The sequence below is a fragment of the Phymastichus coffea genome, unplaced genomic scaffold (assembly GCF_024137745.1).
Source record: "Phymastichus coffea isolate CEN01 unplaced genomic scaffold, Cenicafe_Pcof_1.1 PCOF00025, whole genome shotgun sequence".
Lineage (NCBI taxonomy): Eukaryota > Metazoa > Arthropoda > Insecta > Hymenoptera > Eulophidae > Phymastichus > Phymastichus coffea.
In genome coordinates, this window is record NW_026706836.1 from 488636 (window position 1) to 1642068 (window position 1153433).

The window sequence follows — 1153433 nt, forward strand, 5'->3', positions numbered from 1 at the left end:
CGTCAGTGCAACAACGTGATTAACGGATTGCGGCGTTACGATAGCGGCAGATTTGCAGCTGATAGGCGGTACGAGGCAGCGCAGTTGATAACCTAGGACCAGAGGCAGTTGATAGTTTATTGACATCAACAATTACGGCTGATCACCGTAATTGCACCGCAGGGTAGGTGCACCTCCCTTAATTATTACGTGACAAAATACATTTAGTATTTTGTCCAACCGTGTTAGCGTTGATTTTTTTTGTATTCGCGCCGAGCGTTAGATCGCGCCAATATTCGAATCTTCTCTCTCTCTCTTTCTCACCGAAAGTTATTTAATTGTAAATCCTATTCGCGTGCGTCAGTCTTTCGGCCCGACAAAGACTGTAGAGATTTTTTATTAATAAAATCTATTAAACTTATTCGCCGATTTCGTCATATAATTTTTCCTAATAGTTTAAACAATTGAAAAAGGCTTAGGTTTTAATCCGATTATAGCTAGGGGATTAAGTGGATTAGGAGCAAAGTCGATTACACTTAAAACTCATCGAGTATCACAAGGCACGTGAATTAAGGTGAGTTCAACTCTGCTTGATCGAAGACAACTAAGTTAAGTCAGCTGACGTTAAGGCGAATATACGTATTAACATACGTGTTAACGGAGCGGCGGTTTGCTCTGCATCGTGGGAGTTTGTTCTTAAATAAATTTCTCATTTTGTAGATTTATCCCCCCGTTACATAATATAATTAATTGTTAAAAGTTTTATTACATACATATTATTCTTAAATTTTCTAATAATTTTTTTATATCTCTGATAATTTTTTTATATCCCTGATTGTAAGTTCCTTTATTTTCATAAATAAAATTTTGCTGCATATTTCATATTTCAGTTTTTATTCTAATCTAATATAGTTCATCCAGAATTTTTACAATAACCTTGTATTTTATCTTTATATTCGTTTTGTAATATTGACTATGAGCAAAAGAAAGAGTGGTGACAACTTGGTGACTCCATTGAGAAAAAGTTGAAGAACGAGAAAAAAAAATCACTTGGACAAGAATGTTGAATTATTTGAAAATGATGATTACATCGAGGCTGTACTTATACCTGATCCAGATGATTCGGGTTCTGGCGGTTCAGGTAATGAAGATAATAATGATGATGTTGAAACTGAAAGTAACGATGACGATGAAAATGAAGATGACGAAGATGAAAGTGACCTAACTAATTCTTTACAATTAACTTCATTTCGTACTGTATTAGATGGTTATGATTCGAAACAAAAAAAGCTAGAACCAGATCATAAATATGATTGGATGACTGGAGAATGTACATATAATGATATTATGACGAATGATATCTTACTTATTGTTAGTGATATGCAGAAGAAGCATATATTATCTCTTTCTCTTATTGAATTATTTGAAGATTATTTTTCCATCTCTTTCAAGCAGTATATAATTGATGCTACTGTACAGCATGGTTACAATTTATCAGCAGATAGATTAGATGTTTTTTTAGGAATTGTCATTTTTACAAGTTTTAACGGGCGCAATTCTCAGCGAGATTATTGGTCCACTGATACACTTCTTCGATCAGATGTTATTTGTGATGCAATGGGGCAGAGGGAATTAGAAAGCATAAAAAAACATGTAAAGACTACGAAATCTGGCGATGAGAATAGCAATGATAGAATATGGAAAGTTAGAAAAGTTTTAGATATATTTAATAATAACTTGAAAAAGTACGGTTATTTTTCTACGGCTTTGAGTATCGATGAAATGATGATTAAATTTTATGGTCGAAGTTTACTGAAACAGTTTATAAAAACAAAACCAATCAGATTTGGAATCAAAATGTGGGCATTGTGCAGTTCGGATGGTTTTTTATTTCACTGCGATATTTACTGTGGTAGAAATGCACATAACAGCTTTTTATCAAATTGTTCACAGGGTAGTCGTGTAGTGATACAAATACTTCAGGATCTAGTACAGCGAAGTTCGCTTAGAAGATTATTAAAATATCATGTTTATTTCGTGACGGAGAATTTCGGCTTGCCGGCTTCTCCTTTGTCTCTCTCTCGTCCGTTCGTTGCGCCCGGGCTGAGGGTGTATTTGTATACACTCTCATGCCTACATTTTCTCTGTTTGAGGTGCGGCGAACGGGCATTGGCGGAGCTGGAGGCGGCCGACGAGGCGACGATCCGTTGCCAGGATCGTCATGCAGGAGAGCGAGCGGGATGGGGAGAGCGCGGGCTACGCACGCATCCGACGCGTGCGCGACCGGGGGGGAAATCGGCAGTATCGTTTGGGCTGGCCGATCGCGTGCGCGCGTTGTTTTTCATTCGTCGCCGATTTTGTTGTTTTTTCCGTTGGTTTTGGAAGCGGTGCGGTGCTTCGTCGTCGTTTTGTTTGAGGATGCGCATTCGGTGTCTGGGCGCGCATCGGTGGTAATTTTTCTTGTGCGTGGAGTGAGTGGCTGGGTCGCGCCCAGCCAAGTCTTGCCGCCCAGCACCGGTGTGCGCGGATAACGGCGAAGCCCGTACCGCCGGCGCGTGCGCGTTCGGCGAGCGGCTGTGGAACAGCCGACGGCAGCGGCAGCAGCGAGTAGCAGTGGCCGGTTGGCAACAGCGGTCGACGGCGGCAGCAACCAGGGGTGGCAGCGGCCGGTTGTCAACAACAGCAACAACAGCGGGGAGCAGCGGTAGCAGCAGTAGCGAGCGGTAGCCGGTGGCCAGGCGCGGCCAGCTTTGTTGCAGTCTCCGTCGGCGAGGTCGGTGCCGGTTTTTCTCTCTCTCTCTCTCTCTCTTTCCCTCGCTCTCTTGCATGTCCGGGGGTGTTCACGGGTGCAACGGTGCAGGTCGGGCAGTGATGCCGGCCCCCGTTGCCGGGTTTTGAGGTCGCGGGTGCATTCGCGAGCGAATAGGCTTAGTCGAATTATCGGGCAGTGATTGCTGATAATCCGATTGAGCGGATTAAGCGGATTAGCGAGTTCTGCCGATTTGTGAGACGGAGCGTGCGTGCTCCGTCCACTTATTAATTTGTGTTCTTTTTCTTTTACTTTCTTTTATTGTATCGTATTAATAAATTTTGTTATACATATATGTGTCATATGTTATTGCGTCAACCCGTTCGTTTTCCCGACTTTCCTTTAATTCGTGCGCGATTAGCACACACGCTCGGTGTGCCATTCAGTCGTGGGAGCATTCGTGCCTCCCGAGCCCTCCTTTTGATAAATACTGTGCGGACGGCCGCGAGCAAAATATTCCCTTGAATAGTCGGCTTAAATAATTCCGTTACAATTTTGATAATTTATTCTGCAGACTTGTTAGTTTATTTGAAGAGATTAGATATCAAAGCAACAGGAACAGTTTATAAAGATCGTATAACTGAGTCTATTAACATTGATAAGAATGCTGCTAGAGGAACATTTGCAGTAAAACATAATAAGGTGAGTGGAGTAAATTTTATTACCGTAGTCGATTCTAAACAAGTATCTATTCTTTCTACAGCAGCTGGTGTTACGCCCCTTGCTTCTGTTAACAGGTACAGCAAAGAAGAGAAAAAAAAAGTATCTGTAGGATTCCCGTGTGCATTCAAATGGTATAATAAATTCACGGGTGGGGTAGATACACATGATCAACGGGCCAGTGCCGTGATTCCAATAATACGTTCCAAAAAATGGACTTGGCCTATCTTGGTACGGTTCATACAAATGTCTATTGCTTGTGCAACTGTTATGCATAATAGAGTAAATGAAGGTAAACCGAAGAAAAGTACAAAAGACATTGCAATGTCTATTGCAAAAGAGTATTTAGCTAAGTCTCATCAAACTCCAAAACAATTACATCAATTTACAGATCATAAAAATTTACAATATTGTCACGGCTGCGAGATAAGATCAAGAAAGTTTTGCATTGACTGTCAGGCATACTTTTGTGAGAACTGTTTACAGAAAACACACTAAATTCACAAACATAAATCTAAATAAAAAAAATAATTATCAAAAACAAAAAAAAACAAAAAAAAGAAAAAAAAGAAAAAAAAACAAAAAAAGAAGATTCTTTGAAAACATCTACCTCCACGCGGTAAGAATCGGGCAACATCATAAAATTAATCGATGGCTAAAGATGTTTCATATATATATATATATATATATATATATATAGTCGTCAAAAGACTTCTCGAGTCGTTAGAAGGCAAAATTCAGGACAAAAATACGAAAAATTAGTGAAAAAATCACAATTTTCGGAATGTACGGCAATAAATGGTTGTTTATTTATAAAAAAACTCATGAAATGTGATAAATAGCACTACATACTATTGATTTGCGTCATAAAAAATAACAACATTACAAGTATTTGGCAAAAAAAAACGGATTTTTTGTAATTTCCAAAGTTTTACTGGATTTAAAGAATTCAAGAATTTTTTACATAATAATGATGAACTTTAGGAAAAAATGTTACTGAACAAAAAGTTTTTAGAATTGATTAAAGAATATTATAGAATTTTTTCAGAAATTTTTGACAACTTTAAAAATTTATCAAATTTTCAAAATTTTCAAAAATTTTCAAAAGTTGTAAAAAAATTTTGAAAAAATTCTATCTTATTTGTTGATCAATTCTAAGAACTTTTTGTTCAATAATATTTTTTCCTAAAGTCCATTATTATTGTGTAAAAAATTTCTGAACTTTTTGAAATATTTCCGGGATTGAGTCGCCATTTTGGAAATTTTCATGTTCAATTTCCAAAATCTATTGGTATCATTTGAAAGATTAGATAAAAAGATCACGATCTATGAAGGTTTTCGCCCCACTAACATGTCAAAATTGAGTCGAAAATTTTGAATACAAAAAAATATTGGCATATACGGCATCTGAAAGAGCACCCTCGAAAATAGTAGGGAACATGTTTTTATCAAAAAATTCTATCGCTTTCATAGTTTGAGATTCAATTAAAGTTAGTGCTCTCCAAAAGTGCAATTGTGACGTTAAAGGGTTAATAAAAAACAGGAACCCATATATCACAAAATAAATTTGTAACCTAATACACGCAATTTGGAAAACAGAACGCATACCAGAGCAATAGAATACGTCCTATCTACAAAAAAGTCGATCAAGCAGATTATAATAGTTATCGGGGAATCTCAGTAGTTCCTGCATGCTATGAGATCTTATCCAATATCATTTTAACTAGGTCAACCCCTTCTGCGGAGCAAATCATTGGAGATTATCAGTATAGATTTCGCCAATATAGTTCTACAAGATTCGATTATATGCGTGCAAATGTACTGGATTCTCGAGTTTTTTGGTACTCCAAAGAAATTAGTAAAGTTAATCGAAATGTGTTTCAGTGACAGCAAGGGCAGAATACGCGTAGGGGGAATCTTAGCTGGAGAATTCTTTATTTGAGATAGCCTAAAACAGGGAGATGCAATTTCGTGCAACCTTTTTAATTTAGTCTTTCGTATCCCGGGAATTCTAATTAACAAATTAAAATAGAAATCAACAAATAATTGCACGTTGCGAACTTATTGAAATCAACAACATATTGCCACATTGAATATATTACAATTGAAGTTTCTTTGAAATTATTCACATTTAATTGGCAGGTTTCTTGAAAACTATCAATATTATTGAAAATAATTGGATTTTATTGAAATTCAATAAACTAGTATAATTTTCAATATCACATTTTTAGCAGGGCCCTGCTCACATTTTCGGATTAAAAATTATTAAAAATAGACAAGTCACTTTCAATCCTATATCTGAATCCTTCAGAAGTTGATTAAAATGTAATAACGTCAGATAACAAAGCGTAAGATTAAAAATTATTAATATAAGGTAGATTAATTGCGATTCAAATGGATTAATTTCTTATGAGTTTTTAGTAAAATCTAAAGTTGTACAGGTAAATGCTCGGAATGCGAGATATTTATGTAAGCCGCCGAACAACTTCGAAATTCAATAATTCTTTTCCTCGCTGATATAAACTAGTTTTGAGTTCAATTTCATAATATTTGCATTGTTCTAAGTATTATGTAACGGGGTTTTTGATACCCCGTTTGGGGTGATGCTAAGTGGCTACTCGGCTTGCGGGTAACACGTTATGGGGAACACGCGGGACTCAGCCCAGCGGCTCAGTTATGCCCCTCGAAGGCACCCTTGCCTTCGGCCCGCGGAGAGCGTCATAGGTCAGGTAGCAGCGGTCGGTGCAAGTCGGCGTGCGCGTAACACGGGAGGGAGGAAGAGCCGAGAGGAAAGACGCAGCGGTTATCAGAAAGAGTATTTATTAAGACGAAGATAACAAAGGAAGCATACAAATAGCATTCGCAGTGAGAGAGGCAAGCGAGAAGCAAGCGAGAGAGAGAGTCTTAAGATCGAACGGGCACTTACATGACAAGTTCGCAGTGGCCTCGGCTTTAGACTTAACACGCGCAGGTGTTCGGCCACGAGGCAGCTCTCTCAGGCTGACCGATTAAGATCTGCAAGCACGCACCCACGCACGCACGCACGCACGCTGCACCCTTCGTCTTTATCGGCAAGAAAACCCGAGCTGCGTAGCACCAAGCACTTCTTCCTCGCGCTGATCGCCGAACTTGCTTGCTTTCGCGAAGGCGGGCAGCCGACTCTGTCTCGCACGCGGACGTGGTCCCCCTCTCTCGCGCTAGCTATTCGGCAGCGGCGCGTCTCAGCCAATTAGGCAACGTGTGCGACACTCGGGCGCCCACGCTTACACGCGTACACGCGGATCTCTCTCTCTCTCTCTACTCGGTGCTCCCTGACTTACCTCGTGCCGCGTCCACCGCTACGGCAAGGCAAAAATACATAAAGAAAAGAATACATGGGTTATCAACAGATTATGATTAACTTAAGGGGAGAGAGAGACATAACGAGCCTCGGCTCGTTATATTCCCCTTCCCCAGACGCTGGTAGCGAGGTTGGTACCAGCTCGACTCACTCTCTCTCTCGACCAGGTAATAAATACAGCCAATATGTGGGAGAATACGTTTTTAATAGGAAGGTGAACAGATTACAGAATGAAAATACAATTTTTGAGGAGAGGTAGCTTCGGGGCCTTGTCTCTCTCTACAATTTTAAACGAACAAGAGTGAATCTTTAAAAACAAAAAGGGGCGTCGGTGCCGATACAATCAAAAAAACAAAACGAAACACAATCCAGCCTTGGGATGCTTCGAAGCGATGGTGAAGAAAAAAGGGAGAGGGGCTGAAGCGACGAGGGCGCTGGCAGGCCAGCGGGCGAATCGCGCTGCCGTTCCTCATTCCCTGGTAGAGCTTCCGCGCCGTCCTGGGATCGGTACCGGGCTGCAGGCCTCCGGATATTCATACTTCGGGTACCTCCCATTCCGGAATAGCTGGTGCAGGGCGTGGTTGGGGCAGTTGTCCGTTCTGGACACCTGGGTCAGGTTGCACACCCAGCAGTACCTCTTGTACCGGAGGTCGACTCTTGGGCCATCGAATCTGCCGCATGGCTCGGTGGCTCCCTGGTACTGCAGTGCGGTCGGCCCTGGCCCGCGACGGGGCAGCTCCGCTGAAAGCAGCCTTGGGGCGTTTTGGCGCTCCTGCTCCACAGCGGCCAATTCCGCTCGGAGGGCCTCCAGCTCTTGGAGCTTTTGCCGCTGGAGGGCCATTAGGTCCGCCCTGATCTTGTCGGCCTCTTCGTTGGCCACGAATTGGGCCTCTGCAGCGTCCAGGTAGTCGCGCAGCTTGGTGGCTCTCTTGACCCGCTGCAGGAACTCCTGGGGCACCAAGGCTCTGGCACGAGCGTCGGGGTGGTCGGCGAAGGCTAATACCTCCCAGTAGGCTTGCTGTTCCTCCTTAGCAGCCTGCTGGCGAGTCTTGCGCCACTGCCTAGCCCGGCTTTCGAGCTGCGCCCACTGGGTTTCCAAGGGGAGGTCTGAGGGCCCCGAATCCTCAGCCCGCGAAGGCTTGGCGGGCGGCGCCGTAATGGCTGGCAGTGCCGGCGGGTGCCTAGTGGCTTCGTTTGGGGCGCCCTCGGGCTGTCCCAACGGGAGCGCGTCGGTCACTTTCTGGGCTGCGGTCTGGGCGGCCTCCGAGGCTGGCAATGCCGGGAGGGCAGCGGATGATGGCTGCGCCACGATGTGGAGGAGGCTGGTCTCCCCCAGTAGCTCCGTCAGGCTCACTCCCGATGGACTGGGAGGAACGGAGGAGGCGTGTGCCTCGAGGATATGGCTGATAAGTTGCTGCATCCTGCGCAGCTCTTCCACGGGCACGTCGAGCCTGACCGTTCTATCGGTCCTCGCTGGCAGCATTCTCGTAGAGTTCTGGGGTTATATGAGCAAGGTTATATGAGGAGCGATACTCGAGATGAGTTATCATCCAAGCGGGTTAGCAGCAGAAGGCGACTGAGATAAGCAGCTGGTTAGCGAAGCAAAGCGGAGGAGCCAAAGTAAGGAAGGAGGCACTCCATGAACGAAAGGGCTGCGAAGGGTGGCTGGTTAAGCGCGCGGTCCGCCCGCTCGGGTGTTCTTTGGGCGCAGGCGTCTCGGTGACGTTTCTACCGGCGGCGGAGCGCTCTTTTTCGAGCCGGGCGGCCTACCCCTTTTTCAAGGGGGTCGCCCCTTTGGCGCTAGCTCCAGCTTGGTGGCGTCCTGGCTGTGTGGCGGTTGAGGCAACGTTTCGCGCGCGGGAGCCTGATCGCCCGAAAGCTTGGGTTCGTCGCTATCAGGAGCCGTATCTTGTTCCCCGTCCGAGGCTAGTTGGTCTTCACACCCGCTATTCTCCGGGAACTGCTCCGCATCGTGGCAGGGTTTCAGGTCGCACACAGCCACTTTACCTATGTCGACTCCGCTTTCGTTTTGAAGCTGGTAAGAATTCGGGCCTAATCGAGCGGTGACAACAAACGGTCACGCATACTTGGGACAGAGCTTCGCGGCGATAGCCCGGCAGCCGAGGAAAGCACGCGATTTTTCGCCCATACCTTGTCGCCAACGTCATAGCGAACGTCGCGGTGTCCCTTATTGTAGTATTTCTCTTGGCGGGCTTGTGCAGCTTGGGAGCTTTCTGAGGCATGCGCGTGGAGCTTGCCGAGATTTTCCATCTTTGCCTGCCAGCTCCCGAGCGCGGCGGCCTCCTGTCTCCGCGTGGCCTCAAGCGTTTCTTCGCGCCTCGCCGTGTGGGGCGGTTCTGGGTTCCGCCCATAATTCAGGAACGCCGGGCTCAAGCGAATCACCTCGTGGATGGCCGTATTGTACGCGAAAGCGAATTCTGCGATATGTTCGTCCCACTTAGAGTCTTTTTCTTGAATAAATGCCGCCATCATCGTCTTTACGGTCCGGTTCACGCGCTCCGTTGGATAAGATTTCGGAGAGTAGGGCACGCACGTCGCATGATAAACGCCGTGGGACTCCAGGAAGTCGTCCACGAGCTTGTTCTTGAAGGGCGTGCCATTATCCGACAAGAATTTCTCGGGGACGCCAAATCGCAAGAAAACTCGCTGATTTAGCTCTCTCTTGATGGTCTTGCCGTTCGCCTTTCGTATGGGGACGCACTCGATCCACCGGGTGAACATGTCCATGAAAATCAGCAGGTACTCGTGGCCTTGTGGCGATTTCGGGAACGGACCCATCGAGTCTCCGCAAACTATTTCCCATGGTCATGAAACTACATGCTTCCCCATTAGTCCCGCCGGGGCCACCTGCTCGACTTTCACCTGTTGGCACACGTGACAGTTGCGCACGAAATGAGCTACATCCCTATAAATGTTTGGCCAGTAATAGCGCAGGATCGCCCTCTGGTGAGTCTTGTAACGGCCGAGATGTCCCGCCGTCGGCTCGTCATGGCATTCTGCGAGGACTAGTCCACGTCGCTCCCGCGGTACCACCAGCTTCCAAGCATCGTCGTCTCGCCCCATCGCGTCGTCAATGACTGAGTCGGGGCGACACACGTACAGGCATCCCCCAACGACCTTCCAATACAGGTGGGCCCTTGGGTCGGCCAGGACCTTCTTAATCTTATTCCGGTACCAAGGGTCCTTCGTGCCTTCGCTAACACTGAGAGAAGCTGTGGCGGCTATCTCGTCTTCGTCTGTCTCGTACATGCGGGAAAGCGCGTCCTGCACTACATTATCCTTGCCGCTCCGATGCACGATGTCGAAGTCATAGGCTTGCAGACGCAAGGACCATCGACCTAACTTCCCGTTGGGGCTCCGAAAGTTTCGCAGCCACACCAGGGTGGTGTGGTCTGTCACCACCGTCAAATGGTAACCCTCGATGTAAGGTCGAAACTTCTCGATCGACCAGATTACAGCGAGGCACTCTCTCTCTGTCACTGACAACCTGCGCTCTGGAGCAGTCAGAGCTCGACTCGCGAAACAGAGTACGCGATCCGCTCCCTCGACGTGTTGTAAGAGGACACTGCCCAGCCCCGTGTCGCTAGCATCATATTCAACGATGAATGGAGCGGAGAAGTCTGGCCTTGCGAGCACCGGTGCGGAGGCCAGCAAAGCTTTCACCTGCTCAAAAGCTGTCTCCTGCTTTGCTGTCCACGTGTACTTGCAATCTTTGCGGGTGAGTGCGGTGAGCGGCTCACTCAAGGAAGCGTAGCCCTCTAGGAACTTCCTGTACCAAGAAGCCATCCCTAGGAAACGTCTCAGCTGCTTCAGGTTTCTCGGCGCGAGGTACTCAAGGATTGGCCGAACTCTCTCTGGGTCGGGACGACAACCATCGCGGTTCACCAACAAGCCAAGGTATCGCACTTCTGTCATGCAAATCTTCGACTTTTTTCGGTTTATCGTTAGGCCCGCCTCGTTTAGCCGCTTTACGATACACGTCAACCACTTAATGTGCTCTGAGAAGGTTTCCGTTGCGACGAGGAGGTCATCCAAATACGCAAAGGCGTAGGGCTCCATCTCGGGTGTTATAATTTTGTCAGCCAGCATCTGGAAGGTTGCGGGCCCTCCCGACAGGCCATAGGGCATCCTGACAAACTCGAACAAGCCGAGTCCTGGGACGGTGAACGCGGTGATTGGTATAGACCTCTCTGTAAGAGGGATCTGTCAAAAAGCTCCGGAGCAATCTAACGCGCTTATGAACTTGGCGTGTTGAATCTTCCACAGTATCACGTCCATATAAGGCAGCGGATACGCGAGGACTCTCGTCTGCGCGTTCACCTTCCTGTAATCTATGCAAAAACGGTAAGTGCCGTCTTGTTTCGGGGTCATGACGACGGGGCTCGACCACTCACTTTTCGACTTCCGGATGATTCCCATGCGCAGCATCTTCTGCACCTGCTCGTGCATCTCGTCCTCAATCTTCTTTGATACGGGGTAGTACCGTTGCTTGATAGGACGTGCGCATTTCAAATCGATATCGTGCTCGATCCAGCTCGTACAGCCAAGCTGTTCACAGGGTGGATCGGGTAGCAAACTGTGCATTAGCTCGTCGATTTCTCTGCGCTGACTTTCGGTAATTTCCTTTATACCGAGCGAGGCCAGTGAGATGAGTTCCTCAGCCCGCATTGAAGAAAGCGCGGTCGGGATTGGCTCGTCACAGCCCTTGATCTTCAGCGTGTTCGCCTCCGGGTCGAGCATCGCTGAAAAAGCGCGGGTGAAGTCGGCACCTAAAGTGCACTCTGTGTCGACTTCGGACAGAATCAGAACATCGAGCCAATGCGTTAGCCCCCCTAAAGTGAAAGGTAGGCTTACATTGCCCAAAACTGGCACGTAGTGTCCATCGACGGCTTTTGCCCCGGGGCCTACGTACGGATGTACTCGGCGTTTAAGCGCCGAGGCGATTTGTAACGCGTTTGGGCCGAGGACAGTGCGGGAAGCTCCGGTGTCGTACAGCCCCCTAAATGAATAGCCGCCGACGTCTACCGTCAGCCACCACCGGGGTGACTTCTCTACGACGGCGCTGACTACAGTACCTCCATCACATGGCGACTGCGCGTCGGTCGGATTACTCAAGGCTAGCATGGAGTCATCCGCCGAGCTGCGAAGCGCCTGCGCTACTCCTGTAACGCCGTCCGTAGCGAAGGTCCGGTCTTCCCGAGGAGCGGTAGGGACCCCTACTACGCGCTCCCCCTCTCGTTTTTTGGCTCTGCTAGTTTGGCTGAGCACTCCGGGCAGGATAACCGGGTATGACCGGGCCAGCTGCAATTCCAGCAGAGAACTTTGTCGCCACTGGGGCCAATTTCTTTGTCCTTATTCTTATCGGACTTTGGGGTGACGATCTGGGCTTGATTGCCTCCGGGACGGCCACCGCTTCTGCCTCCACGGTTTCCACCTTTCCCGCCTCGGCACCCTGCTAGGGCTTTGCTGCAGCACCTTGGCTTCGGGTCGACGACGTCTGGGCTCTTGCCCTGCTGGTCGGCTTGAGTTTTTGCTCCAAGAATTCCCTGAGGCACGCTTCCCAGTTCAGCTCCGCAGCATGTTCGCTGACCGAGGCGATGCCGGTTGGCTTTATCCTGGCCGCCCTCGATCTGGGCTTATAAGCCGCTTCTGGCAGCATACTTTGTTCCGCCGGAGGAGGAGGTCTCCATTAGCCTACCTCATCGTCCTCTGCTTCTTGAGCTCTTTCCAGCAGCTCTTGAAAGTCGGTCAGGCTATCTTTGCACCGCTTTAGTCGTCGTTGCAACCGTGGAAGCATATTATCTATGACCAGGTTCACTTGGTCCTGTGCCTCCCAAGGCTCCTCGAACCGGCCGAGAATGGTGAGAAGAGAGACGACGTAGTCTCTCACGGGCTCATCTTCCCCCTGAGTGCGCAGTTGAGCTTCCACGATCAGGCTCCTTCTGTTCCTTTTCGTCTTGCTGTACGTCTTGAGTGCCGCGTCCTTGAATTCTTGGTACGTTTTCCATGCGGGCCTCAAAGCTCGAAACCAGAACAGCGCAGGCTTCTCGAACAGCGGCGTCATCGAGTCCAGCAGTTCGTCTTCCGCAACTCGGTCTAGCCGGCGATTCTCCTCTACCTGCTCCAGGAACTCCTCAATACTAACTCCTTTTTCGCCCGAGAATTTTATCTTCCACTCCCGGACCGTCTTTCCGAGGTGCTTGCTCATAAAGAGCGACATCTCCATCGTGTTAAGAGTGTGAGGCGAGGGCCCCCCGTGCTGTGGCTTGCTGCCTGTCTCGACACCGGGAGCACGAGCGAATCGTCCGCCGTCTTCGGCGCAACCCCCCTCCCCCAGCTCGAGCTTGCGGGGATAAAATGGCCAAACGGCAGTGAGTGCGTATTTGCCACTATAGTTGCCATTTGCGGTTTCTCGTACTGATTTTGCGTGGACGGTCTCGTGGTTGAGTGAAATATCGGCGCTTGTGGGTTCAGTGTTGAGGGCGACGGTCGTATCGAGCCATCGAACTGGCTTGACAGCTCGTAGTAGTTCAAATCGAACGTCTCCTGGAAATGAACTCCTTTGCTCGATCGTGTCGCGTTCCAACGCGCTTGGTTTTCGGCCGTCTGCTGTTGAGCGTTAGCGACTACGCTTTTCATTTGCGCCTGTAGATCGCTGTTTACTCGCTCTGCATTGTTTTTTTCCGATCGTAATGTGGCGATGGTTTGCAGTAGTTCCTCTATTCGTTTTTCTTGTTTTGTATTACGCAGCATTAATTCTTGCATTTCTGCTTGCTGCGTAGCCCAAAGGTCGTTCAAATTTTCTTTTAAAACACGTGTCTGGAACTCTGCTTGTCACGCCCGTTTTAGCTCTGCAGCTGCTGCCATACTCAGCCAGTGTTCGCTTTGATCGGGGAACATTACGCGCATTGTTCGGTTTGTAGCTGGAAAAGCGATCGGTTCGACTGTCGGCATGACATAATGTTGTGCAGTATACGTCTCGCTGCTATGCTTTAAGCTCATTGCGCTTGCTGTAACCTGAGGCTCCGATTGCATGCTGGAGGTCACAATCGGCTCGCTCTGTGTAACGTTCGGTGAGTTTAAGAGATGGTTAGGTTTCCAGCTTTCGTTGACTGGCGTCTGCGCGTGAGTTTTGTTTTGAACAATCGGTGCTATTTGCGGGTTCTCTTCTAACGTGAGCGACATGTCGATCGGCCCTGCGGCTCCTTGTGGCGAGCTTGTCGCAAAGCCTGATTGCTCTTTGTCGTCTTCCTTCTCGTCGTTGACGCCTAGTGTCATTTCTGCCTCTAGCGCCGTACGAATATCGTCGAGTATGTCGTGCGGTAGGAATTCTGACTGGAAGAAGGTGCGTGCTAAATCGTTTCGCCTTTCTTCCGCTAGTGTTGGATTATCGAAGCGCGTTTGTATGAAGTCGCTTCCGGTGTAGTCGCCGTTTAATCGTCGGTACAATCTGTTACCTCTTTCGTATATCGAACCGTCGTTTCGCAGCTCTAAACGGTTTAACGCGTCTGCCATTACATCACTTGGCAGCCCTTGAATCCATGATTTTAAACGAGTATTGATGTTATCTTTGAAAATTGTTAAGTTTTCGATTGTCCAGCTGTCGGTTGCCATTTCGTCCGCTCGTGGGGTTTGTAAAAAAAAAGTCAAATAGTCAAGGGAAAGGGAAGTTTTATACAGACCACGAGCAAAGGAGAATGGAAAGAAAAATAAACAAATAAGTGGATTTAGCGATTAACAGAACTTTGTGAATTGTCTGACTTCTCAACCGACGCTGGGCAGTTACATCGAGTGACTTTAAACACGAATTGTAAGTGTTCTATCTAATGAGCCGCGTAACACACGTTTCGCTGGCGCTTACATGTTTTTGGGTGTTGGATTTACGGTTTTTAATGTTGCGCGTAGTATTTGTGTACGGGCGTTTGATTTAGTTCCCGCTGTTGCCTTATTCGCAGTACGGCCTTTCGTAAGTTGCGACGTTGTTTACGTCGCTCCGTAGTGTGTACGATGCTTTGCAGCTACTGCTTTGTTTACATCGCGCGCTCGCGTTTGGAGTGTAAACACGACGGCTCGCGTACTTGTCTTTACTTGTTTTTGCCTTCTGATGGGCGCGTTTACGCTTGAATATATTTTTTGACTTGCGTATTTAGCTACTACAGACCTAATATCGGTTGGGCGCCATTATGTAACGCGGTTCTTGATACCCCGTTAAGGGTGATGCTAAGTGGCTACTCGGCTTGCGGGTAACACGTTATGGGGAACACGCGGGACTCAGCCCAGCGGCTCAGTTATGCCCCTCGAAGGCACCCTTGCCTTCGGCCCGCGGAGAGCGTCGTAGGTCAGGTAGCAGCGGACGGTGCAAGTCGGCGTGCGCGTAACACGGGAGGGAGGAAGTGCCGAGAGGAAAGACGCAGCGGTTAGCAGAAAGAGTATTTATTAAGACGAAGATAACAAAGGAAGCATACAAATAACATTCGCAGTGAGAGAGGCAAGCGAGAAGCAAGCGAGAGAGAGAGTCTTAAGATCGAACGGGCACTTACATGACAAGTTCGCAGTGGCCTCGGCTTTAGACTTGACACGCGCAGGTGTTCGGCCACGAGGCAGCTCTCTCAGGCTGACCGGCTAAGATCTGCAAGCACGCACCCACGCACGCACGCACGCACGCTTCACCCTTCGTCTTTATCGGCAAGAAAACCCGAGCTGCGTAGCACCAAGCACTTCTTCCTCGCGCTGATCGCCGAACTTGCTTGCTTTCGCGAAGGCGGGCAGCCGACTCTGTCTCGCACGCGGACGTGGTCCCCCTCTCTCGCGCTAGCTATTCGGCAGCGGCGCGTCTCAGCCAATTAGGCAACGTGTGCGACACTCGGGCGCCCACGCTTACACGCGTACACGCGGATCTCTCTCTCTCTCTCTCTACTCGGTGCTCCCTGACTTACCTCGTGCCGCGTCCACCGCTACGGCAAGGCAAAAATACATAAAGAAAAGAATACATGGGTTATCAACAGATTATGATTAACTTAAGGGGAGAGAGAGACATAACGAGCCTCGGCTCGTTATAATATAGTAATATTAACTACCTCAATAATTTAGCGTATTTAGAGTTATTAACAAACATTTTTGCACATTTTCCTTTGTTATCATTGTAAAAATTACGTGATAACATTTTCAGCAATAATTTTCATGTAAATGCAACTAGAATTAATAAGTTAAAAAATATTCAACCTAATGTTATTGAATAGTTTTAACAAAGTACTGTATTGAAATATATTTACATTTAATGCATTATGCGTTATTTACTAGCACTAGACATTTCTATCGCGCTTCACGCGCTTTTACAGTATTTTCCATTTTTCTGTTATTCATAAGTCAAAATATTTAAAAGTCTAATACAAAACTTTAATAAATGAAACATATAATTATGAAAATTTAAATACAATACAATTACTAATTTTGATAATACACAAATATATAAGAATTATCAAACATTATTTTTATGTTTATATTTTAAACTTTAATAAACCTCTGACGGTTAATAAATACTTTTGATCAGAAATTCATCGTTTACTAACATTTTCGGAGTTGGTAATTTCTATTTTTAATTTTAAATTAATTTATCATTTTATTAGTAAAAAATTAACTTTCGAATTATTATTACCAGATTTTTTTAACATTAATGCAAGTATGGAATTATATTATTTTATCTATTTTAAGAGTCACGATCATCATGAAATTTATCCAATTAAATGTGTAACAGGCTGCCGACTAGCCGCAAACCTCGGGTAATAACAATCCTAAATACAGCCAGACGGTGCCTTGTTAACTGTGTGCTCCTAGCACACTTGCTCACCTTATCCCGGTGTGCGCCTGCGCCGAGTTCTCTTACCGATCCAACCTGGGTTCACGATTTCTCCGCCAGGGGCGCTGTTACGCCTGCTTTACAGCGCTCCGTCGGCCACTGCTGACAACTCGGTTGGCGGGCAGCTTCTCTCGTTGCTTTCGTGATTCGTGCTAAATTACCGGCGCGTTCGAATCAAACGTAAACAATAACACCGATTTCGAACAAAGGGAAGACAAAATAACGAGATCGTTTCGTGTTAATCTCTAACCACTTTATTAACTCAAAACTAGTATAAGGGAGGGATTTGCCGAGAGACTCACGCACGCTATTTCGATATGACAATTCAACCGGAGAGAGAGAGAATGAATATCGGGGACGTCGCGGACTATTCGCACGCTCACTATCGATAAACTCACCGCGCTCGCTGCGCGGGATCGCACGCAAATATCAACAACTAGTGCAGTGCACCTACCGCGAAATCGAAGGGGATACGGTGGCCAACCGTATCCGTCTAACGCTGGACGAAGAACTGCCGCTGCGCCTACTTCTCCGCCGGAGCTGTCTCGTTGCTGTTGACGTTGATGTGGTTGCTCTCGTCGTTGCCGAGGCCGCGCACGTTGAGCAGTGCGCGCACTCGGCACTTCACTCGAAGCAGTTATCAACGGTGTCGGAGCCACACACGTTGCGCAGTGTGTGCTCGTTTCACTGTACTGATTGTCGCTGACAGTTGTTGATGCACACGTTGCGCAGTGTGCACCCACCTCCACACTCACTACACTGTACTTGACTCCCTGGACCTCACTCGCAAACAAAGGACTCGATGTTGCCTCTAACTTGTATGCGATGTAGCCCTACTGAAGGACACAGTCATACTAGCTAGCTAACTCTCCCCTCCCGGTCATTGCCCCTAACGCGCCCTCTCTCTCTCTCTCAAACCGATCGCGGCTGTTACGCTCAGCCGCTTAGTAATCCACGCGAATCTAAACGATTTTCGGCAATCGTTGCAAATGTTAATTATTTGATTAAATGTGATTAAAATTATATTGTTTTAAAATATATTCCATTAAATGCGATGAAATATTATGTTTCATTAGAAAATATTCAAAGGTATTTAAGTAGACTAATTTAAATATTATTAATAGTTTCATTGAAAGCGTCAAATTAATCCCAATTTTTAGATGTAATTGTGTTTAGGATTTAATTGTTTTAAAAAAGATTTATTTTTAATCTTAGCTTGAATCGGGTTAGATTATTAGGTTATTGGAAATCATTCATTTCATTAAAAATGATTGAAAATGATTGAAGTTCAATCCATTTCAATGATTTGCAATAGATCGTTTTTAGCAGGGCGTATATTGATTACGCTAAAAAATATTGTAGAAATATTAAAAGGTATTGATACAAAAAAGATACATATTCATGATAAATAATAAAAACTAGATAATATTCAATAAAAAAGTAATAATGAAAATAGTAATAATAAAATATATAAATAATTAGGGTTATTGGGTTATATATGTATGATTAGAAAGTTATTTATATTATTTTATTGTGACCATTGAATTTGAAAATGCATTGAAATTCAAGGCTTCAAACTTTTGAATATAGAACCGATCCTTAAACCAAGAGAACCTATTATTTATGTAATTATTTTTTTTGTAACAGTACAATAAACTAAAAGATAACGAGTACAATAATATTATATTATAAAACACTAGTCTGATTCAGTCTTTGAATCAATAGTTTTCATAAAATTTATATAATTCATATATCAAAAGTTTTGAATCATTAAAATCAAGTAAGAAATCAATGGTATTCTCAGCTCGAAATACTTTAAACGTTTTGAAGTGAGTAAAGCAAATTTATAAAAAAATAGATTTGATATGAAACAAACAAAAAGAAAATAATAATAAGTTCAAACACTCTGTCTGTATTCGACCAAATTATTACTAATGGGAAAATGAATCAAGAACATAAGGAAAGTATGTAATCAATAACAAACTTATTAAATTTTGTGGAATACTTACATCATCACGTATAAGGCAGCGATTGTGGACATCTGAATATGCATGAGATTCATTGCTGCAATCTAAACAAAATAAATATTCTTAATAATAATCTGTAAAATCTTACAACGTTAATTAATAGATCATAATTATTACATAGTAAAAAAAATATTTCTATGAATTAAAAAATATATTTTGGCAATTGAAAAATCTTTATTTAAATTGAGAAATATCTAGCTAAGATAAAATGTATTATTTTGATGCTAGACATTGGCAGGTAATTTAAAAAATTTTTATTGAAACTTCAATCTATGAGAACTTAACTGTAGTACTATACCTGAATTTATTTGAGCGTCATCCATATTGAAATCTAATTGTTCATTTGGAACATTACTGCTTACAGGTGATATATCTGAAATACATAATATCATAATAATTAATTTCTATAAATGAAATTGCTCACATGAAATTGAAATTGACAAGTATTTCCATGATGAATTTCTTACCATTTAGAAATGATAGATAATCTGATTTTTCACTATCAGATTGTCTTAAACTCTTCATAATACTGTCGGTATCATTCTCTGAACTACTATAAATATGCACTGTATTGTCTGTTGAAATAGAATCAACATAATCAGCCACAACACTCTCATCACTTCCACTGAGTGACATAACCGTGCTTTCATTACTATCTGTATTCATGTTTATAATTATCCTCACATTCAACGATTTTAATGACAATTTATGCCGACAAATTATTCAAATTATTTGAACAAAGAATGATAGATTTAGAAACAGAAATTTTTACCGAGTTACACTATGGATGCTATACATTAGGTATACAAATTATTCGTGTGCTATCTGCATAGTTTAGCAACGAATATAGACGCTAAGCTTCTAAACATCTATAAAGTTTTTAGTATCGATGGTATACCTCAGTATGTCCTCTTCACTATCGTCTGTTTATCGGAAGAGCTTAAAAATCAATAGGAGAAGCGCATCTATGTATATTGCCACGTCCGCGTTCTGTGGCTCCTCTCCTGCTCTAAAATTCTACCGTTCGTAGTCACTTACAATTAGTTAGTGTTATAAGGTGGCCTGGGAAAAGTTTCTATTTTTCCCAGGCCACCTTTCAACTGTCTTAAAAAAAAAGAATAGAGTGCTAATTTGTTTTTTTGTTATTTAACAAACTTGGTAAATACTTTATTAATTCAATCTTCATTAAATAAAAATATTGTTTAATTATTTATTTTTAATGTCTATACGAATTTTTGCATAATAATGATCAACACAGATTCTGGCTCGAGTCATTGGCTATTAGTACTATCTAGCATATATATATATATATATATTTTTAATATTATATCACTTAACACACAACGATTGGAATAACGATCTTTGGTAGTATGGATGCAAACAGATTCGGGCTCGAGTCATTGGCTATTAGTCTATCTAGCATATATATATATATATATATATATATATATATATATATATACAGTAACGTTTGATTCTTCCAGTAAGAGGAAAAAGTAACGAAGGACGAAAGGCTGTCAAAGGAGGCTTTTCTTTTGTCTTTCGTCATTACTCATTTCTACTTTCGTTCAACAATAGCAATTTGAAAATTCTTTTTCTTTTGTTAGGAATATCAGTGTCATAGTTTTTAATAATTCTGTATTGATAGAAATATATTTTAAATATGAAGCCTGGTTATTATGCCAAAATTAAATTTATAGACGATCATGTTCGTGAGGTAAAACCGGCAAACGAAATTTTAGAATTTCCAATCGAACCCAGATTCAATACAATTGATTGATAAAGATGCAGTTTACACTACTTTATGGAAAAATGAAAAAATGTTATAACCTATTGAAGTTGGCATCCAAATTGCTGATATAAAAAGTAAGTTTTTATTATTTTTTAAATATAATTTAAAATAATATCATTCATATTTACATTATGTCAGTTTATAGTTTATAGTATAGCTTTATAGTATACTATATTTAATTTTTAGTGTTAACAAATGAAGATGAATTGAAAGAGTTTAAGCAAAAAAGAGGAGTTTTTAGTATACTTAACCAATCAGTTTTAAATAGATATTACGACGACAGTGATGATAACAAACATGAAAATGACACTGATTCTGAAAATGATATTTTTAAGGAAAATAATCCATCAAAAATAAAGAACAAAAAAGAATTCAAAGGAAAAGAGAGAAGTAAAAAAAAGAGATAAGTTCAATCATTTTGCATTCCACTGAAAAGAGTGGGTGATTGAATTATTTAGAATTAGAAAAATATAAATGACTTGTTGTATATTCCTAATAATATGGACAATAAGATAATCAATTTATTTTCTAGATTCGTGATACTGAAATCCAAAAACAGCTTCTACAAGCTAAACTAACAAACTTTGTTCATACAAAAACTTCATCGTTAGATTATAAAGAAGATAGAGATTATGGAAATATAGAAGAGGTTTCAGTTCAAGTGAGACATGAAAAGCAATCAAATGTAAGTCTATTACAGAAAAAAATTGTAAAATTAGAAGAATGTTTAGCTTTTAAAATGAACCAGACAAGATTACAAAATAATATAGATATATTGAATGAACGTTTGGAAACATATAAAATCATAAATGAAAGGTTGTGATAGGTGACAACTCGCGCGAGGCGAGTTTGTCCCGTACGAAGGCCTTTTTAACAGCCGAGCGGCCTTAGACTCGGCCGGCAGTCAGGCTTTCGGGTACCCCGGCCCGTTCGCGCGTCAATAATGATGTTGGGTTATAGGGCAGGTGAAATGAGCAGAGTAAATGAATATCTTTTAACAAAGGATTTATTATCAGCTCTTAACACACGTCCGGCTCTTATGAGGCGTCAGCTCGTACTGGCGTCGCGCTTCGTGCTCTCGCGTAAAGGCGGCGCTGCACAGACACATACATACAGTCAAGGAGAGACGCATACATACACTCATACCTTAACACTCCCTCACGTCGAATCTTGAGTGTTTCAATACAAAATCTTATATTATACATATGGCGTGTACAAACAAACGTTAGGAACTGTGAAATTCGACTAGTGTCAAGCTAATACATTTAGTAAGAGAGAACAATAAACTTATCGAGCTAAATGTCAATACGAACACATTCGTTGCAATTTGAACAGGAACTAGTTAAATTTTAACTATGAGTTAAACAATAGAATCACAAACGTAGTAATTAAGAATTAAATGCAAGAAACAAGTGAAATAAATGAAATTGTATCATAGGATCAAGTCAGTGATTGATTATTTCTCAGTCCCAGCTCTCGTCCTCATCTTGGGCAGTTTGATTACGATTGTACCACTCGGTGGCGTATCCTTCTGTTCGAGTCGGTCGATGTGCATGCGGCACTGGAGCAGTCTCTGGATAGCGATATTCGGTTGCCAGTTTGCTTTCAGTCTGAGCATTCAGATTGAACCGTTCAGCTCTGTCGTTAAGTACTCGTTGATACTCTTCATCTGTCATCATATATCGCGCGTTTTGTCTCGAGTATTCACCTGCAACGAATTTTAGTTAGTTTTGCATAATTATGTTAGTTAAATTTCCGTGAATGAGATAGGACAGCGGTTTCGTAAAAATATCCGCCAACTGATCTTTAGACCCCACCCAGTTTACTTTAACTAAGCCATTCTTTGAACACTCTTTCACATAATGGGCCTTTATTTCTATAACATGTCTTAAAACTTTGCCTCCGTCAAATTCGGTATTTGAAATTGCAGCTTTGTTATCGCAATAAAGGTTCATAGGGTAAACGGTCATAGTAGAGAATTCTTTTAACGTCAAGCTGAGTGCAACTAGCTTTTTACAAGCCTCGCTCATAGCTATGTATTCGGCTTCACAGGTCGACAAAGCTGTGTGAGTTTGTTTTTTAGTTCTCCATGTAATAGTGTCACCGAATAATCTAACTAAATATCCGCAAGTCGTTATAGAGTCTCTACAGTCAGCTAAGCTAGCGTCCGAAATGCATCTAGTCCTTCATCTTTTCCACGATAAATTAGTGATAGATTTTTTGTTAGAACAAGGTATTTTAACAGTCTGTCTATCATTTTCCAGTCATTTTTATTATGATTTAACTGATGTCTACTGATTACATTTCTCGCATAGCAGATGTCCGGTCTAGTCGCGTTTGTTAAGTATAACAGCGAGCCAACTATCTCTCTGTATTTACTAAGTTCATTTACGCTATAGGTCATTTCCTCGTTTTCTCTTTCTCTTCTCTCTCTATTATTTACCTGTGAAGTTACCATTGGCGAGTTTTGCGGATGAGCGTCTTTATACCCGAATTTTTCGAGCATCCTGTCGATAAACTTTGATTGATTAAGTTCTATAGTTTTAGTCTGTCTGTCACGTGTAATAGTTATTCCTAAGTACTTTCTTGGTTCTCCTAAATCTTTCATCTCGAATTTCTCAGCTAATTTAATTTTAAGTTCATCTAACGCTTTTTGATTATTTCCTATCATAATTATGTCATCTACATAAAGTAAAAGAACTATCAATACACTATCAACTATATAAACGAATAGACACGGCTCGTTCCTAGTTGTTTTAAAGTTAAAATCTTTCATTGTGTTGGCGAACAATTCATACCAACTCTTAGGGCTAGTTTTGAGTCCGTACAACGATTTCTTTAATTTGTATATGTATTCTTTTCTTTCTTTATCCGCACTAGGAAAACCGTCGGGTATTTCTATATAAACTTCTCCTATTACGTCACTGTTCAAGAATGCAGTCTTCACGTCCATCTGATACATTATTAAGTCATGTTTATCGGCATATGAAAACATCATTCTAATTAAAGGTAATCGTGTTACGGGTGCATAAGTTTCGCGCAAGTCATAAAAGTTTTTATCTCTGAATCCACGCGCAACTAGTCGTGTTCGTTTTAGTTTAGTACCGTCTACATTTATTTTAGTTTTACAAACCCAGCGAGTATCTATTATATTAGGTCTAGCTGTCGTTGTCGCAATGTCGGCTCTTTTATATAATTCTAAAACATTGTTTTTGATCATTGCATCAATCTCGGTGTCAAATGCAATTTTCCATTCAGCTCGGTCTGGCCTAGCCATCGCTTCTCGGTAAGATTTAGGATCTTGCATAATACCGGCTAAAAGAGCGTGATATTTGATGTCACAGTCTCTGTCATTTTCAGTTTCACCAGACGAGTTATTTAGCGCATACAACACTACCGGTTCTACTGTCTGTGTTTTCCTATGCCTACCTACTTTTCTTCTTTTAGGAGTGGATTCAGTTACTCCCTCAGTTTCTGAGATTTCCTCAGTTTCCTTTTCTTTTTCTTTAATTGGATCGTTTCTTTCTATTATTAAATTTTCAATGTTTTCTTTATCATTTTTATGTTTATCACCATACGTGTACCTTTCCACGAATCTAACTTCACGCGTTTCGATTAACTTTTTAGTGTCGGAATCAAATACTATGTAACCAGTCGGTAGATAGCCTATCAAATATGTTTGTATCGCTCTATCGTCAAGTTTCTTTCCATCAGAGACTAACGCGTAAGTTAAACACCCAAAACGTTTAAGCTGATTAGCATTAATTTTGTGATTTGGCGCGAATAAACTTAAAGGAGACTTCATGTTAATGGTTGAATGCGGACTTTGATTATAAACGTAGGTCGCTACTCCTAACGCTAAGTCCCACATACTCAGTGGAAAACCTGAGTCTAGTAATAACGCTCGCAACCTTTTAGTTATTGTTTGATTAAAACGTTCTACGACCCCATTGTGTTCTGGAGTACCAGGACATACCGCTTGAAGTTCCGCGCCAAATTCCTTAAGCACCTTGAGAGTTTCAGTTCCTGTGAACTCTGTACCCTGATCGCAGCTCAGATAACAAAATTTCGCATCTGTTCGTAAGAGATTTCTCGCTGAAATTATAAACTCTTTAAGTTTACCTGGCACATCGCTTTTGTGCCGTAAGGCATAAGTCATAGCAAACCTAGAGTAACTATCAACGAATGCAACTATAAACCTATACTGTTTAGGGTAAGTTACTGGAGTTATATAACCCATCATTTCAGCGTGAATTCTCAACAGGGGTGCATTTTCCCTATCTCTTATTTTTCTAAACGGAAGTTTGTTCATTTTCGCTCGGAAACATACATCGCATTCTTTTAATCCTTCATCAAAATCACACTTACTAAAGTCCTTGATCTCAGGGTGTGCTTTAGTATATTCTTTTAAATATTTCGCTGACATGTGTGCCAGTCGGGTATGCCAAAGCATGACCGTGTTTAATTTCTTAAGTCTTTCAATTTCGGTCGCTTTGGTGCCTTTCAACTTGTCGTAAGTTGAGTTGCTCGCTTTTACTACCTGTCTATCAAGTAACGTACACAAAAGCCTATTATTTACATTAGAGTGTTCTTTTTCTATTCGTTCGGGCATGGGTTTTCCTTGAGTGACTGTACCGCGACGTGTCGTAATGTTAGCTACTACTGTTTCCTTTTTAGATTGAAAACTTTCTGAATTTAATTTACAAATATTTACAAACACGCTATTAGATTTAGAATTAGTTTCCGAGTTATTATTTACACCTGACATGTCAAGACTTATTTCCCAAAACGGTCGTTTATATAAACCGGAAATTACAGTCTGCCTACTCTTTGGATCATAAATATTTATCCTTTTATTATCAAGATAAATTTTTAAGCCTTTGTCAGCGAATCGTCTAAGCGAGATTAGATTTTTAGCCAAGTCTTTAGCATAAATTACTTTATCTAGTATTACTCTTTTCCCGTCTTTTAAAACTAATTCTACATTGCCACTTCCTTGAAAATTAAACTTCGCATTGTCATTTTTATTCGCGCAGTTAATTACGCTCGTGTCATTCACATCAAGTTCTTTAAACTTAAGTCAAGAGTTAATCATATGGTGACTCGCGCCCGAGTCCGCAAGAGCTACATTATCTGATTCCTTATCTGATTCTACCTCAGATTCACTCACATCACATTCGCAACAGTGTGCCGAGTGTCGCTTACTACTTTTCTTTTTAGTTTGTTTACCCTGATTACTTTTACGCTGCTGAGTAGAGAAAGATGAGTTCTGACGACCTCCACGAGCAGAGCCGCTGCTTCCTCCTCTCCCACGTCCACTCTGTCCTGAGTATAAATTTCCAGGTTCAGAACTGGAGTGCTTTGATCGGTCGTTGTCGTACCGAGGTCTTTTATCCAGTCGGTCGTTCGACGTCTCATTCTCCCTCTGTCGTTTCGTATTTACGAAGGACAGACCCGGCTCCCCTGAAGTACATTCTCTCTGGATATGCCCTGGCTGCTGACACTTGTAGCAGAACAAGGTTCCAGCTGGAGTTTTGCAGTTCTTTTTATGATGCCCGTTGCTTCCGCAGTTGAAGCACAAGTTGTGCGCAGGCCGTTCTCGATCAGGTCGTGTATTCATGGCGTTCGGCAGGTCTTTGTGGTGGCCAGTCTTTCTCGGAGCATGCTGCAAAAACAAGCATCTTAGTTTTGCTAGATCAAAAGTATTTTTGCCTTCTGTCTCTCTCATACAGTCGGCCGTTACTACATCTCTCACTGTTCGTCTGACAGCATTAATAAACAGACTACGTTGCTCATCTTCAGATACTTTCTTTCCCTGAATATGAGCTTCATAGATTCTAACGGTATTGTCAAATCTCGCGCAAAAATCAAAACCTGTCTCTTTATTACAGTCGTATTTGATATTAATTAAGTTTTTATAAGCAACGTGTTTAGTTAATCTTATCTCTTGCAATTTAATCTTTTTAATTTCCTTGATTAAGTCAATTGGATTAGATATATGAGAAAAACGGTCATTATATTCTTCATGAATATGATTGATGATTATATCCTTTACCTTTACATCATCAGACTCTAGTTTTAATTCATCTACCTCTTTCCTATCTGAGTCGTTTAACACATAGAATAATCTTTTTGCTTTCAACTCGGTAAACAAGTAATTTTCGAAAGTCTCGTACCTAGTCTTTTTAGTTAACGTATACCTACGGAGTACGTTCGATTCGTTATGATTAAAGTCAATACTTATTGAATTGTCACCCGACCGCGTTACATTATTTACTGTACTATTCAATTTCAACGATTTTTCTATTGTTTTTGTAATCAAATCAGTCAGAGTTGTGTTACTCACTTGTCTGTCACACTGTGAGCTGCTCACACCAATAGTAACGTTAGAGTTTACCTGGTTCATTGGTTTTGGAGTAGACGTGGTCGGTCCAAAGCCTCTAGTCATGGTGATAGCTGGGTCAGTCCTCTGTTCAGAGTTCTTCTCTTGGTCCGAATCCTCAATCTGTACCTCATCTATCACTTCCCCTTCTTCGAGCTCCTGCTGTTCGCTAGAGATGAGACCGGCAAATATAGTGCCGTCAGCCTATATTCAAGTTGCTGCAACAACTACAGTCGAGACAAAAGGATTTCATGCTGCTAGACAGAGCCTCTGAACACTAGTGGATGCCTGCAACGAGCATTTTACCCCAACCAACCTGAACACGAGTTTGGTTGCGGTAAGACGCCCTAGTCTTCATCCCACTTGGTGCACAGACCATTTCAGTACAACCAGAGGTGGTTAGGACCCTTTCGTCGTGTCAGTCTGTTGTGATCGGCTGCTGCCTTTCATCTGTCCAGTATTTCAGTTGCAGCTGAAATACCCAGTGCACTGTTCCGTCGTCAAATGTTTCAATTTGACTTAACCTTTACACAGTCATCAATTTTGATCAGTCTATTTTACTTTCTTACTCTAGTTGTTGCAGTCAGTCATTGTACTTTAAATTACATGCATATATTACAAAGAAATCTTACCAATCTCAATTCTCTCTTGATTTGTGAAATGCAGGATGAAGGGTTTATCACCCTGTGGAACAGTCAAGTAAATTCCTTCATTAGGAAGCCTGGTCTTTAGGGAGTAGAAATCCCATAGTTTTCTCCTTATCTCTAGGATCTTTGTCTTTTGATCAGTCGCTATAGGTGGAGACAGATAATTAATTTCAAATTAGTTGATTATCTTTTAACTAGTCACACTTTACTATTCATTTCATAAAAGTTGATCTGTTCAATTTTTTTTATTTTCAGTCGCATTTCATCTAAAAACATTCAGTTCACCGCTCGCGCGCTTACATATAGATGTCTATACCTATAGTTATATATATATGCAACGCCTTTGCTATACAATCTAGTCTATACCGTTCATGGCTGTTCGTGTACGTTCGGCTCGGCTTAGATGCGCGCGCAGTTCTTTCTCCTTTTGGCGGGTCAGCGTCGGTATGCTACCTCGTGCACGGCTCACGTGTTGCCGGCACTGGCTTTCCGCCATCTTGGCCAACGACCGTTGATTCCAGGAATCAACAGGTCGTTGCCTGTTTGACAGAAAGCCTTTGTCACATGTCGCGATTTCCCTCGTTCTAGCATTTTTTTTTTTTTTTTTTTTCGGAACTTTCTAATACTTAAATTTAGCAATTCGCGAATCTACGATTATAAATTCTTTTATTTTCGCGCACTTTTACGATTATAAACCACTTTTCATTCTTTCATGCATTCTCTCAATTTATTAATTAAACAAATTACATTCTATTACTTACTCAAATCTTTGATCGACTTTTGAACCTCCTTTTGAACCTCAGCCATCTCGGTCGATTTCTTTTCAAAACAAAGGGCCAATGCAGTTCGTCGTGTAAATCGCACTCGTGTTCGTTTTCACTCACTTTTCACTTTTCACATACCATTCACAGTTCTTATCGCGCGGTGGATGCGTGCTCTGGGCCCATAACCTGTTGGGTTATAGGGCAGGTGAAATGAGCAGAGTAAATGAATATCTTTTAACAAAGGATTTATTATCAGCTCTTAACACACGTCCGGCTCTTATGAGGCGTCAGCTCGTACTGGCGTCGCGCTCCGTGCTCTCGCGTAAAGGCGGCGCTACACAGACACATACATACAGTCAAGGAGAGAAGCATACATACACTCATACCTTAACAAATGAAATCCCTGTTAATTATAATTCGACACTCGATATCGTTTTTGCAAAATAAATAATTGAACGTTTATAACATTTTTCGCTTGTTTATTAAAAGGAAAAATGTAACAGCGATTTTCTTTAATATAATGGGGAAGCATATGGATACACTTATAGGCGTTTATAATTATAATATTTATTCTAGTCTCTTTCACAACATAAATAAGTTAAGCAGAGTAGAGATATACAAGGTGTCAAATAAGTAACGGAACAAGGCTGTAGCTTTTTAGGTACAGATTATTAGACCAAGGTCAAGGTCATTCCTTTAGTAACTTTCAACGCGGAATCCGATGGTGACCTTGGATTTGACCTTGAGATTGACCTTCAAGGTTATTTCAAGGTCAACTTTGTTTTTTTAAATGGGAACCCCTATTTTTGACAACGGCAATCGAAAGAGCGGAAAATTTTACGTCCAAAACGGTATTTTAAAATTTTTTTTCATGGCCTTGAGAAGGTCGATTTAAGGTCAAATGCTTGAAAAACTGCCTAAAAGAGTTTTTTTAATTTTTAAGATATCGAAAAATGACCTCTACAAAATTTGTTCAGAACAGAGTGGGCCACCCAATGCACCAAAAACCTTTGACCTTTAACCTCATTTTGAAGGTCATTTCAAGGTCGAAGTGTTTTTTGTAATGGAAACCCCTCTTTTTGACCCCGGATTAGCTCATAGCGCGAAATCCGACGTTTGGATAAGGTATTATGTTGAGTTTCGATTGATCCACGACGTTCATCGCTAAGGTCATGTGAAATTTAGATCCAATATTATTCGCGAAACATTTACAAAATGTTTCGGGCTAAATTTATTAAATTCTACTGAGAGCATGTTACAGTGACCTTATCTTTGACCTTTGATTGTTTGAATAATAAAGTAACGGGTTATCCAAACCGAAAGTCAAGTTGTTTTAAATGAGGAGCAAGCAGAGACATAGGTACAGTCTTTTTGCCGGATAAGTTTTTTCCACTCACTGCGTTTTGAATGTTTCTTTCTGATTTCGCGCTATATGCGAATCCGGGGTCAAAAAGAGGGGTTTCCATTACAAAAAACACTTCGACCTTGAAATGACCTTCAAAATGAGGTTAAAGGTCAAAGGTTTTTGGTGCATTGGGTGGCCCACTCTGTTCTGAACAAATTTTGTAGAGGTCATTTTTCGATATCTTAAAAATTAAAAAAACGCTTTTAGGTAGTTTTTCAAGCATTTGACCTTAAATCGACCTTCTCAAGGCCATGAAAAAAAATTTTAAAATACCGTTTTGGACGTAAAATTTTCCGCTCTTTCGATTGCCGTTGTCAAAAATAGGGGTTCCCATTTAAAACAACAAAGTTGATCTTTTAAATAACCTTGAAGGTCAATCTCAAGGTCAAATCCAAGGTCACCATCGGATTCCGCGTTGAAAGTTACTAAAGGAATGACCTTGACCTTGGTCTAATAATCTGTACCTAAAAAGCTGCAGCCTTGTTCCGTTACTTATTTGACACCTTGTATATATATATATATAAATTCTCAGAAGCGTAATTTTCGCCTCGCGATGTCTATTATTTTTTTGGTTACATAAAAAGTATTACTCACTTTGTATTAATATTGTAAATATAAATTGGTGCAAAATATTATTTGCTTCGTGATGTGGCCAGTCACTTTTTCTTTGAATCTGATCAGATCAACTGGTCCAATATATTTTTATCCAATAGTGTAGCAACACGCAAGAAAATGATAATTCGTATGATTTTCGTGGTCCAATATATTTTTTATCCAATAGTGTAGCAACACACAAGAAAATGATAATTCCTATGATTTTCCTTTACACAAAATTATTAAAACAATTGTACTCGACACTTCTAATACTTAATCGCAACTCGAACAATTATATTCTCAAACTCTTATTATGGATTTAACTTCAGTAGGAAAAATGCAGGCTTCTTAGTTGAGCGCTCACTCCTAACTGACTAATTCTCCAGCGTTGTTTTCGCCGGTTTATTATATAGCCTTTGTCCCTTGTATCCGTCTCTCTCTCGCGCATATGCTTTAGACGTTTACGCTCCTCGTATCGGCTCATCTTACCTAGCTAAGCACGCTGACTGCAGCATGCTGTCGCAGCATGCTAGCGCAGCGTGAAGCAGCCTCTGCTGCTCATTCCCACCGAGTCGCGCACACGAATACTGCTAGCTATACTATGTCCGAGCGGAAATCTCAAGAGCAAAATATTATTCGATAAAATATAATTATAACGTAATAAGATGTCACGTAACAGGTTGCAAATCCAGAATTTACACTACGATTTAAAACTAAAAGAACTGACTAAACAAAACGGAGTTCCTGAAACATCAAAAGCAACATCAAATATAAGGATCTTGTTATAATACGAGGGTGGTCCGATAAGTACTTAGCCTACAAAAGAAAAACGAAAATTTTGGAAAAGTGGCGTTTTATTTTTCAACATAGTCTTCTTGTAGTTCGATATACTTGGCCCAGCGATGCTCCAACTTCTTTAACCCGTCTAAAAAATACGTTTCCTCGAGGTCTGAAAAGTAGACTTCCGTGGCAGCGATTACCTCCTTATTCGACTCAAATTTCTGCCCGGGGAGTGACTTTTTCATTTGAAAACAAAAAGAAGTCGCACGGGGCTAAATCTGGAGAATACGGTGGATGGGGCAGGAGTTCGTAGCCTAATTCGACTAATTTGGCCATGCGATGGCGGAGGTGTGAGCCGGTGCGTTGTCATGGTGGAAGAGCACTTTTTTCTTCGCCAAATGGGGCCGTTTTTTCTGTAATTTAACGTCGAATCGGCCCAATAATTCGGCACAGTACGGCCCTGTGACCGTTTTGCCTCTCCCCAGGTAGTCGATGTAGATCACACCTTGTGAATCCCAGAAAACGGTGGCCATCACCTTTTCGGCCGATGGGGCAGTCTTCGCCTTCTTCGGAGCACTTTCGCCGGGTAAAGTCCACTGTTTCGACTATTCGTTGGTCTCTGGTGTATACCAGTGGATCCATGTTTCGTTGACTGTCACGAAACGACGCAGAAACTCCTTCGGATTGCGCTTAAACAGCGTCAGACATTACTCTGAAGTTGTCTCACGGTTGCGCTTGTTGTCCGGAGTGAGCAAACGCGGCAGCCATCGCGCCGACAGCTTTCTCATGCCCAAAATTTCATGCAGGACATGACCCACGCGGTCTTTTGAGATGCCTACGATCTTAGCTATCTCGCGCACCTTCAATCGTCGATCTGCCAATACGAGATCGTGAATATTTGTCACATCCTCCGTGGTAGCCGTTTTCGGAGCACCTGGATGGAGCACTTCAAAAATCGACGTGCGGCCACGTTGAAACTCGTTAAACCAATTTTTGACGGTCGCCATCGAAGGAGAAGAGTCACCGTACACAGCATCCAAGCGCTTTTTGATTTCGCTGCGCGATTTCCCTTCCAAAAACAAGAATCGAATCACCGACCGATACTGCTCTTTTTCCATTTTTCAAAAATCAACAGACACACTTGCTTTCATACGCTCTCAAAAATAAACTACAACTCCGATCCGGCTAAAATCTTGACAGTAACCATCGAGAAGATTGTACTACGTGTTAGAATATTTCTTTTGCGAGAGTGGCGCCATTGGGCGGTGAGGCTAAGAACTTATCGGACCACCCTCGTAATGTTATGATTACAATATTATATTTCATTTATGAGTGATTCATCAAGTTTAATTTCAAATTGGATCAATTGAACGGATACAATTTATTTATTTGTTACCATATTTAGTAATGCTGTATGTAAAACAAATAAGTGTGAAATTAAACTTAATATTTTCTTTTGTTAGTTTTCAACACTATTTCAAATTTATATGCTATTAATCTTTTTATGAATAATAATCTGTAACTCAGAAAAGTACAGAACAATATTATAGAAAACTAATTTGATTTTATTATAATTTTATAAATCACATGGTAAACTGATTTACTCAATTAATAATAATTAACGTAAACTAATAAGGAATGCAGTACTTGCACAATTAATAGAAAAAATTAGTTATTTTAATCTGGAACATTCACAAGCACAGTTTCTACAGGCATGTAACACTCTTCAAATATAAATTAAAAATCAGTCAAAACCCTTATATTCTCATTTTTTATCTTTTATGTTGGAATTTTGGATCGAAGTGAATTAATTTAAATACTAGCTTTAGGTTAAAATAGAAAATACAAAGTAATTTTTTTTTTTTTGAAAGTCTATTACAATAGTTGTACTCTAATGATGCTCTAATAGTAATAATAATAATCCTCTAATTGTTGCGAGAGCTCTAACACCAAAGGCGATTACTGTTGGAATGCCACGCTAGTTTCCGCGGCAGATGAACTCAGCGAAGGTGGCGTGGTATGCGTGCGCGCACATGCGCACAAGAAGCTTAACACTCCCTCCCTTGTGTGCATATGCGCGCATTCACGAGCAGTTTAGTTAGACCCGTTGGTTTCCGCGCCTGTAAATAATTTAAAAAAATTATCTCGAGCATATTCAATGGTTAAATATATTATCTCTAAGAGCTCTAAAAGAATCGAAAGGAAGAGGCTTTGTAAATATATCTGCTAAGTTTTCTTTAGATGGTTCCCAAATCAATTTAACTTTTCTTTCAGTTACGCACTGCTTAATATAATCTCCATGTACTTTAGATAACTTATTTTTAATTCCTGTTTTCTCTCTATTCTCTAAGTTAATAATAATTTCATCAATAGAATCATCAAAGTTCTTTAATTTATGATTTCCTTCCTTTTGTGTACAGTTGATTGAGGATTTATTATCGCATTTTATTATTATAGGATACATAGTTATTCCTAACATGTCTCTAAGAGCTTTATCTAATGAAATCATTTCCTGACAAGCTTCGCTCATTGCGTAATATTCCGCATGACAGGTCGAGAGGTTGACTACACTTTGTTTGTGACTTCTCCACATAATGGAGTCTTCGAATAATCGAGCAACCATTCCACTTGTCGAGGATGAGTCTGCATTGTCTCTAAAGCTTGCATCTGTAAATATTTCTAAGTTTTCAGTAACACTTCTATATGTTAGTCCTAGATCAGAACTTCCTCTAAGATATCTCATGATCCTTTTTACATCGATCCAATCTTCTGTAGTAGAGTTCGATTGTTTTCTGGCTAATAAATTTACAGCAAATGCAATGTCTGGTCTTGTGACATTAGCAAGATACATTAAGCTACCTATAGCTTCTCTATAAGGAACCTCTGGTTTTCCAAGTTTTTCCGCTTTCTCTATATTCTTATCATTTCTGACTTTGACTTGTCTAGTTATCATAGGTGTACGTATTTTGTGGTTTACTTTCATCCACTTTAAACCTCTCTACTATCTTTTCTGTATATTTGCTTTGGCTCAGCATTATTTCTTTAGCTTTTCTATCTCTAGTGATTTGGATACTTAAATATTCTTTAGATTCTCCTAATTCTTTCATTTTAAACACTGAGCTTATGTGTCTTTTGATTTCATTAATCTTATCAGAGTTATTTCCAGCTAGAAGTATATCATCTACATATAGAATAAGCAAGATCATTATGCCATTCTTTCTGTATGTAAATAAACAGGGCTCATTTATATCTCTTTGTAAGCCTAATTTTTCTACTTCTGTTGAGAACCTCTGATTCCATTTCTTAGGACTTATCTTTAATCCATATATAGCCTTATGTAGTTTACAAACTTTATTTTCTTTCACGTGTTTATTTACTATTACTCCATCAGGTATTTCTATATATATTTCTTCCTCTAGTTCGCCGTTTAGGAATGCAGTTTTCATATCCAACTAACAGACTTCAAGATCTAATTTATTGATTATAGCAAATGCAGCTCTGATTATAGAAAGTCTAGATACAGGTGCATAAGTTTCTCTAAGTTCGTACTCATTAGTATCTTTAAATCCTCTAACTACTAATCTAGCTTTGAAGGTTATTTTTCCATCTGAATCAATTTTTCTCTTGAGTACCCACCTGCTATTTATTATGTTGGCTTTATTGCCTTTCTGAGTTACCGTAGGTCTATCTACTTACTCCATAGGTTGTTTTCGTGCATGGACTCTAATTCATCTTTTATTGCTTTAGTCCAGCTCATTTTATCTTCTGTTTCCATAGCTTCTCTATAATTGGTTGGGTCTGAGTTTAGGGTAGCCATTAAACAAAAACCTTTTTCATCTTCTCCCAAAACTTCAATTTCGTTACATCGGGTCAAGAACGCGAAACTATTATCTACCAAGTTAGCCTTTCCTTCAGCCATCGCTTTATAATCTCGTTTTATTTTACTAACGCGCTTAGGTTGTACTCTAGATTGGTCCTCTGTTTCTTTATTATTTTCTGATTTTCTTTTACTAATTTTAATTTTCTTTGTATTGTTTTCTGTAGACTCTACTTCAGTTAATTTATCTGGTTTTTCAGAACTATCTGTATCGAATACATCTATAGTTGTCTCTAGTGTATCATTCTGGTATTCTTCGAAAGTAGAACTCGAATATTTATTATATTCTTTAGTTATTTTGTCATTTTTATCAATGTTTTTGTAAGTTAGCTTTTCTCTACATTTTACGTGTTTAGTCAGAATTAATTTTCCGGATTGAGGATGCCATAGTATATATCCATTGCTGGTTTGTCCTACTAAGATTCCCTTTATGGCCTTTTCCGATAATTTGGTTTCAGACAATGGTTTCTTTGCATAAGCTATGCATCCAAAGCGTCTGATCTTTTCTAAATGGCTTTTCTTGTTAGGGGATATTATATTTAAAGGAGTTTTGTACTCTATAGACGAATTTGGAGTTCTGTTATACACATCTACAGCTACTTCCAGGGCTAAGTTCCACAACGATTTTGGCAATCCAGAATCTATCATTAGAGATCTTAGTTTTTCTAATATTGTTCTGTTGAATCTTTCAGCTATACATTATGAGGTGGTGTGTATGGATCAGAGAAATTTGACTCTAAATTTTCTCGTTTCATAACTTCTAAAAATTCTCCTCCTGTAAATTCTCTGGCGTTATCTGCTCTTACATAGCAAGCTCTAAGATTCTTCTCAACTAAGTTTCTCATTGTGTTTGAATAGTTTTCTAGACAATCTCCTGCTTCGGATTTGTTGACAATAGCATATGTTTTGGCAAATTTCGAGAAGTCATCCACAAAGACTATTATGTATCTTTTCCTACCAGGATAAGTAATTGTTTTGAAGGGACCTATTATATCAGTATGAGTTAGTTGAAGTGGATGATCGGCTCTAGTTCTAACTTCTTTAAATGGTTGTTTGCTCATTTTGGACATGATACAAACTTCGCAGTTTTTGATGTTTTCATTGAATTTGACATTGCTAAGTTCTTTATTTGTCTTTTGTAACTTTATTAAATATTCATATGATGGGTGTCCCAATCTCACATGCCACAGCATCCCTTCATCTAACTCCTCTGAGTATCTTTTCTCGAGTTCGAATGATGTAAATAAATCATCCATTGGTTTTTCGTTTTTAAGGTCATCTAGTGAGTAGTTTTCAAAGTCTCTGTATTGGCTAAGTATAGGTATAGATTCATTCGTAATAATCTCCCTCCCAATCTCTAAGTCTATATTTTTACTGTTTTCTATCTCTATATTTTGTGAGTCTTTCGAAAAATCTTCTAATGTTATTAATCGTGCTCTACAAGAATATTTATTGTATGTTTGTTTGTCCGAGTTCTCGATTCTGTTCTTTACTTCTAATTGTATTAGCCAGTTTGGTTTCTTATAGTACCCGGTTAGAAATATAGATCCATCATTTTTATAAAATATTTTTAAGTTTTTGTCATCTAAGTATATACTCAATCCGGCGTCGACAAATTTCCTAAGGGACATTAGGTTTACGGATATATCAGGGGCAGCTAGAATGTTAGATAGTCTAATGGTATAACCTTCTTTATTTAAACTTTTAAGGTACAGATCTCTTTTTCCATCTATCTCGATATCAGCCGATTAATTTTTGTTCGCACTCTTAATATAAGTTCCTGAGCTTCTCTTAAAATTTCGTAAGATGAACGCTTTATTTGTAATATGTTCCGTCGCTCCGGAATCTAATAAGAAGGTTATCTTATTGTATACTTTATCAATGTTATTCTTACCTTCAGTATGTGAGACTGCAGCGTTCGCCAGTTTCTGTTTCTTTTTGTCTCCGTTTGGGTAATAAGTTCTGCTTTCGCCCCGTTTACCTACTCTACCATTATTGCGACCTCTAGAGTTTCGATTTTTGTTATCTCTATTGTTTTCGCAATAACCTTTGCCTCTTTTGTTATTACCATTACCTCTATTGAAATTTTCCCTGTTACCTCTATACTTTTATGTACCTTTTTTTTAGATTCTTTCAGCTCTCTATTATTATTTTTATTGGCAACGTACCCTCCACCTCGGTGGGATCCATCTCCACGAAGGCAGGTTCTGCCCGTGTGGTGCGCGAAGTCTCTGAAAATATAGCAGAACCACAGCCCATACTGGATCAGCGGGCAAGAGTCCGAGATGTGATCAACATTGTGTTGATGACATCTGAAGCACTTGCCCCCACCGCTGGGACCAGTACCGGCTGCGGCCGCTGCGCCAGTTCTTGCGACATTGGCAGAGACTCCCTCCGAGACGCTAGAGCTCCTTAAGTCAGCTTCCAGCTGTCGAATGAAATTTTTCATCTCTTCTATATTCATTCCTCTGCCTTTTGTTTATTTAGTGATTATTTCCATTTCTCTAATTCGGAGGTACGTGTCTTTCACAGCTTTCATAAAGGCAGACGTTTTCTCCGCATCAGTGAGAGGAATAGCTGTATCACAGAGTTCATACTCTCTAATAATGGAGTCCAATTTATCCAAGAATACTGAGACTTTATCTTTCTTATTGATCTTAATGCTGTATAGCTCTTCCCTCACTTTAGCATCATCTGTGTTTGCCTCTATTCTTCTGTGTTCTCTAATCTTTGCTAATATTTCTTTGGGGTCATTAATATTGAGAATTATCTTGTGATAGTTCTCATCTAGATGATTGATTATAATATCTCCAACCAGTCTATTTCTTTTATCAATTTCATCAATATCAAAAATTCTTTAGGTCTAGTGTTTGAATCTATCACATGTAATAATTCTTTTGCTGCTAGTTCTGAGTTTAACCGATCAAACCATACATTGACATTAGCTTTTGATGTGAGGGTATAATCCCTTTTAAAGGATGCTTTAGACGTAGAATTAGTGCTCTCTATTGTTTTAGCTAGTGCACCAAAGGTTTGATTTAATTGATTGCTAATGTCGCTGGTAAGATTATTTTGGTTAACCTCAGTATATGTAATATCAGGGTTAGTTTCGTTTTCTCTAGCAGTTATATCAGGGGCTCTAGTGTTATTGGAGGTTATGTTGTTTTCAGGGTCTAAAATTCTGTCGATGGACAATGGATGATTCCCACCGTTTTAAAGTGGCGAAGAGGTTATCTCGCTAGTGTTAGTGTTTGCATTTTTATAATTCGACCCTACCTCGAGTCTTCTTATCTCGAGTCGGTTTGATTCGAGAAAAGCATCCAGGATTACCCTGGCTTGTCTAATTGCCTCATTTATTTGGGGCCACGCTTTGGCCTGCAGCTCCGCCACTTTCTCCGCAGACTCCATGATGTGTTCGAAGCGGGTGGTGTAAGCGGTGTTCAGGTCTTCCCTGGGTGGTGCGTTCACTGCACCAGTTCTCTGGGGAGGCCTGAGGGGCACTATCATGCGAGGGTTTCTTGCCCTCGCATTGTTGGCAGCCGTATGTCGATTGTGGCCTAAGGGCACGACGAATTCGGGGCCCCGATCATCCGTAGCGGTATCGGGTGCGGATGACGCGACACTGGATATAGTGGTGTCGCTGGCCATAATTCGGTGCTTAACTCTGATTTGTTAAAGAAAAACTCTGATTAATCGCGGATCCGCACTCTATTTCTCCATGATTGTTCGATAGCTGTTCTAAAACTCTAAACATATAGTATTTGTTAAATTTTATATACCTGTATCATCTGCCCCTGACTCTTGATCGGCGACACGGTCCCCCTCCATTGCCACCCCCATCTCCCGATTAGCCTCGCTGTTCATCTAAAATAGAATAACCGAATGTTTCGTCTAATTATTTGTAAAAAGCGGGCTATCAATAGGTTTCTTCCTTATATCTGTCAGGTACATACAACAGATACAGTCCAAAAGCCGACAATTAGTTATCTGATCGCCTGATGCTACTCCCGTGATCCCTCCTTTTCTAGTGGCCATACATGACGCAAATTACTGGGGAGGGGCGATCGCTCACTTTTGCAACATCAAACCAATCATCCAACCAATTGTCAAAGTCGCGAGAGGTGTTGACTGTACTTAGCGCCACAACCTCGACTTAATCAGAAGATATTATTAAGTATATATGGGACGTTTCACGTTAACCGAATCACCTGCGTACCCAAAATTTGTGTTGATGGATCTTGACGTTTGAGGTATCAAAATGTATATTTGGACAAGAATTTTCACAATTTTACCGGCGAAATTCAAAATTCAATATGGCGGCTACAATATGGCGGCCGGAAGCTGGAAAAAACCGCGTGTAAGGTATTAAAAGCTTGCAGAAAGAAAAATGCGAAACCTATCGTGTCATTTTTTGGCTCAAATTGTAGCTTAGGGATACCCTTTATTAGCTGTTGGGGTTGGATGAAAAAATCCAACATGGCGGTTCCAATATGGCGGTCGAAATTCACTATGGCGGACAAATTTTTAAAAATCAACAAATTTATACCAAATTCGATATATGGGGGTTTTTAGGGTCGCTGTTCACAAATCCGGGGTCAGATTTACAAAATTCAAGATGGCGGATCTAATATGGCAGACAAAATTTTAAAAATTAACCGACTTTTCTTAAATTCGTTATAGGGAGATTTTTGGGATCGCTGTTCATAAATCTGCGGTCGGATGTACAAAATTGAAGATGTTAGATACAGGATGATGGACCTAATTTTAAAAAATCAATCGATGCCCCCAAATTCGGTATATTGGGATTTTCGGGGTTGCAAAATTCAATGTGGCGGATGTAAGTGTATAGACCACTATTTTTAGTGAAAATTGCTACTCTTAGCACTACCCAGGAGCAACGACGTGGACGACCCCCTTTGGGTTGCTTGTTTTTAGTGAGTCCCCTTGCCTCTCACTATCGGGATGCTTATTAATTTTTAAAAATCAACTTATTTGCAATTATAATTAATTTTTGCAAGTAGTTTTTTTGCATGAGAGTATTCTAGTACAGATAGAATTTTATCTGTATTCGGAACGAATCCATGCGATGATTGGATTTTTGTAACTTTTGGACATTTATCAAATCTCTTTTTCAGAACTGAAAGGACTTTTTCATAATCCTTCTTAGAATATAAGAAAAATTTCATACCAAATTCTCGTTTATTAGCCCAATTAAAGAGGCTCTGAACATTCAAAATTGCTTCATTTTCTGAAACTTGCAAGCTCGCTCTTGTAGCTTCTCTTTTTACAATGGCTTCGACGCCATCTGGAGCTCCTTTTCCGTGAGCAGTGGCGGAAGTATGTCATTCAGCATCCACTCCAAAATCCATCTTGTGGTTCATTAGATTAACCATCTGATAACGATTTTTGAAGTGCTGTTTGGCACGGTCATTGATATATATGATATTTTTAACATTCGGTATGACTTTGCAGATTTCAGGTACAAGTTTTTTTTTGCATCAAGTATACAGCAGCAGCATCGTGCTTAGTACACTCCGACATCGATAAACAGCTAAAATGTTTTAATTCACCTTCTGATTTATAGTAAACAACAGCTGGAAATATTGTAGATTGATCATTATTATAATGAAATTGCTGGGCGGCATTTTGAGCAACGTAAGCATAATTTTCTAAAAAATCTAATTGTACGAGCACTTCACCAGCTGAAAGATTATTCTTTTTTTCTTCAATAAACTTAGACTGTTGCTTAGCAATAAAGTGATGAGGTATCAACTTTTTCAATGCAGAAGAAAGAACTTCAATGAAATCTTGCGTTGATAGACACTGCTTTATCAGTGTACATCTGTCGGTTGCCTGCCAGGTACTGAAGATTACTTGACTAATATTATTCTCTTCCATAACATTTTCAACGTAGTCTATGAATTTTTGAATTTTCGGACAAAGATCACACTGCTCCAAATAAGTTTACTGTCGGATTCTTACAAAGAACATAATTTATACAGTCTTTATAATCTTTGAGAGTACCATTAGAGATATTTTCTAGATTAATAGCGTCAATCATCGCTTTGAAGTTTTCATGTATAATACACACGCATACATTATGCGTACCAGCGGATCTTGCGAGTACACACGACCTTGGTCTGAGCTCGGCAAATTTGGTAAGACCAATCGGATATTCAGGAAAATTCTTTTTAAACTCTATGTGAAGATTTTTAATATCATTTAGTAATAATCTTTTTTGTTTTTTTGTCTTTTTATCATCAATACGAACAGTAACAGTATCTTTTTTATTGGACATGATTCTGCTGTTAATATCGTTTTCATAATAATCTATAACTGCTTTTATGGTTTCTGGCGGTAAAGTTTTTCTAGATTTTGCAACTGGAGACGCCAAAATCCCAGCTGATTTTTTTAACTGTTTGGATATACATGCCTTCCTATAAGATGTATCAAATTCCTCGGCAATTCTACGTATACTCCATCTTTCAGGCAAAATAGTGAGTATACTCGTACGTAATGGATCATTCTGTGGAAGAGAATTAAATTTGTTTTTAAGTCCAGTTTAAATGTCTTTAAGATCATCAGCAGTATTTGAATCCTCCTCTGCCTCATTTAAGTCAGAAGGAGGCTGACTATCTTGTAATTCGACATTATTACAAGAGTCCTGCTCAGAATCGAGACTCATATCGTTTGCTGAAGATGAGGTATATAGTGTATCAAAAGATTTTCTGCATGCATCACAAATTACTGACCATTCTGGAAATTCAGGATGTACTTCGTGAATTTTCTTAGAGATCTTCCTGATAATTTTGCTATGTCCTCTATCAATACCGAAAGGATTAATACATCTGTCTCCACGGAATTTTTTTTCTGGAGGAGACATTGTTCAGAAAATGGACGAACAAATTGGAAAAAAAGGAAAATATAAATAAAACTGAGAAAATAAAAATAAAAAAACCAAAAAATGTGTGAATGATAAAATAAAATTTAGAAAGACTGGCCTACCAATTATCCTAAAAAGAACGATTGGGAAAAAAGTTGCCTACAAGTTGGTATTAAATGTCGCTGTTGGATTCTGAAAAAGACCTTTGAAAAACTCCAATAGAAATAGTAAACATCGATAAAAATTGCTGTGTTTATAATTTTAACAAAGTAAATCACTTGTGTCTAGTCATGCATCACCTAATGATGATAATTTGAAGTTTAACTATCGTATGATGACCAAAATGGAAAATTCAAATTAATTTGATTCTGCACAAGTTTGCTCTAAAAGAGTGTCAAAATTCAACGTTGTAACTCTAATTTCCTATATGGGGGTGTTTCAAATCATGAATCCAGATCTGCAAAATTTAAGATGGCCAATGGAAGATAGCGGAAGAAATCTTCAAAATTTGACTGATTTACTCAAAATTTGGTATACAGGCGGTTTTGGGGTAGCTGATTGTGAATTCGTGGTCAGATTTTCAAAATTCAAGATGATAAATTAAAGATGGCAGTGCATATTTGCAAATTTGTTCCGCATCTTGGATCTGTCATATTTAACCCTTAATTGGCACTGTGGGTAAAAAATATCCCAAGTAATTTTTGAGCTTAAAATATACGTACGTACTAAATTCGATAAAATAGATCATGTGGTGACATCTATCAGTAGTTGATATTACTAACTACAGGTACAATAGGTACGCATAGTGCAGCAGGCATCAGTGTATGTTGGGCAGTCGCTCAAAGTAGACGCCAAAAATTGTTGGGAAATTGATTACCCTGTGTATTTTGCAAAATGAATACCTTTTTTTGGAAGCATCAATGTCGCAGTAAATTTTTTCTTAAAGTATAATATCTCAAGCATTTACCCATAAATTTATAGCTAAAAATATTAAAAATTATGCGACTTATTATTATTTAGGTGAAATTTTTTTCATGTTTTTTTGCAAACTATTTTTCAAAAATTTTTTTTACTAGATTAAATTAAATAAATGACTATGAAACCAACTAGACTTCGAAAAACATACCCTAAAGTACATTATATAATGTTTTTGAGCAAAAATATTAGATATTAGCTGAAGAAAACTTATTTTAACGCGTTGGGATATTAAATACCCCATGTGTCAGTTATGTATATTGGAACCAACAGTGCCAATTACGGGATAATTCCAAATTTGACATTCAATTTATGAATAGCAACTTTAACAATTCCATATACCGAATTTTAGGGCAATCAGTTGATTTTTGAAAATGTTGTCTGTCATATTAGATCCGCCATCTTGAATTTTGTAAATCTGACCCCGGATTTGTGAACAGCGACCCTAAAAACCCCCATATATCGAATTTGGTATTAATTTGTTGATTTTTAAAAATTTGTCCGCCATAGTGAATTTCGACCGCCATATTGGAACCGCCATGTTTGATTTTTTCATCCAACCCCAACAGCTAATAAAGGGTATCCCTAAGCTACAATTTGAGCCAAAAAATGACACGATAAGTTTCGCATTTTTCTTTCTGCAAGCTTTTTATACCTTACACGCGGTTTTTTTCTAGCTTCCGGCCGCCATATTGTAGCCACCATATTGAATTTTGAATTTCGCCGGTAAAATTGTGAAAATTCTTGTCCAAACATACATTTTGATACCTCAAACGTCAAGATCCATCAACACAAATTTTGGATACGCAGGTGATTCGGTTAACGTGAAACGTCCCATATATATAAATTTTAGTTTAGACTCTAGGTATCTCTAAAAAAATATATCGTTCTGCTAAAAGATTTAACTAGATTCATAATTATAATTATATGTACATATATGTTTATATTATTATTATATATATTAATGTTATGTTTAGAAGTATAGATATTGAGTTTATATATATTTCATTATTTAGTATCCCTTTTATTTTAATTCTAATGCATGTATGTCATACGTGCAGGCAGTCCCATACCGGGTCACTACTTGGTGTCTGACAAGTCGCTCCAGAATTGTAAATCTTAGGATGTGTCACAATACCGTTGTGAACACACCTTAGTAGGGCGCGCTCTCTATATTTTCTCCTAACGTTTCGTTGCGCGCGCACTCTCTCTCTCTCTCTTTCTATTTGGCGCGTGCGCGGAGTGGTATATTTGTCGCGTGCTTTCTTGTTCGCTCACGTTTAGCCGGGTGTCATGGCGTCGAATCCTTTGTTCAACTGTCACACATGACATCGATATTTGATTCACCTATAATTCGCGAAATATGTTGTGTCACTCACGGAATGCATCTAATTTTCATTTTTCTTATCTTAATTAATTGACATATAATTTTATGCACTTTCTCTATCACTTTATTTCTTAAAAACGAACGCGACAGAAAAATCGCACTTGTCTGTTTATTCTCTAATTATTTTTATTTGTTCTGTAACGCTAACTCACTGTTACTATCTCTATCTCTATCGCGATTCCGGCAACTTATATTCTCTTTTTCGTTGTAGTGTTAATTCTGTTTTACTATTGTTTCTCTACTTTGTTTTGTTTGTAGAGCTTCCAGCTACTATACAAAGGAGAATGTTTCGTTGTTCTTTGTCGCGAGCTCATGTAGCTTAGGCGAGTGATTTTCTGTATTTTGTAACACTTTAATAATTCAATTGACATACCTCTATAAGTTTTATTTGTTGCGCAGCGGAAGCGTTGCAGGGCCGATAACCTGTTGGAATTTTGGATCGAAGTGAATTAATTTAAATACTAGCTTTAGGTTAAAATAGAAAATACAAAGTAATTTTATTTAAAAGTCTATTAGAATAGTTGTACTCTAATGATGCTCTAATAGTAATAATAATAATCCTCTAATTGTTGCGAGAGCTCTAACACCAAAGGCGATTACTGTTGGAATGCCGCGCTAGTTTCCGCGGCAGATGAACTCAGCGAAGGTGGCGTGGTATGCGTGCGCGCACATGCGCATAAGAAGCTTAACATTTTATATATTACTACCAGTAAAAAATATTTCATAAAAATATAATATAAAAGTATATGTTTGAAGAGTGTTACATGCCTATAGAAACTATGCTTGTTAATGTTCAAGGTTATAAAAAGAAATTTTTTCTATTAATTCTGTAAATACTGCATATTTTATTAGATTAGGTTAACTATAAAAAATTGTTGATACAGTTTACAATATGAATGATAAACTTATAATGAAAGTGAATAGTTGACTATCACTCAGTTTTTCACATTCTTGTTTCATAGATTTTTTACTTACTCCAAGATTATTGATAAAAAGAATAACAGCGTGTACATATCATATAGTGTGAATGTTGAAAACTTCAAAAAGAAATTTGTATGTTCAATTTGAAATTTATAGAAATGTTTCACATTAACTGTTAATTGGAGTTATTTGAACCGATATAATTTATTTATTTGTTACCATGTTTAGTAACGCTTTATGTAAAACAAATCAATAAGTGTGAAATTAAACTTAATATTTTATTTTCTTAGTTTTCAACACTATTTCAAATTTATATGCTATTAACCTTTTATGAATAATAATCTGTAACTCAGAAAAGTACAGAACAATATTATAGAAAACTAATTTGATTTTATTATAACTTTATCATTCATATGGTAAACTGATTCACTAAATTAATTATAATTAACGTAAACTAATAAGGAATACAGTAGTTGCACAATTAATAGAAAAAATTAGTTTTTTTTAATCTGGAACATTCACAAGCACAGTTTCTACAGGCATGTAATACTCTTCAAATATAAATTAAAAATCAGTCAAAACCCTTATATTCTTATTTTTTATCTTTTATATATTACTACCAGTAAAAAATATTTCATAAAAATATAATGTTACATGCCTGTAGAAACTATGCTTGTTTATGTTCAAGATTATAAAAGGAAATTTTTTCTATTAATTCTATAAGTACTGCATATTTTATTAGAATACATTAATTATAATAAATTTGTTGATACAGTTTAAGAACCTATATATATATATATAGGTTCCTATATATATATATATATGTATATAGTTCCCAATAAAATTTATAATGTTCGCCAAGGGTGTTCAGATCAGTGGTGGGTAAATAAAATGATTTTCATTTTTTCGACATGTATATCTCCCAAACTTGTAATAAATGTCGAAAACATCTTAGATTGTGAAAAACGTCGATAACTCCAGAAGTCTATCGCGCATGCGCATCAATGCTGGACTAACCTTTTCAAAATAATGTCGTGAGTGTTATGACAGTTGACACATGATGATGTGACGCCGACGGAGACTACGTCAAAAACCTTATAATTTATTTCGAAAACTTCGTGAGATAATTTACAAGAAAATAACTTGTCAAAAACTAAGTTTTTTACCTATGGTAATTTACCTACCCATCACTGGTTTAGACGATCGCTCGGTTGTAATTTTTTTTAGAGGTAAAGTATATCAAAACGTGAAAAAGATGATAGAAGGTGGATTGTCTTGGGGATGTGGTTCGGCGGAGACAAGAAGAGCCGACACAATAAGAATTTTGATAATAAATTAATCGGTTTATTCAATCTACTACACACTTGACGTAGGCATAAAAAATTCTGCAGTTACGAGGGAAAAAGCCCTCGTCAAGCGGATATTAAAACTAAAAATTGCCGGAGAGAGACAGAATTATTGTTCAATTGCTTGCCCTTACAATCGTGGGCCGTAAGATTGTGTATACCCGTCACACACTGATAACTACAGGTTGAAACACACACACATGCGTAGTAACTAGAGATAGGCACAACACAGTAAGCACACACGTCACGAATTATGGCGAACTTTACAAATCTAAAATACCACGGACAATTACAGCATCACAAGCAAGACGACACTCGTTGGACGTTCGGCGCGCGACTCACTCACCTCGCACTCTGCGTTCGGACGTGCATCCTGCAATCCTCCACCCCTCCATTTGTTCCTAAGGGAGAGGGAGGGGATCGCGCGACACGTCCGAACCCGATCGGGCCCAGCAGCCCACCAAATGTTGGACACGCGGGACTGGGGAAAACCCACACTTAAAATAAGCTCTAACACGTGCGACTGTTCGCTGCAGGCACGCTGCGGCTGGTCATAAACAATATGCTTCTTGGTTATTTAAGAATTTGAAAAAAAAATTTTTTTGTACGTATGGGGAAATACACGGAACCTTTATTTTTTTTATGTGCGCCTTTTTAAGCCAGAAAAAAATTTGCTAAGTTTTAGTTTAAAAGACCTGTTAATATTTTTTAATACATAAATGTGTATATAAAATTTTTTTAAGGACCAAACTGCTGTAATTTGTAATGGATCGACTCCTGTCCGATAAGTCATCATATTCAGATTCTATAACTGGTGTCTTACCTTTATCTGAAATCTCTCCAAATATTGATAATGCCAAGGATCTAGGAGGTCTGAATGGTACACCAAAAACCAATATTGATTGGATAGTATCCCAGCATATGTTCGAGGATATTGAACTGCAAAAAACCCCAGCCTCACAGACAAAAAGTTTGAAACGTATGTTATTCATTAGAGTTATTCAGAAGGATAGTAGTTACCGGAAACTAGTCATTATTTAATTTTTTTTTATTTTTTTATTTTTACTCCAAGTGTATTTACAATCTGTCTCACGTATTGAGACAATATATCAATAAGGTAATGTTCTTACTATTAGATATTTATAACATAAATAGCAGAATACTCCACAACAGTATTCTGTATTTGTTTTACAATATTATTGCACTAAATAATTTATTCTATTTGCGCGTTCATGAATTTATGTTTTTTAAGTTTAGTTGTGGCTATTGATGCCTTCAGAAAATTGTTGACTAATTTATTCGGATGGTTTTGTAGTCTTGTATTATATTTTTCATAGAAGTTTTCGATTTCTTCTTTGACTGAAGGCAGCTGTAGATAATTTCTGATAATTTCATTTAGTACAAACCATGGAGCCCATATTATATTGCGCAGGACTTTCGATTCAAATCTTGCCATGGTTTCGATATTTGAGTTTAAAGCAGTACCCCACAGTTGAATGCTATAAGTCCAGACTGGTTTAAGTACAGCCTTATATAACAACAACTTGTTTTCAATTGTTAGTTCCGATTTTCCTCCGATGAGCCAGTACATTTTTCTCCATTTTAGAACCAACTGTTTACGCTTAGTGAATATACGAGGTGTGATCAAAAAGTAAGGTGAATTTTGAAATTTAGCGGGCTACGTCCGTTCGATCTTCGACTTTTTTATTTGGTTATGTCGGTACACTCGTCTAGAACATACGTTCCAAATTTCAGCTTTGTAGTATGTTTGGTTTATTTGTGAGAGGCATCAAGGTTAGAAGTGTTTTGCGTGCTCCACGATTTGCTGCTGTCTAAAAACATGGATCAAAGAGTTTGCATTAAATTTTGTGTGAAAAATGGAATCAAATGTTCCAAAACACTTGAAATGCTGAAAGTGGCATACGGTGAGTCTACTTTAAGCCAAAAAAATGTTTACAAGTGGTATAAACTCTTTCAAGAAGGCCGAGAAGACACCGACGACGAACCTCGTTCTGGACGCCCCAGCACATCAACAACTGATGAGAATGTTGAAGAAGTGAAGAAAATAGTGTTGGGAAATCGTCGAATTACCATTAGAGAAATTGCTGATGATATTGGCATCTCATTTGGTTCGTGCCAATCAATTTTGACGAGTGTTTTAGACACGAGACGTGTGTCAGCGAAGTTTGTTCCGAAATTGCTCAATTTCGACCAAAAGAAACGTCGCATGAGCATCGCCCAAGAGCTACTGAATGACGTCAACGAAGATCCAGATTTACTCAACAGGGTTATAACAGGTGACGAAACATGGGTATACGATTATGACGTCGAGACTAAGACTCAATCGTCCCAGTGGAGGCATTCTGGATCACCAAGACCAAAAAAAGCACGCCAAGTTCGATCAAATGTAAAGGTTTTGCTTACAGTTTCCTTTGACTGCAGGGGCGTGGTGCATCATGAGTTCTTGCCACAGGGTAGAACAGTAAATAAGGAATATTACCTGCAAGTTATGCGCAATTTGCGCGAAGCAATCCGCCAGAAACGTCCGAATTTGTGGAAAAATAAAAATTGGCTTTTGCACCATGTTAACGCCCATGCTCACACATCGTTGCTTGTGCGCGAATTTTTGGCTAAAACCAACACAGTAACAATGCCACACGCACCGTATTCCCCAGATCTGGCCCCCTGTGACTTCTTCTTGTTCCCAAAACTGAAGAGGCCCATGAAAGGACGGCGTTTTGCCACGATTGAGGAGATAAAGACGGCATCGAAGGATGAACTAAACAAGATCACAAAAAATGATTTTTTGAAATGCTTTGAGGATTGGAAAAAGCGTTGGCACAAGCGCATTATATCCGAGGGGGATTACTTTGAAGGAGATAAAATAAAAATTGATGAATAAATAAATATTTTTTGAGAAAATTAAAAATTCACCTTACTTTTTGATCATACCTCGTATGTTCTTTCCATGTAAGTCTTCGATCTAGATAAATACCTAGATGTTTTACTTGATTGATTTGCGGTATACATTCATCGTTAGTTGAACAGGAGGACAGATATCTTTCCGTAGCGTGAATGTCATATGAATTGATTTGCTTTCATTTACTTTTATTCTCCACGGGTTAAACCAATTCTGAAGGTGATTATCTATGTCGTTTTGTAGTGTTTTCGATGCTGTTGTTGCCTCTGAGTGTACAGTTAAGATTGCTATATCATCTGCATATGTTGCTGTCAATATATTTGTAGATTTTGGTAGATCTAAGGTGTACAAAAGATATAGTGTTGAGCCTAGAACACTGCCCTGTGGTACTCCTGCTTTTATTAACTGGCGTTTTGATTTATTCTTATTTATCTTTACTTGAAATGTTCTGTTTTGTAAGTATGACTGTAGTGTTTCGTAGTAGAAAACAGGAAAAAAAGTCTGAGCTTATGTAGTAGTCCTTCATGCCAAACCCTGTCAAAAGCCTGGGCGACATCCAGGAACATACCAACGCAGTATTGTTTATCTTCGATGGAATTCCTCGTAAAAAATACTATACGGTTCACCTGCTCGATGGTGGAGTGGTTACACCTAAAACCGAATTGATAATCGTGGATAAGTTTACTGTTGAATATTATTGGGTTGATTCTAGCTAGTATTAATTTTTCAAAAATTGTTGAAAGTACAGATAAAAGGCTAATTGGTCTATATAACGTTACTATTTCTGGTTCTTTTCTGGATTTAGATATTAAGATAATCTCTGATACTCTTTCCACTGGGAAGGAAATTAGCAGAAACGTAAGCATGCATTAAAAACAATCGTTAAGTATCTCATCGCAATTTTAGGTAACATTTTGATCATTTTTCCTGTGATATTGTCAAATCCGGGAGTATACATTTTTTTTTATTTATTTAAGTCCAGAGTAAATATACATTAATAATAATTAATAATATACAATTACATTACATATACATGTAATCCAGCAGAGGAATTTCTTCCTGTACGCTGGTCTGGCATGCATATGTCCTGTCATTCATACTGTCTTGAACATCGGTCTCTTGTAGAAAGATTTCTTCTTCCTGTTCGGTAATTATTCTATGGTGTGGGTGGAATACTCTACTAAGATGATTTGCGAAGGTCTCAGCTTTTTCCTCGTCCGATCTTGCCCATTTACCGTCTGACTTTCAGATAGGCGATATGAACGTAGTTGGGCTTTTAAATCATTTTATAGCTTTCCATAGTGAGTAATCTGTTGATCCTGTTGGACTTAGTGTTTTAAGATAGTCTGTGTCTGTGTGATTGTTTGTTCTTGTAACATTTTCTTTAGATGTTTGGTTGCTTTATTTAGTTTAGGTTTGTCTTGACTTGATCTGGTTATCTGATATCTTTTTCTAGTGATGCTTTCTTTAATCTTTTCGGCTATTCTAGTAGACATCATTTGTTGTGTACTGTTTCTGTTTAGTATCGTAAAGCAATCGTTAATAGTTTCAGTTAGAAGGACGTTGAGTGAATTAACACTGCTTTCTATATTAGCTGTTGTTTTGAGAGGGACATCGCACATAATGCGTTTCTCTATGGTAAGAGCATATTTTTTCCAGTCGACTTTGTGATTGTTTACATTGTTGAATACTTGGTGGTGTAAGGTAATCAATACCGGCGAATTATCCGATGATAAATCTAAGCATGATGACACTTCATAATAATTCTTGTTTGAGCCTTTTACTATAGCAAAATCAATCAAATCCAGAAGCTTGTTTGTATCTGTAGGCCAGTATGTTGGTTCTCCAGTCGATTTCGGAGTGTAGTTATTTTTTTAGAGTATTTCATAGAGTACTCTACCTCTGTACGTTTGAGTTGCTGATCTTGATCCCCACCACGGATGTTTTGCATTATAATCTGCTCCTGCCATGAAGCGATTTCCTAGTGTTTTAAAAAAGTCAGTCCAATTTTCTTTTGTGATTGGGAAACTAGTAATAAAAATGGTTATTTTCAACATCAACCGAGAAAATAAAATTGAAAATTTGATTATTTTGGCGAAATCGGTTATAGCAAGGAGCGATGGCATTTTCATGAAGTGTTTTTAACCAGTTATTTAAGCAATTAGATCGAATAACTGGTCAAAAAAATATTCATCAATCTACTGAAATAACTACTGAAATACATATATATATATATATATAATATTTAAATAATATAAATGACTATGCTTAATACTACTTAAATATATTTTTATTATTTTTGAAGGAAAATTAGATTTTGTCGATAAATACAGTCCATCACTGTTAAACAAAAAAAAAAACCAGAAAACTCATTTGAACGTAGAGCTAGCGATTCTGGAATCGTGTACTCAACACCGTCTTTTTTAAAAAATGATAACGTTACTTTGTCTCTGAAAGAGGTTTCAACGTTAACAAATAATTTCTTAAGGAATAAATCTAAATAAAGCTGTCACAAAGTACAAAAACTTAAAGTATTTGAATCTATAGACGATAATCAGGAAAATTTAGATTTTAAAAATTTTGGACACAAAGAAAGTACCACGAACAATGCTGGTATTACGGTGAGTAGACTTTTTTATTTCTACAAGGGGCTCAATTAATATTTTTAGTCTATAACTCAGATGTTGTCTGTCTCACATATTCTCTGCGCGGTTATGGTTAACACTGTGTATATTTTAACTGGAAAAGTTACGGGAGTTCTATTGGTAATATACTAGTCAAAACATTGAGTTTTTTCTTTGTTTCTATCGTAATGATGGGTTTTATGCGTTGTTTTTTTCCAATTTTGAGGTTAAATGCAGGATTTTGTGAGACTATATAACTTGTTCTTAAATATTCATCTACCTGAAATTGTGAGTTGCCATAAACATGCAGTTTAATATAGTTTATTATTTCAACAAATACTTTAAAAAGCTGACTATTCTTAATTAGTAAAATTTACATGTCGAAACGACAATCGGTCTTTTCGAGAAATGTGTCAAGTTTGCGATTTTCTATAAAGATTAAAAATATCAAAGGCGTCTTTTGTAATGTATCTTTATATTCTTAAATATTAAATATTATTAATGTACATTTTTTTTATTTGGACATCAATCATATGGTTGAATAAAAACTGTAATATACCATACGAGGACTGGAAAAAGAATCTGAAACTGAAAGATGCCAGTAAATTCACGAAATCTATCTTAAGAGCGATGCATAGTGATGAGTATGGCTGTCATGACAAAGAGTTGAGCAAACGATGTGTAAGTGCTGACAAAAATGCACTAACGCCCAACCGAGTGCATCGGAGAATTCCTCTTACTGAACTTGAACATAAGACAACCGCTAGTATGTATATTTACCTATCACATTATTTAACTAGTGGATATTATTTCATGCGCGTTGATCTTATTTATTTGTTTTATTATTTTTTTGCATTTGTAGGTTCATTTGAAAAAATTCATTCTATTTCTAATAAATATGCTATAATTTACTTTATTGGTTCACAAAACAGCTTTACAATGAGTAATGAAAATAATCTATCTGTTTATATTGTCATTCATATCTAGAGATCAACTGCATGCAATATATTGAAGTTAAATCGTCGAATTACGTTGCGCCTATTCTCCTGGACATTTTATTTTAAAAAATGATTAAAATACGCATTTGTTATTTATAATTATTGATTCAATCAATTTACAATGATTCCGACATTCCAACTATAAACACACACAATGTTTAGTCCACCTACTGTCACATAACAACAGTACACTTGACTATCTCTTAACCAATTTAATTTTCGGCGCCTTTATCTGACATCAATCACAATGCTAGAAAAAAAGCTATACCTCATTTTTTGGAGATAGAAATTCTTTTAAGTTACTGCTCAATGTCACGTTACTTGCTCTGTATTCTTCCCCGGATTTATTAATTATTTTATTTTATACAAATTTAATTATTATAAATAAAAATGTACAAAATATTATTCTACTTTGTATTCTTTTATTTGGTCATTTCACTCCCTCTATCTTCCAGCTTTTAGGGCAGCTCATCCATAAACGCAGTGCAGAAGAGTTTCTTTTCTTAACCATTGTTTCCTGTGGCACGCTTCTGCTTGACGGCAGTTTTCTACAGATAACCGGGCCTGTCAGTTCACGATTACTGGACCTAAATAACTTGAGAGCCGCGGTTTTGATTTTGGCACATAAACTATAAAAAAGGTGTTGTGCATGAGAGTCTTGCGCTGGTTTAGCGCGGTTCTTTATTGTTTTTAGAAAATAAAATTAATTTTTACTGTTATGTAAAAGGTTTTCATTAACATTAATATAATCGAGTGTCCAACGAGAATGCTTATGAGATATGAAAGATTCAGTAAAAACTATCTAAATTTACAAAATTATTAATTGAATTGAAAATAATTGATGTATATATCTTAAAAAGTCAAAAAAGTCTAGAAAATTTACGTATTCATGTATATTGATAAAAATCATTATGTATCAAACAAGAAATACACATAGATTTGTAGAAAATTCACCTGGATTTATAAAAAAATTCACCTGAATTTGTCCAAAAATTCACCTGAATTTGTCCAAAAATCCATCTGGATTTATACAAAATCCACCTAGATTTGTCGAAGAATACACCTGGATTTGTCGAAGAGTTCACCTGGATTTGTATAAAATCCATATGGAATCCACATCAATCCACATGGATTTCCAGCTTGATATCTATCCTGGATTTCCAGCTGGATTTTTACAACAGGGTGATATAATGATGATACCAGAAACTCACTTCACACATAAGAACTACATGAAAATTCCACAGTACTCATTTTATAACACAAATTATCCTGATGGTAAAGCACACGGAGGAACAGCTATAATAATTAAAAACAGTATCAAACACTGCGAAGGAGAAGCATACAAATATGATCATATGCAAGCAACAAACATTATAATTGAAGATAAAACTGTTCCAGTTTTATTCTCTGTCATACGCTGTCCCCCCAAACATACTATTACAAAACAACAATACAAAAATTATTTTGACAGCCTAAGAAATCGCTTTGTCGCAGGAGGTGACTACAATGCAAAACATCCATGGTATGGATCACGATCAATAACTCTAAATCCAAAAGAAGTGAATTTTTATTCAGTAATGCAATCAGAAAACCTCACACTAATATCAACTGGCGAATCCATATACTGGCCCTCAGACACTAATAAACTACCTGATTTAATAGATTTTGCAATTATTAAAGGACTATGCCCCAAACAACTAATAGCAAAATTGAGCCTAGAACTAACCTCAGATCACTCCCCTATTATCATTCAGTAATTCAAATTCTCAATTCAACTATTACACAATAATTCAAATTCACATGAAGAATGGTCCACTTTATAATAGAAAAACTTATAGAAAGATACTTATAGAAATATATTAAATGAAAAATTAACTTATAAAATACCACTTAAAACCTAACAAGACATAGATACTGCCGTATCAAATCTAAATAACGACATCCATCAAGCCATTAATACTGCAACTCTTAAACACGCAACAAATAGAAAATCGAATATATTCATCTCCATAACAGTATTAGATAAATTAAAAGAAAAAATAAAACTAACAAAATTATGGCAAAAGAGTAGAGAAAACAATTAATAAAATAATATAACTATGCGACGAAAGAACTCAAATAAATTTATATTATTATATCAATTGAGTTTTGATATTATTTATGAAAAAAATGCAGAAATAGAAAATTACCTCGAAAACCTATTTTATACAGAGACTTCTAACTATTCTCTTTGGAAAGTTACAAAAAAAACCCAACAACCTAAAATATTCTAAAATAAATTAATAATTTACAAAACCATTCTTAAATCAATATGGTCATACGGTATACAACTCTGGAGTATAGCTCAAAAAATAAACATTGAAATTATTAAACGATTTCAAAGCAAAGCCTTAAGAACTATGACAAATACGCCGTGATTTGTTACCAACGAATTAATTAGGAAGGCCTTTGCTATACGGACGGTTAAAGAAAAAACAGAAATTGTTCGGAAAAGATACACCATACAACTGACAGAACATCCTAATAGTTTAGCAAAGAATTTAATCCACACAACGCCAAAATTTCAAGATGCAAGAAATATAAATCACCATTTGTACACATAAATTAGCCATGTAAAAGAAATAAAATCACTGGTACGAATCAATTAGTAAAATACTCTCATGTAACCTATTCATTTAAAAATTGTTTTTTTCTTACGATACATTATATCATTTACTTATTGTTATCAGACAGATTGTAAATAAAATTAAAAAAAAAATATATATATATATAATCGATAAGATCAATTTCAGCATTTGTTAATGAGTAAGGCATGTTACTAGATTCGAATCAGTATTTCAGAAGTTGCTTACCAACTTCTAAATCAAGGAAGTGCATTGAAACAGGAATGAAACCAGCTATAATATTGAACTGTCTTAAACAAGTAAGCACCGATTCATTAACAAGGCAATTAACAGATTCTCCAGTAATAATAGCCTGTCGCGCATCTCGTACAGTATCCGTATAATTTCTTTCATTAATTGGTTCGTCTAACAATATATTCTTAATGCTATCGCCTCTTCCTATCACGATGTAATATCCTAGATATTACCAGAGCAACTAAATCGTCAAATGAGCAGATAACATACACATAAATAGTATGAAGTATGCCACTTACATTACATCTTACTCCGTGATCAGAGAGTATATTCATTTGTAAAATAAAAGGATCTAAGAATACATTCATATTCGGTTTGTTTCCTTTAAACTACAAACCGCACACTAATGACTGCGACGTTTCTACTTTAAAAGGTAACCTCATTTTTTATTATTTGTATTGACTAAACTGAATAAGCAGAGCTTTCATAAATAAGTGATCCATTGCTATTGGACATTACAGCTATAAATTGATCTTTTCAGTTATTTGGTAAGGAATTTCTTAATTTCTTATACAGCAAACCACTATGAAATCCATTTATATCCTCTAAATTATTTGCTCTTACTTAAAATATAAATTCGTAATAAGCCCTATACTTTTCAATATAATGAATAATTTCATTCACCAGATTAATTATGCAAAAAAAATCTCTGTACGTAGGATCTATTAAAAAAACTTCTAAATTACAAGGCTCGTAACATGCTCGATAATCCTGTTCCCTATGAAACTGTGCAACGTAGTTTTTACAGGTCCAGCACAGCGCATGATATTCATAACTATCTTCAAAATTAAACGTTTGATGAATTAGAAAACGCGATTGTGGAAAAACCATCATATCAAAAAAAATGTTCAACTTCTTGAAAAAAGCTGCTATAGCAGTTTACGGCAACGTCTAAACTAATGAAAACTTTAGAACTACTAAAAACATCTCGGCTTTCGATACATTAACTCTAGCATTGGTGATATCATGTACATCATCACTGATTAGCATTTTACTTAAATGATCTGGCGCTATATTTGGAGTTTGTCTTTCCAGGATATGTGGATACTCCATAAAATCGTCATCGCTCGCGTTATCATCATCTTGCTCGTTGAACAGCTGCATGTATACATTTACTCTCTGATGAGCTTGAAAAATTATATTACATATATGATAATCGAATAAATTTTCTTGTGAGTTTTAAAACAAGTATTGAATAGTGCCAAAATTGCTCTTCAAACAATGAGGAGCTATCAGCATTTGAATAATTTTGTCCGGAAAAAATTGACCTAAAATGATCGATATGCGTTTTCGAATTCTTTACGAATGGCTGATATTTTATTATAGATAGTATAGAGACTGTAGCGTTTGATCCATATCCTACGTTATTCAAATAAATAGTTCGGACTCTAAGATATATTGGTAATTGCGTTGCCGAAAGTAAGCAAGAAGTTGTCACGTAACAGTACTTTGAGTTTTGATATTGTTATGATCATCGAATAGCGAATATAGTGTTATCCACGTAGTTCTGTGTTTTATCATGGAACTACTGAGCTACCATGCCTCAATAACACGCTTATAAAGAAGTTAGTATTAATTAACAGCGCTCTTTGGAAAAGCTTGACTAACAAGGGAACTACCCCAACCCGACCTCACCGATTTGAATGATTTTGGGATATGTTGTAGTACTTGAAAAAAAATTAGATACGTGCAGCTCGAGTGATGTAAAAATCGCATTGATAATGAGAAAATACCAAAATTAAATTGACGTGTTTCCGGATTAAAAAAAAAAATATTTATGGGGTGTTTCACCCCCTAGAAACCACCCCCCGTCAAACTATCAGCAGGTTAATCCAACTAACCCTGGGAAAAACAAGTTTAGTCTTTTGTTATTTCTTGAAATAATTTAATCCTATGCATGAGCGAGCTACCTCAACTAACCAACCTGCCTCTAACCCACCAAACCCCCATAAACCACTCTTACCGAGCCATATACAGGATAACCCACCTAATTCTGGGAAAAGCAACTTTATTTGTTTGTTATTTCTTGAAATAATTGAATTTTACAACCTAAGCGAGTTATCCCAACTGACTCACATACCTCTTATCCACCTACCTCTAACCTATCTAATCCCCACTCTTATAAACCACCCTTACCGAACCACATGCGGGCTAACCTTATATAAATAGCGAAAAATAAATATATTTCTTGAATAACATTCTTCAACGGTAGTCGATTTAATTAATCGACTCGTTCGCGATTCTGCTACTCGCGCGTTAGTTCGAACTATTGAGAGAGAGAGGGGGCGCGCGATCATTTAAATAAGCAGGTACGCCTCAGCTGTTTACGCGAATTTACCACCGATTTGTGTTTTGCACTTTGATTCGCAAAAATAATAAGTTTTCTCTGGGACAAATACGTGCGGGTGTGCAACGACGATATTGCAGCAGGAAGCAGCGGTATAGAAGCAGCAGATAACAGCTGATAGAGGAAATATAAGGCGGAGCAGCTGATAATTGAGGGGCAGCAGCAGTTGAAATTTTACAACAACAATTACGGCTGATCACCGTAATTGCACCGCATGGTAGGTGCACCTCCTGTCATATTAAGCGATACAAAAGACTTTTGGTATTTTGTATATTCGAGATAGCGATATTTTTTATATTCGCGCCGAGCGTTAGTTCGCGGTAATATTCGAATCTTCTCTCTCTCTCTTTCTCACCGAACATAATTAAATTGTAAAATCCTATTTTCGTGCGTCAGTCTTTCGGCCCAACAAAGACTGTAGTGATTTTTTTATTAATTAAAGTCTGTTACATTTATTCGCCGTTTTCGTCATTTGATTTTCCTGGCAGCTTAAGTATTTGAAACAGGCTTAGATTTTAGTCCAATTACATCTAGGGGATTAAGAAGATTAGGAGTAAAGTCGCTCACACTTAAAACTTATCAAGTGTAACAAGACACGTGACTTAAGGTGAGTTCAACTCCGATCGACAGAAGACAACTAGGATAAATCATCTAACGTTAAGGCGAATACACGTATTATCATACGTGTTTAACGAAGCGGCGGTTTGCTCTACATCGTGGGAGTTTGTTCTTAAACAAATTTCCCATTTTCAGATTTATATCCACCGTTACATGGCGCCCAACTGGTATTAAGACCCGTTTCGTGCGAATAGGATTGTGCGTTAAGGTAATCGACGCACGAGAGAGAGAGAGAGACGATTGTGTGAGCGCTTAGAAAGGTTTGAGCGGGTGGTAGTGCGAGATCGTGTGCGCTACGCCCTCTGCCGGGGAAAAAACGAAACCACTTCGAACCTTTTGATTAAAATTGTTCAGGTCGTTCGGAGTAATCAGGTGTTAACCTAATTTAGACACAGTTTGGTGGATAAAGGGGGGTTGGAAGCACCTGATCGACGATAAAAGCAGAGAGTGCGACCCAAGCGCGCAGTCCAAAAATATTAGACAGGCGCGGAGCAAGCAAAGCGGGCGATTTTAAAAGAGAACTTTGAACCGAAATCACGTGCAAGGCTTGCAGGACTTGTAGACGAGTTTTATGATTCAGAAGGAGAATCTATCGGTATTTTTTGTAAAAGAGTTAATGAAAAAGCTTTGTTAATAAAAGATACAGGTTTTGAAATACCAGATATTCTCAAGTGCTTCCAGTTGATCAGAAAGCTGCCGATGGAATACGATAACTTAGTTCAAGTTTTATACAGAGCAGAGGAAGCTGATTTTAAGTTTGCTGATATTGAAAAACAATTGATAGCTGAAGAAGGGAGAATTAAACAGAAACGAAAAGATGATGGATTAGAAAACGTTATAAATGCATATCTCACGTCAGGTAATAAAAATTTTAAGAAAAATAATTATGACATAAAAAATAATAAAGTTGAGAATAAGAATGAGGTTATGCAAAATAAGGAGCAGCAATTTCAGAAAAATTATGGAAATATTGTTTGTCACTATTGTAAGAAAAATGGTCATATTAAGAGATTTTGTCCGATATTAAAGAGAAAAGAAGAAGGTAAGAGAAACATTTCAAATAATAATATTAATAATAATTCAAAAAGCTTTTATACAGAGGATTTGGTGAGTACTTCAAAACAATTTAAACATCAAGAAGCATATTTAAGCAATAATTTAAGAAAAGTATGTATTGAATGGATAATTGATAGTGGAGCGACATCTCATTTTTGTATAGATAAAAAACATTTCAGGAATTTTGTAGATTTGCCTCGAACAGAAGTATTGGTTGGAGATAAGAATTCAATATCTCAAATAATCGGAAAAGGAGATGTTTCATTTTATGTGAAAGAAAATAACCAATTTGTGGAATTAAAATTAAAAAATGTGCTTTATGCTCCGGATATGAGAAGGAATCTAATTAGTGGAGCGTGCATGAACATAGCTGATTTCAGTATTATATGGAAAAATAACAAAATGGAGATTTATAACGAGAAAGGAGAATACTATTTTACTGCACAGAGAAGAGAACGTTTTTATATAGTAAATGCTTATCATAAAGTAAATAATAATGAGGTATATAACATTGCAAAGGATATTAATTCAGACAGTAACACATTTAAGATGCATAAAAGATTCTGCCACATAAGTACAAATACAATAAATCAGATGGAGAAAAAAGGAATAGTCAACGGCATAGAGAATATCAACAATGAAAGTAGTACATGTGAAGTATGTCAGGTTAGTAAATCAACACGTTCATCATTTAAGGTAATTCCAACAATTATGTCAAAGTGTATATTAGAGAGAGTATATATGGATATATGGGGACCGTCTCCAGTTACATCAGTTGGCGGTGGTAACTATTTTTTGTCGATTATTGATGACTTTTCAAGAAAGAGCTTTGTTTATATAATGCAAAATAAGTCTGAAGTTTTTAAACGATTTAAGTCTTTTCTCAGTGAAGCAGAGAGACAACGTGACTGCAAAATTAAGATTATTCGTACTGACAACGGTATGGAGTTTTGTCATAGAGAGTTCGAGAGATTTCTACAAGAATTTGGTATAAAATCAGAGAGAACGTCAACGTACACGCCTGAACAAAATGGAGTCGCCGAGAGGTTCAATCGAACTGCAATCGAAGGTGTCAGGTCAATGTTACATGACAGTGGATTACAAGCAAGATTTTGGGCAGAGGCGTTACACATGTTTGTACATGTCAAGAATAGGAGCATGCATAAGATTCTGAAAGACAGTACGCCAAATGAGAGATGGTGGGGAAGGAAACCTTCAGTTAAGCATCTACGGATTTTTGGATCCCTTGCGTATGTTCACACACCAAAAGTCAAGAGAAACAAGTTGCAGCCTAACGCTGATATGGGAATTCTGGTAGGATATGCAGTCAAAACTAAAGGATATAGAGTTTGGTTACCTAAATATAAGAGAGTTGAAGAGACAATACACGTCAAGATTGATGAGAGCAAAAATGGAGTGGACATTTTATTTGGAAAAAGAATAAGTCATGTATATAATGAATCAATTGCTGATTACGAAGAGGAATATTTAGAAGATCAATTTGAAGAGAACGCACAAACTGGTAGTATCGTTAAGATGAATGATCAAATTAATAATCAAAACATTATGGACAATTCAGCATGGACAAGAGTCGAGAGACCAAGAAAATCAGGAGATAGGGTTGATGTATATTATTATTCTCCGGGAGATAATACTAGAATGAGATCAATGAATGATGTTAAAAAATATTGTGAGAGAAACGAGATAAGTTTCAATCCCGATAAATTTTGTTTTAGTCCTATAGTACCGATTGATAATGAAGGAGACGAAAAAAATATAAGTTTTGAATCAGCAGTAGGTGATACCACACTTAGAGAGGAAGTCCATTTTATTGATGTCCCAAGAACATTTGAAGAGTGTCAACTGTCACCACAGAAAGAGAACTGGAATAAGGCGATGAGAGAAGAAATTAACACCATGTATGCGAGAATGGTATGGATGCTCGTGGATCTACCTCCAGGTTGCAAGGTAATAGGTAATAAGTGGGTATATAACGTAAAAACAGATGATAAAAATAATATAAAGAGATTTAAAGCTAGGTTAACTGCTCAAGGTTTTGATCAAAGATTTGGTATCGATTACAATGATATTTTTTCACCTGTAATAAACTTTTCATTAATTAGATTTTTCTTTATATTATTTGTGTCAATTTTAACGTGGAAACATAGACAGCTAGACGTAAAAGCAGCGTTTTTGTATGGTACGTTAAGAGAGAGAAATTATATGAGACAACCTAAAGGGTTTGAAGTACCTGGTAAAGAGGATAAAGTTTGTTTGTTATTGAAAGCAATTTATGGTTTGCATCAGAGTGGAAAAGAATGGTACGATGAGATAGATAAAATTTTAGAATCGCTAGGTTTTGTAAAGTTAGAATGGTGTAACTGCATTTACAGATTAGAGAACAATGTATTTTTACTGTTGTATGTTGATGATATTTTTATATTTGGAAAAAGCGATGATTTGATATCTGATGTAATTATAAAATTAAAAGCAAAGGTAGATATTGAGGATTTAGGGGAAATTAAGTATTTATTGGGTGTAAATTTTGAGAGAATTGACAATAAATACTATTTACACCAGATTACATATATAGATAAATTAATGATTAGATTTAAGGATTTACCACGTAATTATGTAAAGTTACCAATAAGAGTAGGTATTGTACCTCCAAGAGAAGAGAAAGAGATTGTAGAGAATGATATTATGAGAAAATTTCCTTACAGAACATTAATTGGATGTTTAGCATTTTTGGCAGATAGGAGTAGGCCAGACATTTCTTTCGCTGTTAATTTAATGTCACAATTTTGTAACGCGTATAGCTATGAGCATTGGAAAATTGTAGTAGATATATTGAATTATGTCTTTAACACGAAAGAATTTAAATTGAATTTATCAGATGTAAAAAATACAGGTTTAGTTGCTTATTCAGATGCGAACTGGGGGAGTAGTCTAATGCAAAGATGCTCAACTTATATTATATTATTTAATGATATTCCGTTTATGTGGAAATCTTTAAAACAAAAATGTATAGCATTAAGTACTATGGAATCAGAGTTTATAGCTTTAGTTGAGTGTGTAAGAGAATTAGTATGGTTTTGGAACTTGTTGAAAGATTCGTCAGTTTATAATTATTCCATTAAAAAACCTATTCAATTCTGTGATAATCAGTCTGCGATACAGTTTAGCAAAAATAGCATAGAAAATGTTAAAACTAAGCATATAGATATTAAATGTCAGTTCATAAGAGATTGGATTAAGAAAGAGAAATTCGAGTTAAAATATATATGTAGTAAATCTAATTTATCGGATTTCTTAACTAAACCTATACCGCAGACGGATTATAAAAAATTTCTTGAAAGATCACATTTTTGTTAATTGAAGTTTAATAAGTATCTGATTGTGGGGGAGTATGTTGGTATATATATATATATGTATGTATATATATGTAGACTCAATCAGCCACTTATATATATGTAGGTAAGTATATGAACGTTGTGTACGCGGTATGCAGGTATGAGAGAGAAAGAGACGATATGACACTCTTTGTATACACGCGTATCTAATGTATTAGAAGGAGAGCAGAAGTTACGCCCTTGCACAGTCGTCATAATCGGTACGCTTGCTCTGAAAGAATGTATCCTTACGCATGTGCTCCTGCTTGCTACTATTTAAGAATCATTGTGCATCAATGTTAACTTTGTTTAAACTTTCACTTTACATTAATTATTAATAAAGAGAAACATCAAGAGAATAAGTGCTCGTCCTTATTTTTGACATAAATATATATTTAAAACTATATTTTAACCAACAGATAGGAAGCGGTAGTGGTCGATTAGGCCGATAATTTCAAACCTCGACCGCATCCTACACCCGTGCGGAGGCAAGATGGCTCTGTTGTCAGCTCAGATCGACAATTGGGCATTAGAGCTGACCTTCGCACAGCGCGAACGCTACTTGGCGGATTTAGAGCTGCGCAAGGATGGAAGTGTCATCCACCAGGCAGCTAGGCTTGGGAGATGGTTGCGAGGAGAGTACACCGTCACAGATTTCGAGGAGACCACACGCAGCAAAGAGGTGGCGGGGCGCAGGAGGCGCACCCGACAAGCGTGGCTCGACACAGTCTGTGACGAGTTGGAAAACCACAGCGCAGATGAAAACAGCGACCATCCCCTCAGAATCATCAATAGGGGGGGAATATCCTTAACAGATATGTCAAGGACATTCGCCAGCCCAGATGAGAGTTCTGAAGGTGAAGCCAGCCGCCAGGAAGAGGACGAACTCATCCGTAAGGCCCTCCACACTCAGGAGCAGGAGGAGGGGGAGAGGAGACGGAGCAGTCCGGATCTCAGGTCGCAGGAATCCTGCACCTGGAAGGAACCTCAGGAAGAATTATCCTTGAGTGAAGTCTTCCGGGAAATAGAGTACCTGACGGAGGGAGTTGACCGTAACAGCAAGCTGGTAGGTCGAATCCTAGTAACCCTTCAGACTCTGCAGGGAATACAGGTGTGTGCGGAGCGCGAGGCACAGGACATGCGCCTACGAATACGAGAGCTGGAAGACGCAATGCATGAGATGGCCAATGCTACCCGTTCTTCTCAGCGCGACTCGGTTCAACCGCGCTCCGGTCGTAATGTGGACTTTCAGGACACATTCACCTGTCACTACGATTCTGGGATTCCCGGAAGCACACCCGCTCCTCCAAGACCACTACCCAGAAGAAGGGACGTCACCCCACCGGAAGCCCTCCGTAGAAGAGGAGGTAAAGAGGATCCGGAAGAATATGGGAGATCCGCACCTGTTCGACAGAGGAGTCGAAGCGAATCATCTGGCACCGGTCCTCAACTATCCTCAGGACTCTCCACAACCTGAGATGTTGGAAACATTGTCCGCGGATGGAAATTGAGGTATGCGGGCAGTAGGGCATAGAGCGTAGATACGTTTCTGTCAAGGTTGGAAGATCTGCGCGTGGGCGCAGGGCTAACTGATGACGAAGTGCTTTGTTCCGTATCAGAAATCCTCGAAGCTAACGCGAGGACCTGGTACGATAACAACAAGTACCAGTGGCTCAGTTACGCAGAGTTCGTCGCTGACGCCCGGGATTGGTTCGGAACTAGTACGCAACAGCAACAAAGGCTGTTGCAGAAAGCCCAGAACCGGTTCCAGGGTGAGGACGAACTAGTGCGAGACTACGTATCCAACCTGGTGGCTCTAGTCAATAGACTGGAACCACCAATGCCCTTGGAGAGGTTATTAGACCTACTCCATGCAAACCTCCTCCCAAACATCCAGATTCAGCTGCGTCGGAGCGAGATGAAGTCGATACGCGAATTCAACAGGAGGGCTACCGAGGTACATAACACCTTATCTTACGGTCGTCGTCCACGTGTATTTGCCGATCCCAACTCGACGATCTTCCCTCAGCATGCCTACCAGCCGAGCACAAAAACGGCTGGTAATAAATCCCAAACCGCTGCAATGGCCAGCGAAGGGAAGGCGCGTGCGAAAAAGGAGGGAGATCAGCAGCGCGGACAGGGCGTGGAGAACCCTGCCAGGAGGCCTACCGAACAAGCATCGGTATCGGCTACGCAAGCTTCCACTGCTGATAAGAAGATGGAAGATCGTCTGGAGGGCATCGAGCGGATGTTGCGCAAGTTGGCCAATGAGAAGCAAGGTAGCCCTCCAGAACAGCGTAAGAGCCGATGGCGTGGAGGAAGGAAAAATTCTCCTTCTCCCAGGTCTCTTGGCGAGCGGCGAGAAGGACAGAGGCAGAAGATCGACTTCACTAAGCCTCTCCAGTGTTCCGCTTGTGGCAAACTAGGATTTAGTCGTAAATTCTGTCCAGATTCCAACAAGGGAAACAGCAAGGAGAGCGAAGAGAAGAGGTCATCTTCGCGCCTCCAATAGATTCGACCTCTCGCTGCGGGTCGCCGATGGGAAACAGCAAGTTATCGGCGACCCAGGGATCCAAACAGGTCCTGGAAGGGCATCAAGAGAGCCCGGGACCTAGCGGGATGTTGGAGCAGAAGGCGATCGAACCTGACGCCAGCCCTCGGTGGAATAGAGGAGTGGTCAATCTGGAGGGACCAGATGGCCACATACAAATTGTGGAGGAGGGCGAAGACTCTAGGGAGAGCCTCTCCACACAAAAAGCTCCTCTGCCGATAGGATCCACGAGTAGAAGCAAGCCTACCGTCGTCGCAGCAGCGGAAGGGAAAAAGCCACTGAAAAGCACGATGGAGGGAGGCAAAGATGCGACTCGTGGATATGACCCTGAGGATGAGACCAGGTGGTGGTTGCGGGTAGACATAGGTGACTTTAAAATTAGAGCACTCTATGATACCGGCGCCTCATCCACGGTCATGGGTTAATTAGGTCTGAGATTGGCATCAGAGATGGGACTCGGATTGAATGTGACCGGAGCGGGCGATGCAAGGCTCGCTGATGGGCGCCCATGCCCTATAATTGGTCACGTGATGTTCCCCTTTAAAGTAGGAGGAATGACGAAGGAAATCAGAGTCACCATTACGACACTGCTCACGGACGACTGCTACGTAGGCGCGAACTTTATAAGAGAGTTCCGCGCAGTTTTGGATCCCGACGACGATGAATTATGGTTTAAGGACGTCCAGGTGAAAGTACCAATGGAAGTGGCTGGAATTGATGGTACGGCATTTCTCGCACCGGTAGGACTGTGGGAAGCCACGGAAACACAGCTGGAGGATGGATGGATTGATAGTAGTATAGCAATGTATGTTCCAGCACACCTGCGGGGGGTCTGTAACCCTTTGGCCCCACCGGGCTTAACCCTTGGGCCCCCCTGGCTTAACCCTTTCATGTTAATAATAATTATTATTGTTAACAATTATTATTAACAATATTCGTGGGGGTCGCTGGTTTAACCCTTTGATTCCCTGGTCTAACCCTTCCATTTTAATTATTATTAATGTTAATAATTGTTTATAATTTTTTGAGGAAGGTTTCTAGGGCTCCTAGTCCCTAGGGACCCTATACCTGGTGCTTTCAGTCTAATTAAATTTAAATGTTTTTTTTTTTTTAAAGTTATAAATATATGTTATTGACAATTTACTTGCTACATTGAGAATGAAACGAATAGAAAATAGCGACGATTTTTTGAAAAAAATGACTGTCTCTTCATTGAAGAGACAGACCGGAGAATAGAACCGGAGTCCTCTGGGTTGGCAGGCTAGCGTTCTACCACTAGAGCCAATGCCACATGTACCTTAGAGGATGCATATTGTGTATATTAGCTACACACGCATACATTTGGTATAGGGCCTGAGCGTGCGGAGGAGGAGGGGAGCGCATGCTGTCTATAGTTCTGGCCTGATGGGGATGCGCTACTATAGTAGTAAACGTATGCTCTCTCTTTCTTTCTCTCTCTCTTTCTCTCCTACGCTCTGACTCAGCGTGGACCACAGTGCGTGGAGGAGGAGGGGAGCGCATGCTGTCTATAGTTCTGGCCTGATGGGGATGCGCTACTATAGTAGTAAACGTGCGCTCTCTCTCTTTCTCTCTCTCTCTCTCTCTCCTACGCTCTAGCTAAGCGTGAACCATGGTGCGCGGAGAAGGAGGGGAGCGCATGCTGTCTATAGTTCTGGCCTGATGGGGATGCGCTACTATAGTAGTAGTAAACGTGCGCTCTCTCTCTTTCTCTCTCTCTCCTACGCAGCTATCCTTACTATCTACCCTCTTATCTTAAGTTAACTATGTCTATCACAAATGTAGATCACAACTAGTTTGAGGGTGATCAAGTTTCTCCACTACTTTCTGAAAGAGAGAAAAAGAGAGCAGCTATGTTTTACTACCAACCCTCTTTATCTTATACTTATATTGTAGAAAAAATATTACCTGTTAATATTACGAGCATTCGGTAGTATTTTCAACGATCAGTCTCAAGGGAAACTTTGAGTTGGTCAGAGTACATTGTGAATTTAGTTTTTCTATTTATTTGTGAACAAACTTTTGTTGGTGAAAAGAAAAATGGAAAATATAGTTAGTGTTTGTCAGCTTCTAGAAACCGTAAGTAAACATTTTAAAAATAAAAAATAATTTATGTATATATATAATTTTAATAATTTTTATTTATAATTTATAGAGTACTAATGATATCCCACGCGAGCTGCTGTATCGGCTGCTCATTGTTATTTTAAACGCAGTAAGGTTTTTTTTTATATTATTTAATATTTAATATTTAAATATTTATTTATTTATTTATTTTCAGTTGCTTAGGTGTGCAGGCAACGCACAACACGTTGCCCAACTAACCCAGATTATTGCGATTGTTCGTGAAGTAAGTATATTAATATTATTATTTAATTCTATACATGTACTTATACAGATTTTTCATTTTTCAGTGGATGAAAAAATCAATGACTAAAAGACTGGTCGCACAACAATTGTCCTATCAGATTGAGAAGACCGTAGAAGAGCGAGTGAGGGCGCAGCTATGTCACCAGAAGCGCGCAGAAATAATGAGAAAAAAACAAGAATTTTCACGATTAGAGAGCAAGAGAAAAGCTGAGCTGGCCAAGAAGGTGCAGGATGAACTAGCGGCCAAAATAAAAAAAAGATTAGTTCCAGCAGAATCATCGTCATCAGCGTCGCCCTCATCTGCATCATCTTCAGTATCGGAGACGTTGTCATCGTCGTCTACGTCAGCATCGTCTACGTCTGCGTCATCTACGTCTGCGTCTGCAACATCATCGATGCCTTCGCTCGACATTTTACAACAAGATGAGGTAATTGATTTGTTTACTAAGGTAAGAAAACACTTATATTTATTATAAAATTTATATATTTTATGCGTTTATTTTAAACAAAATTAATTAATATTTTTAATATTTTACAGAGAACTGTGCCGAAGAAGCAACAAATCAAGAGTAGTGAGGCTATTCGGCGTAGAATAATTATGATTCCAGCTGAACCGACAACGAGAAAGCCGACTCGCCCCCTCAAGGTAGTAGGAACGTATAAGAAGAAAGAAGACAAAATAAAATAAAATAATATTGTTTTTGTAATTATTAATATAAATTTTGAATAAAATAAATTAAAATAAATAAAATACTTAATTTTTTTAATTAGAGAGAGGGAGAGAAAGAAGTGAGAGAGAGAAGTAGAAGGTAGAGAGATAGAGAGAGGGAGAGAGAGAGAGTTACATATGCTGTTATGATTAGGTATTATATATTTAAAATTAAATTATTATTATATTTAAAATTAAATGCTTTTATTCATAAAATTTAACGTAATATACTGAATGTTACACATTTAAATTTATTTAGCTTATATTTAATTGTATTAATTCCAATTTATATTTAAAATTAAATTATTATTATATTTAAAATTAAATGTTTTTATTCATAAAATTTAACGTGATGTACTGTATGTTACACATTTAAATTTATTTAGCTTATATTTAATTGTATTAATTCCAATTTATTTAGAGAGTAAACTATATAAACTAATTTCTTCATATCACCGCCGATTGGATCTGCCAGTATAGGCCCTCCGACGGAGTGCCTTCTCCAACCACCCATCCACCCACTCCACCCACCCACACCCACCTACAGAGGTTATTAAGGTAGGATGCTGTAGAAGTTGGTAGGGCTTTTAGTAAGCTATATGATCGTTTCTCTCATTCTCCTTCTATAGTAGGGAGCATAGTAAGCTTATGCTGGCTAAGTTTGGACCCTCGGAGAGGGGGTAGCGTCTCTAGCTTTCTAGGTGCGTACGCCGTTTAGTGTGGATGCTGTTCTCTCTCTCTCTCCCTCTACCTCTCTCTCTCTCTCTCTCTATGCTTATACGTAGTTTGTATTAAATTCTAACAATATATAGTGTATATGTATATATATATATATAATTTTATTGAAAAGCATTGTGTACATTGATCATATAATGTCTTGTTAATTTTAAACTAATTTTTTAACATCACCACTAATTGGATTATATTGTACAATACGATCGTGTAATGTAGGCTGCAGTATCTTCAGGAAAATTGGTCCGAGTTTCAAAGTCTAGGCGAACATCGACTGGAGCACTTTTTAATGTTTCATTTTGTTTGGAGCAGTCTATAACTATTAACGGCACTTTATTAATGAAATCCTTTTTATTGAGCAACGGCTCGTTTTCTTTACCATAGTAAGCGTTTTAAAAATTAGTATACATATCGTAGAGAACAGCAAACTGATTTTGATTGATATTTAAATTGAGATTTCCATACGGATAGCATTGTGAATTGAGGAATAGCTTCACATTACTAATATTACAATGATCAAAATTACTAGAATTAACACTTGCTGAACTTTTACGTTTAGTTTGAAAAGCTAAAATAACAAAGCGAGGCTTTTCCAATTGATTGGAAGTCTTAACACTCCAAACATGCTTTGATGTATGAGGTAATTTTGGATACTCATACATTTCCCAAGTACGATAACTCATAGTAATGGCACGATCTCGTCCAATCTGATCGAGTAATTTGATATTTTCTTTGTCTGCAACCATCACATTTGGCATCAACCATTCAACCTTAGTTAAAGTAATTTTTGTTTTTTCTGAAGCATCAGGATTCCTTACTAGAATACTTAAAATAGCTTTCAAATCATCTTTTGATCTTGTGAGAATAAGTTCATGCTTGACATTGACTACAATTTTCAGATAATCTTCAGCAAAGCCCAGTAACATACTGAGAGGGATAGTCACATAAAAAAAACCTTGAGTTACATATTAAAACTTCATTGTTATCACCATTCCATCCGGCATTTTCAGCGATAGAGCTTTGACATGGATTGAGTGAAAGCCAATTTTTCATGAGACTCGTTAAGCCTACATTTTTGACTTTATCAATTTCAATAGCATTTATTTCATATCGTATTTCCTCGAACAAATGACAGAGGGCGTTGTTGACTAATAAAGTGTTCTCCACTGGCGTAGTACCGTCCGGCTTAGTCAACCGACCACAAATATGAATCATACTGCGTGATGGAAGCAGAGATAAATCTTGATGTTGAATTGCTATATGGATTTCATCACTATTATTGAAATATGATAATGAATAAGGCTGATGCGCATGAACTTCATAATGAGCTATAGACTCATCGAAAGCGACACCTGAATGAATGTCTAGAATTCCCTCCATATTGTTGTTGTTGTTTTATACAGCACACTAATATGCACAATATTTTCTTCCACGATTTTCGACGACTTTCAGTCTCAAGCTTTTCAGGAATTCACTGTTCTGAGGTGTGAGCGGTCTGATAGCTCGGTGTTGACTGGTTGTTGATTGACATTTTTGTCTCTTAATATAGCCTCGACCGGACTTTATATTGTAAATGATACTCATTACTAAGATATGGTCTTTATATGTACTCGCACTGTGATGACTTCTCCTCGAAAGTTAACTAGGTTTCCGTCTTGATCAATTATACGAATTTGAAAATGATCAATGCTCCTCACAGCGACTGGAAGGTAAATGACTTGAGAGGGAACTTCTATAATCTTATATCCAGGTGGGACTGCTGGGAAAAATTCATATATAGTATGTACTTTGCGATCGTTTATGTAAGAGCCTGTAGTAATATTATACTCTACACGTAAAGCGTTGACTTTGAGTATAGTGACGGGTAAGTCAGAACTATGTGTTTCGTTTTCAACGAGCGCACGTCTAGTGAAGCCTAAAATTGATCCAATAGAATCTTCTGGTTCAAAATGTATTTTTTGACTGTACTGAATGACACTACGTAAAGTATTATTATTTGGTTTCAGGCTAAACGATATACCTTTAGATGCTAATGCTTCTTGGAGAAAGCTTTCAATATCTTCTATTTCGTAGCTACCAGTTGGTAAAGTGATAGCTTCTTGACTTCAATGTAAAACTTATTATAACCAACGTCAATGTTTGGTATTGAATTAAATGTTAATAGCTCAACTAGACCAATAACGTATTTTTTGTTTGGTATCAATTCGATCGGTGGAAAATAATGTTTCGAGTACGGATGATGTTCCTGAGAGACTCAATGTTAGTGTATTCTCCATGACAGATTCATGTCAAATGATAGTCATTCTTTGAATGAGTATTTTATATACTAGTCGTCTTTTCTCTAGTTTGTTTAAAAGAAATTTGAGACAAAGATGACCGCAATTATATGTATTAAAATCTTGATATCTAATATAATTATACATGATTCTATTAACTTTGAGATATAGCAATAGATCTATAGGTGGTTGTAGATTACCAAAACTATCAAAATACATAACCTCATCACCTTTCTTTTTGTATGCCACCCAATGAGTACCTGGTCCACGTTTATCATCTAAATTTACAATAGCTGTCTCTTTATATCGTGGTCCATCAGCTGGCAGAGCATTAAGCATGAAAACACCTCGAAAATTTGCAATTTTTAGTATTTTAGCATATTTTCTTATATTATGATCTGTCAGTGCTCGATTAGGTAAAGTTATTTCGAGCTTTTTTTTTTAAACCTTTCCCACTTGAATATGGTTTCAGATGAAGTCCATAACCTTTACGATATGGTTTCAAATAAAGTCCTTTACCAATAGTAATAGCTTCCATAGTTTTATTATATCTATGAGCTTTTTTCGATTAATTTTGAGCGTCCTTAGCACTGTTAACGGCTTTTGCTATTGAAGCAGCTCCTCCAGATAGAGCTCCAGTGGCGCTTAAAGCAGCAAATAATGGAATTAAAAAAGGAAGCGCTCCACCAACTTTACTGGGAATAGATAAAATACGGGGTATATTTATTTTACTTCTACCGCCAGCCTTTTTTACAGCTTCTTTGGCTCCTTTTATAGCCGAACGAATAACTACAAGAGCTCTATTGTTAGGCACACTACTTTTCGAGACCGTCTTAATAATTTTATTCAATGTAACTGACGGCTTTTTGATTTTTCTACATTTTTTTCGTGCTTGGCGTTTTTTAAATCCTCTACCTCGTTTCTTACTACCTTTCTTCATAGCAACACCCATACCAAGCTTACTTTTAACTTTCATAATGTTGGCTACAGTGAAGGCAGCTGCTTTCTCACCAAAACTGCTATCTTTAGCTTGCACTCTTCCCCAAGCTTTGTTAGCTAGAATTTCGTCAGCTTTATTTCTTATCGCAATATCCTCCAAATTTTGCGCATAAGCAATATCTGATTTAGAAAAGACATTGCATGAAACTTTTAAGCCTATGGTTGATCCATTGAAGAAACTCGTAGAGGCAACTACTGATAAAAGTAACGCTACTACTGCTGAACAGCCAACGAAAAAGAAAAAGAAAATCGATTTCGATAATGTTTTCAAGTCAGAAGTAGCAACTGACACTCCCTACAAATCTAGAAATTTCAATAGTACTGCTAATGAATTAAATTCTACATTACAACCGCTTGATACTACGTTTGAGTCTGCTATTTCTACTGATGATAATGATGATGATCATGATGAATCATCACTTGATACAACTGCTATAAATTTGAACAAAAATGCTATTGGATGATTCGATTATATGAAACTATGTTCGATTATTGCATGAACCTGAGCAGAAAAGTAATTTAGACAAGACATTTGGTGTTCGCTAACATGAAAATACATATGTCATAGGCAATTCTCCAATTTCCTTCCAAAACGATAACGTGACTGTGAATGATAAAGCATTCAGCAAGACGCTTGGTTTAATGGAACTTCTCTTTCGTAAAGAACCTAATTCTAAATTAATCAGTTCATTGGATATTGAAAATTATATAAAAATTCTCGAAATCACTAACGCTCATCGAAAAAGATACGAAACAAATGGAGAATATAGCAATAAGCATGTAAATAAATTCAAAAAGTATATTGGTCCAAATTTATCTTTGAGCAGTAGCGCTAAGAAGCGAAAATCGACTATTGATGGAAGAGGTCTTTTTCCTAACTATAAAATAGCTAGAAAAAGAGTTATTTGATTACACAGCTCCACAAAAAAAAATGAAAGTATTTTCCCCGATATCTGACTGTATGTTCTTTATGTTTTTGAGGTCGCTGAATCCGAATCCGGGGTCCGTTTGACTCCATCACGTCAGGGTTAAGGGTATTTGAAGGTCAAATTGCGAATCGACCCGTTAAAAAATTTTAAAAAAATTCATAATATATCTTTGGGATTCCTGATTCCAAATCCAATCTTTTTTGAATCTCAACATGTCAGAATCAAGGTCAAACGGAGGTCGAATCATTCAAATCGGATGATACAATATTTTTGACTCTAGATTCTGAAAGAGCGGAAAATTTTACGTCCGAATACGTAGTAACTTTTTTTTTAAACCGACTTCTGTAGGTCACGTTGCGGTTATCCAAAATAAGACTTGGATATCTAGTTTTGGCCGGAACATTGAACGCAGATTAGAATTCTGGTTCTTTAGACAGTTGATCTTCATGTTTTTTGAGTCACTGATCACGAAGCTAGTCCTTTTTACTACATCGTAATGTCCGTTTAATTTAATGTCCGTTTGTGATAACGGACTTGCTTTTGTTCAAACGATCTACGTAATGGTTTTCTTTTAGGTGTTACTGGAACTGTTTCTATATCTCGTTTTAAATTCCAGCAGTAGTCTGCCATCATATTTATACCCCATGTTCCTTAATAGCGCTTTTCCATATCTTTCATGTCTTGATGGCATCTCTCTTCATGCTCTTCACTGAAATCACCTAATTTTTCTGGAAAGAAATCGAGATGAGAGTCTACAAAATGCAATTTGATGCTCATATTAAATCCTAAATTCTTATAGTTTTCAATCATAACACCTACTAGTTTTTTATAATTCGGACTTTTATTGTTCCCTAAAAAATACTTAGAAACTGCATGGAAGCTAGTCCATGCCGCTTTCTCTAAATTTGACATTTGAGATGTAAAATTGGGATCATTGAAGAGCGTTCGGATCTGTGGACCATCAAAAATGCCTGCCTTTAGCTTGGCTTCACTGAGTTTGGGCATTTTTTTCACTATATATCTAAAGCAATCTCCATCTTTATCTAGAGCTCTGACAAATTGCTTCATGAAACCAAGTTTGAGATGCAGTGGAGGAATTAAAATTTTTAATGTATCTACAAGAGGCGGCTGAATGACGTTGGACGATCCAGGCTGCAGAGAATTTCTCGTTGACCATTCCCTTTTGATGTAGTGATTTTGACGATCCCTGCTGTCAAAAAGGCACAAGAAGCAAGGGTATTTAATATTCCCGTTCTGCATCCCAAGAAGAATTCCAATGATTTTGAGGTCACCACAGATTCTCCATTGATGTTCTTTGTAATTGATTTTTTCTAAAACAATTTTCATATTGTAACGTTTGAGTGTTTCTCGCGTTAATAAAAGTTCGGACTCTTTACAGTAAATTCGCAATAACGTTTCCGAAAAAAGCAAGAATTTGACACGCGCGCAATCTAAATGATCAAAAAAAAAAAAATCTTTCGAGTGGAAAACCACGAAGCTTCCCAACTCGATGAGTTGTTTTCGAGATGCGATTGAGAGCAATTGCATCTATCGGGGAAAGGCCCGACAGCGCCGCAATTACTGCTCAATACGATCTCTTAACAGCAAGTGTATTTCGGAAGGGAAGATCTCTAAGGCTGCTTTTTTCTCATGAGAGAAATAGTCTCATGAGTTGAGCTCTTAGAGATCGTTAGGGAAGGAGTTTAACAGGCTAACCACTGAAAAGAAATTCGTCTCAGGAAATAGCTGAGGCTTTATTTCAACAACAGTGCTCGCGCTGCTAAGCAAGGTAGGAAAGTGAGTCCTTTTGCCGCAGCGACGAGCGAATTTATACATGCGAAATGGGCTCCTTTCTACGCTTGGTAGCCCCTACAACGCTATTTTTGTTTTTGACGCAAATTTTGTACATGTTTTGTCGAAAATGGCTCGATCGAATTTACAATTATGCGATTTAAAAAATTAAGCTGGAAAAGATGAATTTTTTAATATAAATTGCATCTCTGGGAAAAATCGCCTCTTAAAGTTATAAGCTATACAATTTAATAATCAAATTACGCCATTTTTACAATAAAATTATGGAAAATTTTTACATGGAAAAATCGCTTGTGGTTAGAAGATTGTTATCCATAGAAAAGATGATTAATGTTGCTCTCTAATTTTGAATAACAATTAAAAAACAGATTTGCAATTTTCTTTTTTAGCGGTTTAAAAATCAGCAAATTAGTAACAATCATAATCATCAATTTTACAGATACTTATGATCGATTTTCTATCTAACCGTGTCATTTTAATTGTTTAAAAAAATTATAAATTGTTTATTTATTGATAACTCAGTTAATAATGGGTTATCAAAGTGTCAAATTCTTGCTTTTCTGTTTTAATATGTCGAGATTGTAATCGCGTACTTGAAATAACAATATCGTTGTTTATTGCAAAATAACTAATAATGTTAACTTGTAAATTAGATTTGACTAACAAATATCGATTTGAGAGTTAAATTAACATGAAATTCAGGATCAGCGCATCAAATTTAACTAAGAAATACTTTTGTTCGTTTAAAAAACATTATAATTAACGATTTTCGGTTGTAAACAATAAATTTTCCCACGGTCGTGACGTCACGCTCCTTATATGGTAATGCTTTCGCAGAGTTGCCCTAACACATTTGCATATACGTGTGAAAAGCGCCTACGCTCAATTACCGATTTTCTCTAATTGTCTCGTGTATGACGGGTTGCCGTTTTGCAGAGGAAAATCGGAGACAAATCAGACAGGACCGTTACAATATTTTGGTAAGATTCTTTGAGAAGTGTAGAGTGAGCTATGGGTATTGGAGCCAGTACATTCGTATTGTGGAGCAATATCACTTTCAAACTGCCAATAAAAGAATCTATAAACAGTCTCCACTCATTCGGCTTGTAGACATTAACTTTGAAACTATTTATAAGTCCGTTGATATCATTGCAATACACTAATCCCACTGTATCATCTTTAGTAAAGAAACGTCGAAACTCTTGGTCTCTGTTCCTATAAATTGAAATCTTTACACCTTCTTCCAAAAGATTCTTTTGTTTCAGCCTTGAAGCCAAAAGTTCATGAGCTTCCTTTGAAAGTCCTAACTCTCTTCCTAAGTTACTCAATTCATTCTGCGTAAATTTTGCAGGCTCCTTATTCCTTTCATCCTGGTTTTCGTCACTTTCACTTCCTTTGTCTGTCTCTATCTCGCTGTCACTTTCCTCTGTTTGTACTTCTTCGGTACCTATTTCTTCATTGGCCAGGACGTCTACAACAGGATTCTTGGTATTACCACTATTTTTTGAAATCAAAACAGCTGGAATTACTTTATCGGTAAAAATATATTTGATTTTTGATTTATTTTTCCTATTGTATCCGTGAGTAATGGTATTGCAGAAGAAACAGTCTTGTTTTGCTTCTGGCATATTCCATGTCACTGATACAGAGTATTCCAACTTTGAAAGGTCCTTTTTCATATAACATGTCAGCAACATTTTATGACAGCGCAGACAAACGACATGTGGAACCCAATTCTCATCTTGATTCAATATTTCTGATGAAAAACAATAACTGTATGCAGTACGCACAGCACGAATGATATTTTTCCGGCTATATGGTGGTGCGTATGCAGTACAAACGTAACAAAAATAATTTGGTTTTTCCGGGTTGTCATGCTCATGACTAGAGGTTCTGGCTATACTTGTAGCTTTATACTTTGGTAAGGCCAAGTTAGCCACTTTAACAAAGCTACGGTCGCTTGATGACGACGCCTGCGGGCCCGCTTTCTCACCCTGACCAGCCGCCGATACTGGGCTTCCGACTCCCTGCATCGTAAGTTTTTCCGGTGTGTTTGCCATGACGGCATGAGCATCATGACCCAGGAACTTTGCCGGATAGCGAGACAACTCCGTTGCCCGCCGTCACCACGGGGAGGTGTCCTGGATGCAAACACATGGAAAAAACCGCTGCCAACAGATTCCAAAAATAAATATCTAAGTCTTATTTTGGATAACCGCAACGCGACCTACAGAAGTCGGTTTAAAAAAAAAGTTACTACGTATTCGGACGTAAAATTTTCCGCTCTTTCAGAATCTGGAGTCAAAAATATTGTATCATCCGATTTGAATGATTTGACCTCCGTTTGACCTTGATTCTGACATGTTGAGATTAAAAAAAGATTGGATTTGGAATCAGGAATCCCAAAAATATATTATGAATTTTTTTAAAATTTTTTAACGGGTCGATTCGCAATTTGACCTTCAAATGCCCTTAACCCTGACGTGATGGAGTCAAACGGACCCCGGATTCGGATTCAGCGACCTCAAAAACATAAAGAACATACAGTCAGATATCGGGGAAAATACTTTCATTTTTTTTTGTGGAGCTGTGTTATGTATATTGGAATAATCCAAACGAGCTCGTTGATCGATTGAGATTGGTTATTGCCGAACAAACCGCCGGTAATTCTAGTCATGTTAATGAAATTCATTCAATTATTGAAGAAATCCGTGAAGCTGGCTATATATATTAAGAGAATCCTAAATAATAAAATGAGTGTTGATGTGTTTGGACGTATATTGAATAAAAAAAAGGAGGATAATCGAGGTCCTCCTGGTATAGGGTATAATATCACTGAAGACGGACAATACGACGCGAATGATAAAAGAATTTGTTATATAGCCGATCTTCAGGAGAGTAATGATGCTGTAAATTTACGAACGTTGCCAAAAACTAGTGAAGCTAACGTTACTACGCTTACGAGTATGATAAATGATCTCTCAAATCGAGTAGTTATTGCTTAGTTAGAAAAAGATAATATTAGAAATCATAAAGAGAAAGAAAAAACTATTGGACCGTTTGGCATTTTAAAAACAACTTTAAAAATAGTTTAAAATGAAACATCAAAGAGTGGTGGATGAGTTACATAAACCAGCACGTCGAAACTATCCCCGTAGAAAAGTTGATGTACGCGGGATAGATGAGACATGGCAACCTGATCTTGTAGAGATGCAAGGCTACTCGAGAGAGAACAAAGGCTTTCGATATCTATTAACTGTCATTGATATATTTTCAAAGTACGCTTGGGCAGTTCCTGTGAAACAAAAAACTGGTGTAGATGTTGCTTATGCAATGAAGTCTATATTAAAAAAAAGGACGCACTCCTAGAAATCTACATGTGGATTATGGCAAAGAATTCTACAATTCAAATTTTCAAAGACTAATGACAAAGTATAAAATAAATCTATATTCAACCTATAGCAATCTTAAGGCAACTATTTGTGAACGTTTCAATCGCACGCTAAAAAATGTCATGTGGAAAAAATTCAGTCTTCAAGGAAATTACAAATGGATCAACATTCTAGCTGATTTATTGAAATCTTACAATAATCGAAAACATCGTACGATAGATATGAAGCCTAAAGACGTAACTAAAGACAATGAAATGCAGGTGTTGAGACGATTCTCTTACGACCGATGTCTTTTCGTTAAGAGCCCTAAATTTCAAGTAGGCGATAAAGTAAGTGTGAGAAAGTCTAAACACCTTTTCGAAAAAGGATACACTCCTAACTGGTCTACTGAGATTTTTACTATTCAACGAGTTGCGAAGACAAAGCCTATCACTTATCATTTAAGAGATTATAAAGGCAATCCAATTGTTTGAGGTTTTTACGAGCAAGAACTACAGAAATCTATGTATCCTGATGTATATCTCATTGAAAAAGTTTTAAGGAAACGTGGTAATCAAGTATACGTTAAATGGTTGGGATTCGACAATTCGCACAATTCATGGATAGATAAGACTTTATACGTATGAAAGAATAAAGACGTTTATGTAAAGTAACTTTTATTCAAATAAATATCATAATAATAATAAATAATTTTTGTTTTATTTTAATGGTAAGAGCCCCAACCTTCGCTCTCACCTGTGAAGTACTTCCATTTGAGCATCATCACTTGTGAGTCCATTAGAACAAGTCGAAACCTGCTTTAGTAGAAATACCTGTGACTCATTAACCTCTCCACAATATATTTTATAATAAATTTATTGTACATAGTTTATTGAAATAAAGATACATTGATGTTACATTAAATAATAAATTGAAATCTACCAGCGCTATGATATTCAATCTGTAAACAATATTTTTGTACATGATCTGAAAGTAATATATAAAGATCATAATGTTTCATGATGGCTCTTGAAATTCGATCTGGTAAAATAAGTTGGAATTCACAATCGAGCTCGAGAATGATTCGATTGTTATCTTCTTCCTTAAATTTTGTTACAAAATAACAATGATTTTCTTCAAGTTCATAATGATTTTTCTCCGGTAGTGGATCAAAGGGCTTCATAGCTATTTTATTTAACATTTCTAAGTCCATCTTGCTATCGAAGACTTGAGAATAGTGGAGAAGGAAGTGGATTGTTACGTCTCGTGCATCAACTACGAATAGCTAATGAATGAGACGTTCCAATATGTTGACTAGTGGTCGGATATGTCTCACTTATAATAAATATATGTGGAAATGTATGTTTGATAAGTGTACTACCTTGATAACCGTAGCCTTTAATTGTTGATAAAATGTAGCAGGCTCTAACTGCTTGTTGAATTGTATGAATGTAGCAGGCTCTAACTGCTTGTTGAATTGAATAAATGTAGCAGGCTCTAACTGCTTGTTGAATTGAATAATTGTAGCAGGCTCTAACTGCTTGTTGAATTGAATAGGATAGGTTGTAGAATAATACTTGCACGAATATTACTTTGTAACAGTCGCGAGTTTATTAATTAAAATGATCACCAATTGTCGAACCGGTGTGCACGGAGTTGAATCTTACAGGTACTTATTGACAGACTGACGGACTACTGATCAACTGACTCGTAATGATGTTCATTGCTTTTTATATGTTAATTTTCAGGTTAGTATCGAATTGTGACATTTTGTTTTTTGCTGAATATACATTCTTGTGCTCGGTGACTTTATTTCGGAGTGCTATTTGTTTGGCGTTTTGTCAGCTTTCTGCTGACGTGTGAATATTTTAGCAGTTTTGAATTTCCTGAATATGCATTTGTTACAAAAGAGGATGTGTCGTAAGGTGTAACAACTTTATTTCGGAGTATCATTTACCTCGCGTTTCGTCAGCTTTCTGCTGACGTACGAATAGTTTTAGAAGCTTTGAATTTCACGAGTGTGCAGTTGTTACAAAAAGGATGCGTCGTAAGACGTAACACCCCAGGGCCTAAGACATTGCAATATGATTGCAATGTTTTGCATAAAAATACTTCTGAAATTCAAAGCTACTAGTTTGCGGTTTATACAGAGATTTTGTGGTATGTACATTTTATTTAGTATATAAGGAGTGCAGTTGCTCGACTTTGTACAGTTCAAGTTTTTCAGTTTACGATGTTCGGGTTCCCAAGGAAACGTTATTCTATGGTCTGTGTAAGTATTAAAGATTGATTGTAATTCTTGTTGCCATGCAAATATGCTTGTAATTTTGTAAAAATAAATATATATTTTTTCCTGTTTTTAGATAAAAAGATCAAATCTTTGTTTTTTATTTCAATTCCTTTGTCATCTCAGCCTAATATCCTAAAGCGAATATCTCACTTCCCTCCCCACTCAAAATGTAGCCATGACGGGAAGCAGTTGGGGTACTGAACGACACGACAATGTATTAAATTTTTGTTGAAAATAGGTCATGTTTGTATTTGACTAGTGTTGTTTCGAGAGGTGAGGTTTGTTCAGAAATAGGACTGTGTATATCTGGGTAAATTTGTATCTTGGTGTCTGTGTCATTCAGTGTTTTTGTATGTAATGTTTCCAGTTGTATGTCTGCATTTTGTTCGTTATTTTCTGTCATGTTACCATGGTTTTGTCGTTCTAGTGTCACTAACAGGTGGGTTATTGAGCTAAAGAAGGCCCATAGTAGGTTCATAGACCAGCCATAAACCATGTGCAGCGTATATTCTCTGATGATGGTGTCAATTGTCCATTTTGTTATTTGCAGTATTATTAATATCATGATGATTACTGATGAGATTGATCCGCACATGACTAGCTTGTTGAACATGTGATTCCATGTGCTTTCTGCCAATTTTGCAAGTGTATTTTCTGTAAAAATATTCCCTGTTGTTCCTTCGCCTGATATCTCTTTAGCTATAATGTTTAACAGAGATGCTTTTTCCATGGGGAACATTATTTGTTGTTGTAGTTGGTCCAATTCTTGTTGTGAGTATATGCCGCTAGTTGCTAATGAATCTATGGATTCAAATTTCCATTTTATGTTTGTGTTAGGTTTGAGTGCTTGTGGTGGTATTGTTTCCATTGGTTTGGGTGTTAATTTTATCCATTTGCTGTTTACTTTGTAGTATGTAGGTATTATGGAGTTGCAGTTCATTGGAGTACCTCTTCTTTTGAGGATATGCGTTTTTGGAGTAAGAAACCAGGTTTCATTGCCTGAAATTATTGGTAATTCGCTGTAGCATTCGTTAAGGTGCTGTGCCTTCACTACAGTAGGGGTGCATTTTATGACATGAACTGCTTCTCCTGCGATCCTGGCAATGTATCCAGGTTTCTTCATGATGTTGTATGCGAATTCATCAGGGGAGAGGGTTGCAAGGGATAGGGAGTTTTGTATTGTTTTCCTCTCTACTTCACACCTATCTGTAATGATTTTTTTATAAAGGTCGTTCAGCTGTCTGCCCAAATGCTTTTCGACATATACAAATTTAGAATTTACATATGTGAATAAATCTATGTTGACCTTGCTTTTGCTAGTAACAGTATCTTTATCGAATTTGTATTTGTTGAAGTTATTGTTTTCTTCCGCGATAAAGAGTTTTGGGTGTTCTGTTCTTATGAATTCTCTGTAGCATTTCAGTATTTTATCTTTAGCTGTTAAAGCAAAGGTCGTGTCGCTAGTGTTTACCATGTATATTATATCGTCATTGTGTGTGTTAAAGTATTTTGTTACTGGACCTTTATATAAAATATCGTAAGTGTTAGTAAAACATTCTTCCTGAGGTAAAATGTCCCAAAATGTATAACCCCCGTCAGAGTCTACGCAAGTTGTGTCTGAAAATTTACATATCGTTCCTGAGCTTAAATGTAATTTGTCATTACTCAGACAAATTTTCGCATATGCTTGTATTAATGTGATTTTAATTGTGCCTTGAACAAGTACCTTACTCCATGATCCGAACCTGTCTGCGTAGGCTACGCCGCTGCAGCTTCCTGCATCGCCAGCGAAGTCTATGCCTTTGGTTGTTGTGGCGTTTATTTTTAAATCGGCAATCGTATGAAAATTGTCATACTTAAAAATTCTTATTTCGTGGATAGTTTGGCATTGTTTATGGCTCAATTCATACAAGTATTCTTGTTCTCCATTTTGTTCAGGTTCGAGGCGTCCGAATAATCCGCATTGGTATACTGTCCGATGGATTTCAATTTTGCATTGATGTACTGGAATATTTCTAAATTCGGCTGCTTGGATAAGTTCTACATTTACTATTGTTGAATTTATGGTTTTGGTGTTAAAGTCGCATTCGTCAGCGTCCAGTAGGGAGAATGTTGTGATGTTTGTGTTTGTGGTGCCGCAGTGATATCCAATGTATGCATAAGTAATTTGAAAGAATGTAATGAATAACGTTATTTTTGAATACATGATTTGTTTGTCCTAAAACAGAGAAAGGTTTATTATTTTATATACTTTTGTGTAATATTAATTTATTTGCATGAACTGTATTCGGTTTTCCACCCTTATTTATTGTTACATTATATTTGTCTGTGATGTTTAATATTTCAAAAGGACCCAGGTTTTGATTCTTTTCTAATTTTCCTGGTTTAGGTTCTTTAATGAGCCACACTTGATCTCCTATTTTGAAATTGCAAGGGTTTATGTGGCGATCATAATATTTTTTTGATTTTTCTTTTGCTATTATGAGGTTTTCCCGCGCTAAGCATGCAATATCCTGCATGTTTTGTATAAGTGTGGATAGATAACTATTAAATGTTGGCAATTGTTCTGAAGTTTTTAATGGTTCACTAGATGGTAATCGTGGTGGATAAGCGAAGACCAGTTCATGCGGAGTAAATCTATGTGCGTTGTGAATGCTTGTATTGTAATGAAATTGGGCTAATTCTAATAAATTGTCCCATTCAATTTTTTTACTAGAAAAATTTTTTAAATATTCACAAAGGGGGTGGTGTGCTCTTTCTAGGGAGCCGTTTGATTGTGGTGAAAATGCGGTGGTTTCTATTTTTGCAAATTTAAATCTACGAGCAATGGCTTTTAAAATTTTACTTGTAAAGTTTGCTCCTCTGTCGGACTACTTTTGGTGAACTGAAAATACATATAAATCTTTTGATTAGGGCATCTGCAATTGTTTCTGCCGTTTGATCGCTGAGTGGAACAACTATTATGAATTTTGAGAGGAGGTCTTGGATAGAAAGAATGTATTTGTTTTGATTGTTAGTAACGTTTAGAGGTCCTACTATGTCCATTGCGATTTTGTCGAATGTTTTCATGGGAGTATCCGTTATTATCATTGGTTGTCTAGTTTTTATTCTTTTTAGTTTGTTTCTTTGACAAATTTCACAATTTTTAATACGGTTCTCTATATCAGTTTTCAGATTTTCCCAATAGTATTTGTTCTTTATTCTGTTCCATGTTCTGTTGATTCCCGAATGTCCTCCTAGTGCGCTTGAGTGATATTGGTCGAATATGTTGTCTCGGTCTGTGAGTTTTACGTAGTCGATGTAATTTAGGTAAATGATAATTTTAGTTTTAGAGTTTTCGAATGTTGTCGCTAGAATGTTTTCTATTTCAGTCCAGTGTATGTTTTTTAATTGTAGGTCTTTTGAGATGCTGAATGTTTTTATTCTCTTGCGAATTATTAATGTTCTTAATAATTTGAAGAGACTTTTGAGATTTTCCTTTATTCTCATAGCCGACTGTCTTGTGTCAAGGCAGGCTATGAAGATGTTTTTTGTTCTTGACTGTATTATTTCAATTTCTTGGGGTTGTAGATTTTTGTCTGGTTGTATATGTTTGATTTTCATTAGACTTTCTGTTACGTTATCTAATGATTGATGTTTGTAATCGATAAAATGTATAGTGTTGTCTTTTCTTGATTCGATGGGTTTTTTCGTAAATCTTATGTTATGTTGTTTCTGTGTTGTATTTTCGTCATCTATATGTACTTGTGTTTGTGTAATATTTTTATTTCTATTTCTTTTTTCTTTGTCTTGTTTTCTTATTATTTTGATTTGTTCCTCTTGTTTTTCTTGTTCATTTGTTACTATTTCTTTTGATTCTTGTTTTGCTTTTTGTGCTCTGGTAACTGCGTTTATTTTTATATTTTCTATCGGATTTCGTGAGAGTGCATCGGCATTTGTATTTATTTTGCCAGGTTTGTAGATAATGTCGTAATCATAATCTGCCAGTTTTAGTCTCCATTTTTGTACTCTTGAATTGTTGTCTGCTGATTTAAAGGATAACAATGGTTTATGATCACTAATGACGGTAAATTTGTTTCCATATATGTAATTCTTAAATGTTTTTATTGCGAATACTATGCCAAGTGCTTCTTTTTCGTATGTATGGTATTTTTTCTCTGCTGATTTTAAGATTCTTGATGCGAATGCTATTGGTTTGTCGTCACCGATCTCTCCTTGAGAGAGTACACAACCCAGCGCGTAGTTTGAAGCGTCTGTTGTAATGATGAATGGTTTTTCCATATCTGGGTATTGAAGAACTGGAGTTGTGCATAGGGCGTTTTTTAATTTTTCAAAAGCTTCTTGTCTTTCTTCAGTCCAAATAAATGGTTGTTCTTTTTGTAGTAAATCTATGATAGGTTTTGCTATTTGTGAAAAGTATCCAATAAAGCGTCTATAATAGCTTGTTAGGCCTAAAAATTCTCTGATATTTTTGATAGTTTTCGGGATAGGAAATTTCTTTATTGCTTCTATTTTCTTTGGGTCTGTTTTGATACCTTCTTCACTTATAATGTGGCCTAAGAATTCTACTTCCTTTTGGAAAAATTTGCATTTACTCGTTTCAATTTTTAATCCTGCTATTCTTAATTTTTCTGCTATGAATTTGAATCTTTCATTATGTTCTTCAACTGTATTTGCAACGATAATTATATCATCGATGTACAAGTAGCAGAACCCTTTTTCCAATAGGTCTCCGAGTACTTTTGTTAGTGCTCTTTGGAAGACTCTAGGTGAGTTTATTAGTCCGAAAGGTAATACTTTGAATTCAAAACGTCCCATGCCAGGGATACTAAATGCCGTTTTATGTATATCTGACTCTTTCATTTTTAGTTGATGAAATCCGGAAACCATATCGATGGTGGTAAAAACTTTGTTTTTTCCTATGCAATCGAAAATTTCCAATATATTAGGTATAAGATATGGATCTGGAATAGTTTTTGCATTCAATTTTCGATAATCTATCATCATTCTCCATTTTTTCTTTCCGTCTTTTGTTAATCCCTTTTTTGGCACAATCCATACTGGCGCGTTATATGCACTTGTTGAAGGTCTAATTAAGTTATTTGTAATCAGTTTTTTTGTCTCATCACATGCGATTTGCTTGAGTGTATATGGCAGATGAAATTGTTTAACATATACTGGTTTATCATGAGTTAAATTAATTTCGTGTTCTTCTATGTTGCATTGGCCAAGTTTATCTCCTTCTAACCAGCATATGTCTTCAAATGACAGTATTAAATTTTTTATGTTTTCTTTTTTTCGTTGAGTCAGGTGTTCTAAATTTATTGTATCTATCAGTTGCTTTCGTCGTATTGTTATTTCATGTTCTTGTGTCTCTTTTTGTGTAATTTCGTTGTGCGTAGTTGTAAATATATGTGTCGGTTTTAAATTAGTTTCTTTAGGTGTGAATTTTTCATTGATGTTTTTGAAGTTATTTTCTATATCATTTATAATGTGAAGGTTCGTCATTTTGTCATATTTTCTATCTATCTCTCCTGCAACGTTATCTCTCAATGTGTCGCAAAAATTTGAATAATCATTAATAGTATAGTTCTCCTTGGTTTCATTGGATTCGTCTTCCAGGGCTTTATTAATGTTTCCAATAAATTGTGTTACGCTTGAGTTATAGTTAGGTTGAGATATTTTTGTTTCTGGATTCCCATATATTTGATCATTCGTACTATTTTTCGTTTCTTCTTGTATGTCGCTTATTATATTTAAGATTTGAATTACATCTTTATGTATTGATACTTCTTTGCTGTGTGTAATCGTATTTGTTTCAATATCATTTTTGTTTACTATGTGTCTTTTATCAAATGCTATAGGTTTCCATGTGTCATGATGTTCATTAATTTCTTTTGAGGTTTGTACTGTAAATGTGTTTGTTTGATTTCTGCTAGTGATTTCTTTTAATGGCACTTTTTGATTATTTATTTCCAAGTATCCTCTGTCTAATCTTAATTTGTGTTTGGATAAGGCATTTATTCCTATTATTCCATCGTAAGGAATAGAGAAGTTATCCGGTGCTACATGGAAATCAAATGGTTCATCTGCAATATACATTTGTGTTGAACCTATTGTTCTTATTGCGTCTTCTGTGATTCCTGATATAGATATTTGTTCATTTCTATTTAACTGCTTTTGTGGAATGCTACTATTTTTGATAATATTTAGTTGTGCTCCACTGTCTACTAGTAGTTGCAGTTTATTATTCGAATTTGGTTCAACTATTTCTATGTACTTGAGCAGATTTTTTAATTTGATAATGTATATTTTGGTATAATCATTTGTAATTTGTTGATTAATATCAGTACTATTTTTAGCTATATCTGTCTGTAGCATGGTACTCTCTATTTCCTTTATATTTTCTTTGAATTTGCTGTATGTATCTATGTGATGTTTTGTTTGTGTTGGGAGAGTGAGTGTTTTGTCGTGGAACGTTTTTGTCTGCTCTTTTTTTAGGCGTTCCTTCCCAAAGGAGCTCCAGAGTTTTCCGAGTTTGTCCCATGTTTGCGACATTGTTCTGTTGTATGACCGACACCTTTACAGATTCTGCAAAATATTCTTTCTTCTCGTAATCTTTTAATTTTTTCACAGTTATCTATGTTATGTCCAGTTTCGTTGCAACCTTCGCATGTGATTGAAATATTTTGAGTTGGATAATTTTTTAGTGCTTGTAATTTCCTACATTCACTTGCTATGTGACCTATATTTTTGCAATAAGCGCAGAATTTTTTCCTTTGATCATTGTTAAAATTGTTTCTGTATCCGCTATTGTGGTTTCTATTGTAAGTGTTATAGTTTTGCTGATTTTGCTGAGGGTTTGCAGATTGTTGTGTATTCGCGATTTTTCTGCAGTACTTTGCTGTGTGACCTAATTGATCACATAATTGGCATTTATAACTTGATTTATTTCTTTGTTTTGTGAAATATATTCGCGCTTCTTCACAATCTTGTTCTTCGTGTCCCTGTTCTTGGCATAGGGTGCATATTCTATAAGGTGATCTATTTTTACCTGTTGTGCAAAATTTGATAGAGTGACCTTTTTTATTGCATTTTTTACAAAAGACCTCAGGGCATTCTTGCGTTGAATGACTTCCTTCGTCACAAATATCGCATTTATTTACCTTTTGTGTGATCTTATTTTTACACTTAATGGCTTCATGTCCTGTTTCTCCACATTTCCAGCATTTTATGTAGTCGGCAATGTAGGGGCATTGACCTACCTCATGTCCTAATTCTTGACAGTATTGGCAATGGATATTTCTTCGTTTATTCAGTGGGCAAGCGCTTATTGAGTGTCCTTTTTGGCTGCAGTATTTGCATATCAAATTGATTTTGTCTAATGAATTTTTACAATTATTAGAAAAGTGATCTGATCCTTTACAATAGACGCATGCTGCAGAATGGCAAAATAGTGCTTCGTGTTGGGGGTCATGGCAAATTTGACATATCATGATTTTTTTTGGTAATTCAGGTCTATAATAATCATTGTATTCGGCATATGTGTTATTAATTGTTACATTGTCTGTTGTTTTTCTAATATTTATGTCATTTTCAATTTCTATGGCTTTTTTGGACATTTCTTGTAATGTTGTCTCATTGCCCAGTTCGTATTTTATTTCCGTTCGCATTCCTTTTTTAAAACATTTTGCTGCGTCCGCATCTAATTCTTCGTAGAAATTCTTCCTGGCTATTTCATTTGTTTCTTGTATTCTATATATTTCTTTTATTTCTAATACCAATTGACATAATCTATTTGTGTATTGGATAATTGATTCTGTAGTTCCTTGTGTTATTTTGCGTATCCTAGCACGCAGTTCGTGTATGTCTTCTTGAATGGGGTATAGACTTCGTATTGCTGTAATTAATTCGTCTATTGTTTCTACACAGCTGTTTCCTAAAGCTTCTTCTGCCTCTCCCTTCATTCTCACTTTCAATAATTCTACTACATTATGTTCATCTTGATCTTCTACTAAATTTTTTACTCGTCGTAATCTTCTGATGAACTTTGCGGGTGGCATATTTTTGCCATCGAAGTCCGGAACATAATTTACCAATTCTTTAAGTGATAATTTGATTGGGTGTGAATTTGCCATGTTTATTGGGTTTGTTGCTGGACTTGTGATACGTTGGTTTTCTTGAATTTGTCTTTGAATTTGCTGAGTGTTTCTTTCACTCTCCTTTTCGTTTATGTATTGTGTTTTGTTTATTTTTCTAATGTCTTTTTTTGAATCTTCGATATTCTGTTGTTGGTTAATAGGTTCGTCAGAGTTTTTTGGTAATGAGTATTTTGTGTAGACAGATTCTTCGTTTGTGTTTATGCTGAATAATATATCTTTTGGTGTCCCTAATATTAGGCTTTGTTCACCTAAAAATCCTCCAATGTCTGAATATCTATCGTGTTTTTCTGAGTCAAATGTGTCAAACGTCTGGTCTAATAGTGAATATTTATCTGAATCAGTGCAGTCGGTTTTATTTGTTTGTTTTTCTGTTAAATCAACTAATTGGTCAACTGTTGGTATGATTTTCTTTATTGCTCCTGTGTTTTTTTCTTTTCTTACGATTTCTTCTTGGGTCTTGGTCTTAATAGGCGATCTTTGTAGCTTGTTACTCTTTTTGAAAGCTATCTCATCCAGTCCTTTTTCTAAAAGGTCTTCTAATTTTGGATTCTTGTCGATTTGTGATCGCGTAAGTTTCCTAATTATGGATGATGTGTCTTTCTGTGTGCTGGACTTCTTGCTCATTTATTGCACTTTCGTAATAAACGGGATAAACAAAGGGAATTCGACAAAATCAAAATAGATGAAGTAGAAAAAATATATAAAATAAGATAAATTATTGTTAGCAAAAAATTATGGTAGAAGTATATGGAAACACAATTGCTTATTGTGATGACAAAAATAAAAGGGGAAAAAAGAAAAGAAAAAAGGAAATTCTATCTACGTATGGTATTTGACCTACTGGCTGAAAATTATTTCTCGGTCACTTATTTCTGCTGTTGTCTTAGTTTCATAATTTTGCAAAATTGCAATTTTGAAATTTGGTCACTATGAAAGAAAGTGACGTGTGCTGCTTACTTCTGTAATACGACGCCTACTCGTATATCCGCGGTTTTCGAACTCTTTCTTTTATGTTTGATGCGTTAATTCATTAATAAGAACTAAGTTTTAATATGTATAAAAATAATTTCCTTTATCTCAATCGAATGTATTTTTCGTACCGGAACCAATTGTTACGTCTCGTGCATCAACTACGAATAGCTAATGAATGAGACGTTCCAATATGTTGACTAGTGGTCGGATATGTCTCACTTATAATAAATATATGTGGAAATGTATGTTTGATAAGTGTACTACCTTGATAACCGTAGCCTTTAATTGTTGATAAAATGTAGCAGGCTCTAACTGCTTGTTGAATTGTATGAATGTAGCAGGCTCTAACTGCTTGTTGAATTGAATAAATGTAGCAGGCTCTAACTGCTTGTTGAATTGAATAATTGTAGCAGGCTCTAACTGCTTGTTGAATTGAATAGGATAGGTTGTAGAATAATACTTGCACGAATATTACTTTGTAACAGTCGCGAGTTTATTAATTAAAATGATCACCAATTGTCAGACCGGTGTGCACGGAGTTGAGTCTTACAGGTATTTATTGACAGACTGACGGAATACTGATCAACTGACTCGTAATGATGTTCATTGCTTTTTATATGTTAATTTTCAGGTCAGTATCGAATTGTGACATTTTGTTTTTTGCTGAATATACATTCTTGTGTTCGGTGGCTTTATTTCGCAGTGCTATTTGTTTCGCGTTTTGTCAGCTTTCTGCTGACGTGTGAATATTTTAGCAGTTTTGAATTTCCTGAATATGCATTTGTTACAAAAGAGGATGTGTCGTAAGGTGTAACAACTTTATTTCGGAGTATCATTTACCTCGCGTTTCGTCAGCTTTCTGCTGACGTGCGAATAGTTTTAGAAGCTTTGAATTTCACGAGTGTGCAGTTGTTACAAAAAGGATGCGTCGTAAGACGTAACAGGATACTACTGGTAATGATTCTTCTAACAGAATGACGTTTGCCGAGCTCTTCTCTCTCTTAAGACCTTTACCCCACTACTACACTTTTTTCTAGCCGGCACGACCGCCTCTCTCCACTTGCTACTTCTTCCACCTCCACTTGCTGCTTCTTCCACCTCCACTTATATTTTTAGTTTGTTAAGTGTATATACTATACAATGATTTTTTAGTATAGGTTCAAGAATATGATTCATCATTATTATACGTTTTTTAAATAGTGCTCGTGATATTATACTACTTAGTTGCATAATACGACGTTGGAAACGTTCTCGATCTCGTGCAAGCTGCTCCCACACTCCTTTCCTCGAGTCTTTGTCTTCAATAGGAAGATGATGAATTTGAATATTATCCGAGAACCATACATACTTCGAATCGCGAATGCTCTTCTTGTTTCATCTAATAGGCGCCATGATGAATCACAAGAGGATAGTCTTGCTATAGCTATTTCTCCTCACTGAATGATGGTAAAGCAAACTATGCACCCTTATTATAAATATATTAGAACTCGAATGACTTCCCTCTATCGGAACTTAAGGTTAATTATAGGAATAGTGAGAGCCCCAACCTTCGCTCTCACCTGTGAGGTACTTCCTTTCGAATCAACGCTCATGAGTCACCTTTACATCGAGATAAAATTCAATGGAAAGGGCTACATTAAGAACTTTTTTTTTACCTCTCTACAAAAGGAAATAAGAGGATAGTTAAATAAAGGAAAAAAGACTATTCAATTAGATATATTTTTTTTTATTATTCATAGTGTAGCTATTTACATTAGTATTATAATACATTTAATTACTATTCGTTGAAAATAGAATTATGTTTAAATTCGAAGTTTCAACCGACAATATGGTAAATAAATAACTCATCATTCTCACTGATCATTCTCACTTCTGATGTAGGTTGTTCAACATTTCTTGATCTTTTTCGAGTACTATGTTAACCCTTTTAGGAAGGAACACATCAAATTCGTCATCAATTGTAATAACAACGCTAAATCCATTTTCGTTGTTAATGATCTAACTTTAGTAACTTGATATAATGTGTTCGATGTTAGTTGGGACATCGCCTTCCGAGGAAGGAAAGTCGTCTTGGAAATTTTATTTATTGCTGAGAAATCCATTCTGTAAAATAAAAAATCAAAGAATTAATTATTTATTTATTTATGACTAAGGTATTAATAAACTAAAATTATTTAAATATCTTACTTGTTTTAATAGTTAGTGGAAGATGTATTAGACGTTGAGGTAAGACTGTTGCTTGAGTGAGTGCTGAGCAACTATTTCGAACAAGAGTGAGCTCTTAGTTTTATAAGTGGCATCCCCACTCTTAAAGCTCAAGCCGCCGTCGCCGGTTCCCTCTCTTTCAGTCTCCCCTCTCTCATGATTCTTCATCTAAAACCATTCTCCTACTTTATAGACTCAGGTATCCATTGTTTCTCCCTCTCCATTACTAGTCATCAGCGACATCTAGTAACTGTCGAAGGAGTAGAATTCTTTCGCTGGTGCTACCCTCTAGAATTATTTTCTTCAATTCTGAATCTTTTCATATTACTATTTTGTTCTATCACTTCGTCTTCTTTTCTATACCTCTTTCTTCGTAGCTGTTCAATTCTTTAAGTAAAATTAATTCCAATTTAAAGATCTGATGAGGTTGAATATCTGCCAACGAAACATACGTGTGTAACCTAATATGAGTGTTTGATTTATTTTTACAACGGGTTGGCTCTCAAAATTGGAATTAATTTTACTTAATAAATAGAGAGTGCTACATATAATACATATGTTCAACTCTTTCTTTCATTTCAGCAATTTCGAGAGTTTTATAATGCCCCCATCGAAGTGTGTCCGGATTATTATCAAAAATACAACGTTTACCATCATGAGGGCTTAGTGCTGTATTTTCCTCTCTCTCTCTGTTATTAATTGATATAATTTGGATCGAATATTACATTGAGTACGTTTAATAATTTCCATTTCGTTTAAACACTTTCGATAATCTGAGTGAGTTATTGTATTTTTTACTGTATGTTTTTTCACTCATTTTGCCTTTTTCAAGGGATCCTTATTTATTATTTCGATACTGTATAGTTTACTTCGTAACTCAATGTACTGCCTCATAATAGCAGCATTGCACTCATCCTTCATAACACCAAGAACTTTTTTGTTAGCTAGAGGCATTCCAAATTGATTATTATCAGCAAGATAATCCGATGTGTCAAATTTATCAATATCTACTTTTATGATCTCATACATATCAACATCTTGAATTTCATAAATGAGGCTGTCAGTATCAGTATAAAGTAATTTACATTTTTCACCAATTCGTTGCTTCATGTAACCATAATGAAAGTCATAGACTAATGTTTTTGAAAGATCTAATACACATAGATCGATTTATATAGGTTTTTTAATACTGATAGTTGTCCAGGATAATTGAATAGCAGCAAAATTTTCATGAAAGATGGAACTACTATGGAAATTTGGTTGGGCAATTCGAGCTTCAGCGCGATATCTACCACCCCATTGATTGATCAGTTTGACATCTTTTCGTTTTCTTTCGTCTTTCATTGTTTTTCCATATACTGCATTAATCATAAGCTGGTAAAATAATTTTTCAAACTCATTTTTAGCTTGCTTTCTTTTTTCAGTATTTAAATCAACATATCGTTTCAGCCATTGTTTTTGTTTGAATTCTAGCGCTCTATATATCTTTTTGAGTTTTAGTCCATATTTGAGAGCTTGTTTTAACGCTTTATAATGAATAACGTATCGTTCTCTATCATAAAGCGTTGTCAAAAGTTTTTTCTGTTTTGATCCGAGTGGTTTAGTATGTTCAGGACAAAGAGTCTTTATGATCATCATGCAGCTCTTGTGGATACTCTAGATCTACTTCTAAAATATAGCCTACGTCGCTATCATCAGAGATCTCATATATAAACAATGGTTAAGGAAAATCCCTCATTAATAATTAATAACCATTGTTTATATATGAGATTAGTAATATTTCGAAGGAAAATAAAATAGATTATAATATCATCAGAGATATTGAAAAAATTTGACATATTCACATTTGAAACCCATTTGAAGCCCTCAAATGGTAGTGATTGAGTCATAGCCCAACCATCAAGGTTGTTTACGTCATAATACATTAAAAATTTGTTTGGCTCATCCTTATTGAATTCTTCACCCATATATTTATTGTTTGCTTTTGAAAATCTATTGCAGCATTGACTAATACCTCCACGAATACCTTTTTGAATGAATAAAACCATATCTATATCTGTTAATAGTTCAAACTTCATATTTGTATATTTTGTGGCGGGGAATTTCGGGGGTTTTGACCGTGCTCCGAGCTTCTTCCGCCACAAGGCCTGTTTGGCTCTACCCCCGATTATTTAGGGCGCCAGACCATCGGCTGATTACGGCGATCATCGGGGGTAAGGCCAGTAGGGTTGTCGCGTATCCCGGTTTGCTTAACGGCGACTGCGCAGAGTGGGCAAACGGGGGATACGCGTTGTATCCTCACTTCAGGCCTTGGTGTCCAACTCTCCTTCTCTTTCTACGTCTCCTTGACTAGGGTATGCCGGCAGCTCAGGTGATGACTCCTTAAGTCAGGTCGTGAGGACGTTCGAATTCGCGCGTATGTTACCTATCGAGTGACCCGAAAATATAGCGAATTAGTGATACCCGTATGTAACCGCTCGCGGCTGAAAATCGCTAGCATGCAATAGAGGTAGGATATCAAAGTAAATTTTATATATAAATATAAAGATAATTAATCACTTTATTGATGCATTAATAATTCTCACATACGAGGTCGGAGTGAATATGGTCGGTAAAATTCTGAATTTTCATAAACCCGTAAGGATACAATTTAATCGGAACGTTAATGATTTTCCGGTCGGTCTTCGATTAACAAAGAGAGAGGGTCAGCGCAAATAACTCAGTCGCGAATTTCCTTTGTCTGATCTTACCGCTCACACTCGGTTCATGAAATGGCAGAAAGGTCAACGCGATTAAATAGGCAGGGTGAGTTTATTTGGCTATTTCTACGTTCGCGGCAATTTGTCAGCGAAAAGTCAGCGCGAATATCCTAGATCTCAATTTTCATTGGTTAATCCTAACGCTCACATTCGGTCTGCGAAATGGCGGGAAGGTCAACACAAATAACTCATCAAGACAAATTTTATTCGGTTAAACCTACGTTCGTAATAAATAGCTAACTAAAGGTCAGCGCGAATCCTAACTCACAATCTTTCTTTCGTAAAACCTAACGCTCACGTCCGGTTTGCTAAATGGCGGGAAGATCAACACAACTAAATAATCAAGACAATCTGATTCGGTTAAACCTACGTTCGTAATAAATAATTAACGAAAGGTCAGCGCGAATCCTAAATCGCAATTTTCATTCGTATCATCTAACACTTAATAAATAGTTAACGAAAGGTCAGCGCGAATCCTAAATCAAAATCTTTCTTTCGTAAATTATATTAGTAATCTTGATCTTAGGAGTCATCCCTATAAATAAACTACACACTTATTTTATTATAAACGTTTCGCAATTTTATTTATTGCCACCTCAGTACATCTGTTGAATATATATATTATTATAAATAAATGAATTCTTTCAATATTAGTATTGTATTATAATATAAACATACGTTTTGTAATGTAGATAAAATTGAATAAATTAAAAATTCTTCCGCACATATATAGTCTGTTATAAACATTACACTTTAATTGAATAAATATTAATTTTTCTGTCTAATAATAAATATAAATAAAATAACAATCTTTTGTCAGTTAGGTAAAAACATAGTTTGTCAATTAGGTAAAAACACATCATGATCACTAACTGACAAAAGATTGTTATTTTATTTATATTTATTATTAGACAGAAAAATTAATATTTATTTAATTAAAGTGTAATGTTTATAACAGACTATATATGTGCGGAAGAATTTTTAATTTATTCAATTTTATCTACATTACAAAACGTATGTTTATATTATAATACAATACTAATGTTGAAAGAATTCATTTATTTATAATAATATATATATTCAACAGATGTACTGAGGTGGCAATAAATAAAATTGCGAAACGTTTATAATAAAATAAGTGTGTAGTTTATTTATAGGGATGACTCCTAAGATCAAGATTACTAATATAATTATCAAACATCAGGAGTGGAAAAAATTAAGAATAATTTATTTCTTTCGTAAAACCGAACACTTACTTTATATCTACGGAATGGCGGACAGGTCAGCACGATCCGATAGGCACCGGCGTCGACGGATCCACGCGTCGTGACGACCTACGGCACTGAGCGATTTATTCCCACACTCCGCGATTAAATAAAAGTGAGTGGCACTTTGCCTACTTACGATCTTTTCCTTGCGGTTTTGGCGAACAAAGTTGGCAAAAGAAAATTGGAAGGCGTCTAGCGCAAATCGTCCTGCGATATATTAGCTAAAGGAGGCTCCGTCCAAATAGAGATCCAGTGGCAAAATGGATGAGAATCGGCTTCTCGCGGTCAAAGATCGCTTTTCTTCTCCTCTTTCCGAGAAGAAATGTTATTATTGGTCGTTATGCTAATTCGGATATCGGTAGCGCCCTCCGAATATTTTATTATTGGTCCGTATGTAAATTAGAAGGATACAGCGCCCTCCTTAACTCTCCTACTTTCGTCGTTATTTACCCTCTCTCACCCCCCACTAAGGTAGCTATCGTTAGTTGTTGGAAAAGATCTACCCATACTCTTATCTATTTGTCTATCCGGACGGAATTCAAATTTTATTCTAATTTGCTCATTGATCGTGACGTCACTAGCGAATTTTGTCAGAAGCTCGAATTCGGTCAGTTAAATTATTAGTTAAACCTAAAGGGGGTAGTTGTCGCTCGCTATCATAATAGGGGTGTCGGTCGCGTGCGAATTTTACAATTCGATATTTGTTCCATGTTCATTCTTCTCCAATTTATAATTTTAATTTTATTGTCATAAATACGTATATAATATACGTCCTTTCATTTGTAGCGCCCTCATCTTCGCAATTGCATATTATTCTATCTATCATTTTGTATCGTCTGTCTCGCTCGCTCTTGCTTAGTCTGCTTCGCTCGCTCTGTCTCGCTCGCTCTGTCTCAGTCTGTCTCGCTCGCTCGCTCTCAGTCTATATCGGCGCTTCAAGATGGCCGCTCAGTTTCTAGCGCGTACGCCTCGTGTCCTTGTGCCGATTGTTGGAGCGCCTCCTGGGGCGCTCCCGTGTCGGTTCTGTGATGTTCTCCCGGGTGTTTGTGTGTGTGGTTGCTGGTATTCGTGTGTGTGGCGCTCAGGATGTCGCCGATCGTGTTCGGCAGCCCGACACAGCTGATTGCCGGCTGCCACTTCATCGGCGATTTTCTGCTCGCCCCAGGAGTGTCAGTGCCTCGTGAGTGTTAGTGTTGGTGTCTGGGAGTGTAACGGATCTGCATGTGTCATCAACATGCATTTCTGTTGCATTTCCCAGTCAAGTTTTGCATTTTTCTTTTGCCGGTCGGCAACACGTGGTCGGGAGTGTATGTGAGTGAGTGTGTGCGTGCGCTCTCTTTTTCTGTGGTGCGCTCCTTTTTTTTTTGTCTGCTCTTTGAGCGTCCGTCGGATCGCGTTTGACAAGTTTGTTTCATCCATATCTCCGGCGTGGTTGTTCGGACATAAAAAAGAGTAATAGTTCTGAATAGGGCGCGCTTATCTTTATTTTATGCAACCGGTTACGGGGCGACAAGGGACGGGGATGGCCTTTCTGAGGTGTTGCAAATAATGCAGCACTCAGGAAAGGCCTTGTAATGTACCGCATTACAATTTTAACATCGCGTCCCATGTTAATCCAGGGGTAGTGTAATAATGAGCAGGATCGAGATCTTATGCATTCTTACAGGATGATCGAAAATTCTCAAAAATATCAGCTAGTAAAAGTACGTCAGTTTTCAGATAGAGATCAGAATACATTCCTAAATCTATTTTCTTCCAAATACTATCGAAAATATTCCATACGTTTTGAGCATGCTTATATTCTTCAGTAGGAATATCACTATCTGTCAATTAACTATGAAATTTTTCAATAGATGGTAACTCTGTCTTAGTTAGTCTATTTAAATTTTGTATGTATTCATATGGGAAAACTCCTTTTCTTTTGAGTAAATTAATCTGTTCTAAAGTGTAATTATCTTTCTACAATTCTCTCTGTACAATATCTAGCTAAGGTAAATAATATGCTAATTTATCTAGAGATGTAGGCATAAATCGAAAGGAATCAATGAAACGAAAGCTAATTCGACTATTTATAACTTCTTTTGTGAAGGATATGTATCGCTCCTTGTTTTCAGCGAGAACAGAGATCTTTCCTTCAAATTCTGAGTTAGTAGCAATTTCTGTTATAATAAAATGTGAGTCATAGCCTGTAAAGTTATGAAATACGACTGGTATGAAAGCAGGATTTTTATAATTCAAATTGCAATGATTGTGAGTTGCACCTCTAAATTTTCCTGTTAAATGACAATGATTACGAACTCGTTTTTGGTTATCTTGAAAATATTGGTTGCAAATATGATATCTTCTTGCCGTTTTGAATGTCTGTTCATTAATAAATGATAAATCCATTTTTATTGCATTATTATATATCTTTTCTAACTCAATCACTAGGGACTTCAATTGCTTTATAAACCATAATGCTGGCGATTCGTCTTCATTTAATTTTTTTCTATATGACTTATATATCGACTTACTATCATCATAACGGCATTTTACATATAATCCAATGCTATAGGCTTCATGTTCTTGGAAACTATGTCTCTTAACATTGAGATTTCTATTCGGATCTTCTATAGGTTTTAACAGACATTCAAAAACAGCGTATATAATAAATGGAACTTCCTCTTTATGCTTAAAATTTTTAAATTCTAAAGTAGTATCGTCAGGTAAATTAATCAGACACTTATTTATTTTGGAACAGTCAACTTCATGAGATTTCAAATTTTCCTCGTTAGTAAAATAATGAAGGCAACGTTCGCAAAAATAAATTTTTTCAGTATGTTGAGTAACTTGTCTACGAAGGAGAGCAGATAAAGTTTTAATCCATACGTAGTGAGTTTCTAATTTGAATTTTTCATCATCTATTGATATTCGTGGTCTATTAGTATCATTTTCATCAATATATTCGTTTTGTATTAAGAGTAAGTTCACATGTTTAGTTTGTTTTAATTTCGTTATATAGCACGGTGAGACTTCATATTTCGATCCATATTTTTTTAGTATATATAAATTTACACTTATATTATTCAACTTTTCAAATTTAGGTATACTTTTTATTTTTACAGGAAAGCTTATACCATCAAAATTCAGTTCATTCTCATAGGGCTTGTACTTAATTACTCTGTTTGGATTTCTTGCAACTGGATGAAGGCATGAAAGTATAGCCCATTTAAAACATTCATTGTCTTCATTTTTAACATTAACACAGGCTTTTTTATTATCTATGCTTGACGGTAATGGTATATACGAGCATGGTTTAGATGGATTATACTTATTTATATTAATAGTGAGACCGACAATAGTTTTTAACGACCAGCCTGAGTCTCTTTCTTGAAATTCTTCGATTTGTTTAAGTATAATATCTTTAACGTTATTTTGAAACCATCTATCAAGATCAGTAGTCTTATAAATACAAACATTTTCTTTATTGAAATACTTGATTTGAATATCTTCTTCTTGATTTTTCTTTATGATAAATTGTGATGCCATTTCTGTATTTATTTTTAAGTTATTATGGATAGCAAGAAATTGAGGTATTTTTATTTGTAAAAGTTGATTTGTGGCAACTAGAAATGTTTTTATATCTAAATGATGTTGATTAACTATACAGACTGTACTAATTCGATTTTTAAAGGCTGAATGAATTAGTCTCCAAACAACTCTATCTCCTGGAATTTCATCCTGAATAGCTGTTAATGGATGTATGCCACCAACTTTTATAGTTTTACTTAAATTGACTTCAATAGAATTCAAATGACAAGCACAAGTTTGACACCTTTGTCGAATTGCTCAACTAAATCAGATCGTTTCATAAATTCATTAATTGAAATTATAGCATTAATTGTTAGATTTCTCCATCTAATATATTCGTCTATATCTAAATCGTCCGAATAATTAGAAGCTTTCCACAAATTTTTAATTGTTTCTTCAAAATAGGCGATAGAAGTCATGTTGTTAGTTATCTAGTTTTTATTGTCTTGTAGAGTCACTTGTTTTTAGTTATATAAAGAATTATTATGATGAAAGGATAGAAAAGGTAGTGAACAGCTCAAAAATGAACTTGTTCTTAGTTGGTAATTAATATTGATTTGTTTAACAAATCAATAAGGATTCAACTAACTACTGAGGAACTACTTGCAAATGGAATAAGGTAAGGCAAGCTTAGCTCGCAGGCTGTCTCGAGAGACTGCGCTCTTTTGCTAGGTTAAAGCGGTTTTTAAAGGTTGAGTAAGGGTGTTGCCAGCAAACTGAGGGCGCTGCCTACAAAGTGAGGACGCTGTAGGTAGTATATGGAAGGGATAGCTCAAACGAAAGAGTGGGGGTGAACCGATTGTAGCACCATCTAACTTATTAATTTAGTATTAAAGGGTTTATATATAGATCTTCAGAATAAAAATATAGTCATTATTGCTTTGAGATACGATTCAGCTCACATAGCATAGAGAATAATTTGATTTATACTCTAAGATGGACTATATTTTAGATATTCAAGGCTTTCAGAGTCCTAATAATATTTTTATTTGTACGGAGTTTGCCTATTTACCAGTATGTTCTAATACTTCACCTACAGTACTATTTTTTAAACCTCGGCATCATTGTCTCAAACTACCTATTGAATATCAAAGTGTTAATAAGTGGTTGGAATTACATCATCATGGTATTTATTTTTATTATCGTTAATTTACATTAATTTTATTTGAAATATTTAATATAATCAATTTTATAGGTATATTATGGAGAAATGGTATTTTACCATATAATTTTTTAAATTGTACTATTCGTAGTCATTTAAATAATTGTAGAAATATTTATGTGAAAGGATTACAAAGGATTACAATTTGAAGCAATGGCTCAAAAAAATTATTCCTGAAAAGTAGGTTCAAATAATATACAATAGTAAAAAATTCTAAATTCGAATTTAATTAGTTTTTTTAATTACAGAAATATTTTAGATATCGAAACTGAAATGAGATGTCCGCGATTAGAAGATTTAAGTTTTAAATTTAAACCATCATGCATATATCATAGTCAAAATCGCGAGAATATAGTATGTGCTGCGGTAAATACACAAAAGATACACGATTGGATGATGGAAAGACAAAAACAAGCAAAATCAAAAGGGATCGACACCGTCGAAAGATTTACAGATGACTATAATTCATATAAAAATTCAATTGAATATTTAAAAATAGCTATGTCAGACACTGAACATAAAGATTATAGACACAGTGTAGTTTACTCAATGTATAATTCAAAATAATAAATATTAAATAAATAATAAAATGTATACTTATTTCAATAGTAAAATAATCATAACGATTGCAAGAAAGGGCGAACGGATGGGAATAAGGTTCTCTCCTAGCAGAGATGTTTAGGAGGAACATCTCAAGGAGGTGTCAGTCGAGCGACTGCATTCGTAGTCTCTAGCATTCTCACGAAAACAGTTCCCTTCGTGGAGAGAGCACGTATTGACTATAGACAGCATACGCTCCCCTCCGCGCACCATGGTCCACGCTTAGCTAGAGCGTAGGAGAGAGAGAGAGAGAGAGAGAGAGAGAGAGAAAGAGAGAGAGAGAAAGAGAGAGAGCATACGTTTACTACTATAGTAGCGTATCCCCATCAGGTCAGAACTATAGACAGCATGCGCTCCCCTCCTCCTCCGCACGTTCAGGCCCTATACCAAATGTATGCATGTGTAGCTAATATACACAATATGCATCCTCTAAAGTACATGTGGTATTGGCTCTAGTGGTAGAACGCTAGCCTGCCAACCCAGAGGACTCCGGTTCGATTCTCCGGTCTGTCTCTTCATTTTTTTCAAAAAATCGTCGCTATTTTCTATTCGTTTCATTCTTAATGTAACAAGTAAATTGTCAATAATATATATTTATAACTTTTTAAAAAAAAAAAACATTTAAATTTAATTAGACTGAAAGCACTAGGTATAGGGTCCCTAGGGACTAGGAGCCCTAGAAACCTTCCTCAAAAAATTATAAACATTTATTAACATTAATAATAATTAACATGGAAGGATTAGGCCAGGGAATCAAAGGGTTAAACCAGCGACCCCCCCATGAATATTGTTAATAATAATTGTTAACAATAATAATTATTATTAACATGAAAAGGTTAAGCCAGGGGGGGCCAAATGGTTAAGCCCGGTGGGGCCAAAGGGTACAGACCCCCCGCAGGTGTGTTGGAAAATACATTGCTATACTACTACTATTGATTCCTGACGGAGGTCAGGCTTTAGGCTGTGCAGAAATAGATGTTGGAAATGCTCGACCCATCAAACAGAAATACTACCCAGTCTCTGATAGAGTGCGAGAGGAAATGTACGCGCTGGTCAAAGATATGCTGGAAAAAGATGTAATTGAACCAGTGACCAGCGGATGGTCAAGTCCAATAGTAATGGTAAAGAAGACTGATGGAAAATATAGGTTTTGCGTGAATTACCAAAAGGTAAATACGATTACAAAACTTGATGCCTACCCTTTGCCATATATGAACGACATCCTAAGACGGATAAGGGATGCAAATTTCATATCTACTCTGGACTTGAGCAGTGCGTACCATCAAATTCCCCTAAAGGAAGAATCGCGTCCGATATCAGCGTTTACAGTACCTGGATTAGGGCACTTTCAATTCAAGAGAATGCCCTTCGGACTGTCATACGCAGGAGCGACATTCCAGAGGTTGATGGACAAGGTGATAAGTCCGGATATGGATCCATTCGCTTTTGCTTACCTTGACGACGTAATTGTGGTTTCGTCGTCCTTTGAGGAGCATAAGCGGCACCTAGAAATGGTATTAAAGAGAATTCTAGGTGCGGGCTTAAGCATCAACAAAGCCAAAAGTCACTTCTGCAAGACGGAAGTCAGATACTTGGGAGTTCTTGTAAACCAGGACGGAGTAAGACCAGATCCAGAGAAGATACGACCGATATTGGAATATCCAATACCCCGGACTGTCAAACAGGTGAAGCGATTCATGGGAATAACCTCGTGGTATAGACGTTTTATACCCGACTTTGCCATGATCGCTGAACCTATAAACCGCCTGACGAAGAAGAATGTACGTTTCTCTTGGGAGGAAGAGCAAGAGCGAGCTTTCACGAGGTTGCAGGAGGTGATGACTTCCGCCCCAATACTGTAATCTCCCGATCCTAACGGTCAGTTTATACTACAAACTGATGCTAGTGACAGTGGGATCGGGGCAGTCCTCACGCAAGACGTCGATAGAGAAGAGCGTGTGATAGAATACTCTAGTCGATCACTCAACAGCGCTGAGAGAAATTATACGGTCTCAGAAAAAGAGTGCTTGGCAGTGGTATGGGCTATTGGAAATTTCCGGCCGTACATTGAAGGGCATCACTTCAGGGTCATCACTGATCATAACTGCCTGAAATGGCTCCACAATGAGAAATCCCACGGGACGACTAACGCGATGGGCGCTAGCATTGCAAGGCAATGTCTTCGATATTAAATATTGAAAAGGGGATCTTAATGTGGTGCCTGACGCATTGTCTAGGACCTATGAGGAGGAGGGGATTGAAGTTAGTGCCATAAATAGTCGGCCGGAGACCACTGACGCCTGGTATTTGCAACAATACCAGGAAGTATGCCAAGACCCACACTCTCACCCCACTTGGAAGGTAGTGGGAGGGACGCTGTATCATTATCAGCCTGATGAGGACGGTGAAGGGTCCATCGACAACGCTGAAGCGTGGAAGCTTGCGGTGCCTAGGGAGAAAAGGCACCAGGTGCTCCAGGAGGTCCATGATGCTCCTACAGCAGGGTATCAGGGACGAGAGCGTACGTTCTCCAGGGCTAGGCGCTTGTACTACTGGCCTAAGATGTATGATCAGGTCAGGGAATACGTAAAGAGTTGCCCGGTGTGTCAGCAATGCAAGGTGGAACAAAGAGCACCTTGCGGGCTGATGGGTCGTAGACAAGTGTCACGACCCTGGCAGGTGGTGGCCGGTGATATCACTGGTCCATTTCCTAAAAGCTCTCGAGGTTTCGAGTACATCTTAGTCTTTGTAGACTTGTTTACTCGCTGGGTAGAGTGTGTTGCAATACGCAAAGCCAATGGGAAGACAATCGCAAGGGAATTACACGAGAGAATTGTCACTAGGTTTGGTGCGCCCAAGGTATTCTTGTCGGATAATGGAATCGAATTCAAGAATCAGGAAGTCGATTCATATGTTCAGACGAACGGCATCCAGCGCGCCTTGACTCCCGTGTATCATACCCAAGCGAATCCCACAGAGCGAGTAAACAGGATACCCAAAACCATGATCACGTCTTACGTAAGCCGTGATCATAAGAGCTGGGATAAACACCTGTCAGAGTTCAACTTCGCGTTGAACTCGGCAACTCATAGCGCCACGGGATATAGTCCTGCGATGCTCATGTTTGGACGACAGCCGGTACCTCCTTTGACGTTCAGAAGAGCCCAAGATCAGCAGGCCCTTGAATGTTTGGATGGTCAAGCTGTGGTGGATTGGGCTGAACATATGGAGAAGCTCCCTAATTTATGGGAGAGGGCCAACTCCAAGTCAAAGGAAGAAGCTGCGCGTCAGGCGGCTTATTATGACCGGAAGAGATGGCAACCCGAGTTTAAGGTCGGAGATTGGGTTTGGAAGAGGAACAGGATTCTCTCTTCGGCTGCCCAAGGCATATCAGCCAAATTGGCGCCGAAATATGCCGGTCCGTACGTGATTGAAGAGGTTTGTGGTTCCAACACTTACAGACTAGGCAATCAGCTGGAGATCCTGTCCGAGCTCTTCCATGCCAAAGACCTTAAACCGTACTACGATCCGGGTGAGAATGAGGAAAGCGAAGAGGTCATCGATTCTCGCGAGCCGCAAGTTGAACAACCGTTGGAGGCGAATGATTCCGCGAACGCGTGCGAAGATCCGGGGAGAGATTTATCGGATAGCGAGCGGATCGAATTAGCAGCCCCTATGGCCGTAGATAAGGATCCCACCGAGACGTCGGATTTACCGGTATCTGCCCCAAACAAGAGAGGTCGAGGTCGATCTCGAAAGGTCCCAGAGACGGTCACCGGTCCAGTAAGAGGCAACAACTCTCCCATGAAGGAAACTAGAGGGAGATGTAGGCCTCGAAAGACCGTGCCCGTCGTGCAAAAGACGGTTGGGCCGATAAACCCGAACGGTAACCGACGAGGGCCAGGACGTTCCCGCAAAGAAACGCGAGGGAACGTATAACTCGGTGGGATGCGGCGTATGTTAGGGTTTTTCTTCGCGCCGGGAGATTCATCCGAGATTTTTTGTCTTGGATGTTTCAGATGGACCGGAGAATCGTCGTCAAAGAAGAGACCTTCGAGGTGGTCATTCAGATGCTGTTAAATCTGCAGCTGGGCCCTGATGCGACGCAGTTAATTGAAGATCTGCGGAGCTTAGCCAGGGTCCAGTTGGAAGGGACTACCCGAAGGGAGCGTCATAATGCTTCGGTGACAGACGTTCTCCGGGCCTCATCGTGGGTCGCCCCGAAGAAGGCTTCCCGGGACGCTTCGACACAGACGGAGGACAAGAACAGTGTCGAGCGTTCCAAGTCCACAGTAGACCAGGGGGTGCAAACCCTCACGTACGGAGTGTCCCAGACGTCGGACAGTGCGAGCCAGTGCCCAGGACCCAGGGAAACCTGTGGGGCATCGCACTGGGTCTGCAACCATCCCCGCATCTCGGAGCAGCCTACTCTGCTCCTCGACTTCAGACACGTACGTCTGGGGATCAAGGAGGTGGAGAGTGCCTGGCGGTTCGCCCAAGAACTCCAGTCTCAGGTGCAGGAGCACCTGAGACGCTTCATGAGCCGCTAGGGTGCAGAAGAACTGCTCGGGGAGTGGGCAGAGATGGCTCAGCGTCAGAGGGTCTACGGAAAGGTCCTGCTGCGGGTAGACAAAGGACAGGAGGTCCCCGCAGCGTTCCCGGCGCCGGCTCAGGAGAAGAGAGGGAGCTACTGACGCTGGACCAATGCTCACGGTCTATGTGGACGGACGTATGGCTCCAGATACCACAATCGTGGTCAGATCCCAAGATGGTCGTGCGATCGCCAGGGTGGGAAGCGTTACTATAACCGCCTCCCAAGGAGCCAACGTCCAGCAGTCCTCTCCTATCGCTGAGCAGCCTAGACAAGATCGGGAGGCTGCTCAATCTCGATCGCAGTTGAGGGGCTGCTACATTTGTGGGGAGCCAGGGGTGACCAACTCCCAGCGGTGCTCGAAGAAGGCTACACACTGGCGCTACCCGAAACATAGAGCGCCAGGTGTAGCCAAACGATGATGTAGGCCCTGGAGGCCAATAAACTTAGCTAAAATAAAGAAGGGAGTTTGTTATTTGGTCCCTTTCCTTCTTTATTTTTTTCAGGTTCCTGATGGCGGAGAATCGCGGGTATTCGTCCTGCCCGGGTAGTCAGGACTTGGAGGGGGCTGCAACGGTAGTCGATTTAATTAATCGACTCGTTCGCGATTCTGCTTCTCGCGCGTTAGTTCGAACTATTGAGAGAGAGAGGGGGCGCGCGATCATTTGAATAAGCAGTTATGCCTCAGCTGTTTACGCGAGTTTACCGCCGATTTGTGTTTTGCACTTTGATTAGCAAAAATAATAAAGTTTCTCTGGGACAAATACGTGCGGGTGTGCAACGACGATATTGCAGCAGCAAGAAGCGGTATAGAAGCAGCAGATAACAGCTGACAGAGGAAATATAAGACGGAGCAGCTGATAATTGAGGGGCAGCGGCAGTTGAAATTTTACAACAACAATTACGGCTGATCACCGTAATTGCACCGCATGGTAGGTGCACCTCCCGTTATATTAAGCGATACAAAATACTTTTGGTATTTTGTATATTCGAGATAGCGATATTTCTTATATTCGTGCCGAGCGTTAGTTCGCGGTAATATTCGAATCTTCTCTCTCTCTCTTTCTCATCGAACATAATTAAATTGTAAAATCCTATTTTCGTGCGTCAGTCTTTCGGCACAACAAAGACTGTAGTGATTTTTTTATTAATTAAAGTCTGTTAAATTTATTCGCCGTTTTCGTCATTTGATTTTCCAGGCAGCTTAAGTATTTGAAACAGGCTTAGATTTTAGTCCAATTACATCTAGGGGATTAAGAAGATTAGGAGTAAAGTCGCTCACACTTAAAACTCATCAAGTGTAACAAGACACGTGACTTAAAGTGAGTTCAACTCCGAACTTACCGAGATTGCGTAATTGTTGATTTCCATGCGAAATGCCTCTGTGTCAAAGAGTTTATAAATTTTAGTTAATTCATTGTTTGGCCCGACAAAATTGGTTCCATTATCGGAAAAGACATGCGAGGGTACACCTTTCCGAGCAATAAATCTACGAAAGGCAGCCAAGAAACTTTCTGTTGACAGATCGATAGCCAATTCGACATGGACGGCCTTGGAGGCCAAGCATATAAAAACACAACCGTAGGTTTTAATGAACGATCTATTCCTATGAGCCTTCTCTTTAATGTTGAACGGCCCAAAAAAATCGACACCCGTGTGACTAAAAATGAACAATTAACAGACCCGAGGAGCAGGTAATTCTGCTATTTTAGCATGACCAATCTACGGTCTTTAGCAAGTGCATTTGACGCATCATTAAATTACCTGGCTTATTTGCGATTTTCATTCAAAATAAAAAACTTGAGACGAATTGAATAAAGAGTGGAATGAATCCCGGAATGTAAGTTGTTTTCATGATTATGACGGATGATCATTTCTGTCACAGGATGTTTCTGAGGTAAGAGTATTGGATGTTATTGCCCGTAAGGAAGCTTAGAATTCTTGAGGCGACCGCCTACGCAAATTAAGTTGTCGCTGATGAATGGACACAACTTGTCGAAACATGTACCCTTTTTTAAACTGTTAGATAATTTGGATAGACGATCATACTCTACAGGAAAATCCTCCCTTTGAACTAACTCCAAAATTCTCCTTTCGGATTCTTTGATTTCAGATGGAGTCAGCAGACGCATTCGTTTGTTAATTTCTAGTATTCTCACGGAATTATGTTGAATTTCACAATCCGTTTGAGCTGGTTTGCCTTTAAAGCATGAGTTTTTTCTCCGACGCAAGATATAAGTTAGTACTCTAACGAATCTTTCATAACAAGAAAATTGTGAATAAACTTTGGAAAACGAAGAAGATTTGGTATTGACTAAGCATACTCCCCCCTTTAAACCTGGAACTAATCGTGAAACTGAAACTACGACTGGAGGCCAATCTACTCTGTCTCTAGCGAGCCATACTGGCCCAGATTTCCATAGAGAATTTTTTATGCGGTCAGACGGTAACTAACCTCGTGAAAGAGAATCGGCTGGATTGTCTTCCGAACGAACATGCAATCAGTCAAACTGATCTCTCACTGATTGGATATTGGATACCCGGTTAGCTTCGATAGTTTTCAGTTGTTGAGGCTCCTTTTTTAACCAACATAGAACAATTGAGGAATCAGAGTATAAAGTCATGTGATGAACACAAATCTGCAGTTGAGATCGGACCTGGACGTACAAATCTTTGAGGACTGATACGGTGCATAACTCTAACCGAGGAATAGTTAATCCGCTTAAGGGAGCTACTCTAGACTTGCTGCAAATAAGCCTAACCAGAACGTTTTCCTGAGCGTCGATGGACTTCGCAAATAGACAGGCACGGTACCCAAGACGAGAAGCGTCACAGAAACCGTGTATTTCGACGTGCACTGCGCCTGGAAGAACTATTTTTCGATCGAAATTGATGTTTTCTATCAGGGACAGTTCGCTAAATAAAGCTCGCTATTTTATCAGAGTCTGTTGAGTGACGCATTCGTTCCAATCAACCTTTGATTTCCAACAATCTTGAATCAGAAATTTCGCGAACATTGTTATGGGTCCTAATAGCCCAGGTAGGTCGAAGATTTTTGCAACAGCTGAGAGAAGAGTTCTCTTAGTTACCTTAAGTTGAGGATCAATTTGAGTGATGCAATACTAAAACATATCAGCCCTAGACTCCCAAACTACTCCTAATATTTTCTGCAAGGGCGCTTCCTTAACCAAATAGTCAAGATCGAGGACTTCCTTGTTAATGGAAGTTAATGCTTTGAGATCATTTGATGCCCATTTTCGAATGAGAAAACTACCTCGTTAAAAAAGAGCAGTCATCTCCTCGCGAATTACGCTGATTTCATCCGACGTATCTGCTCCTGCCAAGAAATCATCTACATAGAAATTTTTGAGTAGAAGCTTGCTCGCTCGAGGAAAACTCAACGCTTCATCCATCACAAGTTGTTGAAGAGTTCGAATAGGAAGCTGCTGCTACACCAAAAGTAACGACTGTTAAGTGAAAAACACAAATCCTACCCTGATGATACCAAAAGATTTTTTTGTATTTGCGATCGTCTGGATAAACCCACACTTGACGATACATTTTTTCGATGCCCCCTGTATTGATGTAAGAATGTACACGAAACCGAAGCAATTGCTGAAATATAGTGTCCTGAATAGTGGGGTCTATCATAAGGATATCATTTAAGGATACGCCAGTCGATGTTTTAGCCGATGCGTCATAAACCGGCCGAACTTTTGTCGTTTCACTAGACTCCTTAATCACTGCATGATAGGGAAGGTAATAACTGTCATTGTCATCATCCTCGCACAGAATCGCGTGACCTAACGAAATCATTTCGTTCATGATTTTGGAGTACTCCTTCTCTAACGACGAGTTCGCCCTGAACTTTCTTTCTAGATTGTAGAAGCGATGCAGAACCTGTTGTTTGGATTCTCCGAGGGTATGTTTATTTTCCTTGAATTACTTGAATTACTTGTTACACTTTTTAATTAATTTTAATTAATTAAAATCCACCCTAAAATGGTTATTTGCAGAATGAGTATTGATTCCTCACGTTGAAGCTTTATTTTCCCAACACTCAGAATCTAAAAGGCTGTTCTTGTTGCTAACAGCATCTGTATGGTCTTGAGAAGATGAAACTGGGGATCGGCTAACCGTATGTCCTGTAGGATATCAAAATTTTCGCATGGGAAAGCCTCGCTCGGCACTCTATCAGCAATGTTAGGAACGACCAAGAAATTCAAACTAAACTGAAAGTTATTTTGTTTTGAACGACAATTTTGCTTTAATTTGATGCTTGGAAGCGGTATTCATGCTGTTAACTGCTTCAATGTTTATTTAACAAGAAAGCTTAGATAGATTTAAGAAATTTGCAAAATTTTCTGTAATTAAATTGACAGTGGAAGCGGAATCTAACAATGCACGAGCAACGACGAACTCTCCCTTGCGATTTTTGACGTCAATCAATGCCGTAGGCAATACTTGAGAGTCTGGTGAGAAAGCTACTGATGTCTATGTTGGGTAAGCTAGTCATGCGATCTTGGAGGATGACTGTTCGTTTCCGTAGAACTAACCTCCCTTTTGTCTTCGAAATTCAACAAGATGTGATGTGGTTTGTTGTAAATTTTATACCACCCGTTGTTGGGGCAAGAGGATTGATGACTCCAAAGGCACCAGCCGACAAATGGACTTTGACCTTGCGAATTCGAAGTGCTTAATTCAAAATCAAGTATGAAAGATTCTGGATACCTAAAAAGCCGATGACTACCCTTGCAGCCTGGGCACGATAGCTTCATGTCGACTGCTACTGAGAAAGAAAAGAATGCCTTACTAGAGCAAGAGGACTTCGCTGAATCAGTTATCCACGACGCAGAAGTGACGTACGAGCTGACCAATTTGCCGCGCACCGTCATTTGCCCTTTTCCTGCCGTCGCTCTCACTGGCATCGCGCTCTATCGAATGGAGTCTGAAGACCGTATTTGCACTGAAGTTATAAAACTATTATAGGGTAGGATACATATTCATGTTGAGCATTACTTGCCACTTGGAATTGATAAACTTTGGTAAACGCCTCTCCAAATACCAAAAAACCGCCTCCTCTCCGATGACGACATCAAGACGCTCCAACAATTACAAATATTTCTTAGTGAGATCAACAAGAGACAACAAAGTGGACGCGACGTTCTTAGGATCTACGAAAGGGAGGTTATAAAACTCATCTAAATGTTTAGTAATCAACACGAGCTTTGAATCATACGCCTTAAGAAGCGTTTGCCACGCCTCCGGATAATTTTCTTCGCTGGGAGTGAAAATTTTCAGTTTCAATTTGGCCTCGCCCTTAAGCGCTTGCTCAAGGCGGCTATGTTTAATCAGGTTGCTATAATCTGCTCGCGATGAATGAGCGCGACAAATTTATTTTTAAACGCGATCCATTCTTTTGGGTCACTATTGAATGTTGAGATCTCGATCGCCGGCAGTTTGGGATAATGATGTCGATCAGTCATTGAAGTATTTAAAGTCGCGTTTACGAATGACGGGGGCTCTTCGCAGGGTTGAATTTTCGTCGCCTTTGTGGCTACGTTGTAGTAGCTCGTCTCCGTTGTTTCAAATTCCGGGACTACTGGATTTTTCGGATCTAACGCTGACAATTCCTCAAATTGTTCGAAATAATCCTGAAAAAGGGTTGACAGGTTTGACAACCTCAATTTCGCGTTAACAGGATTTACCGTTGGACCCTCAAGATAAGTAGCTGAACTATGAATAAGGGTCTTGAAAGTTTTTATTTTTTGTTCAAGATATTTAATTCGATCGCGCATCTCAGTCATGTTGATAAACAAAAATAAAAAGAATTATATTCCGTAAAATGATGACTTATCTTATTATTCCCCTTGTAACGGTGACTAACTGGGTGTTGAGGTTATCCAAATGGCTAGCGACAGCGTTGCTTGGCGTATGCAGGTTGATGACGTCACTGCGTCGACTTGACGAACAAAGACTTTCAGCGCGCTCGCCGCACTGATTCTTTTGGCGCACTCGCCGCACTAATTCCTTTTGGCGCGCTCGCCGTTTTCCTTTGTTTTAGAAAAAACACTCACATGCGGGCACGCGACATCACCCATAAACACAATACGATCTGAACAAAGTAAGATTTTTAACCTCACAGGAGAAACAAAATGTTTTATCATGGAACTACTGAGCTATCATGCCTCAGGTGGCATGATGCCTTTATTTTTTCTTTTTTTGAATGTAAATACTAATTATTAATATTGATGGAAGGTGTTAAATTAATTACACTTAAGTAATGGGAAAAAACCTTGACTGGCATAAAAAGCCCATGAGTTTATTGATTAAAAATTACACTGAACTAACACTAACACGCAACACGACGACTGAATATAAAGTTTTAAATTCGATAAAAAAATGAAACAAAGAACAATAGAATGATGTCCCTTGCACGTGCGCGCGTACACACACACACACACACACACTGCACTGCACACTAATGAAATGAATGACGTGGTTGAGAGAAATCTCAGACACACAAGTTTTATTGAGACAAAGGCGTACTTAAAACACCTGATATAAACTTTAAGAAATTACTAGCAATGAATGCCGTGAACTAGAATAGCTCCTCAAACGCCGGACGGCGAGTGAGTGTGTTGCACCACGTAGTGCAATATCTTGACTATCAACAATAATTCACCTTTGGTTTACTTGATTTGATTGACAATCGAATAGGGGTGCGCAATACGTTCTTTTACGTCTTTACTGAAACTTGGGGCGCGAATGCCTAAAAAAAATGAAACTTAATTTTAAGAACGCGATACTAAGCATGTGCTCACGACTGGAAGCCGGAACAGTCTTAGTAGACACTGACTGGCAACCGCGTGGCGAGCGAGCAATTAGCCGCGTCTGGTGTGTGCTGCCACCACGAGGCACCCTAATCACTTTCTTACACACACTTACAAACTAACGAATTGACGTGTAACGATAGAACACGCTGCTTCGATAGGCCGTTCGAAATACAACTAAGAACTGTTACATATATCAAGGAAAAACCCGAAAGCGCCGTAACGAATACTCAGTTTAATTTCTAGGCAATATTATTTTTGAAGAGGAGTTAATCTAAGGCTGCTTTTTTCTCATAGAGAGTGCTACATAAGTTGAGCGCTTAGATTATCATATAGGAAAGGAAGAGCTGGCTAACCCTGAATAATGAAATTCAGTCTCAGGAAATAGCTGAGTCTTTATTTCAACCAGTGCTCGCGCTGCTAGACAAGGTAAGATTGTAAGTCCTCTTGCCGCAGCGACGAATGAATTTATACTTGCGAAAACGGCTCCTTTTTACGCTTGCTAACCCCTACGACGCTATTTTTTATATTCGCATAAACTTTGTACAGATTTTGTCGCAAAATCGCTCACTCGAAATTATAAATTAGTGACTTAAAAAATCAAATCGAAGATAACGAATTTTTTTAGCATAAATCGTTTTTCAGAGAAAAATCGCTTCTCAAAGTTATAAGCGATTAAAGTTAGATAAGTGAAAAACATGAAATTTACAATAAATTTATGGAAAATTTTTACATCAAAAAATCACCCGTGATATGCGGAACATTATATAAATAAAAATCACCAATTTAACAAACCGTTTTTGAATAATAATTAAATAATGAATTCATAAATTACTCTTTTTGCCATTATAAAATCAACAAACGGGTAACAATCGTTATTAGTAATTTTATATATATGTAAAGTTAAATCGCTCTCTCGTTACGCAATTTTAATTGTTTAAATAAATTATAATTATTTTATTTATTGATAACTCAGTAAAATCATTAAAAATCAGTTATCAAAGTGTCAAATTTTTGTTTCTCTTTCTTAAGTTGCTAGGATCGCTGTTATATATTCGAATTTGCATCATATTTATTTGTAAACAAAAAATTTTTTATATCCAATTTTAGAGCCAACCCGTTGTGAAAACAATAATAATCAAACAATCATCTCAGGTTACACACGTGTGTTTCGTTGGTGAATATCCAACCTCATCAGATCTTTATTAAAAAACAAAACGAGAAAATGGTTACAATAACAGATATAAACCAAAAAACAAATAATAATCACGCTAAAAAAAACATTTACCTCAATTCGCAAGTCACAATCAAATTAAAAATCACAATAAAGTCAAAAATACACTGTCAAAATCATCCTATAACATTCGTTCGAATATTCAAAATTCAAATCGGACAACGACTAAGAAATACTGCAAATCAAAACAGTGTCTGTTGCCTTTTATACCAAAACAGATCACACAATCAGATGTATCCCCTCTCTTAAGCCATGAAAACAGTACATTAATCATCATTGTACATCAAAACAAACTTTAAAAATTTATTAAAAAAATGGAGAGTGCTAAGAATAAGATAACATATTTATTTGTTGCGAAACTACTAGCGATATTTACTTCCAAATTAGATTATATTATCAAATACATATTGAATGATTATAATAACTCGAGATTCGATATTAGCCCATAGAAATTGACTGAAAAATGTTTTTGTTCGTTAAAAAAAACTTTACAATTTGATTTTGCACCGTAAACAATAAATTTCCCACGCTCGTAACGACACGTCCTTATATGGTCTTGATTTTCGCCAAATTGTCCTTACTCAGTTACGCGTATATGTGAAATAGCGCCTTAGTTCTGATACCGCTTTTCTTCAGTTTTCTTATGTATAACCAGACTATACCGCTACAAGACTATAGATAAAGACTACAACTACCAAACTACTAAATTCATAAAATGTCGCGGAGCATTGTTTAAATGACCACCAAAATTGCGATTTTATCAGTTTTAACAATTTTTCGCTTTTAACTTCTTTCCTTTTGATTTTACCGAAAAAAATGTATATATCTTTTCTGGTTGGCTTAAAAAGACCTGACAAACGACGCCTTATATATTAAAAAAATATTAACTTAATCAAATATTATAAACAAATAATGCAATATTGAATAAACAGTTGTTGCACACGTTGTTATCGATGTCAGATCTTTCTATAAGATTGAGCTATTCGGTACACCTTGTAGATTATTTAGAAAAATCCGGAAGCGACAAGATGAATAGTTTAAAAGTTATGGCCTCATGAATAAATTATATAAATATCCCTTTCCATAACCTGCCGAGATATTTAAATTAACGAGCACTTATTTATAAATAGATTTCATTATGAAAAATCATTTGCCATAATTATTAAAAAAAAAACTATTTTTGTGGCTGTAAGAGCAATTCTTTATATCTTTAGTTGGAAAATAAAAATTTTCGTGTTATCGAGGAATTTATCAGGTATTTTGTTACGTACATTGATAAATAATAAAAAAATCTTTCATTTTAAAAAAATAGTTAAGATTCGTTGAAAACTTACGTTATTTCAGGTTGTCGAAGTTGACGGTTCGTTGTTTAACAATTTATGCGATTAATGAAAAAATAAAAAGATATTCGAAATCGTAGCACGGATTATTTATATTTTTTTAAATATTGGGTCCTAGCATGCCTAGCATATTATTTAAAACCTTTGATGAAAGTTATCAAAGCGCAATCATTTTAAAATAATAAGAATTTTTAGTACTCTCCATTTTTATATATAAATTATATTGATAACAAGTTTGGCAGAGCAATCCCTTAAATTTGGTAATTAAAAACAAACACACCACATCAATTATCAATAACGTTTCGTCGGCATGGTCACTGACCTCCTTAGATCTTTATTGAAAAACATTATATAATGATAAAATACAAATAAATACGTATTAAAAATCCTAAGTCTCATGTTAATAATAGTTTTGAATTAGTCCGTAATTTTAAATCTTTGTTTGTTCCACATGATTATTCTTTAATCTCTTTAGATGTAACATCACTATTCACAAATGTACCAGAGTCGTTGGTTATTGATAGTTTGGAAAGATGATTTCACCAAATACACAATTACTGTGGAATTCCATTTAAAATTGTTATCGACACTGTAAAATTCTTGTTTGCTAACAATTTTTTCCAATTTAATGGAAAATTCTATGAACAAATTTTTGGTACATCAAGGGGTTTACCTACGTCCCCTTTGTTTGCTAATTTAGCCATGGAAGATTTGGAAACTAATTGTTTGGCATTACTAAAAGAGAAATATGATTGCATTCCTTTATTTTACTATAGATATGTGGATGATACGATCTTATGTATAAAGAGAGAACATATTGAGATTGTATTGCAAGTTTTTAACAGTTACAATGATCATCTAAGATTTACACACGAACTTGAAAATAATGGCAATATCCCGTTTTTGGATTTAACTTTATCTATTGATGGACATAAAATTATTACGAATTGGTATCAAAAACCAACTTGCTCAGGTAGAATTTTTAATTTTAATTCTAACCACACTGTACAACTTAAACGTAATATTATTTTCTATATGGTAGATAGAGCCGTCCTACTCTCATATAAATTTTTTAAAAAACAAAACTTAGAGAAAGTTAAAAATATTCTTATTAACAATGATTATCCGATGAACTTTATCGATTCTTGCATTTGCCGCCGACTTCGAATGCAAAAATATAAACTCACAGAAAACAATACTAATATGGTTAAAAATAAGAATAATATTGACTTATCAAGGGTAGATTTTTCTATTTCATTACCATTCCACAAAAAGTTTTTCTTTACTTGTAAATCAAAACTAAAGAAATTTAATATTTCTTGTATTCCACTGATGAATAATAAATTAAATAGTATAATTACATTGGGAAAAGAAAGGTTGGACAAGTGGGCAGAAACTAATGTTATTTATAGGTTTTCGTTTTTCCGAGTTGAAAGCAAAATTTGATGCCCATTCGTTGATCTTGTTTTTCAGTCATTTTTGACAATATCAAAATACTACGAACGCGAAAAAGACAATGTAAACAAAGACACGCTGCGCATGAACTATACGTCCGGCAGGTGTCAGTAAGTAACCAATAGATTCGTGAGGCTTTACTGTTGACGTTTCTGTCCGGTAGAGGTCGCTCGAACACTATGGCGCGAAGATATAAACGTAGGCCCGATACTTTCCGGACAGACCTCGTACGAGCACATAATAGTCACAAAATTTATAACATCATTGGTCCATTATTTAATAAGACTAAAAAACCTAAGATAGAAGAGAAGGAATTGAAATTGGTACATCTTTATCTAGTTATAAGGTTGCACGAAACAACAACAATAACAACAAAAACAACAACATTAATATAGATTATGTGTATTGGGATGATCCAAATGAGCTCGTTGATCGTCTTCAATTACTTGTAGCTGAACAATCAGCAGGTAACAATGGTCATATCAACGATATTTATTCGATAATTCAGGAACTACGCGAGGGTGGATATTTATATTGAGAGCATTACTACCATCCATTCATTATCAAAATGAGCGTTGACGTATTCGGACGTAAACTTAGACATCGAGCTAACGACCGTTGCGGTCCACCAAATCTTGGATTCAAGCTCACGTCGGAAGGTTATTTTGATCTACAAAATAAAAGATTAGAGAATGTTGCTCCACCACTAAATTCTGACTATGTCGTTAATTTGCAAACTGTTCAACGTATCGTTCAGTCGGAAGTCAAAACTGTTACAGACACCATCATAGCATACTTGAAAAGTAATCTCAGTAACTTAGTTGAAATAAATAATTCAGTAATAAAAATAGATACTCAAAATACAGAAGTAGACGTGTCGTTCGCCCATAGAGCATCAAAAAGTGGTGGAAGAGCTTCATAAACCAGCCAGACATAATTATCCACGACGCAAGTACCATACTCGAGGAATAGACGAGACCTGGCAGGCCGATCTCGTCGATGTGCAGGCTTATTCTAGAGAAAATTGCGGCTACAATTGGTTTTTTACGATAATTGATAATTTTTCAAAGCATGCGTGGACCGTGCCAGTGAAAAAGAAAACCGGTAGTGATGTGTCAGCATCACTGAAATCTGTTTTGGTGAAAGGTCGAGAACCAAATAATCTTCACACGGACAAAGCCAAAGAATTTTACAATGCACGTTTTGAAGCTCTCATGAAAAAATACAACATTAATCTCTACTCGACTTATAGTTCACTCAAAGCTTTAATATGTGAACGATTCAATCGTACTTTGAAAAATGCTATGTGGATAAAATTTAGTCTACGCGGCAATCACAAATGGGTAGATATACTACCAAAGCTCACTGCTGCTTGTAACAATCGTAAACACAGAACGATTGGTATGAAACCTATTCAAGTGACAATGGTGAATCAAGCTCAAGTATTACGCGATTTTGCTCAAGAATGTACAATAAGAAGGCCAACATTCAAAGTTGGTGATAAAGTAAGAGTGAGTAATGCGAAGCAAATGTTTAAAAAAAGGATATACACCGAATTGGTCTACGGAAATATTTACTATTGTACGTGTAGTTTCATCAAATCCAACTATTTATCACTTGAAAGATTATCAAGATTAGCCCATTCTTGGTAGTTTTACGAGCAGGAACTACAAAAAACGAAACATCCCGATATATATCTGGTTGAAAAAATTATTAAAAGGCTTGATAATCGAGTGTTTGTGAAATGGTTAGGATTCAATAATTCGCATAATAGTTGGATAGGTAAAAGTGAACTGTAGAAAAAAAATAAAAGAGAGTCTAAACTTATGTATGTAGATTTAAGGATAAATAAATAAACATTTGATGTAGAAATATGATTGGAGTATTTATTTATTAATAATAATAATTTATCTATGCGCTACTAAATTCCATACAGTTTCCTTTTTGATAATTTATAAATAAATTAAGTTTATTAACGTTCTCCATCAAATCGTCCATCAATTATTGATTTTGTATAATTGCATTCGACAGCTTAGATGACAGAAACAGTTGAAATTCATCATCAATCTCAATAATTATTTTGTCACCAAATCGTGTTACAACTGGCTTTAGTTTGGTGATCATGTATTTGCATCCTTTCGTCAATTCACTTACTTTTTTGGTGGGCTTAAATTTACCACGTGCAACAATATTTAGTTGAGTAAGATCAATCTGCAAAAGAAACAAATTAGTAATAACGACTCAACTTGTAGAAAGGAAAAAAATGATTTGTAGAATATTTTGTATTTACCTCAAACGTGAAATAATTTTTTTCATTTTTCTTTCAATAACTAAACTTTGAAATTTTAGTGACAAATCTAGCTTCTACTAACTTTCTTTTCCTTGATGTAATTTAACTTAGAATATAATCAGACGAAGACTGTTACAGCTCACTGGTTGCTGCTGCTGCTGCTGCTACTGCTATTGTCGACGACTTTTTCTCGACGAGAATGATCTTTGCAGTCCGTGGTTGCGATGGATATAACGTTTCTCCCATCCCATTCTCTACTCCCTTCTCCAAATTCGTCGGCGGCTCGTTAGCGGTGATCAATGCTGGAGTAATGGCGGCGGCGGTGATTGGCGGCTCGACGGCGACTACTGGGATGGCAGCTGGAGGCTTGATCAAGACCATTCCTAATGCCTCTATCCCCTCTCTTTCCACCAATGGAATACCGTAGTGATCCCAAGGAAGCGTATCGGTAGTACCAGGAAGCAAGAACCGTTTGTCATCATGCGTACTGAGCGCGACATTTGTCGCTGTATAACTCATGATGGTGAGATCTGACGATCTTCTGCCCTCTACTTAAAATCGCATTCTCACGAAGACACTTGACATAGTCATCAAATACGATCGTAGCTTTCAATACGGAACTCTTTACTCCTTTCATCTTTTCTACTGGATTTCTATTCTGCACTCTAACGCTATACATTTTACTCCTGAGTCCGACAAACTCCAACATGATTTCACCGTTGTTCTCATCTTTCATCAGTCCAACCACTTTCTTATTGGCTCTTGGAATATTGAACTAATTTTGTTCGACAAAGTCTGAGGTATCGAATTCATGAGTATCTCGACGCATGACGTCAAATATGTTGGTATTAGTGATCTCATACACCAGACTATCCGCGTCAGTGTATAACAATTTGCAATGCTCACCCACAGCACTGGCCATATACTCATAGTCGAAGCAATACACAAGAGTTTTCAACAAGTCAAGGACAACAAGACCGATGTATATGGGTTTTTTCACTGTTATTTCCGTTCGCAAGAGTTGAATTGCCGCTACCTCATCGTCAAAAAAATCTCTACTATAGAAATTTGGCCAAGCTATGAGAGCTTCAGCACCATATTGCCCATCCTACTTGCTCACCAATTTCACATAGATGTGTTTCTTTTCATTTTCCATTGTCTTCCCATACACGGCATTGTTGAACAGCTTAAATAGCATTTTTGCAAACTCATTTTTCGCCTGTTTACGCATGTCGCTGTTCAAATCAATATATTTCTTCAACCACGCACTCTGATCAAATTTCAAAGCCCGATGGATTTTCTTGAGACGTACACCGTGCTTTATTACTTGCTTTAATGCTCTATAGTGGATCACATAACGTTCTTTATCATCCAGAGTCGTCATGAATTTTTTTTGTTTAGATTCAGGAGCAGATTCGTGCTCCAGACAGAATGGAAGATCTTTATGTGCATCGTGAATTTCCACCGGATACTCTAAGTCAACTTCGAGTATGTAGCCAAAGGATGAATCATCGGGAACATCGAAAGAAAAGTTGGCGTCAATGTCGCACCATTCAAAACCGCCTTGTAGTTAAGTCATACTACACGCATAGAGATTATTTATGACGTAATACATAAGGTATTTCTCATCTTTTTGTGAATTATAATCAGTCCCCATGTACGAATTATTGGCGACAGCATACCTGTCGTAGCACTGGCAGATCCCCCCACGAATACCGCGTTCGATAAACATGAGCATATCGATATCCATCAAAAGCTCCAATTTTACACCTGTATATTTTAACATAGTATCCCAACTTAATCCGGGTGTTGTATAATAGTGAGCAGGATCCACACGATACGTAATTCGACATTTTTTCCTAAAGTTTTCAAATACTTCAGTTAATAAAAGAACATCAGTCTTAAGATATAGATCCGAATAGCTGCCGACATCGGGGATATTGAACGTTCTCCAAACCTCTTCCGCGTGAGCGTACTCCTCGTCGCTGATATGCGAATCATAAAGACTGCTGTAAAAGTCTGGTTTTTGTGGAAGAGATATCTCCTCGGATTTCATCAATGACGATACATAGTCATAGGGAAAAACACCTTTTCTCTTCAATAAAGCGTTCTGCTGCATGATGTATCTATCTTCTTGTTGGAAGTGGCGCTCTAGAATATAATGTTTTTCCTAGTACGATGACAGTTTGTCGAGAGACGAAGTCATAAATCGGAATGAATCAACGAATCGTAGATTAACGTCACTACCTGCAACATATTTGGTAAAAGATATATATGTTTCCTTCGTTTGGGGAAGAAGACTCACTCGACCTGGGAACTCATTAGTAATTTCTTTAATGAATAGGTGTGCATCGTATCCGCTGAGATTATGAAAAAATATGGGTATAGTTCTTGATTCTTAATATGAAATGTTACATGTACTGTGAGCAGGTCCTCGATATTTTCCCGTAAAGTGACAATGATCGCGAACTTTTATATCCTTGTCGGTGTCGAAGGGCTTGTTACATATGTGGCATTCTATAGCATGAAGAAAGTTGAATGTCTTGTGAAAAGCTAAAATTTCTAATAGGCTGCAGATTTTTGTATAAATGGTGTAGGCACATAGCTAAGTCATAGAGAAACATCATTTTCCTTTTCAAATTTAACGACTTGCCTCGGATCCATGGGAAATGTAAGATTCCTAAAATTATACTTATGCTGATGCATAGTATATGAACTGACATGATTTGAATTCATTGCAATCGGATGTAACGCTGAGAGGATAGCCCATTTGAAACACTCATCATCATCATAGTTTTGCACATTTAGACAGGCCCTCCTTTTTCTGATAGGTTCTAGCAATTTAATATAAGAACCAGTCCTAATAGGATTGTATTTACTGATATTGACAGTCAAATTTAGTATAACGCGAAGAGACCACCTTGAATCTTGCTCTTGGAATTCTTCCATACTAGTGCTAATAGCCTCGAGTACATTCTCAATATACCATTCGTTTATATACGTAGTTATGTATATCGGCATCATCTTAGTATTGAAATGCTTTACATCGAGTGTTTCCTCATCATTCGTCGTAATTGCATACTCAGCATCCAATATAACATTCACTTTTATAGAATTATGTCGCTTCAAAGCTTCATCGATTTGAGCTTGAAACAGTCGTTTGGCATGTTTCAAAAACGTAGCCAAATCTAAATGCTTCAGATTGATAATTACACCAATCTTGATTCTATCTTTGAAAGCACTGTTAATGTCACTCCAACGAACTGTTGCATCTTCGGCTACATTTATCGTTGTATGTGGAGCATTGGATGGTTCCACACCACTACCAACCACACTCGAAGGTTCGTGTACCGATGATGATGATGCTGATGATGATGCTGATGATGCTGATGATGATAATGACGAGGCCCCAGCTTCTTCACACGATATTACAGCATTAAGTTGCGTAGTAATGCGCTGCGCTACAAGTTTAATTTAATAAACATTGAGTAAATGTAAAACACTTTTAATAATACACATAGCTGCCTGCAATTTCTATAGTATTTATCATTAATTATAATTATAATATTAATAAAAAATATATATCAATAGTACGGGGGGAATCGAACTCGCGCTCCTCATGCGTTCGCCCGACTACGCTATGCCGCTTGAACCGTAGCCATTCTTTCAGAGAGTACTAGTCACTATGCGCGTTTTATATTCTTAATATCTATCATCTCTAATAAATATTCATATTCTGTAATATATTAAATCTATAAAAATTAGTAAAGATTATTCCAAAAAATTTAATTTGTGGCTATGTTTATGTAATAAGAATTTTTTATAAAAATAAGACAGACTTTTAACGAAACGGTAATTAAAAAATACCTACCTTATACTTACCTACTGTCTTTGCTACAAACTGTATAGGCACAAGAAATAACACATATAACTTAATTTAAAAAATACCTACCTTTTACTTACCTATTAATTTTGCTGCAAATTGTAATTGGAAAAAGAAAAAAACACTAGACAATTTTTTTGATTTAGCACTAAACAGTGCTGTTTTATGGAAAATTTAATAATTTTTTCAAATATAATTCGTTTATTTATTGAACAAATATTTTCATACGTAATTTAGCACTGAAAAGTGCTGTTTTATATTACAATTGAACGTTGGAATAGCTGTGCGATCGTCTTGAAAAATAGTCCTCAAAAAAGAGTCGTTGAAGTCGTTGCAGCTATACCACCCATGACCTGTTCGTTGATTTTTACGACTGGTCTGCTGTATGTGAAAAGCCGCTGAACTGACGTTTATGTCTTGCCTGCTGCGTGAAAAGCGCACGACTAAGAACACATTAATATACCCACGCACAAGTCCCCTTAGACTTACCTACTCCCACTACTAATTATATTCGACTTATACGCGCGACAAAATTAGTGCTCTTGCATAACTCTCACCCTCGACTAGTGGACCAATGATCGATGCGCGCTTAAATTTGGTGAAAATTAATAAAATATCCCTCAGTTTGCTTCATTTCATCAGTGTACGTTTTTTAAGAGTTTGAACGATAAGTGTAAGTGTAGGAATATACAGTGCGTTGATATAAACGAGTTTTTTTCACCCAAACGTGACCAGTGGAAGAAAGTTCTCGACCGAGCTATTAAAGCTTTGGGAAAAGACTTCCCTATAAACGATGATATTGATATTGTGGAGCGAGAGATCATCGACGCGCTACGAACACCTGTAAGAGGACCGAATGAAGAGCCGTTAATTCATTCGGCAAATACAATAATAATACCCCTAACACCACCACAAATAATTAGGTAAGTTTATTCATTGATTTAATTATTACTTTTAATTATTATTCATTATTTAATTTGCGCACAATAGCGCAAAATAGTTTGCACACAATCGTTAATTTACCTTGTAAATTTCATAATAAAAATAGTGTAAGAGAAATAGTGAGAAATGAACGATAAAGAAAACGGTTGATGTCTGTAATAGAAAATAGTAACGGATATGCGCTAGAAAAAACAAAATTGAAGAATGTAGGGGCGGTCGAGATAAGATTGAGAAAAGAAATTAAACGGTTTTTTTTCGATTTACGAATGAAAAAAAGGAATTAAGGATTTTCTTTCGAGAAATTATTATATAGAATTATATATAATTATTAATTATTAATTATTTATTTTTTATTTATAGCCGTCCACGTCAACCACCACGTTCATCACCGGAATGTGTGGAACTATCTCTAGATGTGTAAGTGTGTGCGCGCGTGTGTGTGTGCGTGTGTGTGTGTGTGTGTATAATACTTTATATTATACATTTTCAGATCTGATTGCGAGATTGTGTGCGAGCTGCACCAACCGAAACCTAGGCGGTTCGTGCATATCAACCTAGTCACTCCACCAATACCAAACATCAACCTTGTCAGCCCAAGGCCAATCACCATGACGCAGAAGAAAGCTGTGCCGTGGATAGAATCACCTACATGTGCTGGTAGTCGATTGAAGTATCGCATAAAGCGGGAAGAATTAATCAATGGTATATTAATTATTTTACTTTAATTATTAATTGAAATTAATTTCAATATATTTCCCAGCAGGTATAGTGAGGGGGCTGTTTGACGACAGCTCTCCGAAAGGAAACAGCTCATCGACACTGTTCGCTCCCCCCCAAGAGAAGGAAAATTGTATGAGAGCTGGATGAAACAACGGCGATGCTGTTGGACGACGACGACGACGAAGACTCGTTATAAATATATTTAAATTATGTAATTTAATTGTTATCAATAAAATTTAATTTTATCAATTTATTTTTATTAATAAAATAATTTTATTTAAGAAAAAACAATGTATATATTTGCTATTACCCCCTCCCCCCTCTACTCTACTATTTCATGAATTAATAATAATACTTAAAAATAATAATAAATAATAAATAATAATAATAAAGTAATAATAAATAAATAATAATAAATTAATAATAAATAAATAATAATAAATTAAGAATAACAAATTAATAATAAATTAATTAATAATATATAAAAATGCACTCACCAAGACAGGCAAGCACGGCGATGATGTATCTCTTAGACAAGCACAGACATTCGGGTTTGCAGTAAGTATCAATGTGTTGCACACACACACACACACACACATACACAAACACACACACACACACGATAATGCGTGATCTTAAAACACGTGCACACATACGGATGAAGTCGCGGCGGCGGGACGCCGTAGTCCAGTCGTTGTTTGGTTGTGTGTACCTAATATACCCAATAAGAGATACCAAGAGCTATAAGCAGCTGTGGCTCGCTTGCTAGAAGCTACAATCTATCGATCCGTAGGACGGGAGATCGATTCCCCGTGGTATCTGCTCATTTTTTTCACTAAATCTATGCATTACACGTAAATCAATTGCGTCAAATTAATTAAATGCAAATAATTACATAAATTTATTTTAATATTTAAAACGCATTTCACATTGGGCGGGCAGGATGGGTGGGGGGGGGGCTCTTGCGCATGATCTAACAGTGCTAATCTGATAGCTCATACGCCTCAGATTACAGAGGGGCGGGAGCGCCTAATCTCAGGAGAGGGGGCACCTGATCAAAGAGTGCTGCAGGAGGAGAGGGGGCGCCTAATCTAAGAGTGCTGATCTCATAGATCATGCACTTCAGATCACTGATATGAGGCTCCCCCCATGATCTGAGGCCCCCCTGATCTGTGGCCTGCCTAGTTTACCTACTCAAAAGTAATTTTAATAGTATATAATTATATGTATATGTGTTGTGACGGTAAACGTCAAATTAGCGCTAATAATATAACCTAATTGCTGCCTGCGGTGGCAGCACCTACCGGGGAGACGAAAAACGTAACGAAGGAATTCGGCACGCGAGCAGACGGAACGCGCGCGATTGAAATTGATCCAGTGGAGCACTAACCATCAAGGTATTCGCCGGTAGTCACGTCGTCAGCTGCCGATACAGAAACCGCCAAGATCGCGATCCAAGATTGAAGTGCCTGAACGAGTGCGGACCTGAGCCAGAGGAGAGCGTCATTCCCCGCGACAGCGAAAGTGTGTGTGAGGTTCGCCATCGAGGGCGGAACCACGTGCGCGCGATTTCGCGAGCCGCGACGAAAGAACAGACAAACTTTTCCGCAGTGCAAATCGTGCATTCTTGTCTTCGAACGTCTGATAAATAAAGGTAAGCTGGCTAGCTCAATCTCGCGATCGCGATTACATGCGTAATAATTAATTCCCCGTGCTCAAAGCGTGCATGTCATAGCTCTGTTAACAAAGAGCAACGAGCGTCCCGACACTGCATGTTGTTGTCGAGCGAGCGCCGATGTAAACGTAAACACGCGGGCCGATTATGATGTAGTATTTGAGAAGACAATAAAGGCTTTCGTTCGTGATATTTAACAAGTGCTTTCGGCTCGTTTATTCCGTATTGCTTCCACTCACATTTGTAGTTAGTTGGTTGACTGACATCTGTTTCCCTCTTGCTTTCCGACTAACGTATCGAGCATAGGTAATTACGCGCGCCCTTCGGTGGAATTGCGCGAATAAAGTAATTAAACGGTACCCACCCCGTTACAGTGTATACCTGTTAATAATTTGTTGTTTTTCTATTAATAAAGCCTGAAGAGGTCAGTAAATGTGCTGACGAAACGTTGCTGAATATAATTAAAATTAAGTGATTTTCCATCTCTCACTATTTCCCTTCATTCCATCATTACAAAATTTATTATTTAGAAATTAGAAGATATTTTTATTCCAAACGATCACAATTTACACGGTGTGTTTTAAAAAATTTCAATCGAATTGAAAACCAATCTGGATTTTCTTGCTGAATACGATAGTAGGAACTTTCAGAAAACGTTTCCACGCAAAATCGAAATCTAGGACTTGGCCATATTTTTTTTACACATTTAACTGTTTTTTCATCATTATATAGTATCTACACATATAGTGACATTTGATAATTAAATAAAGAGGTAATGGAGGTTTATAAATAAATTATATAATAAATTATAATTAACACTTTCTACAAATAAATAAAATAAATTTTACTCATTTATTTACAATAAATTAACAAGAATAATATGGAAAATTTTTCGAAATAAATTAAAAAATCAATTGTATAATTATTAGCGGATTGTAAACGATAATAAACATATATTATTCACGCTTTTTCAATAAATAATACTAACGAAAAACTGTAGCAAGTTACTCAGGATAGCTTATAAATGACTACTATTATAATCACATACAGTTTCCAATAAATAATTTGCGAACTCAAGGTGCGTATTAGCAACTTTACGTTCCTTCCATGTCTTTTTAAGGACACAATGAATAGACTCCATTGCTTGCTCACTAAAGAACCCAAGCCCTTTATTTTGTTTTAAACAGGAGTATGATACGTGGTGGAAAATTGCATGAGCTTTGGAAGTAACATTTAAATTTAAGTCTAAATAACTTCGACGAAATTTATTTATTGCATCAACATTAGGTTTTAATACATCTCAAAAACACGAATCTACTACTGATCGAAAGTCGGAAAAGCATTATACGTATTTCAAACAATTTATATTGCAATTACTACGAAGATTGTCTATTTTGTTTAATAGAGTCTTACACGAGTTTTCTGCAAAAGCTGGCCCGCCATAAATGATTTCTTTCATAACATTGTAAGCTTGTACCCACTTCAAACTATCTTCTTCAAATTCTTTAGACATGTGATTATATAAAGTGTTCACAACACCAATCATTAAATGCAGTTCGGGAGGAGGAATTATACTAATAATCTCAATATCTTCTCCGAAAATGTTACTGTCTTTGAAAACGGGATAATTTACACAATTTTCATATAACTTTGCATCTTTTTTTCACCGCTATTTTTCATCCAAAGCTCGTAATTCTTGGAAATTTGAGCTATTGTTGTGTAACTTCCACAATCGTGTAACTTATATTTTGATGCATTACACCAAGGGCAAGAAAAAGTGCTTGAGTGAGGCATAATTCCTACTAATATGATAATCATCTTCAAATCAGCGGCAATAGTACAATCGAGTTGTATGACTTTGTTTTGTGCTATTCCATCGCTGTAATTGGAACGAGATCTTTTATCCAACTTCTCAACGAAGGCCTGATTGTTACTTTGAATTAATAAACATATTTTTAAGAATCCTCCACCGCCATCTATACCAACTTTTAGATGCACTTCCTAATTTTCACGATGCTCATTTACATACTGACACAATGCAGATACATTATTACATAAAACAAAATCTTTTATTTCATTAGAAACTTTTTTATCAGTAGACTTTGAAAATGTGACCTTTTTTACGTGAAAAAGCGAATTAGGACGGTGACTTTGAGTACTTAATTTTTTTCTTAAATCTTTGTCAATTAACTTTCGTTTTTTTGTAGCTGTACGTAGAGAAGAAGCTATACTGCAAGTTATGTTAGCACTTAATCCATGGTTTATTTGGATTTTTAATATATCATCAACTGAAATAGTAGGAAAAGATTCTTTTTTGTTATTTGAATTTAAAGACAGTTTGAAAGGTTTACCGTGTTCTTGTGATAAGTTTATTACGTCACTTTTGCTTGACTCACTTGAAAGTGTAGATACCTTCTTACTTTTTAATAACTCACTTATTGAATGTTCTTTAGTTTTAAAGGGCAATTCATTATTTATATAGTTTTTTACATTGTTATACTTGGTTATGCGGTTACACTCATGAGCTTTCCCCTTCTTCACTTCCGATAAACACTCAGTGCACTGCTTTAAATAAATACGGTTAATACGGTTTTGAGAATTAACTTGTGAAGACGAAACATTTTTTGGTTTTTTAAATAGTAGGTAAACCAGAGGGGCCTTAACTCAGAGGGGTATCAGCTCACTTAGTTGAAGCGTGTGAGTTGAGGTGTGTGCATGTTCAACTCAGAACTGTCACCTCACCCCCCCCTCCTGCTAAGTTATACCGGTGCGTTCTACACACTCCCCCCTCCCCTACTAAGTTAATCTAATGGCGTGCATTCTCCTCCCTCCCCCTGCTCTGCTGTGCTGTGCGTGCGTTCTACACACTCCCCCCTCTCCTTCATTGTGATGCCCGTGCCTTCTACGGACTCCCCCCCTCTCCTATACTATGCTGATGTGCTCTGACGCAACGTGCGTTATCTGCACTTCCCCTTCCCTCCTCCTTCTCTCCTCGTGATCTGACGTATTCTCGATGCGCGCGCGCGTTCTGTGTTACGCGTTTTGATTTTTTTATTGTGTGTGTGTATGTATGTTAAATTTTTAGATTTATCGGAAAAAAAACGGACGGACGGATAGGGGGACCGGGGGATCGAACGCGCGTCCTCCGGATCCGCAGGACGATGCTCTACCGCTAGAGCGACTGCCACTGTTACTACAGGAAATACCGTATTGTGTATACTAGCTACACGATTGATATGTGGGGGGGAGCGGCTGGGGAGGGCTCAAGCGCTAATACATACAACATACAAATGATAATAAATTTTAATAAATATACTAATTATAATAAATATTATACATAAATATTTATTATAATTGGTATATAACGAATCATTTTTTGCTGTTCAATGTGCGCGTGTGTGTGTGTGTGTGTGTGTGTGCGTGCGTGCGTGTCTCATCTACCGAAGATGGTTTAATAGAAAAAACATGCAAGTACCTGTGAAGACAAAGATGAAAATAAATGCAACACAAAATCCTGCTTCCTTTTTTTTATTTGTAGACTTCGTGGTTGTAAGCGATATAAATAGCAGAGTGTAGGAATTATCGAATCATTCATCAACCAACATCCCAATAAAATGGATCGCTACTCTAAAGTAAAGTACTATCGTCTTCCACAAGAAGACCTGGATGAGAAGAAGAACAAAGAATCATCGACATGGAAACAAAGTATCTCCAAATTTTCAAGCAATACTAAAAATTTTCCTGAACGAAAAGGCTATCAGAAGTTCAATAACGAAAAGAAGAACTGATAATAATATGTATATATGTCATCATTGTACACCTCAACTAATAAATAAACATTTTTTTTAATCTAAATTCTATGTTGTATAAATTTTTTTGTTGATAAAAAAATACAAAATTTGTTATAAAAAGATGACCTGCTGCAGTTGCTGTCATCGTCAGAGTCAGCGAAGAATTTCGCTTTTTTTTGGATGGTTTAATAAAAAAAATAAAAGAATATTTTTTGTATCAATTGAAACAAAAAATTTTATTGATAAAAAATATATCTTATTATATAACAGCTATCGATATAAAACTTTTTCATTAATTTAACGTTTTGATGTGCACATGTCGTAACGTATTTGCCGTTATGATTAGGGCACACGGCAACTGATTTTAATCTTTCGAAAGATGAATAGTCCCAATAATTCAAATTCAAAACTTTGAGGCCATATCGTTCTAACCACTCTTTTTTTAAATCTCCAGAATCAAAAATTTTTATGGCATCTTTGAGTGTATCTGTGATGATGAATTTATGCTCTTGGTATTTATAATCGTCAGAGTTCCATGTTAATCCATGATAGTAGAGTTCTAACCAGAGATTTTCTCGCTTATATTTCTCCGTTAGTCTTCGCCATGGAAAGGGAGGTTTGAACAAGAGTACGAGCGGTTCTTCGTTGTAGTTAAGTGGAAGTATCGCTAACTCTTTCACAGCATAAGTTTTGCCAGGCATCATGAAGCCTTACATATCCACTACGTACTCCATTGCAAAAGAAAGCTACTACTGAGCTGCTTAAGGAAAGAGTCAATTCTTTAATACCCTTCTCCCCTTTCCTAAATAAGTTTCTTCACATCTCCATTTATCGGATTATACTGAACGATGCGATCGTGTAGAATAAAACAATACGAGTGGCATGTAATTTTTATATTCGAGTTTTTTGAGCATCGATTAGATATCCTTACCGTAGTATACGTTTTGAAAATTGGCATACATATCGTACAACATTGCGTACTGGTTTTTACAGAAATCAATGTTGAGATTACCGTATGGATAGCACTGAGAGTTGAGGTACAGTTTTACATTTCTGATGTTACAATGATCAAATATACTAGCGTTAGAGTTTGGTTCATTTTTTCGATTGGTTTGGAAGGCTAAGATGACGTAGCGTGGTTTCTCCAACTGATTTGTCGTTTTAACTGTCCAGACGTGATTTGTGTTTGCAGCCAGCGCTGGATATTCGTACAGTTCCCAACTACGAAAACTCATTGAAATACTTCGTTCGCTTTTTAGAAAGCCGAGTAGGCGTATTTTCTTTGCATTCGATGCAGTCACATAGGGCATAAGCCATTCGAGACGTGTTACATTAATCTTGAATTCTTCGTAAGCTTCAACGTCGGCCACGATCTTCTTCGTTTGATAAACTGCATTTAAATCCGTATTCGATCTTATGAGAATTAATTCATGTTTCATATTCACTAGCACTTTGCGATAGTCCTCAGCGAATCCAAGTATGAAGCTCAGAGGAATCAAAATGTCAAAGTCGCCATTCGCATTAGTTATTTTATGGTCCTCTTGTTCTATATTTATCCATCTGGTATTTTCGGCAATCAAGGTTTGACTTAGAGTGACAGATAACCAGTTCTTCATAACTATTATGAGACAAACGTTCTTTTATTTATCTATTTCTATAGCCTTCAGCTCATACGTAATTTCTTCAAACATGTGACAAATGGCATTATTAACAAAATCAGTATTCGTTAACAAAGTGTTATTGTTGTTACGTAATCGTCCACAAATGTGTAACGAGCTGCGAGATGGAAAAACGCACAAGATTTGATGTTGAATTGATATCGAATCTCGTCACTATTTTTAAACGATGAATTGGTGTAGGGTTGATGAGCGTTGATCTCGTAATGAGCCAAAGATTCATCGAAGACGACAAGTGACTGTATTTCAAGAATGTTCTTCATTGTTTGGTTGAAAGCAGCAAAAAAAATTAGGCAATTTATTTTCTACCAGGAACTACTCTTAACCCAAGACTTTTTAGGAACTTTATGCTTTGACGTGTTAAAGCTTTCGCTTTCCGATGAAGATTGATGACTAGAGTTCGTCGTGTTGATGTTTTTAATTTTAGTCGACGACTGATGGTGGGTGACGACTGGTGGGTTTGCATTTTTCAATGTTTATATAGCCCCTACCACTCTTTAAATCGTAAACAATTAGCATCATACGCTTTTGAGGTATAATCTGATGGTTATGACTTTACCCCGAAAATTAATTAAATTTCCATCTTGATCAACGATGCATAATTGTTAATAATCTATAGACTTTTTCGTAACTGGAAGATAAATCGCGTGAGAAAGAATTTCAATAATTTTATATCCAGACGATACTGCTGGAAAAAATTCGTGAATATCGTGAACAGTGTTTCCGTTCAAGTAAGCTCCAGCGCTTATGTTACACTTGATTGTACAATGCAAGGTGTTGTTGTTTGGTTTTCAACTTGATATTATATTATTATTATTATCAGTATGGAGAGGCTGCACAGCTTTGCGAAGAAATTTATCAACGTCGTCGATCTCGTAGGTCCCGACAGGTATGTCGATAATTTTATTTGTGACGTAAAATTTATTATTATGTACGTCGATATTAGGTATCGAGTTGAACGTTAGGAACTCGACTAAGTCTAACTTGTAATGTTTATGCTGTGATAGTTCGATTGGTGGAAAATAGTGCGCTTCCAACAGTGAAGTATTACCCGAGAGCGAATTAACGAATCATCCATGACTGTTCGAACATGACTACCGATATTTTCACGTTGCCTTTACTTTTATACCCTCGCACAAAAACTGTAAGCAAAGATGACCGCATACGTGAGAATTGAAATCTTGATATCTTTTCGTGTTATATTTGATCTCGATATCGCCAAGAAACACCATTAAATCAATAAAAACGAAAAAAAAATTAACGTATCGATCAATCCTTGTTTTTTACTCACTTATTATATATAAATTTAAAAAATGTGTATTATTATTATTATTATATATATATATAAGAAACAAAAAAAAATATCATATTTCCAAAAATAAAATTTAACATTAAAATACAAAAAATATTAGATTAAAAGAGAAAAAAAGTACACAAACATTTTTTAAAAATAATAGGAACTTTATTAAAACCAAACAAGAAAAAATTTACGCAAAATAAGCATGAACGTGTTTGGTAATAGTTTGATGACATATTGGACAATCGTCAATTCTTGATGCATATTCCATGCATACAGTGATATGTTCACAAGGTAAAAATAGTACAGCGACCCTAGCATCTAAACATATCTTACATCTGGTAATTTTGAGTTAACGCAAAATATTGCCTATATTTCGCTGCGACTTTGCAACCCTTTCGCGAATTTTATTCATTTTTTCATTTTGTTTATCTATACTCTTCTTATAACCGCGTACAAATTCTTCGCAAACAGATACCATACCAACAGTTGCATTTAATATGGTTTACGAAGCACATTTCTCCATCAAATGTAAATCGGAAAAAAGCTTTGTAACAAGGCTCTCTATCGATAACGATAACGCAGGCTCGTCTGTACTCGAAGGTGGGCTAGTTGTTGCGCACGCTGTTGCTGCCTGATACTTAAACTTATACGGTCCACAAACATCTTTACTTTTACTTCACGGAGGTACCGGTACGGGACTCGATCCGATCGGCACATTGCCGCAACTTTGTTACGAATGAAAAGGCAGCCGCCACCCCAGCGCTTATGTTTCGTCATAGGGTCGTTACCTTCTTCCCAACGACAGACTTCCATATCACATTCAAAACAGCGCACTTGATCGATCTGCCCCGTATAATAAAAGCCGGCCGCAGCAAGATCTGCTAGTCGTACATGTGCGCATGTCCATTGAGACGTGAAGCTATCCAGCCTCGCTTGCCCAAATCTGCACAAATAAAAAAAATATTGAAAATAAAATATAAAGTTTGTTCTATAAATAATAAAACAAATAATTACCTATAGTCAATCTTGTTGGAACTCATTGTAGAATGTTCGTATCACCTTTTTTTTCTTTCACACTTTACACTAGTTCACTCTGGATGCGAATGCGACTGCCGATGAGATGCAGTTCATTTTTATAACGGACGATTGAGATTTCCCCCCTCCATTCTCCATTCAAAAAAATTCCATACATGCCGTACCTGCCATACATTCCATTTATTCCATACATGCCATACATTCCATAAAAAAATTCATTTAATTTGTTATGAGTTATATATATACGTGTGCGCGCGCGTGCGCGTATATATGCGTATGTAATTGACTCAACGGTCTATGCGAGTGACGTCATTTAAAACTGTCGCATCCACGCACTGATTTTAGTGATATTTTTTTTATTGTTGTTGTTTTTTTAATAACGATATTTCAATTATTTTAATTAAGAAGAAATTACCTGTCCTTTCTGTTGAATTTAATTGTTGACAATTTACATATAAATAACACAGACCAACAAAATTTGACAAAGGTTCAGAACCAGAGACCAGACTTAATGTATTCGAAGGATTTTGATGCGCTGAATCCAAATCAGAGCTCAGAATTGCACCAGCACGTCAGAATTTTGAGATATCTTAACCTAAATGTGCGAAAATCACGTATTTTGACTATATTCGGTACTTTATAACATTGCGAATGAATTTTTTCATGCAAAACTGACAACGGAATCTGAAAGAGCAACTCTTGGCCTACAAAACGCACTACCGATTGTAGATATCGTCGTTTGAAATATAACACCTATGAATTTGTTTATACTGCGACACACCAGAACGAGTGACCAGGCATAGTACACCCGAAAGATTTTGGTGCGCTGAATCCAAATCCGAGCTCAGAATTGCGCTAGTACGTCAGAATTTTGAGATATCCTAACCTAAAAGTGCGAAAATCAAGTTTTTTTGGCTATATACGGTACCTTATAACATTGCGGATAATTTTTTTCGTGCAAAATTGACAACGGTATCTAAAAAGCAATTCTTATCGTACAAAAGCACTAAAAATCTTTAGTTTATGTCTTCTTTTATCGTCAATTGAAACGTACTACTTATCAATTGGTTTATACAGCAACGCAATGAATTTCGACTATTATAACTCAAATCCCTGATCTTGCCCACTTAACCCGAAATCTCTTAACCCCCGAGCCCTGTGAGCTTCGATGCAATAATCCCCGGTTCCCCTTAACCCCAAATATTTTAACCCTAGAGATGGTCTGTCAGATCATTGTCTCGCGTCGACCACCACCACCACCACCACCACCACGAGCACCACGACGCGTGACACACGTCGACCTGCTGACGCCTCGAGCAGCACCCGTGATCGACATCACAACGCCACAGCCGATCTTGGTGAACTTTGTTTCACCAGAGATACAAGAGACGCCCTGCCGCCGACGAGAACAGGTATGATTTTTTTTCTCTTTTCTTTTTTTTCTAATCCGGGGTAGTTTGTTCTAAGTTCTTTTCATTTTTTTGTTGCAGGTCGACGATCGCGACGACGACGACGACGACGATGACAACAACACCATGCTAGTATATGAGGGCTGGGAGTGCGTATACTGCGCCGCTGGTCGCTGCAGTCGGTAGCCGTAGTGGGTGGAATCACCACCACAGCGCGGAAGCAGGCGGCACGTCGATCGGAATGGACCGGTCAGACACGTGGTGCGCAGATTATTTACATCGTGGTCGTCCAGTCCCGAAAGTTCCCCCGCTGTGCGCCAGCCGTCTCGATCGCCGTCGCCAACTTCCTTGAGTAGGCCTGCGGGATCACCCACAACGGCGGTCATGCAGGATCTCCACATCACGGGGAAAAAGCGCCTGTGCGTCATGGACGAAACAGTCGACGGCGCCCCGCGCTATAAAGTTGCTAAATTTTTTCCCGCTGATCACGATGACGACGACGACGACGACGATGATGATGATGAGGATGATGATGATGATGATGACGATGATGATGAGGATAACAAAGCGTCAGTTTATTTTATAAATTTTTGTACATTTTTATATTTTGTTGTATTTTTTATATAATAAATGATTAGTAATAATAATATGTCTTTTTATTTCAGCGATCAAATACACACACACACAGAAACACACACACGCGTGCACGCGCACATTGAACAGCAAAAAATTATTCGTTATATACCAATTATAATACTTATGTATAATATTTATTATAATTAGTATATTTATTAAAATTTATTATCATTTGTATGTTATATGTGTTAGCGCTTGGGCCCTCTCCAGCCGCCGCCGCCGCACCCCACATATCAGTCGTGTAGCTAGTATACACAATACGGTATTGCCCGTAGTAACAGTGGCTGTAGCTCTAGCGGTAGAGCATCGTCCTGCGGATCCGGAGGACGCGCGTTCGATCCCCCGATCTTACGATTCGTCCGTCCGTTTTTTTTTCGATAAATCTAAAAATTTAACACACACACACACACAATGAAAAAATAAAAAACGCGTAACACAGAACGCGCGCGCGCATCGAGAATACATTAGATCACGAGGAGAGAAGGAGGAGGGAGGGGAAGTGCAGAGAATGCACGATGCGTCAGTGCACATCAGCACACAGTACATAGGAATCAGATTAGTAGGCTGGGAGGGGGAAGGGCAGAGAACGCGCGTCAGAGCACATCAGCATAGTATAGGAGAGGGGGAGTGCGTAGAACGCACGGGAATCACAGTGTAGGAATGGTGGGAGTGCGTAGAACGCACGTACAGTACAGTAGAGCAGGGGGAGGGGGAGAATGCACGCCATTAGATTTACTCAGTAGGGGAGGGGGGAGTGCGTAGAATGCACCGGTATAACTCAGTAGGAGGGGGGGAGGTGAGTCGATAATGCACGGGCCGCTTAGTGAGGGGGGGGGAGGTGAGGTGAGAGTGCATGCACACAAACATGCACAGGGTGTGTCCTCAACTCACACACTTCAACACAGTGTGTTGATACCCCTCTGAGTTGAGGCCACTCTGGTTTACCTACTTTAAATTTTTCTTCTCTCACAAAATTACAAAGAGTACATTAACACTTACCCTGAGATATTGTTCTAGTATATTTAAGTGGAGTAGTATACATTGAGTAATCCAAAAAAATATTAACATTTTCCTTCTTTATCTCTCGATAAAAGTTAATTCTACATGTACTACATAAAGCAGTTGGCAAACGAACATCATTCGAATCGTAATGTGTATAACTTTGAATCAAACTTTTAAGCTTAGGCCCTATACTTGTCATATTTTTTCCTCGTTTGTTGACACAATAAACATATTTTTGTGCGATTTTCATTGTGAGATTGCGCATGATCTTTTGAATGTAGAGCCATTTTTTATTTTTCTTAAAAGAATCATGAGGAATATGCGTCGCCGACATCCAGTATTTTCATTGGTTGAGATATCAAATGGCGCGGAAATTTGAAGTATCGTTAGATTTCAAATATTATTTTTATTGATTAGTTATGTTATTATTAGCACTCTCCATTTTGTTCAGCAAAAAATTCTTTAATCCAAATTTAGAGCCAACCCGTTGTAAAAAAATAATCAAACAATCATCTCAAATGGTTACACACGTGTGTTTCGTTGGTAAATATCCAACCTCATCAGATTTTATTAAAAAACAAAAAGAGAATAGTTACAGATATAAACACAAACAAATAAAAATCACGCTAACACAACATTTACCTCAATTCGCAAGTCACAATCAAATCAAATATCACAATAAAGTCAAAAATACATTGTTAAACTCATCTTATAACTTGACATTCGTTCAAATACTCAAAATTCAAATCAGACAACGACTATGAAATAATGCAAATCAACCAGTGTCTGCTACCTTTTATACCAAAACAAATCACAGGTAGACACACAATCAAATGTATCCCCTCTACTATGCCAAGAAAACCGGTACATTAAGCATCATTATACATCAAAACAAAATTTTTAAAAAATATTATAAATAAATGATCAGTCAGCTAAAACATCAAATAAACCTTTATATTGTTTACTCAATAAACCAGTGTCCTCTTGTCTATTTATAGTGTTATAAGCCAAATTAATATATATCATTTCCGAAATTAATCTCTTTAATAATTAGACTCTCTATCTAAAATTATTGTGTTGTCCCAGTCAAACGAATGTGTAGGATAATTTTTCAAATGCATAGGCACCGGAAGAGATTTATCTAAAGGTGTCTTACTATGCTCATCTATGCGTTTTTTTAAACTTCTCTTAGTTTGACCAATATATACATACGGGCAACTATCACAACAAAATTTGTATACTATATTTGTCTCATTCCACTTATCTGTAACATCTTTACCCAGTTTTATAATATTGTCCAGCTTATGATTAATTACTATTATTTTTATTTTTATTTTAATTACTATATTCAAAAAGAAATATTATGCCATGAGTTATACAATAGTTATATGTGATTTCAATTATATCATGCAGAGACGTATTTTTCTACACGTGGAAAAATGTAATCATCCAGTTCCAAAACTTTTAGTTGAAAGAAGAAAAGAAATCTAAACCTAACTTTTAGATGAGATACGCGTCCATGTTTGTATGCACTACTCATTCAGTATGGTTAAGCAAACCGTTTTTATTTTTATATAATAGAAAATAGGAATAAGGAAGATGTTTTAATTTATTTAGTCTGTAGAAAATAATTTATTTAAGAAAAGAAGGGAAATAATAAGTATTGTTGCACATACTTCTTCAGTAAAAACTAAATAGCACTGATAACTAATATATCGTAATAAAATTGAATAGAAGTCTGCTCTGCGAGTTAAGCCTATGTGTATACTGTAACGGGGTGTGACTCCGTTTTAATTTCTTTGTCTCGCCTGATGCGCAGTCGTACCGGAATGCACGCGGCGAGATCGAAATAATCAATTTTGTTAACTAACCGAAGAGCAGGAGAGGACGAGTATCAGTCAACCAACTTTCTAATAGCAAAGACAACAGTAAATTAACGTTTCAATCATGCACAGCCTAGTTTATTCATCAAGTAATCTACAACGCACTTGGCCCGCGCATTTACGCTAACACGATGTGCGCGACAATCTTACATACTGTCATTTCATTTACAATCATTCGTTTGAGTTATTCGCTTGCATGCTCGCTCGCGATATTCTTGTATTCGCAGGTGTAAGGGGAGAGCTAAGATGTTACGCACTGTCGCTTATCGAAACAATAACGCGAAGCTAGCCAGCTTACCTTATATGATTATTCTCGCGGTCAAGGGAAGCAGTTCACCTTCGTGTCGTGTGCCGGTGTCAAACACATATTTTGTGTTCAACCAAAATTTATTATAAACAAATATTTGGAAACCCGATGGGCTCCCTCATTGTTGGCTCTCCTTTATTGGCTTATATTATAATGGAAGACTTAGAGAAACACTGCCTGAACGTGTTGTGGAATAAATACCAAATTAATCCTGTTTTCTACTATAGATATGTTGATGATACTTTGATGTGCGTTCCGAAAGATAAAATTGATTTAGTTGTCAAGACGTTCAATTCTTATAATAATAGACTACAATTTACATTTGAAATTGAAATGAATAATTTTATTCCATTACTCGACTTATAATTGATCAGAAACAATAATAAATTAGAATTTGACTGGTTTAGAAAAACATCCAAACTAACAGAATTTTAAATTTTAACTGAGAACATACGAGGGTCGTTTGAAAAGTCCGTGCAAAAATAAAAACTGCTTGATTTTTTTTAATAAATCTTTTTTATTTTTCAACATAGTCTCCTTTTAGGCTTATACACTTCATCCAACGCTGCTCTAGTTTGTTAATCCCTTCCAAATAATAGGATTTGTCCAAGTCTGTAAAATAGGCATTCGATTCTGCAATCACCTCCTCGTTTGAATAAAATCTTTTCCCCGCCAGCCATTTTTTCATATTAGGGAACAAATACTAGTCCGACGGAGCCAAGTCTGGAGAATAGGGGGATGTGAAACGTGTTGGAACCCTATCTCCGTCAGTTTTGTGGCTACAACTGCTGAGGCGTGAGCTGGCGGATTGTCGTGGTGGAAGAGGACTTTTTTGTGGGCCAATCGTGGACGTTTCTCTAGCAACTCGGTTTTCAAACGATCCAATAACGATGAATAATATTCGCCTGTAATGGTTTTACCCTTTTCCAGATAGTCGATGAAGATTATTCCTTGCGAATCCCAAAAGACAGTCGCCATAACCTTCCCGGCCGAAAGAAATTGTCTTCGCCTTTTTCAGAGCAGATTCCTCCTTGGTAACCTATTGTTTAGACTATTCTTTGGTCTCAGGAATGTAGTGATGTATCCATGTTTCATCTATAGTGATGAAACGACGCTTAAAGTTTTGCGGATTTTGCTCGAACAGCTGCAAACCATTCTTGCAATACTTCACACCATCTCGTTTTTGGTCAATCGTGAGCAATCGCGGCACCCATCTAGCGGATAGCTTTTTCATGTCCAAATGTTGGTGCAAAATATTATGTACCCATTTGCTCGAGATGCCTACAGTACTAGCAATCTCACGCACCTTCACTCTTCTGTCAGCCATCACCATATCATGGATTTTAACAATGATTTCTGAAGTGGTAACCTCAACAGGGCGTCCAGAACGTTCAGCGTCTTTTATGCTCATATGGCCACTCCGAAAATTTTGAAACCACTTATAAACCATTCTATTCGAAGGTGCACAATCACCATAATGTTTATCAACCTTCTGTTTAATCTCCTGAGGCGTTTTGCCTTTGAAAAAGTAATGTTTAATCAATACACGAAATTCTTTTTCGTCCATTTTTTTACAACCACTCGATTTCTTTGATTGAAACGAATATAAAACGCAAAGTAATTGGCCGATCTGGCTGAAACTTGGTGTGTGCTATTCCAAGATATTCCACTAACTGAAAATAACCTTGATACGCACTAGTAGCCCCATCTCTCTGACTTTGCACGGACTTTTTAAACGACCCTCGTACATATAAATCTGGATTTTTATTTCGCTTACACGATAATTGATGATTAGACAGTAATGGTAATTTCGAGGGTTCAATAATTACTTGTAAATCAAGACATTATTGTTTTGCAACATTAATAAAAATGAGATTCACATATATAATGTTTTTGCTGAAATCCACCTTTACCAAGTCTTGAAAGGGGACCCTCAGATTAGATTGTTTGGAAATTTGATAAACTCACTATCTCATTAGATAGTTTGTTATTTGCACAATATATTTTATTATTCTCGGTTGTTTGTTCGTCCATAAATAATTCGTTAAAATAAAATAACTTTTAAGTGCTGAGCGGTGGCATGCACTATTCGCTGAATGTAGTAGAAAACTACTACGAGTCAAATTAAAAAAAAAATTCGTACTTTCAGCTAATGTCATTCCAAATATTTTCGACATTGACAAGTAGTTTTCTTACCGCGGTACGGTACGCTAAACGATGTCGAAAGTTATAGAATTTCATTCTAGTGATATTTTAGAAGAAAGGGCATGAGATGGCAAAAGTGTTATCACATGTTTCTTACTTTTTTTGACAAGATATTTTCATGACTGTAAGTAAAATAGATTTTCATTGTGTATACAATAATTTCTCTTGTTAATAATCTATTATATTGTATAAATTGATCTTTACGGTTCGCATATATAACATTATTTTTAATTTTATCATTTACAAATTGGATAATATAATCAATCAGCATTATTTTACAATTATTTCATAGGTTACTTCACCAATTACAAATGATAAATATTTTTTTGACATTGTCTTAAAATATAATAAACATAAAATTTGCTAATTATCAATTTATAAATTGTAGAATGTTAAAATTATTATTTGGTTAGGTTATAAAATTTATATAGTTGATAGTTAACTTTAAATTATGGAGAGAAGATAAAAAGTCATATACAGTACTTTGTGCAAGGTAAAGTGATGACTTTTTATCTTTTTTCCAGACGTCATACTTATATTACTAAAAACTTTACTTGGAAGACCTTGCCAATGTGAATGCTATCCAGCTGTCAACTGCTTTCTTAAGTTTTTATCTTTCTGATAAAGGTTTGCGTTTCAGGTACTGTTATAATTTTTATTTGTATCTACTGTCAGTGGAAAGTATTGTCGATTATGGAAATTAAAGATGCAGAAAGAATCAACGAATTTGGACGTAATTATCTTTTTGGCAATTTTCAACAAGCTGTATTCAGTGAGAAATTGGCGTACAGAAAATAAAAAAATATAGCTTTTGAATCTTGAAGACTCTGGATTTCGAATTTTTTGGTTACAAATTTTTCGGAACACCAGTAGTCATGCAATTCTTGGATAGAGCACAAAAAAAATTTTCCAAAATTTTTACCTTATAATTTTACTCTACGGGCATGAAAAAATTTTTTCGAGCTAGACCAATGCATAGGTCACATAGCCTGTTTATTCAGCTTCAATTTTTTTTTTACGGCAGTTAGATACGACCATTTGTCTTCGAGATATCGAATTTTGAATGGAAAAGGATTCTTTTTCACTCAACTGCCGATATCTCTGAAACTTCTGGTCGCCCAGCGAACGGACAGGAGGTTTTGTTTTCTGCAGAAGATTTCCTACAAAAATCTGTCATGGTTGATTCGAAAAAAAATTTTTCACATTATTTTACGACTCCAAACTCATTTTCTAAAGTGTAATGTGTATGTATTCAGTATCGAATGTTCCCGCCTCTACTCCTTATTACAGCTTGCAACCTTTGTCGCATATTCGAAATGCAATTTCGGATCATCCGTTGAGGGATCTGACGCCAAACTCTTATCAGAGCATCCTCTAGTTCTGCTAAATTATTCAGATGGGGACAATTTTGACGCAATCGGCGGCCCAATATGTCCCACATGTGCTCTATGGGATTCAGATCAGGACTCATTGCAGAATACCTCAACAATCTGATGTTGTTCTTTTGAATGAATTGATGGGTGATCATCGCTGTATAAGGCTTTGCATTATCTTGCATAAAAATAAATCCTCTCCTGTTTCGTGCTAACGGTAACACGTGAGGTTGCAAGATTCGGTGGATGTAACGCCTAGCATTGAGAGTGTCTCGAACAATCACTAAAAGAGTACGAGAATCCCGTGTAATTGCAGCCCAAACCATCACCGATCCTCCACCGTAAGCAGTTATGGGACGATTAAAGCGCTGTTGATAACGTTGACCTTTACGACACCAAACTCGAGGTCTTAGGTTGTTACTATGCATTTTTTCCTAAAATTTTTTTTAGGAAAAAAAGGTTTGAATTGTTCAAAGATTCAATGAGGTAAGTCAGAAATGGCCTCTTGGTTTTTTTTTAATTTTTAAAATTTTGAAAATTTAATTTTCCAAAAAATAAATTAGCTGGAAGTTACAGGGATGGCCTTTAGAGTGAGCCGTTTTCCACATATTTTGTTGTTGATTTTTTCGATATCTTTTTAAGGAAATTTTACGGAATTTTTAAAGCGTGAGAAAAATTTTCAAAAAAAATTTTTGAGAAAATTTTCGAAATTTTTGAAAAAATTTTTTTGGATTTTTTTTTTCGTTAATGAATCTTCAGAAAATTCAAAATTGAGTAAAAAGTAGAAAAAAAATGAAATTATTGATTTTTAAAAAGATTAAGTCAAGTTCAAGGAACAAAAATCTTGTTCCCTTAATTTTTTCAAAATTTCAATCAATCGGTCCAGGAAAATGTAGTTATGTGTTAGAAAAGAATGATATAGATGGGGGAGATTAATAAGTCTTTATAAAAAGAAGGAATAAAAAGTTTTGCGTATGTAATTTGTTTTATTTTTCAACATAATGTCCTTGAAGGTCGATACATTTTATTAAACGGCCTTCCAGTTTTTTTTAGCCATCAGAAAAATTTGATTTCTGAAAACCCTCAAAATAGGCATTTGTTTCGGCGATGACTTCTTCATTCGACGTGAATCGTTGTCCGGCAAGCCATTTTTTGAGGTTAGGAAATAAGAAAAAGTCCCTAGGAGCCAATTCAGGCAAATATGGTGGATGGTCAATCAATTCGAACTTTAAATCGTTAATTTTTACACCATCGAAAATGCACACGTTAAACTCGAGCATTGTCCTGAAGAAAGAGGCATTTTTTTTGTTCAAGTGAGGACGTTGTTCTCTGATTTTTTCTTTCAGCTAACTTAATAATGACGCATAATATTGTCCAGCGATCGTTTGGCCCTTTTCGATGTAGTCGATGTAGATTATTCTATACGCATCCCAGAAAACCGTGGCCATAATCTTGCCAGCTGACTTTACCTTCTTTGAGGCTGGTTCTCCTGCGGTAATCTATTGTTTGGACTGTTCTTTGGTTTCAGAAGTGTAGTGGTGTATCCGTGTTTCGTCTACAGTTACGAGTCGACTCCAAAAGTCGGATTACGACGTATGCGTGCCAAAAGATCCTCAGAGGTGACCACGCGGGTTCGTTTATTTTTAACAGTGAGCAAACGCGGCACCCATCTTGCTGATATTTTTTTCGTCCCCAATTTCTCATGCAAAATTCAAATCATTGTACCCTTCGATACCCCTGTGGCCTCAACTAATTCTCGCAATTTTAATCTTCTATCACTCAACCCCGTATCGTGGATTTTGTTGACCATTTCAAGCGTACTCACTTCTACGGGGTATTTTGAACGAGGTTCATTTTTTGTTGTTGTACAGTTTAAATTCATTTACCCAGTTATAAACAGTCTTAAACACAGGAGCAGGCTTACCCTATTGAAAAAAATGACGTCTATCTAAGACGTCTTTTTAAGACGTCTATCTAAGACGTCTTTTTAAGACGTCTATCTAAGACGTCTTTTTAAGACGTCTTTAATAGACGTCTGTAAAAGACGTCTTCTCATGTCTCAAATTGGAACATTTTAAGACGTCTTCTACTGTAAAAAAGACGTCAATTTATAAAATATGAACTTTGCCTTTGCAATAAAGACGTCATTTGATAAATAACACCTTTTTTGTTTCGCTCACAGACGTATTTTTGTAGTATAAAAGACGTCATTTTACGAATCTCAATTTTGTGCTACACTGAAAGACGTCAATTGACTTCAACTTTAAGACGTCTTATTTGAGCACAGACGTCATTTTTGAAAATCTATTTTTGTCGGGGGGATAAAGACGTCTTCTATACAATATATTTTTTTGTTAAAAGACGTCATTAAAAAATATGTTTTTTACAATACATGTTATTTTCTACTAGAAAATAACGCCAAGAGATTTTTTTAATTAGAAAATTAATAATAGTATTTTAGAATCATATTTCTTTATTTAAATCTCGTCTTTCCATATAGGTTTTAACATAAAAAATATAATTTCTTTTGATTACATAGGTTGTAAATTTTATAAAAAATATTTAGTAATAAAATGTAATAATTTAAGTTAAATACATAATAGGTACTTATAAAGTAAAAACTTTTTGTAAGTCTTTTTTTTTTAATCTTCGCTGTCTTCATCTACTTCCTCATGAAACTCATCTTTGGCTTCTTCATCATTCTCAACTTCAATAGCATCTTCAGGTAGGTTTTCAGGCTCATCATCTAATTCAGATGCATCATCATCTGAGGGGTGACGATGCTCATTTGCATTCTCGACCGGATTTCGAAAATAACTTCGACGATATTGGTCAATAATGATACCCAGCTCGCAACCATATTTAGCGATTCTTTTTTTCCTTGCCTTTTGCACTAAAGGATCATTACTTTCTTTGATAATATTTTTATCCATTAGAAATTGTACATAAACCTCTGTAAAATAAAAATTTTAATCAGTATTACATTAACATGATATAGGTGAATATTGTATAGAAAACTATAATTTTATACTTTTTAAAGCTTCGTATTCTCTTGGGGATGCTTCAGTAATAGATCGCCTTGTTTCTGTATTTTTCACTCTATCTATTTGCACAGCAAACGTTACAAAGTATTCCAATTTCCAAATACTTGGTACGATTGTTCTCAAAAATCGAGTTGACGATTTCTGATTGCATGCATTAGTGTATATTTTTGCTGGTACAGAAACTCCGTAAGCCAAATGCACCATCTTGACCTGTAGACATTTTATAATTCAACATGTAAAATAATGACATGCGCGTATACTTTTCTATTATTTCAATATTTACCTTCTTGATCAATCCTGTTTTCTTATTTTTTGATCTCTTTGTCCAGTGAGAATAATTTCCTCTTTTTTTCAAATTAGATCGAGCGTAGTCGTCACTGTCATAAAAGAATTTTTTTTAGTCGTAACGTCTCCAGGTTTATTAACTTTTCTATGACAATAGCTTTCTTCTATAGTGCTCTCTTCGTAATCCTCATTTTCCGTACAAGGCACGTTGTGGGTCAAGATTCCAGGAATTCTTGATGAATGAGCAATAGGTGAACGATGGGCCCTCCTTGAACGATCTTGATGCTGCCTGTCGACCAAAGTAGGAGAAACTGTTGATGTGTTGATTGCTGGAAGACTCCTTACTGGGCTAATTGCTTGCTCGTCAAATGCTGAAATTAAAGGATATATAAATTACAAATTTTATTTTTCGAATTTGTTTGTAACGTAGAATATTCACGGATAAATCTCTTAGAATTTGGTAATTTATTTTTCTCTTTTGATAATGAAGATGAGGACACTGACATTGGCGAAACTGGCCTATTTTGTTTGGGACCTTGGGTTATTGTGCTAGGGCTACAATGCTGTATATTTAATCGTGAACTCCTCCTCACTGGACTAATTTCTTGCTCGTAGTCAAATGCTGAAATTAAAAGATATATAAATTACAAATATTATTTTTCAAATTTGTTTGCAATGTAGAATACTCACGGATAGATCTCTTAGAAAATGGTAATATATTTTTCTCTTTGGATAATAAAGATGGGGACACTGGTGAAACTGGACTATTTTGTTTGGGACCTTGGGTTATTGTGCTAGGGCTACAATGCTGTACATTTAATCGTGAACTCCTCCTCACTGGACTAATTTCTTGCTCGTAGTCAAATGCTGAAATTAAAAGATATATAAATTACAAATATTATTTTTCAAATTTGTTTGCAATGTAGAATACTCACGGATAGATCTCTTAGAAAATGGTAATATATTTTTCTCTTTGGATAATAAAGATGGGGACACTGGTGAAACTGGACTATTTTGTTTGGGACCTTGGGTTATTGTGCTAGGGCTACAATGCTGTATATTTAATCGTGAACTCCTCCTCACTGGACTAATTTCTTGCTCGTAGTCAAATGCTGAAATTAAAAGATATATAAATTACAAATATTATTTTTCAAATTTGTTTGCAATGTAGAATACTCACGGATAGATCTCTTAGAAAATGGTAATATATTTTTCTCTTTGGATAATAAAGATGGGGACACTGGTGAAACTGGACTATTTTGTTTGGGACCTTGGGTTATTGTCCTAGGGCTACAATGTTGTACATTTATCCGTGAACTCCTCCTCACTGGGCTAATTGCTTGCTCATTGTCAAATGCTGAAATTAAACGATATATAAATTACAAATATTTTTCAAATTTGTTTGCAATGTACAATACTCACGGATAGATCTCTTAGATAATGGTGATTCATTATTCTTTTTCGATAATAATGATGGTGACAGTGCCATTGAAGATCCACATGAATAAGTAGTTGAACCAGTAGTAGTTGTACCAGTTACAATTTCCCTTGATTCCAATTGCTTTCGCAGTTTTTCAATTATAGCGTCTTTTGCGGCTAATTCCATTTTGAGTTTCTCAGTGTCATCTACCTCGCTTTTATATTCAAAATTTAATCCATCTTGTAGGTTGTCAATTTCGGTTTTCATTTGCTTTTTAGCTTGGCTAAAAGGTATCGGTGGAAAAATCTAAAACAATTAAAAAATATATATATATATATATATGTGTATATATAGAAATGAAAATATTTTAAAGTGTAGAAGATTATTGCAATCGTACCTTCATTTTCTTGTTAATTTTGGCCTTTCCTTTTGTAGACCTTTTGGGCTCTGGGTAATAAGGTTGGTCCTCAATTGTTAGACCTTTTTCTGCAAGAGCTTGCAATACATCGCTACGTCTTTTTTTTGGCCTGAGCCAACGAGTAGTGTGATTTTGTAGTTCCACAATACTTGCTAAGGGATGAAATACTTTTGTAAGATAAATAAAATATAATTGACAAATAATTAAATAGTACATACCGCCTAAACCCAAAACTGCAGCAGGTTCAAATGTTACTTCACCATTTACACTGGGACCACTTTCTACCAAGGCATCATATGGAAATTTACGGACACTCTCATCAAAATGTTTGATTTTTTCTACGTCTATAAATTGGACATCATTTTTTGTACTGTTCGGATTGGTTATGTAAAATCTAATAGCAGCAAATTTAAGGGCAGTTTCATCCTGGCTATTTTCATCATAATAGCCACTCTCCTCGTTGCTGTCCATACTGCAAGAAACGTAATATAATTATGTTCAAATTGTTCAGTGGCCTGAATTACAAATATAAAAAAAATATAAATATAAGAAGATTATTTCACAATTATCATTCATTTATGTATTTATATTATACAATAATTACTTAATCATTAAATGATATTTCTGGCACTACTGATACCAGCAAACAGTGCTACACAAACAAAATTATACGTAATCTAATTTAAACTTGTTCTATTATATGCAGTCTTTCAATTTAATATTGTATAAATTCTTTTGACAATAAAATATAATAAAACTCAATATGCAAAACTGTAATGTCTGACTCAAAGGCATTTGCATGTTATCAAATGAGTTTTGTCGATACTAAATTAAAATACTGCACATAATAGAACAAGTTTAAATTAATTTACACATCATTTTATTTGTGTAACACTGTGTGCTGGTATCAATAGTACCAGAAATATCATTCAATGAAAAAGTAAATACAAAAAGAATATTTAACAATTAATATTTATTTATTCACATTAAACAATAATTATTCATTCATTGAATGATACTTCTGGTACTATTGATACCAGCACACAGTGTTACACAAACAAAATTATACATCATCTTATTTAAACTTGTTCTATTATGTGCAGTATTTCAATTTAGTATCGACAAAACTCTTTTGACGACTTGCAAATGCCTTTGAGTCATACATTACAGTTTTGCACTTTGTCAAAAGAGTTTTGTCGATACTAAATTGAAATACTGCACATAATAGAACAAGTTTAAATAAGATGATGTATAATTTTGTTTGTGTAATACTGTGTGCTGGTATGAATAGTACCAGAAATATCATTCAATGAATGAATAATTATTGTATAATATGAATAAATAAATAATAAATGTTGAATATTCTTTTTCTATTTTCTTTTTCATTGAATGATACTTCTGGTACTATTGATACCAGCACACAGTGTTACACAAACAAAATTATGCGTAATCTAATTTAAACTAATCATGAAGAACCGAATACTTTAAAATTTTTCTTTGTATTCTTACTTAGGATAACGAATGCTATATTTAAAATGGCGACTCTTTGTTATTAACATGCAGCCAGCACATTTTTTAACGCGCTTTTTAATTATTATTAATTATGAATAAATACCTTGTGACAAATTATTGACCAGAGGTGAATCAGAGTCCGGCCAATGCGAATTGCAAAAATCCTGATGACTAATAACTTTGGCACCGTCTGGGAGATCCGCACTTGTCGTTGACAATGGAGTGAATGGGAGAGACAAAGGAACCCTTTGTAATTCGTTAACATTTCTTCGACTACATATGAATTAGTCAATCAGTGTGCATTATGTAATTATAGCGCATGCGCTGCAGCAACTGCGCAATGAACCACTTTTGGGTACATGAACAGCACTCACGACACCTGGTGATGGCAAGGCGAAGCTCTCGCTTTGCACGCCAGAAAAAGAAAGAAGGAGAAGAACAGATAAATTCTCCATAACCAGACTAAACAATGTAATTAAATAACCGCCGTTGGCTTTGTTCGATTGTTCTCTATAAAATCATTGATATCAAAATATTTCACGTAAGTAGAAATGTATTTTTTTGATTTAAATGTCTAGGAAATGTATCTTGCGTTTTATTATATTTTTTTCTATGTATTATAGAAGTTCATATCAGATCATAACCAAACAAAACATGTATTATTGGTGAAAAAATTTCATTTCAATTGAATTTAAATATTTTATAATGCTGAATCATACATGACATTTTTAATATTTTTTAATTGTTGATATTTATTTCGCTGGTTGTTGATGATACAAAAATATATTTATCCATGTAGATTTGCATATAAAATGGAAATGCAATTGTAGTTTTATAGTTTAATAATGTTGTGTGTTGATTGCAGCTCTATATCGTGCTTATAGTTAAATGGTCATGAATATACAAATTTTTTCTGTGCAAATAAGTAAATCATTATTGTTTGAATTAATTAAATTTCAGATTAATCCCAAAAATGGCTCATTACAATTTGGGTCGGTTTGATCCTACTGTCAAGACACCAAGAACAACTAAGTTAAGGCGAAGACAGAGACAACATTCAAGTTCTGATTCCGATTCAAGTGTTGAAATGCAAAGATTGCGTGATAATTATCATGTATGTATTGAAGATTATATGAATTTGCATAATTGATAATAGATTAATGCATACAAATATCTTTTGTTTTACTTTTTCAGCGAGTTCAAGGAATATTAAACGAATCTGATATCGAATCAAGCACATCTTCAGGGCCTTCCAACATACCAGATGATATAGAAATTTCAGCAACCTCTGATGAAGTAAATATATGAAAAATATAGCCACTATATATGATGAATATAGTTCTTTATTCCATTTGGTCATTTTTACTTTATAGGTAGCAAGTTTACCAGATTCTCCTGTTCCTATGGTAAATGAAAGAGTGTCTACAAGCTCCTCAGATGAATCAGATCACCAGTATCAAGTAAGCCCCATTTATGAAATTATATTTGGAAGTAACTCTAATATGCCAAACAATTTGTTGATAAGTGGAGTTAAGAAATAAAAATTAAACTTTATTATCATGACGTCTATAGATGTAATTTTTGAAACTGCTATTTTGTTATTTTTAAAATTCATCTTTTTTATTTTATTAGAATATTATTTTCGAGCGATTTAGCTCTCCTCTTGAAAAAATTATGTTATTTTTTTTATAAATGTTTCGTCTTACAAAAATTAAATGATATCATTTACCCACGATAAATAACGTTAGTTTTAAAAGTTTGACTACTCAGACGACTCGATTTATAGTTGCCTCTTTGCCTATGTCTTGTTGATCTTGAAGTAGAAAGAGATGGCTCATATCTAATACGATTATACTGTGCCATTTTTTATAACCAAACACTGAAATTTTCAAATTACTGTATTATATATTCACCCATTTTTTTGTAAAAATTTGTCTGTTTGAAATACGTCGGATTCATTCCACAAATTGTAATTTTTATTATGTTAAATTAAATTTATGAATGGGCGGTAAATAAAGAAACTGGTCCGATTTCAAGTTACAATAAAACGAATATTGTAGGCTTAAATAAACGTTTCAAAAATCGATACAAAATTTACTTCAAAACCGCCTCAATAGTAATATTTAATAATACCGAATGAAATGACGTATAACGTATATGGGATTTTCTAATCGTTCCAATATTGTAATTATGTATAGTATAATGTAAACAAAAAATTGAACGATTGTATTACCTTCAATTCACTAGTGTCCAGCCTCAAAATTTATATTTCGCTCCTTTTTGAATTGACCACGTTAAATTGTCAGCTAATTAGTAAGTCATTATGACTGACTAATTATGATCCTAGCTATTACATATGCATTTACTGTACCTTTCAATGTGCTGCGTTACAAAAAGGACAGTTTAATCCTCCGTCCCCAGAAAAAGCGGAAAAGTTAAAAAAAACGTCATTTTTTGTGGGTAAATGACGTCAATTCTTTTATTTAAAGAGGAATGTCTAATTAAGAAAATAACTTCATTTTTTGAAATTACGTCATTTATTGTGCGTAAATGACGTAATTTCATTATTTAAGGCGAAACATTGCAAAAAAGTAACGTCTGTTATTAGCAACATCCACATGAATTATGGAAAATGACGTCTTTTTCTAAACAGTTTGGGACGTGGCAAATGACGACCCAAAAACCAGACGTCTTTTCATGACGTCATTTTTTCGTTTCGTTGAAAATGTATTCTAAATCAAGTTTTTATTCTTAAGGCTGAACGACAACGAGTCCGTAATGAACTTCTCGACGAACTGTATGATGAATTGGTAAGTGAAATGGACAATGCAGAATATCAAGACATTTTTGAAAATGAAAACATTGCTGGACATCCATTTGAAGAAATCATGGCAGATAACGAAGAGAATATTATTAATGCACAGGTATACACAACGAAATCCGAAATTTCTGCAGCAGTTTTGTCTTTCGCTTCTCGTTACTGTTTGCCACAATCAGCGGTTGCAGATTTATTTCGAATGTTGAATAATATTTGCAATATATCGGTTTTACCTCAATCGCGTTACTTGACTGATCAAACATTCAATGTGAGTGATAATGTTGAATATTTTGCTCTGTGTATTTCGTGCAACACATTTGTTACAAGATTCAATCCCAAATCATACCGTAACGCTTATTGCGCTGACTGCGATTTGCAATTTTCTTTACAACAAAATTACACTAATTTTTTTTGTTTTATTAATCCGCAATGGGAGATTGCACACTACCTTGAAGAAAACTGGACTTATTTTGAATCGATTGTTCAAGCCCGGGCAATGAATAACGATGATATTAGTGATTTTCACACTGGATTATTATATAAGCAATTGAGAGACTTATTACCTGCTGAAAAGAAAGATAGGTTTGCAACAGTGACATTTAATTGCGACGCTTCACCAGTTTTTGAAAGTTCTGCATTTTCCATTACACCTATTCAGATAATCATTAATGAACTGCCTATAAAAATTAAGAGCTCTAAGACAATTGTTTGCGCCTTATATTTTGGAAAAAGTAAAATTTCCATGAACACTTTTTTTGAACCATTTGTTACACGAATGAATGCATTAGTTGACGATGGAATAGTGTGCAATGTTAAAGGTGTTTTACACACTATTTACATATATGCAATATGTTCTTGCGATGATTCGGTTGCACGGGCACCCATGCAGGGAATTACCCAATTTAATGGTTATTACGGGTGTAATTGGTGTCTACATCCAGGGTATTATATTGCTGTAGGTAGAGGAGGTAGCGTTAAGTACATTTTGTTGGAAGATCCGGTAGCTATAAGAAATGAAATGACTACTCGGCGACAAATGCGGGAATCTGTTGAATCCGGAGAAACCATTTTCGGAGTAAATAATGAATCGGTTTTGACACGATTACGGTTCTTTAATATAATCATGGGATTCGTGCCCGACCCACTGCATTTCATGGATGAAGGAGTCGGTAAACAATTGTTGAAATATTGGATTGAAATTAAATATATGCCTTATTCTTTGACCACCGAAGAAATTAATGTTATTGAAAATTTTCTTAAAAATGTAAAAGTCCCTACTAGGCTAGTTCGATATTCTCGGTCATTACGGGACCGAAAATTTTGGAAAGCTAAAGAATTCCAGAACTGGATTTTGTATTATAGTACCATTGCTCTTTATATGATTCCTCGAATGCGATGCTATGCTATCCACTGGTGTCATTTTGTGAGAGCGTATTATATACTACTAAAAGTCAATATTACTAGAGACGAGCTACGTGAAGCTCATCACTTATTGACTATATTTGTTTCATTAACTGAATTATACTATTCAAGAACAGCGATGACGTATAATATACACCAGTTACTTCACGTAGTACAAAGTGTTATTAACTGGGGTGCATTACATCATCACTCTGGTTACGTTTTTGAAAATGGAAATGGTACTCTTGTTAGGCAGGTACAAGCGGCAAACGGTGTATTAAACCAACTTTGTAGAGCTATTGGCATGCGAAGGAGCCACTTAGTTTTGAAACAATTCTTAATGCAAACTAATCCCGATTCAAATATTCTTCGTTTTATTCGATATGTAGAAAACAAGGAATGTGCCAAAGTTTTAAAAACCAATATTGGTAGATATTTTGGTGCACCACGTCGACCGGCTGCACGTTGGATACAAGAATTACATTTATCCAACGCAGTCGTATCCTACTTTAAATTGGTCAGAAATGAATGTACATACTTGTCTAGTAATAAAGCAAGATTGCGCTCTGACAATTCCTTCGCTAAAACAGCGGATAACACGTATATACAAATTGAATCTTTTATTGTTGATAGATTAAATGGTTATGAATTTACCATATGTAAAAAGATTAATGTTATGAATATCGAAGATATTGATGATCATATTGTAGATTTTCAAATAAAAAAAATTGTTTCTATTGAGCAAAACTTGAAAGCCATTAATACTGGCGCCATCGATACAATTTGTGTACATATGAAATTCGGTAATGACGCTTTCATCTGCGCAATACCAAATGTCTATTCATATTAATGCATGTTACAGTACATGAGTGTTTATCACAGAACTGTCTAAGGTTAGGCGCGCGGGGTGCGCTGTGAGTGTCTACAGTAACTTATAGATCTCAAAAAAAAAAACTTTTAACAAAGTAAAAAGTTGCATGAATGCTTTATTTGTCTTTTAATATATTCAAACAAGTTTTTATTCATATTATACTTTTTACAGCTCACTGTGTTTCAATCAAAATTTATTAATTGTTTCTAAAATTTTGAAAAGAGTGAAATCTATATAAAAGTGGCACGGATGCTAAAAACTATTCAGATATTTTTCAAAATTTTAGTACATTAATTATGCGTAAATATAATATTATATAATATAATATAATTTTCGAATATAAGAATAATTATCGATCAATTGGCAACTGTTATTCTTGCCGGGCCTGTCTATTATTTTATTATTTTATATCTATATTATTTTACATTTTACATGCTTGTAATTGGCAGGCCCGACAAGAATAAAAGTTGCCAAAAATTGATCGATAATTATTTTTATATTCGAAAATTATATTATATTATATAATATTATATTTACGCATAATTAATGTACTAAAATTAATGAATAATGAAATAATAATTTTTAATAAACAATTGAGCAAATAATATATTTTAATAAATAAGTTAGGATTAGGATGACAAATGTTTGCAACTCTTATTATAATTATGTAGTTATTTCCGTAAAAAAAAATTATTTTCACCTACAGGACACGAAAGCTATTGTGTATATTGTGTCGCGTAAACCGCGCCTTCGGCATTCATGCCGCAGGTCGCTGCCGCGACCCTTGACATGTAAGTCACACATAACGTATGTTTATTTCAATAACATTATTATAATTCGCACAAATTTTTAAATAAGGCGCTATTATAGCCTAGTGGTTAAGGTACCGGACTTATGATCTATAGGTCGTGGGTTCGAGCTCCGTTGATCAAATCTGGGCTACAGTTTTTCTGCTTGGTTTTCGACAGAAGGCTCCGCGGAATTAAAGAATTTTCAATCGCCGGATTTTTCCGGCGAAAATTCGAATTTTCCGAGGAGTTCCAAAGTCATTTCCAGTAGCGAAACTGTGAACGAGCGACGGGTATAGCTCCTCCCTCTACCCTAGCCTGTGTATACTGATTCATTGTACTCATACTTGAATGTAATAAATAAAATAAAATAAAATAAATAAAATGTGGAAAGAACCGAATATAATCAATGATAAATAAAAGTATTCATTTTAATAGAAATGATTATTTTCCCAAAATAATTACTATAATTAGCCAATTCTTGTTCTCAATTTACAGGAAAAATGTTACTTTATGGTCAAAAATTAAGTCTTTCATAAAAGACGTAATATTGTATGAGAATATTTTTTCGTAAAAGACATAATTTTATCTTGAGATGACATAATTTAAAAGTTTAAATGAGATTTTAACAATCTTCGATTGTAATATTCCAAATAACGTCTTTTTTTGTCAATAAATGACGTCAGTAAACTGAATAAAAAGGTGTCATTATGAAATAACGTCTTTATTGCAAAAGCAATGTTCATATTTTAAAAATTGACGTCTTTTTTAAAAGACGTCTTAAAATGTTCCAATTTGAGACATGAGAAGACGTCTTTTACAGACGTCTATTAAAGACGTCTTAAAAAGACGTCTTAGATAGACGTCATTTTTTTCAATAGGGTTGCCATGAACGGCGTTCAACTCAACTGTAATTCTTTTGGTGAAAGGCCTTTCAAATGAAAATGTTTTATCACCGCTCGAAATTCTGTTTTTTCCATTTTTCAAATAAACCAACAACTTTGTGTTCAATCAACGCTCACAAAAAACGACTCAGTGATTCGAGCTGAAACTTTGTACGATATCTAGTTAGTAGTATTGCTTGCCAAAAACATCATAATTTAAGCGTGATGAGCGCCATCTCTTGAATTTTGTAAAGACTTATTGACCCCCCCCCCCCCCTCATACATTTGTGTAAGTGTTAGACGTATTTTTCCTTAATAATTACGTCCAAGTTCGTTGATTCTTTCCTCATCTTTAATTTCCACAATTGACAATATTTTCCACTGACAATAGGTACAAATGAAAATGATAACAGTACCTAAAACACAAACCTTTATCAGAAAGATGAAATCTATATTTATAATCGATTACCGTTGCACAATATATATCATAATTAATATTTTAAATTTTTTATTTAATTGTATTTATTTAAAGTAATATAAATACCAGAATTATTTTTATTTTAAGTTTAAATTTGTTGGTATACTAAAAATAATTTATTTTCTGTGATTTATTAAACTAATTATGAGATTAAGAAAAAAGTCAATCTAATTTTTTTTCCTAATTCAGCTATTTTTCAAAATCTATAAATATTTTTGCTGTTCTTTAAATTAAATAATTTATATGAAAAATTTAATTTATCTGGTATAGAGATTTTGACGAATTTTTTTCTAGTATCTTTTACATTTGATTAATTGCATTAATATAATAGTTAAAATGTCGAACCAAAAACGTCTAATCTATAACTCTACTAAGTGCACTTTAGAAGCAATTTTAAATAAACATAGCGAATCACTAGTTGTCAAAGAATTAACGATACAATAAAAAAGAACGCACGATTAGGAAAGGGCAGTAGTATATAAATAAAAAGCATTTCATACAGATCAGATTAAATTACAGAACGATTTCAAAATTAGTTCTGAAACTATAAATAATCGTAGTAATAAACTTGATAGACAAATAGAAAAATTGAGCATGGTAAAAAGTCGAAGTCTTAAAATCAAGTTTGGAAAAATCAAATCTTAAAAGAAAGATGACCCGCTTTGATATGTAGAATGTTTAATGAAAGTTCCAAATATCGTTTTTTATTAAATATCTAAATGATTTTAAACTTACAAGCGAGTAATTATAATACCGAGCAAATGTTATATTTACTGTCATAATGTATGACGTGAGTAAACTTTTCGTAGTACGATTTAGTACAATACGAAATTAGAAATTTAGAAGATTTCAAGATGCTTTTCTTGCTATTCTCAAAGACAAATTCTGAAACAGTGAAATTCGGTGAAACATAATGCGTAAAATAAAGTTTGGCAAACATTTTGCAAACGGGAAATTAACTCGCTATAATTATGCTATACGTAAGACTAACTTAACAAAAACTTGAGTTGGAAACGCAAAATACAGGCTCACATAACACTAATCTACTGCGACTTCTATGTCCTTGCTCGTGCGATTCCAAAGGTTGACTGGTCTGCTTGGGAAATTTAATTAACTATAACCATTCAAATTTAGGATTTCAATTAGCCGATTTGTCAGAATTCCTGGATCTAACTCGCGTACAGCCGTTATTCGTACGGGCACTCGAATCACTGACCAAGTCTAATTTTTCCATTTGCGGCTGAAAATAAATGACAACATACATTGGAAGGTGTAGGTAAAGAAACAAATTAGTTTATCTTCTTCAATTTAGTGCACTTCTAACTACGTGGTAGCTTCACACGAAAATAGCGAAAGTTTAGCGCGGTGAATTCACATGTATGCGTCAACAGGCTTCAGCGATGGATCTAATTGTTCAGAATTCCTACCTACAAGGCGAAATCATAGCAGCGTATGACTAACTGGCTACTGTAGAAAATGAACCATGGCACTTTATCTTCAAAAATCTACTAGATCCACTCAGCAAAATTGGCATGATCGATGGTATAGTGTCTCAGAAATTTCGATAGTGAAAATGACGTGTGCACTATTTAATGAACTTAGAAAAATGTATGAGAGCCGGCTCGTCTTCTCAAAAAATCTTTCTTATCCCGCTTCTCATTGCGAAGAATTTTATTGGTCTGAATAATTATTCGGATGTCGGATGCACTCTTCAATTCCTTCGAATTTTACTTTTCATTTAACCCTCCACTTAGACTATGGATGCACTTAATCTCTCATTTAATCTTTGCCCCTATCTTCTAGTACGTCGTAAGAAGGGCGGAAAATAATTCCTGGAAGCCATCCTCATGTTAGTTTATCATGTGACGTCGACTGCGCTTGTCGAATTTTGTTCAAATTTTATTTCGACTTCGCGAAATGATGGTCGATATATATAGTTTCGCTATTTCTTTAAGTATTTTGGCACGAATAAAATTTGAATTTATTTTATTTTTACTTATTTCTACATTTCCATATTGTATACATTGCAATAAGTCTACATTGGTCAATATATATGTAAACATAGTTTTAATCAATTACCGCTCAATTTTCTAATTTCATTTCATTTCATTTTAATGTTATTTTTTTCAATTTTCCGTTTTCTAAGTCGTCTGCTTATCTCTCTGATTTGGTTGCTATCGGATCACGTTTTGCCATTTGTTGCATCGTTTTCTCGAACGTGGGTGGGTAAATTAAGAAAGGTAATAGCTATTGAATTATTTGAGTCGAGTTTGTTGCAAATGATGTTAGTTATGTGATGTAGTGCGCGCTTGGCGCTTCTATTTTTGTAAAATTCAACTTATTTTGTAGATATCAGGTTGCAACTTTCTATGAAATGTAATAATCTTTTATGTATGATTTTCTCAAATATCTTGGCTATGTTAGAAATTAATGAAATTCGTTTGTAGTTGCAAGGTAACTGTTTCTCTCTAGATTTGTGTAGTGGTATAATTTTGACTTCGTTCACTGCATCAGGCCATACTTCTTTTTCAATGATGTGTAACGGGGTGGATTAGCTGGTACAAAATGGGTTTATTAAAGAACAAACTCTCACGATGCAGAGCTAACCGCCGCTCCGTTAAACACGTGTCTTCGCCTTTACGTTTGATACTTTCGTTCCGATGTCTTCTTTCCAACTGAGTTGAACTCACCTTAAGTCACCTGACTTGTGACACTCGATCTATCTTAGGTGTGAGAGACCTAATATTTATTCCAACTAATCCCCTAGATGAAAACGGTTTAAAATTTAACTGGTGACGGATCCGTTAAACAAAAAGGGAACGAAATAACGTAATAAAATCAAGATCGTTTATGACTAGAAAATTACAGTTTTTGATGGGCGGAAAGACTTTCGCACGCGAATAGAATTAACTACTTATTACAATAATACGGGGAGAGAGAGAGAGAGAGAAAAATAGAGAGAGAAAAATAGAGAGAGAAAAATAGAGAGAGAGAGAGAGAGAATTCAAAATTTTATCGCGAAAACCAACATTCGGCGCGAATACAAAAATAACAGTCGCGATAGACAAAATACTCTCGTTAGTATTTTGTCGCTCAGAAAAAGGGAGGTGCACTTATCCTGCGGTGCAATTACGGTGATCCGCCGTAATTGTTGTAGAGAAATAACTGGTGCTACTCTGGAACTAGCTGCGCATCCTCGCTCACGAATCTGCTGTTGCTCGAAGAAATTCTGCTGCTCGCTTGCTGCTGTATTTTACTGCTATTGTGATGCTGTTTGCGACCACTCGCGTACGTATCCAAAAAATCAAGAAAAATTTTATTTAATTACCCAGCCAATTAAGGCAAGGTGGGAATGCCTAGTTAATGAAGGCGAGGTGGGAATGCCCAGCCAATGAAGACAAGACGATGACTACAGATAGAGTTATGGTCAAGGTTGTAACACAAACATTTATCTCATAAAATGTTCAAAAATACCACCGTTCAAATTTATGCAGTGTTGAATTCTACGTTCGAAGTTTTCAACTGTGAACAATAAAACGTGACGCGGAATAGCTCTACAAGCTTGTATGATGCGTTGCATCATACGAGTATCTTGCCGTGTTGTTGGTTGCTGTGCACAAAAACAACACTTTTCAAATATTAAGCTCGTACCATGTCCTCGCAACACCTTCGAGGAGTTCTGATACAGAGCATAAGATTTCGCCGTCGGTTAGCCCTGAGCCCGCGCGTAGATCCTCCAGTCTTGACAAGAAGGTGTCCACGCACTCTGAAGCCGTACCTGAGTATCGCAGCTTCCACCCTCGGACTATCCTACACGCATCCCGAGTCGCGTAGTACCCTGACGCCGCATTGGTGTCATACCAGGCGGATCCTTCCGGGATCGCCTGCTCTTCACCCATGTCGGCGTGTCTTGGTCCTCTTCGCGGCGGCTGCTCCGTCCGTAAAGGCACCTGCCTTTGAGGAGCCTCTCGAGGTTCGCCAGGGGTCGGTCTCTGGGGTTCCGGGGTACTTCCTGGTACCCCTGGATCGTAGTGGCACGTATACGTGGACTGGAAGTCCACGGTTCTCCTGGGCCTCTCCGGTATGGTTGTTTGTCGATTGGTGGGGTTCCTGCTCCTCAACTACTGGACTTCCACCTGCAGGGCGGTCACCTGGTCGCTTCACCGCGCGCATACCTGGTCGTGCTTTTCCAGCATCTCTAATATGCGGTTGATCCCGACACGGTTGCGCTCGATTTCTTCCTTCAATCGCTCGGTCACGCACCGCTCCTCTTCTTCTTGAGGTTGTAGCTCCGCGTTCTCGAAACGACGAGCTCTTCGCCTATCTGGCGATCCGGTGGAACCCTTGTGTTCACTACTGACCCCCTCCGAGGGCCCCTTGACCTCACCGGTCCCCCCTTCCTCTACGGGCTCTCGCTCCCCCATCTCGCTCCGACTATCCTCCTCTAGGTTGTCGAAGACCGCGAGAGTCCGCGTCAGGTTCGCCTCTACTGCTTTGTCTCTATCTAGCAGCATGAGCGGGTGGGCGACGAGATCTTCGGCATCAGCTGCCTCTAGTTCTTGTCGCCTGATCTCGAGCCACCTTTCTCGGCTTCTTCGTCTCCGCTGCGCCGCCTCTCTATCCAACGCTGCTCCTCGGAAATCCAGGTCGATATACTCGCCTAATAACTAATACGCCAGCCGAACTGCCTGCATCAGCTTGGGACCGTCTGTACGCAACTCCAGTTGCGTCAGGTATCTATCAAGCTGTGTCGAAGGCAGTTCCGATGCCCATCGGGTTATCGCGTCGGCGGTATCCTCCATATCGCTGGGGCGTAGATGACGGTTAAGGTTAATTTGCCTACTCGACCACTACCGCCTCCTATCGCCCAAGGCACGAGCGGGGTGTTGCAATTTATATTAGCAACTACCCTAATACGCCTTCAATTCCAAGGCAACAATCCACGAGGCTCGTAAGTAAGAACTTCCGCTCGCAACTACCTGCCTATAGGTGGAGATTAACTGTTTGCTAGGTCCACAGGGTTAGTAAAACTAACCCTACACACACCCGAATTGCGTGCTCTGCAGATATTGTCGTTCAGTGACAAAACCCCACCTAAATGCTTTAAAGTGTGGATAACCACTCGAAAAAGGAGAAAAAGTAAACAAAAACACAATTTGTCACCTCTTTTATTTACGTTAGAGCGACTCCGGACGTCTCTTCGACCCCTGGGGTTAGTGTCCTCTCGGCTTACAAAAGCAAGTGTTATTGGGTCGGAGAGGCGTCTTTTCCCTACCGCAGAGCACGTGCCGAACGAGCCACGTGTTCTTTTACCCGCTCGCACCTTAATACGCACGCGCGCAAACGTCTCTCTCTCCCGTGCGTCGCTCTCTCTTTTCGTGCAAATCGACTCCCCTTGTGTGAGTCCTAAAACTTGTTGGGCGCCATGTAACAGGCTGCCGTTTAACCTTTAACCTATTAAACCTATTCGTTAGTTCGGTCAAACGACGCCTTGTTATCTACGTGCTGTGAGCACGTTAACTCACCTTGTCCGGGAGTGCGCCTGCGCAGAGTTCCCTTGCCAATCAGAGTTGGGTTCTTGAACTCTCCGCTTGGTGGCGCTGTCGCGCTCGCTTAGCAGCGCTCCGTCGGCCGCTGCTGGTAACTCAGTTTGCAAGTCGCTTCTCTCGATGCCTACACGATCCGTGCTACTTTACCAGCTTATTCGAATCGAACGTAAACAATAACATGCACCCCGGACAAAGGAAAGACAAAATAATACCTCTGTTAAGAATAACTACTGTTCACTTTATTCAAATGAATCAAATACACGGGAGGGATTTGCCGAGAGACTCAGCCGCTGCTACGCTCAGCCGCTTCGTAACCTACGCGAGTCGGAACGATTTTCGGTAATCGTTGCAATGTATAAGAAACAACAAATATCAATAATACATATTTCCAAAATTTATATATATATATATATATATATATATACAGGGTGTCCAAAAAGGGTGATACTTTTTCAACGGCAAAAATAGAGCTCAAGATTTCTGCAGGCTTTACTATTTTGGAAAGATATCTACCATGCGAAAGGTAATAAATAACAGCAGCAATGTGAGCACAGCAACCAATAGTGCGGTTACCATTTGCGCATTCGCAGTAGTGTCTCCTAATGCCCTGATAGCCTATAGAATTTGGTCGGTAGTGTATGTAAGAATTATGTTTTTCGACTGACGTGCCTCGATGTCACTTGGACTTTCAGAATTTCATTTGTTTCTTTTAAATAGTAAAGTTCAATTTTGTTATCTTCGTCCATCATTTCTGCCAGATAAGATATGGACTGTTGCAATTGATACGTCCCAGTGAAAAATATTTTTAAATCTCTTTCTGTCAATTCTGGAAAGTCTAACAGTTGATCTGATATTATTAACTGGAAAGGTATTTTTCTCCTACTCCAGTGACCAGTTTCAACTTCTGAAGCTAAAGTATTCTCCAAATTTCTCTGTTCAATCATACGCGAGACTATTTCATCTGTTAAAGATGGGTCAGTTATAAAACGCTTTCCAAACTTGTTCTGTAAAAAACAAGCAACGTTGCAATAGAGACCAGCTTTCGGCAACATTGTGTTGTAGAACTTATGTCGAAGCAATTTGTATTTATTCCCAATGACACCATGTACCACTTCAACTGGCCAACGTATAGCAGTAACAGAACGACTGTGGTTAGATTCTTCTGCTGTTAACTGATTACGTTTACCTTTGAGTGCTGGCATTAAAACTTTGAATTCTAATGTTTCAAGTTTCTCTTTAACGTCACGAAAGCCTCTATCAACGACCCATAGATCATTTTTTTGCATTAACTTTCGCAAACCGTTAGGATCTTGCATCAAACATTCCATTATTTGAGCATCGTTGAGATTAGCCTCAAATGGACCTGCAGAGTCAACAATATACCCATCTAAAGTACATATTGTGAATGGCTTGCACAATGGTACTTTTTTTTGTCCGGAAAAAGACTTTCTTTGATAGTTATTATTCGAACTTTTTTCGTGTCGAAGGTATGTTCCATCTGCAATTAATGCCAATTCATTATCTTTGATGTCATGTAGTGCTTTAGCAACTGGAATATTATGGTTTATTAACTCTTCTCTACTGATCACTCCTATTCCAAAACGTGTAGGTAGTACATCTTTTTCAAAAGATGTCAATATGGAATTACAAAAATCAGATACTTGTTGATCACGCTCGAGTCCTAGAACGGCGCAAATAATTTTGTTCGAATTACCACTGACCAATTTAAACAACAGAACGACTAAAGCTTGTGTCACATTCCGAGAGACTGAATCTCTTAAAGATGTCATCATACCACGTAATTCAATTATGTTTTCCCAAGTCAACCCAGTCAGTACTATTAACCGTTCCTCCGGAAAAGTGAAATCTCCAACTTTATCATGAATTTCAGCATCTACTCTAACTGATAACTGTTCCAACAGTTTTGATAACTCTGTTACGGTAATTGTGCTAGTTGATGAATGAACTTTAATATTATCCAATTCATCTTGATAAAAACGGTTTTTAATAAGATGTTTACGACAACATCTATTACCAGCTGGTATATATATTCTGTTATGAGCGTAGACTTGCATGCAAGCTTCAACTGGAACTTGAATTATTCCCGAAAGCAGCTTACATAAGAAACAATATGCATGAGTACATATTGTTCTCTGAATCGGCATCTCAATTAGTTCTACCGGTTCTTGTGGTTTTGGTTCTGGATATACAACTTGTGACCCATCCATGGATGATGATTGCGATGATGATGCGAGTTGAGAGTCAATAGAAGATTCAGGAGTTTCTTGTTTAAGTGAATCTTGCTTGCTCTTCTGATGTGAAACTAATCGAAGCTTTGAATAACATTTTGAACATAATTCCATATTCATATCTACGTTTTTGCCAAACGCTTGAAGAAAATTTGATAAGTCGTCCTCTGTATCCAATGTTTTTATGTATCCAGAAGCTTTGTGTAAATATATATCGCATCCTGCACACTTCTGATATATTTTTCTTTTAATTTCTTCTTCCATAGTTCCCTGTAATAATAAGAGATTTAAGTTACAAACTATGAGAAAACATTCTAATGCGAAAGTTTAAAATGTAAAATTATTCAAAGAATCTCGTTTTCATGAAAATACTATGCGAGAAAAAATAATCTATAAGTAAAACGTCTGAAGTTTCATTTGATTTCAAGCAATCTTATAACTATAAAAATAAAGATTGGGCTCGTTACAATCCATTATATAAAAATATAATAGCCGCGAAGCTGCGACAGCGCCAGACTCTCATTACAATAAAATGACAATACCGGGCTTCTTTAAAAATCATTTAATTTTTTTCTTTCTTTTACGGGCACGAAATCCATGTTTTCGAAAGTCAAATTGATAGCTTAGACCTATTAGCCAGAAAAGTAGTTTTAGAAAGTTATTTATGTCAGAAGATATTTACAGATGTGCTAATTTTTTCGTGAGATCAGATTTTTGTCTCTTACTATATAGTATATGTCTCGTATTTTTCACGTATAGTAAGTCCATTCATATGATCGCGTATGAGCTGCGTGCCGCATAACGTAATCTACAAATATATGCTTCTCATGCAGATTAAATAGCTGTTTGTTTTATATGCGACCTGAAGAGCTTTCTCGCATGAACTGTTTCGCCTGTGTGTGTGTGTGTGTGTGTGTGTGTGTGTGTGTGTGTGTGTGTGTGTGTGTGTGTACGGGGGAGGGAGGTTCGTTTTGTACTAATGGTAGTGTACTAATAGTACTTAAGGCTCTGTTGCCGTTACCTACTGAGCAAAATAAGTTATTCAAAGTTTTCTCTTAAACAAATAAATGAATCAAGCTGAAACTTTTTAGGGACATTCATTGTGCATAAGCGAAGGGTGCTCAACTCTTTATTTCATGAAAATTTCCATAGAAATCGAGAAAAGAAATAAAAACTAGAAGTAGTTTTCCCTTTTTTTCCATCGATTTCCATGGAAATTTTCATGAAAAGAAGAGTTGAGCACCCTTCGCTTATGCACAATGAATGTTCCTAAAAAGTTTCAGCTTGATTCATTTATTTGTTTAAGAGAAAACTTTGAATAATTTATTTTGCTCAGTCGGTAATGGCAACAGAGCTTTAACTACTATATTTTATCTATAAGGTAGGTTCCTAGCGAAATTTTTATTATTTCAATTTTTGGACCTAGGATCCTGAAACTTTGCACATATATTCTTTGGATAAAAACTAACATTTTAAATACTTGCTCAATTTCCTTCAGGTTTTGAAACTCACTCTGTAGGCAATTTGAGTTTTTTACCAAGCTTCATTTCAAAATATTCCATACGCATACTATTTTGGCTAAGATAGCTCTCAAACATTATTACCTTTGATGAATTAAGCCTTATAAAAGTTTCTTAAAATATTTACTAAAACCTATATCAAATTGAAATAAGCCACGGAACGTGAATTAAATCTGAAAAGGTAGTGGAAAATCGACCTTTTGCAACATTTCATAGCTTATTTCAGTTTGAAAGAGGCTTTAGTAAAAAATTTTAAGTATTTTTTATAAGGCTTCCTTTATCGAACAAAATAATCCCTCACACAACTGCTTCAGTCAAAGTAGTGTGCACATAAAATATTTAATATAAAAAAGAAATAATCAAACTTACATGTTCATAATTTAGAAGTATGGTAATAGGATGAGATTCATGTCAAAAGATTTGTCTTATAAAATAGAACAAGTGATTTGGAAATCCTACATAGGAAACTTGTAATTCTATGATTAAAAAAGTGTTGGAGAAAAAGTATGGAAAATTACACGAGCAACTCACCTTAAATAAACAGTTTTCAGTATAATTCACTACAATTTTTTATAAGTAGTAGTGAAAAACCAAAGAAAAACAATTGGTATTTTTGTTTTAATTAACTAACTAATTAATAATTAGCTAATGAGCGTCACAGTTTGAATCCGTAATGATTTTACTAAAAACTCCTTAATGATTTTTTAGACAGATATTAATGAAATTCAAATATATATACCATGCCTTGTTAGTATTATATAATAAATTACAACACATTAATGTAAATGAAAAAAAGTATTATATTAACCTATGCTCACTCTCTATAACTTCTATTTATTTATCCATAAACGATGAACGATGATCAATTGATACTAAAATATTCAGTGCCCTCGTAAAATACGGTTCAGTGATTACCCATAACATACAGATCAGTACCTTTTGTCCCAACTTTCTATATGCTCAATTAAGTATATTATGTATATAATATGAATAATAAATACACAGAACACAGAAAAGAAGTCAGAACTCACTCATGTCTACTCATGTCCATGTTTCATGTTTCTGACTAGACATACAGACCGTGCTGCATACAGACCCAAGCGCTCGTAGCGCTATACGGTTTATGGCAAATTCATAAACTATCAGCGGTGAGAATCGAGCACGGTAGTATAGACAGGTCCGGAGTATCTCGTGGAGGGGGAGGTTCTTTTAATGTGGCAAGGTATCGTTTCGCAAATGGCCACCAGGGCAGCACTGCGATCGAATAGTCGATGGAATACCGTTGTTTTGAGTTTTGGAAATATTTAATAGTTTTCTATCACTTTTAAAAATCCTAGAATTTTTTGCACTTCGTCGTGAACAGGAAAATAATATTTTTTTATCGGAGATTCGAGTGCAAAATAAAAGTAAAAAGGATTTTGAAACTACGTGGTTTATTCAACAGTGCCGCAGTACCAAATAGTGCAAAAATCTGATGAAAAATCCTACAGATTTTTTTCACAAAGAACGTCCTAAAATATTTAGCACTTCGTCGTGAACAGGGAAATAATATTTTTTTATCATTATCAGGGTACGAGTAGTAAACATAAGTCATGCATGTAGCCAGGAATAATAATAATATTGGGTTCAGCCTTTCAATGGAGTTTTAGAGATTAATAGTCGATTTCTCGTCGTATAATGATACTAATAATAAAGGTATGATGTATGTTTCTGATGTATTTTTGAACGTAGAACCCGATGGCGCGATTGGTTTTATCGTAGAATGTAATTGAAAAGTGCTATAGTCAAAAAAATATCGAAAACTACTGGAAAGCAGCTGCTTTCCACTAGTTTTTCGCTTTTATCGTTTTCGGGATTAGGCCTACCATAAAACCAGTTACACCATTGTGTTTACGTTAAAAAATACGTCGAAAACATGTATCATACTTTCATCGTTAGCTCTACCGCGTAATGAAAAATCGACAATGAAACGTGCGACCTTCGATTTTCCATATATTACATGTGGGCAGGCTAAGATTGGGAGTTTAGTCGTCAATTTCTTAGGGTGTAATGGGTCTGATGATAAAAGTGTTATGCATGTTTTCGACGTATTTTTTAACGTAGAATACGATGGCGCTATTGATTTTATCGTGGAATGAAACCAAAAAGAGCTAGAATCGAAAAACTGGATTTTTTATTCGTTTTTAGTGGTTTTTATTTTTTTTAGGTACCTTCTACCACCTATAAAAATCTAAAAAAATTCACACATGTACTCCTATCTATGAGAAACATTCAAGATTTTTTTCGGAGTTGCAGGTATGAATGGACAAAATTGGCGTTAAATTGGAATTTTCGAATGCTTTTAAAAATTTGAATTTCGCGCTAAAAAAAATTTGGTGTTTATAGGTTTGTAGCTCTTCAAAAACCCTACATCTTTTGTATTTACAGTTTTTAGGTATCGTCACAACCAACCGAGCTATTGTCAAAAAACCTAAAACCACAAAATAGTGTCCCATTTTGCCCCATGGGTCAATATGGGTCTGAAAATTTGGCAGAGGGGGTTTCATTATAAGCCGGAACATTGGGCTTTGTCACTTTTTCGAAAGGTCTAAGGGCACTTTTCACATGCTTACCCGGCTGGGCTCTTTAAAAAGTACTCGTTCACTGAAACGTTGTTTTGTTTTTTACATTTCACGACTTCTTTCGGGTGTATCGGAAATGATAGATTTTTGAAATTATATTTATCTTGATGAGCAGTATAGGCAGTGATACGACATGCATTCTTTGCGAATAGATGTAATGCCGAAAGGATGGCCCGTTTGAAACACTCATTGTCATTGTTCTGCATATTCACACAGACTCTCTTTCTTCTAAGAGGCTCGGGCAATTCAACGTAAGAACCAGTCCTCATAGGATTGAACTTGCTAATATTTACGATTAAGTTTAATATAACACGAAGAGACCAGCCCGAGTCTTGCTCTTGAAATTTTTTCGTGATTGGTTCTAATACGTTTTCAATAAACCACTCGTCTATGTCTGAAGTTAAATATATTGGTGCCATCTTCATATTACAATGCTTCACATCGAGCGTTTCATCGCAATTATTCTTTTCGACTACATACTCGGCATCTAGTACAGCATTTACTTTTGACGAACAATGTTTCTTCAGGGTCTCCTTAATTTGAGCATGGAATAATGGTTTAGCATGCCTCAAAAACGTATTTAAATTCAGATGTTTCAGATTGGTTATTACACCCGTATTTATTCTGCCTTTGAACGCACTGTTGATGCCGTTCCAGTGAACTGTTGAGTCTTGAGCTGGATTGACAACAGCTGATGTAGTAGTAGTAGTAGCACTAGCCAGTTCGAGACCTTTACCAACTACATAAAAAATAAGGAGAGTTTCGTATATGGATTGTTCGCTATGCTTGCTCACAGCAGGTTCGGCAATCGATGAAGTGGCAATGGGAGGCTGTGCCAACAGCCTACTCTTGTATTCGTTTAGCAGATGTAAAACGCTTCTAATCATGCACATAGTTGCCTGCAGCTTCTGTTTGCCAGCCACGATTAAGTCAGGCGAACGAGAAAGCTCATCAGCTTTTCGTAAAGCCAATGAATCTAGTGTTAACCATCTTTCGATGTGTTTGATACTAGCATGACCAGCCTTCGCTAGACGATGTGCGCGTAAAAACCACAAGGCTATGTTCTTGAAATACTAACCTATGATGCTAATTACTTACATTAACTACTGTAATTACTTTACATTAACTGAGCAGATTTGAGAAATCTATCATGTTATATTTACTACTTCTCAATGTTGATTGGTTGGTAAAAATATGGAGGGGCTGAACGACTGTGATTGATCGAAAAATTATAATGGTGGTAAAAAAAATGTTATTTTAAGCAGAAGAGAATCTAATTGGTTAAAAAAAATTAGTGGGAAATCAATAAGTGCAAGCTCAGCATAAAAAGTTATTAATTCGATTGTATTGACACACTCGTCGATTCCTCAGTTACTACGATGGATTTTGTTGTAGACGTACAGGCCTTCAAAACTACTTTAAACGAATTCGTATTCAAGAAGATTGTTGTTTGTCCTCCGGAAGAAGATCCAACTCCATCGGTGCTTCTGTTTAAGCCATTTTACCCATGGAAGTGGTTATTCAAGAAAAATCAGTGCGAAAATCGGTGGTTAGCGAGAAATTTGCATGGTATTCCGTGGGAAATCCGGCGATTTAACGTACAATGACCTGGGAAAAATAATGAAAAAAACACTTTTTGGAGCAACTATTTTTGTCAAAGATCTTGAAAAAACAAAATGGCTGAGAAATTTGTTGACCAATGCACAGTAAGTTTCGTTTTGTCGCGTATCATCGTAAAAAGAAAAAAAAATGATATCTAATGATAATTTTGCTTCTTTTTTTACAAAACGATTGTGGTTAACGTTGAAGACTTGGGTTGTCCATCACTCAAAAATCTTTCAATCGGTATCATTTTCGTATGCAATAACCTAGCCTCACGCTCCAATACTCGTCCGTGCACCGGGCGTGTATCCGAAACGAATGATCGTCGACGAAGTCACAGGGTCAACTTGGAGAAACCTTAACCTTCGGTTTTTATCGGCGCGCGCGACTTCCTCTGCTTATCGCTTAGCAGAGACTCTCCGAATTTTCCGCAGCGATCCGCAATTCGAGCGCTCTCTCTCTCTCTCTCTCGGACTCTTCTTCTGCGTCATCTGCATCGCTCCAGTCATCAGCTTAGCCCGTGTTCAGCATCTCGTAAACAAAAGGTCCAAGCGTGAGTGTGTGTACCCAACGCACACACTCTCAGCATGGCGCGGCGCACGGACATTTGTGAGAGCCAAACGGACGAGATCGGCCTAGCCGAGATTCTCCGTTATAATAGAAATTGCGAACGAATTTCCCGGTCGAGTGAGCCTTATTCCTCAATCCAAGGAAAAATACATATCTTTTACCAAGTACGTGAAAGGTACCGATATAAATCCACGTTTCGACGATTCGTTTCGCGTTTTCTCTCAACAAACTATCGTCGTACTTGGAAAAACACAATATTATAGAGAGAAATTTTCAGCAAGTTGATGGATATACACTGCCGCAGATCGCCTTACTGAAAAGTAAAGGTGTATTTTCGTATGACTATGTATTGTCGTATACAAAACTCGAGGAGACGACAACGCTTTCACGAAAAAAAGATTTTTACAGCAGTCTGTATGATTCGGATATCAGTGACGAGGAGTACAGTCATGCGGAAAATGATTGGAGAATGATACAGACTAGAAATATCGCAGATAAAATTTTATTTAAAAAAGCGTAAAATAGAGTCTTCGCTAAGGATTCTAGTTTTGGTGAGAAAGCAGCTGCTTACGCTGTATCTAACGCCATGAAATTAAAATCAAAGTTTGGTATGGGTCTTAAGAGGAGAAAAAAAGGACCAAGCCGAAAAGACGCAAGAAAACAAAAAAGTTAGTTAATTTGAAAAGCGTGATCAAAGCGGCCACATTCAAGTGGTCCAAGGGTAAATGTGCGCGTAAAGTCATCAGTTCTGCTTTGAAAAAAGCTCGTACAACCATTAAAAAAGCTAGTGGAAAAGCAAACATCAACGTTCCATGACTTCTGCTAATATCAATTTTTGCAGGTTTGAGTCTAACTGATGCTGTACCTGGTGGCGCCGCGGAAATCGCAAAAGCTGTGAACGATGCAAAGTCTGTAAAACAGCAATTGGAAGAGAATAAGAGACACCACAAAACGATGGAGGCCATTACTCTCGGAAAAGGCTTGTATCTCAAACCTTATCTAGGATTAGGTTTGAAAAAAAAGTTCGAAATAAATCTACCGGATTTTTTTTTTCGATACCCTCACAAACACTAACTTGATGAAGTATGTAAAAATTTTGAATATACCAAATTTTCGTGGAGTCTTCATGAGAAATGAATTACCGAGTTCTGGACCATATTATCACGAATTAGCTATAGTCAATCTTGATGACGTTGAAGGAACAGGGATGTACTGGGTGGCTTACTGGAAAATCGGAAAAAACGTCACATATTTTGATAGCTTTGGAGATCTTAGGCCACCTATTGATTTAATGTTGTATCTTGGTGATATCGAGATCAAATATAATACGAAAAGATATCATGATTTCAATTCTCACGTATTCGGTCATCTCTGTTTACAGTTTTTGTGCGAGGGTATAAAAGTAAAGGCAACGTGAAAATATTGATAGTCATGTTCGGACAGTCATGGAGGATTCCTTAACTCTGACTCTCTCGTTAATTCTTTTCTGTTGGAAGCGTCTTATTTTCCACCAATTGAACCATCACAGTATAAACATTACAAGTTGGACTTAGTTGAGTTCCTAATGTTCAACTCAATAACTAATATTGACGTACATAATAATGAATTTTACGTCGCAAATGAAATTATTGACATACTTGTCGCAACCTACGAGATCGACGATATTGATGAATTTCTTTGCAGAGCTGTCCAGCGTCTCCGCACTGATAATAATAATATAATATTAAGTTTGAAACCAAACAAGAACATCTTGCATTGTACAATCAAGTGTTCCGAACCTACCGATTTTCGTCCGCAGAATTCTATCGGACGATAGTTGGGTTTTTCACAACGTACATTAGAGGCAAACGTTTCTCACAACTCTGATCTGTCCGTCAGTATTCTCAGAGTGAACGCTGTGAGAGTCGAGTGTAACATAACCGCTGGAGCATACTTGAACGGAAACACTCTTCACGATATTCACGAATTTTTTCCAGCAGTACCGCCTGGATATAAAATTATTGAAATTCCCTCTCACGTGATATATCTTCTAGTTACAAAAAAGTCTATAGATTATTTACAATTACGCATCGTCGATCAAGACAGAAATTTAATTAACTTTCGCGGTGAAGTCATAACCATCAGATTACACCTCAACAGCGTATAATGGGAATTGTTTACGATTCAAAGAGTGGTAGGGGCTATATAAGCATTGAAAAATGCAAACCCACCATCAGTCGTCGACTAAAATTGAAAACATCAACACGACGAACTCCAGTCATCAATCTTCATCGGAAAGCGAAAGCTTTAACACGTCAAAGCACAAAGTTCCTAAAAAGTCTTGGGTTAAGAGTAGTTCCAGGTGGAAAATAAATTGCCTAATTTTTTTTTAATTATATTGGTAATCTTGATCTTAGGAGTCGTCCCTATAAATAAACTAAACACTTATTTTATTATAAACGTTTCGCAATTTTATTTATTGCCACCTCAGTACATTTGTTGAATATATATATTATTATAAATAAATGAATTCTTTCAATATTAATATTGTATTATAATATAAACATACGTTTTGTAATGTAGATAAAATTGAATAAATTAAGAGTTCTTCCGCACATACATAGTCTATTATAAACATTACACTTTTAATTAAACAAATATTAATTTTTCAGTCTAATAATAAATATAAAAATAGAATAACAATCTTTTGTCAGTTAGGTAAAAATATAGTTTGTTAATTGGGTAAAAACACATCATGATCAGCAAATTAAAAGCTAAGTAACTGTTATGTATATAATGACATATCGTACTGTATATGAAATAAAAGAGAAAGACAGCGAGAGACACAACAAGAGAAAGAGTGTACTTGACGAGTGGGGGAAACACTGGAAGGAAAGGGAATTAGTGATGTATTGTAATAACTATGTTTATTTTTCGTACTGAAACTAAGTAGATTTTATGATGTTGAGTATTCTTGAGTATTGATTGTTTAAATATTTTGTGTCCTCCTGTGAATTGATGGTATTATCCGTAATTTTAATATACACCGACTCTGCGATGCATCTCTTTCTGTAATCAGCTTCTAAATGCATGATTTTTGCATTCTCCTAATCAAATTCATGTTCTGGATTATTCACGATATGGGCCGGTATAGGTAAAAGTTTAAATCTAGAGTTGACTGGATCTTCAATAGTTTTTTTCACGGAATATTTATGTTCACTAATTCTATTTTTGAGAGCTCTTTTGCTTTCACCGATGTAATTCGATGGACATTGTTTACACTGAATATTATAAATTGTGCCTGTTTTTTCCCATTTCTTTAATTTATCTTTGCCTAGACCAATAATATTAGATAGCTTGCTTGTAATTTTTGGTATGCATACAATGTTACTCTTCTTTAATGATGATTTGCATTTATAGAAAAATTCTTCTTTAAATGGAATTGGAAAGTAAATTGTCGGTTTATGGTTATTGTTTTTATTCTGTGTATTGTTATGACTATATGTATATTTTCTAATGCGATCTCTGATGCATACATCAACAAATTCTTCCGGATAGTCATTGTTATATAACATGTTTCTTACAATAGATATATTATTGTCATGGTGACTTTCATCAGACAACAATATCGATCTATCTATCAAGTTATTAACAATATTCTTTTTTTGTTTTAATGTGTGATTTGAGTTGTAATTTAAAATACGTCCCGACATAGTTGGTTTTTGGTACCAGTTAGTAATAATCCCATTATTTTTTCTAGTAATTGATAAGTCTAGAAAATTAATAGAACCATTAACCTCTGTCTGATAAGTAAATTTCAAATGTGAATTATAATCATTAAATACTTCGAAAACACGATCAAAGTCAATGCTTCTGATGCACATTAATGTGTCATCCACATATCGGTAATAAAAAATTGGATTAATATTATATTCTTCTTTCAGAAAAACCACGCATTGTGTCTCCAAATCATGCATGACTAGGTCTGCAAATAATGCCGATAGTGGGTCTCCCATCGAAGTTCCAAATATCTGCTTATAAATTGTATTATTGAAACAAAAATATGCATTGTTGAAAAGAAAATTGATAGTTGTTATAATTTCGTCGAACATCATCAACGATTTTCTATGTAATTTTTGGAACCTCTTGTATATGCTATTAAGAATTAAATATCTAGGTATACTTGTAAATAATTTTTTTTTTTTTTTTTAATTTAACTAATTTTAACTAATTTTTTTTTGTTTTGCAGCTGCTTTCAACGAAACAATGGAGAACATTCTAGAAATACAGTCACCTGTCGTCTTCGATAAATCTTTGGCTCATTACGAGATTCACGCTTATCAACCTTACACCAATTCATTGTTGAAAAATAGTGACGAGATTCGTATATCAATTTAACATCAAGTCTTGTGCCTTTTACCATCTCGTAGCTCGTTACACATTTGTGGACGATTACGTAGCAACAATAACACTTTGTTAACGAATACTGATTTTGTTAATAATGCCATTTGTCACATGTTTGAAGAAATTACGTATGAGCTAAATGCTATAGAAATAGATAAATATAAGAACGTTGGTCTCACAACCGTTATGAAGAAATGGTTATCTCTCACTCCAAGTCAGACCTTGATTGCCGAAAATGCCGGATGGATAAATACCTTACAACAAGAGGACCGTAAAATAACTAATGCGAATGGCGACTTTGACATTTTGATTCCTTTGAGCTTCATACTTGGATTCGCTGAGGACTATCGCAAAGTGCTAGTGAATATGAAACATGAATTAATTCTCATAAGATCGAGTACTGATTTAAATGCAGTTTATTAAACGAAGAAGACCATGGCCGACGTTGAAGCTTACGAAGAATTGAAGATTAATGTAACACGTCTCGAATGGCTTATGCTTTATGTGACTGCATCGAATGCAAAGAAAATACGCCTACTCGACTTTCGAGAAAGCGAACGAAGTATTTCAATAAGTTTTCGTAGTTGGGAACTGTACGAATATCCAGCGCTACCTGCAAACGCAAATCACGTCTGGACAGTTAAAACGACAAGTCAGTTGGAGAAACCACGCTACGTCATCTTAGCCTTCTAAACCAATCGAAAAAATGAACCAAACTCTAACGCTAGTATATTTGATCATTATAACATCAGAAATATAAAACTGTACCTCAACTCTCAGTGCTATCCATACGGTTATCTCAACATTCATTTCAGTAAAAACCAGTACGCAATGTTGTATGATATGTATGCCAATTTTCAAAACGTATACTACGGTAAGAATGCCGAACCGATGCTCAAAAAACTCGAATATAAAAATTACATGCCACTCGTAGTGATTGACTATTCGAAACAAAACGAATCATTAAAGACTGCTCCACTAGATGTGCTCTTGGAATTCGAAACCAGAGAAAATATTCCCGAAGGAACTACAGCGTATTGTCTTATTCTACGCGATCGCATCGTTTAGTATAATCCGATAAATGGAGATGCGAAGAAACTTATTGAGGGAGTGGAGATCGATGTATTAAAGAGAAGACTCTTCCCTCAAGCAGCTCAGTAGCAGCCAGAATGGACTACGTAGTGGATATGCAAGGTTTCTTGATGCCTGGCAATACGTATGCCTTAAAGGAGCTAGCGATACTTTCACTTAAATGCGACGAAGAACCATTCGTATAATTATTCAAACCTCCGTTTCCATGGCAAAGACTAACTGAAAAATGTAAGCGTTATAATCTTTGGATGGAAATCTACTACCATGGATTACAATGGGACTCTGACGATTATAAATACCAAGAGCATAAATTCATCATCACAGATACACTCAAAGATGCCACAAAAATTTTTGATTCTGGAGATTTAAAAAAAGAGTGGTTAGAACGATATGGCCTCAAAGTTTTGAATTTGAATGATTGGGACTATTCACCTTTCGAAAGATTAAAATCAGTTGCCGTGTGCCCTAATCATAACGGCAAATACGTTACGACATGTGCACATCAAAACGTTAAATTAATGAAAAAGTTTTATATCGATAGCTGTTATATAATAAGATATATTTTTTATCAATAAAATTTTTTGTTTCAATTGATACAAAAAATATTCTTTTATTTTTTTTATTAAACCATCCAAAAAAAGCGAAATTCTTCGCTGACTCTGACGATGACAGCAACTGCAGCAGGTCATCTTTTTATAACAAATTTTGTATTTTTTTATCAACAAAAAAATTTATACAACATAGAATTTAGATGAAAAAAAATGTTTATTTGTTAGTTGAGGTGGTGTACGAGGGTGGTCCGATAAGTACTTAGCCTACAAAAGAAAATCGAAAATTTTGGAAAAGTGACGTTTTATTGTTCAACATAGTCTCCTTTTAGTTCGATACACTTGGCCCAGCGATGCTCCAACTTCTTTAACCCGTCTGAAAAATACGTTTCCTCGAGGTCTGAAAAGTAGGCTTCCGTGGTAGCGATTACCTCCTCATTCGACTCAAATTTCTGCCCGGCGAGTGACTTTTTCAAGTTTGGAAACAAAAAGAAGTCGCACGGAGCTAAATCTGGAAAATACGGTGGATGGAGCAGCAGTTAGTAGCCTAATTCGATCAATTTGGCCATGGCGACGGCGGAGGTGTGAGCCGGTGCGTTGTCATGGTGGAAGAGCACTTTTTTCTTCGCCAAATGGGGCCGTTTTTTCTGCAATTCGACGTCGAATCGGCCCAATAATTCGGCATAGTACAGCCCTGTGACCGTTTTGTCCCTCTCCAGATAGTCGATGTAGATCACACCTTGTGAATCCCAGAAAACGGTGGCCATCATCTTTCCGGCCGATGGGGCAGTCTTCGCCTTCTTCGGAGCACTTTCGCCAGGTAAAGTCCATTGTTTCGACTGTTCCTTGGTCTCTGGTGTATACCAGTGGATCCATATTTCGTCGACTGTCATAAAACGACGCAGAAACTCCTTCGGATTGCGCTTAAACAGCGTCAGACATTGCTCTGAAGTTGTCTCACGGTTGCGCTTGTTGTCCGGAGTGAGCTAACGCGGCACCCATCGCGCCGACAGCTTTGTCATGCCCAAAATTTCATGCAGGACATGACCCACGCGGTCTTTTGAGATGCCTACGATCTTAACTATCTCGCGCACCTTCAATCGTCGATTTGCCAATACGACATCGTGAATTTTTGTCACGTTATCCTCCGTGGTAGCCGTTTTCGTAGCACCTGGACATGGCTCTTCAAAAATCGACGTGCAACCACGTTGAAACTCGTTAAACCAATTTTTGACGATCGCCATCAAAGGAGAAGAGTCACCGTACACAGTATCCAAGCGCTCTTTGATTTCGCTGCGCAATTTCCCTTCCAAAAACAAGAATCGAATCACCGACCGATACTGCTCTTTTTCCATTTTTCAAAAATCAACGGACACACTTGCTTGCACACGCTCTCAAAAATAAACTACAACTCCGATCCGGCTGAAATCTTGACAGTAACCATCGAGAAGGTGATACCTACGTGATAGAATATTTCTTTTGCGAGAGTGGCGCCATCTGGCGGTGAGGCTAAGTACTTATCGGACCACCCTCGTAGTTAGCTAACGAAATGTAAACTATAAGGTGAGTTTGTAACGAGAGTTTATTCGAATAGTTCTATACGTTAGGTAGCCGGACACGCTACATCCACTGAACTCCCAACCCAAGGTGAGGATTTCTTACTCTTATCCCCGAAGATCGTCATAACATAGGAATGACGATCTGGCATTCTTACAACCTAGTCGTGGAGATAAGTCACTCTAGGCCTTGTGGCGGTGATACTTCGCGTGCGCGGCCTAAACCTCCCCAAATTTTCCTCCACAATTTTCATAAAATAATAAAAAATTTCGTTATTTACATAAAAACAATTCGTGTTTTATTCCCTCTCAAATGAAAAATATATAGGGACCATATCATCTTACAAGAATAAAAATACTTTTTCATTGTACCTACTACGATTGCTATTTGATTGTTATTGTGTTTACTTTGCCCTGCCAATGTATTTGTTTTGATTCTTCTGCCTTACTTTTTTCCTTTTCTTTTACCGTTCCTTGGACGTATGTTCTAATTGATCTGATTCTGTTTTTTTTTTAATTTTAGAAATAATTTTTGCTGTAGATGTTTGACAATTCGATATCCTTTATAATTTGTAGTTTGGTTACTGTTGTAATTAGCATATTTTATATCTAATTTTTTTTAATCGGAAAATATTTAGTTGTGTGTTGTTTCACATTTTCACACAAACCGCAATTGCATGATATTATTTTTTTGTCTGCCTAAGTTCCTAGCAGTTATGACATTGTGTGTTGGATACTCTCCCTTTCTTTAATACACTGGACTGACCGTATTTACCAAATGCATGAAATTATTTGGTATTATTATTTATTTAAAAAGACATATTTAAATAAATAAAGCTTAATATTTAAACTTATTGTCATTTATCTCATTTTAAATATACAACATGATATCAGTTAAAAATTGCTATACACAACTATGAATAAACGAATATAAACAATGTTTTATCATATGTACTTATAGTTCAACAAGAAATTGCTAATATTTCCGTTGTAAAAGATAGGTTGGTATAAATAATAACAGTAACAATAATCTGCAGAAAATCTATATATATATGGTTGTAATTTAATCATAATTGATAAATACAAAAGTCATAAATCTAAAGATAATTATGATTATATGAAGCATCTGCTTTTTCAAATGCACGGTTCCTGTACAATATGATCATCTGATTCGAGGATATTTTTGCATCGTTCTACATACATATATTTTTTTCTAAAATGCTATGACATGGGTGACCAGTTTTTTTTATAAATACTAATACATTTGTGAATTTGAAAGTCCATCATCTTCAAAGGCAAATGAAATTTTGTAAATGATATCTGCTTCACGTTCTAAGTACTTGTTCGCGCTCTGAAACAATTATTATATATTAATTATCTTCATACATTAATAATAAAATTACAATAAAGAGCCAGGAACAACAATAGATAAATAACATGTAACCTATCGTAAGGATCTGTTTACTCATTAATTTTCCATAAGGAGATATTTATTTCGAATTCTAAGAAATACATCGCATAAACATAATCTTCACTATAAATATAGTATAAATTTTAAACAATCTTACTATTTTCAATGTGAAATTTCAAAAGATAATTAATAAGAATCAAAAGTGCACTATCACATATTATAAATCTATTAATTAGAGGCATCAACAAGAACAAAACAATAATTATAATTTATTTAGATTTGAACAAGGCGATAGATACTATAGATTATTTAATTCTACTTATTAAATTGAAGAGATACAGTATACAAGGATCAACTAATGATCTTTGCAAAAGCTATTTGACTGATAGACAGCAATATATTAAAATTCAAAATCATCAAAGTAATTCATCTGCAGACAATTTAGGTAAGGAGTAATTCTAGATTCCCTACTATATATTATCTATTTAAATGATTCATTCAATATTTTTTTAGATAATTCAATTTCATTTTATGTTGATGCTACTATAATTACTGGTATTGAGGACAATTGGAAAAACGTTCAAAAAATGACGGTGAGATAAAGGCATATGCACAGTTAGATCTAAATCACTTATCGCGAAACGTCCTTAAAACGGTTTATATGACTTGGTAGTTACTACAAACAGTAAGTTGCTAGGCAGAGCTTTTCATTATAAATATCTTGCGATCATTTCACTTCTACTTTCAATACGAGAAGCATTTCTACAAGAAGCTGTGTATAAAAATTACACTGTAATATCTTGTAACGGAGTATATCAGCTAGGCCGATTTCGTCCGTTTGGCTTTCGCCAATGTCCACGCGTCGTGCCAAGCTGAGAGTGTCTGCGTGGGGTACGCACACTCATGCTTGGATTTTATGTTCGAGGTGCGGTGTACGGGCTGAGCTGACGGATGGAGCGATCGAGATAGCACAGAAGAAAGACGAGAAAGAGAGAGCGCTGCAGTTGCGATCCTCCGCAATTTCGGGTAGAATATATATCTGCTGGACATTAGCAGAGACCATCGCGCGCACAGATTGAACTGAATTTTCAACGGTTTTCCGGAGTTGTTTCAGCAACCTCGCCAAGGTTAAGTTTTTGGAGGCACGCTCGTTGGGCGGACGAGAAACAGGGTGTTGTGAATAGGTCGTTCCTAGCCGTGTCCCGAAGGATACTCGGCACCGGTGCATGTGGGTAGCCGGCGAGGTACGCGTGTGCGTGCGTGAGCGGTCATCGACGCTGCTGTAGACACCGAGTGAGCGAAGGACAGCGAAATAACAACAAGCGACAATGGTTTTGGTCATCAGTATCTGTGGAGCGAGCGAGAAACTAATAGCAACGACATTAATACCAGCGAGGCACTCATCAAGTAGGAGCGCACCAATGACGTAATCTAACGACGTGTTCCAGTCATTAGAGAGACTGACGGTCGAGGTCGGTACGGTGTTCTTTTTTTTATCTTTCTCTCTTGTATGTTTGGGCGCCAGCTGATGGGTGGGTAGTGTAGCAGATCTACCAGCTACCCCGTCGGCCACATTAACGGTGGAATTGCTTATTTGGAATTAATTATAATAATTAGGTTTAAAAGGGAATCGGCAATTCACCTCTGCACTCGCAATTTGCTATTGCGCCGCTCGTAGTCTATCAGCATGAGATTAGCGTCTTGTAAACCCATTATTGACGAGTAAAAGATTAGTCTCTCTCTCACTCTTCACCCTCCTTTTGAACTCTCTTGCTGGCTTCTTGCTAGATCTTTCCTCTGACCCTTCTCTCGACTCTCCTCTTGACTTATCTCTCTCTTTCTCTTCTCTCTTTCAATTCTCGCGAATTTCCCCGCTTATGAATCTGCCGATCAACCCCCTCTCCACCAATTAGTCGATCTCTTTCTTTCTCTCTCTCTGCTTTTCTCACTCTCGCTATCATCTCGAGCCCCCTCCTCTAGCCGTGCTAACATCTTCCAGGCCCTGCAACAAACAACGTATGAATGCCATCTTGCCAAAGCAACGTCTGATCGCTGCGTCCGTGCGAGGAGAGTGCCGTACACAGGGCCAGCGATTATGGCTGTTCGTACTGTCACATACTTTTTATATTTATTTTGGTATCTGACATAATGCACCTTTGTTCTACCAAAACTGATATGAAACCAAGGAGAGGTAAAGGATAATTTGGACGAGAGGAAGTGTTACGTGACGTACCATTTGTTATACGAGATCTGTCCGGAAAGTATCGGGCCTACCTTTATATTTTCGTGCTAGCGTTATTCTTTATCATCTGGTGGGTGACATCCTTCAAAGTAATCCCCACTTGATTGAATAGCACGGTTCCATCGATGTTTCACTTTTCAAAACAGTCCTGGAACTCACTTTTAGGGATAGCCTTAAGTACACTCGTCGCATTATTTTCAACCGTTGTTTTGACATCGAATCGGTGTCCTTTGAGTGGTTTTTTTAGTTTTGAAAACAGCCAAAAGTCACAAGGGGCTATGTCGGGACTCTACGGAGGTTGTCGAATCAATGCGATATTGTGTTTGCTCAAAAACTGCTGCACAAGATTGGATGAATGCGCTGGCGCATTATCGTGATGGAGAAGCCAGTCACCACTTTCTCAAATGTACGGCCGTTTTCTTCTTACTGCATCACGCAAACGTTTCAAAATTTGAACGTAGTATTCTTTGTTGATTGTCTGACCTGTTGGTGCATATTCGTGATGTACAACACCTTCTTCACAATCGAAAATAACAATCAACATTGACTTAACGTTGCTCCGACTTTGACGTGCTTTTTTTGGTCTTGGCGATTCAGAATGCTTCCACTGTGAAGATTGTTGTTTTGTTTCAGGATCATAACCATAAACCCATGATTCATCACCCGTAATAACTTAATAGCTTTTCTAAGTACATTATCATCATTATTGACCATTTCCAGATTGTCCAGAGCGATTTCTAAGCGAATGTTCTTCTGCTCTGCTGTAAGCAATTTTGGGATGAATTAAAGATGAATTAAGTTAAAATTTCTGAAATGATAGTTTTTGGTATCCCAAGGTCTTCTTCTAGTTCTCGCACAGTCATACGACGATCTTGTTCGATTGCAAGTTACATCCGCTCAATATTATCTGCGGTTTTTGGTCGTCGAAGGTCGGCCGGAACGAGAATCACTATCGACAGAAGTGCGACCATCCTCGAACCGTTTATACCACTCTTTTATTCGTGTTTTGCTGATACACTTGCTTTCGAAGGCCTTTTGCATCATTTCAATAGTTTCCGAACTCGTTTTTCCGAGTTGAAAGCAAAATTTGATGCAAATTCGTTGATCTTGTTTTTCAGTCATTTTTGACAATATCAAAATCCGACGAACGCGAAAAAGGCACTGTAAACGAAGACACGCTGCGCATGAACTATACGTCCGGCAGGTGCCAGTAAGTAACCAATAGATTCGTGAGGCTTTACTGTTGACGTTTCTGTCCGGTAGAAGTCGCTCGAACACTATGGCGCGAAGATATAAACGTAGGCCCGATACTTTCCGGACAGACCTCGTATTTTACGATTGAAATTTCGCTTTCGAGAGTCTCGTTCGTGTTGCGCTAAGGCCAAGGATATAGCGATAAAACACCATAGCTAGCAGTATTCGTGTGCGCGGCTCGGTGGGAATGAGCGGGAGAAGCTGATTCACGCTGCTGCAGCATGCTGCAATAGTATGCCGCAGTCAGTGTGCTTGGCTAAGTAAGACGAGCCGATTAGAAACGCGTAAACGTCTAAAGCATATGCGCTAGAGAGAGAGACGGAATGTGAGGGACAAAAGATATATAACAAACTGGTAAAAACGACGACGGGGATTAGTTAGTCAGGACTGAGCACCAGAGCAAGAAGGCCGCAATATTTCCGAATTCAGAGTTTATCTCGCCAATTGAAATTTAAATTTAGTTTGGTTTAATTTGTCCGAGTTATCCGGTATCACTCTTTTACTTAATTAAAAGTTGAGTTCAGTTTACTTCAGCAGAGCTTGAGTGTTAATAAAAGGCAAAGATAGACAGCAACCATACAGGCAATTTGTTCACGTCGCTAGGACCAAGGAAATATATTAATCCACAGTATTAATTGGACATATACAAATATACGCGTACATTTGACGGGCCTTACAATCCGTTTTTAAAAACGAAAGGAAGGAAGACCACATAAATAAAAAAAACAATAATAATACATAAAGGACCGAACGCCAATAACTTTATTAAAAATAAGTGAGTACCATTTGTTAATAAATAATAGACAACGCGAGGCGAAGAACACCCGTCTATATATATATATATATATATATATATATATATATATCTTTTTCTACTTTCGTTTGATTATTTATTCATGTACTTGAGCTTTATAAAATAAATTTTATAAATACTATAAAACGCGCTTGAGTATATCCATATGTTTCTCCGTTATTGTTTATTTTATATATAACCGATTCCGGATAGATATATACGAATACGTCCGATCGAATATCTCACGATCGCGGTATCAGGAGTCCGGATTCAAATTTACGAAGATTTCGTTATTGACGCGCGAACGGGACGGGGTGCCCGAGAGCCTAACTGCCACCCGAGTTAAAGGCCGCTCGTCTGTTGAAAGGCCTATACACGGGACAAATTCGCCTCGCGCAAATTGTCACCTATCAGGAAATTGATTCCAAATTAATAGAATTTTGAATTATTAATAAATTGAGCTTGTTTATTAGCAAAAATAAACGTGTAATTGTGGACTATGTAATTTAACAAAAATAAACGCTGTGGAATGTGTAGGTGTACGGGTAGGCTCGGTTCTTTAAATTAATTATAACAAAATTAAAATTTTAAAAATAAATAAAAAGTAGATATTATGCTATATTAATTTTCTATTCGCATACTATAATAATTGAGCAATAATTCTAGAGCCGCGAATACGTACATGCTTTTTCGTACTCCTTATTGCACAAAGTAAACAAAATTAAAGTTTAATGACACACAGTGCATTCACGCCAAATAATTCAGAAATTATATAAATGAATGACGCTGATTTACAAGTCGTTCAGTACTAACTTTTAATTTTGAAGATGACAACGACTATTTATACAGAGTGGATCATTCTAAATATTATGGTGCTATGATTTAACAATGTTGATACGATATATTATTAAGAATTTTTGAAGACACGGTGAGCATGAACAAGCTTTAGTGCTTTTACACACGTGAAAACAAAATTACTGTAATCGCGAGGAAAAGAATTCCAAAGCAGTATACAGAGAGTCGGAATTATACATCCATACTCTACCATCAGCAAACTTCGGCTAGTTCTTCCGCTTCCATTTTCTCTTGGCCGTGAATATTAATTACCAAGATATACGAATTTCAAATTTGATGATTTTAGCATGGAACGCTATCTCTCTCTCTTTTACTTTAGTCAAGCTATTGTCTCTCCTCTCTCTTTCTCTCTCTCTACTAAGTGTAGATGAATTAAATATGACGCGCTATCTTTTCTACTATCAAGCTATCTCTAAAAAACTAACGTGAGAATAGGCACCATTAGGCGTGTTTGTTATAACATATGTATATGTATACTCAGCAGCATTGCGAATGTTATACTGATAATTATTGAGAACAGATTTTATACATAAAATTAAGAGAGTAGTTTATATCCATCTTGTGTGTATTATATATATATATATATATATATATATATATATATATATATATATATATATATATATATGTATATTACAACGGTCATCGGTTATCTTATTATAATATTATTATATTATAATGAGAGAGCGAAGAATTGAAGTAGATGTAGACGCGCGGGGCAGTAACATTTGAGCCATTAACAGGTGTTGGAGTGATATCCAGATCGTGCTTTATTATAATAAGAAAAAGAAACAAGAAAAAGAGGAAAATAGATCACTGGTAGCAGCAACTTAAGAGTGAGACTCGCAGTGACAGCGACACAGTGACTGGAGTTTGCAACGACGCGCACAGTTATGGCTGATGACTGTAATTGCAATATAGGGTAGGTGCGCTTTTTGTGAGTTACGCCATTCATAAAAAGTGTCGCGCGAGAATTTTAGTGCATGCGCTAGTTAACTCTTTATATAATCGTCCCGAACATTTAATCCGCGTAGTTTAATGTCTCTCTCTCTCTCTCTCTCTCCCCCGAATCATTTTGTAACCTTACACGCAGACTGTGTCACTTACAAGTAACACTACCCAGGTGCCACTCACCGATTTCAACCAAACTTGGCACATCGTTAGAACACTAAAAAATATTGAACCCGTGTTTTTTTATTTTTGCGGAATCCACTTTTTAGGGGTAGAAACCACCCCTACCAACCCCTATGCGGGATAACCCACCTTACCCTGGGTAGAGCGAGTTCAATTAACTGTTTTCAATAAAAACTTAGGATTTTAACTCCAGACAGGTTAATCCACCTTAACCTTGATACACCACATCCCCACAAACCCTCACAACCCCTATAAACCACCTCCTACGAACCCCTAAGCAGGCTAACCCACCTAACCCTGGGTAAAGTGAGTTTAATCGACTGTTTTTTGAAAGAATTTAACATCTCAACCAAATATTTTCTACCAATTTCCAAGCAGGCTAACCTATCTAATCCTATATTTAGCGTTACCCAGGAACAACGACGAGGACGTAGTAGGTTATTGTTCCCTTTGGAGTGCTAGATTAAGGGGGTATCCCTCAATAAATCGCAGAAAATCGACGAAAACTTTGGGAATTTTTTAAAAGAAAACTATTCAATATTTTTTCATGAAATTTAGACTGTGTTTTATTGAAATTTTAACAAATTAGAAAAAAAATTTTTTAGAGAAATATTGTAATAAATAAATGTGCAGTACTCGTTCAAAGTTATAAACTTTTTTTTTTTTTCCTTTTTGGCGGTTCAAATCCTGGCTTTCCAATCACTCTGAAACATACAGAAAACATTTTTTTAGTTTCATTAGACATATTTCTCGTCGATGAACCTAAATTTATTGCTCGGAAAAATTATTTTACAAAATGGCGGACTTTTAAAAAAAAAATATATTTTTTTTTTATTGTTCATGCCAAAAAGCGGTTAACAAACAATATTTGACAGAATTTTATAGGTACATCGACGAGATTATTTAATTTCCGTTCAAATGGTTTTTTTTTTTTTTTAAGTTGAAAATTCGCTGAGTAAGAGCGCCCGCCAAATCGACAAATCGAAAAAAAATGATTCGGAGATAAACGCGTTTAAAGTTTGCGGCAGGCGAAAACGGCATTTTTTTTCATACTCACATCGAATAAAATTGGTTTTCACTCAATCAGCAATACCAGCACCATAAAGGATACCTTCTTCTTCATCATACTGTTGATTTGACTTCGCAGCTTTTAGTTTTTTAGCAGTCCTAGCTGCTTTTGTGGATTCTTGGCTGCGGATTTCTTGACGCTTCACGCGCTCATCGTCTGCGCTCTTCCCGTAGTTGGCTGCGGATAGCCCGATTTTGAACTGCAGCGATTTCATAATTCTTAGTACACCATAGAATCCGTCATTGAAGAGTACAGCAGCTGTATGAGCGGCAATTTCAACAGTTTTTGGCCCACAGTGTAAATGCTTCGGAGCTAATCGCCAAATGACTGAGTTGAAACTTTCGTTTGCATTTTGCGTGTAGCCACCTAAGCATCTTTTCAATAAATCATCTTTCGATAAAACTTGATAAATCGGGATTAAATGTTTTTGTACATCTGGGTGTAGTGGAGCTGGATGCTCATAAACATCCTACTTGCTCGCCTTCTTCAGTTGAGAATTGATTACTGCGGAAAGATCTTCGTCTCTTTGCGGCACGATAGCCTTCTTCTTTTTCGCCCTTAGGATAACTAGTACTCATTTTCAAATTGTGAAAACTAGAAACACGATGCTCACTACCCAAAAGCCGAAATAAAACTGAGCAAACTGTAGTAACGGTCTCCCAAACGAATCCCTACCTTTCCCCAGAAATCTTTGTACCTACTATGCTACACCTAGCCTGACCCTGTAAACGAACGTACAGTTTATACAAAGGAAGATCGAGAAACATCTAATCCATTGTATATTATAAGTAGGAAGCGAACTGCAGGGCACCGCCCAGCGGGGCGCCTTGCCGCTCGAGCGCGCAGCTGCCTACCTGCTCTGCGCGCCAGAGTTTCTATACGAAAATATCTATAGCAGCTGAACCGCTCTGAATTTCGGTCCAATATTTTAACAGCACATTCTTGAAATGATGTACTTTCGATCTATGCAAAAAAAAAAAAAGACTTTTTTCATCGATCTATTGAGGGATACCCCCTTAACGTGAGTCCCCTCGCCTCTCACGAATGATAGATTTCCGTGAATTCCTTAGCTTTTCACGTATTTCTTGCAATAATGAGGACGATTCTCGTCAGTGATAGAGAAAAAATGCTGTATATACAGAGGATTAGTACACCAGGCGCATTTTATTATTGCAATAGTATTACATACTATACAGTAAGCGTCAACATTTTTAAAACAAAACTCAACAGGAGTTTGAACCTTTTCTGGTTTTTCTGTAATGTACCCACTTTTCCACCATGCATACTTAAACATATTTACAAATCGCGGTGATGAAAATTGGTTGTGGATTAACGATTAAATTTTAAGGATATTATTTCTTAAATGTAAGTTTATGTCATATCTATTTAAAAGAACTAGATCTGAAAAGTGTTTTAAGAAGTTTTTCCATGGTCTGAATCCATACACGTCTAGTGGTTGTGAAAATCCTGTGGCTCCAGCTGGTATCGTACACACTTTTACTTTTTTAGTCCCTTTGTTAGAATTAGTGAATATTTTTTCTTTCTGTCCAGTCCATGAATCTAGGCACAGCGTACTTTCGTTTCCTGCAATACGTAAAAAAATATCTTCAAACCATTTGATAGTTAAATTTGATGTTGATTTTCCTGAATTCGAATCATATGCAACAATATTTTCAGCTTTATATATTATTTTTTCTATCATTGGACCAAATTGGCCGTATTTTCTTGCAAAATTATTAGTAAAGGTGGTTTTAGAATACCATCGGCAGAAATGATTGGCTGTATTGTATAGCTATGAGTCAATGAATTCAGAGATTGAGCAAGACATTCAATTTTCAAAATACCTGTAATAGCGAGTGTACGACCAGCGTGGGATTCAAGATTGAATCCTGACTGATCCGAATTATAAACGTTCCTTGGTCCTATTCGAGAAATTTCTAATTTGACTTGTTCAACAAAACTTGATGTTGTTTGTAATAATTCTGCTTTATTTGATATTTGCGCTTGAGTAACAAATTTATTTATTTTTCTCGAAACTATACCATGCTTTTTTTTTAAATTATGAATCCATTTAACCGAACCTGTAAATAATTTAGCGGATAATCCTATTTCTTCTCTAGCTTCCAAAGCCCATCTTTTCAAATCTATATCATGAATAGGAAGACATTGATCTGTTGCTCTTTGAAAATGTTGAAAAATCTTATTAGAAATAAACTGTAACTTCTCTATTCTTTCGCCATTATTACTTATTTGTTGTTCCCATCTGTACAATGGTTTTAAATCTTTCACTTTCCTGTATTTGCTCTGAACACTGCCTAAACTTCTCCGCGCCTTGGTTGACGAACGCCAAAAGTTAACAGCATTCATTTTGTACTCTATATTAATATTTTCAGTAACTTCATTCTCTTCTTCAGATGTCTCATCAGATTCATCTTCCACTTCGTCATTTCCGATCATTAAAGCCTCATCAGCAATTACACTATTTTCATTTAAACATAAGGTATCATAAGTCTCTAAAAATACATCATTATCAATAGCATCTTTTATAATATCAACTATATTTGCTGCAAAAGTGGTTTCTTTATCAGTAATTTTTGACTCTATGTTGTACATTGGATGTTGAAAAGCAAAGTTAATAGTTTCGAAATATTTGTTGGATTTATAGTAATCCTTATTAACAGCTAAAAACTTACTCAAAATTTTTTAAATAAATTAAAACAAGATAAGCTTCAATTGTCTATACGATTAGTAAATTAAAAAAACAATAGGTGTAAATAATTTCATAAACGCTTACATATTATCACAAAATTAATAAATAGAATACAAATTTAAAAAAAAAATTTTAATATTTCCGTATACGAGTATATTACATCGTTTAAAAGAAAAAAAATTATAGGGCACATTAAAGCAAAATATTATTTTAGACACTGTTAGTTTTCTATGTAATGCGTCACTTTCATATTATTTACAAAGAATAATGTTACATATTACTCCGACAACGAAATCTTAAGTTGTTCAAGAACGCTAATTATAATACTGATTTCTCTGCTGACAAAATTATGAAAAATATAAATTTCATAATAATTGGCAAATCATTAAATAATCTTTCTTTATGATTCAACGGTTACAAGGAAATCAAAAATATTTAGCCTTATATGACAACTCTTACAAACGAACTCAATGTATGAACAAAAATCTATTACGTCCTCGTCGTTGTCCTGGATAACACTAACAATAGCTTGAAAAAGATGGGTTTTGAGGATTGCACATAGCTTTGGGAGATAAAGTAATTATAAGATGATGGTGCAAGCAGATTAAGCTATTTAGAGCTATCGAACTCATTTTTTAATACAAAAATAATTGATTAAACTTACTCCACCTAAAGTTAAGTGGGTTAGCCTGCTTAGGGGTTCGTAGAGATGGTTTATTACGGTTGTGAGGGTTTGTTGAGGTAAAGTATATCAGGGTTAAGATGGATTCGCCTATTTATGGTTAAGATCTTAAATTTTTTCAAAAAACAGTCGATTAAACTCGCTCTACCGAGGGTTAGGTGGGTTAGCCTGCTTAGTGGTTCGTAGGGGTGGTTTATAAAGGTTTGTAAGGGCTTATGGGGATGAGGTATGTCAATGTTACGGTGGGTTAACCTCTCCATGGTTGAGATCTTAAGTTTTTTATAGAAAGCAGTCAATTAAACTCGCTCTACCCAGGGTAATGTGGGTTATCCCGCATAGGGGTTGCTAGGGGTGGTTTCTACCCCTAAAAAGTGGATTCCGCAAAAATAAAAAAATACGGGTTCAATATTTTTTAGTGTTCTAACGATGTGCCAAGTTTAGTAGCCATAGTACAAGCAGTAAATGGTTTGATCAAGAGAGTTTTTCTCTACCCTGAGAATGCACAACGCTGGTATTCATTATTTAAATTTTTCTGATGTTTAACATGAGTACCGTCAAATATTAAGGCTAGCTAATCATTCTTCAGTTTTAGTAACTTTTGAACATCTTGAGATTTATGGTTTTCAATCAGATTTCTCCTAATCTTATTACGTTCTTCATCAAACATGTCATTTTTTATACTAAAATATCTATGCAACATTTACTTTTCAAAAGACGCTTTGACATTAGCAGACACTAATTCATCATTGTTGAATTTGAAAATGGTCGCTATGTTATTTGATGCCCCAGCTCTCAATTTGAATGAAAAAGTTATCAAACCTTCTACAGCTATTCGGTTGTATGAGTTTTTTTAATGATCTCAAACGTGAGCTTAATTTTTTTTATGTTTTCGGAAGTTAAACCTATTGGAGCTTTCAAGCGATCTTCACTCAATTGGTATCCTGCAACTTCATTTAACAATGATTTATTACTCTCTAATGTCAAATATTGTATCAGATTTATTTCTTCATCAACAAGGTATTGAACAACTTTTTGAACTTATTTTTATTTTATTCAAATCATCTTGATAAAATCGATTGTTCAAAAGATATTTTTAATTCAAAAGATATCGAGATCCATACTGTATGTAAAGTTGCATATTTTTGTAGCAGTATAATCGACCTTCAAATAGTGCACGAGATCTGTTATAAATATTTCTAGAAACAATGCAATATTTTCTGTTAAAAAACATCTTGGTATAGGTAATGAAACATGAGCAACGGCTGGTTGTTGCGTGATTTGAGGTTGATACGAATGATCGTATCCAGAAGACAGCGATTGTGACGATGCTTGAGAGTCAGTTTGTTGAATCTGAAGAAGAATTGAATCAATTCGTTTTTGTGATTTAAGATAATAGGTTGAATATTACTCCACATACTTGTAATACGAATGGTTGAATCATGAAAATCTGTTTCTATCGAAGTAGTAGAGTTTCATTTGATTGCTCACTGTTAGTTTTGAGCTTTTTATTGACTACGAATACAACTTTTTTGTTGCATTTTTTACACAGATATGTGCCTACTTTCGTTGTAAAAGAAAACTGATCTAAGATTACAATAACTTCTTCTGTGCTATTAATCTTCTTACAACTTGATTCTGGAAAGTTGCCCAAGAAAATATACATTTTACACATTTTTCGTTTTTGTAGTTTTTCGCACAGTAGCGATATTAGAAGTATTCTGTAATGTAACATTTGTATATTCGTAAAATATTAAAAATTAATTTTTTTTTCAAACAAATGCTCATAGTGAGTAATTTTGCAGAACCTTAAACTTGTATAGTCTACCATGAGACACCGCTAAGACAAGATAAGATTGCTATGACAAGACCGCTAAGCCTACTTCGGTAGTTGAACCTTTCCTAGTATAATTAATTAGAATGCCTAACTGATTAAAATATATATGCTTTTATTAAAAGTATTAACTTACTGAAAAGCAAAATTATTAAAACTTTGAAGTTTTATACGAAGTGTGATCAAAAAGTAAGGTGAATTTTGAAATTTAGCGGGCTACGTCCGTTCGATCTTCGACTTTTTTATTCGGTTATGTCGGTACACTCGTCTAGAACATACGTTCCAAATTTCAGCTTTGTAGTATGTTTGGTTTGTTTGTGAGAGGCATCAAGGTTAGAAGTGTTTTGCGTGCTCCACGATTTGCTGCTGTCTAAAAATATGGATCAAAGAGTTTGCATTAAATTTGGGTGAAAAATGGAATCAAATGTTCCAAAACACTTGAAATGCTGAAAGTGGCATACGGTGAGTCTACTTTAAGCCAAAAAAATGTTTACATGTGGTATAAACTCTTCCAAGAAGGCCGAGAAGACACCGACGACGAACCTCGTTCTGGACGCCCCAGCACATCAACAACTGATGAGAATGTTGAAGAAGTGAAGAAAATAGTGTTGGGAAATCGTCGAATTACCATTAGAGAAATTGCTGATGATATTGGCATCTTATTTGGTTCGTGCCAATCAATTTTGACGAGTGTTTTAGACATGAGACGTGTGTCAGCGAAGTTTGTTCCGAAATTGCTCAATTTCGACCAAAAGAAACGTCGCATGAGCATCGCCCAGGAGCTACTGAATGACGTCAACGATGATCCAGATTTACTCAACAGGGTTATAACAGGTGACGAAACATGGGTATACGGTTATGACGTCGAGACTAAGATTCAATCGTCCCAGTGGAGGCATTCTGGATCACCAAGACCAAAAAAAGCACGCCAAGTTCGATCAAATGTAAAGGATTTGCTTACAGTTTTCTTTGACTGCAGGGGCGTGGTGCATCATGAGTTCTTGCCACAGAGTAGAACAGTAAATAAGGAATATTACCTGCAAGTTATGCGCAATTTGCGCGAAGCAATCCGCCAGAAACGTCCGAATTTGTGGAAAAATAAAAATTGGCTTTTGCACCATGATAACGCCCCTGCTCACACATCGTTGCTTGTGCGCGAATTTTTGGCTAAAACCAACACAGTAACGATGTCACAGGCACCGTATTCCCCAGATCTGGCCCCCTGTGACTTCTTCTTGTTCCCAAAACTGAAGAGGCCGATGAAAGGACGGCGTTTTGCCACGATTGAGGAGATAAAGACGGCATCGAAGGATGAACTAAACAAGATCACAAAAAATGATTTTTTGAAATGCTTTGAGGATTGGAAAAAGCGTTGGCAAGTACATTATATCCGAGGGGGATTACTTTGAAGGAGATAAAATATAAATTGATGAATAAATAAATATTTTTTGAGAAAAATAAAAATTCACCTTACTTTTTGATCACACCTTGTATGTTAGTTGAAAATTATATTACAAAGCATGAGTATGTTTAAAAAATTTTACCTAGATCTATTTTAATAAATTTTTTTATATTCTATCGTAAATATACTACAGAAATGGAAATTCTGTTCCACTATTTAAAAAAAATTCTTTTATCTTTAATATTCTTATAGTTCTAATATTAAACCAACTAAAGTTCTATAAAATACTCACCTAAATTAATGAGTTTTCAAGACCACGCATTCTTCTATGAGAAGGTGAATTATAGACTTTTTAATTCAGTATCATAATTACAAACAGTGGATTTGGTCGTATAAAATATTTAATGACTAATTAATTGTAGTTTCTTATAGTGAGGTTTATGATAGTGAATATTCTATAAATACTGAAAGGTTTGATATGTGATTAAGGGCAATTTGTAGGGAAATATCGTATAAAAAATATTGCATATTTATTAATTAATTTAATTATATTCACTTTGCTGAAGTTTAATGAAAAAACAATTTTTGTTGTAATGAATTATATTACAAAGTTATTTGAGAATGACACGCAAAATTTCAACCAAATAATTATACACAAGTAATTATGACGACATTTGCCTTCGAGCCTCATCAGGTTTTTTATTAAATTGTCAACAATTATGACAATGTTTCGCTGTTTTGCCTTCCAGCCTCATCAGGTCTTTTATTAAATTGTCAACAATGAATTTGTCTTGTCGCGAAACCAGCGAAACATTGTCATAATTAATTGTATAAAATTATTTGGTTGGAGTTTTGAGTATCACTCTCAAATAACTTTGTAATATACGAGTAATTTATTAAATCTGTAATGATGGAGAGTAATAAGGTATTTAATTAAACAATTTTTTGTGATTTTTTGCTATTTTTTTACATTTACTGATACTCACAAAACTATGAAATAAACTTGTTTAGCAAATAAGTATGTTATGAAATTGAAAAATTTGAACATGTAATTGAATAAAAGTGTGTTGAGACAAAGTAAACTAAAAACAAAAATAGATCAAACGTCATAAAACTCACACTAAATCTTTATGTATATATATATATATAGTGTCGGTAAACGTCTTGTTAGCGCAATCGCCTCAACCATGCGGCTGCCTGCGAGGGTAACACCTACTGGTTGGGGAAAATAGAAAAAGGGAACTCGGTATGAGACGGGACGGAACGCGCGCGAATATAAATGAACCAGTCGAGGATTAGTAATCCAAACATCTAGCCGCAGTGAGTAGTTGCCAGAGTTTTTCCAACGTTTTCCGAGAGATAGGAAGTGAGCCAGCCGAGTTACCAGAACGTCGAGTGGAAGTAACACCTCTGCTGATATCGTGATATCTGCTTTCGTCGCTGCTGTAGCGAGTGTGTGTGTGAGTGTGCGTGGGTGCAGAGTTTCGCCATCGAGAGCGAAACCGGGAGCGAACTGTTTCCTGCAAAGGACCGATAACAAACTTGTCTCCTTTCCCCTTATTAGTAGTACGATCGCTAATAAGGGAAGCTGGCCAGCTTAGTATCGCGACTTTTTGTATGACTGCGCGGAGCTAATTATTAATCCCTCGTACTCTATAAAAATCGGTAGCGTGCATGTGTTAACTCTGTGAACAAAGAGCTGCGGACGCTCCGGGACAGCATGCTATTGACGCGCGCGCTTCGTAAACATAAACACGCGGGCCAAGTATATTGTAGGGAATAGGTAAATAAACTAACTTGCATGTGATACAGATCACAATTTCGCTGTTGTTATTTCTAACGAGTAGCAAGTTCGTTGACTGACTCCCGTCCCCTTCTGCTCTCCGACTATTGAATTTGAACATTTTGATATTACCGCGCGCATCTCGATACGTTTGCGCGTCACGTGAATATTCGGTATAAAAATGGAGCATTCACTTCGTCACAATATATACAGTGCCGGTCAGCCACTTTTACCCCCCCACGGGCAAAATCAGTCTAACTTCAAAGTTTTATATCTCTGGTAGAAATTAACGTACAGAGACGCGCGTGGGTGCGTTTGAAAGGTCTTTCGGAAAGCTTTCAAATGATATGACTCACGGTTGTCATCGATTGTTTTTTTAAATTTTGCAAGAATTATGCAAAATTGAAAATTCTGAAATTTTTTTATTATTTTTGACAATTGACCAATTTTGGAAAAAAAATCGTACGAAAATTTGAAGTACACCATTTTTTAGCTATTACCAAGCCCTATCTGAATCACTCATCAAAAATTTATTTTCGTCAAATATGACGCGCGCACGGGCATTTTTTCCTGGAAGTGACAGTTTTTTTCAACATTTTTTATCTCCGTCAAATTGTAACAATCGAAAAAAATTTATAAGAGAAAAAATGTTTGTTTTTTCACGTAGAATACTGCAATAATTTTTTTTTCGGTTTTTCGAAAAATTTTTTTTTTCGGTTTAAATTATTTTTCAAGGTCGAAAAAAAAAAAGATTTTTTTTTTGATGTAATTTACGATACTTGTTATGTAGTATTATTGAATGGGTGGAAAAAAATTTTTTTTGTGGTTTCTCATCTTTTTAGCGTACCGACTGTGAGAAAAAAAAATTGAAAAAAACCGAAAAAAAAAAAATTTTTCGAAAAACCGAAAAAAAAATTATTGCAGTATTCTACGTGAAAAAACAAACATTTTTTCTCTTATAAATTTTTTTCGATTGTTACAATTTGACGGAGATAAAAAATGTTGAAAAAAACTGTCACTTCCAGGAAAAAATGCCCGTGCGCGCGTCATATTTGACGAAAATAAATTTTTGATGAGTGATTCAGATAGGGCTTGGTAATAGCTAAAAAATGGTGTACTTCAAATTTTCGTACGATTTTTTTTCCAAAATTGGTTAATTGTCAAAAATAATAAAAAAATTTCAGAATTTTCAATTTTGCATCATTGTTGCAAAATTTAAAAAAACAATCGATGGCAACCGTGAGTCATATCATTTGAAAGCTTTCCGAAAGACCTTTCAAACGCACCCACGCGCGTCTCTGTACGTTAATTTCTACCAGAGATATAAAACTTTGAAGTTAGACTGATTTTGCCCGTGGGGGGGTAAAAGTGGCTGACCGGCACTGTATATATATATTTATTTATAAATATATACGTATCACTGGTATATAAAGAATATTTGTACTTCTTATTTAGGATTCAAAAATAATTTATTATATATTTCGCAGTAATACGAGGTGTGTTCAAAAAGTAAGGTGACTTTTCAAATTTCACGGGCAACGTACTTTCGATTATCGATTTTTTTATTTTGTTATGTTGGTACACTCTTCCCGAATATCTGTACCAAGTTTCAAGTGTATAGCATTTTTTGTTTGGTTGTGAGAGGCGTAAAGGTTATAAGTGTTTTGCGTGCTCGGCGATTTCTTGCTATCGAAAAATATGGATCAAAGGATTTGCATCAAATTTTGTGTAAAAAATAAAATAAAGTGCTCCGAAACACTTGAAATGTTGACGGTGGCATACGGTGAAACTGTTCTGAGTAAAAAAAATGTTTACAAGTGGTAAAAACTCTTCCAAGATAGCCGGGAAGATGCCAATGACGAGCCTCGCTCTGGACGCCCAAGCACGTCAACAACTGATGAAAACGTTCATGCAGTGAAGAAAATTGTTCTGGAAAATCGTCGAATCACTATCAGAGAAGTTGCTGAGGATGTTGGTATATCGCTTGGCTCGTGCCATGAAAATTTTTCTAACGTTTTGGGCAAGAGACGTGTCTCAGCGAAGTTTCTTCCGAAATTGCTAAATTTTGACTAAAAGAACCGTCGCATGAGCATCGATCAAGAACTGTTGAATGACGTCAACGACGACCCAGATTTACTCAAAAGGGTCATAACTGGTGACGAATCATGGGTATATGGTTATGATATCGAAACCAAAGTCCAATCGCCCCAATGGAAGAGCCCAGATAAGCCAAGACCGAAAAAAGCACGCCAAGTTCGATCAAATGTCAAAGTTTTGCTCACTGTTTTCTTCGATTACCATGGCATGGTGCATCAGGAGTTCTTACCATATGGACGCACGGTCAATAAACAGTATTATCTTGAAGTTATGTGCCGTTCGCGAGAAGCAAGAAGAAGAAAACACCCAGAATTGTGGAAAAACAATTCATGACTTTTGCATCACGATAATGCCCCTGCTCACTCATCTTTGCTTGTGAGAGATTTTTTGGCCAAAAACAACACCACAATCATGCCTCAGCCATCATATTCACCGAATTTGGCCCCATGTGATTTTTTCTTGTTCCCAAAACTAAAGAGACCTATGAAAGGACGGAGATTTGCAACGATTGAAGAGATAAAGACTGCATCGCTGGAAGAGCTCAAGGCTATACCGAAAAGTGCTTATGAGAAGTGCTTTGAGGATTGGAAAAACCGTTGACATAAGTGTATTGTATCTGAGGGGTATTACTTTGAAGGGGACAACATAAATATTGATAAATAAATAAATAGTTTTTCTTAAAAATACAAAGTCACCTTACTTTTTGAACACATCTCGTACATTAAAATTAGACAATATGCTAGATAATTTAAGAAAAAATGAAATTTTATTTCTATAAGGTAATTAATTTTCAACTTTATGGCAGTAATATGTATAATACAACCTAATTCAAATTATTATTAGTTTTGGAAATAAAAAATAAAGCTGTGAATTTAATAAATATTCAAAATAAGACAGGCAAAATAAGACAGGCAAAATAAGACAGGTTTCAAAAGTAAATGAATTATCAAGTGAAAGATTACGTATGATCAATAATTTCTAATACTGTTGCATGAAAAGTTATTGCAATATATGGTCTTAATCACATTTAAAAATATGTTTTCATTCTATTAAAAACGTTAAGTATTAATAATTAAAATACAATATGCAGATGAACAAGGTTTACTGATTAATTACTAGATTACGTACAACAGTGTAAATTATACAAATATTTTCTATCAATCCATCACTTTTTATCTTCATTCAAAATATTTATCATGGACAAAACATCATTTGTTATTACCTAGGTATTTGAAAATAAATTTAGCTTCTTTCTGTATATCGTCAGAAAGTGCCAGGCCTGGTTCGCATTTAAAAATTAATTCAGTTTATGGTTTATATGCAGCATATATGCAATAACTTTAATACAAAGTGTTCTCAAAATGTATACGAATAGCAAAAGTAAACACAGAATAAATATCATAACCTCAACGATATTAGCGTTAAACGTCAGATTAGAGTTATGGTTATAGAGCTCCGTCGATCTGCGCATGTGAGCCGAGCTGCCGAGCCCCTACCTCTATACATACGTCACCGCTGCCGCCGACCATGATCACCTAACCTTTATGTTTATTTATATACGTGACTGTCGACTGTACAGAGCTATCTGCAGCAGAGATTAATTATATTAATTAAGACACTTACTTACTTCAATACTTATTATTAATTACATAATGAATTAAGGCACTCTGCCTCTAGTTTCGCGTATCGACAGTGTAAGTACCGAATACTGATTTGAGTGCTTCACACGGTAGATGACTTTTTTTATGTGCATCTCGTAACTTTCAGGGAAATATTGTTTGACTGTAGTATTTGAGCAATGAGTTTCTCAGCTATTCAACGAATCAGCTAAACAAAGTTCATTTGCTAGTGTTTTCGAACATACGAGGTGTGATCAAAAAGTAAGGTGAATTTTTATTTTTCTCAAAAAATATTTATTTATTCATCAATTTTTATTTTATCTCCTTCAAAGTAATCCCCCTCGGATATAATGCACTTGTGCCAACGCTTTTTCCAATCCTCAAAGCATTTCAAAAAATCATTTTTTGTGATCTTGTTTAGTTCATCCTTCGATGCCGTCTTTATCTCCTCAATCGTGGCAAAACGCCGTCCTTTCATGGGCCTCTTCACTTTTGGAAACAAGAAGAAGTCACAGGGGGCCAGATCTGGGGAATACGGTGCCTGTGGCATCGTTACTGTGTTGGTTTTAGCCAAAAATTCGCGCACAAGCAACGATGTGTGAGCAGGGGCGTTATCATGGTGCAAAAGCCAATTTTTATTTTTCCACAAATTCGGACGTTTCTGGCGGATTGCTTCGCGCAAATTGCGCATAACTGGCAGGTAATATTCCTTATTTACTGTTCTACTCTGTGGCAAGAACTCATGATGCACCACGCCCCTACAGTCAAAGAAAACTGTAAGCAAAACCTTTACATTTGATCGAACTTGGCGTGCTTTTTTTGGTCTTGGTGATCCAGAATGCCTCCACTGGGACGATTGAGTCTTAGTCTCGACGTCATAACCGTATACCCATGTTTCGTCACCTGTTATAACCCTGTTGAGTAAATCTGGATCATCGTTGACGTCATTCAGTAGCTCCTGGGCGATGCTCATGCGACGTTTCTTTTGGTCGAAATTGAGCAATTTCGGAACAAACTTCGCTGACACACGTCTCATGTCTAAAACACTCGTCAAAATTGATTGGCACGAACCAAATGAGATGCCAATATCATCAGCAATTTCTCTAATGGTAATTCGACGATTTCCCAACACTATTTTCTTCACTTCTTCAACATTCTCATCAGTTGTTGATGTGCTGGGGCGTCCAGAACGAGGTTCGTCGTTGGTGTCTTCTCGGCCTTCTTGGAAGAGTTTATACCACTTGTAAACATTTTTTTGGCTTAAAGTAGACTCACCGTATGCCACTTTCAGCATTTCAAGTGTTTTGGAACATTTGATTCCATTTTTCACACAAAATTTAATGCAAACTCTTTGATCCATGTTTTTAGACAGCAGCAAATCGTGGAGCACGCAAAACACTTCTAACCTTGATGCCTCTCACAAACAAACCAAACATACTACAAAGCTGAAATTTGGAACGTATGTTCTAGACGAGTGTACCGACATAACCAAATAAAAAAGTCGAAGATCGAACGGACGTAGCCCGCTAAATTTCAAAATTCACTTGAATTTACTTTGAATGAACTTACTTTTTGATCACACCTCGTACTTATTTTTTGGAGGTAACATTTGTCAATCTATTTAATGAAGAACAGAACTCTATTATTTAACTTATCTCTCCACTCATATACAGGTAGCTGACTGAAAGAAAGGTACAGCATTATTAACTGGCATGCATGTTCAGAGGGCAGATCGTTTGAGAATGGTACAGCAGACAACAGCGGTGAAACGTACATCAACGAATCAGCTAAACAAAGTTCATTTGCTAGTGTTTTCGAACATGCTTATTTTTTGGAGGTAACATTTGTCAATCTATTTAATAAAGAACAAAACTCTACTATTTAACTTATCTCTCCACTCATATGCAGGTAGCTGACTGAAAGAAAGGTACAGCATTATTAACTGGCATGCATGTTCAGAGGGCAGATCGTTTGAGAATGGTACAGCAGACAACAGCGGTGAAACGTACATCAACGAATCAGCTAAATAAAGTTCATTTGCTAGTGTTTTCGAACATGCTTATTTTTTGGAGGTAACATTTGTCAATCTATTTAATGAAGAACAGAACTCTATTATTTAACTTATCTCTCCACTCATATACAGGTAGCTGACTGAAAGAAAGGTACAGCATTATTAACTGGCATGCATGTTCAGAGGGCAGATCGTTTGAGAATGGTACAGCAGACAACAGCGGTGAAACGTACATCAACGAATCAGCTAAACAAAGTTCATTTGCTAGTGTTTTCGAACATGCTTATTTTTTGGAGGTAACATTTGTCAATCTATTTAATAAAGAACAAAACTCTACTATTTAACTTATCTCTCCACTCATATGCAGGTAGCTGACTGAAAGAAAGGTACAGCATTATTAACTGGCATGCATGTTCAGAGGGCAGATCGTTTGAGAATGGTACAGCAGACAACAGCGGTGAAACGTACATCAACGAATCAGCTAAACAAAGTTCATTTGCTAGTGTTTTCGAACATGCTTATTTTTTGGAGGTAACATTTGTCAATCTATTTAATAAAGAACAAAACTCTACTATTTAACTTATCTCTCCACTCATATGCAGGTAGCTGACTGAAAGAAAGGTACAGCATTATTAACTGGCATGCATTTTCAGAGGGCAGATCGTTTGAGAATGGTACAGCAGACAACAGCGGTGAGACCTACATTCATAAGAAAGAAAAACGAGATAACGACGCCAAGGACAAAGAGAACAAAGATGGAAATGGGGGCGGGAAAGCTCAGCAACAGTTCATGTTCAATATTGTTGACGATGGTTTCATCCAACTTAATACGCTGTGACTCAATATGGAGAAGGATGTGGTCCCAGGACGCGAGTACAAAATCTGGCACAGGCGACATGACTACCTTAACTTTAGTCCTACCAACAACCGAGCAAGGAGAGCTTGTCTCGTAACAAACCTGCCAATACAGTACTACGTAAGGTAAAACTTGTTAACATAAACGAGTAGTAGCATTTCTTATATTTGAAAAGTGGATCATTTGTATATTCGATATTGAGACTTTAATGATGGATAATGACGGATTACAACACCATGCTTCATCATTCATTCGAACGATTGACAGCAATGGAATATTCGTTGTTTCAGGTGCTCAATCAATTGGAGGAACAGAAAAAGAAATTAAAATTATTAATCTATTTCCAGGGAAAAATTAACTGGACAAAGCAAGGTGTAAACGTGCAAACCGTTAATGATCGCCGAGCTGTCGCTGTCGGCAAGACGAGAAAAAGAATGGCAACATTATCTTCGGCAAGGCGGTCGTCGACAAGAAGATTGAACTGACGAGTTGATTACTCACATATTCAAGGCCTACATACAGGTAACTGAAATTAGAATAGACGTTCGTGATTCGAAAATACGTTGCATCGTTATTTCAGGCGCATGCAGCGATTCGTGCAGCAATAGAAAAAACATTCGCAAAATGAATCTCGAGAAAGAGGAATTACGATAAATTAGGAACTTCGTTTCAAAAATCTCTTCAATCCCCGCTTCACATTCAAGAAATATATATTAATGAGTTTTTACTTTCTTTAGAACGTGTTACATCTGCCCTGGAGTTTCGGACGATCTCGAAAAATGATCCTTTAATACCGAAGAGGTTCCAAGGTGGCTGCGGATCTGCAGTCTTCGTGGCGGTTGACGCGGCCGAGCTTAAAGTACTGGAAAACTAGACCTGCCTTGGCATTTCTAGCTTATGAAATCAGCTTGCATTCGATGCACTCAGCAAGGCGAGTTTTTTGTTGATTGGGGAAGCTAAAAACAGTATCGAGACATTTTCCAGCGCAAATGATCTTCAATTAGATACGTATTGTAGAACAATTAAATGACAATTCCCTTCATTATCAAACGTATACTTTATGTAAAATTTTTTTTTATTGGTGAAAATATGCTTGGATTATGTTGAAAATCGAAGTTCTGCCATTTCTCCCACATTGAGAGTTTTAACGAAGAAATGCTGAAAAGATTTGTAAAAAGGATGTACGTTAGGCGATAGTAACTCGTTTTAAAAACTTTATTATACATTAATCTGTCATAATTAGTTGTATTTGATATGAATGATTGATATTTTAATGCTAAAACTCACTGCCTCTTCTATTTCTGATTTTTCTGAATAGTTACCATTAATATATTGCCAAAGTTATTTTTATATTGTGTGATAAGTTACGCTGTGTGTCAATTCGATTAGTTGCATTTTACGTACAGTAATAAATTAATATTGATACTGTGATGTTCGTATCACTTATAAATAATAATAATTCGAACTCTCGTATCTAGCTAATAAGTAAGAATTTGTTTCCAATAATTTTACTCTACTTGTCAATAAAATAAATAGATAAATCAAATGTAATCTAATAAATAAATCAAATATATATAAATAAGTACAATGTTTCAAGGAAAGTCAGACAATGCCCTAGTTTCTTATGGTGCGAATTGTCCCATAAGCAGAGCTAAAGTCTTTCTTGGATAGGATATAATTCGGCCCAAGTTTCTTATAGCGCGAGATGTTCTATAAGTCGAGCTCGAATTATAAGGAAGGAACAGTCTTGCTCAGTTAATCACAATGAGAGAAAGAACTTAGGTATTAGTCAAGTTTATTCAGACTCATGCGCTCACCTTGCAAGGCTAGAAGTAAATGCTAGCCTGTGCAAAGGTGGGCCTATTTATACACAGATTTTCCCGCTTATTTTTACAGGAGAGATGTCATCGAACATTCGAGAGACATTCGCGAAATTTGAGTAATGAGTTTTCTTAATTTACAAGTAAATAATCATTAATATTAAGCTTTCAACATATGTAAACTTTACAAAATTTGTTATTTGTTGATTTTATACAATATACAATTATCGCAAATAATGTCGTCAAAAGTTATTAACTAATAAAGTTAACCCATTAAAGCCCACGCTAAGACTGGTTGAGATAGCGACAAACAAACTGTGCTATCTTTTGCATAAGTGAAAAATAAAATATACGTATTTTTTTTTATGTTATTTTCAATTGTTTATAACAAATTATTTAAACAAATTACAAAAAAATTCATAATTATCAAAATCTAAATGCGGGAATCGATTCTGGAGGTGAAATCAAGACGAAAACCTATATAACACTTTTTTGTCAGAATTCAATTTGTTAGTGTAACGTAGGAATAAACAATTGCATGTTGGGGAGAAAAAGTGACCATGTCAAGTCCCAAGCAAAATCTATCTGGAATAGCAAAAAATAAACTGTGCTATCCTTTGCATAAGTGAAAAATAAAATATATATATTTTTTCTTATGTCATTTGCAATTGTTTATAACAAATTATTTAAACAAATTACAAAAAAATTCATAATTTTCAAAATCTGAATGCGGAAATCGATTCGGGGGATAAAATTGAGATGAAAACCTATATAACACTTTTTTGTCAGAGTTCAATTTGATATCTTTATGTAGAAATAAACTATTGACAAATAAGTGTTTTCATTCTCACACATGGTATCTGGAATCATATCAGTATTTTTTACTGATAAATTTTGAGATCTTATACTGTAATTGGATAAGTTTATTTCATTTCGTAAATCCTTCCGTGTTAGAGATCACGTTTGAGTGGCGGGCTAACGGTTGAAAACATTTATACATTGGATCTATTCTTTGAAATAATAATTTCGGAAAACTTTTAGTTTTTATTTTGTTCTAAATTGGTAACGTTACTGATAATGCCGAGACGGAGAATTAGCGATCTACCAAATTTAGTTGAAGATTCTGATAGTGATAAAGGTCAACATATTGATATAGCATTCATTCCTAATGAATATGAAAGTTCAGATGGAGATTCGGACGGTGATCCAAATGAAGATACATTATCAAATGAATTACCATCAGGTTCTTACGAACATGTTAAAAGTACATACACAAGTACTCAGAAATTGTTGGAACCGAATCATAAGTACAGTTGGAAAAATGATGCTTTGAATGATATTTCTCCGCATGTCGAGAGCAACTTCAATATTTCACCTATTTCATCATTGCAATCCAAAAATGCTTTTGAGTTGTTTGAGGTTTTCTTTTCGAAATCAATGAAAAACCATATCATTGAAGCCACTTCTGAAAATCATTTTGATTTATGTATGGATGATCTAGAAAAATTTATTACAATCATAATGATTACTATCTTCAATTCTAGAAAAAGTATTCGTGATTACTGGTCAAAAAAGCGAATACTTCAGTGTCCAGTAATTGCGGAACTTATGTCTAGAAATAATTTCGTTGCCATAAAAAAGAACATACGATTCTATAAACTTCAAGAAACTGATCAAAATGATAAAGTCTGGAAGGTTAGAACTCTGTATGATATGTTTCGTGAGAATTGTATGCAATTTGGTTTCTTTGACTATAATTTATCAATAGATGAGATAATGGTAAAATACTTTGGTAGGTTTGGTATCAAGCAATGTATAAGGAATAAACCCATTAGATTTGGAATAAAAGAATGGGCAGTCTGTTCTTCTGATGGGTATATATATGATCTTGATATTTACACTGGTAAATCAGGAATCGATGAACGAAATCCTTTAGTTGCCGTTGGTTTAGGGTCTAGAGTGGTGATAAAGTTACTTTCGAATTTATTAGAAAAAACACAGAGAGAAGAACTGAAAAAGTATCATATTTATTTTGACAACTTTTTCACAAACCCAGATCTTATGATTCATTTGAAAAAAAATGGTTTATCGGCGACAGGAACTGTTCGGCATAATCGTGTGAAAGTGAAAGTCGAAATGCCAAAAAAAGCTAAAAGAGGATACACTATTTCAATGCATGAAGTGAATTCAAAATTGAATTATATTACAGTTATGGACTCAAAGCCAGTATCGATTCTCTCTTCGAAATATGGAAATGAACCAAAAGTTGAAATGCAGAGATGGCAGGAATCATCGAAAAAATCTATTCTTTTTCCTCATTGTTTCTCTATGTATAATGAACACATGGGTGGCGTCGATCTACATGATCAACACTGTAATGTTTTGATGCCTACAATTCGAAGTAAGAAATGGACATGGTGCCTTGTATTACGGCTCATCCAAGCATCCTTAGCAAACGCTACAGTGATTTACAATAAGTTACATCCAGACGAAAGAAAAGGTTCCAAAGATATTGTTCAAGAAGTTTGTGAATATTATATTGACAAGTTATCTTCCAAACGTCCCCCCAAACGACAGAAACAGAGTGAAACTTCATCCCAAGAACACGTGATGAAACATGGGAGTCTTAGGAAATGTGGAATTTCAACATGTCGGACAAGAACGGAATGGTATTGTGAGAAATGTTCTATGCCTGTTTGCAAAAGTCATAAAGAAGGACATGGCAATGAACAATAATTCAATCCCACCGATTATATTTACAATAATTCATGCCAATATTGATGGATAAATACAATAATTAGCTTCATTTTATACGATTTTTTGAAACACTCTCAGGAGGCCGAATGTTTCTTCCTTCATTACAATAACTAATTGGCCTCTGACAGAAAAGTGTTATATAGGTTTTCGTCTAAACTTTACCCCCAGAATCGATTTCCGCATTCAGATTTTGAAAATTATAAATTTTTTTATAATTTGTTTAAATAGTTTGTTATAAACAATTGCAAATGACATAAGAAAAAATATATATATTTTATTTTTCACTTATGCAAAGGATAGCAAAGTTTATTTTTTGCTATTCCAGATAGATTTTGCTTGGGACTTGACATGGTCACTTTTTCTCCCCAACATGCAATTGTTTATTCCTACGTTACACTAACAAATTGAATTCTGACAAAAAAGTGTTATATAGGTTTTCGTCTTGATTTCACCTCCAGAATCGATTCCCGCATTTAGATTTTGATAATTATGAATTTTTTTGTAATTTGTTTAAATAATTTGTTATAAACAATTGAAAATAACATAAAAAAAATACGTATATTTTATTTTTCACTTATGCAAAAGATAGCACAGTTTGTTTGTCGCTATCTCAACCAGTCTTAGCGTGGGCTTTAATGGGTTAATTAACGTGATATTATAATATTTACAATAGAAAATTATTAAATTTTTATATAACTTTACAGTTGATTCAATTTAGAAGTATTTTCTAAAAATAAATATTTAAATTAGTTAATAACATTTGAATTATAACTAATTTTTCATATTTGTAATCTTATAATCCAATTATTAGATTAATTATCTAAGATTCCTAAATCATAAAGCTATCATTATCAAGTATAAAATTAATACTTTCGTTTTATATACAGCTTATTGTTTAAATAAATTATTAATTATTTATTTACTAATAACAGTTATTATTCAGCTGTTATTAATGAAACCAATTCTTACTCATGTTCTACACTTATTCATTTTGCATATGGATTATTTACATTTTTTTAATATTTCATAATGTTCGCGTAATAAATAAATCAACTTTGCATATTAAAATTCATTATTATTTCATAATTAAATGCAATTTGTGTTATTATATTCTGAATCTACGTACTTAAATTTATATAATAAATACTTTGTTATATTAAAATTATCTCTAATTAACATATTTTTCTTAATATCCAAAATCATTACATTTATATCTATTACTTTGTGACGTCACGCTATTTATTTTGATTTGACTCTTATATGAATACAATCGAGTAAACAGTGAGGTAGCGCTGCTTAATGTATTGATTTGAATAAACAGATAGATACGTTAGACTAGTTGCAGTAATTCAGTGATTTAATAAATAGCTCATAAATAGGACCGTTACAATACGTTTTTTTGGCGCTGAATTACTTTTTTTACCAAAGTTGTTGTACAACTTCCAGTGGTCTGTTAAAGTTTTGATGTAGGCAATAAATGATTCGATTGGAATTTTTTGTGAGGATTTACCTGTCGTACTAAACCGATCAAGTTATAATTATATTCAAGCTTTAATATTTTTGGAACGTCATTAATGTGAAATTCTTTTTTCTGAGCGGAGAAATCAATGACTGCAATTGAGTGAAGCTGTTAATCAAATCATGTTTGAAATGAATGCTTGTCCAGAAAGAATAGAAAGTTAAAAAATTTGTGAAAGCATTTGCCATGTCATCGCCGATATAGCAAGTATTTGATTTCATTCGCAAGTCACCCGTGTAAGGGCTGCATATTTCTTTGGCTTCCTTTTCAATCTCTTTGAAGGATGCATAAATTGACTCACAGCTATAACTGTTAATCAAATCACTGACAATAAACTTGTCGTTATGGCTTTTCTTAATACTGTTGTACTTGTCATATAGTGTTTGAATGTTCGGATTTTTATAAAAACTGTCATCCAAAGCTTTCCGCTCATTTATTAAATGATCGTTTAAGCTATTAAATAAAGTTTTTTTTCACTAAGCATAAAAACAGAAATTTCGAACTTGTACCTTGAAAGTTTCCCAATCTTTAATTAAACTTAAGTAGAGCATAAACTTACTGTAAAATATCTCAACAATATCGTCTTTGTTATATATATATATATATATATATATATATATATATATATATATATATATATATATATATATATATATATATATATATATATATATATATATATATATATATATATATATATTAAACAAAGACGATATTGTTGAGATATATATATATATATATAAATAGGTAGAATATCAAAACGAACGAAACAAAATTCTGTAAAGCTCACTTTTGTATAATTTTGTGATATTTGATCAATGTAAAACTCTAAAGAGCACCTGTTTAAGCCTTTTATAGCACGTTCTATTGCAGATAGATAAGGTGGCACGAAAACAAAACTTGGAGTAGTCAATTGTAGTCGCGACCATTCTTTGATGCTATACTCAATAAAATTTTTGTCTGTTTTCTCTGAAATTACTTGGAATATAGATATAAGATCATCTTCAAGAAAGGCCAGAAATGAATATAATAAAATTTCATCACTGAGATAATCAGAAATTTGCGCTTTTTGAATATAATTCTGTGATATCGTAAAAATCAGCGAATTATCCAATTTTCTATTAATTTGTTTCCACGTATCTTTTTGGAGAGACGAGCAATAGATCTTGTGGAATTTTCGTGCACATATTTCACTAATCATTGAGTTGAATTTTACACTTGATAATAAAGAAAATAAATTATTTACCACGTCGTTATTCTTTCGTGATTCTTGAGCTTCTATATTTGATTTTGATATCGCAGTAGTTTCGCTATTTTCTGTTCCGAAAAAATGATCCTGCAATCTCTGCAATAGTGTTTTTTTTTTCATTTTCTTTTCTGCTATGTACATTTGTGTACAATGTTTTGACGTGAATTTTGAATCCTTCCTTTTCTATTATAGTATTCTATACTGGATCACTTTCTGGCTTCAAAACATTTATCAAATCAAATATTTCATATTTAATTAGTGCATTAAGCAGCGTCTCTATGGGTACTGCTGCGGGACGGCCTACTCTTCTCTTCATTATTATAAAAATAACGTTAATTAATAGAAAATTATTCGTATTGTCTTACTATAGAAATTCGTAACTCTACAATATCGCCAAAAGAAAAAATAGCGTTGATAGCAAATTTGCTAACAAAAATGTTGGTCCTACTGAGCGACAGCGATTGAAACGTTTACTGACACTTGAGTTGAAACAAATGAATTTTGCGACAATCCTTTGCAAGCATCAACACACTCACATGTCTTCTGCGAGACGAAATAGAACTTTTAACGTAACTGATTCAGTTTCGAGTATCAAACTCAATCGTTGGATTGTAATTTTTCATGTCTTTACTGTTGATAACAAGTTACATCAACTCCAAATTAAGTAGGTATATAAAAATTTACGACAGTTCTTTGAAAATAAAAAAAAATTAGCAAATATCTATGAAAGATTACTCAAATTTTCACGTTAGGAGAAATGAAAACAATTTCATTAATTTATAATTTTTTAATTATTGGTATATTTTATTAATTGGTATTATACATAAAATATATTAGCAGCATCATATGCTCAAAAATAAAAAAAGGTTTTGATTTGCAATTTACATAGAAGTGGTATAAGCGTCTACTTGATCGCATTGCAAAACGGAATATCACGTTCGAAAAACTTGCAAATTGACAAAAGACGAAGACGAAGTAAACATTGATGACTTTCAGATGCTTATATAGGTTATTCTTGGATATTTCGATTGACTTGTAACCTTTAGGTTACGGATTTTTTTTTAATTTGGCACAATTGTTGTAAACACCAGCGTAAGACCACGAAGACGTCCCGTTACCGTTGCAACTATACACCGAGGCATGTTCTTTTGATGAGGGCTACGCCTTCCGATATGTTGGGCCCTTGAATTTTATGACTGATTAATAGCAAAAATCCTCAGGAATACGCAGGAGCAAGAATTTAAAAAAAATATATACTTTTTGAATTGTTTAAACAAAAAGTTAATAATTTTCGAAAAAAAATTTTTATTGTTTATTGTTATAATTATTTCGAAATTTTAAGACATTATAAGTATTTGAAAAAAAATCCGACTTCGATATCTCTATTAGTTTTTAAGATATAAAAAACCTTTTGAAAACTTTTTATCATTTTTCTTTAATTGTTAATAACTTTTGATATAATGAGTGTATTGTCATCAAAATTTGGGAAAAATCTCACTTTTATGTGTACAACAATTATGCCAAATTGAAAAAAATCCGTAACCTAAGGGTTACAAATTAATCGAAATAGCCAAGAATAACCTATCTTTTTTCCTCTGATGTCTAGGGCCTGATAATTTGCAGAAGTGAATCTTGCGCTGAAAAGTAGTTTCATTGTTTAAATATAAATGAAGTTTTTTACTAGAATCACTATAATAACAATATTATTTACTGTAACGGTCCAGTCTGATTTGTCTCCTATTTTCCTCTGCAAAACGGCAACCCGTCACACACGAGACTATTAAAGAAAAGCGGTAATTGAGCGTAGGCGTTTTTCACACGTATATGCAAATGTGTTAGGGCAACTCTGCGAAAACATTATCATATAAGGAGCGTGACGTCACGACCGTGGGAAAATTTATTGTTTACAACAGAAAATCGTTAATTATAAAGTTTTTTAAACGAACAAAAGTATTTCTTAGTTAAATTTGATGCGCTGATCCTGAATTTCATGTTGTTATAACTCTCAAATCGATATTTGTTAGTCAAATCTAATCTACAAGTTAACATTGTTAGTTATTTTGCAATAAACAACAATATTGTTATTTCGAGCATACGATTACAATCTCGACGTATTGAAACAGAAAAGCAAGAATTTGACACTTTGATAACTAATTATTCACTAAGTTATCAATAAATAAACAATTTATAATTGTTTTAAACAATTAAAATAACACTGTTAGATAGCAAATCGATTATACGTATCTGTAAAATTGATGATTATGATTGTCACTAATTTGCTGATTTTTAAACCGCTATAAGAAATTTGCAAATCTGTTTTTTAATTATTATTCAAAATTAGAGAGCAACATTAATCATCTTTTATTTGAATAACATTCTTCTAACCACAAGCGATTTTTTCATGTAAAAATTTTCCATAATTTTATTGTAAAAGTGGCGTAATTTGATTATTAAATTGTATAACTTATAACTCTGAGAGGCGATTTTTCCTCGAGATGTAATTTATGTTAAAAAATTCATCATTTCAAGTTTAATTTTTTAAATCGCATAATTGTAATTTCGATCGAGCCATTTTGCGATAAAACATGTACAAAATTTGCGTCAATGACAAAAATAGCGTTGTAGGGGCTACCAAGCGTAGAAAGGAGCTCATTTCGCATGTATAAATTCGCTCATCGCTGCGGCAAGAGGACTCATTTTCCTACCTTGCTTAGCAGCGCGAGTACTGTTGTAGAAATAAAGCCTCAACTATTTCCTGAGACGAACTTCTTTTTCAGTGGTTAGCCTGTTAAATTCCTTTGCTACAGATCTCTAAGCGCTCAACTCATGAGACTATCTCTCTCATGAGAAAAAAGCAGCCTTAGAGATCTTCCCTCCTGAAATATATTTACTGTTGAGAAATTAAATTGAGCAGTGATCGCGGCGCTGTCGGGCCTCTCCCCGATAGATGCGATTGCTCTCAGTTGCATTTCGAAGCAGCTCATCGAGTTGGTAAGCCTCGTGGTTTGCTACTCGAAAGATTTTCTATTATTATTTAGATTGCGCGCGTGTCAACTTCTTGCTTTTCTCGGAGACGTAATTACGAATTCAATGTAAAGAGTCCGAACTATTATTTTCATAACGCGAGATAGATTCAAACGTTACATTACAGTGGTTGTGGTTTCATAATCTTGAATGAAGTAATTAGTTGGCTATATTACACGATAAATAAGTATTTCGATAGAGATACCACGAACTCTAATGTAGGTATTCAACGGCGTTAATACAAATCGTTTACTGTTTATGAAATTACAATATATGTATTTTTTTCACAAGTATTAGGCGCGCCAACAAAACTTTTCTGCAATATAATGGGAAAAATTCAGATAATAGCTTGGAAGAATAAATTAGAAGTATTGAAAAAAAAATCCCGACATTTTCAATCGCGATGGATCGCTTAAAAAACTTTCACATCCAAGTTGGAAAATAGTTCATGCCAAACTGAAGGGATTAAAAATAAAAAGTATTTATTTGGATGTCTTTAACAACAGGAATCATATCAAATCAGATCTTTTGGAATATTTTATAAAAAAAGGTCTCGTTGACTCACACATGAAGACAGAAAAAATGCCATCCACAAATATAGGAGATACTATCAAGATAAATTGTGAAGACTTGAAAAAAAATGAACATGAACACGAAATTGTCAAACTTCATACGATGATACATTTGCAACGTAGTGTAGAAGCTCTTGAGCTTAACGCATCTTCTGATCACGACTCGGATTTATTGGAATGTGATAATGACATTGTTAGCTGGCCAAAAATCAGAATCCACAGAATTTTACTCCACTCAACTTCAAGATTCACCTTAATGAAAAAGAATGGAAGTGTATCAAGCCAGTAAAGGGAGTACTGCCTAAACATCAATGGATACCAGTGATTGCATGTAACATATATGATAATACGGCGCTAAGATGTGCCTATATTTTTAAAGTTGGAAAAGTATATAAACGCTGGACTGACAAATATCTAGATTTTTATGCTCACTGTAAGCAAAAAGATTGCAGAACGTAAATGTACGGCGTAAGCATGAAAAAACCAGTGAGCGATGAAGACGGGATTGACTTCGATATTTTTACATATAACACAACTGAGCTGTACCATCCCTTCTATAAAAATTGATGTGAAGTCATTTTATTCGTGATCTGATTGGCTGAGAGAGATCACGTGAGGATGTGACAGCCCATTTGTCTTTTTAATAGTGTATAGTGTATAGTAACCGTGATCTAGAGTTACTGGTAGAAAAGACCGTGTCTTGCTTCGCTTAACATCTTTTGCAATCATTGCAATCGCATTGTTTGAATTTATTTCAAGATAGATTTGGTAAGTATAATTAACAAATGTAAATTTTGATAAAAATATTTGATAGTATTTAAGAAAACTATATTTATTTAAGAAAAGTATGGTTATTGTGAGCTAGGTTATGTTCAATGTCGGTTTTAGTTTCGTATCTAATTAATTATATATTGTTGTCGCTTTTAGTTTCGCATCTAATCAACTATTATAACATTGTTAATAATTCACGTTGACGACTAAATTGTAATGTTTTTTTAGGAAATGATGGATGTTGAAAATCAGGAGAATCAGGCACCTTTCACTCCTGATGAAAATTTTGACTACTTAACTGACAAAGATGAACTCACGTAAGATATTTTTTTAATTTAATAATATAAAATATTTTTTTGTTTCATATATCATCTTAAAAAAATTGTTAATTTTCTAGAGAGATGAAAGGTTACGTTGATGCACCTACCGTTGTTGGAAAAACTAACAAATTTGATCTTTTCAAATTTGTTATGAATAATGGGGGAAACAAAAGAATTGTTGTTCTCATTTGGGGCCAGAGCTTGATAACAAAATATGTAGAAAACATTACTATTGGCAAGGTGCGTTGAATTTACCTGTTTGATATATTTTTTTACATTATTTAGAAAATATATATCATTATCTATAACATGATATGATTATATATTATGTAGATTTTGAATATCGAGAAAACCTACACGAAAGCTACAACTTACTACAAGCAAAACAGCAACGTTGTTCCATTTGAACTCATCATCAAGGATATAACGAATATTGAATTTCATGGGGATTACAACAATACTAATCCTATTGACCAAGAGAAAGTAGCTGTATGTACATTTGAAAATCTGAGAAAGGCGTCAGGATTAATCCGTAAGTTTGTCTTTCGCTTGCATAATTTTTTAAATTCAATTTGATTGAAATATTTACAATTTATATTTATTTACAAATTTTTGATTTTTCAAATTCAATTTGAGTTTGTCTTTCGCTTGCATGATTTTTTCACTTCAATTTGATTGAAATATTTACAATTTATATATTTACAGTTTTTTAATTTTATATATTATAAAATTTATTTTATATTTACAATATATAATTTTATACATTTACAATGTTCACAGGCCTCGAAGGCAATCTTAAAACAGAATTTTTTAAAACTGAAAATCAGTTCAAGAGGGAGACATATGGGCTTGGCTGCATTACCGATGGAAAGTACAAAGTGAACATTCATGTGAGAAATTACACTGAGCTTGAGATTCAAAAAGGAAAACGCATCAAAGTCATTGGAGAAGTAGATTCATCTGGTACGTTGGTTTTATAATATTAAAAATGGTTACACTTATCATAAAACATTTCCTATTTGCACAATTGTGAAAAGAAGGTATCTTATTTTATTGTATACATTTCAGCTCAAGGAGCAGTGTTAGTCATCATTTGCAGAGATTCAAACTCCATTGAAGAAGTTGCAGGCAAAGAAACTATGTCTGCAGCATAATTAGCCGCAGGATACGGACTCCTAAACGGGAACGAGAGTAATTTTATTTATTGAAGTTTATTGCAGTTCTTGGAATTGATCTTCACTTTTCTTAATAGATGTTCTAAATGAGACTTAGAAAGTTTTTATTTTAGTATTTAACAATTAAGTTCACTTGTTTATTTGCTTTCTTTAAATCGTTCATTTATTTTCACGTTTTGCATAAGAAAAACTGCATTTGTAAGTTCTTAACAATCAATAACAATCGAAACATTTCGATTTGCATGAGTATTATTAAATAATATGATGAGACTTCGTAAAAAAAGTATTAATGACAATATGATGAGACTTAGAAAAAAAAATATTAATGACAACTGATAGCTTTAGGACGCTACTATTTCAATAATTCTATTATAGATTCAGTTTAATTATAATTGAATATTTAAAAAAAATTGTGATTAATGTAAATCAACATAAATATCTCTATGCTATAAATTTTAATAATTATTTGAGCCAAATACTTGATATTTATTGATGAGTAATAAAATTACTATATGCTGTAAAAATGTAAATTGATAGTAATGTAACAAAGTTTAATTTAAAATATTTTGTAACTAGCACATACTCTGTAAAAACTTTTAAACGTTTAACTATTATTATACCCTGTCCTTATAATGTAATGTAATGCAAGATTTTATCATAAGTGCTACTTCTATTTACATGTAAGTTGTAAAAATGCATTTCATGTCTATGTCATATTATATAAATATATAATACTCTACAGTTATACTATATTATAACTTATGGTACGATTAGTTATTGTAAAAAATGTACTTTTTTCATTAAAGGTTTTTTCAAATTCGTAATTCTATTTTATTAACAAAGGGAGAAAGTGCGTGAGTGAGAGAGAAAGCAATGGAGTGTAGAATGCCATCTATGATTGTTTGAAAAATTAAATGTTCGGGGCGCTGGGTAACACATGGGGACAAAGCATATCAGGATCATCAGATCTACGTATGTACGTATGTGACATATGCGCGCCTGAAGAATAAGCTCTGAGCTTCGCAGTACGTCTTATTTACCGTCTAACCTTCAAACCTTCAAATTAAAGTAGATGTACGCGTGACAGATCTCAGTGCAAGCGAATATTCTTCATTTTTTTTGAGTGAAAATTAAATACAAGTTGTGCCAGGCTAATTTTATTTCAAGACCTCAAAGACAACAAACAAAATTATTTGTTGGTTCTGAAAATATTCTAACCTTTATAAAAAAATGCAGGTACAACATAATGCAATTTGATGTATGAGGTCAAGCTATTTCGCTAATTTTAAATTACTTTTCATTTACCAAATTCATATCAACTTTCAGAAAAGTATAATACAGTGAATGGGTATTTGCAAAAATAGCAAGTAACAACCGGTTCTCAGTAGTAACTTGCAGTTCAACAATACTTCACATATCTGAGTTTTGATTATTTGCACAGCTATTGTTATAGTGAGTAGAATTTTTATATGTATACAGATCTAAAATAAGTATCATAAAGTGCTATTATTGAATACAATAGTTAATGTCTATATTTGTTTTTGTATTTATTCAAGCAATATCGTATTAAATTTATTTTATTTTATTGAAATGATACACTCCAAGGTAGATATGGTGAAAAATCTATTTCTAAATCTATTTCTTGAATGCTATTGTTTCTTTTATGAAATTGTCATAGGGTGAGTGTACCAATATGCGACCATCTAAGAAACTGATGTACCATTTACCGGCCATTTAAGCTATATCTAATTTTAGATTGCTAAATGTAATGAAAATAATTTGATCACTTATTTATTGTATACTAAGACATAATTTAAAAAAGTTAGGCAACTGCTTAAAAGAAAATAAAGTCCTTTTATTCGCGGTTTCTTTATGTTTGGTAAATGGCCTTATTGAAAGCCATAAACGAAGACTGTACCAGTACCCGGCCACTTTTATAACCTTTTTAAATCAATAATTTTGCTTTGTTTTATATTAATGCAAATGTTTTAATGCATCAAATAGGTTTAGTACATGTTTATAAAACTGTTTATTTTACTTAAATTTATGAAATTCATTTAATTTACAAGTTTATAAAATTGGACGGGTGATGAGTGATGGTCGGTAATTGGCACAGTCGCCCTATTAGGCATACTGTATAAGTAGCTTAATTAATAAAGCTATTGTGCGTAGTAAAATGTATTTTACATAATTATATTTTTTGTTTTAGGTTTTCTACTTGTACAGATTTACAATGAGTATTTCTCTGATATAATATATTACAATTTCTTGAAGTCTATGTTATTTTATTATATGTAAATAAACTTTTATATTGCTAAATGATGTACATACATATGTGTGTATTTTATTACTAACGCAAGCTAACCCAAAGTAAACCAAGCCAAACCAAGTCAAACCCAACCCAACCAAGCCAAACCAAACCAAACCAAACCAAACCAAACCAAAACGAACCTAAACGAACCAAACCATACAGACATAAATCAAGCCTAAAGCCAAAAAAATCCAAGCCGAAAAGCAAAATAAACTAAGACAAAACAAAAATAAACTAAAAATTAAAACAAAGTCATTAAATATCAATATTTTTTAGTTCTAATTGTACTATTTAATTGCTGTTTAATAAAATAATTAGTTAGACAGAGAAAGAGACAAGAAGAGATTTTTTTGTATTATTATTTTACAATACATAAATCTATCTGTCCAGCACTTAAATCTAAGTTATTTCATTAATAATTGTCTCAAGCGTACAGAGACTTAAAAACTTGAAATATTAAAGAAATATTGAATTTTAACAATTAGCTTCTTAGAATTAAACGTAAATTTTTTTTTCTACTTTTCATTAATATTTTAGTAGACAATTCCATTATGGGTCGACGTAAACTTACGATCGCAGAAGTAGAGGTTTCTAAGCAAAACAGACGAGTCAAAGAAAGAGAAAATCAACGTAGAAGGCGAGAAATTGCTCGACAAGGAATTACTGATTATCATCGTATTTCAGAGGATAATATAGTTGAAAAAGATTATTTAGGATTAATGAATATTTTATGCAAACACTGCCAAGCCAATCATTTCAAAGATGAGAAAGTTTCAAATAAAGGATTATCATTCAATGACTGCTGTGGTCATGGAACGGTAACGTTGGATCCATTCCCAGATTTTCCACGTGAACTTTTGACTTTATTCAATGGAGAACACAATCAATCATCAATTTTTTTCAATCACATACGAAATTATAATAGTTCTTTATCATTTGCTTCATTTAATGCTAATTTAGTTAATTTTCAATCGCGTCGATCAGCTCCATACTGTTTTAAAATTCAAGGCCAAATCTATTATCAAATAAATACAGCTTTATATCCTAGCGATGGTGAAAATCCGTCGTATGGACAACTTTTTATAATCGATCAAAACGAAGCTATAGATTATCGATTGCAACAAAATCCCCTTATAGATTATGAATTAATGTCAATTTTAGATAATATTATTCGCAATGAGAACAGTTATGCCAAATCTTATGAAATGATGAAAGATGAAATTAGGATACAACAGCTAATAACAGATATGAGAAATGATTCTTCCCCTTCGGAACTTCAATTATTATTTTCATTGAAACCTGGTCAAGATAGTCGTAGATATAATTTTCAACAAGTCAATGAAGTTGCTGCAATATTTTCAACAACTGCTGACGGAGAAATATCTGAATCATACATTACCATAAGAAATAAGAATACAAAAAACTTAGAAATAGTTAGTTCTTTGGATCCTAACGTAGAACCATGGATTTACCCTTTATTTTACCCATATGGTACACGTGGTTGGCATACAAACATGTATCGTGAAAATTCTAATCGTAAAATTACACGTTTAGATTATACTAAATATAAAATAGCTATTAGAGAAGATGAATTTAATCCTATTATACGAGGACGAAGATTATTCCAACAATGGGTTGTAGATAGTTATGTAAAAATTGAAAAAGATAGAATTCAATACTGCAAAAATCATCAAAAAGAATTACGAGCTGATACGTACAAAGGATTACATGATCACATAAGTAATAGTGCAAATGATATTAATGGTCACGTAGGCAAGACTATAATTCTTCCTTCATCGTTTACTGGCACACCTCGGTACATGCAACAATGTTATCAAGATGCAATGGCTATTGTTAATGAAACAGGAAAACCAGATATTTTCCTCACAATGACTTGCAACCCAAATTGACCAGAAATATCAGAAAATTTGTTGCCAGGTCAACAAGCTGCTGACAGACCAGATTTAGTAGCCAGAGTTTTCGATTTGAAAAAAGACCGATTACTTGATATCGTTGTAAAGAAAGCTTTTTTTGGAAAAGTTTCATCCTACGTGTATGTTATTGAGTTCCAGAAAAGAGGATTACCGCACATGCATTTATTAATTACATTAGAACAAGGATACAAAATGACCACAGCTGACATAGTTGATGAATTCATATCAGCTGAAATACCAATGAATCTAAACGAACCACGTTTATTCGATATCGTTATGAGAAATATGATACATGGACCTTGTGGCAACTGGTGCATAAAGGAGGGAAAATGTTCCAAAAATTTTCCAAAAGACTTTCATCAACATACTACTTTAGATGAAAACGGTTACCCTCATTATCGCAGAACAGATACGGGCAATGTTCACGAATGTCCTAATGGGCATAAAGTAGATAACAGATGGGTAGTTCCATATTGTGCCAAATTGTTATTAATGTTTGACTGTTATATCAACGTTGAAGTTGTTTCAAGTATAAAAGCTGTTAAATATTTGTATAAATATATTTATAAAGGGCACGATGCTGCTACCGTTGTAATTGGACAAGCGGAAAGTGGTAGTACTATTGAGCACGATGAATGTCGCAATTTCATTGAAACACGCTATGTTAGTCCTGTGGAAGCATGTTACCGTATTTTAAGTAAAAAATTGCAAGATAAAAGTCATACCGTTGTAAGATTATCATTACACCTACCTCATGAACAAACAATAATAATTGCGGAGGATGAAAATGAAGTATCATTATTAGCTACTTTAAATAATTCAAGTAGTATGTTACTTGACTATTTTAAGTTGAATTCAACTAATGAAATAGCGAAGCAATATTATTATTCTGAAATTCCCAAATACTTTACCTATAAAAAAACCAAAGTTAATGGTCAAGTTGTTTCTTCCTGGACAACACGAAAAAACCATTTCAAATGCATTGGTCGAATGTATTCAATAAGTCCAATGCAAATTGAACTTTTTCATTTAAGATTACTATTTGTTAAAAATGACTGGGATAAGTTAAAACTATTGAGTTTGTTTTAAAATAAAATGTAATGTCATGTAATATGTACAAGGTTGGTCTCATAGTTAGAGACACGGTCTGCCTCAAGCAAACGCTCTCTTACGACTGTACTTATAGTTATGTACAGATACATCTCGCTGCGTACTTAAGCGCTTTTGCGCGTGCGCTACTACATACATCTTATACTCTTGAAATATTAATTCATATATTTTAACACACCTCCTTGAATTTATATTTCTTAACAGTAAACATTTTCAAAAAAATATTCACAGGTTTCAAAAAAATCTTACATTGTTTCTCTTACAATTCATTATACAATATTTAAATCTTTCCTGAACATTTCGAACTTATTTTTACCTAGTGCTTTTGTAAATATATCCGCAATATTCTTTTCGCTCTCAACTTTCACAATATCAATTTCATTCCTTACGTAGCTTTCGTTAATAAAATGAAAATGTGTTTCTATGTATTTAGATTTCTTTGTGAGATTTCCATATTTGGCAATAGCAATTGCACCAGAATTATCTTCATAGATCTTTATAGGCTTAATAATATTTACGTCTAAATCTTTTAATAAATTTTTAATTACTTTTATCTCACTAACAGCATCCGATAAAGCCACATATTCTGCTGCTGTAGAAGATTTAGCTACACTACTTTGTTTCTTTGCTTTCCAAAAAATCGTATTCCCATAATAACGTATAACAAAACCTGTCGTAGACTGTCTATTATTTTTGTCACCTGCCCAATCAGCATCAACGTAACAATCTATAATATTTTTATTATTTGATTTTCTTATAAAATTCAATTTTTTTTCTCTGGTTAAATACAAATATTTCAGTACTCTTAAAGCATATTTATAATGAGTTTTATCATAACAATTTTGAAACCTACTCAAATAATTTACACTATAGCTTATATCTGGTCGAGTATATGTACTGATATACAAAAGTGCTCCAATTAAATTTCTATATTTAATTTCATTAGATGCTGATTGTGCTGGAGGTATATGTAACCTTTCCTCCATAGGTGTTAAGTACAGTTTAGTATTTTCTAAATTATAGACATTTCCTAATGAGTTTATATAATCAGTTTGATCAAGGCTCAATTTTCCTTTTTCAAGATCATATTCAACATTAATTCCTAAATACGTTTTTATTTTACCTAGATCTTTCATAGCAAATCTTTTCATTAATTTCTTTTTAATTTTATCAATGACAGTTTGATTTTTTGAACAAACTAGCAAATCATCAACAAATAATAATATATAAATTTTTTTTCCATTCTCAGTTTTATAATATAAACAATAGTCGCTTTCGCTTCTTTTGAAATTCATACTATTAATAAAATTATCAAAACATTCGTACCAAGCTCTAGGACTTTCTCTTAAGCCATACAAAGCTTTTTCTAACTTTAAAACTTTATCAGAATTCTCATTAACATTTTCATAACCTTGTGGTATTTTCACATAAATTTCAGATTTAACTTTTCCATTCAAAAACGCTGTTTCAACATCCATTTGTTCGATATAAAATTCATTTTGGTTACAGTAAGCTAAAAGTAATTTTAAAGTTTGCAGTCTAGCTACTGGTGAATATATGTCTTCAATTATTTGATCTTGTTGATATTCACGTACCACAAGTCTCGCTTTTTTTCTACCATCAGATTTATTTGTGTAAACCCATCTTAAATCTAAAATTTTCTTATCTATTGGTTTGTCAACTTTTGTCCAAGTTTTATTTTTTTCTATACTTTGGATTTCTTTTGCCATAGCATCATTCCACAAAGCAGAATCATTACAATTTACTGCGTCATTATAAGTCTTAGGTGAATCAGCACTAACAGTGTTTACATAAATAAAACTTGTCACTGGTTGACCGTACCAATTAGGTTTTCTTTTCTCTCGCGTGGACTCTCTCTTTTCAAACTTTAAGTTTTCCTTTTCATTATCATTTCCACTTGAATTTGGGCTAGATTTTTTTCTTTTATTAAATTTGTTTTCTTTCTTAATTTTCTCATTATCATAAAATACTTCATCATCACTCATACTCTCATAACTCGTTTCAGATTCACTTTCACTCTCATTATCAGTATCTATTCCTATCCATTTCACATCATCTTCAACTACTTCTACGTGTCTAGCAATTATAATTCTACCATTCATTAAAACTCTATAACCTACGTTATCATAACCAACTAAAATTCCCATATCAGCTTTTCTGTCCCATTTTGAATGTCTTTTTTCTTCCGGAGTTTTTACAAAGATTTTACTACCAAAAATTCTTAAATACTTCATACTCGGTCTTTTTCCAAAAAATATCTCGTAAGGTGTCTTATTAAGAAGTGTATTCGCAATTGAACGATTTTTCAAATACGCTGCAGTTTTTACTGCTTCAGGCCAGTATCTAATATTTAATTTTGCTTCCGATAATAAACATTTAGCGGTATCCATGACCGTTCTATTGTATCTCTCCGCTGTTCCATTTAGTGGATGAACATACGGTGGGCAAGGTTCAAGATATATACCTTTATCTCTGATTAAGTTAAAAACATTGTTATTTATGTATTCTTTACCATTATCGCACCTCAATTTTTTAATCTTTTTACCTGTTAAATTTTCTACTAAATTTATGTATTCAAGAAAACATTGATATACTTCAGTTTTATTTTGAATTGGAAAAATCAATGTACATTTGCTAAAGTCGTCAATAAATGTGAGAAAATATTTTGAACCTTCGTACCCGGTATTTCTGTGTGGGCCATTTAAGTCAGTATGAACTAATTGAAGGATTTCTGTTGCTTTTGTTCTATTGTTTTCAAAAACCTTAAATTATGCATTTTGTTTTTGATACAAATTCCACATTTCATATATTCTTTTTCTAAGTTTTTTGGAAGTCCTTCGATTAATTCATATTTGCAAAGTTTTTCTAAATAATTAAAATTTACATGGCCAAGAATCCTATGTAATTTTTCTTTTTGACTTATTATTCCAGAATTATTTACGCTAATATTTCTTTTATCAACATATGACGAAATTTTATATAGACCATTTTCGTTATACGCAGTACAAATTATATTATTGTTTCTATCGTAAATTTCAGATCGATTTCCTTGAGATAAGATTTTAAAATTTTTATTATTTGTAATTCTAGCTAGACTTATTAGATTTCTATCCAATTCTTTTACATAAAAAACATTTTTCATAATTCTTTCTGTTTTAAAACTTTTTTGATAAAATGATGTTATAATATTTCCAACTTTTTCGCACTTTATTTTTTTACCATCTGCAATAGTTACATAAATTGGTTTTTCTAATCTTTTAAAATTTGAGAAATAAGAATCATCGTTTATTATATGGTCTGTACAACCACTATCTAAGATCCAATTTATTTGAGTACTTTGACTCTGATTTATGGAATTTACTCTACTATTAAAATTTTTAACATCAATATTTGCATCCAAAAAAAACGTCTGTGGTGTATTATCGTAATACCTATTATTATAACTATAGCGTGCGTCGTGTTGACCTTCTTGTTGAAAACTTCGTTGATTGTTGAACTCTCGGTGACCTCCTCGTTGACCGTAACCTCGATTGTTGTTGTTATTATATCCTCTGTTATTGCTGTAGCCTCTGTAGTTGCCGTAGCCTCTATTGTTGTTATTAGTATAACCTCTGTAGTTGTTGTTTTGGTAATTTTCTTCTTGATTGTAGCTGCCCCTTTGACCGCTTCCACGAGAGTTGTTGCCTCGCCAGCTGCCTCGGGTTATAGCACCTCCTCGCCAACTTGCTCGGAAATTCGGAAAAGCATTAGTTTTACAATCCTTTTTTGTATGCCCTTTTTTGTGGCAAATGAAGCATTCAATATCTTTCTTTTCGACTTTAAATAAATTTGACTTTTTATTATTATCTTGGCTATGTTGAATTTCATACATTTTAATTTTGTTTTTTATATAACTGCAATTTTTATCTTTATCTTGTAAAGTATCGACTAAGTCTCCAATGTATGCGAGTGAATCAGGTAGAGTTTTTAATATATAATCTAATTTTTCTTGTTCTTTTATATCTGCTCCAGCACTTTTCAATTCATTAATTAATTTCTCAAATTCACTAAAGAAACTATCGGCATTTTCAAAATCTTTCAGTTTTAATTTATTCAGTCTATTTCTCAAAACTATTTGTAAAGAAGTTGATTTTTTTAAGTAGATTTCATCAAACTTATTCAATATATCAATTGCTGCATTTTCATCACATACAAATTCTAATTGATCATTTGAAATACTTGAATATATTAAGTTCATAGCTTTACAATTCTGCTTTTCTCAATCAGTATCTTTCAATTGTTTTTCGTGTGTGACCACCTCATCACACGTTCTAAATTTCAGTAAAAGTAATAATCTTTTTTTCCAAAGGTTGTAATCTTTGCCATCAAAGATAGGAATTTTCATATCCGTATCAGAAGCCATTCTATACTCTACAACTTTCAAACACAATTTTTCACAACTTTACTCAACGTTCTCGTTCATGCACGTGTATCTATCTTTATATATCTTTATATATCTAATAAAATATTTATTACTTCTTGTTGATCTGTTTTTAAGTTTCAATGTTTCAATTTTATTTTTGTTTCTAATTGTTTATTATTGTTTCAAACGACTTCATTCTCCGATAAAAGGATTTATTACCTTGATATTTACAGTATACTTATCAATATCCTCGGTGTTTCATTACGTTGAGTACTATATTATCTTGTTTCTACTCATTTAGTCGTATATCCTCAAATTTCCATGTGTTCCTGCCAAGCACCGCATGACGGCAAAATTCACAATCGTATTCACTTGCATCTTCTTGATCATTCACTTATTTTTCAACTTTAAAAACAAATTTCAGACAACATTCATTCCTATCTTCTTCATTAACTATGTCAACCATACACTGAATCAACCTCACTTTTAATCGATCACACTATTAACCAAGGCTCTGCTACCATGTTAAAAATGACTGGGATAAGTTAAAACTATTGAGTTTGTTTTAAAATAAAATGTAATGTCATGTAATATGTACAAGGTTGGTCTCATAGTTAGAGACACGGTCTGCCTCAAGCAAACGCTCTCTTACGACTATACTTATAGTTATGTACAGATACATCTCGCTGCGTACTTAAGCGCTTTTGCGCGTGCGCTACTACATACATCTTATACTCTTGAAATATTAATTCATATATTTTAACACTATTACTTCATGTAAAAGGTGCAACAAGTTTCAATGATTTGAAATTCGTAGATAATGTATTACATCCTTCTTTCACAGCAGCCTGTCTAGCGTTAGGAATTATTGAAGATGATGATGAATGGAATAAAGCTATGGCAGAAGCTGTGAATTGGATGATGCCTAAACAGCTCAGGCATTTATTTGTTCTTATACTGATTCATTGTCAACCTATTTATCCTGAAAAGTTATGGGAAAAATTTAAAGACTCTATGTCTGAGGATTTTTCACGAAACAATGAATTGTTTATCAGTTATCAAATGGCTTATTCCGAAATAAATGATATTTTGATTAAGGAAGGAAAAAGTTTGTCTGATTTTCCAACAATGGATCAAAATGTCATGATTAACGTAGTTGATATTAATAACATTGACGAAAGAAATCGTAGATTAGAAGTTGGTAATGAAAATTATAAAAAATTAAATTCTGAACAAAAAGTAATTGTTGATAACATTATTGAAGCGTCACGTTCAGATAATTATACTGGCACAACTTGCTTTTACATAGATGGTCAAGGAGGATCTGGGAAAACTTTCATTTACACTACCATTTACAATCTTTTAATGTCAGATAATATCAAATGCTCTACAATGACATATACTGGTATTGCTGCAACATTGCTGCGTAATGGAAAAACAGTGCACAAATCTTTTGGTTTACCAGTTCCAATGTTTAATGATTCATCTTCAAATATAAAAATACAATCTAATGAAGGTAAGATCTTAAAAAATACTAAAGTATTTATTTGGGATGAAGCACCTATGGCCCCGAGATACGCTTTAGAAATAGTCAATAGAACATTAAAATACATAATGAATAATGATCTACCATTTGGTGGCAAAATTATGGTTTTAGGCGGTGATTTCAGACAACTGCTTCCTATCAAAGTCCATGGTACGCGTAATGAAATATTAAATTTGTCTATAAAAAACTCCGAGTTGTGGCCACTTTTTTCAATATTCTATTTGCAAACTAACATGAGATTATTACCGCATGAAATTGAATTTGCCAAATATTTATTAGATGTCGGTAATGGAAAATTAAATGATGAACATAATAATCTGCAGCTCCCAGAATACTGTATATTACCTCCAAATGAATGCATTGTTCAAAACACTTTTGGAGCCTTAATAAAAAACAAAAAATTTGATGATCTTAGTCATTGTGTTATTCTATCTGCCAGAAATGTTGATGTAGATGATATGAATAATAAAATTACTGATTTATTAGATAAAACTACTGAACGTATTTACACTGGCATAGATAGCACAGAAAACTGTGATAATGGTAACATGGATCATGAAGTTCTTTTACCAGAATATCTTAATTCTTTAAATCCACCTAATTTTCCTCCTCATAAATTACTTTTAAGGAAATTTTGTATAGTAATGTTAATTAGAAATATTAGTCTCAGTGAAGGATTATGTAATGGAACAAGGTTACAAATAATTGATTTTTCCAAATGTAGAATATTAACTGGATCTAAACGCAATAACATAATACTGCTTAATCGAATTACATTATATTGTGATAATCAATATCCATTCATTTTTAAAAGAAAGCAGTTTCCAGTTCGTTTGGCTTTTGCCATGACTATTAATAAAGCTCAAGGACAAACTTTAGCTCAAATTGATATCGATCTTCGAAGAGATGTTTTTAATCATGGTCAACTATATGTAGCTATGTCTAGAGTGAGATCATGGGATTCATTAAAAATTTATTTAGGAAATCAAAGACAAACTTTGGTTCTAAAAAATAATGTTTATACAGAATTATATCAATAAGAAAATTTTATGAAACCAATTTTATTTTACGTATCAGTAAAAGATTTGGGCGCGCGAAGCGCGCTGTGATGTTCTAGTAATACTAAAAGGCCATTCATGAAAGCACGTCGGAAAAAAGCTGGTGAAAAGTTAGTGTACATGACAGCTGGCCGTCACAGACACGAAATGGTGCACGACCAAATGAGCTTTTCAGAAAATAAAGAATGTCCCGATATACAGTGCCGGTCAGCCACTTTTACCCCCCCACGGGCAAAATCAGTCTAACTTCAAAGTTTTATATCTCTGGTAGAAATTAACGTACAGAGACGCGCGTGGGTGCGTTTGAAAGGTCTTTCGGAGAGCTTTCAAATGATATGACTCACTGTTGCCATCGATTGTTTTTTAAATTTTGCAAGAATTATGCGAAATTGAAAATTCTGAAATTTTTTTATTATTTTTGACAATTAGCCAATTTTGGAAAAAAAATCGTACAAAAATTTGAAGTACACCATTTTTTAGCTATTACCAAGCCCTATCTGAATCACTCATCAAAAATTTATTTTCGTCAAATATGACGCGCGCACGGGTATTTTTTCCTGGAAGTGACAGTTTTTTTCAACATTTTTTATCTCCGTCAAATTGTAACAATCGAAAAAAATTTATAGGAGAAAAAATGTTTGTTTTTTCACGTAGAATACTGCAATAATTTTTTTTTCGGTTTTTCGAAAAATTTTTTTTTTCGGTTTAAATTATTTTTCAAGGTCGAAAAAAAAGATTTTTTTTTATGTAATTTACGATACTTGTTATGTAGTATTATTGAATGGGTGGAAACAAATTTTTTTTGTGGTTTCTCATCTTTTTAGCGTACCGACTGTGAGAAAAAAAAATTGAAAAAAACCGAAAAAAAAAATTTTTGAAAAAAAAAAAAAGGGCGAAGTCATCGAAACCGATCAAAATAAAAATAAATTTTATTGTCCAGCTATAAAAGAAAATTTATATTTTCTGTACAGCCAGTTTCCAGCATAGACAAGAGTAATACGACGGTATTTTCAAAGACCGTATAAATTCACAACCTCAGTAGATATCGAGGCGTATTTTAAAGATTTAAAAAATACACATAATCTCAAAAATGTCATTGGAGCTCACACATTCGTTATGTATCACGCTCGAATTCTCGATTCTCAAATCAAAATAGCCAATTGCAAATTAATATATTAAAAAAATACGTGAAGATAAAATTCAAAAGGAAATTGTTAAATTAGAATCTGAAATCTCTTTGATCATTTATGATTGTTCTGCAGACGGTGAAAACAATACTAACACAGAAAAAATCCAAGAAAGTGTACGTTGTGACGGTAAACGTCTTATTAGCGCTAACGGCCCAACCGTGCGGCTGCCCGCGAGGGCAGCACCTACCGGTTGGGGAAAATGTGACGAAGGAATTCGGCACGCGACGGGACGGAACACGCGCGTATGAAAATGAGGCAGTCGAGGATCAGCTATCGATATTGCCTGAGAGGAGTCGAAGATTAGAATTCGATCGCCGAGCAGTGCAGCGAGTACCTTGGATATTTTCCCGAGTTTTTCCGAAGGCAGAAACGAGAGAGAAAAGCGGTGACCTAGCTTACGTCCAGTGAGTGTGTGCAAGCGTGCGTGAGTGGAGAGATTCGCCATCGAGGGCGAAACCGAGAACGGGAGACAGCATCACTCGCATATAAACATTTGCCGAAAGACTAGTGTGCGCTGCAAGAGCCTCCTTCTTCGTATTACTTGTTTCCCGTGCGAGAATTAATAAGGTAAGCTGGCCAGCTTAATTTCGCGATCGCGACAGAATTTCCAAATAACTAATCTCTCGTACTTGCTAGAAAACGTGCATGCATTATCTCGGCAAACAAAGAGCGGCGAGCGATCCGACTCCACATGTTATTGTCGCGCGAGCGTACTGTAAACATAAACACGCGGGCCGAATACAGTGTACAGCTTAGAGGAAATAAACGATCTCGCATGTGATATTGAGTAGAATTTCATCGTATTTATTTCAATAGTAGATAGTTGGTTGACTAAAGCCCGTTCCCTCCTGCTCTCCGGTTTTTCGTGTTTGAACGTATAGGTAATCACGCGCGCTCTTCGCTACGATCGTGCGCATTCAATTAAATAAACGGTATCACCCCGTTACAACGTAAAGAAAAGATACCAACAGAAAAGACACTTGTAAAATATAAATTAAACGATAATTTAAAAGTTAATTACAAAGAATCCACGAATCCCGCTAGAAATGGAATGGAAACGATGTACCATGCTAAATGTGCGAAATGGTCACTTAATTGATCCCGTGATAATAAATATCCAACAGGTGATATTTGCCAAAACTTGTGCGTATGACAGTGAAATCTATTAGTTATTAATATTTGCTTACGAACATAATACTATCTTTAAAATTATGTGGATAGAAATCTCAAGGATAATTTATTTTTCGAGAGTATTGCTTCGTTGCGACAGATGAACATGCAAACGTTCTACAAAAACCAAGGACTGATTCTCCATGTGTATCAAAAAAACAAAAATAAAATCTATTACGATTGTGTACGAGAGTGCAGCGTTAACACTCTAATAGCCTACTTGTTAAAGAATCAAATGTCGTGTAGTAAAATTGTTCGCTGCAAACGCTGCCATCATAAGAGAGTAGAGAAACTCCGCAATTTAAGATCAATTTGGGTCAATCTTGCACTATATGTTGACGTATTAGCATTGAAAGAAGTTGTTAAAGTTGAATGTAGAGCACAATTTTTCAACTCATCGATGTAGAATTATACAATACAACCGATCGTTTCAGCTGACGGTGTATTAAAAAGCCAATTATTAATGGTTTTGAAAGAAAATTGTTGGCAATCCGGACCTTTAGTTGGAAAAAATATTTACTAAGAAGATTACACTGTAATATTTGTGACGGGAGCAGGTAACGATGTTTTGTCATGCCGCTCCCTCCCCTTCCACTATTCTCGGCTAGCCTAGCAACCGACGTTGGATGCATTTTAAGAATGCGCCTAATGCGGTTTGTTTTCTTTCAGCAGCCAATAATGATCGATGAACCGAGAGAGGGACTAGTGAGGATGACTACGAGCAAGAAAAGAAGAGAGCGAAGAAAAAGAAAGAGAGATAAGGGACCAAGTTTCGGTATTGGGCAACGTTTCACGGCAAGAGCACGATCGATTAGCGGCAACTCGTGCAGCCGTGAAATTAGGTCAAGAGGGTATGCAATAAGCGTTGAGAGAAAAAAAAGTTGAGCGGCAGTTAAGAACGAGTTGTGCGAAGGGAAAGTTGAGTACGAGTTGTGTGAAGAGTAAGAGGTTAGCGATTGAGCGAGTGCAAGGACAGTCAATCAGGTTGGACAGTCAGTCAAGGGAGGTCGTCAGAAGCAAAGTCGAGCACGAAAAGTGAGAAGAAGAAAAAGAAAAGAGACAACGAAGGACAAGAAGTCAAGGAGAAAGCTGCTCACCGGGAAAGCGACGACGCGCCTTTAAGGAAAGGTGGCCTGCCGCTTCCCGCTCGCCGAGGAGTCCTGCTGCGAAACTAAGGTCAAGTGCCTTTTCAGAGTTTTCTCTCTCTTTCTATCTCAGACGTGGCCGTCGTCCCTACCCGTATTCAGGTGCCGCGATAGTAAGACGTCCACCTTCGAGATATTGCGATGGTTTGCCGTTCCGGTATTCGCACCATGGCCGTGGCAATACTACGCCAGTCAACGAGCTAACTGATTGTCAGGCTTTCATGGTACAGTAAGTTAAGTTAATGCGTAGAATATAGAATTAAGATTTTAGAATTAACGAGTCTAACCCTTTTATTTTTTCTTTCTCTTATTCTACTCTTCTCTCAGTTACTTAGAGCGATATTGCCTCTCTTCCTCGCCTCAAATAATTGGTGACGAGCCTTACTATCTCGTTACAATTTACTTCAACTTTAGATAAACTTAGTTTAAAATTGGCTATTAAGTGGTATAAAGAAGTGTTTCTATCAGTCATTTGTTAGAATTCTTGAAATCTCTGTATTACGTTCGGATTTCTGGATTGGACAAAAATATCATAAATATTATAAAATGAATTTAAATGATAAGTAAGTTAAAATTATGACAGTTTCGACTAGTAAAACTAGTTTTATTCAACCACTTGATGTTTATGAATTTGAATTTGAATCTGGATTCAGAATTGATCTATTAGTTAACGTTGTTGAGATATTCTAACCTAAATGTGCAAAAATTATAATTATTTACTATGTTCAATGTACGTAACATTGTGAATAAGTTTTTTTCCTAAAAATCAGTACAATTATCACAAAGAAACTTTTTTTGGATTTTTGGATTAGAAATATCTTTTTTTATCAAGCATTATTGATTGATGTTAATTATTTTAGTAGTTTCACAACATTAAAATCACAGGTTGTAAGAGTCGGAGGTTAAGGTTATTTGGGTTGGGAGCTGGGGTTATATGGTCATACGTTATAGAAGTCAGATGTTAAGGTAAATGGGAATATATCACAGATTACATAGGTCGAAAGTTGGGTTAAGTCAATTAGGGTTTAAGGGTCTGAGGTCATATGATCACAAGTTACAGAGCTTGGAGATGAAGAAAAGGCCTGTGTTATTCTTTATCGATATAATATCAATTTTTATTTGAGAAATAATAAAATTCATTCTTTGACTTACAATCAGTTTTCGTCAACGCGTCTCGTAAATTTATTGAAATGTGCTTGGTAAAAAGTCAGAAAAGATAATAGAAAAATATCCTACTCCAATAGATTTTTATTTTGAAAATTATGATTCACATTGCAGCATTTGTAATCAACTAGCAATTATTAGATGTGCTTGGTACTCAAATTTTTTGTGCATTTAACACTTCTATGACATGGAAAATAACAACAATGCTGTTCATTACTGTAATAGATATAAAATAATGTAATTCAATAATACTAAAATAATATAATTTGCTCACGTTATATTATTGTATGTACGTTATGAAAAATTTGGACTTGTGTTTCTTCAACAGATTTAAATCATAAGTAGATATAATACAAGTACCTGTAATGGTTTTTACTAAAAATAGAAACTTTACATTAACAACATATTTTTTTATATTCTCTTGAATATTTTCAATGGTTCACCACTCAATAAACCTAAATTTTTCAATCTAATCAGATCATGCGAAGTTTGGGAGCGGTCGGACTGTAATGATATTGGTGAGAGAGCTATTACTTATGCTATAATCAGCGCCATAAAGTTAAAATCTAAATTGGTATAGGATTGAAGAAAAAAGTTAAAAAACGTTGTAGAAAACAAAATAAAAAGATCTCGGTGTAGGAACGAAAGAAAAAGCTAAAAAGCGTTGTAGAAAGACAATAGATTTGAAAAAGAAAGATACCTCAAATTAAGTTTTCTACACAGAGGTGTCACAGATATTGACTTGATAAAATATGCTAAAATTTTAATTAGAAGACGTGTCCAAACGTTTGAATGTCCCTTGTTGGGTATTACGGTTAACTACAACTCTTCAGGAACTCATTTAATGCCGCAGTTTATGTCAAATCGTCTTTGATTGTGTCGTTTTTCTACGGAGTATTTTGATCATTGCATCTACGAGAAGGGGTCAATAAGTCTTTACAAAATCCAAGAGATGGCGCTCGTCACGCTTAAATTATGATTTTTTTGGCTAGTAGTACTACTAACTAGATAGCGTACAAAGTTTCAGATCGATTCATTAAATCCTTTTTTTGTGAGCGTTGGTTGAACAAAAAGTTATTGGTTTATTTGAAAAATGGAAAAAACAGAGTTTCGAGCGGTGATGAAACATTTTCATTTGAAAGGCCTTACACCAAAAGAAATCACAGTTCATGGCAAGTCTACCCCTGTGTTTAAGACTGTTTATAACTGGGTAAATGAATTTAAACGCGGCCGTACAACAACAAAAGATGAACCTCGTTCAGGCCGCCCCGTAAAAGTGAGTACGCCCGAAATAGTCAACAAAATCCACGATATGGTGTTGAGTGACAGAAGATTAAAATTGCGAGAATTAGTTGAGGCCACAGGGGTATCAAAGGGTACAATCATTTAAATTTTGCATGAAAAATTGGGGATGAAAAAAATATCAGCAAGATGGTTGCCGCGTTTGCTCACTGTTGAAAACAAACGAACCCGCGTGGTCACCTTTGAGGCTCTTTTGTCACGCATACGTCGTAATCCGGAAGACTTTTGGCGTCGACTCGTAACTGTAGACAAAACATGAGTACACCACTACACTCCTGAAATCAAAGAACAGTCCAAACAATGGATTACGCAGGAGAACCAGCCCCAAAGAAGGGAAAGACAGTAAAGTCAGCTGGCAAGATTATGGCAACGGTTTTCTGGGATGCGTATGGAATCATCTACATCGACTACTTGGAAAAGGGCCAGGCGATCACTGGACAATATTATGCGTCATTATTAGGTCAGCTGAAAGAAAAAATCAGAGAAAAACGTCCTCACTTGAACAAAAAAAAAATGCCTCTTTCTTCAAGACAATGCTCGAGTTCACACGTATGCAGTTTTGATGGCAAACATTAACGATTCAAAGTTCGAATTAATTGACCATCCACCATATCCGCCTGATTTTACTCCCAGTGACTTTTTTTTATTTTCTAACCTCAAAAAATGGTTTGCCAGACATCGATTCACGTCGAATGAAGAAGTCATCGCCGAAACAAGTGCCTATTTTGAGGGTTTTCAGAAATCATATTTTTTTGATGGCTTAAAAAAACTGGAAAGCCGTATACTTCAAGGAGATTATGTTGAAAAATAAAAAAATATTACATACCCAAAACTTTTTATTCCTTCCTTTTGTAAAGACTTATTGACCCCCCCTCCCCCCTCGTATTTATTACTAAAAATAATCGAAAAAGTTGTACTACGAATCAAGTTTTGCTTTAAACTTCAAAAAACTTGTATATCTTATATAATCGTGTATGCGACATCTCGTATACCTTATTTTTATGGTGTATTTATGAGAAATGCCTTACCAATTTCGGGAGCACATCGTAATGAATTATCTGGAATAAATCGCGAGCTAGCACTGGGTCGGCGCTGCCATCGAAATTACCGACTTATCGGCTTCGTTGGGTCTGTGAGTGTCCACTATTATCGCTCACTGTGTAGCATCTAATGATCGCTCGATGAATTTTAAAATGGATTCTTAAAGTAAAAATGTCAAGGAATTCATTAAAAATTTTTTTTTAAAATAGCACTTTTTGAGGTATGGCCGATTGTTTAAAAAAAATTTTAGTAACTTTTAGAAAAATTGATATTAAAGTATTATTCACTTAATATCTTCAAACTACACACTTTTATGCGTAATTTAAAAAAAGTTCGTTTCGATAACTTAAATAGTTTGCGAAGATATAAATTTTTGAAAATTTTTCATAAAAATTCTTAATTGTTTATAACTTTTGATATAATTATTATAATGATCTAATAATTCATACTTAAGTAAACTATCAAATAGGCAACATTTAGACCAAGTTTCAAGAAAATCCGAAACCTACCCCTGATAAGCTGATCGTCATCGTCTAGAATGTGTCTGAAATGGAGTATCTGGAATAGGCTTCGAAAAACTTTAAATATGAATAATGATATTGATATTGGAAAATTTTCAAACCTAAAGTATATGATCAAAAATAATGTCAAAGGTTATCAGCTGAAGAAAGCACACACATTACGTTGGGATTGTATAATATAATTTATGTTAAAGCAGCTTGGAAGATGGCGTTCTGATGTAATAAAGCAGGGCTATATCGAGTACTCGACATTCAATAGGCAAATGATCTACGACAAAATTGTGCATAAGGCTATAATCAACAACAATATTTCAAGGCCACCGACTACTACGGAAGTATTTAATCAATATGACGATTATTCAAAGCCATCAATAAGTGCGAAGGTAACAAAAACTCATAAAGAAGTTTCTGATTACAACAAAATCGGGTACTTCGTGAGTTTATCGAGAGGGCGCACTGACGCAGACCAGAAAGCAAGAGCAGCTGATTATGCCAGAGAGCGTAACTAACAGCAGCCGATAATGCCGATGAAGTTAAAAAGATTCGTTATTTTGCGTACTTTCAGGTGAGGAGCAAGAAAAATAATATATGACCATCAGCCAGGAAATCTCACTTTTTAGCCACGGGTCGTAATGTACTATTAATTATAAACGAAAAAATTTTAAACGAATATAAATTTTTTGAATAAAAGAAATAAAACTTCAAATTCTGTGTTTTTTTCTTTTTATTCCTACGTTAATATTACACAAATTTATAACATTATTTTCAACTACATCAATCAATATCCATAGATCCAATAGATTGTTTGTAATTATGTGTAATTTTGAACATGTATTGTAGTGAATTTGCAAGACAGGTCTAAGTAGACGGTTCATCACTAGTATGCGTTCCTTGAAAATTGCAGATGAGATAATCTTTTATTGATTTTTGATTCAATTTAAAAGTCGCTGCTTAATTTCTTGCTATAGCACACGAATTTCATGGAGCGTCTTTCTGTATTCTTTTGTTTCTTCGAAGGCATAACGAATACAATTCATTTTTATAGGACTTGACTGTTTTTTAGATATCCTAACCTGTAAGGGCAAAAAACGCAGTTTTTTGGTATATTTGGGGTCCTATAACAACGCGGAAAAATTATTCTTCTGAAAACGGGGCAAACCATTTGTAAGGTATACCCTCACCCTTTAAATTCCATACTTAAAATTTAAAATATCTTTTATTTTTTTCATCGAGATATCGTTGATTGCAATCAAGTATTTTATACTTAGATTTTATATTTATAGCAGTCCCGAAACAGCCAATTTCTCGGAGACGCACATATGGCACATGCAAGGCTATAACCTCACGCCTTTATACCCTATTTTAATATCTCCCGAGCATTGTAACCTGCGACGCTATAACCCCATAATCTTATACCATAAAATCCTTAATCCTTGAATTCTTTAAGCTACGACGCTATAACTTAAACTCTACGTTTTTTTTCCGCTGTGGTGGAGGGGAAAGTACTGAGATAGTCTAACGGAGCTTCTATGATGAGGTGGCCTGAGCGAAGCAAATGTATACTGTGCGGTTTCTAAAGATGCTTTACTAGTGGTCAGAGCCGTAACCCCCATAGATTTTTTAACTTGTCAGCGTAAGATGATATACAAGAGATGCAGGAACGAAAATAGGGTATGGTTAGCTAGGGTGAAAAGTGATGAGACGGTTGATGCTAGGCAGAAGTGATAGATGGCGGAGAGCGATTGGATCTCTATACTGCGTACTCCGTCCTCGTGGAAGGTACAGTCTAGGACGTACTTACTACGTACTCGTATTTAGAATGAGGATAGACACAGCATGCAGCTGTAAAAATGGCTGATTCGAAAGTCCGAAGAACTCACCAAGAGCAGAGTCGTGAAAACGACTGATGAAAACTGTTCGTCGATAAATCCTCCCTGGAAAGGTAGCCGTGAAAATGATGTTTGGAAACTATTTAGAAAAACTCTCCGTGAATGACGTTACAAAAATGAAAGCGGCTTACTAGGTAATTTTATCGCATGTACGAGATTATGATGCTAACCCAATAAGCATCGCAAACTATAGGGCACAAGGATTAAGAACATTAAAGTTCAAAGATCTGGGATTATAACGTCGAAGGTTACAGGGATTGAGGGTTAAAGCAATTAGGGTATAAGGAATTGGGGTTATGGCGTTGTAGATTACAGGGCTCCAAGTTTAAGAAAATAGCGATTTTAGGATCTAGAATTATAACGTCACAAGTTACAAGGCTCGAGGATTAAGGAAATTAGGGTATAAGGGTCTACGGTTATAGCATCGCAGGTTACAGGGTTCGTGGGTTAAGGAAATAGGAATTTAAGGATCTGGGGCCATGGCGTCGTAGTTTACAGTGCTCGGGGGCTATGGAAGTTAGGATATAAAAGCGTGAGTTTATAGCCTTGCAAATGCCGTATGTGCACATCCAGGAAAATAGCAGTATCGGAACTGCTAAAATACTTGATCCGAATCAGTGATATCTTGATGAAAAAAAAAAGATATCTCAAATCTTAAATACGGGTTTTTAAGGGTAAGAGTATACTGTTTTCAGAAAAATAATTGTTTCGTGTTGTTATGGGACCTCAAATATACCAAAAAACTGCCTTTTTTTGCCCTTTTAGGTTAGGATATCTAAAAAAACCTAATGTGGTGGACAAATTCTGACTCCAGATTCAAATTCTACGCAAAAAATTACTTCGAAAATGACCTTCCGTTGGCTAACAACAATTACAACCCCTTATTTTGCAGATCTGTGTTATTTATTTAAACTTCAATAATGATCATTTGCTTATATATATTTACAGCAACAAAAATGATGAATAAATTCTCACTGTTTTTCGAATCCATAAAAATTTTTAGATTATTTGATATCAATAGTGCCTTGAATTCAGACATAATATTCGAACAATAAAAATATATGAAAATTTTAAAATTATTTATAGCAATGAAAGTGGCAGCACTCTAGATCACAACATGTCTACGTATAGTTTTTAATAGATGGCGTTAAGGTTTACGTCGACCTCAATTTCATTAGCGTTTTGAAGGTCATCCTGGAGTTACCCTGGCCATTGAAAATCGTCTCCAGGGTAATCTAGAAATTTTTTTCTCCACATTGCTGCACACTTACTACATATCTTCATGAATGGTGTCTTGTCGACCTGAAAGTCACGCTAGCTCCTGAACACCGTATTCAGAGATGTCTTGAAATTTTTCTTCCACGTGCTGTATATAAAGATGTCATCCTCGTGGATGGTATCTAGTTGACTTGAAGATCATTCTGACACCTGGACATCGTTTTTTATGAAGTTTTGACATTTTTTTTCACGTTACTGCAAACTACGTGCTAATTCTCCTAAAAGGTGTTCTGTTAACTCGGAGGAAACCTTGGCACCAGAAAATCGCCTTCAGGAACGTCTCGGAAATTTTTTCTCCAAATTGTTGCACACAAGGTCATCCTCGTGGAGGGTGTCCTATCGACCAAGAGATCACCCTCGCACCTGAACATCATCTTAGGGTAGCCTAGATATTTTTCCTCCGCGTTGCTGCGCACTAGATGCTCATCTTCGTGGACGGTATTCTGTCGATCAAAAGGTCACTTTGGCACTTGAAAATCGTTTTGAGGTAAGTCTAGAAATTTTTTTTCCACATTGCTGCTAACTAGGTGCTCATTCTCGTGGATGCTGTCCTTTCGACCAAGAGATCGCCCAGGATACCGTCGTCAGGAAAGTATCGAAATTTATTTTCTATATTGTTGCACACTAGGTGTTTGTCCTAGTGAAGTTAGATATACGAGTAGATGGAGTTTGTTAAGAACGAAATTAGGATATTGAATGATAAAGAGGACATTATTGTTGAGGGATTGACTGGACTGTTTTACATTGACAATACGGCTAACTCGACTGACTGTTTTTCCACACGATTATTGGAAACTCGTCATTGGCATCGCACTCCTCTCTGTCGCTTAAGATTACGCTAGAGCCTTATTGCTGATATTCTGCGAAGTCATCGTCTACCTCAAAAGTGCGGCCATATTCAAGATCGTGTGTCGCGGAACAGCTTCCCTTTGATATGTGATCTATCTATTCTCGTTGCTTTCAGTTGGCCTTATGACAGTTGTTGCATTCTTTACTAGCCTCTATTTCTGCAAATACATGAAATTTAGAATAAATTACTTTTATAACAAACTTTTTACGTTAATTTCATGTTTATATTGAAGCTTCTGCATTAGTGCAATGCGTGCTTTTTTTCAAGTTTGTTATTCACAAATGGTACCCCCCATTAACAATGGTGAAATGCCCTCTTTCGAAAACCTCAAAATAACCTTTGGCTATCTTTAATATAGTGTTTAAGAAGTGCTTTGCCCATATAATTAGCCTCCGACCTCCCCCCCATATATATATATATGCCAAAAACGATTTTTTTACGAATTATTTTTTTCTCGAAAAATAATAGCGATATCAGTACAAAAAAAAATCATGGATATACTACTTGCCAAAAGGAATATACCTGATTTTTTTCACATCTTAAGGTGGTGATTTTCTAACCTAAAAAAATTCCCGAAATTTTCAAAGTGCGATAACTTTACTTAGAAAAGTGGCTACAGAAATTTTTTTTTTTTTAAATTATGTCTTTTTTTCTGACGAATTCAGTGGTATCATTAGAATTTCAAAAATCGTAGTGGGTCATTGAGAAAAAGTCAAAAAACTGAGTTTTTTCGACTTTTTTCGTGGTTTTTGGTCGCTAATTCTTCGCAGTCGATTTCTATGCCAAATCTGATTACACCATTCGATTCTACAGGAAAAATTACATCGAAAACATATATAATAACTTAGAAAATAATAATGGATCATCGTTGAAAAAATTCAGTAAGCTGCGTACAGGTACCTAGTGTACCTCTGCAGAGTTCAGAAATGAACTAAGTATTGCAGTAAATAAATAAATAAAATAAATAAATAAATATATGCATATATATATATATATATATTTATTTATTTATTTATATTAACTATGCGCAGCTGGATGGACTTACAGATTGACAATATGTCGGCCGTGAAGGGCCAATAGCAAAGCAGTCATGATACCGTCATGCAATGTCATGGTGCTGTTTTATAACCATAGCAGAGCAATCTAATTACGGAATCCGGAACGGAATAGAGAGGGGAATCAGAACATAGAAATCTCGGATGTTAGATGGTTTCACCTTTTGACACTCGTTGCATGTTGAATGTTTTTTTATTGAAAAAAGCACTGATCCGATTGAACTCTCAACTTAAAATTAAATAGGAATTAAATTGGAAACTTGAATAGGAAAATTAAATAGGAAACTTGAAATTAAATAACCAAAAATTATACTTGTCAGTTAGTTTGCCAAGTTGACAACCCAATATAAAAAAGACATACCATGTGAAAACACTGAAGACATTTGGATATTTGGATTGAAAAGTATATATAATTCAAAAGGTATGATAATGTCAATTTTTGCGACTTTAATATCAGTATTAATTATTCAATATACATTAATACATTAATGTAGTAAATTAACCATCACACACAAAACTTGGTATCAATATAGTTTGAATGGCAGACGATAATTTTTAAATTATTTTAGGAAAGAAATTACGATTCCATTAATTATATTCTATTTATTAATTTATTTCAACAGTTTTAGGTACCTTGGAATACATATTTCTGGTACTCTTCAGGCTATAGTACTATTAGTTGAGTTTGTTTTCATTTCCTTGGATAATTTCAAAACATTTTTACATTATCCATAGTTGAATATGAAATTGTAATCCTACTTCTGAATATAAATCATTAAAACTGTATTATTCCAATATTATTTTTTTTATAGTAAACAATAAGTTAACAGTTATTGTACTGCATATTTTAATAGAATAATTTTTTTTTCATCAAATAAAAAATTCTATCGAAAAATTCTTTTCGCATCTTTTATAAGTTTGATAATATATCAAAAAACTTTTCTTTACCTAAACTTTATATTATAAAATTTGTTGCATCTACTTTTAACTTTAAGGTTGTTACGAGAGTCTTTTTTTAATTTTCTTGTATTTTTTAAATATTGGAATTATATTAAATTAACTAATAGCCAATAGATTTTGCAAGTTATTTTGACACATCAAATAAAGCAAAGATTTTTTCAAGCAATATATTACTATGAGTGCTACCATAACTATGTGTGATTATTTAATAGTAATTGGTTTTGCAATCGTATAAATTGTGATACACTTGTTGTAAAATAGTCAAACAGAACTATTGAAATTGCTTAAGATTTTATAATATTCTGTAATTTGTACAAAATTAACTTTATCGTTTGTATGGTAGCTGATTATCGTAAGAACTTTTATTTCTTCCTCGTTTTAACATAATTTATATGTTTTCATGTTGGACCATGGAAAAAGAGTTTGACATAATAAATATACTCAGTTTTTGACGTGTGCAATTATGTTTTAGATTTCCCTTTTCTGCAATTTATACTTTCATGATCTACAGGAATGAATATTCAACTTTGATTGTTTGTTTTCATTTTCTTTTTAATTATCTCTAACAAACTTCCATATAAAAATATATATGCTATGAAAATTCCGGTGGTGATTTTCCAAATAGTTAGAAAAATAAGTATTAGAGCATTTGAATGTTTCAAAGATAGTAAAAGAAGTCTCGAGCTTTTGATTATTTACAGAAATGTTTACTACTAAATATTTCGTTAAAATTGTACTTGTTGTGATATTAAAATCTAGTAATTTGACATTATGAAAATTAAAATATGATCCTTTTTGTTATTACAGACACATAAGATGTCTTCTGATGATGAGCCTTCAGTCAAAAAGTCTCGTTCAAGAGATGAATCAAAATGTATTTCGTGCGACAAACATATAAGAAAATTGAGTGGATCCCATTTGTATATTGATAGTCGGGAAAAAGCTTTGGATTTTAATAAAAAGTATGAACAATTGGTCCTTGTGGATGATACAGTATGTTCCAAGTGTTACGCAAAATTGCGAATTTCGAAATCTTCTTCATTCACGGCAACTTCTTCAGCAGATGTTTTAGGTGAAAATACTGTTCAAGAAGATGAATCTGAGTCTCAAATTGAAGAACAGACGTCAAGAATTTCACTGGAAAATACTCAAGAAAGTAACACAGAGAGTAATACACCTTCATGGGATACAAAGCTTGGAGAAAGTAAAAGTAGTCAAGATACAACTACAGATTATAGTCAAACATCAGATTCTTCCGGAACAGATCCAACATATGTGCTTATTAATACTATTGAAGTTGAATTGGTAGTCATGCCTTTTCCAAGGACAATTATATCTCACCAGTATTATTTTATGTGTAAAGAAACTAAGAATCTTCAAGACGTACCATTCGATGCCCGAATATACGTGTTCACAAAAAGGAGAATATTCATTCCAAGGAGAAACAGATGTTGTAAGAAGCATTTAATTAAAAAACGATTTAAATATATATATATATATATATATATATATATATATTATGTAGGGTCATTAATTTCTTTAATAAGACAAAAATTTCAAGTAAATACGTCAGATGTTCTTGATTTTTTTCTTTACTGAATTTTTTCAACGATGATCCAATATTATTTTCTATGTTATTATACATGTTTTCGATGTAATTTTTCCTGTAGAATCGAATGGTGTAATCAGATTTGGCATAGAAATCGACTGCGAAGAATTAGCGACCAAAAACCACGAAAAAAGTCGAAAAAACTCAGTTTTTTGACTTTTTCTCAATGACCCACTACGATTTTCGAAATTCTAATGATACCACTGAATTTGTCAGAAAAAAAGACATAATTTAAATAAAAAAAAATTTTCTGTAGCCACTTTTCTAAGTAAAGTTATCGCACTTTGAAAATTTCGGGAATTTTTTTAGGTTAGAAAATCACCACCTTAAGATGTGAAAAAAATCAGGTATATTCCTTTTGGCAAGTAGTATATCCATGATTTTTTTTTGTATTGATATCGCTATTATTTTTCGAGAAAAAAAATAATTCGTAAAAAAATCGTTTTTTGTATATATATACAGGGTGGCCCATTTTAAGTGATCCACTCAGATATCTAGATTGGAGTGAGTTTTATCGAAAAAAGTTTCAGACAAAAGTTACTCAACTTTGAGGGGGCCATGTTTCTATGACCTTGGATTTGACCTTGAACATGACATGTCAAGGTCATTACAAGGTCAACGAATTTATTAAATAGCAACCTCTATTTTTTATTCCAGAATCGAATTCCTCGTCAAATTCTACGTTTAGAGGATATAACATGTGTGGGGTCAAAACCAACCCCTCCCCCTAATAACCCCCCCTATAACCCCCCTCCCCCCAAGCCATTTCGAGGTCAACGAATTTATTAAATAGGAACCTCTATTTTTTATTCCAGAATCGAATTCCTCGTCAAATTCTACGTTTAGATGACATGGGGGACTACTCTCCAGAAGAAATTTATGATATGATTCTAATTCTGGGAGAAAGCCGGAACAGTTACAGAGCAGCGGCAAGACTTTATGCAGAACGTTTCCCAAATAGAAGACATCCTCTCCACCCAACATTACGGAGATTGACTCAACGAGCTCGAAATGGGCAATTTGCAAATCGACACAGACGCCTTGCCTTTGATGAAATGGATCCTCGCACGATAACTGTTCTAGCAGCTGTTCATCTCAATCCTCACATCAGCAGCAGGCAAATAGAGAGGGAAATCGGCATTCCTAGAACCACAGCTTTGCGTATTCTTCGTAGACTTCAATATCATGCTTACCATATAACCTTAGAACAAGAATTAAGGCAACATCATATTGCTATGCGTATCAACTTCTGCCAGTGAGCTTTGAGAATGATACAAGAAGACCCTGATTTTTTCAGATTTGTACTGTTCTCTGATGAGGCCAAGTTTTCCAATGATGGCCAACTAAATCGACATAACTGTCATTATTGGTCAGATACAAATCCCCTTTGGCACAGAACGGTCGATCGACAACACCGGTGGAGTCTGATAGTATGGTGTGGTATAGTGAACGGTCACTTGATCGGACCTTATTTTTTCGAAAAAAACGTTAATGCAAACACCTACCTAGAGTTAATAAGAGATCGGTTACCAGAAATGTTAGAAGATGTTGATTTGGAAACAAGAAGAAGAATGTGGTTCCAGCAGGATGGCGCACCACCACACTTTGCGCAACTGGTTCGTAACTTTTTGAACATCACTTATGGAAATCAATGGATTGGAAGAGGAGGTCCAGTTATCTGGCCATCTTGTTCACCAGATCTCACCTCGCCAGATTTTTTCTTGTGGGGATATCTAAAGAATGTTGTTTACGCACAACAGCCAACAACGAGGGAGAATATGATCGTTCGCATTCGCCAAGCTTGCAGAGCTATTTCCAGGGCAACGTTGCTGCGAACGGTTGAGCATTTTCAGAGGCGTTTGAATCTATGCCTTGAAGAAAATGGCGGAAACTTTGAACACCGGCTACGTGGATAAGAATAGTGAGAGGCAAGGGGATTCACGATAAAAAAGCACCCCAGTGAGAGGCAAGGGGACTCACGATAAAAAAGCACCCCAGTGAGAGGCAAGGGGACTCACGATAAAAAAGCACCCCAGTGAGAGGCAAGGGGACTCACGATAAAACAGCACCCCAGTGAGAGGCAAGGGGACTCACGATAAAAAAGCACCCCAGTGAGGGGCAAGGGGACTCACGATAAAAAAGCACCCCAGTGAGAGGCAAGGGGACTCACGATAAAAAAGCACCCCAGTGAGAGGCAAGGGGACTCACGATAAAACAGCACCCCAGTGAGAGGCAAGGGGACTCACGATAAAACAGCACCCCAGTGAGAGGCAAGGGGACTCACGATAAAAAAGCACCCCAGTGAGAGGCAAGGGGACTCACGATAAAAAAGCACCCCAGTGAGAGGCAAGGGGACTCACGATAAAACAGCACCCCAGTGAGAGGCAAGGGGACTCACGATAAAACAGCACCCCAGTGAGAGGCAAGGGGACTCACGATAAAAAAGCACCCCAGTGAGAGGCAAGGGGACTCACGATAAAACAGCACCCCAGTGAGAGGCAAGGGGACTCACGATAAAAAAGCACCCCAGTGAGAGGCAAGGGGACTCACGATAAAAAAGCACCTCAGTGAGAGGCAAGGGCACTCACGATAAAAAAGCACCTCAGTGAGAGGCAAGGGGCCCCGAGACATGTTACATTTCGTGGACGTAGAATTACACGCAGGTTACAATTAAAAAAAAACGTTGACCTCGGAATGGCCTTGGAGGGTTATTGGGGGGAGGTGGTGGTTTTGACCCCACACATGTTATGTTATCTGAAGTTAGAATTTGACAAGGAATGCGTTTTCGGAATAAAAAATAGGGGTTTCTAATTTAAAAAACGTTGACCTCGAAATGGCTTGGGGGGGGTTATAGGGGGGGTTATTAGGGGGAGGGGTTGGTTTTGATCCCACACATGTTATATCCTCTAAACGTAGAATTTGACGAGGAATTCGATTCTGGAATAAAAAATAGAGGTTCCTATTTAATAAATTCGTTGACCTTGAAATGACCTTGACATGTCATGTTCAAGGTCAAATCCAAGGTCATAGAAACATGGCCCCCTCAAAGTTGAGTAACTTTTGTCTGAAACTTTTTTCGATAAAACTCACTCCAATCTAGATATCTGAGTGGATCATTTAAAATGGGCCACCCTGTATATATGGGGGGGAGGTCGGAGGCTAATTATATGGGCAAAGCACTTCTTAAACACTATATTAAAGATAGCCAAAGGTTATTTTGAGGTTTTCGAAAGAGGGCATTTCACCATTGGTAATGGGGGGTACCCTTTAGCTTCACTCACAAACATCACACAGTTCATATTGCTGTATGATTTAAGGTCACCACTACAGCCCTGCCCACGACCCTGCTCGGTCTGGACCAAACGTTCGGTACATGACCCTATTCGGTTCAGCATCGCAAGGCACTCGTCCGTGCCGTTTTAGTCATGAGACCCTAGTCAATTTCACGACTTAACTAGTTTCGGTGTGTATGCATCTCTTTCATTTTTCGGCTTCGTTCTCTCGTCACAGGACCGTTATCATGGCAATCATTCCTATCATCACTGCTGACGACTGTTTCCCACCTTTTCAGTTTTTCTCCAGGAAGCATTCAGCTGTAGGGCCTTTGACTTCTGTGACAGCCTTTGATACCGCCGACCACATATCGGTCATAGTTCAAGACATCTTTGTTGTTGGGATACCAAATTTTGGTAGCAAATTTTTACTTATGCCATCATTACAAGCGATATCGCACCTTACTCTAACTGCATTCCCTTTCCGAAACACCATCGGTGCGGCCCATCTCAGATGATATCTAGCTTTCTCTTGATCTTGATGATTTTTAATAGTTTCTGTTGCTTTTTTCGCGTGGTCTCCCGATTGGCATCGTATTACGTCTCGTTTACATAATCAAGCAACGTGATCTTGACTTTTACCCGTGCTTTTATTAACAGTATTATTGAGAGTCCATCTTACTTTGCATTTTGCGATCCCAAAATTCTTTAAATTGCTTACTCATAAATATGCGTCAGTGCGTAATTGAGGTATACAGAGCGAGAACCGGCCGCGTTATCAGTATACCTTTCATTTCGCCGAATGTGCCGTTCTGTTCTTCTTTCCAAACCCACGGCATTTCCTTTTTAGTTAAAGACGTAAGTGATCCTGCTATCGTTACAAAATATTTAATGAATTTTCTAAAATAGCTTGCGATCCCAAAGAATTACCATACTTCATAAACGTATTGTTGGTCGCAAAAAATTTTGTACTGACTTTGCCTTTTCCGCCCATACTCCGTCTTTAGAAATTTCGCACCCCAAAAACTGCACATTAGTCATTAAAAATTTGCGTTTACTCAACTTGAGTGTTAAACCGGTCTCGTGTATTCTTTTAAGAAATTTGATTAGTGCTTCTAGACCATCCATCGTGTTATCAGACGCGATCCTGATATCATCGATGTATGCCTGCACTATCGAGCTCATTCCCTTATTTATCAGCAGTGTTGTAACTCTTTGTATCAGACGAGCGAATATACTTAGTGCGTTAACTAGACCGAAAGGTACTCGTAACCATTCGTACTGACCGTCTGGCGTTACAAAAATAGTGTTTTCTCTCAACTTTTCGGAAACTAGAACTTGATAGTAGCCAGAAAATAAATCTGGAGAGACGAATCTAGTTTTACCGTCGTAATTATTTATTTGATCTTCGATTATTGATAAAGGGTGATGGTCCCTTTTTATTATCGCGTTGAGTGGTGAATAATTAACGCACACCTTAATTTTACCATTTTTCTTGCGGACCAATGATATCGGACTTGCGTATAGAGAATTCAACTCTTGAATTATATCGTCATCTTTTAATTAGATAATTAAGTCCTTGACCTTCTGTCGCTATAAATTAAATAAGCGATAAAGTCTGTAGTAGGTCGAAGTATCCGCCGTCAACTCGATGTTCGTTTCGGCTAAAATCGGTCTTGCCTATTTTAAACGCAAAGCATTCGTGGTAATTGTTCAGAATTTTCACTAACTTATTAAAATCCTTCAAAGAAACATCATCATCAACTGTAATCTCTTCGCTAATAATTAGACGCTTTCTCCCTTTTTCATTTAACTTTTCGTTCTCTAACGTCAAGAAGCGTACTTCCTTTTTAGCTACTTCTCGCGTAATGTGGCCTCTAGCTATTACGCGTGCCTTACCTATAAGCAATGGGTATTTTGAGAGATTCACGATGGCAGCGGTACCACCGAAGTATTTTTCACGCATCTCGGGATGCAATGTTTTTAGCTTTCTTTTGCGCGGAAATTCAAATCCACGTAAATGTGGCCCTTATAACGCAGGCCTTCTCGGCCTACAACTGTGCCTTCCTTGGGAACAGCTGTTACAACTCTGGATGCTCGGCTCACCCTGTCTAGAATAGTCGTAAGTCATCGCCTCATTGAACGGCAACGACGTTTGGTTAGTCGGTGAATGGTTGTCCAACAATCACCGGCACGCTCTGAACTTTATCGAGAATGAAGTGTGCATTAACTGTCGCTTTTGCTAGGTCAACCTTCAGTGTCATTTTGCACATCCCGCACAATTTAATAGCTGCATTACCGTACCCACTAAAAACGTCTGGTGTATTTTCTATCCTTTTCAACTTTCTTCTGATCCGTTAATGAAAATGCATTTATTTGCCGATTTATTTAGTACATATTTTAAGATAGCATTGAAAATATTATTAGGGTTATTTAAAAAACATAATTTGCATGTCTAACTTATTTATTATATTAAGGTTATCATTAGTTAAGGAATCATCAAAACTTATTTTATATAGGTACTGTTATATTTGGTAAATTGAGATCTTTTAAAAAGTACACATTGATTTGTAAGATGTTCTCTATTACATTTAGTGCAATATTTTCACCAACGGTTTTCTCATAATTTGGGTTGTAATAATTATTTTTATTCTTTTCGTATAATTCTCTTGCATTTATTAGATTTTCAGAAGTACAAATATTAACAAATAACTGCAAAATAAGTACAAAAGGAAATTGTATTTACTATGATTCATGTAAACATTGATGCTATTCATTATTTTCTAAAACTAATCTTTTTTTTTTTGCAGCTTTAAAAAATGTACTTAACGTGATTCTATCAATGATACGTAAATCTTTAAATACTATTGCTCCTTTCACATGTAAATGTATTAATCTTATGAAAAAACATTCCAGACTTCTTGGTATTACTAGATGTAATCTATTGATCAATGGTTATCTAATTTTTTTGGTTTTATACTATTTTTTCCTGTCGTGGTCAAAAGTATAATATAGCAATATTTATAATATGTATAACTCAGTACCACTTCATCTATTTTATTTTATTCAAAATATGCCATCAAAGTTGTTGCGATATTTTTTCTTGTTATTCCTTCTTCATCTCCTTCTACAAAATATATATCTTGCTGACTTTCTTCGCATACTACCATGCACATTATTGTGTAAGTCATATCATATAAGTTGTATTCTAATAATGTGCACATAGCTTCAACTAGATATAAGTATCTCGAATTTATGTATTATTTCAATTAGTCATAATTATAATTGTCAATAATTTCATTATTGTCAATATTTTTGTTTTTATTACTATCATTGTAATCAATCAACTTGCACTTTGGATTATAATAAAGGCACAATCATGACCTTTGTAGCAATATTTGAATAAATATTATATGCATTTTATTGTAGAATAAACTTACACGTTGATATGCGCATTAAATCTTAATATTAAATAAAGATTGTAAGGAACAACATATATATTATACGAGGTGTGTTCAAAAAGTAAGGTGACTTTTCAAATTTCACGGGCAACGTACTTTCGATTATCGATTTTTTTGTTTTGTTATGTTGGTACACTCTTCCCGAACATCTGTACCAAGTTTCAAGTGTATAGCACTTTTTGTTTGGTTGTGAGAGGTGTAAAGGTTATAAGTGTTTTGCGTGCTCGGCGATTTCTTGCTATCGAAAAATATGGATCAAAGGATTTGCATCAAATTTTGTGTAAAAAATAAAATAAAGTGCTCCGAAACACTTGAAATGTTGACGGTGGCATACGGTGAAACTGTTCTGAGTAAAAAAAATGTTTACAAGTGATACAAACTCTTTCAAGATGGCCGGGAAGATGCCAATAACGAGCCTCGCTCTGGACGCCCAAGCACGTCAACAACTGATGGAAACGTTTAAGCAGTGAAGAAAATTGTTCTGGAAAATCGTCGAATCATTATCAGAGAAGTTGCTGAGGATGTTGGTATATCGCTTGGCTCGTGCCATGAAATTTTTTCTAACGTTTTGGGCATGAGACGTGTGTCAGCGAAGTTTGTTCCGAAATTGCTAAATTTTGACTAAAAGAACCGTCGCATGAGCATCGCTCAAGAACTGTTGGATGATGTCAACGACGATTCAGATTTACTCAAAAGAGTCATAACTGGTGACGAATCATGAGTATATGGTTATGATATCGAAACCAAAGTCCAATCGTCCCAATGCAAGAGCCCAGATTAGCCAAGACCGAAAAAGGCACGCCAAGTTCGATCAAATGTCAAAGTTTTGCTCACTGTTTTCTTCGATTACCATGGCGTGGTGCATCAGGAGTTCTTACCATATGGACGTACGGTCAATAAACAGTATTATCTTGAAGTTATGCGCCGTTTGCGAGAAGCAATACGAAGAAAACGCCCAGAATTGTGGAAAAACAATTCATGGCTTTTGCATCACGATAATGCCCCTGCTCACTCATCTTTGCTTGTGAGAGATTTTTTGGGCAAAAACAACACCACAATCATGCCTCAGCCACCATATTCACCGGATTTGGCCCCATGTGACTTTTTCTTGTTCCCAAAACTAAAGAGACCTATGAAAGGACGGAGATTTGCAACGATTGAAGAGATAAAAACTACATCGTTGGAAGAGCTCAAGGCTATACCGAAAAGTGCTTATGGGGAGTTCTTTGAGGATTGGAAAAACCGTTGGCATAAGTGTATTGTATCTGAGGGGGATTACTTTGAAGGGGACAACATAAATATTGATAAATAAATAAATATTTTTTCTTATAAATACAAAGTCACCTTACTTTGTGAACACACCTCGTACAGGCATACAAAAAAAAGTGGGTTGTTCCAAAGATGGCACCTATGTATCCTTATGTTTTTTGGTGCACTAACTCCGAATCTACCGTCAGAATTGGCCCTACACCCTTCAGTTATTTATAATCGGGGTAAACTACCCTTAAAATTCGGAAATTCCCTTCTAAACTTCGACTCTTCCGTTTATAATACATTTTGATAGATAAGTTGGACCCCAGTGTAATATTTACATCTACAGTTCTGTATTTCAATGGATTGAAGTTGAATTTTGGGGTGTTGGAGCCATGAAACCCCCTAAGTCTGCATAAAACCACCCCTAATACGAAAAAATTGTTGTCACAGTAGAAAATTGCGGGGATTGACGGAATCGGAGTATCTGGTTAGCTTAGAGCATAAAGTTACACGTACACTCAGATACAGAGCATCTTTTATAGGTTTTCGAAATTCGCAACCTCCTAAGTCTGCAGGAAATCACCCCTAATCTGGAAAATTCCCTGTCTAAACGAAAAACTGCGGTAATGGTATCAGAGTGTTAATGTTGAATTAAAAGAGTAAAATTGTACGTACTCTCACATCAGAGGCAAAACAGGATTTAGAAATTTTTAAAACTCGCAGTTACTTAAGTCTGAAAACAACTGTCCCTTCATCCGCAACACAATATAGGAATTTTAATTCGGGAGAAAAAGAATTTCCTTTGTAAAGTAATGGTAAGAGAAATATTGATAGTCAAAAAATCACTATGCATCTGCATGAACTGATTCTGTATCAAAATAGCCGCAAACTTATTTCACAAATTCGTCATTTTCTTCGTTTGTACCGAACCCATGTCTCTTCAAACGATCTGTGTAGTGGCTTTCTTTTTCTCTTCTTATCCAACTTATCTATGAAAATGTATTATAAACGGAAGAGTCGAAGTTTAGAAGGAATTTACCGAATTTTAAGGGTAGTTTACCTCGATTATAAATAACTGAAGGGTGTAGGGCCAATTCTGACGATGGATTCGGATTTAGCGCACCAAAAAACATAAGGGTACATAGGTGCCATCTTTGGAACAATCCACTTTTTTTTGTGTGTCTGTGTTATCAGTTATTCTATCTGAAAATTTGTTTAACAATAATTTTTGAACCATTATCTCTTCGTTTGTAAAAACGGTAACAATTTCACGTAATATTTGTTATAAAGTTATAATTTTTTGAAAAATGTTTAGCGTATTTCTGAGTAGTTTTATCTATAAAATGAGATTTTCAATTTTTACTACCACATAGGCCAAGGATGAAAAATTATTTTACAATATTATATAATTTTAGGTAAGTATGGACAGTTGGTATTTTAGTACTTATTAATTTATCCACCTTATCCAGAATTTACCTTATCATTTTTATCTAAGAATATCAAAATAATCATGTTGTAGCCTACATTTTTAAAATTTTATAATATTCATATAATTAATGTTATATCCGGAATTTACAAAATATTTACTGTTTCCTTTCTAATATCGAGTATTACCGCAATTTACTACGAAAATCAATCTAGGGCGAACGAAGCTAGGCAAAATGATCAAAAGAAAAAACCTGTCCTGGCGGGTTACCCTTCGCCACCTTTAACTTGTAGATTCTTCTACGATTTGTCGCACTGCAGTCTTACTTGAGGTGGCGTACCGCATGTCGGTAACGATTTTCGAAACTCGTTTGCACTATGTTTTTGCCTGTTCCGATGAATTTGTTTCTCTATTTTTATTGCACCGTTAAAGATTTCTGGCAGCGTCATCCCTTTCCGATTTTCTAGTCGGCAGCGAAAATTGAAATGTAGACCTTTGCGAAATCCTTTTATGGTTTCGTTGTCTAGTTTTGCCTTTTCCATCAAGTACAAGTCTGATTTTGTTTCGTTTCTAATTGCATCCTTTATGCAATCTCTGAAGTTGGTTATTTTATTAATGTGTAACGAAAGCTCGTTCGTTAACCATTATTTAAAGGTGGGCAAGTGAGGCGCACTCGCTCATAGCAATTGAGGTGGAAAGGGGGAAGAGACAAAGAAATGAAAGTGATTAATAAATTATACACACATAACACAAATTCGCATTTTAACAAATCTAATTAGATCAAATAAAAGTAACATTACACTCAAACTTCGCAATACCGCACATTAACAAATCGCATAAGAATGAGCCGCATTACACAAACTCTTAATCTAATAAACACAACGACGTTCTCAACATCTATTACAAAGAGGAAAACAAGTTAACTAACTAATCGCGTCTACTAATCTATAAAAAACACAACGTGAGTCGCTCGGCAGATGACCGCCTTGACGACAAACCGACTTAGCCTATTTAGCTAAAAGAGAAAGTCGCGCGGCGAGGGATTGCCTAGACGATTTCTCTTTGAGCGATTTATTACCCGACCGTAATTAGGGCAGGTAGCCGGCGTGTGCACGCCTTGCTATCCGCCTAATATTTGAATTTACGCACAGTGCCGTCGTTGAATAGAGAGAGAAAGAGAGAAATTAATTTGCGAAATTGACCTTTGATGATGTAGTGGAAGTTCTGTCCGCGCCCTGCGCACGATATTGCAGATCGTCGCTGGACAACTCCTGCCGGCTTCCCAGGTAGCGTCCCGAGCAGATGCAGGATCAAGTCGTCTTCTCCTCTCGATTTTCTTCTCGGCCCTTTGTCCTCGGCTGCACTTCTGACTTTTTCACCGCTGGCCGTCCACCGTCTTGCTCCGATCGACTCGTAAAACCTTCTGATTCTGCCCTCGACTTACTACCGTCTGTATCGCTCGTTTTTCCTCGCGATCTACAGCTTCTTCGTCGTTCCTTTTCTCTCCCCACTTGACCTACTTATTAGGCGGCGCGCGACCAATGCGCTAATTGGTTCAAAACGCGCCTCTGCCTAATCTTGCGTAGGGCACGCACGCCCCCGACTATTTCTCTCTCTCTCTCTCTAATACCTCTATACTCTCTGTCGACAACGTAGCAGCTTCGGGCCTGCTCGGCCCCGCTCGACAATTTCTGTCAGCTGAAACAAAGACCATGCAGTAGACGCATTCTTAATAGCGCCCAACGCCGCTCACCATGCCTTGCTGAGAAAGAGGGAGATTTGGGAAAATTCCGACGAGACAGTAATTTGGTTGAGCGTTACATCTTGTCTTGTATAATTCACTAATATTGCTTTAATATCAGCGAAGGGATCCGAGATTTTTGTTCTTATCTGTTCTGCTATTGGAGTACTCGAAGAAACTTGGAGAGGGAGAGTCTCCCTGTTTTAAATTTGAATTTGTTGAAGAATAGTTTTTAACCGCTTAATTTATCTAAAGCAATGTTTATTTTTTATTTTCTTGAGAGCAGTGGATACTTGTTCTGAAATTTTTTTAGCTTCTATCTTAATCTGTTGTTTTTCAGCTAGAAGAGCCGCTTCTCGTTCTTTAAGTTCACGTTGTTTTTTAGACAGTCAAAAGTTCAGTTCCTCTAGTTGTTTTTTTATTTATATCACTACCTTTAATCCTTTCAAGTAAGCTTCTGTTTATTTCTATGCTATTTTTTTTCTAAGGGTAATGATCTTCCGCTACCGTTTTCTGACTTTGCTATTTTTCTGAAATTGTTTCTGTGAAGATAAAAATCACTCTGTTGCAAAATTATGTTTCGGTTTGCTTGTAGTCAGTAAAAAAAATTTGGTGAAACTGGAAGTTGAAAAAAAAGACAAAGCGTTAAAGTAAAATAAAAGAGAAATAAAGCCAATGATACGAAAGACAGATTTTCAATTACTTTGTAATAAGAAGTACAATTTCATCGAGTGTGTAAAATGTCACACTCTAATAAACATTAGTTTTGATTAATTTCGTAACATAATTAATGCATTAATCAATTAATTCCGTACGACTGTAATTAGAAGCATATTTTTGTAAGAAAGGTTACCGTGCGTGTCACCAAATGTTACATCCGGAATTTACAAAATATTTACTGTTCCCTTTCTAAGCTCGAATATTACCGTAATTTATTAAATCAATCTAGAGCGAACGAAGCTAGGCAGAATGATCGAAAGGAAAAACCTATTGTGACGGATTACCCTTCGCCACCTTGTAGATTTGACTTATAGATTTTCCTGCGATTTGTCGAACTGCAGTCCGGCGACAGCGAGAATAGTCGAATGTGCCTAACCAGTGACATTTATCAAATCGAGAGGGATTGGCGGAATATTTTGGTTCGAGTTGTAACTTCACTAAATTTGATAGTACTGATTTCTTTATTACTACTACACTTTCAATCTTACAAGAGAATTAAACTTTTTATTTTTGCGTAGCTCGCTACCGTTTCGCTCATGATTCCGGAGTGTGTATCTAGTCCTCTCCGAAAAGGAAATAACGCCAGCAATAGATCACCGGCTAATAGGATAATTGCTCATTCAGCTTCGCGAGTCTTTCCTTATCTAATACAGCAATAAGTAGTTGTTTTAATTGTTCTAGGACTTTTACCATTTTCTGGAGAATCATTTAATAAAATCTTTCTTTTTTTTTGTAAAGCATCTTTTTCACGTAATTCTTTTAGTGTTTTATTCTCAACAATATTTTTACGAAATTCTTGTTTTCGTAAAGAATCTTTATTCTGATGTTGTTGTAGTCAAACTTTATTGATTTTCAAATGTTTCCGATATTTCCTTTATATTTCAGTAATTTGATAATATAACTTTTTAATTTTATCTTCATATTCCGTGTTACTATTTTTGTTATTTGTGTTTTTCTAGATTTCTGAAATATTTTCATTTTTCCATAGTGAATTTTAACTTCTGTTCATATTATTTTTAGCGATCTGATAATCATGACAGACTTCATCAACGTCCATGAACGTTTTAGCGTCAACTGATGTTGGATTAAGGTATTAGTACCTATTAGAATTTTGAAAAAATGTTTTCATGGATTTTTTTTCATGGATTTCTCTTTTCGAGACCTTCAAAAATAACTCCCTATGCAGCTACCGCTCGCTCGACTTTAAAATATTTTTCTCTCTCCAAAACACCAGTTAACTGTTCACATCAATATTGTTAACTTTTTCATAGGTTTTTAGTTCTATTTTTGTCGTAACAGAAGTATTTTCTTGAAGAAAAATGCCTAAAAATTATACAAAAGGTAGCAAAAATGAAAAACCGAAAAAAAATATCTACCAAATGTTCTCGTGAATTTTCGGGCAATCAACACATTGATGAACATAGTACTTCTTTAAAAAGTAAATCTGCTGAAAAATTAACAATAAATGCCAACTTCAAACAAAATCTTGGATTACTTCGTTGCTTCTGAAACTTGCAAAACGTGTGAAATGATGAAAAAAGAACTGAACCACTGTAACGGGGTGGATTAGCTAGCTCCGTTGAACGTGTATTCGCCTTTACGTTTGATACTTTCGTTTCAGTGTCTTCTTTCCAATAGAGTTGAACTCACCTTAAGTCACCTGAGTTGTGACACTCGATCTTAGGTGTGAGTGACCTAATGGTTATTCCACCTAATCCCCTAGATGAAATCGGTTTAAAATTTAATCCGCAATAGATCCGTTAAACTAATAGGAAACGAAATGACAATACGGCGAATAAAATTAATATCGTTTAATTCTAACAAATTACAGTCCTTGACGGGCCGAAAGACTAACGCACGCGAATAGGATTTTACAATGATTTACAATAATACGGTGAGAGAGAAAGAGAGAAAGTTCGAAATTCTGCAGCGAAATCTAACGCTGGCGCAAATACAGAAAATAATAGTCAATATAGACAAAATACTCTTGCTAGTATTTTGACGCGCATATAAAGAAATATTGAAGGTCCTCCTCTGGAATAGCTCAAATTTATTTGGCGGTACTACACAAGTAACAGGCTTAACTGAAAATTTTGAACTCTCGCGCGCCCCCTCTCTTTGTTAATTGTTCGCTCTAGCATTGCGAGTACTACCGAATCGCGAATGGATCGATTGGTCGAATCGACTACCATTGCACCACAATTTGTCCGACAACTTTGTAATTCAAAAGCTCGAGTGCGTTTTGCAAGGAAAACGTATGTTCGGCCACTTAAAAGATATTAAAATGACTCTCAGTGAAATAAGAAAACTTAAAAAAGCCGAAGATGAAAAAAATAATGTACAGGTAAATAAAGAAATAACTTAGAAAGCAACGAAAATCAAACCCACGCCGCGTAAAAAAACGAAAAGTTCGGAAACTTCACCACCAAAAACTAGGGACTTGACAGGAAAAAAAGGTCGTATGACACTCCTCAAAATCATGGAAGTCATGGGCTGCACGATGAAAAACCATTCTTACGATTACGCATTAAGAAAAGACGAAGATAGAATTTAGATGGCTGAAAAAGCGAGTAAGGCGGCAACGAAGGGAGCGCGTTTGGAAAAGAAAAAGACCCAATTTGATGAACAACAGGCAATCGCGGATAAAGACTTACTTTTATAAGGTCCAGGCATTGCCGATTAACTGATAGTAAGCTATAAAAATCTGTTTTTTTTTAAATATGTTTTAAATAAACTTTATACGCGTTTTTTTCGAAAACATTTTTTTTTAACGGTTAACCTATTAAGGCCCAGGCCAAAACTGGAAGAGATAGCGTCAAACTAACTATGCGATTCATAGGCTTGTACATACGTATTTTTACTTTTTGTTGGTACTTTACTTTGCTGTATATTTTATCTTATTTACAATTTTGTCTTATCAATGGCTCGAAGAAGATAAGTTATATCAAATCTACGCCCCTTACGATAATAAAACATCCGATACATATTTCATTATTCATAGTTGTTGAAGAACAATCAAGTATTTAAAAAGTTAAAGTTTTTTTATAGTGCTGGATTTATAAATAAACTTATTTCTATATTTACATACAAATTTTCCGAACACGAAAATATAGTACATAACAAGAAGAAAAGATTTTGTCTACTATGTAAGTATTTATGTCACTTATCATATATAATTTTATTCAAATATTTTGATTTGTAAACATGTGAAACATAACTGTTAAAAACGTATGATCGAATTCTATCTATAGACTAGGTTTTCTTTTGTCTTTTGTAAAATTATTCAACTGCAAAAATTGTTTTAGATTAAAACATGAAGATCAATCCTTTGAACGTAGTCAATTTATTATTAGCATATTTTCAAAGTTTACAAATACCAGATAGCGAGATTAATTTCAAAGAAATCAAATTGTCAGAAAAGTTGAAAGAAAGATGCCGTGTATGAATGTAATGATATTGATATGATTGTTGAAGAGAAGTTAGATTTTCATGAAGATTATAAAGATACTGATGCTAAAATAATCGAAGATGAAGTTCAACATCACTTTCCTGATCCTGATTTTGCACCAACAAATCAGTGCACAAATGATGATGAAGAAATCACATTTGATTATAAAGATAGAGCCGTAGAATTTTGGAGGAGCGGAAAAAACAAAAACTTAAAACTGGATACTGTACAACATAGATTCAAAAAAGTTTCATGTATAAGTCAACTTAAACGTTGGCCGAAAACAATTAATAAAAATGGAACTTACCGAAAAAAAATTGCGCAAATTTGCCAATACACGTTTGATAATTTAAAAGCCGCTATTGCAGCTGGTACGATAGTGCATGATCGAGATATACGGAAATGGGCATTGCAAGCTCAAAAAATTGTTGGCCATGAAGATATAAGATTTAAGGCTTCTCAAAATTGGTTACTAAAATTTAAAAAAGCTCATAGAATAGTATCTAGAAAAATAAATAAACTTATCACCAAAAAAACAATAGAAAGTAAAGAACTACAAACTATTGCTGATGCTTTTGTAGCTGATGTTAAATCATGTATACCAGAAATCGGCATTGCAAACTTTCATAATTCAGATCAGAGTAGTGCAATGTCTGGTACAGTCGGTTTCATCGACAACGCACAGTTATAAAATTCAGCCAACTATATCAGCAACCGGGAAACTTTTATCACCACTTTTTATAGTATTAAAAGAAAAAAGTGGTCAATTCGGTCCCATAGTGGAATCTTCATTATTTAGACTAGAAAATGTGCATGTGGAAGCATCTCAATCTTGAAAATCAACGACAAGTTAGTATATTTTTGTTTATTATAATACAATGACAGAAAAAAATGTTGATATTTTTTTATTTTAGATTATTTTAAAATTTGGTTGAAAGGAGTTTTTTACCCAAATGTTGGACCTCAATCTGTACTTTTACTCTACTCTTGGAGTGTACATTGCGACAAAGCTGTAAGGGAAACGATGCCGACAAACAAAATTGTTAATATAAAAAAAATTCCCACAGGAACGACAGGGAACATCCAACCACTCGATGTTTATGGATTTCGTATCTGGAAAAACTTCGTTCGACGTTTATCAGATCAAGTAATTTTGATGGGCTATGTAATGAATCTACATTTAAGAAATAACATCATAAAAATGCTGTCTCTTGTCCATAACTAGCTTTCTTCACCAAGATATACAAATATTTTTGAATACGCTTGGTATAAAAGCGGCTACATTGCTTAAAAACCAGTTAAAACAGATAACCCTGTTGATTTAAGTTTAGGAGATTCTTGCAATATACATTGTGAAGTAGAAACATGTAAAAATTTTGCTATAATACGGTGTGGTTGGTGTAAAAGATCATTATGTTTCAAACACTTTTTCGATGATTATCATTTCTGTAAGGAATTCGTTGAATGATACATTTTAATTTACCAATAAATAAAAAAAAGAAAAAGATGAAAATTATTATGCAAAATCAAAATATGTATAGTATCGCGTACGATGGCTCTTACGTAAATATATTTATACGAGGTGTGTTCAAAAAGTAAGGTGTCTTTGTATTTTTAAGAAAAACTATTTATTTATTTATCAATATTTATGTTGTCCCCTTCAAAGTAATCCCTCTCAGATATAATACACTTATGCCAACGGTTGTTCCAATCCTCAAAGCACTTCTCATAAGCACTTTTCGGTATAACCTTGAGCTCTTCCAACGATGTAGTTTTTATCTCTTCAATCGTTGCAAATCTCCGTCCTTTCATAGGTCTCTTTAGTTTTGGGAACAAGAAAAAGTCACATGGGGCCAAATCCGGTGAATATGGTGGCTGAGGCATGATTGTGGTGTTGTTTTTGCCCAAAAAATCTCTCACAAGCAAAGATGAGTGAGCAGGGGCATTATCGTGATGCAAAAGCCATGAATTGTTTTTCCACAATTCTGGGCGTTTTCTTCGTATTGCTTCTCGCAAACGGCGCCTAACTTCAAGATAATACTGTTTATTGACCGTACGTCCATATGGTAAGAACTCCTGATGCACCACGCCATGGTAATCGAAGAAAACAGTGAGCAAAACTTTGACATTTGATCGAACTTGGCGTGCCTTTTTCGGTCTTGGCTAATCTGGGCTCTTGCATTGGGACGATTGGACTTTGGTTTCGATATCATAACCATATACTCATGATTCGTCACCAGTTATGACTCTTTTGAGTAAATCTGAATCGTCGTTGACATCATCCAACAGTTCTTGAGCGATGCTCATGCGACGGTTCTTTTAGTCAAAATTTAGCAATTTCGGAACAAACTTCGCTGACACACGTCTCATGCCCAAAACGTTACAAAAAATTTCATGGCACGAGCCAAACGATATACCAACATCCTCAGCAACTTCTCTGATAGTGGTTCGACGATTTTCCAGAACAATTTTCTTCACCGCTTGAACGTTTTCATCAGTTGTTGACGTGCTTGAGCATCCAGAGCGAGGCTCGTCATTGGCATCTTCCCGGCCATCTTGGAAGAGTTTGTACCACTTGTAAACATTTTTTTTACTCAGAACAGTTTCACCGTATGCCACCGTCAACATTTCAAGTGTTTCGGAGCACTTTATTTTATTTTTTACACAAAATTTGATGCAAATCCTTTGACATATTTTTCGATAGCAAGAAATCGCCGAGCACGCAAAACACTTATAACCTTTACGCCTCTCACAACCAAACAAAAAATGCTATATACTTGAAACTTGGCACAGATATTCGGGAAGAGTGTACCAACATAACAAAACAAAAAAATCGATAATCGAAAGTACGTTGCCCGTGAAATTTGAAAAGTCACCTTACTTTTTGAACACACCTCGTATATCTACATACGAATATAAATATATATGTATAGATATATAAATGATAACACAGTCCTACAAAAATACCTTAATTTTTTGCACAAGCAAACCATATATGTTTTTCCAAAGAATTTTTGGCGCTGAAACCAAATCCGGCCTCAGAATTGTTCCAGCACGTCAGGATTTTGAGATATCTTAATCTAAAAGTGTGAAAATAGCGATTTTTACCTATATTTGAGGTTATGGAGCACCACGACATTATCTACACGTAAAAAACTACAAACGACATATTAAAGAAGCAGTCTAGTTCTTTTAAATGCCTTTGAGTTTGCTCAGTTTGCTTATTTTTTCTTTGAGATATTAAATTTCAAAGTTTTTCATTTCATGAATATTGTACCTTTCAGAACATATAGCTTTGAACGTTTTGAAGTCGAATTTTGTGTCAAGCGTCTTCAAGCAATTACTGTTCTACAACAAAATTAAGATATATACCATGGACAGGCTAACCCAACTTCAACCTAAATTACGTCATCTCCACGAATCCTTACAGCCCTTATAAACCACCCCTGCCTGAGGAAGGGTATATCAGAGACAATGTCAATGAGATATTCATTTTTTTACAGAAAAGCAGTTGATTAAACTCGCTCTACCAAGGGTTTGGTGGGTTAGTTTGCTTGGGGGTTGGTAGAGGGGGTTTCTGAGAGTTGTAGGGTTTTCTGAGAATAGAGTACATCGAGGAGACAACAGGTAAGCCCATCTGGTTGAGATTTTACGTTCCTCATAGAAAAGCAATAGATTAAGCTCGTTCTAACCAGCGTTAGATAGGTTAGCCTGCTTGGAGGTTGGTAGGACGGTTTATGAGGGTTGTAAGGGTATCTGGAGATAGAGTACGTCAAGGAGAAAACAGATAAGCCTATCTGTGGTTGAGATAGGTCTTAGGTTCCTCATAGAAAAGCAGTCGATTAAACTCGCTCTACCCAGACTTATCCTAGGTAGGTTAGCCTGTTTGAGGATTGGCAGGGGTGGTTTTTAAGGGTTGTAAGGATTTGTGGGAATGATATAATTTAGGTTAAAGGTAGGTTCGCCTGTCTATGGTATATATCTTAATTTTCTTGCAGAACAGTAGTTGATTGAAGTCGTTTAACATAAAATTCGACGTCGAAACTTTCAAAGCTGTACGAGCATGTTCTGAGAGGTACAATATTTATGAAATCGAAAAATTTTAAAATACAATATCTCAAGGAAAAAATAAGCTATTTGAACAAATTCAACGGCATTTGAAAGGACTAGGCTGCGACTTTAAGATGTCGTTTATAGTTTTTTGTGTATAGAGAATATCGTAGTGCTACATAACCTCAAATATAGGCAAAAATCGCTATTTTCGCACTTTTAGGTTAGGATATCTCAAAATCCTGACGTGTTGGAGAAATTCTGAGGCCGGATTTGGTTTCAGCGCCAAAAATTCTTCGGGGAACCATGTATGGTTTGCTTGTACAAAAATCTGGTCGGACTGTGTAATTAGACCTCATGTTATTCTCGTGTTTATTTTTAAGAGATATATCTCGCCATTTTGGTACTATTAAAATAAAATGTATTAAACATATTTTTATTTGTCATAAATTATGTTTGAGCTACAGATATATTTTATCAAAAAAAAATGGGATACCCCACATACGGTGTAGAAATCAATTATTTTAAGAAAAAGCAACTGATAAACTCAATTCTCCCAAAGTTAGGTCTATTAGCCTACATTTGGTTGGGTAAGGGTGGTTGATAAGGGTTTGGTGGGTTAGAGGTAGGTTAATTAGTTGAGGTAGCTCGCTCTGGCGTAGGATTAAATTATTTCAGGAAATAACAAACGACTTAACTCGTGTTTCCCAGGGTTAGGAGGTTTAGCCTGCTTGTGTTCCAGTAAGGGTGGTTTATAAGGGTGGGGGTTAGATAGGTTAGGGGTAGGTGGATAAGAGATATGGTATACAGCTGGGATAACTCGCTTATGGTGTAAAATTCAATTATTTCAAGAAAGAACAAACGACTAAAGTTGCTTTTCACAGGATTAGGTGGGTTAGCCTATATGTGGTCCGGTAAGGGTGGTTTATGGGGGTTTGATAGGTTAGAGGCAGGTTGGTTAGTTGAGGTAGTTCGCTCATGCATAGGATTAAATTATTTCAAGAAATAACAAGCGTCTAAACTTGTTTATTCCAGGGTTATGTGGATTAACCTGCTGATAGTTTGACAGGGGTGGTTTCTAGGGGGTGAAACACCCCTTAAATATATTTTTTTTAAATCCGGAAACACGTCAATTTAATTTTGGTATTTTCTTATTATCAATGCGATTTTTAAATCACTCGAGCTGATTTACTATATTACATGTCGTAAAACAGTATTAAAAATAGTGTATTTACCCCTATTAAAAAGGGGATTGCAACCCTTTGAGATAAATGTTATGTCCTTAAAAGCGCCTTTTTATAAGAAATTTTTTAACGTTGAGTTTACTGAAAAATATTCATTTGATGCTGAGAAATATTAAAAAAACTGATTTTAGGAATGGATTTTCAGGGTGGATTTCACCCCTTAAAAGCTCTTATGGGCCGATAAAAAAAAACATGTATCTAATTTTTTTCAAGTACTACAACATATCCCAAAATCATTCAAATCGGTGAGGTCGGCTTGGGGTGGTTCCCTTGTTAGTGCAACAACTAAATGAAGACGATCCTGATCGGCGTATGAAATTTTGCGAAGAAATGATGATGAATATTGATAATAATAATGGTTTTCTTTATAATATTGTTTTTTCGGATGAAGCTACATTTGATTTAAATGGACATGTAAACAGACCTAATTTTCGTTACTATTCTGACGTTGGATGATGGAAGCACATACGCAATACCCTCAAAAACTAAATGTTTGGACCGGTATTTTAAATAATAGATTAATTGGTCCTTTTTTATTGATGGCAATCTAAATGCTGCAAGTTATGAAACAATGTTACGAAATGAAATATTACCGGAAGTTAGACGAATATCAGGTGAAAATTTTGAGAACATTTGGTTTCAACAAGATGGCGCTCCGGCCCATTTTGGAAGAGACATTGTAAGATTCTTGAATGAAACATTTCCTAATAGATGGATTGGTAGACGAGGAGAAATTGAGTGGCCACCTCCTTCACCTGATTTAGCTACTCTCGATTACTTCTTTTAGGGATATTTGAAAGAAAGAGTTTACAGAACATAACTAAGAATCTTAGAAGAATCGAGGCAGAGAATTATTCAAGAAGCAGCACTTATTGATGCTGAAATAATAAGGAAGGCGGTGGATCACTTTTATAATAGGATAGCTTTCTGCCAAACAGCTGAAAGTAATGTTTTCGAACATATGCTCTAATGAGAATGCACTATTTTAACATGAGAGACAAGGGAACACATCATTAAATATTGATGAATTATTATTATTGAAATGATGAAATATTTCGCTATTCATCTATTTGTACTCATCTATTATATCTTGCAACGGTAGTCGATTCAATTAATCGATCCATTCGCGATTCTGCTTCTCGCGCGTTAGTTCGAACAATTAAGAGAGAGAGAAAGGGGGCGCGCGATCTTTTGAATAAGCAGTTACGCCACAGCTGTTCACACGAGTTTACCGCCGATTTATGTTTTGCACTTTGTTTCGCCAATATAAAGTTTTCCTTGGGACAATTACGTGCGTGAGTGCAACGGCATTTCCGTGACAGTTAATAGCAGCAGTACAGAAGCAGCATCAAAGTTATATTGAGGCAGATTGAGGCAGCGTGGCTGATAATTAGGAGGGCAACGGCAGTTGATTCATCATCATCAACAATTACGGCTGATCACCGTAATTGCACCGCAGGGTAGGTGCATCTCTCTTCCTTATCGCGTGACAAAATACATTTAGTATTTTGTCAATTATATAGTGATATTTTTTTTGTATTCGCGCCGAGCGTTAGTTCGCTGTTAAAATTCGAATCTTCTCTCTCTCTCTCTCTCTCTCTCTCTCTCTCTCTCTCTCTCTCTCTCTCACCGGATAGTATTCATTGTAAAATCCTGTTCGCGAGCGTTAGTCTTTCGGCCCAATAAAGACTGTAGTTATTTTTATTAATTAAAGTTAGTCAAATTTATTCGCCGATTACGTCATTTAATTTTCCCAGTAGCTTAAGTGATTTGTAAAAGACTTAGGCTTTAATCCGATTACATCTAGGGGATTAAGTGGATTAGGCGTAAAGTCGCCCACACCTAAGATTCATCGAGTGTTACAAGGCACGTGACTTAAGGTGAATTCAACTCCGTTCGATAGAAGACAATTAAGCGAAAGCATCTGACGTAAAGGCGAATACACGTACAATCATACGTGTTTAACGGAGCGGCGGTTAGCTGTGCACCGTGGGAGTTTGTTCTTAAATAAATTTCCCATTTTTTTTAGATAACCTCCCTCGTTACAATCTACTCATCTATTGCATCTACTAGTATTCTATTGTATCTACTAACGCTTTTGAAGAATAAAATTGTGAAAATAATGATGTTACATTTTTATTCCTTTCATCCTTAGTTTTAGCATAAGACATTATTTTTCTCATTTAAATTACGTGCATTAAAATATTTATTGTTTCTTACAACTTGTTCTTTATAATTAGAATATTCTTTTTTTAATTTTGAATATCGTTCTTCCATTTATTTAATTCGTCATTAAAATCAAATATGACCATGAAATGACCCTCAGGGGTTACTTTAACCCAAGGTTAAGTTCATATCCGAACGTAAAATTATTCGCTCTTTCTATTTCTGAACTAAAATCTAGGAGTTCCCATTTAAAAAAAAAGTTGGCCATGAAATGATCTTGAAGGTCAAGCTCAAGGTCAAATCCAAGGTCACCTTTGGATTCCTTGTCGAAAGCTACTAACGAAACGATCTCCTTTAAAATGATAAATCCTTACACAACGTCAGACCGTCATGAAGTTTAAATGACCTTCAAATGAACTTCAAGGTAATCCTTGATCTATGACCTGTGTACATGTTTGACCGTAAAATTTCCCGCTCTCACGGTTGCTTTTGTAAAAAATAGGGGTTCCCATTTGAAAAAAAAATTGACCTTGATATGATCTTAAAGGTCAAGCTCAAGGTCAAATCCAAGTTCATCATTGGATTCCCCTAACACCTCTTTGAATTTTACTACAAGAGTGACCTTCAGTATTTATAAAAATATTGTAAGCTGGAAAATTTTTTGGCTATATCGTTACTTTTGTTACACCCTGTATAACTCAGCAGGGGGGAAGCTATGGTGACTATGACGTCCTCTACGTTCGAATGGTTGTGAGGTATGGGCTTTATATATAGCAAACACATGCATGTACTCTCATAACGGCTTTGGTCTCTCGAAGAGTTCACATTAACCCTTTTCCTCCCAAATAACACAAATTTTTTCTTAACTTTCATCCTCATATCGTTTAATGAAAAAATCGTATGAAAAATGTATCAAGCATCACATCTTGTAGATTTTGACCTCCTCTTTCAAATGCCGTTGACAAAATTTACCTAAATTGTAAGCCGGAAACGTTATAGGCCGGTTTTCCGGAAAATTCACAAATTTTTCGCATTTTTTTTCTAAAAAAAGTATATTTTGAAATGGAAAAAGTTTGCACACACAATTGGAAATACTGTTATCGGTGTTATAGATGTCTTTTCTTTCAAATGCCGTTGGATTTTTTCCGAAATTCAAAATGGCGAACACAAAATGGCGTTCGAAAGGAAAAATTTTTTTTTCAAACTTGACGAATTTTTTCCTCCAAAACTATCAAGTTTAGTGAACAATTTCTAAGAACAAAAATGTCTTAAAATTAGTCAAGAAATACTCTCAAATTTTTTCAGATTTTTTTACAGCGAATTTGGAAATTTCGATTTTCTGATTTTCCACGAATTCGAAAATTAACTCGGAAAATTCTGAAAAAAATTGAGAGTACTCCTTGGTAAATTTTAAGACTCTTTTGTTATTATGATTTTTTTTTATTGAGTCAATAGTTTTTGAGTAAAAAATTAATCAATTTCATTCCTTGTATACATTTTTTTCAAATTGGTTTCACAAAATTTTAAAAAATTTCAAGTCTAACAATTATTTTTTTTTACTACCCTCGCTATAAGTCGATTTTCCTGATCGCGACGCGATAGGACTTTAGACGAGAGAGTTAATTTTCGAATTCGTGGAAAATCGAAATTTCCAAATTCGCTGTAAAAAAATCTGAAAAAATTTGAGAGTATTTCTTGACTAATTTTAAGACATTTTTGTTCTTAGAAATTTTTCACTAAATTTGATAGTTTTGGAGGAAAAAATTCGTCAAGTTTAAAAAAAAAATTTTTCCTTTCGAACGCCATTTTGTGTTCGCCATTTTGAATTTCGGAAAAAATCCAACGGCATTTGAAAGAAAAGACATCTATAACACCGATAACAGTATTTCCAATGGTGTGTGCAAAGTTTTTCCATTTCAAAATATACTTTTTTTAGAAAAAAAAAACGCGACAAATTTGTGAATTTTCCGGAAAACCGGCCTATAACGTTTTCGGCTTACAATTTAGGTAAATTTGTCAACGGCATTCGAAAGAGGAGGTCAAAATCTACAAGATATGATGCTTGATAAATTTTTCATACGATTTTTTCATTAAAATATATGAGGATGAAAGTTAAGAAAAAATTTGTGTTATTTGGGGGGAAAAGGGTTAAAGTCTTCATCTTTTCAAATGGATTATGTATTAGATATTCAGGGCTTTCAAGGCTCAAACGAGTCTTTTGTATTTAAAGAACTCGCTTCTTATTTACCTTTATATATTGGTACTTTTCCAACTGTGCTTTTCTTTGAACCACCGCATTATTGGCTTAAACTTCCTATCATATGTCGTAAAGTGAATAAATTGTTAGAAATGTTTAATCATGGTTTATTATGGAGATCTGGTATTATACCATATAAAATTTTACCACGTGTATTAAACAATCATTTATATAATTCTAGAAATATTTATATAAAAGGATTTTCAAGAAACAATGGCTACTAAAAATATTACCCAAAAAGTAAGTATAAAAATTATTTTTTATCAGAAATTAAAATTATTATTAATTAGAAACTTTGTTTTCATTTCATAATAAAATTTTAGATCTTGAAAGCGACATGAAATGTCCAGCATTGAAAGAATTACCTTTGCCATTAAAAACGTTGTGTATATATTATTACGGCAATCGTGTTGACCTTGTATGTACCGTTACAAATGTACAAAAATTGTTTACATAGATTAAAGATTGACAGAAATAATCTGAACTCGAAGATATCGATGAAGTTGATAGTAATACGAGGTGTGATCAAAAAGTAAGGTGAATTTTTATTTTTCTCAAAAAATATTTATTTATTCATCAATTTTTATTTTATCTCCTTCAAAGTAATCCCCCTCGGATATAATGCACTTGTGCCAACGCTTTTTCGAATCCTCAAAGCATTTCAAAAAATCATTTTTTGTGATCTTGTTTAGTTCATCCTTCGATGCCGTCTTTATCTCCTCAATCGTGGCAAAACGCCGTCCTTTCATGGGCCTCTTCAGTTTTGGGAACAAGAAGAAGTCACAGGGGGCCAGATCTGGGGAATACGGTGCCTGTGGCATCGTTACTGTGTTGGTTTTAGCCAAAAATTCGCGCACAAGCAACGATGTGTGAGCAGGGGCGTTATCATGGTGCAAAAGCCAATTTTTATTTTTCCACAAATTTTCCACAAACGTTTCTGGCGGATTACTTCGCGCAAATTCCGCATAACTTGCAGGTAATATTCCTTATTTACTGTTCTACCCTGTGGCAAGAACTCATGATGCACCACGCCCCTGCAGTCAAAGAAAACTGTAAGCAAAACCTTTACATTTGATCGAACTTGGCGTGCTTTTTTTGGTCTTGGTGATCCAGAATGCCTCCACTGGGACGATTGAGTCTTAGTCTCGACGTCATAATCGTATACCCATGTTTCGTCACCTGTTATAACCCTGTTGAGTAAATCTGGATCATCGTTGACGTCATTCAGTAGCTCTTGGGCGATGCTCATGCTACGTTTCTTTTGGTCGAAATTGAGCAATTTCGGAACAAACTTCGCTGACACACGTCTCATGTCTAAAACACTCGTCAAAATTGATTGGCACGAACCAAATGAGATGCCAATATCATCAGCAATTTCTCTAATGGTAATTCGACGATTTTCCAACACTATTTTCTTCACTTCTTCAACATTCTCATCAGTTGTTGATGTGCTGGGGCGTCCAGAACGAGGTTCGTCGTCGGTGTCTTCTCGGCCTTCTTGGAAGAGTTTATACCACTTGTAAACATTTTTTTGGCTTAAAGTAGACTCACCGTATGCCACTTTCAGCATTTCAAGTGTTTTAGAACATTTGATTCCATTTTTCACACAAAATTTAATGCAAACTCTTTGATCCATGTTTTTAGACAGCAGCAAATAGTGGAGCACGCAAAACACTTCTAACCTTGATGCCTCTCACAAACAAACCAAACATACTATAAAGCTGAAATTTGGAACGTATGTTCTAGACGAGTGTACCGACATAACCAAATAAAAAAGTCGAAGATCGAACGGACGTAGCCCGCTAAATTTCAAAATTCACCTTACTTTTTGATCACACCTCGTACATATAAAAATTCATCTAAAAAGACAGACTGTTCTGTATTCAATGTATAATTGAACAATCAACTAATAATCAAATGAAAATTAGTTTAAAATAGCTGTAAAGCTTAGTCAGCGCACCTCAAGCTAGAAACGTTACCCCCTCTCCGAGGGTCTGCACTAGGCAGTATATGCTTACTGAGCGCCTTACTGTCGAAAGAGAACGAGAGAGACAGAGAGAAAGAGAGAGAGACAGAGAGAGAGAGAGAGAGAGAGAGACCAGCATCCATGCTATACAGTGTACGCACCTAGCCAGCATATAGCTTATCAAGCTAGAGACGTTACCCCTTCTCCGAGGGCCTATACCTAACTAGCATATAGCTTACCTAGAGGCCACCCCCTTTCGAGGGCTCATGCCTAGCCAGCATATAGCTTACCAAGTTAGAGACGCTGCCCCCTCTCCGAGGTCCCTCACCTAGCCAGCATAGCTTAGCAAGCTAGAGACGCTTCCCCCTCTCCGAGGATCCACACCTAGCCAACATATAGGAGTAGATTACCAAGCCCCCTACCAACTTCTACAGCGTTCTATCTTTACAACCTCTATAGGAGAAATCCACCCTGACAGTCTATATAGTAATATTTATTATTATATTATTTACTAATAGGAAGACGGGCTCTGGGGGGTTGTGGCTGTGTCAAGGAACCACTCCGGGGAGTCGGTGGGAGGCACCACCCACTCCCTGATTACCCACGATGCGAGTGCAGCGTGCACGCACATGCGCAAACCCCTATGAAAGTTTCAAGCTACCTGGATCCCCCATGAGGTAGCTTGATACAAAAATTGATTATCTACTGAAGATATTCTAATTAACTAATGTAAAATGCATCAAAAACAAAATTTGTCCAACTATGGGGGTAGAAATAATTGTTAACGGTCGTAGAGCCATGGTCGCGGACGCGGCAAATCGTTCCAAAATTATGTAAATCAAAATAGCCAAATAAATAACAGGGCAAAATATCCACAAATAGTATCTTTATTAATCCCAGATACACAATTTCCACCACCAAATATAAATAATAGTAATGAAAACACAAACAACAACAATAACAAACAGCAAATCCATTTAAACCAAAATTAGGCGTGTTGAGCTGCGGTCCGTCAGCGCGTCAATATGATGATGATGTTACTAGTGAATTGAGCAAAGACATTAATAATAAGGACCCCTAAAGTAAAGAAAATTTATTAAAGAAAGTTCCTCCATCACCCCGCATTCTATCCAATACGTTGATTGACACGCGCAGTCAAATCATTGCAATATCCAAATCATTTTATAATGAACTAAACAAATCTAAAAATTGATTAGAACTTTCCGTAACTAATATAGTAGTTTCTGTTGCAATTGGTAAAAATCAAATGCTCATTAAAAAACAAGCTTTTCTAATGATTAATATCGACAGAGAAGTTTTTGAATTCATTTTCCTCGTATTAACCCTTTTGGACAGTAAATTAATTTTAGGGAATGATTTTAGTTTAAGAACTGGTATAATTATCAATTATTCGAACAGAATAATACAAATAAAAAATAAAATAGTAAAATCTTCGTCAATATTGTTCGAGGCGAGTAAATCAGAAAGTATTGATCTTGAAAAGCCACAATAATGAGACATGCGTTTATATAGTAGGAGCTAATAAAAAAATAATTGAAAATGGAGAAATAAATAAATATAATGAAAGTGTGATCGGAAAAGAGTCACAGAATCCTCAATTTAATATTTTAATCGATTTAAATGAAATAAGATATAATATGTGTAAGGTAGATGTTTTGGAAGAAACAAATAATGAATACATAGAGGGTAACGATATAGTGAACATAAAAGAATACTTTGATGGAATAGATAGAGTAACAATAAATACATTTATGGCACAGGAATCAAGTATCTCTGAATAATTTGACTCTTTCACGGAAAACTTAGCAATGTTAGATGAGGATAGAAAATTCATATTTATCTCAATGCTTAAGCTATTCGAAAATTTCTTTCATATAAACTAAGTTTTGTTAATAATTATAAACACAAACTCCGTTTAAAGATAAAAAATTCAATTATTAAGCAAACATTCCTTTCCATACGCTTTGCGTGATGAGATTTGTAACGGTCCTATCTATGAGCTATTTATTAGATTACTGAATTACCGCAACCCGTCAAACGCATCTATCTGTTTACTCAAATCAGCACAATAAATGGCGCCACCTCACCGATTATTTGATTGTATTAGTACAACAGTCTAATTTCATAACCAAAATAAGTAGCGTTATGTCACAAAGTAATAGGTATAGATAGATATAATGATTTTTGTTATTTAAGAAAAATATGTTAATTAGAGATAATTTTGATATAACAAAGCATTTCTTATATAGATTTTAGTACGTAGATTGAGAATATAGTCTTACGAATTGCGTTTAATTATTAAATAATAATGAATTTTAATATGCAAAGTTAATTTATTTATTATACTAAAAATATGAATTATTAGAAAAATGTAAATAGTCCAAATACAAAATGAATAAGAAATGAACAAGAGTAAGAATTGGTTTCATTGATAACAGCTTAACCCTTAAACACCCAAAACGCCACTACCGGTACACTGCTCTTCGACGGCCAATAACTAATACTATTCCTAACTAGAAAAAATTGAGATACATACATTTTTATTGCTAAAGATCTCCTCTATCCGATAGTGTGAATAAAATTTCCCCCAAAAATGATTATTTATTGCAAAATGCAGTTTAAACAAAAAAAAACATGATTTTTCGTGCGTATTTTTTTTTGTGATCGCTTTTTGAAAGGTTTCCCAGTCTGCAGTATACCTGGGACCTCACTAACCGGTGGAGTAAATGTCTAAACTTTAAGAATCCATGATTCAAAAATCGATTTTTCGTTTTCCTATTTCCAAAATGGCCCCTTAACGGCAATTTTTTTTCAAAATATTCATAAATTTTTTTGCTAAATTGGGTGCACTTTTCGAAAAAACTCTCAAGAGTAAAAAGTTCTTAGAATCAGCTGAAAAATACGTCTGAATTTTTTCAAAGAATTTATAGCAAATTTTTTAATTTTGCATATGTGTAATTCTAGGCTATTTCGATTGACTTGTAACCCTTAGGTTACGGATTTTTTTTTAATTTGGCACAATTGTTGTACACATAAAACTGAGATTTTTCCCAAATTTTGGAGACGATACATTAATTATATCAAAAGTTATTAACAATTAAAGAAAAATGATAAAAAATTTTCAAACAGCTATATTTTAAAAACTAATAAAGATATCGAAGTCGGATTTTTTTCAAAATACTTATAATGCCTTAAAATTTCGAAATAATTACAACAATAAACAATAAAAATTTTTTTTCGAAAGTTATTAACTTTTTGTTTAAACAATTGCTAATATCTCAAAAAGTATATTTTTTTTTTGAAAAATTCTTGCTCCTACGTATTCCTGAGGATTTTTGCTATCGAAATCAATCATAAAATTCAAGGGCCCGACATATCGGAAAGCGTAGCCCTAATCAAAAGAAGACGCCTCAGCGACCGGACACCGATTCGGTATCTTTATTAGTTTTTTAGATTAAAGCTAAAGTACCTTTCGACCGTGAGTCCGCTGGAGCGATACCGCAGCCTTACGCCAAGGCGTCTTCTTTTGATTAGGGCTACGCTTTCCGATATGTCGGGCCCTTGAATTTTATGATTGATTTCGATAGCAAAAATCCTCAGGAATACGTAGGAGCAAGAATTTTTCAAAAAAAATATATACTTTTTGAGATATTAGCAATTGTTTAAACAAAAAGTTAATAACTTTCGAAAAAAAATTTTTATTGTTTATTGTTGTAATTATTTCGAAATTTTAAGGCATTATAAGTATTTTGAAAAAAATCCGACTTCGATATCTTTATTAGTTCTTAAAATATAGCTGTTTGAAAATTTTTTATCATTTTTCTTTAATTGTTAATAACTTTTGATATAATTAATGTATCGTCTCCAAAATTTGGGAAAAATCTCAGTTTTATGTGTACAACAATTGTGCCAAATTAAAAAAAAATCCGTAACCTAAGGGTTACAAGTCAATCGAAATAGCCTAGAATTACCCATATAACTAATTTTTGCAAAATTCAAAAAAATGCACGAAACGCTCCGGAAAAATTCAGGCGTATTTCTAGGCTGATTCTAAGAAATTTTTACTCTTGAGTGTTTTTTCGAAAAGTGCACCCAATTTAGCAAAAAATTCCCGCGGTTTCTGGTATCATCTAAAGGTGTTGAAGATGATTGATGTGCATATGTATAGCTATCGTCTGTTTGCCGCAAACAGAGTTTACGTTGCCCAACTATCACCAACGTGGAGGTCGACGAATCTCGATAGTTTCTTTTTTTTTTCTTTTTTTTAGTATTTTTATATTTTTTAAAATTTTTTTAAATATTTTTTTTAGAGATTTTTGAAAATTTCAAGTATTCGTCAATTGAAATCAATTTGATCCTGCTGTTTCAGAGTGTGATTGAGAGAAACAACGCAAGCAATAATACATATCGCAATCAATGCAAAATCTTGTAGTCCTTTGACGACATTTTTCAAAATTACATAATAATCTTGTTCTTGACTCGAATCTATGAGTTTTAAAATCGCCTAATTTCGATTGCAACAAATATTTCCTGCTAATGTCTCTACAAAAATCTTTTGTTTTCAATTTATTTTTAGTACTCTTATTTCAAATTTTCCAAATTACTGTAGCATTTGTGATTGATGATTCTATTATTCTTGAAAAAATTTTAAAAGTCTACTTCTTCGAACTGATAGATGGAGAAGCTTTTTTACAACGGAAATCGTGTAAATCTACCCCTCCCATGTATTTGTTGTACAAAGAAAAAGCATGAGGAAATCCTAGTTCTACTCTCTCTTGAGCAGTTCGTGAAAATCTTTTCACGGGTGTTATGGGAGTGACACCAACAGCTGTGGAAAGAATAGAGACTTGTTTTGAGTCTATGACACTGATAAAATTCATACCACTGTTGCTATCATGACTTACTTTGTACGATCCTCGCGGATCTTTTTTTTCAAATTCATGTTTTTCTTTCACTCTATCTTTACGAACAGTTCCTGTTGATCGTAAACCATATTTATTCAGATGAATGAGTAAGTCTGGGCTGGTAAAAAAATTATCAAAGTAGATATGATAATCAGATAACTTTCTTATTGACAGGCCATTTAGAAGGGGATTGATCATTTGCACGACAACTCTCGAGCCAAGTGCACATGCCATTAACTTTATTCCAATACTTGTATCATTTTTGCCACAATAAACATCTACATTGAAAAGATATCCATTGGCTGCACATAAACCCCAGAGCTTTATCCCGTATCTATCAGGTTTACAAGGCAGATACTGTTTTAGGCTGGTACGACCAAAAAATCGAACCATCATTTCATCAACTGAAAGAGCTGTTGAGAAAAAACCAAATTGTTGAATGTTTTTCCTGAATAAATTTAATAATTGACGCACTCTCCATGCCTTATCTTTATCATTTCTATCTTGAGTTTTTGAAAATTTTATTTGTGATTTGATTTCACAAAATCTATTACGGCTCATGGCTGAAGCTACAGGAGAACATTTTACAAGAGGGTCAGTTTCCTAATACTCTGATTGATTACTTCGGATATTGTATGATGAAAGCACTAATATACCAATAAAAGTGTTGAGTTCTTGTATGGATATTTCTAAGCCATTTTCTCGGCTAGCTTCAATGATATAGTCTTTTATTTCTCTGGAGAAAAACATTTCGAATATTTCCACAGGTGTCATAGATGATATTTTTTTCCTTGTTGCATCTGGCAGAAAGATTTGATCACACATTACCAGAGCGAACTTTTTCCCCGGCCTTCCAAGAAGAAACGTGATCTGGTTCCAATTGTTTTTGAGATTCTGAGTAATTATGAAAAGTAGATCTATATGAAACATTTGGCATGGAATATTCCAAGGCCTCATTCTCGTCATCCGACGAGGAGTCTCCATCAGAGCCAGAGTCATCAGGATTTGGTATGATGGTACATTCATCATTTTCATCTGAATCCGATTCGGATTCAACATTTGTTAAAATTTCTGTGGCCCTGCGCTTAGGCATTTTTTTTTCGATGTGTTCGAAAAATTTTAGGATGAAAATCCGGTGAAGGTGTGATGTGGATGTCAGAATGAGATAAAGGTTATTGAATCATTGGGAATTTTTTACTAAAAAACGATGAACTTTCCGAAAAAACTCTCAGGAGTAAAAAGTTCTTAGAATCAGCCAAGAAACGCGCCCGAATTTTCTCGAAGCGTTTTGTGCAATTTTTTGAATTTTGCAAAAATTAGTTATACAGGGTGAGTCATTTTAATTTCCCCAGTCTAATAACTTTTGAAACAAGCAAATTACGCAAAAATGTTTCAGACCAAAGTTGTAGGGGTTCAAGGGGGACATCTAAGGATGACTTTGAAATTGACCTTGAGCTTGACCTTGACGGCTTTCTCAAGGTCAAGTCTATTTTTTTATTGGGAACCCCTATTTCTGACCTCGGAATCGGAAAGAGCGGGAAATTTTACATCCAGATAACATCTTTTAACATGGGTCAAAATAAACCCTTAAGGTCATGCTAAGGTCAAAACTATCCTGGAACAAGAATCGAACAATGTAAGCAAAATACGAAAAAATGACTCAGAAAAAAGTTGTAGGAGTTCAAGGGGGACGTCTAGGGGTGACTTTGAAATTGACCTTGAGCTTGACCTTGACGGCTTTCTCAAGGTCAATTCTATTTTTTTATTGGGAATCCTTATTTCTGACCTTGGAATCGGAAAGAGCAGGAAATTTTACAGGATTTAAATTTTTTAAATTTAAAAATTTTTTAAATTTAATTTTTTTAAATTTTACGGGACTATTCTTGTTTCCGTTCCCTATCCTTTTTTATTTTTCACCGGACTGTATGATTATTATTAATAAATTTCAAATATTGGAAGTTGTTGCTAATAATTTGCTATTACAAGTCTATTAAATTAATGAAACTATTTCAGTATCAATCTGATGTTCTGCAAAGAAATAAGAGTAAAAGTTAAATACATAAGGATAAATTTCATGTTCAATGAAGAATCTATTACATTTGGAAGTCGTTTAGAAAGTAATCGCAATACGTTCAGTCGTGATTTCAATTTTGAAAAAGCTTTAAATATTACTTTTGTTTTAACCATGCTTGTGTTCATTGTATCACTATCATTATTTCTTCATATTTGAATAAGAGACCTTTCTTATTGCCATCGATCATATGAAATCTAATTTGGACAATATTGCCTCTGTTTTCAGTAATATTTAATTTGTATCATCTTTCTATGATCTTGGCCTTTGTTGATTTGTATTGAGGTTTTTTGAAAAAATCTTTTAAATATGGCTGATTTTACCCCAATAGAGATAGTTGATATGATTTGGATTTTAGGAGAATGTAGAGGTAATTACCGTGAAGCGTCAAGGTTGTATCGAATTCGATACCCACAAAGGCGCCATCCTGATCACCGTACCATTCATCGTCTTGAAGAAAGAGCTCGACAAGGGCATCTACGAAGAAGTCGACCAAGACATGAGTATGATGATAGAGATGCTAGGGTTTTGGTTGTCTTAGGATTGGTTCACCTAAATCCTCATATCAGCAGCCGACAAATAGAGAGAGAAACAGGAATACCTCAGAGAACCGTTATTAGAATTTTAAGAAGTAATAGATATCATCCGTATCATATTACCTTAACGCAAGCATTAAACGCTAATGATATGAGAAACAGAGTAAATTTCTGTCGGTGGGCTCTACAGATGATTTTGCAGGATCCGAATTTTTTTAATTATGTCCTTTTTTCTGATGAAGCTACGTTTCATAGTACTGGCCAATTGAATCGTCACAACAGTCATTATTGGTCTGATCAGAATCCTCACTGGTACAGACCAGTCGATAATCAACATCGTTGGAGTGTAAATGTATGGTGTGGAATAGTTAATGGTCATCTCATCGGGCCATTCTTTTTTGAAGAAAACGTCAACGGCAATGCTATTTTAGAACTTTTAAGGGATCATCTCCCACTTTTACTTGAAGACGTAGATCTTGAGACTAGACGTCGAATGTAGATACAACTGGATGGTGCAGGACCGCATTTCGCTTTAATTGTACGAGAGTTTTTAAATAGAAATTTCCAACAAAGGTGGATTGGAAGAGGTGGTTCAGTTGCTTGGCCTGCACGATCACCGGACTTAACTTCCCCAGATTTCTTCCTTTGGGGATACTTAAAAAATACTGTGTTCGCCGAAGCGCCCACAACAAGAGAGAATATGATAGAAAGGATTAGAGTTGCATGTAGACAAATCTCTAGAGATATCTTACTGCGCACTATTGAAAGCTTCGAACAGAGGCTCAGGCAATGCATCGACGTAAATGGTAATAATTTCGAGCAAAACCGATAGGAAATAAGTTTATTCTAGTTTCATCACGAATTGTGAGAGGCAAGGGGACTCACATTAATAAAGTACCCCAAATCGTGAGAGGCAAGGGGATTCACGTTAATAAAGCACCCCGAATCGTGAGAGGCAAGGGGACTCACGTTAATAAAGCACCCCAGAGGGAACATAATCCTATTACGTCCACGTCGTTGTTCCTGGGTAGTGCTAAAGATAGGAAGTTTATGATCTTAAACATCAGCATCGTTAGTACATGGCCAGTCCCTTATTCTTTGGAAGTTTATTTAACAACGGTCATATGCGATAAAAGCTTCGCCTCGAAATGTAACAAAAATAAGAGAATTTTCAAGAATTTGACCTTTGCTTCACATTGAGAATAGAAGTACGACAAAGGTCTTCGATGCTCGTTAAACCTTTTGATGTTTGAAAGCGGCTTCAATTTCTTAAGTAAAAACTGAAATATTGTTTATGTTCTTATGAAAAAAAACTAAATAGATACTTGAACGTAAAATTTCCCGCTCTTTCTGATCCTGAGATCAGAAATAGGGGTTTCCATTAAAAAAATAGAAATGACCTTGAGAAAACCGTCAAGGTCAAGCTCAAGGTCAATTTCAAAGTCACCCCTAGATGTCCCCCTTGAACCCCTACAACTTTGGTCTGAAACATTTTTGCGTAATTTGCTTGTTTCAAAAGTTATTAGACTGGGGAAATTAAAATGACTCACCCTGTATGCAAAATTAAAAAATTTGCTATAAATTCTTTGAAAAAATTCAGACGTATTTTTCAGCTGATTCTAAGAACTTTTTACTCTTGAGAGTTTTTTCGATAAGTGCACCTAATTTAGCAAAAAAATTTATGAATATTTTGAAAAAAAATTGCCGTTAAGGGGCCATTTTGGAAATAGGAAAACGAAAAATCGATTTTTGAATCATGGATTCTTAAAGTTTAGACATTTACTCCACCGGTTAGTGAGGTCCCAGGTATACTGCAGACTGGGAAACCTTTCAAAAAGCGATCACAAAAAAAATACGCACGAAAAATCACGTTTTTTTTTGTTTAAACTGCATTTTGCAATAAATAATCATTTTTGGGGGAAATTTTATTCACACTATCGGATAGAGGAGATCTTTAGCAATAAAAATGTATGTATCTCAATTTTTTCTAGTTACGAATAGTATTAGTTATTGGCCGTCGAAGAGTAGTGTACCGGTAGTGGCGTTTTGGGTGTTTAAGGGTTAATAATAACTGTTATTAATAAATAAACAATTAATAATTTATTTAATCAATAAGTTGTATTTAGAACGAAAGCGTTAATTTTATACTTAATAATGATAACTTTATAATTTATAAATCTTAGATAATTAATCTAATAATTGCGTTATAAGATTATAGAAAAAACCGTTAAAAATATGAAAATTTGTTATAATTCAAATGTTATTAACTAATTTGAATATTTTTTTTTAAATACTTCTAAAATTAATAAACTATAAGGTTATGTAAAAATTTAATAATTTTCTATTGCAAATATTGTAATATTACATTAATTAACTTTATTAGTTAATAACTTTTGACAACACCATTTGCGATAATTGTAAATTACACTAAATCAATAAATAACGAATTGTGTAAAATTCACATGTGTTGAAAGCTCATTATTAATGTTTATTTACTTGTAATGAAGGAGTATCGCTCAAGAGCTGTTAAACGACGTCAATGATGATCCTGATATACTTAAAAGAGTCATAACTGGTGATCAATCGTGGGTTTGTGCTTAAGACGTCGAAATTAAAGCTCAATCGTCCCAATGGAAGACTCCAGAACAGCCAAGACTGAAAAAAGCACGTCAAATTCGATCAAACGTCAAAGTTTTGCTCACTGTTTTCTTTGCTTATCGTGGTGTAGTACATGAAGAGTTCTTACCACCAGATCGTACGGTCAATAAAGAGTATTACCTTGAAGTTGTGCGCCGTTTGCGAGAAGCAATACGAAAAAAATGTCCGAAATTGTGGAAAAACAATTCATGGATTTTGCATCACGATAATGTACCTGCTCACTCATCGTCGCTTGTGTCGAACTTTTTGGCCAAAAACAAAACCACAATCATACCTTAGGCACCATATTCAGCGGATATGGCCACCTACGACTTTTTTCTGTTCCCAAAACTCAAGAAACCCACAAAAGGACGGAGGTTTGCAACTATTGAGGAGATAAAAAAAATCGATGGAAGAACTGAAGGTTATATCAGAAAATGTTTACCAGAAGTGCTTTGAGAATTGGAAAAAACGTTGGTACAAGTGTATTATATCTCAGGGGGATTATTTTGAAGGGAACAACATAAGTATTGATAAATAAATAAATATTTTTTCATAAAAATAAAAATTCACTTTATTTTTTCAACACATCTCGTATATGCATGCCATTCGGTATAAAAACTGCGGGAAGCGCTTTCATTCGATTATTTACTCTGGCTTTGATGAGCGACATACAGGTTATTGATATGTTTAGGATACACCTAGAATTTAATAAATTAACAGAAAATGAAGATACAAGTATAACATACGTTAATATTTATAAAGAATCGGCTACATATGTCGACGATTGCGCTATTGTAACTCCTACGTTTAAGAAACACATACAAGTTTTTCAAACGATTTTTACTAAATTGATAGCAACTGATTTTACCATCAATCTAAAAAAATATTAATTTCTCTTGAGAAAAATATTATTTCTTGGATTTGTGCTTTTACGCAATGGCATTTCGACGGATCCTGATTGCATCAAAATGATAGTAGACTTCGAAAATCCAAAAAACAAACAACAATTGCAACACATACTGGGAGTATGTAATTATTATAGATGTTTTTCGATTCAACATAATAATTATATGACTTAATTTCGAAACTTACTGAAAGACGACGTAAATTGGTGCTGGATCGAGAAGCATAGAAGCGCATTCAGCTCACTTAAGAAAAACTTCGTTGAGTCGGTTTGTTTGAGTCACGTTCAGAGCCTATCGTTCAGAGTTCAAACTGAGGCAAGCAATTGCGGTATTGCAGGAATATTGTATCAAATTGATAATGAGGGCTACCATAGAATAGTTTCCTTGGCTAACAGATATCTGTCACCCACAGAGTCGCGGTACACAACAACAAAATTAGAACTTTTGGCAATACTGTACAGTGTAACAAAATTTTGCGAATTCTTGATTGGTCAGAATTTTGAAATCGTGACTGATCATAAGGCATTGATCTTTTTTTATTCAACGACATTTGCGCATTCTCGACTGATAAGAATTGGGCTATTCCTCCAACAATTTTCATTTACAATAACTTATTGTCGTGGAAAAGACAACATAGTTGTGGATTTTTTAGTCAAAATCCCGAGAGTAAATTTTTGGAACAGAATCAAGAAACTAATATGGTTTCATCGCTACTTAAGTATACTTTGCCCGAAAGCAGGGATAGAAAATCATCCTCGTTGATAATAATGTTATTATTTAATGAGGACGCAATGCTAAGGAAACTCATGAAGAATATCCGTCAAAGACAGGCCAGCGATGAGAGTTGCAAAAGATTTTATCAAGTAATAAAAAAACAAACATAAAGAAAAGGAAAGATTTACAATGACGTATTGTTTATTAGAGGCTTAATTAAGGTTTAATACCGGCTGATATAAGAAAGGAACTACAAATCGAACTGACATACTCGTACATGAGCTTAGGGCACCCAGACGTTTTCAAAACAATTTCATATCTAAAGAGGTACTACTATTGGCGAACTATGTCGAAAGATGTGAAACGATACGTACTTAGTGGCGACCTTTGCCAGCTAGGGAAGTATTTAATGATCGCTATGGAGGGGCTATATCAATTGGTCGATTCTGCAAAACCATCGGATTTAGTGACGGTTAACTTTTACAGTCCCCTCCTTCGCAGTCGAGAGAGAGTGGAGTACGTCTTCGTCGTGTTGGACGCATTTTCAAAATTAGTTCGCCTTTACCCCATGAAAAGAGAGACTACCGATGTAATAGAATTTTAAGTGATAATGGATCGCAAGTTTCATCTAATCGTTGGAAAATTGAAAAAATAAATATCAAAGTCGTTTATAGTTCTGTCAGACACCCTCAGTCGAATCTCACTGAAAGAGTGATGAGAGAAATAGGAAGACTTCTCCGAACGTATTGTAGTGAGAAACACATAGCTTGGCCTCAATATTTGCCGAAAATTCAGAAATTATTAAACATAACAATGCAATATAGTACTGGTTACGCACCTAATGAACTCTATTTTGGTAAGTCAATACAGGATAGGTAACAAAACTTCTGAAATTTCCAGAAAACACATCTATCGAGAGAACAGTTTTAATCATCTTCGTGAGGAAAAATATTATTAAAAATTTTGCAGCTCCTACAAAGGGTCAAAAGCCATCCAAAGTATTGTTAAATGTAGGAGACTTAGTCTTATAGCGTGTCAAACACCTATCTAATCCCTTAGACAGTCATAAAATAGTTTTTTCATTTATTCGAAGAACAGTTCAGGATTGATCAGAATTTGGGACAAAATTCTTATGTATTGACGGATCCAAATGATAATAATAAGGTTATAGAAACCTATAATCGTGTAAACTTACGCAAATACATTTGCTAAGTCTAATTGTGTGAAAGATTCGATAAATGCACAGATATGTGTAAATAAGTTTGTATAAAGAGGACAAGAGGCTGTCGACAAAAGTAAGAGCGTTCGCGTTAGAAAAATAGTATGCGTTATATAAATGATTAGGAATGAATGAATAAGTATATGTAAATAAATCTGTATAAACAAGACAAGAAGCTCTCGATAAGGAGATGATTGTACAGCGTTAGCGTTCGAGAAACAGTATGCGTCGTAAAAATCATTTGGAATAGATTAGCGAATATATGTCAACAGTCTGTATAATTGTAAATAATATGCGTTTATAATTAGTATGCGTTTTAGGAGTAATGATATATAGCTCGCGAGCGAATAAGCGATTAGATTACCAAATTTACATTTATAGGGTAATGAAGATATGTATAAAAATAAATGTTGATTGTCTGCGAAACAACATCGGAATTTGATGTGATGATTGGCAATCGAGAACCCATATCAACGAAATGATGTTGTACGCTTTTCTTTATTGATAGATTTTGGATGAATTTATTTTCCAATGATTCAAGCGTACCGAGGTGTGAATGTCAGTGTAACTCTTTGGATGAGTCATGTGGACGCATTCTCTTGCTCTCCTCGATTTAAATCGGGCTACCTATGGGATGTTTTCGTTGTGATTTTTGGTGTATCCGATCATCCACCAAAAAGGTGGGAGCATGTAATGTATTGTGATGAGAAGATTCAAATTTATGTATTTCATCCGATCGGTGAGGAAAGGAGCGGCGAAGTCTCTCCGCTCCGAAATTATAAAGCTTAAGCGTGCGCAGTTCTCAGTACTTTCGCTCGTCTCCCGCCCGATCGTCAACTTCGCTCTTGATTAGGCATTTCTTTACGAACCGACACGAATTCACTCAGAGTTGTTTCACCGTGTTCACGGATTATTTCGAGCGGCTATTTCCAGATGCTCTTGCAGAAAGACAGCAAGAAGTATACAGCGCTTGAGACGCCGGGCTGTGGTCTATGGGAATGTAACCGGATGATCTTTAGTCTAATCAATGCTCCTGCAATCTTTATGCGCTTGATGGATGCGCTGTTTGTCTTAGATTTCGACCCGCACGTGTTCAAGTACCTTGACAATATAATTATTGTCACAGTGGTATTTGAGAATCACTTGGTCTGATTCGAGAAGGCGCTGAAACGCATGGTCCAAGCGGGATTGGAGATCAACGTCGAGAAGAACGAGTTTGGTTGCTCTAGTGCCTTTTTGGTATACCTTCTCGACGAAAATATGCTACGGCCAGATCCTGAAGCGTGAAGCCCGTCTTAGATTTTTCAACTCCGTAGAGCATTAAATAGCTGCGGTGTTTCCTAGAGATTTGTAGATGGTATTCCAGCTTCATCGAGCACGAGACCCATCTGAAGGTACCCCTATCGAAGCTCTTGCACAAGAATGAAGCATGGCACTGGGATTCCGAGCAGTAGGAAGCGTTTGAGTCACTAAAACGAGGTCTTAGAGAAGCTCCAGTCTTAGTGCGCCTAGATTACACCAGAGTGTTCTATGTGCACTGCGACACGCCGTCCTATGCACTTGGAGTCTGTTTGATGCAAAAGGACGTCGAGGGATAAAATCACCCGGTATGTTATGCAAGTCACATCCTTAATGAGTACCAGAAAAATTTCACTGTGTCGGACCGCGATGAAGACGGCTGTTTAATTAAGTACGAGGGTGTCGGTTGCGTTCCTGAATTTTGGTAGAAAACTGCGTTAACCAAAGAGCTTGCATGGAAATTCTCTCCAGAGGAATAGACAGATCGGATGAAGCGCCTGAACGCGCTGTGAAGTTTCGTTGTGAAAAATATTGAGCACGCGCAGGAGAAACAGAAGAGGCATTACAATCGCGGCTATCGGTCTGTCCAGTTTCATCACGCGGTTAAGGGCAGGAACGCCAAGCTAAATCCCTCGTACATCGGGCGTTAGAAAATGATAAAGATGCTGTCCCTATTATTGTATATTCTGTCAACAGACAGAAAGAAGCATGTGGATCGCGTGCCACGGGGAAACCGAACGGGTAAATAGCGAACAACCGGCGATTTAGGGAAGCGCTAATGGGAGTGGGCTTTTAGAGACGACGACTTGCGATTCCGGAACCCGTGTTTTTTCTTTTCTTTTAGTTTTTTAGGTAGAATAATATAAATGTGTAGCATAGAAGTAGTTGCATGCTCTGGACTCTTGACTAACCTGATGAAGAAAGCCACCATGTATGAGGTCTATCCGGAAAGTATCGGGCCTACCTTTATATTTTTATTTATTTATTTATTTATTTAAGTCCAGAGTAAATATACATTAGTAATGATTAATAATATACAATTACATTACGTTACATGTAATCCAGCAGAGGAATTTCTTCCTGTGCGCTGGTCTGGCATGTTTAATAAACTAATACTAATACTTAAAACTAATTAATAATTTGTATAAAGATATTCGTGATTTGTTATTTTAATCCCATGTTCTATTTAGCATCTGTCTGGCTGTAGTGAAATATCCTGTTGTTGCATTCATGGTTCTTTTGTAGATGACACGTTCTAAGTTTTTTAATCTTGCTGGAGATAAATTGCAATTGTTATTTGCACAAATAAATGTTCTAATATCTAGTATTAATTTGTTGTGGTCTACCGCATCCTCATGGACTTCCGATGTCGGATACAGAGTACCATAGAGATCAATTAATTGTTTTATATTTTTGCAGTTTAATCTATTTGCCATATTGGGTTTCCTTTGATCCATTTTTTAAGTTTGTTTTTCCTAGTTGTCGTGTTGTTAATTGTTTTCAAGTTATTTGGTAGTTTATTGTATAACATAATTGCTCTTACATAACTGTTTTTTATGCTGATAGTTAGTATTCTTTTTGGGTGTTGGATTAAGGCGAATCTTGTTTTTCTTTCTTTTCCAATATATATGTCCTTAAAAGTATCGTAGTGGAATAATAGAGATTCCAATGAAAAGCATTGATCTAAATTAAGTGGGTATTCATGTGTCACAAATTGGTTTTGATAGATTATTTTTAGTAGTCTCTTTTGCAAGTTTTGTATTACTTTAATTCGACCTGTGTACTTTCCTCCCCAAGCTATAATTCCATAGGTCATTATGCTGTGAAAGAGTGCGTAGTAGATCATTTTTAATGTACTGGTATTCATTATTTTTGATAGCTTATATAGGACAAATGTTAGATATTTTGTTTTTTGGTATAGGATTTGTAGATGTAAATCCCATTTCATATTACTGTCAAAAGTAACTCCAAGATATTTTGTGTTTTCAACTCGGTGTATTGGATGTCCTAAGATTTCAATTTTCAGGTTTTTTGGCGTACTGTCATGATAATTTCCAAATTCCATGTACGTTGTCTTGTCTATATTCAAAGATAGTTTATTAAGAGCTAGCCAAATTCATATTTTCGTGCGAGATTTATTCTTAATCATCTGGTGGGTGGCATCCTTCAAAGTAATCTCCACTTGATTGAATAACACGGTTCCATCGATGTTTCCACTTTTCAAAACAGTCCTGGAATTCACCTTTAGGGATAGCCTTAAGTACACTCGTCGCATTATTTTCAACCGTTGTTTTGACATCGAATCGGTGTCCTTTGAGTGGATTTTTTAGTTTTGGAAACAGCCAAAAGTCACAAGGAGCTATGTCGGGACTGTATGGAGGTTGTCGAACCAATGCGATATTGTGTTTGCTCAAAAACTGCTGCACAAGATTGCATGAATGCGCTGGCGTATTATCGTAATGGAGGAGCCAGTCATCACTTTCCCAAAAGTGCGGTCATTTTCTTCTTACTGCATCACGCAAACGTTTCAAAATTTGAACGTAGTATTCTTTATTGATTGTCTGACCTGTTGGTGCATATTCGTGATGTACAACACCTTCTTCACAATCGAAAATAACAATCAACATTGACTTAACGTTGCTCCGACTTTGACGTGCTTGTTTTGGTCTTGGCGATTCGGAATGCTTCAACTGTGAAGATTGTTGTTTTGTTTCAGGATCATAACCAGAAACCCATGATTCATCATCTGTAATAACTTTTCGAAGAACATTATCATTATTATTGACCATTTCCAGATTGTCCAGAGCGATTTCTAAGCGAATGTTCTTCTGCTCTGCTGTGAACAATTTTGGGATGAATTTCGCACACACGCGTTTCATTCCTAAATTTTCGGTTAAAATTTCTGAAATGATAGTTTTTGATATCCCAAGGTCTTCTTCTAGTTCTCGTACAGTCATACGACGATCTTGTTCGATTGCAAGTCGCACCCGCTTGATATTATCTACGGTTTTTGTCGTCGAAGGTCGGCCGGAACGAGAATCACTATCGACAGAAGTGCGACCATCCTTGAATCGTTTATACCACACTTTTATTCGTGTTTTGCTCATACACTCGCTTCCGAAGGCCTTTTGCATCATTTCAATAATTTCCGAACTCGTTTTTCCGAGTTGAAAGCAAAATTTGATGCAAATTCGTTGATCTTGTTTTTCAGCCATTTTTGACAATATCAAAATCCGACGTACGCGAAAAAGACACTGTAAACAAAGACACGCTGCGCATGAACTATACGTCCAGCAGGTGTCAGTAAGTAACCAATAGATTCGTAAGGCTTTACTGTTGACGTTTCTGTCCGGTAGAGGTCGCTCGAACATTATGGCGCTAAGATATAAACGTAGGCCCGATACTTTCCGAACAGACCTCGTATAAAGGCCACTAACACGTCTCGACAACGCGCGCACCCGGGAAATTTAAACCTAATTAGAGCCGGATATCCCTGAAATGCCGTTTGGTCAGCGGATAAAGTAGAACTATGGTGCCCTGTCGACAATCCGGAAGTAACCTGTTGTTTCGTGGGTCACCTCGAGGAGGAATAGGGAGCTCCTGCACGGGCTGTAGTTCCTTCCGGCATCGACTGAGCCGCAAAAAAAGTTGCATAGGTCATTACCGCCGGTACGTCCCAGTAGTTGGGGTCTTTTTTTCCAGCGGAATTTGAGGACGAGGACATCCCCCATCCCCAAACAAAAAGGAGGCTGGACGTCTGCCCGAATTCTCTAAGGACATAGAGTTCCGCTATATTGGTGACCGTTTTGCTCTGCAGAAACCAACTGATGCGCAGCGAGGTACGCTACGCCAATGTTAGACGGTTTAAGGCACATCCGGAGAGGTCGTGTAGGCCCAGGATTTGCGGGCCAGTGCGGGTTCTCCTGTAAAGAAAGACGGTCCCAGTCGATAGAGGTGGAAAGTACTACTATGGCAAGTCTATCCTGATGGCCGTCTGTGTCGAAAGACCTGCGCCGATGTGAGACGCGTGCCGGAGAGAAGGTCGTGAGGTCGCTGTGAGAAAGCCGCCTCCACCTCCAACCGAGGTGTAAAGGACACCGTACCCAGCGAGGTCTAGATGCTCGCCACCTGGGGCAACGGCCCGATGACGCAGCACGAGATAACTCGGTGACAGGCTGCCAGGCCGGAACCGGGATCGGCAAAACGTTGCGGTTAGCTAATAAACGGGTGGCAGAACAACATGCCGCATATATGGCTGGGAGATTGCACCTATGGGCTCCACAGCTGACGGAGACTTCGGCGTCGCCAACAACATCGGCAACATCGGTAGACATACCATTTGTAGCGTTTCCAGATCTGTCAGCCCCATCGCCGCCCTTTTCCAGGTTAGTAGCCCTAGCGTATCTTGCCCATGCTTGGGAGATCGTCTGCGCTTCATCGCGGAGGCGAGCGAGCACTCACCGCCTTCGACCCGCCGAGAAGATCAATGAGGCGGAGGAGCGATGAGATAAGTTGAGCCTTAATATTAGTATATTTAATTCATTTTTTTGTTTTCTTTTTGATTTAGATGATGGATATTTTGTTTTCGGGTTGTGTTTTATTAGATCTTTTTTTAAAGAGGTTTTTTTCATAAGGGTATGAGTTCTTTTTGTTAAGGTTCATTTTTTATTTATTTCTGTTATTTATTTCTGTTAGCTATCCTACTCGCGGCCGGTGGGGTGCCAACTGAACCTTTCGTGTGACCACTGGTGGGTGCAGTCACGTAGAGTATCCCAGTCAAGACGTGGCGCCCAGACGGTGAGAGTGGGAAAATAGTTTCCGATGCTATGGAAAAGATCGGTTATTTCAGGAAGGCTATGGCGGAGAATCATTGCATGACCGTGGTTAAGGGTGTGCATTGAGAGTACACACTTATGCTAGCCTTATTCTTTGTCGAGGTGCAGCGCTAGGACGAGCTATAAAGGAGGGCGCAGGCGGCAGTTGAAGAGAAGAGAGGAGAGGACAAAATAAAAGAGAGAAGAGAAAGATAAAGAGAGAGAAGAAGAGTTGGAGAAAAAGAGAGAAGTTGCGCGCGCACCCTCGCGCCGATATTTCGGCAGGATGTACTAGAAACTAGTATGAACTGTCACGCGCGCTATATTTTCAGCCGATTTTCTTCGTTAAAAGTTTTCCCGCACCCTCAACGATGAGTTTTATAATTTCTTGTATACGCGATCGATGTGCGGGAGTTATTTTTGGTAAATATTGGCTGAATCATGCCCAGCTAAGAATTTTAGAAAGTCGACATCGGTATGCCTGAGGTTTCGGAGACGTGACGCAAGTGTGTGCATGTGAACGGCCGTTGCCGAGAGGAGACATTTTACCGTGCAAGCCGAGCGTCTGCCGTGTAAGATGACTGGGACTAGGAGTAACACGGAGCTATTCCTAGTCCAGCAAAACAGCAGCAGCAAGAGAAGCAACAACAACAACAGCGACAACAATAGTAACAATCACAACAACATCAACGCTTACAATTTAGGAAATTTAGGAATGAAACGAGTGTGTGCGAAATTCATCCCAAAATTGCTCACAGCAGAGCAGAAGAATATTCGCTTAGAAATCGCTCTGGACAATCTGGAAATGGTCAATAATGATGATAATGTGCTTAGAAAAGTTATTACAGGTGATGAATCATGGGTTTATGGTTATGATCCTGATACAAAACAACAATCTTCACAGTGGAAACATTCCGAATCGCCAAGACCAAAAAAAGTACGTCAAAGTCGGAGCAACGTTAAGTCAATGTTGATTATTTTTTTCGATTGTGAAGGTGTTGTACATCACGAATATGCACCAACAGGTCAGACAATCAATAAAGAATACTACGTTCAAATTTTGAAACGTTTGCGTGATGCAGTAAGAAGAAAACGACCGCACTTTTGGGAAAGTGATGACTGGCTCCTCCATTACGATAATACGCCAGCGCATTCATCCAATCTTGTGCAGCAATTTTTGAGCAAACAGAATATCGCATTGCTTCGACAACCTCCATACAGTTCCGACATAGCCCCTTGTGACTTTTGGCTGTTTCCAAAACTAAAAAACCACTCAAAGGACACCGATTCGATGAGAAAACAACGGTTAAAAACAATGCAATGAGTGTACTTAAGGCTATTCCTAAAAGTGAGTTACAGGACTGTTTTGAAAAGTGGAAACATCGACGGAACCGTGTTATTTAATCAAGTGGGGATTACTTTGAAGGATGCCACCCACCAGATGATTAAGAATAAATCTCGCACGAAAATATAAAGGTAGGCCCGATACTTTTCGGAGAGACCTCGTAGTACCAAAGATATAGTAATGAATGCAGTATAACCTGTACTTCCACATGAAATAGGAATCAGTTTCAATACGAAGTCGATAAAAATGTCGATGTGCTATCAGCTACCACTATGTCAACAGAAAATTATATGTAGGTAATACTTTTCTAGGTTTTTTCTCCCTTACTCATGGGGTTACATCCTGCTGAAAAAGATTTATTAAAAACCATGGACAAAAAATCAATGGATTTTAATCTTCTATCTAAACTGTATAGTGACCATTGAAATCATTTCCCAACGTAGATGAGACCTCGAATTATTGTAATCTATTAAATATTATACAATAGATTATGATGAATTTTCATTGATGTAGAATCGTTGTGAATCATTTGTAATACAAAATATTTTCTTTCAATGCATTAAATTAAATAATGAAATCAGAATATTTTATGGTAAAACAATTTGATTAACATTAATGGATTTTTATCGGAGTATTACGGCTATTCCCGCTTAGGGTAGCTCGTAGCTGCGCGTGCAAATTATTTAAAAGGGAGATTCGAGAGGCGCAGACGTACAGAAAATCACGAAAAGTGAAAATTTGCTTCAAATTTAATTAAAATGACACTAAAATCAAGTTTTACGATTGTAAACAGATTTATAAACATTGAAAATACTTTACTGGGGGTTTTTGAGGTCGTTGATCAATAGTTTTTAGCTTTTGTTAGCGTGATGAACTTGAACTTTGCAATCATTACATACTCTCTGCAATTTGGATATTTGAATGAAACTATCTAAAGTTTATAACTTATATTGCTACTCAATAGCAGTACTATCAAAAACATGCTGCTACGAAGACGCTGGCCACGATGACAACTGCCCTGAAAATGGGATGTGTAGAATGATTCGTCGGTCCAACTCTTCATAGTAACGAAACCAGTGAAGGCGCGCTGTTTTGCAGGGGAGCGCTAAGATGTGAGAATGATGCCGTAGTATGTCTGACGACGAGTTGACATTGTCCCCGTCAAAGTCAGAAAGCTCTTATACTTAGGCCTGGGGAGGTATGAGAGTTATCACCACCAGGACGGCTGACTCATCTGCGATCGGGACAGGATTCTTAGCGTGTGGGTTTTAGATATAATTTATGGCACATCACAATTCCTCATCTTCATTTAACTCCGCTGGAACTTCTGGTAGCAGATGCAATCATGAATGCACTGGTAATCCTGATAACTTTTGTTATGTATATGCAAAATTTGTTGGGTCGAAAAACAAAAGAAAAATAACAGAAACAATAAATGATTTGTATAAAGTATGTTTTGACATTGAGATTTCACAGCAAGAGAAAAGCTGGGTACCACAATTTATCTGTAACTCGTGTCATATAATGATGAGTCGAGTTACTAAAAATCAGGACAAGACGTCCCTGAAATTCATTGCACCAACAAAATGGAAAGAACCAGAAAATGAAAACGATTGCTACTTTTGTACAACAAAAGTAGGGGGTATAGCTTATATAAAGAAAAAAGAAGTACATTATTCTAGTCCTACAACTGTTGAGTTTCCAGAAAAAATCCTTATTGAAGGTTTAGAAAATGAAGAATCACGAGATAGTTTTACAACAGGTTTAGATTCTCTGCATGTGGACGATTATTCGACAAATCAGATTAATGTGAAAGAAATTGAACCAAGCGATAACCCATCCTCCGAAGATCTAAGCGAATCCGACGAAAGTGAAGAAAATCTCTCTTCGGATGATGATGAAGAATATGTACCCAAAGGTGTGGAGAATTCTGTGAAAAAATATGATCAAAAGAGTCTGAGCGATTTATTTAGAAAGGCTGGCCTATCTAAAGAGCAATCTGAATTGATGGCTTCAGACTTTAAAAAGCGAAATATGCTGACAAAGGGAACTAAAGTAAGTGAATATCGTGACCGAGAGAAAACCTTTCGAATATATTCTAAAGAAGATTCAGAACTAGTTTCCTGCATTGACGTAAAAGGACTTATTGACGAATTAAAACCAGGTATATACAAACCTGAGGATTGGCGCCTGTACATTGATTCGTCGAAGCGGAGCCTTAAAGCAGTCCTTCTTCATAACATAAATAAGTACGCTCATATACCATTAGCGCATTCAACTGTGCTTAAAGAAGAGTATTCAAACATTGAATTGGTTTAGTCAAAAATAAAATACGAGAAACACAAATGGCAAATATGTGGTGACTTAAAAATTTTATTAATGATACTAAGACAACAATTTGGATTTACAAAATATCCTTGTTATTTATGTATGTTTGATACTAGAGATAGGGAAAACCACTACAAAAAGAAAATTTAGCCACTAAGAGAGTCATTTGAACCTGGAAAACAAAATATTGTAAAAGAGCCACTTGTGAATTCGTCCAAAATTTTAATACCACCTCTTCACATAAAGCTTGGTTTAATTAAACAATTTGTCAAGGCATTAGACCAAGATGGGAAATGCTACGAATATTTGAGCCAAGTATTTCACTGCAAAACAGATGGTAATCTAAGCACAGGTATTTTTGATGGACCTGAAATTCGTACTCTATTTAGAGATGAAAACTTTGAAAGAACTATGAAAGATGTTGAGAAAACAGCACGGCCTAGTTTTAAAGATGTATCAGCAAAATTTTTGGGTAGCACTAAAGACATAAATTAAAAAACTATTGTAAAAAAAAATGGTACGCAACTTTGAAAAACTGGGTTGCCTTATGAACTTGAAGCTTCATTTCCTCGATTCACATATTGATCAATTTCCTGAGAACAACGGGGACTTTAGTGAAGAGCAAGGAGAAAGGTTTCACGAAGACTTGAAGGAATTTGAACGCAGATTTCAAGGACCATGGGGTATAAATATGTTGGCAGATTACTGCTGGATGATGAAGAGAGAAAAATCTTCAAAAAGAGGTCAAAAGCGTGTCAGAAATCCTTTACGCCGGTCATTTGACGAGAAACGTGTGCGTAAGCGTAAAACTTACGCCGACTAGGAGTTATTTTTTGAAAAAAATGACTTGAAATTCGTGATCAGCGACCTCAAAAACCCTCAGTAAAGTATTTTCAATGTTTATAAATCAGTTTACAATCGCAAAACTTGATTTTAGTGTCATTTTAATTAAATTTGAAGCAAATTTTCACTTTTCGTGATTTTCTGCCTTTTCATTGCCGTATGGTGGGTTGAAATTTCTGTAAAAAAAAATTCAAAACATGGTTTTCGATGTATTTTTTCTCGTAGAATTTGATTCTGAAGTCAAAAAAATAAAATTTTTCTTTATCTCTTTTTTATTTAAAAAAACCATGAAAAAACCATAAAAAATGAGGTTTTTCGAGCAAAACCCCATAAAAAAGCAGCTGGATCCTACTTTTTTATTGCAAATTCGGATTCAGCGTCGAAAAATACATAAGAATATATAGATCTGGTCAATTGCACAGACACTTTTGTTTTTTTTTGTGGGCCAGTGTTTTTAATCATCAGTGTCACAGGTATGCGAGTGTAATCGGACAGTACCGGCACTGGCATTAGGTTTTCGCGAGGCGCCCTCTCAATCCATGCTCTTGTCTCGTAATTTAAAAACAGGTCGCGTGTCCAATTCTTAACGTCAGAGATCCGATCAGTGGAGAACAGGATCACGCTCAATAAATTGAATATTCTCTGTGCAAGGATAACAAATGAATGGTTCCAGGTCTCATTTTGAGGAGCTTTGTATTCAAATGCCGATGGTGGATGGCGACTCGAGTGCCGGGTAATGACACTATCAAGCAGGACAGATAGGTTTTTAGCTAGGTAGTGAGGCGATTTCCTAGACACTACAGAGTAGGCCAGAACAGCAAGGGCTCTATACCTATTTAGTGTAAGTGATAGCCAGCCTAGGGCTAATCTATGATGGGTGATGTGGCTGTTTAAGGATAGTAAGGTATATGTAAGATCCATCCTATTACGAAGCGTACACAGGCGTTTTGGGCAACTTGTAGCTTAGACGAGTGCTCTCCATCGAGCTGGATGCAGACCTCTGAGGAGTAGTCAAAATGTGAAACAATGAGCTGCTCAACAAGAACTTTTCCTAGGGTAGTTGAGAGAGATTTCCTATGGAAGCGGAGTAAAGCCAGAGATCCATATGCCCTCCTCGTCACGCTTCTGAATTGTTCGGTCCAATTTAGCGTTGGAGTCGGTATCACGCCCAGGTTGCAAGCGCTAGTGACATAATCGAATGGAACCTCGTTAATGGTGATCTTCGCGATGTCATCGAAGTTTATAGCCCTAACGTATTGTTTGCTGTCCAGTATCATGACCTTAATCTTGGTAAGGTTGGAAAAGATGTCGTTTCTTAGGGCCCAGTCCGCTATAGCTTGGACATCGAGCTGCATCCTTCCCAATGCCTCCGCAAGGCTACCGGGATGACAGTGAAGGTGGACCTACGTGTCGCCGGCATACAGCATGTAACTCATGAAGAACAGGATAGAGGGCAGGTCCGAGATATAAATTGCAAATAGCAATGGTCCCAGAATATTTCCCTGTGGCACTCCAGTAGCAGCTGTGAGCCAGTCCGATACTCTGCCGTCCTCCTCTACAACAGCCTGAAACCTGTCGGTCAGATAACTAAAAAACCAGCTCAAGACAGTATCAGACAGGCACAGGTCCCTTAGCTTGACCATCAGACGACCATGAAGAATAACGTCGAAAGCCTTAGAAAAATCCAGCAGGACGGGGATTGTAATTTTACGTTCCTCAATGACCCTGCAGATGTCCTAAAGGACGCCCAGGAGTACAGTCTGAGTGCTGTGAAATCTCACGAAACCTGCCTGCCGTGGATCACGCAGCTTGTAGCGGTCCAGATAGGACGGTAATTGAGCATGAACGAGCCTCTCAAGCACCTTTGATACCTTAGATAACCTTGCTATCGGTCTGATGTCTAATAAAAGAGCAGGCGAAGGTACTTTGGCAAGACGGGTGATGAGAGACCGTTTCCAAGAGGTTAGAAAACGCCGCACGATAATGATTTGATGACAAGATGCGTGAGAGACAAGAGACATGCAGAAGAGACGAGTTTGAGCATCTTGACAGATAAACCATCGGGTTCAAATGTTCTGGATGACGACGAGTTTAGTGCATCCATAACCTCCTGGCTAATAACTCCACAAAATTCGAATGGAGAGTAGGCACGAGAAACATTAGGGGGACGGGCTAAAAGGGCGTCAAGAAAGTCCGATGTCATGGAAAGAGACGAGTTAACTATATTGGCAAAGTGGGTATTTAGTGCGGTTGGGGGAAAAATCGAAACGGGGATGGGAGAACGCGCTTAGTGACTTCCGGGTTTCGTAACTCGCTCCATCTGACCTTACTGGTTCTTGCGGAGGACAGTCTGCTTGAGATACAGGAGTTTTTTGCTGAATCGAGGGCATTTGAGACGTCATTACGAAGTCTTCGATACCCAGCGACGTCATTGACTGAGCAGGAGGAGGATGCCAGTTTATAGGCAGCGTCACGCCTTTTCATGAGAACGCGAATGCTCAGAGTTACCCAGAGTTTACACCTAGAAGATAACCTGATGCTTCTGAGAGGGGCTACCGCATTTAAGGACTCTATGAGGACTTCAGTAACAGAGTGCACCGAGTCGTCAAGGGAGTAAAAGTCAGCATCCGTCAGCGGGTCCGAAGAGCGGATCGTGCAGCAGATTTATCGATCAGACACGAAAGCAAACTGCTAAGGGTCTCATTTAGGGTCGCTTCGTCCACCTGATTTAACCCGCGGGACCTAATAAATCTGGTAACATGCTTATTCGTGCTAAAACGATAGGTGAGCGTGATAAAATCGTGGCCAGCAATAAAGAGAGTATTGGATTTTCCAAAGCACTGGATGGTATTTGGGTCTTTCATTATGAAAAGGTCAAGTGTAGTATGGAAAAGAGGATTTATGTCAAGACAGTGATGTGTGGAATCAGTAGATACGATGTGGAGGTTGTGTAAGTCGACGAGAGATCTCAAAGCTCGAGCATTAGGCAGAAAACTAGAGCTCAGGTCGGCATTAAAATCGCCGGTAATAATGACATTTACGTACAGGGGAAGGTAAGTGGCCAGGCAGTTGAAAAAATGTATGGTGAGCATGCAGAAGGACGTCTGTATACCACCGCCGTCAAAAGTCTTGGTCTTGTCGGTCTTCATTTTGCCAAGAATGAATTCAGGTGTATTATCAAAAACTGGATCTGAAGTGGCTAGAATACTAAATTTAAAGTGAAATCTGATATACAGGCCCACCCCGCCACTCCGCTTCCTAATTCGATCAAGCCTGAAAAAATTTAAATCGGGGACAGAGAGGTGTGAGTCAGAGATGTCAGGTGAGAGGAAAGTTTCAGTAATGGCTATGACGTCAAAATAAGTTGAATGGGCTTGTGCTTCGAGAAGAGTAAAGTGACAGGGGAAATTTAGTCTATTAATATTAATGTGGCCGAAAGAAAGCAGAGGCCGGGGTATGGTCCTGGGTGAGCTGGCATCATGGACCAGAAACTGGGGAAGTGGATTTGGCACCGCTTCAGATAGCTCAGCTGGAAAAATGGACACTGTCGGGCTAAAACAACCATCGGTTGTCTTAAATTGCGAAGCGGAGTTTTTTGGGATGACATGGCACTGACTTAGCACCAGAGCACCGAGCAGACGGAATAGTAAGCTGGGCGGGAGGCAAAAGCATACAGCTATCAAGGTCGCTCTCCGACATTATGGGGATAGAAGTGGAACGCGTGTTTTCTCGCATGTGAATGATCATACCCGAGGCGAAAGGGCGCGTGAAACCCACCTGACGACTACGCGCAAGCGCCTTCATAAATAGATTGTGGATTGGCTGTGGTAACAGGTGGTGGATGAAAACGAGATTACCAAAACCACACTTAAAGATGTCCTTCACCGTCTTCCCAGCGAGCTTCCCAGAGCGCTCCAAAATAAGGTCGCGCACCACCGTTGAGTCGATGCGAACGACGAAAGCGGATGTAGTAGCATGCGTCTGATCCCGCAGGGCAGTCGCGATCGGGTTTTGACGTGAGCGAGTGATAATCCACTTCCTGATGGCCGTTATGCGACCCCGTGCGTTTTGGGTAGCCAATCGCTTCAAAAAGCATACCGGCAGCATCCTCCAACGAACCCTGGAACTCCTGCAGAAGGCCTAGAATAAGGAGCTCGGAGCGATCCTTGAGACCCATCGCAGACTTAATACTCTTCACCTCGTCGGCGACACGATCGACTTTGGTTAGGATAGAACTCTGGGTAGCTCTAATCTCGTTGCGAAATTCGGTAAATTTGTTATTTACGAAACCGAAAAACCATCCTGGCAGTTGGTTGCCCATGGTAGGAGCCATACTATCGAGAAAGAGGATTTGGTCCGCACTGGGGAAAGAAACAGCGGGAAGAGCAACCGATCGGGCATTGTTCAAGGAATCACTCCGCGATTCCACCTTCGACGTCTTCGATAGGAAAAGCTTGTAAGGTGATGCTTGTCTCTTCCGGCCTGAGGCTTCGACGAGAGAAAAGGTGCCAGCTGGAGCAGAGTCGATTTGAGTGGAAGAAGGGGATGGTAAAAACGCGCCACCGGTTTGACGAAGGTTAGCCGAGAACGTAAACTTAAAAGAATAGGTACGGCAAATAAAGATCGCGAGATCAGGGTTTGAGGTTATGATAGTACAGTGTTGATGGAAAAATCTAGCACAAGCTTCGCACTGTGAGATATTGCCACCCCGGCAACTCAATGCTTTACCACATTCGGCGCATAAAGACAAGACCATTTGATAAAAGTGAACAATTCAGAAAATTAAGAACGAATTGTGATAAATAATAAAAATTCACAGATTGTGTCAAATTTTACGTATTTCGCCTCCTCGGATCTCAAAACTTCACAAGAAAACTGTAATACAAGAGGTAATTTGTAGAGGACAGATGGATACGGCAAATTGAAATGTTCGAATTTCGCGCAAAAATTTGAGTCACTGACCAGTCATAAACAGGAGCTAAGAAAAGTCAGAATTTGAAAGATTTGAAAATTGGCGCCTCAGTGACACCAACTCTGTTTGTTAAAGATCGAAATTGGCGGGAGATTCAGGAGTAAAATGATACCATTTACAGGAGGCGGAAAAGGTATTCGCAAGTTAACCTAAAACGACTGTTACATAAAAACAAACCGAAAAAAAACACTGATTGATGAAAACGAACGCAGGAATTCCATAAAAATAAAATTTTAATTAATTTAGAAAAGAACATGGGTTGACATTTTCAATAAAATAAAATTAAAATTAAAATTAAAATTAAAATTTTTCTAGCGTGTAGATAGCGCTAGATATACAACAAAAATTAAAATTAAAGGAAACAAAACAAGATAAAGTAAACTAAAAATAAAAATAAAATAGGATAGCCATCGCGATAACTAAAACGCAAGACAATTCAAGCGATGAAAAATAGTAGAGCAAAAAATAAGACCGGCAGTGAGGAGTCTCTCCGAGTAGATTATAATGTGTGGAGTAACGGTAAAATTGTTGACAGGTACTTAGCAGCAAAAGTTTAGATGTGTTGCAATCAATAAGGTTTGCAGTGTGTAATGTGTAGAGTGTAGTGGTCCTGGTGTGGAGACTGTGTTGTTGTTAGCGTTGTTGATATTGGCAGAGGTGTGTAGCTCGAAAATTCGTTAAAGTTAGTGATTTGGTGAAGGTTATGTTATAACTAGGTGAGCGAATAATTCATCCACTGGCCACAAAATTGACTAAAAGCCAAGAATTTTTAGCAGAAGCGCAGAGGCCAGCTGGACGAACTCGCCTGCAAAAGTATGCCACTCGAGGAAGTGGCAAGAGTAAGGAAAGATTAACAAAAGAAGAGCACCTCAAAAACCAGCGTGCTACTACTCACCGAGAGAGAGAGAGAACAAAGAAGATTCCATAAAAAATTCATTCAGTAGTCGCGCCCGATGGTATAACTGACAGATCTACCACGCTAGCCGCAAGATGTAGATGCAACTACGAAAGAGAATGGGAGAAAAACGACCATATCCACTGATTTCCTGCTCCAATGCTAACACCGTCGTTATTGTCGTTGATGTCCTTGTTGTCGTGGCCACTGCCCTTATCGTTGTTGTTGCTTTTTTTCCGATTGTTGTTGTTGCTGTTGCTTCTGTTGTCGTTGTTATTACTGTTACTATCGTAGCTTTTTCGCTCCTCACTGTCGGTTGCTGTTGCCGCTCCTCGCTGCCTGTTGTCACTCTGCACATGGCCGCTCATACGCGCACCCGCATCGCCTCGCCGGAATCACACGCGCAACGTTGTCAGGAAACCAAAACAATTCAGTGGTTGGACGTGATCCAGCCGATAACACAAATCACTCAGCGCACCGGACGCGTCTTTACCAATATACTCATCGGCGAGGGCGCGCCCTCCTTCGCCGCTCATCCTTGCGCCGTACCTCAACAAAGAAAGGACCAAGCATGAGTGTGTGCTCTAACTACACAAACAAATTAACTATAAATTTTTTACACAGACTAGGATGCAAACCTACGATTCTGATATTGCCAACCAAGTGTTTATTCATGAAATCATAAGCGTCTTTTAAAATAAGTGTTAGAATTTTATACATTTACAGAAAAGTTTTATTATGTACCTTTATAGTCAATTTTATATATTAAACTTTTTTTTTCTAAATATAGTCCTTTAGTAATTTATCAATCATAAATAGATAATTTCAATGATAACTGTGTAACGGTTCTATTCATGAGTTCCTAGACTATTTTCTAATTTTCATTGTATTACGGCAACCCGCTAAACTCGCAAATCTACACCTATCAATCAGCATATAGAACGGCGCCACGTCACGTATTATATAATTGTATTAGAGCAAGAGTCAAATTTCATAACCATATAAGGAGCGTAACATCACTCTACATATAGATATAGATATGCCAATTCTCATTATTACCAGGTATATGCATAAGTCCTTTTCGGTTTCATTCGGAGGTGGCGCACACTGTGGTATTATATTAAAACATCAAAAAATTATATTTAAAATGAACTATCTCAACTTAGAATTGACAGATTTTGATAAAATCGATTTCAATGTAAAGCTAATTACTTATAGAATACAGGAAAACCTATAACGAGTGTCAAAATAGATTTCCTATCCTTCAAAAAGTTCGTGAAAATGCAAAATTTTTTGAGGCTGTAGATCTTTAGAGTAAAAATTAAAAATAATTGTTTTTAATAAGAAAATATAAGTTTAAAAATAATTTACTGAATAAATAGAAGTTGAAATTCATCATATGTCAGGTAATAACAAATTTTTGGTGGTAAAATTGTATTTAAATATGAAAATTCTCTTTGGCCGATAGTTGAAAAGTATTTAATAAGCCACACAAAGGAAATCACAGCATTGAACTTTTAATTATACTTCTGGATATTAAAGTACTTAAAAATTCTATAAAAATACATGATGCCAAGATTCCAAGTGATAAATCATTTGTTTAAACAATGTTTCCAACAAAAATTGTGTGAAGGTAAATTTTTGGCTTTGAAAAAAATATTGTCAGATTTCTTTGACTATTTTGAATAAAAAAGTTATTCTCAAATTTCATGTAGAATGCATTGTTTTCTATTTAAAAATATCCAATGTTCAAAAAATATGATTTTTATCTTTTTTAGGATTTTCATACTCATAGGGATTTACTTTATTGATGACTTCTGAAAATTTGTATTTACTATTTCATTAACTACAGATAAAACTGATATTTAATGTAAAACATTGGCTATATTAATTTTTGTAACTCATGTTTAGCTTTTACGATAGTAAATTTGTAATCGTCGATATAAATAAACTAATAAAAGCAATGCATGGAAACGCAAAATTTAAGTTGCAAAAAAGTAACTTTGCAAAAGAACTTGCTTGATAAGTAATTGTCAGCTGAAGTGATATTTTTTAAACTTTACGGCTTTTGAAACTTTCGCAAAATACATCATCTTATAAGTGACTGGAAAACTATAATAACCTGAGAATTTTCTAGTGTGTAAGTTTGTGTTTTTCAACTTTAAAAAAAGGTAATTGATATAGATAGTATCACGTCTCTCAGCTGCTCATCAATCAACGTCTTTTTCAACTATATAACTCAAAATTAAATTGATTTTTTATGCGTAATCAAACAAGAATACAGAATTGTATGCTTAGTTAGATTGCGGTTAATCTTGTAGTAATATTGTTGTGCTAATCACAACTATAATCTTATAACTTTTTAATTTCTAGTCTGAAATACTTAATATTTTTAGAGCTTATGCTTAAGTCTACTGTTTTAATCAATTTTCATATCTTATATAATCAAGTTAATGTGCAATGAAGGTATGTATATTATTTTATTAATTTATAAAACGATATTTCATTAACTAAAAAAATATACTTCTTAATGAAACTGCTACTTAATGAAACTGCTACCCTGTAACAAAATTAAACTTAAAGTATAATTAACTCACTTTATTTTCTAGAAATATCCAATCAATTTTAATTACAGTAGCAAACATAAGTTTCTAATAAAAAAAAAAATCAGTCAAACTTTAAAGTTGTCTACCTCAGTCAACAATAAATATTTCTTTAAAAAAGTTAACGCTATTATAAAGAATAAACCAATAGCTTTACAATTTTGTTGGTTTAGTCCAAAAAGATTGAAAATTTTGTCTCTTATGTTAAAAAAACAAATCACATTTTTTTTTAATTTTTTTGACACGAAAAATCGTTTATAATTTTTCAACCGCTAGGCGGACTTAAAATAACTCAGATAAAAAAGATACGTATTTATGTTCTTATTCAAATGAGCGCAACAGATTTTTTTTTCATCAGGCTGTTAAAAAGTTATAAAATTTCTTCTGAAATTTTTTTTTCATTCTCATTATCTTATGTTTTTCTCATTATCTCGGAATCTGTAGAAAAAAACTCCAACAAATAAAATGTTGTAAAAAAACATAAATTAATTATTTAAATATTATTAAATAATTTAAGTATGTCTTATTTGTAATAATATCTACAAGCAATAAGTTATTTTTCTATGTAAAAAATTTCAATTATTTTATTGTAAAATTTACGCTATTGAATTAACTGACTTGGTTGGTTAATAACTTTTAAACAAGAGAAAATGATTTTGCACATTTGTAGAAACAGCGTGAAAAGGGCTATCCAGCGTAAATGGGGCTCTAAAACCTGTATACAAAAAGTCTCACTTTTGCATAGGTGAGAGATATTCTCTCCTAGCCTTGTAAACTGAACGCTGGAGATTGAATAAACTTGATTTATACTCAATTCGTTTCTCTATTGTGATTAGCTAAGCAAGCTTTCTTTCTCCTATTGTGATTTATGCTGGGCTCATAGAAAACTTCACGCTTTATTTTCTCCGTAAATTGCTTGATAGAATCTTATCTCTTTCTCCTTCTTTCTTTCTTTCTTTCTTTATCTCTCTTTCTGTCTCTCTCTTCTCTCACTCTTTCTCTCTGTTATTATATAAATCTAAAAATAAAATTAAATATAAAATATAGTATACTAAAAATAAAAAATAAATGTTTAATTTTTTGATAAAAAATATATTTTTTATTTTTTATACTTGATGTTAGACGACAATAATGTGTTATTTTATTGTGAAGGAACAGTGCCCGTTATAGATTATCAACCTCCTATGTAAGTATTAATAGTTTTTACCATTTATTATGGAGTTTTCCTTTATTTTAAATTGTTGTTGCAAATGTAAAGTAGTTGCAAAAACAATTTATGAGATACGCACTGAAAGGTACATGGCTACTGGCAATAAGCAGAATCGCCAAAAAATCAGGTTTCAGTCCTAATTATATTTCAGATACTTTTAATTAGTTTAATTATTGATTGTATTATAATAATGATTCGAAAAAGTTTTTTATTAATAAATAACAATTTAATAAATAGGTGTTTCCTCTTATTCCGTATCACGCTCCGATGACGGTTAGAGTGATGGTGTGGCCAGCGGTAGGCAATTCGACGGTGCCTTGAGTGGTGGTAGAAACGGAGAGGCATTGTGCCGTACCCATATCTTGAGCTAGTATCCCCACTTAGCTGTAGTACCGTGAGCTGGTACCCGATGGCGTGAGCTCGTACCCCCATTGTTTACCTACTAAAGTTAATAATTGTTTAAAACTATATTCATATATTAAATATCAAAGTAACTGCATAACAAAATTGTTTCCAATCTTACTCTACTTTATGTATTAAATTCTTAAATTAATAGCTATCCAGATCAATATTTACTAAAATTATTAAAAATAATATAGTTACATTTAGCTTCCTATTTACTCTGTTGTAGGCTCATCGTAATAGTTATATAAATTCGGTTTGAGCTTATTGGCTCAATTTGGCTTAATTTAGCTTATTTTCTTGTGAAAAGTGGAGTGATCGTTGAGATCGTTCGCCCTGTTCGCCTCTCTCTCTCTCTCTTCTCCATCCCTTCCCCTTCACCGCTGCCGTATCGGTGTCTTGGTTGTTCGAACTGAGTATCGACGCTCGATGTAGCTTTGTTTTAGTTATAACTCCTGATCGGCATCGGTGGTCGGAGCGGCTGGAGTGGGAAGAAAGCTATAAGTGAGAATAAGAGAGAAAGACAGAGAGAGAAGTAGTGTCGCCCTGCATGATCTCAACATATGTGCATAGCCGGTGGCATTTAGTCGTTCTTGAGGCTTATAGAAAGGGGCGAGAAATATGCCGCGAAAAGCGAGAGAGCACGGGAACTACTGGTCTGACCAGCATTGTAATGCAATATACGAGTGATATACAGGGTGAGTCATTTTAATTTCCCCAGTCTAATAACTTTTGAAACAAGCAAATTACGCAAAAATGTTTCAGACCAAAGTTGTAGGGGTTCAAGGGGGACATCTAAGGATGACTTTGAAATTGACCTTGAGCTTGACCTTGACGGCTTTCTCAAGGTCAAGTCTATTTTTTTATTGGGAACCCCTATTTCTGACCTCGGAATCGGAAAGAGCGGGAAATTTTACATCCAGATAACATCTTTTAACATGGGTCAAAATAAACCCTTAAGGTCATGCTAAGGTCAAAACTATCCTGGAACAAGAATCGAACAATGTAAGCAAAATACGAAAAAATGACTCAGAAAAAAGTTGTAGGAGTTCAAGGGGGACGTCTAGGGGTGACTTTGAAATTGACCTTGAGCTTGACCTTGACGGCTTTCTCAAGGTCAATTCTATTTTTTTATTGGGAATCCTTATTTCTGACCTTGGAATCGGAAAGAGCAGGAAATTTTACAGGATTTAAATTTTTTAAATTTAAAAATTTTTTAAATTTAATTTTTTTAAATTTTACGGGACTATTCTTGTTTCCGTTCCCTATCCTTTTTTATTTTTCACCGGACTGTATGATTATTATTAATAAATTTCAAATATTGGAAGTTGTTGCTAATAATTTGCTATTACAAGTCTATTAAATTAATGAAACTATTTCAGTATCAATCTGATGTTCTGCAAAGAAATAAGAGTAAAAGTTAAATACATAAGGATAAATTTCATGTTCAATGAAGAATCTATTACATTTGGAAGTCGTTTAGAAAGTAATCGCAATACGTTCAGTCGTGATTTCAATTTTGAAAAAGCTTTAAATATTACTTTTGTTTTAACCATGCTTGTGTTCATTGTATCACTATCATTATTTCTTCATATTTGAATAAGAGACCTTTCTTATTGCCATCGATCATATGAAATCTAATTTGGACAATATTGCCTCTGTTTTCAGTAATATTTAATTTGTATCATCTTTCTATGATCTTGGCCTTTGTTGATTTGTATTGAGGTTTTTTGAAAAAATCTTTTAAATATGGCTGATTTTACCCCAATAGAGATAGTTGATATGATTTGGATTTTAGGAGAATGTAGAGGTAATTACCGTGAAGCGTCAAGGTTGTATCGAATTCGATACCCACAAAGGCGCCATCCTGATCACCGTACCATTCATCGTCTTGAAGAAAGAGCTCGACAAGGGCATCTACGAAGAAGTCGACCAAGACATGAGTATGATGATAGAGATGCTAGGGTTTTGGTTGTCTTAGGATTGGTTCACCTAAATCCTCATATCAGCAGCCGACAAATAGAGAGAGAAACAGGAATACCTCAGAGAACCGTTATTAGAATTTTAAGAAGTAATAGATATCATCCGTATCATATTACCTTAACGCAAGCATTAAACGCTAATGATATGAGAAACAGAGTAAATTTCTGTCGGTGGGCTCTACAGATGATTTTGCAGGATCCGAATTTTTTTAATTATGTCCTTTTTTCTGATGAAGCTACGTTTCATAGTACTGGCCAATTGAATCGTCACAACAGTCATTATTGGTCTGATCAGAATCCTCACTGGTACAGACCAGTCGATAATCAACATCGTTGGAGTGTAAATGTATGGTGTGGAATAGTTAATGGTCATCTCATCGGGCCATTCTTTTTTGAAGAAAACGTCAACGGCAATGCTATTTTAGAACTTTTAAGGGATCATCTCCCACTTTTACTTGAAGACGTAGATCTTGAGACTAGACGTCGAATGTAGATACAACTGGATGGTGCAGGACCGCATTTCGCTTTAATTGTACGAGAGTTTTTAAATAGAAATTTCCAACAAAGGTGGATTGGAAGAGGTGGTTCAGTTGCTTGGCCTGCACGATCACCGGACTTAACTTCCCCAGATTTCTTCCTTTGGGGATACTTAAAAAATACTGTGTTCGCCGAAGCGCCCACAACAAGAGAGAATATGATAGAAAGGATTAGAGTTGCATGTAGACAAATCTCTAGAGATATCTTACTGCGCACTATTGAAAGCTTCGAACAGAGGCTCAGGCAATGCATCGACGTAAATGGTAATAATTTCGAGCAAAACCGATAGGAAATAAGTTTATTCTAGTTTCATCACGAATTGTGAGAGGCAAGGGGACTCACATTAATAAAGCACCCCAAATCGTGAGAGGCAAGGGGATTCACGTTAATAAAGCACCCCGAATCGTGAGAGGCAAGGGGACTCACGTTAATAAAGCACCCCAGAGGGAACATAATCCTATTACGTCCACGTCGTTGTTCCTGGGTAGTGCTAAAGATAGGAAGTTTATGATCTTAAACATCAGCATCGTTAGTACATGGCCAGTCCCTTATTCTTTGGAAGTTTATTTAACAACGGTCATATGCGATAAAAGCTTCGCCTCGAAATGTAACAAAAATAAGAGAATTTTCAAGAATTTGACCTTTGCTTCACATTGAGAATAGAAGTACGACAAAGGTCTTCGATGCTCGTTAAACCTTTTGATGTTTGAAAGCGGCTTCAATTTCTTAAGTAAAAACTGAAATATTGTTTATGTTCTTATGAAAAAAAACTAAATAGATACTTGAACGTAAAATTTCCCGCTCTTTCTGATCCTGAGATCAGAAATAGGGGTTTCCATTAAAAAAATAGAAATGACCTTGAGAAAACCGTCAAGGTCAAGCTCAAGGTCAATTTCAAAGTCACCCCTAGATGTCCCCCTTGAATCCCTACAACTTTGGTCTGAAACATTTTTGCGTAATTTGCTTGTTTCAAAAGTTATTAGACTGGGGAAATTAAAATGACTCACCCTGTATAATATAATCACGTGTGAAACATCAATACAACACAAAAGAGTAACATTAGCGGACATCTGCCTTGCCTTGCTGGAAAACGTAGAAACGTTGAGGCAGGCTACGACGAACCATGGTCCCTCCACAACCAGGAGTTACGGACGGTGATCAAGAAATCAGACAACGACAACTACTAAGGCGTCGACGAGTGAAGAGCAACAACAGCACTCGCTAGGTCTTCAGCAACGCCCCTCCCTCAGGTCAGGTCATTCACCCTTTCATCTTTTGTGCGCCCTTCGTTTCTCTCTTTCGGCGAAAACCAACGGGTCGTAGATGTGTGATTGCGAATGCAATTGAATCGCACCGTGTTCGCCAGGTCATATTTACGAGTGATTGTGAGGCGATGCTTTGTCTTCGGTGCGTTTGATCGGTGCGATTCGGTGCGTTGCAATTCCCTGCATCGGGGTATTATAAATCGAAAGTCGAATGTGAATAAAGAAACAATAGAAAGAAACATTATTTTCAATAATTCCTGTCATCTTTCTTTGTGATAATTAATTGCGGTAATCTAAATTATCGGATGACGAGAGCCCATTGGCGACTTCCGCGGTGGAGCGGACGCGCCTTCCGTACCTTCCCTTTTAAAATAATAACTGACGCGACGTTATATGGACTGATTTTTGATGCACCCCGAGAGATTGCTCAAAAACTAAAAAACGAGAGTGTTACATTCTTTTATATAGGTAAGGTGGTATTGGTTTGGATTGGTTCAGCATCGTTTGATTGAAAAAATATCAAATCAATGATGGAAGTTCCAACAAAACTAAAAATCTGCTAACATCGAAACATAAATTAAGATATTAATTGCAGGCTAAATAATCAAGAACTTGAAATAATAAATTAATAAGAAAAAATGTGTTGTTAAATAATTATATTATTGTAAATAAACATATATAGAGTAACGGTGGGTTAAATAAATAATTATATAACGTCATTATAGATTATTTGTCCCCTCGTGCAAGACTGACGGTCGCCCCAATAAACTTCTGTTATGTTTGGCGTACACGTTTCACGCAGCTGAAAAATGAGCACGAAATCACAAAGCAAACGAGAGATGAATAAAAATCAAGTTAGGTTTTCTACGCAAACATAATAGTGATATGAAATAAAATATAAGGTGTTTGTTTACTAACAATAATAATAAGCGAAAATATTCGTGGCCAAGAGTTTTAAACGCACGCAAACACAAATAAAGACGTCAACAAGTTGGCACACTTATTGACTGCAACGAGTGAGAGAGAGTGAGAGAGAGTGAGAGAGAGAGAGATGCCCTCTTTATTTGCTTTACAGCAAACAATTAGATTACAGTGCAATTATTACACTGCGCTATTTTAAACAATAGATCATTAACAATTATAGATCACATTTTGGTCAAGGTCTACAGTTTAATTACTCTAACATGGTTTATAGAAAAAAAACATGTTAGAAATTTCTTAATATGGCACATTCCAGACAATGAGGATAAGCTTATTAAGGGTAGATTTCGGATTTTCTTGAAATTTAGTCTAAATGTTGCCTATATAGTAATTTGCTTAATTATGGATTATTAGATCATTATAATAATTATACAAAAAGTTATAAACAATTGAAAATTTTTGATAAATAATTTTCAGAAATTTATACCTCCGCAACCATTTAAGTTATCGAAATGAATTTTTTTGGATGTACTTTGAAGATATTAGGCAAACAATACTTTACTATTAATTTTTCCAAAAGTTATTAACATTTTTTTAAACAATTGGCCATATCTCAAAAAGTGTTATTTTTATTTTAAAAATTCTTTTTTTTATTGCATTCCTTAACATTTTTTCTTTAAGAATCCGTTTTAAAATTCATTGAGCGATCATTAGATACGATATAGTGAGCGATAATAGTGGACGCTCACAGGCCCTAAGACGCTGATGATTCGATAAGTTCGATGGGAGCGCCACCTAACCCCGACGCGCGGCCGAGCGTGCGTCAAATGGCCTATGAGCGTCCACTATTATTGCACACTCTGTCGCATTTAATGATAGCTCAATGAATTTAAAATACACATTCTTAAAGAAAAAATGTGAAGTAATGCAATAAAAAAATAATTTTTAAAATAAAAATAACACTTTTTGAGATATGGCCAATTGTTTAAAAAAAATGTTTTGTTCGCTTAATATCTTCAAAGTACACCCTATTACGTATAATTTATAAAAAAATTCGTTTCGATAACTTAAATGGTTGCAAAGATATAAATTTTTGAAAGGTCTGTTCAAAAAGTATCGCGAATTTTGAATTTCTACGGGTTACGTAAATTTAATTTTTGATTTTTTTGTAGCGTTATGTTGGTACTCATGTTCCTTACTTATGCTGACAAGATCGGCCATTTTGAATGTTTCGTTAATTTTTTGCAGATGAAAACATCGATAAAGTGAAGAAAATAGTATTGGCCAATCATCAAATTACCGTCAGAGAAGTTTCTGAAGATCTAAATATATCGATTGTCTCATGCCATTCGATTTTAACCAATGATTTGGGCAAGAGTCGGGTACCCGCGAAGTTCGTGCCAAAACTGCTCAATTTCGACCGAAAACAGCATCGCTTTAACATTGCTCAGGAGATGTTGGACTCAGTCCGTGATGACCCAAATGTGCTCCATAAAACGTGTAGCAGCAAAATTTGTTCCGAAACTGCTTCATTTTGAACAAAAGGACCGTTTAAGGAGCACCACTCAAGAGCTGTTAAATGACGTTAATGATGATCCTGATATACTTAAAAGAGTCAACTGGTAAAGGATCATGGGTTTATAGTTATGACGTCGAAACTAAAGCCAATTGTCCCAAAGGAAGACTCCAGAAGAGTCAAAACCGAACAAAGCACGTCAAGTTCGATCAAATGTCAAGGTTTTGCTCACTGTTTTTTTTATTATCGTCGCGTAGTACATTAAGAGTTCTTACCACAAAGTCGTACGGGCAATAAAGAGTATTACCTTGAAGTTATGCACCGTTTGCGAGAAGCAATACGAAAAAAACGTCCGGAATTGTGGGAAAAAAATTCGTAGATTTTGCATCACGATAATGCACCTGCTTACTCATCGTTGCTTGTGTTGAACTTTGTGGCCAAAAATTAAACCACAATCATGTCTCAGGCACCATATTCACCGGATATGGCCCCCTGCGACTTTATTCTGTTTTTAAAACTCAATAAACCCATGAAAGGACGGAGATTTGGAACGATTGAGGAGATAAAGAAAAAATCGCTGGAAGAACTCAAGGCTATACCAGAAAGTGCTTACCAGAAGTGCTTCGAGGATTGGAAGAAAACGATGGCACAAGTGTATTATATCTGAGGGGGATGACTTTGAAGGGGGCAACATAAATATTGATGAATAAATAAATATTTTTTTATAAAAATAAAAATTCACCTTACTTTTTGAACACATGTATTAGCTGTAATTTCACTTGTTATAACAAAAATAGACATGATTATTTAATAGCCAGCGGTAAAGTTTGTATACTAATCAAAGAACAACTATACAGCCAAGAGCTAGTACTAAACACTGAGATTGAAGCAGTCACGATACAAACTCTTATAAACGACAAACTTATAACGATCTGTAGTATATATCTAAGCGATAGATATAACTTTAATAGTGAAATACTACAAAACCTACTGAGCCAACTTCCCTCATCTTTTTTAATTTTTAGTGATTTTAACAGCCGCAACTTTCTACGGAGCTCTTACAAAATTGATAACAGAAGCATAATTGTAGAAGAACTAACTGTTAACAACGATATAGAAAGAAGAAAATCAACGACGGTGCCTCAAAGTACTGCAGCCACGCTACTAGTAAATTTAGTTCGATTGACTTAACTCTATATAGCAATGAATTGACCCTACTACTCAACTGGGCAGAACTAGATTATCCTTACCGAAGCGATCACTACCCTTTCATCATAACAATATTCTCTGCCGAAAACACAGAGCCAGCTATCCGAACCAAATGTTGGAAATACTACAAAGTTGACTGGAAAAAATACAAAGTAACCATCAATTCTAAAAACTAACAAACTTGAATCGCTTATTACTGAACTCAATAATAGTAAAAATACTAACATTAACACCATCATAGAAAAATTCAAAGAGATTATTATTTACGCAGCAAACGAAGGCATACCTACCAGCACACAGAAAACTCCGAAGCATAACACACCATCGTGAAACAAAAAATGCGAAATCGCTATAAAAATGCCAAATGAGCATTTAATATTTGGAAGAGAAAAAACTGTAGAAAATCAAGTTGTACATAAAAGATTAAAAGCAATAGCCAAGAGAACAATACAAGTCAGCAAAAAAGAATCGTGACTAGAATTCCTAAGATCCATGAGTTACCAAATGCCTCTTAATGAAATTTGGAAGAAGATAAAATCTATTAAAGGTAAAAGACATTATCGAATAATAATTCTAAAAGAAAATAATACGGTAATAAATGATCCAAACACAATATTCAACAAACTGGCGAAATCATTCGCAAACAACTCAAGCGACGGAAATCTCACAACAAAATTCCTATCATTCAAAATATCTCAAATTCTAATTGAAATACCTCAAGATAATAACAGTAACAACATAATAAACCGCTTAATTACCATCAATGAGCTAAAATCGGTACTCGAAAACAGCAAAAACACAAGTCCAAGACCTGACGTAATACATAACATATTCCTCAAACAACTTTCAGTAAGAGTCATCAAATAAACTACTAGAAATTTACAACCGCATATGGATAAGAAATCTGTTTCCAGACGAATGGAATCAACCTACTGTTATATCAATACTCAAACCTAACAAATGTAAATACGATAAAAATAATTACAGGCCAATAGCACTAACATGCTGCATGTGCAAATTACTCGAAAAAATTTTAAATCGAAGACTTAAACAGTTTCTCGAAATCAACAATATCTTGAGTAGCTGTCAAAGCGGATTCAGAGAAAACTGCAGCACATCGAAGTGTCTGGTTACACTTGAATCAAATATAAATGAAGTATTTGCTACGCAACAACATGTACTTGCAGTTTGTTTAGATATGAATAAAGCCAACGACTTACTTTGGAGTTAAAGTATTCTCCGAATTCTATTACAGCTTAAAATCACAGGACAAATGTATCACTTCATCAAAAACATTTTACAAATAGGTCCATCGGGGTGCGCATACTCAACATACTATCGGAAGCAATTCTGATTGAAAAAGGAGTTCCTCAATGGTCAGTAATCAGCATGACTCTGTTTCTAATAGCATTAAACGATATCTTCAAACTTATTAAAGCTCCAATCAAATGCACAGCCTTCGCCGATGATAAAAAATTACTTTTACAAGGAAAAAATATCAAAACTACTACCAAGCCCATGCAAGTAGTCTTAAACACATTAAACGGTTTCTCAAATACTACAGAATTTCAAATATATTATTACGATAATATATTGAAGTCATTTCTTAAAAGTTTAAATTAATTTAATTGAGTTTACATTAAATTAAATAAAATCTAATTTCACTTAAATAATATTGACAACTAACGTACCAGCTTGAAAAGCGAATTGCATTGCACCTTAATTGATGACAAATGTTGCAAATAAACAAAATATTTTAATCCAAAATTATATGTAATATCTTTATATATATTACCTTTAGTCAAATGAAAATTAATTTTATTAACATAAAACTCATTTCATCTTTTAGCAAATTACTTTAATACATTAATATTTACATACTAACAATATTCAATTTAAAATTTAATTTAATTACTACTTTTTTTTATTTCGGTAGTCTAATATTATATGTCATATTATTATGATGAATGCAATATCTTGATGTTTCTTTTATACATGAGTTTTTATTGTAAAAATTTTCATATTTGTAATCTGGCTATTCATCAAATTATTAAACATTACTGTACCTGTACAAACTAGAAAAAATCTCATTATAAAGAAAATGATCTTATGATGAATAATTTAATTAGAATTAGTCCAGGCGCTGGTAACCCTAGAGTGTTTTTGGAAGGTGCCCTCGGTATCTTGGGCTTATTTTATGTTTTTTAGGTTGCTGAATCCGAATTTCGAGGATACCTGGCTGAATTCCTGGTCAATTTTTTGTTATTAACAAATTGAGTTGCAAAATTACGTTTTCTCGTTTTTTCGATACGAAAAAAATTATTTAGCTAAGATTTAACATCGGAATTCGATTCTATGAGAAAAAATACAATAATAAATGCCTATAGTAAAAATTGTCAAAGTTTTTATCAAACATATTTTTTATAAGTATAATCGGCGCGGTACTGCGGCACGGCGCGGCGCACGACATATAAAGTTTCTACACCAAGGTAGAAGTTTTTCTGCATTTATCGATTAATGTACAGAAGCTCTATTTATCTATTCGCTTATCAAGGAAATGTTTTTACATCGTTATTATCTTTATTCATAATAAAATGTTTATATATAAAGATAATTATAATATTTATGAAGTAAGTATGATATTTTATTAACAAATTTGTTTTTCTATTGCCACGCATACACTTGAAAAATCAAAGAATAAATGATTCTCTAAAATTGAATAAAACAAATAAGTGATATTTTATGAAATGGAAGCATGAAGCAAAATATGCGTGCGTGTGTGTATATGCGTGCTCCTTTACGAGCAAGATTGAACTTGCAACTCTCGCTGTCGACTAGCAATTACAGCTTCGCAGCGCAGTCTTTCAATAGCAGCAGTTCTGACAAGGTGGGCAGTAGATGGAATTTAGTAACTATTGATAATGTATTCAACGACAAATATGTAGTTCGATAAATCATTGTTTGTATTATGTCAGTCATATGACGACGATAATAAACTTACAAGCATATTGAATGGTTGTAAAAAAAACGTGAAGCTGCTATCCAGAGGCAAAATGTAGTTTTGCAAAGGCTAAATTCACTAGAGCTCGCCAAACTTTTCAAATATCATGTGAGTAATGATTGCTTTAAATTTTACGTGAACAAATAAAAAATAGCTAGAGTAGTAGAAAAGTCTACAAACGTAAACGAAGTCAATCAGCAGACAGCAAGTACTGCTCAGGCTGTTGAAAAAAAATAATGTGAGAATGACAAGATCAACGTTGAATTCAACTTCAAATACATTATCAAATAAAGAGATTCAAAGTCAGAAATGCGATATTTGTGGATTTTTTCGTCACAATGACAAAAAAGAGACGTTTAGGATATACGTAAAGGCGCGAGTATCAAAATTCGTGATCGCTATTAAGAAATTTAAAGATAACGTTTATACGCGTTACTGACATTTACAAAATGCAACATTTACAAAAGAAGATTTTGCTGCTGATATTTACTGTCATAAAAATTGTATAAAATCTTATTTGAAAAAATATGATGATCAAATGAAGTCTAGTCAGAGTCTAGTATTGAAAATACAAGTAATAATAATAATTATTGCAATGAAAATGCAGTGAATATTACTCCAGAAACGGATAACAAGTTTGATGCCATTAGTCATGTTCAAGGAGAAGCATTTAATCTTAGCATAGTGCGTAATCAAGCCAATGAATTAACAAAATCAAGATTGAATATTACTAATGTAGATGTAAAAAATTTCTTATTACAAAATTATGGTGAGACGATTGAATTTTCGATCCCGTCGGATAAAAAAACCTACTCTATTTTATAACAGCAGTATATCTTTAGAGGATATCATTGCTAAGCCTGAATATATTCTCAAGGAAAGTGCTAGCATTATCAGAAATGCCTTGGAGCCACTTTATTTTAAATTAACTGACAAAGGGCCTAGCCGGATAAGATGGTCAAATCCCCCCCCTCCCAAAGGTTTCGGCAACGAAATAGTAGCTTCTTGTAGGGCTTGATGAAAGGTCTTCTAGTCAAAATTTCAGACCCATAGGTGCCCAGGGGGGGCCCTATAGACCCAAAAACCTGACAAATCATTTCTTGATGATATCTCGGTCAATTTTTGAGCTAGAAAAAAAATAAAAAAAGCCAATTATAAAATAAGAAGCTTATTTTTTAAGTTCTACAAATCTATCGGGACAATAAAAATTTTTGGCGCAAAATTCAAATTTTTAAATCAGATAGAAATATTTAAAATTTATTTAAAGGAAAACAAAAAAAATAACGGTCTGGAAAAAATATATTTTGTTCCTTTTACGTTATTCTATATGCCTGAATTTTTGCAGATTATTAGAAGAGGTGGAACATCGAAAAAAAAAATTAAAAACCCATTTTCCATGTATTTTTCCGATTATAAGGACGATGCACAACAGAGGCTCTTCGTGCATGACTGATTCTTTTGCATTTTCTTGAAGTGCCGTTTCAGGAACTACTCTCGGGCTACTTTGCGATTACACATAGCTAATTTACAATTACACATAAACAGCCTGGCCTATATCGAGCGCTGGTTGAATCAATCATTTAGGTACCTATACTCAATATAATCACAAAATCAATGGAATCTCTGTTTTTATTTTCTTTGTCCCAATAGACTTAGCGTATAGTCGAAGAAAATCTTCATCAGGAAGTATCGAAAAATCATTACGAAATATCTTATTATAATAATAATATTCTTTATCATTGAATAGTTTTCACAACGAATAACAGGCACTGTATGTATACATTTATGACATAATATTCAAAAAGGCAAGCCTCATCTCTGATGGTAGTTTCATCAAGCAGTATACGTAACAGGTTTTTGCCATTTGGTAATCATTTGTAATTTATAAATATGAAAATATGAACAGCAACGCTCCCGAAGCGACGCCATCTTTATTTTGTTGCACATGCGCAGAAGCAACAAATTATGTACACGATCATTAATACTACTTATAGAATTTTTTTACAAAAAAATTTTATACCTATTATTATTATTATTATTATTATTATTATTATTATTATTTTGTTGTTTTCTTTTTTACAAGGAGTTGCGGAATCCTTTTTGCGGATTTCCCTTAGTCTTTCTGACGAAGGGGTTCTGTGCGACTCCCCGAAAATAAAATAGGCCTACCCACTAAACCGCCATCTCCTTGGTGTCCTTCCCCTAGCCAGGAACTATGTTGATATTATTTCTGACTGGAGGTTCTGTCTGTGTTCGTCCATTCGTGTCGTTCCTCCGTATCTCGTTACGTTGCGTCATTTCGTCTGCTCAGTCATCTGTCAGGCAGCCGTCCGCGTTCTTACGTCTTAGTATAGTTTCCGTATACGTAGCGACTAAGCACCACCATTCGGATTCACGCAGCATCAGAGCCACAATGTTATCGGGAGTGATGCTGCCGACCGTTTCTTCCAGTTCCTGTTTGAGTCTTTTCCAGCGGTCACACGCGAAAAACGTGTGTTCCGCATCGTCTTGTTCATGTCCACAGTACTCGTACTTACAGTCGGGTGTTCGTAGTCTGTTAATATTATAAAGATACCGTCGGAAGTATCCGTGGCCCGTCAAGAGTTCGTAGTCGTAGAAATTTACATCACCAAATTTCCTTCCGAGCCATAGCCTCAAGTCCCGTATCAATCGTCTCGTCCAGTTACCAGTTCATATTAAAAATGTAATTTTTTTCAAAAGCTTATTTTTAAGGTTAATGTGTTAGTAGTTTACACCTATAATGTAATCATAAAAATTCATGTTCCAGAATGGTACTTCAACTAATGTGATTTATAATTTTCACAAGAAAAAATCTCTTAACTTAATCTTTTATTATCTTTACAGATTACAGGAAAGTTCTAGATATTAATTGCACATTAAAATGATAGTTTTGTGGCAAATATACTGTATTTAAAAAAGTTATCTGGCGACAAGTTTTTTAAGAAAATTATTTTTGTGGAATGAATGGTTTATTGAACAAAAATTGTGATCATAATATGAAAAATATTTTTGGAGTTCCGTAGAATCTTTTGTCTGCGACTTGATGATTATCTGCTTTAATATTCTAACATTTTTGCATTTGCTGTTGTAAAAATTGGTGAGTGTTTGTCTACGCTTTTCATCTTGAGTTACTTGGATAATAGACGGCTTTTTAGATATCAATTTCATGGCTGTAGTAATATTGTAACGCTTTCATTTATTGAAAAATACAAACAAGATTTTTTCACTTTGAAATATAGTCAGCAAAACAATCATTCAAATAAAAAAAGTTAACCAAGTCATTCTATTACCCTAAACTTAATTTAAATTTTCTAAATTCAAAGTACCACTGACAACGGTGTGACGAGAGCAAGCAGTACGCTTGCTCCTCGTCTGCCCTCCTTCTCTCTCTCCCTCTTATCGCTCGGCATGGCGACGTGGTCAGCGTTCGGCGCATATATTTATTGCGCCTAACAACTGGCCTTTATGTTTTTCTAGCCGCCGAAGATTGCCGAGCAAGATTGAGAGCGCCCGAAGAAGCAAGAGCGCAGCGACTATGAGGTAGAGAGAGAGAGAGAGAGAGAGAGTCAGCGAGCATGCTAGAGTGCGCGTCTATGCACGCACTATGCAGGTTTGGGCCGGCGTGTGACGCGCGACCAATTAGCGCTTTTGTCGCACGCCGCCTAATAAGTGGGCTTGGTGGGAGAGCCCGGCGAGAGCGCGAATGCTGACCATGCGTCAAGTCGCGTGAGGCAGTTCCCGGAAGAAAGTTAAGGAGAGAAGTTGGAAGTAGCAGCGCAATGAGAGAAGAAGAAGTACACGTGCAGCAGTGACCAGACCAGGGCGAGCCGAGGCAACGTGTGGCGGCAACACCTGCAGCAGGGCATTCAGTGTCGCCCTCGCCGCCATGCACGGCATGACTTCCAGTTGGTTCACCACGGGCTACGCCGAGGAAGACGTCCAGCCAGCGGCCAGGTCAACTCCCCGTTGCCGGCTCATCGCCAAGGACAAAGGTCAGGTTATCTCTCTCCCGGTATTTCTCTCTCTCATGGTGATGCGCGGCCGCGTAGGAACAATAGGTAGCCAGGCGATCACTTGCCGGCTACGCTAATCGTAATGCGGTAGAGAGGTTTCGACGTATTCTTTCCTTTGTAAGGAGGTAAATGGCCAAGGCGATTTAGTCGCCGGGCCATTCGTCCTCCCGCGTTAGTTTAAGTTGTTCTGTATATGTGCGCGTGATGTAAACTTTATTGTAACCGATTTTGTATTTGTTTGTCTGAATAGATTTAAGTTGTATGTTCCAAGTAAAGAAAATTATTTATTCGTTCGACCTATCCTCTCGTTCCCCGATTGTTAAAGATCGAAAGTGCCTCTCTTACTCTCCCCTTAATAAATTAGTGACGTCAGTGCCGAATAAGGCGCTGCCCCTGTTACATGGCATCCCTTGTGGGGAGATTAACAATCGGGTAATAATAGAGAAAAAGGGTCAAGCGGTAATGGTTTTTTTTTTTTTTTAAGAAAGGAAAAATAATTTGTTAGCTAAGGGCAAAACGCGCGTGCTATGAACTTTTTTTTTTTGTAGAAGGAATTTCGTCGTTGTTCTCTCGGATTGTTTTGTTTTGGGCCTACTGGCGACCTTTTCTTATCGGGGAGTCGGGTAGCCGCGCGTGCGTCATTGAGCCGTTCGAGAGCTAGAGTTCGACACATTTTAAGTTTCCTATTTCTTAGAAAGTAAAACTTTGCCTTGCTGTTTTGTTTTGTTTTGTGATATTTTCTAGTAAGTGGACACATGTATATATTTACGGTTTCTTTCTTTGGCTTATGCAAGGTGATTCCTCGCCGGCTCAGAGCCTAGAAAGAATCGGTCTTATTATTTGGCAGTAGTGTCGAATTACATGGATCGTGGTTGAGACACGTTCGTTCTTGTAGCTCGCATTTCAGTCTCTTAAAAAAAGAATTAAATTTTTTTTTTCAGACGCAAAATGTCATTAGCGTATAGAGACAGAATCGTCTTACGCAGAATATTACGCGATGCGCACGCAAAAAGATTAAAACGTAAAATTGACTCAACAGAGCCGGCCATTCTGTTAGAGTTGATGCGCTATCGCGGATTGACTTTGCGCGGCGATTTAGAAGAGTTACGGGACCGGTATTTTCGATTTATGTTGATGAAAGAACGACCAGATTTACGGCCGCCGTTGCATTCTAATGATTTGGCGTCGGGCCAAATCCCGGACTTACTATGCGACGAGCAGTAAGAAGCAGCGGCAGACAGGGCGCAGAGCGCAGATCTTGGCGATGAGCTCGCGACGGCTGTGACGCCCTTGGCGACTGAATTAACGCGCGCGAGAAAGCAGGCGACGCAGGTAACTGCTTGTGTTGCCGCTTCTCGCGAGCGGGTTCGGTCGCCGGGCGAGAGCGCAGCCGCGCCGGTTAACGAAAACGCGTTGCCACCGGCGACATGCCTGCCGTCGGTTAGCGCGACCGGACGCGCTCGCGAGCAAGAAGCCAGAGATCGGGGCGAGTGTAGCACTGGGGCGCTAAGCTAAATCTGGGGAGCTTTAACTGCTGTTCCGCGTTGGATTTATAGGCGCGAGGTTAAACAGGGTATCACGGATGGTGCGAATGCAGTTTTTAGGGTCGAAAGAGAAGCGATGCACAGTAGGTCGGCCCAGGCCGAACAGCAGGCTTCAATGCCGTCTCAGGCCAGGCCGTCCGGCAACCGTGCGGCGCTAAACGTGCCCGCGGCTGGAACTGAGCAATCGACACATGCGAGCGCATCAATTAATAGAGCAGGTAGTACGCTTATGAGCACTGATTTAAGCAAATCAGTGAGCACAAGGTATCAAGCGCCAAGGATAAATTCGTGGGTGGAAAATTGGGAAGGCGAAGTTACCGCGGCCGCGGCCGATGGGCAGCAGCCGCCGGCGGCAAGCCAACCTGCAAGAGAAGCCGCGCCGGCTCAATTGAGCGCGCAGGCTTCGTTAGCCTCGACTGCAAATGCAGCTCCTAGCTTGATTCCACAACAACGCGATCAGAATAGTGGCGCGTTTAGGAATATTTCTGATAGACCATTCACAGGGGCATGTTTTAATTGCAACGCGATAGGACACAGAAGGGCGCAATGACCGGTGGCTCGAGTCAACCCACTGGTTGTCTGTTACAAATGTCGGCAACAGGGACATTATGCCAATAGTTGCCCGACTCGATCTACTGAGCGCGCGCCGACGTGTCAGGTCTGTGGTACGGTTGGTTTCGTTTTTAGAGATTGCCCTACTTGTAATCAGGCCAGGCAGGGAAACATCTTGGCGGGAGCCGTCAACCGCTCGACGACTACTGCCTAAGATGGATCGAGCGAGCCCTTCAGGTAGAGAGAGTACTTTGCGTAAGAGGCAAGGGTACCGTGGTTGAGGCGAGAAAGGAAGGCGAAAACAAGGCAAAAATTGCTAGTTCTTCGCATCTTTCTCGGATAGCATATTCGATAAGCGTGAAAATGAGGATGTGAAAGTCAAGTGTGCATCTAGAGTAGAAGGTAAGAGTTTAGCAGAGGATAGAAATGAGATTGTAGATTCGAGAGGTTTGCGAAATAGAGTAGGGAAAGTTGCGTTTGAGAGTGAGCTGCCGAGTTTGACTTTAGACAGGAATAGGGCGCAGAGTAGCGTAGCCGTAGATTTCCCCAGTAAGACCAGCAATGGTCCCGAACAGGTAAATTCTCGCGACTCGGTACAGGAAGGCGCAGAAGGTTTCTGCAATAGTCAAAATGCTGAAATACAGAAAGTTTTACCAGACACAAATGCGCGAGATGCGATCGATCATGGTAGAAATTCTTTGGCGGGTAATTCGCTCGAGAAGTGCCTAGCGAGGCAAAGTGAGTTGCCGTCGCTGCGCATGAACGCGAGAGAGACAGGTTCGAGTATTTCGCCCACGGTTGGGCAGGCTTCGGAAAAGGCCGTTGCTTTAGGAAATCAGGGTGAACCTGTGAAAGAATCTGTTGGTAAGGAAACGAGCTCAGGCGCTGCGCTCCCGTCGGAGCGGGCTGCGACAAAGGTCATGGTCACGCGCGATAGAAGTGAGCTTGTTGATACTAGGGTTTTGTTGTTTGGACGTTCGGTCGTCGATGCCGACGCACCTTCCGTTTTAGTGAGGGGAGGGTCTGAGTGGAACTCAGAAATCCCGAAGAAAACGGCAGATGAATCAGATGTAGCGTTAGTCGCAGTAGTAGAGAATAGGTTCTTTATTAAGGTCGACATAGGCGGGCAAGTCTATACAGCGCTGCTAGATTCAGGTGCACAGGTATCAGTGGTAGGGCCGAATCTTGGCTTACGGTTTAAGGACCGGTTAAGGCCGCCTACGATATTCGTACAGGGTATCTCAAGTGAGAAACCGCGAACGTGGGGGGACTTAAAGCTAAGTATGGAAATTGATGGCAGGGCGGATTGGTTGATTGCGACGGTAGTATCTACACTTAGGCACGACTTGATTTTAGGTGCAGATTTTTGGAATAAATGAGATATTAATATCAACTACGGTAATCGCGCTTGGCGGGCAGGTGACCAAGGCGATTGGTTTCAGTTAGCAGAGTAGGATAGTAGAGAAGTAGATGTTTACGCCGAATGTGCGGGTTTGAGTAAATACGAGAACGCTCAGAAAGAGACAATCATGGCGCTCGTTCGCCGGATTGTCCCGGAACCTGGCGAATCACCAGCGGTCACCAGGGTTATCGAGCACATTATCGACGTAGACGATGCGCGCCCGATAAAGACGCCGATGCGCCGAATGTCGCCTCCAATCTTAGCATTCACGCAGGAAGAAACCATGCGGCTATGGAAAGCGAAAATAATTAGGCCACGAATAGTCAATGGTGTAACGCGCCGGTGATCGTGCGTAAACAAGACGGTGATTATAGGTTTTGCCTCGATTTTAGACCTGTAAATAAGGTGACGAAAGTAGACGCGTATCCGATGCCTAGCATTGACGCTATTTTAGATAGGTTGCGCGGAGCGGTTTACCTGTCGAAAATAGATTTGCGAGCGGCGTTTTGGCAAATTCCGTTATCTGAAAATAGTAAACAATATACAGCGTTTGCGGTTCCAGGTTCAGGATTATGGGAATTCGAGCGAATGACATTTGGATTGGTTAACGTGCCGGCTACTTTTACGCGCCTTATGGATGCACTTTTCGGTCCAGAGTATGAGCCGCATGTTTTCTGGTATCTTGATGATCTGTTGGTGGTTAGTGCAGATTTTGAGAACCATATGTTATGGTTAGAAAAGGTTTTGAAGCGATTGGGTACAGGTTAGACTGTGAGGGCTTGCGTCCGGACGGTGATAAGGTAAAGCCGATAGTTAAGTTGGATACAAAGGCATGGGAAGATAGGCTATTACGTTTGAATGCGTTGCGCGACTTAGTAGCCAAGCATATTGACGAAGCACAGGAAAAGTAAAAGAAGTACTACGATAAAGGTAGGCGACGAGCTCTTTTCCAAGTGGGTGATTTGGTTTGGCGCGAAGTGCATATGCTTTCGAATGCAGCGGCGGGCAAGAACGCGAAACTTGATCCGAAATATGACGATCCGTTTAAAATCGTTCTGGTAATCTCGCCCGAGATTTATGAATTGGCCACGAATAGCAAAAACATCGCACCACTAGAGTACATGTTTCGGAGATTAAGCTTTACATACCGCCACGGAAAGTAAACGCGTAATTTTTTTTTACGAATATTTATTATATTAGAGTTGGAATTGCTATGATGGCGTGCGGGGTTGGTCGATTCTTCGGTGAGAGAAGTTTGTTCACTTTGTTGTAAGGGTTTAAGTTTAGATTTTGGGGATGAAGAGTTTGCCCTTGGTTCTATCTGGGTGTTATCAGAATAAATTTAAGTTATAGAATAAGTTATGATTAAGAAATTAATTAAGGTTATTATTTTGTTTAGCGTTTAGCGCTGGCTGCAAGTTGCCGGTCGAGAGAGGAGAAGGGGGAAGAGAGTCAGGCCGCAGTGAGCTTTGGCCTTGGGAGGGGGTGTGACGAGAGCAAGCAGTACGCTTGCTCCTCGTCTGCCCTCCTTCTCTCTCTCCCTCTTATCGCTCGGCATGGCGACGTGGTCAGCGTTCGGCGCATATATTTATTGCGCCTAACAACTGGCCTTTATGTTTTTCCAGCCGCCGAAGATTGCCGAGCAAGATTGAGAGCGCCCGAAGAAGCAAGAGCGCAGCGACTATGAGGTAGAGAGAGAGAGAGAGAGAGAGAGAGTTAGCGAGCATGCTAGAGTGCGCGTCTATGCACGCACTATGCAGGTTTGGGCCGGCGTGTGACGCGCGACCAATTAACGCTTTTGTCGCACGCCGCCTAATGAGTGGGCTTGGTGGGAGAGCCCGGCGAGAGCGCGAATGCTGACCATGCGTCAAGTCGCGTGAGGCAGTTCCCGGAAGAAAGTTAAGGAGAGAAGTTGGAAGTAGCAGCGCAATGAGAGAAGAAGAAGTACACGTGCAGCAGTGACCAGACCAGGGCGAGCCGAGGCAACGTGTGGCGGCAACACCTGCAGCAGGGCATTCAGTGTCGCCCTCGCCGCCATGCACGGCATGACTTCCAGTGGGTTCACCACGGGCTACGCCGAGGAAGACGTCCAGCCAGCGGCCAGGTCAACTCCCCGTTGCCGGCTCATCGCCAAGGACAAAGGTCAGGTTATCTCTCTCTCCCGGTATTTCTCTCTCTCATGGTGATGCGCGGCCGCGTAGGAACGATAGGTAACCAGTCGATCACTTGCCGGCTACGCTAATCGTAATGCGGTAGAGAGGTTTCGACGTATTCTTTCCTTTGTAAGGAGGTAAATGGCCAAGGCGATTTAGTCGCCGGGCGATTCGTCCTCCCGCGTTAGTTTAAGTTGTTCTGTATATGTGCGCGTGATGTAAACTTTATTGTAACCGATTTTGTATTTGTTTGTGTGAATAGATTTAAGTTGTATGTTCCAAGTAAAGAAAATTATTTATTCGTTCGACCTATCCTCTCGTTCCCCGATTGTTAAAGAGCGAAAGTGCCTCTCTTACTCTCCCCTTAATAAATTAGTGACGTCAGTGCCGAATAAGGCGCTGCCCCCGTTACAACGGAACCATCCCAACCCTCCGCCACCGATTTTTCTGCAATTGAGATATGTTGTAGTTCGTAAAAAAATAAAAGACAGGTATTTTTTTTTTATCGGCGGAAAAAGCTATCTAAGTGATGAAACCCACCCCCAAAAAACAGCCCCAAAAGGAGTTCTATAGCAATATCTTTAGTTGTAATGAATATTTTTTTATAAAACAAAAAGCACAAGATACTTATAAAAAAAGTAACAGACACACATCAATTTGGTCCCCGGGGGTTGCACCCCCTACGTTGTATAGAGAAAAAACTGTATTTTTAAGTGTATTTTTACCTTACAAAATCAAAAAATTATATTAAATAAATTTTAAAAATGATATTCTAGTAGAAAATGATAAAACAAAATTGACGTATTTCGGGGTTTTGCTATTATCTATTATTTTGAGGGCGAATTACGCCTTAAAGTTATTAATACAATATAAGCAGTTGTTAATCGCAGATTATGCTGGTTATTTCATGTTCTATGATGCTCAAAAAAGCCAAAAACATGTATACTTTTGTTCTGCTGATTAAACTATTTAAAGGGTGAAAGTTAGCCCCGAAAGTTACCCCTCAACACCATTTTATAGCGAAATTTTCGTATTTTATGCATAGTTTTCGACGAAACAATCTCTAGAAAATTCTTTTAGAAAATTTCAGCTAAATATATGAATTTCGTCTACAGGGGTTGCAACCCAACCCCCTAAGTCGCCTGAAAGTAAAGCTATATTTTCAAATATTTTCTTGCAAAATTTTTTCAGAAGAAATCAAGTTTATGAAATTCCGTTAAAAATCTAATACAAAAGTATACAGTGTCCGTCACCTGGGGCTGCTATCCCTTCATTGGAGAGTGAAGAGAGCATTCATTTGTTACCCTGATCCTCTACCACCTCGAACCCAATTTCCTTAAACCTCGCGCTAGTTACCCAGCCACGCTATAACCCGTAACTCCTACACTCCAATTTCATCAACCCTCGAGCTGGTTACCCAGTCACGCTGTAACCCCAAACTCTTAACCCCAATTTCCTTAACCCTCGAGCTGGTTACCCTGCCACGCTGTAACCCCGAACTGCTACACCCGAATTTCATCAGTCCTCGAGCTAGTTACCCAGCCACGCTATAACCCGTAACTCCTACACCCGAATTTCATCAACTCGAACTGGTTACCCTGCCACGCTGTAACCCCTAACTCTTAACCCCAATTTCCTTTACCCTCGAGCTGGTTATCCTACCACTCTCTAACCCCGAACTTCTACACCCGAATTTAATCAATCCTTGAGCAGGTTACCTCGCCCTTTCCAATTTTCTAGTCCGAAACCCGGTTCTCTGTTATTCATAATCCCAATTTCGACATATTTGTAATATCTCTGAAGAAAAAGACATAGGCGAAATAATTGTAGAAGATAACGTTAAATTTATTTTATTTTTATATTATATTTACGTTATATTAATTCGTCATTACATCTGATATTGAGATTTTTTGAATATAAAAAGACGCTTCGCACTCATTATCGCTGTACATATTGTGAACAATAATGATACTCTATAAATGAAAGCTGTAGACATATTAGTTTCTTGCACCATGCACATTTTACTATAATTTATATTTTAGTATAATTGCTATTTTCTCACAAATCTCGCAGATAGACTGTTCTGGAATTTCGAAGCAATATTCAACAGGATTGTCGAACGAATCAGGTTTTTTATCCAAATACCCACTTTTGTACCAAGCATATTTAAATATGGTTTTGAATCTAGGTGAAGATAATTCATTATGTGTGATAGACTGTAATTTTATAATATTATTCCTCTCATGTAAAATGATGTCTGATCCGAATAAAATAATGGCATCAGATATTGTTCTTACAAAGTTTTTCCAAAATCGAAAACCGAAAACATCCAGTGGTTGAATTTGGCCTGTCGTATCCTTAGGAATTGTCATCAATCGAAAATTTGTATCTGCTGGTATCACTTCTCTTACAGTTCGTTCACACTGTCCACTCCATGAGTCTAGTAATAAAACTACTGTTTTCCCATAGTTAGGAAAAAATACATGTTGCAACCATGTTTGAAGTCATTCACTCGACAGCTTTCCTGATGCACTTGCTCGCAAAAATATATTAGGTGCATTCAATAGTTTTTTTTAAACAATGGGCCCAAACTCTCCGTTTGTTTCTTTTAATACCATAAAAATGGGTGATAGCAATTTACCTTCTACAAATATTGTCGGTGTAACGTCGGGCCGTTTATTAGCAATAAATTATTTTTTTCCTCATGTACTTTTGTGTAGCTTAAATTTTAACTCGGTAAACTAGCAAAGGAGAGCCTTCAGCTGAAGCAGCTGGAGGACACGTGAAAATAGTCGTCCCTTTATCGCGCGCTATCCGATGTTTACCTCGAACGATCGTAAAGTTTTTTTTGAGTAGGTTTAGATATAGAGTAAAGGAGCCGCGGAATTCCACCTGCATCCTGTTATTCGATTTCACCCAAAAGATTTCCACTTTTAGAAGCCAAAACTTTTGCTATATATAAAAAAAAACCTTAATAACTAATTTTACATAAATGAATCGGGAAAATAACAGCATGATAGGAAAATTTCGCAGCTTCTTGAAACCTCCCACACACTTTTTGATTAGAAACATAGTTGCCGCGCAATCATTGAAAATAACTCGAAGTTTTAAAATTACAAATTAGAAAAATGAGGTAAATAGTCGAAAACAGTTACTTGAACGAATTTTAGCAAATCAGTTATACAATCCACAATTAAATAATACCCTTTTTTCGTTCGAATTTATTTAAACAACGAAGTGAGTTAATTAATTAAGTTACTCATTGTAAACATGTAGGATCAAAAGATTTTCGCGTAAAATATGTTAAATAATAAGGAACTTGCGTTATTTTTAAGAATTAATTGTAATAATTTTATATAATAAATAACTTAATAATTATAAGAGAAACTGTAATAAAAATGGTACTTGGAGAGTCATCTAGCGAGATAAGGCCCAAACTCTTGAACGCGCGCCCCCAATTCTCACCACGCCCCTGAACCAATTAGGGCCCGAAATCCGAAAGAGAAAAGGAGGGAAAATCTCGGTTGGCCAATTAGAATTCACTGGCATTTCCACTCTTCCCAAATTTTGAGGGACTGAAAGAGGGATTTTCCTCCCAACCACCCCCAGGGTTTAAAAGGGCGTGCGCAAACGAAAATCGCTCTCTCACGCTCCTCGCAAGGCTCTAAGTGCATCTCATTGACCAAGTGCCAGGTCCAGATTGACTTCTCCCAGTACCAGTATATTAAATAAAAGAAAAGTAAGTTGAAACAAATTTTTTTATCTCTATCTCTCCTTTTCCTCTTCTTGTTAGAGTAGCTGATCGAAACTCGTGAGAAATAGGTCTTCGAAAAAGTATTTCAGCAGGAATTGGGATACTTTTTCAATAAGACAGTCGCACCGTTAAATAAAAATTAAAATACTTTTTATGTGATAATTCCGGCAAGGTTTGGGATTTTCACATCCAAGTCCCGATTCCATTGGACCCTGGTGTTTGATGGAAGGCTTGTAGTCCAGTTTATTTTCCACTCTTTTTACGCGAAACGCGAAGTAGAAAAGCTCTAATTCTCCAATCGCTCGTCCCGGTTTAAGCGTACGCACGCAAACCGAATAGAGCGCCTGAGATTACGTCCACCTCAGACGTACCTGAGATAGTGACCCGGACGTCACATCGGTTGAATCGTATAACTATACGTAGTCGATGATACTGATTGTACTGCTGATTCGACTGTCTTTTTGCCTTTTTCGCTTAATGTTCTACCAGTATGTATTTCTAAATTGAATCGACTTTGATCAGAATTATATATGTTACTTGCAGTTTTGGTTGATAATTCTGTTTTAATGAGGTTGATAAAATTTTGACAATCTTATTGTAAACTAGCCTCATTTTACGCGATACAATTTTATGCTTTTTTTTTGAATAGTAATATCCAATTGGGTGAAGCTTTAAACCAAAGCATATGTAACTCATACTTTTTTTGGAAAGCCCATCTTTTACGATCCAAATTTACTCTGGACGGAACTTAAAGACAGTTTCTTTTTCTCACCACTTTCCAAGTATTCAAAAGCTTTTCTTTTATATCCATTGTTGAGTACCGTATTTGTTACCGTACAAGTAGGTACCTCGGCATAGTCTACACCATGTATTTCTTCAAATTGATCGTCAATTACTTCTAGATTAATATCAAAATCATCATCCAGGAAACATAAGGTCTCACTTGTCTCACATTCAATACCTGAATTCGTTTCAATGCTTTTTCTCAATATATCTTCATCATAATCGTGTAGCTGCTTCTCTGCATCGTTTAATATAGGTATGCTTTCTACAACCACACTTATGTGGAATGTTTTCAGTAATTTTTGAATGACGTTGTGAATTTCAACTGCCATTGCTACACAATTTTGATATTCAAACACGTAGATGTGGAGCAAAGTTCTATTACTAATTTACTGAAGAATGCTGATCGAATATGCTTATACATACTGTAAGTGAACAAAACATGTTTTGAAGTTGGCACCACATAAACGGATATTAAATCAAGGTGCCCGAGGTTCCTCCACTATTAGATCTTGGCTTATCACATAGGTCAACGATTGCGATTTCTATTAAGGAACAAGAAAGTTGTAGTTCCAATCTTGCTATTTGAACCACATGAACCGCATTCGTTGATTGTGGTTTCTATCAAGGAAAAAAACAGATGCAGTTCCAATCTTGCTATTTGAACCACATGAACCGCATTCGTTGATCGTGGTTTCCACGTTATGCCACAGTTTGATTTTGTTTTGCCATGTATATACTCGAGTGTGTTTAGGATGGAAAATAAGAGTAACATTATCTCATGTCAGTATTTTTATATTGGCTAAAACCGCCTAGCAAAATACGTACATATACCTATTAGTATGGTAAAATCAGTTTGTCTAATGAATTTTGTCGTAATAACATAATAATCGAATTTCCACAGGGATAGTAGTAATATTTGTTAAACATAATAATTTAAAAATGAAATTCCCCATAGCTATTTCGAAATTCAAAAAATTGTATGATTTTGTAGTTGCATTTGCTATTTCCTACCTATACATAAATATACGTAATTAATTAAACGTTATCTTGTACAAAAAATGTGCATACGAGTATGTCCTTTTATTTGAAGATACTATAAATATTTCGAAATCGGGATTATGAATGACAGGGAGCTGGGTTCCTGATTTCAGAAAATTGGAACGCAGGAGTTCGGGGTTACAGCGAGGCAGGGTAACCAGCTCGAGGGTCGATAAAATTTGGGTGTAGGAGTTACGGGTTACAGCGTGGCAGGGTAACCAGTTCGAGGATTGATGAAATTCGGGTGTAGAAGTTCGGGGTTAGAGCGTGGTAGGGTAACCAGCTCGAGGGTAAAGGAAATTGGGGTTAAGAGTTTGGGATTAGAGCGTGGCAGGGTAACCAACTCGAGGTTTGATGAAATTGGGGTGTAGGAGTTAGGGGTTACAGCGTGGCAGGGTAACCAGTTCGAGGGTTGATGAAATTCGGGTGTAGGAGTTACGGCTTACAGCGTGGCAGGGTAACCAGCTCGAGGGTAAAGGAAATTGGGGTTAAGAGTTTGGGGTTAGAGCGTGGCAGGGTAACCAGTTCGAGGGTTGATGAAATTCGGGTGTAGGAGTTACGGCTTACAGCGTGGCAGGGTAACCAGCTCGAGGGTAAAGGAAATTGGGGTTAAGAGTTAGGGGTTACAGCGTGGCAGGGTAACCAGTTCGAGTTGATGAAATTCGGGTGTAGGAGTACGGCTTACAGCGTGGCAGGGTAACCAGCTCGAGGACTGATGAAATTCGGGTGTAGCAGTTCGGGGTTACAGCGTGGCAGGGTAACCAGCTCGAGGGTTAAGGAAATTGGGGTTAAGAGTTTGGGGTTACAGCGTGACTGGGTAACCAGCTCGAGGGTTGATGAAATTGGAGTGTAGGAGTTACGGGTTATAGCGTGGCTGGGTAACTAGCGCGAGGTTTAAGGAAATTGGGTTCGAGGTGGTAGAGGATCAGGGTAACAAATGAATGCTCTCTTCACTCTCCAATGAAGGGATAGCAGCCCCAGGTGACGGACACTGTATACTTTTGTATTAGATTTTTAACGGAATTTCATAAACTTGATTTCTTCTGAAAAAATTTTGCAAGAAAATATTTGAAAATATAGCTTTACTTTCAGGCGACTTAGGGGGTTGGGTTGCAACCCCTGTAGACGAAATTCATATATTTAGCTGAAATTTTCTAAAAGAATTTTCTAGAGATTGTTTCGTCGAAAACTATGCATAAAATACGAAAATTTCGCTATAAAATGGTGTTGAGGGGTAACTTTCGGGGCTAACTTTCACCCTTTAAATAGTTTAATCAGCAGAACAAAAGTATACATGTTTTTGGCTTTTTTGAGCATCATAGAACATGAAATAACCAGCATAATCTGCGATTAACAACTGCTTATATTGTATTAATAACTTTAAGGCGTAATTCGCCCTCAAAATAATAGATAATAGCAAAACCCCGAAATACGTCAATTTTGTTTTATCATTTTCTACTAGAATATCATTTTTAAAATTTTTTTAATATAATTTTTTGATTTTGTAAGGTAAAAATACACTTAAAAATACAGTTTTTTCTCTATACAACGTAGGGGGTGCAACCCCCGGGGACCAAATTGATGTGTGTCTGTTACTTTTTTTATAAGTATCTTGTGCTTTTTGTTTTATAAAAAAATATTCATTACAACTAAAGATATTGCTATAGAACTCCTTTTGGGGCTGTTTTTTGGGGGTGGGTTTCATCACTTAGATAGCTTTTTCCGCCGATAAAAAAAAATACCTGTCTTTTATTTTTTTACGAACTACAACATATCTCAATTGCAGAAAAATCGGTGGCGGAGGGTTGGGGTGGTTCCCTTGTGAGATTTATTATTGTGAGATTTATCACCAATAACAAAAAAGAAACATTTTTATATGTGCATATTCCATTTATGAATTGATCTTTTCCCTAAAAGTTCAGCATCTTTGACTTTAGTTTCATTAAATCTGCATTTATAATTGATACTATTTTCAATAGTCCCTTGATATGCCATAATCTAAATATTGAATGTAAGTTGTAATGAATATCGTAGTGAATGTAAATGTTAAGATTATTTCATGTCTAAGCTATTGGTAGCTATTATGCTAGCATAAATATACTACCAACATGATCAACATTGAGTTCTGATATATAAACGTTACAATTAAAAAAAGTTTGCTACAATCAATGTAATTTTCCATAATTCTAATCACTTGTTTCACAAATACTACTCAAATATTTTCTTTAAATAAGAAAATTAATTCCATAAGTTGAAAAATAAATACATATTTTTTTATTACAAAAAGTTCATTATTACATTTTAAAAAATATTACTGAGTCTGATACTAATCTTTAATCAATTTGATTCATTTGAGTTTGACATAATAAGAGATGCATTTGAATTCAAAAGTCAATTTTACTCCATTACATATTTTGCAACGATTACCGAAAATCGTCAGACTCGCGCGAGGTTAAGGAGCGGCTAAACGAGAGGAGCCGCGTTCGGTTCGCGAGAGAGAGAGAGAGAGCGCGTAGGGGCAATGAGCGGGAGGGGAGGGTCCGACCGGCAGTATGACTGTGTCACTCAGTCCGCCTGTGTCGACTAACCTCCGTTTCCGAGCCGATCACGTTTTCCGGGTGATAGTGCGAGGGCGATATTGCGAACTTTGGTGCGGTGTGCTGAGTGCAGCAGCAGCAGCAAGAGTAGCAGCAGTAATTGCAGAAGCAGCAGCAGCAACAACAGTAGTAGCAGCGACAGCAGCAACAACAACAGCAGCAACAGTAATCGCGGCGGTGCGGCGAGCGGAGAAGCAGCGCTTCAACCGTTGATTGTTCGGATACGGTTGGCCAGCGTATCCTCATCGTTCTCGCGGTAGGTGCACCTTCCCCCTTTTTATTGTTGTAATTAGCGTGCGATCCCGCGCAGCGTGCGCGAGGAAATTAATTGTTGCGCGCGAGCGGTTAGTTCGCGGTAATCGCGGTTTTCTCTCTCTCTCTCATTTAGCGTGTTTTGTCATTCGCGCGTGCGTGCGCAAGACTCTCGGCAAATCCCTCAAGTAACTAAGTTGCATTAAATAAAGTGAACATTAATCGTCATCTTTAAATTAAGTAGTCGTTATTGTGTCATTCCTTTGTCCGGAGATCGCGTCAGTATTTGTTTACAGTCGATTCGAATTCGCCGGTAGCGTAGCACGAATCACGTGAATCTCGGTAGGCGGGAATCGTCAACCTAGGTTCCAGCGGCGGCCGCACGAGCGCTACTAGTAAGGGCGACAGCGCCGCCAAGCGGCGAGTTGGGGGAACCCAGCTCGGAATAGTGAAGAGATTCTGCGCAGGCGCACTCCGAGACAAGGTCGGTTGCTGTGCTTTGAGCACAGAGATAACTAGGCGTCGTCTAGTCTTAAATAAAGGTACGTTTACGAGATTACAGACTAAATGGCAGCCTGTTACAATTTATTTGCTTGAAAAACTTATTTTTCTGTTACAGCATCCATAATTATAAAATATCTACAGTTTTTTGATGAAATTAACTTCAATGTATTAATTATTCCAATATATTATTGAACTCGTCTATATTTATATAAAATTGTATTGAACATTTAGCCACAGCAATGTTTTGGTTGTAATAGGATTTGAACTTCAAACATATCCATGAATGAAATACTTTTTTTTAGATACCACAATATTTAATAACAAACAGTAATTTGTCATCTAAGAAAACATGTTTAAATTTGATTTGTATTAGTATTAACATCTATTCAAATAAATATTTATTCAAGTTGAACGGTTTGACATAAGAAATTCATAAATGATGAAATTATTTCATGGTTATTAAGAATGATATAATTAAAATTGGAAATTATCAAGTATTATATCGAATAAGTTGAACTATTTTTCAACATTGATTAATTGAAATTGAAGAAGTTGTGAAATGCCTTATAAATAATTTACAATAAATAATTTAATTTAATCGTCAATCATCAATAGTTTTTTCTTGCTTTCAATGGAAAAATCGACAATATAAATATCACAAAAAGTAAAATCTTCTCACTGGTTTTCTACTTTTACGTAACATTTTTTTCTGAATTCTTTAATTTTTGACCTTATTTCAAAGCAGTAGTTATAATAATTCACGAACAAAATGTACCAAAAATTCATAGTTTCATTAATACTAACGAAGGTAGACGCTTATAGAAGCGCAGCGCAGGTCTTATGGAGGATCAGTTGAGGGGCTAACTAACAACTAATAAAACTGTAGTGCTTGGTCTAAGAAAGGAAGCTGGTCCGCAGGATCATCTCTATATTTTGAGAGTTTTATGGCAGTACAGAGAAAATCCGCCAGAGGGATACGTATCAAAAAGGCATACATTTTCTATGAAAGACAATAACTTATTTGGTCAATAGGCAAGTCGGCCGAATACATTATTTTTTTTAATTAAAGATATAGATTTTTTTATATTTTCTTTATACAAGAACTTTTCTAATAATATTGATGTGCCACAACTTGTTGATAGAACTTTTTTTTATAATGTTGAGTGAGGTTTGTTTGCACGTCCATAGAACCGCGAGAATTCAAATGTGCCTTTTCGAGACGTATCTTCCTGGCGGATTTTGTTCACAGATGATCACAAGCTGCACAATGCTGAAAGGTGGTCCTTCGCACCATGCTACAGTCGGTTATAGGGAAACGCTGTACTCGGCATACGAAACTGTACACCTCGGTTCGTCCTGACTAATACGCCTGACTAACAGCTCGCTTGATGAGCAGATATACAAGCGCCGAGTAATACTGTTGACCCTTCTATATCGAGTGCTCAGATAGTCGAGCGACTGGTCTTTTTGTGACCGTACTTGCTCTTTTATCCATTTACCAATTTTGCTAATATTTTTGAAACTGCAATGTTTATTGTTTTATTAAACAGCGTATTACAAAAGAAATCCAACAAAACTGTAATCGTAAAAATCCGACGATTTTAACTTAATTGAATGGGCATGTCCGGTGTAATGTATGTGAGAGAGTTGTGCCAACGCGAGCCTGAAGTGTGGGTGGGGGGCACATGTCCGCTCACATGCCCCACCGACACGTTTTTTATTAGTTAAAAATTTGACCATTTCAAGTTCATTCCATCCAACAGTAGAAAATGTATCTCATGCAATGCCATCGTTATCTCTCAGTCAACCATCTTACTCTTCCTCTGCAAGTTGTTCTCAAAATACTGACCCAACAGACCCACTTGTTTCATATCCTATAAAAAATATAGAAGAGTAAGAAACAGTGGAGTTACCTATATAAAGGTGTGTTGCCACACATAAATATTGTTGTTTATGCGGAAAACGTCAAAAACTTATTACAGTACCATTTCAAGCCCGGTTGCAAGTCTTCACTGTGAGAAATATCTTAGTTCCCGCTGGTGATCTATGTTGTAAAGAGCATCTTATCAAGAAACGTTTCTACGAGGAAGATATACATAGTATCACAATAGCATCTAATTTCAGCAGGATGAAGGTTTCCGACGTTTCAAATATTTTACAGAAACTCAGAATAGATGTTGACAAGGAACTGACTGATAAAATCAGAGATTTCTTCTTACCCGAAAGTCGTCTTATCATTTTGACGGGTTTGACGTGGGAAAATCTTTTCATACTACGCGAAATGATGACATCGCTTCGAAATTCAGATTCTCGAAATGTTATTCAAGCCATTGTTGTATTTTTATTCAGAATGCGGGACAGGAAACTCTAATAACTTGATTTGTTCTATACTCGGATTAGAACGTCTTCAACAAGTATTAGATTTTTCGATTTCTGTATTGGAATTATTTGAGAGAGATGTGCTACCAACTCGTTTTGGAATAGAAGCAGCGAATCGTGAATACTTGATTAAAAATCACACAGCTCTAGTCATCAAATTATTACATGGTGTAAGCGATGAACAGTTAACTTCAGTATGTGATGGCACATATCTCAAGCACGAGAAAAGTAAGAACAATGAATATCAACGCAAGTCTTATTCAGGACAAAAAAGGCACCACTATACAAATCTTTCACAATTTGCACAACAAATGGAAACATAGTAGAAATGTTGAGGCCCTATTATGCAAACGATAATGATGATAAAATTCTTGAAGAAATTCTTGAAGATCCTGAAGGTATAGTTACACTTTTGCGACCAGGTGATAAGTTTTTTGTTGATAGGGGTTTCAGAGATGTTATTGATATGTTGAATGAACTGCAATATGAGGCACTAATGCCTGCGTTGACAGGTAAACAAAAGCAACTGACAGCCGTGGAAGCGAATGAGTTACGCTTGGTGATAATAGTACGTTGGGTCGTTGAAGCAGTGCATGGTGTAATTAGTCAAAAATTCAGACTGCTACACAATCAATTTGATAACAAAATGATTCCGCACGCAAGCAACTACTGTCGAATTGCTTGTTTTCTTAATTAACACATTTAGAAAGAGATTCGTCTCTAGCTTCTCTAGTAGTGAAGAAATAATTGCTTCCATAAGAAGTCGTAAAAAATTAGGCAATAGCTTGGCAGTAGAAGCAGAATCTGAACGGTGGGGTAGACGAAAAACTAAATTCGAAGAGCTTCCTTCAAATAACCTTTCAGATTTCCCAGAGATGATTGACCAGGATTTGAAGATTTTTTTCACTGGGACTTATCAGTTAGACCAAGCAATTTCCTATTTAACCGAATTGATGGATGATGAAGGAAAATTGCACGTAGATTATCTAAAGGAAACAAAGACTATAATTAAGATTCAAATTCGTCCTCGTCACATATCTGCAAAAAAATATAACTGCTATATCGAGTATACTATACACCGGAGTCAATAGGAGCTACCGGAATCAAACGATATTATTGTGAATGTGGAAATGGGTTAAGAACTATTGGCTGCTGCTTACATGTAGCTGCAATAATTTATTTTCTATCCCGTGCAAGGTACTTCTCAAAAATTATAAGGCCAGCTGAGAAATTAACAAAAATGTATTATTAATACATTATTAAATTGTATTATTAATAAATGATCGCTCTTGAAAATAATGTCTTAATGATTTCTATCTTTCTGGGTTTGAAATAGGCGATATCAAATATTTTATATTTCACTTTGAAACAGCGATATCTCTTTTTTACTGCTTAAAACTACCATCAAAGATGAGGCTTGCCTTTTTTAATATTATGTCATAAATGTATACATACAGTACCTGTTATTCGTTGTGAAAACTATAGAATGATAAAGAAATTATTTCGCAATGGTTTTTCAATACTTCCTGATGAAGATTTTCTTCAACTATACGCCAAGTCTATTGGGACAAAGAAAATAAAAAAAGAGTTTCCATTGATTTCGTGATTATATTGAGTATAGGTACCTAAATGATTGATTCGACCAGCGCTTGATATAGGCCAGGCTGTTTATGTGTAATCGCAAAGTAGCCCGAGAGTAGTTTCTGGAACGGAAATTCAACAAAATGCAAAACAATCAGTCATGCACGAGGAGCCTCTGTTGTTCATCGTCCTTATAACCGGAAAAATACATGGAAAATGGGTTTTTAATTTTTTTTTTCTGAAAATCTAAAAAAATTCAGGCATATAGAATAACGTAAAATAAACAAAATATATTTTTTTCAGCCCGTAGTTTTTTTTTGTTTGCTTTCAAATAAAATTTAAATATTTCAAACTGATTTAAAAATTTGAATTTCGCGCAAAAAAATTTTTTTCGTCCCAATAGATTTGTAGAACTTAAAAAATCCTATAATTTTCTTTATTTATTTTTTTTCTAGCTCAAAAATTGACCAAGATATCATCAAAAAACGATTTGTCAGGTTTTTGGGTTTATAGGGCCCCCCTAGGCACCAAAGGGTCTGAAATTTTGGCTAGAAGAGTCTTTTATCGAGCCCTACAAGAAACTACTATTCCGTTGCCGAAACCTTTGGGGGGGGGGGATTTGACCATCTTATCCGGCTGGGCCCTTTCTTGATTAAAATACTCTCAGGTCTTGGGAAGATTATGAAATTCCAAAGGAATTATTGATATTGTTTACCGAACTCTATACGTTAAAAAAAAGATATACCAAAATTGCAGATAAAAACGAGATTTCTGCACATAAAATGTTGAAAATAAAGGCATTATATCAAATAATGTTTTATATTTTGAAATCTGGAAAAGAAAAAACTCTTTTGCATGTTATGATCGCTAAAACTATCCACAGCACTTGCAGAAATAAATCATTAATTGAAAGTTTAAATGATCTCGGGATATATGTATCATACGACCAAGTTTTAAAATCTAAAAATAATTTAGCAGAGTACACCATTACAATATGTTCTAGCGCAATTCCACTTCCTAGTCATTTTCTCAGATCGAAGTTCACAAAAGGTGCATTCGATAATTTTGATCACAACGAAGCACAGCTCTCAGGTTGAAATAGTACTCACGATACTATATGTGTGCTTTTTCAAGATAAGTCTGAATCTTTGTTACTCAAGCCAAATATCTCAGACACTTTAGTTAATATAAGAAGTAGACCGTTAAATACTATCTTACCTTGTCAAATGCAAAAGAATTTTTTCAACCCAGTGGAAAAATCAAGCTCACGGCCGAGTATTCGCAAGATTCTGTTGCTCTATCTCCTAACGACTTCGAAATAACAAATATACACGACTTAGAATGGCTAATGTGTCGTATGGACATTGCAAATTCTTCATAAACCAATGTTCCAAAACAGTAAAATACTCCAAACTGGGTTCCATTTAACTCCATTTTAATCGATGATGACAGAAGTATTGACAGAGTAGGTTTTAAGCCAATTTTTCCGCATCCGGTTACTGAATTTGCTACTGTGTATTCCGTAATGTACAATTACAACGATATTCTAAGTCAACTTGACCAACCATTTTTGGCTTTATATTGTGACAAAGGTGTCTATCGTATAGCAAAACCCATTCAACGAATGCAAGAAGATGAATTTAAGGGCCTTATTTTGATGCTAGGAAGTTTTTATACAAAAAAGCTTTTACGAGAATGTGGAAGTACATATTTTGAAGGTAGTGGCGTGGAAAATATTTTTGTAGAAATAGATGTTTCGGAGAGAACGTAATAAAACAAATTTTTAATGGTTTGCACTATGATCGTGGTATGTATGGATATTTCATTCTAGAAGAAGCTTTACATTACCTTCAAATAGAAGCTTTTTCAATGAAAATGCTGAAAAAATTTACGAAAATGAGCTTTTAACTTTGAGTATTTTACAAGATGCTCTTGCTAAAGGAAATTTTGATGAGAGTAAAGCATTTTATAATTAGTTTTGTGTCTCCAATAGCCAAATTCTGTTAGATTATCAAAATTAGGTTAAAATGAGGTGTAACGAGTCTGATGGATTCAAGTTCTGAACTGTTGGAATAAAAAAAATTCAATTACTGAAAATTTAGATCGAGCCAATCGTGAAAGGAACTGGGATTTTCACATTGAGTCGACGAAAATATCGTTACCTTTTTTTCGTATTTTCGGCCGAATAAAATATCTTCGCGATGCTTCTGAGTACGTTCAAGATATGATTCCCTTGCCATCCGAAAAGCCGGAGCTTCACGCTGAATTTGTTGCTGGAAAATTCACTATGAAGCGCTCACTTACACCATTTACATCGATTGGCGGAGATATGGGCCTAGAATCAGAAATAAATCTCCCTGCAAAAAGTCCCAGGTACATATTGGGTGAGACTCAAAGAAAAGAGTACTTTACAGTTTGAAATTATACGTTCCACAATTTTCTCGCAATCAAAAATTTATTCTTCGAAATCATTCATGTATCATTAGAAATGACGCAGTGCTAAAACATCACGATTTTCATTCATCGACTACACGTAGAACTGAAGAATTAGTTGATAAAATAATGTCTTATATCACTTCTCATTGTAATCCTTTCAAAAGATGAACTTTGAAAAATATAATTACGCAAGAGATAGCAACGCCTGAATGTGCTGAAGCTCTGTTAAACGTTTTGGAGGATGGATGAAATTTCTATCAGGACTTCTTTTTCGAGCGATTTGTTGAGAAATCAAAATATCTATCTGACACGTTTACAAAAATTAAGCTTACGACATTTATAACTTCTGCAAAAGAAAACAATGCTGCAGAAAAAAAATAACATTGACAAAACAAAATCAAATGTTGCAAAGAATTGTTGAAATAGCAAAGGAAAGAAAATATAATCTAGAAACCTTGTTTTCTTTCGAACTAACAGAGACCAATCCATTATTGAATGAAGATGGATCGATGAAAAAAGAATCAAATAAATGTGAATTGGTTACTGAACTTGAAAAGCTCAGTACAAATCATTCGAATGATAATTTATCTCATACTACTTTCATAGTCGATGTAATGTTGAAATTTAGGCAAATTAGTTGGAAAAATCTGAAAACTTTTGGTGATTTTGCTACTGCTTTTTGTAACTCTATAAAAACAATATGGAACGATAAAGTAAAGCGAATAGATTTCATAGTTGATTCGTATTTAGAAAACTCCATCAAGCTTAGTGAAAAAATAGCTCGATACAAAGAAGCACCAATTGAGAAGCACGTAATAAATGAGAATTTCCTTTGCCGATACAACCAGATTCATTCTGGGCATCTGAAAAAAAAACAAAGTACAACTACAAACTTTTCTCCAAGGATTTATTTTGACTCGAAGTTCTCAATTTTGGCCTAATACGACTATAGTATGTAGTGGAACAAATGAAGCGCCTTGCTAATTCAATATGACAAGTAATTCAGAAACTTTTGCTTTACAAAACGCTGGTATTGAAGAGGCAGATTTTCGAATTGTTGTACACGTTTATCAATCATGTACGGAGGGAAAGACTGAAATATTAATATTATCATCAGATACAGATGTATTTGCATTACTTTTGTACTACTGGATAACATTCAAAGCAATGAACTTGCAGGTGAGTGTGACACGATTTATTTTTAAATTGAAAATTTATTCTAAATGTCACTAATATCACTTTTAAAAGACAATATTTTTTTCGAAACTTTATATCCAAGTTGGAGCAAAAACAACGAGAAGGATAATAGAAATCCATCAATTAGCCGAAAACTGTGATGTCAAATGACGCTACTTTCAGCTCTGCATCATCTCACTGGAGCAGATTACACCAGTAAAGTAGGAACCAAATACGGTACTCTGCGTAATGAACCAGATAAACACCTTGAGAGCTTCGCATATGGTATTGAATTACAAATTACTTGAATTTGACGAATTCAAGCAAATGATTTATTCATTTTTATTTTATATTTCTTCTTCTTGTAGGTATCTCAGATGCTGATATTGCACTATCAATTCGATTTGCCGAACAGTTCTTGCTAAGAACACTAAAGAAAACTGATAAATTCACTTCATTTCAAATACTTCGGCTTAAAACGTACCTCAAATATGCTTTAATGTCGGAACTACTTCCTACCAGTGCTACTATACTTAGTATATTGCATATACTTCGAGCCTTTTACACCGTACATCAACAAATTAATATATTAAATTCATAGACGGTATAAATCGATCTAGTATAGTTTGGTTAGTGCTTTAATAATGAAAGTTTAGTTCTACAAAAAGTGAATAACTTATTTTCACCGATCGATGAGCTCTTAGCAAGTTGTAATTACAAAGTTTGCTCTAGAAAAGCATGTTGCTGTCATGAAGCCGGATTACCATGCATTTCTTTTTGCAAATATCGCATAGACGGTACATGTAAAAATTCTTATAAAAATAAATAATTACGCTTGAGTAATCTTATTTATTTATAAACATCTTTCTTGTAGACGTGAACGATAGAAAATAACATTCGAATAGTGTATACATGTTCAATAATAATGGACTGTAACTCCAAGCACAAAACGCTGGATCCTCATTAGGCTGGATTTTGTCGAGGACATAGCATTCAAACTGTCCTCCTTGTTGTTACTTATGACATACATCAAATAATAGAAAATAGAAAATTAACTTTTTTATTTTTTTGATTTATCTAAAGCCTTTAACTCCATTACTCATTCATCACTCGTATAAAAGCTTCGGTTTTATAACCTTGATGACACCACGCTTCCCTGGTTCCATTCCGACCTCCATGATATTATTCATCGACGACAACGGTATACACCTAATTGGTTGTATACGAGGTCTGTCCGGAACTTGCTGTGTGTGCTCGCTTATTTTGCGGATATTAACAATGACTCACGATTTCTGCTTGCCTGCGGTGTCATTATTTTTGGGGACTACTGGCAAAGAAGCTGAGTAGGGACTATCTGATTCCTCGGTGATGAATTTTTTCAGTATTTCGCATGTTTGTTCTGTTATTATTTCCTTTCGGAAAGATAGGAAGAATTTATATAACACTCTCATTATTTCCCTCCTTCCTCTAAGGGTACGTTACTATCGTTGTTTGATTTACAAGGAAAGGTACCCAACCCGAACTCATCGATTTTGATGATTTTGATACATATTGTAGAGCATAAAAAAATAAGAGACACGTATTTTTTTTTATCGGCTAATTTTCACTTTTAAGAGGTAAAAACGTCCCCTAAAGTTAACCCTCAAAAAGCGTTTTTTTTAATATCTCGGTTTCAAAATAATATTTTTCAGTGAAACAAATTGGAGGTTATTTCTTACAAAAGGAGCAAGTATTTCATGGTGATTAAAAGATTAAGGGTAGTATCCCCTATTTTTTAGGGGTTGAAAACATATATTATTTCGCATTATTTTATAATAAAAAAGTTTAAACCGACTAAAAAAAATTGGAAATAATGTTTAAACATCCATAATAACAAAATTTAGTTGACGTCTTCCGGTGTTTTAATAAATATTACCCCTAAGGGGGGTAAACCACCCCTAACACAAAATAACTGTAAATATGTATACCAATACATAATATTTCGTAGAAAATTTGTATATAGAGGTTTTCGAGGTCGCTGATTACAAATCTGTTATCAGATTTTGAAAATTTAAAATGGCGGAATCAATATGGTGGACAGAAATATCGAAAAAAAAATTTTAACTTTTATAAAACCTTGTTTACAAATGTGTGATCTTTGTAGCCTGTACATGTGAACTACGAAGCTCAAGTCAACACACAAGTACTCACTACTCGCACTCGAACGCCACTTGCTTAATTGAACGCGCACGTTAACGCCAAAACTAAAATCGAAAGACACCCTCCAGAATCGCCAGCAGCGATCCCAAAGGAGGAAATATATAACTAGACATTGCGTTGTACCTTGAAAGCGATATAGTCAACTATCCTAGGTATAATAAGGCGAGGAAACGTAAGCAGGAGGCGGTCGTCGAGAAACCAGAGCACTGCTCTAATACTCCGGCGTCAACTCAGTTTCCTTCGCAACCAAACAATCTTGACGAAAGCAAAGATGATTGCCCACCAGTTAAGAGGTTTAAATTGAACGCACAACAAAACCTTGAACTGGGCCCGAAACTGAGGATCATACAATTGAACCTCAACAAAAGGCAAGTAGCCAACGATGAGCTGGGAGAAATCATGACAGACAGAAATCTTGACATACAGGTGGCACTGGTGCAAGAACCATATCACTGGAATAACGCGATTTCAGGTATGGGCAGTCTCGCAGCCATTCATGGAGCCGAAAAAGGCAAAGCGATTCAAGCTGCGATACTCTACAATCCGCACAAGGTCACTGCTACCAAGATTTCTAACCTGTGTGACTCCTACTGTGTTTGCGTACAAGTGGTCGGAGCCTTTGGCGAAATTTACTTCATAAGTATCTACTGCCAGTTCAGCCACAGCAGGAAGACCTATCTTGACAAACTAGCTGAGACTCTGAAGCAATTGAAAGGCAAAAGAGTCTTAGTTGGAATGGACGCAAATGCCAAGTCAAAGATCTGGTCTAACACATAGGACAAGAATGGAACAGTCATAGAAGAATTCATAGACCAATACGGGTTAATAGTGGCCAACAGGAGGGGCCAACTTCCAACGTGCCGTAGCACAAGGGGTGAGACGGATATCGATGTAACTTTACATACGTCAAATCTGTCAAACCTCTTGGCTAGCTGGGCGGTGAAAGAATGGACCACCAGTGACCACAGGCCTATAGTGATCGAACTGGATTTTGCCTCACAACCAGCCAGACTCATACGAACCGAAGAAACATTAGAACCAAAGTTCACTATGAGAAAAGCTGATTGGGAGAAATTCGGGAGACTTTGTAAATTCGAGAAAGAGAACCTATCCAAACTCCCTTTAAAAACCTCTGAAGACATTGAAACATATGTTTCTAAATTTGAAGAGGTTCTAATAAGGGCAGCAAAGGACTCTATTCCATCAAAAATGAGAAGAACGCGCTCTCAACCCTGGTGGAATCCTGACTTGCGAAGTAAGAAGTGGGCGATACAAGGACAACGAAAAATCGTCGCTCTGAAAGACAAGGAAGGACCGAATAGAAAACAAAGGAAAGCCCTCCAGAGATTACTTGAAAAATAGAGACAAATGAATTCCGACTATGCAAGGGCTATTAAAAGAGCCAAAAACAACAGCTGGCGAGATTTCTGCACCATTGAAAGCGAAAAAAATGCTTGGGCGTACCCATACAAACGAGCATCCAAAAAAATCAGAATCTCAAAAGCGATGTGCACGGTTAACCGTAATGGTTCAGTCACAAAAGACTGGAAGGAAACAAGCATGGCTCTACTAGAAGGTCTAATGCCTGATGACGACCCAAGCTGCGAAAACGATGTACATACAAAGATTCGCAGAGATATGCGGGAGGTTCCAGTAACCGGCGACGCAACGCCTTTCCTAACAAGGGAAGTTGAAATGGCCCTTAAAGCGAACAAGGCAGGGAAATCACCAGGCAAAGACAAAATAGAGTCAGAAATGCTTGTAAACGCTAGACCATTACACCAAGAACTGACGCGACTTTTCAACGCCTGCTTAAAATGCGGAGTGTTCCCCAGAAGATGGAAAAGTGGAATGCTAATCACGTTGCTCAAAGGGGTTGAAAAACCCGAGAACGAGATTAAATCATATAGACCCGTATGTCTACACCCCATAGCTGGGAAGATACTCGAGAGGCTTGTGATTCAAAGAATATCCAACATTCTAAACAGCTTGGACTGGTCTTCGGAGGATCAATTTGACTTTAAGGCAAATAGATCCACAGAGGATGCCATCAGAAGACTATATGAAATAGTAGAAGAGGCAGAATCTTATCCGTCGACAAAGTACGTAGCCGCTATTCCACTGGACGTCTCAGGAGCATTCGATGCCTTATGGTGGCCAAGCCTGCTCTCCCAATTGAAAGAAAGAAACTGCCCGAGGAACATCTACAAGCTCCTCTAAAGTTACTTCAGTGATCAAGAAGTGGGCATATATGCTCACTTCGAAGAAACACTGAAAACTGTAACGAAGGGGTGCCCCAGGGTTCAGTATTTGGACCGGTAGGTTGGAACGTCATCTTTAACAAACCACTCCGGGCAATCAGGAACGCAGGATACGAAGTACTAGCCTACGCAGACGATGTGCTTCCCATCATTAAGGCAAAGACACGCATTGATTTTGAAAGACAAGCCCAAGAAATCATTAATATAATGACAGACTGGTGCAAGTCTGACAAAATGAAATTAGCAGTACAAAAGTCAGCACTAATATGGCTAAAAGGCCAACTAAGCGAGAATAGGAACCCTACAGTCAAAATTGGGAAAGACAACATTAGAACGCACAAAACAGTCAAGTACCTAGGAATCACGATCTCGAAGGGCTTCCAATTGGAAGAACATATTAGAAACGTAGTTCAAGACTGTAATAACACCTACTACTGTGGGCAAAAAGTAAGGTGAATTTTCAATTTAAACTTCGCGGGCTTAACATTTCGGGCTAGTTCTTTTTTTCTTGAGTTGGTAGGACTGCGAATGACATCTGGGACAAATTTCATGTCAATGTCATCATCAGTAATATATTTACGCTTGTGTTTACCAAACGACCAAGAGTGCATGTTTCGATTTTTACAATGTCTGATTTAATTGAGCAAAGAAGTGCCATCAAATTTTGTTTGCGGAATGAAATTTCGGCTGCGGAAACGTTGAGGATGTTGCGGAAGGCCTTTGGTGATTCTACCATGTCGCAGAAAAATGTTTATAAGTGGTACAAAGACTTCAAAGAGGGTCGAGAATGTGTTGATGACTTGGAGCGCTCCGGACGACCATCGACGTCAACAGATGACCAACACGTCAATAAAGTGAAGGAATTAGTGCTCGAAAATCGTCGGTTGACTGTTAGAGACCTTACTGATATGATCGGAATATCAGAAGGATCTGTGAAAACAATTTTGAAAGACCATTTGGGCTTACGAAAAGTCAAATCTCGTTTGGTACCGAAAACGCTCAATTCGTTCACTCGTTCTTCGTGACCATTTCGCCAAAAATTCGACGCATATCGTTCCGCAACCACCGTATTCGCCTGATTTGGCTCCGTGTGACTTCTGGCTATTCCCAAAACTCAAGAGACCACTCCGGGCAACGCGTTTCGAGTCGATTGAGGAGATAAGAGCTGAATCGAAGAAGACGCTGATGGCTATACCGGAAAGGGACTATTTGGCATGTTTCGAGGATTGGAAAAAACGTTGGCATAAGTGTATTTTATCGGGAGGGGATTACTTCGAAGGGGATGACATTGATGTAGAAGAATAAATAAAGATTTTTCATTTTACAAACAAATTCACCTTACTTTTTGCCCACAGTAGTATTTCGAGCTAAGAAAAGTTGCAACAGCGAACTGGGGCCTAAAATTCAACTCCATGAAAAAGATATATAATGGCTTCCTACTATCGAAATTTACATATGCCGCTGCGGGCTGGTGGCAAAGGACCAACATCAAACAGCAATCTGCGTTAGAAAGATTGCAGCGATCCGTTCTTTGCAAGACACTCAAAGCCTACAAATCGATCTCTCATGAAGCGGCGCACGTGCTTGCAGCCTCCCGACCAATAGCTCTAGAGCTTGACGCAAGAGTTGCAAAGTACTGCGTCAGGAAAGGGAAATCGATTAAAATGCACGGCATCCGAATTAAATCGGAGGAACTGCGATCGGGCAGACTAAAATCTCGAAAGCCATACAACTCATCAACGATGAAATCGAAAGGGTATGGCAGGAGAGATGACAGTCAGCCACAAATGGCAGGAGAGATGGCAGTCAGCCACAAATGGCAGGAGAACGTACTGCTACTTCCCAGTAATCAAGGATAGATTAAAGAAGAGGTGGCTAAATCCCAATCACTACACAGTTCAGTTCATGACTGGACATGGCGCTTTTAAGTCATACCTCCACAAGAGAGGATTATGCAAAGACTAACTGTGTAGCTGTGGAGAAATAGAAAGCGAAAGTCATATCCTCTTTAACTGCGAAGATATAAGGGAAATAAGGAAGCCATTAATAGAGGCCGTTGAAGAGGAGGGTCATACATGGTCTTACCCGGAAACGGCCCTAGTATCTAGCAGGAAAATCTACAAAGTCTTTGAAGACTTTGCTAGAATAGTCATAGAGCCCAGAGAGGGAGCACCTATAACAAAGAGAAAGCGCAGAAAAATAGTCACGAACTATGGTAGAAAGACGCCGCCTCTTACAAGGTCCCTAACCAAAGGACAAAAACTCCCACAATAATCTAATTTTTGAACCCAGACAAGCCCACAAAGCTTGAAATTCGAACGATAATTTTTGAACATCAACTTCAGAACAAAATTCTGAAGCTCGACAACTTAAACACGAATCACCCCATTTAACCCAACGACGGAGTTTTGAACCGAATGCGTGGCATGACCGGCAAGAATACTGAAAACTGCCTGGGGAGTCGCCTTGTCGGCTAGACGAGACCCCGCCCTGACATAACAGTCAAAAACTAAATCGAAAGAGCAAATATCAGTATCAGCCAAGTCATAAAAACCATTCTTTAGAAAGCGAGATCTGACTTTGGGACAAAAACGGGGTAACAACAACCTTTCGAATGACGGATACCCACCAGCGTGAGCAGGGATGACCGAAACGCAATGGGAAGACGTGCCTCGGTACGTCGAAGCGATGGACCTGTGAGTCATGGGAGAAATCCCTTAATACAGGTACGCAGGGTGGGATGTTTTTCGAACGCGAGCCCAGGAGGGGAGGCTTAGTTGGTTGATCGTCTTAGAAATCCTCCTCTGGCTGTCCTGGCTGAGTCTCTCTTCTGACATCCCAACTTGGGTTGGCCTCTGCGGAGTAGTGGTACCAGGTCAAGCAAATCTCGTAAGATTTGTATGCTGCGTGCTTCCGACGCAGTAGACGTTGGGGCAACTAGAATCCCGTCGCGCCCAAACCGAGGGTCAAGCCTTTAGTTCCGCTCTCCTTGAGCGTCGAACCGTGAAAAGATCGGTACTCCTTTCGAGGAGGTCGCCGCCTTAGATCGAAAAGGTTCCGACTCGCTGTGTGCGTCAGGGATGTCGTAGCAAACTTGACTTCCGGATCTTCAAGATATTTGAAAGCGAAAGAGTGAAAGACAGTGGGCTATTCCAACGTATTGGCGCCCAGAGAGAGGGGTGGTAATGTTTGATTACGCTGCGCCACCCTCAAAGCGGAAGAGTATGAACGACACACATACACTAACTGTACATGTGAACTAAAAAGCCTTTAACCCTAAGCCCCTAAACAAAAAATAGGCTAAATGGTTGTGCTTTTTAACCAAACGACTCCAAACCCCTAACCTCCGGACAGGCCGAAGGCCTATACTTTATCGTATACACGAGTATAGACATATTACCGATATTGTGTTCAATAATTTTGTATGTAACAAATAATGTCTCCTTTTATGTTTCAATCAAAGATTATATATTTTTCTGCTTTTATAAATTAGCATAATTTCAAAAGTAATTTCATAAATTATAAAGAATTTCATAAATTTCATAATTATATAATTTTATAAATTCAAAAAGTCCACACTTTTACTGCAAATGCAAAACCATAGGTTAATAAAATTAGTTTATCAACCTCTTTTGCGTTTTGTAATAAATTTTAATGTTATCAAACTTAGGAGTTTTTCATTGTTACAATTATTTCGTAAGCCAAAAGTTTTTTAGATGAATTCTAGAAGTAATGCTTATTCTATCTATAGTAAAATGTGTACAGTCTGGAATTCCATAATAATACTATTTGATACGATTTAATGAATTTATAAAAAAATCTAAATTCAATAATAAATATTATTCTCATTATTATTATTATTATTATATTACTATGATAATTTTTGTTATTGGTAAAAATGCATATAAGAATATTAATACTCGAACTTGATTTGCAATTAAAGAATACGTTGTTATTGAAAGGGAATTGTATACACATTCATTAGTTTAATGAATGTTATCATACAATCAATGATAATTGCACAGATAATTGTATTTCACTAATAAAAGTTATTGACAATATATGCGAATCAGTATATTCTTTTTTTAGATTGTTCTCATCGAGTGTTTAGCTCAGCTGCCTATGTTATTTATTCCGCAGTGAGTGAGTTTTGTGGGTATTCCAGTTCGATGCCGGAAAGTACGAATAGTACGTCTTTTTGTTTGTCAGTGGTGTCATACAGTTTTAGAAAATTTTCTTTAGTAATTTTATATAGATTTACATTATTCAATTTCAAAGTGAATAAAAGTTTCTATAAATTTTAAAAGTTAAAAATAATTAGTTTAAAGTGATTATTTTCAGTATACGTAAGTATTTTATTCACTTTTTGAACCTATTTTCAGTAATTATTACGTTTCATATAAAATAAATAAATAAACTTTTGTATTTTTGCTTGTTCAAATTAAACTCGATACCGCTCAAGGGGCCCGTCTAGAAAAGATACTATTTTGTTTCGTCTTGTAAAAAAATTTATAATTTTTTTTTTCAAAATTGCTTCAGAAAAAAAATATTTAGACCAGTACAGTCTCTTGTTTCGCGATTTCGAGTGTAAGAATACTATCGTAATAGTTACTTATCATTCATTTTGGACACGACTCCTACACAATAGACGTTATATTTTCACGAGAACAAAAAGTGTAACCAATTAAAAAATGATTATTTAAAATGTGAAATAAATTTTGAACTAATATAAGTTCGCGGAAGGTGCCATGTCTGTTTTCAAAGCGAAAAAACACGCCATTTTCGGTGATTTTTTTAAAAGAAGTTAAAAACTGTATTTTATTACAGAAAATTGTTGGTTCAAAAGGGTTTTTCGAAAAATTATTTTAAAGAAAATGGCGGCCGTTTTATGAAATAACGTGGTTTTTCGAAGACTCAATTTTTCATTTTGCTTCCTCCCAGAGAAAGCTTTATAATAGTAAAATTTTCAGTTAAAACTTGATAGAAGTAAGTTTGAAGGTGTTTGGAGGTCGAATCACGTATTTTTAGAAAATGTTTCGGCCTAGTCGGATTTAGTTTAAAAGATATAACGTTTTAAAAAAAAACCCTTTTTGTGAATAATAAAGTTATGGTTATAGCTAATTGTAAGTAAATTTTCTTTCAGTGAAAACATAAGTATTTTGTATTCTTTCAAAAACAATTTGTACGATTTAAATATCTTAATTTTTTTCATCTGAACAATGGAAAAACCGTTTATCAAAAATCGAAAATTCACGATAAATTAAAAACGTGTTGATAAACTCAAAATGGATTCTTTTCACGCATTCGGGATAGAAAAACAAAAATGGATACCAAATTTTATCGATATCCGATTGACAGTTCAAAAATGGTATACGTATACACACACACACACATCCATACGGACATTTTCTAAAAACTCGTTTTTTGAACTTCAAACGAAGTTTTTTTATGAAGCTGAAAATTTTACTATTACAAAGCTTCTTCTAGGAGGAAGCAAAATTTTATGACAATTGCTTTTACGATTTTCAAGATATCTTGATTACCGAAAAACAACTCTGAAAAAGACAGGTTTCCTTAACATGACTATAATTCCCTTAACCCCTTGTTGCACTGTGGTAACTTGGGTTACCACCAGCTTGACTTCACATTTTTGCTATTTAATCAATTGTTAATGTATTTACATCCAGTTTTTTTTTGTTCATATACTAATTTATTAGTAAGAGATCATAGGAAAATGGCTTATTTGGCAAAATTGTTTATTATAATTGTTATATAAATAAACAAACATGAAAAAATGTCATTTTTTTCGGAGAAATTTATTATTGAAAAACATAATCAGTGTATTAACTTGAAAATCTGTACTCCGGGGTTTTCGAGATCACTGATTACGAATATGAAGTCCAAATCCCAAAATTTTCAATTCAAAATGGCGTATTCATGATGGCGGTTCCAAAATTTTGAAAAAAAGAGATATATCAGCTTAAAAATCTCTACTCGCGGGTTTTGGGGTCGCTGATTACAAAAGTAAAGTCGGAATTCCTAAGTTTTCAATTTAAAATGGCGTATTTAAGATGGCGGCAGAAATTAAAAAAAAATAAATGTATCAACTTGAAAATCTCTACTTGGGGGTCTTTAAGATTGCCGATCATAAATCTAACATCAAAATTGTCAAATTTTCAATTCAAAATCGCGGATCTAAGATGGTAGTATCAAAATTTTAAAAACAGCTCATAAATCATTACTTGTTGTTGAATCCAATTCGAAATCACTTTATAAAAATCAAGATAAAAATTATATGTAGTTTAGGTTTACATCAAATCGTTGAAATCGTAGATGAGGTGATATATTTCGAAGTAATTTTTTGTTTTTATCACAACTCTTTTTTATTATGAATAGGAAATAAACATAATAACTTTTTTTTACAATCCTGAAATATTTTCAAAAATTCTGACTTTTCATTGCAAATGCTATTGATTAAAACTAATACTAATTTTATATTTTTATATGACTTCGTGAGCTTATATTTTTTTTATAAAAGTTACTGTTTGCACATTGAAAGTATTCAAAGTTACAAGAAGTTATAAATATGGGGAGAAAAAAAAATGTTGTTACAACCGAAATTCCTAGCGATTCTGATTCGGTTGATGGGCTTCAAGATTCTGATAACGAAGAAGACGTTGTGAACTCAAGATCACTTTTAGACGAAAATGTTTCTACTGTAAATAATAACGATGACGAAGAAGAATCAATGGACGCAGAAGACATTGATGATTCAAATCAATCTGATATTTGGGAGTCTGTTAGTCGGATATGATCGGATTTTATGTTTTCTAAAAGCTTTGGTCCAAACATTCCAGATACAGCGAAATCACCATTAGACATATTCTCTTGTTTATTTTCTTCTGATCTATTGGATCATATTGTACATCAAATTAATCTGTACATTTCTCAAAAAAAGGGTAAGCAAGATCCCATCACAAAAGAAGAATTAAAAATATTTTTAGGCATTAACATTCTGATGGGTATAAAAAAATTGCTATCTTACCGAGATTATTGGAGTGAAAACCCTCAGCTCTGTGATTCTTACATATCATCTCTCATGACTGTTAATCGTTTTAGTTTTTTCCTGTCTCATATGCATGTCAACGACAATCTAAAGAACCAAAAACAGGTGATCCAAATTACAATAAACTATATAAGGTAAGACCACTTTTAGACGAGTTTTCTCGAACCTTCAAAGAAAGTTTTAATCCTGGTAAGCACCAATCTGTAGATGAGTCTATGATAAAATTCAAGGGAAGAAGTACTATGAAACAATACATGCCAGCTAAACCTATAAAGCGCGGATATAAGTGCTGGACTCGCGCAGATGAGTCTGGTTACGTATGCCAGTTTCAAATCTATACTGGAAAAGCATACAACACTGAAAAACAATTGGGAACAAGAGTTGTAAAAGACCTTACACGAGAACTTGTTGATGGCAATCATCACGTATATTTCGATAATTTTTTTACTGGGGTGGAACTTCTTTCATCACTGAAAGAAGATAAAAAAAACGCATGTGGCACGGTTCGGCAGAATCGTTCTGGTCTACCAACGAATATCAATGATAAAAAATCCAACAAAAAAATATGGACATAGGAGAATATGAATTTATGACTACCAAGACAGGTCTTACCTGGATCAAGTGGATGGATAAGAAACCAGTTTATTTTTTATCCAATTTTCACGATGCATCTGAAGTTACTACCGTAAATCGTAGACAAAAAGATGGCTCTCTAGAATGTGTTAATTGTCCTGTTGTTTCTTAAGATTATAATAAGCACATGGGTTATGTAGATTATGCTGATCGACTTATTTCAGTTTATAAAATTGATCGTTAATCTAAAAAGTGGTGGTTTAGAATATTTTGGCATATTCTCGATCTAACAATAAGTAATGCATATATTTTGTACAGAGAAAAACATATAAAACCAACGTTGAATTTGAAAAAATTTCGATTAAATTTAGTAAAACAAATGGTAGGACACAAAATTCCAACTGCCAAAGGTCAAAAGCGCAAATCTGACCATTCGGAAGATTTTCGTTACCAGAAACCACAAGTTTCTTTAGAGAAAAGACGCAATCAAGCAGCTCATATGCCTGTTTCTATTCAAAGCGCAAAACGATGTGTTCATTGCAGGACAAGAAAGGATCAAAGGAGAACAAAGTGGAAATGTATGACTTGCGATGTACCATTGTGTCTTTTGCAAGATAGAAATTGTTTCCAAAATTACCACACTTAGGTAAAGAATAATGCTTACTTTTTCATAACTTCATGGGCAAAATCAAAAGAAAATACATAAAAAATAGTTTAAATCATTCTAAAAACTGAATAAAAACAAAAAAAAACAAAAAAAAAAAAAAAAAAAAACAACAAAAAAATGGAGCTAGTACTCTTTTACGTCCTCGTCGTTAGCTCTGGGTTACGTAAAAAAAGAGTAAATTTTCGAAAGTCCCCAATATTTTAACTACTGTTTATGTCGTAGTATTAGTCATATTAGATCTACAATGATGAACTATAAAAAAAATTAACAAATTCGTAATCAGCAACCGCAAAAACCCTTGGGTAGTGATTTTTAAGCTTGTACATCTAATTTATCGAAAATTCCCGAGCCGCCATCTTGAATCCGTCATTTTGAATCAATAATTTCTGCATTCCGACTTCATATTCGTGATCAGCGACCCCGAAAACCCCTTAGTAACGATTTTTAAGTAGATATATCTATTTTTTGGAAATTTTGGTACCGCCATTTTGAATTCGCCATCTTGAATTAAAAATTTCGAAATTATGACTTCAGAATCGTGATCAGCGACCCCAAAAACCCCCGAGTAGGAATTTTCAAGTAAAACCACTGAACAGAAAAATATGTGCAACAAAGGGTTAAGTATAGACTGTATTCATTTGATTGGACACAAAATTTTTAAAACATAAAATAAAGATAATTTTTTTGAAATTATATATATTGACCTAAGCTAACAGGGTAGCTTGGTTGGATATAAATTGGCTTTTATTTATTTTCACAAACTTGTTTTTGATTAAATCATTTTTATTTTCAGGTACCATATAGTTGCAAGACTATACAACAGGCCATTTCAATTTATGCAATTTCAATATTCTATACAAGGGCATGAGATATATCACTTGATTCTGTTATTATACTTGTTTAAATATACATATACTTGAAATTGATATATGGGTAATTCTTGGCTATTTCAATTGACTTGTAACCCTTAGGTTACGGTTTTTATTTTAATTTGGCACAATTATTGTACACCTAAAAGTGAGATTTTTCTCAAATTTTAAAGACGATACATTAATTATATCAAAAGTAATTAACAATTAACAACAACCATTAACATTAACAACATTGACAACAATTAACAACAACCCTTTAACTGGCAACGTATCATATATGATCAATGACGCAAATTTTTTCCTTTCATGCACTTTTTCGCCCGTAAGTTTATTTTCCGCCCAAGGGTTCATTCCTTCACCCTTGAGCGGCAAAGTGCTATTTTTCGCCCGATCTACATGCATATAACAGCATACTTTCAGTGGAGGCAGGGCAAAAAGATATTTTCAACATGTATGTAACCATGGTACATGTATGTAATAAAGTTTTTTAACAAACTCAAAGAGTTTTTTTATAACATGGGAATAAAAAATACCATTTTCGGTGCCTATAACGTGAACCAAAAATAGAGTTTCCCGAACATCACAAAGTGGAACGAGAATCTTCTCCAATGCATAAATTAATGATTTGATTCAATTCACTCGTTTTATTCTGGTAGAAATATAGCAGTCGTGCCTTACATGCAAAAACACAACTTGTATAAATTTTACAGCTTGTTTTTATTTCAGATTGAAAAATGAAAACTAATTCGTTAAACGTTCTAAACTTATTATTAGCATACTTTCAAGCATTAAACATACCAAATAGTGTCACGAATTATCATGAAACAGAGTTGGCCGAAAAAATAAAAGAAATTTTAATAGATGCAACATATGATTTGAACGATGTAGAAATGATTACTGATGACTCTTTGGATTTTCAAGAAGAGTATAAAGATCATAATGCGGAAATAATTAAAGATGAAGTGCAACATCATTTTCCTGATTTGGATATAGCACCAACAAATCAATGTACAGCAGATAATGAAGAACTAGATTTTGAATATAAAAAAAGAGCTATAGATTTTTAGAGAAGTAGCAAAACGAAGCAAAATTTAAGTCTCAAAACAGTGCAAAACAGATTAAAAAAAGTATCATCTATTAGTCAGCTACGTCGTTGGGCTCATTCAATTAATAAAGGTGGCACGTACGTATAAAGTAGCGCAAATTTGTCAGTATACCCTGGACAATTTTAAAGCAGTTCTCGACAGTAGTTCAATTTCCCATGATGAAAATATAATTCGATGGGCCTTACAAGCTAAAAAAGTAATTGGTTTTGATGATATTACATTCAAAGCTTCTAAACATTGGTTAGTCAAATTTAAGCAAGCACACAGAATAGTTTCTAGAAAAATGAATAGTTCATAACAAGAAAAACGCTAGAAAGTAGTGCAGAACTTACGGCTAAAGCTGAAGCATTTATCGATGATGTTAAATCGTGTATACCAAGGATTGGACTCGAAAATTTGTATAATTTAGATCAGAGCGGATTTTAGCTAGAAATGCATTCTGGAAGAACATTAGCAGTAGAAGGAGAAAAGCAAGTGCAATGTTTGGTACAGTAAATTTCAGCAACAACGCATAGTTATACTATACAACCACTAATATAAGCTACTGGACAACTGTTGCCACCGCTATTTCTAGTTTCAAAGGAACCAAGTGGCAAGTTTGGCCCTATTATAGAACAAAACATATTTAGACCAGAAAACGTGTAGGTGGAAGCATCCAAATCTGGAAAATTAACAACAAGTAAGGGAACTAATAACAATTTTTACATTGTAATATCGTTGATTAGTTAATTATTAGGTGTACAAATAAGTTTCCGCGGTTTGTCAAAAGATGGCTCCACCAGAAGGTTATGGAGAAATTGTCAGATGTAAAACGTAATATCCCAAGTTTTGTCATCCGGCAACACCATAACCTTAAAGTATTAGTGATTCCGTATCAGCATCACGTAATTTTTTTCGTGCAAAAATGTCAAGTTTTATTCCGAATAAGCATCATTTGCGGGAACTTTTGATTTACTTCTTTAATTTGAAAAAATCTGCAGCTGAGGCGCATCGATTGCTTCTAGAAGCATATGGTGAAGCTGCTTTAAGTGAGAGAAGTTGTCAGGAATGGTTTCAAAAGTTTAAGAACGGTGAGTTTGACGTGAAGGACAAAGAACGCAGTGGAAGGCCGAAAGTGTACGAAGACATGGAATTAGAAGTACTATTGGAGGAAGATTCGTCCCAAACGCAAAAAGAACTTGCACTTACTCTACAAGTGACTCAACAAGCAATTTCACATCGTTTAAAATCGTTAGGAATGATTCAAAAACAAGGAAATTGGGTTCCATATGAACTAAAGCCGAGAGACGTTGAACGCCGATTATGCATGAGTAAAATGCTGCTTGCCAGGAATAAAAAAAAGAGTTTTTTGCATCGTATAATCACTGGTGACGAAAAATGGATTCACTACGATAATCCAAAGAAGAGAAAGTCATGGGTTAAGCCCGGCGAACCATCAACATCGACAGCTAAGCCATGGAAAAAAACTCATGCTGTGTATTTGGTGGGATCAGCTTGGTGTCGTGTATTATGAATTGCTGAAACCAAGCGAAACCATTACTGGAGCTCTCTACCGAACACAATTGATGAGATTGAGTCGGGCACTTAAGGAAAAACGCGCCCATTACTACTCCAGACACGACAAAATTATTCTTTTACACGATAATGCTCGTCCACATGTTGCGGCGCCGGTAAAAACATACTTGGAAACACTCAACTGGGAAGTTTTACCCCACCCTCCGTATTCACCAGACTTAGCCCCTTCTGATTATCACCTGTTCCGGTCGATGGCACATGGTCTGTCTGAGCAGCGCTTCACATCATATGAAGACACCAAAAATTGGGTAGATTTGTGGATAGCGTCAAAAGATAAAGAGTTTTTTCGACGGGGTATCCGAATGTTGCCAGAAAGATGGGGAAAAGTAGTGGCAAATGATGGAAAATACTTTGAATAAAACGTAATATACTTTTCCTTCACAATAAATTCCTAATTTTTTATAAAAAACCGCGGAAACTTATTTGTACACCTAATAGTAAGTCGTTTAACCCTTTAACTGGCAACGTATCATATATGATCAATAAAAAGTTGTGCCACAACTGGCGATGTATCATATATGATCAAATTAAATAACTGCTGCATTTTTCAACCAATTTATTTCAAATTCGGTGTGTAAGAGTTTTGGGGGTTGCTGATTACGAATCTAAAGTCAGAATTAAAAAATTTTAAATGGCGGATTCAAGATGGCTAACAGAAATCGGCCGATTTTTACCAAAGAGTCTGGCCAGATAATCTTTTGAAAAATCATCAGAAACTAGTTACTTGGGAGGTTCTTGAAAACGCTGAACACAAATCTGACATTGGCAAAAGTCGTTGAGGTACCGAAAGCTTAAATAATTTACCCCCTTAGTTAGCTGGTGATTAATTCACGATCCCAGGGTACACCGACGGGGAGGATACGGTAGGGTTTAACACTCCATTTTATTTCTTTTTTAACTTTTTTTTTCATTTTTTTATGTAATTTTGTTAGTTTTTTTCATTTTTTATTTATTTTTTTTTCTCGTATGATATTTTTTGAAACAAGGTGTTACGAATAACGGAATATTATTGCAAGTACCGCACATTATAGTTGTCCATTTTGTTATTTTATTTTTATTGTAACATAAAAAACAACGTTTTCTTACACCTTCGTCATTCGCTGAAATCTTAATTGGAAAGTGTTGACCATTATTGAGGTTTGAAATGTTGTTACTTAGATTACCACTAAGCCTTTTTGTTCGTGGACTATTAGGGACATATTTATCTTTCAGTTCCCTGGCCAATTGCATACAGAAATCTAAATATGTCAATTTTTTTTCTCGATAAGTAATACCATAAACTACATATGCGTTAAATATTGCTATATCTAATAAATGAAGAAAAGTCTTGATATACCATTTAGTTGATTTTCTGATTATTTCATATCCCGTTATACATTGATCTGATCTATCTACACCACCCATATTATAGTTATAGTCTAATACAATATTTGGTTTTACTTTTCGTTCTTTAGTGCGATAATGTTCTTTTTCAGTTACAACTTTTGCTACTGAATGCATGGTTGAAAGCATTGTTACCATTTTCTTATCTTTCCATACCATAAAAGTCAGTTGCGAGCTACTAAATGTTTTCATCTCATTTTTAGCTATTTTTTTCCTTCAGTTTTTAGAAGATATTTTCGATTTGTTCGAACTGTTCCGCAAATATTAGTCTTTTCATCATGTAATTTTTAAGAAAAGAATTGGTGAACTATACCAATTATCTAAATATAAGGAACGACCTTGTTCTTTTAAATCACCAAGCATTTCAAAAACTACCTCTCCAGAAACTCCATATAGCATGCCATCATTATCTTTAACTTTTCCGGTATAGATTTTGAAATTATATTATTATTATTATTATTATTATTAACCAGAGTATAGTACAAAATATTACAACAAGTAGTAATAATTATACAATTATACATTACAAATTTGTAACCCGGCAGAGGATAAACCTGTTCGCTGGTCTAGTATTATAAAACTACTAACACTTAAAGAAATTAAAAGGAAAAAAAAAAATTTTAAACTAAGAGTCATTTTGTATAATAGTTTATAATATTTCACAAATGAAGTATGGCTTAATATTGGTAGCAAGAATGCTTCCTATAAAAGCTCACTTCACTAATATCTTCAATTTTGTTCTTCTATCTCCAATATCTGATTAACATTTGTCTGGCCGTTACAATTGTCGTCATTGATGCTTTCATTTTTCTTGCATATGATATTCTTTCATATGTATTTAGTCTAGCTGGACAAGTAAGTCCTATAGCACACGTGACTCTATAATGAGGGAACATTTCAGTATATTGTTTATGTGAATCGCATTTACATGTTGCTGTGAATACTATGTCATCTAAGACTATCAAATCTTTATATTTAGGTTGTTGTTCCAGTGAGTGCAATGAATTAGTGAAAGTTTGATATCCTCTGATACCTCTATAAAAGTATAATAATGCTTTATTGTTTCCAAGATAATTGATGTCTCCATAGGTCATTCGAATATTATTTGTTTGTAGAATCGGTTTTCCTGATGTATTTTTTGGTTTACTTGTTTCTATTTGCATACTATTGTTGTCTGCAATGTCATCTATTTGTTTAAATACTGTTTCTATGGGTTTATATCTTACTTTATCTATATTTGGTTCATTGTGATCTTCTTTGCTTTCTTCTTTTATGAAATGTATATGTTTTTTACCAATTAATTGTTTGTATGTGCAGTATTCACATTTATTAATGAAATTTATGTTGGTTGTATCTGTTTTTGTTAGAATGTAAGTTTCGTTTCTTTTTCTCTCTTTGAATCCGTTTTTTGTTTTGGTATTAATAGTTATCCGTTGTGAGTTCCATGCTATATCAATCACATTTGCAATTGTTTCAATTATTTTTCTGTAGTTATCTGATACTTTCATTTTTTTCATGTTATATTCAGACATTCGACGATGAGAACGATTTTGATGAAGTGTACAAGTGCCTTGTGAACACAAATATGTCCTTACATCCAAGAGAAACTTATCCTTATCCTCATCCACATGGACTTCCAATGCTGAATTTAGACTATCAAAGTTCCCTTGTTGCTTTAGTTTGTAATAGATTTGTTGTAAATTGTTGCAGTGTATTTTGTGGTTCATTGTATTCCTGTATCTAGTATCTAGTATGGATGGCCTTTGATCCATTTTTTTATTTTGTCCTTTATTGTTTTTATATTGCTATTTAAAGTTTTGAGGTGAGAAGGTAGTTGATTGAAGGTGGCTAAAGCTCTTGTATAGCTATCTTTAATGCTGATTGTTAATTTTCTTTTAAGGGGCTGTATAGTTTTTTTCCTTGTTACGGAATTTTTCTTTAGGAACATATCTTGCAGGTTGACATAGTGATACACTAGAGATTCCATGGTGAATGTTTGATCTATGTTTAGTGGATTTTTTTCATTTATAAACTTGTTTTTATTTATTATTTGTAATAGTCGCGTTTGTAGAGTTTGTATATATTTGAGTCTTCCAATGTATGCTCCACCCCATGCTATAATACCATAGGTTGTTATGCTATGGAAAAGTGCATAGTAAATCATACGTAGATTATCTGTGCTCATTATCCTAGATAATTTGTGGAAAATATAAGTTAGATATTTTAGTCTATTGTATAGCATGTTTGTATGCAGGTCCCATCTCATATGGCTATCGAAATGCACTCCAAGGTACTTAGTGTTATCAACTTTTCGAATGGGTGCACCCTTTATATTTATATGTAGATATGTTGAGTTGCTATTGCAGTTATTTCCAAAAGCCATATAAACTGTTTTGTCAATGTTTAGTGACAGTTTATTCAATGCTAGCCAAATGGATATTTTGTTTAAGTAGAAATTCATATTTCTTTCGACTTCATGCCATGTTTCGCCTTTCACGATAATTACCGTGTCATCAGCAAAAGCCGACACACTATCATTTGGTAGCAATTGTAACATATCATTTATATAGATTATGAAAAATAAAGGTCCCAATATTGTACCTTGTGGTACGCCAATGTTGACTTGTTGATATTGACTATATTCACCATTGATTTTAACTCTTTGTTTCCTATTACTTAGATAGCTTTTGATAAGTTCATACGCACTTCCTCTAATTCCATATCTGTAAAGTTTGTTGAGTAGAATTTTGTGGTCCACAGTGTCAAAAGCTTTCGCTAGATCCAAGAAAGTTGCTGCTATTGATTTACTTTTGTCTAGTTGATTGTATATTGAGTTAGTTAGGTAGTATAGGGCATTTTTGGTGCTAAGACCTTTTCTAAAACCAAATTGTTTATTAGAAAATAAATTATGTTTGTTGAAAAAACTTGTAATCCTGATTTGTATTAATTTTTCAAAAATTTTGGCAATATTTGATATTAAAGATATAGGTCTATAATTTGTTGGTAGATACTTCTCTTTAGTTTTATGGATAGAAATAATTTCAGCACTTTTTAATTCATCAGGCCATATTTCTTTTTGTAAGCATAAATTAAAGATATAGGTCAACGGATCACTTATGTGATTTATTATCATCTTTAGTACCTGAGTGTTGATGCCGTCAGATCCTCCATTTTTGTTGCCCATTTTTCTTATTGTTTGTTGAACTTCTATTCTATTTGTTAAATGTAGAAAAATACTGTTGTTGTTCATAGATGGTAGAGTAATGTTACTATTTATTGGTTGTCTAATATTATCACATATCTGTTTGCCTACTGTACTGAAAAATGTATTCATTTGTTCTGCAATGTCGTTTGAGTTTGTAATTTTATTATTACCTATTAATAGATGATTTATGTTATTGTTTTTTTTGGTTTTCTTCCCAATTTTGTTGTTGATTATTTTCCATAATTTTCGTGGATTGTGTTGATTTGTTTTGATTTGATTTTTTTCATATTTTTCTTTAGCTAGATCTATGATCTTTTTTAAAGTTTCTACATAGTTTTTATATTTTTGTCTTTTTATTGTATTATTGGGATCTTTTTTCCAATTATTATAAAGTTTTCCTTTGTGTGCACATGATATCATTATTGCTTTAGTTATCCAATTATTCCTTGGGTTCATTTTATTCTTATTGTGTTTATTGTTATTAGATGATGCCTTGATACATGTTTGTATTTTTTCTATTAATTTGTTCGTAGCTAGGTTAGGGTCTTTTATTATTTGTATGTCAGCCCAAACAGTTCTTTTGGCTTTATTTTTTAGTTTAAAATAGTTTATTATTTTGAAATGGGTTTTTTGTGTACATTTATAATTATTCCTTAGACTCATCATTATTGGGTAGTGATCATTGAAGGGTACGTTGAGGACGTAAGTTTTATATTTGACTTTTTCTAGCCTAACAAAAAAATTATCTATACATGTACCTTTGTTAATATCAATATTGGATGGTCTTGTTATGGTATGTAGACCTGGGCAATATCCATTTTCTAGCAGTACTTGTAGAAAATCTTGATCTAGTATTTCTTCTCTCAATATATCAAAATTAAAGTCTCCCATTAAAATATTGTTTTTATATTTTTTGTTTATTTTCAATAATTCTTTGAGATTCAAAAGGAATTCAGATTTAGATAAATTATGGGATCTGTAAATTGCAGACAGCATCAAATTTTTGTTGTTTTCTAGTGTAATATTAGAGTTAATTATTTTTAATTTATCTATTTCAAGAATTTCTGTAATTTCGATGATTTCTTCTTTCATGTACAAAACAACTCCATCTGATTTGTTTATTTTACTTTCATTATAATATATTTTATAGTCTGGAATATTGAACATTTCATGATTTTCTAAATACCATGTTTCTGTGCATACTATTATACATGGTTTTTTATCGAGGTTCTTCAGAAATACTAGCAATTTATTGTAATTTTTTTTTAGGCTTCTGATGTTTATACATAGAATGATATTATTTTCTTTACAAATATATTTATTTAGATCATCAATATTATCTGTTTTATGTTCATTTTCAAATATAATATCATATAAATTGTTATCCATATTGTAATAATGCAGAAAACTATTTAGTACTCCTGGTTTTATTACCTGTTGGACTTGGTGTAGATAACGATGATAACGATAAACTGTTATTTATTCTCGGACGGTTATATATCTTGCGGGTGTTTGTTTCAAAGGTTATTCTACCAAAATATCTTTGATGAGTTGGTTGAATTGGATAATCGGTCATTTCAATATACCTTTTTATTTTCATTTTTAAAACTTCACACATTTCACAGTCGATTGCACTATGGTTTACGTTGTAGTTTTTACTATATGTTTCATTGTGGAAAATGCAGTTTGGACATTGGAGTATGCTGCTACTACACATTTTTGCTTGGTGCTTGCCTGCACATTTATAACACGTTGGCTCTTTTTTTGCTTTTTCACACTTTCCGCCGCCGTGGCCAAAACCTGAGCAGTTGTAACACGGATATGTATTGATGACGTCGAAGACTCTGCAGTTTTGACAACCAATAAATAATTTGTTACTATTGTTTTTTATATGTTTATATAAAATAGATGGAACTTCTACTATTGCAGTTACTGTTTTATTTTTTTCATTTGTAAATACATGATTTACTTTGCATTTTTCTTCGTTAAAATTCTTCGTTAAAATCGTTTCTTCTTTAAAATTTCTTGCATTAATATCAGTTTCTATATCTTTTACATTTGTTGTGAAAGCTTTAGAAATTCCTACTACTTTAATTATCGGTTTACGTATTTCTTCTTTTAGGACAGTAAGTGCCGGTAGTTTTTTTTGTAAAGTTTTTTCTAATACTGTGACATTTTCTTCGGTCATGCAGTTGACAATTATTGTGTCAGTATTTTTAACTTGTACACTTTTTGTTTGTATGTTTTTGTCTTTAATTAAGTAATGTGCTACTTGATTTTCTAAGTTTATGTTATCATTACTCTTTTTCTTTATTATTAATCTTGGTATTCTTTTGGGTTTAGGTTTTGGTAGTGCAATTGTTTCAGCATATGTTTTTCTCATAATGTTAGTATTTGCATTTTTATTTTGTTTTTCTTTAATTAGTAGTTCATTGAGCAATTCATTTTTTTCTTTTGTTTCTTTGTACAGTTCTTTCAATAGGTTATTTTCGGCTTTTAATTGTTGTAATTCATCCAAATCACTGATCTGTGTTACGTCCATATTATCATCGTTTTCATTTAAAATTTGCTTTTCATGCACAAGCTCATTTAATATTTCCTGTTTTAATTGTTCTCTACTTACAAGTTTGAATTGTGTTATAAAAGCACTAGCTTGTTCACTCAAGTCCCCATATGGCAAGTTTGATGTTAGTGCAAAATTTGGATGCTCCTGGCATATTATGAATGAGCTGTTTATTAGTTTGATTGCATTTCCTGCATTGATTTTTGCTACTATTTCACTCGTATGATAGAAATTACCACATACTAAACACACAACTGCTCCAACTTTTGTATTTGGATGACACTTGAAATGCTTATGTAGCGATGATGCGTCAGGCGGTTGCACCTCCGCACCGCTCGACGGCGACATCGCGACTGAATATATACCCATTATCTGAATCGCAAGTTTCGTAAATTTGTAATCCAAAACGAGCTTTTATATTTCGATTAAATTGTTTGAAACTGAGCCTACCTTTCCATTTCAAAAATCGTCATCAAGTGAAATTTTCTCACCAGGTCTGTATATACTTTGAAAACGATTAACAAAGAATTCAATTATTAGTCTTAGTTTTGAAAGTTTATCAGTTTCAACATGATCTTCTTTAAAACGTAAAAGACATAGTATAGCCTGAAATCTTTTGAGAGGCATGATTTTTGAAAAAATTGGCGTTTCAATCAATTGGTCTTGAGACCAATACATTTTAATTGAAGGCTTTCTGGTGATACCCATAAGTATAGAAATAGCTATGAAAGCATAGAGATTATTTGAGGATATTTCATCACATAGGTTTATACGCGAATTTTTTTCTAACTTATTAGCTTTTCTCAAATTTGTTATTTTCGTTTCTTTATAAAAATTACTCTGATATGCTATCATATCAACGAAATCTTCTGAAACAAATGCTTTAAAAACATTTAAAACAGAACTATTAGTATTTATTCCGCAATCATTTTGTAAGCCTTTATTTTTATCAATAAAAGGATGAATTTTAGTAACAAAATCAGAGTTTTCTATAAAAGTTAAATTTTTATTTTTGTTATATAATCTGATACTCAAAGGAATCATCAACATCATCATTATCATCCCAGTAATCTCCATCAGATTCTTCGGTAATATCTGATACGGATTTTTCTTCATGATCATTGCCATCTTCCTCTGCTAAAAAATCATCATCTGAACTCTCATCTGATGAATTAGATTCAGAAATAGTTGGAGATGGCGATCGTAAGCGTTTACTACGTCGCATTGTATCCAAAATTGAATGAGAAAACTTTCAATGAAATGAAAATTTTTGGTTCAAATTCTGGCTAAAACTCTTCTACTTTATAAAACTTTGTTATCTATTTTACTTGTGGGACAGTTCGCCACCTGTTGGAAACGCGCATTTTTTATCTAATCCATCTTTCATTTGTTTCATTGCGTCTTCCATTTCGCGTATGAAAACTCGTATGATATCAAACTGCCAAACTCCGTTATCCATGGGATGATATCCTCCGGTGTTAGTATTTGATATAAAAGTTGGCACTAGCTTATTGCAGGCCGGATGCCTCAGCTCCGTTAGTCTCCTTACTTTCTTCCGCAGCTTTTACGTTAGCAAGCTTTGATACGATGCCGCACCCCTCTACAAATAAGTCGAAATAGTTTATAATAAATTTCGAACAGTACTCGTCTTTTTCTCTTGCGTTTATGAGCACATATATTGCTTCTTCTACAACCGTACCTTAGCTTTTGATTTACATTACCACTTTCTCGAATGCTTTGGTAATAACATCGATTTTTTCTTCCATCTTTCTTTATTTGCATGTTGAACGTATTGTTGGAGTTATTAAATACAGTGATCTCTAATTCTTACACTTTTTAAGTGCTTAGGCCTTGATGTCGGTTATATGGTTCTCGCAAGAGAATATATTTCTGCCAGCTGCCCAGAGCTTTCACGCCGCCTTGCACAGCTTTGAAGTCCTCATGAAAGGTAGTACAGCAGGCAATTGCTGAGACGTCCTCATCTTCTTCAAAGTTATCCACATGTATCATCCCATACTTAGCACCAATGTCGTATCACGAGTGTTGCAACCGTAGAATTGAGGAATGGATGAGATAGAATAAATTGATGACTTAAGTCTGAATCTTTATCAAAAGAGTAAACTAACCAACTCGTGTACGAGATGTCAATTGTTTCATATAGCAAGCCATAACCCTGTTGCTGCGGCGACAAGAGCGCGGATGAGGAGAGAAAGGACGTAGAAATTTCCCTGAAGGAATGCGCTTTTTTTTCTTGAGTAAAAGTTACTTCACTGGACAGAAGTCGTAAATAAACAGGAGGAAAGAAAAGGGTAGTCGTGGTGTCATCAGTTGGAAAAATAGTACAGCTGTGAGGTAGGCAAGGTTCAGTAGGGGGTCACTAGACAGCGTGTATCGTTCCGTTTTTATATCGGTCTCTATCGGCATCTATCTTAGTCTGTATCTGTCTGTATATACCAGTACTTTTATCTAAATATTCTACATCTATGTCTGTTATTATTCAACTATATCTATGTCTGTTTTTGCCTATGTTTACATGTCTGTTTCTGTGTCAATATCTGTCTTTATCTATATTCATATTATTAATTCAACATCTATATTAAATAGAGAAATTATCTTGATTTTAATTTTGTATAAGTAAATTAACTGCTTTATTATTCATTGTAAGTTTGACTTTTTTAAGTATTCGTCTTAAACTTAATATATATGAGTCTGATATAATTAGTAATTTATAAGTGAAATCAGTATTTATATCGATATAGCCGATTCCTCGGCTTCTTCTGATAACAACCCTATAGGAATCAATTTGAAATGTTTAATTATAGAAGCTTCATGATAAAGAATTTTATGGACAGATATTAGCATATAATACCAGTCGTATACTTTTTTATAGTGTAACCAAGTTTTTTCTGTGTAATTATCGAGTTTCCCCGCATCAATTGGCAAACCACATGCAATCGTTTGTAGTATAATAGCAAAACTTGTAATAAGGACGTTATTAACACCTATAATTTCCGATATTGTTTCTGGATTACGGACAAAACATTTCGCAGTACTCCCATCGTTGAAATTTCCTACAGCTTGCGTGAGATAATAAACAACAAGACCAGTTTTAGTTTTAAACTTATTTAGTGTACCTTTTTTTTTCTTCTTTCATTATATTTTGGTCTTCCTGGCTTCTCACTGACCACGTCTCAATTTTTAACCTATAAACAATGTGAAATATACATTCTATGAAGCGGATCCATGCGTATAAAGTTGAAAGTCCGTATTCATAGTTTACTTTATTTTCTATTTTCTTTTATAAATTAATCTTGTTATTTATTTCTTTAGGTGTAGCTCCAGATATCGTAAATGATGAAGATGACTTGGTACCTGTTAAAACTTGATACACTTTACCATCTATAATTGTCCATTTCAAATCATATGATACTTAAACATTCAGAATTTTTGTATTGATCTTCATTAGTAAAATTGTCTTGATTTCATTTTTTATACTGTCTTTTTTGAATAAAGTTTTTTCAGAAGGCTTTTGCATATTCGAATCCTACAAGACAACAGTTTTCTAGTTGAACAAGGCTGTTCATTAAACCAAATTTTAAATCAACCTTCATTACATATACTAATACATTTCCAAATTAATGGCACAAGAGACATCATGAAAATACTTAAGTTTGAAGCCGTCTCATCTTCAAATTTTTATTTATACATGAGTTAATCTGATGCTTCATCACATCCCAATTTGCAAGTCATGGCCAACGCATATGGAGGTTCGACTTTCAGATAATTGTCTATACACAAGATTCTAGAGCTAATATGAGTACGCAAAGCTTGTAAAGTTATTCGAGCAGATTTCTCATTGTCAGTTATTGTTTACAGTGTTCCTGAAGCATGCAAAAGTGGTCCAAAAATGGATCCAAAATCCGCTAACGCAGAAAGTTTCTACATCATTTGTAGATGAAAAAAATGAAAAATTGAAAATCCTAAGTGATCGATTTAGAAAGTTACGGACGTTTTTGTATTTACGCTATGCGCGCTCATGAAGTGCTATAAGTAGAGCTTTCGAGGCCACATGTGCAATCCTTTTTTTAACTATAAATCAAGTAAATTAAGCTTTTATTCAGTATTTATTGTTAATTATAGTATTTTTTTAACAATTTATTGTTATGTTAATAAATTATTTACTTGGCTTAATGAACAATCCAAAACTTGAAAGGTTTAATCTTCCATTTATCTCAAAATGCTTAAGGTAATTTTAATAGAGTTCTTGTTTTTTTTTTTAATATATGCCAATTTTCAGTTTCTATTTATACCGCTAGGTGGCACGTGCTAATCTGTAAGAGGAAAATTCATGTTAAAGTAACATATATACCGAAGAAAAATCCACAAAACCTCTTTGAGTTGCATTTTTGAAACTGATGTTTTAAAAATGACTCCGCCGTGTTCTCATCAGGATAATAGAAAAAAAGTATGTGGCCCCTGTGGTCGAAAAATTATCTTTGGAAAAATTAAGCCAGACAAATTTTTAATAAGTCAATCTATTGAAAAACTTATAAAAAAGTTTATATCTAAATAATTTGATTTAAATGATGAAAAATATCCTTCGTGCATATGCAGATCTTGTTATTTGACACTGCTTGATTTTGAAAAAGAAATTTTCAATCGGCAATTACCAACTATGCCTCATTATGAGGAATTATTATTATTGAAACAAACTCGCTTGAATAACGATTGTGATTGTTATGTGTGCTTGACTGCCAAGTCCAAAGGGCACATTAAAGTTGAGAAAGGCAGAGGGAAATTTAGAGATATAAATAAAGAAATTGATATTTCTACTGGCTTTTATGAATAACACAAACTAGAGAAGCTTTCATTGAATAAAAGTAGTGATTCTGTTGATCTTATTAAATATTGCAGCAAGTGTTATCAAGAAATAAAAAGAAGTAAAACTCATACTTGCAATAATCTTAGGGATAATATAATAAGCTTCGTTGAGAAACTCCCAGAAAAGGTACAACAGCAAATTGCAACGCATGTTATTAAAAACAATCTAGAATCTCAATGTCAATGTCGACTTGAACTTAAGTACTGCTGGGCGAAGTACAAGAATCACAGTAAATAAGATTGATAAGACAGTGTTCTTCGATGAAGATAAATTAGATAATTTTCGAGTCCAACTAGCAGCTTCACAAAGAGAAATGAAAAAAATTACAAATTTTATAAGGTGTAATGTGGGTAGAATGTCTATTCCAAAAAACTACAGAGAGCATATGTCAAAAAAGTCTAAAGAATTAAAAGATGTTTACAAATCAGGTGTACATGAATTTGATTGTGAAAGCGGAACAGACGCAGAAAAGCAATCACGCCCTGTTGTCTATGCCAACGCAGAAGAACTTTTAGACAAAGTTATCGAAAGTAGAGGATTAGTGGGTAATTTTTGTATCAAAGCTATGGCTGATGGTGGACAAAATTTTTTCAAAATTAGTTTATGTATTATGCCTACTAGTTATTCACCTAAAAATGAAGAAAGTTCCATGCAAGAAGATTGTTATGACGAAAATGATCCAGAAGATTCAGTTGATTTCAATTGTCCCAAAAAAAGAACGCTGTACTCTGAGGGAGGTCGCTTAAGCAAGAAAGGTAAGCTATCAAGTGTCAATAGGTTGATATTGTTGTGTGTGGTTCCTAGAATCGAAGAAACTCACGCAAATATTCAGCTTTTATTTGATTTGACTAAACTTAATGGTATCCCCTTTAAATTTGTTGCAGATTTTAAGCTTTTGCTGATTGTAAATGGTCAACAACCTGCAACTTCGTCATATCCTTGTCCGTACTGCTTCATCTCTCTAAATGATTTGAGACGCAAATCGACTCCAGATACAAGTTTGAATGGCAACACTACTTCAAATGAATTTGATGCACTGGAAGTTGCAAATGCCACGAAGTTAAAAACATTTGGCGATTTAAGAAGAGATTTCGATAGATATCAACTTTTAAGAAATCAAGGAGAAGGAAAGGAATGTAGTAGGATGTGTCACAGCACAATTAATCCTTCCATTTTTTATGAAAAAGATGATGTTTGTGTTTTAGATAAATGTGTTATACCTGAATTACATGTCCTGCAAGGTTTCGTAAACCACTTATTTTGGCAAGGTTTGGTTTCCCTTTTAGGCTTAGAAAAAGCTCTATTATGGCCACACAAATTCAATCTTATTTCAAAAAATTATCATGGCGATGCTTTTGAGGGCAATGGGTGTAGGAAGCTTGTGAAAGAGTCTGATAGACTCAAAGATATTGAAATATGTGGAGAGGTAGGTATTTTTAAAATTTTACCTTTTATTACAGCTTTTAAAGCTATGGACAAGGTGGTAAACTGTTGTTTCACCTCTGGAAAAGTAGGATCTTCACTTGATGATTATATGGAAGAATTAAAACAAGCTTTGGAAAGTATTGAACAGCTTTCAGAGACATTAAAAATTCATGTTATTCTTTCACACGTAAAAGGTTTTAAGTTTATTGAAAACAATAATGGCTTAGGTTTTTGGTCAGAGCAGAGAAGTGAGTGAATTCATCGTGACTTCTTAAAGTTTTGGGAACGTTACAAAGTAAATGGTTATCACCGTGAAACTTATTTACCAAATCTACTAAAAGCTGTAGTTAAATTTTCATCACTGCATCTTTAACTATTAATTACAAATATTTAAAGAAAACTCTATTACTCGTTCCATTGTTGTTAAAGAAAAAATTATCAAAAGCTCTATTGTCAACTTACGTTTATACAAAATATAAAAAAAACAAAAAAAAATTAAAAAGAAAAAAAAAAAACAAAAAAAAAAACAAAAAAGGGATCAGGTAACCACTACGTCCTCGTCGTTGATCCTGGGTCGCGCTAAAAGTGGGTTCAGTACATTGATTCTGAAATTATTATTTCAAAATTTATTTCAGCCAATTTTTTAATTACTCAATTTGTTGTTGCGAAGTTTGTTAAAAACGAAAACAATTTTTTTATAGTAAAACATTGATTGATCTAAAAAAAATCGTTTAGGCATCGTAAGATTGACACTTAAGTCTTGGATTGTTCACTAAGCCAAGTTAATAATTTATTAACATAACAATAAATTGTTGAAAAAATACTATAATTAACAATAAATACTGAATAAAAGCTTGATTTATAGTTAAAAAACGGATTGCACATGTGGCCTCGAAAGCTCTACTTATAACACTTCATGAGCGCGCATAGCGTAAATACAAAAACGTGCGTAACTTTCGAAACCGATCACTTAGGATTTTCAATTTTTCATTTTTTTCATCTACAAATGATGTAGAAACTTTCTGCGTTAGCGGATTTTGGATCCATTTTTGGACCACTTTTGCATGCTTCAGGAACACTGTGGGTTATACTCGTTCATAGATGGTAAATAATGCTTTCATTAAATATAAATTATAATATTTGACAAATAAATAAATACCCTTTGCTCGACATGTTTTGTCAAAGTTCCGTACTGCCATTTTGAAATTTTCAAATCTTCTAATAAAGCTATACTTTCGCTTTCATTATATGGAATAATTTTATTTTTATCCTTCTCTGCATCATTTAATAAGTTTTTAATTTTCATGAACAAATGAACTTTCCCTGATTTTTTCAAAATCTTAAAAAATGCTTCCTTTCTTTTTTCTCAAGTGTGATTATCAAGTAAATCATTTATTTTTCTATACGAGGAGTGTTCAAAAAGTAACGAGAATTTTTAAATTTCGCGGGTTCGGAGAGTCCGCTTGTATAAAATTTTTTTTCATTATGTTGGTACACATGCCCCTGAAGTACGATAAAATTTTCAGCAATATTCATTGCTTACTTTTTAAGTGGCAGCCGCTAACGTTAGACGTGTTTTTCGAGCTCGGCGATTTTCGTTTGTGAAAAAAAATGGATCAAAGAATTTGTATTAAATTTTGCGTAAAAAATGAAATAAAGAGTAGTAAAGTTTGTCAAATGTTAACAAAGGCATATAGTGAGTCTGCTATGAGTAAAGCAAGGATTTATGAGTGGTATAAGCGTTTCCAAGATGGCCACGAAAACGTTGAAGATGACGAACGACCCGGACGCCCAAGCACATCAACAACCGATGAAAACGTGAAAAAAGTGAAAGAAATGGTTATGAACGATCGCCGAATCACAATCAGAGAAGTCGCTGATGATGTTGGCATATCAGTTGGCTCATGCCATCAAATTTTTTCGAATGTTTTGGGTATGAAACGTGTGGCAGCAAAATTCGTTCCAAAATTGATGAATTTCGAACAAAAACAGCGGCGAATGGAAGTTGCTCAGGAGTCGCTAAATGAAGTCAATAACGATGCAGAACTACTAAAACGTGTTATAGCAGGTGACGAAACATGGGTTTACGGATATGATGTCGAAACTAAGGCTCAATCGTCCCAGTGGAGGCATTCTGGATCGCCAAGACCGAAAAAGGCTCGACAAGTACGGTCGAATGTGAAGGTTATGCTCACTGTGTTCTTCGATTTTAATGGCATAGTGCATTATGAATTCTTGCCACAAGGTCAAACAATCAATAAGCAGTACTACCTACAAGTTCAACGTCGTTTGCGTGAAGCAATCCGAAAAAAACGCCCGGATTTGTGGCAAAACAATTCATGGCTTTTGCACCACGATAATGCGCCTGCTCACACTTCATTGCTTGTTCGTGAATTTTTGGCCAAAAACGAAACTGTAACGATGCCTCAGCCTCCATATTCGCCAGATATGGCTCCATGTGACTTTTTTCTATTTCCAAAAATAAAGAGAACATTAAAAGGCCGTCGTTTTACAAGCATAGATGACATTAAAAGCGAATCGCTGAAAGAGCTAAAAGCTATTACAAAGATCAAGTTTCAAAAGTGTTTCGAGAATTGGAAAAAGCGTTGGCATAAGTGTATTGTATCCGAAGGGGACTACTTTGAAGGCGACAACATTAATGTAGATGAATAAATAAATATTTTTTTCATAAAACGAAAATTCTCGTTATTTTTTGAACACACCTCGTATATCGTTGATCGTGAATTGTCTTTGAAACTATCAAATTTCGGTCTTTTACATTTCTCTGTTATTTCTGAGATAACGACAGTCTTCATTTAACAATATTAATTTTTTTTCTAAATTAAGATTTATTGTTACAAATTTTATACATTTTTAATTTAAAAACTGGAATTTTGTAATTGTTTTTTTATTAATTCTAGCTTTTTACTTAAGAAAGTGTAATCATTTTTAAGAATATCCATTATCGAATCAGCTTTTCTATCCTTGCTATCTAAATTAAATAAAAAATCGCATATATAGGATTTAGAACGAAGTCGGAATTTAATAAAGGAACGTGTTACAAATCTAACAATTTAGCCGTTGCAATGCAACTCCTGTGAGCTAATGCATTGTTGTAGTGGAAAAAAAACTTCGTTTTTTCGCCAGATAGGGCCACTTTTCCTTCAATATGGCATAAAATTGATCTAATAATAAGACATGACAGTCTCCTACCATTGTTCTTCCACTATAAACAAACACCGCTTCACTCCGAAGACTTATTTGTACGGGAATCTGTATGGCGATTCTTTATTTTTACTTATTTGTTTGTAATTTATTTTGTTTTTTATATACATATATACGAGATGTGTTCAAAAAGTAAGGTGATTTTGTATTTATTTATTTCTCAATATTTATGTTGTCCCCTTCAAAGTAATCCCCCTCAGATACAATACATATGGTAAGAACTCCTGATGCACCACGCCATGGTAATCGAAAAAAACAGTGAGCAAAACTTTGACATTTGATCGAACTTGGCGTGCTTTTTTCGGTCTTGGCTCATCTGGGCTCTTCCATTGGGAAGATTGGACTTTGGTTTCGATATCATAACCATATACTCATGATTCGTTACCAGTTATGACCCTTTTGAGTAAATCTGAGTCGTCGTTGACGTCATTCAACAGTTCTTGAGCGATGCTCATGCAACGGTTCTTTTGGTCAAAATTTAGCAATTTCGGAACAAACATCGCTGACACACGTCTCATGCCCAAAACGTTAGAAAAAATTTCATAGCACGAGCCAAGCGATATACCAACATTCTCACTAACTTCTCTGATAGTGATTCGACGATTTTCCAGAACAATTTTCTTCACTGCTTGAACGTTTTCATCAGTTGTTGACGTGCTTGGGCGTCCAGAGCGAGGCTCGTCATTGGCATCTTCCCGGCCATCTTGGAAGAGTTTTTTACCACTTGTAAACATTTTTTTTACTCAGAACAAGTTCACCGTATGCCACCGTCAACATTTCAAGTGTTTCGGAGCACATTATTTTATTTTTTATACAAAATTTGATGCAAATCCTTTGATCCATATTTTTCGATAGCAAGAAATCGCCGAGCACGCAAAACACTTATAACCTTTACGCCTCTCAGAACCAAACAATAAATGCTATACACTTGAAACTTGCTACAGATGTTCAGGAAGAGTGTACCAACATAACAAAACAAAAAAATCGATAATCGAAAGTACGTTGCCCGTGAAATTTGAAAAGTCACCTTACTTTTTGAACACACCTCGTATACAGGGTGACCCATTTTAAAGGAACCACCCCGAAATTTTCTACCGTTGGCATTCTACAAAAAAATTGTATAGACAAAAGTTGTTTGGGACAATGAGGGACACCTTTCCTAGAAATCAGATTTGATCTTGAGATTTATTTTCAAGGTCATTCAAAGATCAAAGTCATTTTTTGAATAGGAACCTATAATTTTGATCCCGGATTTGGAAAGAGCAAGAAATTCTACGTTTAGATAAGGTATTATGTGTGGGGTGTGGTTAACCCACCCGCCCCGCGTAGACCTTACGTGACCACCTACATGACCATGTAGGGGTCAAATTTATTATTTTCATCATCTCTGCACAGGGATGATCAGGCAAGGGTAAGATTAATGTTAATAACCCAAAAACTCAAATAACCCAATAACCCAATAAATCAACCCCAATAACAATAACCAAATAACCAAGTGATTTTTTTAATAAGAACCACCATTTTTTATCATGGATTCGGAAAGAGCGAAAGCCTTCCTGGGTAATTTTGACGGTCAAGGCCGATATCGTGCTGCAGCAAGATATTACCGTCCAGTTATTGGGTTGGGGGGGCAAGATATTACCAGCAAGTTATTGGGTTATTACAATTAATCTTACCCTTGCCCGATCCTCCCTGTGTATAGATGAAGAAAATAATAAATTTGACCCCTACATGACCTTACGCGGGAAGGGGGGGGGGTTAACTGTACCCCACACATAATACCTTCTCTGAACGTAGAATCTCTCGCTTTTTCCGAATCCGGGATCGAAATTATAGGTTCATATTCAAAAAATGACTTTGACTTTCAAGTGACCTTGAAAATAAATCTCAAGGCCAAATCCGATTTCCGAGAAAGATGTCCCTCATTGTCCCAAACAACTTTTGTCTGAACAATTTTTTGCGCCACCGTAGAAAATTTCGAACGCCAACCGTAGAAAATTTCGAACGCCAACCGTAGAAAATTTCGGGGTGGTTCCTTTAAAATGGGACACCCTGCATATATATGAGGTAAAATTAACCTCGGTAGAATGGCGAGACTGGCCTATAAAGACGAGTTGCTGATACGACGGTCGAGCCAGAAATCGAACATTGCTTTCCCCATGTACTAGTCCGACTATGCGGATGAAGAGCGTCTAATACGACTCAGGCGCGCTAATAACCCGGTTACCGCAGACGTTGTGACGAATCGATAAGATGAATTGAATGATCTCGCTAGAAATGCGATCGATGGCTCGCTCGACAATGCCTCGCGAGCAACTTCATGCCGAGGCTCGCTAGTGAGTTGCTCGGACCGCGAAGCGCGGACGACTCCGTTTCCCGCCGTCGAAGTGACAACACCTGAGAGGGCTCCGTACTGTCTGGCTAGCGGATGAAGACGGGTAGTCCTGAGATGGTCTCTATCATTATTATTGGATCAGAAAAGATAATTGGACTATGAGAAGCCCTGGCAGCATGGGAAGAATGTTTCTTCCACCATCATCGCCGATGGGGACTTGACGAGTTCAGCCATCAAAACCAGCCTAACCTAGCGTGAGTCGCCCAACAAAGTGCAAACCGTTTTGATTTCGAACAATTTGAATTAAAATTATAGAACGAGAAGCGAAATGGCCGTTCGTGCGGAAGTAATGTAAATCTAAAATATAAACAAAGTGACCGATCTTATTTTATAAAAAATATGAGGTGTAACAGAGTGATTGCTGTTATTTATAATGTATGAGTTGAGTAATGAGTGATGGATTGAATTTATAGAGTGTGAATCGCGTCTTTAATTTAATTTTATAAAGTACAACTGAGTGATTGATCTTATTTAGAATGTATGAACAGCGTGCGTGATTTAATTTTATGAGAATGATTTAATTTTATAATTTAAACCGAAATGAATGTATGAAAGGACGAATGGCATGACTGATGTGATTTTACAGAGTGTGAGAGACAAACTAGATTGGATTAAGTACCGAGATCGCGAGATTAAAGATCGTGGATTATAATGATCACTGTATAGGAGAATGAAGGTGATCAATGTCTCTGTGCTCTACAAGTAAATAAACACCAAATTGTTCTTATACGGGTTTCGATATTGTTTCTTTTGTTTTTCTTACATTCCTAAAGCTTAAATTATGTTATCTAATTTGAATAATAATAACAATATTTAAATCTAATATTTACAACGTCAGCTCATGTTCACGATTCGAGTAAAGCTTAATGCGAGGTCTTGGAGAGGAGTAGCCAGAGGCAATGGGTTCTTTAATGCATCAATAATCTGGAAGCCAGACTGTGAAGCTATCAGCTATCCCTAGTGACGGTCAGTAGGAAGATAGAAAATCCTGTTGCTCAGTAGATATTTCGTTTTTGTTTATTTCATTTTGGTAGCTTTACGACCGTAGCATCGAGGAAACTTGTTCACTTGTTATCAAATTTTCTCTAGGGGGACGATGTAACGATCACAAATCGTAAACGCCGCAAGCACTAAGATGATTAAGGGCGATGCTTGACGGATTATCTCATCAAGTAAGATGACAGTTAGCACATTTATTGGAACGGCGCTCAACGGTACTTGTCAATATTTGTATGCCACCGATGGGCTATTGACCAAATACCTACGAATTATCCATCCCTTAGATGACACGTTCTGCTACGAGGTACATACATGAAGCGTGTGTGTATCATATAAAATGACTTGTTGTTTCCTTTACTCACTTATACCAATTTATATCAGGATCCTACAAACTCGACACTTTCAAGTGTTACAATGTATTAATTTAAGTAATTACTAATTGAATTATCCTACAGTTATAAAATTCTCAACTTTGTGCTTAATCTGTTAGTCTATAGCAGTCTTGAAGATATTCACAAGACTTAAAAGTTTGTATTTTAAATATTTATATGATTCTCAGCTATTTCAGTCAGTTACAGACACTAGTCAATCAATTTAATTCAAACTTTATACACATATTTTATATATTAAGCTAAACATTATCCTCAATTTTTATGTAAAAATATAAGATAGATAGAAAGTTATTAACATTTGATTTTTAATTCACAAAAATTTTCTATCGTTTTGATCTTAAAAACTAATAGAGATAGCGAGGTCTAGCTTTCTTCAAAATAAGTAGAAAATCTCCAACTTTGATATCGTTTAACAAAAAATAACAATAATTTTTTTAGTAAAAGTTCGTCGTCACCGATTCTAAATTATACGTAAATATTATCACGTAAGTTAATATTTAGGATTAGTTTAATTCAATATTATAGAAATAAAACTATATCATAGATAGCTACGTTTAAATTTGTTTGAAGTATTTATAATTCAATAAAATACCCATGAAAATTTAAGAGTATTACTCTGTTTATGATAACGAACAATTTTATTGTCAAATGATGTACCACGAAGATTACGCTTTCGATTTTCGATATTGATGGTATTCATCTCTTTTCAATGACCAACAGTAATCTGCTGACTTATTTATATCCCATCTTACTTGGTACCCGCGCTCCATGTCCTTGATATCTTGGTCAAATCTCTCTCCCTGTTTTTCGCTGTAATCAGCTAGATTTTCTGGAAACTCATCTATACTTATGAAACAATAGATAAAATCAGACGGTCATCGTCTACTGCACTCTTATTGTAAGGAGTGCTAATAGCGAATCGGAGATAGAGGAGGGAAACAAGGTATCCGTGGTTATCTCGGGCACCACGAGGTGATGCGGCGGATCTCGAAGGTGAAGATGATAGGGGTGCAACGGGGTTGGCGAACCAGATGGACTCTGCGATGCTCGAACAGCTGGTGCTAGTCTTGTAAGCTTTTGAGTTTGGCGCAGGAGCTCGAGCCGCATCGACAAACCATTATCCCATCTCCCGAGTGATACCAACATGTGCGATTTTCGCGTTACTGCAGAGAGAAGCAGCCAGAGGTCTCAAGATGATCGAGCCTTTATGAATTGTTGCAGAAGTTGTAACAGTTATCGCGGCTTCGAATATGAATGGTAGGAAGCAATGCATTAAGTCAACAACAACTTTGGGTCTGCTGGCGGTATTGCCGAAGTCGTCGAGTGAAACGGATGAGGCATTATAATGTTGCGAAAGAAGACCGGGTACGAGGCGGCGAGGTAGATACGTGAGCTCTTTCGACTCTATCAAGGTGAGTGACATCAGTTCCACCAGCATGGATGAGAGACCAAGAGCTCACTGCCAATGTTAGTCACGCCTTAACAGCCAAGTGAGTTCGAGCTTCAGTGAGTCACTCAAGATGTTCGGGAACATTTGAATAGGAAGCAGGCTGATGCTGTGACGGCATTCCGCACGTGGAATCTAAATTTCAACAAAAATTCAGGATCATCGGCTGAGTGTTTCCTGGAGAAGCTCAAGCGTTGAGTATTAATGTATAGACTTCTAGATCAGGAGGTGTTTCCAGCTTTGGATGTCATCTTCTCTAATCGCGCAGAAGTGTGATTGATCAACAAACTTGGAATGTGGCGCACGTTCCAGGATTTTGCGATCAATTTCCGTCGTCGTTATTGCCGGGCACTATAGAGGGAGGAGCTTAATAACGTGTTGGCTCGTCGAATCCAGAGTAAGGACGGAATGACAGGAGATCTTACTGCGTTTGGGAGTATCATAAGGCAAATGATACCTTCCCTGTCGAAGAGGAAACAGGTTCGGTTGGTGAAAGCGGGATGGAGTATGACAGGTACATCCGGGAAAAGACAGCATACACTCTGCACGACATCGAGTGTTACGATAGAAGAGATACGGAGAGAGGCTGGAGAAGCACTGCAAGTACGAGAAGAGGTTGAATCCCCCTTCTGTCAACTTACCGATTAAAGATGCTGCTTACCGGGCCAAGGAAAGGAAGAGCCACATGGTAGCCAGTGCCGTGGCTACTCAGGTAGAGGTGCCTTTAGCAAGGAAATCGAAGACAAAGAAAAAGAAGAAAAATAAAAAAGCCTCTGGTATTGCTGCAACTGGACGTTTGTCATGCAGTGACTCGATGGTGGAGCAGTGCATGGCGAGCAGTACTGTACAGCTCGTACTGAAATCCGAACCCGCATATCCAGGGCAACCACGATAGATAAGGAGAGAATCTGCGGAAAGATGTGTCCTTGCAGGCACCGGTGCGGGCTACTCAACACCAGCAGAGTCCAAGAAAATGGCTAGACCGAGTTTCGGGGAAGGTGTTATGGTTGCAATAGTGAGGGTCATAGGATCTGGAAATGCTCCAATATAAACCGAGGCCAAAGCAACCAGGCCCAGGGCAATCCGTTATGTTTATAGTATCGCAATATGATGCCCTAAGTTGTCCTTTGGGTAGGTGGAGTGGGTCATGCCAGGTGTGTAAGGACCCGACTTATACTTTTTGCACTTGCGTAAACTGCGAGCTAGTTCGCATATGGGTGGATTACAGGTTAGTAGAGAGTAGGGATCCAACGCTGTTAGTGGTGGTACGGGGTCGGTTACCGGCGTCGAACATGATAAGCTCGACTTAAGGATAAGTGTTCAGGAAACAAGAGGGACGAAGACGAACAAGAAGTATTGGCATGACGTTACGAGGTAATTCAAAAGGCGTTATCAGGTAGCCGACGGAGAAGAGTGCCTGAAAGCAGAAATCACTGAATCCATCAGTGCGTGATGGACAGAAGTGCCATAGCTGCCAGTTGTATGAGATAGCCCCCGCTAGCGAATCTTCGCGGCGAGTTACCCAATCGAGCGAGGCATCGAGCAGGTTCAAGGAGGTTCTGTTGTAGTGAGAATTCTATTGTGGACATGATCATGGGAAACTGTCCACTACTCGTATTGCTTATTAGTGCTAAACCATATAATGCGCTGTTCGACACGGGTGCACAGGTATCAGTTATGGATCACTGATTCACGTAGGAGTTTCGAGCTCAGGTCAAGGGGATTCCTGGTGTAGTGAATGGCTTCTCGGGGATACCAGTCAGCATGCTAGGGATGCTGCGACTGGTGATTATGATTGACACAGTATTGATTAAACTAAAACTCTAGATTCCTATTGAAAAGATAAAAAAATTTTAGTTTGTATCATCTAGATGTGACTTAGATATTCGGAGTACAAGTTTTTTAAATATATCGTTCAGTTTTTAAAAATCATCTTGCTCTTATCCTAGCATTATAAATCGATTATCACATATATTTTATTTATAGTACTTAGGTCAATATTATAAATAATATACTTAGATCTATGTTATGTGACGGTAAACGTGTTATTAGCGCTAACGGCTCAACCATGCGGCTGCCCGCGAGGGCAGCACCTACCGGTTGGGGAAAATGTGTGACGAGGGAATTCGGCACGCGACGGGACAGAACGCGCGCGTATGAAAATGAAGCAGTCGAGGATCAGCTATCGATATCGCCTGAGAGGAGTCGAAGATTAGCACCCGGTCGCTAAGCTGTGCGAGGTGGGATAGTTAATAGTTCCCGAGCTTTCCCGAGTGCCGAGACGAGCTGATCCAAGCCAGCAGGAGCCGTACCTGATACTGAACACTACGAGTGCGTGTAAGAGTGTGCGAGTGAGGAGTTTCGCCATCGAGGGCGAAACCGTGAACGCAAGTTTTCTGGTCGCAAACAATAAAAGCAATAGACTTTACCGAAACTCAATTGTGAGCTACATTCTCTCGTGTTGCCGTACAACTGTTAATAAGGTAAGCTGGCCAGCTTAATTTCACGATCGCGGCAGAATTGCTAAATAACTAATCTTTCGTACTCGCTAGAAAACGTGCATGTATTATCTCGGCAAACAAAGAGCGGCGAGCGATCCGACTCCGCATGTTATTGTCGCGCGAGCGTCTTGTAAACATAAACACGCGGGCCGAATACAGTGTACAGTTTATAGGAAATAAACGATCTCGTATGTGACTTTGATTAGAATTTCATCGTACTTATTTCAATAGTAGATAGTTGATTGACTGATGCCCGTTCCCTTCTGCTCTCCGGTTTTCGTATTCGAACGTATAGGTAATCACGCGCGCTCTTCGATACGATCATGCGCATTAAAATAAAAAAGACGGTATCAACCCCGTTACAGTTAGTGTACCATATATAGAATACATAACCTTAAATACCCGTTAAAAATCCGATAAATTTTTCTGTATTCTTGAACTTAATAAAGACAAGTCTAGAAAATTTATAAAATTAGGATGATAAATAAGAAAAATAAAATTAAAAAAGACATTTGTTTTGCACAGTTTCTCTGAAGATAGAATGCATTATTAGTCAAAACTTTTAGATAAATAATTCTTTTTGTGCTCCGATTGAACATAATTTGATTCATCCGTTTTATTCTATTTCAAAATTAAAAATAATTTTCCAACAAATCAAGCAGTTTTTTTCTGATAGATCGATAATTGCTAAAGCAAAATTTATAAGTAATACTACCCAAGTGTAAATCTCTGATCTTTTTGAAATTTTGTGTACTTGTTCAGTATCGAAAAATGAAAGAAAAATAATTAGACCAGAAGTTATGAAGTTTTGAAAGCAAACATAAAAATTTTCCAAAAGACTATATTTTAAAAACTAATAAAGATATAAAAATCAACTTTAAAAAAAATACGAGTAAAGCTTTAAGCCTTGAAGATATTTGCAACGATAAATGATAATTTATTATTACAAAAAGTTCTCAACATTTTTTTCAACTTAGAATATCTAAAAAACTAGTTCTCTTGAAAAAAATTTACTTCTACACTTTCCTGACTAATGTTTTAATAAAAAGTCGCTATATGATTCAAATGCCTGATATGAGGAAACACGTGGCACCGATTAAAAGAAAGCGCTCTGCTGTTCGTCCGAACATACTGCATGGTGGAGCATTTGCTTTGAATCCGGGAATTTTTACATTGTCAATAGGACAATTAAACGATGATAATACTTTCTCTTTGCGTTTAATCCAGTCTGAAACGGACGATTTTCAAATTGTGGCGACTTTGAAAATATTTTATTATACAGGGTGTCTCAGACCACCCGTCCACCCCCCCAAAGTGTGCCGAAAAAGTTTTTTTTTTCAAAAATTGATAACGCAATTATATACAGGGTGGTGAAAAAGTATGGAAACACCTGAAAATCTCAGAGGGTTGGTCATAAAAATAAAATTCTTAAGGTCAGGTCCTATATAACTTTCAACGAGGAATCCAGTGATGACCTTGAATTTGACCTTGGACCTTACCTTCAAGGTCATTTCAGGGTCAACCTCATTTTTTCAAATGAGAACCCCTATTTTTGATGCCGGAATCAAAATGAGCGGGAAATTTTACGTCCGGATACGTGGTTAGATATGAGGTTAAAGTAACCTCTGGAGGTCAAATAGAGGTCAATGTCGGAAAAAGTATGGAAACCCCTGAAAATCTGAGCGTTGGTCGTAAAAATAAAATTGTTAACGTCAGGTCTTATGTAACTTTCAACGATGAATCCAGTGATGACCTTGAATTTGACCTTGGACCTCACCTTCAAGGTCATTTCAAGGTCAAATTTCTTTTGTTAAATGGGAACCCACACTTTTGACATCGGCAATTGAAAGAGAGTCAAATTTTACGTTAAAATATGCCTTGAGGTCCAAGGTCGACGTGACCTCTGGAGGTCAAATAAAGATTAACAGTATATTTATATCGAAACTCCAAAAATGTGTCTATTTTGATTATTAAACAAGAAAACTAATTTCTCAATCCAGAATCCTTCTTTTAGCGCTATCCAGGAACAACGACGTGGACGTAGAAGGATTCTGTTCCTTTTGGGGTGCTGGATTATCGTGAGTTCCCCTTGCCTCTCAGGTCGGGGTGCTGGATTATCGTGAGTTCCCCTTGCCTCTCACGTCGGGGTGCTGGATTATCGTGAGTTCCCCTTGCCTCTCACGTCGGGGTGCTGGATTATCGTGAGTTCCCCTTGCCTCTCACGTCGGGGTGCTGGATTATCGTGAGTTCCCCTTGCCTCTCACTTAGGGCGTTTTTATGAATTATTATAGTAGATGAGTAAATTTATAACAGATGCTCAAATTGTTCTCCATTTGTTTCTTGGCAGTAACCAATCCTGATGTAAAATGACTGAACTGCATGTCGAAACATATCTCTTGTAATGAGAGCAGTTTCCTCAATAATTCTACGTCTTAATTCATCAAGATTTTCTGGATTTGTTCTGTAAACGCGATCTTTTAAATAACACCATAAGAAAAAATCCAATGGTGTTAAGTCTGGAGATCTTGGAGGCCACTCTATGCTACCTCGTCTACCTATCCATCTTTCGAAGAATGTTTCATTCAAAATCCTCTAACATTAACTGCAAAATATGGTGCTGCACCGTCTTGCTGGAACCATGTGTTTTCGAAATCGTCTCCTTTTACAGCTTGTGTATTGTTGTGACCTTTTATTATAGTATAAAGAAGTCTAGTTTATAAGAGAATGGGAAATGATTTTAATTTATTTGTTATTTAGTTTTTAGTTAATACGAATGTCGGAAACTGCGTGATTAGTAATCACCGCTCGCGGCATCATTCGTATGGTTTTAATTGATTTTACACTGATTCTAATTAATTAATAGGTTAACAAAATGAAACACTGATTTGAGGGAAAAAAGCCGTGAGGCATAAAAAACCCTTTTTATTTACACTCGAGAAAATTACAAGATAGGAAAGTTGAGAGAACTCGCGAAAATGACGTCGCACCGAGAACAATAGCCGCTGCTACGCACGCACGCACGTGTCACACACACACAATGATTTGATGCTTGTTTTAGTGAAAACAAGGATAGATGATAGATGATGATGAATCACTTTCGTGATGATCGGAAGCCCGTTCAACTTCCGAACGATGTTAGTTTTGCATAGTGATGCAAAGATATAGATGTTATCGCGGGAAGTGTCTCGAGAACGCGGAGAAGCTCCGTGCGTGACGCTAAGTAGTCGACTACTGCCGGCTTGGCCGGAAGAAGAGAGTCGTTTCGACTCGAGCGGCGCCGTACCGGTAGGTGCTGCCACCGCGCTAGGATTAGGGGCTCTAGTGCCCGATACTCACACACACGCACACACATGTCTACGCGCGCGAGTATTAGTAATTATGTACATGGTAGTGTCGCGACGCTACAGCTTGTATTGCTGGAACAATTTGGTTTCGCAATAGCTGTTCATAATTTTGTGCATTTAAATTTTCTTCGATAAAAAAGGGACCTATTATTGTGTCGTCTACAATTCCTGCCCACACATTTAGTTTTTGAGGATATTGAGTGTGAGTTGCGTCCATCCAGTGAGGATTTGTATCAGACCAATATCGAAAGTTATGTCGATTGACATTACCGTTTAACTGAAACGTTGCTTCATCTGAAAAGACAATATTTCCTAAAAATTGTGGATTGTCAGTTATCATTTCCATCATCGTCTCACAAAATTCAGTGCGACGATCAGGATCATCTTCATTTAATTCTTGCACGAGTTTAATTTTGAAGGGATGCAATTTGTTTCTGTTCAAAATTTGAAGAACAGATGTGTGATGGATGTCGTGTTGTAAAGCTGCAGATCGAAGAGTCTCATGAGGATTTTCTACAAAAGACTGTAAAACATGTAAAGATTTTTCTTCGTTTGTTGCTGTCGATGGTCTACCAGCAACAGGACGATTTCGAACAGATCCCGTGTCATCAAAACGTCTTATCGTTTTTGAAACAGTTCCTCTTGATATAGGAGTACCATCGTTTCGAAATGTTGCATTAAACAGATTAGTTACCTGTGTATATGACCTATGCATATCACCCCAACCTCTCATCATCAAAAGTGATATCCGTTCTCTTTCGGACAATCGAAACATTTTGGTTTCAAAATGACTTCTTCGTACAAAACTAATTTACAACAAAAATATTTGGTGATTTTGTCAAATTTTATCTCTTGCAACTACAGAGTGTTATTTATGCAGTAATACCAAAAATGTATTCGTCAAGCGAATTGAAATAAAAATTCATTCATTCATAAATTTATTTTCTATCTAAAGAAAACCTTTTTTTAACAATATCATTTATGTAACTACGCGGACATGAAAAAGCCACACATAATATTGAATTTTCGACTTTTAATGAGACAGCTATTTTGTTAAAGATACATTTCGTCAGTTTGGCGGAATAATCGGACAAGTTGAGTTTTTATTTGTAAAAGCGGACACGTCGGATTTTCATTTGAAAATGTGGATACGTTGGCTTTCTTTCTTTTCTTTCTTTCTTGTAGAAGCGGGCGTAACGAAAATAATTTTTTCTTATCTAATTTAAACTTAGCAATACTTTTTTAATGTAACGGTTTGAATGGTAAATGAATGTTAATGAAAATAGAAACGAATTTTTGCGGGATCCAACTTCGTTTTCGCTATTTGTTTGAAAGGCTACGATTTAGAAATTTTTTGCAAATGAAACGTTTTACCAAATTTATGCAAATGAATCATTTTAGCAAATTTTCGTAAATGAATCGTTTTTGCAAATTATTACAAACTACATATCTGATTTTCTAAATTATTTTCTTATTTTAGCCAACTTATTCAGTAATTTTGGAAATCGCCGTGTTTCCGTGTAGCCGTGTATCCCGATTCAGATTCAGGGTAGCGTGATCGAGATCAGTGATACTAAAACCTATTCAACAAAGCACCCCAAGTGAAAGGCAAGCGGAACTTACTCTAAAAAAGCCCCCCAAAGGGAACAGAATCCTTCTACGTCCACGTCGTTGTTCCTGGATAGCGCTAAAAGAAGGATTCTGGATTGAGAAATTAGTTTTCTTGTTTAATAATCAAAATAGACACATTTTTGGAGTTTCGATATAAATATACTGTTAATCTTTATTTGACCTCCAGAGGTCACGTCGACCTTGGACCTCAAGGCATATTTTAACGTAAAATTTGACTCTCTTTCAATTGCCGATGTCAAAAGTGTGGGTTCCCATTTAACAAAAGAAATTTGACCTTGAAATGACCTTTAAGGTGAGGTCCCAGGTCAAATTCAAGATCATCACTGGATTCATCGTTGAAAGTTACATAAGACCTGACGTTAACAATTTTATTTTTACGACTAACGCTCAGATTTTCAGGGGTTTCCATACTTTTTCCGACATTGACCTCTATTTGACCTCCAGAGGTTACTTTAACCTCATACCTAACCACGTATCCGGACGTAAAATTTCCCGCTCATTTTGATTCCGGCATCAAAAATAGGGGTTCTCATTTGAAAAAATGAGGTTGACCTTGAAATGACCTTGAAGATAAGGTCCAAGGTCAAATTCAAGGTCATCACTGGATTCCTCGTTGAAAGTTATATAGGACCTGACCTTAAGAATTTTATTTTTATGACCAACCCTCTGAGATTTTCAGGTGTTTCCATACTTTTTCACCACCCTGTATATAATTGTGTTATCAACTTTGGGGGGTGGACGGGTGGTCTGAGACACCCTGTATAATATAAATTAAAATTAATAACATAATAATAATAAATATGAATAATCATATTCATTTATTTTTAATTACTTATAAATTATCCTGATTTTATATTCTGCAGACTAGAAGGTTTTTTACATTTAAATCTTGATTTATCTTCATTACTTAACAAAATGAAGGTATGAATAGAAAAGATATTATGCTAATATTTCCAATAGGTCTTTTCACTCTTTTTTCGGCTTCACCGCAAGCACTTTTACCGTGACAGCTCGCGAAAAAATTCCAGTCAGCTATTATTCTGTAATCACTAAAGTCACTAGTTAAATCAATAAAATTAATTTTATTTTTGTATTGGTATGCTGATTAGTCGAACACAGGCAGACAAAATTTTAAAATAGGAAAAATCTAGAAATCAGATAATATGTTTCCAGCGGATTTGAACGTGCCGAATCTGAATCTGAGCTCAGAGTTATTTCATCACGTCTAAAAGCCATTTTTTAACCCTTTGAAGCATATATTTTTCTCTCCAGGATATTTAGATGAAAATTTATATATAGGGGTTTTTGAGGTCGCTGATCATGAATCTGACATTAGATTGTTTGAATTTCGCATCTAAGATGGCGGATTCAGAATGACGGACATAGATTTTTTGCTATATTGGCCTGAATACTTCAAAATTCAATGTAAAGGCTTTTAGGGCTCGCTGATAACGAATCTGATATCAGATTTCCGAAATAATATATCCAAAATGGCGGATCCAAAAATTCGGATATCAAATTTCATTTTTAGGGACTTCATTTTCATGAAATGTAATTTCTAAGGGTTTTCGGTCGTGCTGATAACAAATCTGATAATATAATTTAGTATTCTGTTTCAAATATTCTAGTATTTTATTTTCTGATTAGGTGAATGAATCTCTCAAAAAAAAAATATATATATATATATATGGCCCTCAGACCCATGGAGAGTACATTCAATACAAAGTGTTTGGTGCTCATACAAATCGCCAAAAGGCCCTCAACCCCCGACCTACGAAAAATAAATAAAGATCGGCTCTTTGCTTCTGGAGTCATCCATATATTTGTTGACACTCATTGACTAAAAGACCGGAGTGGATTCACTATATTAGTTGAAGAGCAAATAGGCGTTTTGTATATTTGTGTTCATAATATTCTTGTTTTGCGGGCATTTTTTCCCGACAATTAGGAATCAATTTTTACGTAGTACTCTTCAATTTTCATATTTTTTAAATCAACAAATTTAGAAGAGATTTATTTTGTAACTATGGGGAGAAGAAGGCGAATTGTGAATGAAATTCCTAGTGATTCAGAGTCTGTTGATGGGTTGTGCGATTCTAATGATGAAGATGAGGTATTGGATCGCAGAGTAGATCATGTTGCCCCTGCAATCAACAATCTTCTCGAAGATGAGGCACACGAAGAAGAAATTGCCGACGAAACAACCACTACAGATTCAAATAAAAGTGAAATTTGGAGATCGACGAGTATTCCAAAGACTGATTTACCTTTCAGTAGGAGTTACGGGCCCATCATCCCTGACTCCGCGTCTTGTCCAAAGGATATATTTCTTTGTTTGTTCCCTGAGTCTCTATTAGATGTTATTGTAGAGCAAACAAATTTGTTTATTTCTCAAAAGAAGTCAAAAGGAGATCTTATCACCAAAGATGAGTTGAAAATTTTCATAGCGATCAATATCCATATGGGTTACAAGAAGTTACCTTCGTATCGGGATTATTGGTCTAATAGCCCTCAATTCCATGATTCATATATTTCTTAACTGATGACTGTGAATCGCTTTGGATTTTTTTTGTCTCATTTGCATATCAATGATAATTCAAAAGAACCAGCAAAAGGAGATCCAGAATACGATAAATTGTATAAACTAAGACCTCTTCTCGACACTCTTTCTGAAACATTCAGAGAATGCTGGAAACCAAGCCATCACCAAGCTATTGATGAATCAATGATCAAGTTCAAGGGGAGAAGTAGCATGAAACAATATATGCCAGCCAAGCCAACTAAACGTGGTTACAAAGTTTGGACCCGAGCAGATGAATCGGGATTTGTTTGTCAATTTCAGATCTACACAGGTAAAACAGATAATCCTGAAAAACAATTAGGAGCACGTGTGGTTCGTGATCTTACACGTGACCTTGTTGGTCATAATCACCAGGTGTATTTTGATAATTTTTTCACAGGAGTAGAGCTTCTAATATCTCTAAAACAGGATAACATCCTTGCATGTGGCACAGTACGATCTAATCGCGCGAATCTCCCCAAAAGTGATAAGTCTGATAAAAAATGGTTATTGAAGAGTACGAATACAAGACCTCGACATCAGGACTCACATGGATAAAGTGGATGGATAAAAAACCAGTATACTTTTTATCCAATTTTCACGACCCTACCGAAGTAACTGTTATGAATCGGAGGCAAAAAGATAGTACTCTAACTCCTGTCAACAGTCCTGTCTTGTGTTCAGACTATAACACACACATGGGATATGTCGACTATGCGGATCGTGCAATATCTACTTACCAGATTGAACGTAAGTCCAAAAAATGGTGGTTTAGAATTTTTTGGCACTTCATTGATCTCTGCATATGTAACGGATTCATTTTGTACAAGGAAAAACAAATCAAACCACTTTTGTCATTGAAAAAATTCCGAATGAGATTGGTAGAACAATTGGTGGTACATAAGATCCCAACTCCAAAAGGTAGGAAAAGAACGGCACCAAATACTCCAAGCCATGCAAAAATCAAAGTACCTGATGAAAAGAGACTTTCTAATGCTGCTCACATGCCACAAGTCTCAGATACATATAAAAGATGTAACCACTGTTCTACAAGAGATAAGCCACAGAAGACGAGATGGATTTGTAGTACTTGTAATGTTCCTCTGTGTCTTTTACCGGAAAGAAATTGTTTTCAAAAACATCACATATAGACAGTAATGAGTTTTGTTGCTCTGGTTGTATGAAGAACATGTTTTTATGTCTAATTTCAAAGAATACTCAGTAACAATATTACAGTACAAATTTATTGATAATGCAAAGGGGATCCTTCTACAGGAAGAATGGAGGAAAAGAGGAAATAAAAACCCTGAAAATGAAACATAAAAAATGCAGAAAATAATATATAAAAAATAAAAAATAATATAAAATATAAAAAATAAAAAAAAAAATAAAATATAAAAAATACAAAAAAAATAAAAAATATGAAATATACAAAAAAAAACGTAAATGGAGCTTGAACTCATCACGTCCTCGTTGTAAGCTCCGGGTAATGCCGAGAATGAGTGAAAGAAGTATCCACTATTCTGAGATATTATACTTTCAAGTAATGCGAATAAGCACGTACATCAATCATATCCTTTGGCCATCTTGGCTGCAGAATTTCAGAAAACTAGTATGATATTGATTATCACTGAGATTGAGGCACTTTAGATATGAGTTTGAGAATATTCAAGCCAATATAAAAATATACATATCCGCCATTTTGAAAGCATTATTTCGGAAACCTGATATCAGAATCGTTATCTGCGACCCCTAAAACCCGTTAGATAAGAATTTTAGAGTATTGGTATCAATATAGGAAATCTTCTTGCCCGCCATTTTAGATCCGCCATCTTGGATACACAATTTTTGAAATTTGATGTCAAATTATTATTCAGCGACCCCAAAAACCTTTGTATAACAAATTTGAAAAGGATACACTCATTATTCGCGTCAATAATGAATTTCTCCCCAAAAATTCAATTTTTTTCTTCTTTGTTCATTTAAAAATTTAAAAAAATAACCCAATATATTGATTTCAACTGAAAAATTATGTTTTTGAACTATTAATGAACTGAAAGAATGCAAAAGTCCCTGTTGAAATCCATAATGTTGTTCTAAAATGGCAAAAGAAGCAATAAATCAATGTGTCCATCAGGATGGACACTGTGCTTCAAAGGGTTAATGTATCATCGATATCAGAAAATCAGATTATCGGTAAGTGTTATATTAGCAAAGTTTTCCCACAAATTACTGAATTTTACTGAGTTTTCATATATTAATATGATTTTCATGTTTTACATATGGTAATATTTGTCGAAAATCGTTAGATACAATTCCAATTTTACCGCTAAATGGTTTTTTGACATTACTCATGTTTTTCAAAAGTCGGTCTATTGTTTCAAATGCATTCTTAGATGTCATGAATATTTCATCTCATATAATTACTTTGTTCATGATATTCTTATCTTATGTATTTGTGGTAATGTATTGTGTATTGTAATTGTATGTATTTATGTATTGTAATTGTAATTTAGACATGGTGAATACTGTTCTACCATTTTTTCGAAAATTTGTAACGATTTCTGACCAAACTATATAAAAATAATATATTTAAAAGTATTCTAAAACAGCCAAAAGTTTGATTGAAGTTGTATCACTATACCGGCACCTCTTCATCTATATGTAAACGTGTTAGAACTTTCAAAATAACATACGTAAATATGTTACACTAGATACTTAATTAGAACGTTCAATAAATAGCTTTTTTTCACTTCCTCCTGATTCAGCATTAAAAATGCGGTTGTTTCTTATTTTTTTAGTAAAATTTCTAATATACAAGATCTGTCTCAAAAGTATCCGACCTACCTCGATTAATCGGCGCTTAATCTTTAATCTTCGTCATCCGGGGATGGCATCCTTCAAAGTAGTCTCCATTTGATTGTATAATATACTTATATCGATGTTTCTACTTATTAAAGCCCTCTTCAAAGTCAGATTTCGGAATCACCTTTAGTGCATTTATCGCGATAGTTTCAACCGTCTGTTTATTTTATAGGGCTGTGAGTGATCTTTCCAATGCAGCATTTAGAGCTGATATACCTCTAATTTCATTTTCAACAATTTGCAAGAGTGGTCAGCCTCCGTGCGCCTTGTGTCGGTCTCTGCTAATTTTTCTGGGTTCTTTCTCGGTAAAGAAAGCCGACGCTGACTTTCACAAGCCGAAGTTCGCTCTGGTTGGGGAAGGTTGATACAAAGAATCGGACACTTTAATTCAATTATACTACATATGGCGATCTCATTTATTGACGCCTTTTCACAAATATCGCTACAAGATTAACTTCGCCGCGGCGAGCGCACTCGTTCAACCTTTCCACGACCAGAGTTCGCGGGATCACGCGAGCGAGATCGCTCAGCGTGCGCGATAAAATCAAAATACGCTGATGTCCGTAATCGAGCGAGAGCTGGCGCGAGAGAGATAAATTGGCTTCGGACCCATCGGATGCCGACGGTCCGTCGACAGAGAGGCGACGCCGGCGAAAACGTAGAACCGCAGGGACTGGCGCCCTAGCGACGATTGAGGTTGCTGCAGGAAGGGCCGCAGCACGGCCTTTACCTCGTAGACGGCGAATGGTCGCTGCGTGTACTCGCTCTCCTTCGAACGACTTGCTCTCTGGCAATCGTGGCAGTTGCACCGCTGACAGTCGTTCCTTTCCGGCCGAAATATCGTCTCGTCCAGTCTTCTCTCTAGATGGCCCTAATTACTTGAGAGCTCCCGCCTAATTGCCCTTCCTCTCTCTTAATTTCTAAGCCTCACACCGCCGCGCTCCCACTTCTCTCGCCGTCAAAAATCAGTCAAAATCGCTCTCTCTCTCTCTCTCTCTCTCGCTCTTCTCGCTCTCACTCGCACTCACGGCGACACCTCGCCGATCGTCGCGCTCCTCTCTCTAGATCCTGCAACGACACAAGTACGTAGTCGCTATATAGCGTACACTTGGTCGCTGCGTTCACGCGAGGAGAGTGCCTCACACAGGGCTAGCGATCATCGCTATAACCCTGTCACAAATTCAAAAAAATGTTAGAAGGTTTAAAAATACCGGGACTATTAGTGATCTACCTAGATCAGGCAGACCAAGGTCAGTCAGTGGTCAAGAGAAATCATTAGATGTTTTGTTAACATTCACTACCTATGTACATACTTCCATTCGTAGAGCCGCTCAAAAGCACAAAATAAATAAATCATCTGTTCATAACGTACTACTGAAAGCGAATTTTCATCCACTCAAAGTAACACTGATACATAGCCTCCACGAAAATGATTTCGATCATCGCGTTGAATTTTGTGATGATATGACGGCTCGCATATTTCAAAACCCAAACTTTTTATCTAATATAGTATTTTGAGATGAAGCTACATTTCAACATGACGCAAATTTGAATAGGCATAATTGTAGATACTGGGCATCTGAAAATCCTTATTAGGCAAGAAAAACTAAATCACAATATCCACAAAAATTAAATGTCTGGGCTGGAATACTAGGTAATCAAATTATAGGGCCATTTTTTATTAATGGTAATTTATATAAACTATGAAGCTATGCTGCGGAATCAAATAGTAGTACACACAAGTATGTAGTCGCTATATAGCGTACACTTGGTCGCTGCGTTCACGCAAGGAGAGTGCCGCACACAGGGCTAGCGAACATCGCTATAACCCTGTCACAGTCCCCCGCCAAGCCGCGGAAGCCGCAGGCACCCGTGGGTTACCCAACGCAACCCTCCTCGCTCGAACACAGGACCAGCGAGAAAACGACTTAAAACTATAGTACAAAATCAAAATCATAATACTTCAATAATTCAGCTCGCCAAAACCTTCAAAATCAATAAAAATAAAAATAAATAAACAAACAGAAATAAACATACCATACACAAAACAAAATAGAAAATAAAATAAAATAAAACAAAGCAACATAAAACCCTTTTAAAGTGAATAGATTTGGTACCTCAGCCTTCTCATGCCTTATCTGGAGCTGCGCCCCTGCCAATCGCCCTGGCAGCGAGCTCACACGCTTGGCGTTGGATCCTGGTCATTTCTTCCCGTTGTTCTGGCGTTAAACGTGCTAACTCTAACAATATTGCTGCTACCGGATCACGGCTCACACCTTCCCCCGCTACAATTTGTCGTTGCGAATGCATTACCTCGAGCTGACTCTGGTCTGCGATTTGAGGCTGTGGCTGCGATCTCGCTACCTCGGCCTCCGTAGCCCTCGCCCGTTGGTTTTCCCTACAGCGACGAACTTTCACCCCCGCTCTTGGTGCTGGTATGCGTGTCCCATCGGGGAACACGCGATATCTATCCTTTCCACTACCTATGTTATACGGTTTAGCTGGTCTATCAGCAGCTTGATGCGATAACGTCACATCAGCCCCGCTTTCACCTAACTGTCGCATCGATTCCGATTCATCAGCCTCAGACAAAACAGCCACCCGCATATCCACGTTTTCCGCCTCAACATCCATAGCTATCGGTGCTACCTGCATCGCAAGTACCGAATCTAGCGAACTCGCCATGATCGGTGGCTCTGTGGCAGGCAGAGCACGCTGCGTTTCTCGCTGCTGCTCCTCTCGCACCTCCCCAGGTTCGACCTGAACCATTCTAATGTCCTGTACTATCAGAGCAGCACATGCAAACGACGGCTCGTAGTCATTGAAGTTCGGCATTTTCCGGTTCTTAGGGCGTCTTCTCGACGTTCCATATCTAGCCGCGTCTTCCTCTTCTCAAAGTTCCCTTAGGTATTCCGGTGGGACACCATCCGTGCTCGCGCGCCACGTCGCACTTACCGGCGGCAACCTACGAGGTCGCGTACGCTCCGATGCAGATGATGGATCCGGTGCGCTAAAGCGCAAAGGACGCTCCGGCAGCAGATCCTCCGGCCTAATCAATTCATTCACGATCGGGCCAAACCTCCGAATCAATTCCTGCCTTCGCTCCGGAGTCCGCACACCCCGACGAAGCTCAGCTATCAACAACGGTGAGACAGCCGTGCTGTTGTCCCATTCGTCCGACAAGCTTGCCCACGAAGTGGATGGTTGTACCTCCACCGGCAGCCAACTCCCAGTAGGCTCAGCCATCGCCACCTGATTCTCGAATCCTCGTCTCGGTGACGGTTTTACTGCGCCCACCGGCAAATCGTGCGGCCATTCGGCGACCCTTGCCCTCGCTTCAGCGGCCGCAGCAGCAGCGGCAACCACCGCTCTCTGACCAGGTGGAAGAGTAGCAACACGAAGCGTACCTCGTTCCGTGCGCCTCTCAAATGGTCTCGCTACCCGCTACCGCTACCTCCAAGACCCTGTCCGCGATTACTTCGCCTTCGGCGCCCCCCTCGGGAACAGAACCAGCGTTCTCGCCTTGGTTCTGCCCCGTAGCCGCGCCCGCATCACCAAGGTCACACGCACCCCGCGGCACGATAGGCAGCTCTAACGCCGATTGCCCCTACTGGCCTTCCTCCACCACTCCTGGCATCTCGGCGTACTCGCCAGAGAAGCCTGGCGTTTCCTCCAGCATAACTACCTCTCCTGTAATAAACCATGCATGTATTAGCCTTGCTACCTCATCTGACATCCAGTCCGTTGACCAGATAATCACGGTTCTGTCTCCTCCTAACTCGTCCGAGAAATAAAAGAAATAAAATAAACAATACAAACATCACACTCACACAAACATCACACAACAAACAAATCACTCTCGGCTGTTACCTTTCCTCGTACCTTGAGGAAGCACGTATCTTTTGAGCTCAGATACATGAGCCGTTGGTACCTGTTTGTTGTTATTCGTGGTCAACATATAAATTCCCGGAGAAACCACTCATAAAATCTTATACGGACCGGTATATCGCGGATCAAGTTTTGCGTTTTTCCCCGCACTCGCGCTTGACAGAGTGTGTGCTCGCCTCAAGACTAGATTGCCGACCGAAAACTCTACCTCTCGTCGTTTTCTATCATAATGTTTCTTCTGACGGTTTTGTGCTTCTTTAATATGTTTAATCACAAGATCGCGTAACGCATCGAGTCTCGCCATACGCTCGCTCCAATCCTCGATCGACGAGCGGGTGATCGGCGTTCACGTTTCTACCTGAAGACGCAGACTTTTAACCTGCTGCGGTTCGCGGCCAAAATTCAAGAACGCCGGCGAGACTTTTGTGCTCGCCTGCATCGTCGTATTCAGCGCCTGTCTGAATTCATGCAAATACTTATCCCAATTCCTGTGATCCTGATCGACGAACATCGCTACCATCAGCTTCAGCGTCTTAATCGCTCGCTCGGCGAAATTCGCCTGCTGATGGTACGGCGGACAAAGTACGTGCTCAATCTTGTACTCGTCTAGCGTCGCTCGAAACTCATTCCTACAGAAATTCTTACCATTATCCGTGACAATATACCCCGGTATCTCTCATCGATACAAAATAAGCTCTTCAAGAGTCTGCGCGAGAGCTTTCCTCGTAGCTGACACAAGAAGTTTAAACTCCACGTATTTCGTGAACAAGTTCTGAAACACGACTAAGTATCTGAACCTATTCTTACTCCTCGGAAGTTCAATCACGTCTGCCGCTATCACCAACCACGGTTGCTCAACTACCCGCTTGCTCATGAGGCCCATCGGAAATTGTTGTTCTATTTTATACCGTTGGCATTTCTCGCACGATTGCACGAATTCCGTGATATCATAGTACATTCTAGGCCATGAATACTCCCTCGCGACTCTATCGTAGGTCTTATCCCTTCCGAAATGTCCTACCGAGGGCTCGCAGTGTGCGTCTCGCATCACTCGAGCTCGGTGTTCTAACGGTACCACCAAGCGCCAACACTGCTCACGGTTTGTAATCGGATCAAGTAACCTATCAGACGAGAATCTATACAGCATTCCGTCCTCCACTCGCCAATTCCGAAATTTATCCGGTCTCGCAAGACGTCCTTCATGCGCTGCAAGTATTCAGGGTCCATGATCGTCGCGACAGCTGCTACTTCCTCGCCGTCCTCATACGCGCGCGATAACGCATCCGGCGTATGATGCAGGCGACCGTTCCTGTACACGATTTCAAAATCGTACTGTTGGAGTTCTAGAACCCACAGCGCCAACCGACCCGTAGGTTCCTTCTTATTGCGTAGCCAAGTAAGTGCGGTATGATCCGTGACTACCACGAAATGCACTCCCTCAATATAAGGGCGGAACTTTTTAATCCCCATTATCACAGCCGCGCATTCCAACTCCGAGACGGTATAATTGCGCTCGTGCACATTCAACTTTCTACTCGCTTAGCATATAGGATGTACAAACCCATCCTCGTCCTTCTGAATTAGACACGCACCTAACGCATACGACGATGCGTCGCAATGAATAAAGAAAGTTTTCGCAAAATCGGGTCTCGCCAAAACCGGAGCCTCCGTCAGTGCTTTCTTTAGTTTTTCGAAAGCTTCAGCTTGCTCCTGCCGCAAGTGCCAACGTTCACTCTTGCGCGTAAGCTTCATGAGCGGTACTTTCATCTCGCTCTCATGCTCAATAAATCGCGCATACCATCCGCACATACCTAGAAAACGTCGCAACTGCTTAACATTTCGGGGTTGCGGGAAGTCAATCACCGGCTTAATCCGGTCCGGATCAGGTCGCAACCCTTGACTATCCAATCGGTATCCCAAGAACGTCACCTCGGAGCACCCGAATTCACACTTCGTCACGTTTACTTCGAGTCCCGCATTTACCAGCTTCTGTAGAGCTCGCTCAAGCCAAGTCAAATGCTCATCAAAAGTTTCGGTTACTACAATTACGTCGTCTAAATATTTGAAAACATATGGCTCAAATTCCGGTCCGAAAAGCGTATCCATCAGTCGCATGAACATCGCCGGAGCATCTACTAATCCGAAAATCATATAATTACATTCGAATAACCCTAATCCCGGGACCGCGAATGCCGTATATCTCTTGCTCTCCTCGCTTAGCGGTACTTGCAAGTACGTATTCTTCAAGTCGATTTTAGAAATATAACGCGCCCCACGCAGTCGATCGAGAACTGAGTCAATGCTCGGCATCGGATATGCATCTGTTTTCGTCGCCTTATTCACCGACCTTCACTTTCGTTTGAGAGCTCGTACTGAGCGCACGTACATCGAGGCGCTCTTCGAAATCAAATTGAATTCAGAAAGGAAACACAAAATAAATTTATAAATTTTCCAAAACTAAAAGCAGCCATCATTGCTGAAAATAGTGAAAAAAACCAACAAGAAATTCAATGGAATACAGTAAAAAATAAAAGAACCAGAGACAGTCCGGAGGAAAACAAAATAAACAAGAAGAGGCAAACTAGCATCAAAGATTATTGGCTGGGAAACCCGAATAACAGAACTGTTAAAATAAGTAAAAGATTTAAAGTGCTGAAAATCAACGACAAAAGCAACAAAAATAATGAGCCAGAAACACCGACAGCCGTCAAACCGCCAAAATCACCGCCCATATTCGTAAGTGGAGTCTTAAATATTAGTCCGTTAAATGACCTTCTTAACAATGTCGCGAAAAATCAATACACACTAAAAGTTCTGAATAATAACGAAATTAAAATTCAGATCAACAATCCTGAGCTATTCACTAACACAAAATAGCCGAGCTAGAAAAAAAACAAACTAATTTCTACACTTGCCAAAAAAAAGAAAACAAACCGTTTAAAGCAGTACTCAAAAACATGCATGCTTCGGTCAATATAACAGACTTAAAACAGGAGATTAAAACCTAGAATCACAAAGTAATAAGAATTTTTAATATTAAACATAAAATAACGAAACAACCTTTACCAATCTTTTTCATAGAAATACAAATGAATGAAAACAACAAAGAAATATATAAAATTAATAAACTAATGAACCAGATAATCTACTTTGAAGAACCATTTAAAAAAAGAGATATTCCACAATGTATGAGATGTCAAGAATATGGCCACACAAAAAACTATTGCCATAAACACCAGTTTGCGTTAAATGCGCAAACAATCATCTCTCAACGAAATGTCCCATTCAGCAAAAAATAAAAGAAGTTAAATGTGCAAACTGTGGAGGAAACCATGTAGCTAGTTATAAAGGCTGCAGTACAAGAAAATTACTTCAACAAAAATTATTTCCAGCTCTAATACCAAAACAAATAGCAAGCACAGAAAATATTGTCAGGTTAAACGTTTCATATGCGCAGGCCGCAGCTGGAAATTTAAATACAGCACAAGAAGAATCAAAACAAACTCAGACATCTCAATCAATAGTAAACAATAACAATGAGAATCAACTCGTAAACATGATGACACAACTGATGTATCAATTGATAAACAAGATGGACACGATGCTAAATCTACTTACCACGCTCATAAATAAGACACAATGAACACAAAAATAAAAATAGCTATTTGGAATGCTAACGGTTTAGCGCAAAGAAACATAGAAATAAAACCTTTTCTGATAGAAAATAATATAGATATCATGTTAATATCAGAAACACACTTCACAAATAAAAATTTTTTGAAAATACCACAATACACATTATACAATACAAACCATCCCGACGGTAAGGCTCATGGAGGAACGGCAATAGTAATAAAAAAACACTATCAAACACCACGAAATAGAACCACACAAGTATGACTACCTACAAGCAACAAATGTTGCGATTACAGACAGCAACGGTCACATTATTCTCTCGGCATTATACTGCCCTCCAAAACATACAATAAAAAAGGAACAATACAAAAAATATTTTGATAGCCTGAGAAACCGTTTCCTTGCAGGAGGAGATTATAATGCAAAACATCCATGGTGGGGATCAAGATCAATAACTCCAAATCCAAAAGGAGCAACCTTATATGCAGTAATGAAAAAAGAAAACTTAACGCCAATATCAACAGGCGAACTTACCTACTGGCCTTCAGACATAAATAAACTACCGGATTTAATAGATTTCGCTATTATAAAAGGACTATGCCCTAAACACCTAACAGCTGAATCATGTCTTGACCTAACCTCAGACCATTCTCCAGTCATTATTAACCTAAACTCAACAATAGAAATAAACCAAAAAAGTAGTCCTATGTATAACAAAAAAACAAATTAGAATCTTTACAGAGAAATAATAAACGAAAAAATTACATGCAACATACCTCTAAAAACAGAACAGGATATAGATGCTGCGATTGAAAATTTAAACAACAACATCTATATAGCCATTAAAAATGCAACCCCTACATACTCAATAAAACAAAATAAAAAAGAAATAAATTCCAAAACAGTAACAGACAAAATAAGAGAAAAAAGAAAGTTAAGAAAAATTTGGCAACGGACTAGGCTACTAACAGATAAAACAAAATTTAATAGGTCTATTAAAGAACTTAAAAAACTTCTTTATGACGAAAAAAATGATAATATAAACAACTATCTAACAAACCTAACTGCAACTGAGGTTACCGATTATTCGCTCTGGAAAGCCACAAAAAAAATTAAACAACCACAAAAATTCTCTCCTCCTATATTAAAAAACGATATGACTTGGGCTAGAACAAGCACTGAAAAAGCAAACACATTTGCCAAACATCTATAAAATATATTCAATCCCTTATAACGTAAAATAACAGAAGAAGAAGAACAAAACCTATTAAAAACTGGACAATGCAACAACAATAACATTAAACCAAATAACAATACTAAAATAAAAGAAATAAACCACATAATACGTCACGTAAAAAACAAGAAGAGCCCTGGACATGATAATATAAATGCTAAGCTACTGAAAGAACTTCCAAAAAAAGCTATAATATACATAACTATCGTAATAAACTCAATACTTCGTTTACAATACTTCCCTGACGCATGGAAAATAGCAACAATAATACTAATACCAAAACCGGGAAAACCGCCACAAAAGGTCACGTCCTACAGACCAATTAGTCTACTGCCCATATTATCCAAAATTTGTGAAAAAATAATTATCAAAAGGTTAAACAAAATTTTAGTCGAGCGAAACATAATTCCTGAACATCAATTCGGCTTCCGAAACAACCACTCCACAATCGAACAAATAAATAGAGTAACTAATAAAATAGTAAACAGTTTTGAAGACAACGAATACTGTAATGCAGTATTTCTTGGCGTAGCTCAAGCTTTTGATAAAGTTTGGCATGAAGGACTACTATGCAAACTTAAAAAAATCACACCACCAAATCTCTATCTACTGTTGAAATCGTATCTAAGCGCCAGAACTTTTAAGGTTAGAGTAAATGATGAAACAACAAACTTATAATCAATTAAAGCAGGAGTCCCACAAGGAAGCGTTCTCGGTCCAATATTATACCTAATATACACACATGATCTGCCAATCAAGGAAAATATTGACATCGCCACGTCTGCAGACGATACAGCCATTCTGATATTACATGCTAACAAAAAACAGCCTCCCACATTATGCAGATATACATAGACATAGCCGTAAGCTGGTTTGATAAGTGGAGGATAACAATAAATGAAACGAAGTCAATTCAAGTAACCTATACCAAGAAAAAAGGATCTTGTCCACCAGTAAGTATTAAAAATCAACAAATCCCACAAGGAGATAAAGCAAAATATCTTGGAATGCACCTTGATCGAAGATGAACATGGCGAGAACACATATGGATCAAACGAAAACAACTCAATCTCCAGACAAGGAAATATTACTGGCTATTAGGGAGAAAATCTAAACTTTCAATTAAAAATAAGCTTCTTATATACAAGTCAATAATTAAACCAGTATGGACATGCGGCATACAACTCTGGGGCACAGCTCCAAAATCAAGCATAGACATAATAGAAATGGTTTGTCACAAATGAATATATAAGAAAAGACATAAATATAAACACAGTAAGAGGAGAAATTGAATCAGCGCACCGGAAATACACCAACAGGATAAAGGAATACACTAACAAATTAGCAAAGAAACTAATATACACAACACCGATAGTCTCAAGATACAAGAAATATAAAACAGTGTTTGTGCAAGATTAAACAAGCGAGGTATTAAACTACTGGTACTGATCAATGGAGAAGTACCTTCCTGTAACTGAAGCAAACTCTTTTGTAACCAATTCTATGTAATTGAAATGTTTTGTAAAATTTACCTATTGTCAAAAGACAGATTGGAAATAAATGGGAAGCGGAGCGACGACCGGAGAGTTCCCATGGTCGGGAGCCATCGACGTGGCAGCGCGCAGTAGAAACGTTTTGGCCGGCGTGGTTGATTTCGGCAGCATCTAGGGTAAATAATGCCGAGAGCCGGGGCGAACGCGAGGGCATATCGCAGGTAGCAACGCGTGGCCCGGGAAGTATGAGCACGCCGGTGCGTGATGGCGCGCAGCTGGGGGCGAGGTACCGACCTTGTGAGATGAATTACGATCAGAAGCGCGTGAATAATACCGCGGGTGCGCGGTTAGGCAAGCATGAAGCCGGTAGAGAGCCTGATGAAACAGAGGACACGGACTACGATTCGGCGCTCGATGACGACGAAACGTGGCTAGAGAGCGCGTCAGAGGAAGAGCGCGCGAGCAAACCAAGGGGCCGATTTCTTAATGGGCAACAAGCAGACGCGGTCACGGCGGTAAGAAGTTGGTCTTTAGCATCGTCGAAGAAGGGCGGACTGACAGCGGAGCAAAATCATCGGCTCTCACAGGCGGTGCCGGTTCATGACGAACGCTATATAAAAATGCGCGAAATGCCCTGTCCTGCACGAGCGCGGTCGTACCGTCCGTAACCAATCCGTTCGATGTCATCCATATCAGCAATTCCTGAATTTGCATTGCCAGAATGTGCTCCCATATTGACTTTACTACAGGAATTATCATAACCCGCCTTCTAAACGCTTCCGGCCGCGGCCACGATTCCGCAGCTCTCCGATGCTTGGGCGATCTCGTCACCGGCATCATATTTCACGCGACCCCGCGCGGTAAACAAACAGGCACCAAAACAGACCCAAGCTTTCCTAGGCCTATTTCACCTTCACTAGGCCTAAGCGCGTTTTTCCTCTTTGTTTTCGAGAACAGCTCAACGTGCACAAACTGGCATGCCCATGGTGCGAATACGCAACACAAAGACCTCACTCAGCCTATAAACACGTCTAACCTTGAGCTCACGCTCAGCAACAATCCAAACAGCCGAGAATGATCGTTGCGATTCTCGCAACGTTCAAATTCACAAACACATAATTCAAACGTACAAGTTTTGACTAGCCAAAACACCCGGCTCGAGCAATCGCAATCTGCGTAATAACAGCACACAAATTTATAGCGTAATCGCTTAATCACAACACCACGATACTCGCCTCAGCCCATTTCACTAGCTCCGGGCTTCCGCGTAACTCGAGCCAAATGCGTTGACGACACAATAATGACGAAAACTCAAAATGTCCCATGCAACTAAAATTTGACCATTTCCAACTTATTTCCACGGCTCTCGCTCGCTACTCCGCGAATTCGCCGAAAAGCGCTGATCGGACGAGACACCGCACTGTTCAAAACTTATCACAAAGGGAATTATCGCGATCACCTCTTTCCAACCAGAACAAAGCGATACGAACAACGAAAACCCGCCGAGATTAACAAGGGGATGCCATGCAAGAGTGGTCAGCCTCCGTGCGCCTTGTGCCGGTCTCTGCTAATTTTTCTGGGTTCTTTCTCGGTAATGAAAGCCGATGCTGACTTTCACAAGCCGAAGTTCGCTCTGGTTGGGGGAGGTTGATACAAAGAATCGGACACTTTAATTCAATTATACTACATATGGCGATCTCATTTAGTGACGCCTTTTCACAAATATCGCTACAAGATTAACTTCGCCGCGGCGAGCGCACTCGCTCAACCTTTCCACGACCAGAGTTCGCGGGATCACGCGAGCGAGATCGCTCAGCGTGCGCGATAAAATCAAAATACGCTGATGTCCGTAATCGAGCGAGAGCTGGCGCGAGAGAGATAAATTGGCTTCGGACCCATCGGATGCCGACGGTCCGTCGACAGAGAGGCGACGCCGGCCAAAACGTAGAACCGCAGGGACTGGCGCCCTGGCGACGATTGAGGTTGCTGCAGGAAGGGCCGCAGCACGGCCTTTGCCTCGTAGACGGCGAATGGTCGCTGCGTGTACTCGCTCTCCTTCGAACGACTTGCTCCCTGGCAATCGTGGCAGTTGCACCGCCGACAGTCGTTCCTTTCCGGCCGAAATATCGTCTCGTCCAGTCTTCTCTCTAGATGGCCCTAATTACTTGAGAGCTCCCGCCTAATTGCCCTTCCTCTCTCTTAATTTCTAAGCCTCACACCGCCGCGCTCCCACTTCTCTCGCCGTCAAAAATCAGTCAAAATCGCTCTCTCTCTCTCGCTCTTCTCGCTCTCACTCGCACTCACGGCGACACCTCGCCGATCGTCGCGCTCCTTTCTCCAGATCCTGCAACGACACAAGTATGTAGTCGCTATATAGCGTACACTTGGTCGCTGCGTTCACGCGAGGAGAGTGCCCCACACAGGGCTAGCGAACATCGCTATAACCCTGTCACAAATTCAAAAAACTGTTAGAAGGTTTAAAAATACCGGGACTATTAGTGATCTACCTAGATCAGGCAGACCAAGGTCAGTCAGTGGTCAAGAGAAATCATTAGATGTTTTGTTAACATTCACTACCTATGTACATACTTCCATTCGTAGAGCCGCTCAAAAGCACAAAATAAATAAATCATCTGTTCATAACGTACTACTGAAATAGAATTTTCATCCACTCAAAGTAACACTGATACATAGCCTCAACGAAAATGATTTCGATCATCGCATTGAATTTTGTGATGATATGACGGCTCGCATATTTCAAAACCCAAACTTTTTATCTAATATAGTATTTTGAGATGAAGCTACATTTCAACATGACGCAAATTTGAATAGGCATAATTGTAGATACTGGGCATATGAAAATCCTTATTAGGCAAGAAAAGCTAAATCACAATATCCAAAAAAATTAAATGTCTGGGCTGGAATACTAAATAATCAAATTATAGGGCCATTTTTTATTAATGGTAATTTATATAAACTATGAAGCTATGCTGCGGAATCAAATAGTTCCTACAATAAGAGGAATAACTGGAGAAAACTTTAATGACACATGGTATCAACAGGATGGCACAGTTGCTCATTATGCATGAACTGTTTGCGCTTACTTAGATGCAGTATTTACTAATCGATGAATAGGACGAAGAGACACCATTAAATGTCCCTAGGTCACCTGATTTGACGCTACTTGACTACTTCTATTGGGAATATTTAAAAGATCAAGTATGCAAAACAAAATCCTAAAATTCTTGTAAGATCGCCTTCTTGTCAATCTGTTTTGGTCGTTTAATGTATTAGTGAGTTAATCTGCTATTGTTTTCGTTTGTCGTCGAATCACTCCTCATTCCGAATCCTAATCCGTGCATTTAACGTAGTTTTGCTCGATGCTTTATTCAGTTGTGGGAACATTTTCTGCTTCCCGAATCCCCGAAATAAATAATTTGTACGGACGGCCGCCAGCTACCCAGGCGGGAACAGCTGTTTCTCCATTACAGTACAATGATTATTAGAGATCATAAGTTTATCAAGAATGATAATCATCGAAAAAATGTTTCAAACATAAAGATTTTCTGAACCACGAATATCCAACAATAGTGATATTGGAGCATCCTTTAACTTCACAATGAACGTTAGATTCTGATCGAAATGCAAAATCTACTGGATTTTCAAACTTTTCAGAATGTAAATCTGTGTAGCCACTTTTGTACCAAAAAATTTTTAAATAGATTTACGTATCTCGGAGAAGATAATTGATTATGTACTAGAGATTGAAGTTTAATAATGTTATTTCTTAAATGAAGATTGAATTTTTCATTCATTAATATTACACTATCTGAAAAGTATCTTTCATAATTCTTCCAAACCCTGAAGCCAAATACATCCAATGGTTGTATTATACCCATACATAGTTCCTTTTCAAATAATTTTGAAAATTATTTTTTTATTAGTGGGCTTTATACCTTGTAAGACCGAAGGACAGTGACCACTCCACGAGTCAATTAATAGTACGCTTCATGAATCAACATGCGGAAAGTACACTTCTTTAAGCCGTTCTTTAACGTTTTATAACTGAAAGCAGATGCGAATTCTACTGAACAAACAAGTAAGTCGAAAGAAGAAATACTAAAACTCCAGATTTGATCTCACATTTCTTACAAGATTTACAATTTTTTTCGTAAAATATCAACCTAATACTATTGGTTATAGTGGTATAAAAAGCTATTATTGCGAGTGTTCTAATGGATTGAGAACCATTGGATGTTGCTTTCATGTTACTACAATAATAGATTACCTTTTACACGACAGATATCTCTCGAAAATTATAAGACCTGCAGAAAAACTCACTAAAACTAATTCACACACAAGAGAAAGTAATGCTAGTTATTGAAGAAGATAGCGATAGAGACTGATTGATTATTATCGATAAAATTTTGACTACTATTGATTTTGACTATGTACAGTATTATCAATACCTCATTTAATTCTATAATTCATCGAAAGCTCTTATTTTAATAAAGATTAGATAAAAATTACTTCTTGTTGTAAATATTTCTGTACGCAAACTACCTTCGTTAGCAGTTTGATTCATAGGCTACTTTTGCTAATCAGAGCTTCAAAATATTGGGATATTTCGTTGTATTCAGCTTATATCATACTTACAGTCGAAGCAAAAGATTAAGCAAGGGAAAATAAGTTCAAATGGCTTGTTTAGGAGAAGTACAAATCAAATAGAATCGAGATGTACGCAAAAATAAATAAAAATGCCGTTTTAAACTTTTTTGACCGCTTTCCACCAATTTTAAAACTTACTTATACCAAATTGCAGGGGTAAATTTCACTATGTTACCCAGCTAGACTCTTGCATCAACATTCATATCTATATTAATACCCATATTCGTATCAAAATCAATATATGTTTTAAGATCAATACTCGAAAAATCGAGAAAACATACACGCTAGAAATCTCGCAGACAAAATTTTAACTGAAAAAGCGTTCAATAGAGTCTTCGCTAAGGATTCTAATTTTGGGGAGAAAACAGCTGGTTACGCTGTATCTAACGCCATGAAATTAAAATCAAAGTTTGGTATGGGTCTCAGGCAAGGAGAAAAAAGACCAAGCTAAAAGGACGCAAGAAAACTCAAAAGTTAGTTAATTTGAAAAGTCAATTCAAATGGTCCAAGGGTAAATGTACGTGCAAAGTCATTGGTTCTGCTTTGAAAAAAGCTCGTACAATCGTTAAAAATGCTGGTAGAAAAGCAAACATCAACGTTACATGAATTCTGCCAATATTAACTAAGATGGGTGGAGCTTTGCCCTTCCTTATACCACTTTTTGCAGGCTTCAGTGCAACTAGTGCTCTAGTTGGCAGCGCCGCGGGAATTGGAAAAGCGGTGAACAATGCAAAGTATGCAAATAAATCCGGTAGATTTATTTCGAACTGTTTTCATACCCTCACAAACACTAACTTGATGAAGTATGCAAAAATTTTGAATATACCAAATTTTCGAGTTCTGGAGAATATTATCAAGAATTAGCTATAGTCAATCTTGATAACGTTGAAGGCACAGGGACGCACTGGGTGGCTTATCGTAATATCAGAAAAAACCTCACATAGTTTGATAGCTTTATAGATCTTAGGCCACCTTTTGATTTAATGATGTATCTTGGTGATATCGAGATCAAATATAATACGAAAAGATATAAAGATTTCAATTCTCGGGTATAAAAGTAAAGGCAACGTGAAAATATTGGTAGTCATATTCGGACAGTCATGGAAGATTCGTTAACTCTGACTCTCTTGGGTAATTCTTCACAGTTGGAAGTGCACTATTTCCCATCAATCGAACTATCACAGCATAAACATTACAAGTTGGGCTTAGTCGAATTCCTAACGTTCAACCCGATACCTAATATTGACTCACATTATAATAAATTTTACGTCACAAATCAAATTGTCGACATACCTGTTGGAACCTATGAGATCAACGCCTTTGGTAAATTTCTTCACAAAGCTGTACAGTGTCTCCGCACTTATAATAATAATATAACATTAAGTTTGAAGCCAAACAACAATACCTTGCATTGTACAAAAAAGTGTTCTGAACCTATCGATTTTCGTCTACAGGATTCTATTGGACGATTGTTGTGTTTTTCACAGCGTATATTAGAGGCAATCGTTTCTCACAACTCTGATCTTCCCGTCAGTATTCTCAAGGTGAACGCTGTAAGAGTCCAGTTTAACATAACCGCTGGCGCTTACTTGAACGGAAACACTGTTCACGATATTCACGAATTTTTTCCAGCAGTACCACACCTGGATATAAAATTATTCTCTCTCACGTGATTTATTTTCTAGTTACGAAAAGGTCTGTAGATTATTTAAAATTACGCATCGTCGATCAAGACGGAAATTTAATAAATTTTCGTAGTGATGTCATAACCATCAGATTACACCTCAAAAGCGTATGATTGGAATTGTTTACGATTCAAAGAGTGGTAGGGGCTTTATAAGCACTGAAAAATGCAAATCCACCATCAGTCGTCGACTGAAATCGAAAACGTCAACAAAGCGAACGTCAATCATCAAACGTCATCGGAAAGCGAAAGCTTTAACACGTCAAAACATAAAGTTCCTAAAATGTCATGAGCTAAGACTAATTCCTAGTGGAAAATAAATTGCCTAATTTTTTTTTGTTGCTTTCAACGAAACAATAGAGAACATTCTAGAAATATAGTCACCTGTCGTCTTCGATGAATCTTTGGCTCATTACGAGATCCACGCTCATCAATCTTACACCAATTCATAATTCTAAAATAGTGACGAGATTCGTATATGAATTCAACATCAAGACTTATGTCTTTTACAATCTCGCAGCTTGTTACATATTTGTGTACAATTATGTAACAACAATAACACTTTGTTAACAAATACTAATTTTGTTAATAATGCCATTTATAACATGTTTGAAGAAATTAGGTATGAGCTGAACGCTATAGAAATAGATAAATGCAAGAACGTTGGTCTCATAACAGTTATGAAAAACTGGTTATCTCTTACTCCAAGTCAAACTTCGATTGCCGAAAATTCCAGATGGATAAATATAGAATAAGAGGACCGTAAAATATCTAATACGAATGGCGAGTTTGATATTGTGATAGCTCTTCATACTTGGATCCGCTGAGGACTATCGCAAAGTGCTAGTGAATATGAAACATGAATTAATTCTGATAAGATTTAGTACTGATGTAAATACAGTTTATCAAACGAAGAAGACCGTCAATAACGTTGAAGCTTACGAAGAATTCAAGATTGATGTAACACGTCTCGAATAGCTTATGCCCTATGTGACTGCATCGAATGCAAAGAAAATACGTCTACTCGACTTTCTAAAAAGCGAACGAAGTATTTCAATGAGTTTTCGTAGTTGGGAACTGTACGAATATCCAGCGCTGCCTGCAAACACAAATCACATCTGGACAGTTAAAACGACAAATCAGTTGGAGAAACCAGGCTAAGTCATCTTAGCCTTCCAAACTAATCGAAAAAATGAAACAAACGTTAACGCAAGTATATTTTATCATTGTAACATCAGAAATGATAGGGAATGTCGATCGTGAACAACTATCTGTAGCAGTTATTCTTCTCTGAAACATGAGTACCGAAGACACTCATTTGCTGTAAGCGTTAGTGGAATTCACTTTCATCTCTCTCTCTCTCTCTCTCTCTCTCTCTCTCTCTTTCTCTCCCTCTCTCGTTCATGTTATTATTGACTATTCTGCGCGCGAGCGTATAAATCTTACCGTCAACTCGTGAGATCGTCTATATGACTAACTGGAAAGAATACGATCACCTTGTTGACATTAAAAAAAAATACATGCCTTGTCAACTCAAAAGCCTTTGTGCAACACCCTGCCCTCTTTCGCCTGTTCCAAACCTTGTGCTCTGTGCTTGAGATTTCGTTTCTCGTGCTTTCGCGATCGTGTTTAATAAGTGTCTAGAACTGGGGTTTTAGTCAACGATTATCCTGTCAATTTATCCTGTCAATCGAAACATCGTTGAGCCTCGAACCGAGGGATAAAGTGAATTTTTTTTAACGTGTGGGATTAAATATCCTAATCCGACCGTTACACAGTTAGAAAAAAAAATTTTATTTTTTCAATGCTCAAAAATAATAATTGCCTACATCCACGTTTAGGAAGTTAATACTTACTCCATAGAAATGAATTTATTAAATTTTGATTAATTTCTAGAAGAAACAATTTTTTTAAATCGGTTTACATGTACATATATAATATCAAAACAGCATAATATTCATTTTTCATCTCGTTTTAAAATTTGTTTTGCATAATCCCAGGACAGGTCAATTTTATTTTTTAATGTTATTTATGATGTAGTTAATTTTAGTCAGATTCACTTAATTTTGTAAATTTTAGATGGAAAAAATGAAAAAAAATTTTGTTTTTCTTGTATAAAAAATTAGGCTTGGATTTCTACCCTTCAGATTAGGAATATTATACCAATATTTGTCTTTTATAGAAGAACAATGTTCACTTTGTATCGTCAAAATATTTGCAAGAAATAATTTTCGAGAAATTAAAAAAAACGGTATTTGAGGGTGTTCTTTAAGGGCATTTTTCACGCCTTAACAGGCGTACGGACACGTATACAGAAATACGTGTCGAATATTTTTCAATATACTACAACATATTACAATTTCAAGAAAATCGATGAAGTACACATGGAGTACTTTCCTTGTTAGTTCCTATAAGATGAATATGAAAAACTTAGGTAAACTTAGGTAAATTCTTAACTCAATACGTGATGACTTGGCGAACTATTAAAAATTGAAATACCGTCAGAACAGATATCATTCTTGAACCAATAGTTTGGTGTAAACCTTCAAACCATGATAATGACTTTTACTTCTATAAATGTAATATCAGTAGATTCAAACGTAGACTGCCCATCAATCACTTTTGCCATGCTTACCTCAAAATTAGGCAAACTTGAAAGTTTTGTATCTCGGTCGAAAATCATCGTATCACAAAAGACCGCAGGGCATTTTCAAGGTAATTGCAAAAGCTTCCATTTAAGACGTGCAGAGACTTAAAAATGAAAATATGTGTTTTACAGTAAAAAAACTGATTAAAAAAATTTCAATTTTTTTAACCTCTACTTAAATCAATGCCAATTTAGAATCAGGCGGTGGAGGGCAAATCGACCTGAAGGGTTCGGAGGGTAATATCTTTCCCTTTAAAATGAGCTCCCGCGGGGTTCTATCCGATGTTTTTTAACCGAGTTACGGCGTTTTTTGTAAAAAGAAACCTTTTTTTCCAATCCTCAATTACTTCGACTTGCGTACGTTTTGGAAAAAAATGCCAAAGAAAAAAAAGTTTCATTTTGTGTTCAAGAATACGAAAATAAAGTCAAAATAAAGAAATAGAGAAAAAATTTTTTTTCGGTTTTTTAGCGCATTAAAAAAATAAAGGAATTTAACTTTTTATTACGCTTAGCTTTAAAATGTCTAGGGGCGTAGTAAATCACAAAAATTAAAAGATAAGTTAAAATAATATCATATACAGAAATCTAACAGACACTGACAAAACTTCGTTACCTCCATTCTATATAAAGCTTGGATTGCTAAAGCAGTTTATTAAAGCTCCTAATAAGAATGGCTTATGCTTCAAATACATACAGTCCTAATTTCTTCATTCGTCTGATGCCAAACTGAAAGAAGGCATATTTGTAGTGTTAGGGATGAGTATGAGGAACAATAATAATAATGTGTTGACTTGATATTTGTATAGGATTGTATTTATTTGAATTCGAATTAACAATTAGATTTTTGCGTGGCTAGCAGCGGCTGAAGAGCGGCTTGTTCGTTCGAATCCAGATCTTTTTCTAACCGTTGATGCCTGGTTGACGCGGCATGGTTCACGCCCCCGTGTCTCCTTCTTCCCCCGTTCTGTCTTTCGCTTTCTCGTTATTTTTCTCTCGTTCATATTCTGTCTCTCTCTCGCTAGCCTGTCAGCCTAGGGGGCCTTTATGCTGGCCCTATCTGTCTGTTTTATGACGATCCGACAATACCCGGAAACCTCTGGCGAGATCACCGGTTTCCCGCGGGGTCTAACGACCTCCAGGGACTCATCCCTCGGTATACACCACCAATGGCGTCCGGCGACGATACGCAGACCTTGCGTACGCCCGCGGTCATTGGTGAGAGCGAGATTTATAGAGACGTGCTGAAATAAGAAGGCCCAAATGAACAAGGCGCTTTTTCGTCTCTGCTTAGCCTTACAATTTCCGGCAATTTAGTTTACATGTGTTCGGTATTTGTCGTACACGTATACAATTTCCGTGGTTTTCTTCGCTCCTCTTTTTGCGACGAACAGAACAGAATAAACCGACAAAAGGCGAGAGTAGATGCAAAGTAATTTATTCGATTGGATCGGTCAGCGTCGATGTGGCACATCTGTAGTAAAGATGCGGCCCGCCGACCCTGTCGTACGGCTAACGGCGGGACTCCGGGACCATTTATTTCCTCGCACTCGCCCGCTCGTTGTCTCGCCATTACGTTTCCTTCCCCTTTCTTAAAGATAGAAAGAGAGAGGGAGAGAGAGAGAGAGATACGAAGCGATGTTCGATCGTCGTTTACATGTAGGATCTATTATATAAAAGCTCATGAAACATGACAAATTTGAATCGAAAAAGACTTTCGTAGAGAAGAAAGCTTGAAGAAATTTCAGAAGCTTGATAAAAAATTTATTGGGAAAACACAAAGACCAAGGATATAAAAAAATTGTAACCGATATGTTAATAAATAACAGGATTTAGGCTGCTTGAGTAACTTGAAATTGCATGTTTTATTCTCTCATTTATATAATTTCCCTGACAAAAAGAGAGATATTATGAAGGTAGTTAGAACTAGACAGACTACTGTTAAAGTCTACATAGAAATGATCGAGAAACAAAACGCAAACAGAAGTCATTGAAGAGATCGTTTGAAGACAAACGAGAAGGATTCCACAAGAAAAACAAGTAATTATATGCAATAATATGCTAAAGTAATATTATTGCATACTTGAGTTTTATAAGCAAAGTTTTACCTATTGTGGGTTTGATACTATTGTTCTTAAGGTTATAGAGTTATTGGGGTTTCTAAGTACAGCCTTACCACTTGTAACTTTATTGTAAACAAAAATATCTAAATAAAGCCATAATATATCTAAATAAAGTCACGCACTACTGTAATAAATGGAGAATAAAAATCAATGAAACAAAATGTATACAGGTAACTTACACCTTAAAAAAAGAAATATGCTCTCCAGTACATATAAATAATGAACCAATACCTCAAGCATACAAAGCCAAATACCTTCGAATGCATCTAGACTAACGTGAAAAGACCATATATGAACTAAACGTAAACAAATAAATTTAATTAAATAAACAAATTAAAAAATACTATTGGTTATTAGGCAGAAAATCGAACATGAAAATTGAAAAGAAACTATTAATTTACAAGACCATACTTAAACCAATATGGACATACGATATACAACTCTGCGGTACAGCTACAAAATGAAACATTGAAATTATTGAACGATTTCAAAACAAAACCTTAAGAACTAGCACAAATACGCCGTAGTTTGTTACCAACGAATTAATTAGGAAGTATGTTCAAATTTCAAGAATAAAGAAATATATATATATATATTTTATTTATAACTTATGTTACATTTGGTTTACAATTCCTACTTTACTATTTGTCTCCCGTGTCCAGTTTGTGTAGTTGCTAATGTATGTGTTTTGTGTGTGTATGTGCGTGTGTGTGTGTTTTGTGTATGTGTACGTATGTAGGTGTGTCTGCAAATCATGTGTCTGTCTTCTGCGCCTGTCTGTGCAGCCTTTCTTCCCATTTTTCAGTTGCTTACTCTTCTCTTTCTCTTTCTCTCAGAGATCTGCCTTTTCCACCCTTCTGTTTTTCTCTTTCTTGCCTATTATCTTTCAGACTTCTTCCGTTCTTACTTTCTTTGGCCTTTTCACCTTTGCGTTTCTTTTGCTTTTGTTCTCTTTCTTGCTAACCATCTCACCTGTCTTTCTCCTTATTAGGGCTTTGACACCTTTTTCTCATTTCCTATTGCTCACTCTGCCTTTCATTTCGTCAGCCTCACTTATTTTCCTTAGTGTCTTATAATTTTGTCTTCTTGTTTTCCTTTTTCTTTCTCTTCTTCGTTTCTTCTTCTTTTCCATTTATGCTCCATCATCCAATACCTGCTTCCTCTCGCTTGTGTAGTTGCTAATACATGTTTTGTGTGTGTGTGTGCATATGTATGTTTGCGTGTGCGTGCGTGTTTCGTGTGTATGTGTGCGTATGTAGATGTGTCTGCGAGTCTTAAGTCTCTGTCTTCTGTTTCCGTCTGTACTTACGGTGTTGTAATTTCGTCATCTTGTTTTTCTTTTTCTTTCTCCTCTTCGTTTCTTCTTCTTTTCCATTTTAGCTCCATCATTCACGCTATCTTTTCTGTGCTTCCTATTATTATTTTTTCCCATTCTTCCCCTTCCTTTTTGCTTTCTTCACATTTTTCTACTATGTGCTTCCAATTTTCTACCTCTTTCATACACATTCTGCATCTCTTATTTTCTTCTTTTTCCCAATACCTGCTTTCTCTCGTTTCATTACCTAACCTAAACATTTCTCATATTTGTAGGCCTTTTATTCTTCCCTCTCCTTGAATTTCCTTTAATCTATACTTTTTCATTTCTTTTTTCAGTTCTTTCCACTGGTTTATGTATCTTGACTTTTCTAGCTTTTCTTCTAGTTCTTTTTCTTCTTTTTTCTTTAGCTCTTCTCTTATTTCTTCTCAAAACTCTTATCTCATTTCGTTTCCATTTTCCCTCTCTCTGTATATTTTACTTTTTTCTAGCCTTTCCTCTCTCTCCTCCTTCTTACGCTTTTCATCTTTTTCATTTCTTTCCCTTTTCTTTAGTTCTCTCCATACTTCTTTTTTTATTGAGCCATCTCTTTCTTCTCTTTTGTTTTCATGCCTTATTGCTCTTTCTAATGCTGTTTCTTTCATTTCTTGTCTTCCTGTTTCCCATCGTATTAAGTGAATTGGCGTATTTCTATCTAATCCTAATACTCACTTTATGTATTTTTGTTGTAATCTCTCTATTTCTTCATATCTCGTCCATCCCCAGATTTCTAATCCATACATAATCACGCTTTTCGCCAGTACGTCGAATAGGTTCACCCTTAACTCCCAATTTTCTCTAAATAGCTTTTCTCCAAGCCCCCATAGTTTTCCAAGTCACATATTTATTTTCTCTTCTACCTTCTTTCGAAATCTTATTCCATCTCCCTTCCTCCTCCTCTCCTGCATTTCATCATCTTTGATTTTCCTACATTTAGTACTAATCCCCTTTGTTCCATATATCGTATCTTTTTAATTTTTTCAGCATCGCTTTCATTCTACTTTCACTCTTTGCCATCATCACTATATCATCTGCATATCCTAATGTCCATATTTTCTTCCTTCCTATCACTACCCCTCCTTCTTGCACCTGTTTGATCTTCACTTCCAGGTTGGCGAAGGTAAGATTAAATAGCGTGCTGCCCAAAGGGCACACTTGCCTTACGCCTTTGTAAGTCTCAAACTCCCCAATTATTTTTCCTCCCACTTTTACCTTACTCCCTGTTTTCTTATATATTTCTTCTATTCTTTTCCTGATTTTCCCATTTATCCCTTTCTCTTTCATGATTTCCCATATTTTCTTCCTCTTTATCTTGTCAAAAGCGACCTTCATGTCGGCAAAGAATACGTACAGTTTTCCTCCTTTTTCCGTTATTTTCTTCCCTATTATTGTTTTTAGTACATATATTGTGTTCATTGTTCCTCTTTTCTTCCTAAATCCCATCTGCGTATAGCTTAGCGTTTCCTTTGCATCTAATTCTCTTTTCAGCTTTCCCCAGTATTTCCGCATATATTTTATATCCCGTGTCCATCATCATTATTCTTCTCTAGTTTTTCACTTCTTCATTCCTCCCATTCTTATATATTGATACTATTACTGCCTTCCTCCATTCTTCCGGATATCCTTCTCCGTTCCATATTCCGTTTAAGCATTTTGTCATATCTTTTAACAGGCTTTGCGTGCCTTCCATCCACACTTCATTTGCTATACCATCTTCTCCTGTCGCTTTTTTCTTTCTCATTTTTCTTATTACCTCTTTTACTTCTATTACTTTAATTTCTTCACCTTTCTCTCCTTCGCTGTCTTCGGTTTCTTTCCCTTTGCTTTCTTTCTTTTCTTTCTCTCCAAGTTGTCCCTTGAAGTGCTTTAACCATTCTTCTTTTCTTATATTTTCATCTAATCCAATTCTTTTCTTCCTATTGCAATTCACTTTATCCTAGAAATATCTTGTCGTCTTATCTTTTCTTATTTCTTCTGCCACTCTTTTCCCCTCAGCTTCTTTCGCTTTTCTTATTTCTTCTCTGTATTCTCTCTTTGCTTCTAGGTATTTGCCTCTGTCTCCTTCCCCTTTTCTTACCTTATTTAACTCTGCCATCACCCTATCCCTTTTTTCCTTACATTCTTTTCTCCACCATCTTTTTTTTTGATCCTTTTTTTCCTTATCTTCTTTTTTACAACTGCGTTCTTCCCTCTATTTTTTATATCTTTCTATTTATCTGTTCGCTCTATTGCATCTATCCATCTCTGATACTCCCTTATACCTTCTTCACTCCAGTCGTCTATCATTCTTTCTTCCTCTTCTTTTCTTTCTTCTGCTATTTTGTCTCCCAATTCTACTTCTACTGGTAAGTGGTCCGACTTTACCCTCCCTTTTATTTGAACCCTTTTTATTGCCTCATCACCTTCCTCGTTACCGATACATAATCTATCGTTGACATTCCTCTCTAGTATATATGTTATTTCTCTCTCTTCGTCTCCTTCTTTTCTCCCATTCTATTACTAAACCCATTTCTCCTAGCCATTTTATCATTTATCATTTCTTCTCCCTCTACGTTTAACACTTTATCCTTGGCCTTTATTTCTTCTAGGTTTTCTTTTGTCTTCCGTTCTCTCCCTTCATTTCCTGTTCTTGCGTTGAAGTCTCCTCCTATAATTATTGTTTTCCCTCTGTTCTCCTCTATTTCTTCATATACACCGTTGCTATCATGTATTTCCTCCCTCCAATCTATATTTCTCCTGCTATGACCTCACTTGTCCTTTCTTTCTTCCATTTAACCTTACTCATCCTTTTCCTCTCTCTTACCACCATTAATCCTCCCTCTATTTCTCTCCCCCTTCTACCTTCCCTTCTTGAGTCTCTCCACTCTATGTTATACTCTTTCAGTTGCTTCTTCACCCCAGTTTTTGCCCCTTGCCTCTTCACCCAAGTTTCCGTTAGCCCTATTATATCGAATCCCCTAACATATTCCCAGTCGTCTTCCTCCATGCTCCTAATCCCCGCTACGTTCCAGAATAGTATCTTTACTGCCTCTTTTCCCTTTCTCTCCCGCCCCTCCTCTTTCTCTCTTTTTTCCCTATTGTTTTCGAAGCCCTTCCGCCCTTTTTCCTATCATTTTTCCCTCTTTCTCGCTCCCCCAGCATTCTTCTTCCTTTGATTTCATCCCGTTATGCCACCTCTTTACCTCTTTACCTTTACTTTTTATTTCTCTCGCTTTCCTTCTTACTTCCTCTCTTATCATCCTCTACTTCCACGTCCAGAACTGATCTATAAAGATCTTTTTCTGTCCCAGCTTCTTTTTCCTCTTCATAATTCCTTCTTTTTGTTCTCATGAAGCGCATCTAATTTACCACATCTTTTTTCCTCTTTCTCTCCGATCATCCCTCCCCGCTGTCCCTCCTATTCTTCTCAGATTCACTATCTCCTCTTTCATTTCTAGTTGCTCTCTTAACCAGTCCCCTACCTCACTCTTCTTTTCCCCTTTACCACCATTCATTCCATTTTTTCCATTACTTCATTAAACATTTCTATCCATTCTCTCCTTTCTTCCTCCCATGCCTCTCTTAAATCCCTTATGTCTACCCGTATCTTTTCCATTATATCTTCTGCACTACTACTTTTTTCCACTTCTCCTATCGTGTTGTTCAATCCCTCTCCCTCCTCCCTTTCCATCTCGCTCCCCTCACTTTTACTCTTGCATCTTTTTGCCTCTCTCATTTCTCCTCTAATATTCTCTCGCAGCCCCCCTCCGCTCTCTCGTCCCCTCACCACCTTTACCTTTTCTTCTTTTCCTCCTCTGGGCCTTTCTTATGCATCCTTCCACCCTTATCTCTTAATTTTTCTGTTGTCACAAATCTTTCCATCACTAACCCGTACGCCTTAATTCATCCCTCTAATTCTACTCATGATCCCACCTTTATTACCTATCTTACCTTTTCTGTCTCCGCCTTTACTTTTTACCGCCCCTCCTCTCTGCCTGCCTTTTCCGCTTCATAATTTTTTCTCTTAACCTCAACTTTTCTTTTTTCTTTATTCCTCTCTCTCTGCTTTTTCCTGCTCTTCTCCAAATCTCTCTCTCTTTCTCTACTCCACTTCTCTTCCGCCTCCACCCTTCTTTCACCTCTATCACTCTCCTCAAACACTTTTCCTCTCCAACTTTCTCACCAAAACTCGCACTCACAGTCAATACACGTCCTCTCCCTTCCTCGAGTCGAAACCTACTCCGAATAAAGAAATATAAATCACAATTTATACACAAATAAATTAGTCACGTAAAAGAAATAATAATCACTGGTACTGATCAATGGTAAAGTACTTTGATGTAACCAATTCATTTAAAAATTGTTTTTTTTTGCGTTACATTATATCATTTAGTTATTGTTATCAGACAGATTGTAAATAAAATATGGAAAAACTTTTTGAAATACTCAAATTAGTTTAAAACATGTAATGAAATATTATCATTTGTCGTTATAAATATTTTCAAAACTTAAGGCTATATACGCATTTCAAGGAAAGTTGATCCCTGTATCTTTATTAGTTTTTAAAATATAACCTTTTGAAAAATTTTTTTCATTTTGATTTAAAGTTAATAACTTTTGCTATAATCAATATTTTGTTATAAATATTCTGGAATATGATGAGCTCTATATATGATTAAAGTCGATGTAACTTATTAATTACTAAAGATTTTTATATACTTACAATTTGAGAGGAAGCAATCTGAAGAATCATGGTCGCGAAATGAGGCACCGTTAATATTGAATAATATCATCGACCACTGCAAACCCGCAAGCTCCTAGACCAACATTCGACATCAGATGAACTAATTCTCTTGCATGGCAAACTGTTACTTCTAGAGGAGGACGGCGTGGTAAATTCGTAGATTCTGAAAATCAATATGTTTATAATCAAATAGATTAAGATCAAAGGATATGATATACGAGGTGTGATCAAAAAGTAAGGTGAATTTTGAAATTTATCGGGCTACGTCCGTTCGATCTTCGACTTTTTTATTTGGTTATGTCGGCACACTCGTCTAGAACATACGTTCCAAATTTCAGCTTTGTAGTATGTTTGGTTTGTTTGTGAGAGGCATCAAGGTTAGAAGTATTTTGCGTGCTCCACGATTTGCTGCTGTCTAAAAACATGGATCAAAGAGTTTGCATTAAATTTTGTGTGAAAAATGGAATCAAATGTTCCAAAACACTTGAAATGCTGAAAGTAGCATACGGTGAGTCTACTTTAAGCCAAAAAAATGTTTACAAGTGGTATAAACTCTTCCAAGAAGGCCGAGAAGACACCGACGACGAACCTCGTTCTGGACGCCCCAGCACATCAACAACTGATGAGAATGTTGAAGAAGTGAAGAAAATAGTGTTGGGAAATCGTCGAATTACCATTAGAGAAATTGCTGATGATATTGGCATCTCATTTGGTTCGTGCCAATCAATTTTGACGAGACGTGTGTCAGCGAAGTTTGTTCCGAAATTGCTCAATTTCGACCAAAAGAAACGTCGCATGAGCATCACCCAAGAGCTACTGAATGACGTCAACGATGATCCAGATTTACTCAACAGGGTTATAACAGATGACGAAACATGGGTATACGGTTATGACGTCGAGACTAAGACTCAATCGTCCCAGTGGAGGCATTCTGGATTACCAAGACCAAAAAAAGCACGCCAAGTTCGATCAAATGTAAAGGTTTTGCTTACAGTTTTCTTTGACTGCAGGGGCGTGGTGCATCATGAGTTCTTGCCACAGGGTAGAACAGTAAATAAGGAATATTACCTGCAAGTTATGCGCAATTTGCGCGAAGCAATCCGCCAGAAACGTCCGAATTTGTGGAAAAATAAAAATTGGCTTTTGCACCATGATAACGCCCCTGCTCATACATCGTTGCTTGTGCGCGAATTTTTGGCTAAAACCAACACAGTAACGATGCCACAGGCACCGTATTCCCCAGATCTGGCCCCCTGTGACTTCTTCTTGTTCCCAAAACTGAAGAGGCCCATGACAGGACGGCGTTTTGCCACGATTGAGGAGATAAAGACGGCATCGAAGGATGAACTAAGCAAGATCACAAAAAATGATTTTTTGAAATGCTTTGAGGATTGGAAAAAGCGTTGGCACAAGTGCATTATATCCGAGGGGGATCACTTTGAAGGAGATAAAATAAAAATTGATGAATAAATAAATATTTTTTGAGAAAAATAAAAATTCACCTTACTTTTTGATCACACCTCGTATATTCCTAATTCACATACTGAAATCTAAAGATAACAAATACAAAACGGTATTCAAGGTACACCACCTTAGAAGTCCATAACTTATTTCGTTAGTGATTAATAATAATAACAGAACTATATTTTATACTGTTTGAGATATGATATAATGGCATTCAATAAAAGGTATTCACGAAATGTTCAAAGAACATTAATAATTGAAAAAATGTAATTTGAAGAAAATTGGGATTGTTTTGCTCATTTTTTTCTATAATAAAATTTTTGAAAGTTTTTTGGAATAGAATTATTATGCTTGAGAACGAGCAATTATTTATATCACTTTAGCAATTGACTATAGTAAGCATATTTTAAATAAGACAAAAATAAGAATTCAGCAACAATTTGATGTACGGTAATTTATTCACGAGCTAATAATTTTTTCTTAAATAATTGAAGAAAAAAGTATCAGCTTCTAATTACTCGTATATGCGTAAAATTTATACACAGAATTTATACAGGGTATCAAAAAAGTTTCGGTACGAGCCTTCATTTTATCATGTAAGATATTTCAGACGAAAGTCAAGGTCATTCCTTTAGTAATTTTCAACGACGAATCTGATAGTGATCTGATGGCGAATTTGATTATTTTAACCTTGAAGATGAACTGCAAGATCATTTCAAGGTTAACACTCTTTTTCAAACGGCGGAAACTCCTTGTTTTGATACTGGCAATCAAAAATAAAAATCGAGAAAATATCATGTTTAAATATGTTCCCTTACCGTCAAAGTCATTCCTTTGATTTGTTTACTTTTAGCGTTACCCTGCAATTATTCATTTGTAGAAGGTAGTAATAACTCTTCGGGTCATTTCTTTGTCGATCACAACAGCTTCTTTCTAAATCCTATTTCGTAATTCTTCTAAGTTTTGTGGTCGAGTATCGTGAGATTTACTTTTTAAATATTCCTAAAGAAAGTAGGAGGGGTCAGGACGATTGATCTAGCAGGCAATTCTTTGATCCATCTACTTCCAATGCTTCTTTTATCCTTGGTATGATTTGATTCCTAACAAGTTTTTCATACTTCACAGCAGTGAGATTATCTTCAATGTAAAAAGGATCTACTGAAATTTCATTCAAGGTGTTAGCCTAAACATTGATTTTTTGCAGGTATTATGTATGACTCTCTTATCATTATCAATCATTTATTATAGATTAATATCTACAATTATACGTATAACTCTCTTATCATTGTCAATCATTTATTATAGACTAATATCTACAATTATATGTTTAATTTACCACTTAATGGAAAAATTGCTTCATTAGAAACAACAATCTTGTACAGAAAATTAAGATCAGTATCAATTTTAACGATATCGTTTCACAAAACTTTACTACACGGTTGGGATTACCCTCATTAAAGTCTTCTACTAAATGTATTTTGTAGGTATAGAATGTTATATTTTTCTCATTGTTTCTTGAGAAATATCGTCTTATGTACCTGCTTTATGGAAAATATGATGCAGATTTTCAATAAAAACTTGTGTGATATCAAATTACATTTATTTAGTAGTTCCAGATATTGGACAACTTGATTTATTAAGTATTACTACATTACTATCCACTATTACAAATTTATCATTTGATTTATTAAGGTCCTTGACGATCCCATGTTCTTCAAATTAGTTTACAGTTCTTTTTATTATGGTTCTAGAAATGGGCTTTACACCATCTCTGTTACGGAAAGTTTCATTAAATATTATTCAAATATTTAAACTTCACATTCAAAATCCCTAATTATGCATCATTAATAAATAGTTTTTTCCTGTTTAAAAAGATAAATTTATGCCATGATTTTTTAATGAAATAAAGGACAATAAAATCAAAAAACTTCACAAAAACTTTCTGAAAACATTGAATATCACTGAAGATATGAGTATTCTTTATTTGTTTGTGGAAGTCTTGATGAATCAAATAATACAGGTTAATAGTAAGTGACTTTATTTAATTGAAGACAAGATACAGACTAGTGCATTCGCACGGACCGGCATGTTGGCTCGTTCATTCGAGACTAATTTATTAGTTCACGTATGCAGGATAGTAACGAACTTTATGCACGAGAGGGAATATCATAAGAATTTTTAAATTATTTATTCTAGCGGTCAGCGTTTGATCCTTGAAGGAGACAAACTTGCCTGATATACGATCTACTCGAATAACTAGTGATAGTAAATCAAATGAAGTGAGAATTAAAATTAAAATCAAATCACATAGGAAGAATAAGAATTAGTAACGACCAAAATGGCCAGCCAGACGAGAAATGTAATATCTACTCCCATGAAAATGAACATTAAGAAGTAGGAAATAGTTAATAGTAAAAGATAGCGAAATAGCCCAGATAAATACGCTCAAAACAAAAAATAACGGCAAGCACATCTACCTAAGTATTGGCTGAGTCAAAACTAACAAGTTCGACATTCATAAAAAAAGGATTCTAATGATAACAAAGCAACTATAGTAAATTCAAAAAAAATAACACGGTGCCAATCAAATCATCTTCTATCGTTTTCAACGTCGAAAACATTCGACCGTTAGAATCTTTGTTAAATTTCATAGCTAAGGAGAAGAACTACACTTTGAAAGTATTAGCGCAAAATAAAGTGAAAATTCAATCTACTACATCAGAAAAGTATCTGCCGATAATTAGCCCACTTAAGGGAAAAACTACGCAGTTCTACATATATCAGCGTAAAGAGAACAATAATTTTAAGGTAATTCTAAGAAGTATGCACTCACTTGTCGACAATTAAAGCTACAGGTAGCTCAATTTTTACTTACAAATAATTATCTATTGGTACCTGGTAGTTATTTAAATCACGACCTTTTGTCTCCTATCGCTCTGTACAACAGGTAAATTTATTTAATCGTTTGTCGAAATCCTTCAATTTAGCATTAACTATGATTTTACGTCTGTTGTTATTATTCATAGTATATTCGTGTTATTACTACATTTATTCTTATCCTAGTTTTACTTATGTTTAATTATTCATATCTATTGTTGACGTTCCATGAAAAAAAAATCTTTAGTAATGCGAATAATTAGTTAGTTATAAATAATTTATAAGTACTCGTACTGTATGCTTATATTATACTTCGTATATACCAAACAGCGTTCCACCCCATGGTGAAATACGTACAGTTATCTCAACTCAACTCAGTGCTTTAAAAAGCTCGATTAAAGTTAAAAAATACCGACTACATCTACAGCAGGTCCCACGGCAAAATCAGCGAGAAGAGAGCGATATTAGTACCACAATTAGTATCAACGTCGTTCCAATTGTGATTCGGTATGCGTGTGGTTAGGAGAAGAAGTTCCCATCATGCGGATTTTCTTAATATAAACTGTATTAGAGCTCGCATTCAAAAGCTTCGTCTTTTTCTGGTCGACGATTCTTCCTACCACATTTTTAGGTTTTTAAAATCACTAAGTAGCTGTATGGCTCGGGTCCATCGTCGATAACAGTATCATTTAGATATAAAGATTCACGGTGTTGACAAATAATCAATTAACGTGAAATTTTTCTAAATGTATGCAATGAAGTCAAGGTAAAAAGGCTTGCTACAACAACAACGACGGGGTCTGGATAATCAGACATCTCTTCATTTATTCTTTTGTACCGTTGAATAGAATAACTTAGCTCCAATAACAATTAGTGCGATTTATAAATCACTCAACGTGGTTTTTCAGAAAGATATTGATTTCTTCAATAGTCTGTAAGATCAAGTAGTGACGATAGTCACAAGATTATACATGGGAAAAGAAAAGATCGGAATACAGATACGAATTGCAGAACGTATTTTACACTGTAAGAGAGTTCCATCTAGTATAAGTGCGTATACAAAGTTTCAAATCAGTACGTTGGTTTAAAAATTTTTTACAGTAATTTAAATTACGATTTTCATTGTGTAAACAAAATCATAAAAAAATGAGTTTCGTCTGCTTATTAAACATTATTTTCTACGGAGAAAATCAATTAAAGACACTGAAGAAAAGCTAAGAAAATATCATGGAGAATCTGCTTCATTGCATGGCATGGTTCAAAAGTGATTTACTGAATTTCGTTAAGTTAATGATATTGTACTCACCGATCGTCGATTGAAAATACTTGAAGTTAGTGAGGCTCTTAACATTTCAGTAGGATGCACATGGAACATTTTACATTACTGTTTGGGCATGAGAAAGTTATCTACAAGATGTGTGCCGCGCTTGCACACAACAGCTAAAATTGAATCTAACGATATCAAATATAGAAACTTGATTGGTATATTATTATACAATATAAGTAGTCGTATAAGACTAGATTGTAGTTACAGCGTAAATTTGCTAAGTCGCTTCCAAAATTCTTATAATGCCACTCACTTCAAATATACATTGAGATTTTTGAAATATTTATATAGAAAGATATAAAACTTTATTATGAACGTAGTGAAAATGGTAAAATGTTAGACTGTTTTGTACATGCATATCGGGTTGATGACAAAGAGAAAAGAAAATCGACAACTGGCTACGTTATAAGACAATTTGGAAATGTAATCTATTTCAAGTCAAAAAAACAGAGTAGTGTATCTAAATCGCCTACTGCATCAGAGTATGTAGCATTTTCAGAAGCCGTGAGTGAATTGAAATTTGCTAAAAATCTACTGCATTATTTTAGAATAAAATTGATTATACCTATTAAAATTTACGAGGATAATTCTGAAACAATTTTAATTGCTAAATTTGGGTAATTTGACTAAAAAATCTAAGTATATTGAAATACATTAATATTTTGTTAATGAAGCTTATGAACAGAAAGAAATTATTAAAGTATTATTAAAGTCGAAACTCAGAATAATTTAGCGGATATATTTACCAAGGCTTTAGAGAGAATTAAGTTTGAGTATTTTAGAACTATTTTGAAAATTGTTGAACCTGTGAACTATTACGTGAAAATATACAAGAGAAATATTTATAGCTGTTAAAAAAATATTGAAGTTTATAATACAGCATAAAATTAAGGGTGCGTGTTGAAATATGAGTTTTATTTATTTTTTATTTTATATCCTATATACATATATATGTACACTGCGGATGTATATGAACTATGATGACGTATTGAGTTTATTTACGAGCATGCGCTGATTACATACGACTGGTATTTCTCAGTGTACGCTCATACTATAAGTAGATGGAAAGCAAGAGTCTAACTGAGCAGACACAACACTGTATATACTATGTAACAATATTATTTACAGTACATTATAATTTAGCATGAAAAAAGTTGTTTATTTATTAACTATCCAAAACCATCTTAATTATTAACATTTCTTTTGAATCCTATAGAACATGCGTATTGCTACTAATATTACGCTAAAACCTGTCCACATGATGAGAATCTGATTTGGAGACATGAAATCAGCAAATTCTACGAACCTAGTGATGCTTAATCACTACGTGAGACGTGAGATCAATTTTGATAAGTTAATAAACTGTCTCATAATCTATGAATCTGAGGTTAGTAGTCACTTCGTCAGTAGTGACTTCGCAGAGCTGGTTAGTGTTGATAGTGAAGTTATAGATTCACTTTTCCGTCGCAGTTTGTTCACAGATCAAGAAGTTTGCCATGATAATAACACTATACACTCGCGATTATGTACACTGCATGCAGAGAATGGCGATTGTCACAAATAGCATGGTACTAGATGAGACGCCAGCCTTATGCGAACGAATAATTCGGTGTAGCCCTTGCGACAGACACTTGATGGCATGCGAGTTTGGTAATAAGGTTAAATACTGTCACGCAAGTCTCATCGAGCAACTGATGTCTGCAGCTGTCTACAGATACTTGAGAGGTGTGAGAATGTAGAATGGCAAACGCTCAACGAATATTCATAAGTCCGTTTGAAGGATGTATCACCTCGTGAAACTTTTATGTTTATGTTACCTCATGCCGACTTATAGATTATGAATTACTTCGAGGCAATAAAATAGTGGATCTTTCATGATAACCGTAAAAATTAAATAACGATAAAAGGGTGCTACGAAAATCAAGAGTGTGATATTGTAAAAGCGATAATAATCTTCAGCGTTAACTAACCTACAGTAGATACCAAATTAGTCGCGACTTAGCCTATTATCACGAACGAACTCGAGAAAATACGTGAGTGAGAAGGGTTGATATAAAGTGGATTGTTATTTTCGTACTTAAGCTTAATTCGTTATTGTAAGTAAAAACAGATAATTGTGAATGTACAATGTGAGATGTGAAAACACCTTTTTGGACAATGAATTAACGTACTGAACCTACTTTTAGCGCGACCCAGGATTAACGACGAGGACGTAGTGGTTACTTGATCCCTTTTTTGTTTTTTTTTTGTTTTTTTTTTATATTTTGTATAAACGTAAGTTGACAATAGAGCTTTTGATAATTTTTTCTTAAACAACAATGGAACGAGTAATAGAGTTTTCTTTAAATATTTGTAATTAATAGTTAAAGATGCAGTGATAAAAATTTAACTACAGCTTTTAGTAGATTTGGTAAATAAGTTTCACGGTGATAACCATTTACTTCGTAACATTCCCAAAACTTTAAGAAGTCACGATGAATTCACTCACCACTCTGCTCTGACCAAAAACCTAAGCCATTATTGTTTTCAATAAACTTAAAACCTTCTTTTACGTGTGAAAGAATAACATGAATTTTTAATGTCTCTAAAAGCTGTTCAATACTTTCCAAAGCTTGTTTTAATTCTTCAATATAATCATCAAGTGAAGATCCTACTTTTCCAGAGGTGAAACAACAGTTTACCACCTTGTCCATAGCTTTAAAAGCTGTAATAAAAGGTAAAATTTTAAAAATACCTACCTCTCCACATATTTCAATATCTTTGAGTCTATCAGACTCTTTCACAAGCTTCCTACACGCATTGCCCTCAAAAGCATCGCCATGAGAATTTTTTGAAATAAGATTGAGTTTGTGTGGCCATAATAGAGCTTTTTCTAAGCCTAAAAGGGAAACCAAATCTTGCCAAAATAAGTGGTTTACGAAATCTTGCAGGACATGTAATTCAGGTATAACACATTTATCCAAAACATAAACATCATCTTTTTCATAAAAAATGGGAGGATTAATTGTGCTGTGACACATCCTACTACATTCCTTTTCTTCTCCTTGATTTCTTAAAAGTTGATATCTATCGAAATCTCTTCTTAACCCATTAACGTCCAAAATGTCAAAATTTCTTGCATGTTTTCAAAGTGATTTTTTCCTATGTAATTGGCGTTGAAAAAATTCTTGAACCACATATTCTGATGTAAAATTGCATGCTCTTTCAGAATCCGTTGCCAGAATCATGATAAAACTCACAGGAAAAGAGATATGCTCGATTGAAACATAAAAAACACCTAAATTTTCGAAAAAAAAAATTTTTAGGATTTTTTTTCGAAGTCTTACAGTGAAAATATCACCTTGCGACCGTGATCAAAGGTGATCATGGGATTTGAAGTTTAACAGGAAATTTTTTTGTTTACCTTGAACCATCGCTTCTTTACAAAATGGCGGAAAAAACGAATTTTTTTTTTTTCAATCTTCATCAACTTTTTTCTCAAAATCTATGGTCTTTAGAAAAAAAAAATATCATAAGAACAAAAATGTCTTAGAATCATTCGAGAAACATCCTAAAATTTTATCAGAATTTTTGGAGACATTTTTGAAAATTCCATTTCCCAAGTTTCCCGAAAAATCAAAAATTGTCTCAAAAAATTCTGAAAAAATTTGAGAATGTTCCTCGAGCGATTCTAAGGCATTTTTGTTTTTATGAATTTTTTTCTAAAGACCATAGATTTTGAGAAAAAAGTTGATGAAGATTGAAAAAAAAAATTCGTTTTTTCCGCCATTTTGTAAAGAAGCGATGGTTCAAGGTAAACAAAAAAATTCCCTGTTAAACTTCAAATCCCATGATCACCTTTGAAAACGGTCACAAGGTGATATCTTCACCGTAACACTTCGAAAAAAAATCCTAAAAATTTTTTTTTTCGAAAATTTAGGTGTTTTTTATGTTTCAATCGAGCATATCTCTTTTCCTGTGAGTTTTATCATGATTCTGGCAACGGATTCTGAAAGAGCATGCAATTTTACATCAGAATATGTGGTTCAAGAATTTTTTCAACGCCAATTACATAGGAAAAAATCACTTTGAAAACATGCAAGAAATTTTGACATTTTGGACGTTAATGGGTTAAATCGCCAAATGTTTTTAACTTCGTGGCATTTGCAACTTCCAGTGCATCAGATTCATTTGAAGTAGTGTTGCCATTCAAACTTGTATCTGGAGTCGATTTGCGTCTCAATTCATTTAGAGAGATGAAGCAGTACGGACAAGGATATGACGAAGTTGCAGTTTGTTGACCATTTACAATCAGCAAAAGCTTAAAGTCTGCAACAAATTTAAAGGGGATACCATTAAGTTTAGTCAAATCAAATAAAAGCTGAATATTTGCGTGAGTTTCTTCGATTCCAGGAACCACACACAACAATATCAACCTATTGACACTTGATAGCTTACCTTTTTTGCTTAAGCGACCTCCCTCAGAGTACAGCGTTCTTTTTTTGGGACAATTGAAATCAACTGAATCTTCTGGATCACTTTCGTCATAACAATCTTCTTGCATGGAACTTTCTTCATTTTCAGTTGAATAACTAGTAGGCATAATACATAAACTAATTTTGAAAAAATTTTGTCCACCATCAGCCATAGCTTTGATACAAAAATTGCCCACTAATCCTCTACTTTCGATAACTTTGTCTAAAAGTTCTTCTGCGTTGGCATAGACAACAGGGCGTGATTGCTTTCCTGCGTCTGTTCCGCTTTCACAATCAAATTCATGTACACCTGATGTGTAAACATCTTTTAATTCTTTAGACTTTTTTGACATATGCTCTCTGTAGTTTTTTGGAATAGACATTCTATCCACATTACACCTTATGAAATTTGTAATTTTTTTTATTTCTCTTTGTGAAGCTGCTAGTTGGACTCGAAAATTATCTAATTTATCTTCATCGAAGAACACTGTCTTATCAATCTTATTTACTGTGATTCTTGTACTTCGCCCAGCAGTACTTAAGTTCAAGTCGACATTGACTCGTCTGCCATTTAGATCAGGTTGAGATTCTAGATTGTTTTTAATAACATGCGTTGTAATTTGCTGTTGTACCTTTTCTGGGAGTTTCTCAACGAAGCTTATTATATTATCCCTAAGATTATTGCAAGTATGAGTTTTACCTCTTTTTATTTCTTGATAACACTTGCTGCAATATTTAATAAGATCAACAGAATCACTACTTTTATTCAATGAAAGCTTCTCTAGTTTGTGTGATTCATAAAAGCCTGTAGAAATATCAATTTCTTTATTTATATCTCTAAATTTCCCTCTGCCTTTCTCAACTTTAATGTGCCCTTTGGACTTGGCAGTCAAGCATAGATAACAATCACAATCGTTATTCAAGCGAGTTTGTTTCAATAATAATAATTCCTCATAATGAGGCATAGTTGGTAATTGCCGATTGAAAATTTCTTTTTCAAAATCAAGCAGTGTCAAATAACAAGATCTGCATATGCACAAAGGATATTTTTCATCATTCAAATCAAATTCTTTAGATATAAACTTTTTTATAAGTTTTTCAATAGATTGACTTATTAAAAATTTGTCTTGCTTAATTTTTCCAAAGATAATTTTTCGACCACAGGGGCCACATACTTTTTTTCTATTATCCTGATGAGAACACGGCGGAGTCATTTTTAAAACATAAGTTTCAAAAATGCAACTCAAAGAGGTTTTGTGGATTTTTCTTCGGTATATATGTTACTTCAACATGAATTTTCCTCTTACAGATTAGCATGCGCAACCTAGCGGTATAAATAGAAACTGAAAATTGGTATATATTTAAAAAAACAAGAACTCTATCAAAATTAGCTGAAACATTTTGAGATAAATGGAAGATTAAACCTTTCAAGTTTTGGATTGTTCATTAAGCCAAGTAAATAATTTATTAACATAACAATAAATTGTTAAAAAAATACTATAATTAACAATAAATACTGAATAAAAGCTTAATTTACTTGATTTATAGTTAAAAAAAGGATTGCACATGTGGCCTCGAAAGCTCTACTTATAGCACTTCATGAGCGCGCATAGCGTAAATACAAAAACGTCCGTAACTTTCGAAACCATTTAGGATTTTCAATTTTTCATTTTTTTCATCTACAAATAATGTAGAAACTTTCTGTGTTAGCGGATTTTGGATCCATTTTTGGATTACTTTTACATGCTTCAGGAATACTGTGACCGGATGCTATGTAACTAACAACTCAAATTCGAGGAGCACGAGATGCATAGCGAATCACGGTAAAGATGATGTCGCAAGTAACAACTAATGTGTATAGATATTCAGTTGTAGAATGCAATAAGATATCATGACGCTATAGACAAATATGAACAAGAAAAAACCATCAGTCTGTAGTGTACACAAATACTAAGATCAAATACAAACTGTGATGGGGCCCTGACTAGAATAGCCGGCCGTGTCTGGCGCGCTCTCTTTCTCTCTTTCTCACTCTCTCACAGTCTCGCTCCTTCGCTGTTGCCCTGAAGAGCGTTTGAAAATTACGAACCGATACCGATGCTTGCACCGTTTTTTTTAGGACCAATACCTGAACCGGGCATCGTCATTGGGAGCCAATTGGAAGCGGCTGCGGTAAGAAGAAGAGAGCGAGATTGACGAGAGATGCTCGAGCCGCACGCGAACGATTAGAGGAGAGAGTTTGAGCCGAGATCTTGAGTTAGACGGATCGTTTTAACAGCCGAGCGTGCGCACGTGAGAGAAAGCTAAGCAGCCAGGTCAAGACAAAGAGATCAGAGGACGACGAGCAGATTACAGCACGGAGAGAACTTCCAACGACCCTTGCATCGTAGAATCCATCCGAGCCTGCCACAAGCCTATCAACAGTTCCTGCAGTACTTCCTGCCTGCAGCAGAATTAGCAGCATTTCCTGCCAGCAGCTCCAGCAGCAGTTCCTGCCAGCAACACTAACAGCGATTCCTGCCAGCAGCCTTCACCAGGGCAGGTCGTCTTTCTCTCTCTATTCACGTGTGCGCGATGCGTCGGCGAAGTGCTCGCGATCTTCCGTGAGCACGGCGGATTTAACGAACAGAACGAGTCCCTCCTTTTCAATCCTCTCAAATTATTGTACCATGCCCCGTGCGATTGTCCGCACGAGCGTAGGCACGCGGCCGTCGAGGACTCTTTTATTGTTAAGCTTAGAGGAATAAATATTGTTAACGGTTATCAGGAGTGATTATTGTATACGCCCGTCATTCCTTTCCTTTCAATCCGAAGCCCAAAACGCCAATTTAGTGACGAGGCCCATCGTCATCGTTCAGAGGAGCGAAAGAGCCTCCCTTACCTTCCCCTTTAAAATAATTTGTGATACGGCGCTTGAGCACACGGGCCCTTGCATGGATCGTGGGAATTACCATTCCCCAAAACGCGTTAGATTTTAATCATTAGTGTCATACAACAATGATCTGCGGATTAAAGGATTAACAAGACTAGGGAAGCTGGTATTGATAGGCTTAGTAATAGGATTTAATATAAATGTAAATAAAGCGAGCGTATAAAAAACGTATATATAAGTGCGAGTAAGCTTGGACGTGCACTATTACTCTGACTACCTGAATTGCTTGATGTGACTTATTTCCGCTAGTGGCTAATTTACCTAGTCACCAAACGAGAAAAACCACGCAAAAATCCTGAATCATTTCGTTTTCAGCTAGAGTGGAGGCAGCTAGGATATTGGTGTTCCGCCGAGTCTCCTTGATCAGTTGAATGAACGAGCCCAATAAATAAAAACTAAAAATATTCCTCTCCTTAAATCAGTTGAGAAGTCCCGCGGCGTTGCGACAAGGCTGTTCGAGCGCACAACGGAAACTCAATTTATTGTCCTTATAACATTTCGTGATAAACAACTATTATCGGGTCTAAAGAATTCCGATCTGCCAGAAAGGTTACAAATTGACGTCCGAACGGGAACTAGAAATTGTTATATTCGTTAAATGATTTTTAGATTAAGATAAAAAATAAGTTGTTATTTTAAGACATTATTTTATTATTAATCGTATGGAACAGTATTATTTCAAAAATATTGATTTAATTTAAAAAAAATGTTAATCAGTAAATAGTAGAGACATTTAAATAGTTGAAAATATTTCTTTCGATTTAAAGGTATGACGCGTGATTGAAAAATTAATAGGATCAAAATAAAGGATTATACTCCCAGTAGGGCAATTCTTGGCTATTTCAAACAGTTTAAAACATCAAATCACCAATTTTGTTCAATGTTCACGAGGTGGTTTTTAGTTTAATGGTTTCTTCTAAAGAAATCACACTCGCTAAGAAATGCCGGTTTGATCGAGGAGTGATAGAGTCGTTGTTGTGAGAAATGTCACCGTGGTTCAAAATAACTAGTTTTATTCACCTTCACGTTTAGACAATAAAAAGAGATAAGTTACCGCACAGTATAATTAAAATAAATGAGAACACTTTCACAAACTGGCGAGACCGCACGGAGATGACAGAAGTGCTCTCTTGTAAGAATCACTTAAATGCGAACGTTAACCGCGACCTCTACGCCAGACTGAGAGGCTTCCAATCTGGAGACGACAGCGCAGTTTGACAAGAGTAATCAGAGCAGTCACTGTCACATCAGGTGGGCAAGCGCCAGGGCTGTCACGAAGATGAACAGGAGCAGTCGTCGGAAGCGTCGTTGTGCAACAAAGGCTGGAGCGTTCGCTGGGTGGTCGACCAGATCTCAGGGGGGAGGGGGGGGGGGGTAAGCGTTGCACACCTCAGTGATAAATATATCGAGAGCTCACTATCACCGCCGTGTCACAAAGTATTGGCGAGAGGCCGAAGCTAGGATGGCCGATCCGCTGGTGAGCAGGAACAGAACAGGCGCGCTAGCTCGCTTGTCTCTCAGGCATCAATTCTGGTGAGCGCCTCGGCGTCGTCTCCTACTCCAATGACTGGGTCTGTGGAAGGGGCACCGGCGCTACTCCCATTTCCGCGATCGCTGACGAAAACCATCACGCTCGTCGAGAAGTGCTGCCCTCTTAAAGCCTGCAGAGAGAGTAGTAGCCTGTTTGCTGACGTCACCAAGCAAGTTGTAACAAGCAGCAAAATAAGAATACAAAGAAAGAAAACAAAAGTGTTATTAATTCATTCAAAACAGGAAGCAAAACAGAAAACAAATTAATGGATAATAGTTGACACTTAGGTCAAACCGGTGTAAACTTTCTTCGAATGACGTCACGGCTTCCTGTTATGTAGTGAGCTAAAATAAATTCGACCAAAACTGACTTTGCGACGTTCATTCCGACCGGAACATTCAAAGTTGGTAGACGTGTTACCTATACAGAGGTCAACATCTGTGCAGAGTTTTAGATCGAAATATTGATCAGTGGCCGACTTATCAACTGTTAAAAAAATATAGGACTTTTTTTTATTAATTCGATTTCTCGGAGACTAATAAAGATATGGACATGATTCTTTTTTTAAATGACGCGGAAAGAGTTTCACTTTTAAAATGTAAATAGTAAAATACCAAATCATTTATTTATGTCATTGTTATAAACAATTTTTTCAAAAAATCGATGATATCTCAAAAAACGATATATTTTTTTTTTTACTTTTGCACCATCGTGTTCTTTGTCATTTTTTACATAAGAAACCATTGAGAAAATCAAGTGCCCGCTATTAGAATTAAGACAGCACTAAAATGAAACGAACCGCGCGCTAGCCGCTCAGCCGCTCGGCCGTCTGTTACTCGTGCGGTTCCAACGTTGCTTGTGGCAAATACCTTTAACGAATAGATAATTTCATATTCTATCAGTCCATAGTATTTATTTAAATAATATATAAATTAGTTAAATAAATAAGTATTTTTTTTGAGGAGAGTCTGAATCCATTTACGGACAACTAACGGAAGCCCGCTAAGTGTGGGACTCAGTAGCTTAGACCACCAATACCCACCAAACATATCTCTTCTTGTTCGCACCGCAACGAGCCCGGAACTGATTATCATATTACTTCAGACTGAGCGGCTGTCATTGCGTGTCCAAGCACACATTCATCCCTTTAATACTCATTCATTCCCGAGTAGGCTCTGAAATTATCTCATTCATTCAATTTTCCAAGCATCCATCCGGCTTTCTGTTTCGTAACACATTTGTAACGTACAGCGTGATCTTACGCCATACGTAGGCTGTTGTCAACATTACGTTCATCACGTTTCCTGGCGTAATCGGCCCTAATTTTGTCTCCAGTTTCAATCTTTGCTCGGCCCAATGGTCGCACACGAAAAACGTGTGCTCCGCATCGTCCCAAGATCCCCTACAGTACACACAGTCTAGGGAAGTTACCTTACTCATTCTGTGCAGGTACTTTCGGAAGTATCCGTGTCCAGTCAGAAACTCGGTGAGATAGAAATCCACCTCCCCGTGTTTTCTGTCTTTCCACGGACCAACGTCTGGTATCAGTCTGTGGGTCCATCATCCTTGAACGTCTGTCGTCCATCTTGTCTGCCATTGTTCTGTCGTTTTCGTTCGTTCCTCTGTTGCAGCGTCAGCCCTCCCTACGGTCGCACTTCGGTCGTAAATGCGTTTCCTCTCGCCTGCCAAGAGGTCGATCGGGATAACGCCCGCGATCGCGAATATCGCGTTTTCTAAGACTGTTTCGTACGCGCACGCGATTCTTAGCGCTCCCGTTCTTTATACGCTCGTCATAGTTTTTGCTCGTCTTCTCACCCGTAACGAGTCAGTCCATATCCGTGCTCCGTAAAGCATGATGGAGTGGCTTACGCCCATCAACAGTCTTCGTATACTCGGTCTCGGTCCTTTCGTGTTTGCCATCAGCCTACTCAAGGCCTTGGTCCTTTCGCTGGCTCTGGCGGTCGTGTCTCGTATGTGGAGCCCAAAGTTCAGTTTCGTATCTTAGAGGTACCCCCAGGTACTTTACCACACTTTTGGTCTCCGTTAATTAAATAAGTAATTATATTTAAATTAAATTTAATGACTTATATACTTAATATAATGTAATATAAAGTAATATAAGTAAAGTAATATAAGTAATATAAATGAACTATTGTTTTGTATAATCTGAAACAACATTGAATGAAACATTTGCTCTGTGCGTTTGACCGGTTGTGAGAATGACGTATATTCAAAAATATCTGGTAGAAAATAGATTAGAACAAATTACTTGTAAATCACTTATTAAGAGTATTATGGTGTAGGTCCGATAAAAAAACATTTTTAATGTGGCCGCTTCGTAAATATGCACCGGTCTCAAGCCCGATCAAACGCGTAATTTCAATATTATATCAGATTGTATAAAAAAATAGTTCATTTACATTACATATTTAATCAATTAATTTATAGTTAGTTTATTTATTTACAACTTATATGTTACATTACTTTCCATCTCTTATATTACTATTTGTGTCTCGTATCCAATTTGTGTAGTTGATTATGTATGTGTGTGTGTGTGTGTGTGTGTGTGTGTGTGTGTATGAGTGCGCGTGCGTGTGTGTGTGTATATGTTGTGTAAATATGTGCCTTTGTAGGTGTGTCTGCAACTCTTGTGGCCCCGTCTTCTACGCCTGCCTGTTCCTCTTTTCTTCTCATTTTTCTTCTGATTACTTTTCTCTTCCTATTTCTCTCTCCAAGATCTGCCTTTTCCTCTCTTCTGTTTTTCTCTTTCTTGCATATTTTCTTTTACCTTTTCACCTTTGCCTTTCCTTTGCTTTTGCTCTCATTCTTGCTAATCATTTCCTCTATCTTTCTCCTTATTAAGGCATTGACACCTTTTTCTTGTTTCCTATTGCTCCCTCTGCCTTTCCTTTCCTCAACCTCACTTATTTTTCCTTAGTATCTTATAATTTGCCTTTTTCTTTCTCTTCTTCGAATCTTCTTCTTTTCCATTTTGCTCCGTCCTCCAATACTGCTTTCTCTCGCTTATGTAGTTGCTGTTACTTGTGTCTTGTGTGTGTGTGTGTGTGCATGTACGAGTATATGTTTATGTTGGCGCGTGTGTTCGTGTTTTGTGTGTGTGTGTGTATGTATGTGTGTGTAGATGTGTCTGCGAGTCTTGCTTCTCTGTCTTCTGTTTCCGTCTCTCCTTAGGGTCTTGTAGCTTCGTCTTCTTGCTTTTCTTTTTCTTTCTTCTCTTCATTTCTTCTTCTTTTCCATTTCAACTCCATCATCCACGCTATCTTTTCTTTGCTTCCTATTATTATTTTTTCCCATTCTTCCCCTTCCATTCTGCTTTTTTCACATTTTTCTACCACGTGCTTCCAATTTTCTTCCTCTTTCATACACATTCTGCATCTCTTATTTTCTTCATTTTCCCAATACTTGCTTCCTCTCGTTTCATTACCTAGCCTAAACCTTTCCCTTATTTGCAGGCCTTTTATTCTTCCCTCTCCTTGAATTTCCTTTAACCTATACCTTTTCATTTCTTCTTTCAGCTCTTTCCACTCGTTTATGTATCTTGATTTTTCTAGCTTTTCTTCTAGTTCTTTTTCATCTTTTTTCATCAGCTCATCTCTTATTTCTTCCCAAAACTCTTCCCTCATTTCATCTCCCTCTTCTCTATCTCTGTAAATTTTACTTTTTTCCAGCCTTTCCTCTCTCTCCTCCTTCTTACCCTTTTTATCTTGTTCATTTCTTTCCCTTTTCTTTAATTCTCTCCATGCTTCTTTTCTTATTAAGCCATCTATTTCTTCTCTTATTTTGTTTTCATACTTCATTGCTCATTCTAATGCTGTTTCTTTCATTTCTTGTCTTCCAGTTTCCCATCGTATTAGGTAACTTGGAGTGTTTCTATCTAATCTTAAAACCCACTTTATGTATTTTAGTTGTAGTCTTTCTATTTCTTCATATCTCTTCCATCCTCAGATTTCTGCTCCATACATAATCACGCTTTTCGCCAGAGCATCGAACAGGTTCATCCTTAGCTCCCAGTTTTCTCTAAATAGCTTTTCTCCTAGCCCCCATAACTTTCCGAGTCCCATATTTATTTTCCCTTCTACCTTCTTTATCTGCTTTTTGTTTCCGTTATTTCTGCTTATCACATATCCTAAGTAGTTGTACTCTTTCACCATCTCTATTTTCTCATCTTCCCATTCGAATTCTTCTTCCTTGCCCCTTCCTCCTCCTCTCCTGCATTTCATCATCTTTGATTTTCCTACATTTAACTCTAATCCCCTTTCTTCCAGGTATCTTTTTAATTTTTTCAGCATTACTTTCATTCCACTTTCACTCTTTGCCATCATCACTATATCATCTGCGTATCCTAATGTCCATATTTTCTTCCTTCCTATCACTACCCCTCCTTCCTGCACCTGCTTGATCTTCCCTTCCAGGTCGGCGAAGGCAAGATTAAATAGCGTGGTGCTCAAAGGGCACCCCTACCTTACGCCTTTGTAAGTCTCAAACTCCCCAATTATTTCTCCTCCAACTTTTACCTTACTCCCTGTTTTCTTGTATATTTCTTCTATTCTTTTCCTAATTTTTCTATTTATCCCTTTCTCTTTCATTGTTTCCCATATTTTCTTCCTCTTTATTTTATCAAAAGCGGCCTTCATGTCTGCAAAGAATACGAACAGTTTTCCTCCTTTTTTCCTTATTTCCTTCCCTATTATTGTTTTTAATATAAATATCGCGTCCATTGTTCCTCTTTTCTTCCTAAATCCCATCTGCGTATCACTTAGCGTTTCTTTAGCTTCTAGTTCTCGTTCCAGCTTTTTTCTCAGTATTTCCGCATATATTTTATATCCCGTGTCCATCAGCGTTATTCCTCTATAGTTTCCTACTTCTTCTTTCCTCCCTTTCTTATATATTGGTACTATTATTCCCTTTCTCCATTCTTCCGGATATCCTTCTCCGTTCCATATTCCATTTAAGCATTTTGTCATATCTTTTATCAAGCCTTCCGTGCCTTCCACCCAAGCTTCATTTGCTATACCATCTTCTCCTGTCGCCTTTTTCTTTTTCATTTTTCTTATTACCTCTTTTACTTCTCTTTCTTTGATTTCTTCACCTTCCTCTCCTTCGCTGTCTTCGGTTTCTTCCCCTTTACTTTCTTCCTGTTCTTTCTCTCCCAGTTGTTCCTTGAAGTGCTTTATCCATTCTTCTTTTCCTATATTTTCATCTAATCCAATTCTTTTCTTCCTATTGCTATTCACTTTATCCCAGAATTTTCTTCTCGTCTTATCTGTTCTTATTTCTTCTGCCAATCTTTTCCCTTCCTCTTCTTTTGCTTTTCTTATTTCCTCTCTGTATTCTCTCTTTACTTCTAAATATTTGCTTCTGTCTCCTTCCCCCTTTCTTACCTTATTTAACTCTGCCATCACCCTATCCCTTTTTGCCTTACATTCTTTTCTCCACCAGCTTTTTTTTGATCCTTTTTTTTTCTTTATCTTCTTTTTTACAACTGCGTTCTTCACTCTATTTTTTATATCTTTCCATTTATCTGTTCCCTCTATTGCATCTATCCATCTCTGATACTCCCTTATACCTTCTTCACTCCAGTCGTCTATCATTCTTTCTTCCTCTTCTTTTCTTTCATGCGCTATTTTGTCTCCCAATTCCACCTCTATTGGTAAGTGGTCCGACTTTACCCTCTCCTTTATTTGAACCTTTTTTCTCGCCTCATCACCTTCCTCGTTACCTACTACATAGTCTATCGTTGACATTCCTCTCGCTCCTATATATGTTATTTCTCCCTCTTCATCTCCTTCTTTTCTCCCATTCGTTATCACTAAGCCCATTTCTCCTAGCCATTTTATCATTTCTTCTCCCTCTGCGTTTAACACATTATCCTTGGCCTTAATTTCTTCTAGTTTTTCTTCTGTCTCCCATTCCCTTCCTTCGGTTCCTGTTCTTGCGTTGAAGTCTCCCCCTATAATTATTGTTTTTCCTCTGTTTTCTTCTATCTCTTCACTTAGGTATTCATAGTTTTTCTTCTTCTCATGTTGCATATACACCGATGCTATCATGTATTCCTTCCCTCCGATCTTTATTTCTCCTACTATTACCTCACTTGTCCTTTCTTTCTTCCATTCAACCTTATTCATCCCATTCCTCTCTCTTACCGCCATTATTCCTCCCCCTATTTCTCTCCCCCTTCTTCCTTCTCTTCTTGAATCCCTCCACTCTATGTTATACTCTTTCAGTTGCTTCTTCACCCCAGTTTTTGCCCCTTGCCTCTTCATCCAAGTTTCCGTTAGCCCTATTATATCGAATCCCCTAACATATTCCCAGTCGTCTTCCTCCATGCTCCTAATCCCCGCCACGTTCCAGAATAATATTTTTACTGCCTTCCTCCCCCCTCTCTCCCTTCTCTTCTCTCTCTCTCCTTTATCCCTATTGCTTTCGAAACCCTTCCACCCCTTTTCCTACCATTTTTCCCTCTCTCTTGCTCCACCACCATTCTTCTTCCTCTGATTTCACCCCGTTATGCCACATCTTTACCTCTTTACCTTTACTTCTTATTTCTTTCGCTTTCCTTCTTACTTCCTCTCTTATCCTTCTCTGCTTCCACGTCCAGTCCTGATCTATGTATATCTTTTTCTGTGCCAAATTCTTTTTCTTCTTCATAATTCCTTCTTTTTGTTCCCATGACGCGCATCTAATTTGCCACATGTTTTTTCTTCTTTCTCTCCACTCATCTCTCTCCTTTGTTCCTTCTATTCTTCTCAGATTCACTATCTCTCCTTTCATTTCTAGTACCTCCCTTAACCAGACCTCTGCCTCCCCCTTCTTTTCCCATCTTAACTCACCCTCTAGGTCTGTCACTATTATATTGTTTATCCTACTTTCTCTCATATGCTCTAATTCTTCCTTATTGCCTACTTCTGTTCCTCTTTGCTTCTTGTTTCCTCCTTCTATGCTTTCTTTTAGTTTCACGCATTCCTCTTCCAACTAGTCCATCTTCTCTCCCCATTTTTCCTGCAGTTTCTTTTCTCTACGTTCTGCTTTTTCTCTTTCTTCTTTCATCTCTTTCTTTCTTTCTTCTCTCTCTCTCTCTTTTTCTTTCCTAACTTTTCCTATTTCCTTCTCCCACCTTTCTTCTCTTCTTTTCTACTCTGCTTCCATTCTTTCCATTTTTCCCATTATTTCTTTAAACATTTCTGTCCATTCTTTCCTTTCCTCCTCCCATACCTCTCTAAATTCCCTTATGTCTGTCCGTATCTTTTCCATTATTTCTTCTGCACCACTACTTTTTCCCCCTTCTCTTATCGTGTTGTCCAGTCCTTCTCCCCCCTCCCCGTCCATCTCGCTTCCCTCGCTCTCACTCTTGCATCTCTTTGCCTCCCTCATTTCTCCTCTAATATTCACCCTCAGCCCCTCCCCGCTCTCTCTCCCCCTCGCCACCTTTACTCTTTTCTTCTTTTCCTCCTCTGGGCCTTTCTTATCTAACCTTCCACCTTTATCTCTTAATTTTTCTGTTGAAACGAATCTTTCCATCCTATCTCGTACGCCTTAATTCGATTCTCTATAACTACCCGTGATCCCACCTTTATTCCCTGTCTTACCTTTTCTGTCTCTGCCTTTACTTCTTACCACCCCTCCTCTCTGCCTGTCTTTCCCGCTTTCTGATTTTCTCTCTTAACCTCAACTTTTATTTTTTTTCTTTATTCCTTTCTCTCTGCTTTTTCCTGCTCCTCTCATGGCCTCTCTCTCTCTCCTCTCCACTCCTCCTCCACCTCCACGCTCTTTTCACCTCTAATTCAAACACTTTTCCTCTTTGACTTTCTCGCCAAAACTCGCGCTCACATCCAAGACACGTCCACACTTCCCTCAAGTGAAATCTAACCTCCCAATTAATTTATATATTATTTAAATAAATACTATGGACTGATAGAATATGAAATTATCTATTCGTTGAAGGCATTTGCCACAAGCAACGTTGGAACCGCACGAGTAACAGACGGCCGAGCGGCTGAGCGGCTAGCGCGCGGTTCGTTTCATTTTAGTGCTGTCTTAATTCTAATAGCGGGCACTTGATTTTCTCAACGGTTTCTTATGTAAAAAATGACAAAGAACACGATGGTGCAAAAGTAAAAAAAAAATATATCGTTTTTTGAGATATCATCGATTTTTTGAAAAAATTGTTTATAACAATGACATAAATAAATAATTTGGTATTTTACTATTTACATTTTAAAAGTGAAACTCTTTCCGCGTCTTTTAAAAAAAGAATCATGTCCATATCTTTATTAGTATCCGAGAAATCGAATTAATAAAAAAAGTCCTATATTTTTTCAACAGTTTCAACAAGTCCACCAACTTTGAACAAAATTTGTGATTTGATGTTTTAAACTGTTCGAAATAGCCAAGAATTGCCCAGTAGTGTCCTTGCGCTTTAGTGTACTGACGCGGCTTGTTTATGTTTGAATTACGTAAAAGATATACAAACAACGTTAGGAGTAAATAGATTGGATTAAAAATACAGTACTTATGATGAGACCAACAAGAGTCGAATTTATAAAAAAAAACTGTGTTACGATTGAATCGTCGGGAGAAAATCGATGATAATACTAGAGTAAATACATTAGCGCGTAAGGTAGAAGAACAAAGAAATAGAATACGTAATTTAGAATTAGAATTAGCTATTGTTCAAAATCAAAATAACGATAATAATGTGGAAATTGTACAATGGAAGCAAGATAATATAAAGCTGCAAAAGGATTTAGTATTTATGCTTAAACGTATTGATAAGAATTTCGATAGAATTGAAGAAAAATTCGAACATTCTTTATTCAAACTCGGTTCGAGACGTTTGTCCATGACAAATTAAATAATTATTTCAAATTTTATTGTTGCTATAGAATATTGTTTTGAATATCCGTCAGTATGGCAGACAGGCGAAAATCACTTAAGTTATTGAAAGAGTTGCTTAAGTTATTGAAGGAGGATGCTGAGAAATATAATAATAAGCAAATAGAAACGATTAACGCAATTACGACGGAGTTAACTAAGTTATTTCATGTTAAAAACGAATTAGGCTACAAAGTAGACAACATTTTGGATTTATTAACATAAATGAAAAAAGAGCTTTATTAACTGAAAGGTTAGAATCGGACATACATAAAAATGAGTTAGAGGCATTATGTAATTCTATGAAAACATGGAACGATAAATTTAAACCTTTAACAAATGAATTTGAGAAATTGTCAAATTTGAGAATGCACAAAGGCCATAGACGACTTTGTATGGGGCTCTGGGCTCAGAAACCGATTTCAAAACTGAATAGCGGATCATATTTGGGATGCTAAAAGATGACTTTTCACCGGGTTATAGCTCCCGAAATGCACTTGGGGCAAAATGGGACACAAAAAACCGCTAAAAATCGTGATTTTTGACTTTTTTCACGTTTTGGCCTCGTAACTCAGACGCAAATCAATACTTTTCAACGTACCTGTTTTAGTTTTACTGGTGAGAAAATTTACTAACAAATACATTTATTTTTATTTTTTTTCTGAGGCTTTGGAGCTCGCTAGAGCGCTTTTTCGGACATAAAAAAAAGCACTTTTTTCATTTTTTTTATCTTTTTCTCCATTTTTGACCGGGAAGTCGGCCCGTCGCTAACTTTAGACCTATTCCATTCGATTTCTCGGAAAAAAATACAAAAGAATCATGCTTAAGAAGTTAAAAAGACGTGGTGCAATTTTGCCAGTGAACCAAAGCTCAACGCACAATCATTGTAACCGTGGTTTCCCCATGCAATAGTTCTCCGCATTGATTGCTATACCGCCACGGGCGCACACAGAAGGGATATCTGTATTTCCGAACATATATCTTTATGTATTTTGATTCGCTGAATCTGAATTTCAAGTCAAAATGATGCGAAAACCCCTGGAAATCTCAGAAAAATAAAAAAATAGCCAAAATCGCAAAAAATTGGAAAAAATGATGTTGACGAGTGTGAGAACATTCCATAACATTTTTGTATTTTTGATTCATATTGGGTATGTTTCTTACGTATTTAGATGCGCTGAATCCAAATCTGCAATTATATATAATATTATATGATTAAAAAAATAGTATCTTACATTTATTTTACAGCCACTTTGGAAACTTGAATTTGACAATGGGTCTTGAAATTGGATCAATATATACAGTTTTTCATTCATTTTCAATACAAAACCATTTCTTCTAATCATAAAATATATTTTATAATTATGCAATTTCTGCGGCTCTACCTAGATTTAAGAATATTATAACTTAGTGTTGGAAAAGGTACAAAATGAAAAGATAAATATGTTAACTCTCAGAGTATTACAAGAATTAAAAATATACAAATGCCGAAAATCGAAAAATCTTTATATAGAAACAGTGGCTACATTAAAGTCTTGAAGATTTTTTATCCGTCTTCCACGTGAACTCAAGTTATTGAACTGTAATAATAAAACTCTGAAGAAGAAGTTAAAAAATTGGATTGTTGAAAACATTTAACATTTATTATGTGTGTTCTAATAGACACACATGTTGTTAGTGTCTTTCTAGCAAACGAGCGACACTATAACTCGATGTGGTGTATTGCTGCATACATGAGGCCCCGCTCACTTAACGCTCGCTAGTTAATTATTAAATATATTTTAATCGCATAAGTATATTTATGGAAAAAAAATCAAATAACTGGAATATATATACCGGGTGTCCACAACCACCCGTCCACCCCTTTTATTTCTTTAGCAACACGTTTTTAGGAAATATGATATATACGAAAGTTTTAGCAAATCAATCAAGGATTTTAGCGGTGTCCTTTAGTTTGACCTTGAAGTTGATTTTCAAGGTCATTTCAAGGTCAAATTTCGTTTTTTAAATAGGAACCCCTATTTTTTATACTGGATTCTGAAAGAACACGAAATTTTGAGTAAAAAGTGTTTCCAGTATTTTTTTTATTAGACGCATATTTAGCGAGAAAAAAATTCAGAAAGAATCTTGCCATTGGTTTATTTTTATTTTTATTTTATTTTTATAATTTATTTTATAAAAAATTTTTATTTTTATAACAAATCAAATAAATAAACTGTAATCTGAATAAACATAATAAACTAGCTTTTTTATGAAAACATAAATAATGTCCATTCTTGTTTCCCTAAATAAACTTTTTTTTTATTGGGTTATTTATTTTAGTGTTCGAAATGCGCTCCACCTTGCAAAATGCATGCCTGCACTCTAGCTTCAAAATTATCAACAGCTCTTCTAATTTCTGCTACTTCAAGCGAGCGGATTGCTTCTGTGATTCTGCGAATCATGTTAGCCCGCGTAGTTGGACGCTCACGGTAAACTAAATCTTTTACTCTTCCCCATAAATAATAATCTAATACTGAAAGGTCCGGGGATCGAGGTGGATAATTGACAGGACCGTACTTTCCAATCCACTTATTCGGAAATAAACGATTCAAAGCTCTTCGAATGATAAGCGCAGTGTGCGAAGGACATGCATCTTGCTGGAACCACATGTCACGACGTATCTCAAGATTAACATTTTCTAATAAAGGGGCTAATTCTCTTTCTACAAGATGGAGATATCTAAAGCTATTAAGGTTTCCTTCGAAAAAAATTGGGCCTATGATTTGGTTATCGATAATGCCGCACCATACATTAACTTTCCAAACCCGTTGGTGGTCTTCCATTCTCAGCCAGTGCGGATTTTGCGCTGCCCAATAACGAAAATTCTGCGTATTAACTTCACCATCACTTTTGAAAGTACATTCATCCAAAAAGAGTACGATTCGATGAAAATTTTCTCTTTGGCCACTCGCCCAGTTGCAGAATGCAAGACGTTGTTCAATATCAACATTATTCAGATCTTGATGTAATTCCATTTTGTAGGGATGAAATTTATTGCTCCGAAGAATAACACTGATAGTGGATTTGCTTATACCAGAATCACGTTCCCGGCGCCTTACAGAATCATTTGGCTCAATGATTGCTGATGCGACGATATCCACAGACCGTTCATCTCTAATTCGTCGGCGAATTTTCCTTCCCTTATTGTGATGAGGTTGGACAAGTCCTTCATTCTTGATTCTTCTAGATAGACGCGAAAATACTTTACGAGAATGAGGAAATCTGTTGGGGTAACGCTCTTGCCACAACCTTTCAGCAGCAAGGAATGACCCAGCTTCAAATAAAACTTGCAACATGTCGTGCGCTTCTTCTTTGGAATACACCATAGGTACCTATTTGAAAAGAAAATAAATCTAATTTGTCATTTAGTAAGAGAAACGCAATAAAATGGTTCAAATTCTTTCCGAGTTAAAACTTACCTCTGAAAATGATGAATTTATAATTTATTTCTTTAATGATAGATAATTTCCAACGTCGGGTTTAATTACGAAATCACCTCTGACAAAGTAAACTTAATTTTGCATAGTATTCGTACCGAACATTGCATTTTGACTACTCGAATTTAAAAAGAAAATTTTCATTTTCTTTTATTTATAATTACTACTAGCTGGTACATTTTTACAATAAAGATTTTTAAACAAAAGTTTCATACCCAGATATTTTTTTATGTGGAATCGATGTAAAATCAAAATCCACGATAAAAAAGTACTACACCATTTAAAAAAAACTGACTTCATGTCCCAGTAGGCTACTTTCGGCCGGAAGTGAATGTTAAAAGCATCACCAATCAATAGGCACAATGCACTTACTAGCACAAGACTTCGAATTTTACTATTCGCTGAATAGGTATTCTACCTAGATTTTAGAAGAATTAGACGGATGGTATGGACACCGGTATCACTGAATTTTTTTCTCGCTAAATATGCGTCTAATAAAAAAAATACTAAAAACACTTTTTACTCAAAATTTCGTGTTCTTTCAGAATCCAGTATAAAAAATAGGGGTTCCTATTTAAAAAACGAAATTTGACCTTGAAATGACCTTGAAAATCAACTTCAAGGTCAAACTAAATGACACCGCTAAAATCCTTGATTGATTTGCTAAAACTTTCGTATATATCATATTTCCTAAAAACGTGTTGCTAAAGAAATAAAAGGGGTGGACGGGTGGTTGTGGACACCCGGTATATGTATATAGGGGTTCTTTATAAAGTTCGAATTAAAGCTTACTCGGGAATTTTAGCAGCTTGGAACCGAGCTTGTCGAAATATCGTAGACGTACGATTTATCCCGTACACATGCATATCATGTTATCCGGGGACGTGCTTAATTTCTAAATACTTAGTCAGCGTAGGCTATAACGCTATGTAATTGAGAAGATCGCGTTACTCTGGCGCGACCGGTATTTATGATAATAAACGGAAAGAGTCGCGAAAGCAAAATACCAAAGCCAATATAATTAAAAATTTAACGAACGCATACACGTCTACATATATACATATGTATGTATATATATATATGTAGTTATACACAAAATGAGTATGCGGAAATTTGCCAAATGGTAATTGATCCAAATATTATTATTATAGAAAAATAGGTAAGAAGAAAATAAGTTTACACTAATAAACCTTGAGTTACTTACTTGTTAGAAGTTTATTTATTATTATTATTAGTAGGCTTGTCCTCGAAATTATAGAATTATATAATTGTGTATTTTGTCAAAATATTCGTCCAAGAAATATAATCCTTTTATCTTTTTGCTGGTCCTTATAATAACTGTTATCCTTATACAAGTAATTATGCTGTAATCGATCTGAACGTACGCCGTATACGTATATATATATATATATATATATATATATATATATATATATATATATATATGTGTGTGTGTGTGTATATTTATATATATATACATATACATATATATATATGTATATGTATATATTTATATATATATATAAAATACACACACACACATATACACATATATATATATATATATATATGTGTGTGTGTGTGTGTGTATTTTATAATAATGCGTTAATAGCTGATAGCAAGGATATGAATATACTGATTCGATGAATTTAACAATAAATAAGAACTGATTGACAAAAAAAAACTGAGATCAAAACTATATGAAAGCAACTGAATAAAACTGTATGTAAATCCGAACGGAATACGACTGCTCGTGATTAGCTCTGGCACTAGACTGCCTTTGTCAGGCGTGGGCGATACAGTCATCCCACGCGAGAGTGTTACTACCGTCATCGCATTACTACGCGGCCGCCGAACCGCCTACGCGTGCTTAACGTGTAGAATTAATACGCGCGGCGCGATTATACATAATACTAGTACATATAAGTTTTGCATTACATATATCAGGATTAAGTGAATTTTAAAAGTTGTCACTTAACATCCTCCCCCCCTTAGAATGATTACCGTCCTCGGGAATTATATGTCCAATGAGAATGAGTAAACATGAATGATTAAGGATGACGAAAACGGGTAATATATGTACTATTAAAATGGTTACTATTCATGTTATATTATTATTTATTATTATATTTTTTTTTTTTTTATAAAGGTAGGAGAAAAGAAGAGAAAAAAAAAGGTTTCGGAGGATTGATAAGGTTAAAGGTTGGTAGCGTTTATGGGCATCGCTGCCAACTCGTCCAAAATGTTTTCTAGGATGGTGGTGAATACTAAGTTTTGTCCCACGGATTCTTCGGACTGTTCTGGTTCCACCCAGTCCTCATATTGACATTGACGTAGATGGAGGTGGAAGCTACGTTTTTCGAAGGACTTGTCACATAGCCAGTGTTTCTTCCAATCCTTACCTATTTGCTTGTTGCATAGGTTTTTATGGGCTTCGAAATCTCTCTTCATGACAATGCCTTTGCATTGTGCATGAAAGACATACTGATTCTTGTTGTGTAGAGACAGGGGTACAATTCTCTCCAGTTCGTTCAATTTGGTCCCATATACCCTATGGTATAGTCGGACAGCCTCAGCAGCAGAACCTTTGGACACAAATCGCACACTGCAAGTCAAATGGAAGTGCGAACCATATGTCGTGATAGGTGTGAAATACATATAGTCCAGAGTCCCACAGAGTGCCAAGTCTTTGAATACTTGTTCCCGCGAACAGTACATCGGGATTCGGAGGAATACCCGATGTCCAAATTCGTTTTCTCTGATCACAACTCTGGAAGAGTTGGGATTTAAGGACTGGATACTATCATTCAGGTAGTTGTTTAAGGCCGAATGATAGTCCGCGTGGGCGCAGTAGCGTATACGTAGGGACTTGTGTCCATCCAGTCGAGACTCTAATTGATGCAGTTGTTCGATAGGCCTATAAGTTAGAAGGTTTTGGACTACATCAGATTCCGCGGTAGTCCAAGGGAAAGTAATCACTAAGGTGTTTTCTTCTTGATGGTAGGGTGCTACTGTGACCCCTTTCATTAAGGCGTTCATCCTATTGGGCGTTGACATGATTATGTCCTGTAAGATTATGTCCATTTATAAGAAAATAATAGTAGGATAAGGATATACAAGAGAGACATTAGTAAGAGTTTTAAAGAGAGTATATGAATGAATGAAGTTGTGAGTGATAAAGACAGTCTGTGAAGTCCGATTATATGATTATTGTCCTTTTACCCGTTTTACATACTAAAATTTAAGGTAAAATAATACAGGTTTTGATAAATAAAAATGTTCGTAACATTACGAAGCTATATAAAATTGCATGTATAAAATAGTTCATGTAAGAGAGAAGTAAAAAAAAAATAAAATATATAATAAAAAAAAATATTTTCTTATGACGCAGCTGTATCTTCTAAGTATTTCTCATCTTCCGAGTTGACCTCAGTCTCGATTTCTCCGTCAGTCATTTCCAAGTCTTGTTCGATGACCGTTCTTTCTGGACGGTCATATTCTGAATTTGGTTTCTTCCTGTATATTTCAGTAACGTCCATTCAATGTCCTATTCGTGATTCGGTTAATGTATTAGAGGAGCCGGCGGCTCCGGTGTTTGTTATTTGTACCAATAGATTTGGCATGTATCTAGGTTTTTCCGACAGTCGTTCGAGTGAGTTCGATGTACGCCGTTTTTTGCTAACTTCACGTTGTTCGTTGTTAAATGCAGAATTATTTTTGCTCAACCACAATGTCCTCTGGTATTGCCACTTGCAAATATAGAAGTGTTCATCTTCTCGTTTTGCATCGATATAATCGTCACATAACCAGCATAATATGGTTCGCTTCGCTTCTTGTTCACGGTCTTTAGCATATTGCGCACCATACTCAGGGTTACTGAGTTGTAAAGCTCTGGTTGCATCCTTCTCATCACGGTATTGTACATACCCCAATGAAAGTCGTCCTCTATGGTCCCTTACTACTCTATGATATAGTAGTCGTCCAAATTCGGCAAAATGTTCGAAAAATTCAATTTCCCTATTTTGTTCCGGGACTGTCCAAGGTAGTCTACAAAATAATCTTTTTTTATTAACGGGTGTCTTTGGTTTTATTATTATACTCTTGTATATTCGAGATCTCAAGTCAGCTGAATATACGGCTTCCTTTCGGGAGGTTCCGGTAATGCCTTGCGCCAGCTTTCTGGCCTTTTCAGCCTGTTTGGTGTCTTGGTATCGGCACAGAGCCAATTTTGTATCCGGTCCTGATGTACTTTCTATGGAGTGGAATTCTATAATCGTCCCTACAGATTCCAATTTTATGAGTAAGTCGCTCAATTTTATGTCGGTCGAATACAAGAATCTAATGCCTCTTGGATCTTCAATACTCGAAGCAAGCTGATTATTCATTATGTCCAAGAAGAAAGCTAGGGCTAAAAAAAAATATACGGGTCCGTTCATACTGTTTCCATACACGAGATAAAGTCCGGTACTAATGGTCCCAATTGTGTTAGTCAGTAGTTTAGGTTGTTACAGGGCTTTGTTTCGGAAGTCCCGATTTCATCTCTTGGTTGGTTAAGGAAAAGGGAATTTCGGGGTCGGGTAACATATTAGTAAGATCATGTCGAGTGACGTTAGTTGTTTCTGGCGTATTGGTGAAGGTAATCATAGTAGCAGGGTTCTGTTTTATGTCCAATTCATTAGTTTTCTTAGTATTGTTAGTACACGTTTCCCATTTCTTTGTTTTGCAACATTTATAAGCTAGCAAGAGTGTAGCAGTTAGGAATATAATTCCATTCACTCCTAACCCTCCGTAGATTAGATTCGAATGATAGGATGTAACTCGTTTATGCTCGCCTACTATTTCCATTTTGTCCATTATTTCGGTTAATGTTCTTTCTTTATTTTTCCAGCCGACCAATTGAGGTGCCCATTTTATCGTTTCTTGTCGTTTAGATGATGTTATTTGGAGGTTATCGGGGGATTCATTTAGTATAGGGTAAAGGAAGGATACATTGAGGGTGAGGTCCGGTTTGTAGATATATTGCTCTGTAGCACTTCTATCTATTTCGGTCATTAACGTTGCGTCAGTTGTGTGTCCTATACACCCTGGCGCTAATCTAATAATACCAATGCCCTCCAGACGGACAGGTTCATCTTTATGACCCGGACAACTGATACGTAAGTTGTCGGGTTTTATCGCTGAAAACAACCAGGATCCGTCAGATTCGATGTAATTCCACTGCGTCGTTCGTTGTGTCCTAATTACCAAGTCACAATTATAGATTTCCTTTTGCGACGGTTGTAATAGCATTCGGACTTCACAATCCTGGTTGAGGTTAATGTCCAGTAGCGGCGCCTTGGTCGGGCAAATAAATGCATAATGTGTACTTATACATTTTTTTAGATTGGTATAATCCAAAAGCATATATTGTTTTAGGTCATTGTTCAGGGCCAGATATGGGTATTTGTATCTTATATAGGCTGAATTTCCTGTAGGCGTGTATGGTTGCGGGACTAATATGGAATGCAACCTGTAAAGGTTATATGAGTTTCTGTCCACTAAGGGCAGATGCAAAACTATGAATGTCCGTCCTGATTTGTGAATTGCATCTACCTTAGAAATTTTTACAATCTCTTCTATTCTTAAATATTCTGAAGGTATCGGAAAATCCAAGTCATGATATGCGTGTTTGATATCAGAGGTTATTTGGTGTAGTACGTCGGCGGTAAGCAGGTCTGGATGTATTCTACCCTCTCTGACATTATGTAATATGTCCAATAGTCTCCTGGATTCATCAATACAATGATCTAAACGCGCCTCTAGTGCTCTTCCGTAAGAATACAAGAGCATAATGTAGTCCCATTGTTTTCGGTCGTCCTCCATTTTATTTAGTACATCCGTAACTTGCGATTCTAGGCGTGTTATAATTTCGCTATGTTTGTCCATCATAGTATATAATTTGTCCATGCCGGTTACTATTACATGAGTTTTCTTTTCTACTAGGTTTGCCATAGTTTTCTGGTCTGCAAATAGCCGATCTATATTTTTATTTATCTCATTAGTTTCGTCTTCTGTTACTAGTCCAAATAAGCTATGGCTAAGCGTACCAATGCCTCCAAAAGGCGTTAGACGTTTAGTTCTTATACTATGTGGGCTCCTTATTTTGGGCGGAGCAACACTGTCCATTGTTTTAGAAACATAAATGACGTCCTCGCGCAAACTATTTAAAGTTTTCATTTTTAGGTCCAGTACTTGTTCTCCCAACGTATTGGCACAGGTCGCCATGTGTAGATGAATAACACATTTGTCATAAAATGAGCGGAAATCTACCGATTGTCGCGACTGTGTTACTAAATAAGCTATATCGAGAGCTATATAAACTTTCTAATCAGCTCTTTTCATTTTAATCTGACTCAATTGTTCATAGTACAGTCCAGGATTATTGTCTAATTTTTCTATTGTATATGTTTCCTGTCCTTTTGTCCATAAGAAAGGTAGAAATAGCAACGACAGTAGATAGAATTGAATACACATATCGGTTAGTGCAAAAGAGGAGAAAAAAAAAATGTAGTAGGATAGTCCTGAAAATATATGTAATCACATGTAAAGAACGAAAACAAAAATACAGATTCGTCATAGAAGGGGAAAAGAAAGAAAAATTAAATAGGAGCAAAAAGAAGAGAAGAAAGGAATTTCAACATGTATAATAGTGCGACTAATAGTGATTAATAAATACATAATAAAATTAAAACAAAATATATATACTATAGTTTTAATTTAAGCTTGTCTACATGCTTTCTAATTCTTTTACCATTTGGCAATTCCAAAATAACATTTTTGTGTCCTAGTATTTCAATAATTTTAAGAGGGTTCTTATAGTAACTATCTGCCTTGCCTACGCGGGGCTCGTTTAAGACCCAGGCATAATCGCCTTTCTTACCCTTAAACATGTTTATTTTACTGTCATATCGTTTTTTAGATCGTACTTTCGCAGTTATTTGGTTCGTACCGGCAGCTAATTTTAGTTCGGATAATCTATTAACGAGGTCTATTAAGTACTGATTATAAGTACGCAGTTTTTCTTCCCGCGGTATCATCATTGGGAATCGAGCTATTCGTCTGTATACAAGTTCATGAGGCGTATAGCCCGTTGCAGCATGAACGCTGGTGTTATAAGTAAAGACTGCGAATGGAACCAACCTGTCCCAATCATCGAAGTTTTCTGAATAAGTCCTCATAAAGTCCATAAGAGGGGCATGGCTACGTTCCAATGACCCGTTCGTTTGAGGCCTATATGCGGACGTAGTAAGGTGATTTACCTTAAAGAGGTGTAACAAAGATTCAACTATATCCGACAAGAAGCTCGTCCCTCGATCTGAGAGAATAGCCCTAGGGGCTCCGAATTGACATATCAGATGTCTAGTGAGTGCGTCGGCTATAGTAGTCGCCTTTAAATCCTTTATGGGTACAATGATTACGTATTTCGTTAGGTGGCATTGCATTGTCAATAAATGACAATTACCACGAGGTGTCGTCCTCAGCTTGCCTACCGTGTCTATTGAGACCTTGTCAAAAGCTTCTATAGGAGTATCGGTGACAATCATCGGTTCATGGGTTTTATGTCTGTCTATTTTCTTTTCTAGACATTTCGGACATTTCCTAACATAGTCCAGTACATCATTTCTCATGCCCTGCCAGTAATATCGGGCCCTTATTTTCTGATAAGTTTGGTTTACTCCCTTATGACCTCCTATTAAGCTATCATGTAACGTTTTAATGATATTTGTTCTCTCATCTTTGGGAGGCAAAGTCGTTTTCCCGTAACATACGGTAACTGTTATCGGACTACATTCAAAGGCTCTGATCAATAGTTCCATTAACAAACCTGGTCCCAAATCATCTGCGTAATCACCTTTCCTAGATATACGGAAGCTATTAACCTTATCACGAATTAAGAGCTTCTTTAAATTAGCCAATCCGACCTTTATAGTTTCTACGCTCGTTGAATTGTAATATTTGTCCTTTACCACTACGGAATATATCTTATGTTTTTTATAATTTGTCTTTAAAATTTGTCCAATCTTAGGTTTTTTATTTTTCATATTACGTAGGTCAATAGCGCCTATTTCGCTTAATAATCTGGCTATTGCCGTAGTATTATCACAATCCCGTGAAATCAGATGTACTATGTTGTCTCTCTGGTAAGTCAAGCATTGTTGAGAGTTTCTCACATTATTTTGCAAAGCGAAATACCCAGGACCCAAAAGGGTTTCGCTATCTTCTGTATTTGAGGAACTAGGATTATTATAATCACTAGATCTTTTATACTGACTTATGGGTCCCTTTGCGTTAGGCAGGATGAAAAAGAAATCATCATCTATGGGAGCCTTCGAAAAATTCAATTCGACCGGGGATTGTGTAGTCTCGGTATTTACACTTTCCTTTTCTTCCGGTATTTCTTCGAGTCCCTTAAATTTAATACCCGTTTGTCCCTTATTTAATGGGGTACTTCGGCTTTTAGGTTCACCAATTTTCACATTAGGTGTCACCGATAGTTCTCGTCTCTGCAAAGGGATTAGCTCATCCCTTTCGTTAGATTTTTCACGTTCACTGATATGAACAGAGTCGTTGTCTGACGTTATTGTATCGCTCTGTGGTTCAGAATTTCTTTGTTCTATTTCGGATTCCACAGCATGTTGCGACAATTCCATTAATTTTTTTATTCTTCTTTCCATTTCTTCGTCCGAGTTTTCGTCACTGTATGGATCCATTTCTCCTAGCACATTCTGTAATTCAGGATCTACTTCGTCCCCATCAGAGAAGTGGCTGATTTCGTACGGTTCTAAATCTCTATTGTCCCAATAAAACGTCACGTCTTCGGCACTACGATGTCGTCTCAAACTCTCCTCGAACCTAGCACACGATTCTGCAAGTTCATTTTGAGTTAGGTTGGTCACGAATTCCTTTTCGGTAGAATCGTGTTTATTGTCAAAGACGTCGTCGTCATTAGTACTGTCAGTGTTATTACTCGTTTGAGGGCCGATCACTTCAATATCCAACGATCCATCACTTTCGTCAGATTGCGACGTTTGTTGTGTACTCGATTCAGTATTTTCAACTAATGTTTTGTCCTGTATATTTTGAGCTGAATCTTCTAACCTTTCGGTTTTCTCCTGTTCCCTTAATCCAGTACGAGTAAAATCTGGAATCGGCGGTTCGCTTTCAGAACTCCCTTGTTTGCGTGTGTTAACGTCTGTTTCCTCTATACCCGTCGACGACATCATAGATCTCTGAAAAAATGTCGGGCTTTTAGTAGTGATCCTATCGGTTTCTACACTAGATTCGTCCGTTAGAGCCTCATAAGATCCTGCGGTGTCAACCTGACTCTGGATTTCTTGGACTCTCGGATGTTTTTTTATTTCAGGCGTCGTTAGAGGCGTATCTTTCCTCACCAGCGGCCTCCGGGAAATGTCAGTCCTAATTCCGCTTTCTCGGTTAGTCGAGGCATTACTCGAATTTTGACCTTGCGGTATCTTCGGTCTAGTTCCCGAAGCTCGTGTCGTAGGATTCCTTTTATCCGTAGGCAATTTAGTCCCTGCCTTTGATTTTTGACCGGATGTACTAGGCTGTGGGTCGGCGGCAGTCGTCAATGGAGCAGGATTCTTACTCCTCGTTCTCCCAGCTATCACACTATGTTCCAACTCCGGCTTTTATTTGTTGGTTTTAGAGCCTAAAGGTCTACCTATCGGTCTAGGTTCGCCAGCAATCGAGTTTGCTCGTTTGCGCATTCTTTTCTTTTCTTCCTCTAACTTTTCTTTAGCGGCTTCTTGTTCTTTTGATTTGTCTTTCCACTTCTTGAACATCATTACCTGTATATTAGGTATATTGTCATTGAGATCCTGTTCGCACTTTTCTTTCTCTTTTAAATACTCGTTCAGGTCCACTGGGTTGCGGGAAAGTGAATCGGCATTGCAGTTCAATTTACCGGGTTTAAATTTGAAGGTGTATTGAAAATCGGTGAACTTGAACATCCACCTCATCAATCTTTGTCCCGGGGCTTTACGGTTGTGCATATAATTCAATGGCTCGTGGTTGGCTATTAGGGTGAATTTCTTGCACATCAGGTATGGGCGGAATTGATTCATGGCATATAAACACGAAATGCATTCCTTTTCTGTCGTCGTATAATTTCTTTCTGATTTGTTTAATAATCTCGATAGATATGCCACCGGGCGCTCCACACCATTTACTTCCTGCGATAGGATAGCCCCTACAGCATAGTCTGAAGCATCGGTAGTCAAAGTGAAAGGTTTCTCGAAATCGGGGAATGTCAGTATGGGAGCTTTACATAGGAGTTCTTTTAGTGTATTGAAAGCTTCTTCTTGTTCGGGCCCCCATTCGTATTCTCTGTTCTTTTTAGTTAGGTCACTCAGTGGTTTCGCTATTTTCGAGTAATCTTTAATAAAACGTCGATAGTAGCCTGATAGTCCCAAAAAGGATCGGATACTTTTTACACCGGTTGGACGTGGAAAGTCCATGACCGCAGAGACCAGTTTTGGGTCCGGTTCCACGCCTCGTTTGCTAATTATATGTCCTAGGAATTTGACTTCTCTACGCAAGAATTCTACTTTGTCCGGCTGTAGGACCAGTCCTGCATTAGACAATCTTTCGAATAGTTTTCTGACCTTTCTCTCGTGATCATCCAAGTCCTTTGCATAAACTATTATATCATCGAGATAAACTAGCATCTCGACGTTTAGCAATCCTCTTAGTAAATGGTCCATCATTCGTTGAAACGTAGCCGGGGCGTTCACCAAACCCTCGGGCATACGTATATACTGAAAATGTCCACGTAAAGTAGAAAATGCAGTTTTAGCTCTGTCCTCGGCTTTCAAAGGAATTTGTTGAAAGCCATTTGCAAGATCGAAAGTTGAAAAATAGGTACAGCCTCCTAGCTGGTCTAAAATATCTGCGATGTTAGGGAGAGGATAAGCGTCTCCAATAGTTCTACTGTTCAATTCACGGAAGTCTATCACAATTCGCCAACGTGGTTTGCCATCGCTTCCAGCTTTCTTCGGTACAATCCATAAAGGAGAATTATAAGGGGAATTTGACTCCTCTATAATTCCATCCTTAAGTCGTTTCGTAATTTGTTCTTCTATAAACTGCTTATGAGCCGGTGGGTGTCGATATTGTTTAGTGTTAATGGGTACATTGTTTTCCAGATGAATTTCATGTTCAATAATACTTGTACATGGTAACGGCTCACCTGGCAGTAAAAATACATTTGGGTATTGTTTTATCAAGCGTTTAATACTTCTGTATTCGTTTGGTGCCAAATGTCCTGTTCTCAATAGTTTAAGTAGCCTCTTATATTTTTGTTTGAGTTGTATTTCAGCATTCCGTGGAGTAGTGCATTCGCTTTCACTTTCCGAAGGCGAACTACCCTCGGGATTTATATGCTCGAATGGCAGTATGATCCTCGGGTCCACTTCTATTGTCACGTCTTTATCAAAATGAGTATTAACAGCCATAATTTTACAAGTTCCATTTTGGTTTATTACTACTCCTTGTCCCATATATACTCGATCGTCTCCTACGTTGATTCGGGGGAGATAACCTTCCACTAGATTTGTCCGTACCAAGTTTATTTGGATAACTTGGCGCGACCTTGCAGGTATCTTATATTTTACCTTGCTATGGTTGATGTTCGCATCATTTACATTAATTTCAGAAGAATCGGTCTCCCCTTCATAAGGAGGTATTTTACTTTCTTTCAGCATTTCTTGGTACTTGATGGGGTACATAGCGATAAGATCGTTACGTAGATTGTTTATTGGAACATTCTCTGGCAGGAACGGCACTGGGTTTATCACATCGCTGTTTAACATTAAGGCATCGTTGTGATAAGATATCACAGCCCTTGTAGTTTTCAGAAATGCTCTTCCCAACATTCCGTCTTCTTGTATTGGAAAATTGTCCCAAACAATATGAAATTTAGTACTTCGTCCATTTATGCTTAGCATAACAGTCCCCAACGTTGGTACTGTATGAGCTGTAATGCCACTAAGCGAAGTAGCTTCCCTCGGATTAAAAGTCGTTGTCCACCTCAGAGTCTTAAATTTAATTATATTTACTGAAGCGCCATTGTCTACCATAAATACTGTCCATTTTTGATTAGTTTCACGTATACAGAACCTTACTCTCGTCGGCTCATGGATCTCACAATCTCCATCGCCAGATCCCCGATTCGCGGCAATGCAGACGCCTGGTCCTCCATACTGGTAGCCAGGGGTTTCTGTAATACTGTCATTACAGGTGCCGGCGGCATTCCCTCTTTCTGACTCGGCTGGTCTGCCAGTCGTGCCAGAACTGCCTTGGCTTCCTCGATCATTGTTTGTGTCGGTTTTGCGAGGCTCGTCACCTTGATGTCGGGACGAGCCGTTTGCGAGTTTAAAGGCTCAGCATTCGTCGGTTGGTTATATGGCGGATTCGGTCTTAATTCTCGTTGGTATTGTCCAATTTGTTTCAACTGGCCGTTTTGTCCTTGGGGCGATCCAAGTCTCGGTTGATCATAACTAATCGTGCCATACCGTCTTCCTGTAGGATACAGATAAGTGTCTGTATCCGGATTGTATAGTCTTCCGTTATTTTGTTCATACGAGCGGCCTTGCGAGCCTTGGAATCTCGGACTCCAATTCCCAGTCCTAGGCTGATATTGCCTCTGTCCTTGAAATCTATTATGCTGAGAGTTACTTCCAGAGTAGCCTGCGTTATTGAAGTACTGATTATTATTGTTTTGATAGTTATTACCGTTCTCTGGATTTTGTTGAAATTGCCTCTGTTGGTACTGGTTCTTTTGGATGTAGAGTTGTTGAAATTCAGCGGGCAATTCTTCGAATTCAATGGGCAACTGTTCTTCTGATTCCAATCCCTGCTCTTGCACGTAAGCAACGTCCAAATTTTTGTTGAAACCAGTCCATTTGTTAGCATCAAATTTAGGTTTCATATTATTTCGAGCCTCAATTCTCAAGGCTTCTTTATAAGCATCGCTCAAACAAGTAGGGCATTTGACATCCACTAAGTCCCCTATTTCTTTAGGTAAACCGTTTACAAATATTTTTACTACGGCTGACTTCAATGGTGTCAACATAATCTCGTTAAATTGTGCTCCCAGTTCGTCTTTTAATGCGTGTTCTGCACAATTCAACAATATATTTATTCGGTCATGGAAATCTCCGACAGTATCGCCCTGTTTCGTTCTTAACGTATGTAATCTTGCATCATAATAAGCAAAATCCTTACACGGTGCAAATCTTTCCTTTAAAGCTTTCGTTAATTCTTCCGCAGTATTAACGGTTTTTCCATACAAACAGTCCCTAGCCGGTCCCCTTAATTTTGCTATAACGGCCTTTACATAATTCGGTCTTTGGGCGACAGGTACTGTGGCAGATCCATTTTTTATATCTTGAATAAAATCTTTTAATGGAAAATTCTTTCCGTCGAACTCCGGGATTCCTAACAAGGAGTTTTGTAAAGCAAAACTCGCTGATGCGGATTGCAGCATAACTAGAGTTGCTTGTTGCTGTTCTTGCGCCTGCTGTTGCGCTGCTGCTACCGCTGCAGGGTCCATTTCGTTTTGTTAAGTAATGCTAATGCGTCAGTCTTATTCCTGATTTCTACGCTAATCGCATAATATTATCCTCTTATTTTAATGTGTTCAAAACGTTATCATAGGGATCACTTACCGATTTAAGATACATATATAGTTAAACACATATATGTATATATATGATTTTAGGATATATATATGCTTAATAAGTTAAAACTTAATATTCCGAACGTGCGTCCTTATAGGTCGTTAAGGTAACGTGATTTATTACGCGTTATTTAATATTACTACTTATTTCGGAGACGGTATAGTGAGTTTATTATAAAATTTTAAAATAATAAAATTAAATATTAAAATTAAAGTATAATTAAATTAATCAATTAAATTAGAATAAATAAATTTAAATTAATTAAATCAATTCATAACTATCTTAATTAATTAAAATAAATTTAAATTAATTAAATTATTAAATATTAAATATAGTATAAATATATTATAATTATAATCATACACCCTATTTGGTAAATAATATTTTTTATTATATATTTTTTTTTTATATTAAATGTTAATAATTAATTAATTAGGAGCGCTAAAACAGCAGCGTAACCACGCTCTGCTACCATTTATTATGTGTGTACTAATAGACACACACATCGTTAGTGTCTTTCTAGCAAACGAGCGACACTATAACTCGATGTGGTGTATTGCTGCATACATGAGGCCCCGCTCACTTAACGCTCGCTAGTTAATTATTAAATATATTTTAACGTATAAGTATATTTATGGAAAAAAAATCAAATAACTGGAATATATATGTATATAGGGGTTCTTTATAAAGTTCGAATTAAAGCTTACTCGGGAATTTTAGCAGCTTGGAACCGAGCTTGTCGAAATATCGTAGACGTACGATTTATCCCGTACACATGCATATCATGTTATCCGGGGACGTGCTTAATTTTTAAATACTTAGTCAGCGTAGGCTATAATGCTATGTAATTGAGAAGATCGCGTTACACTGGCGCGACCGGTATTTATGATAATAAATGGAAAGAGTCGCGAAAGCAAAATACCAAAGCCAAAATAATTAAAAATTTAACGAACGCATATACGTCTACATATATATATATATATGTAGTTATACTCAAAATGAATATGCGGAAATTTGCCAAATGGTAATTAATCCAAATATTATTATTATTATAGAAAAATAGGTAAGAAGAAAATAAGTTTACACTAATGAACCTTGAGTTACTTACTTGTTAGAAGTTTATTTATTATTATTATTAGTAGGCTTGTCCTCGAAATTATATAGTTATATAATTGTGTATATTGTCAAAATATTCGTCCAAGAAATATAATCCTTTTATTTTTGCTGGTCCTTATAATAACTGTTATCCTTGTACAAGTAATTATGCTGTAATCGATCTGAACGTACGCCGTATACGTATATATATATATATATATATATATGGAAATTATAATAATGCGTTAATAGCTGATAGCAAGGATATGATTATACTGATTTGAGGAATTTAGCAATAAGTAAAAACTGATTGACAAAAAAAAACTGAGATCAAAACTATATGAAAGCAACTGAATAAAACTGTATGTAAATCTGAACGGAATTACGACTGCTCGTGATTAGCTCTGGCGCTAGACTGCCTTTGTCAGGCGTGGGCGATACAGTCATCCCGCGCGAGAGTGTTACTACGCCGTCACCGCATTACTACGCGGCCGCCGAACCGCCCACGCGTGCTTAACGTGTACAATTAATACGCGTGGCGCAATTATACATAATACTAATACATATAAGTTTTACATTACATATATCAGGATTAAGTGAATTTTAAAAGTTGTCACTTAACAGTGGGGCTTTATAAAAAATGTAGTTATGATGATTCTAAATCAGTCTTTAAGATGTATAGAAAAAAATTGAATGAAGAACAATCACCGGCACAATGGATTATCAAAAAATTTCAGATTTGGTTAGATGAAATAGATCAAATATATAAGAATGCTATAGAAATGAATCTTTCATAGCGCAATCAAATGGATTTCAAGATGAGCAAAGTGTGTCATATTTGTAGAAAATATTTTCAACGTGATGAAACAAGAGTTAGAGATCATGGTCATTTAACGGGCTGATTTAGAGGTGCTGCACACGCATCCTGTAATTTAAATTATAAGAATCTTTATTTTATACCAGTCGTCTTCCATTACCTTATTGGATATGATTCTCGCAATCGATATGATTATAGCTTTCACAAAACACGTGGACGGTAGTACTATAAATTTTCGATTTATTGATTCGTTTTATGCTATCATCTCTCGAAAAACTGGCTTCATACTTAACCAAACTAAATATCGTAGAGCATGAATTCAAGATAGATAAATATACAAAAACATAAATAGAATTATTGAAGAGAAAAGGCGTTTTTCCATATGAGTATGTTAAGAGTTTTGATAGATTAAAACAGACTCAATTACCACCTATCGAAGATTTTCATAGTCAATTGGTAGATAGCAACATCTCTGAAGCTGACTATGAGCATGCACAAAAAGTGTGGAATGCATTTGACATTCTTGATTTAGGACAGTATTCTGATTAATATTTAAAAACTGACGTATTACTCTTAGCCAATATTTTTGAAAATTTTCGTAAAACTTATATGGATGCGTATCAACTCGACCCAGCACACTATTATATTACTCCTCGATTAACATGGGATACTATGTTAAAGTGTACAAATATTGAGATAGAACTTTTAACTGATATAGACATGGTTTTATTCATTTAAAAAGGTATTCAAGGAGGTATTAGTCAATGATGTAATAGATATTCAAAAGCTGATAATTGATATACGGACTAAGAGTACAATGAAAAAGAACCAAGCAAGACTTTGAAGTACTTTGATGTTAATAATTTATATGGACGGGCGATGAAGCAATCATTACCGTATAAAAATTTTAAGTGAGTCTCTAACATGATGAACCTAATTTTTTCGATGCTTCCGATAATAACGAGGTTGGATATATTTTAGAAGTTGATCTAGAGTATCCAAAAGAGCTACATGACGAACATAAAGACCTTTCTCTTTGTCCCGAACATAACACATCACTCGGATCAACGCAAAAAAAAAACTTTTAGCAACACTGTATCATAAAAAACGGTATGTCATTCACTATCGAGCGCTAAAGCAGACTATTGAAAACGGTCTCAAACTAAAATAAATACAAAGAGCACTACAGTTTAATTAAAAGCCGTGGCATAAAACTTATGTAGATTTGAATACTGAAAAACGAAAACGAGCTAAAAATGAGTTTGTAAAGTTATTCTATAAACTCATGGTTAATACAGTATACGGAAAGACTATGTAGGATAAAAGGAAGCGAAAAGACGTTAAATTAATTAGAGCATGGGGTGGTAGATATGGAGCAGAGGCACGGATCGCTCAACCCAACTTTAATAGTAGTTTCATCTTTGATGAAAATTTAGTAGCAATACTGTTATCATGGACGTCTATTAGTATTAAAAAACCAATATATATTGGACTTTGTGTGCTCGGTCTGTCAAAAACATTAGTATATAACTTCCACTATAGGTACATAAAAGAAAGACTAGCTCATAAAGCAAAATTACTTTATACTGATACAGATAGTCTCGTGTATGAACTTCAAGATGTTGATATATATGAAATTATGAAAAAAATATTAATAAATTTGATACATCAGATTACCCAGAAAATAATCAGTTAAATATACCGTTAGTAAATAAAAAAGTTCTCGGTATTATGAAAGATGAATGCAATAGAAATATTATGAGAGAAGCGAGAGAATTCATTGGCCTTCGAAGCAAAATGTATAGTATACTAATAGAAAACCATCAAGCAATAAAAAAAGCAAAAGGTGTGAAAACATATACAGTCACAAAAACAATAGATCTAGAATATTATCGAAACTGTTTATTGGAATTAGAAATTATTATGCGTGAGCAATGCAATATATGAAGTGTATTGCATCAAGTAAGAGCAGAAAGTGTGCAGAAAGTAGCACTAAGTCTATATGATGATAAACGATGTATATTCGATAAAAATCCTGATACTCTTCCATGGGATCATTACAAAACTATTGAAACGTCAAAGCTTAAAATCAACAGTGCGAAACTACGAAGGAAAAGAAAGGTCATAGAAATGGAAGAAAATCCTCAAGAAAGTTGTAAGCTTCCTCCAACCTCCGATAAAAATCGCTCAGAACAGAGTAGTAATAGTGGGGAGGAAGAAGGGTTAGTTAGGAAAAGACTAAGGATAGAATAGTGACAGAGTGGGGACAACGGTAGAGTGGGGGACAACGGCAGATATGGCGACTGAATTCGGAGGAGTAGGGCAATGGAATCATATGAGAAATTACTCAAGTGGGGATACGGCGAAAAGAGAGGAAAATTACGGCGGCTTGAGTTCTCAGAGAGGTGATGCATGGTACAAAACGGAGAACGCACCTCAGTCCATTGCAGCTATTCAGCAGCAGCTTGAAGCAACAGCAGTAGTCTCTTCCTAGTTCTCCTATTCCACTTCTAGATGGATTTTTCAACAATCAATAAAATAGCAAAATCCGCATTCTTACCTAGAAAGACAATGTCGCAATTAGAAAATTACTGTACCTATATGATAACGAAATTAAAATGACTGAATACTCGCTATGGATTCAGTGTACACTGAGAAAAAAATTTGTTATAATTACTAAAATCTTAATTGATCCAACAAAATTATTTTATCCAATAGTATCTATAAATTAATTTATTTAAATAAATTTTTATATTACATTGCTACAATGTGTAATCATAATTGATGGAGTTAAATATTATATAATTTTCGAGAAATATTACGTTGATTAAAAAAAATGCTTTAATAAATTAATTTTATAAATTATTATAACAAATATTTTATTCGTAGATTCAAGGATATTTATCTTTCAACTAACATAATACTTCATTGCTTAAATAAGATAGTTTGTTGAATTCACGAAATATTTTATATAAAAGATTTATCAGATAGTAAAACCAATGAAATATTTAATTAATTATACTAATTATTCAAAAATGTTAGGTAACCGATTCGTTGCAATACCAACATATTTGATTATATTAATCTTCCATGTATCTATCTTAACAGAATCCTTCGTTGAAAATACAAAACCGTTTATATAGATCAATTGTTATAATTTCGTAGCAATCAAACATGTCATAATATTCAAAAATTATTAAATTTAATCAGGCAAGTCATTCATAAAAATGTTGAAACTTAAATATAACTAACTAAATATAGTATTTCATTGAAATGACAAATTCAACTGCTTCTTATCATTACTCTCTTGTTCAATAAATTAAATAATTCATCATATATATAAATTATTCGATTGAATAGGTTTCAGTTTCATTAATATACCGATGTATTTATTTAAATATTACTGATTATATGGCTGATTGGTGAAATCTTTAGTTGGTGTAACCAAATCATGCACATAGAACGATTGTTATAATCTCAAATCTATTAAATGATTCATTGAATTGAAAAAGTTATTTAATTCAATCAGGTATCTAGGTCATACATTTAAAAAATTATCTTTATTCCAATTTATTATTTTAATGTACTTATTTGTTACTTTGGATGACAACTGCTACTTTAATTGCGGCAACCTGAGTTTTTTGAAAGATAGTAATTTTATTATTGTGTTAATTTCAAATATTAATATCAAAGCAACATTTACTTACCTTATTTTTATTTTACAACAATGCATATTATATTTACAAATAATCTCCCGCTAACCGCAAATGATACACTTTTTCACTTACTTTCTACGCACGCTAATAAGTGATAAACTTTTTGGCTCTTATATACTAACTGACATCGTACTTAGACACTTGCAGTCAAGTTCTACATATGCCATCTGGTGATCTTTTTTAAAGTATAAAAAATAATATTATTTAATTGAACGAAGGGAACAATTAATTGAATCAATTACCTATTGAGGTAAAGTATATTATTTCATATTTGTAATCAATGAAAGTTAATTTACTCTGGTCATATAAGAATACTTAGACTTGTTAAAGTATGGAACTAAAAAAACGACGTGTGGTTGATACGTTGTACGAGGTGTGATCAAAAAGTAAGGTGAATTTTGAAATTTAGCGGGCTACGTCCGTTCGATCTTCGACTTTTTTATTTGGTTATGTCGGTACACTCGTCTAGAATATACGTTCCAAATTTTCCAAGTTTCCAAGTTTCAGCTTTGTAGTATGTTTGGTTTGTTTGTGAGAGGCATCAAGGTTAGAAGTGTTTTGCGTGCTCCACGATTTGCTGCTGTCTAAAAACATGGATCAAAGAGTTTGCATTAAATTTTGTGTGAAAAATGGAATCAAATGTTCCAAAACACTTGAAATGCTGAAAGTGGCATACGGTGAGTCTACTTTAAGCCAAAAAAATGTTTACAAGTGGTATAAACTCTTCCAAGAAGGCCGAGAAGACACCGACGACGAACCTCGTTCTGGACGCCCCAGCACATCAACAACTGATGAGAATGTTGAAGAAGTGAAGAAAATAGTGTTGGGAAATCGTCGAATTACCATTAGAGAAATTGCTGATGATATTGGCATCTCATTTGGTTCGTGCCAAAAAAATTTTGACGAGTGTTTTAGACATGAGACGTGTGTCAGCGAAGTTTGTTCCGAAGTTGCTCAATTTCAACCAAAAGAAACGTCGCATGAGCATCGCCCAAGAGCTACTGAATGACGTCAACGATGATCCAGATTTACTCAACAGGGTTATAACAGGTGACGAAACATGGGTATACGGTTATGACGTCGAGACTAAGACTCAATCGTCCCAGTGGAGGCATTCTGGATCACCAAGACCAAAAAAAGCACGCCAAGTTCGATCAAATGTAAAGGTTTTGCTTACAGTTTTCTTTGACTGCAGGGGCGTGGTGCATCATGAGTTCTTGCCACAGGGTAGAACAGTAAATAAGGAATATTACCTGCAAGTTATACGCAATTTGCGCGAAGCAATCCGCCAGAAACGTCCGAATTTGTGGAAAAATAAAAATTGGCTTTTGCACCATGATAACGCTCCTGCTCACACATCGTTGCTTGTGCGCGAATTTTGGGCTAAAACCAACACAGTAACGATGCCACAGGCACCGTATTCCCCAGATCTGGTCCCCTGTGACTTTTTCTTGTTCCCAAAACTGAAGAGGCCCATGAAAGGACGGCGTTTTGCCACGATTGAGGAGATAAAGACGCCATCGAAGGATGAACTAAACAAGATCACAAAAAATGATTTTTTGAAATGCTTTGAGGATTGGAAAAAGCGTTGGCACAAGTGCATTATATCCGAGGGGGATTACTTTGAAGGAGATAAAATAAAAATTGATGAATAAATAAATATTTTTTGAGAAAAATAAAAATTCACCTTACTTTTTGATCACACCTCGTATATATAATTAAAGAAAATTATTTAATATTTAAAAATAATGTTTCATTATAAGTATGGTTTAATCGAAACTAAAAATAAATTTTTTATAAATTTTTTATTGAGTATCATAAATACAAATAGAGCATACAATGAAAATTTATTTAAACTTATAGAAACTAATTTATAACTTAAATAATTATGATAACGATTTAAATTCTTGAGGGAACATACCTCTTACCATCACTCATTAAATGATCGCAAGAAGGTAAAAAGTCTGCTAGCTCACTATGCTTAATGATTCTGTACGAATTTGTCTCGCTGATTTCAAAAGCATTTACATGAATATTGTACGAATTATTTCGTAGTTTTTTATAAACAAATACTACATCTTTTTTATCAGTTACAACTATGTGATAAATTTTCCCTAATTTATTAATTACATCATCGTTATCTATAAAAATAATCGAACCTTGTTTATATAATATGCCATTTATACGAACCCACTTAACTATATCGTATTTGACACTTTGAAATAATTTTAATGTAGCACTAATATTTTTAAAATCCGATAAATCTTCTATTCGACTTACTTCTATAGACCCGAATTCCAATCGTATTTGAAAACCTGTGTTACACAAAAATCTATATGATAGTTGAAGCTGGTGTTTCAAAGCAAGGCTAAATTCAGGATTAACCCGTGACGTAATTGCATTTGCAATGTCTTTAAATATTTTGTGCTTGCCTTCGAAACGTATAACTGAGAATTGAGTAAGAGGTCAAAGTACTTTCATTAGATACGGGTAATGAAGAAGAATATGAAACTTAAATTTTAATAATTCATCAAATAATTTCATGAATAAAATGTTATGTTTTTCTATGCAATTTTCAAGGCGCTCTAATACAATATCGTTCACAACGTGAGTATTAATCAAATTACACATTTTGTGTAGCAATAAATAAAACTTCCAAACTTTGTCAGTTTTACTGACCAAATCTCCAACTAGGATGCCAAAATATTCAACTAAAAATATCATTTCACTAGCAGAACAAACAAAAATTTTTTTTTCTAAACGGTTTGTTTGTATTTCTGGTAAAATATTACGATCTTGTAAATAATTTTTATTTAAACACGCTATTCTAGAATTTATTATTTCTATAAAATATTTTTTATTATTGATTAAATAACTTAAAATATGTCCCATATCATATCGACAAACGCCTTCGTAAATGTCATGCATAATATCTGCACACTTATTATCTGTAACATGAAAGTTTGGAATTGAGTGGAAAACGCATATTTCGTTAATTCCGTTTTTATGAGAGAGAGAATCTTTTTCGTAGTTAACACGATCTCGTATAAGACAAGGATCTTCTTTGCATTGCGTTTGTCTTGTCTTTTTATCGGCTGTACAAATTCTACAACAATTATTCGTTATAAATGACTTTGTAAAGCCGAGTATGGAATTGGCACCCAAATTATCACTAACCATTTGGAAAACTATAAATCGAATTTTCTTGTGATCTTCGAATACAAAACATTCTTTAACTAAATTACGCAATTGTATTATACAATTTCGAAAAATTGGTTCATTTCCCAAGTGTTTATGATTTAAATATTTATGTAGTTGTAGTAAAAATATATTTTCTAGCTGACTAGAATATTCTTTAGGAATGCCTAAGATACTGAAATATACTGCTCCGATTTTTCGAAAACCTTTTCGAGAACCTATTGCATTGTTGATTTCAAAATCACCGTTATATATTATAAGTGGAATAACTGTTTCATCTGGAAATGATAATTGCATTTTTTTATACAACTCACATGTGAACAGAGAATCCAATATATTACTTTTTTTACTGTTCTCTATATTACATAATATAGAAGTAAAAACCCCGGGGAGTTGCAAAAATTTTAGTAATATTGAACGTATAGGTACAATTTGTACATATTCGTATCTTCGAACATTTTTATATTGGCCTTTAGTGGATTTACATTTAAGATTTGATGCTATCGGCACCGATTTTGGCATGTATAACGTTCCTTGATCAACAAAGTACTTCAAAACATTGTGCTCAGATTTAAATAAACTAAAAGCTGTTCGGATCAAAGAGAGCTCCAGAGGCAATTCTGGTACTATCGCATATTTATTTTCTAGGTATTTTAATGGGCCTTCATATATTTTCGAAAAATCATTAATTATTCCTAATATATTTTTTCTATTAATTGCGGGTTTAGCAAAATATTTGGCTACTAACAAAGTACATTCGCGCAAAACCAATTTTGAAAATTGATCAATACTAATAATTGATTTTTCTGAAATGTCAATGGCCGCTAATTCTTTATTGAATACATTTAGTTCATGAAAACCACCTGAATCAGTTATATATTGAACATCGTCAGTTTCAAAATATATTTGTTGATCAAGAGTCTTTGTAATTATACTATGCATTCGAATTGCATGCTTTTTATATGCATACACGTTACAAAATTGTTGTTTACAGTCTGCTTGTAAACACTGAACTTCACAATTCATTTTAATTCTATGCTTTATTTTTATGTGAGAAATAAATTCGGCTTCATATTTTGATTTAAAACAAAATGGGCAATCGATTATTTTTAATATCTATAATAAAATTATAATCAATTGAATGTAAGAAAAAGCATTGAATTGGAATAAATTGTAATTACAATAGAAATTAAATCTACTTATTAAAAGAAACATTAACTTTAAACTTTTAAGTAATATTAAGTAAGCAGTTAAATTTAAACACTTTTGACATTTTATTCGTCAGTACTCGATTCGTCTTTACTGTCTAGATTTTCAGTTGCTGTGTCCTTCACGACTGCATTATTCTCGTCAAATAAAATATCCTTTTGTAACGTATGGATGACGTGCTCAGTGTGAGAAAATGTTCTATCCCATACCGTTGAAATTCGGAGTAATTTTTGGATTATTAAATATATATGTTCGCTTTCAACAGGATATTTTACGTTAAAAACGTGAAAGCCCTTGAAACAAACATTGAAAGCTTCTATTGCCGAATCAAAAACATACATAACTTTATCGATACAAACATAGTAGTGGTCAATCTCTTCAAGAGTTTCAGCTACTATAATTATGTACGGCTGTAAATTTTGTTTGTGGTTAATTGCAAAATCTAATCTTTCTTTTCTTATTCTTGCTACATCACCGTCCATCTAAAAACATAAAAATAAATAAACTAATATAAATATATATATTTTTAAAATAAATATATATATTTCAATGTTTCAGACAAACTCATAAGTCCATTTATAGTCAATTGTAATTTTCAACTATTTTATTTAACCAAAATGAACATAACTCACATGTGCATGTTGAATGATACTTCCTTTGCAGTCACCTATTGAAATTTTCCATGTCGATTTATTTATTTTCACCACAGTCGTCGGCGGGATCAAATGGGGTAGCAGTAACAACTCAAGAACAATTTTAGAGTCTAAAATGAATATTATATTAGGAATTTCGATTTTCACAATCGTAATTGATTAATGAATAATGCACTGCTCACTGTCATTCAAATTGGAAGTTTTAAGTTTCGTCTTCAAAGTTTTTGCGGTGACGTCTTTTTGTGAAACTGCTTTGATACCTGAAATTATTTTGAATATTTTATGCAGAAGTACAGCATCCAAAGTAATTTTCGTTAAGTCCAAGTGACAAACATCTTGATTTATTAGAGAAAATGCGTTGGTTTGTTTTAATATCGGGTATTTGTCAAAAATCTGTGTTACGCTTTGATTTGGCTGTCGCATAATATCGTTCAAACGATAATCAACAGTATTATCCCAGTGAATTTGAGTTATTTCATTAATAGGTGAACATTGGTTGTCGTTCAACCAATTTAAACTACTCTTTACCCTTTCATCTAAAAAATAAATATTTTTGTTAAAAATGCAATTAAAATTACTACAAAAATAATACAAAATAAATAAAATAAAAAAATGTATTTTTTTATACCTGTATGTGTAGTTGAATCATATATTTGCTCTTGAGCAGGTCTTTCCTGTTCGTCGTCATCGCTTTCATTGAAATTAAAATCTCTCTGTGAATTTGAATTCCTCCACTTGATAGGTAATTTCCCTTTTGAAGGGATGAATTTATTTTTTAAGTCAGAATCTTTCTTTTTAATAGGAGCAGTATATTAAGTCGATAGTATCTCTGACGGAAAAGTTAGAACGATGCTCTTCCCAATTTTTTCCAATATATTATTATCAACGCTACAAGTAAAAAAATATGTAAAGAAGATAACGTAGAATATATAACATCATAAGCCTTTAAATATTAATCATTATAACAATATGTACTTTTTAGTTAAACTTCGTAGTTCATTTATGACTATGTCAACTATTTTATTTCGCGCTCTCGAAGTCAATTCCTTTTTCTTTTCATACGAATTAATGATAAGTTGTCCCACCTCAGATTTCTTTAAAATAGATGAGATGTCAGACATTTGATCAACAACAATATTTGTATTGGCACTACTGGAGAGTCTGTCGTTGAATGAGTCCCTCAACGGTCACATTCGTTTAATTCTATAATTAATAATTAGCCATGACATTAATAAGACAAATGATATTGAATAAAAAAAAAAACAATTTAATTTAGAAAAAGAAAAATAATTGATTCAACGAATTATTTAGCATAATAATTACAGACCTCTGATTGGATTTTCCGACATCGATTTTTATCATTTTCGCAGCCAGTAGGAAATAGCTTTTTGTAGTTCAATTTAAATTTTATTTGATCGCCAATTATAGGAATTAATGCAGGTAAATCTTGAGCGAGATCCAATGCGTGAATGACATCAATAGTCACTTTATTTTCTGAAATTCAGCAAAATCGTTATACATTAATACACGTTAATAACTATTAATAAATATATGAGTTAATAAAATCATACGATAAATACGCACTGTAAAAGCATACTGACGAACCACGTGTTTATAACAACATTTTAACCGTTACAAAAAAAGTATATTTCACTATCTGCACGAATTCATCGAATTTCAACAAACTCCAAGGTCAAACGTTTATGTAAACAATCACGAAGGAATGTCCAAAATAGTTTTAATTGTTTCTAGTTGTTCACTTATTTTTATATTTCACATAAAAAATATGAACGATTTTTGGTTAGAATTATCGGCATTAATAAGTCGAACATTTCTACTTACATTCAAACACACCGATGTAATTGTCTAATCTCCAGGATTGCAACAAATCACTCACTTTTAATTGTTCCATATTGTAATAATTATTTGTCCACTATAACTGACAATGTAAAAATCTGACACATAACCACCGTTGTCTAATGCCTGATGCAACTGATAAACAATGAACACAAGAGTTAACTCGCTAAAAAAGCGATAAGTAGGATGGGGGAAAAATAAGAGAGTAACTACAATATCAGTAATACTATGCACATGATTTTTTTATATCAACGAAAGATTTCATAAAATCAATTATTTTTTAAATTTCAGCATTGTTTCGAAATTATAACAATTTTGTCATGCAAACCAGGGAAGAATTCTATTTTATTGAACAAATGATATCGTAATTATTTTAGTTAATTTTTCTTGTGAATGTATGAATCATAAAATAGAATGAATAAAGAATCTTATTAAACTTAATGAATGAATGCTCCACTGAATAACGTTTTTTTATTCCAATGCAGATTTATATTGTTAAGATAAAAGTAATTTTTTTGTGTCAAAGTATCATTGTAATTAGTTTAATAAACTAAAAAAAAAATTTTCGTTTGCGATTCTTGAACCTGGGAATTAAAATCTATAGCTCAGCACGCTACAACATCGGTCCTGGTGTAGATGGAGTAGTATCGTTAAAGATAGTTAATAAATTTGTTGACTCGGGTATTTGGCATAAGAATTTTTAGATAAGGTTGACCTTGCTGTCAAAATGTATTCGAAATCATGCGACATCCGGAACTAATTAGATAAATAATTATATCAGTGGTAATTTTCTGCGACTCAATGAAGGCATTTTATTAAATTCATTCAGAATAAAATGCATAAATTCAACTTTTTCAAATCAATAGAATACAATAAATGAATTCACTGAAGCATCACTAAGGCTATAATAATATAATAAATAATGAAATAAAAAAATATGTAATAATGCATATAAAATAGTTTTACTAAAATATGTTGCATGTTTCCTATGTAAACATCTTATTCATCTAATAAAATATTCATTAGAATAATACAATAAGTTGCATCGTAAAATTCGCGTTGGAATAAGTAATACATTTTATAACACTCAGCAGACTATTCATTGGATTTAATGAGATACTTCATTCATTCTATTGAATAACTCATAGTTGTTACAAATTCTTTGAACTTGTAACAACTATGAGTTATTTAAACTATCAAAATTAACTAAATATTTCATAGACTCTATAAAAGATTTAGTTGTCCAGGCAATGTATAAACAATTAAATTGATTTTATTGGTCATATAATCTTGTTTTATAAAAGTGCATAAGCTTTCATTAATTCAATAAATTATTTAATTCCCAATTCTTTTAATTAAATATTTACTCTTCTCAAGAACATTTTTACTCAATCAAAAAAGCGACTCTGTGATTTTAACTAAATAATGAAGTATAAAACAAATATTGCTGAATCAATTAAATCGTAAGTGATTCAATTAAATTTTTTTCTCAGTGATAGTAGTAACTGTAGACGACGAATATGAAATTTTTCTACCAAAGCGAGTAAGCTTAGTGTTAGAAAATGATGAAGATATGTTACGGAAATTGTACGAGACCATGGAGAAAAAAGAATTATTTATTCATCATCGAGAAAGCTCGAATTTTGAATTTAAAAATTAAATTAGTATAATGTTTAAATGTATACATAGTAAATAAATTTATATTTAAAATTTTAATTATGTCTTTAATCCTAATTTAATGATTCCTTTAAATCCGTTTTTTTTTGGAGAGGGTGAATTAATTACGTATGCGTTCGTTCTGCTAAGTTTTGACTTAGTGTAAAGGTCTCATAAACAATGTTAGTAGTGGAAGCATCTCACAGATGAGAGCGATGGTTGGGGCTCTCACCATTCCCTAACAAAAAAAAATAAGAAAGAGAGAAGGGGGCGATTTCGGCAGCTCGAAAAGCGAAGTAGTGGGGTTATATTCTAAAATAGCGATAAGATGTTAATAGGAAGCTCATTCTGTTCGAACCAGTAGTAAGAAGAAAAAGTAGTAGAAGCTTAGCCATGCCAGCTATAAGAGACAACAGGAGATCTCACTCCTCTTCTAAGCATGTATGGTTTGCGAAGAAAGTTAAAATACATCATCTTCCATGCGAAGAAAAAGACTCTAGAAAAGGTATTTGGGAGCAGATAGCACGAGATCACGAACGTTTCCAAAGACGTATTGCTGAATTTAATAAAGTTATATCACGAGTATTATTGAAGAAACGTATATTGATGATGAATAGAATGCTTGATCCTATATTAGAAAATAATCACACTATATATTAGTTAAATAAAATGGAAATCTAATTTAAAGTAGAGGGAGGCGGTTGTGGCGGCTCGAAAACCAAAGTAGTGGGGAGAGGTTTTAAAAGAGCTGTGAGCCTCGAAGAGCTTCATTCTGTCTCAAGAATCGAGTAGGAGCTATTATAGTAGCAGCAGCAGCAGTAGCAGCACCAGCACCAACAGCAGTGACAGCAGTAGTAGTAGAAGTAGTATTAGAAAAAGAAGAAGAAGAATACGTAACATTCTAGATTTCTTTACCTACAGCAAGATGAATTTTGGAATGTTGAATAACATTGGAATGAAGCTTTTGGATATACTTCCTGAAAAAAGTCATTATGAATTGCATGAAGATCAGGATTATCTAATAACATTCATGAGACAAGATGAATCTCGAATTATTCTTGAACTCGATTGTGAGCTCGAAATTGTTCTACCGGACCGAATATCAAGAGTGATAATTCATCATTTTGATCTTTTTATTTATCTTTCTGATAGAGTACAAAAATATGCATTATTTATTCAATATCATGGATGTGATCGATTTCAATTTATTATTATGTAAATGTATTTGTATATCTTATTATATCTCATTAAAGATTGTATTATATAAATTGATTTTCTGGACAGGGAAATGAGTCATTAGTGTTTCTATTAAAGCAGGTTTCGACTTGTCTTAATGGACTCACTAGTGTCGAATATAAAAATGGAAGTACCTCACAGGTAAGAGCGAAGGTTGGGGCTCTTATCCTTAAAATAAAAAAAAAACAATGTAATATTTATAAATGAAAACAACACTATTTATTTTAATAGAAGCTAGATACATATAAATTTATATTTGTAATTCATTGTTATATAGTGTCCTTATTTATTCAAGAAATTAGAGTATTATCAAAGCCAAGCCATTTTACGAAGACTTCATTACCCTGTCTGCTGAGAATTTTTTCTACAAGATAGATATCAGGATACATAGCTTTCTGTAGTTCTTCCTCATAAAAACCACCAACAATGGGATTTTCTTGATAATAGAGTAGGTGATATGTTACAGGTTTAGCTCTTGAAATACGATGAATAGTGAAAATTTCTGTAGACCATTTAGGCATATATCCTTTTTCAAAAACGTGTTTAGACTTGCTTACTCACACTTTATCTCCTACCTGGAATTTCGGTTTTTTGAAAAGACGATGATCGTAAGAGAATCGGGTCAAGACCTGCATTACATTTTCTTTTGTCACGTCTTTAGGCTTCATACTTATTGTGCGATGTTTTCGATTATTATAATATTCTATTAAACTGGGGAGAAAGTCAATCCACTTATAATTTCCTATTAAACTGAATTTTTTCCACAAAATATTTTTTAGTGTTTGATTGAAATGTTCACAAATTGATGCTTTAAGATTGCTATAAGTAGAATAAAGGTTTATTTTATATTTTTTCATGGACATACAGACTCCATTGCGTTAGGGACATCTGTAGCAGTTTTCTGTTTTACTGGAACTCCCGAAGCATATTTAGAGAACGTATCTATAATAGTTAATAGATAGCGAAAACCTTTATTCTCTCTAGAATAGCTTTGCATCTCAACAAGATCAACTTGCCACGTCTCATCTATTCCACGTATATCGACTTTTCGACGAGGATAGTCGACGTGCTGGTTTGTGTAACTCATCCACCATTCTTTGATGTTTCATTTTTTCAATCTATTTGTTATAATTGATGTAAAAAGTCAAACCACGTAATCTTTATTTCTTTCTCCTTATTATTATTATCATTATTATTATTTGCTTGTAAATATTGAATCGCTTCTCCATACGATCGTAATTGTATTTAAAGATTTTTTGAGATTATTTATTGTAGTCGTAAGCGTAGCAACGTTAGCTTCACTAGTTTTTTGCAACATTCGTAAGTTTACAGCATCGTTAGTCTCCTGATCAGCTATATTAGAAATTCTTTTGATATCCACGTCGTATTGTCCGTCTTTAGTGATTTTATACCCTACACCAGGAGGACCTTGATTACCCTCCTTTTTATTGAATATTGTAACAGGCTACCGCGTAGTCGTAAATCCTGGGTAATTGTAGTTACGGATACGACCAAACGGTGCTCTGTTAGCTGTATGCTTCAAGCACACTCACCCACCTCGCTCCGGTGTACGCATGCGCCGAGTTCTCTCAGTGATCCAACTTAGATGCGCGAACTCTCCGCTAGGGGCGCTGATGCGCTTGCTCACCAGCGCTCCGTCGGCCACTGTTGGCAAATCGGTTGACGAACAGCTCCTTCTATGCTTTCGCGATCAGTGCTGGATTACCGGCGTGTTCGAATCGAATGTAAACAATAACACCGACACCGGACAAAGGGTAGACGAAGTAATAAGAACGTCTCTTATTGATCTCTAACCACTTTATTAAACCAAAACTAAACCTGTACAAGGGACGATTTGCTGAGAGTCTAACGCACGCTATTTCGACACAATAATTTGAATGGGGAGAGAGAGAGTAGATCTCGCGGACGTCGCGGACTATTCGCGCGTTCGCTACTTAAAAGTCACCGCGCACGCTGCGCGGGACCGCACGCAAACTGTATGACAAAGTGCAGCGCACTTACCGCTAATTCGATGAGGATACGGTAGCCAACCGTATCCACTCACGCAAATCACGAGCCTCCTCTGCAACACCCTCTGCGGTGGTTGCTACGCTGTGCAGTGGATACTACTCGGGTGGTTGTTGCTGCTGCTGGTGCAACACACGTTGTGCAGTGTGCGCACCCGTCACCCTACTCACTAATTATCCACCTGACCTTCCCGTGTATCACTCGGATGGAAAACACGTCGTTGCTTCGAATGTAAAGCTGCGAGGTTGCCTGACTGAAGGACACAATCATACTGGCTCGCTAGCTCTCCCCTCCCGGTCATTGCCCCTAACGCGCCCTCTTTCTCTCTCTCTAACCCAAACCGATCACGGCTGTTACGCTTAGCCACGCTTAGCAGTTCACGCCAGTCCTAACGATTTTCGGCAATCGATGCAATATACGTCCAAACACATCAACACTCATTTTATTACTGAGGAATATTTAGAATTCTCTTAATATATATAGCCAGCTTCACGTAATTCTTCAATGATTGAATGAATTTCATTAATATGACTAGGATTACCAGCGGTTTCTTCGACAATAAGCAATTTCATTCGATCAACGAATTCGTTTGGATCATTCCAATATACATTATCAAATAATGTTCCTTTTCTTGCTATTTTATAGTTAGGAAAAAGACCTCTTCCATCAATAGTCAATTTTCGCTTCTTAGCATTACCACTTAAAGATAAATTTGGACCAATATACTTTTTGAATTTTTTTACATGCTTATTGCGATATTCTCCATTTGTTTCATATCTCTTACGATGAGCGTTAGTGATTTCAAGAATTTTTATATAATTTTCAATATTCGATAGACTGATTAATTTAGAATTAGGTTCTTTACGAAAGAGAAGTTCCATTAAACCAAGCGTCTTGCTGTATGCTTTATCATTCACAGTCACATTATCGTTTTGGAAAGAAATTGGAGAATTGCCTATGACATATGTATTTTCATGCAAGCGAACGCCAAATGTCTTGTCTAAATTACTTTTCTGTTGCGGTTCATGCAATGGTCGAATATAGTTTCCTACAATCGAGTCATCCAATGAACTAACATCGACTAAATTTATTGCAGTTCTATCAAGTGATGATTCACTAGTCTTACTAAATTCGTCTTCATCAGCATTATCGTCATCATCATCAGCAGCATCAGCAATAGACATAGCAGATTCAAATGTAGAATCAAGCGGATGTAATGTAGAATTTAAGTCATTAACAGTACTATTGAAATATCGAGATTTATAGGGAGTGTCAGCTGTTGTTTTTGACTTGAAAACTTTATCGAACGTAATTTTCTGCTCCTTGTTCGTTTCCTGTTCAGTATTATCGTTAGTTTTATCAATAGCTACCTCCACAAGTTTCTTCAATGGATCAACTTTAGGTTTAAAAGTTTCATTCAGTGTATTTTCTAAATCAGCTTTGTCACGTTTTATTATTTGATACTTACGTCTGATGGTATCACGTGCCTCAGATAATTGCTCGAGCATCTTCTTTTCTTTTTCAAAATTAGCCATGTTAACGCTTGTTATTTCTAAAGTTAAATAATCTTCATTCGTTCACTCCGCTATATTTATAGCAAAAGAATCAAATCTTGTTCTATATCGTCCATGATTGATTGGTCTATCACTATCAATAGCTAGAAATCCATGATTACCGTCTCTCCAACATTTTGAACAAATTGCTTTAAACTTCTGAAAAGCCATCTCTGAGTTAACATGATCATTGTAAATATGTTTAATATTCACGTCATCTTGTTGAAACAAAACTAGTAAATTCACATTATCTCGAATGAGATGCTTCGGTATGCGAGCGTATGATTGACAGAGATAGAAACTATATACTTTTTTACATCATTCCAGACGGAAGAATGCTCTCACGTTGTCCTGCTTTTCAATGGCTATATCGTCAAAAATCATGTTGGAATTTGGATTAGCTTTATCCGGTGAAACAACTGCCTCATGCTCGCTGAATGCATAATACTGTATACCATCAATCGGTTCCAATAAATCTTTTAAAAACTTATACTTTGGTTGATTGAGAGACTTTGAATAAACATAAATGTTTTCAAATCTAAGTCCATTAGGATGTGTAATTAGTGTTAGCAAACAGTTAGTTTTCCCATAGTTACTAGGACCACAGAAAACTGCTCGTATACTGTCAGGTAGTAGTTCACCATGTCTTTTTTCTCGTTTTTCCGTCTAAACCACATTACCAAAATTTATGAATTGTAACTTAAGTGGTTGCTCTTTAAAGTCCATATTGTTTTTTAGTCACCGATCGAACGATGAATGAGACTATTAATTATAAAAAGACTGTTTATATATTTTTTAGATTCATTAAGACTTTGTCTTCTGATGACATATGATCATTTGTCACAAAAGAAAGACTGGTGGTGCTGGCTTTGTGAATAAAATCATTAATAACTTACCATTCGAAGCTCATTTGCCTGGTTATCAGTATTGCGGGCCGGGAACTAAATTGAAAAAAAGATTTGCTCGTCGTGATCTTGGAAAAAATCTGCTAGACGCTGCTTGTAAAGATCACGATATTGCTTATTCTCAGAATCAAGAGAACATTGAGGCGAGAAACGAAGCCGACAAAATTCTAGCTAAACAGGCCTGGAATAGAGTGGTATTTGGTTTCAGGCTAAACGATATACTTTTAGGTGCTAATGCTTCTTTGAGAAAGCTTTCAATATCTTCTATTTCGTAGCTACCAGTCGGTAAATCTAAAAAACTTTGCCCATTGTGGGAAATAAAATTATTACGAATTAGTACCAAAAACCAACATGTTTAGGTAGAGTTCTGAACTTTTATTCTAATCACACTGTACAATTAAAAAGCAATATTATTTATAATATGTTAGATAGAGCTGTTTTACTGTCACATGAGTCTTTTAAAAAACAAAACATAGACAAGGTTATAAGCATCTTGATTGATAATGATTACCCTATGGACTTTATTAACACTTGCATTTCACACCGACTCCGTATGCAAAAATACAAACACACAGTTGACAATAATAACAATAACAAAAATATCAATAACATTGAGTCGGAAAGAAAAGAAGTTTTTTCTATCTCTTTGCCTTTTCTAAAAAATTTTTTCTACACTTGTAAATCAAAATTGAAATAAATTTAATATTACTTGTTTTCCATTGATGATTAATAAATTCAATAATATTGTTACTTTAGGAAAGGATACTTTGGATAAATGGTCAGAAACTAATGTGATATACCGGGTGTTCCAGACCATCCGTACAGCCATTTGAAAATCGAAAATTCTTGTTTTTGTGAAAAATCCGACGTTTGGATAAGGTATTATGTTGAGTTTCAATTTGTGACGAGAGCAGGCCATGTGCCGGTCTCTCGTCTGCGTTCTCCCTCCTCCACTCGGCAAGGCGTGTTGGCCAACGTTAGGCGCATTAAAATATGCGCCTAACACTTGGTCTTTTTGTTTCAGCGCCAAGGACGAGCCAGCGCAGTTGAGCGCAAGAAAAAGTTGAGGAGCGCGGAGAGAGAGTGAGAAAGAGAGAGAGAGAGAGAGAGTATTAGGCCCATGCAGGGATTGGCAGGCGCGCAACGCGTGGCCGATAAGCGGCGCGTCGCGTGCCGCCTAACTAATAGGTCAAGGTAGGGAGAGGAGCGAGCACCGCTGAGCGGCTGCAAGACGAGCGCAAGAATTAGTGCGTGAGGGAGTCGAAGCCCAGTCCTAATAGAGTGCAGTAGTCCTGCCAGAGAGTGCAGTTTGGGATAGCCGGAAGGAAGGTCAACCCTACCGGCAACAGCTTTGTCTGCGACCTCAGCCAGCCCACCCCTGCAAGGAAAGGATACCTGGTCAGCGATAGCAGCCAGCAGCTAGCAACGATCTGACCAGCGACGACGATCGGTACTTCCTGCGGCAGCACATCGCCCGGGATCCGCGACGTTACTAGGAGCGGTGAACAAAGGTCAAGCCTTCTTTTCTTCTTTCTCTCTACACTCTCTCTCTCTGGTGATGCGACGACCGGTGCGCGTTGAATAGGATAGCCAGGCATCCACGTGCCGGCTATCTAAAGGTCCGCGCTTAAGCTTAATTTGTAGTAACGTAAGTTGCGACCGGCGAATTGTCCAGGCGCCCACGTGCCGGGCAGTTCATCCGGTATAGGTTCGCGTAATTTAAGTAAGTTTGTACTAGGTTAAGTGCGCGATTGGAGATTAAGATGAGATGCGAAATATTCATTTGTGAATACTATGAGTAGTTTATTATTCTATTATGTAGTTGGTTAGTTAGGAATTAGACCATGTTATGCGCGCGTATGTTTAGTTTGAATAGTGATTAATAATAATAGATTGTAAGTGAAATTTGATTTCTGTCTTTCTATAATTCATTTATCAACCTCTCCTCGTTCTCTTCCCTCAATTGCCTTGAGCGAAAGTGCCTCACTTACCCCGCAAAGAATTGGTAACAATGAATCGACTTTTGTTACATGGCATCCCTCGTGAGTTTGGCAATTGAGAGACAAATGAGAGAAATGGTTTGATAATGAAATTTAGAAATAACGGTTAACTGATTTTCTTTGTGAACTAAGGGCAAAAGAGTGCGCGTAAAAAAATTTCGAGTTTTCGGTATTTTGAATTCCTTGTTAGTGCTTGCCAGTGACCTTTCTTAGTAGCGGTGTCGGATGACAACGGTGCGTCATTGAGTCGCTTTGACGCTAGACACCTGCGTTCTTTCCTCGCTTTAGTTTTTCTTTGTTTTAAGAATTTTACTAAACTGCCTATTCAAAAATTACGGTTAGTAAATTTTGATAAATTATAATTTCTTTCCATAGGCGTAAGCAAGGCGATTTCTTGCCGGCTTATAGCTTGGAAAGAAATTAGTAAGGTATCAGGTTACACGGACCGGTCGAGACTTGCTTAGCCCCATAAGCTCGCGTCGTAGTCAAGTTACGGATTTTCATTTTTAGAAATAACAATGTCGCTAGCATGTAGAGATAAAATATTCTTGCGCAGAATATTACGCGATGCGCATGCGAAAAAATTAAAACGCAAAATTGATTCCACAGAACCGGCTGTTCTGTTGGAATTAATGCGCTATCGCGAACTTAGCTTACACGGTGATCTCGAAGAGTTACAAACCCGGTATTTTCGATATATGCTGTTAAGAGAGCGGCCAGATTTGCAGCCACCGTTGCGCTCGAGCGATTTTGCGTCAGGCCGAATCCCGGAAAAGCTGTACGACGAACAGCAAGAAACGACGGTAAGCAATGCGCGGAATGCGAACCTGGGCGATGAATTCGCGGTAGCTGCAGCACCTTTGGCGGCCGAATTATCATGTGAACAAGAGCAGGCGACACAGACAAGAGCAAGTGTTGCCGCTCCTTGCGAACAAATTCGACCGCCGGGCGAAAATGCAGTCGCGCTCGGTAATAACGACGTGTTACCGATGGCGGTTCGCTCGCCGTCGGACAACAGGACCGAACGCGCACGCGAACAAGTCGCGCAAAACCAAGGCGAGCGCAGCACTAGCGCGATAAGCCAGATTTGGGGGGCCCTCACAGCAGTACCGCGTTGGATATATAGACGAGAAGTGCGGCAAGGTGTTACAGATGGCGCGAATACAGTATTTAGAGTTGAAAGAGAGGCGATGCACAGTAGAGCGGCTCAGGCCGAACAGCAGGCTTCATTGCCGCCTCAGGCCAAGCCGCTCGGCGACCGCGAGACGCTAAACGCGGCAGCGGTTGCAACTGAGCCATCGGCCCACGCGAACGCACTAAACAATAGAGCAGGTAGTACATTTCTCTATGCCAATTCAAGTAGATCGGCGAGCACGAAATATCACGCGCCTAGAGTAAGTTCATGGGTTGAAGACTGGGAGCGCGAGGTACGGGTAGCTACTAGAGAGGAAATGGAAATACCAGCTCCATTAGGTGAAGGTTCGATTATTAGCGAGAAAAGCGTAATGAGCATAAGGCGACCTAAACCAAAGCAGGTGAGACAGGTAGAAAATATCAGTGGAAGCGACACTAGCTCGAGTCTATCGGATACTGATAGTTGCAACACCTATAAAGTTAAATCGCCGCGGAAAACTGAGCAAGTAAGAGCGGAAAGACCAAGCAAAAAGAGTGCTCCTCCAAGAATCAAGTATATAAATGGTATACCTGCGGATGGAGTAAGCGTGCTCAATGCCTGGTCTCTCCGTTTTTCCGGTAAGGATAGTACAAACGCACTAAGTTTGCTATCAGGTTTAAGTGATTGCCAGCGCTATTATGGCATCTCGGATGAAGAGATGCTGATAGCAATAGGCACTGCATTTCGCGATAAGGCGCGTCCGTGGTACGAGGTTAATCGCGGTATGTGGAGGACGCTGAAAGACTTTAAAAAGAGTTTTTCTAGCGAATTCTGTCGACGATTGAACAGAGAACAACTTTACGGCGAATTGCGTCAAAGAACACAGGGCGAGAATGAGAAAATTACGGACTATATCACGGCTTTTCAGACGATTTTACGCCGTTTTGATCCGCCCGTTTCGGTGAGACGCCAGTTAGCTATGATTATAGAGGGTCTACATCCAAGATATAAGCGATATCTTGAAACTAAGACCTTCTCCGATCTAAATAATTTTAAAGAAGCGGGTATGGCGCTCGAAGATCGCATGGCCGGTTGAAAAAGGTGGCAAAAGCCGCCCACGGCTGACGTAACGCTAATTCCGGAATCCGCGTACAAAGAGACGAAGTCACCCGGTAAGCAAAAATCGGTCGAAACTATTGACGGTTTAAACGACGCGATTGATGAGGTCTTAATAGTCGAATCTCCTAAAAAGAAAGCGCAGCAGCAGAACAAAAAACTAGGTAAAAAGGGCAAGAAGCAGAACGGTGAAATTGCCGTGGCTATTGCCGATAGGCAACAGCCACAGGCAAGAAACCAACCTCCGAACGAAGCCGCGCCTGCTCGTCAGAGCGCACAGGCTTCGTTGGCCCCGGCTGCAGGTGTAGCCCCTAGTCTGGTCCCGCAGCAGCGCAATCAGGGAGGTAGCAACTTAAATGGGTGGGACATAGGAGGGCGCAATGCCCGATAGCTCAGGTCAATCCGCGGGTAGTTTGTTATAAATGCCGACAACCTGGGCATTACGCTAATAACTGTCCAACGCGAACTTCAGAGCCGACATTATATTGTCAGGTTTGTGGGACAATCGGCTACGTTTATAGAGATTGACCCACTTGTAATCAAGTGAAGCAGGGAAACCTCAGCGCGGGAGCCGTCGACCGCTCGACAACTCCTGCCTAAGATGGATTGAGCGGGCCATTGAGGTAGAGAAAGTGCTTCGCGCAAAGAGCGAAGACATCGTACAAGAAAGGAATAGAGTTGAGGCAAAATGGGAAGGCGAGAACAAGGCAGAAACTGCCGGTTCTGCGCCTCCTTTCGTGAATTTGGTAAAAGAGGAAGGCGAGAACAAGGCAGGAACTGCCAGTTCTGCGCCACCTCTCTTAGACGAGGTAATAGGAGAATATTTGAAAGTCAAGGCTAAGGTCAAGCGTGCAGTATTTGTAAAATATGAGGATCCGGAAAAAGGGAGTAAGGAAATCGTTGAGTTTAAAAATGTGTTTAAAGGCGAGTTTAGTCGTTCGACATTGAAAGAAGTTCAGGCGCAGAGTGACGAGGGCGTAAGTTTCCCTAGTAGGATCAGCAATGAACCCGAAGAGGCAAATAAACGTGACTCGTTACAGCAGGACGCGGAAAGTCTAATAGGTCGATACGCTATCACACGAAAAACTTTGCCCGATAAGGATATGCATGATCCGATAGGGTTTAATAAATTTTGCGCGATAGTTAGCTCGCCTGAGAAGTGCCCAGTGAGGCAAAATGAGTTGCCATCGTTGCGCACGAACACGAATGAGGCAGGTTCGAGTATTTCGCCCACGGTTGGGCAGGCTTCGGAAAAGGCCGTTGCTTTGGGAAATCAGGGTGAACCTGTGAAAGAATCTGTTGGTAAGGAAACGAGCTCAGGCGCTGCGCTCCCGTCGGAGCGGGCTGCGAGAAAGGTCATGGTCACGCGCGATAGAAGTGGGCTTGTTGATAGCAGGGTTTTGTTGTTTGGACGTTCGGTCGTCGGTGCCGACGCACCTTCCGTTTTAGTGAGGGGATGGTCTGAGTGAAACTCAGAAATCCCGAAGAAAACGGCAGATGAATCAGATGCAGCGTTAGTCGCAGTAGTAGAGAATAGGTTCTTTATTAAGGTCGACATAGGCGGGCAAGTCTATACAGCGCTACTAGATTCAGGTGCTCAGGTATCGGTAGTAGGACCGAATCTTGGTTTACGTTTCAAGGACCGGTTAAAGCCGCCTACGATTTTTGTACAGGGCATCTCAGGCGAGAAGCCGCAAACGTGGGGCGGCTTGAGGTTAAGTATTGAAATTGGCGGTAGGACGAATTGGTTAATTGCGACGGTAGTATCTACGCTTAAGCACGACTTGATTTTAGGAGCCGACTTTTGGATAGCGTGGAATATAAATATTAGCTACGGTAATCACGCTTGGCGGGCAGGTGACCAAGGCGATTGGTATCCGTTAGCAGAGCAGAATAGTAACGAGATAGTTGTTTTTGCGGAATGCGCAGGTTTAAGCAGCTACGAGGAGGCTCAACGAGAGACAATCTTGACGCTCGTTCGCCGGATTGTCCCGGAGCCTGGTGAATCTCCGGCAGTTACAAAAGTTATCGAGCACGTCATAGATGTAGGCGATGCGCGCCCGATAAAGACGCCGATGCGCCGAATGTCGCCTCCAATATTAGCATTCACGCAGGAAGAAACCATACGGCTATGGAAGGCGAAAATAATTAGGCCATCGAACAGTCAGTGGAGTAGTGCGCCGGTAATCGTACGTAAACAGGACGGCGGCTATAGGTTCTGTCTCGATTTTAGACCAGTAAATAAGGTGATGAAAGTAGACGCGTATCCGATGCCTAGCATTGACGCTATCTTAAACAGGTTGCGCGGAGCAGTCTACCTGTCGAAAATAGATCTACGAGCGGCGTTTTGGCAAATTCCGCTTTCAGAGAATAGCAAACAATATACGGCGTTCGCGGTCCCAGGTCTTGGTTTATGGGAGTTTGAGCGAATGCCGTTTGGTTTGGTAAATGCACCGGCTACTTTCACGCGCCTCATGGACGCACTCTTCGGTCCAGAGTATGAGCCGCACGTTTTGTGGTATCTTGACGATCTGCTAGTAGTTAGCGCAGATTTTAACAGCCACGTGATCTGGCTAGAGAAAGTTTTGAAGCGTTTAGTAAGCGTTGGCTTAGAAATCAACTTAGAAAAGTCCGATTTCTTCTGTACCGAGCTAACTTACTTAGGGTACAGGTTAGATAGTGAGGGTCTGCGTCCGGACGATGACAAGGTGAAGCCGATAGTAGATTATCCTGCGCCGAATAACGTAGCTCAATTACGCCGATTCCTAGGTATGGTAGGGTGGTATGCGCGTTTTATCGAACACGAGAGTGAGATAAAGGTCCCGTTGACCAAACTCATCCGAAAGGACCAGCCATGGGAATGGAAGGAAAAACAACAAGTTGCATTTGAGAGGCTAAAGCGTGCATTAACGGAGGCGCCGGTACTCGCGCGCCCTGATTTTACGCGCCCCTTTCACTTGCACTGCGATGGCTCTTCCTTCGCGGTTGGCACGTGTTTGGTCCAGGTATTCGACGACGGCGAGCATCCCATATGCTACGCCAGTCGGATGCTGAATGCGCACGAGCGAAATTACACGGTGAGCGAAATCGAGTTTTTCGCAGTACTTTTTGCGGTAAAAAAGTTTAGGCCTTATATAGAAGGCTCACACTTTGTCATCGTTACGGATCATAGTGCGCTCACTAGGATTCTTAATAAACGCGAACTTACGGGTCGATTGGAAAGATGGGTACTAGAATTTCAGCAGTTAGATTGTGAAATAGTACATAGAAAGGGAGCGCTGCACCATGTGCTGGACGCACTTTCGCGAGAATTTGAGGACGAACTCGAGATTTGCGCATTTTATAAGATACAGGATGCTTGGTATTTACAACGCGTGAAAGACGTTCTTTAAAGACCGAAGAAATTCGAGAATTGGAGAGTAGAGAACAACGTCCAGTATCGGTTCATGCGCGATCACCTGCTCGATCCGATAACTAATCGCGAAGAATGTTGGCGCATGGTGGTGCCGCTGGAGTACCGAGAAAGGGTGTTGAGAGACGCTCGTGGTAGAAAGACCATGGGCCGTAGTAGCGACTGACGTCGTAGAGCTGCCCCGTAGCAAAAACAGGTTTAAATACCTGGTGGTTTTTCAAGACTTATTTACTAAGTGGGTCGAGCTAAAACCACTACGATCGGCGGACGGCCCTGCTCTTGTTGCCGCGCTTGAGGAGTTAATCCTGTTCAGGTGGGAAACTCCGGAATACTCGTATGTTTGGTGGTATTGATGGTCTAAGCTACTGAATCCCACACTTGGCGGGCTTCCGTCAGTTGTCCCTAAATGGATTCAGACTCTTCTCAAAAAAAAAAAATAATAATAATAATAATACTTGGTCCAAATAATTCAAATTCTGATGAAGATTTTGACTCAGATGATGATAATTTTGAGCTCGAAATTTCATTTCCATCGGTATCATATCAATCTATTATTCATAATTATACAGTAAAAGTTAGAGGGGAACCATGAGTTTTCATGGAATAAGGGGAAAAAATTTATTTCTGGGAATTAAGATGAAGAAGTACGTACAGTTAAGCGACACCGTACAGAAAAAAATACTCCCGCTATTACCTGTGGAAATACTTGAATTTTTTTTCTATGTAGAAATAAAAAATTTTATCTTTATTGAGTAATGAAAAAAACAAATTGTATTTATCGGTGGATGAACTTGATACATTTTTAGAAATATTATTACTATCGTCATGCAATATATGAAATGATCAAAGAGAGTATTAGGAAACTGACTCTCTCGTCAAGTGCTCGATTGTTTCTTCAGCAATGTCTAGAGATAAGTTTGGTAGTGTCAAATCAAAAATAAAATATTAAAATTCAGAGTGATAAAAAAATCAAAGAAACGTATTTAACAGTTTGGTTTTTTTTTCAACTACTCTTTTCGTGGACGAAAAATTGGTTTGATTTTTCGGACGCTCTTACGGTCCTGTCTGATTTGCTTTTTTTTTCGCTTTCCACTGCGAAACAGCAATCCGTCATGCATAGGAAAACTGAAGAAAAGCGTTGTCAAAACTACGACGCTACTTCACGTGTTCGCGTAAATGTGTTAGGGCAGTTCATCAAAAATCAAGATCATATATGGAGCGTGACGTTACGGGCGTGGGAAATTCATTCTTTACGATGTAAAATCAATAATTAAAAAGTTTTTTTTAACGAACAAAAATATTTTTTAGTCAATTTCCAAATCTCGAATCTTGAGTTATAATCATTTAATACATATTTTTTAACTTAATCTAATTTGTAAGTAAATATCGCTAGTAGTTTTGCAACAAATAAATGTACAGTCGAACCTCTGCTACTGCACCCTCCGCAACTGCCCGACCTCTGCCACTGCCCGTTACCTAGCCTCTCTAACTGCCCGATTTATGACTCGAGCGCAGTGTCGTACGCTCTCGGTCGCTTACCTGGCACCTGCCGGCGGCGCACTTTTATGGATCTGACGCCGACGCGTCGCTCTTATATCTTGCATATCTTCAAGTATAAGATGACTCCTTGTAATTTGTGACTTATGATTTACACTCCTTGTAATTTATGACTCTTGTAATTTGTGGGGGGGGGGATATGTACCTAAATTTGTAACATTTTCTCCGGGCCCCCCTCGAGACCAGCGCGGCACGCCACTCAATGCCCGTACCTGACGGAGCGCTCTTATTGGCTAACGCCAGAGAGCCCGTAGCGGGCAGTGGCGGAGGGCACCAACTCCCGAAAACGTGCAGTAGCAGAGGTCCGACTGTATTGCGAATTCGAATATACAACAGCGATCCTAGCACCTCAAGAAAGGGAAGAAAGAATTTAATACTTTGATAACTGATTTGTAACTGAGTTAATATTATTTAAACAATTAAAATTGTGATACGAAATAGCGATTCAACTATACATACATGTAAAATTATTGATAACGATTTTTACCCATTTGTTGATTTTATAATGGCAAAAAGAGTAATTTGCGAATTCATTATTTAATTATTATTCAAAAACGGTTTTTTAAATTGATGATTTTTATTTTAAAGAATGTTCCGTATATCACGAGTGCATTTTTTATATAATAATTTTCGATAAATTTGTTGTAAATTCAATACATTCACTTATCTAACTTCAATTAAAAGGTGATTAAAAGGTGATTTAAAAGGTGATTTTTCCTTGAAAAACGATTTATATTAAAAAATTCGTCGTCATCGACTTGAATTTTTAAGTCACCAATTTTTAATTTTGAGAGAGACATTTCGCGACAAAACCTGTGCAAAATTTGTGTGAATATCAAAAATAGCGTCGTAAAGGCTACCAAACATAAAAACGAGTCTCTTCCGCGAGTATAAATTCGCTCGTCGCTACGGCAAGAGGACCTACAATCCTACCTTGCTTAGCAGCGCGAGCACTGTTTGAAGTAAAGACTTAGCTATTTCCTAAGATCGAATTTCATTCATTACGGCTTTATAGATATTATTATAATAAGAATATTCTAAAAAAACATTTAAAGGGTAAAATCTACCCAAAAAGATCACCCCAAAAACAGGTTTTTTTAAATAGATTTTTTCCTATTCAATATTTTTTAGAAAAACCAAGTAGGTAATATTTCTTATCGAAAGTATAACAAATTCTGATGACATTGTCTTTTGGGGCATTGACATGACTACCAAGATGCTGCAATTGTATGTTCTGGCTGGTGTAAAAAGATCGTATGTATCAAACATTTTTTTGGTGATTATCATTACTGTTCAGACTTTGACAAATAAAAAATGTTTAAAAAACCGTTCTTTTTAAATTGTATTAAATTTTATAAAAGTTTATATTAGTAAATGTGCAGCACTCTATCAAGAAATTGGTACAAGGACAAATGACTTAAAAGTAGAGTCATGTAAGATAATATACGAGGGTCGTCCGATAAGTACTTAGCCTCACCGCCCGATGGCGCCACTCTCGCAAAAGAAATATTCTATCACGTAGTACAACCTTCTCGATGATTACTGTCAAGATTTCAGCCGGATCGGACTTGTAGTTTATTTTTGAGAGCTTGTGAAAGCAAGTGTGTCCATTGATTTTTGAAAAATGGAAAAAGAGCAGTATCGATCGGTGATTCGATTCTTGTTTTTGGAAGGGAAATCGCGCAGCGAAATCAAAAAGCGCTTGGATGCTGTGTACGGTGACTCTTCTCCTTCGATGGCGACCGTCAAAAATTGGTTTAACGAATTTCAACGTGGTCCCACGTCGATTTTTGAAGAGCCACGTCCAGGTACTCCGAAAACGGCTACCACGGAGGATAACGTGACAAAAATTCACGATCTCGTATTCGCAAATCGACGATTGAAGGTGCGCGAGATAGCTAAGATCGAAGGCATCTCAAAGACCCTGGTCCCATAGCTACGTATGAATGCGGACGGATACGGACACGAATCGCAACTCTAGTAACATCACTAAAAATATCTAGTTCGATTATTTAGTACCAACACTACCGGTAGTGAGCAAAAGTAACTGTTGTTTAAAACTGTAGCGCCGAACGTACCACATTTAATGTTCAAATGTCAGGTCTACAATTTACTTTTCAAATTCTCATGAATATTGCTTATTGATGAGTATGCTAATGTAAAAAAAGCTTTTGGGATGATTAATACATTTATATATATTTTCTTCTCTTATATTCAAGTACTTCCATAAAATTAAGGCCTAATTCCACTAATTGTAGTTGAAAGTCTATCAATTCTCTATCATTTGCCATCTCATAGACTGCAATAATGTAAAGCTTAGATAAGTGTTCATTAAATGTGGTACGTTCGACGCTACAGTTTTAAACAACAGTTACTTTTACTCACTACCGGTAGTGTTGGTACTAAATAATCGAACTAGGTATTTTTAGTGATGTTACTAGAGTTGCGATTCGCGTCCGTATCCGTCCACATCCGTACGTATCTATGGGACCGGGGCCAAAAGACCGCATGGGTTATGTCCTGCATCAATTTTGGGCATGAGAAAGCTGTCGGTGCGATGGGTGCCGCGTTTACTCACTCCGGACAACAAGCGCAACCGTGAGACAACTTCAGAGCAATGTCTGACGCTGTTTAAGCGCAATCCGAAGGAGTTTCTGCGTCGTTTCGTGACAGTCGACGAAACATGGATCCACTGGTATACACCAGAGACCAAGGAACAGTCGAAACAGTGGACTTTAGCAGGCGAAAATGCTCCGAAGAAGGCGAGGCCTTCTCAATCGGCCGGTAAGTTGATGGCCACCGTTTTCTGGGATTCACAAGGTGTAATCTATATCAACTACCTGGAGAGGGGCAAAACGGTCACAGGGCTGTACTATGCCGAATTATTGGGCCGATTCGACGTCGAATTGCAGAAAAAACGGCCTCATTTGGCGAAGAAAAAAGTGCTCTTCCACCATGACAACGCACCGGCTCACACCTCCGCCGTCGCCATGGCCAAATTGATCGAATTAGGCTACGAACTGCTGCCCCATCTACCGTATTCTCCAGATTTAGCCCCGTGCGACTTCTTTTTGTTTCCTTTTTTTTGAAAAAGTCACTCGCCGGGCAGAAATTTGAGTCGAATGAGGAGGTAATCGCTGCCACGGAAGCCTACTTTTCAGACCTCGAGTATTTTTCAGTCGGGTTAAAGAAGTTGGAGCATCGCTGGGCCAAGTGTATCGAACTAAAAGGAGACTATGTTGAAAAATAAAACGCCACTTTTCCAAAATTTTCGTTTTTCTTTTGTAGGCTACGTACTTATCGGACCACCCTCGTAGATTAAATAGAATTTTCTCTTTTTATCGAGTCTGTATAAAAATAAAATTTTTCACCATAAAGGGTTTTAATAGGAATTCATATAAATTTTCCCAGTTTATTTTCATTAAAAACGGAAGTTGTAACGTCTATAATTTAATTAAAATTAAATACCTACCGGGCCGGTCTCACGTAGCAAAACGTAATCCCGCAAAGAGCTGTAATTATGTTAGCCATTACTTGATCTCGGTTAAATTAATATATTGTAGCGGTCTAAATCCCCTTTACAATATTTTCTTTCAAAACATAAACATTTGATAAAACTCAACTAATTTTCTACTGTGAAAATTCATGTTAATTTTTCAATTTGTCGTGTATTAAAAATAGGGGTTGCAACCCCCAAAAGTCAAACACATCCGAGTTTGTTTTATTTTTTATAAGGATTATTGCCCATTTTGTTTTAGTAAAAAATATTGACTAGAAGAAAAGTTATTTGAAAAAGTACATTACGGTACAAGTGCGGGAAGGAGGCGATTCTCGCACGCGCGAGGATTACCGGTAACGCGCGTGCATGATCGCATACTTTTCGCACGCGTATCGTACACTATTTTTTCACACAAGATGCGGGACGTTCGGACAGTTGCCAATAATAGAAAGTACGAGTATGACTAATTAGTATTTTTGAGATTAAAGGTTTTTTTAATAAAATAGTACATTACGTAACGCGTGCGGGATATCACATACTTCACGCACAAGTTACGTACGCTATTTTTTCACATACGAGGTTTGTTCAAAAAGTAAGGTGACTTTGTATTTTTAAGAAAAAATATTTATTTATTTATCAATATTTATGTTGTTCCCTTCAAAGTAATCCCCCTCAGATACAATACACTTATGCCAACGGTTTTTCCAATCCTCAAAGCACTTCTTATAAGCATTTTTCGGTATAACCTTGAGCTCTTCCAGCGATGCAGTCTTTATCTCTTCAATCGTTGCAAATCTCCGTCCTTACATAGGTCTGTTTAGTTTTGGGAACAAGAAAAAGTCACATGGGACCAAATCCGGTGAATATGGTGGCTGAGGCATGATTGTGGTGTTGTTTTTGGACAAAAAATCTCTCACAAGCAAAGATGAGTGAGCAGGGGCATTATCGTGATGCAAGAGCCATGAATTGTTTTTCCACAATTCTGGGCGTTTTCTTCGTATTGCTTCTCGCAAACGGCGCATAACTTGAAGATAATACTGTTTATTGATCGTACGTCCATATGGTAAGAACTCCTGATGCACCACGCCATGGTAATCGAAGAAAACAGTGAGCAAAACTTTGACATTTGATCGAACTTGGCGTGCTTTTATCGGTCTTGGCTCATCTGGGCTGTTCCATTGGGACGATTGGACTTTGGTTTCGATATCATAACCATATACCCATGATTCGTCACCAGTTATAACCCTTTTTAAGTAAATCTGGGTCGTCGTTGACGTCATTCAACAGTTCTTGAGCGATGCTCATGCGACGGTTCTTTTGGTCAAAATTTAGCAATTTCGGAACAAACTTCGCTGACACACGTCTCATGCCCAAAACGTTAGAAAAAATTTCATGGCACGAGCCAAGCGATATACCAACATCCTCAGCAACTTCTCTGATAGTTATTCGACGATGTCCAGAACAATTTTCTTCACTGCTTCAACGTTTTCATCAGTTGTTGACGTGCTTGGGCGTCCAGAGCGAGGCTCGTCATTGGCATCTTCCCGGCTATCTTGGAAGAGTTTGTACCACTTGTAAACATTTTTTTTACTCAGAACAGTTTCACCGTATGCCACCGTCAACATTTCAAGTGTTTTGGAGCACTTTATTTTATTTTTTACACAAAATTTGATGCAAATCCTTTGATCCATATTTTTCGATAGCAAGAAATCGCCGAGCACGCAAAACACTTATAACCTTTACGCCTCTCACGACCAAACAAAAAATGCTATACACTTGAAACTTGGTACAGATGTTCGGGAAGAGTGTACCAACATAACAAAATAAAAAAATCGATAATCGAAAGTACGTTGCCCGTGAAATTTGAAAAGTCACCTTACTTTTGGAACACACCTCGTAAGTGCGGGAAGTTCGAGTGTAGTAGGTTTATGTGAGCAGGAAGAGAAGAAAAGGAAGTTTCGGCTGGAGTTTCCCTCGTTCATAAAAAAATATGAAAAACTTTTAAATTAGTAGTTACGAAATGAATAATTATCTCTTGAGAAATATTTCTGAATAATATTTCTTTGAGAAATCCTATTGATTTTCCCGCATTTCATCCCCATGTTAATTGTGTTTCCTAACGCTCCGTGCGGAAAATAATAGTGCTCAAATTGGGGAAACCCATACTCGTCCCGTCTTTTATAACAGGCCATTAAGCGTCCGTACATGCACAAACAAAAACCATGACGCGTGCTCCTGAACAGTCCAGCAATCTGTTTCTCAAATTCACATCACTGTCTCCTTTTATACTCTTTAGTACTCGCAATTTTCCTTATAGTCATCTCTCGTTGATTTTTTCATCCAATCGCCTTAATCCTCACTAATTTACTAATAAAGAAAAACAGATAGGGTAGTGTATCCATACACACTCGTAGCCTAAAGACGGCGAACAGATGAATTGTGAAAGCAACAGAAAATCAACTAACAACGATTATCCGTTACACATTCATTCTATTTCATTACATACTTATTGTGAGCCTTGAACTTCGGATTTTCTGCTATGCTACACATATTCTATACTTTATAAATATATAATACGTATATTGCAACGGTAGTTGATTCGAACAATCGATACGTCCGCGATTCTACATACTCGAAGTACGAGAGCGAACGTTTAGGAGAGAGAGGGGGCGCGCGCGAGTTTAATTTTCAATATAGCCTCAGCTGTTCTTCGAAAAACCGCCAAAATTTTCACTTTGTTTTTTTTTACCTTCTGCCGAAAGAAAGTTTTCTTGATTTTGGTACGTGCGTGAGTGGTGTGGAAGCGAGGAAAAGCAACTGAGTTAAGAGCGCGAGGAATTGGACGATCAGCAACCAATCGAGTAGCTAAGGCGGTGTAACGTCGGTTGACGAGACTATTCTTAGGTGCACTTTTTGGTCTATCCTTTCGGACAATAACCGGGTCGTGCGTTGCCACTATCGCGGGAAATTCTCTTTGCGGCGACGGAGCATTGAAGCTTTACCATACCACACGCTTGAAAATATAGTAATGCTTCGCGTTATTTTACCACACTCTTGGCAATAAAGTAACGTAAAAGGGAGGCTATCTAATATGTACCCGACCATACGCTTGGCAATCGAGTGTAACTATCTAAAAAAAAAGAAAAACCGTACGCGAAACTAGGAAAGGAAAGAATAAGGAAAGAAATGAACTGAAAATTAGAGAAAAACTAATGGAAAGAAGTTAGAGTTTAAATTTTTTATTTAATTTTTTTTACTCACTTTTTATACTAGTTTTCCTACATACACGGAGATCCCTTTTATAAAGTATTAGGCTGAACGGGCTGAACAGACTGAACGAACTAAAAAAAACTTGAACTAACTAAACGAATTCAAAAAAATTGCACGAACTGGAAAAATAACTGCCTAATTTTCTTAAAGAGCTTCCTTTTATGCTTTTCGCAAGAGACTCCCACTCTAAAATCCTTGTCATTTTTGGGCAGGAAGAACTCAAATTTTCTTGATTTAATTGGTTGGAAAATTTGGGGAGTGTCTCAAGCGTAAGCGAAATTCGAACCCTAATTGGCCTGGGGCGGAGTGTGCGGGAGTGACCTCATTCAAGTGTTTTGGGCCCTCTTCACACAGATGGCCCTCTATGTACTATTTTCACCTTTAATTATATAAACTAATTTTATGTAAATGTAATTATGTGTGTGGTACTCTAAGTTTACAAAAATATTATTTAATCTACAATAAAACTAAAGTACAGAACAAAAGTTAAGGATTATATTTATCTGAAAACAAACAAGATTTTAATAGTCTTAACTATTAATTAATTACCAAAAAGCCCTAAGAAATACTGAAAATCAGAGTTAATTATAATGAATATAGTTCTTAACTTTCGTTCAAGCCGTTCTTAAATTTTCTAACGCAAAGTTGAGTGTATTCAACGATTAAACACATAAAATTCGCAGTAAAAATCTTAATGAATACGGAAATATAATGAATTATTTCTATATTTCTACATTTATATAAAAAATTCTTATGTTTTCACTCCTGATATTTGATGATTTTATTTTATTAAATTTCTGATCTTAGGAGTTATCCCTGTAAATAATTACACACCTTGTTTTTCTTGTAAACGTTTCGCAATTCAATTTATTGCCACCTCAGTATACATCTGTTAAATATATAAAATGAATAATTTCAAATCAAATATAGTAATAAATTAAATATAAACCTACGTTTTTTAATATGCTTTGTACTGCAATGTTGATTAAAATAAAAATTATTTCCTCACATATATAACGTCAATATAAAATTATAACATCAATTAAATAAAACAATAATTTTTTGTCAGTACGGTATAAACACATCATGTCCAAGCAAATTAAAATAAAACTGATAGAATACGTAAGTTTATATTCATATCATAAATAAGATTTGCAAGGACATTTATTCCTTCCTAATTCCTAAGATCAGAAATTTAATAAAATAAATTTCTACATTTATATTTATGTATAAAATTAAAACTATCCGAGCAATAAACAAAAACTATTAATCAAAATAGTCCTTGTTACTTACTTGAATGTTACTTGCAATAGATAAGTCTCGCATATTTTTAAGAGATCTGCAAGCAAATGTGCTTCCGTTAATTTAAAAGAAATTAATAAAATTGAGAATAAATTATTTAAAATAAAATAACGATATTATCGGTAAGATGCACATGTACGCTGCAGATTTCTATTTTCTAAAGATGTTCGAAATCTGGCTACTCCGGATGGCGCGGTCGTAAACTCGCTCTGATTGTTCCAAACATCGGAAAATTGTCAGATGAGCGAGTCGAAAACTGCCGTTCATAGAAAAAATTTTCTTTACTCAGCTGTACGCAATTTTTCATTCTAATTTACGAGCTAAGTGTGTGGCCTGTTTTTTTTTCCTTTTTTTTTGTTACAGCGGAATCGTCGCAGCATCACCCGGGAGAATAAATCGTTTGTCAACATCAATTACGGCTAATTGCATTTAAATTTGCAAGCGACCGTTATCGCATTCGCGTCGAGCGTTATAGTTCGCGGTAGAATTTCGAATTCTCTCTCTCTCTCTCTCTCTCTCTCTCTCTCTCTCTCTCTCTCTCTCTCTCTCTCTCTCTCTCTCTCTCTCTCTCTCTCTCCAGGATAAATTTAAATCGCGTGCACAAGTTTTTCAACCCACAGAAGACTATAACTTTTATTTTTTATAAAAAGCTTGAGTGTCATTCGTCGCATTACGAAATATGGATACCGTAAGTATTTAATTGAATGGTGTGCGAGCTGAAAGTTGAGTCTACCGCTATTAAAACTCTTGTTCGATCACTTATATGAATGGATAGTATTTATTGTATAATTTATAGGAAAATATTGGATAAATACGAAGTGAATAAAATTATAACAATTTACAATTCACAATAATCATAGATATTAATGAGGAATAGATTTCAATAAAAAATAAGCTGACAATTCGACGTCGCCACAAAGGTCGCAGTGTTAAATATATACATGTACAATTATAAAAAACTTCTTGTTTCATTGTGAGCCTTGAAAAATTAGGTTTTATGTTATTGCTTACGCACGATATTCGAGAAAGATTAGAGATATCTATAGCAGAAAGAGATAGTCAAATAGAATATATCTAGATATACTATTTGAATATCGGTGTATTAAAACCTTAAAAAAATATGCGTGAGATTTACATCTAGCCGATCATGTTATAAATAAGCGAATAGATTCAATAAAATATGGTCATTAATACATGAAATTTTTCATATATTTAAATCTAAAATATTTTTAATAAAGTTTTCCATACCTAATATTGCAGAGTTTAGTCTTGCACAGACAGTTTCCCTTTGCAAAGGATCCAACTGCCATCCTACAGGAGAATTCCATGGATTAGAATAAGCAAGCAAACTGAATGCATCACGTAACATTCTTTTGTTATTTTCATTTTTGCCATGTTTTTGTCGCAGTTGCATTGATTGTGCATATAACTGCCTTCCAAAATCTAGCATCTTCTCAATAGCATGTTTATTACCACCACATAATTGCTTATATTTGTTGCATGTATTATTTGAAAAGTCATAACTATTTTGAACATTTTGAATGCTCTGATCGATATCTGTAATATATGATTTAAAATAATTACTTTATTATACTAAAAATATCATTTACATCACATAAAATCAAATATTCTATTTATAGAAATATGTATTCTAATATATATTAAAAATGTCAAATAATAGTGTAGTGTAACGGGGTTTGTACCGTTTAATTAATTTATTCGCGCGATCGTACTGAAAGGCGCGCGTAATTACCTACGTCAGACACGAAAATCGGAGAGAAGGAGGGAACGGGTGTCAGTCAACCAACTAACTACAGATATGAGAAGAACACTTCGAAAGTACTGTTAACATCACAGACGAGAACTTTTATTATCTCTTAATATTACATCTCATTCGGCCCGCGTGTTTTTGTTTACATGCCGAGCGCACGACAACAACATGCAGTGTCGGATCGCTCTACGCTCTTTGTTTGCCGAGATGTTACATGCACGCTTTTTGTCGAATCGAGGTATTAGTCGCGTAGCAATTATATCGCGACCGCGAAATTAAGCTGGCCAGCTTACCTTTATTTTGCAGACGTACGAAGCAGAAAAAAAACGATTCGCACTCTCACTGAGGGAAAGTCTGTCTTTAATGTGCGGAAGCTCGCGTTTTCGGTTTCGCCCTCGCTGGCGAAACTCCTCACACGCGCACTCTCACGCACGCTTTCCAGGCAGGCGAAGGCACCGCTGTCGCAGCTCCGACTCGGCTCGAATCGGCACTCCGGTAAAACTCGGGGAAACGTAGCACAGCTCTGCGATCGGGTTCTAACTCTCAACTTTTGGCTCGTGTATCGGTAGCTGATTGTGCACTTTTGGCTAGGCATGTCGAGGGCCGATCCTTCACTTGCGGCTCTCCGTATCGGTAGTTAATTCTGCACTCCTGATCAGCTCCTCTCGGCACTCGGGAAAGCTCGGGAACTATCAACTATCCCACCTTGCACAGCTCAGCGACCGGATGCTAATCTTCGACTCCTGTCGGGGATATCGATAGCTGATCCTCGACTGCCTCATTTTCATACACGCGCGTTCCGTTCCGTCGCGTGCCGAATTACCTCGTCACATTTTCCCCAACCGGTAGGTGCTGCCCTCGCGGGCAGCCGCACGGTTGGGCAGTTAGCGCTAATAAGACGTTTACCGTCACAGTAGCTATGTTCATTTTGGCCTAAAATGAGTCATCAGAATGCAAGCTGGCCCCATGACGTAATGGTACGATGGGACCTAGTCTATAACGTAATAATATGATAGGAGCTGGCATATGATGCAACTCGTATGCGGAGGAGGTAGCGGCTACATGAGGATATGGTGAGAGTTGACGGGTAATGTGATAGATACGATGGAGGTAGGGCAGGGGAGGTGGCTGATGACGCAAAGATACGGTGGCGGTGACGTCAAAATAGAATCATGGGAGCTAACGATAAACTGATAGCAGGTGATAATCTAATAATTAAAAATGTTCGCATGACGTATGCGATGGCATAGTGTAGCATGAGTGTACAGGGGCCTATAGGTCTACAAGAGCTAGCATTAGATTTAGAGAGGGAAGGACGACGATAGCATAGTGCTACAACAGAGTTAAAGACGATGTGGTCTATAGCATATGGCTGAGGAAACCCTGTAGAACTAGCGTCACTGATTCGGAGATGTTGAATGAGCAAGAGTGAGAGAGAGAGATAGATAAGCGTGGACTTTAAACTATCGTTTGACTAGTCGAGTCCACTTTAAAACCTTATAGCAGTATCAGTAACTTTATCCTGTATCTTTTTTTATTATAATAAATGAAATGATTTAATACTTGCAACGGTAGTCGATTCGATTAATCGATCTGTTCGCGATTCGGTGGCACTAGCGATGCTGGAGCGAACGACTAAGAGAGAGAAAGGGCTCGCGAGAGTTCAAAATTTCAGTTAAGCCTCAACTGTTACTTGGCTGATCACCGTAATTGCACCGGAGGGTAGGTGCACCTCCCTTTTTATACACTACGTACGAAATACTAGCGAGATACAAAATACTATTTTGTCTATCGCGACTATTATATTTGTATTCACGCCGAGCGTTAGTTTTCGAGGCAAAGTTTCAAATTCTCTCTATCTCTCTCTCTCCCAGTATTATTGTTAATTATTGGAAATTCCTATTCACGTGCGTTAGTCTTTTAAAGCCCGTTAAAGACTGTAGTTTATTAGAATTAAACGTTATTAATTTTATTCGCCGCATTACGTCATTTCGTTTCCTATTAGTTTAACGGATTACGGATTAAATTTTAAACCGATTTCATGTAGGGGATTAGGTGGAATAAGCATGAGATCAATTACATCTAAGATAGATCGAGTATCACAAATCAGGTGACTTAAAGTGAGTTCAACTCTGTTGGAAAAAAGACACTGAAACGAAAGTATCAAATGTAAAGGCGAATATACGTATACTCATACGTGCGGTTAGCTCTGTATCGTCTGAATTTGTGCTTTAATAAATTCCCATTGTACTAGCTAATCCACCCCGTTACATACTATATTTGAAATAATTGCATATCATTACAGGGAATTATAGAAAAGAAGACAATTGTATTTGCAAATTTCATTTGTATTTATTGAAAATCTATTAAAAAAATAATATGATATATATTTATACTATATTATTCTTTTTTTTCACTAATGGTATATACCACACTAATTATTTCACATCGTTTCTGATCGGATTGTATTGTTCAATTTGATCATGAAGAATTAGGCAAGCAAAAAAAAAGAGAAAAATTATTCTAAAACCAGAAAAAAGAGAAAATTCATTTTTTTACCAAATTTATGATATTTATTACAGAATAATATTAAATGAATGAAAAAAAAATATGATGTAGTTTTTCATCTTTTTAGCGTACCAGCTGTGAAAACAAAAATTTTTTAAAATCGACAAAAATAAAACAAAATAGTACAGTATTCTATTTGCAAAGACAAATATTTTTTTTTCCTCTACACTTTTTTTTTATTTTTAGAATTTACAGAGATAAAAAATGTTTAAAAAATTTTTACTTCCCGGAAAAAATGTCCGCGCGCGTCGATTTTGACAAAATAATTTTTTAACCAGGACTTTAATAATAATTTTAATAATAATTTTTTGATTTCTATTCAGATAGAGCTTGATAAAAACTAAAAAATGTTCTAACACAAATTTTTGTAAAATTTTTTTCTTGATTTGGCAAGTTTTCCAAGTTAACAAAAAATTTTCCGAATTTTCAATGTGGAATTATTGCTTGTACAAAACTAAAAGATAACACAGGCCGACAAAAAATTTTACCAAGAACCCGAGTATAGTTTTCCGAAGGTTTTTTGCGCGCTGAATCCGAATCCGAGGTCAGAATTACTCTGGTGGCTCCGGTTTTCGAGATATCCTAACCTTAAAGTGCAAAAAACGCGATTTTTGCCTATATTTGAGGTTATGTAGCAAAGAAAAGAAATTTTGTTTCAAAAAACTGTATACATCAAATTAAAGTATGAGTTTTCTTCTTTCAAATGCCGTTGAGTATGCTCGGATATCTTTTTTTTTCACGAAGTTACACAAATTTGAAATAAAAAGCACTTGGCTAACTTGCTCTACCCAGCGTCATGTGGGTGTGCCTGCTTAGGGGTTGGGAGGGCTGGTTTTAAAGGGTTGAGGAGGTATTTGGGGATGAGGCCTATCTAGATCATATTAGTACGCATACCTGTGATTAGAAAATGAGTTTTTTTATCAAAAAGCAGTTAATTAAACTTGCTCTACCCAGGGTTATGTGGGTGAGCCTGTTTAGGGGTTGGCAGGGGTGGTTTCTACCCGTAAGAGAGCATTTTGTAAATAGAAGCACGATGCTCATAATATTTTTTAGTGTTTTGTCATATTTCCAAGTTTGGTTTAAATTGGTGAGTGGCTCTTTAATATGGTTACTTGTTAGATAGCTTGGGCTGAATGATGTGGTGCTTTTTAAATTCATAAAATTTGAAATTTTCAAATTTGTGTAACTTCGTGAAAAAAAAGATATCCGAGCATACTCAACGGCATTTGAAAGAAGAAAACTCATACTTTAATTTGATGTATACAGTTTTTTGAAAAAAAATTTCTTTTCTTTGCTACATAACCTCAAATATAGGCAAAAATCGCGTTTTTTGCACTTTAAGGTTAGGATATCTCGAAAACCGGAGCCACCAGAGTAATTCTGACCTTGGATTCGGATTCAGCGCGAAAAAACCTTCGGAAAACTATACTCGGGTTCTTGGTAAAATATTTTTGTCAAATTCTGTCGGCCTGTGTAATCTATGGCATCCATGAGTTACACCATTTCAAAGCTCTTGAAAAGACCTTTCAAATGCGCCTCCGAGCGACTCTGTACGTTGTAAATTAAACTTTAGATTAAACTTTAGAAGTTACAACCGTCAACATGTCTGATTTTGAAAGAGAACATGTACTCGAGTAACTAACTGAGGCTCATAATGCCATCAGACGCAAATATCAACCAATAAAACGTGACAAAGCTGATTTAGAAAAAATATTGAATGAAACTATTAAATCTACGGTTGAATCATTGACGAAGCTTATAAAAGTAGTTACTAATAAAACTAATGCTACTATTGTACAAGTAACGAAAAAAGGAAAGAAAATCACTTTCGATAATATTTTTCATTCAAGAGCAACAGCTGACACTCCTAATAAATCTCGATAATCCAATAATACTACTAATAAATTAAATTCTACATTGCAGTCGTTTGATACTACATTCGAACCAGCTATTTCTATTGATGATGATGATGATGACGATGATGATGACGAATTTGATAAGACAGTAGAATCATCACTCGATACAACTGCTATAAATTTAAACAAAACTACTTCAAATATATCTATAGAACAGCAACGTCAGCTATTTAATGATTCCATTGTAGTAAACTATGTTTGACAATTACATGAACCTCAACAGGAAAATAATTCCTTCCAATGAAAAACGGACCTATCAAATTAATATTCAATATTTGACACCGAACATTCAACATTCAAGGGCATTACGTCTTGTCTTCATACATTCAATAAGGATTAATATCAGTTCAATATACCTAGTTTGTCTATTCAATGATTCATTTGGATGAAATGTTGCTTCGGAAGAGAAAACTATATTGGAAGGGTAGTTTTGATGGTCATCAATTAGTATCATCATGTACTTACAAAATTCTACAACTGAAATCACATTCATAACTTATCAGCTGAAGCAAGCAATTTCTTATTTAGCTGAAATGATAGACGCTAATGATGCGATAGATTTGCAGTATCATAAGGAATCTAGTAATATTCTGAAATTGCGAGTGAGATCCAGGCATTTTTAAAGAAAAACTTATAACTTTTGTATAGGCTACAAGCCTAACACGATTGGCTCGGCTGGAATTAATCGATATTGTTGTGAATGTGCTAATGGGTTGCGAACCACTGACTGTTGCTCTCATGTGGCCGCCATTATCTATTATTTATCACATGCTCGTTATCTTTCTCGAATTATTCAGCCTGCAGAACATCTTACAAAGATTTTCGAACACGACGGCGATGTTCCCGTCATAGAAGAAGATAGTGATGAGGATTGATGAATGCCTTACAGTCATAGCTTATAAAATTGATGTACATATGTAAAATTGAAATAAGTTATAAGAGCTTTTGAACTCAAAATCAATATTATTTTGTTCAAGATTGCATTACCCCAGGAAGCCAAAATAAGACTAGTTCTATGTCCTGTTATGGTTTTACCCTTTTCCAGATAGTCGATGAAGATTATTCCTTGCGAATCCCAAAAGACAGTCGCCATAACCTTCCCAGCCAAAGGAATTGTCTTCGCCTTTTTCGGAGCAGATTCCCCCTTGGTAACCCATTGTTTAGACTGTTCTTTGGTCTCAGCAGTGTAGTGATGTATCCATGTTTCATCTACAGTGATGAAACGACGCTTAAAGTCTTGCGGATTTAGCTATAACAACTGCAAACCATTCTTGCAACACTTCACGTGATCTCGTTTTTGGTCAATCGTGAGCAATCGCGGTACCCATCTAGCAGATAGCTTTTTCATGTCCAAATGTTGGTGCAAAACGTTCAGCGTCGTTTGTGCTCATATGGCCACTCCGAAAATTTTGAAACCACTTATAAACCATTCTAATCGAAGGTGCACAATCACCATAATGTTTATCAAGCTTCTGTTTAACCTCCTCAAGCGTTTTGCCTTTGAAAAAGTAATGTTTAATCAATACACGAAATTCTTTTTCGTCCATTTTTTTACAACCACTCGATTTGGCTGAAACTTGGTGTGTGCTCTTCCAAGATATGCCACTAACAGAAAATAACCTTGATACGCACTAGTAGCGCCATGTCTCTGATTTTGCACGGACTTTTCAAACGACCCTCGTATGTACAAAACAAAAGATCAAAAAGAAAACGATTTTTTCCGTAATTAATTCACAATCACAATTACTCAGACTTCAACTAACACTCGCTTACCAACCCGAAGTTATGATTAGGCGCACAGACGGGGACGATATAACAAGTACCTCCACGCGATGGTGCAACTAGGGCTCCTCGAGGGCAGCCCTTGGTAACACGTGCGGGTAAGAGGTGATCCTGACACTGTGTCGCAGGCAATACTTATCCTTAGGCTTTAACAACGGAGACACACAACGAACGAAACTATTCTGTGTAGCGTTCTGCCTTCTAAAATGAACTAACTACTATTGACAGAGAGTTCTTAAATACTCCCCACTCTCAACCACCAAATAGCCCAAAAACATAGACCGGCCCCCCGCAGCCCTCGGGTGAGACCGGGCCAGCCGCCTCAGGTTTATAACCCATGCAATGCGTCTGTCGTGCGCCTATCGAACACATGCTTCAATTCCCCAATTCAGACGTGACAAACCTGGAGAACTGTTCGCGCGAACAAAGGATAGAAATTTTTAATTACTCTGAAAAGGAATTGATGAAAACATAACTTCAGCCAATGTAGTAGCACACTAATTCACAGGCCGACAAAATTCAACGAAAGTCCTCACCCAGAAACGGAACCTTGTGTGCCCGAATGATTTTGGTGCACTCAATCCGAATCTAACATCAGAATTATTAACTCTATACATCAGATGTTCGAGATATTCTAACCTAAAAGTGCGAAAAACACAGGTTTTTTTGCTATATTCGAGGTTATGTGACAACGTGAGTAATTTTTTTTTTTTTTTTTAACGGGTAATACCACTACAAAGGAGCACTCTTACCCTTTAAAATCCATTTTTCAGATTCAAGATAGCTTTTGTTTCATCGAGATATCATTGATGGAAGTTAAGTACTCATACTTTCGCAGTTTTATAAGAACATTAAAACAGCCTATATACATATGCGAGGCTATAACCCCAATTTATAAGTCATAGATATTCATCGAAAAAATTTATACATGAGTTTTCGGGAATGCTGATCGCGAATACGAAATCAGATGTAGAAAATTTAATATGGCGGTTTAATATGGCGGACTAAAAATTTTATAAGTGATCGGAATGAATTAAAAGCATTTAAGCATGGACTTTTTGGGGTTGCTGACCATGAATATGAAGTCAGATTTTGATATTAATCCGTTAACGTCCACAGGACACATTTTTTAAGTTTGAGTTTGAATTGTTACCTCGCAATGAATTCGAACTCAAATAACTTAAAACTAACCGTACCCTATGTTTTCGAGGGTGCTTTTTCAAATGGTGATGATCAGAAGTCGAAAAATAGATTTCTAACCTCTAAAAAATCAAAATTAAAAAAAAAACGTGATTATGAAAAAAAAAATTTTTTTTTAAACTGATTTTCTGGAGCCTATACATTTTTGTATCGGTCTAAAACCGGTTAGAAAGGTGTCTTCGATATCTGAACTAAATGTTAGGATGATGACATTTATTTGAATAATTTTTCATCTAAGCAAAATGGCGGCCGAAATAAAAAAATTTTGTTCTAAACTTGATAAATTTTTTTCTCAGAAAGTATAGGTCTTAGCAAAAAATTTATAAGAATAAAAATATCTTAAAATCGGCTAAGAAATACTCTTAAATTTTTTCAAAACGTTTTGAAACAATTTTTGATTTTTGAAAAATTCAAAAAAATGAAATTTCAAAAAAGTTGAAAAAACATTTTGAAAAAATTCAAGAGCATTCCCTGATTAATTCTAAGATATTTTTGTTCTAATAAATTTTTAGTTAAACTGCATAGTTTTGAAGAAAAAATTACGTGAATTTGTAAAAAAGCACTTCTTATTTGTATAGTTGGATACAATTTAATCTTCATGCATTTCAAATCAGTTTTTTAAATTATTATTTTGATAATTAACTGTCAACGTATTGTCAGCTTCACATAATATTATACTACTTTCAGAAAATATATAAAAGAATCTTTGTATAAAATGTAAAAATATGTTATCTTTACACTAAGTAGTTTGATGATTACTAAAGCTCTAAAAATTTTTTTTATTTCTTCATTGAGTTTGAAAACAATTTTTAGTTGTTTAGATAACTTAAATAATAATTTTTTATTGCATTATTACATATTCTTATAAGAAAATAGTAAAATTATTTTATTGTGAAGTCGGAAAAATGCCACCCAAAAAACGATCAAAAAATTCTGATCAACAATATGATATTGAAACCGAAGAAAATGACGAGAATTTTGATGTCATTATGATTCCCAGTTTAGACGATTCTCAAGATTCTGAGTCTGATTCAAATTCAGAAAATGAAAATGATCACATTGATGTATGCTCATTCCTTGAAAATCTTATACCTACTACTTTATACAATCAAGTTCTTGATAGCTACTCGGAAAATCAAAAGAAGTTAGAACCAAACCATGTTTATGAGTGGTTGGATGGCGAAAAAGTTTATGGGGAAAAGTTAACAAGTGAAGTTTTTCTTTCAGAATCTGATCGTAAAAAGATCCTCGATTATTCTCTGACTGATTTGTTTAATTATTTTTTTCTGATGAATTAAAGGCATTTATAGTAGAAGCAACAGTATGCAATGGTGGTGATCTTACTCTACAAGACTTGAACACATTTTTAGGAATTATTATTTTATCGATCTTTAATTCAAGAAAAAGTCAGAGAGATTACTGGTCAAATAATCCTTTTCTAGTCTGCGAATTAGTAAAATTAGCCATGAGTCGTCAAAAATTTGAAAAAATAAAATCAGAAATAAAGCTATCAAAAAATGAAGACAAAAATGCAAATGATAGAGCTTGGCGTATACGTGTTCCTTTAGATATTTTTCGAAAAAACTGCCAACAATTTGCGATTTTTTCCACAGCTTTATCAATTGATGAATGTATGATCAAATTTTATGGTAGGACAGTCTTGAAGCAGTTTATGAAAGGTAAACCTGTACGTTTTGGTTTGAAACTGTGGGCTATTTGCAATAAAGAAGGATTTATTTTTGATTTTGATATATATTGTGGGAAAGGATCAAACCATCTCCCTTCGAAGCAGTTAGAGAATTTAAGAAATAGTGCTTTGGGTAGCCGCGTTGTTCTACAAATGCTCCAGAGGCTCCTAACAACTGTGTCACCAAGAAAGATCAGTCGTTATCACATTTTTTTTTTTTTTTTTTTTTTTTTTTCATTTATTAAACGGGTAAAAACCCAAATCAAAACATGACAAATAATAAGCATACAAAATAAAAAATAAGAAAGAATTAAAAAGATAGACAAAAAAATAAAAATACAGTATAAAAAAAAACATACATAATAAATATAAAAAGTAAAGAAAAATAGAAGTAAATAACAAAACAATAATTAAAGTAAAAATTACATAAAATAAAATAACGAAAGAAAGAAAAGGCAGCCAAAATGGGAAAAACAATATAAAAAAAAACAGAGAGCACCGAACAAACGAAAAACCAGAAGACGCGTGACAAAAGAAACAAACTAGCGAAACTCCGCTATGTCCTCACGAACGAGCTTTTTAAATGTGCCAATACAAACTGCGTGCACGTCCAATGGAGATGACAAGTTATTGATGAGATGACATGAGCGATCGACAATAGACAAATGATTAAGATTACATTTACGGGGACGAATAAAAAAGGTGTGATGACGGGCCCGGAGAATACGCGGGGGCACTATATAGAGAATGCGATTAGAAAGGGCCATCGAATTGATAAAGTTATGACAAATTTTATAAATAAATAATGCTGATTGATAGTTGATGAATGAAGTGATAGTGCAAATATGAAATGAACGTGCCACTGCAGAGTAGTCATGAGAGAAGGCATCCATACGTGGGCCGAATTTATTAGCTAAAAAACGTAAAAAGCGATGCTGAACAATCTCAAGTGATTTAGATTGATGATAAAAACGCGGCGCCCAGATGACAGACGCATAAGTAAGACGAGAGCGAATATTGGCATTATAGAGTGCAATAAGAGAGCTTGGCCTTTTGAATGCACGACATTGTCTGAACAACAGAAATAATGCCCGAGATGCCAAACGACATGACTGAATGATGTGTGAAGTGAAAGAAAGACTACCATCAAACAACACGCCAAGATCCTTAAATTCAATAACCCTACCAATAACAACATCAAGGAAATAATAGTTATGAATGTATGGCGCTTTACTACGAGAGAACGACAGAGCTGCACATTTATCAATATTCAATAAGAGCCCATTTGAAGAGCACCAATCACAGAATCTCTCCAGATCCAACTGTAATTCATAAACATCGTTAAAGGAGGAGATAACTTTAAATATTTTGGCATCATCGGCATAGAAGGAGATATAAGAGGACTTAATAACTGAGAAAGTATCATTTGCAAAAATAATAAAAAATAGAGGACCAAGGTGCGAGCCCTGTGGCACCCCAGAAGCAGCTAAGTACGAAGAAGAGACAAACTTTTGAAGTTTTACGGAGTATGATCTATGGGATAAATAAGAGAAACACCAGGAGAGGAAAGGACCATGGACGCCATAAAATGATAATTTAGCTACTAATAATTGATGATTGACACTATCAAAGGCGCTTGTGAGATCAGTATAGATAACATCTACTTGATGATCCTGATCAAAAGCATCAACAAGAAATTCTACAAACTCTGCAAGGTTAGTGACTGTGGAACGGTGGGGAACAAAACCATGCTGGGAGACATTAATAGAGCGAAGAAGGAAGGGTGATAGTTTGATGGACACCAGACGATCGAACAACTTGGAGAGGACATTCAGCTTGGCGATCGGACGGTAACTACAAATATCTCTCTTGTCACCACGCTTCTTGTACACTGGAATAACAAAAGCCTGTTTCCAGGCCGATGGAAAGGTGCCTGTACGTAAAGATAAATTCATAATATAAAGAATCGGTTGAGATAAATTATGAGCACAGTTAATAAAAAAAGTCGACGGAATCCCATCAGGCCCAGCCGCGAACGATGGTTTAAGGCCGACAAGCTCAAGCTTCACATCCTCGAGCACGAACAAAATTTCAGACAGCGCCTGTGAGTCGAAGGAAAGCCCATTAAAGCCATCCCGAAGAGAGGTTGCAGAAAAAACCGATGAGAATCGATCCGCAAATAAATTAACAATATCCTGGCCATGATGTGCAACAACATCATTAAAATACATATTATCTGGATAACCAGAGCGACCATCCTTACAATTTGCGAACTTCCAGAATTCTCCCGGATCAGACTGCAACGACTCCTCAACGTCATCAATATACCGGCCATAATCACGTAACGCAAGGCGCTTACAAGCCGTCCTGAAGATCCTGAAGTCATGCAGTGCACCACCATCCCCCGTAGCCTTAAATGTCCGATGGGCCAACTTCTTCTGAGAGACTGCTGATCTCAATTCCGCAGACATCCAATTCGGGAATTTAGCAACAAAAGAGCCCATTAGAGGTACATTGCAGCCAATAATTTCAGACAACTTTCTGTAGAAACCACCAACCACCATGTCGACATCCTGCTGGTGGCCATCAAAAAGATCATCCCAGTCAGTAGATAACAGAGATGAATTAATATTACTATAATTGGCCTTTTTGGAATTGAAGGAGGTAAGAGCACTATGAGGTAAAGAGTAAGGCGAAGTGGCTACATCGAAGTTGACATCAATGACCAAAGGCTCATGGTATCTGTCGGACGGTGCAAGCGGATCCACTGATGCACAAAGGAACGCCGGAATACTGCAAAAGGTCAAGTCAAGAGTATTTCCCGAACTATTCCGATACTGGACGAGCTGAGCACACTTAAGAGAGCCCATGCAATCCTGTAATCGTAATGCTGAATTACGAATGGCCCCACTCGCAGTAGCATCAGCCGAAAGCACACCATCAACAGCGGTCCACGAGCAACGTGGCAGATTAAAATCACCCATAACGAGAACGGCAGACCCCGGAAATCTGGCAACTGACTCCTCCAATGAACAACAATAGGAGTCCATAGATGATTCAAAAGTCACAGTTGAGAGAGAAGAAACAGGTGGCAAATAGGCAACAGACAAAATGAAGGGTGCTCCGTAATCAAGCTTGAGAATGACATGCTCCAAATTAAAGTTTACGACTTGAAGAGATTGAAAAGAGCATGCATCCTCAAGCCAAACAAGAATTCCGCCTCCTCTTGACTTGCCACTCCGAACGGCACAACGATCCAGTCTCACGAGCGAATATCCAGGAATCCTCAGCAAAGCATCCTCTACAGTGTCATCCAACCAAGATTCGGTCAGGGCAATAATGTTAAATTTCTGTGCTGAAGTAATAACGTTATGAACAAAGCAAGCAATTGATGATTTGATACTGCCGATATTTTGGTAGTAAATAGACAGTTGTTTTGAAATCTTGGCTGCATCTACGCGTTTTTTGACGAGGAAATACCGGGGATGCCATTCATAAACTTGAGTTTAAGACCATTTTCACCTGCCCGCGTTCTGGTATTTATCTCAGCAAGTGTCTCCCGTAACTGCTGTCGCTGGTGCATGGTACGATCAAGACCGCACTTCACACCAGGAGCTGATTTAAAAATATCCGGAGAGTGCCGCATGATCCATTGAACGTCAGCAGCAGAACGAAGAACAATCTTTAATGGTCTAATTCTACCATCGACCTTCTTTCCAAGGCGCAAGGTAGTCATACCAGAGGTGTCAAACTTCAAGCCAATAAGAATATGGAGTGAAAATTCTGAAAAAAGCTTTTTTGAGCTTCATTTTTGCAATTGTAGGTAAAAAAATGTGAAAATTTTCAGATTTTTTTTGAAAAACCAAAATTTTGACAGAGAATCCTTTGAGTTGGATGTCTAAAACGTCCAAAAATCGTGAACAAACTATTTTTCATTACAAATCGTATCTCTAAGAATATCAAAAATCAACTTCGCAAATCGAAGATGGCGTCAGAAAGTCAGAAAATATAATAAATTATTAACTAACTTTTTACTCAAAAAGAAATCGCTTTATGAAAAAGTTTCACTGAACAAAAAGTGTTTAGAATCATTCAAAGAATACGTGTACATTTTTCCAGGACGTTCTGGAAATTTTTCTAATTTTTCCGGAAAATGGCTAGAATAAAAAAATCGAAAGTGGCCCACAACATCTTAGGAAAATTTACACGTATTCTTCGAATGATTCTAAGCACTTTTTGTTGTATGAAACTTTTTCGTCAAGCCAATCATTTTTTAATAAAAAAATATCTAACTAATACCGTGCCCTGTTACGCATTGGCAAACGTTTGCATAACACGCATAAATACAATTCCATACTTTCTGATAAATCCATAATTGAAATTCCTCATATTTCATTCTCATTATTTTCAATTTTTTTTGTTTTCGAATGACAAATTCAGGGTGGTAGTTTCTCTCTGTTACTTCAATGTTTTTATTCCAGTCTTGATATAGAATAAATATGCCTAGAATAAGTAATCGTTCTCGAAAGTCGAAGGAGGGTTACGGTGGACTCGTTGAAACTACTGAAAATAATCAGTTCAATAAAGCTATTTATCTTCCTAATCCCGAAGATTCGGGCGAGTCCCATACCTATGATAATGATGGTGAGGATGGTGATCGTGATAGCATTATCGGATGATGAGAGTTCTAACAATGACGACATCGATTGCAATTTTTCGTCTCCCAAAATGACATATGCAAAAATTTTGTATCAATACAATTCGTCCCAAAAACAATGGGAAGACAATCACCATTACAATTGGTTTGACGGAGAAAAGCAGTATCCAGACGATGTAACTAATAAAAACTTATTATCTGAGAAGGATAAAAAAATTATTTTATCTAGCACGTCAACTGAACTATTTGTGTGTTTCTTTTCTGATGATTTGAACTACCAAATATTGCTCTTGGTTCACGTGTCGTTTTACAAATGTTACAGCACCTATTACACCACTGCACTTAAAGGAAACTAAATGAATACCATTGTTATTTTGACAATTTATTTTGCTGTCCAGATCTATTACTTCATTTAAAAAAAATTGGTCTTCGAGCCACTGGTACAGTAAGAAATAATATCATAAAAGCGACAAATGATATCAATAAGAAAGCAAAACGGGGCACCTGGTTAATAAAACACGATAACTTAAGTGGGTTAAATTTCATTACTGTAATGGATTCCAATCCTGTATCTATCCTTTCGACGGTTTCAGGAGTCACTCCAATGTCTAATGTGAGCCATTATGATAAAGAATCGAGAAGTAAATTAGCAATACCATTTCCAAATGTTTTTTGCATTTACAGCAAGTTCATGGGAGGTGTTGATTTGCATGATCAACGTGCAAATCAAGTGCGGCCAAGCATATATTCGAAGAAATGGACATGGATAATCATGAAAAGATTGGTTCAAGCTGCGGTTACAAATGCGACTGTTTTATATAATGAAGCACTTCCAAACACAGAAAAGAAAAAAGGAACGAAAGAATTTGTTTTGAGCATCAGTGAAAATTATTTGAGTAAAGGTTCTTACACAGTTATTGGAAAACATGAATTTCAATCCGCAGATACTCAACATTCTTGTCAAATCGAAAATTGCGCAACGAGAACACGATGATTATGTAAAAAATGCAATTTACACGTGTGCAAAAACTGTTCGGGAATCCCGTGTAAAAGAAAGAAAAAGTGAGAGAATTCACTATATCCGGAATATGAGTTGGTGCAGGAGTAAGGACAAGCTCTCGGGCGGTTTGGAGTCATAAACTATAGGAGAAGTGACGAGCTCTTGGTTCCGCACCCGTTGGTTTATGATAGAAGCAGATTTATATTTCACCATTTTTATGTAATAGGCATGCTATGTCACTTTTTATGTGGCCTTTGTAGGTATGCAAAAATATATTTGTCTAAAAAGACTGATTACATAGGTCTCTTGCTTATAGCCTACATTTTTTGTTGTTTCAACAAGAGTAAAACTGCTATTTTTTTATTCGAAGATGATTGGCTTGACGAAAAAGTTTCATAAAACAAAAAGTGCTTAGAATCATTCGAAGAATACGTGTAAATTTTCCTAAGATGTTGTGGGCCACTTTCGATTTTTTTATTCTAGCCATTTTCCGGAAAAATTAGAAAAATTTCCAGAACGTCCTGGAAAAATGTACACGTATTCTTTGAATGATTCTAAACACTTTTTGTTCAGTAAAATTTTTTCATAAAGCGATTTCTTTTTGAGTAAAAAGTTAGTTAATAATTTATTATATTTTCTGACTTTCTGACGCCATCTTCGATTTGCGAAGTTGATTTTTGATATTCTTAGAGATACGATTTTTAATGAAAAATAGTTTGTTCACGATTTTTGGACGTTTTAGACATCCAACTCAAAGGATTCTCTGTCAAAATTTTGGTTTTTCAAAAAAAATCTGACAATTTTCACATTTTTTTACCTACAATTGCAAAAATGAAGCTCAAAAAAGCTTTTTTCAGAATTTTCACTCCATATTCTGAAAGCTCATTGAAAAATCTATCAGAAATCATAGTTTGCATAATCATTTTTGCTCGATTTGATTCTTCTATACAGCGTTGAAAGTGGGCATGAGCAAACGTGCACATTTGACGTTAATGGGTTAAATAATTGTCTTAGTACCACAGTCAAATTTTATGACCATATAAGAAGCGTGACGTCACCTACTTATAGATATAGATATAATAATTTTTGTTGTTTAATTAAAATACTTTAATTAAGCGCAATTTCGATGAAACAAAAAAACCGTTGCAAATGCGAACATTGATTATAATTCAAATGTTATTAACTAATTGAAGTAGTTCTTTTTAGGAATTACTTCTACTAGTGATAAACTATGGATATATGTAAAATTTTATCATTCGTTTATTGTAAATATTGCCCTATTACGTTAACTAACTTTATTAGTTAATAACTTTTGACTACTCTGTAACGTCGGATCATTTAATTTAGCAAAAATGTTTTTTTTGTGTGCGTTTAACATGTAACTTAGGTTTTAATTAAGAAATGAGTATAGGGAGAGCATTCAAAGCTGAAAGAAAAAAAAAGTGAAAGTTTGAAAGTCGAAACAGATGCTCCTTTGTCGCGCACGTTCCGAATTTTATTCCGAAAAATTGAAAAGTTTGTTTTGAGTAGGTTTAGATATAGAGCAAAGGAGCAGCAGAATTGTATCCACATCCTGTTACACGATTTCTCCCAAGAGTTTCCACTTATAGAAGCTAAAAATACCAAGACCAAATAAAAATAAACCAAGACCAAAAAAAGCACGCCAAGTTCGATCAAATGTAAAGGTTTTGCTTACAGTTTTCTTTGACTGCAGAGGCGTGGTGCATCATGAGTTCTTGCCACAGGGTAGAACAGTAAACAAGGAATATTACCTGCAAGTTATGCGCAATTTGCGCGAAGCAATCCGCCAGAAACGTCCGAATTTGTGGAAAAATAAAAATTGGCTTTTGCACCATGATAACGCCCCTGCTCACACATCGTTGCTTGTGCGCGAATTTTTGGCTAAAACCAACACAGTAACGATGCCACAGGCACCGTATTCCCCAGATCTGGCCCTCTGTGATTTCTTCTTGGTCCCAAAACTGAAGAGGCCCATGAAAGGACGGCGTTTTGCCACGATTGAGGAGATAAAGACGGCATCGAAGGATGAACTAAACAAGATCACAAAAACTGATTTTTTGAAATGCTTTGAGGATTGGAAAAAGCGTTGGCACAAGTGCATTATATCCGAGGGGGATTACTTTGAAGGAGATAAAATAAAAATTGATGAATAAGTAAATTTTTTTGAGAAAAATAAAAATTCACCTTACTTTTTGATCACACCTCGTATAAGGGATATGTGTATGTTCTGGGACACAAAGGAGCCGCCCGATGAAGTAGTCACGGTAGTGACACCTTTTAATTTATGGTCAGACCCCATCCTGAGTGTCTAAAAGGCATCTGATATACCGTTGAAACCACCCGCGTGCCAGTGGGCCCCATGCTGAGTGTTTAAAGGGCATTTGATGTTCGTTTCACACCTCCCGCGTGCCGCCAATGTATAAGGGATATGTGTATGTTCTGGGACACAAGCCAATGTATAAGGGATACGTGTACGTTCTGGAACACAAAGAGGCCGCCCGATGAAGGTATCGCGGTAGTGATAACTTTTAATTTAAGGTGAGACCCCATGCTGAGTATTTAAAAGGCATTTGTTTTTCGTTTGACACCTCCCGCGTGCCAGTGGGCCCTTTCGACAGAGTGCCCCCCCCCCTCACCCACCCATCCACCTACAGAGGTTGTTAAGGTAGGATGCTGTAGAAGTCGGTAGGGTGTTTGGTAAACTATATGATGGTTTCTCTCTCTCTCTCTCTCTCTCCCTCTATCGCTCTCTTTCAGTCTCCTTCGATAGTAGGGTGCTTAAGCTGGCTGAGTGTAGGCCCTCGGAGAGGGGGTAGCGTCTCTAGCTTGCTAGACGCGTACGCCGTATAGCCTTGGAGAGGGGGTAACGCCTCTAGCTGCTTGCTAGGAGCGTGCGCCATATAGCCCTTGGAGAGGCGGTAGCGTCTCTAGCATGCTAGACGTATACGCTGTTTAGTGAGGATGCTGCTATCTCTCTCTCTCTCTCTCTCTCTCTCTATCTCACTCTCTCTCTCTCTCTCGGCCTCTTTCGATAGTAGGGCATGTGGGCCCTTGGTGAGAGGGTAGCATATAACTTGGTAAGCTATATGCTGCTCTCTCTCTCTCTTTCTCTAAGCAAGCGCTATAGTAGTTTCATTAGATTTCGGGAACGTTTCATCCTCATAGTTGATTTTATTTGAATAATAATTAATAAAACTTATAGAATTTTCGTTTAATTATTAATTTATTGTTCATTCAACTATACATTAAATATAATATAGTCTGTCTATAATCTTTATTTTCAGTAGTTGACATCGCTATATTAAAATATTGAGTTGTATTTTTATATGTAATATTGTCAACTTCATCAATACCTCCCATTTCAGATTGCTTCCATCTAGCTTTTATTCATAAAAACAATCTTTGTGCATCTGTAACGGCACATACAAAGTTACCTGGTTTATTGTAATGATATTGTAACGGTCCTACTTATGAGCTGTTTATTAAATGACTGCAAGTAGTCTAACGTATTTATCTGTTAGTCAAAACAATACATTAAGCGGCGCTACCTCACTGTTTACGCGACTGTATACAAATAAGAGTCGAGTCAAAACAAATAGCGTGACGTCACAAATAATAGACATAGATATAATGAACCATAATATTGAGAAAAATATGTTAATTATAGATAATTTGAATATAACAAAGTATCAATTATATAGATTTTAACATACAGATTCACAATATCTCATTCAATTATAAATTAACAATGAATATCAATATGTAAAGTCAATTTATTTATTAACATATGAAATATTAGAAGAATATAAATAATTTATATGTAAAATGAATAAGCATAGAACATGAGTAAGAATTGGTTTCATTAATAACAGCTAAATAACAACTGTTATTAATAAATAAACAATTAATAATTTATTTAAACAATAAACTATATATAGAACGATAATATTAAGTTAATACTTGATAATGACAATTTTAGGATTTAGAAATCTTAGATAATTAATCAAATAATCGCATGTTAAGATTAGAAGAAAACCGTTACAAATATGAAAAATTAGTCATAATTCAAATGTTATTAATTAATTCAAATAATTAATTTTGGAAAATACTTCCAAAATTAATTAATTATAAAGTTATATGAAATTTTAATAATTTTCTATTGTAAATAATGTAATATCACGTTAATTAACTTTATTAGTTAATAACTTTTGACGACATTATTGGCGATAATTGTATATTGTATAAAATCAACAAATAACTAATTCTGTAAAATTTACATGTGTTAAAAACTTAATATTAATGGTTATTTACTTGTAAATTAAGAAAAATCATTTCTCAAAATTCGCGAATGTCTCTTGAATTTTCGATGAAATCTCTCCTGCAATAATAAGCGGGAAAATCTATGTAAAAATAGGCCCACCTTTGCACAGGCGAGATTCATTCACTTCTAGCCTTGCAAAGTGAGCGCATGAGTCTGAATAAACTTGGATTAACACCTAAGTTCTTTCTCTCATTGTGATTTACTAAGCAAGACTAACCTTTCCTTATAATTTGAGCTCGACTTATAGAACATCTCGCGCTATAAGAAACTTGGGCCGAATTATATCCTATCAAAGAAAGACTTTAGCTCTGCTTATGGGACAATTCGCACCATAAGAAACTAGGGCATTGTCTGACTTTCCTCGATATTTTGCAATTACTTATGTATATTTGATTTACTTATTTGTTATATTTGTATCATTTATCTATTTTCTCGACAATTAGAGTAAAATCATCGGAAACAAATTCTTACTCATTAGCTAGATTACGAGAGTTCGAATTATTTTTATTTATAAGTGATACGAACATCACAATATGCACATATTGTTTCTAATGAGGAAGGTAGTGCGCTCATTGGTGGACATCTCATCTCGCGTTCAAGTTCTAAAATTTTTCTAAGAAAGAAAAAAATTTTTTTAATTCTCATCTTCATGCAATTCATAATGACTTTTTTCAGGAAGTATATCGAAAAGCTTCATTCCAACATTTATTCAACATTTCAAAAGTCATCTTGCTGTAGGTAAAGAGATCTAGAATGTTACGTATTCTTCTTCTAATACTACTTCTACTACTACTTCTACTACTACTTCTACTACTGCTCTCACTTGTGCTGGTGCTGATGCTGCTGCTGCTGCTGCTGCTACTACTCGATTCTTGAGACAGAATGAAGCTCTTCGAGGCTCACAGCTCTTTTAAAACCTTTCCCCACTACTTTGGTTTTCGAGCCGCCACAACCGCCTCCCTCTATTTTAAATTAGATTTCCATTTTATTCAACATATATATAGTATGATGATTTTCTAATATAGGACCAAGCATTTGATTCATCATCAATATACGTTTCTTGAGTAATACTCGTGATATAACTTTATTCAATTCAGCAATACGTCTTTGGAAACGTTCGTGATCTCGTGCTATCTGCTCCCAAATACCTTTTCTAGAGTCTTTTTCTTCGTATGGAAGATGATGTATTTGAACTTTCTTCGCAAACCATACATGCTTAGAAGAGAAGTGAGATCTCCCGTTGTCTCTTATAGCTGGCATGACTAAGCTTCTACTACTACTTCTTCTTCTTACCACTACTTCGAACAGAATGGGCTTCCTATTAACATCTTATCGCTATTTTAGAATATAACCCCACTACTCCGCTTTTCAAGCCGCCGAAATCGCCCCCTTCTCTTTTTCTTATTTTGTTTTTTGTTAGGGAATGATGAGAGTCCCAACCATCGCTCTCATCTGTGAGATGCTTCCACTACTAACATTGCTTATGAGACCTTTACACTAAGTTGAAACTCAGCAGAAAGAACGCATAAGTAATTACTTCAACATCTCCAAAAAAAGGATTTGAAGGAATAATTAAATTAGGATTAAAGACATTATTAAAATTTTAAATATAAATTTATTTACTATGTATACACTGTGACGGTAAACGTCGAATTAGCGCTAATAGCCTAACCTAGTGGATGCCTGCGGGGAGCAGCACTTACCGGTAGACGAAAAATGTAATGAGGAAATTCTATTTAAATATTCTATTTAAATATGATAATACTATTTATTGACCGTACGTCCATATGGTAAGAACTCCTGATTCACCACGCCATGGTAATCGAAGGAAACAGTGAGCAAAACTTTGACATTTGATCGAACTTGGCGTGCTTTTTTCGGTCTTGGCTCATCTGGGCTCTTCCATTGGAACGATTGGACTTAGGTTTCGATATCATAACCATATACCCATGATTCGTCACCAGTTATGATCCTTTTGAGTAAATCTGGGTCGTCGTTGACGTCATTCAACAGTTCTTGAGCGATGCTCATGCGACGGTTCTTTTGGTCAAAATTTCGCAATTTCGGAACAAACTTTGCTGACACATGTCTCATGACCAAAACGTTAGAAAAAATTTCATGGCACGAGCTAAGCGATATACCAACATCCTCAGCAACTTCTCTGATAGTGATTCGATGATTTTCCAGAACAATTTTCTTCACTGCTTGAACGTTTTCATCAGTTGTTGACATGCTTGGGCGTCCTGAACAAGGCTCGTCATTGACATCTTCCCGGCCATCTTGGAAGAGTTTGTACCACTTGTAAACATTTTTTTTACTCAGAACAGTTTCACCGTATGCCACCGTCAACATTTCAAGTGTTTCGGAGCACTTTATTTTATTTTTTACACAAAATTTGATGCAAATCCTTTGATCCATATTTTTCGATAGCAAGAAATCGCCAAGCACGCAAAACACTTATAACCTTTACGCCTCTCACAACCAAACAAAAAATGCTATACACTTGAAACTTGGTACAGATGTTCGGGAAGAGTGTACCAACATAACAATCGATAATAATCGAAAGTACGTCGCCCGTGAAATTTGCATATTCGTATATTGCACCAAGTAGCGCGTGCATTTCCTCTCGCAACCTGTCAGAAACTGGGTAGTACTTCTGTTTGATGGGTCGAGCAATTCCAACGACTATTTCGTGCTCAACCCCCACGGCACAGTCTAAAACCTCTTCTCCATCAGGAATCAACCTTCTGACGAAGTCTTCAATTACCTCAAGCCGTGTTTCCATGGCCTCCCACAGTCCTACCGGTGCGAGAAATACCGTACCATCAATTCCCGCCACTTCTATAGGTACTTTTACCTGGGCGTCTTTTAACCATAATTCATCCTCATCGGGATCCAAAACTGCGCGGAACTCTCTTACAAAATTCGCGACTACGTAGCAGTCATCCGTGAGCAGTGGCGTAATGGCGACTCTTATCTTTCTTGTGATTCCCCCTACCTTAAAGGGGGACATCACGTGACCAATGATGGGGCATGGACGCCCGTGGGCGAGCCTTGCATCGCTCGCTCTGGTCACATTCAGTCCGAGTCCCATCTCCGATGCCAATCTCAGCCCTAACTTACCCATTACCGTAGATGAGGCGTCGGTATCATACAGTGCTCTAATCTCAATGTCACTTATGTCTACCCGTAATCACCATCTGATCTCATCCTCTGGATCGTATCCACGAGGCGCATTCTCTCCTCTATTCCTCGTACTTTTCAGCGGCTTTTTTATCTTTCACTGCTGCTACGATGATGGGCTTGCTCCTACTCGTGGACTCCTTCAGTAAGGGAGCTTTTTGTGTGGAGGGGCCCGAACTTTTCAGGTCTTTGGGTTGCTCGATCCTTATACCTATCGAGTCTTCTCCCTCCTCCACAACTTGTATGTGGCCATCTGGTCCTTCCAAGATGACCACGCCCCTACTCTGCCAAGGGCTGGCATCGGGTTCTATCGCCTTCTGCTCCGCTATACCGCTAGGTCCCGGATTCTCTTGATGTCCTCTTAGGACCGGTTTGGATCCCTGGGTCGCCGGCAAATTGCTCTTTCCCATCGACGACCCGCGGCGAGGGGTCGAACTCACTGGAGGCGCGAAGACGACTTCGCTCTCCTTGCCGTTTCCTTTGTTGCAATCTGGGTAGAACATACGGCTGAAACCCAGCTTGCCACAAGTGGAACACTGGAGAGGCTTCGTGAATTCGATCTTCCGCCTCTGTCCTTCTTGCCGCTCGCCAGGAGATCTTGGAGGTTATCATACTAATTCATCTGAAATGTATCAAAATCTATTTAAAAAAACTACAGTTTTCTTTTTTTTACTAGATTTTTTTGAGAAGCATATTTTTTCTAGTAAATAAGTAGAGGAGAACTGACTCTGAGGGGTACGGACTCAAGTGAGCCCATGCCATCTTGCTTATCTACTTTTTCTGGTAGGGCCATGTTATTTTTTTATTGGTTCTAGCTATAAACTCGAATGAAAATTTTTATTACGATAATTTTCATTTTTATCAATTTTCAAATTCAGTGTGTCTTCAACAAGTACAAAACAATATAAAAATTGTATAAAATGTAACGTAAACGAGAAAAAAGTAAATGGATATAAAAGATACGTTAGAACAGAAAGAATCTTTGAACATACACTGCCGGCCAAAAGTTTGGAAACAGTGTTGAAAAAATATGTATTCATGAATTAATTAGGAAATTTATTGATTCACTTGTTTGAAACATAGTATAACAACAAAAAATGTATATTTTACAACAAGAAAAAATATATCTAGACAACAAGAAAAAGTGTATCTAGACATAAAAAGAAAAATACAAAAGTCTATAAAGAAAAGGTATTAATATATCAGATTTTTTTTTCATCAAAAAATCCACCCTTGCTTTTGATGACTGCTCTCACCAACCGTGGCATTCTTTCGATAAGTTTGTCCAAAGTTTCCTGTTCCAGAGAAGCCCACGCCTCTCTTAGCTTCTCCCATAAGTCTCCAGCGGATGTTGGACAACATTTTCTTATTTTTCGATCGAGATCTTCCCACAGAAGTTCGATCGGGTTGAGGTCTGGCGATTGCGGCGGCCATGTCATATTTTCCAAGACACCATCAGCTTTTTTTTGCTCTAAATAACTGCGGCAGAGGATCGACGTATGTTTTGGGTCGTTGTCTTGCTGGAAGACAAAACCACGGCCGGGTCCTCTTAATCCAGAGGGAATCGCATGACGAACGAGAATAATTTTATATTGCTCTTTTCTCATTATTCCATCAATTTTCACTAAATCTCCGGTTCCATGGCCAGAAAAACATCCCCACACCATCACTGAGCCACCTCCATGCTTCACAGTAGGCACTATACACTGAGGTGTCATTTTTTCGGACGCACTTCTTCTCACATAAATTCTACGTCGAGAGCCAAATATTTCATACTTGGATTCGTCACTCCAGAGCACATTTTTCCATTGATCCATCGTCCAGTTTCGATGCCTTTTAGCCCATTGTAGTCTTTTCTTTTTATTCTCTTTACGTAGTAATGGTTTTTTCACTGCAACACATCCTTTGAGTCCGGCAGCGTTTAATCTTCTTTTTACAGTTGTTAGTGAAACCGGTTTTTCACGACTTCTGTTGATGTCTGCGCATATTTCGGGAGCTGTTAACCGTCTATTCCGTTTACTGGTAACCACTATATGCTTACCTTCGCGAGAAGTAGTTACTTTTGGACGTCCGGTTCGAGGACGATCGTGATGATTACCCGTGTCTTCAAATCTTTTGATCGTTGAATGCACACCTTTCAATGAAATTTTCAATTTTTTGGCAATTTCACGATATGAGATATCTTCATTATGTAATGCCAATACAGCTCCCCTTTTTTCAAGTGGAATTTCTTTACGTTTTCCCATGACTGAGCCGTATAATATAAATATGTAAGCCAAAACTTTTACAAATTCCTAAATAAAAAAAAATATTCGAGACAACTTAAAGACGCTTACAGTTTTGACTCAAATGAGGGAAATCAAATACAAGACTTATAAAAAAACAATACTGACAAACCAAAGTAATATGGATAAAAGTTTAAAGCCAAAAAAGGAAACAAAAGTAGAACATCACAATAAATTTCTCATCGATAATAAACTCTCATATCGTCAATATTATGAAAACAAACGGACTGGCAAAAATTCTAAGTTCATACTACTTTTATCTAAAACCTTAATCCTCAAGTTACCTGGAAAGGCTTGATTCTGTGTCATTATGAGCAAAAAATACTTTTTTCGAGGCAAAACTCCTGGAAAAATACATATTTCGAAATCCGAACGAAGTGTTTCCAAACTTTTGGCCGGTAGTGTAGATGCGGAAGTAGGAGATTTGTTATGTAAAACTAGCTACGCAGTTTTTGCGTTTAAGAAAAAAGCTCTGATTAAGACAATTCCGCAATTCATTGGAAATATATCGAATGCGATGCCGTCGTTGTCTCCTAGTTAACCGTCTACCTCTTCCTCTGCCAGTTTGTCTCAAAATACTGACCCTGCAGACCCCTCTATGTAGAATTTTCTGAAAAAGAGACAAAAAATACAGTGGAGATACCCATACAAAGGTAAGTTGCTACACACCAATACTGTTGTGTATACGGAAAACGGCAGAAAAACATTACGGTACCTTTCGAAGCTTGGATGTAAGTTTTCACAGCAAGAAATATTTTAGTTTCTACTGATAATGTATGTTGCAACGAGCATCTTATCAAAAAGAGATTTTATGAAGCAGATATGAATATTATAACAGTAGTATCTAATTTCAGCAGCATAAAAATTTCAGATGTCTCTAGGCTGTTACAGAAATTCAGAGTAGACGTTGATAAGGAGCTCACTGATGAAATCGGAGAATTTTCGTTATCTGAAAGTTGACTTATACTTTTTCTTGAAAAAGACTAACACAGAACTCTTGGCGTGAACGTCATCTGTAACGGTCCTATCTATGAGCTCTTGGACTATTCTCTCATTTTCACTGTATTACTGCAACCCGCTAAACTCATAAATCTAAATCTATCAATTAGCATATTAAACGGCGCCACCTTACACATTATATGATTGTATTAGAGCTAGAGTCAAATTTCATGTCCATATAAGGAGCGTGACGTCACTCTACTTATAGATATAGATAAGATAATTTTTATTATTTAATTAAAATGTGTTATTAAGAGTAATTTCAATGAAAAAAAGTATTTTTTAAATAGATTTTAGGTCATAGATTAAGATTATCATATTTTCAAGTACTTTTAACTATTGAATAGTACTGAATTTTAATGTACAATCTTAATTTGTTTATAACTTTGTAGATATTAATTATTGTTATAAATCGTATACTCTAAACTCCAAATGAAACATGAGTAAGAATTCGTTTCATTGATAACAACTGTAACAGGCTGTCGTTTAGTCGGTAATCTCCTAAAAGTGCCCGTGCTTCAACTATACGAAGCCTTGTTATCTATGTGCTTATAGCACAGTAACTTACCTTGCCCGAAGTGCGCCTGCGCAGAGTCTCCTCAATGTTCCGAGTTGGGTTCCCCCAACTCGCCACTTGGCGGCGCTGTAGCTCGTACTCTTAGCGCTCGTGCGGCCGCCACCGGTACCTAGGATGTCGACTCGCGTCTAGCGATACTTACGCGATTCGTGCTTCGCAACCGGCGAATTCGAATCGGAATGTAAACAAATATGCGCGACCTCCGGACAAAGGGAAAACACAATAACGGAAACTCGTTTGAATTAAAAAACCAAGGGATGATTTATTGGTTAAAATCAATTACACGGGGAAATAGCCGAGAGTCTAACGCACGCACGCGTGAATGACAATACACGCTATTTGAGAGAGAGAGGAAAAAAAAACCGTGATGCCGCGAACTACCTGCTCGCACGCAAAACAATAAACTCTTCGCGCTCGCTGCGCGGATTCGCACGCTAAATTAACACAACGCTAAACGAGTGAGAAAGAAGGTGCACCTACCGCAACGACGGCGTGGATACGGTGGCCAACCGTATCCAAATAACACGTAGTTATTAAACTGCTCCGCTGCTCTGCCTCTAATGCTGTTACCGCTGTTGTTGTTGCCGCTACTGTTGCTGCTGCTGCAGTTGCTGTTGCCGCTATTGCTGCTGCTGCTGCAGATGCTGCTGTCGCCCGCACTCACCCGCGCAAATCACAGTGTCAGTCAGTGGCAAAACAAAACGAGAAAACTCGGGACGGATGGAGGTTAGGCGCACGGATCGACTGAGTAACACAGTCATACTGCCGGTTGCTACCTCCCCTCCCGGTCAGTGCCCCTTACGCGCTCTCTCTCTCTCGCGAACCGAACGCGGCTCACCTCGCTTAACCGCTAATTACCTCGCGCGAGTCAAACGATTTTCGGCAATCGTTGCAGCCCCCTCCTAGCTTCGAACTACCGGATCGAACTACCCTATTGACTCGCGCCCCAAGGATAGGATTGGGAAAGGAGAGAAACCAACACATCCTATTCTCAACATATACACTTTATTGGCCCATCCCGGGCCACCGATGCCCCCCCGTCACCTGCCGGAGCCCCCTGGCGCCTTGTGCCTGGGGTAGCGCCAGTGCTCCGCTTTGTTGGGGCATTTTGACGTGGTGGTGATGCCGGGATGGCCGCAAATGTAGCAGCCCCGGCCCGGTCTCCTGGTGAGGCTGGGCTCCGCCCCGTGGCCCTGGCTTCCGGACGGTTGTTGGGGCGGCGTGGCTGCTGACGCCGGGGCGGCGATGAAGGTAACGCCGCCCACCGTGGCGGATGTGCGTCCCCCTACGGTTCGCACCACCACGGTCGGGTCGGAAACCGACCCGTCCACTCGGACCACAAATTCCTGCCCGGCACCGGGGGCCCCCGAGACCTTCTTGGGTTGGGTCTTGGTCGGGGGCTTGGCCGGAGTCCTGGCCGCATCTCTATTTGTCGGGGCCGCCGGTGGCAACACTGCCGGCGGGCCCGCGGCCTCTGGGGACTCCGACCCCCGGTCTACGCGCAGGAGGGCCTCACCGTAGGCCCTCTGCCGCCGGACTACAGGAGCCCACTCCCCCAGCATTTCCTGGGCGCCTCGGAAGTCGAGGAACTCCCCCAGGTGCGCGTGTACCTGGCGCTGGAGTTCCCCGACGAATTCCCAGGCATTCTCGAGCTCCTGGAGGCCCAACCTCACGTGCCTCCAGGTGTTCTCGAGACCTACCTGCTGGGGGACTCGTGGGTGGGTGCAGACCCAGTGCTGTCGGCCGCAGGCCTCCCTTGGCCCGGGGCACTGGGTCGAGCTCTCCACTGTTACCGCGCTCGACCCTTGGGTCTGCACACCCTGGTCCGTAGTGGACTGAGACCGACGGCCCTCTTCGGATGGACCGTCGGTCTGGGTGGATGCTTCCCGGGTCACAGGCCTAGAGGTTTGAGCCCTCATGCCTTCCCGGAGGAAGTCATCCACCCGCTGACGTGAGCGGCCCTCTCGAGCGGTCGCCTCGACCTGGGCCCGGACGAATCTTCTTAAGTCGCCAATCAGCCGATCGGCGCCCGGGCCCAACCCCAGGTCGAGCAGCAGCTGGGTGGCCGTCTCGAGGGCCTCCTCACTGATGACCAGCTTCCTCTCCATCTGTAAAAGAGAAGAAGTGGGGTCAAGGGATTTCTCAGGTTCAGCCCTTAACCTACCCGTCGCCGTGTAACGCTCGGCGCTATTGTTTACGAGGACGCCCCGGTCCCCGGCGCTTTCCTCGCGAACATGGCGCATTTGCGGGGGCAGCTGGCAGCACCACCTTCCGCACGTGCTGAGCGGTTTTACGTGGCCTGCCCCTTCCCCTTACCGCATTGCCATCCAGGTCGTCTCCACCTGGTTCCCGAGGTTCGCGCGCGGGGTCCTTGCGCGGCCTTCCTCGACCTCGCTTAACCGGCGCCTCGATCGGTACTTCCGGAGCCGCCGCGGGTTTCTCACGCTCGTTCGAGGGGGCTGCATTCGCGACGCGCTCGCATATCGGATCCTCGCTGGATTCCTCGATCTTCGCTGGCGGGTCGCCTACGCCCTCCTCTTCGTCCAACGGTGCTGAGCCCCCGCCTCCTGGTTCCTCGTCGTCCTCATCAGAGTATGGGCCGAAATAGGGCTTGAGGTCCTTGGCGTGGATCAGCTCGGGCAACTCTTCCTGCTGGTTACCTAGGCGGTAGGTATTCGTCCCGCATACCTCTAGAATCACGTAGGGACCAGCATACTTCGGTGCCAACTTCGCCGAAATGCCCTGAGCTGCGGAAGACAAGATGCGGTTCCGCTTCCACACCCAGTCCCCAACCCTAAAGTCGGCCTGACGTCTTCTCCGATTGTAGTAGGCCGCCTGACGGGCCGCCTCCTCCCTGGACTTAAAGCCAGCGCGTTCCCACAAGTTTGGTAACTGGCGCATGTGCTCGCCCCATTCGGTCAGTTCTTGGCCCTCGGACGCTTCCCGAGCCAACTGATCCTGGGCCCTTCTAAAGGTCGAGGGGGGAGTGGGCTGTCTACCGAAGACCAGCATGGCCGGGCTATACCCTGTCGCGCTGTGAGTTGCCGAGTTCAACGCAAAGTTGAACTCAGGCAGGTGCTCGTCCCAGCTCTTATGGTCCCGCTCCACATACGATATGAGCATGGCCTTGAGGGTTCGGTTCACTCGCTCCGTGGGGTTTGCCTGTGGGTGGTAAACTGGGGTAAGGGCGCGCTGGATGCCGTTCCTCGACAGGTAGGCATCGACCTCTTGATTTTTAAATTCGGTCCCGTTGTCCGAAAGAAAAATCTCCGTCGCCCCAAACCTGGTGACCACCCTCTCGTGCAATTCCCGTACGATGGTCCTTCCGTTGGCCTTGCGTACGGGCACGCACTCCACCCACCGAGTGAACAGGTCTAAAAAGATCAAAATATACTCGAACCCTCGTGAGCTCTTTGGGAAGGGGCCAGTGATGTCACTGGCCACCACCTGCCAGGGTCGCGAGACCTCTCGACGACCCATCAGCCCGCAAGGCGGCCTTTGCTCTGCCTTGCATTGCTGACATACCGGGCAACTCCGCACGTACTCTCTGACCTGATCGTACATCTTTGGCCAGAAATACAGGTGCCTAGCCCGGGAGAACGTTCGTTCTCTCCCCTGGTGTCCCGCTGCTGGCGCATCGTGTACCTCCTCGAGTACTTGGTGCCTCTTCTCGGCAGGAACCACTAGCTTCCAGGCTTCCTCGTTGTCGATGGACCCTTCGCTCTCCTCAGTCGGATGGTAATGGTACAGTCTCCCACCCACTACCTTTCAGGTAGGCTGAGAATGTGGGTCCTGGCATACCTCCCTGTATCTCTGAAGGTACCAGGCATCGGCAGTTTCCGGCTGATGAGTCATGGCACCCACTTCTACCACCCCCTCCTCATAGGCCCTAGATAAAGCGTCTGGCACCACGTTAAGGTCTCCTTTTCGATACTCTATATCGAACACGTGTCCTTGTAGTGCTAACGCCCAACGCGCTAGCCTTCCTGTAGGATTCCTCATACTGAGGAGCCACTTAAGGCAACTATGATCGGTGATGACTTTGAAGTGGTGCCCCTCAACATAGGGCCGGAACTTCCCGATAGCCCATACAACTGCCAGGCATTCTCTTTCGGAGACTGTATAATTCCTCTCCGCACTGTTTAAGGAGCGACTGGCGTACTCGATTACGCGCTCCTGTCCATCGACTTCTTGCGTCAATACCGCGCCTATCCCACTATCGCTCGCGTCCGTTTGTAACACGAACTGCGCGCTGGGATCCGGCGACTGCAAGATCGGTGCCGAGACCATTGCGTCTCGCAACCGTTCGAAAGCCTGTTCCTGTTCCTGCTGCCAAGCGAACGGGATGCTCTTCTTCGTCAGGCGGTTTATCGGTTCAGCGATTGTTGCGAAGTCGGGTATGAAGCGACGATACCACGACATCATCCCCATGAATCGCTTCACCTGTCTGATCGTCCGTGGTACTGGGTACTCCATGATGGGCTTGATCTTCTCTGGATCTGGCCTTACCCCTTCACGGTTCACCAGGACCCCCAGGTACTTGACTTCCGACTTACAGAAGTGGCTTTTGGTCTTATTCACAGTGAGGCCCGCACCCAGGATTCGTTGTAAAACCAATCCCAGGTGTCGCTTATGCTCCTCAAAAGACGGCGAGATAATAATCACGTCGTCGAGGTACGCAAAAGCGAAAGGATCTAAATCCGGGCCAATCACTCTGTCCATCAACCTCTGGAAGGTCGCGCCGGCGTAAGACAGTCCGAAGGGCATTCTCTTAAACTGAAAATGCCCCAGGCCGGGGACTGTGAACGCCGTAATGGGGCGCGACTCCTTTTTAAGAGGTATCTGGTGGTACGCGCTACTCAAGTCCAGTGTCGAGATGAACTTAGCATCCCTGATCCTTCGCAGGATGTCGCTCATGAAGGGTAATGGGTAGGCGTCCGGCTTGGTTACTGCGTTTACCTTCTGGTAATTTACGCAGAACCGATATTTGCCGTCTGCCTTCTTAACCATCACCACTGGACTTGACCACCCGCTGGTTGCTGGTTCAATGACGTCGTTGTCCAGCATGGCCTTGACCAGCGCGTGCATTTCGTCTCGCACCCTGTCGGAGACCGGGTAGTATTTCTGCTTACAGGGTCGAGCGTCTCCGATGTCTATCTCATGCTCGACCCCCACAGCACAGCCTAAACACTCGCCTCCGTCTGGAATTAATCCATCGACGAGGCTAGCCACTTCTTGACGCTGTGCTTCCGTGGCTTCTACCAGGCCTACGGGTGCGAGGCACGACGTACCAGTGACGCTTGCCACTTCCAACGGTACCGCCACTTTGGCTTTCGCCAAGTACAGCTGGTCCGTGTCAGGGTTCAGGTTGGCGCTGAATTCCCTCACGAAATTCGCGCCGACGTAGCAGTCATCAGACAGCAGTGGCGTTATAGCGACCCTTACATCTTTTGTGATTCCCCCTACTGTGAAGGGGAAAATCACATGACCCAAGATGGGACATGGACGGCCGTCAGCGAGCTTCGCCTCTTCCGCTCGCGTGACGTCCAGGCCCAGTCCCATATCAGATGCCAACCTAAGCCCGAGTTGACCCATTACCGTCGATGAGGCCCCGGTGTCGTAGAGTGCCCTTAATTTATAGGCACCTATTCCCACCTGAAGCCACCACCTGGTCTCATCCTCGGGTCTGTACCTGCGGGGAGCTTTCGCCGCCTCTCTCCCCTCTGTGGACGGGAGGCTTTCACGGCTCTTCTTGCCTTGGGCAGCCGCTACTCGCGTCGACGTGCTCTCGCCCGCAGGTGTCTGGGTCGCCGGCATATCCTCCGGAGCGTCAGGTGGTCTCCTGGAGCTTTTGGGTCTGGTGGTCTGCTCTCCGGCCCACTCAAACCCCTGCTCCACCACCTGAATCCGGCCTCCATACCCTTCGAGGATACAAAATGCCCGGTTACCCAGATCAGGCATCTGTTCGGTCGCTGTCGCTTCTAACGCCGCTGCACTGCTGGGTCTCGTGGGGTCCGGTACCCCTGTCGAGACCTCCCTGAACCCTGAGGTCGTTGACGGGCCCCTGCCACGTTCAAACGACCTGCGACGAGAGGTCACCTTTACTGGGGACGCGGAGGGGACCTCCGTCCTCCGCTTCCCTGCCCGTTTCCCTTGTTGCAATCCGGGCAGTACCTTCTGGTAAAGCCCAGTTTGCCACAAGACGAGCACTTGATGGGTTGGGAGTAATCTATTTTCCTCCGCTGACCCTCTCGTCGCTGGCCAGGAGACCCTGGGGGGGTTCTATTCCTCCCCTTTTCTTGCGGCCGACCCCTCGGCCGCCTGGGAGAGTTAGCCTTCCTCTCCTTAAAGTACCGGTCCATATCGCGCCGCAGGGTCGCAATTTGCGACGACAGATCCTCAATGGGGTCTGTTGCCTGCGCTGCAGCGATTGTGGGCCGGTCCTCGGGTCTCTTGGCCGGGGTTTTAACCGGCGACTCGGGTTGCCGCTGCTCCCTACCCCGAGACTTGCTGGACATGGCCGCCGTTCGGGGTCCTGCCCGGGGCGGTGGTGCCTTAGCTGACACCCCCATGTGCTCGGGGTACAACGTGGACGTTGGCTCCAACCTGGTCCTCAGGCGCTCGTCGTCCTGCAAAGCGGTCTCGATTTCGGTCGCCCGGGCGTGAAATTCGTCCACGTTGGAAAACGCATTCCTTCGCAGCTGCATCCGGATGGCGGGCAGGAGATTTGCATACAGCAAATCTAACTGCCTCTGCTCTGGTAACGGCGGACGCAACTGGGCTAACATGAAGAGGAGGTGGCAGGCATATTCTCGTACCAGCTCTCCTTTCTCCTGGTACCGAGCTTGGGCCTCTTGCAGCAACCTCTGTTGCTGAAGCTCACTCGACCCAAACCAACGTCGAGCGCCTGCCACGAAGTCGGCGTAATTCCTCCACTTCAGCTTGTTAAGCTCGTACCAGGTCCTCGCAACGCCTTCGAGGAGCTCTGATACCGAGCACAAGATTTCGCCGTCCGTTAGCCCAGACCCCGCGCGTAGATCTTCTAGCCTAGACAAGAAGGTGTCTACGCACTCTGAAGCCGTACCAGAGTATCGCAGCTTCCACCCTCTCACAATCCTACCCGCGTCCCGAGTCGCGTAGTACCCCGACGCCGCATTGGCGTCGTACCAGGCGGATCCTTCTGGAATCATCTGCCCTTCACCACTGTCGGAGTCTCTTGGTCCTCTTGTCGGTGGCTGCTCCGTCCTTGCAGGCACCTGCCGTTGGGGAGCCTCTCGAGGTTCGCCAGGGGTCGATCGCTGGGGCTCCGGGGTACTACCTGGTACCCTTGGGTCGTAGTGGCACGTATATGTGGACTGGAAGTCCACGGTCCTCCGGGGCCGCTCTGGTATGATCGTTCGTCGATTAGTGGGGTCCCTGCTTCTAAACTGCTGGAATTCCACCTGCAGAGCGGTCAACTGGTCGCTCCACCGAGCGCATACCTGGTCGTGCTTTTCCAGCATCTCCAATATGCGGTTTATCCCGACCCGGTTGCACTCGATCTCCTCCTTTAGTCGCTCGGTCACGCACCGCTCTTCCTCTTCCTCTGGAGGTTGTAGCTCCGCGTTCTCGAAGCGACGGGCTCTTCGCCTATCCGGCGATCCGGTGGAGCCCTTGTGCTCACTACCGACCCCCTCCGTGGGCCCCTTGACCTCGCCGGTCCCCCCTTCCTCTGCGGGCTCTCGCTCCCCCATCTCGCTCTGGCTCTCCTCTTCCAAGTTCTCGTAGACGGCGAGAGTCCGCGTCAGGTTCGCCTCCACCGCCTCATCCCTATATAGCAGCATGAGTGGGTGGGCGACAAGATCCTCGGCGTCGGCTGCTTCCAACTCCCGTCGCTTGGTCTCCAGCCACCTCTCTCGGCTCCGTCGCCTGCGTTGTGTGGCCTCCCTATCCAACGCCGCTCCTTGGAAGTCTAGGTCGATGTACTCGCCTAGCAACCAATATGCTAATCGGACTGCCTGCATCAGCCTGAGACCATCTGTGCGCAACTCCAGTTGCGTCAGGTATCTGTCCAGCTGTGTCGAAGGCAGTTCCGAAGCCCACCGGGTTATCGCGTCGGCGGTATCCTCCATAACGCTTATGTTGGGGCGTAGGTGACGGTTGAGGTTAGTTTTCCTATTCGACCACTACCGCCTCCTCTCGCCCAAGGCGCGAGCGGGGTGTTGCGATTTTTATCGCCAACTACCCAGTTACGCCTTTATTTACAAGGCAACAATACGCGTGGCTTGTGGGTGTGTGCAGGTATCGCGTAGTCTAAGGAAGTACGAACTTCCGCTTCGCAGCTACCTGCCTATAGGTGGAGGCTAACTGTTTGTTAGCTCCACCGGGTTAGTTAGTCTAACCCTACACACACCCTAATTGCGCGCTCTGCTGGTACTGTCGCTCGGTGACTAACCCCCACTTAACTACTTTAATGTGTAATGAAACACTTAAAAAAGCAAAAAGTTAACCTAAATACGATTAGTCACCTTTTGTTTTCACGTTAGAGCGACTACGGACGTCTCTTCGACCCCTGGGGTTAGTGTGCTCTCGGCTCACAAAAGCAGTTATTATTGGGTCGGAGAGGCGTCTTTCCCCTACCGCAGAGCACGTACCGGACGAGCCACGCGTTATTTTACCCGCTCGCACCTTATTACGCACGCGCGCAAACGTCTCTCTCTCGCGCGCGTTGCTCTCTTTTTTTTTTTGTATAATTTTCCCCGTGTGTGAGTCCTAAATTAGTTGGGCGCCATGTAACAGGCTGTCGTTTAGTCGGTAATCTCCTAAAAGTGCCCGTGCTTCAACTATACGAAGCCTTGTTATCTATGTGCTTATAGCACAGTAACCTACCTTGCCCGAAGTGCGCCTGCGCAGAGTCTCCTCAATGTTCCGAGTTGGGTTCCCCCAACTCGCCACTTGGCGGCGCTGTAGCTCGTACTCTTAGCGCTCGTGCGGCCGCCACCGGTACCTAGGATGTCGACTCGCGTCTAGCGATACTTACGCGATTCGTGCTTCGCAACCGGCGAATTCGAATCGGAATGTAAACAAATATGCGCGACCTCCGGACAAAGGGAAAACACAATAACGGAAACTCGTTTGAATTAAAAAACCAAGGGATGATTTATTGGTTAAAATCAATTACACGGGGAAATAGCCGAGAGTCTAACGCACGCACGCGTGAATGACAATACACGCTATTTGAGAGAGAGAGGAAAAAAAAAACCGTGATGCCGCGAACTACCTGCTCGCACGCAAAACAATAAACTCTTCGCGCTCGCTGCGCGGATTCGCACGCTAAATTAACACAACGCTAAACGAGTGAGAAAGAAGGTGCACCTACCGCAACGACGGCGTGGATACGGTGGCCAACCGTATCCAAATAACACGTAGTTATTAAACTGCTCCGCTGCTCTGCCTCTAATGCTGTTACCGCTGTTGTTGTTGCCGCTACTGTTGCTGCTGTTATTGCTGTTGCTGCTGCTGCAGTTGCTGTTGCCGCTATTGCTGCTGCTGCTGCAGATGCTGCTGTCGCCCGCACTCACCCGCGCAAATCACAGTGTCAGTCAGTGGCAAAACAAAACGAGAAAACTCGGGATGGATGGAGGTTAGGCGCACGGATCGACTGAGTAACACAGTCATACTGCCGGTTGCTACCTCCCCTCCCGGTCAGTGCCCCTTACGCGCTCTCTCTCTCTCGCGAACCGAACGCGGCTCACCTCGCTTAACCGCTAATTACCTCGCGCGAGTCAAACGATTTTCGGCAATCGTTGCACAACTTAATTATTATTGTTGTAACGTCGGATAATTCATAATACTATTTTATTTTATTTTTTTTATTTTGTTGTATTAGGACTTCAATGCATCAAATTGTACAATTTCGAGAAACGAAAATACGTTGGAAAGTTTCTCTTCTTAAGGTTTCTTCACATTCCAAGAGAAGATAAGCTGACCAAATAGTCTGCGATTAGAAAATAGGTATAAAAAAATTTACGATTTTTTTATATGCGTTCATATGCTTAGGATGTCCTTACAATAACAGCATGGGCTGCCGACGCCCAAACTCTATACAGAACGCAGAAAAAAAAGGAAAACTTCTCTTATGCGTTTCCCACCGAGTTTTCATTTTTCTGTTTAGTATAGTCATAATAAAAAGTTAGAAAATTATTTTATTTTATTGAGTAGCTTGTGCAGTTAGATAAAATTAAGTTGTACGATTTACAATTTAAGCTACGTTTCATTTAAGTTCCATTTTATTTTAGATATTTAAAGATGTAAATAAATAACATTTGAGAATTAAATATAACTCTCAGATTATTATTTATACATATTTAATGACTTATAATAGGTAATAATTGAGTAATAAAAGTATGTTAAGTCCTTGCACGGTAAAATTTTAAATAATAGTACTTTTATACGCGATTTGGCAAGAGTAACTCCATCTACCTTAAGAAAAGTGTACGCTTCCCTAATACAGGAAAATTTCCACCAATCAGTTTTGAAGTTTTTATGCCCAAATCCTTCAGAGCGCCTTGCGGCCTTATTTTGAAAGAGAGCGCATCCCGATGGAATGTGCTAAGTAAGGCGCGAACTGTTTGCCACTGCTACGCTACCCGCAGCAAGAAGTGCCATGCTCGAAGGATTCACTCTCTCTCAAGAAGCCCAAGGATTCTTTTTTTTGGAAAGGCAGTTTTTAGTTTCAATTTTTGCGAGCATGCAAGGCCCAAGTTTTACAATTAGTTATCAAGTTTAACAATTATCTTTTTAAAGGACTCCACCTAAAATAAAAAGTAAGATATATTTCAAATATTTATTTTTCGAATTTCTTCCTCTTTCACAATTCATTTTCCCAATTCCATATCGCTTGGTCCTCTCGTTGAAAAACGAATTGGATAGACTTGATACATTAGCTTAACGCTCAGAACTTGGATCATTAGGATCTTTATAGATCTGAGTGGAATCTTTTATCAAGTATTCACTTAGCCTTCTGAAAAGATTGGCGCTTGAATACTGGATTTTAGATTCAAGGAAAATAGGTATTTATAATCAACACCAATCTTTCCTAACCCGGGTAAAGTGAGAAATCACAAACCAATAAGGATAGAAAATTTTCCCGTCTCACAATAAGACGTAACATTGTTATCAATAAATAAACAATTAATAATTTATTTAAACAAATAAAAGTATATGAATCAAAAGCGTTAATTCTGTACATAATGACAAAATTGTCATAATTTATTAATTTTAATTAACCGCTTTCATATTTACATTATAAGATTTTGCAAAAAACGAAAATTAATTATTATTCAAATATTATTAACTAATTTAAGTATTTCTGTTTTGGAATTAAATCTACAAGCGATAAACTAATTTTATATGTCAAGAATTCCTATTATTTTATTGTAAATTTTGCCCTATTGTATTAACTAACTTCATTAGTTAATAACTTTTAAATACGATTTTTGCGATGCTCAAATTATTATCTATATCAGCCTATGTATTTTTTACAGAATTTAAATTTTCTTTAGCGCTGTCTATTTTATTTTACAAATGAAAATAATTTTGCACACTCGTGTAAACAGCGTAAAGAGGGTTATCTTGCAAAAATGGGCGGGAAAATTTATGTGTACAGACGCTGAATTTTGCACAGACTGGTATATTCTCTCCTAGCCTTACAAAGTGAGCGCTCGAGATTGACTAAACTTGGCTTATACCTAAGTTGTTTCTCTCTAGTGATTAGCTAAGCAAACCTTCTGTCTCCTATTGTAATTTACGCTCGACTCATAGAATATTTCGCGCTATGAGAAATTTGGGTTGAATCACACACACACAGACACACGCGCGCATGCACACACACACACACACACACACACACACACACACACAGATCCTCTCAAAGAAAAAATTTAGGCTCTACTTAAAAATACTTGCCATAAGAAACTGAAGTAAAATTAAGAATAAATTCTTAATTTTTAGATGATTAATTATGTTGTCGTGGTTACAATAATATAATTGTCGGTTATATATTGTCGGTCATATATTATTGGTCATACAATTCGCCTGCAAAAGCTTTACTTGCGCCACGCCAGGATCAAGGGCGTAGCGATAAGATGCTATGGTCAGCAGCACACGTGTGCGCGCCTTAGCGAGAAAGAGTGGGAAAAACCGAGCACACAGCTGTAGCATGCTGCAGCAGTATGCTAGTCAGTGTTTTTACCGAAGACAAAAGCAGCGACTAGAAATGCGTAAATAAGAGAGAGACAGCGTGAGGGAGAGAGAGAGGGAACCAGAGTGTGCGAATAATAGCGAGTACCAGAGCAGTCAGTCAGAAGTAAGCGCCTAATTAGTAAGGATGCATTTATTTTTTCAATACTCCGTGCGCAAAGTGCGTCTTTCCCGCACGCTCGGCAGAAAATGTGCGTTGAAAATCGTACATTCCACACATCATGTCAAAAAATACGGTATGGCATATGTTCGGGATAGAGTTTCTCGTCTCGTGTACCTTTTCACCCTTGCTTCGCTCGGGCGTAAACGCCACACGAGACAAAAATCTACTTTCCCGCACTTGTATCGTAATGCACTATTCTCTGACATTAATTTTCTTTTTAATAGTCACTGTAACAGTTTATACAGGATGTCCCATTTTGAAGGAACCACCCCGAAATTTTCTATGGTTGGCGTTCTACAAAAAAATTGTTCAGACAAAGTTGTTTGAGACAATGAGGGACACCTTTCCCAGAAATAGGATTTGACCTTGAGATTTATTTTCAAGGTCATTTGATGGTCAAAGTCATTTTTTTAATAGGAACCTATAATTTTGATCCCGGATTCAGAAAGAGCGAGAAATTCTACGTTCAGATAAGCTATTATATGTGGTGTGCGGTTAACCCCCGTCTCCGCGTAAGGTCATGTAGGGGTCAAATTTATTATTTTCTTCATCTATGCATAGGGGTAATCGAGCAAGGGTAAGATTAATTGTAATAACCCAATAACTAGACGGTAATATCTTGCTGCAGCACGATATCGGCCTTGACCATCAAAATTACCCAGGGAGGCTTCGGTACCCAAACCACGTGAGAATCCTAATCATTGAACGAAGAGAGAGACGTCAATCACGATTAGGCAGAAATCGTCGTCGCATTATGAGACAGAACAAGGATGATCCAGGAATTCTCGTTGTTTTGGCAATGGTTGATTTGGATCATTATAACTTTTGCGTGAAATTCAGAGACGTACTGAAATCCTAAGAACAACAGCCGGTAGAATTTTGTGGCTTCATAGATTTCATCCATATCACGTAACTTTGACTCAAGCTTTGATGCCAGATGATGTCCGCCGCAGATTCGAATTCTGTAATTCGGCACAAGCAAGGATTCGTGAAGATCCTGAATTTTTCAGATACGTAATGTTTTCGGACGAAGCTACTTTTCATAGTCATGGGCAACACTCGCCATAATAGTCATTATTGGTCTATCCAGAATCCTCATTGGGTACGTCATATTGATAATCTGCATAAATAAAGCCTCGTAGTTTGGTGCGACATAATAATAAATGATTATCTGATAGAACCTTATTTTTCTTTACTTTTCTATTATATATAGCTATGAGCATAAGTTATATCAACGTGTTTACGTACGAATTTGATGATTATTAGTTAATACGAATCACGTACTTTTAGATTATTAAATCAATAAAATTTCGATTTCTACGTATTAAGGGGTAACACTACTGTAGAGCACACTTTTTGAAGGTCTTTTTTCGGAATTTTTTTAAAAGAAACATAGTTTTATATTGAAAATTGGACTTGATAACTTTATTATACATGATATTAACTACACAAAATAATTTTTCCGAAGCAATTAAAAAAAAAATGGCGGCTGCACAGAGCTATGAGCGATGATAGAATTTTTAAAGAGGCCTCCATGGCCATCACTTTTTTGTCGTCATTATTCATCTGAAACACAAAATCGAAATTTTTTCTTCATGTTAGCGTTAAAAGTGAGGGAACCACGTAGCCGTTTTTAAAATTATCAAATTTTCACAAATTGGTATAAGTTTGAAAAAAAATTTTTTTTTTTCGCTAAAAAAATCGCTAATAATCAAGCCTAAATAAAAAAGTTTTCAACTTTTTCAAAAAATCCTACATGGTTCCCTTGGAAATAATGTTCCGAAGGCTGTGTCAAAATTTGATATTGATCGGAGGAAAATTGGCTGAAAAACTTTGATGGCCGTATGGAAAAAAGTGGTTTCGAGAAAATCGCGTTCAAAGTTTGAAAATGGCAAAACTTGTTGATAAAGTTAGAAATATCAACTTTTTATGATTTTTACCTTTAGTCAGCGATACCAGGGCCATAAAGTTCTCCTTCCAAGCTGGCGTTCTCTCGTTCTTCTTCAGTCCTCGACGATCTCAAACTCAATCGAGCCTCTCTCGCCGCGTCGGTCAATGAGCGCTCCGAGAGTGCGATACGTTTTTCGTCGAACTCCATGCAGTAATTGTAGCAGTTTTCTCCAATTGTCATATCTAATACTGTCATCACCTCCATAACAATTGAAAATCCATCATTGAAGATGCACACAGCAAGGTCAGAGCAAACAGTGAGTGTACATAATCCGCTCGAAACATTCTTTGGCGCCATGGACCAAAGGAGAGCATTGAAACTTTCATTGCTGTTTTGGGTGAAACCTCCCAGGCAGCGATCCAATAATTCGTCCTTGCTAAGATCTTCGTATATAGGTTTAATAGTTTCATAAACCTCATCACTGAGAGGTTTAGTATGCGTGTACTCATCCAACGTGCCTTCGGCTTTCGCTCGTTGCCATTTACACCACGAGTTCGTGCCGGTGGGACAGTTTTCGTGTTGCGGCTTCTCATCGGTAGACATTTTATGAGACAACGTGCACCAAATATCTTTCTTCATATTGTCTACAGTCGAATGCGCATTTCGACGGATCGCCAAGCCGTAGTATTTACTAAGCTCGTCGATCAATTTTCCTGTCAATTTACCTCGGCCACCTAAACCTTTCTTTGACTTGACGAGCGTTCTCAAGCGAGAGCCCATACGTTTTTGAACGTGGCCAATGCACTCTTTTTTCTGTACTTTAATATTTAAATCCTTGTAAAAATCAGCCTCATTTATAGCTTTGAAAGTTTTGCTGTCCCCGTCTCCGACGTAATACACGTAAGGTTTACCGTGTAAAGTGATTGATCGAGCAAACATTTCTTTTCCAGCGTCGACCTCCATCTTTCCTGCAGATCCACTGTGATTCGCTTGGCATTCTGCTTCATGAGACTGTAACCACTCTTCATGCTCTGCTGTGCCTTCTTTCTTCTTCCAATACTCGCAAGACTTGCAATAGGCAGATTTTACTACGATATCTACAACTTTTCCAGTCAACCAGCCAATTAACGTAACTACGCCATACAGCGACGAAAACCCTCGTTTTCTCCACGTTCCATCGCCAGAAACGGTTAGTCCATTAGTTTGGCCTTTTTCAGCAGATAATTCGGCTTCTTCCTTTGCTGCTTTCTTCATACTTGAATTACGCACACTCTCTGTCGCAGCAGAAATCGTTTTTACAATGGAGTCGTAGCATGACTGAAACATTGGCCGAGGAATATCCATAATTCCACAAAATTTTGATAATCCATTTAGTCCCACTCCTATCAAACGCATTGCCAATACTATTCGGCGGTTAATGTCGTATGCATTTCGAATAAATGGACTATTAGGAATACTGGCAATCACTTTATCTCTGCTGTTTTTGGCACACGCGTCACAGACAATATCAATTTTGAACCCAAAGCCACGTTTTGAAGATTGAAAAAACTTCACTGGTGAATGACAAATGCCACATACAAGATGATTTGACATTTCTGTAAACACTGACACGAAAGCAATAAAACAGTAAGAGAAAGTAGGGTCGACCATCGGATCACGCGTACTGTCTCTTCTCAATTTTTTTGCCGACGCACTAACTCCTTCGAAATCAGCTTCTGACTCGTAACGATTCAAAGGACGCCTCTTTCCTCTGCCTGCCTTCTGAATTGTTAATTTCGTACCTTTTTTCGTAACAAATCCTTTTTTAGTAGGCGCCATATCGAATACAAAATTTGTGCGAGAATATTACTTGGAATCTACACACGGCGTTTGAATGAGCGTGCTGCAACGGTTAAACTGACGCTACACTGATACACTCAATGCAGTTCAAAATTCAATGACTGACATCTGTAGGTATCAGTATGTACTATGTACGACTAGGAATAGGTCTTTAGGGATGCCTGAGGCAGGTACGTATTTCGGAGCAATGGGCGCGCTGCGTGAGCTCAAGCGCGCAACGGGGCGCCTAGGGTCTGATGCTCATAACTCGAAGAAAAAATTTTCTTTTTGCAAAACTACTTCAGGACGTTAATTTTGAGATGTTTCTCTACCATTTAAGCAAAAAAAAAAAAAATCGATTTTTTGAAAATTTTACAGTAGTGTTACCCCTTAATGACGAGTAATAAAACGCCAAATTGAAATATATCCATATGTGTTTTTTCGTTCACCATGCCCGTACTCGAATTCTCCCTCGCGAATAGTGATTTTGATGTTCATTGCTTAGGTAATAGTCTATAATAAAGTTGAAGTGTCTAGATCACGAATATCGTATAATCCCCTTACAACCAAATATTCTACCATCGAAGCATGGGCGGGCTGGGGTGCCCGTAGAGCTTGGCAACCGTCCAAGTCCGAGGCCATTCGACTGTTAAAAGGGCCTACACTTTACAGGGCGAATTCCTTTCACGCGAATTTGCACCTATCAAGATCAGAATATAATACCTAAACAACAATTCAGCTTTTATAATAATCATGCTACAGAAAATCAAATAAATAGTTACTACTAAAATAAGAAACACCTTTGAAAAAAATGAATATTGTAATGCTTTGTTTCTCGATGTAGCTCAAGCTTTTGAAAAAGTCTGGCACGATGGTCTTTTATATAAGCTAAATAAAATCCTACCAAAAGAGCTCTACTTTACACTTGAATCATACCTAAGCTTCAAAACTCTTAAAATAAGAATAAATAATGAAATAGCTAATATCTATCCATTAAAAGCTGGCGTCCTTCAAGGAAGTATTTTGGCCACATACTATACCTAATATATACCTATGATATCCCTAAAATGGAAAATATTAACATCATCACGTAAGCAGATAATACAGCAATATTAATATCACATGCTAATGAAATTTCAGTCACTTCCATGACGTAGAAATACCTGGATTCAGCTCTTAAATGGTTTAATAAATATAGGGTAATTATTATTGAAACCAAATCAATAGAAGTAACAAATACTCAAAGAGAGGTTCTTGTCCACTGGTACACATATACGAACCAACCAATTCCACCAGGAGATGAAGTAAAATATCTTGGTATGCACCTGGACCGACAACTGACGTAGAGAAATTATATATTGACTAAATGAAAACAACTAAATCTACAGACGAGAAAATATTACTAGCTTCTAAGGTGAAAATCCAAATTATCAATTTAAAACAAACTAATGGTATACAAATCATTTATAAAACCAGTACGGACATACGGCATACAACCTTGGGGTACTACTACTAATAAATCAAATACTGATATCATCGAATGATTCTAAAATGAAATACTATGACAGATGCACCGTGGCGCATAACAAACGAATATATAAGGAAAGTGTCAACATAAAGTCAGTAAAAGAAGAAATAGAATTAGCATCCAGCAGATATACCAGCAGGATAACGAAGAATCCAAATTCGCCTCGCAAAGAAACTAATGCATACAACACCAACAACTTCAAGATTTAAAAAATATTTAACACCATTTTGTACAAAAATAAAATAGTATAGTATTAACGCACTGGTAAAGATTATAGGTGAAGTATTTTTATGTCATGATACAAGTAATATTGTAACTGATTGATGAAATTGTAATATCATTTACTTATTGTTTTTAGACAGATTGTAAATTTAATTTGGAAATAAAAAAAATTCCCATGACACATCAATTAAATATTTATAGATGTAATCAATTTTAGGGATAATGTATGACATCATCGAGAAATACCAAGACTTTATAAAGACAATATCCAATTACAAGAGTGATCGTCAGAACACACTCTACAAAAGAACTCCTTAGCAATTCAATACCTAAGAAAAAAATTTACATTCGACCATCCATAAAGATGATATCCGTTTATATAAATAGTCATATCCTAAAAATTAACAAAGACATCATAGAAAAAAAATGGAATTTGTATAAAAATAAAATTAATTTACGAAAAAAACGATGGATATTGCGTGGAACAGGAAGAAAGAGAGATAGAGAAGGATATCGAAACGTCTTCAAAATGTTTAGTCTGAAAAATAAATTTACTTTGATATAATAGAAAATAAATTTTACTCACCCATCGCAATGTCATCCCCATTAAACTTTTTATAACCATTAGTACCGACTGTACTTTTTCTTTGTTCTAATTCAACAAGTCTGTGGTCTTTAATTTCATTTGAAATAAATTCCTCCATTTCAACGTCTTCTACCTCTCCGTTTATAAAATTTTCCTCATTCCGTCCATTCATATTATTATAATTTAATTCTTCACAGCGCATAATTATTGTTTTCTCTAAAACTTTAGTAGATTGGATGACGCTGGTTTGATTGTCAATATTTCCATGAAATATTTCAGAGTCCGTACCATTGACCATTTCAACGAATTGCCGACATTTTAATGCAAACATCAAATTTAGATCTTTTTCTAGTAATCCGGGATATAATTTACTAGTTAAATCTATAGCTTCTCCCATGCGGCCAGCTAAAACTAATTTCAATATTTCTGAAAAAATAGTTATGATTAATCCATAGGAAAAATTGATATCAGTATATTAAAAATGAAGTACGTTTAACAAAACATGTTGTAACGGTTATGATTTATTAGAGTGATAAATCGGTATCCGTTAACAAAATAAATTACCGTCGCTCCCACGTTGCGAAGTTAACCGCCACTTCCTTAAAGGAAGGCTTGCCTCCCGGCCGTGACGCCGATTGCTTCGTCGAATGCGTGCTCGGCGCACTGCTCACGCGGGGAAGTCGATGGGTTCGGGTGGCTGGGCAGAGGGGACACGTGTGCTTTTGCCCACGTCAATGAATAAGGCGGCCGATCAATTGCAGACACCCTTTTCATTTAGCGCTTGGTTTACATTCCATAAAGAAAGAGGCCGAGAGCTTTTCCGAGTGACGCACCGCTGCGTCGCGCAGTTACAACACGTCGGGTTTTGCCGCGAGAGAGAGAGAGAAAGAGGTATGCGGGCCTACTCGCGGACGCTTGATCTAACGCAACCTTTCTGCAAATAGTTACACGTCGGTGAGATTACTCACTTCTTCTCGCTGTAATCCGGCGTAAAACTCAGCTGCTGACTCTCCGGCTGTCGAGCTCACGTGCCGGCTTTCGTCGTCCAGGGGATACTTCCCTCTTTCGGTCCCCGCAACACTTGTCAACCCTTGTGTCACTTGGGCGACGGCACTCGCTCCTCGCGTCCTTGATTCGGTGCTCCTGTTGGATCTCACTTCCACTTCCACTACCTTTTCTTATCTTCTCTTTTCTCTCGTACTTAGTGTTCTTCCTTTGTATCCTTCCGCTCTTTTCGCCGGTTCACACGTGAATGTCCGCTCGCGCCTACCCCCACCCCTCACGGTCCTCTCTCTCTTCTCTCCGCTCGCGCGCGGTTTTCTGCGCAGCTGGCCCGCGCACGACACGCGCTGGCCCTCTATCAAGTTGATTTTTCCCTTAACGAGCCGGCTCGTTACAATGTAAAAAAAATTAGAAGTAAGTATTCTTTGCCGCTACAGTATGAAAATATCCTATTCTTTTTAATCAATAAATTCTATAGAAACTCACCCTACCTTGATAACTATAATTTATTTTTCAAGTTGTGACAGCGAATTGCTATGCCTCGTCTTTGTCATTTTTTTCGATCGATCACAGTAACCAGGTTAGCTTGTGCATATTTACATACCCTTACATCCTTTTCACGATTTGTTGTTTATTTAAGAAGCTATAACGGTGCAGCAAGAAAGGAAGTAGCATAGCGCAGAAAGCGACAAGAACACGGAAAAGTAAAGCAAATAAAAGTGAGAGAGAGAGAGAGAGCGAGCGATCGATCTATTTACTTTATTCAAGCGTTACAGTTGAAGCCTGTATGGCAATATTGAAAGTACAGTGATCAATCCGGTTATGATAGAACAGCAATACAAAATATCATTGAAACATGGTTCGTTTTACTCTCGATATTATATTTCCCTTTTTTATTAATACTCTAAGTTTATTTACAATTTGTCTTACGTATAGAGACCATAAGTAAATATTGTTGCTATTAGACACACACACACACACACATATATATACAGGGTGTTCCAGACCACCCGTACACCCCCTCTAGAATCCAAAATAATGGATTAATCAAAAACTGCTTCAGACAAAAGTTGCTGGGCTTCGAGGGGGACATATCCGTACGACCTTGGCTTTGACCTTGGAGGTCATGTTCAAGGTCATTTCAAGGTCAACTTTGTTTTTTTAAATAGGAACCCCCATTTTTGACCCCGGATTCGGAAAGAGCGGGAAATTTTAAAAGATCAAGGTTCTCAATTTATAACATTTTTCTCATACAAGTCTTTTTTTTCAAAGTCAATGAATATACTCGAATTTACGGGTTGAAATGTCTCTATAAGTTCCGCGGCTTCTAAAAGTTCGAACATTTTTTGATCTATTTCTAAGTCTTTTTGTACAGTTTCTATACCGGGTATATGCAATGCAGCAGAGGCTAACGATTCGGTACTTTCATTGTGTGAGTCCTTCTCATCCGGATTGATTAAAGAAATAGTTTCATCTATTTTAACATTACCCGTTGTCTAGTATGAATTAATGAGTGCACACAATGTGTCTAATTGTTAAACGATAAGCTCTACATGTCGGATTTGGATTGAATCCATTTCTTCCTCGAATCTTCGAATGTATGTTCAACGCTATCTTGATTACAGAGGCCAGTTGCTAACTCAAAAGATGGACATTCGCTTTTTACGTTTCTATACAATTATAATAAAGCTGTCGCGGTCAAAGATAAACCCGTAAAACACGGTAGTCTCGTTTTTTTTCCGATTTACTACTTTTATTCGCATGTACAGTTCGCGTTGTCCATTTTTTCGACGATTCTATAAAATCTACATGACACTTTTCAATTTTTGAATTGCGATTAGAGAGTGGATGCTTTTGAGTATTAACATTGTTTATTTTATAGGAATTGCAGGCATCAATAACAGTGTCCATTTTCCTCACAAAATCTGCCGATTGTCTCCATGTTTCTGATATTAGTCCATTTTCAATGCCTTGCTCACCAGCTTTACCAGCAGTTTTTATCGCAGCTGCTACTCTTTAACTCAAAAGTTGAAAAGCTAAACTGACTTTCATACTCTCAAAGGTACTAGGATTAAAGTGCTTGTCATTTAAAAATGCTAATAAATTTGACGATTCGTTCGTTTTATGGATTTCGTACGTTCTTACTATATCACTAAAAGCTATAATCATATTATTATCAATATAAATATATCTATGAACTCTTAGTTGATAAAGTAATCGTTTTATGAGATGAGGCCAATCACAAGCTGCGATAACTAATTTTTCTTCATGATAAAAAAAAGGCTTATCTACAGTTACTTTTAAATTTTTATAAAACAATTTTACATTATTTGAACCTTGATCGCACATGGTAATTTTGACTAAAACTCCTATTCTGAATAAAGCAGTTAATATTTTATGTAAAATTTGTAATAAATCATCAGCACTAGCCCCACTTGAATTAAATCTGATTGAAAGTATTTGACGCCAAGGATTAACAGCATTAATGCTATCTAATCAAAATAACAAAGCATATCTAGCTATTTTTGAAATTCTATTATTATCCTTCATATCTTCAAGACCCTCAATCTGATCGTATTTTTTAGAATATTCCTCCATGCTTTTTATACTCTGCAACGGTAGTCGATTTAATTAATCGATCCGTTCGCGATGCTGCTTCTCGCGCGTTAATTCGAACAATTAAGAGAGAGAAGGGGCGCGCGATCTTTTAAATAAGCAGTTACGCCTCAGCTGCTCACGCGAGTTTACCGCCGAGCATCCACTCTCTAATCGCAATTCAAAAATTGAAAAGTGTCATGTAGATTTTATAGAATCGTCGAAAAAATGGACAACGCGAACTGTACATGCGAATAAAAGTAGTAAATCGGAAAAAAAACGAGACTACCGTGTTTTACGGGTTTATCTTTGACCGCGACAGCTTTATTATAATTGTATAGAAACGTAAAAAGCGAATGTCCATCTTTTGAGTTAGCAACTGGCCTCTGTAATCAAGATAGCGTTGAACATACATTCGAAGATTCGAGGAAGAAATGGATTCAATCCAAATCCGACATGTAGAGCTTATCGTTTAACAATTAGACACATTGTGTGCACTCATTAATTCATACTAGACAACGGGTAATGTTAAAATAGATGAAACTATTTCTTTAATCAATCCGGATGAGAAGGACTCACACAATGAAAGTACCGAATCGTTAGCCTCTGCTGCATTGCATATACCCGGTATAGAAACTGTACAAAAAGACTTAGAAATAGATCAAAAAATGTTCGAACTTTTAGAAGCCGCGGAACTTATAGAGACATTTCAACCCGTAAATTCGAGTATATTCATTGACTTTGAAAAAAAAGACTTGTATGAGAAAAATGTTATAAATTGAGAACCTTGATCTTTTAAAATTTCCCGCTCTTTCCGAATCCGGGGTCAAAAATGGGGGTTCCTATTTAAAAAAACAAAGTTGACCTTGAAATGACCTTGAACATGACCTCCAAGGTCAAAGCCAAGGTCGTACGGATATGTCCCCCTCGAAGCCCAGCAACTTTTGTCTGAAGCAGTTTTTGATTAATCCATTATTTTGGATTCTAGAGGGGGTGTACGGGTGGTCTGGAACACCCTGTATACTGCCATCCATATTTATTTGCCCTCCTAGAGAAAAATTACATAAAATTAAAAGTTTTGTTACTAAGGAAGTATTCATCCTATAGAAGTCTTCGGTAACTCATTTTGTAAGTACTGGAAAGTACTTTGAGGTACATTTCCATTCGTATCGATTAATAATTTTTTTCCATATTTTATCAATATATTAAAGTAAGTGAAATATCAAAAAATTTTTACCCACTTTTAAGTCGGAACATTGTTATGACAAAAATTTCTACGATAAATCTAAAAGAAGAATTTAGAAGCTTATTTCAAAAGCTTTCAAAAGCAAGGTAGCAGAATGTTTTTCCATGATTAGATTAGAAAAAAACACTTTTATTCAAGAATTATTATTTTAGTACCATCGATTTGTATGAAAGAATTTTATTCAGAAAAAATGTGTGATTTGTAGCGGAGAATAAACCTAAATTTTCCCTGATTTATTTTGAAAAATTTTTTTTCCTAAATTGTGGAGTCGATTATCGTACAATTCTGTAGTATTCCATGAATGAAAAAATCGTTATTTTTATTTTATACGATTTTTCAGCCCTCTGAAGCTGAAATCATCTAGAAATTTTCATAAATACAACAAAAAATTATGACAAAAGATTTTTTATCTCTAAATTACAAAGTATAAGTAGTATAAAGTCATATCCAATGAATCAAGAAGGTTGAATTCTTTCGGAATCATCAAAATAAGACAGACTCTAAGAATTGGTCACTTCACTCCAAGCGTAATGCGGCTTTATTTATAAACATACGATGACGCTGTGATACTCTAGATAAACTCAGGTAATAAATTGCCAGTTCATTCATACAATCTTTTTAGACGCCAGCGTGGGAAAAACTGCGAATTTAACAACAGAGAGCCGTAATAATATCGTGGCTCTTCATACAATCGGTAAGAGCAATAGGATATAGCTAAAACGCTCAAGTTATCACGGCGTACTGTTGATTATAACGTAAAAAAAGTTTTTAAGATTTGGCACAGTAACCACAAGAAAAAATGCAGGCAGACCGAGGAAGACGACGAAGAAACAAGATGATAATATAGTTCGCTTGAGTGCTCGAAATCATCGCCTTACAGCTGTAGAATTATTATCAGAAGTAAGTAAAAGTATTGGTAAATCAATTAGTATCACTACAGTCAAACGAAGGCTCGCAGAAAAAGAGCTTCATGGAAGAATAGCAGTCAAAAAACCACTTTTAAGATAAGTAAATGTGGCTAAGAGATTGAAATGGGCTAAAGAGCATAAGAATTGGATTGTAAAAGACTGGAGGAAAGTATTGTGGAGTTACCAATCCAAGTTTGAAGTTTTTAATTCAGAAAGAAAAGTTTATGGTAGGTGACGCAAGAATGAGAGTCATTCTCGGGGGTGCATTGTACCTTCTGCCAAACACGGTGGAGGATTTGTGATGGTTAGGGGATGTTTCGGAGGGTCTAGAGTAGGGGATTACATCCGGATTAAAGGAATATTAAATAAAGAAAAATATAAAAATATACTTTAAAGAAACTTAGTACCTTCTAGAAGACATCTGCTGGGTCCCAACTTTATTTTCTACAGGACTATGATCTGAAACATGCCTTGAACATTTATAAAAATTATTTGGAGAGCTTGCAGAACCGGGAAATACTACATATCATAACATGGCCTCCTCAATCACCTGATCTGAATCCTATTGAATTATTATGGGAAGAACTCGACCAAACAGTACGGAAAATTTGCCCTACGTCTAGTGAACATTTATGGACGATACTGCAGGAAGAATGAAAAAATATTCGAGCTTCTACCTTGGAAAATTTGATCCTGAGAATGCCAAGAATCTGCAAAGCAGTTATCAAGAACAAAGGTTGGCATTATCTATTACTAATGCGATTATATTGTTTAATGTTGTGCCTCCAGAAGGGACTGAAAAATCGACTGTCAAAGATTTTGCAATGAACATTGCACAAAATTGTCTATCACAAACTAAATTAAAAAATCACGTATATCTCAAAACTACCGTATATAAAAAGTGCTTATCCGATTGTGGTAAACGAAGTTTTTGGTATTGCAATCAATGCAATCAATACATTTGTCAAACTTGTTGGAATGACTCTCATGCTGAATGAAAACACTAACTTTTATAAAGAGTTTTATTACTATTCAAATTATATTAAAAAATTATAAAAATTAAAAAACTATACAACAAAATTTTTTTAAATTTAAAAAATGTAAAAAAAATAAAAAAAAAATAAAAAAGACTCTTTATATCACGTTTACCTCCACGTGGTAAGGGTCGGGCAACGACAAAAACGTTTTGTCGGCAAAAAGACGTGATAAAAAAAACGTTGGTTTACATTTAGTTCTTTTTTATGTAATTTATACTAGGTATAAAATTGATTAATTTTTTACTCAAAAACTATTAACTCAATAAAAAAATTCATAACAACAAAAGAGTCTTAAAATTTACCAAGGAGTACTCTCAATTTTTTTCAGAATTTCCGAGTTAATTTTCGAATACGTGGAAAATCGGAAAATCGAAATTTCCAAATTTGTTGTAAAAAAATCTGTAAAAATTTGAGAGTATTTCTTGACTAATTTTAAGACATTTTTATTCTTAGAAATTTTTCACTAACCTTGATAGTTTTGGAGAAAAAAATTCGTCAAGTTTAAAAAAAAAATTTTTCCTTTCGAACGCCATTTTGTGTTCGCCATTTTGAATTTCGGAAAAAATCCAACGGCATTTGAAAGAAAAGACATCTATAACACCGATAACAGTGTTTCCAATGGTGTGTGCAAACTTTTTCCATTTCAAAATATACTTTTTTTAGAAAAAAAAAACGCGAAAAATTAGTGAATTTTCCGGAAAACCGGCCTATAACGTTTCGGGCTTACAATTTAGGTAAATTTTGTCAACAACATTCGAAAGAGGAGGTCAAAATCTACAAGATGTGATGCTTGATAAATTTTTCATACGATTTTTTCATTAAAAGATACGAGGATGAAAGTTAAGAAAAAATTTGTGTTATTTGGGAGGAAAAGGGTTAAAAAAACAAAGTTAACCTTCAAATGATCTTGAAAATTACTTCCAAGGTTAAAATCAAGGTCACCATCATATGTCCCCCTCGGAATCCAGCAACTTTTGTCTGAGACATTATTCTCTAGCCCCCATAGTTTTAGAGAAAATCCACTGGGGCAATTAAAATGGTCCACTCTATATATTAGAGTATATTATTTGTATTTACTTCGTTAGTATACCTACTTAGCTCTGCTTGAATAACTTTTTTTTTATATTTATATTTTACTTTGAACGTTTTGTTTTAGTATTACCTGTGCATATGTTATGTTTGGTCTAACTCTATTGACGTTGGCATTGAAATTTGAATTTGGATCTTGATGAACTTTATTACTGTTTTGATTTAATCTTTTTTTCGTAGTCTAGACAATAGCTTTGGTTGTAATTGCTTACGAACTGGGCATCCTCTATAGTTTGTAGTGTGATTTATCTTGAAATATGCACATGTTACGTCTTTTATTTTTTGTTTAATTAGCCATTCTTTAATTTAGTGTTATTCAGCACATTTCATACACACAGCACTTGGATATCATTAGTTTTTGGTATGTCAGTATTCTTGGCAATTTTGATATTGAGAAATTTCTCTTTTCACCTACGGCGGCTCGAATTTCATTACCGTGTTTAATACTCGGTTTATTTTATAAATTTCCTGGCTTCTATAATCATGTTCGATTTCAATTGTAAATAGCGGTAATGGTAGTTTTGTGATGCGATGCCTTATATTATGAATACGTAATACTTTATATCTATGTTCTTCTATGGCTGCTTCAATTCATCTATATCAACTGATGGATGAATAATTCTTAATATAACTTTGAAATCTTTCTTTTTCTTTGTGCTGGTAAGTGTAAAATTGTTTATTTTTTTCCTTCAGTGCAATAATAATTAGTAAATATTTTTCGGAAATTGTTGGCGGAATTTTAATTTTGTTTAGTGTTATAACTTTTAAGGTGTAATTTTCTTTGGCTATTATGTTTAGTAAATTTTCAAACGGTTTGATATTCTTTATATGTAAATGAAGATTGGAGGAGATTTGCTTTTTAAATTATTTGCTTTGTTCTTTTCCTTTTCAATGTAATTTTCTTTATTTTCTTATTTTCTTGAAGTATTTTGTACATGTTTCTTGGGTTATTAGCCAATAATCGGATATTTGTGCTTGTCATTTTTTGTTTTGGGTTAGGTTTTCTGGGTTATTTCTTTATCTTTTGCCGCTTACAATTTTCCAGTTTTCGTTGTTTTTATTATAAGTGGTCTTGTCATCTCCTGACTGAGTGGCCATTTCGACTGTTGTTTTCTTTTTGGAGTTTATTAAATTAAATTAAATTAAATGTAACTGTAACTTTATTGATTGGCTAATACTTTAGTTTTTCGGGCAGAGCGCAGTGTTGGCACGTCTGGACACCTTAGTGATCAAACGCTGACTTTTGATACTTGTTCTTTTAGTATTGATGTTAGTACTCTTGTTATATTTAATCATGATTATCGCTAGACATTTAGACTTGATTAAATAAACTTGCATTGTATTTATGATACATAGTATTAAACTATAAAATAATAATGTATTAATATTAAAAATCAATAAAGACCTGAAAAGAATGATAACTAGATCAGCGAAACGTTTTTGAAGACATGTTTGTGTTTTAATTGATTTTGTTGTTTAAGTGTAATCTCGAATTGACTTTTCAAATATTAAACAATTTTTATTTTTAATTGAAATATTATTGATTTATCATAAGGGCAATAGAAATAATCTCTCTATCTATGCCATCCCCTTCTCCACGGAGTGGAGATCATAGCTATTGTGGTATCTAAAGATGTGAGATATGTAAAACGCAGTTAAACAAGAAAATATATACATAATATGGTATCGTGCACAAGACTAAGATAGAGAGAGATTGGAAAGAAACTAATGATACATTAAGAGAGTTTTAGTGGGTTTGATGCCAGTAAGGAAAGATAATGATACGCACGAAAAATTATCCATAAATTTGTCGACATTTTTAAGAAACCAAGACAACTATCACAAGCGGACAGGAAGTTGATAGAAGACAACGGATTCAACTGACAGATAGTGAGCAAGGGTACTGATTCCAACAAGCCTTTGGCCACTAAATAAAAAGGTCGCACCAGAGAAACCGTTATCTAGTCAACTATCATTGTAAGCCATCGCGTTGAATCTACCGGAACTTGAAATAAATGGAAATTCCGATTCTCCCTTCTCTCTCTCTCTCTCTCTCTCTCTCTCTCTCTCTCTCTCTCTCTCTCCATCCTTCTAGACTTTCGAAGTCTAATACGTAGGAACAACTAGTGACTATTTAAACTAAGGATTTGAAGTAGATGAGTATTACAACTAGCGTATACCTCAGTATACTGTACCGAGGTATACCTCGGCATGTTATTCACTAGAAATGGCGAAAGTACGCCGTATATCTCATTTTCTCTCTCACCAGCACAAAAAAAACCACTTTCCTGATTTTGAATCGCTGAGCACGAATTCGAGGTCCATTTGACCCCAGCACATCTGGGTCCAGGGCATTTGAAGGTGAATGAAGAAAAAAGTTATTTGAACGGAAATAATTACCCAGTTTTAGGTTTTTTTAAGTCGCTGATTATGCAACCGGACTCCATTTGATTGAACTTGAACGGGCCAAGGCCAAAGTCAAGATAAAGAGTGTTTATTTTGTAAAAAACTAATTTTTGACTGCTGATTCTGGAAGAACGAGAAATTCTACGTCCAGATATCTGTTTTATTTTTTTGGTATCATAACTACTAAGGTCATTTAAAGCTCACTTTATGTTACTATATAGAGGGTTCGTATGACAATTGCAAAAATAAGAAAATATGGCATTCATAGAACTATACTACTGTATTAATGTCTTATACGGTGTAGAACTATCACCGATTAGAATGTTTGATGAATCTTAAACTCCGTTTCATGGTTTCTCACGTTAGCTATTTTCCTGAGAACTTAAGGCGATCACAGCGAAACGCAAGGGAAACATTTCCATCAAAATCTGAAAGAAGTTGAACTAAGATAACAAGCGAAATGGAACGTAAATACGAGGGTGGTCCGATAAGTACTTAGCCTCACCGCCAGATGGCGCCACTCTCGCAAAAGAAATATTCTATCACGTAGTACAACCTTCTCGATGGTTACTGTCAAGATTTCAGCCAGATCGGAGTTGTAGTTTATTTTTGAGAGCGTCTGAAAGCAAGAGTGTCCGTTGATTTTTGAAAAATGGAAAAAGAGCAGTATTGGTCGGTAATTCGATTGTTGTTTTTGGAAGGGAAATCGCGCAGCGAAATCAAAAAGTGCTTGGATGCTGTGTACGGTGACTCTTCTTCTTCGATGGCGACCGTCAAAAATTGGTTTAACGAGATTCAACATGGTCGCAAGTTGATTTTTGAAGAGCTATGTCCAGGTTATACGAAAACGGCTACCACAGAGGATAACGTGACAAAAATTCACGATCTCGTATTGGTAGATCGACGATTGAAGGTGCGCGAGATAGCTAACATCGTAGGCATCTCAAAAGACCGCGTAGGTCATGTCCTGCATGAAATTTTGGGCATGAGAAAGCTGTCGGCGCGATGGGTGCCGCGTTTGCTCACTCCGGATAACAAGCGCAACCGTGAGACAACTTCACAGCAATGTCTGGCGCTGTTTAAGCGCAATCCGAAGGAGTTTCTGCGTCGTTTCGTGACAGTCGATGAAATATGGATCCACTGATATACACCAGAGACCAAAGAATAGTCGAAACAGTGGACTTAACCCGGCGAAAGTGCTCCAAAGAAGGCGAAGACTGCCCCATCGGCCGGAAAGGTGATGGCCACCGTTTTCTGGGATTCACAAGGTGAGATCTACATCGACTACCTGGAGAGAGGCAAAACGGTCACAGGGCTGTACTATGCCGAATTATTGGGCCGATTCGACGATGCACAGTTATACAATTCAGCCAACTATATCAGCAACCGGGAAACTTTTATCTCCACTTTTTATAGTATTAAAAGAAAAAAGTGGTCAATTCGGTCCCATAGTGGAATCTTCATTATTTAAACCAGAAAATGTGCATGTGGAAGCATCTAAATCTGGAAAATTAACGATAAGTTAGTATATTTTTGTTTATTATAATGCAATGACAAAAAATTTTGACATTTTTTTATTTTAGATCATTTTAAAATTTGGTTGAAAGAAGCTTTTTACCCAAATGTTGGACCTCAAACTGTACTTTTACTCGACTCTTGGAGAGGACATTGCGATAAAGCTGTAAGGGAAACGATGCCGACAAACAAAATTGTTAATATAAAAAAAATTCCCACAGGAACGACAGGGAACATCCAACCACTCTATGTTTATGGATTTCGTATCTGGAAAAACTTCGTTCGACGTTTATCAGATCAAGTAATTTTGATGGACTATGAAATGAATCTACATTTAAGAAATAACATCATAAAAATGCAGTCTCTTGTCTATAACCAGCTTTCTTCACCAATATATACAAATATTTTTAAATACGCTTGGTATAAAAGCGGCTACATTGCTGAAAAACCAGCTAAAACAGATAACTCTGTTGATTTCAGTTTTGGAGATTCTTGCAATATACATTGCGAAGTAGAAGCATGTAAAAATGTTGCTATAATACGTGTGGTTGGTGTAAAAGATCATTATGTTTCAAACACTTTTTCGATGATTATCATTTCTGTAAGGAATTCGTTGAATGATACATTTTAATTTACCAATAAATAAAAAAAGAAAAAGATGAAAATTATTATGAAAAATCAAAATATATGTAGTATCGCGTACGATGGCTCTTACGTAAATATATTTATGTATCTACATACGAATATAAATATATATGTATAGATCTATAAATGATAATTAGACCTCGTGTTATTCTCGTGTTTATTTTTAAGAGATATTTCTCGCCATTTTGGTACTATTAAAATAAAATGTATTAAACATATTTTTATTTGTCATAAATTATGTTTGAGCTACAGACATATTTTATCAACAAAAAAATGGGATACCCCACGTACGGTGTAGAAATCAATTATTTTAAGAAAAAGCAACTGATAAACTCAATTCTCCCAAAGTTATGTCTATTAGCCTACATTTGGTTGGGTAAGGGTGATTTATGGGGGTTTGGTGGGTTAGAGGCAGATTGGTTAGTTGAGGTAGCTCGCTCAGGCCTAGGATTAAATTATTTCAGGAAATAACAAACGACTTAACTCGTGTTTCCCAGGGTTAGGAGGTTTAGTTCGCACGTGGTTCGGTAAGGGTGGTTTATAAGGGTGGGGGTTAGATAGGTTAGGGGTAGGTGGATAAGAGGTATGTGATTCAGCTGGGATAACTCGCTTATGGTGTAAAATTAAATTATTTCAAGAAATAGCAAACGACTAAAGTTGCTTTTCCCAGGATTAGGTTGGTTAGCCTGCATGTGATTCGGTAAGGGTGGTTTATGCGGGTTTGGTGGGCTAGAGGCAGGTTCGTTAGTTGAGGTAGCTCGCTCATGCATAGGATTAAATTATTTCAAGAAATAACAAACGGCTAAACTTGTTTATCCCATGGTTAGGTGGATTAAACTGCTGATAGTTTTACGGGGGTGGTTTCTAAGGGGTGAAAGACCCCTTAAATATATTTTTTTTAAATCCGGAAACACGTCAATTTAATTTTAGTATTTTCTCATTATCAGTGCAATTTTGAAATCCCTCGAGCTGATTTACTATATTACATGTCGTAAAACAGTACTAAAAATAGTGTATTTACCCCTATTAAAAAGGGGATTGCAACCCTTTGGGATAAATGTTATGTCCTTAAAAGCGCCATTTTATAAGAAATTTTTTAACATTGAGTTTACTGAAAAATATTCATTTGATGCTGAGAAATATTTAAAAAAACTGATTTTAGGGGTTAATTTTCAGGGTGAATTTAACCCTTCAAAAGCCCTTATGGGCCGATAAAAAAAAAACACGTATCTAATTTTTTTGAAGTACTACAACATATCCCAAAGTCATTCAAATCGGTGAGGTCGGGTTGGGGTGGTTCCCTTGTAAGTGACTATATGAGACGGTACTCCATCGCACTCTGCTCACGCATTACCCACTTTTTCATCGTCAGTATAAGCTTAGGAGATCAACGGTCTTTACTCAACGTATCCCATTCCTTTTGCTTTTTACATAACGTCTTCTGCGTAGTTGCTCGGAAATGCATCTTCTCTTCTTCCTCCGTTTTATGGTGGCCTTGCATGTTTTGGTGCTTCTCTTCAACATCATATATCTCTTCTTTTCAACGCCAGTAACTTAAATGAGATAATCCTTGCCCTCCTCCCCCATATGTACACTACATCTCTTGAGATGGTTCACCATCCGCTAATTATTCGGAAGTTCATCTTACGCTGGACTGTATCCATATGTTTGTCCACGCAATATGCTCTGCGTACGTTAATGTCCCGTATAGATGGATCAACTCCACGACCATTGAGAGCAACCGGAGCTACCAGTGCGCATTGACCATAGTCCTTCTATGTTGAGTGTAAGTCGAATCATTGACGTATAAGCCATTGATGCTTTTGGGTCCATTTCTTTCACGAGGTCTTTGCATGTCAACTAATCATCCAGCTATACGACCAGTTACAATTTTCGTAAATGCCTCAACTGCCTATTCTGCGGTAGCGCATCATCTCTTAAATTCCGAGATCCACCGGTCCATGCCCTAGTCTTGGTATTAAAATCACCCATCATTAGTAGCGGGTCCTTCCATTGTCTGATCTGTTCTAATGCTGCCAGTTTCTATTCTACCTACGCGTCTGGAGTATGCGGGGGAAAATAACAACTAAATGTAACCAGATGTTCTATCACCACGTCTACATAACCGTTTCCGAATGTAATCTCTCTAATACAATTAAAGTCTTCTTATACTTTGTATTGTCAAGGTCGTGATTTTGGTGGGAGATTATAATTATATTTGCTCCTTCTCTCGCGATCTCAACGGAAAGATTTTCCGTGCCTCCAGACTGGTTAAGGTTTATCTACAAGATATTAATGTTCGGAAACCTAGCTATTGCAGTTTTTTGAGCCCATATTCCCCATGACTATTCGTAGTAACCCACGCAACATCTCTTGCTCTGTAAATCTGTAAATTTCATTTTTCAGCCGATTCACGGAACAGACACTTATATAGGTCCTTGAAAGTAAAAGTTAAGTGTCTGTTTGAGCCGCTTGCCCTCTCAATAAAATATTGCAACTTTCATTTGGCTTTTTTCTCAAAATATGGTTCTTAGATGCACTTGCTCCGTAAAAACATCTAGCTAGCGATAGTAAAATTTAATATCCTAACGGCTTGTAGCGCAGATGTACATGCTCTTTTTATTGTCGAAGGACCACTTTCTCAAAAACAAATTCGCTATGAAGCAAATGATCTAAGCCTCTCGATTCTTGAATCGGTCTCTGGGTAAAACCCAAGTGCCTCGTCTCCAAAACTCATATAAGGGTCAGCATGGTGTCTACATGTAGGTAGCTTGGCCGCCTGTTCGACTACATCGCTGAAACCGCTTGCAACTGATCGAAGTCCTGGAAGCTTGCTGCTACCAGGATCGAAAGGAAAATGACCGCTTTCCCACCCCTTTTTTTCACCAAGCTTTTCTCAAAGACTTGGGACTGCAAGACACTTCCACACGAGTATCCGATGTAATCAGTCGATCCTCTGTTGCTACGTACCCCTTACTTGAGATCCTTTAATGTGTCGATTGAGCTCTGCAACTCATCACTTTTATCGTGCATCGGTGTGTTATCCGTGCGTTACTTGTGTTATTTGTGCGTTCGTGTCTGAACCTAGCACCGACTGTGACAAAGCTCAGTGCAGTTTCGTGGGGTATCCACTCTATCCGTATCCACATGAAATAGTAGCCGCCCCGAGAATCCATTATTCAGCGACGGTGCCTCGCAAGCCGAGTAACACGTCCGTATCTGTCTTGAAGCGAGGCCTGTCCCTGTATTCGGGACGTTCGAGGCCCTAAGACGTATGTATCTTGGATCTCTACACGGCCAGAACCGATCTATTATAATTAAGGTAAGAGAGCTCTCAATGCGCGTGCGTAACTTGAATGCATTCGACTAGTAAATATCAATAGCGTTGCATCTTAATCTAATTGTTTCCTTCTCACAGAATCATCATATTTTAGTATTGTCAATTTCGTAGCTTTAGTTAAGTTAACTTACGGCTTTTTCCTCTCAGTTCAGAGGAATTTTTTAGGCCAATTTTTCTTCTCGATCCAAAGTCACTTATTATTAAAATACTTGAATAAATTATAATATTGTTTACCTTTACTCCGACTCTTATTACTTCAACACCTTGCATCACATATCTAATCGCTCCTTTACTAAATTTACAAACATATATTGTAATCGATTTCTTATATTTAATCTGTTTTTACCTTTGCTTATTGATTGCAACCTAATATTTATTGATATTTTGTTATAAATTAAACAGTGTTCTTTGAGGACTTGATGGTGATGTGTCTAAATTCTTAGCACATAAAGCAACTAATTTCCATCTACCTCTTCCATATTCTGGTATTGGTTTGAAAAGCACTTCTATTTCAGGTGATTTTATTAGCTCGACCTGGAGAGATACTTTTGCTCTATCGGTTTTCTTTCTGAACTTAATGATACCCATGATTTTCACTGGCGCCGATTGATAAATATTATGTGCTTGCTTGTGCATATTTCTAGCTTTATTCAGGGTTTCATCTCCTGTAGCCAGCACTTTTTAGAAAAGCCAATGTTTTTATTTGTTCGTAATTTATAAACTATGGGAGAAAGAAGAAGAGAAAAAATCTAATTTAACTAAAGAGGGAAATGTGTGAATCGCAATCAAAATAACGTCTTTAGAATTTTATTTTGTTTAATTACAGAAAACGTGACACATAGCCAGTATAAAAAAACCCTAATCATAGATGAAAGAAAAATCCATTCAGGTACGCGTACAAAACAAATTACTTACACTACACCTTAATTAATTATACGTGGCTCGTTCGCTACGACGACGCCACTTGCACTCACTGTGCGAAAGCAGGAAGATATTTCCTAGGTCCACAAAAAAACTTGGGTGTCACAACGCGAATGTAATAGCTCAAACCCCGAGTAGCAGCTAAAGACTAACTCGTTCAAACATTTTCATCAAGAAAAGACGAAGGAAATTTTCTTGGCTAATTAGGCTCCGAGGGAGGAAAGCCAATCAGAGCGGATAGAAAGGGATGCGATACTTCAAAGATAGCACGCTACCTAAACACTGTCTGAATAGCGCGTCGTTCTTCTCCCTGGTACTACGTACATCTGGGCAGAGGGAAAGTTTCGGGTTTCCCTATACATGTCGAAAAATAAGAGTTGAGAGTTATTGTTTAGGATAGTCTCAACTGCACACAATCTTTCAGCCAAGGAACCGATGCACACGTGAAGCGCTAATGCTGTGAACAGTCACAGCTGCTTCTTTTTGCTTGCTCTTCTCTACAATTTCTTTCCAGAGGCTCAGTAAAGCTTGTCCTCTCTATAGTTTACTTGTAGCTGACAATGCTAGCGCGGTCGAGGTTTCCACCAGGCCAGTAGGGTTCTGGTAGCTTTTTGTAAGAATGAGATAGTCCAAACCATTATATTTTGCTCCTACATCAAGTGTTCGCCCTCCTTGATATCCATTATGAAGATTATGGAGATGTGCAGTGACCATCGAGTCCAAAATACCGTAATCAGGACCACTAAGGGAACTTTCGTTAGACGGGTTACCCCCATATATGACGGAGGAAGCGATCGTTGACATCGCTCGCCCTATTCGTCTCTGTCTCTTCCGCGTGCCTTCCCTTTCGCCTCTGCCACATCGATATCTTGATAATTCAAACCAAGTATCGACGATCAATGTGGCTTTGTTTCAGGCTTAGTTCCTGATCGACATCGGTGGTTGGAGCTACGAAGAAAAGAGGAGAAGAGAGAGAGAGAGAGAAATAGTAACGCCGGCTTGACTCGCACATGTGTGCGTAGCCTGTGGCGCTTGGCCGATTTTGGGTGCTGAGGGAAGGCGAGGAAGGTGAGGCAGACTACCAGCCCTCTACAACTATTCTCCAACCGAAAACGTGAAGACAAGCAGTTACAGTTGAAGGAACGTCAACGAGTGGCAGAGCGGCATCAGTAGTAGCCGCTCACCAGGTTCCCAACGCCGCTCTTTCCTCAGGTCAGGTACTTCGTCGTATTTTCGGTGCGCCCTCTGTTTTTCTCTCTCTCTCTCTCTCTCTCTCTCGACAAATCGCCAAGACGCGAACAGTAGGCGCGTGAGCGTTTAAATCGCACCGCATCTGCCAGATGGTTGGACGAGTGATTCTAAGGCGATGCTTTGTCTCCGGTACGTTTATTCACACGGAGATAAACTCGCACGGTCTTTCTTCCCTAATGCGTAAAATCACATTGGGGCATTGTAATTTGCTAAGAGTAAATAAAGAGTGTAAATAGACAAATAATTTTCTTTGATTCTTGTTTCTCTACTTGTCTCATAACTGCAGCATTCGGGATTATTAGACCACAAGAGCTCATTGACACCTGCAGAGAAGCGAATGCGCCTTCCCCTTTATAAATAACTAGAGACGCGACGTTTTGGGCTATTTTATTTGATGTGCGAATCGCGAAGTCAAGTAAAAGAAGCGAACGTGTTACATAAAATCGCTTGTAGGGAGATAATAGTGGACGCTGACAGGCCCTACGACGCTGATAAGTCGGTAAGTTTGGTGGCAGTGTCGATTCAGCGCCGACATGCGGCCGAGCGAGGGTCGTAGGGCTTGTGAGCGTCCAGTATTATCGCTCACTGTGTGGCATCTAATGATCGCTCGATAAATGTAAAAATGGATTCTTAAAGAAAAAATGTCAAGGAATTCAATAAAAAAAAAGAATTTTTAAAATAAAAATAACACTTTTTGAGATATGGCCAATTGTATAAAAAACATTTTAATAACTTTTGGAAAAATTGATATTAAAATATTGTTTGCTTAATATATTGAAAATACACCCTTTTATGCGTAATTTAAAAAAAAATCATTTCGATAACTTAAATAGTTGCAGAAATATAAATTTTTGAAAAATTTTCTTAACAAATTTTAAATTGCTTATAACTTTTAATACACTAGTGGAAAAAATTAAAGGATCAAAAAAAAATTTTTTGACGCTTTTTAACTGGCTGTATTTCCCTTGAAAATGGTCGTACTGGAATTTTAAAAAAAGCGTTTTAAAGTTTGAAGTTTCTAGTTTTGAGATCTCATAATCAAAAAATTTGTCAAGCAACATGTTCTACTCAATCCTCATGAATACCAAAAAAAATTTATTTATGAAATTTTTTCAGTTTTTTTTTTAGTCTACGAACTTGGAAAAAATTTTTCTAACTCAGTCACTCTATGGATCGGATAACTTGTTTATTCAGCTTTAATTTTCATTTTCGAAAAGTTCAATACCACCACCTCTTACTGAGATATCGAACTTTGAATGGAAAAGGATCTTTTTGTCTTTAACCATCAATATCTCAGCAACCGCTGATTGTACAAAAAAATGAAGGTAGGTTTTGAAATCTTGAATAAATTTCCCAAAAAACTGAATGACTATCTTTGAAAAAAAATTTTTTTTTTATTCTTTACATTAATTTGAAAAATCAAGAAAAAAAGGGTATTTGGTGGCTTTTGGGATAATCAAGCGCTAAGTTGGAACTATCGAGAAAACCAGAAATGTTAAGCGTGTCTTTTACAGTTCAACATGCCCACAAAAATCTCACAAAGTTTCAATTCAATCGATCAAGCCGTTTTTTGTTTTATTCAATCGAATTTTTGAAAAAAATTAAAGAATCACAATTTTGACTTTAAATGATCATAATCTTGAAAAAAAGGCAAAAAAATTTTTTTTTTAATTTTGAAACATTTTTTTTATTGACTCCAAAAAATGTTGAACAAAAACCACCGCCGGCATCAGCATTACCCGAAGCGTTCCACATGGAGGTTGCCCGGTCGGATTTACGATCATAAATGATCATAATCTTTGCCCTTTTTAACACGATTCTGTTATTGCATTTCATGATTTTCCTGATTTGTAAACCGCAACTGAATTAAAATTTTAATTAAATTTTAAATAAAGTTGATATACCCAATCGAATTTCGAACTCGATCTACACGCTTTTCAGAAATTGCTTATCATTAAATTTCATGAACTCTTACAACGCTAAAAAAAACAGTTTGTTTTTCAAAACCACTCCTATTGCATTACAAAAAAAAATTTATAAATTTGCAAAAATCAAAAATTCATTTTGATTTTCGATCATGGTTAGACGGCATTTATCAGAACCGGAGGTTTCTCGTTTGAACACCCTGCTTGAAGAAGGTTACAGTAAGCGTGATGTTGTTATCCAGATGGGTGTTAGTCAATCCGTCGTATCTCGAACGTATGCGCGATACCGGGAGACGAACCAATACAATCGTCGCTTTGGACAAGGTCGCCATCGTGTCACGACTGTTCGCGATGATCGGGCAATTGTCCGACAAGTTCGACGTGAACCTTTCATTAATGCGAATATCGTGGTAAGAAATTTCCCAAATCGGGTATAACAGCGACAAATACATCGACAGCGGCATCAAGTGCGAAACATTTCTTCCTGAACAGTAATCAACCGTCTTCGCGAAATTGGGTTAAATGCACGACGTCCTAATCGTGTACCCCTTTTGACAGCAAGACATTGCCGAGCACGCTTAGCATATGCTAATGCACATCAGGCTTGGACATTAAGACAATGGGGAAATATTTTATTCACTGATGAATCCCGGTTCGTCCTTCATGGGAGCGACCGATGTCCCCTTGTTTGGCGTCGTCGTGGAGAACGTTTTCGCCAGAATTTTGTTTGTCCGATTGTTGCCTACGGCGGTGGATCAATCATGGTCTGGGGCGGCGTTTCACAAAATTGGAGAACACCTCTGCTGATTGTACGCGAAAACTTAACAGCTCAGCGCTACATTGACCAAATTTTGAGACCGAGTGTACTGCGCAGACGACAACATCAGAGGGCGTTTATCCTAATACAAGATAACGCATGTCCACACATAGCAAACATCACCAGAAGCTTTTTAGAACGACATGACATCACATTGCTGCGGCACCCACCAATGAGTCCAGACCTTAACCCCATCGAGCATGTTTGGGACATAATGGGTCGTCCTTTTTTCGCAGAGAGTATCCAAATTTGTACAACTTGGCCGCATTAGAGCGTGCATTACTGCAAATTTGGAACACCATTCCGCAACCCCAGATTGCCCAATGCATTAATATGACCGAACTCTTGGCAGCCGTTATTGAGAACAGGGGTGACAATACCCATTATCAAGAGAATTGAAATGCTTTTTTTGAAAATTTTTTTTCCTCATCACACACATACACACACACACACTCAACTCCGCTAGGCCGGTCCCAAGCCCGGGGCCCCGCGACGCAAGAAGCGGACAAGGAGGAGGGGGAGGAGTAACAACCTCGTGAAAAAACCAAGGTTCATTTGTCCCGGATGTTAGCACCTTGTTAAAGGGATCCTTCCTAGGATACAGGAAACCCTTAACCAGGTGGTGTGCGCATCCGTGCCCAGCTGGCCTCTTGACATCGAGGATAATGATAGGTGTCGCAAGCGGTGCCTCGGGAGAACATGGCGAACTCCCGAGTATTAACCTTGTCCCACGCATGCGGGGCTCTGCGTGGGATGGACGACAAATTCCCTAGCTACTCGTGGGAACAACATGGAGCAAAAACAACAACAACAACCAGCCGGCAGTCCAGCCAAAACTGGAGGACAAGAAGAAAGAGGTGCTGAGGAGATTCAGTGCCTATCAGTAGCGATAGAGGAACTGATGAGGACGCTGGAAGATAAACAGCAGCGAACGGTCAACAACACTACAAGAGGCCTCGCACAGAGGGTGAAAAATACCTTCCTAAATCTAAGGAAGGTGTTAAAGGAGAAGAAGCCCCTCGAAATCAACTCATTGATCCACAAACCTGTTAATCAAAGAGTACAGCAGCTTCACAGTGTAAGGAAGGAGTTGTTCCTGACGCCGGGAGGGACACGCTACAAAAGCCCCCTCCAAAACACACCCCTGAAGAGGAAAGAGCGTTCTCCGCCCTTGGCTGAGTTCACTAGAGACCCAAAGAGGGCGTCCCTGGTGAAACAAGCTCCACATAGGACCAGAGAGAACAAAAGAGAGAAACAGCAGAGAGGTCCACCTTCCAGTTGTGAGCCTGTACTACCACAGACAAGCGATGAGACCAGTGGCCATGACGAGGACCTAGGTTGGGAAACCAAAGGAACAAGGAAAAAGAATAAGAAAAAAGATAGGAAGGCGAACAAGCGCTACCAAAAAGCCCAGGTACCTCGCGTCCGACCAGCTGCACTACTTATAAGTGCAAAAGAAGAAAATATGTACGCGGGCATACTAAAGAAGATTAAGGAGATGATACCTGAAGAGGAAGTAGTGAAGAACTTCGAGAAAGTACGAAGGACAGCATCCGGTCAGCTACTAATCGTACTTAACCGTAAAGTAGGAGATCAGACGGACTCAATCCAGAAAAAGGTTGAAGACGTACTGAAGCAGGAAGCTCAGATCACCAGCAAAACCCACGAGGTAGATGTCCAGATCAAGGACATTGAAGAGACGGCAACAAACGAAGAAATAAAGTACGCGCTACAAAAAGTCGCTGGTCAGGGTTCCGAAATCAGGACCGAAGCGATAAAGTCGATGCGGACAGCATATGGAGGGACCAAAACTGCCTACATCAGATTGCCAGCTATGATAGCACGAACAGTAATAGGAGACAGAGGCCGACTTAGGATAGGCCTTGTTAACTGCGAGTAAGAGAACTGAACAGTCCCCAGAAATGCTATAAGTGTTGGAACACAGGGCACATTGCTAATAAATGCCCAAGTCAGATTGACAGGTCTGGACTCTGCTTCAAGTGTGGCCAGATAGGGCATAAAATAGCTGACTGCCAGATGGAACCGCACTGTCCCCTATGTGCTGAAAGAGACAAAGACCACCATCACATAGTAGGAACCTATAAATGCTCTGTCCTCCATGAGAAGAATAATAAGAGCCTGTTACCTAAGGAAAAATGAGAGTGTTACAGCACAATTTAAACCATTGTGAAGCGGCGCATGACCTACTATCCCAGATAGTCAGAGATCAAAAGACGGACCTGGCCATCATCGCTGATCTGTACATCAAGCCCAACACGCAGGCATGGGTGGCGGATGTCACAGGTAAGGCAGCCATCTGGTCCTGCAAAAATCGGTCTTTCGAGGATCAACCAGATCGCACACACAGAGGTTTTGTGAGGGCTAAGCTGGGAGATATACACTTCTACAGTGTCTATGCCCCTCCCAGCCTAGACATCAACGAGTTCATGGATCTACTCGATAGACTGGTCAAGGATGTCAAGGATCACCTCCCAAGTGTCATTGCCGTAGACTTCAACGCCTGGGCTGTTGAATGGGGGAGCAAGAAGACGAATAGAAGAGGCAACGAAGTCTTACAGGCAATGGCATGCCTAGATATGATTCTCTTGAATACAGGGAAACTACCGACCTTCGAGACAGAGAATCATTTATAGCTCAATCATTGACCTGACCTGGGTCAGCTCCAATCTGGCTAGAGGAACAAAAGATTGGACCGTTCATGACATCTTCAACTTGAGTGACCACCGACTCATTAGTTGGACGGTGACAAAAGACCAAGCTAAAATAAGACTCCCATATAAAAGGACGAACCGTAAAGGATGGAACGCGAACAAATTCGACGCGGAACTATTTCAAGTGGTTTTAAACAGAGAACCCCTGGCAGCGACCAACGTACAAGACGAGGTAGAAGCAATTATGCAGAGTTACTCTTGCATGTGACGTCACAATGGCATGCAAGCGACCAAACAATGATCACCCACCCATGTACTGGTGGAATAATGACATTGCCAGACATCGTCAGGAAACCATCAAAGCAAGAAGGAGAGCCACGCGAGCAAGGAAAAAGTCGCACTACGGAGACCTCAAACAATCTCATAACGAAATGCGACGCAAATTGGTTAAAGTAATTAAGAGTAGCAAGGCTAAATGTTGGGATGAGCCGGTCGAAGAGGTAGAACAGGATCCATGGAGCAGGCCCTACAAAGTGGTAATGAAGAGGGTGAAATCACATACACCATCTTCTCCTACGTGTCCGGCCCTGCTAAAAAGGGTAGTTACACATCTTTTTCCGCAACAACCAGAGCTGCAGACTCGTGAACTCGACGCAGGAGAGCCAATACCGCTAATAACATCGGAGGAACTAATGGCTGCATGTCTTAGAATGGGAAACAAGAAGACCCCCGGACCAGATGGTATACCAAATATCGCACTGAAAACAGCAGTAAGCTTAGCGCCGGACATGTTCCTCCACATGTACAATAGGTGCTTGCAAGAAGGGCACTTCCCTGCCAAATGGAAATTGCAGAGACTGGTCCTCCTTCCAAAGGGGAAAAAGCCACCGGATGAACCTTCATCCTACCGCCCACTCTGCATGCTCGACTCGTCAGGCAAGATCCTCGAACAGATCTTGTATACAAGAATAGAGGCGGTAGCTGAAAAGCATCTGTTGGACCGACAGTATGGCTTTCGCAAAGGACGGTCGACCCTCGATGCCATTAACCTAGTAGTCAGCACAGCGATGGACGCGACTACAGGGAAAAGGTGGAAAAACGGCGACAAGCAGTACTGCGCAGTAGTGACACTGGACATGCAGAATGCGTTCAACTCTGCCAGATGGGACCGCATCATGGAAGCTCTCGAACAGTTTGGTGTCCCAAAGTACCTGCAAAGGATCGTAGCAAGCTACTTCAGGGACAGAATCCTGTAGTACGATACGGACGAGGGACCAAAAACATATAAAGTTAGCGGAGGCGTGCCCCAGGGCTCGGTACTTGGACCACTCTTGTGGATCATTATGTACAACGGCCTACTTGAACTGAAGATCCCAAGAATGGTAACACCTGTAGCATTTGCGGATGATGTCGCCCTCGTAATTGTAGGCAAATACCTGGAGGACATCAAGAACTTATTTAGCCAGACATTTAGGAAGTATGTCGAATGGATGGATGAATCAGGGCTTAGGATGGCAAAGCATAAGACGGAGGCTACTCTCATAACTGGCAGAAAGGAACGCGAAACGATCACGCTACAAGTTGGGGAGTACGAAGTTGAGTCGCGACCATCACTTCGCTACCTGGGGGTAATGACTGATGCCCGCCTCAACTTTAAGGACCAGGTTGATCACGTTAGCACTAGGGCGTCTGCGGTTGGAAGAGCGCTATCCCGCCTTATGCCGAACGTAGGTGGGCCTAAACCGAGACGACGAACCTTATTATCGTCAGTAGTAACATCAATACTGACCTACGGTATAGCTATTTGGGCAAGTGCGTTGGAACTACAGGGGTGTCAAAGGAGGATCCACCCGGTAGGTCGGCAAATGGCACTAAGAATTGCCAGCGCATTTAGGACCGTCTCCAGAGACGCCGCGCACGTAATCTCAGGATTACTGCCAATTGAAATCCTGGCCGAGGAACACAGAAGAATGTACCAGCACCGAAAACAAGGAAAACTAGTCACAGACGACTGTAGGAAAAAGGAAAGACAAAAAAGCCTACAACGCTGGCAAGTACAATGGGACCGATCTGGAAAAGGCAGATGGACCCATGAGCTTATACCAAGTATAGCGGAATGGGTCAACGGCCAACACGGAGACCCCAGCTACTATCTGATTCAGATGCTAACAGGACACGGATGCTTCCGCCAATACTTATACAAGTATAAGTACGAGGATTCACCAGAATGCCTAGCATGCCCTGGAACGGAGGAAGACACAAGGCACGTGTTCTTCACATGCCCAAGATTTTACACACAACGACGGAAGCTAGAAAGCACACTTGACACGAGCATAGCACTAGGAAATCACTAGGAAGAGCTCCGAAAGGAAGAAAAGAAGAGAAAGGATGAGAGAGCGGGGCGCCAGACTATCGAATAATGGGCTCCATAAAAGAAGAGACTAACTACTGAACCTCCAGCCAACCAACAACGTCTGGAGGACATAAGGTAGGAAGAGAAGAAGGAAGAGCGAACCAGCTATATCCTCCCCGTGAAGTAATAACTAGCGGCAGTTCCGCGGGGAAATAAAGGATTCTTGAAGAAACAGACGTGGAGGGGGTTTTAGTCGGTATGCTCCACGGTTAGACTATACCGTTGAGAATCCGACATAACCTTCAACATCCGGGTATCTTTGGAAGATTTCCCCCTCCACGAGTCAAAAAAAAAAAAAACACACACACACACACTCACACAGATCCACACACACACACACACACACACACACACACACACACACACACACACACACACACACACACACACACACACACACACATTCACACAGACCCACACACACACACACACATACACATACATTCTTAGGAGAATGAGTTTGGAGTCATTAATTACGGAGGAACTGACGATCCTCCGGGTCTCATTTCTCCTAAAAAAAACACATACATGAAGCGTAAATCCGACCGGGCAACCTCCATGTGGTACCCTTCGGGTAATTCTGATGCCGGTGGTAGTTTTTGTTCAAGATTTTTTGGCGTAATTAAAAAAAATTTTTTTTTGCTTTTTTTTCAAGATTATGATCATTTAAAGTCAAAATTGTAATCCTTTAATTTTTTTCAAAAATTCGATTGAATAAAACAAAAAAACGGCTTAAATTTTTGAATTTTATTTTCAAAAACAATAGTACAGTTTTTTGGGAAATTTATTCAAGATTTCAAAATCTACCTTTATTTTTCTATGCAATCAGCGGTTGCTGAGATATTAATGGTTAAAGACAAAAAGATCCTTTTCCATTCAAAGCTCAATATTTTAGCTAGAGGTGGGGGTATTGAACTTTTCAAAAATGCAAATTAAAGCTGAATAAACAAGTTATCTGATCCATATAGTGATTGAGTTAGAAAAATTTTTTCCAAGTTCGTAGACTAAAAAAAAAACTAAAAAAATTTCATCAAGATACCAAAAAAATTTCATAAAGAAATTTTTTTTGGTATTCATGAGGATTGAGCAGAACATGTTGCTTGAAAAATTTTTTGATCATGAGATCTTAAAACTAGAAACTTCAAACTTTAAAACGCTTTTTTTAAAATTCCAGTACGACCATTTTCAAGGGAAATACAGCCAGTTAAAAAGCGTCAAAAAATTTTATTTTGATCCTTTAATTTTTTCCACTAGTGTATCATTATTATAATGATCTAATAATCCATACTTGAATATACTATTATATAGGCAACATGTAGACCAAGTTTCAAGAAAATCCGAAACCAACCCCTGAAAAGTTGATCGTCATAGTCTGGAATGTGTCATATGGTAACAAAAGTAAGAGTTTGTTTTTCTAGTTCTGCATTACTTTTGAAAGCTTTTGGGTAACAAATTTATTAATCTTTCTAAATACCATTCTGTGAGCAATTTTAACTTTATAACTAGTGTTTTGAAGCTTTGAATTTAAAATATTTTAATTCTAGATCCCTTTTTACGTGTAATGCCTAACGACGCAAATCTTGATCATGCACAATAAGATCAGTGTCAACAGTAGACTTCAAATTTTGTAATACATAATCACAAATTCGAGCAATATTTTATCTGTATGTACTACCTTGATTGAATAGATTATATTTATGGAATGAACAATAAACATTCAAGAATAAATTATTTTATGAATTTAAATTTGAATATATTGAAGAAATTATTCAACTCTTCGAATTACATCCGTCCAGTAAAGACATGGAAATTAAACTTATATCTTATGTTTACAAAAACTTGTACAATAGGGGGTCAACAAGTCTTTACAAAAAGAAGGAAAAAAGTTTTGCGTATGTAAGTTTTTTTGTTTTTCAACATAATTTCCTTGAAGGTCGATACATTTTATTAAACGGCCTTCCAGTTTTCTTAAGCTATCAGAAAAATATGATTTTTGAAAACCCTCACAATAGGCATTTTTTTCAGCGATGACTTCTTCATTCGACGTGAATCGTTGTCCGGCAAGCCATTTTTTGAGGTTAGGAAATAAGAAAAAGTCACTGGGAGCCAAATCAGGCGAATATGGTGGATGATCAATTAATTCGAATTTTAAATCGTTAATTTTTGCCATAGAAACTGCACACGTGTGAACTCGAGCATTGTCTTAAAGAAAGAGGCATTTTTTTTGTTCAAGTGAGGACGTTTTTCTCTGATTTTTCCTTTCAGCTTACCTAATAATGACGCATAATATTGTCCAGCGATCGTTTGGCCCTTTTCGATGTAGTCGATGTAGATTATTCTATACGCATCCCAGAAAACCGTGGCCATAATCTTGCCAGCTGACTTTACCTTCTTTGAGGCTGGTTCTCCTGCGGTAATCCATTGTTTGGACTGTTCTTTGGTTTCAGAAGTGTAGTGGTGTATCCGTGTTTCGTCTACAGTTACGAGTCGACTCCAAAAGTCGGATTACGACGTATGCGTGCCAAAAGATCCTCAGATGTGACCACGCGGGTTCGTTTGTTTTCAACAGTGAGCAAACGCTGCACCCATCTTGCTCATATTTTTTTCATCCCCAATTTTTCATGCAAAATTGAAATGATTGTACCCTTTGATACCCCTCTGTGGCCTCAACTAATTCTCGCAATTGTAATCTTCTATCACTCAACACCGTATCGTGGATTTTGTTGACTATTTTGGGCGTACTCATTTCTACGGGGCGTCCTGAACGAGGTTCATGTTTTGTTGTTGTACGGTCGTGTTTAAATTCATTTACCCAGTTATAAACAGTCTTAAACACAAGGGCAGACTTGCCATGAACGGCGTTCAACTCAACTGTGATTTCTTTTGGTGTAAGGCCTTTCAAATGAAAATGTTTTATCACCGCTCGAAACTCTGCTTTTTCCAATTTTCAAATAAACCAATAACTTTTTGTTCAACCAAGGCTCACAAAAAAACGACTTAATGAATCGAGCTGAAACTTTGTACGATATGTAGTTAGTAGTATTGCTTGCCAAAAACATCCTAATTTAAGCGTGACGAGCACCATCTCTTGCATTTTGTAAAGACTTATTGACCCCCCCCTCGTAGAACAGATAACACATTTCATTTGATAGTATTTTTATCTTGTTTTCTTAAGTGTTCTCAACTCTCACTCTCAATGTATGTATAAAATTAAAGAATTAGATATCATTATTCCATTTGATTCAGTTTGGGTATTTATTTTTTGTATGTTATATTAAATTTGATAATTGAAAGATCTTATACTTTTATACACAAACTTTCCATCGCACTATAATATTCTATATACGACTGCTAAACAAACTAATATCATTTCCTTTGGTTTTTAAATCAATTTCAACTATTAATTGTCTATTTACTTTTATATAACGATTTTAAATTGATTAAAAATCTTTTAACATGGGGAAATATGTCATGCAAATAGGAAAAATCATAATACAAAATCCCTCCACGCAGAGCTAACCGCCGCCCTGTTAAATACGTATATGTATACCTTGACGATTGTCACTTTGCTCCAACTTCTCGTATCTCCTTAAGTTGAAATCTTCTTAAGTCACCTGACTGATGATTCTTGTCTGTCATATTATATGAAGAGGCTATTATTTATTTCCCACAATTCCTTAGACAAAATCGGTTTAATTATTTCTGCGAAACGGGTTTACTGTTGAACAAGGGCACGAAAGAACGTAAAAATGCGAATTAAACTAAACCCTTTTAATTGGATTGAGCAACACAGTCTTTATGTGAGCCAAAAGACTTATGCTCGCGTATAGGCTTACAATGTTATCAGGGGAGAGAGAGAGAAAGTAAACTATTGCACGGACTAACGTTCGCCGCGATTATACATAGGGTTATCGGGCGCATGTACTAAATTATCGCGCGGTACTTTTTACGAAAGACACGGCTAATACAAGGTGCACCTACCCTATGTTGCGGTTATGGTGATCAACCGTAACAGAGCGTGCCAATTTAAATAGCTGGACACTCCTGGCCTGTGTTGACGTTGCGGTTGCAGTTGCCGCTATAATCAGGTCGCATACTGCAGTTACTGCCGCAAAATGGCGCGACTCCCTTTGAATGCCACTCTGGCTGTCGTGGAGGCTGAGCTTCGTCGTTCTTGGTGACCTTATCAAGTTTCTCTTTCGCAGATGACTCACACTCTGCAGGACCGAACAAAACTTGCGCATGGAAAAAAACAGCACTTCTGTTATCACGTTACTTACTCAAATCTCTCGTGCATACCTCCTCTCTCTCCTAATCATTCGGTTTCGCACCTCGAATGCCGCCGAATCGTGAACATTTCGATATGGATAATCGATTATCGTTGCAATCTCTACACAACAAAAGTAACATTATTTTATATAATAAATACAAGTAGATTATCATGATGCATACATTATTATTATATTTGTATTTGTAAAATTTAATATTTGACCATTCGCTTTCGAAAAAATTAAAATAGTATCATAATAATAATTAAATTAATTACTACTTTCTAACATTTTTAGTATAGCGATGGCCACCGAGTACTGAAAATTTATTTAAAACCATTACATTATCTATTCATTAGATACTATTTTTATTAATAAATGTAGTCTTACCCTCTAAATATATTTTTTTAGATATTGGACAATTGTATTTTTTTATTTTTATTCTAACTAAAAATAACTATTGAAAACAAAAATATTTTTTCATTGCAAAAATTCTTGTCAATTTTTCAATTTTTCGCATAATAAAAAAAGATGTTGCAGCCCCTGAAAAGCCAAACACATCAGAATATGTTTTACATTTCATAAAGATTATTATCCGCTTAGTTTTACTAAAAAATATTGATTAGAAGAAAAATCATTTGAAAAAAAACTATTTTTAAGAGTGAACTTTGAGGGTGGATTTCACTCCTAAAATATGTTTTACTGCCAATAAAAAAATACGAATCTCTTGTTTTTTTAATGTACTATAACATATACAAGAATTATCAACATCAGTGAGTTCGGGTTGGGAATACTTTCTTTGTTATTAAAATTAGGCTACTTGGTTATTATACGCTCTTAGCATTTCCAATTGTTCGATTATTAGCTAACAAGTCTTTATACATACTCTTTGATTGCATCCATCACTGCGCGTAGAAGTACATTTTTGGGCTTTTTAGTATTTTCATTTCTTTCTGTCTCATCCTTTTTATATTTATACCAGCTGTTTTTTTTTCTCAGAACAAAATTAACGTTGTGGACTTTGATTAGTTGAATTCTTCTGTTAATTGGTGAATAAGATTTTTCATTTTTATACATTTATTAATACTGAAGAAATAGCTCCAATAACATTTTTATAAAGAATTGTGAAATCATCTATTACTTTTGCAGTTAATACATCATCGTCAACATCAGACATCGTCAACATCAGACTAGATGTCAGTTGACGATCTAGGTGCATTCCAAGATATTTTGCTTTATCTCTTTGTGGGATTGGTTAATTATTTATATGTACTGGTGGATACATTCCTTTTTTTATATGTTACTTGAATTGTTTAGGTTTCATTTATCATTATCCTCCATTTGTTAAACCAATTTATTACTACATCCAAATATTGTAAGAGACTGCTGCTTTATTAGCATGTGATATTAGTATAACTGTATCATCTTCGTACGTGGCGATGTTGACGTTTTCCATGAATAAGAGGTCATGGGTATATATTAAGTATAATATAGGACCGAGAACACTTCCTTGAGGGGTTATTACTTTTATTAGGTAGAATTGAGTTGTTTCATTGTTTATTCTTATTTTAAAAGTTCTAAAACTTGTAACGTCGCCGTTACTGCCCATCGATTCTACGAAGGACCGCCAGGCGGCCACGTACGCCCGCATTCAGGACAGTCGTCCACGTTTCTTATATCCGATTGGTGCCTTCCAAGCGGAAAAGCTACAGTATTGCAACCTTCCTTCTGTACAAGAAAACAATACACCCAGCCAAGGCAACTCGGTGATTTCACCCTTATTGCAATTTGGACAAATCTCAGGGAGTTGAACCTTTGACTCCCTCCTTGAGCGCAACTACTCACGTAGCCACCTGATAGGCGGGCAAGCTAAAGCTTACCGTACCAATTTACCCTCTCACTTTGTGGGTGGGGTGAGCTTGTACCAATCGGTTGCTACGAGTCGTTACCGACGGTCGGTGTCATACCCGATCCTCGGTGTGGTCACGTTCTCGTAGCAAGGCGTACTTTTTCAATCGCTCAGTTGTGTAACAGCCGGTTTTTCTTCTTTGTTACAGAGATGCTCCAAATAAGTAAAATCGAATATTGAAGCTATCTCTTGGTATATGAACATTAAAACTTCCAATACTTATTTATAAATTAAAATTCTGCCTCATATCTAATCCCGCATTATCCTCACAAAACTAAGAGAAGTTCGAGTGGATTCACAGCTGTAGGGGTCACCCTGTGCGTGGAGATACGCTGTATCAGGCACGCCACCTTTATTACATGCCTATCTACAACGTAACAAACTTAGATAAGATTTTATTAGTAAGTAGAAATTTTTTGGTATAATTTTATTAAATTTATATAAAAGTCCTTCGTGCCGTATTTTATCAGAAGGTCGAGCTACATCAAGAAAGACTGCATTACAGTATTCATTATTTTCAAAAGTTTTCCTTAATTTAGGAGTAACTCTATTTATTTGTTTTATTATAGCATGATTATTACGGAAATCGAATTGATATTCTGGTATTATCTTTTGCTTTATTAATATTTTATTTAATCTTTTAAATATTATTTTTTCGTAAATTTTTGATAATGTAAGCAGTAGATTGATTGGTCTGTGAGAGGTGACATTGTAACGGTCCTATCTATGAGCTATTTATTATGTCACTGAATCACCGCAACCCGTCAAACGCTTCTATCTGTTTACTCAAATCAGCACATTAAACGACGCCACCTCACCGATTATTCGATTGTATTAGTACAAGAGTCTAATTTCATTTTTGTTATTTAAGAAAAAAATGTTAATTAGATGCAATTTTGATATAACAAAGTGTTTCTTATATAGATTTTAGTACGTAGATTTAGAATATAGTAATACGAATTGCGTTTAATTATCAAATAATAATGAATTTTAATATGCAAAGTTAATTTATTTATTACGTTAAAAATATGAATTATTAGTAAAATGTAAATAGTCCATATACAAAATGAATAACTAAAGAATATGAGTAAGAATTGATTTCATTAATAACAGCTTAATAATAACTGTTATTAATAAATAAACAATCAATAATGTATTTAAACAATAAGTTGTATATAGAACGAAAGCATTAATTTTATACTTAATAATGACAGCTTTATAATTTATAAATCTTAGATAACACAGGCACACAAAAAATAAAAAGTGGTCTGTATCAAAAACAACACACATATATTCCCATGTATTTTGCCACGCTGAATCCGAATCCGCAGTCAGTTTGACCCCAGCACGTCAGGATCAAGGTCATTTGAAGGTCAAACTCGAATAAAAGTAGTATAAAAAAATATAACTAGTATTTCTATGGTTTCGAGGGTCGCTGAACATAAATCCGACATCCCCTTGACCCAAGCACGCCAGGTTCAAGGTCATTTCAAGGTCAAACATAGATATTGCACGAAAAGTTGAATTCTGACTACAGATTTTGAAAGTACGGAAAAAATTACGTTCAGGGACAATTTTTTCAATTTTTTTTATCGTGAATCCAGCGGTCATTTCGAGGTCATTGTATTTTGATCCCATGAAAATCAGTATGACCATTTTGAAAAAATAGAAGTACGTCTTCAATGAATAAAAAAACTCTTTCCATACGTTTTGACGGTTGCTGAATCCAAATCCGTGATCTCCGTGACCCAAGCTCATCAGGTTCAAGGTCATCTAGAGGTCAAACTCAAGAAAACGTAGTTTAAAAAAATGTAACTAGTATTTCTATGGTTTTGAGGGTCGCTGACTCCAAATCCAAAATTAGAATTGCTCCGACTACTCGAGTTTGGTGTGCAAAGTGATAGAATTTATACTTCTCTTCTCTTGTAACGGATCCTTTTAACTTCAAAAGATCTATGCAGCGGTTTTCTTTTTCTTTTTTCCGTTTCTGACTCGTTTTCCCTTTTAAGCATCCAGCAAAAATCTGCCATCATATTTACATCCCATCTTTTTTGATACCGGCGTTCCATCTCTTTGATATCTTGATGAAACCGTTCATCCTGTTATTCGCTATAGCCTGAAAGCGTAAGATTTTATATCACACCTACGTTTTTCGTGTGCCGGAACCTAGGGCACCTCCACGCGGTGACGGCGGGAAACGGCTTTTTTTCTTTTTTTTGTTTTCCGGCAAAGCTTTGGGGTGAAAGCACGATGCCGTCATGGCCGGCACACGAGAAGGTACGATGCAGGGTTTCGGATGCCCAGTATCGGTGGTTGGTCAGGGTGAGCAAGCGGGCCCGCAAGCGTCGTCATCAAGTGACCGCAAGTCTAGTAGAATAGAATCTACTTTTCATAGGTGTGATGGAAAAATAGATGATTTCTGTTATGTTTGTGGAAAATTTGAAGTGCCAAAATATCGAAGGCTGTTATCAGATAGGTTTATAACTATTTACGAAGAATATTTTAATTTAAAGGTTGTCAGCCAAAATACAGTCTGGGTACCTCATATGATTTGCAATTGTTGCAGAACAATATTATCACGATGGGAGAAATGTCGGACTCGTAGTCAGCTCAAATTTTCACAGCCTATGATATGGTCTGAACCTTTATGTCGAGACGATTGCTATTTCTGTATGACCAAGACTTTTGGCTTTAACGCAACTACAAAAAATAAAATCGTGTACGCTGAAGTAGCATCAGTAAAAAAGCCAATACCGTTAGAAGAGGAAGCTACTGACCAAGAACCTATGGAAGTTGATACATCACTTGCACCAAAGGAAATGGAAGTTGTTGAATCCTCAGATGAGGAAAGTGACAGTCAAAGTGATAGCAAAGAAGATGAATATTTACCAAGCGTTGTCTCGAATAATACCCCCGAAACTTTCAATCAAAAAGAGTTGAATGATCTCGTAAGAGATTTGGGATTACCCAAAGATGGAGCCGAGTATCTGGCCGCAGTATTGAAAAAGAAGAATTTGTTGTCCAAGGGGACCAAGGCTTATGTTTATCGGAATAGAGAAGAGAAGTTTCGTAAGTTCTTTGCCAAAGATTCAGAGAACTCGATGACATTCTGTACAGATGTGAGAGGATTAATGAATGAATTGAAACCTAATATTTATAAAGATGAAGAGTGGAGGTTATTTATTGACTCTTCTAAACGAAGCCTCAAAGCTGTACTTTTGAACAATGGAAACTCTTTTGCGCCTATTCCGATAGCACATTCAACGAAGTTGAAGGAAACATACCAGAATTTGGAAGTTGTATTAGAAAAAATCAATTACTCGGATCACAAATGGAAAATGTGCGGTGACCTTAAAAATTCAACTCTGATTCTGGGTCAGCAGTCAGGTTTTACAAAATATCCCTGTTTCTTGTGTCTGTGGGATAGTAGAGATAGAAAGCATCACTATGTACAGAAAGAGTGGCCAAAAAGAACTGATTTCAATCCAGGCGTACAAAACGTTTTCCGGGATCCTTTAATAGATCCTTCAAAAATTTTGCTCCCACCCCTTCATATCAAACTTGGTCTTATGAAGCAATTCGTCAAAGCTCTGAACAAGGATGGAAAATGTTTTGAATACTTAGGACAGAAGTTTCCAGGCATAAGTGATGCCAAACTAAAAGAAGGTGTTTTTGATGGTCCCCAAATCCGCACTTTATTGAGAGATAACGACTTTATCACAAAGATGAACCCTGTAGAATTGGCTGCATGGTCAAGTTTCAAGAAAGTAGCAGAAAATTTCTTCGGGAATCAGAGAAGTGAAGTTTACGAAACTTTGGTGGAAAATTTATTAAATAGCTACAAAGAATTAGGATGCTTAATGAATTTAAAATTGCACTTTCTACATTCTCATCTTGATTACTTCCTAGAAAATCTCGGAGACTATAGCGAAAAACAGGGTGAACGGTTTCATCAAGATATCAAAGATATGGAACGCCGGTATCAAGGAAGATGGGATGTAAATATGATGGCAGATTTTTGCTGGATGCTTAAAAGGGAAAACGAGTCAGAAACGGAAAAAAGAAAAAGAAAACCGCTGCATAGATCTTTTGAAGATAAAAGGGTCCGTTACAAGAGAAGAGAAGTATAAATTCTATCACTTTGCAAACCAAACTAGAGTAGTCGGAGCAATTCTAATTTTGGATTTGGAGTCAGCGACCCTCAAAACCATAGAAATAGTAGTTACATTTTTTTTAACTACGTTTTCTTGAGTTTGACCTCCAGATGACCTTGAACCTGATGTGCTTGGGTCACGGAGACCACGGATTTGGATTCAGCAACCGTCAAAACGTATGGAAAGAGTTTTTTTATTCATTGAAGACGTACTTCTGTTTTTTCAAAATGGTCATACTGATTTTCATGGGATCAAAATACAATGACCTCGAAATGACCGCTGGATTCACGATAAAAAAAATTGAAAAAATTGTCTCTGAACGTAATTTTTTCCGTACTTTCAAAATCTGTAGTCAGAATTCAACTTTTCGTGCAATGTCTATGTTTGACCTTGAAATGACCTTGAACCTGGCGTGCTTGGGTCAAGGGGATGTCGGATTTATGTTCAGCGACCCTCGAAACCATAGAAATACTAGTTACATTTTTTTATACTACTTTTATTCGAGTTTGACCTTCAAATGACCTTGATCCTGACGTGCTGGGGTCAAACTGACTGCGGATTCGGATTCAGCGTGGCAAAATACATGGGAATATATGTGTGTTGTTTTTGATACAGACCACTTTTTATTTTTTGTGTGCCTGTGAATTAATCTAATAATTGTGTTATAAAATTATAGAAAAAACCGTTACAAATATGAAAATTTGTTATTAACTAATTTGGAGATTTCTTTTTAGAAATAACTTCTAAAACTAATAAAGTATAAAGTTATGTAAAAATTTAATAACTTTCTATTATAAATATTGTAATATTACATTAATTAACTTTATTAGTTAATAACTTTTGACGGCACTATTTGCGATAATTGTATATTGTATAAAATCAACAAATCACAAATTCTGTAAAGTTTACATGTGTTAAAAACTTACTATTAATGGTTATTTACTTGTAAATTAAGAAAACTCATTTCTCAAAATTCGCGAATGTCTCTCGAATATTCGATGACATCTCTCCTGCGAAAATAGGCGGGAAAATCTGTATATAAATACGCCCATTTTTGCAAAGGCTGGTATTCACATCTAGCCTTGCAAAGTGAGCGCATGAGTCTGAATAAACTTTGCTAATACCTAAGTTCTTTCTCTCATTGTGATTAACTGAGCAAGACCTTTTCTATAATTCGAGCTCAACTTATAGAACATCTCGCTATAAAAAACTTGGACCGAATTATATCCTATCCAAGGAAGACTTTAGCTCTACTTATGGGACAATTCGCACCATAAGAAACTAGGGCATAGTCTGACTTTCCTTGAAACCTTATTCATATTCGCATATATTTGATTTTCAATTTATTATTATTAGCTTATATTTGATTTATCTATTTATTTTATTGACAAGTAGAGTAGATTTACTAGAAAAGAATTCCTACTCATTAGCGCAACTAGATACGAGAGTTCGAATTATTATTTATAAGTGATACGAACATCACAACATATTGGAGCAATTTACCTGGATTTGATATGAGTATTATTATTGCTATTTTTCATGCAATAAAGAAATATTGTAAAAGAAGTATTTAGTTTAACACGATAGTTATGTATCTTACGGCTTTAATAGGAAGTTCTTTTAGTAATTTTGCATTTGTATTATTATATCCGGAGCTCTTTCTATTTTTTCAACTAACGTATTATATATTTATTTTACTTAGATATTGTTAATTATTTGATTATTATTACTACTGTTACTTTGCATGCAATTTAATAAAGTTTGTTTTTCTTCTGTTATTTTACATTGTGGGGGATTTTATGAAAGTACATTTTATAAATGTTTAGCAAATGTATTAGCTTTATCTATACTTGATTTCTCCCATGTCATACAATTTTTTAAGATAGGAGGAGACAATTTTTGTAGTTGTTTTATTTTTTAGTTGCTTTTCAGAGTGAAAAGTTAGTGGTTTCAGTAGCACTTAGATTTGTTAAGTAGTTGTCGATATTTTCAGTTTTTTTTGACACAAAGAATTGTTTTAAGTTCTTTAATAGACCAATTATATTTTGTTTTACCTAATCTGGTTTGCTGTCGTTTTTCTTAGTTTTTTTTTCTTTTATTATGTCCGATAATCATTTAGAGTTAACGAAATTTACGTTCTGATTTAATGAATATGTAGGAGTTGCATTTTTAATGGCTTTATAAATTTTGTTATAAATATTGTGGTTTTATAAATGTTGTGGTATATTAGATAACAGTTTTTTATTTATTAATGCACTGTAAAGTTTCGAATTTGTATTTTTATTATACAAGGGCTGATTTTTCACTCATAACGCTCGAGGAGTTCAGATGTGCGAATGATCGCTCTCTAAATTTAAAGTGACGGTTAGACAGTGAAAGTAAACAGACACAGTAAACAAACATAGTGCATTTAAATCCAAACAAAACAAAATTATACAGATAAACAATAATATTGGCATAGCCGTTATGGCTACAATTAAAGAAAAGGTGGAGATCACACCTGTAAAAAATTCGGAAGAAGCAAAAAATGATATAACAACCTGGAAAACTGTACAACAAAAGCATGCAAAAAAGAGTAGCCCAGAAGAAAACAAAATAACAAAAAAGAGACAAACACATATCAAAGACTACTGGCTAGGTAGCAGTTTAAAACCAATAGAAACAACTAACCAATTCGAATTACTAGAAGAAAATGAAACCAGTGATATAGTTAAAACAAACACACAAACAATAGCACCCAGAATAAATAAAATATCAAAAGCACCACCAATATTCCTTAACGGTGTCCTTAATATAATCCCGTTACATGAACTACTCGATAAGGTAGCGAAAAACGAATAATCGTTAAAAGTACTTAATAATAATGAAATAAAAATTCAAATAAATAAACCGAAACTTTTTACACAAATAATCAACGAATTAGAAAATAAAAATACTGACTTATATACATTCCTAAGAAAAGAGAACAAACCATATAAAGCTGTATTAAAAAATATGCATCCTTGAGTAGACACAAACGAATTAAAAACAGAAATAAAATCATATAGTACACGTTCAACTCTAGTAGCGAGCAGACGTGTTTACAATCGCTCCGCGATTTTTGTGTATAACTTTGCGAGCTCGAGTTATTGTCCTCACGTAAGTTCAGTAAAGTGAAAATAAAACAATTAGTGCATGGTCACAGTGTAAGATCATCACCACTCGCAAGCCACTTTGGCTTCTCGGGTAGAAAAATGACCCCTACAATAGGAGGTTCAGTCTCACCCCAAAATCCACAACAAACCAATGATTACAATCAAATTAACGCAAAAAATCCAACAGACCTACAAAAACAACAGTACTCAAATATAGCAGCTCAAAGCCCTACTGCAAAAAGAGAAAACGCGATTATTGTAGATTCCGCAAATGGCTTAGTAATTGATGACTACTTAGATGGATTGGAAAGACTCACAGATATCAACAATGTAAGGTACATATCGAAAATCTCAGGCGGCAGAGTTTGTATATACATGGCAGATAACACGCACGTAACCCAATTGAAGAACAAAACAATGCGCATCAAAGATAATGTACTAATGATCAGACCACTGATAAATCATAACAAAAGAGTTGTTATTTTGAATATTCAACCAATAATACCAAATAACTTTATTATACAAATGCTAAAAACAAAAGGCATAACAGTTCTCTCCAGTATAACCGATATTCGAGCCAGCGCCAGCAAGCCAGGAAGATCACACATAATGTCATTCCGTAGACAGTTTTACATAAAGGAAGAACAAGAATCACCTCTTCCCGAAACCTTGCAATTCTCAATAGACGACACAACTTACTGGACGTATCTAACTACAGACTCGGCCGCCTGCTTTGTATGTAATCAAAACGGACATATAGCAAAGACCTGTCTCAACGCTGAAAATAATTTCCCAATTCATATACAAACGTCGTCAAACGGTACAACAGCTGAATTATCAGCAGGCCAAGCAAATCCGCAGGCTCCTGAAAACAACATCGGTACAGCACCAATAAAAAGACTGCTATCGACTACTACCAGCGAAAATAGCAGTGATTTGTCATCGAACGTGAACGAACAACCTGGAAAATCAACAGAAAATAAGACAGAAGAAAAAAATCCCTTTACAAATAACACTAAATCTGACGATACTATTTTAAATAGCGGCGCCACTGAAACCAAATCAAGAAGACAGAGAAAACGCAGGAAAACAAAAGAAGAAGATAATGTCACCCTAACATCGGACATAGAAATAATCTCAAAAGCTATAAAAGCCTCGCCCTTGATCCTACAAAATGAAGACCAATCTGAACATATATCAGCGGACAAATTAATTCAATTCCTTCAAATCAGCTTTAGTGAAAAAGACGGACACAAAACAGTTCTTCAAGAAACAACTACTGCACAAGAAATAATCGATGCAATTCAAAAAATATATCCACTTATTCGAGTTTCTACTACCAAAACAAAACTAATGAAGCTGAAAAATAAATTAATCAAGCAAGACGAGACAGAAGTGAATTTGAGTTACGGCGAAAATGACTCAGAAATAACTGCGACCGATATTGATGCGTTCATGGAAACGGAGACGGAAGAGGAAAACTCAGTAAAAGATGGATAACAAGTCAAAAATAAATCAACACACGAACCTGAATGTAACCTACTGGAACGCAAGAAGCATTAACAAACGCAGAGAAGATCTGCATTTCTTGCTTAAAAATACGGACATACTAGCATGTGTAGAGTCTTTTCTCAGTGACACCACTCCCAACTTTCAAGTACCAGGATTCATCACCTTTCGGAAAGATAGAGTTCATACGGCAACAGGAGGAGGTATAGTCTTACTGATACGTAACAACATAGCGTTTAAAGAACTTGGTAATATTGTCACACCAGACGGCTCAATCGAATTATGCGCAATACAAATTACGAATACAAACCCGGTCGTGAATGTATATGTTTGTTATAGAACTCCTGGGCAAACATTAAATCAATACTTGACCGCGAACTTTTTATACATAATAATAATACAATTACTCATATCGACAGTACATCTCAGTCAAATATTGACTTGATTATTTCCAATAAAAATTCTGCTGATAAAATTGAAAGTTTCATCTCCTATAAAAATTAGTATAAACGTCGAAAAAACTATATATATAAAAAAATCGCTCAAACTACGATCAATCCGAACAAACTGAAATCAAGTTGACTCATATTTAGAAAAGGAATTCTCTGAATTCTTCACTGGCAACTATATTAGTAAAACCGCTTCGGAAAAATGTAATATATTTATTGAACTTCTCAGTGCGGCTATTAAAAAATACACTCGGAAAAAAATCAGGGTTAATGATAAGCAACACAGAAATTCAGTAGCTTAGTGGGATGAGGAATGTGAGAAAATCAAAGGATTAAAAAAACAAGCGTTTAATAAATGGAGAGAGTCTAAGCAACTTGCTGATTTTATCGAGTATAAATGAATTAAAGCCACAGCGCGTAAAATGTACAAAAGGAAAAAAGAAGAAAACTATCGTAACTTTGTTCAGTCCATAAACTTTCGCACTGAACCAAATTATGTATGGAACACGTCAAAAATCTTGAAAAATAAATGAATCAAAGCTACACCCACTCACACGTCCGAAAATCTACAAAATGACAAGAAAAAAAAGGCTCTGAATAAAATATGTCCTGCGTGGGTACCTCGCGATAAAGATTGGATGCCCTGTTGCAACAAAAATGAATTTTTAGAAACTGAATTCACCTTTGCTGAATTTAATCTCGCGCTCGAATCGCGTAACGATAAATCTTCCCCTGGACTCGACGGAATCGACTACTACACCCTAAAAAAACTATCACTTAAATATAGACTGGTTCTCATTGACATATTTAATGAAATGTATCGCACCGGTGACTTTCCAGAAGACTGGAAAAAGACGTATATACACTTTGTTAAAAAGCCGGACGGAGTAAACTTTAGACCTATAGCGTTAACCTCAGCAGTATGCAAACTCTTTGAAACAATAATTAAAAATAAAATGCAGTGGTGGATCGAGACGCAAAACATTCTACCGAAAAGTCAAAGCGGTTTTCGCAAAGACCAATCGTGCACAGATAACATCCTAAACCTTACTATAGCGGTACAAAAGGCTCTCAGAGAAAAGAAAGAATTGTATGGTGTATTTTTAGATATCTCGGAAGCTTTCGATAACGATCTTAGTGAAAACTTGACTCAAAAACTAACCAATATTGGATGTCCTTACTTATTAGTTAAATTCATTAAATTTTTAACATACGAAAGACTCGTATACTCTACCCTATCGGAAGAAATAAAACACACTTACAAAGGTGTTCCCCAAGGGGGAGTTCTTAGTCCACTACTGTACATAATATACGTATCCGACATTCTCAAAAAGGTTCCAAAGACTGTATCTATCTCACAGTTTGCCGATGATATAGCCCTATACTCTAAAAATAAAAATTCGCTACAAAGAACAATTAAAATTTTAGATGCTGAACTAACAGCAATAGGTCTCGAGCTTGCTCCTCACAAAACTATATTTATCAACTTTAACAATCAAGCTATTAACCCAGGCGAAACAGAAACAGCAATTAACAAAGAATGTAAAATAAAATCGTCTGAAACAGTTCGTTTTCTTGGCATAATATTCGATAGCAAATTGTCTTTCAAATTGCAAATCAACAATATAGTAAGCAAATGTAACAGAGCACTAAATATTTTAAAATATCTCTGCGGGACCTGGTGGGGAGCAGACCCAGCCACACTTATAACGTTTTATAAAAGTTACGTCCGATCGATTATAGAATATGGATGCTTTGTTTATTATCCCATTCGCAAGGAGTTATATAAATAACTAGATCACATACAATATCGAGCCATACGATTAGCATTCGGTTACCGTATATCAACTCCCATAGGCGTGCTATTAGGTGAATCAAAACTGCCAACAATCAAGCAAAGAGCTATATATCTTTGTAATATGTATCTTGCGAAAATAAGTAGCAACCAAAGTCTCCTTGTAAGCCAAAATATAAACTTATATTATCAAAGAATTTTACACAAATGTAAAAGAAAGCGAAAAAGAATATTTGAAACTTAACTGTGCATTCTCAAAAATAATACCCCATCCTACTATAAGACAAATGCTTATGGAATATATGAGCACATTTACGAAACAATCACGACTAGTATTCCGTTCAACAAATGTACTGGTATCGAAATAAAGGTAGCCAAGAATCCTGCAGCTAAATTTCACGAACTTATTGGCAGTAAAAATATGATAGAAATCTATACAGACGGATGTAAAGATAGGAATAATGATTATGTAGGAGCGGCATGTATCTGCCCTAAGCTGAACTTTATAATACAAAGAAAAATGAATCCTTATACCTCAATATTCACAGTAGAATGTATAGCGATAAGCGATGCTCTAGACTTAGTAACTAATGTACCTCACAAAGCAACAATGATATTTACCGATCCCTTAAGTGTGCTCGAAAGTTTACAAAATTGTAAGATCGATATACGGACTGACCCACTCAACTTTGAGATCAAAAAGAAATATAATGAGATAAGCTCGAAAATGAATGGTAAGATATGTAATCAATTATATTGGATACCTTCTCACCACGGAATTCCAGGCAACGAACAAGCTGACATAGCTGCAAAAAGTGCAACTAATGAACATGTATGGGCTGAGGAAAAAAATGTCTCATTTATAAGCTTAAAGAAACATTTTAAAAAGACTATGAATGACAATATGGAAATCATTATAAATAAGATGGGTACAGAAAAAGGGCAGCATTATTTTGAAAATTTCCATTCAAAACTCTCCAGACCTTGGTTTGAGCGTAAAAGCCTTCCGCGAGATCTTATCGTCACAATAAATCGTTGCAGAGTAAATCATTACAACTTATCAGCATCTTTACATAGAATTGGGATCGTTGACAATCCTATGTGTGAATATCAGACCTCAAACCAAGATCTGGATCATATAACCTGGCAATGTCCATTTTATGATAACCAACGATACAAGCTAATTGAAAAATTGCATAGCATAAACATGTATCTACCAATGAGTACAGCGATAATCCTAAGCGAACCTAACATAACAGCCTGTAAATACCTTCTAGATTACTTTAAGGAATGTAAGCTAAATGTCTAACAGACCAAATTATGTAAAAAAAAAAAAATTTTCTTGTATAGCTAATAAATCTTATGTCAGATTTCAATGCTTAATAAAAAAAAAAAAAAAAGAATCATATAGCCATGAAGTAATAAGAATAACAAACATCAAGCATAGAATCATGAAACAACCGTTGCCCCTATTTTTTAGAGATAAAACAAAATGAAAACAATAAGGACAATTTCGAAATAAACAAGCTAATGCAACAAATAGTTAGGTTTGAACCTCCATACAAAAAAAGAGGCATTCCACAATGCATGCGCTGCCAGGAATTTGGCCACACAAAAAATTATTGTCACAGCTCAACGCTCAACTATCATACGTGACGAGTCTATAATATTTAGGAGCGGATTCGCTCAACTATCAAACGCGACAATTCAGTTTGCCGCGTTGCACCGGCCGAGAGCTGGTACGTGACAGAGAGTCCGCGAAACAAAAGTAGAATCGAACCCACCGGGTAGCTCTTCCCGTGGCTCGCTGGTGGAGAGTCGGCGTCTGCGAAACCTGCAGTCCTGCAGGCAGTGGAGATCGCTGGATCACCGGCGGCGGCTTGTTGGCTGCTGGCGGCCGGCATCGGCTTCTCGAACGTCGAATGATGTCTGCTGTGAAGGCTGCTCAAAGCAACCGGAGATTTCGCCACATAAGAGACTCCCTCGTTCGACCTTGGCTTGCTCTCCGTCGGTGCACCGTCAAAACTCATAGTGATTTTTTTAAATGGGAACTTCTAGTTTTGACACCGTATTTGGTATATATATAGATTTACGTTTTTAATGTTTTTATTTTCATGATCGTGGCAAATTCAAATAAAGGTAAAATTTACTAAAAGTCTTGGTCATTAAGTTTCAACACGAACAAAGCTTATATTCTTTAGTTGAATTTATTGGGAATAAAGAGATCTGGGTTCTAGTATCTTGATATTCAACTCAATTCGCAAGCTTAAAGTGATTTTTATTACGCGGATTTCATGTCCAGTCACTACTACTAATTGTCAATCTTAGCCCAAATAAAGAAAAAGGGTGGTTTCACAAATGATTCAACTAAAGTTTTATGCCAAGAACGTCTTCGGTGCTTGTATTATAACACACAGAAAACTTTTACAAAACTGTTAGGAATCTAGCGCAGGTGCACGAAGATACCTCCATTTGGTTATATACATGATTCGATCCTTTGTTGAAATTCATCAACTGTTCTTAACTTACATTTTGTTACTTATATATCTTATACTTATACTTATATTTCGGCAGGCAGTTTGAATTTTTTCAATCGTGTCTTATCTTGTAGTTACTAGGCGTTCCTAAACAACATTTTTCAAGTATCCCCCCACAAGTAAATTCGGATGACATCAAATCTGGAGATTTTGCTGGCCAACGTACACCATCATCTTAGGTTCAGTACGTCCGATCCATCTGTTACGGTAATGTTCATTGAAAAATTCTCAAACTATTAAAGAAAAATGTCAAACAACTCCATATAGTTATAACCACATTCTTAAACTAGTATTTAAGTCTGCTTCTTGGAAAATGGTCTTAGTACCTGTAAAAAATTATTTTTATCCACATTGGCATAAAAAAAGAAGAGACATCGAAAAAGAGGTATCCGTTCACAATTTTACACCACGAATCAAGATACAGCGATTTTCGTTATTGATTTGCCTGTGCCAATGAGGATTAACATCCGATCAATAGCGACAGTTATATCTGTTGAGATCTCCGTTATTTTTAAATTTCACTTTATCAAAAAACATAAAAAATCCAAAAAAATCGGGATCATCGGCAATCATTCGCTGTGGCCATTGACAAAACTGTAAGCACATCTGCATATCAATAGGTGTAACATCCTATGTTAAAATAATATGATATGGATGATAACATTGGCTACGAAGTATTCGACTAGTAGTTGATTTAGGAATTTCATATTGCATTTCGATTTAACGGGTACTGATATGAGGATCTAAGTGAACAGCCGGCAGAGTAACTAATATATGAACATCAGATTCATCATAAATACATCGTGGACTAACACGTACTTCATGAGATCTTGAATAAATATTTCGAAGGATAGTATGGTCTCCTGTCTGGGATTTCAATAAAGAATAGCAGCTTGTCGATAGTTACAGTGACATTCACCAAGAATCATTAGACTATCGACTTGTTTATGAGGTAATCTGCCATAATTTTAATTCAAATTATAAATAGATATTTATAGAAATTCCTTTCAAATTTTTAGGAAATTTTTGAGATAACTTATGTAATATTAAGGATTAAATTTTGGCTAAAGTAATGTAAAAAGAGTCAAGGGTGCCTAAAGCGGAGTAATTTGTTAATACTTATACAATTGGCTGACAAGTTAACTTAAGGAGCTTTTAAGTTACTTAATGTAAATTAAGGATTAAAATATTGGAAAATTTAATAAAAGGATTAATACAAATGGGGTTAAGTGTATGCTATTTTTGAGTTAAGAAAGTGTTCAAGGTTGCTAATATTGAATCTGAAATAGATTTTTTGCTAAAGGGACTTTAAAGGAGAGTAGTTCACGTATTTTCAAGTATTTTGGAGTAATTCCAAGTCTAAAATCGAGTATTTCAAAGAGAGATTCAGATATTTTTGGAGCTCTGAGATATTATCTATGCTGTACATTTTGACTTGTTGCATAACCAATTGTGATGAGAGTCGCGGCTCGCGCCGTTGGCTCCGTCAACGTCTCTCCCTTCCCAGTGACAGAGAGAGAGAGCGAGAGAGAGAACATGATTTGGAGAACGAGAGAGGAATATGATTTGGAAGCCGGCAGGATTGGCACGCGTGAGATGCCGCCGATTGCCCGCTACTCAAGGGTTTTGGTGGTGGGCGCTCGGTGCCCGGCAGTAGACTGCGACAAAGAGTGAGTGCGATACGCTTTGTCTGCGCCGACCTATTACTTTGTTTTTAGCCTTCGTGAAAGCGAACGAGAATTATTCTGCGACGCGTGTGCAACGTGGTGCAGGTGTTTGTCACTAGACCTGATGTTTTCAAGAGAGAAGCTTGGAAGATCCTCGAACGAGCTATCAACATCTGTACAACCCGGGGACATCGAGTAGTTTTCCCTCAAGGTTGGTTAAGTTTTTCTCTCGCTCTCGTAAGATCGCGTCGCCGGCAACCCGCGGTGGATAGGGAGGCTCAGCGGTTATTTCGCTCGAGGGCCTATGGAGAAACATGAAGAATAGCTCGTAACCGTCGCGCCAGCCGGGTTCTATGCAATTTTCCGCAAGAACTCGCGGCTGCAGTAGTGCGAGAGCGTGTTTATTGTCACGTCAAATTACTGGTTATAATTGTTAGACTGTATAGATAAATATATGTATTAAACGAATTTGTGAGTGATTATTATGTTGACCATTACTGCCTGTTCCTTCTTGCGCGTGTCGAAATGTTGCTTTCACGTCTCTCGTGAAACAGCTTGGCATCCGGGCTCCGATCTCTAAAGAATGCGTCGTATTTTCCGACAACGGGAGAAAACTCATGACACAATTGTCAATTAAATTATCAATTCATATTTTTTGAGTCACAGCGAAGTCGGTTATCGAAAATCGGTAATGATCAAATTAATAAGTATCAAATACGGTGTAAAAAGTAGGGGTTTCCGCTACAAAAACACTTGGAGTGACCTTGAAAATCAATCTGAAGAAGAAAATGACACGGAGATGGTCTCAATTGTCTTGAACAACATTTACCAATGCGACTTAGATTCAGTTTTCAGAGAGCATTTTAGCGCACGTCTGTTCTGAGCGAGTAGTTGAACGATAGCGAACATAAACTAATGAATACGTAAATAAATAAAAAAACATGACTTCAATCATACTCCAAAATAAAGACAGTATACTCACTACAGTATACTACTGTTTATTATATATACGAGGTGTGATCAAAAAGTAAGGTGAATTTTGAAATTTAGCGGGCTACGTCCGTTCGATCTTCGACTTTTTTATTTGGTTATGTCGGTACACTTGTCTAGAACATACGTTCCAAATTTCAGCTTTGTAGTATGTTTGGTTTGTTTGTGAGAGGCATCAAGGTTAGAAGTGTTTTGCGTGCTCCACGATTTGCTGCTGTCTAAAAACATGGATCAAAGAGTTTGCATTAAATTTTGTGTGAAAAATGGAATCAAATGTTCCACAACACTTGAAATGCTGAAAGTGGCATACGGTAAGTCTACTTTAAGCCAAAAAAATGTTTACAAGTGGTATAAACTCTTCCAAGAAGGCCGAGAAGACACCGACGACGAATCTCGTTCTGGACGCCCCAGCACATCAACAACTGATGAGAATGTTGAAGAAGTGAAAAAATAGTGTTGGGAAATCGTCGAATTACCATTAGAGAAATTGCTGATGATATTGGCATCTCATTTGGTTCGTGCCAATCAATTTTGACGAGTGTTTTAGACATGAGACGTGTCAGCGAAGTTTGTTCCGAAATTGCTCAATTTCGACCAAAAGAAACGTCGCATGAGCATCGCCCAAGAGCTACTGAATGACGTCAACGATGATCCAGATTTACTCAACAGGGTTATAACAGGTGACGAAACATGGGTATACGGTTATGACGTCGAGACTAAGACTCAATCGTCCCAGTGGAGGCATTCTGGATCACCAAGACCAAAAAAAGCTCGCCAAGTTCGATCAAATGTAAAAGTTTTGCTTACAGTTTTCTTTGACTGCAGGGGCGTGGTGCATCATGAGTTCTTGCCACAGGGTAGAACAGTAAATAAGGAATATTATCTGCAAGTTATGCGCAATTTGCGCGAAGCAATCCGCCAGAAACGTCCGAATTTGTGGAAAAATAAAAATTGGCTTTTGCACCATGATAATGCCCCTGCTCACACATCGTTGCTTGTGCACGAATTTTTGGCTAAAACCCACACAGTAACGATGCTACAGGCACCGTATTCCCCAGATCTGGCCCCCTGTGACTTCTTGTTCCCAAAACTGAAGAAGCCCATGAAAGGACGGCGTTTTGCCACGATTGAGGAGATAAAGACGGCATCGAAGGATGAACTAAACAAGATCACAAAAAATGATTTTTTTAAATAGTTTGAGGATTAGAAAAAGCGTTGGCACAAGTGCATTATATCCGAGGGGGATTACTTTGAAGGAGATAAAATAAAAATTGATGAATAAATAAATATTTTTTGAGAAAAATAAAAATTCACCTTACTTTTTGATCACACCTCGTATATCTGCTTATATATATATATATATGTGTAAAGTCCAAATTTTCATTCATCAAGCCTCCTCACGACTCCTCATTTCAAGAATTAGCTCCTTCTCAAATAACGTGCAAATTATCAAATTTAACGTTATTTTTTATGTAGGTAGTCGCCTCCTCACGGTTTTACCTCCTCACGCCTTCTCACATCAGTTTACTATAACTATAACGATAATCTCATAACCACTTCTATAGCTCAATATAGTGATATATACGATATGTATATATATCCACGTGCGGACTGTTTTGGACTTTAGATAAGAAATGACCTATTTTTAGACCTTTGAAAAAATATATATATACATTTGAATAAAATTATGAATTAGTTCAAAGGCTTCTTTTTATATGTACTACTCGCTCCGCTCGCCAACCCCCCATAATTGAATTACAAATTTACACAAAATACACGTTTAAATTCAAAAACTTTTCCAATATTTTAGAAACTAAAAATTTATTAATATTTACAATTTTATCCTTGATTCGTATTTTAATTAAAATAGGGAGTTGGCGACTGGAGCTAGCAGGGGGTGGAGTCCCCTTAGTATATACGAGGGTGGTCCGATAAGTACTTAGCCTCACCGCCCGATGGCGCCACTCTCGCAAAAGAAATATTCTATCACGTAGTACAACCTTTTCCATGGTTATTGTCAAGATTTCAGCCGGATCGGAGTTGTAGTTTATTTTTGAGAGCATGTGAAAGCAAGTGTGTCCGTTGATTTTTGAAAAATGGAAAAAGAGCAGTATCGGTCGGTGATTCGATTCTTGTTTTTGGAAGGGAAATCGCGCAGCGAAATCTAAAAGCGCTTGGATGCTGCGTGCGGTGACTCTTCTCCTTCGATGGCGACCGTCAAAAATTGGTTTAACGAGTTTCAACGTGGTCGCACGTCGATTTTTGAAGAACCACGTCTAGGTTCTCCGAAAACGGCTACCACGGAGGATAACGTGACAAAAATTCACGATTTCGTATTGGCAGATCGACGATTGAAGGTGCACGAGATAGCTAAGATCGTAGGCATCTCAAAAGACCGCGAGAATCATGTCCTGCATGAAATTTTGGGCATGAGAAAGCTGTCGACGCGATGGGTGCTGCGTTTGCTCACTCCGGACAACAAGCGCAACCGTGAGACAACTTCAGAGCAATGACTGACGCTGTTTAAGCACAATCCGAAGGAGTTTCTGCGTCGTTTCGTGACCGACAACGAAACATGGATCCACTGGTATACACCAGAGACCAAGGAACAGTCAAAACAGTGGACTTTACCCGGCGAAAGTGCTCCGAAGAAGGCGAAGACTGCCCCATCGGCCGGAAAGGTGATGGACACTGTTTTCTGGGATTCACAAGGTGTGATCTACATCGACTACCTGGAGAAGGGCAAAACGGTCACAGGGCTGTACTATGCCGAATTATTGGGCCGATTCGACGTCGAATTGCAGAAAAAACGGCCCCATTTGGCAAAGAAAAAAGTGCTCTTCCACCATAACAACGCATCGGCTCACACCTCCGCCGTCGCCATGGCCAAATTGGTCGAATTAGGCTATGAACTGCTGCCCAATCCACCGTATTCTCCATATTTAGCCCCGTGCGTTTTCTTTTTGTTTCCAAACTTGAAAAAGTCACTCGCTGGGCAGAAATTTGAGTTGAATGAGGAGGTAATCGCTGCCACGGAAGCCTACTTTTCAGACCTCGAGGAAACGTATTTTTCAGACGGGTTAAAGAAGTTGGAGTATCGCTGAGCCAAGTGTATCGAACTAAAAAGAGACTATGTTGAAAAATAAAACGCCACTTTTCCAAAATTTTCGTTTTTCTTTTGTAGGCTAAGTACTTATCGGACCACCCTCGTATATAGGGCATTTTTTCTGAGCGTTACCTTCCCCCTGCCCACTTTTCTTTTAACTTGAAAAATTGTTAAAAATACTTCAAATTCATTAACAAAAATCAGACTTTCCAATGTCGAGTGGTACATTGACTGTGCAGGTCATGGTCAAGGTCATTTCAAAGTTAATTTTGTTTTTTCCAACTCATTTTTGGCCACGGATTCAGAAAGAGCGGAAAATTCTTCGTTCAAATAGGGTATTATATGTGAAGTCTATTGGAATTCCAAAGTCGTAATTTTTAAAAGTGAAACAAAGTGTTTAATGCGTTTTTGAAAAAAAAAAATTATTGAAGACGTTACGGAACCTCAAAAATAGTAAATAACGGTATTTTTTGCATATTTAGGTTAGGATATCTCGGAAACGTGACGTATAAGGAAAATTCTGAGCCCCGATTCAAATTCAGCTCAAAATTCAAATTCAGATTCAGAAAAATCAAAATCCTTTGGGTACACTATGTCTGGTCTCTGGATCTGAGATTTGTCGGCCTGTGTAGCTACCAATTTAATTCAGACGATATTTGGTGACAGTCATGGAGACAAATAGGTCCGATATACTCAACCGTGGATGTGTGGGTCCAAATGCCCCGATTAATATAATCATGCAGAAATGTTGCAATTAAATAAGTGCAAAAATATCGTGCCTTTCTATCGCTGATTACCCTTTGTGGGACCAATTTAATAACGAGGCCATATTTGTTAATAGCCATTATAGCAAATAGGATCGCCATACCTAACCGCTGATACTTAGATACAAATTATCGTATTTATTACTAGCCGTTGTAAGATGTGGACCTCCTATCATATACATGGGTTCTAAACAGATTATCAAAGTTATACACAATTGCCCAAATGGAGTGCTAGTTGTAATAAAATATGGGCTTACTATTTATCATGATAAGGAGTTGATAGACGTGGAATTTGTATTTTATATATTTATTTCTTCTGACAGTAGCAACGCAATGATGACTTATAACCTCTTGTTCTAAATATCACTCATTAGTGCGGAACACTGTAATGACCGTCAAAAAGTAATCAAACAAGATAAAGCTTTAGTTTATGAAATTTTTTTCCGTAATATTTCCTTTAGTTCGTTATACTTTTTTAAGTTCTGAATATTGATTAATGCTGAGGTTTATATTCTATGCACAGTCACTAGTGCTAGTAAGGTAATTAATTTATAAGATAAATCTTTTAATAGTATAGATTCTATGAGAATTAGATTCTCTCTAGATTCTCCAGAGAATCAGGGGAATGGTCTATTATTTACAGGTTTCACATGTATAAGTAGTTTGCTTTTGAAGATTGTATTTTTGACGAGCCCTTACAAACTCTTTGGATACCTTCTTTCTCAGATACTTAAGTACCGAGGATAAAACTTAATGCAGATTTATATGTATTAACTGTCCTGCTGCTAGAAAAATGTTCGTGAGAAATTTCTGAATTTTATTTATATTGATTTCAAACAGTTACAATTCGTTGATCTTGCAAAATTTATGTCATTTTTTCAAAGGAGCGTTATATTACTTCAACATCAATTCAGCGACTGCCGATATTGCTAGACCGATTGATTTCTCATCCGTGCCTTTTACTGCAAATGCCATCTTCATAAGTGTCCAGCCACTAGGATGAGCTGTTTTCACTGTGGATGAGGTCCTTAACTGAAAGAGCATCCGAAATTTATATTGAGTTTATTGAGGGATAGTCGGTTTTTACAATAAAATTTGCCCGCGACTATATTTACGCGGAGAATTGGAAGGCAAAATGCTTCAACTACTGAACAACCTGTCGGGCATGCAAGTTGTGATGATCGCGCGTGACAGAGCCTTAGACAGGAAGAAAAAATAAATTCAAATTTAAATACAAAGCTCACAAAAAAATTCCGAAACCATCTCTTTATTAACAATAACAATAAAAATATATACATAAAAAGAAAAAAAGAAATTACAAACAAGTAAGTAAAATAAAATAAAGAATCACAATACAGATTCCCGTACAAATAAGTCTTCCGTGCGAAGCAGTATTCCTGGATAGATGTTTCACCGTTGCGAAGCGCAGTCAGGCAACGATGAGCCTCTTCGGTAGACTCGGACAAACAAAGGTCGCACAGCGGTCGCAATCCTGCGTACCATGAAGCCCCCAATTGTCAGGAGTACACGACATCACAACTGTCATGCGCGCACTAGAGCTCATTCTTGAGGAGTGGAAAGAGAGAAAGAAGAGCTAACACTGTGTCCGTTGCTCTACCTGCCACACCTTTTTTTCCAAAACGCTCAGGCGTTGGGGTAATGGAGCAGCTGCTGATGGTTATGCTCCAGAGATCGGAAACCATCCGGCTCACCAAATTATCAGCTAAAAAAACCAAAACAAATATTCTTGCAGCAATTCAAGGCATACACCGAATTCACATCAAAGTTCTTTGTTCTACTACCAATGGTGATTTCCCGAGCCGAATTTTCACGTACAATAATCATTATTTTTCATCCTTTGCTCTCTTATATATTCTCGCTCCTTCCCTACTGCGCGCCTCTTCGCTCACAGGGCTTGCCGGAAGCTACGTAGCTAATCCTTCTTAAGCTGCTAATCCGACACTTCAAATTATATAAACCAGTCATTAGTAATGTGCTAACGCAATTATATAGATGCCCGGTTCAACAATAGCGCGCGCGCAAACAGCGAGAGGCCAGGATCGATAGGGAAATTGCTACTAAGTGGTTTTCCCCGTCACATATTTCAGAATGCATATGTCAGATTTGTCCAAGGCTTCATCTTTTTCATCCCCACATATAACATCTCAACTTATGTCACGCAGCATTGGTTCTTCTTCTGCCGGATATCTATAACCAGTACACGTAACCTCTCTGTTGCCTTGAAATTATATAAACCTCATGACCAATATTTCTTTCGTTCTGCAGTCAACAACTGGTTGCAGATCTAAAAAAAATCTGTCGAATGCTTTTACATTTTAGCCTATACAGTTTGAGTGCTGAAAGCGATCATTTGCATACTTCATTTAGGACCTACTCAATAAGCTTAGCATAACCTTATTCGATACTGATAAACTGTGTGAGTTGCGTAACGTGCTTATTAAATAAGAAGTTCAGGAACGGGAGAATTATGCAAGGCACGCACAACTTATCCCATTAACTACTATTACGAACTGGTTTACAAACATAAAACCTCTAAACCTAGCAGCCATCACTAGTGATGATAACTAACTTAAATTCCGTGGCCGTCGCCTGATATTTCTATACCTCAACACAGATATCATTTCTCATGTTACGATTAATTCTTAATATATTCGTTACTCATAATGCTACGGATATGTTCATACGGATACCACATCATGTTTAAAATTCAATATATCATATATTTGTCATTTTACTAGTCCTGCCTATTAATTTAAGTTGATTCACATATTCTATCTCACTACTATTAACTCCACATTAATATTATGAAAATCTTTCTTTCTACTTTTATTATTCTGTTAATCCTATGAACTGCGTTAACTAGTTGTTAAGTTTAATATTAATAAGATACCAAACTCTCTCTCGCTCTTTCTAGGGCAGGCAGAATTGAGAGTTCCCAAAGCGACAATGGAGACGGCGCACAAGTCTTTCCAAATGATGGGCGCCCGTCTTTGAAACACTATTCCTCGGACCCGAGACATGCACCAACGCTTGGCAGCTTTCAAAGAAGGTCGCGCGAGAACTTTGCTACATTTAGCGTATAAGACACAGGGGTGCCACTGGAGCATTTATTTATTTACTGTATAAGTATTTGTGTAATATGTTTATCTGTATAAATTAGTGTTTGATGACATAAACTAGTCTTAAATGAGTTTTTGGCTGCATTACTTGTTTTATGACATATCCAAGCTGAACTCTTGCAACAAATACTAACACTTTCCTCTGGAATATTAATAAAATATATACTGGTCAAGATCCGGTTTGACTAATTGTAAAACTCTCTGTTTTCGTTTGCAGACTTTGAAATTTATCGACTGAAGAAGTGTCTTAACGCTTGTGATAATTTTGTGATAACTTGCGTAAAAATAACGCAATTGTTGTATGTATTGACGTAGACTGTATAGAAGTGGTACTTAATATATTGCTGTTGTGGCGAATAAAGAAGTATCAATCTCTCTCTCTCTCTCTCTCTCTCTCTCTCTAAGTTCTCCGTCATTTCATTTTATGTCAGGCTTGATATTTAGCTGTTCTTGATATCCATCTATATCACTTGTCGTAAGAACTTATATTCAGATTAGAATTATTTTGTTTTCTTGCTCTTGTTTTCAACCATGTAAAATACGTGCACAATGCCTAGAAGAAGCAGTGTTGCATTTTGAAAAAAAGTTATAAATTCGAACTTTAAAAAGTATAACGTGATTACAGATTCATTCTTTTTTTAAATGAAGCTTTTGTGATTGTCTTTACTTTGTGATGCTAGGTTTTACAAATTTCGATATATACGGGGTCAATAAGTCTTTACAAAATCCAAGAGATGGCGCTCGTCACGCTTAAATTATGATGTTTTTGGCAAGCAATACTACTAACTAGATATCGTACAAAGTTTCAGCTCGATTTATTAAGTCGTTTTTTTGTGAGCGTTGATATGAACAAAAAGTTATTGGTTTATTTGAAAAATGGAAAAAACAGAGTTTCGAGCGGTGATAAAACATTTTCATTTGAAAGGCCTTACACCAAAAGAAATCACAGTTGAGTTGAACACCGTTCATGGCAAGTCTACCCCTATGTTTAAAACTGTGTATAACTGGGTAAATGAATTTAAACGCGGCCGTGCAATAACAAAAGATGAACCTCGTTCAGGATCCCCCGTATAAGTGAATACGCCCGAAATGGTCAACAAAATCCACGATATGGTGTTGAATGATAAAAGATTAAAATTGCCAGAATTAGTTGAGGCCACAGGGGTGTCAAAAGGTACAATCTTTTCAATTTCTCATGAAAAATTGGGGATGAAAAAAATATCAGCAAGATAGGTGCCGCGTTTGCTCACTGGTGAAAACAAACACCCGCGTGGTCATCTCTGAGGATCTTTTGGCACGCATACGTCGTAATCCGACTTTTGGCGTCGACTCGTAACTGTAGACGAAACACGGATACAACACTACACTTCTGAAACCAAAGAACAGTACAAACAATGGATTACCGCAGGAGAACCAGCCCCAAAGAAGGTAAAGTCAGCTGGCAAGATTATGGCCACGGTTTTCTGGGATGCGTATGGAATCATCTACATCGACTACTTGGAAAAGGGCCAGACGATCACTGGACAATATTATGCGTCATTATTAGCTCAGCTGGAAAAAAAAATCAGAGAAAAACATCCTCACTTGAACAAAAAAAATGCCTCTTTCTTCAAGACAATGCTCGAGTTCACACATGTGCAGTTTTGATGGCAAAAATTAACGATTTAAAGTTCGAATTAATTGACCATCCACCATATTCGCCTTATTTGGCTCCCAGTGACTTTTTCTTATTTCCTAACCCAAAAAAATGACTTGCCGAACAACGATTCACGTCGAATGAAGAAATCATTGCTGAAGCAAATGCCTATTGTGAGGGTTTTCAGAAATCATATTTTTCTGATGGCTTAAAAAAACTGGAAGGCCTTTTAATAAAATGTGTCAACCTTCAAGGAGATTATGTTGAAAAATAAAAAAAAATTACATACGCAAAACTTTTTTTTCCTTTTTTTTTGTAAAGACTTATTGACTCTCCCTCGTATACAGGATGACTCATTTTAAAGGAACCACCCCGAAATTTTCTACGGTTAGTATTCTACAAAAAAATTGTTCAGACAAAAGTTGTTTGGGATAATGAAAGTCACCTTTCCCAGAAAAAAGATATGACCTTGAGATTTATTTTCAAGGTAATTTGAAGTTCAAAGTCAAATGAAGTTCAAAGATTCGGAAAGAGCGAGAAATTCTACGTTTAGATAAGGTATTATGTGTGGGGTGCGGTTAACCCCCCCTCCCGCGTAAGGTCATGTAGGGGTCAAAATTATTATTTTCTTCATCTATGCACAGGGATGATCGAGCAAGGATAAGATTAATTTTAATAACCCAAAAATTTAAATAATCCAATAATCCAATAAACCAACTCCAATAACACCAATTACCAAATAACCAAGTGATTTTTCTAATAAGAACCCCCATTTTTATCATGGATTCGGAAAGAGCGGGAAATTCTACGTTCAGGTAAGATATTTTGTGTGGGGTGTGGTCAACTCCCTCTCCTACCGGCGCAAGGGGGAGGTTAATAATACTACTTGTAATAATAATGGCAATAATAACCCAATACCCAAGATAAATAAAAGTTCGATTGTCAAGGTCGTTTTTTATTTAATCATTACGTGTGTTCGTGCCACACTTAGTAACGTGAACCAATCTAACCAATGTATGGAAAGAGGGAGTGTCCAGTCTATCTAGGTAAGGTGAGAATGCTGAGCAGATCAAGATAAGACGTTGGCTACCCAGCCAATGAAGGCAAGGTGGGAATGCCCAGCCAATAAAGGTGAGATATTGATTACCCAACCAATTAAGGCAATGTAGGAATGCCCAGCCAATGAAGACAAGACGATGACTACAGATAGAGTTAAGGTTATAACACAAACATTTACCTCATAAAATGTTCAAAAATACCGCCATTCAAATTTATGCAGTGTTGAATTCTACGTTCGAAGTTTTCAACTGTGAACAACAAAACATGACGCGGAATAGCTCTACAAGCTTGTATGATGAGTTGCATCACATCTTGCCATACTGGTGATTGCTGTGCATAAACAACACTTTTCAAATAGCCCCATAAAAAGAAATCTGGACTTGTTAGAACTGGTGATCTTGGATACCACTCACTAATGTCACTTCCAATGCCTATCCATCGTCTTTGGTATCGTTGGTGCAAGAAGTGACGAACTATTAGTGAGCGATGACACGGCGCACCGTCCTGTTGAAGCCATAATCATCGTCTTGTTTCCAAGTCCACAAATAATTCTGGTAATTCATTCTGCGGGAAATTAAGATATGCTGCGCCGTTGACATTCCTATCGGAAAAAAAGGTCCTATCAGATAACCATTTATTATATCGCACCAAACTACGAGGCTCCATCTATGCTGTACTCTGAATTACACGCGGAGATAAGATGATCCAAATCAATCATTGCCAAAACAACGAGAATTCGTGGATCATCGTTGTTCTGTCTCATAATGCGACGACGATTTCTGCGTATTCGTGATCGACATCTCCCTCTTCGTTCAATTCGGATTCTCACGTAGTTTGGGTACCGAAGCCTCCCTGGGTAATATCTTGCTGCAGCACGATATCGGCCTTGACATGCCCCGAGAGATAACAGAATGTCAACAATTTCGTTTCTCGAATAATCTGGCATATTTGGTCCTTTTGAGTCGCTAGACACTAAGAAATTTCCACGTAAACTATCCTGAGAAGGACCGTTCACGAGTCACCTCTTTCATACATAATACTAAAGAAGTATTATTTTCCGATTTAGTTGAAACTCTGTAGGCTTGTCCGGAATCACACTAGAAAAGAGAATAAAAATAATTTGTGTTCCTACAAAATTATTTTCAAAAATTGATTCTACGGGAAAAAATATGAAAGTAACCTATGTAACGTTTTTTTATCAGACTTCAAATGATTACCTTTCGATAATTTGTTTAAATAACTTTTGATAAATAATTGTAAATGGCAAAAGAAAAAACACGTGCATTTTTTTTCGATTTACCTACGATTGGCATAGTTAGTTTGGCGCTATCTTGCCCAAGTTTGGCAAGGGCCTTAATGGATTAAGACAATGTGGGAGTGACCAGTTTAACTTTCTTTTCACATCCGAAATAAAAAAAATGAGGTCATTTGAGTAGCCGACTTGGTAGCCAGCCAAGTTAGGCAAACTTTTTAATAATAACGGAAGCTTATTTTCCATTTTTTATCCATTTTTCAAGGATTTATTCAAAATTTATTGAAGATTACGTAAAATTTTATTTCATTTAATTAACGAAAGCTTATTTTCCATTTTTTAGCTTAGACGCCGTGTAAACTTCCTAATTATTGACATTCTGTAATCTCTCGGGGCGTATTCATGGTCGACGTCTCTCTCTTCGTTCAATGATTCGGATTCTCACGTGGTTTGTGTATCGAAGCCTCCCTGGATAATTTTGACGGTCAAGGCCGATATCGTGCTGCAACAAGATATTACCGTCCAGTTATTACCAGCAAGTTATTGGGTTATTACAATAAATCTTACCATTGCCCGATCATCCCTGTGCATAGATGAAGAAAATAATAATTTTGCCCCGTACATGACCTTACGCGGGAGGAGGGTTAACCGCACCCCACACATAATACCTTGTCTAAACATAGAATTTCTCTCTCTTTCCGAATCCGGGATCAAAACTATAAGTTCCTATTCAAAAATTGACTTTAACCTTCAAATGACCTTGAAAATAAATCTCAAGGACAAATCCGATTTCTGGGAAAGGTGTCCCTCATTGTGCAAAACAACTTTTATCTCAACAATTTTTATGTAGAACGCCAACCGTAGAAAATTTCGGGGTGGTTCCTTTCAAATAGGTCACCCTGTATATTTATTTGAGCTAGCTAAAAGTCATGGAGACGAAAATTTATACATTGTAACGGGGTGGTTATCTAACAAAATGTGAAATTTATTAACGCACAAACTCCCACGATGCAGAGCTAACCGCCGCACCGATAAACACGTATAGTTATACGTGTATTCTCCTTTACGTTTGATACTTTCGTTTCAGTGTCTTCTTTCGAACCGAGTTGAACTCACCTTAAGTCACTTGACTGACTTGTGACACTCGATGTATCTTAGGTATGAGTGACGTAAGGCTTAATCTGACTAATACCCTAAGCGAAATCGGATTAAAACTTAATCCTATGTAGATCTGTTAAGCTATTAGGAAATGAAATGATGTAAACAATGAATAAAATTAATAATGTTTAATTAATAAAAAAACTACAGTCTTTTACGGGCCGAAAGACTAACGCACGCGGATAGGATTTACAATTATTGATAATAACTCGGTGAGGGAGAGAGAGAGAGAGAGAGAGAGAATTTGAACTTTGCCGCGAAATCTAATGCTCGGCGCGAATACAAAAAATTACGTTCGCGATAGACAAAATACTTTCGAAAGTATTTTGTCGCGCAATAATAGGGAGGTGAACCTACTCTGCGGTGCAATTACGGTGATCAGACGTAATTGTTGAAGAAAATCAACGGTGGTCCTTGAATCAGCTACGCTTCCTCGCTCGCTTCCTAATTTGCTGCTATTTTGCTGCCGCTGTATATGATGCTGCTGTGATGCTTCCTGCTATCACTCGCGTACGTTCAGAAACCCAGGAAAACTTTTGATTTGCAAACAAACGGCGAAATACTGTGCAACAACTAAATTCGGCGGTACTATTCCAGTAACAGCTGAGGCATAACTGAATATTTAAACCCTCGCGCGCCCTCTCTCTGTCTTAGTCGTTCGAACTAACATCGCGAATGTACGAATCGCAAACGGATCGATTAATCGAATCGACTACCGTTGCAACACGGATTACTTTTTTTATCGATATTTGAGTGACCAAAAATACTTCATAACTCTCACACAGTACGATAAAACTAAAAGACAGTAAAAAATTTTTTTTCTGGTAGAAAAACATCTTTTTTCTACTACAAACATTTTTTTTTGTGTTCTAAAGTTTTATCGTACTACACTGCCGGCCAAAAGTTTGGAAACAGTGTTGAAAAAATATGTATTCATGAATTAATTAGGAAATTTATTGATTCACTTGTTTGAAACATAGTATAACAACAAAAAATGTATATTTTACAACAAGAAAAAATATATCTAGACAACAAGAAAAAGTGTATCTAGACATAAAAAGAAAAATACAAAAGTCTATAAAGAAAAGGTATTAATATATCAGATTTTTTTTTCATCAAAAAATCCACCCTTGCTTTTGATGACTGCTCTCACCAACCGTGGCATTCTTTCGATAAGTTTGTCCAAAGTTTCCTGTTCCAGAGAAGCCCACGCCTCTCTTAGCTTCTCCCATAAGTCTCCAGCGGATGTTGGACAACATTTTCTTATTTTTCGATCGAGATCTTCCCACAGAAGTTCGATCGGGTTGAGGTCTGGCGATTGCGGCGGCCATGTCATATTTTCCAAGACACCATCAGCTTTTTTTTGCTCTAAATAACTGCGGCAGAGGATCGACGTATGTTTTGGGTCGTTGTCTTGCTGGAAGACAAAACCACGGCCGGGTCCTCTTAATCCAGAGGGAATCGCATGACGAACGAGAATAATTTTATATTGCTCTTTTCTCATTATTCCATCAATTTTCACTAAATCTCCGGTTCCATGGCCAGAAAAACATCCCCACACCATCACTGAGCCACCTCCATGCTTCACAGTAGGCACTATACACTGAGGTGTCATTTTTTCGGACGCACTTCTTCTCACATAAATTCTACGTCGAGAGCCAAATATTTCATACTTGGATTCGTCACTCCAGAGCACATTTTTCCATTGATCCATCGTCCAGTTTCGATGCCTTTTAGCCCATTGTAGTCTTTTCTTTTTATTCTCTTTACGTAGTAATGGTTTTTTCACTGCAACACATCCTTTGAGTCCGGCAGCGTTTAATCTTCTTTTTACAGTTGTTAGTGAAACCGGTTTTTCACGACTTCTGTTGATGTCTGCGCATATTTCGGGAGCTGTTAACCGTCTATTCCGTTTACTGGTAACCACTATATGCTTACCTTCGCGAGAAGTAGTTACTTTTGGACGTCCGGTTCGAGGACGATCGTGATGATTACCCGTGTCTTCAAATCTTTTGATCGTTGAATGCACACCTTTCAATGAAATTTTCAATTTTTTGGCAATTTCACGATATGAGATACCTTCATTATGTAATGCCAATACAGCTCCCCTTTTTTCAAGTGGAATTTCTTTACGTTTTCCCATGACTGAGCCGTATAATATAAATATGTAAGCCAAAACTTTTACAAATTCCTAAATAAAAAAAAATATTCGAGACAACTTAAAGACGCTTACAGTTTTGACTCAAATGAGGGAAATCAAATACAAGACTTATAAAAAAACAATACTGACAAACCAAAGTAATATGGATAAAAGTTTAAAGCCAAAAAAGGAAACAAAAGTAGAACATCACAATAAATTTCTCATCGATAATAAACTCTCATATCGTCAATATTATGAAAACAAACGGACTGGCAAAAATTCTAAGTTCATACTACTTTTATCTAAAACCTTAACCCTCAAGTTACCTGGAAAGGCTTGATTCTGTGTCATTATGAGCAAAAAATACTTTTTTCGAGGCAAAACTCCTGGAAAAATACATATTTCGAAATCCGAACGAAGTGTTTCCAAACTTTTGACCGGCAGTGTATGTGAAAGTTGTGAAGTATTTTTGGTCACAAATTTTTTATTTGTTCTGTCCTATCTAGTCACTGCACCTATTCTCAAAACCAATAAAAATTGTTTGAGATTTTGGTGTGTTGACTAATAGTGGGCAAGAGAAGGCAGGTTTAGTGTAATATTCGTACGATGAATAGTGTGGAACCTCCAGCGAATAGTTGCGGCGAAACTCCCGTGCGATTTCTAGAGTATAATACTGTCCAACGATCTGCTAGCAAAGCCGCGACCCACCTCAGATACCAGGGTGGAACACCGAGCTCGAAGAATTCGAGATCTAACACCGTGAAGAGGGCGAAGTCTGTCGAGAGGCGTCCGTACCAGCGTCGTCATCAGCGGTAGCAGCAACAGTGAGGCGGTAAAGTTTTATCGGCTGGCCAGCGACAAAGCTTAGATAGTGTCTTATTTATAATATTTGCAAACGAAAGCACGATTTTTCTTAGCTTCGCATATATTCTCTCTCTCATGCGTACATCAGTTTATCGATTGCGTGTGTTCAGCTTGACTTTGTCACTGTTGTTAAGCCTTTTGTAATGATCCTCTGAAAGGCGATCCGTGCCATCTACCTGACGGCTCAATAAAGCCGAGGTACTTGAAGTAGAATACCAGCTAGCCATCTTTTGCTGGTCATTTTCCCAAAGCCCCTCGCCGAACGAACTCACGGGCATCGAGTACATCGGCCATAATCGCGAGAGTTTTCACGATCCCTCCCCCTTTTAGAACCCTTCGATCATCCATTCTTCGACTTCATACATCGAGAGAGCAAATAACGGAGTAGTAGCTATGCTGACCAGCATTTCCCAGGTGTGAACTCGGCCCAGCTGTCGAGCGAAGATCCTGCGTCCTCCCCGCGTGTGTGACCTTATACGCGAACGCAGTGCCCTTCGGGCGCAAACACGCACTCGCGATCACCTACGCTGCTGCATTCCTTTACCCGAATATTCGCCCCGTTACAACTGATTTTGAAGAAAAAAATAAAAAGTGGTTTAGGAAAAATGTTTTTATTCCTCGTGATCCGGATTTTCTAATACTCTTGATCCTGATTTTTTTATTACACTTGAACCTTATTCACAGTACAAACCCAGTAAATATGTAACGTATTTGTAATGAAAATCTTTAGAGATTGAAAATAGAATATGCAAAGGCAACTGTTAATATCAAGACTAAAAAAGGTTATTTAGACTCTTGTATATACGCCCTAGAAAATTGGATTTCACCTAGTATACAATTGCATTCATTTTATCTCTTATTATGATAGATGACAAAATAATAGACAAGCAAACAGATAACTATGGATAAATGCGGATAATTTTATTATGAAATTAATTTTAAATAAACCTTTAATTTCAGATTTATAGTGCAATTTATGAAAATCCTAGTTAGAAATGTTATATTTATAAAGAATCCATTGCAAAGTTCAATAATTTAAGCTACTGCTTAAGATTAGATATTGGTGATGAAGCTTTAAAGTACGGTATGTCAATTTTGCATGTTTACATAAGACTCACGTTATATGTTTTGTGCAAATATATCGTTTGATTTTAACAACTTGGAGAGTAAATTACAATTACTTAGTAATTAGTTTGTTGATTTCTAAATAATTCAAGCATGCATTTGAAAATTACTGCATTTAAATGATTCAAATTAAATTATTTTACTCTAATTACACAGGTTTACAAAATAAAAAAAGTTGATGCCTATTTGACCAGACCATATAACTTTTATGTATTTCGATGCGCTGAACACGAATCCGAGGTCCGTTGATCTCCATCAGGTCAGGTTCAAGGTCTTTCGAAGGTCAAATGTATTTAATACAACGGAATTCAAAATTTGACTACGGATTCGGAAAGAGCGGGAAATTTTACGTTCAAATACATATTGTTGGTTTTTTCCAACATGACCTTTGAAGGACATCGAGAGCTCAAACAAATAATAAATAGACCTTATTTGCTTTTTATCCATATTAACTTGTTTTTGAGACCTCCGATGGGCTTCTGTTGTATACTGTCATGTATCTTTGTATTCTGAATACAAACCTGGAATCCATTTGACCTCATTCAGTTAGGATCAAGGTCACTTCAAGGTTAATTCGTTAATTTTGCACAAAAAAAACAAATATAACCCTAGTCGTTAAACCCTGGTTGCTTTAACCCTCAAGCCCTGCATCTCTGCGTGACTATAACCCTGGACTCTCAACCTCCGATCTCCATATCTTAATTTTCTCAACCCCGAGTTCGGTAACCTGCAACTCTACAACCCCGACCTTCACATCCTAATTTCATGAACCCCTGATGCGATGAACTTCGATCTATATCGCGAAAGATATATTAGCTTTTTTTCTACTTTACTTTACTGAGCACTTTTTTTACGTTAGTTGGTTTTTTTTTGCTTTAGTTGATACTTTCGCTGTAGAAATTCGTTTTTTTTCTCTTTTGGAAATTGTAACAACGATGTCGTCCTCGAAAGGTGGAATTCTGGGTGGATGCAGATGGTCCTGTCCTCCTTTTTGATTCCGTTCACTAGATGACGATTAACTTATCACACACGCTCCTTGGTCGCGAGGCTCAACTCTCAAATTAATTGCTCGTCAAAGCCACACTAACTGCGATCTCGCGCCTCCCGCGACGTCTTACGCCCCCCCCCCCCTCCCTCTCGGCACCCAAAACGGCCGAGCGCCGCTGGCTACGCACACACGTGCGACTCATGCCGGCGACACTACTTCTCTCTCTCCTCCGTTCCCCGCTCTCGCTCCATCCCTCCAACGCCAGGTATCTCCGCCGATCAGGAATCAAACCTGCAATAAAGCCACATCGTGCGTCGATACTCGGTTTTCATCAACCGAGACCAATGTGGCAGCGGCTCAGGGGAAGGCACGCGGAAGACAGAGAGAGGCGAAAAGGGCGATCGAACTCAACGATCGATTCGCCCGTCACACCCCCTCCCAAGTCCAACGATACCCCCGATCATTGGTGGACGACCACCTCGACCTCCCCAGCACCGCCGCCATCGGTCCCGGGAACTCAGAGGGACAGAAAACGGAAATATAACAAAAGGGTAACACTCGCACACGTCAACATCCAGATTCAACATTTACTCTAATGAAAATCAACCTTCACCACTACTCACCCAATCGCCTTAATCCGTACCCTGGACATCAGGTGTGCTGGCGTGCAACGCAAAGCGTCGCAGCCGCACCATCATGATTTACTCGGCCGTGGTGGGGTGGTTAAGATCAACCGCCCCAGCCAATCTACCCAATTCTTCGGCCTGCTCGTCTGTCCATGGCTCCGCAAGTGCCGATCGCACCACTTCCGCTCGGGGGTGAAGAAGCTCCTCAGAGGGACCAGGGGCAGGATCAGCCCTCTCTGCGTCATCGCCGGATCCTGGCGGAGTGCGTCGCAGGGTAATCTCGGCGTCTCTCTGACGAGAACTTGCAGCCTGGTGTTCTTGCCGCGTATCCTCTCGCAGCCTTAAGTCTGCAGTGTCCGGACCGGTCTGCTCAGCTTCGAGAGCTCGTTTCTTCTCTATCCTCACTCGTCGCAGACGGCCACCACGCCGCTGCTTCTTCTTACGCGGCTCGGCTACAGCCCCGTCTTCGGCCTTCTTGCCCCGAGCCCCTCCACTCTCCTCACTCGAAGTCGAGGTCCATCCGCCTCCTTGGGCTGCTGCTCTCCAGACGCCTTCGCCACACTATTGGCCCCCGCCTGAGCCCGTAAATATTTGGCGTAGGCGGCAGCGCATCGTAGGCAGTTGGCGACCGTCACGTCAAGGCGTCCACAATTCCGGCAGCAATCCCTCTGGCTTGGCGGCTCCGGGCACCGCGAGCGGCGATGCTCCCCAGTCCTGCAGTTACTACTACAAAGTAAAATCCCTCGATATACGGCCTAAACTTCTTAACTACGAATTGAACCGCCAAGAATTCAATTTCGCTTTCCGTATATCGTTTCTCATGCGCGTTTAACATACGACTTGCATAGCGAATCGGGTGCTCCCCGTCCTCGAAAATCTGCTCTAAACACGCTCCCACCGCGTATGACGAACCGTCGCAATGCAGATAAAATGTCGGCTCAAATTCCGGTCTTGCAAGCACAGGAGCCTCAGTGAGCGCTCTTTTCAGTCGCTCAAAGGCCTCCCGTTGCTGCTCGCCCCATACCCACGGCTCATTTTTCCTCAATAATTTCGTGAGCGGTACTTTTATATCGCTTTCGTTTTCGATAAATCTCGCGTACCAACCCACCATACCCAGGAATCTACGAAGCTGTTTTATTGATCGAGGCGCCGGGTAGTCCATAATCGGCTTAATCCGATCCGGGTCTGGGCGCAGGCCCTTAACGTCCAACCTATAGCCAAGATAGGTCACCTGCGTACAAAAGAAGTCCGACTTTTCGAGATTGATCTCCAAACTTACCTCAACTAGATGCCGCAGTACTCTTTCTAACCACTACATGTGGTCCTCGAAATTCGCGCTCACTACCAATAAGTCGTCCATATACCAGAAAACATTATGCGCAAACTCTGGTCCGAATAGAGCGTCCATGAAGCGCATGAACGTCGCGGGCGCCTTCACCAGGCCGAAGGGCATTCTTTCGAACTCCCGCAGTCCCAACCCAGGAGCCGCAAATGCCGTAAATTGTTTACTTTTCTCGTCCAAAGGGATATGTCAAAACGCCGACCTAAGATCGTCCATTGATAAAAATACGGCGCCGCGCAATCGATCCAGAATTGAGTCGAGACTAGGTATCGGGTACGCATCGATATTTGTCACTTTATTCACCGGACGGAAGTCCAGACAAAATCGATACGTCCCGTCTGCCTTTTTCACCACGACCGGCGCGCTACTCCACTGCCTATCTGACGGCCTGATTATCCCTGCACGCCATATTCTTGTCGTCTCATCCTGAGTAAACTTTAAGATCGGTGGCGACATCCGGCGTATAGGCGTTTTAATCGGTCTCGCATCCCCCACATGTATCACGTGTTTAATCAAATTCGTTACAGCCGGAGCAACTCCGGGTTCCGGTACGATGCGGTGCACTAACGCCAACACCCGTTCACGCTGTGCCCTTACATAACTCACGAGTCCCGCACACTCAGCGAATAGATGCACCGTCCTGTCCGAATTATTTGCGAAGGGAATCCATTCTCGCGAGCCCCTAGGTCGCCATTCCCGTCTCTCGATGCTAATATCCTGCATCCACGCATTCCAAAAATCCGCGCCCAAGATTAGGTCATGCGCACACTGCGCCACGGCACACGCGATCAACGTCCCGCTCTTTCCCCCTATCTCGAGGTATAATTTCAGATCGCCCAAAGGGTCCGGTTCCTCACCCGACATTCCCCTTACAAATATCGTGGGCGGCCTCAACCGCGACCTAAACCTACTCGCCAAACCTGGGCCCACGACTGTAACCTGCGCATCCGAATCCAATAACGCTAGATAATTGTTTCCATTTATCTTGATGGCTAGAAAGAATCTATTCTCTGCTACGGCCACCTGGGCTGCGTTATTGTCTCCACGCGAGCCCGCGAACCGATCATCTGAGCCTGCCTCGGCTCTTCCCTCCACTACGACGAAAGGCGTCTCTGCCACCCTTACACAGCTCGACAGATCCCCGACCTCCGATCCCTACCGCCTTACTTCATTGCCCCGCTCACGGGTGTCCGAGAGCCGCGGCGAGGCCCGCGGTGACTTCATCACCTCGCGCCCCCCTCGCGCTACATCGAACCTCTCTTTTCCTTGAGGCGCACCCGAGGGCACCAGGGAGCGTCGCGGCGATTCTTTGGCCAAACGCTCAACCCGCGCTCGCTCGGATCGCTCACCCACATTTAGCGCATCCGAGAGCAGCTGGGTCCGTCGTGGCAACTCCTCAGCTACGCGCTCAACCGGCGCTCGATCGGATCGCTGTGTCACTTTTAGCGCATCCGAGAGCAGTTGGGACCGTCATGGCGACTCCTCAGCCATGTGTTCAACCTGCGCTCGATCGGGTCACTCACTCACTACTCCGGACTTCCCTTCCCCGACAGTGCGATCTTCCCCTACTTCGATTCCTACCGTTTTCCTGAACTGAACATCCTCGAGATCCGACACGTTCAACCGCTCATAACGGTGCAAGAGACTATCCCAAAATTCCTCTGACCCATCTTTAACCATTAATTTCCCCGTTACCGGTTCTCGTTGCGCGAGCCACCCTGTTCCGGTGCAACTCCAGCGCCAACCGCGCTCGCCCGAGCAGACTCAAGCAGGGGTCGACGAGGGAGTTTCGGCCCCCGCCTGCGAGTTTCCCTGTAGTGCCAGACCATCCGCACACGTGGGGCAGTTCTGGAAGACCACCCCCGCGGTCCTGCAAACCTGGCAGCTAACCACGGACCACGGACACACGTTAGCAGTGTCCGGCCTGCCTACACCGATAACAGCTGGGAGACGGCCTACTACTGTGGGCAAAAAGTAAGGTGAATTTGTTTGTAAAATGAAAAATCTTTATTTATTCTTCTACATCAATGTCATCCCCTTCGAAGTAATCCCCTCCTGATAAAATACACTTATACCAACGTTTTTTCCAATCCTCGAAACATGCCAAATAGTCCCTTTCCGGTATAGCCATCAGCGCCTTCTTCGATTCAGCTCTTATCTCCTCAATCGACTCGAAACGCGTTCCCCGGAGTGGTCTCTTGAGTTTTGGGAATAGCCAGAAGTCACACGGAGCCAAATCAGGCGAATACGGTGGTTGCGGAACGATATGCGTCGAATTTTTGGCGAAATGGTCACGAAGAACGAGTGCAGTGTGAGATGGTGCATTATCGTGATGCAAAAACCAAGAGTTGTTGACCCATAATTCTGGTCTTTTTAGACGAATTGCTTCACGCAAACGACGCATAACGCTCAAATAATATTCCTTATTAACAGTTTGGCCGGGTGGAAGGAATTCATAGTGCACCACACCACGAAAATCGAAGAAAACTGTCATCATGACCTTGATTTTTGAACGACTTTGACGTGCTCTTTTCGGTCTGGCCTCGCCTTTAGCACGATATTCGCTTGATTGGTCGGTTGTTTCAGGGTCGTAAGCATAAATCCAAGTCTCATCTCCCGTAATCATGCATTTGAGCTTGTTCTGATAGTCAGAAAGCATTGTTTCACACACATCAACGCGGCGACTTTTTTGCAAGAAATTGAGCGTTTTCGGTACCAAACGAGATTTGACTTTTCGTAGGCCCAAATGGTCTTTCAAAATTGTTTTCACAGATCCTTCTGATATTCCGATCATATCAGTAAGGTCTCTAACAGTCAACCGACGATTTTCGAGCACTAATTCCTTCACTTTATTGACGTGTTGGTCATCTGTTGACGTCGATGGTCGTCCGGAGCGCTCCAAGTCATCAACACGTTCTCGACCCTCTTTGAAGTCTTTGTACCACTTATAAACATTTTTCTGCGACATGGTAGAATCACCAAAGGCCTTCCGCAACATCCTCAATGTTTCCGCAGCCGAAATTTCATTCCGCAAACAAAATTTGATGGCACTTCTTTGCTCAATTAAATCAGACATTGTAAAAATCGAAACATGCACTCTTGGTCGTTTGGTAAACACAAGCGTAAATATATTACTGATGATGACATTGACATGAAATTTGTCCCAGATGTCATTCGCAGTCCTACCAACTCAAGAAAAAAAGAACTAGCCCGAAATGTTAAGCCCGCGAAGTTTAAATTGAAAATTCACCTTACTTTTTGCCCACAGTAGTACGTCTCTCGCGATTAAAGCGGTTCGGGCACTGCGAACTCCTATGTCCCCTTCCTCCACACGAGAAACGATTCCCTCTGAACGCGCGCGAATTCACGCCCGCACCCTACCGCCTCGCTGCGCGCCCCTCTGCTGGGAAACCAAACTTGGCTGAACCGAGGTCTGTATCTGCGTCGCACTCGTATCCGCCGGAACGGCCGAGGGTGCGGAATTATTCGCACTGATCCCCCGCCGGCTCCAGCCCCCGAGGTTGGCCTTCCATTTTTGCCGGGCTGTGCTGCAGTCGTGAGCACCTCGTTCTTTGACGTGTCGCTGCTCTTTCCCTTCGACCGCCTCCTTGAACGTCGCGCACCCGATCCGTCCTCCGGTGTCACATCTGCGCTTTTTTCCGCCTTTATCACCGCGGTCCTTGCCACCTTCCTCGCTGGTCCCGCCGAGCTTCGATATGCCGCGTCCTGAACCAGCATACTGTCGGCCGCCAGAGGCGGCCGCCACCTCTTCTCGCTTGCACGCTGACGCTCGAATTCGCAACCTACCCTTTTCAGCTCCTCGAGCGTAGCAAACGGTTTCCCGTACAAATACCTCGCGAAGATGGGATGCAAACCTTCTTTGCAAATCGCCACCTGCCTTTTTTCCGACGGAGGCCTATCCAAACGGCGAACGATACATTAGAACGCGGTCAGGTAATAACCCATCGTGTCTCCCTCAGCCTGTGTCCGTATCCGTAACTCCTGGTATAAATCCTCCGTTTTATAATGCCTTCCGAATTCCTCTTTTAAATCTGCGAGGAACTCCCTGAGGGTTCGCCAAGTATTTTCATTATTCCGGTACCAGAGCGCCGCCTTTCCCGTTAATACTATGCCTACCGACCGGAGTACCCCATCATCTTTCAACCCGTAGAAATCCTGACATTTCCTAATTTCGCTTGCAAAACCGTCCACATCTGGTCCCCCGTCGCCCGAAAACTTCAGCGACCAAGAGCGAAAGGCCTTCACCGCGTCCACCGGTTTATAACGTCGGGGCTGACGCAGACCTGAGCGCCTGCAAGTACTCCGGCGCTTCGGTCTGCGACTGGCTAGCCCCGCCTCATCCGACCCGTCCTCATCCGAACTCGGGGACTCGCTACAACTATCCTCCCATTCGCTTGCCGATGGGCACCTCTTTCTGTACTTCTCCCTATATCCCTTCGGGGAGGCAAACCGTGGTCTGAACGCCGCGACGTTCTCTCGGTTTTTACAGCGTGATTTTCTCGAGCGCCGCCCTTCAACAGTCCCCTCACTAAGTCTTCCCAATTTTTTATGACCTCCCCAACCTCGTGTGGTAATGCCGGGGTGCTCGTCCTCCTATCGAACGACCCCCATACTTCCTCCCCGGTGACGTCGCTTTCCTCCTCGGAGAAAAATTCGTCCTCCGAAACCGGCTCACGCGAGCTACTTTCATGCCGCCGGCGCGACGCAGAGCGAGACCGTCGCTCCTCTCGCGTCCGTCTACGCGGCTTCCGAGTCGCAGTGAGACCCTCAGCGCGCGGCGCATCCCGCCTACCCGCCTGCATCCCCAACGCAGCCTCTTCTACGCGATATAAATTATTCGCGCTCTCAGATAACGCTGCTCGCACTTCCCTTCCCATAACTAATCCGGGCAGGCTCGCGACGATGTTCCAGGCCTGTCCGAAAACGTTCGGTCCTCCCGCGACACCCTGGAACGCCACCTCTCCGTGAGACGCCAACTCTTTCCTCGCATCGGCGAGAGCCGTCGCCCCATCATTTGACGCAATTTAGGCATTATCCTGCCCGTCCTCGATCCTATACTCTGGTGCGCTTCTCTGCGCCGCCACCGGTTGCGGCCGCTAGTCCGAGGATGCCAAGCTCTCGCCTGCGAATTAACGCAGGCTCGTTCTGGCCTTCCAGACGTCCGTTGCTCCCCTCGCCTCTATCAGGTTACAGGTCCATGTTGACTTCGTGCGATTCCTCCCGCAGAATGGCCTCCGGCGGGCCCGGCATAACGCCCGACACAAAGTCACTAGGACTCAAGGGCGGATTAAACTCCGGCGGTTCACGCGAGATCATATAGCGCAGCATGCGCTCCTGAAGTTCCCCGAAGCCACCCGTCACGCTAAGGCCATAGCTCTTAAGGAGACTCAGTAACTCCGCAGGCGGCGTTTCATTGATTCGCCGCTTAAGAGCCCGTATCGATCTATTCTTTAATATTTCGCGCATAATCGCGCCCGCCGTCCCGCTTGGCGGCATTCTGACAAGCCACCTGCTTTTCGCACCGCATGAACACCCAATCCACTATCACGCTCGCGATGTGGGCACAACCAACGACCGCGTCGCGCAACTGTCCAATTATAAAACGAAATTAAACAGAAAGAAACACTAATAACCAACACTAACTTACCCCAAATTATCATCCGGCCTACTCTCGTCAACGGCGGATGCGACTTCTATGCATTCGCTTTCTCTCGTTTGTCCGTTACACTCGATCAATAATATAAAATAATTTCAGGCAGAGCGAATTATACGTACTGCTCTGCTTCCTTAATCTCAAAATAAAAACACAAATACCAACTACTCACTCTCGCCGCGGCTCTCAGGCAAGGGCGCACCTTAGATAATTCGCTAATCAACACAGCTTAGTACCCACCGGCCGTACCGTTCAAGCATCTAATTAACCGCGCTGACAATAACCGCTTCTTAAATGGACTCGTCTATCCGTCCTTTTACCGGTCGTATACTATGGGTATGGTGAGTAGTGGCCTTCGACACGTTAGGTCGATGACTCACTCGCTCGTGCCAGAGTGTAGCGACGACAACACAACCATGCTACAATTTCGGCCTCGTATCTCTCTCTCGATCGGCGCTCTTTGTGAACCCGAGATGAAGAATGTAAACAAACACCGCTCGAGCCGTGACTCAACGCAGCTCGACCGATCCTTCGGTCACCTCTCCTCTCGGCCTCAACCGACCTTTTCAAATTCCTTTGTTTCCGCGGATTGCTTTTCTACTTTATAATTTCGCATCCTGTCTCTCTTTCTCGCGACTATCTCGATCCCGATTTCCGCGAGGTCCCCACAAGGGATGCCATGTTACACGTACGTTAATAATTTAAGCCCGAACAACGTTGCGTCACAAATTATTTAAGGGGGAAGGCTCGGAACGCGTACTCGCTTCGTCGCAGAAAATTAACGAGGGCTATGTCGTCCAGCAATATCGATAATCGCAGTTTAACTAGTTACAAGAGAGACAGGTTGCCCAAATAAACTCATCAGTTCAGATATTTTACACTTTATTACAACAACAATGTACATACGGCGTTTGACGTGTGCGTCGGTCGAGTCCGGGCTAAGTCCGTTCCGTGCGAATTAACGCACAGGAGACAGAACAACTTGTCCCGCGAATTCCGCAAGGGCGATGCGAATTCACGCATACAGCCGCTCGTCCGCGTCCGGCCTATACGATGCTCGGAGAGAGAGAAATCGAGGCGCGCACCGAGAAACGAAAAGGGTACCTGACCTTAGGAGGGAGCGCTGCTGCGGAAGTCCGCGTCCACTGGGCCAACGATTTCGTCCTCGAAAGGTGGAATTCTGGGTGGATGCAGATGGTCCTGTCCTCCTTTTTGATTCCGTTCACTAGATAACGATTAACTTATCACACACACTCCTCGATCGCGAGGCTCAACTCTCAAATTAAATGCTGGTCAACGCCACACTAACTGCGATCTCGCGCCTCCGGCGACGTCTTACGCGCCCCTCCCTATCGTCACCCAAAACGGCCGAGAGCCGCCGGCTACGCACACACGTGCGACTCATGCCGGCGACACTACTTCTCTCTTTCTCCTCCGTTACCCGCTCTCGCTCCATCCCTCCAACGCCAGGCATCTTCACCGATCAGGAATCAAACCTGCAACAAAGCCACATCGTGCGTCGATACTCGGTTTTCATCAACCGAGACCGATATGGCAGCGGCTCAGGGGAAGCCACGCGGAAGAGAGAGAGAGAGGCGAACAGGGCAATCGAACTCAACGATCGATTCGCCCGTCACAAAATATTTGATATTCAGGACTAGAAGATGTATTTTTCAGCATTAATTTAGTTTCATCTATTGGAATAATGGCATGAAATTGTTAAGTTCCTGGTATCATTTTAGCCTGATCTAGCCTTGTTTTCAAGTCCAAGATAGTTTGTTCATAAGTTTCGTTACTGCTAAAAGAACTTTCGTTTCTTTACAATAATTTTTAGCCCAGTTGTAAAGCTCTTCCGGAGTCAAAATTCGACTATTGGAAGAAAGTTGTAGACTTGCCCGTTTTGTATCTCTTTTTATATTCGCACCTATACCATCGCACGCACCTTTACCATGCGCGGTGGCATAAAAATGCCATTCAGCTGGAATACCAAAATCTCTCTCGTGAAAAAGAAGATTGTAAAAATTCTTTTCATTTTTAAAATGTTGACCTGCTCCATCTGTAAAATAATAAATTTTCTAGACTACAGAGAAACTAGCTTTAAGATGCATTATTATAATTTTTTGATACTCATAAACTGAAACAGTATCATGGTTTAAATTATCGGAAATGATAGCATTGCTTACATGCTTAAGCTCATTACTTTCATTGTAATTAATCACCACTGTAAAAACAGTTGCTTGGTTGTTATTCCAGTGGAAAGACTGCGTTGAATTTTGTATCACAAACGCATAATTTTCTGCGAAATCACAGCAAACAAGAAATTCTCCCTCTAAGAGATTTTTCTTCAAGTCATTCATAAAATGTAACTACTTCTTAGCGAAGTAATCATGAGTTTTTAACTTCATTAATTTATCGCTTAGTGTCTCCATGAATTCATGCACATGAACAGTTTTCGAAGCTATTGTACATCAATCAGTTTGGAACCAAGATTCACATTGTATTTCGTAAATATTATTTTTTTTCAAATTCAAACAAATGTTTTCTCAATTTAGACATATTAGGGCAGTCTAAACATTTAGTTATATAGCATTCTTCATTTGCTTTCCTACATACAAGTTCTTTAATGCAATCGTGGTAGTTTTTAAGAGGAAAATTAGTATTATTTGTTAAATTCTCTATATCTAAAGCAGCGAGCATGAGTTTAACATTTTCATCATATACACATACGCATACGTTATATGTACCACTACTTCCAGCTAAAACACAATGCAATGGTCTTAATTGAGTAAATTTAGTAATTCCTATCTTGACATTTTCATTTTCCTTTTGAAATAAAGCAAAAAGTTCATTGAGATTACCTAACAGTAATCTTTTCGTAACATGTTCTCTTTTGCCATTCTCTTGTTTAACAGATATATAATCTTTTATACCCGGCATAATCCGACTAACATCGTCTTTCTTATAAAACTGTTTAACTAAATTCACCGTTTCAGTTGTAAGTGCTTCACCGCTTTTCTTCTCAGGTAATAAAAAAATTCCTTTCTTATCAACTAACTCTTTCGCACTTCGAGTTTCCCACTCATTACAATCAAACTCTCTTATCAAATCCGCGCGTCCCCAAAATTCAGGAGCAAGAGTGAGTAATTGTATTCGGTCCTGTTTAATTGTTGACTCTAAAAATTTTTTCTTTATTTGTTCAAAAACTGCCACACCTGCTAAGTGATATTCATTATCACAGTCTACTTTAGCTATTTTAGCATTAGATGGAGATAAATCCGGTTGCGGTCTGTACACTTGCCGTCGACAGTTGGCACAGATTTTTACTTGCTCTGATACTTGGGGATATTTACATCTTAAAGAGTTTGGAAAATCAAATAAATCTTTGCTTGAGGAATGATTGATTTTATTCAAAGGATTTATGCATTTTAATTTCCATGCTGAATCCATTATAGTTGCTACAATTAGCAGATGAAAAAACAAGTAAATAAGTGCAGATGACTTAAATATCGAATAGGTAACGAATTAAACTACTACTATACAAAGTTTCTCGCCGTTGAAAGAAATTTGTAAAATTTCCAATATCAATAAGATACATAGTCGTCGTACTTATATGAATTTGCCGTGGAAATTGAAATAAACAATTTTAACGAATACAGCACCTAGTGACCAAAAAAGAAATCAATAAATAAACAGCCCGGGCGTACCGGATCGCGCGCCGTCGCGGCGTTGCGTCTACTCTTTCACGTTCTATTTCGCAAATATAAAACTTGAGCACTTCCTGGAAAAGATGTTTTTCTATGTAAAAAATGCTCAGCTTTCGATTCAAACGATAAAAAAAATATTATAAATATACTTTTTGAGATATATCAATTCGCTATAAACAATTATAAATTTAACGGTGTAAATGAAAAAATATGGAAAAACTAACCGCACCATCGGAAAGCTGAGGAAAAAATACATAGAAAATGCTTATAAACTATTTTTCAAAGATAAGTTTACGTAGTGGAAATACGAGTTGAAGTTATAGGAAATTTGCCGTATTTGAGCGCCCGCGCGCCGCGCTGGGAGACTTGACGTAAAATGCCTCATATGTATAATATTCAACGAAAACAGTATTCCGACGGCTCGTTATTTTAGAAGAACCAAGTCTTACAAAAGTTACTTTAAATACTGAAATAAACAACAAAATGTTCAAAAAAAGATTGATTTTATACTAACCTTTTAGATTAAATGCACACTTTAATGTTTATTACAGTTAGTGGAATAGGTTTCTATAATAAATGTCAAGTAACTTTTGTAGGGCTCGTTTCAATGAAGAAAACGAGCCCTCAAATAACTATTTTGAGAAAAGTAGTATATACAAGCAACAATTTAATGTTTTAGAGTTTTAATTTCAAGTCTGAATTAAAAAAAAATAAAAATTTCACTATAGACCTAACTTACGTATATAAAAGTTACTGATGACTTGTGATGAAATCTGTTTGATAGATACGCTCACATCATTTTATCTTTCTAAATTGTTATGGATATAGTTCGATTAAGCAAATATTAATTCATTCAGAAATTTCGATGCTAGTTAACTTAATTAATTAGTACTTTTTTTATTGTTTCATGTAATTCAATAAATAGATTTAAAAAGATTCCTACATTTATAGAAACTCATATTATTGCATAATAAGGTCCTATGGCAGTTACGCATAGAAATACAAGATTGAAACGCAAAGGTGGTAATAGACCAGGGAAAACGCAAGAGAATAACATTAAACGTGGATATAGTAGGAAACAAATTCCTATTGAAAAATCCTGCATAAAAACGAAGAAAAGGAGAGCTGAAGAAGTTGCAGTTTCTGTCAATTATAATGTTTGCGGGAAATAAACCACAGATAACAAGGAAAATTGGTCTTTCCTTGATTTTAGACGCGCTATACTTATTTGAAATTCTGATAATGATTTCAGATTTATCATGCAAAATCTTAAAAAAAATATGATATATTTATATTAAATTATCATCCGTTCAAAGACTAAAGATCGGAATGTTTGACATTTTTTAATAAAAGGTCAACTTTGACCTTGTTTTTAAAGGTCATAGATATACAGGGTGATCCATTTTAATCGCTACTCCTGGATTTTTCGAATTCCAAGACAGATAGGAAAAAATGGTTCAGATAAAAGTTGTAAGGGACGAAGGGGGCCAAACAATGGTCCTAACAAATTTGACGTTGAACTTGACATTCAAGGTTATTTCAAGGTCAAGTGGTTTTTTTGAATAGGAACACCTATTTTCGACCCCGGATTCGGAAAGAGCGGAAAATTTCACGTTCAAAACCATATTGAGACATTTTTTTCACGGTCATTTCAAGGTCAAATCAAAGTCAAACTCCGAAAAATCCATTTTACGTCGTTTTTCCACGAGTCACAGGCTTAAGTGGTTCAAACTGATCGTAGATTTAGTTACATCACTTAACTAAAGTAAACCTTCGCCTCACACTGTACGGCATGCTTGATTTAAGTGAGTCCCTTCGCCCCTACCTTGAAATACTGATTTCCGATTGTCGCACCACGATAATTACTTCAGCTTTCTCCTAAAAGTAACGTCGTGTCAATAATCTTTTTAGGCTGATAGTCAACCATTTAAGAGCCAGCCATTAATTACTATTAAATTTAAATAGTAAAATGGTATCAAAAATATTAATAATTATAATATTCGCCTGTATGTGGTTGCGACTAAAAAAGAAAAACGTTTGTCACACTTTATTAATTGTAAATTTTATAAAAAACTAATTTGATGCTTTTTGTAAAAAACAGAAATGTTGTATCTTTATTTATTTTTTTGAAAGTTATGAGAAAATTGAAGATATGAGCTGTAAATAATGTGATTGTTTAAAAAGAATAGTCATAACTTTCGAAACAATAAATATGCAACATTTCTTTTTTGTACAAAAAGCATCAAAGCTATTTTTTCTAGAATCAAACTATGAAAAATAAAGTTTAATATTAAAAATGTGCGGAAAATATTAAAATCGGTCAGCAGTTCAGATATTATTACAAGAATCTTTGACTGAACAGAATTTATTTGTAAATGTGCTTTTAATGATTACATTATCAATATTAGTATTTTTTAAGTTTGAACGGAAATAATTCACAATATTTAAAATAAAAGCAAGTTTTAGTATTATGTGCAATTCAAATTATAAATAATTTAATGATTATTACTTTATTATAAAACTTACAATTACAAAAGTGTGACAATCGGAACACTTGTGGCAAATACATTTAGTCAGATAAAGTTACCGTAATCTAGGAACATTTTTCGTTTTTGGTCGCGACCGTATACGGGTGAATATTATAATTATTATTATTTTTTATACCATTTCACTATTCAAATTTAATAATAATTAATAGCTGCCTCTGAAATGGCTGACTACACGCCCAACGAGATCGTTGACATGACGTTGGCTTTAGGAGAAAGCCGAAATAATTATCGTGCTGCGGCAAGAATTTATGCTGAACGCTATCAAGACAGACGACACCCCGAAGCTATGGCTATCAGACGTTTAACTCAAAGAGCTCGTGGTGGACACATCGTTCGTCAACGTGGGCGCCATCAATATGATGAAAATGATAATCGGGTTGTGACTATTCTGGCAATAATTCATCTTGACCCACAGATAAGCGCTCGTCGAGTCGAAAGGGAAATCGGTATTCCAAAAAGTACATTTTTAAGAATTATGAAGGTGCTTAGATATCATGCATATCATATTACTCTGGTCCAAGAGCTACAGTTTGCTCATTTTCAACAGCGTATTGTGTTTTGCCAATGGGCTTTACAAATGATAGAAAATGATCCAGACTTTTTTAATTTTGTTCTTTTTTCTGATGAGGCAAAATTTCAAAGTGATGGGGAATTGAATAGACATAATTGTCATTACTGGTCTGATGTTAATCCTCATTGGGTCAGAACTGTAAACCATCAAAGACGTTGGAGTATTATGGTATGGTGTGGGATTATTAATGGATATTTGATTGGCCCTTACTTTTTCGAAAAAAATGTTAGTCAACACACGTATTTAACGCTAATAAGAGATGAACTACCTGTATTGATGGAAGATGTTGACTTAGAAACGCGACGGAGAATGTGGCTCCAGCAGGACGGCGCAGCACCACATTTCGCTCGAATTGTCAGGACTTTTTTGAATAATCAGTACGGTAACAGATGGATTGGTCGAGGTGGTCCGGTTGAATGGCCTGCTTGCTCACCCGAGCTTACATCACCAGATTTTTACTTATGGGGGTACTTAAAAAATGCCGTTTTTTCGGAAAGGCCCACCACAAGATTAGACATGATGGACAGAATTCGTCGAGCTTGCGATGCCATTCCAAGGCAAACTTTGCTAAACACCGTTCGACACTTCCAAAGGCGTTTGACTATGTGCCTGGAAGCAAATGGTCGTAATTTCGAACATTTGCTTCGAGGCTAGATAAACACATAAGTGAGAGGCGAAGGGGACTCACTTAAATCAAGCACCCTGAACAGTGAGAGGCATGGGGACTCACTTAAATCAAGCACCCCGAACGGTGAGAGGCGAAGGGACTCACTTTAATTATGCACCCTGAACAGTGAGAGGCACGGGGACTCACTCAAGCACCCCAAAGGAAACAGTCTTTACTACGTCCACGTCGTTGTTTCTGGGTAGCGCTAAACGTAAGGTTGACACATTTACTACAGAAGCTTCAATGATCATGAAGTTTCCGTTAAACAAACATCATACATGGGATAGAGATGTGTGGGACTGGGGGATGTCTGGTGTAACAGTTTAGCATGTGAGGCTATGAAGAGAATGGGGTTCGGATGTGCAAGTTAGATTTTTGTTTACTAGGATGTGAAAGTTTTGGGTGTATGGGTTTCCGTTTTAAATCAACGATCAATTTGAACCACTTAAGCCTGTGACTCGTGGAAAAACGACTTAAAATGGATTTTTCGGAGTTTGACATTGATTTGACCTTGAAATGACCGTGAATAAAATGTCTCAATATGGTTATGAACGTGAAATTTTCCGCTCTTTCCGAATCCGGGGTCAAAAATAGGTGTTCCTATTAAAAAAAAACCATTTGACCTTGAAATAACCTTGAAGATCAAGTTCAAGGTCAAATTTGATAGAACCATTGTTTGGCCCCTTTCGTCCCCTACAACTTTTGTCTGAACCATTTTTTCCTATCTGTCTTGGAATTCGAAAAATCCAGGTGTAGCGATTAAAATGGGTCACCCTGTATATAATGATAAACCCTATAGTTTTTCTTTATTCAGTATCAATCAAGCTTCAAAATGCCGTTGGATTTATGTCGATACCTTTTTCCAATCAAAAGATATTTAATTTTGTCCAAAAAATTTTCCATTTCTGCCGTAGTGCGACGTTGAGCGCATTTTAAGAGTGCGCCGATTGCGGTTTGTTTTCATTCAGCGGTCAATAGTAATCAACGAGCCAAAAGAGTGGGCTGGCGAGGGCGACAACGAGTGAGAAAAGAAGACAACGAAGAAAGAGAGAAAGAGGCCCTTAAGGCCTAATTGCATTACTCTAAAATGTCTGGCATCTTATATTTCTCTAAAAGATAGAACTAATCGATATATAAAGGTTTTATGGTCATTGATTACGAATATGAAGTCAGATTTACAAATTTCAAAATAGCGGATCCAAGATGGAGGATCGAATTTAAAAAGTACAACCAATTCATACCAAAATCGGTATAGAGAGGTTTTCAGGATCGCTGATTACGAATATGAAGTCATATCTCCAAAATTTAAGAAAAATTAAAGATAAGGTTAATTTAAAATGGCGGATCCAGTCTAGCAAATTAAATTTTATAAGATTAACCTATTTATATAAAAATCAGGATATAAGGATTTATCGGGCTTTTTAGGGCACTGATAACAACTATGGTATTGTGATTTTTTGGTTTTTACAATCTGAGCTGACATAGCTGTCATAACTTTTTGAAAAAGAAATATGTGACGGGCGAATCGATCGTTGAGTTCGATCGCCCTGTTCGCCTCTCTCTCTCTCTTCCGCGTGCCTTTACCTGAGCCGCTGCCACATCGGTCTTGGTTGATTAAAATCGAGTATCAACGCACGATGTGGCTTTGTTGCAGGTTTGATTCCTGATCGGCGGAGATGCCTGGCGTTGGATAGGGTAAGAGCGGGGAGCAGAGGAGGAGAGAGAGAAGTAGTGTCGACGGCATGAGTCGCACATGTGTGCGTAGCCGGCGGCGCTCGGCCGTTTTGGGTGCCTGGGGGGGAGGGGCGCGTAAGACGTCGAGGAAGGCGCGAGATCGTACAATAGTAGGGTTTTGACAAAAAACCAGTGTGTGTAGTTGATTGCCATCGAGAGAACAGCATCAAAGAGGAAGACCAGCTACATCCTTCTAAATCCGCCTTGAGGACGACATCGTTGGCCCAGTGGACGCGGACTTCCGCAGTAGCGCTCCCTCCCAAGGTCAGGTAACCTTTTTCTTTTTCGGTGTGCGCCTCGATTTCTCTCTCTCTTCAAGCATCGTATCGGCCGGACGCGGACGAGTGGCTGTATGCGTGAAGAATTCTCATCACCCTCGCGGAATTCGCGGGACAATTGTAAAGCGACGGTCTGTTTCCTGTGCGTTAATTCGCACGGAATAGACTTAGCCCGGACTTGGCCGACGCACACGTCTAACGCCACATGTATAGTGTTGTTTTAATAAAGTGTAAAATATCCGAACCGATAAGTTTATTTATGCAACCTGTCTCTCTCGTAACTAGTCAAACCGCGATTATCGATATTACTGGACGACATAGCCCTCGTTAATTTTCCGCGACGAAGCGAGTGCGCCTTCCGAGCCTTTTCCCTTAAATAATTTGTGACGCAACGTTGTTCGGGCTTAAATTATTAACGTACGTGTTGCAAATATGCTAATATTATTACTTTCTTACTAATTTATTCGTTCATTGTATTGATCATATTGTAATACAAATTAATTAAATATCATTGAACAAAAATATCCTAGATGGTAATGCCCTCTAAAAATTTTATATTCAATTCATTTTTCATACCCAAATAAAAATAAATGTAATATGAAGACATTTTTGAGAGATATTGCCTAGTGGCATAGAAAATTTGTTATTCATATGAAATGCAAGAAAAATAAATATGATAATAGGCTAAAATTCTTAAGAATATATAATAATGTAAGCATATATTTTATAATATAATGTTGAAATTGAAGAATATATCAAGTAATTATGTAAGTATGTACATCTTATTATTTTCGTAGTAAGACGGATAGAAGGTTCTTTTTTATCTTGGTTCAATCGTTGATGACATGGTTGGGTGTAAATAAATTCAACTAGAATGACCATTAACTGTATGCATTTTACTAATAGACAGCAAGAGACTATTTACTACTTGGATCACGTCCCGTAGTTTAATAAGATATTATTTTAAGGCTAGGCCTAAGTCATCTAGGCCCACATGTCACTGAATAATCCTTCCATTTTAGTATACACTTTTAATTGTACTATAGATTATTTCAGTTTGAATAATAAAAATAAATAGTCATACTTACTCTGTCTATTTTTAATTGACCCAAGATCTTCTCCAAAAATCTGATTTGTCGTATTTGCAAAAGCTTCAGCTGTAGCACAGTATCCATGATGTACTAAATAAGTTGATACCATTCTGTAATGCATAAATTTATATATCGTTTAAATATCCTACATAAAATAAGAGGAATATGAAAAACCATTCAAGTAATCATTTGATCTCTAATGCTGTGCATCACAAGGCTTAACCGAAGTATGTTGTATTATTTCCAACACCTCAGGAAAACCATCCCCGTCCCTTGCCGCTCCGGAAAAATTATGCCTTATTTGCGCTCTAACAGAAATATCTTTTTATTTTCTAATTTTCGAGAAAACGACACAACAAGTTAAAGGGCGCGCTCCAACGGTTGAAAAAAAAGCGCACGCCGAAGAAAAATGGAACGTACGCTTACACACACACTCTCAACCACTAGTTGTCACCCTGAGAAAAAGCACGCGAAAAATAGACGGAAAAATGCAGCGAAAATGCATGTGAATGAAAGTACGGACGCGTTACACATTCCGGTACCGCTACAAACACTCCGGGGAATCTGACACCCTGGTGCTACCAGGAAATCAAAATGAAGCAGCAGCCGGCAATCAGCTGTGCCAGACTGCTGCGTATCATCTACTCCGAGATATATCATTAGATCTCATAACGATATCATAACGATTGGTATAAAACCTATTCAAGTTACAACAGTAAATCAAGATCAAGTATTGCACAATTCTGCGCAAGAGTGTATAAGAAAGAGGCGAAAGTTCAAAGTTGGTGATAAAGTGAGAGTGAAAAATGCAAAGCAAATATTTGAAAAAGCATATATAAAAGGATATAATTGGTCTACAGAATTATTTACCATTGTACGTGTAGTTTCATCAAATCCAACAATTCATCACTTGAAATAATTCCATTGTCAGTATCTAATTTTCTTTGATAAGTCTTTCTTCTATTCCCCAAAGTCTAACTATCCCTGTGTTTATCTATACTTCCGTTCTTTTGATATGCTTTTGGTTTCCATTGTTCCTGCTTACCAAGTATCCTAGGTAATTATATTCTTTTATCATTTCTATTTTCTCTTCTTTGCTCTTCCTTACTTTACTCAAATTTCTCTTCTATTCCTCTTCCTCTACCATTCCTGCATTTCGTGATTTTTGATTTTTCAACATTTAGCTCCAATCCTCTCTCCTCTAAAACTTTTTCAGCATTGACTTCATTCCCCTCTTATTTTTTGCTAGCAATATTATATCGTACGCGTATCCTATTATTCTTATTTTTTTCCTTCCTTGCACCACTCCTTCCTCTTACATCTTGTTTTTTTAAATAAGAACTCTTACTTTTTATCTCAGATATTCTACGTTCAAATCATGTAATATGTGTGGGGTCCAAATGACCACCCACCCCATCCCCAAATTCATTTCAAGGTCAACCTTACTTTTTGAATGGGACCCCTTATTTTTCGTCGCAGGTTTGAATTTTACGTCAAATTGTACGTTCAGATGATGAGATATTTATGGGGTCCGTATGACCACCCACCCCACCGCCACAGTCATTTCGGGGCAACCTTACTTTTTGAATGGAACCCTTAATTTTTCGTCGCAGGTTTGAATTCTACGTGAATATATACGTTCAGATGATGAGATATTAATGGGGTTCGAATGATCACCCACCCCACCCCCCAAAGTCATTTCAACGTCAACCTTATTTTTTATGGAAACCCATATTTCTCACACCGGATTTGGAAACCGCGGGAAATTATTCGTCCGGAATAAATTTAAAGGTTTATTTTCGTGACCTTTCGAGGGTCAATTCAAAGGCAACATTTTAAAAAGTTAGATAATGATTTTTTTATGTTCTCTAACGAAGCAGTCGCTGTGAAAGTATCTATTTAAAACATGTTAACTTGAGTGTGACACTGTTGACCTCGAAAATAACTTAAATAAGAAAATATCGACCTGTCCTTTCCTCCTTTCCTTTTCCCAACCTCTTCTTTTCACTCCCTCCAGTACTCATCTCACTCCCTATCCTACCGCTCGTATTATTTCGCTCCTCTTTCCCCTTCCCTCTAACTTCATGTGATTATTTATGTAAAGCAGTTTAACCGTGTTCTATTTAAAATATTAATAAATTAAAATTTATTGATTTCACCTTAAAGAAATGAAGATTTAAATAAATTTATTTAACTTTGTGGTAAGAGTTATGAGAGGCAAAGGGACTCACATTAAACAAACATCCCGAATATGAGAGGCAAGGGAACTCATGTTAAAGAAGCACCCCGAACGTGAAGGGCAATGAGACTCACGTTAAACAAGCACCCCGAACGTGAGAGTCAACTCTTTACTAACACTTCTCAATAATCTCTCAATAATCTTTCAATAATACCTCAATAACCCCTCAATAACCTTTCAATATGTAATAGAAAGCTACTTTTACTGTGACTGTTTCCTCGGAAAACTTAAAATAATTATCTAACTTTTTAAAATGTTGCCCTTGAATTAACCCTCGAAAAGTCACGAAAATAAACCTTTAAATTTATTCCGGACGAATAATTTCCCGCGTTTTCCAAATCCGGTGTGAGAAATATAGGTTTCCATTAAAAAAAGTAAGGTTGACCTTGAAATGATGTTGGGGGTGGGGTAAGTGATTATTTGGACCTAACACATATTAAATGATTTGAACGTAGAATTTAACACAGAATCCTAATCCGAGATAAAAACTAAGGGTTCCTATTTAAAAAAACATTGACCTTGGAATGACCTTAGCCCGTATATTCAAGGTCAAATTTAAGGTTACCAAAATATGGCCTCCTTGGTAGTCGGCAACTTTTGTTTGAACTATTTTTCTGTACTATGCATAGAATTAGAGATATGATGGTCCATAGATTAAAATGACTCACCCTGTATTTTATACCCCTTTAGCCTGTTTTTCCATCATTTTACCCGCTCTTTCTTGCTTTATCCATGTTTCCGAGAGTCCCACTATCTCGTTATAATTGATGTTTTCCCAATCTTTTTCTTCAAAATTTCCTATTCTCACCACGTTCCAGAAGATCATAATAATTTCTTTCTTATCCTGTCCTCTATCTCTTTTATCCTATTCTCTCACTTCTTTATATACGAAACCCCCTTCCTCTTTTCAATATCATTTTTTTTCTCATCCCACTATCATTCTCCGCACTTTTTTCTTTATCCTACTTTGCTTCCACGTCCAATCTTGATCTATGTATACTTTTCTCTCCCCTAACCAACTCTTTCTTTTCATTACAGCCTCCTTTTGTTCTCATGTACAACTTACTTACCACATTTTTTTCCCTCTTCTTACTTCTTGCCCATCTGTCCTCCTCTTTGTAACTTTTTTCTTACTTGCATCAAACTCACTATTTGTCCCTGCATTTTTTATTATATTATTCTTCCTTCTTTTCCTTTCCATTTTTCTACCAACATTTCTACCTCATCCTTTGTTTCCGCATTCCTTCCTCTTCTATTATTCTGCATTCTACCCATTCCGTTTTTCATTTTCTTCATTTCTTCTTCCACCTTTTACAGTTTGCTCTTCCAGCCCACCTCTCTGTCCCCTTCTTTGTTTTTGACCTATATTGCTTCTATTTTCTCTCTTATTTTTCTCATCTCTTTTCTCCAATTCTCCCTAACCTCTCTTTGTTCTCTCTTCTTTTCTTTTATCTCCGATTCCATTTCTTCAGCTATCTTCGATTCTCCTCTGCACTCTTCGCTTCTCTTTTATACCTCTTCTTTGATTGATTATCCCCTTTACTCATCTCTTCCTCTCTTTTACCTTTCTCCACTTTCACATCACATTCCTCTCTTCCACTCTTTTTTCTTCCTTCTTCTACCTCTTTCCCTTCACGCTTTTCTTGTTTTATTACGGTTCTCATTTCTCTCTCCTTCCTATTTACCCCGATTTTTGTCGCGAGTATGTTTAGCGCCAGTGCCTTTGCCATCTCCTGCTGCTGTGATCCGTCCCCATTCTTCTGTTTTATTACTCTCCTACCTCTCTCCCCGATATTATTCCCACTCTTTGCCTTTTTCAGTTCCTAACCTTATCTACTTATTTCTTTCGCAGCTCTCTCTATTCTTTTTCAACACAATCTCAATCACACTCTCACACTTTCCACTTTCTCTGACACTTTTCCTGCTCCATGCCAGACACACGTCCTCTCTCCTTAACTCTTAACTCTAGAATTTCGAACAATTTACGTATTTCTTATTTATAATTACTTCTACAAGCGATTATCTTGATTATCTTTCTATGTAAAAATTTTTTATGTAAATTTCGATGTAAAAAATTATTTCATTGTAAGTTTTGCGCTATTAAATCAACTAACTTTCTTGGGTAATAACTATTAACTATGATGTTTGCGATAGTTTCGAATTATGCCTAAATTACCTATATTACACTTTGTATTGTTTACACTATTTAATTTTTTTAGCATTACTATTATTGTTGTAAATAAGAGCAAATGGTTTTGCACATTTGTGAAATAGACTCGATTTTTTACAGGCTAGGCAGATTATCTCCTAGCCTTTCATAGTGAGTACTTGAGATTGAATAAACTTGGCTTCTATCTGAGTTGGTTCTCTCTTGTGATTAGGTATACAATTATTTCCTCTCTTATTATAATTTTCTCTTGAATCGTAGAATACTTAACACTATGAAAAACTTGGGCTGAATTATATCCTTTCTTGAAAATAGATTTATGCTCTGCTTATAGACACTTTGAGCTGTGAGGAACTAGGGCTGACACTATCTTTTCTTAATACCATTCCAAATTATATATATATATATATATATATATATATATATATATATATATATATATATATATATATATATATATATATATATTCAATTTCATAAATTTGATCTTCAAATTTCATATTACAGTTATATATTATGAATAATTTCAGTACTTATTTTCATTGATATATATCCACTTGAGTTAATTTCAAACGATTTCTTACTCAACAACGCAAGAGGTCACGAGAGTACGAATTTAATATAAATAATATGTTATTTGTAACTTCACACTTAATTAATGATTTGAGTGCTCGTGCGAGTTATCGGTTTTTATGAATTCTTAGGTAGATCCGAGATTTCTGACAAAACTGACTCACTGCAACATAAATTCAACAGGTAATAAATTCAATAGTAATAAACTGCTCGGTTTTTTTCCCTCCAAATCCCCTATCAAAAGTCTAAGTGATTTGGTACATTTGTCAATAGTACATAAATAATTTTATCGGTTGTACTTTTCATTTAAAGCATCACACCAGAAGATTCCGTGTGATATACAGGTGTTACGTCTCGTGCATCAACTACGAATAGCTAATGAATGAGACGTTCCAATATGTTGACTAGTGGTTGGATATGTCTTACTTATAATAAATATATGTGGAAATGTATGTCTGATAATTGTACTACCTTGATAATCGTAGCTTTTAATTGTTGATAAAATGTAACAGGTTCTAACTGCTTGTTGGATTGTATGAGTGTAGCAGACTCTAACTGCTTGTTGAATTGAATAAATGTAACAGGCTCTAACTGCTTGTTGAATTGAATAGAATAGGTTGTTGAATAATACTTGCACGATATTACTTTGTAACAGTCGCGAGTTTATTAAGTAAAATGATCACCAATTGTCGGACCGGTGTGTACGGAGTTGAGTCTTACAGGTACTTATTGACTGACTGACGGACTACTGATCAACTGCTGAGAGTAATTTGTTCATTGCTTTTTATATCTTTTATAGCTCTTTTCAGGTCAGTATTGCGATATTGTGTGACATTTTGTTTTCGCTGATTATAAATTCTTGCGTTTTGGTGACTTAGTTTCGGAGTGTGTTTCGACAACTTTTTGCTGTCGTGTGAATAGCTTAGCAGTTTTGAATGTGCATATGTTACAAAAAGGATGCGTCGTAAGGCTTAATTTCGGAGAGTCATTTACCTCGCGTTTAGTTAGCTTTTTGCTGACGTGCGAATAGTTTAGTAGCTTTGAATTTCGCAAATGTGCATTTTATAAAAAGGATGCGTCGTAAGACGTAACACCCCAGGGCCTAAGATATTGCAATGTTTGCATAAAAATATTTCTGAAATTCAAAGCTACTAGCGGTTTATACAGAAATTATTGCAGTGTGTGCATTTATTTAGTATATGAGGAGCATGGTTACTCGACTTTGTACAGTTCAATTTTTACAATGTTTGGATTTCCAAGGAAGCGTCATTCGATGGTCTGCGTAAGTATTTTACAAATTGATTTCTTATTCGATGTTATTATTATCATTATATTTTTTTATTCTAGTTTGCGGATTGGCAGTATTCCCGTGCGGCAATGAAAGCCAGACGGGAGGGCTTGCCTTTACCAGTCGCGCCTAAGCCCGGGACCCGAAAATATGTGAGAATAGATATAAGTGTTTTACAATGTATGTTTGTATATTGGTATATTGATATGTCTGATTAATTTGTTTCCTATTTGCTTGTTAATTTCAGAGATGGAAGTTAGTGCGTACTCTGAGGCATTGTGATCGAGTGACGTAGACGGCCTTCTTCTTGGGGGAGTACGGTCCAGATGAAGATACTTGGAATCTTCGCGAATTATTTTTTTATGATTTGTTAGTGTATTGTAATGGTTTTCGTCGAGTATGTGTGGAGGTTTTTAGTGAGTTTTATAATGTAACATAGGTCCAAGTGTAGATCATCGATATAATTGTAATTGTATATAAGTGTAATTATATTTGTAAACATAATTGTAATTTTGTAAAAATATATTTTTCTTTTGTTTTTTAGATAAGGAATTTGTTTTTAATTTAGATTCCTAAAGCGAATATCTCGCTTCCCTCCCCGCTTAAAATGTGGCCATGACGTAAAGCATTTGGGGTACTGAACAACACGATAATTAGACTTTTGTTGAAAATAGGTCGTGTTTGTATTTGATTATTGTTGATTCGAGAGGTAAGTTTTGTTGAGGAATAGGACAGTGGGTATCGGGGTAAATTTGTATCTTGACGTCAGTGTCGTTCAGGTTTGTGTGTATTGTGTCTAGTTGAATTTCTACGTTTTGTTTGTTATTTGTTGTCATACTTTCATGATTTTGTCGTCCTAGTATTATTAGCAGGTGGGTTATTGAGCTGAAGAAGGCCCATAGTAGGTTCATAGACCAGCCATAAACCATGTGGAGCGTATATCCTCTGATGATGGTGTCAATCGTCAATTTTATTATTTGCAGTTATATTAATATCATTATGATTACTGATGAGATTGATCCGCACGTGATTAGTTTGTTGAATATGTGATTCTACGTGCTTTCAGCCAATTTTGTAAGTGTACTTTCTGTAAAAATGTCCTTTGTTGTTCCTTCTCCTGATATTTCTTTAGCTATAATGCTTAACAGAGATGCTTTTTCCATGGGGAACATTATTTGTTGTTGTAGTTGGTCCAATTCTTGTTGTGAGTATATGCCGCTAGTTGCTAATGAATCTATGGATTCAAATTTCCATTTTATGTTTGTGTTAGGTTTGAGTGCTTTTGGTGGTATTGTTTCCATTGGTTTGGGTGTTAATTTTATCCATTTGCTGTTTACTTTGTAGTATGTAGGTATTATAGAGTTGCAGTTCATTGGAGCACCTCTTCTTTTGAGGATATGAGTTGTTGGAGTAAGAAACCAGATTTCGTTGCCTGAAATTACTGGTAATTCATTGTAGAATTCGTTAAGGTGCTGTGCCTTCACTACAGTAGGGGTGCATTTTATGACATGAACTGCTTCTCCTGCGATCCTGGCAATGTATCCAGGTTTCTTCATGATGTTGTATGCGAATTCGTCAGGGGAGAGGGTTGCAAGGGTTAGGGAGTTTTGTATTGTTTTCCTCTCTACTTCACACCTATCTGTAATGATTTTTCTGTAAAGGTCGTTCAGCTGTCTGCCCAAATGCTTTTCGACATATACAAATTTAGAATTTACGTATGTGAATAAATCTATGTTGACCTTGCTTTTGCTAGTAACAGTATCTTTATCGAATTTGTATTTGTTGAAGTTATTGTTTTCTTCCACAATAAAGAGTTTTGGGTGTTCTGTTCTTATGAACTCTCTGTAGCATTTCAATATTTTATCTTTGGCTGTTAAAGCAAAGGTCGTGTCGCTAGTGTTTACCATGTATATTATGTCGTCATTGTGTGTGTTAAAGTATTTTGTTACTGGACCTTTATATAAAATATCGTAAGTGTTAGTAAAACATTTTTCCTGAGGTAAAATGTCCCAAAATGTATAACGCCCGTCAGAGTCTACGCAAGTTGTGTCTGAAAATTTACATATCGTTCCTGAGCTTAAATGTAATTTGTCATTACTCAGACAAATTTTCGCATAGGCTTGTATTAATGTGATTTTAATTGTGCCTTGAACAAGTACCTTACTCCATGATCCGCACCTGTCTGCGTAGGCTACGCCGCTGCAGCTTCCTGCATCGCCAGCGAAGTCTATGCCCTTGGTTGTTGTGGCGTTTATTTTTAAATCGGCAATCGTATGAAAATTGTCATACTTAAAAATTCTCGTTTCGTGGATAGTTTGGCATTGTTCATGGCTCAATTCATACAAGTATTCCTGTTCTCCGTTTTGTTCACGTTCAAGGCGTCCGAATAATCCGCATTGGTATACTGTCCGATGGATTTCAATTTTGCATTGATGTACTGGAATATTTCTAAATTCGGCTGCTTGGATAAGTTCTATATTTGCTATTGTTGAGTTTATGGTTTCGGTGTTAAAGTCGCATTCGTCAGCGTCCAGTAGAGAGAATGTTGTGATGTTTGTGTTTGTGGTGCCGCAGTGATATCCAATGTATGCATAAGTAATTTGAAAAAATGTAATGAATAACGTTATTTTTGAATACATGATTTGTTTGTCCTAAAACAGAGAAAGGTTTAACAGTTTATATACTTTTGTGAAATATTAATTTATTTGCATGAACTGTATTTGGTTTTCCACCCTTATTTATTGTTACATTATATTTGTCTGTGATGTTTAATATTTCAAAAGGACCCAGGTTGTGATTCTTTTCTAATTTTCCTGGTTTAGGTTCTTTAATGAGCCACACTTGATCTCCTATTTTGAAATTGCAAGGGTTTATATGGCGATCATAATATTTTTTTGATTTTTCTTTTGCTGTTATGAGGTTTTCTCGCGCTAAGCATGCAATATCCTGCATGTTTTGTATAAGTGTTGATAGATAATTATTAAATGTTGGCAATTGTTCTGAAGTTTTCAACGGTTCACTAGATGGTAATCGTGGTGGATAAGCGAAGACCAGTTCATGCGGAGTAAATCTATGTGCGCTGTGAACGCTTGTATTGTAATGAAATTGGGCTAATTCTAATGAATTGTCCCATTCAATTTTTTTACTAGAAAAATTTTTTAAATATTCACAAAGGGGGTGATGTGTTCTTTCTAGGGAGCCGTTTGATTGTGGTGAAAATGCGGTTGTTTCTATTTTTGCAAATTTAAATCTACGAGCAATGGCTTTTAAAATTTTACTTGTAAAGTTTGCTCCTCTGTCGGTGAAGACTACTTTTGGTGAACTGAAAATACATATAAATCTTTTAATTAGGGCATCTGCAATTGTTTCTGCCGTTTGATCACTGAGTGGAACAACTATTATGAATTTTGAGAGGAGGTCTTGTATGGAAAGAATGTATTTGTTCTGATTATTAGTAACGTTTAGAGGTCCTACTATGTCCATTGCGATTTTGTCGAATGTTTTCATGGGAGTATCCGTAATTATCATTGGTTGTCTAGTTTTTATTCTTTTTAGTTTGTTTCTTTGACAAATTTCACAATTTTTAATACGGTTCTCTATATCAGTTTTCAGATTTTCCCAATAGTATTTGTTCTTTATTCTGTTCCATGTTCTGTTGATTCCCGAATGTTCTCCTAGTGCGCTTGAGTGATATTGGTCGAATATATTGTCTCGGTCTGTGAGTTTTACGTAGTCGATGTAATTTAGGCAAATGATAATTTTAGTTTTAGAAGTTTCGAATGTTGTTGCTAGAGTGTTTTCTATTTCGGTCCAGTGTATGTTTTTTAATTGTAGGTCTTTTGAGATGCTGAATGTTTTTATTTTCTTGCGAATTATTAATGTTCTTAATAATTTGAAGAGGCTTTTAAGATTCTCCTTTATCCTCATAGCGGACTGTCTTGTGTCAAGACAGGCTATGAAGATATTTTTTGTTCTTGACTGTATTATTTCAATTTCCTGGGGTTGTAAATTTCTGTCTGGTTGTATCTGTTTGATTTTTATTAGTCTTTCTGTTGCGTTATCTAATGATTGATGTTTGTTGTCGATAAAATGTATAATGTTGTCTTTTCTTGATTCGATGGGTTTTTTCGTAAATCGAATGTTATATTGTTTCTGTGTTGTATTTTCGTCATTTTCCATATGTACTTGTGATTGTGTAATATTTTTATTTCTATTTTCTTTTTCTTTGTCTTGTTTTCTTATTATTTTGATTTGTTCCTCTTGTTTTTCTTGTTCATTTGTTACTATTTCTTTTGATTCTTGTTTTGCTTTTTGTGCTCTGGTAACTGCGTTTATTTTTATATCTTCGATCGGATTTCGTGATAGTGCATCGGCATTTGTATTTATTTTGCCAGGTTTGTAGATAATATCATAATCATAATCTGCCAGTTTTAGTCTCCATTTTTGTACTCTTGAATTGTTGTCTGCTGATTTGAAGGATAACAAAGGTTTGTGATCACTAACGACGGTAAATTTGTTTCCATATATGTAATTTTTAAATGTTTTTATTGCGAATACTATGCCAAGTGCTTCTTTTTCGTATGTATGGTATTTTTTTTCTGCTGATTTTAAGATTCTTGATGCGAATGCTACTGGTCTGTCATCACCGATCTCTCCTTGAGAGAGTACACAACCCAGCGCGTAGTTTGAAGCGTCTGTTGTAATGATGAATGGTTTTTCCATATCTGGGTATTGAAGAACTGAAGTTGTGCATAGGGCGTTTTTTAATTTTTCAAAAGCTTCCTGTCTTTCTTCAGTCCAAATAAATGGTTGTTCTTTTTGCAGTAAATCTATGATAGGTTTTGCTATTTGTGAGAAGTGTCCAATAAAGCGTCTGTAATAGCTTGTTAGGCCTAAAAATTCTCTGATATTTTTGATAGTTTTTGGGATAGGAAATTTCTTTATTGCTTCTATTTTCTTTGGGTCTGTTTTGATACCTTCTTCACTTATAATGTGGCCTAAGAACTCTACTTCTTTTTGGAAAAATTTGCATTTACTCGTTTCAATTTTTAAACCTGCTATTCTTAATTTTTCTGTTATGAGTTTGAATCTTTCATTATGTTCTTCAACCGTATTTGCAACGATAATTATATCATCGATGTACAGGCAGCAGAACCCTTTTTCCAATAGGTCTCCGAGTACTTTTGTTAGTGCTCTTTGGAAGACTCTAGGTGAGTTTATTAGTCCGAAAGGTAATACTTTGAATTCAAAACGTCCCAAGCCAGGGATACTAAATGCCGTTTTATGTATATCTGACTCTTTCATTTTTAGTTGATGAAATCCGGAAACCATATCGATGGTGGTAAAAACTTTGTTTTTTCCTATGCAGTCGAAAATTTCCAATATATTGGGTATAAGATATGGATCTGGAATAGTTTTTGCATTCAATTTTCGATAATCTATCACCATTCTCCATTTTTTCATTCCGTCTTTTGTTAATCCCTTTTTTGGCACAATCCATACTGGCGCGTTAAATGCACTTGTTGAGGGTCTAATTAAGTTATTTATAATTAGCTTCTTTGTCTCATCACATGCGATTTGCTTGAGTGTATATGGCAGAGGAAATTATTTAACATATACTGGTTTATCATCAGTTAAATTAATGTCGTGTTCTTCTATGTTGCATTGGCCAAGTTTATCTCCTTCTAACCAGCATATGTCTTCAAATGACAGTATTAACCCATTAAGACCCATGCCAAACCTGGGAAAGATAGCGCCAAACTAACTATGCCAATCATAGCTAAATCGAAAAAAAAAAAATACCCGTGTTTTTTCTTTTGCCGTTTGCAATTGTTTATAAGAAATTATTTAAACAAATTATCAAAAAGGTATTATTTTTAAAAAACTGATAGCGGCAATCGATTCTACGGGAAAAAACATGAAAGAAATGTATATAACGTTTTTTTGTCAAATGTCAATTTGTTCCAAAAACAAATAACTGTAAAATAAATGTACTAGAAATGTCCAAATATACTAAAAACTTTTGTAATGAAAACTGAATCCATAATATTACATAAAACCGTTAGCCCGCCACTCAAACGTGATCTCTAACACGGTTTCAATAGAAAAAAAATTTTGCAAACTCTTTGCAACTTCGTAACCCAACAATTACTATGTTAGTCAAATATCCAAATGTACAATTTGTGAAAATTCAAAGCTTTCTGTCCTATTTTCTTAAACAAATTGACGTCTGACAAAAAAACGTTATATACATTTCTTTCATGTTTTTTCCCGTAGAATCGATTGCCGCTATCAGTTTTTTAAAAATAATACCTTTTTGATAATTTGTTTAAATAATTTCTTATAAACAATTGCAAACGGCAAAAGAAAAAACAGGGGTATTTTTTTTTTCGATTTAGCTACGATTGGCATAGTTATTTTGGCGCTATCTTTCCCAGGTTCGGCCTGGGCCTTAATGGGTTAAATTTTTTATGTTTTCTTTTTTTCGTTGAGTCAGGTGTTCTAAATTTATTGTATCTATCAGTTGTTTTCGTCGTATTGTTATTTCATGTTCTTGTGTCTCTTTTTGTGTAATTTCGTTGTGCGTAGTTGTAAATATATGTGTCGGTTTTAAATTAGTTTCTTTAGGTGTGAATTTTTCATTGATGTTTTTGAAGTTATTTTCTATATCATTTATAAAGTGAAGGTTCGTCATTTTGTCATATTTTCTGTCGATCTCTCCTGCAACGTTATCTCTCAACGTGTCGCAAAAATTTGAATAATCATTAATAGTATAGTTCTCCTTGGTTTCATTGGATTCGTCTTCCAGGGCTTTATTAATATTTCCAATAAATTGTGTCAAGCTTGAGTTATAGTTAGGTTGAGATATTTTTGTTTCTGGATTCCCATATATTTGATCATTCGTACTATTTTTCGTTTCTTTTTGTATGTTACTTATTATATTTAAGATTTGAATTACATCTTTATGTATTGATACTTCTTTGCTGTGTGTAATCGTATTTGTTTCGATATCATTTTTGCTTACTATGTATCTTTTATCAAATGCTATGGGTTTCCATGTGTCATGATGTTCATTAATTTCTTTTGATGTTTGTACTATAAATGTGTTTGTTTGATTTCTGCTAGTGATTTCTTTTAATGGCACTTTTTGATTATTTATTTCCAAGTAACCTCTGTCTAATCTTAATTTGTGTTTGGATAAGGCATTTATTCCTATTATTCCATCGTAAGGAATAGAGAAGATATCTGGTGCTACATGTAAATCAAATGGTTCATCTGCAATATACATTTGTATTGAACCTATTGTTCTTATTGCGTCTTCTGTGATTTCTGATATAGATATTTGTTCATTTCTATTTAAATGCTTTTGTGGAATGCTGCTATTCTTGATAATATTTAGTTGTGCTCCACTGTCTACTAGTAGTTGCAGTTTGTTATTCGAATTTGGTTCGACTATTTCTATATACTTGAGCAGGTTTTTTAGTTTGACAATGTATATTTTGGTACAGTCATTTGTAATTTGTTGGTTAATATCAGTACTATTTTTAGTTATATCTGTCTGGAGCATGGTACTCTCTATTTCCTTTATATTTTCTTTGAATTTGCTGTATGTAGCCATGTGATGTTTTGTTTGTGTTGGGAGAGTGAGTGTTTTGTCGTGGAACGTTTTTATTGTCTGCTCATTCTTTAGGCGTTCCTTCCCAAAGGAGCTCCAGAGTTTTCCGAGTTTGTCCCATGTTTGCGACATTGTTGTGTTGTATGACCGACACCTTTGCAGATTCTGCAAAATATTCTTTCTTCTTGTAATCTTTTAATTTTTTCACAGTTATCTATATTATGTCCTGTTTCATTGCAACCTTCGCATGTGATTGAAATATTTTGAGGTGGATAATTTTTTAGTGCTTGTAGTTTCCTACATTCACTTGCTGTGTGACCTATATTTTTGCAATAAGCGCAGAATTTTTTTCTTTGATCATTGTTAAAATTGTTTCTGTAGTCGTTGTTGTGGTATCTATTGTAGGTGTTATAGTTTTGCTGATTTTGCTGAGGGTTTGCAGATTGTTGTGTATTCGCGATTTTTCTGCAGAACTTTGCTGTGTGACATAATTGATCACATAATTGGCACTTGTAACTTGATTTGTTTCTTTGTTCTGTGAAATATATTCGCGCTTCTTCACAATCTTGTTCTTCATGTCCCTGTTCTTGGCATAGGGTGCATATTTTATAAGGTGATCTATTTTTACCTATTGTGCAAAATTTGATAGAGTGACCTTTTTTATTGCATTTTTTACAAAAGACCTCAGGGCATTCTTGCGTTGAATGACTTCCTTCTTCACAAATATCGCATTTGTTTACCTTTTGTGTGATCTTATTTTTACACTTAATGGCTTCATGTCCTGTTTCTCCACATTTCCAGCATTTTATGTAGTCGGCAATGTAAGGGCATTGACCTACCTCATGTCCTAATTCTTGACAGTATTGGCAATGGATATTTCTTCGTTTGTTCAGTGGGCAAGCGCTTATTGAGTGTCCTTTTTGGCTACAGTATTTGCATATCAAATTGATTTTGTCTACTGAATTTTTACAGTTATTGGAAAAGTGATCTGATCCTTTACAATAGACGCATGCTGCAGAATGGCAAAATAGCGCTTCGTGTTGGGGGTCATGGCAAATTTGACATATCATGATTTTTTTCGGTAGTTCAGGTCTATTATAATAATCATTGTATTCGGCATATGTGTTATTAATTGTTACATTGTCTGTTGCTTTTCTAATATATATGTCATTTTCAATTTCTATGGCTTTTTTGGACATTTCTTGTAATGTTGTCTCGTTGCCCAGTTCGTATTTTATCTCCGTTGGCATTCCTTTTTTAAAACATTTTGCTGCGTCCGCATCTAATTCTTCGTAGAAATTCTTCCTGGCTATTTCATTTGTTTCTTGTATTCTGTATATTTCCTTTATTTCTAATACTAATTGACATAATCTATTTGTGTATTGAATAACTGATTCTGTATTTCCTTGTGTTATTTTGCGTATCCTAGCACGCAGTTCGTGTATGTCTTCTTGAATTGGGTATAGACTTCGTATTGCTGTAATTAATTCGTCTATTGTTTCTACACAGCTGTTTCCTAAGGCTTCTTCTGCTTCTCCCTTCATTCTCACTTTCAATAGTTCTACTACATTATGTTCATCTTGGTCATCTACTAAATTTTTTACTCGTCGTAATCTCCTGATGTACTTTGCGGGTGGCATATTTTTGCCATCGAAGTCCGGAACATAATTTACCAATTCCTTGAGTGATAATTTGATTGGGTGTGAATTTGCCATATTTATTGGGTTTGTTGCTGGACTTGTGATACGTTGGTTTCCTTGAATTTGTCTTTGAATTTGCTGAGTGTTTCTTTCACTCTTCTTTTCGATTATGTATTGTGTTTTGTTTATTTTTCTAATGTCTTTTTTTGAGTCTTCGATGTTCTGCTGTTGGTTAATAGGTTCGTCAGAGTTTTTTGGTAATGCGTATTTTGTGTAGACAGATTCTTCGTTTGTGTTTATGCTGAATAATATATCTTTTGGTGTCCCTAATATTAGACTTTGTTCACCTAAAAATCCTCCAATGTCTGAATATCTATCGTGTTTTTCTGAGTCAAATGTGTCAAACGTCTGGTCTAAAAGTGAATATTTGTCTGAATCAGTGTAGTCGGTTTTATTTGTTTGTTTTTCTGTTAAATCAACTAATTGGTCAACTGTTGGTATGATTTTCTTTATTGCTCCTGTGTTTTTCTCTTTTCTTACGATTTCTTCTTGGGTCTTGGTCTTAATCGGCGATCTTTGTAGCTTGTTACTCTTTTTGAAAGCTATCTCATCCAGTCCTTTTTCTAAAAGGTCTTCTAATTTTGGAATCTTGTCGATTTGTGATCGCGTAAGTTTCCTAATTATGGATGATGTGTCCTTCGTTGTGCTGGACTTCTTGCTCATTTATTGCACTTTCGTAATAAACGGAATAAACAAAGGGAATTCGACAAAATTAAAATAGAGTGAAGCAGGGAAAATATATAAAATAAGAAAAATTATTGTTAGCAAAAAATTATGGTAGAAGTATATGGAAACACAATTACTTATTGAAATGGCAAAAATAATATAAAAAAGGGGAAAAAGAAAAGAGAAAGGAAATTCTATCTACGTATGGTATTTGACCTACTAGACTGAAAATTATTTCTCGGTCACTTATTTCTGCTGTTGTCTTAATTTCACAATTTTACAAAATTGCAATTTTGAAATTCGGTCACTATGAAAGAAAGTGACGTGTGCTGTTTACTTCTATAATACAACACCTACTCGTATATCCGCGGTTTTCGAATTCTCTCTTTTTCGTTTAACGTGTTAATTCATTAATAAGAACTATGTATCAAAATAATTTTCTTTATCTCAATCGAATGTATTTTTCGTACCGGAACCAATTGTTACGTCTCGTGCATCAACTACGAATAGCTAATGAATGAGACGTTCCAATATGTTGACTAGTGGTTGGATATGTCTCACTTATAATAAATATATGTGGAAATGTATGTCTGATAATTGTACTACCTTGATAATCGTAGCTTTTAATTGTTGATAAAATGTAGCAGGCTCTAACTGCTTGTTGGATTGTATGAGTGTAGCAGGCTCTAACTGCTTGTTGAATTGAATAAATGTAGTAGGCTCTAACTGCTTGTTGAATTGAATAGGATAGGTTGTTGAATAATACTTGCACGATATTACTTTGTAACAGTCGCGAGTTTATTAAGTAAAATGATCATCAATTGTCGGACCGTTGTGTACGGAGTTGAGTCTTACAGGTACTTATTGACTGACTGACGGACTACTGATCAACTGCTGAGAGTAATTTGTTCATTGCTTTTTATATCTTTTATAGCTCTTTTCAGGTCAGTATTGCGATATTGTGTGACATTTTGTTTTCGCTGATTATAAATTCTTGCGTTTTGGTGACTTAGTTTCGGAGTGTGTTTCGACAGCTTTTTGCTGTCGTGTGAATAGCTTAGCAGTTTTGAATGTGCATATGTTACAAAAAGGATGCGTCATAAGGTTTAATTTCGGAGAGTCATTTACCTCGCGTTTAGTTAGCTTTTTGCTGACGTGTGAATAGTTTAGTAGCTTTGAATTTCGCAAATGTGCATTTTATAAAAAGGATGCGTCGTAAGACGTAACACAGGTACGAAACCAGAATAAAAAAAAACATTTTGATTATGGCAAATCGATATATGCAAAGTAAGTCCTGAAAAATTTCATACCTAAATCTTTATATTATAAATCTTTAAATTATATATATATATAGATATCATTGTCAGCTGACGTGTATTTGCATTAAGAAAATTTTATCAAGGAATAACCACCCCTTGTATATCTTATCATGTATCAGTACAAGATTGAGATCTTTTTTCGAAATAATAGCATACTTTAACAGTTTTTGTTTATCTTGGCATACCGAAAATGTTCCGCATAATTTATGAATCTTACATATGCGTAGGTTGGGAGTACTGATCCGGAAAGAAAGAATATACGAAAAATTATTATTGTTAGATACTATTTTATACTATGCATAATCATTTTTAAAATCTGATTAGCATAAGCACTTGATTTACCAAGGTTAACAGTAATTTGAAACAGTTCAGGAAATAGGATAATCTTCACCAGGGTAAAGAAAATTGCTTCAATGAAAGCTATATGATGAATATACCAACTATAAAATGATAATATAGATAGCTGTAATAGAAGTCATAAGAATAATTAAAACAAACTAAGCTATCACATAAATGTATTGAAATGATACAAGATAATTGATAAAAGATATATTAAATAAATTTTTTATATAAAACATAAATTAGATATTATTCGCGGACGAAAATTGTATGTAGCGGGTGCTGTCGCTATCCTGTACAACACTATGCTTCTGCATAGGAACGTCTAAGGTCTAGCCATTTCAGGTTGCCTCCTTCGTTAAGAGAGAAATCGGTCCGCGGAGAGTGTTGTGAGCTACGCGAAGATCTACCAGTGAATAACCGAGATGAAACGAGGCACGAATCAACTATACAACTGAATATTATATGAAGATCGGGAATGGTTAGGTTAATAACTCAGCACGAATTTCGAGTAAACAGTAGTTAATATTGACAAGGGGAAAGTTAATACAAAACTAGAATTGTAAAGCACAAAACTCGATGTAAATTGAATGGCGCACATGCGTCTAGCAGGTTAGTACAACATGGGCACTTGGAAACGTGCACTAAAAATGAATGGGTGCTGAGCATGTGCCGACAATACAGACCAATGGAGTGCAAGCTTACGCCGTGCTGTGAACCGTCGCCAATAGAAAGCTAACCGGTGCGCCGTATATGAACTGGTAAGCCGACACGATTACTCCGTCGTACCCACGGGCAACCGTCAATCTACGCGACAATGCACGACGCAAAGAAATGATAATATGCATTCAACGCACTAGACGCAGTAGTAAGCGCATCGAAACAAAAGTTACATAAAGCAAGCATGAGGAGAGAGAGCACAAGAGAGAGAGAGAGAGAGAGAGAGAGCCGAGTGACAAGCCAGTACTTACAGTGCTGGTTGCTCGCTAAACTCAGCCAGATCCGGTAGCGCACTCGCTTCGTAAAACTAGCTTGCGTATACCTTCTCCTTTTGTAAGCGATCATCTTTTTGGTTCACACTATGGTCCTCGTTTCAATCCTCAGCGTTGCGATCTTATTGTTCGCCCTTCTCACGAGGATGTCGTTCTTGCCAGTTGGAAACCGATTGTGTTAATCGCGTCTATTCTCTCTCTCTCTCTCTCTCTCTCCTCGAAAATAATCGCATCTCCGCGAAGTCCACGTCGCGCCCTTACTATCGACTATCGAATGATTAACGCATCACTTACCGGTTCGCTGACATCTGCGCTGCAGACATTTCATATAACTTCTTCTACTATTTTAGAACAATGGCCAGTCCAAGAATCAAGTAATAATATAATATTTGGTCGTACATTAGGGAAGAAGATTTTCTCTAATCAAATTTTCAAGTGATATAAAAATATATATAAAAAGTACTTTTACGTATTTCATCATTTCTAATTATTATAGTAAACGTATATTTATTAAATTACCAGAAGTAAATTTTACAGATTTAGATACTTCGTTATACATATTTTCGGGTCTGAATAATTTTGTACACACCTGCAATCAAATTTTCCTAGTTTTTTCTTTCAAAACTAAAAAAAGGGTGAAAGAAGTCTACCATCATCCGATATTAAAGGTTGAATTGTATAACTATGAGTTGTTCATGCAAGTGTCTGAACATCACACTGTACTTACTTTTCACCTTCGACTGTTAAAATTCTACGGGAATGTATTTTCAATTGAAACCCGCTTTAATTTGAATTACTTGTATACGTTTTTCATTCCAATTTTTGCCGTATACTGCTTTCCATCAGTCACAAATTTATTTGCTTTCTTTTCTAATTCCGTAGCGCTTTCTGACGTTTTTTTAGTCAAACATTTATTGATTTTCCTCAATGATATTCTGTGTGCTTTTTTAAATTAACTCAACCAATGTTTTAAAACTCTAAACTGGAAGTCTTCAGAGCCTATTTTTTTCTGCACTTCTAATGCTCATTTACGTAAATCTAGATCGTGGACAATTAGTCCAGCATCGACTGTTGATTTAAAGTTATCTAATGTAAATTCACGAATTCTAGCAAATTTGTCTGTGTATGTATCACCTTGATTAAATGCATGAGTTCAACGTCGAAGCTGTTTATAGACGATACTTTTCTAAATTTTTATTTTATACTTTTAACACACAAATTTCTTATTTTTCCACTTCTCCAGGATTGTACTGCCCTTGATTTATAATTATAAGAAAAATCTGTGTATTTTGTGCATTCATCTGTTGGTAAGTAAGAAAAATCCAGCATACTATGCAGAATTTGACCTTCTACTATTTGTGCATTCATATTTTCGTATGATTCTTGAAAATCCAATATATCTTCTACTATAATTTCAATATCATTAAACTCATTCATTGAGACCAATAAAATCGATTTAAGTTGTACTTTCAAGCAATTTCCTTATTATTTCGGGGACTATCTGGTATTTTTAATTGTTGAAATGTTCCTAGAAGGAGATTGATTATGTTCATCGGATTGACTTTCATAGTGATTGTTACAAAAACATTTAAGGCTATAAAAAAAATATTATAGGCCTGTTTGCATAATTGAAAAAGGTATTATAAAACTCTGGCAAATAATTTGTTGGAGACCTTCCCTGAAGAGTAACTGAAATAAAAAAACGAGATAATTGATACCTCAAAATATTAATGCTTATTTTTTAAATAAAAAATATACCATAAAAATTTCTGATAAAAGATCTTTTCTTCTTTTTCTTTGATGTATTCCAATTGTAACTTAACAAGTTATAATCTGAATAAAAAATATTGTAAGAATACTTCCTAAACGGTAGAAAAAACTGCCAAAATTTCTGCATAGGTTGTGTTCCATACAGCGTAATAATAATTTTCGACGAAATCTGGCGGTGAATCGGAAATTGATTTCATATGAAGCCATATTTTTTTCTTCCTGCATAAAATAACGTGTTTGTAGCGAGCTCCGCGCTAATACATCCTTATATCTTGGATCAAATTTAATTGTAAATGTAAATTAAAATTTAATGCACAATATCAGTTTTTACATGTACTTTTCAATATGAAAATCGAAACCTCTGTCAGAATTTCCTTTCTGTTTTTTTTATCGCAATTCAAAAAAGACCATTTTATTCAATTTTTGCTATTAAAAAATAAATGGAAAAGTGATGAGATAATTCTGACAATGTGAAATTTTATCTATAGTTCAATCTTTACAAAAATTTGATGTTTTTTCACCATTTTGGATCATCGCGTAACATACAGTGGAATTATACGCATATGCACACATCAATACCACAAAAAATGCACTTTCGTTTCGCTTGTGATGAAAAACAATCCATAAAAATGTTCACGATAATAAAACTTTCTCTCTAAGTAAATAATATATTAAAAATCTTAAAAAAAATATCAATATCTTAGCTTAATAATAGAAAAGATGAATTTAGTTTTTTTATAGTATAAAAAAATCACAAAAGGAGGAAATTAAAAAATTTTTCTATATATATCTTATTGAATCAATGATCATTCATTCGGCAAGTCTAAATATAAACTGTCGATAAGTAACAGAATATCTGAGATTACGAACAATATCAAGTTCATGTGAAAAACAAATGAGTCGTTCACAAGTATCTCGGAACTTATTCTATTTATCAGTCAGCTTTTCTTCCTCACTTATGGTATTTGATGCATATAAAATAATAGCATAATTTTTAGTATACTGTAACGGGGGAGGTAGTCTAAAAAATGGAAAATTTATTTAAGAACAAACTCCCACGATGCAGAGCAAACCGCCGCTCCGTTAAACACGTATGATAGTACGTGTATTCGTCTTTACGTCAGATGATTATGCTTAATTGTCTTCTATCGAACAGAGTTGAACTCACCTTAAGTCACGTGCCTAGTGACACTCGATGAATCTTAGGTGTGATCGACTTTATGCCTAATTCCCTAGATGTAATCGGATTAAAACCTAAGCCTTTTACAATTACTTAAGCTAATGGGAAAATTAAATGATGTATTTGGCGAATAAATTTGACTGACTTTAATTAATAAAAAAATGATTACAGTCTCTGTTGGGCCGAAAGACTAACGCATGCGAATAGGATTTTACAATGAATAATGTTCGGTGAGAGAGAGAGAGAGAGTGAGAGATTCGAATTTTAACCGCGAACTAACGCTCGGCGCGAGTACAAAAAATTATATCGCTAATATGATTGACAAAATACTAAAAGTATTTTGTCACGCGATAATGAAGGGAGGTGCACCTACCCTGCGGTGCAATTACGGTGTTCAGCCGTAATTGTTGATGATGATGTATCAACTGCCACTGCCCTCCTAATTATCAGCTGCGCTGCCTCGATCTGTTACAATATAACTTTTATGCTGCTTCTGTACTGCTGCTATTAACTGTCACGGAAATGCCGTTGCACACACGCACGTAATTATTCCAAGAAAACTTAATATTGGCGAAACAAAGTGCAAAACACAAATCGGCGGTAAACTTGCGTGAACAGCTGAGGCGTAACTGCTTATTTTAAAAGACCGCGCGCCCCCTCTCTCTCTCTCTCTTAATTGTTCGAACTAACACGCGAGAAGCAGAATCGCGAACGGATCGATTAATTGAATCGACTACCGTTGCAATACATATTTGTATTTATTCGAATGACAAATCGTAGTAACAATAAAAAAAAGTTACTACTCCATCGTTAATTCTAACATCAATATAAGCCTATTCTTTAGTATGTTGGTTTAACAAAAAGTTTATGAGGATTACTTATTAATTCTATTTAAACTAGTTTCATGCTACATACATTTTCGGATATTATTTTAATCATATTTATTATTATAAATGATAACCCTTGAATGGTCTTTATTGAAATAAATAATCATCATTTCTATGACGATTTTGCGTAATATAATAGCATTCAAGAATTTTATGGATATTTTTCTCTTGAATTTGGCTGTAAACCGGAATTAGTAATCTCCACCAACACACGTGTGAGATTGACAAATTATACGGAACATTTTCGGTATGCCAAAATAAACAAAAACTGTTAAAGTATGCTATTAATTTGAAAAAGGATCCCAATCTTGTATTGATACCTGATGAAATATACGAGGGGTTATCCTTTGAAAAATTCTATTTAGACAAAATATAGAAATAGGTTAACTCAGATGTGCATTTGTATCTAACATATATGTTTTTCAGATTTTTTGCTCGTAATTATCTTCTTTTCATTTTTTATGAAATTTTTTATAAATGAATTGTTTATTAATACTTAAAAATAGATCAAGTTTGTCAAAAAATCGACATCTTTCATCTCTTTCAGTAGCATAAATGTTCCACTGGGTTTGGTTAAAAAATATTAAGTATCCTATTAAAAATCCTTATACCGCCCCTTATCGACTAAAATTTTGAGGGGCTGTCTCACCTCCTTAAAAGCTTTTTCTGCAGATAAAGAAATACGTATGTCTTATTTTTCAATGTTCTACAACATATAAAAAAAACTGAAATCAACGAGGGACACCTAGGGTACCTTCTATGTTAGAGCACTAACAAAAAAACTCCCTTAACCCGACCTCACCGATTTCAATAATCTTTTTATGTGTTATAGCTTATAAAAAAATAATACATACGTGTTTTTGTATCGGATGAAAAATACTTTCAGCGCATTCGAAGTTCACCCCTAAAAATGGATTTTCCAATGTATTTTAGCTTCTAATTGGTATTTTATAATGATAAAATACCAATATATCCATTATATACTTAAATCCAATATATACCAATGTATATTTAAAAATGATATTTTGATAGGACAAAACATTACTTTGATAAGTTAGGAAATCGCTTCCTAGCAGGAGACGGCTACAATGCAAAACTCCCATGGTGCGGATCAAGATCTATAATGCCAAATCCAAAAGGAGTAACTTTATATAAAGTAATGAAGACCGAAAACCTAATACCAATATCAACAGGAGAATCTAATTGATCTTCCGATATAAATAAACTACCAGACTTAATTGATTTTGCAATCATCAAAGGCTTAAACACTAAACATCTAACAGCTAAATCGTGTCTCGATTTAACATCAGATCATTTCCCAATTATTCTTGATTTCGAAATAGCAATTAAAGCAAATTCAAAAACTATATAAAAAACCTCTATATAAAAAAAACAAATTAGGATTCTTACAGAGCAAGACTAAAGAAAAAATTTTCATGTAACATACCATTACAAACAAAAAAAAACATTGTTACTGCCATCGAAAATCTAAATAGCATTCTTTACAATACCATTAAAAAAGCAAATCCAAAACTTCTTATAAGTATACAAGAAAATTCAACAAATTCTGAACTGTTATTGACAAAATCAATAAATTTAATTAAGAAAAAAATGGCAGCAGACTAGATTACCAACTGTAAAAACAAAATATAACAGGACAATTAAAAAACCCAAAAAATACTTTACGAGGAAAAAAACGAAAACATAAATATTTATTTAACAAACTTAATTGCAACTAAAGCAACTGATTACTCTCTGTGGAAGGCAACAAGAATAAAACAACCACAAAAATTTACTTCTCCTATCCTAAAAAACGATATGACTTGGGCTATAACAGATATAATAAAGCTAATACATTTGCTAAACATTTACAAAATGTATTCAGTCCACTATAGCGTAAAGTAACAAAATAAGAACAGAATTTACTAAATAGCACGCAAAGTAATATAGATAATAACAAATTATTTAACAATATAAAAGTAAAAGAAATAAGCAACATTATCCATCATCTAAAAAATAAGAATAGCCTCGGCCATGATAATATAAACGCAAAGTTATTGAAAGAACTTTCCATTAAAGTAGTAAGATATATAATCATCGTGATAAATGCAATATTTCGATTACACTATTTTCCCATGGCATGAAAGATATCAATAATAATACTCATACAAAAACGAGGTGAACTATCCTAACATGTCACATCTTACAGGCCAATTAGTCTGCTGCCAACGCAATCTAAAATTTGTGACAAAAAAATATTTAAAAGATTCAACAAACTCTTACAAAATCAAAACATAATACCTAACCATCAATTCAGATTTCGTAATAATCATGCCACAATAGAACAAATAAATATAGTTACCACTAAATTAAGAAACACTTTCAAAAAAAACGAATATTGTAATGTAGTATTTCTAGATGTAGCTGAAGCGTTTGGTAAAGTTTGGCATCAAGGTCTTTTATATAAACTAAATAAAATCTTTCTAAAAGACCTGCGACTAGAATCATATCTAAGCTGTAGAAGCTTTAAGGTAAAAATAAATAATGAAACAACCAACCTTTATCTAATCAAAGCTGGCGTCTCTCATGGGAGTGTAATTGACCCTATTTTACAATTAATATATACTCATTATCTCACGAAAATGGAACTGAAAACTGGTTCTGTGGTTTGGTAAGAAAAATCTGTGCAAATAACTTACACCCAAAAAAGAGCATCCTGTCTACCGCTACACTTAAATAATCACCAAATTCCACAAGTAAACAAAGCTAAATATCTTGGAATACACTTTAACAGATGACTGATGTGGAGAGAACACATTTGGACTAAAAGAAAACAATTAAACTTTCAGATAAGGAAATACTACTAGTTATTAAGGAGAAAATCCAAACTATCAATTAAAAAGAAACTTCTAATATATAAATCTATAATTAAACCAGTTGGAAATTATGGCATACAACTTTGAGGTACAGCTAAAAAGTCAAATACAGATATCATAGAAAGGTTCCAAAATAAAACATTAAGATATATCACTGATTCACCATGGTATGTAACTAATGAAAACATAAGGAAGGATAAACGTAACATACTGTCTTGATTCCCTTATGATTTGTTTAAATGATAAATTTTGTAATGATGGATCGAAGGGAAATAGTGATAGATGAAAAATCACTTAATTTTAATTGTATTCAGCATCGTTTCGTCAGCACATTTGCTGACCTCTTCAGGCTTTATTAATATGCAAGACTGGTCAGCCTCCGTGCGCCTTGGGCTGGTCTCTGCTAATTTTTCTGGGTTCTTTCTCGGTAAAGAAAGTCGGCGCTGACTTTCACAGGCCGAAGTTCGCTCTGGTTGGGGAGGTTGATACAAATAATCGGACACTTTAATTCAATTATACTACATATGGCGATCTCATTTATTGACGCCTTTTCACAAATATCGCTACAAGATTAACTTCGCCGCGGTAGGCGCGCTCGCTCAACCTTTCCGCGACCACAGTTCGCGGGATCACGCGAGCGAGATCGCTTAGCGTGCGCGATAAATTCAAAGTACGCTAATGTCCATAATCGAGCGAGAGCTGGCGCGAGAGAGATAAACTGGCTTTGGACCCACCGGATGCCGAAGGTCCGTCGACAGAGAGGCGACGCCGGCGAAAGCGTAGTCCCGCAGGAAACGGCGCCCTGGCGACGATGGAAGCTGCTGCAGGAAGGGCCGCAGCACGGCCTTTGCCTCGTAGACGGCGAATGGTCGCTGCGTGTACTGGCTCGGCTTCGGACTACTGGCTTCCTGGCAAATGTGGCAGTCGCACTGATGACAGTCGTTCCTTTCCGGCCGAAATATGGTTTCATCCAGTCTTCTCTCTAGGCGGCCCTAATTACTTGAGAGCTCGCGCCTAACTGCCCTTCTTCTCTCTTAATTTTCCAAGCCTCGCGCCGCCGCGCTCCCACTTCTCTCGCCGTCAAAAATCAGTCAAAATCGCTCTCTCCCTCTCTCTCGCTCTTCTCGCTCTCCCTCGCACTCACGGCGACACCTCGCCGATCGTTGCGCTCCTCTCTCCAGATCCTGCAACGACACAAGTATGTAGTCGCTATATAGCGTACACTTGGTCGCTGCGTTCACGCGAGGAGAGTGCCGCACACAGGGCCAGCGAGCATCGCTATAGCCCTGTCACAAAAGAGAATGAAATAGAAATATTGAAATTATAAAAATTAACATTTCACCTTATATTATAAATAATTATTTATGGCTCTCCTCATTCATTTATGGACTCACCATTTTCAAACATCAAAACATACAATTTAAGTTAAATAATAGGATCATAAGCAACAATAGTCTATAGTAACTAATAACATAACACTAAGTTCAGACAAATTCACAAATATTATAAATTCGTTTATAATAATTAATGAGAGAATTTTTACATTTTTAGTATTATTTCAACTAGTAATTGATTCCCTAGTATTACGTGATAATGTAAAATTACAATTATGTACTCTGATTAACATTCGTTTGCGTTCATTAATTAAAAATACTAGCGTCACTCTTGCTCTCAAAAATGAAACTATAACAAGGGAACCACCCCAACCCGACCTCACCGATTTAAATCGAGTGATTTTAAAATCGCACTGATAATGAGAAAATACCAAAATTAAATTGATGTGTTTCCGGATTTAAAAAAAAAAAATGTTTAAGGGGTGTTTCACCCCCTAGAAACCACCCCCGTGAAACTATCAGCAGGTTAATCCACCTAACCATGGGATAAACAAGTTTAGTCGTTTGTTATTTCTTGAAATAATTTAATCCTATGCATGAGCGAGCTACCTCAACTAACGAACCTGCCTCTAACCCACCAAACCCCCATAAACCACTTTTACCGAACCACATGCAGGCTAACCCACCTAATCCTGGGAAAAGCAACTTTAGTCGTTTGTTATTTCTTGAAATAATTTAATTTTACACCATAAGCGAGTTATCCCAGCTGAATCACATACCTCTTATTCACCTACCCCTAACCTATCTAACCCCCACCCTTATAAACCACCCTTACCGAACCACATGCGGACTACCCTTATATAAATAGCGAAAAATAAATGTATTTTTTGAATAACATTCATGTTGCATAACAATATGTCCCAAGTATTACAAATTTTATGTAATAATTATTATTTTCTTTTCATTATAAATACAAAAAAGATAAAAATAATAACGGCTTATAAACATAAGATTTGAGACTAAAATAAATTATAAATAATTATTAACTATTTTGTTTTTTCGAAATTAATAATAACAGTTATAGTATCAGTTTTTTTAAAAATATTATTCGCATTGTATTACATATAGCTGTGTATAAAAGAGTAATAATAATAGTTGTTATTTTTTAAACGTAAAGTGAATTCGTAAATAACAAGTAATAACAGTTACAAATTATTAATTTCAAAAGTGGAAGTTTGATGTAATTATGATTTCTATTTTAATCATTTACAATTTGTCAATGAAAAAAGAAATTATAACAAATAATTGATTATATTAATAGTTATAAATAGTTGTTATAGTCTCAATTCCTATACTTATAACCTGTTTATTTTTTTCAATTTTCACTTGTGGTTTAGATTAATTTTTGTTGGTACTTTACTTTGCTGTACACTTTATTTTATTTACAATTTTGTCTTATCAATGGCTCGAAGAAGATAAGTTATATCAAATCTACGCCCCTTACGATAATAAGACATCCGATACATATTTCATTATTCATAGTACTTGAAGAAAAGTTAAGTATTTAAAAAGTTAAAGTTTTTTTATAGTGCTGGATTTATAAATAAACTTATTTCTATATTTACATACTGCAACGATTGCCGAAAATCGTTCGACTCGCGCGAGGTTAATAAGCGGCTGAACGAGAGAAGCCGCGATCGGTTCGCGAGAGAGAGAGGGCGCGTAGGGGCAATGACCGGGAGGGGAGCGTTCAACAGGCAGTATGACTGTGTCACTCAGTCGGCCTGCATCGTAGTTAACCTACTTCCGTGCCTTCAACGCGTTTCTTGCGGTGGTGCTAACTCGAACAGCGTGAACTTGAGTGCGTGGGTAGCAGCAGCAATAGCGACAGCAGCAATAGCAGCAGCAGCAATAGCAGCAACAGCAGTAACAGCGACAGCAGCAACAGCAACAGCAACATCCGCAGCGGCAGCAACCACAACAACAGTAATCGCGGCGGTGCAGCGAGCAGCGAAGCAGCTTTTCAGCGGCTTGTTGATCGGATACGGTTGGCCACCGTATCCTCTACTATCTCGCGGTAGGTGCACCTTCCCATTATTGTTAATAGCGTGCGATCCCGCGCAGCGTGCGCGAAGGGATTAATTGTTGCGTGCGAGCGGTTAGTTCGCGGTGATCGCGGTTTTCTCTCTCTCTCTCATACAGCGTATGTTCTCATTCGCGCTAGCGTGCGCAAGTCTCTCGGCAAAACCCCCGTGTAATTGAATTGCCTGAATAAAGTGAACGATAGTCTTTACCGAATCTAGTCATCGTTATTTTGTCTTTCCTTTGTCTGGAGGTCGCGTCTGTTTACATTCGATTCGAATTAGCCGGTAGCGTAGCACGGATCACGCGGATACCGGTAGACGGGAATCGTCAACATAGTTTCCAGCAGCGGCCGCGCGAGCGCTACTAAGCAAGGGCGACAGCGCCGCCAAGCGGCGAGTTGGGGGAACCCAACTCGGAGTAGCGAAGAGACTCTGCGCAGGCGCACTCCAAGACAAGGTAGGTTGATGTGCTTCGAGCACATAGATAACTAGGCGTCGTTTAGTCATTATATAGATACGTTCAAGAGATATTATAGACTAAACGGCAGCCTGTTACAATACAAATTTCCCGAACACGAAAATATAGTACATAACAAGAAGAAAAGTTGTCTACTTCGTAACTATTAATGTCACTTATCATATATAATTTTATTCAAATATTTTGATTTGTAAACATGTGAAATATAACTGTTAAAAACGTATGATTGAATTCTATCTATAGACTAGGTTTTCTTTTGTCTTTTGTAAAATTATTCAACTGCAAAAAAGATTATTTATATCTTGATTTTGTTTTAGATTAAAACATGAAGATCAATCCTTTGAACGTAATCAATTTATTATTAGCATATTTTAAAAGCTTACAAATACCAGATAGCGAGATTAATTTCAAAAAAATTAAATTGTCAGAAAAGTTGAAAGAAATATTAATAGATACCGTGCATGAGTTTAATGATATTGATATGACTGTTGAAGAGACGTTAGATTTTCATGAAGATTATAAAGATACTGATGCTAAAATAATCGAAGATGAAGTTCAACATCACTTTCCTGATCCTAATTTTGCACCAACAAATCAGTGCACAAATGACGATGAAAAAATCACATTTGATTATAAACAAAGAGCCGTAGAATTTTGGAGGAGCGGAAAAAACAAAAACATAAAACTGGATACTGTACAACATAGATTCAAAAAAGTTTCATCTTCAAATCAACTTAAACGTTGGGCGAAAACAATTAATAAAAATAGAACTTACCGAGAAAAAATTGCGCAAATTTGCCAATACACGTTTGATAATTTAAAAGCCACTATTGCAGCTGGTACGATAGTGCATGATCGAGATTTACGGAAATGGGCATTGCAAGCTCAAAAAATTGTTGGCCATGAAGATATAAGATTTAAGGCTTCTCAAAATTGGTTACTAAAATTTAAAAAAGCTTATAGAATAGTATCTAGAAAAATAAATAAATTTATCACCAAAAAAACATTAGAAAGTAAAGAAGAACTACAAACTAATGCTGATGCTTTTGTAGCTGATGTTAAATCATGTATACCAGAAATCGGCATTGCAAACTTTTATAATTCAGATCAGAGTGGTTTCCAATTAGAAATGCACTCCGGAATAACATTAGTAGTTGAACGAGAAAAGCAGGTGCAATGTCTGGTACAGTCGGTTTTATCGACAATGCACAGTTATATAATTCAGCCAACTATATCAGCAACCGGGAAACTTTTATCTCCACTTTTTATAGTATCAAAAGAAAAAAGTGGTCAATTCGGTCCCATAGTGGAATCTTCATTATTTAGACCAGAAAATGTGCATGTGGAAGCATCTAAATCTGGAAAATTAACGATAAGTTAGTATATTTTTGTTTATTATAATGCAATGACAAAAAATTTTGACATTTTTTTATTTTAGATCATTTTAAAATTTGGTTGAAAGAAGCTTTTTACCCAAATGTTGGACGTCAAACTGTACTTTTACTCGACTCTTGGAGAGGACATTGCGATAAAGCTGTAAGGAAAACGATGCCAACAAACAAAATTGTTAATATAAAAAAAATTCCCACAGGAACGACAGGGAACATCCAACCACTCTATGTTTATGGATTTCGTATCTGGAAAAACTTCGTTCGACGTTTATCAGATCAAGTAATTTTGATGGACTATGAAATGAATCTACATTTAAGAAATAACATCATAAAAATGCAGTCTCTTGTCTATAACCAGCTTTCTTCACCAATATATACAAATATTTTTAAATACGCTTGGTATAAAAGCGGCTACATTGCTGAAAAACCAGCTAAAACAGATAACCCTGTTGATTTTAGTTTTGGAGATTCTTGCAATATACATTGCGAAGTAGAAGCATGTAAAAATGTTGCTATAATACGTGTGATTGGTGTAAAAGATCATTATGTTTCAAACACTTTTTCGATGATTATCATTTCTGTAAGGAATTCGTTGAATGATACATTTTAATTTACCAATAAATAAAAAAAGAAAAAGATGAAAATTATTATGAAAAATCAAAATATATGTAGTATCGCGTACGATAGCTCTTACGTAAATATATTTATGTATCTACATACGAATATAAATATATATGTATAGATGTATAAATGATAATTAGACCTCGTGTTATTCTCGTGTTTATTTTTAAGAGATATTTCTCGCCATTTTGGTACTATTAAAATAAAATGTATTAAACATATTTTTATTTATCATAAATTATGTTTGAGCTACAGATATATTTTATCAACAAAAAAATGGGATACCCCACGAACGTTGTATAAATCAATTATTTTAAGGAAAAGCAACTGATAAACTCAATTCTCCCAAAGTTATGTCTATTAGCCTACATTTGGTTGGGTAAGGGTGATTTATGGGGATTTGGTGGGTTAGAGGCAGATTGGTTAGTTGAGGTAGCTCGCTCAGGCCTAGGATTAAATTATTTCAGGAAATAACAAACGACTTAACTCGTGGTTCCCAGGGTTAGGAGGTTTAGTTCGCACGTGGTTCGGTAAGGGTGGTTTATAAGGGTGGGGGTTAGATAGGTTAGGGGTAGGTGAATAAGAGGTATGTGATTCAGCTGGGATAACTCGCTTATGGTGTAAAATTAAATTATTTCAAGAAATAACAAACGACTAAAGTTGTTTTTCCCAGGATTAGGTTGGTTAGCCTGCATGTGATGCGGTAAGGGTGGTTTATGCGGGTTTGGTGGACTAGAGGCAGGTTCGTTAGTTGAGGTAGCTCGCTCATGCATAGGATTAAATTATTTTAAGAAATAACAAACGACTAAACTTGTTTATCCCAGGGTTAGGTGGATTAACCTGCTGATAGTTTGGCGGGGGTAGTTTCTAGGGGGTGAAACACCCCTTAAACATATTTTTTTTAAAAATCCGGAAACACGTCAATTTAATTTTGGTATGTTCTCATTATCAGTGCGATTTTAAAATCACTCGAACTGATTTACTATATTACATGTCGTAAAACAGTACAAAAAATAGTGTATTTACCCCTATTAAGAAGGGGGTTGCAACCCTTCGGTATAAATGTTATGTCCTTAAAAGCGCCTTTTTATAAGAAATTTTTTAACGTTGAGTTTACTGAAAAATATTCATTTGATGCTGAGAAATATTAAGAAAACTGATTTTAGGGGTTGATTATCAGGGTGGGTTTCACCTCCTAAAAGGCCTTATGGGCCGATAAAAAAAAATACGTATCTAATTTTTTTTCAAGTACTACAACATATCCCAAAATCATTCTAATCGGTGAGGTCGGGTTGGGGTGGTTTCCCTGTAAGAGCCATCTCTAGAGAAAAGGGCCCTAGTTTATAAAACCCCTCTCTCCCTGAAAACTCACGCCCTCCGACCAATTATGTATTCCGGTTCGACCAAGAAAATCCTTCGGCCAATACGGAAAACTTTGAGTTTGTCACTCCATGGGCCTGAAGTAGGGGATTTCCACATAATAACATTAAGTATGATTATTGCCACATGAATAATCATATAATTGACAATTGTTTGAAATTGAGAGCTTTAGAAGGAAACGTAAAAACTACTAGTATTTGTACTTATTGCAAGGAATCAGGTCATAAAGTCGAATCATGTCCAATTATAAAATCACTAGAAAATAACCAAGAAAAATTTTGTACAATTTGTAAACGTACCGATCATACAGAGTCGACTTGTTTTAGACGTAATAATCAGGGAAACGAATAGATTCTTCCGAACATGAGTGCACGGAGGAAATAAATAAAAAGTCACTCGCTGCAGAATTAGGAGACGAAAAACGACAACACGAAATATGGACATTAATGACCAAAATGAAACTCACGCATTAAATTTAATAGGACAATATGAGTCGCAAACCAAAACGGAAAAAAATAATAAAGTATGCCTCCAAAATGATAAACAAAAGAAACTTTATAATGAATATAATGACAATATAGAACTTACAAATATTATTGAAACTAAAATGCCAATGTATTTCCTAAAATTAAAAAATTTGTTACAATACATACAGGTACCGAATCCGTTTTCGGGTGTCAATTTTAATTTACTTATAGATAGCGGAGCTCAAATCAATATCATAAAAAGCGATTGTATACCATCAAATGCTATTTTGGACTCAGAAAAAATTTCATTATCCGGTATTACTGATAAAACAATTCAAACATTAGGTCTGATAAAAAAAATAATTAATGGGTTGTTAATTGATTTTCATATTGTACCAAGAGAATTTTCAATCCCTTATGACGGCATTCTTGGCATACCTGTTCTGAAAGAAAATAAGTTAAGATTAGATGAAGGTTATTTGGAAATAAATAGTAAGAAAATAAAACTTGTATCAATACCGTTAACTCAAATGAACTCAATCGTTTTTACTGAAATCAAAAAGAAAGAGGAATCAAGGATAACAAAAGAACAAAAGGGATTTTTAAGTCAAATTTTACATGGCATTAATAAGGAAAATATAACAAAAAACGAAAAAGAAAAACACTACGAAGAATCGAAAATCTTTGAGGAAAATAACAAATTTCATCCATTAGAAAGAGAAAATATACTAGAAGACCCTGAAGCTGTTACATTTCCTTGCACAACAACAACGGATAAAATAAATAACGAAACAATGACTGTAAAGGTTTTAAAAGTAGAATGCGAGATCGAAAGTTGTAAAAACTCATAACTATACCTTTTTCTTCCAAGGGAATAACGAACTTGGAAACTGAATTAGAGAAAGACCCTTCCAAAATAGAACACATGATTACCGATATAAATGTAGCAATGAGTACTGATGAAATGACTAACACAAAGGATGATTATGCAGACAATTATGATTATAAACAATTTATATCGGTTATAAAAAAAAATATAGGAATAGAATTCCCTTCGGAAAATACTGTTTCAGAAGAAATCCAAACATATCAATATTTATCTTTCGACTTAGAAAACTTTCCAAGCAGTATTGAACTAACGGAAAATATAGATTTGAATGTCAATGAAAATGAAATTGTATACGCAGGTAGCATAAAGTTTTCAGGAGAGGAACAAAATAAAATTGAAGGAAATCAATTAAGCCACAAGGAAAGAGTATTAGAAAAAATAAATTTGAGAGATTTAATCGGAAACAACTATAAGATAATGAACTATATAAGATAATGAAAGAACTTATTGAGGAAAACGAAGATGTATTTTGGGCCGATGGCGACAGATTAGGTACGTGTAATATAGAACAACATGAAATTAATTTAACAGACAACAAACCGGTTTACGTCAAACAATTTCCCTTGCCACACAAATTACGAGATATTGCTATTGAAGAAGTAAAATCATTAATATCTAATAATTTAATAAGGAAATCGAAAAGTGCTTTCAATGCACCAACATGGGTAGTGAAGAAAAAGAGCTTAGCAGACGGGAAAGCTAGATGGCGATTAGTAATTGACTACAGGAAATTGAATGAAAAAACCGTTCCTGACCCATATCTAATTCCAAACATAACAGAAATATTTGATCAACTCGGGAAAACAAAATTTTATCATGTTGTCGATCTAAAATCCGGCTTCCATCAGGTAGCAATGCACCCGAAAGATATTTTCAAAACAGCGTTTAGCATACATCCATTAGGAAGATTTGAAATTCTCGTTTTACCATTCGGATTAGTAAACTCGCCTAGAACATTTCAAACAGTTCTTAATACAGTTTTGGGGGACTTGATCGCCAATACATGCTTTGTTTTTATTGACGATATAATCATCTTTGGAGAAACAGTGGATGAGGTCAATAAACGTTTTTCTGAAATAGCTCAAAAATTAAGAGAAGCTAACCTAAAACTTGAACCTCAAAAATGCGATTGGCTCAAAACAGAAGTATCCTTTTTGGGACATATTATCAGTGAACATGGGATTAAACCAGATAAAAAAAAGTACTGATTTTGTACGTGGAGCGATGTTCTCGTACAGGGACTTATAAAAATAACCTTGTTAGAAAGCTATGCAGCAGTTGAATTAAACAATGATAGATTAAGATTAAATTCGGGTACAGTATGTAAGTTTTCGGACCAACATTGTCTCGATATGGAAGGGGGTTACACCTTTTGGTCATTACTACCGCACGAGGACTGTTTCGAGAATCAATACGATAGACTGTATAGAGGAACGGTCACTAAAATAAGCTCACCCGATCATGAAACGATTTTTAGCATAAGTACGAACGAAGTATCCTTTGCATTGTCAACTAGAGGGAACATGAGTTTTTGCAACAGAATCTTAATCACAACTGAACATCCAAATTTTTTTATATATGAACGAACCCAATTTAATATTTTGTACGACAATGATATTCAAACGAAGCAAGGGATACTTAGCTATGATCTATTCACGTAGTTCAATAGCAAATTTGTGTATGTAGAGAAACATTTCAGGGTCGAAATAAAAAACCTCTATATAGATATATTGCAACAAAAATATGAATTGGAAAGGAAAGTCCTATATAACTCCTTATCCCTGGCGTCCCTCTCACCAGATGAATTTGCGTACAACATCATGGAGAAGCCCGGGTACATAGCTCGCCTGGCAGGGGAAGCCGTACATTTTATACAATGTACGCCTATAGAAGTTCAACTACTTCATACAGACAAATGTTTCTCGCAACTTCCAGTCATTTCAAGAAACGAAACATTTTACCTCACACCAAAAACACACATCTTAATGAAAACAGGAACAGAAATAAACTGTAACACAATCATTCCCCAATACTACAAAATAGGAAACGAATGGATAAATTTGACACCAACACCGAGAAGAACAACCAACGCAGTTCTGACCTTGAAACCGACCACCAAAATAACATGGAAACCGACGGAACTAGAATCATTGGCGACCAGTGGGATCTACTCCCAAGAAGACCTACAAAAGCTACAAAATCATATCCTCTTTCCCATGGAAAAAGCATCACTCCTCAACGTAATCGCGAGAAGTATGCGAGGCGACGAAAGTATAGAGGGAGGATTAGTATCAAACCTAATACTGACAGAACAAACACTAACCAACATCGCTGGAAGCACATGGAACAAGTTCATCACCAAACTAACTAAATTTGGTTCTATAAGTTCTGCCATTATAATGATCGCCATTATATTTCAATGCAGTAAAAGTTTATTCAATGTAATAATCAGAGGCTACACTCTACACTCTATATATGGAATTTCTGCATATTTGCTAGGAGCCATATTTAGTTCAATAACACAATTACTGGTGGCACTGAACAAACCACTGCTCAAACAGAGAAACCAAACTCCATCAAAAGATGAAAAATATGCATTGGATGAAATAGTAATAGACAAACAAAAAAATGAGAACCCACAAGCAATAACCCCATTCACGAATCAGACCTCAAACACCACACCTCCCGTCCCTACTCCTAAAGAAATTTCCATCAGAAAGAAGCAACATATTCCAATTTTCACATTAGAATCACATTAGTTAAAAACACAAATCCGTTATATATATACATATCGAATCCTGAAATGAAGCTCTACTATACCACGATACGGAGTGTTATTGTTCACCTAGCATTAAAAGTACTATTAAGGCAAAATTAAAGCGTCAATGTTTAAATGCTCAACCGAGCAGCTCGTGCTATGATTCAAATTGTAGGAAGGAATTAATCGGAAAAACAAAAGCTTTTCTTTTCATTCAAGGATCTTTTTCGTGCGTCACTTTATTTAGCAATAATTAATTTGCCAACGTTTCGGGTGTATTATTGACACCTCTTATCAAGGCTGTAAAGCAACAAACATACAAATAACTCACAAAATACATCACACATACATAATTGAAATTTTACAACAAAATAAAAAACATGATATCTTACCAATTAAAATTAAATACAGTACGCTTGCACGATCATAATCCAAAATTTGCAGAGAGTGAGAGGTGAAAGTTGCGGTAACAACAAACACCTTAATAAGAAAACCGTTTTTAATTTAACGTGTGCTGACATCGCAAAGAGATATACAAGAGTATGTACAAGGAAGATATCCCCTGGCCGTTAGTCTCACCGTTCAATGAACGAACAAAAAGAAAATTCAGCGGACGCAGGGGGCACCTATATCGAAATTCTGAGGGGAAGAAAAAGACAGAGGCAAAAATAAAATGAGGGAGTGAAGGAGAGGAAATTTAAAAGTGATAGGGAAGGAGTGAGGTGAACGGCCGTCAAGCTCGCACACACCTTCGACAACTGCTCCTGCAGTATACATCACCGCGACGTCAACATCAAATTAATACACACAATAAAAATACTCCTAATACCTCTTCGTTCCCAAGCGGCGCAAGTTATAACGTGGAAGAGTGTTAATGCTAGGTAGTGGGCGGCAGAGACTGTCAACAATTGTCTTATAGCAACTTTTTAACTTGATCGTATCAGTCTGTCGATTCATGTTATCCCTCGTATCATAAATATGTAGCATTTCCCAAAAAAGACGACGACCTAAGTACTGTTCACAATCGAGAACTCGTACTTTATCAAAGTTAATTTTGTGTCCTGTATTATTTGCATGTTCGGCTAAGGCCGACGTAGTGTCCTTATTAATAACGCTGCGCTTATGTTCGTTAATACGTTGTTGCAATTGTCGGCTAGTTTGTCCCACGTATGACGAAGTACAATCTTTACAATTAATTTTGTACACTACGTTACTCATATCATTGTTGTTGCAAAATCGTACGATGTTGTCTTTACAAGAGTTTCTTGACGGAATAATCTTTTTAATGGATCCAACGTTTTTCGCATTCGATGGCAAATTTTTCAAGCAGACTCTCGGTGCCCCGATGGGGGGTTGCTGTAGTCCGTGGTTTGGTGAATTGGCCCCTTGAATGTTTGGAAACACATTGCTTAAATTTATTGACAAACTCGATTTTGTATTATAAACGTTATGTCGATGATTGTATTTTGGTGGCAAAAACAGACGCTATTGAGGATTGCCTCTCGATTTTTAACAACTACAACGACAATTTAAAGTTTACTATGGAGAGAGAAAAGGACAATAAGATTAGTTATCTTGAGGTAGAATTAACAAGAGAAAACAATAGTGTAATTTCAAATTGGTACCGTAAACCCACATACTCTGGCAGGTTTGTTAATTATTACTCGCATCATACGACTAGTCAAAAGAGAGCAATAGTATATTGTTTGGTGGACAAAGCGATAAAATTGTCACACCCACGCTTTCACCATGATAATTTGAAATTGGTAAAATATTTTCTTCGTGAGAATGACTATCCTTCTAAGTTTATTGACAATAATATTAGAAAAAGACTTAGTATAATGAATTGTAACAATAGTATTAATAATAATAGTCAACTTACAAACCGTAATAAGGAAAGAGAGAAACTAATTGTATTACCATATATTAAAAATCTTAGCTGTAAGCTACAATCAATTTTGCAACGGGATAACTACAGAGTGATACATAAACCAGTCAATAGTTTTCATTGTTTTGTAAAATTGGGAAAAGACGCTATCAACAACAATGATATGAGTAACGTAGTGTACAAAATTAATTTTAAAGATTGTACTTCGTTATACGTGGGACAAACTAGCCGACAATTGCAACAACGTATTAACGAACATAAGCGCAGCGTTATTAATAAGGACACTACGTCGGCCTTAGCCGAACATGCAAATAATACAGGACACAAAATTAACTTTGATAAAGTACGAGTTCTCGATTGTGAACAGTACTTAGGTCGTCGTCTTTTTTGGGAAATGCTACATATTTATGATACGAGGGATAACATGAATCGACAGACTGATACGATCAAGTTAAAAAGTTGCTATAAGACAATTGTTGACAGTATCTGCCGCCCACTACCTAGCATTAACACTCTTCCACGTTATAACTTGCGCCGCTTGGGAACGAAGAGGTATTAGGAGTATTTTTATTGTGTGTATTAATTTGATGTTGACGTCGCGGTGATGTATACTGCAGGAGCAGTTGTCGAAGGTGTGTGCGAGCTTGACGGCCGTTCACCTCACTCCTTCCCTACCACTTTTAAATTTCCTGTCCTTCACTCCCTCATTTTATTTTTGCCTCTGTCTTTTTCTTCCCCTCAGAATTTCGATATAGGTGCCCCCTGCGTCCGCTGAATTTTCTTTTTGTTCGTTCATTGAACGGTGAGACTAACGGCCAGGGGATATCTTCCTTGTACATACTCTTGTATATCTCTTTGCGATGTCAGCACACGTTAAATTAAAAACGGTTTTCATAGTAAGGTGTTTGTTGTTACCGCAACTTTCACCTCTCACTCTCTGCAAATTTTGGATTATGATCGTGCAAGCATACTGTATTTAATTTTAATTGGTAAGATATCATGTTTTTTATTTTGTTGTAAAATTTCAATTATGTATGTGTGATGTATTTTGTGAGTTATTTGTATGTTTGTTGCTTTACAGCCTTGATAAGGGGTGTCAATAATACACCCGAAACGTTGGCAAATTAATTATTGCTAAATAAAGTGACGCTCGAAAAAGATCCTTGAATGAAAAGAAAAGCTTTTGTTTTTCCGATTAATTCCTTCCTACAATTTAAAATTAAAGCGTATTCAATAGATTGCCGAATAACCAAAAGTAATGTACATTTATTTATTTATTCTGTTTTGTTTTGCGTTGATATCACACCGATATACAACGATCTAGCCACGGAGGTGTTACGTCCTGAGACGTAAATATTTCTTCATTTTGATTTCATCAGCAATCGATTGAAAACGAAATAATGTATAAACGACGAACGGCATTTTTACGAAATACAAACTGAGCGAAATTAAAAGATAAGTAGTCCGAAAATTTGGGGCGCCCGACATTTTGATTTTTTGATTACTTAACACATTAATACGGGCTAAAGAGTCAATATAAAAACAGAGACTCGACTTTTCGGCAGCGGATTCGCGACGCGCGACTACTCAATAGCATTAAAATTTGTTAAAGTTCTTACGAGCTGATTCGTGAAGCGTGACGGCCGAATAACGTACAATTTACCTATTGTTATTTTTTTTGAGAAATCATTTCTGTCTTTGAATAAATAAATAATTACTTGAATCGAGTGTTCGTGCATCATTACCGACCGACCTCACATATACTTCATCGAGATAGAGCTAAGCAGCCAATTTAACTCGAAATAATAAATGAAATGTATCTCGGAAATTTGGACTTCTTCACGGATGGAACAGCGCTACTGAAAAATAGAAATCAGTTTACTCACTCTCAGTTATACTCTCATTAATTTTATTGAACTTCAAAAATTTCAAGCATTTCTAAAATATAATATTAATAAATTGACACTTTTAATTTTATAAAACGGAGCAGAAGGAGAAAAAAAGAAGAAAATAAAAATATGAAAGAAGTAGAAAGACACAAGGGAGAAGGGATGGAAGAAGAAGGACACAAGGGAGAAGAATTGCAAGAAGGATGAGAACAAAAAGAATAAGGGATAGAGAAAGCAGGAAGACAAACTGAAGAGGGAATGGAAAAAAAGAAGGATAAGGGAGAAGGGATGGAAGAAGACGAAAGAATAACAGAAAGGATAGAAGGGAATGGCAGAAGAGGAGAAGGGATGGAAGGACACGGAAGAGAAGAAGGTGAAGAAAGAGTAAAAGAACAAGATCAGATAGAAGGTAGAGAGTTATATTCAATTCCGAATTTCATGGATTATTACATCAAACAAAATAAATAAAATTAATTTTCTATTTTGAGGTGAAGGGACATAAAAGTAGATCTTGAAACGAGGGAAGAAGAAGGAGGAGGAGCAAAGGAAAAAGAAAAGAGATTAGGAGCTGCTGAAGCTGAGAAAGCAGATCATTACCTGCACATACTCAAGTTTATTTCGGTATTATTGGGAGTACAAATAGAAAACCGCCGTTTTCCCATAGGTGGCGTCAGTATTGCACGTCGGTAAAAAATTGTTAACAAGAACGTTACATAGCCAGCTGAGGCATTTGTCAACAACTCTTCATCACCTCGCTTGTCTATTTTCACTGTGCTTTGTTTTTTTAGTGCGCAAAAATGGTAAAATTCGAGCCGAACAGGAGACATTTGCGGGAAGTGTTGCTTTTTGCATTTCATTCGGGAAAAAATGCAGCTGAGGCGCGTCGAATGATTGTAGAAACTTATGGTAACAGCTGTATTAGTGAAAGAACGTATCGGGAATGGTTTTAAAAGTTTAGAAATGGCGAGTATGATGTAGATGACAAGGATCGTCCCGGACCCGTAAAAAAGTTCGAGGATGCGAAATTGGAGGCTTAGCTTGATGAAGATTCTTGCAGAACGCAACAGGAACTTGCGGGTTTATTGGGCGTAACTCAGCAAGCCGTTTCCCATCGCTTGAAATGTTTAGGAATGATCCAGAAAGTGGGATGTTGGGTGCCGTACGAGCTGAAGCCGAGGGACATCGAACGGCGTCTTGTCACGTGCGAACAACTCCTCCAACGGCAAAAAAGGAAGGGTTTTTTGCATCGCATTGTGACCGGCGATGAAAAGTGGATACACTATGACAACCTAAAGCGGAGAAAATCGTGGGGTCTTCCCGGCCATGCATCAACTTCGACAGCGAAACCAAACATTCATGGCTCGAAGCTGATGCTGTGTATTTGGTGGGACCAGCTTGGCGTAATTTACTATGAACTCCTGCAACCACGCGAAACCATCACAGGAGCCCTCTATCGGACGCAATTGATTCGTTTGAGTCGAGCGTTAAAGGAAAAACGCCCAAAGTACGCGGAAAGGCACGACAAGGTCATATTTCTGCATGACAACGCTCGGCCACATGTTTCCAAGGTCGTGAAAACATACCTGGAAACTTTGAAATGGGACATCCTATCGCACCCGCCGTACTCTCCTGACATCGCCCCTTCTGATTTCTACTTGTTCCGATTGATGACGCATGACCTGGCCGAACAGCACTTTCGTTCTTACGAAGAAACCAAAAATTGGATCTATTCGTGGATCGCGTCAAAAGACGAACAGTTTTTTGGAAGAGGAATTCAGAAGCTGCCAGAAAGATGGGAAAAAGTTGTGACTAAGGATGGAAATTATTTTGAAGAATGAGATTGTAACGAGTTTTTTACAATAAAACCTCAAATTATTAGAAAAAACGGCGATTTTCTATTTGTACTCCCAATAGAAAAAGGACAAACAATCACCAGAGAATATTATACCTAATTGTTGGACCGGTTAAGCGAAAAAATAAAGGAAAAACTTCCTCATTTGAACAAAAAAAATTTCTGTCTCATCAAAACAATGTACGAGTGCACACTTGATTAGTTTCAATGGCTAAAATTAAGGAATTGAAGTCTAAATTAGTAGACCATCAACCGTATTCAACAGATTTGGTTCCTAGTGACTGTTTTTTATTTCCAAACCAAAATAGTGGTTTGCCGGACAACGATTCATCTCGAACGAAAAGGTTATAACACAAACAAATGGCTATTTTGAGGAACTTCCAAAATTATTTTTTTCTTATGGATTAAAATACTTGAAGTATGCCTGGAAAAGTGTATTGAAATAAAAGGAGATTAAGTTGAAAAATAAAAAAAATATTGTTTTTCTATCTTTTTCTAAGGACTTATTGACCCACGCTCGTAGCTCGAACGGTTTCAAGACGGACAGAGAGCTTAGACCTGTGCCTTTATACGTGCAAAATAAAGACTATTGTTCATGGTTTGAAAAGATATACATTATTTTAAGACAATAAATCTGCCCGGTATTTATGAATACCGAATATATGATGAATTTAGTGACAAGGCTGTCAGGCTTGGTATCACGTTAGATAGCAATGCTAACCTCATATTCATCAGGTTACCAAGGTCTACTGTTTGTAGTTAATTAGACCATGAACCATGCAGCAGCTTTGTAAGAAACTGGTAGTCTCTGGTATAGCCGCTGCTTGATTATTGCACAATAGTATACTTGGACGCATCGCAAGAACAACTTGTTCGACTTCAAAGGCTGAGCAACTCATGCGTTCATTATATTTTGGGAATTAAAAGAGATGAATGTATCACACCTTACAGAAGGAACCTAGGCTAGCTTCGTTCAGATTCTCGAATCTATTATTTTATAGTTCTCCTTATACAGGGTGGTCCATTTTAATCTACGCACCAAGATTTCTTGGAACCTAAGCGAGATAAGAAAAAACAGGTCAGACAAAAGTTGTATGGGGCAAAGGGGGCTACATAATGGCGCTAACGTCTTTGACCTTGGACTTGACCTTCAAGGTTATTTCAAGATCAAAGTGGTTTTCTTCTAATAGGAACACCTATTTTTGACCACGGATATGGAAAGAGCGGCAAATTTTACATCCGAAACGGTATTTAACATTTTTTGTTATACCTTTCGGAAGATCACTTTTAGGTTAAATGTTAAAAAATCCTGTGATTGCTATTTGCGCGATTCCGTATTTTCATAGAATAATTATTCTTTACCATATGCATTTTGATCGGGAGGGGCATTAAGTACTTTGATCCACTGATTACTTTGACCGTTAACTCGACCATCAAGGTTATTTGAAAGTCATTGTTTTTTTAATAGAAACCCCTATTTTTGACCCTGCAATCAGAAAAAATTACGCTGAATAGTACATTTCCATCTTGGTGCTACAAGTGGTTTCCTACTTTGCTCGAGGTTGTTCGCAGGAGCGAAGCGAGTGAGATCATCACCAGGTCGGGATAGTATTTGTTAGCATCAGAACCTCAAAACTGGTGTCAAAGTCGTCATTTTAAGGTTAGAATGCTGAAAAATGATATTTCAGGTTTGTTTTATCTTGAATGGATATACTAGAGAAGGTTAATTCAAGATAAAATAACATAATATGCTTATTCTATTTTTAGCGTTACCGAGGAACAATGACGTAGACGTAACAGGATTGTGTTTTCTTTGGGATGCTTGATCAAAGAGAATCCCCTAGCTTCTCACTGTCTGGGGTGCTTGTTTAAAGTAAGTTCCCTTGCCACTCACTATTTTAACCACGATGCAAATGTTCGAAGATACCTCTATTTCAGTTAAGCGCCGTAGAAAATGGCATATAGTGTTCAATAGAGTCTGTTTCGGAATTCGTGCACATGCTTGACGAATGCGATATTGCATATTTTGTCTAGTTGTGGACCGCTTTTCAAAAACAACATTTTTTAGGAAGTCTCACAAATAAAAATCAGGTGAGTTAGGAGACCAATTAACTGGTCCTCTTCTACCGATCACCTTTCATAATAAGTTTGTTTCAAAAATTCTTGGACAATTAGCGCAAAGTGTGGTGCTGCACCATCTTGCTGAAACCACATTCTTCGTCTAGTTTCTAAATCAACATCATCTAATAGTTCTGGCAACTAATCTTTTATTAACTGCAAATAACTGTGTCTATTCGCTCAAAAAAGTAAGGGCCAATCAAATATCCATTAACAATTCCACACCACACCATAAGGCTTCAGCGATGCTGATGGTCTACAACTCTGTGCCAGTGAGGATTTCTATTTGACCAATAATGACAATTGTGCCTATTCAATTGTCCATCGCTCCAAAATTTAGCTTTGTCATAAAAAAGAACATAGTTGATAAAATTAGGATCATTTCTATAACCTGTAGGGCCCATTCGCAAAATTTAATTCTCATTTGCATATGATTCATTCTCAATTTCTATACGAGCATGATATGGTAAGCATGGTAATTAAGCCTATTTAAAAAGGGGATGTGTAAGAATTTCAGCATTTAAAATCCGAGATTCACAACTTATGAGAGTCGAAACTATATGTTTGTGGTAATATCTTCTTTCTGTGTTAGACTGCATTACTAGTATTTTGTAGTCCTAATTTCTGTGATACAGTACTAATTAATGTGATATGTCTTTGACCAGAGCTGAATGTACATTATATAATATATAAAAACTTTTTGCATATAATCTACGAGCTATTTGTTTCAATCAATCAATCAATCAATAAATCTCTCTCTCTCTCTCTCTCTCTCTCTCTCTCTCTCTCTCTCTCTCTCTCTCTCTCTCTCTATTGCCTATTAGGACGTTACAGTAGTACTTTTGTGGGTATGCAGTTTTGCTGGTTCCTATGCACATTGTAATCGGCTATCATGTTTGGGATTAAGAGTGGACGGTGAACATGCAATGTTGCCCTTAATCTTTCAGAACACTTTGCAAAATCACGCCGTTTATATACAGGGTGTCCTATTTTAAAGGAACCACCCCGAAATTTTCGACGTTTGGCGTTGTATAAAAAAATTTTTCAGACAACAGTTGTATGGGACAATGGGGGCAACCTTTCTGTGAAATCCGATTTGACCTTAAGATTTATTTTCAAGGTCATTTGAAGGTCAAAGTCATTTTTTAAATAGGAACCCATATTTTTGATCCCGGATTCGGAAAGAGCGGAAAATTCTACGTTAAGATAACGTATTATGTGTGGGGTGCGGTTAACCCTCCCCCCCTCGCCAAAGGTCATGTAGGGGTCAAATTTATGATTTTCTTCATCTATGTACAGGGATGATCGGGCAAGGGTAAGGTTAATTGTAATAACCCAATAACTCCAATACCCAATAACTCGATAACCCCAATAACCACAATAACCGAATAACCAAGAGATATTTTGAATAAGGACCTCCATTTTTTATCCCGGATTCGAAAAGAGCGGGAAATTCTACGTTTAGATAAAGTATTATGTTGGGGGAGCGGTTCACCCCCTCATCGCACCGGGGCAAGGGTGAGGTTAATACAGGCTTAATATTAGGCTTTGAATACATGAAGTCGACTTTGAAAATCAACCTGAAGTTTAAGCTCAAGGTCACTATTGTTTGACCCTACAATTTTTTTGGGATATTGTGGTTATTGAATTATTGGTTTTATCGGGTTATTGGATTATTGGGTTATTTGGGTTATCAAGTTATTGGGTTATTACTATTAACCTTACTCTTGCCCGATCATCCCTGTGCATAGATGAAGAAAATCATAAATTTGACCCCTACATGACCTTAGGCAAGGGGGGGGGGTTAACCGCACCCCACACATAATACGTTACCTGAACGTAGAATTTTCCGCTCTCTCCGAATCCGGGATCAAAAATATAGGTTCCTATTCAAAAAATGACTTTGACCTTCAAATGAAAATAAATCTCAAGATCAAATCGGATTTCACAGAAAGGTTGCCCCCATTGTCCCAAACAACTGTTATCTGAACAATTTTTTTGTACAACGCCAACTGTCGAAAATTTCGGGGTGGTTCCTTTAAAATGGGACACCCTGTATGTAACGGGCGTCAACGTATTTGTATAGATTGGTTATATGTAAATACAGCGCATATATATTAAGTAAGTATCACAGTGTTTTCAATAAATCTGAATCCTCATCCTGATGTTAACACCACACGCGTCTAGTACGTACATTCTGCATACTATTTAGCCGACGGAGTGTTCACGCCCCTCGAAACTAATAAAATATTATTATTATTATTATTATTAGAGACCGGCTGAAAGTACAATCGAACGATGTTGGTCGATTTTGTCCATTAGAAACTCATAACTATTAAATTTAGATTCTCAAAAAATTATTCATATTTACGAGAATGTCTGATTAGTACTCACTTATGCAAGATAGATTGCCACTGGCCTTGGCCATGCCCTAACGAAGGATGGTTGATAATTTGTAATCTAGTACGAGCTCGTAACTCATCTATCATATCAGTAATATCAAACACAAATGGTGCCTGTCCAAAATTTGCATCTACAACTTCACCTGGAGTTTGCAAGCCAACAGTTGGATATAAGTTCGACTGAAAAAAAAAATAAAAAACATTTATGTATTTGTACCGATTGATGATAATTTATGATAATTTAAAACTTCGCTAAATATTGGAAAACTGTTTCAGATAAAAGTTGTACTGATCAGATAATTTTAAGTGACGATGAACTGAAATTTGACATTGAATTTGATTTCTAAGGTTACTTGAAATTCAACTTTGTTTTATAACGAGTTTAACTTTAACTAGTTATGTCTCTCTCTACAATTATACAATTATCAAATATTATCTTATTAAGTATAAATATATATATAGGTATTATGCAATTACAGCAGCGGGAGCGGTCAGAAAGGTAAGAAAAAGAGTTTCCTCTTTTCAATAGCTAGCAATAGAGAAAGATATGTTCAAGAAAAAAAAGAGAGTTTGTGTGTGTTACATTTGTAACGTCTTGACCGGTTAAAACGCGGTTAAGACGGTTAAGACCAATACATTGGAGAAGGAAAGGGGGCACATCTAGCGGCAATTTTAAGAGCTATGTGATTGAACGCGATCAATACATGCTTCTTGCGTGCTCGCGATTGCGTTTTTAAGCTTTGCCATTTGTATTAAGATAGCGCCTTGGCCTTGCCATTATCGCCGTGTGTTGCTTTCCGGTATTGTGATCAAGAACAACCGAATGGTATTGTCGCTGCGAGTTTATACAGTCACAAGCGCGGCGAGTTGTATACAAACGTGATAACCGGCATTTGGTTCCTCGAGGAACTAAAATTGTGGTAAATGCTGAAATGATCGACGCAGTGTACGAGTATGCTAAGGGCATGGCCGACAAAAATGTAAGTACCTGCTTGTAGTTCATCTCTCTCTCACTTTACCTGCTTGCTTTCTCTCTATGTCATTGCGCTTCGCTAAATGATTCTATTGTGCACTCTATAATTCAGTATATAAATCGCCACATAAGTATTCAGTTTGCGTTTTATTCTTTTTATCCTAACTCTTTCCTTTTTCTAAATGAATCCCTTTACTGTTGCTTTTTGCGATTATAGCTACATCTACTCAAGACGCTCTACGCGGGCCACAAGGTAGATTTGTGGTTGCAATAGACGACTAGACTCAGCTATATACGAGTCATTGCACTTGCCTTGGGGCGGTCCAAACATTTTATTGCCGAGTTAATAATAACATATTCTTCTCATTTATAACTAGAATTAAATCCCATTACAGTTTATCTAAATGACAACCACTATTTCCGAATCCCGAATCAGAAAGAGCGAAAAATTTTACATTCAGATGACTTATAATATGTAGGATCCGGGAAATGCATACCAAACTCATGTGAAGTTCAAACTTAGCTTAAGCAACAAGGCTTCCACCCGATTTGCTTTATCCTATCCTTATAATCAACACAATTAATACGACGACGCCCGTATGAAATACAATCAGTAATCGCGGCTGACGAGATAGCTGGCAGGTCTGCCACGCTATCCACCAGATATGAACGCCCGCAAAATGCGAAAGAGAAAGAGAGAGAGAAACGCAGCACCGACCTCGTCCTCCTATCGCCTGCTCTAACTTGATCTCTGTCGCTGTTATTGGTACTTCCCTTTTCGTAGTCGTCGTTGTCGCTGTCCTCACTGTCGTTGTTGTTATAGTTGTTGTTTTTCTGTTGTTAATGTCACTGTCGCTGTTGTTCAGCAGATACTGCCAAAAAATCGTTACGAAGATGCATGCGCAACTCACGATCTCTCTTTTTCTGTTTCTCCCCTGTCTCTATCTTTGCCTTCTCTCTTCTGTCTATCTCTCTCTTAGCTTTTCCTCCTACTGCCTCATGCGTCGTCCTTCGCCGTTCGTTTTAACGCCGCATCTCAACAGAGAGAAAAACTAGCATGAGTATGTGTTCTCAACATTGAAACTAGTAATGTAGATGAGAATAAAAGTAATGGGCCTTTAAATTCATTAGACATCCTATGACTTTACAATTGTTAAGTATTCTATTCATAAGATTTGGTAATCATTATTTTTAGTATGTTGTAAAAATTTTTGTTTAATTTCTCTAAAACTCAGCCATGCTGCTTGCTCCTCAGCTGTCAATCTTTCAAAGTTTTCGTTTTCCAACAGTTCTCTTATTTGTCGACCATCAATACACCTTCGTTCATTGTTGTTTCCGAAATTTTTGGTAACTTCTCGAAGATATACATGAAGGCAGCGCTTTCATTTGGTGAATTTTTACTATTTTAATTAACTGTTTAACCAAGCTTAATATGTAAGGATTGGATGATAACCACATTTTTGTGTACAAGACTTTCATGAAAAATATTTTTATTACCTGAAGTAAGATTTTGTCATTCATTTCTGATATAATGTGGGCCTCTAGCTCAAATAACCCATTCAAAAATAAAGTATGGTTACTTCGTGAAGCTAAAGTTGACCCAACAAATTTGTCATTATTTTCAAATCTCCAACTAACTACCACCCATGAGCATCATAATTCGATTACTGTAGTAACAAATAGAGATCGTGATATTTCTCTTTCAAAATAACAGAATGGCCAACTGGTAAAGATACGAGATGTGTTCAAAAAGTAAGGTGACTTTGTATTTTTAAGAAAAGATATTTATTTATTTATCAATATTTATGTTGTCCCCTTCAAAGTAATCCCCCTCAGATACAATACACTTATGCCAACGGTTTTTCCTATCCTCAAAGCATTTCTCATAAGCATTTTTCGGTATAGCCTTGAGCTCTTCCAGCGATGAAGTCTGTATCTCTTCAATCGTTGCAAATCTCCGTCCTTTCATAGGTCTCTTTAGTTTTGGGAACAAGAAAAAGTCACATGGGGCCAAATCCGGTGAATATGGTGGCTGAGGCATGATTGTGGTGTTGTTTTTGGCCAAAAAATCTCTCACAAGCAAAGATGAGTGAGCAGGGGCATTATCGTGATGCAAAAGCCATGAATTGTTTTTCCACAATTCTGGGCGTTTTCTTCGTATTGCTTCTCGCAAACGGCGCATAACTTCAAGATAATACTGTTTATTGACCGTACGTCCATATGGTAAGAACTCCTGATGCACCACGCCATGGTAATCGAAGAAAACAGTGAGCAAAACTTTGACATTTGATCGAACTTGGCGTGCTTTTTTCGGTCTTGGCTCATCTGGGCTCTTCCATTGGGACGATTGGACTTTGGTTTCGATATCATAACCATATACCCATGATTCGTCACCAGTTATGACCCTTTTGAGTAAATCTGGGTCGTCGTTGATGTCATTCAACAGTTATTGAGCGATGCTCATGCGACGGTTCTTTTGGTCAAAATTTAGCAATTTCGGAACAAACTTCGCTGACACACGTCTCATGCCCAAAACGTTAGAAAAAATTTCATGGCACGAGCCAAGCGATATACCAACATCCTCAGCAACTTCTCTGATAGTGATTCGACGATTTTCCAGAACAATTTTCTTCACTGCTTGAACGTTTTCATCACTTGTTGACGTGCTTGAGCGTCCAGAGCGAGGCTCGTCATTGGCATCTTCCCGGCCATCTTGGAAGAGTTTGTACCACTTGTAAACATTTTTTTTACTCAAAACAGTTTCACCGTATGCCACCGTCAACATTTCAAGTGTTTCGGAGCACTTTATTTTATTTTTTACACAAAATTTGATGCAAATCCTTTGATCCATATTTTTCGATAGCAAGAAATCGCCAAGCACGCAAAACACTTATAACCTTTACGCCTCTCACAACCAAACAAAAAATGCTATTCAGTTGAAACTTGGTACAGATGTTCGGGAAGAGTGTACCAACATAACAAAATAAAAAAATCGATAATCGAAAGTACGTTGCCCCTGAAATTTGAAAAGTCACCTTACTTTTTTAACATACCTCGTATATATTATCATTGTGGAGAAAGACTGCATTTAACTTATAGAAGAATCTATGAATAGATGCCAATCAATAGCTACATATTTAACATTTCCAAATTAATTTATCAGTCTTTCAACGTTATTACAGTAAATCAAATAGAATATTTTTGAAAATAAATTGTTAATCTCTATTTAGGTAAAATGTCGTTAAGAGTTCCAGGAGTCAGATAATGTTTTTTTTTAACGTAAATGCTAAAAATTAAAAAAATTCTTTTGATAGCCCTGTACTAAATTATTAAGTTCATCTTGATTGAATCTGTGAAAAGCTTAATATTGCTCATCTTATTCTATATCGTCTAGAGATCGTTTAGATCATTATTAAAATCATGCTCGTCCGTTTATTCTTCAATTTGCCTTTCAGTATCCTGAGCGTCTACATCAAACGTACCTTTATTAGTCCAAACTTCAAATTTCTCGACATTGTGATCCACAGGGGCGGCGACAACAAGAAGAGTCAATGAATCAACAGATGAATAAAATTTTTTTATTATTACTCCAAGTTTATTTACAATCTGTTTCGCGTATAGAGACAATATGAAAATAGTGTTACAATTAGACATATATCTATGTAATAAACAGCAGTATATCCATTAAATATACTGCCTTTATTTGATAGTATGATTGGAATAATTATATCAATTTATTTGCGGATCCATTAGTTTATCATTTTTCAGTATGGTGTTGGCAATGGATGTCTTGAGAAGTTTGTTGACAAGTTTATTTAGGTAGTTTTGAAGTCTGGATTATATTTTGCGTAGAATTTTTTTATTTATACTTTGGCAGTAAGTATCCGTCAATCATTTCGGATAATTTCATTCGGTACGAACCCTGGGGTCCGTACTATATTCCGTAGGACTTTCTATTGAAATCTTTCCAGGATTTCGATATTCGAGTTAAAAGCAACACCCCCATAGTTGAATACCATATGTCCAGACTGATTTAAGTACAGCTTTTTTTCAATTGACAGCTCCGATTTTGTTCCGATGAGCCAGGACATTTTCCTCCATTTTAGACCTAACTGTTTGCATTTAGTAAATATATGTTCTTTCCACGTAAGTCTTCGGACTAGGTGAATATTTAGGTATTTGACTTGATTACTTTGTGGAATATATTTCTCATTTAATGTAATAAGAGGACATGTATCTTTTCGAAGTGTGAATCTCATATATATTGATTTGCTTTTATTTACTATTATTCTCCAGAAGTAAAACCAGTTTGAAAAGGTGACTTTTTATGCCTCCGGGTATAGAGTTAAAATTGCTGTATCATCTGCATATATTGCTGTCAAGATATTAATAGACTTTAGTAGGTCCGACATATATAACAGATATCGTGTTAGGTCCTAGAAAACTGCCCTGCGATAATTCTGCTTTTATTAACTAACATTTTGATACTTTTTATTTATTAATAGGCTCTATTACGTAGATAAGACTTTAACAATTCGTACTGGGGCTGAAGAAAAAATCTCTTGAGCTTGAGCACAAGCCCTTTTATGCCAATCCTTGTTAAAAGCTTGGGCAACATCCAGGAATATACCAGAGCAGTATTGTTTATCTTCGATGGCTTTCCTCACAACAGATACTATTCTATTACGGAATGGTCACCCTTGAAACCGAATAAATGACCAGAGATTAGTTTTCCTTTTTAATATCATTGGGTTAATTCTAGCTAGAATTAGTTTCTCAAAGATTCTAGAAAGTGCTGATAAAAGGCTAATTGTCTATATGACGTTATCAGTTCTGGTTCTTTGTCGGGTTTAGGTATTAAAATAATCTTTGCTAATTTCCATGGAAAAGGAAAATATCAGAGACGCAAGCATGCAATGAAAACAAATGTTAGGTAATCTTATTGCAATTGAGGGTAACATTTTCATCACTTTTCCTACGTTATTATCGGAATCGAAAGCTTTTCTATTCTTAAAATTATTAAAAATTTGTAATACTTCCTTTATTTTAATAATTTGGATTGGTGTACTGTCTTGGACGTCAGAGCTTTCTAGTAAGATTTCTTTTTCTTCGGTGATTATTCTTTGGTGAGACTTGAATTCTGTACTAAGATGATTTGCAAACGTTTCAGCTTATTCCTCGATCGATCTTACCTAGTTACCACCAGGTTTTCTGATAGGCGGTATAAATGTAGTTGGTCTTTTAAATCGTTTAGTAGCTTTTCATAATGAGTAATCGATTGCTTCTGTAGGACTCAGTGATCTGAGATAATTCTACGTTTGTGTGTTTTTTTCTTCATAGAACATTTTCTTTAGATCTTTGGATGCTTTATTTTCTTATGCTTTCTCTTGACTCGATCTAATTATCTGATACCTTGTTCGGAATAATCTCTTTTTTCTGTTTTTTTTGGGCTATTTTAGTGATTTGCTGGGTTTTATTTCGATTTATTGGAGTAGAATATTTGTTAATAGTTTTAGTTGGAATTACACAGAGTGAGTTGGTGCTGCTTTCTAAATTATTAGCTGTTTTAAGAGTGACGTTGCACGTTATGCGTTCCTCTATGTAAAGCGCATATTTTTTCAGTCAACTTTTATGTTCTTGCTTACTTTATTAAATACTTGGTGGTATAGAGTAATTAGTTCTAGCGAATGATTCTATGATAAATCTAAGCATGATCATACTTTCAATAATTTTTGTGTATACCTTTTACTATAGCAATGTCAATAAAATCTGGAAGCTTGATTATATCTGTAGGCTAGTATGTTGGTGCTTTAGTCGATGTTGGAATGTAGATATTTTTTTGTAGTATTTCATAGAGTACTCTACTTCTGTATGTTGGAGTTGATGATCTTGATCCCCACTACGGATGTTACACATTATAATCGCCTCCTACTATAAAGCTATTTCCAAGTACGTTAAAAAAGTCAATCCAGTTTTCTTTTGTAATTGTGTTATTTGGAGAACAGTAAACAGCTGATATTGTTATCGGTCTATCTTTATCCTTGATGATTACTGATTACTTGTAAGTAGATTTCACTAGTGTAAGTGTGAATGTAGTGATTTACGAGGGTGGTCCGACAAGTACTTAGCCTACAAAAGAAAAACGAAAATTTTGGAAAAGTGGCGTTTTATTTTTCAACATAGTCTCCTTTTAGTTCGATACACTTGGCCCAGCGATGCTCCAACTTCTTAAACCCGTCTGAAAAATATGTTTCCTCGAGGTCTGAAAAGTAGGCTTCCGTGGCAGCGATTACCTCCTCATTCGACTCAAATTTCTGCCCGGCGAGTGATTTTTTCAAGTTTGGAAACAAAAAGAAGTCGCACGGAGCTAAATCTGGAGAATACGGTGGCTGGGACAGCAGTTCGTAGCCTAATTCGACCAATTTGGCCATGGCGACGGCGGAGGTGTGAGCCGGTGCGTTATCATGGTGGAAGAGCACTTTTTTCTTCGCCAAATGGAGCAATTCTGCAATTCGACGTCGAATCGGCCCAATAATTCGGCATAGTACAGCCTTGTAGCCGTTTTGCCCCTCTCCAGGTAGTCGATGTAGATCACACCTTGTGAATCCCAGAAAACGGTGGCCATCACCTTTCCCGCCGATGGGGCAGTCTTCGCCTTCTTCGGAGCATTTTCGCCGGGTAAAGTCCACTGTTTCGACTGTTCCTTGGTCTCTGGTGTATACCAGTGGATCCATGTTTCGCCGACTGTCACGAAACTCCTTCGGATTGCGCTTAAACAGCGTCAGACATTGCTCTGACGTTGTCTCACGGTTGCGCTTGATCTTAGCTATCTCGCGCACCTTCAATCGTCGATCTGCCAATACGAGATCGTGAATTTTTGTCACGTTACCCTCCGTGGTAGCCGTTTTCGGAGCACCTGGACGTGGCTCTTCAAAAATCGACGTACGACCACGTTGAAACTCGTTAAACCAATTTTTGACGGTCGCCATCGAAGGAGAAGAGTCACCGTACACAGCATCCACGCTTTTTGATTTCGCTGCGCGATTTCCCTTCCAAAAACAAGAATCGAATCACCGACCGATACTGCTCTTTTTCCATTTTTCAAAAATCAACGGACACACTTGCTTTCGCACGCTCTCAAAATTAAACTACAACTCCAATCCGGCTGAAATCTTGACAGTAACCATCGAGAAGGTTGTACTACGTGATAGAATATTTCTTTTGCGAGAGTGGTGCCATCGGGCGGTGAGGCTAAGTACTTATCGGACCACCCTCGTATAGTATAAAAATACGGACAAAGAGGAAGCAGAGAGATAAATGAATGAGTGTTATAATACATGGGTTCTTATCGTTTAAATGTCTCGTAGATCTAGTTAAGAAATAGAGAAATAGACTAGTTTAGATGTTTTTCTGACTAAGTAATGTTTATTGAGGATTTAACAAAATGTATAGACATGTTTATAGCTGTAGTTACCAAATATGTATATAAATACATCAAATTTATTTATGGGTGTAATACGCAGATCTGAGATACTGTTTTGACTTGAACTTTTATAAACTACCCACCACGGCGTTTGCAAGGTTCATATAGTTCCCAAATTTCCTTGGTTTTTTGATATTTGTAGTTTTAAGTAGGTCTTGCGTGCTACATCACAATTTGCAAAGTAAGACATTAGCTTGCCGTATATCTGTTTGTGGCGAGAGGTCATGAAAGTGCAATGATCTTTTGCCGACATATACAGAAATGGTGTTTCTTTTAGAGCTTGAGTTTAGGAACTTCATAATGAAAGTTAAAAGACGTCGTAAAATTTAATATAATATAACTTTTTTGTTTAAATACTGTAATATTTAATTGAAAAAACGGTATTTATTATTTCCAGATAACGTTCAAAATCGCTTCTCAGCAAACGTTTGGACAGACCTATACTGTGTTTCCTGACTTATTTTCTTTTATATCAGATGTCGTTGAAAAACCGGGAAATTTTGATTTAGGTAAGGAATTCACTTTTTTCAATCATTCTTTCTTTATGAAACTAATTATAAATTTCACAGCCTCGTTCCAAAATTTGTAAAATTGACTATGTTACAAGAGTATCGACTAACTGTTCAGTTATAATGTTCTAAAGAGGCTGATTACCTGATTGAAAAGAATTCACATGCTGAGTTATACAGGGTGTCACATTTTAAAGGAACCACCCCGAAATTTTCTACGGTTGGCGTTGTACAAAAAAATCGTTCAGACAACAGTTGTTTAGGACAATGGGGGCAACCTTTCTGTGAAATCCAATTTGACCTTGAGATTTATTTTCAAGGTCATTTGAAGGTCAGTCATTTTTTGAATAGGAACCCATATTTTAGATCCTGGATTCGGAAAGAGCGGAAAATTCTACGTTCAGATAACGTATTATGTGTGGGGTGCGGTTACCCCCCCCCCCCTCCGCCCCGCCTAAGGTCATGTAGCGGTCAAATTTATGTTATTCTTCATCTATGTACAGGGATGATCGGGCAAGGGTAAGGTTAATTGTAATAACCCAATAACTCCAATACCCAATAACTCGAAAACCCCAATAACCAAGAGATATTTTGAATAAGGCTCCCATTTTTTATCCCGGATTCGAAAAGAGCGGGAAATTCTACGTTTAGATAAAGTATTATGTTGGGGGAGCGGTTCACTTCCCCCCCCCATCCCACCGGGGCAAGGGTGAGGTTAATACAGGCTTAATATTAGGCTTTGAATGCATGAAGTCGACTTTGAAAATCAACCTGAAATTTAAGCTCAAGGTCACTATTGTTTGACCCTACAATTTTTTGGGATATTGGGGTTATTGAATTATTGGAGTTATCGGGTTATTGGATTATTAGGTTATTTGGGTTATCAAGTTATTGGGTTATTACAATTAACCTTACTCTTGCCCGATCATCCCTGTGCATAGATGAAGAAAATCATAAATTTGGCCCCTACATGACCTTAGGCGAGGGGGGGGGTGAACCGCACTCCACATATAATACGTTATCTGAACGTAGAATTTTCCGCTTTTTCCGAATCCGGGATCAAAAATATGGGTTCCTATTCAAAAAATGATTTTGACCTTCACATGACCTTGAAAATGAATCTCAAGGTCAAATCGGATTTCACAGAATGGTTGCCCTCATTGTCTCAAATAACTGTTGTCTGAACAATTTTTTTGTACAACGCCAACCGTCGAAAATTTCGGGGTGGTTCCTTTAAAATGGGACACCCTGTATGTAACGGGCGTCAACGTATTTGTATAGATTGGTTATATGTAAATACAGCGCATATATATTAAGTAAGTATCACAGTGTTTTCAATAAATCTGAATCCTCATCCTGATGTTAACACCACACGCGTCTAGTCTGATTTGCCTTTTCCTTCATTTTCCACTGCAAAACAGCAATTCGTCATACATAAGAAAACTGAAGAAAAGCGGTATCAGAGCTAAAGCGCTACTTAACATATACACAGAAATGTGTTAGGGTAATTCGGTGAAAATCAAGACCATATAAGGAGTGTGATGTCACGAGCGTGAAAAATTTATTGTTTACGATGCAAAATTAATAATTACAAAGCTTTTTTTTACGAACAACAGCATTTTTCAATCAATTTTCATACACTAATCTGTAATCTCAAGTTAATATAATCATTCAATAAGTATTTGTTAAATTAATTTAATTTACAAGTAAATATCGCTAGTAGTTTTGCAACAAATAAATATGATGCAAATTCAAATATACAATAGCGATCCTAGCACCTTAAGAAAGAAAAGCAAGAATTTGACACTTTGATAACTGATTTTCGACTGCGTTATTAATAAATACAAAATTTATAATTTATTTAAACAATTAAAATTACATTGCGAGATAGCGATCCAATTGTACATACATATAAAATTATTGATAACGATTGTTACCCGTTTGTTAATTTTACATGGCTAAAAGAAGAATTTCCGAATTCATTACTTAATTATTATTCAAAAATGGTTTGTTAATTTAGTCGTTTTTATTTTGAATAATGTTCTGCTTATCACGAGTGACTTTTTGATGTAAAAATCTTCTATAATTTTATTGTAATTTCCGTGTTATTCATTTATCTAACTTAAATCACTTATAATTTTAAGAGGCGATTTTTCCTTGAAAAACAATTTATACTAAAAAATTCGTTATCTTCTACTTGATTTTTTATGTCATTAATTTTTAATTTTGAGCAAGTCATTTAGCGAAAAAATCTGTACAAAGTTTAGGCGAATATCAAAAATAGCGTCGTAGGGGCTACCAAGCGTAAAAAGGAGCTGTTTTCGCAAGTATGAATTCGCTCGTCGCTGCGGCAAGAGGACATAGAAACCTGCCTTGCCTAGCAGCGCGAGCAGTAATTGAAATAAAGACTCAGCTATTTCCTCAGACCGAATTTCATTATTCAGTGCTTAGCCTGCTATTCCTTTCCTATATGATAATCTAAGCGCTCAACTCATAAGACTCTCTCTCTTTCCCTCTTATGAGCAAAAAGCAGCTTTAGATTATTTCCTCTTCAAAATTAATATTGCCTAGAAATTAAATGGAGTATTCGTTGCGGCGCTGTCGGGCTTTCCTTCGATAGATGCAATAGTACTCAGTTGTATTTCCAACGGCTCATCGAAGCAGCAAACTACGTGGATAACACTGTGTTCCCTATTCGTTGATTGTAGCAATATCAAAACTCAAAGTACTTTTACGTGTCAACTTCTTGCTTACTATATATCTTAGAGTCTGAACTATTTAATTAACGTAGGATAAGGATCAAACGTTACACTACTTTTTCGGTAAAATCTGTAGTAGTCTGATTACAATCATGACGGACATGTAATTCTTTATTACTAAAGTTTGTATGAGTGATCTATTGATATAGACTAGTTGTAGCTTGAGTTTGAAACTTGAGTGAAAAGTCAAAGTCTACCTTGTAATAGCTACTTTATTTTGTGTTGTTCCAATAACTCCTGATTTTCGAGATTTACCTTGCTTATTAATCAATTCTTCAAGTGCTTGATCAATTGATGAAGAACTACATGGCGAGTTTTTTGTTTTACTGTAAAATTTCTCTCCATAAAATAATCGTATATTTTAGGCATTGTATTTTTTAAGTTTAAAATATTCTCTACGTGAATAGTTGCATATCTTAAATAATTACAACGATCCATGATTTGAAATAAAGGTTGTACTTTTTACAGTAACAACATGAAGCTACCAATTTCCTGTTCTATCTGCTCGTAACGAGTCGTTTGCGAGATCAATTAATATAATAACTATAATATGTAAATTGTGGCCATTATTTACATCCGTAACATACTGTCTTGATTCCCTTATAGTTTTCTTAAATGATAAATTTTGTAATAATGGAAACAAGGGAAATAGTGAGAGATGGAAATTTACTTAATTTTAATTATATTCAGCATAATTGAATATAGCAATAAGCTGAATATAATTAAAATTAAGTGAATTTCCATCTCCTACTATTTCTCTTCTTTCCATTATTACAAAATTTATCATTTAAGATTGTTTACATCTCTTCTTTACAAATTCTTCAAAATTGTTTTTCATGTTTTGTGAACATTGCACAAATATCATAAGTATACATTGACCTACTTCATAAGAATTTTCATTTATACATTCTTTTAACGCAGCTATTTTTTGAAATTCATCTCCATATTTTTTTTGAAATCTACTTCAGATAAGAAATCCTGAATTCCTGAAAAAAAACATTGATTTAGATACAGTAGTAACTACAAATAGAAGAACTCTCTCACATGAATTTGACTCGAACAAAGCTAAGATATTGGATTATGAAAAGAATTATAAGAAACGCAGAATATCCGAAATGTTGCACATCGGCTTACATAAAAACACTTTAAATAGAAAAGAGGATATACAATATCTTAGTCATATTCATAAGCTTTTATTAAAATTGATGAGGAAGGAATGATAGATTAAAAATATATATGTATGTGTTGAAATACTTGATTTCTTACTGTATTGTAACGTGACTGGCTATGAGCTGTTTCATTTTAGCTATAATAATTTGACTACGAGAGAAATCAGGTACACATATAATTTGACTTTAAAAATTAGATTTGAAACTTTATTGTTAATAATTTTTCTGTTAATAAAGCCTGAAGAGGTCAACAAATGTGCTGACGAAACGTTGCGGAATATAATTAAAATTAAGTGAATTTTCCATCTCTCACTATTTCCCTTTTTTCCATTATTACAAAGATTATTATTGAAGAAAACTATGAGAGAATCAAGATAGTATGTTACGTAAAAAATCCTGAAGCTGTAATCGATATTAGCATTATCTATTTCATTATTTTTTAGAAATTTTTATATGCATCCAAAAGCAACTTTTAGCAGATGGAATCCTTCAAGAATAACCAAAATATTTTTAAATTCTTCTTTACATATCATTGTTATATGGCGAGCTATTTTATAGGTACTCTCGTCGCATGCTATATGTAACTTATTTTGATCAAGCTGTAGTACAATATCTAGATTTAGCCCATCATTTAGCATACATAATGCAGTATAAAAGGTATCACAAGATGCGGAAGTATTGATGAGTCGCGATCTATTGTCGGTAACAAATAATGAGTTGTAAATTAGCCAAGAAGGAATAACCAGTTTTTCATTGAAATTTAATATCGATCAATTACTTATATCATCCAAATTTATTCTTAGTAAACTCCACGCTAAAATCATTGGATCTATATTACGATAAAAAGATTTTACTTCCACTAATTCTTCATTCGGATTTGCATAACACTCTAGTGGCAAATTAATTTTTCTAGATATCTTCAGATAAGCCTTTTTTTCTTGACATTTCAAAAGCATATCGTATGAACGTGAAGTACTTTTTGATAAATCCGTAATATTTGGCTTGTATTTTATAGTTTTATTTTCTTCTTAAAATAAGGCAAATACTATGTCATGTGATCCATGCTATTCTGATATTGTATTTTCCTCCTGATCGAAGTTATCAAAAGCTGCCTTAGTAAATTTATGCGGATTAAAGTGAGTAGGTAAAGATACGATTGATTCGGCCGATTGAGCTGTATAATTTGCTAAACGTATTCTCTTGACATTTTCATAAGATACTTATAATCTCGTACGATTCAATAACGTTATCAAGAACTTACTCTTAGTTATACGATTTACAAATATTCCTATCAAAACATGTAAAGGAGTATGCTCGTTTCATTCGTGAAATTCATGCCAAAACTACTCAATTTCAACCAAAAACAGCATCGCGTTAACATTGCTCAAGAGATGTTGGATTCGGGCCTTGACAACCCAAATGTGCTCCAGAAGATCATAACTGGTGATGAATCATGGGTTTATGATTATGATGTAGAAAACAAAGCTCAATCATCCCAATAGAAGCTGCCGCATGAGACAAGACCGAAAAAAGCGTGCCAAGTTCGGTCGAACGTGAAGGTTTCGCTCATAGTTTTCTTTGATTACAGGGGCGTGGTGTATCATGAGTTCATGCCACAGGGTAGTACGGTCAATAAGAAATATTACCTGCAAATTATGTGCAATTTGCACGAAGCAATCCGCCAGAAACGTCCGGATTTGTGGGAGAACGAAAGCTGGCTTTTGCTTGTGCGCGAATATTTGGCCAAAAACAACACAGTAATAGTGCTGTAGCCACCGTATTGTCCAGATCTGGCCCCCTATGACTTTTTCCTGTTCCCAAAACTGAAGAGGCCCATGAATGGATGACGCTACGCCACGTTTGGGGAGATAAAGATGGCATCGAAGGAGGAGCTGAACAAGATTACATAAAATGATTTCTTTCAGTGCTTCCAGGATTGGAAAAAACGTTGGCACAGGTGCATTATATCCGAGGGGGATTACTTTATAGGAGATGAAATAGATATTCATGAATAAATAAATAATTTTTGAAAAACATACAAAATTCGCGATACTTTGAACAGACCTCGTAAATTTTTATGATAATAAAACTCAGCTTTAATGACTGCTTCTGGAAAATGGGAACTTAATATTCTTTGAAAAAATAGCATCTTATCGTTTTTCAGCTGACTTTTAAAGACTAGTTGCTTTTGCTAAATTTCGCAAAACTACTTTTGTTACTTTTGCGTTTTTTTTTAATTTGATTACAGAGAAAGATTTTTATGTCTATAATTCTTTTCGAATTAGTATCATCTTGAATATACGGTTTATATAGAGTTAATTTGTCTAGTTGATGATCACTCTGACTTAGTGAAATTTCCAACAAATTATTACAGCTATCAATATTATTATTTTTTAGGTCATTCAATGTTTCTACTTCATTGTCAGAAAATTTAGAGTTACAAATTAATTTTCAAAATCGATAGTATATTTTGTATAACGTGCCTTTTAATAATTAAAACTATCTGTTTGAAATAAAAAATAAAAATATCGCTAGTAAGTAATTAGCCTTCGAAATTCGAGACAATAAACTGTTCTTGACTCAATCATACTCACTTGTATCATCCAAGCACGTGAAATGTCTGTAAACTTAATCATTTTTTATCTTGGACACTTCAAGAATTTTTTTGTGACCAAATAGTCCACTGCAAATTTTGTAGAAACATTTTTTATAACAAAGAATACATAGATTAACATTTGTTTTGTTTTCAGTTTCACTGAGAACTTTATTGAGTTCCATGCTAAACAATGAAAAATAGCATAGTGACACGATTTTATCATAAATGGTGCATATTTCAATAAGCATAACGTGCATAGTTGAACACGGGCCCGAAACGTGCGTAATCAACGAAATACGCGCGTGTAATCATAGCGAAAAATGTAATGAGTTTATTTGAAAAATAAGCGATTTACAAATTAAATCATCACAACAATTATATATTACTAGAATCGAATAATAGTGGTTTAAAGAATCCAAATCTTTTTTAGGTATTCAAAAATAATGATTTTCACTAAAGTTATGAACTCTAGAAAATGCGTCAAATAAACCATTTTCCAAAATTAAATCGCGTATAACTGTAAAACTATTAACTTTTTGAATAACATATACGAGGTGTGTAAAAAAGTAAGATGAATTTTTACATTGGGCGGGGTACGTAGATTCAATCATCTATATTTTTTTTTATTATGTTCATATACACGTCCCTCATATATGCTCACAGTTTCAGCCAGTTTGTATGTTTACTTTTTTTTATTTCGATTTTGATAATCGATTTTTTATTTATTGATAACAACCGTAACTAATTTGTTATCAATGAAACAAATTCGTACTCATGTTCCTAAGATTGTCATCTCGAGTTCGGAGTATCCGCTTTATTACAATAATTAATATTCGCAAAATTATAAATAAATAAAGTTTGCACATTAAAATTCAATAATATTGAAGAGTTTTAAAAATTTGAAAACATGATAATTGCAATCTACGCACCAAAATTAACACATAAAATACGTTAGTTCATTGGAATTCCTACCGTTAACGTATTTCAATTAAGCAATGAAAATTGACCTATCTATATATGTAAGTAAAGTGATGTCACACTCCTTGTTAGTCATGAAATTAGATTCTTGCCCTAATACAATCATACAGTACATGAGGAAGCGCCGTTATCTATACTAATTAATAGACATAGATTCGCGAGTTTGGCCGGTTGCTGTGATACAGTGAAAAATTGAGAAAATTGTCCAGGAGCTCAGAGATAGGACCGTTACAAGTATAATTTCCCCGAAATAATCATTAAGATTTGATGAGATACTAATTGATATCCTCCATATCCAAAATTTGTTCAAAAATAGTAAAGGACCCTGAGCAAACCTTACAAAGAGTTCGTGACCATTCAGAGACCCCTCAATTATATGTAAAAATCAAATTTTGTATAGGTTACACATTTATCTCCTGATTGAACCTTGATGTGATATTGACCTTGACATTTTGGATATAAGCTTACTTCGAATTCTTATTCCGCGATTCCATCTAGGTCATCATGAAAAATATAAATATTCATATTTAGTTAGAAAATTTTTTATTCTTTCAGAATCACAAGTCCAAAATTAATTTTTGCAAAATGAACTCCATTGATCTTGGAATGACCTTGATCATAACTGGATGCAAAAATATAATAAAATATATGATTCAAACGCATACAACTTAATAAATACTGATTAATATCAGTCGAAATCAAATTTGGTCTGACATTTGTTTGACCTCCTAATGACTTTCAAGAATCATGTTGAAAAAAGCCAAAAATATGTTATTGAACGTAAGATTTTTCGTTTTTTCGGGATAAATTTGTGGATAAATTTTAGATACCGTTGTATTAGACATATTTTACCTTTATCTTGAAGTGCTGCAAATTCAAAGACTATGGACTCAGAATCAGTGTGCCCAAAAGATATACAGGGTATTAATTCTACTCGGGGACTTTCTTTTGTTCTTTTTATGGTTATGTGTGATGAATTAAAAAATTCTATAAGTAAAACAGATCATCTTTCAAATGTAAGTTATAAAATATTTGAAAAATTGAATACCGAAGTCAAGAGGGATAATGAATTAAATATAAAATACGATATATTAACAGGAAATCGAATTAAAAATAATATTGTAGAAAGTTCTAATAATATTGACAATGAATCAATAATATTATTGATATTAAGAAATTGGTTGCTAAAATGAAAATAGAAGATAGAAGTATAAAAAAGAAAGACTATGAATTAAATAAAATTTTAGAAAAGTTAGTGTTGCAAACTGATATGACAATATCATTGACAGAAATAATGACAAATAACGAAAATAAATGAGTTTCAAACAAATGTTGTAATAAAAGCAATAAACGTTATTATAACATCTCTGGAATATATGAAGACTTTAAAATACATTTTTTATTAATGCAACTATTTGAGACTTATAGAATAATGAACATAATGCTAAACAATTTTAAGCATTCGATTAATTTAGAGTTAAAAGTGCAATTGAATTTAATGCCTATTTATTCAACTTTTAAGATTTTGTATTTACATCTTATAAAATCGTAAATTCTAGAATTTATTAGGTATATTTAACCCATTAACGTCCAAAATGTCAAAATTTCTTGCACGTTTTCAAAGTGATTTTTTCCTATGTAATCGGCGTTGAAAAGATTCTTGAACCACATATTCTGATGTAAAATTGCATGCTCTTTCAGAATCCGTTGCCAGAATCATGATAAAACTCACAGGAAAAGAGATATGCTCGATTGAAACATAAAAAACACCTAAATTTTCGAAAAAAAAAATTTTTAGGATTTTTTTTCGAAGTGTTACGGTGAAGATATCACCTTGCGACCGGGATCAAAGGTGATCATGGGATTTGAAGTTTAACAGGGAATTTTTTTGTTTACCTTGAACCATCGCTTCTTTATAAAATGGCGGAAAAAACGAATTTTTTTTTTTTCAATCTTCATCAACTTTTTTCTCAAAATCTATGGTCTTTAGAAAAAAATTCATAAAAACAAAAATGCCTTAGAATCGCTCGAGGAACATTCTCAAATTTTTTCAGAATTTGTTGAGACAATTTTTGATTTTCCGGGAAACTTGGGAAATGGAATTTTCAAAAATGTCTCCAAAAATTCTCGAGTGATTCTAAGACATTTTTGTTCTTATGAATTTTTTTCTAAAGTCCATAGATTTCGAGAAAAAAATTGATAAATTTAAAAAAATAAAAATTCGTTTCGGCCGCTATGTTCTAAAAACCTATTGGTAAAAAACGATTTCTGTGCAAATTTTAGGAACATTTTTTTACTCTTAGCGTTACCCAGAGACTACGGCGTGGACGTGGTAAAATTCTGTCTCCTTTGGGGTGCTTGTTTTCCGTGAGTCCCCTTGCCTCTCACGTCTCGGGGTGCTTGTTTTTCGTGAGTCCCCTTGCCTCTCACGTCTCGGGGTGCTTGTTTTTCGTGAGTCCCCTTGCCTCTCACGTCTCGGGGTGCTTGTTTTCCGTGAGTCCCCTTGCCTCTCACTTATTCATACTTTTAGCTGTGCTTTTTTAGCCAATATTTATTGCAAATATTTAAATTACATGTTTTGCAGAGAATTTTTGTTCTTATTGGACAGTTTCCATTCGAACAAATCCTCAATTTGTCATTATTAGATCGTTCATGTGCTTTACTTTTGCGACTACTTTTTTGTAAGTAGTATTTGGCAATCGAAATAGTGAACTCTTTTATTCCAACTTTTTTCTTTCCATCGTTAGCAGCATTGAAAATTACAAGAGAATTAGTAATAGACGCCTGTATAAGTCTCATAAAAACTACCCATGTCCATTTTTTTGATCGTATACTTGGGAGTATGTCATTGCAATGTCCGTCATGCAGGTCAACACCTCCCATGAATTTGTTATATAGGTGAAAAGCTTGCGGAAAAGGTATTTCAATTTTAGATTTAGCCTCTGCGCTGTATCTTTTTGAAATAGATAGAGGATTGACACCTGCTGCAGTTGAAGCTATTGAGACGGGCTTCAAATCCATGATAGTAATGAAATTTATGCCACTGTTTACGTCGTGCTTCACCACATATGTCCCTCTTGGAGCTTTCTTATCAAGCACATTTTTTTCTTTGACTCGATTATCTCTGATAGTACCAGTGCATTTCAAACGCAATTTCTTCAAATGTAATACCAAATCCATATTCGTGAAGAAGTTGTCAAAGTACAGATGAAATTGAGAAATTTTGTTATAACTTATTATTTGAAAAAATGGTTGTATTAAATATAATACTACTCGTGAACCTAAAGCACATTTAGATAACTTATCTCCAATTTGAGAATTCTTGCCGCAATAAAGATCCAAATTCAGTAGATAGCCGTCCGAAGTACACAAGCCCCAAAATTTCAAACCAAATCTTATCGGTTTTCCTCGAATAAATTGTTTCAAAACAGTTTTTGAATAGGATTTGGCCATCATCTCATCAACGGATAGAGCAGTTCTCCATATTCCGAATTTCATGATGTTATTTTGAAAAAGTTTCAGTAGAGAACGAACGCGCCATCCTCGATCATTTGAATCTTTGTCTTTGTTTTTTGAAAACTTCAATTTAGATTTTGTGATTTCAAATTGTTGGCGAGACATTGCAGAAGAAACTACTTCATTAGATAAATACGGATCAGATGACCAGTAATCTCTCTGTGATTTTCTGGGATTGAATGTAGAAAAAATAACTATTCCAATAAAAGTATCAAGATCTTTCAATTTCAGATCATAACCATTGTCTTTACACGCATCAATAATATATTTTTTCATTTCAATAGAAAAAAAGGTTTCAAACAATTGAAAAGGTTCGCTCCTACGTATTTTCTTTTTTTGCGATTCGGACAATAATACTTTATCTTCACAAGAATCAGGGTGTAACTTTTCACCCTCAATCCAAGTGAATTCATGACCTTTTTCAAGTTTATCTTGTTTTTCAGAATAATTTGCACGAGCTTTATTGTAAGTGATATTGAGTATTTCATGTTCGCAATCTGAATCAAAATCGGAACCAGAATCATCGGAACCTGAATAGTCAGGATCAGGAATCAATATGTTGCGTTCTGAATCACTATCTGAAGAATCTGATTCATATTCAGAAGATCTTACACGTTTCCGCGACATAATGTATGAAATTAATGATTTCGTTTATTTATCACTCATCCGTATGTACAAAAACACGAAAGAAGAGAACAAAAAAAGACGAATATTCATGAATACATGAGACCAAAAATTACGCTTATCTGCCGAAATGAAATGGAAATAAAGGATGAAATTTTTGTCGGAATCTATAAGTCTTTGAAAAAAGAATGAAAATAAGTTAGAATCATTCGAGCAATATTAAAATTTTTTCCGAGTTTTCGTAGACAGAACGTTTTTTTACCAATAGGTTTTCAAAACATCGGCCGAAACGAATTTTTATTTTTTCGACTTTATCAATTTTTTTCTCGAAATCTATGGACTTTAGAGAAAAATTCATAAAAACAAAAATTTCTCAGAATCACTCGAGGAACATTCTCAAATTTTTTCAGAATTTTTTGAGACAATTTTTGATTTTCCGGGAAACTTGGGAAATGGGATTTTCAAAAATGTCTCAAAAAATTCTGAAAAAATTTGACAATATTCCTCTATCTATCCAATTTTTTTTATCTATCCAATCTATCCAATTTTTTTTTTTCGAAAATTTAGGTATTTTTTATGTTTCAATCGAGCATATCTCTTTTTCTGTGAGTTTTATCATGATTCTAGCAACGAATTCTGAAAGAGCATGCAATTTTACATCAGAATATGTGGTTCAAGAATTTTTTCAACGCCAATTACATAGGAAAAAATCACTTTGAAAACGTGCAAGAAATTTTGACATTTTGGACGTTAATGGGTTAAAAGAATTTCGTTTTATAATAATCTATAGTTCAGGAATAATTAAAATTGAAGGATCATAGTTCAGGTCTCTTTAAAATAATAGTAATTCCATCAAACACCATCCCAAGATACTAATGAAAAACGGGATCAAAGTGCAGTGCCCGTCAATTGGTTTTGCCCATCCAAACAGAAAATTCTCAAAATTTTAAAGCTTAATATCTTAGTGAAAAATTGATTTACAGAGACCAGCTGGAACGCGTTTGAAAGGTCTTTCCAAGACCTTTTATATGGTATGTATAGCAAATATGATTAGTTCATTCTCTAAATGTTTCTAACGGTAATTCATCGTTGAAAATACGATTTTTTTATCCACCTTTCACTCCTGCCTGTACTGGAAAGAAAAGCCTTAAAAAAATTTGAAGTAAACCATTTTTTAGCTCTTTCTAAGGCCTATACAAAGAGCTTATCAGAAATTTGAATTCCCCAAGTATATTGCGTGCAATCGAGTTTTTACCAAAAAATGGCCATTTTTGTCATTTCAAAATATCTCGATAAATATGAGAAATACAAAAATATTTATTGGAAAGAAAATATTTGTTATTTAGAGTAGAATATGATCGAATTTTTTCAATTTTTTTTTCCACTTCTTTGCATTTTTTTAATGTATATGAAATTTAGTTATACGAGTATGTATACTCGCTCAATAAATATAGTAGTGGAGGTGTCGTATTGATGTACAAATATTTAATATTCATATAAATTTATTATTCAAACAAGATTGATGGATTATCACATTCATTACACATACAACAATGTATTTCTCTTACAACTGTTGTTCTTATAGTTACCACAATATTTTTCCAAAAGAAAAAATAAGCATTATTTCATTAAACAAGTTTTTTTTCAACTGAAATCATAAATTGACATACGAATAGGTAGCACTCATATAAACACATATAATAAATCGTCGTAACATAATAATAAATAAATATTAATAATAAGTAACATAAAACTTTAAAAAAATCAAACATTACTTTCATCAAAGTTCCTGCCTTTACTTTTTATTACTGCACGGCAAACTCTAAGCATCCTGTTAACTAGTTTCTTAAGTGTAGCTTCTGACATTTTCTTTCATTCTTGATGCAATATATTCTATAAATCTGTTTTTGATGTAGAGCATACCTTCCGGAGAGCACGATCGAGCTCTTTCCATAACATTTCAATCGGATTTAAATCAGGAGATTGAGAAGGCCAAACCATTATTTTAAGGTATTTCTTTTCTTCAAGATTTTTTAAATAATTCTTACAGAGGTTAGAAGTGTGTTTTGGAATATTATCTTATTGGAATATAAAATTTGCACCAATTATTCTACTTCCTGATAGAACTACATGCCTTTGAATGATGTTATGATACCCTCCTTTTTACAAAATCCCTTTTATTTTTACAAGTTCGCCAACACGGAAACCCGCAAAACATCCTCATACCATTACCGATCCACCACCATGTTTAACTGTTGGCACAATACAATTTTCTGACAATCTTTCATTCACTCTTCGACGTACATAAATTATTCTCTAGGTTTCAAAGATTTCGAATTTTGATTCATCACTCCGTAAAACTTTTTCCCAATCAGTTTTAGTCCAATTTTTGTGCTTTCTGGCCAAAAGCAAACGTTTTTTTCTGTTCACTTCTTTGAGTAAAGTTTTCTTCACAGTTACTTGATCTCGAAGTCTTCTGATAGTTGATTCGCTTATCGATTCTTTGAAATTTTTTTGAATGTCAGACTTGATTTTGGCTATAGCTAATCACCTATTACGTATACTGGTTAGTGATATATATTTATCATGTTGCTTACTTGTCACTTTTGGTTTGCCTCCTCCATGTCTGTTAGTTATAGTGCCGTTCTTGACAAATTTATGAACATTGTAATCTACAGTACGTCTGGGAGTTTAGAGGTCACTTTCAATTTGGTGATTGGTTTTCTCAGCTTTATGGAGGCCCACAATCATCGCACGTTTTTCAATAGATAGATTTTTCTTCTTTGCTATAGCCAAAGCAATTATTTTTGAAAATAATAATTTCATACTAACATCCAGTTATGGAATAAAATACATTGAAAACTAGCGTAAATTCTTATCAATCACCAACCGCTAAATATAAATTACTGTATGACAACATTTTCATAAATAATAATTTTTAAATGTAATACTTATACTTACGACTATATAACGCCAACTTAAACACTTAAAGAAATTGTAACAACATTATATCTAAAAATCAAAATGATATCAATGATCTAAAGTTTTTTTACAAGAAATAGAATGCGAATATTTTTGTATTACATCGTGAAAAAGAATTATCTTTGTATCTCTCATATTCATCGAGATGTATTGAATTGACAAAAATGGTCATTTTTTAGTAAAAACTCGATTGCACGCAATATACTTTGGGAATTCAAATTTCTAATAAGCTTTTTGTGTAGCCCTTGAAAAGAGCTAAAAAATGGTCTACTTCAAATTTTTTTCACGGCTTTTCCTTCCGGGACAGGCAGGAGTGAAAGGTGAGTAAAAAATCGAATATTCAACGACGAATTATCGTTAGAAGCATTTAGAGAATGGACTAATCATATTTGCTATACATACCATATAAAAGGTCTTGGAAAGACCTTGCAAACGCGTTCCGGTTGGTCTCTGTACATCAATTTTTCATTGAAATATTAAAGTTTTGAAAAATCTCTGTTTGGGTGGGCAAAAGCAATTGACGGGCACTGTAGTTCAGGCTAATAGGTTTCGAATATCAGATATTCAGGAATAATAATATTTATTTATATAGAATTATTCTATATTCAATCATTTTTCTTTAATTAATGAAAATGCATATAAATAAAAAGCTCAGTCATTACACATTAATTTTGCCTTTAAATTTATATCAAAGACAAGCAATTGTAGGATACGGTTGTGGCGTAAGATCTTTAAACATCACTATGGTTTCCCTACTAAATGTAACCGTATATTAAATACTATCCAAATAGATCAACAGTACCGAAACTTTGGTATAATGATTACAACTAAAATCCATTTTATAATTGTAGAACGGTGAGGAACGCATCAAGTGTAAAATCCCTCTCAAAGCAGTAAATAACATTAAAGAAAGTACTAAGATTCTTAATTTACTACTCATTAAAGACACAGAAAAATGCTTTATCACAATACATGACAAAGACGTACAGCAAATAAACTGTAATAAGAACTCTCAAAAATTCAAAGAAAAGAAGAAAATAACCAAACAAAGATCAAGTGTAAACAAAACGAAATTAAACAAAACAATAAAATAGCTAAAAATTATTTTGAATGAAGAAAGAAACACACAAATACAGAATAATTGAAAACATTAGATCTAACAAAAGCAACAGATTATTCACTCTAGAAAATTACCAAAATAAACTCAATATGACGACATCATTCATTCGTCTCATTAAAAAATCATGTGACAGATGGCCCAGATCGGAAGAAGAAAAAAGCAACAATATTCACCAACCATCTGAGCAGAGTATTTCAATCGCATCCAAGAAACATCACCAAACGAAATAAAGAAACACTATTAGTAGAACACAAGGAAGAAGAAGTAAAAATTCAAATAAAATTAGTAAATCGCATATTTTTAATAGTTATAAAAGCAATTTCATTTTAATAGTAGGAAGTATAGTAGAAGACATAGACAACACATTCTGATGCAAAAATAGCAACAGAAATCATCCAAAACTACTTAAACAAATATCAACATAATTGGATAAATTCATGGAGATTTCCAGTTTGTAACGAAAGCTCGTTTGTTATCAATTTTAAAGGTGGGCAAGTGAGGCGCACTCGCTCATAGCAATCAAGGCGGGAAGGAGGGTAAATGTAAAGAAATGAAAGTAATTAAGAAATTACACACACAAAATCATAATTGCATTCAAATCAAATCTAATTCTAATAAAAGTCAAAATCAAAATTACACTTAAACTTCAAAATACCGTACATGAATAAACCGTATAATTATAAAACCTCTTAACCTAATGAACACAACGGTGTTGCAAACACGTCTTAACAATACCAAACAATAAATAAATTAACTAACTTATTGCGCTTACTAATCTAACAGACATACAGTACGCGTCCCCCGGTAGGTGATCGCCATGACGATGAACAGACTTAGCCTACTTAAACTAAAAGAGAAAGCATCCCGGCGAGGGATCACCTTGATGGTATTCTACTTCAACAAATTTATGACGCCGACCATAATTAAGGCAGGTAACCGAGGCGTACGCGCCTTGCTACCTACCTGACTCTTACGATTACTCGCTGTGCCATACCGTTGAAGAAAGAGAGAGAGAGAGAGACAGAGAAAGAGATTATATTACGAGCCTTGACCTTATCAATGCAGGAACGGGAGGCCTAGCTGCGCCCTGCGGATGGTATTGCTGGCCGCCGCTGGGCAATTATTACCGGCTCCTTCGGGTAGCGTCCTAAGCAGATGCTGGAAAAGTCCTCTGTTTCTTCTCAGCTTCTTCTAAACTTCTTGGTGGCATGTGCGTTCGCTGACCGTTGCGCTCTCAATTGCACTGCTAACCGACTAACTACCGTCTGTCGCTCGTTTTCTTCAGCGATCGACAACTTCTTCCTCGTTCTTTCTCTCCCCACTTGACCTACTTATTAGGCGGCACGCGACCAATGCGCTAATTGATTCGCGACGCGCACCTGCCTAATCCTGCGTGGGGCACGCACGCCCCTAACCCTCTCTCTCTTTCAAACACCTCTATACTTTGTCGTCCCCTTAACGACTTCGGGCCGGCTCGACCTCACTCGACAATCTCTGTCTGCTGAAACAAAGACCATACATTAGACGCATTCTTAAATGCGCCCAACGCTGGTCACCATGCCTTACCGAGAGAGGGGGAATGGGGGAAAATATCGACGAGAACAAGCGCAACGCTTGCTCTCGTCACAAGTTAATTGATCCATATCAATACAAACAACATTACACTTAAGAAAGATATCAGCACATAAATCAAATTAAACGAGAAATTAATGCCGATGATCAGCTGATGCCGCTCAGCTCACACTGACGCGTTTCTTTACCACTTCGAGATCTCGCGAATTTAGACCTCTCAGGACCCGTCCGACTGATCCGCATCATCCGCACACACACTTTCACGTACAGGAATACGGACCGAAGCTTCCCCAGGAAGCTAGACGACGAGGATATTCGCAACCGAGATCAGTTGATCCTGGTAGCTGACTTCGCAAGGAGAAGCATCGTACGCACACTGACACCGCTTGCCACTCAATCAATACCTGAAGGCAGTCCGACGTAAATACATACACGAACATACTAACCGACCTTCCAGGTACTGAGAGGTAGTTACGAAGAGCAGTAACGCGGGAGCCGAGCGACGGCCATGTTGTGATGCGATCGGCAACGAGTTTGAGCCAGAGTGAGAGCGTAAGTGCGAGCGAGTCGATCGAGGAGGGGCGCGAGCAGGTGCGAGAGAATATAGGTGCAAGTGAAACAACCGATACAGTAGGCGTAAGTAAGGATTACCGGTAGGGTTAATGAGCATGAGAAAGTAAAGGATAGATGATAACGATGCGGGTAATGTTAGATCGATCGGCGCACGCACTCTCGTCTAGCCAATGATAATAGAGATAAGGGTATATTAATGAATAGGAGTGAACCGACGCTACTTAATTGACCACTAGCAAAATTACGCAGGATAAATTATTAAAATAGATAGGATTTTGATCGGGTTGACGACTTTTTCAACTAATAAGATAAGAATCTGCACGAAAAAAGGAGAGGAAATCAAAAGGATGCGAAACGACGCCACGCTAGCTGCGGTCTATTCCCCTAAAAGCCGCAGCCAAGGACAGACGCATCCAAGGAGAGCGAGCCGTAAAGAGTTTCTGTTAAGTGCCATAAGTGAGAACGAGAGAGAAAGAGAGAGAGACCTTCGGCTAACCCTCGGTGCGTGAGTAGTGTCATCTTTGTTCTCTATCGTTCTATGACCGACCAACAGACCTGACCCGTGCCCTTCGCAAGAGTGTGCTACGATCGCATTGCGTTGCGCTTAATAGGAAATGACCTGTGTGCTACAAGTGGGAATAGCGTTGACGTGGATAGGAAAATTGAACCGTGTCATCTAATAAATAATAAATCAGGAATATTAGTTTGTTAGCGTAAATTGGCATCAGCCGGAACAATAGCATAGATAAGAATTTAGCATAGCTTGATGTTGGCATATAGCTTAGCATGGAGCATAGAAACAAGTAGGAATGTAGCATAGCTTAACCATGACGTATAGCTTAGCATGAAGTATAGCAACAAGTAGGAATTCAGCATAGCTTGACTTTGTAATAGTTTGCAATAGTTAGACGAAAATAATAGCTTGACTTAGGGCAGACAGTTTAGTAAGATTTTGAATTTGAGGCAGATCGCTTAACCAGATTTTGATTTATTTAATAAATAGATTTTCCTTGATCATCAGTGTTTTCTTCTTTACATAACCTATAATTCACCTCTCCCTCGTAGCTTTCGCAATCGGATTGTCGCGTAGGAGAGACAAGGTAGCACGCGTTAGTACTTCGACATTGCAATCGTGCGCCACGATGTTCAACATTTCCGAATACCTGTTAGCAAGACAACCTTGAAGGAGCTATTCCGACTTCCCGCTTCTGAGTAGGAGCCCGCTCACCGGCGCACCCCTTTTTCTGCACCAGCTAGCCGAGCCGCTCTCCAGCCTTGTTATTTCTCTGTTAACCTTATCGCCGCTTGTTCGATAGTTCTTTCGCGTCTTCCACCCTCGCGTGATAATGATAGGTGGACGATGTGGGCCAAGGACGAGCCGACAAGAAGCAGCAACAGCAGCACCGGCAGCGACGACAGCGGTAGCAATAGCAGCAGCCATTAACAGCAGCTTGCAGTGCGATCTCTCTCCTTCCTTCGCCCCTTCCCCGTGTGCGCAAGTACCTCAGTCAGTCAACCCTCTATATATAGTATGAATAAATGTTTTATTCCAAATTTTTCATTTTGAATTTATAAAATTTTTAATTTTTCTTTTTTAAAGTATTTGTGGTAAAAAAAATAGAATAGGCAATAATTATTGAGTAATTATTGAAATAATTATTGAAATGACTAAATGATGTATTAGTAGAATCTTCAAAGTATGTGCATTCAAAATTTTGCTTCTGTTTTTTTCTGTCTGTCAATTAAAAATTTGATTATATCATGTAAATCAAATCACACCAACACTGAGAACTATAGTTACAATTATATTACATTCAATTCTGAAAAAACATCTTATTACTTCTACGCAAATATACGGTTTAACTTTGCAGAAGAAGAAAATAACATTGTCCACAAAATTTTACCCGAGTTCTTTACCACGTAAAATGAAAAATTTAAACTACGTAACTATAACATATCTTTTCAAAGAGACATTTTCATGAAAGCAAAAAAATTATGTCAATAGTCGAAAGGAGGATATTGGATTTTTCGTACTGATATATAGCGAGAGCGCATCGTGAGTTCCTGGATCATTTCCTAGTCTTTTTCGCATCTGTAAATATTCGTTCATTTGTCTCTCTCTCTCTCTCTCTCTCTCTCACGACACTTTCGTCGTCTCCGACTGATTTCTCGTAATTTATATGATACTAGAATTAGACAGCGCGCTTCGCGCGCTCTAATTTTTCTCAAGTTTTATTTTAATATCAAAGTGGTTCAAATTAAATGCATATCTGCATACGTCTGTTTTCTGACGTTCACGTAACCCCGATCTCATGTTTTGTGACATCGTGACATTACCCGTTAAAAACTCATTGTTATTGTAACGGTGGCTCAAAAAAAAAAACTTATAAAAAAATAAGACAAAAAAAAAATACCGACCGCACACTTAGCTCGTAAATCAAGATGAAAAACTGCGTACAGCTGAATAAAGAAAATTTTTCCTATGAACAGCAGTTTTCGGCTCGCGCATCTGGCAATTTTCGGATGCTGGAGACAATCAAAGCGATTTTACGATCGCTTCATCCGGAGTAGCCAGATTGCGCGTATGTTTAGAAAGTAGAGATCTGCAGCGCACATGTGCATCCTGCCAGCAGTACTATTATTTTATTTATTCTTATTATTGCTAATTTCTTTTAAATTAAAGGAAGCACATTTGCTTGCAAGTCTCTTGAAAAATTGCGAAATTTATCTTCCCGTATTTATTGGCTTATTTTCTTTGCGAGTCTTGTATGTATAATTGTTGGATTCGCTCAACTTTGAGTTAGATAATTTAAGAATGGCTTGAATGAAAGTTATTAATTATATTTCTTTTAATTAACTCTGATTTTTTCAGTATTTCTCAAAGTTTTTTTTTTATAATCAATTAATAGTTAAAACTATTAATATCCTAATTGTTTTTAGATAAATGTAATTCTTAACTTTTGTTCTGTCATTTAGTTTTATTATAGATTAAGAAACATTTTTGTAAAATTAGAGTACCACACACACAATTAATTTTAAATAGAATTACTTTAAATAAATAAAGGCAAGAATAGTACATAGAGGGCGATCTATGTGAAGAGGGCCTAAAACACTAAAATAGATAGATTTGGATTCTACGCTTGCTGTCACGCTAACATCGCTAAGTCCAACGGTGAGTGCATAGTCAAGCCTTCCTTGGAGGCTGATTAGCTGCGCAAGAGAGCGACTTGTGATCGGTGATGAGCTAAAGTGGATTGCTTACGTCGCCCGGTACATGGAAGGTGACGGATGATAAACGATACACGGAAGACAACAGATAGTATACGGTATACGGAAGATGGTGAATTGGAAACGGTAAATGGAAGATGGCGGATGATAAACGCTAGCAAACGGAAGGTAGCAAACGGTAGATAAAACAAGGAGGATGACAAATACAAGATAAATAGACAAATAGAAAGATGGCGGACGGGACGATAAACGAAAAAGACGTAACACTCTGGGTCCGAACGATTTGGCGTTCGGATAGTAACACGCCAGTGTTATGCTTCGTCTTAACCTTTATCCTAATCCTTTTGTTATTTCGTATGCGATTAATATTCAAGGTCTGTCCGGAAAGTATTGGGCCTACCTTTATATTTTCGTGTTAGCGTTATTCTTTATCATCTGGTGGGTAGCATCCTTCAAAGTTATCCCCATTTGATTGAATAACACGGTTCCATCGATGTTTCCACTTTTCAAAACAGTCTTGGAACTCACTTATAGGGATAGCCTTAAGTACACTCGTCGAATTGTTTTCAACCGTTGTTTTGTCACCGAATCGATGTCCTTTGAGTGGTTTTTTTAGTTTTGGAAACAGTCAAAAGTCACAAGGGGCTATGTCGGGACTGTATGGAGGTTGTCGAAGCAATGCGATATTGTGTTTGCTCAAAAACTGCTGTACAAGATTGCATGGATGCGCTGGCGCATTATCGTGATGGAGAAGCCAGTCACCACTTTCCCAAAAGTGCGGCCGTTTTCTTCTTACTGCATCACGCAAACGTTTCAAAATTTGAACGTAGTATTCTTTATTGATTGTCTGACCTGTTGGTGCATATTCGTGATGTACAACACCTTCACAATCGAAAAAAACAATCAACATTGACTCAACATTGCTCCGACTTTGACGTGTTTTTTTTGGTCTTACCGCTTCAGAATGCTTCCACTGTGAAGATTGTTGTTTTGTTTCAGGATCATAACCATAAACCCATGATTCATCACCTGTAATAACTTTTCTAAGCACATTATCATCATTATTGACCATTTCCAGATTGTCCAGAGCGATTTCTAAGCGAATGTTCTTCTGCTCTGCTGTGAGCAATTTTGGGATGAATTTCGCACACACGCGTTTCATTCCTAAATTTTCGGTTAAAATTTCTGAAATGATAGTTTTTGGTATCCCAAGGTCTTCTTCTAGTTCTCGCACAGTCATAGGACGATCTTGTTCGATTGCAAGTCGCACCCGCTCAATATTATCTGCTGTTTTTGTCGTCGAAGGTCGGCCGGAACGAGAATCACTATCGACAGAAGTGCGACCATCCTTGAACCGTTTATACCACTCTTTTATTCGTGTTTTGCTCATACACTCGCTTCCGAAGACCTTTTGCATCATTTCAATAGTTTCCGAACTCGTTTTTCCGAGTTGAAAGCGAAATTTGATGCAAATTCGTTGATATTGTTTTTCAGTCATTTTTGACAATATCAAAATCCGACGAGCGCGAAAAAGGCACTGTAAACAAAGACACGCTGCGGATGAACTATACGTCCGGCAGGTGTCAGTAAGTAACCAATAGATTCCTGAGGCTTTACTGTTGACGTTTCTGTCCAGTAGAGGTCGCTCGAACACCATGGCGCGAAGATATAAACGTAGGCCCGATACTTTCCGGACAGACCTCGTATACGCCCAGTATATTTAGTCGTGGGAGTATTCGTACATCCTGAATTCATCCCTTTGTAGATATTGTGCGAATGGCCATGAGCTTCATTTTCACTAATTTCAAGTTCAGAGTATTATTCTGCTAAAGGTTCCAAACACGATCGATATATATATTTTTGAATTATTTCGCGTACGTTATTTTGAATTAAAAACAATGTTCTATAAAAGAATTACTAATCAATAAAATATGCTACGACGCTGACATCTAGCTGTCACATATTTTTTTTGATAAAGCCACCTTACATCGCCTTGCGTTATGTATCCACCCAAACGAAATGTATTTTACATCAATACATGTAAGCTTGTTGTGGATCTTATCACAGATGTAAGCTCGTGAAAATTTTTTAAGTCTAATGTAACTTATTTCTTGAAGTGCTTAATCAAGAAATAATAAAGTTTCGCAAATTGATTGAGGTGCGTGTGAAAATATAGTTTTTTAAAAACTATCAAAAACCTTGAAGTCGTACGTCCTTTCTTCTTTAATATCAATAAGGAATCATTATTGTTTTTTTTTGTTTTTGATTACAGACATATCTGAGGAAAAAAAAATTCTTATCTACCACGATAATGCATCCGCTCAGGTGACCTCAATTGAACGGCCAAATTATTTGATTTATACTATGAAATACGAGGTGTGTTCAAAAAGTAAGGTAAATTTTTAAATTGAGTGGACTACGTAGAATCGATCCTTGATATTTCTTTTATTATGTTGGTATACATGTCCCTCACATATGCTTACAGCTTCAGCCAGTTTGTACGTTTACTTTTTTTTTGCGAGACAGAAACGTTAGACGTGTTTTTTGTGCTCAGCGATTTCCTGCTGTCAATAACCCAATAACCGGGAAAGAGATTGATTGATTGATTGATACCTCTTTATTCGCCATAACAGCAAAACATTAAGTACAACTTGCAATATACGTGAATACATATAATAATTGAGTTATATTTATGCATGGTATCACAAAATTATCATAAACGTTGATACACTTCCTCAAACGATAAATTACAAAGTCTGCAAACGAGAACAGACAGTCTTACAACTAGTCAGACCAAACCTTAACCAGTATATATTTTATCAATATTCTAGAGGAAAGCGGTGGTATTTGTCCCAACAGACTAGCTTAGATATGTCTTAAAACTAGTAATGCAGCCAAAAGCTCCTTCGAAACTAGTTTACGTCATCGAACACTAATATGTACAAAACATTTTACAAATGCTCTAGTAGCATCCGTGTGACCTATGCGCTAAATGTAGCAAAGCTCTCGCGCGCCCTTTTTAAAGCTGCCAAGCGACGGCGCACGTCTCAGGTCCGCGAGAAGAGTATTTCAGAGGCGGGCACCCATCACCTGGAAAGACCTGCGCACAGTCTCCGTTCTCGCTTTAACAATTCTCAGTTTCGCCTGCCCAACCCTGCCCGGATACTTCGACTTATGTTCTTTAAAGAGCTCTGCTATGTAGCCAGGTTCACGTATACGTAGACACTTGTACATGAGCAGGGATACAAAATATTCACTGCGCACATCCACGCGAAGCCTGCTCAACTTAAGCCTAAATTGAGAGACCGAGACATTACGCGGGATACCAAAGATGTATCTAACGCATACGTTGCTCAGTCTCTGGAGCCGGTCTCTCTGCTCCGCCGAGGCTCCCAAACACACCATAGCGTAGTAATCCAGATGGAATTGAACCATCGACTCCACCAATTTACGCCGGAGTAGCTTTGTAGTGAACGGTCTAATAAAGCGTAGTGCCCTTCTGACTTTCGCCACGACCCGGTCGATGTGCGATCTCCGCGACAGCTTACTGTCCAGCACGACCCCGAGACTATTTATCTCCTCACTAAAAGGAACAAAGGCACTATCCCTCGCCTCAACACCAGGAAAGTCTTCCGCATAGATGTTATTGTCTTGCCGGCATTGAGGTGCAGATCCGAGTCACGAGCTCAGCTTGCTACCAATCTAGCCACTTCCGTTAGCATTCGAATGTCCTTTGTCAATTAGTTATTAGGTATATGCAGATAAATCTGCAAGTCATCTGCATAGAGAAGGTGTGAAACTTCATGTCCTCTGAGTACATCTTTCAGGTCGTCGATATACAGACAAAACAAGATCGCTCCCAGCACCGAGCCCAGTGGGACACCCAGATTTGTCTCCCGCTAGTTCAAGCTTCCATCCCTCGAGGTAACCCTTTGCGAGCGGCTCTGTAGGTAGGACCTAAGCCATTGGTAAGCAAAGCCGGAGAAGGGTACCCTAGGCGGACGATAGATAATTCCGACAAGCAATGGAGAAGAGTTGTTCATTTCAACACTGCAAAATAGGTACTCTGGCATTCCTGGTTTCCCAGACCCTTGCAGATAATGCCAGTCTCTTTACTCTAAATTCTTCGCGTACGAAGAGGGCAACGCCACCCCCCTTAATATTGCGATCGCTTATTACTGAATAGCCCGTATGATATGATCATCAACTACAGGTCTAAGCCAAGTCTCAGCAATCCCAAAAACATGACAGATGACATCTTCAACCAGGAATAGACGAAGCTTCTCAACACGTATCTCAGCAAGTTAATGTTAAGAAATGCAGCACTGAAAAAATCACAGCGATGCGCAACATCTTTAGTGCCTACCGTCTCGAGTCACGCCTTCCCCGTCTATCTCCAGCACTCTTATCATCTTGTTCCCAGCTCTTTACCCCCAATAACATCGCGCCTTTCGCCCCGCACTCCTATCCGGCTGTCGATCGCGTCCCATTAGTCGACTTCCATACCGACCGGATGGCCTGCAGGTCCGCTGCCGTCTCAATTACGTAAGCCCTTTCACCCGTCTTTTGTCGGACCAAAAATCTTTAACCACTAAGCTATACATACCTGAAGCTAAACCCCTTTGCAACAGGCTTCAAGTCCAGGAATGTTTTGAATTTAGTTTAGGTCAGTAATTAATTTATAAATATTTTCGTCCGTGGTGCTATGGCAGATAACTCCGGTCCAAGGAGGTCTCTGTTCAAATCCTCAGGAGTTATGTGGGTATTGGACATATCGCGCTTCACTTTCATTATGTCGGGTAGCAGATCCTCATCCCTAACTCTTGTAATGTCGAAGGGTAAGGGTGACCGGCCCCCTATTGTTCCACCGGATTAACAGTTCCTGCAACCGAACAACCCCAGTAGACCAGCGACGAGGCCGCGAGCCCTCAGCCTTTATCACATCCTTCTGCACTACAGAAGAAAGAACGACCTCCAGGGTTGCAAGAGCCAGCTTGCGCATGTTATCGCAGGACACGTCCGACGCTTTGTTAGGCCTACTTATTGATGATAACCTCATGGCTTTCAGCGCCCTCAACTTGCAGCAATCAGACCCTCCCCCTCGTACCAAGTCGCACGGAGTCCCGACCCAGGTCCAAAATGGCGCCACTGGAGCTTAAACAGTTTTTTTTTAGATAAAGCCTTTATCTTGGCTGGCAGTAGCCCTGTTAGGTGATACGTTCTTTGGGCTGCATTTTCCATTTCCGATTCGACAAGCACACTGGAAGACCGAAGACGCGGACGTCTTCACATGCTACTTGCCAGGGAGAGAGAGAGAGAGAGAGAGAGAGAGAGAGACAGAGAGAGAGAGAGAGATTTTATTGATTAATATAGCATCTATTTATGCCATAGCCACATTTTGGCCTTATGGCAATTTGCATAATTTTGTACATATATATAGAACTAAAATTATATCAAAATGTGGACATAAGTGTAGATAATGTAGAAGTGAAATAAAATAAAAATAAAAATAAAAATAAAAAAAAAAATAAAAATAAAAATAAAAATAAAGATAAAAATAAAAATAAAGATAAAAATAAAAATAGAAATACAAATAGAAATACACATACAAATAGCGCATAACAACATCGATCAGTAGATAGTAGAACCAGACTACTATTTACAACAATAATAACAATAAGAGCCACCAACAATAATAACAACAATAATAGTAGACGTAACATTAGTAGCAACTCGGAGCAAAACGCAAGCGATACGGGATAGATATGGCAGTTTGAGAATTCAGCATAATGGCGATGCAGCGAGCTTGCTTTAACGTGGGCCATACGTAACCCTTTCGAGAAAACGCTAAGTTGGCAAGTGGAGCTGGTGGGTAATCGGCGTCATTCCAAACGGTTGAGATCAGCTTTGGTCACAATGACACGGCGCTCCGATTCATCGTCTTTTCGGACAAAAATGTTGCTATCGCGCAGCCACACATATTTGTAATTTAATGCCTCTACACGTGATTTCGTCAACATGCGCAACTCATGCACCGGTTGTGGATTCAACTCGTAAAGCCCAATTTCGCTGTGGAGCAAGCCATCAACAAGAGCAGAGAGCTTAATGCGGCCGAATTTGCGCTTGGCCTCAAGGATGAATCTGCGCACCTCGTTGGACATCAGCCTAATCACGAAGGAGAACGACTCCACTAGCGAGGGTGGGTTTCGCTGCTGATTGGTCGCCCCACCATCTGAGCCCCGCTGGCTTGGAGTTTATTACGGCACCACACGACGCGTGAAGGGCCTTCTCTCGATAATATCCACACATAAATGGCTAATACCAAGAACTCCGAAAATACGTGTAGCGAGATTATCAAGAGGCACGGCACACGACGATGACGCACCAGTCACCCTTATCTGGGTACTAGACACAGCTTGAGCGTAGAGATCCTTCAGCTGGTCGAACTCACAACGCAGGATCACATTTTAATTCACTAGATTGTTTATAATTCTCTCCAGCGTTTCAAATCGTTCAGCGAACACATCCAGCTTCGCACTTGTTTGTGCAGCAACGGTGTTCTGGTTCCGAAAAATAGCAGCCAATTGGTCGGATTGAGAAAGCGTGCCCCAATTTTGCGGAAGATCATAGTTATCTGCGTGCATGTTGGATGAACTATCAGATGACAAATTAATACTGGACTCCACAATATTTCGCGCGCTATCAAAGGTAGAAGAACGGGTCACAGCAGACAATCTAGCCGAATCGGTAGCGTTAAGCTGCGCTAGATATTTTTGTCTCGTGATAGTCTGATCTATATGGAGTGTGCAACAAGCTTCCGCTGATTTTGACTTAAGATAATAAGTTACGCAGCACCGGAAATATTACCAGAGCAACGCGTGAACAATATTTTATTACGCTGCTTATTCATACCAGGCATTAGAAGTAACGGAAGGCTAACTCAATCATATAGGCGCGCTATGGCATCTATCGTGAATTTAAAGAACGCCCGTACTTAGCAATCGGTAATCAAAGCACGGCGCCCTCTAACCAGACAGAGAATATCACCGCCGATGAGCCAAAATCGCTGCGATGATCTTCGGTATACAAATTAATTTAAATTTCGCGCGCAAGAATCTAAATATACCACCGCAATCAGTCACAGATGAGTGACTTGCACATAGATATAACCTAAGTTTATAATATAAACAAACACTTTTAAATCACAAAAATACATACATACACTAAACAAACACCATCACAAGTCACAAATTTGTATATAGAAGTAAATATCACTGGATCGCTAAAATTCTCATCTCTTCTTAAATAGAGCAAATAAGTCGAAAGTCATTAGAACACATAGTCATAGGCGCAGGCAGGTGATGACAAGGCCAATGACAGTCAATTCGCGCAAAAAGATGGCTCCAGAACTCAGGGAAAATGTACAAAATCATCGGTGGCTTCATACTGGCTTCAATAAAAAGGCCTGGCGGTACACATTATTATTAACAAAAGCGTAGGCCAGTAACAAATACACCAATAATTAATAAATGCTGTAATCAATAAATTGCTCAACTCGCAAAGCGAGGTATCAGTAACACGCAATAAATAGCGGATAAATGAAATATACGTGCTGACTCACCGACAGAGAGAGAGGGGGGGAGGGAGTACGTATTGGACACAACTGTCGATTTCTGCAGCTTTTCAACCAGTTGCTGATCACTTCATCCCTTTAGATAACTAAAACTATTTGGACCGCCGCTGAAAACAAAATTAACCAAAATACTCTTTGCATACTGAGAGTTTGACAAGGCCATGCGCCAAAATGAAACTGAAACAACTACAAAAGCAAATTGGCAACGCGCGATCCTCACCAATGCGGCCAAAACTAGTTTTGCGTTCAATAATTTTTGAGAAGCGGATTCGCAACTCTCATCTTCCCCTCTTCATGCTTATTGCGTTCGCTAATCGTTTCTCCAAGCTGCACCAGCCACTCAATTGTCGCACATCGAACAAAGAAAACATGCATAACAGTGTATACGAAAACGCTTTCAACCTAAATGGAAAGATTGTGAGAGCAACGACAAATTAGCAAACAGCGACTCTTTGTCACAATATTATATTACTTGTGATGACTAGTCAGCAGTTGGTCTTTGAGGTGAGCAGACGTGTTGGAACTGTACTCTATCCGAAAATCTCGTATTAATAAATTAAGTGATGGTAAAGTTTAAAATACATTAACGGTACCTCATAACAAAAAAAAACAACGAACGAAATGGTCACTCAAACAGGAATGACATGTGTATTCTTAATAAAAATCAAACTAAATACTGAGAAACTGTAGATCATAAAAGACGCAGAAGCAGTCTAGAAGTTCAAACTCTATTAAAAATGACTAGCACAATTATCTGATTACTGGCTAAGTAACACAAGTAATAGGTACGAAATACTTCAAGAAAATAAAGAAAATCATAGTGAAGAAGAAAACAACAAAACAAATAATTTAAAAATCAGAAACACACTTTACATGTAAAAACAATCGTAATATACCAAACTACATTCTATATTGACTTTTCTATAGTAAAAGGTATAAACAAAAATTCTTTTCAAGTGTCATCATGCTTAGATTTACCATCAGATTATTCGCCGGTACTAAATACTTTTTATCACTAAGTATTTAATAAAGTAAACAATAACATAAAAGTTGTCTAGAAAAAATATACTCTTTATTTAGGGGAATCCATAACATGCAACGTTTCTCTTGTAACAGATAATTATATAGAAAGCAGCATCAACTCACTCAATATAATTCTAACTGAAAATATTAACAAATGCTCTACTTCAATAAATAGAAATAAAACCCAGCAAATCACTAAAATAGCCCAAAAAACACAAAAAAGAGATTATTCAGAATAAGGTATCAGATAATTAGATCGAGTCAAGACAAAGCATAAGAAAATAAAGCATCCAAAGATCTAAAGAAAATGTTATATGAAGAAAAAAACACACAAACGTAGAATTATCTCAGATCACTGAGTCCTACAGAAGCAATCGAATACTCATTATAAAAAGCTACTAAACGATTTAAAAGACCAACTACATTTATACTGCCTATCAGAAAACCTGGTGGTAACTAGGCAAAATCGAACGAGGAATAAGCTGAAACGTTTGCAAATCATCTTACCAGAATTCAAGTCTCACCAAAGAATAATCACCGAAGAAAAAGAAATCTTACTAGAAAGCTCTGACGTCCAAGACAGTACACCAATCCAAATTATTAAAATAAAGGAAGTATTACAAATTTTTAATAATTTTAAGAATAGAAAAGCTTTCGATTCCGATAATAACATAGGAAAAGTGTTACCCTCAATTGCAATAAGATTACCTAACATTTGTTTTCATTGCATGCTTGCGTCTCTGCTATTTTCCTTTCCAATGGAAATCAGCAAAGATTATTTTAATACCTAAACCCGACAAAGAACCGGAACTGATAACGTCATATAGACAATTAGCCTTTTATCAGCACTTTCTAGAATCTTTGAGAAACTAATTCTAGCTAGAATTAACCCAATGATATTAAAAAGGAAAACTTATCTCTGATCATTTATTAGGTTTCAGGTGTGACCATTCCTTAATAGAATAGTATCTGTTGCGAGGAAAGCCATCGAAGATAAACAATACTGCTCTGGTATATTCCTGGATGTTGCCCAAGCTTTTGCCAAGGATTAACATAAAAGGGCTTGTGCTCAAGCTCAAGAGATTTTTTCTTCAGCCCCAGTATGAATTGTTAAAGTCTTATTTACGTAATAGAGCCTATTAATAAATAAAAAGTATCAAAATGTTAGTTAATAAAAGCAGAATTATCGCAGGGCAGTTTTCTAGGACAAACACGATATTTGTTATATATGTCGGACCTACTAAAGTATATTAATATCTTGACAGCAATATATGCAGATGATACCTCAATTTTAACGCTATACCCAGAGGCAACAGTAGTAACCAAAACACTACAAAATTACATAAAAATTCACCTTTTCAAACTGGTTTTACTCCTGGAGAATAATAATAAATGAAAGCAAATCAATATATACGAGATTCACATTTCGAAAAGATACATGTCCTCCTATTACATTAAATGAGAAATATATTCCACAAAGTAATCAAGTAAAATACCTAAATATTCACCTAGTCCGAAGACTTACATGGAAAAAACATATATTTACTAAATGCAAACAGTTGGGTCTAAAATGGAGGAAAATGTACTGGCTCATCGGAACAAAATCGGAGCTGTCAATTGAAAACAAACTGATGCTATAAAAAGCTGTACTTGAATCAGTCTAGACATATGGTATTCAACTATGGGGGTGCTGCTTTTAACTCGAATATCAAAATCCTGGAAAGATTTCAATCGAAAGTCCTACGGAATATAATACGGACTCCAGGGGTCGTACCGAATGAAATTATCTGAAATGATTGACGGATACTTACTGCCAAAGAATAAATTAAAAAATTCTACGCAAAATACAATCCAGACTTCAAAACTACCCGAATAAACTTGTCAACAAACTTCTCAAGACATCCATTGCCAACACCAGACTAAAAAATGATAAGCTAATGGATCCGCAAATAAATTAGTATAATTATTCCAATCATACTGTAAAATAAAGGCAGTATACTTAATGGATATACTGCTGTTTATTACACATATATATGTCTAATAGTTATGGTTATGATCCTGAAACAAAACAATACTCTTCACAGTGGAAGCATTCTGAATCGGCTAGACCAAAAAAAGCACTTCAAAGTTGGAACAATGTTAAGTCAATGTTGATTTTTTCGATTGTGAAGGTGTTGTACATCACGAATATGCACCAATAGGTCAGACAATCAATAAAGAATACTACTTTCAAATTTTGAAACGTTTGCGTGATGCAGTAAGAAGAAAAGGCCTGCACTTTTGGGCAAGTGGAGACTGGCTTCTCCATCACGATAATGCGCCAGCGCATTAATCCAATCTTGTGCACCAGTTTTTGAGCAAACACAATATCGCATTGCTTTGACAACCTCCATACAGTCCCGATATAGCCCCTTGTGACTTTTGGCTGTTTCCAAAACTAAAAAAACCACTCAAAGGACACCGATTCGATGACAAAACAACGGTTGAAAACAATGCGACGAGTGTACTTAAGGCTATTCCTAAAAGTGAGTTCCAGGACTGTTTTGAAAAGTGGAAACATCGATGGAACCATGTTATTCAATGAAGTGGGGATTACTTTAAAGGATGCCACCCACCAGATGATAAGGAATAACGTTAGCACGAAAATATAAAGGTAGGCTCGATTCTTTCCGGACAGACCTCGTATATTTGCTAAATGCCAACTGATCAAAATAAACACGTGTCAAATATTTTATCGAGTATAACAACATATCCAAAAATTATTAAAATCGGTGGGGACTGGTTGGGGTAATACCCTTGTTAAATTAAAAAAAAATTAAAGTGCAAATTCTTGTTCCACTCAGAAATTTAAAAATATATATTATTTTATCCATGAAAATATTTCGTTCAAAATAGTAATTTTTGCTGCCACATCACCTTCGGCCAGCACTTGGCTATAATGTTCATTCATTTTGGTGCGCACCTACAATGCTATCGGACGACTTTTGCCCACCTAGACCAAAATTAGCAAAACTTCAAAGTTTTATATTTCGGCTCAAAAATATGCTATAGCAACCGACGAGATATGATTTTAAAGGTATTTTGTAAAGCTTTTGAACCATATGAAATACATATATGATTTCCCTTTTTTTATGGGTTGTGTGATATTATAAATAAAATCAATATTCTCCGTTTTTTTTTCTCGCGAAATTTGAAAAGATGTACTTTTGCGGAAAGTTTTTGAACAACAAAATTAGATGTTTCATTCGGAAGCTCGTTTGAAAAGCTAACAAAAACCATGTGCAAGAAAAATTTTAAACTTGTTTTTTACGAGCTACATATCGTTTTACGAAAAACTAACCTTTTTATCAATTTCGTTGCTACTCTAAAATACGTAATCATTAAAAAAAACTTTTATAGAAAAAAATGTTACATTTTTTAAGGACTAACTGTCTATTAACTTGAAATAAAAAAAACGAAAATTTTTTTTTATATTTTAATAATTTTTTTAAACATAAAAATAACACATAACATCTATATTAATTTGTTAATATTCAAAAATTCGCAATAGAAACAGTCTTTCTTATATATTCTTGAAAATTTCAAATATCATCATAATAACAGGAATAATGCTGTTTATATACTTACAAGGGTGGCCCGATAAGTACTCAGCCTCACCGCCCGATGGCGCCACTCTCGCAAAAGAAATATTCTATCACGTAGTACAACCTTCTCGATGGTTACTGTCAAGATTTCAGCCGGATCGGAGTTGTATTTTATTTTTGAGAGCGTGTGAAAGCAAGTGTGTCCGTTGATTTTTGAAAAATGGAAAAAGAGCAGTATCGGTCGGTGAATCGATTCTTGTTTTTGGAAGGGAAATCGCGCAGCGAAATCAAAAAGCGCTTGGATGCTGTGTACGGTGACTCTTCTCCTTCGATGGCGACCGTCAAAAATTGGTTTAACGAGTTTCAACGTGGTCGCACGTCGATTTTTGAAGAGCCACGTCCAGGTGCTCCGAAAACGGCTACCACGAAGGATAACGTGACAAAAATTCACGATCTCGTATTGGCAGATCGACGATTGAAGGTGCGCCAGATAGCTAAAATTGTAGGCATCTCAAAAGACCGCGTGGGTCATGTCCTGCATGAAATTTTGGGCATGAGAAAGCTGTCGGCGCGATGGGTGCCGCGTTTGCTCACTCCGGACAACAAGCGCAACCGTGAGACAACTTCAGAGCAATGTGTGACGCCGTTTAAGCGCAATCCAAAGGAGTTTCTGCGTCGTTTCATGACAGTCGACGAAACATGGATCCACTGGTATACACCAGAGACCAAGGAACAGTCGAAACAGTGGACTTTACCCCTGGGTGTGATCTACATCGACTACCTGGAGAGGGGCAAAACGGTCACAGGGCTGTACTATGGTATGCCGAATTATTGGGCCGAGTCGACGTCGAATTGCAGAAAAAACGGCCCCATTTGGCGAAGAAAAAAGTGCTCTTCCACCATGACAACGCATCGGCTCACACCTCCGCCGTCGCCATGGCCAAATTGGTCGAATTAGGCTACGAACTGCTATCCCATCCACCGTATTCTCCAAATTTAACCCCATACGACTTCTTTTTGTTTCCAAAATTGAAAAAGTCACTCGCCGGGCAGAAATTTGAGTCGAATGAGGAGGTAATCGCTGCCACGGAAGCCTACTTTTCAGACCTCGAGGAAACGTATTTTTCAGACGGGTTAAAGAAGTTGGAGCGTCGCAGGGCCAAGTGTATCGAACTAAAAGGAGACTATGTTGAAAAATAAAACGCCACTTTTCCAAAATTTTCGTTTTTCTTTTGTAGGCTAAGTACTTATTGGAACACTCTCGTATATACGTACATATGTACTGCAACGGTAGTCGATTCGATTAATCGATCCATTCGCGATTCGTATACTCGCGATGTTAGTTCGAACGCCTAAGAGAAAGAGAGGACGTGGGTTTGAAAATAGACACTTAAGCCTCAGCTGTTACTGGAATAGTACCGCCAAATATTTTGCACAGTGTTTCGCCGTTTTTATAAAGTGTTCCTGGACTGTTTGATACGTGCGAGTGTAGTGAGGAAGCAGTAGCAGCATTACAGCAGCAGCAAGCAACAGCAGATTTGTGAGCAAGGGAGCGCAGCTGATTTATCCGAGAAGCACCAACAGTTAATTTGGCTGATTAAACAATTACGGCTGATCACCGTAATTGCACCGCAGGGTAGGTGCACCTCCCTATTAATGCGCGACAAAATACTTTTGAAAGTATTTTGTCTATCGCAAGAGTAATTTTTTATATTCGCGTCGAGCGTTAGATTTCGCGACAAAGTTCGAATCCTCTCTCTCTCTCTCTCTCTCTCTCGCCGGATTATTATCAATAATCGTAATTCCCATTTCGCGTGCGTTAGTCTTTCGGCCCATAAAAGACTGTAGTTTTTATTAATAAAACATTATTAATTTTATTCGCAATTTACGTCATTCCGTTTCTTAATAGCTTAACAGATCTATAAAGGATTAAGTCTTAATCCGATTTCACCTAGGGGATAGTCGGATTAAGCATTAGGACACTTACATCTAAGATAGGTCGAGTGTCACAAGTCACGTGTCTTAAGGCGAGTTCAACTCGGTTGGAAAGAAGATACTGAAACGAAAATATCAAACGTAAAGGCGAATACACGTATAACTATACGTGTTTAACGGAGCAGTGGTTAGCTCTGCATCGCGGGAGTTTGTACTTCAACAAATTCCCTATTTTGTTAGATAACCACTCCGTTACAGTACATAATTCTATAAACGAGTAAAGACCTACATAAATACCCTTTTCACAATTCTGCATGTAATTCAATTTGTAATTTAAATCCGCTATTCTAGTGGTGAACAGTAATTCGCTATTTGTTGTGTGTGTATAACGTAAGTTCGTACTGTTTACAATGAGCAATAAAAGGAATTTTATTATACCGGAGCATAGTGAAATAGTTGCCCTGCATAAGCATAATAAAAGTAATCGCGAAACTTCTAAAATATTTAATATTACAAAAAGAACAGTCTGTTACAATGTGAAAAAGTTCTTGACTTATGGAAATGTTGAAAATAAGAAAACCAAAAACTGTCATAGAAAAACAAGTAAACAAGACAACCATATCTGTTCGATTAGTCGAAAAAATCCAAGTCTGACAGTTCCAGAGATAGCCGTGATAGTGAAAAGAGATTTCAACATTAACTTAAGCATTACGACAACAAAAGAAAGTCTTCATAAAAAAGGTCTTTATGACAGGATAACAGTTGAAAAGCCATTGTTCAAAACAAGTAATAAAATAAAAGATTAAAGTAGACAAGAGAATATAGAAATTTTATCGTTAGTGATTGGAGAACTGTTTTATTTTCTGATGAAAGTAAATTTTAGGTTTTTGGGAACAAACGAAGAACTTTTGTATGTAGACTCGCAAATGAAAAATATTTAGAAAAAGATGTTTGCCCTTCAGTAAAACACGGTGGTGTTGTACAAACGTTTGTCAAAGGTAATCAAATTTCTCAAACATCATACGTTTGAGTTGTCAAATAAAAAGCCTGTAGAAGTTGCATTTAATAAATATGAAACCTTATTTGATGGCAAATGTTCAAACGGAATTGTTAGCAATAGAAGTTGGGAGTTTCAGATGTTCTATATGTAAGCTAATAACACATACTTTTAAAAATTTTAACTTTGCAGTTTTTAAACCAGACAATTCAGCTTTGCTATATGGATAAGGTGTACTACATTGCGAAATCAACATATTCGAACACTTTCTAAAATTGTCGTATCGAAATTTTCAAGCAGATTCGTGGGAAGTTGTCAAAAGCAAGAGTATTGAGTTTGAATTTCTAATTTTTAAAGTAATATAGATTAATTTAATTATATTATTATTTCTTAGTTTTATTATTTTAGTGGAAGATAAAAATCAGTAAACTCTTATGAGAAGACAACTGTTTGAGAAATTCGGAGTGAGGATTGATTAAATCCTTCAAGGACATGAAACTACAAGTATTGGTAACCTAGCAGGAAGGTGTTTCTAACAGCATAAAAATTTGCACTCACTCTTAGCATAAGTCATCGGCTCGTAAAGATAATTGGTCGAATTTTATAAGCTTTTAAAAGTAAGTTGATGCTTGAATCTCCCGAGACTACAAGAGTTTTACCGCAAGACTTACAGAATTTACTATGAAACGTATCCATGGGATCCTATATGCCTTACAATGCATAAAATACTAATTTATGGATGTGAAATAGCCGGAAAGTTACTATTACCAGTCATATATGTTGCTGAGGATGCAAATGAATCATGGCATCATATACATAGGAATAACATGATTCCGCATGCACGTTAAGACAATAGAGAAAACAGAATAAGAGATGTTATCACTCGAGCATTATATTTATTTGATCCAAAATTTTAACTTATAAATATTCAAATAGAATAAAAAAGTTAAAGGCCCTTTAACGGTCCTGTGTATGAGCTATTAGTCTATTCTCTCATCTTCACTGTATTACTGCAACCCGCTAAACTCATCAATCGACATCTATCAATTATATAAAGTATATTAAACAGCGTTACCTCACATATTATATGATTGTATTAGCGCTAGAGGCAAATTTCATGATCATATAAGGAGTGTGACGCCACTCTACTTATAGATATAAATATAATAATTTTCATTATTCAATTAAAATTAAATTATTAAGACTAATTTCAATGAAACAAAATATTTTTTACATAGCTTTTAGGGCATAAGATTAAGATTATCATACATTCAAGTACTATTAGCTATTGAATAGTATTGAATTTTTATGTGCAAACTTAATTTGTTTATAACTTTGTAAATATTAATTATTGTAATAAAGCAGATACTCTCATTTCAAGATGTCTATCTTAGAAACATGAGTAAGAATTCGTTTCATTGATAACAACTTAATTATTATTGTTATCAATAAATAAACAATTAATAGTTTATTTAAATAAATAAAAGTATATGAATCGAAAGCTTTAATTCTGTAAATAATGACAACATTGACATAATTCTTTAATTTTAATTAACCGATTTTATATTTACATTATAAGATTTTGCAAAAATACGAAAATTAATTATTATTCAAATATTATTAACTAATTTAAGTAGTTCATTTTTGGAATTATATCTACAAGCGATAAACTGTTCTTATACATAAAAATTTCTTATTATTCTATTGTGAATTTTGCGCTATTGTATTAACTAACTCCATTAATTAATAACTTTTACCTCCGATTTTTGCGATAAGTGTAAAGTATGCTAAAATTATGTATATCACTTTCTGTATTTTTTATATGATTTAAATTTTCGTTTTATTGTAAACAAGAAAAAATGATTTTGCACATTTGCACAAACAGCATGACAAAGGCTATCTTGTAAATATGGGCGAGAAAATTTTCGTATAAATAAGCTGAATTTTGCACAGGTTGGTATTCTCTCCTAGCCTTGCAAAGTGAGCGCTCGAGATTGAACAAACTTAGCTGATACCTAAGTTGTATCTCTCTAGTGATTAGCTAAGCAATCCTTCCCTTTCCTATTATGATTAACGTTCAACTGATAGAACATTTCGCGCTATAAGAAACTTGGGCCGAATCACACATCTTCTCAAAGAAAAGACTTAAGTTCTACTTATGGAATACTTCACGTCATAAAAAAGTAGTATAAAGTCTATCCATGATTATAATTAAAATCATTATATATATGTATATATTGTAACGGGGTTCTTACTACCCCGTTAAGGGTGATGCTAAGTAACTACTCGGCTTGCGGGTAACTCGTTATGGGGTCACGCGAGACTCAGCCCAGTGGCTCAGATATGCCCCTCGAAGGCACCCTTGCCTTCGGCTCGCGGAGAGCGTCGTAGGTCAGGTAGCAGCGGGCGGTGCGAGCCAGCGCGCGCGTAGCACGGGAGGGGGAAATGTCGGGAGGAAAGACACAGCGGTTAGCAGAAAGAGTGTTTACTAAAACGAAGGTAACAATGGAAGCATACAAGTAGCATTCGCAGTGAGAGAGGCAAGCAAGAAGCAAGCGAGAGAGAGAGTCTTATGATCGAGCGGGCACTTACATGACGGGTTCGCAGTAGCCTCGGATTTACTCCTGACACGCGCAGGTGTTCGGCCACGAGGCAGCTTTCTCAGGTTGATCGACAATTATCTGCACGCACGCACGCAGAAAGTTCTTAATGTCTTAGTCTTTCACCCACTCGCATGCACTCTGCACCCTCGGTCCTTATCGGCGAAAATACTAGCTGCGTAGCACAAGTCACTTATTCGTCGCGGTGATAGCCGGGTTTGCTTTCGTCGCGAAGGCGGGCAGCGGATTGTCTCTCGCACGCGGAAGGGGTCCCTCTCTCTCCCACTGGCTATTCGGCAGCGGCGCGTTTCAGCCAATTAGGCAAACGTGCGCGACACTCGAGCGTCCACGCATTCACGCATACATGCGGATCTCTCTCTCTCTGCTCGGTGCTCTCTTACTTACCTCGTGCCGCATCCACAGCTGCGGCTAGACAGGAAAATTACATAAGAAAAAATACATAAGTTGTTAATAAATTATGATTGGCTTAAGGGGAGAGAGAGACATAACGAGACTTAGCTCGCTATAATATATATTTTTTATTGCATAATTTTTCAAATTCAATACTTTAAAATTCAAACGAGTTCTTACTCATTAACGCGACAACCATGAGAATACGAACAATATAAAATAATAGGTGATAGTAACATCACAGCCCATGAAACTTCGTCCACTATACAAAAGTTCAGTAAGTACTATTTTTAATTCATATAGAGTCAACAAGTGATATTTGTTTAATAATTAGGCAATAAGTCGATATGCTCTAAAATACCCACAAGAGTTTCAACTTGCAAAAAAACTGATTTTTTTTACATTTTATTTAAGAACACCAAGAACTGTAAGTGAGAATGATGTTGTCTAAGGTAAATTTCTCAGACCTATATAATTTAACAACTATTATTGAATATAACCTATAATGCAGTTATTGTTCACGAAATGATTACAGTTTAAATTAGACGTATGTATAAATGGATAAATCAGCGGACCAAATGATATAATTTATGATAATACTACTGTGGGCAAAAAGTAAGGTGAATTTGTTTGTAAAATGAAAAATCTTTATTTATTCTTCTACATCAATGTCATCCCCTTCGAAGTTATCCCCTCCCGATAAAATACACTAATGCCAATGTTTTTTCCAATCCTCGAAACATGCCAAATAGTCCCTTTCCGGTATAGCCATCAGCGCCTTCTTCGATTCAGCTCTTATCTCCTCAATCGACTCGAAACGCGTTCCCCGGAGTGGTCTCTTGAGTTTTGGGAATAGCCAGAAGTCATACGGAGCCAAATCAGGCGAATACGGTGGTTGCGGAACGATATGCGTCGAATTTTTGGCGAAATGGTCACGAAGAACGAGTGCAGTGTGAGATGGTGCATTATCGTGATGCAAAAACCAAGAGTTGTTGGCCCATAATTCTGATCTTTTTAGACGAATTGCTTCACGCAAACGACGCATAACGCTCAAATAATATTCCTTATTAACAGTTTGGCCGGGTGGAAGGAATTCATAGTGCACCACACCACGAAAATCGAAGAAAACTGTCATCATGACCTTGATTTTTGAACGACTTTGACGTGCTCTTTTCGGTCTGGCCTCGCCTTTAGCACGATATTCGCTTGATTGGTCGGTTGTTTCAGGGTCGTAAGCATAAATCCAAGTCTCATCTCCCGTAATCATGCATTTGAGCTTGTCCTGATAGTCAGAAAGCATTGTTTCACACACATCAACGCGGCGACTTTTTTGCAAGAAATTGAGCGTTTTCGGTACCAAACGAGATTTGACTTTTCATAGGCCCAAATGGTCTTTCAAAATTGTTTTCACAGATCCTTCTGATATTCCGATCATATCAGTAAGGTCTCTAACAGTCAACCGACGATTTTCGAGCACTAATTCCTTCACTTTATTGACGTGTTGGTCATCTGTTGACGTCGATGGTCGTCCGGAGCGCTCCAAGTCATCAACACGTTCTCGACCCTCTTTGAAGTTTTTGTACCACTTATAAACATTTTTCTGCGACATGGTAGAATCACCAAAGGCTTTCCGCAACATCCTCAACGTTTCCGCAGCCGAAATTTCATTCCGCAAACAAAATTTGATGGCACTTCTTTGCTCAATTAAATCAGACATTGTAAAAATCGAAACATGCACTCTTGGTCGTTTGGTAAACACAAGCGTAAATATATTACTGATGATGACATTGACATGAAATTTGTCCCAGATGTCATTCGCAGTCCTAACAACTCAAGAAAAAAAGAACTAGCCCGAAATGTTAAGCCCGCGAAGTTTAAATTGAAAATTCACCTTACTTTTTGCCCACAGTAGTATACTGATGATATATTGATAGTATGTATTAAATATAATATTTATAATGATCAGATAATGAATTTTTTGGAAGATCCACATATATTCAAACTTAGTACCGCCGATTCAATATACAATAAAATACGCATAAAAGTCTCTTCACTAAATTTTAACTTTTTAGAAACTACAGAAATGGGTATTTCTATTTTTCAAGTTTGAAAAATACTCGAATTCGGAAAAATTTTAGCTCAGCCAATTTCCAAATTATTTTATCATTTAAAACGCCATTTTCTTTGTTTTCCACTCCACTTTTGAAAAAAATATAACATGACAAAAAAGATCAAATCTGTATACTTTTCCTCTATTCCTCTTCAATTAAACTTTGAAATTCCATTCGAATAGTTTTTCTATCTATTTTAGTTCTTAAAATATTAGATTTTAACAAAGAAAAATTGAAAATATTTCACTGTATACCGTATATCTCGAGCCAGCTTTCGTGTACCGTATACCGTTCACAATTTCGATAATTGCATATCATAGAGTATATCTCTATAATAGAGTATATCTCGAACGATTAAAAACTAATCTAAAATGTCACATTTTACATTTTTGTACCTCCAGTAACATTGGTCTTGCGCCTTTCAGACGGTTTTCTTCTGATTTTTTTTTCATCCTTTACTTCCTTTACCAGTCATAATTCAACGATAATTTATCTATGAATATTAAATAAATATTTTTGATATTAATATGAGAAATTAATAATATATTTAACTTTAATTCTTATTTTTATACTAACATGAGGAATGAATAATATATTTAACTTTAATTCTTATGTTACATTGTAGAAAAAAATGAGAACGTAAAAAAATATGTCGAAAAATACCTTGAAAGCAAATGCTGTTCTTATTTAGTATAACGAGTGAAATTACTGACTCGTTATGTCTCTCTCTCCCTAGTATCGATAAGTAAATGTAACCTATTTCTCCGAACCTATCCTATGTATTCACGAATTTATTGTATTTATATTTATTTATTGTATATTTACACATATGTAAGTGTATTCCTGTTCTAATACAAGATAAGTGAGGTGAGAGAGAGATGCGAATACGCAAGGACACTTTCGTGCGCGACAGTAAGGCGCGGAGAGAGAGAGACAGATATAGTCGCACCTTAGCGAGTGTCCGCGTGCACTGATTGGCTCACTGAGACGGAATCGCGTAGTTGAGCTCGCGGCGTAAGGAGTAGCTGTTTCGACATGCTAGTTAGCAAACGGAGTCCCATCGACTGTTTTTTTCTGCCCTACCTTAGCTTTATCCTTTTGCCCTTTTTCTTTGCCTCTGGAGTTACGTGAGAGACGTTCGGTGTTCAATCTAGCGCGAGCTTTCTCTCGTTGTGAGTGTCTCCACTAAGGGAGCAGATTGCGACGTCGCCTATCTCCTCGGACAGTTTGGACACGTGAGCTGCGGCTGGTGGTGCAGAGGATAAGTCTGCCGTTGCACGAGGTACTACTTCTGCCGAAGAAGCTAGAGCTGTCTGATGCACGTGGCGGCTCATCGTGTGCGCGCGTCAATGCAGACCATAGAAATCGTCAACGAACCTAGGGTTTAGGCATCTGTCTTGTAAGTACCGGCTTGATAGTTTGCTCTCTCTCTTTCTCTCTATTCATTCGCTCAGCATGCTCTCTCCTTCCCTCCGACTATCTTTGTTAATTATTTATAATTAAAGATTTCTGTAAACATTCTAATATAACTATATCCCGCTACTTTATTTGAACACCCTACTTTCTTGCGCCGACAACCGCTTTCGAATTTCCGACTTTCGCGCTCCTTAGCCAACACGACGAATCTGCGCTGATCCGGCCGTTCTGTTGCCGACACGACAAACACTGGATTTGAGAGGACGACTATGTCCAGGAATTTCAGACTTCGTTTATTCGATCATTCCCTATTTATTACTGTTTTTGTTTTAATTGCAGGGATGTTTTTCTCATTCTTTGGTTTTCCCTTTTCTTATTAAGAGTGGTTCGAGCCAACATTTTTCTTTTGTCAATTCTTGTTGCCAAAGTTGAAGAGAGAGTCACTGTTTTGAAAACATTAAATATAAATGTTTTTTACGTTATCCCCTTTCTAACATTGTATTCTTTGATCAAGTCGAATCCTGCAATTGGTTAACTCACAACACGATTGTTTGTGATATTTGTTATCTATTTATTGAAACAAGTCTCCACCAGCCGTTGACGTTACACAATCTCCTTAAGATACTAAAACTAGTCGAATGAGGGCGACCCTTTTCGGGCCAATTTCACCTCCTTCCAATGAAACTGAAGGGAGGACCAGAGAGCGCTCTTATGCTTCAGCCCTCTGTATAAATGTAGGTGCATCGTCATCTTTCGAACAATTCTCACTCTAACAGTGGCTTAGAGTAGACTGATCTTTCAAAACCATCCAGTCAAGGCATCATCCAGACTAGGCTCCACCGAAAATCCATCATCAGGCATTCATTGAGAGGACTGAGCGACACATCATCTAGAGTTTTCTTCCGGGAAGAAGAAGAACGAAGAGATTGTTCCTGGTCTACTCATCTGATTTTTATCAACTTCGCTGCTACACTACCTTCAACTTCGCTGCTACTCTAACTTCAATTAATTTAATTTTCACCGTAACTTAATCCCTTTAGAAATTTTCTAAGGGAAAGGCACGTTTGTGAACAATTACTTTATATATTCACGGGGTAAACCAGGCTAAATCCCCGTTACAGTATTAGTGTAAGTAATCTTCATTAATTTTATATAAGTTTTAAGAAAGGCTTCGAAGGCTTAACAATATTGCATTATTGGTTATAATAAATGAAATAAGAATTTATAATTAACGCAACTGAGATTATTTTATGTTAGGTATATTAGAAGCTATTTGTATAAAAAACCAACAAATATAAAGTTTTTTGTTTTCAAAAAATTTCAATCAATATTTACTTTTTCATTAGATTGCCCCATATACTTATTTTAGGTTTGATTATTCAATTCCTATAAAATATATCTATTATGTGGAGAAACAACTGAAAGGGTACAGCATAGAGTGGAGGGACTCAAGAAGAGAAGGAAGAAGGGGGAGAGAAATAGGGGGAGGAATAATGGCGGTAAGAGAGAGGAAAGGGATGAATAAGGTAGAATGGAAGAAAGAAAGGACAAGTGAGGTAATAGTAGGAGAAATAAAGATCGGAGGGAGGGAATACATGATAGCATCGGTGTATATGCAACATGAGAAGAAGGAAAACTATGAATACCTAAGTGAAGAGATAGAGGAGAATAGAGGAAAAACAATAATTATAGGAGGAGACTTCAACGCAAGAACAGGAAACGAAGGAAGGGAATGGGAGACAGAAGAAAACCTAGAAGAAATTAAGGCCAAGGATAAAGTGTTAAACGCAGAGGGAGAAGAAATGATAAAATGGCTAGGAAAAATGGGCTTAGTGATAACGAATGGGAGAAAAGAAGGAGATGAAGAGGGAGAAAAAACATATATAGGAGCGAGAGGAATGTCAACGATAGACTATGTAGTAGGTAACGAGGAAGGTGATGGGGCGATAAAAAAGGTTCAAATAAAGGAGAGGGTAAAGTCGGACCACTTACCAATAGAGGTGGAACTGGGAGACAAAATAGCGGACGAAAGAAAAGAAGAGGAAGAAAGAATGATAGACGACTGGAGTGAAGAAGGTATAAGGGAGTATCAGAGATGGTTAGACGCAATAGAGGGAACAGATAAATGGAAAGATATAAAAAATAGAGTGAAGAACGCAGTTGTAAAAAAGAAGATAAGGAAAAAAAAAGGATCAAGAAAAAGCTGGTGGAGAAAAGAATGTAAGGCAAAAAGGGATAGGGTGATGGCAGAGTTAAATAAGGTAAGAAAAGGGGAAGGAGACAGAGGCAAATACCTAGAAGCAAAGAGAGAATACAGAGAGGAAATAAGAAAAGCAAAAGAAGATGAAGGGAAAAGAGTGGCAGAAGAAATAAGAACAGATAAGACGAGAAGAAAATTCTGGGATAAAGTGAATGGCAATAGGAAGAAAAGAATTGGATTAGACGAAAATGTAGGAAAAGAAGAATGGATAAAGCATTTCAAGGAACAATTGGGAGAGAATGAACAGGAAGAAATTAAAGGGGAAGAAACCGAAGACAGCGAAGGAGAGAAAGGTGAAGAAATTAAAGAAAGAGAAGTAAAAGAGGTAATAAGAAAAATGAAAAAGAAAAAGGCGACAGGAGAAGATGGTATAGCAAATGAAGCGTGGGTGGAAGGCACGGAAGGCTTGATAAAAGATATGACAAAATGCTTAAATGGAATATGGAACGGAGAAGGATACCCGGAAGAGTGGAGGAAGGGAATAATAGTACCAATATATAAGAAAGGGAGGAAAGAAGAAGTAGGAAACTATAGAGGAATAACGCTGATGGATACGGGATATAAAATATATGCGGAAATACTGAGAAAAAAGCTGGAAAGAGAACTAGAAGCTAAAGAAACGCTAAGTGATACGCAGATGGGATTTAGGAAGAAAAGAGGAACAATGGACGCGATATTTATATTAAAAATAATAATAGGAAAGGAAATAAGGGAAAAAGGAGGAAAACTGTTCGTATTCTTTGCAGACATGATGGCCGCTTTTGATAAAATAAAGAGGAAGAAAATATGGGAAACAATGAAAGAGAAAGGGATAAATAAAAAAATTAGGAAAAGAATAGAAGAAATATACAAGAAAACAGGGAGTAAGGTAAAAGTTGGAGGAGAAATAATTGGGGAGTTTGAGACTTACAAAGGCGTAAGACAAGGGTGCTCTTTGAGCACCATGCTATTTAATCTTGCCTTTGCCGAGCTGGAAGTGAAGATCAAGCAGGTGCAGGAAGGAGGGGTAGTGATAGGAAGGAAGAAAATATGGACATTAGGATACGCAGATGATATAGTGATGATGGCAAAGAGTGAAAGTGGAATGAAAGCAATGCTGAAAAAATTAAAAAGATACCTGGAAGAAAGGGGGTTAGAGTTAAATGTAGGAAAATCAAAGATGATGAAATGTAGGAGAGGAGGAGGAAGGGGGAAGGAAGAAGAATTCGAATAGGAAGATGAGAAGATAGAGATGGTAAAAGAGTACAACTACTTAGGATATGTGATAAGCAGAAATAACGGAAATAAAAAGCAGATAAAGAAGGTAGAAGGGAAAATAAATATGGGACTCGGAAAGTTATGGAGGCTACAAGAAAAGTTATTTAGAGAAAACTGGGAGCTAAGGATGAACCTGTTCGATGCTCTGGCGAAAAGCGTGATTATGTATGGAGCAGAAATCTGGGGATAGAAGAGATATGAGGAAATAGGGAGACTACAACTAAAATATATAAGGTGGGTATTAGGATTAGATAGAAACACGCCAAGGTACCTAATACGATGGGAAACAGGAAGACAAGAAATGAAAGAAACAGCATTGAGATGAATCACGTCAAGTGGGCACCCCAATTTCCAAACTAAGCTAATGTTATATAATTATTATATCAATCAAATCTACCGACAAACAGAAAGATAAAAATGATGGTCTTACGGCATTACCAATTGTTTAAATATTTTTTTTTATGCAACTAAGATTTATTACTTTTTTAAAATAATAATTCATTGTTCGCAAACTACTTGATATTTTTACATGAAAATTTCTGAGCATACCAATAAAAGCTAAATACTTCAGATCAAATATATTGCAATTCGCTATAAATAATTTTTCATGATTTTTAATAACTTTTTTATAAACAATTGGCATTATTATTAACTTCTCAATGCTCTAAGCGCCAGGGCTTTTGGTGATATGTACAATAACTAATTAGGAACGATAATGTGAAAAAAAAATTCACTGCCCGCCATTAGTTTTTTCGGGAAATAAATAATTGCGACGCGCGGCGCAGCGCGTGGCTCGTGCTCACGCGTAGAGGATTTGTTACTCGACTCCATTCTCGGCTGCACATTCGCGCAAGACGAATCATTTTTAAATATTGAAGAGCATTTATACTAAAGGTAATAAATCAACACAGTATTCCTTAAAGATATTTATTTAAAACTACTATTACTTGCATTATCGTTAATAAAATAATGAATAAAAAACCCGAATGTATGAATTTTCCGAGAATCACTCAGACTCAGATTCGCGTGATTTTTTCTTCGTATCTCTTTTCACGACTAAATTATTGGTAATTCTATTATCGTCCGAAAACATTTTGCAAGCTAGCTTTTGCGCATCTACGGGCTTGTAACAGTGGTATTGGCACGTATTCTTGATTGTTACGGCTTCTCCGTACCTTGATTTTGTTTTTTCACTGTGACTGTCATGCTGTTCTTGAGTGCAGAAATCAAAATTGATTTTCTTGAAAAAACTACATGCCCATTCATACAAAGCTTTTGGAGTTGTTATATGCCTACTATTATCGTGCTGTAAGCTACATGTATATGCGTGCTTCTTTACAGTTCCTCCTATACCATCGCAAGCGCCCTTACTGTGAGAAGTAGCAAAAAAATGCCATTCAGCCGCAACGCCGAAATCAACTTTATGATTGAGCAGATTGATAAAATTATATTTATTTTTATACTGGGATCCTGCTCCATCAGAAAAATATATAATCTTTTTAACGTTTTCTTTTCCAAATCTTTCTTGTAAAAAGGCAATCAACTTTGAATTAAAGAGGTGCACTGAATCAGCGTCATGTGTAATTTTTTCAGAAACCATTACGTAATTAATGTGTTTCTTTTCGTTATTTTCCTTGTAGTAGATAACATATGGATGTAATGTTGCCTGGTTATTAGCCCAATGTTGCGATTGCACAGCGTTTTGTACATGTAAAGTATAATTCATAGCAAAATCTAAAGCCACTATAAATACGCCTGCAGCTGCCGATTCTTTTTGTTTAACAAAATAACTTGCTTGTGACTTAGCTAAAAAATCATGTTTTAGTAACTCGGGCCAATCTTTTTTTATTGAATCTATAAACTCAGTCACACTTTCTGCTTTTTCAACAATTTCACATCTAAAAATAATAATTATAATAAGCAAAGTTTTTTTTTATCAAAGAGAAAAGTAAAATTTTACAGTAACTTCTATTACCTATCAGTACTTGTCCACTGGCTGTAGATAATCTCCTCAATCTGGTGTTCACGCAAAAGCTCTTTCAAATTTTCAATAGCTCGATCGAGTCCTGGACACATTTTGCAAGTTGATAGATAGCATTCTGACTTTGGATTTGGGCAAACCGAGCTTTTTATAAAATTTTGATAAGTTTCCGTGAAAACCACCCCTTTTCTTTTTAATGCTTGTTCTGCACCACATAGTTTTAATTTCATATTTTGGTGACACTTGCAAACGCAAACATTGCGTGTCCCTTTCATTCCAGCCAAAATGCATTCAATAGGCTTTAGATTTCGAAACATCGTGCGTCCTATTTTATGTCAAGGATTTTTTTCTACGAATTCCTCACGGAGATTTGTCATGCTATTGAGTAGTAATCTTTCGGACGTTACAATTTTTTCGCCATTCTCATCATAATAAGTAACGTAATCTTTTCTTCCAGGCATCACACGACTAACGTCGTCAGATAAATAAAATTTTCGAACTTTTCGACGCGTAGAATCTGATATTCTCTTACCTTTTCTCTTAGGGAGGAGTGCTGCAAATCCAGATTTAGTAATTAATTTTTTCGCACAAGTTACCATTCGACGCGATACTCCAAACTCTCGACGAATTTTTTTCATAGGCCAATCAGCTGGAAGCGTCGTCAATACTTGAATTTTTTCCGATCGTTTAGACTGTGCTGCTAAAGCTGTTTTTATATTTTCTATAAACTTTTGACTTACGATATCACTTTCATTATTAATCTGATTGTCATTGTTATGATTATTATTCAACAATTTATTCACACGCGCTTGTACATTTTTCCTCTTTGCAGCAGTAAAGTGAGCATTTGCCTTTCTTTCAATTGGTGGCTCGCCCAACTCAGACAAAAGCTCATTGAGCTTACTAGTTTTGAGAGCATTGTCAACACTACTACATGTGTATGGAGCATCGTTTTTCACATCGTCGTCTGCTACAGCTTCTTGATCATCATAATACAATTCCACAGAATCAGTTGTTGTTGGCGGAGGATCAGGAGTAATTCGATTCTTTTGACTATCGATTAACACCTTACTGCCTTTGTAGATTGACCTTTCACAAGAATTACATATGTGCAAACCCAATAAATCTTTGAATCTATCGTCCCGTTTGGGAGTTATCAAAACTAAGTTATTGCGAATGCATTTGTGATTTGCTTTATTTATTGGATTACAACAATAACGAGCTCGTACCATCGTGAAACTGGAATTCTTTTTTCGATGTTATCGAGTGTTTTATTTTGACGACATAGACGCTAAACTTTGAATATAATATACATTACCTCCAGGAAAGAAAGGGCGTACCAATAAACTTATTTCACATCACTTCTATATGTATTCTATGCAAAACTTTTTGTATTACACTTTATGGCAAAAATAGAAAGGTTATACGTTCGAAACACTCTGAATGTTCGACTTGTTGAGAGCTGCAGCTTATCTGCTCGCAGGCGCGTCGTGCCGTGGCTTCGCAATTGTCGACCGTTGAAAAACAAATGAAAATCGGACAATGGAATGTTTGTTACGGAGTATTTTAGTATAACAGACTGGACTGACACAAACAACTTAGTACTAAGAAACGATACGAAGAAAAAATCACGCGAATCTGAGTCTGAGTGATTCTCGGAAAATTCATACATTCGGGCTTTTTATTCTTTATTTTATTAACGATAATGCAAGTAATAGTAGTTTTAAATAAATATCTTTAAGGAATACTGTGTTGATTTATTACCTTTAGTATAAATGCTCTTCAATATTTAAAAATGATTTGTCTTGCGCGAATGTGCAGCCGAGAATGGAGTCGAGTAACAAATCCTCTACGCGTAGTCGGGCGACCACGTGAGCGCGAGCCACGCGCTGCGCCGCGCGTCGCAATTATTTATTTCCCGAAAAAACTAATGGCGGGCAGTGAATTTTTTTTTCACATTATCGTTCCTAATTAGTTATTGTACATATCACCAAAAGCCCTGGCGCTTAGAGCATTGAGAAGTTAATAATAATGCCAATTGTTTATAAAAAAGTTATTAAAAATCATGAAAAATTATTTATAGCGAATTGCAATATATTTGATCTGAAGTATTTAGCTTTTATTGGTATGCTCAGAAATTTTCATGTAAAAATATCAAGTAGTTTGCGAACAATGAATTATTATTTTAAAAAAGTAATAAATCTTAGTTGCATAAAAAAAAATATTTAAACAATTGGTAATGCCGTAAGACCATCATTTTTATCTTTCTGTTTGTCGGTAGATTCGATTGATATAATAATTATATAACATTAGCTTAGTTTGGAAATTGGGGTGCCCACTTGACGTGATTCATCTCATTAGAAAGAGCAATGACGTATGAAAACAAAATAAGAGAAGAAAGAGATGGCTCAAAAAGAAAAGAAGCATGGAGAGAATTAAAGAAAAGGGAAAGAAATGAAAAAGATAAAAAGGGTAAGGAGGAGAGAGAGGAAAGGCTGGAAAAAAGTAAAATATACAGCGAGAGAGAAGAGGGAGATGAAATGAGGGAAGAGTTTTGGGAAGAAATAAGAGATGAGCTGAAGAAAAAAGATGAAAAAGAATTAGAAGAAAAGCTAGAAAAATCAAGATACATAAACTAGTGGAAAGAGCTGAAAGAAGAAATGAAAAGGTATAGGTTAAAGGAAATTCAAGGAGAGGGAAGAATAAAAGGCCTGCAAATAAGGGAAAGGTTTAGGTTAGGTAATGAAACGAGAGGAAGCAGGTATTGGGAAAAAGAAGAAAATAAGAGATGCAGAATGTGTATGAAAGAGGAAGAAAATTGGAAGCACATGGTAGAAAAATGTGAAAAAACCAGAAAGGAAGGGGAAGAATGGGAAAAAATAATAATAGGAAGCAAAGAAAAGATAGCGTGGATGATGGAGATAAAATGGAAAAGAAGAAGAAATGAACATGCATTTCCGCTGCATTTCCCAGTCAAGTTTTCCGTGTTTTCTCTCCGGCCAGCAACACCGTGATCGTGAGTGTGCGTGTGCGTGCGCTTTCTTTTTTCTCATAGTTCGCACCATTTTTCGAGCATCCGTGGGTTGGGATCGCGTTCGTGAACTTGTTTCGTCGATTTCTTAGGTTTAGGTGAACGGATATGAAAAATAATCAGTGCTTGAATTAGGGCGCGTATAGGTTAATTTTATACGGCTGGTTACGGGGCGGCAAGGGACGAGGATGGCTTCCCTGAGGTGTTGCAAATAATGTAACAGTCTCAGGCAAAGTTTTGTAATGTACTGCATTACACGTATTCCACGATTTATTTTTTCTATATAAATAATCTTATTATAATATTCACTTCTTAATCTAACTTGAATTTTTTTTTATGTAATATAATCTTGAGCTTTCGACTTTTACGAATGCATTCACCGTTGTTTGCTGACTTATTTTTCCAAGATTTAGATATGGATTGAATCCGTTTTTTACACTCATTCTGTAATTGTAAAATCAAAGGTTTGATATGTTCCTATTCTCAGCATTATTTTCATACCTAGCATCCATCCGTAATCACCGTTAGGATAAATAGGTAAATCCATCATTGGATTGGTATGTTTACTAATAGGCGGAATACTAATAGGTTTTTCATATTTTGAATATATTACAATATCACGTTCTTTTGAAGGTTGCTCGTTTTCCTCAACAAATATCATTGCAATTTCGTTGTACGTAGCGTTATTATATCTATTTTTCTCTGATTTTTCATCTCTTTATATTAACTTTGTAATATTTCAAAATTAAATTGTAAATAAAATTTATCAAAAATTTACACACATTCTTCTATTTTTATCATCACACTGAGAATTATTGTACGACTCGGATGTCTCCTGTCGGGATATCGATTTCGATAAAGAATAGTAGCTTATCGGTAATTACGCCTACATTCACTAAGAAGCAATAGAATATCAACCCTTTCAGCCGCTGGGTAATCAGCTGTAGTGAAAATTTTGATTATAACAAAATAAAAAAAAAACGAGATAATTTTTCTGCTACTATTAAATTTAAGAAGAAAACAATGTTAAACAAAAGTAATTTAATTAGTTCAACTATTCAATGAGTAGTGCTATATTAAATATAAACTGTATATAACAATAAGCAGCGGTCAAAGTCAATATGAAAAATTATTTTTAACTGAAAAAATTATCTACTTCAATAATAAATAGGGAACAAATTCATAATGGAGAATCAGAGAATTAATTAATTTAATTAATAAATTCTACAGAGACATCGGTATAACAAAAATACAGTTTTTTGGGCATTTGACCTTTAATTGACCTTCTCAGGTCACAAATACAAACTTGAAATATCATTTTTTATGTAATTTTTCCCGCTCTACACGATTCCGAGGTCAAAAATAGGGGTTCGCATTAAATAAAGCGCTTTGACCTTCAGATAACCTTGAAAAACGTATTAAGGGTCAAAGTTGATGGTAGCATTTGGTGGATCCCCCTGACACCTGCAACTTTTGTAGAAGTCATTTTTTGATAACGTTTGTTTTTAGTAGGTTACGCTCGTGGTCGGATTAAAATGAAACACCCTATATACTTAGACGCGTAATTTCCGTCTCGCGTTGTCTATTATTTTTTTATTACATAAAAAATGGTACTCACTTTGTATTAATATTGTAAATATAAATTGGTCTGAAATATTGTTGAGTTCGTTTTGTGAGTGATGACTTTCATTGAATCTGGTCAGATAGATAATAATTTAATATATTTTTTATCCAATAATGCGACAACATACAATAAAATGGTAATTGTTATGATTTTCGTTTTTATAAAAAAAATTATTGAAATGATTGTACTCGACACTTTTAATATTCTATTATAACTCAAACTCTTATAATCTCAAACTCTTATCTTCAATTATAGATTTTCTTCAGTAGGAAAAATGCAGCCTTCCTAGTTGGGCGCTCACTCCTGACTGCCAGGTCACACTCTCACTATTCGTCCGTGCCTTTTCGTTTCCCTCTCTCATTCCTTACATTCTGTCTCTCTCTCTGATTTACGCGTTTTTACTCGCTTCATCTTTCCTAGCCTAACACGCTGAGTGCAGCATGCTGTCGCAGCATGCTGCAGCAGTATGCTCGGTTTCTCCCACTCAGTCCCGCCGTGGCGCGCACACGGATACTGCTGACCATAGTGTCTTATCTATGTTTTTGGCCTTGGCGCAATACGAATGGGAAATTTTAAGTAGATATATTATAAAAAAAAAATGAAATGGTCCGTCACTTAACAGTTAAAACTATTCTTGGTTACTTTTTTCATTTATTAATATAATTCTCTAAAATATAATTTTATATAAAATATATGTTATATTTTATATCAGTCGTCATCAAGATGTCGTGCGGAACAGAGCCGCCCGACGCAGCTACTTCGCTAACAAAATACTATAAATGTCATCTGAATACCAAAGTAGGTGCGGTAGTATGTCTAGTGTGCGGAAATTTTTACTACACCAATGAAATTGTATTTAAATTCAATCAAGACCAGCCGATAAAAATTGTGAACAGTTCGTTTGTGATTTGCCATGAACATCCGGACTTTACCCTAACCTCCCATCTACCATATAGAGAGCTCACAGACGATGCAAGAAAATTCATTGCCCAATTGAAATTAGTAAGTAGAAAGGAAATTCAACATGAAATACTAAATCAAATAGTTATGAAAAATACCTTGAAAATGAACAAGAAATGGAAACAACTACTAATGAAGAGAATGATGAGATTTATGCACTAAAAATAGAAAATAATTAGCTTAACGAATTACTTAAAGAAACCAAAAAATGCACTGTTAAACGAATTACTAACAAAAGAGACAAAACAAATCAATAGATACTTTCAAAAAAACTTTTGCTGAAGTAACAACCACACCCAAACCAAAAAGTAACAGAGTGCCCAGACTGGTTGTCAAAAAGACCGATACTAATGATACTACTAATTTAAAAAATATTGTTGCTTATTACTTAATTAAAGATAAAATAATTTAAACAAAAAAAATCCATTCAAAATATAATGAATTTATTATAATAAACTACACGAATGAAGAAAGTACTAAATCTATTGAAAAAACTCTTACCAGAAAATTACCATCAAGAATAAAAATTGAAAAAGAATAAATTAAAAAACCAACTGTAAAAGTAACGGGTATTTTCAAAGCTTTCACAGCAAATAAGAAAGACATTGAATCAGACATTAACCAAACAAAGATTAATCAGTATGATGAAAAATGTAAAGTATTACATGTGTACTACTGTGGGCAAAAAGTAAGGTGAATTTGTTTGTAAAATGAAAAATCTTTATTTATTCTTCTACATCAATGTCATCCCCTCCCGATAAAATACACTTATGCCAACGTTTTTTCCAATCCTCGAAACATGCCAAATAGTCCCTTTCCGGTATAGCCATCAGCGCCTTCTTCGATTCAGCTCTTATCTCCTCAATCGACTCGAAACGCGTTCCCCGGAGTGGTCTCTTGAGTTTTGGGAATAGCCAGAAGTCACACGGAGCCAAATCAGGCGAATACGGTGGTTGCGGAACGATATGCGTCGAATTTTTGGCGAAATGGTCACGAAGAACGAGTGAACGAATTGAGCGTTTTCGGTACCAAACGAGATTTGACTTTTCGTAAGCCCAAATGGTCTTTCAAAATTGTTTTCACAGATCCTTCTGATATTCCGATCATATCAGTAAGGTCTCTAACAGTCAACCGACGATTTTCGAGCACTAATTCCTTCACTTTATTGACGTGTTGGTCATCTGTTGACGTCGATGGTCGTCCGGAGCGCTCCAAGTCATCAACACGTTCTCGACCCTCTTTGAAGTCTTTGTCCCACTTATAAACATTTTTCTGCGACATGGTAGAATCACCAAAGGCCTTCCGCAACATCCTCAACGTTTCCGCAGCCGAAATTTCATTCCGCAAACAAAATTTGATGGCACTTCTTTGCTCAATTAAATCAGACATTGTAAAAATCGAAACATGCACTCTTGGTCGTTTGGTAAACACAAGCGTAAATATATTACTGATGATGACATTGACATGAAATTTGTCCCAGATGTCATTCGCAGTCCTAACAACTCAAGAAAAAAAGAACTAGCCCGAAATGTTAAGCCCGCGAAGTTTAAATTGAAAATTCACCTTACTTTTTGCCCACAGTAGTATACTAATGATAAGACTTGATCACTAACTGCAATAATTGTAGTAACTCCAAATTTATACTAGCATATCAAAGAAAACAATAATAGACTATTTGCTGGCTGTCAAAATTGTAGAGTTTTCGATATTATAAACACAACTTTATGCTACAAGTGCTCAAGAGTTGGCCACAGTGTCAGTAGATGCAGAAACGAAGCCATGTGCATGAAATGTTTTGGCAATCACACAACTGACAGGCACAACAAAGACACACTTACGTACCCAAATTGCACTTATTGTAACAAAAAATTCAAAACAAACTATAATGATAAACATTCTGCCAATCATAGTCACAATTGTGAAATACTTAAAAATAGTATAAAAAAATACATTAAAATGATGGATTATCCCACTCAACCAACATATCCACGGTACTTTGGCAAAACAAAGCGCGCTACAAGGATAACTAATTTAAAACTTAGAATACCAAGCAATGCATCGCTCTCTTTACTATCGACGCCAAGTCCAACGGGTAAACAAACAAACAGTAAAAAGAAACATGGATAATGATAGTGAAAGTAATCTACTTACTGAAGAAAAAACTAGTAACAACATATGCAACTTACATAAATATTTAAAAATAGAAAAAGAAATAATAGTACGCATAAACATTAGAAGCTTAAATGCAAATTATAATAAATTAGTTTTCATAAATAGGACCCTAATAAGACCTAGCATTATAATATGTACAGAAACTTGAATTTGCAACATGAATGTTTGCTGGTAGTGAAATAAGAAGACGGGTTGATAGCAATGGTACTTTATTTCTTCTTCTGGAACGAAATCTTACAATGGGGCTTGCAACTCGGGCCTGACCGACATTTGTACAAGCGTTCAGGTAGAGGCACAAAGGACTACTGACTAAGATGGACGCGGCCGAAAGGCGGCGGGAGTGACGTGGTTAGGGTTCGAGCTCTGAACTCTCCCTTTCGCCCCTTTTCCTTCTCGAGAAAGAGCCCTCGCTGGTCACTTGCATCAAACATCCCGCCCGCCTCGTTCCGTGAATGACCTTATATCGGTCCTCCTTCCGTGCTGGGTCGGCTGACGTTATCAGGGATGGGGAGTTGGGCGAGCTTGATGGCGGGACGAGCATACTCTCCAGTGGCGGTCTTGACGGTGGCGGTACGGACGATACCATCTGGGCCGGGGTGCGTGGCATTGATTCTGCCGAGGGGCCAGCGGCCATTTGGGTGCAGCGGGGAGTGATCGGCGATGACCACGAAGTTGCCGACTTGAAGATTAGGCTGTGGCTTCCGTCACTTGGGCCGCTGAATGAGTGTTGAGATATTGTCGGCTCCAGCGAGCCCAGAAGTGGCCCCGCATGGCTCGTATCAGCTGATGAGGAAGTGGCTGGGGGTGAGCGCTTCGAGGTCAATCAGGTCTCCAGCTGGCGGAACGAGGGGCCGGCTGTTGAGGGTGGCCTCCACGGACACCAGGAGAGTTGAAAATTCCTCGTAGGTGAGTCGACGGGGCGAGTCGAATCGTTGGAAGTGCCGCTTCATTGATTTGAAGCCCGCTTCCCAAAGTCCACCGAAGTGCGATATGGCTGGTGGAATGAATTTCCAGGCGACGCCATCCTTCGATAACCCTCGATGAGATTCTAGTCAATTTCAACTTTCCGGAGCAGGTCCAGGGAAGCGCCTCGGAAATTGGTTCCATTATCGCACCAGATCTCAGCAGGCTTGCCCCGCCGAACGACGAAGCGCAGAAGGGCTCCGAGGAAGCTCTCGGTGGTAAGGTCGCCGATGAGGTGGACCGCCTTGGTACAGGTGCAAACAAAGAGTGAGACGTAGCCCTTGACAGTGGGCGAGCCTCTCCCTTTGCCGCGGCATAGATGGAAGGGTCCAGCGTAGTCGACTCCGCACGTGGAGAACGGCCGAGCAGGTGTCACTCGAGCCTGTGGCAGCGGGGCCATGCGTGGAGCTGAGGTGCGCGCCGCGAGACGGGCGCAGACAGTGCAGCGACGTAGCAACCTTTTGATTTTGACCTTCGCCCCAATGATCCACGTTCGTCGCAAGGCTCGGGCGTAGGTCGACCTGAACCCGCCGTGGAGGCTTCGCTCGTGGGCCCACTGAATGACTAGCTAGGCGAGATGTGAAGTCCCAGGAAGCAGGATGGGATAGCGCTCGTCGTACAGCAATTGCGAACGATCGAGTCGGCCGCCGACACGGATCACCCCGTCGTCGTCGAGGAACGAGCGCTTTCGTCTGGCTACAGCCCGTCAGTCGGTCGCCGCGACTCAGCTGGGTGAACTCCTCGTGGAAAACGTGACGCTCGATGAGTCGGGAGCAGGCGATGAAGGCATGACGGAGTTCGGTTGCAGTGACTGGTGACATCGTCGACGAAGCCTCTCGTCGTCGCAATAGTCGGGTAACTCGAGCAGTGGCCCTTAGCAGACCGTTCAGGGTGGAGAACATGCGGATGTGATTGGGCTCCGGTAGCGAAGGCTCCCTCTCGATCCGGGTGATGGAGCATGCGACTGAACCGCTTGGCTGACTCGCTGGTTGGTTAGTGTCCTGGCTCTCGGGAGGCCACTCGCTCGCCGGCTTCACAAGCCAGGCGGGCTCATGCCACCAGAGTGGGTGCAGGGCAAGCTTGGCGGCGTCGGTGCCTCGGGATGCGACATCGGCCGGGTTACAACTGGTGGGCACGTGACGCAGGGTGACGCCGACGGTGAACTCCTGAACGTGAGCCAAGTAATTGTCGATGATGTCATGACCCACGGGTTCGTCAGAATGGAGCCAATGGAGGGCGACCTGCGAATCGCTCCAGAGGTGGCAGCTCGTCGATGGGATCGAGAGCGCTCTGGCGACCTCCTTCATCAGCTGAGCAGCGATCAGCGTGGCTCTAAGCTCGAGTCTCGGGATAGTCATGCGAGCTCAGCTCTCGGTGGTGGGTAGGAGGCTTTTGACCGGCGCCAACTTTGACTTCGCGCTGACGAGGCTGGTGATGATCCTCCCGTCGTCGTCGATGGTTCACACGTAGAGCACGGTCGCGAGCGCACGACGACTAGCGTCGGCGAATATAGCTGCATATCTTGGTCCGGAGAGCTGCCCAGCCTGCGACTGATGGAGAGATTGGCGGCCTCTCGAATGCTGGCACGGAAGCGATCGAGCCAGCTGGTGGGCAGCTCTTCGTCCCACTCATATCTCGCACGCCAGAGGTCCTGAATCACCATTTTGGCGACGAACGTGAGTGGCGTCAGCCAGCCCACCTGGTCGAACTGTGGTTGATTCTTCTTGGGCAAGTAAGTCCAATTGCACATGTTCTTTAGTGTGAAGAAATTCTCTGATGTTATTTTATAGAGGTACATCGGCAGGTTGAGGTGAATACGATGTACGAGGGACTTCCGATGGAGGATACATTTTTCCTTTGTACCATGTAAGTACGAGGTCTGTCCGGAAAGTATCGGGCCTACCTTTATATTTTCGTGCTAGCGTTATTCTTTATCATCTGGTGGGTGGCATCTTTCGAAGTAATCCCCACTTGATTGAATAACACGGTTCAATCGATGTTTCCACTTTTCAAAACAGTCCTGGAACTCACTTTTAGGGATAGCCTTAAGTACACTCGTCGCATTGTTTTTAACCGTTGTTTTGTCATCGAATCGGTGTCCTTTGAGTGGTTTTTTTAGTTTTTGAAACAGTCAAAAGTCACAAGGGACTATGTTGGGACTGTATGGAGGTTGTCGAAGCAATGCGATATTGTGTTTGATCAAAAACTGCAGCCCAAGATTGGATGAATGCGCTAGCGCATTATCGTGATGGAGAAGCCAGTCACCACTTTCCCAAAAGAGCGGCCGTTTTCTTTTTACTGCATCACGCAAACGTTTCAAAATTTGAACGTAGTATTCTTTATTGATTGTCTGACCTGTTGGTGCATATTCGTGATGTACAACACATTCACAATCGAAAAAAACAATCAACATTGACTTAACATTGCTCCGACTTTGACGTGCTTTTTTTGGTCTTGGCGATTCAGAATGCTTCCACTGTGAAGATTGTTGTTTTGTTTCAGGATCATAACCATAAACCCATGATTCATCACCTGTAATAACTTTTCTAAGCACATTATCATCATTATTGATCATTTCCAGATTGTCCAGAGCGATTTCTAAACGAATGTTCTTCTGCTCTGCTGTGAGCAATTTTGGGATGAATTTCGCACACGCGCGTTTCATTCCTAAATTTTCGGTTGAAATTTCTGAAATGATAATTTTTGGTATCCCAAGGTCTTCTTCTAGTTCTCGCACAGTCATACGACGATCTTGTTCGATTGCAAGTCGCACCCGCTCAATATTATCTGCGCTCAATATCAATTTTGTCGTCGAAGGTCGGCCGGAATGAGAATCACTATCGACAGAAGTGCGACCATCTTTGAACCGTTTATACCACTCTTTTATTCGTGTTTTGCTCATACACTCACTTCCGAAGGCCTTTTGCATCATTTCAATAGTTTCCGAACTCGTTTTTCCGAGTTGAAAGCAAAATTTGATGCAAATTCGTTGATATTGTTTTTCAGTCATTTTTGACAATATTAAAATCCGACGAACGCGAAAAAGGCACTGTAAACAAAGACACGCTGCGCATGAACTATACGTCCGGCAGGTATCAGTAAGTATCCAATAGATTCGTGAGGCTTTACTGTTGACGTTTCTGTCTGGTAGAGGTTGCTCGAACACTATGGCGCGAAGATATAAACGTAGGCCCGATACTTTCCGGACAGACTTCGTAGTAGATGTTTCAATTGATTACAATTTAGTTTATCTTCAATCTTCTCCACATTATTTGCGTTTAACATTGTTATGGATTTTCTCTTATCTATTTTTTTTGTTTATTTTTTATTGTACTCGTATTGTTAATTGTTTTAAGCTCATTTGTTTTTTGTTAATTTGTTAAACAGTGTTATGGCCCTTACATAACTATTTTTGATACTTATTTGTTTAGATCTTTTTTATAGGTTTAAGCAGTTATACCTGGTTTTTTTGCTTTTGTTTTTGTATATTAGTGATAGGTTTTTATAATGATGTACTAGAGTGTGACGTCCGGGTCACTATCTCAGGTACGTCTGAGGCGGACGTAATCTCAGGTGCTCTATTTGGTTTGCGTGCGTACGCTTAAACCGGGACGAGCAATTGGAGAATCAGAGCTTTTCTATTTCGAGTTTCGCGTTAAAAGAGTGAAAAATAAAATTTGACTGTAAGTCTTCCATCAAACACCAGGGTCCAATGGAATCGGGACTTGGACGTGAAAATCTCAAACCTTGCTAGAATTATCACATAAAAAGTATTTAAATTTTGTTTAACGGCGCGACTGTCTTATAGAAAAGTATCCCAATCCTTGCTGAAATACTTTTCGAAGACTTGCTTTTTTTTCGAATTCCGGTCTAACTATTCTTAATAGAAAGGAAGAGGAGAGATAGCAATAAAAAAATTTGTTTAAACTTACTTTTTTTTTATTCAATGTAGTTAACTGGTACTTGGAGAGTCCTGACACTTGATCAAACGAGGTAAACTTATGAAGCTTGCGAGGAGCGAGAGAGTGGACGATTTTCGCTTGCGCAAGTCCTTTTAAACCCTGGGGGTGGTTGGGAGGAAAATCCCTCTTTCAGTCCCTCAAAATTTGGGAAGAGTGGAAATGCCAGTAATCTCTAATTGGCTGACTGAGATTTTCCCTCCTTTTCTCTTTCGAATTTCGGGCCCTAATTGGTTCAGGGACGTGGTGAAAATTGGGGGCGCGCGTTTAAGAGTTTGGGCACTATCTCGTTAGATGGCTCTCCAAGTACCATTTTCATTACAGATTTTCTTATAATTATTAATTTATGTTTTACGTAAAATTGTTACAATTAATTCTTAATAATAACGTAAGTTTCTTAATATTTAACATATTTTACGCGAAAATCTCTAATCCTACATGTTTACAATTAGTAACTTAAATAATTAACTCAATTCGTTGTTTAAATAATATGGAATGAAAAAGGGGCATTATTTAATTGTGGACTTTATAATTGATTTACTAAAGTTCATTCAGGTAACTGTTTTTCGACTATTTATCTCACTTTCTAATTTATAATTTCAAAACTTTGAGATATTTTCGATGATTGCGCGGTAACTATGTGTCTAATCAAAAAGTGTGTGGAAGGATTCAAGAAGCTGCGAAATTTTCCTATCATACTGTTATTTTCCCGATTCATTTGTGTAAAATTTATTATTAAAATTTTTTCTATATAGCAAAAGTTTTAGCTTCTAAAAGTGGAAAACTTTTGGGTTAAATCGTGTAACAGGATGCAGGCGGAATTCCGCGGCTCCTTTACTCTATATCTAAACCTACTCAAAAAAAACTTTACGATATTTCGAGGTAAAATTTGGAAAGCGCGCGACAAAGGGACGGCTATTTTCACGTGTCCTCCAGCCGCTTCAGCTGAATGCTCACCCTTTGCTCATTCACGGAGTTAAAATTTAAGCTATGCAAAAGCACATGAGGAAAAAAATGTATTGATAATAAACGGCCCGATGTTACAAGAGATTCCAAGGAAAAGGTTTGATCAATATTTACAGGATTTTTGTCAAATATAAAATGATTTTTGTTGATTATTTTTATTAGTCTAGTCTGGAGGTTTGGAAGTCCTTTTATTTTACCGGAATATGCTCCGCACTACGCAACTATTCCATGGGTGATACACTATGGAATAGTGAAAAATAGAGCATCCTTAAAATATCTGTTGTCATGATTTTTGATAACTTGTAAAATATAAAGGTGAAGTATTTGTTTTTTTTTGTATAAATGTTGCAAATAAAGATCACAATTCATATTACTATCGAAATCTACTCCAAGGTACTTTGTGCTGTCTACTCTTGTCTTGCCATGAATTGATATTTTTAGATTTTCAGGAGTGCTTGTACAGTTGTTGCCGAATTATATGTAAGCTGATTTGTCTATATTTAGTGATAGTTTATTTGTTGCAAGCCAATCACTAATTTCATTCAACTATTTATTCATATTTGTTTCTATTTCTTGCTAAGTATTACCAGTAGCTATTATAACTATTTCATCTGTGAAAGAGAGAATTGTGTTTTCTGGCATTGTTAGCAAAATATAATTTATATATAATATGAAAAGTAGTGGTCCACCAAGTGCCTTGTGGTACTCCCATTTTTACAGTTTTTATTTGACTCTGTTTTGTTTTAACTCTTTGTTTTCTGTCTATTAAATAATTTTTTATATGATTATAAGCTTTGCTTCTAGTACCATAATTAAATAATTTGTCAAGTAAAATTGTACGATCTACTGTGTCAAAAGCTTTGGAAAGTTTGGAAAAAATTATAGCAATCTTGATAAAAGTTATAGCAACTTTGATCAAGTTGTTTGTATTTAATATTTGTTACATAATTTAATGCATTTTTGATGCTTTTGTTCTTTTGGAAGACAAATTGTTTACTTGATATTAAGTTGCAATATTCTATAAAGCTTAGAAATCTTTGTGGATAATTTTTTTGAAAATTTTTGCTATGTTAGAGATGAGCGATATTGGCCTATAATTATTAGGTAAAGAATTTACTTTGATTTTGTGCATAAATATTATTTCTGCTTTTTTTATCTGGCCAAATGCATCTGACTAAATTTCTTTTTCAATGCTTTAGTTTATTATGTGTACTATGGGAGGTATTATAAATTCAGTTAATGTTTTTATTACTTTCGTATTAATGCCATCGATTCCACCGTTTTTATTTTTCATTTTGGCAATGATCTCCTTTATTTCATGTGTGTATGTAGGTTTCAAAAATATGGTTTTTGAATTCCTTCTGTCGTTTTTTATGTTATGTTTTAGTGGTGCGTTTATTTTGCTATTAAGTTCTATTCCAATATTGCAAAAAAAAAAATTCATTCATTTTCTTTGCTATTGCTGTTGGTTCAGTAATTTTGGCGTTATTATCAATGACGTAGTCAATGTAATTATTTTTCTTTGTGTCTTTTTTCCTAATTTATTATTAAATATTAACCATAGGCTTCTAGGATCGTGAGCTGTGGGCTTGGATAAGATTTTTATCAAAAGTTTCCTTTGCTTTGCTAATAACTATGTCAAGTGTTTCGACATAATTTTTGTAGTTTGCTTTTTTAATTCTATTAATTTTGTCTGTTTTCCAGATGTTATAAAATTTTTCTTTCGTTTTACATGATATTAGTATTGCTTTAGTTTAGATCCATGCTTTCTAGGTGACATGTTATTGTTGTTATTACTTATGTTGTCCATCTTAGCTTTTTGTATGCATTGTTTAATGGTGTTTATAAGAGTCGAGGTAGCTTGGTTTGGATCTGTTTGTATTTCCATTTCACCCTAATTTATAGTTCTGGCTATGTTGCTTAATTTTTGGAAATTTATTTTAATGATATTTGTATATTGTCGTATTTGCTTTTATATACCATTCAATGACATGAGTCGATAATGGCCATTGAATAGCGTGCTTAATAGATATACTCGTATATTATAATTTATCTTATCAAGCTTAGTGAAAAAATTATCAACCGAATCTTTATTGTTGTCATCAGTGGATGGTCTGGTTATACCATGAAAACCTGTACAATAGCCATTTTCTAGAATTACTTGTAGAAATTCTTGGTCCATTATTTCTTGGCTAAGTATATCACAGTTACGAGGGTTGCTACTTATATTTTGAGCCTAATAATGAACAGACAGTAATTTATTATCTAAAATGGCTTTATTGTTTTTCGAAGTATTCTCCATGATGATAAATGCACTTTTGCATGCGCTCGAACCAATTTTCGTAACACTTTTTCCACTCTGATTGAGGTACCTCCAAAACATGGTTTTTGAATGCATCAACGGCTTCTTCAGGCGCCGAAAAACGTTGTCCACGTAATTTATTCTTGATATGCGGGAATAAAAAGAAATCATTTGGTGCTAAATCAGGGCTGTATGGAGGATGACCCATCAATTCAACGTTTTGGCCAGTTAAATAGGAAGTTGTTTTAGCTGATGTGTGAGAGCTTGCATTGTCATGATGAAGAATGATCCTTCGTTGTCGCTTCTTTTTTCGTATTTCACCAAGCACTTCTGGCAAACAAATGGTTGTGTACCATTCAGAATTCACTGTTCTACGATGCTCTAACGGTACAGTTGCCACATGTCCAGTTATTCCAAAGAAACAGGCGATCATGTGCTTCGAAGTGCTTTGCGCACGAATCACTTTTGTTGGATTCGGCTCGTCTTGGAAGACCCATACAGTGGATTGCTGTTTTGTTTCGGGCTTATATGCATAGATCCAAGATTCGTCACCTGTGTAGATGTTATACACAGCGTTTGATGCACCGCGATTATATTTTTTGAGCATTTCTTTGCACCAATTGATGCGAGCATTTTTTTGAGCTTTTGTCAAATTATGGGGGATCCAACGCGAACAAATCTTTTTTACAGGATAATTACAAATAGGATAGGATAATTACAAATTACCACTAATTGTTACAACTTACAAGGATGTCATCCGGAAATGCACTTTGCGCAGGCGTAGAACTTTATAATTGTCCTATTATTTCTTTTAGAAACAAATTTATAGAATTGTACTGATGGTACAATTTAGACTACAGAAGGTACAATTTTTCTGTGAATTTATTTTTGCTTAATTATGTCTTTTATGTGAATAAATAGGAGGTGAATTATCGATAACGATATTTTTTATTTTTTATGAGAAATATAATGGTACAATAACAAACAATTATTTTTTCGAGAAGTACAATTATACATACGTGAGATGTGATCATTTTTTTTTATAAAATGTTATTTGTGTCGGGCTGTTTTCGCATTGGTCTGGAAACGTCAGATGGTGCCTCTAAACACTTAGTATTGCCAAGGCTCAAAATATAAGTAGCAACCCTTGTAAAATCACCGCGGTGGCGCTACACCCTTTCCGCTCCGTTGCCAGCAACTACAGGCAGGTATGGGAAGCGTTCTGCCGTCGGTACGACCAGCCCAAGCTCCAGGTGAGGAATCACCTAGCCACACAGGTCAATCTGCGACCGCTCACGACGGAGACACTCGAAGGTATCCAGACGCTCCTGGACGAGCTCCTCAGATCAATAACCCAGCTCGAGCGCCTCGGCCGACCAGTCCAGTCGTGGGACGACTGGTTCGTCTTCATGGGCGTTCGCTCCCTAGATCCCTCCAAGAAAAGGATCTGGAAGGAGGAGCCTGAGCCCGGCGCTTCCTCCGACTCAGCATCGACGACCGGTCAAGCATCTCTCAGCCAATTTACGGAGTTTCTGCAGCGGCGATATTGCACGCTGTGCGCCATCGGCCAGGTGGTTCCATCGGCTGCCGACGAATCGCTGAGCAGCCGCAAGAAGCCAGCTCCGCCTACCGGATCGAGAACCATCCGGGTTCACGCCACGAGCACTATTCGCGGATGCCCGGCATGTAAGGAGGCCCATTACATCGACCAATGCCTGACCTTCCGCGGGTTCGAACCAGAGGAGCGGCGCAAATTGGTAGCGGAGAAGGGACTCTGCTACAACTGTCAAAAGTTTTGTAACAAGGCTCTCTATCGATAACGATAACGCAGGCTCGTCTGTACTCGAAGGTGGGTTGACAGTAGGCGGGCTAGTCGTTGCGCACGCTGGATCTTCACACGTTGCTGCTGCCCTACTTGAGCTTATACTGTCCACATACATCTCTACTTTTTCGAGGAGGTACTGGTACGGGGCTCGATCCGATCGGCACATTGCCGCAACTTCTGTTACGAATGAAAAGGCAGCCGCCATCCCAGCGGTTATGTTCAGTCATAGGGTCGTCATCTTTTTCCCAACGACAGACTTTCATACCACATTCGAAACAGGGCACTCGAATCGATCTGCCCCGTATAATAAAAGCCGACCGCAGCAAAATCTGCTGGTCGTACGTGTGCGCATGTTCATTGAGACGTGAAGCTATCCAGCCTCGCTTGCTCAAATCTGCACAAATAAAAAAAAATTGAAAAAAAATATAAAGTATGTTCTCTAAACAATAAAACAAATAATTACCTATAGTCAACCTTGTTGGAGCTGATTGTTAAATGTTCGTATCACCTTTTTTTCTTTTACACTTTACACTAGTTCACTCTTGATGCGAATGCGATTGCTGATGAGATGCAGCTCATTTTTATAGAGGACGATTGAGATTTCCCCCTCCATCCTCCATTAAAAAAATTCCGTACATACCATACATGCAATACATTCCATTCATTCCATACATTCCATAAAAAAAAATTCATTTAATTTGTTATGAGTTATACATACACGTGCGCGCGTATGTAACGAGATTTCGCCCGTCCATCCTCCATTAAAAAAAATTCCATACATGCCATACATTTCCATAAACAATTCATTTAATTCGTTGTAAGTTATATGTACACGTACGCATATAGATGCATATGTAAAGCATACAAGTTATGGGGAATTGACTCTATGGTCTATACGAGTGGCGTCATTTAAAACTGTCGCAAATACGCACTGATTTTAGAGACATTTTTCTTATTGTTGTTGTTTTTTTAATAACGACATTTCTATTATTTTTATTAAGAAGAAATTACCTGTCCTTTCTGTTAAATTTAATTGTTGACAATGTACATATAAATAATTAATTGTCTACATCCATCTAATACTCTATAAAAAAAAATTAGTAATATTATATATCGTCTTGTTTTTCGTAATAATCTTTTAGTAATAAAATATTATTAAAATTATTAATTAATTAAAATTCATTTAAGAACAAGAAAAAAATTAAAAAAAAGAATAGACATACAGGAGGATCGAACCTAGCCTCCTTTGCATTTATACGAGAGTGCTCTACCGTCTGAGCCATTATCGCTCTTTCTAAAGATAGTGCGTACTAACTGTATATTGCTTCATGATTTAGGAAAAAATTATCATTTTTTTAGTATTATTTTGCACACTGAATTAAACGAACTAGTTTAATTTAGTATATTTTTTAACTAATTAAAAAATACTTACCTTATACTTACCTGCTCGTTTCGCTGAAAATGGAGGGGTAAGAATAAAGAAAAACATACGGTTGAATTCATTCGTAATTCGGAATTATTATTGTTTTTTTGTTGAAACGTTTGTTTTTTAGTACTTACGTTAGCGACTACGATGTATTTGCACATACGTTTAAATAGCACTTAAAAGTGCTGATTTATAAATATTATATAAGTTTTTTTTATTGAACAAATAGTTTGTCTACAATTGAAATTTAGCACTGAAAAGTGTTTTTTTTAATAAACAAAGAGTTTGTCTATAATTGAAAATTTAGCACTGAAAAATGCTGTTTTAAATTTATATTAATCGATGATATCATTTGACTGTCGGGAATGTATAGCTTCGCTAACTTGAAAAAAAAGTGGCCCAGAAAAGGACCGATCGTTCGTTAGCTGCAACTTGTCACTGCCAATGGCTTGCCACCACCTACGATTCATCCGTTTCGTGAGAAAAAAAGCGTACGCGCTCTCGCGATCCTGTATTAATACACATTAGTGTCTGTTCTCCGCACTAATCGGTATTTCTTTAGCTACTCTTACCACTAATTATGATCCTCTTATGCGCGCGATAAAATCAGTGCTGTCGCGTAGTCTCCCACTCCTACTCCCAAATCTTCGACCAATGACCGAAGCGCAGCAAATGTTTCCAACAATGAATAAAATTCGATCGCCTTGCAACGATACGTCATAGTGATTTTTTTGGTTGTGAAGTTAAGTTTAATGTAGTAAGATGCAGCGCGAAGACGATAGTGCAGTGAGAGAGTGAGTGTTAGAACAATTGTTTTCGCCGGACGATAGGCAGTGGCAAGACGCGTTGGACGAAGCTATGGCAGCATTAGGCGAGGACTGTGATCTTTTCGAAGATGAAGTCTTCAGAGTAATAGTGCCACAGATTGAAGTAGCGGTGGACGAAGTCGTCGAGCAGCCACGAACATCAACGCCGAGGAGAGACGACGTATCCACGGAGCTATAACGATTCGGATGCCGCTGACACCTCCACCATCAATATTGTAAGTACCTATTTTTTCACTCTCTCTCGCTCTCTCTCTCTCTCTCTCTCTCTCTCTCACGTACTTGAAATTTCTTGTTTTGTTTTCGATCGCATTCTTTTTACGATACTTTACGTCTGTTTTCGTCGTCGTCGCCGGTATCGGCATAGTACACGGTTACTTTGTGAACTCTTACAGTTTTATTATACAGAGAATTTCATACGAAGCACACATGTGTTTCCTATTAAACCTTAGCCGACACACTGGGGTCGTTCGTGACCAGGCCTTATACTTTTCAAGTTTCCCCCACCCTAATTTTCGGAAACCGGGTCCGTAGTGCCATCTAGTTGTAGTTGAAAAGTTGCTCTTTCGTTTAGTATAGTTTTTGGTAAGCCAAGTGCGTCAGTCTGTTTATAACATCCACATGAATGGGAGTGGGGTCGTTAGCGACCCCAGTGTGCCAGCTGAAGTTTTTTTTTTTTTTTATTTATTTCCTAAGTATATTTACAATCTGTCGACCAAGTAAGACTAAATGACAATAAGTAAATTATTTTATACAGAGAATTTTACTAGATATCAGCAGAGTACTCCAATAAGTATTCTATCTTGTTTTTTTTAAATTAAAAGGTTCATGAAGTAAAAAAGATTCTATTTTTTTTATCTTGAGTTATGTCATGGTTTCATTATCTTGTGTTTCTTTAGTCTTGTATTTGTAATCGATTCCTCCAGAAGTGTGCTAATGAGTTTGTTTGTGTGGTTTTGTAGTCTTGTGTAATATTTTGCGTAGAAGGTTTGAATTTCTTCTTTCACTGATGCAATTTGTAAATCATTTCTAATGATATCGTTGAGAACGAACCACGGTGCGCGTGTTATATTGCGTAGGACTTTCGCTTGAAATCTTTCTAAAATTTCAATGTTCGAGTTCGAAGCGGCTCCCCATAGTTGGATGCCGTAGGTCCAGACTGGCTTGAGTACAGCTTTGTACAGTAAAAGTTTATTTTCAATTTGTAGCTCCGATTTTCCTCCAATTAGCCAGTACATTTTCCTCCATTTTAATCCTAATTGTTTCCTCTTGGTGAATATGTGTTCTTTCCATGTCAGTCTTCTATCCAAGTGTATACCTAGGTACTTAACATGGTCCTTCTGTGGTATTTGTTTTTCGTTCAGCGAAATAGATGGACAGGTATCTTTACGCAGAGTGAATGTGATGTGAGTTGATTTCCCCTCGTTTACTATTATTCTCTATGAATTTAGCTAATTTTGAAGATAGTTATTTAGATAGTTTTGAATTGTTTCCGATGCTATTTTTGCTTCTTGGTGTGTTGTGAGTATTGCTGTATCGTCTGCATATGTTGCTGTCGATATATTTGAAGATTCTGGTAGGTCGGATGTGTATAGCAGATATAGTGTTGGGCCTAAGACACTGCCCTGTGGTACTTTTGCTTTGATTTCTTGCCATGTTGACACTTTTTTGTTGATCTTTACTTGAAATGTTCTATCCTGCAGGTAAGATTCGAGCAAATCAATATAGCATTTTGGAAAAGACCCCTTCAGTTTGTGTATTAGCCCCTTGTGCCAGACTTTATCGAACGCCTGCGCGACGTCAAGAAATATGCCTGTACAGAATTGTTTATTTTCTATTGATTTCCTTGCTATTGATACGATTCTGTTGACTTGTTCGATCGTAGAATGTTGGCTCCTGAATCCAAATTGGTGGTCCGGGATGAGTTTTTTTTCTGTTATGATTGGATTTATTCGTGCGAGTATGGATTTTTCATAGATTTTAGAAAGTACAGGCAGTAGACTGATTGGCCTGTATCATGTTACAAGTTCATTTTCTTTACCTGGTTTTGGAATTACGATGATCTCAGCTTTTTTCCATTGTGATGGAAAGTAGCAAAGACGGAAGCATGCATTTAATATTATTGTTATGTATCGAGTTGCTATCATTGGAAGCTTTTTAATCATTTTTCCTGTAATACTATCATAACCGGGGGCTTTTTTATTATTTATGGTATTGATGATTTTGTATACTTCCTTTAGTTTAACTGGTTTAAACGAAGTGCTGTCCTGTGTATTATGTTCTTCGAGTAATATTTCCTCTTCTTGTTTTGTGATTTTCCATTTATGTGGTTTGAATACTTCACTTAGATGTTTAGCAAAAGTTTCCGTTTTCTCTTCGTCCGATCTGGCCCAAGTTCCACAGTCTCTACGTATGGGTGGAATGAATGAGGTTGGTCTCTTTAGCCTTTTTGTTGCTTTCCACAGTGAGTAGTCCGTTGCATCAGTTGGGCTAAGTGTTCTGAGTTTTTTCTGTATCTCTGCATTTTTCTCTATAATCAATACTTGCTTCAGTTCTTTTACTGCTCTATTTAAATTTGTTTTGTCATGGCTCGATCTTGTAATCTGATACCTTTTCCTCAGTAGTCTTTTTTCTTTGATTTTTTTCTCTATTATTGAGGAGATACTTAGTTGAGATTCTCTCCTTGTTACAGTAGTAGAGCATTTATTGATGGCTTCAGTTAGAAGAGAATTGAGTGTTTGTATACTGTTATCTATATCCCTTGTTGTTTTAAGAGGGACATTACATTTGATACGTTTCTCAATGAAGCTTGTATATTTTTTCCATTTTGTTATTGTGAGATTATTTACTGTTCTGTTTACTGTGGAGTTTAAAGTGACTATTATCGGCGAGTGATCTGAAGTAAGGTCTAAGCATGAGGAAGCTGTAATGTGTGATTTATTAATACCCTTAACCATTGCGAAGTCGATCAAATCTGGTTTTTTTGTCATGTCAGTTGGCCAATATGTTGGTTCTCCAGTGGATATTGGGGTGTAATTATTTGTTTGTATTATCTCGTATAGCACTTTGCCTCTGAATGTTGGAGTTGATGATCTCGAACCCCACCACGGATGTTTGGCATTGTAGTCGCCTCCTGCTATGAAGCGATTTCCTAATGAGTGGAAAAAGTACGTCAAGTTTTCTTTTGTTATTGCTTTATTTGGGGGGCAGTAAACAGCTGTTACAGTTATAGGACCATTGTTGTCGTTGATGGTTACACTAATTTCTTGTATATTTATTTCACTAAAGTGTACATTGACGTAATGGTTTATTCTTGTTTTGATGATGATTGCGGTACCTCCATGTGCTTTGTCGTGTGGATGATTTGTTTTGTATACTGAATATTTTGGTATGTGTAGAAAATTTTTGCTTGTGAAGTGAGTCTCTGAAATCAGCATGATATCAATGTTTTCGTACGTTAGAAATGCTCGTAATTCCTGATACCTTTGCATAAGACCGTTTGCGTTCCAGATTACAATTTTTAGATATTCCATTGTTTTGCCATATTATTTACTAGTATTGTTAGTAAGTTTACCATTTTGTCCATTTTTTGTGTTAGATGTTCCATCATGCGTACAAGTTTGTTATTTGTTTGGTCTTGTGAGTAATTATTTGAGTCTGTTTGTACATCTATTTGTTTTGGTATGTCTGTCTCTCTCTGATCGTTATGTTTTGATTTTGAAACAGCTTGAACATATAATGTGTTTGGTCTGATACTATTGTTGTCGAGATTTAAATTTGAATTTAACTGAATTTGAGTATTATTTTGATTTTGATGTAATATTTTTTCTCGGAGTCTAGGATATAATTTTTGCTGTAATTGTTTTCGTGTAGGGCATCCTTTATAGTTAGCAGTGTGATTTCCTAGGCAATTTGCACATACTATTTCTTTGATTTTTTCTTTTATTGGGCAATCTTTGGTTAAGTGATGTTTAGCACATTTAACACATACTGCGCTCTTAAAACAGTAGTTTTTTGTGTATCCGAACTCTTGACAGTTATGACATTGCGGTATTTCTCTCTTAACGTTCGGTGGTTCGAATTTGATTACTGTATTTAATAGCCTGTTTATTTTATAAATTTCTTGACTTTTGTAATCGTGTTCTATTTCCACCGAAAATAATGGTAACGGTATTTTTGTGGTACGATGTCGAATGTTGCTGATGTTCATCACTTTATGACCGTGTTCCTCTATAGCCTCTTTCAGTTCTTTTATGTCTACTGAAGGGTGTATACTTCTTAAAATTACTCTGAATCCTTTTTCTTCTTTGCGTTGATATGTGTAAAACTGCGTATGTTTTTTTTTTCAAAGCGCTAACAATTGGCAAGTATTTTTCAGTTATTAACGGTTGTATTTTTATTTTGTTTTGCCCGGTTATCTTTAAGGTATAGCTGTCTTTTGCTATCTCATTTAGCAGTTTTTCTAGCGGGCGAATATCCTCTACATTATATACGAAGATCGGAGGTGATTTGACTTTAGGTGTATTTAAATCTTTACTTACTCCGTTTTCTTCTTCATTTCCTTTTTCATTATTTTTCTGTAGAAGCTCGTACCTGTTTTTTGTGTTACTTAGCCAATACTCAGGTAATTTTGATTGTCTTTCCCTGTCGTGGGTTTGATTGTCAGGGCTAACTCTTTTTCTTTTGACGCTTGCTATTTTCCAGTCCTTGGTGTTTTTACTGGGAGTAATATCTCCCGACTGAGTGGCCATTTCTGCCGTTTCTTTTGTGAACTTTGTTAATTACATTCCTTAACTTCTTGATTACAATCAATTTTTTTAAATTCACTGTCACCTCACTTAGATCGGTTTATACTTTCGCTTTTCGGCTAGAGCGCTGTATTTGCACGTCTGTACACTACAGTGGTCAATCGCTGAATCCAGCTGAAGTTGAAATTGATTTTTTTTTTCGAATTTTTATTTCATGTGTTTTTGTGCTACAAATCGTCGAATAAGGTGAGTACACTAGATTTTAAAAATGTGAATTTTTTTCTTCACAAACTAATAATATTTTCAATGACGTAAGATGGCCTACAATCTTCGACGTCGCACGATTTGGCAAGAACTCCTCGATGAGAAGCAAGTAGTTTTTGCTGAGGACGAAGAGGCTCAAGAGAGCGAAGGGAGTGAAAGTGGAGGAGTGTCTGAGCATGATTCCGAATATTCCGATGCTACGGATGCGTCTTCAAAATCGGATGTGGACATGGAAGACGCCACTTTGGACAAGCATCTTTTGGAGTCAAGGGCCCGGGGACGGCCGAGCTGTATTTTGAAAGGGAAAAATGGCTTCAAATGGAAGACAAGAGCTCCTGAGCGTCAGTCTGGTTAGTACTATAGATATATAATACGCATAGTAAGGAAGATTAGAAAGAAGAATTGTACAGGTAGCGGGGTAGATGGTGCAAACGCCTGAAAGAAAGAGCGAGAGAGCGAGCGAGAGGTAATAAAAGAGAAGGCGAGATAGTAAGAGTAGAGGGGGAAGGAGAACATTAAAGGAACAAAAAAAAGAAAAAGAAACGGAATATAAGTAGGATGAAAGAAAGCAAGAGTGAAAGAGAGGAAAAAATGAAGCGCAGTTTGAAAATTCGATTTTTTGCAGATAGAGTAAGCGATGTTTTACCTCTGTATGTGCCTGGACTAAATGGTGACGCTACAGATCTGGATTGTATTGAGAAGTTTTGGGAACTACTCTTCAACGATCAGATGATCAATATCATTGTGCAACATACGAATAATAAGATTGAAGAAGTCTGCTTAAAGTTGGTTGCCACAGATAAAGCAGAAAGCTACCATCATTTGACTGATATTGATGAGATTAGAGCATATATTGGCGTCTTATGTTACCAAGGGCTTTGGAAATCTGCGGATGTATATAATGACAGAATGTGGGATAAAAAAATGGCATTATGCTCTACAGATGCGTTTTTCCAAGGCAAAGATTTACATTTCTAACATTTTGTTTGCGTTTTAACGACAAGAAGTTGAGGGATGAGAATGATAGATTTTCTGCAATTTGTCAAATCTGGAATATTTTTATGATTAACTGTCAACAGTATTATACACCAAGCAACAAATGCACTGTTGACGAACAGTTATTAAGTTATCGAGGCGAATGGGTGTTTCGGATGTACATGAAAGATAAGCCCGACAAATACGGATTGAAAATCATTACGCTAAACGATACAGAAACCTCATACTTGGTAAATATTTTTTCATATTTCGTCTTCATTTTATGAAATACATATAGCAGTTTTTTTAATATCAATCTAATTTATTTCAGATCTATGGAGTGCTCTATTTAGGCAAGGGATCGACTATCGTTCGAGAAGAAAAGATACACGAGTATTTTTTCCGTATCGTTACTACTCCTATCCATTGCTCTGGTCGTACAGTAACTTATGACAATTGATTTATGTCTGTACCTCTACATCAGCGTATGTTGCCTGCACCATACAATGTGACAATTACTGGAACGCTAAGAAAGAATAAGAGAGAAATTCCAGCTTAAATGAAAGTTGGTTTCAAGTCACCGCCGGACTCCAAGTCCTGTCATGCAGATAATCTTACGCTGGTCAGTTTTACACCAAAAACAAATAAAATCGTACTGCTACTTTCTTCGTACATGCACACAACAGAGATTCAAGATTGCAAGCCTAAAATTATCCACCACTATAATGAAACAAAAGGAGGAACCGACATTTTTGATCAGCTATGCCATTCGTATTCGGTGACAAGAAGAACGAATCGGCCAATGAGAATTTTTTACGGCATGCTTGACCAGGCTGCCGTAAACTCTCGGATTCTCTTGAAGTGCAAACTCAAAGCTGATAATTCCAAAGATAAGTGTACGGCGATCAATTGCCTTGAAAAACTTTCATTCTACCTGATCAGACCGTATCTACTGAAAAAGTACAACGACACGGTCACTTTACGCCGCGACTTAAAAGTCGGCATTGTCGGGATTCTGGGCCTCGCCGTTCACAAAGAAGAAGAATATGAACGGGTGAAATTGCCAAAAAGAATAAGATGTGCAGACTGCTTGCGACAAACAGATAGAAAAACAAACGAGGGTAGCGCAAGTTATCAGCGCCCTATTTGCGATGATCACCGTTTGATCTTTTGTAAAACGTGTTCTGACATGTAATCAATAATATTTTCATCGGCTAAGTCATAATCAAGTTTTTTTTTCGATTAACTTGACTATTTTTCTTCATTTCTTGATTTATTTTTGTGAATATTCAGTATTCAATGAAGTTCGTAATGAACAAATGCACTTTTCAAAAATGACTGGAATTCTGATATTCATTCTTCAAATAAATACCTTTTTTTTTAGCGAGCACTATTACAATATTTTTTATATAAAGCAATATGTTTCGACAGAATAATATTGAAATTTCACCTTCTAATTCGCAAAATTGAAATTGTTATGAATTTTTAAGTAAAATTGGTCATTTTTCCGAGTTTATTGTAAATTATATTTTTTTTAACAAATTCAATTGAAAAATTTTGCATAGCACTCATATTGTCTTAAAAAAGGGTAGTTAATATATAACTGTGAATTTTTGTATGATAAACAAACCGCTCAGTGTGTCAGCTATGATTGGCACCAGAAGTGTGTCGGCTAAGGGTTAATATATGTGACACTATTACAGCAGGCATCGGTCGCCACTCCAAGTACTGCCACCGTCTTCATGCTCCCGATCGTCTTCGACGGTGAATGTGTAAATTTAATATTTATTAATTTTTTAATATTGTTATATATAGATACATGAATTAATTTTTTCAAAAAGAATCTTTTGTTACAGGTCTGATGATAATGACGACGACGTGGAGATGGTATGTCATGTCATTGTCTCGCGTCCACCACCACCACCACGAGCACCACAACGCGTCACACACGACGACCTGGTGACGCCTCGAGCAGCACCTGTCATCGATATCACGACGCCACAGCCGCTCTTGGTGAACTTAGTTTCACCAGAGCAACAAGAGACGCCCTGCCGCCGGCAAGAACAGGTATGAATTTTTTTTCTTTTTTCTTTTTTTCTAATCAGGGTAGTTTGTTCTAAGTTTTTCATTTTTTTGTTGCAGGTCGACGATCTCGAAGACACCATGTCAGTATGCGAGGGCTGGGAGTGCGTATACTGCGCCACTGATTGCTGCAGTCGGTAGCGACAGGGGGTGGAATCATCACCATAGTGCGGGAACAGGCGGCACGTCGATCAGAATGGACCGATCAGACACGTGGTGCGCCGGTCATTCACATCGCGGTCGTACACTCCCGAAAGTTCCCCCGCTGTGCGCCAGTCGTCCCGATCGCCATTGCCAACTCCCTTGAGTAGCCCCGCGTGATCACCAACAACTGCGCTCATGCGAGATCACGGGGAAAAAGTGCCTGTGCGTCATGGACGACACAGTCGACGGCGCCCCGCACTATAAAGTAGCTAAATTTTTCCCCGCTGATCACGACAACGACGACGACAACGACGGTAACTAAGTCAGTTTTTTATAAATTTTTTACATGTATAAGCTCTGTTTTATATTTTTGTATTTTTTGTACTTTTAAACATTTTTTTGTATTTTTACATAATAAATGATTATTAATAATAATATGTCTTTTTATTACCAATTATAATAAATATTTATGTATAATATAATTATTATAATCAGTATATTTATTAAATTTATTATCATTTGTATGTATTAGCGCTTGGGCCCTCCCCCCATATATCAATCGTGTAGCCAATATATATACACAATAGGAATCGTACGTGGTAACAGCGACAATGGCTCCAGCGGTAGAGCATCCGCCTGTGGATCCGGAGGACGCGCGTTCAATCCCCCGATCCGCCCGTCCGTTTTTTTCCGATAAATCTAAAAAACACAGAACGCGCGCATCGCGAACACATCAGATCAGTAGGGGAGGAGGGGGGAAGTGCAGAGAACGCACGGGCGTCAGAGCATATTAGCACATAGTATAGGAGAGAGGAGGAAGTGCGTAGAATGCACGGGCATCACAGCACAGTAGGAGAGGGGTGAGTGCGTAGAACGCACTGGTATAACTCAGTAGGAGGGGGGGGGAGGTGAGTCGACAATTCACGAGTCGCTCAGTAGGGGGGGAGGTGAGGTGAGTAGACAGTGCTGAGCTGAAGATGCACACACCTCAACTCAGACACTTCAACTCAGTGAGCTGATACCCCTCTGAGTTATGGCCTCTCTAGTTTACCTATTTTCGCCATCTACTTTTTACAGATTCCTGCGCCAGATAATGAAGAACGTAAGGAATATTATCAATAACGAAAAGTAAAATGGAAATTTCTACACAGATACATAGCTCGTAAGATTATTAATTTTGAATACAACAAGGATTATCCATCGTTCAGCAATTTACGGTGGCAGGACAAATAATGTTAACATCACGCTTTGAAAATTCGACATTTCCAATGTAACTGTGCTCTCAACAAAGTTTATATATTAAAGATAATAATTCTAGATATATTCTCATAATTTTAGAGCCTAAAGCATTCGCTAATAACTTATCAGATTCATTCTTCATTCCGACGATACAGCTTTACAATTAACAGTTTAGAAATTATGAAAAAACAATAATTATATCAATCACTTAAAAAAAAGTAGATATTTTCATTCGACCTCGCTACAGCTACAAAGACCTTTTTCAGATATTTATGAGAATTTTGCATCATATTTCTTCGTTATATTAGTTATAGGTTAGGCTTTGAAACGTTTATTAGCAACTTTTCTGCTGATTTGGGAAAAAACAAGATATTTCTTTCAGCGTTATCATTCAACTGATAGCTTCATCAGGAGCGGCAGTTGTGCTGTAAGCTGTTTGCAGAATCGCTCTATTAAATTATCTCTAGTGTAACGTCGTTAGCATGAATTCCCGTTTCAACATCTTGTGTAAGATATACAGGGTTACTAAATATAACTGTATACGTGGTTAAATTTTACAGGATTCTATTTTTGGAGGAAATTATTCAATCAACAGTTATAGGATTTGGTCCAAAGAAATAATCAATGACTTTAACTTACTGTGCACCTTAATTTTATAACCTTCAAATGGTCCTCAGAGGCCATTTTGACCTAAGGTTCCCGCTCTTTTCATTTTCGAAATAAAAAATAAGGGTTTCCATTTAAAAAAATTAATCTTGAAATAACCTTAAAAAAAGATCTTGGAGTTAAAGTTAAGGTTATCGATTATTATTCTAGATCAAATCCTAAAACTGTTGTTTGAACAATTTTCTGGGAAAGTGCGATCCTGGAAAGTTTCTTCAAGTGTACAATTACTTTTAATACATCCTGTACAACGCAAGAGGTAATGAAAAACACTCGTCGTTCACAAAGAAAATGTTTGTAGTCGCCACTGCCAAAGACAGCGTTACGAACCAGTCGTACACATCCTAAGCTCTAACTCAAGTCGCATGAGTGCGTTAATACGCGGTATTATTATTAAAAATGTATATATATCATATCAAATAGTTCACGAAGCTGTTATCGCCTATCGGCATGACTCTAAGGTCAAAAAAGAGGTCATGTGTTGACGTGACCCTTAACTATTATATGGGAAATGTACTAAAAATTAAAAAAAAAAGTGTGTTGATCACTAATACTCGGAAAGGCGAGTTCTATCTCGTAGAATCAGGACGATAAAATAAAATATTACTAATGACACTGTTCACAATCTAATTCAACTATGCTAAGGGCTCACAAATGACAGATCCTATAATTAAAATATTTATTAAAAATTCATCAATACTTTAATATGAAACAGTATGAATTATTTCTTACTGGTAAGTCCGTAAAGGCAATGCCTAAATGATGTCCATTTTTAGTATAAAAAGCAGTGTTATCAACTAGGTTAACCCCGCAACCGATGATATCACCAGTAGTAAAAGTTGGCCCATATGGTTGTCCAGTACCCGATGAACAAAAACTATGTCCATCATCTCCATGATAACCGTAAGAGTTTTTGTCCCATCCAGGTAATCTATTTACATTTACGCCATGAGCAGAAAGTCCAATACCCATGTACCCATCCCGACCTTTGCTCACGATTTTCACCTCAAAATAATATAATCCACAAGCAGCAGGGATGGGATGCGTTGTACGTACACTAGCAGCATCTTTATGTGTTTTACCATAACCTGTAAATTATATTTAGAATTCATTATCATAAACAATTGTACAATATTTTACTTGCATATATGCATACATACCGTAAGATTAGGTGGGAATGAAATATTTGATTATAAGGAAAGTAAACGTATGATACGCAAGCTATTGTTGTATCAATTGAAAAAAGACTGTCAAGTTGACTTTTCTTATGAGGCTATCTTTTAGGTTGATTTACCCTAACCGTATTTTTGTACCTTAATTTTGTAGTTTCATTTCGTCTTTTTTATAACCAAGGCTGAAAATCAAATCTTATCTAAATGAACAAATTGAATAAACATTCAAAAGTTCATAATCTATATCTCAAGAAATTTAAAATACATTCATATTCGTTAAAATCAGCTAACTTCATTTAATTTTTAAAATATTAGTGTTTCATTTATTTAAGACAAAGTAATAAATATTTTTTTTGGTTTAAACACTATCTAAATCAATTGGATGGAAATCCGTATATATTTTCAATTACGTAAATGAAATAATGATAATTTTTTATCAAAATTGAAATATCTTTGAGTAGGTGATTACTTTTTACATATTTCGTTTCAGAATAGTTGCATTCTCATGCTTTGAGTTATTTATATCAATCTTTGCAGTTATATTGATTTTAAATTCATAGATGATTTAATTTTATCGGCAACTAAAAAAGTGTTCAAAGATTCATATAATTTTTCTTTATCCTAAGTTTTCTGAATTGTTCATTTTTGTTTTAGTGTGTCTACACGTGATTCTGAACCACAGACATATTATGTTGAAAACATTATTTTTTTAATGACCTATAATTGAATAAATTTGTAATACAATTACTAATTAATATTTAATATATGAAGGCCTGAAATGGCATAAATTCCATGTATTTTTGAAGTGCTACATTTGTTAAGAAAAAGTTTCCCACTGCTTTTTAAATTTCATACCCTAAAGTAATTTTCCATGTTCTTTTTGAATCTGACCTCGGATTAATGCCATCTGGCCGTCATTTTTAAATATGGCGTCTTAAATGTAAAAAAGTGAAAAATTAAACCTTTATTCTTTTAAATAATAATATATTTGAACTTGCACATATTCACGTAGTGTCCTGAAACTCTGTATTCGGTGGCATATTATGTTTATCTGAATTATAGAATCGATAATTAGACAAATTTCAATATGGCGATTTCAATATGAACACCAAAACTAATGAAAAAATGCGTACATGTTCAAATATATTATTATTTAAAAGAATAAATGTTTCATTTTCCACTTTTTTACGTTTAAGACGCCATATTTAAAGAGCATGGAAAATTACTTTAGGATATGAATGTTAAGAAGCAGTGGGAAACTTTTTTCTAACAAACGTAGCATTTAAAAAATACATGGAATTAATGCCATTTCAGGCCTTTAATGGTTAAGCAATGGATTGCGAGATATGAATCAATCGTTATTTCTATAATTTTGGAAATATCAATTAAATTATTGAATTATTCCATAAATTAACACAAGTACTACATGGAATTGTTCGCAAGCTTGAGAGACCCAGACATAGTCCACTGTGCCACTAAGTCACCAATCATAAAAATTACTTTTTTAAAAGTAGTAACGTAAGTACATGAATATTTTCCTTTTGTTAAAAATCTCTTATAATCTCAATATACAATATAACAATATTAAATCCTATATTTAATTCATCAGAGTTCGTGGTCACGAGACGCAGACATAGACGCGAATCCGTCAAGAACTTGTAGATTGACCGCAATACTATAAAGAGTAAAATAATATCCAGGATTCTGCAAAAGTTTCCTTATAATTTTCTTTTACGTTATATCATATTTAAATAAATGTTTCTATGGCGAAATTAGAATTCCAACTTACTATTTTTCGTTTAAAATAAGCTTAATTGATGTAATTTTCAGTAATATACGTGACAAACAAGACATTACATTGTTTTTTTTTTTTTTTTTTAATAACATCTTCTAGATCGTCTTTTTGGTCTTAGGTAAGATTCCGTACCGAGAGAACGTGTTTACATCTGCTCCAGTATGAAAATCTAACAAATCAGAGAAAGTGAAAATGACACTTAAGTAAATAAAAGGATTAATTACAGTGCAAAGCAGATTGGCTATAATAGGCTGACAGTGACGAACTGATCACAAACAAATATAGTAGAGAGAATCAAATACAATATTAAATAGGCTTTTATAGTCTATAAAAACATTATAATGGATATCTTGCCCTCAAATAATGAAAAGAAAGACTGGAAAAAAATCGATGGAAAACGGCAGAGGTATAGCCCTGAAAACGGTTCGCAGCAACAAAATAAGCGTTCTACCTACACGTTCGATAACTGGCTGGTACTATAAAACAATATAAGCCGTTGAGATTAGAAAATGACAAAAATAAAAATGAAGAAGAAGTCAAAATTATAAAATTACTAAATAGAATAGCAAAAAACAACTATACCATTAAAGTTCTCTACAACAATAAGATTAGAATTCGACCAAACGATTCAGAAAAATACTTACCAATAGTAAATGCATTAAAAGAAAAGAGAACACAATTTTATACTTAACAACGTAAACAGGACAAAGATTACAAAGTGGTACTGAAAAGGATGCACCCGTCATCGGATATAAATGAACTGAAGACAGAGTTGGAAAAAAATAGATATAGTCCTATGAATATTATCAATATTCATAGCAGGTTAACAAAAGCACAAACTCTACTTTTTGCAATAAAACTGGAAACTCGCAGCAATAATAAAAGCATCTTCGAAGTAAACAGGTTACTAAACATAGTTGTAATATTTGAGCCTCTAAAAAAGCATAGAGAAATTCTGTAATGCTTAAATTGTCTAGAATACGGGTTTACCAAAAACTACTACAGCAAGACTTCTGTCTGTGTCAAATATGCCGAACATCGTAGTATAAAAAATTGCCCAGTAAATGGAAAAACAAACAAAGTAATATGTACTAAGTACAAGGGCAATCATCCTGCTATTTACAGAGGCTGTGCAGTAGATAAGCAATTTCAACAAAAACTGTTCCCTGCGCTGAGGGATAAATCAAGAACGTCAGATCCTAACAATGAAACAAACAACAGAGTAAATAAGACAATTAGAAAATCAGAGAAGACAAATACCATTTACGCTCTAGCTGTAGTAGGAAAGCAAAAGATAGATCCCTCTCAAGTACAACAACCAGACAACACTCCTGTTCAACAACCAGAAAAAACTGTAACAAAAAATGAAGAATAGATGGAAGAAATGATGACAAAACTCATGGATAAAATGGACATAATGCTGAATCTGCTGTCAATATTAATCAATGAAATTTCATAATAATGTATTAATTAGATATAGTTACGTGAAATGCTAATGGACTGATACAAAGAAAACCAGAACTAGAAAACTTTCTCACTAGTGAGCAAATAGATGTTATCCTGATCGGAAACTCATTTTACGAGTAAACACTATTTCAAATTTCCAAAATTTACTGTATATCAATCAGATCATCCAGACAATAAAGCACATGGAGGCACAGCTATCGTTATTAAGGCATCAATAAATAATTACCCAACTGTTAATTATCAGACAAAAAATTTCAAGCTACAAACATCATAATAACAAGAATGTACCGATCAATCTTTCAGCAATATATTGCTCACCTAACCATTTAACCAGTAATGATGGTTTCATTTCTTATTTCAGCATACTAGGCCATAAGTTCACAGCTGGTGGTGATTTCACCGTGAAATACCTGTGGTAGGGCTGTAGGGCTTCTATACCTTCCCCCAAAGGATAAACAACTGTATGAGACAATAAGAAAAAATAATTGTACATCCATATCAACCGGGAAGCCTTCAGATCTTAACAAACTACCGGACCTCATTAACTTCGCAATAATGAAAGGTATAAAACCCTTTCTATTTTAAAGTAAGCTCATGCTTAGATCTAACATCGGTACACTTTCCAATAATAATCAGACTAAATGCTAAAATAGCAAAGAAAGAATATGCAACAAAAACTACAGACTAGACCAAATTTAAATATCACATAAAAGAACTCGTTTACATCAACATATCTCTTAAAACCAACCATAAAATAGAAAAAAACATAGTAGAATTCAACGTATTAATCAAAGAAGCTTTAAACAAATCTACTACTACAACAAACAAGAAGGTATTACAAAACCAATCAGGCCAAATAGTCTGAAAAATTCGTGAAAAAAAACCTTAGGAAAAAAATGGCAGAAAACTCGACACTGGAGAGACAAAATAAAGCTGAATCTTGCAACTACAGAATTAAAGGATATGATGTATCAAGAAAGGAATCAGAAAGTGGAAAAATTTCTGAGTGATCTTTAACCCACAGTTTCCCCGGACTATTCATTTCGGAAGGCCACCTGAAATATTAGAAATCCTCAACAATTCATTCCGCCTATCCATCAACCCCTTGAAAGCTGGGTAAAAGACAGTAAAAAAAAGCAATAATTTTCGCGAACCACTTTAGCAATATTTTTACTCTAAATGAAAGAAGAATATCTGAGCTAGAAGATAAACAATTGCTAAACAGCTCATACATGGAGTCGGATGTTCACACAAAAACAATAAAGCTGGAAGAAGTTCTTAATCTAGTGACAAAAATTAAAAATAAAAAAGCTCCAGGAATAGACAATACAAGCATTAAGATGGTCAAGAAACTTCCAGAAAAAATAATGAGACGCACCATGATAATTTACTATGCCTCGCTCCGGCTATGTTACTTTCCGGAGATTTAGTAAATGGCCCAAATCATAGACTTACGAAAACCTGGAAAAAATCTAGATTAAGTTACTTCTTATAGATCTATTAGTTTGCGGCCAATTTTTTCAAAAATTTTAGAAAAAATTATTCTTCCCAGAATGAACCCGATCATAGAAGAAAGCAAACCGCTCCTGGACCACCAGGTTGGATTTCGAAGCAAACACTCTAGAATTGAGCAAGTTAATCGACTCGTGGTACAAATAAGACAGCAACTTAAAAAAAAGAAATATTACGCAGCAGTGTTTCTTGATATCTAACAGGCTTTTAATAGGGTCTGGTATGAAGAATTGGTAAACAAAATTAAAAAAAGGCTTTCTCACAAAATTAGCTAAGTTGCTGCAGTCATATTTAAAAAACAGAAGTTTTAAAGTAAAAGTAGGAGACTATCTTTCAGATAAATGTTCAATTAAAGCAGGTGTGCTACAAAGAAATGTACCGGATCCAGTACTATATACAATCTATACAGCAGATATCCTAATAATACATAATATCATAACAGGTACTTTTGCGGACGATACAGCACTGCTGACTACTCATAAGAAAGGAGAGGCAGACTCTTATACTCTTCAGAGATATCTAAATGAGATTCAGACATAGCTGAATAAATGAACAATAAGAATAAACGAAGACAAATGTAATTATATAATGTTTACACTCAAAAAGAAAGCTTATCCTACGGTCTTCCTAAAAGGTATAAGTATATCTCAAAGCAACGAAGCTAAGTACCTAGGAATGCATCTGGATAGACACCTGAATTAGAGGGGACATATTTGGACAAAAAGAAAATAATTGAATCTAAAACTTAAAACAATGTACTGGTTGATAAGAAGAAAATCTCAACTAACTCTAGAAAACAAAATTCTTATGTATAAATCAATTCTCAAATAAGTTTGGACGTATCGAATCTAATTCTGAAAGACAACTTCAAACTCGAATATAGAAATACTAGAAAGATTCCAATAAAAAAACATTATGCATTAGAAGATTTCTACATATAATACGTTCTAATTTTTATTATTCTCCATAACTCGAACTAATACAAATAACGTAACCACTCAACCTCTTTTGAGTGAACAAAAAAACTCTTGCTGCACTATAATAATTCTATGTCACTTTAATTAGTGTTCTGAGATTTTTCAGAGATAAAAATAATAAATAAAATCTGGTGGCTATCCTTCGAACATAACAGTGGTGATTTCGTAATTGAAATTCGCCAATAAACAGTGATTAGAAAATATCTATATTCAGTTAGAGTGGTTTTGGAGTGATATAGATTACCATGGTTAAACCGTAGTTAAATGCTAATGAAATTTTGTCAAAGTTGACTGGAATTTCCATTCAATGTACAAAATCAAAGAAAATTCAAAATTTTAAATATAACCAGTATAAAGTGACATGGATATAGTTATTACTAAACTTACGTATCCAAGTAAATAGCCATAAAAACTTATTACGATATTTTATTTATTATACATTGAGGAACTTAAATCTAATATGGATTAACTTTTCTATTTTTTCAACTGCAAACAACCAATAAATAATAAATTTGAGTGATTTTGTAAAAATATGATATTATAAAATATTGTGGTCATAATTAGCGAATCTTATAGGTTATCCAAGATCGAAAAAAGATACCTCTGCATAATCATGAATCCACAACAAAATAATAGTGTAGTAAATTTAAGTTACTTTTTACATTTCCAACTTCAATTTTTCCTGTTTTTACAATTAAATAAAAACCTCAATTTGTAAGCTTAATTAATGACTTTTCATTAGCATTCACATTTAAAAAAAATTTGAATCTATCATTCGATTTGTAACGGGCATACTCGGTTTTAACAAGAAAAAAATAGTACAACCAACAAAATTAAACTTTGCATTCCACTTCCCCACAAATTTGATAAGAATTCTCATTAGTAAATTATAATTAGAAAGTTTGAGTAATGATAAATCATGCGTGAAATATAACGTTAAATGTTGTTAACTAAGGTTGTCAAAAAGATAAAAATCTTAAAAATAATTATACAATTTATTATAAAATAACATTTCTTTCGATACACAGTTGATCTGTACGTTTATTGTATCAAGAATTAAAAATGTTACATTATTAATTGCAAATAAGTATAGTGTACTTTACTGTGTGTATTTAATATTCTGTTATTTTTTTGTGGTCATTTTCTTATGCCGTGTTATTTAGTCTTGGAACCAACAGGTGAGGCCGTAATTAATCGAATTCGTCCTCATTTTACTGTTAATTTCCACCATTGTCGACTCCGTTCTTTCTCGATTCATAGCAGGATGCTATTATCGTGTATCCAGGAGCGTTCATTACGTCGGGTATCAAAACGACAAGAGATGTGCAGTTAGAGAAAGGGTCTGAGAAATGTCTCTTGAAGGGTTGTTGAGATACTTCCGGGCGAATGGCTTAAGCACGTTGAGCAATGTCAAAACCTTGCATGTTCAAAGAATTTCTCTCACTATATCAGCCAGATCATAATCCGCCGCTTTACCTGTCTGATTTTATTTCGAAGGACGTGCTAATTGCGAACACAAAAACCAGTAGGGAAGCTCTTTCTGATGTGCGTCTAAGAAATCGTTTTAAGAAATGTCTGGAGGGTCACCTGAAGAATAGCCAGTCGAGTACGGTAAAGATGCGGCAATTGCGTTTATAATGCGAGCAGTGATCCTCCAGAATGACAGGAGAAACTCAGTTGGTGTGCAATCTGTTGCAGTCTTCGGTAATAGAACCTCTTGTAGTCAGAGGATAGTAAGACCAACTTTACGGGTCGTACGAGGAATTTAGAGAATTAAAAACTAAAAGAAATAAAGAATTAAATCGAGAACCGTGGTATCGACATGCAGCTAGTTAGCGTAACATCGTATAGATACTAAGTAAATTAAGGCAATATGGTGTAAAGATGCATCCATTTAATTATGAATAAAATATTTAAAGTGTCCATCATTACTTTCCAAGCACAACAGTAATGACCAGCGAAAGTGAGAATCAATAAACAGCCGAACACACGGTAGGACGATATAGTAAAAAGACTTTTATAATAGCCGAACAGTTCATCTGTAGAATTTCTTACTCGTTCCGAATCTACAATAAAAAATGAAGTTCATAAAAAAAAAAGTTGGACTTGAAATGACCCTGAAAATCAAGTTCAGGCAAAGACCGAAACTTAGCAGATGTTGACCGAAATATTTTTCGCTATATTCTACAAGTGTCGGGTCATTTGACAAAAAGAAATGAAACTAAGTTGAAATTTCACATGATATTGGTATAACATCTCGGACTCCGCATATGACACTTCATCTGAAAGTAGAATTCCTCACTCTTCCTGAATTCGGGGTCAAAAATAGAGGTTCCTATTTAAAGAAACGACATTGACTTTGAAACTCAAATTCATCATCAGTTTACCCCCTCTAAACCATACAATTTTTATTTTAATCATTTTTCAAATAACTTGCAAAATTTTACGTTATCTCACCGTCTAAGTTCAAATGGAATATCGTGTGTGTGTGTGTGTGTGTGTGTGTGTATATATATACAGGGTGTCCCATTTTAACTTACGCACCAAGATAACCCAAAAACTATGAGAGCTAGCGAAAAATGTTTCGAATAAAAGTTACTCGTCTCCGAGGGGGACATATTATGGTGACCTTGACTTTGACCTCAAGGGTTATTTTCAAGGTCATTTGAAGGTCAACTTTGTTTTTTCAAATAGGAACCCCTATTTTCGACCCCGGTTTCGGAAGGAGCGGAAAATTCTACGTTTAGATGACCTATCATGCGTGGGGTCCGAGAGACCCGCCAAGGTCATTTGAAGGTCAACTTTGTTTTTTCCAATAGGAACCCCTATTTTTGACCCAGGATTCGGAAAGAGCGGAAAATTCTACGTTTAGATGACCTATCATGCGTGGGGTCCGGGAGACCCGCCAAGGTCATTTGAAGGTCAACTTTGTTTTTTCAAATAGGAACCTCTATTTTCGACCCCGGATTCGGAAAGAGCGGAAAATTCTACGTTTAGATAACCTATCATGCGTGGGGTCCGGGAGACCCGCCAAGCTCATTTGAAGGTCAACTTTGTTTTTTCCTGGAGTACCCTACTTTTTTTATCACGGATTCGGAAACAACAAAAAATTCTACGTTCAGGCAAGGTGTAACTTGTGGTTGATCACTCAAGAACATGTGAAGGTTAACTATTTTTCATAGGAATCGCTATTCTCGACTCCGGATTCGGGAAGTATGGAAGGTTGTCCGTTCTGTCAACGTCTAGATGTAACGTGTATTCAATTCTTTATGCTCATTTAGAGGTAAAAGTAAGTTTTTGAATAAAAACGTCGATTTTTGTTTTGAACGGAGTGACGAATTTAGTGTTGAGATGAGTGATTATTAATAGTAAGCATTTTTTTAACAACTGTTGAAAAAGTCGTTGAGCGTTTTTCATGTAAGTATTAACAAATTATTACCACTCTTGTGGTTAGTGTTATCTTTCAAATATGCATTACTCTTTGATATTTCTTCACAGAATGACCAATTATTCAGGAAATGAAGTCGTTGAAGTATTGTTAGTACTTGATGAATGTCGCCGGAACTACCGAGCTGCTGCTCGGCTCTATGCTGAACGTTTTCCGAACCAGCGCCATCCTAATGACAGGCAAATCAGAAATATCGAAAGACGTTGCCGTATGAATGATCTTCATAGACAGAGAGGTGGAAACAGAAATGTGAACAACAATGATCCAAGACTTCTTGCTGTGTTAGCAATGGTTCATGTGAATCCTCACATCAGTACAAGAGAAATCGAACGTCGGTTGGGCGTACCTCGTACTACTGCTCATCGGATGTTAAGATCCGTGGGTTACCATCCATACCACATCATCTTGCACCAAGAACTCAATGAAAATGATTATTTACTCAGAATGAATTACTGTAGGTGGGCTCTTAATCAACTGGACGAGGATCCCAATTTCTTTTGGAATGATTGTTTTAGCGATGAAGCTACCTTCAAAAGTGACGGTAAACTCAATAGACATAATTGTTTTAGATATGATGGATAGAGTGAGAAGAGCTTGTGCAGCTGTTACGCCTGAAATACTTACAAACGTTCTCAATAATTATCATCGGCGTTTGGAAACATGCTTAGCAAACAATGGGGGACCTATTGAACATCTCATGTAATTGTGCGTGCGCATCATTCATCACCAACTTATTGCCAGATCATTATTATTGTTATTATTGAGTTATTCCTCATCAGATTGACTAATACTGTTGATTATTACTACTAATGACTAATATTTTTTTGTTAAACTCTGTACATAAAAAGTTGAATAAATTTAGTGTGTTCTAAAATTTACGCATACTTTATTTCTCATATGAAAACATGAAACTGTTCTGAGTAAAGTAATTTGCCATTAATTTGACGTTTAAATGGCCATGGAAAGTTGAATTAATTCATTACATAAAATATTTAGGATTTTTTGTACTTTTCGAATCCGGGGTTAAAATTAGGGATTCTTATTTGAAAACACAAAGTTGACCTTCAAATGACCTTGGCGGGTCTCCCGGACCCCACGCATGATAGGTCATCTAAACGTAGAATTTTCCGCTCTTTCCGAATCCGGGGTCGAAAATAGGGGTTCCTATTTGAAAAAACAAAGTTGACCTTCGAATGACCTTGAAAATGACCCTCAAGGTCAAAGTCAAGGTCACCATAATATGTCCCCCTCGGAGACGAGTAACTTTTATTCCAAAACATTTTTCGCTAGCTCTCATAGTTTTTGGGTTATCTTGGTGCGTAAGTTAAAATGGGACACCCTGTATATACAAGGTGTCAAATAAGTAACGGAACAAGGCTGTAGCTTTTTAGGTACAGATTATTAGACCAAGGTCAAGGTCATTCCTTTAGTAACTTTCAACGCGAAATCCGATGGTGACCTTGGATTTGACCTTGAGATTGACCTTCAAGGTTATTTCAAGGTCAACTTTGTTTTTTCAAATGGGAACCCCTATTTTTGACAACGGCAATCGAAAGAGCGGAAAATTTTATGTCCAAAACGGTATTTTAAAATTTTTTTTCATGGCCTTGAGAAGGTCGATTTAAGGTCAAATGCTTGAAAAACTGCCTAACAGCGTTTTTTTAATTTTTAAGATATCGAAAAATGACCTCTACAAAATTTGTTCAGAACAGAGTGGGCCACCCAATGCACCAAAAACCTTTGACCTTTAACCTCATTTTGAAGGTCATTTCAAGGTCGAAGTGTTTTTTGTAATGGAAACCCCTATTTTTGACCCCGGATTCGCATATAGCGCGAAATCAAAAAGAAACATTCAAAACGCAGTGAGTGGAAAAAACTTATCCGGCAAAAAAACTGTACCTATGTCTCTGCTTGCTCCTCATTTAAAACAACTTGACTTTCGGTTTGGATAACCCGTTACTTTATTATTCAAACAATCAAAGGTCAAAGATAAGGTCATTGTAACATGCTCTCAGTAGAATTTAATAAATTTAGCCCGAAATATTTTGTAAATGTTTCGCGAATAATATTGGATCTAAATTTCACATGACCTTAGCGATGAACGTCGTGGATCAATCGAAACTCAACATAATACCTTATCCACACGTCGGATTTCGCGCTATGTGCTAATCCGGGGTCAAAAAGAGGGGTTTCCATTACAAAAAACACTTCGACCTTGAAATGATCTTTAAAATGAGGTTAAAGGTCAAAGGTTTTTGATGCATTGGGTGGCCCACTCTGTTCTGAACAAATTTTGTAGAGGTCATTTTTCGATATCTTAAAAATTAAAAAAACGCTGTTAGGCAGTTTTTCAAGCATTTGACCTTAAATCGACCTTCTCAAGGCCATGAAAAAAAATTTTAAAATACCGTTTTGGACGTAAAATTTTCAGCTCTTTCGATTGCCGTTAAAAAAACAAAGTTGACCTTGAAATAACCATGAAGGTCAATCTCAAGGTCAAATCCAAGGTCACCATCGGATTCCGCGTTGAAAGTTACTAAAGGAATGACCTTGACCTTGGTCTAATAATCTGTTCCTAAAAAGCTACAGCCTGGTTCCGTTACTTATTTGACACCTTGTATATATATATATATATATATATATATATATATACAGTTACACGCTTTTTCATAAATACACAACTGGCTATTTTATGAAGAGGCCTAGCCAGTTGTAACACCCGCTTAAGTAACGACGGGAGTTCGTCGTAAGCGATTTCATTTTCCATTATTTGTTATTTTGCCTGAAATTATATTTTGCTTCGCTTCTGGCTCCATGTCCATTATTTTGCTGATCAAATTTATTGTTCTCCGACCTGCCTTTAAATTCACCGGACTTGGTGTCTTAAATTGTTCTGTGCTTTCGTTCCTTTCCACTTATTTATCCTCGCGGATCAATTTATTCAATCTATTGAAAAATATTAATTATGCTGCTAGCAAACAAGAGCTGCTCGTAGTTTATTAACCGTGTGCTCGAAAAGCGTTTCAAGAATTTTAATTAGATTTTGATTAATTATTATTATCATTTTGTTCTTTGTTATTTTAATTGCCCTCGAAAAGTGCAATAAATTTTGTCATATTTTTTATTTATTTTGCAATTACTCGTAACGTAAATTTCAACCACGCATTGCCTCAATTTCCCCTGCTATTTTCCCCTCTATTTCTAGTACAAAAATTGCCGAACAGGAATCCGCCTATCTTGAAACAATATTGTAAGTGATTGCATTTGATCGAATACAGAGAGGCATTGCTACTAATTGTAAGTGAATCATTTCGAAGTCAATCTTGTTTCTTCAAATAGGGACTCCGGTTTCAGAAAGAGTGGGAAATTCTGCTTTCAGTTGAAGTATCGTATGCAGAGTCCTAGAAAGTGACACCAATATGAGTGTGTACGTGTGTGTAGTCTAGTATTAGTTAAGACTAACTGAAAAAATCTCTTTGTGTCTCATTTTATACTTATTTTGAATTTTATGTAATTAAAATGTAACTGTGTATATTATAACTTTTATTTTTGCATTACGCAAATAAAGGTCTATCTATTTATCAATCATTTTACTGTGATCTATCTCGTAAGGAAAATCTACCACTCCCTTTCTTACATGCCTTACACATAAAAATCAGTTGTTGAACGTACCACAACAGAACCATTTATTTATTTCGTTGGTCACAATATTCTTTTAATATACTTATTAAATCCATCTAATAGTACTATTAGAAAATTTTAAAAATATTCATCTATCTAAACATTTATAGTGAATTAGAGAAAAACGTGGATCAATTTTATATAGGTACGATGTACATTTGTCGCTCTGAATGACGAATATTATGAAAAAATATAAAACGTTATGAAGTCAATTTCTTCAAACTGAACATAGTGTAATAAAATAAATTATAATTATTATTTCAAGACAGAAATTAATTTGACACTAAAGAATAACAGTTATTATATTGAATTGGAGAATGATTCGCTTGAAAAGAGTTCCCTCTATAACTACTATGACTAAAAGAAAAACTTCAAATTTACTTTCGACAGAAAACAGAATAGTTCTCCAATCACTAGCGTTCAAATTTCTATATTGTCTTGCCTAGTTCAATCTTATTTTGATTAATTTTTTCAACAATGGCTTTCTGACTGCTATTCTGCCATAAATACCTTTCTCGTGAAGTCTTTCTTTTATTGTCGTAATGCTTAAGTCAATGTCGAAATCTCTTTTCAGTATCACGGCTATCTCTGGAACTATCAGTCTTGGATTTTTTCGACCAATCAAACAGATATGATTGTTTTGCTCACTTGTTGTTTGTCTATGGCAGCTTTTTATTTTCTTATTTTCAACATATCCACAAGTCAAAAACTTTTTCACATTGTAGTCGACTGTTGTTTTTAGAATATTCAATATTTTAGTAATTTCACGATTACTTTTTTTTAAGTTTATGCAGGGCAACTATTTCACTATGCTCCAATATAGTCAAATTCCTTTTTTTGCTCATACACACACACACACACACACACACACACACACACACACACACGAAAAATAGCGAAATATTGTTCACCACTAGTGATAGAAGATTAAATTACAAATTGAATAACATGCAGAATTGTGAAGACGGTATTCATGTAGGTCTTTACTTGTTTATAGATGTATGTACATATAAGTAGTATATAAACAAGTACAACATAGTAAGTATATAAACAACATTATTCGTCTTATTATGATAATATTTGAAATTTTCAAGATATATTTCTATAATGAATTTTCCTATATTAACAAATTAATATAGCTAAAGTGTGTTATTTTTGTTGTTAACTATTCAAATTTTCTTTTGTATTACATATTTATACATTAAACACATTTTTTTGTCTAAAAAAATTATTAAAAAATAAAACAAAATGTTCGTTTTTTATATTTCAAGTTAATAGGCAGTTAGCCCTTGAAAAATGCAACATTTTATTCTATTAGGTATTGTTCGAAGTAATTTCTTTGTTTATTTTTATAATCACAACTTTCAGAGATACGACGAATTTTATAAAAACGTCAGTTTTTGTAAAACGATATGTAGCTCGTTAAAAACAAGTTTAAAAATTTTTATCGCACATGAATTTTGTAGCTTTTCAAACGAGCTTTTGAATGAAAGATCTAGTTTTCTTGTACGATAACTTCCCGCAAAAGTACATTGCTTTAAAGTTTGAGAGGAAAAACGGAAAAATTGATTTTATTTATGATGTCACAAAATCCATAAAAAAGAAAAATTACATATGTATTTCATATTGTTCAAAATCTTTACAAAATATCTTTAAAATAATATCAGGTCAGTTGCTGTAACATGTTTTGGAGCCGAGATATAAAACTTTGAAGTTTAGCTAATCTTGGTCTAGGATGGGCAAAAGTCGTCCGACGACAGTGTACGTCCAGTTTCTGCATCGAAACATTGTCAGTTTGGAATTTACGTTTACAGGTAGCTGTCAAATTGTACACACGCATTTATGAAAGAAGGGCCGATTTTCAAAGCACTTCAACCACCATATTATGGACCTAACGAAATACCTAATCAAGATAAAAAAAAACAATCACGCTAAAAATTTGAAATAAGCCCACAAAAGTTTCCATCGACTATATGAATCCAGGTTTTGTGGTTCAAGAATAAACTTACTCATCTGATTTTATATTAGTTCCAGTTACTAAGCCTATACCCACAATACCTACATTAATTCCCGAAGACAGAACGCGTTCTGGTAGGAGAGTGTGATTCCGAGATGTTTTGAATTTATAGCCAAATTGTTTGCTAAAGGGGGTAATGTGGAGATTATATGAATTATTACATTCCAACTTCAGTAAACTGTAAGAAAATAAAACGAAATCTTTTGAATAGCAACGCTTAGTTGTTCGAATGATTATTTTGATAGTTTCAGTTTGTCGACCGCTTTCGTTAACATATGTACAAATAAACAACATTATTTTAAATAGAAAATAACAACTCTATTTATTATTGTTCTCATAAATCACACAATATTTCCTATAAACCTCATTCAATGCAAGGCAGCACAAGATTTTATTTTCTAGAGCGGAAGGAGCAAGAAAGAAGGCATAGTCCTTCTATAGAGAGGACGATGCAAGACAACCGAAGGGAGAAATTCGTAAGTGTGGCTAGGATAGTAGCTGGCGCTATACAGCTTCTACTTCCCTACAAAAATCTTAGATGCACATGAAATAGAAATTGGATGTTTAATGTACGAGTTAAGTATGATTTTAAGCAACTTTACCACTAAGTAAAAAACATAGATGGTAAAACTTCAATATTGCAGAATGCAGAGATAACTTCGCAAAAGAAATGACTGTTAGACTGAACTTAATGCTGGTGAACAATCAGGAGGATTCACATTAAAAAGAGACGATTCTAGATCAGTTTGGATCTGACATCCGCTTCGCCGGTAGTCATGAAAATCATCATGAGGTAAATAGTACCTGAAAAGGAGTTAATTAACGATCACCAAAATATGTTAGTAAAAATCACAGGAAAGCAGATCACAAAAAAAATATCAGATGTGAAGGAGTAATTTCTTACAAAAATGGATAACGAGATCTTCAGTCGAAAGCTTAGTATAACTGTTAGTCTGGACGAGTCTCGGAGAACAGAAGATACAGAAAAAGTTGTCGCGTGGTTTATAACAGAAGCATGTGATACATTGATGCAAGACAGATCGCCAATTTATCATAGAAAATAAACTTACTATTGGAACAATGAGTTGGCGAGTGCGTCACAAACTCCATCATAGCTTTAGCGGCAAGAAGGTAGAATCGACTGATTTGGGTAAAAGTACAAGCAGTAAATAAGCCAGAAGAATCCTAAAAATAGTAACACAGCTGAGCAAGGATGAGACCTAGAAGAAACTCATTAAGATTACAAATTGGAACCCTCGGGGCTTATTCTGCAAGATTGTGATGGGCAAACTAAGCAATACGCAAGAACTTACCATGCAAACCAACGAATTGAGCTTAAAGACAATCGTAAAAGTGTTATTTCCAACTAGGAACCGGAGAATATTTTCCCAAACGAAGCAAACAATTTCATAGAAGTACTCTTCAGTTGCAGTAGCTGAAAACTGTCACGAGTAGACAAAGTACTAGAAATAATCTATAAAAATAAACTAGACATCGTGCCTAACTCCATTTTACAAATGTGTCGCGAAAAAATTCTCGGATGCTATTGATCGTCTTTAATAAATGTCTTGCTAATGGAACCTTTCCGAATATTTAGAAGAGACAAAAACTGGTACTGACATCTAAGGGCAAAACAGGTATTACAGCCGAGGTCTCGTGATACACAACACTGGGAATGATAACCTCAAAGAGGAAACTATTTGAAAGATTACTCCTCAACAGGATGAACAGAGTTATTAAAGGATAAAATAATGCATGGATTTATTCAAATTAGTTTGGCTTCCGTAACGGTATGTCTACATTCCATATACAAAGTACCATTTAGAAAGTAGGGAAAAGAGTCTGAGAAGCTCTCTACTAGCTGCCCGATGGAGAAGGATATTATGCCATTACAACACCGTATGTCAAGAATACGTTTAACTTTGCTAGCTGGAAATGCATCTATTAATCCCTCGAGAAAGAAAAGATGTCTCAACATATATTAAATATATTGAACAACTACATTAAGGACAGAAAACTAGTAACAATTACTATAGATGGCAAAACTGAAATCGACCTTTCTACGGGAGAACCACAGGGACAGAAGAGGTATCTTCGTTAAAAATGATTATATAAAAAATTAAAAAGAAAACAAATTGAAACTTGATAACATTTTTTTATCTAAACGATTATATGTAATGGATAGCTTGTTTATTCAGCTTTAATTTTGAAGATTGTAGATCTCGATATGACAATTTGTGTGATGTGAGAGATATCGGAGTTTAAATGAAAACGAATCATTTTATTTTTTATCATCGATTTCTCAGAACCAAATGATTGAAGTTACAAAAGCTTGAAGTAATTCTCTACAATGATAAGCCATTCATTTTTCATTGAAAAATATTTTCCATGCTTTACGTGAATTTGAAGAAAACAAGAGAAAAAGGGCTTTTGGTGTATTTTTGGACATTTATCGTAGCTGGAAGTTGCTCGTTTAGTACTGTATGGATGGGCGTTAGTCAATTACTAATATCTTGTATTTATGCGAAATACCAGGACATGAACCAATACAGTTGTCGTCCTGGATAAGGTCGTAATCGTACCACAACTAATCGTGATGAGGCCATGGTTTGTGAGTGTATCGTTAATGTGAATACTGTGGTACGGGATTTCGTGAATCGGAGACAACAGCAGCAATAGTGATAACGACAACAACAACAATATTACATGTGAAACATTTCCTCCCGAACGATCATCAGCCCTAATCGTGAAACTGAGTTAAATGCAATCATATCTCTGACCGAGCAACCGCGTGATATACTTTGGGTAATACTAATACTGATAGTAATTGATTTCTCTAATTTAATAAAGTTATCCAGAAAAAAATTTTTTTTTTTTCATTTTTTTCAAAATTATAGATATTTAAGAGCAAAAAAAAAATTAATCCTTAATTTTTTTCAATAATTTAATTAAATAAAACAAAGAAACAGTTTAGTTGTTTAAAGAAACAAAGAAAAGCCCTCGTTCTCTTTTTTTTTCAAACTATTTTTGGAAAATATATTTTATTAAAAAATGAATGATGAAACTTTATCGAGAATTCATTCCCCTCTTCAATCTCTGTACTATCATTTGGTTCTGAGAAATCAATGATAAAAAATAAAATGATCCGTTTTCATTCAAACTCCTATATGTTTCACATCAGAAAAATTGTTATATCGAAATCTACAATCTTCAAAATTAAAACTTAATGAATAAGCTATTTAGTCCATATAATCATTTAGATAAAAAAACTTTTCCCCATCCATGGACTAAACAAAAGAACCAAAAAAATTTCGAAAAGTTGTTTATTGTAATATTTATTAGGAATACGCAAAGGACATAGACTGAAAAATTTGATGAGTCTAAGATTTAAAAACTAGAAACTTCAAGTTACAATTTATTTTTTTACATTTTTTATATGATAATTTTTAATGAAGATAAAATCATTTATAAAATCATTGAAAATTTGGATTGTTTGTTAATCTTTTAATTTTTTCCATTAGTATACGAGTAGTAGTAGCTAATCAGTAAAAATAATGATAATGACGGATAATGCAGCCCTAGAACTAATTGCTAAATGATTAAATAGTAGGCTTTTGCAGATAATAGTACGCAAATGCGACTCGTTCTTGGTGACACAACGAAGGCATCAACAGTCTGCACGTTATTGTTAGGACCAACTTATACCAAACATAGGAGGACCACGGTCAGCATGGTCGATAAAATGTATATGGCATCGATATGAGCAACTGTAGTTTCACCAATAATAGTCGATAAGCACATGAGTACAGTACAGTGAACGATGAATTTATGCTTAATAAACTAATGGCATTTACTACCAAGGACGTGACTCGTGCTTCCAGTGTACCACGATATGGCTACTAACTTCTGAGAGGCAAAAAATATGGATCCTGCAAGAAGAACATTGATTAAGACAGAGACTTAATCTACATAAATATCTGACCTACATATCTGAAATACGAGGGGAGTTTAAAAAGTAAGGTGACTTTTCAATTTTCGCGGACTACGTACATTCAAGTTTTGAATTTTTATTGTTGTTTTGTTGGTACACTCGCCACAATAATATATTCATAATTTTGACTATACAGCACGTGTTGTTTTCCTGGTAAAGGCGTTAGAGGTTAGAAGTGTTTGATGTGATCGGCGATTTTCTTCTATTGAAAAGAATGGAGCAAAGAGTTTGCATTAAATTTTGTGTGAAAATTGGAATCTAGTGCTCTAAAGCTCTTGAAATGTTGACAATTGCATACGGTGAGTCTACTCTGAGTAAGAGAAATGTGTATAAGTCGTATAAATTGTTCCAAGACGGCCGAGAGAATGTCGAAGACGAAACTCTCCTTGGACATCCCAGCACATCAACAACAGATAAAAACATTGAAGCAGTGAAAGAAATTGTATTAAAAATCGTCAAATCACCATCAGAGAAGTTGCAGAAGATGTTGGAAAATCGGTTGGTTCATGCCATGATATTCTTTCGGATATTTTGGGCATGAGACGTGTATCAGCGAAATTCGTTTGAAAATTGCTTAATTTTGATCAAAAGAACCGTCGCATGACCATCGCACAGGAGTATTGAATGAAGTCAATGAAGATCCTGATTTTCTCAAAAGGGTTATAGTGACTTTTTCTTTTTCTAAAATTTAAGAAACTCATGAAAGAACATCGATTTTCAACGATTAAGGAGATAAAAACTACATCGCTGAAAGAACTGCAGGCTATACCTGAAAATTATTATCAAAAGTGCTTCAATAATTGAAAAAAGCGCTGGCATAAGTATATTATAGCTAACGGAGATTACTTTAAAGGGAGCAACAAAGATATTGATCAATAAATAAATATTTTTTAAGCAAATCATAAAGTCACCTTACTTTTTGAACACCCCTCGTACATACAAGCAAAGGAGGCGCTTTTCGAGAAATGGCAGAAGAAGTAAAGCTCATTAAAGAATGAACAATGAAATAATATCTCTTATACCGTAGATTAAGGAATAGGTACTATGGACACACGTTCAGATAGAATATCGAATGACTCAAAAGCTTAACGACCATGGCTATTTCTAATAACATATCTAATCATAAGAGGGCATAAGTCCAAAAGCAATTATCGTTTTTACGGCAACAAGGAGGATGACACGGAGCAAATTTTGTTTGAGAGTCCTATACATGCGATAGAAGAAAGTTCATCGCAGAAGTAGAATTGTCTCAGCTATTAAACGAAAATTTCGTAACGTCCGTGCTGACCTCGAAGGAGAAGTAGGACCTTATATTTGCCTTCATTAGAGATGAAATTAAGACAAAGGAAAAAAAGAAGAAAGAAATGAGAAAAAGAGTCTGAAGAAATCGCAAAATTGACAGCCTGTGAAATACAGCATCGAAATGGACATCCATCAAAATTAGAACAGACGCCAGCGAATTAATATTGAAAACAAAAGCCGATGGAAACTAGATATCATAAAAGGGTTTTAGCATTATGGTTATGTATGCGTACGGTCATAAATCAAAAGGGTTTATAATTAGAATGCATGGTAAGAGATATTAATACACGGTGGCATTGTGGTTGTGACCATTTTGACGATCTTATTAACAATGCTTGCTGCAGTTTCTAAAAGATTTTGACCCTACAACCCGTACAAATATTTAAATTATGAATAAACCGACTTAGCTGAATAGGTCATCATTCTTTTTAACAAGGATCTGATTGTCAAAGCGTGTCTGTTTTAGACAAATAAGTGTTTTTAAACTGTGTTTTTAAAGTACGTCAAAATTTTATTACAGATAATTTAATCGACTTAATTTATCTTATTTAGTAATTTTTACCTAGATTGTCGGTATAAACGTCAAATATCTCCATTAAAAATAAACCCCAAATATTTTTGATAATTGAGCATTTGTATTTGATATTTTGTTAAATGAAAAGATCGTGCTTGTTCATTTCAAGAAAGTGAATTATTCAAATCAATTATTTATTTACACATTCAAAATTACAAAACAAAATTTAAGTAATTTGAGAATTACTTATAAAAGAACTGTGAACTGTGAATACCTTTGAAAATTTTTCACATTCTTGATGAAACAGATAATAAACTAAGATTTGAACTGTGGTATCTAAAAACAGTTTTCTGCAAACTTACAACAATCAAGAAAGCAATGGATCGTCTTAATTTTGATAGCTACGAATACAACGAGTAATTTGATAGTATTTTACTCTTATAGTTATGAAAAGAATTTGTTACAAATGAAATATCCTCTGTTAAAAAATTAATGACTATAATATTGTTCGAAGTAATTTATTTGTAAATATTGAATATAGGATTTTCTCTAGTTTAATATCTAGTTTAATATGCTATTCAAAATGGTTTAGATAGTTTATTATTTATACGTTTTCTAACAGTACTCTTTGATCTAATGAATAGAAAAATGAATAAATAATTCCGTTGTATTATAGTAAAAAATATTCTGTACACAAGAAAATATTTATAATTATTGTTATCTTACAAAACGAAATAAATCGATTTCATATGTTAAATAGAAAACTACACACATACACTTATAAATAATAATTTAATTAACGTGTAAACACTTTTTGTTTTTTTTTACCTTGTAGTGAGTTTTATATCATTGGCGATGCTGTTATTTACGTTATGAGGATTAAAACATAACTTACAAGGAAATGTTCCCAACCCAACGTCTCCGATTTTGCTACAATTTGGGCATAATATAACTTATTGAAAAATAAAAGATTTTTTTTTATCGACAGAAAAAGCTTTTTAAGATGTGAAAGCCATCCTCGAAAATCATCCTTCAGAACAGTTTTCTATCAATATTTTTGATTTAAGTTAATATTTTTCAAAAAAATAAAATGACAGTTAGTTGCTTTTCCCTAAGAAACTTTTTTCCATTTTATATTATTTAAAAATATTAATTGAAACCAAAAACATTAACAGAAAACTGTTATGAAAGGTCATTTTCAAGGGTGGTTTTCACGCCATAGAACGCTTTTTCCGCCGATAAAAAAAAACATGTATCTTTTATTTTTCAATAAGCTATAACACATCAAAATTATAGCGAAATGAAATTATTGAATTATAGTCAAACAAAAATGACCCAATAAAAACTGTGGTTCCACTAAACAGCAATAACTTTCCGATAGAATAATATATATTATGTATTATTTTATTTCAACTTTTGTTACATTTTGCTTTACATTTCCTACTTCATTATTTGTGTCTCGTGTCCAGTTTGTGTAGCTGCTAATGTATGTGTTTTGTGTGTGTATGTGCGTGTGTGTGCGTGTTTTATGTATATGTGTGCGTATGTAGGTGTGTCTGCAAATCTTGTGTCTCTATCTTCTGTGTCTGTCTGTTCAGCCTTCCTTCCCACTTTTCCCTCTACCTTTTTTTTCCTCAGCCTCACTTGTTTTCCTTACGGTCTTGTAATTTCGTCTTCTTGTTTTTCCTTTTCTTTCTTCTCTTCGTTTTTTCTTCTTTTCCATTTTAGCTCTATCATCCGCGCTATCTTTACTTTGCTTCCTATTAATATTTTTTCCCATTCTTCCCCTTCCTTTTTACTTTTTTCACATATTTCTACTACGTGCTTCCAATTTTCTTCCTCTTTCATACACATTCTGCATCTGTTATTTTCTTCTTTTTCCCAATACCTGCTTCCTCTTGTTTCATTACCTAACCTAAACCTTTCCCTTATTTGTAGGCCTTTTATTCTTCCCTCTCCTTGAATTTCCTTTAATCTATATTTTTTCATTTTTTCTTTCAGTTCTTTCCACTCCTTTATGTATCTTGACTTTTCTAGCTTTTCTTCTAGTTCTTTTTCTTCTTTTTTCTTTAGCTCTTCTTTTATTTCATCCCAAAACTCTTCTCTCATTTCGTCTCCCTCTTCCCTCTCTCTATATATTTAACTTTTTTCTAGCCTTTCCTCTCTCTCCTCCTTCTTACTCTTTTTATCTTTTTCATTTCTTTCCCTTTTCTTTAGTTCTCTCCATGCTTCTTTTTTTATTGAGCCATCTTTTGCTTCTCTTATTTTGCTTTCGTACCTCATTGCTCTTTGTAAAGCTGTTTCTTTCATTTCTTGTCTTCCTGTTTCCCATCGTATGAAGTAACTTGGCGTGTTTCTATCTAATTCCAATACCCACTTTATATATTTTAATTGTAATCTCTCTATTTCTTCATATCTCCTACATCCCTAGATTTCTGCTCCATACATAATCATGATTTTTGCCAGTGCGTGGAACAGGTTCATCCTTAGCTCCCAATTTTCTCTAAATAGCTTTTCTCCTAGCCTCCATAGTCTTCCGAGTCCCATATGTATTTTCCCTTCTACCTTCTTTATCTGCTTTTTATATCCATTATTTCTGCTTATCACAAATAGTTTTACTCTTGAACCATCTCTATCTTCTCACCTTCATATTCGAATTCTTCTTCCTTCCCCCCTTCCTCCTCCTCTCCTGCGTTTCATCATCTTTGATTTTCCTACATTTAGCTCTAATCCCCTTTCTTCCAGGTACCTTTTTAATTTTTTCAGCATCGCTTTCATTCCACTTTAACTCTTTGCCATCATCACTATATAATCTGCATATCCTACTGCCCATATTTTCTTCCTTCCTATCACTACCCCTCCTTCTTGCACCTGTTTGATCTTGACTTCCAGGTCGGCGATGGCAAGATTAAATAGCGTGGTGGTCAAAGGATACCCTTGTCTTACGCCTTTGTAAGTCTCAAACTCCCCAATTATTTCTCCTCCAACTTTTACCTTACTCCCTGTTTTCTTATATATTTCTTCTATTCTTTTATTGATTTTCCCATTTATCCCTTTCTCTTTCATGATTTCCCATATTTTCTTCCTCTTTATCTTGTCAAAAGCGGCCTTCATGTCGGCAAAGAATACGTAAAGTTTCTCCTTTTTCCCTTATTTTCTTCCATATTATTGTTTTTAATATATATATTGCGTCCATTGTTCCTCATTTCTTCTTGAATCCCATCTGCGTATCGCTTAGTATATCTTTTGCTTCTAGTTCTCTTTCCAGTTTTTTCCTCAGTATTTCCGCATATATTTTATATATATTCCGCATATATATATGTCCATCACCGTTATTCCTCTCTAGTTTTTTACTTCTTCTTTCCTCCCTTTCTTATATATTGGTACTATTATTCCCTTCCTCTCCTGTCGCCTTTTTCTTTTTCATTCTTCTTATTACCTCTTCTACTTCTTTTACTTTAATTTCTTCACCTTCCTATCCTTCGCTGTCATCAGTTTCTTCCCCTTTGTCTTCTTCCTTTTCTTTCTCTCCCAGTTGTCCCTTGAAGTGCTTTAATCATTCTTCTTTTCTTATATTTTCATCTAATCCAATTCTTTTCTTCCTATTGCAATTCACTTAATCCCAGAATTTTCTTCTCGTCTTATCTTTTCTTATTTCTTCTGCCACTCTTTTCCCCTCAGCTTCTTTCGCTTTTCTTATTTCCTCTCTCTATTCTCTCTTTGCTTCTCGGTATTTGCCTCTGTCTACTTCCCCTTTTCTTACTTTATTTAACTCTGCCATCACCCTTGCCCTTTTTATCCTACATTCTTATCCCCACCAGCTTTTTCGATGCTTTTGTTTTCCTTATCTTCTTTTTTACGACTGCATTCCTCACTCTATTTTTTATCTCTTTTCATTTTTCTGTTCCTTCTATTGCGTGTGTCCATCTCTAATACTCTCTTCTACCTTCTTCGCTCCAGTCGTCTATCGTTCTTTCTTGCTCTTCTTTTCTTTCTTCTACTATTTTATCTCTCAATTCCACTTCTAACTGGTAAGTGGTCTGACTTTACCATCTCTTTTATTTAAACCCTTTTCATCACTTCATCACCTTACTCGTTACCCACTACATAATCTATCGTTGACATTCCTGTCGCTTCTATATATGTTATTTCTCCCTCTTTATCTCCTTCTTTTCTCCCATTCATTATCACTAAACCCATTTATCCTAACCATTTTATCATTTCTTCTCCCTCTGCGTTGAACACTTTGTCCTTGGCCTTTATTTCTTCTAGGTTATCTTTTGTCTCCCATCCTCTCCCTTCATTTCCTGTTCTTGCATTAAAGTCTTCTCCTATAATTATTGTTTTTCCTTTGTTCTTCTCAATCTCTTCGCTTAGGCATTCATAGTATTCCTTTTTCTCATGTTTCATACACACCCTTGCTATCATGTATTTCCTCCCTCCGATCTTTATTTCTTCTGTTATTACCAGCTATTACTTGTGCTTTCTATCTTCCATTCAACCTTACTCATCCCTTTCTTCTCTCTTATCGCCATTATTCCTCCCCCTATTTCTCTCCCTCTTCTTCCTTCCCTTCTTGAGTTTCTCTAATCTCTGTTATACCCTTTCAATTGCTTCTCCACCCCCGTTTCTGCCCCTTGCCTCTTCACACAAGTTTGCGTTAGCCCTATTATATCGAATTCCCTAATATATTTCCAATCGTCTTCCTCCATGCTCCTAATCCCCACCACGTTTCAGAATAGTATCTTTGCTGTTTCTCCTCCCTCTCTCTCTCTTTTTTCCCTATTGTTTTCGAAACCCATCCGTCATTTTTTTACCATTTTTCTCTCCCTCTCACTCCACTATCATTCTTCTTCCTTTGACTTCATCCCATTAGAAGAATATAAATAATTTATATGTAAAATGAATAAGCATAGAACATGAGTAAGAATTGGTTTCATTAATAACAGCTAAATAACAACTGTTATTAATAAATAAACAATTAATAATTTATTTAAACAATAAACTATATATAGAACGACAAAATTAAGTTAATACTTGATAATGACAATGTTAGGATTTAGAAATCTTAGATAATTTATCAAATAATCGCATGTTAAGATTAGAAGAAAACCGTTACAAATATGAAAAATTAGTCATAATTCAAATGTTATTAATTAATTATAAAGTTATATGAAATTTTAATAATTTTCTATTGTAAATAATGTAATATCACGTTAATTAACTTTATTAGTTATTATTTATTTAAAAAAAAAAAAAAAAAATGTGATGTTCGTATCACTTATAAATAAAAATAATTCGAACTCTCGTAATCTAGCTAATGAGTAAGAATTTGTTTCCGATGATTTTACTCTAATTGTCAAGAAGATAGATAAATGAAACAAATATAATAAATAAGTAAATCAAATATACATAAGTAATTGCAAAATATCGAGGAAAGTCAGACAATGCCCTAGTTTCTTATGGTGCGAATTGTCCCATAAGCAGAGCTAAAGTCTTTCTTTGATAGGATATAATTCGGCCCAAGTTTCTTATAGCGCGAGATGTTCTATAAGTCGAGCTCAAATTATAAGGAAAGGTTAGTCTTGCTTAGTAAATCACAATGAGAGAAAGAACTTAGGTGTTAATCCAAGTTTATTCAGACTCATGCGCTCACTTTGCAAGGCTAGAAGTGAATGAATCTAGCCTGTGCAAAGGTGAGCATATTTATACACAGATTTTCCCGCTTATTATTGCAGGAGAGATTTCATCGAAAATTCGAGAGACATTCGCGAATTTTGAGAAATGATTTTTCTTAATTTACAAGTAAATAACCATTAATATTAAGTTTTTAACACATGTAAATTTTACAGAATTAGTTATTTGTTGATTTTATACAATATACAATTATCGCCAATAATGTCGTCAAAAGTTATTAACTAATAAAGTTAATTAACGTGATATTACATTATTTACAATAGAAAATTATTAAAATTTCATATAACTTTATAATTAATTAATTTTGGAAGTATTTTCCAAAATTAATTATTTGAATTAATTAATAACATTTGAATTATGACTAATTTTTCATATTTGTAACGGTTTTCTTCTAATCTTAACATGCGATTATTTGATTAATTATCTAAGATTTCTAAATCCTAACATTGTCATTATCAAGTATTAACTTCATATTATCGTTCTATATATAGTTTATTGTTTAAATAAATTATTAATTGTTTATTTATTAATAACAGTTGTTATTTAGCTGTTATTAATGAAACCAATTCTTACTCATGTTCTATGCTTATTCATTTTACATATAAATTATTTATATTCTTCTAATATTTCATATATTAATAAATAAATTAACTTTACATATTGATATTCATTGTTAATTTATAATTGAATGAGATATTGTGAATCTGTATGTTAAAATCTATATAATTGATACTTTGTTATATTCAAATTATCTATAATTAACATATTTTTCTCAATATTATAGTTCATTATATCTATGTCTATTATTTGTGACGTCACGCTATTTGTTTTGACTCGACTCTTATTTGTATACAGTCGCGTAAACAGTGAGGTAGCGCCGCTTAATGTATTGTTTTGACTAACAGATAAATACGTTAGACTAGTTGCAGTCATTTAATAAACAGCTCATAAGTAGGACCATTACACTTCGTTCTTTTCATTTTCTTTATTATTTCTTTAAACGTTTATGTCCTTTCTCTCCTTTCTTCCTCCCTAGCCTCTCTTCATTCCCTTATCTCCACCAGTATCTTTTCCATTATATTTTCTGCCCGACTATTTTTCCCACTTCTCTTATCTTGTTGTCCAACCCTTCTCTTTCTCCCCCCCCGTTTCGCTCCCCTCAATTTCGCTCTTGTATCTTTTTGCTTCTCTCATTTCTCCTCTAATATTCTCCTTCAGCCCTTCTCCGCTCTCTCTCTCCCTTACTCCCTTCATTCCTTTCTTTTTTTCCTCCTCTATGCCTTTCTTATCCATCGTTCCATTCTTATTTCTCATTTTTCCTGCTGTTACAAACATTTCTTTCACTAACCCGTACGCCTTAATTCGCCTCTCTAATTCTGCGCGTGATCCCACCTTTATTCTCTATCTTACCTTTTCTGTCTCCGCCTTTACTTTTTACCGCCCCTCCTCTCTGCCTGCCTTTCCCGCTTCCTGATTTTCTCTCTTAACCTCAACTTTTCTCTTTTCTTTTTTCCTCTCTCTCTGCTTTTTCTTACTCTTCTCCAAACCTCTCTCTCTCTCTACTCCACTTCTCTTCCGCCTCCACCTTCTTTCCACCTCTATCTCTCCCCTCAAATACTTTTCCTCTCTAACTTTCTCACCAAAACTCGCACTCACAACTAAGATAAGTCCACATCCCTCCACGAGTCGAAACCCACTCCCGATAGAATAATATTCTATGAATTTATTTGATTAAAATGAACAACTCCGCCGATTCTTATTTTCTTGTGAACATGTACAGGAGTAGTGCTTTATACACAATCTTCCTCGACAACATAGGGGACAGGCTCTTAGAGTATTAAACAAGTAAGGCAGCTACCAACGACAAATAACTACACGGATATAACATCAGGAATATTTGTTTCACAATAATTCTCAAATAAAGAATGAACTTTCCATGACCATTTGAACAATTAATTTATTAATAACTAATTGTCCCCTTGACAACATACCAATATGAGAATGTTGGTTCAGCAAATTATATTTCTTAAGACATATGTTTGACTAATTAAATATTCTTATTTATTTTTTGTTCATTTTTTAACTCAACAGAAATCGAAATATAGATGCAGTCACTAATTTTTAATCTGCCCTAATATAAACATCTTCATAGTAATAATTTTATCATACAGTTATCACTACCTGAATAGATAAAAGTATCATAGACAGAAACAATCACATGTAATTTAATTTGATTAGTTTGAATGATTCAAAGATGCTATAGAAACATCATCTATAAGGAAATGGGATAGTATTTTCTTAGTAATTGAATACGAATCGGCAGACTTTTATGGATAAAATTATATTTAACAAGTTCTCGAGATGTAAATTCAAAATTGCTGGAAAATTTATTTCAATATTTATAATTATAAAATTTAAAAATTTCAGCCCATACAAAAAACGTTTTTGCACAACTATCTAACGTTGTTGCTATAATGTACTGTGACGGTAAACGTCAAATTAGCGCTAATGATATAACCTAATCGCTGCCTGTGGGGGCAGCACCTATCGGGGAGACGAAACACGTAACGAAGGAATTCGGCGCGCGAGCAGACGGAACGCGCGCGATTGAAATCGAACCAGTGAAGCTATGATCGCCATCACGATCGCCCGCTTGTCTTCTACGCTAATACCGATCCCCGTGCCGTTACGCTAAAAGAGATAGGATAGGAACGCCCAGAGCAGTGCCATCAGTAATCGCTGTTGCCGAGGTGCCAGATAGCTGCCAAAAGGAGGAGTCTGAGGCGAGGGAGAAGCGTCGCCCTCCAGGAGGCCAACAGAGTGTGTGTGAGGTTTCGCCATCAAGGGCGAAACCGCGTGCGCGCGAATTCGTGACCCGCGACACAGACAAATAAAAAGAAACAGTTTCCGCGCAGTGCGATTCTCCATCGTCCGCTTTATACGCCTGTGATATTAAGGTAAGCTGGCCAGCTTATATTCGCGGTCGCGATACAATAGCCCGAATAGCAATTAATTTTCCGACATCTCAAGCGTGCATGTACTAGCTCTTCTAACAAAGAGCAGCGAGCGATCCGACACTGCATGTTGTCGTCGTGCGAGCGTCGAAGTAAACAAACACGCGGGCCGATCTGATGTAGCATATAATAGTTAATAAAAGGTTCTGTTCGAGTCATTAAAGAGTACTCTCGACTATATTATTTCATATTGCTTCCACTCACTTTCTTGTAGGTTAGTAGATTTACTGGTTGACTGCCGCCTGTTTCCCCACGCTCTCCGGATTGCGTATTGAGCATAGATGATTACATTCGCCCTCTAATGAATCCGCGCGAATAAAAATATAATACTGTAACGGTATCCACCCCGTTACAGTACATATTCCATAGTCTTACTTGTTCATTATATTCTTATTCTTGAAGATTTTCAAATTTCAATAGAGAAATTTTATCAAAATCTATACATCTAGAGTTTTGTGAAAAGTAAACACCTAAAAACTTCGGTCTCTTTAAATAAAATATATAAAATACTAAAAACTTTTATTCATTTGGTTAAGATTTGCAAATTTTCACAGATAAAACTAATTTATTGTTTAATACTATAGAGAATTGAGATATAGGTTACGAATTTTTAAGTTTTATATTACTATAATTCTATTTAAAAAATTCTGTTTAAAAATTGTACACCAAAGTTGAAAAAAATCAAAGAATAGCACTATAAAAATGAAGAGAAAAATGAGCAGACTAAATAAACCTAGATGATAGTCTCATTCTGCTTGCAATTAGGTTAGACTGTTATCCGCTGGGGGCTGGAAAATGTGTGAGAGGTAGGCAGTATGCTTCCCATCTTCACTTTTATTCAAATCTTACAGTATGTACGCACCAAGGTAAAAATAATAAGTGATATACTAGAAAAATAAGGTATATACAGGAATTTCTTAATTACTTTCACCTATATATGTATAAATCAATTTATAATGATAAGTATCTTTTGTTATTTGTAATCCTGACAATAAATATTTTATTCAAAGTTTGTGACGCCATATTTATCGAGGTTACACTGAGATTATCTAATTTACCACCAGGTTTCCAAACAATACGAGGTGTGACAATTAAGTAATGAGACTGATTCCATAAAAATCGTATATTTAAAAATTATTCTACAACCGCCATCCCCTTCAAATTAGTCCCCTTGATCAGTTATATAACGATTCCAATGCGTTTTCCGTGCTTCGTAACATTTCTGGAACGCTTCGACTGAGATGTCCGCGAGTACCCTCGTTACGGCCGTCTGGATGTCAGTAATCGACTCAAAATGGGTTCATTTGACCATCGATTTTGTTCTAGGGAACAAAAAAAAGTCACAGGGTGACATATCGGGCGAATAAGGCAGCTGTTGTAAAGCGGCGATCTTTCTAGAGGCCAAATATTGGAATACTTTGAGGCTGGTGTTGCACGACGCCTTGTCGTGATGAAAGATTCAGTTACGAGTGATGTCTGGGCGCATCCTGTTGACTCGTTTTCGCAATCTTTCGAGTACTTGGCAATAGCAATCTTGATTTACGGTTTGCCCCGATAGAACGAATTCTTTGTCGACGATTCTACGGCTATCAAAAAATGCAATAACCATCGTTTTCACGTTCGACTTGCTCGTGCGAGCTTTTTTCGGATGGGGGGCATACGGAGACAACTATTGTGAGAGCTTTGGCGTTTGGTTTCCGGGTCGTATTGGAAAAACCAGCTCTCATCGCCTATAATATATAACTCGATTAAGCAGCGTGGAATCATTTTCCGCTTGTTCCAAACAGTCTTCTGCGACGTTCATTCGATGCTGCTTTTGCTCCTCAGAAAGGTTCTGTGGAACCATCTTTGCGCACAATTTTTTCATCCCGAAATCGTCGATCAAAATTTGTCTGACTGTTTTACGGTTCATACCCAGTTCTGAGGTCAACATTTGAACTGTTAAACGCCGATCTTCACGGATTAGGGTGCACAAATGCTGCGCATTCGCGTCAGTCCGCACCTCGATTGGTCTCCCGCTCCCCGCCTCGTCTTCCACGCTTTCACGCCCTTCCTTAAACTCTTTATGCTGACGAAACACCTGGGTACGACAATTTTAGCGTACGTTTCCGAAGATGTTTCGTCTAATCTGGCATAAAATTTTATCGCGACGCGTTGCTCTTAATTTAGTTTCTTTATTTTCGTGATGAGCACCACCAACACACGTCTACTCAACACGATACAGCAGGCGAACTAAACAAGCTAGAGCGTGGGTAAATATATTAATGGAGAGGGGAAGGATGCCGGGGAAGTGGGAGGGAATTTCAAGGTCGCAGGTTTACCACAAGCACGGCAATAAAATCAGTCTCATTACTTAATTGTCACACCTCGTACAACGGACTTTTATGCATTTGAGAAATTCATTGTCATGACTGAAATATTTATTGTTATTATTATTATTATTATTATTATTAACCAGAGTATAGTACAAAATATTACAACAAGTAGTAATAATTATACAATTTTACAATTACAAATTTGTAACCCGGCAGAGGATAAACCTGTTCGCTGGTCTGGTATTTTAAAACTACTAAACACTTAAAGAAAATTAAGAAAAAAATAAAAAAATAAAAAAAAAACAAAGAAAATTAAGAAAAAAAAAAAAAAATAAAAAAAAAAAAAACAAAAAACTTAAAACTAAGAGTCGGTTTGTAATAGATTATAATATTTCACAGATGAAGTATGGCTTAATATTGGTAGCAAGAATGCTTCCTATAAAAGCTTACTTCACCAATTATCTTCGATTTTGTTCTGCTATCTCCAATATCTGATTAACATTTGTCTGGCCGTTACGATTGTCGTCATTGATGCTTTCATTTTTCTTGCATATGATATTCTTTCGTATGTATTTAGTCTAACAGGACAAGTAAGTCCTGTAGCACACGTGACTCTATAGTGAGGGAACATTTCAGTATGTTGTCTATGTGAATCACATTTACATGTTGCTGTGAATACTATGTCATCTAAGACTATCAAATCTTTATATTTAGGTTGTTGTTCAAGTGAGTACAATGAATTAGTGAAAGTTTGATATCCTCTGATACCTCTATAAAAGTATAATAATGCTTTATTGTTTCCAAGATAATTGATGTCTCCATAGGTCATTCGAATATTATTTGTTTGTAGAATCGGTTTTCCTGGTGTATTTTTTGGTTTACTTGTTTCTATTTGCATACTATTATTGTCTGCAATGTCATCTATTTGTTTAAATACTGTTTCTATGGGTTTATATCTTACTTTATCTGTATTTGGTTCTTTGTGATCTTCTTTGTTTTCTTCTTTTATGAAATGTATATGTTTTTTACCAATTAATTGTTTGTATGTGCAATACACACATTTATTAATGAAATTTATGTTGGTTGTATCTGTTTTTGTTTGAATGTAAGTTTCGTTTCTTTTTCCCTCTTTGAGTCCGTTTTTTGTTTTGGTATTAATAGTTATCCGTTGTGAGTTCCAAGCTATGTTAATCACATTAGCAATTGTTTCTATTATTTTTCTGTAGTTATCTGATACATTAATTTTTTTCATGTTATATTCAGACATTCGACGGTGAGAACGATTGTAATGAAGTGTACAAGTGCCTTGTGAACACAAATATGTCCTTACATCCAAGAGAAACTTATCCCTATCCACATCCACATGGACTTCCAATGCTGAATGTAGACTATTATCAAAGTTCCCTTGTTGCTTTAGTTTGTAATATATTTGTTGTAAATTGTTGCAATGTATTTTGTGGTTCATTGTATTTCTGTATCTAGAATGGATGGCCTTTTATCCATTTTTTTATTTTGTCCTTTATTGTTTTAGTATTGCCATTTAAAGTTTTGAGGTGAGAAGGTAGTTGATTGAAGGTGGCTAAAGCTCTTGTATAGCTATCTTTAATGCTGATTGTTAATTTTCTTTTAAGGGGCTGTATAGTTTTTTTCTTGTTACGGAATTTTTCTTCAGGAACATATCTTGCAGGTTGACATAGTGATACACTAGAGATTCCATGGTGAATGTTTGATCTATGTTTAGTGGATTTTTTTCATTTATAAACTTGTTTTTATTTATTATTTGTAATAGTCGTGTTTGTAGAGTTTGTATATATTTGAGTCTTCCAATGTATGCTCCACCCCATGCTATAATACCGTATGTTGTTATGCTATGGAAAAGTGCATAGTAAATCATACGTAGATTATCTGTGCTCATTATCCTAGATAATTTGTAGAAAATATAAGTTAGATATTTTAGTCTATTGTATAGCATGTTTGTATGCAGGTCCCATCTCATATGGCTATCGAAATGCACTCCAAGGTATTTAGTGTTATCAACTTTTCGAATGGATGCACCTTTTATATTTATATGTAGATATGTTGAGTTGCTATTGCAGTTATTTCCAAATGCCATGTATACTGTTTTGTCAATGTTTAATGACAGTTTATTCAATGCTAGCCAAATGGATAGTTTGTTTAAGTAGAAGTTCATATTTTTTTCGACTTCATGCCATGTTTCGCCTTTCACGATAATTACCGTGTCATCAGCAAAAGCCAACACATTATCATTTGGTAGCAATTGTAACATATCATTAATGTAGATTATGAAAAATAAAGGTCCCAATATTGTACCTTGTGGTAGGCCAATGTTGACGTGTTGATATTGACTATATTCACCATTAATTTTAACTCTTTGTTTCCTATTACTTAGATAGCTTTTGATAAGTTCATACGCACTACCTCTAATTCCATATCTATAGAGTTTTTTGAGTAGAATTTTGTGGTCCACAGTGTCAAAAGCTTTCGCTAGATCCAAGAAAGTTGCTGCTATTGATTTACTTTTATCTAGTTGATTGTATATTGAGTTAGTTAGGTAGTATAGGGCATTTTTGGTGCTAAGACCTTTTCTAAAACCAAATTGTTTATTAGAAAATAAATTATGTTTGTTGAAAAAACTTGTAATCCTGATTTGTATTAATTTTTCAAAAATTTTGGCGATATTTGATATTAAAGATATAGGTCTATAGTTTGTTGGTAGATACTTCTCTTTAGTTTTGTGGATAGGAATAATTTCAGCACTTTTTAATTCGTCAGGCCATATTTCTTTTTGTAAGCATAAATTAAAGATATAGGTCAACGGATCACTTATATGGTTTATTATCATCTTTAGTACCTGAGTGTTGATGCCGTCAGATCCTCCATTTTTGTTGCCCATTTTCCTTATTGTCTGTTGAACTTTTATTCTATTTGTTAAATGTAGAAAAATACTGTTGTTGTTCATAGATGGTAGAGTAATGTTACTATTTATTGGTTGTCTAATATTATCACATATCTGTTTGCCTACTGTACTGAAAAATGTATTCATTTGTTCTGCAATGTCGTTTGAGTTTGTAATTTTATTATTACCTATTAATAGATGATTTATGTTATTGTTTTTTTTGGTTTTCTTCCCAATTTTGTTGTTGATTATTTTCCATAGTTTTCGTGGATTGTGTTGATTTGTTTTGATTTGATTTTTTTCATATTTTTCTTTAGCTAGATCTATGGTCTTTTTTAAAGTTTCTACATAGTTTTTATATTTTTCTCTTTTTGTTGGATTATTGGGATCTTTTTTCCAATTATTATAAAGTTTTTCTTGGTGTGCACATGATATCATTAATGCTTTAGTTATCCAATTACTCCTTGGGTTCATTTTATTCTTATTGTGTTTATTGTTTTTAAATGATGCCGTAATACATGTTTGAATTTTTTCTATTAATTTGTTCGTAGATAGATTAGGGTCTTTTATAATTTGTATGTCAGTCCAAACAGTTCTTTTGGCTTTATTTTTTAGTTTCAAATAGTTTATTATTTTAAAATTGGTTTTTTTGTGTACATTTATAATTATTCCTTAAACTCATCATTATGGGGTAGTGATCATTGAAGGGTACGTTGAGGACGTAAGTTTTATAGTTGACTTTTCCTAGCCTAACATAGAAATTATCTATACATGTACCTTTGTTAATATCAATATTGGATGGTCTTGTTATGGTATGTAGTCCAGGGCAATATCCATTTTCTAGCAGTACTTGTAAAAAATCTTGAACTAGTATTTCTTCACTCTATATATCAAAATTAAAGTCTCCCATTAAAATATTGTTTTTATATTTTTTGTTTATTTTCAATAATTCTTTGAGATTCAATAGGAATTCAAATTTAGATAAATCATGAGATCTGTAAATAGCAGACAGCACCAAATTTTTGTTGTTTTCTAGTATAATATTAGAGTTAATTATTTTTAATTAATCTATTTCAAGAACTTCTATAATTTCGGTGATTTCTTCTTTCATATACAAAACAACTCCATCTGATTTGTTTATTTTACTTTCATTGTAATATATTTTATAGTCTGGAATATGGAACAATTCATGATTGTCTAAATTCCATGTTTCTGTGCATACTATTATACATGGTTTTTTTTCGAGGTTCTTCAGAAATACTAGTAATTTATTGTAATTTTTTTTAAGGCTTCTGATGTTTATACAAAGAATGATATTATTTTCTTTACATATATATTTGTTTAGATCATCAATATTATCTGTTTTATGTTCATTTTCAAATATAATATCATATAAGCTGTTATCCATATTGTAATATTGCAGAAAACTATTTAGTATTCCTGGTTTTATTACCTGTTGGACTTGGAGTAGATAATGATGATAACGATAAACTGTTATTTATTCTCGGACGGTTATATATCTTGCGGGTGTTTGTTTCAAAGTTTATTCTACCAAAATATCTTTGATGAGTTGGTTGAATTGGATAATCTGTCATTTCAATATACCTTTTTATTTTCATTTTTAAAACTTCACACATTTCGCTGTCGATTGCACTATGGTTTACGTTGTAGTTTTTACTATATGTTTCATTGTGGAAAATGCAGTTTGGACATTGGAGTATGCTGCTACTAAACATTTTTACTTGGTGCTTGCCAGCACATTTATAACACGTTGGCTCTTTTTTTGCTTTTTCACACTTTCCGCCGCCGTGGCCAAAACCTGAGCAGTTGTAACACGGATATGTGTTGATGACGTCAAAGACTCTACAGTTTTGACATCCAATAAATAATTTGTTACTATTGATTTTTATATGTTTATATAGAATAGATGGAACTTCTATTATTGCAGTTACTGTTTTATTTTTTTCATTTGTAAATACATGATTTACATTGCATTTTTCTTCGTATTGACTAAAATTTCTTGCATTAATATCAGTTTCTATATCTTTTACATTTGTTGTGAAAGCTTTAGAAATTCCTACTACTTTAACTATCGGTTTACGTATTTCTTCTTTTAGAACAGTAAGTGCCGGTAGTTTTTTTTGTAAAGTTTTCTCTAACACTGTGACATTTTCTTCGGTCATGCAGTTGATAATTATTGTGTCAGTATTTTTAACTTGTACACTTTTTGTTTGTATGTTTTTGTCTTTAATTAAGTAATGTGCTACTTGATTTTCTAAGTTTATGTTATCATTACTCTTTTTCTTTATTATTAATCTTGGTATTCTTTTGGGCTTAGGTTTTGGTAGTGCAATTGTTTCAGCATATGTTTTTCTTATAATGTTAGTATTTGCATTATTATTTTGTTTTTCTTTAATTAGTAGTTCATTGAGCAATTCATTTTTTTCTTTTGTTTCTTTGTACAGTTCTTTCAATAGGTTATTTTCGGCTTTTAATTGTTGTAATTCATCCAGATCATTGATCTGTGTTACATCCATATGATTATCTTTTTCATTTAAAATTTGCTTTTCATTCACAAGCTCATTTAATATTTCCTGTTTTATTTGTTCTCTACTTACAAGTTTAAATTGTGTTATGAAAGCACTAGCTTGTTCACTTAAGTCCCCATATGGCAAGTTTGATGTTAGTGCAAAATTTGGATGCTCCTGGCATATTATGAATAAGCTGTTTATTAGTTTGATTGCATTTCCTGCATTGATTTTTGCTACTATTTCACTCGTATGATAGAAATTTCCACATACTAAACACACAACTGCTCCTACTTTTGTATTTGGATGACACTTGAAATGCTTATGTAGCGATGATGCGTCAGGCGGTTGCACGTCCGCACCGCTCGACGCGACATCGTGACTGCGAATGTCTGAGCAAAATATGATATATCCTTAATTAAATAACTATATCTTATAACACAGTCCTACAAAAATACCTTAATTTTTTGCACAAGCAAACCATATATGTTTTCCCAAAGAATTTTTGGCGCTGAAACCAAATCCGGCCTCAGAATTGCTCCAGCACGTCAGGATTTTGAGATATCTTAATCTAAAAGTGTGAAAATAGCGATTTTTACCTATATTTGAGGTTATGTAGCACCACGACATTATCTACACATAAAAAACTACAAATGACATATTAAAGAAGCACTCTAGTACTTTTAAATGCCGTTGAGTTTGCTCAGTTTGCTTATTTTTTCTTTGAGATATTAAATTTCAAAGTTTTTCATTTCATGAATATTGTACGTCTCAGAAGATACTCATACAGCTTTGAAAGTTTCGACGTCGAATTTTGTGTCAAGCGTCTTCAATAAATTACTGTTCTACAACAAAATTAAGATATATACCATGGACAGGCTAACCCAACTTCAACCTAAATTACGCCATCCCCACGAACCCTTACAGCCCTTATAAACCACCCCTACCTGAGAAGGGGTATATCAAAGACAATGTCAATGAGATATTCATTTTTTTACAGAAAAGCAGTTGATTAAACTCGCTCTACCAAGGGGTAGGTGGGTTAGTTTGCTTGGGGGTTGGTAGAGGGGATTGCTGACGGTTGTAGGGTTTTCTAAGGATAGAGTATATCAAGGAGAAAACAGATAAGTCTATCTGTGGTTGATATCTGAGGTTCCTCATAGAAAAGCAGTCGATTAAACTCGCTCTACCCAGATTTATCGTAGGTAGGTTAGCCTGTTTGAGGGTTGGCAGGGGTGGTTTTTAATGGTTGTAAGGATTTGTGGGAATGATATAATTTAGGTTAAAGATAGGTTAGCCTGTCTACGGTATATATCTTAATTTTCTTGCAGAACAGTAGTTGATTGAAGTCGTTTGACATAAAATTCGACGTCGAAACTTTCAAAGCTTTACAAGTATGTTCTGAGAGGTACAATATTTATAAAATCGAAAAACTTTAAAATACAGTATCTCAAAGACAAAATAAGCTCTTTAAGCAACCTCAACGGCATTTGAAAGGACTAGGCTGCTACTTTAAGATGTCGTTTATAGTTTTTTGTGTATAGAGAATGTCGTAGTGTTACATAACCTCAAATATAGGCAAGAATCGCTATTTTCGCACTTTTAAGTTAGGATATCTTAAAATCCTGACGTGTTGGAGAAATTCTTAGGCCGGATTCGGTTTCGGCGCCAAAAATTCTTCGGGAAACCATGAATGGTTTGCTTGTGCAAAAATCTTGAAGGACTGTGTAATTAACTTACTTTTAGTACCTGACTTTTTCCAAACAGCCTAACGCTAAAGTTAGTTTGTATTAAACAGTTATTGTATACATGTATATATATAATTTTATATTTGTGTATGTTATTTTTTATCTTTGGTAAAGAAAAAATGCTGTCTCTCTCATTTTTTGTATTTTCGAAAATCAAGAAGTTCATTCATGAAACCCATTCATTAACCTTTAGAGGGAGAGAAAACTACTATAGTGGCTCAAAATAATTTCTCAAGTTAGTTTGTAAAATAGTTTAATTCTGGGGTTTTTTGGTATACTGATTACGAATTTGATGTCATAAATCAAAAATTTCGAAACCTTAAAATAAAGGTAAACTATCCTCTTAGTCGCGAAGATAAATTTTCTATAGTAAGGGAGTGTAAATATAGTTTTCTGAGGTATTTTTCAACGCTGAATCAAATTCCAAGGTCAAAATTACGAAAAAGCCAGGTACTAATTCCCTGTGCTAAATAAAAATATTTTTGAACGTGTCAAAATTAGCATCATCATCCCTGAGGACGGGAAAGCCACTTCACATATGAGTATTCTCTGATATTAGATACACATATTATGCGTTTTCTATAGAAAATGTTGAGAGTTAAAAATTCCAAATCCCCGTCCTCTAAAGGTTAATCCAATTATTCATTCATTCTATCTCTCTTCCTTGCTCCGTCGCATGTATCGATCACATACATGTCTTTCATGCTTTCGATTGCACGCTTTGCACTATTTTTTAAAATTTTCTGAGTCGCAGAACAATTAAATGTTCCAAGAAGAATAGTACGCAATATCAAGGTATTCTGTACACGTAACTTCAGAGATTGTACGAGGTGTGTTCAAAAACTAAGGTGACTTTGTATTTTTAAGAAAAAATATTTATTTATTTATCAATATTTATGTTGTCCCCTTCAAAGTAATCCCCCTCAGATACAATACACTTATGCCAACGGTTTTTCCAATCCTCAAAGCACTTCTCATAAGCACTTTTCGGTATAGCCTTGAGCTCTTCCAGCGATGCAGTCTTTATCTCTTCAATCGTTGCAAATCTCAGTCCTTTCATAGGTCTCTTTAGTTTTGGGAACAAGAAAAAGTCACATGGAGCCAAATCCGGTGAATATGGTGGCTGAGGCATGATTGTGGTGTTGTTTTTGGTCAAAAAATCTCTCACAAACAAAGATGAGTGAGCAGGGGCATTATCGTGATGCAAAAGCCATGAATTGTTTTTCCACAATTCTGGGCGTTTTCTTCGTATTACTTCTCGCAAACGGCGCATAAATTCAAGATAATACTGTTTATTGACCGTACGTCCATATGGTAAGAACTCCTGATGCACCACGCCATGGTAATAGAAGAAAACAGTGAGCAAAACTTTGACATTTGATCGAACTCGGCATGCTTTTTTCGGTCTTGGCTCATCTGGGCTCTTCCATTGGGACGATTGGACTTTGGTTTCGATATCATAACCATATACCCACGATTCGTCACCAGGTATGGACCTTTTGAGTAAATCTGGGTCGTCGTTGACGTCATTCAACAGTTCTTGAGCGATGCTCATGCGACGGTTCTTTTGGTCAAAATTTAGCAATTTCGGAACAAATTTCGCTGACACACGTCTCATGCCCAAAACGTTAGAAAAAATTTCATGGCACGAGCCAAGCGATATACCAACATCCTCAGTAACTTCTCTGATAGTGATTCGACGATTTTCCAGAACAATTTTCTTCGCTGCTTGAACGTTTTCATCGGTTGTTGACGTGTTTGGGCGTCCAGAGCGAGGCTCGTCATTGGCATCTTCCCGGTCATCTTGGAAGAGTTTGTACCACTTGTAAACATTTTTTTTACTCAGAACAGTTTCACCGTATGCCACTGTCAACATTTCAAGTGTTTTGGAGCACTTTATTTTATTTTTTACACAAAATTTGATGCAAATCCTTTGATCCATATTTTTCGATAGCAAGAAATTGCCGAGCACGCAAAATACTTATAACCTTTACGCCTCTCACAAGCAAACAAAAAATGCTATACACTTGAAACTTGGTACAGACGTTCGGGAAGAGTGTACCAACATAACAAAACAAAAAAATCGATAATCGAAAGTACGTTGCCCGTGAAATTTGGAAAGTCACCTTACTTTTTGAAGACACCTCGTACACCCCAAGCCATAATTCGCAATAATAGTGACGGAAGAGACATAAAAATCATCATTTAAGCTTATTAAAATGAGTACAAATGAAATAATGTCATAGTATGGTACCTGAATGACAGTACATCTAATGGAAGATAGTAAAAGTAGTAAAAATGTAGTGGTCGGATGTATAGACTTGTTACATAAGGATCACTCCATACAAGAACTTACAAGGAAAGTATCGACCTTCTGGATCATGAATTCTAATGAAATTTTGCATTTAACTTTTTTAAATGAAAAAATTGGTCACGTACACTACCGGTTAAAAGTTACAGGTTACCAACACAAAAAAATGCATATCTTAAACGTTTGATATCTTGAAAACGATACATCGTAGAAAATTTGTCCACAACATTTCGACGTTCTGATGACGTACTTGAAAGTCTCTTTTTGTACAAGATCATGAGTTGTTGCTACGTTGTATATGAGTTTCGTAAATGTCACTATTTTTCATTGCTTCATTAAAATTTTGCATCTTTGCGAAAAAATAACGGATCCTAACGAGATAAATACCATTGTAAAGTACACTTGAAGTTTTTAAAAATGATTTTTTCAAATTTTGCTTAAGTCCATTGTTAAGTTAGTTATAAGGTGTTTTAAAAAAAAATTTTTTTTCGGACAATTTATTTTATTTAATAAACCATGGAATCTAAGAATGAATATAAGTAAAAAAAGATGATGCATTTCATAAAAACAATCAAGAAGAAAATATTTCAAACCCTGAAACAAAAAATTCTCATATAATGTTATTTCATAAAATGTTTTACTCGACTTTTTTTTAATGTTTGGAAATTAAAATAAATACATGTATTTACGTGTATAAATAAACGCAAGTCAATGAATATAGAAAAAAAAAAGAATTTATTTTTGTTTATACATTTACATAATTCACTACAATTTATAGATAAGTGATGGACTTAAAGTCAATACCGTAATTGTAACTCTTATTTCATTATTGAATTACATTTATTTCAACAGAAATGACGATTAATCAGAATATGTGCTACTTCCAGTGCTTCTGGTAAATAAATTTTGATTGAAGATATGCATATCTAACATAACGATTGTGCTATGTTTTTTATGGGCTAATACACGCAAATATATTACAATATTTGGCAGCATGGAATAATATCATAAATCAACTAAGAACAAACATATGTATATAAAAAACATACAATATTGATAAACATAAAATAACTACGCTTACTTTTATAAATAACACGTTCAAAAATATTCAATCATGAATCTATACATATTTAACATATGTATCACAGGAAAAAGAACAACAAAATATTTTTAAATGCGAGTTTCATCAAAGTAAACATCACAAGCTTTGATTAATACTTTACAGACTCATATTATTGTTGTGATATTATTGTTATAATGCAGGGCATAAATATTCATATCTATTAAACTTTGTTATTTTCTAAATCTTGTTGATCTTTGTTATTTCCTAAAAATTTTGACTTGCATTTCTTTGAAACTAAACAATTTTTTTTTTAATCTTGAAATACTTGAGTCTAACTGACAAGTCAAACTAAGCTAAATGCTTATCTTGGTTAAAAATATGGATATTCCCATTTTTATTATCTTCAAATACTGCCGAGTCGTTAAATTCAAGCTTTGCTGAGATTCGAATTCTTCAAATGATATTATTGTATCAGTATCAAAATTTTTTATCTCAGAAACTTTATCTATAGACATTTGATGTCGAATTTCATCCTGACTAATGCTGATTAAAGTAGCATGAGTTACCGATTGAACAGAACCGCAAGATATTACGAAATTATTTTTTTTATTATACGTATGTATTGATCAGACAAAAATAACAATCAATGTCATGATTAGCTGACTTCCGCCAGATTGTAGATGGTGCAAAAATTAATTTTTTTTGTTCTTGCGATTCGCAATGAGTGCGTGACACAATATCATTGGAGTCTAAAAATTGCTCATTTCACCTGAACCTATATTACAACTTGTTTGCCAAAGTTGTTTAACTGCTGATGACATGAAGTTATTTTTGAGTTTGTTGCATCAATTATGACGCATGATGACGACGATTACGGGCCCGCTTGTTAACCCTAACCAATCATAACTCTCGCGTTTTTAATCTCTGCATCTTAAGACACTTTTTTATGAACAGCTTAAACGTCTTCACCTAGAGTTTTTGCCGATAAATTGTTACCCACCGTCACGACGTGTAAGTGTTCTGGGGGCAGGTACTAAAATCGTCGGTTTACGACATTGTGTGTTATACCATATCATATAAGTTATCGATCTGATAGCAACACTGTTGATGATGCAATTTAGAAGAAAATAAAACATCGACTTTTTTCAAATTCTTGAAACTCATTAATTCTCAACAAATAATATTAAAAAAGCATAGAAATAATATACAAACTTTAAATTCATTTTTTAAATTGCAAATATTCAACCTATAAACATTTATTCAGTATATCAAAAATTTGTAAATCTTCGATTTTATAAATCCTATACCCACAAACCTGATACTCATACATCCAGGCTTTAAAATTTCTAGGTTTGACTGTTCAGAGTATAAATGATTGTATTTCAAACTTGCGAATTTAAGCTTTGAAAGTTTATGGTATAAGGTTCTATGAGTATATGGTTTATGGATTTTGAGTTAAACGATTTAAGGATTTTCGGCTTTAGTATGTAAAACTGTGGGTACTAGGGTTTATTAGCTTGTAGGTTCAGGGTTACCGAGTTAGTGATTCGAAATTTATAGTTCAAGGGCTAACATATTTTAAGGATAAAGATTGTCCATTTCGGGATTAGAAGTTTACGAAAGAAGAATTCGTAGGTCTAAGGTTTGTGAATTTAGAGTTAAAAATTTGAAAGTATAAGGCATTTTTAGTTTAGAGCTCTATAAATTTAGCTTTTTAAGTTTGTAGATTTGTGGAAATAAATTCTGTAGATGTGAGTTTCATAGATTTTGGATTTGTGAATGGATTTTTTAATTTATAGGTTTAGGTTTTCATTGTTTCAGAGTTGGTGGTTAGAAGTTCATAGGTGAATGATTTACTTATTTGGATATAAGATGGCCGATTTTGGGGTTGTAGGGTTTAAAGAATAGAGGTTTGGCGATATTTAGTTAGTAAATTTCGAGTTTGGAATTTTCAAACATTTAAGTTTTTGAGTTTTGGCTTCGAGGGTTTTGTGTGTAGACTTTGAGGTTGTATATAGTATAGGAGCCAGGGAGATTTTCGTGGCTGATGAGGGTAAAAAGGTCTACTAAAGTATTTCTTATGTATTTCGGGCTACTAAACATGAATGTTGAGGGTGGCTTGTCGAAAAGTTTACGGTTATTTAGTTATTAATAACACAGCCCCACGGGAAAAAAAATTGGCCTGTGCGAAAGACAAGACCATGATACCTTTACGTTTTCGAGGTCGCTGAATCTGATTCCGGGGTCCGCTTGACCAGGTTGGCTCTCGTACAAGGTCAAATGAAGGTCAGATTCAGAGAATGCATTGCAAATAAAATATACCAGTATATTTACATGTTTTTGAGGTCGCTGAATTCGAATCCGAGGTCAGTTTAACCCGGTCAGGTCAGGGTCAAGGTCAGGTCAAGGTCAAAATGATAAAATGCATCACATTCAAAGTGAACAAGGTATCTTTACATGTTTTCGAGGTCCCTGAATCTGATTCCGGGGTCCGTTTGATCCCATTGGCCCTCGTTGAAAGTCGAATCAATGTGAAATTTAGAGAATGCATTCCAAACAAAGTAAAAGATATATTTACATGTTTCTCGATCCATACTCTCATAAAACATCTTTCTAATTTATTTTCCTTTGCTATACCGCACTCGTTTATTAAGAAACGATCTCAAGAGTGGTTTTCTTTTGCGTTTGGCGCCCCTTTTCTCTGTTTCTCTTTTTAAGTTCCAACAGAAATCTGCCATCATATTGACATTCCATCGTCATTGATACCATCTTTCCATCTCTTTGATGTCTTGATGGAATCTCTCTCCTTGTTCTTCACTGTAAGCACCTAAGTTGATCGGGAAGTAGTCAATGTGAGAGTCAAGAAAATGTAATTTCAAATTCATATTGCAACCTAATGCCCCGAAATTTGTAACCATTTCGGCTACTATTTCTTTATAGTTTTCACTTTTTTTATTACCCAGGAAATTTGTTACAGTTTCTTTGAAACTACATAAATGATAAAGAAAAAGCTGCATGGAATAGTTTCAAAGAAACTGTAACAAATTTCCTGGGTAATAAAAAAAGTGAAAACTATAAAGAAATAGTAGCCGAAATGGTTACAAATTTTGGGGCATTAGGTTGCAATATGAATTTGAAATTACATTTTCTTGACTCTCACATTGACTACTTCCCGATCAACTTAGGTGCTTACAGTGAAGAACAAGGAGAGAGATTCCATCAAGACATCAAAGAGATGGAAAACGGTATCAAGGACGATGGAATGTCAATATGATGGCAGATTTCTGTTGGAACTTAAAAAGAGAAACAGAGAAAAGGGGCGCCAAACGCAAAAGAAAACCACTCTTGAGATCGTTTCTTAATAAACGAGTGCGGTATAGCAAAGGAAAATAAATTAGAAAGATGTTTTATGAGAGTATGGATCGAGAAACATGTAAATATATCTTTTACTTTGTTTGGAATGCATTCTCTAAATTTCACATTGATTCGACTTTCAACGAGGGCCAATGGGATCAAACGGACCCCGGAATCAGATTCAGGGACCTCGAAAACATGTAAAGATACCTTGTTCACTTTGAATGTGATGCATTTTATCATTTTGACCTTGACCTGACCTTGACCCTGACCTGACTGGGTTAAACTGACCTCGGATTCGAATTCAGCGACCTCAAAAACATGTAAATATACAGGTATATTTTATTTGCAATGCATTCTCTGAATTTGACCTTCATTTGACCTTGAACGAGAGCCAACCTGGTCAAGCGGACCCCGGAATCAGATTCAGCGACCTCGAAAACGTAAAGGTATCATGGTCTTGTCTTTCGCACAGGCCACTTTTTTTCCCGTGGGGCTGTGTAATTAATTGTTAATCATCTTTTGTATTATTGTGAACAACCGCCTGATACCTTTCAAAATGAAAACTACAAATATCACCCCAACACCAAAGTGGGTATTGTTGTGTTCATTGTGTGTGGAAACTTTTATCTTACAAATGAATTTGTGGCTAAATATAATGCTGGTAATTCAATCAAAATTATAATAACACTTTTGTAATCTGCTAGGAGCACTCAGACTTTGCCTCAACCTCCAAGCTACTATATGGCCAAGCTCAATAAGGAAGCTTGTAAGTTCATTGCACAGCATAAACTTTTAAGTTAAGAACAAATCAAACAAGAGATACTTAATGAAATAGTGCATGAAAAGCATATAGAAAGTGGGCAAGAAATGGAAACCACCACAATTGACGAATATGACGAGCTTCAAACTCTTAAAGAAGAAAATAATTTACTCAATAAATTATATATAGAAACAAAGGGAAAGAATGCCCTTTTAAATAAATTATTAACTACAGAAAGACAAAACAAAAAAACAGATATTTTTAAAAACTCATATGCTCAAATTACATCTTTACCAAAACCAAAAAGCAAAAGAGTACCCAGATTAATAGTTGAAAAACTAAATAGTAATGACAATACAATCTAGAAAAGGCAGTAGCACATTATCTCATAAAAGATATAAATATACAAACAAAATTACACAGAACAAGAATAATGACAGTACCATTATAAATTCCATGAGTGAAGACAATGTAAATACTATTGCAAGCACTTTAAGCAAAAAATTACTTACCGGTATCTAAGTAGAAAAAGAACAAATAAAAACCTACAATAAAAGTCACAGGTATTAACAAAGCATTTACCAATAATCTAAGAGATATTGAATTAGATATTAACCAAAGCAACTCTAATAACTATGATGATAAATGCAAAATATTAGATATATATACGAATGAAAAAGTAAATTTAGTAACTGCAATAAACAAAGTAACATCAACGCTATATAAACATATTAAAAAAAGTAAAAGTAGATCATGTGTAGGATATCAAAACTGCAAAGTATTTGATATCATTAATACAACTCCATGCTATAAATGCTCAAGATTTGGCTACAGTGGCACAAAATGTAGAAATGATGCCACGTGTCTTAAATGCACCGGTAATCACCTAACCGATAAGTGCATAAGTGACACTCTATTGTGTCCCAAATATGATACACTACGTTATCCAAGAGATAGCAAAAAATGCGAAATATTAAAAAACAAAATAAAAAAATACATAGAAATGACTGATTATTCATGTCAATCAATTTATCAAAGATATTTTGGCAGAGTAGAACGCAGTAATAATGCACAACGACAGGTAAATGAATCAAGATTCAGAGTATCAAGCAGTGCATCGTTACCCTCATTATCAACACCTAACCCAACAGGTGAAAACAAAAACGCAAACAGTAAAACGTGACATGGATAACGACATTAAAACTGTTTCTCATGAAACAATTGTCAATGATACATTTACTTTAAATAATTATCTGAAAGCTGAAAAAGAAATAATTTCATGCATAAATATACGAATTCTAACACCAACTACAACAAATTGTTTTTTTTATAAATAACCTAGAAAGAAAACCTAGTTTAATTATTTGCACTTTATATCATGTACTATAACAGTAGTAAATTAAACAAATCAGACGGTTGCAAGAGTGGTCAGCCTCCGTGCGCCGTGGGCTGGTCTCTGCTAATTTTTCTGGGTTCTATCTCGGTAAAGAAAGCCGGCGCTGACTTTCACAGGCCGAAGTTCGCGCTGGCTGGGAAAGGTTGATACAAAGAAACGGACACTCTAATTCAATGATATTACATATGGCAATCTCATTTATTGACGCCTCTTCACAAATATCGCTACAAGATTCACTTCGCCGCGGCGAGCGCGCTCGCTTAGCCTTTCCGCGACAAGAGTTCGCGAGATCGCTCAGCGTGCGCGATAACATCAAAATACGCAAATGTCCGTAATCGAGCGAGAGCTGGCGCGAGAGAGATAAACAGGCTTTCGACCCACCGGATGCCGACGGTCCGTCGGCAGAGAGACGACGCCGGCGAAAGCGCAGGCCCGCTGGAAACGGCGCCCTGGCGATGACTGGGACTGCTGCAGGAGAGGCCGCAGCACGGCCTTTGCCTCGGGGACGGCGAATGGTCGCTGCGTATCCGGGCTCGGCTTGGACCTTCTGGCTCTCCTGGCAAATGGCAGTCGCACTCCTGGCAGTCGTTCCTCTCTGGCCGAAAATGTCCTCTCGTCCAGTCTCTCCTTAGGCGGCCCTAATTACTCGAGAGCTCGCGCCTAACTGCCCTTCCTCTCTCTTAATTTTCCAAGCCTCGCGCCGCCGCGCTCCCACTTCTCTCGCCGTCAAAAATCAGTCAAAATCGCTCTCTCTCTCTCTCTCGCTCTTCTCGCTCTCACTCGCACTCACGGCGACACCTCGCCGATCGTTGCGCTCCTCTCTCCAGATCCTGCAACGACACAAATATGTAGTCCCTATATAGCGTACACTTGGTCGCTGCGTTCACGCGAGGAGAGTGCCGCACACAGGGCTAGCGAGCATCGCTATAGCCCTGTCACACGGTGTTGTAATATACATTAGCAATGATATAAAAGAACACACTGAAATAACACAAATTAACAATTTGAAAGTACTGAACTCCAAGAATACTTTAGAAAATAAAAAAGAACTTGTCTGGTCAACAGTTTATAGGTTACATGGTATGCCCAAAATAAAATTCCTAATGAATATAAAAAACTACTTGCAGCACAACAAGAAAAATAAAAACGATACCTTAGTCGGAAATTTTAACTGTGATATACTTAGTCAGGAAATAATAGATCCCGAATTTTTGCAAGTTTTATTAAAAAACGGCTTTTATCCAGGCTTTAACAAAATAACCAGACCTACAGATAACAATAACAAAGGTTCTTGTATTGACAATTTCTATATAAATCTTGATAATCTTAACTATAAAACATACCTATATAACATATCTTTCAATGAACATTACCCATTAATAATGACGTTGAACAATATATAAAGATGATAACCAGAACTCAAACTTTACAAAATTCAACTTCCAAAAATTAAAAAATATAGCAAAAACATTAAATTGGAACAAAATTGAAAAGTTAACGGATCCTAATCAAGCAACAACTAAGATAATTAAAAATACTCAACATTGCATTCAAATAGCAACAAGTAACACAAAATAAAATTATAATAGCAGTATGCAACCGATTTGCTTGGATAACTAAAACAATTTTAATATCGTACAAGACAAAAGAAAAATTATATAAAATTTGAAAACAAAATCCAAAAAATACCACTTAAAAATAAGGCTACAGGAAATATTTAAAAACACTAAAAAAAGTTATTAATAAGACTAAAGAAACTTTTGATAAAAGAACAATCCAAGCTATTACAAACAACACCAGAGACCTATGGACAATAATTAACAATAAACGACAAAAGAGTGCAAAGAAAAAGAACAATATTGATTACATAATAGATAATAATAATACGTCTTACGACGTCTTTTAAATTTTATTATAGAGTTCTAAAATTCAAGCTCTTAAAGAAATTCAAATTCTGTACATGTCGGCAAAAAATCATTGCACTCTCATGAACTGTCGCCATAAACAAATATGCCTTAAGTTATTCATCTTACTCTGAAAATTGCGATGTAGCAACAAGACCTACTTAAAACTGCAAATATCGCAAAATTAACGAATTTCGAAAGCTATAAGAACCTTACAAGCGCCATAGCGGGCAGTTCGTACGAGTTTAAGTCAGGGACTGTATCTCAGATCTCCGTATTACACCCATACGCAAATTGGTGTATTTACATAGATATTTAGTAACTACAGCTGTAAAAATTTTGTTAAATCCTCAATATACATTACTTAGACAGAAAAACACTAAACTAGTCTATTTCCCTATTTCTCAATCTAATCTATGAGACATCTAAACGATAAGATCCCTGGTATTGTAACACTCATTCATTTAACTCTCTGATTCCTCTTTGTCTGCCTTTCTACACCATAGCTGAAATATATCTGCGAAACATAAGTGAGCTTTATCCACTAGATTTCATATTGATACGTCTTAAATATTATGTATAACGGCTAGCTAACGCCCAAGACGTAACAATAACACTAAATTTCTGAATCAAATGAATTCACTAATAAAATAAACAATTTCTTCTGCAACATAGGAAAAGACCTAAGTAACAAAATTATGACAGTTTCGAATAACGGCACGAAAATGCCTAGACAAAATCTGAAAAAACATATATTTACACAAGAAATAGAAGAAACTATTTACAAAATGAAAAATTAAAATGGTGGTGTTGACGGAATAAATACAAAGTACTAAAAACCTTAACGAATTTCATAAATCCACTCCTAGTTCACATTATCAACACAATTATAGAAAAAGAAATCTGGCCAGATGAATTAAAAGAAGCACATTTCAACCCCATATATAATGGAAAGGAAAAACATGTTTCAACAAACTACAGACCAATAACGTCAATCTCCAACATAGCTAAAATATTTAAAAAATACTACACAAAAAATTACTAATATTCATAGATGATTGTAATATCATTTAAAACAAACTATTCGGATTTCATAAAAATAAAAGTACCAAAGATGCATTATGTCACGTAATAGATATTGTCTACAAAAAACTTGATCAGGGAGATTCTATTGCGATCATATTTCTCGACCTTGCTAAAATATTTGACAGAGTTGATCATAAAATTTTGCTAGACAAACTATACAACAACGGTATTAGAGGCAAAGTCTATAATCTCATTAAAAATTATTTGACAAACAAAAATCAAAAAGTTAAACTCAACAATACACAAAATTACACCGAAACAGTATATATGGATGTACCACAAGGTACTATTCTAGGACTATTACTCTTTATATTATACATAAGTCAAATATTACAAGATATGCTAGAAAACTCAATTCTCTCATTTGCTGATAATACAGCTATCATCACAATAGGAAAGAATAGACAAGAAGTTAAAACTAATATAAATATACAACTAAAACAAGTTGGAGATTGACCAGCATTAAACAAACTATTACTAAACATTAATAAAACTGACTATATTGGGTTAGGTAACAATCATAATAATATATCAAAAAACATGAACATAATTTTACTTGGAAAAAAAATTAATAGAGTAGACAGTATCAAGTATCTAGATGTTATTTTCGACAGTAATATGAAATGGGACCTTCACTTACAAAACTTGTATGAGAAAAGAAAATACATATAATTAATAAAAACTTTTATATTCTACAAATTATCAAGAATTATGTTAACAGAAACTCTGAGAATGCTCTACTATTCTTTATTTCATAGTATAGCATCCTACGGTATAATATCATGGAGAGGAGCATATTCAGGGAGAATAAAAGGACTAGAAAGTTTATAAAACAGATTAATGAAAATTACACAGGCCGACAGAATTTGACAAAAATATTTTACCAAGAACCCGAGTATAGTTTTCCGAAGGTTTTTTGCGCGCTGAATCCGAATCCGAGGTCAGAATTACTCTGGTGGCTCCGGTTTTCGAGATATCCTAACCTTAAAGTGCAAAAAACGCGATTTTTGCCTATATTTGAGGTTATGTAGCAAAGAAAAGAAATTTTTTTTCAAAAAACTGTATACATCAAATTAAAGTATGAGTTTTCTTCTTTCAAATGCCGTTGAGTATGCTCGAATATCTTTTTTTTTCACGAAGTTACACAAATTTGAAAATTTCAAATTTTATGAATTTAAAAAGCACCACATCATTCAGCCCAAGCTATCTAACAAGTAACCATATTAAAGAGCCACTCACCAATTTAAACCAAACTTGGAAATATGACAAAACACTAAAAAATATTGTGAGCATCGTGCTTCTATTTACAAAATGCTCTCTTACGGGTAGAAACCACCCCTGCCAACCCCTAAACAGGCTCACCCACATATCCCTGGGTAGAGCAAGTTTAATTAACTGCTTTTTGATAAAAAAACTCATTTTCTAATCACAGGTATGCGTACTAATATGATCTAGATAGGCCTCATCCCCAAATACCTCCTCAACCCTTTAAAACCAGCCCTCCCAACCCCTAAGCAGGCACACCCACATGACGCTGGGTAGAGCAAGTTAGCCAAGTGCTTTTTATTTCAAATTTGTGTAACTTCGTGAAAAAAAAAGATATCCGAGCATACTCAACGGCATTTGAAAGAAGAAAACTCATACTTTAATTTGATGTATACAGTTTTTTGAAAAAAAATTTCTTTTCTTTGCTACATAACCTCAAATATAGGCAAAAATCGCGTTTTTTGCACTTTAAGGTTAGGATATCTCGAAAACCGGAGCCACCAGAGTAATTCTGACCTCGGATTCGGATTCAGCGCGCAAAAAACCTTCGGAAAACTATACTCGGGTTCTTGGTAAAATTTTTTGTCGGCCTGTGTTATTAATAGAAACTGCGTTATAATAGATAAATAATCACTAGATATTGAACAAACTTTCAACTTAGAATCAATATTATACCACTACATAGAATTAAGCCAAACATACACAAAGAAAAAAATCACTAGATACAATAATTTACGACTACCTAAGAGAATCAGACAAATAATTATTAAAAACAGTTATGTAAGGGCTATCTTTCTCTTTTATAAAGTACTCAATGAACCTGAGATAATAAACAACAGAAATTCCATTAAATTTAACCAAAAAACTATGGAATACAATTGCAAATAGTTAAACTATATAATAAATAAATGGTACACTGGGAAACCATATCTTACATTAGAAGTTAATGAGAATATTAATTCCACAAATAAAAGAATACTAGAAATAAAAACCTATGTATGTGCTCAAGAAAAATGCAACCTACAACACAACAGATCTCACTCCAGAATTACAAATTTCAATTACAAAAAATGTAAATCAAAAGTACAGAAGAATTAAATAAAATTGAAAAAGTAGCAAGTGATTTCGTGAACCAAAATAAAAACAAAGAAAAACCCAAATAAAAAGTAATCTTTAAATGGATTTCAAACCAATTACTTTCGGAAAAGCAAATCATTCTGTACCAGATACTTCAACTACATCAACAATAAACAACAAATGCAAATATGAATCTATAGAAAACAATTTTGACATAATAGATGAAATTGCGGAAGTTAACAACATTAAAGCAATTATAAACAAAGCTGCATCTGCTCCAGGCAAAATTGTACAACAACCATATTGTTATAGGACGTTCTATGGTGACATAAATTACTTGGGAAATAACAAAGCAATACTCTATTTCAATAGAGGCACTGAAGGAATACAAATGTTTACCAATTCAGTATACGAATTAAAAGTGCAACCTAAATACAAGGACCTAGTAGTTGTTGACGACATAGTCTTCACATCCAATTGCAAATGCTACTCATTTTGCCAACATTAAGAAATATTCACCCATTATAGAGGAACTTGTGCAATAAGAGTTATCTGCCCGGCAAAACTCAACTACATAAAAAGGATAGCATGCACTAGACAGAAACGCGGTCAAGGGACCGTACAATACAGCTAGACATATGTTTATAATTATTATATATATGCTTATATCTCGGAATACTAACGTGCTGGTGCAATTCTAAGCTGGGATTTGAATTTAGCGCATCGAAATTCTTCGGGTGCGTTATGTATAGTTTTTGGTTCTGAAGTTTGTCGGCCTGTGACAGACAGACAATTATTAGAATTAAAAATTTAAATAATTTGTTTAAATAAATTTAAAAGTACAAATCTGACATCAAACTCGTGACTAGTCACCCCCAAAACCATGGAAATGTGGTGCAGCTTGCAAAAATATTCTATTATACAGGAATTTGTTTAAAGAAATTTTTTAAATAAAATACATTTTGCAAATCTGATATCAGATTCATAACCAGAGACCTCAAAAATCAGCAAAAGTACGTGCAACTTGCAAAAACATTAAGTCTTGCAACATTTGTTTAAATAAATTGTTTAAATAAATCTAAATTCACAAATCTAACATCAAACTCGTAATCAGTGACCCCTAAAACCATGGAAATGAAGTGCAACTTGCGAAAATATTCAATTGTGCAAAAATTTGTTTAATTAAATTGCTTGAATAAAATAAGTTTTGAAAATCTGATATCCGATACGATCAGCGGAATCAAAAACCGTGAAATATTTCATTTGTTTTTGAAATTCTGTAGATAGATGATGTAGAATATTACGTAACTTGAAATGTATGATTGTATGCTGAAGCTGAGATAGGTGAAAGCTGAGATAACTGATTTTGTAACATGCTAATCCTTCCGTATTAGAGATCACGTTTGAGTGGCGGACTATCGGTTGAATTTCCTGTAAATGCTATTATCTTATTTTCTTCTACTTTATTTATTATAAGAATATTTATTATAAGAACATTTTTTATCCTCTTTGTTATTTATTATAAGAAAAATGAGTTCCAGAAGCCCTTGTGCAAGAAAAATTGATACATTTTGTTATGTTTGTGGGAAGTTTGAAACAACTTCTTATCGAAGATCAATTAATGATTCAATCAAAACTCTATACAGGGTGTCCAAAAAGTTCCGGGACACCCTAGTAAGTCCTGAGATATAACTATTTCCGAGGAGATTAAGGTCATTCCTGTAGCAACTTTGAACGAGGAATCCAGTGGTGAGCTTGGTTTTAACCTTGAGCTTAACCTTCAAGGTCATTTCAAGGTCAACTTTTTTTTTAAATGAGAACCCCTATTTTTAACAACGGTAATCGAAAGAGCGGGAAATTTTACGTTAAAAACGGTATTTTTAAATTTTTTTTCATGGCCTTGAGAAGGTCGATTTAAGGTCAAATGCTTGAAAAACTGCCTAAAAGCGTTTTTTTAATTTATAAGATATCGAAAAATGACCTCTACAAAATTTGTTCAGAACAGAGTGGGCCACTCAATGCACCAAAAACCTTTGACCTTTAACCTCATTTTGAAGGTCATTTCAAGGTCGAAGTGTTTTTTGTAATGGAAACCCTTCTTTTTGACCCCGAATTCGCACATAGTAGCGAAATTCGACGTTTGGATAAGGTATTATGTTGAGTTTCGCTTGATCCACGACGTTCATCGCTAAGGTCATGTGAAATTTAGATCCAATATTATTCGCGAAACATTTACAAAATGTTTCGAACTAAATTTATTAAATTCTACTGGGAGCATGTTACAGTGACCTTATCTTTGACCTTCAAGATCATTTTAAGGTTATTTCAAGGTCACCTTTGATTGTTTGAATAATAAAGTAACGGGTTATCCAAACCGAAAGTCTAGTTGTTTTAAATGAGGAGCAAGCAGAGACATAGGTACAGTTTTTTTGCCGGATAAGTTTTTTACACTCACTGCATTTTGAATGTTTCTTTCTGATTTCGCGCTATCTGCGAATCCGGGGTCAAAAATAGGGGTTTCCATTACAAAAAACACTTCGACCTTGAAATGACCTTCAAAATGAGGTTAAAGGTCAAAGGTTTTTGGTGCATTGGGTGGCCCACTCTGTTCTGAACAAATTTTGTAGAGGTCATTTTTCGATATCTTAAAAATTAAAAAAACGCTTTTAGGCAGTTTTTCAAGCATTTGACCTTAAATCGACCTTCTCAAGGCCATGAAAAAAAATTTTAAAATACCGTTTTTAACGTAAAATTTCCCGCTCTTTCGATTACCGTTGTCAAAAATAGGGGTTCCCATTTGAAAAAAAAGTTGACCTTGAAATGACCTTGAAGATCAAGCTCAAGGTCAAAACCAAGCTCACCACTGGATTCCTCGTTCAAAGTTGCTACAGGAATGACCTTAATCTCCTCGGAAATAGTTATATCTCAGGACTTACTGGGGTGTCCCGGAACTTTTTAGACACCCTGTATATGAAATGTTATAAGGTTCCGATCGACAATTTAGATAAGACATGGGTACCATCTTCAATTTGTAATTCTTGCAGACTTGCTATGTTGAAGTGGGATGATAATAGAAGCAATATGACTGTTATTGAACCGACCATCTGGCGTGAGCCCAAGGACCATGAAACTGATTGTTACTTCTGCTTATGTAATACAACGGGTTTCAATAAACAAAATTCAAATAAAATCATCTACCTTGCGGTAGCGAGTGTAACACCAGCCAATGTAGGAAAAGTAAGTAAACCCGGAAAAGAAGTTGGTTCGGCAAAAGTTGAACCGATGGATATTGATACAATTGAAGATGTCTCTTTTGAAGATAGTTCTGATGACGAGAGTCCTAAGCTTTTTGACCAAAGTTCGTTAGATGATTTTATTCGAGACCTCAATCTTCCAAAGGATAAAGCTGAACTCTGTGCTTCAAGACTCCAAGAAAGGAAGCTATTATTACCTGGAACAAAAGAGTTAATTTACAGAAACAGAGAAGAGGCGTTCATAAAGTACTTTACAATGGAGGATGTGATGGTGTACTGTAATAACATCGGAAAATTGGTTAACTTGTATATGCAAGATTTGTACAAGCCAGAAAACTGACGTCTCTTCATTGATTCTTCCACACAAAGTCTCAAAGCTGTGTTACTACACAACGGAAATGAGTATGCGGCACTTCCTGTAGGTCACTCAACTGCACTAAAAGAATCATACAATAGTTTTCAATTTCTACTGGAAAAAATAAATTGCAAGACTCACAATTGGCTTGTTTGTGGTGACTTTAAGATGATAAATCTTATAGTTGGCTTGCAGTCGGGAAATACCAAATTTCCGTGTTTCCTCTGCCTTTGGGACAGCCGTACAAGAGATAAGCATTGGGTAACAAAAAAATGGCAAGATCAAAATGGAAAATAGGTTCTCATAATGTCGCTTACATAGGTCTTGTTGATAGAGAGAAAGTATTACTGCCACCACTTCACATCAAATTAGGTTTAATGAAACAGTTTGTGAAAGCCTTGAATAAAGAAGGTAAATGTTTCAATCATTTGAAAGCCACAATTCCGAAATTGAGTGATGCAAAAATTAAGGAAGGCATTTTCGTTGGGCCTGATATACGAAAACTCATGAAAGATGATACATTTATCGAAACCATGACTCTCGTTGAAAAGACTGCTTGGTTGAGCTTCAAAGATGTTACAGAAAAATTTTTAGGCAATAATCGAGACCCGCAGTTTGAAACTATTGTGTCCAACATGTTACAGAATTTCCGAAAAATGGGTTGTCTAATGAGCCTTAAAATACACTTCCTTCATTCTCATTTGGACTATTTCCCAGAAAATCTTGGAGCATATAGTGAGGAGATGGGTGAACGATTTCACCAAGACTTTAAACAAAAGGAACAACACTACCAAGGAAGGTGGGACGAAAAAATGATGGCCGACTACTGCTGGTCATTGAAAAGGGATGATAATAACTCTACTAGTCACAAACGTAAATCTCTTCAACGATCGTTTGAAATGAAGGGCCAACGTTTTCACAAAAAGAAAGCATAACATCACAGAATTGGCGGTTATAGGTTTAAGAATATACATTCTAAAGATTGTCACCTTCTTAGTGTAACCTCTCTAACTACATTGGAGCTTAGATTGAAATGCTATGGATTACAGTCCACTTAAATTAATTTGTCCTGTGCTTGACACTCACTGTTTACTGCACATTTAGTTTAACCTGTTGCGAGTTTAGCGCTCGCAGATCATAGCGAACATAAGTTCACCTGTAGTGGTCTAGAGCTCGAAGGTTACTGCGCATATAGGTTATACTGTGTGCAAGTTATATCGTACTCAATATAGCTGTTGCGGATTATAGCGCGCTTAAATTAACCTGTAGCAGGTTATAGCGAATTCAGGTTAACTTGCCGTGATTTTGAGCTTGCAGATTATAGCGCACTTGAGTCAACCAGCCGCGTATTATAATGCACTTAGCTTAACCTCTCGCGGGTCATAGAGCGCTTAGGTTAACTTGTCGTGGTTTGAAGCTGAGTGTAGGCTATAGCGCACTTAGGCAATCCTGTCATGGTTTTGAGCTTGCAGGTTATAGCACACTTAAGTTAATCTGTCGCTGGTTCTAGAGTTATAAGATTTTCAGTGCGTTTAGGTCATAACCATCTGCCTTAGCCTGCCCTAAATTTATAGCTGCCATTTTAGAGTGCATCTAATAAATTCAGCTAGATTCGCCGTAAATTAGTACAATGGTAGACCTTTATATGCCAGTGTAAGTTTTTCCTACTACTGAAGATTACAACAAAAATCAAGATTTTTCATACTCTAGTATAAATCAATTGATGAATGGCACATTTCAATTGATGGTATCTCTGCTGGAAAAAGACATAAAAAAATCGGTAATGTATTTTATCGGCCAAGAGTTGCTCTTTCAGATGCCGTTCTCAGTTTTGCATGAAAAAATTTATTCACAATGTTATAAGGTACCGAATATAGCCAAAAAACGTGATTTTCGCACATTTAAGTTAGGATATCTCAAAATCCTGATGTGCTGCCGCAATTCTGAGCTCGGATTTAGATTCAGCGCACTAAAATCTTTCAGGTGTACTATGTCTGGTCACTCGTTCTGTAGTGTCGCAGTATAAACAAATTCATAGGTGTTAAATTTCAAACGATGATATCTCCATTACCAAAAGACATAAAAACAAAAATCGGTAGTGCATTTTGTAGATCAAGAGTTGCTCTTTCAGATGCCGTTGTCAGTTTTGCATGAAAAAATTTATTCACAATGTTATAAGGTACCGAATATAGCCAAAAAACGTGATTTTCGCACATTTAAGTTAGGATATCTCAAAATCCTGATGAGCAGCGCGGATATAGGACGAAAGAACGCGGCAATCGCTGAGCGCGACAGAACAATTGACATTTGGCAAGGCCGATGGACAGAAGTACGAGGTGGTAACTGGACGAGACGATTGATACGGGACTTGAGGCTGTGGCTCGGAAGGAAATTTGGTGATGTAAATTTCTACGTCACCCAGCTCTTAACGGGCCACGGGTCCTTCCAACGGTACCTTTACAATATGAACAGACTACGAAGACCCGGCTGTAAGTACTGTGGACATGAACGAGATGACCGCTGGACAAGACTCAGACAAGAACTGGAAGAAACGGACGGCAGCATCACCCCCGATGACATTGTGGCTGTGATGCTGCGTGAACCTGAATGGTGGCGCTTAGTCGCTACCTATACGGAAACTATACTGAGACGTAAGAACGCGGACGGCTGCCTGACAGATGACTGAGCAGACGAAATGACTTAAAGAGATACAGAGGAACAACACGAACGGACGAACACAGACAGAACCTCCAGTTAGAAGTAATATCAACATAGTCCCTGGCTGGGGGAAGGACACGAAGGAGATGGCGGTTTAGTGGGTAGGCCTGTTTTTTTACGGGGAGTCCCACTAACCCCATAGTCAGAAAGACTAAGGGGAATCCGCAAAAAAGATTCCGCAACTCATGGTTTGGGACCAGCAGGCAACAACAGCAGCGTTTAACCAAAAAGGTCCAAGGCCGATACCAGGGCCCAGACGAACCCGCGAATGTATATATCGCGAACATGATGGGCCTAATGAGTCGGCTAAACCCCAGAATGACGCACGAGAGCCAGCTGGACCTGCTACATGCCAACCTCCTACCGGAAATCCAGAGCCAAATACGGAGATCAGAAGTGGACTCCGTACGGACCTTAAACGAGCTGGCCACGACGGCCCAGAACAACTTGCATCAGCGGAGGATGGAGCGGACGATACCAGACCCTCAGTCAACTTTGTATCCTGAGTTGGCGTATCACCCCCGCACCGACGCGAGCAAGGGTCGCAAGGGAAAGGTGGCGTCTATGTCCGGTGACAAACCGGAAGTCAGCGATAGATTGGACCGCATGGAAAAGGTACTCGAGAAAGGTGACGCACCAGGTCGTCTATACACCGACGCCCTCGGGGGCGACACCTAATCCGAGTCTGGAATCCGTCGATGGCGAGAAAAAGGTTCTGCCCATCGACATGTTTAACCAATTGCTGGTGTCCATCAAGGAAATGACGGCGGAAATGAAGAATAACCGCGCCGACAAAAGCTTGACTTCCGAGGACCGAACTAAAAGGCCGGAGACTCCCCGCAAACGAGGAAGAGAGTTCTCAGGGCCGATCAAATGTGCCGAGTGCGGCCTACTGGGTTACTATAGGAAGTTCTGTCCCCAGTGCAATAAGGGAAACGAGCAAAGGAGTGGATAGGTGGGGTTGATCCCACTCTTTCATCCAGTAACCCAAACCCCGTCAGAGAGATCTCGCGGCCTCCGCCAACACAGCCCACGCCGTTAGTAGCGAGCGTGTTGGGCGTCGAGAACGAGAACTCCCTTGGTGACGCCAAAGGTAAGCGTGGCGGTAGAGTGCACTTGGAGAAGAAGGGTTACGACGCTAGTAAAGCCAGAGACCTTAGACCAGCCGAGTCGGTGCCGTATGGATCGCACACGCCCTCGGGGGCACGGGTAAAGGCGGATAAAACGTCGAAGAAGAACCCCATGGAAACTCCGATCGTCCGAACCAAAGGGGCTCGGACGACAAGTAACGTCACTCGTCCACGCAAGAGCACAATGGTTAGCGCTATGATGAATAAAGAGCAAAGCTGTGGAGCCGTCGAAGCTGTTTCCCGATATTCCCCGGAACAGGAGACGCGTTGGTGGCTACCGGTGAAAATAGGGGACTTCCAAATACGGGCCCTCTATGATCCGGGAGCTTCCACCACAGCCATGGGTAGTAATACTCTACAAATAGCGTCTGTGCTGGGCGTCAGATTGGACACCACCCACGCAGGAACAGCAGGATTACCAGACGGTCGTAAGTTAACGATCGTCGGTCACGCCATGCTACCATTCACCGTGGGAGGATTGACGATGCCGACGAGAGTAGCCATCCTCCCTACCCTCGTCGAAGAATGTATTTTAGGAGTGAACTTCATCAGATTGTTCAGAGCGGTACTTGATCCAGACGATAACACGTTGCTATTCAAGGGATCGCAGGCCAAAATGGAGCTAGAAGTAGCTAGCTTGGAGGCTGGTTCGAGATTAGCCACAATCAGACTAGCCGAGGTTACGGCTACACAACAGACCATGCTGCAGAAGACCATCAACGAGTCCCTATCTCGAGCCCCGACGTGCTTGGGATGTGCGGCAGGCATCGAGCACGAGATTCGGGTCGGTGATAGGAAGCCAATTAAACAGCGTTACTACCCGGTATCGCACAAGGTCGAGCAGGAAATGCATAGACTGGTAAGGGAAATGTTAACCCAAGGGGTAATCGAACCAGCTGACAGTGGCTGGTCGAGCCCAGTGGTTATGATACGCAAGAAGGACGGTTCGTACAGATTTTATATTGACTTCAGAAAGGTTAACAAAGTCACCGAGCCGAATGCGTATCCCTTGCCGTTTATGCAAGATATATTAAGGCGTTTGCGAAACGCGCGCTATATATCCACGCTCGACCTCAGTAGCGCGTATCACCAGATCCCACTCAAGATCGAATCTCGGCCGATTACGGCCTTTACCGTACCCGGACTGGGACATTACCAGTTCGTACGAATGCCGTTCGGCCTCTCGTACGCCGGTGCCACCTTCCAGCGGTTGATCGATAGTGTGATCGGCCCCGAATTAGGCAAATTCGCCTTCGCCTATTTGGACGATATCATAGTGGTATCGTCCAGTTTCGAGGATCACCTACGACATCTAAAAACCGTATTGGACAGGGTGTGCGAAGCTGGCCTCTCGATTAATCGAGAGAAAAGCGTCTTCTGCAAGTCTGAAGCCAAATACCTGGGCCTGTTGATCAACCGCGAGGGGATCAGGCCAGATCCTGAAAAGGTGCGCTCTATCATGAAGTACCCACGACCAGGAAACGTGCGACAGCTGCGCACCTTCCTGGGGGTTGCTTCATGGTACCGCATATTCTTGACCGACTTCGCCACACACGCTCAACCGTTAACGAGGTTAACAGGAAAAAAGAGCGAATATGTGTGGGGAGAGGAACAGGAACAAGCCTTCGCCAAAATTAAGGCACTCATGATGTCCGCACCATGCCTGGGATTACCGGAACCCGATGGGCAGTACGTGCTGGAGACAGACGCTAGCGCTACCGAAATCGGGGCCGTCCTGATACAAAAAGCAGGAGACGGTGACCGAATCATAGAGTACGCTAGCAGAGTCCTTAATCCCGCTGAGCAAAACTACTCAGCTACGGAGCGCGAGTGCTTGGCGGTCGTGTGGGCCATCCAGAAGTTTCGCCCATATATAGAAGCGTACCCGTTCAGGGTGGTAACTGACCACAATAGCCTGAAATGGTTATACAACCTGAAGAACCCGATTGGACGTCTCGCCCGATGGGCCTTACAACTTCAAGGCCATACTTTCGAGATCGAATATCGAAAGGGGGCAGACAATGTATTGCCCGACGCCTTATCACGCGCTTTTGAGCCCACGAAGGCAGAGGTTGGCGCAATGGACCAACCGAAGTCAAGGGACAGCGCCTGGTACACGGATCAATTCCGACGCGTCGAGAGCCAACCAGAGAGATACCCGAATTGGAAGGTCGTCGGCCGGGTGATGTATCACCGAAAGCCGAGCTACGATCACCAAGGAGGAGACGGATATGGCGACGAATGGAAACTCGTCGTGCCCCCGGAAGAACGCAAAGCGGTGTTGTTCGAAAATCATGACCTAGAGACGGCAGGACACTTAGGACGCGAGAAGACCTTCGCCCGCGTCACCCAGTCCTATTACTGGCCGGGAATGTACACGGATGTGAAGAGATACGTCCAAAAGTGCCAGGTCTGCCAACAGTGCAAGGTCGAGCAGCGACCGCCGCGCGGGCTCATGCAGGACCGAACATGGTCTATGCCTTGGCAAGTGGTCGCGGGCGACATCGCCGGACCCTTTCCGAAGAGCCCACGAGGGCACGAATACGTCCTGGTATTCATCGATGTATTCACATGATGGGTCGAATGTATACCCATACGTAGTGTTAACGGCAAGACGATAGTGAAGGAACTTCGGGAACGAATAATCCTACGTTTCGGCACGCCAAAGATCTTCTTGTCCGACAACGGCACCGAGTTCCGTAATTAGTTGGTGGACGGGTACCTGAGAGATCAGGGGATAAAACGGATCTTCACCCCAACCTATACCCCGCAGGCTAACCCTACGGAAAGGGTTAACCGCACCTTGAAGACGATGATAACGTCGTATCTGCAGGGGAATCATAGGGAATGGGACCGAGCGCTACCCGAACTCATGTTCGCGTTGAATACGGCCGTCCATAGTTCCACCGGGGTTAGTCCGGCCATGCTCAATTACGGCAGACAACCGGGAGCCCTGAATACTCTCCGGAAACGGATGGACGAGCTCGCCGCACAAGAGGAGAGTTTGCTTTGAATCGGGCAATGGAACGAGCACATGTAGAATAGCCGTTCCGCCATTCAACAAGCTCACGAGAGCGCCTCGGATGAGTCCCTGAGGCAGTCCAAGTACTACAACGCCAAGCACAGGGACCACAGGTTTAAAGAAGGTGATTGGGTGTGGAAAAAGAATCGCGTACTGTCCTGCGCGGCGCAGGGCATTTCCGCGAAACTAGCACCTAAATTCATAGGCCCCTTTATCGTCACGAAGGTACTCGGCGCCAACTCATATCGCCTCGCCAACCAACAGGAGGAGGTCACGGAGCTAATACACGCTAAGGACCTTAAACCCTATTATGGACGAGAGGACGATACACCGGAAAATGGGACCCGAACACGAGATGACGACGAGACCTCTACCACCGAGGGAACCGAGGCGATAAGCGTCCCGCCCAATGCGAGCGACACATCGATACACGGAAACGGGAGCGCCGACACTTCAGATAATACACTCCGAAATGACGACGCGACAACTCCGAAATCACCTCGCCGTACTCGCCGTAATCCCCCCAGTCGAGTCCCACTAAATATCCCTCCTACTAACCAGATGAAGCGCCCACGAGGAAGACCTCGTAAGTCCGCGCGAACTACACACACTACACAACACCGACAGATTACTCGAGCCCCTCCTCCCATCATCGGGAAAAGGAAGAGAGGCAGACCACCGAAAGCGATAACCGTGGATGCATGAAATACGGCATACGAAGGACCTGGGCGACCGACGCCAAGGACCCCACCTTCGACTCCGGCGACGAAGGCCCTGGGCAGCCGAACAGGCGCCTACCTTCGATATCCAAAATTATTTCAGGATACTAACTCGCCGGATTATTACAGGATGCAGATTACGCTCGAACATTTCGAGCAAGCGGCAGCCGCCCTCATCGGCTTGGACTTAGGTCCCGCCGTCGAGGGCGTGGTGCACGCCGCCCTCCACCTGCTTGGAGCAAAGAAGGAGGAAGAGGAGCGAAGAACCTTGACCAAAAAACAATCGCATGAACATCGCTCAGGAGCTGTTAAACGACGTCAACGACGATCCAAGTTTGCTTGAAAGGGTCATAACTGGTGATTATACATGGGTGTACAGTTATAATGTCGAAACCAAAGCACAATCGTCCACCTGGAAGCATTCAACGTCACCAAGAGCGAAAAAAACACGTCAAGTTCGGTCAAATGTGAAGGTTTTGCTTACAGTTTTCTTTGACTGCAAGGGCGTGGTACATCATGAGTTCTTATCAAAAGGTCGTACGGTTAATAAGGAGTATTATCTTGAAGTTATGCGACGTTTACGTGAAGCAATCCGAAAAAAACACCCCGATTTATGGAAAAACAATTCATGGCTTTTGCATCACGATAACGCACCTGCTCACTCGTCGTTGCTTGTTCGTAATTTTTTGGCCAAAAACAATAGCGTAGTCGTACCCCAACCTCCATATTCACCAGATATGGCTCCGTGTGACTTTTTCCTGTTCCCAAAGTTGAAGAGACCCATGAAAGGACGGCGTTTTTCCTCGATTGAAGAAATAAAGGCCGAATCGCTGAGAGTGCTCAAGGACATACCAAAAAGTGAATATCAAGAGTGCTTCGAAGATTGGAAAAAACGCTGGCATAAATGTATTATATCTGGGGAGGATTACTTTGATGTAAACGAATAAATAAATATTTTTTTGAAAAAACGATAATTCCGGGTACTTCTTGAACACACCTCGTACAACTTATTGTTTAAATAAATTATTCATTGTTTATTTAATAATAACAGTTTTTATTAAGCTCTTATTAATGAAACCAATTCTTACTCATGTTCTTTTTTTATTCATTTTGCATATGGACTATTTACATTTTTCTAATAATTCATATTTTTAGTGTAATAAATAAATTAACTTTGCATATTAAAATTCATTATTATTTAATAATTAAACACAATTCGTATGACTATATTCTAAATCTACGTACTAAAATCTATATAAGAAATGCTTTGTTATATTAAAATTATCTCTAATTAACATATTTTTCTTAAGTAACAAAAATCATTATATCTACAGTGCCGCTCACGCACTTTTACCCCCCCACGGGCAAAATCAGTCTAACTTCAAAGTTTTATATCTCTGGTAGAAATTAACGTACAGAGACGCGCGTGGGTGCGTTTGAAAGGTCTTTCGGAGAGCTTTCAAATGATATGACTCACGGTTGCCATCGATTGTTTTTTTAAATTTTGCAACAATTATGCAAAATTGAAAATTCTGAGATTTTTTTATTATTTTTGACAATTAGCCAATTTTGGAAAAAAAATCGTACGAAAATTTGAAGTACACCATTTTTTAGCTATTACCAAGCCCTATCTGAATCACTCATCAAAAATTTATTTTCGTCAAATATGACGCGCGCACGGGCATTTTTTCCTGGAAGTGACAGTTTTTTTCAACATTTTTTATCTCCGTCAAATTGTAACAATCGAAAAAAATTTATAGGAGAAAAAATGTTTGTTTTTTCACGTAGAATACTGCAATAATTTTTTTTTCGGTTTTTCGAAAAATTTTTTTTTTCGGTTTAAATTATTTTTCAAGGTCGAAGAAAAAAAGATTTTTTTTTTTTATGTAATTTACGATACTTGTTATGTAGTATTATTGAATGGGTGGAAAAAAATTTTTTTTTGTGTTTTCTCATCTTTTTAGCGTACCGACTGTGAGAAAAAAAAATTGAAAAAAACCGAAAAAAAAAATTGTCTACTGCAGCTTAAACAAAACATTTCGAAACCGTTATCGAACCATCCTCTTGCTTTACTGTTGAAATAACGTATTATGCGCTTATTTTTTGTTCTACTTTACCACGTATTTAGACACGGCGCTTTGATGAAAACGTAATGCTATGGTTCACCATTAAATCGACCATCACACTTTTCCGCGCCACGTGACCGTGCAAATAATTGAGGCTCTTAACTCACGAATCCGGAAAACTTTGTTTCAAAAATTGGGATGCTTAATGAACTCGAAAATTCATTACCTCCATTCACATCTTGATTTTTTTCCGGAGAATCTTGGCAACCCAATCGCACATCATTTGAAACAAAAAAAACACGTTATTCTGAAAAGAAAGAATAAGCATTGAGAAAATAATACAGAGCAAATTTCATGAGAGGCAAGGGAACTCAGGCTAAACAAGCACCCCATCGTGAGAGGCAAGGGGACTCACGCTAAACTAAAAATAAGCGTGACCGTGCTACAAATTCATCGCGTTATTTGTGTTCGCCGGGACGTGTGGATCCATCGCCGCTGAGTACGATAATTAGACCGAATCGCGATGAGCAAACGCCATTTCCCAGACGCGAGTGTAGATGATTGTTTAGAAATAAAGGAAGTACAGTGAAGTTGAGTTTTAATTTTTTTTCATTGAATGATTTTCGCTTCATTGATCGACTCCCCCATGTATGTTGATCTTTTATTTTCAGCCGCAACCGGAATATTTAGTGTGAACTTTAATTCTATAATTTTCCGTGTTCGAATGAAGTAGTTGCGTGCGCTGAAAGGAGTTACTGACTGAGTTGCTTGGCAATCCAACGACAAGGAAGTACATTCGAAAGGAGGAATGATAGTGGAAGTTGGAGTCGGCTTGTGAGAAATAAAATGGCGCAAATTCCATACCCTGCCTGCTCTGCGCAGTTGCACAGCGAGCGAAGTCGATTTTGTGCCGATTCCGATTCAAATTACCAACGAACACCGTAACGAGAAATGATTATTTGGCACACATTGAAACTTAGTCGGGGAAATGAGTCATTCTAAGCTCTGTGATGTAGATAATTAGCGTGCGCGGCCTAAATACCTCGAACTTTCCCTTCACAAACCTAAATTTAATTTTAATTCGTCAGTGAAGAGGACTTTCTTCCATTGTTTGGATAACCAATCGTTGTATTTTGTGGCCCAAATGAAAATTTTCCTTTTGTTGACTGCCTTAAAGAGAGGTTTCTTAGTTTCTACACATCTACTTAAACTAGTACTTCGAAAACGCCGTTCAATAGTTGAAGATGACACTAGTACAGTAGGATCAGCTAGGAATAGTTCACTACGTATTACCCGCGCCATGTACAAACGAATAATAATATTGCAGAATAATATATTTTTCTTGCTATGTAGTTGTTTTACATGGATAGTCTATGCGACTACAACTCTACATGTCAAGTCCTTACTCAAATCTTTACACTGTTGCATAGACTGCACCGTAAGAAACACTGAACTCCTCACACATAGCTCGGTATGAAAGTCCATGCTGCTACAATGCAATAATGGCAGATATTTTTTCCGTCAAAAATTCAGTCTTCTGATTCATTATATTATTCGATTCGATCATCACGAACGCTCACAGTACATGTATATTTTTATTTTCAAACATTTATAAAAAATCCAAGCCAAAAACCTTATTAAAAAATTTTTTTCCCTTAGGGTTTGAAATATATTTCTCCTGATTGCTATTATGAAATGTGAAATTCTTTAACTCTAACATTTTTTTTTTATTCCATAATTTATTAAATAAAAAATATAGTATAAAAGAAGTATTTTTTTTGTAAAAAACTTTATAACTAATTCAACAATGGACTTCAACAAGATTTAAGAAAAAATGATTTTAAAGTTCTTCGAGCATACTTTCAAATGGTATTTATCCTGTTAGGATGCATTAATTTTTCGCAGAGATGCAAAATTTTAAAGAAGCATTGAAAAATAGTAACATTTCCGAAACTTGAATACAACGTAGCAACAACTCAGAATGTTGTACAAAAAAACACAAGACACTTTTTAAAGTATGTGAACAGAGCTTTACTATGAGCTGTAGTCGAGTCTTCTACGATGTATCATTCTTGAGATAGCTAACTTTTAGAATTGCATCTTTTTTTTGATGATCTTGAACTTTTGAGTAATAGTGTATTAATCTATTACTGTGCATAGGCCTTACATATTTAATTAACCTTATATATTGATTTTTCTGCTCTTCGGCCCAGACCGATTGACGTTAAATACTATGTATTTTCTTTTTGAGAACAACCAAAAGATGTTTTCAAAAATGTGATACATCTTTCCGATGTACTTTTCACATCGAATAAGATCGTGCTATTAGATTTATTATAAAACTTATCATATGAAGTCATAAAAATAAACAATGTTTTAGTAATATTTCAATGGTTTTTTTGTAATTTTTCTCATATAATTTTTTCTAATTAAATCGTATGATAAGTATAATCACACTATTATATTTTACATTCAAAGAAACAACAATGAGATCTAGAATACTTTTGAAAATAACATTTGGTAGCGATCAAAAAATTATCTTACGTCGGTCGGCTGTGATAGACGAACATCGAAGACCTTGATTTATTCCGATTATAGTAATTCGAAATTTTTTTTTCAAAACTTGTGATCAATTTTTTCGACGTATTTTTGACATGAAATACGATGTATCTATTAGGTTTACTGTAGCATTAGAACGAAAAGCATCACAAATAAGAATCCACTCAAAATCCACTGGAAAATTCAGGTTTTATCAAAAAATGCCGGAAAAATTGCTATAAAGAACTTTTTCAATATTCGGAAGCGTTTTCCGTGTCTGCTTACTTTAGTAATAAGAGAAAAAAGTCCGAAAGCTTAGCGAAGAAAAAAAAATGTCACTGTTTAAATTATCATTATAATACGTTGCTTATAATTAAACATATAAATTATTCAAATTGAGAAAAGAAGGCATGAGCTGAAAGAGACCTTAATACAAGTGAGGTTGAGTAAGAGATCACCATGCGTAAAAAGTGCGATTCCGTTTATCGATTGAACGACAGAAGAAGGAGACCCACAATACTTGAGAGGACAGTAAATTTATCAGTGTTATTACTACCTTAATACTCCTCATCTGTATGAATTTTAGTGAACGAAGTAAATGGTCGGTCTCTTCTTTCTTTTTGTCGAAATTTCGTCGGTTGACAGCATTGCGACCGAAGACATTCGATGGAAGTACGAGAGTGGTCCGATAAGTACTTAGCCTACAAAAGAAAAACGAAAATTTTGGAAAAGTGGCGTTTTATTTTTCAACATAGTCTCCTTTTAGTTCGATACACTTGGCCCAGCGATGCTCCAACTTCTTTAACCCGTCTGAAAAATACGTTTCCTCGAGGTCTGAAAAGTAGGCTTCCGTGGCAGCGATTACCTTCTCATTCGACTCAAATTTCTGCCCGGCTAGTGACTTTTTCAAGTTTTGAAACAAAATGAAGTCGCACGGGGCTAAATCTGGAGAATACGGTGGATGGGGCAGCAGTTCGTAGCCTAATTCGACCAATTTGGCAATGGCAACGGCGGAAATGTGAGCCGGTGCGTTGTCATGGTGGAAGAGCACTTTTTTCTTCGCCAAATAGGGCCGTTTTTTCTGCAATTCGACGTCGAATCGGCCCAATAATTCGGCATAGTACAGCCCTGTGACCATTTTACTCCTCTCCAGGTAGTCGATGTAGACCACACCTTGTGAATCCCAGAAAACGGTGGCCATCACCTTTCCGGCCGATGGGGCAGTCTTCACCTTCTTCGGAGCACTTTCGCCGGGTAAAATCCACTGTTTCGACTATTCCTTGGTCTCTGGTGTATACCAGTGGATCCATGTTTCGTCGACTGTCACGAAACGACGCAGAAACTCCTTCGGATTACGCTTAAACAGCGTCAGACATTGCTCACTGAAGTTGTCTCACGGTTGCGCTTTTTGTCCGGAGTGAGCAAACGCGGTACTCATCGCGCTGACAGCTTTCTCATGACCAAAATTTCATGCAGGACATGACCCACGCGGTCTTTTGAGATGCCTACGATCTTAGCTATCTCGCACACCTTCAATCGTCGATCTGCCAATACGAGATCGTGAATGTTTGTCACGTTATCCTCCGTGGTAGCCGTTTTCGGAGCACGTGGACGTAGCTCTTCAAAAATCGACGTGCGACCACGTTGAAACTCGTTAAACCAATTTTTGACGGTCGCCATCGAAGGAGAAGAGTCACCGCACACAGCATCCAAACGCTTTTTGATTTCGCTGCGCGATTTCCCTTTCAAAAACAAGAAGCGAATCACCGACCGATACTGCTCTTTTTCCATTTTTCAAAAATCAACGGACACACTTGCTTTCACACGCTCTCAAAAATAAACTACAACTGCGATCCGGCTGAAATTTTGACAGTAACTTTCGAGAAGGTTGTACTACGTGATAGCATATTTCTTTTGCGAGAGTGGCGCCATCAGGCGGTGAGGCTAAGTACTTATCGGACCACCCTCGTAGATAACCTAAAGGTCTCAGATCAGGGGCATTAGATGAGATATGATCAAAAATCAGTGCATGTTAGGATCAGCACTCTCAGTCCATACGTGATTCCAAATTTCTCATTTCAAGATCAGCACTTTTAAATCATCTATGATATTACATTATGCATTTAAAAATCAACATTTAAGCCATGTACTCATATATGAGCTCAAACCCTTTTTAAATCAAAATATAGAGTACTTATTAGAAACAGTGAATTAAGAAGAGGGTGAGGGTCAAGTCATAATTACATATATTTTTTATTAATTGAAAATTTTGTTTACTAATAAATAATACATTTTATAATACAAGTCCTTTACATGTAAAAGTTTCCAATAGATAGCTATCAAAGGCTTCATCGCTTTTTTCCAATCAATGTAACAACCATTTCCGTAAAATATTTTCATTAATTTAATGTTTTGGAAATATCGTTTCGTACATTACTTTATTCAATGGAACTGTAAACGTTGAGAATGTTAGTGATTGACCATAATAAGAACTATTTCTCCAAAAGCTTCAGAATATCAAAATCGTCAGAAAGTTCTTCGTCTGGATAATGGTCATCCATTGCTTCTATGGCATTTATGAACACGTCCTTTCAAGGTTCCACATCTATGCAACATTTCATTTAAGATACTCATCACTTCATTTTCACACTAAATATTTTTACTTATGATGTTTTACATTTATGTTGCTTCACACAAACATAACCGACATGAATTAAGCAACATTTATTCATTTTTGCAGATCTGCAGTGCGATCGGTCATTGATCTAGAAATTAGAAATGGGAAATGGCACAACTGCATTAATTTTATCGCACGCATCGGACGATTATAATCAGTGGTAGGAGTAGTTAAGACAAAATTCATTGGTATGAAGTAGCTTGCTTTTTTTGCCGTGGATGGTGGCAAGCTGCAGCGAACAATAGACTCATTATAGGACTACGAGGTGTGATCAAAAAGTAAGGTGAATTTGGAAATTTAGCGGGCTACGTCCGTTCGATCTTCGACTTTTTTATTTGGTTATGTCGGTACACTCGTCTAGAACATACGTTCCAAATTTCAGCTTTGTAGTATGTTTGGTTTGTTTGTGAGAGGCATCAAGTTTGAAGTGTTTTGCGTGCTCCACGATTTGCTGCTGTCTAAAAACATGGATCAAAGAGTTTGCATTAAATTTTGTATGAAAAATGAAATCAAATGTTCCAAAACACTTGAAATGCTGAAAGTGGCATACGGTGAGTCTACTTTAAGCCAAAAAAATCTTTACAAGTGGTATAAACTCTTCCAAGAAGGCCGAGAAGACACCGACGACGAACCTCGTTCTGGACGCCCTAGCACATCAACAACTGATGAGAATGTTGAAGAAGTGAAGAAAATAGTGTTGGGAAATCGTCGAATTACCATTAGAGAAATTGCTGATGATATTGGCATCTCATTTGGTTCGTGCCAATCAATTTTGACGAGTGTTTTAGACATGAGACGTGTGTCAGCGAAGTTTGTTCCGAAATTGCTCAATTTCGACCAAAAGAAACGTCGCATGAGCATCGCCCAAGAGCTACTGGATGACGTCAACGATGATCCAGATTTACTCAACAGGTGACGAAACATGGGTATACGGTTATGACGTCGAGACTAAGACTCAATCGTCCCAGTGGAGGCATTCTGGATCACCAAGACCAAAAAAAGCACGCCAAGTTCGATCAAATGTAAAGGTTTTGCTTACAGTTTTCTTTGACTGCAGGGGCGTGGTGCATCATGAGTTCTTGCCACAGGGTAGAACAGTAAATAAGGAATATTACCTGCAAGTTATGCGCAATTTGCGCGAAGCAATCCGCCAGAAACGTCCGAATTTGTGGAAAAATAAAAATTGGCTTTTGCACCATGATAACGCCCCTGCTCACACATCGTTGCTTGTGCGCGAATTTTTGGCTAAAACCAACACAGTAACGAATGCCACAGGCACCGTATTCCCCAGATCTGGCCTCCTGTGACTTCTTTTTGTTCCCAAAACTGAAGAGGCCCATGAAAGGACGGCGTTTTGCCACGATTGAGGAGATAAAGACGGCATCGAAGGATGAACTAAACAAGATCACAAAAAATGATTTTTTGAAATGGTTTGAGGATTGGAAAAAGCGTTGGCACAAGTGCATTATATCCGAGGGGCATCACTTTGAAGGAGATAAAATAAAAATTGATGAATAAATAAATATTTTTTGAGAAAAATAAAAATTCAGCTTACTTTTTGATCACACCTCGTACTTCCTTCAAGGTGATGAAGGCTGTACATTCTAGGTGATCAATACGAGTACAATGATTAATATCAATAATTTTTATAAATACATAATTTTTATAAATGAGCACTTTTAAATACTATTCAAACGTATGTTCAAATATATCATAAGAGTAAAGGTAAATAATTAGATACATTGAAAAAATTAGTTAAAAAGTTATAATATAAAAAACTAAAAAACTAAAAACTTTAATCCTGAAAAATGTTTCACATATGTAATTTTTACCAAAACAATGCAAAATTATGAATAAATTTAGCCTTATGTTTTTCTTTATTCTTATCCTCTTTTTAGCGGAACCAGCAAGTAAGTAGAAGGTATATCTGAAAACAATCCGGAATATCTTTGAGTCACAATGTTTGAACGCCCCCTGTCGGGGGTCACGGTCAACTATAACTCATCAGGAATTCGCTCGATGCCGCAATTTATGTCAAGATATGTTCGATCGATTCGAAAAGTGGTATTTTTATGAATTTTTTTTATCGACCATTGCATTTGTTTATTGCTAAAAATAATTGAAAAAGTTGAACAACGAATTTGCATCAAATTTTCCTTTAAACTTAAAAATACTTATGCGGAAATAATTACAATAATGCAAAAGGCCTTTGGAGATGACTCTATCGGTAAAAGTCAGATATACACTGCCGTCCATATTTATTAGCCCACCCAGAGAAAAAATTACATAAAATTAAAAGTTTTATTACTAATGAAGTATTCATCTTATAGAAGCTTCCAGGAGCTCACTTTGTAGATTCTAACGAGTACTTTGAGGTACATTTCCTTTTGGATCGATTAATAATTTTTTTCCATGCTCTCCCTATAAATAAAGGTGAGTAAGAAATCAAAAATTTTTCTCCTGAACATTTTTATGGGAAAAATTTCCACGATAAATCAGAGCGATTTTACGATCGGGCCATCCGGAGTAGCTAGATTGCGAGCATCTTTAGAGAGTAAAGCTCTGTAGCGCACATGTGCATCCTACCGATAGTACTGATATTTTATTTTAAATAATTTCAATATTACTAATTTCTTTTAAATTAAGGGAAGCGCATTTGCTTGCTGATCTCTTAAAAAAATGCGAAATTTATCTATTGTAAGTAACATTCAAGTAATCAACAAGGACTATTTTAATTAATAGTTTTTGTTTATTGCTCGGATAGTTTTAATTTTATACCTAAATATAAATATGGAAATAATTCATTATATTTCCGTATTTATTAAGATTTTTTGTTGTTGCGAATTTTTATATGTTTAATCGTTGAATGCGCTGCACTTTGCGTTAGAAAATTTAAGAACGGCTTGAACGAAAGTTAATGACTATATTTATTATAATTAACTCTGATTTTTCCGTATTTCTTAAGGATTTTTGATAATTAACTAATAGTTAAGACTATTAATATCTTGTTTGTTTTCAGATAAATATAATCCTTAACTTTTATTCTGTACTTTAGTATTATTATAGATTAAGTAATATTTTTTTAAAAATTAGAGTACCACACACACAATTGAATTTAAATAGAATTAGTTTAAATAATTAAAGGTCAAAATAGTACATAGAGGGCCATCTATGTAAAAAAGGCCCAAAGCACTTGAATGAGGCCACTCCCGCACACTCCGCCCCCAGCCACTTAGGGTTCGAATTTCGCTTACGCTTGAGACACTCCCCAAATTTTCCAACCAATCAAGTTAAGAAAATTTGAGTTCTTCCTGCCCAAAAATGACAAAGATTTTCGAGTGGGAGTCTCTTGCGAAAAATATAAAAGGGAGCTTTTCAAGAAAATTAGGCAGTTATTTTTCTAATTTAGTTCGTGCAACCATTTCAAATTCGTTAGCTATTTTGCAAGTTCGTCCAGTTTAGTTAGTCCCAGTTATTCTTTCCAGTGTGTGTGGGAAACTAAGATAAAAGTGAGTAAGGAAAATCAAATAAAATTTCTTTCATTCTAACTTCTTTCTAAATTTTTTTCTCTCCTTATTCTTTCCTATTTTAGCTTCGCGTACGGTTTGTCTTTTTAGATAGTTACACTCGAATGCCAAGCGTGTGGTCGAGTGCATATTAGATAGGCTCCCTCTTTACGTTATTTTATTGCCAAGAGTGTGGTAAAATAACAAGAAGCATTGCTATATTGCCAAACGTGTGGTATAGTAAAGCTTCGATCCTCCGTCGCCGAAAAAAGAATTTCCCGCGATAGTGGTGACGCACGTCCCGGTTATTTTCCGTAAGGATAGACCAAAAAAGTGCGCCTGAAAATTGTTTCGTCAACCGACGTTACAGAGGATTTGGAAGCTGGTTTAAAGAGCTTTCGAATGCAAGGTAGCAGGATATATTTTCATGATTAGCTTAAAAGTTACAGATTTTTGAAAGAAAAAAAAAACAGTTTTTTACGGAAATTATTATTTTGGTATCATCCACACGTACGGGAAAATTTTACATGGGAAAAATGTGTAATTTGTAGCGTAGAATAAACCTAAATTATCTCAGATTTTTTTCGAAAAATTTTTTTTCCTACATTTTGGAGTCGGTTATTGTACGACTTTGTGGTATTCCATGCATGGAAAAATCGTTATGTTTATTTTTTACGGTTTTTCAGTTTTATGAAGCTGAAATCAATCTAGAAATTTTCATAAATACAGCAAAAAAACTATCACAAAAGGTTTTTATCATCACTAAAATACAAAGTATAAGTAATATAAAGTCATATCTATTAAATCAAGAACGTTGAATTCCTTCGGAATCATCAAAATAAGATAAACTTTAAGAATCGGTCACTTCACTTCAAGCGTAATACAGCTTTGTTTATAAACATACGTATAAACATACGTATAAACATACATATTTCAATTCGAAAGAAAAATAATTTCCTTTGTAAAGTAACGGTATGAAAAATTTTGATAGCTATCGAATTGAAATTCCTATATTGTGTTCGGGATGAAGGGACAATTTTTTTCAGACTTAGGGAGCTGCGAGTTTCGAAAATTTCTAAATCCTGTTCTGTTTCTGAGAGTACGTATAATTTTATTCTTTTAATTCAGCATTTGATAATCTGATACCATTACCGCAATTTTCCGGTTAGACAGGGAATTTTCCAAATAAGGGATGATTTTCTGTTGACTTAGGGGTTTGCGAATTTCGAAAATCTATAAAAGATGCTCTACACCTAAGTGTATGTGCAACTTTATTCTCTAAGCTTGGCACCGGATACTCCGATTCCGTCAATCCCCGCAATTTTCTAACATGACAAGAATTTTTCTGTATTAAGGGAGGTTTTATGCAGACTTAGGGTGTTGCATAGCTCTGAAACCCTAAAGATCAACTTTATCCCATTACAATACAGAATTGTAGTTGTAAATATTACACCAGGGTCCAACTTATCTATGAAAATGTATTATAAACGGAAGAATCCAAGCTTAGGAGGGATTTTCCGAATTTTCGGGGTTGTTTACCCCGATGACGAGTAACTGAACGGTGTAGGGACAATTCTGATGGTGGATTCGGATTTAGCGCACTAAAAAACATAAGGGTACATAGGTGCCATCTTTGGAACAGTCTACTTTTTTTTATGTGCCTCTGCTATTTTTCCTATTTCTATAATTCTAGAGGCGTTCTACAAGTGGGAGTGTGTGCATTTAACCCTTTGCGGCATGATGGTATCTCTCAGAAACTACCTATTTTGTTACAATTTTTTGCGTTTTAAGGTAGTTTTTATTGAATTTGACTTACGTTTTTTGTAGTTTCATGATCACAGGATGATAGAAAATGGAAATTCACCTTGAATGGTTTTGAAAATTTCAATAATTTTTTATTATTTATGAACAAAGTCTAAGCGGTCTATTTTGGAAAAAAAATCATTTATGACGAAACTTTCGGCCGTACCGTTAACAAAATTAGTTTACAGAGGTTTTTGGGGTGGCTGATTACGAATGTGGACACAGTGTTTGAAAATTCAAAACGGCGGCTTAAAGATAGCAGCTAAAATGTTAAATATTTTTGAATTTATTTTTGAAAGTTAGTGTACAGAATTTTTTGGGGTCACGGATCACGAATCTGAACTCAGTGTTTAAAAATTCAAAATGGCAGCTCCAAGGTGGCGGTTAAAATTTTGAATATTTTTTAATGTTATTTTTAATTAATATACAGGTATATTTGGAGTTCCTAGTTACAAATGTGAACTTCAGTTTTAAAAATTAAAAATGGCGACTCCATTATAGCGACTAAAATTTCGAAATATTCTTGATTTTCAAAATAAAAAATTAGAATAGAAAATTAGAAATCTAAATAGTGGATCCGACATAGCGGCCCTTTTAACTTCAAATTACCAATCTGATGACTGCAGAATAGTTACATGTAATTCAGTTTGAATATTTTTTTGTTTTGTTTTTTAATTTTTTTTTATAATTTTTTTTTTTATAATTTTTATTTTTTTCATAATTTTCAATTTTTTGATATTTCCAAAACTTTTCACCTTTTGGAATTGTACTCACTTTTTATTGTGTAATTTTTTCAACTCTTCGGTCTCTGTCATATCTTATATGAATGATAGTTCAAGAAACAATTTTTGTGTGATTGTAAACACAATGGTACGTTGTATGTGCTACATAACCACTTAGTTCGCACAGGAATTGCTTTTGTACTGCAAAAGGCGCATCGTCTATCACTATCAATGAGCATTAGCATATGAGCAGACTGATAGCGTCTCTTTTGAATAGGAACATTTGGTTTGTGAGGATCGGCAAGTAACGGTTTACGCTTTCTTCCTTTTTTAGTTGGAATTTTGTCAGAAACTAATTGACCCACTAAAAGTAGTCTGAACTTCTTCAATGTTATGGGATTATCAGTGTTTATTTTTGAAAATATGGTGAATGAATTTGTAATAGTTAGATCAATGAAATGCCAAAATAATCCGTCCGACCACTTTTTGGACTTTCGATCTATTTTATATGTAGATAACAAACGATCAGCGTTATCGACAAATCCCATGTATTTCAAAGGCCTACAAAAATACCTTAATTTTTTGCACAAGTAAACCATATATGTTTTCCCAAAGAATTTTTGGCGCTGAAACCAAATCCGGCCTCAGAATTGCTCCAGCACGTCAGGATTTTGAGATATCTTAATCTAAAAGTGTGAAAATAGCGATTTTTACCTATATTTAAGGTTATGTAGCACCACGACATTATCTACACAAAAAACTACAAACGACATATTAAAGAAGCAGTCTAGTCCTTTTAAATGCCGTTGAGTTTGCTCAGTTTGCTTATTTTTTCTTTGAGATATTAAATTTCAAAGTTTTTCATTTCATGAATATTGTACCTCTCAGAACATACTCGTACAGCTTTGAAAGTTTCGACGTCGAATTTTGTGTCAAGCGTCTTCAATAAATTACTGTTCTACAACAAAATATAAGATATATACCATGGACAGGCTAACCCAACTTCAACCTAAATCCCCACGAACCTTTACAGCCCTTATAAACCACCCCTACCTGAGGAGGGGTATATCAAAGACAATGTCAATGAGATATTTATTTTTTTACAGAAAAGCAGTTGATTAAACTCGCTCTACCAAGGGTTAGGTGGGTTAGTTTGCTTGGGGGTTGGTAGAGGGGGTTTCTGAGGGTTGTAGGGTTTTCTGAGGATAAACTACATCAAGGAGAAAACAGATAAGCCTATCTGGTTGAGATCTTAGGTTCCTCATAGAAAAGCAGTCGATTAAACTCGCTCTACCCAGATTTATCGTAGGTAGGTTAGCCTGTTTGAGGGTTGGCAGGGGTGGTTTTTAAGGGTTGTAAGGATTTGTGGGAATGATATAATTTAGGTTAAAGGTAGGTTATCCTGTCTATGGTATATATCTTAATTTTCTTGCAGAACAGTAGTTGATTGAAGTCGTTTGACATAAAATTCGACGTCGAAACTTTCAAAGCTGTACTCGCATGTTCTGAGAGGTACAATATTTATGAAATCGAAAAACTTTAAAATATAATATCTCAAAGAAAAAATAAGCTATTTCAGCAAACTCAACGGCATTTGAAAGGACAAGGCTGCTACTTTAAGATGTTGTTTATAGTTTTTTGTGTATAGAGAATGTCGTAGTGCTACATAACCTCAAATATAGGCAAAAATCGCTATTTTCGCACTTTTAGGTTAAGATATCTCAAAATCCTGACGTGTTGGAGAAATTTTGAGGCCGGATTCAGTTTCAGCGCCAAAAATTCTTCGGGGAACCATGTATGGTTTGCTTGTGCAAAAATCTTGTCAGACTGTGTTTGTTGTAATCAGAGAACATGACTGGACAATCTACCTGCACTCGTGTGCCATCTTTCTGTGTTCGATTTACTGTTGTCACTTCGGATGGATCATGGTAATTTGACAGGAAACAAACACCTCTCTTATCCATCCATTTTATCCAAGTAATACCAGTATCAAACGTTGGAAAATCGTATTATCCATGTTTCATTTGTTTGTAAAGCATTATAGATTTAGGTAACCCAGTACGATTAAAACGTACTATTTCGCAAGCAAATATATTGTCTTCTTTCAGTGAAATTAATAGATCGACACCAGTGAAAAAATTGTCAAAGTACACATGGTAATTTTTACCAATAAGTTCACGCGTCAAATCTGTGACAACTCGTGCTCCTAACTGTTTCTCAGAACTTTTGATTTTGCAAGTGTAAACTTGAAATTCACATACGTAACTGGACTCATGCACACGAACCCAACATTTATATCCTCGTTTTATTGGTTTTGCTGGCAAGTATTGCTTCAGGCTACTTCGACCTTGTAATTTTATCATGGATTCATTGATAGACTGATTTTTGCTTGATTTTCAGCAGGCTTTGAAAGTTTCTTGAAGTCTATCCAATAATGGTCTCAACTTAATTTATCATAATTCGGCTCACCTTTTTTTGGTTCTGTGCTGTTATCGGAGATATATAAATATCTTAATATAAATCAAAAACGTACAACAGACAATCAACGAACTTATGAATGGATCTTTCAATAATCTTGATAGGAAGATAGTTTTTTTATTCCCACCAGAATAGTAATTCCTAAAAAAATCAGTAATTCTTCTTTTGCCACTAACGGCTGTTCCTGCATTTTCTCCTGAATATACTTATTTGTTTGCTGAACTAATAAATCCAGCATGTCTTCAGGAAAAAGACACAAAAAAAATATCTAACGGAGATTTTACGTTATGGGGAATATTTGGCCCAAAATCAGCAGTGAATAAATTATCATCTCTCTGTTTTCCTTTTTTTCCATACTTCACCACCAGAACATTCTCCTTTATCTTTATCTGAATCATTATCACTTTCATTCCCTTAAAATTCCTTTTCTATTTCCATATTCATGATAACCTCGCCTTGATCTAAATCAACAAGTCCATCCATAGAATCCGTATCGCTAAGAATATCAGTGATTTCCATTTTATGTAAGGCGTTATAATAAATGATAAATATTGAAAAAGTTCGCTAACTGACAAATAAGATTTTATATGCTTCAGAGTCGATATAACCCTTTTTCAGAAAATTCCACTACCTGAAATATTTTTGAGTAGATTGCAACATCGATCTGTAAGAATCTCTTGATGGGCTTGGAAAATTGCTGTTTCGACGATTTATAGCTGTATACTATCCAAAATATAGACCAATAGAGTTATTGAACGGTTTGTTACAGATCGTACGGATAAATGAATTGAATTTTTGAAAACATAAAGTTCTTGATTTTTTCATGCGATTCGGAAAAATGTTAGAAAAAATTCTTTTGATTTTTTTGATTACAGGCTTGAAGTGAATCCGCCTGTTGTTTTCGAAATCTCGATATTCGGAATATTTGGCATATTGAATCCTGATTTGAGATCAGGTAGCCCAAAAACTCATGTACACCAATCTTTAAAAAATCCAAAACTATTCAACATTTTGGCTGCCATTTTGAAATCGCTATTTTGAATTTTCAAAATATAAATTTAGATTCATAATCAGCGATTTCAAAGATACCAGTATACCAATTTTCAAAAAATTCAAAAATATTTAAAATGTTGGTTGCCATATTGCAGTCGCCATTTTAAATTTCCAAAATCTAAGTTTAGACTCGTAATCAGCGACCCCAAAAAACTTCTTATACCAACTTTCAAAAAGGAATTCAAAAATATTTAACATTTTGGCCACCATTATAGAGCTACCATTTTGAATATCCAAAATCTCAGTTCAGATTCGTGATCAGTGACCCCAAAAACCCTTGTAAACTAACTATCAGAAAATTTTGTTTTCATGAAAAATGTATGCCTTAAATGGTTAAAATGGGTAAGTCTACATTTCACTTTTCGTTAGTAGTGATATTGATCGTTTGTAACTTTTGAAGAAAGCATCGTAGCGATAAAGATTTTCAAGACCTTTTAATCTCTATTGAAATTTTTTACCTGTAACCGATATTTTCAAAAATACAAGTGATTAAAGATATTTGAAAAAATTTGAAAAATTGAAACTTTTGAAAGTGGTATGAACAATAAAGAAAATGAAATCAAAAATTTTCGCGCTCTATATAAAGTTAATAATTTTCCTTTACTTAAATTTTTTTTAATTTTTGTTCTATGATCAATTGGAAATTTATGACCGGTAATGTATAATTATTCTTGAATAATAGTAGCAATAAACCGAGTCAGAAAAACAGTTCACGATTAAATTATTTTATAACTCTACAAAAGCATATTGTTATTTGAGGGATGAAGTGCACGTTGCTCTACCTTGCGTTTCTTTGATTAGGAGGTGGGTTAACCATTTCAGGGGCACATTTTTCTGGTGCATCTACCCTAGATATGATAGTGACTGTAAAGGTTTTCGAGGTCGCTAATTACGAATCTGGAGTTAGATTTTCAAAATTTAAAATGACGGATCCAATATGGCAAGCAAAATTTTCGGTAGAAGAGCAGAACAGTATTAAATTTGGTTTGTGAGTGTTTTCAAGAACGATGATTACCAATCTAACGTCAGAATTTACAATTCAATATAGTGAACGAATTTTGCGACAAAAATGCAGATCAATGCAATTTTTTTTATATACATTTTTATTTTTTTTTATTTTTTCCAAATTTTTATTTATTTATTTATTTCCCAAATTGTAAAAGAGAAAACTTGCGATTACCTTCGCAACGTGAATAACAATTTGAGAAATGCGACTTCTCTACTGATAATAGTAGTAAAGAAACACTATCGGAAAAAATGTTTGAACAAAACGAAAAAAATAAAAAAATTGTATTTTAGAACGTTGTAACGGGGGAAGTTATCTGAAAAATGGGAAATTTATTTAAGAACAAACTCTCACGATGCAGAGCAAACCGCCGCTCCGTTAAACACGTGTATTCGCCTTAACGTCAGATGATTTATCCTAGTTGTCTTTTATCAAATGGAGTTGAACTCACCTTAAGTCACGTGTCTTGTGACACTCGATGAGTTTTCAGGGTGAGTGACTTTACTCCTAATCTTCTTAATCCCCTAGATGTAATCGGATTAAAACTTTTTCAATTACTTAAGCTACTAGGAAAATTAAATGACGAAAACGGCGAATAAATTTAACAGATTTTAATTAATAAAAATCACTAGTCTTTGTAGGGCCGAAAGACTAACGCACGCGAATAGAATTTTACAATTAACTATATTCGGTGAGAAAGAGAGAGAGAGAAGATTCGAATTCTACCGCGAACTAACGCTCGACGGGAATACAAAAAATAACGCTAACACGATTCGACAAAATACCGAATGTATTTTGTATCGCTTATAATGACGGAAGGTGCACCTACCATGCGGTGCAATTACGGTGATCAGCCGTAATTGCTGATGCAAAATTATCAACTGCCGCTGCCCCTCGATTAATCAGCTGCGCTGCCTCGATCTGCCTTTATCTACTGAAATCTGCTGCTTCTGCACCGCTGCTTGCTGCTGCAATACTATCGTTGCACACACGCACGTAATTGTCCCAAGGAAACTTTATTTTGGCGAAAATGAGTGCGAAACACAAATCGGCGGTAAACTCGCGTGAGCAGCTGAGGCGTAACTGCTTATTCAAAAGATCGCGCGCCCCCTCTCTCTCTTAATTGTTAGAACTAACGCGCGAGAAGCAGAATCGTGAACAGTTCGATTAATTAAATCGACTACCGTTGCAACGTAAATTTTATTTTTTACAAATTCAAAAAATGTTCGGTCTCACTGAAATAGCACTTTCAATGGCCTGCCACCTGGCGAAGAAAGTAATAAAATTCATAAACTTATTTATTCAAAAATTAATAATGAAAGTACGCTATATAAATAGTACTTTTTCAATGATATATTTGACGGCGGACAATGTAATTTTAATTTAATAAGAATTTTTTTTGTGTAACATCCAAGCCAAGAACGGAATGAGAACAGTTGCTCAATAGCGAGGGGAACCGAGATGAGTGTCGCGATAGGTATTTTCCTCGAAAGGCAATAAAAATCTGTAGTGCATCCGAGCCAGTGCTCTCTCACGCATGCAAAGAGCGCGTAGCCCCCCTGCACGTGTTCAACAGACGTCAACATATCAATGGGAGGAGAGGGTCATAAAACCGCAACTGCATTCTGTATTCCACTTTTCCTAACGGATTTTTCTTCCTTTAAGATGCTCGAAAATTTACCATTGGAATGAAATAAAATTTAAAATTGTCCAAACTTAATTATTTAATTTTCGCAATACATTCCAGATAATTCTGGCCTCTCAAACTTCTTATCGAGTTCTCACTCGGAAGCTTGGATTAGCTAGAAAATAAGAAAAAAGGAAAATCAAGAAAAAATATATATGTGCGTTAAAATAAGTGTTATGTTATTAAACGAATTTTTATTGTAAGAAATTAGGAAATAATCGACCTGTTAAGTTATATAAGTTTTTTTGTATTAGTTTTCCAATTAATTCATTAACGCGCAAAATCGCATTTTTAAGAACACAATTTCAAGCGCCCGACTCATACAGAAAAAGACGGTTTCTTTTTCCCAAAATACCACCTAGGAGGTTTTCGAGGGTGCTCTTTCAGAATCTGGTACCAGTTTTATGTTAAATTGTGAACAACCCTATTTATTTTGCGTTTTAATAAAAAAAAGACCCATTTTTCCGGTTTTTTTTTATTTTTTCTCTATTATTTTCCTGTTGCGGCATTCAAATCAATATTCTATCGACAGAAATCGCGGTCCCGATGTTCGAGCATTCAGAAACCGCCCGGGAAAATTTTTTTCTCTTCCAGCATTTTTACAAAATGGCGGTTTTTTATGGCAGTGCTCTATGAAAGTTTATATTTTTTTACTCCAAAAGTATCAACTTTACAAAAAAAGTAGCAAAACCTCATATTTTTATTCCCAATCTAATTGGTTTTGATTTGATGAATTGTTTCAAAGAACATCGCCCATAATATTTTATCATCATTTCATCTATTGATAACGCATAACTGGTCTTTAATGCATAACTCGTCTTGTTTATAACTTTTTTCGAATTTAATTGCTGCTTTTGATTTAAGAATAAACTTATACACTGAATTTTTTTAAGCTATGCAGGATTTTCATTTCTATAAGCAAAGTTAATTGTAACAATTAGAGCGTGCCGCGTGGCCGCACGCGCTCGCCACAGCGGTGGTGGGGATCAAGGGAATGATTCTTTCCTCACGGCTTCGAGGCTTTTGAGATACCTTAGTTGCATAATTAATTTACACCACTTCTAAATATGGTAGATTTTCTTTTCTTTTTAAGCATTTTTTCTCTACATTCTGATTCTTTCATCAGAATTTCATTGAATATCGTATATCCTGCCAGCAGAAAATACTCTATCGCCATTCAAACATCCTTCGAGCGTCGACCCGTCAGCATTTCCAAAATACATCAATCGCAAACGTAAGCAACTTTTCAACATTTTTTATGACGAAGTCGATTGTAAAATTATGAAATTACATGATGCTACAAGAGATAAAGTAACGTTTAACGAATGTAAAGAATGTGATGAATGGAATTTCAGTTTCGCTTTAGAAAACGAGGATCTAACTTATAAAGAAAAAGTACGTTTATTAACTTTAGTACCGTCTAGTCTTTCAAAGAGTTATATTATATCGCACATAAATAGAACTACTGATCATATGATTAGAGCTTCGCGACAGCTTGTAGAAAGTAAAGGTATATATACGGTAAACCATTCCGTATTCTGGAAATCCTTTAGACGCTGAAACTTTCAAGCTAGTAGAAAAAAAATATCTAGACGACGATTTTGATTGTTCACGATCAACGGAGTTGTCGAAAAGAAAGTTAAACGTTTTGTTACTCGCAGTATCAAAGAAATTTACGATCTATTCAAAGAACAGCGTCCGCAAATATCCATTTCAAGGTCTTAGTTTCTTGATTTACGACCTAAATGGGTTATGCCTCAACCTTTAAATAATGCATGTTTATGCGTTTATAGTGCAAATTTTGACCTTATGGAAACTGCATTATAAAATGCTTTAAAAAAAAAGAGCTCTGAATTTTCGATTCTTAAGCAATAGCTCTTATCAATGATTGTTTGTTCTGAAATGAATGATACCTGCATTTTTCGCGAATGTCAAGATTGTAATAATAAAATTATATCAGAGGCAAGTTTTCAATTAGAAAACGATGTAATTTATGATGAAATTACTTTTGCAGTATGGGAAAAAATGATCTTGTGAAGAAAAACGTGTACTTTAGACGTATTTTTTAAAGAACTAAACAGTTGCGTTAATCTCATTAGCAAACACAGACGGATAAAGCAACTCCAGCAAAATGAAATCAAATTAAAACAAGATGGTCTTGCAAATATCAATCGCATAGTTTTACATGGGGATTTCGCAGAAAATTGGGCTGTAATTCAGAAAGATGAAATCAAGGGGTATCACTGGACTAATACACAAATTTCTATTTCCACATCTGTTTGTTACATTGGAAAAAATAATGTAAATTTCGGTATTATCAATTTTAGGAAACATGATACGGCATTTGCGTTAGCAGTGATGAAAATGGTAAGGAATGAATGTATTGACTTAATTGAGGGCGATGAAAAGAACATTACGACAATTTCAGACGGTGCAGCTGCGCATTTTAAAAATCGGTTTCAGTTTTTTTTTTAAATAAAATAATGTATTTTATATAACTATTACTTGTCAATTTTATTTCTAAACACATTTCTTATTGACTTACCTTCGACCATTAATTTATATGCGATGAAATTTTAATATACAACAATACAATATGCTTTTCCACAGCGCACAAAACACTGAATGACATAAAAATCAGCAGACCGTTTCTCACGAACGGGGCAAAATGGCAATGTGCCGTTCGGTGGACATATAGCTCATAAGGCCCTGAACAACATATCCGAAATTCAAGGAAATTAAGCGTGATGTATTTGAGGAAATCAATTTTCAAAATAGAGACTTGTTCGCCGATTTATCCCTGTACGAGGGTCGTTTGCAAAGTCCGTGCAAAGTCAGAAAGATGGCGCTACTAGTGCGCATCAAGGTTATTTTCAGTTAGTGGCATATCTTGGAAGAGCACACACCAAGTTTTAGCCAGATCGGCCAATTACTTTGCGTTTTACATTCGTTTCAATCAAAGAAATCGAGTGGTTGTAAAAAATGGACGACAAAGAATTTCGTGTATTGATTAAACATTCCTTTTTCAAAGGCAAAACGCCTCAGGAGATTAAACAGAAGCTTGATAAACATTATGCTGATTGTGTACCTTCGATTAGAATGGTTTATAAGTGGTTTCAAAAGTTTCCGAGTGACCATATGAGCACAAAAGACGCTGAACGTTCTGGACGCCCTGTTAAGGTTACCACTTCAGAAATCATTGATAAAATCCATGATATGGTGATGGCTGACAGAAGAGTGAAGGTGCGTGAGATTGCTAGTACTGTAGGCATCTCGAGCGAAGGGGTACATAATACTTTGCACCAACATTTCGACATGAAAAAGCTGTCCGCTAGATCGGTGCCACGATTGCTCACGATTGACCAAAAACGAGATCATGTGAAGTGTTGCAAGAATGGTTTGCAGCTGATCCAGCAAAATCCGCAAGACTTTAACCCTTTGAAGCACAGTGTCCATCCTGATGGACACATTGATTTATTGCTTCTTTTGCCATTTTAGAACAACATTATGGATTTCAACAGGGTCTTTTGCATTCTTTCAGTTCATTAATAGTTCAAAAACATAATTTTGCAGTTGAAATCAATATATTGGGTTATTTTTTAATATTTTTAAATGAACAAAGAAGAAAAAAATTGAATTTTTGGGGAGAAATTCATTATTGACGCGAATAATGAGAGTATCCCTTTCAAATTTGGTATACAAAGGTTTTTGGGGTCGCTGAATAAGAATTTGACATCAGATTTCAAAAATTGTGTATCCAAGATGGCGGATCTAACATGGCGGGCAAGATTTCCTATATTGATACCAATACTCTAAAATTCATATATAAAGAGTTTTAGCGGTCGCAGATAACGATTCTGATATCAGGTTTCCGAAATAATGCTTTCAAAATGGCGGATATGTATATTTTTATATTGGCTTGAATACTCTCAAACTCATATCTAAAGTGCCTCAATCTCAGTGATAATCAATATCATACTAGTTTTCTGAAATTCTGCAGCCAAGATGGCCAAAGGATATGATTGATGTACATGCTTATTTGCATGACTTGAAAGTATAATATCTCAGAATAGTGGATACTTCTTTCACTCATTCTCGGCATTACCCGGAGCTTACGACGAGGACGTGATGAGTTCAAGCTCCATTTACGTTTTTTTTTGTATTTTTCATATTTTATATTTTTTTTGTATTTTTTATATTTTATATATTTTTTTTATTTTTTATATTTTATATTATTTTTTATTTTTTATATATTATTTTCTGCATTTTTTATGTTTCATTTTAGTCAATGAGTGTCAACAAATATATGGATGACTCCAGAAGCAAAGAGCCGATCTTTATTTATTTTTCGTAGGTCGGGGGTTGAGGGCCTTTTGGCGATTTGTATGAGCACCAAACACTTTGTATTGAATGTACTCTCCATGGGTCTGAGGGCCATATATTAGTATATATATATTTTTGTTTTTTTGAGAGATTCATTCACCTAATCAGAAAACAAAATACTAGAATATTTGAAACAGAATACTAAATTATATTATTAGATTTGTTATCAGCACGACCGAAAACCCTTAGAAATTACGTTTCATGAAAATGAAGTCCCTAAAAATGAAATTTGATATCCGAATTTTTGGATCCGCCATTTTGGATATATTATTTCGGAAATCTGATATCAGATTCGTTATCAGCGAGCCCTAAAAGCCTTTACATTGAATTTTGAAGTATTCAGGCCAATATAGAAAATAAATGCCTGTCCGCCATTTTGAATTCGCCATTTTGGATACATCATTTAGGAAACCTGATATCAGATTCGTTATCAGTGACCCCTAAAACTCATTAGTTATGAGTTTTAAAGTTTTCAAGCGAATATAGAAAAAAATCTATGTCCGCCATTCTGAATCCGCCATCTTAGATGCAAAATTCGAACAATCTAATGTCATATTCATGATTAGCGACCTCAAAAACCCCTATATATAAATTTTCATCTAAATATCCTGGAGAGAAAAATGTATGCTTCAAAGGGTTAAGCGTCGTTTCATCACTGTAGATGAAACATGGATACATCACTACACTCCTGAGACCAAAGAATAGTCTAAACAATGGGTTACCAAGGGGGAATCTGCTCCGAAAAAGGCGAAGACAATTCCTTCGGCCGGGAAGGTTATGGCGACTGTCTTTTGGGATTCGCAAGGAATAATCTTCATCGACTATCTGGAAAAGGGTAAAACCATTACAGGCGAATATTATTCATCGTTATTGGATCGATTGAAAACCGAGTTGCTAGAAAAACGTCCACGATTGGCCCACAAAAAAGTCCTCTTCCACCACGACAATACGCCAGCTCACGCCTCAGTAGTAGTTATGGCCGCAACACTGATGGAGATAGGGTTCCAACTCGTTTCACATCCCCCCTATCTCCAGACTTGGCTCCGTCGGACTATTTGTTCCATAATATGAAAAAATGGCTGGCGGGGAAAAGATTTTATTCAAACGAGGAGGTGATTGCAGAAACGAATGCCTATTTTACAGATTTGGACAAATCCTATTATTTGGAAGGGATTAACAAACTAGAGCAACGTTGGATGAAGTGTATAAGCCTAAAAGGAGACTATGTTGAAAAATAAAAAAGATTTATTAAAAAAAATCAAGCAGTTTTTATTTTTGCACGGACTTTTCAAACGACCCTCGTAAATCTGCCATAGGAGTAACCCTTTCTTCTTTCTTGAAGATTTGAGTGCTGTATTATTTTTCCGGCGCTTATCTGCTAGAGCCAGTTACCGTAAGATTAATCAATATAATTTTTCTCTTAACGAGATGTTGAGGTCTTGTTGTTTGAAGCTTTCAGCTTAGCATGTACCTCTTCACTTAGTTTCTTTTTGCTGTCATTGTTGAAGGTAATCTTGGGTTGTATGGTTCTGTAGCGAACGGATTGCCTATCAAATACCATGCTCTCTTCTCGTAACGGTGTGGGTCGTTTCTTGACATCTGTTGCAGGATTTTCGAGATAACGAAGTAAGTGGGCCAGTGAAGACCATATTCATACATCATATAATTTATTTGAATATCAATATTGTGTGATAACGGCAATCGAAATTCATAATGTCATGCAAAGTTTATTAAAAACATTCCATGTAACTGAAACAGTAGAATATATATCAAAATTGAACGACGCAGAGAAACAGCTACACGATTATATCGAAGATGTATTGAAAAAAAGTAATGAAGGTAAAAAAGTATTGGTTGAGTATGAATCAAGTGACAATTTATGTTTTCTAGATGATGATTTTGATATCAATCCAGAAGTGATTGACGATGGTTTTGAGAAAATATATGCTGAAGATTATGTTGAGGTGCCTAATTGGGTTATAACTAATGCAATAGTCGATAATGGATACAAAAAAAAATCTGTTGAATACTAGGAAAGTGGAAAAAAGAAGTTTTCTTTTAGTTCCGTTCAAATTAAGTATAAATTAGTCACGTTAGAACGTTAATTGAGAATATGGAAATAGCAAATTTCTGCAGGCGGAACGAGAAGAGATAATTTTTTTTAAATTTCAGAGTATACTGTACAAAAAATTAAAGATGCTTTAAACCGGAAGTTAACAGTTCATGATTTAGATTTTAAAAGATGGGCTTTAGAAAAAAATCATGAATTGAATGTGCCTTGGTTTAAAGCATCACCAAAATGGGTATTGTTAAAATAACGAAACATGTAATAAATGTATCTATTTATAATGAGCCTAATCTACAGCTGAACTGTCAAAATTTTGTTAATGAAGTGAAATCTGAACTATCTAAAAAAAGAGCAAGTAATGTATATAATTCTGATCAAAGTGGGTTTAATTTAGAAATGCATAGTGGCAGGGCATTAAATGAGAAACGGAAAAAGACAGTTGAAACGGTTGTATAATCAGAATAATCTACTACATATAGTTATACGATACAACTAACAATATCTACAGAAGGTATGTTGCTCTCGCCTATTTTATAGTTTTCAAAAGACGATAGGGCGAATTCGGGACTACTGTTCTATAAATATACTATTGTAAAAAAAGGTTGATCACAAGGTATGCGGTTGGGATTAATCAGGGGATATAAAAGTGGGCTTGATGAGGGAATAAAGTTAATCAGGGCGTATGCAAGTGTGGTTAATGAGGGTTAATCAACGAGTATACGAGTGAGGTTAATCAGAAGGTGAGGTTGATAAGAGGGTATGCAAGCGAGGTTAATCAGGTGGTATACGAATGGGTCTAATCAGGGGGTTAATCAGGAAGTTGATTAGGAGGTATGCGTATGATGTTAATCACTAGGTGTTTAGGAGATATACCGGAACGCTTTAGATTTATTCGTATTATTTTTCATAAAATAGATCATTTTTTTAATTATTTTATGATCCGTTTTTTAATTCGGACAGTAAAAATATATACTCTAAATGCAGTTTCACCCCTGTACAACGTAGGGCTGGCAACCCCCAGTGATAAGACCTGTATGGTTACGTTCCTCTTTTATATAGATTTTTTCAATTTTTTTTTGTCGAAAAATAGTCATAAATACCGAAGATATTACTGTAAGAGGATTTTAGGGGTGGTTTTTGAGGGTGGTTTCCAGACCCCAAATTCCTTTTGTAGCACAACAACAGTATAATTCTCTCATAAATTTTTAAGCGTCATGGCAAATCAGCGAAATTGGTGATTGGCAACTATTCATACAGCAATAGTAGGGTTTAGGGGGTTCACCCTTGAAATACAGTCGAACCTCCATAACTCGAACTGCAAGGGACCGAGACATAAGTTCGAGTTATAGAGGATGGACTCAAATAATAACGTCAATTCGAATGTAGAAACCACTTAAGATTTCCAAGAAGAATTCAAGGAACCTAATGCTATTATTGTCGAGGATATTGATCTACATACATACACTTCCTGTTGATCTTGAATTTCCGACAGACTGGGCTCACCAAACTAACAAAGGTGGTATGTACCGGTGAAAAATTGAAAGGATTTTTTTTAATTATACCTTGGAATTTTTTTAATTATACCTTGGAAAACTTTAACGTGACTCCTCAATCTGGATTTATAATTCATGATAATGACTTGAGAAGGTGGGCTTTGCAAGCACAAAAATTGATTGTGAACGAGGACGTGCAATTTAGAGCTTCTAAAAGTTGGGTTGCAAAATTTAAAGAAGCCCATAGTATCGTTTCTAGAAAAATTAACAACTTTATAACAAAAAAATCATAAAAAATATAGATGAATTGCACGCAAAAGAGATGGAATTTATAACAGACGTCAATCAATTAATAAAACAAATTGGTCTTGCAAATACCTTTAATTCAGATCAGAGTGGTTTTCAATTAGAAATGCATTCTGATCGTACTTGAGCACTTGAAAGAGAAACGCAAATACAGTGTCTTGTACAATCTGTCTCATCAACTACACACAGCTATACAGTAGAATCAACGATATCAGCAGAAGGACAGTTATTATCACCTTTATTTTTAATTTTATAAGAACGAACCGGAGATTTTGGACCAACTATATCACAAAAAATATTTAAGCTTCCGAATGTGTATGTTGCCGCTTCAAAGTCTGGAAAAATGAATTCAGGTAAAATCATCTTTCACATACTTGTAAATATAGCAATTCAAAAAGGACAAATTTATAGATCTTTTCAAAACATGGTTGAGGGAAATATATTTTCCAAATGTTGGATCTACAACAATGCTATTACTTGATTCGTCGAGCGGACACTGTCCAGAGGCTTTGCATCATGCCACGCCACGTGATAAAACGGTCCATCTGAAATGAATATCTACAAGAACTACTGAAAATATTCAGCCCTTAGATATTCTTGGGTTCCGTGTTTGGAAAAATGTTGTCAAGCAATTTTCAAATAGTATTATGTATATAGATCATGATTTAGAGTTGCACAAACGAAATAACATTATCAAATTACAGTCACTAGTTCATAACCAGTTTTCATCCCCATGTTATAATAATCTATTCACGTATGCATGGTATAAAAGTGGGTATAAACCAGAGGCATTTGAAAATCCCGTAGATTTAAGTTTCAGAGATTCATGTGGAACGCATTGTGAAATAGACAGTTGTAAAAACATGGCTATTATTCGTTGCGGTTGGTGTAAGAAATCGTTATGTATCAAGCATTTTTTTGAATAATATCATTATTGTTCTTGTAACGAAAGCTCGTTCGTTAACTATTTTTTAAGGTGGGCAAGTGAGGCGCACTCGATCATAGCAATTGAGGCGGGAAGGGAAAAGAGGCATAGAAATGAAATGGTTAATAAATTTATACACACAAATACATTCGCATTCAAACAAATATAATTCCCATCAATTCAAGGTCACACTACACTTAAATTTCGCAATTACCGCACTTTAACAAACCACGTAATGATACACCGCATTACACATACTCTTAACCTAGTCAACACAACGACGTTCTTAACACCTATTACAAAAAGAACAAATTAACTAACTTATCGCGCCTACAAATCTATAGAAAACACAACGCGAATCGCCCGGCAGATGACCGCCTTGACGACGAACCGACTTAAGCTATTTAGCTAAAAGAGAAAGTCGCCCGACGAGGGATCGCCTGGACGATTTCTCTTTGCGCGATTTATTGCCCGACCGTCATTAGGGCAGGTAGCCGGCGTGTGCACGCCTTGATACTCTCCTAATATTAAAATTACGCGCAGTGCCGTCGATGAAGAGAGAGAGAAAGATTAAATTGTTAACTAGACCTTGGATGCTGGAGCGGGAGTCCTGGCTACACCCTGCGCACGGTGTTGCAGGTCGTCGCTGGGCAACTCCTGCCGGCTTCCCAGTAGCGTCTCGAGTAGAACTTGTTGGAGCAAGACGTCCTCTGTCCTCTCGGTCCTCCTCTACCTTGGCGGTGTGTGCGTTTGCCTGACCGCTTTTGTCCTCAGCTGCACTTTGCACCGCTGACCATCTGCTCGACTGGGAACCTCCTTACTGACTCTGCCCTCGACTTACTACCGTCCGTGTCGCTCGTTTTTCCTCGCGATCTACAGTTTCTTCCGTCGTTCTTTTGTCTCCCCATACTTGACCTATTTATTAGGCGGCGCGCGACCAACGCGCTAATTGGTTCTAAACGCGCGCCTGCCTAATTTTGCGTAGGACACGCACGCCCCCGACTATTTCTCTCTCTCTCTAACATCTCTATACTCTCTCTGTCGCCAGCGTAACCGCTTCGGGCCTGCTTAGCCCCACACGGCAATCTCCGTCAGCTGAAACAGAGACCATGCATTAGACGCATTCTTAAATACGCCTAACGCTAGTCACCGTGCCTTGCCGAGAGAGAGGGGAATTGGGAAAATTCCGACGAGAACAAGCGCAACGCTTGATCTCGTCAATTCTGCTTATAATCCATAAATTTATATCGATATTCTCAATGCATTTTGAAAGAATTTTTTTTATTTAAAAAAATTAATGTTGATAGATAAGTTTCCCAACAATAAGAAGTAATATGGAATATTATCTAGTGTATTATTAAAATTTAATTCTGCTTGCTTATCGTAGCTATCTATTGTAATAAAAATGAATATTCAACTGGAGAGGATGGATAATAAATAAATGTTCAAATAAATATTTAATTCTTTACCCTCTAATATATAATTTAAAAAGAAAATTCGAAATACATTACCTGTAGTTTTCAATGTCCTTCCGAATAAAGAAGTTTCATTTAGTTTGCAACAATAAAATTAAAAAAAAATACTTTCACCCTTGTGAAAAATAAGAGATGCAACCCCCTGGATCCGTGGTATAACTTATAACATTGTGACATAGTAAGAAATAATTTTCAGTTGGTTACTAGAAAAAATGTTTTATAGAAAAGGAGATATACTGAAAAAACGGTTCTTGGGGGTGAACGTGATGTGTAGTTTCCACCCCTTAAATGGTTTCTTCGCCTCACGAATGAATACCACTGGCTTTTTGTTGGTCGTGCATAGTATATTGAACAGATTCAATGTTAGTTACATCAATTTCAGTTATACAGCTAACTAAAAGCGCTTAGTTTCAATGAAAATAAAAAAATTAATTTAAGGGTAGTTTAACCTTAAATTAGAAAAAAATAAGAAACACGTCAACTTTGATTCTTAATGCCCTTCTAACTAAAAAAAGTTAGAAAAGGATTGAATTAAATTCACAATTTTGGCAGACAAAAATGTAGGAAAAAAAGCACTTCCACCCTTATAAAAAGTAAGGGTTGCAACTGGACCTTTGGTATGCTATATGACACTGTTATTGAGTAACAATAAATATCCAGTTGGTTCCAAGAGAATATCTCATTTGGAAGAAATATATAAAAAAAACGATTATCGGGGGTGCATTTTAGGGGCAGTTTTCACCCCTTTAAACCACGTATTACCATATAAAAAAAAAGTATCGACTATTTTTCAGTTCTCTACCACATATCAAAATTTCATCGAAATCGGTTATTTACACTTGGTGTACCTTCCTTGTCAATCACCATCGATTATATGAATTCCGTTAACTCATATAAAAGTAGAGACGACGCGGATTTACGTATCCTTTCGCTCGCACGAAAAAACGCATGGGGCACAGTACAGCAACAGCTTTAAGAGGCAACGAAGGATGGACTTCGCCGTAATTGCCATGCTCGCGGATGATCGTGAGCACTCCAGCGTCGCGTCACACACTCGTGAATCAAAGGAGAGAGAAGGAGAGAGAGAGAGAGATGTTGCAGTTGCTTGTAGGCTGGCTCGAAGTCTCCATGCCCTGGACGATAATCGTTCCTCACCACTCTATGTCCAGCATGTCCAGCGTCAACCTTATTCCTGAATCTTGCTGCATTGCAATAAACAATTCTGGCTCTCTTCTTTAGCGTGCGCGCTCTCAGCCGTCACGGTAGATACTCTCTGATCGACTGTCGAGCGCGAACTATACTCGCTCTCCCCGCCGCGTGCGTGCTTACTTGTGCAACGCCAGCGGATTCGCTCTAGCGAGCAAATCGTAGCGGGTCGCTCGCACTTGTTTTCTCATTTTGCGCGACGTACCTTCTCTCTCTCTCTCTCTTCTCGACGCTGCCACTCTTGCTTCCAATTGGCTCCCACTATGCCAGCCACAGGTCTTGATCCTGAAAATATGTCTTGCGGGCATCGGTAACGATTCTTGGTTTTATTACACTCGTCATGGCGTCAGCGAAGGAGCAAGTCATGGGAGAGAGAGCAAGCCAGACAAGGCCAGCCATCTCAACCAGGGCCCCATCACAAACATTCAAATAGTAACATATGCAGATGACACAACAATTCTAACACACTCTGAACCAACAAATGCATCAGAAACATTAAAAAAATACACAAATAACTATCTCGAATGATAGTTCATTTCCTGGAAAATATAAGTAAATGAAAGTAAATCAATACATATAACGTTTACACTTCGAAAAGATACTACCCACCTATTAGACTAAACGACAAATACATCCCAAAAAGTAACCAAGTAAAATACCTAGGTATTCATCTAGATCGAAGACTTACATGGAAAGAAAGCATTTTCACTAAACGCAAACATTTGGGTCTGAAATAAAGAAAAATATACTGACTCATGGGAGGAAAATCGGAGCTGTCAATCGAAAATAAGCTACTGTTATATAAAGTTGTACTCAAACCAATTTGGACTTATGGTATTCAATTACGAGGTGCTGCTGCAAGTTTGAATATAGCAATAATTGAAAGATTTCAATCGAAAGTGCTACGTAGTATAGTACGGGCCCCTTGGTTCATTACAAATGAAATTATTAGAAATGATCTACAAGTTTCATTAGTCAAAGAAGAAATTGAAACTTTCTACGAGAAATATAATTCCAAACTAAATCACCCAAATAAACTTTGAACGAGCTACTCAAGACATCCATTACAAATACCAGATTAAAAATATATAAAATACTGAGCACATAAATAATTAAATAAATTGTAATTTTATAAGCATTTTGTAAAACATAGACAGAATACTCAATGGAGTATTCCATTAATCATGTATATTTCTTTATTAATCTGTAATCAAATTTACTTATTGTCTCAATATGCGAAGCAGATTGTAAATAAACATGAATATAATAAGAAAAATTGTCAAGAAGATGATACAGTTGCTTTATTAAGCATGTATAGTGGGTTGGTCGAGGTTGAAGTAAATAATTTTTTGAGCAAAAATGTGATTGACGAAGGCATTGATTTATACAGTATAAAATTTCTCAAACGAAACAAGTCCAAAAAAAGTCTACTACAATAGCATCTATTGAAAGTTTAGATAATAAATCATTTAAATAATTTAATGAATCGTTCTATAATGAAATATGATATCGTATATTGCTTACGAATGCTTACTAAATTTTAACGGTAAACTTTGCAAAAAAATTCAACTAGATTAAATAAAACTTTAGAATCCTACGACGATTTCATATTTTTCAAAGCCTAAAAATCTCAGATGATACCGATCTGGGTAACCTATGTGTACTATTGTATGTGTAATATATATGTATATATATGTATGTGTGTGTGTAATATTAGTTAATTATTTAATTAAATAATAATAACTTTTATAATTTACTTACGTAAGACTTTCATTTATTATGTTAGCTTGCGTTTTATAATTTATTACTGTAAATTATTATTATTCATTAAATATACGAGGTGTGTTCAAAAAGTAAGGTCACTTTGTATTTTTAAGAAAAAATATTTATTTATTTCTCAATATTTATGTTGTCTCCTTCAAAGTAATCCGCCTCGGATACAATACACTTATGCCAACGGTTTTTCCAATCCTCAAAGCACTTCTCATAAGCACTTTTCGGTATAGCCTTGAGCTCTTCCAGCGATGCAGTCTTTATCTCTTCAATCGTTGCAAATCTCCGTCCTTTCATAGGTCTCTTTAGTTTTGGAAACAAGAAAAAGTCACATGGGGCCAAATCCGGTGAATATGGTGGCTGAGGCATGATTGTGGTGTTGTTTTTGGCCAAAAAATCTCTCACAAGCAAAGATAGGTGAGCAGGGGCATTATCGTGATGCAAAAGCCATGAATTGTTTTCACACAATTCTGGGCGTTTTCTTCGTATTGCTTCTCGCAAACGGCGCATAACTTCAAGATAATACTGTTTATTGACCGTACGTCCATATGGTAAGAACTCCTGATGCACCACGCCATGGTAATCGAAGAAAACAGTGAGCAAAACCTTTACATTTGATCGAACTTGGCGTGCTTTTTTTGGTCTTGGTGATCCAGAATGCCTCCACTGGGACGATTGAGTCTTAGTCTCGACGTCATAACCGTATACCCATGTTTCGTCACCTGTTATAACCCTGTTGAGTAAATCTGGATCATCGTTGACGTCATTCAGTAGCTCTTGGGCGATGCTCATGCGACGTTTCTTTTGGTCGAAATTGAGCAATTTCGGAACAAACTTCGCTGATACACGTCTCATGTCTAAAACACTCGTCAAAATTGATTGGCACGAACCAAATGAGATGCCAATATCATCAGCAATTTCTCTAATGGTAATTCGACGATTTCCCAACACTATTTTCTTCACTACTTCAACATTCTCATCAGTTGTTGATGTGCTGGGGCGTCCGGAACGAGGTTCGCCGTCGGTGTCTTCTCGGCCGTCTCTAAAGTAGACTCACCGTATACCACTTTCAGCATTTCAAGTGTTTTGGAACATTTGATTCCATTTTTCACACAAAATTTAATGCAAACTCTTTGATCCATGTTTTTAGACAGCAGCAAATCGTGGAGCATGCAAAACACTTCTAACCTTGATGCCTCTCACAAACAAACCAAACATACTACAAAGCTGAAATTTGGAACGTATGTTCTAGACGAGTGTACCGACATAACCAAATAAAAAAGTCGAAGATCGAACGGACGTAGCCCGCTAAATTTCAAAATTCACCTTACTTTTTGATCACACCTCGTATATACTTAGAATATCACCCAAACACTGCTCTGAATAAATTATTAGTATTGATAACAATATGTGCGGTGCAACGGTAGTCGATTCGATTAATCGATCCGTTCGCGATTCGTACACTCGCGATGTTAGTTCGAACGACTAAGAGAGAGAGAGAGAGAGGGGACGAGCGAGCGTTTGAAATATTCAGTTAAGCTTCAGCTGCTTTTGCGAGAGTACCGCCAATTTAGTTTTTGCACTGTGTTTCGCCGTTGTATGCAAATCGAAAGTTTCCTGGAATTTTGAGCGAGCGCGAGTCATAGCAAGTAGCATCACAGCAGCAGCATCACAGTAGCAGCATCACAGCAGCAGCATTTAAAGCAGCAACAAAAGCAGCAGATATTTGTGAGCGAGGCAGTGCAGCTCATTGATTCAAGGAGCACCTTCTACATTTTGCATCAACAATTACGGCTGATCACTGTAATTGCACTACGGGGTAGGTGCACCTCCCTTTTATTGCGCGGCAAAATACTATCGAAGGTATTTTATTTATCGCGAGCGTTATTTATTTTGTATTCGCGCCGAGCGTTAGATTTCGCGGCAAAGTTCAAATTCTCTCTCTCTCTCTTTCTCACCCAATTATTATCAATAATTGTAAATCCTATTCGCGTGCGTTAGTCTTTCGGCCCGTAAAAAACTGTAGTTTTTTATAAATTAAACATTATTAATTTTATTCGCCCTTTACGTCATTTCGTTTCCTAATAGCTTAACAGATCTGTAAAGAATTAAGTTTTAATCCGATTTCGTCTAGGGGATTAGTCGGATTTATTATTATTATTTATTATTTATTATTTATCATTAGGTCACTCACACCTATGATAGATCAAGTGTCACAAGTCAAGTGACTTAAGGTGAGTTCAACTCGATTGAAAAGAAGACACTGAAATGAAAGTATCAAACGTAAAGGCGAATATACGTATAACTAATACGTGTTTAACGGAGCGGCGGTTAGCTCTGCATAGAGGAAGTTTGTGCTTCAATAAATTTCCTAATTTACGAACTATCCACCCCGTTACAACAGATAATGCAGTAATAAAGAATACAAACGATAAAAAATGACAAAAATTGGAACAGAAAAAATTAGATAACTAAGGTTATTCTGATATCATGCCAAAAAAAAGAACTAATATGTAACTTATGAAGAAAAGGTCCAAAAAGCATGATACTTAAGGGTGAATATAAAAATATACCAAAACTTTAAATAAAGTGATAAAAGATGCCAAAATGAAATTCGAAAAACAAGTTCAATTCAATAGCAACAACCTAAAAAAACTATGGAACGTAATAAATACTAAATTAGGAAAAAACAATAAAAAAGGAAATGACTGTCTAATAATAAAAGATAATAACATAGAGATGAAAACCGAATCAGAAATAGAAAATTATATGAATAACTATTTTTGTAAAATAAGACCAGAGCTTAGCTCGAAAATCCAAAAACCAAATAAGGAAAACCTACATGTATCAAAAAGAAATATGGCATCTATATATTTATCTAATACAACTAATAAGGAAATTCTAAAAATTTCTATGAATATGAAAAACAAGGCAGATGGAGTTGATAGAATAAATATAAACACATTAAAAAGTATTATACATTATATAAAAAAATCTTTAGAATGCATGTTTAATTATGCATAGAAAAAGCAATCGGGTCAAATCAACTTAACACTGCAGAAGTAGTTCCGATCTATAAAGCAGAAGTAAAATCGGACATATCAAATTATAGGCCTATATCACTTATATCAAACATTGCAAACATACTAGAAAAGATTATTTATGAAAGACTTTTTTTTTGTTGCAAAACATAAAATAATATCGAACAAACAATTTGGATATGTAAAAAATAGGGGTACAACTGATGCATTGTATTACATTTCTGATATTATATACAGCAACTAGACAAAAGTAGATCTACTATTGCTACTTTTCTAGATCTATTTGAGACATTTAATACCGTTGATCATTAAATCCTGCTGGATAAATTGGAGAGACATGGAATAAGGGGACATGCTCTGATCCTAAAGCCGATGCTCTACAGCTAGAGCCACTGCCACTAGTACTATAGGCAGTTCGTATTGTGAATATTCACTACCCGACTGATATGGGGACCCAAGCGCTAATACAAACAAATATTAATGCTATTATTATATATTTATTGTAATTAGTATATAATGAATTTCTTTTATTATATACATTAATTATAATAAATATTATATACGGTGACCCATTTTAATCGCCGCAGCCGGATTACTCGGAACCTAAGCCAAATAAGGCAAAATGGTTCTGATAAAAGTTGTAGAGGGCAAAGGGGGCAACACAATAGGGCTAACGCTTTTGACCTTGAACTTGACCTTCAAGGTTATTTCAAGGTTAAATACTAAAAAATCCTATGATTGCTATTTGCTAGCCTTTTCTCGTGAATAGCAACCCCAATATTACAACGAGCTTGAAAATGTTGACCTTGAAAAGATTTTCCTTGCTTTTAGTGTTACCCAAAAACAACGACGTGGATATAGTAAGGTTTGTTTCCTTTGGGGTGCTTGTTTCACGTGAGTCTCCTTGCCTCTCACAAACCTCGAAGCAAGTGTTCGAAATGACAACCATTTGCTTCAAAACACACTGTCAAACACCTTTGAAAATGGCGAACGGTATTTAACAAAGTTTGCCTAGGAATAGCAGCGCATGCTTGACGAATCCTGTCCTGCATATCTGCTCTTGTAGTGGGTTGTTGCTCAAAAACAGCATTTTTTAAGTATTTCTTTTTGCAGACGTGTCTATAATTAATAACGTGTGAAAAATTACATTATCAAAATTAGTATTACTGGAATTTGAGCGCTACTAATTCATATTTTCCACATAAAATAAAAAAAAAAGAAGTTTTAGTTTTATTTACAATCAAAATAAGAAATAATGTTTAATTGAATTGAATACCTTGAATTTTTTGACGATTATTTTCATTTAAAATTTAAAATTAAAAAAATGTGATTAACGAATTATTTTTGGCAATACAGTTAGCCAAATAAAGTTACCGTTATTTTCCAACATTTTTCCTTTTTTATTTACATTTAATAGTAATTAATAGCTGGTTCTAAAATGGCTGACTATCCACCCAACGAGATGATATGATTTTGGTTTTAAGAGCAAGCCAAAATAATTATCGTGCTACGGCACGACTTTATGCAGAACGCTATCCTGGCAGACGATACACTGATGATAGAGCTATCACACGTTTAACCCAAAGAGCTCGTGGTGGACACATGGTTCGTCAACGTAGGCACCATGAGTATGATGAAAATGATAATCGAGTTGTAGCTATCTTTGCAGTAATTTATCTTGATCCACACATTAGAGCTCGTCGAGTGGAAAGGGAAATTGGTATTTCAAGAAGAACTTTTTCAAGAATTATGACAAGGCTTCGATATCATGCCTATCATATCACTTTGGTACAAGAGATACAGTTTGAGCATTTTCAACAGCCGATTGTATTTTGTCAATGGGCGTTACTAATGATACAAAATGATCCAGACTTTTTTTACTTTGTTTTGTTTCCTAATGAGGCCAAATTTCAAAGTGATGGGAAACTGAATAGGCATAATTGCCATTACTGGTCTGATGTAAATCCTTATTGGTACCGAACTGTAAACCATCAAAGACGTTGGAGTGTTATGGTGTGGTGCGAGACTGTCAATGGACACTTGATTGGTCCGTATTTTTTTGAAGGAAATATAAATCAACATAGTTACTTGCGGCTAATAAGAGATGAACTGCCTGGATTGCTGGAAGATGTTGACTTAAAAACGCGGCGAAGAATAAGGTTCCAGCAGGATGGCGCAACACCACATTTTGCTCGAATTGTAAGGGCTTTTTTGAATGAGCACTATGGTATCAGATGGATTGGGCGAGGAGGTCCGGTTAACTGGCCTGCTTGCTCACCAGATCTTACATCACAAGGTTTTTATTTATGGGGATACTTAAAAAATGCTGTTTTTGAGCAACAACCCACTACAAGGGCAGATATGCAGGACAGGATTCGTCGAGCACGCGCTGCTAGTCCTAGGCAAACTTGTTGAACACCGTTCGCCATTTTCAAAGACGTTTGACAATGTGTCTTGAAGTAAATGGTCGTCATTTCGAACACTTGCTTCGGGGTTAGTGAGAGGCAAGGGGACTCACATGAAACAAGCACCCCAAAGGAAACAAACCTTACTATATCCACGTCGTTGTTTCTGGGTAACACTAAAAGCAAGGAAAACCTTTTCAAGGTCAACATTTTCAAGCTCGTTGTAATATTGGGGTCGCTATTCACGAGAAAAGGCTAGCAAATAGCAATCATAGGATTTTTTAGTATTTAACCTTGAAATAACCTTGAAGGTCAAGTTCAAGGTCAAAAGCGTTAGCCCTATTGTGTTGCCCCCTTTGCCCTCTACAACTTTTATCAGAACCATTTTGCTCTATCTGGCTTAGGTTCTGAGTAATCCGGCTGCGGCGATTAAAATAGGTCACCGTGTATATTATTATAATATATTTAATAAATATACTAAGTACAATAAATATTATATATATTTAATATAATTAGTATATGATGAATTAATTTTTTGCTGTTTAAAATGTGTGTGTGTGCGTGTGTGTGTGTGCTCGCGCATTTATGTGTGTGTGTGTATGTGCGTGTGTGTCTGTGCTCGCGCATGTATGTGTGTGTGTGTGTGCGTGTGTGTATTTGTCCCCTACCGAAGATGTTTTAATAAAAAAAAATACATCTACCTGTAAATATAAGATGAAACAATAAATTTTATTTTTATTTATAAAAATTTATTGTAAAAACTATTGTACAATATATATATATACACAAGCTTAACTGCTGCTGCTGTCGTCGTTGTCAGCGAACAATCTCGCTATTTTATAACGCGGTCCACTGTCGAGCGGCGCAGTAAGCGCACTCCCAACCCTCGCAGACAAGCAATGTTATGTTGTAATCATCGACCTGCAAAAAGAAAGAAAAAAGAAACTTGTAATAAATTACGTATAGCAGTAAAGAAAAAAGATTTAAAAAAAGCATACTTCTGCTTCTTGGGGCGATATCCTTCGAAATGGCTGCTCTGGTGAAACTAAGTCCACCAAGAACGGTTGAGGCATCGTAAGGTCAACGAAGGGCGCTGGAGGCGTAACTAAGTTGACATTTATGACGCATCGTGGTGGAATAACTTCACAAACCATCTCCACGTCGTCATCAGATCTGTAACAAAAATATATAGAGAAAAAATTAATAAAATCGTACGTACGTATGTGTGTATGTATATATATATATATATATATATATATATATACAGGGTTTCCCATTTTAACTGACGCACCAAGAAAACCGAAAAACTCTGAGAGCTAGCGACAAATTTTTCGAATAAAAGTTACTCTTCTCCGAGGGGGACATATTATGGTGACCTTGAATTTGATCTTGAAGATCATTCTCAAGAAAGAGCGGAAAATTCTACGTTCAAATCATGTAATATATGTGGGGTAAAATGACCCCTCACCCCACCCCCAAAGTCATTGACCTATTGAACATCTCATGTAATTGTGCGCATCATTCATCACTAACTTATTGCCAGATCATTATTAATGTAATTAATGAGTTATTCCTCATCAGATTGACTAATACTGTTGATTATTACTACTAATGACTAATAATTTTTTTAAACTCGGTACATGAAAAGTTAAATAAATTTAGTGTTCTAAAATTTACTCATACTTTATTTCTCATATTAAAACATGAAACTGTTCTAAGTAAAGTAATTTGCCATTAATTTGACGTTTAAATGGCCATGAAAACTTGAATTAATCCATTACATAAAATCTTCAGGATTTTTTGTACTTTTCGAATCCGGGGTCGAAATTAGGGATTCCAATTTAGAAAACCATGAAATGACCTTGGCGGGTCTGCCTGACCCCACGCATGATAGGTCATCTAAACGTAGAATTTTCCGCTCTTTCCGAATCCGGGTAACTGTTATTCGAAACATTTTAGTTATAGTTATATATAGTTTTTGGGTTATCTTGGTGCGTAAGTTAAAATGGGACACCCTGTATATATATATCCACACATACGTACATACGATTTTATTAATTTTTATCTATATATTTTTGTTATAGATCTGATAACTATGTGGACATGGTTTGTGAAGTTATTCCACCACGATGCGTCATAAATGTCAACTTAGTGACACCTCCAGCGCCCTTCGTTGACCTTACGATGCCTCAACCGCTCTTGGTGGACTTAGTTTCACCAGAGCAGCCATTTCGAAGGATATCGCCCCTGTGTAGTATTGTACGTGACAGTAACATCGCTATCTTCGCCACTAGACTAAGCGGTGTCATACTTGTCGACGTTATCAACAGAATAATTGATTTCGTATTTTGATTTTTTTTTTGTTTAGAAATTTCGGCTTTTTAACAGTAACAAGAGCTTCGGGAAGTTTTTTTCCTTCTCACTTATTAAATTTTTGATTGAATCCACTTCACTTATTACGACGTTGAGAGGATCGACTATTCGTTTGAATATCTTATTCAGGACTTCGTTGGTATAATCTCGGCTATGCTTCAATAAACTGTATTTATGTCTTATTGCGTCTTGTACTATTACGAGTTGAGAAACCACATATTTTTCCCGTTGATAATCAGCCATGTTGACGCTTCAACGATTGTTGAGAGACTGTATACTACATTACTATTGTGATATATTTATAACAAAAAAATGAAAGCGTGGAACACAGAACGCACGGGCATCAGAGCACATAAACTTAGTAGAGGAGGGGGGAAGTGCATAGAAAGCTTGGGCATCAGCTTAGTATGGGGGGGGGGGGGGGTGAGTCGACAGTGCCGAGGTAAAAATGCACGGTCATCAGCTCAGCAAGGACATCAGCTCAGTGAGCTGGTACCCCTCTGAGCTGAGGCCTCTCTAGTTTACCTACTTGCAATTCAAGTTTTCAAAATCTAATTACAAAATATAAAATTAATCTATATTCGACCTGTAGAAATCTTGAGGCATCTATTTGTGAACGTTTCAATCGCACGCTCAAAAATGTCATGTGGAAAAAATTCACTCTACAAGGAAATCACAAATGGATCGACATTCTAGCTGATTTATTGAAATCTTGCAAAATTCGAAAACATCGTAGAATAGATATAATGCCTAAAAACGTGACTGAAGAGAATAAAATGCAAGTGTTGACACGATTCTCTTACGACCAACGTCTTTTCATCAAGAGCCCTCAATTCCGAGTAGGCGATAAAGTACGCGTGAGTAAGTTTAAACATGTTTTCGAAAAAAGATACACTCTTAACTGATCTACAGAGATTTTTACTATTCAACGAGTTGCGAAGACAAAGCATGTTACTTATCGTTTAAGAGATTACAAAGGCAATCCATTTGTTGAAGCGTTTTACGAACAAGAACTACAGAAAGCTATGTATCCTAATGTTTATCTCATTGAAAAAGTTATAAGAAAATGTGGCAATCAAGTATACGTTAATGGTTGAGATTCGACAAATCTCACAATTCGTAGACAGATGAGATTTAACCCATTAAGGCCCAGGCCAAACCTGGGAAAGATAGCGCCAAACTAACTATGCCAATCGTAGCTAAATCGTAAAAAAAATACCCGTGTTTTTTCTTTTGCCATTTTCAATTGTTTATAAAAAATTATTTAAACAAATTATCAAAAAGTTATTATTTTCAAAAAACTGATAGCGGCAATCGATTCTACGGGAAAAAACATGAAAGAAATGTATATAACGTTTTTTTGTCAGACGTCAATTTGTTAGTGTAAAATGGCTATAAACAATAGCAAGTCTGTCAGGTACCTGTGTATACGCCAAATCCCAAGCTAAATCTATTGCCGATAGCGCCAAACTAACTATGCCAATCGTAGCTAAATCGAAAAAAAAATACCCCTGTTTTTTCTTTTGCCGTTTGCAATTGTTTATAAAAAATTATTTAAACAAATTATCAAAAAGTTATTATTTTCAAAAAACTGATAGCGGCAATCGATTCTACGGGAAAAAACATGAAAGAAATGTATATAACGTTTTTTTGTCAGACGTCAATTTGTTTAAGAAAATAGGACAGAAAGCTTTGAATTTGCACAAATTGTACATTTGGAAATTTGACTAACATAGTAATTGTTGGGTTACGAAGTTGCAAAGAGTTTGCAAAATTTTTTTTCTATTGAAACCGTGTTAGAGATCACGTTTGAGTGGCGGGCTAACGGTTTTATGTAATATTATGGATTCAGTTTTCATTACAAAAGTTTTTAGTATATTTGGACATTTCTAGTACATTTATTTTACAGTTATTTGTTTTTGGAACAAATTGACATTTGACAAAAAAACGTTATATACATTTCTTTCATGTTTTTTCCCGTAGAATCGATTGCCGCTATCAGTTTTTTGAAAATAATAACTTTTTGATAATTTGTTTAAATAATTTTTTATAAACAATTGAAAATGGCAAAAGAAAAAACACGGGTATTTTTTTTTTCGATTTAGCTACGATTGGCATAGTTAGTTTGGCGCTATCTTTCTCAGGTTTGGCATGGGCCTTAATGGGTTAATACACATGAAAGAATAAAGACGTTTACGTAAAGTAACTTTTATTCAAATAAATATCATAATAATAATAAATAATTTTTGTTTTATTTTTTAACAGTAAGAGCCCCAATCTTCACTCTCACCTGTGAGGTACTTCCTCTTAGATTTTTAGTTTGTTAAGTGCATATACTGTACAATGATTTTTTAGTGTAGGTTCAAGAATATAATTGATCGTTATTATTCGTTTTTTGAATAATGCTTGCAATATTATGCTACTTAGTTGCATAATACGTCGTTGGAAGAGTTTTCGATCTCGTGCAAGCTGCTCCCACACTTCTTTCCTTGAGTTTTTGTCTTCAATATGAAGGTGATGAATTTGAACATTATCTAAGAACCATACATACTTCGAAGCACGAATGCTCTTTTTGCTTATTCTAATAGGTGCCATGATGAATCAAAAGAGGATAGTATTCCTATAACAGATTATTCTTACTTAGTGATAGTAGCACAAGCTATGCATTCTTCTTATAAATATATTATAACTCGAACGACTGCCATCTATCGGGAACTTAATGTTAGTTATAGGAATAGTAAGAGCCCTAACCTTCGCCCTCACCTGTGAGGTACTTCCTATCTAATCGTCACTCATAATTCACCTTTACAATGAGTTCAAATTCATTGGAAAGGGCTACATTGTTAACTTATTTTACCTCTCCGTACAAGGAAATAAAAGAATAGTTAAATAAAGGTAAAAGACTATTCGATTATATATTAATTTTTTTTTTAATTATAGATCAGACTTAATACTTTAATTATTCGTTAATGTTACAATTATTTTTATATTCAAGGTTTGAACCAATAATATGAAAAATGAAGAGCTCTTCCCTCTTACTGTTTTGGTATCGGTTTTTCAGCATTTGTACAGCATTTTCACGAACTATATTTACTCTTTTGGGCAGGAACATCTCGATTCATCGTCAATTGTAATAACAACGCTAAATCCGCATTTCAAGTTGGGATATCGTCATCCGGGGAAGAAATATCGTCTTTAAAACCTTGTTTATTGATGAGAAATCCATTCTATAAAATAAAAATCGAATTATTATTTGATTATTTATTTATTACTGGTTACTAATGAATAAAATTATTTAAATATCTTACTTGTTTCAATGGTTGGTAGTAGATCTACTGGAGGTTGAGGGTAAGACTGCTGTTTGAGCGAGAGCTAAACAACTGTACTGAACAAGAATGAGCTTTCGGTTTTGTAAGTGGCAACCCAACTCTTAAAGCTCAAGCCGCCGTCACCACTTCCCTCTCTTTTAGTATCCCCTCTCTGACGATTCTACATCTGAAGCCATTCTCCCACTCCGTAGACTCTGGTATCCGTTGTTTCTTCCTCTTCATTGCTAGTCGTGAGCGACATCTATTAACTGTCGAAGGAGTAAAATTCTCTCGCTAATGCTGCCATTTAGAATCATTTTATTAAATTCTCTGTACAACTTTTTCATTCATTTTATCAATTTCGAGAGTTTTATAATGCCCCCATATAAGTGTGGCTGGATTATTATCAAAAATGCAGCGTTTGTCATAATGAGGGCTTAGTGCTGTCTTTTCCTCTCTCTCTCTCTCTCTCTCTCTCTCTCTCTCTCTCTCTCTCTCTCTCTCTCTCTCTCTGTTATTACTAGATGTAATTTATATCGACTATTGCATTGGGTACGTTTAATAATTTCTATTTCATTTAAACACTTTCGATAATCTGAGTGAGTGATTGTATTTTCTACTGTATGTTATTTCACTCTGTCTGCCTTTTTCAGAGGCTCCTTATTTGCTATTTCAATATTGTACACTTTCCTTCGTAACCCAATGTACTCTCTCATAATAGCAGCATTGTACTCATCCTTCATGACTCCGAGAACTTTTTTGTAAGCGAGAGGCATACCAAATTGATTATCAACTAGATAGTCTAATATGTCAAATTTATCAATATCTGCTTTCATGATATCATATATATCAACGTCTTGAATTTCATAAATGAAACTACCCGTATCAGTATAGAGTGATTTGAATTTTTCACCAATTCGTCACTTCATATATCCATAATGAAAGTCATAGACTAATGTTTTTGAAAGATCTAGTACACATAGACCAATGTATATAGGTTTTCTAATACTGATAGTTGTCCAGGATAATTGAATAGCTACTAAATTTTCGTGAAAGATGGAACTACTATGAAAATTTGATTGTGTAATTCTAGCTTCAGCACCAATTTTACCACCCCACTGATTAACTAGTTTGACATCTTTTCTTTTCCTTTCGTCTGCCATCGTTTTTCTATATACTGCATTAATCATGAGCTTGTAAAATAATTTTTCAAACTCATTTTCTTCTTGTTTCCTTTTTTCTGTATTTAAATCAACGTATGGTTTCAGCTATAGTTTTTGTTTGAATTCCAGCGATCTAAATATTTTTTTAAGTTTGAGTCCATATTTAAAAGCTTACTTTAACGTTCTATAATGAATAACGTTTCGTTCTTTATCATAAAGCGTTGTCAAAAGTTTTTTTTTTGTTTTGTTCCAGGCGGTCTAGTATGTTTAGAACAAAGAGAAAGTTCTTTATGATCATCATGTAGCTCATGCGGATACTCTATATCTACTTCTAAAATATAGCTATCGTCACTGTCATTGACGACATTGAAAAAATTTGACTCGTCTACATTTGAAACCCATTTAAAGCCCTTATATAGTAGTAATTGAGTCATACCCCAACCGTAAAGGTTATTTACGTCATAAAACATTAAAATTTTACTTGGCTCATCCTCATTGAATTTTTCTTCCATATATTTATTGTTTGCCTTTGAAAATCTATTTCAGCATTGACTAATACCTCCATGAATACCTTTTTAAATGAATAATACCATATCTATATCTATTATTAGTTCAAGCTTAATATTTGTATATTTTAACATTGCGTCCCATGTTAATCTAGGAATGGTGTAATAGTGAGCAGGATCGAGATCATATGACTTCTTATAGATTGATCGAAAATTTTCAAAAATATCAGCTAGTAGAAATACATCTGACCTCAGAATTGCTTCATCACCCTAGGTTTTCGAGAAATCCTAACCTAAAAGTTAAAAAAACACGATTTTTCACTATATTTCGCGTAGTATTACGTCGTAAGCCAATTTTATTTTAAAAAACGAGTAATGCTATCTCAAAGTACTACTTTTACCCTTCAAAACCCTTTTTTCAGATTTCAAAAATCTTTTTTTTCCATCGAGATATCGTAGATTGAATTTGAGTGATTTAGCGATTTCGTTACAGCACGAAATAGTGGCGAATTTCCGAATAAGGAGCTATAGTGTAATTATATGTTTTTTGGGTCACTGAATCCAAATTTAACGTCAGAATGACTCTATAATCTCAATTCCCTTAACCCTAGAGCCCCATAACCTGCGACGCTGTAACCCCTGACCGACATACCCCAATTTCCTTAACCCTCGAGCCTTTAACCTGCTGCGGTATAACCCCCGGCCCTATCGAGGGTTAAAGAAATTCGGATTTGGTGGACGGGGAATACCGCTGGGTCAATGGAACAACGATAGACGTCATTTCTGCGGTAAAAGAAGGTAGAAGAATTTGTGTCTGTGATAGGAAAATTCATATCCAACTTACGTATACAATATAATTTACGTTTACATACAAGTGTCTATAACTTGCCAAATCGATCAGCTAGGATTTTTAATCTTACATTTTTCTGGTCTATTAACGATGAAGAAAGTATCTACATTAGCAGATACCGGATTCACTTAGGGCCTACATTTTCTAACTTGAGGATAACCGTGTATTACATTGCTCAAAAACTCCAAGTTTTTGTGTTCTACTCTTCATCCGTGTTAGAGATCGTGTTTGAGCGGCAGGTTAACGGAGAAGTCACTGGAATTAAATACTTTCTATTATTTCTCATATAACACTGCGTCCAGTACTTTTACTGTTCTTTATTATTACTTTGTCTTCTAGAAATTTAATTATATTTACCCATTTCGTTATTAGAATAAGTTTATAATATTACTTGTGATTTCCAATTAACTTATAAGTTATTGAAGATGTCGGCATGTAGAATTCCATGCAAAGGAAAAATCGATTCCTTTTGTAATATCTGCGGTAAATTTGAGGTAGCTCGACTTCGTCAATCGATCACTGATATTATTAAAGATCAGTTTGAAGAATGTTACGAGACACCTATGAAAAATTTAGACAAACCATGGGTTCCTAAATATATTTGTGAAGTGTCGCCGAAGTTTGAAAAACTGGAATACGAGGTGTGTTCAATAAGTAAGGTGACTTTGTATTTTTAAGAAAAAATATTTATTTATTTATCAATATTCATATTGTCCCCATCAAAGTAATACCCCTCAGAGACAATACACTTATGCCAACGGTTTTTCCAATCCTCAAAGCACTTCTCATAAGCACTTTTCGGTATAGCCTTGAGCTCTTCCAGCGATGCAGTCTTTATCTCTTCAATCGTTGCAAATCTCCGTCCTTTCATAGGTCTCTTTAGTTTTGGAAACAAGAAAAAGTCACATGGGGCCAAATCCGGTGAATATGGTGGCTGAGGCATGACTGTGGTGTTGTTTTTGGCCAAAAAATCTCTCACAAGCAAAGATAGGTGAGCAGGGGCATTATCGTGATGCAAAAGCCATGAATTGTTTTCACACAATTCTGGGCGTTTTCTTCGTATTACTTCTCGCAAACGGCGCATAACTTCAAGATAATACTGTTTATTGACGGTATGTCCATATGGTAAGAACTCCTGATGCACCACGCCATGGTAATCGAAGAAAACAGTGAGCAAAACCTTTACATTTGATCGAACTTGGCGTGCTTTTTTTGGTCTTGGTGATCCAGAATGCCTCCACTGGGACGATTGAGTCTTAGTCTCGACGTCATAACCGTATACCCATGTTTCTTCACCAGTTATGACCCTTTTGAGTAAATCTGGGTAGTCGTAGACGTCATTCAACAGTTCTTGAGCGATGCTCATGCGACGGTTCTTTTGGTCAAAATTTAGCAATTTCGGAACAAACTTCGCTGACACACGTCTCATGCCCAAAACGTTAGAAAAAATTTCATGGCACGAGCCAAGCGATATACCAACATCCTCAGCAACTTCTCTGATAGTGATTCGACGATTTTCCAGAAAAATTTTCTTCACTGCTTGAACGCTTTCATCAGTTGTGACGTGCATGGGCGTCCAGAGCGAGGCTCGTCATTGGCATCTTCCCGGCCATCTTGGAAGAGTTTGTACCACTTGTAAACATTTTTTTTACTCAGAACAGTTTCACCGTATGCCACCGTCAACATTTCAAGTGTTTCAGAGCACTTTATTTTATTTTTTACACAAAATTTGATGCAAATCCTTTGATCCATATTTTTCGATAGCAAGAAATCGTCGAGCACGCAAAACACTTATAACCTTTACGCCTCTCACAACCAAACAAAAAATGCTGTACACTTGAAACTTGGTACAGATATTCGGGAAGAGTGTACCAACATAACAAAACAAAAAAATCGATAATCGAAAGTACGTTGCCCGTGAAATTTGAAAAGTTACCTTACTTTTTGAATACACCTCGTAAAACTAAAACCGAAGTTGTTCTCCAACCAACAATATGGCGTGAACCTAAAAATCACCATGATGACTGTTACTTTTGTAAATGTGATACTTTAGGTTTTAATCATAATAACAAAGCTTCTCTCCTTTATCCGAACGTTTCTAGTGTAACAGCAGCTCAGTATGGAAAAATAGAAAGAAAAAAAAATTCTGATTCTGAGCCAAAAAAACTTCAACCAATAGAAGTTCCGGTAACAGACAAAAGCAGCAGTAGTGATGAAGAAGATTTTTCTGACTCAGAAAAGCCCAAACTTTTCAACCAAAATTCTTTGGATGATCTGATCCGTGATTTGAATCTTCCGAAAGATTCTTCAGAACTCTTAGCTTCAAGACTAAAAGAAAGAAATCTTTTATTACCTGAGACAAAAGTTTCTATTTACAGGAAGAGAGATATTAATTTTCGGCCATATTTTACTTGCGTGGATAACCTTGTTTACTGCAACGATATAAAGCATCTCATCAGTTTATATGGAGTGCAAGGAGGTTATAATCCAGAGAACTGGCGACTCTTCATGGATGCATCTGTACAAAGTCTCAAGGCAGTACTTCTGCACAATGGGAATGAGTATGCAGCTATTCCCATTGCTCATTCTACTGTGATGAAAGAGTCTCACGATAACTTTCGATTCCTTCTTGAGAAAATCAATTACAATGAACACAAATGGCTCATTTGTGGCGATTTCAAGATGATCAATATATTAGTTGGCTTGCAATCTGGAAATACGAAGCACCTCTGTTTTTTGTGCCTCTGGGACAGTCGTGCACGAGAAGAACATTGGGTTCGGAAAGAATGGACAATAAGAATCGGAATGGTTGTTGGATCACACAATGTCGTCCATGAGAACCTTGTTGATACTAAACATATCTTGTTACCTCCACTCCATATAAAACTGGACTTGATGAAGCAATTCGTCAAGGCACTAGAAAAGGAAGGCGAATGTTACAAGTATCTTCAGGGCAAATTTCCTAAATTGTTTGAAGCGAAAATTAAGGAAGGCATATTTGTAGGGCCAGACATTCGAGCACTTATGAAAGATGATGAATTCCTCTTGACAATGACGACTAATGAGAGAAATGCTTGGATAAGTTTCAAAAGTGTCACCGAGAATTTTCTCGGAAACCACTGGGACCCTAAATACAAAACTATTATGTCGACAATGCTACAGAATTTTCAAAAATTAGGGTGTTTGATAAGCCTGAAAATACACTTTTTGTATTCACATTTGGAATACTTTCCGGACAAAGTTGGGGAGTTCAGTGAAGAAATGGGTGAAAGATTTCAGAAACAAAGAGGAACATTATCAAGGTAGATGGAATGAGAGCATGATGGCTGACTATTGCTGGGCTCTACACCGACACGATACATTGACAGATCATCATAGACGCAAATCTCTTAAACGTTCATTTCAAGATAAACGACAGCGTTTTCATAAAAAAAAGAAGTGAAAAACTGAAGGGTTGCAGATATTCAGATGCAACACTCACAAACTGAATAAATGAGATTTAAAACGCGTAATTGAAAGCTGCGTAGAATACAAGACTTGGATATTGAAGGGATTGAAATGTAGAGACTTACGGTTATACGATAGCAGCTTGAAGTGCTGATTGAGGAAATTCTGGCAAAGGAGTCTGAGGTTGCACACTTGCAGGGCTCGGGGGTTGAATATAATTTGGAGGCTTGAGGTATTCTGCGTAGCGAATTTCGGTATGAGGGTTGGGGGTTATAGCGTCGCGGTAATAGGGCTCAAGGGTTAAGGAAATTGGGATATGTCGGTCAGGGGTTTCAGCGTCGCAGGTTATGGGGCTCTAGGGTTAAGGGAATTGAGATTATAGAGTCATTCTGACGTTAAATTTGGATTCAGTGACCCAAAAAACATACAGGGTGTCAATTAAGTCCCGGGACGCCTGAATATTTTCTGAAGTACTTCAGTTCTGAAAAAGGTCAAGGTCATTCCTTTAGTAACTTTCAACGCGGAATCCGATGGTGACCTTGAATTTGACCTTGAGATTGACCTTCAAGGTTATTTCAAGGTCAACTTTGTTTTTTCAAATAGGAACCCCCATTTTTGACCCCGGATTTGGAAAGAGCGGGAAATTTTACGTCCAAAACGGTATTTTAAAATTTTTTTTCATGGCCTTGAGAAGGTCGATTTAAGGTCAAATGTTTGAAAAACTGCCTAAAAGCGTTTTTTTAATTTTTAAGACATCGAAAAATGGCCTCTACAAAATTTGTTCAGAACAGAGTGGGCCACCCAATGCACCAAAAACCTTTGACCTTTAACCTCATTTTGAAGGTCATTTCAAGGTCGAAGTGTTTTTTGTAATGGAAACCCCTCTTTTTGACCCCGGATTCGCACATAGCGCGAAACTCAACACAATACCTTATCCAAACGTCGGATTTCGCGCTATGTGCGTATCCGGGGTCAAAAAGAGGGGTTTCCATTACAAAAAACACTTCGACCTTGAAATGACCTTCAAAATGAGGTTAAAGGTCAAAGGTTTTTGGTGCATTGAGTGGCCCACTCTGTTCTGAACAAATTTTGTAGAGGTCATTTTTCGATATCTTAAAAATTAAAAAAACGCTTTTAGGCAGTTTTTCAAGCATTTGACCTTAAATCGACCTTCTCAAGGCCATGAAAAAAATTTTTAAAATACCGTTTTGGACGTAAAATTTTCCGCTCTTTCGATTGCCGTTGTCAAAAATAGGGGTTCCCATTTAAAAAAACAAAGTTGACCTTGAAATAACCTTGAAGGTCAATCTTAAGGTCAAATCCAAGGTCACCATCGGATTCCGCGTTGAAAGTTACTAAAGGAATGACCTTGACCTTTTTCAGAACTGAAGTACTTCAGAAAATATTCAGGCGTCCCGGGACTTAATTGACACCCTGTATAATTACACTATAATTCCTTATTCGGAAGTTCGCCACTATTTCGTGCTGTAACGAAATCGCTAAATCACTCAAATTCAATCTACGATATCTCGATGGAAAAAAAAGATTTTTTAAATCTGAAAAAAGGTTTTGAAGGGTAAGAGTAGTACTTTGAGATAGCATTACTCGTTTTTTAAAATGAAATTGGCTTACGACGTAATACTATGCGAAATATAGTGAAAAATCGTGTTTTTTGAACTTTTGGGTTAGGATTTCTCGAAAACCTAGGGTGATGGAGCAATTCTGAGGTCAGATTCGGTTTCAGCGCACCAAAAACCTTTGGGAACGTACTCTCTGGTTTCTGGGTTTTTTTCCTTGTCGGCTTGTTTTATCTTTCTGAAATTCTCGCTGTACAATATCTAGGTGACGTAAGTAAAATGCTAATTTATCTAAAGATATGGACATAAATCGAAAGAAATCAATGAAACGAAAGCTAATTCCACTGTTTGCAACTTCTTTTGTGAAGGATATGTATCGCTCCTTGTTTTCAGTGAGAGCATATTTTTTCCCTTCAAATTCTGAGCTAGTAACAATTTCTGATATAATAAAATGAGAGTTATAGCCTGTAAAGTTATGAAATACGACTGGTATAAAAGTGGTATTTTTATAATTCAAATTGCAATGATTGTGAGCAGCACCACTAAATTTTCTTGTTAAATGACAATGATCTCGAACATGTTTTTCTTTCTCTTGGAAATATCGATTGCAGATATGGCATCTTCTTGCCATTATGAATGCCTGTTCAGTAATAAATGATAAATCCATTTCTATTGTATTGTTATATATCTGTTCTAATTCGATCACTAAAAACTTCAATTGCTTTTAAACCATGATACTGGTTATTCATCATCATAACGGCATATCACATATAATCCGACACTAAAGACTTCATGTTCTTGGAAATTGTATGTCTTAACATCGAGATTTCTATTTCGATTTTCCATAGGTTTTAACAGACATTCAAAATCGGCGTATATAACAAATGGAACCTCTTCATTACGTTTATAATTTTTAAATTCTAAAGTAGGATCGTCAGGTAAATTAATCCGACAATTATTTATTTTGGAACAGTCAACTTCATGAGGTTTCAAATTTTCCTCATTAATAAAATAATAAAGACAGCATTAACATGGATAAATTTTTCCATCACGTAAAGTAATTCGACTACGAAGAAGAGCAGATAAATGTTTAATCCAAATGCAATGAGTTTTTAATTTGAATTTTTCAACGTCTATTGGTATACGAGGTCTATTAGTATCATTTTCATCAATATATTCGTTTTGTATTAAGAGTAAGTTGACAGATTTAGATTGTTTTGATTTTGTTATATAGCACGGTGAGACTTCATATTTCAATCCATATTTTTAAAGTATATATAAATTTACAAGAATGAAAATTAAATTTTCAAATTGAGAACTACTTTTCGTTTTTACACAGAAGCTTATACCGTCAAAATTCAATTCATTCTCATAGGGTTTGTATTTATTTACTCTATAACAATGTTGTTCAACTGGATGAAGGCATGAAAGTAGATCCCACTTACAACATTCATTGTCTTCATTTTTAACATTAACAGAGGCTCCTTTATTACTTAAGCTTGACGGTAAAGGAATATATGAGCATGGTTTAAGTGGATTATACTTATTTATTCAAATAGTGAGTCCAACGATAGTTTTTAATGACCAGCATGAGTCTCTTTCTTTAAATTCTTCTATTTTTGTAAGTATATATATATATATATATATATATATATATATATATATATATATATGGGTGATTCCAATACTTTTTTAACTTTAGCTGAAGTTGGGGGTCAGCCGATCGTGGCGGCGATTTTTTCTAGGGTAGGGTATGATAAATGAGGCCTTTTGCCGCCCGCAGAATTTTTTTAAGGCCTTATATATGTATATATATTTTTTTAAAGGGTCAAAAAAAGGCCTTTTTTGGCCTATTTTTGAAAAATCATAGCTCCGCGAGTTTTTAATTTTTTTTGACGTGCGACATCTTGCTGGATCCGTCTACTCTTGTTCTTTAAAAAAAAATAGTCCAATATCAAACATACATATATACACTTTGTTCCCATGAGGTATCGAAGTGGATATGAGGCCGATTTCATGGTCATCTTTGAAACCATATAACTTTGTCAATTTTCAATATTTTTGAATGGAGTTTTCGGAATTCTCTTCTTTTTTTCAAGAGCTTTAATTTGAGATCCCGCCCGTCTCATTTGATGCATTAGAACCGAAGTTATATTGCTTCAAAGATGGCGGTATTTTCAAAAGTGGAAATTTTCAAAGTGATTTTAAAAAAAACTCTTTTCTTTTTTTCTACTTGTATACATTTTTAGATAGCTTACACCGAGTACAAAACTCCCTGAAATTTTTGGTATGTTGTTTTTTGTTCCTTTTTAATAATTGAAGTTTGAAAATTTCGAAATTTCAAAATTTCGAAAATTTCAAAAAAACCGCCATCTTTCAAGCAATATAACTTCGGTTCTAATGCATCAAATGAGACGGATCTCAAATTAAAGCTCTTGAAAAGAAGAAGAGAATACCGAAAACTTCATTCAAAAATATTGAAAATTGACAAAGTTATATGGCTTCAAAGATGACCATGAAATCGGCCTCATATCCACTTCGATACCTCATGGGAACAAAGTGTATATATGAATATTTGATATTGGACTATTTTTTTTTAAGAACAAGAGTAGACGGATCCAGCAAGATGTCGCACGTTAAAAAAAATTAAAAACTCGCGGAGCTATGATTTTTCAAAAATAGGCCAAAAAAGGCCTTTTTTTGACCCTTTGAAAAAATATATATACATATATAAGGCCTTAAAAAAAATTCTGTGGGCGGCAAAATGCCTCATTTATCATACCCTACCCTAGAAAAAATCGCCGTCACGATCGGCTGACCCCCAACTTCAGCTAAAGTTAAATAATAAAAAAAAAAGTTATATATAATATATATACTTGACCTACAGTACTATTTTTTAATCTTCCGCATCATTGGCTCAAACTTCCTATCGAACATCAAAGTAAATAAATTAAAGTAATGTAATGGCTGGAATTACATCATTATAGTATTTATTTTAAATTATCGTTAATTAACATTGATTTTATTTGAAATATTTAATATATTCAATTTTATAGGTATGTTATGAAGAAATGGTATAATACCATATAATTTTTTAAATTACACTATATGTAGTCATTTACATGATTGCAGGAATATTTATGTGAAAGGATTACAAAAGAAGTAACGGTACAAAAAATTATTTCGGAAAAATAGATTTAAATAATTTACAGTAGAATGTAATTATAAATTTGAATTTAATTTTTTTTTAATAACAGTAAAATTTTAGATATCGAAACTGGAATGAGATGCCAGAGATTAAAAGATTTAAGTTTTATATTTAAATCATCATGCATATATCATAGTCAAAATTGAGAGAATATAGTATGTACTGCGGTAAATACACAAAAGATATGCGATTGGATGATGCAAAGACAAAAACAAGCATAATCAAAAGGGATCGATAAAGTCGAAAGATTTACAAACGACTATAATTTGTATAAAAATTCAACTAAATATTTAAAAATAGCTATGTCGGATTCTGAACATAAAGATTATAAACAAAGTGTACTCTACTCAATGTATAATTAAAAATAATAAATATTAAGTAAACAATAAAATGTAAACTTTTTTAACTAATTACAATAACAACATAGTCATGTGTGAGAAATATAGGGTACTCTCTTAGTAGAGACATTACACCTCAAGGAGTGAACAACCAAGCGATTTCAAGAAAGGGTGAATGAATGGGAATAAGGTTCTCTCCTAATATTGATGTTTAGGAGGAACATCTGAAAGCGGTAACAGTCGAGCGACTGCGCTCGCAGTCTCTAGCATTCTCACGAAAACAGCTATGGTAGTAAGTGAAGCTCCCTCCGTGAAGAGAGAGAGAGCACGCATTTATTACTATAGCAGCGATTCCCAAGCCAGAACTATAAATAGCATGCACTCCCCTCCTCCTCCGCGGGTCGTGGTCCTAGGCCACGCTGAGCCAGAGCGAGAGCACGCGCCCTCCCCCCTCCTCCGCGCGTCATGGGTCAAAGCGACACTGAACCAGAGCGAGAGAGCGAAAGAGAGAGATAGAGAGAGAACGTCACCAAGCTAAGCTGAAGACGCACTCCCCTCCTCCGCTCGCTCGGGCCCTATATCAAATGTGTGTGTAGCTAATATTTATAATAATCATTCTCTAAGATACATGTGGCATTGGCTTTAGTAGTAAAACGCTAACCTGCCAACCCAGAGGACGCCGGTTCGATTCTCCGATCTGTCTATCATTTTTTTCAATTTTTCACTTCCTATTCATTTTCAATGTAGCAATTAAATTATCAATAATATTTATAACTTTTTTAAAATTCATTTAAATAAATTAGACAGAAAACACTAGGTAGAGTCCCTTGGGACTAGGAGCTCAAGGAATCTTCGTCAAAAAATATAAATAATTATTAACATTAATAATAATTAACATGGAAGGGTTAGGCCAGGGAACTAAAGGGTTAAATCAGGAGTTCCGCATAATAATTATTAGGATTACGGACGCCCCGAAGGGTTACCTGAAACATACATTACTGTACTACTGACTTATAAATAAAAGATCTTTATAAATTATTAATCAGTTTATGTTTTTACATTCGCAAAAATTTTATTCAGCACGTAACATTAATGTTTCAAATTATTGTCATTCACTTTTTCCACGAATTAAAATGTTAGACATAATAGTTTTATAACAGAGAGAATGATAAATCATAATTACATTAAATATATTTCTGTTTCATTTCCCTCTGACATTGATAAGTTAAAGAGAACAGTACGATTCCAATTCCAACACTGATGCATCGAGTAGATCCGGTACCTGGGACATAGAGCAGAGATCGATAAAGCAGAATATCTACCAATACATACTGACACGTTGACAACAATCTACAAATACGGGACTGACACATCAGCAACACCAGGGCCAATATCTTTATTGACTGTCAATAAGGAATCATAAGAACACATAATAAGTGACTGAGAATTTCCATAAACTTTACTAATAAAATAAAATAAATTGTGTGGTTTTAGAAAAAATTTTGAAACGAAAAATCTATTTTCTTACATAATGAACCAAATATTAAAGAAATATTGAAAATGATAAAGTTACTGCGGTATTTCTTGATCTTGCTAAAGTATTCGATACTATTAAATATGTCATTTTATTAAAAATATTTAAATGATGTGGGATTCGAAACTTAACAATCGGACTATTTGAAAGCTATCTAACAAACATAATTCAATTTATAAAATATCAGAATCGTTTAAATGCTGGAATAAGAGTTATACTAGGTGTATATCAAGGAACCATACTAACTATACTAAGGCCGCTATTATTCATTATTTATATTAATGATCTTCTTAAATTACTACCAAAGAATACCGTGTTGTCACATACTGATGACACTAATCATTAGAATATGACATATATTACATAATAAAAAAAATAGTTATTTACGTACCTTTGAATGTACCATATTGTATTACGTCGAGAGACGCTTTGAAGGTGAAGAGGTCCATGGATAGTCCAGTAAAAATAGGCCTGAAATGTTTTTGTCACATAAGTGGATGCATTTTTGATATATGGTAAATTGAGGTCGAAAAAGACGATTCTGAAATTTGCAGAGTTCTAGGTCCAGGGGTTCTAAGAGAAAATCACGTTTGAAATTTTTTTTCGCCTGTATCTCGCGAACGGCTGAACGTACGACAAAATAACATGCACCAATCGAAAGAGCGTGAAATTTTACATCAGAAACAATGTTTAACCCGACATCGATGAGTGTAAACTGTTGAGATAAAAAATAAATAAGAAACTTTACGTGAATAAGGAGAAGGGGAAGGCTGGGGAAGGCGCGGTATAGTTTCGCTCTCCTCCGCCGCCCCTCCAAGCGTGCGCAGACAGTCGACGACACTCGGCAATCGTCGGCCTATAGTAGCCGAAGAGGGGAAACGTGCATGTACGCGCGCTTGAATTCATTTTCGATATTTGGTGGCCGGCGATGGAGCGGTGGTCGGAAACAAGTCTTATTATGATCTTTTAGGATTTTCTCTTTGCAATTAATCTGAAAAATACTCTCATCACTAGAACTTAAACGAATTAGTTTAACGTAAGCCCCACCTCTTCTTAATAAACATATGTAACATCCATATCATTCAAATAACATGTGACAATAGCCGAGGTAGCTAAAGCATACCATCACTTTTTATTTTCGAGCGGGTTCGAATCCCATTGAACATACTTTTTTTAAGCATTTTTTTTCTGTACATCCCTTTGATGGTATACTTATATTTTATATGTTTTAATTTTTGAAAAAAAATTACTTAAAAAGTTGTATTTCTATATTTAGCTGACTTGTACCTGAAAATTACTACAAAATTACATTTGCAATGTTTACTTAATTATCGTATATAAAATTTTCAGTCCTTGCAATGAAATAAGCATTGTTATTTGAACATGGATAAATATTTAACATATAAATATATATTTGAAGCTTTTTTTATCAGTTTGATCAACTTTTAAAGAACAAAATGTGCATCGATATTAATCCTTTTTAATTTGAGAATAATTCATAAATAAATAATTTTGTACAAGGCTTTACATATTTTGGCTTTTTAACAATTAAAATGACGTTTCATTTTCCAGCACGAGAAAAGCCAAAGATCGGAGGCGGTGGTGGGGGGCTTCCCTCGCGCGCTTGGAAATACTGAAAGTCCGCGTTCAAATCGACGAAGAATTATACTCTTTGTTCAAACAAACAAAGAGTATAATTTAAGTAGTCTTGTAGAAGTAATGTTGAATGAAGAATGCAATGAAAACGAAATAAATGAGTCTGCGCCGAAAAGAACTAGGCACGATTAGAAAATAAGAAATCATGTAAACTATAGCCTACGTATGCATATAAATTAAAATATTGTTATTAATAATTGAAAATATATTGATTATTATTTATCCGTATCCATATTTACGGATAGCAAGTAATAATTATTTGGAATTTATACATACACTGATATGTATGAATTCAATTAAGTTAATAATAAACGATTGGCACTAAATATAGTAATTACAACTAAACCAATCTCAATAAATTTTGAAGCTACCCCAAATTAAAAAAAAATGATCGAATTTGATGCAATAGTTCGCCTGATTTTTGCGAAGCGCGTCGATTTGAACGCGGACTTTCAGTATTTCCAAGCGCGCGAGGGAAGCCCCCCACCACCGCCACCGATCTTTGGCTTTTCTCGTGCTGGAAATGAAACGTCATTTTAATTGTTAAAAAGCCAAAATATGTAAAGCCTTGTACAAAATTATTTATTTATGAATTATTCTCAAATTAAAAAGGATTAATATCGATGCACATTTTGTTCTTTAAAAGTTGATCAAACTGATAAAAAAAGCTTCAAATATATATTTATATGTTAAATATTTATCCATGTTCAAATAACAATGATTATCTCATTGCAAGGACTGAAAATTTTATATACGATAATTAAGTAAACATTGCAAATGTAATTTTGTAATAATTTTCAGGTACAAGTCAGCTAAATATAGAAATACAACTTTTTAAGTAATTTTTTTTCAAAAATTAAAACATATAAAATATAAGTATACCATCAAAGGAATGTACAGAAAAAAAATGCTTAAAAAAAGTATGTTCAATGGGATTCGAACCCGCTACCACGAAAATAAAAAGTGATGGTATGCTTTAGCTACCTCGGCTATTGTCACATGTTATTTGAATGATATGCATGTTACATATGTTTATTAAGAAGAGGTGGGGCTTACGTTAAACTAATTCGTTTAAGTACTAGTGATGAGAGTATTTTTCAGATTAGTTGCAAAGAGAAAATCCTAAAAGATCATAATAAGACTTGTTTCCGACCACCGCTCCATCGCCGGCCAACCGCTCCATCGCCGGACACCAAATATCGAAAATGAATTCAAGCGCGCGTACATGCACGTTTCCCCTCTTCGGCTGCTATAGGCCGACGATTGCCGAGTGTCGTCGACTGTCTGCGCACGCTTGGAGGGGCGGCGGAGGAGAGCGAAACTATACCGCGCCTTCCCCAGCCTTCCCCTTCTCCTTATTCACGTAAAGTTTCTTATTTATTTTTTATCTCAACATTTTACACTCATCGATGTCGGGTTAAACATTGTTTCTGATGTAAAATTTCACGCTCTTTCGATTGGTGCATGTTATTTTGTCGTACGTCCAGCCGTTCGCGAGATACAGGCGAAAAAAAATTTCAAACGTGATTTTCTCTTAGAACCCCTGGACCTAGAACTCTGCAAATTTCAGAATCGTCTTTTTCGACCTCAATTTACCATATATCAAAAATGCATCCACTTATGTGACAAAAACATTTCAGGCCTATTTTTACTGGACTAGGAGCGTCATTGGCCGCTGTCCGGCCTCGGGCGCTCCGCCTCTTTTTCTTTAAAACAATTCGAATAGCATACAACGCGGTTAGTCCAAACTACGTTAAAAATTTTTCAGTTTTATGCTTATAAACTGATTTTTATCCTGTGCCCACTTGACTTCGTTTTTTCAATAAATTTGATAAATTTATTTTCACTATTGTCATTATCATTTTCTTCGTATTTGTCACTTGTTGCATCTATATTTTCTTTATTTACCACAAACATCCTTGACAGATTCATTCTTTAAATATTTTTAATACCATACTCATAGATCGCGATAGCGTCAAGGATGAACATATAAATTATAGTAGAAATATGCACGTTTCCCTTCTATTGAAAATATATTTAATTTTAAAGAGACCGAGATTACTTTCCTATAGTTAGAAAAATTTCCTTTTACAGGGCATTACTTTACAACTGAGGAAAGACTCCTCAATCGTATCGAGATAATACAGCGGAGAAGCCTGCTCCGCTGTATTGTGCGACTTTTTGCGTTGAGCATGCTTTATACGTAAAATGCTGTTTATAGGCACCAAAATTGAAGAAACAAGATACATTATTTTTGTAATGTCGAAAAATGACAAATTTATAGATGTAGAAACATTAATAATTATATATACTATAGGTTGTTTCAATGTTAATTGTTACTTATAGAATTATTGCATGAAGAAGAGCTTGTGTAATGTTAAGTCATATATAAAAAACACAAAATTAATTAAATAAAATCCTACTTAACAAATTAAAGAATTTTCCAATACCATTACAGATGAAGAAATGTTTAAAGATCCTTCTATTTCTCAACAACATATACATTTATATTGATATCTATCAACCATTTAGTTATATTAAATATGATTCATTTTACAAAACCTTTTGCTTCTATTATAATAATAGATTTTTGTTATGTGTATGTATTCATATGTTTATCTTCATTGGTTTTAGTTTTTAGTTACATGCATCAGGCAATTCATTTTACATCGTTTTCATGCTACAGAATTTCTATCTCACCCTAATGTCTTTTATGTTCAATATGTTAAAGGATTCAAGAAAAGTCTTTATAGTTAGACTCAAACCATATTGCTCTCAATTACATTTTTATATTCTAAACATTTATGTCCATTTGTATATTCACGTATCTTTTTCAACTTTCCTAACAATGTTTGCTGCAATAACCATATCTTCTCTTTATTTTCTTTTCATGTAAATCATTCCAATAGTATACAGTATAGTAATTATTTCGGTGAACAAGTTCTTCTTTTATCGAGATGATCTTTCTTGTTTTCTTACTTTAAACACCAATATTTGACCAATTTACTTTTTTGATCAATTGTTTCCGTTCCTATTTTCTACATTTTCTAATGAACCTTCAATTTCTTCTGTCAATTCCAAATACAACTTTTTTAGCTAGAAAATCTTATGTAAGATAAATATTTGGTCATTTATAATTTTTAAGTTCAAGCATCTTGGACACAAAAAATAATGCTTCCACAACACAGTGTAACTTTGTAGTCATATGAAACCTATCCTATGTTAATGTTGGTAAAAAATATAAAAGGTCTTGAATCAAGCTTAAGACAACTGGATGTGCAAGATTTATACACTTGACTAAGCCATTGAGATACACAAAATATGTGTAGCGAAGAAAATGTTTACATGGTCCTCTGATTCACTATTAATAATTTTTCTTATTTTTATTCGTAGCAGTTTTATCTGTTTAATTAACTTTCAAATATTGTAATATATATATTACATACATTAAACAGTATTAAAACAAGATACAATTTATATTGTTACAGGTTAGTATAATTTAATTTATTTACAATAAATTAGTTATATATCATTAATTATTAATATTATAAGAAACAAAAAGTTGTAAAAGTTTAGATGAACTAGAAACCTATAAAATGCTGGTATTTTTGCAATATTATGATTACAGTATAACGGCATGTAGTACTAAATTAAAACATTTCTTTTTTAAATAAAAGCTTTTTCTTTGTTATTTTTCTTCTTGATTTTTAAAAAATTTCTTAGATTCTCCTAATTCCTAAATTATTTTTTATAAATTAATACTTTCATTATAAATAGCCCCCACACTCTCTAGGCAATTCATTAAATCAATTCATAAGAAAAATGACTAATATGACCAAAAAATGGTTTTACGATTTTTGGTAAAGTGGTAAAATATGAAAAATAATTTTGTTAATAATAAAAATTTTCAATAAGCTATAGAGGCTTACTAAAACTATACATAGAAAGAAATATATATATATATATTCTCATCCATTTAATTTCAATACATACATATGCAAGGATGCCTCCCTATCTCCCAATACTTACAAATATGCATATACTTCTTAATTTAAAATTGAAATTGACATAATATTCTTATATAGGTATCAATAGTACAGTGTCTACATTTTTACTAATTCATAAATGTTTTAAAATTGATTGAAGTATGTCCTTAAAATCTACAAGTGACTTAAAAAATACTAAATTTCTACCTTTGTAATGTACACGCAGATTATTTTGTGAGAGTCCTATATAATTATATTTATCTTTTGGACTCCACGCCCTTGGCAAAGGCGTTTCTTCTTCATTCACCATAGGATAAAGCAGTTTTAAGCGGTCCACAATATGATGTTGCATGGATTTATTATTATATGACTCCATGATAATACGTTCATTATTATATTGTGACGTCATAGTCATTATTCCATTTGCATTAATATCATTTAAGCTGCAATCGCTTACAACAAAATAATTTATTTTATAAGGTAAATACAAACAGCTGATAGTAATCTTAAGAGATACATATACAATCTTTAGGAGATTGCAGAACAATTCGAAAGACCTTAATAGTTAGTACTTATAATTAGCTTTTTGAGAAGTTCTACAAATAAATATTATATTTAGAAAGTTCATTAAATAAAATATTAATTTTTTGACAATATTTGTAAGTTCGTATACAATTGATTACCTAACAAATAAAATAAGTTTTCCATATTAGGTTCCAACATCAAAATTAGAGTCAGGGCAAAATATTAGGCCCTCGCCACATATGCGCATATGTGCGTGTACGAGGACGTACAAACGCGTACAAATCGCTAAGAATTTTGACAGTACCAACAGAAAGTTACTACTATTCCTCGCATGCCCCAACGAACACACTCCCGGAATAAACGTATCATAACGCTATATTATTGAAAGTTACGATACGTTTGTTCTGGGAGTAAGTGTGTTCGTTTGGGGCATGCGAGGAATAGTAGTAACATTCTGTTGTTGGCACTATCAAAATTTTTAGCGATTTGTACGCGTTTGTACGCCCTCGTACGCGCGCGTCTGCGCATATGTGGCGAGGGCCTTAGAAAATTCGGTAAGATATAAAGTAAAATATTTTTAATAATCCAGTAATAAGATAATTTTACAATCAATAGTATTTATAACATTACAGGTAAATTAATTATGTAGACTATTGAAAATAAAAATAGTTTTACCTGTGTCACTTGAATGTGTGACGTCTCAACTACTTATGGTCTTATATGGTAAAGGCCACTGGCTAGTAATGAAAACCTATAGTTACCCGACGTTAAAATCTAGGGTATCTACTCTCTAACGTTCTTACAAGCACCCGTTCTGGTCGCTACCGACACAGTCAGGCACTATTACGAGGTGTGATCTAAAAGTAAGGTGACTTTGTATTTTTAAGAAAAAATATTTATTTATTTATCAATATTTATGTTGTCCCCTTCAAAGTAATCCCCCTCAGATACAATACACTTATGCCAACGGTTTTTCCAATCCTCAAAGCACTTCTCATAAGCACTTTTCGGTATAGCCTTGAGCTCTTCCAGCGATGCAGTCTTTATCTCTTCAATCGTTGCAAATCTCCGTTCTTTCATAGGTCTCTTTAGTTTTGGGAACAAGAAAAAGTCACATGGGACCAAATCCGGTGAATATGGTGGCTGAGGCATGATTGTGGTGTTGTTTTTGGTCAAAAAATCTCTCACAAGCAAAGATAAGTGAGCAGGGGCATTATCGTGATACAAAAGCCATGAATTGCTTTTCCACAATTCTGGACGTTTTCTTCGTACTGCTTCTCGCAAACGGCGCATAACTTCAAGATAATACTGTTTATTGACCGTATGTCCATATGGTAAGAACTCCTGATGCACCACGCCATGGTAATCGAAGAAAACAGTGAACAAAACATTGACATTTGATCGAACTTGACGTGCTTTTTTCGGTCTTGGCTCATCTGGGCTCTTCCATTGGGACGATAGGACTTTGGTTTCGATATCATAACCGTATACCCATGATTCGTCACCAGTTATGACCCTTTTGAGTAAATCTGGGTCGTCGTTGACGTCATTCAACAGTTCTTGAGCGATGCTCATGCGACGGTTCTTTGGGTCAAAATTTAGCAATTTCGGAACAAACTTCGCTGACACACGTCTCATGCCCAAAACGTTAGAAAAAATTTCATGGCACGAGCCAAGTGATACACCAACATCCTCAGCAACATTTTTTTTACTCAGAACAGTAACTTTAACAGAACATACTCATCGTATGCCACCGTCAACATTTCAAGTGTTTCGGAGCACTTTATTTTATTTTTTAAACAAAATTTGATGCAAATCCTTTGATCCATAATAGGCTAGTATCAGAATACGTTTTAAAAATATTTTGAAAATGATGGAAGTTAAGCGGAGGATAGAATAAATGATTGTCACAAGATTCTATTTTAACAGAGAGATTTATTTGTACGTCTCGCAGAGAGTTGTGTACAGCCAGACGGTTCCAATCCAAGTGAAGCTTAACATACATATATCAGCGGCTCGCAGGCCGCTATACGCAACTATAGTACACACACACTCTTACAGAGTGCGCGCATGCGCACACATGAAATGCTTAGCAAGCTATCTTAAACACTCCCTCTCTTGCTTTGCATTCCATATGTTTAAATACAAAAAAGAAAAACTTCTAAACATTAATTATGTCACATCTAACTTTTAAACTAAATTTGTTTAATTAAATAAATAATATATATATTTTTGATCACAGAACGCACAATATTCTAATGAATATTGAAATCTATCTTACAATCTAAAATACAAAATAAAAAATAGGAACTAACAGTTTCTCATAGTTAACTTTTGACTTATTTCATACTACATCTTCTTAATTAAGTACTTCTAAATTCATCTAAACAAATCATTATCGTCTCTAATCAGCATTAGTGACAGCAGCCGCCTCTGAAAAATTTAAATAAGAGAATGTTTTTACATTTATGTATCTAAAATCAATTACAATAATTCAACAATATATTTCTAAATTTTCTAAATGGTTGAAGAGGAAGCGGCTTAATAAATATATCAGCGATATTATCATTAATAGATACCCTTCTACTACTGACTTTACCTTCTAAAGCACACTGTTTCACGTAATCTCCGTGAGTATCAGACAACTTTCTTTTAATACCTATTCTTTTTCTTTCATCCAGACGTTTCTTAATCTCTTCTAAAGTGTCATCAAAATCTTTAAGTTTGTGACTACCCTCCTTTTGGGTACAATCTCTGGCAGATTGATTATCACAGTACAGAGTAACTGGATACATGGTGTAGCCTAATATATCTCTTAATGCCTTATCTAACGAAACGATTTCTTTGCATGCCTCACTCATAGCCAAATACTCTAACCCACAAGTTGAAGAGGTTACCAAAGTTTGCTTATGACTTCTCCATGCAACGGTGTCTTTATACAATGAAATGGCTATGCCACTTGTGGAAGTGGAATCTGGCCAATCTTTAAAACTTGAATCAGAGTAAGCTTCTAAAGTATCACCATTACCTCTAAAAGTAAGTCCTAACTTGGCTGTCCCCTTTAAATACCTAAGTACTCTTTTGACATCTAACCAATCTTCTTCGGTGGGATTAGATTGCTTACGCGAGAGGAAATTTACCGCGAAGGAAATATCCGGTCGTGAAGCATTCGCCAGATATGAAATACATCCAATGATCTCTCTATATAGGACATCTAATTTTCTTCTAGTCTTTTCTTGATCTTGGTTGATTTTCTTGCTTCTAGCTTGTCGAGTAACCATAGGTGTTTCGTGTGGATTATAATCAGTCATTCCAAACCTTTCTAACACTTTATAAACATAATCTGTTTGATTGATTGTCAATATTTTATTACTTCTATCTCTCTTGATAGTCATGCCTAAGAACTGTTTTGGTTCGCCCAAGTTTTTCATTTAGAAAACACCGCTCAAATAATCTATTATTTCTTTTAATTTCTTTGAACAGTTGCTCGCCGCAATAATGTCATCCACATACAAGACTAGAAAAACAACAATCCCTTGATATCTATAAGTAAACAGGCAGGGCTCATCAATATCTTTTTGCAGACCCAGTTTTAGTACTTCTACTGTGAAACATTCATTCCACTTCTTGGGACTTATTTTCAAACCATACAGTGCCTTATGTAATCTACAAACTTTAGTCTTTCTAGTGAATTCATCTACTTCTAAGCCCTCTGGTATCTCCATATAAATTTCTTCATCTTCATTTAAAGTACCGTTTAAGAAAGCTGTTTTAACATCTAACTGGCGGACTTCTAAATCCAATTTGTTTATAATAGCTAGAGCTGCTCTTATAACCGGCAGTCTAGAAACTGGTGCATATGTTTCTCTGAGCTCATAATTATTTTTATCCATAAATCCTCTAATAACGCGCCTACCTTTTCTTTTTAGTATGTATAATTCATCTAATTTCTTCTTAAATACCCATCTAGAGTCAATAACATTTGCTCGTTTACCATTCCTCAAGACTGTTGGCCTGTCCACCAAACTCCAAACTTTGTTGATTTCCATTGATTTCAACTCTTCTTTAACTATTATAAGCCATTCATCTTTGTCTTCAATGCTCATTGCTTCTTTAAAACTAATGGGATCATGATTTATGACAGCCAAAAGAGCAAATACTGACTCATCTTTATCTTCTAAGTTAATGCTTTTTATTTCACTTAAAAACGCAAAGCTGACATCTACTACCATTCGAGCATCAGAAGTTCCTTTATCCATGGCCTTATAGTCTTTGGCAGTTTTTACATTTCTTTTCGGTTGCTTTCTAATGGGCTCTACATCTATAGTTTGTTCCTTAAATCGGACCTTCTTACTCCCTTTAGATTTAGGTTTGGCTGAACTATCGACTCTCATGTTTTGGTTTGATGTTAGTTTCATGTTTTTAAGATTATCTTCTTCGACTTCTAATACTTCTAAATTATCTCCATATAAATGCACTGTCTTTTCTTTTTCATCTTCTAATTCAATATCTTGATTTCTTTTAATGCTATCTTCTAAAATTGTTTTGTTCTCAATATTTTTGTATGTTAGTTTTTCCTTGATTTTAACGTGCTTTGAGTGAACAAATTTGCCCGAGCTGGGATGCCATAGTATATAACCATTTGATGTCTGACCTACCAGCACACCTTTAATAGCCTTGGCTGAGAATTTTGTTTCAAGGGCGTGTATGGAAGCAATACTTCCAAACCTTCTAATTTTGTCTATGTGGCATTTGCCTTCAGGATTTATTAACTTCAAAGGAATCTTGAAGTCAATTGATTTATTAGGAGTTCTATTATATAAGTTTATAGATACATCTACAGCAAGTTGCCACATACTCTTGGGCAAATCGGAATCAATCATAAGTGACCTAGTTTTCTCAATAAGGGTTCTATTAAATCTTTCTGCAGTACCATTATGTGGTGGAGTGTAAGGGCTAGAAAAATTTGGTTCCATGCCCTCCTTTTTCATTACTTTCAAAAACTTTCCTCCTGTGAATTCAGTACCATTATCAGCACGGATAAAACTAACCTATTCATTTGTACCTAGCAGATTTCGTGCACTAACCAGAAAAACCACTAAACAATCACCTGATTCAGACTTGTGTTTTACCGAATAGGCCATTGCAAATTTGGTGTAGTCATCTACAAAAACTATTATATATCGACGTTGATCTGGGAATGAAGTTGGTTTAATTGGACCAATGGTATCTGCATGAATCATATAAAGTGGCTTTGTCGCTCTGGTTCTAGTTTCTTTAAATGGTAATTTCGTCAATTTAGCAAAAATACAGATTTCACAGTTCATTATATTTTTATCGAATTTTATCCCTTTCAAGTATATATCTAACTTCTGTAATTCTTTGAGATAAGCCAATGAAGGGTGACCTAACCTAACGTGTCATAACATACCTTCGTTTAATTTTTCAGTTTGGAGTTTTTCTAATTCAAATGACGTGAACAGGTCTTCTATTTTATCTGCATCTTCTAAACTATCTATGTCTACCAATTTATAATTTAAGTATTTGAGCGAGGGATTATTGTTAAGTATTGAACTAGAATTTATTTCGTACCACAATGCTCTCCCTCTCAATTTCAGCATCTCTATCTTTATTTTTGTTATTTTCGTCTAATTGATCGGATGATTTAATATGAGTTTCATCGAGGACTTCATCAAGAGTGATCATTCTCGCGTCATATCTATAACTATGATATTTTTCCTCTAAAGCATTAACAGGACTCTTAATACGCAGCGATATAATCCAATTTGGTTTACTATAAACGCCTGATAAATACACATGATTTGTTTCTTTGTCAAAAACTTTCAAAATTCGATCATCTAAATATATACTAAAACCTGCATCAACAAACTTCCTAAGTGACATTAGATTTTCACTAATATTATCCGCAGCTAGAACGTTTGATAGTACAATAGTTTTACCCTGACTATCAAGTTTTTCTAGAACAAGGTCCCCTTTTCCATCTATTTTAATATCAGCAGTACTATTTGTATTCGCCCTTCTAATAACTGCCCCGGGACATTCTTTAAAGTTGGATAGAATAAAGCCTTTATTTACTATATGTTCTGTTGCACCGGAATCAGCCAGGAAATTTATATTATGGATTGAGGTATGAGTATTACTCTTACCTTGGACCGCTGCATGTGCTGCTGCAGTTTTGGCGTTATTCTGTTGCTGATTGTGTGGGGTGTATGGTCTAGCGTTGGATTTAAAGGATCGACTTTTACCTCTAAATATACCCCCACCTCTGTTTCCATTATTATTTTTACCTCGATAATTATTACTTCTACCTCTATTGTTATTATTATTATTGCCTCTTCCTCTAAAACCTCCGTTATAGCCGACTCCCTTTGAACCCTGACTTCTTTTGTAATTACCTCTATAATTGTTAGTTAGATACTCTCTAGATCCATAATTGCCTCGTCCATTGTTAGGACAGCTTCTTCCATTGTGAGAGGCTATCCTACGACATACGTAGCAGAACCACGCATTTGTTGCAATGAGTGGTCACCTTTTGCATGCTCATGCTCATTGAAACGCCAACAAGCATCAGTGCCACCACGGTGACCAAGGGAAGGCTGAACAGTATTGGCCATATTTGCTTGACCTCTAGCTTCTAATTGCTTTCTGTGAGCATCTGCTTCTAACTGCAACACAATTGATTTTATTTCATCTAAAGTCATGTTGCTATTTTCTGGATTAGCCTTTTTAATCGAATATGCAATGCTAAGTCCTGGGAACTCGTCTTTCACAGTTTGATAAAATGCACATCTCTTTTCAGCCTCGGTAAGAGGTAATTCCGTTCCACAAAGTTCTGACTCCTTTATTACAGCATTAAACCTGTCACAAAATTTATCGACATTTTCGTTTCTACCTATTTTCATGGAATAAAGTTTAGCTCTCACCATTACTTCAGAGACGTTATTCTCAAGTTTCTTTGCATCTTTTATTATTGACAAAATAGTAATAGGATCTTTAACATCTAAAATTTTCTTATGATAGTCTTCCTCTAAATGATTAATTATTATGTCTCTAACTATTTTATTTCTTCTAGACTTTTCTGATGTATTATATGACTTAGTACAAGATCTCTAGCTTCTAATTCAGAATTCAAATAGTCAAACCAAATGTTTAGGTTCATGCTTCTAGTCAATTTGTATTCACGTTTAAAATTATCCTTCGCTACAGTATTATTTTTGCAATAGAGTGTGCTAGCGCGCCTATAGATTCTGATAATTCTTTATTAATGTCAATTGATTTTTCAGTGACGGATTCTCTCATAGTGTTATTTGAAACTGGTTGCACTAAGTTTTGAAAATTAATGTTTGTGGCATCTAATATAGCAGAATTATTTGGTATTCGGGTTGCTAAATTAGTATTATTTAAAGGAGTCGCGCTATTAGGAGTTAATAAATTGTTGGGCTGTGTGTGATTTACCTCTAAACGTCTAATATTAGCATTTTCTAAATCAAGGTTCTTTTGGAGTACTCCTTCTGCTGCTGCTACAGCTGCCTTCAGAGTTGCTGTCGCTGCTTCATTTGATTGCAGCATCTCTTCTACTTGGTCCAGTCTTTGTCTGAGCAAACTGCTTGCTCCTCTGTCGGACGGCAACAGAAAAGCAGCTAGTGTGCTTGGTTCAAACAAACCAGGGAACTTTTGGTTCAGTCTATTAATCACTTCTAAGGTGACACTTTCTAGAACAGCATCTGCTATTCTAGCAGAGTCCACAATTCCTCCAGGTGTTGTTTGAACACCTGTATCGGAATTCAATGTAGATTGTGATGGGAATTCATCAACACCTCCCTGAGCAGCAACATCCTCCTCAATATTACTAGAGCTACTGAAAGTCTCCTCAGCATAGTTGTTGCTGTTTGTGTCATCTAAATAAAATGAAAATCTAATTAATGTTTGGATTTTTGTTTATAACTTCTATAATGAACTTCTAGTGGCGGATCCGCACATCTACTTATAATATAACTTCTATTTAAATCTTCATATAATTTATATACATGTAATTTTATTTTAATTGTTATCATTTTGTTATCCTTACCATGAGAAACATGAACCCTTCCTAAGGTGGGTGGTGTTCCCGGAGGAGTGCCGATTTCGGCATCAATATGTTGTGTAACGTCATCCATTTCGTTGAGTAGTAGGCCTCTAGATAAATACCAAACATTTTAATTAGTTTTTCATGGATATTTTGCAGTTTCTTTTCCTTCCTATCAAAACATTTGATAGTTCGGATTGGAAACATCGTTTGCTCTTAGCACACACTAATACTCAACACATGCACCCCACTAAAAACAAAACAGTAGGGGGCGATCGAACACATGCAAAGCACCAGAAATGTGTTCCAAGCTTACGCCAGTCTATTGAGAAAAAAACGTTCGAACATCACCTGAAATTACTCGACTTTGCATTTAGGATTTACGTTATGATTAGTTTCACTTTGATTTTGTACAATCTGGCTGATATAACATTTTATAATTTTAACAATTTTCTAATTTTGCATCAATAAAATACGTCTAATTTATTCTTCGAATACATCTAATTTATTCGTCAATCAATTTAATTCATTCTTCCAGTTACTTCTATTTAATTTCATAGTCACATCAATTTTACTTTCGAAGTACATCTATTTTATTATATCACTTAATTTGATGATTTGAAATTATAACCCAATAACTTTTGTTTTCGTTTCACATTCTTTCTTTTTCTCGAATTTCAGGCACGCGCCGACCTGTTGCTCGGAAACACGATAAGAAGACGGCGTTACTGTATATGCTCGCATCTTTATGCCTTCTACACGTGCTCGACTCGGCGTCATGGCGTCGTGCCTTTGTTAAGCTGGTCGAGACATGTAACGCTTGCAGTCAAACGAACTTCCAAATTTTTTTTATTACGACAGCCTCTAAAACACTCGCGATGCTACTATCTTCAATAGATTTATTTTGCACTATTCCTCTAGTAACACTCACGCTTCTCAATCGCAAACTTTTGAAAACTCACATTTCTGTGACACTCCCACTTCTAAACTTAAACCCACATTTTATATCGTGTCATCTCTATCTTTTCGTCTACTCTCTCTAGCTTCTAAGCCACTCGCAATTTCATCAATTTTTCATCTACACTTTTTCGTCTAAATCACTCACTTCTACTTACTTGATTACTTGTCAATCTTTGCGCAGCGGAAGCGTGCTGGGTCCATAACCTGATGAAAGTTAAGCGGAGGATAGAATAAATGATTGACACAAGATTCTATTTTAACAGAGAGATTTATTTGTACGTCTCGCAGAGAGTTGTGTACAGCCAGGCGGTTACAATCCAAGTGAAGCTTAACATACATATATCGGCGGCTCGTAGGCCGCTATACGCAACTATAGTCCACACACACTCTTACAGAGTACGCGCATGCGCACACATATGAAATGCTGAGCAAGCTATCTTAAACAGAAAACGTTTTAAAAATGTTTTTCAGAAAAATATATAGAATAGGCTGGTATAAAAATACGTTTTAAAAACGTTTTTAAACCGATTTCCAGAAAAACATATACAGCGAACTATTAGAATATATTTTGAAAATGATTTAAAAACGTTTCAAAAATGTTTTGAAAACATTTTAAAAACGTTTTCCCAAAAAAATACAGTAGACTGATAACACAATACGTTTTGATAACGTTTTGAAAATGTTATTAAACTGTTTTTCAGAAAAATTTATACAGTAGGCTCGTATCACAATATTTTGAAAACTTTTTAAAAACGTTTTGAATACGTTTTGACAAAGTTTTAAAAACGTTTTTAAACGTTTTGACAAAGTTTTAAAAACGTTTTTAAACGTTTTCAAAACGTATTGTGATACTGGCCTATTGTATAAATTTTTCTATAATACGTTGTGACACCCGTTTTAAAACGTTTTCAAAACGTATTGTGATACCGGTCTATTGTATAAATTTGTATAAAAAACGTTTTTCAAACGCTTGTAAAACGTATTCAAAATGCATTACCGCCATCATCACCATTACCACCATCATCACCATTACCACCATCATCACCATTACCACCATCATCACCATTACCACCATCATCACCATCCAAGCATTGTTCGAAGTGCCCCCCCTGTTGCTGAATACACAAAATAGCTCTACGTCGTATCTGATGTGTAGCTGCATGTATTTTTTCGGGTTCTAGATGCTGGGCGTGATGTTGAATTCTTCGTATCATTTCATTTGGATCATTGAGGCCGCCATTGTGGTAAACTGCTTCTTTGGATGTCCCCCAGTAAAAGTAGTCCAATGGGTTTAAATCAGGAGATCTTGCTGGCCAGCGTACTGGACCATTATTGCCTATCCAATGGCCGCCATATACCTTGAAGAATTAAAATATTTTATAAGTGATTTTAATATACCTGCGTAAAATTTGTTATGAAACCAATAATTTTTCTAGCCGACAGTTGTACATGCAGGTGCAAGTACAGACATATACATATTTGGTTTCTAGCGCTGTACTGTGAATGCACTCTCACATGCTCCCCGAAGTATACTAATGAAGCCGTGTTGGTTTTAAAACTTCTGTAGACTGAAGTAGTACGAGTAATCAAAATACTGGCAGCATACGAAGAGATTAAAAAATTTTATATTTAAAGTAGAGTTGAAATAAAAGGGAAAGAGGAGGAGAGCGGATTTTAATTGAGATTTGAGAATCTTTGAGCGACGGAAATAAAACTCGTCAAGTATGATACAAAGTAGAAAATTTTCATAAGGCTATCTGTGCTAGAACGACTTTTATATTTGTTATAAAGAATAATATAAAAGTAATTAAATTTCCTTTCAAGTCAGAGCAATATTCCCTTCAGCAAATAATTGGCATAAAGCCACGACAAAATTATCCTACATGAAATTTCAGAGCGTTAAGACTTTCATTAGGAGAAATTGCGTAATACAATTTTTGGTAAGGAAGGGTAAAGCAGGCAGAATAAGTGAATAAGCAGTTGTAGAAAAGAAATGCTTTATTCGAGAGAAAGCCTTTGGCGTCCGCGTCACGGAAGAGACTAGAACGAATTGAGCGGCAACGCCGCTAGCCGCCAAGAGAGAGCGAGACGTGTAGTCACGCACATGCGCAGAGCAAAATAGGTGAGATGCTTTTACATATTTCCAACAACAATGTGTGACGGTGTAGGCTGGTCATGGCCTGCACCGTATGCTTGCTTCCCCCTCCATCCTAGGCAAAGGCGCACGGCTGGCATCGGACGCACGTTATTTTACGTGTCTGATGCCTGCCTTTATTCTTTCTAGTATTGCAGCTAGAAGAGAGAGGGAGAAAAGGCAAGCAGCGAGCAAGCGAAAGGGAAGATATGTCAAGAGTAAGAGAGAGAGAGAGAGAGAGAGAAAGAAATTATATGTAGTTTGGTGAGGCTCGGCGCGCGGCCGTGTGCCGCGTGCCGTCGATTAGGAGGACAGTGGTGGGGAAGGCGTGAGAAGCCGACTCGCACGCACTCGTTACTAGATCGGCGCACGCGAGAGAGATCGGCCGCACTGGGTGGAATTGTCATCTTCTTTGCCTCGAACCCGAGAAAGAGTGTGAGAGCCGTGACAACGAGAACTGGGCTACGTCTCGCGCTAGCCACCTCACCTGCAGCCCACCTGCCAAGCAGCCATCACCCTTTTGGTCAGGTTTAGTTTTCTCTCCTCTCTTTTCTCTCTCTATTTCCCTCGGCATTGTCTCGCGGTTTGTGTGCGGCGCCAGGCTCTCACGAGCCGGCGCAACGTATCTTCGTCACTTAATTTAATTTGAGTCGGTTAATGAGGTGACATGGCGCTAACGTGCCGGTCATCTCATTTAGTGTAAGTTTTGCGTATTATTAATGATAAGTAGTTTTGTATTCTCGTCGGCACTCGAGGTAGTGCGTTTGTAATAAACGGTCGATTAACGAAGTCGAGTGTGTGAAATTATTAAGTCTACACCTTCTCTTTCCTGCTGTGCTAGGAGCAATACACCACCTCCCTTACCCTCCCCTTAAATAATTCGGTAATAGTAGCGAAATTGTTGGCATTGAAGGCCCATGCTATTACAAATGTATACTATAATAATTACCTGATCAAGATAATTCCTAACATTCACAGCAGTATGTGCTGGTGCACCGTCATGCATGAAAATAAGATTTTCTTGCAATTCTTCTGGCACACCATCAAGCAATCCTGGAAGTATATCCTGCAGGAACTCAAGGTAATTTACAGCGTTTAGTGGGTTTGGAAGTTGTACCGGACCAATAATTTGATTACCAATCAAGCCTGTCCACATATTGACTGAAAACCGATTTTGAAATCGATCTGGAAATAATGAACAAAATTTATAAATTTTCCAGTTTATAGCACATTTTGATAGATGTTTGGCGACGCAAGACGTCTCCTATCCACGTATATGTCGTATTGTGTTTTTTGAGACAACGTGAGCGAAGCGAGTCATACCGTACAAAGAATTACAGTTTGATAATTTAACCATATTATTTACAAAAAGTAATATTTATGTTAATATTTTGATCTTTTATGATTGCATTTGTTCTATTTCATTTTTTCTCTTCTACGTGCCCACAATCTTAAGGCTATTAAAGGAAAATTGGACTGAAAAATACGTGAGGAATTGTATACATTCGTACTACGAAATAAAGTATCAGTGCATGATAATTTTTAAAAACGGCGAATGAACATCTCGCTTCACAAAAAATTATTGCTCTTAAATAGTCTTTCGCACTTATAGATGCATATACGAACTACATTTTCTTCGTGATTTAGATTAATACTCATAATAATGTATGAACTGTGAATCAGTTTTGACTTTATCGTCCCATTGTTTAAATGTGTGTGGCGGACGTGCTTTATCTATTGATCTACTTGGTTAAAACTTTCAGTTTTTCCTCAGCATCAATAAAATAATTTAGTTCAGCTGTCGCGCGGCTGCCGCTTAACTGCCGCGCCGAATTTCGATTTTTATGGCGCGCCCGCAATAAATGAAAATTGCTTTGCGCTCTCGCTAATCCCTTATTGTTAGCGACAAAACACGTCTCATCACCCTGCTTTCCCGTTGGTCCTCAGCTACCCTTTTCACGGACTTCGTGGGTGGGACTTACCTTCCCCCGATGCCCAAGGGAAGCGTCTTCGCTGAGGTATGACGAGTGAATCGTCACTCACGCTAGAACTTCCGACACGCTTACATCTCTACTCTCTGCGAGATGCGCGGTCTTTGCGTAGACTAAGTCTCTACTATTAAGTATTTGTAGTAGTTAGTCTAATTTTAATAAAACATCAAGTTTTCCTTTACACTTAAATCATCGCTATATTTATTTAATATATTCACCCACCAAACGGACCTCCATGTGGATAAACTGAAAAAGCAATTCGAACGAACTAAATAACGTTTTCATTAATAATTGTTTATAGACCTATAAATACAAATTTTATTTCGATAGGGAAAAATTTTTTTGCCAATCGCTAGAGATCGTAGACTGTTTTTTTTTATAAATCATAACTAACGCACCCAATGACAAATTCACGGCCGGATCCCGGTACGGAGACGTCGTATTCCAAAATAAACTACTGATCCGATTAAAATTTCTCTATGTGTGTGCGTGTATTATTGGAAGAAAGTTTATTTTCCTACCATCGTGCGCAAAGTTCGATTTTGCGCACGCTTTGGCGTGCGCAAAGGGCCTCATTCCCGCACGCTGGCCGAGCGTGCGGGAATGACAGCCGCGCATGCGCGGCGCGCGGCGCTGTCATTTTTGAAAAGGGCCTCTGTTGTTTGTCAAAATATTTACGCTGCGCTGCCTGATCAGTGTTTTGAAAACCATCGTGAAAACCATTGTGAAAACGTGTTTTGCTATTGCTTTGCATTTATTTTGCTAAGTAGCTATTTTCTGAGTGAAAAGTGTAGTCATGGATTCCAGACACAGTGATTCCGACAACGACAGTGATTTTGTGCCGCCTGAATTGATTGCAGCTGCCAAAGAAATTAACTTGCGATCATTGCCAGATGCTTCCAAATACAAATATACAGTAGTATATAATGAATTCAAAAAATGAAGAAGCACAAAAAATACAAGATCATTTGCTGAATCAGTATTATTAGTGTACTTCAATGAATTATCATTGAAATATGTTTCGTCTACGCTGTGGTCTAAATATTCAATGTTGAAGACTACAATAAAGACTTTCGACAACATTGATATTAGCTCGTACGCACAGCTGATAGGTTTTTTGAAAAAACAAAGTGCTGGATATATTCCGAAGAAATCACGAGTTTTCACATCAGATGTTTCAAAGTTTCTCAATGAAGCACCAGATGTCCTATATTTAGTTATAAAGGTATGTATATGTAATTAAATAGTTTGTCAACGATAGTTGTTAATGAAAAAAAAATAAAATTAATTTGAATTTAAATTATTTTACAGGCAGTACTCGTTGTAGGAATTTCCGGTGCTTGTCGAAGAGATGAATTGACAAATGTTTATATAGCAGACGTGGAAGATCATGGTACGTTTTTCCATGTGACATTGCCAAAAACAAAAACCAAGATTGTAAGATCATTCACAGTAGTGGGTGAATTTTATGAAATTCTCAAGAAATACCATCTTGAAAGAGAAGCTATAGGTATCGCGAAGACAAACAGATTTTTCCTAACCTACAGAAATGGAAAATGCATCGACGAGCCTCTTGGTATAAACACAATTGGAAATATACCTTGTGAAATTGCCAAATACCTGCAATTAGAGGATCCTAAATTGTATACTGGTCATACATTTCGACGATTCTCTGCTACAATTCTAGTCGACGCTGGAGGAGACATAACCGTTTTGAAGAGACATGGCGGATGGAAATTTAATAGTGTCGCCGAGGGATATATCGAAAATTCAATCGCGAACAAAAAGGAAATTGCCAATCGCATTACGAGTGCAGTACCTTCTACGTCAATGGTAAATTTGAAACGTAAATCTTATGCACCTGTGCCTTCAACGTCATCTGTTTATAAACGCCAAAAATTCGAAGAAACAGAAAAAGAGACCAGGTACAGCTTCGATAATACGCAGTATGCTAATCCGTCGCAAAATGCTCCCGTTTTGACTGACGACAGTGTGACAGTAATTCCAGAAACTCCAGAAATCGAAGAAAACAACCAAAATATATTGAATGTCAATCAAAATATTCATGAAGATGAAACTGACTTTGCGACGTGCATTCCGGCCCGAACACCCACTTTAGCCAACTTATTGTATTATAGTGTCCGTTGCGGTCAGGCTTCATAGACATTTCATTCCTACTCGCCTGCGTGTCGCTAACGCGACACTTGATATGTGTAATGTTGACACGGTAAGGAACTTGTTCGGGTTGAGGAGTGAAATGACGAAATTAGTAAAAGGCGAATTACAGGTTTATTACCAACAACACAATCAATAATACAAAGATAAAGCTAACACTAGGTACAAACGTATTACAGATTTATTACGAACAAAAAACAACAAGTTGCTGCAGACAACTATCGCACGAAAAAACGACGCTAACCTGCCTGGGCGAAAGGTCGAACGGTTCTGCCTGAATCCGCTGAGCGAGTCCAAAAAGAAGCATATAGTTTTTTCCCTCTCCCGCTTTCCCGTTAATTTTCCTTCTCTCGCGGCTCAAGGGCCGCGGGGCGTCGCTTGTTTTCGCTTTGCCGCCAATGATGGTGTTTTTCAGCCTGCTGTCCTGCTCGCGTCACGTTTCACGATGAGTTTTCGAGAGGGCCCACGGCCCCCGCTCTCAACCTTTTCAACCTTCGAGTCTTTATCTCGATGTGAGATTTGGAAATACACGTTTCCGATCTTCTGGTTTGATTCGCAAGCTAGCATCAATTCTGGCGATGCGTATGCTTAATCGAGCTTGATGGACAGCGGCTTTCGCACACGGGTGCAGGTTTCCTATTTGAACAATTTAAAGTTTGAGGATCTCAATGTCTCGTTTGATTAGTTCTTTATTATAATTAAAATCGACTCGTGTCAGCGCGTATCACGCAGAATCGCTCATAACCCGTTTAAACTCGCCACTCGACCTCTCACAAATTTGAAATTCTATGGTGCTTATCCTTAATCTTAATATTAATATAGCGTCGCTGGCTTACAATATTTCTTATGACTATAGAAATTCAACGTCACATTTCTTATCCGATCCGTAACATATTGTTTGTAAAAGGAAACTAGTCGGAAAGGTCTTTGCGCGTCGGGAAGGCCCGCGGAAACCTGAGTGAAAACATGTGCGCGATCAGCGGTCATCGTCGGGTCGGATTTTCTTGCAGGCGCTACTCTTAGGTGAGGCTGTAAATCATTCTTAGGCGCACTCTGCTTGTTTTTAAAAACGTTTCCCACAGATTTGGATATCGGGTGATTAACGGTTCGAAATGCGGTTGCGCCTTGGTCTAAGAAAAATATATCGCGAACGGGCATTCTGTAACTAGCGCGTGATTTTGATTCCGACTATTTTCCTCACTTAGCATACGAACGCGTAAATACTTAGTCATCCGGAACAGAACTTACAAACCAAAAAATTTCAAAATTCAAGAAAGAATTCAAAAATGACCATGGAGAGACGCATTTGTTTTTGTCTTCATTTTTTTCTAACGAAAATCAAGTTGTATGTCGACGATTACGGCGCGAGCGCGACTTCCATCGTAGGCAACAGAATGGCTGGTCAATTCACGATTAACGAGTACGTCGACATGGTGATTTATTTTGGTGAGGCTGGGCCTGGGCTTGGAAGATCTCGACGAGCTGCTGAACTATGGTCGGCACAACACGGAAGGCCAGTTAACCCCCGAACCATCGACACCACAGTTCGGAGGTTAAGAAATACTGGTTGTGTGGCGGTGACGAATGCAGATGGAGGTCGTCCACGCGAGCTGCGAAATCAACTGCATGAGCCGATCGTTGAAGTTTTCGAAGAGGACCCGACGAAGAGTTTGCGTGTAGCTGCCCGTGAAGTCTCCGAAAATCTAGGAGTCATATGTTCGTACAGTATGGCACAAAGAGTCATGCGGGATGATGGACAACACGCATATCACTACAGAGCCGTTCAGGAACTTCGTAAGTTATACATGAAAATATAGATTTCTTTTATTATTTTATGGCTGTTACTGCAGTTTTGCTTCCTTGAAGAGGAAGCATTGTAAAGGGTTTTGCCAAAAAATTTTTTTTTTCGCTCTAACTTTTTTATTTCTGCAGTTTTCGGGTCGATTTTTTTTTATTCGATAGATGTAATTGTTCTACACCGAAATAGAACGATCATTTAAGATTGTAGTTGAACTGGAATTCGTGAGAAGCTTTCAAAATCGTTTTTTCAGGTTGTCCATTTTCATTTTTTTCCAAGTTCACTTAATTTAGAAATAAACGAATCGAAATTTCTTGGAAAATTTTCCTGCAATTTCTCGAATCAAACCTTAAACTATGAGATGAGTTTTTTGCAGTAGTTTAAGCTTTTTTGACCAAATGGCAAATAGGCAAAGTAGCTATAGTCTCGAAATCAGCTCAGAAATCCGTGTTTTTTTCTTTTTCTTTGCTGTCATAAATTTGTCAATTATCCCAATAGATTGTTGGCAAATTGATCGATACGAAAGATCTCAAGCTTCATTGCATTTTATTACCATTCACTTTTCACGGAGATCACCTGACCATCATTTTCAAACCGATAGGAGTAACTTCGTCGTTTTGTTTTTCTAGTAATCTTTGATGACCATGAGTTAGAATGATTTTTATAAGAAATAAATGACAAAAAAAAGTAGGGTTACTTCTTTCGATTAAGTTATAAATAGAATAGTTTGTTTGATAACTTATTTAGTTTTGGTCTGTATCTTAATAAATTTAAAACAATTCGGCCGAAAAAAATTTGAAAAAAATCCATTTTTAATTGTTTCATAGAAAGTTTATTCAAATTTTGAAGTAGTAGTTAGTTTAAAATAACCTACTATAGTCTAAAAACAGTTTTACTCAAGTTTAATTTACAAAAAACTTAATTGATGAATGCATTGGATTTTATAGGAATCTGTTTGCTAAACTTGGATTGCCTACTTGATTTTTCTTTCTTCAAAATGATCCATGTCTATTAGAAGTTTATGAATTTTTTTAGAAATTTGGGGTATCAAAAGACGTATATTCAAATAAAATACCTCGGCTACTTTACTTTAAAAAGTACACATTTTTTAGCTTTCAAGCTAAACTCTTATGTAAAATTCTAATCAAGAAATTTCGTTAATTCGCATTCATAGAATCTCTCAATTTTTCTATGTAGCATAGATGGTTATTTTGAATATTACTTATACATTCTCAAAACAGATGAAAGAGATGCCCAGAACCGTATTGCGTTCTGTCAATTCTTGCTGAATGAAATAGATGCTGATCCAGGCTTTATGGATCGAATTCTCTGGACTGACGAATCAACATACGTACGGAAGGGAATATTTAATCAGCACAATGAACATCAGTGGGCTCATGAAAATCCGCATGTGGCTCGGGAAGGTAATTGTTTTGAATAGTTAAAGACCCCATATTCTAAAAAAAATCATTCCCATGAAAATTTTCCTATGCGTGTGCGTCTTCTATTGAAAGAAAATTTATTTTTAGGATACGCTTAATAATAAACATTTTTTAAGCATTTTTCAAACACTTTTTCTATACCCCCTGCACGAAGACGCGACTCTTCGCATACTTCAAAAAGCAATGGTACTCCAAGTCACATCTTTGCGTTCAGAAAAACCGAAAATGTTAAAAAGATATATCTAAAAATGTATATTATTACGAGTAGAATAAAATAGTACATTATGCAACGAGTGCGCAAAGTAGGTGATTCCCGCACGTGCGCGATCACTTGCTTTACGCACAAGTTGCGTATACTATTTTTCCTACTAAGTTGCGCAAAGTTCGACAACTACAATTAAAAATGAAGAGAGGGTCGGTCAAAAATTCGTAGTCAAAATACTTACGTTAATACTTATCTATAAAGAAGATGTTTGTATACTACTGTGGGCAAAAAGTAAGGTGAATTTTCAATTTAAACTTCGCGGGCTTAACATTTCGGACTAGTTCTTTTTTTCTTGAGATCGTTGGATCACCGGCGGCGGCTGGTTGGCAGCTGGCGGCCGGGATCGGCTCCTCAGGCGTCTGATGATGATCGCCGGGGAAGGCTGCATGAACAGCAGCCGGAGACTCGCCATAAAACTCTTTCTCTCGTCCTGGGGTGTCTTTCTCCGTGCTCTAGCGTATCTCGCGCCGTGACCTTATTAGCGTACGGTCACTCTCTCACTGTCCTCAATCTCTCCCGCTCTCTTAATTCTCGCGGCGCGAGCCGCGCTTTCCGCGTTTTCGCCCATTCCTCTTCCTCTCTCGCTCTCTCTCTCTCACGCTCTCGCTCCTTCCCGCGCCGTCTTCTCCGCCAGCCGCGCTCTCCCCTCTCCAGGCCCTGCAACGACACGAGCACGTGAATGCTATGTTAACCACAGCCACGCTCGGCCGCTATATCCGTACGAGGAGAGTGCCGCGCACAGGGTTAGCGAACATCGCTATCAGCCCTGTCACAAATTAAACTTGATTTTGTTCCACTCTCCATCGTTGTGTGTTTAAATTGATATTCTTTTAGTCGTGATAGCTAACCCTGATGTTCAAATAAAAACTCTAAATTCTTCATTAACGTTTCGTTTCTGATTTAAGGTCCCATCGGAATCTTTATTAAAAAATATAAACTTTTTAAATTAGATGGCTGTGATGTAACGCAAAACATGAATGTATAGGTATAATTGTTACCTTAATCTATGATTTTTCGAGACGAAATTTTAACAAATAATTGAAAGAACATCAATTTAAATATTAAATTAATGTATATTCGATGGTGTTCCGCGGGATGGGCAGGACCGGGTGTCCGCTCTGGCCGCGCGCGTCGCTATGCTCCCCGCGCACCTTTCCGGACAACCAATAATTTCCACTCGCGTTTTAATTATTTAATAATGATTTTCAACGGAAATCGCGATTCTAACTTCGTAGACGGTTTTCATAATATTCACTCTATCGAATTCGTTTTGTTTATTTTGCTCTTCGTAAGAGCCCGTATATAAGCAACTTACTTTGTCATTTTTTTCCATTAATATTTCAACGGAAAAAAACACTGAAAAAATTCATGCTGACGTGGAATACTTTCAAGTTTAACATATAAAAAAAGTCAGACAGTTTTCTTTCTCTAATCTTCGAAAATTCTGAAGCTTTATTCTTAGCTTCCCTATTCGTAATGTGAATATTACATTTTTTTTTCAGTTTGTATAGTCAACATAACATAAACCAAGATCCAAGAAATATTGGTTTGCACAAGACAGTGTGGGCATTAGAAAAAATATATGGCTGCAAGTTATCTGCGAATGGTCCTTGGGTGAACGTTTTCAGAAACTGGTTGAGAAGAGAAGGAAAAAATATAGATGCACTGCTCTCCTTTCAAAATTCTCATGTAATTGACTTCTCCATTTACTCTTAATAAACTTTTGACATGTATCTGTACATATCTACAGTTATTTCTGTGGCATCCAGCCATAACCGTCATTCGTGTTTTTGAGATATTCGAGTTTAAAGTTCAAAAAATTGCAAAAATTGGGAAATTATGTTTAAAACTTGATATTTTCCAAAAAATATCAATTGTACAGAACTTTTTGAATGGTAGATCCACCAATTTATAAAAGCTCGTTTGTGTTGATATGATGATATGTTGGGTGAGTTATGCTGCTATTTCAGTTAATCAGTATATGGTACTTTTATTTGTAGAATATTCGAGGGTTCCTAAAATTCGATACCTGTTTTCGATGTAATTTTTACAGATATAGAATACGATGGTATAATTAGATTTGTTGTATAGTTTGAAAAAATAGAACTAGAACTAAAAAACCTTTTATAAATCAAAAAAATTTTCTGACAAATTCGAATTATCGTTTCTAGCAATTTGCAGTTCAGTTTTGCAACAAATTATACCATAGTGTTCTGCGATAAATAATACTTGAAAAACACGTATCACATTGTTAAAAAAATTATTTGAAAGTTTAAGAATATCAACAAAGCAAATTCCATACGTCGATCGATCCACAGGCGAAAGTTTTCCTCCAAATTCCAAGACAATCCATGAAACGTTTTTTTCAACTCATATACGTACATGACTTTAACGTAGTTTTCTTACGAAGAATACGATGGCGAATTTAGTTTCATGAGTTCACCCATATCCTTTATTCAAATTGAAAAGCTTGCCGAGTTTACGCTGTTATGCCGGGTACTAATTTTCTAAAATCGAGTTACGTCTTTAAGCATCGTTGTTTACATGGGTTTAAATCTTCTGCTTACAAATAAATAAATACGCGCCGATCATTTTCCGACGAATTTTTATGGTGGCTAGTATTGATGGGTACGCAGTACACGTGACATTAATATAAAAACTTTCTTCTTTCGCAATTGTTTTTATTTGTAATTTTTTCCACAAACAATTAACACAAAAATCGCATGTACCCCGGAGAGGTGCTCATTTGTTTTTACTTATTACTCACTATGCATAGCCCTTTTTTCCGAGCCTCAATTCCGTCCAAATTTATTGCAAGAGCAGTCTGCGCTAGTCTTAAGCTTGTTACAAAACCCCGACTTCGCCTGCATTTCCTCTGAGGCCACACTAGGCTTCAGGATGCAGCCCACCGCTTCTCCGCCCTATTCCGCCCAGCCCCCAGCTCGTCTACCCTTTATGACGTAGCCCTCTGCTCGGCTGCCTTTCATGACGCTGCCCTCTGCCCGTCCGTCTTATTTCGATGTCTCCCTTTCACCGTCCGTCTAATTTCGACGTAGCCCTCCGCTCGTCCGTCTTATTCCGATGTCTCCCTTTCACCGACCGTCTACTTTCGACGTAGCCCTCCGCTCGTCCGTCTTATTCCGATGTCTCCCGTTCACCGTCCGTCTTATTTCACCCAGCCCTCCGCTCGTCCGTCTTGTTTTAACATAGCCCTGTTATCGTCTGCCCTTTTGGACGCAGCCCTCCACTCGTTCGTCATATTAGGACCTAGGTCTCTGTTCGCCTGCCCTTTTTGACATAGCGCTCTGCTCGTCTGCCCTTGAGGATGCAGATATCTGCTCGTCCGTCCTATTTCACACAGCCCTCCGCTCGTGTGCCCTATTTCACTCAGCCCTCTGTCCGTCCGTCTTATTTCGACGTCTCCCTCTCGCCGTCCGTCTAATATCGATGTAGCCCTCTGCTCGTCTGCCCTTTTAGACGCAGCCCTTCGCGTCTTCCCTTGTTTCACACGGCCCCCGACCCGTCCGTCTCCTTTTACTCTGCCCTCCGCTCGTCTGCCCTATTTCATCAAGCCCACAGCTCGTTTGCCCTTTCCTACATAGCCCTCCGCTCGTCCGTTCTATTACGAGCCGCCCCCAGCTCGTCCGTCACATTTCGACGTAGCCCCCAGCTCGTCCGTGTCATTTCGCCTTGACTTCCGCTCGTCTGCCCTATTCCGCCCAGCCCCCAGCTCGTCTACCCTTTATGACGTAGCCCTCTGCTCGGCTGCCTTTCATGACGCTGCCCTCTGCCCGTCCGTCTTATTTCGACGAATCCCTTTCACCGTCCGTCTAATTTCGACGCAGCCCTCTGCTCGTCTGCCCTATTAAACGCAGCCCTCCGCTCGTCTGTCCTGTTTTAACATAGCCCTCCGATCGTCTACCCTTTTGGACGCAGCCCTCCGCTCGTCCGTCTTATTTTACACAGCCCTCCGCTCGTGTGTCCTATTTCACACAGCCCTCTGCCCGTCCGTCTCATTTCGACGTCTCCCTCTCGCCGTCCGTCTAATATCGACGTAGCCCTCTGCTCGTCTGCCCTTTTAGACGCAGCCCTCCGCTCGTCTGTCCTGTTTTAACATAGCCCTCCGATCGTCTACCCTTTTGGACGCAGCCCTCCGCTCGTCCGTCTTATTTTACACAGCCCTCCGCTCGTGTGTCCTATTTCACACAGCCCTCTGCCCGTCCGTCTCATTTCGACGTCTCCCTCTCGCCGTCCGTCTAATATCGACGTAGCCCTCTGCTCGTCTGCCCTTTTAGACGCTGCCCTCCGCTCGTCCGTCTTATTCCACCCAGCCCTCCGCTCGTACCTCTTTTTATACTCTGCCCTCCGCTCGTCCGCCTTTTTACACCTTGCCTTCCGCTCGTCCATCTTATTTGGACGAATCCCTCCCACCGTCCGTCTAATTTCTTAGGTCGCACTGCGTTCGTCTGTCCTGATGCCCCCCAGCCTCATCCCCCGTTTCGTTTATTTTTCTCAAAATCCGCACCTTCGCCACATCCACTACTCTCTCCGAGCAGCCTGACACCTTTGAATCATTACGGATCTTCTTTCGTATGTCGGTTTTTTAAACGATGAAGTTACCATACGGAACAGGGCAACGAGAGATTGATTTTTAAAAAAATTATGGAAATTTGTTTTTGGAATTTCTTTTCACCGAAAAGTGGCGACGACTTTTATAATTTTCAGTTTTTTATTATTTATAATTCTTAATTCAACTTGGAAAAATTGATGTACACACATTTACGCACTTTATGAAAAGCGTTTCGCTTCCCAGACTACGACTTAAAGTTCTAATGCGTTCTACAATAATCCTAATTATTTTGATAATTGTAGCTTGCTCGTCAGATTGATAATAATATTTTAGAAATGCGCAATGTATTGTAGATCTAGTCTTCAGCATTGCGATATTTTCTTTATAATTATTATGTGCTGGAAATAATTTCATGACTAATGATCATTACTGAAATTCAAATTTTACTTACCTGATTCGAGGCGCCGAGTTGCTGCAAGCCATCGTAGCGACAGTATTTTTGTTTACGAGCCACCTACTTGCCAAAATGCGTTTTTTCTCGGAGATTTAAAGCTCCTTCTATTATAGGCTCTATTAGAGTCTCACCCATAGTCTCAAATTCAAATGTGATACGATTCGCACGCGTGAGAAATTTTAGAATGGATTTCCTGTGTGTGACTAGTGTAAATCGTCTCGCACACGCGAATTGAGACTTTGTTCCAAGTGTGATGACACATCAGGAGTGAATTTCCCTCATGGAAATTTTCAGCCGAGGGTTGTCAGTATTTATTTATTATTATTTTATTTCTTAATCTTAAAAAAACGTATAACCAAGCTAATTGGAAACACACTGTACGCCTCTACTTATTGATCTCAATTTTCTCAAAAGCAAAAAAAGGCAATGATGTAGTAGCCGATCACAGCGATTTTCAGCATTAAATGAACATAATTCTTAAGTAAGACAGCGAGTTTGAATTCGACGATTACGAATACTAAATAACCTATTTCGCAAAATAAACACAAAAGCTTTCACGTACATCATTGTTATTAGTCAATCGGTATTGAACCGTTCTTTTTATTGATACGCGTTCAATCAATGAATACGTATATCAGTATGTAGACGTGGGAGCTCCGTGTTGCAAGATTGGGTTGAGCACCGCTTGCAATCAGCGGCGGCGCGCGCCGCTGGCCTCCCCTCACTGCTCCGCGCTCGCCACCAAGCGCCCGTTCTTCTAAAGCTGTGCGCTGATTGGCCGATCTTTGAAGCTAATTATCTAATTACCTAATTATTTAATCGAAAAACTAAGAACACAATTCTAAATTAATTTTTCGAGACGAATCGAATGGAATTATTAGTTACATATGTTTTTGAATCACCCTGTATAATTATTTCTACCGAATGGCGGTCAAATGACCGATTTTGAAATAAATGATTATAGTCTTTTCTAGTTGATTGTAATTAATACAAAATTTAGCATAAACCATAAGCATGAAATAATTATCATATAATAATTAAAAAACATTTATTTTTCGAGTTTTAGGAGCGGTAATTTGCGTTTGATAAGCGTTTTATTAGTTGCGTTTTTGACACTCAGCATGAGATCTCGCATTATCGCGATAACACTGAGAGATTTCGCAGTATCCCGATTCATCGAGCTGCCTCTTTGTGTCCCAGGACACACATATATTTCTTATACATTGACGGCTTCCTTTAGCGGCTCCTTTGTGTTCCAGAACATACATTGCTGATCTACTAATATTATACCTATTTATCAATTGTTGGAAATGTTTATTGTAAAACTCTTTTCCGTGATCGGTATGTAGATTCTTTGGCTTTCAAAGTCTTCTTAAAGGCTTTCGATACGTCTTAACCTGTACTACTCTGTACTGAAACTGCCCATGCATACTTAGAAAAAATCGACAATCGACAATAGATATCTAAATCCTTGATTTTCTCGAGAGTATGACTGCATTTCAAGATCTGCTTGCCAAGTCTTATCTATTCTTCGGATATCAAATTTTCGACACGGATAATTGCGACGAGCCGGATTGTGTAACTCTTCAACTACTCTTTGATGTTCCATTGTTCAATACTTTATCATCACCATCAATATCATGAGCATGAATATTAATATTGATGTGACGAGTTTGTTTCTTTTGTAGATATTATGTTGGTATATCATCTCTGTTTAACTTCACTTGACTATTCAATTCGTTCAATTTTTGTAATACTGTTTTAATAAAAGTGATTTCGTCAAATAGCAACTTAATCATTCTTTGAACAGTATTTAAGTTTACTGCATCATTTAGTTCCTTACAATTAGCTGTATTACAGAGTCTCTTGTCATCTACGTTACACTGACCATCCGTAGTAACCTTGAATCCTATACCTAGAAAACCTTGAGAACCTTCCTTTCGTTTCAATTGATGTCCGAACACATCGACGCTCATGATGACAATCATTAAAATGCTATGAAGTCTCAGTACATATACCCTTTCTCGCGTAGCTCCTCAATGATTGAATGAATTTCGTTCACGTGACTTGGATTACCAACTGATTGTTATACGATTAGCAATCTGAGCCAATCGATCAACTTGTTAGGATCGTTCCAATAAACATAATCCATTGACGTACCTATTCTAGCGATTTTATATCGAGGTAGTATACCTTCTCCAGACCAACCGTTTTGGGATATCCCTTTCCATTGACATTGATGCTGTCTTGTTCAAAAGTAATTGAAGAATTAACAATAACATAATTTTTTCCCTGTTTACGCATTCCATATGATCTATCCACAAATTTTTTTCTTGTATCGGTACTTAGTAGTCACAAGTACTTTCCCCATATATAATCCTTGAATTCAAGCCTACCAAAAAAATAATGATTCTTATGATAATTATCATCATCATCAATTGCACTGTCAGCAGTTTCAAAAGAAGTGTCCTGAGCTCAAATAGTATTGTTAAATTCATCAGAATTTTTATTGAAGTAGTTGGCATCGTTGGGTTCAAAAGTTTCGTCAGCATTAGAGCTAACATTCAGCTTAGATTTATTGATTTTTTTGAGAATTAAATTTTTTTCTTCGTTTCTTCAGTATTGTTACTGCTCGCTGTAATAAGTTTCTCCAAAGGAACAACGATTGGTTTGAAGGTCAAATGCTTTGAATTCTCGCGTAAGATTTATACAGATAAAAACAATCTACATTTTTATGTCTACCCATGCAAAAGAATGCTCGAACGTTATCTGGTTTTTCAGTGGCAATGTCGTCAAATATCATGATTGAGTTAGGTCGAGTTTCATTCGGTATGATGACTGTCTCATGTTGACTGAAAGGAAAGTCATTGACTCCATCTATCAGCTTTAAAAGTTTCTCAAGAAATTTGTATTTCGGTTGATTGAGCGACTTAGAGTAGACGTATATATTATCAAACTGCAGACATTCGGATTAGTTTGATAGACTACAGAATATTGCATGTATACTGTTTGCCAGCAACTCACCATGCCGCTTGTCACGCTTTTCTAGTTTCATCACTCCGCGCAAGTTGTTGGCTGGAAGTCTCAGTGACTGCTCCTTGAAATCTATGTGTATCGTTCATTATCTCTACTACTACTGAGCTCATGAGTATAAATATGTGCGCTTATATACCGCAGAATTCAGTCATGCACCAATTGTCGAACAATGATGATTAAATATCTCATACGTCGAGGACGTGGCATTGTCTAAAAACTCATCAATTCTCTTCCTTTCGAGCTTTATTTGCCAGAAGGTTATCAGTACTGTGTTCAGGAATTCGACTAAAGGAACGACTGACACGTGGTGATCCGGGTATTAATGCTCTTGATACAGCGTACAAAGAACACGGATATTACGTGCTCGCAAAATCGAGAAGACATTGCAGTCAAAAACAAAGCAGACAATTTTGGCTAATAAGGCTTGGAATAGAGAACTGGCAAAGAACAGTAATTTTGGGTGAAATAGCAGTAAAATATGCTGTAGCAAACGTTATAAAGATTAAAGATGCATTCGATATATATTTCAAGAGGAAACGAGGCTTTACTATGAAAGAAGAGTTAGGAAGAAAAAAATAGCACCAGATTTAAAAGGAAGAAGAAAAGCATTAAACTGGAAAAAATTATTAGGGCTGCCTTGTAAACTGCAGCAATACCGACTAATAAGTCAATTAGAGTTATTCGTTCCGCTTTGAAAGCTGCTAAAGAAGCTGTAAAAATGACTAGTGGTAAAGGTCGTGTTATCATGATATGAATATTGCTTGTTTTAGCGAAAACTGGTGGTGCACTGCCATTCCTCATTCGACTATTTACTAGTTTAAGTGCAACTGGTGCTCTCGCTGGAGGTGCTGCTAATATAGCAAAAGCTGTCAATGATTCAAAGGTAGCTCAAAAACAATTGGAATAATCTGCACAACACAATCAGACAATGGAAGCTATCGCTATGAGTAAAGGTTGATACTTGAAGTCCTATAAAAAGGGTTTGGTTTATATATCAAATCATGGTCGGAAAGAGGTTTAAAAAAAGTCCGAGAAAATGAGATTACCTAGTTGAATATTAAGTGACTATGACCTAATAAAATATGTGAAACTAATGAAGATTCTAAATTTTCATAGAGTATTTATGAGAAATGATATACCTGCTAGAGGTTCTCACTACAGGGAATTAGCAATCATTAATTTAGATGATAAAAGTGGATCTGATACGCACTGGGTGACGTATCGTAAGACGGGCAAAAACGTTGTATACTTTGGCAGTTTTGGTAGTCTACAATCTCTATTAGACTTATTGCTTTATCTAAACGTCGGTAAAGTCAAATACAATCACGAGAGATATCAAAACTATAACAATTATAAGTGTAGCCATTTTTGTTTACAGTTTTTATCGGATAGATTTAGCTAACGGAGAGCTATACAAGGAGCTGTATATGTCGATAGCGGATCATTCTGCCAAGAACTATCATGGAGAGTTCATTGATATTGAATCTTTTAGGTACATCATCGATACTCGAGGCCTACCACTTTCCTCCAATAGAGCTATCACCGAACAGAAGATGTCTTAGGGTTCCTGTCTCTTAAATCCTCCACTCGATTCCTAATAAATTTTTAATAAAAATATTTCATCAAATAGTGTAAAATTCAATTCAACATCCTATCTCGGCATATTCTTTATATAATTTATTTATTAAATAAATTTAGAAATATTTATAATTTTTTGCAGAATTTATTTATTAACTAAATTTTACCACTAATTTTATAAATAGGGACGAGATTCCTCTCAAAGGCATATCAGATAGCTGATACAGCTTAAAACACTACCAGGGGGGTCAATAAGTCTTTACAAAATCCAAAAGATGGCGCTCGTCTCGCTCGAATTATGATGTTTTTGGCAAGCAATACTACTAACTAGATATCGTACCAAGTTTCAGTTCGATTCATTAAGTCGTTTTTTTGTGAGCGTTGGTTGAACAAAAAGTTATTGGTTTATTTGAAAAATGAAAAAAACAGAGTTTCGAGCGGTGATAAAAGACCACGAGGGTGGGTCAATAAATCCTTAGAAAATCCAAGAGATGGCGCTCAAAGCATTCAAACTTATGTTGCACCGGCAAGTGTCACTATTACATAGAGTACTGCCGAATTTTCAGCCAGATCTATCGAGTAGTTCTGATTTTATCATCGAACAAAGTGAACAACTTTTGTTTCTTGTTAACAATGGAAAAAAGTGAGTTTCGAGCGATGATAAAATATTTCTACTTAAAAAGCCGTACACCGAAAGAAATAAAAGCTGAGTTAGATGCAGTTGTTTGTAACTGTTACAATTGAGTAAATGAATTTAAACGTGATCGACTGCAGATGAACATCGTTCAGGCTGTCCTGTAGACGTAAGTACTCTGGAAATGATCAATAAAATCCACTAAATGGTGTTGAGTGACTGAAGAATAAAATTGTGTGAAATAGTTGAGGCTACGGGCGTTTCAAAAGATAGTCATTTTGATTTTACGTAGGAAATTGGACATGAGAAAAATTTCGGCAAGATGGGTGCCGCGTTTGCTGTCAGTTGAGCTACTACTACAGTCCTGAGACGAAGGAACAGTCAAAACAGTGATTTGTGAAACATCAATCAGTTCCAAAGAAGATGAAGACAATGAAATCGGTTGGCAAGGTTATGACCACTGTTTTTTGGGATGCATGTGGAATTATCTTCGTCGACTATTTAGAAAAAGAACAAACAATCACCGAAGAGTATTATGCGTCGTTGTTGGACCGGTTAAGCGAGAAAATAAAAGAAAAACGTCTTCATTTAAACAAAAAAAATTCTGTTTCATCAAGACAATGCACGAGTGTACACTTGCTTAATTTCAATGGCTAAAATTAAGGAATTGAAGTTCAAATTAGTAGACCATCCACCGTATTCACCAGATTTGGTCTGTAGTGACTTTTTTCATTCCCAAACCTAAAAAAGTGGCTTGTCGGACAGCGATTCATCTTAAACAAGGAGGTCATAACACAAACAAATGGCTATTTTTCTAAGGGATAATTGACCCACCCTCGTACATATCATCTGATCATCAGAAAACGTATTCATCCATGTAACAAACGGTTCAAAAAATACTTCCATATCAATTTTACTTTTACAGTAGTATAAACCATCTACGATTGCTTTAGAGGTTCTTACTTTAAAGGGGAATTCATCAACCTCTACTTGTATAATCGTCATGGAAAACAAAGAGCTTTCAAATACTGATGAAACATTGCTGTTAAGCGTAGCTATTGCAAATTAATCCTTTTTATGTTGGAAGTATGTAGTAATTACTTTAGTTGTCTATATGTTAATCTACTGTGAAATTTATTTACAATATATTAGCGTTGAATTTTTTATCACTGAGATAACGCATTTGAGATAAAACTAACGTATCAGAAAAATAATTCAACATTCTAAATAAATCTACAACTGCAAATTAAATTGATAATTCGATGCAAACGATAAAACTGTCAAGTAAACTTCAGTATTCGTTACATTGAGTAGCGCATTCATCGGATTATCTTCTTCTTCAAATAGTATATCTCGTACCGTATTTGGAAGCAGTTGTAGACTAACAGGTAAATCCTGTAAGTTATATTAATATTCAAAAAAATTTTCTTCGCTTGTATCTTTATCGTCTAGTTTCGCCCTTAAGAAATTGCGTATATATCTTCTATTGTCCTTAAAAATTTCAAAGGAATATTAGAATATGCTTTTCAAAGAATTTTAAGATTCATATATGCAATAAACAAGCAAATACTAGACAAGTCAAGAAACTGTCTAACACCACACAGTGGGCTAAAATTTTCGTTTTTGAACGTAATTTAATATCTTGAGTTTGAGCAGACATTGGAAAATTATTCAACCGGAATTTTAAAGTTTCAGTAATGCCAAATAGAGGAAAAATAGTCGGTTCATTGAAAATAAATATTCAATCTTGATGCTGAAGGTTAAAGTTGTAATTTTTTGAAAATTACTATGTTTCTTCGATTTGACCATGGTTAGATTCAAAAAAGTAACTCGATGTACTTGTTCCACTAGGAGAAGGATGAGAAAGACTTTTTAAAATTTTGTTTTTCTTTAGTGTTTATAGAGATAATTAGGGTCAAATCAACGACTTACTCAATATTGGTTTATTTATTTTTTTAAAATTTTGTTCGCGTATTGATGCACGTAGGCTCTAAAAGGAAAGTCTCTTGGTAACTTTGTATAAGATCTGTAATACTTTCAAGGTCATTCGAAGATCAATGATACTCATGAAAATGTCGATTAACAATATGTAACGGAGTTAGCTCTAATGGTCATTCTCGATTCGGGTAACTCGCGGCTGTCCGTACAAATTGTTTAATTACAAGATTCGGGAAGCACCAGCGTTTCTACTACTAAATGATCCGCCACGCTAAATGGATTAAAACCGCGCGTTATTAAATTCACGGAACGAGGAGTGAAAAATCGAAATAACGAAACTCAAATCAATAATAATAAATTTAATCAAAATAACAACAAACTTACTCGAATAACAACAAACCTAATCAAAATAAGTAAATCAACAATAAAACATAACAATAACAACGTTCCCGATTCGTCTACGTCCAACAAATATCTCCGCGCTCGCGATGAAGCACAAATCGGTGGCAGGACTACCACTCGATCCGCCTTCCCTACTACTTCCCTGCTCTGAAATACAATTCAAAATGATGCCCGTAACAAAAGAAAAGTTTAACAACGATCGCGGTCTGTAAGGTAGCTCGTAATTTGCCGCGTAAGTCACATAGTAAAAACGCTCGACACATGCAAGAGAGAGAAAGAGAGAGAGAAAGAAAGAGAGAGAAAATTGTAGCACTAACCTCGTCCACCTGCCTTGTTCCTCTCCGTCGCTCCTCCGTCCGTTGCTATTGTTATTGGGTGTAGGTAGCGTCACACTTTGGCAAAAGAAAAAGACTAGCATGAGTATGTGCTCTTACGCACACTCGCAGCCTGACGGCAGAAACCATGGCCATGCCGCGATTTTTTGGCACAAACATCTTTCGTATAAAATGGTATTCTATAATTATATTAAAGTTGACTTATCCCCCTGTGCAGTTCAAACTCCTCACGAAAAAGTATTTGACCTCAGAACAACCTCACCAATACTATTTCATATTATTAAACTCACACACACATACACACACAACACACACCTACACGCAGAAAATTTTATATTTGTATTCATCTGATTTGAAATACATAGCTAGCCGCTTTAAAAGTAGAGCTCAAGACCTTTCATTTAGGATGTTTTAGAGCTCAATTAGCTTCATGATTCTGGTTTTATTATCAATTTAATAAACAAAAGTGTAAAGTTACGTGGTTTTAGCGGCCATATTTGATCAGATGTGAAGTTTCGGGAAAAAGGCCACTGGAATATCAAAAGTAGACTTCAAAATTTTTCAATTGACCACCTATAGAAATTTGATAAACAAAATGATTTTTGGCTTGTAAGGGTCATTCGTTGAGAAAAAATGACTCTCTCTCACACACACACACACACACACACATACAAAACATCGCACTAAATTGTAATATTTTCTTGTTATTATCTTGATCAAAAATGTTAAAGCTGTCAAAATCAATACTATGGTTACTATTTTTTATATGTAAAGCTAAAACTGACTTTTCACTCCGATCATTTATTACATCTAATCTATGCTTATTTTTCTTATTTTATATTTTCTAGTTGTCAAACTTACATATGAAGCCTAGTAATCTTTGCAATCAGTTTTATAAATTATATTGTTAATTTCGGATTTTGTAATTTATGATTGCCCAATTTTGCTCATGTAGTTGAATTTATTACTTTTTCTGTTGATTTGTCTAACATTATTAATATGTCGAATTTGATTAATTTTGGGACTAAGTGATTAAAATATGGTAAGATAAAATAATTATTTTTAATGTTTTTATTATAATTAGTAATTGGAGTAGTGCAGGAGTTACAGAAGGACTGTGAAGGACAAATAGTCCAATCAACCGGGTCAGAAAGTCGAAAAGTTATGCAGGAGCTGGCCAATTACATTTCTAGGTGTATTTTGGTCTCAGGAACTCGAATTTCGAATTGGCCAAGCAACATTTTTCCGGAAAAACCGTGAAAATGGAGAAAAACGGTAAAATTTTTTGTTTTTTGCGATTAATTCAAAAACGACGCGGAATTTCAAAAAAAGTTTGGAACGAAAGTTGTAGATATTGAAATTCTACATCGACGTCATACGTGTCATCATACGTGTGTTTTTGTTTAATGGAAACGAAATTAGAGCGAGATTTCACGACCGAGCGGCACTGGGCCTTGTGATTCATGGAGTAAAGCAGATGGCCCTGCGCAGTAGCACGGCTCAACTTCAACGTTATATTTCATTCTTTCTCTCTCTCTCTCTCTCTCTCTCTCTCTCTCTCACTTTTTCTTCGCTAATGTCAGTTTTGAGGAGTTGTAGTTAGCATTGACTGTTCTGCGTAGCATCGTTTCTGTTTTTGCAAAGCATTTCAAAGTGTTTTATATTGTGCCTATTTATTCCAAATTGTAGGTGTTGTAGCGTCGCTACAGTTTGTACGCAATTACAGCGGAATTATTTAAATTTGCGCCTGCGCGCGCCATGTTGTATGTGAAAAAGAGTGTGCGCAATGGGTGCTACGACCCACAACACCTAGCGCGGTGTCAGCACCGTACGGCGGTACTTCGACGCTATCGCCGAGCATGTTGCTCTCTTTCGGCCGAGCCGGCAGTAGTCGACTACTTCGTCCAGCGTGCGGAGCTCCCTCGCAACTTGCCGTCCTCGGTGCACGGCGTGCATGCTTGCACTAATCGTGATCTTTGTTCATCGCGGTATCTTTCATCTTTTTCCCTTTAGCTCATTAATTCTCTTACTCGTTTTAATTATCGAATTTCTTACATACAATTCTCTTTTTTACTCTTTTAATCTAGAGTTTCATCTTATTCTTCTATATTTAATTATTAATTCATCGCATTTTCAATTCATGTATCTTCTTAAATAAAAGGGTTTTTTATGCCATTGATCGGCTTTTTCCCTAAACTGCGAGTTCAATTATTTGCGACAAAATTCCTAGAACCAGTAAACTGAAAACAGTGGATTCGGAATTCAACATTCAAGAGGACAAAGGGAAGCGACGCATTCCAGTAAGAAGAATCTTCAAACCGAGCCAGCAAACTGTTCAAAATTCAAACAAGGCTCTTTGGTGTCGCCCCCAAAGTAGCCACGACGATTCAGGTGTTAACGACATAGAGAAAGGTAAGTTCTTACAAAATTAAATTCTTATAAAATATTAAAAGTAAAATAGGGAATACGAGGTATATAAATTATTTGCAATTGAAAAATCCGAAAAAAATCAAAAATTGTTAAATTATTATAAAATCGACGAAATAATATTGTACTCTTATTTTTTTTTGCATTATGAAGTGCATGAATTTCCGCGTAATTAATTTATCTGCGTAACTAAGGGGAGGCTCCAGCATCATATAGTTTTCTCCTCTTCATACAACAGTATATACCTGGTAGAAGACTATATATAGTAATAAAAGTGCATCTTTTTTCTCCAGTTCCCGCCACTACTGCTCCTTCTACCTGCGCTTGTCCGTTTGGAGCAAAGTTTACGCCTTTTTTCTAGCATTTTTCAAAACTTTTGTTGAAATTCATGATCTACGTTTTATAGCGCTTAAAAAAATCTCATCGCAAGCTATACTTCGCAATATATCATCACAAAGATAAAATTTTTACTTATAAAATAGTAATTTCCTATTACGTAATTTTCAATTAAAATTTTGTAAATAAATAATTTTAAAAATTTTTGGCAAAAATCTTTTAATTCAATATTCCAATCTTAACAGTATAATTAAACTTACGATTTAGCACTATTAGGTTATAATACATACTGAACTTTTATAAGTATTACTAAACGTAACATACTGTCTTGATTCCCTTGTAACGTCGGGCCGTTTATTAGAAATAAATTTTTTTTCCTCATGTACTTTTGTGTAGCTTAAATTTTAACTCGGTAAACTAGCGAAGGAGAGCCTTCAGCTGAAGCAGCTGGAGGACACGTGAAAATAGTCGTCCCTTTATCGCGCGCTTTCCGATGTTTACCTCGCACGATCATAAAGTTTTTGAGTAGGTTTAGATAAAGAGTAAAGGAGCCGCGGAATTCCACCTGCATCCTGTTACTCGATTTCACCCAAAAGATTTCCACTTTTAGAAGTCAAAACTTTTGCTATATAAAAAAACCTTAATAACTAATTTTACATAAATGAATCGGGAAAATAACAGCATGATAGGAAAATTTCGCAGCTTCTTGAAACCTCCCACACACTTTTTGATTAGAAACATAGTTGCCGCGCAATCATTGAAAATAACTCGAAGTTTTTAAATTACAAATTAGAAAAATGAGGTAAATAGTCGAAAACAGTTACTTGAACGAATTTTAGCAAATCAGTTATACATTCCACAATTAAATAATACCCTTTTTTCGTTCGAATTTATTTAAACAACGAAGTGAGTTAATTAATTAAGTTACTAATTGTAAACATGTAGGATCAACAGATTTTCGCGTAAAATATGTTAAATAATAAGGAACTTACGTTATTTTTAAGAATTAATTGTAATAATTTTATATAATAAATAACTTAATAATTATAAGAGAAACTGTACTAAAAATGGTACTTGGAGAGTCATCTAGCGAGATAAGGCCCAAACTCTTGAACGCGCGCCCCCAATTCTCACCACGCCCCCGAATCAATTAGGGCCCGAAATCCGAAAGAGAAAAGGAGGGAAAATCTCGGTTGGCCAATTAGAATTCACTGGCATTTCCACTCTTCCCAAATTTCGAGGGACTGAAAGAGGGATTTTCCTCCCAACCACCCCCAGGGTTTAAAAGGGCATGCGCAAGCGAAAATCGCTCTCTCACGCTCTCACGCTCCACACAAGCTTTTAAGTGCATCTCATTGACCAAGTGCCAGGTCCAGATTGACTTCTCCAGTACCAGTTAACTAAATAAAAGAAAAGTAAGTTGAAACAAAATTTTATTCACTATCTCTCCTTTTCCTCTTCTTGTTAGAGTAGCTGATCGAAACTCGTGAAAAATAGGTCTTCGAAAAAGTATTTCAGCAGGAATTGGGATACTTTTTCAATAAGACAGTCGCGCCGTTAAACTAAAATAAAATACTTTTTATGTGATAATTCCGGCAAGGTTTGGGATTTTCACATCCAAGTCCCGACTCCATTGGACCCTGGTGTTTGATGGAAGGCTTGTAGTCCAGTTTAATTTTTTCACTCTTTTTACGCGAAACGCGAAGTAGAAAAGCTCTAATTCTCCAATCGCTCGTCCCGGTTTAAGCGTACGCACGCAAACCAAATAGAGCGCCTGAGATTACGTCCACCTCAGACGTACCTGATATAGTGACCCGGATGTCACATAAAATTTTTGGAGGCCCCGGAGGGATAAGTTGGAGAAAAAGAGCTTTATAGGGTACTAACAACCTCATACTTTCCTGTCTTCTTTTTCTTGTATAGAAAATTACGGATTTGAAAAAGTAACGGATTTAATACAAAGTAACGAAATTGAAAAAAAATCAACGAGCTCGAAATAAAAACAAAGTATTCGAAATAAATTAACGAATTTGAAAAAAATAAAAAAAAAAAATTTTTGAAATAAAATAACGAATTTGATAAATATATAAAAAATTCGAAACAAATTAACGAATTTGAAAAATATAAAAAAAAATTTTTTGAAATAAAATAACGAATTTTATAAATATATAAAAAAATTCAAAATAAATTAACGAATTTGAAAAATATAAAAAAAAAAATTTTTTTTTAAATAAAGTAACGAATTTGATAAAAATATAAAAAATTCGAAATAAAGTAACGAATTTGAAAAATATAACAAATTTGAAATAAAATAACGAGGTAGCAAAAATTGAGAAGTTGCAAAGATTTAATTAATAAAATAAATCAAAAGCGAAAAATTAGAGAAAATTATCACGTATTAAATAAAATAAAAAATTTTTTAGTGAAATCTAACCTTTTTTTTTTCTTTTCTCTTCTGCCTCCTGTTATGCCTCCCTTTGTAGAATTTAGCGGTGTTTCGTACGATTTAATAAAAACGGTAGACCAAGTTGTAGAAGATATTTCAACAATTAGAGAAAGTCAGGACGCGGTAATAAGTCGGGTAAATAATCATAGTAACGATATCGCGAAAATAAATCAGAACGGTCGTAGTTTAAGTGCACGTGTTACGGAATTAGAGCTAGAAAATAAGAATAGAATTTACCAGATAGCTAGTTTAGGACATCTCTGCGTCAACCTTATTGAATCTAACACAGCCTTAAAAAAGGAAATAAAAAAACTTAGGAAGCGATCAGGAATTAAAGATAAATTAATCTCCAAAACCGCAATTTCGAATAAAGTTTTAACCGCAAAAATCGCGAAATTAACCTTAAAATTAGAAAATTTAAAATTATAAAATAATATTATTAATTAATTAATTTAAAATATTTTTAACATAGTAATCTTATTAGTTAAACCTGAAAAAAATAAGGAAACTTAAGATAGTGTTAGTTTTTCGTTTGTATTTTGACTAAGCGTGATAATTAATAATTTTTTTTTTTCCTTTCTTTTGCCTGTTCAATTTTAGTGAACGCAGAAAACCGGCCCATTAGAAAGAAGTTGACTAAGTGTCAACGCAGAAGGTTAGCGAGGGAGATCCAAAAACATCCCGACGCTCTACCAAAACACATTTATGAGGCCGAAAGAAAAAAACAGTTTCAAATAAATAGGGAAAGAAGAGACTTAGACCTGCGGATAAAGACCTTGTTAGCCGACAACAAACCATTCAGCTGCAAACACGGGAACGACCCGTATTACTGCAGGCTTTGCGTGCAGACGTTCGAAAAATTAGGGCCTATCCCTAAGAAAGTAATAACCCCACCGAGTCTGCAAGAGCCGGAACAAATTAATAAACAAAATTGTGGAAAAAGGGACCCAAACAGGTTATATAAAAAACTATTTGCTCCAGATAAAAAAATATTGAAAAAAATAAATCAACACAAAGAAGAAAGGAAGAAAACAGAAGAAAACAGAAAAAGGGAAGAAGATAGAGCGAAGGAAATAGAAGAGCTAGAAAAGAAAATAAAATTAAAAGAAAAAGAAATAAAAGCAATTTTAAAAAATTTATAACTTATTTTGTCTTTTTTTAAAAAAATATATTTTAGTTAAAATAATAAATTGGTGTTATTTTTTCTTCTCTCTCTATTCCCCTATAAAATTATAAAATATTTTTTCCTCTCTTAATGAATAATAAAGAACCGGGTGATAAACGATTGACGCGTAGCCAAGCCCGAAATCCGTCTACATCTTGGACGGTAGGTATTGGTTCTGGGCGGCTTAGGCATTCCGACGAATTTCAACAGGAGAAATCTGACGAGAAAGGAACCATAAACCCAAAATCTAACATAGGCGATAACTTATACCCTGACCTAGATAAGTTAAAAAAATTTAACGAAGAATTAGATAGTCTAAAAATAAATAACGAATTGGAAGGGCTAATAGGGAGGTCAGCTCCAAATAGTCAATCAGGATCTAGTGAAGATTTAGACAACGTCACTATAGAGATCAGCGACGAGGTTTTAAATAAGTCCATACGCGAAAATCACGGCATAAAATCAAACTCGGCTAAAATGGATCAAGAAATTCAAAGGACCATGAAGCAAACCATCCAATTGAAAGATGCCTTAAACGTTGTACCCAACTTCAATGGAAACCCTAACCAATGGGTACCATTTACAGAAGGTTGTAGGGAAGCTTTAAATATGCTGCCCTCAAAATGCGAAGAAGATCTAGTAAAATTAATAAAAGGTAAACTAGAAGGCGAGGCCAGATCAACAATGGTTGGCATCAATTTTAAAACCATTAACGAACTTATATCTCATTTAGCTGATATCTTCGCGCCACCTCAAACCATGAATCAATTATTAGGAGAATTAGGAAATGAATATCAGAAAGATAATGAAAAAGTCTTAACGTACGCTAATAGAATTCGCCTATTAACCACTAGGATAATAGATGCAAAAAAGAGACAAGACAATACCGATTCTATAAACATCGATGAGAAAAATGCTTTAGAAGAAAATGCATTTATATGTTTTAAACGAGGATTAAAGCCAGAAATAAAAATAAATCTCCCACCAGGGATTACTGTCACTAATGCCTTAAAGGAAGCCATCAAAGTAGAAAAAGAATTAGAATTACAAAGAAATCTAAGAGGAAAAATTAACTACACTTCAGATTATCTACAACCAAAGAAAAATGTAAGAATATGCCAAATTTGTGAAGAACACGGACATGAAGCTTTAAACTGCAACACGCTCGTGAACAAACAAAAATTATGTAATTTCTGTAATAAAACAGGTCACGATACAAATAATTGCTTTGCTAAAATTAGGTTAGATAACCTAACTTGTCAAATATGCGGAAAAAAAGGACATAATGCACGCGAATGTAAATCGAGATTACAATGCCAAATTTGCAAAAAGATGGGACACGCTGCTAAAGAGTGTAGGAATAGAATTAGGACACAGGCTATACATGAAATAAAATGCCAATTATGCAATAATTTGGGGCACAGTGCTCAAAGTTGTCGAGATATAGAAAGGACACAAGTAAATAGCGAAATCGTATGTCAACTTTGCAATAACAGAGGACATACTGCAAAAGACTGTAAAACAAAAACTCCCAATTTTAACAATAATCAATTTCTAGCTAGTCAACCTTCTTTTAATAGATTTGATAAATCCAAAATAGAATGCCTTTTTTGTAAAAAACGCGGGCACATAATGGCTGATTGCTATAGGAAGAAATGGGTCGATGGTCAGAACCAGGGAAACGACAAGCCGTCCTCTGTAATTCCGACACAGAGGACGAATATGACTCGGATAGACAACAGCGAAGAATCAGAGGATGTTCGACTATTCCCATAAAAAATCAACCTCGATTTGCCGCCAAAGTACCCATAATAAGTGTCAGTTTTTTTGGAACTATATATGATACAATGTTAGACAGCGGATCAGAAGTTAATATTATGAAGATTGAAGTATTACAACAATATTTAGAATACGTAGACATGACTAAGCGACACACATTGAAAGGTATTGGTCTAGAAAGTTTTCAAACCATAGGAGTAATTACTCTCTATGTGTATGGAAGGGAAACTGAATTTTTAATAGTTGAGAATGATTTCCCAATTCCCTGTGATATAGTGATAGGAGCAAGTTATTTGTCATCCAACAAAATAATTCTTGATTTCGAAACCAGACAGTTCATCCTACCAGATAGAACAATAAATTTCAAAGAAGTCAAAGATTTAGTTTATACTGGTATCTGCTGCATGTATAATGTCAAAGATGAATCAAAAATAGACCGAGTTATTCCAAGAATCGAGGTAAAGAATCCACCCACTGGCTCGAAGGAATATTTCTTAATAGACACAGGATCAGAATGTAATTTGATTAAAAAAGGATTATTACCACCTGGTAATAGTATTGACGATTCACTCATCATTAACCTAAAAGGAATAGGTAGAAATATGCAACTAACTCTGGGAATAACCGAAATTAAGCTTTTCGATACGGATACAATTTTCCATGTAGTCGAGGATAATTTTGAAATGATTCATGCTGGAATATTAGGTGCCGTATTTTTTGAAGACAGTAAAGCAAGAATAAACTTCAAAGATAATACTTTTGAAGTTAAAAATTTCCTAGCACCATTAATCATAGAAACATTGGACAAGAAACTTACACAGGCAGAATTCGATAAACTATTACAGGAATTAATCCCTATGGAAATACCTAGTTTCGCAGTACGTCATGTGTTTAATATATCTCAGAGTGAAATCTTTCAAGACCTTAACATTGAAGAATTTGACGATGTCGATTTTAACATAGCTGAGTTATACATCGAAGAAGAAACAAACGATGTTGAGAAAAAAATAGAAGATCATCTAGAATTGGGTCATTTAGATGACACAGAAAAAGAATATGTAATAGACTTGGTCAATAAAGTCGCCGATGTTTTTTACTTGCCTGGAGACAAACTACCAGGTACTGAATTAGTAATGCATGAAATACATACTGTTGATGACATACCCGTGAATTGTAAACAATACCAGTTCCCACATGCAATGAAAGATAAGCTTAATTATCATATTGACAAATTATTGAAAGCTGGTATCATTAACGAATCTAATTCACCGTATAATATACCTGTATGGATAGTTCCAAAAGCTACAGATCCGAACGGCAGAATGGTGCTCGACATGAGAGGGCTTAACGAAAAAACCGTAGCAGATTCTTATCCTATTCCAAATATCACACAGATATTTGACCAAGTAGGAGGAGCTAAGTTTTATTCCGTGCTTGATCTCGCAATGGGATTCTATCAAATTAAGATGCACCCAAAAGACGCTCATAAAACAGCGTTTAGTACCCCTTTTGGTCATTACGAATTTGTCCGCATGCCATTTGGTTTAAAGAATGCACCTGCAACCTTCCAACGGCTTATGGATACTTTATTACGCGGACTACAAGGCCTCGATTTGTTTGTTTACCTAGATGACATAGTCATTTATGCTAACAATATTGAAGAACACGATCGGAACTTTAAGTTACTAGTCGAACGGTTAAGAGAAGCAAAACTGAAGTTACAAATTAATAAATGTAAATTCCTCATGCGAAAAGTCAGCTACTTAGGGCACCTTATAAGTGAGGATGGTCTAGAAGTAGATCCCAAGAAGGTTGAAGCCGTACAAAAATTCCCAAGACCAAAAACCGTTAAAAACGTCCGCCAATTCTTAGGACTAGCTGGGTACTATAGGCGCTTTATCAAAGACTTTGCCAAGATAGCTAAACCATTAACTAAATTATTACAAAAGGATATAAAGTTCGAATGGAATGAGAAAGCCGAAAAGGCATTTATTGAATTGAAAGAGATGTTATGTAATGCACCTCTTTTACAATTCCCTGATTTGTCCAAAGGGTATAACATACGTACCGATGCCTCTGGCACTGCTATCGCTGGAATATTATCCCAAGGCCCGATCGGATCCGACCGTCCTATTGCATATTTTTCTAGAGTTCTGCGTGGATCAGAGCTAAACTATGAAGTATATGAAAAGGAAGCCTTAGCGATCATACAGAGTGTCAAAGCTTTCAAATCCTATGTATATGACCGGCCTATCCAAATTATTACCGATCATCAGCCATTAGTTTGGTTTGAAACAGCAGATTTAAACACGCGAGTACAAAAATGGCGATTTTGGTTATCACAATTTAAGTATAAAATAATTTACACCAAAGGAAAATCTAATGCCGCAGCAGATGCACTCTCAAGAAATCCAGCAGATGTAAATGTTATTGAAAAAGCGCCCACTCTTCAAGAGTTTTTACCTGAAATTGAATTAGGAAATCTAGTAGTGAACATCACCAATAGTCTGATCGATAAAGAATTCGAATTTCTTATCGATACAATCTCCAGTGTAAATATAATCAAAATCAGTTCTATACCCAATGGATTATTAATTAAGCTGAATAAAGAAATATTACTACAAGGGCTTTTTTCAGATAATATCGTAGTAACACACTATACAGAATTGGCTATATTAGGACGCACTTTTGAATTTTATGCAGTAGAAGATAAATATGATTTGCCGTATCATGGAATCCTTGGTTCCAAATTTTTATATGAAATACGAAGTAGAATAGATTTTGATAAATTACAGTTAACACACTCAGGAATAGTCACACCGCTTAAGTCAGTATATAGCAAAAACAATGAAACAGAATTTAGGGCAATGCGAAATATTGATTTACACATTGTCAAAGATGATTTGTTGTTAGTGGATTCATACATTCGTAATCTCGAATGTCGGATACAACTCTCAATTAATACAATATGTGAACAAAGTATAATTAAGAAACAATATGTAACTGAAACAGAGAAGATAGATGAAAGCGACCGAATTATCTTACGAGACATTAGTGGGAAAACCTATCAAACACTTGGTACCATACAAATAGAAATCTTTTCCATAATAAATAAATTTTGCATAGTACCTAATGACTTTCCTATAAATTCCGAAGGATTATTAGGAATTGATTATCTCATTAGGAGTAAAGCGGCACTAAATTTCAACACCAGAACAATGCGCCTTGGAAATATGATTATCCCATTTCGTATACGGAATATTAGAATTGACAATCAAAACTCTTGTAAAAACTTACTCCCACAAACAAGCCGTGAAATAGCGGAAATAAATATAATGACACGAGGACAAAAACAAAGATTAGATAATTTACCATCTGCTATACCTACCCCACCGACTGTTAACGAAAGGATAAGTCCTGAGAAACGACCCCGAGGAAGGCCTCGCAAAAATCCACTCCAAATTCCCGGAAACACAGAACCAGCGCCAATCGAATCATTTCAACCACCGGAAAGCCATTCAAAAAAACCTCGAAGCAGACCAAAGAAGATACAATTATCTTCGACAAGTGAAGAAGAACCAGATCATGCCGATGCTTCTAACCAATCTGACGATGAATCGATTCTTAGTGACTTTGATGAATCTTCAACTGGGCACACTAAACTGGTTAAGATCAAGGATTCAATCCATATGCGTACTGACAGCGTAGTTTATTTTATTGATAGTAATGGCGCACCATGCGACGAAGGCGCCAAAATGATGATCGAAAACAATCAGATAGAAAGTAAACAGATTATTAATGTAGGAGAAGTTGTGAAAGAAAGAAAAGGAAAAAAATACTATCGCTTTGGACTCTGTATATGCGGAGAACACCCGGAGTCGTTGAGTCATTTAAGAGACAATATGCTTACAACTTTGAATGTATTAAGAGATATGTTGGTTAGCCTAAAGCTAACGGAAATTTGTATCGCCAAAAGTAAAGAGATAAGAAATCTAGAATGGGGAGAAGTAGTAAATTTATTGGATACTGTCTTCAGAAATACAGGAATAACGATTTTAATATGTATGAATAGCCTTGAGTATGTGCCTTTAGAGAAACGTGATATAGTATTTTACGAATGTCATCAATCTCCGGTCGGAGGACATCGTGGTGTTTCTAAAACATTTTATCGAATACGACAGAATTTTTATTGGGAGAATTTGAAGGAAGATATTCAAAGACGAATACAACAATGCCTTGAGTGTCAGTTAAAGAAATTAACTCGTCTACAGACCAAACAACCTATGGTAATCACCGATACCTGTGCCGCTACTTTTGACAAAATAGCAATGGATATTGTAGGACCCTTGAAAAAAACCCCGAAGAACAATGAATACATTTTAACCATGCAAGACCAACTAAGTAAGTTTTGCCTAGCCGTACCTCTAGTCGACACTTCATCCACAACGATCGCAGATGCATTCATAAAGAAATTCATTTGTATATTTGGTTGTCCAAAATCCGTTTTAACTGATCAAGGAAGAAATTTCTTGAGTAATTTGATGAGCCGTATAGCTAAACGTTTCAAGATTAAGAAGTTAAAGACCACAGCTTTTCATCCACAATCTAATGGTTCGCTTGAACGCTCCCATCATGTTTTAGCAGAATTTCTGAAACAACATACCAATAGCGATAACAATTGGGATGAATGGTTAGACTTAGCCATATTGAATTATAATACTTGTGTTCAAGAGAGTACCAAACACACTCCATATGAAGTCGTTTTTGGCAGATTAGCTAGACTGCCCTCAAGTTATCCATTACAAGAAGGAGATTTATTGCCCACTTATAAAGGGTACATTACAGAGTTAGTCACCCGAATAACAGGAATTCAAAAGTTGGCATACGACAATTTAATAGCATCAAAAGAAAAATCAAAGAAATATTATGACAGACACCTTAATCCGAAAAATTTTAAGCTTGGAGATTTTGTATTTTTGAAAAGTGGTCCAAAACCCGGTAAATTAGAAGATCATTATTCAGGCCCTTTTAAAATAATAGGAATTTTACCGAAAAACAATGTCAAAATACAAATGAAAAAAGGAACCAAAGTAGTTCACGCGAATAGGCTTAGAATATCGTATATTAATAATAATAATAATTCATAAAAAGGAGGAGAGGCATAAAACTAGAAAACACAAAAAAAAAAAAAAAAAAAAAAATAAATAAATAAATAAATTTTTTTTTTATAAATAAATCATAGATAAAATGAACAATATCATTTCCAGTAAAATAATAATAGTAAAATAATAGTAATAAAATGATAGTAATAATAAGTATAAATAAATATACCGAATTAATCATTGGTTTTCCGTTCCAGCAATTAATAGTTAACATAAGAATTAACATTATTTATTTTTCAGAAAATGGATATGAATAAATTTGGATTTTACATATTAATCTTATCTACCATTGCATATCAAGGCCAAGCCATCATAGGATACGATTGCGGAGCGAGATCATTAAACATTACCACTGTTTCTTTGCTTGGCGTAGAAGAATGCGATATACCTCCCGGAAAAATTAATAGCACTCAGATCCATATACAGTTATTACAGTTAAACCAATTCGAGGAAGTACACGTGATACAATGCAAGATACAACTACAACGTCACATTTATCATTGTGGAATGCACTCCCATAGTTCGGCTGTCAAAGATGGAATACACGAATATATGGTCGAGATCAGCCAAAAACGCTGTTCAGACTTGTATAATACCGGCACATTATATTTCGATGAGATACGTGTACTACGCGATATTAAAGTTAACCAAACCATAATCCGACCCTTAACACTAGCTGGTAGTTTAAAAATCGATGGTAGTTGCAACGGTGGTGTGTATTCTGATGCATATGGTACCTGGGAGAATGTTGTAGTTCAAGGTTTAGTAAAAATAACCGTGCAAGACTATACTGCACCAGTTGACTTAAATAACGATCAAGTAAGACTACGCTCAGGTATCAAATGCACATTAACTGAAGAAACCTGTATAGACCCGGAAGGAGGTAATACTTTCTGGAAAACGATACCACGGGATATATGTAAATTCAATCATTACGGGATATTATATGAAGGCATAGCTAACAAAATAATAGACGAGCACCAGAACCGTATATATTCCTTGATAACAGAAGATATTACCTTCGCCTTAATGGCCAAAGGAAAAAGACAAATCTGTGGATATGAAATAGTTCAAACAGAACATCCAAAATTATTCATTTTTGAAACCACTAGAGGAGTCTCGACCTTTGCCGTAGCAAAGAAATTATCATTAAGCAATTTAGACATATTTGCGTACGTTAATTCTAAATTTGTATTCGTCGAGCGTTATATCAAAAATCAAATAAATAGTTTGTATAGAGATGTAGTTGTACAGCGTTGTAGACAAGAACGCGAAATTTTAAAAAATGCTTTAGCAATAGCCACGTATTCACCTGATCAATTCGCATACAATTTAATGAAAGGACCTGGATATATGGCGGTAACGGCTGGCGAAGTAGTTCACGTCGTCAAATGTATCCCGGTAGACGTAAAGATTTCGCCGGGGACCAACTGTTATGAAGAATTAAAAGTAGTCCATAACAATATCACCAAATTTATGACACCCAAAACACATATTCTCAAGACTCAAGGAACAATAGTGGATTGTAACGCTCTGCTGTCCACTCACTTTTATGTCAACGAAAATTGGTATAAATTCATGCCACGTCCTGTAGACGCCAGAACACCAGAGATTTTGAAGCCTTTTGCCCAAATGACCTGGAAATATCAAGATATTCCAACTCTCGCTACAAGTGGTATTTATACTGAACAAGATCTGCAGGATCTTCTAAATCGAATCATGTATCCTCTCGAACAATCAGCTGTCATCAATGATGTTGCTCGAGAAATCAAAGGTCATGCGATGAAAGATCAAGAAGGAGTAATTAATAAATTGCTCAATGAGAACACTTTAGAACGCTTAGTTCATACCACTTGGAACCGAATGTGGGGTAAATTCATGACGTTTGGAACATTCAGTGCAGGAGTGATAGCTATCCTTTTTATTATTCAAATAATTAAAAAGGTGATAGAAATCTTTATCAACGGCATGGCTCTGCATAGTATTTATGGGTGGTCCTACCAACTTTTTGGAGCTATATGGAACAGTCTCACAACTTTCCTTATCCACTTAGGCCATTCAACGCAGAAGGAAAATGAAAAATCCCAGGAAGAACCAAGTAGAGTTCCTATGCCAATACAGATACCCCATTACATACCAGTTCAGGTTCAAGAAACAGATGCCAACGTACCAAAAGAACATCCAGTGTCCTCAATCCAAACTAACAATAGTTTCTTTTCTCGACAGTAAATGTTAATAAATCTTGGTTACCATGCTCTACAATCACATCTTAATTAGCGATTACTTTGCCTCGCTGCGCTCCTTAAGTAACCGTTTAAGTGGGGGGGTGTAACGTCGGGCCGTTTATTAGAAATAAATTTTTTTTCCTCATGTACTTTTGTGTAGCTTAAATTTTAACTCGGTAAACTAGCGAAGGAGAGCCTTCAGCTGAAGCAGCTGGAGGACACGTGAAAATAGTCGTCCCTTTATCGCGCGCTTTCCGATGTTTACCTCGCACGATCATAAAGTTTTTGAGTAGGTTTAGATAAAGAGTAAAGGAGCCGCGGAATTCCACCTGCATCCTGTTACTCGATTTCACCCAAAAGATTTCCACTTTTAGAAGTCAAAACTTTTGCTATATAAAAAAACCTTAATAACTAATTTTACATAAATGAATCGGGAAAATAACAGCATGATAGGAAAATTTCGCAGCTTCTTGAAACCTCCCACACACTTTTTGATTAGAAACATAGTTGCCGCGCAATCATTGAAAATAACTCGAAGTTTTTAAATTACAAATTAGAAAAATGAGGTAAATAGTCGAAAACAGTTACTTGAACGAATTTTAGCAAATCAGTTATACATTCCACAATTAAATAATACCCTTTTTTCGTTCGAATTTATTTAAACAACGAAGTGAGTTAATTAATTAAGTTACTAATTGTAAACATGTAGGATCAACAGATTTTCGCGTAAAATATGTTAAATAATAAGGAACTTACGTTATTTTTAAGAATTAATTGTAATAATTTTATATAATAAATAACTTAATAATTATAAGAGAAACTGTACTAAAAATGGTACTTGGAGAGTCATCTAGCGAGATAAGGCCCAAACTCTTGAACGCGCGCCCCCAATTCTCACCACGCCCCCGAACCAATTAGGGCCCGAAATCCGAAAGAGAAAAGGAGGGAAAATCTCGGTTGGCCAATTAGAATTCACTGGCATTTCCACTCTTCCCAAATTTCGAGGGACTGAAAGAGGGATTTTCCTCCCAACCACCCCCAGGGTTTAAAAGGGCATGCGCAAGCGAAAATCGCTCTCTCACGCTCTCACGCTCCACACAAGCTTTTAAGTGCATCTCATTGACCAAGTGCCAGGTCCAGATTGACTTCTCCAGTACCAGTTAACTAAATAAAAGAAAAGTAAGTTGAAACAAAATTTTATTCACTATCTCTCCTTTTCCTCTTCTTGTTAGAGTAGCTGATCGAAACTCGTGAAAAATAGGTCTTCGAAAAAGTATATCAGCAGGAATTGGGATACTTTTTCAATAAGACAGTCGCGCCGTTAAACTAAAATAAAATACTTTTTATGTGATAATTCCGGCAAGGTTTGGGATTTTCACATCCAAGTCCCGACTCCATTGGACCCTGGTGTTTGATGGAAGGCTTGTAGTCCAGTTTAATTTTTTCACTCTTTTTACGCGAAACGCGAAGTAGAAAAGCTCTAATTCTCCAATCGCTCGTCCCGGTTTAAGCGTACGCACGCAAACCAAATAGAGCGCCTGAGATTACGTCCACCTCAGACGTACCTGAGATAGTGACCCGGATGTCACACCCTTATAAATTATTCTTAATTTTTTCCACTCCTGATGTTTGATAATTATATTAGTAATCTTGATCTTAGGAGTCATCCCTATAAATAAACTGCACACTTATTTTATTATAAACGTTTCGCAATTTTATTTATTGCCACCTCAGTACATCTGTTGAATATATATATTATTATAAATAAATGAATTCTTTCAATATTAGTATTGTATTATAATATAAACATACGTTTTGTAATGTAGATAAAATTGAATAAATTAAAAGTTCTTCCGCACATATATAGTCATTACACTTTAATTAAATAAATATTAATTTTTCTGTCTAATAATAAATATAAATAAATTAACAATCTTTTGTCAGTTAGGTAAAAACATAATTTGTCAATTAGGTAAAAACACATCATGATCAGCAAATTAAAAGCCAAGTAACTGTTATGAATATAATAACATATCGTACTGTATATGAAATAAAAGAGAAAGACAGAGAGAGACACAACAAGAGAAAGAGTGTACTTGATGAGAGGAAACACTGGAAAGAAAGGGAATTAGTGATATAGTGTAATATCTATGTTTATTTTTCGTATTGAAACTAAATAGATTTTATGATGTTGAGTATTCTTGAGTATTGATTGTTTAAATATTTTGTATCTTCCTGTGAATTGATGATATTATTCGTAATTTTAATATACACTGACTCTGCGATGCATCTCTTTCTGTAATTAGCTTCTAAATGCATGATTTTTGCATTCTCCCAATCAAATTCATGTTTCGGATTATTCACGATATGGGCCGGTATAGGTAACAGTTTAAATCTAGAGTTGACTGGATCTTCAATAGTTTTTTTCACGGAATATTTATGTTCACTAATTCTATTTTTGAGAGTCCTTTTGCTTTCACCGATGTAATTCGATGGACATTGTTTACACTGAATATTATAAATTGTGCCTGTTTTCTCCCATTTCTTTAATTTATCTTTGCCTAGAACAATAATATTAGATAGCTTGCTTGACATTTTTGGTATGTATACAATGTTACTCTTCTTTAATGATGATTTGCATTTATAGAAAAATTCTTCTTTAAATGGAATTGGAAAGTAAATTGTCGGTTTATCGTTATTGTTTTTATTCTGTGTATTGTTATGATTATATGTATATTTTCTAATGCGATCTCTGATGCACACATCAACAAATTCCTCCGGATAGTCATTGTTATATAACATGTTTCTTACAATAGATATATTATTGTCATGGTGACTTTCATCAGACAATAATATCGATCTATCTATCAAGTTATAAACAATATTCTTTTTTTGTTTTAATGTGTGATTTGAGTTGTAATTTAAAATACGTCCCGACATAGTTGGTTTTTGGTACCAGTTAGTAATAATCCCATTATTTTTTCTAGTAATTAGTAAGTCTAGAAAATTAATAGAACTATTAACCTCTGTCTCATAAGTAAATTTCAAATGCGAATTATAATCATTAAATACTTCGAAAACACGATCAAAGTCAAGGCTTCTGATGCACATTAATGTGTCATCCACATATCGGTAATAAAAGATTGGATTAATATTATATTCAGGATAGATGAAATCGAATTACATCGGTGAAAGCAAAAGGACTCTCAAAAATAGAATTAGTGAACATAAATATTCCGTGAAAAAAACTATTGAAGATCCAGTCAACTCTAGATTTAAACTGTTACCTATACCGGCCCATATCGTGAATAATCCGAAACATGAATTTGATTGGGAGAATGCAAAAATCATGCATTTAGAAGCTAATTACAGAAAGAGATGCATCGCAGAGTCAGTGTATATTAAAATTACGAATAATATCATCAATTCACAGGAAGATACAAAATATTTAAACAATCAATACTCAAGAATACTCAACATCATAAAATCTATTTAGTTTCAATACGAAAAATAAACATAGATATTACACTATATCACTAATTCCCTTTCTTTCCAGTGTTTCCTCTCATCAAGTACACTCTTTCTCTTGTTGTGTCTCTCTCTGTCTTTCTCTTTTATTTCATATACAGTACGATATGTTATTATATTCATAACAGTTACTTGGCTTTTAATTTGCTGATCATGATGTGTTTTTACCTAATTGACAAATTATGTTTTTACCTAACTGACAAAAGATTGTTAATTTATTTATATTTATTATTAGACAGAAAAATTAATATTTATTTAATTAAAGTGTAATGACTATATATGTGCGGAAGAACTTTTAATTTATTCAATTTTATCTACATTACAAAACGTATGTTTATATTATAATACAATACTAATATTGAAAGAATTCATTTATTTATAATAATATATATATTCAACAGATGTACTGAGGTGGCAATAAATAAAATTGCGAAACGTTTATAATAAAATAAGTATGTAGTTTATTTATAGGGATGACTCCTAAGATCAAGATTACTAATATAATTGATTCCCTTATGATCTTTTATAATGATGTGCAAAGGGGGGGAATTTATCCTCGAAACATAGCGAAGTGCGCCACTGCTATGCCCCCTGCGAGTTATTAAGGGTCCTTTTCCGGTGAAGGAAGCCGGCGCTGACTTCCACAGGAGCAAACCTACCGCAATGACGGGAAGGTGAACTGACAGAATCGAAATAAGTACAAAGAGGCGATCCTTTTTATTTACGCCAATAAAAGTTACAGCAACGGTTTCATACAAACGAAATGGTGAGCGCGCTCGCTCAATCCTCAAAACGCGACAACAAACGGCGATTAGGAGCGTAATCGCTCAACTATTATACGCGACAATTATACAATGATTAGGAGCGGATTCGCTCAACTAATATTCGCGACAACTCAATTCGCGGCGTTGTACCGGGCGAGAGCTGGTACGTGAGAGAGAGATCCACAAAATAATAAGGGAACAAACCCACCGGGTGGCTCCCCCCGCGGCTCGCTGGTGGAAAGCCGATGACGGCGAAATCGCAGTCCGGCTGGCAGCGGGGCTCGCTGGATCTCCGGCGGCGGCTGGTTGGCAGCTAGCGGCCGGGATCGGCTTCTCGATCGCCTTATGATGATCGCTGAAGGGCTGCTAAAACAGCAGCCGGAGATCCACCACACGAAGACTTTTCTCGCCCTGGGGTTCCTTTCTCCTGGCGCGTCGTCTCTGACTTCTCTCGCGCCGTGACCACTTTAGCGTACGGTCACTCTCCAACTGTCCTCAATTTCTCTCCCGCTCTCATAATTCTCGCGGCGCGAGCCGCGCTTTCCGCGTTCTCGCCTATTCTTCTTCCTCTCTCGCTCTCTCTCACGCTCTTCGCGCTCTCGCTTCTTCTCGCACCGTCTTCTCCGCCAGTCGCGCTCTCCCCTCTCCAGGCCCTGCAACGACACGAGCGCGTGAATGCCATGTCAACCATAGCCACGCTCGGCCGCTACATCCGTGCGAGGAGAGTGCCGCACACAGGGTTAGCGAGTATCGCTATCAACCCTGTCACAGATGGAAGAAATTAAATTATTTTCCATCTATCACTATTTCCCTTTTTTTCATCATTACAAAATTTATCATTTAAAAAAATCAAGACAATATGTTACGTTTAGTAATACTTATAAAAGTTCAGTGTGTATTATAACCTAATAGTGCTAAGTCATAAGTTTAATTATACGGTTAACATTGGAATATTGAATTAAACGATTTTTGCCAAAAATTTCTGAAATTATTTATTTACTAAATTTTAATTAAGGAGTTACGTAATAGGAAAATACTATTTTATATGTAAAAGTTTTATCTTTGTGATGGTATATTGCGAAGTATAGCTTGCGATGAGATTCTTTTAAGTGTTATAAAACGTAGATCATGAATTGCTGCAAAAGTTTTGAAAAATGCTAGAAAAAAGACGTAACCATTGCTCCAAACAGACAAACGCAGGTAGAAGATGCAGTAGTGGCGGGAACTGGAGAGAAGAGATGCGCTTCTATTACTATTAGTCCAATCAACCGGGTCAGGAAGTCGAAAAGTTATGCAGGAGCTGGTCAATTATATTTCTATTACTACATATCGTATAGTCTTCTACCAGGTATATACTGCTGTATGAAGCGGAGAAAACTATATGACGCTGGAGCCTCCCCTTAGTTACACAGATAAATTAATTACGCGGAAATTAATGCACTTCATAATGCAAAAAAACAAATAAGAGTACAGTATTATTTCGTCGATTATATAATAATTTAACAATTTTCGATTTTTTTCGGATTTTTCAATTGTAAATAATTTGTATACCTCGTAATCCCTATTTTACTATTAATATTTTATAAGAATTTAACTTTGTAAGAACTTACCTTTCTCTATATCGTTAACACCTACAATTTTGAATAAAAAGACACAATATAAAAAAATTTGAAATGCTTTGCAAAAACAGAAACGATGCTACGCAGAACAGTCAATGGGGTTTCCTATTGAAAAAATCCAGCTGGAAATCCATGCTGGATTTCCATATGGAAATCCAGCTAGAAATCCAGCTGGATTGATATGGATTCCATATGGATTTGACCTGGATTTCCAGTATGGATATCCAGCTGGAATCCAGATGGATTTCTCGACAAATCCAGGTGGATTCCTCGGCAAATCCAGGTGGTTTTTTCGACAAATCCAGGTGGATTTTTTGGCAAATACGGGTGGATTCTCCGCAAATCCAGGTGGATTCTCCGCAAATCAAGGTGGATTTCTCCGCAAATGCAGGTGGATTTCTCCGCAAAATGCAGGTGGATTTTCCGCAAATCCAGGTGGATTTCTCGGCAAATCCAGGTGGATTCTCCGCAAATCCAGGTGGATTTCTCGGCAAATCCAGGTGGATTCTCCGCAAATCCAGGTGGATTTCTCGGCAAACCCAGGTGGATTTCTCGACAAATCCAGGTAGATTTCTCGGCAAATCCAGGTGGATTTCTCGGCAAATCCAGGTGGATTCTCCGCAAATCCAGGTGGATTTCTCGGCAAACCCAGGTGGATTTCTCCGCAAATGCAGGTGGATTTCTCCGCAAAATGCAGGTGGATTTTCCGCAAATCCAGGTGGATTTCTCGGCAAATCCAGGTGGATTCTCCGCAAATCCAGGTGGATTTCTCGACAAATCCAGGTAGATTTCTCGGCAAATGCAGGTGGATTTCTCGGCAAACCCAGGTGGATTTCTCGGCAAATCCAGGTGGATTTCTCGGCAAATCCAGGTGGATTTCTCGACAAATTCAGGTGGATTTCTCGGCAAATCCAGATGGATTTCTCAACAAATCCAGGTGGATTTCTCGGCAAATCCAGGTGGATTTCTCGGCAAATCCAGGTGGATTCCTCGGCAAATCCAGGTGGATTTCTCGGCTAATCCAGGTGGATTCCTCGGCAAATCCAGGTGGTTTTTTCGACAAATCCAGGTGGATTTTTTGGCAAATACGGGTGGATTCTCCGCAAATCCAGGTGGATTCTCCGCAAATCAAGGTGGATTTCTCCGCAAATGCAGGTGGATTTCTCCGCAAAATGCAGGTGGATTTTCCGCAAATCCAGGTGGATTTCTCGGCAAATCCAGGTGGATTCCTCGGCAAATCCAGGTGGATTCTAAGCAAATCCAGGTGGAGTTTTTCGTAATTACAGATGGACTTGCGAACAAACCTTTTTAGTTAAATTCCGGGTCGATTTCCTAAAAAGAAAGGTGAATTATTTTACTATCCCTGATGCTTTTATTAGAATGTGAGTTTTTCTATTTTATTTTAATTTATTTCTTTATTTAATCCACAATACAAATCAGTATATTACATTCGTTAAGACAATACATTACCCAAGTAAGCATTATCAGTAGAAAAACATTCTACTCGCTGGAGTGGTATGTGAACTAACATTACAAACTAATTTCTAAATACTTACATACTAATAATTATAAAAATAAAAAATTAAAATACTGAGCGTTTTTTTTTTTACATCTATAGTTATTTATTTTTAGTAAATTTGTGTAATTAATTAATAAATTGTGATCTTTATGCAGTTATAGGTTTTTTTTTTTTAAGTTTTGTGTTTTTATTTCATATGTATATATAATCACGTGCTAACATTTAGTTTTCATTTACTTCCTGTTTGCGCTATAATTCTATAAGACAATGAAATTTCTCAATCTCTATCACTAACTGACCAATCAGACTCAATAGAGGCTTTACCCTGAAACCATTCTCTTTCTTAACAAGACAACGATAATATTTACTATTTATTTTGATTGAATATAATTGAGACAAACGTTAATAAAAATCAACAATTTTAAAAGAGAGAGATAGCTGCCAATGAATTAGCAGCATTTTTTTTACATCATTTCGGCATTAAAGCTGATTAACTTATTTGTAGGTTATGCGTGAAGGTGCGCGAGTATTCCCCACCGCCTTCATCGCCTAGGTTATTATTTCCAATACATATTAGGAAGTGATGAAATATAAATGGCATTATTAGTATTCATATAAACACACAATTTCTGAATATTTTTAGTTTCTGTTATATTAAGATGTAAATATGTTCCAGTAACTTTCTTGAAACAGTGTAATTCATCACCTATTAAATTATCATTATCGACTTGAAGCATCCTGTATATTGTATACTCTTTTTCATCTTGAAAATTGATGATAAAATGCTCGATTTCTATGTAATTTCCATTTTTCAAAACTGCATGTGAATTGTCTGATCTAAATAACTTTTTTTTAGAAGACATAAATAAGCACCTATCTTTCACCATTTTTCTAAAAGCTCTTACTTGCTCTTTGGGAAGTTGGAACAGCTCAATAATTTTGTCGTCAACTGCTGTTCTTCCAAAATATCTGTATGCAAATTTAACAGTATTTTCAACAAATCCATTATCTAAGTATTTGACATACTGTATACATGGGGAATCGTCTTTAGCTTCCACGTGTTTTTGCAATATCCTAATGCTTTCTTTAAAATACAGATGACGGCACACTTGACTCAGAACACCTTTAGCAGCATAAATTGTCTGTTTAATTTTTCCATTACCTGATTCGAATACGTAACCGCTGTGTACATATAATGGACCCCAGTCAGCAACACTCTGTGCTAAGTGTAACAGTTGGTGAACGTTATATGTCATCGCATCGCGTCCATAAAGAAGTTCCGTTTGGAAAACAAATTGTTTTAAAAGGGAATCTGCTCTTTTTAACTCTGTTACGGTTACTTCGGTTTGTAACAATATATAATATGCCTCTACAAAAATAAACCAATGGTTCATATATCGTTCAAACTCTGGAAAATCTTCTGATATTAATTTTAATATTGGCGCACTATAAAATAGAATCCAGTTTAACCATTCAGCTGCTTTCCAAAACGCTCGATCACTTAAATTACGTGATAACCGTATTAGTTGTGTAGGCACTTTGAAGTTGGATATAAGTTGATTGATTCTCTTTATTTCACTCTTGGGTACAGTATAGGGCACATTAGATGAAGCAAACCAATAATTGCAAAATTGATTACCTACACCCCGATCAACGCAGTGCATTGGGCATGGAACGAAACCATAAATTATATTAAAGCTATTCAAAAGCAGCAAAGGAGTTGCATTTTTTACACCATAAATTGGAGCGTTTGCTTCAACGGATCTCCGTATGAGCTGTAACGTGTCATCTGCGGTTCGTCTTTCAGGATGTTCGTCAAGTATAATATATTTCATTGAATATCCAGTATTATGACGAACAGATGCACCTGGATGCAAACACCAACTACATCCAAAGTAACCATTAAATTGAACAAAACCTTGCATGGGTGCACGAGCAACAGTATCGACGCAGCAGCATAATACATACGAATGAATATTTTTCGTTTCATTTCTCAATTTGCATGGTATTCCATTTTCTGAAAGTTCATTCATTTTTTCCACAAAAGGGCGTAAGAAATAAGTCATGTTTGGTTTATCACGTCCAAACCACAATGCACAAACAATGGTTTTTTCAGATCGAACATGTAATGGAAGTTCATTAATAAGAATTTGTATTGGCCAAATAGAACATTTCGAACTTTTAAAAGTTGGCGACCCATCACTATTTAACGTAAGAGTAATATAATTTTCTTTACGGTCATCAGGCAACGATACCAGGAACTGTTTATATCTTTGACCATCGAAAAAATCCTTAAAATTAACACTCACTTCTTTATTTCGTCGAGATACGACATCAATGTAGAAGTCTTCATTGGATTCGATAAGATCTTGGATTTCGCTTACTACATCAAGTATTACAAAATAATCCCTAAAGAGAGGATCTTTCAAGTTTACATTCATATCACAAACTTCGCAAAACATTAAACGTTGTCCTTTTTTAAATATTCCTAGATAAACCTTGCACACTGGGCATACAGCGTGATACTACCTACCTTTTTCAGGATTAAATAACATATCGAGTTGATAACGATTATCTGGGAACACCTTTTTATCCATAAACATATTTAGCATTTTAAATAAATCTACCATTCCTGTCGTTGGAATATGATATTTGTTGCAATATTTCATAACAGCTAATATCATTTCTATTCGACTAACACCTATCGGTAAGTGCAAAGGCTCGTTGTAGTCTTCATCATTAATAATTTCATCTAATCTCTCAAATCTATTTTCAACCGTTTCATTATCATTGATTGCTAAGTTATTGAAATTATTAAAATCTTCATCGTCGCTACTATCCGTCAAACAATCCCCCATATCTTGTACAATGTCAAAAAAGTCCTAAAAGAAGCAAAAAGTAATCATTAATAATTTATCACAAAAAATATTTTTAGAATTAGTAGAAAAATATAGATAGTGTTCATTAATATGGGTGATTGTCAAAAAAAGTCAGAAGTTGCTTATCCAAGGCTTTTTCAACTGGTAATTTTAGACTTAGTTAAAATATTATTTTTATGCATTTTTATTACCAACGTATAATAATAATATGTTAAATTTCATATTTAAAGGGATATAATTAAATAGCAAGTTCTGAAACTGCCATTTTCGTTGTATGTCCATTTCCTACATTATCAATCTATTTAGTAAATTCATCCAATGAGAGTTGAATTTGCTGAAATAAAATACATTTTTTGGTTCTACATACCAAAAAAAGACTTTCTACATTGGTCCTAAGATTTCAAATTCCTCCTAACAAAACTCCATTTCATTTTCATGAAAATCGGTGAGATCGACCTCTTAAGCCCCATATCTATAGTCCAATCTCTCGGAAACATCGATTGTATCGTAAAAAAAAAAAAATTTTTCAGAAAGAATATGGGTGAAAAATTGTTTTTTTACACTGCATTTTGCAATAGTAAAAAAATTTTTTTTTATGGGCACCATCGGAAAGAGCAGATTTTAAAATTTCAGAATATGACCATCTCAATTTTTTTTTATGTTTTTAACGTCAATTACAAGCTCTCAAAGACAGGTGTACCGCGAGTGGAGTTCTAGGCCGAAACGGGGTTAAATTAAATTTAGCAATATTGCCTCCCTCAGTGTAGAATATTCAATTTATAGTTTTTATCATAAAGATTAAGTAACGTAATTTTCATGATTCTAATCTCATTTGTGAGAATGAACTATCGATTCATCTGTCGAAAATTTATTTGGTTAAATACAACTTAAAGACAGTAAAATATTATTTTTCGTTATTATGAAAAAAAATAGTAAGACTGAATAAAAAAAAGTGACATAAATTTTGAGTCGAACTCCAAATATTAAGTTTGAGTCTATCAGTGATTTATTTGCGTCTCTGTTTTCGATTATTAAATACAATGTATAATTATTTTCGGGCTTTTCCCTACGAGATTTTTATGCCTTAGTTGATAAAAAAAAATACAAATACAATTGATTGTTGTAATTGGTGCTCTACCAACCACTGCTGTATGGATATATATATATATATATATGTGTGTGGAAAAATTATTTCTGTTCACCACGTCCCTTACAAGTATATTGAATAACATCTACATTTGCTATAGTTTAAGAATCTATCATTAGTTGGTAAAAGTACTTAACTTTAAACTAATACATATTTACCAAAAACTTGAAGTACGACAAGGTTTAGATTGAAATATTTTCCATTAATCAATGCCTTTTTTTTAAGGTGGCTTATTTTCATGCCCGTCTTTGACAACACAGCTGTATCAGCACAAATACAATTGATTGCTGTGATTGGCGCTCGACCAACCACTGCTGTATGGCTATATATATGAATTTTTTACATGAGAATAATATCTTTAAAGGATGGCCTTGCACTCAAGGAATGCCCATGATCAAGTTATGAAAAGCATTATAGGATATATATATATATATATATATATATATATATCCTCAAAATGAGTCCTTCATGGCCAAAATTAAGCTGCTAAAAAATTGGACATTTTCTAAAATTTTAAACATTTTAACAATTTTAAATAAATTTTGAACCGTTGAACTGATATGAAATTGTCCATGTAAATGAATAAATAAATAAATAAGTGTCAAGAAAATTCCAATGTGAAAAAAAAAAATCAAGTGATATTCTTTTATAGAGCCATCATGGTGTATCTAATAAGTGACTGTTCACTCTAAGAAAATATTATCATCAATTGCAAACTTACATTATTTTGTACATTGATTCCATCTCTATTTATATGACAGTGATGGTTTATATCTGAATACGCACAGGATTGATCGTTGACATCTGAATGGGTTTGAGATTGATTAACATCTAAATGTATGTGAGATTGATTGAAACCTAAAAAAAATAATTAATTTTAATATTTTTCAATTATTTTGAATATGATTTCAAGGAATTATCTAATCATTATTTATCCAATATTATTTACAAAGTTTTAATACTTTTTTATGGCATGTCTAACTGAATAATTTTGAATTAAATTGATTCAAACGTAGTTCAATAGTTTTCAAAAAATTAAAAAGTCAATGTGTCAATGAAGTCAATGTGATTTTATTATACGTATACTTTTCAATATTTTCAATTATCCAAGTAAAAAGTATATGTAGCTATGAAAAAAATAGAAATCAGTGATAACTTGATTGTATTACCTTCTGAATTGGATAAGACGTCCACATTGAAACCTGATTGTTCATTATTATCTGTAAATGATAGTTGATCAGACTGCCTCAATCTTAAAAATAAACTATCAGTATCATTATCTGAACTGCATGAATGAGCTGTTAAATCTGAATGAGATTTGGAGTGAAGCATATTAATTGAAAAAGTTTCTTGACTTCCTGTCATAGATATAGTATCCATATTACTAGAAGAACTATCTATATCCATCTTTGACACTATGTCTAAGAAATTGTTCACAATAAATTCTATAAATTTATTGAATAAAGTAAATGTAGAATCATACAGCCATTATAACCCACCTTTCTGAATTGTTATTGCTATAGTATTCCAATAAAACAATGCAACTGCACAAGAGTGCACAGCTGTTTATAAATGTATTATTATAAATATACCTATATTCACATTCACACTTAATTAAAAAAGGAAATGCTTTTACAATAACTCAACGGATTTTTATTGTTATCAGATTGCTCCCTCGAATCAAGAAAGCCTCATGGCAAGCATTTTGTGCACGTTGCACATGCGTACTTAAGTATTAGCTAAGCAACAGTAGGTACAAATGTAGATCAGCGCCACCCGGCTTTATATCCGTTGAATCTGCGACCAGTGTCCAGTTGGCAGTTAACCAGTCCTTTGTCTTTGTTAATTCAATCAAACATGGCTGTCCTTACTTTGTTCTTCTGCCATTTATAATATTACTATTTCAGTATTATTAATCAGGATTACGTATTGATCTTAAAACTTTTTGTATTAATTTTTATCAGCAGTATTCGAGTGTGTCGTTCATTAATTTCAAATTTATTTGGGAGAAATTAGTTATTTACTTTAGATATAATAAGCATTGCAACCTTTTTCAAGCAACCATGAAGCCTGGTTATTATGCCAAAATTAAATATATAGACGACCACATTCGAGGAGTACTCCCAGTAACACAAATATTGGAAATGCAATCAAACCCCGAAAATGTTCAGTTTGACAAAGATGGCATATATACAGTTATGTGGCAAGATGATAAAATTCCAAAAGCCATTGAAGTGGGAATCCAAATTGCTGACATAAAATGTAAGTAGCTTTTGTATCAATAATTTTATAGTAAAATAAAAATAAATAAAAAAATATACCATGAAAAAATTTGACAATTAAGGGGCCAATTAATCAGCCAGTGTTAAAAATAAAAATTGTAAATATTGCACTAAAATTAAATGAAAGGCAGTATACTATGTACAGCTAAGCAAAATCAAATGACAGCTGTATGAAATTGAGCAAAATTCAGCTGTATGAAAAATCAAATGACACTAAATTAAATTTGATGAATGCTTCCTATTCCTTTTTGCATATTAGTCCACCTGAGCGTAATACTTTGAACAAGAAAACAATTCTATTCTATTAAAGAAAATCATCTACAGCTTATTTTTCACTATTCAAACATATATTTATTTGTAATAAATTTTTCCTTCAACTTATGACACATTTCTTAATTTTGCTGCGCTTTGATAGATCCATTAAACATATTCTGGAGTTTATGATCAAATTTCAGCTCAATCATTTATATGTATTATAATAAGTCACTTTAATATTTAGTTTTCTTGAAAAATATACCATTTCTGAACATTCAGATGACTTGGGATTTCAGAAATTTTAATTCTTCTAAAAGATATGTTTGGTATTTTCAGTCATTATAATTACTAAAAATGATGCTTTAATTCTCTGTTGAACTATTTGCTTCAACTGTATTTGCGACCATCTTTATAATTTTTTATTAGGAGCATCAACCTGTAAACGAAACAAAATATCCACAAAGTAACTAGTTTTTGTTTTCTTGATAATATATACATACATCTGTGTACAATAAAATCTCAACTGCTTGCATTGCTACTGCCTAGCAGAAGAATGTATATGTAAGAAGCATATATGTAAGTCACCGGTCTGCAGTGCAGTGGCCATTTTATTATTTGAAAACATTAGACTACATACAGCCTGGGAAAAATCTAATGACTAAGTTAATTTTGATAAATGCTTCCTACTCCTTTTTGATATAATCAGTCCACTTAAGCGTAATACTTTAATAAAAAAAGAAATTTATTCTATTCAAAAAATTCATCTGCAGCCTACTTAAATCAATTTTTTTCTTCCAATAAATTGTATTGAATTAATTTTTTTCAAAACTAATTCAATAAAATAATCCAACTAATGTAATTCATGAAAACTGTCAATGTCCACTCTCGTAGTAATAAATATTTATTTATATTGTTATTATGAAAATATAATATAAATTTGTTGGTATCATACTTCATTTTCAGGGTTGAAAACTGAAGACGATTTAAAGGAGTTTGAAAAAAAAAGAGGTGTTTTTAGTGTCCTTAACCAGTCTATTATAGACAGATATTATGACTCTGAAGATAAAGATTCATATGACAGTAACAATGATAATGAAAATGGTATAAACCAAAATAATACTCCACCAAAATTAAATGTAAAAAAAAAAGTGAAGAAAGATACGAAAGAGCAAGAATTGAATGTACGAAAAAAGGTGAACTTTCATATCTAATAATTTAATGTATTCGTTAAAAATTTATTATTATTATTGATATGATTATGATGATCATGATTATTATTATTTATTATTATTAAATTATTTAAATAGTCTACAATATTTTTCTGCTATCTATTTCTTGGCCTGCCTAGAGGCCTCATACTAGTTAGTTTTCCCCTCTAACCTTAACCTTAAGGGTGTCCAATCTCAAAGGACTTCAATCTCAGTAACCGTTCTTCTATCCGCAACCTGAGGATGCACTACGTAGTGGTGATAGGAATCCACCGAGTAGTTTATAAATCTATTAATGTTTTGTAACAGGCTGCCGTTTAGTCTGAAATCACGTAAACGTACCTTTAAATGCGACTAAACGACGCCTTGTTATCTATGTGCTCGAAGCACAGTGACCTACCTTGCCCCGAAGTGCGCCTGCGCAGAGTCTTTTACTTTTCCGAGTTGGGTTCCCCCAACTCGCCACTTGGCGGCGCTGTCGCTCCTTGCTAGTAGCGCTCGGGCGGCCGCCACCGGAACCTAAGTTATCGACTCGCGTCTATCGATATTTGTACGATTCGTGTTTCGCACCGGCGAATTCGAATGGAATGTATACAAATATAGGCGCGACCTCCGGACAAAGGAAAACACAAGAACGGAAACTCGTTTAGACAGAACCAAGGGATGATTTATTAAATCAAGCAAATTACACGGGGAAATAGCCGAGAGTCTAACGCACGCACGCGTGAATGACAACACACGCTAATCGAGAGAGAGAGAAAAAAAAAACCGCGATTGCCGCGAACTACCTGCTCGCACGCAATAAACAAACTCTACGCGCTCGCTGCGCGGATTCGCACGCAAAATTAACACAACGCTTAACAAAGGGGAAAGAAGGTGCACCTACCGCAACGACGACGTGGATACGGTGGCCAACCGTATCCGAATAACTCGCTGTACTAAGCTGCTCCGCTGTGCTGCCTCTAATGCTGTTGCCGCTGCTGTTGTTGCCGCTACTGATGCTGCTGTTATTGCTGTTGCTGCTGTTGCTACTGTAGTTGTTGCGGCTGCTATTGCTGCTGCTGCTGCTGATGCTGCTGTCGCAAGCACTCACCCGCGCAAGTCACAGTGTCAGTGGCAAACCAAAACAAAACTCGGACGGCACGGAAATACGGAGGTTAGGCGCACGAACTGACTGAGTGGCACAGTCATACTAGCGCTCGGAGCCTCCCCTCCCGGTCATTGCCCCTTACGCGCTCTCTCTCTCTCGCGAACCGAACGCGGCTCACCTCGCTTAGCCGCTTATTACCTCGCGCGAGTCCTACGATTTTCGGCAATCGTTGCAGTTTTTATTTTTCATTATTATTAATATCTATCAATTATGAACACTATTGTTATTTAGTTTATAAAATTATTATGAACTATTAATTATAATAAAATAAAATAACAAAAATAAAAATAATGTTGCTTTTGTAAAATAGTATAATGAACTAAATTCAATTTGTAGATATACGACAAAGAGCTTCAAGATAACCTTTTAAAAATTAAAGAACAACAATTTACCAATGCACCAACTTTGTTAATAAGCAATGAAAAAATAGATCATACAGTTGAAAAGAAACACAGTGCTGTACAAGGGAATTCATATGATTTCAACGTAGGAACTAAAGATTCTGAAAAAAATAGCTTAGAAAATACAATTCGAAACTTGAGAAAAGAAAATGTAGATTTACAAATACAGCAAATAAAATTACAAAATACAATTGATCTACTTAACCAGCGCTTAGAAACCTACAGAATCATTAATGAAAGGTTGCAGATAAAAAATTTGCATTTAGAAGAAACATTGAAATTAATTGATGAAACAAAAACAAAAAACTATGAACAAAAACCATATGAGGTAATAGTATTTCTGATTCGTAATAAATTTTACTAATATTATTTTGAATAATTCTTTCATTTAAAAATCACAGACTTTTAAATGAAAATAACAATTTACTTAAACAATTGTTTTTTATATTTCCAATAGTCCCCTCCCAATTCGATACATTTATTCCAGCGGTATTCAATCTTTTTTAACCCTTCCAAAAAGTAACTTTTGTCGAACTCCTCAAAATACTCATTTGTGTCAGCCATAATTTCTTCATTCGATGAAAATCTGTTACCCCCATGCTAAGTTTTCATGTTTGGAAACAGAAAATAATCAAACGGTGCTAAATCTGGAGGCGGGTGAGGAAAAAATTCATACCGTAATTCTAATAATTTGGCTATTGCAATAGCGCTCATGGGAGCTGGTGGAAGAGCCCTTGTATTCATACCACTATACAACGAAATTCAGTAAACCTACTTGTGAACCATTTCATGTGATGGAGCAGAGTTCTTATAATATTTTTTAAGCTTTTCTTCAATTTCCTTAACTGTTTTTCCACGCAGAAAATAATGTTTAATAAGCACTCAAAATTCGCTTTTTCCCATGCTTGTGTAAAAACAATGAAACACTAAATTCAAAAGACTATTAAACAATGAAATTTCAATTATAAGTATGTATAATTGAATCTCGCTATAAAATACTCAAATATAAGTATTTATATATATATATATATATATATATATATATATATATATATATATATATATATATATATATATATATATATATATATATCCATATAGCAGGCACTTTGACTGCGTTCTGTAGATTTATATAGGTGTTATAGCTTTGAATTAAGCGTATATATCATAAAAAAAATTATATATCTTGCTATAGTTTTCAAATCTATACATGAGAAAAATAAAATTTTGTTAAAAAAATAATTAATTAACTTTATAATTAAACAAATTCAAACTTGAATGCACTCTGTTGATTGCACCTTATTGATTGCATCTTATATTATAGATTTGATTGCACCTTATTGATTGCATCTTCTATTATAGATTTGATTACATTAATATTATACTTATAAACAAATATTTTTTAAATTCTTGAGTTGCAAAAATATGCCTCCAGCTAATTTAATTATCACTATCGCTTGAGAAAGCAAATAATGAATATACTATACGAACAAAATTGGAATACCGTTCATTGCATAAGCAACTGGATAAAAACCTAATTCCCAAAGCGTATTTCTTTTCAAAGTAAACAACAGTAGACAATAAACATCTATCTAATAAAAACTGCACCATTATAGTGAAATAGCTATAAAGAAGAATCAAAGAAAGAAGATAGAATCGGTACATTACAATATGTTTATGAACTACAAACCAAAAACAATCTAGAAGCTATTGATAAATTAACTAAACCTAATTATCAATCATTATTTGAAAACCATACAGTTATTTGAGACCATCACGTTCTTCCGACATTCCAGAATTACAGTAGTCGTCGATAGGTTCAACAAAAACTATAGACTGAAAACACTACAAACGGTACAGAGTATCAATCTATTCTAAATAACAGTAAGATCAAACAGCGGTATATATAATGACAAAATGAGATGGAATACTTGAAAGTTACATATACCAATTCAGTAACGATATATAAATAATAATGTATAACAGTGCATGAAGACCTAAGGAACAATGAACGGAGATATAATGAAATAGAGCAATGGAATACTTGAAAGTGACATATAACTATTCAATAAAATTTATATTTAGCGACATGACTATTACCGCATTTTAACAACATAGACAATCAATTCTTAGTTTTCATTCTCTATTGAGATATAAGAAAAACCGGTTGATTCTATCATCTTGATGAGTGCTTTGAAGCAAGTGCAACGGTGACAAAAGATAAGCGATTTAACCCGATTTCAGAGTAATGACATATACCCCATTTTAACGTCACATAAAATCGACATTTATCTGTAGCTCATTAATGTACTGTAATAATACATTGGTACTGCTGTCAGCTTGATGATTGGTTAGAGTAATAAGCAAAGATGGCGAAAGCTGAACTAAGATTTTGAACAGATTTCAGCGACGAAGTCATGACCTCATTTTAACGACACAAAATCGTCACCTCTCTGTAGTTCGTAATCGTACTGTAACAATACTCTGTTGATGCTATCTCCATGTTGATTGGTTTGAAATATGAGCAACGTTGACCAAAGCTGAAGAGATGATTCGACCGGATATCAGCGACACGGCCATGACCTCATTTTTACGACACCGATATTCGTCACTTATATCCCGCGTACAATAGGCACTGTAACGATATTCTGTCACTGCCGTTACTTTGATGACTGGTTTGAATTGTGAGGATCAGGGAGAAAAGCTATTGTAATGATTTAACCGGATTTCAGAGTAATGACATGTACCCCATTTTGACGACAGACAATCGTCTCTTATTTTTCGTTCTCAATTCAGTTCTAAGAAAAATCTGTTGCTGATATCATCTTGATGATTGGTTTAACGCATGTGCAACGGTGACAAAAGCTAAATAATTCAACCGGTTTTCAGAGAATTGTCAGTTACCCCATTTTGACGACAGAGTCAATGGTCTCTTAACTGCCGCTTATAATTGTAGTGTAACAATACCCTGCCGCGGCGACCAGCTTGATCATCACAATAATTCTACCGGAATTCAGAAAAATGCCATTTACCCCATTTTGACGACACAGTCAATGGTCTCTTAAATGTCGCTTATAATTGTACTGTAACAACACCCTGACGCTGCTACCACTTCGATCATTGGTTACAGTATGAACCACGGTGAATAGCATAAAGTAATGATTTCACCAGATTCGGCGACACGGTCATACCCCCATTTTCACGACACTGATATTGTCACTCATCTTCTGTTCAAAATCGATTTGGAAGAATACTTTGTCGCTCCTGTCACCTTGATGACTGGTTTGAATTATGAGCATCAGTGAGAAAAGCTAATATGATTGTTCAACCGCATTTCAGCGACACAGACATGACCTCATTTTAACGAAACATAATATCGTCACCTCTCTGTAGTTCGTAATCGTACTTGACAATACTCTGTTGATGCTATCTCCATGTTGATTGGTTTGAAATATGAGCAACGTTGACAAAAGCTGAAGTAATGATTCGACCGGATATCAGCGACACGGCCATGACCTAATTTTTACGACACAGATATTCGTCACTTATATCCCGCTTAAAATTGCACTGTAACGTTCTTCTGTCACTGCCGTGACTTTGATGACTGGTTTGTATTGTGAGGATCAGTGAGAAAAGCTATTGTAATGATTTAACCGGATTTCAGAGTAATGACATGTACCCCATTTTGACGACAGACAATCGTCTCTTATTTTTCGTTCTCAATTCAGTTCTAAGAAAAATCTGTTGCTGATATCATCTTGATGATTGGTTTAAGGCATGTGCAAGGGGACAAAAGCTAAATAATTCAACCGGTTTTCAGAGAATTGTCAGTTACCCCATTTTGACGACAGAGTCAATGGTCTCTTAACTGCCGCTTATAATTGTAGTGTAACAATACCCTGCTGCGGCGACCAGCTTGATCATCACAATAATTCTACCGGAATTCAGAAAAATGCCATTTACCCCATTTTGACGACACAGTCAATGGTCTCTTAAATGTCGCTTATAATTGTACTGTAACAACACCCTGACGCTGCTACCACTTCGATCATTGGTTACAGTATGAACCACGGTGAATAGCATAAAGTAATGATTTCACCAGATTCGGCGACACGGTCATACCCCCATTTTCACGACACTGATATTGTCACTCATCTTCTGTTCAAAATCGATTTGGAAGAATACTTTATCGCTCCTGTCACCTTGATGACTGGTTTGAATTATGAGCATCAGTGAGAAAAGCTAATATGATTGTTCAACCGCATTTCAGCGACACAGACATGACCTCATTTTAACGAAACATAATATCGTCACCTCTCTGTAGTTCGTAATCGTACTTGACAATACTCTGTTGATGCTATCTCCATGTTGATTGGTTTGAAATATGAGCAACGTTGACAAAAGCTGAAGTAATGATTCGACCGGATATCAGCGACACGGCCATGACCTAATTTTTACGACACAGATATTCGTCACTTATATCCCGCTTAAAATTGCACTGTAACGTTCTTCTGTCACTGCCGTGACTTTGATGACTGGTTTGTATTGTGAGGATCAGTGAGAAAAGCTATTGTAATGATTTAACCGGATTTCAGAGTAATGACATGTACCCCATTTTGATGACAGACAATCGTCTCTTATGTTTCGTTCTCAATTCAGTTCTAAGAAAAATCTGTTGCTGATATCATCTTGATGATTGGTTTAAGGCATGTGCAAGGGGACAAAAGCTAAATAATTCAACCGGTTTTCAGAGAATTGTCAGTTACCCCATTTTGACGACAGAGTCAATGGTCTCTTAACTGCCGCTTATAATTGTAGTGTAACAATACCCTGCCGCGACGACCAGCTTGATCATCACAATAATTCTACCGGAATTCAGAAAAATGCCATTTACCCCATTTTGACGACACAGTCATAGTTATTCTACAAATGCAGTAAATAACTTTGCGTTAGCTTGAAAAATATATGAGTCGATATTGTATTTTTTTGTATATGTTGATATGAATATTATAATATATTTTCCAGAAAAATATTTTTTTAAGAAACATTTTCAAATTGTAATCTTCTAAATATGATGAGAAAATAAACAAGGCAAGTATTTTTAATAGCTATCTAGACATTTAAAAAAATAATTTTTTAAAATAAAGCCAGAGTTTTCGTATTACACTTTTATATTTTGATGTAAAACTAAGTATAATTATGATATACAAAAATTAGCAATAACAATATAATAGATATATATATTTGACAACTGTTATTACAAGAAATTATTTAAGAATATTTCAAAGTTTTTAAACAATTCATTTGAATTATTTTTTCTTAATTTCGTAAAAAATAAAATAGACATAATTCTGTATGTTACATAATTTTACTATTTTAACGAAGTTTATAAATTTCAAATTTTGAATAAATATTGAAAAATGAAATAATTTCAAGTAAGAAAATTATTTCTTCTAATGTCCTTTTATAATTATAATACTCCAAAGACTACAATCATATCAATTATGATTGCATTCATATTAACAGTTATAACACAGCAATCAATATCGATTGCACTGCTATCAATGTTGATTGCATTGCAATCAATGTTGATTGCATTGCAATCAGGAATTTTGACTGCTGCATTCAAAATTCCAGAATGCAGTCAAAATGCCGGTTATAGTTTCGAAATGCAATGAAAGTGCCCGTTTTATTAATATATATATATATATATATATATGAAATACTAACTGGGTTTCCCCCGTGTTCTCTTCGCTCGGCAGCCTACCTATTTTTGTTTTTGTATCATACTTATAATTGAAATTTCATTTACCAGTTTGTGCACTCAGTTTCTCTTCCAGGATAACTAATTACCCACCCACCCCCACTTCCCCTATAATGCTTACATTATTTGTTCAATTGATAATGATCTTTTTTAATAATTTTTCAAGATTGACATGACGGCAATAAGCAACACGTCGACTCCGACAAAAATGTTGCATATTGACATTACAAAGGAAAATAAAGATCCTGAATATGTTAAGTCGAATGTAGATGATTATTGTGCAGCTTCACACGACAATAATATAAAAATATCCTCAAATGATGAATCTGAAGTTGTCGATGAATTTAATGATTCACAATTAGATGAATCAATTGATCTTGCATCGATGAAAAAGCCACATCTGGAAGTGAAACGTAATAACAATATATTATGTATTAATTCATAGATAAATTGTCATTAATCGTTTTTAAAAAGTTGTAAACATGTTCTCCAACCTATAAATTTCTAGAAACTATTATACTCGATTTACTTCAAGTTGTCATTAAATAGCATAAATTTTTATTGTTCTTCATATTACTATCCAGGCTAGAACTGCTTGAAATATTATATACTTGTGCTGACGTTTTTTTCAATTCTTAAAGCACTTAAAAAAATTTTTTTTTGTAATTTTCTTGTATAATATTTTGAAATAAACTTTTTTAGGAAAATTAGATTTCAAAGATGAAAAGTCTCTGATACCAGAAAAAGATCAAAAGATATGAATATATCAACATCCATAGAGAATGAAGAAACTCGCGATTCGGGTATTTCAGATTATACAAATTTTGATTTTCACCAAGCAGACGTAAGTAACTCTTCTGAATGTAAGACTGAGCTGTCCAACCGAGAAATTGCTATGTTCACACGAAATTTATTGAAAAAAAACAGAAACCAAAAAAGATCTCTCATCAACATACTAGCGAAAAATCTAATGATGATGATGAGAATAGTCAGATCAGTATTCCCGATGAAATGTCAACATATTTTTCCAACTTTGGCCACAAAGAAAACATTACCAATAATGATGGAGTTACGGTTAGTATACACTATATAACTTGTCGTTGATTGCGTTCTAAAAAGTCTTTTTGAAGTCTCTGCAGCCTAGTTGCATGCAAGTTTTATCTTTCTTGATCATAATATTGCAAAAAGAAATGCTAAAAGTACTACTTTTATTTTCAGACAACGTACATATTTTTGAATGAAAGTTTCAAAATATTATACGACGATTGGAAAAATTTCCTTAGTGTAAAAGATACCAGTAAATTTACGAAGCACATTCTTAGAGCAATGAACATAAAAGATAATGGATCTTACGTAGAGGAGCTGAGCAGAAGATGCATAGCTGCAGACAAACCTTCATTCACGCCAAGAGGAGTGAATCGAAGGATTCCAATCACGCCGTTAGAACACATGACAATAGATAGTAAGAGCATCAGATTATTATTAAGGTATTGAATTGAGTTGTCTTTTCTGTTTTAACTGTTAATTTTTTGTGTTACAGAATGTTTATCTTATTTTTGTCAAAAGAAACTGAAACTTAATAAAGAAGCGACAAAGAAGGTAACAGCGAAGAAAAATAGCTTCATAACTGAAGACATCAACACATGTATAAAAAAAATGAAAAAGTTAAATGAATCATAATTATTCTAAGTAATACTTTCTTATGTACTGATCTTACTAAACTTCTTCATTTCCTTCGTTACTTCCTCCCTTTACTAAACTTAACACTCTTCCGGTCATGGATTTTGTTCGAACTTCTCCTACGGCCTTCATTTGTATAGAAATATAATAACTTCGAAGGATTCTGTTCATGGGCAATTAAAAAATTAAAAAAAATTGTTTCGAAACGAAAAAAGGCTACAGACTACGCCTGAGCAAAATCCATGCCCAGAAGATCTGGTTACCGCTTGTTAGTTTACACGTACAAAGAATCATTATATAAGTAAATTATAACTGTATTTATAAATGTAAATTATAAATGTAAGTAAATTATAACTGGTTTTCATTCAATCCATTTCCCTTCTATTAACTAATTCTAAACTACCGGAGTTTTCTAGAAGAAACAATTGGATTTAGCAAAAAAACCACTTGAATTTTCCATAAAAACCACCTGGATTTGCCGATAAAAATCCACGTGGATTTACCGAAAAACTCAATTGAATCTGTGAACATTCCGCTTGGATTTGCCTAGAAATCCACCTGGAATTGTTAACAAAATCCACCTACATTTACCAAGAAATCCACCTGCATTTGCGGAGAAATCCACCTTGATTAGCGGAGAATCCACCTGGATTTGCGGAGAATCCACCTGGGTTTGTCGAGAAATCCACCTGGATTTGCGGAGAATCCACCAGGATTTGCCGAGAAATCCACCTGGATTTGCGGAAAATCCACCTGCATTTTGCGGAGAAATCCACCTGCATTTGCGGAGAAATCCACCTTGATTTGCGGAGAATCCACCTGGATTTGCGGAGAATCCACCTGGATTTGCCGCGAAATCCACCTGGATTTGCCGAGAAATCCACCTGGATTTGCGGAGAATCCACCTGGGTTTGCCGTGAAATCCACCTGGATTTGTCGAGAAATCCATCTGGATTTGCCGAGAAATCCACCTGGATTTGTCGAGAAATCCATCTGGATTCCAGCTGGATATCCATCCTGGAAATCCAGGTCAAATCCATATGGAATCCATATCAATCCAGCTGGATTTCCAGCTGGATTTTTTCAATAGTGGTTATTCTTGGCTATTTCGATTAACTTATAACCCTTAGGTTATGGATTTTTTTTAATTTAGCACAATTGTTGTACACATGAAAGCGAGATTTTTCCCAAATTTTGATGTCGATACATTAATTATATCAAATGTTATTAACAATTAAAGAAACATGATAAAAAATTTTCAAACTGCTATATTTTAAAAACTAATAAAGATATCGAAAGAGGATTTTTTTTAAAATACTTATAATGTCTTAAAATTTCGAAATAATAACAACAATAAACAATAAAAAATATTTTTCGAAAGTTATTAATTTTTTGTTTAAAAAATTGCTAAGATCTCGAAAAGTATATTTTTTTTTTTAATTCTTGCTCCAGAGTGTTCCTGAGGATTTTTGCTATCGAAATCAATCATAAAATTCAACGGCCTGACATATCGGAAGGCGTAACCCTAATCAAAAGAAGATACCTCGGTGTACATCACAACGGCAGCGGGACGGCTTCGTGGTCTTACGTTAAGGCATCTTCTTTTGATTAGGGCTACGGATATGTCGGGCCCTTGAATTTTATGATTGATTTCGAGATAGCAAAAATCCTCAGAAACACGCCGGAGCAAGAATTTAAAAAAAAAAATATACTTTTTAAGATATTAGTAATTGTTTAAACAAAAAGTTAATAACTCTCGAAAAAAACTTTTTGTTGTTTATTGTTGTAATTATTTCGAAATTTTAAGGCATTATAAGTATTATAAAAAAATCCGACTTCGATATCTTTATTAATTTTTAAAATATAGCCGTTTGAAAATTTTTTATCATTTTTCTTTAATTGTTAATAACTTTTGATATAATTAATGTATCGACATCAAAATTTGGGAAAAATCTCACTTTCATGTATACAACAATTGTGCCAAATTAAAAAACAATCTGTAACCTAAGGGTTATAAGTCAATCGAAATAGCTAAGAATAACTCTATAATGCTAACTACGACTCCTCAAAACTGACATTGGCGCCGAAAGATGAGAAAAAGAGAATGTGTGTGAGAGAGAGAGAGAGAGAGAGAGAGAGAGACATAGAATGAAATATAACGTTGGAGTTGTGCAGTGCTACTGCGCAGGGCCAACTGCTTTACTGCATGAATCACAAGGCCCAGTGCCGCTCGGTCGTGGAAACTCATTCTAATTTCCTTTCCATTGGACAAAAATGCACATGCGATGACATATTTCGATGTAGAATTTCAATATCTACAACTTTCGTTTCAAACTTTTTTTCGAAATTTCGCGTCGTTTTTGAATTAATCGCAAAAAACAAAAAATGTTACCATTTTTCTCCATTTTCACGGTTTTCCCGGAAAAATTTTTTTAATAATAATTACAATTGCAAGAAAGGCATAGTAAATAGGCATATCAATTATTTATTTATATTTATTTATTATTTTCAGTTATACATTGAGTAAAGTACACTTCGTCGATAATCTTTTTGTTCAGTATTCGTCGTAGCTATTTCAAAATATTCAGTTGAATGTTTATACTAATAATAATCGTCTCTAAATCTTTCAGCTATGTCGATCTTTCCGATTCTATTTGCTTTTGCCTTTCTTCCTTCCACCAATCGTATATTTTTTGTATATTTATTACTGCGCATACTATATTTTCTCGATTTTGACTATGATATATGCATGATGAGTTTGAGATCATTGTCATTTAATAGGGAAATTCATACGCATGTTCTAGGCCTCTTAATTTGATTTAATGATTAAGAGATTATCCTTTAAGCGGACTAAGGAACCCAGAACATACATTGCTATACTGCTAATAATAGTAACTTAAATTTGCCGTTTAGAAGTGCAACAATTCATTGCACTACGAAGCATAAATTTTGATCACGATTCTTTATAAGTAAATAGTCATCTTATATTAATTTCGTTTGTAGCTTGCCTTGTGCTCCGCTTCTTATTGCGACAAATTTTTGTTTGCTATTGTTATCTAAATTCACCATAGAAAATTAAATTTGTTTTTGTTCAAATATCTAATTTACCTTGTGAATTGTTAATTTTTAAATTTGTTGAATTTGTGTGTGTTTCGATTAATTAACTTCTTTTGTCAGCTTAATAAATATTATTTTATTATCATCCTTCCTCTCTTCTGATGATATTCAATCAATCATCTATAGCTGGAACAGGGCCATAACTGCCTCCTATCTATTGGTTGAGCTGAGTAGACAACCTCAAAGTCTTTCGGATGTTACAGGGCCACACCATTTCTGTCATAGTTGTCTTCGCTCTTCCATGAATTGTGCGCACGTATTCGACGTCCTTGTTGACCCCCCGGAAAGTTGGACACTCCAAATTATTGTACATATCAATGCAGTGTAAATAATAATGATAGCACCCACGGCTAGTGCGTACCTTATCAATTGGAACGTGACGTGTCCATATCTCCTTCCTGTTCACTTTCCCATGTTTGGAATAATATGGTGCGTCCATCGGCCGTCAGTGGATGAGTCCCATCGTCGCTGTCACTTTTCCACAATTTCCGGAAGCCATCGTTCATTTATGCTTTTTGAGTAGTTTTCGTATTCCTCATTCCATTCTCTATGTTATCTTATTCGCCCGTCAGTAGATCTATGAGTGCGGTTCCTGCAATGATCAATAGAGCTATATTGGACACGGTGCGGTATGCCCGTATCACCCTTACTGTAGCTATTTTGCAAGCCCATCGGCACGAAGCTCCATATGTCTTGTCAGCGCGTTGGCCCAGATTGGAGTTGAGTATAAAAGCACGGAGCTCACTACTGATGACAATAGGGCCCTACGCGGTTACTAAAGATCTCCTATGTTGGGCATGATATCCGCCAATGCTATAGCGACATTAGACGCTTTAGCTCCCACATTCAGTAGGTCGTCTCAGAACGTTAACAGGTCATCCAATTTATCTTCCAGGTATTTGAGTTGATCCACTGTTCATATTAGCTTTCCTTCTACCATCAAAGTAGCACTTTTTCTCATTTTACGTGGGAGATCATTTCTGTCGCCATCTTCTTTGTGTCCAACTCTAAGCCATAGTTTTTTAGTCATCTGGCAACTACCTCGATCGATACATTCCTATAATATACATTTCTCTGCAAATGCCATCATTTTTACCTATGTTGGAAGCTATTGTCTTAACAGTTTTTCATAGACAACGTTCTATAGCAAAAGTCTCAAGATTGAGCCCTGTGGTACGCTTTCTGTGATGTTGTGGAGTGTATTCCCTATTCATGATGTCCATTCATCTAGCTGAGTTGAACATGTTCCCTATGTCCAGTGTCAGGATCGCGCATATGCACCTCACGCTCCGTCCTTTATTGATTGTATCAGTGGCTAACTTGATGATTCAACTAATGGCATCAATAGTTGACCGGCTTTTTTTGAATCCATATTAATATTGTGATAAATCGCCGTTTCGGACAATTGCTGTTTGCAGTTTATCATTCATTACTCTCTCCAATAACTTTTCTACTATATCCAGTTTACAAAGTGGCCGGTACGATGAAAGCTCCTCGGAACTCTTATTTCCCTTGTGTAGTAGCACCAGTTACTGTATTTTGCACTGATTCGAAAAATGCCCTTCTCGAGAACATGCAATGAATAATCTCTAAATATTTAAAGATCACATAGTGCTACAGTCTTTATGGCGACGCTGGCTATTCCATTTGGACTCGGAACTTCATGGATGGAGATTCTGCTAACTAGTTTCAATTCCATTTCGCTAACTTTGAGGCGTTTTGTGTTCATTGGTTACCGTCAGTCCTACTTCCGATGTCTGGGAAACAGGTACCGAATCACTTGAAAGTCAGAAAGTCCGAGCAGTATAAGGAAATATCACACCTAGGCTTTATCTTCGCCATAACCTGTTTGTATGGTAGTCGCTAGTGGTCACGATGAGGGTTTAATTAAAATAATGATAATTTTTGGAAGGTTCAATTAGAGATATTTCGAATAGTATTTTTTTTCACTGTCCACTATACTTTGTGGGCTGGAGTATGGGAGGTCACGGCGAAGGATTTAGTATATATTTTGCAATCTTCCATCTATTCTTTGGTCATACTCTCAGAACTATTTCCCGTCAGAGAACACTCCCAGATTAGCCCCAAAAAATACTCAAAAAAAATGATATCGAAATCTTATAAAAAGATGATTTAGAAGCAATAGTTCCCCATTATTACGTATATAAAAATAGCATACTCAAAGGAATTTCCACAAATTTAACCGCAGAAGAAATACTTAAAAACATAGATATCCCTGTACATTATAAAGGTATTCATCGCATAAAAATACGTAGATTCAACAAAAGAACATTAGATGAAAAAAATCCAAATCAACCCACATACCTTCCTATCGAAATCGTCCAAATTACCTTCAAAGGACGAATACTTTCACAGTTCATTTATTTATTCAGAGTTAAAGTAATCATAGAAATCTATATTCCTAATGTAAGGCTCTGCACTAACTTCTTTCGATATGAACACATTAAAGCAATTTGCATTATCAAATAATTCAAGAAATAAAAACAGAATATAAAGAGATAGAAAAATCTAAATCTCATTCTTCTAATTATTTTGATTTACACAACTCTCTCATATATGAAAAAATACGAGTAGTTCCAAAAAATCCTAATAACTCCCAATCAATTATCTCAAATCATTCTTTCCACTTCTCCCAGTCCTCTCCTCCTTACAATTTCAATAAATACACACTCTCATATTCTCACATAGCTTCAAAAAAATCTAAAAAACTCTCCCAACCCAACCCGCACAAAGAAAATTTCATCTCCTTACTTTAAAGATCATCTAGAAATTCTAATAAATCCTAGTAATAACTACAACTTAAATCTCAAAATAACATATATCACTCGTTACTTCTCACAGCAAGATGAATCGATTCAAATAGATGAACACAGCGTTGGTCAATTACATTTATTCAGCATGACAACGGATACTTATTTAACAATATACTAATTCCACACGAAGAATATGCCAACACTCTTACCAATCTCTTACTAGATCCCAAAATCATTCAATTTACAAATCTTACACAGACATCTCTTTCTAACTCAAACCAATTCTCCCAATAAAAACTCTCTCACAACCTCACCCCCAAAAATACTATTATCACATTTACAAAACAACAAAATCACTTTCAAGAACGATAATAATGAATCTTAACCATATAAAAATTCTACAATGGAATACTCATTCACAACGATTCAAATTTGACTCACTAAATGAGATAGCCCCTAACTTTGATATATTAATATTATGTGAAAGCTGACTTTATGATGATTTCCACGTCTCCATTCCAAGATTTCACTATATCTCACAAAAAAATAGACAAATTCACGAACACGACGGTCTTTCAATATTCATTAAAAATAACATCCCTTTCCAAGAAAAAAAATATACCATTCCACCTTCAGATTAGAATCCCTCTCAATATCAATTGCAATTAAAAATAACTTCAATTCCCATAATAATAAAAATATTAAATGAGATAAATTACTATAAATTACGCATAACGAAACAGCAGACCAACTCGCTTTTATTATTTTTAGCTTTTTTTGAATCAACTATCACAAAAGGCGTTAATACATTGGTACTACTCCCACACACTAAATTTTTTGAGGAACCTCTTCAAACCTTTCACATAACATTTTTTCAATCCATCGAACTAGATCAAAGTTCCTATAAACCCTATCAAAAAAATCCAGTTGGAATTCCACAATGGATTTCCAGCTGGAAATCCGGCTGGATTCCTATGTAGATTTTCATGGATTCTATATGGATACTTGTAGATTTCCAGGATAGATTTCCTGATGGATATTATCGATAATCCAGGTAGATTTTCTAAAATCCCAGGTGGATTTTTTATGATATTCCAGGTGGATTTTTAAAGAAATCCAGATGCATATTTTCAAAATTCCATGTGGATTTCTACCTTTTTGAAATTCCAGATGGATTTTTTATGAAATTCCAGGTGGATTTTTTAAGAAATCCCAGATGGATTTTTTACGTAATCCAGATGCAAATTTCTAAAATTCCAGATGGATATTAGTAAAATTCCAGATGGATATTAGTAAAATTCCAGATGGATTTCTTAACAAACCCAGATGCATATTCGTAGAATTCCAGGTGGATTTGTTAAGAAATCCAGATGCATATTCGTAAAATTCCAAGTGGATTTCTTAAGAAATCCCGATGCATATTTGTAAAATTCCAGGTGAATTTCTTAAGAAATCCAGATGCATATTCGTAAAATTCCAGGTGGATTTTTTAAAGAAATTCAGATGCACATTTTCCTAATTCCAGATGGAATTTGAAAAAATCCAGATGCATGTATATAAAATCCCAGGTGGGATTTTTGGAATATGCAGGTAGTTTTCATGAATAATTCTAAGTGGATTCCTTATAAATTCTAGATGAATTATATATTTCGTCATAACGGATTCCAGATAGTTACTTTTGGTAAATCTAATATGGATGATATTATGTATTATGAATAACTCACGTACAATCTGCATCTAAAAATAGATTTTATTTCGTACCAAGTTGACAATAATCTTAAGGCTAACGCAATATGAAATAAAATGTGGTATCAAATCAAAGGTAAACTCTAGTTAGAAAATAAACCATTTCTTGTCATTTTTGTATATAGGCATTAAAAAAGTAATAAATACAGTGGATGATAACACAAACCGACAAAATTTAAGACAAATCTTCACCCAAAAACGGGAACTTATAAGCCCAAAGGATTTTGGTGCGCTGAATCCGAATCCGCCCTCAGAATTAACCCCATACGTCAGATTTTCTTGATATTCTATCTCAAATCTGAAAGATGTATTGCAAAGGTTAAAAGTGCTCCTCCATAGTTTTACGCGTTTTTGACAAAATAATTATACGTTATGTCACATAACCCTGAATATAGCAGAAAATAGTTTGATGACACTTTTAGGTTAGATTGTCTCGAAAACCTGACGTATAGGGTTAATTCTGAGGGCTAATTCTGATTCAGCGCAACAAAATCTTTCGGGCTCTTAAGGTCCCGTTTCTTGGTGGAAAATTTGTCGGCACGTGTAATTAATGTTAATTGGAGCATCAAATCTAATAAATTAAGCAATAAATAAAATAATAATCATTGAAAGTTATTCTTCGTACATAAATATTCAATGTTTCTTTCCCAATAATAACTTCTGCGATTTCAAACAAGCATTGATTTCCTCGGTTAAAATACTATTCTTTTTGCTTACATATGAATCTATAACTGATTTCGTCATATCTTTTTTCTTGCAGTAATACTTCAAGCACTCTGAAATTAAACGTGTAAAATATAATGAAAATTATCTTCTTTGATTATAAAAATACATACTTTCAATAGTGGTATGTTCAATCCAATTTAACGGTCTTCTTTTATTAACGCCACCCGGTGAGTATGATGCTCTTTCAGTTGAAACGCACCTGCTACTGACGTTTTTCACATATTTACCGTTCTCATCTTTATGTAGTGTCCTTAAAACATATTTTATGAATTTTCTTGCATCTGCTGCTTTCAATATGTTTTTCCAGTCATCGTACAGTATTTTTGTATCTTTGTTCAACCATATGTATGTAATCTGAAAAAAGTAAGATAAACGTTGATTGAAATCAAGTATTTTATCGTGTAATGTGTCTGTCCGGGAAGTTATCTGTTTCGATACTGTATATCTCAAATCTTATAAATGGAGTTGATCTTTTACATGGTTATCGTTGTTTTCAGTAAAAAAAACTTTTTCACCTTTAGGTTAAGGTATATAAAAAAACCTAACATCGTAAATAGATTGTGACTTCGGATATCAATTTCACGTAAAAAATTACTTTACAAATGACCTTCAGTTGGTCAAAAACGAAATTAGACAGATCTGTTCTATAGTTAAGAGGATATGCTATAACGCAATCTAACCTATAAATTCATAAAAACCATATCATGCCCGAATAATGTTGACTTTTCATAGAATGTTACAATTTTTTAGTACTTTTTAGATTGTTCTTCAGGGTGGATGACCTCAATAATTTATAAAAGAAAATGAGTATTGAATGAACGTTGACGATTACAAAATCATGCAGCGTAGAAACACCTCGTCAACACGCTATCGTAGTGTTCGTTATACACGTTTATTATTCAGTTTTTAACAAAAATAAGGGTTATCCGCGGTTTGGCATGATTTTAAGAAGTGCAGATGACTGCGATATTTATCGTAAACTATAAGTTATTTGCGTATAACGAAAACTACTGAGGTGTAAATTTTGTTATGGCATCCCTTATAATAAATATAGAACAATGAATGATACAATAAAATAATCAACTCACGGAATTGCCATCACAGTCTGTTGTTGTTTCCTGGTGTCCAAAATTCAAAAAATGGGAAGCTACCGTGTCTGAACTACTACTATTGTCAGTATCTTGACTATTCTGAGAATCTGTATGTTTTGCAACTTTGGCTGTTTTTTATTTTGAGCTAGTTTTAAATAGATTCTTAGTCAAGATAGATGCGTCTTTTATAGACAAATGAGCTGTCACATGGTTGGAAGACGTTGATGCTGCATCAACACCAGAGGTACCAGGAGTTTCCCAGCCTGAGTCTTTGGTGGATTCATTCTCAATAATTTGTTCTTTATAATTTGGTTCTGATGAGTCAGAGTGTTCCCCATCAAAAGACAATTTTCCTAAATCAGATTTTTTCAAAATATAGATCAAACAAATTTTTCATGTTAATTTTCTATCGCAAAAATGTAACGTTATCACTACTACGGTCATGTATACAAATCTGAATACTATAGGATAGCATGGTTCTTCAATGTATAATTTTTGTATCAAACCCGGGCGATGAGCCATAAAGGTAGTTTCTTTTGCAAGACGGATCGTGTTTCCATCAGTTTCATAACTATTTCCGACATTCACGTTCTATTTCTAGCAATTTGCGACGGGGGAGAGGGAAGGGAAAAATAAATGACACCAATTTTTCCGGTCTCGCACTGTCGCCAGCGACACAGGGAGCCGAATAACGCGTGCAGCTTTATTTAATTTGTTGGGCGCCAGCTACCGTGCCCTCGCGTTAGGAGAGCGGGTAGCGCTGCAACGTTAGCTGGTTCGGCGAAGTCCTGCTGGTCGCTGTGATGGTCGGGTGGTTTCCCCGCTGCCTCCCTCCTCGTCGCCGTCGGTCTTGCGCGTGGCTGGCTATCACCTGTGAAGGATGAAGTGGGAGCGCGAAGTCCTAGGCTAAGAATTCGTTCGAGTCTGAAGCGGGGAGACACGTCGAGCAAGAGGGGGAAGGGGGCAACGGGTGGTTTACAAGGCCACCCACGGCTGCGGCTCGTTCGGCTAGCTAGGTGTAATTCGGGGCATGACGGCTCTTAATTCAGAAGCGGGTACATCGAGGGGGGCGTCACAGGGGCGCCCCGATTGACGGACTAGTAGTCTGGGGGATAGCTCCTTCCGTGGACTGGTAGCGTGGTTCCCGCGACAGCGGCTATCGGTTAGGTGACAATCAGGTCGTTCGCGCACGCGCCTACCGATCTCAAACCGATCGCGAAGGCTACGGGGGATAAGGCGATCAAGTGGGTGTAGTCAATAACAAATCAAATTTAAAGGTAACTCAGATTTATTAGGCCAAAACTTCCCAGGTCAACCCCAGTGATCTATCCCTCGCGATGGTCAGCCTGGTCTAGGTTACTGGGAGACACGAGTGGCGCACTACTACGCGAAGTCGATCTAGGCAGATAATAGCTCGGGTGAATAATTTCGGATTTCGGATACGGTTACGCAATCTTGAGTTGTTTACTCGCGGCGAAAGTTCCAGCTCATTCAAGGTAAATACGCCTAGGAATTCGGTCGGTCGCGCGAAGGTTAGTCACTGCTCGCGGTGTTGTTGGCACTTCATAGCGATAATCGCGAAAGAAACAAAGACGACAATGTGTATCCGAAACTTTGCCGGTCAAGCGAAGTTCTAGCACGACTCGCGTAATGTTTTCGATCGGCTCGGAAAAAGAATTCGTAGACGCGCACACTTAGGAGACTCGTTTCTCGGATGACAACGGTATAACGACGCACAAGACGATGCTCGGAAGGTCGGTGGCGAAAACACGCATAGCAACGAAGACGGGCGCGCGAAGGTCATACGACATACCCACGCCGCGGACATTCGGCAATCACGCGGCGATTTCGCCTTCCGGGCATAGGACAATGAGACGACGCAACAAAGGAAAGCTCGGAAAATCAACGGCATATATACATGACCGTGAGGCGTAGTGCGCGCGAAGGTCATACGGCACTCCCGTAACGCGGACGTTCGGCAATCACGCGACAACTTCGTTTTGCGGACAATAACTACTACTACGGCTCGACAAAAGATGCTCGAGAGGTCGGCAATAAGTAACATCGGACGCGTGAAGGTCGTGCGACACTCCCGAAACGCGGCGGTCGGCAAATGCGCGGCAATCTCGCGTTCGTCGGTCATGCAAAAATTAATAGCGGAAAGGTGTACTTAATCCGTCAAATTTTACGAGCGATTACGGTCACGGCTACGGCCGCCAAGGCCGTTGTAGCGGCCGCTACTATTGCTGTCTGCGTTGCCGTTGTTGCTGTTGCTAAGCTGCTATTACTGCTGATGCGGGTGCTGACTATTAATGCTGATGTATGCTCAATTATGCTCACGATGCTCACTATGCTCACTATGCTCAATTATGCTCACGATGCTCAATTATGCTCACGATGCTCACTTATGCTCACTGCTCAATTATGCTCACCGCTCAATTATGCTCACGATGCTCAATTACGCTTACTGCTCAATTATGCTCACTGCTCAATTATGCTCACTGCTCAATTATGCTCACAATGCTCACTGCTCAATAATGCTCACAATGCTCAATACTCGCGCGGAAATTCCTTGTGGCTCCGGGGCTCAGCGGCGCACCGGTCGGCACCGGAGTTCAGCGGGCACTGCTCTTCAGCGGTTCGACGAGTGCCGCTCGTCAGCAGGGCTCAACGGGTACTGGTGCGCCGTTTTTGGGCGACGCGCCGCTTCTCCTAGCTTACCTCTCCTTAACTATTTGTTGATTGGTCGGCTTGTTGCTAAGCCGGGTCTCAGCGCCGTCTATACCGATCTTCCTAGCCCGCGTAATTTATTCATTGGTTGGTTCTTCGCGCCTAATTTGCCTACTGGTCGCGGAGATAGCGTCGGTTTCGTCTCATTAGCCTAACCACCCCTAAGCCGATAACGATTGGCCGGTCAACTAGCGTCGCTTGTCTATCCTCTTCTATCCACTACTCGTTGGTCTTACCGATTCCCCTCACTCGCGTCCGATCGGTCTAGTATCGGCGGTCTCGCTCGCTCTCACGCGTTAGTCTAACTAGGTCTGCCTTAGTTAACGGGGGCTTGCGATCAGCTGATCGCGGCTGGAAACTTTAAGGGCTTCCAGCTTCCCGGGGGAGTGTCGGATCGGGTCGTGAGTGCGCGAGGGGTTGTACGCGAGCGTAAGGGTCGTGCGAATCGGTCAGGGAGACTTCTGGATGCCATATGTCGCGAGATCCGGACATGCGTGGGCAGGTGTATGCGGTCGTGGCTGTTCTGCCGCATAGTGCCGGGAGTGAATATTTTCGTGTGATGACGCATCATCACAAATTCTATGTTGTATTGTTCAATATCGAGATTTATTTTAAGGGAGTTTCCTTGGTAAGGAGCTAGACAATTGAGAGATTTGTCCATCCTGCGTTTGACTCGCATAGTACTAGTTGTAAGTTTGGCAACGCCGCACACGTGCTCGGCATATTCAGCATATAGTCGGCTAGTCGTGTTCACCCGTATGAGCTTGTATTGGACATGCAGTGTTGCCACACCGACAACTCTCTATGATTAGTCGTATATTCATGTACAGCGGTAGTCTAAAGGGAGGAATGTTTGAGAAGAGATGGAAAATGACACGACTAGTGCTCGTACAAGGGAAAGGGTGACCCAGACGAGCCATCGGCGAACCGACCTTTTAGTTGTTTAGACATGGTAGTGAAACTGTATGAGTTATTATTGAGGGCGAGACTTACGGCAGCAATTGACGAGGGGGCGGTCTATGCAAAAATTAGCACGGATTTCGCAAGGGTCACTCCACAATAGGTGCATTACGAGAAATCACGAGCACAGTACGTGAGACGAGGCGGCGAAAACGGAGCGGAGATAAAACATTCGTACTGACTGCAAAATTGGACATAAAGAACGCCTTCAACTCGGTCAAGTGGACGGACATTCTGAGAGATCTGCAGGCTCACGAAGTGCCCGACTACTTGGTGAGGGTGCTGAGAGATTATTCGAGAGACAGAAAGGTCATGTACGAGACGGTTGAGGGTCGGGTCATAAAAGATATCACAGCAGGAGTGGCACAGGGTTCTATCTGGGTCCGTTTCTCTGGAATCTAATTTACAACAGTCTGCCAAGACTGTTGTTGCCGGGTGGAGTTTCGCTAATAGCGTATGCAGATAATGTGGCTATTGTGATAATAGCAGATTATGTAAGCTTAGCACATCAGACACTGGACACCTTTATGGTTATCATAGGGGACTGGATGGGAGAGCACGGTTAGAACTAGCGTTACAAATAACAGAGGTGATAATTTTAACAACGCGGATGATAGAGACCATAATTCCAATTAAGGTAGCAGGAGTTCAGATACAGACGAAAGAGGAAATAAAATAGCTTGGAGTCATGTGTGACACCAAGTTGACTATAATACAGGGGGAAACGGACAAGGCCGCGATCAAGGTGACCGATCTTAGTAGGCTTATGGCGAACACGTTCGGGCCGAGACAGGAAACAAGGTAGACTCCTGATAGCGACTACCAAATCCATTCTGTTATATGGGACAGAGATTTGGGCCGATGTGATGGAGGTGAAGAAATATAGAAATAGATTAATGGACATTCAAAGACAAAGAGCCCTGCGGGTAGCAAGTGCTTACCGAACGGTCTCGAAGGAGGCTAATCTGGTGGTCGCGAGCGTGATCCCCGTGGATATCCTAGCTAGGGAGCGTGAAACGATATACGAAAGATGTAGAAACGAGAATATGTTGGAGGTTATTAGACAAGAAAGGGCAGGACTTTTGTCGCGTGACAGGAGCGCTGGGCGGCGGATGGTAAGGGAGCCTAGACGAGACGAGTAATTCCCGTTCTGGGGGCGTGGATGGGTAGGAGCTTCGGAGAAGGTATCCTCAGACGAAAAAAGGCAGAAGATTGTCTAGAACCGCGGCGTAACTAGGAATAGGAGCAAACGTAGGCAGAGTTCGGAGATAAGATTTAGTAAATTATGGACAATTGGGAGACAGAGGTGACGATATACGAACTTGACGAGTTTAGATCTTGCAACGGTAATGTAATGCTAACGTAGTTCCAAGGTGCGAGGTAGGCGAAAGTGGGTCCCGACCTTGATCGAGGCATTCGCTTGCGAAGCCTAGATCGGGGGAGGAAAGGTTTAGTCACTCGACAGCTTGGGCTTGTGCTAACCTGACATACAATCTACAGACGTGCCTCCGGTTGTCATGCACATCGCACATCCCACTCGGATGCATAGGAGGCTTCTATGGTCTTAACAAAAGATTTACCTGTTTTTTCCCACTAAAAAAAACAAAAGAAAACAAAAAACAAAATAAAAACCCCTGTGCTCTGTAATCAGCGACAACACAAACCCAAATCCTCACACCTCAATTTTCTGAACCCCCGAACCCAATAACCTGCGACCATATAACTTCAAACTCACATACTCTAATTTTTCTCACAACCGATTATTTTGATCTGCGGCCATACAACTCCTGTTTCTTAAATGCTAAACATCTCAACCCCTTAACCCTGTTATTTTAACTCCTGGGACATGTGACTTACGTGACTTATATCCGCCGACCCTTGAAGCCCAAATTTTTAGACCTCGAGCCCTCAAACAGCGATTCAACAATCCCAAATCCTTACGCCCAAATTTTTTTAAACCCGAAAATCCGGCAACCTGCGACCATATAACCTCCGTCTCTTCAACCACAAATATCTTACGGTAGGATCCCGTCACTTACAAATATTTTACAGAGCTCCGGGGTTAAGGAGAGTCATTTTAAATTAAGTATAAACCGTTCATGTTGTTGCAACAACTTTCTAAACAAAAAAAATTCAGACACCAAAGTATCCCGACTTGTATACATGACTAAGTATATTACGTATTCGCTTACTCTTCGTATTTGATTCTTGTCTACTATTGTTTTCTAAACTATAGATCTGATCGTTATCATGGAAAAGTTCAGGAGAAAAAGACTTCGTAGGAGAATGCAAAGGTGAAAGTTCATTTGATACTTGGTCGTCATCATCAACGATTCTTCTGTCAACTGAATTCGTGGGTGCAGAAGTGCGAAACATGAGTTCCATTTGATTCTTAAAAAAAACAATGAATATGTTTATGTTCGTTTTCTATAGGTTATAATAATAATTTTATTATGAAAAATAATACAGAACTTTCTGATAAGTTACATAAAGATGAAATTGATTATTTGGAGGAACCAATACCAGGCTTTTTAAGGGGTTTTATTTGCTTACTCGCACGTCGCATTTAGTTGATTAGAACCAGAAATATAGCTCTTCTAATATGGCGATTTTTTTGAAAATCAAAATTTTCCAAGTTTATGAAAAAAACGGTTTGCTTTTTTTACCTAGAGAATTTCTAGTACTCCGCTAGTACTGAAAAGTGATACCTGAAAAGTACGCCAGGGTGCCTAGTCTCGTTTTTGATTTTCTTAATATTGCCAAAAATCCTCTTTTTAACAATAGCTCTATGACATATTTCTCGTCCTACTGCCTCTAAATGAACGTGGGTAGACTCAAATTCTAGCTCTAAACAAGACCAACAAAACCCCGTCAACCACGTTCAAAAATATTACGTAAATATTATTACTTAAAAGAATCAGTAACCAAAACATTGACCAATCTAAATAGATTTAAAAAACATGAATATTATACAAGAATCCTTCTTGATACTAAGCACAATCATTTGCCATAAAATCGCTAAATCAACAACTTGAAGGGATGGCGTGTAAGAGTACGTAATGCGTCTAAGAAATAATCGTGATATCCACATGGAAACCCGCATAGATTTTGGTGTACAAACATGGAAATCCAACTATATATCCATGGACAGTTTTAACCTCGGAAAAATCAAGAACATGCAAATCCACGTGAAAATCCACGTGGATTTGACATGGATTTCCATGTGAATATGAATAAACTATTTTTAGTCAAGTTAAGAAAAACACATCCATTAAGTAAGTCTCGAGTTCGAATAGTGACGGGTGTGTTTTATTCTAGCCGTCTGAACCAATTAATCCCAAAATACTAACAACCTTTCTAGGGTTCCGCACATTGAGGGCACGTCCCGGATATAGGACCGTCAATTCGAATTTTTTTTCCGTTGCTTTAACATTCGCAGAAATTTTCCTTGTAAAAGCGGTGTGCATGGTATGTAAGCGACGGCAAGTGTTTGCGTTAAATTGTCCGGTGAGTCAAATTGGTGTGAGGTGCGATAAGCGTCGGTGTATGCTGAATTAAAATTAGCATAATGTCGGTGCATGTTAACAAGAGACCATCCACATTTGTAACGGACAATAAAACATAACTGACAATATAACTGCTTCGGTGCCTGACTACATGGGTAGACTTTAGTAGGAAAAACTGCATAAGACTTTCCTGTACATATTTTAGACAGCGTTCTATACAAAAGTTGTACCACTCATGCAATAATCGCAGTACCCTATGGTTTGCGTTAACTGATTTGGCTCTAATGCAGATTCTGGGCTAACTCTTGCATTTATAGTCACACATACATTTAAGATTCCGAGCGCATGCGCGTAGCGTGAACTCAAGCCGTGCGCGTCTGTGTTATATATAGTGTGTATATATGATATGAGTTACGTCTTTGATATTTGAGAAATTTTTTATAACAATTCATTATTTATAAAATATTTTATTAATCATAACTATTTAGGTATAATAATCATCTGAATATCGTTCGTGCGTGTGAGAGTTTGACGCGTCAAAAAAATTATTCAGTCTGCTCATTCGGCCCCCTCTACTATCCCATCCCCACTCCACAAAAACGCTCGGCTTAGCCCAGAATTTGCATCAGCATGAGCGTTTACCGCATAGGCCCTAGTAATGCAAAAGGCGTACTAGCTTATGCGTATTCCGTATACTGCTATGGATATTCTGCTTAGCTCGCTGTGATGCGATATTTGCCAATTGATTCATGCAGTTTTTTCTACTAAAGTCTACCCGTGTATAAATCTTGCGAGGGGCAACATTTTAAAGCCCGGATCCAGATCCGAATTCCTCGCCAAATTAAACCCTCACATGCGACATAGGAAGCGCGGTGCTGCAAGCGCTAATTATTCACGATCATCACCCGCGCTCGATACTTTTCGCTAGCCTATTTCAAATTTGCGTTGTAAACAGCAGATCCTCGGCAATTCCACGAGCATCGCATTAACGAGGGCAGCACAAAGCAGCAGTCAACGAGGAACCGCGGCAAGGAGAACTATTTCCCTCCCCCTTCGTTTACTCGCGACATTGCATGGGAGGGTCCTGCCCAACGGGCATACACTCGCAGTCGCGCGCGGCTCTTTCCCATAAATTTTCACCCTGTTACAAAACATATTAATACAGCAAATTAAATTTACTCACCTCCACATCATCGTCATTGCCTTTTTCAACTTCATCAGTGAATTCGTCACTATTTTTCTCGAAAATTAACAATCGAATTTGCAAACGTTCATTAAGGATTTTGTATGTCTCTAATCTTTGTTGTAAAACTTCATTATAATTTTCTAATTTTCTGTTTTTGTGTCGTAGAATGAAATTTTCATGGTCTAATGTCATCAATTTTTTTTGCATGCTTGTTTCAGCTTTAAGCTTGTTGTCCATCTGTTTGGTAACGGTCATTGTCGATATTTTGTTACATATCGGACTGCTTTCACTTGAATCACAAGGTTGTTCGTTGACGAGCGACAATGTATTTGCTGCCATCAATTTTTCAGTTTTTTTTGCAAGAAGTTCCTTCTGAATATCACGATCAAATTTCTAAAATCATGATTTTAAAAGTTTACTAACAATAAAAGAGGTATGTATTGATATAAATTTGTTTTGGAAAAGTAAAATGAATATTTGTGTTACAAAACTTTAATCTCAATGTAATCCGTTGTTCATTTTTCAGAAAATTAACATTGTAACCACATGATCCAGAGCAGAGTTTTGTAGGTATCGGTTTGGGATTTTAGCTAAATATTGCACAATATTTCTGGAATAGAATGAGTGGACCAGATTTCAAAAAAATGGAAGTAGAAGCTTTTAGTTTACTTATCACTATTGAAAAAATTGATAAAATTTAGAAATAATCATAAAATTGAATTTGTTCAGAGGTAAGAAATTTTTTATCAGAAATGTCTTCTACTTAGGCTGTAATAAGACAAAAGAAGAGTAAAAGCCCTTCACCAGATCCATTCAAACCCAAAAAGTTTTGCTTCAAGTCTGCGGTGACTTTTGGTCAAATAACTCTCACAAATTAGCCTTTTATTATAAAATTTCAAAGATTTCAATATTCAATACTGATTTTCTGAATTTCAGCTTTAACACCCTCTGGACCCCTTAATAAACTTAAATAATTTCTAATAGTGCAATTTTAGTAGTTCCACATTGAAATCCATATCGAGTACACATGGATTTCCACATTGATTTGATATCACAAAGCCAACTGGATATCCATGTGGAAATCCATCAGAATCTTTAATCAGGAAAAACAGGGCATCATGGATATTTCCATGCATATCAATTATGACATCATTTTTTGTTTGGAATGAAAATATTTCTCATCCTCCCTAGAACATTTTGGATTTTTTCAGATTTTGACAAAATTTCAATTTTTAGATTTCTTTTACATATACGTTAGCTCATAGGAACATGGAGAAAAAAGTTGTTCCTTTTTCATCAAAGTATGCATAAAAATTTTTGTAAATATTTATCATGTCTATCGTATCCCAGAAATGATAAATAATCAAGGATTTGACAGTATACGACATGACTGTTCAATTGAATTCCTGATGAAATTTCACAAAAGAAAACCTAAGCTTTCAACAAATAGCAATTCTTTATCGGGATACTATTCGAAAGCAAAATAAAACAAAACATATAAAATCAGAGTATCTTAAAATGACTACAAAACAGTTGCCAAAAACACCATTCGTCATAAAGTAGTGAAGTTTTTGGTATATAAAGGAGACAACTTAAATGTTTCAAACAATAATAAAGAAACCGCATTGGAGATTATCAAACATTTAAAATAGTCTAATAGAGTTATTGATATTCTGAATAATAAAACAAGTTAAAATACGGCAAATTTGACTTTTTAGAAACTATGCCAGTTCATGGAAGCATTTATCAGCTAATTAAGTTCTATCAACATATATATATATTTAATAGCAATAAATGACTTATGACTTACATTTGTATTAGTAGTTCTGTCTTTCTTTGTACATTTTTTAATAGGTACATTGGGAGCATTTTTTTTGTAATTGTTTTTTTCTGCTCGCTCTTCATTTTCATCGTCACTTTAAGAATTGAAATAACTTTCAATCACAGAATCGTGAAGAACTGTGAAAACTCCTCTTTTTTTAGTGAATTGCTCTAATTACTCATTATTTTTGAGCCCTGCAAATAAGAAATACGTATAATTATGAATTCAAAAATTTAATTTGAAAAATACTGGTAACAGATTTTTTACATAAATTTTTTAAAATATTTACATATTCATACTCACATTTTATGGAAGATATTTGTATGGGCAGTGGAAGTAAATCTCCGCCTTTATCATCTGCCCACATTACTGTATATACATTATTTTTATCAAAAATGCTACTGGCTTCATCTGGATTATCTTTGAATTCCAAAATATCTGTTACCGGAATTATTTGTTGGGTTCTATCTTCTATGTATTTGATTTTAGCGTAAAATGTCATAATGCCAGGCGATAATGGCCGAAAATTTGAAAAAGACAATGACTGATTTCTTTTGTCTAGTTAAAGATAAACGAGGTTGGTGTGGTTACATCGAAATATACCGGTTACATTCACATACATGCTCACCCGCAATGAATGTGTGTGTCAGTGTATGCCATGCGTCATTCTACCGGTAAACTTCAAATCATCTGTCGTAATAATTAATTAAGGCAATTATGGATAATTATAATTATCGACAAAAAAAATTTACTCATTTTTATAATGAACATTAAAAGAACAATTCCTTTAACTATCAGCTATTATGAATTTCAAAAAGTATTTGTTAATCCTTGTCAATCTCAGTAGCTGCAAAAACGGCCCGACACTGAAGCAGAAAATATATCTATTACGAACTTTTCCAGCATTTTTTTGTGTAGTAAAATTGTTATTTATTTGAGTGAATACTGAATAACTAACTTACGAAATGATTAAATAATTGAATTTGTATAATACATCATTTTATTGGTATATAAATAAATCATGCTGAATATTTAATAGAAAAAAATCAATCGATAGAAGTTCTGGATCACACATTCAATTATAATCTTGCTCTTGTAAGTTATTAAATATTTGGTAAATTACAAAACTGCATCAATATAATTTTAACATTCGTAGGCACATATTTACAATTGCAAGCATGACAGATGAAATGAAGAATAGCAACAATGAAAGCATAGCATCTGATATGCAGAGATTTAACTCAATTTTGACAACCGAAAGTGATTATTTATTAAATTCTAATTCTGAAAGTGGAACTGACAGTATCTTCAGGAGATTACGTCAGACGTTTTCACATAATGAAGACTCCAATGAAACAGAACATGAAAATGTACACGGTAAAAAAATATAATTCTCATACATCAATATAAACAAAAGCTTATATTTACAAAATTGTATTTATATTTTTAGCAACACGTTCGATGGAAGAGTCGAGTACAGATTGCTTTGATATACCTTCAAGTCGTTCATTAGGTGGTTATGAGAATGATCAACCAAACCCAGATAACGGTACTGCTTACATTGTTTTTCAACACAAGTCAATACAAAGATTGTCATAATTATTAGTAAACATTATTATTTCATTTAATTTTAGGTGACTTTGAGATTGATGAAAATGAAAGCATTGCTGTGGATATTGTGAGTTAATGTTCAAGTATATATTTATTACCACCCATTATAAGAAAAGTATTTTATTCATTAAATATACATTTGAGTGAACACTTGTTAAAGTGCATGAATATATGTTATTCCAAATTTGAATTATTTGTTGGGGTAAATGTGATTTGAAATCGAATTATTTAAAAAAAGAATTATAATTGTAATGGTATGCGTAATCACATATATTCAAGATTCCAATTCATTACATTATTATTATTAGTTAGTCTGTAAATTAAAAAGATAAATTGTGTTTTTATATTCTAATTCTTACCTCTTACATAAAACAAAGTTTTAAGTAAGGCACTTTGCCCCTATTAAAAAAATCTATCTAGAAATCCAGGCTTGATTTCCACATGGATATTAGCCTGGATATCTATGTGGATTCATGTGGATTCATGTGGATTTCACACAGATTTCTCAAAAAACCCAGGTGGGTTTGAGTTTTATATTATAAATGTACAAAAACTTCTCTCCAGTTGAATTATTGTCTTAAATATCTCCTGCTCCGGAAAATATCAATATTAAAAAAAAAAAAAACGAAATTCCTTTAGCGGGGTTTGAACTTACAACCTCTTGCACTTTAGCCCGACTAGTCCGGTCAGATGAGAAGCAGAATTTACGGTTTGAGAACAGTCTTTGTAATAGTAATGTTTTGCGGATAGAGATTTATTAACGTGTCAATATAATGGCAAAAAAAGTCTTGGCTTCCCAGACGCACCGAAACGTATTGCAATTTGCAATTTATTGCCAAATAAAAATTTCTTTTAGTTTTTTGCTTATAACTTGAAAACTATTTATGAAACCCTACAAATAACAACGCCAATTCTGCGGGAAATTTTACAAAAGGATAGGCTGATTAAAAATCTTAAATTTTCTTCATTGGTTAGGCATTTTTGCATAAACAATTGGAAAAATGGAAAAGTGTGAAATTAGTTTAGCATTTTGATATGTTTCCAGATAATTATTATTCGACAATACTGCATTGAAAGCCAATTTGTCTTCAACAAAATGCCGTAAACGCAGTATCGATAGCGTTTTTAGTTAGTCAATAATCTGCTTGTAAACAAATAAAAAAGTGGTAATTTCGACCGCGAACTTTAAAAGACTGAATTAGAATTTAAAAAAAAAAACTATGGAACCTCAAAAGCATTGGCAAGATATTTCTCTCATTTTCATATTTTTATTGTCATTTGCGGTGGCGCTGTAATGCAAAATGTAAAATCGCTTAGTTGCAAAATGCCAAAAATCAATTACGGTCAACTTTTTTTCATCGCGAAAAACGGCATTTTTTAGGATTTTTCGAGACCTACATGTTGAGAATGAAAATTTGTTCCTATCATACTTGACAGCCGAATTATGATTTTATTTCAAACAGCGCATTATTGCCCTTCTATTGTATATTTTTTAACGTATCTTATGTTGAAATTCTTATCGAATGTTCAATTAACACGTAAATTTTTTTCGAAAAGTTTCAGGCATTATTTGTGCTTGAAAATATTGATTTATTAACATGCATTCGCGCAAATTATCGGACGACACAGCGAAGCAGCTACATCATCACGTGGCTTCCCCCACTACCCGACTCACGCAGCCGTCGGCCGTCCGCCCGATAATTTGCGCGAACGCATGTTAAGAAATAAATATTTTCAAGCACAAATAATGCCTGAAACTTTTCGAAAAAAATTTACGTGTAAGTTGAACGTTCTAAAGGTACGTTCGAGAACGTTAAAATTAACGTAAGATACGTTAAAAAATATACAATAGACGGGCCGTAATGCGCTGTTAGAAAAAAAATCATAATTCGGCTGTCAAGTATGATAGGAACAAATTTTCATTCTCAACATGTAGGTCTCGAAAAATCTTACAAAATGCCATTTTTCACGATAAAAAAAAGTTGACCGTAAGTGATTTATTGCATTTTGCAACTAAGCGATTTTACATTTTGCACTACAGCGCCACCGCGAATGACAATAAAAATATGAAAATGAGGGAAATAGTAGATCTTGCCATTGCCTTTGAGCTTCCATAGTTTTTTTTTACAAATTTTAATTCAGTCTTTTAAGGTTTGCGGTCGAAATTACCACTTTTTTATTTGTTTATAAGCAGTTTATTGACAAAAAATTTAAATCTAAATCTAATTAAAATTTAATCTGCAAAAAAAAATTTTAATTTTTCAAATAGCCTATCCTTTTGTAGAATTTCCTGCAAAATCGATTGGCGCTGTTATTTTTAGGATTGCATGAATAGTTTCCAAATTATAAGCAAAAAACTAAAAGAGTTTTTATTTTTCAATAAATTGCAAATTGCAATATGTTCCGGTGCGTCTGAGAAGCCAAGACTTTTTTGACATTATATTGACATGTTATGTAAGCTAAATCCGCAAAAAAAATTGCTATTATAAAGATGCCCGCTGTCAATAGTCCATATAACCGGACTAGACAGTCTACCACCTGAGCTACTTTACCATTGTGATTTCAGAATTATATTCCGTGTACATAGCTTATTGTTGCATTTATATTTAATCTCTTTTCATGAAATTTTTTAATATTTCATCTTGTGCATGTGTTTTTTGTGCAAAATATAAAAAAAATGATTTGTACGATTAGTATGTAATGAATGAATACGCTATCTGAGTGAAATATACTACTGAATGAATCACAATGATAAACTAGCTCAGGTGGTAGACTATTGGGCTAAAGCGTATGAGGTCGTGAGTTCAAACTTCGCCACGGGAAAATTTTTTTTCTTTTTTTTTTTTAAATATTGATATTCATTAAAGTAGGAGATATTTTAAACAATAATTTAACAGGAGAAACGTTTTTATATATTGTGACGGTAAACGTCAAATTAGCGCTAATAATATAACCTAATTGCTGCCTGCGGGGGCAGCACCTACCGGGGAGACGAAAAACGTAACGAAGGAATTCGGTGCGCGAGCAGACGGAACGCGCGCGATTGAAATTGAACCAGTGAAGCATTAACCACCATCACGTTCGCCCGCTTTTCTTTTTCGCTATTGCCGATCCGTGTGCCGTTAAGACCAAAAACCGAGAGAAGAACGCCCAGATCAGTGCCAGCTAGCAGTGATCGCTGTTGCCAAGGTGCCGTACAACTGCCAAGGGGAGAGACCCGAGCCGACGGAGAAGCGTCGCCCGCGAAGAGATCGAGAGAGTGTGTGTGAGGTTTCGCCATCGAGGGCGAAACCACGTGTGCGCGAACTCGCGATCCGCGACACAAACACGAAACAGTTCCCTCGCAGTGTGATTTATTAGTGTCATCTTAGTACGCCTGCGATATTAAGGTAAGCTGGCCAGCTTAATGTCGCGGTCGCGATACAATAGCATGAGTAACGATTAATTTTTCCGACATCTCAAGCGTGCATGTATTAGCTCTTCCAACAAAGAGCAGCGAACGTTCCGACACTGCATGTTGTCGTCATGCGAGCGTCGATGTAAACAAACACGCGGGCCGACCTTATGTAGCATTTGATAGATAATAAAAGATTCTATTCGTGACATTAACAAGTGCTTTCGACTCGCTCATTCCATATTGCTTCCACTCACTTTCTCGTAGATTAGTAGATTGACTGGTTGACTGACACCCATTTCCCCATGCTCTCCGGATTGTGTATTGAGCATAGATGATTACATTCGCCCTCTAATGTTACAATATTTATAATAAATGATACAAATCTACCTGGAATTTTTTGAGAAATCTACTTGGATTCCACCTAGCAATCCATGCAACTGGATATCTATGTGGAAATCCAGCCTGGATTTCCAATTGGATTTTTTCAATATGGTCTATAGACAATACAGGCGATCCTATACTCCCTGCTGAGAGGGCATACAAAAGAAACGTTACGTACCGCGTGAAGAAAAATGCCTTTTTATGTTGAATTAATCGGATTTTTTAATGAACAAAAGCTAGCTTTTTGTTTCTTATCATTTCTGAGGCAGTACATATTTACAATTAAAATATACATTTACACTCAAAAATAATTTGTAAAAATAAAATGAATTATTATTTATTGGCATAATTCGTTCAAGCATTCTTATTGACGCCACATTCGGGCAAGTTAAAATTACTTAAGATTTCTACGTGGATTTCCACTTGGATATTCATGTGAATCGAATATATATGTCCACATTGATTTCCACGTGGATATTCATGAACAAGGCAGGTAATCAAAAGGAGTTGTAGGACATATGTTAGTATCATTTACCTAAGTTAGTAATTATAAATAGATCGCTATTATTTGTTCATTATTTATACTAATATCGTCTGCATAGGGTAGTAACATTAGTTTATTTATTTTTTATAGGGTTTTGATACAATTGCAATAAATAATGAAGACTATTGCAATGAAACTAGCGATGAGGAAGAAGATTTCAATAATCTATCAAATAATGAGAATGACAAGGTTAGGAATAGATTCCAAAAATTGAAAGAAATCATTGAAAATGAAGAATATAATGAACGTCTCGATGCAAAGATAGCGGTTAGTAAAATAGAAATGCTTTTAGGTATGATGAAGTTTTCCAAAAAATATCACATGCCAAACGCAGCAATAGCAGATATGTTTAAAATGCAGAACATGTTTCTTAATCAGAAAATTTTTCCTGAAAATTCTTATCAAGTTGACAAGTTATTTAATCCTGAAGGCGGTAAAGAGTATCATGTAGTATGCCCCGAATGTAAAGCCTACCTTGATATGTTTGGTAAGGGACAGCGAATAATATTTTGTGCTCAATGCGATGAATATGTAAAATTGAAAGATCCTTCATATACAGATAATTTTATTATAATCGATGTAGTCAGCGAAATATAAAACATTATCGAAGCAAATGCGGATTACTATGTTGATGTTGTTTTTCGAATAAATAAAGTACCTAATGTATCTTTTCGTGATATTTACGATGGTCAACGATATCAGCGGTTTGTTGCTTCATTACCGGAAAATCGTAAAGAATCTTATTTTACTGTTACTTTCAAAAGTTCAAAATATTCAATATGGCCTATACAATTTGTCATCAATGAAATTCCACAAGATAGTCGGTCTGAGAAGACAATTACTTGTGCATTATGGTTTGGGCGAAATAAGCCAAACATGACATATTTTTTGCGAGCTTTTGTTGATCGTATGAACGAACTTTCCAAAAATGGAATACAATGTCAACTGCAAAATACATCGAGAACATTACATTTGTACGCATTGTGTTGTTGCGTTGATTCTGTTGCACGTGCGCCGATGCAGGGTACTGTTCAATTTAACGATTATTATGGTTGTAACTGGTGCTTACATCCAGGGGTAAGAGTTCGTCACAATACTGGCTATTCTATAAAATATCCTTTACTCGATGAACATCCTGAAAGACGTACGGCCGAAGCTACATATCGTATAATGCAGAATTCAGTAGAGTCTACTGTTCCGATTTTGGGTATAAAGAACGTGACACCTTTGTTGCTTTTGAATAATTTCGATCTAATTGATGGATTTGTCCCATTCCCCATGCACTGCATCGATCTAGGCATAGGTAAACAATTTTGTAACTAGTGGTTTGGTTCATCAAATGAGCCCTATTCGCTTCCAAAAAATATTAAAGTTACCGTTGATCAATATATGAAAAACATAAAAGTACCTACTCAATTAACACGATTGCCACGTTCCATTAATGACTGTGCGTATTGGAAAGCAATTGAGTGGTCAAATTGGATTCTCTTTTATAGTGTGCCAATATTAATCTTAATATCTGAAGAAATATCACAATTTGAACAATATTTCAATCACTGGACGTTATTGGTAGAAGCATATTATATTCTTCTGCAAACTAAAATAACTGTACCGAAATTACGAAGAGCTGCCATCCTTTTGAAAAAGTTCGTTTCCGGTGTTGAATTGTTGTATACAGCAGATGCGATGACGTACAATAGTCATCAACTGCTGCACTTAGCACAGAGTGTTGCAGACTGGGGCCCGTTGTATGCACATAGCGGCTACGTATTTGAAGCAGGTAATGGAAAAATAAAAAAACTATTTATGCAGTCAATGGTGTTTTGAACCAAGTATGTCGCTATTTGTCTTATGAAGAAAGCACAAGACAATTACAAAAACACGTGGAAATGAAAGAAAATTCACAGTGTATAGATTACATCAGATGTTTAGACAACATTCTCACAGAAAAAAGTGTGAAATTTACATACAGATATTTCGGTAGATCGGAAACTAATGAAGATGTTATAAGAAAATTCGATCTTCCAACAGATAAAGTAAGAGCGTATAAAAAAATTGTCAAGGACGGATGTCTATTTAAGTCATGTGAAAAGGTACTGTATAGAACGGATAATTCATTTGCAATTTTGAAAAATGGATACTACGCAGAGATTCAACAATTTCTCGTGAATATGGAGAACGAAAAAGAATATATTACGTACAAGAAGGTTACAGTAATCGATGATGGTCATCTGATAAATGATGAATTGCGTTGCACAAAGCAAGTTATAGAAATAAATTCTGATATTGAAATAACAAACACTAAAGACATTCATAAAGCATGTGTTTATTTGAATGTAGGTTGTAACAATTATATTTCAAGTGTGCTGAATATGTATTGGAAATGATTTTATATTACAATAGCCTTAAGGATTTATTATTGTCAACTTTATACAAAATGAAATGTATTTTATATGCGAATTGTACATGAATTATTCATAATACTTAATTTATACATATTGCATTTACCAAAAGTACCCATCTCGAATTCATTTTAACAAAAAAAATACAATTCATCTAGAATTTATAAGGAATCCACTTAGAATTATTCATGAAAACTACCTGCATATTCCAAAAATTCCACCTGGGATTTTATATACATGCATCTGGATTTTTTCAAATTCCATCTGGAATTAGGAAAATGTGCATCTGAATTTCTTTAAAAAATCCATCTGGAATTCTACGGATATGCATCTGGATTTCATAAGAAATCCACCTGGAATTCTACGGATATGCATCTGGGTTTCTCAAGAAATCCACCTGGAATTTTACGAATATACATCTGGATTTCATAAGAAATCCACATGGAATTTTGAAAATATGCATCTGGATTTCTTTAAAAATTTACCTGGAATATCATAAAAAATCCACCTGGGATTTTAAAAAATCTACCTGGATTATCCATAATATCCATCAGGAAATCTATCCTGGAAATCTACAAGTATCCATATAGAATCCATAAAAATCTACATGGGAATCCAGCCGGATTTCCAGCTGGAAATCCATTGTGGAATTCCAACTGGATTTTTTTGATAGGGAAAGACCTCACTACTTTCATAATTCCTACTCATCTACATAATGTAAACCATTATTCAACAAAACTTACCTTCTTAGAAAACATATCACTACTATTAAAAGACTTAGAAGCAACCTCTATTCTCTAGTAACCAATCTATACAAAAAGAATTTTTAAATTCTCCCACATGTCAATGTGGATCTCCAACACAAGACATTAACCATATTGTATGATCTTGCGCTACGTATATATATATATATATATATATATATATATATATATATTGCAACGATTACCGAAAATCGTTCGACTCGCGTAGGTTAAGACGCGGCTAAGCGTAGCAACCGCGATCGGTTTGAGAGAGAGAGGGCGCGTAGGGGTAATGACCGGGAGGGGAGAGTTCGGTAGTCAGTATGACTGTGTCACTCAGTCTGGCAGCATCCAGCGAAATATAGTGCGAGCCCCTCGTTAATATTCCACAAGTGAGATTCAGGGAGTCGAGGACTTTGTTGAAGTGAGTGGAGTGCGGAGTGTACGTGCGAATAAATGTGCGCACCCACAGCAGCAACACCAACAACAACTACAACGACAGAAGCGGCAGAGTAGCGAACAGGGGAGCAGCGAATCTGCGACTTGTACATCGGATACGGTTGGCCACCGTATCCTCATCTATCTCACGGTAGGTGCACCATCTTCTGTATTGTTGTTAGCGTGCGATCCCGCGCAGCGGGAAATTATTTATAGCGTGCGAGCGGTTAGTTCGCGGCGATCGCGATTTTCTCTCTCTCTCCCACCAAGGCTTATTGTCATATATATTCGCGTGCGTAAGTCTCTCGGCGAATCCCTTCCGTGTATTTAATTCATTTGAATAAAGTGAACAACCGTTATTCTTAATCGAGTCATTGCTTTGTCTTTCCTTTGTCCGGGGTGCATGTTATTGTTGACATTCGATTTCAATAAGCCGGTAGCATAGCACGGATCGCGCGGATACCGATAGAAGCGCATTGCAAACCGAGTTTCCAGCAGTGGCCGTAGGAGCGCTGCTAAGCAAGAGCGACAGCGCCGCCAAGTGGCGAGTGGGGGAACCCAACTGGGATTGGCGAGGGAACCCTGCGCAGGCGCACTCCCGGACAAGGTAGGTTAACGTGCTTACGGCACGTAGCTAACGAGGCGTCGTTTGACCGAAATAATAAATACAATTAATAGGTCACAGGTTAAACGGCGGCCTGTTACATGGCGCCGAACAGATATTAGGACTCACACAAGGGGAGTCGATTTGCACGAAAGAGAGAGCGACGCACGGGAGAGAGAGACGTTAGCGCGCGTGCGTATTAAGGTGCGAGCGGGTAAAAGAACGCGTGGCTCGTTCGGCACGTGCTCTGCAGTGGGGAAAAGACGCCTCTCCGACCTAATAACATCTGCCTTTGTGAGCCGAGAGCACACTAACCCTAAGGGTCGAAGGGACGTCCAGAGTCGCCGAAACAAAATAAAAGGGGTGACAAATTGTTGTTTTTTTCGTTTTCTTTCAAGTGGTTATCCACACCTCAGAACATTTAGGTGGGGGTTAGTCACCGAGCGACAATACCTGCAGAGCACGCAATTGGGATGTGTGTAGGGTTAGATTTACTAACCCGGTGGAGCTAGCAAACAGTTAGTCTCCACCTATAGGCAGGTAGTTGCGAGTGGAAGTTCGCACTTCTTTAGGGTACGCGGCACCTGCACACACCCACGAGCCCCGTGGGTTGTTGCCTTGTAAGTTAAGGCGTAGAGGAACAGTTGCCGATAAAAATCGCAATACCCCGCTCGCGCCTTGGGCGATAGGAGGCGGTAGTGGTCGACTAGGTAAATTAACCTCAACCGTCACCTACGCCCCAGCATAGGCGATATGGAGGATACCGCCGACGCGATAACCCGCTGGGCATCGGAGCTGCCTTCTACACAGCTGGATAGATACCTGACGCAACTGGAGTTGCGTACAGACGGTCCCAAGCTGATGCAGGCAGTTCGGTTAGCGTATTGGTTGTTAGGTGAATATATCGACCTGGACTTCCAAGGAGCGGCGTTGGATAGGGAGGCGACACAACGCAGGCGATGGAGCCGAAAGAGGTGGCTGGAGTCCAGGCGACAGGAGTTAGAAGCAGCCGATGCCGAGGATCTCGTTGCCCACCCGCTCATGCTGCTGTATAGAGATGAGGTAGTAGAGGCGAACCTGACGCGGACTCTCGCGGTCTTCGACAACCTAGAGAAGGATAGTCAGAGCGAGAGGAAGGGGGGACCAGCGAGGTCAAGGGGCCCTCAGAGGGGGTCAGTAGTGAACACAAGGGTTCCACCGGATCGCCAGATAGGCGAAGAGCTCGTCGTTTCGAGAACGCGGAGCTACAACCTCAAGAAGAAGAGGAGGAGCGGTGCGTGACCGAGCGATTAAAGGAAGAAATCGAGCGCAACCGTGTCGGGATCGACCGCATATTAGAGATGCTGGAAAGGCACGACCAGGTATGCGCGCGGTGGAGCGATCAGGTGACCGCCCTGCAGGTGGAGGTCCAGCAGTTGAGGAACAGGGACCCCACCAATCGACAAACTACGATATCGGAGCGGCCCAGAAGAACCGTGGATTTCCAGTTCACGTATACGTGTCACTACGACCCGAGGGTACCAGGAAGTACCCCGGAACCCCAGCGACCGACCCCTGGAGAACCTCGAGAGGCTCCTCAAAGGCAGGTGCCTTTACGGTCGGAGCAGCCACTGCGAAGAGGACCAAGAGACGCCAACATGGGTGAAGAGCAGGCGATCCCGGAAGTATCCGTCTGGTATGACACCAATGCGGTGTCAGGGTACTACGCGACTCGGGATGCGGGTAGGATAGTCCGAGGATGGAAGCTGCGATACTCAGGTACGGCTTCAGAGTGCGTGGACAACTTCCTGTCAAGACTGGAGGATCTACGCGCGGGCTCCGGGCTAACCGACGGCGAAATTTTGTGCTCGGTATCAGAGCTCCTCGAAGGTGTAGCGAGGACGTGGTACGAGCTTAATAAGTTTAAGTGGAAGAGTTACGCCGACTTCGTGGCTGGCGCTCGAAGTTGGTTTGGGTCAAGTGAGTTGCAGCAACAAAGATTGCTGCAAGAGGCCCAAGCCCGGTACCAGGAGAAAGGAGAGTTGGTACGAGAATATGCCTGCCACCTCCTCTTCATGCTAGCCCAACTACGCCCGCCGTTACCAGAGCAGCGACAATTAGATTTGCTATACGCAAATCTCCTGCCCGCCATCCGAATGCAGCCGAGGAGGAACGCGTTCTCCAACGTGGACGAATTTCACTCCCGGGCGACTGAAATCGAGACCACTTTGCGGGACGACGAGCGCCCGAGGACCAGGCTGGAGCCTACGTCTACGTTATACCCCGAACACATGGGGGTGTCAGCAAAGGCACCACCGCCCCGGGCAGGACCCCGAACGGCGGCCATGTCCAACAAACCTCGGGGTAGGGAACAGCTGCAACCCGAGTCACCGGTCAAAACCCATGCCAGGAAATCCGAGGACCGGTCCACAATCGGCGCAACGCAGGCGACAGACCGCATTGAAGATCTGTCGTCGCAGATTGCGACACTGCGACGCGAAATGGACCGGTACTTTAAGGAGAGGAAGGCTAACTCTCCCAAGCGGCCGAGGGGTCGGCCGCAAGAAAAGGGGAGGAATAAAACCCCCCCTGGGTCTCCTAGCCAGCGAGAAGAGGGTCAGCGTAGAAAAATAGATTTGTCCCAACCAATCAAGTGCTCGTCTTGCGGCAAGCTGGGCTTCACCAGGAGGTACTGCCCGGATTGCAACAAGGGAAACGGGCAGGGAAACGGAGGACGGAGGTCCCCTCCGCGTCCCCAGTAAAGGTGACCTCTCGTCGCGGGTCGCTCGGACGTGGCAGGGTCCCGTCAGCGACCTCAGGGTTCAGGAAGGTCTCGCCAGGGATATCAGACCCCACGAGACCTGGCAGTGCGGTAGCGTTGGAAGCGACAGCGACCGAGCAGATGCCTGATCTGGGTAACCGGGCATTTTGTATCCTCGAAGGGTATGGAGGTCGAATTCAGGTGGTGGAGCATGGGATGAATGGGTCGGAGAGGAGACCGTCAAACCCAAAAGCTCCAGGAGACCACCTGACGCTCCAAAGGATACGCCGGCGACCCAGAAACCAGCGGGTGAGAGCACATCGACGTGAGTAGCGGCGACCCAAGGCAAGAGGAGCCGTGAAAGCCTCCGGGCCACGGAGGAAAAAGGGACGAAGAAAGCTCCCCGCAGGTATAATCCCGAGGATGAGACCAGATGGTGGTTTCAGGTGGACATAGGTGCCTACAAGTTGAGGGCACTCTACGATACCAGGGCCTCATCGACGGTAATGGGTCAACTCGGGCTTAGATTGGCATCGGACATGGGACTGGGCCTGGAAGTGACTCGTGCGGGAGAAGAAAAGCTCACCGACGGTTGTCCATGCCCCATACTGGGTCATGTGATCTTCCCCTTTACTGTAGGGGGAATCACTCGGGATGTAAGAGTCGCCATAACGCCACTGCTGTCTGACGATTGCTATGTGGGCGCGAATTTTGTAAGAGAATTCAACGCCAACCTGAACCCTGACACGGACCAGCTGTACTTGGCGAAAGCCAAAGTGGCGTTGCCGTTGGAGGTGGCAAGTGTCACTGGTACGTCGTGCCTCGCACCTGTGGGCCTGATAGAAGCCACGGAAGCACAGCGTCAAGAAGTGGCTAGCCTCGTCGACGGATTAATTCCCGACGCAGGTGAGAGTTTAGGCTGTGCTGTGGGGGTCGAGCATGAGATAGACATCGGAGACGCTCGACCCTGTAAACAAAAGTACTATCCGGTCTCCGACAGGGTGCGAGACGAAATGCACGCGCTGGTCAAGGCCATGCTGGACAACGACGTCATTAAACCAGCAACCAGCGGGTGGTCAAGTCCAGTGGTAATGGTGAAGAAGGCAGATGGCAAATATCGGTTCTGCGTAAATTACCAGAAGGTAAACGCGGTAACCAAGCCGGACGCCTATCCATTGCCCTTCATGAGCGACATCCTGCGAAGGATCAGGGATGCTAAGTTCATCTCGACACTGGACTTAAGTAGCGCGTACCACCAGATTCCTCTTAAAAAGGAGTCGCGCCCCATTACGGCGTTCACAGTCCCCGGCCTGGGGCATTTTCAGTTCAAGAGAATGCCCTTCGGATTGTCCTACGCAGGCGCGACCTTCCAGAGGTTGATGGACAAAGTGATTGGCCCTGATTTTGATCCTTTCGCTTTTGGTTACCTCGACGACGTGATTATTATCTCGCCGTCCTTTGAGAAGCATAAGCGACACCTGGGATTTGTTTTACAACGAATTCTGGGTGCGGGCCTCACTGTGAATAAGACCAAGAGCCACTTCTGTAAATCGGAAGTCAAGTATCTAGGAGTCCTTGTGAACCGTGAAGGGGTAAGGCCGGATCCGGAGAAGGTCAAGCCTATTATGGAGTACCCAGCACAACGGACCATCAAGCAGGTGAAGCGATTCATGGGGATGATGTCGTGGTATCGTCGCTTTATACCCGACTTCGCGACAATCGCTGAGCCGATAAACCGCCTGACGAAGAAGAGCATTCCGTTTGCTTGGCAGCAGGAACAGGAGCAGGCTTTCGAAAGGTTACGAGACGCGATGGTCTCGGCACCAATCTTGCAGTCGCCAGATCCCAGCGCACAGTTCGTATTACAAACGGACGCGAGCGATAGTGGGATAGGCGCGGTATTGACGCAAGAAATCGATGGACAGGAACGCGTAATTGAGTACGCTAGTCGCTCCCTAAACAGTGCGGAAAGGAACTATACAGTCTCCGAACGAGAGTGCCTGGCTGTAGTGTGGGCTATCAGGAAGTTCCGGCCTTATGTTGAGGGGCACCACTTCAAAGTCATCACCGATCATAGTTGCCTTAGGTGGCTCCACAGTATGAGGAATCCTACAGAAAGGCTAGCGCGTTGGGCGTTAGCACTGCAGGGACATGTCTTCGATATAGAGTATCGAAAGGGAGACCTCAACGTGGTGCCAGACGCTTTGTCTAGGGCCTATGAGGAGGGGGTGGTAGAAGTGGATGCCATGACGCGTCAGCCGGAGACTGCCGATGCCTGGTACCTTCAGAGATACAGGGAGGTATGCCAGGACCCTCATTCTCAGCCTACCTGGAAGGTAGTGGGTGGGAGACTGTACCATTACCATCCGACTGAGGAGAGCGAAGGGTCCATCGACAACGAGGAAGCCTGGAAGCTAGTGGTTCCTGCCGAGAAGAGGCATCAAGTGCTTGAGGAGGTGCACGATGCGCCAGCAGCGGGACACCAGGGGAGAGAACGAACGTTCTCCCGGGCTAGGCACCTGTATTTCTGGCCAAAGATGTACGATCAGGTCAGAGAATACGTGCGGAGTTGCCCGGTATGTCAGCAATGCAAGGCAGAGCAAAGGCCGCCTTGCGGGCTGATGGGTCGTCGAGAGGTCTCGCGACCCTGGCAGGTGGTGGCCAGTGACATCACTGGCCCCTTCCCAAAGAGCTCGAGAGGGTTCGAATATATTTTGGTCTTTCTAGACCTGTTCACTCGGTGGGTGGAGTGCGTGCCCGTACGCAAGGCCAACGGGAAGACCATCGTGCGTGAATTGCACGAGAGGGTGGTCACCAGGTTTGGGGCGCCAGAGATTTTTCTTTCGGACAACGGGACCGAATTTAAAAATCAAGAGGTCGATGCCTACCTGTCAAGGAACGGCATCCAGCGCGCCCTTACCCCAGTTTACCATCCCCAGGCAAACCCCACGGAGCGAGTGAACCGAACCCTCAAGGCCATGCTCATATCGTATGTGGAGCGGGACCATAAGAGCTGGGACGAGCACCTGCCTGAGTTCAACTTTGCGTTGAACTCGGCAACTCACAGCGCGACAGGGTATAGCCCGGCCATGCTGGTCTTCGGCAGACAGCCTACTCCCCCCTCGACCTTTAGAAGGGCCCAGGATCAGTTGGCTCGGGAAGCGTCCGAGGGCCAAGAACTGACCGAATGGGGAGAGCACATGCGCCAGTTACCAAACCTGTGGGAGCGCGCTGGCTCTAAGTCTAGGGAGGAGGCGGCCCGTCAGGCGGTCTACTACAACCGGAGGAGACGTCAGGCCGACTTTAGGGTTGGGGACTGGGTGTGGAAGCGGAACCGCATCTTGTCTTCCGCAGCTCAGGGCATTTCGGCGAAGTTGGCACCGAAGTATGCTGGTCCCTACGTGATTCTGGAGGTATGCGGGACGAATACCTACCGCCTAGGTAACCAGCAGGAAGAGTTGCCTGAGCTGATCCACGCCAAGGACCTCAAGCCCTATTTCGGTCCATACTCTGACGAGGACGACGAGGAACCAGGAGGCGGGGACTCAGCACCGTTGGACGAAGAGGAGGGCGTAGGCGACCCGCCAGCGAAGATCGAGGAATCCAGCGAGGATCCGATATGCGAGCGCGTCGCGAATGCAGCCCCCTCGAACGAGCGTGAGAAACCCGCGGCGGCTCCGGAAGTACCGATCGAGGCGCCGGTTAAGCGTGGCCGAGGAAGGCCGCGCAAAAACCCCGCGTGCGAACCTCGAGAACCAGGTGGCGACGACCTGGATGGCAATGCGGGAAAGGGAAGGGGCAGACCACGTAGAACCGCCCAGCACGTGCGGAAGGTGGTGCTGCCAGCTGCCCCCGCAAATGGGCCATGTTCGCGAGGAAAGCGCCGGGGACCGGGACGTCCTCGTAAAGAATAGCGTCGAGCGTTAAACGGCGACGGGTAGGTTAAGGGCTGAGCCTGAGAAATCCCTTGACCCCACTTCTTCTCTTTTACAGATGGAGAGGAAGCTGGTCATCAGTGAGGAGGCCCTCGAGACGGCAACCCAGCTGCTGCTCGACCTGGGATTGGGCCCGGGCGCCGATCGGCTGATCGGCGATTTACGTCGCTTCATCCGGGCCCAGGTCGAGACGGCCGCTCGCGAGGGCCGCTCTCGCCAGCGGGTGGATGACTTCCTCCGGGAAGGTATGAGGGCCCAGACATCCAGGCCCTCGACCCGGGAAGTATCCACCCAGACCGACGGCCCATCCGAAGAGGGTCGTCGGTCTCAGTCCACGCGAGACCAGGGTACGCAGACCCAAGGGTCGAGCGCGTCCACGGTGGAGAGCTCGACCCAGTGCCCCGGGCCAAGGGAGGCCTGCGGCAGTCAGCACTGGGTCTGCACCCACCCACGAGTCCCCCAGCAGGTGGGTCTCGAGAACACCTGGAGGCACGTGAGATTGGGCCTCCAGGAGCTCGAGAATGCCTGGGAGTTCGTCGGGGAACTCCAGCGCCAGGTGCATGCGCACCTGGGAGAGTTCCTCGACTTCCGAGGTGCCCAGGAACTGCTGGGGGAGTGGGCTCCTGTAGTCCGGCGGCAGAGGGCCTACGGAGAGGCCCTCCAGCGCGTTGACCGGGGGCTGGAGTCCCCAGAGGCCGCGGGCCCGCCGGCAGTGATGCCACCGGCGGCCCCGACGAGCAGGAATGCGGCCAGGGCTCCAGCCAAGCCCCCGACCAAGGCTCAACATAAGAGAGCGTCGGGGGCCCCCGGCGCCGGGCAGGAATTCGTGGTCCGCGTGGACGGGTCGGTTTCCGACCCTACCGTGGTGGTGCGAACCGAGGGGGGACGCACATCCGCCACGGTGGGCGGCGTCACATTCATCGCCGCCCCGGCGTCAGCAGCCACGCCGTCCCAGCAGCCATCAGGAGGCCAGGGCCCTGGGGCGGAGCCCAGCCACACCCGGAGACCGGGCAGAGGCTGCTATATTTGCGGCCATCCCGGCATCACGACGACGTCGAAATGCCCCAACAAGGCGGAGCACTGGCGCTACCCCAGGCATAAGGCGCCAGGGGGCTCCGGCAAGTGACGGGGGGCATCCGTGGTCCGGGATGGGCCAATAAAGTATTTGTTGAGAATAGGATGTGTTGATTTCTCTCCTTTCACAATCCTATCCTTGGGGTCGCGAGTCAATAGGGTAGTTCGATCCGGTAGTTCGAAGCTAGGAGGGGGCTGCAACGATTACCGAAAATCGTTTGACTCGCGCGATGGAATTAGCGGTTAAGCGAGGTGAGCCGCGTTCGGTTCGCGAGAGAGAGAGAGCGCGTAAGGGGCAACGACCGGGAGGGGAGGCTCCGAGCGCCAGTATGACTGTGCTACTCAGTCGATCCGTGCGCCTAACCTCCGTATTCTCCGTGCCGTTCGTTGTTGTTTTTTTGGTTTTCCCTGGTGACATCGCGAGCGAGTGCGTGGGTGCGTTAGCAGCAGCAGCGGGAGCAGCAGCGATAACTGCGACAGCAGCATCGGCAGCAGCGACAGCAATAACAGCAGCAACAGCAGCGGCAACAACAACAGCAGCAACCGCGTTAGAGGCAGAGTAGCGGGGCAGTTAAGATCTACGTGCTATTTGGATACGGTTGGCCACCGTATCCACGCCGTCGTTGCGGTAGGTGCACCTTCTTTCTCCCCGTATTAATTGTTGTTGATTTTGCGTGCGGATCCGCGCAGCGAGCGCGAAGAGTGTATTGTTTTGCGTGCGAGCAGGTAGTTCGCGGCATCGCGGTTTTATCTCTCTCTCTCTCAAAAAGCGTGTGTTGTCATTCACGCGTGCGTGCGTGAGACTCTCGGCATACCCTCCGTGTAATTTATTGGAGTAAATAAATCACCCTTTGTTTCGTTTAAACGAGTTCATTAGTCGTTATTTCGTTATTCCCTTGCCCGAAGGTCGCGCCTCGCATTGTTTACGTTGGCATTCGAATTCGCCGGTAACGCAGCACGAAGTGTGCGAGACGTTAGGCGGGAATCCTCAATTTAGGTTCCTATAGCGGCCGCACGAGCGCTACCAACAAGCAGCGACAGCGCCGCCAAGTGGCGAGTTGGGAGAACCCAACTCGGAACTTTGAAGAGACTCTGCGCAGGCGCACTCCTAGGCAAGGTAGGTTGATGCGCATCGAGCGCATAGATAACAAGGCTTCATATAGTTAGAGTGCGGGCACTTTTAGGAGATAACCGACTAAATGACAGCCTGTTACAAACCATATACCCATGATTCGTCACCAGTTATGACCCTTTTGAGTAAATCTGGGTCGTCGTTGACGTCATTCAACAGTTCTTGAGCGATACTCATGCAACGGTTTTTTTGGTCAAAATTTAGCAATTTCGGAACAAACTACGCTGACACACGTCTCATGCCCAAAACGTTAGAAAAAATTTCATGGCACGAGCCAAGCGATATACTAACACCCTCAGCAACTTCTCTCATAGTGATTCGACGATTTTCCAAAACAATTTTCTTCACTGCTTGAACGTTTTCATCAGTTGTTAACGTGCTTGGGCGTCCAGAGCGAGGCTCGTCATTGGCATCTTCTCGGCCATCTTGGAATAGTTTGTACCACTTGTAAACATTTTTTTTACTCAGAGCAGTTTCACCGTATGCCACCGTCAACATTTCAAGTGTTTCGGAGCACTTTATTTTATTTTTACACAAAATTTGATGCAAATCCTTTGATCCATATTTTTCGATAGCAAGAAATCGCCGAGCACGCAAAACACTTATAACCTTTACGCCTCTCACAACCAAACAAAAAATGCTATACATTTGAAACTTGGTACAGATGTTCGGGAAGAGTGTACCAACATAACAAAACAAAAAAATCGATAATCGAAAGTACGTTGCCCGTGAAATTTGAAGTCACCTTACTTTTTGAACACACCTCGTATATTTATTGATTCTGTATTTAAATGATGAAGCAAATACAAGATAATAATGCCCTAGTAAACTCTTCAAATATTCACGAACGTTTTCCATCATTTTATACTTTGAATAGGTACAGGAAACTATGGTGGAAGTCTATGCTAATTTTTTTTTAAATATCATCTTCAAAAAATTTCGTTTGTATAAGAGTGTACAAGAGTGTATTAAAGTGTATATAAGAGTATATAAGAGTATGTACGGGATCTAATCTTGAGTGTAGGGAAGTCAAAAATGGTAGTTTTCTATAAAGGTAGAAATAGCAAAAAAGAAAAATTTGTCGTAAAAGGGAGAGGAGAGAGAAGAGTTAAATTCAATATTTAGCTTTAATTAACATATTTTAAAAGTGATGTAAGCATAATTTTTTCTTTTAATAGGTACAGGAAAAAATGGTGGAATTCTATACTAATTTTTTTTTAATATCACCTTAAAAAAATTTTATTTGTATGTGCTTCATCATTTAAACACAGAATCAATAAATATATGTTATTTGCATTTTTAATTTAGTTTTACGTAGCTATATGCTTCCAATATTCTCCATCAAGGCAATTATATGCGATCTATGTGATACCTAAATTGATTGAAAACAAATACCTTCTGAAACGCATTATACAGTTCTCTTATGTCTATGTTTTTTATTTTCATTTATCTGATAAAATATATAAATTCGACGGTTAGATAAATAGCTAAATGGTAGTTATCGATATTTAAATAATGTTATGCTAAAGTGCTATAAATTGGGGAACTTTTTTGCTATTGCAAATAAATTTGAATTCTATTTCAATGACAATTCTAATTATTGTAACATAATTAACGTTCATAAATCAGAATATAATGAGTGAATTGATCTAAGAAAAACACTTTCTAAAATGTATTATACGTATTTCTTAACTTCACTTTTTTTTGTCACACACCATGTCATTTGAAATGTTAAAATGATTCATTGAGTAGACGAAGTCGAAAATAAATAAATAACCTCTTGTATAAGTGCATTCTAAATTTGTATTTCACGAAAATAGATCATTGTTGTGACAACATTACAATGCATAACATTATCATGCAATTGTATATATTAATAGGTGTTTAAGTATCGATTTTGATCGCTCAGATAATATAGAACGTTAGGTATATACTCGTACTATATAAAAAAGTAAGAGATCGAAGTTACGGAGATACATAAACTCTAAAGATATAATAAAAATAAAGTAATGACGAAAAAAAAATTCATCTCTAGGATTCGAACCGGCGATCCTAACAATTCAAAGCAGAAACCTTAGCCTCTCGGCTAACGTGCTTACGTCACTGTAGAAATGTCAAAAGTTATATTTAAGTTGCCGAAAGGGGCTTGTGATTAAGTTTATGGTTATAGTATTTGAGTCTCTTGATAGCTGGCTTATCATTTATGTTAATTCTAATCATATCGTAATCATAATTAAGCACAGTTTTGAAGCATAATTTCATATACGTTGTTGCATGTTAGTTGACAGAGAGCGATAGATAAAATCAACCTGCTACGCAGTACAAATGGCGCTAGCTAGAGGGGTCTGACATTAGTTAATGCCAGCTATTCCCAGCAATGAGCATTCGGTAACCCATCCCAAACTTCTTTTTCTCCTATTCATAACGCATCTAGATCTGTTGTACACTTGTGGCTGTTCTATCATTATAACGTGTCCGAATTCCGCGTTTTAAATTAGTTTTGTTTAAAAGAGGGAAAATAAGAAAATTCTCAATTGTACAATATATAGCTATTGTTTGGTCATCAGCATATTAAATTGATGTTAGCCTCGGGAAGTACTGATTATATATTTTCAAGTACAATTCGATATGTAGCCTAGTAGTAAGAGTAAAAGTCCAAAGAAAGAGGTATTGTAACAAATATAATTTATAATCTCATACTCTTTTTTGAAGAATTAATAAAAATGTAAACATATCATAAATTGTCAAATCCAAATTAGTTTATTCATATTTAAGCTCTGTAAATTCATATAGGTCATGTGGGAAATATAGTAATTTATAATTCTTGTTTGAAACATTTTCTTTATTATAGCTTGTACCGGGGTGAGCACTCCGTCTTTTTATTTCGAATATTTATTCGCGCAATTATATCGAAGAGCGCGCGGCGTTGTCGAAACGTTCACATTCATTAATCAGAGAGCAGGCGGGGACGAGGGTCAGTCAACCAACTTGCTACTAGTGAGAAATGATAACAGCGAAATTATAATCAGTATCACATGCGAGTTAGTTTATTTACCTCTTCTCTACAGTATGCTTGGCCCGCGTGTTTATGTTTACGAAGCGCGTGCGCGTCAATAACATGCAGCGTCAGAGTGATCGCAGCTCTTTGTTCGCCGGGTTAGCACATGCACGCTACCGATCCTTACAAAGTGCGAGGAGTTAGCAATTAGTCCTGCGCACTCGTGAGAAAAATAAAACTAAGTCGCGATATATAGCTGGCCAGCTTACCTTCGTATCGGTCGCACTACTCGCAAGGGGAAAGAAGACAAACTCGCTATTAGTCGTTCACAGGAACCGTCCGCTCTCGGTTTCGCCCTCGATGGCGAAACCCTGCACTCACGCTCACTCACACACACACGTACAGTAACGACAAAAACGCGGTTTTCGCTGATGTCCTTCTTATTCAGCTGGTTCGCTGCTGCACTCGGAAACTCTGATTTTTCTCAACAACGACTGGATGCTCGGATGATTTATCCACGACTCATTCATTTATATCCGCACGCGTTCCGTCCCGTCTCGTACCGAATTCCCTTATTCCATTTTCCCCAACCAGTAGGTGCTGCCCTCGTAGGCAGATGCATGGCTGGGGCGATAGCGCTAACGAGACGTTTACCGACATAAGCTAGAACAGTGGACAGTAAGCGAGTCAATAAATATAAGATAATTATATCTAGAGCGTATTACCGAATTGAAATTTCCAGAGCAAATTGAACAGAATGGAAAGTGTTGACTTCGGTCCAGAGTCTAACACTGAAAATGTTGAAAGTAATTGTGAAACAGTGTCAAAATATGTTCAATTATTAATATTTTATAGATTGATATTTAATGTTTTTAATTCTTTTTTACTTTAGATATTACAGGTCTGAACGAAATGCTGAAGCGTCAAAACATACTGCTGACGATAACAATAACAAAGTCAACTCTTTATATTCTGTTCAATTTGCTCTAGAAATTTTAATTCAGCATTACGCTTTGGACATTGTCTAGCTATAATAAAGAATTTAAAATGTTTCAAACAAGAATTATAATTTACTAAATTTACCATATAACCTATGGACTTACAGAGCTCAAATAAGAATAAACTAATTAGGATTTGAGAATTCATGACATGTCTACATTTTTCTTATTTCTTTAAAAAATAATATGAGAATAAAAACTATATTTGTTAAAATACCTCTTTCTTTGGACTTTTGCTCTTACTACTAGTAGGCTATATATCGAATTGTACTTGAAAATAAATAATCAGTACTTCCCGAGGCTGACATCAATTTATATCAAACAATAGCTACATATTGTACAATTGAGAATTTTCTTATTTTCCCACTTGTAAACAATACGAACTTAAAACGCGGAATTCGGACACGGTATGATGATAGAACAGCCATAAGTGTACAACAGACCTAGATGCGTTACGAATAGGAAGAAAAGAAGTTTAGGATGGGTGACCGAATGCTCATCGCTGGCTATTCCGATGAGCGAGTCTGGCGATCTTCGTCGGTGGAAACATCTTACTTCTTGTATAGGGAATGGGGTCTCCTTCTCTCTTAGGCCCTCGTCCATGGAGACTGTATACAGGAGGAGAGGCAGAGACGTTTTATCTAGGCAACTTTCTCTTTTTCTTGGAGGGAATTAACCGATTTTAGCGCCGCGCTTGGTAGTTAGTGAACCACTAGAAGACTTACAATATGAGCGAAGTTTATCGACCATGGAGATGTATACAATCTCCATGTTATCGACCATGGTACTGTAGGTGACGAAGATAACCAACCCTTGCATATCTTTTTGTAAAAAGGAATCCATTAATTTTATAGAAAATTAATACTATTTTACGATGAAAAAGTCTTGCAACGATGTTATTTTTTTGAAATGGTAGAATACGCTTTTCGATCACTCGATTTTAATAATTTTATAGTTTTTTTTGTTTTTATATTTCCTTATTAAACAGTATAATGTCTAATAATAAATAACATTCGATATACTTAACTTTAATGATAGTTACGATGATTAATGTGGTCATTGTCAACTATCCACGAAACTTTTACCGTGTAAAATAATTATCTTTTTAATAGAAAAATATTGTTACGAAAGCCATAATTCAATTATATAAAAAGCATAGATTTTTAACATAAAAATTTACAATAATTATAATTATTTTTTAATTTGTTAGTAATTGTCACCTGTTTTGAATTTAGTAAAAACTAAATGTTGGCAATTACTTTGATTTTGAATGACAAAAAAAAATGAATCAATTATCTTCTTTAGATTGGGAGACGCGACATTTGGACAACGAGTGCGAAAATTGCAATCTGCATTTGGAGTCGTTTTCCAGTGATGCTGCACGCTATCAACTTACAAATGCTAGAGAGAGTTTTGGTGGCTTAATTAAATCTAGCGACAATGTTTTTGAATTAATTAAGATGGTTGAAAATTGTGTGACCTTTATAATTGAGTGTAATAATGGCATGACTAGAAATAGTATGCAGTTCATTGTTCAAAAAATAATAAAAACGAACTCTCTAGTGTTTGTTGGTTGTACAGATCATGTAATAAAATTAACATACAAATTCATAATTTACTATTTAGAAAGACGAATAAAAATGGCGTGCAAGCGACACAATATTGTCCATGATGCAAAAAAATTAAAATCTAAAGAACTACGCAAACAGTCAAAATATTAATTTCAGTTTTTATATTCATTATTTAATTGTTTATATTAAATATATGCGGGAACATCATCATCAATCAAACCCCACACATAATACCTCATCTAAACGTAGAATTTCTCGTTATTTCCAAATCCGGAATCAAAAATAGGGGTTCCTATTCAAAAAATCACTGTGACCTTCAAATGACCTTGGAAATCATTCTAAGTGTGTGTGCGTGTGTGTAACAATATCACTTAAACAAACTTCTAAAACTTTTTCGAAAAATTTAGTTATTATATATATATATTTTTTTTCAAGATAGGAAATTCAATGTTATTCACTCAACTTTCAAAATGTACATTTACGAATAAAATAGCAAGACATTTATATCGTAAAACAGTATTTATTTTCTATAAAATTAATTTATCCCTTTTTATAAAAAAAGATATTCGCGTGCGGGTTATCTTCGTCACGTACAGTATACCATGGTCAATAACATGGAGACTGTATACGTCTCCATGGTCGATAAGCTGCGCTCGTATTGTAAGTCTTCTATTAGTTCACTAACTACCGCACGCAGCGCTAAAATCGGCTAATTACTTTGGGACTGTAATTTGGGTTTGCCGAACGCTTTAACCCATTAACGACCAAAATGCTCAATTCTTTTGTCGATTTTCAACACGTTTTTTTCGGTAGACATAGGCCTAAGAAATTTTTGCAAACACATTTGGATGGAAAATTTAATTCTCTTTCAGAATCGTTTTTCAAAATTGCGATTGATTGCGTTATAAAAAAGTTATAGCCAATTAAATAATAAAATCCTGAAAAATTTTGTGAAAAATCAAGTTTGCGATTTTTTTTAGCAATGTTACCGCTAAAAAATCATCAAACAACTATGATCAGAGGTGATCACGACTATCAAAGTATCTCCAGGTTTTTTGGTGGAATTTTTGAACCACTTCTTCCAACAAAATGGTGGCAAAATAAAAAAAAATCCATAAAAAATATTTCTCATTTTTTATCTCGGAAACCATTAAGTTTAGATGAAAAATTCATTCAATAAAAAAGTCTTAGAATTAAACGAGAAATACGCCTGAATTTTTTCAGAATTTTTCGAGGCGATTTTTGAATTTTCGGAGAATACGGAAAATTCATTTTTCCAAAATCATCTCCAAAAATTCTGAAAAAATTCATGCGTGTTACTTGATAAATTCTAAGACTTTTTGTTCCATAAACTTATTCTCTAAACTCAATAGTTTTCGAGATAAAGAACGTTCTACTCTTAGCATGACCCAGAGATAACGACGAGGATGTAGTAGAATTTTGTCTCCTTTGGGGTGCTTGATTTGAGTGAGTCCCCTTGCCTCTCACTGCAATACGAATTTTTCAGTGTTTTCTTTTAAAACATTCAACACAAATCGATAAATCACATTTTTCACAGATAATTCTCGTTCTTACGGGACAATAAGAACAAAGTTTGAGTTTTGTTTGTTTGAACATATTGTGTTTCTCTTTTTTGCATTGTTTCTGCGTCATGTAATTTTTAGCTATTGAAAGTGCAAAATCTTTTGTCCAACCCTTTTTTTCTCATCATTGACAGCATTGAATAGTACAGTAGCATTTATAATCGAAGCTTGAATTAGTCTTAAAAAAACTACCCACGTCCACTTATTTAAACGAATACTCGGAAGTAAATTGTTACAATATCCGTTGTGAACATCATTGCCACCCATAAAACTGTTATAGACGCTAATAGCCCTCGGAAAAGGTATTTCACCTTTTTTTCATTCTTGCTTACTGTATCTCTTTGAAAAGGATAATGGAGTTACCCCTGCAGCAGTAGAAATAATCGAAACTGATTTTGAATCCATCACAGTGATGTAATTTATACACTGTTCTTATCGTGCTTCATGGCATACTCACCTCTTTGAGCTTTTTTATTTAGAACATTTTTATCTTTGACTCTATCTTCAAATGCACAGCGAGATCTAAACTTATGAAATAATTATCAAAATAAAGATGGAACATAGATATTTTGCCCGGAGGTATAACACGAAAAAACTTTTCTAGTAAATTCATGACAACGCGAGAACCTAATGCACACTTACTAAATTTACTTTCCGTTGTAGAATTTTTTCCGCGGTATAAGTCAAGACCTAATACAAAACCATCGGAAGTACAAAGACCCCAGAATTTGAGACCAAATCGTATGGGTTTTCCTCGAATGAATTGTTTTAGAACCGTCCTCGCATAAGACTTAGCCATCATTTCATCGATGGAAAGAGCAGTTCTCCACACACCGAACTTCATAATATTAATTTCAAATACGTTTAATAGTGAACGGACACGCCAAGCATATTCAGTTGGATTTTTATATTTCGTTTGTGAATATTTTAATTTCCATTTTATCTCTTCAAACTTATTACGTGACGTAGTGGAAGAAACAACGTTACAAGATAAAAAGGGATCACGTGACCAGTAATCCCTCTGAGATTTCCTTTTGTTGAATGAAGTCAAAATGATTATTCCCATGAATGTATTTACGAGGGTGGTCCGATAAGTACTTAGCCTCACCGTCCGATAGCGCCACTCTCGCAAAAGAAATATTTTATCACGTAGTACAACCTTGTCGATGGTTACTGTCAAGATTTCAGCCGGATCGGAGTTGTAGTTTATTTTTGAGAGCGTGTGAAAGCAAGTGTATCCGTTGATTTTTGAAAAATGGAAAAAGAGCAGTATCGGTCGGTGATTCGATTCTTGTTTTTGGAAGGGAAATCGCGCAGCAAAATCAAAAAGCGCTTGAATGCTGTATACGGTGACTCTTCTCCTTTGATGGCAACTGTCAAAAATTGGTTTAACGAGTTTCAACATGGTCGCACGTCGATTTTTGAAGAGCCACGTCAAGGTGCTCCGAAAACGGCTACCATGGAGGATAACGTGACAAAAATTCACGATTTCGTATTAGCAGACCGACGATTGAAGGTGCGCGAGATAGCTAAGATCGTAGGCATCTCAAAAGACCGCGTGGGTCATGTCCTGCATGAAATTTTGGGCATGAGAAAGCTGTTGGCGCGATGGGTGCCGTGTTTGCTCACTCCGGACAACAAGCGCAACCGTGAGACAATTTCAGAGCAATGCCTGACGCTGTTTATGCGCAATCCAAAGAAGTTTCTGCGTCGTTTCGTGACAGTCGACGAAACATGGATCCACTGGTATAGACCAGAGACCAAGAAACAGTCGAAACAGTGGACTTTACCCGGCGAAAGTGCTCCAAAGAAGGCGAAGACTGCCCCATCGGCCGGAAAGGTGATGGCCACCGTTTTCTGGGATTCACAAGGTGTGATTTACATCGACTACCTGGAGAGGGGCAAACGGCCACAGGGCTGTACTATGCCGAATTATTGGGCCGATTCGACGTCGAATTGCAGGAAAAACGGCCCCATTTGGCGAAGAAAAAAGTGTTCTTCCACCATGACAACGCACCGGGTCACACCTCCGCCGTCGCCATAGCTAAATTTGTCGAATTAGGCTACGAACTGCTGCCCCATCCACCGTATTCTCCAGATTTAGCCACGTGCGACTTCTTTTTGTTTCCAAACTTGAAAAAGTCACTCGCCGGGCAGAAATTTGAGTCGAATGAGGAGGTAATCGCTGCCACGGAAGCCTACGTTTCAGACCTCGAGGAAACGTATTTTTCAAACGGGTTAAAGAAGTTGGAGCATCGCTGGGCAAAGTGTATCGAACTAAAAGGAGACTATGTTGAAAAATAAAACGTCACTTTTCCAAAATTTTCGTTTTTCTTTTGTAAGCTAAGTACTTATCGGACCACTCTCGTAAGTCTTTTACCTTTAAATCAAAATTATTTTCTTTGCAAGCATCTATATTATATTGCTTCATTTCAGTTGAGAAAAATGTTTCAAACAGTTCTACTGGCTCCATTTCTTGTATTTTATTTTTTACCGAGTCTTTCAATAAAATTTTGTCTTTCAAATTATCATTATACTTTTTTTCTAAGAATTTTTTGTACTCTCCATTTTTATATATAAATTATATTGATAACAAGTTTGGCAGAGCAATCCCTTAAATTTGGTAATTAAAAACAAACACACCACTTTAATTATCGATAACGTTTCGTCAGCATGGTCACTGAACTCCTCAGATCTTTATTGAAAAACATTATATAATAATGAAATACAAATAAATACCGTCAATACACAAACAATTAAAAGCTTATTTTCCCTACCAAATAAATATTTTTATTTCTCTTCAGTACATCTTCAATCAGTCACATAATCTATGTAACAAAAATTTGTTAAAGTCAAAATATGATATAAAAACATAGTGGTCAAAGCATTTTGGTCAAATCAGTGATCACATCAATAGTTAAAACTGTACTGAAATGAACTTAGATTGTGTTTAAACACAGTCTAAGTTCATTTCAGTTCAAAATGTTTTGACCACTATGTTTTTATATCATTTTTTGACTTTAACAAATTTTTGTTACACAGATTATGTGACTGATTGAAAATGTATTGAAGAGCAATGAAAATATTTATTTGGTAGGGAAAATAAGCTTTTAATTGTTTGTGTATTGACCGTATTTATTTGTATTTCATTATTATATAATGTTTTTCAATAAAGATCTGAGGAGGTCAGTGACCATGCTGATGAAACGTTATCGAGAATTGATGTGGTTTGTTTGTTTTTAATTACCAAATTTAAGGGATTGCTCTGCCAAACTTGTTATCAATATAATTTATACTTTATTTTCCTTCCATCCACTGGAGTTCATGCGTTCTTTCTAATTTAGTTTGAGTTTCAGTATATGTTTTACAAGCTTCTGTGTACGTTATATTAGAAATTTCACCATCCGAATCAGTATCGAAATCTGATCCATCAGAACCAGAATTGTCAGGATTTGGAAGGGTAACTATATCATCGTAAGTGTTCTTTGAAGTATCAATTTCGTACATTTCATGGGTGCGAGTGGAACGTCTTTTACGTTTTAGCGATATGTTATATAAAATAATAAAAATACCTAATGAAAATAATTACTACAGTTTTCAATGCTTCTTGTCAAACCTAGACTTTAGAAAGCGAAAATAATCTTTTCGATTCGATTTACTGCATGGTCTCAAAATAACAAGAGACTAGCAAGTAATAAAAATGAGCTCACATACAATTTTCTGAATTGCTTTTTTGATATGTATATATTAGTATACGCAATACAAACTGCACTTGTATACACATAAAAAGGCAAAACATTATTATATTATTGTTGAATGGCTGTTCTTTATTCTGTATCAAAAATATTAACGCTACTAGGATTATAACCTAACTCACTTTTTATCTCGAAAACTATTGAGTTTAGAGAAAAAGTTTATAGAACAAAAAGTCTTAGAATTCATCAAAGAATATGCCTGAATTTTTTCAGAATTTTTGGAGATGATTTTGGAAAAATGGATTTTCCGTATTCTCCGAAAATTCAAAAATCTCCTCGAAAAATTCTGAAAAAATTCAGGTGTATTTCTCGTTTAATTCTAAGACTTTTTTATTCAATGAATTTTTCATCTAAACTTAATGGTTTCTAAGATAAAAAATGAGAAATGTTTTTTATGGATTTTTTTTTATTTAGCCACCATTTTGTTGGAAGAAGTGGTTCAAAAATTCCACCAAAATTCCTGGAGATACTTTGATAGTCGTGATCACCTCTGATCATATTTGTTTGATGATTTTTTAGCGGTAACATTGCTAAAAAAATCGCAAACTTGATTTTTCGCAAAATTTTTCAGGATTTTATTATTTAATTGGCTATAACTTTTTTATAACGCAATCAATCGCAATTTTGAAAAAAGATTCTGAAAGAGCGTTAAATTTTCCATCCAAATATATTTGCAAAAATTTCTTAGGCCTATGTCTACCGTAAAAAACGCGTTGAAAATCGACAAAAGAATTGAGTATTTTGGTCATTAATGGGTTAACACGGGCGGTTAAGGCCTGCCTCGCCTCCTGTGTACAGTCTCCCTGTCCTCGTCACATATGCGCATACGCGTGCGTACAACGGCGTACAGACGCGTATAAATCGCTAAAAATTTTGATAGTGCCAACCAGAGCCGAGTTTAGGCATGGGCCTATCTGGGCCCAGGCCGGGGCCCAGTGGTGGGAAAATGACACGATTTTGAGGTTTTCGACATGTACATGTCAGAAGCTGTAAACAACGTCAAAAACCATGTTAGATTGTCAAAAACGTCAAAAACTTCCAAATACTATTGCGCATGCGCAGCAGTGTTACACCAACGTACTTTGCTATTGAAATTCTAATTTGAATATTTTTAATTCGACCTTTGATCCTTTGACGCTAAGAAAGCCCGGTGTTATTTATTTATCTCTAACAGTAAATTAACAACCTAAATGTAACAATTATCACAGTTTTTGTAAAATTAATTTTCACAATAAACACTAAACAGTCATAATAGTACTAGTACCAGGTAATTTATCATTCTTCATTTGAAAATTTCGGTTATTCACCTCAAATCTTATACCAAAGTGAAGAAGCGAATCATACTATATTTCAGAAAAATCATATATTATTAACTATTCAGAAATTAGTGATTTTTCCTAGTTTTCTTGTTTGGATTATTTATTGAAATGGCAGGTATATATACGATATTTTTCAATAATAATGTAGATGATCTAAAATAGTCTTTATTAAAATGTTTTGAATTCAAATTTATAATGATAATAATTTTTTTTTAGCTAATATTGATCGTAATGAATTGGACAGATTGCTTGGGCTATTTTTTTTTGGATGCAACATACCTTTCGTAATAGTCGAATCACCATTGTTTAGAAATTTCATTCAAGCCTTAAATCCAAATTACATTATTTCAAGTAATAAGACTCTCTCCAACAGTAATCTTAGTAATCGATTCAACGAGTTACAGCAATCAATAGCCAATATGGGTGTAAATAATGTAGTTTTGTTAATAGATGGATGGAAAAATAAGGCGGCCAATAAACAAAATGTTGTTGCCATGCTTCGTTTAGACAACATGCAGCGAAGATAGTACATTTTTTTGAACACCTGGAATTTCAGTACTCATCGTGAAACTGGGGAAGCTTTGCGTAAAGTGGTTGACGAATGTATTGGAATGGCAAGAGAAAAATATAATATTAATATATACGCTGTTATCAGTGACGGTGCAGCTGTGATGATTCTCATGGGTCAACTTGTTGGGATTTGGCATGTAACGTGTAATAGCCATAACGGCAATTTGTTAGCAAAAAGTGTCGTGGATAGCGGATTTGCAGGAAGAGTGCATGCTTTGCTAACAGATTTTAAAAGACTTGACTTAGACCGGTACCGCATCGGCTGTACCGGCACACCGCGTCGGCGCGTCATCCCACGACGATGGCCGAAAAGATGTCAAAACGTGTTGTCAAAAACTCTAAAAGTTCGAGAGGTAATATACATAGTAAATTACGTGTCATAAACTATGTATTTTACCTATAGTAATTTACCTACCCACCACTGCCGGGGCCCCGCCGTGGAAACCAGGCCTCGCGAACATGAAAAATATCAGCTAAGTAGACCCCGCCGTCTTTTTGGCCCAGGGGTCGGGAAAGGTCTAAACTCGGCTCTGGTGCCAACAACAGAAAGTTACTACTATTTCTCGTATGTCCCAAACGAACACACACTCCCTGAACAAACGTATCATAACGCTATATTATTGAAGGTTATGATACGTTTATTCCGGGAGTAAGTGTGTTCGTTTGGGGCATGCGAGGAATAGTAGTAACTTTCTGTTGTTGGCACTATCAAAATTTTTAGCGATTTATACGCGTTTGTACGCCGTTGTACGCACGCGTATGCGCATATGTGGCGAGAGCCTTACTCCCTGGTTTTGGCTATCTTCCGGGGCTGATCTAGAGTGGTTAATCAAAGTGTCAGAATTATTCTGTAAACACCCTTAGCAGTTATGAAACCTAATTATTTTCTTTTTTTTTCTCAAACAAAAAACAAATAAAATTTATTAAATTGCTCTTCGATTAAAATATCGCAAAAAGAAGAATCTATTACAAAAGTTATTGTAAACTGAATTATCTTATGTACTTTCACTAAGTTTCGTTTAATCAATAGGTAAAAATAAAGTATATCTGTAATAAGGCAAGGTGAATCACATTCAACGTAGATTGCTAAAAAACAAGGATATAGTTAGGAATTATGTATGTATACTTTGTATATTTATGAAAATTTTAATTATTTAATACTTACATCTATATAATTTGAAAAATACTTAATGTTTTTATAGGTTTTGATTAGCATTTAATTATATTATAATAAGTTTTAATTTATTATATATATTTTAAAATCAAATTAACCATCTTTATTTTTTAAACAAAAAGACTATTGTGTAGAATATTGCTGCTTCTTAATTTTGCTATAAATTAAGCTAATGACGGCTTATAAAAATTATATTATTTAAGTACAAAAGCTTATTTTTTTTTTATTTTCTAGTAGCTAATTATCTAAAATACAAATTTGTAAACTATCTACTCCAAAAAATATAAATTATTTATCGAAAGAAATAGTTTTGGAAGCAAGTTATGTCCTACTATCATTTAGGTAACCTATTTCTGTAATCATTCTTCTAGCTATGTGTATACTATCAATTGTTTGAAAGTTTTCATAATGGAAAAATTAACGAACTAGCTTTGTTTATTGTATTTTCTGTATATTTTAAGTTATATTTTCATTTTATTTATTTTATTAATTAGATTTTTTATTAGTATTAAATTCATTCCTTACCTTGCACTTTCATATTCTAACTAATTTACGTACGCTAACAAATGACAAATGATGTAATTTTATGTTTATTTTAACTATTGATATAAATTGATGAATAAAAGTTGAATTTATACTCATGTTAATAAAATTGTTTTAATTTTGCTTATATTAATACATATAATAAAATCATTGAATTGATTAATTAGGCCTATGATTGATAAAATGTAATAAGCTATTGTACTATTATTAATTATAATATTAGAAATTGTTTTCATGATTCATAAGGTATAACTTAATCAAATTCAGAACAAAAAAATCATATCTCATTTTAATATTTGAAATGTCTAAAAGATTCATTACAGTTTGCGTCACTTCTATAAAAGGACAAAAAACTTGTAAATGCCTTAAAGCAGCAAATACTTTTAACTAAACAATTTATGAATTATATTTATATAATTTATTAACTATATGGATAGTGAGAACAGAAATGTCATTTTCATTGGTATAATTTGTTTTTCACAAAATTTTTATGAAATGTATTGTATCTTTGATTCTCAAGACCCATTCTTAATGACTCATATGATCTTATTCCAGACAGAACAATATGAAGTTATTTGTGGTTAAAAACATCTCTTACCCACATGAGTATAAAGAAATTGATATAGTACTTTGTATAGTGCCAAAATTTTGTTTAAATTGACTAAATTAAATCATCTTTCCTTTAAATTTGCGTGTGACTTTAAACTTATGTTAATAATAAATAAATAGCTCCTATTGTTTTGTTAGATTGAAACAATTGAGAAAGAACAGTAAAATAGTAAGTGACAAAGCTACAGATGACAACCCAATATGATTGAAAAACTTTTGAAAATCTGTGACAAGATTATGAAAAAATTTGTCTTTGAAATGCAAGAAATCACAGTAGAAAGTATGTCATGGCAATGTTAATCAACCATTGTATAAAGACAATGATGGTGTGAATATCATTGAAGAATGTATCATACTGAAGTTACATGTGTTGCAGGGGTTTGAGAATCATCTATTTTTCAATGGTTTGGTATTATCAGTTAGTCGAGAGAAGACATTGTGATGGCCCATGAAAATGAAGATCATTCCTAAATGCTATAATGGTGATTTTTTTTAAGGTAATGCTTGCAGGAAGTTATTAAAAAAAGCCAAAATTATCAGGAGCAATCGATTTGATAAATAATCTTGTTACTGAATTATTGAAAGCTTTATTAGCTATAAAAACTTCTAAAACCTTCAAACTACATGTTCTACTATCGCACATCAAAAAATGTCTGGAATTCCTAGATAATTCGGAAAGGTTTTGGTTATCGTTTGAACAAACTGGTAAGTCGATACATAGAGAATTTTTCAAATTTTGGGAAAAACATAAGTCCAACTTAATCAGTTGTTTTTCTCACGTAAGAAGACTGAAAGATGCTACGGTTGAATTTGCCTCGTTACGTATTTAAAATTTTAGTAACATATTTGTTAAGCAAGTATTTAGTTATATTATTATTTTTTCTATAATTATTAAGTTATCCATAGTGATTTAGTTACTGTTAGTATTGGTTCCTTCATTAAAGTTCAATATTATTCTTGAAAGTTAATTATCAAGGCATAATATGGTCACTTAAGGGATATTTATATACGACTATTTCTACTCAGTAGGTACCTATCACCACTACCTAATGCCTCCTTAAGTTGCTGATAGAGGACTGGACCTTGAGATTAACTATGGATACAACAATAAGCAGTTGCGAACAACTAATAAGAACCAGTTAAAAGCAGAATATATCACCACATTTATGCCGTTGGCTTCGAAATGCAATTAAAGAATGATACGTACTATAATATACCGGAATCTTTAAACTTTATCGTTTTTTTGCAAGTATTCTGAAAAAATAAGTTCTAACGATTTCCGGAATAGTATTTTCGTATATGTTGAGTAAAAATGGTGCAAATTGTCGAAACAGATTTTGTTGTTAGTCCAGAAGAAACTTTTTTTGCTTCCGAACCACTGTGCGCATATGGAGTGCATAAGGTGCGAACATAATTAATTTAAATATAACAGTTTTACTTAAATATATGAAACCACAATAGCTCAGTTGACATCAATTATTAACATATTGTATTATGTTCAATTTACGCTTACACATTTGTTTAACAAGTATTTAAATAGTATTTTAGAAAAGAATCTCTTTCTTCTTTCTTATTATCCTTTAAAAATTTAACTAATTAATTTAATACATTTTTTATCTTTGGTTTCTACTTTGCGTCCTACGTTCTTACTAAACATTTTATGAATTCCTTCTTCATTTTCGTATAAATCATATTCTAACAATATTCCAATAATACGTTACAAAAATAAAGTTCTGACTCTAAGATAAATTTTTAACTTTATTCCTGAGAGCAAGCAAGAATTTGACAAAGAGAATATATAATTGAAAATAACAAAGATAGTTATTGTTGAATGGTTTACTAGTATAGTCAAAGTCAGAGTCAAAGTCACGAAAGTAACAATTCTCAATGCTCCATAACCCAGAGTAAACAAATCTCAATAATAACTATAAATATTATTCATCGAGCAATGAATAGAATCTATATCGATACGATTCACCACATAGATACATCGTTTAAAATTTTACAAAGTATTATCGCATCTACGTGGGATAGGCCATAAATGCCATACGACAAAAATTCACAATGAACGAGTTTCTAGGCTGTAATAATATTATTCAAAGAAGAGATTGTCTAAAACTGCTTTTTTCTCATAAGAGAGAGGGTCTTATGAGTTGAGCTCTTAGACAATCATATAGGAAAAGAGAGTATCAAAGCTAACCACTGAATAAATGAATCGTATCTTAGGAAAGGACTGAGAATTTATTTGACTATTTACAGTGTTCTCGGCGCTATAGGCAAAGCAATAGGGACTTTTTCGTGACATAATTCTGTATAGGTAACCGATAGTGTTATTGTATAGAGTATGCCACCCTCTTCATAGAGAAGAATGCTCGAACGTTGTCCGGTTTTTCAGTGGCAATGTCGTCAAATATGATGATGGAGTTAGGTTGACCTTTATACGGTGAGATGTCTGTCTCATGTTCACCGAATGAGAAGTAATTCACATTATCTATCTGCTACAAAAGTTTCTCAAGAAACTTGTATTTCGGTTGATTGAGCGATTTAGAGTATACGTAGGATGTTATCAAATCGTAGACCATTCGGATGAGTGATTCAGACTGAGTAAGCTGTTTGTTTTACCACAGTTTGATGGACCACAGAATATTGCATGTATACTATTAGGTAGTAACTCTCCATGTCGCTTCTCACGCTTCTCTTATTCCACCACTCCATCAAAGTTGACGATTAGAAGTCTCAGCGACTGCTCCTTGAAATCCATGTGAATCGTTAGATATCTCGACTACTATTGAGCTTTAGGTATAAATATGAGCGTTTCTATACCGCAGAGCTAAGTCACAAAGCGATAGTCGAACAGTGATGATCAAATATCGCAGACGCCAAGGACGTTGTATTGTCATCAAATTCATCAACTCACTTCTATTCGAGCTTTATTTGCCAGGAGGTTATCAGTAGTGTGGTCCAGAAACTCGACTAACGGAACGACTGGCAAGTGGTTATCCGGGTAAATAATGCTCTTGATGCAGCTTGCAAGGAACACGATATACAGCAACTTTGGTGAAAAAGCAGCAGCATACGCTGTAGCAAATGTTATGAACTTTAAAAATACATTTGTATAGGTCTCAAGAGGAAATAAGGCTCTACTATGAAAAAAAATAAGAAAGTAGTGAGGAAAATAAAATGGTGCTGGATTGAAAAGGAAGAAAAAGAATATTACACTGAAAGCATATGTGAGCGCCGCTTCGAAAGCTGCAGCAATACTGACTAATAAGTCGAACCCAGTTATTCATTTAGCTTAAAAAACTGTGAAATAAGCTGTGAAGATGGCTGGTGGTAGAAGTCGAGTTAGCATGCCTTGAATATTGCCAGTTTCAGCGAAAATTGGTGGTACAATACCATTTCTCATTCCAATATTTGCTGATTTGAGTGCAACTGGTACTCTTACTGGAGGTGCTGCTAGAATAGTGAAGGCCGTGTTAATGATGCCAAGACAGCTCAAAAACAATTGATGGAATCTCAACAACATAATAAGACAATAGAAGCTATCGCTATGGGTAAAGGTTTATACTTGAAACCTTTTATGCATGAAACAAAGGTCATACCCTATGTAACTTTGAACGAGGAACCCGACGGTGACCACTGATTTGACCTTGAACCTCATTTTCAAGGTTACTTCAAGGTCAACCTTATTTTTTCATATAAGAACCCCTATTTTTTATACTAGAATCAAAAAGAGCGATAAATTTTACGGGTGGGAACGATTCAAAGTTAGCGTGACCCCTAATCCTCCTTGAAACCATGTATTTTCAAAATCGTCATATCTTAACGCCTGGATAGCTGAAACAATCTGAGTAGTAGGGGCTAAGGGGATCCTGAGCCACTTACCATGCGAGTTTTCGATGCCTACTCTACCAACGATTGGTATCGTTATAAATCCACATGTTGACGATCTGTGAGCTGCTTTATCGACAGATTTTTATCGATCTGCTTGACTAAAATCGTTTGTGACCGACTGTGTACCGACGTGCAGACCCCATGGGTCCCGCCGGCAATTACCGACTCTTATATCGACGTGTAGACCCCATGCCCCCCGCCAGCAGTTACGGACTCTTGTATCTACGTGCATGCCCCCGGCCCCGTACCCCATGCCCGGGGCCCATACCCCTTGTTCCATGCCAAAATAAAAAAAATGTTTGCTTTATGTTGAAAAATCAAAAATTACCTACAGTCGCTATTCCTAATAATTGCAACATCTTCAAAAAATGTTCATCTGTGTTAAAAAAACATAACATTATGCCTATCCCGTTATTACAAAAACCATTACAAGAGTTTATCCGTTTAGGAAAAGACAAATCTGATTTATTAGACAACACTGGTATTGTCTACAGTTTTAACTGCAAATAATGTTCAGTGGTCGATATAGGTGAAAGTAAACGTTCATTAAAAATTAGATTAAACGAACACAAAAAAAAAGATTGATTCAGATACAGTAATAGCTACAAATAGAAGAACGTTCTTACACGAATTTGACTGGAAAAAAGCTAAGATATTGGATTATGAAAAGAATTATAAGAAACGAAGAATATCCGAAATATAATACATTGGCTTACATAAACATACGTTAAATAGAAAAGAGGATATACAATATCTTAGTCACACTTATAAGTTGTTGTTAAGATCGATGGGGAAGGGACAATAGATGAAGATTATATATATGAGTTGAAATACTTGATTTCTCACTTTAATTTTGACTGTGCCACGATTTATTCGTTTTAGCCTATAATAATTTGACTATGAGAAAAATCAGGTATACACATATACTTATAATTATATGCTTTCAGAATTACTTCTGAAAACTCTATTGTTAATAATTTGTTGTGTTTTTTTATTAATAAAGCCTGAAGAGATTAGCAAATATGCTGACGAAACGTTGCTGAATATAATTAAAATTAAGTGATTTTTCATCTATCACTACTTCCCTTCGTTCCATCATTACAAAATTTATCATTTAAACAAATCATAAGGGAATCAAGACAGTACGTTACGTTTGCTTTATGTTGATTGATTGTGATTGAGTAGTGTTACGTCTCAAGACGTATCTTTACTCATTTACATTTTTTAAATAGTGCAATCCCGAATTTCGTAAAATCAAAACTATGTACACATCCACCAGAAAACTACACGGCAGCAAAATACAAAGACCATACTCAGCATTACACAACACACATTGAACTCAAAAGGAAAAATTACCCAACTACACAGAAACATCAGCGATTAATTAAGCACAAATCTATGTATATAAGACAAACCACCTGTAAAGAATCAGTCATCTTTTATTGTTACTCCGTACACGTCAGTTCGACAATTGACGAATAAACTTTACGTATCGACGCTACAGTCGCGTGCAAGCCTGTTCGACAATTACGCTAACTATTCAATTACTACCTGTCAAACTATATTATTTGATCTTAATAAATACGCGATCCATTAAAAGTGAGAACGTGCAACTTCATTATTTAACCTATCCAAATACCGAGATCTACGATACTGAAAGTACTCTAGAGACTGTAAGTACAACAAAATAATAAAACACATTCATTCTTATTCATATATCGTATATTCCTCATTACTTGTGAGCCTCAACCAGCCACTAGTACTATATTGGTACGTTTCGCACATTCGCTATTCGTAGTTTATGCACGAGACGTAACAGTAGAACGTGTAGGTCTGTAAGTATAAAAGCATTTTTATTATCATCTTTCTTTATTAAATAAACAGAGATATAATTTACATGAAAAAAAAAAATCTATTTATTATCATAAATTATAGACAACTAAAAAATTATTGAGGATGAGCATGATGATTATATGCTTACAATGATTATATATGTACATATGATTATTTGTTTTTTTTCTTTCCGTTGTCAAACTGTTGATTTGTAGAATGCGAGAGTACTTCACGTTTGGATAGCGGTCCATATTATTTAAATGTTTGGTGCTGAATGATCTGATAATGCTCAAACTGCGCTACTTATAATAGCTGACAACTGCATTTGTCATAAATTCGAAAGAGTAAGAAGGATAGTTACGTTCAAATTTGTCCATCATAGTCATCAGAGGTTCTTGTACTTTTTATTCAAACCATTTCTGATAGGTTTGAGTTGAGTAAAGAGGAATAGTTTCCACTTTGAACAGCTTGACTTTTATTTTTCCTGGAGACTGATTGCTAATTTTTTCTTGATACACAGCTGTAAAAACAATGTCTACTTCACTCAGAAATGACTTTTTAAGCAAATTAAATACCGTGGCTTGAACACATTGAGCCACATATTTAAAAAAAACCTTGTTTATTGAATAACGAATATTCGTCAATGTTTGTGTAGCTAACCTGCTTTGATTGCACTTGGAATATCATCTAGTTTAAAATCATGAATATAACCATTTCTGTGACCAATAGTTTTCTGGTAATCTTTCGTATACCAAAGTGCTTTCAACAAGGCTATGGAGTATTCGATTCTTCTGCAATCTTTCTTCGAATATTCGTAATCATAAGCATCTGTTATCAACTCTACACCTTCGTCATAGTAATACTCTAAGGAGTCTATCTCTTTTTGAATCGTAGGGTCTGTACCATCAAACATAGGAATAATATGTGCATTCAAGCTGGCTAATACCTTAGCTTGAGTGAAATCAATAAATTGTGTCATGATTGAGCTGGTGCTGCTACAGAAGGCGAATGAGCCGTGGTGCAGATACAGAAAGTGAATGAGATGTGGTTCATGAGCCAAGCTTCTTTATACAAGCTGCAAGCACATCATGGTGGGGGTAACTGACTTTGCTTCAACTTGTCAATGTCTGAATATACCTCTAGAAATTTCATATCAAGTTTCTCTCGATGAATATCGATCAATGAACTCATTTCTTTTAATTCAACTTTTAACTTTAATATAGTATCTTTAATATTTTTTAGTTCTACTAACAGATTCTCATGTAAATTTTTCGAGTTTAATTCGTCAGCTCTACCAAGTTTGCGTCCAAACACATCAATGCTCATCGTTGAAATGAATGAAAAAGACTGAAGTATTTATTCGACTTGGGTTTTATTTATGCAATATTCTGTTACGTTGATAAAAACTTTATGGTAAATATCCGCCAAGATATCTCAATCCAAGTGCTTTTTTCTCAAGTTCTTCAATTAGAGTTTGTAGCGGGGAAATTCGGGGGGTCTTAACCGCGCTCTCAAATCTCTTTCGCCATAAGGCCTGTTTAGCTCTTTATCCTCGATTATTTAGGGCGCCAGACCGCCGTTTGACTAGGGCGATCGTCGGGGATAGGACCTAAAGGTCGCAGCGTACTCCGGTTTGCTTTCAGGGTGACTGCGCAGTGTGGGCAAACGTATGGGTACTCGCGATCTCCTCTACTCCAGGCCTCGATGTCCAACAATTTGATTCCCTTTTGTCTCCTTGTTTATAATATGTCGGCAGCTCAGATGATGACTCTTTACCTCAGGTCGGAAGTTCGTTCGAATTCGTGCGTATGTCACCTATCGCGGGAACCGAAAAATAACGAATCAGCGTTTTCCGATTACGACCGTTTGCGGCTGAAAATAATCAGCATGCAAATAAGATAGGGTAACAAGAAGCAAAAATTTGTAAAGAAAAATGAATCACTCTTTATTGACTCATTTCACCTTTCATACGCACGTGGTCTAATTAATTAGGGGTCAGTATGATTCTGCATAATTATACGTAATAGCAAGGACACGAAATAATAGAAAAGCTAAGGTTCTCAGTCGGCCTTTGATTAACGAAGATGGCGGAATAGTCATTGCGGCGTAATCAAAGAAAACTTACCTGGTTCAATTTTCAACTACGTCCTAATAATGGAATAATTAATTAGCGCGACCTAACCTACTATTAATTACCCTCCGATTAATTGAACATTGACATTAACTTCGGATCAAGCGAATGGTTAGCAAGAGTTAATTAAATTTTAATCTTCCTCGCACCTAAATCTCAGGGTAAATTAATATACTGGCGAAAGATCAGCGCGAATAACCTGGTCACTGATTTTATTCGTCTAATCCTAACACTCGTGGTAAATTAATATACTGGCGAAAGGTCAGCGCGAACAATTTAATCACTGAGCTTATTCGTCTAATTCTAACACTCGCGACAATTTAAAATACTGGCGAAAGGTCAGCGCGAATAAACTAAGCACCGATTTCTTTTACCTGATTCTAGCACTCACGTTCGATTCCAAGAAATGGCGGAAAGGTCAGCGCGAATCACTTGAAACAATAAGCATCGGCGTCGACGGATCCACGCGCGTCGCGATGACCTATTGTACCGAGAAATCCACACCCGCACTCCGTGATTGTTACTAGTGAGTGGCACTTTGCCTACTTACAGTTTTCCTGCTGAAGATTCGACGAGAGAAATTAGTGTGGAAAAATGCTAGCACAATCACTCCTTCTGGCTAGAAGAACAGCGGCAAAATGGACGAGAATCGGCTTTTCGCGGTCAAAGATCGCTCTTCTTCTCCTCTTTCCGAGAAGAACTACTATTATTGGTCGGTATGCTAATTCGGATATCGGTAGCGTCCTCCGAATATTTCATCATTGATCAGTATGTAAATTAGAAAGATACAGCGCCCTCCTTGATTCTTCTACTTTCGTCGCTATTTACCCTCTCTCACCCCCCACTAAGTTAGCTAGCATTAATTGATGGGAAAGATCTACCCCTACTCTTATCTATTTTTCTATTCGGACGGAAATCAAATTTTATTCTAATTCGCTTATTGGTCGTGATGTTACCAGCGAATTTCGTCAGAAATTCGAATTTTGTCGAATTTATTAATTAAATTTATCAATTAAATTTATCGGAGTAGTTGTCGCTCGCTATTATAATAAAGGGTGTGTCGGTCGCATACGAGTTTTCATAATTCGGTATTTTTCCTTGTTCATTTTTAATTTTAATTTTAGTTAGTTGCGTATAATAATATAATTTAAGTCATCTCAATTGTAGCGCCCCCATCTTCGCATTTACATATAGTTCTATTCATCATTTCGTGTATTTCATATAATCTATCTCGCTTGCTCTTATTTAGTCTATTTCGCTCGCTCTGTCTCGCTCGCTCGCTCTCAGTCTGTCTTGCTCGCTCATGCTCAGTTTGTCTCAGCGCTTCAAAATGACCGCTCGCTCTCTCGCGTGTGTACCTCGTGTTCCCATAACGGTTTTTGAAGCGCCACCTGGAGCGCTCCTGTTTCGGTCAGGTGATGTGTTTCCGGGTGTTTATTAGTGGTCATCGTTGTGAGTGTGTGGCGCTCAGGATGTCGCCGATGGTGTTCGGCAGCCCGACACAGCTGATTGCCGGCTGCCACTAATCGGCGATTTTCTGCTCGCCCCAGGTTGTCAGTGTTTCACGAGTGTTAGTGTTCGTGCCTGGGAGTGTAACGGATCTTCATGTGTCATCAACATGCATTTCCGTTGCATTTCCCAGTTAAGTTTCCCGTGTTTTTTCTACAGTCGGCAACACGTCGTCGTGAGTGAGTGTGTGCGTGCGCTCTCTTATTTCGTAGTGCGCTCCCTTTTTTTTTGAGTGTCCGTCGGGTCGCGTTCGTCTAGCTTGCTTCGCCAATATCTCCTGTTTTGTTGTTCGGACATAAAAAAGTTGAGTGTTTATTTTAGGGCGCGTCTGGATTCGTGTTGTACGACTGGTTACGGGGCGGCAAGGGACGGGAATGGCTTTCCTGAGGTGTAAGTCAATCTAAGTAAGAAAGATTGTTTTTGTTGCTTTTGTCGTTGATTTCCAGCACTTTAAATCTGTTACTTATTTCAACAGTTTTGTTATTCGGGTTTCCCAGCCAATAATCTTTGATGCTAGTTTGCCTCTTCTTGTTTATTTTGATTTCCTCCGGACTGTCTCTGGTTCTTTTATTTTTTACTGTATTCCATTTAATTTCTTGTTGGTCCTTTTCACTATTTTCAGCCATGATGGCTGCTTTTAGTTTTGAATGATTTATAAATTTATTTTGTGTTTCCTTTCTGAATTCAATTTGATTTCGAAGAGCGCCTCGATGTACGTGCGCTCAGTACGAGCTCTCAAACGAAAATGAACTAATAAATAAATATTTTTTTTTCATCTAAATTCTATGTTGTACAAATGCTGCTGCTGCTGCTGCTGCTGCTGCTGTCATCGTCAGAGTCAGCGAAGAATTTCGCTTTTTTTTGGATGATTTAATAAAAAAAATAAAACAATATTTTTTTGTATCAATTGAAACAAAAATTTTTTATTGATAAAAAATATATTTTATTCTACATGTTCTTAAAAAATACATATTATTCTACAAAGTATTTACTTAAAAAACAAAATCACTATAGAAATCCTTCAACGACTTCATCGCTCTCTTCCCAATCCATACAACAGCCATCGATATAAAACTTTTTCATTAATTTAACGTTTTGATGTGCACATGTCGTTACGTATTTGCCGTTATGATTAGGGCACACGGTAACTGATTTTAACTTTTTGAAAGGTGAATAGCCCCAATCATTCAAATCGAAAACTTTGAGGCCATATCGTTCTAACCACTCTTTTTTCAAATCTCTGGAAATAAAAATTTTTGTGGCATCTTTGAGTGTATCTGTGATGATGAATTTATGCTCTTCGTATTTATAATTGCCAGAGGTCCATGTTAATCAATGATAGTAGAGTTCTAACCAGAGATTTTCTCGCTTATATTTCTCCGTTAATCTTCGCCATGGAAAGGGAGGTTTGAACAAACGTACGAGCGGTTCTTCGTTGTAGTTAAGTGGAAGTATCGCTAGCTCTTTCACAGCATAAGTTTTGCCAGGCATCATGAAGCCTTGCATATCCACTACGTACTCCATTGCGATAGAAAGATACTACTGAGCTGCTTAAGGAAAAAGTCAATTCTTTAGTACCCTCCCCCCTCTCCTAAATAAGTTTCTTCACATCTCCATTTATCGGATTATACTAAACGATGCGATAGTGTAGAGTAAGAGAAAACGCTGTAGTTCCTTCGGGAATATTTTCTCTGGTTTCGAACTCCAAGCGCACATCTACTGGAACAGTCTTTAATGATTCGTTTTGTTTCGAACAGTCAATTACTACGAGTGGCATGTAATTTTTATATTCGAGTTTTTTGAGCATCGGTTCGGCATCTTTACCGTAGTATACGTTTTGAAAATTGGCATACATATCGTGCGACGGTGGGAGAGGGAGGGAAAAATAAATGACGATGTGTATGCAGCTTTATTTTTGTTCGTTGGGCGCCAGCTACCGTGCTCTCGCGTTAGGTGAGCGGGTAGCGCTGCAACATCGGCTGTCGGGTCCTGGGCCCTGCTGGTCGCTGTGATTGTCGGGTGGTTTCCCCGTTGTCTCCTTCCTCGCTGAAGTCGTCGTCGTATGCCGATTTCGCGCGGCTATCGTCTATGGGAGGGGAGAGTGGGAGCGTGAAATCCTATATACGGGTTCGTTCGAGACCTAGAAACTTTGAATACCGAACGAAAAAGAGAAGGGACAACGGGTGGTTTTTACAGGCCACCCACGGCTGCGGCTCGTTCGGCTAGTCAGGTGTGATCCGGGGCACAGTGGCTCTTAGCTCAGAAGCGGGTATATCGAGGGAGGCGTCACAGGGGCGCCTCGACTAACGGATTAGTAGTTTGGGGAGAGGTTCCTTCCGGTCCTTCGTCGACTGGTAGCGTGGTTCCCGCGGCAACGGCTATTGGCTAGGCGGCAATCAAGTCGTTTGCATTTGCGTTAGTTAATCTCGGACCGATCGCGAAAGCTACGGGGGACGAGGTAATCAAGTGGGTATAGTCAATAATAAAACCAATTTTTGTGAGACTCGAATTTATTAGGCCAACATTCCCCAAGTCAGCCCAGTAGTCAACCCCTCGCGATGGTCAGCCTGATCTAGGTTAACAGGGACGCGAATGGCGTACCACGACGCAGAGTCGACTTAGGCGGATAATAGCCGGGGCAAACAGTCTCGCGGATCTCGAACACAGTTACGCGATGTCGGGTTGTCTACTTGCGGCGAAAATTCCAGCTCGCTCGAGGTAAACACACGCAAGAATTCGGTCGGTCGCGCGGAGGTTAGTCACTGCTCGCGATGTTGTTAGCGCCTCACGGCAATAATCGCGTATCGAAAACAAGGACTAGTGATGTGTGCACGGAAAACTTTGTCGGTCGGACAAAGGTCGGACACGACTCGCGCGATGTATTCGACCGACTTCAGAAAAGGAATATATCGGCGCGCGTGTGAATCCCTGGTCTGCGCGAAAGTCATACTTAGCTTCGTCAAATCAACCCGCGGGGAAAGTCACTTTAAAGAACCGGGACAAATACGCACGCGGATGTTTCGCTCTCCGCGCGACAACGGGGAAAAGCTCGTTTGCCAATCGATAAATCGGTAAGGCTAGGCGACTAATTTACGATACATAGATGCGCGCACTCGGAGAATTCGTCTCTCGGACATCGGACAGTATAACGGCGCAACAAAGAAAATGCTCGGAAGGTCAGCGACGAAAACACGCCTAACAGCGAAGCTTCAAGCGCGCGAAGGTCATACGACATTCCCGCGCCGCGGACGTTCGGCAATCACGCGACGATTTCGTCTTCCGGACAATGGACAATGCGACGGCGCAACAAGAAGAATGTTCGGAAGGTCAACGACAAAACACGCATGATAGCGAAGCTTTAAGCGCGCGAAGGCCATACGTCAAGAGTATGCGCGAAAACGACATCATCGGACGCGCGAGGGTCGTGCGGCACTCCCGTAACGCGGACATTCGGCAATCACGCGATAATTAAGAGTAAAGAAGCGTACTTACTCCGACACTTTTTTAGGGCAATTGCGGTCGCGGCCACCGCCGCTAAAGCTCCTGTAGCTACCGCTACGATTGTCGTCGTTGGTGCTGCCATTGTTGCTATTGCTGATGCTAATGCTGTTGCTAATGCGGTTGCTGCTGCTTTACTAGTGCTAATGCTGTTGCTAATGTTGTTGCTAATGCTGTTGCTAATGCTGTTGCTAATGCTGTTGCTAGTGCTGTTGCTAATGCTGTTGCTGATGCTGTTACTGTTGCTGTTGCTCTAATGCTAACTCACTGCTAATACTCACTCACTGCTCGCGGCACTCGCGCAGAATCTCCCTGGTTGGCTCCAGGGCTCAGCGGCGCACTGGTCGGCACCAGGGCTGAACGGGTACTCTGATCGGCTCCAGAGTTCAGCGGTAACTTTCTGGTCGGCACCAGAGCTGCACGGGTACTGGCGCGCCGTTTTTCGGCGACGCGCTGCTTCTCTTAACTTACTTCCCCTTAGTCATTAGTTAATTGGTTGGCTTGTTGCTAAGCCGGGTGTCATCGCCGTCTATACCGGTATCTCTAGCCCGCGTAATTTGTTTATTGCTCGTGCGTTGGCGCCTAATTTCCCTACTGGCTACAAAGATAGCGTCGGTTTCGTCCTATTAGTCTAGCTACCCCTAAGCCGATAACGATTGGCTGACCAGTTAGCGTCACTTGCCTATCCTTGTCTATCCATTGCTCGTTGGTCTTGCCGATTCCCCTCACTCGCGTCCGATCAGTCTCGTATCGGCGGTCTCGCTTGCTCTCACGCGCTCGGTTGCCCCTACTTTAGTCTAGCTAAGTCTGCCTCAGTTAACGGGGGCTTACGATCATCTGATCACGGCTGGAAACTTTAGGGGCTTCTAGCTTCCCGAGGAAGTGTCGGATCGGGTCGTGAGTGCGCGAGGGGTTGTACGCGGGCGGAAGGGTCGTGCGCATCGGTCAGGGAGACTTCGGGGGACCAAAGGTCGCGAGATCTGGACGTGCGTGGGCGGGTGCATGCGGTCGTAGCTGTTCGGTCGCATTTTCTAGCCGGAGCGGGCTAGCACAAGTAGTATATATTTTTCTTGTGATGACGCATCATCACAATCGTACAACATTGCGTACTGGTTTTTACTGAAATCAATGTTGAGATTACCGTATGGATAGCATTGAGAGTTTTGAGGTACAGTTTTACATTTCTGATGTTACAATGATCAAATATACTAGCGTTAGAGTTTGGTTCATTTACGATTGGTTTGGAAGGCTAAGATGACGTAGCGTGATTTCTCCAGCTGATTTGTCGTTTTAACTATCCAGACGTGATTTGTGTTTGCAGGCATCTCTGGATATTCGTACAGTTCCCAACTACGAAAACTCATTGAAATACTTCTTTCGCTTTTTAGAAAGTCGAGTAGACGTATTTACTTTGCATTCGATGCAGTCACATAGGGTATAAGCCATTCGAGACGTGATACATTAATTTTGAATTCTTCGTAAGCTTCAACGTCGGCCACGGTCTCCTTCGTTTGATAAACTACATTAAAATCAGTACTCGATCTTACGAGAATTAATTCATGTTTCATATTCACTAGCACTTTGCGATAGTCCTCAGCGGATCCAAGCATGAAACTCAGAGGTATCAAAATATCAAACTCGCCATTCATATTAGTTATTTTTCGGTCCTCTTATTCTATATTTATCCATCTCGAATTTTCGGCAATCAAAGTTTGACTTGGAGTAAGAGATAACCAGTTTTTCATAACTGTTATGAGACCAACGTTCTTACATTAATCTATTTCTATAGCATTCAGCTCATACCTAATTTCTTTAAACATGTCACAAATGGCATTATTAACAAAATTAGTATTCGTTAACAAAGTGTTATTGTTGCTACATAATTGTACTCAAATGTGTAAAAAGCTGCGAGATTGTAAAAGACATAAGTCTTGATGTTGAACTGATATACGAATCTCGTCACTATTTTAGAAACATGAATTGGTGTAAGATTGATGAGCGTGGATTTCGTAATGAGCCAAAGATTCATCGAAGACAACAGGTGACTGTGTTTCTAGAATGTTCTCCATTGTTTCGTTGAAAGCAACAAAAAAAAATTAGGCAATTTATTTTCCACTAGGAATTAATCTTAGCTCATGACATTTTAGGAACTTTATGTTTTGACGTGTTAAAGCTTTCGCTTTCCGATGACGATTGATGACTGTCGTTCGCTGTGTTGACGTTTTCGATTTCAGTCGACGACTGATGGTGGATTTGCATTTTTCAGTGTTTATATAGCCCCTACCACTCTTTGAATCGTAAACAATTTCAATCATACGCTTTTGAGGTGTAATCTGATGGTTATGACATGACTACGAAAATTAATTAAATTTCCGTCTTGATCGACGATGCATAATTTTAAATAATCTACAGACTTTTTCGTAACTAGAAAATAAATCGCGTGAGAGAGAATAATTTTATATCCAGGTGCGGTACTGCTAGAAAAAATTCCTGAATATCGTGAACAGTGTTTCCGTTAAAGTAAGCGCCAGCGGTTATGTTAAACTGGACTTTTACAGCGTTCACCTTGAGAATACTGACGGGAAGATCAGAGTTGTGAGAAAAGATTGCTTCTAATGTACGTTGTGAAAAACCCAACTATCGTCCGACAGAATTCTGCGGACTAAAATCGATAGGTTCGGAACACTTGATTGTACAATGCAAGGTGTTGTTGTTTAGTTTCAAACTTGATATTATATTTCTATTATTATCAGTACGGAGAGGCTGCACAGCTTTGCGAAGAAATTTATCAATGTCGTCGATCTCGTAGGTCCCGACAGGTATGTCGATAATTTGATTTGCGACGTAAAATTTATTATTATGTACGTCGATATTAGGTATCGAGTTGAACGTTAGGAACTCGACTAAGCCCAACTTGTAATATTTATGCTGTGATAGGTCGATTGGTGGGAAATAGTGCGCTTCCAACAGTGAAGACTGTTGGAACCCGAGAGCGTCAGAGTTAACGAATCCTCCATGACTGTCCGAACATGACTACCGATATTTTTACGTTGCCTTTACTTTTATACCCTCGCACAAAAACTGTAAGCAAAGATGACCGCATACGTGAAAATTGAAATCTTGATATCTTTTAGTATTATATTTGATCTCGATATCGCCAAGATACATCATTAAATCAATAGGTGGCCTAAGATCTCCAAAGCTATCGATATATGTGACGTTTTTTCCGATTTTGCGATAAGCCACCCAGTGCGTTCCTGTTTCTTCGACGCCATCAAGATTGATTATAGCTGATTCGTGATAATATGGTCCAGAACTCGGTAAGTCATTTCTCATGAAGACTCCGCAAAAATTTGGTATACTCAAAATTTTTGCATACTTCATCAAGTCGGCGTTTGTGAGGGCTCTATTCGGTAAATTTATTTCGAACTTTTTTTTTCTCAAACCTGATCCCAGGTAAGGTTTGATATAAAGTCCATAGCCTTTTTTATAAGGTTTGAGATACAAGCCTTTTCCCAGAGTAATGGCCTCCATCGTTTTGTTGTGTCTTTTGTTCTCTTCCAATTGCTGTTTTGCAAACTTTGCATCGTTCACGGCTTTTGCGATTCCCGCGGCGCCACCAGCTAGAGCGCCAGTTGCCCTCAAGCCTGCAAAAAGTGGTATGAGGAAGGGCAAAGCTCCACCCATCTTAGTTGATATTGGCAGAATTCGTGGAACGTTGATGTTTGCTTTTCCACCAGCTTTTTTAACGGTTGTACAAGCCTTTTCCATAGCAGAACCGATGACTTTGCGCGCACATTTACCCTTGGACCATTTGAATGTGGCCACTTTGATCACGCTTTTCAAATTAACTAACTTTTTCGTTTTCTTGCGTCCTTTCGTCTTGGTTTTCTTTCTTCTCTTCGTGAGACCCATACCAAACTTTGATTTTAATTTCATGACGTTAAATATAGCGTAAGCAGCTGCTTTCTCACCAAAACTAGAATCCTTAGCGAAGACTCTTTTGATCGCTTTTTCAGCTAAAATTTTGTCTGCGATATTTGTAGCTGCAATATTTTCTCGATTTTTCGAGTACGCTATATCGTGTTGCTTGGAAGCTGCGTCGAGAGGATTGATTCCTGGATCGCTGCGAGCTAAACGTGTCTGTAACTTAGTTCCTGGTCCGCAATATTGATAGCCTGGAATATGGAGTTCAAATGGAAGTTTATTAATGATATCATTAACGAATCTTCGTCCTTTCTTTACTCTTTGACGTTTGCATATGATCATCACTCGATCAATTCCAACACACGACTAACGTTCAAAACTATAAAAACAGGTATATATATAGCCATGTGGTCAGTTATCGTTCGAACTCTGTTTCGTGAGTATGAATTTCAAGAAACAAACTGTGAAACTTCCCGTAGAAAATTTTGACGTCATCGTACGGGATGATGATTGATGATGCATTTTTTGTTTGGTTGTGAGAGGCGTAAAGGTTATAAATGTTTTGCGTGCTCCGCGATTTCTTGCTATCGAAAAATATGGATCAAAGGATTTGCATCAAATTTTGTGTAAAAAATAAAATAAAGTGCTCCGAAACACTTGAAATGTTGACGGTGGCATACGGTGAAACTGTTCTGAGTAAAAAAAATGTTTACAAGAGGTACAAACTCTTCCAAGATGGCCGGGAAGATGCCAATGACGAGCCTCGCTCTGGACGCCCAAGCACGTCAACAACTGATGAAAACGTTCAAGCAGTGAAGAAAATTGTTCTAGAAAATCGTCGAATCACTATCAGAGAAGTTGCTGAGGATGTTGGTATATCGCTTGGCTCGTGCCATGAAATTTTTTCTAACGTTTTGGGCATGAGACGTGTGTCAGCGAAGTTTGTTCCGAAATTGCTAAATTTTGACCAAAAGAACCGTCGCATGAGCATCGCTCAAGAACTGTTGAATGACGTCAACGATGACCCAGACTTACTCAAAAGGGTCATAACTGGTGACGAATCATGGGTATATGGTTATGATATCGAAACCAAAGTCCAATCGTCCCAATGGAAGAGCCCAGATGAGCCAAGACCGAAAAATGCACGCCAAGTTCGATCAAATGTCAAAGTTTTGCTCACTGTTTTCTGCGATTACCATGGTGTGGTGCATCAGGAGTTCTTACCATATGGACGTACGGTCAATAAACAGTATTATCTTGAAGTTATGCGCCATTTGCGAGAAGCAATACTAAGAAAACGCCCAGAATTGTGGAAAAACAATTCATGGCTTTTGCATCACGATAATGCCCCTGCTCACTCATATTTGCTTGTGAGAGATTTTTGGCCAGAAACAACACCACAATCATGCCTCAGCCACCATATTCACCGGATTTGACCCCATGTGACTTTCTTGTTCCCAAAACTAAAGAGACCTATGAAAGGACGGAGATTTGCAACGATTGCAGAGATAAAGACTGCATCGCTGGAAGAGCTCAAGGCTTTACCGAAAAGTGCTTATGAGAAGTGCTTTGAGGATTGGAAAACCCGTTGGCATAAGTGTATTGTATCTGAGGGGGATTACTTTAAAGGGGACAACATAAATATTGATAAATAAATAAATATTTTTTCTTAAAAATGCAAGAGTGGTCAGCCTCCGTGCGCTTTGGGCTGGTCTCTGCTAAATTTTCTGGGTTCTTTCTCGGTAAAGAAAGCCGGCGCTGACTTTCACAGGCCGAAGTTCGCTCTGGTTGGGGGAGGTTGATACAAAGAATCGGACACTTTAATTCAATTATACTACATATGGCGATCTCATTTATTAACGCCTTTTCACAAATATCGCTACAAGATTAACTTCGCCGCGGCGAGCGCGCTCGCTCAACCTTTTCGCGACCAGAGTTCGCGGGATCACGCGAGCGAGATCGCTCAGCATGCGCGACAAAATCAAAACACGCTAATGTCCGTAATCGAGCGAGAGCTGGCGCGAGAGAGATAAACTGTCTTTGGACCCACCGGATGCCGACGGTCCGTCGACAGAGAGGCGACGCCGGCGAAAACGTAGACCCGCAGGGAATGGTGCCCTGGCGACGATTGAGGTTGCTGCAGGAAGGGCCGCAGCACGGCCTTTGCCTCGTAGACGGCGAATGGTCGCTGCGTGTACTGGCTCTCCTTCGAACGACTTGCTCCCTGGCAATCGTGGCAGTTGCACCGCTGACAGTCCTTCCTTTCCGGCCGAAATATCGTCTCGACCAGTCTTCTCTCTAGGCGACCCTAATTACTTGAGAGCTCGCGCCTAACTGCCCTTTCTATCTCTTAATTTCTAAGCCTCACGCTCCCACTTCTCTCGCCGTCAAAAATCAGTCAAAATCGCTCTCTCTCTCTCTCTCTCTCGCTCTTTTTGCTCTCACTCGCATTCACGGCGACACCTCGCCGATCGTCGCGCTCCTCTCTCCAGATCCTTCAACGACACAAGTATGTAGTCGCTATATAGCGTACACTTGGTCGCTGCGTTCACGTGAGGAGAGTGCCGCACACAGGGCTAGCGAATATCGCTATAACCCTGTCACAGCCCCCCGCTAAGCCGCGGAAGCCGCAGGCACCCGTGGGTTACCCAACGCAACCCTCCTCGCTCGAACACAGGACCAGCGAGAAAACGATTTAAAACTATAGTACAAAATCAAAATCACAAAACTTCAATAATTCAGTTCGCCAAAACCTTCAAAATCAATAAAAATAAAAATAAATAAACAAACAGAAATAAACATACCATACACAAAACAAAATATTAAATAAAATAAAATAAAACAAAGCAACATAAAACCCTTTTTAAAGTAAACAGATTTGGTACCTCAGCCTTCTCATGCTATATCTGGGGCTGCGCCCCTGCCAATCGCCCTGGTAGCGAGCTCACACGCCTGGCGTTGGATCCTGGTCACTTTTCCCCGTTGTTCTGGCGTTAAACGTGCTAACTCTATCAATATTGCTGCTACCGGATCGCGGCTCACACCTTCCCCCGCTACAATTTGTCGTTGCGAATGCATTACCTCGAGCTGACTCTGGTCTGCGATTTGAGGCTGTGGCTGCGATCTCGCTACCTCGGTCTCCGAAGCCATCGCCTGCTGGTTTTCCCTACGGCAACGAACCTTCACCCCTGCTCTTGGTGCTGGTATGCGTGTCCCATCGGGGAACACGCGATACCTATTCTTTCTACTACCTACAGTGCCGCTTAGGCACTTTTACCCCCCCACGGGCAAAATCAGTCTAACTTCAAAGTTTTATATCCCTGGTAGAAATTAACGTACAGAGACGCGCGTGGGTGCGTTTGAAAGGTCTTTCGGAGAGCTTTCAAATGATATGATTCACGGTTGCCATCGATTGTTTTTTTAAATTTTGCAACAATTATGCAAAATTGAAAATTCTGAAATTTTTTTATTATTTTTGACAATTAGCCAATTTTGGAAAAAAAATAGTACGAAAATTTGAAGTACACCATTTTTTAGCTATTACCAAGCCCTATCTGAATCACTCATCAAAAATTTATTTTCGTCAAATATGACGCGCGCACGGGCATTTTTTCCTGGAAGTGACAGTTTTTTTCAACATTTTTTATCTCCATTAAATTGTAACAATCGAAAAAAATTTATAGGAGAAAAAATGTTTGTTTTTTCACGTAGAATACTGCAATAATTTTTTTTTTGGTTTTTCGAAAAATTTTTTTTTTCGGTTTTTTTCAATTTTTTTTTCTCACAGTCGGTACGCTAAAAAGATGAGAAACCACAAAAAAAAATTTTTTTCCACCCATTCAATGATACTACATAACAAGTATCGTAAATTACATAAAAAAAAAATCTTTTTTTTTTCGACCTTGAAAAATAATTTAAACCGAAAAAAAAAATTTTTCGAAAAACCAAAAAAAAAATTATTGCAGTATTCTACGTGAAACAACAAACATTTTTTCTCCTATAAATTTTTTTCGATTGTTACAATTTGACGGAGATAAAAAATGTTGAAAAAAACTGTCACTTCCAGGAAAAAATGTCCGTGCGCGCGTCATATTTGACGAAAATAAATTTTTGATGAGTGATTCAGATAGGGCTTGGTAATAGCTAAAAAATGGTGTACTTCAAATTTTCGTACGATTTTTTTTCCAAAATTGGCTAATTGTCAAAAATAATAAAAAAATTTCAGAATTTTCAATTTTGCATAATTGTTGCAAAATTTAAAAAAACAATCGATGGCAACCGTGAATCATATCATTTGAAAGCTCTCCGAAAGACCTTTCAAACGCACCCACGCGCGTCTCTGTACGTTAATTTCTACCAGAGATATAAAACTTTGAAGTTAGACTGATTTTGTCCGTGGGGGGGTAAAAGTGCGTGAGCGGCACTGTATGTCATACGGTTTAGCTGGTCTATCAGCAGCTTGATGCGATAACGTCACATCAGCTTCGCTTTCACCTAACTGTCGCGTCGATACCGATTCATCAGCCTCAGACAAAACAGCCATCCGCATATCCACGTTTTCCGCCTCAACATCCATAGCTACCGGTGCTTCCTGCATCGCAAGTACCGAATCTAGCGAACTCGCCATGATCGGTGGCTCTGCGGCAGGCAGAGTACTCTGCGTTTCTCGCTGCTGCTCCTCTTGCGCCTCCCCAAGTTCGACCTGAACCATTCTATTGTCCTGTGCTATCAGAGCATCACATGCAAACGACGGCTCGTAGTCATTGAAGTTCGGCGTTTTCCGGTTCTTACGGGGTCTTCTCGACGTTCCATATCTAGCCGCGTCTTCCTCTTCTCGAAGTTCCCGTAGGTATTCCGGTGGAACTCCATCCGTGTTCGCGCGCCACGTCGCGCTTACCGGCGGCAACCTACGAGATCGCGGACGCTCCGATGCAGATGATGGATCCAGTGCGCTAAAGCGCAGAGGACGCTCCGGCAGCAGATCCTCCGGCCTAATCAATTCATTCACGATCGGGCCAAACCTCCCAATCAATTCCTGCCTTCGCTCCGGAGTCCGCACACCCCTACGAATCTCAGCTATGAACAACGGTGAGACAGCCCTGCTGTTGTCCCATTCGTCCGACAAGCTAGCCCACGAAGTGGATGGTTGTACCTCCACCGGCAGCCAACTCCCAGTAGGCTCAGCCATCGCCACCTGATTCTCGAATCCTCGTCTCGGTGACGGTTTTACTGCGCCCACCGGCAAATCGTGTGGCCATTCGGCGTCCCTTGCCCTCGCTTCAGCGGCCGCAGCAGCAGTGGCAACTACCGCGCTCCGACCAGGTGGGCGAGTAGCAACACGAAGCGTACCTCGCTCCGTGCGTCTCTCAAATGGTCTCGCTACCGCTACCTCCAAGACCCTGTCCGCGATTACCTCACCTTCGGCGCCCCCCTCGGGAACAGAGCCAGCGTTCTCGCCTTGGTTCTGCCCCGTAGCCGCGCCCGCATCAACAAGGTCACACGCGCCCCGCGGCACGATAGGCAGCTCTAACACCGATTGCCCCTGCTGGCCTTCCTCCACCACTCCTGGCATCTCGGCGTACTCGCCAGAGAAGCCTGGCGTTTCCTCCAGCATAACTACCTCTCCTGTAATAAACCATGCATGTATTAGCTTTGCTACCTCATCTGACATCCAGTCCGTTGACCAGATAATCACGGTTCTATCTCCTCCTAACTCGTCCGAAAAATAAAAAAAATAAAATAAACAATACAAACATCACACTCACACCAACATCACACAACAAACAAATCACTCTCGGCTGTTACCTTTCCTCGTACCTCGAGGAAGCACGTATCTTTTGAGCTCAGATACATGAGCCATTGGTACCTGTTTGTTGTTATTCGTGGTCAACATATAAATTCCCGGAGAAACCACTCGCAAAATCTTATACGGACCGGTATATCGCGGATCCAGTTTTGTGTTTTTCCCCGCACTCGCGCTTGACAGAGTGTGTGCTCGCCTCAAGACTAGATCGGCGACCGAAAACTCTACGTCTCGTCGTATTCTATCATAATGTTTCTTCTGACGGTTTTGTGCTTCTTCAATATGTTTAATCACAAGATCGCGTAACGCATCGAGTCTCGCCATACGCTCGCTCCAATCCTCGATCGACGAGCGGATGATCGGCGTTCGCATTTCTACCTCACGACGCAGACTTTTAGCCTGCTGCGGTTCGCGGCCAAAATACAAGAACGCCGGCGAGATTTTTGTGCTCGCCTGCATCGTCGTATTCAGCGCCTGCCTGAATTCATGCAAATACTTATCCCAATTCCTGTGATCCTGATCGACCAACATCGCCACCATCAGCTTTAGCGTCTTAATCGCTCGCTCGGCGAAATTCGCCTGCTAATGGTACGGCGGACAAAGTACGTGCTCAATCTTGTACTCCTCTAGCGTTCCTCGAAACTCATTCCCACAGAAATTCTTACCATTATCCGTGACAATATACCCCGGTAACTCCCATCGATACAAAATAAGCTCTTTCCCCGTAGAGAGCTCGAGAGCTTTCCCCGTAGCTGATACAAGAGGTTTAAACTCCACGTATTTCGTGAACAAGTCCTGAAACACGACTAAGTATCTGAACTTATTCTTACTCCTCGGAAGTTCAATCACGTCTGCCGCTATCACCAACCACGGTTGCTCAACTACCCGCTTGCTCATGAGGCCCATGGGAAATTGTTGTTCTATTTTATACCGTTGACATTTCTCGCACGATTGCACGAATTCCGTGATGTCATAATACATTCCGGGCCATGAATACTCCCTCGCGACTCTATCGTAGGTCTTATCCCTTCCGAAATGTCCTGCCGAGGGCTCGCAGTGTGCGTCTCGCATCACTCGAGCTCGGTGTTCTAACGGTACCACCAAGCGCCAACACTGCTCATTGTTTGTAACCGGATCAAGTAATCTATCAAACGAGAATCTATACAGCATTCCTCCTCCACTCGCCAATTCCGAAATTTATCCGGTCTCGCAAGTACGTCCTTCATGCGCATGCAAGTATTCAGGGTCCTTGATCGTCGCGAAAGCTGCTACTTCCTCGCCGTCCTCATACGCGCGCGATAACGCGTCCGGCGTATGATGCAGGCGACCTTTCCTGTACACGATTTCAAAATCGTACTGTTGGAGTTCTAGGACCCACCGCGCCAACCGATCCGTAGGTTCCTTCTTATTGCGTAGCCAAGTAAGTGCCGTATGATCCGTGACTACCACGAAATGCACTCCCTCAATGTAAGGGCGGAACTTTTTAATCCCCATTATCACAGCCGCGCATTCCAACTCCGACACAGTATAATTACGCTCGTGCACATTCAACATTCTACTCGCGTAGCATATAGGATGTTCAAACCCATCCTCGTCCTTCTGAATTAGACACGCACCTAACGCATACGACGATGCGTCGCAATGAATAATGAAAGTTTTCGCAAAATCGGGTCTCGCCAAAACCGGCGCCTCCGTCAGCGCTTTCTTTAGCTTTTCGAAAGCTTCGGCTTGCTCCTGCCCCCAGTGCCAACGTTCGCTCTTGCGCGTAAGCTTCGTGAGCGGTACTTTCATCTCGCTCTCATGCTCAATAAATCGCGCATACCATCCGCACATACCGAGAAAACGTCCAAACTGCTTAACGTTTCGGGGTTGCGGGAAGTCAATCACCGGCTTAATCCGGTCCGGATCAGGTCGCAACCCTTGACTATCCAATCGGTATCCCAAGAACGTCACCTCGGAGCACCCGAATTCACACTTCGTCACGTTTACTTCGAGTCCCGCATTTACCAGCTTCTGTAGAGCTCGCTAAAGCCAAGTCAAATGCTCATCAAAAGTTCCGGTTACTACACTTACGTCGTCTAAATATTTGAAAACATATGGCTCAAATTCCGGTCGGAAAAGCGTATCCATCAGCCGCATGAACATCGCCGGAGCATTTACTAATCCGAAGATCATATAATTACATTCGAATAACCCTAATCCCGGGACCGCGGATGCCGTATATCTCTTGCTCTCCTCGCTTAGCGGTACTTGCAAGTACGCGTTTTTCAAGTCGATTTTAGAAATATAACGCGCCCCACGCAGTCGATCGAGAACTGAGTCAATGCTCGGCATCGGATATGCATCTGTTTTCGTCGCCTTATTCACCGACCTTCACTTTCGTTTGAGAGCTCGTACTGAGCTCTCAAACGAAAGTGAAGGTCATGCCACAGGCCATCCTCTATATGCCATCTCCCATTCGCATGATCCGTGCCAATACCGAACTCCTGTATGAAGTCCATCTCCATTATCATGTCGTATTGCACTGGTACATCCACGACTCGCGCTACGATTATTCGTGATACTCCGTCGATCTTAATCCTGAGCCGAAGTTTCCTCACGATCCCGGTTTTCGCCCCCGAAAACCCGAACAACGCGAAGTCGTACGGCTCAATCTTGTCCGCAAAGTCGCCGCGTATCCGCGGACCCACGATAGTCACCATCGCACCTGAATCGTACAGCGCACTGTATGGCTTCCCCGCGATATGGATGACCAACAACTCGCGATTTTCCACCGCGTCCGCTTTTGGTTCGCCCACGCAAACACGAGCACAGAGGCCTACACCGGTCCCCGATGACTCGCCTCGCTTCTCGCTCCCCCGACTATCCGTCAAATCTTTGCGTGTCGACTCGCATCCTGCGCCATCCGACGCTTCCGAACCCGATGCGATCGATGTCGCCCTAACTGCTACCTCTCCGCTCAGCACCATAAACTCCCTGAACGAGGTGACGGATCGCGACGAAGTCTCGTCTACACCGTCAAGGTCATCAGTTTTTAAGTTGCCAGCCTGCTGAGGCGATCTCTCAGTCCGAGTTTATTCCGGAACCGGCCGCGCACGCGCCGCATTCCCCTCTGGACTTCTCGAAGACCGCGCGGTCTCTGCAGTTTCCATCGAGTTCATGCCCAGCTGATCCACCCCGGGCGTTCTTGTCGATTCACCTCTTGACCCACGCCCGAGCGTCGGACTCCCTTGGCCATCTCCTCGATTTCGCTCTAATTCGCGTGAATCCAGCATTTCCCCCGACTCCAACGCTCGCTTTCCTCGCTGGCGCTCGGGCCTTGCTTCACGCCTTCTTGTCCATCGTTCGTTGAACTCGATCCAGTCGAACTCTTTCCTCGAACTTTCTTTGATTCTACCTTTCGCGCATTCGCGTTGCATAGAGGCCTCTGCTTTCGCGTTATTCGCGCCCAATCTAGCTTCATTTTGCTCCACCTGCTGTTGAAACTCTGCGAACTTGCTATAAAACAGCCTCATGAACGCGACTTTTGCCCCGTTGGGTGTCTTATTACGCACAACTACGCGGAATCCGTCGGGCAACTGGGTCCCGCTTTTAAGTTTTCCAGAGCTTTGAGCCACACCTGACATTGCGGACATGTTTCCAACGTCTTATTTTCTTTACCGCAGCCTTGGCACGTTAACCCCGCTCTACTTCCTTGTGAACACCGGTTCGCGTAATGTCCTAGCTGTTGGCATTTGTAGTAGCGCACTGGGTTCTTTCCCCGATTGCGGCTCGCACTTGGTCAGAAACCCCTCTGCCACTCGTGCCTCCAGCCCCCAACGGCTCCGAACTTGTTCGCGTCGACTTCAAATTCTCTGGGCTTGGGCACTCGGCCTTTCGATGTCCCAGCCCCGCGCATTTGTGGCATACGCCCTGAAAGGTCACGCGCCCTGCAGCGTTCCTCGCAGCAGGGCTCGCATTTCCCCTGGGCGGGCCCCCCTGCGAATGAGCTAGCTGTGATAACACGACCATTATATCTCTCGGCAACTCTTTTGACGAATCCACATCCTTACGTTGAGCTACACCTTCACTATCCGGATTGCGGCTTCTGCCTACGGATTTTGTTACCGACTTATTTTTCTTTCCTTGGCGGTCCTTACTATTCTTATTCCCGACCGCATAAACCCATTCCCCCATCGCAAAGTTCGCACCGCTGCTAGTCTTCGTGGTTCTTTTTGACGAATCTCCGCGGTAAGCGACTTCCGGCATCAACGACTCCTGCGGCGCTGGCGGTGGGCGGTAGCGATTCTCGATGTCCCGTCTGCGTTCAAATTTTTCCCCGTAAACGCGAAGGTCTCTGAGCGTTTGAACCTTCTTCGCCCTGATATAATTGCGAAGTTTCGGGTATAAGTTATTTTTAATCAACTCAAGCTGTCTACGTTCCGAAAGCTTCGGTTCTAACCTACTCGCAATATACAGGAAGGCCGTGAGGAATTCACCTAATGGCTCATCTTCGCCTTGAGTTCGGCGGCGTAGCGCGTCGTAAACATCCTCGCGCGATCGCCGCGGACAAAACTGGCGCTGGAATTCATATTTAAAATCCTGCAATGTATCCTAGCTCGGGCGATTCGTTTCCCACCATAAAGCCATTTCCGCGCTAGTAAACTACAACATTAACGCCGACAATATCTCCGCGTCCTTGAATTCGTAAAATGATTGCATTTCATGCAATCGCCTCAAAAATTGCTCCGCTGTCAGTCCGCCTTTCTTCGAGAATGCTAAAGACCAACTTCTTACCGCCGTGACCGCGTCTGCTTGTTGCCCATTAAGAAATCGGCCCCTTGGTTTGCTCGCGCGCTCTTCCTCTGACACGCTCTCTAGCCACGTTTCGTCGTCATCGAGCGCCGAATCGTAGTCCGTGTCCTCTGCTTCATCAGGCTTTCTACCGGCTTCACGCTTGCCTAACCGCGCACCTGCGGTATCATTCACGCGCTTCTGATCGTAATTCATCTCACAAGGTCCGTACCTCGCCCCCAGCTACGCGCCATCACGCACCGGCGTGCTTGTACTTCCCGGGCCTTGCGTTGCTACCTGCGATATGCCCTCGCGTTCGCCCCGGCTCTCGGCATTATTTACCCTAGATGCTGCCGAAATCAACCATGCCGGCCAAAACGTTTTTACTGCGCGCTGCCACATCGATGGCTCCTGACCATGGAAACTCTCCAGTCGCCGCTCCGCGCGAGCTCGCACAATCTCTGTTTGCGTGTTCGTAGTACCCAGAGCTGGCGCGAAGTCCGTCGGCACCGAACGATGCAAGCCCGCTCTTTGTTTCCTTCCGCGCAGCTCCTCACGTGTAATCGCACCATCTGTGGCGCGAACTCGCGTCTCCGATGACAACGCACGTGTCTGCCGCATGACGTCACTCCGCTCTCGTCAAGCGCTTACCGCTGCGTTCACCTCCGCCTCTAAAGTTTCCAGCAGTGATCTGACCCGCGCCGATGATGCGCTTCTCGCATCAACGATAGTCGGTATTTCACCTGATAGAAAATCGTCGGCTCTCACAGGCGGTGCCGGTTCATGACGCACGCTATATAAAAATGCGCGAAATGCCCTGTCCTGCACGATCGCGGTCGTACCGTCCGTAACTAATCCGTTCGACGTCATCCATATCAGCAATTCCTGAATTTGCATTGCCTGAATGTGCTCCCATATTGATTTTACTACGGGAATTTTCATAACCCGCCTTCTAAACGCTTTTGGCCGCGGCCGCGATTCCGCAGCTCTCCGATGCTTGGGCGATCTCGTCACCGGCATCGTATTTCACGCGACCCCGCGCGGTAAACAAACAGGCACCAAAACAGACCCAAGCTTTCTTAGGCCTATTTCACCTTCACTAGGCCTAAGCGCGTTTGTCCTCTTTGTTTTCGAGAACAGCTCAACGTGCACAAGCCGGCATGCCCATGGTGCAAGTACGCAACACAAAGACCTTACTCAGCCCATAAACACGTCTAACCTTGAGTTCACGCTCAGCAAGAATCCAAACAGCCGAGAATGATCGTTGCGATTCTCGCAACTTTCAAATTCACAAACACACAATTCAAACGTACAAATTTTGACTAGCCAAAACACCCGGCTCGAGCAATCGCAATCTGTATAATAACAGCACACAAATTTACAGCGTAATCGCTTAATCACAACACCGCGATACTCGCCTCAGCCCGTTTCACTAGTAGGCCAATCAATGAAGCCAAAAATGAGGTAATTTGTGACATTAATACTATCAGCAAACCGACTATGCAAAGTTGTTTATTACTATGCGTAGATGAAAACGTATATGTTTCCAACTCGCAACTTTCATTTAATAACTTTTTACAGCCGTTTGAAATTTGCAAAAACATGTTTTTCGCGTATAACACCAAAACTATTGAAGTTAGGTATGTACCTCAATGGAATAAGTTATAGATAATAAAATTATCTATAAAATGAGCTATCGCTCATCTCAATCGAGTAACTAATAATCAATATAATTGCAAAAAACATCAAAATTGATCAAAAAAGGTAACATTTCAAAAATTCATATCTCCACATAGAGTGATGTTGAAAGAATTAGCTTATGATATTTTGTAGATTGCATTGTCTTCTTCATGTATGCTAAATCTGAGCTATATATAATTATTAGTTTCGGCACTACAGTAATGACAATTAAACCTTTTTTTTTTTAGTACATCTTGCATAATGCCCTGTGGCTCAGCCGTTAGAGTTATACATTATTTGAAAAAAGTTTTTTAAAGCTCAATAATCAAACTACAACTTTGTCATTTGAACTTTTGCTCTAAAATCAGTTTAAAAGGGTGAAATTTGTCGTTGAATATCGGGCAAAATGCGCCCGAGCGTCAAAGAAAGCGAGTGGTGGGAGATACAGATCCCGCGGAGGGGAAGTATATATAGTAATAGCAAAGCCATGCGCTCGGCGTTTGACTTCAATATTACTTATTTTGATATTATTTACGCTATTTTACTGAAATTTAATTAACAGTTTGAGATATTATTTATAATAATTATATTTATAATGTTATTTACAATAAATTTTAATTTGTTTCATTGTACTTAAAAATTATGACATTATTATGGTAATACAATAAAAACTTAATTTAAATATTAAAGTTATTCATTAAATCTATATCTTTTAGCGCAGTGTACTTGATCCATGTCTATTACATTATCTAGATTATCACACACACTATCAATTATAGTTTCGCATTCTATTATTTCATCATTTTCGTAGTCACTATCGCATCTGATAATAATGTTTTTTTCAAAATTGAAACAAGATTCTTCGTGATAATGTGCACAAAGATTTGTACATTTTAACCCATTTTTCCGGCAAGTACAAGAATAATCTACGCAGCCTTTCTTGCTACACGAACAAGATATTTGTTCAAGCAATTTTTTCGGCACAAGTGGCTCTTTAGTACCTATAGGTAAAAGACTATTGTTATCTATTTCCCATCCCCAATCTGTTGCTTTTACATTTGAATTTCCTAGCCATCTTTGAACTTGATAATAAACTCTAAACGCGTGCTCTTTTGCTGTTCCTTCGGTTGGTGGCAAAGATTCTAATAAAAATTTGGATTTGACTTTGGCCGTGCTAAAATGCAAATAGCGAAGGTCATTTAACGAGAAAGCATTAGATTTTTCTATTAAAATCTTTTTTGCTTTACTGCTATAAATACCCATAATTAAAATAAATGCACTGCTCGCAACTTCGTCGTGAGTAGCATCTTTTTTATAAAAAACTGAAGCGAATTCTATTAATTTTTGATGATTAAATATTTCCATCAATTTACTTTTACCTTGTTTGTAGAAAGCAGATGTGGTATCGCAACCACAAAAGGCATGCAAAAAGCCTACAATGCTTAACAAATCTTTATATAAAAAGCTAGTATTACTATAGTATTCATAATTATGAACACCTTTACTGTCTTTTCTGAAAAAGATATTACTCACGTTTTGTCCTATTTGCGTTAATATTACTAATAAATCTATATCTGTGTCTACAATAATTGTAATGTTATCACTATCGACGCGCGCATTGTCAATCGCTGTTTGAACAATCAAAACATCGGCATCATCAGAAGCAATTTTTGTTCTGAAACCTATTTCATTTAATAAATGGCATAATATTTCAATTAATTTGATTTTGTTTTTTTCATTACTCAAAAATTGTTGCTGATTAACCGTTATTTTCGTATGATTTTTGAATGCTATTTCTCTACCTATATTTTTTAATTTTCGCCGAGAACGCTCAACCGATTTCGTTACATTTGCATCATCTTCTGGATAACCGTCGAAGACTATATAACTATTGGGTTCATAATGGATTTTTGCATACGAAATATACTTATTTAATATGCACTCTATTGTCTCATTACAATTCCAAACGACTTTATAAAGAAAAAATCCCCCGTCTACTACATGAGTAGTTTTGCCCTTGATCTTGATAATATCGACTTTTTCAAAATTTGAATAAAATGCTGATTTTTTTGTTTTCCGCATACCATTTTCATCGAATAATGACAATGGCACTGAAGATAGTTCAAATTTGCTGCTATATTCCCTAATATCTTCTGGAGTTTTTATATTTAACGCTAGTTTTTGAAATATCAATTCCGGTGATATATGAACTACTTCGTTGCTGATATTTTTTATTATTGAATTAGTGGTTTGTAAATTAACAACTTTACTGCTCCGCTTAAATGTTAAGGATGAATATGTTTTATCAGCTGTATTTTTCATTAATGCATTCCCGATTTCGAAAGCTTTAAAACAATTTACAGAAGACAAATCACCAACATAGCCAGAAAATATATTAATAATTTTGTCTGTGTCTGGGAATGGATTATAGATTTCGAAAAAGTGTAATAGTTTATTTAAATCATCAGCATCTCGATTAATACGAGACACCCTATTATCTACGTGTTGCTCAAACGTGGCAAATGTAACGTTACAGAAATTTTCCATCGCACTACTAACTTCTAATACAGCTACTCCAGACATAACCCATTTTCCTACAACCGATTCTGTCAAACCGCGACCATGTGTCAAACCTCCAGTACATTTGATTGGCCTCATTAACATCTGCTCTATGGTCATATCTGACCATATGCCAGACCAAAATCTGTTAGACCGCCTAATCGTGAAGTAGCCCTGATTACAAAACTTATCATACTCAACAATGTCCATAACATCTTTTAATTTTAGCATATGCTGTATATACAATAAGCTAGCTTTGGAATACAAGTGATGCCCCGAAGCATAAAAAATTGGAATCATTAATTTAATAAGTTCCAAATGCAACGGAAAATTGCCAGAACGTTCGGCATCTATAAATCGTTGAATTAAATAAATTATTTCAAAATATTGCACCCACAGTTGACACGTTGGTCCATTATTTTTTAGATAATTGACGCGTTCTACAAAGGACCCCGCACAAACCTTACGGAAAAAGACTTTCTGTCGAAATGGTTCAAAATTTGGGATTAGCTAGCCAAAATCATGTAGATCAAAAGTCTCCATGGGCGCATCGACCGGCTATGACTAGGTTTCGAGATATGATGCCTCAAATGTAGGCCAAATGATGGATTTCTGAATTACCGGTAACGTCTGCGTGATCAACTTTTAGTATGCATATGTTGATACGCGCACCCATACAAATAACACAGTAAACAAATAAAGAATTATTAATATATGTATGCATATATATAGACATGTATATATACATACATATATCTCTCAAAAAATCATATCGACGACCAGGCAACCGCATACGTGTATTATTGGGTTATCAACATCATATATATACGATATATATGTGTAGCCCTGTTCAGGGCAGTTGGAGTACTACACTGTACTGCGGTGATTTTCTCTTCGACAGTGCTTTTCAGGATAGTTGGAGATACTCTCTGCACGGCGGTGATTTTCTCTTCGACAGTCCTTTTCAGGATAGTTGGAGATACTCTCTGCACGGCGGTGATTTTCTCTTCGACAGTCCTTTTCAGGATAGTTGGAGATACTCTCTGCACGGCGGTGATTCTCTCTTCGACAGTCCTTTTCAGGATAGTTGGAGATCTTCACTGTACTGCGGTGATTTTCTCTTCGACAGTCCTTTTCAGGATAGTTGGAGATACTCTCTGCACGGCGGTGATTGTTTTTATACAGCTTTTTAAAATCCTGTTGAATCTTTGATATTTGGTTTTATTTCCGAGAGTTCCTATCAAAGCAACTAAATAATGGCTTTCCGCGCATTAATACAGTGTTATGTCTGTGGTAATCGTCAGATACCACGTATTACTGCATTTATTGGTGATAAAATTGCTCTTCTACGTGAAATCGCAATTGCAAGACGCGACAAAAATGGTATACCACCAGCTGAGATAATTCCTAATACTCGCGTGTGTAATAATTGTATAGTGACAATGCGTCGAGAAATAGAGATTATGGCCAATGATCCTCAATGCTTGAGATTAAATGTTTTATCACAGACTTCTTCTCAATCGTGCCTTATATGTAATGGTTATAATGATATCCACAGACTGACATTAGAATGTAGGATACATATTTTCGTAAAGAGAAAGATATATGTTCCCAGAAAATATGTGTGTTGTAGAAATCATTTGAATGATAGAGAATTTTTGACAGAAGCTCAGATAGACGAATTGAGATATATCAATAGGCCATATATTATAAATGGTCAAGAGTTGCAATCATTTTTAGAAGGTATGCGTGGAGAAATAGAACAAGGTGATCGTCGCAGGTACACAGATGAGCACGACGTATTTGACGAAGAGTTTCGCACGCTTTATTCTATAACTAAAGTTGATTTTAATGATCTATTTTCTTATTGTGATCCAGTACCTATACCAGGAGGATACAGGTATATTAGCAAAAAGGATCTTCTCTGTTTTTTATGCAAGTTAACTCAAGGTCATAGTGATGAATTTTTATGTGTAATGTTTCGTTATACTTCGAGGCAGGCTACAAGCATGGCAATAAGTACAGTCAGACAATCATTATCAAATAGATTTTATCTCGAAAAGATTGGATTTAAAGTCATTACCAGGAACGAATACATAGAAAGACATTTCACACATTTTGCAAACCAATTGTACAATCCTACGCCAGAAGATCCAAAAGCCATTGTTTACATTGATTGCACTTACATAGATATTGAGAAGAGTTCCTGTTTTCAAGTTCTACGTCAATCGTATTGTGTTCATAAGCATAAGCATCTTGTGAAACCATCAATGATTGTTGGTCCCGATGGCTATTTTTTGGGTATCCAAGGACCATATTTTTCCAACGCAGCTAACAATGATGCTCGCATACTTTTGAATGAGCTTAATCGAGACGTAAATGGAATGCGGGATTTGTTTCAAGAGGGCGATATTACTATAGTCGATCGTGGGTATCAAGACTCAATTCAAACTTTACAAGAAATAGGCCTCATTACGAAGATGCCACCATTGATAGATCGCAACGAAAATTAGTTTCGAACTGAAGAAGCAAATGCTTCACGTTTAATTACTAAAACCAGGTGGATTGTTGAAGCACGGAATGGTCACTTGAAAAGTATTTTTAAAATATTTTCAAATACTGTACCAACGTCTCATGCTGCAAACTTGTCTAACTTTCTTTGCATTGCTGGTGCAATTATAAATAAGTACTATGGGCCTATAACCATGCCAAACGCAGACGTAGATTTGGCCAACCAAATGCTTCATCGAGCAGAAGAAGAAAATGTAGTACAGGCAAGAGTAGAGGCTGAAAATCTAAGACAAAGAAGAGCGCGCTGGCTTCTGCTTACTCCAGAGCATGTTCCGCTATTTCCCGAATTAACTGTAGATGATTTACATTCTCTGACATATGGAACGTATCAAGTTAACTTAGCATCTTCTTATACACAAGACAGTTCTTTAAGAGCCGATCAGGAATACGGTGAACAAGAAGACATGACTTTCCAAATCGACTTAAATACGAACGAAATAGGATTTATAAGAGTCAGGTTGCTTTCCCGTTTCAGAAATGCTACTAAACATCAATTATGGATTGCTTTTAATCCAGAATATGACGCCGAAGAAGAAAATAACGATATAGACGGATATTATTGTACTTGCAAAGCAGGAGCTCGAACTTTAGGTACCTGTGGTTACGTAGCTGCTGTTATTTGGTACCTTGGATAAGAAAAATACCACGGAAACGTTCATTATCCATCGCTTCGACATTTACGTACCATAATGGATGCTCAAATGGAAATAGACAATCTCAATGATATTGAAATAGTAGATCCGAATAATCTGAATCAATAATGGATTTATATTAATGTGAATTGTTCGTTCACCATTTCTATCAGCAAGAATCTTCCCTTATATATATATATGTATATATATATATATGATGTTGATAACCCAATACTACACGTATGCGGTTACCTGGCCGCCGATATGATTTTTTGAGAGATATATGTATATATATATATATATATATATATATATATATATATATATATATATATGTACACACACACACATATATGCATACATATATTAATAATTCTTTATTTGTTTGCTGTGTTATTTGATTGGGTGCGCGTATCAACATATGCATACTAAAAGTTGATCACGCAGACGTTACCGGTAATTCAGAAATCCATCATTTGGCCTATATTTGAGGCATCATATCTCGAAACCTAGTCATAGCCGGTCGATGCGCCCATGGAGACTTTTGATCTACATAATGTTGGATACTTAATCCAAAATTTTGAACCATTTCGACAGAAAGTCCTCTTCCGTAAGGTTTGTGCGGGGTCCTTTTTGCTTTATATTTTGCATAATAACCGATTCAAGTTTATTGTTAAAATTATCCTCTCCTACGTCTAATAGAGATTGATTTAAAAATTTTTTTTCATTATCATCAAGATCTATTTGTTTAAAAATGATAGAAGCAATTGCTGCTTGAACTAACAGATGGCCTCTCACAGCTCGAGAAAAAGCTTGGCCAATAAGAGCTTTATCAGCAGATAATTCAGAATAAATTGAACTAAAAGCTTCTATAAGGCCACTTCCACCCATTATATATCCGACAGATGAAATATAAGACATTAATAGATGGAAGCCGCCTAAACGAGGAAATACTGACATTAGATTATGGGGATCGTTATCGGGATCAATAGAGGAAACGATTTCCATTGCTTTCATAAACAATGGCAAGTCGAACGTAACAAAACAATGTTTTTGTTTGTTAATATTGGCTCTTTGCCTAGCATCGATTAATGAGGTTAATATAGTTTTATGGTCGCTTGGAGGAGCATTAATAAATGGCAAAGGGATAATTTTTGATGTGTCAAATTCATCATTCAATAAATGAAATTTGTTCATGAATCCATTCCAGTTTGGTGTTTGTTGTGGTGCACTAAATTTTCCATAGAACCACAACAAATCGATAGGTTTTAATCTACCAATTGTATCGATACTATCTAATGCTAAATCATCTACAGTTATAGAACTCAAATTAAAAGGCTTCTTATTATTAAAAGTACTTAATGGTGTAAACCCGAATGTATTAGTTGAATTAAACGAAAAGGCTCCTTTTAAACGTGGAATACAAGTATTTGAGCGTACTGACGCTGATGGCGTCACACACATTATACCGCCCATAGAATGGAAAGTATTTTTTCCATCAATAGTGCAAGTATTGTGATCTGCATTGTCATATACGAATTGCAAATACGAATCGGAGATGAAATCTATAGTTTCTGGACAGTTCACAATCGATGTTTCAAATCGAGTTGTCTCAAAATATGAAGCACAAAGACCTAAATTATGAAGACAATCTATGATACCTTTAGCAGCATCTTTAGTGTGAATCATACAAGAAAGTGCTAGTAATATTGAAGAAGAAAACGACCGTGGTCTAACGACAGACATTAAAATATGGCCTAAAGTACTAATTTTATTATCTAATTTGAAATCAGGGCCTTTTTTGGGAGTACGTTTATGTGTTTTTAATAATACGTCGAGAAATACTTTCAGTGCTTCTGGAATTTCTTCGTTAACATTATCTAAAAATGTAGTTGGCGATTTATAACTATCAATGTCGCATTTCATTGAACGAATATCTTGGAATATTAATTCTGCGGCTTCTGTAATTATACGTAGTTTTTCTTCTCGCGGGTCACTTTTACGATTATCATAAAAATTTTTTTCACTATACAATCCTCCTAACCTTTTCAAACAAATAATTCGATCATTGGTAACTGTATAAGTAACTATCTCATCTTCAAAATGTTTTTTTAGAGCATCTTTAATACGATTAAGCGGTGGTAAATCTGCAGACCCGTGAATACTAATATATTGATTTAAAATTTTTTTTAACGAAAATTGGCACTCTTCGCTATTTTCTAATAAAAAATTAATAATATATGATATTAAATGAGACATTTCATCACTTATAGGTTTACCTATCACGTTTGTTGGACTATATAAATAAAACTTGCTTAAGCAACGTCGATGATAAAAAACATTTGCCTGAGTGTAATATTCATCGTTCTTGTCTTTTAAATTACATACACGCGACGATATCATTAAATTAATTTCATTTTCTTGATACGTTTCAAGCTGCGCTATAATGCTATCTATAGTACTCTGCTGCAATACACGAGAATATTTGTCCATATTATAAAATTTTTGCGAACAGAATAAACAATACGTAGAAAAGTCAAATTGAAGCCCTTCCTCTTTACGTTTTCTACCTACTTCAACAATTGTGAGTGCATTTTTCAGTGCCGCTTTTATATTCGATTCCCTAACATACATTGTTTGACAAACTCTATGTACAGTAATTTCTTGGACTTTTTCCAAATGTACATGTTTATTGTCCTTTCTTCGACGGCTAACGCTTGCTAATTTCTCAATACCCCGTTGTTTAACTATACAAGACTTATTAGGATCTAGTACCTTATCACATAGTATGCAAAAGTTTACATCGTTTTCGCCTGGCTGTTCACCGATGTCTTCTAGAGCAGGGATTTCAACGTCATTGTCTTCCTCTGATGAATGTCCTGCTATATTGTGGAAGTCGTCAGTTGCAGCCATAATGAAAAGTTGCAAGATGAAAGACAACTTAATTATCTGTAAGTTATGAATAACATATTAGAACAATTTCACAAGCTGTACATAGTACACCGCTGAATTTATTGATTTAATTGTACTGAACTTATTGTAACATACATATTAATATGAATATAAAAATGATTTATATATATTAATATATTGTAAATACAATAACTTCAAGTAAATTTTATAAATAGGAAAGGAGCAGTCCAGTAGAATCAGTTTTAAATAAGGCGCATATTAAACCCCCCTATCCGTCACCTCGAATTTCTTTTTGCGTTTAGCAATATAAATTTTTTTAGCTAAAAAAAGCGAAAAACGGCACTTTTTTTTACTTGCGCGCTGTTTACTCGAAATGTATTAAAGATACGAAAATAATTTACTGGAATAAAGTTGTCGAGCGTTACATTTGCAACAAAGTAGCATAGTTTAAAATCGTTAGAGTCAATTTAGCGCGACTGTAGCGGCAAAACAAAAATACAAATTTTTTTTTGTTAAACGTTTTCTGCGACTAAAAATGTTAATTGTTAATGTCTTTGTACATTTTTGATAAATATTCTATAAAAATATACTATATCTAACAAATAATTAAATTATTAAGTTATTAAATTATATAAAAAAACATGCTTTCACTACAACTCGTTAACTAATAAGAATACAATTAATGTAATGTCATATTTGAGTTTGTGAAGATTTGCTATATCAATTTAAAATAAAAAACGTCATATTTGATTAATTAGAAGCAGAGATAAGTCAATGTTGACGGCGTGATTCGATTTTTAGCAGTTTAATTAATTTTTCGACTCCACGCTAGGATACCCCAACCACCGCACGCAAAAATTTAATGAATATCAGGTAGCAGGATTCTTCTCGAACGGTCAAACTTTCACTTGACTTTCAAGGGATATACTAATTTATGTCTATATCTCTAATCCCATTTATTATAAATTTTATGAATAGCAGGTAGCAGGATCCTTCTCGAACGGTCAAACTTTCATTTGTCTTTGAAGGGACATCCTTTATTACAGATCCAGTGTCCTAAGCTGCTTACTTCTTTCTAAAATTTACGTTGGACTGTCTACTATCGCGAAATGTACTGAAATATTAGAATAAATTATAGAAATAAGTAATCATATATTTATATATATATACAAATGCATGTGCATATATATAAGTATATACTGTACTGTACTGTATACTGTACGAAGAATATATTATATTTCTAAAATTAAAATTTGAAGAAACATTTACACTTACACTTTTATTCTACGATTCTACACAAAACAAATGTCTATATATTAAATATAAATAAAATTTCAGAAACTTACCTAAATGTTATGTGGTTGATTTAAAGAAGGTGCTATGACCAAAAACAATTAATAATTGCAGATTTCAGAATAGCTAGAACACAACCAGCCAGACTGAATGTTCCAAAGGAACTGATCAACTGGCCTGGGCCGCTTTAAAACTAGCATATTCTATATGTATATACTATACTGTATATACTGTACATTCAAAAATAACCGTTACGTTTTAAGGACATTTTTATGGGGATAAATGTATTATAAATAAATATAAATTACTATTTGCCTACATTATAATAAAATATATACATATATTTATATGTTTCCTATTATTTATTTAACAAATATCGAATGCGTAATTAATTAACTTGAAAAATAAAAAAAATTTCAGTAAAATAGCGTAAATAATATCAAAATAAGTAATATTGAAGTCAAACGCCGAGCGCATGGCTTTTCTATTACTACATATACTTCCCCTCCGCGGGATCTGTATCTCCCACCACTCGCTTTCTTTGACGCTCGGGCGCATTTTGCCCGATATTCAACGCCAAATTTCACCCTTTTAAACTGATTTTAGAGCAAAAGTTCAAATGACAAAGTTGTAGTTTGATTATTGAGCTTTAAAAAACTTTTTTCAAATAATGTATAACTCTAACGGCTGAGCCACAGGGCATTATGCAAGATGTACTAAAAAAAAAAGGTTTAATTGTCATTACTGTAGTGCCGAAACTAATAATTATATATAGCTCAGATTTAGCATACATGAAGAAGACAATGCAATCTACAAAATATCATAAGCTAATTCTTTCAACATCACTCTATGTGGAGATATGAATTTTTGAAATGTTACCTTTTTTGATCAATTTTGATGTTTTTTGCAATTATATTGATAATTGGTTACTCGATTGCGATGAGCGATAGCTCATTTTATAGATAATTCTATTATCTATAACTTATTCCATTGAGGTACATACCTAACTTCAATAGTTTTGGTGTTATACGCGAAAAACATGTTTTTGCAAATTTCAAACGGCTGTAAAAAGTTATTAAATGAAAGTTGCGAGTTGGAAACATATACGTTTTCATCTACGCACAGTATTAAACAACTTTGCATAGTCAGTTTGCTGATAGTATTAATGTCACGAAAAAATCTTCATTGATTGGCCTATAGCTCCGGGCTTCCGCGTAACTAGAGCTAAATGCGTTGACGACACAATAATGATGAAAACTCAAAATGTCCCATGCAACTAAAATTTTCCCTTTTCCAACTTATTTCCACGGCTCTCGCTCGCTACTCCGCGAATTCGCCGAAAAGCGCTGATCGGCCGAGACACCGCACTGTTCAAAACTTATCACAAAGGGAATTATTGCGATCACCTCTTTCCAACCAGAACAAAGCGATGCGAACAACGAAAACCCGCCGAGATTAAACAAGGGATGCCATGCAAGAGTGGTCAGCCTCCGTGCGCCTTGGGCTGGTCTCTGCTAAATTTTCTGGGTTCTTTCTCGGTAAAGAAAGCCGGAGCTGACTTTCACAGGCCGAAGTTCGCTCTAATTGGGGGAGGTTGATACAAAGAATCGGACACTTTAATTCAATTATACTACATATGGCGATCTCATTTATTGACGCCTTTTCACAAATATCGCTACAAGATTAACTTCGCCGCGGCGAGCGCGCTCGCTCAACCTTTCCGCGACCAGAGTTCGTGGGATCACGCGAGCGAGATCGCTCAGCGTGCGCGATAAAATCAAAACACACTAATGTCCGTAATCGAGCGAGAGCTGGCGCGACAGAGATAAACTGGCTTTGGACCCACCGGATGCCGACGGTCCGTCGACAGAGAAGCGACGCCGGCGAAAACGTAGACCCGCAGGGAATGGCGCCCTGGCGACGATTGAGGTTGCTGCAGGAAGGGCCGCAGCACGGCCTTTGTCTCGTAGACGGCGAATGGTCGCTGCGTGTACTGGCTCTCCTTCGAACGACTTGCTCCCTGGCAATCGTGGTAGTTGCACCGCTGACAGTCGTTCCTTTCCTGCCGAAATATCGTCTCGTCCAGTCTTCTCTCTAGGCGGCCCTAATTACTTGAGAGCTCACGCCTAACTGCCCTTCCTCTCTCTTAATTTCTAAACCTCACGCCGCCGCGCTCCCACTTCTCTCGCCGTCAAAAATCAGTCAAAATCGCTCTCTCTCTCTCGCGCTCTTCTCGCTCTCACTCGCACTCACGGCGACACCTCGCCGATCGTTGCGCTCCTCTCTCCAGATTCTGCAACGACACAAGTATGTAGTCGCTATATAGCGTACACTTAGTCGCTGCGTTCACGCGAGGAGAATGCCGCACACAGGGCTAGCGAATATCGCTATAACCCTGTCACAAAAATACAAAGTCACCTTACTTTTTGAACACACCTCGTATACGACGATCATGTGAATTCAGATATGACTTACAATCAATTTAAAGAACTTTGTGCACAATGCTGGTTAGATGATAAATATGGGTTTTTAGTGATCGACAAAGACAGAGCTATAAACTGTGGAAGATATCGAAAGGGCTTTGATTGTTTTGTTATAAATATATCACGATAGTAATGCGGTATACAGTTTCTCAATGATCATCGAAACGTTAACGTGGCTGATCATCAAAGGGAAAAACATGTGCTTTCTCAACTCGTAAAAGCGCAGGATGCGATAAGACGAAAATATAGTATATTAAAGCATAACCGAGAGTATACCGACGAAGTCTTGAATAAGACATTCAAACCAATAGTCGATCCCCTTAAAGTCATAATAAGTGAGAAGGAAAAAAAATTTTCCCCCCGAAACTCCCGTTACAGTTATTAAAAAGCCGAAATTTCTAAACAAAAAAAATTAAAATACGAAATCAATTCGGCTGATAATGTCGACAAGTATGAAACCGCTTAGTCTAGTGGCGGAGATAGGGATGCTACTGTCACGCACAGTACTACACAGTTTTATAACAGTTTATCCGTCGAGCCGAGCGAGGATGAGCATTTAGCTGGCGACAAGTACACGAATGCATTGGATAAAAGTGATTCGAATTTTGTGGACTTGATTTATGGAGTACGTAAAGAACGAAATACACGCTTAGTAAATCTACGGTGATTTTTGACAAAGATAACGTAGATATCGATGGTTTCAAGTATCCAAAAACACAGGGTTTAATGGAGTTACTGGTTGCAAAGCAACCTGATCAAAGTTTAATCACTTTCAATGATCTCAAGAGCTACAAAGAAATCTTGGAGATATCTAATATTCATAGGAAGTAAAATAATCCAAACGAGGCTATACGAGTGCACAATAGTAATAAATTCAATAACATAATTGGTCCGTTATTTGGTTTGACTAAAAAAAATACAAAAGGAGGCGAGGGGCTGCTACAGACGACTGGTACGTCTTTGCCTATCTACAAGGTTGCGCGAAACAATACTTCTATGGATTACGCATACTGGGATGATCCGAATGAGCTCGTTAATCGTCTCCGATTGTTAGTGGCTAAACAATCAGCTGGTAACAATAATCACATCAACGAAATTCATTCGATAATCGAAGAATTACGCGAGGGTGGATATATATACTAAGAGCACACCTATCGTTCGAGCATTATCAAAATGAACGTCGACATATTCGGACGTAAATATAAAGAACAAGGAGTCCACGGTCTTCGCGGTCCGCCCGGTATTGGATTCAAGCTCACGAGCGAGTACCATTACGATCTAGAGAATAAAAGATTCGAAAATCTTGCTCCTCCGCGGCAGGCTAAAGACGCTATCAATTGGAAAACTGCGGAAAACATCGTTCATATGCCAATGAAATCTACGAGAGGCGTGATCGCACGATTGAGGAGTGATCTTGACGATTTGGATGCAATTATCAAAGAGGAATTACCACTAATAAAGTCAAGTGTTCAAAATTTAGAAAACAGTCGATTAGATGGAAGCGGTGATGGAGGAGTTGTACAAATTAACGAGATGTAATTATCCAAGACGAAAGTACGACGTTCAAGGTATCGGTGAAACGTGGCAAGTCCATCTCGTCGATATGCAGGCCTATTCTAGACAAAATCGCGGCTGCAATTGGCTTCTCACGATAATTGATAATTTTTCCAAGCACGCGTGGACTGTGCCAGTGAAAAGGAAAACCGGTTGCGATGTGACAGCGGCCATGAAATCTATTTTAGCGAAAGGTAGACGGCCAAAGAATCTTCATACTGATAGAGGCAAGAAATTCAACAATGCAGATTTTCAAGCTCTCGTGAAAAAATATAATATCAATCTGTACTCTACCTATAGTTCGCTCAAAGCTTCGATATGCGAACGATTTAATCGCACGTTGAAGAACGCTATGTGGAAAAAGTTTAGTCTCCGTGGGAACTACAAATGGTTCGATGTACTACTGGAGCTCACAGCTGTTTACAATAATCGCAAACACATCACTATTGGTATAAAACCTATCCAAGTTACAGCGGCAAATCAAGCTCAAGTATTAAAAAAATTCATACAATACGTTGGAAGAAGAGAAATAAGAAAGCCAAAATTGAAAGTTAGAGACAAAGTCAGAGTGAGCAAAGCGAAGCAAATATTTGAAAAGGGATATACACTAAATTGGTCAACAGAAATATTTACAATTGTGCGCATTGCACCAACAAATCCAACTACTTATCATTTGAAAGATTATCAAAATAAGCCTATCCTAGGTGGCTTCTACGAACAGGAACTTCAGAAAACCAAATAACCCGACATCTATCCAGTGGAAAAGGTTAATAAGAGGCGTGGTAATCAAGTTTTCGTAAAGTGGTTAGGATTTGATTATTCGCACAGTAGTTGGATAAATAGAACCGAATTGTAGAGAAGAAAAAAGAAAACTATGTAGATTGAAGAATTAATAAATAAACACATACACACACACATTTTGATTTGAAAATAATATTAAGAAAGTTTATTTTCTTCTTTTTTTTGTTATGCGTACATTGATATACACACACACATATATATGGGTCATTCCAGGAATTTTTTAACATTTCGATTTGGAGTGGGGTCACCGATTTTGTCCGCGATTTTTTCTGATGATAGGGTATGTAAAATGAAGCCTTTTAGCTATCTCAGTTTTTTTTTTAAATATATATATATGTATATATATTTTTTCAAAGGTCGAAAAAATGGTCTTTTTTAGGCTATCTTTGAAAAATCATAGCTCAGTGAGTTTTTATTCTTTTTAGTCGTGCGACAACTGATTCTCTTCGTCTGTTCCCGTACTTTTGAGAAAAAAATTGACTCAGACTAAAATTGCCCATCAATCTTGTCTCAATGTTGGTTGAATCAGCACCCTTGCAGATAGTTTTAGAGCCATTTTCTAAGAGCCATAACTCAGTCAGTTTTAAATCTTTTTGAACGCGGTTTACGGCATTTAATTTCTTATATCAAGTGCTTTCATTTGAGCTGTCGCCCGTTTTTCTAGGCCAACTACAACCGGACTTATGGCGGTTTTAATTTGGCGGTTTTTTCAAAACATGCGATTTTCAATGTCGATTTAAAAAAAACTAAATGCTTCTTCTTTTCATTTTAATTTTTTTTTCTGATACTCCTTAGCTAGTAGAACAACCCTCTAAAATTTTGTTTTGTGTTTTGACTTACTTATTGAGAAAACATTTTTTGAAAATTGGAAATTTTCATTTTTTTCGAAAATGACCAACTTTGACCGGACACAGCTCCGGTTCCAGAGCAACTAGGAAAACGGGCCGGCGATCAAATTAAATCTCTCAAAAACGAAGATACAAGGCTACAAAGGTCGTTCGAAAAGATCCAAACCCTAAAATTCTATAAGCACCGCAAAATTGATAGATAATTCCAAAAAAATATCACAAATGGAAGACATTCGAACCACTTTTCAGGAGCAACTGAGCATTTATATCCAAAACCTTATTCATATCCAAACAATCCATGCATATGTATAAACATTTTATAGTTGGAAGGTTTGGATAAGGCTTATTGTGATTTTATCTGATTCAATTAGAAAACAAACAAGCTATGTTTATTTTTGAGAATTTTTAAATTAAAAACAGTAAAATGTAAGCAGTAGAGAACAGTTATTAAACATTGGATAAGTGTTTCATCGGTATTGTAACTTATGACGTTCAAATTCATACAAAAAATTCGTTAAGAAAGAATATAATGCAAACAGGAAAAAATAAAAAGCATGTTGAGCTTTTTTAAAATATCTATTCAGAGCCTCAGTTTATTACAATTATGATGTGGTATATTATCTCTTTTAATGCCATTTGAATTCAAGTTATTCCATTCTATTATTATTTTGTTATAGCCTTAACTTTTGAATTGGTAGCTAACGAAGTAGTCTTGAATTCAGCCCGTTTCTGATCAATTGGTCTTAAGTAATGATAACCTCTTGTCGATCCAACTGTGCTCGCTGCAGCAAAACGTTTTTTTAATTTTCGTTCTCTCTGCTCACACTCTGCACTGCTTACCCATAAAAATCTGTGAGAAATTACAAAATCAGAAAAGTTTCTAATCGTCTATAGGGCATGTCTAAAAAAGTTATCTTGGCCTACTTTAATTTACCTTGTGGAAACCATGTTTGAGTTCAGTAATTCATACATGCTATAGGGATCAAGAATTTGTTGCTCAGGAGGAAGTATTAACGATGCATCTCTTACCGCGCGTTTTGCTACGGCTCCAATACCATCGCATGGCCCCTTGCCATGACTAGTTGCAAAAATGTTCCAGGAAACAACTTCTATACCAAAGTCAGATTTGTATGCACAGATATTTGTAAAATTATTTCTGTGAATTTGGAAAAGAATTGATAATACATCAAATGTAGAACTTCCAATGTGTTATGTAGATATTAAGTATAGTTTTTATCAAGAATTATAATCAATAAAAGTGATTTCAAAATTATTCCGTAAAATAAACAGTTAATACCATCAATCGACATTTTTTTTACAATGAATAAGTTTTTACAATGCGATATCGTAAGTTGGCTAAGATTAAAGAAATGCTTACTTATTTTTGTATTGAGTAGGTGCTCCATCAGAAAAACAAATAAATTTTTTTATCCAAGGGAAGCGAGCTTTGATAACTTCAATGACCTTTTCTTGAAAAAGATTGACGACATATGCGTTATGTTTCAAGTAATCACTTACTATACAAAAGCTTGTGTGTTTTAAATTTCCCATTTCGTCTCGATAGTATAATACAAATGGATGGAGTGTAGCTTGCTTGTTATTATAGTAATATGCTTGTATGGAATCTTGGGCTATAAATGTATAGTTCTCTGCGAAATCCATCATTAAAAGTCCTGTGTCATAATCCAAATCATTTTTCATGTACTCGCAATAATTTTTTTGAGTTTCGCTTACAAAATGATGTTTTCTCAAATTCCAAATATCTTCAATAAATTGGTTATAAAATGTTTGCGCGTCTTCATTTACTTCACGCAATGTTACTCGACTACAACTTTGACCCTCATCATTATTTTTACTATCAACTTTGACTGATAACCAATTGAAGTATCTTATATTACCATTTGTTTTAATTAATTGTTGACTTTCTAAATACTCTCTAATAGCCTGTGGACCTGGACAATTTGGACACTCAGAAAGTATACAATTTTCTTCTTCCACGGAGCAGACGGAAATTTCCAATAGTTTTCTATATTCCAAAGTAATTGAACATGCTCTGCACTTCAGTTTTACATTTTGGTGTTCACCACAAACACAAACCGTATGTGTACCTGGATCTCCAGCTAATTTAATGTCGTTGGGTCTAATACTTGCAAAATAAGAAAAACCTGGAACTTTTTCTAGGTCTTGCATATGAACCTGTATGTATTTATGATACAGTTCCTTAATAGTATACAAAAGAAGTTTTTTTGGTAGTTTTTCTTTTTCTTTGGTTTTCCTATTTTTCACACTTACAACTTCTTTTGCACCAGAACAAATTCTACTGTTGTTTCTGTAAAACTCTTCTATAGAACCAACCAAATCTTCAGAATATCGAACCATTTTTTTTCGACCTGGACCAGCCATGATACCTTAAAAAAAATATTCATTTGTACGAAAACTCAAAAGTACGTTTTGTTCATTCTTATTTTAAAAAACTATTTAAAAATCGTAAATAAATAACACTTAAAAACAGTAAATTGAACTAACCATGTTTTTCTCTCAATAAATTAGCTCGTCTGAGCAGGTAACTAGAACAATCAACACGTTTTTTAACATCATCATAAGTCCAGTAGGATGGAAATAGTGTTAAAACTTTTATTTTTTCATAATGTGTAGTTTTTGTTTCATATAAACTTTTTATACATAATATCATTGAATCGAGAGATTGTTTATCTCTTTCTAATTTTTTTGTATCTACAACATCAACTTTTGTTTGGAATGTATCATTTATCTGATTTAAAACACGCTTGTTAACAGACTGAGCCAAATCTGCGGATACTTTTTCCAATTGCTTGCCATAGAGTTTTTGTCGTTTTGGCATTGGTAAATTAACTTCATCTAAGATACGTTTCAGTTTTTCTTCTTTCTTCTTTTGCTCTTGGCTTTCAGGTAAAAATCCTAAGCTACTGTCAGATGATGATGGTTGATCTGAACTATTGTTACAGTTACCGCCTTCTGAATCATTATCAAAACTCGATGATTGTGTATCATGCTTGTCTTCATCATTGGGCAAAACTTTTTCTTCTCCGTTAATTTCATCTTGCTTTGTTAACTCTTCATTGATGGACTTGAGACAATTGGTGCAAACTTTGTTGCCAGGAGGTATAATTATACTTTTAGCTGCATTAAAGTTTTCACAAACTTCTAAACTAATTTCTCTCAATGATTTTCTTACAGTGTCCTTGTGTCTATCAAATGGATCAAAACATCTCGTTTGATACAATGAGTATTGATCTATTAAAGTAATCCGATGATGGCGACAAATAAAACCAACTAGTTCAGCTGGGAAATTTATTACCCTGTATTTGAGATTCTTTTTATCTATATCTGACAAATCTTTCACATTAATTTGGTTTTTAACAAATTGATGATCTCCACATTGAGTATCAATCAATCGTCCAATCAGACACTTTTTAATGTCCATACTTATAGTAAAAATTAAAAGTTATTTATTAATCTGAAATATTCTAAATTGATTAACCTGAAATTGAGACGTTAAAATATTTTATTCATTCAGTATATCCCAAACTAGAGGTAGTCTTAAATGTTAGGTGTATAATGAGAATTAAGAAAACAATGATAATTTCAAGAACCTTGCCATTATGTTTTTTGTAAGTTTTCAAAAAAGGAAAAGAGATCTATTATTGAAGAAGTTGTAGATTATTTCATATGACATCATTCTTTTTATATCTTTAAGATGGGTTTCTACTGTAATTTGAAGGAAAAACTTTTTTTTTATTATAGTTTAATGATAAAGAGAATATTAGTGATGAAACGAAGTGTTTATATTATCGAGTACTCGAGTAATAGAAACAAACAATCATATTAAGAAGTGATTTGGTGCAGTATTTACAATGAAAACAATAAAATAATTTTTTTTCTTTTATTGCATTTATCTCAGTTGATAGTTTTTCAGTTTTTAAAGTGTAGACTAAGCAACCAGGTTTGAGTATAATAGGTGTAGGGGGGCTCATACTTTTTCTCAGAAACTACCGGATGAAGTGTGCTTGAAGTTAATGTGATGAATGCAGTTAGTCGTATAGTGGTTTAGGATTGATATTGAAAAATGTGGGAATCCAGAACTTTTTATTGACTTATTGATATCTTATAGCACAGGATTATTTTCAAAAATGGGGTAAAGTACATTTTATTTTATGGATCTTATGGCAGAGAATGAGCCCAAACACAACTATTTTACTCAAACCCAGTTGCGTACACTACATTGTGAATTTAGGCTTGAAAAAAGCTTCATTTGCTTATTGTAAAATGGAATTGAGTCAAAGAAAAAATTTTGCAGGAGCTCAAAAATGTGTATTTTTTGTGCAGAATATATGATTCAACTTTCAGAAAATTTCCCTCAAAAAATAAAGAAATTAGGTTTTGAAGTAAAAACCTTCATGAATGTTTCAATCAACAAAATATACGCCAAATTTGAGTTATTGAAAAAATGTTTGCAATACTATTCCAACTAAAAATGTAGATTCAAAGCAATTGCAGAATGAATACCATATTCTTAAACTTGCTAGTTTGAAAATAAATAGATAAATCAATATCTTTACAACAAATGATTCAATCCAATGGTACAAATCAACTAGATAGAATAATCGAAGTAAACAAATAAAAATATCGTATATGCAAATTAAGAATACCAGGAATGGAAAAAATAAAATACATGAATATTATGTCAAGATCAATTTTCCATAATTAAAATAATCCTAAAATAATCTTAAAATAATCTTTGTGAACAATTAGTTAAAAAAACTTATTCTATTAATTTATTCTATTAATATTCTATTAATAATTAAAAATGAATATCAGAATATTCATTTTTAATTATTTTTAAATACTCGTATACTTTTTAACTGGACTATTCATTGATTTAAAATTTCTTGCAGCCCCGTTAATAGCTATAACTTTTTTTTATACGCATGTTACGTCTCGTGCATCAACTACGAATAGCTAATGAATGAGACGTTCCAATATGTTGACTAGTGGTCGGATATGTCTCACTTATAATAATAATATGTGGAAATGTATGTCTGATGATTGTACTACCTTTAATTGTTGATAAAATGTAGCGGGCTCTAACTGCTTGTTGATTGTATGAGTGTAGCAGGCTCTAACTGCTTGTTGAATTGAATAAATGTAGCAGGCTCTAACTGCTTGTTGAATTGAATAGGATAGGTTTGAATAATACTTGCATGATATTACTTGTAACAGTCGTGAGTTTATTAAGAAAAATGATCACCAATTGTTGGACCGGTGTGTACGGAGTAAAGATAATTTCTTTCTAACTGACTGCTCACCTTTCGGGTGGTTCGTCTTATATACATAAATTTGTGCTTAATAAATCGCTGATGTTTCTTGTGTAGTTGAGTAATTTTCTTTTTGAGTTCATTGTGTGTTGTGTAATGTTGAGTATGGTCTTTGTGTTTTGCTGCTGTATCGTTTTCTGGTGGACGTGTATATAGTTTTGATTTTACGAAATTCGGGATTGCACTTTTAAAGAATGTAAATGAGTAAAGATACGTCTTGAGACGTAACACCTCGGGGCATAAGATATTGCAATTAATATGTATTGATTGCAATGGTTGGTTTTCGGTGAAAAGATTATTTCGTTATGTGCATTTCCGAGTTTCGGAAGTGTTGGAATTTGATTGCGTCGGTGGAATCATTTTTCTGCAAGGTGTACAAATTATTTGGTATATAAAGGCTGCGTCGCTTTGATAGTTTACAAAGTGTTCTCTGCGCTTGTGACCAGAATTCAACATGTATGGTTTCTCAATAAAACGCCGTTCGATGGTTTGCGTAAGTATTTTACAATTTCATTTCTTATTCATTTTTATTATTATCATTATATTTCTTTGTTCTAGTTTGCGGATTGGCAGCATTCTCGTGCAGTAAAGAAGGCCAGACGGGAGGGCTTGCCTTTACCGGTCGCACCTAAACCTGGGACCCGAAAATATGTGAGAGTAGATGTAAGTGTTTTACAATGTATGTTTGTATATTGGTATATTGATATGTCTGATTAATTTGTTTCCTATTTGCTTGTTAGTTTAAAAGATGGCAGTTGGTGCGTACTCTGAGGCATTGCGATCGAGTGACGCAGACGGCCTTCTTCTTGGGAGAGTATGGTCCAGACGAGGACACTTGGAATCTGCGCGAATTATTTTTTTATGATTTATTAGTGTATTGCAATGGTTTTCGTCGAGTATGCGTGGAGGTGTTTAGTGAGTTTTATAATGTAATCGTAGGTCCTAGTGTAGATCATCGATACAATTGTAATTGTATATAAGTGTAAATGTAAACATAATTGTAATTTTGTAAAAAAAAAATATAGTTTTGTTTTTTAGATAAGGAATTTGTTTTTAATTTAGATTCCTAAAGCGAGTATCTCGCTTCCCTCCTCGCTTAAAGTGTGGCCATGACGTAAAGCATTTGGGGTACTGAACGACATGACAATTAGATTTTTGTTGAAAATAGGTCATGTTTGTATTTGATTATTCTTGATTCGAGAGGTAAGTTTTGTTGAGGAATAGGACAGTGGGTATCAGGGTAGATTTGTATCTTGACGTCTGTGTCGTTCAGGTTTGTGTGTATTGTGTCTAGTTCAATTTCTGCATTTTGTTTATTAATTTTTGTCATACTGTTGTGGTTTTGTCGTCCTAGTATCATTAGCAGGTGGGTTATTGAGCTGAAGAAGGCCCATAGTAGGTTCATAGACCAGCCATAAACCATGTGCAGCGTATATCCTCTGATGATGGTGTCAATCGTCAGTTTTATTATTTGCAGTAATATTAATATCATTATGATTACTGATGAGATTGATCCGCACGTGATTAGTTTGTTGAATATGTGATTCCACGTGCTTTCAGCCAATTTTGTAAGTGTATTTTCTGTAAAGATGTCCTTTGTTGTTCCTTCTCCTGATATTTCTTTAGCTATGATATTTAACAGAGATGCTTTTTCCATGGGGAACATTATTTGTTGTTGTAATTGGTCTAATTCTTGTTGTGAGTATATGCCGCTAGTTGCTAATGAATCTATGGATTCAAATTTCCATTTTATGTTTGTGTTAGGTTTGAGTGCTTGTGGTGGTATTGTTTCCATTGGTTTGGGTGTTAGTTTTATCCATTTGCTGTTTACTTTGTAGTATGTAGGTATTATGGAGTTGCAGTTCATTGGAGTACCTCTTCTTTTGAGGATATGAGTTTTTGGAGTAAGAAACCAGGTTTCGTTGCCTGAAATTACTGGTAATTCGTTGTAGCATTCGTTAAGGTGCTGTGCCTTCACTACAGTAGGGGTGCATTTTATGACATGAACTGCTTCTCCTGCGATCCTGGCAATGTATCCAGGTTTCTTCATGATGTTGTATGCGAATTCGTCAGGAGAGAGGGTTGCAAGGGATAGGGAGTTTTGTATTGTTTTCCTCTCTACTTCACACCTATCTGTAATGATTTTTCTGTAAAGATCGTTCAGTTGTCTGCCCAAATGCTTTTCGACATATACAAATTTAGAATTTACGTATGTGAATAAATCTATGTTGACCTTGTTTTTGCTAGTAACAGTGTCTTTATCGAATTTGTATTTGTTGAAGTTATTGTTTTCTTCCGCGATAAAGAGTTTTGGGTGTTCTGTTCTTATGAACTCTCTGTAGCATTTCAATATTTTATCTTTGGCTGTTAAAGCAAAGGTCGTGTCGCTAGTATTTACCATGTATATTATGTCGTCATTGTGTGTGTTAAAGTATTTTGTTACTGGACCTTTATATAAAATATCGTAAGTGTTAGTAAAACATTCTTCCTGAGGTAAAATGTCCCAAAATGTATAACCCCCGTCAGAGTCTACGCAAGTTGTGTCTGAAAATTTACATATCGTTCCTGAGCTTAAATGTAATTTATCATTACTCAGACAAATTTTCGCATAGGCTTGTATTTATGTGATTTTAATTGTGCCTTGAACAAGTACCTTACTCCATGATCCGAACCTGTCTGCGTAGGCTACGCCGCTGCAGCTTCCTGCATCGCCAGCGAAGTCTATGCCTTTGGTTGTTGTGGCGTTTATTTTTAAATCAGCAATCGTATGAAAATTGTCATACTTAAAAATTCTCGTTTCGTGGATAGTTTGGCATTGTTCATGGCTCAATTCATACAAGTATTCCTGTTCTCCGTTTTGTTTAGGTTCGAGGCGTCCGAATAGTCCGCATTGGTATACTGTCCGATGGATTTCAATTTTGCATTGATGTACTGGAATATTTCTAAATTCGGCTGCTTGGATAAGTTCTATATTTGCTATTGTTGAGTTTATGGTTTCGGTTTTAAAGTCGCATTCGTCAGCGTCCAGTAGAGAGAATGTTGTGATGTTTGTGTTTGTTGTGCCGCAGTGATATACAATGTATGCATAAGTAATTTGAAAAAATGTAATGAATAACGTTATTTTTGAATACATGATTTGTTTGTCCTAAAACAGAGAAAGGTTTATCATTTTATATACTTTTGTGTAATATTAATTTATTTGCATGAACTGTATTCGGTTTTCCACCCTTATTTATTGTTACATTATATTTGTCTGTGATGTTTAATATTTCAAAAGAACCCAGGTTTTGATTCTTTTCTAATTTTCCTGGTTTAGGTTCTTTAATGAGCCACACTTGATCTCCTATTTTGAAATTGCAAGGGTTTATGTGGCGATCATAATATTTTTTTGATTTTTCTTTTGCTATTATGAGGTTTTCCCGCGCTAATCATGCAATATCCTGCATTTTGCAAGTGTGGATAGATAATTATTAAATGTTGGCAATTGTTCTGAAGTTTTTAATGGTTCACTAGATGGTAACCGTGGTGGATAAGCGAAGACCAGTTCATGCGGAGTAAATCTATGTGCGCTGTGAACGCTTGTATTGTAATGAAATTGGGCTAATTCTAATAAATTGTCCCATTCAATTTTTTTACTAGAAAAATTTTTTAAATATTCACAAAGGGGGTGATGTGCTCTTTCTAGGGAGCCGTTTGATTGTGGTGAAAATGCGGTGGTTTCTATTTTTGCAAATTTTAATCTACGAGCAATGGCTTTTAAAATTTTACTTGTAAAGTTTGCTCCTCTGTCGGTGAGGACTACTTTTGGTGAACTGAAAATACATATAAATTTCTTAATTAGGGCATCTGCAATTGTTTCTGCCATTTGATCACTAAGTGGAACAACTATTATGAATTTTGAGAGGAGGTCTTGTATAGAAAGAATGTATTTGTTCTGATTATTAGTAACGTTTAGAGGTCCTACTATGTCCATTGCGATTTTGTCGAATGTTTTCATGGGAGTATCCGTTATTATCATTGGTTGTCTAGTTTTTATTCTTTTTAGTTTGTTTCTTTGACAAATTTCACAATTTTTAATACGGTTCTCTATATCAGTTTTCAGATTTTCCCAATAGTATTTGTTCTTTATTCTGTTCCATGTTCTGTTGATTCCCGAATGTCCTCCTAGTGCGCTTGAGTGATATTGGTCGAATATATTGTCTCGGTCTGTGAGTTTTACGTAGTCGATGTAATTTAGGCAAATGATAATTTTAGTTTTAGAATTTTTGAATGTTGTTGCTAGAATGTTTTCTATTTCGATCCAGTGTATGTTTTTTAATATTAGGTGTTTTGAGATGCTGAATGTTTTTATTCTCTTGCGAATTATTAATGTTCTTAATAATTTGAAGAGACTTTTGAGATTTTCCTTTATCCTTATAGCGGACTGTCTTGTGTCAAGACAGGCTATGAAGATGTTTTTTGTTCTTGACTGTATTATTTCAATTTCTTGGGGCTGTAGATTTTTGTCTGCTTGTATATGTTTGATTTTCATTAGACTTTCTGTTGTGTTATCTAATGATTGATGTTTGTAATCGATAAAATGTATAATGTTGTCTTTTCTTGATTCGATGGGTTTTTTCGTAAATCTTATGTTATGTTGTTTCTGTGTTGTATTTTCGTCATTTTCCATATGTACTTGTGTTTGTGTAATATTTTTATTTCTATTTCTTTTTTCTTTGTCTTGTTTTCTTATTATTTTGATTTGTTCCTCTTGTTTTTCTTGTTCATTTGTTACTATTTCTTTTGATTCTTGTTTTGCTTTTTGTGCTCTGGTAACTGCGTTTATTTTTATATTTTCTATCGGATTTCGTGAGAGTGCATCGGCATTTGTATTTATTTTGCCAGGTTTGTAGATAATGTCATAATCATAATCTGCCAGTTTTAGTCTCCATTTTTGTACTCTTGAATTGTTGTCTGCTGATTTAAAGGATAACAATGGTTTGTGATCACTAACGACGGTAAATTTGTTTCCATATATGTAATTCTTAAATGTTTTTATTGCGAATACTATGCCAAGTGCTTCTTTTTCGTATGTATGGTTTTTTTTCTCTGCTGATTTTAAGATTGTTGATGCGAATGCTATTGGTTTGTCGTCACCGATCTCTCCTTGAGAGAGTACACAACCCAGCGCGTAGTTTGAAGCGTCTGTTGTAATGATGAATGGTTTTTCCATATCTGGGTATTGAAGAACTTGAGTTGTGCATAGGGCGTTTTTTAATTTTTCAAAAGCTTCTTGTCTTTCTTCAGTCCAAATAAATGGTTGTTCTTTTTGTAGTAAATCTATGATAGGTTTTGCTATTTGTGAAAAGTGTCCAATAAAGCGTCTATAATAGCTTGTTAGGCCTAAAAATTCTCTGATATTTTTGATAGTTTTCGGGATAGGAAATTTCTTTATTGCTTCTATTTTCTTTGGGTCTGTTTTGATACCTTCTTCACTTATAATGTGGCTTAAGAATTCTACTTCCTTTTGGAAAAATTTGCATTTACTCGTTTCAATTTTTAATCCTGCTATTCTTAATTTTTCTGCTATGAATTTGAATCTTTCATTATGTTCTTCAACTGTATTTGCAACGATAATTATATCATCGATGTATAAGTAGCAGAACCCTTTTTCCAATAGGTCTCCGAGTACTTTTGTTAGTGCTCTTTGGAAGACTCTAGGTGAGTTTATTAGTCCGAAAGGTAATACTTTGAATTCAAAACGTCCCATGCCAGGGATACTAAATGCCGTTTTATGTATATCTGACTCTTTCATTTTTAGTTGATGAAATCCAGAAACCATATCGATGGTGGTAAAAACTTTGTTTTTTCCTATGCAGTCGAAAATTTCCAATATATTGGGTATAAGATATGGATCTGGAATAGTTTTTGCATTCAATTTTCGATAATCTATCACCATTCTCCATTTTTTCTTTCCGTCTTTTGTTAATCCCTTTTTTGGCACAATCCATACTGGCGCGTTATATGCACTTGTTGAGGGTCTAATTGAGTTATTTGTAATTAGCTTTTTTGTCTCATCACATGCGATTTGCTTGAGTGTATATGGCAGAGGAAATTGTTTTACATATACTGGTTTATCATCAGTTAAATTGATTTCGTGTTCTTCTATGTTGCATTGGCCAAGTTTATCTCCTTCTAACCAGCATATGTCTTCAAATGACAGTATTAAATTTTTTATGTTTTCTTTTTTCCGTTGAGTCAGGTGTTCTAAATTTATTGTATCTATCAGTTGCTTTCGTCGTATTGTTATTTCGTGTTCTTGTGTCTCTTTTTGTGTAATTTCGTTGTGCGTTGTTGTAAATATATTTGTCGATTTTAAATTAGTGAATTTTTCATTGATATTTTTGAAGTTATTTTCTATATCATTTATAATGTGAAGGTTCGTCATTTTGTCATATTTTCTGTCGATCTCTCCTGCAACGTTATCTCTCAATGTGTCGCAAAAGCTTGAATAATCGTTAGTAGTATAGTGCTCCTTGGTTTCATTAGATTCGTCTTCCAGGGCTTTATTAATGTTTCCAATAAATTGTGTCAAGCTTGAGTTATAGTTAGGTTGAGATATTTTTGTTTCTGGATTCCCATATATTTGATCATTCGTACTATTTTTCGTTTCTTCTTGTATGTCGCTTATTATATTTAAGATTTGAATTACATCTTTATGTATTGATACTTCTTTGCTGTGTGTAATCGTATTTGTTTCAATATCATTTTTGTTTACTATGTGTCTTTTATCAAATGCTATGGGTTTCCATGTGTCATGATGTTCATTAATTTCTTTTGAGGTTTGTATTGTAAATGTGTTTGTTTGATTTCTGCTAGTGATTTCTTTTAATGGCACTTTTTGATTATTTATTTCCAAGTATCCTCTGTCTAATCTTAATTTGTGTTTGGATAAGGCATTTATTCCTATTATTCCATCGTAAGGAATAGAGAAGTTATCTGGTGCTACATGGAAATCAAATGGTTCATCTGCAATATACATTTGTGTTGAACCTATTGTTCTTATTGCGTCTTCTGTGATTCCTGATATAGATATTTGTTCATTTCTATTTAACTGCTTTTGTGGAATGCTACTATTTTTGATAATATTTAGTTGTGCTCCACTGTCTACTAGTAGTTGCAGTTTATTATTCGAATTTGGTTCGACTATTTCTATGTACTTGAGCAGGTTTTTTAATTTGATAATGTATATTTTGGTATAATCATTTGTAATTTGTTGGTTAATATCAGTAGTATTTTTAGCTATATCTGTCTGTAGCATGGTACTCTCTATTTCCTTTATATTTTCTTTGAATTTGCTGTATGTATCTATGTGATGTTTTGTTTGTGTTGGGAGAGTGAGTGTTTTGTCGTGGAACGTTTTTGTCTGCTCTTTCTTTAGGCGTTCCTTCCCAAAGGAGCTCCAGAGTTTTCCGAGTTTGTCCCATGTTTGCGACATTGTTCTGTTGTATGACCGACACCTTTACAGATTCTGCAAAATATTCTTTTTTCTTGTAATCTTTTAATTTTTTCACAGTTATCTATGTTGTGTCCAGTTTCGTTGCAACCTTCGCATGTGATTGAAATATTTTGAGGTGGATAATTTTTTAGTGCTTGTAGTTTCCTACATTCACTTGCTGTGTGACCTATATTTTTGCAATAAGCGCAGAATTTTTTCCTTTGATCATTGTTAAAATTGTTTCTATATCCGTTGTTGTGGTTTTTATTGTAAGTGTTATAGTTTTGCTGATTTTGCTGAGGGTTTGCAGATTGTTGTGTATTCGCGATTTTTCTGCAGAATTTTGCTGAGTGACCTAATTGATCACATAATTGGCATTTGTAACTTGATTTATTTCTTTGTTCTGTGAAATATATACGTGCTTCTTCACAATCTTGTTCTTCGTGTCCCTGTTCTTGGCATAGGGTGCATATTCTATAAGGTGATCTATTTTTACCTGTTGTGCAAAATTCGATAGGGTGACCTTTTTTATTGCATTTTTTACAAAAGACCTCAGGGCATTCTTGCGTTGAATGACTTCCTTCGTCACAAATATCGCATTTGTTTACCTTTTGTGTGATCTTATTTTTACACTTAATGGCTTCATGTCCTGTTTCTCCACATTTCCAGCATTTTATGTAGTCAGCAATGTAGGGGCATTGACCTACCTCATGTCCTAATTCTTGACAGTATTGGCAATGGATATTTCTTCGTTTATTTAGTGGGCAAGCGCTTATTGAGTGTCCTTTTTGGCTGCAGTATTTGCATATCAAATTGATTTTGTCTACTGAATTTTTACAATTATTAGAAAAGTGATCTGATCCTTTACAATAGACGCATGCTGCAGAATGGCAAAATAGTGCTTCGTGTTGAGGGTCATGGCAAATTTGACATATCATGATTTTTTTTGGTAATTCAGGTCTATAATAATCATTGTATTCTGCATATGTGTTATTAATTGTTATACTATCTGTTGTTTTTCTAATATTTATGTCATTTTCAATTTCTATGGCTTTTTTGGACATTTCTTGTAATGTTGTCTCATTGCCCAGTTCGTATTTTATTTCCTTTCGCATTCCTTTTTTAAAACATTTTGCTGCGTCCGCATCTAATTCTTCGTAGAAATTCTTCCTGGCTATTTCATTTGTTTCTTGTATTCTATATATTTCTTTTATTTCTAATACCAATTGACATAATCTATTTGTGTATTGGATAACTGATTCTGTAGTTCCTTGTGTTATTTTGCGTATCCTAGCACGCAGTTCGTGTATGTCTTCTTGAATTGGGTACAGACTTCGTATTGCTGTAATTAATTCGTCTATTGTTTCTACACAGCTGTTTCCTAAAGCTTCTTCTGCCTCTCCCTTCATTCTCACTTTCAATAATTCTACTACATTATGTTCATCTTGGTCATCTACTAAATTTTTTAGTCGTCGTAGTCTTCTGATGTACTTTGCGGGTGGCATATTTTTGCCATCGAAGTCCGGAACATAATTTACCAATTCTTTGAGTGATAATTTGATTGGGTGTGAATTTGCCATGTTTATTGGGTTTGTTGCTGGACTTGTGATACGTTGGTTTTCTTGAATTTGTCTTTGAATTTGCTGAGTGTTTCTTTCACTCTCCTTTTCGTTTATGTATTGTGTTTTGTTTATTTTTCTAATGTCTTTTTTTGAATCTTCGATGTTCTGTTGTTGGTTAATAGGTTCGTCAGAGTTTTTAGGTAATGCGTATTTTGTGTAGACAGATTCTTCGTTTGTGTTTATGCTAAATAATATATCTTTTGGTGTCCCTAATATTAGGCTTTGTTCACCTAAAAATCCTCCAATGTCTGAATACCTATCGTGTTTTTCTGAGTCAAATGTATCAAACGTCTGATCTAATAGTGAATATTTGTCTGAATCAGTGCAGTCGGTTTTATTTGTTTGTTTTTCTGTTAAATCAACTAATTGGTCAACTGTTGGTATGATTTTCTTTATTGCTCCTGTGTTTTTTTCTTTTCTTACGATTTCTTCTTGAGTCTTGGTCTTAATCGGCGATCTTTGTAGCTTGTTACTCTTTTTGAAAGCTATCTCATCCAGTCCTTTTTCTAAAAGGTCTTCTAATTTTGGATTCTTGTCGATTTGTGATCGCGTAAGTTTCCTAATTATGGAGGATGTGTCCTTCGTTGTATTGGACTTCTTGCTCATTTATCGCACTTTCGTAATAAACGGAATAAACAAAGGTAATTCGACAAAATCAAAATAGAGTGAAGCAGGGAAAATATATAAAATAAGAAAAATTATTGTTAGCAAAAAAAAATTATGGTAAAAGTATATGGAAACACAATTGCTTATAGAGATGGTAAAAATAAAAGGGGAAAAAGAAAAGAAAAAAAAAAGGAAATTCTATCTACGTATGGTATTTGACCTACTGGCTGAAAATTATTTCTCGGTCACTTATTTCTGCTGTTATCTTAGTTTCATAATTTTGCAAGATTGCAATTTTTCAAATTCGGTCACTATGAAAGAAAGTGACGTGTGCTGTTTACTTCTGTAATACAACACCTACTCGTATATCCGCGGTTTTCGAACTCTCTTTTTTCCGTTTGATGCGTTAATTCATTAATAAGTTTTAATATGTATAAAAATAATTTTCTTTATCTCAATCGAATGTGTTTTTCGTACCGGAACCAATTGTTACGTCTCGTGCATCAACTACAAATAGCTAATGAATGAGACGTTCCAATATGTTGACTAGTGGTCGGATATGTCTCACTTATAATAATAATATGTGGAAATGTATGTCTGATGATTGTACTACCTTTAATTGTTGATAAAATGTAGCGGGCTCTAACTGCTTGTTGATTGTATGAGTGTAGCAGGCTCTAACTGCTTGTTGAATTGAATAAATGTAGCAGGCTCTAACTGCTTGTTGAATTGAATAGGATAGGTTTGAATAATACTTGCACGATATTACTTGTAACAGTCGTGAGTTTATTAAGAAAAATGATCACCAATTGTTGGACCGGTGTGTACGGAGTAAAGATAATTTCTTTCTAACTGACTGCTCACCTTTCGGGTGGTTCGTCTTATATACATAAATTTGTGCTTAATAAATCGCTGATGTTTCTTGTGTAGTTGAGTAATTTTCTTTTTGAGTTCATTGTGTGTTGTGTAATGCTGAGTATGGTCTTTGTGTTTTGCTGCTGTATCGTTTTCTGGTGGACGTGTATATAGTTTTGATTTTACGAAATTCGGGATTGCACTTTTAAAGAATGTAAATGAGTAAAGATACGTCTTGAGACGTAACACGCACATAGAATTTTGACTAAAAATTAATGCAATAAACAACTAACATCAGATTAAATTCTGCAAAACTTGATTGCATATTGTATGATGGAATTATAATATGAAATAATATGACAATGGAGTGTATCTTTTCTCATTGAATAAAATCATGACCGTCAAACTTGTTCTCCTCATAGAAATGTAATATTAAAGTTTAAAAAAAATGGTGTCATCTTGATGTTAACAGAAATAGTGCACTTTCGGTTATTCAAAAGGATTACAGAAAGAGATAGATTTTACAACTTACATAATTCGTTTTTATGTTTCACATTAATGTTGTAATATATTTATTTTTCAGAAATAAGAATCAACACTTGAGGTTTGACTGGCGTGAAATAATAATTAAAAAATACGTATTACACACAACATATATAGTTGATGCATTCTACAACTTTGGTTGATTATGGTGTAAATAGTACTTAAGAAATTCAGCATAATAATGACCGATTGTAAGGTCTTGAAAGTAAATATTTGCAAATCATGAATTTCACATGAAAAAAAACGAAATACACTGTGTAATAGTGCGTCTATCATTCAACCGAAAAGTGACTCACTTTTTTTGTGCGTGTAAATTTTGATTGTGTTTTGAACAAAGGGCGGTACGAACGTAGCAGCGACGCTCTACGGTAAACATCAATGACCATGATTCAACGGTTGGTCGTAGCAACGGTTGGTCAGTGCAACGTAAAGATTAAACATAATCACACCAAAAATTAAAAAGACGCTTACGGAACGGAGTTACAAGTTACAAATACGAAGAATATCAGAAATCATATAGCACATAGTTTTGTTTCATATTTATTTTATCTCTGTTGCGTTTTGTTTTAGCAACTTTTTCTAGTAACTTTTGGGTGCCTATAGAATTTTAGGGTTTGGACCTTTTCGAACGACCTTAGTAGCCTTGTATCTTCGTTTTGAGAGATTTAATTTGATCGGCGGCCCGTTTTCCTAGTTGCTCTGGAACCGGAGCTGTGTCCGTTCAAAGTTGGTCATTTTCGAAAAAAATGAAAATTTCCAATTTTCAAAAAATGTTTTCTCAATAAGTAAGTCAAAACACAAAACAAAATTTTAGGGGGTTGTTCTACTAGCTAAGGAGTATCAGAAAAAAAATTAAAATGAAAAGAAGAAGCATTTAGTTTTTTTTAAATCGACATTGAAAATCGCATGTTTTGAAAAAACCGCCAAATTAAAACCGCCATAAGTCCGGTTGTAATTGGCCTAGAAAAACGGGCGACAGCTCAAATAAAAGCACTTGACATAAGAAATTAAATGCCGTAAACCGCGTTCAAAAAGATTCAAAACTGACTGAGTTATGGCTCTTAGAAAATGGCTCTAAAACTGTCTGCAAGGGTGCTGATTCAACCAACAATGAGACAAGATTGATGGGCAATTTTAGTCTGAGTCAATTTTTTCTCAAAAGTACGGGAACAGACGAAGAGAATCAGTTGTCGCACGACTAAAAAGAATAAAAACTCACTGAGCTATGATTTTTCAAAGATAGCCTAAAAAAGACCATTTTTTCGACCTTTGAAAAAATATATATACATTGTGACGGTAAACGTCAAATTAGCGCTGACTATTTAGTTTAATTGCTGCCTGTGAGGGCAGCACCTCCCGGGGGGACGAAATAGGTAACGAAGGAATTCGGCACGCGAGCAGACGGAACGCGCGCGACAGAATTTGAACCAGTGAAGCCTAGACCTCCATAGTGTCCGTCCGCTTACGCTACCGCATTTGCCGATTCACGTGCCCTTGTCAACCGTACGCCAGATCAGCAATAACCTGAGTGCCAGATAGCCGTGACAGCAGCCTCCAAGGAGCCATCCAGCCACCAGCTTAAGGCCAAGCAGTGTGCGTGTGTGTGTGAGGTTTCGCCATCGAGGGCGAAACCACTCCGTGCGCGCATCCGCGATCCGCGAACAATAAAAACAATAAACAACTGTTCCGTGCTGTGCGACTTGTCGTGGTTTTCTCCGATCGCCTGCAAGTAGAAGGTAAGCTGGCCAGCTCAATTTCGCGATCGCGAGCGTAGAATAATAATTTGATGCTAACATTCGATGCGTGCATGCAACGGCTCTAATAACAAAGAGCAGCGAGCGTACCGGCAAAGCGTGTTGTCGACGAGCGAGCGTTCATGTAAACAAACGCGCGGGCCGACCTTTTGTAGATTTTGAGGGATAATAAAAGATCCAATTTATATTACTAACAAGTGTTTTCTTTGAGTCTCTCATATCTTATAGCTTCCGCTCACCCCCATTTTAGTATAGGTTATTAACGATTAGTGGTTGACTGACGCATACTTTCTCGTGCTCTCCCGGATAAGTAGTGAGCATTGACAATTACGCGCGTCCTTTTAATATAATCGCGCGAATATAATAATTAAGCGGTTTCACCCCGTTACATGGCGCCCAACGTTAAAGAACCTACGGTGTTTCTGATTGTTCAAAACACCGGTTCTTAATATTAACCTTGCGCTCGGTCAACCAGCGACTCAGGTGGCAGTCAAGTGTTGTTATACGCACTCGACACCGAAGGCCACACTAGTATACAAAATCTATTAGCTAGCTTGCGAAGGCCCGCCGCGGCGAAAAATTGTAAATATTAACTGTGAACGCGTGCGAGTGCGACCGAAAGATTCTGTAACGTAAACACCAACGAATTTTGAAAGTTGCCGTAAATAATATTATACCCGTCGGCCCGGGGAAAACTAACACCGGCAATTTTCAAAGAAAATTGATTAATCGAATAATTTTATTTGACATTGTATTGTCGTAACGTAAAAGTGTTTTTTTTAATATTATTAAAAGCGGTTATTGGTGATTACGCGCAACGCTCGTTACAATATTTTGAATACTAACTCACACAGCCGTACTAACAAACAGTTAGTGCGTCTGATAGGTAGGATAATTATATTGCGTACTAACGAGCGAAGAATCTTTCGGCAAATAATTCGTAAAACGCCGTTGATCAAGCCCAGTGTTGGCTAATAAAATTTTATTATTTTTTTTATTCGGCGTACGAATTATAACACAACACTCGCACCCGCGTAGCATAACTGTAATTTTACATAGAATTTAACCGCAAGTAACCCAACAACGAATTATGGACCGCACTCAGACTGAAATAGAAAATTGGGTATGGACGCTCCAGGAGGAGGAAATCGAAGAATACCTCGACCAGCTGGAGCTCAAAACTAGCGGGAGCAAGCTCTCGAGAGCTGCACGACTGCACAACTGGCTACTCGGCGACTATTCCGCAGCAGATTTCGCGGAAGCCGAACACCAAAACAGCAGTCCAGCCAAAAGAGCCGCCCTACGCTCTGAGCTAATTGCGTCCCTATGCCAGGAACACACAGCATCCGAGCAGGAAGGAGAACACCCGCTAGCCCAACTATTACAGAGTGCGGACGTAATATCGCGAGTTCAAAAAACCGCGATAAACATCGCGAATGCCCTGGACAGCGGAGAAAAATCAAATAGTAAGAAGGAAATTACTATAACGACTGACGAAGGCTACCAGTTTAAACTCCCACCGGCATTCGCAGTGATGATTCAAGACCTCATTTTCCGGTCCAGGGAACATGAGAGGAAATGGGAGGTACAAGACTCACGAAATTCAAATGCGTCTGACCTAACCCAAATAATGCAAGAAATCGTCCAGACCAACATCAAGGTGCAGGAACACATGGACAACCTGTCAGCCAGGATTACGGAACTGGAGAATGCCGTACACAAAATTATGCGGCAAGACGAGTCGAACAGTTCCAATGAGGAACCGCAACCCGAAAACACGCGTAGGAGCATCGCATTCCAGGACACATTCACATGCCATTACAACGCAGGCTACCCCAGAGCACTCCAGCCGGACCCGGACTGAGGCCCACGGGGGCCGCCGGCAGGACCCCCCGCCGGACGCCCCCTTTCGGAGAGGGTGGACAGCATCAACTCGGTGGAGTTGATACTGAAGTGAATAACCACCCGCCAAGTACGTGGCCATCCCAACAGACGTCAAACCAGTGGTCGACAACAAGGGACGTCGGCCGCATCGTCCGGGGATGGAAACTCAGGTTCTCCGGAGAAGGCAACGCGAGTATTGACACCTTCTTATCAAGGTTGGACAACTCAAGGAGCAGCGCTGGAATTACGGGAGACGAGATGCTCATGGCCGTATCCGAACTACTCACCGGTCCTGCCCTCGTCTGGTTCGAAGCAATGCGCAACGAATGGTTCTCCTACGCGGATTTCGAGGCAGACGCCAGAGCATGGTTTGGGACCAGCAGGCAACAGCAGCAGCGTCTGACCAAAGAAGTTCAAGGCCGATACCAGGGCCCAGACGAACCCGCGAATGTATACATCGCGTTCATGATGGGCCTAATAAGTCGACTGAACCCAAAAATGTCACACGAGAGCCAGCTGGACCTATTACATGCCAACCTCCTCCCCGAAATCCAGAGCCAAATACGAAGATCAGAAGTGGACTCCGTACGGACCCTGAACGACCTGGCCACGACGGCCCAGAATAATTTGCACCAGCGGAGGACGGAGCGGACGATACCAGACCCTCAGTCGACTTTGTATCCTGAGATGGCGTATCACCCCCGTACCGACGCGAGCAAGGGTCGTAAAGGGAAAGTGGCATCGATGTCCGGCGACAAACCGGAAGTCAGCGATAGATTGGAACGCATGGAAAAGGTACTCGAAAAGGTGACGCACCAGGTCGTCTACACACCGACGCCCCCGGGGGCGGCACCTAATCCGAGCCTGGAATCCGTCGATGACGAGAAGAAGGTTCTACTCATTGACGTATTCAACCAAATGCTGTTGTCCCTTAAGGAAATATCGGCGGAAATGAAGAATAACCGCGCCGACAAAAGCTCGACTTCCGAGGAAAGAACTAAAAGGCCGGAGACTCCCCGTAAACGAGGAAGAGAGTTCTCAGGGCCGATCAAATGTGCCGAGTGCGGCCTACTGGGTTACTACAGGAAGTTCTGTCCCCAGTGTAACAAGGGAAACGAGCAAAGGAGTGGATAGGTGGGGTTGATCCCACTCCTTCATCCAGTAACCCAAACCCCGTCGAAGAGATCTCGCGGCCTCCGCCAACACAGCCCGCACCGTTAGAAGCGAGCGTGTTGGGCGTCGAGAACGAGAACTCCCTTGCTGACGCCAAAGACAAGCGTGGCGGAAGAGTGCGTTCGGAGAAGAAAGGTTACGACGCTGGTAAAGCCAAAGACCCTAGACCAGCCGAGGCGGTGACGTACGGATCGCACACGCCCTCGGGGGCGCGGGCTAAGGCGGATAAACCGTCGAAGAAGAACCTCATGGAAACTCCGATCGTCCGAAACAAAGGGGCTCGGACGACAAGTAACGTCACTCGACCACGCAAGAGCACAATGGTTAGCGCTATAACGAATAAAGAGCAAAGCTGTGGAGCCGTCGAAGCTGTTTCCCGATATTCCCCGGAACAGGAGACGCGTTGGTGGCTACCGGTGAAGATAGGGGACTTCCAAATACGGGCCCTCTATGATCCGGGAGCTTCCACCACAGCCATGGGTAGTAATGCTCTACAAATAGCGTTTGTGCTGGGCGTGAGATTGGACACCACCCACGCGGGAACAGCAGGGTTACCAGACGGTCGTAAGTTAACGATCGTCGGCCACGCCATGCTACCTTTCACCGTGGGAGGGTTGACGATGCCGACGAGAGTAGCCATCATCCCTACCCTCGTCGAAGAATGTATTTTAGGAGTGAATTTCATCAGGTTGTTCAGAGCGGTACTTGATCCAGACGATAACACGTTGCTGTTCAAGGGATCGCAGGCCGAAATGGAGCTAGAAGTAGCTAGCTTGGAGGCTGGTCCGAGATTAGCCACAATCGGACTAGCCGAGGTTACGGCTACACAAGAGACCATGCTGCAGAAGACCATCAACGAGGCCCTATCCCGAGCCCCGACGGGCTTGGGATGTGCGGCAGGCATCGAGCACGAGATTCGGGTCTGTGATACGAAGCCAATTAAACAGCGTTACTACCCGGTATCGCACAAGGTCGAGCAGGAAATGCATAAACTGGTAAGGGAAATGTTAACCCAAGGGGTAATCGAACCAGCAGACAGTGGCTGGTCGAGCCCAGTGGTTATGATACGCAAGAAGGACGGTTCGTACAGATTTTGTATTGACTTCAGAAAGGTCAACAAAGTCACCGAGCCGAATGCGTATCCCTTGCCGTTTATGCAAGATATATTAAGGCGTTTGCGAAACGCGCGCTATATATCCACGCTCGACCTCAGTAGCGCGTATCACCAGATCCCACTCAAGATCGAATCTCGGCCGATTACGGCCTTTACCGTACCCGGACTGGGACATTACCAGTTCGTACGAATGCCGTTCGGTCTCTCGTACGCCGGTGCCACCTTCCAGCGGTTGATCGATAGTGTGATCGGTCCCGAATTAGGCGAATTCGCCTTCGCCTATTTGGACGATATCATAGTGGTATCGTCCAGTTTCGAGGATCACCTACGACATCTAAAAACCGTATTGGACAGGGTGTGCGAAGCTGGCCTCTCGATCAATCGAGAGAAAAGCGTCTTCTGCAAGTCTGAAGCCAAATACCTCGGCCTGCTGATCAACCGCGAAGGGATTAGGCCAGATCCTGAAAAGGTGCGCTCTATCATGGAGTACCCACGACCGGGAAACGTGCGACAGCTGCGCACCTTCCTGGGGGTAGCTTCGTGGTACCGCAGATTCTTGACCGACTTCGCCACGCACGCTCAACCGTTAACGAGGTTAACAGGAAAAAAGAGCGAATATGTGTGGAGAGAGGAACAGGAACAAGCCTTCGCCAAAATTAAGGCACTCATGATGTCCGCACCATGCCTGGGATTACCAGAACCTGATGGGCAGTACGTGCTGGAGACAGATGCCAGCGCTACCGGAATCGGGGCCGTCCTGATACAAAAAACAGGAGACGGCGACCGAATCATAAAGTACGCTAGCAGAGTCCTTAATCCGGCTGAGCAAAACTACTCAGCTACGGAGCGCGAATGCTTGGCGGTCGTGTGGGCCATCCAGAAGTTTCGCCCATACATAGAAGCGTACCCGTTCAGGGTGGTAACTGATCACAATAGCCTGAAATGGCTATACAACCTGAAGAATCCAATTGGACGTCTCGCCCGATGGGCCTTACAACTTCAAGGCCATACTTTCGAGATCGAATATCGAAAGGGGGCAGACAATGTATTGCCCGACGCCTTATCACGCGCTTTCGAGCCCACGAGGGCAGAGGTTGGCTCAATGAACCAGCCGAAGCCAAGGGACAGCGCCTGGTACACGGATCAATTCCGATGCGTAGAGAGCCAACCAGAACAATACCCGAATTGGAAGGTTGTCGGCCGAGTGATGTATCACCGAAGGCCGAATTACGATCATCAAGGAGGAGACCGATATGGCGATGAATGGAAACTCGTCGTGCCCCCGGAAGAACGCAAAGCGGTGTTGTTCGAAAACCATGACCTAGAGACGGAAGGACACTTAGGACGTGAGAAGACCTTCGCCCGCGTCGCCCAGTCCTATTACTGGCCGGGAATGTACACGGATGTGAAGGGATACGTCCAAAAGTGCCAGATCTGCCAACAGTGCAAGGTCGAGCAGCGACAACCGCGCGGGCTCATGCAGGACCGGACATGGTCTATGCCTTGGCAAGTGGTCGCGGGCGACATCGCCGGACCCTTTCCGAAGAGCCCACGAGGGCACGAATACGTCCTGGTATTCATCGACGTATTCACACGATGGGTCGAATGTATACCCAACGTAGTGCTAACGGCAAGACGATGGTGAAGGAACTTCGGGAACGAGTAATCCTACGTTTCGGCACGCCAAAGATCTTCTTGTCCGACAACGGCACCGAGTTCCGCAATCAGTTGGTGGACGGGTACCTGAGAGATCAGGGGATGAAACGGACCTTCACCCCAACCTATACCCCACAGGCTAACCCTACGGAAAGGGTTAACCGCACCTTGAAGACGATGATAACGTCGTATCTGCAGGGGAATCATAGGGAATGGGACCGAGCGCTACCCGAACTCATGTTCGCGTTGAATACGGCCGTCCATAGTTCCACCGGGGTTTGTCCGGCCATGCTCAATTACGGCAGACAACCGGGAGCCCCAAATACTCTCCGGAAACGGATAGACGAGCTCGCCGAGCAAGAGGAGGGTTTGCTTCGAATCGGGCAATGGAACGAGCACATGCAGAATAGCCGTTCCACCATTCAGCAAGCTCACGAGAGCGCCTCGGATGAGTCCCTGAGGCAGTCCAAGTACTACAATGCCAAGCACAGGGACCACAGGTTTAAAGAAGGTAATTGGGTGTGGAAAAAGAATCGCATACTGTCCTGCGCGGCGCAGGGCATTTCCGCGAAACTAGCACCCAAATTCATCGGCCCCTTTATCGTCACGAAGGTACTCGGTGCCAACTCATATCGCCTCGCCAACCAACAGGAGGAGGTCACGGAGCTAATACATGCGAAGGACCTTAAACCCTGTTATGGACGAGATGACGATATACCGGAAAATGGGACCCGAACACGAGACGACGACGAGACCGCTACCGCCGAGGGAACCGAGGCGATGAGCGTCCCGCCCAACGCGAGGGACACATCGATACACGGAAACGGGAGTGCCGACACTTCAGATAATACACTCCGAATTGACGACGCGACAACTCCGAAATCACCTCGCCGTACTCGCCGTAATCCCCCCAGCCGAGTCCCGCTAGGTATGCCTCCTACTAACCCGACGAAGCGCCCACGAGGAAGACCTCGTAAGTCCGCGCAAACGACACACATTACACAACATCGACATACAACATGAACCCCTCCTCCCATCATCGTGAAGAGGAAGAGGGGCAGACCACCGAAAGCGACAACCGTGAGTGCATGATACACGGCGAACGAAGGACCTGGGAGACCGACGCCAAGGACCCCACCTTCGACTCCGGCGACGAAGGCCCTGGGCAGCCGAACAGGCGCCCACTTTCGATATCCAAAATTATTTCAGGATACTAACTCGCTGGACATTTACAGGATGCAGATTACGCTCGAACAGTTCGAGCAAGCGGCAGCCGCCCTCATCGGCTTGGACTTAGGTCCCGCCGTCGAGGGGGTGGTTCATGCCGCACTCCACCTGCTCGCCGAGAAGAAGGAGGAAGAGGAGCGAGCACGGGTGCGAGCTCACGAGAGCTCGTCATCCGTGCTCATAGAAGAGCTCCCGATGGAGGAGACTTCCACGACGCCGACCACAACACCCGGCATCACGCGCGACGACGCCGCGCCACCGTCTGGACCCCCAGCGGGAACCATCCCCATGAGGGCCCCGACGACATCCGTGGGCACCCAAACAGAAGAGGGTGCCCCCGACGCGACCTGGCCCCCCAGGTTCCCGAGCCAGACACCACCGTCTGGCAAAAGGACCTGGGAGGAGATAGTCGAGGGGTTGAGGGAGGTCGAGCGAGGCTGGACGACCCTCAACGCCCTCCAACGGGCTGTGTACGCCGAGTACGATGCGTACACAGCCGCGGGGCACCACCCGGATGATCTAGTTCATTGGGAGAAAGTGGTGTCCCGCCGTCGCCAGTTCGCGTCGGCACTAAGGGAGGTCCAGCGGCGCCTCCGCCAGGCCATCGAGGGCCCGGCGAGTGGCGATACCACGAGCCACCCCCAGTCTCCGAACGCCGAAGCCAGGCCAACGGCTCCGCAAACCAGGTCGGGGATCACGTCGCACCAGGGCCCGCAAAAGTGCGGGGTAAACTTGGTGGTAAATGTGGACGGGAGCCAGGGCGGTCAAGCAACGGGGCCCATCCACATTAATGTGGTTTTAGGCCCCTCGGGTGCGGACTTCACGGTTGAAAGACCATTGTGGTCCGCCCCGAACCGTAGAAACGGGTTGCCTCTGACCCCCAGAGAGCGAGGGCTCCCACGGGGCACCCTTTCCCGCGCTCAGTGGGAAGGGTGCAACGTATGCCACTACCCCGGGGTGACCCGCACGGACCGATGCCCACGCGTGCGACAACACGTCGACCTGGTCCAAGAGAGGCTGGGGTGGGAGGCGCGCGGCCGACCCCCGTTGGGCGACCAGGGCCACACGGAAAAAAATCCAAGACCCGCCTGCTCACGGAAAGTCCGAAACTGATATGATTGTGCGATTCTGAATCTCATCGATGACGAACTGAAACGGTCACGGCATGGTACGGTCGAGAGCGATAGAGTTATAGGTATGCGACGCAGACAGTTGCGACAAGCAATAGTTACAGTTGCGGAGCGTCATAGCGCTTGCCGCTTCACAGCCAAGACGCGCATGGTTTCGAGCTCAAAGGACGGCAGATCGTAAAGCTCGCGTGCGATGGCGCTTCGGCACAGAACGCGCACTCGTTCGCGCGCCGTATTGGATTGGTTTCGGGACGTCTAAATCACTGCCGTTCCGAAACCGACATGTGCGCGCTTTCGAGTCGCAATAACAGCGCGTAAAGAAGTTAGTAATCGATGTCATTCCAGCACGAGAGACCGCACTGTTTGCGTTCGGAACTCTGTTGCTTTCGGGACGTCCAAACTATTGCCATCCCGCAACCAAAATACATACAGTTTCTGACTGAGATCATAGCTCATATTTTCATTCATAAGCAGGGCCGGTACAAATACAATGGGCGCGGCTCTCAATTCATAACTCGACTATTTGAATCCTTTTACGGCTGCAATAAAAAATGTTCCACTCGGAATGACTGAATGATCACCACACTCAAACAAGTTAAAACACAATACGGTGCAAAAATCGTAGCCTAAGTGAACGAGGAGTTTCAGCTGTTTCTACCAAACAAGGTATCGAGTGCACTGATCGTCAATGAAAAGCTGTTCAACGATATGTCGGATTACGCTAATAAACTTGAATTATTTCTCACCTATAAGGGTGATGGTGGTATAGAATTTACAACTGCATAAGAATATATATATATATATATGGGTCATTCCAGGAATTTTTTAACATTTCGATTTGGAGTGGGGTCACCGATTTTGTCCGCGATTTTTTCTGATGATAGGGTATGTAAAATGAAGCCTTTTAGCTATCTCAGTTTTTTTTAAAAATATATATATATGTTGTAACGGGGTGAAACCGCTTAATTATTATATTCGCGCGATTATATTAAAAGGACGCGCGTAATTGTCAATGCTCACTACTTATCCGGGAGAGCACGAGAAAGAATGCGTCAGTCAACCACTAATCGTTAATAACCTATACTAAAATGGGGGTGAGTGGAAGCTATAAGATATGAGAGACTCAAAGAAAACACTTGTTAGTAATATAAATTGGATCTTTTATTATCCCTCAAAATCTACAAAAGGTCGGCCCGCGCGTTTGTTTACATGAACGCTCGCTCGTCGATAACACGCTTTGCCAGTACGCTCGCTGCTCTTTGTTATTAGAGCCGTTTCATGCACGCATCGAATGTTAGCATCAAATTATTATTCTACGCTCGCGATCGCGAAATTAAGCTGGCCAGCTTACCTTCTACTTGCAGGCGATCGGAGAAAACCACGACAAGTCGCACAGCACGGAACAGTTGTTTATTGTTTTTATTGTTCGCGGGTCGCGGATGCGCGCACGGAGTGGTTTCGCCCTCGATGGCGAAACCTCACACACACACGCACACTGCTTGGCCTTAAGCTGGTGGCTGGATGGCTCCTTGGAGGCTGCTGTCACGGCTATCTGGCACTCAGGTTATTGCTGATCTGGCGTACGGTTGACAAGGGCACGTGAATCGGCAAATGCGGTAGCGTAAGCGGACGGACACTATGGTGGTCTAGGCTTCACTGATTCAAATTCTGTCGCGCGCGTTCCGTCTGCTCGCGTGCCGAATTCCTTCGTTACCTATTTCGTCCCCCCGGGAGGTGCTGCCCTCACAGGCAGCAATTAAACTAAATAGTCAGCGCTAATTTGACGTTTACCGTCACAGCCCCCTTCCAGTCTGGACCTATAGGGTCCTCGACGATAATTCTATTAGCGCTGCCTTTTCCGAGGAGGAGAAGAGAAAGGATAATAAAGGGTTGTAGTCCAAATGATGTTAAACTCGTGATTTATTGAGCGACAGGGCGACATATCGGTGGCCCTGCCCACGGGGGCAGGGCATCATCACCTAGTTGGTCTCGGTGGCAGCTCCTGCACGGAAAAAAATCCAAGACCCGCCTGCTCACGGAAAATCCGAAACTGATATGATTGTGCGATTCTGAATCTCATCGATGACAAACTGAAACGGTCAGGGCATGGTACGGTCGAGAGCGATGGAGTTATAGGTATGCGACGCAGACAGTTGCGACAAGCAATAGTTACAGTTGCGGAGCGTCATAGCGCTTGCCGCTTCACAGCCAAGACGCGCATGGTTTGAGCTCAAAGGACGGCAGATCGTAAAGCTCGCGTGCGATGGCGCTTCGGCACAGAACGCGCACTCGTTCGCGCGCCGTATTGGATTGGTTTCGGGACGTCTAAATCACTGCCGTTCCGAAATGTGCGCGCTTTCGAGTCGCAATAACAGCGCGTAAAGAAGTTAGTAATCGATGTCATTCCAGCACGAGAGACCGCACTGTTTGCGTTCGGAACTCTGTTGCTTTCGGGACGTCCAAACTATTGCCATCCCGCAACCAAAATACATACAGTTTCTGACTGAGATTATAGCTCATATTTTCATTCATAAGCAGGGCCGGTACAAATACAATGGGCGCGGCTCTCAATTCATAACTCGACTATTTGAATCCTTTTACGGCTGCAATAAAAAATGTTCCACTCGGAATGACTCTTTTTGACGATATTTGCAATTATTTCACTAACAAGTCTACATTTTTTTATAAATAAATAATTCATAACATACTCATATTATTAAAGTTCATATTTTTTTGCGTATTTCAAAAAAATTGTGTCGATTCTATCAACAGTTTTCACGTTTTTTTGAATTCTTTATAACTTTTTAATCATTTATCATTTTATTTTCAAAATTAGTATAAAATACCTTGGTATGAAATATAAAATTAATATGCTAAATATAAAAATCAAACCAAGATCTTATTCTAAAATAGCCTATTTATTGTCTTGTCAACCAAATTTGTTTTCTTTTATTTTTATGAAAATGAAGCTTATTAAAAAAAATTTGAAAAAAAATTTTTGTTCAAACTGCCTGAAAAAAAAAATTAAAAAATATACTTTTTTTAAAAACTTCAGATTTTAACGACCGTCGTTGCTTAAACATGGTGTTAAAGTTAAGTAAGTGCTTTTTATGGCACACATCCATTATACTTAAAAAAATATATATTTATATATATTTATGAGAAACATATAACTATGCAGTATAATAAAAAAATATAATAATCGAAAACGAACAAGCTGTCTTAAGCATTATCGACTTTGTTTAGACAACTTATATTTAATTTTCGAATTATGCGTAGCTTCGAGATGGCAGTAGGTAACCCGTCGGAAAATTAATACGTTCCCCGAAGAAAAGTAATTATGATCAAAATGAATACCGCTGCTGTTAATTGTTAAAAATTTTTATATTGAATTCTTATTATTTGAACCATAAATTTGTACAGTTAATTTCAAAATCTCGCGTACAAAGAATTATACCAAGAATAATTCCTATTTTTCAAGTAATCAAAATTTCAATAAATTATAAATTATTCTTGGTACTTAGGTGCATTAACATTTCAATGAATGAGCAACTCGATATGCGGTGCATACTTATAAATTATTTTTAAATCAACCTTTTTTCTAATTTGCAAAAAATATATAGTTATTGCAATATATTGTAAAGAACTAAAATTACTATGCGGATCAAAAACAATGGGTCAACCCAAGTTGTTTAAGAATCCTATTTGAAATAATCTTAAATTTTTTAGTCCTTTTTAGAACATTAATGAATAGTTAAATAAAGCGTACAAAAGTAGATTTTCTCCCCCTTCCCCGCCGCACTCTGACATTCAATGCTCTTGCACTCTCCATCGCTTTCTTACTCACTTCTCTCTCTCTCTCTCTCTCTCTCTCTCTCTCTCTCTCTCTCTCTCTCTCTCTCTCTCTCTCTCTCTCTCTCTCTCTCTCTCTCTCTCTCTCTCTCTCTCTCTCTCTCTCTCTCTCTCTCTCTTGCCGGGGCTGTATTTTTCATTTTTCAAGTGATCAATGCCACTATTTCATTATTTAACTCACAGCATAATCACCATATCCGCTGTCTTCACGTATGTTTTTTAATATAACAAGGCATGAATATTCGAAGATTGCCGAGATAGTTGCATCTCATCCGTACCCTAAGAACGAGTAATAAGTAGACAGCTTTTAAATTTCATAATTTTTACTTTATTTTAACATTACAATATTATTTGACATTACAATAAATAATATTAAATAAATATTTTTGGTTTTAATGTAAAAAAATCAGCTAATTTATTTTCATTTTTCTTTTCGCTGATTAACAACTGTCTTCTCTGTTCTTAAATAAGTGTGGAAATCAGTGGTAGTTTGAAGCGCCCCCGGAACGGGCATGGAAAACACACTCAATTTGATATATTCCCAAGCCGCAGAAGCTGCATTAGGGAATTTTTTCCCAAGGACAGTGAAAACTTTAAAGCACGCTTGTACAGCTTTCGCAGTGGAGTTTATACCGGTAAATTCAAAACATGCATTGTCTATATATAGCAATGTTTTTTTAATTTCTGACAGTGGTCCCACGACAATAATATGTCCAGTCAAATGAAGCTTATGCACGGCATATTTTTCTAAGAGCATCGTTCGATGTTCCATAATCAATTCATTTTCCAACTTTGCAATTTCTTCATTACTCAGTTGACCAATACTGTCGTCAATCTATAAATTTATTTTTTTTTGTTAGTTACAATCATTTAACAATATCTGATTTAATACAAGACTATAAATAATTTTGAAATTAAACGAACCTCTATGTGTTTAACAAATGAGTCGCAAGCTTCTTGACCAGTTGCTGTCCATGACTGAATGATCTCGCTACCTGGTGTGACTTCGTTACTTCCTATTGAGGAGTCGTTTTTTCTCTTTCTTTTATTATTAGTAGCTTTTGCTTTGGACTTTTTGTGTCGTAAACATACGGTTGGTTTCATGAGATGTGGCATCATAATGAGAGCGACAGCCATTTGTGCTCCTGTAAATTTGTATGTCTGTTAGTTCATTATTTTATTTAATATTGCACCTTCGCAGTAATAATTTACATATGTGGCAGTACTTACCTAAATCTTTCAAAGATTTAAATGTCTTCAAATATTTTGAGAGAACTGCCTTTTCTGATTGCAAGGCTTTTATTGTAATCAACCTCGTCTCATCTTTCCACTTTTGTATGAATACATCTTTAATCTTTGGATATTTTTGATCAAACTGATCCACTAACTGAAACATTTAATAAAAAGTAATGTGTAATTACTTGAATTATAATTTTAAGATTAAATAAACAATTCATTTTCGAAACATTAATTGGCTTTACTTACTAGTTTCAACCCGTCAAATGTTTTCAAAATAGGAAAACTTTCAAAAATTTTAGTTAAAGATGTACAAAGAAAGAACGTCTCCAATTCGAGTTGAATACTTGACCATTTTTCTCTTACGATTTGATCAACTTTATCAACAGTTTTCAATTCTTCAAATGTTGGACTATTTGTTTCTTCATCTGTAATAAAACGTTCATAATTAATTTTATTCTATGTACATATTATATAGCCATATATAAATTATCTTGCGAAAAAATTGTACCAGAGGTTTCATAACTATTAGATTTGAAAATTTTGAGTGCTGTAGAGAGTGATGATACCAATCTAGATTGTTGATTCAATTTACCCCGTGCAGGAATGAAATATCCATCTTCAGTGATACCTGGTGAGTACCACATTCTTTTTGAGTCTGCGCATGGAAAAAGAGCATAAGCAGCTTCAGCTAATTCGGATAATTTTTGTGGTGGAATCCTAATAAAGTATAACAAGCATTAGAAAATTAACTTTAGTATAGAACTTTATATAAATCTTCATTTTTCTTTTACCTTGCCAAAGTACGATCATACTCCACATCAACAAGCATCTTACAATTTTTTATTGGGTCAAAAAACTTTTTGTTCCTAACCCCTTTTTCGTTGTTTTCATGTCTTGGAAACAACTCATCGAAACTTATTGCAGCCATTCTAGTATTTTCATCAATTTTCTCATTTTCGATATCTATATCCTGATTGCCTAATTTATTTTCAGTGAATGTAGATAAAAATCCTGCTTCCAGATCAACTTTGTAAGCAATGAGTTGCTGTGCTCCTGCAAATTTATCCGCTAGGATCTGATAGACAATATTGCATTTGTCATAATTATCTATAAAATCTAAAAAAAAATAAATAATTAGATACATTGGTTATTATTGTTATTATTTTTTTGTATATAAATTATAAAAACATGTTATTGACGCACCGATACCATACTTTATTACTATTTGCAACAACACTGTGCCTTTGCCACAATTTGTATCCTGTGGAACACTTGTATTATTTCTAGTGGCTTCTACAACTTTGGATAGAATATTTTCTTTTCCACAACTTAAAAATTACATTTCATGATTTGCCATTCCTTGATAACTTCCACTAGTATATGCGCTCTCAAGATTTTGCAATCTATAATCTCCAGCATTGGAATTGTTCTGTAGTGTACTCAAAGGTTTTCTTAATAGTATAGGTAATTGTATGATATCATTTTGTTGCATGTTTTGTAGTTGCTGATTCATCTTATTATTATGAATACCAGCTATCCAATTCATGCTAGAAGGAAAATTATTCCGAGCAGTATAAGCTGTGTTTTGCTGGCCGAAAGCTATACATATAAAAATATATATTAATTATTAATGAAAATTGTTATTCTTAATATGTCATTAATAAATAAGCGATAATAATTACACATGTTTAAAAAAAAAACGTTTCTGCAACAACAAATAGGCTTCTGTTCAAATCTTGTACTTTACGCTTAGTCCTGTAAAAAAATACGATATTTTTTATTCAGTACAGTAAATAATTTCACAACATTTCCTTATGAATATAAAAAAAAAGTAGATTGTACTACGAGAAAGGGGAAAAGAGTAAATGTAACTCATGATGAAAGTAAATCTTAAGAACGGAATATGCTATTAAGAGTACATACGATTTAATTGTAAAGGAAAGGAGCAGTATTTGAAAGATATGTTATGCGAAAAACTAACAAAAATCTAAGCAAGATTAATTTTATACGTCGTATATAAATTGTGAAACAAGAAGTAGTATTTTCAAATAAAAAAAATCGATTTTTTATGGTTGATCGATACAATACAATACATGAAGTCTTATGAAATTCATCGATATATTGAAAATAATTATACGATGTTTATTAAAGTAACTCATGAGTTTTTAATGTTTTTTTTTGTTAATAAATAATTCTCTAATTTTTTTATTTTTATACGCGACTTTACGTTCGACGTTGATAACACTTGAAAATGAATTCAGTATTTTTCAGGTATGTTGATAGCCGGACGACTTAGAGCAAAAAAACCACATGTTTACGTCATTTAAAAAATTCCGCTGCGAATCGACTGTTAACGAACGCTCGTCTTTAATCAATACTATGTTTCAAACAATTTTATGGACGTTTACTTGAATCTGTCCGAATAGGAAATATCAATAGACTCAGCTAAGCACGATTGAGAAAAAAAGAACATTTAATTTGTTCTATATGTAGTCTCAACATCACTACATATCCCATACAGGTTAAATAACAACTGCGTGCTTTCAAGTAAAGCATGAAGTTTGTTTACAATAATGAAAAATCATCAGCAATAAAGCGTACATCATATATTCTTATTTGAAAAATGAAATTATATTTACTCACCTTAGTATTTTTATAATAGCGAAAAGCCTTTTCTTTAACGTAGATCGTGAAAAATGATTCAAAATTGCACTCAGATAATTTGAAGTTCTATTTTTCTCTTTATCTTATTAGTTTACAATGATCACTGTTAACTAACGCGAACAATAGCCACTTTTATGTCAATTTTGTAATACACATGCACTACAAAAGAAAATCACAGAAAGACACAAAAATTTCAAGATGTTCAACAGACCGCTGTCTACCCGATACTGTAATAGAAACTAAGGTTTTCATGTATACTAACTTGAAGCAAACACGAGCCGGCATCTTATACTACTGTGGGCAAAAAGTAAGGTGAATTTTCAATTTAAACTTCGCGGGCTTAACATTTCGGGCTAGTTCTTTTTTTCTTGAGTTGGTAGGACTGCGAATGACATCTGGGACAAATTTCATGTCAATGTCATCATCAGTAATATATTTACGCTTGTGTTTACCAAACGACCAAGAGTGCATGTTTCGATTTTTACAATGTCTGATTTAATTGAGCAAAGAAGTGCCATCAAATTTTGTTTGCGGAATGAAATTTCGGCTGCGGAAACGTTGAGGATGTTGCGGAAGGCCTTTGGTGATTCTACCATGTCGCAGAAAAATGTTTATAAGTGGTACAAAGACTTCAAAGAGGGTCGAGAACGTGTTGATGACTTGGAGCGCTCCGGACGACCATCGACGTCAACAGATGACCAACACGTCAATAAAGTGAAGGAATTAGTGCTCGAAAATCGTCGGTTGACTGTTAGAGACCTTACTGATATGATCGGAATATCAGAAGGATCTGTGAAAACAATTTTGAAAGACCATTTGGGCCTACGAAAAGTCAAATCTCGTTTGGTACCGAAAACGCTCAATTTCTTGCAAAAAAGTCGCCGCGTTGATGTGTGTGAAACAATGCTTTCTGACTATCAGGACAAGCTCAAATGCATGATTACGAGAGATGAGACTTGGATTTATGCTTACGACCCTGAAACAACCTACCAATCAAGCGAATATCGTGCTAAAGGCGAGGCCAGACCGAAAAGAGCACGTCAAAGTCGTTCAAAAATCAAGGTCATGATGACAGTTTTCTTCGATTTTCGTGGTGTGGTGCACTATGAATTCCTTCCACCCGGCTAAACTGTTAATAAGGAATATTATTTGAGCGTTATGCGTCGTTTGCGTGAAGCAATTCGTCTAAAAAGACCAGAATTATGGGCCAACAACTCTTGGTTTTTGCATCACGATAATGCACCATCTCACACTGCACTCGTTCTTCGTGACCATTTCGCCAAAAATTCGACGCATATCGTTCCGCAACCACCGTATTCGCCTGATTTGGCTCCGTGTGACTTCTGGCTATTCCCAAAACTCAAGAGACCACTCCGGGGAACGCGTTTCGAGTCGATTGAGGAGATAAGAGCTGAATCGAAGAAGGCGCTGATGGCTATACCGGAAAGGGACTATTTGGCATGTTTCGAGGATTGGAAAAAACGTTGGCATAAGTGTATTTTATCGGGAGGGGATTACTTCGAAGGGGATGACATTGATGTAGAAGAATAAATAAAGATTTTTCATTTTACAAACAAATTCACCTTACTTTTTGCCCACAGTAGTAACTATGAGAAAAGCCTTTTAGCATGCAACTCATTATAGACAAAAACAAGCGACGGTGGCACGGCGGTGACGCCGGTGGCGGCGCGGCTGCTGCGTTGAGAGGCTAACGCATATAATATCGACATTGTTTTTGACGCCTTTTTAAGTTTTTCTACGTATTTTCTCTCTCTCGCTCTCCCTTCTTCTCTCTTTCTCTTTCTCTGTTTTCACTACAAGCAAAAGTGCGTATATACTTGGGCTCTTTCTTTCATTCGATCGTGACATTCGCACCGTATCTTACGACTACAGTAAATTGTGTGTGCATTTTTGAATAATTCTCGTTAATATACAGGAACTACAATCAAATTACAGTAAGTTCATTGACGTGTGAATTTTTAGCGAAGAAAACTATTTCGACACTTTAAATCTGTCATAATAAATTAATAATTGGCGAGTCGAAAATGTAGCAAAATTAATCGATCAAATACCTTCTTTATGATAGCACAATCGGATTGCTGTACAAATTAAGGCCGTAAAATACATTATTTAATTCCCTGTTGCTTGGCCTAATAGGCCAGCTCAACGATGCTGATGCTGAAAAAAATCCAACTTTGAGCTGGCGCATTTCCAGACTATAGACCTGCCTCCACTCATACAATTCTAGACGGGTAGGGAGTCCACTTTTTTTTCCGTGTATAACTATTATATAATATCGAATGCATGTGCTTATTCAATATATAATTTCAGGGCGCAAGTAAAATCAATCGCATTAAGAGTGGAGTTCTGCCATTCTCAAGATTTTTCAAGAATCATCATATTTGTTAAGGGCATTAGAACATAAACTGAATTAGTTCAATTCCTTTGAAATAGAAAAATAATACGAGATGGATTATCGAGCAAATAGTAACAGCGAAATTGGCCATGCATTAGAATTGCATAACGCAGTAAGAAAATTAACACTGTCATTATACGAGAATTCCATGATACCTCGGAGTGAAGTTCAGAAAACTATAAGTTTAATGTCTAATTTTATATCCGAATCATACGTTCCTTTTCTACAGAAAGAATTAGATAGAAAATTATCAGGTAACGCGAATTCTGATATACGAGGTAAAGTTCACGTCATCTTAGAAGAAAATAAACTACCACTTGTAGCATTCAAGACAGAATATTTAAGATTTCGTATTTATGAAAAAGAAAGTTTTTTTTTTTGAACCGGAAAAGCTGGCAATCGGTAAACATAAGGAAACCGGAGAAGCAATTTATGCAGCATACATACCTATCGTAAAAACATTGAAACTATTCTTAGAGTTATCGGGTATATACGAAAGCATTAAAAGTTACATGGAAAAACTTACAAGTGAAGGTAATTCGCAAGTCATCAGTAATATTATACAAGCAAAGCTATGGAAGACAAAATACTCTAAAGCGGATCGAAATTCTTTTCCGTGTATAATATATGTAGACGATGTTGAAACAGGCAATGGCTTGGGTAGCCATGCTGGACAACGAAAGCTTGGTATGACATACTTGTCGATTCCAGTTCTTCCGCCGCAATTAGTAGATAAACTTACGAATATATTTTTAGTAATGATTTATAACACCAAAGAGCAAAATCAACACTGCGAGAACCGTGAAGTTTTTGGTAGACTCATTAAGGAGTTAACGGAACTATCAATTAATGGATTAACGATTATCGTAAATGGGCTTGAAGAAAAAGTATATTTCGATTGTCCGTTAATTGTCGGAGACAATAAAGGACTCAATGAAATTTGCGGTTTCTCTAAATCATTTTCCGCTACATATTATTGCAGAATATGTCGCGTAAATTCTATAGATTGTAAATTTTTAACTTCAGAAAACGCGAAAGAGATACGAACAAAAGAATCGTATTGTATTGATGTACAAAACAAAAGCGGAGGTGTTCTTGAAGAATGTGTCTTTAATAATTTGCCCAACTTTCATATTACAGAAAATAACTCTACAGATTTGATGCATGATTGTTTTGAAGGCACAGGTGTAGACGTTTGTGAATTAGTTGTAAGTCAGTTTATATTAAAGGAAAAATTATTTTCTTTTGAAGAATTCAATCGTAGAATAGAACGATTCGATTTTGGATATGAAAACTCAAATCGCCCAAGACCTGTAAAAATAGAAAAATGCACACCTATAAACAAGGATGTTTATGGAATGAATATAAAAATCAAGGTAAAACAATCAGCGAGTGAAATGGTTTGCCTTTTGCGATATCTTGGCTTCATTCTTGATGACTTGATTCCTACAGAAAGCGAGTATTGGCGACTGTATGTTTATTATAGAAAATTTATTGGAATAGTCACAGTTCCGCGATATATCGAAGCCGATCTTTACGAAGTTAAAGATATAGTCGAAAAATTCAACATTATTTTTCTAAAATTATTCAAGCGATTAAAGCCCAAACCTCATTTCGGAGTGCACATGAAACGCATGATGGAACAAAACGGACCTCTTGTCCATTTTTGGGCGATGACTTTTGAACGGAGACATCGCACTTACAAAAATGTAGCAAGAGGAACGTCATCATCACGAGACTTGCCTTTTACGATAGCTATTAAAAATCAAATATTATTAAGTTGCAGAAAAGAGTTGTATGTCAAAGTAGAAAATGATTACGAATTAGGTCCAACAAAAACTGAAAATAGAATAATATTATTACAAATTCAGAAATATATACCATACATAAAATCTTATAAATTTTACAAACATGTAAAAATCATTGGACATAAATTCTCATCTGATACTATATTTGTAGAAAATCTTGATGACAATGGTGAATACTCTTTCGGAAAATTAAAACATGTAGTTGAAGTTAATAACGAATTGTACTTTCTTGTTTGTTCTTTAACAAGAAAGGCATTCCATGATCACTATCACGCGCATGAAGTGATTAATAATAACATACCAAATAAATTAATTCCTTTAAATAAAATCAACCGCATGCCACCTTGTTTATTATTTAAAAATGTTGATGGCGAGTATTACGTTGCAACTAGATATGATTAAAGCGAATCCTTACTCAAATTTAAAAATTTTCCGTTCAACAATTTTTTTGTCAATGAATCGAAAATTCATTACGGATCCACCTTAAAATCGATTTAATTTTGTATATGACGAATTAATGCGCTAGCTAGGTAATGTATTTTTATTTTGTAATTGATAAAATAATATTTATGTTGTAGTACCATAAAATATGTGTATGCAGATAAAAGAACGATTCTCTTTTGTATTTTTACCGTAAATTGTTCATACCTGGTTGAAAAATATCCATAATTGTTTACACAATCATAATACGACGTAATTGACGAATTAAGTAATATTTATTCTTAAAAATGTACCTATGTCGGTGTGTATAGAATACCTATTAAAAACTTATACTATAATATTGTTGATATAGTTAAAGAAATAAAAATCAATATTAATTTGATAGAACTTAAAGATAGAAATTAATTTGATATACTTACCAGTCTTGAAAACTATGTTTTGTATTTTTTTTCTGCTCGAAATTATCGTCGTGCCAAGCTTCGAAAGTACGTAGAAAAAATGGTTTTCGATGTTTTTTGAGTCATAGAATTCGCAAAGTAGCCCCCGTGCTATTAACGTACGGGAGCCACATCCGTATCTCGGGAAGAAAAATAGTTGCCGAGACGGGCCAAAGTATTACGAGCGCATACATGATAGTGGATTGAATAAATATAGAAAATATTACCGTAAAAATTCTTTTGAATAATCAACGTCACCAATTTAAGAAGTACTTTTATACTGACGTTTTGTACGCTTTATTTAACTATTCATTAATGTTCTAAAAGGGACTAAAAAATTTAAGATTATTTCAAACAGGATTCTTAAACAACTTGGGTTGACCCATTGTTTTTGATCCGCACTGTAATTTTAGTTCTTTACAATATATTGCAATAACTATATAATTTTTGCAAATTAGAAAAAAGGTTGATTTAAAAATAATTTATAAGTATGCACCGCATATCGAGTTGCTCATTCATTGAAATGTTAATGCACCTAAGTACCAAGAATAATTTATAATTTATTGAAATTTTGATTACTTTAAAAAGAGGAATTATTCTTGGTATAATTCTTTGTACGCGAGATTTTGAAATTAACTGTGCAAATTTATGGTTCAAATAATAAGAATTCAATATAAAAATTTTTAACAATTAACAGCAGCGGTATTCATTTTGATCATAATTACTTTTCTTCGGGGAACGTATTAATTTTCCGACGGGTTACCTACTGCCATCTCGAAGCTACGCATAATTCGAAAATTAAATATAAGTTGTCTAAACAAAGTCGATAATGCTTAAGACAGCTTGTTCGTTTTCGATTATTATATTTTTTTATTATACTGCATAGTTATATGTTTCTCATAAATATATATAAATATATATTTTTTTAAGTATAATGGATGTGTGCCATAAAAAGCACTTACTTAACTTTAACACCATGTTTAAGCAACGACGGTCGTTAAAATCTGAAGTTTTTAAAAAAAGTATATTTTTTAATTTTTTTTTTCAGGCAGTTTGAACAAAAATTTTTTTTCAAATTTTTTTTAATAAGCTTCATTTTCATAAAAATAAAAGAAAACAAATTTGGTTGACAAGACAATAAATAGGCTATTTTAGAATAAGATCTTGGTTTGATTTTTATATTTAGCATATTAATTTTATATTTCATACCAAGGTATTTTATACTAATTTTGAAAATAAAATGATAAATGATTAAAAAGTTATAAAGAATTCAAAAAAACGTGAAAACTGTTGATAGAATCGACACAATTTTTTTGAAATACGCAAAAAAATATGAACTTTAATAATATGAGTATGTTATGAATTATTTATTTATAAAAAAATGTAGACTTGTTAGTGAAATAATTGCAAATATCGTCAAAAAGAGTCATTCCGAGTGGAACATTTTTTATTGCAGCCGTAAAAGGATTCAAATAGTCGAGTTATGAATTGAGAGCCGCGCCCATTGTATTTGTACCGGCCCTGCTTATGAATGAAAATATGAGCTATAATCTCAGTCAGAAACTGTATGTATTTTGGTTGCGGGATGGCAATAGTTTGGACGTCCCGAAAGCAACAGAGTTCCGAACGCAAACAGTGCGGTCTCTCGTGCTGGAATGACATCGATTACTAACTTCTTTACGCGCTGTTGTTGCGACTCGAAAGCGCGCACATGTCGGTTTCGGAACGGCAGTGATTTAGACGTCCCGAAACCAATCCAATACGGCGCGCGAACGAGTGCGCGTTCTGTGCCGAAGCGCCATCGCACGCGAGCTTTACGATCTGCCGTCCTTTGAGCTCAAACCATGCGCGTCTTGGCTGTGAAGCGGCAAGCGCTATGACGCTCCGCAACTGTAACTATTGCTTGTCGCAACTGTCTGCGTCGCATACCTATAACTCTATCGCTGTCGACCGTACCATGCCGTGACCGTGACCGTGCTGTGTTCTTGAAATACTCAGCCATGATGCTAGTTACTCAACTGAGCAGATTTGACAAATCCATCGCGTTATATTCACTACTCGTCAATGCTGAGTGGTTGGAAAAAGTATGGAAGGGGTGAACGATTGTGATTGATCAAAAAATTATACTGGGGCATCAACAAGTGCAAGCTCAGTATAAAAAGACACTCATTCGACTGTATTGACGCAGTCGTCGACGTCGATTCCTCAGTTACTACGATGGATTTTGTTGTAGACTACAGGGCTTCAAAACTACCTTAAACGAATTTGTATTCAAGGAGAATGCTGTTTGTCCTCTAGAAGAAGATACAACTCCATCGGTGCTTCTGTTTATACCACCTTACCCATGGGAGTGGTTATTAAAGAAAAGTAAGTGTGAAAACCGGTGGTTAGCGAGAAATTTTCATGGTATTCCGTGGGAATCGGGCGATTTACCGTACGACGATCTTGGAAAAATAATGAAAAAAACACTTTTTGGAGCAACTATTTTTGTCAAAGGTCTCGAAAAAACAAAATGGCTGAGAAATTTGTTGACCAATGCACAGTAAGTGTATTTTTGTCGCGTATCATCTTAAAGAGAAAAAATGATATCTAATGATTATTTTTTTTTTACAGAACGGCTGTGGTTAACGTTGAAGGTTAGGGTTGTCCATCACTCAAGAATCTTTCAAACGATAGCATTTCCGTATGCAGTAACTACAACGCGTATCTATCAAATCCACCTTGTGCCTTTATAAACGCGGTGGCTATCAGTAGATGGATGCTCACTCGCAAAAGTCGTGATATGTAATTTGATTTTTTATATCTAAGTTTGAAAATAAATTTAAAAAAAATTAACGTATTGATCAATCCTTGTTTTTTACTCACTTATAATATATATAAATTTTAGAAATGTGTGTTATTATTATTGTAACGGGGAAGGTTATCTGAAAAATGGAAAATTTATTTAAGAACAAATTCCCACGATGCAGAGCAAACCACCGCTCCGTTAAACACGTATAATAGTACGTGTATTCGCCTGAACGTCAGATGATTTATCCTAGTTGTCTTCTATTAAACGGAGTTGAACTCACCTTAAGTCACGTGTCTTGTGACACTCGTTGAGTTTTAAGTGTGAACGACTTTACTCCTAATCTTCTTAATCCCCTAGATGTAATTGGATTAAAACCTAAGCCTTTTTCAATTACTTAAGCTACTAGGAAAATTAAATTACGAAAACGGTGAATAAATTTAACAGACTTTAATTAATAAAAATTACTACAGTTTTTGTAGGGCAGAAAGACTAACGCACGCGAATAGGATTTTACAATTAGTTATATTCGGTGAGAAAGAGAGAGAGTAGATTCGAATTATACCGCGAACTAACGCTCGACGCGAATACAAAAAATAACGCTATCACGAATAGACAAAATACCGAATGTATTTTGTATCACATATAATAACGGAAGGTGCACCTACCATGCGGTGCAATTACGGTGATCAGCCGTAATTGTTGCTGCAAAATTATCAACTGCCGCTGCCCCTCGATTAATTAGCTGCTCTGCCTTGTACTGCCTCCAATTAGCTACGATACTTCTTCTGCACTGCTGCTGCTTTTTACCTCGGGAATACCGTTGCACTCACGCACGAAATTGGCCCAGAAAACTAATTGTTCGGCGAAAACAAAGTACAACACAAATCGGTGGTAAATTCGCGTTCACAGCTGAGGCGTAACTGCCTATTCAAAAGATCGCGCGCCCCCTCTCTCTCTTAACTATTAGAACTATCGCGCGAGAAGCAGAATCGCGAACGGTTCGATTAATTAAATCGACTACCGTTGCATTATATAAAAGAAACAAAAAAAATCATATTTCCAAAAATAAAAAATTTAACATTAAATTTCAAAAAATATTAGATTTTTTATTTGTAAAATAATAGGACCTTTATTAAAACCAAACAAGAATAAATTTACGCAAAATAAGCATGAACGCGTTTGGTAATAGTTTGACGACATATTGGACAATCGTCAATTTTTGATGCACATTCCATGCATACAGTGATATGTCCACAAGGTAAAAATAGTACAGCGACCCTAGCATCCAAACATATCTTACATTTGGTAATTTCAAGTTGACGCAAAATATTGCCTATATCTCGCTGCGACTTTTCAACCCTTTCGCGAATTTTATTCATTTTTTAATTTTGTTTATCTATACTCTTCTTATAACCGCGTACAAATTCTTCGCAAACAGATACCATACCAACAGTTGCATTTGATATGGTTTTCGAAGCATATTTCTCCGTCAAATGTAAGTCGGAAAAAAGTTTTGTAACAAGGCTCTCTATCGATAACAATAACGCAGGCTCGTCTGTACTCGAAGGTGGGCTAGTTGTTGCGCACGCTGTTGCTGTCCGATACTCGAGCTTACACGGTCCACAAACATCTTTACTTTTTCTTCGAGGAAGTACCGGTACGGGGCTCGATCCGATCGGCACATTACCGCAACTTCTGTTACGAATGAATGGGTAGCCGCCGTCTCAGCGCTTATGTTCCGTCATAATATCGTCACCTTCTTTCCAACGACAGACTTCCATACCATATTAAAAAACAGCGCACTTGATCGATCTGCCCCGTGTAATAAAAGCCGGCCGCAGCAAGATCTGTTGGTCTTACGTGTGTGCATGTCCATTGAGACGTGGAGCTATCCAGCCTCGCTTGCTCAAATCTGCACAAATAAAAAAAATATTGAAAAAAATACATAAAGTATGTTCTATAAACAATAAAACAAATAATTACCTATAGTCAATCTTGTTGGAGCTCATTGTAGAATATTCGTATAACCTTTTTTTCTTTCACACTTTACACTAGTTCACTCTGGATGCGAATGCGACTACTGATGAGATGCAGCTCATTTTTATAACGGACGATTGAGATTTCCTCCCTCCATCCTCCATTAAAAAAAATTCCATACATGCCATACGTGCCGTACATTCCATTCATTCCATACATGCCATACATTCCATAAAAAAAATTCATTTAATTTGTTGAGTTATACATACACGTGCGTATGTATGTGTACTTTCCTGCTCGTTTTGCTGAAAATGGAGGGGTAAGAATAAAGAAAAAACACAAGGCTGAATTCATTCGTAATTTGAAATTGTTATTGTTTTTTTGTTGAAACGTTTCTTTTTTAGTACTTACATTTGCGGCTACGATATATTAGCACATACGTTTGAATAGCACTGAAATGTGCTGATTTATAAGAATAATATAAGTTTTTTATTCCACAAATAGTTTGTCTATAATTAAAAATTTAGCACTGAACAGTGCTGTTTTAAATTTATATTAATCGATGATATTAATTAACTGTCGGGATTGTATAGCTTCGCCAACTTGAAAAAAGTGGCCCAGAAAAGGGCCGATCATTCGTTCACTGCAACTTGTCACTACCAACGGCTTACCACCACCTACTCTTCGTCCGTTGCGTGAGAAAAAGAGCGTACGCTCTATCGCGATCCTGTACGAGGGTCATTTGAAAAGTCCGTGCAAAAATAAAAACTGCTTGATTTTTTTTAATAAATCTTTTTTATTTTTCAACATAGTCTCCTTTTGCTTATACACTTCATCCAACGCTGCTCTAGTTTGTTAATCCCTTCCAAATAATAGGATTTGTCCAAGTCTGTAAAATAGGCATTCGTTTCTGCAATCACCTCGTTGAATAAAATCTTTTCCCCGCCAGCCATTTTTTCATATTAGGGAACAAATAGTAGTCCGACGGAGCCAAGTCTGGAGAATAGGAGGGATGTGAAACGAGTTGGAACCCTATCTCCATCAATTTTGCGGCCACAACTACTGAGGCGTGAGCTGGCACATTGTCGTGGTGGAAGAGGACTTTTTTGTGGGCCAATCGTGGACGTTTCTCTAGCAACTTGGTTTTTAAACGATCCAATAACGATGAATAATATTCGCCTGTAATGGTTTTACCCTTTTCCAGATAGTCAATGAAGATTATTCCTTGCGAATCCCAAAAGACAGTCGCCATAACCTTCCCGGCCGAAGGAATTGTCTTCGCCTTTTTCGGAGCAGATTCCCCCTTGGTAACCCATTGTTTAGACTGTTCTTTGGTCTCAGGAGTGTAGTGATGTATCCATGTTTCATCTACAGTGATGAAACGACGCTTAAAGTCTTGCGGATTTTGCTGGAACAGCTGCAAACCATTCTTGCAATACTTCACACGATCTCGTTTTTGGTCAATCGTGAGCAATTGCGGCACCCATCTAGCGGATATCTTTTTCATGTCCAAATGTTGGTGCAAAATATCATGTACCCGTTCGCTCGTGATGCCTATAATACTAACAATCTCACGCACCTTCACTTTTCTGTCAGCCATCACCATATCATGGATTTTATCAATAATTTCTGAAGTGGTAACCTCAACAGGGCGTCCAGAACGTTCAGCGTCTTTTGTGCTTATATGGCCACTCCGAAAATTTTGAAACCACTTATAAGCCATTCTAATCGAAGGTGCACAATCACCATAATGTTTATCAAGCTTCTGTTTAATCTCTTGAGGCGTTTTGCCTCTGAAAAAGTAATGTGTAATCAATACGCGAAATTCTTTTTCGACCATTTTTTTACAACCACTCGATTTCTTTGATTGAAACGAATGTAAAACGCAAAGTAATTGACCGATCTCGCTGGAACTTGGTGTGTGCTTTTCCAAGATATGCCACTAACTAAAAATAACTTTGATACGCACTAATAGCGTCATCTCTCTGACTTTGCACGGACTTTTTAAACGACCCTCGTATCTAGAAGAATGTCTAATTATAGTAAACTCGATATATACCAAAACCAACAAAACCTAAGGCTTCAAACATCAAGGTCAGAAATCCAAGCCCATCTTCCTCAAATCCATATACCAAGGCGTTCAAATTCTATACCTGTATTTTCATGTCCACATACTCCAAGTCTTCAAACTACAAGCTTATAAACCATAAATCTATGAACCTCAGGCCTACAAATCCCAAACCTATGTACCCCAAGCCCACATTCCCCAAGCTTTTTGTATTTCAGATTTTAGTTATTTTTAAAAAATGATCTCAGTTCATTCTCGCTGCTCCCAGAGTAAGGTACGTTAATCTGCTTATTGTTTGATCGCGGTGGTTTATAGGGACTCATAGAGTGTTGCTGCGCATAATTTCTCATGTTCTTGATTTCGCCATCACGTGTGATCCGTCGCCGTTGGGTACGAATTACTCCTGATTGATACGCGCTGACCAACCGCCATTTTTTTTCGACTAACTTGAGCGAGAGAGAAGCTTAGGATTTGGATAGTTAGGTGAAGTGCTGTTCACCGTCGAGAATTGGATGATTGTGTGCATAATTCGTCGTGTGTTTAATTCGCCGGAACGTATGGATCCGTTACCGCCGCCTATTAAATATTGTACCGAGCCGGGTCGACCATCCTCTATTCCGATCGATAATGTACTCTAACTATGGAATAAAGGAAAGTGAATTATAACCGATATCTGTTATAACCTAACTCTATCGAATCCTCAACCGGAAGACGAGGAGTTGCTTCCTGAGCTGCCGGCATTCCCAGGATGTTGATCAGTGGAGCAGCCTAGAAATGTTATCGGCGTAAGTCTAGTTCCTTGCCCGCTGTGTGCAGTCGCACAGCGGGTAACTAGACCTGCGCACCGATTTCTGATCCTATTTCCGACAATCACCGTAAACAAGGCACGGCGGTCTGGTGCCTTAATACTTAGTCGGGGAAACTTGTCAACAGGAATTGTGGCGGAGGTGTTTGGCGTACGCGGCTTAAACCGCCCAAAATCCCTCGTCACAACATCATTTACGTACGCTATTTACATGTTATCGTAGAAACAATTCAACACTAAAATTTACTAAATCTAAATTAGTTCAAAAGAAATTAAATTTTTAGGATATATTATTACGCCATAGGGTATAAAAGCTCAAGAAAGCAAATTAAATATATTTCAAAATTACAGAGCTTTAAAAAATTTAAAAACTTTGTAAAATTTCTCTCGGTATTATTAATTTTTATACTAAATTTGCGAAAAATTATTCTGAGATATGTAGACCTTTAATGAAGTTATTGCAAAAAAATAAAGGCTATCAGTGGTTACCTGAACATCAATTAAAAAAATAAAAATATGAAAAAGATTTTTTTGATACCATTACTTTGAAATTTCCTGCTCCTAGTAAATCTTATATATTAACGACTGATGTTAGTTCTCATACTGTAGCTTCTGCTTTGTTTTAATTAAATAGCGAAGGTGAGGAAGAAGTTGTAACATATCCAGAACTTTAAAAGGCGTAGAATTAAATTATTTCACTCCTGAAAAAGAACTTTTAGCAGTAGCTCGGTTGTGTCATTGGAAACATATCTGAGAGATGCGAAAGAAATAATTATACGTACGGATCATGAAGCGTTGACATTTTTGACTACTTATAAATTTATAAATGCGAGATTGGTGAGGTGGTACTTGTTTTTACAAGACTGCAACATAACGTATGAGTATTTACCAGGTAACAAAAATAAAGCCGCTGATTTCCTATCAAGATACGTTACGGACTACAGCAACAATTACACCGATGAAATCAAAATTGCTACATTGATAAAAGATCATGATTATGATTTGATTAAGCACTTCAATAATCTTGATCTGTTATAATAAAATGAAGACTATATTCAATAGTTAAGAGAAATGAGAATTTCGATCATAGGTATATAATCAAGAGCAATTCAGTATATAAACAGGATAAAATTAACAATAAAATGTTTTTATCTGAAGTAATTGTTCTAGGATTAATCCAAAAATTACACGAAATCTATGGTCACATCGGATCACGTAAGATTACTAAAATATTACAAGAGAATTTCTATAAACCCAAACTTCGAAAAAAAGTTGCTGAAACTATAAATCGATGTGATTTATGCCAGCGCACGAAGTAATACTAAAAAGATATCCTTGCTAATGCAGTCAATACTTGATGTAAAATCAAACGATTTACTGTCAATTGATTACTATGGTCCTTTGTCTACTTCACGTAGTAGAGTTAAAAATAGTTTAACAACCATAGATTGTTTTAGTAAATTCTATATTATGTATCCAATAAAAATATCAACAACGTATACTACTATAAAAAAGATATTCGAACATTACGAGCCTAACTATGGCCAACCATGGGGAATTGTATGCGATTACGGCACTCAGTTCACCGCAAAAGCTTGGATAGAGAAACATTTTTTTGAACTAATATTAAATTAGTATACTCCAACATTTGTCATCCTTAGAGTAATCTTGTGGAGAGGATACACAGAGAATTAGGAAGATTTTTAACGACTTATGCCAACGAAAATCATAAAGACTGTGATACGTCAATCCCCAAAATACAAGAAATCATCAATTGTGTGTATGTATCATGAAACAGTCGAAGTAACTCCAATGGAAGCACAACTCCACGTTAAATCGGAGAGATTTAGGCATCGATGGATACTAGAGACCAAAACCATTGTCCAAACACATCATAGGATAGGAAAATAAAAGGAATAAGGAAGAAAATGTATTTGAAACTCCTAAAACGTGCAGAGAATATGAACAAAAACATTAATCATTATCACGACAGGTGAAGGGAGTAAGCAAGCGATTTTTGGGCCATGATGAAAAATTAAGCCACTCAAACTGACTTTTCGGATCTAAGGAACTTTTCTTCCTTCTCAAGGAGTCAACCTTTTACTCCATCGCTCAACTTGTTCCCCGAGTCTTTGTGCAAAAGCACACAGACACCGATCAAGAAATCTTGGACAGTGACCGTGACAGTGGAAAACCATTTTACAATTCCTTTTCTTCCGTCTAGCGTGCCTTGTCCAGCAGCATCTGTGCCCTTCACACAGCCATCCACCAACTCTAGAAAACGGAGACGCAGGATACGCAAGAACATCCGCAAGCTAAAGACGAGGATTGCAAAAACAGAGGAGGAAATTGTGGAGCTACGGCAGCGAGTGGAAGAAGTTATGCTACTACCGGGTCGTCCACCAACACCCACAGGAAACTGGATGGAGGAGTGAAGAAAAAAAACAAAGAAACTTCATGAAGTCATGGGAACCGACTCTGAATAAATTATATATGAAAAAAATAAATAAATAAGTAAAACAAAATAAAATAAAGAAAATGAGAATTTAGCTCATAGAGAACCAGATTTATGAGACTTTCACGTGTATCATTCGGTCTCATGAGGGAAATATGTAACGGTCCTATCTATGAGCTCCTAGACGATTTTCTTATTTTTAGTGTGTTATGGTAATGCGCTAAACTGGCAAATCTACACCTACCAATTAGTACATTCTCACGTATTATATGATGTATGTATTAGAGCAAGTATTAGAGCAAGAATCAAATGTCATGACCATATAAAGAGCGTGACGTCACTTTACTTATAGATACAGATATGCCAATTTTTATTGTTCGATTAAAATGCGTTATTAATAGTAATTTCAATAAACCAAAGTATTTTTTACGTAAATTTTAAGGCACACATTAAGATTATCATGATTTCAAGTACTTTTAACTATTGAACATCATTAAAATTTAATGTACAAACTTAATTTATTTATAACTTTGCAAATATTAATTTGCATCGGATACTCTGAGCTCGAGGGGACAATCTTAGAGACATGAGTAAGAATTCATTTCATTGATAGCAACTTAGTTACTATTGTTATCAATAAATAATAAATCAATAATTTATTTAAACAAATAAAAGTACATCAATTGAAAGCGTTGGTTGTGTACATACTGATAAAATTGTTAAAATTGTTTATTTTTAATTAGCCTATTTTATGATTACATTATAAGATTTGGCCAAAAACGTAAATTAATTATTATTCAAATATTATTGAATAATTTAAATATTTCTCATTTGTGTCTACAAGCAATAAGTTATTTTATAGATAACATTTTTTTAATTATTTTATTGTAAATTTTGCGCTATTGAATTAACTAACTTTGTTGGTTAATAACTTTTATAACGGGGTTCCTGCTCAGCTTCGCTCGAGCGGGACACGCTATATAAAAGTAACCGCGGAAAAGTAGATGAATGGCTCTCCAGAGCAGATCGGCACTCCTGCACCGAACGTCCTGGGTCCAGCAGCTCAGTTGCCTCCTTCTCGAGTCGAAAATTTGGCCCGCGGAGAGTGTCGTAAGCTTTCGTGTGACAAGGCGCGACAGCCAAGGAGAAGCTAAAGCGCGTAATCGCATATACGACTAGGAATCGAGGGAAAATGACACATAGAAAAGGAGTGAATTGAACTCATTTATTCATAACACAAGCATAGGATAGCGTAGTTCGCGTGCAGTATAAATAGCAGCGTGGATAGCCTCGCGTCAGATTTCAGTGCAGCCGACGAACTGCGCACACGCTACGCAGCGAGGACTTGCACGCGCACGCCCCGTAATAACGGTTAGGCACAATGGCGACGGCTAGCCGGCGCGCACCGTTCGAACGAGAAAGCGACACCACTTACTCGTGTCGGCTATTTAGCCGGTCGAAATGTCTCGGTCACTCGACTTAGATGAAAACGGCAACCGCACTTGCTCGTTGTAAATCGGACGAAGCGACAATACGCGTATAACGGAAGCCTGTTCGTAGGCCGAACGAAAACAGAAAAGAAATAAGCAACTATGCGGTAAGGTATCAACAAGGATACACAATTTAAGCAACGCAGGAGGAGAGAGCCATAGAGAGAGAAGCCAAGTTAGCAGACTGGTACTTACAATGCTGGAACTGACGAGTCGCTCTACGGTAGATTCGCAAGTAGTTCTCGGTGCGCTCGCTTACAAAGGATTTGTTAATCGCGTTATCGCTTCTTGCGTTTACGCTTCTCCTCTCTGCTTCTATCACCGAGTGTTCGCTGGGCTTTTCGGGAACAGCGTCGATGGTTGTCACGTGTGTGGCTATTAAACCTAATTGCTCTCTCGAGTAATTAGCGAGCTCGCGTTGCCGGTTGCTTGTTCGTTGCCGGTCGGAAGCAGACTTACTTTTTGTCCCTACTCTCTCTCTCTCCTCGGAGGGCTCGCCTCTCCGCGAGGTTCGCGCCGCGAGTCGATATCGATAATCGAACTATAATCGCGTCACTTACCGGTTCGCTGACGTCCACGCTGCAATTATTTAAACATGTTTACATGATAATTAATTATTATAGATAATTATTATTTGATGGCTTCCTGGGGAGAGAGAGACATAACGAACTTACATGCCGTTCGTTATACTTTTAAATACGATTTTAGCGATAACTGCGAATTATGCTTAAATTATGCTATCTATATTACATTCCATATTTTTTACACTATCTAAATTTTCACTAGCGTTGTCCTTTTTATTGTAAATAAGAAAAAACGATTTGGCACATTTACGAAAATAGTGTAAAAAGGGCTATTCGGCATAAATGGGGCTCTAAAATCTGTGTATAAATATGCTGGATTTTACACAGGCAGAGGAATCTCTCCTAACCTTGCAAAGTGAGCACTTGAGATCGAATAAACTTGGTTTGTATCTGAGTTCTTTCTCTCTTGTGATTAGCTAAAAAAGTATTCTTTCTTCTATTGTGATTTACGCTCGATTCATAGAATACTTCACGCTATGAGAAACTAGGGCAAAGCATGTCTTTCCTCAATTCCATTTCAAATAATTATATATATATATATATATATTTGGATAAAGGGACTTATGTCGACAAACTCCTTTTGATATCGGCACTTGTACTGACATTCCATCACTTATAACGACAACGACATAATTTTTTCGATTTATACTTAGTGATGAGGGACTTATGTAGACAGTCTGCGAATGTGTCTAGAAACACGGAACGGCAGTTATCACTCCATGTCTGTTTAAGTTCTCATAGAGAACTTTTTTATACATACAAATTATTTATGCCTTTTAAAATTATATATATAAAAAAAATTTTCATAAATCGGCAAGTGATAATTTCTTGTTATTTTGTTATTTAAATAATTTTTCATAATCGGTTTAGCGTGATATTTTTTCTTTTGGATATCAAAATTATTCAAACATAACCATTTTATTTGTTACGTGATAGTTGAATTAATTGTGAACATGGAGTCTAAATTTGCCCTCATTAAATTAAAAAGCGGTAGATATTTCTCTTTAGCTGCAAAATTTTTAACTTTGAAAAAAGGAAATTTTGGTTACTTTAAATTAAAAAATACTAAACAAGGAACCGATTGTGAAGTGATTGGTTATAATGGTGAGTATTTAATACTTTATATATTCTTAATTTTATTTTCAATATAATATCTATTTGCAGAGAAAAAAGAAATTTTTACAGAAATAGCAGAAAATATGAACAAAAATCTTCCTCAGCTGGAAATAAATTTGAATGCTTCATTAGACAGTCAATTACTGTCAACTTCAATTACAAGCTTAAAAAGAAATAATTCATTTTCCCAAAATATTTCTTGCATGAACAAATCAAATGAAGACTCTAATATTAAGACGACAGATATAAACACCTTAAAACACACAGATGATATGCAAAATTTAGAATCTGCCCCTCAAGATGTTTCACATTCTGATGCAAATGATAATTTTGAACATTTTATGATATATGAACCTGATGTAGATACGGACGAGACAAATGAGCAGATATTTCAAGAAACTAATGACCTTTGGAATAAATCTATTGAAGTGAATATACATAACGACAGTTGTATTGAATCAATGGTTGTAAATACATTGCAGGAAATTGAAACAAACAATCTGTCAAATATAACTTTAGAAATTGGATGTAATAATGATGATGCAAAAATTGAAGTCAACAAAAATATGAATCAAACAACACAATTAAGAAATTCAAAAGTGAAAGGTATAGATAGAAAATACTACTTATAGACATATATATATAATTTCTTTAAGACTATCAAGTACAGTGCCGGTCAGCCACTTTTACCCCCCCACGGGCAAAATCAGTCTAACTTCAAAGTTTTATATCTCTGGTAGAAATTGACGTACAGAGACGCGCGTGAGTGCGTTTGAAAGGTCTTTCGGAGAGCTTTCAAATGATATGACTCACGGTTGCCATCGATTGTTTTTTTAAATTTTGCAACAATTATGCAAAATTGAAAATTCTGAAATTTTTTTATTATATCTGACAATTAGCCAATTTTGGAAAAAAAATCGTACGAAAATTTGAAGTACACCATTTTTTAGCTATTACCAAGCCCTATCTGAATCACTCATCAAAAATTTATTTTCGTCAAATATGACGCGCGCACGGGCATTTTTTCCTGGAAGTGACAGTTTTTTTCAACATTTTTTATCTCCGTCAAATTGTAACAATCGAAAAAAATTTATAGGAGAAAAAATGTTTGTTTTTTCACGTAGAATACTGCAATAATTTTTTTTTTCGGTTTTTCGAAAAATTTTTTTTTTCGGTTTAAATTATTTTTCAAGGTCGAAAAAAAACAAGATTTTTTTTTGATGTAATTTACGATACTTGTTATGTAGTATTATTGAATGGGTGGAAAAAAATTTTTTTTGTGGTTTCTCATCTTTTTAGCGTACCGACTGTGAGAAAAAAAAATTGAAAAAAACCGAAAACAAAAATTTTTCGAAAAACCGAAAAAAAAATTATTGCAGTATTCTACGTGAAAAAACAAACATTTTTTCTCCTATAAAATTTTTTTCGATTGTTACAATTTGACGGAGATAAAAAATGTTGAAAAAAACTGTCACTTCCAGGAAAAAATGCCCGTGCGCGCGTCATATTTGACGAAAATAAATTTTTGATGAGTGATTCAGATAGGGCTTGGTAATAGCTAAATAATGGTGTACTTCAAATTTTCGTACGATTTTTTTTCCAAAATTGGCTAATTGTCAAAAATAATAAAAAAATTTCAGAATTTTCAATTTTGCATAATTGTTGCAAAATTCAAAAAAACAATCGATGGCAACCGTGAGTCATATCATTTGAAAGCTCTCCGAAAGACCTTTCAAACGCACCCACGCGCGTCTCTGTACGTTAATTTCTACCAGAGATATAAAACTTTGAAGTTAGACTGATTTTGCCCGTGGGGGGGGGGGGGGGTAAAAGTAGCTGACCGGCACTGTATATCAATAATATAAGTCCTACAAATTATAAGCGAATAATCCTCATAAAACTTATAACTATACTCTGCACAAATTTAATTTTTAGCTATTATATTATTAGTTTTCTTTTATCTACAGCAACTCATGCACCTCAATTTGCATCCTTTATTTGAGAAAATCTATATAAAAATAAACCAACAACTAAATAAAATAAAATCAATAAACCATAATGAATATAAAAATTAATTTAATAGATAACCAGATACTGCTATTAATTAGATTTTTCTATACGTATCTTAATAGTCTTTACTTTAAAAATAAAAGTGTTAACCGGCATGGAGTGCAGCTATAAATTATGTGATATTCGCTTTACCTTCAATAATTAAATTAATCTTTAGGTATAATAAAATATCTCCACTACATACTCTTTGAATCTGTTTTTTTTTGCTTGAAAATATTGTTCTGACTGTTATTCAGAGTGCAAAAATATCATAAATATTGTACTAACAGTTTTCATATCTTAATATTTCTTCTTCGTAATTTTTCCATTTATCAGGAGAAAAATTAATGGAAATATATAATCTGAAACAGAAAAAAATATTTCCACAAAGTAAATTTGTTTAATTGACTTTTAATTAATTAAGAAAGACAATATAATTTCTACATATCTGATATTAGCTCCAAGTAGCTCAATAAATGATCCATCATTAATGACTATTTAATTGTTTTATATAGGAATGTATATAGTATTGGATATAAACTTATATCAAAGAAACTGTCAGTTTCCATGATGCATATACATCATGTTATATCACGATAGTTATAAAATGTCTGTAGTTAGAAAATCTTAAAATTAAAGTACTTTCGTTAATAGTCGAACTAATTATTATTATTATATTAATAAACAACGCATACTAAAGAGACTTTATGCAGTTTCCATAATTAAGGTGCACATACATTATGTATCACATTTACATTTAATTATAATGCATGTACAACGTAAATTAGTCCCAATAAAAAATTTTGTATTTAAAATAAAAGAAATAATTATATTGCTTGATTGTTCATCTTAAATGCGAAAAGGTAATTACTATCATCTGTAAGTTCGTCTACACATATCTTCTTAAAAAAAATTAAATAAATTTGAGCTGTTGTACTCCATCATCCAAATTTTAATAGAAATGAAAATTAATAAATACTGAAATCAGACAAATTTATCATAAGTAATCAAATGTCTGTGATTTCATTTTAGATGACAGAATAGAATCATAGATAAATAAATAACTAAGATGTTAGAAGATAAAAGGGTTTTAACTTAGAATTTATAAAAATATAAAGATTCACGCATACTATACTAGTGTAAGCTGCTTAAGCTTACATTTTGAGCGATAAACTTTGTATCTACAAGCAGAAATGAATAGGGAGATCGCCAAAGCCGTGTTACAGTATACAGAAAAGTCGACGGTGGCGTTTCTAGCGGCCAGCGGTGGAAATGCGGTCCCAGGAGGAGAAGTAAAGTCCGAGTAGGGGAGGTAGTGTCTAAAGAGGGGAAGGGCCCGAGTCCAAGCAGGAGAAGCGGCAGGTAGCTAGAGCCCAAGCATAAGCCCCCAATAAAATATCTCCTACTACACACTATATTTGTACTAGAGGCAACAGCCGAAGTGGTATCGTTTTGGCTTCCCACTGCCAAGATCGCGGGATCAAATCTCGGCACATCACTTTTTTTTTTAATTTAAAATTGAAATCTCAACTAATCTAACTTTTACTTTTTGCACTAAAGACATAACTATAGAATATTAACAAATATTAAAGTAAATAACTATAAAAGATATTCTACAAATAAATTTATTTAATACAGTATGATTAAATGTATTAATAATAACATTTTATTATATAAAAACAAAAGTTGTAGACTACAATAAGTAAATTTTAGATATAGTGTTTTCATAAATTTATTCAATTACTTATTTATATTGCGGGATCCCCAAATCGAAAAAAAACTTTTTTGATCAATTGAATACATATTTATTGAATAATTTATTGAATATATTTACATTATACAAAATAATTATATATATACATTTATTTACATTTACATCAAAGCTTATAGCAATCCATGCAATATAGCAATTTATTGAACAACAAACTAGTTATTTACATAATTTATAAATTATCAAGCACAGGCGATAATAAATTCTTAATACAATGGATAAAATGCCATTAACAAAATATAAAATAATTATACAAAAGTAACATAAATATCTGAACATAAAATCTATTTAATATTGTAATGGCATTTTATTTTTCAACAACTTACACGTTACTCACTATTAACAACACAGGTCTGCAAAATCAGAATTTTGATTGTTATAGAAAAGCCATAGGTCATTTCCGAAGTAATTTTTGGCGTAGAAAACGAATCCGGAGTCCAAATTGCTCCATCACGTCAGGATTTTGAGATATCCTAACCTAAAAATGCGAAAATAGTGGTTTTTTGCTATTTTTGAGGCTATGTAGCACCGCGGCATTCTCATTAATCAGAAAAAAATCAACGACACCTTAAAGTATAAGTCTGACACTTTCAAATACCGTTGAGTTTGCTCAAATAGCTCATTTCTGCATCAAAATATTCCATCTTGAATTTTTCAAGTTTCATGAATTTAGTTGTTTACTTCGTTGGTAAACTCACATAGTTCTGGAGAAAAAGTGTTTGACTAATCGCCTTTCTTTTAAAAAATAAACAACTTAACCTCAGATAGGCTAACATGACTTAACCCTCAAGTATTTTATCCAAATACATCTTATGAACCCTCATAAACCACCCCTACAAACCCCCAAGCAAGCTAACCCACCTAACCCCGGGTAGAGCGAGTTTTATCGACTGGTTTCCTTGAAAAAGTTGATACCACAATCACAAATAAAATGAGCAGACTCAATTCTGATGGATCGTATCTCCACATACCTTCACACACCCTCACTACCCCTATAAACCACCTCTACCAACCCCCAAGCAGACTAACCCACCTAACCCTGGGTAGAGCGAGTTCAATCAACATTTTCCATTTAAGCAAACTAAAATATCAATCATATGTAGACTAACACTGTTTAACGTCTTCATAAAGGGATGCAGGATTAACGTGAGTCCCCTCGCCTCTCACGAATCGGGGTGCTGGATTTACGTGAGTCCCCTCGCCTCTCACGAATCGGGGTGCTGGATTTACGTGAGTCTGGATTTACGGGGTGCTGGATTTACGTGAGAACTGGTATCTTAGATTTTTGTTTGCTTTTTTGTTGCTTACGAATCGGAATCTTTGATTTTCGTGTGGCCTTTTGCTGATCGCTGTCGTCATCTTTGTGAAACCGTTTTTTCTTTTCTTCTAGTGTTCTTGTATTGGATCGTCTTTTGTGTTTGGCATTTGGCTCATCACGTTGAAGACACCAGCAATAGTCTGCCAACATAGATGGAGACCATTTCCCCTGATAGCGACGTTCCATTTCTTTTATATCTTGATGAAAACGTTCTCCTTGTTCTTCACTTTCATCACCTAAATTCTTTAGGAACCAGTTCAAATGAGAATGCAAAAAGTGTAATTTAATACTCATGTTGCAACCTAGTTTATTATAGTTAACAAGCATGTCTTTTACTAAATTTTCATAATCATTTTCTTTGTTATTTCCTAAAAATCCTTTAACAACTTTTTTGAAGCTGGTCCAAGTATTCTTTTCAACGGAGGTCATCACATTTTCAAATTCAATTGTTTTCATCAGTTGACGTATTTGGGGCCCAATAAAAATACCTTCTTTTATTTTTGCATCACTTAAACCGGGAAATGTGTGTACAAGATACTTAAAACAAGCACCATCTTTATCAAGAGCCTTCACGAATTGCTTCATGAGTCCTAGTTTAATATGAAGGGGGGGTAGTAAAATTTGTTTGCTATCAACTAAAGGGTTTTCAAGAACGTTTGGATCTCCAGCTTTAAGAGAGTTACGTCTAGGCCAACTGTTTTGGATATAATGCTGATCCTTATCTCTGCTATCCCATAAACAAATAAAGCACGGATATTTTGTATATCCTGATTGAAGTCCAAGTATCATCGATATGATTTTCAAATCCCCACAGATCTTCCATTTATGCTGTTTGTAATCAATTGCATTCAGGATAGTTTTTACATTATCATAAGATTCTTTCAAATATACGGAATGAGCAATAGGTATAGAAGCATATTTATTTGTGTTATGCAACAAAACTGCTTTTAAACTCCTCTTAGATGAGTCAATAAATAATCTCCAATCTTCAGGATTATAAGTTAGTTTAAAGTTTTGCATTAAGCCTTTAATATTACTGCAACAGACGTAGTTATCGCCTTGAGAAAAAAATTCTATTAAAGATTTTTCTCGATGTCTATACCACGCAAAAGTTGTTCCAGAAGTTAAAAGATTTCTTTCCTTCAGTCGTGAACCAAGTAGCTCGGACTTATCTTTAGGTAAATCCAAATCTCTAACTAAATCATTTAGTGCAGCTTGATCAAAGAGAATAGGATCAGAGTCACAAAAATCTGCATCATATAAATCACTTTTATCGAGGATTTCATCATCTTTAACTTTTTGCTGTAAGAGAGGAGGAATCGGAGGTTTATCATGAGAATCATAAGAAATGGTTTTTGTTACACTCAAGACATTGGGGTATTCTATTTTATGTGCATTTTTACTGTTAAATCCAATAGTTTTAGTCAAGCAAAAATAACATTCATCATGATTAGATTGTTCTCGCCAAATCATAGGTGTTTTGAAAGGCATTGGTGTCGTCGTGCTCGTAGCATTATTCCAACGATTTAAAGATGCAACGCATGACTTACATGCAACATGTGGAGCGGACGGCTTATCTTGATGAGAAATTGGCATATTAAAGTAAGATTCATATTGAGTTTTAATAGATTCATTGATACCTACTTTTTTGTTCTCAAACGTAAAACGGCCACAAATATAGCAAAATTGATCAGGGTCATTAGAACACTTACGAGATCCCATTGTGTAAATAAAGTAGCCGTTATAACGGCTGGTTTGTGGACAAGCAACCAAATTATTACCAAAATTTATTAAATTACGATAGAAGTATATAGCTTCACAAGTTGTTAGCACCAGGTTAAGGTGACTCTATCAATAAAAATAAAAAAATAACAATATTGATTACAGCATAAATTTTTTTTACTCATTTAAGAATTTAAGCTTGATAGGTATTATCAAAAAAGTTAGTTATAGCAGTTCACGTTGTAGTTTTTATAAAGGTTAAAATAAAGTACTTAACACTCGTCATTTACATTAATCATAAATTGTATGAACTTGAATACGAATTTTGTTTAATAATCCCATGAAAATACGGTTACGAAAGAATTTGGAAACGAAGATTTAGTAATGAAAATACAAAAGTTTACAGAAATACACAGACACATAAACTGAATAACAATATATCAGTAATTTCACTAATTTAGGATACTCAAAGGTATTTTAGGATGTTGAACTTTGAGTCATTTTGGCTTTTAATAACTTTTGAATAAAAAAAAAAGTCGATTCAAGATTTAAAACTAGAATCACATCTTAAGTATAAATCTACAACTAGATAAACTGCAAAAATATCGGATTTGCTAAATAACAAAATTAGGTTTTTTTTCGAAAAAAAAAAAATTTACCAACTTGTTTTACCTAGGGTAGGTGGGTTCACCTATTTGAGTATAGAAGTATAAGTATAGCAGTTACAAGGGTTTTAAGGGTATGTGATAATGAAGTCTATAAAGCTTAAAATAGGGTAGTCCATCAGTGATGGAGAATTCGGTTTGCTTAAAGAAAAGTAGTTGGTGTACCCAGGGTTAGGTGGGCTAGTCTGTTTGATGTGCTAGAGTGGTTTATGAGGGTTCATAAGATGTATTTGGATAAAATACTTGAGGGTTAAGTCATGTTAGCCTATCTGAGGTTAAGTTGTTTATTTTTTAAAAGAAAGGCGATTAGTCAAACACTTTTTCTCCAGAACTATGTGAGTTTACCAACGAAGTAAACAACTAAATTCATGAAACTTGAAAAATTCAAGATGGAATATTTTGATGCAAAAATGAGCTATTTGAGCAAACTCAACGGTATTTGAAAGTGTCAGACTTATACTTTAAGGTGTCGTTGGTTTTTTTCTGATTAATGAGAATGCCGCGGTGCTACATAGCCTCAAAAATAGCAAAAAACCACTATTTTCGCATTTTTAGGTTAGGATATCTCAAAATCCTGACGTGATGGAGCGATTTGGACTCCGGATTCGTTTTCTACGCCAAAAATTACTTCGAAAATGACCTATGGCTTTTCTATAACAAAATCTTGCTGACCTGTGCAATTTTCTATTCTTACTTTCTATACACTTTTGAGCAGCAGATTTTCTAGCATCATTATGCTCTTGTGTTTTTTTATATATTTTAACTAACAATAAAAATTCTAAAGCTGCCAATCTGTGCGAGTAACAACTGTGATTTTTATCGAAATAATCTGGATACTTTTCAGTTGTTACTTGCTCAGCTATGGCAGTTAACTTTTTTATAAGTTCTATTACATGCCAAATACTAGAATGGAATTTGTCGAATGCTTCAAGTTGGCAGTTAATGATGCTGGAGAAACGCACTGTTGGTCTTTTTAAATAAAGTATCGGCAGTTTTTCCGATTTTTCAACTTGGGATTCAACAGACTGATTCTCTGACATCATACAGTTTGAATCAAGAAACTGTTGAAAATCACAATGTTCATATTCTACTGTATCTTCAATTTCGTCCCAGTCAGAGCCAACAGATTCATTATCTTCAGCATCATTACTGTTGAAGTCGTTTTCATTGTGCAACATTTCATTTTGAACAGAATAATCTCTATACAAAATGTAATTTTCCTTATCAGTTGATTTTTCATTTTCTTTTTTCAACAAGAAATGATTGCATTCTGAACAACTTGTTTTTTCGAGAGCTTTGCGAGCAACATATCCAGCAAAAAATGTGATAGCATTTACTTCATAATGCTGTTTTTTATCTAAACTGCATATGTTGCTTGCAAGCTCAGTAACTTCAGGAGCCAGAAATTGAAGAGCTTCTGCAATTTCAGGAAAATCCTCAATTTCTTCGTTGCCATTAGCAACAGATTTTGCCAATGATTCGGTAGTTTGTAAATCTCTACTCAAATGTAATATAGACTAGGCTTCTAAGCATTGCACGTTACCTCTACTGCTAGTATAAATACTATCAGTAGAGTTGATATGCCGGAAAGCTAAACGATATGTTCTCGCAGTAGGATTGGGATTGAAACCACCCCTACCACGGAATTTCGAATTGTCATGCTCTACCGAATCTTGATTGGCATAACCTGTTGCAAGCTCAAAATCATTGAACTTTTCCTGTATATCATTATATAAGCCTAACAAAGCCCTAATCGTGATTTGAAATCCTTTAAAGCACGGAGGTATTTTTGCTTTCCCTGTTTTAGATAACGTTCGCCATTTACTAACCCATACAATGAATTTTCGCAACGTCTCTTCGATTTCGGGATTATTTTTCGATAAAGGACGCTTCTGCTTATCTACATTTTTCAAAGAATAGGTGTTGCATGCATCAATGACTTTGTCTAACTCTTCGCAAAAGGTGGCTGAACTTTTCCACGTTTTCGAAATAGAACTAAGCCCAACCGGATCTTCCCCAGCTAATCTAACTGCACTACCCATTCTTTTACTTAATAATTGAAACGCGGGCTTAACTTTCATAGATTCAAAACTATTAGGTTTAAAGTGTGTCTCCTTTAAATGTCCTAATAGATTTGAAGTTCCATGGCATTTATCAAATAACCAAGTATTAATCAAATCATTAAAATTCATAACTACTTTACCATCAATATAAATACAGCCATGTAACCTCAATTGCGCGATTAATCTTTTGATCAAGTGAGGAAAATCAAAAATTGCAAAATATTTTATTTGGTCTACAAAAAAAAAGGGCTGATCAGTTGATACTTTTAATAATTTATATAATTTTTGATTATTACTCCCTTGATCACAAACGATAAAACGAATATCTGCGCCAGTATTCCGCAATATTTTAATAATATTAGGAATAATTTCTTGCAGCTATTCTGCCGACGCGCTGTTTTGATTAAAACCGAAAGTGATTAATTGACGCCACGGATTTTTCGCGTTGATACAATCTAAAGTGATCAAAAGTGCATGCTTTGCAATAGCGCTGCTTCTGCGATCCGGCCCCATGTCCGTGAGACCTTCAACGCAATGGCGTTTCTTTGAATACTCTTCATAAGCTTTAATTGACATTTCATCAAATTTAACGCCACAAATTCTCTCGTCCTCGGGCAGAGTCGCAAGAAGCGTGCGTATTTTATCTAATATCAAGTGGTTAATTTCGCCCGACCAAGTATCGTAAACTGAAACCCAATTACGAACACTTGACTCGGCCGGCAAAATTACACCGATATCTCTTAATCGCGAGTAGCATGCAGCCGAATGATAATACATAATTTTTACAAGATCTTTCTCGTCTTGTGAGTATGGAGCTGTGCTACCTTTTTTTCGTAGCTGCATTGCGACCATAGCTTTTGCAAAACGCGAAAGATCTTGCAAATCTTTGTGCTGAAATATCAAGGTTAAAATATCTTCTTTGGAACATTTTTTTTTCATTTGATTTAAAGATAATTTTTCATTTAATTTTTTTAACTTTGATATTTCTTGCTCTTTTTCTTTCGTTTTTTTTCCAACTTCTTCACTTTTTCTTCAGTTAAAAATAATTTACTTTGAAGAGCACGAATCGTTACCAAACATTGAAGTGAATATTCTAATTTCTGTTGCTTTTGAAAAACTGAAGAAGTTGGTTTCATACGAGGAGGTATATTTGAACGCGTAGGTTGCATAATTGTAACGCTAGTATTACAATTATGCAATTCCGATCCATTAATATCCAGATCCAGGTGATCAATTTCTGAATCTTCTTTTTCGAAGTTACAAAACAGCTGTTTACCAGAAGGGTATGTAGAATGATTCGGCTGTTTTTTAACTTCAAAAAAGTCATCGCTTGTGCTTGAATCATAACTTACTCGCGGCTGGCGTTCTATGTCGATCTCCATTGGCTCCACGCGCTGACAATTTTGCCGAAGCTGAAGAAGATCTTGTAGAGGCGCAGGAGCTGGCAGCGGGAACTCATTTTCATTTTGATGTTGATGAATCGGCGGGAGGGAAACTGCAAACCAGTGGATCGGAGCTATCGTGTTGTCACGGAGTTTCAGCTTCCTAGCATCGAAAAAATCTACATCGTGGAAATGACACTCGCAAATTTTGTGCTTCATTACTGTTTGTGCCGATAAGCTGCCGAGAAAACTACTGTTTCCTGTAACAATATAATTTGCAAATGAGAATTCGATGAGATAATAAGATATTAAGCTCGCACTCACGTACACAAGAAGCACACCAAACGCAAGCATTTTTTTTAACTATAAAACTACGGACAAAAGTACATACCGACACACTCCAACCATTTCTTCCGCCGCTCTGCATTTGAAGGAAAGCAAAACAATTTATGTCCACTCTGCAATCCATTTTTACAGCTTTGGTAACAGCAATTTTCAGCCCTTGTGCGATTACTCATAGCTGTAAAGATAAACTAAGAGCAGTATCGAGAGAAAGAATAGAGTAATTATTAATATATGAATACTTCCTTCGCACTTATTCAGCGATCAGCAACTACAATACAAGTACAAGTGCACGATCCGTAATGTTGATACACTGCGAAAGTTTGGAGCACCATACGCATCGAAGTTCAAAACTGAACTGAGAGATTCTTGCCTGGAAAATTCGTCGCAGAACAATAATGTTTTTCTACCGCCCGAGTGCAATTCATATCGGCGCCAAGAGTTGGGGGAAACCCAAAACTGTCTGACTCTGACAGAAAATTATGATAGCAGGTCAAAAGTAATAAAGCAATGTACTTGTTTCTGAGTTTAGAGTTTTTGTCGGCTCGACTCTAGTGCTTGGTAGATGGGTTGACTAATTATCGGATTTTTGAGATTCAAACTTGCCCAGATTTCTCTAAACACGGGCTATCCGATAAAATTGATAAAAATACCGATTTGCAAATATCGGCGAAATTTGTTAAACTAACTAGGGCCATAAAAAAAGGTCAGTAGCGCGTGGCTACCTGCCCCCTCGCAAGCGAGGAAGACGCTCGGCACTTTCCTACCTGGCTGTCGATAAAGTCAATCGACCCACAAGTTACAAAATAACTATTTTTAAGAACAATATGAACAAATTTAAGCCAAGTACAAACAACTAGGCAAGAAGAAAGGTCCATTTCAGTTTTCGAACGATAAAAATCAGCCGACTTGAAGGGGAATCCACCCGTAGCTGGCTGCTACGCCACACAGTGGTATTTTTCAGACTTTTTTTTTTTAAACCTCATGGATATCGCAATTTTCAATGGATTTTGATAATTTTTTTTTAAAGTACTCGGAAATAGTTATACTTGCTGACACTAGGTCGCCTAAGTGATATCGATTGAACTCTTATCTCTGTTATCAAGCAAAGTCAATATACCTATAATTCCGACAAAAAATATTTTTTCAGGTCATATTTATTTTTGCATTAATGATGTTTAGACTGAGGATCAAGGATTCATTTAATTTATAATCGATGATATTTCTTATCAGCTTATCAATCAATTAATTTAATTACTCTGATTTTTTTTTCTCCACTGAAGGCCCTTTTACAGTAAAAAAATACAACCATTAACGAGAATATAGAATAAAAATTATCAATTTATGATAGTATGATAGTTTTAATCAATCAAAGATAATTAAAAATGGCGTCCATCTTTACTTACAAAAAAATTGTTAGACAAGCATACTTTGACTGCTGATTTTATTGATGCTAAAGTATTATATATACTTTTCAAATATATTCAATGATTTCCTTATCTGCTTATCAATTAATCGATTTCGATTAAAACAATTCCAATTAATTCACAAACTCAAAGACTCACGACATTGTACTCTTTTCCAAGGTTATTGACCCTGCTGCATACGATTTTACTATCGTTTGCCCCCTTCGATTATTTAAAAATTATATATCAAACATATACGCAAAAAATAAGTAATTATTTGTTAATAAAATAGAATTGGCATGATATTATACTCATTTTCACTTGATACTCAGTCTAAACACCATTGATGCAAAAAAAATATGACCTGAAAAAATATTTTTTGTCGGAATTATAGGTATATTAACTTTGCTTGATAACAGAGATAAGAGTTCAATCGATATCACTTAGGCGACCTAGTGTCAGCAAGTATAACTATTTCCGAGTACTTAAAAAAAAATTATCAAAATCCATTGCAAATTGCGATATCCATGAGGTTTTTAAAAAAAAAGTCTAAAAAATACCACTGTGCGCCAGTAAGAAAACTGAAATGGACCTTCCTCGGCCTCGCTCTCTTTCCCCCCTTCAAGTACTAAAAATATTCTTTAAAAATGTTCTTTCAAAATGTTTGTACTGTTCGTATACACTTTCGTTTCAGTTATAATTCACAACTACCATCGAACTCTTGATAATTTTTTATTGACAATAAGGGATATATTTGATAATTTTTTAAAAATCACTAAATAATTTAATAAATAATAAAAGAGCTAATATGGAGACATTCAGTTCTAAAAGTTGAAAGCTAAACAAGCTTCCTTTTTTTTAGATTTAACTTTGTTATACATCTTATAATTGTAAACATCAAATAAATATTCATTCCAAAACTAATTGCTACGCTTTGCACATTATTTGTAAGTTCAAAATATATTTACGTATTTACTGATTGCTTTAAAAGAAAATTAAAAAGCATCATATTTTACTAATTATATTTTCAATTTAAAATGTACAGCAAGCAAAAAACTTCAATTTTACAAAATAAAGTAACATTTTCGGAACAACAAAAAAAAAAGTGATGTGCTGAGTTTCGATCCCGTGATCTTGGCAGTGGAAAGCCAAAACGATACCACTTCGGCTGTCGCCTCTAGTACAAGAATAGTGTACAGTAGGAAATATTTAAGCTGTTTACCCCTTGGGGGCTTATGCTTGGGCTCTAGCTACCTGCCGCTTCTCCTGCTTGGACTCGGGCCCTTCCCCTCTTTAGACACTACTTCCCCTACTCGGACTTTACCTCTCCTCCTGGGACCGCATTTCCACCGCTGGCCGCTAGGAACGCCACCGTACCGGCCAGCACATTTCTCGCCGAGCCAGCCCATGCTCTTTGGCGATCTCCCTATTCATCTCTGCTACAAGTTCGTTTTCAAATGAATAAATAATTGATTTATCCATGATTATATAGTTACCGTAAGTTCTTAAGACGAACTAATAATTGATCTATCGATAAATTTTTTCGGATAATTTTTTCAATTGTTTATGCTAATTTAAATTTGAGTACTAATTATATAATAATGTCACTTAAAATATTTGCTTTAAGACATTTTTAACTCGATAAATTATTTACTGGTATATGCAATCATCATTTATCTGAATAAACTACTCTACTCAATGCTCAGTATGTCTATATTTTCTAAATAATCTACGCGATTAACATTTTCTTAGAAAAAATTTTTAAATATTATCATTTCATTAATATCTTAAATATTTGCAAAATTTTTGTGAAACCGAAATATTAAAATATCTTCAATTATAAAACATTGAATAATTACTCATTACTAATATAAATGTTCTACTTAATAATATAATTGAATACTAAATTATTTTCCAATAAAAAATTGAAATGAGATGTTTGTTTTTAATATCTTGATTAATATAAACAGCGTAGTCCTCATGCGTATAAGATATTGGGTCTGCTGTGTAGCCTATTACTGACCTTCAGGCACCAAATAACTGCATATTATCATTGCTTACCATAAATGATAGGGCAATTATGATTAGTATAGACACAGTTTTTTCAATTAATTAGTTTTCTAATACGTGCAGTCTTTCCATACTTATCACCGTTACATATAACGGTCGTGATATATATTATTTGTTTGATAATAAAATGTAAAACGCTAATTTTTATAACGCATGCACTATATCACATTTTTACAATATCAAACATTGATTTTCTCATACTTCAAGTATTTTCAGTAATATTTGTATTATATATTACGTCCGAATTTTGAATTAATCTGTTATGTAGTATTCTGAGACAATGATAATTAACACCGAATGGTTTTTTATTCTTTATGCGCTATTCTTAGAATTTCCCGTAATATGTTACCTTTTTTGCTGACTACTTGTATCTTAATATGTATATGACAATCTTATATCACATTAGAACCTATCAATATTTCAAATTATTGCAAAATTTTATTTGTTATTAGGTGTACAAATAAGTTTCCGCGGTTTTTTATAAAAAATTAGGAATTTATTGTGAAGGAAAAGTACATTACGTTTTATTCAAAGTATTTTCCATCATTTGCCACTACTTTTCCCCATCTTTCTGGCAACATTCGGATACCCCGTCGAAAAAACTCTTTATCTTTTGATGCTATCCACAAATCTACCCAATTTTTGGTGTCTTCATATGATGTGAAGCGCTGCTCAGACAGACCATGTGCCATCGACCGGAACAGGTGATAATCAGAAGGGGCTAAGTCTGGTGAATACGGCGGGTGGGGTAAAACTTCCCAGTTGAGTGTTTCCAAGTATGTTTTTACCGGCGCCGCAACATGTGGACGAGCATTATCGTGTAAAAGAATAATTTTGTCGTGTCTGGAGTAGTAATGGGCGCGTTTTTCCTGTGCCGACTCAATCTCATCAATTGTGTTCGGTAGAGAGTTCCAGTAATAGTTTCGCTTGGTTTCAGCAATTCATAATACACGACACCAAGCTGATCCCACCAAATACACAGCATGAGTTTTTTTCCATGAATATTCGGCTTAGCTGTCGATGTTGATGGTTCGCCGGGCTTAACCCATGACTTTCTCTTCTTTGGATTATCGTAGTGAATCCATTTTTCGTCACCAGTGACTATACGATGCAAAAAACTCTTTTTTTTATTCCTGGCAAGCAGCATTTCACTCATGCATAATCGGCGTTCAACGTCTCTCGGCTTTAGTTCATATGGAACCCAATTTCCTTGTTTTTGAATCATTCCTAACGATTTTAAACGATGTGAAATTGCTTGTTGAGTCACTTGTAGAGTAAGTGCAAGTTCTTTTTGCGTTTGGGACGAATCTTCCTCCAATAGTACTTCTAATTCCATGTCTTCGTACACTTTCGGTCTTCCACTGCGTTCTTTGTCCTTCACGTCAAACTCACCGTTCATAAACTTTTGAAACCATTCCTGACAACTTCTCTTACTTAAAGCAGCTTCACCATATGCTTCTAGAAGCAATCGATGCGCCTCAGCTGCAGATTTTTTCAAATTAAAGAAGTAAATCAAAAGTTCCCGCAAATGATGCTTATTCGGAATAAAACTTGACATTTTTGCACGAAAAAAATTACGTGATGCTGATACGGAATCACTAGTACTTTAAGGTTATGGTGTTGCCGGATGACAAAACTTGGGATATTACGTTTTACATCTGACAATTTCTCCATAACCTTCTGGTGAAGCCATCTTTTGACAAACCGCGGAAACTTATTTGTACACCTAATAAATTATCGCCTATCTTTTGGAATCTAATTTAAAAATGTAAAAAATTGAGAATAATTGTTGCATCTTTATTTAATTTTAATCCGTCCACAATAGATATTTCTTCATCAATTTATTTCATTAAAGATATTTTCTTTTTAGATCAAAGAACTGCTTTAACTTTAGAAGAAAAAGAATCAATAAAAAGAAGTGCTGTTCACTTAAATAAATCTGGTACACCGCAAGTAAACGTAAAAAAGTCTTTTGTTGCTCCGCCTCGTCTAGATAAAAAAGGTCGGCAAAACGGCATTACTGTAATTATTGTAAAAAAATTATCGTAGATCAAATTCAAAGACATTTAAAAATAGTTCACAAAGATGAAGAGAATATCAAAGATGCCAAAAGACGAGGAAAAACCGTGTATGATCAAACGATAGAGTACCTGGCAAATTATGGTGACTATTACTATAACTATTATATAAGATCTGAGGATGAAGAAATGCTTGTTGGTAGAAGACCTAATAAACGTCGCATAATTAAACCTAAGATTTTAGCAGATGGAACTATTGAGTGGCCAGAAAATATAGAAGACTGTGTCATGGCAAAAGATAACAAAACTGGCTTAGTAGTTGCCTATAAACATGAAGAAAATTTATCTGGATCAGATTTTGTGCCATGTCCAGACTGTTTTAAACAAGTAAGAAGAACTTTAATGAAAAGGCATAAGTGTATTTTACGAGGTAATATGAAAGTTACAGGTGCTAAAGACAATTTACCAACGTGTCATCGTCTTATTCCGGATGTACATCCTCTTGCTTCTCAAAGAGCCCGTGACCTTATTTTGGCAAATATGAAAATGGATGATGTACGTGATATCGCAGTATCGGACCAATCAATTGTTTTATATATTAATGATTGTGTCGATCACTACAACCGGGATCAAAACTATGATATGATTAGTCACCATGGTCGTGTGCTAGCTAATGTTTTTTTAACTGTGAAGGAAAATAATAATCCTATCCATCAAGAGATCGTAGAAACAATTATCGAATTCAAAGATATTCTTAAGCGGGAATGTATTCCAGTCCTTCAAGAGAGTATTTATAAAATGAGTGGAATAGACGAGAGAACTGGAATGATTCAAAAAGTAAATTTACCTAAAGATGTTAGCAATATTCTTAACCGATTCTTAGATTTTTTCTTGCCATATTGTCTTGAAAAAAAGTTGGACATACTCCATCATGACGTTACCGTCTTCCAAAATTTATTCAAAAGCAAAGCTAAACGCTTTAATAAAAAAGCACGAGACAGGCAACTACAAATTAATCAAAATACTCCTGCCAAAAAATTACCTGATTCCGATAAAATTAACAAATTTTGTAAAACAGTAGAAGTGCAATGGTTAGATGCCTATAATAAGTTAGAAAAAGAATTTGATTACAATGCTTGGAAGATATTAAATGATACTACTGCTCTACTACTTATGCTTTTTAATCGAAAAAGACAAGGAGTCCAGTCTCGACTGGAGCTGCGTTCTTTACAAGATGCATCTCTTTTCAGCATTAATGATAGTTGTCAAGATCCACGTTACTTATCTTTACCTGATGAATGCAAGAAATCTCTTCAAGACTTTTATAGAATTAAGTTAGTCAACAAAAAGGCATTGCGCAATGTTGGTTTGATTGTCCATCGAAGTCTCATGAAAAGTATAGAATTACTGTTAAAATTCAGAACAGAAGCTGGAATAGATGATGAAAACGAATACGTTTTCGCTAAGCAGCATAACAACAAACTTAGACATGGTTACATTATCTTGTCAGATGTATTACGCTATTACGCTTCAAATTCTGGTGTGCAAGATAATCAGATACTTCGTGGGACCGTATTACGAAGACACATAGCAGCCATGATGCATGGACTCCAGTTGGAAGAAGGAAAATTGATGCAATTGGCCAACTTTCTTGGTCATAGTTATGATATACACAAAAGTGTCTATCGTCAAGAAGTTCATCTTAGTGAGCTCTTAACTATACCATTTATGTTAGCTCAAGCTCAGGGTAGAGCGTTAAACCCTATTAATAATAATACGATGAGAAATGTTCAGTCCGAAAAAAACAATATTACTAGAAACAATAATAGTGATGACTCTTATACACCATCGCAAGATGAAGGTAAGAACATAAATAAAACTCTCATGTACATACATATTAGTATTGCTTATTTTTGTGTCCAAATAGTGTGGCTTTTATATAAAAAATGTTTAAATTAAGCAATTCTGTTATATTTTAACCCAAGTTAACTGCACTAGACGATAAGACTAAATATTTTCTGTAATATTGAAGATCAATTCCTTTCTCCTTTTGAATTTTTAAAATGTTACATTCATGTACCTACCTTTTCCTTAAAGATTGTGATGTTTCTTTTCCTATCAAATGTCAAATCTAGCTACTTCTTTCATTTATTAAATAATATTCTTAATAGAGTTATTTAATAGGAGCAAAAGTTTTTAAAAATCTCAAAGATATGGTAATAACTCACTAACTAACTTTGTTTGACGGACTATTTGCCCTGTTTTCTTTCTTAATGAACTTATAATATTTTCAACGTCTCGTCTCATTGAAATAAAGTAAAAATAATGTAATAATTGTGCAGTCTTAAAGTCCAAGTAGATCATGTAAAATGCAGCTATTCAGTAATGAAAGTGGTACTGTTAACATTATTATCTAAATTTTTAGATATTCATTTTTTCGCCATTTTCACACGTATTATCTTTTATACATTTACTTGCTTACATTATATTTTAAATTATACTATTTTTATGTGTAAATTATTTGAGCCTTTCTAATAGTTTCTTTGTCTTATCTATCATTATTGTTTCCCTTCATATTTTTTCAGATCTTTATCATGCCAATCAAATATATATTTTTTCTCTTCTACCTTCTGGTTATTTCATTATCCTGTTTCATATATTCAAAAATTTCTTTTTCTTTCTTACATAGGTTTCACGTGCTATTCACTCCAGATTACGAATATTTGTTCTATGTTTCCGCATCATATTCTGCCTATTTTGTTGAAATATCTTTGATAAAAATTTATCCTACACTTATGCAGTCATAGATAATCCCATTTTATTCATGTAATTTGTTACTATTAAATATATAGATTAATAGTTTTAGAATCTAAGATATTTATCCTAATTTATGTTTTTTAATGTTCTATGCTTTATGTGAATGTACTTAGCTTCCAATTATAATAATATTATAAAAAACCAAAAGGAATTCAACCAAAAAGAATGTTAGAGTTCATTCTTACTCAACTTATTATAAAAAGGTATGAAAATTATAAACATTAGGTATGACGTATACCTCTCTTATTTTTGACCAATAATTGTATTATACTTTCTGATAACATTTTTGAGTTGTCTTTTATTTATCAATGTTATTATTTAATAAGAATTGATTCTGATTGTAACTATAAAATGAGAATCGATTCTGTTACATTATTTGTACATAACGGCTCAATTTACATATAAACAAATCCACAAAACTCTTGAACTAAGATTCAATATGTTGATTCAATATTTTCTCGTATTTCTATTCAGCTATGTTAATAAAACATTGGAATTTCTATTTCAGAATTTCTTTATACCAATATATAAGGCGCGATTGAAATAAATTATTTAAGTTCCAACAAAAATATTTGCAAGATCTGTATCAATTATTGTTTTTATTACTGTTGAACAAGTGATTCAAGGGTATTTTTATGTGACGATAATTATCGGTCAATTTATTTTTGAAAATTTTATGCTCTGCTGAAAATAAAAGGTTTTTGTGAATTAGCCTGTATAATATTTTATGTTTGTATAAGTAAACGCTTTTTAATAAGCTTCTGTGTAAATTCGGTAATCATCAGTTACAGTTATTTTAAATATACTAAGTGTTATGAAATTATCTGAAACTCTGTAATAGTAATATCAATATTTAAAATACACTTGAGTCCTAAATTTTTTCACATCTCTTTTTAAATAACTTGAACTGAATAATAAATTTCGAAATTTATGTTCCATAACACTGTATTATTTGTTAACATTTAATGGATATCCGAATACATTAAATAACTGGATTGTTATGAGATATTTTTTAGATTCGATGAACGATACACTAATGCATGACTCCATTGAAGAGAACGAGAATAACGTACCTACTAGTTTTCTTTCAAGAAAAAAGTTAGAAAAAGAAAAGATACGTGTGGAAAAAAATCTAAGGGTAAAAAACGACCACATTCGCTCTCGTTTACTACACCTGAGCCAAAAAAAAGAGGTGAAATCTCATACATTAAATTATTTCATTTTATTATCTGTAATCTATTTTATATTGTCTTTTCTTTGGGAAACTATAAATAATCAAAATAATTTTCAGTCAAAACACCATGGTCTCAACCAGAAAAAAAAGCGATACATAACCACATTAAAGAAAATGGAATGCCAGTAGTTATTAGTACAGCATACATCAATCAACTCAGATTAAAATGTGCAAAATTAGACGGAAGAGATACGAAACATATAAGAACCTATATAAATAATAATTATAGAAATAAAAGAGAGCGACTAGCTAAGGAAGCACACGCTGAAGAAGAAGGAGAGCTAGAATACGAAATGAATAACTCTTACAGTGATGATAGTGATGAATAGATGAATAAAATCTAGATCAACAACTTACAATCATAAGTAGCATATCAAAATAAGAGCTCACACATATATGCGATTATACATGAAAATGTTAGCAAGTAAAAGCTAAAGGTAAATAAGATTAATCAGTCCAATGACAGTAAATTTACATTTACAGCGATGTATAAATATATCTAGATTTAATAATATATTTATTTTAGTTTATTAAGTACTCACTGTATTTATTATTGAAAATAAAATTTTCAAAATAACGTTTTATTTTTAGTTATTTATATTAATATAGAATGATATTATAATAAACTAAAAAAGTACGTTCTGAAGACTATAGTTTTATGTAACCTTATGAAAACATTTTTTAATTATGCAGTTACTTATCAGCATCACTACTATCCTATAATGAGAAAATATCGTTTATTCTATGTTTAAGATATAATGTAGCATTTGATATCTTAGAATATTTAACTTCATCCAACACGACTATATGACAAACTTCATATCTACACAAAAAGCCAGATAAGACAGCAATTTCGCAGTTTTGAATATCGATAAACTACAATTGTGACACTGTCATTGAAATCAGGTCTTACTATATAGCGACCTCATAGCACAGTTTTGGGAAAAAAAGAATCGTCACGTCTACTCGTACAATTCTGCATCTAGTCATGAAAGCAACACGGCAATCTTAATGAACGAGAAACTTTGTATGTGTAGCTGTCGTTGAAATCAGGTCTTATTATGTAGCTCCCTTATAGCATAGGTTTGGGAATAAAAGAATCGTTACGTTTACTTGAAAAAGCCTGCATCTAGTCATGACAGCGACCTGGCATTCTTCATGAGCGAGAAACTTTGTATGTGTAGCTGCCTTTAAAATCAGGTTTTACTATTCTTCAACCCTCACAGTTTTTCTAGGTTTGGAGGACTCGTCTTTTCTACTCGATAAAGACTACTCCAAGTAAGGACAGCGACCCGGCTGTCTCAGATAGCGAGAAACGTCGAATGTCACGCTCTCGTTTAAATCAGGTCTTACTATGTAGCGCCCTCATAGCATAGTTTTGGGAATAAAAGAATCGTTACGTTTACTTGAAAAGGCCTGCGTCTATTCATGACCGCGACCTGGCATTCTTCATGAGCGAGAAACTTTGTATGTGTAGTTGTTTTTAAAATCAGGTTTTACTATTCTTCAACCCCCACAGTTTTCCTAGGTTTGGAGGACTCGTCTTTTCTACTCGAGAAAGACTACTCCAAGTAAGGACAGCGACCTGGCTGTCTCAGATAGAGTGAAACCTCGAATGTCACGCTGTCGTTGAAATCAGGTCTTACTATGTAGGGCCCTCATAGCACACTATTGGGAATAAAAAAATCGTCACGTCTACTCGGTTATTTCTGCATCAAGTCATGACAGCGAACCGACATTTTATAGAGCAAGAGACTTCTTATGTCTACCTGTAGTTAATGTGAGGTTTTACTTTTTTTCCACGCTTACATTTATTCTAGGTTTGGAGGACTCGTCTCTTATACTCGAGAAAGACTACTTCAAGTAAGAACAGCGACCTGGCTGTCTCAGATAGCGAGAAACCTCGAATGTCACGCTGTCGTTGAAATCAGGTCTTACTATGTAGCGCTCTCATAGCACAGTTTTGTGAATAAAAGAATCGTCACGTCTACTTGGACAATTCTTCTTCTAGTCATGACAGCACTACGGCAACCTTAATGAGCGAGAAACTTTGTATGTGTAGCTGTCTTTAAAATCAGGTTTTACTATTCTTCAACCCTCACAGTTTTTCTAGGTTTGGATGACTCGTCTTTTCTACTCGAGAAAGACTACTCCAAGTAAGGACAGCGACATAGCTGTCTCACAAAGAGAGAAACCTCGAATGTCGCCCTGTCGTTGAAATCAGGTGTTACTATGTAGCGCCCTCATAGCACAGTTCTGGGAATAAAAAAATCGTCACGTCTACTCGGTTAATTCTGCATCTAGTCATGACAGCAACACGGCAATATTAATGAGCGAGGAACTTCGTATGTGTAGTTGTCGTTGAAATCAGGTCTTACTATGTATAGCCCTCAGAGCACAGTTTTCATGAGCGAGAAACTTTGTATGTGTAGCTGTCGTTGAAATCAGGTCTTATTATGTAGCGCCCTCATAGCACAGTTTTCATGAGCGAGAAACTTTGTATGTGTAGCTGTCTTTAAAATCAGGTTTTACTATTCTTCAACACCCACAGTTTTTCTAGATTTGGAGGACTCGTCTTTTCTACTCGAAAAAGACTACTCCAAGTAAGCACAGCGACCTGGCTGTTCCAGATTCAGAAAAACCTCGAATGTCGCCCTGTCGTTGAAATCAGGTGTTACTATGTAGCGCCCTCATAGCACAGTTCTGGGAATAAAAAAATCGTCACGTCTACTCGGTTAATTCTGCATCTAGTCATGACAGCAACACGGCAATATTAATGAGCGAGAAACTTTGTGTAGTTGTCGTTGAAATCAGGTCTTACTATGTAGCGCCCTCCTAGCATAGTTTTGGGAATAAAATAATCGTTACGTTTACTTGAAAAAGCCTGCATCTAGTCATGACCGCGACCTGGCATTCTTCATGAGCGAGAAACTTTGTATGTGTAGTTGTTTTTAAAATCAGGTTTTACTATTCTTCAACCCCCACAGTTTTCCTAGGTTTGGAGGACTCGTCTTTTCTACTCGATAAAGACTACTCCAAGTAAGGACAGCGACCCGGCTGTCTCAGATAGCGAGAAACGTCGAATGTCACGCTCTCGTTTAAATCAGGTCTTACTATGTAGCGCCCTCATAGCATAGTTTTGGGAATAAAAGAATCGTTACGTTTACTTGAAAAGGCCTGCGTCTATTCATGACCGCGACCTGGCATTCTTCATGAGCGAGAAACTTTGTATGTGTAGTTGTTTTTAAAATCAGGTTTTACTATTCTTCAACCCCCACAGTTTTCCTAGGTTTGGAGGACTCGTCTTTTCTACTCGATAAAGACTACTCCAAGTAAGGACAGCGACCCGGCTGTCTCAGATAGCGAGAAACGTCGAATGTCACGTTGTCGTTGAAATCAGGTCTTACTATGTAGCGCCCTCATAGCACAGTTCTGGGAATAAAAGAATCGTCAAGGCTACTCGGTTATTTCTGCATCAAGTCATGACAGCGAACCGACATTTTATAGAGCAAGAGACTTCTTATGTCTACCTGTAGTTAATGTGAGGTTTTACTTTTTTTCCACGCTTACATTTATTCTAGGTTTGGAGGACTCGTCTCATATACTCGAGAAAGACTACTTCAAGTAAGAACAGCGACATAGCTGTCTCACAAAGAGAGAAACCTCGAATGTCACGCTGTCGATGAAATCAGGTCTTACTATGTAGCGCCCTCATAGCACAGTTCTGGGAATAAAAAAATCGTCACGTCTACTCGGTTAATTCTGCATCTAGGCATGACAGCAACACGGCAATATTAATGAGCGAGGAACTTCGTATGTGTAGTTGTCGTTGAAATCAGGTCTTACTATGTATAGCCCTTAGAGCACAGTTTTCATGAGCGAGAAACTTTGTATGTGTAGCTGTCGTTGAAATCAGGTCTTATTATGCAGTGCCCTCATAGCACAGTTTTCATGAGCGAGAAACTTTGTATGTGTAGCTGTCTTTAAAATCAGGTTTTACTATTCTTCAACACCCACAGTTTTTCTAGATTTGGAGGACTCGTCTTTTCTACTCGAAAAAGACTACTCCAAGTAAGCACAGCGACCTGGCTGTTCCAGATTCAGAAAAACCTCGAATGTCGCCCTGTCGTTGAAATCAGGTGTTACTATGTAGCGCCCTCATAGCACAGTTCTGGGAATAAAAAAATCGTCACGTCTACTCGGTTAATTCTGCATCTAGTCATGACAGCAACACGGCAATATTAATGAGCGAGGAACTTCGTATGTGTAGTTGTCGTTGAAATCAGGTCTTACTATGTATAGCCCTCAGAGCACAGTTTTCATGAGCGAGAAACTTTGTATGTGTAGCTGTCGTTGAAATCAGGTCTTATTATGCAGTGCCCTCAGAGCACAGTTTTCATGAGCGAGAAACTTTGTATGTGTAGCTGTCTTTAAAATCAGGTTTTACCATTCTTCAACACCCACAGTTTTTCTAGATTTGGAGGACTCATCTTTTCTACTCGAAAAAGACTACTCCAAGTAAGCACAGCGACATAGCTGTCTCACAAAGAGAGAAACCTCGAATGTCGCCCTGTCGTTGAAATCAGGTGTTACTATGTATAGCCCTCAGAGCACAGTTTTGAGAATAAAAGAATCGTCACATCTAATTGGTTAATTCTACATCTAGTCATGACAGCGAACCGACATTCTGAAGAGCAAGAGACTTCTTATGTCTACCTGTAGTTAACGTCAGGTTTTACTTTTTTTCCACGCTTACATTTGTTCTAGGTTTGGAGGACTCGTCTCATCTACTCGAGAAAGACTACTTCAAGTTAGGACAGCGACCTGGCTGTCTCAGATAGAGAGAAACCTCGAATGTCACGTTGTCGTTGAAATCAGGTCTTACTATGTAGCGCCCTCATAGCACAGTTCTGGGAATAAAAGAATCGTCAAGGCTACTCGGTTATTTCTGCATCTAGTCATAACAGCGACCTGGCTGTCTCAGATAGAGAGAAACCTCGAATGTCACGTTGTCGTTGAAATCAGGTCTTACTATGTAGCGCCCTCATAGCACAGTTCTGGGAATAAATGAATCGTCACGTGTACTCGGTTAATTCTGCGTCTAGTCATGACAGCAACACGGCAATTTTAATGAGCGAGAAACTTTATATGTGTAGCTGTCGTTGAAATCAGGTCTTACTATGTAGCTCCCTTATAGCATAGTTTTGGGAATAAAAGAATCGTTACGTTTACTTGAAAAAGCCTGCATCTAGTCATGACAGCAACCTGGCATTCTTCATGAGCGAGAAACTTTGTATGTGTAGCTGTCTTTAAAATCGGGTTTTACTATTCTTCAACCCTCACAGTTTTTCTAGGTTTGGAGGACCCGTCTTTTCTACTCGAGAAAGACTACTCCAAGTAAGTACAGCGACCTGGCTGTCACAGATAAAGTGAAACCTCGAATGTCACGCTGTCGTTGAAATCAGGTCTTACTATGTAGCGCCCTCATAGCACACTTTTGGGAATAAAAGAATCGTCACGTCTACTCGGTTAATTCTGCATCAAGTCATGACAGCGAACCGACATTTTATAGAGCAAGAGACTTTTTATGTCTACCTGTAGTCAATGTCAGGTTTTACTTTTTTTCCACGCTTACATTTATTCTAGGTTTGGAGGACTCGTCTCATCTACTCGAGAAAGACTACTTCAAGTAAGGACAGCGACCTGGCTATCTCAGATAGCGAGAAACCTCGAATGTCACGCTGTCGTTGAAATCAGGTCTTACTATGTAGCGCTCTCATAGCACAGTTTTGTGAATAAAAGAATCGTCACGACTACTTGGACAATTCTTCTTCTAGTCATGACAGCAACACGGCAACCTTAATGAGCGAGAAATTTTGTATGTGTAGCTGTCGTTAAAATCAGGTCCTGCAATGTAGCGCCCTCATAGCACAGTTCTGGGAATAAAAGAATCGTCACGTCTACTCGGTTAATTCTGCATCTAGTCATGACAGCAACACGGCAATATTAATGAGCGAGAAACTTTGTGTAGTTGTCGTTGAAATCAGGTCTTACTATGTAGCGCCCTCCTATCATAGTTTTGGGAATAAAAGAATCGTTACGTTTACTTGAAAAAGCCTGCATCTAATCATGACAGCGACCTGGCATTCTTCATGAGCGAGAACCTTTGTATGTGTAGTTGTTTTTAAACCAGGTTTTACTATTCTTCAACCCCCACAGTTTTCCTAGGTTTGGAGGACTCGTCTTTTCTACTCGATAAAGACTACTCCAAGTAAGGACAGCGACCCGGCTGTCTCAGATAGCGAGAAACGTCGAATGTCACGCTCTCGTTTAAATCAGGTCTTACTATGTAGCGCCCTCATAGCATAGTTTTGGGAATAAAAGAATCGTTACGTTTACTTGAAAATGCCTGCGTCTATTCATGACCGCGACCTGGCATTCTTCATGAGCGAGAAACTTTGTATGTGTAGTTGTTTTTAAAATCAGGTTTTACTATTCTTCAACCCCCACAGTTTTCCTAGGTTTGGAGGACTCGTCTTTGCTACTCGAGAAAGACTACTCCAAGTAAGGACAGCGACCTGGCTGTCTCAGATAGCGAGAAACGTCGAATGTCACGCTGTCGTTTAAATCAGGTCTTACTATGTAGCGCCCTCCTATCATAGTTTTGGGAATAAAAGAATCGTTACGTTTACTTGAAAAAGCCTGCATCTAATCATGACAGCGACCTGGCATTCTTCATGAGCGAGAACCTTTGTATGTGTAGTTGTTTTTAAACCAGGTTTTACTATTCTTCATCCCCCACAGTTTTCCTAGGTTTGGAGGACTCGTCTTTTCTACTCGATAAAGACTACTCCAAGTAAGGACAGCGACCCGGCTGTCTCAGATAGCGAGAAACGTCGAATGTCACGCTCTCGTTTAAATCAGGTCTTACTATGTAGCGCCCTCATAGCATAGTTTTGGGAATAAAAGAATCGTTACGTTTACTTGAAAAGGCCTGCGTCTATTCATGACAGCGACCTGGCATTCTTCATGAGCGTGAAACTTTGTATGTGTATCTGTCGTTGAAATCAGGTTTCACTATTCTTCAACCCTCGCAGTTTTTCTAGGTTTGGAGGACTTGACTTTTCTACTCGAGAAAGACTACTCCAAGAAAGGATAGCAACCTGGCTATCTCAGATAGCGATAATCGCCGAATGTCACGCTGTCGTTGAAATCAGGTTTCACTGATTTTTCACTAATATTTCGCTCTTATAGCTTTCGGCCAATTATCAAATAGCTTTACATTCGCATGCCTTCTCATCATTATGTATTTCTGATGGATACAACCTCTTTGGCACTACTGCCTGTTATTCTATGCATGTTATCTTCTCACAGAGTAACCTGCTCTAAAATATCGTAAATAGCTGATATATAGAAAAGCATGTTTTGATTATACTTACTTTTGTTTATAATTTCTGTTGAGAATGATTTTTGTTGCTTTTGCACTTAATTTTTTGTTCTCTTTCAACCGTATAACATGGTATTTAATTGAATGCGAAAAAAATTTGTTTATTCAATTTTATTCACGAGTCTGAGTTTTCACCTATGATTTCTCAAAAATATATGTCAATTAGAATTCTAAAATTACCCCGATATTATGAGTTTTTTTCTTAAATGCATTTATTTAGGAGACATTGTGTAGTGTTTGTTACATACTTTTGCTCCCCTTCCTTCTCGACCTTAATTAATCCAACGGAAAGATTGTATTCTTCAAATTTAACGTACATATATGAGCGGGCCTCTCGTTTGACAGTTTTTACAAGGAACTTTCAATCAGGTTGGACTAAAAATCCAAGAAAACAGGTTGGATTACAAATCCATTGGTTTCCTATTTTTTCCAAATAATAATTCACCGAAATTGTAAAATTTTTTTCATTTTGGACCCTTTGCCAAAACTTGAAAATATAATCGCACAGAAATTTTGAGTGAAGTATTTCGTAGTTCTTTATAATCCCTAATCAAAGCACTCATAGATTAATCATTTTTGTTTAATATCGTACGAAAACTGCCATTTGCTTTTATCTTTTCATATCTATGTAAATAATAATGATACAACAAAATATATTAGAATTAAAATATTTGTTTTTTCAAATAGAATCCTAAATAATTTTTCCAGATTTCTTTTTGAAAAAAAATTTCTTTTTACAGCTGTTTTTTCCTTGCAAATTTAATAAATTATCCGAGACATAATATTATTTTATTCCTTAGTGACTAGTAATATATAAATCAAATTTATTTTCGAAAATTTTTTTCGAAATATAAAGATTTTGTTTTGCACAAATTGCATTTTTGTGTTAACGCATTATTTATTAGTCTACAAACGAAAAAAAAAGATTTTGTGTCTCAGATAATTTATTAAACTTAAAAAATAATTCCGCTGTTGTATATAAAAAATTGAACATTATTTTCGAAAAGAAATATGAAAAAACTATGATAGTATTCTATTTAAACAAAATAAACATAAATGTCAGCTTTCACTAAAAATGCCGGTAAGCGCTAGATATTCAACGAAAAAATACAGACCTTTAATAAGAAGCTTTAAATAAAAACATTAATTTAGGGAGTAATTTCATTTTGGTAGAAATCATTTTTCGAAAAAAATTTTCAGTTATACAAGTTTAATATTTATTAAATGTAATTGCTATGACTATTTGTATCTTCTGGCATTGTTTATAATGGAGCTATTTCGATAGCATCCAGTCACTACAATAGCTAGAGTAAAAACAAATAATAGGACAACTTATCAACAAAGTTTTTGTGCAGTTTTATTTTAAAATTTAAAAAGTATCAAATAAATTAAAATTATTATAATTTTGCTTATTTATTATAAAAAATTATATAAATATTTTTCAATATTAACCTTTTACAACTATATTTTACATATGTATTATTTGGCTTTTCCTTTAATAACATAGATTTTCAATTATTGTTCGGGCATTTGTGACACCATAGTGTTTTTTTTTTGAGAAAAAACCGCCACAGCCTCTGCATTGCACTCTTTCACAATTTTCAGATCAATTCTAGTTGATCTGCATGAGATAATAATACCAGTGAATTTGTAGTAGACATCACATCCTCTATTTCTTAGTGAAGTTAGTGCGTTAGATCTGTTATTATATATTTCACCAGCAGGGGTTATAATTTGTTTAACCTTTGGTTTACTAGAGTGATGTGTTATCAAATGTCTGGGATATTGGTGTACGAAAGCAGCACAGAAATGGCAGAATGGTCTTCTTCTTTTTGGAATCGGTTCTGAAATTTGTTTAAAAATTATTATACAAGTAGCACTCTATTATTTCAAAGGAAAGTTCATGTCATATAATTATTTTCTACATAGATTATTACTGGAAAGACTATTATTACTAATTTTGTAGTATACTGTTTTAATTTTTATCAAAAGTAGGATGTCAAGAAATTTAGTTATATAATTTGACTGACCACCAAATAAAATTTGTATACAAAATGAAACCATAAAATATCTATGCATTTTTATTTAATTTAGTTGATTGAAAAAACTTCATGATTCCAGATATTGTGATATTTTCATTATTGTGAAAATTATTTAGTCTATATATTAACAACTATTTTGCTTTTATTTTAATTGTATTTTGTGTCAATTGTATTTTGTAATTAATTGTATTTTGTATTGGTGAAGCTATTTAATTGTATTACATTTAATTTAATATATAGTATAGTTAATTAAATATATATATTTAAATGTTTTCAAAACTAAAATATTCTATAATCAATTGTATTAAAGCAGATTTTTCAAATTTTATTTTACAATATCTAGTTTAGTAAGACTTTGAACAAAATTAATAAGGTTAGGTTAGGATTACATCTATTTATAAATTTTTTCCTTACATATTTTGAAAATTTTTTTTTAACCTAAGCTACTTACCAGGACGTTTGATGAGTACGTAGGGTACACTATTAGATCTCTTTATAATTGTACCACCACATTTAGAATTATGCCATATATTATTAGTAACATTGCTAACAATCCCTTTACAACATGTATTACAGCACTGCAATAGTAAATTGGTAGATTTAAAATCAGACTCTGAAGATATTTGGTTGCTAATCTTTGTAGTGTCATGGTTTTGCCATAGAGCTAAAAATGTATATAAATTAACATTTTGATCTTCAGTGATAGTATAATTGATATTTAATTTTTATTGTATGTAAACAACCAATTTAGTCAAATACATATACTTACAATAAGTAGAATCCACCTCTTTAATTGAAAGTTGCTCTGAATAACTATGATTATTTGAAACTCTTGTTGCATTTTCACAATTAGTTGAACTATTCAATTTTTTGTGTATGTTATTAATTACCAAGCTGGTATAAATTGATATTTGTATATCTCTAGTAAGCATATTATTTTCTAAAACTATAGATATATTACACTTTAGAAGTGGTTTCAAGATTAGAATTTTCCACAAGTCATAAAAATCGTTGAGCATGGGCACTTTATTTATAACTAAGCTTAGTTCTGGTATTTCATTTATATTAGCAGTAGACAAATTTTCTAATAAATTATCTTGTTTGGCAATCAAGTTGCAATCAATTTTCTTATTATAATAGTTACACAATGTTTTTATTTTTTTTGCATCTTCAATAGAATCTACATCAACTATTTTTTCTTCACCTACACATTAATATAAATTATGATTAATTTAGTTTGATTATCTAGTGAATAATTTTTTAAAATAATAAGTAAAATTAAATAGATATAAATACATTTTTTACTTACTTGAATTTTTATTTATTGACTTAAATATGCCTTCTTTTTTCTTTTCACAAGTTGCACATGCACAATCCTTATTAGTTTCTCCAAAATAATTACAGCCATAATAACAAAATAGTTCATCTCCAGCTTGAATATTTTTAATTGCTTTGTAACAGGCTGTCGTTTAGTCGATAATCTCTAGAAAATACCTTTATTACGACTAGACGAAGCCTTGTTATCTCTGTGCTTAAAGCACAGTAACCTACCTTGTCTCGGAATGCGCCTGCGCAGAGTCTCTTACTATTCCGAGTTGGGTTCCCCCAACTCACCGCTTGGCGGCGCTGTCGCCCCTTGCTAGTAGCGCTCGTGCGGCCGCCGCTGGAACTTGAGTTGTCGATTCGCGTCTATCGGTATTCGCACGATTCGTGCTACGCAACCGGCGAATTCGAATCCACTGAAAATAAACACCGACGCGACCTCCGGACAAAGGAAAGACTAAATAACCGAAACTCGTTTAAATAAAAATGATGATTGATTTATTCAACAAAATCGATGACACGGGGAATCTGCCGAGAGACTTACGCACGCTCGCGTGAATGACAAGACACGCTAAAATTGAGAGAGAGAGAAAACCGCGATTACCGCGAACTACCTGCTCGCACGCAACAAATAAATTCTTCGCGCTCGCTGCGCGGATTCGCACGCTAATTGTAACAACAATTAAAAAGGGGAAGAGGTGCACCTACCGCGAGAACGATGAGGATACGGTGGCCAACCGTATCCGACTAGCAAATCGCTGAAAAGCCGCTTCGCTGCTCGCCGCACCGCCGCGATTACTGTTGCTGCGGTTGCTACTGTTGTTGTTGCTGCTGTCGCTGCTACTACGGTTGTTGCTGCTGTTTCTGCTGCACTCACTGCTGCTGCTGCTGCACTTACTGCTGCTGCTGCCGTTAGCACACCGCACGCAAGTTCTCAAAGTCACCAGGAAACACGCGAAAAACTTGGACGGCTCAGGAACAGAGGTTAGATCGGCACGAACGGACTGAGTGGCACAGTCATACTGCCGGTCGGAGCCTCCCCTCCCGGTCATTGCCCCTACGCGCTCTCTCTCTCTCGCGAACCGAACGCGGCTCCTCTCGCTTAGCCGCTCGTTTACCTCGCGCGAGTCTAACGATTTTCGGTAATCGTTGCAGCTTTTATAATAATGGTGTTTTTTGAATTTGGTAAATATATGCAATTAGGCTTGCAATCATGGCTTATAAATGCAGCTGGTCCTAACATAACCAAATCACTATTAGTCCTACTACTGTGCATAATAGAAAAATCTAGGTTCTGTGTTTCAAGAAAAGCTTTTACTTTTGAATCAATTTTGTTATAAAACCCCATAAGTTCCTTAATTAATGTACCCTTAGGTATATCTACTTTGGCTTTAGCCATAAGACCTTTGTAATTGTCGCCCTTGTAGCGATTACACTCATGAATTTCAATAGTAGACTGTTTAGAAATAATAATAATATAAGCCATTAGGGTTGAATCTAACCAAGCCAAATTTTTAATATTGAACTGCATGTAGAGTTTTTCACTTTTCACAAAATTTATCAAATTATCTTTTAGTTTTCTACGATTGTTATAACCTTGAAGAGAAAATTCTGCAATTTCTTCTTTTATGATATTTTGTTGTTTATCAGAAATCACACTATTTTTATATATTTTACGAGTAATGAATCCTATAAATGGATCCAATATAAGAATTTTACAAATGTCATCGACTTGCATCAAATTCCATGTGTACATTTTACTTTGTTTGACATTTGTTTCTAATTTTGACTTTTGCATTTTTAACTAATATTTAATCATTTGTAAATAAAAGTAGATAACATAATAACTAAATGTAACATTGTGATATGCTAAATCAGACAAACTAGAATAATTATTTTTCAGCAGTATTAGGGTTGTCACACAGAAAAATAAGTACAAGTAGAGTCGCGTATTACTTACTCCCGATATTTTATGCGGCTCTTAATATAATAATTTAACTCATAAAATTAAAAAGTACAGATTGATTGCTCATTCTATATATTGTAAATGAAAATGTGTAAATAATAGCTAGATATTATATTTATAAATAAATTAGCCTTATATCAAAACTTTCCAATAAACAAAATTATTGGTTATATTATACTTGAATTACATTTTGTTAGTACAACTCTATTATATGTCTTCTTAAGTCAGTAGACTTATGTTAAATGTCTGCACAACTGAAAATACTTAAGCTTAACATTTTTCTGGAGTTATGCTAACATGTATGCATATGTGCCTTTACGCTTTAGAAAGTATAATTGTTAATAATTTTGAAAATAATAATTTTTAAGTATTTTTATACTACTGTGGGCAAAAAGTAAGGTGAATTTTCAATTTAAACTTCGCGGGCTTAACATTTCGGGCTAGTTCTTTTTTTCTTGAGTTGGTAGGACTGCGAATGACATCTGGGACAAATTTCATGTCAATGTCATCATCAGTAATATATTTACGCTTGTGTTTACCAAACGACCAAGAGTGCATGTTTCGATTTTTACAATGTCTGATTTAATTGAGCAAAGAAGTGCCATCAAATTTTGTTTGCGGAATGAAATTTCGGCTGCGGAAACGTTGAGGATGTTGCGGAAGGCCTTTGGTGATTCTACCATGTCGCAGAAAAATGTTTATAAGTGGTACAAAGACTTCAAAGAGGGTCGAGAACGTGTTGATGACTTGGAGCGCTCCGGACGACCATCGACGTCAACAGATGACCAACACGTCAATAAAGTGAAGGAATTAGTGCTCGAAAATCGTCGGTTGACTGTTAGAGACCTTACTGATATGATCGGAATATCAGAAGGATCTGTGAAAACAATTTTGAAAGACCATTTGGGCCTACGAAAAGTCAAATCTCGTTTGGTACCGAAAACGCTCAATTTCTTGCAAAAAAGTCGCCGCGTTGATGTGTGTGAAACAATGCTTTCTGACTATCAGGACAAGCTCAAATGTATGATTACGGGAGATGAGACTTGGATTTATGCTTACGACCCTGAAACAACCGACCAATCAAGCGAATATCGTGCTAAAGGCGAGGCCAGACCGAAAAGAGCACGTCAAAGTCGTTCAAAAATCAAGGTCATGATGACAGTTTTCTTCGATTTTCGTGGTGTGGTGCACTATGAATTCCTTCCACCCGGCTAAACTGTTAATAAGGAATATTATTTGAGCGTTATGCGTCGTTTGCGTCAAGCAATTCGTCTAAAAAGACCAGAATTATGGGCCAACAACTCTTGGTTTTTGCATCACGATAATGCACCATCTCAGACTGCACTCGTTCTTCGTGACCATTTCGCCAAAAATTCGACGCATATCGTTCCGCAACCACCGTATTCGCCTGATTTGGCTCCGTGTGACTTCTGGCTATTCCCAAAACTCAAGAGACCACTCCGGGGAACGCGTTTCGAGTCGATTGAGGAGATAAGAGCTGAATCGAAGAAGGCGCTGATGGCTATACCGGAAAGGGACTATTTGGCATGTTTCGAGGATTGGAAAAAACGTTGGCATAAGTGTATTTTGTCGGGAGGGGATTACTTCGAAGGGGATGACATTGATGTAGAAGAATAAATAAAGATTTTTCATTTTACAAACAAATTCACCTTACTTTTTGCCCACAGTAGTATGTATACATAGAATAGGGAACACTTGATTCATCAATGTATCATGTTATCAACTACTTTTTTCGTAGTCAGCATAAGTGCCTATATACAAAAAAATATATATATATATATATATATATATATTGGGTTCATTGTTTCTCTTTTCTTCCTGAATCCCATTTGCGTATCACTTAGCGTTTCTTTAGTTTCTAGTTCTCTTTTTTCCCCTAAGCTTCGATTTTCTTATTTCCTCTCTGTATTCTCTCTTTGCTTCTAGTTATTTGTCTTTATCTCCTTCCTTTTTTCTTACCTTATTTATTACTTACTCTTACCTTATTTAACTCTACCATCAACCTAGCCCTTTTTATCCTACATTCTTCTCTTCACCAGCTTTTTTTTCGATCCTTTTTTTCCCTTATCTTCTTTTTTACGACTGCATTCCTTACTCTATGTTTTTATCTCTTTCTATTTTTCTGTTCCCTCTATTGCGTCTATCCATCTCTGATACTCTCTTATACCTTCTTTGCTCCAGTCGTCTATCATTCTTTCTTCCTCGTTTTTTTCTTTCCTCTACTATTTTTTCTTCCAATTCCACTTCTATTGGTATGTGATCCAACTTTACCCTCTCATTTATTTAAACCGTTTTTATCGCTTCATCATCTTCCTCATTACCTACTACATACGTAATCTATCGTTGACATTCATCACGCTCCTATATACGAGGTGTATTCAAAAAGTAAGGTGACTTTGTATTTTTAAGAAAAAATATTTATTTATTTATCAATATTTATGTTGCCCCCTTCAAAGTAATCCCCCTCAGATACAATACACTTATGCCAACGGTTTTTCCAATCCTCAAAGCACTTCTTATAAGCATTTTTCGGTATAACCTTGAGCTCTTCCAGCGATGCAGTCTTTATCTCTTCAATCGTTGCAAATCTCCGTCCTTACATAGGTCTGTTTAGTTTTGGGAACAAGCAAAAGTCACATGGGACCAAATCCGGTGAATATGGTGGCTGAGGTATGATTGTGGTGTTGTTTTTGGCCAAAAAATCTCTCACAAGCAAAGATGAGTGAGCAGGGGCATTATCGTGATGCAAGAGCCATGAATTGTTTTTCCACAATTCTGGGCGTTTTCTTCGTATTGCTTCTCGCAAACGGCGCATAACTTGAAGATAATACTGTTTATTGATCGTACGTCCATATGGTAAGAACTCCTGATGCACCACGCCATGGTAATCGAAGAAAACAGTGAGCAAAACTTTGACATTTGATCGAACTTGGCGTGCTTTTATCGGTCTTGGCTCATCTGGGCTCTTCCATTGAGACGATTGGACTTTGGTTTCGATATCATAACCATATACCCATGATTCGTCACCAGTTATGACCCTTTTGAGTAAATCTGGGTCGTCGTTTACGTCATTCAACAGTTCTTGAGCGATACTCATGCGACGATTCTTTTGGTCAAAATTTAGCAATTTCGGAACAAACTTCGCTGACACACGTCTCATGCCCAAAACGTTAGAAAAAATTTCATGGCACGAGCCAAGCGATATACCAACATCCTCAGCAACTTCTCTCATAGTGATTCGACGATTTTCCAGAACAATTTTCTTCACTGCTTGAACGTTTTCATCAGTTGTTGACGTGTTTGAGCGTCCAGAGCGAGGATCGTTATTGGCATCTTCTCGGCCATCTTGGAATAGTTTGTACCACTTGTAAACATTTTTTTTACTCAGAACAGTTTCACCGTATGCCACCGTCAACATTTCAAGTGTTTCGGAGCACTTTATTTTATTTTTTACACAAAATTTGATGCAAATCCTTTGACATATTTTTCGATAGCAAGAAATCGCCGAGCACGCAAAACACTTATAACCTTTACGCCTCTCACAACCAAACAAAAAATGCTATACACTTGAAACTTGGTACAGATGTTCTGGAAGAGTTTACCAACATAACAAAACAAAAAAATCGATAATCGAAAGTACGTTGCCCATGAAATTTGAAAAGTCACCTTACTTTTTAAATACACCTCATATGTTATTTCTCCTTCTTCATCTCCTTCTTTTCTCCCATTCATTATCACTAAACCCATTTCTCCTAACGATCTCCTTTGCGTTTAACACTTCGTCCTTGGCTTTTCTAGGTTTTCTTCTATCTCCCATTCTTTCCCTTCATTTCCTGCTCTTGCATTGAAGTCTCCTGCTATAATTACTGTTTTTCCTTTGTTTTTCTCAATCTCCTCGCTTAGGTATTCATAATTTTCTTTTTTTTCATGTTGCATATACACCGTTGCTATCACGTATTTCCTCCCTCCCAACTTTATATCTTCTGCTATTACCTCACTTGTTCTTTCTTTCTTCCATTCAACCTTACTCATCCCTTTCCTCTCTCTTACCGCCTTATTGCTCCCCCTATTTCTCTCCCTCTTCTTCTATCCCTTCTTGAGTCTCTCCAATCTATGTTATACCTTTTCAATTGCTTCTCTACCCCTGTTTCTGCCCCTTGCCTCTTCACCCAAGTTTCCGTTATCCCTATTATATCAAATTCCCTAATATATTTCAAGTCGTCTTCCTCCATGCTTTTAATTCCCGCCACGTTTCAGAATAGAATCTTTACTGCCTCTCCTCCCTCTCTCTCTCTTTTCCCTATTGTTTTCGAAACCATTCCGGTCATTCCATCATTTTTCCCTCGCTCTCACTCCACCACCATTCTTCTTCCTTTAACTTTGACTTCATCCCGTTATGCCACATCTTTATCTCTTTACTTTTACTTTTTATTTCTCTCGCTTTCCTTTTTACTTCTTCTCTTATCTTCCTCTGCTTCCATGTCCAGTCCTGATCTATGTAGTTCTTTTTCTGTCCCAGCTTGTTTTTCATCTTCAATACTACTTCTTTTCGTTCCCATGTTTCGCATCTAATTTGCCACATTTTTTGTCCTCTTTCTCGCCGATCCTCCCTTCCCGCTGTCCCTCCTATTTTTCTCAGAGTCACTATCTCCCCTTTTATTTCTAGTTCCTCGCTTAATCAATCCTCTGCCTCTCCCTTCCTTTCCCATTTTAACCCTCCCTCTAAGTCTGTCATAATAATATTGTTTATCCTGCTTTCTCTATCCATTTTTTCTCTCATATACTCTATTTCATTCTTATTGCTTATTTCAGTTCCTCTTTGGTCCTCGTTTTCTCCTTCCATACTTTCTTTTAGTTTCACGCACTCTTCTTTCAACTAATTCATCCTCTCTCCCCATTTTTCCTGCAGTTTCTTTTCTCTAAGTTCTGCTTTTTCCCTTTCTTCCTTCATCTCTTTTTTCCTTTCTTCTCTCTCCCACTCTTGTTCTCTCCTGACTCCCTACTTCTTTCTCCCATCTTTTCTCTCTTCTTTTCCCCTCTGCCTCCATTCTTTCCATTTTCTCTATTACTTCTTTAAATATGTCTGTCTTTTCTCTCCTTTCTTCCTCCCTTACCTCTCTTTATTTCCTTATCTCCACCAATATCTTTTCCATTATATTTTCTACCCCACTATTTTTCCCACTTCTCATATCGTGTTACCCAACCCTTCTCTTTCTTCCCCTCTCGTTTCGTTCCCCTCACTTTTGCTCTTGTATCTTTTTGCTTCTCTCATTTCTCCTCTAATATTCTCCCTCAGCCCTTCCCCGTTCTCTCTCCCCCTCACCACCTTTACTCATTTCTTCTTTTCCTTCTCTATACCTTTCTCATCCATCCTTCCATCCTTATTTCTCATTTTTCCTGCTGTCACAAACATTTCTTTCACTAACCCGTACGCCTTAATTCGCCTCTCTAATTCTGCGCGTGATCCTCCCTTTATTCCCTAATTAACCTTTTCTGTATCCGCCTTTACTTCTTACCGTCCCTCCTCTCTGCCTGCCTTTCCCGCTTCCTGATTTTCTCTCTTAACCTCAACTTTTCTCTTTTCTTTTTTCCTCTCTCTCTACTTTTTCTTACTCTTCTCCAAACCTCTTTCTCTCTACTCCACTTCTCTTCCCCCTCCACCTTCTTTCCACCTCTGTAACTCCCATCAAACACTTATTCTCTGTATCTTTCTCACCAAAACTCGCACTGACAGCCAAGACACGTCCACATCCCTTCATGAGTCGAAACCCACTCCCAAATAATTATATATTTTATTTCTTAAATTTGATTTTCAATTGAAATTATACCCCATAAATAATTTTAGATATATATTTATATACTTCATTCAATTTCAAATCAGTTCTTACTCAATAACACAAGAAACCACGAGAGTACGACCTAAATATAAATAAAAGTAATGAGTGACATCACACTAAACTCTAATCAAATTGACTTATTGCCTCAATATGTGAGGCAGATTGTAAATAAACATGGATATAATAAAAAAAATATTTCAATTGACATTATCACCGTTGACCATGGTAAGAATGCTAACTGAATATTTTTCCATTCGAAAATTAATCATCAAAATGAAAAATATTCATTTTTTCACGTTATTTATTTTTAAACTTGCCATATTTATTTCAGGAGCCATTTAAATGCAATTTCGACACCGGAAATCGAAAGGGTATACTCAAAGTAGTCTAATATGATATTTACATCGACTTAACACCATTTTTTTAAATTCGTCGAAAAATTTGTTATTTTGGGCATTATTCGGTTAAACTTCCTCCTCCATCTATTGATTTCTTTCATTGTCCA

The 1153433-nt window shown here is 36.7% G+C and overlaps 9 protein-coding genes and 1 long non-coding RNA gene across 13 annotated transcripts; 5 read left to right on the forward strand and 5 right to left on the reverse strand.

The window, feature by feature from the left end:
• Positions 1-954: 954 nt before the first annotated feature.
• On the forward strand, positions 955-3946 carry LOC131675549 (piggyBac transposable element-derived protein 3-like). The gene is made up of 4 exons (XM_058954565.1): positions 955-984; positions 1039-1861; positions 3303-3525; positions 3730-3946. The coding sequence occupies exons 1-4, from the start codon at positions 955-957 to the stop codon at positions 3944-3946; spliced, it is 1293 nt and encodes a 430-aa protein (XP_058810548.1).
• An 18001-nt stretch (positions 3947-21947) lies between these two features.
• LOC131675550 (uncharacterized) lies at positions 21948-27245 on the reverse strand. The gene is made up of 4 exons (XM_058954567.1): positions 27183-27245; positions 25588-27070; positions 22864-25479; positions 21948-22192 (listed from the first exon to the last, which is right to left on the reverse strand). Exons 1-4 carry the CDS (start codon positions 27243-27245, stop codon positions 21948-21950), a joined length of 4407 nt encoding a protein of 1468 aa, XP_058810550.1.
• Positions 27246-163768: 136523 nt separating this feature from the next.
• On the reverse strand, positions 163769-165634 carry LOC131675551 (uncharacterized). Its single transcript, XM_058954568.1, has one exon. The coding sequence runs from the start codon at positions 165632-165634 to the stop codon at positions 163769-163771; it is 1866 nt and encodes a 621-aa protein (XP_058810551.1).
• Positions 165635-180274: 14640 nt separating this feature from the next.
• On the reverse strand, positions 180275-890862 carry LOC131675546 (ran-binding protein 10). 3 transcript variants are annotated; one of them, XM_058954562.1, is made up of 8 exons: positions 890565-890862; positions 763020-763375; positions 674823-675010; positions 627666-627778; positions 544007-544432; positions 498840-499148; positions 419683-419866; positions 180275-180613 (listed from the first exon to the last, which is right to left on the reverse strand). In XM_058954562.1, the coding sequence occupies exons 1-7, from the start codon at positions 890770-890772 to the stop codon at positions 419733-419735; spliced, it is 1734 nt and encodes a 577-aa protein (XP_058810545.1). In that variant the 5' UTR covers positions 890773-890862; the 3' UTR covers positions 180275-180613; positions 419683-419732. The 3 variants fall into 3 exon arrangements, with proteins under 3 accessions (XP_058810545.1, XP_058810546.1, XP_058810544.1); XM_058954563.1 differs by lacking the exon at positions 180275-180613 and adding an exon at positions 304080-304537; XM_058954561.1 differs by lacking the exon at positions 180275-180613 and adding an exon at positions 304084-304540.
• Positions 219081-220439, forward strand: LOC131675552 (uncharacterized). The gene has a single exon (XM_058954570.1). It carries the CDS (start codon positions 219081-219083, stop codon positions 220437-220439), a length of 1359 nt encoding a protein of 452 aa, XP_058810553.1.
• On the forward strand, positions 226589-244104 carry LOC131675553 (ATP-dependent DNA helicase PIF6-like). The gene is made up of 4 exons (XM_058954571.1): positions 226589-226661; positions 226781-228489; positions 242973-243470; positions 244084-244104. Exons 1-4 carry the CDS (start codon positions 226589-226591, stop codon positions 244102-244104), a joined length of 2301 nt encoding a protein of 766 aa, XP_058810554.1.
• LOC131675554 (piggyBac transposable element-derived protein 3-like) lies at positions 275456-276797 on the reverse strand. Its single transcript, XM_058954572.1, has 3 exons — positions 276533-276797; positions 275701-276273; positions 275456-275628 (listed from the first exon to the last, which is right to left on the reverse strand). The coding sequence occupies exons 1-3, from the start codon at positions 276795-276797 to the stop codon at positions 275456-275458; spliced, it is 1011 nt and encodes a 336-aa protein (XP_058810555.1).
• On the forward strand, positions 388858-389370 carry LOC131675555 (uncharacterized). Its single transcript, XM_058954573.1, has one exon. It carries the CDS (start codon positions 388858-388860, stop codon positions 389368-389370), a length of 513 nt encoding a protein of 170 aa, XP_058810556.1.
• Positions 890863-893286: 2424 nt separating the features above from the next.
• Positions 893287-894277, reverse strand: LOC131675556 (uncharacterized). The gene is made up of 2 exons (XM_058954574.1): positions 893482-894277; positions 893287-893315 (listed from the first exon to the last, which is right to left on the reverse strand). Exons 1-2 carry the CDS (start codon positions 894275-894277, stop codon positions 893287-893289), a joined length of 825 nt encoding a protein of 274 aa, XP_058810557.1.
• Positions 894278-1014701: 120424 nt separating this feature from the next.
• Positions 1014702-1017742, forward strand: LOC131675533 (uncharacterized). Of its 2 annotated transcripts, XR_009303064.1 has the most exons (5): positions 1014702-1014985; positions 1016334-1016475; positions 1016572-1016692; positions 1016781-1016900; positions 1017222-1017742. It is a non-coding gene; the product is annotated as an uncharacterized LOC131675533 (long non-coding RNA). The 2 variants fall into 2 exon arrangements; XR_009303063.1 differs by having other exon boundaries at positions 1016572-1016900.
• Positions 1017743-1153433: the final 135691 nt, after the last annotated feature.

Excerpts from the sequence above, each read along its gene's own strand:
- LOC131675549 (XM_058954565.1), top strand. The coding sequence starts at position 955 with ATGAGCAAAAGAAAGAGTGGTGACAACTTG. Across the intron at positions 1,862-3,302 it reads GGCATTGTGCAGTTCGGATG|ACTTGTTAGTTTATTTGAAG; the intron begins GTTTTTTATTTC and ends TTTATTCTGCAG. Across the intron at positions 3,526-3,729 it reads CCCCTTGCTTCTGTTAACAG|AGTAAATGAAGGTAAACCGA; the intron begins GTACAGCAAAGA and ends TATGCATAATAG.
- LOC131675550 (XM_058954567.1), bottom strand. The coding sequence starts at position 27,245 with ATGGTCTGTGCACCAAGTGGGATGAAGACTAGGGCGTCTTACCGCAAC. Across the intron at positions 25,480-25,587 it reads TCTTGCGGACTCGGGCGCGA|GAAGTGGCAATGTAGAATTA; the intron begins GTCACCATATGA and ends TTAATTTTCAAG. Across the intron at positions 22,193-22,863 it reads CTATAGCGTAAATGAACTTA|GTGAATACTCGAGACAAAAC; the intron begins GTAAATACAGAG and ends AATTCGTTGCAG.
- LOC131675551 (XM_058954568.1), bottom strand. The coding sequence starts at position 165,634 with ATGGAAGAAGAAATTAAAAGAAAAATATATCAGAAGTGTGCAGGATGC.
- LOC131675552 (XM_058954570.1), top strand. The coding sequence starts at position 219,081 with ATGGGTCGACGTAAACTTACGATCGCAGAAGTAGAGGTTTCTAAGCAA.
- LOC131675553 (XM_058954571.1), top strand. The coding sequence starts at position 226,589 with ATGTACAAGGTTGGTCTCATAGTTAGAGACACGGTCTGCCTCAAGCAA. Across the intron at positions 226,662-226,780 it reads CTCTTACGACTATACTTATA|GTGCAACAAGTTTCAATGAT; the intron begins GTTATGTACAGA and ends TTCATGTAAAAG. Across the intron at positions 228,490-242,972 it reads TATATGTAGCTATGTCTAGA|ACACATAAGATGTCTTCTGA; the intron begins GTGAGATCATGG and ends TTGTTATTACAG.
- LOC131675554 (XM_058954572.1), bottom strand. The coding sequence starts at position 276,797 with ATGCCTAAGCGCAGGGCCACAGAAATTTTAACAAATGTTGAATCCGAA. Across the intron at positions 276,274-276,532 it reads CGGGGAAAAAGTTCGCTCTG|CTTCAGCCATGAGCCGTAAT; the intron begins GTAATGTGTGAT and ends GTTCTCCTGTAG. Across the intron at positions 275,629-275,700 it reads GCGAGGATCGTACAAAGTAA|CTGTTGGTGTCACTCCCATA; the intron begins GTCATGATAGCA and ends TTCTTTCCACAG.
- LOC131675555 (XM_058954573.1), top strand. The coding sequence starts at position 388,858 with ATGGGGAGAAGAAGGCGAATTGTGAATGAAATTCCTAGTGATTCAGAG.
- LOC131675546 (XM_058954562.1), bottom strand. The coding sequence starts at position 890,772 with ATGACTATGACGTCACAATATAATAATGAACGTATTATCATGGAGTCA. Across the intron at positions 627,779-674,822 it reads TGGCAATCTATCTTGCATAA|AATGGTATCAACTTATTTAG; the intron begins GTGAGTACTAAT and ends TATGCATTACAG. Across the intron at positions 419,867-498,839 it reads ACTAAACTCTGCAATATTAG|AATCTACGAATTTACCACGC; the intron begins GTATGGAAAACT and ends ATTGATTTTCAG.
- LOC131675556 (XM_058954574.1), bottom strand. The coding sequence starts at position 894,277 with ATGACTATCAAGAGAGATAGAAGTAATAAAATATTGACAATCAATCAA. Across the intron at positions 893,316-893,481 it reads GAAACAGTGTGCTTTAGAAG|AGGCGGCTGCTGTCACTAAT; the intron begins GTAAAGTCAGTA and ends TAAATTTTTCAG.